A 903,201-nucleotide genomic window follows, 5' to 3' on the forward strand; every position below is an offset into this window, starting at 1 on the left:
AAGACACAACTTTTAAAAGTGTTTTATAGCAACTGATTGTGACACAAATCAGAAAGGGTTCACTGGTCAGCTGGGGAAGGGCCCCAGGCTGGCCACACAAAGGCACTCTAGCCACCTCCATCACTTACCACTTCCCTTCTCTTCCCTACTGTCTGCTTGATCCAGGTCACTACTTCCACTTCTGCAGATATGATTCAGGAGGGCAGCCCTCTTTGTTCTACTCACCTACCTACCCACGCCTTCCTGCAGGCCTGTTCAAAGCCTCACCAGCCTCTGCTATTGGGCCTGCATCCACACCAGCTGCAGCCCTGGTGACACTCTTGGACCTCAGCTGTGCCCTGGGCAGCAGAATGAGAGTGCCAGAGGTGACTACACAGGCCTGGGTGCTTCCTAAGAGGGCCCAAAAGCAGCCAACAGAAGGCAAAAGAAAGCACAGAGCATTCTGTTCTGCACAGAATTTTGAACGTTTATAATAACATCAAACTATCTGTTTGCATCAGAGGCCATGCTGTCTCAAAGCAGCCCCTCCTCCACTCTCCCTCCTTTACAGACAAAAAAGTCCTATAAACTGACAAAACCTTAAAATGAAATGGAAAATGAAATTTACCTTAAGCCAACTAAATACATGGAGCTGGGTCAGGTTTTAGTCAGGTCTGCTTCTGTCACATTAGCTATGGTTTTCTGAAGACTGGAGTATGTTTAAGATAATATTCGTGCTTTATAGCCATGCTTTTAAACTCTGTACTTGCCAATTCAGTTACCTTCTCCTATGAGGTTTGCCCTTCAACAATGAGATTAGTTAGGTTGATTAGGCTGGTGGAGACAATCATGTTTACAATCTTCCTAAAATATAGAGCTCTCCATGAACAAGAAAGGCAAAAATAATAAATAAATAAACAAAATTTTTTTACTCCTTTTCTTCAATTTTCTCTAGAGGCTAGGCATATTTCTGATAGTTTTAAAGCTGTGGAAAAGTTTTATTATAGATTTTATTACAGAATTTAAAAATTTCAAAAAATAACTGCTTGGAACCACAAATAATTAAAAGGAAACATAGTAATCCCATAAACAAGCATTCTGGCATCTGTCAGAAAATTTTCCTCAAATTATGAAATGTAGCCCTCCATGCTTTCCAATGATTGTTATAGTACCCACAAATATCTGTGATTTCAGTGGAATACTTTAACATAATTTTTCTTTTTAAGGCATGATCCTGATTCATTTTTTCTTCAATATCTCAGTCATTTCAGGAACTACCTGCAAATAAAAACAAAAAGTAATTAAGCAACTAGAGCCTTCACTGTGATACGGTCACAGCTCCGTAAACAGTACAGGGAGGCCAAAAGAAACAACACGAATCACTGTTGAGGCATGAGGGCCCCCTCCTCTCCACCAGGAACTCCCTGTTCTCCAGTAGTCTCTCTTCCCACCCAGGGAGACTATCCAGGACCCAGGGCTGGCAGGGCCTACAACCCACTCATTGCCTAGGTGCCTTTTTTTTTTTTTTTTTTTTTTTCCTTTTTTGAGACAGGCTCTCACTCTGTCACCCAGGCTGCAGTGCAGTGGTGCAATTATAGCTCAATGCAGCATCCACCTCCTGGGGTCAATCAATCCTCCCACCTCAGTAGCCACCAATCTGGCTAATTTTTGTAGAGACAGGGTTTCGTCATGTTGCCCAGGCTAGTCTCGAACTCCTGGGCTCTGGTGATCTGCCTGCCTCAGTCTCCCAAAGTGTTGAGATTACAGGCATGAACGACTGCACACACTGCTACCTTTCGGCTTTTTGACCCAACCACAAATTTCAAGAAGGCACCCTAGAAACAGGAAGCCCAATTTTTCTTGTCTGGGCGAAAAGTACTGTGTATTTACCTTCGTATTTTCCTTGGCATTCTTCCCACCCTTAACTGCATTCCTGACTTCCCTTCGAAGTCCACACCAAAGTCTCTAGCTTGCTGCAGTTATGACCCCTGCTAACCTCCTCTAGTACTTGTTCTCTCACTGTTCATTCATTCATTCATCCATCATTCATTTCACAAACATATTGGTTGCTTTTTCAGCAGCATACTACTATCATCTGGCACACAGGAATGTGCTACATGCTGAACATTCAATATCATCATGCTTTATTAAAATCAAGACCTTGTGTGCTAATGCAGTGGCCGGTCAGCAGACAGTAAGAAACCACAGCAAGGGGAAATGGCCTGAGTTGGCTCCCATTTTAAAAAGGATTAATTACTAACCCTTAGTCGTGGCAGTACAGTGGCTGCAACTGGAGCCTCCAGTGTAGAGCTGCTTTGTAACTGCTTGGACAGAGGAGAGCTGTTTGAGGGAGCTGCAGGGAATGTCACACAGACACTCTGAAAACTGGTCCAGCCACTTGTGCAAAATATCAATTACCCAGTCTTCCAAGGGGCTTTCGGCTGCCTTAGCTCACAAAGATCCCAGCTGAACTCGCCACTGATGAATATAGCCTCTCAATTATTTAAGAGAGCTACATTTCCATTAGGTGGAAATAATGTGTTCGTACAAAATTTATTAAGGAAATTGTCGACATGTTGTTTCTTCTGAATGTCACTTTGTCTCCAGCCTATTAAAAGGCCCATGTTTACCATGGAGCCAGCAGGCATTTGCTCAGGGGTGGCATTAAGTGCTGGCACCATTTCTCCCAGCTTTCCTCAGTGGAGAGACCATGAGCTCATGCCAGTCACACGGATGACATGCTAACTGAGCTTCACACAGGACCTGTATATTTCATGAAAAACAGGATAAAGCCCAACCTCTCTTACCACGAAGTGAAACACTAATTTGGTTTAGAATATATAACTTTTCAAAATTTTACCAAATATATCCTTACCACACTCTCCATGAAAGGGTTGAGAGGATTTTCTCTACCATCTATATCTTTTTTTATTAGATCAACCACACACTTTTTTTTTTTTTCTTTAAAGACAGAGTTTCGCTCTTGTCGCCCAGGCTGGAGTGCAATGGCGCCGTCTCGGCTCACTGCAACCTCTGCCTCCCAGGTTCAAGCAATTCTCCTCCCTCAGCCTCCCAAGTAGCTGCGATTACAGGCATTTGCCACCATACCCAGCTAATTTTTTTTGTATTTTTAGTAGAGATGGGGTTTCACCAAGTTGACCAGGTTGGTCTTGACCTCCTGACCTCAGGTGATCCACCCACCTCGGGCTCCCAAAGTGCTGGGATTACAGGCGTGAGCCACTGCAGCCAGCCCAACTATACACTTTTCAAGCATACCACATGATGCCTTATTTAGGAAAAAGGAAATGTTAACTCAGGTTCATTGAGTGTCTGATGGCCTGAGCACACTGAAAGATCTTCTTATTTCTATTCTCTTTTAGATATTGCAGAGGCAACTCCCTACTCAGTAAGACCCAATAAAAGTCACCTAAGTTTTTTTAAAAAAAGACAACCTACTGATATAAATCACAGTACAAGTATGTTTCACTCATTCACTTAGTACTTCCTCCAGGTAGTACTAAGGGAAACAGAGAAGCTCTCTGTCACTATGGGAGTAACAGAGGAGTTCTGCCTCCTAGTTGGCAAGAACAGACAGAGGCCTATGAATCACCCAATCAGAAGTGTGCTCATCTTATACTGGAATGCAGGAGAAGGAGAAGAGAATAGCATTAAAAGCTCCAAATTCGAGTCCTGAGGAAGATCAGTGTGGATTAGGAAAATTCAGAACATCAAACTAGGCCGGGCGCGGTGGCTCAAGCCTATAATCCCAGCACTTTGGGAGGCCGAGACGGGTGGATCACGAGGTCAGGAGATCGAGACCATCCTGGCTAACACGGTGAAACCCCATCTCTACTAAAAAATACAAAAAACTAGCCGGGTGAGGTGGCGGGCGCCTGTAGTTCCAGCTACACGGGAGGCTGAGGCAGGAGAATGGCGTAAACCCGGGAGGCGGAGCTTGCAGTGAGCTGAGATCTGGCCACTGCACTCCAGCCCGGGCGACAGAGCGAGACTCCGTCTCAAAAAAAAAAAAAAAAAAAAACAACAGAACATCAAACTAAAGAAAAAAAGGATTCTAGGCAAAAAAATGAGGCATAGACAGAGATAAACAACTGCAGGTTCCCGAGATAGTAAAGAGATTGTAGTGACTATAGGGGAGAAGAGGAAAGAAAAGAAGGTTTAGAAAGATAAGTGGTTTGCCGAGGTCATTCAATGCAAACAGAATAGTCTCTTTGAACAGATAGGTGGTGCTGGGACAACTGGATAATCACATGCCAAAGAATGAAGATGGACTCCTACCTCACACCATATACAAAAATTAACTCAAAATGGATCAACAACCTAAATATATGAGCTAAAACCATAAAACTCTTATAAGAAAACAGGGGTGAATCTTCATGAGCCAAGATTTGGCAATGGATTCTCAGATATGATGCCAAAAGCACAAGCAACAAAATAAAAAAAAAGGATAAATTGGACTTCATCACAATCTAAAACTTGCACATCAAAGGATATTCTCAAGAAGGTGAAAAGCTAACCTACAGAATGAGAAAATGTTTGGAAATCATATCTCTGATAAGTGTTTAGTATCCATTATATGTAAAGAATTCACACAAGTCAACAAAAAGAGAAACAGCCCAACTGAAAATGGGCAAAAGAGGTGGATAAACATTTCTCTAAAGGAGATATACGAATGGCCAGTGAACATCTTTTCATATGCTTATGTGCTTAACATCACTAGTTATTAGGAAAACACAAAGTCACAATGAGATACCACTTCACACCTACTAGGATGACTAGAATTAAAAAACAGAAAATAACAAGTGTTACTGAGGATGCAGAAAAACTGGAACCCTTGTGCACTGCTGGTGGGAACGTAAAATCATGCAACTTCTATGGAAAGCAGTTTGAAGGTTCTTCAAAAAGCTAAACATGGAATTCATATGACCCAGCAATTCTACTCCTAGTTATAAACCCAAAAGAACTGAAAGTAGGGGCTTAAGCAGATACTTGTAGGCCAATGTTCACTACACTATGGATTAGGCAATGGGTTTGTGTTTTTTTTTTTTTTTTGAGATGGATTCTCATTTGCCCAGGCTGGAATGCAGTGGCATGATCTTGGCTCACTGCAACTTCTGCATCCTCCCAAGTTCAAGTGATTCTTCCACCTCAGCCTCCCGAGTAGCTGGCCACCATGCCTAGCTAATTTTTGTATTTTTTGGTAGAGATGGGGTTTCACCATGTTGGCCAGGCTGGTCTCAAACTTGTGACATCAAGTGATCCAACCACCTTGGCCTCCCAGTGCTGGGATTACAGGTGTGAAATCACCGTGCCTGGCTGGCAATGGGTTTTTAGATATGAGACTTCAAGCATAAGCAACAAAGAAAAAATTGGTAAGCTGGATTTCATCAAAATTTAAAACTAAAACTTTTTCTTCCCCTTTTTCATAGGCATTGACAAAATTTAAAACTTTCATGCTTTAAAGGACACCATTAAGAAAGTGAAAAGACAACCCACACAACGGGAGAAAATATTTGCAAATCAAATACTCAATAAGGGACTTATATCCATGATATATAAAGAACACTAACAACTCAAGAACAAAAAGATAATGTGATTTAAAAATTACAAAGGATCTGAATAAACTTTCTCCAAAGAAAATATACAAATGGCCAATAAGCAGATGAAAAGATACTAAAAGTCATTTGCCATCAGGGAAATGCAAATCAAAATCACAATGAGATACCACCTCACACTCATTAGAAGGGCTATATTTAAAAAGACAGACAATAACATACATTAATGAGTATATAGAAAAACCAGAGCCCTCACACATTTTTGGTGGGAATGTAAAAGGGGGCAGCCACTCTGAAAACAACCTGTCGGTTATTCAAAATGTTAAACTCAGAGTTACCAGGTGACCCAGCAATTCCATTTCTAGATATCCATCCAAAAGAAATGAAAACATAGGTCCGCACAAAACCTCATACATGAATGTTCATAGCAGCATTATTCTTAATAGCCAAAAAGGGGAAAAACTCAACATGTCCATCAAATGATAAATGAATAAACAAAATGTTACATACCGCTATAATGGATATTATTTGGCAAGAAAAAGAAAGTACTAACACAGGCTATAACATGGATGAACTTTGAAAACCTTATGCTAACTGAAAGAAGCCAATCACAAAGATCACATATTACATAATTCCATTTATATGAAACATACAGGACTGGCAAATCTATAGAAACAGAAAGTAGATTAGTGGTTGCCAGGAGCTGGGGCTGGGGTCTGAGGATGCAGAACATAAAACAGGGAATGAATGCTGATAGGTATGGAGTTCTTTTTGGTGTGATGAAATGTGTGATAGTGGTTGTGTAACTGTGAAAATACTAAAACCCACTGAATTGTACATTTTTAAATGGTGAGTTTTATGGTACGTGAATTATATCTCAGTAAAGCTGTTTAATATTAAACAAAAAATAGGTGGTGCCCTATGCCCTATCACAGTAACTACAATTATAATATTTACCATTTACTGAGTACCTACTATGTACCTGGACAGAACAGGCGGCTAATATTTATCACAGACTCTATTAGTATTAGGTGCAGTATAATTTCATTTCATCTTCATTACAACCTTTAAAGAGGTAGTGTAATATTTACATTACTTACAAGGAAGCTGACGTCCAGAGATTAAAATCTTAGCCAAGATAATTTAACTAGTATGCGGCCAAGGTAGAATTGGAATTAAAGCTCTTAATTACTACAACATATTATTTCTAAGGCCAAAAAAAAAAAAAAAACCTTGTCCTTTATAACTAATGGTTGTTGAAGGGTCAAGCAGAACAATGAATGTAAGAGAATAAAATGTTATGCGTATACATTTTTACTCCAGATACGGTTCTACTTGGTGAGCAAAATATCACCTAGGGAATTATTAGTCTAACAGCTGTATATACATGCTACACATGATGCAATTTGCAATTTAAATTTTTCACACGAAAATTAGGCTAAAAAAGTCCTTTTCGTATGCTATTATTTGGCTTCCATTTTCTTTAGATCATAATCCAAAATAGATAATGCTAATTCTCACCCATAATTTGTATAATTGTATTTCTTAACATTATATAAATATATTCTTATATATTTCTTAATGTTATATAAATATTTTAAAATTATAATTTTAAAATATAATTACAATACATAAAATACAAAAATAACAAAAATTATATTAAAAATATAAAAATATATAACATTAAGAAATATAATTATACAAATATTGTATTTGTGATTTTTTAAAATCAAAAGTATTAAATATTTTATTTTTAAAATATTTTCTTTAAATATTTGATTTTTTAAAACTGGGGTCGCCCCAGTGAGGAGTATATTCACCAAACCACTTTGTCTGCACTCTTCTGTCAGAATTACTACAGTATTCACCTACAATGTGCTCATTCTGATTTCAGCTGAGAAAACGACTTGATGCGTACTCTGTAAGTTCCTAGAGTCTGTCAAAGGTGCGATTCTTTTTACTGCACCTTATCCAAGGTACACAATAGTAGTAGTGAGCCACTCAGCTGTAGTACCTGCTGAGCCAGAGAGGCAGAGAGATGAGAGAGAGGGGGAACAGAAGCAGGACCCTGGCTTAGTTGTGCCCATAACCTGCTGATTGTCCCAAATCACATCTCTCTGGAACAGGCAACTTAAAAAGAATGTACCTGGCTTGTGTTACTCACACAGTAACAAACAGGAATCTGCCATATGTTTAGTATTTTTATAATCTGTAGTTTTTCTCCCCCAAACTGATTTTTTTTTTTTTTTTTTGAGACAGGGTCTTACTCTGTTGCCCAGGCCAACGTGCAGTGGTATAATCATGGCTCACTGCACTCTCAATCTCCTGGGCTCACGTGATCCTCCTACCTCAGTCTCCCCAGTAGCTGGGACCACAGGCACATGTCACCAGACCTGGCTAATTTTTGTATTTTTTGTAGAGATGGGGTTTTACCATGTTGCCCAGGCTGGTGTCCTACTTCTGGACTCAAGTGATCCACCTTTCCTCGGCCTTCCAAAGTGCTGGGATTACAGGCATAAGCCATTGTGCCTAGCCTCCCAAACTGCACTTTTAAAGGACTGATTAACTTCTCTACTTTTGTGTTAATCAAATATATATATAACTGTACTTCAGAACTTTATTTTTATTTTTTTAAATTTTATTTATTTATTTTTTTGAGACGAAGTCTCACTCTGTCGCCCAGGCTGGAGTGCAGTGGTGCGATCTCCACTCACTGCAAGCTCTGCCTTCCAGGTTCACGCCATTCTCCTGCCTCAGCCTCCCGTGTAACTGAGACTACAGGCGCCCGCCACTGCGCCCGGCTAATTTTTGTATTTTTAGTAGAGACGGGGTTTCACCGTGTTAGTTAGGATGGTCGTGATCTCCTGACCTCGTGATCCGCCCGTCTCGGCCTCCCAAAGTGCTGGGATTACAGGCGTGAGCCACCGTGCCCGGCCTATTTTTATTTTTTTGAGACAGATTCTTGCTCTGTTGCCCAGGCTGGAGTCCAGTGGCACCATCTTGGCTCACTGAAAACTCTGCCTCCCAGGCTCAAGTGATTCTTGTGCCCTAGCCTCTCGAGTAGCTGGGATTACAGGCATGCATCACCATGCTTGGCTAATTTTTCACATTTTTAGTAGAGACAGGGTTTCACCATCCTGCCCAGGCTGGTCTCAAACTCCTGAGCTCAGGTGATCCGCCCACCTCAGCCTCCCAAAGTGCTGGGATTGCAGGTGTGAGCCACCGCTCCTGGCCATGTACTTCAGAACTTCTAAGCTGTATGAGATAGTCATTGCCTTAATACAATTCTAGCTAAAAGCAAATAAACACAGTATCTTTGTCTAAAGTCTCTCTCTAGTCCAAAGCGGGCTTCCTAAAATACAAAAGGAGCCTGAGAACCTGAAACTGGAAGTCAGCTGACTAGATGATTTTTAAGGCCTCGTTCCACTTCACTGTCTTAGGACTCTCTCACTGAGATACCTCTGTGTCCACACACACAAACACACACACACACACATATTCTCATGCCAAACCTGGGAGCTGCCCTTAATGCAGGACCACAATGTGTGTGACCCCATTCCATCAACAATGACTACAAAGAAGCTCCTGCCCTAAGGCAGGTGTCCATTGGAAGAACACTGAAAATTTCCAGCTGCTTAACAGTTTATCTTATCATGAAAGCTGCCATGTGAGTTTTAACACATAGTACACAGGCAGACAGAAGAATCTAACTTAAACAAAATTACTTATAAGTTTATTAAAATATTCTCTTGAGGAAAAAAGGCAACTACAGTAGACATCTACTTGCAAACATGGATAAGGTTCAGAAAGTATTTAATTTTGCTTTTAAATAAAAAGAATATTTACCCTTCTATTCATACCAATGGTAAGGAACTGAATTCTTACTACTTGAACAAAGTTATCATTATACAGAGAAAAAAAAATTCTCTTTTTCATATCAGTTCCCCTTCCCACTGGAACATCTTAGTGGGAAAATGACTGACCTTACTGTTTGTTCTTACACACTTGGGCCAGGCAACACGAGCAGATGACCTACCTGAACCCCAAATACCAGATACAGAGCTTCAGGGTTACTGAAGAGGGGTAATGTTTTTCCCAAGACAAGATCTAAGCTCTATGGCAGGGGCCTTCTGAGGGGAAGTATGCCCAACACTGAGCCAGAGCAAGAGCCCCATCCTAGTCTTTGCATGCAGTCTGAGCCATCATGGAGTAATTGGCTCCAGGGTCCTATTTCCATCCTTCACTGAGCATGAACATATACTTCAAAATACAAATGTGCTCTCCAAGCACTGTCACTAGTTCCTCTAGATCATGTGCAGTGCTGGTGAAGTCACGGAAATAGGCCAATCCTCTTGCTGAGGGGACCACCTGTAGCTCTGTTCTCAGGCTACAGCCTCTCCATGAGGCCCATAGCCCCTCGCTGTGGTTCTACGTGAGGGGTTCCTTACCCCAGCAAACCCACTTCTCCTAGGGTTAGATTATATTTTCAGAGTGTCAATTCCTGCATGAGTGATTTCTGCATAAGATAACCTAGAAATGTGTAGGCAGACCCAGGGAAAAGAGACCAGGCCATGACCTTTAAATGTGGCCAAATGAGTATCAAGTGCTCATCATCTGTAATTCACTAATTAATATCATGAAAGTAATTTTTCTCATGGAAAGGTCAAATATGGAGGTAACGGCAAGAGAGAAGGAACACTCAAAAGTGGAGTGTGAGGAGTGGGAAATAAGTGCTCTCCCTACACTCATCAGCTAAGGAAGGCCATTAACCCACAAACACAGCAAGCAGAGCATTCTTATTGAGTCAGATAAGCTGGATATGAGTGCCTACTCTCCCCTGAAAAGCTCTAGCATTCTTGGCAAATTCCTGAATAAGGGTGTTTCATGTTAATTTCTTTAGGGTACCTGCCAAATATGATTCTAGGTTATAAATTACTTGAATCACTTCACATTGTGCATTAACTTAGCACATGAGATGCCAAAAACCATGTGAGTATTTTTTTTTTTTTTTTTTTGAGACAGAGTCTCACTCTGTCACCCAGGCTGGAGTGCAGTGGCACAATCTCTGCTCACTGCAAGCTCTGCCTCCTGGGTTTATGCCATTCTCCTGCCTCAGCCTCCCGAGTAGCTGGGACTACAGGTGCCCGTTACCACACCTGGCTAAATTTTTGTATTTTTTAGTAGAGATGGGGTTTCACCGTGTTAGCCAGGATGGTCTCGATCTCCTGACCTCGTGATCCGCCTGCCTTGGTCTCCCAAAGTGCTGGGATTACAGGTGTGAGCCACGGCGCCTGGCCGCCATGTGGATTTTTTTTTTTTTTTTTTTTTTTCTTAGTGCTTTATTTTCTTGTCTATAGTAGAGACTGTTGACATACACATTCGCAAATGGCTTGAATAGTCCTCAGGGCTTGGGGCAGTCACTGCAGCCATTAGAGCGAAGTTATGAAAGTTTACACGACCTTCTTTATTAAGCAGTGGCAGCATAGTGTGTGCCTTTCTTAAAATCCAGGTGTTCACCATGTGGATATTTTAAAGACAATTTGGACTCTTTCTTAAAAGCAAAGTTATAATGCTCTATATAAACAACACATATCTAATCTTAGAGCAACTTAACCTTTAAGTAGGTCAAAATTGTGTACATATATTAACAGTATATATACAAACATAGACACACAAACACATGATGTTTTCTTTTAATAGCTTCATCCCTGACCAATTCTAAGAGTTTCTCGGATGACAATCCAGATAATAGCAGCTTACCTTAAATAAATCTGCAACTATTCCATAATCTGCCACTTGGAAAATTGGAGCTTCTGGGTCTTTATTAATAGCCACAATTGTCTGTGAAATAAAAACAAAGAGTTTTGACTTTTACCAAGAAAACATTCCACACAGACTGATAGTTCCATTTTAACTTCCCTTACAATATATTAACATTCTTAAAATGTCTAAAAATAAGATTTGATGCATCTGTGTCAATATTGTAAGTTTATTAGAAATTTCCGGGTTGGAATGTAATAAAATTCTCTCTTACCCACAACTAGCCCATCTCAGTACTAAAGAGTTTAAAATCATTTTTTCTTTAAAGTTCTTCTTTTGACTTACCAAAAAAAAACTGATTCTAGGTGAAAAAGTAACAAATCCATACCCAAATCCACAGCCTTTGTAGTGCAAACTATTTTGTCCTTCATTTATTATTTAAAAATTATTATTCTGGAGGACAGGCACAGTGGCTCACGCCTGTAATCCCAGCACTTTGGGATGCCAAGATGGACGAATCACCTGAGGTCAGGAGTTCGAGACTAGCCTGGCCAACATGGTAAAACCCGTCTCTACTAAAAATACAAACATTAGCCAGGCATGGTGGCGTGTGCCTGTAATCCCAACTACTTGGGAGACTGAGGCAGGAGACTCGTTTGAACCCGGGAGACAGAGGTTGCAGTGAGCAGAGATCGTGCCACCGCACTCCAGCAGTGAGACTCTGTCTCAACAAAAATAAAAATAAAAATAAATAAAATTATTCTGGGATAGTCTAACAATATGAAAGCTAAACTATCTTGTCAGCCTGTTATTAAGGGACATTAAACAGCTTTAAGTCCTTATGTACATAGCAAATAGATTAATAAAACAAGCAAATTACTTCTATCTCTTATAAAAGCTATCAAACATTTCTCTTATTTGCTATAAAAATATTCTTAAATGCAGGCCAGGCATGGTAACTCATACTTATAATCCCAGCACTTTGGGAGGTGGAGGCAGGAGGATAAGACTGTGGACTAAAAATAATTCAAATCTCTAGAAGTAAAATTAAGTTTCTACCTACCTGGCATTGTATGTTGTGAAAACAGCTGGTATTAAAAAACACATTAAGTATTTTGATGTAGCCTGACTCAAAATATAGGCTACATGATATCCAACATCTGTGTATTTCCCTTAGAGGGGTTCCTCAGAGAGATGTGCAGAATATGCCAGAATGTCTAAGATTGGAACATGGTATAGTCCAGGTAACTGCTAATCCAGAGAAACATGCCACACACATTAAGACGCATGGTCAGAGACAATAAACAAGTTTCAAACATGAGCCTCAAATTCAAAGGCACAAGAACAAACATTTTGAATAGCAGATGTTGATTTGCATTGACGTGTTTGTCTTTTGGGAATGTGTAACCTGCTTCATGGCAATAAGCAGAGATTTGTTTAGTTATTGATGGTAAATTATTCTCCTAGAGGCCACTTAGACATCTGGGAGTTTAATCATCCATAAGCTTTTTTCATTGTACTATGTAACAATTGTTATTATCATTATTACTTTGAGACAGAGTCTCATTGTGTTGCTCAGGCTGGAGTGCAGTTGTACAATCAGCTCACAGAAGCCTTGATCTCCTGGGCTCAAGTGATCCTCCCACCTCAACCTCCTGAGTAGCTGGGACCACAGGGGTGTACCACCATGCTCAGATAATTATTTTATTTTTTGGAGAGATGGGGTTCTCACTATGTTGCCTAGGCCAGTCTCCAACTCCTGGGCTCAAATGATCCTCCTGCCTTGGCCTCCCAAAGTGCTGGAATGACACTGAGCCACCATGCCTGCCTTAAAAGTTATTTTTAGAGAGAGAGCATATAACTGTAGGCAAGGAACCACTACAGTATTTAACAAAAAAGATGTGGGCTGGTTATTGTTCTTCGGATTAAAATAATATTTCTAAATAATCAATTGTAAAGAACTATGATAAAGTCTTGCTCGTATCCAAAGCTCTCTCAATAGCTCCTTGCCAGCTCAAGTTCTTCCTTCTTACAGAGCTTTGAAATGCATAGATTGTATTCAACCATATTATTATTATTACTTTTTTTTTTTTTTTTTTTTTGAGATGGAGTCCTGCTCTGTCGCCCAGGCTGGAGTGCAGTGGTGCAATCTTGGCTCACTGCAAGCTCCGCCTCCCGGGTTCACACCATTCTCCTGCTTCAGCCTCCCGAGTAGCTGGGACTACAGGTGCCTGCCACCATGCCCAGCTAATTTTTTGTATTTTTAGTAGAAACGGGGGTTTCATCTTGTTAGCCAGGATGGTCTCAATCTGCTGACCTCAGGTGCTCTGCCCACCTCGGCCTCCCAAAGTGCTGGGATTACGGGCGTGAGCCACCGCACGTGGCCTCAACCATATTACTATATATTAGTTCAGAAATTGCTTTCATTAGATTCATTTGATTTAACAATCAAATCTTGAATTCCTTCAACTAAACCAGAATTCTAATTAAAATTGCAGCTTGTAGGGAATGCAACTGTCAGATTTAAACCATTCTAATATCCCATTTTAGAACTTAAAACCAATACAATTAAAGACTGTCTCCTATGCAGATAATGGGGCTATGTCAACAGAGGACGACACAGACAACAGGACGAGACAGTGACAACAAGGGCTATGCCTTTTTCATTTAAGCATTCCCAGCTTCTAGTATAAGGAACGATCTTAATAAACATTTGTTGACTAGATGGAGATACAAAGTCTTGGCTGACCCCCAACACCAGTCTCCTTACTTCAACTGTTCCCTATTTGCTCTGACGTACACTACCTAGTGTCTTTCCCACCATCCAGCCCTTTTGGCGTGGGGTGAGAATTTTCACTGGTATCTTCTTGACAGGCAGAATCTTTTATTTTTAGAGAAGCAGAATTCTAGCCATGTCTGAACTGGTCTGGCTAAAAATATACTTTAAGGCTGCTGGTGCTGGAATTTCTTTCTTTTTATTTATTTTTTCTTAATGCAGCAATCACATTTTCCCTATTGGCACTGCTGTTTTCATAGCTCAGTAAAGAAACTTACCATCCAACTGTAAAAGCTGACTGGTTTTGGGCCAGTTCATTTAGAAGCTACAAAGAGGCAGTGCATGCATTTCAAGTTAGAAGAAGTTAAGCCTATTAAAAGTTTTATTATCTTTTATATCAAGCTTCCATCTGAATGGATAAATGCAGGAATGTCAGAGGCATCTCTGACTTCATGAAAGACAAGTTCATAATTCAAACCATACATTATTATGCATGAATTAATGTGTCATATTCTGAAATATATGTTCAGAGTCATTACACAGGACTTCCAGAGTAGTCCAAGTAGCAAGTTAAAATCAAGTGTTTCCTGGCCAGGCACAGTGGCTAACGCCTGTAATCCCAGCACTTTGGGAGGCTGAAGTGGGTGGATCACGAGGTCAGGGGATTGAGACCATCCTGGCTAACACGGTGAAACCCTGTCTCTACTAAAAATACAAAAAATTTAGCCAGGTGTGGTGGTGGGCGCCTGTAGTCCCAGCTACTTGGGAGGCTGAGGCAGAAGAATGGCATGAACCCAGGAGGCGGAGCTAGCAGTGAGCCAAGATCAGGCCACTGCACTCCAGCCTGGGCGACATCAGCCTAGGCAACACAGCAAGACTCTGTGTCAAAAAAAAAAAGGGCAATAAGTAGAGGAAGGAAACACTTGACTTTTTTTTTTTTTTTGAGATGGAGTCTCGCTCTGTTGCCCAGGCTGGAGTGCAGTGGCGCAATCTCGGCTCACTGCAAGCTCTGCCTCCCGGGTTCACACCATTATCCTGCCTCAGCCTCCCGAGTAGCTGGGACTACAGGCGCCCACCACCACACCTGGCTAATTTTTTTTTTTTTTGTATTTTTAGTAGAGACGGGGTTTCACCGTGTTAGCCAAGATGGTCTCGATCTCCTGACCTCATGATCTGCCCACCTCGTTCTCCCAAAGTGCTGGGATTATAGGCATGAGCTACCACGCCCAGCCCCATACTTATTGTACTTTTGATAGTTACTGAGATACTGAGATATTAAGATGGCCTGATGCTCCAACCCAAAATGTGTTGGTTATACTTTGATAACAACCCAAGAAGAGGGGCCCTGCTGATATATGAGATTGTGACGGTTAGGGGACCAAAGTGAAGCAGACAGAGAGAGAATCAGGGATCAAAACTTCAAAAATAAGTTAGACGTTCAAAACCTCATCAAATTGTTTAAGCCTCACATTTTCTATCCACAGATTGTCACAGCTGAAGGGCACCTTAGTGATCGTCATTCAATACCCACATTTAGTAGACAAAGAAACTGAGTTTGCAGACAGCACTCATCATGCACTAAGTTAGCAGTGGAGCTATAACTCAGGTTCAGGCCTCTTTCCATGACACAGCACTGCCTCTGTGACCAATAATTTTTAAGGCAGTGAACGGTAGCTTTTATTTCTTTGGTTCCCAGATCTATATTAGTGTGAATGGCTTGACTACATGCACTGTAACTACATGGAAACATACAAGGTAAGCCAAATCCTAAAATGTGGAAACGTTTTCTTTTAGCATCACTGATGTATAATTACCTTGCTGTCTTTCATCCCAGCTAAATGTTGGATGGCTCCAGATATTCCAACAGCAATATAAAGTTCCTGAAATAAAAGAGGTTACGTTATTAATACGTATTTATGTTATATAATACTTTCCAAAGTGTTTGTTATTAGCAGTTTAAGTCTTAGGCAAAAGTCATGTTAAATAAAACAGAGGCAAAATGTATTGCTTAAATTATGCTTTCCTTTTTCTCTGATCTCCTTAACCTACAGTTCTCTTTTTCCTGTGAATTTCTATAGCAGTGGTGGTATAATAAATATGTGGATAATGAGGACTACTGAACATTTACTATGTGCCAGACACAGTGTTAAGCATTTTACATCAAGTGTCTCAATCTCACAATTACCTGTAAGGTAGCATTTTTCATCTGTGGCACTCACTTGAAAATCACTGCACAACCCATACATGCTGTACATACCCATTAACAATTAACAACATACACAATTGTATATTAACATATAAACACATATACTCAAATATATTAAAATAAATTTTGACTTAGTTGTTTGGCTTAATTGTTTGCCTTATCACAAAAGGATATTTGTTAAAATGGTAATAAGGATATGTTTACTAAACTTTGTATTTAGAAAAACCAGAAATACAAATCACTATCAAGAGATTTTACACACACACACACACACACGTTCTCTCTGAATAAAAAATAACAAACTTCTCAAAGATATGGGCTGAACCTTTGTGTTTCCAGAGCCTAGCAAAAAGGCCTCCATACCATAGTTTTTTGGTAAATGTTGATGATATTTGTACCTTTTCCTGCCCCTCTGCCCTCAATAATTACAAAGGGAATGACTGACACTGTTCTGTCTCCTTATCTAAAATTTTTACAGTACCTATGTTTGAAAATAAAAACACACTTCCATTATGAAAAATTTTAAGCATTTTAATAAGTGCTTAATTAGAAGAGTTTACCTGCTTCATTTTGTTTACCAGGTATAATTAAAGCTTCAGTTGAAAACCTTTTCCCACACAAAAAATGAACAAACAAGTCCTGGCCTGGGTAGGAGGTATAACTACCATGTAACCAGACTGACACTAAGGTTTTGTCACAACTGACAGTAAAGTCTCTCCTCGATATGAATAATATGTGGAAGGCACTGAAGGTGGTTCTGTTATACTTAGTTTTCTTATTGGGCAGATACTGCAAAAGCCAATGACAGTGTCAAGGTGGTCCCACCTTGTTTTCTGCACTGCTTATGATCGCATTTAACAATTGCTCAATCCAAAATAAGAGAGCATTTCAACTAGGATCTGGAAATAATGTTATTGCCTCCTAATGTTATGATTTTTCATAGCACCAAAGTGTATATGACCACATACAAGTCAATTCAGGGCCTCACTTTTTCCAGTTGTAAACAGAAGAGGTACAGCTCCAGCACTGGTGCTTGTAAAGAAAGCTCCCCAGGATACTCTGATGTATAGCCAGAGCTGGAGAACCACTATAATAGGTAATCCCTCAGCTCTTTGGCAGCCTGAATCTTAGAACTGTCCAGCCCGCTGCAGTACTCCCTAGGCCTGATCTTTACAAGCATAAAGTGTCCAACTGCTCCTAGAGCAGCACCATGTAACCTGGAAAAGGAACCAATCTAGTCCCCAAAGTGAGTTAATTATCTAAAAATGAGATGAGCTTGTTTTTTTAATCAACTTGTTCTATAGTTACCGAAAGCCTGAAGAACAATTTGGGGTAATAAGACTGTGTCTTAGGGTGGGGAGGAATGCTGCAGAAAGTATGGATGAGGATTAAAAAGCAACTGCATGCTCTGTGATTCTACCTTGAATGCATCCAGTGTGTCGATTGTGATCCTACAGAGTCGGACAATGCAATAAGGCCCTGACATCATACTGTCTCTCACACATGGACACTAGCATAAGTAGTAAACTTAAGATTTACAAGTAATTCAATAGTTTTTTTTGTTTTTTTTTTTTTTTTTTTGAGACGGAGTCTCACTCTGTCACCCAGGCTGGAGTGCAATGGCGTAGTCTTGGCTCACTGCAACCTCCACCTCCTAGGTTCCAGTGATTCTCCCGCCTCAGCCTCCCGAGCAGCTGGGACTACAGGTGTATGCCACCCCACCCGGCTGATTTTTGTATTTTTAGTAGAGACGGGTTTTCACTATGTTGGCCAGGCTGGTCTCGAACTCCTGACCTTGTGATCTGCCCACCTCGGCCTCCCAAAGTGCTGGGATTACCAGCATAAGCCACCACGCCCAGCCTTCAATAGATAATTTTAAGGTCACCTCAGTTTATTCTGACTAGCATTTCATTCATGAAGGGACATTTGTTAAATTGTTAATCAAAATATACTAACGTTCATATTCAGAAAAACCCGGCAAACAAATTCTAACATAAAGATTTTTAAAGCAAGCTATTTAGCTAGATACCATTCTTCTAGGTATATTCTCAAAGTAAGCACTGGAAAAGACCGATCGTCTTGTAAATGAGTCTTTCTGTCATACACGTCTACAGTAAATTCAAGTCTTATTGTATTATAAAATGCTAATGTGCATTATAAAATGCTAATTAAAATGTTGATTCACTCTGGCAGTAAACATAAATATAATAGAAATGAAAATTACTTAAAACCCACTGTGTCCCCAAAAATGAACTCCATTGACTTTACCTGTAAATGTCACTAAGGAAATAAGAGATTCTGGGCCAAAACACGCTGAAGGTAGGTGCTCCAGGGCCATTTCTACCTTTCTGATCACAATAAATGGTCCAAATGGATCCACATGACCAACAGGGCTTTATTTTACTGTCTTGCAAACATGGTCCTCTGAATAAACATAACAGCACTGAGACTATAACCCAGAACAAGTCCAGGGATTTGGGCTGCTGCTCTGAGGCTGATAGCTCTCTCAGGCAGGAAGAGAGGCTTTTTTCCTTCTTTTTAAAAAACATCTACAGGCAATTAGACTAATATCTTAGTCTAATTCCTCATGGTTCAGAAAGCATTTTTGTATTTCAATAATAATAATAATTAGTATATACAAAACTCTCTACAGATGCTAATTTATGGGGCACGTCAGATACTGCTTCACAACATAACAAGACAATCCCTTCCCTGAGGCACTTTCCTTTTAAATCAGATAGTAAGATAATTTGGAGAGAAAGTGAGAGATGTTGCCAGGGAGTACAGCAATTAAGGGTTATACAAGGTGTGGCGTGGGACGGAGGGGATTAAAGGAACAAACAGAAACAGAAAGAAGGAGGGATAATCCTAGAGATAGGCCTCGTGGCTTTAGAATCTAGAAGAGTGAGAATTTAGAAGAGAATGGATCAACCCAGGTGGCTGATAGCAGTCTGTGTTGATCACTCTGTGATGCCAAAAACAGGGACTGTGCGGAGAAGTAAAGCCACAGGATGGGAAGAGGACCAGAGCTTATTCTGAAATACAGAGAAGGGATAGCACTTAACCTTAACACAAACAATGACTGGCAGAAAAAAACCACAAATACCTCTTCCTTTGCCAAAACCTATAGACTCACTCAAAGAACTCAGGGGCTGAGGTCTAAACTAGTTACAGTGGGCTGAGATAGAAAGGGCAGCAGGACTGAGATACTGCTGCATCTGATGCGGTTTAACAGGTTTACCGTATCACTGTGGTTAAGAACCTAGGTTCTGTAGCCTCATTGCCTCCATTCAGATCCCAGTTCTGCCATCTGATAGCTGCATGACCATGGGCCATTCATTTAACCTCTCTAAGCCTCAAATTGCTCATCCAAAACACTGGAATTATAAGAACTCCTGCTTTATAGGGTTACTGTTGAGGCTCCAGTCCTTAGCATAGTATCAGATTTCCCAAGAAACCTTGATGTGTCACTCATGGGTTGAGGTTTGTTCAAATATTTTCTCAGCCCACTAGGTGGCCAGGTGGGCTCCTGGGGTAGTCTCAGGACTACCATGTACAGCTGAGCAGGCTGTACACTGAATAACTCAGAAGGAGGGCACCACTCATAACAGTCACTATAGCCCTGTATTTTTATTACAGTAACTTTCCAACAGATGGCAGTAAAGTAACTTGAGACAGGAGTACTTACAAAAGAGTTGTGTGGACTAGAAGTACTGGGTGGCCAGAATCCCGTGGTACAAATACTGTAACTGTCTAAGTGTACCATAACAGGAAAGAGTTGAGCAGCACTGGGTAACTGATTTTACTGTTGTTGATGTTCTTACTGTACCTTACAGGTAATATAAAGATGACTAATTATCTGTGTCCTGTCCTCAAGAAGCTCACAGTCTAACAATTACAGACTATGGCAAGGTCACAAAAATCTGTAATCCAATAACGGAAAATGGAAAAGAGGTGTGATAGAGCTACAGTCCCTCATCAGCCCCTCACTTTCCTACCTGCCACTGAGAAATGGAAAAGCCATTAGGAGCAGAAAGCAGATTAGGGGACAGTATAACCCTAACCCTAACCTTCTGTCAGACAGGGGCCCACTTTTGCCATCTATCCCCATCTTTTCCTGCTCCCTTAGTCCTTTAGACAAAACAAGCTTTTAAAGCAGGTTTTAATGGTCCTGGCTTAATGATAAAACTGTATGTCTGAGAATTAGAGGGATGATTGGAATGAAATCTTTAGACTTTTATAGAAATTTGACCAACCTGTGGATTCAACATGGCTAGTGTTCTCTGGTGGATGATTGGGTTTTTGGCTGCTTTCTTCAGAAAGTAAGTATATACGAACATCATTCCTGCTTTACCCAAAACATGTGCCCAAACCTGGAATTCTAAGATGTATTATCTGAGCTCTGCTTTTCCAGAATTTCGTGTAGAAGCTAAGGGGAAAACTGTCCTCTGTTATACTGCATTTTCGCACATCACTGTTAAGCCCCAAACAGAGTTATTCGATATATCTATACTTACATATCTTGTAAGCCATATATTTAATGTTAAATTTTCTAATGACCACATTAAAGTAAAAAGAAACAGGTAAAATTAATTTTAATAATGTAATCTCAGGTCAGACTAACTATATTTCAAGTACCCAATAATCACATGTGGCTTAGTGGTTATCATGTGGGCAGCACAAATCCAAAATAATCATAGAACAAACTAAAGAGCCTTCTTGTAAACTCCACTAGGGAACTGTGGACCATGGTCTGACAACACATCTAAAGATAGAATGGCATTGTCTTATGTGTTTGTGTTGCTTCTGTTGGCTCAGAACAAGACCATTTACAGGTTATTTTATGCTCAATGAGAACGTGAACCAAAAAGAAAAGTCAGCAGTGTGGCAGAGCTGAAGACTAGCATTAGAGGCAGCAAGATTAAACAAGAGAGTAGCCAATATAGAGAGTCACAGATAGATGACAAAAATCTATCAAATTTCAGGTGGTGTGGCCCATTATAGGAAAAACAAAAGCGGATTAAAGCTACTGGTTTAATATGATGAGTTTATACTCTGAAAAAGCAACTCTCTATCAAATTTTGTTCTCCAGTAACTTATATTTATCTCTTAAAACTCTAGATAGACCTGAAAAATATTTCCTCAAAAACTCACAATTCTAAAAAAGATGTAAAAAGTATCTAAATTATGTGAGTCAGAAAAATTAAAATGGAAATTTAAAAATACATGGAACAAAACACCAAAAAAGGGAGGGTATATCAGAACATGTGGGATGCAGCTAGAGTGGTATTTAGAAAGAGTGACTGATTGATTTTGAGATGGAGTCTCACTCTGTTGCCCAGGCTGGAGTGCAGTGGCACGATCTCGGCTCACTGCAACCTCCACCTCCTGGATTCGATTTTTGTGCCTTAGCCTCCCGAGTAGCTGGGATTACAGGAACGTGCCACCTCGCCCGGCTAATTTTTATATTTTTAGTAGAGATGGGGTTTTGCCATGTTGGCCAGGCAGGTCGATCCACCCACCTCGGCCTCCCAAAGTGCTGGGATTACAGGCATGAGCCACTATGCCTGGCCATTACTTAGAAAGATTTATAACCTCAAATGCATATTGGAAAACAAGGATGATGGAAAATTAGTAAGCTCAGATCTCAACTCAAGAAAGTTGAAAATGAGAAGGTAAAATAAACCACTACGTTATTCAATTGTTAGTTAAATAAATAAGAGCTGGGTTCAGATCCTGACTCTCCCACTTACCAATCTGCATTCTTGAGCAAGTTATTCAATCTCTCAAAGGCTCAATTGCCGTTATGTGTAAAATGGAGACAAATACCTGCAGCTAACAGGATTGTTGTGATGATGAAAATGAGGTGCACATAAAGTACTCAAAATATTTCTATAATGCTATTATTTCTAAAATGATCACCAAATCTCTAAACTAGAAGGCATTTTTAATGTTATAGTTCTAAACAGAAAAGGAGACAGCCAACCGTCATAAATTTCACTTTAAAATGGTAACTATTACTATCTATATATCTATAGTCAAGAATGTTGTTACTAACTTGATACAATTCTTCCAGGGGAGTGTACTGGGGAAAATTTTCTTTGATAGCTGTTAGTTTCTTCTTAGAATTTAGTACTGACCATAAAGTTAGAATTTCTGCCCAGCTTCCTAGCCAGTGTTTGCCTAGGAAGTTGGGGTGATTTCTTTACAGATTTCTAACACAATCTTTGTGCAAGAATACATATCCCAGATGCAGGTACTAAGACATATCAAGTTGATCATATTAAAAATATAATACATATGAAGTTGAAATTATGTGAGTTTATGATATAAACTCATAAATTCACATTTTTCTGGAATTGGAACAGTATTCTGCCTGCAGCAACTTCAGATCTGCTTTACTTTAAACAAAGTAGAATGGAGAGATTTAAACGTTTACTTTTTGCTTATATGAAATATGAATATGAGTAGGGTGGTTAAATCTGGAGCATTCAGAGCACAAATACCATGCCAATATTGTTTCCTCTCTTAAAAAATCAGGTTTTAAACTTCTTTTCTGCCAAAAGTGTTCCTTTCTAGATAGAGGTAGGGAAGGAACATGAAAAATTACATTTCTTTAAATAAATAAAAATTTAAACACATCATGTAAGTGGTTCTATCTAGAGTTCAGAGATCCAATGTTATGTGTGCTCAAAAAAGCAATACCCCTAAGACTTCCTCAACCAGGACAGGAGTTTTACGGTATGGCAAATGCTTTCTTAACCTTTTTTTCTCAATAGACTACACAGCCATAACCTTAAACAGCAACTGTTATAGCTAAAACATAATACACATATACATATACATAACAAATGCCAGGTTAGGAGTTAAATGAATTTATCATAGCAAATAATGAATGTGTCTTTGGGAAGTAGATTAACCAAACTATATTTTCTAATTATTGGAGCCTCCTGTGCATTAATATTGCTATATTTCATCCTGCTGCTCACTTAAAAGGCCAAACTATTTCCTTTGTTTGCCAAATCCTGTTTAAGTCTCTTCGCTTTTTGGAAGAGGCCCCAAAATTCAAAGCAAAACTATCTGTGGCTCTTTTCTCAAACAGCTCTCTGCCTGTATTACGAAATTCTCAGGTAGGATTCTGGCTAAACTGAGTTTCACATGAAGGGAAGATTTTACCCATAATATTGGTTTAAAGCTCAAATTATATCCCATCCATCAGACAATGCCCCTGTACTAAGATTAGCTCCTGTTTTATTAGAATTCAAGACAGCACACTAGTCATCACAGCTACATGTACTGTCTATGTTACGCCAGTAACTATGCTGTACTTTATACACATGACCTCACTTAACAACTCTATAGGGTAGAAATGATTCCTATTTTATAGAAGAGAAAGCAGAGGCTCAGGCAGGCTTGCTGAGTTGTCCAAAAGTATACACACCTAGTAAAAGGCAGGTTCTCCCTCCCCAGCTTTACTGAGGTATATTTGACACATAAAAATTATGTATATTTAAAGTATACAATGTGATGTTTTGATATAGGTAGCCATTATGAAATAATTACCACAATCAGGCTAATTAACATATCTATCATATCAGTTACTTTTTGTGGTAAGAACACTTAAGATTTACTCTCCTAGCAAATCTTAAGTATATAATCCACTCTTATTAATTATAGTCACCATTCTGTACAATAGATCCCCAGAATTTATTCATCCAGCATAACTAAAATTTTGTATCCTTTGACCAGCATCTCCCCATTTCCCCCACCTCCCAGCCCCCGGAAGCTACCATTCTACTCTCAAAAGGCAGGCTTCTTAAACTAGGCTGATTCTAAATTCAGCACTTTTTCTCTACCACATATGACTCAGTATTATTACTGTATTGGTAATATGCTTTAGCTGAAGTTACCAATCTGTTAAAACTCCATGAAGTATATTTATCTTAAAGAAAAATCCCTAAAACAAGATGAGACCTGGTGAAGAACCAACTGAAGTTTGTATATATAAATATATATAAAGTATTGTCAATTTTAGCTAACATTAGCTTTTACTCCATGTTACTAAAAGTATCAGTTTGTACGTTACCTCTGGGTCTCCTTATCATGAATAATGACAAGCTACACTGTTTAGATTTATTGCTCTATCAACCACTTGCACGTCAATTAGAAAGCCTCTAATGCACACCCACCACCCACATGCACCAGCTGGAAGCCCTTCAAGGAGACTGACTCACAAAAGAGGCAAGGCACTGAAATTATTTTTGTTGTTGTTGTTGTTTCTTTAATTTATGTAACCTGCACTGAAAACTAATACTTTTCAGCTAAAGATTTTGACTTGGCTTTCAATGAAGTCAATATCTGGTTCAAAATAACTGCTAAAGGGAAATGTCTAGAGGCAAAGCCAGAAAATGCATTTGAAGAAAAGCAGGGGCCCTCATCTAGCCTCTGAAGATTTTTCACATGAATGGAGATTCCATGGCTCAGTAGATTGACTTGGTTCTTTTTAGTAAGAGAATATGTAGCCAAAGATTCTTTGAAATCTTAAATTCAAATTAATTCTTAGATATGAGGTCCTCCATATTCTTTTAACCAGTCTATCTTTTCTCCCAGGAGGTATAGGGAACTAAGTAAATGTCTTCTTCACCTCTAGTCTAATATGTCCAAAGCAGATGGGATGTATATCACTAGCATACACTTCATTATGTACCTCATATTTTTTGTTCAAAATGTAAATTTAATAACCTAGTTGCTCAATACAAGGTTAAAAGAATTTTTTTAAAACAAGGACATTAACTATATTGTTAAATGCAATTCAAAAATGTAAATGTAAGCCAGAAAAAAAGTGAAATTTCAACCTTTGGCCTCTTAGTAATGTTTTTTAATTGCAGATTTCAATTATGCAAGATGTACAGGACCTGAAACAAGCTTTTTTTTTCCTTAAGAGAATAGTTTCACATTAAAATATAACTTCAGCTGTGCTCAGAGGCTCACGCCTATAATCCCAACTACTTGGGAAGCTGAGGCAGGAGGATTTCTTGAGATCAGAAATTTGAGGCTGCAGTGAACTATGGTCATGCTGCCATACTCCAGCCTGAGCAACAGAATAAGACCCCATCTCTAAAAATATTAATAATAATAAATTAAATATAATTTTGATATTTATTTTATAATTAAATGCTTTGCATGTACCTAATTTGCTTCTATACCACTTCAGAGCTTTTCCATTGTGGGAAAATACACTTTAAGTGTACCTGAAATTATGAAAAGCTAAGTATAGTATTATATGCTTACCTAAAACTATTCAGTTAATTTACATTGAAATATTTGTGTATATGACATCAAAATACTTGAACATGTAATCAAGTCTATTACAAAGCTTTGCATTTTAGCAGGTCAAATAAAAACTTTATTTGAAGGCTGGGTGCCGTGGCTCATGCCTGTAATCCTAGCACTTTGGGAGGTTGAGGTGGGAGGGTCGCTTGAGGCCAGGAGTTTGAGACAGCCTAGGCAACACAGCAAGACCCCATCTCTACAAAAAAACAAATTAGCTGGGCATGGTGGGACACACCTGTGATCCCAGCTACTTGGGAGGCTGAAGCAGGAGCATCACTTGAGCCCAGTGATAGGTGACAAAGTGCTAGCAGCCCTCACTCTCAGCACCTCCTCGGCCTCAGCGTCCACTCTGAGGGTGCTTGAAGGGCCCTTCAGCCTGCCGCAGCGCCGTGGGAGCCCCTCTCTGGGCTGGCTGAGGCCGGAGCCCCCTCCCTCTGCTGGCCGGGAGGTGTGGAGGGAGAGGCGTGGACGGGAACCCGGGCTGCGCGCTGCACTCCAAGGCCAGTGTGAGTTCGCGCGGGGCGCCCACTCAGCGGGCCCCACACACGGAGTGGCCAGCAGGCACCGCCGGCCCAGGGCAGTGAGGGGCTTAGCACCCGGGCCAGCAGCTATGGCGGTTGTGCCAGGTACCCCAGCAGTGCCGGCCTGCCGGCGCTGCTCTCAAATTTTCGCTGGGTTTGGCTGCCTCCCCGCAAGGCAGGGCTCACGACCTGCAGCCCACCATGTCTGAGCTCCTCCAGCTGCGGTGGGCTCCCAGGAGCGGTCTGAGCCTCCCCTACAGGCGCCGCCCCCTGCCCCGTGGTGCCAGGTCCCATCTACAGCCCAAGGACTGAGAAGTGCAGGCGCGGCTCAGGACTGGTGGGCAGCTCTGCCTGCAGCCCTGGTGCAGGATCCACTGGGTGAAGCCAGCTGGGCTCCTGAACTTGATTGGGACTTGGAGAACTTTTATATCTAGCGGAAGGATCATATGTGCACCAATCAGCACTCTGTGTCTACCTCAGGGTTTGTGAATACACCAATTGGTACTCTGTATCTGGCTAACCTAGTGGAGACCTGGAGGACTAGCACTCTGTGACTCTGTGTCTAGCTCAAGGATTGTAAATGCACCAATTAGCACTCTGTGTCTAGCTCAAGGTTTATAAAGGCACCAATTGGTACTCTATATCTAGGTAACTCTGTATCTAGCTAACTAGCACTCTGTGATTCTATGTCTAGCTCAAGGATTGTAAACATACCAATCAGCACTCTGCCAAATTGGACCAATCAGCTCTCTGTAAAATGGACCAATCAGCAGGATGTGGGTGGGGCCAGATAAGGGATAAAAGCAGGCTGCCCTAGCCAGCCAGCAGCAACCCACTCGGGTCCCCTTCCACACTGTGGAAGCTTTGTTTTTTCGCTCTTTGCAATAAATCTTGCTGCTGCTCACTCTTTGGGTCCACGCTGCCGTTAGGAGCTGTAACACTCACCACGAAGGTCTGCAGCTTCACTCCTGAAGCGAGACCACGAACCCACCCGGAAGAATGAACAACTCCAGATGTGCTGCCTTTAAGAGCTGTAACACCAGTACCACGAAGATCTGCAGCTTCCCTCCTGACAGTGAGACCACGAACCCATCAGAAGGAAGACGCTCCAGACACATCTGAATGTCTGAAGGAACAAACTCCGGACACACCATCTTTAAGAACTGTAACACTCACTGCAAGGGTCTGCGGCTTCATTCTCGAAGTCAGTGAGACCAAGAACCCACCAATTCTGGACACACCAGGAGGCTGAAGCTACACTGAGATGTCATGGCACCAACTCCATTCCAGCTTGGGTAACAGAGTGAGACCCTGTCTCAAAAAAAGTTTATTTGGCCGGGCGCAATGGCTCACACCTGCAATCCCAGCACTTTGGGAGGCTGAGACCGGGGGATCACGAGGTTAGGAGATTGAGACCATCCTGGCCAACACGGTGAAACCCCGTCTCTACTAAAAAATACAAGAAATTAGCTGGGCGTGGTGGTGGGACCCTGTAGTCCCAGCTACTCGGGAGGCTGAGGCAGGAGAACGGCATGAACCTGAGAGGCGGAGCTTGCAGCGAGCCAAGATTGTGCCACTGCACTCCAGCCTGGGCAACAGAGTGAGACTCTGCCTCAAAAAAAAAAAAAAGTTTGACTATCAAATTTTTTTTTTGAGATTAAGTCTCGCTCTGTTACCCAGGCTGGAGTGCAATGGCGCGATCTCAGCTCACTGCAACCTCTGTCCCCTGGGTTCAAGCGATTCTCCTGCCTCAGCCTGCCGAGTAGCTGGGACTACAGGAGTGTGCCACCACGCCCAGCTAACTTTTGTATTTTTAGTAGAGACAAGGTTTCACCATGTTGCTCAGGATGGTCTCGACCTCTTGACCTCGGGATCCCCCCACCTCAGCCTCCCAAAGTGCCGGGATTACAGGTGTGAGCCACTTCGCCCAACTATCAAAATTTTTTATCAGAAAAGTTCTTTTTCTTTTTTTTTTTGAGACAGAGTCTTGCTCTGTTGCCCAGACTGGAGCGCAGTGGCGTGATATCTGCTCACTGCAAGCTCCGCCCCCCAGGTTCATGCCATTCTCCTGCCTCAGCCTCCCGGGTAGCTGGGACTACAGGCGCCTGCCACCACGCCCAACTAATTTTTTGTATTTTTAGTAGAGACAGGGTTTCACCGTGTTGGCCAGGATGGTCTCCATCTCCTGACCTCGTGATCCGCCCACCTCGGCCTCCCAAAGTACTGGGATTACAGACGTGAGCCACTGCGCCGGGCCAGCAAAGTTCTTTGATTCAAGTCAAAACATGCTAAATTATACATTTCTAAGAGAATTTTGGAGTTGTAAGGAACCTTTGAAATTATCTATGCTATCTCTTTATTTCATCAATGATAAAAATCAAGGCCCTGGGAAACAGAACTGCCGCTTGAACCTAGGTCTCCTGACTTCCAAGTAGTATTCTTTCCACTCACCAAACTGCCTCTTTTCCCAAATCACTAAGAGCTGGCCATTGCTTACACATAGCCTTTCTTGACATTTAATCGTAACTTCTATGTCAAGAAGTTTATGAGAGCTACAAAGCAACCAGAGGAAACCAATTTGAAGGTTCCTCAAAAAGTTATACATAGAACTACCATATGTCTCAAAAATTCCAATCCTAAGTATATATTCAAAAGAATTGACAACAGGGACTCAAACAGATACTTGTATGTGAATGTTCACAGCAGCATTATTCACTATAGCTAAAAGGCAAAATAAAACAAGCTAAGTGTCCATTGACAGATGAATGGATAAGCAAAATGTTTACAGATGACTGGACCATAAAAAGGAATTAAGTTCTGATACATGATACAACATGATGAAATGTGAACATGTGCTAAATGAAAAAAGTCATCATAAAAGGACAAATTGTTTGATTCAACTTTATGAAATATCTAGAATAAGCAAATTCATAGAGACAGATAAGCAATTACAAGGGGCCAAGGTAGAACGTAATAAGGAGTTATTGTTTAATGGGTATAGGATTTCTATTTGGGGTGATTAAAACTTTCAGAAATAGAGTAGTGATGGTTGCACACTGTGAATGTAATTAAAGTCATTAAATTGTACACTTAAAAATCGTTAGAACAATTGGGTGTGGTGGATCACACTTGTAATCCCAGCACTTTGGGAGGACGAGGTGGGTGGATCACTTCAGGCCAGGAGTTTGAGATCAGCCTGGCAACATGGTGAAACACTGTTTCTACTGAAAATTCAAAAATTAGCTAGGCGTGGTGGCACATGCCTGTAGTTTCAGCTACTTGGGAGGCTGAGGCAGGAGAATTGCTCGAACCCAGGAGACGGAGGTTGCAGTGAGCCGAGATGGCACCACTGCACTCCGGCCTGAGCAGTAGAGTGAGACTCCATCTCAAAATAAATAAATAAATAAAAATCGTTAAAACGGAAAATTTTGTATTTTACCACAATAAAAAACCACTAGAAACCCTGACAGAAACCGTCACAGAATTTCCCATGTTCAAAAAACTTCATTCTAGAATCTTGTGGTAATTATTAAAAATTATTAACATACATTTTAAAATGATAAGGAAAACCAGGTACAAAATTTATAGAAATTCACTGTACTGTCTTCAAAATTTTTCTTTAAATCCAGGCTGGGCACGGCAGCTCACGCCAATAATCCTAGCACTTTGGGAGGCCGAGGCGGGCGGATCACAACGAGGTCAGGAGTTTGAGACCAGCCTGGCCAACATGGTGAAACCCCGTCTCTACTAAAAATACAAAAATTAGCCAGGTGTGGTGGTGCACACCTGTAATCTCAGCTACTAGGTAGGCTAAGGCAGGGGAATTGCTTGAACTCGGGAGGCAGAGGTTGCAGTGAGCCCAGATCGCGCCACTGCACTCCGGCCTGAGCGACAAAGCAAGACTCCATCTCAAAAAAAAAAAAGAACAAACAAAAAATAAACAAAGCTTTTTTCTTGAAATCCAAAATCATTCTCAAAATTATTATTATTATTATTAGTTTTTTTGAGACAGAGTTTCACTCTTGTTGCCCAGGCAGGAGTGCAATGGCACGATCTCAGCTCACTGCAACCTCCACCTCCCAGGTTCAAGCAATTCTCGTGCCTCAGCCTCCCGAGTAGCTGGGATTACAGGCATGTGCCACCACTCCCAGCTAATTTTGTATTTTTAGTAGAAACAGGGTTTCTCCATATTGGTCACGCTGGTCTCAAACTCCCAACCTTGGGTGATCTGCCCGCCTCAGCCTCCCAACGTGCTGGGATTATAGGCGTGAGCCACCGCACCCAGCCCTCAAAATGTTTATTTAAGAGAAAGCTATCTGAGTTGTGAAGTTCAGACCAAAGACTTATGAAAAACTCATTGAAGCACCTTCTGAAATTATAAGAATTGGAGTAGAACTTGTAATATGGAAAATAGTAATGCCAGTTAAAAATAAATTTACTATGCAACCTAAGATCCTCTAAAATAATCTCACTTTAAGGAAGTGGAGTATACCCTCCTGCCCCAAATACTATTTCCCAAATTTCCTTTCAGACTAAATTTGGTTAATATTAATATATAGTTAAATGATGTTATTAAACTCTTCTTCTCTACACCTTAGTGCTTGTATCTTTGGTCTTAAAGTGAACACAGTACTGAATTACATACGCTAAATGACCAATTATCCATTGAATCAACATTTTCTAGTACAGTGTCTCATGTTCTTTGACATTCATGTGCCCATCATACCTGAAACTATATGAGAAAATATATTATTTTTATAGGAAAAAAAATAAAAAACTACACAGAATAAGAATAAAAATTTAGAATAGTTTTATTTCTTTCAAGTTACCACACCAACACAGCTACAACAAAGATCTGCTTTCTACTCTCATTGATTTTCATGTCAGCTGTTAAATTAGATTCACTATCTACAAGACATGTCAATTTATCATTATTAGTGGCATGCTTTTAAACAGTTACCATATATATGTAAAAAAGAATTCAATACTCTCTCTGAAACTTACAATTTTTAACTTTATATAATAAAATGATAATGGATAAAGAACTTCACTGATATTGGACCTCTGGAATAAATGTTTAGAGAAATCAGTCTAGTAAAAATTAGCTGAGAAGACAAACCAAAGATATAATTAAACCTCCTAGTTTTTTTGGCAATTAAGTTTTTTAACTATTGTACAACCAAATAGTTTATATATACAAACCACAGTTTATAAATTCTACAACTTCTTCTTTGTCATTTTAAACTTGACTGTGTGGACTTTAATCATCCAGGCCATGTAATTACCTTTAAGAAGCATGCTTAGGGTGTTTTCTGGACTACAGGTCCATACAGCATTTCTCTCTGTCCTCTTGGGAACAAAACATCAATTGCTTTCAGCTAAATGCACTCACATATGAATATTTCAGTACAATTTAATGCTTCTATACCAACCCCAAAGGAACAGAGCATCAATTTGTGAACACAATTCTCTTGGAGTTAAAAGCCAAGCTAGATAATGCAGTATGAAAGCAGCTGTCAATCTTCAGCTTTTTAGCAAGTTAGAAGGGCAGCCCATAAATTCAGTCCCAGCTGTATACAAGTAAGTTTATAAAGTTTGTTCCTACACAGACTTTTCAACAATAGTGAATTTTCAAAAGAGAATCCAGAAACAAAATTTATTATCTTGATACATTTTTCAAAAGCTGCTTATTCATCTGGTAACTTTAAACTGACTTCTATTCACTTAGTCTCACCATTATGAATGGACAGTTGGGTCTGTTAGTAAAATATCAAAATATACACAAAATAATCTACTCCCACTAAGAAGTTGCACTAAGCGTAAGAACACATTTCCGTGGCATTAGATAACAGATTAATAATTGCAATATGCTTATATGTTCAGATGGTTAGGAAGGTAAGGTGAGCACCATCAAAAAAGCTCATAGAAGGCAATCTAGAAATAAGTATTAAATGGAAACTACCACCAAATATGCCAATCCTTAAAAGGCCATAGAAATTAAATGCTAGTTGTAGCATAAATCTGAGACTCTATGAAGTTCAACAAATATTAATGTGCTAACAAAATCCAGTAAGTGTGTCAAACCTCAGGTAAAGAAATAAGAATTCAATGCCTGTTCATAATTTCAAAACAAAATAAAACAAAATCTCTTAGAAAACAAGGATTTATGACAGTACTGTAAAAATGGCTAATATACAGCACTTACTATATACCAGGCAGTTTTTAAGTGTCATACAAATATTATTTAATCCTGTTTTACATATTAATCGTTAAAATCATTTAATCTTTAATACTGCAGTATGAAGTATGAATTATTATCACCATTATATAGTAGAGAAGACTGTCCTACAGAGCAGTTAAGTGATTTGTCCAAAGTCACACAGCCAGCAAGTGGCAACACCAAGAGCTGAATCCTGACAACCTGGCTAGAAAGTCTGGATTCTTAACCATTCTATGACACTGCCTATTATAGGTAACTTTTTAAATCTGATAAAGGGTATCCACTAAAAACAGACAGCCAACATAATACCTGTGGTGAAACAATGGAAGAATTTCCTCGAAATGAAGGACAAGGATGTTTATCCTCACCACTTCTGTTCAACAATGCCACAGCTAACACAGTAAGAAAAGAAAATTGGCCGGGCACGGTGGCTCACACCTGTAATCCCAGCACTTTGGGAGGCTGAGGCAGGTGTATCACAAGGTCAGGAGATTGAGACCATCCTGGCTAACATGGTGAAACCCCGTCTCTACTAAAAACACACAAAAAATTAGCCGGGCGAGGTGGCAGGCGCCTGTAGTCCCAGCTACCTGGGAGGCTGAAGGAGGAGAATGGTGTGAACCCAGGAGGCGGAGCTTGCAGTGAGCCGAGATCACGCCACTGCACTCCAGCCTGGGCTATAGAGCCAAGACTCCGTCTCAAAAAAAAAAAAAAAGAAAAGAAAATTGAATAAAAAGATGAAGCAAAATTTCATTATTCATTATTCCCAGAAGATATGGCTGTGTATGTACAACATCCAAGAGAATCTACAAATTAATAAGAATAATATATAAGTATCAACTGCATTCCTATATATCTACATACTTTTATAACAAAAATTATAAAACTGTCTAAACAAGTGGAGAAATAAAATCATGGTCACAGAAAACCAAATGTTGCAAAGATTTGGACTCTTTCCAAATTAATCTACACATCCAGTGTTCCTCACTTGAGGAATTTTCGCTATCTGAATATATGTTACAATATGTACTTTTTAAACCCAGGAGTCACTATTCAAATTTAAAAAAACAACTATCAAGAGATTTGCATGAGTGCACATTTAAGGTGCTTATGAATCTAAGAGAGATTGTCCAGTCTACTCAACAGCTGTATCTCAGCTATTTTCCTGACAAGATCATATCTTATGCTCACATTCTATAACCATGAGCAAAAGGAACACAAGGAGACATACATTTTTAAAGATATTTTTCATCTAATTGTTTTATCTAAGACTGCAGACAATGGTTCACAGCCATCTATTTCTGGACCTCAGGAGTGGAGAAAACTGTCCATCACTTCTTCGAATCCAATAGTGAGCCCTTTGCTAGATCCTTCCCACACATTTTGACTCACGACTGAATGGCAACCATGATAACAGCCTCTTCTCCCACTTCTCACCAGCAAATCTAACTCAGGCAACAGTTTAATCAGTACATTATTTTTTTTACATGGTCTTGGTTATTAGCTAAGAGTTATTTGCAGTTCATCATGTATCTTTAACATATTTTCTCATTGCTTAATTACATTATGGTACATGTTTGGGGCAGTATAGAAGAAATATCTGATACTGTACAGTTTCCGCACTATTCTGTCCAAAAACATACCAAATAATGAGTGTAGTAAGTGTTAAGTAACTGGTGTTTTACATGCATAATGCAGATTTTTACATGAACTGGGATTCTTATAAAAGTTAAGATTTTGTAACTGAGGGAAAATTATTTGAGGTTTCGATTAGACTGTGAACCAGTTATTAATTCTCCCTGTTAAGATAATAAAATATAGGTCTGAGTTCTCTGAAGCTTTAGTAGCTATACAATTTTTGTAATAGTCTAAATCTGGATAATGAGTTATACCTACATTTCTGATCAATATTTCAACTGTGAAGCTTGACAAATGAATTCTAAAACTGTAAAGAAATGCAGGGAACCAATAGCTAAAAACATTTTCGAGAACTGAGAAGGGAGATACTGCCCAACCAGATAACTTTATTATAAAGCTTAAATGTAGTATGGGTATAGTAATAAACAACTGGCCAATGGGACAGAATAGACAGCCCAGACACAGACCCCTGCATACATATAAACTTGATATGTAAGAGATGATGCTGCACATCAGTGGAGGAGAGAGGGAATGTGTATTAAATGGTGCTGAGGTACCTGATTAACTATATGGGGGTAAATGGAATACTCACTTCACATTAAACATAAAAATCAAATCAAGTAGATTATAATTATAAACCAAAATGTGAAGAAGGACAAAATTTTAAAAACTTTTAGAAAAAAATACAGGTGAATATCTCTACAACCTTATCTTAGGAATGATTTCTTAAACAAGACACAAAAAGTACATATCAAAAAGGAAAAAAATAAGTTGAACCACATTAAAATTAACGCTCTATCAAAAGGTATTATTTTTTTAAATGGGAAAGACAGACATAAATGAAAGAAAATGTATGCAACACACATAACCAATAAAAGATGTGTATCCAGAATACATAAAGAACTTCCAAGAATCAGCCTGGCCAACATAGTGAAACCCCATTTCCACAAAAAAATATACAAAAATTAGCCAGGTATGGTGGAGAGCACCTGTAGTCCCAGCTACTCGGGAGGCTGAGGTGGGAGAATTGCTTGAACCCAGGAAGTGGAGGCTGCAGTGAGCTGAGAGCTGAGATCACGCCACTGCACTCCAGCCTGGGCAACAGAGTAAGACCCTGTCTCAAAAAAAAAAAAAAAAAAAAGAACTTCCAAGAATCAATAAAAGATAATTTAATAGAAAAATGAGCAAATGGTATTAACATTAAATATTCAAAGGGGAAAAAACCATAAATGGACATTTCGCATATGAAAAGATATCTCACTAGTAATCACAGAAAAGCAGATAAAAAGCACAGTGAGATTTCATGCCCATCAGGCCAGCAAAACTTTTTTTAAATTGTGTTAAAATATATATAACGTAAAATTTACCACAGTAATCTTTTTTTTTTGAGACGGAGTTTTGTTCTTGTTGCCCAGGCTGGAGTGCAATGGTGTAATCTTGGCTTGCCACAACCTCCACCTCCCAGGTTCAAGCGATTCTTCTGCCTTAGCCTCCAGAGTGCTGGGATTACAGGCATGTGCCACCACGCCCAGCTAATTTTGTATTTTTAGTAGAAACAGGGTTTCTCCGTGTTGGTCAGGTTGCTCTTCAACTCTCGACCTCAGGTGATCCACCCGCCTCGGCCTCCGAAAGTGCTGGGATTACAGGCGTGAACTACCGTGCCCAGTCCATGGTAATCATTTTTAAATATATAGTTCTGGGACACTAAGTACAGCTACCTTGTTATGCAACCATCACCACCCATCTTCAGAACTGCTGTCTATCTCAAGAACTGCAAAAGTTTTTTTAAAAATTGTAAATAACCAAAGTTCAGAGAGCTGTTAAAACTGTTAGTAAATATAAGCTGGAATAAAGCTAGATTCTCTACAATTAGCAATTTCACCCCAAGGCATATTTCTTTAATAAAACACTAACATACAAGGAAACATTATTAATAATCTTCATGGTAACATTATTTGTAAGAAATTATTGACTACTTAAATAAACAACCATTAGTAAGAAAATAGGTAAAGTGTGATAAATTCATATAACAGAATACCATACATAAATGAAATACAAATGAAAAAAATGCTACCTGCATTAACACAGATGAGTCTCACAAATACAAGATGAATTGAAAAAATAAAGAACATATATAGGACATTACTATTGATAATTTCAAAAATATACACAATAACATTATATATCAGTGCTCCCCAACTTTTTTATACCATGGTACACAGAAAATAACATTTGTATTATACACAAACAAGGCTGGTCATAAAATCCACTGTTCCAAAGGCTGAGAGGATCAACATCTGGTATGCCTCCAAATCATTCATCATACTCATATTGAAAATCTTAGCTATATACTGCTTAGGGATCTGTAGATATGTAGTAAAAGTAAAAATGAAATATCTTGAAACAATAATAATCAAATTTAGGATAATGGCTACTTTTTTTCTTTTTTTTTTTCTTGCTCTGTTGATCAGGCTGGAGTGCAGTGGCACAATCATAGCTAACTGCAGCCTTCATCTCCCTGGCTCAAGTGGTCCACTTCATTCAGTCTCCCAAGTAGCTGGGACTACAGGTACATGCCACCACACCCAGCTAAATTTCTTTTTTAAGTAGAGAGGAGGTCTCGCTATGTTGCCCAGGCTGGTCTCAAACTCCTGAGCTCACATGATCCTCCTGCCGCGGCCTCCCAATGTGCTGGGATTACAGGTATGAGCCACCCACTGTGCCCAGCCAGTAATGGTTACTTTTGAGGGGAGGAAAAAATGTGTATTAAAGGAAGAGTACACAAAGGTTTTCAACAGTACTGTAATATTGTTTCTTAAATTCAGGGATGAAAACATTAGTGTTTATTATTTCTATATAAATTATATATTTATATTTTCATAAATTTATATATAAACTTTTAAATAAAAAGAAAAGAATGGGAAGGAAAAGGAATACAGCAAACCTAAGCTACATTTTCAAGCTTAGCCTAGCAAGAGAGGTGAAAGGGGCAATAGGTAATGGGGAAAAGAAGCTGCTGGGCAGATAAAGGGTTTTCTTCTTAAGACTATAGAAAAGGGGCCAATAGAGAAGGAGAGACTCTGACCCGGAGGATGGAGTAACTAATAGAACACTGTCTCAAAGAAGGTACAAAATGATGGGGCCCAGAGGATAAGCAGACATATTAGCAAACTTAAAAAGGGAGGTCCTCTTTTTTGTCTACATGTAGATACGCTGGATTTTTGTATCGCTTTGCTTATGTAGAAAGTACAATAAGTTTACTTGTGAAGTAGAAGGAATGGTCAGTTTCTGAGAATAAGATAATGATACCAAGTAAGGGGTTTTAAAAGGGGTGACAATTTAAAATAAAGTAGTTGAAATACTAACAGATGACAAAAATCAGAATTCAGTTCCCACAGACACATTTGTAGAGAACTATCTGAGGCTATGCAATTCAACAGTTTTCTCTGGACAGTAGTTCTGATAATGTGCTCAGGGCTCTAGTCATTTTGCAGAGGTGTAGTACAGACTCTCTCAGGAAAATGAGACAGGGTGAGAGCTGAGCTAGTAGCACTCTAGATATACCACCCCACTTCAACTCCACTTTTTCCCATATTATACATGGGGCTTCCTGATAAAACTTCCTTTGAAGACAGGTTCTACAACTAGATCACTAGTCACTACCCTAGAATAAGCCTGAACAGCAGATACAAAATCACATAATTTCTGCCTCTCACGAAAATGCGCTTAATATTAGGCAATTTGCCTACACTGAGGGACATTATTAAAAACACAGTCCTATGAAACCACTGTCTTATTTACAGTAAAGGTATTGTTGAGGATGCCAATCAATAGAGCCTTCTTTATAAGGACTCAAGGGATATATCTCTCTCTCTGATCTTGATACCAGGCCAAATGATACTTCCCATGTGCCATTTAGTTTGCTTTTACGTTGGGACACTGTAAATCAGGGCACTGATCCTGTTGTCCAATATGAATTGGCTTCTAAAAACCAAATTTACAGCCCACATCTAGCAAACAAACAAGACCATATAGAATCTTTTTTATTAAGGTGACTTTATTTTTATGTAATTAGAGACAGGATCTCGCTTTGTCACCCAGGCTGGAGTGTAGCGGCACAACTACAGCTCACTGCACCCTTGAACTCCTGGGTTTCCTTCTACTTCACTAGTAAACTTATTGTACATTCTACAACTCAGCCTCCAGTGCTGGGATCACAGGCATGAGCCACCTCACACAGCCAGAATTTTTATTTACACTCTCTCACCTCATTTCAATCTATCTTTCTAGCCTTTATCTTTCACCTGAATTTTCTCAGGATGACTCAAACTGCTACCCACCATCACTACAGATAAGGCAGAGTTTGGCTGCCACAGGTAGAGACACAGGGGGCAGGGACAAGAACACTGAGAAAGCCTCACTCTGAGGCCCAAGTGCAGAGGATCTGCCTAAGACTGAGACTAAATAAGAACCAAGAACCATCCCTTACCACAACCATATAACTTAAGACTAAAGAGATGACAACGAAACACAATACTTGGCCCTAAAGTGGATTCTGCATCAGGCTAACTGATAAAACTGGAGTATTCCATTAGAAAATAAAAAATTGGAATCAGAATATGAACTGACAAAATTGGAATATGGCATATAAATAAATGTGTTTTGGTTACATGAGAATATTTCTATTCTTAAGAAATACATACAGAGGTCTTTAAGGGTAAAGGGCTATAAATGTTACTATCAACTAGTTCAGAAAAAATGTATGTACACACACACACACAGAGTACACTTTTTTTTTTTAAAGAGAATGAGGTCTTGCTGCATTATGCAAGCTGGAGTGCAGTGGCTGTTCATAGGCAAAATCATAGTGTACTACAGTCTCTAACTGCTGGCCTCAAGCAATCCTCCCACCTCAGTCTCCTGAACAGCCAGGACTACAGACATAGACATACATCACGGTGCTCAGCTATACTGCTTTTAATTTTCAACTTTTTATAAGTCTGAAATCATTTCAAAATAAAAAATAAAGAGAAATCTTTGTTACAATAGTAAGCTATGAATTGACTAGTGTTTTCCTATCACTGGGTCTGAATTCTTGCAGGGAGCATGAATCCATAAGCATACCAGGAATTGTTCCATAATCTTTCATATTCACACGTAAATTATTGTGAATGACCCAAAAAAGCATTTAAAAAAATAACAAAATTCGCCGGGCGCGGTGGCTCATGCCTGTAATCCCAGCACTTTGGGAGGCCGAGGCGGGCGGATCACGAGGTCAGGAGATTGAGACCATCCTGGCTAACATGGTGAAACCCCGTCTCTACTAAAAACACAAAAATACTAGCTGGGCGAGGTGGCGGGCGCCTGTGGTCCCAGCTACTCGGGAGGCTGAGGCAGGAGAATGGCATGAACCTGGGAGGCGGAGCTTGCAGTGAGCGGAGATGGGGCCACTGCACTCCAGCCTGGGCAACAGAGCGAGACTCCGTCTCAAAAAAAAAAAAAAAAAAAAAAAAAAAAAAAAAATATTCACAGCATCCTTTGAGTATTACATATGTTTTTCAAATTATTAAAATATTATTTTGTGAGGATAACCAAATCTGACTTTATGTGCCCTTACTTTATGAAGTAGGGAACTTTTTACTACTGATCATCAGAAACAGCAGTGCTGATGATGCTTTCCACAGCTATTACAAAGTGGCAAAAAAACGAGAGGATCTTCAAACAATATAAGTTGAAAGGAAAGTAGAAAATGAAATCAAGCTTTAAGAGATTCAAGAAGCTTCAATGGTAGGGAAAACAGACCCAAATTAAATAAGGATAAATGAAAGTACTGCGTTCAGCTTTAAAAACAAAGAAATACTGAATTATTACTAGACAAAGGAGATGTGGTTTAATAGCAGGCAATTCAAGTGGGGGAGGGGAGAGATTCTGGATGGCCACAAGTGTAATTCTTGCCAACAGTGGGATATGGCAGCCAAAAACCTAATGCATTATTAAGTAGCATTAATTAAGATATTATTTAGGGAGATAATAATCCAACTCTGCACTAGTCAGAGCACAAGTGAAGTAATGCATTCAATTCTGGGCCTCAGGACTCCTGGCTTATGGCCCTGAGGGAATAGCTTGTATCAGACCAATCCTCCTGCTAAGAACAACTACAAAACCTGGTTAAAACACAGATAGCAACTGTTTAAGTACAATGGAGATCAACTTAGACAGGCAGCATTGAAGGAGCCAGGATTCTGTAAGGGAGGGAGGCACACTGAAATGAGCCCAGCATATATCTCTATTTCCTCCCTTGGGGCATTTGCAGATTCCCCACAGGGATAAAAGCCAATCCAAAAAGGAGATACTTTGGATAGAAATCTGCAGTCTTATTGGTTGAGTAAACACACAAAAGACAGTATTCGTGACTGCCAAACCAGCTGGAAAGTGAGGGGAAAATTCCAGAAGAAGAGAACCACAGGGAGAGAACCACAAACTCTGCACATACACTCCACTCAAAACTCTGGCTGACTCCCGCATTAGGCATGTATGAGGTGAGCTCTATACTGTCAGGCTAAGACTAAAAGAACTGAACATAAGGAGATTGAGTCTGGAATTTGAGTTCAGCCAAGTTAACTGCCTGCTAAAACACAAAGTTAATATTCTTAACAGGAATATAACAGAATCCATAATCTCTACAACATATTCAGTGTCTCTACAATATATTACAAAACTATTAGACAACCAGCAATTCTCCAAATATGGTCAGGATAACCCTGAGAGCCTCAAGACCCTTTCAGGGATTCTGCAAAGTCAAACCTATTTTCATAGCAATACTAAGATGTCATTTACCACTTTTTTCTTTCATTCTCTCACAGTGTACAGTGGAGTTTCCCAGAGGTGCCAGGACTTTTAAAGAAACCATCACTCTGATGGCTAACAGAATGTATGCATCTCTATTTTTATGTTTCCTAAAAGTTTTTACGGTATAGTTGGTTTTAGGTATAAATTTGTGTGTATATAGGGATTAACTTAAGTTTGTTCTCAGGACAGTACAGCAGTGTGTGTTCTTATAGTTATAACTGCTATAATTTCTACAATTTCATTATTGTTCAATAAACCAATGTTTGAAATACCAAAGATTTCCTTGTGCCTGCAAGGAAACATAAGAAATACACTCTGTTGTCTTACATGGCAATAACATTTACATTTTTTTAAACTTTTATTCATTTTTAAATTTCTCTAAAACTATTCTATTTTTATAATATTTATACTGAAATAGAGAAGACTAAGTTTCTCAACCCACAGCTGCAACAACCATGTCTAAAGATGCTGAAAAACATGAAACCGATAGCAGAGTTTTCTAACTTATGGAAAAGAGATATATACTCTAAAAAATACTGTGTAAAATAAATGAAAATATGGTAAAAGTTATCTTTCTCTTAGCTTTACAGATGCTAATAATTTACCTTACTCTATCTTATGCAAAGGAAGTGATGACTATTTTGAAAACAAACATTCAGAGTTCAGAGAAAACTAAATTGGATTTTATTTTAACATAAATGTCATGAGTTTAAGAGCCAAAAGCTATTATTTTAGCTTTTCAAGTAAGAAAAGAAAAAGGTCACTGAAACATCTTAAGTTATCATATTTCATTGGTTAGAGAAGTATAGTTGCTAAGAGACTAATAGAGGTGACATTGCTGAATTCCTGCTTTGAAAACTCAGGAAAACAAACTATGGCACTGTCACATTCCAGTGGTACAGTAACTTGCTGAATAAAATATTTAGCTGTAAACATGAAGACAGCATCTCATCTGCAAAACTGTACTTTTGCCTGACAAGTCTATAGACTTGACTGCGTTTCCTGCTTTACTTCTATTGTCTAGTACTGATATCAAGTAATCATTGAAGAATAGTTTTACATGAATCCTTGGCAATGAACACAAGTGGTGATGAAATACTCAAAGTGTTAAATAACTTTTTGGAATCCCATGGTTTCTTTTGGAAAAACCGAATTGACATTTGCACTGATGATGTGAAAATGACAGTGGGTAACACTGCCTTAGTAGTAGTTTCAAGGCAGTGGCACCAAACTCACTGCGTTCTTCATGGCCACATACTCACAGTTGTTTGTTTTGTTTTGTTTTTTTAAAGCCACTTTCACCTAAGGTCCTTGATAAAGCAGTAAGAATTATTAACCTTGGCCAAGCACGGTGGCTCACACCTGTAATCCCAGCACTCTGGAAGGCCAAGACGGGTGGATCACATAAGGTCAGGAGTTTGAGATCAGCCTGGCCAACATGGTGAAACCTTGTCTCCACTAAAAATACAAAAATTAGCTGGGCATAGTGGTTCACACCTGTAATCCCAGCTACTCAGGAGGCTGAGGCACCAGAATCACTTGAACCCGGGAGGCGGAGGCTGCAGTGAGCCGAGATGGTGCCACTGCACTCCAGCCTGCGCAAGAAAAGTGAGACTCCATCTCAAGAAAAAAAAAAGAATTATTAACATTATTAAATCTTGACCTTGGAGTACATGTATCTTTAATATTCTGTGTGACAAACTGTGAAGAATGTAGAAAACACTTCCACTTCATACCAAAGCACAATGGGTTGTCTCAAGGGAAAGCACCTGTTTAATAGTTTGAGTTGCAAGCTGAACCAGGTACTTTTTTCATGAAACACAATTTTTACTTCAAAGAAAATCTGACAGACATTTGCATTTTTCGCAGGTATCTTACTGTGAATAAAGTGACCTCATCAATTCTGAGACAACAACTGAAAGTATTTCTTATCAAGGACAAAATTTGAACTTTTAAGTGAAAATCAGAATTCTAAAACACTTGTACCGATGACTACGAGCTTTGAAGATTCTTCTAACAAAATGAGTGATGCACCACATAACGACGTTTTTTGGTCAACAGTAGACTGCATATATAAGGGTGGTCCCATAAAATTATAAAGAATCTGAAACATTCCTATAGCCTTAGTGATGTCATAGACGTAACATCATAGCACAACGTATTAACTTTACTATGTTTAGATACACAAATAACATTTTACAATTGCCTACAGTATTTAGTGCAGTAACATACTATACAGGTTTGTAGCCTAGCAGCAATAGGCTACCCCATATAGCCTAGGTGTTCAGTAGACTATGACATCTAGGTTTGTGCAAGTACTCTATGATGCTCACACAATAACAAAATCGTCTAATGACACATTTCTCAGAATATATCCCTATTGTTAAGTGATGCCTGCCTATATTAATGAATGTGACTTTTTTAAAAAAAGTCTTCAATTTTATTTGTTTTAAACAGCAACTAACAGCTTGGAAATGTCCCTAACAGCTAGGACCCGCCCCATGCATTCCAGAGGTTCCCCCACCAAGGCTGGGGTCCAGGTTCCAGGAACTCCTCCTCATTAGGCCTGATTTCTCTCTGGAGACTTGGGACAAAAAAGCCTGTGCAGTTAGAGGGGAAGGTGGCACTAAAGGTCACCGTTTAGAAGAGTTGGGCTCAGACACAGCTGCCTTTGCTAGTCTTAGAATATTCTGAGATTTGGTAGCGTGCTCAGATTGTGGGCATGGAGAGGGGCTCCTGAACTCCTCTCCAGCCTCACTCGCTCCTGGGCAAGCCTCACAGCACCCCTTCCTCTTGCTGGCTCAACATGCTGCCTTTGGAAGAGCGGCACCTGATAGTCTGGGTGCTCCAGCATGCCTTTGTGTGACCCGGTCAGTTGCAGGGAAGCATGCTCCCCTCAACTTTTCCTGGCCTAGGCAGGGTGTGGAATCAGAAAGGTGATAAAAATTCAGACCTGAGATACCCACCCCTTACCAACCCTCACTTAAAGTGAGTATTACAAGGACATCATTTTGTGACTTGGAGGGGCAAACCTGCGTATTTAAATCCAAAGGTGGTAACAGCTGGGCCCCCAGGCTGGAGGCAGCTCAATGCATGCACTTAAGCAGCAGGGGCAGCTCAGCAGGACGGTAGGGCCCACAGGGCTGGACCTGGACCGCCCACTGCCATCCACACCCATGGTAACCATGGAAACATAACCACCCTGCTCCTGCCAGCTGCCTGGGTTCAGACAACCAGGACTGGCCCACTTCCATCAAGCCAAATCCTAAACTGATGCCAGGCTGGCCACAGAGTGGTTGCAGGAAGAACTGGGATTGGGTGATTTGGTCAGTCCAGGCTTCCCAGCACAGCTTGGGAGGACTACCACAGGACCTTCCACACTTTGATGTCTGGGCTGGGGTCAGACAGGGCTTAGGCAGCCAGCATAGTGGCCATCAGAGCTGGCCAAATGGTCCCGATGCCCTCTGCCTGTGAGCTAACAGCTACTGTGTGGCTGCTGCCCTTGCTGCAGCAGCAAAAGCCTCTGTGTCTCATTGAGGGGACTCTGGCTGCCCTGGACTCTGCTCTGCCTGCCCTGGCTGCTCAGCCAGCCCTCCAGGGGTGAGGATGTATCAATAGTCACTGGGAGTGCCACCCACTGCTCCCATGCCACTGCCATCCCCAGCTCCACTATAGGGCTGACCCCCGCCAGGCAGCTCCAGGCTGCCTCCTGCAGTGGGCTCCTCGGCTCTCTCGACGTTGATGTATAAGGGGTCCTGGCTGGCAGATAGCACAGACAGCTGGCCCAGAATGCTCTCCAGTTTCATTCACAGACCAGTAAAGCTTGGGCGCTGCTTGGGGTCAGCACTCCAGCACTGGTACATGAGATCATACAAAAGGTCATCTTAAGGCCTAAGTAGCCCTTGGCTTGGATGGAGTGGGAGTGTAAGAAGTCCTCCATACACTCTGGAAGCTGTTTCAGGCGGTTCCCGCCAATGAGGTAGTTGTAAATCTCAGGGTTTTTGATGCCAGCGTATGGCGTCTGCCCACATGTCATGATCTCCCACATGGTCACTCTGAAGGCCCACACATCACTGTGCACAGTATACAGGTTGTCAGACAGCTCTCCAGGGCCAGCCACCTGACAGGCAATTTGGAGGCACAGCCCTGACAATAGTAGTCCCCGCTGTAGATCTTCCAGGAGAGTCCAAAGTCAGCCACACACACTGTCATGTCCACTGCCAGCATGCAATTCTGAGCAGCCAGGTCTCGGCGGATGAAGTTCCGAGAGCTCAGGTACTCCATGCCGCAGGCAAAGTCCACCATGAACCGGATCAGGGTAAAGGGGTTCTCCCCAATCTGGGAGGTAAGCAGGAAGGTGTGCAAGTCCCCATGCTTCATGAACGGCAAGACGACCATGGGGATGGGGTGACAGCCTTTAGCCCTGCTCCAGAGGCTCACCCCAACAAGTTTGGCCACGTGTGGATGGTCAAACTCCTTCATGCAGGCTGCTTCCCTGAGGAACTCTTCAATGTCGCTTCAGGCAATGATGTCAGCTTTCAGCATCTTTCACAAAGGAGCCATCCTCCTGCTTCAGCTGGGCCTACCGCACTGAACCACACTCTCCTTTGCCCAACATCTGGCCAGGGTGAACTGCTGCTCTGGGCTGAGCACATCCTTCAGTTTTTCCTTTAGTCCACTGTTGATGCTCAGGCTGTCCAATGCGGCCTCGATGTGCTCGGGCCTTTCTCGATTGAAGGACTGGGCTGCCCGGAAGTAAACAGCTGGCTCTCCCCGGGCCATGACACGGTCAAAGCCTTGCCCAAACCGTCTCTTTCCATCTCTTTCGAAGCAGGATGAGGGCCAGGGCAGCAGCCGTCACCAGGACCGTTAGCACACCAAGGACCACAGGTACCCAGGATGTGCAGCTGTGAGGAGGGCCCTGCTGGCCTGCATGGTCATGAGAAGAGACCACCAGTGGCTGACTCCATGGTCCACAGCCAACTGCACTGGAGACACACACACGTATGACCAGGTCCTTTTGGGTATCCCAGCCTGTCAAATTGGTCCTGCTCCCTTCCACTGTCAGCTCATCCTGGGTTCCACTGTCTTGAACCCAGGACAGTTTACAGGGTCCCAGGGGGCCTTCCAAAGGGCCCTCGGGGATCACTTCTTCCCACTCCAAGATGAAGCCTGAATCTGTGCAGATGGCATGGGGGTTCTGGGGAGTGCTGGCTGCAGCCAGACCCTTGGTCTGAAAGGGCACCCAGTCAGCATAGGGAGAGGGCCCCAAGGCATTGGCACAGTGCACCCTGAGGCTGTAGCTGATGGCAGGCACCAGGTCCCGGAGCAGGCAGGTAAAGGGGGCCACAGGGACCACAACAACCAGGACTTTCCCAGCCTCCTGGGGCCTGTGTTACCTGAACTGTACAGGACTATAGCAGGGCTCAGCCATCAGCACCTGGCATCCAGGCCACACTAATGTTGCTGCTGGAAAGCTTTGTCATGGTGATGATGAAGGGGGCTACAGGCAGTGCTTGAAGGTGAACAGTGGCTATGCGAGAAGAGGCCAGGCATTTTAGGTTATGAGCTTCACAGGAAAACACGGGTGCTCTGGATCACCCCTGTTACATTTAAAACAGATGGAGAGGGAGCGGGTCTCCCGATCTTCACAGTTTCTCTCCACCAGACAATGGTAACAGGTTCAGGGGGGCCCACAGCCTTGCAAGACAGTTGGAAAGGGGCACTGGGTGGCACTGCCAGATCTTCTGGCTCCACCGTGAAAAGTGGCACACCTTCTACCATGAGCCACATTGGCTGGGAGATCTTGGTTTTGCCCCCATTCTCCACCTGGCACCAGTACTGGCCGCGTCAGAGCGCTCCACTGACTTCAGGCTGAGGAAGCCGATCCAGTGCTGCTTGCTGACTGGGATGTACAACTGGTCCAAGTTCTGGATCACAGGCCCATTCTTCACCAGCTGGATGTCAGGCTCCTCCATCCCCTCCATGCTTCAGTTGAGCTTCACCAGCTGCCCCTGAGCCACTGTCAGCTTTACCAGGGCTCTCTTGAGCTTCGGACCTGCAGCCCCAGACCTGCAGCAGCAGAGAAGCCAGAGCTGCCAATGGCAGCCCCAGCAGCGGCAGCAGCAGCGGGAGCCCTGGCCGCCCCATGCTCTGCCTCAGCACCATCTATGGTGACACCACACCATGCCAGGCCTGGCCCGCGAGCAAACAGGGAGGAGGGCTGAATGTGACCTTTTTTTTTTTTTTTTTTTTTTTTGAGGCGGAGTCTTGCTCTGTCGCCCAGGCTGGAGTGCAGTGGCACTATCTCGGCTCACTGCAAGCTCCGCCTCCTGGGTTCACGCCATTCTCCTGCCTCAGCCTCCCGAGTAGCTGGGACTACAGGCGCCTGCCACCACGCCCGGCTAATTTTTTTGTATTTTTAGTAGAGATGGGGTTTCACTGTGTTAGCCAGGATGGTCTCGATCTCCTGACCTCGTGATCCACCCATCTCGGCCTCCCAAAGTGCTGGGATTACAGGCTTGAGCCACCGAGCCCGGCTTTTTTTTTTTTTTTTTTTTTTGGAGACGGAGTCTCGCTCTGTCACCCAGGCTGGAGTGCAGTGGCCGGATCTCAGCTTACTGCAAGCTCCGCCTCCCAGGTTCACGCCATTCTCCTGCCTCAGCCTCCTGAGTAGCTGGGACTACAGGCGCCCGCCACCTCGCCCAGCTATTTTTTTGTATTTTTTAGTAGAGATGTGGTTTCACGGTGTTAGCCAGGATGGTCTCGATCTCCTGACCTCGTGATTCACCCGTCTTGGCCTCTCAAAGTGCTGGGATTACAGGCTTGAGCCACCGCGCCCAGCCTGAATGTGACTTTATATTGACAAATATGTCAACATTTGGAAGATCTTCATAACTCAGTAAACCATTATTTTCTAAATGAACAATGTATAATATTACAAAGTGGTAAAATATTCACTCAGGCCAGGTGCAGTGGTTCACACCTGTAACCCCAGCACTGTGAGAGGCCAAGACAGGTGGATCACTTGAGCCTAAAAGACCAGTCCTGAAATGATACATATTTTGAAATTAGTACACAAGGATTTTAAAGTAGGTATTATAACCTACACTCAAGGATGTAAAGTAAAATACCTGTAATGGTCAAATAGATAAGAAATTAGAGAAATAAAAATTTTAAAAACAACCAAATGCAAATCTCAAACTAACAAATATAAAGCCTAGAATAAGAAAGTCCCTGGATAAGTTTAAAAGCATATTAAAATTATACAAGAGTCAGTGGCCCTGAAAATGGACCAAAAGAAATGATCCAAGCTATAGAGCAGAGAGAAAAAACAGGAAATAGAATCAACAGAACGCCAGCAATCGGTGAAAGAACATCAGGATATCTAAAATATGTGTAACTAGAGTCCCAGAACAAAACTGAGAAAAAAAAATGAAGCAGAAAAAGCAGTAACATAAAACGTCCCAAATGTGGTGAAAGGCATACATTTATAGATTTAAGAAGCTTGCTATCTGAAGCAGGATGAATACAAAAAGACACACTCCTAGGTATATCATAATCAAACTTTTTTTTTTTTCTTTCTGAGCGGGGATGGAGTCTCACTCTGTCGCCCAGGCTGGAGTGCAGTGGTGCGATCTCAGCTCACTGCAAGCTCCACCTCTCAGGTTCACGCCATTCTCCTGCCTCAGCCTCCTGAGTAGCTGGGACTACAGGCGCCCGCCACCATGCCCGGCTAATTTTTTGTATTTTTAGTACAGATGGGGTTTCACCACGTTAGCCAGTATGGTCTCAATCTCCTGACCTCGTGATCTGCCTGCCTCGGCCTCCCAAAGTGTTTGGATTACAGGCGTGAGGTACCACACCCGTCCTACCATAATCAAACTTCTAAAGATCTACGATAAAGATAAAATCTGGAAAGCAACAACAAAAAAACACACAGAGGAACAATACAAACAATGGCTGAGCTCTCATTAGAAACAATGAAGACCAGAAGACAATGGAACTCAAAGTGCTGGGGGGAACTCTACCTGAAATTCTATACCTAAGAATAGATGTGTCAGGATGGCGCAGTAGGTACCAGATTCAAGCTATATATATATATATATATATAAAACTTTCAAGAATGCAAGTGTAGCCAGGTGCAGTGGCTCACGCCTAGAATCCCAGCACTTTTGGGAGGTCAAGGAGAGTGGATCACTTCAGTTCAGGAGTTTGAGACCAGCCTAGATGACATGGTAAAATCCCATCTCTACCAAAAATAAAAAAAATTAGCCAGGTGTAGTGGCACACACCTGAAGTCCCAGCTACTGAGGAGGCTGAGGTGGGAGGGCTGCTTGAGCTTGAGAGGTGGAGGTTGCAGTAAGCCAAGATAGTACCACTGTGCTCCAACCTGGGTGGCAGAGCAAGACCTCAACTCAAAAAAAAAAAAAAAAAAAAAAATATATATATATATATATATATGAATGAAAGTATAATAAATATATTTTCAGATTGATGAAAACAGAATTCATTACCATCATACCAGTACTACAAAACATAAAGGACATGAAATGACCTACGAAGGAAACTCAAGTCTTCAGATGGAACGAAGGCTACTAGAAATGGTAAATATATGGGGGTAATTTTTTGGGGGGTAGGGGGTGGGGAGACAGAGCCTCACTCTGGCACCTAGGCTGGAGTGCGGTGGCTCAGTCTTGGCTCACTGCAACCTCTGTCTCGCAAGCTCAAGTGATTCCTCCACCTCAGCCTCCCAAGTAGCTGGGACTACAGGTGCACACCACTATGATTGGCTAATTTTTGTATTTTTTTTGTAGAGACAGGGTTTCCCTGTGTTGCCCAGGCTGGTCTCTAACTCTTGGGCTCAATCTACCTGCCTCAGCCTTCTAAAGCACTGGGATTACAGGCATGAGCCATCATGCCCAGCAGGGAGTAAATTTTTATTAAAGTGTATCTTTTTTCATATTTTAATTTCTTTAAAATACACATGAATGCCTAACATAAAAATTACGGCGTTGTACTGTGAGGTATAATGCAGATGACAAGTAGAGCATTAAGGTGAGAAATAAATGGAACCACAGTTGACCATGGATTTGAAATGGGCAGGTCCACTTATCTGCAGCTTTTCTTCTGTCTCTGCCATCCCTGAGACAGAAAGACCAAGCACTCCTCTTCCTCCTCAGTTTACTCAACATAAAGACAACGAGGATGAAGACCTTTATGATGATCCACATCCATTTAATGAACAGTAAATATATTTTCTCTTCCTTATAATCTTCTTAGTAACATTTTCTTTTCTCTAGCTTATTTTACTATAAAAACATAATATATAATATACATAACATATAAAATGTGTGTTATAATCAACTGTTTATGTTATTGGCAAGGCTTCTGGTCAACAGCTATTAGTAGTTAAATTTAGGGGCAGTCAAAAGTTATACACAGATTTTCAACTGCATAGTGGGTCATTGGCCCTAACCCCCATGTTGTTCAAGGATCAATTGCATATGGTTCCAACATTTTACATGAATTAGTACAATATTAACTCTCTGTAGACCGTGAAAAGTTAAATGTATTGTAATCCCAATAGAAATAACTAAAAAACAAAACAATGCAATAAAAGAATTTATAATAACTGGTCCAAAATAGGGCAGAACAGGAGAACAGAGAAACAGAACAAAACAAAGTGAGTATACAGACAAAAACAGATGGGATTAACAGGATACAAACAGCAAAATGACAACTAAACCCAACTGTAAAAATTATTATGAATGATCACTTCCAACCAAGATGTAGTAACAGGAATTGAATGTACCCTTTGCCTGAAATAACTAAAACACTGGACAAAACTTAAGAAACAATTGCTTTCTGACATTGGATATCAGGCAGCACAGATCCGAAAACCAGGAGAAACAAACAAGATGAGCCCAGTGACCGCCCCAGCCTACCAACTTAAGCAAGTTTCCAGGATACAGTTCATATTTAAAAGCACAATCTGAAAGGATCAAACTGGTTCTAACTTCCACTGCATCCTAGAACAAAGCCATAAAAAAGAATAAAATCACGTTAGCTGCAGCAACAGGGATAGAACTGGAGGTCATTATCTTAAGTGAAATAAGCCAGGCACAAAAAGACAAATATCACACCTTTTGACATATATGTGGAAACTAAAAAATTAGGTCGCATGGAGGTAGAGAGTAGAAGGCCAGATAACAGAGATGGGGAAGGGTGAATGGGAGCATGGGGGAGGATGAAGAGAGATGGGTTAAAGGGTACAAATATACATTTAGACACAAGGAATAAATCCAGTGTTTGACAGCAGAGTAGGGTGACGTTAGTTGACAAAAATATACTGCACTCAGGTGATGGACATCCTAAATACCCTGACTTTATCACCACACATTATATACATGTAATAAAATTTCACAGGTACTCCATAAATTTGTACAAATTTTAAAAATCTGAAATTTTAAAAATTTAAAGAAATACATATGGGAATACAAAAATATCTAGCATTCAGCAAGGGAGAATTTGCAATGTCTGGCATCTAATAAAAAATTACCAACGCATGCAAAGATGCAGTTAAATATGATCCATAATGAGAAGAAAAGCCAATTGATATAAATCCCCAAATGACAAGGATGAAAGAATTTGTAAAGAGGGATATTAACAGTTATTATAAGTATGTCCCAGATGTCCAAGAAGGTAGAGAAAAGATTATAAATGTTAGGTAGCAAAATGGAAGATATAAAATGGTCCAAATCAAACTTCTGGAGATAAAAGCTATAATGTCTGTGATAAAAATATACTGGAAGGAATTAGACACCGCAGAAAAAGAAAATTCATGACTTGAAAATACAGCAAAAGAAACTATTCAAAGTGAAATACAAAGAGAAAAAAAATAAGAAAAAAATAGACCATTGATAAGCTGTGGAACAACTTTAGGAGACCTAATATATGTGCAATTGGAGCAGAAAAGCTATTTGGATTTTTTTTATTAAATAATAATCAAAAAATTTGCAAATTTGATAAAACTAAAACCCTACAGATCTAAGAAGCACAAAAAACCCCAAGAACAGGAAATAAGAAGGAAACTACAAGATGTATCATAAGTCAATTGCTTAACAAGTGATAAAGAGAAATTCTTAAAAGCAGTTAGAGAAAAACATAAACGACCTTAAAGCCCCAGCAGAAAAATCAGAGCTGAGGCTGTGCGCGGTGGCTCATGCCTGTAATTCCAGCACTTTTGGAGGCCAAGGCGGGTGGATCACCTCAGGTCGGGAGTTCGAGACCAGCCTGACCAAAATGGAGAAACCCCGCCTCTACTGAAAATTCAAAATTAACTGGGTGTGGTGGTGCATGCCTATAATCCCAGCTACTCAGGGGGCTGAAGCAGGAGAATCACTTGAATCCAGGAGGCAGAGGTTACGGTGAGCCGAGATCATGCCATTGCACTCCAGCCTGGGCAACAAGAGCGCAATTCCCTCTCAAACAAACAAACAAAAATATCAGAGCTGGTCAGAATGGATTAAAAAAGCAAGACTCAACTATACATACCTATAAGAAACACATTTTAAATATAAAGAAAGATATACACTGAAAAGGACAGAAGATACACTATACAACGAGTAAGCATAAGAAATCTGAAGTGTCTTTATTAATATCAAAGTAGACTTCAAGACAGAGTACTACCAAACATAAAGAGGAAAATTAGATAATAATAAAATAGTCAATTTATCAGGTAGACAGATCAATCATGAATGAATGTCCCAATATGAGAGTTTCAAAATATATCAAGCCAAAACTGACAAAACTAAAGTGAGAAACCGATAAAACCACAATCATAGTTTTTAATACCTTCTCCCAGTAAGTAACAGAACAACTAGACCAAAAAATTTGGTAAGGGCATAAAAGATGCAGAGTAGGAGTTAGCAAACTTTATCTCTAAAGGGTTAGATAATAAATATTTTTGGTTTTATCAGCTATAAAGCCTCTGTTGTTAACCACTCAATTTTTCTTTTGTAAAGCAAAAGCAGACATAGACAAAGAAGTATATGAATGAGGGTGGGCACTTTGGGAGGCTGAGGTGGCCAGATTGCCTGAGTTCAGGAGTTTGAGACTAGACTGGTCAACATGGTGAAACCCCGTCTCTACTAAAATACAAAAAATTAGCCAGGCATGGTGGTGTGCACCCGTAGTCCCAGCTATTCAGGAGGCTGTGACACGAGAATTGCTTGAACCCAGGAGGCAGAGGTTGCAGTGAGCCGAGATCGCAGCACTGCACTCCAGCCTGGGTGACACAGCGAGACTCCATCAAGAAAAAAAAGGTAGTGTATGAATGAGTATGGCTGTATTCCAATAAAACTTTAAGTACACAACAAGCTGCAATCCAGACTCGTCCTGTTACCTAACACTTATAGAACATTACATCCAACAACTACAGAATACATGTTCTTTTCAAATGCAAAAGGTATGTTCACCAAGATAGAGCATATGCTGGATCATAAAATAAGTCTCAATAAATTTTAAGAGTGAACTATTATAAAATATGTTCTCTGACCACAATGAAATTAAATTAGAAACCAGTAACAGAAAGACATCTGGGAAAAAACACACAAACATCTAGAAATAAAACATTTCTAAATTAGAAAATACTTTGTAAAGAACGATAAAACTGTATCAAAAGCTGTGGGCTGCAGCTAAAGTACTGTGAGGAAAATTTATAGCTTTAATATTTATATTTTAAAATAAGACAAACACAAAATTAGTAAAGTTCTACCTTAAAAGCCAGGTAAGCCCAAAGTAATTAGAAGAAAGAAAATAAGGAGCAAAAATCAATAAAATGAAAAAGAGACAACAGAAAAAATAAAGCTAAAAGTTAGTTCATTGTTGGTACAGTTGCTCTGGAAAACAGTTTGGCAGTTCCTCTAAACCAGGGTGTCCAATCTTTTGGCTTTCCTGGGCCACATGGAAGTAGTAGTCTTGGAACACATAAAATACACTAACAATAACTGATGAGCAAAAAAAAAAAAAACCAAAAAACAAACAAAAAAAAACCTCATAATGTTTTAAGAAAGTTTATGAATTTGTGTTGGGCTACATTCAAAGCCATCCTGGGCTGTGGTTTGGACAAGTTGCTCTAAAGGTTGAACACAGAGTTACCATGTGACCCAGCAATTTCACTCCTAGGTATATACATAAGAGAAATGAAAACATAAGTCCACACAAAAACTTGTACGCAAGTGTTCATAGCAGCATTATTCATAACAGTTAAGAAGTAAAAACACCCAAATGTCCATCAAATGATGAATGGATAAATAAAATGTGGTATACAATGGAATATTATTCAACAGTAAAAAGAAGTGCTTTGACATAAATGAACCTTGAAAACATCATGCTAAATGAAAGAAATTAGTCACAGAAGACCAAATATTATATGATTCCATTTATATAAAATGTCTAGAATAGGCAAATCTGTAGAGACAAAGATTAGCAATTGCCTAGGACTAGGGGAGTTAGGAATAAAATAAGTATGGAGTTCCTTTCACGGGTGATGAAAAAAATATTCTAAAACTGATTGAGGTAAAGATTGTACAACTCTGTGAACACCCTAAAAGCCAATGAGTTAAACACTTCAAACACTATGCATTGTATGGTATGTAAATTATATTTCAATAAAACTCCACCTCCCAAAGTGCTGGGACTATAGGCACGAGCCACTGTGCCCAGCCAAAGCTATTATTTTTGAAAGTTGGATCACTGAAAACATTTTTTAAACTTTTTATAAACTCCTAGCTACACTAATGAAGAGGGGAGAACAAAAAGGGAAAAACACAAACTAATAAGAAATGAAAGAGGAAGTATCACTCCAGATCTTATATACAATAAAAGAAAAAAGGCAATATAAACAACTTCATCTAACACATTTGACAATTGTGTTAAGAAATGGATCAGTTAGCAAAACTGACACAAAATAAAATGGAAAATCTGAATAGCCCCAAATCTATTAAAGGAACTGCATTCTTTGTCAAATAGTCCAAGAAAGAAAATGCCAGGCCCATATGGCTGCACTAATGAATTATAACAAACATTTAAGAAAAAAACAAAACACCAACCTTACACAAACTCATTCATAAAATAAAGCAGGAAGAAACATCTTCCAACCATTTTATGAAGCTAGCATAATGCTGATACCAAAACTCCAGTTATTTTTTAAAGGCAATTACAGCACATCCTGATAAAGACAGATTCAAAAATTCTTAACACAGTATCAGCAAATCAAAACCAGCTATATATTAAAAGGATAACATGATGAACTACAGTTTATCACAGTAATTCAAGGTAGTTTAACATATGAAAATCAAACAATATAATTCATCATATTAACAGAATAAAGAAAAGTGTTGGGAGAAAAGCTGAGTGTTGGGAGAGAAGCTGAGGTAGGGCTTGCATGTCTGACATAATACAAAAGAGTCTTGGAACATGTCCAGGGTCCAGAGTCTAAAACCCCTCCTGGCCTTTGGAACGTTTCTAGACTTGCTGGCTCCTGGCTTCTAGCACTCCCATTATCTCAAGTAGCTTTTCAAAGAAAATGCTACATCATCACAGCTGTAGCTCATTTGCTTGATACACCACTTCCTTTCAACTCCCACATCCTTACCACCTGCTTCTTTGTTTGAAATAAATAGTGTGGGCTCCCAGAGCTTGAGGCCTTCACAGCCTCCATACTAGCATTGGCCCCCTGGTCCCACCTTCACTTTTGTCTTTTCTCATTTATTTCACTCCGCCGGACTTCACAGCCCCCACGGCCTGGTGTTGGTTCTGATCACCCTGACATTTGTGGTACCAACATGGGGCAACGAAGACTCCAGTGAAGGAACACTAGAGTACATCAAAGTGGAGGATACATCATCAGAGGACACCTGAGGATGACTGAAAGAAGCTTGGCGGGGAAGCTGAGTGCTCGGAAGAACCAGGGTAACAATGGGACAAAGTAAAAGCAAACATTCTGCTTACTTGAATTTCTTAAGGCATTTATTACGAAGGAGAGTGAAAGTTAGTACTCAGAATGTATCACTCTTTAGTACAGTAAAGCAGTTTTGCCCACGGTTTCTGGAACAAGGGACTATGGAATTGGATGAATGGGAGAGAACTGGAAGAGATTTTAAAAAGGCGTATAAAGATGAAGCAAAAACTCCAGTTTCCATTTGGTCAAAGTGGGCGCTAATAAAGGCAGCTCTTGAGCCATTTCATACAGATGATGAGGCGGATTCAGATGAGGAAGAGGACGACGAGTGTAAAAAACTTCAGATTCTGAGTGTGAGGAACAGCTAACTGGAGGAGATTAAAGAAAAGAAAGGATAACTTTAAAAAGTATGTTTTACTAGCACGTCAGCTCCACCTGCTGAATTAAGTGAATGGCCACCTCCTCTCTCTGCCTTACTGGGCGAGAAAATGAATTAGCTGAAAAACTTACTGCTCCTATAGTTGCAACATTCAAACCTGGAGCAATTGGTGGTGCTATACGAAATTCTATTTAAAAAGCTAGAGCTGAGGGAGACCCTGAAGCATGGCAATTTCCAGTTACTATAACCCAGCAAGGAGGACAGAATATAGCTAATTGAGCCACTTCTCCTTTAAGTTTTAAAGGAATTTAAGCAAGCCATTAGTCAATATGAACTGAACTCTCCTTTTGTGCAAACTTTGCTGAAAAATGTGGCTCTTGATAATAGGATAATACCATATGATTGGGATACTTTAACAAAATCTGTTCTCACTCCGTCCCAGTACTTGCAGTTCAAAACCTGGTGGGCTAACTAAGCTCAAACTCAGGCAAGGGAAAACACACAAGTGCAGCCACCTGTGCCTGTTTCCGTTGAACAGTTAATGGGAGTTGGCCCTAAGTGGGGTAGATTAGAGAATCAAGCAGTAATGGAGGATGTTGCCATTGTTCAGCTGCGCTCTGTGTGCTTACGGGCATGGGAAAGGATAAATGTTACAGGAGAAAAATATCCTTCTTTCAGTTCTGTCTGACAAGGACTTAAAGTACCATATATTGATTTTATTGCTTGGCTCCAAGAGGCTGTGTATAAAGCCATAATTGATAAAACAGCTCAGGATGTTATAATACAGCTTCTTGCATACGATAATGCTAATGCAGAGTGTCAAACAGTTATTAGACACCTGAGAGGGAAGGCTCATTTAGCTGAATATATTAAGGCTTGTGATGGCATTGGAGGTAACTTACATAAGGCTACTCTTTTAGCTCAGGCTATGGCTGAATTGAAAGTAGGAAAGAATATGCCCCGTTTTTCAGGCTCTTGGTTTAATTGTGGGAAATTTGGACACACAAAACAGGAACGTAGAAAAGGAAATCAAAAGGAAAAACCACTACCATCAATCAACAGAAAAGTCCCAGTGTATGTCCCCAGTGTAAGAAAGGCAACCACTGGGCAAATCAGTGTCATTCTAAATTTAGCAAAGATGGACAACCTCTTTTGCGAAACAAGAAGAGGGGCCCACCTTGGGCCCCTCAACAAACCAAAGCATATCTGGCACAGCCAGTGCCCTTACAAACCATACAACAATTGTCCCCCGCCACAGCAGGTCCCCTGTAGACCTCTCCAGCACAATTCCTGTCTCCTTACTTCCTGGGGAGCCACCAAAGAAGGTCCCCATGGGAGTTAGGAGACCCTTACCCTCAGGAACAGTCTATTACTTGGAAGGTCTAGTCTAAATTTAAAAGGTATCACTGTGCATATGGGAATAACTGACTCTGATTATATCAGAGAGATACAACTAATTATTAGTTCCTCAACTCCATGGTCTGCCTCCCCAGGAGAATGAATTGCTCAGTTGTTGCTGCTACCCTACATAAAACTAAGCAGCAGCACAGTGAAAAGAATAGGAGGCTTTGGTAGTACTAATCCAGCAGGAAAAGCTTTATATTGGGTTAATCAAATGTCTGACAAAAGACCTATTCATATAGTAATTATTCAGGAAAGGATTTTGAAGGACTAGTAAATACTGGAGCTGATGTCTCTATTATTGCTTAAATCAATGGCCCCAACACTGGCCTAAACAAAAGACTTCCATGGGTATCACTGGTGTAGGGACTGCCTCAGAAGTTTTTCAAAGTTCCTTGATTTTACCATGTAAAGGGTGGGATGGCCAGGGACCATCCAACCTATTATTACACCTATTCCTGTCAATTTATGGGGTAGAGACTTATTGCAACAATGCAGTGCTGAAATATCTATTCCTATGGATCAATATAGTAATAATAGTGGACAAATGATGAAAAATGCGGGATATTGCTCGGGAGAAGGACTAGGAAAAAATAAAAACAGCCAATCAGAATCTTCAGAAGGATAAACAGGTCAGACAGGATTGGGGGTGTATCATTTTTAGAAGCAGCCATTGTTGAGCCTCTGGCTCCCATTCCTCTTGTTTGGCTAACTGCCAAACCAGTTTGGGTGGAGCAATAGTGGCTGAAACAGGAAAAACTGGAGGCTTTAAAAGAACTGGTGCAGGAACAATTGCAAAAGGGATATACAGTGACTACTTTCTCCCCTCATTAATTCTCTTGTATTTGTCATTAAGAAAAAATCTGGTAAATGGAGAATGCTAACAGATTTGAGGGCTGTTAAATGCTATAATTCAACCCATGGGCATGCTACAACCAGGGCTGCCCTCCCCAACAATGATTCCAAAATACTGGCCTCTTATAGCAATAGATCTAAAGGATTGCTTTTTTACCATTCCTTTAGCTGCCCAAGATTATGAAAAATTTGCTTTTACTGTTCCCGCCATAAATAATAATGAACCAGCAGACTGATACCATTGGGAAGTATTGCCACAAGGCATGTTAAATAGCCCGACTGTTTGTCAAACTTATGTTGGCAAAGCTATTAAGCGAGTTAGAGAATAGTTTAAAAAATGGTATAGTATCCATTACATGGATGATATTTTGTGTGCAGCTGAAACTAGGGAAGAATTGATGTTGTGCTACAAACAGAAAAGGCCGTAAATGTAGCAGGGTTAATTACAGCCCCTGGTAAAATCCAAACTTCTACTGCCCTTCAATATCTAGGAATGAGGTAGAACAATGTGCTATTAAGCCTCACAAAGTTCAAATTTGGCCGGGCGTGGTGGCTCACGCCTATAATCTCAGCACTTTGGGAGGCTGAGGCAGGCAGATCACAAGGTCAGGAGATCAAGACCATCCTGGCTAACACAGTGAAATCCCATCTCTACCAAAAATACAAAAAAATTAGCCAGGTGTGGTGGTGGGCGCCTGTAGTCCCAGCAACTCAGGAGGCTGAGGCAGGAGAACGGTGTGAAACCAGGAGGTGGAGCTTGCAGTGAGCTGAGATCGCACCACTGCACTCCAGCCTGGGCAACAAAGCGAGACTCCGTCTAAAAAAAAAAAAAAAAGTTCAAATTTGAAGAGATAATTTAAAAACCTTAAATGATTTCCAAAAATCATTAGGAGACATTAATTGGATTCACGCAACTTTAGGCATTCCTACCTATGCTATGTCTCATCTCTTTTCTACTTTACAAGGTGATTCTAACCTTAACCTTAATTCTAACAAGGTGATTCTAACCTTAAAGCAGCATTGGAGAAACTTCCATTAATTGAGGAAAAAAATTCAGCAAGCACAAGTAGAACAAATTAATCCGATACAGCCATTACAGTTTTTAGTTTTTCCTACTAAGCATTTGCCTACAGGAGTTTATAGTTCAACAGGATGATCTGGTTGAGTAGCTTTTTCTACCTCACAATACAACCAAAACCCTCACTCTGTACTTAAAACAAATTGCTTTGGTAGTAGGACAAGCGAGGCTGCCCACAACAAAGCCAAGGGGATATGATCTAAATCAGATTATGGTTTCATTAACAAAATAACAAATTCAAGAAGCCTATATTAATTCCCAAGAAGGGCAAGTTAACTTGGCCAGTTGGCATTCTTGATAATCATTACCCTAAATCTAAGATATTTCAATTTCTATAATTAACATATTAGATATTGCCTTCTATTACTCAAAAAGCCCCTATTGGAGTGGCCATTACTGTTTTTACTGATGAATCTAGTAATGGAAAATCCTCATTTGCAGGACCTCGACAGCAAGTTTTTCAAACTGACATTGCTTAAAGAGCTAATCCAACTTTAAAAACTCAAATACAAAAGTAAAAGGGAAGGGACCAGGAATATAAGACACCGCATATGCAATTGCATTTAGCTTTATTAACATTAAAGTTTTTAAATTTACAAAAAGATCAACCCATGACTGCAGCTGAACACCACCTGACAGGACAAAAGGAAAATAAAAAGGCTGGACAAGATATAGGATAGAGAGATGCACATACAAAGAGCTGGGAAAAAGGAAAGATAATTATATGGGGAAGATGATTTGCTTGTGTCTCTCCAGGTGACAATCAGGTGCCTGTATGGGTGCCCACCAAACATCTGAAGATCTATCATGACCTACAGCATCTAGTGGACCCACCTGTACAGTGCAAATTGAAGGTTTAAGGATTGCTTTTTTTTGCTATACTATTGCACAAGAAGGATAAGCCTTGATTTGCTTTCTCTATGCCTTCTGTTAATCAGAAAAAGCCTTCTTCTCATTACCAATGGTAACATTTACCCCACGGTAATTAACCAAAGAGGCAGAAGCTGTTACAAATGTTTCAGCAATGGCATGCCTCCCAGCTACAGCAAAATAAAAATAAAAATAAAAAAGCCTTTGCTTCTGTTTCAGTAGATTTACTAACCTAGGGGTAAGGGCATGTTTGTATTTTTGCAGGAGATGAACACACCATGTGGGTGCCCTCAAGATGTGTATGACCATGGAACAGGAGACTAGAGGGACCCATGGATCCCAGCCATGGACCGGGTTTCCCCAGTATGAGCCATAAGCCAGTTGAATCTGAATACAAAGATGGAACAAGGACCAACCAGAGTCATGCTGACATCAACCCCCATAACATGGGACAGATCAAGAAAACCACACAGGAAGCTGAGAAACTGCTGGAGGGCCAGGGTTTTACCTTTTGCTGGGATTCAGAGGTACAACAGATGCTTAATGGACCAGTGTTTTCTGACTGAATTCCTCTCTACCCTAAATACAAAAGTCCCTAATAGGTAGGCAGGAATATCATCGCCCCTATTCAGCATGAAGAAGTTACAGAAGACAGACCTCCATCCTTCTGCAACCCTTAGAATTAAGGGTCCCCTTGTAAAAGGGAAAGGGAAATATGTAAGAAGCATTCAAACCCAAGCAACTCCATTTTGGATAAGGGCTAAAAAAATGAAGCTGGATCACCAACTGGCAATTAAGGGCTGCACAGCCTGCAACTGCCTGCTCAATTAATTCAAAAACAAAAAGAGGACCTTTTGGATTCAAAGTTGTGTTATGTTACTCTTACATGCCATCTGGAGGACAGAGATGAAAATCTCACCCTAGATACTGTAAAACTATAAGAGCAGGTTTTTGAAGCCTCTCAGGCTCACTTGAATCTGCTCCCTGCAACTGATATTTTCAACATGATAGCTGATGGGTTGTCTACAATCAATCCTCTTAAATGGATTAAGGCCACTGGAAGCTCTACACTTGCAGATTTTGTTCCAATATTTATGTGCTTGTGCTGTCTCCTTTTAGTCTGCAGATGCGGAAGCCACCACTGGAAAGAAAGCCGCCCTCGAGAACAAGCAAGGATAGCTGTGGTGGTTTTACAAAAAAGAAAAGGGGGGCATGTTGGGAGAAAAGCTGAGTGTTGGGAGAGAAGCTGAGGCAGGGCTTGCATGTCTGACATAATATAAAAGACTCTTGGAATATGTCTGGGGTCCAGGGTCTAAAATACCTTGTAGCCTTTGGAACCTGTCTAAACTTGCTGGCTCCTTGCTTCTAGCACACCCATTATCTCAAGTAGCCATATGTTTCAAAGAAAATGCTAAACCATCACAGCTGTAGCTCATTCGCTTGATACATCACTTCCTTTCAACCCCTACATCCTCACCACCTGTTTCTTTGCTTGATCACCAATAAACAGCATGGGCTCCCAGAGCTTGGGGCCTTGGCAGCCTCCATACTAGCATTGGCCCCCTGTTCCCACTTTCTCTCTTAACCTGTCTTTTCTCATTCCTTTGGCTCTGCCAGACTTCATAGCCACCACGGCCTAGTGTTGGGTCTGATCACCCCAACAAAAAGCTATCCAGTCATCTCAACAAATGCAGAAAACATCTGACAAAATTCAACACACATTCATAAAACTCTCAGCAAATTAGAAACAGAAAGGAATTTCCTCAATTTGATATCATTAAGAAAATAAATAGGTAAGCCACAGACTGGGAAAAAATATTTGTAAAACCCATATCTAACAAGAAACTTGTAAAGGAATATATAAAATATGTCAACTCAATAATGAAAACAAGCAATTCAATTAAAAAAAGGGGCAAAAGATTTGAACAGGCACTTCATAAGGAAGATGTTTAAATGGCCAATAAATACAACAGTGTTCATCATCATTAGATAAGCATTAGATTAATTGCAGGGAAATGCAAATTAGAACCAATAACATCCACCAAAATGTATAAAACACCAAATGGTAAAAATGAGGAGCAACTAGAACCCACATACATAGTTGGTACGACTGTAAAATTGTGCAGCCACCTTGGGAAACAGCTACCTAGACAGATATGCCAGAGTCCAAGTAGGGTGGGGAGGGTATCTATACAGGAAGACTGTTTCGTTCCAGGTGTTGGAGCTCAAGTGAGGCAAAGAGGGCATCTGTGCAGGGTAGAGTACTGGCAATGTCTAGGTTTCTCACCATAGGAGAAAGGCATATACAAATAGGAAAAGGGAGAAAACCAGAATTAACCCTGTGGTATGAGACCAGAATTGGAGATATCAGTGGACACTCACGGTTTTCAACATATACAACTCATATAGAAATAAAATGTATATGTGTTTGTATATGTATATAAATATATATATGCATATATTTGCCTAGACATACACATGCCCACACACATTCTCTAGCTTTTTTCACTGAGATGTCATGGGAGCAGTGACATCTCAACAGCAATGAGTGTAACTAGCATTGAGACATTGGCTTCTAAATACTTTTCTTCAGCAAAAGGATCCAGGATTCCTTGGAGAAATGACTGGTTCCAGAGATGGGATAGGAAAAATACAAAATGAGCCTGGAACATCTTGTCTTCAGGAAGTAAAAAAAGATTCAAAGAATGATGAGAACACGTCAAAAAGACACAGAGGGCCTCTCACTAGCCAAACATGGGACAATTCGTACATCAATAATAATGACAACCATAGATTTTTGCCCATTGAATAAAATAGGTACCATAAGTCCATACTGATATAAATAAATGAATAAATCAAAAGTTTATGGCTGGGCATGGTGGCTCACGCCTGTAATCCTAGCACTTTGGGAAGCCGAGGCGGGTGGATCACTTGAGGCCAGGGGTTCCAGACGAGCCTGGCCAACATGGCAAAACCCAGTCTCTACTAAAAATACAAAAATTAGTTGGGTGGGTTGGTGCATGCCTATAATCCAAGGTACTCAGGAGGCTGAGACATGAGAATCATTTGCACCCTGGAGGCAGAGGTTCCAGTGAGCCGAGATCACACCACTGCACTCCAGCCTCGGCAACAGAGAGAGACTGTCTAAAAAGAAAAAAAAAAAAGTTTGAGGAAAACTGGGATATTTACATCATTTCAAAGTACCTCCATATAAAATATGTATTACAATGGGAAAAGTAACTTTACCATGGAGAAGTTGGCACATACTGCCTTAATCAAAGTGAAAATCATTAATGAAAGACCAAATGAAATTGTATACCATCTGATAGGATGAGGTATCACTTCTGTGATATTCCTGTTCAAGATATATAACATAAATTGAAGACATTAGACAAATCCAAATTGAGGGACATTCTATAAAACAGCTGTCTGGTAATCTTCACAGTTCCCTCATGAAGTGAAGGTAAGACTGTAGAACCATTAATATTTAAGATTGAAGGACACATGACAGTTAAAATGTAACATGTGACTCTGCACTATATCCTTTTGCTATAAAGGACATTTTTGGAATAATAGGCAAAACCTGAATGTCAGGGTCTGATGCTTAGATGGTATTATGTCTCAATGTTGATATCCTAATTTAAAAAGTTATATTGTGGTTATTAGGAGAATGTGCTATATAACATATTTGGGGATAGTCACAGCAACTTACTCAAATGGCCCATAAAAATAAAGGTTTTTTGTTCTGTAACTTTTCTGCAAATTTGAGCTATAGTTTCCAAAAATAGTTTCAGATCCTTAACAAAATGTACATAAATTATGTGTGTATATGTATATATGTACACACATGTGTGTATATATGTATGCACATATATATGCATACACATGAATCAAAATTCTCTCGGAGACTGTACAGTTTATGTCAAAGTCTTCAAAGCATTTAATACATTTCCTTATGAAAAAAAATTGCAATGGTTCTATATCCGTAAGAGTAATACTGAATAATGCTGATTGTATGCCATTTATTTTCGATACAGGAAAGGATACCACCAGCCACTCCCTGCCACTCTTCTATTTGATAACTACAAACGCTGTCAGTCAAAATAAGTCTCTGTCACTTCAGTGTATATCTTTGAATTTCCTCTTTTTTTGTGGGGGGACACAGTCTTGCTCTTGTCGCCCAGGCTGGAGTGCAGTGACACAATCTCGGCTCACTGCAACCTCCGCCTCCTGGGTTCAAACAACTCTCCTGCTTCAACCCCCCCAGTAGCTGGGAGTACAGGCACGTGCCACCATGCCCGGCTAATTTTTTTGTAGTTTTAGTAGAGACGGGGTTTCACCATGTTAGCCAGGATGATCTCAATCTCCTGACCTCATGATCCGCCCGCCTCAGCTTCCCAAAGTGCTGGGATTACAGGCATGAGCCACCGTGCCCAGCCTGAATTTCTTGTAGACATATTTTTGGTTAAGAAGGTTGTGAGTCTGCTGATCTTTTATGAAATCAGGCCTACAGATGTCTACTCATGTAAAATTGAAAGATTTCCACAAATAATGTGTGTGCCAGTCGGGCATGGTAGCACATACCTGTAGTCCCAGCCACTCAAGAGGCTGAGGTGGGAGGATTAATTGAGGCTAGGAGTTAAGAGGCTGCGGTGTGTTATGATCATGCCTGTGACCAACCCCTGCACTCCAGCCCAGGTAACATAGCAAGACCTTGTCTCTTAAAATATATATGTATATGCATGTGTGCTAGAGCTCATTAAATGTCAAGGAAGGCTCAAGCTCATCCGCTCAATAAATCCACTCTCACAGCCTAATTCAGTATGACAAGCAAACAGGCCACATGATGATGTGACTTAATTTATGAGTAGTTCTAGTATGTATTTAAAACTTTAAATCTTCTTTTCTGACTTCAAGTAAGTTGAATAACACAAAACATATTAACCATAAGAAGAAAGACTGGTACATTAGACTATCAAAATTAGAAATCTCCACTCATCAAAAGAAAATGAATGGGAAGCTCTAGCATGGGAAAAATACAACACACATCTGACAAATAATTTTTACATAGGTTATATAAAAAACTCCTACAAAGAGAAGATAAAAAACTCAAGTTTTAAACAGGCAAAAGACTTGAACAAATACTTCAAAACAAACTTCAAAAATAAGCCTTGAAAATGTTCACTACAGTATCTCAAAATTGTGAATGAATATCTCAAAGAATAAAGCACTGGGATGTATGATTTTTTTTAATGGACAAGACTACATATTGTTTTGAAATATATAAAAAACATGTTTTCCTGCATACTATACAAGTTTAAACTGGCTGAGACTCCTATTCACTGAAAATCTGTATCACCTAAGAAATATAAACAGTCATTATCAACTGTTAGTGATTCAACTTTGAGACCAAAATTTCCTGCTCTTCCTTTTTAAGTTTTAGATAGGCTTAACTGAAGAATATTCTAGTATCACTTATCTATGTAAAACAGAATTTTCTGGCATTCATACCATAAGACAAAATACAGAAATAAACTTGGTGTTCAGGAAGATGTAAGACTAAAATTGTCATTCACAGCTCCCAATTTCAAAATTCTGTGTTCATTAAAATAGGTTCATTGTTCTCACTGAATTTATACTCTCTAAAGGCTTTATGGCAAATAAATGCTATCAATGTGAACTTATAAATTTGAGTTGATAAAATGCTGCTTTTATCAATGTTTTATTTGATATAATATGACTTAATTTGATAAAATGTTCCACTGCTTTAAAATACTTGAAAAATAACCTGGATTTAAGAACCTCTAGGCATTTTACCGAGACCAAGAACTACACAGACCTTGTGAAAATGACATATTCACCATGATACTGGCTAACTGCTCAGGAACACTGAGTAAGATATATCACTGAGATCACTGTTCAACAAATACATACAGTACTTATCCCTGTAACATTTGGCACAGCATATTTTATTGCAACACTTACCGGTGCTACTATTTTTCCTGTCTGTCCAACTTGCATGTCATTGGGAACAAAGCCAGCATCAACAGCAGCACGGGAAGCACCAACTAAGGGGAAAAAATATTTGTCATTTTTTTTTTTTTAAGACGGAGTCTCGCTCTGTCGCCCAGGCTGGAGTGCAGTGGCCGGATCTCAGTTCACTGCAAGCTCCACCTCCCGGGTTCACGCCATTCTCCTGCCTCAGCCTCCCGAGTAGCTGGGACTACAGGCACCTGCCAACTCGCCCGGCTAGTTTTTTGTATTTTTTTTAGTAGAGACGGGGTTTCACCGTGTTAGCCAGGATGGTCTCGATCTCCTGACCTCGTGATCCGCCCATCTCAGGCTCCCAAAGTGCTGGGATTACAGGCTTGAGCCACCGCGCCCGGCCGTTGTCATTTTTTTCAAGCTCTACTATTCAGCTAGTTAGGATATTCCCTGATAACTGTAAACAAAGACATTGATTTAGAATTCTAAGTACTAGTATATTTTATACAGAAAGCTTCAAGGAAAAACTTCTTTTTATACCCAAGTATTTCAGATTTTAATTTAGGCTTAACTCTTCTGCATGCTTTATCAAAAAGGCATTCATAAACTTTACACTATAATGTTTAGAATGTCATTATATAATGCTCCTTTAAGTAACAACTTCATAAGTTTTGAAGAAAGGTCTTACAATATTACCTCTTGTAATACTATAAAGAGAAGATACTGGATAAAGAGTTACAAATAACAAGATGAAGGTTTAACCAATATTTGCTATCAAATTAATAAATAAAATTTAACTGGCTTTCTATTCTCATTCAACAGGAGTCAACAATGAGCCCTATACTTGGAGTAAAACAACCTCTTCCCCAGCAGGAGTCAAGAATGAGCCTCAGGCCTCTTCATCTCAAGCTGAAAAGGACAGAGGGAGCCATAGACAATACAACTGACCACCTCCAAACACGCACAGCCTCACCACCACTATCTTGAGTCAGCCAGGACTAATTACACCCTGCCCTTCATTTATGTCTGTCCCCACAAGTCCCAAACTCAAAGGTTATCCTTCATAACCTATACACTGATCCCCATAATGCTCTGCATGCTCCCTAACCTGCACCCATCTCCCATATCCCTGACCCTTACACTGTGATTCCTGGAATACAGAGCCCAATATCAGCAAAACTTAAGTTATATTAAGTTTTATTGAAATGTAAGTTTTAGAACTTAAAACTTAAGTTTATTAAAACTCAGGTTTTATTTACCTAATAAAACTTAACTTTAAATTGGCTCCGTCTGAAATTAATATAGCTACTCCTGCTTTCTTTCAATTAGCACCACCATGGTATATCTCTCTCCACTCATTTACTTTATAGGTATATGTATTTTTATATTTAAAGTGGGTTTCTTGTAGACACCATATAGTTGGGTCTTACGTTTTCATCCACTATGACAATCTTTATCATTAATTGGTGCATTTACACTACTGATGTTGAAAGTAATGACTGACATAGTTGGATTAATATCTACCATATTCGTAACAGCTATTTGTTGCCCTTCTTCTTTTTTCCTATTTTTGTCTTCCACCAACTGAGCATTTTAAATAATTCCATTTTGTCTCTTTTCTTAGCTATTAGTTGTATTTTTGTTTTACTTTAGTGGTGGTCCTAGAGTTTGCAATATTCATTTACAACTACAAGTCCACTTTCAAATAACACTTTACTACTTCACAGGTGGTACAAGTACCATTAAATAACAAGATAATCCTAATCCCTATCTCCTGTTTCTTACATGGTGATTCATTTCACTTACATATGAGCACATAATTATAATACATGAGCATATGTAATTGAATACAATGTTATAATTTTAAACAAACTGTTACCTATTAGATCAATTAAGAAAAATAAAACTTATTTTACCTTCACTCATTCCCTTTTCAATGCTCTCACTTGTTTTATATACATCAGAGTTTTTGACCTCTACCATTTCCTTCTCTCTAGAAGAACTTTTAACATTTCTTGCAAGTCTATGACATATTCTGCCAACTTTTGTCTGAGAAAGTCTTTATTTCTCTTTCATTTTTAAAGGATAATTTCACAGGGTATAAAATCCTATGTTGGTGGGTGTTTTCTCTCAGCACTTTAAACATTTTACTACACTCTCTTCTTGCTTGCATGGTTTCTGAAAAGAGATCGGATGTAATTATTATCTTTGCTATTTATAGGTATGGTGGATTTTTCCCTCTGGCTTCTTTCAGTATTTGTTCTTTATTTTTGATTTTCTGTAGTTTGCAAATGATAGGCGTAGGTGAAGTTCTTCTGGCATTTATCATATTTGGTGTTCTCTGAGTTTCCTAGATCTGTGGATTGGTATCTGACATTAATGTGGGGAAATCCTCAGTCAGATATTGCTTCTGCTCCTTTCTCTCCTCTTCTAGTATTCCCATTACATGTTATATTCTTAGTAGTTGTTCCATAATTCTTAGATATTATATTACAGTTCAGGTTTTCTGTTTTTGTTTTTTTTTTTTCTTCTTCTTCTTCTGGTTCTTTTTCTCTTCGTTTTTCAGTTCTGGAGGTTTCTACTGAGATCCTAGAGCTCAGAGATTCTTTCCTCAGCCATATCCAGTCTACTAAGAAGTCCTTAAAAGGTATTCTTCATTTCTGCTACAATGTTTTTTATCTCTAGCATTTCTGTTTCTTTCTTAGATTTCCAGCCCTCTGTTTATATTGCACATCTTACTTGCTCTTTATTCATTAGAGACCTTAGCATACTAATCCCAGTTGTCTTAAATTTCCAGTCTGATTATTCTGGCTAGTGGTTCTGATGCTTTCTCTGTCTCTTCAAACTGTCTTTTACCTTCTAGTATATCCCGCAATATTTTCTTGATAGCCCAACAGGAGATACACGGGTAAAAGGAAGAGCTGTCATTAAGCCTTCATTACATGGTGGTAAGGTGCTGGGGGAAAGGAAGCATTCTACAGTCCTATGTTGAGGTCTTGGTCTTTTACTAAGACCATACCTCAATAAGACCATATTGAGACTGACCTTTACACATGCTTCTTAGTTCCTCTCTCTCCCTTAGGTGGGACAGGATGGCTAGAATGGCTGAAGTTGAGTATTTACCTTTCCTCAGGTCAGCTAGGCTCTGATAAAGCCCCAGCAAATTAATCTCTCTGGTTAAACAGTTCCTCCTGAAGGAGGTCAGACCTTGTTAAGAAGAGCAGAATGCTCTGGCATATTTTTAAGTGGTTCCCTTTCCCCTCCCCTTATCGGAAGCATGAGGTGATTTTTCTCTAATTTTCACCATGAGGAAGAGCTCCTGAAGGTAAAACTCACAAAAATGTTGGGAGCCCACACTGGATACCCCTAGAGTTTTTTGTCAAAAAAACAAAAATCCAGAGTCTCACTCTGTTGCCCAGGCTGGAGAATATTGGTACAATCTTGGCTCACTGCAACCTCCATCTCCAGGGTTCAAGTGATTCTTCTGCCCCAGCCTCCCAAGTAACTGAGACTACAGATGCATGCTGCCATGCCCGACTAATTTTTATATGTTTAGTAAAGATGGGGTTTCACCATGTTGGCCAGGCTGGTCTTGAACTCCTGGCCTCAAGTGATCTGCCCACCTCGGCATCCCAAAGTGCTGGGATTACAGACATGAGCCACCATGCCCGACCCACCTGGAGTTTTTAACATGGAACCTCCAGTAATTCATCAACAAGAGTTCAGGTTCCCCTACCCCACCACCAGCTCCTGTGGAGGTTGCTACTTTTGGATTTCTGCTCTAGGAAGTTGTGATTATCTGTTTGCTTGTTGGTTTCTCCAGTTTGGGGGACACCAGTTTGCCATGCAACCTCGCTTCTCCTATGGATGTAAGATGAGTTTTGATTCTTCAGTTTGTTCAGTTTTTCACTTGTTGTTAGGACAGAATGGTGACTTCCAAGCTTCTTATATGCCAGACTGGAAACCGAAAGACCTACATTAGTCTTATCTTAATTCCTGGAGATTTCAACACTTGGAGATTTGAACAACTCTCCTCCAGTGAGCTTGCCCACCACTCTACCTCAGCCACACCCATGATCATATCCTAGACATTTTCTTTACCAAGATTGCTCAACAGTCTCAATTGTCAGCGTCTTTCTGACCTCCTCTTTCCAGCTGACATTCACTTCCAACATTCCTCTGACCCCACAGTAATCTACAATTCTATTCACTCTCCCCTATTGTCCTGTTGTTTTTGCCCACTTTAAATTCTATGATCAATCATTCTAATCATTCCTTTGCTATGCCTTCAACTTCCTTGTTCTCCTCTTACATCACCACACACTCAGAAAAACCTCCATCTCTGGCTGATTAAGCAACCTTTCCACTTTTTCCGTATCTCTTCTCCTGCAGTTCAGCATTACTGGAGAAAAACATCAAATATCCAACCATGTGAAGTATATTTTCCTCTAAATAAATAAGCCTTAATTCCTGGCAGTTACACTAAGTTCCCCTAGTCCTTTCATTAGCCCACTGTTTCCTAAACTATAATTTCATGTATTTTCTTCTCTCTTCAAACTTCCTATACCTCTTTAGCATCCTCATTCTCAGCTGATGACTTTGCTTCTTATTCACTAAAAAAAACTGAAAGGATCAAAAGAGAATTTCCACATGCTCCGAGTAACACATCTACCCACCACCTGCAGCTATGTCCACATTCTCTCTTGTCTACTCAAGGACATCACTAGTAATTCTGACTTTTCCCTCAGGGGAGAATTACTGGAGTGATGTCCTTGAGTGAAATGAAAAAGTATGTGAAGGGGAAAAAGTATGACTACTTTTCCCTCTCCTGGAGCACTCCCATCAGCACAGAAGCATGTTATTACCTGTCCCAGCTTTATGAGGTCCCTCTGTTGGCCAGACTCCTCTTCTAGCTACCATCCATTTCCCTGCTTCCCTATATAGCAAAATCCCTCAAAAAAGTTATCTGTATTCACTGTCTCCAACTCCAGGCCTCCCATTCTATCTCTAAAAACCTTTTCATTAAAATATAACCTACATACAGAAAAAGACAAACGTGCTGCTCCAGAGTATTATCATACAGTGAATACAACCATGTAACCACTACCTATGACTAGCCTTTTATTTTTTATTTTCTTTTCTTAGACAGGGTCTTGTTCTGTCACCCAGGCTGGAGTGCAGAAGCACAATCACAGCTCGCTGCAGCCTTAACCTCCTGGGCTTAAGTGATTTCTCCTGCTTCAGCCTCCCAAGCAGCTGGGACCACAGGTGCATACCACCATGCCTGGCTAATTTTGATATTGTTTGTAGAGACGGAGTTTTGCCATGTTGCCCAGGCTGGTCTAAACTCCTAGGCTTAAGCAATCCTCCCACTTTGGCCTCCCAAAGTATTGGGATTACAGGTACAAGTCACTGCACCTGGCAGGACTATTCCTTTAAACCCACTCTAATGAGACTTTTGCTTCCATCACTCCACTGAAACTGCTTAAAGTAGCCAGTGATGTCTAAGTGGTTCAATCCAATAGTCACTCTTCGGTCTTTACCGTCCTTGACCTGTTAGAAGTGTGTGTCATAGTTGATCAATTTTTTCCTCCTCAATGAAACACTCCACATGGGTTCCAAAACATAGCCTCTACCCTGGTTGTCTAGACTAACTTACTACTCCTTTTTGGTCTTCTTTCTCCTTTTCTCTCTTAGCTCTTAATCATACAGTGTTTATGGCTCAGTCTTGAGACCTTTTTTTTTTTTTCCTCCTTAAGAGACAAGTCTCATTCTGTTGCCCAGGCTGTAATGCAGTAGCTATTCACAGGCACAGTCATAACACAATACAGCCTCAAACTCCTGGGCTCAAGAGATCCTCCTGCCTTAGCCTCCTGAGTAGTGGGGACTACAGGCTCACACCACTGCACCTAGCCTGGGACCTCTTTTTTTTTTTTTTCCCATACAACATATAGATCATTTATTTTCCTTCTAGTCCTGGGTTCAGTACATAGATGGCTTCTCTTCACCCTTTGGGTTGACAATTTTCTCCAGGTTGCTGCTGATGATATGATAAAGCTCAGCATAGAAGGCCCTCAGGTCCAGCACCATGGCCCTGAGCTCCCCATAGGCTGCCTCCTCTCGCTCACGCACCAAGGCCCGGTAATCCATTATATGAGTCTCCTTGGAGGCCTTGGCCACAGCATCCCCACGTTCTGAGAAGTACTTGGAAATGGTTGTCTGGAAAGCTTCCACTTTGGTCTTGACAGCATTCACCCTCTCCAGCACCTTCTCCTGGATTGCTACCCCAAAATCATTTCCATCTTCAATCTTGGGGATCAGGTGCTGGATCCAGGTAATCACCAGAATGCATTTCTCTTTGAGAGTCCAGACTTCTGGCTTAACCAGGGCAAGCAGGGACAGGACTTTCTCATTCCCAGGGAGAAATCCACACTTAGGGACTTCTTTCTTCTCCTGCTTATCTGTTTCCATCTCATCATCCTTGGGTGGAGGATCTGGGATGGGGATGTCCAGTGGGGCCCGGAGGGAAGTCAGGTCAGCCACATTGAGGGAGTCCTCTTGCAAGAGCTGATTCAGGTATATGATTTTCTGTGGCAAGAATCTGTAGAGGAATTCCTCAGCCTCCTGGAAAAGATTCTGCCTGAAGACCTCCACCTGTTTGCGGGCTTCCCCCCTCAGGCGCACTCCACACGGCTTGGCCATGCTGCTTCAGTCGCTAGATCTCTGGTCTCCGGGACCTCTTTTTTATCTATACTCCCTCCCTTGGTAATTTCATCCAGTCTCATGGCTTTCAATATCATCCAAATGAACTGATTCCCAAATATGTATCTCTAGCCCAAACTTCTCCATAGAACTCCACACTCCTATACCAACTGCTTAATTGACATGTCTACTCAGTGTCTGTTATTAGACATCTCAAAAATTAACATGCCCAAAACTGAACTCCTGATCTCTCCCTGGAAACTGCTTCACTCGAGATATTCCTTATCTCAGCTAACTGTAACTCCATCCTACCACTCACCAGGACAAATACTTTCTCTCATAATCCACATCCAATCTGTCGGGAAATCCTTTGTCTCTACCTTCAAATATATATTTCAAAACTGACCATTTCTCCCCACATCAACTGCAGCTACCCTGGTCCAAACCATGAGTATCTCTCACCTACATGACTGATAATAGCCTGCTAAATGATCTCCCCATTACGGTACTTACCCCCTACAGCTTATTCTTAAAACTGCAGCCAAAGTGATCCTTTAAAAATGTGTTAGATCATGTCACTCTTCTGCTCAAACCTTGAAATGGCTTCCCATTTCATTCAGAGAAAAATAATCTCTTTACAATGTCCTATAAGGCCCTGTGTGATCTGTCTCGTGTTGCCTCCCAGTTTTCTCTCTTACTACTTTCTCTTTTGCACTTTCCATTCCAACATTGGCCTTCTTCCTGTTCGTCAAATAGGCCAGATGTGTTCCTGCCTTAGACAGGCTCTCTGCACTTAACTGGTTGCTCTGGTCTGGAGCACTCTCCCCTAGATCTCCTCATGGGTCGCTTCCTCACCTCCTTCAAACCTTTGTTCAGGTGTCTCCTTTTTTTTTTTTTTTTTTTTAGAATGTCTCTGTCACCCAGGCCAGAGTGCAGTGGCACAATCTTAGCTCACTGCAACCTCCACCTCACAGTTCAAGTGATCCTCCCACCTCAGCCACCTGAGTAGCCAGGACTACAAGTGCGTGCCACCACACCCAGCTAATTTTTGTATTTAGTAGAGGTGGGGTTTCAACATGTGGGCCAGGCTGGTCTTGAACTCCTGACCTCAAGTAATCTGCTCACCTAGCTAATTTTTGTATTTTTAGTAGAGGTGGGGTTTCACCATGTGGGCCAGATTGGTCTTGAACTCCTGGTCTCAACTGATCCACCCATCTTGGCCTCCCAAACTGCTGGGATTCCAGGCATGAGCCACCACACCCAGCCAAATGTCTCTTTCTCATTAAGGCCAAATCTGGCTACCTTATTTTAAACTTCAATCTTGCCCTCCAATTCTCACCCCCATTACCCATTCTATTAGTCTCCCTAACACTTACGACTTTTTTTTTTTTTTTTTTTTGAGACAGAGTCTCACCCTGTTGCCCAGGCTGGGGTGCAGTGAAATGATTTCTGCTCACTGCAACCTCTGCCTCCCAGGTTCAAGTGTTTCTCCTGCCTTAGTCTCCCAAGCAGCTGGGACTATAGGCACGCAGCATCATGCCCAGCTAATTTTTGTATCTTTTAGTAGAGACGGGGTTTCTCCATGTTGGCCAGGCTGGTCTCAAACTCCTGACCTCAGGTGACTACAGGAGTAAGCCACCACACCTGGCCCATATTATATTATTTACTAATTTATTGTGTTAGTGTCTGTAGTAGACAAGAAAATGGCCCCTCCAAAGATATATTCACGTCCTAATCCCCAGAACCTGTGAATATTACCTACGTGGCAGCAGATATGATATAAAGCTAAGGATCCTAAGAGGGAGTTTATCCTGGATTATCTACGTGGGCCCTAAATGCCATTACATGTATCTTTTTTGTTTTTGAGACGGAGTCCCGCTCTGTTACCCAGGCTGGAGTACAGTGGCACAATCTCAGCTCACTGCAACCTCCGCCTTCTGGGTTCAAGGAATTCTCCTGCCTCAGCCTCACAAGTAGCTGGGATTACAGGTGTGCGCCGCCACACCAAACTAATTTTTATATTTTTGGTACAGACGGGCTTTCACCATGTTGTCCAGGCTAATCTCGAACTCTGGACCTCAGGTGATCCGCCCACCTTGGTCTCCCAAAGTGCTGGGATTACAGGCATGAGACACTGCGCCCAGCATGTATCCTTATAAGAGGGACACAGAAGGAGATTGAATGCAGTCCCACAGAGAAGATGATATGAAGACAGAGGTAGAAGTTGTAGTGATGTGGCCACAAGCCCAGGAATATCAGAGTACCCACCAGAAGCTGGAAGAGGAAAATAACAGATTATCTCCTAGAGCCCCCCGAGGGAGTATGGCCCCTGCTAACACTTCAACACACCTCTGGCCTCCAAAGCTGTGAGAGAAAAACTTTGTTGCTTAAAGCTACCAAGTTTGTAGTAACTTATTACTGTAGCCAAAATAAACTAATAGCACCTAAAATAGTATCTGGAATATGGCAGACACTTGATAAATACTTGTTCAAAGAAAGAATGAATGAAAATAAACCCTGAAATACTACCATCTGATTATACAGTGTCTATATAATGCCTTTATTCTGACAAAACTATTACTGTTTCTATGGGTACACATGTTATGTAATAGAAATGCACAGGAAAACCACAGAAAGTTACAGGAAAACCCTGGAAAGTTATATGTAAAACCCTTAAAAGGAGGGTGAGATGATAGAATTGGGACATTTTAATATATATTAATTGTAGTGACTGTATAATTCAAAAATAATCAAATGCATTTAAAAAGATTATTTTTGAAACAGGGTCTCAATTATGTTGCCTAGGCTGGTCTCAAACTCTTAGGCTCAAGCAATCCTCCTAACTTAGCCTCCCAAGTATCTGGGATTACAGACACATGCTACCACACCTGGCTTAAATTTTTTTGGTTTTTCAGAAACCATCACTCTCTTCTCATCAATGCACTTTTAGCAATAGGTTCTACCTTACCTATAAATGGTTAACTACAGTTTTAAATTTTTAACTATGAACTTAAAAACTTTAAACGTATTTCTATTTGTATGAGATTTATATTAAGACCACCAAAAAAAGATGAAAAACCAGGGTGTTCCTGAATCTGAAGTAGGCACTGAAACTAACATTTCATTATTTTGTCTTTTATTATTATTTTTGAGACAGGACCTCACTCTGTTGCCCAGGCTGGAATGCAGTGGCACAACCACAGTGCACTGCTGCCTCCACCTCTCAAGCTCAAGCAATCCTTCCACCTTAGCCTCCCAAGTACCTGGGACTACAAGCACACACCAATATGCCTGGCTAATTTTTAAATTTTGTAGAGATGGGGTCTCACTACATTGCTAGGGCTGGTCTCAAATTCCTGGGTTCAAGCAATCCTCCTGCCTCAGCCTCCTAAAGTGCTAGGATTACAGATGAGCATTACTGTGCCTGGCCCATTTCATTATTTTTAAAGTGAAGAAAAAACCTACTAAGATCAGGCAAATGTAAGGGATACTAGGAGGCCTTCTCCTCACTGAATGCTATATACCATTTACTTGGAGGCTTAAGAAAAACTGGTTCAAACAGAAAAACTGAAAAATCCAGAAAGTAAAATAATTTGTAGGGTTGAAAGACTTATACAAAAAGGAAATAATGAAAAAAAATATTTCCAACAAAGAGGGAGTATCTTTCTACTAAGGAAAATAACTTTACCTGCAGCATGTAGTTGATCTGCTAAGTCATACAACAACTTAAAGTTCTCGCCACTCTTCAAGCCTCGACCTCATTTAAAAGATGAAAAAACAAAACAAAACAAAAAAATTAGGCAAACATCAAATTCATTCTAGAATAATTTTGCTATTTTATATACTGGAGTAAATTTTCATATTATGTAACTGCCATATTAAGCATGTCACCTCCTCTATAAAACCTTTTCTGACCTCTCCTATCACACTCCTATACTTCTATAAAGCATTCAATACTACTATAATTAACTAGTTAACTAATTATGTAACTAATATGAGTTTTTTCCCACTAGAATAAAAACTCTTTAATTTCAGGATCTATATCTATCTTGGTCACTGCCATATCTCAATATTTAACAAAACTCTACATATAATAGATGCTCAATAAATTTCTCTGAATGACTGCATAAAGCTATTATTTGAATGGGAGTCATCTCAAGGACTTTAAACTCCTCGAGAGGAAGAGCATTCTGCCTTTTCATCTGTTTTTCCAGCACTTGGCAATAAGCTTGTCATGGAACAGATAACCAATATACATTTATTGAATAAATAAGTGAATAAACAAGTCAGGGCCTGGTGCTTTTTGTTGTATAAAATACAAAATAATAATAATAATAATTATTATTATTATTATTATTTAGACGAAGTTTCACTCTTGTTGCCCAGGCTGGAATACAATGGCACAATCTCGGCTCACTGCAATCTCAGCCTCCCAGGTTCAAGCAATTCTCCTGCCTCACCCTCCCAAGTAGCTGGGACTACAGGCATCCACCACCATGCCCAGCTAATTTTTTGTATTTTTAGTACAGACGGGGTTTCACTATGTTGGCCAGGCTGGTCTCGAACTCCTGACCTCAGGTGATCCACCCACCTCAGTCTCTGAAAGTGCTGAGATTACAGGTGTGAGTCACCGTGCCAGGCGTAGTGGCGCATGCCTGTAATCCCAGATACTTGGGAGGGTGAGGCAGGAGAATCGCTTGAACCCAGGAGGTGGCAGTGAGCTGAAATTGTGCCATTGCACTCCAGCCTAGGCAACAAGAGCAAAACTCCATCTCCAAAAGAAAAAAAGAAAAGAAAAAACAAGTCAGATATATCACTTCAAAATATTAAATGATTTTTTCTCAATGCCACTTGCAACAGAAGGCTGTCTGAAAGCTTATTTTGTTGGATGTTTAATTTGCAAGGATTTAAAAAGCAAAGCAGTCCTTATTTTTTCAAAAAGTCAGTCAGTGGGCCATAAAAAAAATCATTGTTCTTAAAGACAAGGAGCATGATGTACTAAAATAAGCATGTCTTATGCAATATTAACAGTTTTGATATTAAATGTTAAGAAACTTTCAAAGAGTTATACACAAAGACATGGATAACTCTGGAAATCTTTCCAAGTGGAAAGAAGGGTAGGAATTACACACAAGATGGCCCTGAAATTCCAGCCAGTTCTATCTATAATTCAGAAGCCAACCATACTCTGCAGAATACATGGAAGTGCATCAGTAAGACGGTACCAAGTGGCAAAGCTATGGAGATGAGATTTACACCATGCTCCCCCTGGTGCCAGTGACTAGGCGTGCAACAGAAACCCCAAACTGTGTATTATGCTCATAATTTCATTTTCCTAATTGGTTAAATGGGAATAATACCCAAAACTTCCCAACTTCTTATATCTGAAAAAGATCTGTGTACCTCTAAAATAAATACTTAAAAAAAAAAAAAATCAAAGTATTTTAAGTTTACATCTTTTAAGATTAATATTTCACTTACCACCAGATACCACCACTTTGGCACCTGTTAGCTCTGGTCGATCACTTTTTGTTAATTTCTGGTCAAGCCACTCTGATATTTCCACTGGTGAAGTACTTGATGCTGCATATATTAACACATATAATAAAACAACGACTATGATTTCAAGTTCTATAACAATAATTATTTTCAAGAGAAACACACAAGTATATAATTCCATGAAATTTAATTAATGTGAATTTTTGGTGCTCCTAATTAATTCTCTCTGATAATGGAAAGATTTAAGGAGACTAAATTCCAGCCTTTGCCACATTAGTTGTATGACTTGAGAAATCATTTAATTCTCTGAGTCTGAATATGGAATAACTTTCTTTCTATGAGGTTCAAATGAGACACTATATATGTTAAACTGTAACACCCTCCACATGTTTACTGTTACATTCCTCTGTTATATTGAATCACCCAAATATAATAGGAAACAGCGACAAGAGTAAAAAAGCTTAATCTTAATAGATCCTGTCTCCCACTCCCTTGATCTACCAAAGCAAATATCCTAGTACCAAAGATAATGTGAAAAAAGATGCAAGTTATATATATTTATTATTTTTATATAAGCTTGGGAATATCATTTAAATTGAACTTTCAAATACTATGCATTAGAAATGTAAGCAGAGGTAATCTCTCATTATAATACAGTCTATGAATTAAAAAAATAAGAAAAACCAAAAAACTCCAAATGAACACTCACCTTTTTCTGAACTGGCAGTACCGCCACTTGTTGCTGCAGCTTCAAAAGATGTTCCACGGACAGAAAACACTTTCACTTTCTCATCACACTTCACTGTACATACAGCATTTCCTGAAACATACAATCTATTTTTTAAAAGCAACAACAAAAGGCAACAAAACAAGCATTCCTTTGATGCTTGGAATTTACTTCATAGACAAGGCAAGAAATAACCCTTGACCAGCTGTCTTCTAACTCTATTAAGTATAGGAAAAAGTGGACCATAACCGTGAAGAAACGTATCAGTAGACATTTGTATAACCCTGGATGTCTTTAAAAGCAGGACAGGTACTACCATGCCTAGAAGGAAGAAACTGGAACAGGCATCCACACTAAGAAGGTACACTACACTCCTAAAAGGAATATGAACAAAGCTTCCTTCTCCAAAAACAATACAATCAGTAACTCAAAACTATGAGCTGCAACAACTTAATAAGAATGTAGCTACTATGCATGCTGAAGGAGGAATATCTTGAAAACACAACAGGTCATAAAGAACAGGTATGGATGTGCCAAGATTTTAAGAGGATTTGAGACACTCTGGATTAGCTATCACATTAACAGTAACCCAAACCATGACAAAATGTTTTCCCATAAACATTCTGGAAGATGAAAAGTTTAATTTGAGAATTAGCCATTTATAGTGAAATACACAACTTTAATCAGAAAAAAAACGAAGAGTTCACTGCCTTCTCCAACTCCACTAGAGACCAGTTTGCTAAGCAAAAGATCAATCGACTGAAGAGACACTAAAATGAATTTATTTTCTTTTTTTCTTGAGACAGGGTCTTGCTCTGTTGCCCAGGCTGGAGTACTGTGGCATGATCACAACTCACTATAGCCCTGACTTTCTGGCTCAAGCAATCCTCCCACCTCAGCCTCCCAAGTATCTATGACTACGGGCACACGCCACCATGCCTAGCTAATTTTTTATTTATTTCTTTATTTATTTAGTTTTTGAGATGGGGTCTTATTATGTTGCCCAGGATAGCCTCGAACTCCTGAGTTCAAGTAATCCTCCGACTTCAGCCTGCCAAAGTGCTGGGATTATAGGCACCAGCCACTGCAGCTGGCTAAAATGAATTTCTTAATGCTGATGGAAATGAAGTAGAAGCAGCAAAGATTGAGAATACTATTTTTTTTAAGTTTTGCTTTTCCAGGTACCACTTACAAAATATATTAAATAGTGAATCTAATTTTTATTAACCACTAGGAAAATATCACTCTACAAACTCAATAAACAGGCAGGAAATCGCTGTGCTTGAGATCCATCAAAGAGAATGCCATGTCAAGGGCCACCAGCAATTCTAGACTAAAATTTTCCTCAGAAACCTTTAAGATGGTCCACTTAAAGCAATTGTATGGCTTGATTTAAAATTTACCTTCAAGATTAATTTATGCTTTTCACTAAAATTTAACATGTTGATTAATTATCTTCCTTGAGTACTCACCTGCATAAATAGTTCTCACAAATGTGTCAGGTGTCTTGATTGCAATGATGTCAGAAATTGGGGCAACCTCAAGTTTGGCTGCTACTCTGGGCAAAAGGTTCTAAAAGCAAAATAAGCAGTGAGTTACACACATACACAGTGATGGATGACTATACATGATCAGTAATGACATATTCTAAATGCATATTCTGTAGAAATTTTAATTCAAATATTTTATATTTCATGTGCACCTTTGGATATACAACTTCAAGCACAGCTTTTTAAATAGGCTTTGAGATTGAGTACCTACCATTACTCTAACTACATTAAGAGTCATATGAGTTTCACAGTATTAAGCCACCTTAATGCAACATATTGAATTATGACATATGAAATTTACTATAATAAACATCAATTACCAAGTGTGACAGTTGTGGACTATTGAATTTAGATAAGAAAAGATAGAACAAATTTAGGTAAAATTCTCAAATACTGAAAAAGATTATGCTGGTATATATTAACTTAACGTATATAAAAACATTCCAAGCAGACATTTTACCTTTTGTTTAAATTGATATTGCACAAAAAAAGAATAAGGCCAGGTACAGTGGCTGATGCCTGTAACCCCAGCACTTTGGGAGGCTGAGTTTGAAACCAAGAGGCCAGGAGTTTGAGACCAATGTGGCCAACATGGTGAAACACCCTCTCTACTAAAAATACAAAAAATTAGCTGGGGATTGTGGTGTATGCCTGTAGTCCCAGCCACTCAGGAGACTGAGGCATGAGAATGAGAATTGCTTGAACCTGGGAGACGGAGGTTGCAGTGAGCTGATATCGTACCACTGCACTCCAGCCTGGGTGACAGAGCGAGACTCTGCCTCAAAAGAAAAAAGAAAAAAGAAAAATAACACTAACCTGAAGAACAGTCTGTGTAGTATGTATTTAAAAAGCAACAAAAATAAATTAAAGGTGTGTTCTTGTGCTTGTACTGAAATAGATGCATGTGCTAACTTTGTCCTTAGTAGCAGGAACCCAGGTCACAGTTCCCCAAGTCCCAGTCACTTCTTTTTTTTTTTTTTTTGGAAACAGGGTCTCATTTTGTCACCCAGGCTGAAGTTGCAGTGGTGTGATCATAGCTCACTATAACCTTGAACTCCTGGGCTCAAGAGATTATTCTGCCTCGGCCTCCTGAGTAGCTGGGACTACAGGCGCATGCTACCGCACCCAGCTCATTTTCTTTTATTTATGTTTTGTTTTTTTCTGTAGAGACGGGGTCTTGCTTTGTTGTCCAGGCTGGTCTCGAATTCCTGGCCTCAACTGATCCTCCTGCCTTGGCCTCCCAAAGTGCTGGGATTACAGGCATGAGCCACCATGCCCATCCTGAAGCACCTACTTAACCTAGTTTAAAAACCAGATTTGTCAGTATTTAAAGTTAGCTTCAGTAAGTAACCCTCCTCCTGAACCACCTTCTTTAACTGTTCAGGAATTATTACTGGAATAGTTACTTGGCTGAACAGATTATCTTACAAATTTTATGTTATGCAGACTTTGCCTCTTTTTAAAGTTTTAGAAATTTCTAAATTGCTCAAAATTTAATGTCTTTTGTATTTTCATTATCCCTTGTCTTAACATAGCTTCAAGAAATTTTACCATGGTACTTAAAAAGTATGTTTTCCTGAATCTGGTCTTCCATCTAAATGTCCTGAGGGTGGATGGTACACAAACATCTATCCTGTTAAAAATATATCCCATCCAACAGGCTGCCTGCATGGTTTCTGGGAAGCAGAAGCAATAATTGAGTTCTTTTTGTGCATACAAAATGACATTTTAAAATTCTAGTAGACAAGTATAAAAGTGTGTTATCTCAAAACCACAGCTGGTGAAGGACCATCATACAGCAAATTGTTTGGCTTCTTCTGATAGACGTTTCTCATTCAAAACCCATTTACAGGCCGCACGACCAGCTACTATTATGTGACCCTTATTCTCAAAACTCCCATCTGTCACAACATAGCAATCATGGCCAGAGTACTAAAATCTAGCTAATGACAAACACCCTTTCATGGTCTAACAATCTGTTAGGTGAATTGTCATCACAGAAAGAAACTCAAGGCTCATGAAATTATTTAAATCATCCAATATACAATCACAACTTTCAGAGACAGAATGGTCCACAAAGATTTTTTCACCCATCAGACTGGGGGAAAAATGTTAAAATGTATACTACCAAGTGTTGGCAATTAAGCAATAGGTATCAAATTTTTTAAACCACATAGCATTTGACTCAGTGATTTCACTTCTAGAACTCTAATGTAAATAAATTCCAGCCGATGTGTACACAGATACACACATGAGCATGTTTTCTTGCAGCAAAGTATATAAATGCAAAAAACTGGAAACAAGTTAACTGTCCTTAGCTAAATATGGAATCTTATGAAGCCATAAAAAAGAGAGAAACATTATGAGCCAAAGTCATACTCTTTTTTTTTTTTTTCTTGAGATGGTGTTGCTCTGTCACCCTGGAGCACAGGCTAGAGTGCAGCAGTTTGATCTCAGCTTACTGCAGCCTCAACCTTCTGGGCTCAAGCAATCCTCCCACCTCAGCCTCCCAAGCAGCTGGGACTACTGGCATGCACCACCATACTCAGCTAATATTTATTTATTTTTCTTTATTTTTTTTTTTTGTAGAGATGAGGTCTCACTGTATTGCCCAGGTTGGTCTAGAACTCCTGGGCTCAGACGATCCTCCCAAAGTGCTGGGATTACAGGCGTCAGCCACCGCACCCTGCCCAAGTCATACTCTTAAGTAAAAACTACTAGTCACAAAACAATTCATGCCATATTATTCCATTTTAGAAGTAAAAAATATATAGCTGTACATGTACTGTAATTTAAAAATCCACAGAAGGAGGCCTAAAAGAATGTACAATTGTTAACAGCTATACTCCTAAAGAGGGGAGGGTGAGTTGGGAATAAGAAAGCAGGACTTTGACACCTTGCTCTGCACACTGCTGTACTACATGCATTCTTCCTAATAAGGATGTATTCGTGTATAACTTATTTCACAATTTTTAAAAGTAAAAATAGGCTAAGCACAGGGGCTCATGTCTACAATCCTAGCACTTTGGGAGGTTGAAATGAGAGGATGACTTGAGGCCAGGAGTTTAACACCAGCCTGAACAACACAGGGAGACTACATTTATACAAAAAATTTAAAAATGAGCTGGGCATGGTGGCATGTACCTGTAGTCCTAGCCACTCAGAAGGCTAGGATAGGAGGATCGTTTGAGCCCACAAGCTGGAGGGTATGTTGAGCTACAATCGTGCCACTGCACTCCAGTCTGGGCAACAGAGCGAGGCTGAGGCAGGCAGATCACGTGAGGTCAGGAGTTCAAGACCAGCCTGTTCAACACGGCGAAACCCCGTCTCTACTAAACATACAAAAATTAGCCAGGTATGGTGGCACACACCCATAATCCCAGCTACACGGGAGGCTGAGGCAGGAAAATGGCTTGAATCCAGGAGGTGGAGGTTGCAGTGAGCTAAGATTATGCTGCTACACTCCAGCCTGGGCGACAAAAGTAAGACACCATCTCAAAAAAAAAAAAAAAAAAGTAAAAATAAAGACTAAAAATGACACCTTATTAAGAATGGAATAAAAGAAAAGAGAGCTAAGATAACACTCACGGCCACAGAGAGCAAGAAAAATCCACGACACATTCCTTGTCTTAGGCTCCCATTACGCTCCTCCACCCCATTTTTAACTTTATGTAGACCGCTACCCATCTGGTAACACACTCAATTCTTCAGATACATCACAATGCACATGATCAGATTACAGCTTTCTTTACCTTAAGGATGTCTTCAACCACTACACAGCCCTTTCCAAATTCCCCATGTAGATAAAATTTGGCTTTTCTAGATATCCATCAGCCACCCAAATAAACCATCTCTTAAAACAGGCTACTAATACAAATGACTCTTGTTCGTTTGCTCGCTCGCTCTCTCTCACATGCAAGCAGAATTCATCATTACTTTTAAACGCAGAAAATTTTAAAATAATAGCCTAATTAGAGTTTTCTCCACAACTTAATTTGAAAACCTGGAAATGGTAGTTTTTTAACAGAAAATTATGACAAAATCTTGAAAGAATAAATTTTAGCAAAACTACCACATCAATTCAGATAAATCCAGATTGGCTATATAAACAATCTGTTGCACACTTTCAGCACAATGAAATCTAACCCCTTCAAGCAGTGACATCAGATTCCACATTCTCAACCTTCTCACCTTTCCGAAGGCAGATGCTCCAGCACAGATGTGTGTGTAATTGAACTGTTTCTGAGTTGCCAAAATCAATGGTGTCAGTTCCTCTGAGAATTAAACACATTTGATAAAAAATATTTTGGAATACTTTCATAATCATATATTCAAGCACAATTTACACATGACATTTTTTTCCACTGGAAAACCTCACCTGCAAGTAGGCCTCTGTACGCATCATGCTGAGCCACCAGAACTTTTGCTATGCCTGCTACTTTACAGAGATCTTGTGCCACCTGTGATTAAAAGATAAGTTCCTAATTATCCATCTATCAGAAATATACAAATAAAGCCACCACTATAAATATCAACAGATCATAAAATCTTAATGGCCAACTGTAAAAATTACTCTTATTAGCAAAAGGGCCAGTTAAGAATTAAAATATATTCTGGCCGGGCACAGGGGCTCAAGCCTGTAAACCCAGTACTTTGAGAGGCTGAGGCAGGCAGATCACTGGAGTCAGGAGTTCGAGACCAGCCTGGCCAACATGGTGAAACCTCATCTCTACTAAAAATACAAAAATTAGCTAGGTATGGTGGTGGGTGCCTGTAATCCCAGCTACTTGGGAGACTGAGGCAAGCGAATCACTTGAACCCAGGAGGCGGAGGTTACAGTGAGCCAAGATCACACCACTTTACTCCAGACTGGGCAAAAGAGTGAAACTCTGTCTCAAACAAACAAACAAAAAAAGGATTAAAATATTAAAATACATTCCTTATCAAAGAAAATCTAATGCCAATAGATCTTACTACTGACTGACCTCATACTGTCCAACTACCAAGCATTTCAACAAAAATGTCTGCCTTGAAAAAGGAAAAGTGCTAATTGACAAACCAAAATCAACATGGCTCTTTTTTCAAATTTAGTTATAAACTGTGCTTTTTACTTTTGGTTCAATCCAAGTGTAAGTTCAATATCCTGGAAATGGTGAAAATGAAATTCTCTTAGTAACATCCCATTGTCAACCACATACACACATTTATCTATGACAAAGCAAAATATTTCCTATTTTAATTCTTCATTTTTCCTGTTTGGAATCAGAATGGGGTTCTGAGAAAGCTTTGTGATCATTCAGATTTTCTATATTCAGAAGGCAATTAGATTTCCCCTTTTTACGTATCTTTATTACATCATGGCTGGTTTCCACTTTAGCTAAGTCATATCAGTCATACTATCGTCTTCTGTCTCCTTGTTTACCTCCAAACTGATTCACTGATTCACTGATGAGTAGGATTAAAAGGCTGTGCCTTCTGCTACCCTCATATGAACTGTTAGCTTGCAACAATATTCACTGAAGAAAGGACGCACTGCAAAAATACCTCTCCTAAACCAAGTGTTCACCGGCATACCATTTTGTACTACAGAGGCCCTCTATTATGGATGCAGCAGAATTTAGCTTCTCAAACTTTAAGAGAATTCCCAATTAAGAAACTCAGTTAATTGCAATGTAGCTGCATAGCAGCATGGGATAGAAAATGGGGCAGAATTTTCCCATTGAAACTCTCTTGTTTTTACTGGCAAAAACTGCTGGCATTATACAGAAGAATAACTTGCTGTTTATGACAAATAGCTGAATAAAATGCTATAAAGCTGAACTCTATTAAGGATCTCTTCATACAGGTATTGGTTGTTTTCTTTAAAATCAGAACATGACAGGTTAGGATTGTAACTGAGTACAGAAGATGATTTCTATTTTGATTCTTCTCAAAGTAGTATAAAGTATCAAAGTATTTTTAAAGTAACATTACAATAATTATTTTAAATCACAGCAAAACAAACAACAAATCACAAATTCCTACATATCCAAAAACAGGGAAACCAAAAAGATGGCTTAGCCAGCATATACTGTGGCTAATATATACATACAAATAGATAGCTTAGCCATCACACATCACACATTGTGGCTATATCAACTATGTAAGATTCTATAGTTGTTAGCAGGAATTGGGTAAAGAAACCCACATAACTAAACATAAACCCACCATAATATGTTCTTTTAAGATATCAATTTCACGTAAAAAATCAGAAGCAACACCAGCAGTATGAATCTGCATTCTCACATGCTCTGAATTATTGTTATTTTTAATATATTTTTTGAGACAGTCTCACTTTGTTACCCAGGCTGGAGTGCAGTGGTACAATCTCTGCTTATTGCAACCTCTGCCACCCAGGTTCAAGTGGTTCTTGTGCCTCAGCCTTCCAAGTAGCTGGGACTACAGGCATGCACCACCACATCGGCTAATTTTTATATTTTTAGTAGAGACAGGGTTTCACCATGTTGCCCAGGCTGGTCTCAAACACCTGACCTCAAGTGATCCACCCACCTCAGCCTCCCGAAGTCCTGAGATTACAGGCATAAGCCACCATGCCCGGCCAGCATCACTTATTTAATAAAACATAAAATCCTCAAAACATACTCCCTTCGGATTTATTCCTCTGTGAAGTTTAAGCCCCCAACTACACACTCAGCAACTCCTACACCATGTGAGAGGGAACTGGTGGCTCAAGCTATGTAAGCTTAATTGAAGCACTCATCTACATTGCAGCCCAGTGGCACAGACCCTGCAAATCATATCCTAGCACCTTTCTAGAGGGTTAGCGTCCCAAGCTGTTATCATCTGATTTCAACAATAGCAGCAACAACAACAACAACAACAACAAAAAAAACAAGAACATCTTTCAGTACCAGCTAGAGTTTGGAAAGAATAGTACTTAACATTCAAATTCTTCTACCAATTAAAACATCCATATTACATTGTCCAGATTTACCACTTTCAGGAATTAGAAGCAATTAGCAAGTATATTCATCAACACAAAAAAGAGATCAGTTATTAACCTCTAAGGGGACTCAAATATTATCATTCTACTTGGTACCTGATGGCACATGATGGTGCCAGTGGAACTAAATCAAGTATTCTACCTCATTTCAAAAGATAAAATACTTAGTGAGGAAACCTTTTAGTTCCTTTTTCACACATGGTAATGGTTGTGACACTGGCCATTTAATGAGGATTAGAGCCCAGTTTGGGTTACAGTCCTCAACATAATTCTCTGTTGCCATCTTTTCCTGTCTCTTGATGGAGATTATATTTGCTATGGCTGACCTTAAAAATTTCTCACCTTGTCACATTTGGTTCCAGCTACTAAGCAGGACACTTCACCTCCAAGGCGTGTGGCTGCAGTAATAGTATTTAAAGTAATGGGTGCTAGGGAATCATTTGCATGCTCAGCTATTACCAGGGTACTCTGAAATCGTAGCAATGAGGCCTAAAAAGAGAAAAAAGGAAAAAAAAAAAAGTAAAGAATGTTATCACAGGTTTTTTTTTTTTTTTACTCTAATTGTTTAAGCACATAAGCTTTAAAGAAAACTATTCTGTACACAATACTGTTCTATAAATTTATTTATAAAATACTTGGTCAATATCGAAAATCTAGCTATTTGTGTCTACCACTGTACTACTAATATTCTATTTTTCTTTCTTTTTTTTTTTGAGACGGAGCCTTGCTCTGTCCCCCAGGCTGGAGTGCAGTGGCGCGATCATGGCTCACTGCAAGCTCCGCCTCCCAGGTTCATGTCATTTTCCTGCTTCAGCCTCCCGAGTAGCTGGGACTACAGGCGCCCACCAACACATCAGCTAATTTTGTTTTTGTACTTTCAGTAGACACGGGGTTTCACTGTGTTAGCCAGGATGGTCTCCATCTCCTGACCTCGTGATCCGCCTGCCTCAGCCTCCCAAAGTACTGGAATTACAGGCGTAAGCCACCGCAAACAGCCTACTAATATTCTTATCTAATAAAAATAAGAATGCAAATTAGCCTTCTATTGTTAGGAAAAGTGTTTAATTACTTCAAAACAACTTTCCCACTAATCTACATCTGATAAGAAACTACTATATAACTAAATGTAAATTTCTTAGACAGAACATATTAACTACCTAACTAGGAACTGGTCAAATTCTACTACCAATTACATTTGGTTACATACATACTGTACTCCTACAGTACAGGAGTACAGTATAATCAGAAATAATGGGTGTGAAATCGGTCACAAAAGTTGATCCCTATTGCTTCAGTCAAAATGCATTCAGTACCAAAATAATTGATAATGGAAATGTGTTTTTAAAATATGACACTAAACAGCAATTTTGCCAGGTTTTGACTGTTCAAATATGCTTCTGGATTCAAAAAAGGAAGCTTGCAGAGAGTATACTGGAACCAACCAATATCCAGCCCTATCTAATGCAGACGATCAAGAAACCACCAATCACTCATGGTCATGTGGAATAATTTCAAACACAAGGAACACAGAGATGAACAAGAATGGTCCCTGTGCTCAAATATTTCACAGAAAATTAGACTTGTTCACATACAATTATAAAATAGAACAGTTTTTCAAATAATGAAAAGATCCAAAATGTTGAAGGCTACAGATCATGAAGCAGAGTCAAGTGGGGAAGAAAGGAAGTTCAGGTGTTCCTGTCATGTGAAAAGATGAGGAATGGCATCATGGGCATGAGGAAAAAATAAAATACTGGAACTATTCTTGTGGAAAATGGCAAAGAAAAGTGAGAAAAAGAGGAACTGTGGATCAAATGGCGTGGTTGTGTGGCTTAATTCAGCAATAACCTTAAGCTCTGGAGTTGGAGTGAAGAAAGCATAGGATGAAATTTACCCAGAGTTGGAAACTTAAAAGGAGGGGTATGAATTGAAGGGAAGTTAGGACAATTCCTGGAATGGAATGAAAGTTCTTAGAAAGCAAATACCGGCCGGGTGCGGTGGCTCAAGCCTGTAATCCCAGCACTTTGGGAGGCCGAGACAGGCGGATCACGAGGTCAGGAGATCGAGACCATCCTGGCTAACACGGTGAAACCCTGTCTCTACTAAAAAATACAAAAAACTAGCCGGGCGAGGTGGTGGGCGCCTTTAGTCCCAGCTACCTGGGAGGCTGAGGCAGGAGAATGGCGTAAACCCGGGAGGCGGAGCTTGCAGTGAGCTGAGACCCGGCCACTGCACTCCAGCCTGGGCGACAGAGTGAGACTCCGTCTCAAAAAAAAAAAAAAGAAAGCAAATACCACACCTGTTTGTATTTTGTATCCCCAGAATCAAATACAATGTTTCTTTTCCAATGAATATCTGCAGAATTAATTATATGGTACCTTTTCTTTTTTCACTGGAAGAGCACCATATTTTGGAAAGGACTATGTAATTAAGACTCAAAGTAAGTTATTACTTTGGGTAATAAATAAATAATTAAATAATTAAATAAAATTTGGTAATTAAAAATAAAAAATAAATTTAAATTATTACTTAAATCACATTTCACAAGAATTGCCAGTAACAAGCTATTTATCACCAATATATATCCAACATCATATTTTTGATTATGTTTCACACATCATTTGCTATAAAAATTATGAGATTTCCATCACCATTTGAAGAATAAATCTAAGATTTGGTGGCAGAAGGCCCATACTTGCTGTAAATTATAGTTCTATCATAAGATAAATTACGTAGTTATCCTAAGGAACTAACAAGCTTTTAGAACTTCCAACTGGAGATTATATACTTTTTAAAAGATTTATCAAAATCAGATTTATAAGCATAAACAACAAAAGAATATATTTAAGAACCCACTCAGTCCATCTATCTGATCAATTTTTACTAAGCATTATACACATCATAAAGGTACTCTATTTTATTGACTCCTTTATAATTTTTAAAATATTAAACTTCCTTCTAATTCAATGTTTTACATTTCATTTCTCACATACCACCTAGAGAGAAGCTATAGCCTCTAGGCACGGTTATGTGGCTAATTCAGCAATAATGGTTGTGTGGAACTAGAGCAGAAGACATTGGCCTGAACCTTTAAAATGCTATTCTACAATCTAAAGCCCATCTGCAAATTTAGGAGGATGAATCAGATTAGAGGTTTTTGGTTTTTTTTTTTTGAGACTCTCGCTCTGTTGCCGAGGCCAGAGTGCAGTGGCGTGCTCTTGACTCACTGCAACCTCTCCCTCCAGCGTTCGAGAGATTCTCCTGCTTCAGCCTGCCAGGTAGCTGGGATTACAGGCATGCACTACGACGCCCAGCTAATTTTTGTATTTTTAGTAGAGAGTGGGGTTTCACCATGTTGGCCAGGCTGGCCTTGAACTCCTGACCTCAAATGAACTGCCTGCCTCAGCCTCCCAAAGTCCAGAGATTACAGATTGAGCCACCACGCCCAGCCAAGATTAGAGATTTTCAAACTGCATCTATATAAGGTTCTAGGAAGCCATCTCAGGAGCCACCGCATGGGATAAGGTAGGGACTAGGCATCTACAGCTGCTAGAATGACCCCCTACCCAACTTTGCTTTAACCAGATTAACCAAACTAACATTGATGGAGCACTGTACTAAGCAGTTTTATACATAGTATCTTATTTAAAATTCCTACAAAGTCTATGATGGAGGTACTAGTATTACTCCGACTTCACAGATGAGGAAACTGGAGCTTAGCAGCTACACAGGTAGGAAGCAGAGTCAGGTTATTCTAAGTACAGGTAGCCTGACTCCAGAGTTTGAGTTCCTAATTACCAGCACACATCAAAGCACCACCATTTTTAGCTGTTTTATACATGGGTCATTCCTGTAAGATTTAACTTGGCAAACATTCTCGTGCTTAAAAAAGAAAAAAAAAATAGCATTGTCAGAAAGAAAAATATGATCTCAAAAGACCTCTTTCCCTACTCTAAAAATTCTGTAACTCTAAAATCCTATTTTAAGTAGAAGAGTAGTATAGAATATGACTAAAGAGTAAAAAAAAAAAAAAAAAAAAAAAAAAAAATGCATGTCCAGTATTGAAAAGGTTTTAAAGGGAACAAATTTTCATTTTATTACTTTATAACCCATTGCCTCTCTACACTTTAGGATCGATCCTCTTTTAACAATAGTTATGAGAGGAAAAGGAGCCAAATTCTTAAACATTTAAAGATAACTATTGAAATACTTAATGAGGTAATTGCCTCAAAAGGAATCTCAACCTCTTCAAACACTGCTATTTAAATAAAAATTAACTATGCAGGCCCATGCCACCCATAAATTCTTAGCCACCAGCCTCACCTGGGCTCTCAAAACTGCCTAGCAATGCTACCACAACTTCCTTGTTGGCACTCTCACCCTCCACAGCAATGATTTCAAATATCCTCTCCTGATGTTTCTCTTCTTTTTCTTTTTCTTTTTCAGAAACAAGGTCTCCCTCTATTACTCAGTCTTGAGTACAGTGGCACAATCATAGCTCTCCGCAGCTTCCAACTCCCAGGCTCAAGCGTTCCTCCCATTTCAGCCTCCCAAGTCGCTGGGACCACAGGTACATGCCACCATGTCCAGTCAATTATTTATTTTTTGTAGAGACAGGGTCTTGCTATGTTGCCCGGGCTGGTCTTGAACTCCTTGGCTCAAATGATCCTCCCACCTCGGCCTCCCAAAGTGCTGGGATTACAGGCATGAGCCACCATGTCTGCCTCCTGATGTTTCTTAAACAGCCAACACATTCTGCCCCTAATCTTAGAAGGCAGCCTCACCTCCTACTTCACAATGACAGCTGAAGCCATCAGGGTGGACCAGATTTCCTTTCCTGATACTCAACATAGAAATTCCTTGCCCTATCACAATGGAAGCCGCTGTGGATCCTTTCTCCTGGGTCTAATCCCTTCATCTGGGATCTAGATTCCACTCTCTTGCATCTACTCAGAGACTTTCTGTAATCTGCACTTCCCAGTCATGTCTCCAGCTTCTCCCTTTACCCTGGTTCCTTCTCATCAACACTTAAACATGATTGAGCCTCTACCCATTCACAACAATCCTGCTAAAAAGCCACAACCCCACATTCCACTCTAACTTCTCTCATTCCTCATTCTTGTTCACTCCTCAATTACTTGCATCTAGTTTCTGCCCTCACCCAAATTACCAACAAACCCTTTTCAGGCTTCACCTTACTTGTTATCTCAGCAATGTTTGAAGTTACTGACTACTCCCTTCTGCCTTCCATGTTTAACTTCACCCTATACAAGAATGGCTCAAATATTTTATATATATAAATCTCAAATGGGGTTCAAATCTCTTTCCTAAGTGCTAGACTTATATCTAAGTGCTTAACTTGCCTGTCTCATCAAACACTTACCATCTCAGCAAATTTAAACCTTAACTCATGTTTTCCCTCTGTTCCTCCAGCCCCTATACTGCTACTTCTCCACACTTCAAGCTGCCCAAACCGTGATCAGAGAATCATCTCTGGGTCTTCTCTCAACCTTACATCTAACCAACCACTCAAGTCATAACAATTCTTCCTTTTAAAGAGAGCTACTCATAAAGCCATTCACTTCTCTCCATCGTCAATGCCAATATTCTGGTGCAGGCTATTATCCTTCTCCTCTATTATCCCACACAGTCTCCCACCCCAGCTTGTTTCTAACCTACAATTCTGTTTCCTACCAATCCATTTCTCCCAGTGATCTTTCCATGACACAAATCTAACATGTTATTCTCCCCCACTTAAAACACTGCTGTTGCTTCCTGCCTCCCCTGGATATGGTAAACTAGACTCCTTAGGTTGGTTTACCATGTGTTTATTTTATGGCCTGATCTACCTCCCTAACTATATATCCCTCACTCCATTTATGCCTTATTTTCAGATACTTGAACTTGCCCTGCTCTCTCAGACTTCCAGCCTTCCCACACATTGCTCCCTCTGCCTAGTGGACCTCTTTCCCTGTTACCCTACTAAATTCCAATTAATCATCCTTAGGTTTTCTGCTGGAAGGTCAATTCCTCCAAAAAGCATTAGTACAGTTGCAGTGGTAAAGAGTACAGGCTCTGGAGCCAGCCACGTTGCCCAGGTTTGAATCCCACCTCCACCATAACTTCTCAGTATCTCAGTTCTCTGACTGTAAAATGGAGATGATGATAATATTAGTATCTCATAGAACTGTTGTGAGGGTAAAATTAATAAATGTAAAGCTCTTGGAATGATGCCTGGAACATATTAAATCCTCAATAAATGTTAGCTACACATAAAAGCTTTCTTTGGACCATCTCAGACTAGTTAGCTTTGCTAGCACCAACATGGTACCCTGTAATTGCCTTCGTTACAGCACTTATCACACCTGATTATATTCACCTGATTGTCTTGTCGTCCCCCTTTGATACTGAGTACAGGAGTAATGTCTGATATTTCTTTTTTTTTTCTTTTTGAGGCAGAGTCTGGCTCTGTCGCCCAGGCTGGAGTGCAGTGGCGCGATCTTGGCTCACTGCAAGCTCTGCCTCCCAGGTTCACGCCATTCTCCTGCCTCAGCCTCCCGAGAAGCTGGGATTACAAGCGCCCGCCACCATGCCCGGCTAATTTTTTTGTATTTTTAGTAGAGACGGGGTTTCGCCATGTTAGCCAGGACGGTCTCGACCTCCTCACCTCATGATCCACCGGCCTCGGCCTCCCAAAGTGCTGGGATTACAGGCATTAGCCACCACGCCCGGCCACGATGTCTGATATTTCTTACCTCTATAACCCTAGACTCTAGTAACCAGCACAGAGCTGACTCCCAATAAATGAACTGAACATTGTTTTTAAAGAACTCTTCATTGGCCAGGAGCAGTGGCTCACGCCTGTAATCCCAGCAATTTGGGAGGCCAAGGCTGGTGGATTACCTGAGGTCAGGAGTTCCAGACCAGCCTGGCCAGCAGAGTGAAACGCCATTTCTCTTAAAAATACGAAAATTAGCTGGACATGGTGGCACACGCCATAGTCCCAGCTACTCAGGAGGCTCAGGCACAAGAATCATTTGAACCCTGGAGGCAGATGTTGCAGTGAGCTGAGATCGCACCACTGCACTTCAGCCTAGGCGACAGACACTCCATCTCAAACCAAACAAAAAATCAAAACAAAACAAAAAAATACCTCTTCATCAAAAGAATGAGAAGACAAGCCATAGACTGGAACAAAATATGTGCAAAAGACATATCTGATAAAAGACTTATCTAAAATATATAAAGAACCCTTAAAACTCAACATAAGAAATGAACAACCCGATTTAAACAAGGGGAAAGGATCTGAACAGGTACCTCACCAAAGAAGATGGCCAAAAAGCATATGAAAAGGTGCTCAACATAAAGATGCTCACTAGGAAACTGCAAATTAAAATGAGATACCACTACACACTTATTAGAATGGTAAAAAACCAAAACACTGACAATACCAAACGCTAGTAAGGATGTGGAACAACAGAAACTCTCATTCATTGTTAGTAAAAATGCAAACTGGTACAGCCACTTTGGAAGACAGTTTGGCAGTTTCTTACAAAACTAAACATAATCTTACCATATAATCTAGCAACTGCACTCCTTTGTACATACCCAAAAGAGTTGAAAACGTAGGTCCACACAAAAACCAGATGTCTACAGCAGCTTTATTCATAACTGCCAAAACTTGGAAGCAACCAAAATGTCCTTCAGTAGGTGAACAAATATTCATACAATGGAATCTTATTCAGCAGTAAAAAGCAATGAAAAAGACATGGAGGAACCTTAAATGCGTATTACTTAGTGATTAAAAAAACAGTCTGAAAAGGCTACATGCTGTCTAATCCCAACTATATGACATTCTGCTAAAAGCAAAACTACAGAAACAGTAAAAAGATCAGCAGCTGCCAGGGATTAGCAGAACAAAGCATAGAGTTCTTTTGTTTTTGTTTTTGTTTTTTTCTGGGGGGAGCAGGAGTGGGGGCAGTGAAACTGTTCTGTATGATATAATAATGGTAGATACCTGTCATCATACATTTGTCCAAACCCATAGAAAGTACAACACAAAGAGTGAATCCTAATGTAAACTATGGACTCTGGGAAATGCTGATGTCAATGTAAATTCATTAATTGTAACAAATGGACAACTCTGGTGCTGTACGTTGACAGTGGAGGAGGTTGTGGGTGTGTGGACCAGGAGGACTCTCTGTACTTTCCACTGGATTTTGCTGTGAAACTAAAACTGCTCTAAAAAACAAAGTCTATTTTCAAAAAATGTTATTTTTAGAGACAGTGTCTTGCTATGTTGCCCAGGCTGGCCTCCAACTCCTGGGCTCAAGGGATCCTCCTGCCTCAGCCTCCTGAGTAGCTAGGACTACAAATGTGTACTACAACACAGGCTAAAACTCTATTTAAAAAAAAAAAAAAAAAAAAAAAAACTTCTGCCAGGTGTGGTGGTTCATGACTGTAATCCCAGCACTTTGGGAGGCCGAGGCAAGTGGATCACTTGAGGTCAGGAGTTCGAGATCAGTGTGGCCAACATGGTGAAACCCCGTAGTCTCTACTAAAAATACAAAAATTAGCTGGGCGTGGTGGTGGGCACCTGTAATCCCAGCTCCTCAGGAGGCTGAGGCAGGAGAATCACTTGAACCTGGGAGGCGGAGGTTGCAGTGAGTCGAGATTGCACCCTTGCATTCCAGGCTGGGTAACAAAGCAAGACTCCATCTCAGGAAAAAAAAAAAAAAAAAAAAAAAAAAAAGAAGAATTTAAATGTAAGACCTCGAACTATTAAAATCCAAGAAGAAAATGTAGGAAATGGCATTCTGGACATAGGCCCTGTCAAAGATTTCATGATGAACGCTCCAAAAGCAATTGCAACAAAAATAAAAATTTACAAGACAGACCTAATTAAACTAAAGAGCTTCTGCACAGCAAAATAAACTAAACTATCAACAAAGTAAACAGACAACCTACAGAATGGTAAAAAAAATTTGCGAACTATGCATCTGACAAACGTCTAACCAGAATCTATAAGGAACTTAAATCAACAGTAAAAAACAACCCTATTAAAAAATGGGCAATGGATATCAACAGACACTTCTCATATGTGGTCAACAAGCATATAAAAAAATGCTCAACATAACTAATCATTAGAGAAATGCAAATAAAAACCACAATGAGACATCTCACACCAGTTAGAAAGGCTATTACTTAAAACTCAAAAAACAACAGATGTTGGCGAGGTTGTAGAGAAAAGGGAACGCTTATACACTGCTGGTAAGAATGTAAGTTAGTGCAGCCACTGTGGAAAGCAATGTGGCGATTTCTTAAAGAACTTAGAACATTTGACCCAGCAATACCATAATTGGGTATATACCCAAACGAATATGAACTATTCCACCATAAAAATACATGCACACATATGTTCATGGCAGCACTATTCACAATAGCAAAGACATGGAATTAACCTAGATGCCCACGCAGGGGATGGACTGGGTAAAGAAAATGTGGTATATACACACCACGGAACTACACAGCCATTAAAAAGAATGAGATCATGTCCTTTAGAGCAACATGGACGGTGCTGGAGGTCATTATCCTAAGTGAATTAATGCAGGAACAGAAAAACCAAACATGGAATGTTCTCTCTTGTAACTGGCAGCCAAACATCGAGTACATAGGAATACAAACAAGGGAACAATAGATACCTGGGCCTATTTGAGGGTGGAGGGTGGGAGCAGGGTGAGAATAAAAAAAAAAATACCTATTGGGTGCTACATTCATTACCTGGGCAGCAAAATAATCTGTACATCAAACCCCCAAGACACACGATTTACTCATAATAAATCTGCACAGATACCCTACAAACCTAAAATTGGCCCAGAAGTTTGAGACCAGCCTGGACAATATAGTAAGACCCTGTTTCTATGAAAGATAAAAATTAAAAAATTAGCCAGATGTGGTGGCGCATTCCTGTAGTCCCAGCTACTTGGAAGGCTGAGATGGAAGGATCATTTAAACCTAGAAGGTTGAGGCTGCAGTGAGTCAAGATCACGCCACTGCACTCCAGCCTAGGCGAGAGAATAAGACTCTACCTCAAAAAAAAAAAAAAAAAAAGTTGGGGTAAAAAAATATAGCCATGATAAATAATTTTAGACAAGACTAAAAAATGAAGTGATGTTTTTATCTAAAGAAAATCCTGGGCTGGGCACGGTGGCTCACGCCTGTAATTCCAGCACTTTGAGAGGCCAAGGTGGGCAGATCACGACGTCAGGAGATCAAGACCATCCTGGCTAACACGGTGAAACCCTGTCTCTACTAAAAATACAAAAAAATTAGCCAGGCGTGGTGGCGGGCGCCTGTGGTCCCAGCTACTCGGGAGGCTGAGGCAGGAGAATGGCATGAACCCGGGAGGCGGAGCTTGCAGTGAGCCAAGATCGCACCACTGCACTCCAGCCTGGGCGACAGAGTGAGACTCCATCTCAAAAAAAAAAAAAAAAAAGAAAAAAAAAGGCACCTCGGTGTGCAAACGTAATTTCACAGATACCCTTTCAGTGTTTTCCAGTCTTCTAACAATATAAAACCTCTCCCAAATACCCTCTATGTTCTGTAACAATGACCACACTTAAAATAATGTGTTTCTTCCTCAATCTGTTTGCATCACAAGGGCAGGGACTAGGTCTGTCTTGTTCTCCACTGTGAACTTGGTATCTACTTCTCTGGCACACAGCTGGCCCTCAATAAATAATAACTAAATGAAAACTTTTCTTAAAATTATCGAAAACTAAAAAGCAACTGTTTCCTCATTGATAACGTAATCATCTAAACATGTATAAGGGTAACTAAACAGTATATAAACTGTTACATCACTAACACAGACACCACATCATGCTTTTAGAGAAGTTCTCTATACTGTTTAGACTTGGTTGCAAATAGTAAAATATGAAGTTTTCTTTCTCATGCCAGCCACATACCCATATAAAGTTGACTGGCCTTTATGAGATAGTATACTTCTTGTGGGCAGGATTTAAAGAGATTATCACCCTCTCTGCACCCTTTCAAAGCCAAACTTCTTGAAAATAATTTCCACAGACACCAACTCTATTACCTCATCTTCCATTTTTTCAATTACTCACCCAAACTGGCTTTTACTTCCACAACACTGAATCCAATCTTTCCAGAATCACCAAAAACTTCCTTATGGCTAAGTCCAATGAACACAGTTTGGTCCTTCTCTTGTTCAACTCAATAGCTTTTTTTTTTTTTTTTTTTTCCTTGTGGGGGTAGCTGTTAGAGATTGGGTCTTGCTTGCCATGCTGCTCAGGCTGGTCTCCTGGACTCAAGTGATCCTCCTGCCTCAGCCACCTGAGTAGCTGTGACTACAGGCACATGACACTGTGCCCAGCGTCCGCCTCATTTTTGACATTGTTTTTGCTTTTCAGTTTTTTAGAGTTCTTCCTGTAACTTGAACTGTATATTCACATAAACTACCACAGATGCCAGAAGAAGAAAAAAAGCTGGAATCTAACTCTCTACCCTTACAAACCCACTCATAACCTAAAGTAGTAAGAATGATTTTAACCCATACCTCCGCCCCAACCATCTTTGGAAACTAGGTGTAATGAGGGTATAGAGGGCAGGGGAGGGTTTTTTTTCCTTTTTTTTTTTTTGAGACAGAGTCTTGCTCTGTCGCCCAGGATGGAGTGCAGTGGCGCAATCTCAGCTCACTCCAACCTCCACCTCCCGGGTTCAAGCAATTCTCCTGCCTCAGCCTCCTAAGTAGCTGGGATTACAGGCACGCACCACCACACCCAGCTATTTTTTGTATTTTTAGTAGAGATGGGGTTTTACCGTGTTGGCCAGGCTAGTTTTGAACTCTTGACCTCGTGATCCGCCCACCTCAGCCTCCCAAAGTGCTGGGATTACAGCCGTGAGCCACCACTCCCAGCCGGTTTTTTTGCTTCTTAATTAAAAAAAGAAAAACAGCAAGAATAAGCTATAAAATCTTTCCGAGTCATACCCAAAAGGATAAATAATGTATAAAGTCACCTAGCCTGATTTTAACATACATTTTGTAATTTTAAAAATGTATATTGTATTTCTGTACTTTAAATACTTCCTTTAATCTTTTTAGTGATAAAATATAGCAGTTTTTAATCATAACCATAAATGTTATATAACATTGACTGTAATACTGAAAACACAGTCAATTTACTTCACTTTAAGAACAGACAGGCCGGGCGCGGTGGCTCACGCCTGTAATCCCAGCACTTCGGGAGGCCAAGGCAACCGGATCATGAGATCAGGAGATGGAGATCATCCTGGCTAACACAGTGAAACCCCGTCTCTACTAAAAATACAAAAAATTAGCCGGGCGTGGTGGCAGGCACCTGTAGTCCCACCTACCCGGGAGGCTGAGGCAGGAGAATTGCATGAACCTGATAGGCGGAGCTTGCAGTGAGCTGAGATCGCACCACAGCACTCCAGCCTGGGCAACAGAGAGAGACTCCGTGTCAAAAAACAAAACAAAAAAGAACAGACAAGACTCTTAGTAGACACATTGGCAGGCATCATAATTTTACTGAATTCACCTTATGCAATAAATTTTCTTTTAGAATCACACCAAAATTGGCGCTTTCTTCTTTCAGTAGAAATTAAAATTTGCATACAAATTAGACTTCAATCTTATTCATCAACACTAGACAGAAAAGTGTCATGTTGCTTCACACCAATTTCTTAGCTTTTCAATCCTGATATTCCTTCCCGCTTGACAATAAACACAGTAACAAGAGTACTCAAATGACCTTGAAACTGTTGTTTCACTCACCACATAAATTTTTTTGCATCTTCTTATTCTTCAATAAATCAATTTCAAGAGCAAATTAATAAAATAATAATAATAATTAGGATTAATATCCCTGCAAGAATATTAACTAATTGCAAATGCCTACCTATTTTCCTCTCGGTGTGTTCTCTAGCTCTTTATTATAGATACAAAAACTATCTTTGTTAACAGATGACTTTAAGGACCACTGCCACACACACAAAGATGAAAGACTTTACTCAATGGCACAAATCAGTCAGAATTAAAAATGGAACTTAGATACCAAATGCAAGTCATTGAACTTATATTCTAATAGTTTAACAAAGTGATTTTAAAAACTACATAAAATTTACCAACTTTTTTTTTTTTTTTTTGAGACAGCGCCTCACTGTGTTGCGCAGGCTGGAGGGCAGTGGTGCTATCTGGGCTCAATGCAGCCTCAAACGCCCAGGTTCAAGCAATTTTCGTGCCTCAGCCTTCCAAGCAGCTGGGACTACAGGTGTGCGCCATGGCGCCTGGCTAATTTTTTTTTTTTTTTTTTTTTTTTTTTTTTGCTAGAGATGGGGTTTCGCCATGTTGCCCAGGCTGGTCTAGAACTCCTGAGCTCAGGTGATCCATCCGCCTCAGCCTCCCAAAGAGCTGGGATTACAGGTGTCAGCCATCACGGCTGGCCCCATCTTAACCATTTCTAAGTGTATAGTTTAGTAGTGTTAACTATATTCACATTGTTAACAGTTTATGGTAACCTTTAACTATAATTCCTAACTTTATTTTTTTTAATATGGTTTTGGAAATGTATCCTCTTCCTAAATGTATTAATGGTTAGCTACAGAACAATTTTTTTTTTTATTTCAAGAGTAGGGATTTAAGCTAAGCTATTTTGACTTTGTGATATCATAAACATATACATGTAAACAAACAAGAGTCAGATTGAATGTGCCCCACTACACAAATATGAGACAACGTAAGCATAAGGTAGAAATGTATTATCCTAAATAAGGATCCATGTATCCATAAATCCATAAATATGCAAGAAGATAATGTTCTTCCTTATAGTAGAATAACTAAAAAATGTAGAAGGTATCATGGAAATAGAAAATCACCATTTTGCATCACAGTAATCATTTCTCAGGTAAAAATCATCAACAGATGCTAAGACTGGGTAACAGTCTGATGAGAAATAGAAGAGTCACATAGTCTCAATGTATCTCCTCATAAATTAGTTAAAAATTACAAAAGGAGGAGTATTAACTTGACAGGGGAGAAACGTGGCAAACAACACATTGGCTAAGTAACTAAAGTTAGCATTACCACTAATGGGATAAACCAACATTAAGTACCTCCTAATATGATGCACGGGGAACACAATACCACTTTTGTGATATTCTCACCAAGAATACATAACCTGAATCCAATCATGAGGAAACACCAGATAAACCCAAATTGAGTGACAGTCTGGAAAATAGAAGGCCTGTACTCTTCAAATACACCAATGTCATCAAACCCAAAGGAAGGCTAAGGAACCTTTCTAACAGAGTAAGAGAGACACGAAAACCACTTGACATCTAGAGTATCTTAGACCAGAATAAGGAAAACTGCTACAAACTGTACTAATGGGACAACTGGCAAAACTGAACATCCAGAGATTAGAAAACAGTATTTTATGGTGAAACTTCCAGATATTGCCAATTACAGTGTAGTCAGAAAGTGAACCTTTGTTCTTTTAAAATATCACTGAATTATTTAGGAGTAAAGGGTACATTTGCAACATACTTTCAAATGGTTCAGACAGATAGTATTATGTATGTATGCGAAAAGATAAAGCACACGTGTCAAACTGCTAACAGGATGGGAAAACCAGGGGAAGGGTTTTGAGATTTCTCTGTACTATTCTTGCAACTTTTCTATAAGTGCAAATATTTCAAAATTTAAAAAGTTAAATATGGGTATATGTCCCTATTAGTTTATGGGTTCACTTTAGAAGTGTTGCCACCATTTCTTTTATGCTAGAAATTCAAATCTCTCCAACATTCTTAATGACTTTAAAACAGCTATTCTACTTAGCTTGACTTCAAATTTTAAAAATAAGTCAAGGTCAAAGTCTTTGGCAAACCACAATGAATATCTGGAAGTAATGTCTAACACATTAGCCAATGATGGGGATAGTAAGAATTACTTAATCATTCCATTTTTTTCTGTTAGCTCTACAAAGTTACTGAGTCCTAAATTCCATCCCCCACCACAATTATAATTTCACTTAGGCCAGACTTGTAATCTGTCCACAAAACTGTTTTCCAACTGCTGCATAGAGCAGCATTCTTCTGGCTCGGGTTCCCAGAATTTCCCCAAATTCATGACTTTCACTTGTTTATGTCCAGATCCCCTAATGGGAGAAAATACATCCTGAGGGGAAGACAGGACACTAACCTGAAAGACATGGGTTTGAACTCTTCAGGAGAAGGCAGGCTCAGGACTTTTTATCAAACAAGGAATACGCACAAGAAAAAAGATGTCTACAGCCAGGCGCGGTAGCTCAGGCCTGTCATTCCAGGACTTTGGGAGGCCGAGGCAAGTGGATCACTTAAGGCCAAGAGTTCAAGACCAGCCTGGGCAATATGGCAAAACCCCGTCTCTACAAAAAAAAAAAAAAAAAAATTAGCCAGGAGTGATGATGCACACCTACGGTCCCAGCTTCTTGGGAAGCTGAGGTGGGAGAATCGCTTGAACCCGGGAGGCGAAGGTTGCAGTGAGCCCATATAGTGCCACTGCACTCCATTCTAGCATGGGCAACAGAGTCAGACCTTGTCTCTTTAAAAAAAAAAAAAAAAAAAAAAAAAAAGTCTAATGTCTACAGACATCTAGAAAGAGCTCCAGCTATGCCTCAGAGAGAAAAATCCCAGGAGTGGATGGGAAAATATTCATGCACAGAAAAAAAAAAAAAAAAAAAGGAGAAAAGGTACAAACCATCAGGTAAGTTCCTGACCCAGGTTTACCAATCTTGTTTCTCATTTCACCTAAATGTAAACTAGGAAAACTACAGAATCCACAATATAAATTATTGTTACTTGACTTGTGCCTGGTCAGTCTCCAAATACTACTCTCCCACATCATGAGAACAAAAATATGTTTCCTATCAGTCCTTCTCACAACAGAAGAGAAAAACGTGGTTTGTCACTAATGAAACACTGAAAATGTACCACTGTCACCAGTTAAGCTATTTAACCTACAATCTGCTGGTTAAAAGCAGGTCAGCCTGCAGCATATAAAAAGACGTCTGCCTTTCAAAACTGGCTACAGCTGTCAAATCGGATCACAGGTTTTACAAATACAATCGCCTCAACTCAGCCCTGCTCCATAAACCAGAAAGCAGAGCCAGCTTCCATAACTGGCCACGCCGCCTCCCACCTCACCCCCCGCCCCCGCCCTTGACAGTGAGTGGGTCGGAGCGGCCACAATCCGCCCAAACTGTTTAATTCTTCCAGAAATGCCAGCCTCCAGGAGGAATCCAGGTTTGAAACTGTCCCCAACAGGGCATTTCCCGGCGACATTTTGCTCCCTCGGGTGTGGAGCAAGTGTGGAGGGCCTGGCGGCCCGAAAGTGTCTAGAGTGACCGACAAATGTGGGAAGCGTCAGGGCAGAGAGTGGGCTAGGAGAAGGGGCAGCAGACGCTCAAATTCACACCATTCGGAGTCACCCTGACCCCCAACCTCTGACTTCTGCCCCGAACTGGCGGCCCCGAAGGAGTCCAGGGCAGGCCCCAGAACTTTGGACCCAAGTCCCAGGCGGGGACCCGCCTGTGGGCGCGTGGGCTGGTCGGGTCTGAGGGGCCAGTGACGTTTGCAAGACCCTATAGGGACGGCGGGTTGACGGGGGACCGTCCCTGGGTTCGCCTTCCCAGTCCGGACTCACCGCCCGTCGGAGCTGCCCCGGAGCCGCAGCTCGGAACATGTTCTCTGCTTCCGCCGCAACCTCGGCCTCACAGCAACCCTGTGCCCGGCCAACTGGCGTCGCCTCAGCCAGTCACCTAATGCTCGCGAGACGCGCGAACGAGATCAGACGCCCTAGGCTGGGAGCGCGAGCCCGCGGTTCCCGCCTGCCCATTGGGCGGCTGCGCAGCCAATAGACGGCGGGAAGTTAGGGGCTAGACTGGGAAGTGGGGCAAAGGTGAGGCTATTCCTAGGGGACCTTCGAGTAAGCCCGGGCCGCGGAGCTGCAGAGACAAAGCTGGCCACCCGCCGATGACCGAGCTCAGACTGTACTGTCTCACAGCCCCGCAATGGGCAGCATTACTAGAGTGAACTGAAAAACTGAGCTGATCTCGGGGTAAGGTATGAGTGGAGCCTTGCTAACTCCAATTAGATACCTTTCCCATATGCCCCTATTTTCCCCTGTATTTCCCCATGGTAGCAATTGTCACATGGGTTGTAATGACCTAAGTACTTGTCTGTGTCACCCATCTGACTAAAGATCTGTAAGGGCAGAAAGTATGCCCTACTTTTTTTTTTTTTTTTTTTTTTTTTGAGATGGAGTCTGGCTGTGTCGCCCAGGCTGGAGTGCAGTGGCCGGATCTCAGCTCACTGCAAGCTCCGCCTCCCGGGTTTACGCCATTCTCCTGCCTCAGCCTCCCGAGTAGCTGGGACTACAGGCGCCCGCCACCTCGCCCAGCTAGTTTTTTGTATTTTTTAGTAGAGACGGGGTTTCACCGTGTTCGCCAGGATGGTCTCGATCTCCTGACCTCGTGATCCGCCCGTCTCGGCCTCCCAAAGTGCTGGGATTACAGGCTTGAGCCACCGCGCCCGGCCTTGCCCTACTTTTAAATTTTGTGTCTACCTGCAACACCTAGCACAATTCCTGGCCCACACTAGGCATTCAATCAGTATGTGTTGAATGAATCAGCAAATGAATAAATGACTGCTAATGAGTCTGGGCTTTATCACGAAATTTTTAAGAAAGGAAGTGGTATGTTCAGAAATTGTCTTAATTCTCATTTCAGCAACAACCTACCTTTCCAATGTTATCTAGTCTATCAACAAATCCCGTTAACTCTACCTTCAAAAGATAACCAGAATCCAGCAATATCCTCCAACACCCCTTTGCTCCTCCGCCAGTACCACCTTCACTCAGGACCCTGTCATCTCTTGCCTGGATCATTGCAAAGCCTCCTAGCTGGTCTTTATGTTTCTACCCATGTTTCCAGAAGCCTCTTCTCCAAACTGATGGACTGATGATGACCTCTGCTCAAAGCCCTAGGGTGGCTCCCTCTCCTCCCACTGCCCTCTTCTCTCACTGTGCCCCAGACACACGGGCCTTCTTGAGCACACAAGCCTGCTCCTCTCAGAGCTTTGCACTCTGGCTGTTCCCTCTGCCTGGAATGCCCTTCTCTTGTTACCCATGTGGCTTACTTCCTCACTTCATTCAGGTCTCTGCTCAAAAAACACATTTGCAGAAAGGCCGACCTTGGCCTCTCTACCTAAAATAGCACCCATGCCACTCCCAGATGCCCTATCACAGTGTTTTATTTTTCTTCTTGGCATTCATCACCGCCTAACAGGATGCACGTGTTTGTTTGTTTATTGCAGATCTCCCCGCATTGGAGTGTAAATTCCCTGGAGCAAGAGCTTTGTCTGAACCAACAATCTCTCTAAGGGCCCAGTGCTTTAGCTCTTCCCTCTGTCTGAAATTCCCTTCCCCATCTGACAGGCCTCTTTAAAACCCAGATCAAGTGACAATTCTTTTGTTTTGTTTTGTTTAAGACAAGGTCTCTGTTTCCCAGGCTGGAGTGCAGTGGTGCCATCACAGCTCACTGCAGTCTCGAACTCCTGGGATCAAGCAATCTTCCTGCCTCAGCCTCCCAAGTAGCTGGGACTACAGTCATGTGCCACCATGCACAGCTATTTTTTTTGTAGGGCAGGGTCTCACTCTGTTACCCAGGGCTGGTCTCGAACTCCTGGCCTCAAGTGATCCTCCCACCTTGGCCTCTCAAAGTACTGGGATTACAGACATGAGCCACCATGCCTGGCTCAAGTGACATTTCTTTTGTAAGCTCTTTCTCAATTTTCCAGGATGAATTAATCCTTTCCTCTTCTTCACTCTTCTAGCTCTATGAACAAGGAGGTGAGGACCCATCTTAAACTTAAGTCGCACCCACTGTGAACATGTCTGAACTCATGTTATAGACAGAGCTGTGGACCCCTGCCCCCAAGTCATCTGCCTGTGGGAGGGGCAATTTAGTATTCCATGTCTCACTGTATTTGCCTCCTAACCCAGTCCCGCACTGGACTAGAATCTGAGACCTATGGGAGTGGAAGGAAGAGGGAAGGGTACTTTTGGTAAAAACGGAAAAGGATATTTTACTAAAAACCATGTAAAAGACTGGGCTACAAACTAACCTCCCTCCCTGCCTCCCCACCCATGACAAAGCAAAACACAAGGGGAGAGCAGCTGCCCCGCCCTGCCCCCACTGGGCAGATTCAGCAGCTCCCAGGCTTGGGCAAATCAATAGCAGCTGTGCATGGCAGAGGCTTGTTGCCCCTGGGAGTTCCTGGTAGAGCAGGTCAGAGCTGAGGGAGAGGCTGAAAATGGGCAAAGTCTGTGACACCTGACTGGACTTGTTCTGATCACACATGAAATGCCCCCTGAGTCTTTGGGATGAAGGGATATCAGAGTTCTACAATCACAACCACGTCATGTACCAGAGAAATGTGTGTGCTAAGACATTTCTATTAGAGGATTTTCCCTAGAGGTATACAACTTTCCCACTCCGTTATGAGCTGCTTTGGTGGCAGGACCTATGGTTTCCTTTTGTTTACTTATTTTTATTTTATTTATTTTTGAGACGGATTCTCGCTCTGTCGCCCAGGCTGGAGTGCAGTGGCGCAATCTCAGCTCACTGCAACCTCCACGTCCTGGGTTCAATCGATTCTCCTGCCTTAGCTTCCCGAGTAGCTGGAATTACAGGTGCCCACCACCACGCCCAGCTAATTTTTGTATTTTTAGTAGAGACGGCGTTTCACCATGTTGGTCAGGTTGGTCTCGAAACCCTGACCTCAGGTGATCTGCCTGTTGCGGCCTCCCAAAGTGCTGGAATTACAGGCGTGAGCCACTGTGCCCAGCCTATTCTTCTGGTTCTTATTTTTAGACGTTCAGTGAACATTTATAGAAATATGTGTCCAATGGGCTAGGTGCAATGACTTACACCTGTATCCTAGCACTTTGGGAGGCCGAGGTGGGCGGATCACTTGAGGTCAGGGGTTCAAGACCAGCCTGGCCAACATGGCGAGACCCCCCCTCCGGTACTACTAAAAATACAAAAATTAACCAAGTGTGGTAGTGTGTTCCTGTAATACTACCTACTCGAGCGGCTGAGGCATGAGAATCACTTGAACCTGGGAGGCAGCAATTACAGTGAGCCAAGATTACACCACTGCACTCCAGCCTGGGTGACAGAGCAAGACTCCATCTCAAAAAAAAAGAAAAAAGAAAAAGAAAAAAAGAAAGTAAATATTTATCCAAAGAAGAAAGGGCAGAAAAGAGAGGATGGAGGAAGGATTCAAGGACTGCCACAGCCAACCCTTGAAGATGATTCCAGCATATTTGGAGCAACACCTCTTTCTCCTCCACGGGTCAATTTCAGGAGCAACTCCTCCAGGATTCCTGCTGGAAACTTGGAAGAGAAAGGTCCCTGGGACAAACTATAGCCCCAGCTGCTGCAGGTCTCTGGGGGTCACAACTGGTATTCATCATCTCCTTCCTCAGTATCCATTCTAAATCTCCCCCTCCCCCAGCTAGCACCTCCCCTGGTCTGAGTGGCTAATGCCTCCGTCCTGCCTCATGAACTGAGAATCTCAACCCCTGACCAGCATGCCCTTTCCAAGCCTGTTTATTGTCATAATTGGGCAATGGAGGACTCAGAGGCACCCAAGTGGATTACTCTTAGCCTAGATGACTCCCCTTCTGGTCTTCTGGTACAAGGTGCCCAGGTGGCAACTGTAGCTTGTAGCTCAATGGGACTCTTGCTGTATCCTCTGGTGAAAGATTCCCCCATTGGGGACAAAGACCTCTAACCTTGCAGGTCCCACCACTATATAAAGGTTTTTGGTTCAAGGAGCATCCTTGAAGATGAACCCACCCTTATCAAGTGCTACCTCCAAGCTACTGCTTCCAGTGGGCCTTCAGCAGCCATTCTGATATCCTGTCAAGCTGGCAGGGTCTGGATGATCCAGCCTGTGAATTGCTTAGGGAATCCTCTGATCACGGACTCATTTCTGCACCTCCATTGCAGTAAATTGGGTCCCTGGCCTGATGGGATGTTATGTGGGATCCTGTGACAGTGAATCAGATACTCGATAAGCCCTCAAATAGTGGTGCTGACTAAGGTCCTGAGGACAGGAAAGGTGAATAGTACCCAGAATATGTGTGTTTTCTCGACATGGTGAATCTCGACTTTTTTCAGAGGAAAGGGGTTCCATGTGGTTAGGATGAATCTTGCCTTTTCCCAGATAGAAGGGGTTCCATGTAGTCAACTTGCACCATGGAGCCAGCTAGTCTCCTGGAGGAATGGTGTCATATTGGGGGCTCATTCAGCAGCAGCAGTAGCTCAATCAGCCTTTGTAAGTGGGAGCCCATGCTATTTGGCTGCTACTGCCTCTGTCTCTGCCACTGTAGTCATTTCATGCATGTGCCCTTAGTACCAGCACTGGGTGGCTGATGACAGAGGCCAGCTAAGGTCAACTGGCCCAGATATTTTTGTCTTCTTAGTTACATGGTGGCTTTCCAGTGGTGGGTGGTTTCTGGTGGGTGTTAACATGTAATACAAAGATCTTCATACTTGGTGCCCACTCCAGACATCTATCCTCATGCCCCTACCCCAGACCTCCCTGTTCCCCATCTTCCATTGCAACCTTTCTTCTTCCAGGGCCCTAGCTAGCCAGGTAGGCCATTCCTCACTGCCACTGAGTACATAGATATTCTATGCTTGAGATGCCTCTCTGTGCAGGAAGAATGGATGGCCAAGTGCACCTCCTGAAGCTCTGCCCATGGGGATTTTCCTCCACTGTTGTCTTTCAAGGCTGTCCCTAAGTGGGGCTATAATGCAACTGCCATCTGTTTTCAGCTTGAACTCACATACTGAGCAGACCCTCCATCGACCAAGTACAGGATTTTTCCTCCTCTTGTCAGCTGGTCATAAAGGATCCTGCATACAACCAGAAGGGTGCACCAGGGGAAGGGTGCCAATGTAGTAGTGGTGTTCATGGGGGTCTAGGCTGCCAGCTCATGGAACTTGCTTGTACCTTCTGTTCTTACTTGTGTTAAGTCCCAGATGTACCAGTTCCACCCTAGGATGCATTGTTACAGACTGCCTGGTGTTGTGACTCGGTGGGTTTGACAGAACCCAGCTCATGATGAGTAATTCCTGGCATATGGTCACTTGGTGTCTGTGATCAGGCCAGTAGCACACCAGGAGTTTTTCTCAAAAGGCACGTAAGTCTCCACTGCAGATGGTGTGGCCTTGCTCCAAGACTGCAGTGGCTTGTGTTGTCATTCTCCCAGTAGAGCTTGTCATCAACTCCACACAGCGTCTTTTCCTACCACTAACACTAACACCATCTATGGAAGCACAAATGACCAAGTAGCAGACTGCCTGGACCTTGCTGTATAACCTTTTTATGCTCTGAGCTCCAGTTAATGCTGGGAGCCTTTTATGTCACCTGCATTGATGGCATGGGTTGGAGCAGTATTTCCAGATGTGGAATATACTGTGTCCAGAACCCAAAGAGGCCTATCAGGCCTTAACGCTTCTTTCTACATGGTGGGAGGTGCAAGATGCAATAATTTATCTGTTTCTTTGGATGATATATCCTGGCATGCCCTAACTCTGGACCCCTAAACATCTTATGTGGGAGGCCCCTGAATCTTTGCAGTTTTTAATCTCCTACCCTGTAGAATACATGTGTCATCCAAGGCCTCTAATGTGCTATCCACTTTTTTCCACCCAGCTGAATCAATATAATGTCATTGATGTAAAAGATCAATGCGATGTTCTACAGTATGTCCAGATGGTCCAGACCTCTTCAGGCTATATTGTGATTGATAGATGCTGAAAGTTAACATAGCCCTGGGGCAAAACTGTGAATGTAGACTGTTGTTTGTTCCATGTGAATGCATACTGTTTCTGATTCACTTTTCTCCTAGGGCTAGAAAAGAACCAATTCACCAAATCAATGTCCACATAAAATGTACCCGGGGCTGTGTTAATCTGCTCTAGCAAAGATACCAAAACTGGTGTGGTGGCAGCAATAGGGCTACTACTTCTGTGGGTTTGTGATCGTCTGCTGTCATCTTCCAGGTTCTGTCTGTTCCTGGAGGGACAATACTAGTGAGATAAAGAGGAAAATGATCCTTGAAGGTTAGAACCTTGAAGTTTGCCTCATTGTGTGCTGTCAAGAAGGTCCTCTAGCTTTTATACATGGTTCTCAATTGCCTGTTAATCATTCCTACTCCTTTATAATTTTTTGTCAAGGGCGTGAAGCTTAGCAATTGCCACCCAATGTCATTGTCTTTATTAGTTCCCCCATATTACCTTCCACAAGCATCCCATCCCAATTTGCCACTAGTGCAAGTCTTAACAATCAGATACCAGCTTATGCCAAAGGCTTGTTCCAGCTACCAGCAGGGTTGGGGTCCTCAGTGCCAGTCTGGGAAAGCGTAATACAGCTCCAAACCCCCATCTTACAACCTGTTTTCTCAACCACTCCCACACTCCTGCTTTCTCTTGGATGCAGGATCGAAACAAGTTCAGAATACATTATGATAGTTAGGGATGCCCTTAGGAACCACATTTGTGTGAGGGAAGAGATAGCAGAACTGGGCAGAAGCAGTAGCTGGGCTGATATGCAGGCCTGAACAATAATCCAGTGGAATGTGAATTATTCTGTTTTTAATTGTGTTTTTTAATGCAATAACAGTATAGCTGTGCTAAAAGAATATGGTATTTGTTGACAGACTAAGCACTCACTACAGTATTTCCAACTCACAGGAAAACAACCATCCAAAAAATTAGAAAATTTAAAATGGAATATATATTCTTTTTTTTTTTTTTTAAGACAGAGTCTAGCTGTCTCACCCAGGCTGGAGTGCAGTGGCACGATCTCAGCTCACTGCAACCACCGCCTCCCAGGTTTAAGCGATTCTCATGCCTCAGCCCCCTGATTAGCTGGGATTACAGGTGCATGCCAACACACCCAGCTAATTTTTTGTATTTTTAGTAGAGACAGAGTTTCACCATGTGACCTCAAGTGATCCACCCACCTCAGCCTCCCAAAGTGCTAGTATTACAGGCATGAGCGACCACCCCCAGCCAAAAAGCAACATATATTCTTATGTGATGTATTTAGAATATCAGGCTGGGCATGGTGGTTCATGCCTATAATCCCAACATTTAGGGAGGCCAAGGTGAGTGGATCACTTGAGGTCACATGGCAAAATCCCATCTCTGCTAAAACAAAAATTAGTCAGGCGTGGTGGTGCTTGCTTGCCTGTAATCTCAGCTACTAGGGAGCCTGAGGCAGGTAAATCACTTGAACCTGGGAGGCAGAGATTGTAGTGAGCCAAGATCATGCCACTGCACTCCAGCCTGAGTGACAGAGCGAGACTATGACTCAAAAAAATAAAATAATATTAGGCCAGGTGTGATGGTTCATGCCTACAATCCCAGCACTTTGGGAGGCTGAGATGGGAGGATCACTTGAAGCCAGGAGTTAGAGATCAACCTGGCCAACATGGCGAAACCCCATCTCTACAAAAAGTTAGCCAGGCATGGTAGTGGGCACCTGTGGGCCTAGCTACTTGGGAAGGTGAAGTGGGAGGATCGCTGGAGCCCAGGAGTTCAGGGTTACAGTGAGCTAGGATTGTGCCACTGTACTCCAGCTTGGGCAACAGGGTAAGACTCTGCCTTAAAAAAAAAAAAAAAAAAAGGGCACGGTCTTGCCTTGAGGGCCTTTTTACTTGCTGTTCTTTCTGTTTAGAATGCTTTTGCTCCAGATCTTCTACGTGATTTGCTGCCACTCTTCATTCAGGTCTTAGCTTCAGTACTACTACACCCCCTGGAATAGGCTTTTCCTAACCACCTTTCATATTTCTTCCATTCCCTTACTATGTTTAATTTTTCAGAGCCAGGAGTTTGTTCTATTCACTGTTGTATCCCTGGCACCTAGAACAATGTCTGGTACCTGCAGATACTCAATGCATACTTCATGAATGAACAAATGAATGAGTGGATGACCAGATGAGCAGATGCACTTATAAAACCTCAGATTGGCCTGCACTTCTCTCTCCCCATTCCTCACCCCTCCGGCATTTGCTGCTTTTGTTTGATTGATTGTTTTAAATAATCTTTATTAAGATATAATTCACAAGCCATACAAGCTACCCATTTAATGTATATAAGTCAACGATTTTTAGTATATTCGAAGAGTTGTATGACCATCATCACAATGTCTGAGAATGTTTTCATCACCTCAGAAAGAAACCTCTGACCCTTTAGCTATCACACCCCTATCACCCCATGTCTCCCAGCAAAGTATTGTCAAGGATGTAGAGAAATTGGTACCCTCATACATTGCTGGGGATCCCACATAAATGGTGCAGCTGGTTTGGTAAACAGTCTGGCAGTTCTTTAAAATGTTAAACATAGAGTTACTATATGACTCAGCAATTCTACTCCTAGGTATACATCTAAGAAAATTGAAAATATATGTCCCATTAAAACTTGCGCACAAATGTCCATAGCAGGCCGGGCATGGTGGCTCACGCATGTAATCCCAGCACTTTGGGAGGTCAAGGTGGGCAGATCATTTGAACCCATAAGTTCGAGACCAGCCTGGACAACATAGCAGAACCCCATCTCTACTAAAAATACAAAAATTAGCCAGGTGTGGTGGTGCATGCCTGTAATGCCAGCTACTCAGGAGGCTGAGGCAGGAGAATCACTTGAACTTGGGAGGCGGAGGTTGCAGTGAGCCAAGATCATGCCACCACACTCCAGCTTGGGCGACAGAGTGAGACTCCATCTCAAAAACAACAACAATAACAACAACAACAATGAAAACCCCAAATATCCATAGCAACATTATCCATAATAGCCAAAAAGTTAAAATAACCCAAATGTCTAGCAACTGATGAATAGATAAGCAAAATGTGTTATATTCATACAACAGAATATTTTAATTCAGTAATAAGAAGGAATGAAGTACTGATGCATGCTGCCACATACATGAACCCCGAAAACAATTTAAGTGAAAGAATCCAGTCACAAAAGACAACATATTGTATTCCATTTTTGTGAAATATCCGGAATAGGCAAATCTATAGACACAGAAAGTAGATGAGTGGTGCTTCGGGCTGGGAGGATGGATGGAGGGATGGGGAGTGACTGCTAATGGGCACGGGCTTGCTTTTGGACATGATGAAAACATCCCAAAATTGATTGTGGTGATGGTGATGCAACTCTGTAAATATGCTAAAAGCCATTGAATTATACACTTTAAATGGGTACATTGCATAGGATGTATGTTATTTATTTTATCTCAATAAAACGGATACGCAAGATACACGTATCCTGTGAGGGTGAGGGATGTTATGATAAATTCTCTCTTTTACATTGTCTTTAAAAACAAAAGGTAAATCATTTAAAAAGGCCAGTGCCTTAACTGTTAATAATTACAAAGGCCTTGTAATGTGTCTCACACACCAACCTTAACCCACCAGAGTTTCAGGATTCCGTGAATGAAAACTGCTACTTTACACCTAATTTAACGTGCTCAACACCCTGCAGTTCTCTCTATTATCCATCTGCATGGCTCGAATTACACTGCTTCCTATAGCGGCTCCAGAACTTCTGAATAGGCAGGGAGGTGCAGCGATGTGTTTGGAAGCTGCGTGTGCACAGCAGACCCACTGTTGCTACCAACCATTTGGAAGCTGATGGAGATCGGACCCCAGGGCGCTGCTTCTGGGTGACCCCTTCTGCCATTTCTGTACGGGCCACGTAGAAATGAGTCTGTATTTCTAAAACCTGCTTCATATTTTCAAAGCCTGTTTGTGTTCTCAATAAGCAATTATTTTGCAATGACATTGTGCCTTTCTAAATACCGCAGATGAAAATGGACCTACCTTTTCAGCAATGTCTGCCAACAGTTCTTTCTTTGTGCTAAAAATAACCACAGATGATTTTGACTGTGCCCCTTTCCGATTCTCCTTTCAAGTTATCTCTTCCCTTCCCACATGTTGTCATTTCTCTATTTGCAAATCATGACCGTGAAACCTCGAACATTTATGGGTTACACAAACAGCTTCCCATGGTATATTTTTAATAATTACTACTCTTATTATTACCAGATGTTGAAATCCCAAATGATAACAGAGTGACAGACTTTAATGGTAAGATTATTTGAGCAAGAGAAGTGTGATTATTTTGTTTTTTCAGAGATAGCAGGTGCCTGACCTGGGTTTGTATCCAGTTTTTTCTGTGTTAAGCTGAGAAGTTTTATAACAATTCCTTAATCTCACTGATTTTCTGTGTCTTCATTGAGAAAAAAGTGAGGCTAGGCTGGGTGTGGTGGCTCATGTCTACAATAGCAGCACTGTGGGAAGTAGAGGTGGGTGGATTGCCTGAGCTCAGGAGTTCGAGACTAGCCTGGGCAACATGGCGAAACCCCGTCTCTACAAAAATTACAAAAATTAACCGGGCTTGGTGGCGTGTGCCTGTAGTCTCAGCTACTCTGGAGCCTGAGGTGGGAGAATCACTTGAGCCCAGGAAGTCGAGGCTACCCTGAGCTATGATTGTACTACTGTACTCCAGCCTGGGTGGCAGAGCCAGACCCTGTCTCAAAAACAAAAAAAGAAAAAAGACAAGAAAAAAAGAAAGAGTGAGGCTAATACCTTCTTTATAGGGTTTTGTTTTTTTTGGGTTTTTTTTAGACCTAGTCTTGCTGTGTCACCCAGGCTGGGGTTCAGTGGTGTGATCTCGGTTCACGCAACCTCTGTATCCTGGGTTCAAGCAATTCTCATGTCTCAGCCTCCCAAGTAGCTAGGAGTACAGGTGTATACTACCACGCCCAGCTAAGTTTTGTATTTTTGGTAGAGACAGGGTTTCGCCACGTTGGCGAAGGCTGGTTTCGAACTCCTGGTCTCAAGCAATCTGCCCACCTTGGCCTCCCAAAGTGTTGGGATTATGGGCGAGAGCCACTGCGCCTGGCCTCTCACAGGGTTTAGGTGAGAAATGTGTGGGGTTGTATGTTTTATTAGTTATCTATTGCTGTGTAACAAATTATCCCTCAAATTTAGCAGCTTGAAACATTTATTATCATACACAGTTTGTGAGGTCAGGATTCATGGAGTGGCCTAGCTGGGTAATTCTGGCTCTCATGAGGTTGCATTGAAAACATTGGCCAGGGCTGTGGTCTCTGAGGACTCGAGTGAGACAGGAGGTCTCATTCCAAGCTCACTCATGTGGCTCTGGCAGGAGGCTTTAATTCTTTACCACATGGACCTCTCCATACGGCTTCTTTCAGAGATAAAGACAGAAAGGGGGTGGGGAGTGAGGAGACCAGGATAAAGCTGCAGTCTTTCTTTCCTTTTTCTTTCTTTCTTTTTTTATCTTTTTTTTTTTTTTTTTTTTGACACAGAGTCTTGCTGTGTCACCCAGGCTAAAGTCGCCCAGGCTGGAGTACAGTGGCCTGATCTGGGCTCACTGCAAGCTCCACCTCCCGGGTTCACACTATTCTCCTGCCTCAGCCTCCCAAGCAGCTGGGACCACAGGCGCCTGCCACCACGCCCAGCTAATTTTTGTATTTTTAGTAGAGACGGGGTTTCACTGTGTTAGCCAGGATGGTCTCGATCTCCTGACCTCGTGATCCGCCCGCCTCGGCCTCCCAAAGTGCTGGGATTACAGGCGTGAGCCGCTGTGCCTGGCCAAAGCTGCAGTCTTTCATAACCTCACTCAGTAGTTACCAGCTTGGGCAACACAGTGAGGCGAGCACCTGTGGTCCCAACTACTCAGGAGGCTGAGGGGGGTGGATCACTTGAACCCAGGAGCTCGAGACCAGCCTGGGCAACAGGGCAAAACCCCGTCTCTACAGAAAATACAAAAATCCTCCGGGTGTGGTGATGTGCACCTGTGGTTTCAGCTACTTGGGAGCCTGAGAGGTGGGAGGACCACTTGAGCCTGAGAGGTCGAGGCTGCAGTGAACTGTGATCGCACCACTGCACTCCAGCCTGGGCAACATAGCGAGATTGTGTCTCAAAAAAATAAAATTTAATTTAAAAAGGAGTCCTTCATAAAGATGGCAATAATAGACAGTGCAGACTACTGTGGGGCAGGGAGGGCGGGACGGAAGAGTTGAACAACTGTTGAGTACTGTGCTCACTACCTGGGTGATGGGATCGGTTGTACCCCAAACCTCAGCATCAAGTAATATACCCATGTAACAAAACTGCACATGTACCTACCCCAAATCTAAAATAAAAGTTGAATAACAAAAAGAGTCCTTGCTAATTTAAGGTACTGACATAATCCAAGTAATTCACACGTGGGAAAGTAGGGGATTCCCCTGCCCTGCAAAATGTGACAATTACAAGTTGGTGGACTCTACAGTTCACAGTTTAGAAGCTGAAAACTTACATTAAGCATCCCAACTCGAATGAAGACAGCCATTATAATCATCTGTGAGAAAAAGATATACTAAGTAAATTGAAGGTATCCATAATTGTGCATGGGTGGTTTTATTTTCCAAAACTGTTCTTTCAGACATTAGCTGCATCCATGGGTGTATTAACAAATAAGCTTTTAAATTCCCAGGCTCTTTATCTCTGTGTGAAAGCAGCTATTTGACAATGACTCATACACTTTGTTAATTTTATGGATGTTTAATATAATCTACATATAGACATGTATGTATTATAAAAAGGGTGACCTCGAGTTTAAAATATTTTCTAATGTAGTCTGACTTCTCCTGGTTTGTCCCAATTAGTGAGACTTTACTTTATTGATATTTCACTTGTACTAAAATATTCATATTTCAGGCTCTTAGAGGAGACATGTATGATTCATGGGATTAATGGCAAAGGAATTTGCCTACATTATCAAATTAGTCTTGCATCTCGCTAGCCTTCATAATGCTGAAGTGAAGCTTCGGATTTATATACAAATATTGAAGTATTATTCTGAGCTTAATAAAACATGCATATCTTTCCAATATACCCAGGGATAGAAATGGACACCAGAACTTTCTCTGATGCTGAGGCACCTGCAGGTGCCCAAGAGACACTAAGTGAAGTCTCAGTGGATGTCTGTCTTTCTCTCTAATGCCCTTGGATGGCTTTTTTTCCAGTGCACCTGAAGACTTTATGGTTCAGTAGCTCAGGGTCGAACTTGCTCTCCTCTGCTAGTTCTGTGGAGAGATAGGAGGGGAGATTGATACCATCCCTGGCCTCACAGATTGTCCCACACCCTCCTCTTCCATGAGGCAGGGCAGGGATTTATGTCTCTTGTTTGAGGCTATGTTCTCAGTGCTTAGAAAAGAGATTTCAGGCTGGGCACGGTGGCTCACACCTGTAATCCCAGCACTTGGGAGGCCAAGGCAGGGGGATCACTTGAGGCCAAGAGTTCAAGACCAGCCTGGCCAACATGGCCAAAACCCATCTTTTGTATTTTGTAAAAATACAAAAATTGGCCAGACATGGTGGCTCACGCCTGTAATCCCAGCACTTTGGGAGGCCGAGGTGAGTGGATCACGAGGTCAGGAGATCGAGACCATCCTGGCTAACACAGTGAAACCCCGTCTCTACCGAAAATACAAAAAATTACCCAGGCGTGGTGGCAGGAGCCTGTAATCCCAGCTACTTGTGAGGCTGAGGCAAGAGAATAGTGTGAACCTGGGAGGCGGAGCTTGCAGTGAGCCGACATCACACCACTGCACTCCAGCCTGGGTGACAAAGCGAGACTCTGTCTCAAAAAAAAAAAAAAAAAAAAAAAAAAAATACAAAAATTAGCCATGCGTAGTGGCATGCACCTGCAGTCCCAGCTACTCGGGAGACCAGTGCATAAGAATTCCTTGCACCTGGGAGGTGGAGGTTGCAGTGAGCTAATATCATGCTACTGCACTCCAGCCTGGGCGATCAAGTGAGACCCTGTCTCAAAAAAAAGAAAAAAAAAAAAGAAAAAGAAAAGCTTCAGTGTAGAATCCTGTGATTAAATGTTTGTGTATATTATTCATAAGTACTTCCATAGGATAATTTCTAGCCAAAGGTTTGCTGGGTCAAAGAGATTAGAGTTTTAAGGCTTTGGCAAATTTTTCCATACTGCTTTTCAGAATGTTGTATCATTTGACACTCCTTGTAACAAGCTATGAAAGGGGCAATTTTCCCAGAGTCTACCAACATTGGGAATTTTCAGGTTTGGGGTTAAAAAAAATATCCTTGCCAGTGTGAGAGACTGAAAATGGCAGTTCACGATGCTTTAATTTGCTTTCCTTTGATTATTATGTGGTGAACACCCCCGAAGTGACCCCCAATGTCACATCTTTGGGTAATACCCCCACGGGAATGTCTATGACTTGTTTAGAAACAAGTTTGTGGTAATTGTTATGCAGCATAGATAATTAATATAACTAACGAAACTACAGGTTTTTATGTGTAATCGATCATATTTTTTCTTCTTTCTAGCCCATTTTTCCATTAGTATTAGCATTCATCACTTTCCTATTGATATTTGAGTTCTTAACACATTAAGGCTTGTAAGGGTATCAACTCCTTTGTCATAAATAATAAACAGCCATTGCAATTTGTTGTTGTTGTTTTTGAGACAGAGTCTCTGTCACCCAGGCTGGAGTTTAGTGGTGTGATCTCAGCTCATTGTACCTCTGCCTCCCGGGCTCAGGCTAACCTCCTGCCTCAGCTTCCCAAGTAGCTGGGACTACAGGTGTGTGCCACCATGCCAGGCTAATTTTTGTGGTGGCTAATTTTTGTATTTTTTTAAGAGATGGGGTTTTTCCGTGTTGCCCAGGCTGGTCTTGAACCCCTGGACTCAAGTGATCCACCCATCTCAGCCTCGTAAAGTGCTGGGATTACAGTTGTGAGCCACCATGCCTGATTCAGCCATTGCATTTTTTTCTTTTTTTTTTTTTCTGAGACGGAATCTTGCTCTGTCGCCCAGGCCGAGTGCAGTGACATGATCTCAGCTCACTGCAACCTCCGCCTCCAGGGTTCAAGCAATTCTCCTGTTTCAGCCTCCAGAGTAGCTGTGATTAAAGGTGTGCACCACAACGCCCAGCTAATTTTTGTATTTTTAGTAGAGACAGGGTTTCACCATGTTGGTCAGGCTGGTCTCAAACTCCTGACCTCAAGTGATCCACCTGCCTCAGCCTCCCAAAATGCTGGGATTAGAGGCATGAGCTACTGCACCCGGCCACAGAGAACTAGTTCTTGAACATTTATTAGCACCTACTGGTAGAGTGCATGTACCTATGCTGACTGGTCTAAGCCAATAAGATAATCCCAATTCTTTGCCAGTGATGGTTCAGAAATGGCACATCTAAGCCAATTTGGGCTAATGGAACAGAAAAAAGGTTTTCTGGGGGATTCTGAAAAGAAGCCAGCTTCTCCAAGGGAGCATATGGTCCTGGGTATTTTGGCAGCCATTTTGTGACCACAAGAACTATCCTTAAAATGAGACTACATCTGTGGACAGTAGAGCAGAAAAATAAAAAGGACCTGTTGACATCACTGACTCACTGAGTCATTCATCTCTGGGGTCTGCCCTACCTCTGTGCTTGTTGTTTGAGCCAACTCATTTCTGGTTAATGCCACTTTTTTTTTTTTTTTTTCTTTTTCCTTCTTTTTTTTTTTTGGAGGCAGAATCTCACTCTGTCATCCAGGCTGGAGTGCAGTGGCGCCATCTCAGCTCACTGCAACCTCTGCCTCCCAGGTTCAAGCAGTTCTCCTGACTCTGCCTCCTGAGTGGTTGGGACCACAGGCATGTACCAGCATGCCCTGCTAAATTTTTTTTTTTTTTAAGTAAAGGCAGGGTTTTGCATGTTGGCCAGGCTTGTCTCGCACTCCTGGCCTTAAGTGATCTACCTGTCTTGGCCACCCAAAGTTCTGGGATTACAGGCGTGAGTCACTGCTCCAGCCTAATGCCACTTTTAGCAGGGCTTTCTTTTAGCCAAAAGCACTCTGCTGGTATGTGAGGACCGAATGAGATAAATGCAGTCCCAGCCAGCACCCAGCACATAGCAGTTGCTTAGTAAATGACAACACCTTCCCTTACCCTCCACTGTAACCCAGGGTCCTCCCTGTGTCCACAGCATGCCTGCATTCCTGCCTTTTCTCCCAGCACTCTCCCTCCTCCTACACAGGCCACATTTGAAGCCTTCTCACCTTTTAAGACCCAACTCCAACTCCAAGTCCTTCAGGAAGCTTGTCTAGTTCATGCAGAATTCTCTCCACTTACTGCCTTATGTGGTTGCCTGTGCTTTCCTGAATCTGGGTCTTCTCAGTCAGACTGAAACTCCTTGAGGGCCAGGACCATTCTTCATACAGCAGTTGGCCTCCTCTCCTGGGCCTCACTCAACCTCTTGACTCTTGTAATGTTTGGTCAGTATTTGGTGATGGACCTATAGGCCATTAATCTTTTCTCCCTCTTGATTTTTATAAGCTGTGGGTGCCGGCATTTAGCTGAATAAGATTCATTCCTCCAACGGCAAGAGGAGCATTATTACTTTGTTCTGAAGGTCTTTACAAGTATAAGGCATGTCTAAAGCTGCTATAAATAATTTATATTGTCTATAACTCAAGCTGATCAAAATAGACTTCATCACAGTGATGCGGCAAAATCTGGTACAAGCTGCTTTTCTCCTGCCTCCAAACCAATTACACATTCGGAGCAGATGAAAATCTGACTGGATTCCCTCTTGAATCGGATTAATGCCCCGTCTACAATCACATAAATCACAATCTGTCCATGATTAGACATCGGATAATCCCATTGGACAAGAGGTGACAACCCAGATTCTATTATCTCATTTATTATCTATTTTTGGAATTTACCAGTAACTCTAACCTCCAGGAGATGTTTCCCAGTGAAAGAGGATCTGCTGGAGATTCTTTTGAGAAATGGTTGCTTGAGGACTTTGGTTAGAGCTGTTGCAAGGTGATGAATACACAAACTAGAACAAGAATGATTGGTCCTCGTTATAAGAAAAAAACCACACATACATTTAGCTTAAGAGTACATGTTGGAGAGAATAAATGGCATCCTTAAAAGCCTTTAAAAGGACAATAACTTTATGACGAGATAATCTCATGTTTGAGAATAAGGTGTTTTTCATTTGTTTTAATATCATAAAGGCAAGCATCTCTGATTGATAAAGGGGATGTAACCAGCCCGCAAAGTCTGCAAAACCTAAATCCACACACATCTGTGCAGGACAAAGGAGCTTATTACAATCTTCAGTTTTCCTACTGGAAAAATTTGTGTCTAGAAATACTGCTAAAGAGAAATGCAAGGTGCACATGGGGCATGACAGTTCTGATGCCATGCTCATGGTTACTGACTCGCGGGTACTGGAGCATTGAAGCACAATGAAAAACCGGAAGTAACTCCCACTCTGGGATGATACAATTCACAAAGCAGGATTGTTCCCTGGAATCTTTCTAACTGGATCTCAACCCAGATGTATTTTTCAATATATTTAACAACATCTGTAAGTTACAAGTGAGGGGTATTCTTTTCTACCATCCTCTGGATTACAAACAGAAATTCTTCCCTTCACCCCATGTCAATAGTTTGAGATTAATTTATCACCCATTCACACCCTCCCCTAAACCAGCCTTCGCCCTGTCCTGCCCCTTTCTGGGGAGGAGAGGGGAGCCACTCATCAAGTCAACATGCGCGCCATCCTCCTGGGTCCCGTCTCCTCCTGGCCCTCCTGACGCATGTCCTTGTTGCTTGTCTTGCTTGTCACATCTAAGTGTTCCTCTTTCCATGGCATAGCTGTGTTTGTACCATTTCCCCACTTAAATCTCTTTAGCCAGGCAAGGGGAGGTTTCCCCTTTTCCAAGAGAATCACCTCCAAGCTCCTCAGAGTGGCACTTGAGCTTCCCATGCTCACCCAAACATCTTTTGTGCCTGCTGCTTCCTCCCTGACTGTCTGGCCATGTGGGCCTGCCTTGGGTGGCTATGGGTTCTCCCAGTGTCCGTGACTCTGCTTGTGCCACTGCCCATAGTCACCCCTGGCTCCAGCCTCTCCTAGCTGCCCACATTTCCCCCCAAAAGCACTTGACTCACACATTGCCTCCTTCTGTCTGCCAGACCATTCCCTCTTCCTAGGAGACCTTCCTGCTCCTTTCATGTCTGGAAGAATCCAGCTCATCCTCAATGGCTTGGAAGAGACACCAGAGGCTCCTCACCCTGCTCTGTGCACCGCCTACCCTTTGTGTCCTGTGGTAGCTCCGGGTTATGGCTACTGCAGCCTCTTCTCAGTGCTGACCTGCACCTTCCTGCCTTCTCTTTCCCATCTCTACTACTGCCTGTCTCAGTGAAGGGCACTCGTCCATCCAGGGCCTCAGCTGCAAACCTGTCCCATTTGGCAAGAGGCTGGCCTCTCTGCAAAAAAGGCACCCAGTCCTGCTTCAGGGAATCCATTCCCTTTGGAGCTCATTCTGTCCCTCTTTCCTTCCCTTTCTTTCTCATTTTGCCCAGGACCTGGATCTCGGCAAGAGGAAAAGTACTTCTAGAAGAAAGCAGAACACTAGAAGGTTAAGCTCCATGGTTGAGAATGCCAGTGCCTTTGGCCAAACTGCTCAGAACCACACCCAGGTCACACTAGCCAGCCTGGGTTCCCCCTTCTGGAAAGATGAGGAAAATGCAGCTTTCCCCCAAAGTCACTGGGCACAGCTCCTTCCCATGGCCTCATCCCCTCCTAAGAGCTGGGCTTGGGAGGGTATCCCTGGGCTACCCTCAGAATGTGATTTGGAAAGAAATGACAGTCTCCATATATATATATATTTTATTTATTTTTTTTTTGAGACGGAGATTCTCTCTGTCACCCAGGCTGTAGTGAAATGGTGCTATCTCGGCTCACTGCAACCTCCACCTCCTGAGTTTAATCAATTCTCCTGCCTGAGCCTCCCAAGTAGCTAGGATTACAGGTGTGCATCACCACACCTGGCTAATTGTTTGTGTTTTAGTAGAGATGGGGTTTCACCATGTTGCCCAGGCTGGTCTCGAACTCCTGAGCTCAGGCGATCCACCCACCTTGGCCTCCCAAAGTGCTGGGATTACAGGAGTGAGCCACTGCACCCAGCTCCATATATATATATATTTTTAAAGGGTTAATTTTTCTCCTCCTTGTGTAATGACCCCATGTGGTCTTTTTATCTCCTCCCCACGGGCTACTCCCCATTGATACCCTCAGGACAAGAGTAGTATAGATTATGGGTTGGTTTGTTTTAATACAGAATCACCTTGGCATACGTCCATGATAACCCAGGTGACAAACAAAACTATTCCCATCTGGACACACTCAAGTGCCACAGGTTCATAACCAGTCTCATGGACGGCTGTGGGGTGTGGGATTGAGTCTCATGGACGGCTGTGGGGTGTGGGATTGAGTCCCATGGACGGCTGTGGGGTGTGGGATTGAGTCCCATGGACGGCTGTGGGGTGTGGGATTGAGTCCCATGGACGGCTGTGGGGTGTGGGATTGAGTCCCATGGACGGCTGTGGGGTGTGGGATTGAGTCCCATGGACGGCTGTGGGGTGTGGGATTCAGTCCCATGGACGGCTGTGGGGTGTGGGATTGAGTCTCATGGACGGCTGCGGGGTGTGGGATTGAGTCTCATGGACGGCTGCGGGGTGTGGGATTCAGTCCCATGGACGGCTGTGGGGTGTGGGATTGAGTCTCATGGACGGCTGTGGGGTGTGGGATTGAGTCTCATGGACGGCTGTGGGGTGTGGGATTCAGTCCCATGGACGGCTGTGGGGTGTGGGATTGAGTCTCATGGACGGCTGTGGGGTGTGGGATTGAGTCTCATGGACGGCTGTGGGGTGTGGGATTGAGTCTCATGGACGGCTGTGGGGTGTGGGATTGAGTCTCATGGATGGCTGTGGGGTGTGGGATTCAGTCTCATGGACGGCTGTGGGGTGTGGGATTCAGTCTCAGTCACAGTCCCATCTCTTTCCTAGTTGTGTTAACTTGTGAAGGTTATTGGTTTATTTATTTCTCAGCAGCTGAAAGATGATATTAGGACCTGCCTCAGAGGCAGGGCCAACTTCACAGAAACCCTGTATATGGAGGGGCAGGACACACTTGGTTTGATGCTCTGCCATTGCTGTCTTGAATTTTTATTTTTATTTTTTTGAGACAGTCTGTCTCTGTCCGAGGCTGGAGTTCAGTGGCGCTATCTTGGGTCACTGCAACTTCTGCCTCCCGGGTTCAAGTGATTCATGCCTTAGCTTCCCGAGTAGCTGGCACTACAGGCATGTGCCACCATACCTGGCTAAATTTTGTATTTTTAGTGGAGACAGGGTTTCGCCATGTTGGCCAAGCTGGTCTCAAACTCCTCACCTCAAGTGATCCACCTGCCTCGGCCTCCCAAAGTGCTGGGATTACAGGCATGAGCCACCACCCCAGCCATTGAAATTCTTAATAATTTTTTTAACAAAGGGTTGTGAATTTTTATTTTGCAATGGGATCTGCAAATTACGTGGCCATTCCTGCTCAGGAGATTGGTGGGCACTTTAATGAGACCTCGTACTGCTGCTTAGCCCAGAGCCCCAGCTACAGCATGTGCTCAGTAACTTCGGGAAGAGAGAAGGGGGCTCAGGAAGGAGGGAGGGGGGCCCAGCAGTGCCTTTGGGTACCTGTTTGCTCAAAGGGAATCTAGGGCTGGGGAGGCAGGCAAGGCTGGGGAGAAAGCATAGGTCTTGGATGTCAGGAAGCCTGAAGCCTGACCTTGACTTGCCAAGTTTCCTCCCTGCCCCCAGGTCTTAGTTACTTCTTTGAAATATGGTGCTCCGTCCCCATCCCAAAAGCAAGTTCTCAGACACCTGTGGTGGGTGAAGATGTGGATGCTGAGGTTGTCTCTTGCCTGCTGTATTCAACGTCTCCAACTACCTTTGGAGAAAAGTAAAAGCCTTTGGGAGTGGGGCAGAAGAAGAATGGAGGGGGATGGAGACTGGAGCAAGAGGAGAAGCCTGGTCTAGTGACTTAAGCTGGGCAGCAAGGTCTCAGCCCTGGACAGCAGAAGTTCATCCACAGGGACTCTAGCAGGAAGAGGTCTGGCCTGGGTCAGGGGACCTGGCTTCTGGCTCCATCTCCATCACATGCTGGGTAACAGGTCACCAGGCCTCATTTTCCTTTCTGAGTGAGGACTGACAGTGAGGACTGATGCTCCCACACTAGCAACAGCCTCCTCTGTGTTGGCTGGACATTGTGCATGGGGCTGTGCCTTTGTGAGTGATGTGGTAGAGGTTTTGGGGAGAAAAAATCAGGGAGACTTCTCTGTGCTTCTGAACTCTCCCCAGTACAGGCTAGTTTTATGGGATAAAGCATAGCTATGGAGCTCAAGCTGCTATTCCTGATAAGGAGAAAGTGCTCTAAGACCGAAGATACAAGGCACCCAGGTCTCCTGCGTGCCAGCCTGGGATGTGGAGAGCATGTGGCCCCTCCATACCTGAGAAGGGAGCAGCCAGGAGGCAGAGAACCAGGGCAGAGCCACATCCATGTTGCCCATGGCCGTGCCCAGCAGGTGCAGGTATTTTCTTCTCTCATCTCAGTGCTGGTCTCCCAGGGGTGGCTGTGACCAGAAGTCACACATGGAGTGATTTTGAAATGGATCTCTGGTTTTACAGCTCCAGAGATGTGAAATGGGTGAATGGTGGAGCTACATTCATGTGGCTCTTCAATGGCACAGTGAAAAAAGCAAGAGAGATGGAGCCAGACAGCCTGGGTTCAATGCCAGATCTGATTTAATCTGTGACCTGAGGCAGTAACTTCCCCTCTCTGAGCCTCAGTTTCCTCGAGGATTGGAGGGGCCCAGTACTACCCACAACATGACATTACTTTTAAGACCTAACAGGCTAACAACAAGGGCTTTGCACATGGTGGCCCTGAACAAATATTTGTTTTGACCTGGCTTCCCAGCATCCCAAAAGAGGCAACCCTCTCCAAACGCCACCTCCCTAGTGGAGTCTCAAAGGACAGGGTTTTCTGAACGGGAAGGAAGAGTTTCTCTGGGCAGTAGAGGGTTAAAAGCTGGACCTACGATTCCTGCCTGGAGCTGCCCCCTCCCTGCCAGCTGTCTGAACCCCTGAATTATAGATTTGTTTGCTCCTGGCCTGGCGAGCAAGACCTAGTAGGTACTGGGAGCCAGGCCTACTCCAGGGTCACCTGAGGGTAGGGCCACTGGGCCAGATGCACCTCCTCGCTCTACATGCAGACACACAAACACCAAGAGTCCCCTCCCAGTTCTGACTGCGCACCCACATTCACAGATATAACCTGTACACAAAGTCTATGCACAGACTACACATCTCCAAACCCCATCTACACAGCAGACACACACAGAGCAAGCACACATCGAAATACACAAAGAAATCATCAGATGACACACCCTGAGACATACTTAGAACTCCCCTCCCCACCCAGACACATGCAGGCAGGATGGGCAGAGGTTCCCGACATAAGGATACAGCCACAATCATAATTGTCATAATTAACACATATAGAGTACTTACTCTGTGCTAGGTGTTGCTCTAAGCCCTTTCCAGAGAACAGTTTATTTAATTATTACAAAATAGAGATAGCTACAATTATTATACCTCCATTTTACAGATGAGGAAACTGAGGGAAGGAGAATTAAAATAAGATGCCGGAGGTCACACAGGTGGCCTGGCACAGCCTCAGGCACAGATACCCACCCCCTCACTCTTGTCCCCCATTTACATAAACACATTCCTTCAAACGCAGCATCCCCCAACCCCTGACCTGCCCGCACACACTCAGGGTGAGTGCTCTTTGGGGGACTGTTGACTGAAGAAGCAAGAAATGGCCTATTGGCCGAGGGGTGGTAAGCTGTAACAAGAGCCGGACCGGTGGCCGTGCGCGGTGGCTCACGCCAGTAAATCCCAGCACTTTAGGAAGCCGAGGCGGGCGGATCACGAGGTCAGGAGTTCGAGACCAGTCTGACCAACATGGTGAAACCCGGTTTCTCCTAAAAATACAAAAATTAGCTGGGCGCGGTGGCGCTCGCCTGTAATCTCAGCTATTCAGGAGGCTGAGGAAGGAGAATCGCTTGAACCCGGGAGGCGGAGGTTGCAGTGAGCTGAAATCGCACCGTTACACTCCAGTCTGGGCGACAGAGCGAGACTCTGTCGCAACAAGAAAAAAAAAAAAAAAAAAAAGAGCCGGACCGGTGAGAAGACTAGATCTTCTAAAGGTAGAGGCGGAGGTCAAAAGCCTGACACTACTGTACGGGACTTAAAGCGCTCGGCCCAGCGCGGGGCCGGTGAGGAACGTTCACCGTGGACCATGGTCAAATAATGTTAGCGTGCACTCGGGGCCTCGCCTTGGCCCTGTGCAAAGCCTGGGCCTGCGATTTTGGCTACACCCGTTTCGAGGCCAACCAACGTCATGCTCTTAGTAGAACGGCTGTAGCGACTGCGCCCTCAGGCCCACAAGCCCGAAGGTCTGGGCCAGGGTCTGGAATGGCGGTGGAGACACTTTATCCGCAGGCGTTTCACCTCGCGCCCCACCCAGGCGCACACCAAGTTCTTGGTACTCCTTTTACTGGGAAAACAAGAACAGACACCATGGTTGGATAAATGTTATTTGTAATTAATGGGCCGGTCTTTGAACCCTTTCAAACAAAACCCACAGCGATTTCTTTTAAAGAAAGAATGCCCGGACTCTGCTCAGAACTCTCAGCTTTTCTCAGGACCAACGAGCCGCCGCCTCGCAGATAGCACTGTAAATTACCCAGCGTCTCACGTTCGTTTCTGATTATTTGCATTGCAGTGGGTTTGTGAAATGAAGCACAAGAGTTTAGAAAAATCTTTTATTTTGGAAATGGGACACGCAATCGACCCCAGCAGTGTTCCTAGAAGGAGCTATGCCATTTGGGTGGGTGAAAAATGAGGGGGCGGGGGAGTCCATGTTACATTTAAAACAACAACAAATTAAAAGCAAAACAAAACAACAACAAAAAAAGGAGGTGGTGGAGGAGGAGGTGGTGGTGGAGGAGAGAGAGGAGGGGCAGCAGCAGCGGCAGCAGCTGCAAGGATGGAGTCAGTACCCGTCCCAGTCCCGGGTGAGCGCATTTGGATCTGGGTTCTGGCTCAACCCACTTAATGCCCCAATCGGAAGTTTTCTACAGGTTGTGCGGACAGGAAAGTTTAAATAAGAGTTTATCAGAAGCCAGGTGGTCATTCTCTACCCTCTCTCTCTAGCTTGGACCCAAAGAACAAAGGCACATGAGAGGAGAAAGGTGACCAGCTGGACGATGACGGTCACGTCCAATTAGACCCTCTTGTCTTCGGCTCTCTTGTCTTGAGAGTGGGTTTAATTTTTTTTTTTTTTTTTAATTTATATAAGAAGGAGCTCTTAAAGGAGAGCCACCTCCACCCTCAGGTATCCATCACTCAGCTCCAGCGCGCCTGGGAAAACCGCCCCGAAAGTCCAAGAGGAAGCTCAGAGTTGTAACGGCCGCGGAGACAGCTAGGCGGTGACGCAAGGTCCAGTGCAGATTGCCAGACCCGGGGCGGGAGAGAGGATCCTTGTAGGTTTCGGAGGTGGGGGGGGCTGCACTCCATTGTTCATTCCGGGCCAATCAGGGTTGGCCCACTTCCTCCCAGCCAATCTCCCTTCACCCCCAGCCTCCCACCCAACCCACCCCGCCCATCAGCCCCCGGTCCCCATCACCTCCCCCGCATCCCCGGCAGTTCTGGGGAAGCTTCGTGACGCCACAGGTCCCGCCCCCAGCTCCGGCCCGGGGCGAGTGCGTGTTGACGTCATGCTGCGTGCGGGCCGGTGCGGAATCGCTCCCTCAACTCCGCGGGGCAGTAGGAGTTAGTTAGCAAAGAGCCGAGGCCGAACGCGCGACCCTCGTCCTTCTGCCCCTGGCCGCACACTTTGCGCACATCTCTTTTTCTGCATGGTGGATATTATTTTTCATTATCCTTTTCTGGGTGCTATGGGTGATCATTCCAAGAGTAAGTCTTTCTGTGTGTGTGTGGGGTGGGGTGTGTGTGTGTGCTTAATATGCAAAATTTCTATTGCAAAAAAATGTTTAGTGGATTCTACAAGTGGCTTCTGTTTGTCAGGATAGTTTAAGAGAGGAAAAACGAATGCATATGTCCTGCAGGACTGCTTATCTTTGGGAATCCTGTTGTTTTATTTGATAAGTAAACACTGTTTCTCAAGCCGGCTGGGATGACTTCGGGCTGCGAAATCTGCTTCTGTTTTGCGCAAAGGCAATTAGGTTTGATTTAGGGATGTGGGCTTTTTTTTTTTTTTTGGTTGTTGTTTGTTTGCTTTTCGGTGTTTCAAAGCTAGGAAGCTTTCTCTCGCTTGCTCTGGGATATTTAAACTAAGAAATGTCTGAGAGGATGAGCTGGGACTGCCGAAAGACGATGTGTCTGTGTTAGGATAGGAGGCAGCCGCTGTGAGTGGGAGTGTGTGAGCGGAAATGCCGGGACAGCACCGTTAGGTGTTGATGTCCAGGCTACCGCAGTGCCTGTGTATTTACTCTCTTCTTAGTTTCGTGTTAGCGTTTAGTTTCAAGACACGTCGACAAAACGACTGTGATTAATGAATGTACTAGCGAAATATTTGGGGGTGGGGGACAGAAGAAACCTTAAGCAATCCAGAAGATACTGGTTTTTCGTTTCCAATGCTCTGGATCTTTAGAGAGCTCATCACCTTTCCTTATGGTCGCAAGTCTTGAAAGAAAGCGAGAGAGCGAGCGGGTTGGGTTAGGGCTGGAGTGGCCGAGGCCGGCCGGGGTCCGGGCAGTCAGGCCTGACGCGGCCCCGCGCCCTTCCACGGCAGAGAAGCCCGGGACGGCCATGTGCGTGGGCTGCGGGAGTCAGATCCACGACCAGTTTATCCTGCGGGTGTCGCCCGACCTCGAGTGGCACGCCGCCTGCCTCAAGTGCGCCGAGTGCAGCCAGTACCTGGACGAGACGTGCACGTGCTTCGTGAGAGACGGGAAGACCTACTGCAAGCGGGACTATGTGAGGTGAGGCCGGCGGGAACGCGGGCTGGGCCACCGCGCGCCGGGGCTGGGGATGGCGGCCTGCCCGCGCGCCCCGGCCCTGCCCGGTGAGAAGGCCATCCTCATCCCGCATAGGAGCCGCAGCGCGCCCCCGGGCCCGGGAATGCCCGCAGGCGGGTCACCGCAGTCCCCTGGTGGGCCACAAACTGTCCTGGGCGCGCGCCGGGGCCGGTAGCAGCCGGGGAGATGAGGGCGGCCGCAGGCCAAGCGCTGATACCGCTGCGCCTTGGGCCCGCAGGCTATTCGGCATCAAGTGCGCCAAGTGCCAGGTGGGCTTCAGCAGCAGCGACCTGGTGATGAGGGCGCGGGACAGCGTGTACCACATCGAGTGCTTCCGCTGCTCCGTGTGCAGCCGCCAGCTGCTGCCTGGGGACGAGTTCTCGCTGCGGGAGCACGAGCTGCTCTGCCGCGCAGACCACGGCCTCCTGCTCGAGCGCGCCGCTGCAGGCAGCCCACGCAGCCCCGGCCCGCTCCCCGGCTCCCGCGGCCTGCATCTGCCAGGTAAGCGCGGGGCCTGCGCCGGGGTGAGCGGGGTGTGCTTGCGTGCTTGTGTCCCTAACGAGAAGTTGTCAGTTGTGTGTGGTTGGGTCTGCCGGGATAGTGTTTTTCTGTATTAGTGCGGAACTGTGTGCTGGGAACAAGGTTGTGTGTGTTCTCGTGTGCCCGGGAGAAACTGCGCGTGCATATGAGTGAGCACGGGGAATTGTGCAGAATCGTGTTCTCCATGACCAGGAACATGCAGGGCACAGTGCTAGGAGCAGAATAGTGGATGACAACAAGGAATATTAAGTGGTGTCCGTCTTGGGGCTTGTATTAGGAATTTCTTGGAGGAATATGTGTTATTGTCAGAGGGGAAGGTTTGCTCAGGGGTATTTGTGGAAGTAACGCAGCTCCCCACTGGGAGCTGGGCAGGGGCTTGGTCAGCCAGGAGCCAAGAACCCAACAAAGAGGGGTTTTTGCCGTCTTGTTTTGAGGCCCAGTTTGATGAACAATTTAGCCAGGTTCTTCTGGGGAAGGGGGAGTGTTATCAATGCATATTGGACTCTCACTGGAATATTCTGGGTCCTAATCAGTGGCTGCCCAGAGATGGGGTCTGAGTGTATAATGGGCAGGTAGGGCTGAACAGAAACAGCGGTGCCTCCGCCCCAAGCAGGGCAGTTTCCCCCAGGTAGCCATAGGCCTGCAGCACAGATCCGCAGACCAGGCTGGGCCTCTCGGTGCTGTGTGGCCTTGCCCCGCTCCTCCCCTCTCTGGATCTCCACTTCCTCCCTATAGAAAGAGGAAATTGGGCTGGATGGGCTATTTATAAATATTTGTCCAGACCTAGAAATGCGTAGAGAGGAACATAAACCTAAATGGTGCAGTATAGATCCAAGGTGTGTAGGTCGGGAATGTAGAATGGAGATGTGAAATGGGAGGAAGCGGGTATTCAGTGCACCCCCATCTGGGATCTCGGAGAGGCTCCCCTTTGTTTGTTTCGGGCTTCAGGCTGCAGGCTCTGGAATCAGTCACTGTTTCCCCGGGATGGAGAGAACCTGGGGCCAAGCGAGGAGGGTGCCAGCGGCTGCTCACCAGCGTGGTGGGTGGGAGGCCACTGGGCTGGGGAACCTGGAGCCTTGAGGAAGGAGACCGGGGCGGAAGCCCAAGAGCGGGCAGGAAGGAACTGTTGCAGGCCCTGGAGGCCCGTCCATAACCCTGGATGAGTCTTCTACACATGTACCCTTCTACACATATGCCCTGTCCAAATGGGCTCTGAAGGAGGGAAGGGCCCTCGTAGGCCCCCGGGATATGCGCACCTCCCACCCAGTCCCCTGAGCAGCACCTCACTCCCGGTCCACGTCGTTCCCTTTCCCTCTCCAGAGTCCTGGGCGAGCCTCTTTCCTCTTCCTCTGAAACTCCGACTTCTTCCGGAGGGCTTCGCTCCTTCCGAGGGTCCTGTTACTGGAAGAGGCACATCCCTGAGCGGCCACTCACTCCCCGCAGCGGCCTGTCGCCGAGCTCCCTCGCCCTGCTTGAGCTCGGGAGAGATCGCTGCGGGGCAGTCCGGCCCGGGAGCGAGAGAAAGAACGAAAATGCACAGCTCTCTCCGCGTAAGGCGAACAGATGGAGAGGAAGACGAACAATTAAACGAAATAAACAAAATAAAACAGAAACGAAATCGGGCCCCGGGGGGCTCGGCCGCCCAGAGGTTGGGCTCCGGGCGGGTGGGTGGCGGCCCCTCGCTAACCTCTGGCCCCACCCTGTCCTGGCAGATGCTGGGTCGGGCCGGCAGCCCGCGTTGCGCCCGCACGTGCACAAGCAGACGGAGAAGACGACCCGCGTGCGAACTGTGCTGAACGAGAAGCAGCTGCACACTCTGCGGACCTGCTACGCCGCCAACCCGCGGCCCGACGCTCTCATGAAGGAGCAGCTGGTGGAGATGACCGGCCTGAGCCCGCGGGTCATCCGCGTCTGGTTCCAGAACAAGCGCTGCAAGGACAAGAAGAAATCCATTCTCATGAAGCAGCTGCAGCAGCAGCAGCACAGCGACAAGACGGTGAGCGGCCGCGGGGCCGAAGGCTCGAGTTGGGTGGGGCCTGCGCTTCCGCCGCGGTATCTGTGTGCCCTTTTCTGGGCGAGCCCTGGGAGATCCAGGGAGAACTGGGCGCTCCAGATGGTGTATGTCTGTATCTTCAGAGCTAGGCTTCCCTTGGATTTGGGGCTTCCTATTTTGTCTGGGATCGGGGTTTCTCCTTGCTCCAGGTGCAGCCCCGCGTTGCGGGTCCCGGGCGCTGCGCGAAGCCCGGGGCGGCATGGCTGTGTGCAGCGCCCGCCAGTCGGGCTGGTGGGTTGTGTCCCTCTGTCCGCAGCTGCAGAAGGGTGGGAGTGCAGGCCTTGCCTTTCCTCACCGGGTGGTTGGCTCCCAGCACCGAGGCTGACCTATCGTGGCAAGTTTGCAGCCCCCGAAGATCCCCAGTGGAGAAAGAGGGCTCTTCCGATGCGGTCGAGTGTGCACCTCCCCGCAAAGTAATGCAGACCCTAAATCACTCAGGGCCTGGAGCTCCAGTCTCAAAGGTGGCACAAAAGGCCAGACCTAACTCGAGCACCCAAGGCCTTCTGCTTGCCCCACAGAGCCTTCAGGGACTGACCGGGACGCCCCTGGTGGCGGGCAGCCCCATCCGCCATGAGAACGCTGTGCAGGGCAGCGCAGTGGAGGTGCAGACATACCAGCCGCCGTGGAAGGCGCTCAGCGAATTTGCCCTCCAGAGCGACCTGGACCAACCCGCCTTCCAGCAGCTGGTGAGGCCCTGCCCTACCCGCCCCGACCTCGGTACTCTTCGGGTTGGGGATTTAGCCACTTAGCCTGGCAGAGAGGGGAGGGGGTAGCCTTGGGCTGAGGGGCTGGGGACAGCCCTAGGCGGTGGGGGAGGGGGAACAGTGGCGGGCTCTGAAACCTCACCTCAGCCCATTACGCAGCCTAAACCAGGTCTCCCTGGATTAAAGTGCGCACAAGAGAGGTCGCAGAATTAACCAACCCGCTCCCCCCGCCCTAATCCCGCCCTGCGTGCGCCTGGGGACCTGGCCTCCTCCTCCGCCGGGCTTGCTCTCAGCCGGCGACCGGTCCCCAAGGGACATTCCCCAACTCGGAGCACGCGGCCCTGGAGCACCAGCTCGGGTGCCTCTTCACCTGCCTCTTCCCGGTGTTTCCGCTGCCCCAGGTCTCCTTCTCCGAGTCCGGCTCCCTAGGCAACTCCTCCGGCAGCGACGTGACCTCCCTGTCCTCGCAGCTCCCGGACACCCCCAACAGTATGGTGCCGAGTCCCGTGGAGACGTGAGGGGGACCCCTCCCTGCCAGCCCGCGGACCTCGCATGCTCCCTGCATGAGACACCCATGCTCAGGCCATTCCAGTTCCGAAAGTTCTCTTGCCTTCGTGATTATTCTATTGTTATTTATGAGAGAGGACCGAGAGAAACGGTCTGGACAGCCCAAGGCGCCAGGATGCAACCTGCTTTCACCAGACGGCAGACTCCTGCTCCGAGGACTCTTTACTTTTTAAAAACCAGAATTTGGGATTTACCAGAGTTAGCTCTGCCCTCTCCTCTCCGCGTGGCCGCCGCTCTGTCCCTCCACGCCCCACCTGTATCCCCACCTCGGCCGGCCCCGAGCTCGCCCACGTGGACCCCCGCCCTGCCCCCACTCCGCGCTCCCTGGCGTCTTCGCCTGGGCTCTAGCGGGGAAGAGGAAGGGGATAACTCAGAGGAACAGACACTCAAACTCCTAAAGCGCATGATTGCTGGGAAACAGTAGAAACCAGACTTGCCTTGAAAGTGTTTAAGTTATTCCACGGAGGACAGAGTGTGTGAGTCTTTGCCGAACAAACAAACGTAAGTTATTGTTATTTATTGTTAGAACAGCCAGTTCATAATGGGACTCGTATTTTGATCTTAATAAAAAATAATAACCCGGTGCGACGCCGCTCCCGTGTGCTGTTGGCGCGGCAGGAGTGCCGGAGGAGGCAAGTCCACAGGTCTGGCTGGCGTCGGCTGCCGGAGCTCCGCGTGCTGCGGGCGGGGCGGGCCGGGTGGGGATTGGGCGCGGCCGAGGGGTGGGCTGGGCGCATGCGCGCTGAGGCCCTCGCAGAAGCAGGCGTGCCCCACTGGCGACCCCTGAGCAACTGGCGGCGGAGACCCGCGGGCAGGAGGCGGGACTCATTTAGGCGGGAAACCTGCAGCGCTCGTGGCAGCTGAGTGGCGGACTCCGGCCTAGGGTCATGCCGGCGAGGGCGTGCCCCGCTCCCGGAACCGGCCTTGGCAGGGCGCCTGCCGAGCTCCTAGCCCCACTCTCGTTCGGCGCTGCAGGCCCTCCCGGCGCTTCCTTCCCCGGCGGTCCGCGGCTCTGGGTGAGGCTCGAAGCCCCGCGCGCTGCCTCTGGCCCTGCGGCCCAGCAGCAAGGCCGACCTCTGCCAGACCGGGCGGCCGTGACGGGCCTTGCTGCGCGCTGTTCCCGGAGTGGATGCGCGACGTGATCAATCCGCGGCATTTATTAATTCCCCCGTCTAGACAGAGGCGGGGCCGGGCGGCGGCTGCTTATCTGCGTTTGGCATCACCTGCAAGCGATACACCGAGGGGCCGCAACGAGCCCCCGCTAGGAGGGCGGCTGCCGGGAAAATAAGTCCACCCAGAACCAGTCTGGCGTGTCCTTGGTTTATTTTCTTTCCAGACCGAAGTGGAGGGGGTCGGGGGTGGCCCGGGTGGGAGGGGGGCTGGGAATGGCCCCTGGATATGCTGTGCCCAGGTCACTTGGTGTGACATTTCAAACCCCTGCTACTTGTTTTCTTGAAAACCGGCTTTAGTGATCGCAGGAAATAACCGAGAGATACTGAATCTCCAGTAGGCCCCCGGGCAAGCGCGCACACACAAAAGCAAAAAAACCAAAAAGAAAGAAACAAGAAGAAGAAGAAAAAAAACCCATGGAGGCTCAGGTTTTACTCTTCACCGATATTTAACCCTTTGGCAGCCTGGGACAGTTCTTTTCCAAGACCAGCCTTCACCGCTGTTGTAAGAACCTCTGGCGTTGAGTTGCCGTTTCCTGGTCCCCGAGTTAAGGGACCCACGAGCGTATCCTTTGTCCAAGGTTGTTTTTAAAGTGGGCAACGCCCTCACTGGGTAGGGGATGGTTGCCATCTTAGCTTAGGTAGAGGCTGGCAAGGAAAACGTGTCCGGGGGGCCAGGCAGTCTTTAGAGAAGTAGGTGCCTTCTGTTAACCATGGCTACTTGGATGGCCAGAGGCCACTGTGGGTTTTTCTGCAGCGCTTTTGGCAGAATTCCTTCACACTCCCGCCACCCCACTTCCAGATGATAGAAGGCTTGCTGGCAATTACCGAAAGAAAATGGGAGGAGGTGGGAAAACGGAGCTGCATTTATATTTTACTTCCTGAATGTCAAGGTGATGCTAGCACAAATATTAAAGGGAACATTCCCCTTCTTTGGGATATAGGAAATGGTGCTGCAAACTTAGAGATAAGGCAAGAGATACGCAGAGTTAATGAGGACCAGCTTTACCTCTCAAGTGCCCAGAAATGGCTTTAATAATCAGGTCTGGGTTCTTTGAGGCTTCCTTCCTTTAACTTAGACCATTCCTTCCCAAACAGAAATACAGATTTCTTTTACCTTCTGGCTGGCCATTAGACAGGGGGCTAAAACTTCCACTAAATCTCACTTTCAAAAACTTCTGATTTATCCAGAATATTTGGGTTTTATTTTTTATTAAAAAGGAAATAACAGGTTATTGAATAAAGAATTTCATTAATGGTTAGCTCTGAATTTTTGCTTTTGATAGATCGCAGTGTTTTAACGCTATGAATGGAACTGTCTAACATTAGTTATCTCTTTCCTCATCATCCATGAATCAAAAATCGAATTTCTCTTTTTGATATTTATATGATTGTGTCTTTTTTGAATACTGGGAAGTTACTTAAAGTGGTTATTGTGTGTTAAGATTCCTGCATCTCTCTATCACTGTATAAAACATTACAAGCTTTTCTCTCCCATAGTTGCTACCCACCTAAAGGGGTGCATCGTTTTCTCTCTGGGTTTCCAGGAAAAGGGTTCAACTCTGAAGCCTTATTACAATGGTCCCTAGTGAGGTGTCACATCTACGCTTGGTTAGTTACGTTAATAAATATCAGTTTTACTGGTTTCCAGGTCATCTTTAAACATCTTCTGTAATACAGTAGGGATTTCCCTGTAAATTACCTGTAACAATTACAAATGTTGTATTTTATGCTTACTGAACTTTTAACATGAGATACCCAGTTGTGTAGTAAAAACTCAATTCAATAAAAGAGGCCATAGGTGGAAAGTGGGAGTTATTTAGCTAGATTCACTTTAGAATATGATTTTCTCAGAAGACTTAACTATTAATTTGGATAGCTCTATGTAATTGAGGCAGGAAAGGGATTCCCAGACATGGAAAGTTTATGGCTGTAAGTTTTTACACAAAATTTAATACATATTGAAAGACTGCATAATTCTGGGAAATTCAGTCCCTGTGGCAGTATTCCCAACAAACTTTAATATTTAATGGATTGTGGAACAGAAATCAGGCTTTATGTTTTGAATGTGGAATAACAAAGCTCAGTTTTGTCAGCTGCAAATACAGCGTTTAAATGGATATTGTCTAAGATCGTTCTCTAGAAAATTTGAGGTTCTACCTCTTCTGCCTAGGGGAGGACATAGATGGCCACACATTTAGTTAACTGTGCTTTCTCATGGGTGTTCACCAAAGAGAGCAAGAAAATTAGCCAAATAGCAGCATGCTAGAGAGAGAAACAATGGATGAATGTCTGCAGAGAAGCTCCCAGTGGAGTGGTGATAAAAGCAGGAAATTCAGAGTTTATTAAGCTGATGCGGGAAAGATTAGAGGCTTTTAAATCGGGGTCTGATGGATGTAAAAGTAAACTTTCTTGAAAATACTGGGATTCAGTGCAGTTATGAGGATTGAGTGGCCAAGTACAGACTGGCACCTTGTTGATGGAGACTGTGCATGAAAGATGCAGATGAATAGAGCTAGGTTGAGAGTAGTAATGAGAGCAAGAAAGGGCACAACCAGGAAATACTCCATTGGGATCCAGATGTGGAGTTGGGTGGGGAGCGGCTCAATGTATAAAGCACATTCGGGGCCCCAGCAACAATCCTGCCAGAGAGGCGGGAGTGCGAGGTGAATCCAGCCATCTGCCTCAGTGCCTCCTGGTCCAGAAGGTCAGAGCCAGCGGGGCAGTCGGTCAAGGCGTGAGCCCAGGGGCCGGCAGGAGCTCAGGAAGGCCGGTTCCCCGTTGGGAAAGAGCAGTTTGAGAGTAGCCAACTGGAGACCCCCGGGTTCGGGCGTGGGGGGAGGGAGCAGGGACGAGGAAGTGGAAGAATAAGGGATTGTGAGGAGTAATTTCTTCCCAGATTATCGAGACTCAAGGCTTCCCAGAGCGTGGCAAAGAGCCGTGGAAGAAATAACCCAGGAAGGCCGCGGTTGGACCGAGGCTTCCCGGGGCCAGGTTCAGGGTTCGAGGTGCTAGCTGCGCGACTGCTGCAGTCTGGAGGGCGGGAGAGTGGCCGGGCCCTAAGCTGCGGCTCTGACGTCCAGTTGCGCGTCTGGGGCTGCGTGTTCCGCAGAGCTCCGGGGGAAGGGAGCCGCTGCCGCTGCGGGGAATTGGCTTGGGCAACGCCGCTGAGCGTTCGAACGTCGCTGCCCCCGGGCCTCGGCAGCCTCTCCTACCTGACTCAAATTCTGGGCTGTAAAGCCCGGGCGAAGTTGTCGCTTTCACGCCGAACACGCCCAGTCGCACCGTCAACTTCAGAGGCTGGGCCCAGCAGAGGCCTTTCGCCTCCGCCCAGCGGTCTCCGCTGCGGCCCCTCAGCCTCGGAAGAACCGGGGGGCGGCCCTCGCCCCAGGAGAAAGCAACCTGTGGCGGCACTGCGTCCTCGCAAGCTGCAACGAGACGCGGCCGCGCTCACCTGGGCGTTGCGCTCCTTCGAGCCCCGGAGAGTTTAGAAGCCGGAAAAGCCCAGGGAGCTGGAGCTTAAATTGTCCGGGCCGGGCCAGGGCGCCCGAAAGCAGCGAACTCGAGACTCCCAGGAACCGCGTGCGCCGGGAGGCACCGGGGCGCTCCCGGGCTGGAGCCGCGCAGGCTCCCGGCTGGGTGGGGCCTGGGTTTGCTTCTCACTCCTCCTCCTCTCCTGGACGAGGGGGCAATGAGACCGTTCAATTAAATGTTTAATTGCGAATTCTGGTATGCTTTCTGGGAGGTTAGTCACAGCTGTCTCAATTATTTATGGCTTCTGGCAAATTTCCGACCAGATAAGTATATTCTATTGTGAAGCGTCTTGCAGGAAATCTTATAAATACTTGATGATTCTTTTCAGCTGCAAGGATGCTGCGTCCACGCCTCGAGAGCGCGGGGCCAGCGAGCTTTGGGAACTCTTGTTCCAGGTGTGGAAGGAGCCTGCGGCCGACACCTGCCTCCTTACCCCTGGGTCGCTCGCTGGGCCCGCTGCAGCCCCCGCCCGGGAGGAGCATTGGGGGCGCCAGGGGCCACCCCTCGGCCTCGCAGGCGCGGAGCTCAGCCCGGCCCTGCGGCTCCGGGAGTTGCTGAGCACCCGCGGCCGGCGGCTGGAGTCCTGGGTCCCGCTCCCCGGTGCCCAGCGGCGGAGTCGCCACGCGAGGCGGGAGGGGTGGCCCTAGAGCCCGTCCCTCTGGCTTGGAGCTGCCGGTCCCCGCCCTCGAGCCGGAGCGCGGCGCTGGAGACCCGCGGGGTGGGGTATTGGCTGGGCTGAGCCCCGGAGACGCCAGGGTCCCGCGGCGGCTGGGGCGCCGATCGCATAGGGAGGAGGCTCGCCTTTTTTTTTTTTTTTTTTTAAACCAGACCTTTTAATTTTCTGTTTTCAAAGAAGTAAAATATAGCAAATATGTAACCCGGCAGCTCTGTGAGGCTCCAAATAAGAAGGGTCCAGAACACTAGGTGGGTAAGTTTGATTTTGAAAAACATAAAACTTCTGTATTTTCCAGTCCCTCCCCGCTCCGTAGTCTCCGAGTCCAATACATTTTCACATCTTTTTTTCCCCAACCGGATCTTTTTTCTTGGTAATGTTTGATCATTATCTGACAGAAATTACTACTGATGTCACTCAGTGAACGGCTTAGCACTGACCGTGAGCTTAAGGTGGAGAAACGATGAGAACAAGACATGAAAAGGTCAACATCTCCAGGCAGACACTGAGAAGTGAACAGGAGTTGTGTGAAACTCATTCAGAACCATTTCGACCTTTTGTGTGACTTTTCAGCGTTGCTTCATTTCACAACCATGAGAGAAAATACTCTAGGGTGATTCACTAGGACACATCTTTTTTATCACTAATTTTTACTTAGGAGAATAATTTCAGCTTGGCAATGCCAAGAGAGGTTCTCAGAATTATCTGCTAGGAGAGAGGTTCTCAGGCAGACCAATGAATACAATGCCCTAAGTTGATTTCAAATAGTCCCCAAACATATTATGTAGTCAGAATGTAAAAGTGTTGCAAATATCTTTACCCTAGACCTTTAAAAGTTAAATTTAGAGCAGGTAAACTTTAATTAAGTCTTTATTTAAGATACTTCAAGGGGTGGAGTTAACATTTTTCTTTCAGATTCATATTTCCTTAACATGAAAAGTCAACAATGAAAACAGAATAAGTTATTTTATTACAAGAACAAAACAGACTTGCTAATTTTATGTCTACTTTCACCAATATTACAAATGCAAAGTATATATTATCATAAGATGGAAGTTACCAAACTCCAAGATATTTTGCATAAATGAAATACACTCAACTTGCAAAATTAGCAAGTAGAACATTCAAGTATCTACAGTCATTATAAATAGTGTAAAGTACATGCCATATCTACAGTGTGGGGAGAGTATAAACATGTGAAAATGAGTTCTTAAGGAACAATTAGAATGTTTGTTTGAACAATTTAAAATATTAACAAGGGTACTCAAATACAGAATCAACCAAAACATTTATTTTTTCTCTTTTTTCAAGAAAAACTGTCGAGCTTCTTCCCAGGCCTGCTGAGGAAATCTGTTAGCCAGCTCAAGATAGTCTTGGGAACCAAGGCATTTCCCTGAGGGGGAAAAAAAGAGAAAAAAGTGAAATAAAAGAGGGTTAAATTCTTTGAAGATTCATAAATTAAACTTATTTTGATATCTGAGTATAAAATGGAGATATCCACTTCAAATAAACCATGACACATTTTAGGTAAATAAGGTGATTGATCTATGTGTATCAATCTATCTGTAGTATAAAATATATGACATTTTAACCACAATCCAGTTTGTGCTTTAACATATTCAGACATTAACTCTTACATAAATTACAAAAAAAAATGTTTTTGGACTCCACAATGAGAAAAAAATTAGCAACCAGGCAAGCACAGTGGTGCATGGCTGTAGTTCCAGCTATTTGGAAGGCTGCAGTAGGGGGACTGCTTAAGCCCAGGAGTTAGAGGCTATAGTTTGCTATGATCGCACCTGTGAGTAGTGACTGCACTCCAGAATAGGCAACATAGACCTTGTCTCAAAAAAAAAAAAAAAAAAGGTGAACAAACTAAAATGACAGTCCTATATTCTATCCTTAAGTTAGCCATGAAAGGGGAAAACTTTATGTAAATGATGACGTTTTCTGAAAGTCTATTTAATTTAAAACATGAATGTAGTTTATCTTTAAAATTATTCAAATCTGGCACTGCCTATCTAACAAAGCAGTAGGAATGAATGATAGGAGCTTTACTGGCCAGTGGCATAGGTAAAGTAAACAACTGCAGCTAGAGAGGCAGTGGGTATTTGAAAACCAAAATTCTTCCTGGGCAATAAGAATGTGGTGTTACCAAGAGCTGCTTTTATACTTAAAGGTTTACCTGGACAATGAACTCAAAATATCTTGAGACATTTTATGGGGACTTAATCTAGGCAAAAGGGGAACAAATATTCCAAGTTGCAAACTGGCAACTTAGGCATCATCATTAAAAAAAAAAAAAAAAAAAGCAACATATTATGAGCTGTCATTAACATAGTGATGACCTTTTCTGAGCAAAGGAGAGACCAATTCCCTATTTGCTGTTCTGTGAGTTAAGCCTACTGTAATTGGGGAAAGCATGAAAATCAGGGAAGATGGTCCCTTGGAAAAGAAAGAAGGTTCACTTCCACAGGCCTCAGTCCACCAAGCAGACAGAGGCAGCTTCTGGGACCGTGTCTTCCAGACCATGTAACAAATTGTGACTCATCTTTATGATCAGGAGAAAGAGTAAGAAAAAAATGCTTATACTTCTTAGTGGCAAACAAAACAAAACAAAACTGCTGTACAACTGAAAATAGATAGATTTTTCCAAGCATTTTAATTTATTCAAAATAAAATTGTTTTGTAAGAATAGTAACACATTTTGCTGATTTCTCCCAAGTATCCGCCAGTAGTTAAACAAAACAGAACAAAACAAAACAAAAAGGGCTGTGACTGGGTCAGGGCAGAACTGAACTTGCAGACTAATTCTTGCTCAGACAAATGGTACGGACAAGGATGTTGACTTGAATTTCTGAAAAGTCGCACAGCCTTCTGTTTAACTCTTCTGGGTGCCTGAGTCAATAAAATGTCTTTTTTTTTTTCTTCATGATATTGTAACAGCTTTAGTTATATTTTCTTTGCACTTTTCAACACCTGTCCACTGTACAGGACTTTTTTTGTGTGTGTGAAAGAGTCCAAGGTAACACCCCCAACCCCCACCAAGTAAGGGTTTCTTGGTGGGTACCCTAAAGGGTCCTGCTGGGAGTGTACCTCTAAATGGCCACTTTAAAGACTATCAAATTAATGGAAGAATTGAAGAAGATCTGGATTAGGGTCTCATTCATCAGAGATGCTGTCATAACCTCCAAAAAGCAACTGGTACTTCTCAATTACAGTCTGGGTAGCAGAATATTTAAAAAAGTAAAAATGCGGTAACAATTCTAAATCTCTGACTGATCACAGCAAACACCCCAGCAGGAATGCTATGGGAAAAAAAAACTTGTAAATCTTTTGCCCTGGACTTTGCCAATTTGATGACTTTTTCTCCATGTAAAACAATTATTTTCAAAACAAAAGTTCAAGTACTCAAACTTAGGGGGAAATTGTGGGCTACTATTATTGATAACTTTATTCTGAACATGGATAAGGAACCAGACCTTTTCAGCATTTATGCGAGTAATGTGGGCCAATATTAATGATCTGGCTCCTGTATTACAAAGCAGCTCTTTAGTGATTATTCACCATTTAATATATCTTGCATGAGATGATTATTATACAAAGATATTTGTGCTTTTCTTTTACTCCCATAGATTTCTATACATATTTGGATGCATTCATGCTTCATGACAAAATTGATTTTTTTATTTACTGAAATATACTTGGTATCTGAATCAAATTTTAGGTTATGTATAAAATTGTACATACAATGTAAAAGTTCCAGAGGAAAGGATAAGAAAGATGTCCATTTGACTAACACACACATGAAATTTAATTTCAATAGAGACATACCTTTGGGTTGGTAAGGCTGCTTTTCTGCTTGACCTGGAGTCTGTGCCAAATCCTGTATGAGGAGAGAAAAGTGTTTTTCTATCAATGCTATGAACAGAGAATTTCACTGAGGGTGGTTTTAAATATACTTCTGATTCATGCAACCACTTTTGTATGAATATTTTGGGGCCCAAATATAAATGCTGAAGAAACTGATGTTATGTAGTCCAAGTTCTCATAAATTTAAACGAAACAGTAATGACTTACATCTTGCTAAATTATCACCAGGAGACAGCTTGCTGCCTACTTTGGAAATTATAACTTTTTATCTAATAAACTAGAATTTAAGCCAAATTTGCTATCTTAAAATGTCAACAGATTTTGATCATTTTTTAAAAAGTACAAATATAAGAGCCCTATGTATTCTGCAGCTAAATCTTAAAGTCTGGTAATTTTGCATGTAGATGGAAAATGAGAAATGTAAATATAATATGTAAATCTTCAGAAACCTAAGACAATCCGCTCCCATTTTAATATCATTTTCTAGTAACTTAGTTATAATGTAACACATAGAGGCCTTGAGGAACCACTTTATAAACAAAAATCCTATCTATATCCATTCTCTTCAGCACAATTATTTATAGAAAGAAACTTGATTTAACTCCACAAGTCTAATATGCTATCTGAAATAAACTATATAAGAAATTTTTTTAGCATTTACAAAATTTGTGTGTTAAATATATAGTTTTTTTTTGTAATAAAGGTAGACTTAGTACTTTGATCAATATCAGATCAACACAAGAAATATATATATACTCTTTAGATCCTGATATCATTTGTATCATTATAAGTCATTGTCTATGCAGTTGAAAACATAAGGAACTAGGCTGATACAGATGAAACTGGTTTCGCTCAAACATCATTGTCTTTGTTGAGGGCTCTCTACCCACACCATAAAAAGCTGCACATCATCTCCCCGAAGTCCCTGGCTCCTTTTCCGGCCTTACTTTTCTCCACAGCACTTATTGCCATAGCACTTAGCATAGCATCTGACATACTATTTGTTTTACTAATATTTTGTCTTTTGCTTGACTGTCCCCCACTTTAATCAAAGATCTGTGGAGGCAGGAATTTTTATCTGTTTTATTTGTTGCTGTATTTTGCAGTGCCTAGAGCAGTCAGTGCCCAGCACACTTTACATACTCAAACATTACCTGTTGAATAAAAGAATGAATAATCTGAATTTAGAAAGAGCACATTCTTAAAATTATCCATAATGTATTTGTATTTTCTTTTCTTTTTTTTTTTTTGATGGAGTCTCGCTCTGTCACCCAGGTTGAAGTTCAGTGGCGCGATATTGGCTCACTGCAACCTCTACCTCCCAGGTTCAAGCAACTCTCCTGCCTCAGCCTCCCAAGTAGCTGGGATTACAGGTGCCTGCCACCACGGTCAGTTAATTTTTGTATTTTTAGTAGAGATGGGTTTTACTATATTGGTCAGGCTTGTCTCAAACTTCTGACCTCAAGTGATCTGCCCATCCCGGCCTCCCAAAGTGCTGGGATTACAGATGTGAACCACCACACCCGGCCCATAATGTATTTTCTATTTAATTTACTCTTAAGGCTCTAAAAATATATGAAGAATCCTAAGTGTCGATATGATGCTATATACTATAAAATTTCTTAAGATATTAACTATAAGACAGTTTTTGAAATCCATATTTGTAGATCTGAATATCTAATTTAACTTTTTTCAGAAAATAAAATGTAGATTCAAACAGATTAAGCCGAAAACAAAACTTTTCTAACATAATTGATCTACTTGTGTTTATTAATTATCTAATACAGGATAGTTTGGAAAATGTAAACTTCAAAATGCTGTCTAAGATGAGGGCTCTGGGAACTCCTTGGCTATCCTCTAGTTCGCAGCCAGCTGGGCACTATCATATCCTTCTGACAGTGACAGATGTATATTCACCAGAATATGGAAGAATACTAATACAGAACTCTGCTTTCTGTTTCATTATTCTGAAGACCAGAAAGTACTATCTACTCATCACATGTGTGTCATGGAGCAAAAACACATCTTATGGTGGAACATTTGAAAGAAATGGGAGCTTTTCAGTAAATAATGCTCTACAATGACAAAAAATTTCACAGGATGAGTTAGTAGCAAATGTTAAAGCATAGTCAACTTGGTTTTTCAGTTGATTGAGTTAATTTAGATGTGGAAATAGTACTTTGCTACGGCACTAATTCTGATTCTAGCCCTACAGAATTTAACTGGATCAGAAAAATATAAGGCTGTACTTGAAAGTTGTTTTACATTAAAAAAATCAATATAACAGGTTTTTATTTTACACATTATGTATATATGAAAATCATATTTATTTAAAAATGTACGACTAGTTTTAATTCATCTTTCTTCAGCAATTATTATCTATTTCCTATAGTTAGAATAAAAGCAAGATAAATACAATAGTTAAAGCCTTAAAGAAATCTGGCAGTCTTTTAAAAACATTTCCTGAGTACGGGTTATCAGTTCATTAACTGGAAAAATATCCTTTCCTTGAATTCCTCCAAGTAGAAATTATGTAACACCCAATTGCGGTTCCACTAATATTTCAGAAACTATGCTGATATTTTAAAAATTAATTTTAGAGCACATAAATATGCAAAGATTTTAAAAGGTAGTATGGAAAGCAAAAATAAACAGCTGGCTTACTTTTACGTTTCTGTTGCATTAGTTTACACATAAAGCTAGACAATTAGGTATAACGTAGAAGGTACCTGAATGAAAGTGGCCAGTAAAACACAGCTCATCTCTTGCTCCAGAATGATCTTGTTCTGATGATTGTTGTAACAAGCAGCGATAAGTGAAGGGAACAGTATTTTGATCAGCCGTGGGTCACTGAAATACTGGAAGGGCAATTGGCAGAGCTTCTGCAGCACTGTGGGGTGGCGGCCGGACTGCACTATCACCTGAAATGGAGGAGCAGCCCAGGTCAGCTGCCAAAACGCCCCGGTCTGTCCGTCACCCGCCTGCAACAGTGTCGACTAGAACCACGGAAAACATGCTGAAGGAGTGTAAAGAAAAAGACTCCTAACTCCATACCAGAGCTTAATTTAAGTGATACTTGAAAACAGCAGAAAAAAAAAAATCTCATTTCCCAACTTAAGGAAAAGATCCTGAAAGTTTTGCACTCATTTAAAAGTTATTATAATCCATGATGAAAGGTGTAGTTGCCACGGAGTTAAGGACGCCTATGAAATGGATTCAGAATGCACACAGCTTTAACAAAGTGCTCCCCATGCCCCCTTAAAGCAGAGTCGTCATGTTCCTTAAAACCTGCAAAGAGCTCACTCACAAGAAAGTAAGGCCCTGCCCACTGCAGTCTTCCCTTAACTTAGCTCACTGAATACACTCAATGCAGATAGATCTATTCTGTATGCAGGTAGGTCCAAGAAAGAAAAGCTAATTCTAAGGAAAATGGGAACAGTTTCAGAAAAAGTTACAGGCTCCAAAAGACCCTTTGTCCAATCTATACTTCTTATCTTTGTTTCCATCAGTGCCACTGAGTCTAAAAGGAGAACTGTTTAGATAAATGAGACTGTTGTCTTGAAGCAGTCTAAGTTTACAACTGTGTACATTTAAAGAAATAGGGCAATGCAACAAATGGGCTTGCAGGGAAGCCCTCTTAATTTACTCCCTAGGCCTCCATGATAAACTAAGAAAGGTCAAAATTAGATCTGTTTCAAGTAACCTTGATTAGAGAGTTCTAATATGAAAGAGCTGGGTGACCCAAAGCCCACTTCATGGTATAGGAGGAAGCTCCTAGAAGATTAGGAACACTGTAAACCTAAGGTCAGAACTGTAAATTGTACTTGGAAAAACAATTTTACAGGTACACACCCAGACAGGGCTACATTCAAATTAAAACCAGAAGGACAGAATGAAACAGCAGAGGCAGGAGAAACATAAATTACAGGGATTTACAAGTTTTCAAAGTACTTTTAACAATACTTTAAGAACACACTCTCAGATGATAATGCAGTTTAGTTTAAGAACAAAATCAACAAAGTAATAGTTCACATATTTTCGTTCAATAGCTAAAATGACATCAAAAGCCTTTAGAGACTGTTGATAGGGACTTGTTAATACCTCCAAATCCAGAAGGAATTTTAAAGACTTGCACTGTGTGACAATTCAGCACATGGCTATGTGCTGCCATTTCTGACTCTGGCTAAGAAGAATATGCCCTGTCATTTACTTTATTGATAAAAGCATTTACTTAAATCTTTATTTTAACTATTAGCTACAAATTTTGTAACACAGCCAAATGGTCACATTAGAATTTATGATGATATGATTATTATAAGTCTTCTTTTTTTCCCCTCCTTGGACAAAAATTAAGAACAAGTTTTTTCTTTACAACTTCATTGTTAAAACGCTATTATTGGAAGATTTGCTAATTGAAAAGATATTATACTAGCCAGTCTGACTGGCACAGGTACAATGTTAAAGACAACTCCTGGTTCCTGGCATATCAGCACAGAACATGAAGAGCTTAAATGGAACTTACTCCATTTGGGCTCCTGAACCTCACTGGGGTGAGGCAAAGCCCCTTAGGGACCTGTTGGTTCCCTGAAGGAACAGAGCTAGTTATCAGCTGCCGTTTACAGAGATGACCAGCAGTGCAGTGAGATGACTTGCCAGAAGCCATTACTTTTAAATCCCTAGACTGCAGAAGATGCAAATGGATGTAGGCAGTTTGGTTACCTTGGAGTTCTAAGGAGTTTTATCCAACCCTACCATCCCATGGCTTGGTTATGAGCCAGAATGGGACATCTAGTCTATGCGGTTTTTCCAACCACATTTTAGACATTGTGGAGACAGGATCAGGAGGTTCAGGAAGGGGCCAGCCCTCAGCACTAACACTCAGTAGGCTAATTCAGGTGGGCTTGTGGCACAGAGGGTGGCAGTCTGATGTCATGAGCACAGATGAACTGTCAGCTGAATTGGACTAAGCACTACCCTTTGCGGCAGGGGGCAGGGCTGGGAATGCAAACAGCCTGACCTTGATGATCAGGGTTTTGAGTAGAGTTGTCCTGAGAGGGTTGTCTGAGGGGCTTTTTGATAGATGGGGAGATGAGGGCAGGGCTCAGTTTTATTTCATTCCACCATTCACTCTTAGGCCTTAGGTGGTAAAATGTCACTTGGACTGCTTGAGCTTTCCAAAGTCAGTAGAGTCATCATGGGATATGAGAGTCTTGCTCAATGAACAAAATATGCATAATTAAGAGACATCTCAGATTTACACTATGGTGTTCTCTTCATTTGCCTTACTGACGGAGCTGTTACTAAGTCAATAATTGTCAGTTTGTCACCTTTGTCCAGACAAACGGCTGCCCATAAGTCTAAGGCAGGCACCACCATGAGCCTGACCAGCCACCTACCTCACCTTTCAGAGTACCCAAGGCCAACACAAACATAAAGGTGCTTCCTACAGAGACTCTTTCCAGAGCACTGCACCAATGGCAGAGAATGGACTACCTGTAGATTTCTTTGATGGCCACACCCATCAGCTAGAGAGAGCAAGTAGGGAGCATGCATGGCCTCAATAATAATGAGAAGCAGTCTTTCAAATATGATGTCCACCTTCGCATGCAGAGTAGGGCTCTGAGGAAATCAACGGAATTTCCAACAATATTCACATCAAAAGACATTGAAATTGAACCTTGTTCTTGGATGTGATTCTTAAACAGGTGCTAACTAAAGAGCTAGGAGATCTGGGTTCTTGTATTTATTTACCAACTGGTTTTGTGACCCTGGGCAAATTGCTCCATTGCTCTGGATTTTAAGGTGGTGAATTTAAAAAGAAGTAACCTTTTTATTGATGACACACACACACACACCCCTATGGCCACTCACCTACCTCACTTAGGTGAATAGCTCAGTTTTCACAAAGTATACACTGGTGTCACCAAGTACCCAATTAAGAATGAGAATATGACCCAGAATGCTGGCTCTTTAAATATATTATTTCTGACATACAAATGGCCAACAAGCATATGAAAAAATGCTTAACATCACTACTCATCAGATGAATGCAAATTAAAACCACAATGAGATACCATCTTACACCAATCAGAATGGCTATTATTAAAAAGTCAAAGAATAACAGATGTTGGTGGGGATACAGAGAAAAGAGAATGCTTGTACGCTGTTGGTGGGAATGTAAATTAGTACAACTTCTATGGAAAACAGTAGGAGGTTTCTCAACCGAAAATAGAACTACCACCTGGATATCTACCCAAAGGAAAATAAATCATCATATAGAAAAGACACTCACACTTGTATGTTTATGACAGCACTATTCACAATAGCAAAGAGATGGACCAACCTAAATGTCCATCAACAGATGACTGGGTAAAGAAAGTGAGGTATGTATCTGCATATATAAATACACCATAAAATACTACTCAGCCATAAAACAACAACAACAAAAAAGAAATCATGTCTTTTGCAGCAACATGGATGGATCTGGAGGCCATTATCTTAAGCGAAATACTCAGAAAGTCAAATACCACATGTTTTTGCCTGTAAGTGGGAGCTAAATACTATGTACACATGAACATATAGAGTGAAAGAACAGAAATGGGAGGGAAAGGTGGGAAAGTGGCAGGGGAGTGAGGAATGATAAATTACCTGATGGGTACAATATATACTATTCAGGTGACTGTTACACTAAAAGCCCAGACTTCATCACTATGCAGTATGTCTGTGTAACAGTACACTTGTATCCCCTATTTTAAAAACACATGGGAGACATATAAAAATAAATCAGTAAATAAATATAATCTTTCTCACTGAAAATTATATTCCTACATTTTGAATTTGGGAGAAATCATATGGCAACTCTTTGACTAAATAGAAAACACGAGAGAGTACTTCAAGGCTTCCTTGGAGCTATTCCTGATCGTTCTCTGGAGAGAAGACAGTGGGTGCACAGCTCCTCTTTTGGTCTTCAAAGCAGGGGCTAGTGGGCACCTAGAAACCGTAGGTGAATTTTCGGTAGAGGGAAGAAGCTCATAGATTCAACACAAAACTATCTTAGTTGGCTTGGACTGCCATAACAATATACCATAGATTGGGTCACTTAAACAACAGAAACTTATTTTCCACAGTTCTGGAGGCTGCAAGTCTGAGATCAGGGAACCAGCATGGTGGGGTTGGTGAGGGACTTCCTGGTTTGCAGCTGCCTTCTTGCTATGTGCTCACATGGTCTCTCCTTGGTGAGTGCATTTAGAGAGCGAGATCTCTTCTTTCCTTTTATAAGGCCATCAGTCATATTGGATTAGGGCACTGCCCTTACAACCTCATTTAATTACCTTCTAAAGGCCCTATCTCAAAATACAACTACATTGCAGGTTAGGGTTTTAACATATGAATTTTGGGAAAGTAGTTCATTGCATAGCACAATCCTCATCATTTCTCATCAACTTCAGCCGGAATTACATTCCATTAGAAAGGCTACCATTTCTGGGGTCGGGCGCGGTGGCTCAAGCCTGTAATCCCAGCACTTTGGGAGGGAGAGACGGGCGGATCATGAGGTCAGGAGATCGAGACCATCCTGGCTAACACGGTAAAACCCCGTCTCTACTAAAAAATACAAAAAAAAAAAAACAAAAAAAACTAGCCGGGCGAGGTGGTGGGCGCCTATAGTCCCAGCTACTCGGGAGGCTAAGGCAGGAGAATGGCGTAAACCCGGGAGGCAGAGCTTGCAGTGATCTGAGATCCGGCCACTGCACTCCAGCCTGGGCGACAGAGCAAGACTCCGTCTCAAAAAAAAAAAAAAGCTACCATTTCTAAGCAGGTGCATTTCAGAGTCAGTTGAGTGGCTTTTCCTGGGCCAATTGTCTCTCAGTGGCCAAAAGCCATGAAGCTACAGCTCAAGAGTGCTGGTGTTAGGCAGCCCCGGGCTCTAGGTCTGGCTCTGCCCCCTGATCTGCTATAGTCACTTAACTAATTTGAGCCTTAGAGTCTTTACAAAATGAGGGTAGATGGCAGCCTTCAGGATTTAGATGAGGATCCAATGAGACAGTGTCTGTGACCGTAAAGTACAGAACAATGTTAGTTATGAGTGTTTGGTTAGCTGACCAGTTCTGCTGCTCTGAATCTTCTCCCGCTAGACCTGACTTCCACACACTTTCAGGATCAGAATCCCCCTCCCTGTGTGAGGCTTCCTAAATGCTTTCCATCGTCTTGTCCCCCTCCACCATTGCCCCAGCCCCATCTCTCCATAGGACTACTCTTCAGAGCACAGGGTCTGGCAGAGGCAGGCCCTACTCTCTGGCTGGGACTCATCAGCAAGTTTCATGCCACCTGGGAAGCCATTGCTGAGGTCTCTCCCTGGCCTTGCCTGCATGGGAGAGAGCTGTGCAAACAGTGCTGGGGCTGCCAGCCAGGATCTTGCAGTGTCAGAGTAGGAAATGTATTCTGACAGCTCTGAAAAGAAAATCCAGGAAAAGCATGATCCAAGAAATACAGGTAAGTGGTACAAAGAAACAGTGACTTAACTTACTGTGCATGTCTGTGTTTTGAGGCTGTTGTGTTAGACTTGTCAACCTGAAAACAGAGCAGGAAGAGCCAAAGCTAATAGGCTGGTGTTGTGGACTCCTAATTGAGGGCAAGGATGAGCTTCCCTTGAAGCACTTAAGGAAATCCTTAAGCCCAGTAAGTCTTCCCAGGCAGCACAGCCAAAGGCAGCCTTTCTTTTTCAACCCAAAGACATGGCAGCAGCTATCACATAACTAAGTATATGTAGCTGAATCCCAAGTTCCAGAAGGGCAGGAACTATGTTTTTGGTATTGAATCCTCCATTGCTCTGCTGGGGGCGAGGCACAGAAGGAGGGCCTCAAAGTTACTGGAATGAATGAAATAAAGTGACAAGGGGCCCCTAGTTAACAGACTAATTGGTGCCTTGCCTTGGGGGAGAATCATACCACATCTCATCTCATGAAATACAGATGGCATTTTTTGGATTGAAGGCTTCAGTGGTGTCTACATTACCTTAGGTCTGCACATCAAGTCCCTGAAGAATATATTTTGTGATAAGCTGTCTCTCACCCTAAAAGAAAATTAGGATTAGAATCCTCAGGATCCTGGGCACCAACTCAGGGATCCCTGGTCTGGTTATAAGAAGAGTTCTGGAGGCCAGGCGCAGTGGCTCAAGCCTGTAATCCCAGCACTTTGGGAGGCCGAGACGGGCGGATTACGAGGTCAGGAGATCGAGACCATCCTGGGTAACACAGTGAAACCCCGTCTCTACTAAAAAATACAAAAAAATAGCCGGGTGAGGTGGCGGGCGCCTGTAGTCCCAGCTACTCGGGAGGCTGAGGCAGGAGAATGGCGTAAACCTGGGAGGCGGAGCTTGCAGTGAGCTGAGATCCGGCCACTGCACTCCAGCCCGGGTGGCAGAGCGAGACTCTATCTCAAAAAAAAAAAAAAAAAAGAAGAGTTCTGGAAAAGCTCCTCCCACTTTTTCAGGTGTGGGCAACACTGGTGTTTCACTTGGTATGAAGGAATTCAAGGTCTTCCAGGACAATGCTTTGCCAAAACCTCAGTTAACACAGCAGAGAACCTCTTACTGGCAGAGACAGTACTTAGTAGGCTATAAAGCCCCTCTACCTACATTATCCAAGTCTCTAAACTCTGAAATGGGCAGACATGGATGACTATATTCTTACAATGGGGAAACTAATGCTCAGAAAGTTCAAGAGAGCTTGTCCTGGGTCCTTCAGCTAGTCATTGGCGGAGCTGGGCTTAGCAATCTTATTATTCTGAATGCTGGATTCTTCCTCACCTCAAAGGCCCATCTATGGCCACTGGACTCATGAGGCCACTCCTTCCTGGGCAGAAGGGCTCTCTGTCACTAGGCCTGAACTCACTTCCATGACTGGCTGCCAGCCAGCTTCTTGCATGGCCCTGCCAGTCCGGATGAAGATGAGGATGACATACTGCCATTCAAATAGACAAACCAACGGACACAGATTAACACAAAAGGCTTTTTTTCAAAAAACCTATACTCTTCTTGGCTTGGTATCAAATAACCAGTTCTTGGTTATGTGCTGGCTGTGCCAAGGGTTTGTCTCATATTATCAGATGTAAGAACTTGAAAGAGAGGAAGGGTTGGTGATGGAGCTAGATTCTCAGGAGTGAACTGTTGGAACATGTGACTTCAAATTAGCACTGTCTTAGGATGGCCATTTATTTGGATGTCTCTGGAGCAGCCTTGACAAGTTTTGAGTGCCTTGCAAAACTTGTCTTATATTTTTGAAACAAATGCTATCATGTCAAATATATTTGTAATATTACTACTTGGTATTGCATGTATAGTGTTACCCAAAATTTAAATTTTAAAAAAGAAAGGAAAGTGGAGGTGGGATAGTGAGTGGTCACGAATCTGGATTACAAATGCAAATTCTCCTGGAAAGAGTTTGCAGATTTCACATTTGTAAAATGACAATTGTCACATTCACTCCATAAAATTCCAAGGAGTGGCTAGGAAGGCCCAAGGAGAGTCTATCACGTTGTATAAATGTAAAACAGCCTGATTCCCTCACCCAGAGGGACCTTTTCCTCCAACTGTGACCACATGGAATTCAGTCAAGAACCCGAAAGGGAGCAAGCAGGCCTCTGAGCAGAGAGATGAGTCCATTCATCAAATATTTGCTGAGCATCTACTCTAGCCAAGCATGGTGTGAGGCACTGGGAATGGAATACTGAACAAATCAGAGACATTCTTGCCTTCACAGAGTGCCCAGTATTTCCACAAAATCCACGCCAGTTACTTACAAGAAAATCTTCCAAACTCCAACGCAATCTACCAAGTCACATTTCAGAAGCAAGTCTAATAGAAGTGGGCTTTCTGGCCTAGAGTAGAATGAAATCAGCATTTAGAAAGGACACTGCTGGTTTAAGTAAATTGACAAGAGGAAGAAGCACCAGCTGACATTAGTAAGTGAAGGTGTGAGAATTAAAATTATTTTAAGCAGACATGAAAATTCAAAAAGTTGCCTAGAACCATTTGGTGTAAAAGTAAGTATCTCTACCCTTTTCAGTTGGTCTTGAGAGAGCATTACTGTATTGTAGTAAAATATCTTGTTAAAACCAATTATCCTTACTTAGTATGCTACACTTTAAAAATCTGCTTCCACATACATAATGATAATAACGTGCCTTAACATCGTAGTAGGAACTCATTTCTTAAGGCATCAAAAATACCATGTTGGCCAGGCTGGTTTTGAACTCTTGACCTTGTGATGTACCCACCTCAGCCTCTCAAAGTGCTGGGATTACAGGTGTGAGCCATTGCGCCCGGCCCTTGCTCTCTCTCTCTCTATTATATAATCTACATACATAATAGATAAAATCATGATTTTATCTATTATGTAAAATTTCTATTAGTAGAAAATTTCTATTATGTAAAATTTCTATTATGTAAAAAATCTATTAGTAAAATTTCCAGCTCTCTAGAACTCATTATATTCAAGGAAACAACAGAAAATGGTCAAGTTCTGTTTTACCTACTTACACTCTGCCTCTTCTGGTTTTTCTAAGACCTAAGAGTGATCCTGCATTTTCTCCTTATTTAGGAGAACTCCATCAGTGGTTTTAGAAAGCTCTCCATATTGCGTTATTTTTATTAGTTGTTTTTTTCCCCACAGGGCCCTCTGGCAAGTTTCTAAACACTTACATCACTGGGACCCCAGCCCTGTGCCTGCCACGGACCAGAAGGCAGAACCACATACGGCCCTGCTCCAGATACCAGAGCAGTTGTTTAGGCAAAGACAGACTGCTATGAATCCCCAGTTTCAACAGTCTCAAGACTGTCTGCTCTGTAAGGATAGCCCCCTATATTCACTGCTGTACTCCTAGTATTTAGCATAGTGTCTAGCACAGTGCCTGGAAAGCAACAGGTGTTCATTAACTATCTGGGGAATGAATGACTGAGGACCAAATCCTTACTCCAGGGAGCCTGTACCTACCACACCAGAGCTCTGGGCCTACCCATCCCGGGCCTTCAACTCAGATAACACCATCTTTCTATGTGTGAGAACAGTTAGCTGGGTATTTTGGCCAGCACCCTATCTGGTCCAACAGCCAGTGCTACAGAGAGGAGGGGTAGGGTAGGGCAGAAGCAGATTCTTTCTGCTGGCTTTGTAAGCACCTGTCAAAACCTAAGGCCAAACCAGTTCCATTGGTTGGTGTGGTAGGGTGAGTGGTATATGGAGTCAGATAGAAATGTAAATAGTTAAATTTCATCAGGGCAAATTCTTTATGCCTAAGAATTCCTGTTTTACTTTTTCCCTTGTCAGAGACAAGGTGTCCCTAGCAGGGGCAAAAATAGGTGTCTAGACATCTAAATTCATTTAAAAAGACAGCAGAGAGAGTTTGTAAATCATTGGAACAAAGACTATTTTTCTAGCAGAGCAGAAACAAAGTAGTTGCTGCATTCCTCTCCACAAAACTGGTCCTGCTACAATGCTATAGTAAAAAGGCAGCAGCTGCAGTGGCCAGGCTAGGCCAGTGCAAGAGCCAAGCATCTCTGTCCACATTGCTCTTGTCAAGTTTGTCACACCTGGAGACCAGGCCCAGGAGCAATATGACAAGAGGGTCCTTGAGGCCAATGACCTCTATGTGTCATAAAGAATATGGCATGCCCCAAACACACACCTTGCTTAATCTGATGCCTTGGGGTTAGGGTAGGGAGGGTACAGAAGTGGCTTTATTTCAAAATCTCAGGAGAAAAGTTTGAAGAGTCTATACATATACATGATCAAGTCAAAATCAGAGCAGAGAAACACAAAGAGTCCCTTGGCTAGCACTGCAAACAAATTCCTATCCTCCCAAATCTGCTTCTTCCATTAGATGATTTCCAAGCTGAGATTAAGTACAGCAACCTTGGCAGACCATATGGGAAGTAGCCCCTTCAAGCACCAGCCTTCTCCCTGGTGGTCCCAGGGATCCACTGCTATCTAGCACCAGCAAAGTGTCAAGGAGGAGGAGGGATGAGAGAGAAGGAAGAAGGGAAAGAGGAAAGAAAGCAGCCAGGATCACCAGAAGAAGCTAAAAAGCCAGTAGTTGGGGGATTGGCCTTTTATAGGCTTTGGAAACCAGGTGATCCTAGAGAAACAAGGGCTTTTCTCATGTAGTGAGGGGGTGAATGGCTGTTTTGCTGTGTCCCTCCAGGAGAACTGAGTGAGATGGCTCCTGACCAGCTGCTCTCTGCTTCCTATGGGAAAAGGCTGTGCTGGGTACCAACAGCAGAAGGATGCACAAAAGGCTTTTCCCCTCCTCAAACATCATTCTATTCCTGCAGGGGAGAATAATGCTTCAGAACCAGGGATGCTTGTTTACAGCCCGGGGGCTTCGGTGTGGAAGTCTGATGCCCACCTACCATTCTCCACATGTGGGACTTTGGGACATAGTCTGAGCATATCATTCTCCTGCTTGTAACATTTAGGGGGTCCTTGTCTCCGAGGGGATCAATCCTCAAGTTCTTGGGTCCCTCCTGACCTGGACCCTGCCTGCCTCTTTAGTCTTAGCTCTTGTGTCTCCTACATCCTGAGCTCCAGTCAGAATAAACAGCTTGCAGTTCCCTGAACCTGCCAGGTCATTTTACATCTCAATACCTTTGCTAATGTTCCTTCCAATATCTAGAATGTCTTTCCTACCTTGCTACCTCCTAAGTATCTACTCCACTTACAGGTATCAGCTCAAACATCCACCTCCACTGTGAAACAGTTTCAAGAGGAAGCTCTGGCATAGATCCAGGTTTGTTAATTATTTCCCCCAGCCCCGAGAATGTCAGCAACTTGAGGGCAGGGACTTTGTCTATTTTGCTTCCCACCGTATCCTGGATGTCTGGAACAGGGCCTGGCACACTGCAGGCACTCAGTAAATGTCTGCCGAAGGAAGGAATCAATCTCAGCACTGAAGGCACTGCCCCTGGATGTGGATGTCATAAGGACAAGGTTTGGGTTGTGCTCATTTCTGCATCTCCTAGCACATGGTTTGACACAGTGTGGGCATTTTGTAAAAGTTGACGAATGAGAGAAGGAACGAGTGATGAATGTTCATAGGGACGAAAAGCTAACAATACTGGCATTTCTGCAAGAATGAGTTACATTCCAGTCTTCTGTTCTGTGTCAGGGCCTCCTTTTCCTTCTTTCATATTGTCTATTCTGTGAGAAGAGTTACCTTTTAAGTGAAGCATATTTTAAATTCTGTTCAAACACAGCACAAGAAAGTTGGGCTAGATTTTCTCAAAGACTTGGCTAAGCTAAAAGTCATGGGCTCTACAGCTAATCAGGGATGATGGCAACAAGTGCTGCTTCCATTTTAATTTACATTTGAGAAAACCCTGTCTATAGAACACTAACCTTGTAAATTATACAGACTCACCATATCATCATAAATTTGAGAAACTATTTTGGATTTTTTTGTGTATATTTGTATTATCTGTGTCTCTTTTACCATTGGGGCTGAGGATGGGAGGAAGGTTGGTCACAGAAAGCCCTGGATAATATATCAGGAGGCCTGGTTCCAGTGACCTGGAGTAAGCCCTTCTCCTCTCTGGAAATGAGGGCAGTTGGAATAGATGATCTCTGAAGGCCTGTGAACCTACAGACATAATATGATCCATAGCATATATAATTGCTATGGGCAATCATGATCCTATGCTGCCCATACCTGCATAGGTACGATATTTAAACATGGTAAAAAGAGAAGGTGCTTATAATACTTTTTTCTTACAAAGGAAAAAAGTCATCACATAAAATATGCCACCCCCAAATTCTCAATGAGTACCTATTCTGATTTTCTAATCTAGCTTATTTAAGAAAAGAGAACTGATTTCTTATACATTCTCTCTCTCTCCTGGAAAGACTATGCCCATTATAGACTAACGGGATATGTGCATGGAGGCACCGGGAGGTGGGTAGATTAATGGACAGCATTTAATAATGCCTTTAAATTCAAAGGTTCTAAGTTGGGTTTGGACCTTTCCTGTAAGATCTGAGGACAAACTTGCCTTACCATGGAGCTTTTGGGTGGTATGAGAACAGCAGGGTTAATAAATGAAGCGCACGGGCTGATAGGTTTTCTGGTCATAACCTAATAGCTGCCAGAGAGCATGGATACTTTCCACAGAACATTTATGGGCTCTCCAGCACTAGTCTATGACAATTTTATTTAATCATAAAAATATAATAGTCATCAAATCTTTTTGGAGTTTCCAGTTTACTGCTTTCTCAAGAGAAATAAATGGTCTCTCAGATTTCTTCTGCTTTCATCTCTCTGTTCTAAGTATAGTAGGATAAGGTTCCAATTAAGGCCCATTAAATGTTCACATTGATTCATGTGAGCCATTTTCCAGTTTCTTTTCCTAACACAATCTCAATGCACCTCTGAGTTATCTCTGTGGTGTGTTTTCAGTTTAGCAGTTGCCCATACATAAAAGAATTATTTGGGTATGACGTCTCCTTCCCTCCCACTTCTATAGCCCAAGGTGCTGAGTGGAGATTCTCCTTCACTGTCTTCCAGACAAGAATAGGTTTATCACCTCTCAGGTATGTCCAGGTGAACCAGGCATGCCCCTTTGGGAAGGGGAGCTGGCAGGTGACCAGAACCAGACTGATACTCCAAAGTCCCCTTGGCAGCTGTGTCAAAACAGAGTTTTGAGTGGCAGCCCAGAGATTCTGAGGTGGGAGGATCCTCTGTACTTCTACAAGTTTTAGTCCACAGAGGAACCCTGTAGGCAGAGTTTTCTCACAGGTTCTCCACACATGGGGAACCATGTTCTGACAGCTGGTCTGGTCATGACTTCCCAATTCATCTTATAATTATATATTCTTCCTCTATCAGAGCTGAAAGGCTTCTTCAGAGCACCCAGGCTAACTCTTTATACAGACAGGAAACTAAAGCTCAGAGAAGGGCAGTGACTTACCCAGGGTCAAACAGCTATAAAGCTGTAAAAGGATCCAGCAGTCCTGACTGCTGTACCAATGTCTGTTCCATCGTGATGGGCTTTCTGTAACTGATGAGGGTCTTATATAAAACCTCCTATCTCAGAAGAGGTGTTCCCTGTGATTACAGCCTAAGCCTTTACAGTCTATCTCAGAGGGATTTTTATTATAAACGCCCCCTCCATGGCTGAAGACCAAGGCAAGCCCAAAAAAACTGTATTATTGGTCATGAATTAAACTTTGATAAAAGATTCCTTCTGGCCTCATTTTCTTGTGTTTATTTGATGCCCCAATAGACGATTTTCAAGTGAGCAAAGGATAACTGAGGTTCGTGCACACTCTTGACCCAGCAGCAGCTCCTTGGGCTGGCTGCTGCCTACCTCAGGTGATGTCCTGGCAACACAGCCACTCAGGCAAGTCAGGAGTTTCTTCTGACGTCTCAGAGGTTTGAGGAGTAAAAACTGTATCTAGTGTGAGCATGTGGCACTTTTAACTACCCTTGTGTGGAAAAATTCACCAAAACAATGAGGAAAATAAAAGGTATCTTTTATTTGGATTCTGTGAAGTTTAATGCAATTGGCCAAAATTGCTACTTGGCAAATTTCTCCATTCTTATGTCAGCCAGTTCACTCATCAGAAGTCTCAAAATAAATATTTAGGTATAAATTATTTTTAATTAAGAATTTTTGTTCTACTTTTGGAGAAAAAACCCCACATTTTTTTCTTTGGTGCTATAATATTGAGAGTAGCTTGGTTCCAAAATGGTTGCATTGCTGAAACTCAGGCTCTTCCTTAGACATGATGTATTTCTATTTTATGAAAGGAACGTATCTGTCACACAAAGAAAGAAAATATAGAAAGCTGAATGCTTGTGTGACAGCTAAAGAATAAGCTGCCAACTCTGGGAGAACAGAAAGGCCTTGAGTGCTGGAGTTTCCACTCTGAGCCCACCACCGCAGCCTCCATTCACGAACTGGGATGGGGCTAGGGGAGTTTACCAAGTGGGTGTGACCTAGGACTGACCATCTGCCTTTGAGGCAAAGAGTGAAATAAGAATGTTTGAGCAGCAATTAAGCCACCTCTAAAAGTTCTAAATGCTGGAATGGGATTCTGGAAAACTGCCACTCTTAACACACAATAACTCTAGGAAACCACTCCTTGTTTCTGTGCACAGGGAAACACCCGAGGTGAGTACAACAGATTCATTTTTGGAACTTGTAGTCAAATTAATGTTTGGGGTTTCTCACTAAGTCACTGAGTTACAAAAGAGCTGGAAAATGCATGGCATGCAGCTCAGGCAGAACCGAGTTTCACAAGCTTCGCTCTCCAACTTGCTTGCCTGTTCGGATCTGCCCAGAAGCTTTCAGGAGCCTTTGGCAGGGTGTGGTGCAGAGCAGACGGTTACATGATCAGCATGGACTTCACTAGAGAGAGCTCAATGGGGGAGGGGGTCAAGGGGATCCTTCCTTTCAGGGATCGCAAGAACCTCCAACTCTGATAACTGCAATCTATGGGGCCTTTCCAAATGAAAAAGCCAGTTGCTAAATAAAATGAGTAAGCAAAGGTGCATATTCCCAATATAGTAATATGCAGGCAGTCAAATCATCTGTCATTTGAGTTAATTTAATTATCATACCACATTTAATTATCTAATACAAAATGTAAATAAAGTGACGGGTTGACAGCACATACTAATTATGTTCATTATAATAATTAAATGGGAAGGAATTTAGAGTCAAGAAAGTGCCATAAAATGCAGGGAATCTTTCGATTAAAACATTTTAATTAGAAACTGCAACCCTATAGGAGGAAACAGAAGATTCATTCCATCAAGGATGGGACATCACTTTTATTATCCAGGTTTCTCTTCTCAAGTCATCCTTGGTATCATGGGGCTCAGTCTTTCCAGTTAATAGACTAAATGGTGGCAAATAAAAAGTGCCAATCCTTTATGCAAAGCAGTTACGTAATCAAACAGTAGGCTGCAGCAGGCTTTCAGGATGTCTTGTTTTATAAAGACACAAGCTGTTTTCCCAGTAGGAAATCTATGATCCCCTGTGGACAAACTGGCTCTGCAAATTAACACGACTTATGACTAATGATAAGGAAACATTAAATGAATTGAGCATCTAATTTCTCTTATGAATTTCCTGTGATTTACAGAAAGTGGCAATAGGCGAAACAGATTCCTTTCTTAAGTACAGAAGTGAGGTGGAAACTCACTGAACTGCCAGTGGCGAGGCTGGGCTCTGCCAATTCTTGCTTGACAATTCCTTTTCCTTCTCTGAACCTCAGTTCTTCCTCCTACAATATGAGGGAGATGGACTAGGTATCTCTCAGAGCCCTTCTAGGATGAAGGCGCCATGAATCTATGACTGAAGAAGCTAACGCCAGTGCTGAAAACTAAACTTATCACATCCTCTTAGCAAATGCTCACTTAGCAAATTACTGGACTTCGTGGGGTCAGTAGAAAGGCAATTTAATAGAACTAGTTTTAAAAGTGAAAACAAACAAACAATTAACTTTGCAGTTATAGAAAACTTCCCAACTCTATTGGGATATGAGCAGTTATCACCTCGGCAAGCTTGTGGCTATTCCTATACCCTGCCCTTGCCCTGCAGCCTGACTGGCATGGAGCACAGCCATGAGCTGGTGAGCACAGCCTTTAGTGAAGGTAAAACAACTGTGGCTGAAGATGGCATCACAGAGCAAGGTACGTGACATCTCACCTGTAAGAAGTCTGCTTATAAGTATCTGTCATTGGGTTCCCTCTATTAATAGTGAGGAGCCAAAGTATACTGAGGTTTTAATGATAAGTTGCCACACAGTGGGCAGGCAGCTCATTAAGCTGTGTGCTGCAGATGGAATCTGAAGTAGGGTAAGGAAGGTCCGAAAAACCATAAAATAGCTTGGAGTCCCCATGAAATCAAAATGCTGCTGTGTAGAACCTAGTTTCAGCCTTTAAAATGTCACAGACTCATGGAACTTACAGGGGAGGTCATCTAGTATAATCCACTTATTTTTTGTTTACTTCATTGTGTAAAATATGTATAACATATAATTTACCTTTTTTTTTTTTTTTTTTTTTTAAAGACAGAGTCTTGCTGTGTCGCCCAGGCTGGAGTGCAGTGGTGCGATCTCGGCTCACTGCAACCTCTGCCTCCCAGGTTCAAGTGATTCTCCTGCCTCAGCCTCCCAAGTAGCTGGGATTACAGGCATGCACTACAGCACCTGGCTAATTTTTGTATTTTTAGTAGAGATGGGGTTTTGCCATGTTGGCCAGGTTGATCTCAAACTCCTGACCTCAAGTGATCTGCCTGCCTCGGCTGCCCAAAGTGCTGGGATTATAGACTTGAGCCACCATGCCTGGCCCCATTTCAACTATTTTTAACCCCACAATTCAGTGGCATTAAGTATATTTACAATATTATGCAATTATCACTGCTATCCACTTCCAGAACTAATTTGCTTCTTTGTAGAGTCAGTGATGCTTAAACCTCAAGAGGGGAAAGAATTTATCTATGATCACACAGCTAATGGCAGAGCTGGGGCTAGAACCCAGGCTTTCTATCTGCTAAACTGTGGTCCATTTCTACTCATGAAACATGTTCATTTACACTTTCCAAGATCTTTATGAGTCTCCCTGAATAAGGCATACAGATAGGCCCTAGAAGCTTTCCAGTCAGCATCTAAGGGGCAGAATGGCAGTTTCTCAAATGTACTGTCTTGGTGAACCTGCATCATCTTCTACATCCACCACCGCTAGCCAAGGTACACTTCAGTGATCACGAGTGGATGGTACCTGGGACATGCCTGGCTTTCTTAAGCAATGTAAGATGAAATGAAAAGTACACTGAGTTGGGCTTTGCAAAACCTGGATGCTAGTCTTGATCGTTCATAAAGAAATGATTTTCTGTGTCATTTCAGGGAGCTTACTTTATCTTTTAGAAGCCCAACTGCTCACCTGTCTGTGAGGTAAGAATAATTCCTGTATTTACGGCCTCACTAAAGTGCTACTGAGGCTCAAGAGACAAGAGATGGGAAGAATAGTATAAAGAACTCTACAAATATAAGGTATTTCTACCTTATTTCTCTCTTTTTTTTTGTTTTTTGTTGAAACGGAGTCTCGCTCTGTCACCCAGGCTGGAGTGCAGTGGTGTGATCTCAGCTCACCGCGACCTCCACCTCCCAGGTTCATGCGGTCCTCCTGCCTCAGCCTTCCCAGTTGCTGGGATTACAGGCATGTGCCACCACGCCTGGCTCATTTCTGTATTTGTAGTAGAGATGAGGTTTTACCATGTTGGCCAGGCTGGTCTTGAACTCCGGACCTCATGATCTGCCCACTCTGGCCTCTCAAAGTGCTGGGATTACAGGTGTGAGCCACCACGCCTGGCCTCTACCTTATAATATTTCTAATATATGGCTGGGCGTGGTGGCTCATGTCTGTAATCCCAGCATTTTGGGAGGCCAAGGTGGGCGGATCACCTGACATTAGGAGTTTGAGACCAGCCTGACCAACATGGAGAAACCCCGTCTCTACTAAAAATACAAAATTAGCCAGGCGTGGTGGTGCACACCTGTAATCCCAACTACTCAGGAGGCTGAGGCAGGAGAATCGCTTGAACCTGGGAGGCAGAGGTTGTGGTGAGCCAAGATGGTGCCATTGCACTCCAGCCTGGGCAACAAGAATGAAACTCCGTCTCAAAAATAAAATAAAATAAAAATTTCTAATATAAATATTATGCTTAGTAATATCATCTCCATAATGTGCAGTGTCTCAGCTTCTTATAATTACTATCTTTTCTATCAGCTTCTTACTTCTCTACTTTGTTTTTTTTTTTTTAAATCTTGTTCTTTCTTCTCATAGATTGTTGCATTTCAGCAACTGCCCCAGATCTAAAGTGACCTCTCTAATCTTCCCTCAAGTCAGAAGTGGATGTCCAGTTTGGTATTCAATCCTTCTGGGAGGCAAGGTGTTGAAACACAGGGTCTGGCTTTTTTCACTTTTCTAATTTCTTCCTCAGCATGAGCTTACCTCTCACCAATGATCTTCAAACCTCACTGTATCCTCTTCTTCTCCAACTGACAAGTGACAGGGTCTCAGTCTCTTCCTCCTCCTTGTATTGACCAGTGCTCTCTCCACCCATTTCATCTGCTTTTTTTCCCATCCCAGCATGCCCAGGCATCACCTTCCTACCATGTCCAAGTCAGGTCTTACATGCCATCTCCAAATATGAGTCCCCCATTCCTGATACCCCTTAACTCTGAGCCCAGAGATGCCAAAATTGTGTGTTTTATCTAAAGGAGAGGATTAGTATGTGATCCAGCATCAGCAGAAAAACTGTCTGAAATCCCATGAAATTCTGAGTTCAGTAAGTTTATCATAATAGAGTTGGTTTAAACAAAAAGTTTTAAACCATCCTTAATATGAAACGCATGGAAAGAGCTGAACTTTGTCCTGCAGAACTGCACACAGCAAAATATTATCACATATACAAATTACTCACCTCTTTCAAAGGCAGTAGGCAGTGTCTTGATATATAATAAACAATTTAAGTATAAAATAAGACATGTTTAGGTTAACCATGAATGTCCATACAAGATAAAGCCATATAGTTGTTAAAAATACTTAGCAAAGATTCTGATATAATGTTAAGTGCATAAAGCAGGACACAAGCATTTGTACAGTATGACCTCAGCCGTGTCAAATTACTCATAGAAAAGAGGCTGGAAGGGAATCTGCCAAAATGTTAACAGTGGCTATCTCAGATAGTGAGATCAGGAATAACTGTGATTCCCGTTTTTTTCTTTATACTTGAACTGTCTTTTTCTCTTCCCTTTCCTTTTCCTTTCCTTTTCTTTTCCTTTCTCCTTCCTACCTTCTTCCTTTCCTTTCCTTTTTCCTTTTCTTTTCTTTTTTCTTTGAGACAGAGTCTGGCTCTGTCTCCCAGGCTGGAGTGCAGTGGCGGGATCTCGGCTCACTCCAACCTCTGCCTCCCATATTCAAGCAATTCTCCTGCCTCCGCCTCCTGAGTAGCTGGGATTTCAGACGCCTGCCACCACGCCCAGCTAATTTTTGTATTTTTAGTAGAGACAGGGTTTCATAATGTTGGCCAGGCTCATCTCGAACTCCTGACCTCAGGTGATCCACCCGCCTTGGCCTCCCAAAGTGCTGGGATTACAAGCGTAAGCCACTGTGCCCGGCTGCCCTTTTTCACAATAACTAAAATCAGAAAAATAAAATCAACTTTTAAGATAAAATAAAAAGCAATTTAATAGGTTGAATGGATGCACATGAAGAAAAAAAAATCTACACGGATGATTTCCCTCAACTTTCCTTCCCCTGAGCAGTCTGTAAGAGACCTGTGAGCCTACTACGCCTGGTCCACAGAGAGGACAGAGCATCCCCATCAGGGAGTGTTTGAAAGGGAAGGACACTGCCTGTGGTGTAGAGGTAGGAGGGGAGAAAAAGCTGCCATCTACTCTCCTGGCAACATGGTCTGTAAAAGGGGAACTTTTCTGGTATAATACTCTGGTAAGGATCCAAACTGTCTATATTTTAGCCATGGGAATCTTTCTAAAACAGACTGCTTATTCCTGCAGTGCGGTTCAGGGAATGACTGAACATATACTTTGCCTCCATGCTTACTTGAGGTATTGGAGGCATCAACAATATCTAGGAAATACAGAGCAGGGCTCAGTGTCCCTTTGAACCCAGATGGCTGTGACTTCTGAGTTCTTGGGCCTGCCTTATTTTTTTTTTTTTCTTTTTTCTCCTTCTCAGGAAAGCAATTTCAGCTCTCATTGTGCAGTTTCTCGCCTTGTACTTGGCTCTACCACCACGACCATCTCTTTTATTCCTGCCCAGATCTAGTTTGCTGCAGGCTAGATAAACCTTGCAAACATACTTGTTAGAGATTTGCCTACAATAAAAATTAGGAAGTTTAGAGTAAGGCTGGGCACGGTGGCTCACACCTGTAATCCCAGTACTTTGGGAGGCCAAGGTGGGTGGATCACGAGATCAGGAGTTCCAGACCAGCCTGGTCAAGATGCTGAAACCCTGTCTATACTAAAAATACAAAAATTAGCTGGGCATGGTGGTGGGTGCCTGTAATCCCAGCTACTCAGGAGGCTGAGACAGGAGGATCGCTTGAACCCGGGAGGCAGAGGTTGCAGTGAGCCAAGATCACACCACTGCACTCTAGCCTGGGCGACAGAGCAAAACTCTGTCTCAAAAGAAAAAAAAAAAATGAAAGTTTAGAGTAAGAGTTAAGGGGTTGTTCAGAGGCTTTTCTTTCTTAGCTACAATTAAGGTTGGCTGAGTAGGGAGCTTTTTCTTTTTTTTTTTTTAAGACGGAGTTTGCTCTTGTTGCCTAGGCTGGGGTACAATGGTGCAATCTCAGCTCATCGCAACTTCTGCCTCCTCCTGCCTCAGCCTCCGAGTAGCTGGGATTACAGGCATGCGTCACTATGCCCAGTTAATTTTGTATTTTTAGTAGAGACGGGGTTTCTCCATGTTGGTGAGTATGTGGCTGGTCTCAAACTCTCGACCTCAGGTGATCTGCCTGCCTTGGCCTCCAAAAGTGCAGGGATTATAGGTGTGAGCCACTGCGCCCGGCCAAGTAGGGGGCTTTAGATAAATGAGGTTGTCAGGAATTACTATTTGATATGCTAGTTATGCCATAATCCCGGTTTCAAAAATAAAGAGAAATAAGGTACTTTATTATTAGTAAAAAATCTATAACAGATTTTCCAACATCTTAAAAAAGCAGAAAGCAGGCCAGGTGTGGTGGCTCACACCTGTAATCCAAGCACTTTGGGAGGCCAAGGTGGGGGGACTGCTTGAGCCCAGGAGTTCAAGACTAGCCTAGGCAACATGGCAAAGCCCCGTCTCTACAAAAATTAGCTGGGCGTGATGGTACCCGCATGTGGACCCAGCTACTCAAGAGGCTGAGGTGGGAGGATCGCTTGAGCCCAGGGGGTCAAGGCTGCAGTGAGCCATGATCATGCCACTGCACTCCAGCCTGAATGACAGAGCAAGAACTTGTCCAAAAAAAAAAAAAAAAAAAAAAAAAAAAAGGCCAGGCGCTGTGGCTCACGCCTGTAATCCCAGCACTTTGGGAGGCCGAGGCGGGCGGATCACAAGGTCAGGAGATCGAGACCACAGTGAAACCCCGTCTCTACTAAAAATACAAAAAAAAATGAGCCGGGCACGGTGGTGGGCGCCTGTAGTCCCAGCTACTCGGGAGGCTGGGGCAGGAGAATGGCGTGAACCCAGGAGGCGGAGCTTGCAGTGAGCCAGGATTGTGCCACTGCACTCCAGCTTGGGCGGCAGAGTGAGACTCCGTCTCAAAAAAAAAAAAAAAAAAAAAAGCAGAAACCTATTTACAAATGAAATCTTTTTTTTTTTTTTTTTAAATCTATGAAATATTGCTCAGAAACCAAATAATTAAAGTAGTTTAAAGCAAAACTACTATGAGTGACCCACGGGAGAGTCCTACCTTCTCAGACTCCCACCAACACCAAAGGAAGATTCTAAGCACCTAGGCAGAAGCCAGGAGTCAAGAACAGTTTCATAGAACACCAGACTCTAATACTATATGAAAAGTGACCCAACTTGGAAGATGTAAGCTACCTTATCAAAACAAAAACCCTGATAGCTAGAGCAGCAGACTCCACGTGGTAAGGAAGTACACAGTAAAGAATCTACATGGTAAGAGAGTACATGCTTCTCTGTGGCTTAAGAATATTTTATTACAAATATTTTATTTTATAGCTCTAAGAGGAGGCCCTAATGCTAATCTAGTTCTTATCGAATCTATTTGAAGAGGTCCAGGTGTAGTGGCTCATGCCTGTAATCTCAGCACTTTGGGAGGCCAAGGCAGGCAGATCACCTGAGGTCAGGAGTTCAAGACCTGCCTGACCAACATGGTGAAACCCCATCTTTACTAAAAATACAAAAAATTAGCCAGGTGTGGTGGTGGGTGCCTGTAATCCCAGCTACTTGGGAGGCTGAGGCATTAGAATTGCTTGAACCTGGGAGGTGGAGGTTGCAGTGAGCCGAGATTGCATCACTGCATTCCAGCCTGGGTGACAGAGTGAGCCTCTGTCTCCAAAAGAAAAAAAAATCTATTTGAAGAGAAGGAGTTAGAGGCATATTCCTGGCGTCTGGTTAAAGGGCTTTACAGAGGACATTTGGGTTCCAGCCCATTAGCCTGCCTTTTCTCATTCTAATACGTCACACTCTCAGCACTGGGGGAATGTTCTAAGGAACTTTCCAGGGCCTCTTACCTGGTTATCTGGGTGGTTAACAGTGAAGTAGCCCACACAGACGATGACCTCATGAAGGAGGCTTTCACAGGAGACTTGGCTGCAGTGGCCCAGCAGGGAGCTGGCCATGTGCCGGAATGCAAGGGACAAGCCCTCTGCCCCTACAATAGACTGACAAAGACAAGGAGCAGTTAGAAGCCCTCAGCCCAGGGAGAGCCAGGGCTGCAAATCACAAAGCAAGACTGGCCCTGTGCACTTTCTGCCACGGTGCTGGAAAAACATGACATTTCTACAGTACTATACTTAACACTTCAGTTTAGGGGTTCTTTTTCTAATAAATGACAATAATAAATACAATGTTTACCTGAAAAGGGACAGTAGCAGACCAAATGCCTATACCACGTGGATCAAGACATTATCTACCTAAAACACAGTTATTTATTCTATTTTTAATAACTTAATTTTTCTCATATACAAATATTCTTACTGTAGAAAATCTGGAAAAGCATAAAAAACCTAAAATTCACCTGTAAATCTACCACTTAGCTAAATTCCAACAATTTTTTTTCTGAAGGAGAAAATATTTTCTTGTACACAGAGTTAAACATATATTTCTAATTATTTATGTTTAAACAAAAATTATAAATAACATAGTTATTATTCAAATAAGTAGCTCTATAAACCAAAGGCTCCCAAAAGAATGTAAAAAAAATACAAAAAATTCTCCTTAAAACCATGAAACCCCTCAGCTATGGGACTTCTGGGATCCTTTCTCCAGACAGGCAAAGGGCTGTCGGCGGTGGGCGACTCAAGAAGAGAGTCTGAGTCTGTGCAGCTCTATTTAATAAACATGTCAAACAGACAGAGCGACAGGAGGGCAAAGGGGAGAGGCGAAGCCCACAGAATACACTTGCAGCACACACTGGAATGAAGCACCACTGCTGGCCTGTGGGAAAAGGCAGCGTTTTAAACTCATCTTTTGATTTGAGGTCTGAGTGGGCTTGAACCAGGTTGGATGCGTTGCAGCTTGGACGTTTCAATGAATTCACTTTACCTAACTGGGTGAAACAGAGCCATTTTAGTGAGCATTCTTGAAACAAAATTACTGCTAAATTTTAAGAGTGCCTTTTGTCTGTTTCACAGCCCCAAAACAAAAAAAAATGTTCTTCAAGCCCCAAAGAGACTTCAGAAGGGCTTTGCTCCTTTAAATCAAGTAGTGACACTTTCTCAGCTCAGCCTTTATTTAATTAGTCACGTCCAGCATGCTGTGACCCAGTGCCCTCTGTTTAACCTTCACTGATAAGAGCAGGTCAAGGGGCATATAAGTTTGAATGTAAAAATTAAACCAATTTTTCAAGGAAACTATATTTCCTTTTTAGCCAGAATTAATTGCCAAGTCAGTACATTGATTTGTTTCCTGAGACCACCTTCAATTGTAAAAACTGTCAAACTGAATGCAATATACAATATCCCCAGTCTCAAGGCCACCCGTGCCAATATGAATTCAGAGTGAAATCAGACTCTTTGCTGAAGAGAGAAAAATATTTTGACAGCCTTATTAGTATACAATGAAATGGAACCAGCTAGGAAAATACTCTAATGGATAACCTTTTGTACTATTACATGATGGGTTCTCACACAAAATAAGCACACAGGTTTGTGGCTTTGAAGAGGGTGAAGGAGCACTAGGAATGCTGCATTCAGTTTCCAACCTTCTGACTCAGCATCTGCAAGACAGTTTAGGTAAATTCTTCTTCTCAGAAACTGAGTCAGTTCACATTTTCTGAGGGCCTACTATCTGCTAGTGAGCATAGCACTTTTATGCAATCATATTTAATCCTCAGATAGTCTTGTGAGGTAGGTGTTCTTAATCTCTATTTTACAGATGAGGAAATGGAGTCTTAAGTGTTCAAATAACTTGTCTAATGTCATACAATTTGAAGAGGTAATGTGATGGCTCAAAGTCAGGTCATTCTGACTCCAGATCCAGGGGTCTAATGAGGATGTCTCCCTGTAACAGCTCTGTATTCTTGTGATGCATTCAAACCCAAATCATCAACATGTCTTATATCATCTTGTCTAACTCTTCAGCAGGTCAGACAATTTATCTCACTTCAGTTTTTTTCTTCAGTTCCTGTGAGCCTCCCAGGCAATTCATAAATTATCTCTCAGATTTTTCTGAGGTCAGATCATGCTGAGATGTACACCTTCCTTCTTTCCACTTAAAATCTCTTTTCCTGTCCTTTACATACATAGTTCCTAAAATCTCACTTTTGACATGTAAGTTGTTTTGATGAACCAGAACATGAGTTTCTCTGACCATAACTATCACAAAAATAGTACTTTTCTGAAAAACTCATCCATTGCTATACAGTACAAATACTATGTATTTAATTTACTTAAGCTTACAGTCTTGATCACGTCCATCTACATCAATGGTGTCTATGTAGACAGATGTGTTGCTTTACATAGCTGGTGAAGCCTATGTTTCCCTTCCCTTGAATATGGAAGGCTTATGACTGATTCAACCAATAAAGTATGGTTGATAAGTAAGTATATGACTTCTGAGGCTAAGTCATAAAAAGTCCTGTAGCTTTTGTTGGTTTCTCTTGGAACACTTGCTTTCTGGAAGCTTCCTTTAGGACACTCCCACTCAGAATCGAGACAGCATAGTGTTTTAAAAAGTCCAAGTCACATGGAGAAGCAGTAGGTAGATGCTCTGGCCACCAGTCCTAGGTGAATCTTGTCTTTGAGTCATCCCAGGCATCAAACATAAGAGTAAAGAGCCTCCAGATGATTTTAGCTCTTAGCTATAGCCATGACATGATGGAGCAGAGACAAGTAATTTCCACTGTGATAAGCCCCATCTGAATTCTGAACTCCTAGAATCTGTGATCAGAAATAAATGTTTCCCCTACTAAGTTCATCTGTTTGTTTTTGAATGCATAAAAGTAATTAAGAAAAAACACATAGTCATTGGTATATATTACAGGCCCCGATGCTAGAAATTCTGGGCATTTAGGTCCCCTCACATGCTGATGAGGAGTCAGAAAGAAACATGAAGGGTAAAGGCTACCTGGAAACTACAGCTAGGAAGAGAATGAGAAAGAGTAATGGCGAGACTGATAAAATACAAGAAGAGAGGAGAGACAGGAGAGAGACAAAAAAGAAGAAAAAACAGGAAGGAAAGAACTGAGAAGGAAATATAGAGTTGCATGAAAAGAAGGAAGAAAAGGTACTAGAGAATTGTGAGAACCAGTCAAGAAAGGGCATTCCAAATGACAGCCAGGACATTTGATTTTTAGAATAATTGTTTTTTATTTATTTTTTATTTTTTTGTTATTTCATTTCTTTTTATCCCTAGAGACACTGATTTGGAGAACAGATGAACCCTCTTGAGCCACTCTTTTATTGTGAGCCACTCTCGTTTTATTCCTGCTGTTTTCGGCAAAAGTGGCTCAAGTGGGGATAAGTTTCAAGTTGGATATAGCAAGGATCTGGAAAGGAGAAATGTTTTTTTATCTTAGTTGGGCACCAAAGATTCCAGAAATAGGCTTTTGATTTTTCTTTTCCTTTTTTAATGAAATCACTTGACATTATTGCCCATTATTAAGCCCTTTAGGCTTAAAGGCCACTAGGGAGCAGGTCTGGTTGAAGTTCAATGGTGCTCCTTTGTGAGTGAGCCTGCACAGGCCACAAGTTCACAGGAGGAGAGGGGCAGGGAGCAGGGACCTGGGGCTCCCTGACAGAGTGACTGACTGAACAGCTGACTTATCCTAGATGCTTGTTTATGATGTGGAGTCCCCTATAGCAGTATAAATATTGGTCAAGAAGACCCATGAAACAGGAAGCTAAGAGACAGTTTTTAGATATTTGCTATTCCATAATCTATTAACAAAAGAAATCACTCCCTTTCGACACAGCTGATGGGTAGATTGGTAGACTCCATATCCTGAGCATGTAAAGTTAAGGTTCCCTGATTTCCAAACTGTTTCCAGACAGAATACAGTGGGCTTAGGTCTTCAAAAAACACAGATGTTATGTTCAACCCTGAGGCGAGAACCACTGACATTTTTTTGAAGCAGATATCTCTCATTTATATGTGACTGTAACCTCCCAGAACTCTACGTATTGTGCAGTCAGTTACCACCTAAGGCTAGTTCAACTGCTCTGGAGACAGAAAAGCATTAACCCAAAGGAAGGGATTTCTGTTCTCATGACAGATAAACTAATTCTACAAAGTTGAAAGATACTAGATCCAATGATACAACTTAGTCACAAATTTCCTTTTTTGAACAAAATGACAGGAAGACATCAATTAAAGAACTGTACATTTGTCATCAGCTACAATATAGAAGTATTTCTTCCATCTCAGAATGGCAAAGTCCACTATTTTCATACATTTGTATCTCTATAACCTTTTTCCCTCTGAGCAAAGCAATTCATCTAAATTATGGGTTAATCATCTGCCAAGTTTGTTCCTTTTTTAATGAAATCACTTGACAGTTAATAAACTGAAAGAGAAAGTCTATTCCTTGGGGCTTGCTCTGTTCCAAAGGTTCAGTGTTTTTGAAAATTAAATTTCCTACATGAAAAAAAAAATCTGTTTCCAGGCTGACAGTCTGGTGTTACAGCATAAAGCAATTCTTCTTTCTTTAGCTATAAAAACTTAATAGCTAAAGATGCAAATCCCTGTAAAGCTAGTTATATACTTTACACTGAACACAAAACCAGCTAAACCATCCATAGAAAGTCATATCAATCAAAGAATTTATCTAAAAAGCTAGTTATATACTTTACGTTGGACACAAAATCAGCTAAACCATCCATAGAAAGTCATATCAGTCAAAGAATTTATCTAATTTTGGTTCTATTTACATAAGAAACCATTACTTTCCTTAATATTTAAAAGTTGATGAGATGATAATGTCCTGATCTAAAGAATTCCGGACAAAAGGTTTATAAATAGCAGCATGGCAAAGGATGAACATAGGCTTTGGGGTGGGAGAGTCACAGTTACTTGTCCTGCTTCACAAACATGTAACCGTGGGCAAATTACTTAACTGTCAGCTTCTCTATCTGTAAAATGGGTATAACAATACTTTGTATGGTAGCTATGAGAATAAATGAGAATGCTAGATGTTATAGAGCATCTAATACAGTTCCCAGAAAATAGTAGCTTAATAAATTATAATATATATTATAATTCCATTTATTGTAGTTTATTCCTCATACCCCAATTCAGGAGAAGAACCTGACATCCTATCTACACGAAAATATTAACTCTCGATTGGTTAACATTGATATAAACCAATACTTGGTACCTGAAAAGCAGGCAGATGAAGAGCTGCAAAGCTGTTGAAGAAACGTAAACTCTGAATGGCTACTTGGATGGTATTTTGGGTGTAATTCTCCTTGGGACTGGCAGTGCTAGGGTCCAAGATGGTGCCATGGAAGAGGACACAGTAGAGCATATGAAGAACTCCAGCCAGGTCGGTTGCCTGAAGAGCAGCTGTCAGCCCTGTGGGATCCTGGCGATTATTGTCAAATATGCTGTATGACCTGACAAAGAAACATTCAATTCTTTGAGAAAAACTACTTAAAGGATGTTAGCAATTTGTATAGGTTAAATGAAACAAGACAATCAGACCATTAAAAACAAACCATCTGAGTTGTGTAATATGGTGACAAAGAACTTCAAGGAATAAATCCCTCCCCACCAACCGCACTGTGGCTTTCTTTTTCTTCTGGAAGACCAGCCTGCTGCAGCAGTGTCAACTGAGCACTCTGCAGCCAGTGCTGAGGCTGCCAACCACCCTTCCCACACTTTGTAGCCTCACTTTGTTTAGTATCCTGGGTCTGGGCAAAGTGGACAGTCTGTGAAAGCTTTTGGGACTCAGAGGCCAAAAACACACTCCTAGTTTCCTTTCTGGATAAAGGCACTCTTCTTAGGGGAGGCAGCTATTAGGAAAGCATGAGGCCTCAAAAACCCAGTAATGTGTTGGTATACTGTGATAGGGAGATTCTTCAGCTGCTTCTGAAGCCCCTTTTCCAACATTGAGGAGTACAGGCGGGACAGGTTGTAGAAGCCACAACTCCAAGAACAAGCAAGTACTGGATTAGGTCTACACAAATCAGATGAAGTCAGCTTAGCTACCATGGCAGGTAATGTTACAGAAGAGCAAGAAGAGACAATGGCAGTGGCAAATGAATTCCTAAAATCAATAGTAAAGCAGCAGGGGTATGCTAAATCTATCTCATCCTTGAACTAAGGTATTTTATTATTATTATTTTTTGTTGTTGAGATGGAGTCTCGCTCTGTTGCCCAGGCTAGAGTGCAGTGGTGTGATCTCGGCTCACTACAAGCTCCGCCTCCCAGGTTCACGCCATCCTCCTGTCTCAGCCTCCCGAGCAGCTGGGACTACAGGCGCCCGCCACCACGCCCAGCTAATTTTTGCATTTTTAGTAAAGACGGGGTTTCACTGTGTTAGCCAGGATGGTCTCGATCTCCTGACCCCATGATCCGCCCACCTAGGCCTCCCAAAGTGCTGGGATTACAGGGGTGAGCCACTGAGCCTGGCGGAACTAAGGTATTTTTTATTTTGCTTTTTCTTTTATTTATTTTTTAAAAATTTCCCTTCTTTTCACAGGTGTTAAAAAAAAAGTAGAACCACTCAATGTGAGGGTTGAACCCACTGACTCTGGGATTAAGAGTCCCATGCTCTACCAACTGAGCTAGTCAAGCAATTCTGAACTAAGGTATATGTGAAGCATCTAGTGACTAAGAGCAGGCAGTTATAGTAAACATGGCTGCCAAGCACTCACCCTTTTAAACAAAAACTGTACAAAGATTTCTAAGGAATCACCTCTCCTTAACTCATAGCCAATATACTTCACATAAATCTCCCTCCCTATTTACTCTGGCCTACGGTTAAGCCACACATTTCTCTGGCTGTTGAGCATTACTCAGGGATGGCACATGCCACAATCAGAGCTAATGGGATAGAGGGAGATACTTTTGCTGAGACGCTTGGGAAGAAGTCATCACTTTTTCCTCTACTGGGTTTGAATCTGAGATGTAAGGTCTGTAGTTGCTATAGCCACTTGTAACCACTGCACAAAACCGCAGGTCTCTTAGTGCTCTTTCTTCATGACACTGATTTTTCTCAGGAAGGCAAGTTACAAGTTTCTACTCAATGTCTTCCTTTAATGTGGCACGATCTACACAATACTGAGCAGGAGTGCTTTTATGTTTCTGGCATGGCATACTACCTTTCCCTACTTTTTAACACTATGACTTAGTGCTAAAAATCTGGGTTAGTGTATGTACAGGTATGTGTGTGTGTGTGTGCGCGCGCGTATACATATATACATGTATATACACACACACATACATATATACACACATATATAGGTTGTCATTTGTCATTCCTTTCAGCTGGATGGGAGGTAGTCCTTGAAGAACTATGCTTACTTCATCATCTTTCCCAGAAGCACTCAAGAGGTGTCACTAATTAAACAAGAATTGAGAGGTGCTGACTGGCAAATTTCTAGTATCTTTAGTTTTCTCAATTCATAACTTAGTTTTTCCAAAGGGATCATTTTATTCATTTTGCTAGTTGCATCAAAGCAGTTGTATTCATAACCACGGTACATGTTTATTTCTTGAATGTGCACTATTTCTAATATTTCTAAGAATACAGCCAAGTGGCATGACATCTTCGTATATGTTGTTCTCTACTCAAGAAAGAAGCTCTCTTATGAAATACTGTCATCTCATTTATATGGCAGGATCTGCCAAGTACATTCATATGTGTCATCTTATCTCATTCTTACTGGGTTTTCATAGTTGGTAGAGAAGTTATTCGTCCTCTCATTGTACACATGAGGCAAGTGAGATCTAGAGAAATAAGGTGAAGTGTTTTAGGTCATACAAATTTTTAGTGGCAAAAGCAGGAATATCACCCAGGGCTTTTGACTGTTTAGGGTCAGTGCTTTATCCATGGACCAAAACATCCAGGTCAAACAGAGGCTGACCTCCTCTTTCCTCTCGATGCCTTCTTTTAAGTCAAATTTTGTGATTAAGTAAATACTGTTAAGATATACAGAGACTATAACGCAATCTTGTATTGTCGAGGGGAGATATTTTTGTCTCACAGCACTCAATAAAAAGTTTAAGAAATGATATTTATTTGCTTATATGTATATCTGAACTGTTACACAAACTTCTGTTAGCTAATGTCAGCTAACCCTTACTTCCTTCCATTAAAGCCAAAAGAGTTAGGGGTCAGACCCTGACTAGAGACGTGAGGAGAGATTAATGTGTCTGAGTTTATTATAAAGGTTCCAAAAAGGGGCCTGTGTTTGTTTAACACTGATTGCCTTTTAGAACCAGTGACAAGTCAGAAGATATTTCTCCCTAAAGTTGATTTCTAATAGGCTTTCAGAACCTTGAGGATGAGTGACATCATTGCTGGTGACAACAGTTTTAATGCTCTGTGATTCAGAATGGTGACTTCCCCTTTACTCTTGTGTTGCTTTTAAACTAATTATCAGCATATTCTAATACAGATATTCAGGAATATAGCTTTGTCATTTAAAACATTTTATAATACTTAGTCTTTCTGAGCATTTATTAAGTGACAAGAATTCACTGCTATTTCCTCTTCCAAAGAATACATACAAAAAATCTTAAAAAAAAAAAAAAAAAAGTGAAGGTTATCAGAACATATTCTCTCCTGCACCATTATTTAGGAAAACACTAATCTGATGGATTATAAAGCAATACATCCCAGTCTTTTGCAGATATTATCCTAATGAAATAAAAATGGTAATTGAGGAAAATCTGCTAAATAAGCATTTAAGAACTTAGATGTGGAAATGGTTCAAAACGCATAAAATAGTGCTTCATGGAAAAGACCATTCATGTTGAAGAGTCCACAGGATATATGGGGGCAAGGGGAGGGTTTGACTGTCCCATTTGGCTTCCACAGGACTAATGTAGACCTGAAGGGACCGTAGAGAATGTTTACTTTTGATTTAGCTTGAAGTACAGATAATTTGTCCATGAGCAGGCCACTGGCTTCTGTTGGTCTTAACTGTCAGTTATAATCACTTTAAGCCTAAATGTTTATAAGAAAAAAGTAAAAGGCCTTATTCATATCAGGCATGGGTCACGAAGTTTTCTTTAACAAATACATAGAAGATGTGAAAAATAAGATCTGAAATTTTGCATAGTACATTCTGAGATCTTTGTAATTTTACCAGATTTTAAGGTGTTTTTGTTAGGTCTTCAGGACTAGAGATCTTAGTGAGACATTCATTTCTATTCATCAAAAGCTAGATTCAATTAGGAAAAAGTAAAATTAGTTTTTCATTAATACTGCACAATGCCTGAAAACCCTACTTTACCTTAAAGGAGAGTACAGCTGGGCAAAAACAGCATGATTTGTGTGGGCATGAAGTGCCGTCCATTCCATCTTCATAAACCACTTATATACCGGGCCTTAGTTGGCCTAAAAAAGCAGCTGTGACAGTTCCAGACTCTATAATCCCTTTTCTTCTATTTGTTTGCCCTTATTTCCATGGTCCCCAGATTTCCAGCTTGGTAACATTCACTCTGATCTTCAGTGCAGGTGATCTTCTAGATTGTTCTCTTAGCTTCTTGGATTTTGGCTTTGTTCTGGAATCCCTGAGGGATTTTGTGAGAACATCCCATTTTAGCCCTTAAACCCATAGACCTGCACTCAAAGATCTGCAGAGTGTTGGAGTGGGTGAGACTAAGTCATTGTCTCCCCCAATGATGGATGAGAACTTTACTGTTCAAGGAGAAGTAAATTATTTCTCAGCAGTATCCCAGTTTTTGGATATTATGTCCTGGGATATTCTGAGAAAGCCAAACCGTATCCAGTGACAACATCATTCATCAGGGTTTAAGGTGAGCACAAACAGGCATGATATTCTGTCAGGTATTCTGTCTAAAAAACCAAAGTACCTGTGCTCCAGGAACTCTGAGCACCTGCGATGGGCAAGGTTAAGGAAGATCAAGCCCCTGTTCTAGAGGCGTTACAGTCTAACAAGGGCAGGTGGGTGTATCAGTTTCCTATTGCTGCTGGAATAATTACCACAAGGTAGTGGCTCAAAACAATAAAAAATGAATATTTTACAGTTCTGAAGGCCAGAAATTCAAAACAGATCTCACTAGGCTAAAATCAAGTTGTCACAAGAGCTGTGTTCCTTTTGGAGGCTCCAGGGGAGAATCCATTGCCTTGCCTTTTCCACCTTCTAGAATATGCCTCAATTCCTTGGCTTATGGCCCCTTATTGCAGCTTCAAAGCCAGCAACAGAGTATCTTCAAATCTCTTTCTAACGCTGACTTTCTTGCCTCCCGTCTTTATTTATAAGGACCCTTGTGATTACATTGGGCCCCCCTGAATTAGCCAGGATAATCTCACCATCTAAAGATCCTTAACTTAATCGTATCTGCAAGATCCCTTAAGCCAAGCAAAGTAATATTCACAGGTTCTGGAGATTCAAATATAGATACTGTTGTAGGAACTTTATTATGCCTACTCCAGAGAACCTAGTCAATCATGATTCATTCATTCAACAAATATTCACTGATGGCCAACTATGTAGCAAGCCCTGTTCTAGGAACTAGAGTTCAGCAATACAATCTATGACCTTTTTCTCATAAAGCTTACATTTTAGTGCAGGAAGATATAAACGAACAAATATACAATATGTAATGTATGGTGTGATACAGGAGCAAGGGACATGGCTAGGAAATGAAGAAGTAGGAATGTGTGTGAAGCTACTTTACATAGGGTGGTTGGGGAAGCCATTTCTAAGGCATTATTTAAGCAAAATTCTATAGAAAGTGAGGAAGAAAGCCATGTGGACACCTGGGGGAAGGGTGTTTCAGGTAAAAGAGCAGAAAATCCCAAGGCTTGGAGCCAGAAGTGTGCATGACATGTTCAAGAAACAGCAAGAAGGCCAGTGTGGCTAAAGCGAGTTGAGTACCGGGAAGAGTAATAGGAAATGAGGTCAGAGAGGAAGCAGAGAAGATCAAGTAGGGTCTTGGAAACCATTATAAAACTTTTGGCCCGGCGTGGTGGCTCAAAGCCTGTAATCCCAGCCCTTTGGGAGGCCGAGACGGGCAGATCACGACGTCAGGAGATCGAGACCATCCTGGCTAACACGGTGAAACCCCGTCTCTACTAAAAAATACAAAAAAACTAGCTGGGCGAGGTGGCGGGCGCCTGTAGTCCCGGCTACTCGGGAGGCTGAGGCAGGAGAATGGCGTACACCCAGGAGATGGAGCTTGCAGTGAGCTGAGATCCAGCCACTGCACTCCAGCCTGGGCGACAGAGCGAGACTCCGTCTCAAAAAAAAAAAAAAAAAACTAAAAAAAACTTTTACTGAGTGATATAGGAAGCCACTGTAAGGTTTTGAGCACAGAAGTTATGTACTCTGACTTCATTTGAACAATGAGCACTGCATCTACTGGGTTGAAAACTCTTTAGAAGAGCCAAGGTAGAAGCAGGAAGACCAATTAGGAGACTGCTTTAATCATCCAAGTGAGAGATAATGGTGTATGAATCGGGATGGTAACCATGGATGTGGGAAGTGGTTGGATTCTGAAAATATTCAGAAGGGCAAGTCAACACATTTCCTGATAAACTGGATGTGGGTGTGAGAAAGAGGAGTAAAAAATGGCTCAATGCTTTTTGGCCTGAGTAACTGGAAGACTGTGGTTGCCATTCATAGAAATGGGGAAGAAAGTGAAGAGAGGATGTCTCAGAAGGAAAACCAGGAATTCAGTTTTGAACGGGTTAAATGTGAGATGCCTATTATACATCACAGTGGAGACACTGGATTGGAAGTTGTGTGAAATAAGCTTCCCAAGAATAGGGATTTTTGTCTCTTTTGTTTCACAGATATATCCCCAGGGCTTAGAACAGTCTCACATACAGTAGCTATTCAATACATATATGTTGAACGGCTGAATAAATACACAAGCCCAAATTCAGAGGAGGAGTCTGGGCTTGAGATATTTGGAAACCATCAACATAGAGATGGTATTTAAAACTAGAAACTCATTCTAGTGAGTCTAGAGTCTGAGGATTGATCCTTGGGATACCCCAAAGTTTAGAACCACGAGAGATGAAAAGAAACCAGCAAAAGAAACTAAAAAATAGTCACCAGTAGGGTGAGAAGAAAACCAGGACAGTATGGTGCCCTAGAAGCAAAGTGAAGATAGCTTCAAGGAGGAGAAAGTAATCACAAGGTTTACCTACAAATAAACGTGAGGACTAAAAACAGGAGGAAATATATACAAATGACTTAAGTCTTAATTTTAGATTATAAAAACTAATTCCACATGCTTAAGATGGGAAGAGGGTAAGTAATAGGGAATGGAATACAGCTTGTCAACAATAAGTGAGAAAAAAGACTTAGCAAATTAGGTGCCTAGCAGTTCAAATGAGAAAACAGCACTGCTTGATTAACAAAGAATGTAAGTCAATTTTGACTAACAGGAGTACAATGTACACAACAAGGAAGGTTTAGTCCTGCTCCAGTGCACTATATGACTATTCTGGAAGTGCTGTGTCCAGCACTGGGTGCAGCTCTAATTCAGGACACAGAAATATGAAAGTTCCCAAGTAAAGCAATCTGTGTGGTAAAAGTATCTGGAAATAATGTCACACAAGGAATATTTGAAGGAATTGAGAAGTTTAGCTCAGACCTGAAGGACACAAAGGCTATCTTCAAACTGAAGAAGTATTTATTTATGAACCCAGGGGAGACATGTTACTAGAAAGCATATATGAAATAAATCAATGGAAAATTTTCTAGGGCTAGGTGTGGTGGTACACACCTATAGTCCCAGCTGCTTGGGAGGCTGAGGCAGGAGCATCACTGGAGCCAAGGAGTTCGAGGCTACAGTGAGCTATGATGGCCTCACTGCACTCCAGCCTGGGTAACACAGTGAGATCCTATTTCTGAAAAAAAAAAAAAAAAAAAAAAAAAAAAAAAAAAAAAATTCTAGTAATTAGAACACCCAAAAGTGAAGTGGGTTGTTTGGTGTGGTATGACATTCTTCTTCATCCTGAAAGAGGTACCTGGAAGGTCACACCACTGTAGTAGCAGAGGGCACTCAAGACTCAGCTGGACATGAGCCTAGATGATGTCTAAGATTCTGTTCAATTCTGGGATGTTACAACGGATATAAATCTACTTTGAAAATTATAGTGAGTCGGCTGGGCGTGGTGGCTCACATCTGTAATCCCAGCACATTGGGAGGCTGAGGCAAGTGGATCACAAAGTCAGGAGATTGACACCATTGTGGCCAACATGGTGAAACCCTGTCTCTACTAAAAATACAAAAAAATTAGGTGGGTGTGGTGGCACACACCTGTAATCCCAGCTAGTCGGGAGGCTGAGGCAGGAGAATGACTTGAACCCGGGAGGCGGAGGTTGCAGTGAGCTGAGATCACACCACTGCACTCTAGCCTGGCGACACAGTGAGACTATCTCTCAAAAAAAAAAAAAAATTACGGCCAGTCTCTCTCTCACACAGACGCACACACATACAGCACACCCTCCCTCTCTAACCTTTTATGTTATATATACAGTAGATGTAGACAATAGCTTTTTTAATGCAAATCTAATTTGGAGCTCTGTTGAAGAAAATGGGGATGACTTAATGGAGAGCTGAGGGCAAGAGAAAAGTCAAGACGGAATGTATGTATATGTAAGCACTCCAAGACAGTCAGGACATTTGGTTAGAGAACAGCAAAAATAGGCCGGGGGTAGTGGCTTACGCCTGTAATCCCAGAACTTTGGGAGTCTGAGGTGGGTGGATCATATGAGGTCAGGAGTTCAAGACCAGCCTGGCCAACACGGTGAAACCCTGTCTCTACTAAAAATACAAAAATTAACCAGGCATGGTGGCATATGCCTGTAATCCCAGCTACTAGGGAGGCTGAGGCAGGAGAATGTCTTGAACCCAGGAGGTGGAGGTTGCAGTGAGCTGAGATTGCATCACTGCACTCTGGCCTGGGGAACAGGGTGAGACTCCGTCTCAAAAAAAAAAAAAAAAAAAAAAAAAAAAGAAAAAGAACAGTAAAAACATAGGGACAATTAACTAAAAAGTGAGAACATTAGGTAGGATGGGCTCAGATACCTGGGATAATTTCCAGTTACCTGATTATGAGTTTCAGGCAAACTCAAAGAGGAACCCCCCTTTTTTTTTTTAAAAGGCAGGGTCTTGCTCTGTTGCCCAGGCTGCAGTGTGGTGGCACAATTGTAGCTCACTGTAACCTTGAACTCGTAGGCTCAAGCAGTCCTCTCATCTCAGCCTCCCAAGTAGCTGGGACTACAGGCATGTGTTATTACACTTGGTTTTTTAATTTTTTGTAAGATGAGGTCTTGCTATGTTGCCCAGGGTGGACTCAAACTCCTAGCCTCAAGTGATCCTCCCACCTCACCTCTCAAAGTGTTGGGATTGCAGCCGTGAGCTACTGTGCCTGGCTAAAGAGGAACTCTTGAGAAGGGAACCTTCCTGAGAGGAGAAGTGATAGATGATGAAAATGGTATGGACAGTCTTGCTGTTTGGGATCAACAACCTGGAAGAGGCTGAAGAAAGAGCAAGACCAGAGGGCACCAATAGGAATGGAAGGTAAAGGACAAGGCCACTAAGAAGAAGAAACTGGACCCTGGCAAAGGTCTGAATGGAGACACAACAAAGTGGAAGAGTAAAGAGGCGACAGGCTCAGGACAATCTTAGGAAAACTAAAGGTGAATGGATGAAGGCGCAGGGAGGAGCCTATGAGGTTAGAAGACAGGCAGCTCTGGATGACTGACAAGATATGCTCCTAGATCTTGGAACTGCAGGCTAGGGCTACTGTCCAGTACTGCCTCTCAGATGGGACACTTTTGACCTCTCTAGCTTCAGTTTTCTCATACTATAAACAGCAGAGGACCCTGTGCTGACACACTGGTTTGGCTAGTTGATACTTTGGGCCTCTCTTATTTTTACAATTTGGAAGTTGGGTTGAAGGAACTCTGCCAGAGGCTATGTTGTGTTGCCACGTAAATGTAATTGCTTCTGCTGGGAGAGTAACTGGGAGGAAAAAACTGTCATATCAGGTGCTGCATTATGATTCCAGTATCCTACTAAATGATCTTTCTGGCTACTTTCTTGCCTCTCTAATCCATTCTTCACAGAATAAACAGACACTTTTTACTTTTTAAGCCACTCTCCTGTTTAAAATCCTCCAGTGGCTTCACTTCACACTTAAGAGAAGAATTCAGATTTCTCATCTTTCTGTCCTCACCTCCTGGCCTTTACTTATTTACTTCATCTTCTACCTCTTTCTTTCTGGCTCTTCACATTCCAATACATCACTTTCTCTGTTTCTGGAACATCCCACCTCAGGGTCTTGCCATTCTTCTCAACTAGAATACTCTTTGCTTGGGTCTTTACATGGCTGGCTCTGTCTTAGCTTATATCCCCAGAGAGGCCTTTCCTGACTGCTTCATCTGCAGAAACCCTTGACCAAGACATTCAGCTATATTATCAGGCTTTATTTTCTCATGTCACTAGCTAAAATTATCTTATTTGTATATTGGTTAACTTTTTTTTCCCCATTAGACTGTAAATTTCATAAGAGTGGTGTCTTTTTGACCAATCGATCAAGGTATCTTGACAAGGTCTGGCACATAGCACATACTCAGTAAATAGGTATGAGTAAATATTTGCCAAATAAATGGAAGGAAGAAAGAGAGAACTGATCTTAGCAAGGCATGCCAAAGGAATGAAGGCCTTGGATGCCTATTTCCTAACTCAGAGAAAGAAGAACATGAGATGTGGGCAGTTCTTCTTCTTAAGTATAGAATAGGCCCAGGAAACGGGATTCTGACATAGGCCAATGATTGTTTACTGGTATTTGCTAGCTCTGCCAATGAACAGCTGTTTCTCAAATTCTTATTTTGTTTTGTTTCAGGTGCTATGTGCCTGACAGGGAGCTGCTAGGATATTTAGCTTTTCTTTCTCTAGGTAAATCTTTTAACTCTAGACACAAACCAGGTATATAAGGAAAGAGAAATAATGAACTGCATGTTGACAAATATCAAGTAAGTGGCATAAATAGTATGTTCCATCTCATATTTCAGAGGAAAACATCCCTTTGATGGAATCAAATAGGACTGGATTGGATTCTGGGAGAGAAAGGTCAAAGATGACTAAGGCTTTGGGTCTTAAAATCTATTCAGATTACTGGAATCATGAGCAGAGTAAGGTAGTCAGGAGGGACAGCCAACTTTGGGTGAAAGCCAATGAGCTCAGGATCTAACATATTAAATATAAGTTCCTGGTAGAAATTGCCAGTAGGAATTCCAGGAGGAAATGTCTATCATGGCCTTGTTATGAATAGGGTTTGGGCCTTAACCTTACTTTCTGTGGCTTGATTTACCTTTCCTGCCTATCTCCTTTTCATTTTTAATTTTAAAAAAAAGATGTATATACTTCTATAAGCTATCTCAAGTTTTTGGAACAAAATGGGTTATAATGAATACATGAATATGTAAAAAAACAGCATCTTAGAAATATAAAAAACTAGCCGGGCATGGTGGTGGGCGCCTGTAGTCCCAGCTACTTGGGAGGCTGAGGCAGGAGAATGGCGTGAACCCGGGGGGCGGAGCTTGTAGTGAGCCGAGATCGTGCCACTGCACTCCAGCCTGGGGCACAGAGCAAGACTCCGTCTCAAAAAAAAAAAAAAAAAAAAAAAAAGAGTGACAGATGTTAACCCCCATTTGCTTCTGTCGTGTCCAACCCTGTGAGGGAAGAAGTAACACATTCATTTTTATATGTGAGCAACAGCTTTGAAAACCTAAAGAACCAGGGCTAGGCATGGTGGTTCACGCCTGCAATCCCAACACTTTGGGAGGTTGATGCAGGTAGATCACTTGAGCCCAGGAGTTTGAGACCAGCCTGGGCAACATAGGGAGAGCTCGTCTCTACCAAAAAAAAAAAAAAAAAAAAAAAAAAAAATCAAAGAACTAGTGGAACGCAGCAGTGCATCCCCATAGTCTCAGATACTTGGGCAGCTGAGGTGGGAGGATAGACTGAGCCTGGAGGACTGAGGCTGCAGTGAGCCATGATCACTCTTTTGCATGCTGCCACAGGTCACAGAACTGAGAAAGCTGAAACTGAGCCCACATCTTTCTGACTTCCCAACCTGTGCTCTTCAATATAACATTACACATAGTTTTCCTCTTAAGATCCTGCCTTCTCAACCTCCTAGAGCCAGTGAGAATCTGACTGCAAATGTATCCTGGACACATTCTGTTCCCCTAAACCCTACATGTTGAGGTTATCATCCCTTGTCCCCTGTGAGAATGGTAAGTCAGTAGAGACTGTCCTAAACTTTGGCCCTATGGGCTGGGATCCAGCCAGTTCCCTTTCTGCCTAGCACATAGTAAACACTCAAGGTGAACTGTACCAATGAAGTTGTCATCTTTCTTTCTCTTCAAATCAAGTAGGGCTTTATGTCAGCTGGGATGGATCTTTCAGAAGTCCCTCTATTAGCATTCTGCCATTGTGAGTACAGAGATAGTCCGGAAGTTCCTGCTTCTGTATTCTTCTCATTCTCCAGATCTGAAGGATATGGATAGTCACTCCTCCTTATCAGTCTAGAGGCTGTTTTAACTCCTTTGACAGTGTAAGCAGGACTCTTGAATGCTTGTAGGGAGATAGCCCACATGAAACACTCAGCTCAGGGTATATCAAAGGTGCTCAACAAATGTTACTTCTCTTAGTTCTACTTGCCTAGTCCTGTTACATTCACTTCATTGCCCAACTCCCAATACCAACAAACCTTTTGTCCAAAGACAGTAGCTAATGACAACAAAATATTTAGGAATGGGCTGACAGTATCAAATAAGAGACTGCAGAGAGAATAGAAGACAGCTGTAAACAGGAGACTGGGAACTCATTTATCTTTAGGGTAGGCTGGAAAGTAGCAGGCTATATTTTTCAAGTATAACCAGAGCAACATTTCTGGTCCCCTACGCTCTTCTAGAAACTTCATCCTCCCCAGGAAGAGGCAAAGTCTATTTCTCCTTTCCTTGAAGCTAGATGGGACTTCACGACTGCCTTGGTGAATAGAATCCAGTGCAAGTGATGCTGTGTGATTTCTGGGGCTGAGTCATAAAAGGTGATATGGTTTCCAGCTGCTCTCTCACTGCCAGGATGGTTGTTCTTGGAACACAGCCACTATGCTGTAAGGAAGCCAATTAAGCCTATGCAGAGACCCCACATGGAAAGACCCCCAGCTGACAGCCAGCATCAACTACAGATGTGTGAACAAGCACTCAGATGATTCCAACCACCAGCCTTTATGTCTTCTGAGGCCCCAGACATTGTGGAACAAAGATAACCCATCCTCGCTGTACCTTAAAAGAATTCCTGACTCACAGAATCTGTGAGATTAACAGATGGTTGTTTTACGCCACTATATTTTAGGGTAATTTGTTGCACAGCCATTGTAACCAGAAGAAGAAGAAAAGCAAAGGAATATATGAAGTACAGTGAGACCAGGGGAGTTCAGGAAGAAGAGTAGGTTCATATTAGTCTGCATGTTGCCAAGGAGCAAGTAGGCCTTACACTAATAGGTAGCACTAGGGAAACAGATATTAGCTTGGTATAAGGAGAGATAGTTTAAGCATCAACAACTCAAGCTCCCCTTAGTAAGTAATGAGTTTCCTGTCACTGGAGGTGTTGAACAGAGACCGAGAAGCTTACTGAAAAGATTCAAGCCTGACTGGATGACCAGATAGGGGACTTTTAAGTTTCCTTTCAATCCACAGAACGTGGCAGTAGATTAGATCTGGGGTATCAGGAGGAGATATTAGAGATGATGAGGTTTGGAGCTTGATGCCCAAGAGATTGGTGATACCATACATAAAAAAGAGTGTTTATGGGAGGGTGTTTCAAAACATTCTTCTTTCCATTCCTTTCGTCTCTTACCTGGACAACTGTTAATGCCCCTTCCACTTTCCACCTTCTAATACATTCTTCACACGACACCTGACTAGTGCTCCCAAATAGCAGGTCACTTCCCTGCTCAAAGGCTTTAAAAATTCATTTTATGTTTTTAAAATTTTTGTGGGTACACAGTAGGTGTACATATTTATGGGATACATGAGATATTTTGATACAGGCATGCAATGAGTAATAGTCACATCATGGAAAATGGGGTTATCTGTCCCCTCAAGCATTTATCCTTTGTGTTACAAACTATCCAATTATATTCTTTTAGTTATTTTAAAATGTACAATTAAATTATTACTGACTATAGTAACCCTGTTGTGATATCAAATATGTAGTCTTATTCATTCTAATTCTTTTATTTTTTTGTACCCATTAACCATCCCCAGCTCTCGCCCACCCACCCACTACCCTTCCCAGCCTGTGGTACCCATCCTTCTACTCTCAATCTCAATGAGTTTGTTTTGATTTTTAGATCCCACAAATAAGTGAGAACACTTGATGTTTATCTCTCTGTGCTTAGTTTATTTTACTTAACATGATGACCTCTAATTTCATCCATGTTGTTGCAAATGATAGGATCTCATTCTTTTTTATGGCTGAATAGGACTTCATGGTGTATTATGAGTACATTTTCTATATCCATTCATCTCCTGATGGACACACAGGCTGCTTTCAAATCTTGTCTATTGGGAACAGTGCTGCAACAAACATGGGAGTGTGGATATCTCTTTGATATACTGATTTCCTTTCTTTTGGGTATATACCCAGCAGTGGGATTGCTGGATCGTATGGTAGCTCTATTTTTAGTTTTTGGAGGAATCTCCAAACTGTTCTCCATAGTGGTTGTATTAATTTACATTCTTACCAACAGTGTGTGAGGGTTCCCCTTTTCTCCACATCCTTTCCAGCATTTGTTATTGAATGTCTTTTGGATAAAAGACATTTTAACTGGGGTGAGATGATATCTCTTTGTAGTTTTGATTTGCATTTCTCCGATGATCAGTGATGTTTGCCATATGCCTGTTTGCCATTTGTATGTCTTCTTTTAAGAAATGTCTCTTCAGATCTTTTGCCCATTTAAAAATCAGATTATTAGAGTTTTTCCTATAGAGTTGTTTGAATTCTTATATATTCTGGTTGTTAATCCCTTGTCCGATGGGTACTTTGCAAATATTTTCTCTCTTCTGTGGGTTGTCTCTTCACCTGATTGATTGTTTCCTTCGCTGTGCAGGAGCTTAACTTGATGTGACCCCACTTATACATTTTTGCTTTGGTTGCCTGTGCTTGTAGGGTACTGAATGATCAAGAAAGTTTTGCCCAGTCCAATGTCCTTAAGAGTTTTCCCAATATTTTCTTGTAGTAGTTTCATAGTTTTGAGGTCTTAAAATCTTTAATCCATTTCAATTTTTGTACATGGTAAGAGATAGGGGTCTAGTTTCATTCTTCTGCATATGGATGTCCAGTTTTCCCAGCATCATTTATTGAAGATAAATATACATACATACATACATCTTCCCCAATGTATGCTCTTGGCACCTTTGTCGAAAGTGAGTTTACTGTAGATGTATGAATTTGTTTCTGGGTTTATTCTGTTCCAGTGGTCCATGTGTCTGTTTTTATGCCAGTACCACACTGTTTTGATTACTGTAACTTTGTATTATAAAGTCAGGTAATGTGATTCTTCCAAGTTTTGTTCTTTTTGCTTAGGATAGCTTTGGCTATTCTGGGTCTTCTGTGATTCTATATACATTTTAGGATTGTTTTTTGTATTTCTGTGAAGAATGTCATCAATATTTTGATAGGGATTGCATTGACTCTGAAGATTGCTTAGAATAGTATGGACATTTTAAACAATATTTCTTCTTCCAATCCATGAACATGGAATAGTTTTCTATTTATTATGTCTTCTTTAACTTCTTTAATCAATGTTTTTTAGTTTTCATTGTAGAAATCTTTCACTTCTTTGGTTAATTTCTGCATATTTAACTTTATATATGGCTATTGTAAATGGGATTACATTTTTTGATTTTTTTTCAAGATTGTTGTTGGCATATAGAAATGCTACTCATTTCTGTACATTGATTTTGTATCCTGCAACTTTACTGAATTGGTTTATTGGTCCTAATAGTTTTTTGATGGACTCTAGGTTTTTCCAAATATAAGATCGTATCATCTGTAAAAAAGGATAATTTGACTTTTTCCTTTCTGATTCGGATGCCTTTTCTTTCTTTTGTCTCATTGGTCTAGCTAGGACTTCTAGTATGATGCTGAGTAACAGTGGTGAAAGTGGGCATCCTTGTTGTGTTCCAGATCTTAGAGGAAAGGCTTTCCATTTTTCCGTATTCAGTATGATACTAGCTGTGGGTCTGTCTGTATATGGCTTTTATTCTGTTGAGGTATGTTTCTTCTCTACCCAATTTTTTGAGAGTTTTTTTTTTTTTAATCATGAAGGGATGCTGAATTTCATCAAATGCTTTTTCAGCATGTCCTGAAATGATCACATAGTTTTTGTCCTTCATTGTGTTGATAATGATGTATCACATTGACTAATTTGCATATAACGAACCATCCTGGTATTGCTGGGATAAATCCCACATGATCATAATGAATGATCTTTTTTGCTGAATTTGGTTTGCTAGTATTTTGTTGAGGATTTCTGCATTAATATTCATCAGGGATACTGGCCTTTAGTTTTCTTTTTTTGATGTTTCTGTGATTTTGACATCAGAGTAATAAATACTGGCCTTGTAGAAAGAGTTTGGAAGCATTCCCTCCTCCTCTATTTTTTGGAATAGTTTGAGTAGGATTAGTATTAGTTGTTCTTTAAATGTTTGGTAGAATTCATCGGTGAAGCCCTCTGGTCATGGGCTTTTCTTTATTGGGAGAATTTTATTATAGCTTCAATCTCATCACTTGCTATTGGTCTGTTTTGGTTTTGGATTTCTTCATCGTTCAATCTTGGTAGGTTGCATGTGTCTCAAAACTTACCCATTTCCTCTAGTCAAAGGGTTTTAATGACACTATTGCCATTACCACATCTCAGCAAATTATTTTATGTAGTTCACAAAGTCTTTTTATATTTATGATCCCATTTGAGCCTCATAAGGATCTGGGAGCATTAAAATACCATCATATATATTTCAAAGTTCAGTTAAGGTACTCTGTTCTTTGTATTTTTCTCCTTTATGTCTTTGCTTATGCTATTTTCTTGGTCCACCTTTTTCTCAACTCTGCATGTTTTAATCTTTTCCATCTTTCGAGGGCCATGTTAAATTTTAGCTGCTCTAAAAACCAGCTAATCCCCACAGAAAAGTAACAGTCATTTCTCCCTCCTCTGAACTCCATCAATGATGATGGTGATAATAGTGGCCAACATTTATGAAGCATTTACTATGTACCAGGCAGCATGTTAAGTGCTTTTGTTATCTTCTATCCTCTTGATCACTCTCTGTCTTGCACTGTAGATAGCTGTATAGGCATCTTTTTCCCCCTACTAGCTTATAGAGTCCTTAGACAAAATTGATGTCTGAGCCATTACTGCTTTCTCCCAAACCTAGCACAGGGCCTGGCACAGAGCAAGTGCTACATAAATATTTGTTCAATGAATGAACAGGCAGGCGGGCAGAGTTAACGTTTACCTTTGTTTGAACAAATGGTTTTCAAGCACCCTTAAACGCTTGAAAAGCACTCATTTATAGCCACATAATAAATGGACTAAATCACAAATCATTCTTATCTTTTCATGACATAGGTTTCCAGAACTTTGGCTAGAACACATTTTGTTATTGTCATCTATGGATATGAAAATGAAAAACACAAATATATATAACATCAAACTTGTTTTTGTATACAAATATTCTTGAATTCACAAGTCTTTTCCAACCAATCAGAATTATCCAGGTTTTATGAGTTCCTCTTTTCAGTGTAGGTGTAAGGATTGCAAACTCTTTTACTGTGAGTCCACTGCTTCCTGGCTTTGTTGCCATAGTTCCTAGCACAGTTAGGAATACTGTAAATGATTACTGATTAAGTTAACAGCCCATGTTGGTTTTAATTTATAATCACTCATTATTATGCTGATCCTATTAGTTCTGCTAAGGAGTCAGCACCTTAAGGGGGACCCAATGAGCCTCAACCAACTACAGCAATTGAGCTCCTGCCCTGAGATTTGAAAACCATCGTTTTCTCTTTACTTGTAGGACCAAGAATAGACAACTGTTAATAGTAAAGGCCAAAGAAATAGGCATTTCATTTTTTTTGAGACAGAGTCTCGCATTGTCGCCCAGGCTGGAGTGCAGTGGTGTGATCTTGGCTCACTGCAACCTCCACCTCCTGGGTTCAAGCAATTCTCCTGCCTCAGCCTCCCAGGCAGCTGGGATTACAAGTGCCTGCTACCACTCTCGGCTAATTTTTGTATTTTTAGTAGAGATGGGGTTTCACCATGTTGCCAACGCTGGTCTCGAACTTCTGACGTCAGGTGATCCGCCCGCCTCATCCTCCCAAAGTGCTGGGATTACCCGAGCCACTATACCTGGCCAGAAATACCCATTTCTGAGAGTCCCATTACAGACAGTTGAATTTGCTTAAGTGATTAATAATCATTTGTTAACAATATTAAAATTCTGGAGCAATTCTGACATAAAATTAATCCTTTCATCAGAGGATCAGAATTTCAACTTTTACTTAAAAAAATTCAAGTTCATTTTTCAAAACTAAACCTGATACAAGTCATCAGCTATTGCTTTTCTATCCCAAATTGAAGCAAAGACTAACAGCACAAATTCTGACGTCCAAAATGTGTTTTGGAAAACCTAGGTAAAAATTTGGCTGGGTGAGGTGGCTCAGGCCTGTAATCCTAACACTTTGGGAGGCCGAGGTGGATCACCTGAGGTCAGGAGTTCAAGACCAGCCTGGCCAACATGGTGAAACCTCATCTCTACTAAAAATACAAAAATTAGCCAGGCATGGTGGCAAGCTCCTGTAATCCTGGCTATTTGGGAGGCTGAGGCAGGAGAATACATTGAACAAAGGAGGCAGAGGTTGCAGTGAGCTGAGATGGCACCACTGCACTCCAGCCTGGGTGACAGAGCGAGACTGTCTCAAAAAAAAAAAAAAAAAAAAAAAAAAAAAGAAAAGAAAGAAAAAAGAAAACCTAGGTAAAAATTAGAAGATTAAGGGCACAATAGGAGAGTAGTGCAAAGGCAGACTAGCAGTAATCACCATCACAAAGGCTGGGCCACCGGCAGACTGCAGTGTTTACTCAAAGCCCAGTGCTATCAATTAGTTCCCTTAATTATCTCAGGCTCTGCCATCACAGGAGGCAATTTTTGAAGCCCTCTCTAGCTCCTCTTCCTCTTTCATTCCTGTCACAAAAGGGCTATGAGGACAAAGCCTTCCTTGACTCTGGCTCTGGTTAGCTTCTGGTAGCCAAAATAGACATTATGTGAATTACTCCAATAAAGCAAAAACCACACTACCTTTCCTCTTGGACACGCCTATGACCTACAGCAGAAACTCTATTTAACGCATGCAACAAAATGCTTATCACTGTGATTTATAGTTTAGAAATATACTTTTCATGAAGAAATAAGCAGGAGAAAACAATCTGTAAATATCAGAAGTAAACGAATCTGAGGAGGTAGAAAAAACTCCCCGTATACTTGTGGTCTGGTGGTGTTCAGGAAATGTTGGGAGACTGAAGGCTGAGAGGAAGAACAACAATGAGGGGTCATTTTTCTCAGGTCTTTCAGAGAAGCAGCTTACACTGATATTGCAAAGAATTTCCTAGGTAAATTAAGCCAGGAAACCACCTGGACCTTCTTTCTAGAATAATCTGTTTTTGTAGTAAGTCCTAATAATAGAAGTTTGCTAAGCAATTGAGGTTAGAGAAGGAAATTATAACGGAGAAAAATAGATTAAGAATTCTTAAAAACGATCAAGAGTAAATCACTGTTTAAAATCCAGTTGTATGTGTACATAGAAGGAATTATATTTCATATACATAATAAAATAAATTACATAGTAATTAAAAATTTTAAATAAAATGTATCAGATGTGTAAACATAATTTATCGGATGTATAAATATATAATAAATATAAAATTTTGAGTGGTAGACAGTATAGTCTCCAAGTTTGAGAATATAAGCAGTTTTTCTTAGTGGAAATATAAGTTTGGTCCTAGGCATGCCTAAAGATTATCCAAGTAGACCAAAGTTTATACATATACATGTATGTATATGTATATGTATATGATAATCTTGTATCATATATAATAACCCTTACGCATGTCTAGGACCAAACTCATATTTCCACTATGAAAAACTGTTTATAAATATTTCCTAATTTGGAGACTGCTATCTACCATTCAAAATTTTATAGTTAGAAACCTGGGAGTCATTCTAGATGCTTCCCTTCCTTTCACCCCCCACACCATGAAACCCTATGCCATCTCCCCTACATTTGTTCTACTCCCTCGTAATGTATTTGCTCATCTCTATTTTCACTGACCTTACTGGCCCTCAACATGTCTCACTTGGATTATGCAAGAGCCTCTTTACTAATCCTTCTGCCTCTAGGCTTGTGACATTCCAGTTATCTCTATGTTTCTTAGTAGGAGTGATCATTCTGTAACAGAAATTTGATCCTGTCCTCCCTCTCAAGCAACTTTAGCAGCCTTCAACAGCTCTAGTCTAGCTCTTGTAGCCCTTTGCACCTCCCAAGAACTAACATTTATGGAGCTCATTTAATATCTCATGTCCTGCTGCTCTCCCCAGTTGCCCAATTGCACAGCTACATCAAACTAAACATGACACTAAGTCTTGTATGTCCATATCTCTTGGTTTGGGCTGCCCTAAAAGCAGATCCTGAAAAAATAATATGGGTGCAAACAGATTATTTGTGAGGATGAAGAGAAGAGAAACAGGGAAGGGAGAAAACTAAATCAAGGATGTGTTAAAGAACAGGTTATGGGCCGAGTGCGCCCAGCACTTTGGGAGGCCAAGGTGATGGAGCACTTGAGGTCAGGAGTTTGAGACCAGACTGGCCAACATGGTGAAACCCCATCTCTACTAAAAATACCAAAATTAGCCGGAGTGGTGGCCTGTGCCTGTAATCCCAGCTACTCAGCTGGCTGAGGCAGGAGAATTGCTTGAATATGGGAGGCAGAAGTTGCAGTGAGCTGAGATAGTGCCACTATACCCCAGTCTGGGCGACAGAATAAGATTCAGTCTCAAAAACAAAACAAACAAACAAACAAACAAAAAACAGGTTAGGGCTGAGGATCCTGTGAGAACTGTACAGAATATACTCAGAATTGTACTACTGAACATTAGGGAGGTGGGGGTATTATCCACCAATTTTATTGTTTGAGGGTCACTACTGGAGGCTTTAAACTCCTCTGCATTCTAGCAAATAGCTCCTTGTGCAGAGAACGTCCTGAGGCAGAGAAATATAGAAAGCCAATGGCAGATGACCGCCAGGTGAACCAAAGGCACCAATAACATCTGGTATACTACATAATGTACATATCATGTCCTTTTTCTCAATTGATTTTTCCTTCCACTTTTCTTGGATTCTGCCTATGGATGCCTTTTTTGACCTCCTCTGTAAGTGCTTTACTTCCTCTTCTGTGCAAATTCTCTTCTGCTATAACTATTACTTTATAAGTCTGACCTCACACTAGACTCTTGGCTCCCTGAGGGTAGTATCTTTATTACCTACCTAACTTGGTGTTTGGCACAGGACAGATGCTCAGTGTCTGGAGAACAAGAGCATGACTGTGTGCATTAAAGAGAAGAAGATCCTATTTCCATGTTCCATATGTAATTGAGAAAATTTTCAAAGAAACGAAATATATGCTACTACATCCTGAATCATATAAAGTCAAGTGGAAGGAGCACCAAGCTAGAAATCTCAGGTCCTGATTCAAGTCAGTTTGGCTCAGTTGCTTTTCCTACAAAAAAACAAGTGATGGTGAATGACCTTTAGGTTTCTTTTAAATTCCATAGATTTCAAGTGACTGAATCTGTGTGAAAGTGAAAGCTGAAGACCACAGACTGTACAGCAATCACATATGGAAACGCTTATGTTTGTGATATTGATCTGGATTCAAGAAAATACAGGTGACGCAGACTTGAGATGCTGGCAGGTTTGTAATGTAATGTTATGTGTTCAAGAAAAGACAAGGTCAGCACAGGTCTCCTGCCTGAGAGGAGACCTCCAGGGAGGGGCCTGGCCATTGCACAGTAACTAGCTGGGCAGCATGGTGGCCTCCAAGCTGGCAGATGCCACTGTTCCAGATGGACAGTGTTTGGTATGCCAGCCTCTGTGTAGCATGCTACTACCGGATCCTACTTAGGTCACAGACCCACAAACAGTCACTTCCTGAGCTCTCACTGAAGGTAGGCTTGGTCTACATTTCTTGATGGGAAGAGACTAACTTGGAACACTGAATACAGGCATGCTTGGCTTTGCTGACTTCTCTAGACAGTCTTAATTTTATTAGAATGTGACTGGTGGTGAGGGACTGGGTAAGAGTAAGGAAGGATAGGTGGGCTTAGGGGTCCTATGTATAATGAACTAAAAAATGTTGAGGATGTTCATTTCAGAATACAGTTTCCCCCTCTTAAAATGTTCTGAATATAGTTACTGGTATTCTGTGAACATTGAATGTAGATGGATAATATTTCCTTAAGAAGCTTGACTTTAGAAGCTTCAAATTGACAAATTCTTAAAAATACAAAACACATAATTAAAAAATAGGTAACACATATGTGCTGTTTAGAATTAATTATAAGAAAATTATTTGATTGAATATCCTCAATATGCCTAAGGGATATGTCATATTCCTATCAGAAAAATGGAGGCACTATGATCAATGATTCTTACTTGGTGAGGGATGGGTTGGGGAGAAGAAAAGAAGACCCAGAGGGTTACTTGTGTCCTTCCTAGAGAATTATTGTTTCTGAGGACAGTCCACAGGGTGGGATGCGGTAGGATGGGATGGGGTAGTCTAAATAGCCAACCAGGCCAGTAGTAGTCCCTGGTACACTGGCTTTCACAATGCCCATGGGTCATGTGTGACTTCAGGGACCTATTGTTTTAGATGGCTCCCTTCCCTTATTCATGGAAGTACTCTAGAAGAAGGGACAGAGCGAAAATAAATAAACCTAGGAGCCTATAACGGAAAGCACATGAATGACGGTAATGAGCACTTTCAGGCTATGCTCTGTAGGGCTGAGGGCTTGGCTTATTCTGGTCTAGGCTTTGTTTCCTTCAATGACTGAAGGAGAATCACTGGACTCCTCTGGATCTCAGTGGAAGAGGGACTGGATGACCTCTTAGGTCTCTTCCAGCAATGATAAGTCAAATTTATGACACCAACAAGAGAAAAAGACTGGCAAGAGTATGTGGCCCAGAAAAATGAGAAAGTAATATACATCTTAATATAGAAAGCCAATGATGGGGAAAGAACAAAGAGGAAAGATGGCCAAGATGACCACTTGAAATCCTATGAAATGACCCTAGAATGGGCAAAATTCAGGAGATGTTCCAAAAGTTGAGTCTAGATTGAGATCAAGTAGATGCCTTACCTTCCAGTGACAGCAAAGCACAATGTGCACATTGCATGTAAGAGTCCTGTGGCATGCTGCAGAAATGTGGCCATCTTGGGATTCTCATCCACTGGGCCTTGCACCGAGAGGAAGCAGGCACACAGTTTGTCAATCAGACCCATGTTCACCACGTAGCTAGATGTGGGGGAGAAATGCATGTTATCAATCTGAATAGGCCAGCAACATCTTCACCTTCAGTGATGAATCTTACAATACACAGGCTTGGACCCCTCAAACAAGCAGACACAACACAAGTTTGAGTAAAGCATCTCAAGTAAGAATTTCCTTAGATTTATTCCTGAATAATCAGCTCTTTCTGTATTTTTTTCTCTCTTCTTTCTTTTGGTTATTTGAATATTATTTTTCAAGAAAAAATGAATGAAAATGATTGTCTAGTCATTCTTACTGGTTTGAAGAGTCTAACAACAAGTGAAATGATTTATAATGACGTTTATGCTCTTTTATTTATTTATTTATTTTTTGAGACAGAGTCTCGCTTTGTCGCCGGGGCTGGAGTGCAGTGGCCGGATCTCAGCTCACTGCAAGCTCTGCCTCCCAGGTTTACGCCATTCTCCTGCCTCAGCCTCCTGAGTAGCTGGGACGATAGGCGCCCGCCACCTCGCCCGGCTAGTTTTTTGTATTTTTAGTAGAGATGGGGTTTCACTGTGTTAGCCAGGATGGTCTCGATCTCCTGACCTCGTGATCCGCCCGTCTCGGCCTCCCAAAGTGCTGGGATTACAGGCTCGAGCCACCACGCCTAGCCCCTTTATGCTCTTAAAAAGTGTTCCTTTTTAAACTACTAGGGAGCCCCAATGCAAGGATTTAGAAGATATAGTACAATGATTCAACCCAGACACCCTTGTTACTACTTTTTTTTCTTTTTTTAGAGACAGGGTCTCACTCTGTCACCCAGGCTGGAGTGCAGAGGCATGATCATAACTCTACAACTCTAACCTCCTGGGTTCAAGAGATCTTCCTGCCTCAGTCTTGAAAGTACACCTGTGTACCACCACACCCAGTTAATTTTTTATTTTTTATTTGTAGAAATGGGGTTTTGCTATACTGACGAGGCTCTTCTTGAACTTCTGGCCTGAAGTGATCCTCCTGCCTCGGCCTCCCAAAGTGCTACAATTATAGGCATGGGCCACCATGCCTGGTCACAACTTAAACTTCTAAAGCCAGTTGTAGGTTCCCTATTTTTAAAGACTCCATCACATTAACAGCATAACAAACAGTGAGAATCTAATTGCTTTTATTGAAAAGTACCAGTCCTGAGGGTTGACAATAACATTTAAGAAATAATTTCCATCTTTTCAGTACAAAAAACAGTTTTCTAGAGCTGTTTGTAAACTGGACTGACAATAGTAACTCTTTTATTAATCCACAGAGCAGCAATCATTGAAAAGAATATTTTAAGACTATAAAAGACCTTGTAGATAAATCAACCTTGGCCTAGAATTCAATGCTACTGCACTGACATGTATGAGAAGGGTAGGACTGCAAATATAGCAGTTCTGCAAATCAACATGTTAACTTTCAGAGATATACACAAAGGAATTGAGGTTTTGGTGTGTAAGTGCACTACAGGCCCCACCACTATTCATTTAACAACACAGGTTTTTGTAAAAGGAAGGAGAAACTGATGAGTAATTCATGTTTAGAGCCATTCCAAGTTTACTACTTTGAAGACACAAAATAATGCCTCCTTTCATCTTTTACATTAGAAAATGTATCTACCTGGGCTACTGAGCACTCCTACAGTTTTAAAATTGGGAAATATGAAATGATGACCACCAGACCTTTTCTAATAAAGGAAATTGATAGACTGATATATGTACACACTGAGAATCTTATTACAATCTGATTTAACAAAATTAGACTTTTAAAAACTCGCTTGTACATTTGCACAGAACTCTTCGATTTAGAAAGTGTTTTGTCTGTAGCCAGACATGGGGGATCACACCTGTAATCCCAGGACGTTAGGAGGCCGAGGGAGGTGGATTACTTGAGGTCAGGAGTTCCAGACCAGCCTGGCCAATATGGTGAAACCCTGTCTCTACTAAAAATACAAAAATTAGCCAGGCATGGTGGCTGGTACCTGTAGTCCCAGTTACTCAGGAGGCTAAGGCAGGAGAATCGCTTGAACCCAGGAAGTCGAAGTTGCAGTAAGCCAAGATCATGCCACTGCACTCCAGCCTGGGCAACAAAGTGAGACTCCATCTGAAGAAAAAAAAAATCAAGTGTTTTGACTGGGTACAGTAGCTTACAATTGTAATCCCTGCACTTTGGGAGGCTTAGGCAGGAGGACTGTTTGAGCCTAGAAGTTTGAGACTGGCCTGAGCAACATAGTGAGACCCTGTCTATACACACACGCACACACGCACACATTAGCAAACAAAATAGAATAAAGTGTTTTTCATCTTAATCATCCCAATGAATTATCCCAAGAATACCATTAGGGAGCAGACTGTGAAAGCTTTGGTTTTTATCTGCCCAGCACATTCTCCTCTCCTATTCCATATGGTCCTGGGGGCCTTGTTAAAGATGCTACCCTCTTGCTAATCCAGGAGTGAGCATGTGCTTCAGGACAGTCAAAGTACTCATCACTTTGGCCATAATGACTGGTTCCAGGATGAGTATATGACCTAGGGAGGACCACTCAACATCTTCTGTGGGATTAATATATGACCATAGGAAAAATCTCTTTCCACTGGGGATATCTAAACTAAAACGTGTAACTGTGGGGGTGCTGGTAGTCAATTTGTTACATGGAGAACATCTGCTTAGAGAATAAAGCCAAGTAGAGATAAGTAGAATTGAAAGAAACAGAGCTGTAATGGCATATGGGGACACATTCTGAGAACTGCATTATTAGGCAACTTTGTCATTGTGCAAACATCATAGAGTGTACTTATACAAACTTAGATAGTATAGCCTAACCCAGGCTATACGGAATAGCCTAATGTTCCCAAGCTACGAACATATACAATATGTTACTGCAGGGAACAATGCAGGCAACTCTAACACAATGGTAAGTATTTGTGTATCTAAACATTGAAAGGGTACAGTAAAAATACAGTATTGTATTCTTACAGGACCACTATTGTATATGTGGTCTGTTGTTGACTGAAAAGTCATTATGCAGTGCATTACTATACTTAGACCTCGGCATCTACTTCAAACCTTGACCTTCCCAGGTACACAAGTCATTTTACTATGCTGTTTTACTTATGTTATTTCAAGCTAAGATTCTAAAAGAGTTCTAACCAGAGTGAAAACTTGTTTTTTTCTGATTATAAGGGTAACATAGGCTCATCAAAGAAATTTATATAGTAAAGAAAAGCAGAAAAATAAGTAGAAAAAGTTGGCCATAATTTACCTTTCAAAGACAATCCAGTTTGATAATTTTCCTTTCATGTTTTTCTATTTGATTCTTTCTCCACATGATTGACATTATACTGAATTTCATTCAATGACAATTTAGGCCCCTTCTATGTCATGAAAATATCTTGGTTAACCATTATATTTTAAATCTTTAAAAACTGTATTATTGAAAAGTTAACATAAACCATAAAAAAAATTGACAGAAGAGGATAACAAATACCCATGCATTCATCACACAGCCCTGACTACCATCAATCCATGGCCAATCCCATCTGTCCACACCCATCCTGCATAAAGTTTAAGAAAATCCAAGGCATATTTTTTCCTTTGTAAATGTTTCCATTTCTATCTCTAAAAAAAAAATCACTTAAAAAAACAAAACCACATCATTATCACATCTAAAAATCACCATTCCTTGATACCATCAAATAAGTGGTGTTCAAATTTCTAAATGTACCATAAATGTCTTTTTTTTTTTTAAATTAGAATCCAAACAAGAACCACACATTGTGACTGGTTAATATGACTTAAGTCTCTTTTTAATCTGTTAGCTACCCTCCACCTTTTTAAACCCCCTTTGAAAATGTATGTATTTGTTGATGAAACCTGGTTGTTCATCCTATACACTTTCCCACAAGTTGAATTTTACTGATTATATCCCTGTGGTGTCACAAAACATTTTTTTGAACTATTTATTTCCTGTAAAATGATCTAGGTTCTAGAGGTCTGACTGGATACATAAACGTAATTTTTAATGATTGAATAATATTCTACCAGTGGAATATTTTTGCAACTTTTGGTTGTTTTCAATATTCCTTATTATAAACCATGCTGTGCCGAACATTTTGAGTAGAAATCCTTGCCAGATTTCAGACTATTTTCCACAAGTGGAATTACTGAGTCAAAGGGTATGCATATTTTTAGGGCTCTTGACATAGATAGCCACATTATATTCAAGAAACATTAAATAAATTTATAGTCTCACCAGCAAGGTATGAGAAAATCCAGTTCACTATGTGGAAGTTGGTATGACTATCCCCATTTGATAGACAAGGAGACTGATGCTCAAGGAGGGCAACGCATAAGCTCAAGCAAGACAGCTGGAACATTCTATGGTTTTCAGACTCCTGATAAGAGGGTCCTTTGCACTGAATTCACTGCTTTTCTGTGGCATTTTTTTGGTTCTTACTGAGGTCTAGCTTCAAAACCATGTAGTCTCAAGATGAAAATGGCTTAGCTAGGTTTCCTGTACTGACCTTGAAATAGCCAGAAAGGCAGAAAGACTACAAAATGAGTGAAGAGATAAAAAGCATTGTAAAGCCAAGGCAAACTAAAACCACCACTTGTTGAGTAGTTGGTCCTTTCTGAGTATCATCTCCTATGGTTACTGGGCCATCTATGGTGCCTACTAATGAGTCAGACTAATGTTTTTTCAAATTGCCTGTGTCTTGAAAACTGCATGGACAATCTTTAAATGACTGGCTAAGAAGATGCTTAAACTAAATGGCTCTAAAAGGTCAGTGTAGAGAAATTCATTTTGTCAACCTCACAGTTTTGAGCGAAGAATATGGAATTTTCTAATGAATACTGGGGTCAAAAGCAACATATCTTTTGCATTGTAACTATTAGGTTGAAATTATAATGCTGAGACTATTACCACACCCAGGATGAAAAGCTTTATGTAGAAAACTTCCTAGTCTTGGAACACACATCCTGGGACAGAGACATGCTGCTGTAAATGCTACAGTAAATGGGTCTCTCCATTTGCTTTGCCATTTGAAATTTAAAATGAGTCCCTTTGCAGCTTTCTGTCATAGAACTTTACAAACAGAAAGGGATATTGAGAAACATATACATATATGTGTGTGTGTGTGTATACAATGTTCACTATTTGGGTGATGGGTTCACTAAAAGCCGAAACTTCACCATTACATAAGATATCCATGTAACAAATCTGTATTATGTACCCCCTGAATCTATTAAAAAAAACTAAAGTGAGTTATTGTTTCTTTGTCCATCCTTGTCTACCTATCCACTCTCACATTCCAACCAAAATGTTGCTTATTAGGGTTCTATCCCTGAACTAAATTTAGTAAATTCATGCAATTCCATGGTTTCAACTATCCTCAATATGTTAATAATAATTCCCAAATCTACCTCAAGGCCTACTTTTGTTTTGCTTTTAAAGACAGGGTCTCACTCTATTGCCCAGGCTGGAGTATAGTGATGCAATCATTGCTCACTGCTGGACTCAAGGGTCCTCCCACCTCAGCCTCCCGAGTAGCTGGGACTACAGGTGCATGCAATCAGGCCTGGCTAGTTTTTTTTTTTTTTTTGTAGGGACAGGGTTTTGCCATGTTGCCTAGTTTGGTCATGAACTCCTGGACTCAAGAGAGCTGCCCTCCTCAGCCATCCAAAGTGCTGGGATTATAGGCATGAGCCACTGCATCCGGCCTACTTCTTTTCTGAACTTCTGTCTTAAAAGTACTAGTTTATATTTTCCCTTGGGGGTCCCAAGGCACCCCTATATTTGTATGTTCAAATAAAACCTCATTATCTCCTCTGAAATCTCCTTCTCCCACTATTCTTATCCAAATGGATGTCATTATTCATCTCACAGTAATACAAGAAATTTTAAGATAACCATTTGTAATCATGCATTCATCCACTCAATTATTTCTAAGTATGATGCTGATGCTAACCTTAAGGACCTCTTAACATTATAGCTGACACATAATTTCCACGTTACTATGATTAATTCTATAATAGAGGTATGTTCAAAGTATTACTACCATACAGCAGAAGTGCCAAATTTTGGCTTAATGGGCCAGGGTTAGCTTCTCAAAAGAAGTGGCATCTTCATATTTTTAAATGAATTCATCAGGTAGACAAGGCCCAAGGCTGAGGTAGATAGAAGCTAATTCTACCTCTAAAATAGTCCTAAATCCTTCTTGCTTCCACTGTAATTGTTACTGCTATAGTTTGGTCAAGGTCACATCCTATCAGGCTAAGTTATTGTGTGATATTAGAAACAAGGCCTGACCTGAGTCTCAGCCTCTTTATATCTACCCCACTAGTAAAGTTGGTTCCTTCATATATGGCTAATGGCTAATGAATGTTTTCCTTCAGTTTAGAAGTGTTCTATTCTTGCTTTTTTTTTTTTTTTTCTGTTGTACTTCTCCTGTTACCTTATTTGAGAAGATCAATTATTCAACATTTTAATTCTGTTGTCTATCCTTCACATCTCTTGTCTCCTTGCTAATCACATTTGTGATAACCTTTGTCCTTTCTGCTTTCATTGTGATTAATAATCAACTGCTTTCTCTTAAGATACATTCCAAATAATAAATGCACAAAACTTAAGTGTTTGGTTTGACAAGTTTTGAAGACTACATAAATCTAAATAACCATCAATAAAAACAAGATATGGAACATACTCATCATAACAGAAAGTTCCCTTGTTTTCTATCCAATCCTTTCCTCTCTCCATATAAAGGAAATCATTCCAAACGTTCTCCTTTATATCTGTCTCTGGCTAAGCATGATGTTTTTGAAATTTATTCATGTTGGTGCATCGGACAATAATTCCTTTCTTTTTATTGTTGATTAGTATCCCACTGTATGAACACAGGTTGAGCATGCCCAACCTGAAAATACAAAATCCTCCCAAACCCAAAACTTTCTGAGTATCAATATGATGTTCAAGAGAAATGCTCATTGGAGCATTTCAGATTTTGGATTTTCAGATTTGGGATGTTCAACTAGCAAGTATAACGCAAATACTCAAAATCCCCTCCCCACCCAAATCCAAAATCCAAAACACTTTGGTCTCAAGCATTTCAGATAAGGCATACTCAACCTGTATGCTATGATTTGTTTGTTCCTTCTCTTGTTGATGGATGTATATGTTATTTACAGTTTTTGGTTATTATAAATAAGACTGTTATGAAAATCCATGGGAAAGTCTTTTTGTGAACATGTGTTTTCATTTCTATTGGGTAAATACCTAACAGTAGAATTGTTGAGTCATAGAATAGATGTGTTTAAATTTACAAATTGCTAAAGAGTTCTTCGTGTAGCTGGGACTACAGGCGCCCGCCACTTCGCCCGGCTATTTTTTTGTATTTTTTAGTAGAGACGGGGTTACACGGGAGGCTGAGGCAGGAGAATGGCGTGAACCCGGGAGGCAGAGCTTGCAGTGAGCCGAGATCCGGCCACTGCACTCCCGCCCGGGCGACAGAGCGAGACTCCATCTCAAAAAAAAAAAAAAAAAAAAGAGTTCTTCGAAGAGGTCATTTCATTTCATTCTCCCAGAAACAATGTATCAGATCTCCAGTTGTTCTATATCCTTACCAACATCTGGTATTATCAGTCTTTTTTTATTTTAGTCATTCTATAGGATTTGAAATAGTACCTTGGTATAGTTTTAGTTTGCATTTCCCTGATAACTAACATACTGAACACCTTTCCATGTGCTAAGTAGCTATTTGTGTATCTTTCCCCGTGTTAAGTAGCTATTAAGTCTTATGGTCACAACTTTTGTGTTTAGATCTATGATCCATCTCAAATTAATTTTGTATATAACAAGAGGTTACTTTTCTCCCATATGGATATCCAGTTGTTCTAGTACCATTCATTAAAAGACCTTTCCTTTCCCTATTAAATTAATCTGATCCCTTGATCAGAAATCAACTGATGACAGGTTGCTAGAGGTTGTGGGGAAAGGAGGAATGAATGGATGGGGTTATATGATACTGTACTGATGAATACATGTCATTATACGTTTGCCAAAATCCATAAGATATTTAACACCAAGAGTGAACCTTAATGTAAACTATGGACTTTAGGGTGATAACGACATCAATGTAGGTTCACTGACAGTAACAAATGTACCACTCTAATGAGGGCTACTGGAGGCTGTACATGTGTGTGGCCAGGGGTTTATGGAAATACTCCATAGTCTCCACTCAATTTTGCTGTGAACTTTAAAAACTGCTCTAAAAAAAATAGTGTATTTTTTTCCAAAGCCTAATCAGCTCCCCCACCCCAAATAATTGGACCATATTTGTGTGTGTCTATTTCTGTGCACTCAATTCTGTTTTGACCTATTGATCAATCTTATACCAATACCAGACTGTCTTGATTAGCGTAACTCTATAGTAAGTCCCCAAATCAGGCAAGTCCTCTGACTTACTATTCTTTTTCAAAATTGTTTTGGCTGTGTTAGAGCCTTTTCCATAGACATCTTAGAGCTGACTTGTAAATTTATTTCTAAAGCCTGCTGGGATTTTGATTAGGATTGCATAGAGTCTATAAATTAATTTGGGGAAAAATAATGTTTTAGCAATATTGAGTCTTCTGATCCATTTACATATATCTCCATTTATTTAGGTCTTCAGTTTCTCTCAGTAATGCTTTATAGAGGTGTTACTTTACTTTAATGAGATTTACTCAGAGGTATTTGATATTTTCTGATGCTTTTTATAAATGGTATTGTTTTTTAAATTTTGATTTCTATTTTCTGCTATACATAGTGATACAACTGATTTTTGCATAAGTTATATTTGTATATTCAAACTTTGCTTAAATCTTACTTATTAGTTCTTAGTTCTATTAAATAGTCTTTTCTTTCTTGGTAGATTACATAGTTTTCTATATGTGCAATGATGAGACTGCAAATAACAATAGTTTTATTTTGTCCTTTACAAACTTTATGCCTTTTCTTTTTCCACTTCTTACTGAACTAGCTAGAACTTTCAATACAATGCTGAATAGAAGTGATGAGGGTAAACAGTCTTTGTGTATTCTTAATCTTAAAGGAAAAGTGTTTATTATTATGTATGATTTAGCTGTTTTTGCCATCTATTCCTAATTTGCTGTTTATTTTATTACCATGAAGTGGTGTCACTTTTTTTTTTTTTTTTCATTTTTTCTGCATCTACTAAGATGATCATAGTTTCCTTTTGTTGAGGTCAGTGCCAGGAGATAATCCTCAAAAAGTCTCACATTTTTGCATGTCTTGTGAGCAGATGAACTAACAGCTTTTGTTCTAGACTGTTTTCCAGAATATTTGTATAGGGAATGGTCTTGGAAAATGGTCATGTCATCCTTTAGAGCAAAGGTCAGGTATGTTGGCTGTCCAGTAGAGTAAAGATAATGTCTACCTCCCAGGCAAAGGTTGAACAGGTCTATTTTTAGCCCATTTTAAAGACTGGGGTTTCCTAAGATTGTGGGGGTTTCCTAAGCTGTGATGTAAACTCAATGCACATGCAACATCCATGTGGGCCCACCCTGTGTTGTTTCTGTGGGACCTGGGGGTAAGAAAAACTGATGAGAACATAAAGTTCAAATTGCTTGCTGTCTGTGAGTAATAAGGTCCCTTGTCTCCGACTAGGAGTCATGTATCTTTTGCCAGCATCCATGAAACTGTGTGGGCTAACTTGTTAGCCTGCAAAAAGGGTAAAATCTATGAACTTTCATGGTTCTTGATAAGTTAATATGGCAATTTCTAAATGTTAAAACTAATCTTGCATTCCTAGAATAAATCTCATATTGTCATGATCCTTTTATATATTGCTGAATTTAATTGCTAATGTTTTGTTAACAATTACTACATTTATGTTCACGAGGAATGTGATCTGTAATTTTCTTTTTTGGAATATCTTTGTCAGATTTTGGTATTAAGGTTGTACCGGCATCATAAAACAGGCTGGCAAGTATTCCCACCTGTCCTTTGAGAGAGTTTGTGTATTATTGGTGTTATTTCTCCCTTAAGTGCTTTGTAGAATTTAGAAGTAAAGCCATCTGTACCCAGAGTTTTCTTTGTGGAAAGTTACAGACAGCAGATTTCTGTTTTGGTGGAAAAACATCAATTTACCATCCAAATAGCTCAGAAAACCTCAAGCAGAGTAAATACAATGGGAACTACACTGAAGCTGATCATGTCAAACTGCAGGAGATCGAGACCATCCTGGCTAACACGGTGAAACCCCGTCTCTACTAAATATTACAAAAAACTAGCCGGGCGAGGTGGCGGGTGCCTGTAGTCCCAGCTACTCGGGAGGCTGAGGCAGGAGAATGGCGTGAACCCGGGAGGCGGAGCTTGCAGTGAGCCGAGATCTGGCCACTGCACTCCAGCCTGGGCGACAGAGCAAGACTCCGTCTCAAAAAAAAAAAAAAAAAAAAAAAAAAAAAAAAATTCTTGAATGCAGGTGGAGGAAAAAAAATACACAACCTACAGGGGAAAAATGAAAGCTGATTTCTCATAAGAAATGATGGAAGCCAGAAATGATATCTTTAAAGTGCTTAAAGGCAAAAAAAATTGTCAAGGATGGAGTAGACCAAACAGTTATGTGAGAAATTAATATTAAACAAACTAGACTTCAAAGCAAGGAGTATTTAACATGAATAAAGAGGAATAATAATAAAAGGGCCATCTGAAAGACATAACAGTCTAACAGAGTTTCAAAATACATGAAGCAAAAATCATACGAATTAAATGGAGACAGATCCATAGTCACAGTTGGAGATTTTTAACACTCCTGTTTTGCTAATTGTTAAAACTAGAAAAAAATTAAGAACATAGAATTATGTTGTTCAGTATAGTAGTCATTAGCTTTATGTGTTTACTTAAGTTTATTTGATAGAATTTTCTCTTTCAGTCCTTTCAACGATTTTGTAAGCACCTAATTCTCTGTTTTATATCCTTTTCTCCTTAAAATAGCTACAATGGCTTCATTTTCTACAACTAAATCCAGACTGATACAATGACTGACAAACAATGCTCAACCTCACTAGTGATAAAGTCAGTGTAAATGAAGATGACAAAAACAAAACATTGCATAGCTATTAGACTGACAAAAACACTAGCAAGGATATGGCGAAATGGAAACTGAAATTTTTTTGATGATGGGAACTAAAATTTGTACAATTACTTTAAAGAACAATTTGGTGTTAAATTGTTGAATATCTTTATCAGATTTTGGTTTTAAGGTATCAACTTTTTTGGTATTTGGTATAAATTTTTGTCAGCAAATATTTAACAGTATTTTCTGATAGAAGTTGAACATGCATTTATTATATCATCCATAAATTACTCCTTTAGGTATATACCCTTGAGAAACTTTGTACAAGTATAGAAAAAGACTTTTATAAAGACATTTACTACCTCATTGTTTGAAATAGTCAAAAGGAATAAACTATTGCCCTGAGGTAGAAAATGGATAAATTTGGGAATTTATTCACACAATAGAATCTGAAGAGCAGTTAAAATGAATTATCTAGATCTATATGAATCAACATAAATAAATATAAAAAGAGTTAAAACATGTTACATTTCATTGCATAAAAATAACAATTGGCAAAATAATATCATAGCATTTATGTAAATTTAAAAAACCATTAAAAGTAGAATATGTTGCTTATGGAGATAGATACACACATATAAAAAATATAAAAAATATAAAAAATACATGAAATGATATACACAAACTCTTAACAGCGATTTACCACTTGGGAGAGAGTAAGGGGAAAGGATAGGGAAGGGGAGGGGGAGGCAGCTGTATCTGCAATAGTTGGTTTCTTAACAACAACAAAAAAGATCTAACCTAAGACAAATATGGAAAATCTTACCAGTTAACAATTGTTGGTACACAGATAACTATAATTTTGTTTTGTGTATGTTGACAATATTTCATAATAATAGAAAATTTAAATATTAAAAATGGCAATAACAACTAAGGGTGAAAAAGCATTTGCAATAATAAGATGAAGGGTTAATGTTTTGAATATGTAAAGAATTTTTATAATTAAAACATTTCAGCACCTCCAATAGTAGAAAAATGGGTTAAGTACATAAGGAAGCAACTTACAAAATTATAAAAATGGCCAGTGAACATTAAAAAATATTCCCCATCACTACCAATATAAAAGTTAAATATTGGCTGGGTGTGGTGGCTCAGGGCTGTAATCCCAGCACTTTGGAAGGCCGAAGCAGGTGGATCACTAGAGGTCAGGAGTTCAAGACCAGCCTGGCCAACGTGGTGAAACCCTGCCTCTACTAATAAATAAATAAATAGTACAAAAATTAGCCAGGTGAGATGGCACATGCCTGTAATCCCAGCTACTCAGAAGGCTGAGGCAGGAGAATCACTTGAACCTGGGAGGAGGAGGGTGCAGTGAGCTGAGATCACGCAACTGCACTCCAGCCTGGGCGGCAGAGCGAGACTCCATCTCAAAAAAAAAACCAAAAAAGTTAAATATATTCATCTCTCAGTTAGACTAAGGTTTAAAAAGAATGATGATACCCAATATTGTCTAGGTTGAGGGTACAAGGACACACTCATGGGTACTCTTTGTGTAGGTCAATCTGGCAATATGGATGAAAATTCTTATGGTATATTCTCTGACCCAGAAATTCTACTTTTAAACATCTATCATAAGAAAGTAATCAATTGTATGAAAACAGAAAAAAAAGGAAAAGAGGAGCATACAGAGATGTTCTTCAGTGTTATGTATAAAGCAAAAAACTAAAATACACTTATATGTGTAATAATAGGTTACCTGAAACAAATCATTCCTAAGTAGTGAAATACTTGGAAAATCAGTAAAAATTAATTTGCAAGTTTCTATTGACTTGAAAAAGTGAATTAGAAAAGTGTATGATGTGTTGGGTGTGGTGGCTTGCACCTGTAATCCCAGCTCCTCTGGAGGTTGAGGCAGAAGGACTGCTTGAGGCCAGGAGCTGAGTTACAGTGAACCATGATCATGCCACTGCACTCCAGCCTGGGTGACAGTACACACAACCTGTCTCTAAAAAAATAAAATAAAAAAAGCACATTATAAAACAGTATTTATAGGTATTATATTTAAATAAAATAACTACATATATATTCACTAAAAAACACAAACCCAGTAATTATCTTTGGGTGGTGGAATTAAAGATAGTCTGTGTGTGTTAAAAAAACAAAAAACAAAAAACTGTACTCTTCTGTGTTTTCCAAATTGTTTTTGTCATTGAGCACATAGTAATTTCATAATTAGAAAAAAGAACTTATTTTAAAAGGTGGTGGTAGAGAGACAGATACACCATCTGCTGCTGCAAGACAGCTTGAACACCTGAAGTAAAGAAATAGCAATGGAGTGAGGGTAAGAGTTTTGAGAAATATTTACAAGGCAGGATCAATAGGTGCTGGAGGATTAACCGGATATTGGTTTGGTAAAAGACTGAGAGATCTAGCTTTTTAAGTAACTTAATAGGACATCGCTGTCATTGATAAGGTCAGAGGACACAGGAAGAGGAGCTCCTTTGGGTGGACAGATAATGTATTAAGTTTTGAACTATGGAGTCTGAGGTATCTGTGGTACATCCTGGTGGCAAGGTATGTGGTCAGGGTCTGGTGGCCAGGAAAGTGCTAAGCTAAAATTTCTCCTTGAATACATAGATTCTAAAAGGCTGGTGGCTGGGTGTGGTGGCTCATGCCTGTGATTCCAGTACTTTGGGAGGCTGAGGTGGGTGGATCACGAGGTCAAAATATCTAGACCATCCTGGCCAACATGGTGAAACCCCATCTCTAATAAAAATACAAAAATTAGCTGGGCGTGGTGGCATGCGCCTATAATCCCAGTTACTCGGGAGGCTGAGGCAGGAGAATGGCTTGCACCCGGGAGGTGAAGGTTTCAGTGAGCTGAGATCGCGCCACTGAACTCCACCCTGGTGACAGAGCAAGACTCTGTCTCAAGGAAAAAAAAAAAAAAATTCAGAGATTAATGTGGTCAAGGGGTGTCAGCCAGATGACCAATTAGAGTTGCCTGGTGGTTGTCCCCCTCCACCCCAACAAGAAGTGACCAAAACAACAAGCAAACAACGATATTTTGACTGTAGTGACTGACGAAGTACACTGGAGAATACTAGAGGGGCAGCAAAATCCCTGTGGAACATGAAAGCCCAGGATACCACCACAGACAGGGGAGTAAGGTATCCTGCCTCTGCCACACTGTCTTCCCTGCTGGGATTAGCTCAGGGTCAGGGAGGACTTCTTACAGGGAAAAAGTAAGCTGGAGATTCCCAGCAGTCCTCATTGCCACCACAAATGCCAGCAAATCTTGCTACAGGAGAATCTCCCAGTACTCATAGGACCCAAATCTAGTTTGGAAAGTAGCTGGGAATTTGTAAACCTGAACTCTCTCAGAGTAGGATCCCATGTTGAGCACTCCCCATCCCTGTAATCTAAGTTGTCACAGCACAGATCATCTTGGAACCAGACCGACTGGTGGAGTATGTCCTGCCCTGGGGGCCAGTAGCAACTGACTCTCTCCATCTCTGAGGCCCTGACATCATTTCACCATGTTCACATGGGTGCTTGCATCACTATAAGTGTAGTTGGCTGGATCCTACCAGACAAAATTACTGAGATGCCAGTGTCTGAACCCAGGTGGCATCCCACCCACCAATGGAACAGGCAAGCCTGCACTGTGGTGAAGCCACTGAACAGCTGGCTGGCCTGCTGTGCCCGCATCTGGCATGAGAGCTGGACCAGTGATGGCCCTGCCTCCCCAGAGAGACTACTGCATAGCCACATAGCTGGCCACACTTGCACATGCCTGAACCCAGCCTTGAAGTCAGCCTGGTTGTGGCTGCTGCCTTCCCGGAGAGTCTGCCAGATAGTGTCTCAGACCTCTGTACAAACATGTACCTGGCCCAACAACCAGCCCAGTGCCACTGCCCCTAGGCTACAATGTCTGTGATTGTTTCAAATTCCTGCAGCCTAGGCTACTGAGGCAATCACAGAGATTGCTAATGAGAATTTCAGTTGAAGAAACTGTACAGAGACCTTGCTACTAAGTCCACCCAGAACCAAAGCCAACACACCATATCCAATCAACACCCTAGGACCCACCTACAGGAAAAGGTCTCACCATATGAAGCTTATGGCAGAAATAAGTCCTAAACTATCAATAATAACTCTGAATGTAAATGGATTAAATACTCTAATTAAAAGATTTAGAGTGGTTGAATGGATTAAAAACGACCCAACTATAGGCTGGCTACAAACGATTTACCACATCATTAAAGATAAACATACACTGAAAATGAAGGGATGGAAAACATAGGAAATAGGTTAAAGTGACTATTCCACCTGATGTTCATATATCAATGTAGAGACACAAAAACATAAAAAAGCAAGGAAATATGATACCTCCAAATGAATACAGTAAGTCTCCAACAATGTACCCAAAAGAAAAGGATATTCACAAAATGTCTAAAGAGAAGTTCAAAATAATGATCTTAAGGAGACTCAGTGAAATACAAGAGAACACAAACAATTTAATTAAATCAAGAAAATTCATGATATGAAAGAGAAGCTGAACAAAGAGATATCACAAAAAAGAACCAAACAGAAATCACAGAGCTGAAGATTCAATGAATAAAATGAAAAAAAAAAATACAAATCAGTGCTTCAACAATAGACTAGATCAAGTAGAAGAATCTCTGAACTTGAAGACAGGTCTTTTGAAATAACCCAGTCAGAGGAAAAAAAAAGATACCAGAATAGAAAAGAAAGAAAAAACTCGTAAGACTTATTAGACATCATTAAGTGGACACATTTTTGCTTTATAGGTATGCTAGAGGGAGATGAGACGGAAAAAGGCACAAAAAACATATTTAATGAAATAATTGCTGAAAAATTCCCAAGTATTAGGAGAGACAAGGACATCCAGATCCAGGAAGCTTAAAGGTCCCCAATTATATTCAACCATGAAGATCCTCTCCAAGGTACATCATAATCAAACCGTCAAAAGTTATTTGATAATTCTAAAAGCTGCAAGAGAAAAGCATCAAGTTACTCGCACATAGATGTTTACAGCAGCACAATTCACAACTGCATAAATATGGAACCAGCCCAAATGCCCATCAATCAACGAATGGATAAAGAAATGTGGTGTATATATATATATATATACACACCACGGTATATATATACCATGGATATATGTATATGTATATGTATGTATATGTATATATATGTATATACACACACTGAGTATATATATATACACTCAGCCATAAAAAGAAATGAAATAACGGCATTTGCAGCAACCTGGACAGAAATAGACATCATTATTCTAAGTGAAGAAACTCAGGAATGGAAAACCAAACATCCTATGTTCTCACTTAGCGGGAGTTAAGCTATGAGGATGCAAAGGCATAAGAATGATACAATGGACTTTGCGGTCTCAGGGGAAAGGGTGGTGTGGGGGGTGAAGGATAAAACACTACAAATTGGGTACAATATACACTGCTTGGGTGATGGGTGCACCAAAATCTCAGAAATCACCATTAAAGGACTTATTCATGTAACCAAACACCACCTGTTCCCCCAAAAAACTATCAAAATAAAACAAAGATTAAAAAAAAAAAAAGAAAGAAAAGTATCAAGTCACTTATAAAGGAATCTCCATTAGACTACCAAGTTATCAGCAGATTTCTCAGCAGAAACCTTGCAAGTCAGGAGATAACAGAAGGACAAGTTCAAAGTGCTTGACTGCCCCAAAAAAAAAACCCCAAAAACCATCAGCCAAGTGTACTTTATTCAGCAAAGCTATCCTTTAGATATGAAGTAGAAACAAAGACCTTTGCAGACAAGCAAAACCTAAGGGAATTTACGACCACTAGACCAGCCTTACAAGAAATGCTTAAAGAACTGCTATAGCCAGAAATTAAAGGACAATAATTAGAACCATGAAGATGTGTTTGTAATTATTGTTGTAAAAAATTGTTAAAAACAAACCAGCTATAATTAAAAGCTAAGAAACACACAACAGATAAAAAGTAAAATAAAATAGCAAAATATAAATTGACAGGAGGGGGGAAAAGTATTTTTATGTGACCAATGGTAAGTTGCTATCAGCTTAAGACAGTATATTACAACTGTAAGACTCTTTATGGTAGCCCCATGGTAACCACAAAGAAAGAAATTACAGCAGATGCAAAAATGAAAAAGAGAAAGGAAACAGAGCTTAGTACCATAGAAAGTCACTAAATTGTAGAGGTAAACAAGAGAGGAAGAGCAAAACAAAGGATCTATTAAAAAAAAAACAAAAAACAGAAAATAATTATCGAAATGGCAAAAATAAGTCCTTACCAATAATAACTCTGAATGTAAACAGAATAAATTACTTACAAGATTTAGTGTGGTTGAATGGATTAAAAACAGATCCAACTATATGCTGCCTACAAGAGACTCACCACATCATTAAAGATGAACAAACAAAATGAAGTAATGAAAAATATGCAAATGGAAACCAAATGTGAGCAGGAGTAGCCATCTTTATATCAGACAAAATAGACTTTAAGTAAAAAGTTGTAAGAGACAAAGTAGGTCATTATATAATGATAAAAAGATCAGTTCAACAAGAAGATACAACAACATATATGCACCTCATTTATCTATGTATATGTAATAAATATATGTATACCTAACATTGGAACACTCAGATATACAAAGTAAATATTAATCATAAGTGAGAGGTAAAATGCAATACAATAATAGTAGGGAACTTCAACATCCCACTTTCAACAATGGACAGATCATCAATATAGGAAATCAACAAAGAAACATCAAACTTAAACTGCACATTGACCAAATGGACCTAACAGACATTTACAGAACATTCCATCCAACAGCTGCAAAATATACATTCTTTTCAACTGCACATAGGGTATTCTCCAGGATGGATCATACGTTGGGTCACAAAACAAGTCTTAATAAATTTAACAAGATAACGATCACATCAAGTGACCATAATTTTATAAAACTAGAAACCAACAACAAAAAAACTTTGAAAACTTTACAAACATATGGAAATTAATATGCTACTAAATAACCAGTGGGTCAAGGAAGAAATCAAAAGGGAAATTTTAAAAATTCCTTGAGACTAGTAAGAATTGAAACACATCATACCAAAATCTATGGGACACAGCAAAAGCAGTCCTAAGAGGGAAATTTACAGCAATAATGCCTACATCAAAAAAGAAGATAAACTTCTAATAACCTGATGATATACCTAAAGCAACTGAAAAAATAAGAAAGAAATAAACCCGAAATTGGTGGAAGGAAATAACACTTAGAGCACAAGCAACTGAAATAGAGATTAAAAATAATTCAAGGCTGGGCGCAGTGGCTCAAGCCTGTAATCCCAGCACTTTGGGAGGCCGAGACGGGCGGATCCCAAGGTCAGGAGATTGAGACCATCCTGGCTAACATGGTGAAACCCCGTCTCTACTAAAAAATACAAAAAACTAGCCGGGTGAGGTGGCGGGCGCCTGTAGTCCCAGCTACTCGGGAGGCTGAGGCAGGAGAATGGCGTGAACCCGGGAGGCGGAGCTTGCAGTGAGCCGAGATTGTGCCACTGCACTCCAGCCTGGGCGACAGAGCGAGACTCCGTCTCAAAAAAAAAAAAAAAAAAAAACAATAATAATTCAAAAGATCAACAAAATGAAGAGCTGTTTTTTTAAAAGATAAAACTGACAAACTTTTAGCTAGACTAAGAATAAAAGAGAGAAAACACAAACAAAATCAGAAATGAAAAAGGAGACATAATCATTGATACCACAGAAATACAAAGGATCATAAGAGACTATTATGCACAACTATATACCAACATGTTTGATAACAGAATGAATAAATTCCTGCACACATGCAACATACCAAGATATAAACTATAAAAAGAAAATCTAAGCAGACCAAGAATGAGGGAGGAAATGAAATCAGTCATAAAAAAATCATCCATCAAAGAAAAGCCCAGGGCTGGGCATGGTGGCTTACACCTGTAATCCCAGCACTTTGGGAGGCTGAGGCCGGCGGATCAACTGAGGATGGGAGTTCGCGACCAGCCTGACCAACATGGAGAACCACCATCTCTACTAAAAATACAAAATCAGCCGGGCCTGTGGTGCATGCCTGTAATCTCAGCTACTTGGGAGGCTGAGGCAGGAGAATCGCTTGAACCCAGGAGGTGGAGGTTGTGGTGAGCTGAGATCATGACATTGCACTCCAGCCTGGGCAACAAGAATGAAACTCTGTCTCAAAAACCAACCAACCAACCAACCAACCAACCAACCAACCAGGATCTTGAAGTTTTCACTGCTGAATTCTGCCAAATATTTAGAGAACTAATACTAATTATCAGCCGAGTGCGGTGGCTCATGCTTGTAATCCCAGAACTTTGGGAGGCTGAGGCAGGTGGATCACTTGAGGTTAGGAGTTCGAAACCAGCCTGACCAACATGGAGAAAACCCGTCTCTATTAAAAATACAAAATTAGCCGGGTGTGGTGGTGCATGCCTGTAGTCCCAGCTACTCGGGAGGCTGAGGCAGGAGAATCGCTTGAACCTGGGAGGTGGAGGTTGTGGTGAGCCGAGATTGTGCCATTGCACTCCAGCCTGGGCAACAAGAGCAAAACTCTGTCTCAAAAAAAAAAAAAAAAAAAAAAGAACTAATACTAATTCTCAAACTAAACCTCTCAAAATTAAAGAGGAAGGAACTTATTTTATGAGGCCAGCATTTCTCTGATTTCAAAACCAGAGAAACATGTAATAAAAGAAAATTACAAGCCAATATACTTGATGAACACAGATGCAAAAATTCTCAACAAGATACTAACAAACTAAATTCAATAGCACATTAAAAAGATCATTCACAGTGATTAGTGGGACTCATCCCAGGGATGCAAGGATGGCTTAACATATGGAAATCAATAAGTATGACACACCACATTAACAGAAAGAAAGACAAAAACTCTATGATCATTTTAAGAGACACAGAAAAACAATATGACAAAACTCAGCATTCCTTCATTGTAAAAACTCTCAACAAATTCAGTATACAAGGAACATACCTCAACACAACATAAGTCACTTAAGACAAACCCATAGCTAATGTCATAAGATTAGAAACGAGACAAGGAGGCCCATATTCACCCCTCTATTCAACACAGTACTGGAAGTCCTAGCAAGAACAATTAATTAGTCAAGAGAAAGAAATAAAAGGCATCCAAATAGGAAAGAAGGAAGTCAATATGTCCCTGTTTACAGATGTCTTTTCCTTTTTTTTTTTTTTTTTTTCCAGAGATGGGGTCTATGTTGCCTAGGCTGGTCTCAAACTCCTGGGCTCAAGATCCTCTTGCCTTAGTCTCCTGAGCTCCTGAGTAGCTGGGACTACAGATGCATACCACTATGCCTGGCACATGATCTTACATACAGAAAATCCTAAACACTCCACCAAAAAACTCTTTGAATAAATGAATTCAGCATTAGCAGGATACAAAAATCAACATACAAAAATCAGTGGTATTTCCATACATTAATAGTGAATGACCTGAAAAAGAATCAAGAGAGCAATTCCACTCACAATAGTAATAATAAAAATAAGATACCTAGGAATAAACTTAACAAGATAAAAGATCTCTACGTTATAAACTATGAATTTTCTTTTATAAAGAAATAGAGGACACCAATAAATGGAAAAATAATCCTGTGTTCATGGATTAGAATAATTAATATTGTTAAAATGGCCATATTACCCAAAGCAATCTACAGATTTAATGCAATCTCTATTGGAATACCAATGACATTCTTCACAGAAACAAAAACAATCCTAAAATTCATAGGGAACCAAAACAAAACAGAGCCTGAATAGCCAAAGCAATCCTGAGCAAAAAGAACAAAGCTGGAGGCATCATATTAATTGACTTCAAAATTTACTACAAAACTGTGTTCCCAAAACACCATGGTACTTGCATAAAAACAGATACATAGACCAATGGAACAAAATAAAGAGTACAGAAATAAATGCATGCACTGACAACCAACTTATTTTTGGTAAAGCTGCCAAGAACATGCAATGGGAAAATGAGAGTCTCTTCAATAAATCGCGCTGGGATAATTGGGTATCTACATGTGGAAGAATGAGACTAGAACCCCACTTCTCACCAATACAAAAACTAACTCAAAATAACTTAAAAATGTCAATGTAAAACCTGAAACTATGAATGTACTAGAAGAAAACACAGAGGAAATGTTTCACAAGGTTGAGTCAGGCAAGGATTTTAAAAACAAGATCTCAAAACCACAATTAACATACCAAAAATAGACAAAGGGGATTATATCAAACTAAAAAGATTTTACACAGCAAAGTTAACTAACAGGGTGAAAAGACAACTGCAGAATGGGAGAAAATATCTGCAAACTATACATCTGATAATGGGTTAATATCTAGAATATATACAAAACTTAAATAACTCAACAGTAAAAAGCTAAACAACCCAATTCAAAAATGGACACAAGATCTTAATAGACTTTTCTCAGAAGACATACAAATGGCCAACAGGTATATGAAAAAATGCTCAACATCACTAATCAACAAGGAAATGCAAATTAGAACCACAATGAGATACCAGTCCACCCCAGTTAGAATAGTTATTATCAAAAAGATAAAATAAGATGCTGGGTACAGTCACACATCCTTGTAATCCTAGCACTTTGGGAGGCTGAGGTGGGAGGACTGCTTGAGCCCAGGAATTCACAACCAGCCAGGACAACATAGTGAGACTTGTCTCTATTAAAAAAATTAAAAAATTAGTTGGTGGATCACCTGAGGTCAGGAGTTCGAGAGCAGCCTGGCCAACATGATGAAATCCCATCTGTACTGAAAATACAAAAATTAGCCAGGCGTGGTACCAAGCACCTGTAATCCCAGCTATTTGGGAGCCTGAGGCAGGGGAATCACTTGGACCTGGGTGGCAGAGGTTGCAGTGAGCCGAGATTGCACCATTGCATTCCAGCCCAGGTAACATGAGCAAAACTCCATCTCAAAAAAAAAAAAAAAAAAAAAAAAAGGAAAATTAGCTGGGTGTAGTTGTTTGCACCTGTAGTCCCATCGACTTGAGAGACTGATTTGGGAGGATTACTTGACCCTCAGGGGTTGAGCTGCAGTGAGCCATAATTGTGCCACTGCACTCCAGCCTGGGCAACAGTGTCTCAAAAAACAAAACAAAACAAAAAAGACAAAACAAACATTGGTGAGGATGTAGAGAAAAGGAAACACTTAAACACTGTTGGTGGGATTGTAAACTAGTATAGCCATCATGTAAAAAGTTTGGAAATAGAATTACTGTATGATCCAGCAATACCACTGTTGGCTATAAATCCAAAGAAATGAAATCAGCATGTGAAAGAGGTATCTACACTCCCATGTTTATTGCAGCACTATTCATAATAGTCAAGATATGGAGTCGACCTAAGTGTTCTTCAGTGGATTAAAGGATAAAGTGTGGTATACATACGTAATGGAATACTATTTAGCCATAAAAAAGAATGCAATCTTTCTTTTTTACAACATGGATGGACCTGGAGGTTTTTATGTTAAGTGAAATAAGCCAGGCACAAAAGGACAAATATTGCATGATCTCACTCAAGTGTGTAATCTAAAAAGAGAAGTTCAGGTTGGTATCACAGAAGCAAAGAGTACACCAGTGGTTACCAGAGGCTGAGGAGGGGGTGGGGGAAGAAGGGAGGAGGAAGAGAGGTTGGTCAATGGGTACAAGGCTACAATTAGATAGGAGGAATAAATTTTGGTGTTCTATTGCATAGTAGAGTAACTATGGTTAACAGTAAAGTGTTATATATTACAAAATCCCTAGAAGAAAAGCCTCTGAACGTTCTTACCACAAACAAATGACAAATGTATGAGGTTATGAACACAATAGATATCCTGATTAGATCATTATATAATATATATATATACACACACAAAAACATCAAAATGTACTCAGTAAGTTTGTACAGTTACTGATATGGTCTGGCAGTGTCCCCACCCAAATCTCATCTTGAATTCCCACGTATTGTGGGAGGGACCTGGTGGGAGCACTTGAATCATGGGGACAGGTCTTTCCCGTGCTGTTCTCATGATAGTGAATAAGTCTCATGACATCTGATGTTTTTTTATAAAAATGAGTTCACTTGCACAAACTCTCTTTGCCTGCCACCATTCACGTGAGTTGTGACTTGCTCCTCCTTGCCTTCCACCATGATTGTGAGGCCTCCCCAGCCATGTGGAAATGTAAATCCATTAAACCTCTTTTTCTTTCCAGTCTTGGTTATGTCTTCATCAGCAGGGTAAAAACGGACTAATACAGTAAATTGGTACCAATAGAGTGAGGCTCTGCTAAAAAGATACCTGAAAATGTTGGAAGTGACTTTGGAAATACGTAGCAGGCAGAGGTTGGAACAGTCTGGAGGGCTCAGAAGAAGACAGGAAAATGTGGGAAAGTTTGGAACTTAAGAGACTTGTTGAATGGCTTTGACCAAAAATGCTGATAATGATAAGGACAATGAAATCCAGGCTGAGCTGGTCTCAGATGGTGATGAGGAAACTGTTGGGAACTGGAGCAAAGGTGACTCTTGCAAAGAGACTGGTGGCATTTTTCCCCCACCTTAGAGATTTGTGGAACTTTGAACTTGAGGGAGATGATTTAGGGTATCTGGCAGAAGACATTTCTAAGCAGCAAAGCATTCAAGAGGTGACTTGGGTGCTGTTAAAAGCATTCAATTTTAAAAGGGAAACAGAGCATAAAAGTTTGGAAAATTTGCAGCCTGACTATGTGATAGAAAAGAAAATCCCATTTTCTGAGGAGATATTCAAGCCAACTGCAGAAATTTGCATAAGTAACAAGGAACTGAATGTTAATCCCCAAGACAATGGGGAAAATGTCTCCAGGGCATGTCAGAGGTCTTCATGGCAGCCCCTCCCATCACAGGCCTGGAGGCCTAGGAGGAAAAGATGGTTTAGTGGGGCAGGCCCAGGGCCCCCCTGCTCTGTGTGGCCTAGGGACTTGGTACCCTGACTTCCACCCACTCTGGCCATGGCTAAAGGGGCCAAGATACAGCTTGGGCTGTGGCTTCAGAGGGTGGAAGCCCCAAGCCTTGGCAGCTTCCATGTGGTGTTGAGCCTGCAGGTGCGCTGAAGTCAAGAATTGAAGTTTGGGAACCTCTGCCTAGATTTCACAGGATGTATGAAAATGCTTGGGTGCCCAGTTTGCGGCAGGAGAGGGGCTGTCATGGAGAACCTCTGCTAGCACAGTGTGGAAGGGAAATGTGGGATCAGAGCTCCCACACAGAGTCCCTACTGTGGCACCACATAGTGGAGCTGTAAGAAAAGGGCCACCGTCCTCCAGACCCCAGAATGGTAGATCCACTGACAGCTTGCACCACGTGCCTGGAAAAACTGCAGACACTCAATGCCAGCCCGTGAAAGCAGTCAAGAGAGGGGCTATACCCTGCAAAGCCACACAGGCAGAGCCGCCCAACATGATGGGAACCCACCTCTTGCCACATCGTGACTTGGATGTGAGACATGGAGTCAAAAGAGATCATTTTGGAGCTTTAAGATCTGACGGCCCTGTTGGATTCTGGACTTGCATGGGGCCTGTAGCCCCTTTGTTTTGGCCAATTTCCCCTATTTGGAATGGGTATATTTGCCCAATGCCTGTACTCCAACTGTATCTAAGAAGTAACTAACTTGCTATGGATTTTATAGGCTCATAGGCAGAAGGGACTTGCCTTGTCTCAGATGAGACATTGTACTGTGGACTTCTGAGTTAATGCTGAAATGAGTTAAGACTTTGGGGGACTGTTGGGAAGGCATGATTGGTTTTGAAATGTGAGGATACGAGATTTGGGAGGGGCTGGGGTGGAATGATATGGTTTGGCTGCCTCCCCACCCAAACCTCATCTTAAATTCCCATGAGCTTTGGGAGGGACCCAGTGGGAGGTAACTGAATCGTGGGGGCAGGTCTTTCCCATGCTGTTCTCGTGACAGTGAATAAGTCTCAAAAGATCTGATGGTTTTACAAAGAGGAGTTCCTCTACACAAGCTCTCTCTTTGCCTGCCACCATCCATGTAAGACATGTCTTACTCCTCCTTGTGTTCTGCCATGATTGTGAGGCCTCCCCAGCCATGTGGAACCCTCTTTTCTTCTCAGTCTTGGGTATGTCTTTAATGGTAGTGTGAAAACGGACTAATACAGTTACAATGTGCCAATTAAAAAAATAAATTAAAAGTGAAAGAAATTCAGATATTTAATAGTAAAATAAAATTAGTTGGATATGCTGTAAAAGTCTTTTTAAATTTTTGACACGGCCTTCTACAGTGTCTGGCACAAAATTAGTATGGGTGACCATACTTTGAATTGAAAAATATTTCTAAGAATGGCTTAGATGCAGAAACTTGACTGAAAAAAATAAAATATAATAATAAGAATAAATACTGTAATGATCTCATGTCTCTTAGATATCTTCCTACCTCTTCTATGCCAGATAAGGGGAAGGAAGGGATAGATTTCAGAATCTGCTCCTGCTCTACTTCAGGGATACAGCCAGAGAACAGCTCCAATGACTGTACTGGAGCCCTTTCTACTCAACTTCACAACTGACAAAAATGTCCAGATTGTAACAGGCAGTGGAGTGAGACTTCTTGTCAGTTCATATCTGGGAAGGTGAGAAGGCAAATATGAAAATGATTAACCAAAAAAAAGTTGCTTTGTTTGCTACACTAGGCAGATGTGAAATATGGTTTGCGGTTTTACACACAGGCTTCACCAAGCCAACTAACAATGCATTATCTGTAAGAAAACAATATTCAACAACAGTGGTTCAAATCAGAGAAAGACTGGCATGGTATTTTTTGAAGCAGTATGGTTGTCAATCATCCTTTTTAAGTCACATGAGTTATTTGGTTTGGCAGATTACCATTGCTCCTTCCTAAAGGAGGAAGGTATTAGGGGAAAAATACCTCCTAAAGGAAGGTATAAAAAGAAGGATTTGGTATTTATAATAATATATGTGAAAAAGTATGTATTTCCCCCTGGAAAGCCCACTGGAATTGTAATGAAGCATTTGAATGGGTCTTCTGCTTCATCACAGCTGAGGCATATGACTAAGTTGTCTGGATGATAAGAATGCAGGGTTGCTGCACCACAGGGTAGCCCAAGGGAGAATGCAGGGACAGAATGACATTCGTCAGCAGAGAGGGCAAAGCTCTACAATAACCAAAAGGACATGGGGAATTGAATGGGATCAAGCAACTGAGAGAAAGGCCAGGGAGGCTAAAAGTCAAGTGCTGTAAGATAAATGGTTGTGGCCCAAAGGGCCTGGTGCTCTCCAGCAATAAATATACTTGAGGAAAGAGGACAGGCAGATAGAAGGGGTAAGTGAACAAAGTAATCAAGGGTAAGGAAGCTACTGAATGAAACAACTGTTCCCAAGAAAGCACTACAAGAAAGCAGAAGAAATTTATGAACTGTGAAAGAAGCAAATACAGAGGAGTGCATTCTTGTTCTTCTGTTAAGCAACCATAAGCTTCAGAGAGCAACAAATTACATGGATTTGGGGAACCAGAGATCAGTGCAGAACACAGAAGAGGTGCTGATAGGCAGAACAGGTAACTGATTAACACCAGATGAAACTCTGTTGGGAAATAAAAAATTAACGAGGGTAAATGAGTTCAGATGCCAAAGTAGGAGTAAATTTCCCTGGAGAGAAGGTGACCTTAGAAGGAAACAGGGTTGACCTTGAACAGGTGTCAGAAATTGCCACATCTGTGTAGTGGAAAGCATACAGGTGTTGGGAGTCCAGCTAGACATGAGTTCCAGTCTCAGTTCTCCTACCTACTTTTAATCTTATTTATTACATAACCTTGGGCTAAGCACTGAACATCTCTGAGCAATTTCCTCACCTACAAAGTTTGAGTTAGAAATCCTACAGTTACGGCGCTGCAAAGCCTCTACTATAATTACCTTACACTTACAGGAACCTTCTAGGGTTACTATACTACACTGTAGGTATAACCCTATAAGGTTAACCCTACTAGGTATAAGGTATTGTACTATAATGGGTACTCTGTAAATGGTAGCTATTATTGTTGTTTTAAGTCTGAACCGAATTTATAACCAGAGATGAACTGAGACAGGGGAGTTCTCAGAAATTCCTTTAGTTGGAGAGACTTGACATCAAGAAAGTTGTAAAAGCTCTAATGGAACACATTCTAACAACACATATCTAAATATCAAGAAAAGCCAGGTGTGGTGACTCACACCTGTAATTCCAGCACTTTGGGAGACTGAGGCGGGCGGGTCATTTGCGGTCAGGAGTTTGAGACTAGCCTGGCAAACATGGTGAAACCTTATCCCTACTAAGAATACAAAAATTAGCCAGGCATGGTGGCATGTGCCTGTAATCCCAGCTACTCAGGAGGCTGAGGCAGGAGAATTGCTTGAACCCAGGAGGCGGAAGTTGCCGTGAGCCAAGGTCGCGCCACTGCACTCCAGACTGGGTGATAGAAAACAAAAACAAAAACAAAACAACAACCAAGAATGATACCTGAGCTCTACTTATACTGCTTTTCATTAAAAGAATTTTCTTTCTCTCTACAAAACTGCTTTAAAAAATCCATTGTGCTCTTCTGTGTTTTCCAAATTGTGTTTATCATTGAGCATGTATTCCTTTTATAATTAGGAAAAAGAACTTATTTTTAAAAGGTGGGGGTAAGACAGACAGACATGCTGTCTGCTGCTGCAAAAGAGCCTGAATATCTGAAGTAAAGTATTAATAGCAGCAATGGAGTGAAGGTGATAAATCTGAGAAATGTTTACAAGGTATTTTTGGTATTCTCTACCAGGAATGTGTGAATGACATTGTGAGAACCACTGCCATAACATGGGCCTTGAGATTTAAATTATTTTAATATAGTTTTTTAACAAAGAACAAAGTTTTAAGAACTCCAGCAATTTTACCTGATAAGGTCCTGAACTCGATTGTTAAAAGCATCACCTTGTGAGGGTTTGTTTTTCATTTCCTGTGTTGGTATTTTGGGGGTAGCTGGCTGGCAGTTTCCATCTGGTCGACTGGCAATCAGGCAGCCCAAAACCACAGCACTGACTTTGAGAAGTCCCGTTGTCAAGCCTTCAAAAACTTGTTTATTTGTATTTCTTCCCAAAATAGTATTATTTTCATCTGGAACATAAACCTAGATGAAAAAAAGTACAGTAAATATGTTTCAATAAAACCACCAAAAATGGGCAGAGATAGTTTAGAACATTTCTGGAATCATAAGTAATTTTGACAATCTAAAATGTTCAAGAGTATTGGCTCTGAAATCAGACTGCAAATTCAAATCTGAGCTTTACCCTCAGTACCTGGTGTCCCTGGATAAGGTTACTATTTCAAAATTCCAATTTCTCATCTATTTAACAAGGATAACGAGAGTACCTGTATCATATAATTTTTGTGATTATTAAATGAGCTAATACATATAAAATGCTTAGAATATGCACAGGCACACAGTGAGTATTCAATATTTACTTAACAAATTATATTAAAAATTTAAATGAACTCAGAAAACAAACTGATAAAATGACAGCACTGTTTCTTATCACAGTGTATTAAAAAATATCTAACCTGAATTCCTCCATCAGGATGAAATTTGCATTTCCTACTACAAAATGGCAAAACAGTTCTTTCCCTATACATAATGTCACACTCAGCTCTCTTTGTGTATAGTTTACAAGTAATGTGGTTGTTAAACGTTGGAGCTTGGACCATGGCTCTGCAGTATATGATGTGAGACAAGTTCCTTGCTTTCTGTATCTCCCTAGCTCCCAGGACAACTCTGAAATTCAACTAAGAAGATGAATGGGAAAATATTTGTTAAAATATTAAATTCCACAAATGTACTTACTTGGTGACAACCAGTCTTTGCCTCATTTTCACTATTTATCTGTGTCAGTTCTACCAAAGATAGAGGCATAAATGATCACTTGGATCCAAAAGGGGATCCTTAGAAAAAACAAGCAACTTATTGGCCAGAACTAGTCACACAAGTCCACCCAACCACAAAGGGAGCCAGGAGCTGTCATCCTATCATGTACTTGGAAAGAGAGAAAGAATCAGAACATCTGGTAAACAGCACTATTGACTGCATAGTAATAGTTATTGTTTTTTTCTATTATGACTATGCAGACATTCACAGCTAATCTACTTAATATTTACCTGTTTGTCTAAAATTTTTGGTTTTACTGAGATAATCATTTTCCCCTATATGTTGAATTTCTTATTTATGTGTCATCAATTAATTGTCTATCTTTCTGGTCAAAATGAAATTTCCTCTCAAGTTCATCTACATCAGGGATTGCTGATTCTTCTTCCTTCTCCAAAGGAGACATTCTTCCTGAAATCTGCCACCCTCCTTCTCTAACCTAGACTGGTAGCTCTCTAGGCTTACTACACCGCTCTGGGTTAGATGCCCTTATTTCTTGGATCACATGTCTTCCTTTTCTTTACATACAATTCTCTCATTTTGGTGTAGGGTCTATTCCATCATCTTCCTAAGAAAGAGTGCACAGGAAGAAACATTTTGAGATTCTGCACGTTTAAAAATATCTTTTATTATCCTTACCTACAGTTTGGCTGGATATAGGATTCTTGGTTGGAACCCATATCCTTTAAGTTCTGAAGGATTGCTCCATTGTTTTCCACTTCAAGCATGGCTGTTTAGAAGTCTCTAATTCCTAATACTTCAGTGCACATCCTGTAGAACTTCGAAACTCCAGAAACAGAATCTTCTTATGGCTGATTTCCTGTGCCTTGGTATAGATTTTATTTATTGTGTGAAAACTCAGTGGTCTTTTCAACTTGAAAGTCTTATGTTTCATTTCTGGGAAAATTTCTTGCATTATTTCTTTGTTAATTTCCTCCCACTTTCTCTGTTGGATTTTTTGTTTTGTTTTGTTTTGTTTTGGAGACACAGTCTTACTCTGTCATCCAGAAAGGAGTGCAATGGCACGATCTCACCTCTCTGCAACCTCTGCCTCCCGGGTTCAAGCGATTCTCCTGCCTCAGCCTCCCAAGTAGCTGGGATTACAGGTGTGTGCCACTACACCTGACTAATTTTTGTATTTTTAGTAGAGACGGGGTTTCACCATGTTGCCCAGGCTAGTCTTGAACTCCCGACTTCAGGTGATCTGCCCACCTTGGCCTTCCCAAATGCTGAGATTGCAGGCATGAGCCAATGCGCTTGGCCTTCTGATGGATTTTGAACTTAGACTGAGTTTCTAATTTAGAAAATATTTTTTCTCTTGTTTTTCATTGTTTTATGTTTTTTCCTACTTCTTTGGAGACTTCCTTAACTTATTTTCTGGTCCTACTAATTTTTTTTTGTTTCATCAATTATATTTTAATATTTCAAGAGTTCTTTTTGGCTTTCTATATGTTTTGGTAGTGTCTTGTTTTTATTTCATGGATGCAATATCTTCTCATCTTTGTGAAATTAGACTTTTTAAAAGATTTTCTTTGGTTTCTTCCATGGTCTCGGTTTCATTTGAGGTTTTCCTGTATTTCAGGTTGGAGGCTTTCCTCAAATATGTATTAATCTTGGGCTTTTTGTTCATATTTAAGACTGATGAATGAATATATCAGTGTATCACAATCTGGATCTAATCAATCAGAAGCTGAATACAAACTTCTGCATGAGGAGTTTCAATATGGGTGATTAGGTTGAGACCATACTTTTTTCTGCTGGGGGATCCCAGCTTTTAATATTTGTAAGTCTATTCTCCCGGGACAGTTAATTTCATGACATAGAACGAAATCTTATATCCTCCACAAACCTGGAGTGTATAACATGGTGCCCATTTTCAGAGGTTCACTGGAGAAGCGGGCTTAGTGTCTTACTATTCTGAGAATGAGTTTTCTCACTTTGTTTTTCTATGGCTGTGCCTGGTGTCCCCATGTTCTATGTAACTTTGATTGAAACTGGTGTCTTTTCTGAGGGTTGGGCAATGACAGTCACTTGGCTATACATATAGTAGGTAGGTTCTAAGGCATCCAGGGCACCTAAACTGCCTTTTATTTAGACTTTCAACCAATTACCCTCTTTGCAGCCCCACTTGTGCCCTCATTTTCTGAGATAGCCAGTAACTCTAATTCTTGAGCCCTGCTGGGATTCTGTGGCACAAATTTTCTTCTGGCATTCTGCTAATTTAGGCAACTGTCTTTCAATCATGTGCTTTCCAGATTGGGGGAAAAAACAAAAACAAAAAAAAAAACTTGCTTTCCTTTCCTTCCTGTGCTCTTTCTTTGAGGGTTTATGACTTTCATCTATTTACTAGAATATTAGTAAGGCCTCTCAACAGAGAGAATGTAATTTATGTGTTCAACTGGCCACATTCTAAAATTAACTCAATAAATCCTCTAAAATACAACTTTCTTTTTCTTTTACACACTACAGAAAGAACATGAGTAATACATTTCTAGGTAATGTCAGGGTTCTTCATTCATCACAAATTTTCATATTCCTTTTTCTCCAACAACCTTGTACTGTTTTTCATCATGAAGTATTTCAAATAAAACACTATGTATGCATATTGTACTTAGCAATCTTTCATTTATCTAATAGTTTTTTTATCCAGTAACTGGGACTTTTAAAAATACAGTTGAGAGTCAACAGGAAATAAAAAAGACTTCTGAGATAATAAAATTGATGTCATTGCTCATCTAACATTTGAGTACCTAACACATACATAACCAAGGGAGCAGACTGATGCTTTGCTCATCCTCAGGCTTTTGTTCAGACCCTAAAGACTCTAATTTTACAAAACTAACAAGATTTGGTTTCTTGGTTTATAGAAACAGAAGGAATAATATAAAAGAGAAAAATGGGCCGGGCACAGTGGCTCACGCCTGTAATCCCGGCACTTTGGGAGGCTGAGGTGGGCGGATCACGAGGTCAGGAGACAGAGATCACTCTGGCCAACATGGTGAAACCCTGTCTCTACTAAAAATACAAAAATTAGCTGGGCATGGTGGTGCGTGCCTGTAATCCCAGCTACTTGGGAGGCTGAGGCAAGAGAATCGCTTGAACCTGGGAGTCGGCGGTTGCATTGAGCTGACATCATGCCACTGGACTCCAGCCTGGTGACAGAGAGAGACTCCGTCTCACAGAAAAAAAAAAAAAAAAAAAAAAATAGAGAAAAATGGTGACCATTTTACAGGTAGGCAGTAGCAAAATGTGATACTAGTTCTGGAAGAACAAGAAAAGACAGATATGAGAATGCAAAAGGCATTGCGATCTGGGGACAGACTGAATCATCTTTATTTCCTATGAAATTAGGATTTACTACAAATCAGTGTTAACTGCTCATTCTCAAAATGACACCCTTAAGAGGTCAAGAAAAGGTTAAAATATGAGCCACACTTATGAGGGTAGTGGGGGAAGAATGAAAACTAATGTTTACTAAGTTTTCTACCAGGCCAGGTTCTTATTCATTTTCCTTATATTATCTCATTTAATTTTTACAGACTAGAAATCAAAGTTCAGAGACATCAAGCAACGTGTCCAAGTCTTACAACTACAGAATGGAAGAGCTGGGAGTTGAACCCAATCTGCTAAGACTCTAAAGCCCATGTGGCACAGTGACTCCCTCCCATTGGGCATCTCTTTTACTGAGAGTTGTGTAGAAGCTATGTCTAGGGGAAGATGTGAAAATGGGTCATGGGCTAAAACACTTCCACACTTCCTTACTGATGTCTCTTCCATTAAAAAACTAGGGGTTTCACATGAGCTTTACTCTTGGCCAAAAGATTAAGAATATAGGCTAGGTGTGGTGGCTCACACCTGTAATCCCAGCACTTTGGGAGGCCAAGGCAGTGGATCACGAGGTCAGGAGTTCAAGACCACCCTGGCCAACATTGTGAAACCCTGTATCTACTAAAAATACAAAAAATTAGCCAGGCATGGTGGCAGGTGCCTGTAATTCCAGCTACTTGGGAGGCTGAGGCAGGAGAACTGCTTGAATCTGAAAGGCGGAGGGTGCAGTGAGACGAGATTGTGCCATTGCACTCCAGCCTGGGTGACCGCGAGAGACTCTGTCTCAAAAAAAAAAAAAAAAAATTAAGAATGTATTTATGGGCTGTTGGGATAGTTCTGGGTGAAACATACTAACCTCATTATTTAGAAACTGTAAATGGGGTTTGGGGACCAAATGCTACCTCCTTGTCTGCCCCAAGAAAATAAGCTCAATGTAAAGCAAATCAGATATATAGTTTTACACTATTCTTATATTCTCTGCCTATAGCTGACTGGCAACTTTGGATTTTCTGTCTCACTGGGGGCGCTGTGCTTAATTTTACAAACACCATTTTGTCAGTTGCTCATAAAGTAAACACAAATGGAGAAACTTCTATAACAATCTAGCAGTTACACAAAGAATCCTTGTGGCCCCGCAGAAGGCAAATCTCCCTTGTCAGGTTTGCTGGGCCAAATCCTAGGATCTCAGGCCCAGGTCTAAAGGCCTTTACTCTACTGAACGGTCCTACTTGCTCACCATGATCTCCTATTTTCTAACAGTCTCACTGAGTTTCACATCCAGTTCAAGCACCGAAACAAATTTTTTCATAGAAAATTTCATATTTTTCATGTAGATTGGCCCTTTCATTGTTAAAAATAGTGTTTTTTTTGCTTGCAACCTTTGGTAAAATATTTTTTGGTCTGTCTCAGAGGACATTTTATTCAAATGGTCCCAGAAATTCTCCTTGTCCCTTTGTATAGATTTTTCTTTTGCTGGGTTTAAGTTATTTTACAGGAATGTTGTAATAGAAAACCAATGCTTCATCTAGAAAAGAATTTCAAAACTGCCAGAATTAAGGTAAGGAGGGGCTCATCTTCAGTGAGACAAAATGATTTTTTTTTTTTTTTTTAAAGATAGAGTCTTGCTCTGTCACCCAGGCTAGAGTGAAGTGGTGCAATCTCTGCTCACTGTATTCTCCACCTCCCTAGTTCAAGCAATTCTCATGCTTCAGCCTCCCAAGAAGCCGGCATTACAGGTGTGTGCCATCAGGCCCAGCTAATATTTTAGTAGAGATGGGGTTTCGTCATGTTTGTCTCAAGCTCCTGGCCTCAAGCAATCTGCCCACCTCAGCCTCCCAAAGACCTTCTAGTCTTAAAAATGAGATTTGACAAAAAGAAACTTTAAGAAGGTATCTATACTGTAAATGACATTTTATTCAAAGCAGTATACTGCCCTGCTATCTTTCATGTAGTTGGGTATCATTGTTACTTGCCAGAGGTAAAATAGCTCACTTGTGAGCAGCCTGCTCTTTTGGGACACCTTTAATACATGAAATACACACTTACGTGAGTGAGTTCTGATATCTGCTTATAGAGCAACACTTGAGTTTGAACTTACTTTCAGCACAGCTGCTGGGCAAGGGCGTGTCCTTTGGGCAAGGTGTGCAAGCAGCCTCCTCCCTTCCCCCACTCTGCTCTATTACACACCTGACTTACCTGAGTCTGGAACACATTCCATTCTGGGGTGGGTGGTCTGTGGAGGAGCAGGGGAAGGTTACCTTCCCAGCACGCATCAGTGTTTGTAACTACCACTTGCTGGTATGTACCAAGCCTGGCCTGGGAAAGAGAGCTATGTAGCTTCTGGTCCTTCTGAATCTCTCATCCCTCAGGCAGAAATCTAAAACCATGCTTTCTTTTCAAATGGATGAAAGGTATTTCCTTTAGAATATTTCTTTAGAATACCCTAGAGTGGTCATTATCCTACTCTTATAATAACAGCTTATTATACAGTGATTTCATGTACATAATCTTATTGCAAAACTTCCCATTCCCCTCAAAAGATATTTGACCTTTTAAAAATCTGTAGATATTTCATACAGTTTCAGATATAGAAAAAATCTTAGAATCAAATCTTTTCATTTTATCTTTGGGGAAACCAAGGTCCAGAGGAGAAAAAGACTTCCTTGAGGATACAGAAATCATCAGGGCTGGAACAGATACTGGTGCCGATTCTCTAAACTTATTCCAAAATGAAACCCAATGTTTATAGGACCAAGCCCTGAATCAAAATGTTTTCAGCAAAGTTAAATTAAAAGTCATTATAACTTTTAAAAGTCAAGCATGTATTCTTTTTTTCCATTGCCAAAGTGGTTTCAAATACTTTCAACATTCTTGTTTGCAATACAGAAAGATGCTTATTAGTAATATAAATCTATTGTTCTGTAATGTGATTCCATGAGAGAAAATTAAATTAGTAATTACTGGTCATTCTGTATAACTACTTTTTTGTATTCTGAAGATAGGTTTACATATTTTCAAGCTGTACAGTGTATACAGAATGGTCAGAATATGAATTAGGTTCACTGAGAACCAATAAGAGATTGTTTAGAAAACTGTCAAGACAGTGTCAGAGTATAGAAAAAAAAGGCAAAAAATGTGCAACGGCTCCAGCAGCAGACACAAGTTCTTACGTTGTTGGCCTCATTTCCTATACCAAATGGTCATTAAACATGAAACAGTCTTTTTGCCATGGATATTTATAAAACGTGTATGCCCATGTTATATTATGCATAAAAACAGAACTGATGCTTGAAAATATAAAAGGAAATCACATAGAAGTGGCTAGTAGTTTTCCACTATTATCTTTTAAAATCCACCCCCCCTTTTTTTTTTTCAGACGGAGTCCCGCTCTGTCGTCCAGGCAGGAGTGCAGTGGCACAATCTTGGCTCACTGCAAGCTCCGCCTCCCGGGTTCACGCCATTCTCCTGCCTCAGCCTCCCAAGTAGCTCGGACTACAGGCGCCCACCACCATGCCCGGCTAATTTTTTGTATTTTTAGTAGAGACGGGGTTTCCCCGTGTTAGCCAGGATGGTCTTGATCTCCTAACCTTGTGATCCGTCCACCTCGGCCTCCCAAAGTGTTGGGATTACAGGTGCAAGCCACCGTGCCCAGCCTATTCCCCTTCTTTTTATGCCCCAAATAATGTTATGACAATATTAAAGACACTGCAATTAATCCTAAATATCATTACCTTTTCTAACGTATTTATGCCTTTGAGCCTATTTTTATGCAGCCAAAATCCTAACAAGATAAAATGCCAGCAAACTTTATAGTGTATGCCTTAGTGGTCACGATGCTTGCAAAACTGTTATACATGTTGAGTCATATACCTCCTCTGCTCAACACATTCCCTGGTATCTCATTTCCTGCATACTAAAGGCTCCAAATCTCATGATGCCCAAGGAAGTCCTTCTGATCTATCTTATACCTCTATTACTCTCCAAATTAATATACTCAGTCAGTCTGTCTCTTGCTTGCATTCTGATATTTCCTCTGTCTGGAATGCCCTTCCCCCAGGTAACCTCATGACTAATTTATCTGCTTCTTCTAGGTTTCTATTCAAATGTCATCTTATCCATAAGTTGTGCCAGAGTATCCTATTTAAAGTAACATTTCTCTCCCCAAACCTATCTTCCCTTTCTTGCTTACTCAACTTTTTCTTCCAGTGCAATAGCTACCTCCTGACATACTGTACATTATTTCCTCTCTCTATCAGAATATAAGCTCTACAAGGGCAAGACTTTGTCTTGATCACTGCTACAATCCCAGTGCCTAGACCAACATGAGACATGTAGTAGATGTTCAATAAATATTTTTTAAATGCATGTAGACACTGATTTTCACTAAAAAATTCACCAAACCAATAACTGTGACATTTAGAAGGTCCAAGGTAAAGAGAAAACCAGCATTAAATATATATATATATTTATATATACATATATACACACACGTATATAGTCATATAAATATATATATATATAGTATTTAGTCATCCTGGGCAAAGCTGTAAAGTGAATTAAAGGAAGAAAGGAATTTTGAGCGCAAAACCCTTCTCTATGCAATATCCTATGTGTTCACCTCTTACTCCTGTTTCAGTTATTGTAGTCTATGAGAGGTATTATTTCTTTTCTCCACCCCCTAAAATAAGTTATGTGCCTTACTGTAATTCCCAAACACCTTGTACATGCTGTGCTTTACTGCAGCACTCATTACACTACATTTTAAATGTCTCTTACTGGTTTCTCCTACTAAACTGTGAGCTACAATTTGTCTCTGTAGTTCCAATGCCTAAATATTTGTCCAATGAAAGAATGAGTAGGTTTTAGAGGCATTTACAAAGCAGCTTTGGTGTGTTGGGAGCACTTTCCTGGGAGGCCTGAGTCTCTCTCATTCTATCTTAGCCACTGCTACCAGCATGACTTGTGTGTATCCAGTTCCTTATGTATAAAATGAGGACATTCAGCCTTAAGCAGTATTTACTGAGAGTCCACTGTAAGATGGCAAGCTAGGTCCCTTTATATATATATATATCATTAAACGTTTATAGCTACCCTATAGTATATCTATTATTATGCCTACTATGCAAATGAGAAAACAAAGGCTCACAAAGGTTAAGCAACTTACACAAGATCTTGAAGTCAGCAAATAATGGAGCAGCTTCTCAAATTCAAAACATCTGACTCAATGTTAGGTGATATACCCTAACACCATTGTATCTTTCCTGATATAAGGATGGACTTGTTAATCTCTGAGACTTCTTTTAAGTCGCAGATTCTATGATTCTGTAGGTCTTTATTTATGATCATTAAGTTATTCAAGTAATCTATCTGGAATACAGGCAAAACCCAGGAAATAATTTAAAAAACCAATGAAAAAGGTGGTGGGGGCATGTGTATTGATGCAAATGAGAGGACAGACAAACAGCGAAAGTTGGGGTAAAAAAACACCACCACCACCGAAGGAACCACCATCTAATAATAATGCTAGATGGCAGACCTCGAAGAATGGAGAAAATCAGAGACTCCCAGAGTTGGAAAGCCCCAAGGTGATTATCTAGTTCATCCTCCTAAACAGTGCAGGGGTTCCTTAATACAAGAGATCTTCAAAACATTTGTGAAAAATGTGTATTTTGGAAAAACTATGCATGGATTTCAATTATTTCTGTACCAAAATAAACTTATACTAACTTGTTATAACATGTCTGAAGAGGCTCTAGTTGGAGGCACAAAGAAAGATAAGACATCAATTTGAAAAGATCTCCTATAAGAGCAAGATGAATTCTGCTAACATTGAAGCAAGAACAAACATCAAATTTATGGTGAAGCTTGGGTGGAAGAATTGTGAAATCACTGGTATTTAGCAAAAAGTTTATGGGGACAATGGCCCAAGGAAATCAGCAGTTTACAAATGGATAACTTGTTTAGGGACATGATGTTGAAGATGAAGCCTGCACCAGCAGACCATCCACATCAATTTATAAGGAAAGAATTCATTTTGTGCTCTAATTGAAGGTGACTGATGATTAACAGCAGAAACAACAGCTAAAGGAGGAACTACGTAACCAGAGCAAAGAAACTAAAAACCTTGAAAAAAGAATGGATGAATGGATAACTAGAATAATCAATGCAGAGAAGACCTTAAAAGAACTGATAGAGATAAAAACCATAACACGAGAACTATGTGACAAATGCACAAGCTTCAGTAACCGACTCGATCAACTGGAAGAAAGAGTATCAGCGATTGAAGATCAAATGAATGAAATGAAGCGAGAAGAGAAGTATAGAGAAAAAAGAGTAAAAAGAAATGAGCAAAGCCTCCAAGAAATACGGGATTATGTGAAAAGACCAAATCTACGTCTGATTGGTGTGCCTGAAAGTGATGGGGAAAATGGAACCAAGCTGGAAAACACTCTGCAGGATATCATCCAGGAGAACTTCCCCAACCTAGTAAGACAGGCCAACATTCAAATTCAGGAAATACAGAGAATGCCACAAAGATACTCCTTGAGAAGAGTAACTCCAAGAAACATAATTGTCAGATTCACCAAAGTTGAAATGAAGGAAAAAATGTTAAGGACAGCCAGAGAGAAAGGTCGGGTTACCCACAAAGGGAAGCCCCTCAGACTAACAGCAGATCTCTCGGCAGAAACTCTACAAGCCAGAAGAGTGGGGGCCAGTATTCAACATTCTTAAAGAAAAGAATTTTCAACCCAGAATTTCATACCCAGCCAAACTAAGTTTCATAAGTGAAGGAGAAATAAAATCCTTTACAGACAAGCAAATCCTTAGAGATTTTGTCACCACCAGCCCTGCCCTACAAGAGATCCTGAAGGAAGCACTAAACATGGAAAGGAACAACCGGTACCAGCCATTGCAAAAACATCAAAATGTAAAGTGCATCGATGCTAGGAAGAAACTGCATCAACTAGCGAGCAAAATAACCAGCTAATATCACAATGACAGGATCAAGTTCACACATAACAATATTAACCTTAAATGTAAATGCACTAAATGGTCCAATTAAAAGATACAGACTGGTAAATTGGATAAAGAGTCAAGACCCATCATTTTGCTGTATTCAGGAGACCCATTTCACATGAAGAGACACACATAGGCTCAAAATAAAGGGATGGAGGAAGATCTACCAAGCAAATGGAAAACAAACAAACAAACAAGCAGGGGTTGCAATAGTAGTCTCTGATAAAACAGACTTTAAACCATCAAAGATCAAAAGAGACAAGGCCATTACATAATGGTAAAGGGATCAATTCATCAGGAAAAGCTAACAATCCTAAATATATATGCACCCAATACAGGAGAACCCAGATTCATAAAGCAAGTCCTTAGAGACTTACAAAGAGACTTAGACTCCCATACAATAATAATGGGGAACTTTAACACCCCACTGTCAACATTAGACAGATCAACGGGTCAGAAAGTTAAAAAGGATATCCAGGAATTGAACTCAACTCTGCACCAAGTGGACCTAATAGACATCTACACAACTCTCCACCCCAAATCAACAGAATATACATTCTTCTTAGCACCACATGCACTTATTCCAAAATTGACCACATACTTAGAAGTAAAGCACTCCTCAGCAAATGTAAAAGAACAGAAATTATAACAAACTGTCTCTCAGACCACAGTGCAATCAAACTAGAACTCAGGACTAAGAAACTCACTCAAAACCACTCGACTACATGGAAACTGAACAACCTGCTCCTGAATGACTACTGGGTACATAACGAAATGAAGACAGAAATAAAGATGTTCTTTGAAACCAATGAGAACAAAGATACAACATACCAGAATCTCCGGGACACATTTAAAGCAGTGTGTAGAGGGAAATTTATAGCACTAAATGCCCACAAGAGAAAGCAGGAAAGATCTAAAATTGACACCCTAACATCACAATTAAAAGAACTAGAGAAGCAAGAGCAAATACATTCAAAAGCTAGCAGAAGGCAAGAAATAACTAAGATCAGAGCAGAACTGAAGGAGATAGAGACACAAAAAACCCTCCAAAAAAATCAATGAATCCAGGAGTCGGTTTTTTGAAAAGATCAACAAAATTGATAGACTGCTAGCAAGACTAATAAAGAAGAAAAGAGAGAAGAATCAAATAGACACAATAAAAAACGACAAAGGGGATATCACCACCGACCCCACAGAAATACAAACTACCATCAGAGAATACTATAAACATCTCTACGCAAATAAACTAGAAAACCTAGAAGAAATGGATAATTTCCTGGACACTTACACTCTCCCAAGACTAAACCAGGAAGAAGTTGAATCCCTGAATAGACCAATAGCAGGCTCCGAAATTGAGGCAATAATTAATAGCCTGCCAACCAAAAAAAGTCCAAGACCAGACGGATTCACGGCCGAATTCTAGTATAAGGAGGAGTTGGTACCATTCCTTCTGAAACTATTCCAATCAACAGAAAAAGAGGGAATCCTCCCTAACTCATTTTACGAGGCCAACATCATCCTGATACCAAAGCCTGACAGAGATACAACAAAAAAAGAGAATTTTAGACCAATATCCCTGATGAACATCGATGTAAAAATCCTCAATAAAATACTGGCAAACCGAATCCAACAGCACATCAAAAAGCTTATCCACCATGATCAAGTGGGCTTCATCCCTGGATGCAAGGCTCGTTCGAAATACGCAAATCAATAAACGTAATCCAGCATATAAACAGAACCAAAGATAAAAACCACATGATTATCTCAATAGATGCAGAAAAGGCCTTTGACAAAATTCAACAGCCCTTCATGCTAAAAACGCTCAAGAAATTCGGTATTGATGGAACGTGTCTCAAAATAATAAGAGCTATTTATGACAGACCCACAGCCAATATCATACTGAATGGGCAAAAACTGGAAGCATTCCCTTTGAAAACTGGCACAAGACAGGGATGCCCTCTCTCACCACTCCTATTCAACATGGTGTTGGAAGTTCTGGTCAGGGCAATCAGGCAGGAGAAAGAAATAAAGGGCATTCAATTAGGAAAAGACGAAGTCAAATTGTCCCTGTTTGCAGATGACATGATTGTGTATTTAGAAAACCCCATTGTCTCAGCCCAAAATCTCCTTAAGCTGATAAGCAACTTCAGCAAAGTCTCAGGATACAAAATCAATGTGTGAAAATCACAACTGTTCCTATACTCCAATAACAGGCAGAGAGCCAAATCATGAGTGAACTCCCATTCACTATAGTTTCAAAGAGAATAAAATACCTAGGAATCCAACTTACAAGGGATGTAAAGGACCTCTTCAAGGAGAACTACAAACCACTGCTCAGTGAAATACAAGAGGACACAAACAAATGGAAGAACATTCCATGCTCATGGATTGTAAGAATCAATATTGTGAAAATGGCCATACTGCCCAAGGTAATTTATAGATTCAATGGCATCTCCATTAAGCTACCAATGACTTTCTTCACAGAACTGGAAAAAACTGCTTTAAAGTTCACATGGAACCAAAAAAGACCCCGCATTGCCAAGACAATCCTAAGTCAAAAGAACAAAGCTGGAGGCATCACGCTACCTGACTTCAAACTATACTACAAGGCTACAGTAACCAAAACAGCATGGTACTGGTACCAAAACAGAGATATAGACCAATGGAACAGAACAGAGCCCTCAGAAATAATACCACACATCTACAGCCATCTCATCTTTCACAAACCTGACAAAAACAAGAAATGGGGAAAGGATTCCCTATTAAATAAATGGTGCTGGGAAAACTGGCTAGCCATCAGTTGAAAGCTGAAACTGGATCCTTTCCTTACTCCTTATACGAAAATTAATTCAAGATGGATTAGAGACTTAAATGTTAGACCTAAAACCATAAAAACCCTAGAAGAACCCCGTCCCTACTAAAAAACACGAAAAACTAGCCAGGCGAGGTGGCGGGCGCCTGTAGTCCCAGCTACTGGGGAGGCTGAGGAAGGAGAATGGCGTAAACCCGGGAGGCAGAGCTTGAAGTGAGCCGAGATCGCGCCACTGCACTTCAGGCTGGGTGACAGAGTGAGACTCTGTCTCAAAAAACAAAACAAAACAAAACAAAACAAAAAACCCTAGAAGACAACCTAGTGAATACCATTCAGGACACAGGCATGGGCAAGGACTTCATGTCTAAAACACCAAAAGCAATGGCAACAAAAGCCAAAATTGACAAATGGGATCTAATTAAACTAAAGAGCTTCTGCATAGCAAAAGAAACTACCATTAGAGTGAACAGGCAACCTATAGAAAGGGAGAAAATTTTTGCAATCTACTTATCTGACAAAGGGCTAATATCCAGAACCTATGAAGAACTCAAACAAATTTACAATAAAAAAACAAGCAACCCCATCAAAAATTGGGCAAAAGATATGAACAGACCCTTCTCAAAAGAAGACATTCATACAGCCAACAAACACATGAAAAAATGCTCATCATGACTCGCCATCAGAGAAATCCAAATCAAAATCACAATGAGATACCATCTCATACCAGTTAGAATGGCAATCATTAAAAAATCAGGAAACAATAGGTGCTGGAGAGGATGTGGAGAAATAGAACACTTTCACACTGTTGGTGGGACTGTAAACTAGTTCAACCATTGTGGAAAACAGTGTGGCAATTCCTCAAGGATCTAGAACTAGAAATACTATTTGACCCAGCCATCCCACTACTGGGGATATACCCAAAGGATTATAAGTCATGCTGCTATAAAGACACATGCACATGTATGTTTACTGCGGCACTATTCACAATAGCAAAAACTTGGAATCAACCCAAATGTCCATCAGTGACAGACTGGATTAAGAAAATGTGGCACATATACACCATGGAATACTATGCAGCCACAAAAAAGGATGAGTTCGTGTCCTTTGTAGGGACATGGATGCAGCTGGAAACCATCATTCTCAGCAAACTATCACAAGAACAGAAAACCAAATACTGCGTGTTCTCACTCAAAGGTGGGAACTGAACAATGAGATCACTTGGACACAGGAAGGGGATCATCACACACCGGGTCCTATTGTGGGGATGGTGGGGAGGGAGAGCATTAGGAGATATACCTAATGTAAATGATGAGTTAATGGGTATAGCACACCAACATGGCACATGTATACATATGTAACAAACCCGCACATTGTGCACGTGTACCCTAGAACTTAAAGTATAATAATAATAATAATAATAATAAAAAGAAAGAACAGATACAAAATTATATGGAGACAGCGCATTTCTTAAGCTCTCCGGCTTATTTATTCCCCTCAATAATTCAATTACTGTCCTTACATTGCTGCCTATTGGAAAGAGTATTTTTTTCCCTTCTAAATCTAGTACAATGAAGTAAAAGACGAAGTATATCCTTTACCTAGACTCACCAATTGACAACATTTTGCCACACTTGTAAAAGCATATATATACATATATATATATATATATTTTGAGACGGAGTCTTGCTCTGTTGCCCAGGCTGGAGTGCAGTAGCCAAATCTCGGCTCACCACAACCTCCACCTCCCTGGTTCAGGCGATTCTCATGCCTCAGCCTCCTGAGTAGCTGGGATTACAGGTGTGTGCCACTAAGCCCAGCTAATTTTTTGTATTTTTAGTAGAGACAGGGTTTTGTCATATTGCCCAGGCTGGTCTTGAACTCCTGGGCTCGGTGATCCAGCCACCTTGGCCTCCCAAAGTGTTGGGATTACATGCGTGAGCCACTGCACCTGGCCTGCAAAAACATATTTAAAAAATAAATTTTATTGTAAAATGCACCCATTTGAAGAGTACACTTTGATTAATTTTGACATATATGCACCTATGTAAGAACCATCATAATCAAGATACAGAACACTCTGATCATCTCCAAAAGTTTCCTTGTGCCCCTTTGAAGTCAATGTTCCCTTTCGCCCTTGTGTGTATAGGCAATCACTGATCTGCTTTGTATTATAAATGACTTTGCATTTTCTAGAATTTCAAATAACTGCAATCATACAGTAGGTAGATTTTTGAATCTGGCTTTCTGCAGTATGAATAATATTTCCATGAATTCTGAATAATTCATCTATGTTGTATCAATAGTTTATTCCTTTTTATTGCTAAATACTCCACTATGAATATACCTCAATTTATCAATTCACCTGTTCGTGGACATGTGTGTTATTTAGGGATTTTACTTATGAATAAGGATGCTAAGATCACTCCTGTACAAGTCTTTTTGTAGAGAAATGTTTTTCATTTTTCTTGGGGAAATAGCTAGGAGTGGGATTGCTGGGATGTAGGGTAAGTGTATGTTTATAAGACACTGCCAAACTTAAAGCACACTTTATAAAACACAGGAGTTTGTTAAACTATATTGTCAAGGTTTAAGAGAAAGCAAGTTATCTTTCAACGAATACAGCTACATACTGAAGTGTGGTCTATGTTAAGACTTGTCACGGTCAGAAGCGTTAATGAGACCTAATATTGCTGCTTTTTCCTCTCTAAACAGACTGCTTTAACAGGTAAGAATGAACGGAACAAGAGCAGAGGCCAACCATAAAGAACCATTTCCCACATCTCATAAAACCCCAAGAGGAGTGGGAAAGGGCACAGAAACAGGAACTTAGCTGTGTATATGACCTTAGAATGTCTGATATTGCTATTTTCTTTCATTTACTGGAAAAGACAGTAAATGCTTCATGCCTTGCTATATCTAAATACAAACATGACAACACTGTGATGTAAGCTTAAGGAGGGTAGGCTGTGACTGCATTATTATAGGGTATTGGGAAAGGTCTAACCAGGGTCTATCTGTATTTGCCATTCTAATTTTTACACATACCCCCAGAGCTGATCCACTTCTCTTTTCCTCTCCATTTTATCTCCTTCCTTAACCTCCCTCTTCTCTCTGTCTCATTCTTCTAGTTACTACTCTTGTCTTCCTTTTAGTCCCACTCTTCCATTTTTTCTCATCTTTCTGCTTTCTGAGTATATGTACACATGTGTATTGTATGAATCTTACCCTTGTTAGGTTTCTTAATTTCAAGATTCTGTTCTCAGTCTTTCCAAATGGCAGTTACCAAGTCTTGTATTTCCAGGCTTGTTAGACACAAAGGAACAGAACTATTCCCTTGCATTGCTGATCCTGGTCTTTGTGCCTTTCAATTGTAGTAGTCTTTCCCCTGAAGCTATACTGTGAACATTCTACACAAGATACCTGGGATACTACGGGTTCCCCACCTGGCTACTGGGATTGCCCATTTTCCTAAATCTCCATATTAAATGACATCAGTGTTGTGTTCAAATTGGCACAAAGTATACACTGAATAGCTGTCATCCCCTTTGAAGAATTTTCATAGTATGAGTTAGGTGTTTTACAAATTCCCCTGCAAGGATTTTAAATGTGTTTCAATGATATAGCTAAACAGTCTACTATGAAAGCTTCACTTTCCTTTCACAAGAACAATCACTTTCCCATAAGGAAAACTTTTTAAGTTGAAGGCCGTATTTCAGCTCCAAGAAATAAGCCCTACTTTTAAGTTTTTCTGTGTTTCAGCTATTGAGATCAATGTATGTAGCTGACGGAAATCACAAAACTCTTATCAACTCATTCCAGGTTTCCACTTTTATTTCTGTATTTTGCTAAAATATTTGTGTGTTTTTATGTGCATATAGCCCCAAATATTAGAATAACTGCAAGTATAGTTCAAAGAACTTTTTTTTTTTTTTTTTTTTAAGAGATAGAGTTGCCGGGGGTAGAATGCATTGGTGCAATTATAGCCTACCGCAACCTCTAACTCTTGGGCCCAAGTGATCCTTCTACCTCAACCCACTGAGTGGCTGGGACTACAGGTGTGTGCCACCAGGACCAGCTAAATTTTTAAAGAATGTTTGTAGTGATGGGGTCTTGCTATGTTGCCCAGGCTGGTCTCAAACTGCTGGCCTCCAGTGATTGTCCTGCCTCAGTCTCCTGAGTTGCTGGGATTACAGGTGAGAGCTACCGAACCCAGCTAAACGGACCTTTATCCCTGAACCTTGTGAGGATACTCACATGATGCCCCCTCACCACTAAATACTTTTGTGTACTTCCAGTGAATGGACATTCTCCTACACTACAATATACTCATCAGTCAGGAAATAACACTGATTCTTTGTCACCATCTAAACCTCAGAGCCCATTCAAAATTTGCCAGTTGTCCCATTAATGTCATCTAGAGCAAAAGGATCTGGTTCAGAATCGTGTTCTAACTGGTTGTCATGTCTCTTACTACTACCAGTCTAGAAAACTCCTCAGTGACTCCTTGAACTTTCATGATTTTTAGACATTTGAAGATTACAGGTTATTTTGAAGAATGTCCTAAAATTTGGGTATGTTGGATGTTTCCTCATAATTAGATTCAGATTATATTACCTTTGGCAGAAATATTACAGAAGCAATGCTGTGTTCTTTTCATTGCAGCCTATCACGTAGCAGACAGTTCTGATTTGTGCATAACTGATACTCTTTGATCATTTGGCAAGGTGGTGTGCGCCAGGTTTTCTCACTAGAAAGTTGCTCTTTTACTTTGCAATTAATAACAATTTTGTAGGAATATACTATACTTTTAAATTAGGCAAATATCCTGTTTCTCAACAAACATACATTCTTCTTGGGAAATGGGTATGGCACAAGAAAATAAATATTTCTCTCTCACTGGTAAAAAGTGGCAGAAAGATACTTGGAGAATGATCTGAGATACAGGTCTTCCTGCTTAAACTAACAGATCAGTTATTGTTTGTGTCTATTTAAAATACAGGGCATTATTTTCCAGAATGTAGTAGTATAATAAGTACATTATTTCCTCATATTTGAAACCGGAGAGACAAGCAAGCATCTACAGGGCAAGAGTTGAGGCTATGTCCTATTACCACTAACTTAGTATCCTTCACAAGTGGATCCCCACTTATGTCAGCAGCTACAGCTCTCACCACTTAGCACTCATCCCCCTTCCTTTGACTTGGGTTATAAACTTTGCTAAGGATGATTTTTTTTTCTCATCGTTTTCCTAGATGATCACATTACTACTTATCCTTCAGGTCTCAGATATTAGTAATATTTAGATATTACTTTGTGTAGGAACTTTGACCCCTGAAAATCAGCACTGCCTTGACTCGTCATAATCCTTAAATATACTGTATTTGACTGCTTGTTTGAGCTATCCACTGATCATGAATTCCAAGAACACTACAACTGTGTCTTTAATTTTTTAAGTAAAATTTAAATAATTTAATGGGAATAATATCAATACATTTAATTTATTTTTGGCTCTTCAACTATCTCATTCCCCATCTCCCTAACCTAGTAACCACTATCATGATTTTGTGTTTATCATTCCCTTGCTTAAACAAAGATTTTATCACATAAATGTGTCCCTAGAGAATATAACATTTAGTTTTGCTTGCTTTCACATTTTGCAAAAATATCTCATTTTCATAATTCATTGAATTTACTAATATTTTTAGAATTTTGACATCTTGGTTCATTAGAGAGACTGGCCTGTAATTTTTTTTTTCTTGCACCATCTTTGTCTGGTTTTATTACCAAGGTTATAGTGGTCTCGAAAAAATGAACTGCGAAGAAATCACACGTTTTATCTTCCTGGCATAGTTTAATATTGAAATGATCTTGTTCCTGGAACATTTGCTGGAAGTTAGCTGTAGCATTATCTAGGCCTGGTGCTTTTTTTAATAGACAGATTTTAAATAACTAATTTATTTAACTGTTAAAAAATTATTCAGGCTTTCTATTTCTTCTTGAGTTGGTCTGGTGAGTTATATTTTTCTAGGAATTTAAATTCGTTAAAGCTTTCAAATGCACTGGTATAAAGCTGTTCAAAGTATTTTCTTAACTTTTCAATTCTTCCTCAACCTATAGTTAAATTTCCCATTTTATTCATTATTTGTGCCTCTTGTTTGCTCTTGATCAATTCTAATTTATGAAGCCTAAGTATTTAAGCTTATACCTTTTATATGGTTTCGCTTTAACTGCATCCCAAACATTTTGATATGCAGTTTTTTCATTGCTATTTCCATTCCTCCAGCTTTACTGGGGTATAGTTGACAAGCAAAAACTGTATATACTTCAGGTGTACAACTCGATGTTTTGATTTCACTATTTTTCCATTTTAAGTTTTAAAAACTTGTGATTTACTCTATCGCTCTTGAGTTTATTATGGGAATCTCTAAATTTCTAAATGTATATATGGATCTTCATCTTCACTGGTTTCTACCTTAACTGCATTGTATTCAGAATGCACTAATTGTATAATACTTCTATTTAAAGGTATAAATTTTCCTCTAAGCACTGTTTTTTTTTTTTTTAAGAGCTGGGGTCTCGCTATGTTGCCCAGGCTGGAAATCACAGGTATTATCATAATGCACCACAGCCTTGAACTCTTGGACTCAAGCAATTCTATCTCAGCCTCCTGAAAAGCTGGAATTATAGGTGTACACCACCACATACCTAGTATATTTTAGCTTTTAAAAATCTAATTTTTAATTTTTATTTTAAGTTCTGGGATACATGTGCTGAATGTGCAGGTTACATAGGTATACATGTGCCATGGTGGTTTGCTGCACCTATCAACCCGTCATCAAGGTTTTAAGGCCCGCGTGCATTAGGTATTTGTCCTAATGCTCTCCCTCCCTTTGCCCCCCAACCCCTGACAGGCCCCGGCTTGTGATGTTCCCCCCCTGTGTCCATGTAATCTCATTGTTCAGCTCCCACTTATGAGTGAGAACATGTGGTGTTTGGTTTTCTGTTCCTGTGTTAGTTTGCTGAAGATGATGGTTTCCAGCTTCATCCATGTCCCTGCAAAGGACATGAACTCATTCTGTTTTATGGCTGTGTAGTATTCCATGGTGTATGTGTGCCACATGTTCTTTATCCATTCTATCATTGATGGGCATTTGGGTTGGTTCCAAGTCTTTGTTATTGTAAATAGTGCTGCAATAAACATAAGTGTCCATGTGTCTTTACAGTAGAATGATTTATAATTCTTTGGGTATATACCCAATAATGGGATTGCTGGGTCAAGTGGTAGTTTTGATTCTAGATTCTTGAGGAATTGCCACATTTTCGTCCACAATGGTTGAACTAATTTACACTCCCAACAGTGTAAAAGCGTTCCTATTTCTCCACATCCTCGCCAGCATCTGTTGTTTCCTGATGATATATTTTCATTGAAAATATTTTTCAGTTCAAAATATTTTCTCATGTCTTTGTGAATTTGTAGATACATAATATTGAGTTCTAACTTCATCCCACTGTCTTCAGAGAACATATTTTCTATTATTTCAAGCTCTTTACATGTGTTAAAACTGTCTTATGATCCATCATATAGTGTATCTTGAACATCCTCAGTATGCTCAGAAAGAATGTGTGTATTCTACAGTTGCTAGGTGCAGTGATCTATAAATATCAATTAGGTCAAAGTGGTTGATAATGGTATTGTTCATATCATGTATATCTTTATTGATTTTTTTGGTCTAGTTATTTTATCAGTTGCTGAAAGAGGTCTGTTAAAATATCCATCTATAAGAATGGAAATTCTCATATGGAAACTGTTTCTTTCTTCCTTATATTCTTTCAATTTTTGCTTCATGTATTTTGTAGTATACACATTTATGACTGTTAGATCTTCCTGTTGATTTGATATCAATAGGCATTTATTTGCATCTACTAATACAGTGATATTAAATTCTACTTTGATATTAATATAGCTACTTATCTTCTTATGCTTACTATGTATGTTTTATCCACTTACTTTCAACTTATATTTATATGGGTTCAGTCTTTGTATTTTAAATGCATCTCATGTAGATATAGCACATGGTTAGTCTTTTTATCCATTCCAACAATTTCTATCTTGCAACCGGAGGGCTTTACACTTTTTTTTTTTTTAAATACGGAGTCTCGCTCAGTCACCCAGGCTAGAGTGCAGTGGCACGATCTTGGCTCACTGCAACCTCTGCCTCCTGGGTTCAAGTGATTCTCCTGCCTCGGCCTCCTGAGTAGCTGGTACTACAGGTGCCTGCCACTACGCCCAGCTAATTTTTTTTGTATTTTTTAGTAGAGATGGGGTTTCACCGTGTTAGATAGGATGGTCTCCATCTCCTGACCTTGTGATCCGTCAGCCTCTGCCTCCCAAAGTGCTGGGATTATAGGCATGAGCCACGGCACCCAGCTGGCTTTACACATTTAATTACTGACACCTTGGGTTTAGGTCTACTGTTTTATTATTTCTTTTCTGCTTGTTCTCTCTGTGTTTTATTCTCTAATTCCTCTTTTCCTTTTTCTTTTGGAATATTTGAATATATTTTAGAATTCCATTTTAATTTACCATTGGCTTCTAAGTTATTTTGCTAGTGGTTGCTTGAAGGAGTTACAATATACAACCTTAACTTCTCACAGTCTCCTTAAGCTGGTATTGTAGCACTGTGGCTATACAATCTTTGTCTAGACTAACGTCCAGCAGAATTTCCCCTATGTTTTCTTCTAGCAGTTATATAATTTACCTCTTTTGTTTAGGTCTGTAATCCATTTTGAGTTGATTTTTGTACATGGGGAGAGATAGGGGTCTAGTCCCATTATTCTGCATGTGGTTATCCAGTTTTCCCAGCACTACTTATTAAAGAGGGAGTCCATTCCCCAATGTATGTTCTTGGCATCTTGTAAAAAATCAGTTGGCTGTAAATAAGTGGATTTATTTCTGGGTTCTCTTTTCTGTTCCATCGATCTGTATGGCTGGTTTTATACCAACATCATGCTGTTTTGGTTACTACGGCCTTGTAATATATGATTTTTTTCTGTTTCTATGAAAAATGAAATTGGTGTTTTGATAGGGATTGCACTGAATCTGCAGGTTTCTTTAGGTAGTATAGTCACTTTATTACATTAATTATTCTGATCTACGAGCATGAATATCTTTCCTGGGTCCTCCTCAGTTTCTTTCTCAGTGTTTTGTACTTTTCCTTCCAGATGTCTTTCACCATTTTAGCTAAATTTATTCTGAAGAATTTTGTTTTTATAGCTGTTATAGATGGAATTTCCTTCTTAACTTTTCAGCTATTTCATCATTGGTATATAGAAATGTTACTGATGTTTATAAGTTGATTTTGTATTCTTCAACTTTACTGAATTCATTTACCAGATCTAAGAGTTTCTGGTGAGTTTGGGTTTTCCTAAATATAAGATCATGCCATCTGCAAATGGGGACAATTTAACTTCCTTTTCTGAGCTTCTTGAATCTGCATATTTATGTCTTTCACTAAAACAGGAAAATATTTTAGCCATTATTTTTTACAAAAAAAATGTTCATGTCTCATTCTCTCTCTCTTCTCCTTTTGGATATCCGGTGATATGTAGGTTACACTGTTTGATATTGTCTTATAAGTCTCTGAGGCTCTATTCCCTTTTAAATTATCTTTCCATTCTTCAGACTACATTAATTCCTATTGATGTAACTTCAAGTTTAATGACCCTTTCCTCTGTCATCTCCAACTTGCTGTCAAACCCATTTAGTGAATTTTTAAAAATATAAAACTTTTGTAAGCAATTTTAGGCTTCTCCTAACTTTCCTTAACGTTAATATCCTACACAACTACAGCACAATTACCAAAACCAGAATATTAACACTTGCTCAAAACAATGAATTTATCTACTGACCTTACAAGAGTTTTGCCAGTTTCCCCACGAATGTTCTTTTTTTCAGTCCAGGATCCAATCCAAGATTCCACAAAGAATTGTCATACCTCTTTAGTCTCCTCTAATCTGTTTTTCAGTCTTTGTATTTGAAATAGCTGTGGTTAGTTATTCTGTAAAATGTCCCTCAATTTTTGGTCTGATGTTTTTTCACAATTTGATGGTGGTTATGCATTTTTGGCAAGAATATCATAGAAGTGATGCTGTGAGCTTGTAAACATATATTATTATCAGAGGGTACTGATGTTGACATAGCAACATCAGTAGTAGTGATGTTAGTTTTGATAACTTGGTTAAAGTGATGTCTACCAAGGTTTTTACTGTGAAGCTACTATTTCCCCCCCACTTTTTTTTTTTTTTTCAAAAAAAGATTATTTTGTGGGAAATTATTTTGAAATTATGCAAATATCCTCTTTCTCATCATACATTTGTCCACTAATTTTTGCACCCACCAATGATTCTCTCCTGCAATCTTTATTACTTTGGTTTTCACCTAATGGTGATTTTTCTGTTTTTCAGAAACCATGACCTGGACCCTGGTCTTCTGAGTCCCTGACCAGGACTTCCATTCCTATAAGTTAAAATGATGTGTCCTCATTTTCTTAATCTGACAAATGAAACAAAGCAACAATTTCGTGACTTCAATTTTATAAGTTTAATAGTATTACTTTGGTAAGATATACTGAAAAACACTTAACTAAAAGATTTTATAACTTCTTGACGTTTCATTGTAAATTATTTAACGAATACACTGATAAATTGTATGTATGTATTTTTGGGAACCAAGGAGATTGTTAACTGAAAAATGATATACTAACCTTAAAAATCAGCAGTCCGTTAAGTAAAATAATAGAAAGTTAGCTTAGGATTTAGGAGACCTGAATTTGTATCCCAGTTACATTGGTAACAGGCTGTAGAACTTGGGCAAGTATCCAACCCACATATTTCCCATCCCTCTCCTCTTCTGAAGTCCATTATCCTCATCTATAAAATGAGTGGACTGAAATGGACTACACACTATGAAGACCTCCTCTCCAGTTTTGAAATTCTGTGTCAGTAAGACATATGGCACAGTAGACATAAACAGAGTTCACACTTTTGTTGAAGGAAAAGGCAATGTGTCCTAGACATGCTGAGCAAGTACCATACTATATAGTCAGGAAAGAAGGGAACAGGATGCAACTGGAAGAGTACTGTTACCTGTAGTGTTGAGGGATTTTTTGCTCCTATGTAATTAACTATGGAGTCTATGTTCTGGCAACTCAATATAAAGAAACAATGTGGTGAATGGAGAGTTCCAGGCCTTGCTGCTGTAATGAAAATCAACAGGCACCTGGACGTCTCTGCACATGACTAAGTGAAAAACAATCCCCTTGTTGTAAGGTTGCACTTAGATTTCCTTTGTTTGTATCCAGGGCTTTCTTGTCACCTTCTGAAGAGCTCACCAGCAGCCTCTCAGATTCAACAGTATCATATCAATTATTTAAGGTTAGTACATCACTTTTCAATTAACAATCTCCTTGGCTCCCAAAAATACATACACACAATTTATCAGCGTATTCGTTAAATATTTCATAAAGAACAGGTCACTATGAATTAAAAATAAGACTGCTAATAAAATATTTAATGCCTTTTAAAATGCAATGAAACATCGAGAAATTATAAATCTTTTAATTAAGTGCTTTTCAGTATATCTTACCAGAGTAATACTATTAAACTTACAAAATTAAAGTCACAAAATTGTTGCTTTGTTTCATTTGTCAGATTAAGAAAATGAGGACACATCAATTGAGCTTATAGGAAGGGAAGTCCTGGTCAGGGACTCAGAAGACCAGGGTCCAGGTCATGCTTCTGCCACTAGGTAGCTCTGTGATCCTTTTCCATATCTCAATTTGCTCATCAGTATATTGGACTGTTTAGATCTTTCCCAACATTAAAAGCTTATCTATCTATTTTCACAGCACTCAGTAGTACTTTCACTGGTCTTTTTTTTTTTTTTTTTTTTTGTAAAAAGACATATAACATAAATTTTCTTTATCATTTTTAGGTGCATATTACAATATTGTTAACTATATGCACATTGTTGTAAAATGGATCTCTAGAACTTTTTCGTCTCACGTGACTGAAACTCTAAACCTATTACACAACTCTGTTTCCCCCTCTCCTTGGTCCCTGGCAACCACCATTCTACTTTGTTTCTATGAGGTTGATTCTTTTACATATGTCATTTAAGTAGAATCATGCAGTATTTCTCTTTGTAATTGGCTTATTTCACTTATAACATCATCAAGGTTTATACATTACAGCATATGACAGAATTCCCTTTTTTTTAAAGGTAGATTAATATTCCATTGTTTGTACAGTTGTCCCTCAGTATACACAGGGGATTGGTTCAGCGCTCCCTGTGTATACCCAAATCTGCATATTCTCAGTCCTGCAGTCAGCTCTGTGGAAGCTGCATATATGAAAAGTCAATCCTCCATATGTGTGGGTTTTTATATCCCATGGATACTGCGTTTTTGATCCATGTTTGGTTGAAAAAAATCTATGCATAAATAGACCCATGCAGTTCAAACTTGTGTTGTTTAAGGGTCAATTATATATGCCACATTTTCTTTATCCACTCATTTGTTGATGAATATTTAGGTGTTTCCACCTCTTGGCTCTTGTGAATAATGCTGAGGTGAACATGGCAGTGCAGATATCTAGTCAAGATCCCAATTTTAATTATTTTGAATAAATACCCAGAAGCAGGATTGATGAATCATATGGTAGTTCTGTTTTTTTTTTTATTTTTTTGAGGAACTTCCGTACATTTTTCCTTAGTGGCTGCACCAAAAGTGTAAACGTTTCCAATTTCAACACACTCCCACCAATACTTATTTTCTGATTTGTTTTATGACAGCCATCCTAACAGGTATGAGGTGATATCTCATTGTGGTTTTCATTTGCATTTTCACAGTGATTAGTGATTTTGGTCATCTTTTCATATACCTGTTGTTCGTCTGTATATTTTCTTTGAAGAAATGTCTGTTTAAGCCCTTTGCTCATTTTTATTTGATTATCATATATTTTTGCTATTGAGTTGTAGTTCTTTACATATTTTGGATATTAACTTCTGGCTTATTCCATTTGAGCTGCTATAACAAAATACTGTTATAAACAACAAACAAAATTTATTTCTCACAGTTCAAGAAGTTAGGAAGTCCTGAGATCAAGATGCTGGCAGAAGTGGTGCTTTCTGGTTCATAGACGGTGCTTTCCAGTTATGACCTCACCTGACAGAAGGGGTAAGGCAGCTCTCTGGGGCATCTTTTATAAGGGTTCTGATCCTATTCATGAGGGCTTTGCCCTCAAGATTGAATCACTTTTCAAAGGCCCCTCCTCCTAATTCCATCACAGTGGTGATTAGGTTTCAACATATGAATTCTGGGGACACAAACATTCAGCCCACAGCACCCTTTTATCGGACATGGTTTACAAATATTTTCCTTCATTCTGTACATTACCTTTCTGCACTGTTTATTGTTTCCTCTGATGCGGAAGCTTTTTAGTTTAACATAGTGTCATTTATCTATTTTTGGCTTTTGTTGCCCCTGCTTTGGTGTCATATCCAATAGATCACTGTCAAGATCAATGTTATGAAGGTTTTCCCCTATGTTTTAATTTGGAGTTTAACAAAGTTCAAGTCTTACATTTAAGTGTTTAATCAGTTTTGAGTTTATTTTTGTGTATGGTGTAAGATAAGTGTCCAATATCATTCTTTTGCATGTGGATATCTAGTTTTCCCAACACAATTTATTGAAGACTATCTTTTTCCTGCTGTGTATTCCTGGCAATCTTGTCAAAGATCAGTTAATTGGCACTTTGAATATATCCCTCCACTCCCTTCTGGCCTGCAGGGTTTCTGCTGAGAAATATGTTGATAGTCTTATGTCTGTTCCCTAGTAAACAAGAAGTCACTTTTTTGTTTTCAAAATTCTCTTACTTCTTTGAGAGTTTGACAATTTTATTATAATGTGTCTTGGTGTGTGTTTCTTTATGTTGATCTTATTTAGGGTCCTTTAGGCTTCTTGAAACTGGATGTCCATTTTCTTTCCCAGATTTGGGAAGTTTTGGGCCATTATTTAAGTAAATTTTCTGCCCATTCCTTTCTGTCTTCTTCTTGTGAACTTTCCATAATGTGTATATGGGTTGGCTTGATGGTATGCCACAAATCCCTTAGGCTTTCATCACTCTTTCTCATTCTTTTTTCTTTTTTTTCCCTCTGGGTGGATAACGTCAAATAACTTGTCTTGAGTTTGCTGTTTCTTCTGCTTGACTGAGTCTGCTGTTGAACTCCTATTGTGAATTTTGCAGTGCAGTTATTATATTCTTCAGTTCCAAAATTTGTTGGTTCTTTTTTTTGTGTGTATTTTCTGTCTCTTTGTTGATATTCTCATTTTGCTCATACATTGTTACCTTTAGCTCACAGAGCATCTTTATGAGGGTTATTCTGAATCCTTTGTCAGGTAATTCATGTCTTTGTTTCTTTAGGGTTGGTTTGTGAAGATTTATTTTGCTCCTTTCTTTGGGCCATGTTTCCCTGTTTCTTCCTACGTCTTGAAAACTTTGTTGGGATCTGTGCACTTGACAAAAAAAGCCACTTCTTCCAGTGTTTATGAACTGGCTTTTGTAGTGTGGAAAACCCTCACTAATCAGCTCAGCTAGGGGTTCTGGGGACCTCTGCAAACTTTGGTGGGGATACAACTTCTCTAGGCTTATGTATGCACTTTCTCAACTAGAGATGCTTGCTGCTTTCTTATTCAAGTGATCATAATCTCTTCCTTCTGTTGGTATCTGTCTTTAGCACTGTGATATGGTTTGGATTTGTGTTCCTGCCCAGATGTCATGTTGAATTGTAACCTTCAATGTTGGAGGAAGGGCCTGGTGGGAGGTGATTGGATCACAGGGGAGATTTTCCCCTTGCTGTTCTTGTGATAGTGAGTTTTCACAAGATCGAGTTGTTTAAAAGTGTGTAGCATCTCCTCCTTCACTCTCTTCCTCCTTCTCCAGCCATGTAAAATGTACCTGCTTCCCCTTCGTCTTCTGCCATGATTGTAAGTTTCTCAAGGACTGTACAGCCTGCAGAACTGTGAATCAATTAAACCTCTTTTCTTTATAAATTACCCAGTCTCAGGTAGTTCTTTATAGCAGTGTGAAAATGGACTAATACACATTGTATGTTCTCTAGTTTTATGGCAGCAAGCCTCCCTGCTCTTTGTTGTTCTCACCAGCATCCAAAGTATGCTAGCCCCAAGTCAGGCAAGACAGATAGTAGTCTCTCAGGCAGACTTCCAAAAAGCTGGGATATTATACACATGCTCCACTCTTCTCTCTCCCTCCCAGAGAAGCTGAGAGTTGGGTGTCTTTTTTTTCTTTCTTTTTTTAAAGACAGGATCTCACTCTGTTGCTGAGACTGGAGTGCAGTGGCACAATCATGGCACACTGTAGCTTTGAACCCCTGGGTTCAAAGTATTCAAGGTATGATCAAATTAAACTTCTTCCCCCATATCCTGGCTAACCCGGTGAAACCCCGTCTCTACTAAAAAATACAAAAAATTAGTCGGGCGAGGTGGCGGGCGCCTGTAGTCCCAGCTACTCGGGAGGCTGAGGCAGGAGAATGGCGTAAACCCGGGGGGCAGAGCTTGCAGTGAGCTGAGATCCGGCGGCCGCACTCCAGCCTGGGCGACAGAGCGAGACTCTGTCTCAAAAAAAAAAAAAAAAACCAAACTTCTTCCCCCAAATCTTCCCAATTCCCCCAAGTTAGAATGTATCATTCATTCATCAAATACTGAACAAACACCTGTTATGTGCCAGGTACTCTACTAGGTTGTCTGAGCTACTTTGTAGCTCTGATAACATTATAGAACTTCTCACAGCTTCTTATAGTCATTAATATTTGCATATGCAATTGCTTTCTTCCTTAACTGTGGGCTTTTAGAGTGATGGAACTGTGTCCAATTCATCTCTATAACCCAGGCATCTGTACAATGTTTTGGAAATAGTAATTAAAATGAAATACAAGAGTGCCAAAACAAACTCCAAGCGGCTAGAAGAAAAACGTCTCCTAAACCATCTGGGTTTGTGAAACAACCAGAAAGACTGAAGTAGCTGATGATAATCAGTTGTCTTATAAATAACACCAGATCACAATTAATTAGCTTCTTTTATGCTTTTTTTCTATTTTTGTTGGAAAATGAATTGATCACTATTTTTTCATCGCTTATTTAAAGGATACTAACAAGTCAGTGGTCCATATTTCAGTTACATGTAAATTAAAACTGGTTAACAAGAAAAATGAAAATACATTCAAGTGATTTTCAGAAACATAAAAATCACCATCACCAACCACCCCAAACCAGGAAACACATCCTCCTTTACTCACTGCCACAAACCCAGTCACAGCAACAGTAAGAATCGACGGCGATAAAATAAAGAGCCCAAAAGGAACGAAAAAACTCAGAAAGTGCCATGTATAAGGAAAAAAAGGATAAAATGTGTTTGGCAAACTAATGTCCCAGGATCCCAGTTCCAAACTGAGCAAAATTGATGGGCAGAATAAACATAGAATGTGGTCAAATCCATTGAGAGATTAAAAGCTTTTCTGAGGTCTAGAAACCTTGGATTATAATGAAGGTTATTCAAAGGGAACTAGGGCTTTATTATTCAAAGGGAACTAGGGCTTTCAAAGAAGAAGAAAATGATCAAGGTACTTACCAGCTCCAGGCCCACGGTTGGTACTTAATAAATGGTAGCTATTATGAGGAGCTGAGAACTAACTCAAACGTCCCTCTTTCCTGATGTCCCAGGGAGGATCACTGAATATCTTTCTCTGTGCTCCCAGAGTACTCTATACAGGCTGCCATCATATCATTTACTGTATGTACTAGGGTCCGAATGCTGCATCCCTCCCAAATTCACATGTTGAAATATAATGCTTAATGTGATGATATCTGGAGACAGGGCCTGTGGGAGGTAATTTGGTCATAAGGATGGAATTCTCATGAATAGGATTAGTGCCCTTATAAAAAGAGGCCAGAGAATTAGCTTGCACTCTTTTCACCATCTGGGGATAAAGTGACAAGTCAGCAGTTTGAAATCTGGAAGAGGGCCCTCACCATAACCTGGCTATGGTGGTACCTTGATCTTGAACTTCCAGACTACAGAATGTGAGAAATAAATTTCTGTTGTTTATAAGCCACTCAGTCTATGGTATTTTGTAATAGCAGCCTAGACTAAGACAATATGTCATCTATATTATGACACATGACATCTATATATATGCAGAACCAAGATTCTTTCTTTAAGTCTTCTTGTTCATTCTCTCACATTCCAAATGCCATTCTCTTTCATTACTTGTTCTGTTCAAAGTAATGTCTCTTCTTCCACCACCAACAAGAATAAGCTTCATGGAGTAAATTCTTCCAGATGATGCAGTATAAAATGATAGGAGAGCATGAAGTTTTTTTTTTTTCATTCTTGTTTTGAAATAATTTTAAGTAAACAAATATGTTGTAAAAATAGAGCATTCCTTTAACCCAGTGTCCCTTACTGTTAACATCTTACAAAAACGTAGTATAATAATTGAAAGGAGGAAATTAACATTGAGCCGATAAAACAGACTGTTCTATAGATCTTACTTGAATTTCCAAGTTTTCCCATTGATGTCCTTTTTGTGGTCCAGGATCATACAATACATTTAATTGTTATGTCTCGTTACTCTCCTCCATTCTGTGACAGTTCCTCACTTTTTCCTTGTCTTTCATGATATTGACGTATTTGAAAAACACTAGTTATTGTGCAGAATGCCCCCAACTTGGATTTGACACACCTAGCTCTGATTCTTGGCTTTCTGACTTAATATCTATGTAGCCTTGGGCAAGTCAACCTCTCTGGGACTCAAGTTTCCTCATCTGTAAAATGGAATAGTAATACTGACTTTAAGAAGCTGTTTTCAAAATTAAATGAAGCAAATATATTAAAATGCCTGGGATATAAGGCCATACAAAAAATGTTATCTTTTCTCCTTGTGCTGCCTTTCAAATATTTCTGATAGAATTTTTTTTTTTTGCTAAAATATCTTACTCATATTTTAATGCCTTATTTTTTAGACAAAATCATATATAATGTAGCCTTTGATTGATGACTCACTATCATCACTATAAAAATCCATTGCTGTATTGTGCAACAGTTCCAGATCTGTATTTTTGTTGCTTTCCCTTATTGCTATTCCCTCTCAATGTCAATATGTCTGACTGTAAGGGTTTCATAATTCCATTTCTGATTTTCAGCTTGCGATGTATCAAAATTCATTTATTCACCCACACATACAGACAATGATGTACTGAATCTACTAAGTGCCAGGTCCTATGTTAGCATCTTGGAGATAGTGATAACTTACTTCCTGTCCTCATCGATTTTATGGCTAGTGGGGGAAACTGACAAGAAAATAGTTAGATACAGTTCAATGTGATCAATTCTATCAGAGATGTTAATACCTAAAATCACATAAGAAGTATACTTAACTTGAATTTGGGGGAAGAGTCAGGCTGGGGAAGATTTCATGAAGAAGGTAACATTAAGCCTTGGTTAAGGACTGCAAAATGCATAGGAATGAACGAGATAGAGGCAAAGGCTTGTAGTTTAAGGAAGAGTTATTAGAGCTGTGTGCTGAGTAAAAGTAAATCGGTTCTGAAAAATAAATCTCTTGTGTTATAAACTTGCAGATTGAGAGCTATTTTGTGCCGATACCTCAGGGACTTAGAAACTTCACCAGGAAACTCCTGGCGACTCCAGTTGACATACTTAAACCTTTGGCTGTTATATTGAGCTTACCTCTTTCAACATCTGTGAACTGAAGTAAAATTTAAGGTGACAATTGGCTGCTTGTTCCCATTTCAACAATATAACAAGTTTTCCCTTTTCTAACAGAGGAGTTTTCTTTTCTAAAATAATCCAAATATCCATCAAAAAGTCCTCTTAAACTGACCCTTTTAACTTAACCTGGCAAGAGAGGTTTTGAGGCTTTCCTAACATTCTTCCTTTCTACAGTACTCATTCCTGTGGCTTTAGAGGTTTGGCTTTGCATCCAACTGATTCCAAAGACCCAGTCTAACTATGTAAATCTGTAACCTTAGCAAGTGTTATAAGTCTATTACCCATTAAATATTGGAACTTAAAAGAATTCAGTGCAAAAATTTCAAATTATTAAGTTTGTCTGCCAGTCTCTATTCTCACAGTCATCTTCGCTTTCTTCTTTTTTATCCCCCCATCTGGAGAGTAAATAAGTTGAATTCTTTTAGTTTTCTCCACAGGGACTATTTCTCAAACGTCAACTGCTTCTAACTCAAAGCAATAATATTACATACCGTCAACTGGTGTATCAGGAGGTCCATTAAGAAGGTAATCTTGTTACTAAACAGAACATCAGTGCAGTTTTCTGAACAGTTATTGCAGGTGAGGTTGTAAACATTGATTGCATTGCAGAGAGACCTAAAAGAAGGAGAAAAACACCACTTATAAAACCCGAGCAGCTCTTCTTTAAACAATTAAAAATACATAAAATGAATGGTACGAAAGCAACAGGCATGAGATGGAAATCACTCTAAAAAACCAAGCCAAATACTATTAGGTACAAGGCCCATCAGCTAGATATAAAAGCTTATAATTTTCACCCAAAGCCCAGTGTTCATTGGTACCTAATAACTCTTACTAATTTCTATTAGCTGCAGTTGCAGATAATGGAAACATATTTACTAGTCTATGACAGTTTCTGAATACTCTAAGACTAGATGTCATCCAGGAACTTTGGTTCTTCAAATAATACCCAGGAAAAAAAAAAAAAGGAAAAGGGCTCTATCAAAGTTTCTGTTGCCAGATCTCCTGGTCCAGGACAAGGAAGATCATGGAAGAAGAGAACACCCATAAGGAGAAACCAGAGGCTCTCCGTGTAAGATAAGACCCCAGAGTTCTAGGGAGTGGACACCACACTGCTTGGAGGCGGAACATGGATGAGTGCCTGAGCAGCTGAGGACATCTTTCCAAGAGCATAAAAACTGGCCTGTGTGGGCCCCAACAGTTTAAGGTCAAACTGATCAAAGAAATGTTTTTCTCTAGGAGGCTAAAAATATGCTGAAAAAAACTATAAAGCACCCAGAGCCTGAGCAATGTGAAGAAGGGGCAAGAACAACCCCAGCCCAACCAAAGTCTGCCTGCTGCTGCATTCCTGCATCCTTGGCCTTTGTCCTGCTGCATCACTGCCATGCCCAAGAAAAAGCTGAAGGGGACGCTAAAGGAGACAGAGTCAAAGTGAAGAACAAGCCAGAGAAGATCTGCAAGGTTGTTTGCTTAACCAGCTCCTCCAAAGCCAGAGCCCAACCCTAAAAAGGACCCCGCAAAGGAGAGAGAGGAGGTACCCAAAGGGAAAAAGGAAAATGCTGACACTGGCAGGGAGGGGAATAACCTTGCAGAAAATGAAGATGCCAAAACAGACCAGGCAGAGGAAGCTGAAGGTGCTGGAGATGCCAAGTGAAGCGTGTGCATTTTTGGTGACTGTGTATTTCTGGTGACTGTATAGTTTGAAATACTATTTTTATCAAGTTTTTAAAAAATGCAAAATTTGTTTAACTTTTTTTCCTCCTGCCTCAGCTTCCCCAGTAGCTGGGATTACAGGCACCTGTCACCATGCCCAGCTAATTTTTGTATTTTTAGTAGAGATGGGGTTTCATCATGTTGGCCAGGCTGGTCTCAAGCTCCTAACCTCAGGTGATCCACCTGCCTCAGCTTCTTAAAGTGAGCCACCATGCCCGGCCTTGATTTACTTTTTTAAAGCTATGTTGTTAGCACACAGAACACTTTACTGTTGTATTGTGGGAAAGGGTCATAGGTTACTAACAGAATGTCTCTGATGCTGGATTGATGTGGGGGAAAACACCTTTCCCTTCCCATTTTGAGAGATTTCCTCTTGACTCCCAGGAGGAGGGATTCCATGACTCTGAGACATGTAGCCACCTTGGTACAAATCCCTTGTGGTATGAAAAAACAAATTGGTTGTTATGTCCTCTTCTCCCTCGTCATCTTCAACACAGACTTAACTCCCTTAAACCCAAACTCTGTTGGGCCCTGACCCTCCAGTAATTGGTTACCAGTGTGTCAGGCAATTAGACTTTACAGTGGTGCCACTGAGACGGAGCAACCCAAAAGAGTAGAGTTTCCACTTCTAGACTGTGGATTTTCAGATTTTATATTTTCAGATAAATTCTGCCATTTTTATTTCATTTCCTGGAAGTCAGGGTCAGTTCATGAAAAGCTGTTAAACAACATGCTAAATGTGAAATGAAAAGCTGTTAAACAACATGCTAAATGCGAAATGTCAACCCTCCCTCTAACCTTTCCGTTCAGAGCATCAAATGAAGATCTTATGGGGTTTTATAGTGGCTTTTTGATTTTGGTAGTCCATTGAAGACGGGAATTTGAAAGTTGTTGTACACTGTTAATGATTATCTGCCCATGTCCTGCCTGAAATACCCTGATTGTTTATGGAAAGTAACTTTAATAAAGCTGGATATAGTTTGGCTTGGAAAAAAAATAATATGTAATTGTTCAAAGAAACTTTTAGAGCAACAAGCTCAATGGGCACGACAGATTCCTGGATGTTTTGAATACTGTGACTAAAATCTCCATTGCTTGAGTGACCAATGTTTATTTTGGTCTGTCTGACTAAATAAATCTCCTGCTTAAGTTCTAGGTAAAAATGTATTGATTTAGTTCTATACAACCCAGTCTCTAGGACAGTTCTTAAACATGTGATTCACAGAACAGCAGTATTGGGAACTTGAATAAATACAAATTCTCAAGCTCTACCCCAGACCTAGTAAATGGAAGCTCTGGGGATTTTAACAAGTTCTGCAGGTAATTCCGCTGCACATTCAAGTTAGAGAACCACTGCTCTAGGATAGGGGTTCTGTATCTTGACTAGGCATTAGGATCACCTGTAGTTTTATTTTATTTTATTTTTATTAGTTTTTGAGGCAGGTTCTCACTCTGTCACCCAGGCTGGAGTGAGGTAGAACAATCTTGGCTCACTGCAACCTCTGACTCCTGGGTTCAAGCTATTCTCCCATCTCAGCCTCCCAAGGAGCTGGGATTACAGGCGTGTGCCACCACACCCATCAAATTTTATATTTTTAGTAGAGACAGGTTTCCTCTTGTTGGCCAGGATGGTCTCGAATTCCTGGCCTCATATGATCCACCCACCTCAGCCTCCCAAAGTGTTGAGATTACAGGCATGAGCCACCATGCCTGGTACCTGTAAATCTTCAAAAATATATGCTAGCCTGAATTCTTCCCTTGGTGATACTAGTTGGGAGATGGGGTAGGCTCCTGACATCTGAATGTTTCAAAACCTTTATGGGCAATTTTGATGTGCAGCCAGAGTTACTCGTTCATTCAACAAATATCTAACTTCCTATGATGTTCCAGGTATTGTGCTAGGTGGATAAGACAGGCAAGTTCTCTGTCCTTATGGAGCTGATGCTCTAGTGGGAGAGATGGTGAAGAGAGCCCTTGTTATACTTGTGATCATCTGTCTGATACAGCTGTATACTGCTTCACATAATTGATAGGTTCCTGAAAAAAGGGGACAGTAGAATATACTCGTTAAGACTACAGACACCGGAGTAAGATACTAGTTAGAATCCTACTTCTACCATTCAAGATTTTAGCAAGTTAGTTACTAATTTCACATAAAAGCATCCATTTTTTCACCTATAAAAATGGAATATCTAAACTTTGTATGGCTGTCATGGGAATTAACTGAAGCAATAGATGTAAAGTACTTAGGACAGTACCTAGTACATGATTAAGTACTTAATAAATGGTAGCCCTTTTTAGGGCTATTAGTCTATTATTTGGGTTATTAATCTTATTCTTAATGAATAAGGTATAAATAATATGTTAATATATAGAATCAAATTAAAGCATGCTACAGATGCTTATTTCCAGGTTAGTAAAGCACAGTGCTTCCCAAATTTTTTTCATGGTATGCTGACATAAATGCTGAAAGGACTAAGTTGATGCGAGCCAGGAGGAGATTCACCTATTTCCAGCCTCACTGAATTTCCCTGAGCAATGAAAAAAAAAAACCTTGACCCACATCTACCACATTTATGACATATCAGTTGGAGGTTCTATCTAGCAAATTCTTCACAGATGTCAACCAGCACCACTTCATTTATTTGATAACATGTCTAAATTTTCAAGAGTATTTTTCTATTTAATTTAAAAATAATGTGTATTTATGCTGATAAAAATAGTTTTAAAAATAATTGTCATAAATTTGGGAAAGAGAACCACAAAGAAATAGTAAAATACTATCAAGAGAAAATTTGGTATTTGTACTTCTAGACTTTCTTAATAAATTTTAACAAAATTTATTTTCTTAAAATAAATTTATAAGAATTTATTTATTCTTATAAATTTACATTTATATTTTATCCCATTTTCCCATTTCTTAATTAATATGTAATAATGAACAGTTCTCCATGACATTTAATATTCTTCTGTAATACTAGCTTTTAATTTTTTTGTAAGGCAGAGTCTTGCTCTGTTGCCCAGGCTGGAGTGCAGTGGCATGATCCCGGCTCACTGCAACATCTGCCCACTGCAACCTCTGCCTCTTGGGTTCAAACAATTCTCCTGCCTCAATCTCCCGAGTAACTGGGATTACAGGCACATGCCACCACACCCAGCTAATTTTTGTTTTTATTGCCATGTTGGCCAGGCTGGTCTCGAACTCCTGACCTCAGGTGATCAACCTGCCTTGACCTCCCAAAGTGCTGGGATTACAGGCGTGAGCCACCACGCCCTGCAGCTTTTAATTTTTAAGAAGAGCAGGGAAATGCTTTCTTCAAACAAAATCTTACTCAGAAGCTTCAACCAAAGAACAGATAAAATCAAGAGTTGCTCTGGCTGAAGCAGAAGCTGGGGACCCAGGGACCTCCCCTGCTCTCCCCTTTCAAAGACCCTTGAAAGCTTCCTTGGAGGCCTGGGGGTGTGTTCCCTTGAGATACAGTGAAAAACTGAGCTAAGATACAAGTAAAATTTAATTTGCTAATTTTTTGAATAGGTGATGATGACCACAGTACAATTAAGCCAAAATAAAAAGAGTGCATTATGAAAAGCTTCTCCCTCTTACTCATGTCTCCCAGCCTCATCTTAGAAATCATCATGGTTACTGGTTTACATATCCTTCCAGAGACAATCTGTGCATATGAAAGCCTTTTATTCTCCCCTACACAAACAGTATGCTACAAGATTTGGAGGTTGAATGTGAGTGAAAGACATCTTCCTGTGGCTCTTGGCTGTTATTAGCAAGGTTTGGAATATGAGGCTTTCCTGCAGCAGCATTCTGGGGTCCATTTTCCAGCTTCCTGGGCATCAAGAATCAGTGGGATAAGTTGTACTAATTTCTCATCTGTAGCTTCGGGTACACATTCTGTGGTTTATTGGGTGTAAGAGATAGTTGTTTGTGTGGCATTAACCACACATTTCCTCCCTAACTTGTGTTGGCCTCAGAAGGAGCAGCCCCCTTGTGAATTTGTTTGGTATTGTTTTAGGAGTCAATCTAGAAGTCTGACAACAATTTTCTTTCTCTCTTTCTCTTTCTTTCTTTTTTTTTTTTTTTGACAGGGTGTTCTGTCACCCAGGCTGGAGTGCAGTGGCACGATCATAGCTCACTGCAGCCTCAAACTCCTAGGCTCAAGTGATGCTCCCACCTCAGCCTCCAGAGTAGCTGGGTCTACAGGTGCACACCATGACACCCAGCTAATTTTTCTTTTTCTTTTTTTGTAGAGACAGGGTCTCACTATGTTGCCCAGGCTGGTCTTGACCTCCTGGCCTCAAGTGATCCTTCCTTCCACCTAGGCCTCCCAAAGTGTTGGGATTATAGGCATTAACCAACACACCCAGCCTTCCAAGAATTTTCTAAGTACTTAATGTCTTATAATAAGTTCCTTCTTGGATTAAAATACTTAAACTGAGAAATATTGCATGGTCTTTAAAAGCTAAATAGTGTCTCATCCTGTGGATATAAAAATTTACTTCAATTAATCTCTTACTATTCTGTCCAATTTTCAATGTTACAAATAAAGTTGTTTTAATACAGTCAGAATTCTTAGTTTTAAGCCATGGTGTTGGTGGGGGGAAGCTCAGGTTGATTTAAATAGAAAGGAAATCAATTGACAGGCTACTTGTGTATATAAAAGAATCTGGAAAATTTAGGTGTTGAAGTTATCCTTCCACAACTAATATCCAAAGAACACAACACCAAACTGGTCTGCTGAAAAAAAAAAAAAAAAAAAAAAAAAAAACCCACTGGGGCACATATGAGACAGACTGAACTAACATTGTGACTTTGAACACTAGATATAGCTGCCTCAAACTCTCCAAAGAATACAGTTTGAGATGTCTTTGCTTCTTTACTTCATTGCCTTCAGAGTGAAAGTCTAGTGTGAGTATGGTGGTTGTAAAACCTTGGTCACATTCCTGTATCTTAGACACAATAAAGACTGGGAAGCAAATACTTGGCACTCTCAGGTTCTATAGCAGGAGAGCCATCTTACATGCTTGGGAATTCTGTAAATATAGGACAACGGCTGAGATGCTGTGCAGGTTAACAGCACAACCCTTGTTTACAACAGCTGCTGAACAAATCATTCTGTACCACTGTGCCTGCTTACCTAGGATAAATTTCCAACAATGATAATTCGAGTCAAAGAATATGAAAATGAAGCCTTTTGATAGATATTATCAAATTTAAACTGTCCCCCAGAAAAAAATTTTAATCAATTTATACCCCCAGAAAAAGATTTTTTCCATGCTTTTACCAACGTTAAATAATATCATTAAAACAAATATTTACCAATTTGACAGCTAAATAAAACTGGTATTTTAAAGGTTACTTTTTTTTTATTATCATTATGATTAGAGATTTTTCCCAGTGTTTATTTGCCGTGTCTATTTATATTTTCTTGCATTATCACGGTGTGCCTTCTACCCGTTTTCTATTGGGGTGTGTTTTCCTTATTTATTTATAAGGCTCTTTACTGATAATATAGATGTTAACCCTTTTGGTCATATTTTAAAAATAACTTTTCCAGTTTATTGCTATCAATTTTGTTTTTTAGGTTTTTTTGTCATAAGTAATTTTCACATTTTTATTTGATACAATCTGCCAAACTTTTCCTTTAGGACATCTGAGATTTCTGTCAGAAAGGCCATTCTACTTGAATATTATAAAAATATTCTTTTAAATTTACTTCTGGTGCTTTTATGAGCTTTGCCTTTGAATTCACAATATAAACTTGATTTGGGGATAAGAGAAAAAGACATTTACTTTATTATTTTTCTTTAAAATAAAGTTGCTACTTATCGTTATCTTTTTGTTAATTGTTCTAGTTTGTTATTTTAAAATTTGGGGAGGAGGTTTTTATCTTTTAAAAATAATTTATTAAGATTATCTCATTATAAATATGACAAATGGTTAATACATATTGTTAATATTTTTTCCAGCTTTTGTCTTCCATTTTGCTTATGCTATTTTAAAGTTTTTAAAAATATGCTGAGACTAAATAATTCTATGTAGTGTAACAATTTTTGTAGTTTTCTTTTTCCTGCTTTTTCTTTTGTGTTTCAAAATTATTTCTCACTCTCACTATGAGATGAGGTAATTATTCATTTGTATCACCTTCTAAATTATTCATTTGTATTTATTTTCCTTGAATTATCACTGTGTATGGTAATTTTATGGTTTTCTAATTCACTGCTGATTCATTTAGAATTTATTTTGGTGTGTTGCGTGAGACAAGAGCCTAAATTTATTTTTCCCATGAAGAGGTATTAAATAAACTCTCCTTTCTCCACTCATTTGAAATGCCATCTTTATCAGACTCTAATCGATAGCTATCTATCTTCGTGTCTATTTCACATTGTTTGTGTATTGTAGCTTTATAGTAGAGTTAATATATAAAATTGCAGATCTCTAAAGGCGTTAAAAATATTTTGAGGTATTAAGAATAATGTGTGGAACATTACAACTGTATAGTTTATCCTATTTTTTCCCTTTGGGTTTGAACTATATTTATATAAACTTTATTTTTAATTTCTTTTGTTTGTTTGTTTGTTTTATTCAATGGAATTCCTACTACTTGTTTCAAATCTTTTGTGGGTGATCATGAGGCATAAACAAACAACACATGGTATGGGACTAATGTCCTAATGCCCTCCGTGTTTTACATTATATAGAAAAGTCATTTATTGGTAAAGTGTGGAAAGTATATCTACATAATCTTATGCTCACAAAACTCTCCCGAGAAACTTTCACAAAGAAACCACTTTCTGATGAGGAAAATAAAGGAGGAGGGAACCGAAAAACTCAGGGTCAGGAAATACTTGTCCTTTCAGTAAAACTTGTTTGAAAGACAACCTCTATTTGAGGAGTACCTGTCTTAGAAAGATCACTCCTTTGAACCCAGCCTGGGTGGTCTACCCAAGCAGCTTTCCCTGTAATTTTAAACTCAAATGACCAGAAGCACTTTTTAACATCAAACAGAAAGCACCAGATTTTCAAAGTATCTTTTGAGAAGACATTAAAATCTTACTGTCCATCCTGTCAAAACTACACTGTGGTTGGGGGGTTTGAGATAAAGGCTTTCTGCTCCAAAAAATCATAAATATGTGAGTGAATTTTTGTGTAAGTCTTTTCACTGAAAATGTTTCCTCTGAAAAAAAAAACAGAGGATAGGAAAAGCATCATAAAATTGGGTCTTTTGACAATAAGTGCAGGACATATAGAAAAAGGACAGTAATAGAATACAAGTGTAGCACATACCTAAGACATTATGAAATAGTTAAACGGAAAAGCTCCAGGTGATTGCCATGTAGGAAGGTTTTATAATATAACTTAGAAAGTACATAGTTTATATCCTTGTGCAGTTTGCAGTGGTTAAGACTTAAAAAAAAAAAAAAAGAAAACCACTGTTCACCAAAATCCATTGTCATACACCTGTGTCAAGAGAGCAACCATTTTTAAACAACAATTTCACAAAATCTACATGGTGGAGAGAGAATGGCTTTAAGTTCTGGCACAGTAAAATTCTGTGCCAAGTAGGGATAGCAAGTACTAGGATCACATAAATATGGCTGCAAAGAGAAACTTGGTGTTTTTATCAATTATCGTTTTGCCCTCAAGTAAGAACGGAATTGGCCTGATGCGGATAAATGTAAAAGGACAGATCCTCGCAAAACGAAGATGATGATTAGCAGTGGACATAGTATTAGTTTGATGAGAACTCTCTAGATCGAACCACAACACCCAGACCTGGAGTTTTCCAATTCCTTAGGAAAGGGAGAGACAAATGTTAACACTAGAGCCCCAGTGCATATGTAATTTACTGAATATCTTTGGTTTGCACTAAGGATTTAATAAATAGCATACAGTTTATATGCATTTAGTCATTCTCAAATTATGCTTTGTCTTTATAAAGCTCCAAATTAGTTTCTTTAGATATTATTAAAAATAACTGTGTGAAACCAGGGAGCTCTAACTGTGCTTAGAAGTCTAAGGCCTTAAGCGGACCTAAGTCTGTGCCCCGCTCACAGAATGAGATGTGTAACCTAGGCCTGGCCCTCCAGGAATGGCCCACCTAAAAGCACATGCCAATTCTGGAGGCTGAAACTGAGACTTGGGTCAAACCACTGAAAACTATATTCTTCTGTTACATAACCAGCCTAAGTTGCTTCTAGGCAAGATCCTTGTCTCATTCTGTCGGGAGCCCTCATACTGTGCAGCACAGAGTCTGGCTGAGCACACAGATGTCTAATGAAGGGACAACTGTCTTCCTTGTTTCAAACATAAAAGAATGTGCAACTGTGGAATATCTTAATACATTAATTAACCACATTCTCCACTATGTTTTTTTTTTTTTTTTTTTTTTTGAGACGCAGTCTGGCTCTGTCACCCAGACTGGAGTGCAGTGGTGCGATCTCGGCTCACTATAAGCTCCGCCTCCCGGGTTCACGCCATTCTCCTGCCTCAGCCTCCCAAGTAGCTGGGACTATAGGCGCCCGCTACTACGCCTGGTTTTTTCGTATTTTTAATAGAGACGGGGTTTCACGATGTTAGCCAGGACGGTCTAGATCTCCTGACCTCGCGATCCACCCACCTCGGCCTCCCAAAGTGCTGGGATTACAGGCATGAGCCACCGCGTCCCTCCCACTATTCTACTTTTTAATGCTCATTCGATCATGAACATTTATTCTCAGCCAATCTGGTTTATTCTCATTTTTGTAGCTATCGAGAATAAAATCTGGACCCAACAGAGAGAACTGTGAAGTATCTAAAAGTTTTGAAGTGTATTTATAAAGAAGGAAAATTATTTTTGAACTTTGAAAATTAGATTGTGGCTAAATTGCTTTATAAATATGCTGGAAGGCAAGATTAAAACTTATAAAAGCTATTGTATTAAGCTTTTCACTGTAAGCGGTTTTGAGAGGAGACATAATCTACTGATTCTGTGTAAAAGCTGAATTACGATGGGATTTTATGACTGTTCATTTAACTACTGTTTATTGGGCACCTATTTATGTCTAGGCGCTATGCTAAGTGTAACAGGCAACAATGAAAAAAATTAGATACCTGTCCTGACCTCATATATGCTGCATATATGCATATATAATCTTTTTTGTTGTTGTTAAAAAACATTTTTAATGAAATAAAACACAGATACAGAAAATCACACAAAAGTATAGCTTAGTTAATTGTTATAAGGAAAACATCCTTGAAATCACCACTCAGGTCCAGAATTTCGTTACTAAGAAGCCCCAGACATACTTTTTCTCATTCCAATTATAGCCTCTTCTTCCCTGCAAAGTAGCTGCAATTCTGACATTTACAGTGATCACTTCCTTGCATTTTATTATGCTTTTATCATCTAAGTGTGTATCTCCAGCACTGTGCATCCATGGTTAGTCTTACTTACTTTTAACAAAGTCTTTTAAAAATATGTCTGGATATGTCTTTTACATCTCTTTTAATCTGTGAAGTTCCCCCCCATTCCTCTATTTTCCTTACAATTTTGCTGCCTGCATATACATGGTGAAGTTCAATGCTTCTTTTTCTTTAGCATTTCCAGATAATTGGAAGTTGGATCCGGAGGCTTGATCAAACTCAGGTTTGACCTCTTTTGGCAAGACTATAGGTGGTAGAGCTCTTTAATCAGGAGGCACATAATATCTGAATGTCACTCTTTTTTTTCAGGTTAGCAGTCACTGATGATCAATACCTAGAGCCATGAATTCATCAAGGGTTCATTCTTCAAGGGGTACAAAACTGTGATATTCAAATTCTATTATTTTGTTTCAATTTGTTAGATGAAATAATTTATAAGGAGAAATTCCCTTCATATATTTGATTGCCTAGTGGTATAGTTCCACATAACTGTTTGAGATTTTCCTTTTATTTTTTCAGTTATCAACATACTGGGTTCCCTGTCATGCTTAGAAAGTGACAAGTTAGTTTTTTAGTTTTATTTTAAATATCACTAAAAACTCATGAATTATTAAAGAGCATCTATAAGAAACTATAGCTAATGTCATATTTAATGATGAAAAACCAGATCTTTTCCCTCCAAGATTGGGGACAAGGTTAAGCATGTCCTCTCTCACCACTCCTATATACAGTAAGAAAAGGAAATAAAAGATACACAGATTGGGAAGGAAGAAGTAAAACTTTACTTATTTGAAGATGATATGATGGTCTATGTAGAAAGTTCCAAAGATTTGACAAAAAGCCTCCTGGAACGAATAAGCAATTAAAGCAAAGTTGTAGGTCACACCTTGATAAAAGTCAACTGCTATCCTACATATTAGCAATGACAAACTGGAATCTGCAATTAAAACATGGTATCATTTAAATTAGCACCAAAAAAGAGAAATATTCAAGTATAAATCTAACAAATATGTATATACCCTCACTATTCTAGATGAGGGAAAACTATAAAACTCTGATGGAAGAAATTAAAGATCTAAATAAGTGGAAAGATATTCCATATTCATGGGTAGGAAGACTCAATCATGTTAAGATACCAGTTCTTCCTGACTTGATCAATGCAGTCTCAATCAAAATCAAAGCTAGTTACTCCACTGATACTGATAAAACTGATTTTAAAGTTTATATGGAGAGGCAAAAGATCCAAAATAGCCAACATAATATTAAATGAGAAGGATAAAGTTGGAAGACTGACTCTACGTGGCTACTAGTCTTACGATAAAGTTACACTAATCAAGAGAATGTGGTACTGGTGAAAAAATTTGACAAACAGATCAACGGAACAGAATAAGGGAGACCAGAATTAGAAGCAAATACAGTCAACTGACTTTTGATAAAGCAGCAAAGGCAACCAAACAAAGAACAGTCATTTCAATAAATGGTGCTGGAACAACTGGACACTCACATTCAAAAAAAAAAAAAAAATCTACATGATTTTATATTTTTCACAAAAATTAATTCAAGATGGATTATATATCTAAATGTAAATCATAAAACCATAAAACTTCTGGAGAATACAAAGGAGAAACTCAAAATGATCCTGAGTTTGGTAATGAGTTTTCATATACAATATCAAAAACACACTCCATGAAAGAACAAATTGATAAGCTGGAATTCATTACAGTAAAAAACACTGCTCTGTGAAAAGCACTGTTAAGAGAACAAAAAGATAAGCCACAAACTAGGAGAAAATACATGGAAAACACATATCTGATAAAGGAATTGTATCCAGAATATTCAAAGAACTCTTACAACTTAATATGAAGACAAAAAATCTAGTTAAAAAGTGGGTGAAAGATCTAATAGATATATCATCAAAGACACAGTATACAGACTGTAAATAATCATAGAAAAAGATGTTCAATGTTAATGTCATTGAAGGATTACAAATTAAAACAAGATGCCATTGCACACCTATTAGGATGGCTAAAATCCAAAGTACTTGACATCAGAAATGCGGGTGAGTATGTGGAGGAACAGGAGCTCACATTCATTACTGGTGGGAATGCAAAACGACAAAGTCACACTGCAAGACAGTTTGGTAGTTTTTTATAAAGCTAAACATAGCCATCATATGATCCAGAATCACATTCCTACACATTTACTCCAATGACTTAAAAACTTATTATCTACACAAAAAAACTGCATGAGTGTTCACAGTTTTATTAATGATTGCCAACACTTAGAAGCAACTAAGCTGTCCTTCAGTAAGTAAACAATTGATACACATTCATATAATGGATTATTATTCAGCAATAAAAAGAATTGAGCTATCAAGCCACAGACAGACATGAGGGAACCTTAAATGCATATTGCTAAGTGAATGAAGTCAGTCTAAAAAGGGTACATGTTGTGTAACTTCAACTGTGTGATATTCTGGAAATGGCAAAACTATACAGACAGTAAAAAGATCTGTGGCTGACCCCATAGAAATACAACCAGTAGAGAATATTATGAACACATCTATTTATATAAACTAGAAAATCTAGAAGAAATGAAAAAATTCCTGGATACATACACCCTCTCAAAACTGAACCAGGAAAAAATGGAATCCCTGAATAGAACAATAACGAGCTCTGAAACTGAGGCAGTAATAAGTAGCCTACCAACTAAAAAAAGCCCAGGACCAGATGGATGCACAGCTGAATTCTACCAGATGTACAAAGAAGAGCTGGTACTATTCCTATTGAAACTATTCCAAAAAGTTGAGGAGGAGAGACTCCTCCTTAACTCATTCTATGAGGCCAGCATCATCCTGATACCAAAATCTTCCAGAGATACAAGAAAGAAAGAAAACTTCAGGCCAATGTCCTTGATAAACATTGATACAAAAATCCTCAACAAAATACTGGCAAACCGAATACAGCAGCACATCGAAAAGCTTATCCACCACAATCAAGTAGGCTTCATCCCCAGGATGCAAGGTTGGTTCAACATAAGTATACCAATAAATGTGATTCATCACATAAACAGAACTAAAGACAAAAACTACGATAATCTCAATAGCTGCAGAAAAGGCTTTTGATAAAATTTAACATCCATTCATGTTAAAAACTCTCAATAAACTAGGTATTGAAGAAACATACCCCAAAATAATAAGAGCCATCTATGACAAACCCACAGCCATCATAGTGAATGGGCAAAAGGTGGGACCATTCCCCTTGAAAACTGGCACAAGACAAGGATGCCCTCTCTCACCACTCCTATTCAACACAGAATTGGAAGTCCTGGCCAGGGCAATCAGGCAAGAGAGAGAAGTAAAGGGCATTCAAATACAAAGAGTGGAAGTACAACTATTTCTGTTTGCAGATGACATGATCCTACATCTAGAAAACCCCACAGTCTTAGCCCAAAAACTTCTTGAGCTGATAACTTCAGCGAAGTCTCAGGATACAAAAATCAATGTGCAAATATCACCAACATCAGTCAAACTGAGAGCCAAATCAGGAACATACTCCCATTTACAACTGCCACAAAAAGGATAAAATACCTAATAATACAGCTAATTTGGGAGGTAAAAGATCTCTACAAGGAGAACTACAAAACACTGCTTAAAGAAACCAGAGATGACACGAACAAATGGAAAAATATTCCATGCTCATGTTTAAAATGGCCATACTGCCCAAAGCAATTTATAGATTCAATGCTATTCCCATTAAATTACCATTGGCATTCTTCACAGAACTATAAAAAACAATTTTAAAATTCACATGGAACCAAAAAAAGACTCTGAGTAGCCCAGGCAATCCTAAGCAAAGGGAACAAAGTTGGAGGCATCACTCTACTCAACTTCAAACTATACTACAGGGCCACAGCAACCAAAACAGCATGGTGCTGGTACAAAAACAGACACATAGACCAATGGTACAGAATAGAAAGTCCAGAAATAAGACTGCATGCCTACAACCATCTAATCTTCGACACACCTGAAAAAAACAAACCATGAGGAAAAGATTCCCTATTCAATAAATGGTGCTCCGATAACTGGCTAGCCATATGCAGAAGACCGAAACTGGGCCCCTTCCTTACACCATATACAAAAATTAACTCAAGATGGATTAAAGACTTAAATGTAAAACCGAAAACTATTGGCTGGGCACAGTGGCTCATGTCTGTAATCCCAGTACTTTGGGAGGCCAAGGTGGGCGGATGTCGAGGTCAGGAGATTGAGACCATCCTGGCTAACATGATGAAATCCCTTCTCTACCAAAAATACAAAAAATTAGCTGGGCATGGTGGTGAGCACCTATAGTCCCAGTTACTTGGGAGGCTGAGGCAGGAGAATGGCGTGAACCCAGGAGGCAGAGCTTGCAGTAAGCCGAGATCACGCCACTGCACTCCAGCCTGGGCAACAGAGCGAGACTGTGTCTCAAACAAACCAACACACACACACACCCAAAAACCGAAAAGTATAAAAAACCCTGAAGACAACCTAGGCAATACCATTCAGGACGTAGGCATGGGCAAAGATTTCATGATAAAGATGCCAAAAGCAACGGCAACAAAAGCAAAAATTGACAAATGGAATCTAATTAAACTAAAGAGCTTCTGCGCAGCAAAAGAAACTCAACAGAGTAAGTAGATAACCTACAGAATGGGAGAAAATTTTTGCAAACTAGGTATCCGAAAAGGTCTAACATCCATCTATAAGGAACTTAAACAAATTTACAATAAAAAAAACAAACACCCCCATTAAAAAGTAGGGAAAGGACATAACACTTTTCTAAAGACGATATACATGCGGCCAACAATCATATGAAAGAAAGCTCTTCATCACTGATCAAATAAAATCACAATGAGATACCCACCAGTCAGAATGGCTATGATTAAAAAGTCAAGAAATAACAGAGGCTGGTGAGGTTGTGCAGAAAATGGAATGCCTATACACTGTTGGTGGGAGTGTAAATTAGTTCAGCCATTGCGAAAGATAGTGTGGCAATTCCTCAAAGACCTAAAGACAGAAATAACATTCAACCCAGCAGACCCACTACTGGATCTATACCCAAAGGAATATAAATTGGTCTATTACAAAGACACATGCATGCATATGTTCACTGCAGCACTATTCACAATAACAAAGACATGGAATCGACCTAAATGCCAACGATTGACTGAATAAAGAAAATCTGGTGCATATACACCATGGAATACTATGCAGCCATAAAAAAGGAGGAGATCATGTCCTTTGCAGGGATATGGATAGAGCTGGAGGCCATTACCTTAGTAAACTAACACAGGAACAGAAAATCAAATACCACATATTCTCACTTATAAGTGGCAGCTAAATAATGAGAACACATTGACGCAGAGAGGGGAACAACACACACTGGGGCCTATTGGAGTGTGGAGGTTGGGAGGAAGGAGAGGATCAGGAAAAAAAACTAATGGGTACTAGGCTTAACACCTGGGTGATGAAATAATTTGTACTACAAACCCCCATGACACAAGTTTACATGTAATAAACCCACACATGTATACCTGAACTTAAAAGTTTAAAAAACAATCAGTGGCTTCCAGGGGTTGGGTGGGTGGGGAGGAACGAATATATTGAGCACAATGAAGTTTTGGGGTAGTAAAACTGTTCTGCATGATTCTAAAATGGTAGATACACAACATTATGCATTTGTCAACCCCACAGAACTAGAAAAGGCAAAGAGTGAACCCTAATGTAAACTATGGACTTCAGTTAGTAACAACATATAAATATTGGTTCATCAACTGTAAAAATATACCACACCAATGCAAGATTTCAAGAATAGGTAAAACTGAGGACAGGATGGGAAGAGGAAATACATGGGAACTCAATTTCTGCCCAATTTTTCTGTAAATCTAAAACTAATAAAGTCTGTTAATTAAAAAAAAAATCTAGGATTTAGATTTATTTGATAGGCTTTAATCTCCTGCAGTTCTTTTTTTTTTTTTTGAGATGGAGTCTCGCTTTGTCACCCCGGTTGGAGTGCAGTGGCAAGATCTTGGCTCACTGCAAGCTCTGCCTCCCAGGTTCATGCCATTCTCCTGCCTCAGCCTCCTGAGTAGCTGGGACCACAGGCGCCTGCGACCACGCCCGGCTAATCTTTTGTATTTTTAGTAGAGACAGGGTTTCACCGTGTTGGCCAGGATGGTCTCAATCTCCTGACCTTGTGATTCGCCCGCCTTGAATCTCCTGCAATTCTTATTCATATCAGAGATCAATTTGTTCGTCTTAGGCCCTTAGTATCTTCATCCTTTGACTTAACTCTACTAATCTTTGAGAACTTTGCTCTAGTTGGGATAACAAGGTTTGAGAGTCATTTTCTGCTGCATATTTGGAAGCAGCCACCGATTTAATTTGATGGGAAATGATACTTCAAACCTATAACCTGGCCCTACGGATTCTCAATACTACTGGGGTGGTCACTGTTTCTAGACCTTTAGAATGAACAGATCTAGGAACCTCTCCCCATTTCCACTCTCCCACCCCCAAGATAAAATACCTTCTGAATTTGTAATAATATTTCAAATTCAAATTCTAGACTAAGGAAATTTTTTCTTTAATATCTTTTATACAGCTCAAGATAAAATACAGCCCAAGATAAAATACCTTCTGAATTTGTAATAATATTTCAAATTCAAACTCTAGACTAAGGGATTTTTTCTTTAATATCTTTTACATAACAGCTCTCTCTCTTTTCTTTCACATGGAGATCCTGGTGCTCAAGGGCATACAGGATGATAAAGATTGAATACCTACAATTATATAGAATATCTATAATTTGCTTTATGCTATATTACAATACATAAGTTTCATAATGACAATATTAATAGTACTGCTACCAATAATGAATACTGAAAACAGTTGGAAATGTTTTGGCATATGTCATACTCAGTCTCCACTAATTTTTTTGTCATTATACTAGTTACATGGTCAGGACATGCCATTTCATACTATACTCTCTCCTTCAATTTTCTTCAGTTTTAGAACTATAAATAACTACATACTTTATGCTTACTAAAGTACTCATGTCAATGTATCTGTAGTCATTTGCTTGTCTGAAGCATGTTCTCTAGCAAATTTCTTAGGAAGGGCTTGTGGGACCAATATTCCCTCAATTCTTGAATGTTGCATCCTGATAACAGTAAATTTTTCCCTTGTTTTTTTTTTTTTTGGAAACAGAGTCTCGCTCTTTTGCCCGGGCTGGAGTGAAGTGGCGGGATCTCAGTTCACTGCAACCTCCGCTCCCCGGGTTCAAGCGATTCTCCTGCCTCAGCCCCCCAAGTAGCTGAAACTACAGGCACACATGACCACACCCAGATACTTTTTGTATTTTTAGTAGAGATGGGGTTTTGCCATGTTGGCCAGGCTGGTCTCGAACTCCTGACCTCAGGTGATCCACCCGTCTTGGCCTCTCAAAGTGCTAGGATTACAGGTGTGAGCCACTGCGCCCAGCCATCTTGCCTTTTATAAGAAAGGGTCAGTTTTGTTGGATATGAAGTTCTTGGCACATACATTTTGAGAGTCTATTAAAAATGTTACTCAATTTTCTTGTAAGATAAAGCATTGCTATTAAAAAATCTGATATTACATTAATTTTCTTTCCCTTATAAATCATGCAATGAGGTTGGTGCAAAAGTAATTGTAACAGAAAAAACCGCAATTACTTTTGCACCAACCTAATACTATTTTTGCTCTTTTGCTATGTAATTTTAAAAATTTAAGTACAAATTATACACAATTAACATTCACCCTTTTCTTAGAGTTTGAACAAATGCATTCAGTTGTGAAACCACCACAATAAAGATATAGTAGATCAATCACCTCCTTAAATTCCCCTTGCTGTCTTCTTTCTAGTCAACTCCTCTCTCAACTCTTGTTTTCTATTCCTGTAGTTTTGCCTTTTATAGAATGTGATATACGTGGAATCGTGTCACATGTAGCCATTAAGTCTGGCTTTTTTCACTTAGCACAACACATTTGAGATTCATCTATGTTGTTGCATGCATCAGTAGTCTGTCCCTCTTTTTAAAATTTTACATTTATTTTATTGTGGTAAAAACACTTAACATGAGATCTACCCACAGCATATTTTTAAGTGTATAATACAATATTGTTAACTTTAGGCACAGTGTTGTAAAATACATCTCTAGCATTTATTCATCTTTCATTACGGAAACTTTATGCCTGTTGATTAGCAGCAACTCGCTATTTTCCCCTCTCCCCTGCTCCTGGCAACCATAGTCCTGCTCTCTGCTTCTGCGCATTTAAATATTTTAGATACCTCATATAAACAAAGTCATGGAGTATTTGTCCTTGTGTGACTGGCTTTTTTCACTCAACATAATGTCTTCATGGTTCAACCATTATGTCACATATTACAGGATTTCCTTCTCCCTTAAGGCTAAGTAATATTGCATTGTATGTGTATACATTTTCTTTGTCTACTCATCTCAGTGTCAGTGGACATTCAGGTTGTTTCCCCCTCCTTAAAACTGTAAACAGTGCTGTAATAAATACAGAAGTGGTAGTATCTCTTTGAGATTGTGATTTTAATTTTTTTGGATAAATACCCAAAAGTGGAAATGCTGGGTCATACAGTAGTTCTATTTTTAGTTTTTTTGAGGAATCTCCATACCGTTTTCTATAGTGGCTGTACCATTTTGGATTCCAACTAAGAGTGTACAAGGGTTCCAATTTCTCCAAATTTTTGTCAACACTTGTGTTTTGTTAATGACCATCCTAATGGGTGTGGGGTGCTATTTCATTGTGGTTTTGAATCGCATTCCTCTGACAGAGACATTTAGCATCTTTTCATATACCTGTTGGCCATTTGTATGTCTTCTTTGGAAAAATATCTATTTAAGTCATTTGTTAATTTTTTAATTAAGTTAATATTTTTGTTAATGAGTTGTAAGAATTTCTTACATATTTTGAACTTAACCCCTTCTCTGATATGGTTTGCAAATATTTTCCCATTCTGTAGACTCCCTTTTCATTCTATCGATTGTTTCCTTTGATGTGCCAAAACTTTTTAGTTTAATGTGTTCCCATTTGTTTGTTTTTGCTTTTGTGGTTTGTGTTTGCTGTAATATCTATGAATTCATTGTCAAGATCAATATTATAAGGGTTTTCCCCTAAGTCTTCTTTCATTCATTTTAGAATTTCAGGTCTTATGTTTGAGTCTTCAATCCAATTTCAGTTGATTCTTGTGTTATGGTATAAGATAAGGGTCTAATTTCATTCTTTTGCATGTGAATATCCAGTTTTCTCAACATCATTTGTTGAAGACTATCCTTTCTGTGTTGTGTATTCTTGACAATCTTACCAAAGATCAGCTGACTCCATCTGACTTGGTCTGTTAATGATATCTCTCCCTTTAAACCCCATTAAGGACTGGAAGAGGCAGAGAGAGCCCTAGAGCCCAGGCTTTGGTGGTCATTAAGATGTTAAATCTTGTGCTGAAAATTTCTGGTGATTTAATCAATAAAGAATAATTTCTAGCTAAAAAAAAAAAAACAAAAAAAAATCAGTTGACTATATATACACAGATTTTTGGACTCTCTGTTTGGTTCCATTGCTCTATATGCCTATCTTTATGCCAGTACAATACTGTTTCAATTACTCTAGCTTTATATATTTTGAAATCAGGAACTGTTATGACTCCAGCTTTGTTTTTCATTCTCAAGATTGCTGTTACATTTATTTCTGAATAGTATGTCACTGCATAGATGTACCACAGTTTGTTTATTCATTCACCAGTTGAAAAATATTTAGATCTTTTCCAGTTTTGGGTGATTATGCATAAAACATCCATAAACATTCATTTATACTTATAAATGATATAAATACATACATAAAAAATATATGTGAGAACATGTTTTATTCCTTTGAGGTTTAACTACCCAGGTGTGGGATTGCTGGATCATACACTAAGTATGTTTATCTTTTTGAGATAGTTACATACTGTTTCCAAAGTGGCTGCATCACTTTGTATTCCCACAAGTAGTATATGTCATTCCAACTTCTCTGTGTATGCTCTCCAGCACTTGGTATTACTGTTTTTTTTTTTTTTTTTTTTTTTTTGAGACAATCTCATTTGGTTGCTCAGGCTGGAGTGCAGTGGTGTGACCTCAACTCACTGCAACCCCCGCCTCCTGGGTTCAAGCAATTCTCGTGCCTCAGCCACCTGAGTAGGTGGGATTACAGGCGTTTGCCACCATGCCCGGCTAATTTTTGTATTTTTAGTAGAGACGGGGTTTCACTATGTTGGCCAGGCTGGTCTCGAACTGTTGGTCTCAAGTTACCTGCCTGTCTCGGCCTCCCAAAGTGCTGGGATTACAGGTGTTAGCCACTGTGCTTGGCTTGTTTTGTTTTTTAAACAATTCTAATTAATTGACATGTTGAAGTACCTCAGTGTAGTTTTAGTGTGTATTTCCTAATGATGTTGAGAATCTCTTCATGTGCTTACCTGGCATCTTTGTATCTCATTTGGTGAAGTGCCTATTCAAATCTTTTGCACATTTATTAACTGTTTTATTCTGTGATGTATCTACAGCAGCAACATAAAAATATACCCTGACTGATGGAATTAATGAATATAATACTATCTTCCTTTCCCCAAAGAAGTAAAGAAATCACACTTCTCAGCTTAGAAAACACGTGGAAGGCTTATGATCTTTAAAATTTTAAAACGAGCAAAACAAGATCTCATTTACAAGCACAAATGATAATATCAGGCATATGTCCTGGTTCATCTCTACAGAAAGTAGAATTACTAGTAAATACATATTATTAAAACAATGAATTTTAAATTATAAAACAACATGGAATCCTTATAAACAGAAAAAAATTGCTATTTAATTATGTTTATAAATTTATTTATTGTGGCAAGGGTGAAAATTTTTCCAATGGAGTCTGATTTTAGTTATGCTCATTGGGTCTCTTGTACCAAACATATTTTAAATGTACAGTACTAATCAGAATAAAATATATTAAACAGAAATAGAGAAAAATAGTATTTGACATGAAAAATGTATTTGTAAGAAGTCCTACATGTGGACTTGCATATATGGAAATATTTTTAATATTATTGTTTCAGTGATAAAACTAGAGGATATTAAATTAGTGCAAATAGACGAATAAGTCTTGGTTAATAAGAAAATATCCTCTCAGCAAGAAACTTGGGAACAGATAATAAGAAAATGTCCTCTCAGCAAAAAACCTGGGGACAGAAAATTTTAAAATGTAGAGAAAGAGTTAAAATCTCTTTAAAGAGATTATTCAGTTTTGACATTTTCATGACCACAGAGAAGTTAGACTTGTAACACAATCTGAGAGTGGTTTTTTGTTGTTGTTGCAGAAGACAATGGGATGGATATTTGGATCAGAGTATGAGTTGTGGATGAAGGGGGAAAATTTCTCCTAGTGGCACTGGGATGACTAGTGTAAACCTACATTACCTACACTGCCTTCTCTGTCTTGTGGCTCATTCTTTGTGAGGCCAGAACACTTAGAGTGGGTGGGGATAATGGGGAGAACCACTATGCTGCAATAGCAAACCAGCTCCAGAGAGGGGTCTTTAAGGGGTGTTAATAATACTTCCTGACAATGGATCTTCACTGTGGGGATATAAATTATATGCATCCTAAACATGAGTTTGCCTCAAGTCAATATAATAATCACAAATGATTATTTCCCTGAACTTCATATCATAAAATATAACATTTTAATAACAACAAAATTAATGTTAAAATTAAACTATTTTCCTAATGATAATGTTGCTTCAGAGTAAGGAGTATGAAATCTTCAACTAGATGTGTTATTTCAAGGGTTTTTACTTAATTGGTGAATGTGGTACAAATAGAATAGGCAATTTAATTATTCCACAGAGAATTCTAACTTTAGAAAGGAAATCATACATATTTTAAATATCAACCTAATTAGACTTTCTGTATTTCCTCAAATTAGCCTCTGACTGAGAAAGTGTTATGTTTCAAAGATTACAATAATACAGTTAAAAAAAGTAGGGTGAGCATCAAATTAGTTCATTAATTTTAAACTCTAGTGCTAGAGCATTATTTTCACTGTTAACATGAATTTGTTAATAACAAGACGACTATGACAAGTAAGTCTGTAGATATATTGTTAAGTAAGATCTGGCTATATAATTTTAAATTCACAATTAAACATGTTGCCTCTGGAGAAGACCCCAGGTGGTTTGCAGTGTTAAATAGCAGATTAAAGTTGACACGACTAATTTCTTTACTCTAATCTTATTAGTGGTACAACAGCTGTCAACTGTAACCATCTCTATAAAGCCTTTTGAGACATAAACAAAATGCCTCAATATGTCAAATGGAGAATAGTGTTTATCAATCACTATTGCTAATTAGCTTGCAAAATAATTTTTGCTTTTATTGTCTACTGGGGATAATTATTCACTTTTAGTAAACTTTTATCTAAAAATAGATATTTAAAATTTATTAAAATCATCCTGACTAGAAAAAAGTAACTGTTTATTAACAATAGATTATAGTATAAATTTCACCCTAACTGGCAAATACTATTTTATTAGTGCTTACTAGGGGTCTATGATGTGGTAGACACAGGAAGTGATACATAGGTTCCAATTCCATGTCTTCAACTGTTACTTACAACAAGTAAATTCTATGATAAGTTCACTCCATATTTGCTGGCTGATTTGAGCATTAAAGAGTGTTTATATACACAGAAATGTTGTATCTCATTTTTAGACTTCATTGCTGGATCTTATGTGAACATTTTGTCTCACACATACAAACAGCTACATGTGGTTTTTGGTTCACCTTTCTCTTCTGTTAGGTCAGTTCCTCTTTGGTCCCTAGTCTGCTAGGTGGGAAAAATGATTCCACAGATAATTTCCTATACCCACATCAATCAACCAGTACAAAAACACCCAAGTCAAAAATCCAAAACCAATCAACTAAACAATATCTCAATCCTCCAGCAACTCACAGGAATAACAGTATTTTTATATCAATGAAATTATATTTTACTTTTATTAAAATAGTGAAAGTTTCATATTCACAAATCAGAAAGAAAAGTACAGCTATCATCACCCTGCAAACACTAACTTTGTAAGAGATCCAACCAAGAACGCTCATTGATGCAAACTTCGAACCAAATAGTACTTTTTGCTTACCCTTAAATAATTTGTTTTGTTGTGTAGTACAGAATATCTTATTGATTGGTCTCTTCTCAGCTATGATGTAAGCTCTTTGAAGACAAAACTTATCACAGAAGAAATTCAACAAATACTGGCAGACTGATAATATTTCTCTCTGACGATAGCATGCAGGCAATAAGGTACAGAAGGAAGACCAGAATAGGATGCTCAAACATAGCTCAGCTACACTGATGATGGAGGGTAAATCATTCAGTCTTTAAAACCTTTGGTTTCTTCATTTATATAGTGTGATAATGTTGTAAACATGCCAAATACTCTGTTAAATAAATGTAATATACCTGACAGCTGTACATGGAAATCAAATGCCTTACCATAGACAGGTTACATTAAAAAAAATCTCAACACTGTGGCTTTTATCAGAAAATATGAACCCAACACCTACCAGTGCAATTTTTTCTTAATACGTTCACTCTCTAGAAGTAGTATTGACACTGGTAAAACAACAACCCAATCTGGAATGAAGTTTTGCATTTCTCATTGGTGAGGGAGAGGGGAATAAGAGATGATGCAGACCAGGCACAGTGGCTTACGCCTGTAAACCCAGCACTTTGGGAGGATGAGGCAGGTGGATGACCTGAGGTCAGGAGTTCGAAACCAGCCTGGCCAACATGGGGAGACCCTATCTCTATTAAAAATACACAAATTAGCCGGGCATGATGGCATGTGCCTATAATCCCAGCTCCTCGGGAGGCTGAGGCAGGAGAATGGCTTGAACCCAGGAGGCGGAGGTTGCAGTGAGCCAAGATTGTGCCATTGCACTCCAACCTGGGCAATGGAGCAAGTCTCAGTCTCAAAAAAAAAAAAAAAAAAAAAAAAAAAAAAGACGATGCAATGCTCTGAAAATATGCATCTGGTACTTGACTATGTCATTCTTTGGGGTAGATAAATAATATGGAGATACTTCTTGGTTTTCCAGAGAGGAACAAAACTGCAACTCCAAAATAGCTTTGAAATGATATAAACCGATGATTTTCTTCATTCTGTTAAGCACTGTAAAATGACTTAACTAAGAAAAGATCATTTATATTTTTCAAATGCTGTGTTTTTTCCTCTTAGTAGTTGAAACTGCACTGTTAAATGTAAATAATAAAGGCATAATATAGTAAAGCTTTTTCTTGTAGCTGTAGGATTAAAGTTGTGAGCTGTATTATGCTGCCAGGATTTGAGAGGGAGAAAGAGAAATAAAGCAAAAGAAAGAGAGAAAGACATACATACACACACACACACACACACACACACACAGAGAAAGAGAGAGAGAGAGAGCGAGAGAGATGAAAGCTGAAGGGGGGAAGGGAGAGAGGGAAGGAAAAAAAGAGGTCTATGTGGGTATGCTCTTATAATCTCATGCCTTCTGAACACCTTAACCTCACTTTCATAATAGGCATCTGGCTTCTAATTTCAGGAAAATCATTGGTGAAATGATTAAGTTTCTCATTAACAACCTTTTTTTTTTTAATTAAAAAGCTGGACTATAGCCCATTATGATCAAGTCTGAGAGAGTAGGGTCTGAAGAAACACACTTTTCCATTGTTTGTAAATAATGCTCTTGGGTTTCAAAGTAAGTGCTCATTATAAAGTTAATGATGAGATAACCAGTCTGGGACACTAAGTTTCCCCTACAAAGTAACATTTGAGAGTTATAAAGAACATGAGCAGTACTGTTATTTGTTCTTACAGAACTTGTATTTTTCTTAAAGAACTATACATAATATATTTTATTTTCTTTGATTCTGAAGATAAGCTCTTCACTGTAGGTATGTTCCTTTTAAATGTGTTTACCTTAGGACCTAGGGATAGTAAGTTTAATGAACATCATTTTCTATATAGATCATTCAAACTGAGGTCAACAGAAAAAAGGAAAGTTCAGTCAGTCCCAACCTGTAGTAACAGCATTTAACGTTCATAAAGCAATGTACCCTAGAGAGCTTGTAGAGTATACTTTCTCTCTTCATTCCTACTTTAAACGGTGGGCATTCATTCATTCTTTCTTGACGTGAAGAATTTTGAAAAACAACTATGAGGTCACAAGGAAGGCTCTATAGCAAAGTCAAATATTTTCAAGCCAATCTAGTGTTAAAATAATCTTTAATATTTGTATTTGAAAGTATCAGGTTCATTTGGTTGGAAGGAACAAAAATTTACTCAAAATATTTTAAGTAAAAAGAGCCATTTATTGTAAGGCTATTGGGAACTTTCACATGAGTCCAGGAGAAAATGAACAACCATACCTCAAGAGAGCTGGAACAATGCTAGCTCTGTGGACTAGACTGCTTTCATTTCCAGCCCCCTTCTGTCCCATGAAGCAGTTTTGGTCTCCTCTCTTTTTCCCAAAACGGCCTTCCTTAGTCCTGCAAAACTTGGAACGCACATAGTCCTATAATGGCCATCCCAGAAGTGAATCTACATGATTATTTAAATTCAAATACCCAGGAAAAAAAATGACTCAAAGTTCTGCAACTTCCCAACTGCAAATTCCTGAGAAAGAAACTTGACTGGGCCAGTTCAACTTTTTGTATTGGATTATAAATCCTATCTTGCTGGCTGGTCAGTAGATTGGTTGCTCTTGAGTCAGATGTCCTCTCTTTAGAATTTAGTCAGCTATGGCCATTGAGGGAAGCACCACATGGATGGCATAAAATATAGCTGACAAGGCATGGATGTAAGGCCTAGAACAAGTAGTATTCATAAACCACTGAAAAAAAGAAGGACACAACAAATAGGAAGGGAGAAGGTGATTATGGCAAGCCAACAAGAAATAAGAAAAGGTAACAAGGAAGGAAACTCATAGTAAAAACTGTGAGAGTCTGGATTATGTTGCAAACTGAAGACACAAAGGCAAAGACTTAATAGTAGATGAGTCCCAAAGAGAACAGCCAAGTGAGTCAAGAGACTGGATTAAGAAGTAAGCACACAAGGCCTGGCATCTCAGGAAACTAAGTTGACAGATATTGGCATATGTAACAAAACATTCCTTTAATGAAGAGTCTTCTGTTATACCACCAGGGTGGCTGTTCCACAAAGGTAACACAGTAGGCTACTACTACTAATATTTAGAGTTTAATATGTCTCATTTTCCATGACTGTAAGTTCCCTGAGGACAGGGTCTATTTCAAGTGGTTCCTAGGTATGGCAATCCCATTGCCATGCCCACAAGTGATCCAAAGAAGGAAAATGCTAGAAAATAGTTTCCTAGGAGTAAGGACTGGAAGTCCTAGATTATTTACCTGCTTCTGGAGCACAATGAGTTATCTCTTTTGTACTATAAGAGGAATTGTATCAGCCTCTACACAAACAAAGAGAGGGAAACAGAAGCCTTTGGGGACAAAACCTCAATGAGTAACAGGAGAGCAATTCTGAACATTCTCTCTGCTAATGTTCTCTCTGAACATTCTTTCTGAAAAGAATAAACACTCTTTTAAAGGGGTTATCATAGCTCTGAAAGGTTGTAGTCATACCCCAATGTGACTGCTTCCAACCCTCATCTGGCAGTGAGCCACACACGGTTGCTGGTGATTGTGACGAATAAACAAGGTAATACGTGCAGAGCATCTAGCACAGTGCTTGGCACCAAGCACACAATAAGTTAGTTTGTATCGCTTTACCAACTCAAAGGATCAGGTAAATGCAATATTGCCAAGTAAAGTCACAAGTTTTACTTTATTTTACTTTGGAGAATACATTTGATATCTTGTTGTAAATGATCTTCCTAATGAACAAAGCTCCATTTCATATCATTCTAAATTTTTAAAAATTACATTTGATGACTATTGCATGGCCTGAGTAGGATGGATTTACTATAGGCAGATAAAGGCATATACTATAAAGAAATAAAAAGCAACTTTACTGGTCTATTTGATATGAATAACCAGGCATACCTTATAAAAAAAGAATTATTTTTCCTGTTAGTTTAAAATGGGGCAATCTTATACCTACTGACGTGCTCTTATTCTAAAACTGTGATAAGGCCAATGACCTTATGAATACAGTTCTAGCATACTCTTTGGCCTTTTGAGTAAGTAACAGTCACAGATACACGACATTCAAAAACTCATGGAAGTTTAACGACAGACTAAAAAAGTCATTGCCTAAAATCTATGTAACAGAGAAGAAGAATAGGATGCTCAGACCTAGCTCAGCTAAACTGATGATGGAGGGTAAATCATTCAGTCTTTAAAACCTTTGGTTTCTTCATTTATGTAGTGTGATAATGGTGAAAACATGCCAAATGCTCTGATTGTTAAATAAATGTAATACACCTGACAGCTCTACATGGAAATCAAATGCCAAAATCAGAAGGGTCATATTTGGTGAAAATGATATCAAATTGTAAGTCTACAGAGTCCAATATTTGATGCAGTATGCCCTTTTAACACATTGCTTTTATCTGTTGGAGAAAATTCATTCATATAGTCACACAATATTGACTATTGATGTCCTGTGATTTACAAATAATGTATTTACTATGTGTCATGATCCTAAGGACTTACAATCTACTTGGGAGAGATGATAGTACAGCAGACGGAGTACTTGGCAATGCAGCACATAATGAAGTGCTAAACCGATAAAATAAAAGTGCTCTAACCTGTTTGATATTTTTTTCAGCGATAAGATAAAGACACAAATGTTCTATAGATCAACTTTAGGGCTCACCCAAAGTTAAGGAAAATGAAACTGAATAAGTGGCCACATCAGGATCTTGATAGACTGGGCTAAAACTTACCAAGATGAAGTATGAATTTAGGGTGAAAAAAACAAATGCCCAAGTAAAATTAATAGATTACAGCTTCTTAGAAGCCAAAGTGACAAAGACTTAGGGATTTAAAGCTCAGTAATTAGGCAGTATAATATGGAGTCAAAACAATAACTACAACAAAAAACACTGAAAATAACTAAGTGCTTTCTTTGTGCAGGGACTTAAACACATGCACTTTTAATCCTCGTAACAGTTCTGTAAGGTAGGTATTAGTCTTACCATTTAGTTGAGGCTCTGTTAAAACAAGTAGTTTGGCCCAAAGTCATATAGCTAATCAGTAAAAAGCAGAGTTAAGCCTGGATCTGACTCTACAGCCTATACATTTTTCACTATACCATGCTGTCTGCTTTGTTTTGTGTTGATGAATGTACTTCTATATGAAAAACTGTCCACAGGGACTATGAAGAGATAAGCAAGGCTGACAAACAAGAAATAGGCACCTGATTAGTTCCCCAACAGAACAACCTAAAGTAGCTCACAGAGTTTACTATTTGACCCCTGGTCCTTGTGTAACTGTCAGAAATTAAGAATCTTAAGTAAGTAAAAGGCAACCCGGGGAAGACTCTTTTTGGTGGCCCAAGAGGTTTGCTGGTTGCCTGTGAATTACGAACATCTACTACCGCCTGGAAAGGGCTTGGAGATGTGGAAGGCCAGTTTAGTGCCACCTTTCACTTTAATTATCATTGCTACTATGTACATATACTATAAAAAGACAACACAAAGTTTTGGTACAGCTGCTTCTAGTCACAGCAGATTCATCTTCTTATTTACATAACATGGGCCATTCTTTACGCTCAAAGAAAGTGAAAACTCCTGTTTATTTTCAAATATTAAAAAGCTATGATGCACCACTATTATTAGTCTAGAGTTTTTAAAAGGCTAGAAGATGTCATTCATTTGTCTGTACTTGTTTTCGGCAATTTGTAGGTTTGGAAGGCCGAGGTGGGAGGATCATTTGAGGTCAGGGGTTCAAGACCATCCTGGCTAACATAGTGAAACCCTGTCTCTACTAAAAATACAAAAAAATGAGCCGGGCATGGTGGTGCGTGCTTGTAATCCCAGCTACTTGGGAATCGCTTGAACCCAGGAGGCGGAAGTTGCAGTGAGCCGAGATGGCGCCACTGCACTCTAGCCTGAGTGACAGTGAAACCCTGTCCCAAAAAAAAAAAAAAAAAAAGTTTATAAGCAGAATAGCATTAGTCTTCCCCAAAGGAGATACAAACTGCCTCTTGTTTCAGGGCGATCTTTCTTGGAACTAAAAACAATTTTATTGAAGCACATTTGTTTAAATGATTGATTTTGTAATAACACATCCTGACCTAAACCCTTTCAGAGATAACTTGAAAATAATTAAAGCAGTTTTATGGCCTTTCCCTGGTTCTCATAAGAGCAAAACAACCTACTGCAGACTCAGAAAGGTTTCAAAAAGTCACACTTCCAGAAGCAGGTATAATTCTCAATTTCACGTTAAAAACAAACAAACAAACAAAAAAGCTTCTGGAAGCAAATATTCATTCACAGGAAGTTGCTTAGCAATAATCATAGAACAAACAAGACATGCAACTACTGAGGTACTATGTGGAGTAAAAAGAGATATGAACAGTACGGTAAGAAAAGAGGACAGGAAGCTGGTTTATCCACTAACAAAGAGCTCAGGGCTTCAGAAGCAGCGACACATAAGGTTTATAGCCATAAGACTCCAGGTTTCAACAGGGTAACTGTTATGAGACAGTGGCTTAAACTTATCAAATCCTCTATTTATCACTGAGAAAAATTAAACAGGATATTCTAAACTAGCCTCTTTAGGTAAACGCCATGAAATGCCATAGGAGGCAGGAAACAGCAGTAGCTAAGGTGGCAAAAGGTTCATGGAGTTGAGGGGTGGAAACCCACTAGGGATGGAAAGATTCTGGACAGGCTGAGAACAAAGGAGTGCCCAGGGACTATGGAAAGCCCAGGGCCTGGGCAGGGATTTGTGCAGGAGAGCAGTTGGAAGGAAAATGAGAAAGAATATTTTTTGAAGTAAGCCACTGACTCATGCCCACCAGTATGCTCTTATTCTACATTTAAATCTGAAGTGGTTACAAAATTCCTCTTGCTGTTCTTTGAGTAAACAGCATAACACTCTTATGGCTTTAATCCTTTAGCCCTGAAAACTGAAGCTGCTTTAGAAAGTAGAGTTATGGTATTGAGACTGTGCTCAGGATAAAAGAATCTTAGAGTTGATGCTGGATGCCCACAGCTCTGGGTGCTAGACTCACTCAATACGTAGCACTTAGTTGAAAACACAAATCTATTGTGAATAGTGCCACAATAATCTATAAAAAATAAAAGATCTATAAAAAATCTACAAAAAATAAAAAAGGATGAGTTCATGTCCTTTGTAGCGACATGGATGAAGCTGGAAACCATCATTCTGAGCAAACTATCGCAAGAACAGAAAACCAAACACCGCATGTTCTCACTCATAGGTGGGAACTGAACAATGAGAACACTTGGACACAGGGTGGGGAACATCACACACTGGGGCCTATCGTAGGGTTGGGGGGAGGGATAGCATTAGGAGATATACCTAATGTAAATGATGAGTTAATGGGTGCAGCACACCAACATGGCACATGTATATATATGTAAAAAACCTGCATGTTGTGCACATGTACCCTAGAACTTAAAGTATGAAAAAAAAAAAAAAAAAAAGAAAACACAAATTTATTGGCCTAAAGTGAAATGAAGGAACAAACTCTTAATCCTGACCCTGTGGGTCAGCTAGTGCTGACCAGCTACAAGGCACTGGTCTGGACTCTCAAGATTCCACAGTTCCTTTGCAAAGGGAGTGTGCTAATTCTTGCTTAGGTCTTTGTAGGAACTGTGGACACCTCTTCTATTTCCTAAACAAGAGGCAGAGATAAGCACCAGAACAACATACTCTGTTACAATGACAATAGCAGCTTTTGGGAAACAGGCATTCAATCTAGGTTACCAACCAGAGAGCTTAGTGTCATGCATGTTGAAGCCTACCAGAAAACAAAACAAAACAAAAAACGAAAAACCTCTAGGTGAATTTAAGATGAACAATATAAATTATTAACAGTTATCAAAGAACTCTCCCAAAGAATCAGTATCATTTCCTTTCTTATTTCAAATATTTATTATGTTTCATTCCTTTCTTCCTTCCTCCCTGCCAATTAACATACAGTAAGTGAAGACAACCTGCCCAGCAACACCCTATAAATGAAGTCCATTTTGATAAGAAATAGCAACGCTTCTGGGTTATAAAAACCACTATGCATGCTATAACTTGCCTTATGGGGAGCTTTCTGCTCCACAGAAAGATTTCCTGACTTAAAGAATACCTATATCACTCTTCATTAATCTTTGTGAGTAGAGGAAAGGAATCCAAATCATCTTTGTCAAAAGCTTGTACTTAGAAATATCACATGTCAGGTAGCTAGCACTGTCTTAAACCAGGCAAGACTATTTTAAAAACTCTCATTTAACATTTATAATGTAACTTTACATTATAATATACAAATACACATTATAATAAAAGCTTAACAGTTTACAAAGAGCTCTCATATACATTATTTCAACTGGTCCCACAGTAGCACCACGAGGTGAATATGATTACATTTATTTTTCCAAATAAGGAAACAGATGCAATGAAATTAAGGCACTCACTCAAATTCTCTTAGCTAGTAGCCTGGCAGAAGTAAAACCAGAACCCAGCTTTGTCCTACTCCAAAGCCAATGCCATTTCTTTTTAATACAAATGCCTCTCAGAAAAAAAAAGATAACATACTCTCGGAATTTTTTTTTCCTGTTGTATCCAATGGACGAATGAAGCATTCACTTTTTTTTTTTTTTTTTTTGAGACAGGGTCTTGCTCTGTTGCCCAGACTGGAATGCGGTGATGCAATCATGGTTCACAGCAGCCTTGACCTCCTGGGCTCAAGTGATCCTTCCTCTCTTAGTCTCCTGAGTAGCTGGGACTACAGGTGTGTGCCACTATGCCTGACTAAATTTGTTAATGTTTTGTAGAGACGGGGTCTCGCTACATTGCCCAGGCTATTCTCGAACTTCTGGCCTCAAGTGATCCTCCTGCCTTGACCTCCCAAAGTGCTGGGATTATAGATGTGAGCCATTGCACCCTGCCTAAACGAACTTTTATTAAAATCTCTTATTTAAACTCCGTAAATAAAAGTCTCCACAAAATACCCAGAAACTGCGCACGTTACAACCCAGGAATACAATACTTCTGAAATAACATTGCTGCTATACCCCAGGTGGCCAGGGACTTAAGAGAACAGGAAAGCAATTTACCGTTAAAGACCAACGTGCAATTCAGTTCCCAGCAATTTGGCTGGGACTCTAGGCTATGGCACTCTTCGCCTCTGACTGCTCTTCCTGTATGGTAGGAACTTGCTGAAATTTCACAGCTCAGACTTTTGTTAATGTACTTACTCACTTCTTTTTTCACATGTAACACAATGTTAGCTTACTGTAACTATTATTTATTTGTGCTCAATTTTTGGAATCAGTTAGAATTGCTCAAGAGTTTATCAATTCTTCTTGATTTCTGATTAGAGCACATCACAGACCAAAGAGATTTCCTTTATAAGGCTTTTTAGGCTCAATTTGAGTTTTGCAAGTGATGTTGAGCACCTCTGTTTTTCTCCCTAATGGGCAGTGTAAGCTTTTGGTATTCAACCCTGAATACACATACAATTTTCTTGTCGTTCTCCATATGGAAACCATAGGGCAGAAATGACTCACAAATGAAACGTAAAAAACAGATTAAGAAACTATACTTACTTAGGAGGAATTCTTAAAACTGTGTTCACATTTGTGGCTGGGACTACTACTTGAAGGATGTGTTCAAGGGCTGTTAATCCACCAGCAGCTTGAAATGCAATCTGATCTGCCACATTCTAGACAGAAATACAAACAGAAGTTAGCCCAATTTCCCGGGCATAAAACTATAACTAAAATGATATCTGTAGTCTGAAACATGCTGATGGTTCAACTATTCTACAAATATTATTTTATAAATATTTGTTGAATGCTACTCACTGCTAACTGTTTCAGTACTAGGAAATATAGGTCAAAAGGAGTGAGCATAAAAGACATAGTTGCTCTCCTCCATGAAGCTTAAAATTTGGTAGATGGCAAGCACTAGCAACCAAAGCAAAAAGGGACAAGTGGGATCACATCAAGTTAAAAAGCTTCTGCACAGCAAAGGAAACAATCAACCAAGCAAAGAGACAACTCACAGAATGGGAGAAATGGGAGAAAATATTTACAAACTATCTATCTGACAAGGGATTAACAACCAGAATATATAAGAGCTCAAACAACTCTGCAGGAAAAAAATCTAATAATCCGATTTTTAAAATGGGCAAAAAATCTGAATAGACATTTCTCAAGAGAAGACAAACAAATGGCAAAGAGGCAAAGGAAAAGGTGCTCAACATAACTGATCATCATAAAAATGCAAATCAAAACTACAAACATACTATATGATCTAATTTATATGAAAATCTATGATAGACAACATAGTTGTCACCCCAGTTAAAATGGCTTTTATCCAAAGACAGGTAATAACAAATGCTGGTGAGGATGTGGAGGAAACGGAACTCTCATACACTGTTGGTGGGAATGTAAATTAGTACAACCACTATGGAGAACAGTTTGGAGATTTTTCAAAAAACTAAAAATAGAGCTACCATATGACCCAGCAATTCCACTGGTAGGTATATGCCCAAAAGAAAGGAAATCCATATATCTAAGAGATATCTGCTTTCCCATATTTACTACAGCACCATTCACAATATAGCCAAGAACTGGAAGCAACTCTATCAGGAGATGAGTGGATAAAGAAAATGTAGTACATATACAGAATGGAGTACTATTCAGCCATAAAAAGGAATGAGATCCTGTCATTCACAACAACATAGATGAAAGTGGAGGTCCTTATGTTAAGTGAAATGAACCAGGCGAAGTAAGACTTCACATGTGCTCATTTATTTGTGGGAGCTAAACATTAAAACAACTGAACTCATGGAGATAGAGAATGGAAGGATGGGTACCAGAGGCTGAGAAGGGTAGTGAGGGGACCGGGTAGTGGGGAAGGAAGTGAGGGTAGTTAATGGGTACAAAACAATAGTCAGAAAGAATAAGACCTAGTACTTGATAGCACAACAGGGTGAGTATAATCAATAATAATTTAATTGTTCATTTACAAATAACTAAAAGAATACAGTTCGATTGTTTGTAACACAAAAAAATGAATGCTTTAGGTGATGGATACCCCATTTACTCTGATGTGATTATTAAGCATTGTATGCCTATATCAAAATATCTCATGTAAACCATAAATATATAAACTATGTACCCACAAAAATTAAAAATTAGAGAAAAAATGAGTGCCTAGAAGAACCAACACTAATCAGATAGTCATAAATAAGGTGATTTTAATTATAAGTACCTTGAAAGATAAAAGGTTCTCTATGAGAATAATGGGGGAATCAACTATATAATGGGGAAAAGGTCAGGATAGGCTTCTCTGATAAAATTGAGGTTTTAAGACAAGTAAAAGAAAGGGGGAAGAAAAGCAGCACTCCAGGCAAAGGAAAAAAATTATATATAAATTTTTAGCAATACTTACTTAAAAATCACATCTTTATCACATTGTAATCTTAAGTACCACCTAACAATATAGACTTCCACAAAGATTCCCTCTACTAGAATATTTGTCTTCAGCAATAAAAGATAATCTAATATCTAATCATTTTAGCTGTATCCTTTTAAAAAAACACCATTTCAGCTATTTTAGGAGAACATTAAGTAACAATTTTAGAACTAAACCTATGATTATTTCTATGCAATTTACGATCTGTATATAATCCTTGTGGGAAATAACATTTCCAAGTTATTTGCACTTCTTTGGCATGGGAAAGAGAAAAGTAATTCTATGCTACACTGTGTGTTTTTAAGCATAGGCAGAATCAATGCAACATATATGTAAAAAATAAGATAGCAACCTATTGTGCCTTGAATTGTGCCCCCCTCAAAATCCATATGTGGCGGTCCCAACCCCCAGTATTTCAGAATGTAACTGTATTTGAAGAGAAGATCTTTAAAGTGGTAACTAAGTTAAAAGTGAGGCTGTTAGAGTAGGCTCTGGTCCAATATGACTGATGTTCTTGTAAGAGGAGAAAAAGACACCAGGGTTACACCTGCACAGTCAAGAAGCCACATGAGGACACAGCAAGAGGTGGCCATCCACTAGCCAAGGACAGAGAAGTCCAGGAGAAACGAGACCTGTTGACACCTTGATCTTGGACTTCCAGCATCTACAACTGAGGGAAAATCAATTTCTATTGTTTAACCAACCCAGTCGGTGGCACTTTGTTATGGCAACCCCAAGCAAACTAATACAACCCCTCTATTACATCACCACCTTACATTTCTTCTAATAGCATTCCACAGCCTTGAGACTTTGAAATACTGAGGTTTTTTTGAAAAGCGAGTGGGGAGGAGATATTAGTATATATAAGCTCTGTCAAACATATTTGCCTGATTATTCTGGTGTTCTGAGCATTAATGACATACCAATTATTGTCACCAGTACATTCTAGAGTTTAGCAGTGTTATCAAATGTTTATCTTAATCATTCAATTGCTCTTTGTGCACAATAAAATACATTTTGTGACTATAAGAAGTTCATTGTGACAGCTAGACAAGACTCATACATGTAAGATTAAAATTAACAATTTTGTTATTAATGGAAAAATATTTCTTTGCAAAGTTAAAACAAACAATCAAAACCTCCAAAATCCAGGTACTTAATAGTTTATTTAATACTGTAATGCTGTCATTATTCCCTCTTTTTATGCTAGGATGTCAATATACTTAGAATAATAAGCTCTGTGTATTATCATATAATATACATAGAGAAAAGTGTACTAATCATAATTGTACAGCTGGATGAGTTAAAAAAAATTGAACACACTGTGTAACAACTCCAAAATTAAAATACAAAGCTTCATGGCATGCCATAGTATCCCTTGTGCCCATCCTATTCACTATCTCTTCCGTGTGCCAAAATGTAAAGGTTATCCCAACTTTTAAACTCATTAATTCATTTTGCCTTCTTTTCATATCTATATCACACTTTATCCAACTGTGTCTAGCTTTTTTTGGTTGATTGTTTATTTCTAAATTCATCCATGTTGCTGCCTGTAGCAGTATTTCATTCATTTTCTTTGCTGTATATTATTCCTTTGTGACTCTCTATATCCACTTATTTAAATGTTTCACTGCTGATTGACATTTAGCTTGTTTCTACTTTGACACTTTGGACAACGCTCCTTTAAACATTTGTGCACATGTATTTGGCACATGTGACATTCAGCTATGTTGGGCATATCTAGGAGTAGAACTGCTGGGTCACAGAGTATGCATAGGTTCAGTTTTAGTAGCTATGGCCAAACAGCTTTCTAAAATATTTCGAACAATATTTGCGGTATAGTGTTAATTTCCGTTATTCCACATTCTCACTAAAATTGGTTTTACTGGTCTTTTTAACTTTGGTCATTGTAATGGGTGTGTACTGGCATTTTATTGAGGTTTTTATTTGCTGTTTCCTGATGACCAGGGAGATTGAACATCTTATGTTTACTGGCTGTTCGTGATTTAAAAAATTTAATTCAGGTATATTTTATAATTGGGTGAAAGGCTCAGATCTTAAATATACTGTTCAATCAAAATCGACAAATGCTTATCAAGACACAACCATTTCTATCACCCTAGAAAGTTCCCTCATGCTCCTTCCATGGTCAATCCTTCCTCTCTGAAGCAACCACTGATTTGTTTCATAGTACCATAAGTTAGTGTTGTCTATCATAGATTTTCATATAAATTAGATCATATAGTATGTATAAATATTTTCTGGATTTAATTTGGTAGGGACTGGCTATCCCACCAGTAGTTTTATACCAAGCCTAGGGAACTGTGGAAACATCTCAAGTGTAGGGAAAATGGTAGAGGGTCAAGATGGGGATGTAAACACATACATACACCTCCTTTCTTATACATAAAACAAATAAGGATTCCAGATAAAATATTTTAAAACATTAAAAGTCATAACCATATTAAAAATAAATGAAACATCTCTGTGAAACAGGGATGGAGAAGCTCATAGTAATACATAGGGCAAGGGTCCAATTTTTAGTAGATTCTCAAAAGAACATTTGCTCCTCTAGATTATCCACTTTTCTTCAGCTTTCACACTGATCCAGCCTCCAAATTCTGGAAATTCTACTTCTGTTACAGTTCTTGCTGCTTCTATCCATGCCTACTGTTAATAACCATGTCAGAACCATGTCTAGTTAGGCTCTCATGGTATCTTGTTTAAGGTATTATAACAATCTCCTAATTAGTATCTTTGGGTCCAAGTTTACCCTAACCAGCCCATTTTCTAAAGCACTGCTTCCCAAACTCTATTAAAAAAAACAATTTTTTGTTTTTTGTTTTTTTGTTTTTTTTTTTTTTTGAGACGGAGTCTCGCTGTGTCACCCAGGCTGGAGTGCAGTGGCGCGATCTCGGCTCACTGCAAGCTCCGCCTCCCGGGTTTACGCCATTCTCCTGCCTCAGCCTCCCGAGTAGCTGGGACTACAGGCGCCCGCCACCACGCCCGGCTAGTTTTTTGTATTTTTAGTAGAGACGGGGTTTCACCATGTTAGCCAGGATGGTCTTGATCTCCTGACCTCGTGATCCACCCGCCTCGGCCTCCCAAAGTGCTGGGATTACAGGCTTGAGCCACCGCGCCCGGCCAATTTTTTGTTTTTAACATTTTTACTCCATTATAGACTGACACTTTTGTGAAATACAGATGAAATACTGAACAAATGGGAAAAAATGTACTAAATAGAAGGCCACATTTTAAAATACTGTGAAAATGACCACACTGCCAAAGGCACTCTAAGAATTCAATGCAATTCCCATCAAAATGCTATCATCATTCTTCACAGAACTAGAAAAAACAATCCTAAAATTCATATGGAACCAAAAAAGAGCCTGCATAGCCCAAGCAAGACTAAGCAAAAAGAACAAATCTGGAGGCATCACATTACCTGATTTCAAACTATACTACAAGGCCACAGTCACCAAAAGCACAAGGTACTGGTATAAAAATGGGCACATAGACCAATGGAACAGAACAGAGAACCCGGAAATAAACCCAAATACTTAACAGCCAACTGGTCTTCAACAAAGCAAACAAAAAACATAAAGTGGGGAAAGGACACCATATTCAACAAAAGGTGCTGGGAGAATTGGCTAGCCACATGTAGAAGAATGAAATTGGATCCTCATCTCTCACCTTATACAAAAATCAACTTAAGATGGATCAAGGACTTAAATCTAAGACCTGAAACTATAAAAATTCTAGAAGATAACATCGGAAAAACCCTTCTAGACATTGGTTTAGGCAAGGATTTCATGACCAAGAACCCAAAAGCAAATGCAATAAAAACAAAGATAAATAGCTGGAACTTAGTTAAACTAAAGAGCTTTTGCATGGCAAAAGGAACAGTCAGCAGAATAAACAGACAACTCACAGAGTGGGAGAAAATCTTCACAATCTATACATCCAACAAAGGACTAATACCCAGAAACCACAAGGAACTCAAATTAGCAAGAAAAATTAGCAAACAACAACAACAACAAACAAACAAACAATCCCATCAAAACACAGGCTGAAGACATGAATAGACAATTCTCAAAAGAACATATACAAATGGCCAACAAACATATGTAAAAATGTTCAACATCACTGATGATCAGGGAAATGCAAATCAAAACCACAATGTGATACCACCTTACTCCAGCAAGAATGGCTATTAAAAAAAAAAAAAATAGATGTTGGTGTGGATGCAGTGAAAAGAGAACACTTCTACATTGTTGGTGGGAATGTAAACTAGGAAAACAGTGTGGAGATTCCTTAAAGAACTAAAAGTAGAAGTACCATTTGATCCAGCAATTCTACTACTGGGCATCTACCCAGAGAAACAGAAGTCATTATAACAAAAAGATACTTGCTCACGCATGTTTATAGCAGCACAATTCGTGATTGCAAAAATGTGGAACCAACCCAAATGCCCATCAATCAACAAGTGGATAAAGAAACTGGTACATGTGTGTGTGTGTATATATATATGTATGTCTCTGTGTGTGTATGTATGTGTATATATATGTGTATGTGTGTGTATATACATATATATATATATATATATATATATATATATATATATATATGACTATTCAGCCATTAAAAGGAATGAATTAATGGCATTTGCAGAAACCTGGATGGGATTGGAGACTATTATTTTAAGTAAACTAACTCAGGAATGGAAAACCAAACATTGTATGTTCTCACCGATAAGTAGGAGCTAAGCTATGAGGATGCAAAGGCATAAGAATGACACAATGAACTCTGAGACTTGGGGGAAAGGGTAGGAAGAGGGTGAGGGATAAAAGACTACAAATTGGGTTCAATGTATACTGCTGGGGAGATGGGTGCACCAGAATCTCACAAATCACCCCTAAAGAACTTATTCATGTAATGAAATACCACCTGTTCCCCAAAAACCTATGGAAATAAAAATAAATAAATAAAATAGTAGATGAAAAAAGGCAAAATTACTCTGTCAATTTGCAAAATTTACTCTTGATTTGTGTATATATCTCATTATGTTTCATAACAGTGGTCTGGCACTGGCTTATGGACTCCATTTGAGTAGTCCTGCCCTGGATACACAATGAAGAAATACCCTAAAGAGTAAATGTCATTACATCACTCTTTGCTTAAAACACTCCAGGGACAACTTCTTCACAGTCTACAGAACAAGATCCATGGACCTTAGAATCATTCTTCAGAATCTGATCCCTCTCCAATAGCCTCCTTCCCTGCCAGGATCCTGCCTCTCTTGTAACTAAATTCCTTATATGACCCCTACTTTTTCATGCCTCTGTGCTGTTGCATAAACTGTTCCTTTTCAGGAAGGATGATCCTCTAGTTTTTCATCTTTGTATCTCCACTAAACTCTGAGCTTCCTGATGTCAGAGACCATGTCTGCTTCATCATCATATCCCAAAGACTTAGCATAGGGGACTGTACTCAGTAATTGCTCAACAATGTTGCTGAATGAGAAGGACGGCTGACAAAGATACTCTTATTTTATATATATATATATATATATTTCGTCCATTTGTTTTTTGAGATGGAGTCTTGCTCTGTTGCCCAGGCTGGGGTGCAGTGGTGCGATCTTGGCTCATTGCAACCTCAGCCTCCCGGGTAGCTGGGATTACAGGCACCTGACAACATGCCCGGCTAATTTTTGTGTTTTTTTTTTTTTTAGTAGAGATGGGGATTCACCATGTTGGTCAGGCTGGTCTTGAACTCCTGACCTCAGGTGATCTACCTGCCTTGGCCTCCCAAAGTGCTGGAATTACAGGCATGAGCCACGACGTCCGGCCCCATTATACATGGTTGTAACTGCGAAAACAGAAACAGTAATTTCTCTAGTATGACTGCAGGATGAAATCCTCCATTCTTGTTATTATGTTTGCCTTACAGAGTAGTTTTTCACTGGAAATGAGCTTCATGACCAAAGAATGAGATTCAGTTTTCCAAGACTGGAGGACGTGTTCACCCTGAACTTTCTTAACATCCATCAAGAAAGAAACTAAACTTTCCTCTCATATTCCATTTTAGTGTAAAGGCATTATGTACTGACATCTCTCAACTCAAAAACAGGGCATAGAGTACGTTAAGCCAAGCAGAAACACCGGCTGATCAGTCTGTCCACAGGGAAACCAAGCAGCACCACTGCTGTTCCTGCAGACCCCTCCACAATGGGAGGAAACTGGGTCAGCACTGCAGAATTGGAGGGGAAAAGGACTGAGTAAAAGCAGATCATTTTAATGTATACATCTATGCCTTAAAAAAAGCCTCCAAAAAAACCCTCAAAGCCTTTTCTGCAATGCCAACAACATGGATGCGACCTCTTGAAAAACCTGACACAAGCTCTAACAGATATTAAACAGGACCGAATAAGCCAATTTCAGGAAGATAAAGGCCATTCAGAGCCAACTTTTTACTAATGCACTACTGGAAACTGAAGTTTTAGTTTATTATTTGCAGCTTTTCAAAAAAAAAAAAAAGCAAAAAGCAAAATCAACTGTGAAATAAAGAAATCTCCCAAATCTCTGCCTGGAGCTAAGGAAGATTCTGGTTATGTTTACTTCTGGATTAGAGATGCAACAAGCCACCTCAGGACTCTCTTTCATGGAGCATGGCCAGATAGAAACACTGCTCAGTATCATCCTAAGTTCTTCATGCCCCGCATCAAGCCCTACTCATCCATCACCTCAGCCCTACCTCACGGTCCCATTCTCTCTTATCTGCAAGCTCCTGAAGAGTGGTATCTGACTCATCTTTGCAGCCTCAGTCCTGGCACAGAGCAGGAATGGTAAACACCTGATAGATAAGTGATAGAACAAAAGAATGAATAAATGAAAGGACTTATTTCATACAGTAAAAATTTATTTCCTGTGAGATATGATAGGTTAACACAATATAGAGGCATGTTAAATATAACAAGGAGAAATACTGCTCACTGGATCCCATTCCCTAACAGTTTATATATAAAGATGGATGAAACAATCCTGGGATATTAGAGTTGACTTCTTCATCTCATGGGGACAGAAAGGGAAAATCAAGCTGTCTCAATGATGAACCAACCAAATATTAAAACTAAGAGAGAAAAAAACCTTCGCAAGCATGTGGCGTTAAATACCTTATATGCAAATCCAAAAAGAAAATAATCCTCATACAAATCTAGGTGGACTTAAATAACACAGAAAGCTTCCCCATCTCTTGTTCCTCTCTTTTCATACCACACTAACTTCCTGTGCCAATCACTTGGCACTTCTTATACAGTTTTATTACATTTCTGGATGTATTACATTTCTGGATGCCTTAATGCCATAATAAGAAGACTGGATGCTCTTCAGATACACCATTTTATACTTATCCCTATCCCTCTTAGCATCCAGAAAAAGCAAGTACACTAAAAATCCTTAACCATAATTATCTTCTCCATTCAAACTGCCACCTTTCCAACTTGTAGTGTTCAAATGCTCTCCCAATCCCTTAAGACCAAGATCAAATGCTGCTGCTTCTGTTAAGTCACTCAGATCCCCTCAACTAAAGTCAAAACTCTCTGTATATTTTTTGTGTGTGGCCCTTACCACTTTCTACTTTATGCAAAGTTATTTGTGTCCATGTAGTAGACGGTAAAGCCTAAACTCTCCTGTGTCTGTGTTCCCACTCAGGGCCAAGCACAGGATGCACATACTGCAGGTATCAAGCAAAGTTTTTTTCAGTGACTGAAAATATCTCATTCTAGAAAGGTGAATTCCCTTTTAAACCCTTTTCCAATTCTCTGCATTCAGACATATGAAACTGGAAAAAACTTTCATAAAAAGCTTGGTAATTCTGATCTGATTGAGAAAAACATACCTTTAAAGATAAGACGGGTAGCTTCCCTTACGTACCTGGCATAATACCTTAAAAGCTCTGCCTTCCCCTGCTCTCACCCACTGTGAGACTGACAACTGACTAATAGGATTAGTGGCTCCATTCTAATAACCCCACTTAGCTAAAGGCCGGCAAAAAATGACAGTCTCAATCTGAATTACACAGCCAGGGAATCCATCCAATTATTAACTAGAGTAACTGTTATTACCTCTCCCAATCAAAGAAGAGGCAGCTGTTAATCTTTGGCGGCCTGCAAAGGCTAGTGGCCTTTGTACTTGACTTTTCTGTAGACAATAATTATGTTCTTTGTGATCAGGGAGGAAGGCCTTCAAAGCTTTTTAGACAGAGGTGGCAGATGGGGAAAACTGTTTGCGTGTTCATTAGCAGTATAGGCTAGATTTGTTCTGAGCATCTGTGGCACCTTAAGACCTGTTTAGAGAAAATACAAGTAGGTTTTGGCAAGTCCATAAATTTAGAACTCAGTAGCCTAATTTATAGAGATGAGAGGGTCCTGAAGTGAAAATTTTTATGATTGTTTTTCCCAGTATGGAAAACTTTGTTAACATTTAAAACACATCATTTCCACTTTTCTACTATCCTTGTCTGTTAATGCTAGTTTAAAAGAAGGAAGCACAATGAGATGATGCTCCTTATTCTGTGTTTCTCCCTTACAAGCTTCCTAACTGCTGGCTTCTTTATATTCCCATAATCTACATAAATATCTATGCTCAGCTTTTCAGCTATAGGCACTAACACTGATAGCACTAGGTTTTGGGGTCAGGGATGTCTGTCACAAGAACAAAAACATATACTGTGGGAAGGTGATACCAAAAAGAGTAAAATTACAAGCTACAATTTGAAGGCTTAGGCGATACAGTAAGTGGGGCTGAGAGGCTAGAAAAGCTTTCTTAGTATCAGATGAACAATTCCTTTGTGATGATAATTAGAAGTTGGACTCTTTGGAAGGCGCTCCCTGAGAGAGTTGAATTGTGCCATTTCTGACCCATTTGGACTAAGGAAGGAAAGAATAGAGTGAGTGAGATAGGGTGGGTGCAGGAACTGAAGGACAGAAGCAGACCACAAGACCTGAGTGCTCCTTCTCTCTCTCTCTCTCTCTCTCTTTTTTATTATACTTTAAGTTCAGGGTACATGTGCACAACGTGCAGGTTTGCCATATATGTATACATGTGCCATGTTGGTGTGCTGCACCCATTAATTCGTCATTTACATTAGGTAAATCTCCTAATGCTATCCCTCCCCACTCCCTCAACCCCACAACCAGCCCCGGTGTGTGATGTTCCCCTTCCTGTGTCCAAGTGTTCTCATTGTTCAATTCCCACCTATGAGTGAGAACATGCAGTGTTTGGTTTTCTGTTCTTGCAATAGTTTGCTGAGAATGATGGTTTACAGCTGAATCCATGTCTCTACAAAGGACAAGTTTTTTTATGGCTGCATAGTATTCCATGGTATATATGTGCCACATTTTCTTAATCCAGTCTGTCACTGATGGACATTTGGGTTGGTTCCAAGTCTTTGCTATTGTGAATAGTACCTCAATAAACATACGTGTGTGTATGTCTTTATAGCAGCATGATTTATAATCCTTTAGGTATACACCCAATAATGGGATGACTGGGTCAAATGGTATTTCTAGTTCTAGATCCTTGAGGAATCGCCACACTGTCTTCCACAATGGTTGAACTAGTTTACAGTCCCACCAACAGTGTAAAAGCGTTCCAATTTCCCCACATCCTTTCCAGCACCGGTTGTTTCGTGACTTTTTAATGATCGCCATTCTAACTGGTGTGAGATGGTATTTCATTGTGGTTTTGATTTGCATTTCTCTGATGGCCAGTTTACGATGAGCAAAAATCCTCAATAAAATACTGGCAAATCAAATCCAACAGCACATCAAAAAACTTATCCACCATGATCAAGTGGGCTTCATCCCTGGATGCAAGGCTCGTTCGAAATACGCAAATCAATAAACGTAATCCAGCATATAAACAGAACCAAAGATAAAAACCACATGATTATCTCAATAGATGCAGAAAAGGCCTTTGACAAAATTCAACAGCCCTTCATGCTAAAAACTCTCAATAAATTCGGTATTGATGGAACGTGTCTCAAAATAATAAGAGCTATTTATGACAAACCCACAGCCAATATCATACTGAATGGGCAAAAACTGGAAGCATTCCCTTTGAAAACTGGCACAAGACAGGGATGCCCTCTCTTACCACTTCTATTCAACATAGTATTGGAAGTTCTGGTCAGGGCAATCAGGCAGGAGAAAGAAATAAAGGGCATTCAATTAGGAAAAGACGAAGTCAAATTGTCCCTGTTTGCAGATGACATGATTGTATACTTAGAAAACCCCATTGTCTCAGCCCAAAATCTCCTTAAGCTGATAAGCAACTTCAGCAAAGTCTCAGGATACAAAATCAATGTGTGAAAATCACAACTGTTCCTATACTCCAATAATAGACAGAGAGCCAAATCATGAGTGAACTCCCATTCACAATAGCTTCAAAGAGAATAAAATACCTAGGAGTCCAACTTACAAGGGATGTGAAGGACCTCTCCAAGGAGAATTACAAACCACTGCTCAATGAAATAAAAGAGAACACAAAAAAATGGAAGAATATTCCATGCTCATGGATAGGAAGAATCAATATCGTGAAAATGGCCACACTGTCCAAGGTAATTTATAGATTCAATGCCATCCCCATTAAGCTACCAATGACTTTCTTCACAGAATTGGACAAAACTACTTTAAAGTTCATATGGAACGAAAAAAGACCCTGCAGTGCCAAGACAATCCTAAGCCAAAAGAACAAAGCTGGAAGCATCACGCTACCTGACTTCAAACTATACTACAAGGTTACAGTAACCAAAACAGCACGGTCTGGTACCAAAACAGAGATATAGACCAATGGAACAGAACAGAGCACTCAGAAATAATACCACACATCTACAACCATCTGATCTTTGACAAACCTGACAAAAACAAGAAATGGGGAAAGGATTACCTATTTAATAAATGGTGCTGGGAAAACTGGCTAGTCATATGTAGAAAGCTGAAACTGGATCCCTTCCTTACACCTTATACGAAAATTAATTCAAGATGGATTAGAGACTTAAATGTTAGACCTAAAACCATAAAACGCCTAGAAGAAAACCTAGGCAATACCATTCAGGACATAGGCATGGGCAAGGGCTTCATGTGTAAAACACCAAAAGCAATGGCAACAAAAGCCAAAATTGACAAATGGGATCTAAAATTAAAGAGCTTCTGCACAGCAAAAGAAACTACCATCAGAGTGAACAGGCAACCTACAGAATGGGAGAAAATTTTTGCAATCTACTCGTCTGATAAAGGGCTAATATCCAGAAATCCAGAACCTGCAAAGAACTCAAACAAATTTACAAGAAAAAAACAAACAACCCCATCAAAAAGTGGGTGAAGGATATGAACAGACTCTTCTCAAAATAAGACATTTATGCAGCCAACAGATATGAAAAAGTGCTCTTTTTCTTTTTAAACGGTACTGAGATAGATGACCAAAGATTAGTATGAAGAGTTCATTACTGCAATCCAACAAAGCTCATGATAGTTACTTTGATCTTCCTTACCCTCAAGTTCTCCAAAGCTGCCAAGTGGGAGGCACTGGGCCAGGACCAGCACTCATAGTCTAGTAAGCAGTAGACTTACAAATAGATAAATGCCATACAGTGAGATAAATGTTATAATGAGTCGATATAAAAAGATGATCATAGAAGAAATGATTCCTTTGAATAATTCTTTAGAACACAACTGGTGTCAATGTGGACAGTTTTCTAAGCTACTACGCTCTCACATTAAAAGACAAAGGACCTAAGTCAAGAATGTATATATGATGTTCCCTGTACAACTTCTTTATATGCCAACCATTTCCAACTTCCAGGTCTACCCACTAGTTTACAGCAGAACCTCATGAGTCTTAACACAGCAGTTCCTTTTTCCCTTGCCCCTGTATCTCAAGTATCCTGAATGTTTTAAAGTTTAAAGGTAAAAGAAATTTGGGACTATGAGAGTAAAGAAAATTTGCTTTGGGCAAATGGGTTATATGGACAAGAGCCAGTAACATGGACTACCTCTAATGGGTCCAGCAGCTCCCAGGAGGCAGGACCTTAGAGCTCAGACCCTTTTCTCAGAGGTGGCAATTTCTATTTTCTCTCCATCATAACACTTTTGCTTCTTTACTGATTTTTATATTTATTTGGTTGTAAACTAAATCATAATGATTGCGGTATCTGTTTACTTCATTACAAACTAGATTGTGAGGTCTCTAACAGCTGGAATTATGTTTATATTGGGTCTAGCAAAAAGTAGGTATTCAATAAATATTTGCATCAAAGAATAAAGTTACAATTAATTTAATTTCTGGGGCTCTGACATCAGAAATTCCCTTAAGAGGAGAGACAGCCCATCAATAAGAAAGAAGAGTCTCAGAAACCCACAGTCTTGGAAAAGTCAAGGTAAGGGTACAAGTAAGCTAGAACCTTTGGAAAACATTACTGGTCCTTGTGTGTGCTGATAGAGAAGGCAGGCCCTTCTGTTAGGCCTTCCTGAAGGGAAAGAGGGAAAGGAGAGACCAGAGATGCAGAGGCCAACCAGTGGGCCTTTGTCAATCATCCTGCCTTACTCATCTTGGCATCAGATTTTTTGCGATATTCTTAGGGAAAGTAGTGACCCAGAACTCAGAACTTTCTTTAAAATATGTATTCTTTAAAAACTTTTTTTTTTTTTTTTTTTTTGTTAAGGATGGAGTCTTGCTCTGTCCCCCAGGCTGGAGTGCAGTGGCGCGATCTCGGCTCACTGCAAGCTCCACCTCCTGGGTTCACGCCATTCCTCAGCCTCCCGACTAGCTGGGACTACAGGGGCCCACCACCACACCTGGCTAATTTTTTTTGTATTTTTAGTAGAGACGGGGTTTCACCATGTTAGCCAGGATGGTCTCGATCTCCTGACCTCGTGATCCACCCGCCTCTGCCTCCCAAAGTGCTGGGATTACAGGCTTGAGCCACCGCGCTCGGCCTAAAAATTTTTTAAAATTATACTTTAAGTTCTGGGATACATGTGCAGAATGTGCAGGTTTGTTACACAGGTATACATGTGCCATGGTAGTTTGTTGCACCCATCAACCGGTCATCTACATTAGGTATTTCTCCTAATGCTATCCCTCCCCTAGCACCCCATCTCCTGACTGGCCCCAATGTGTGATGCTTCCCTCCCTGTGTCGATGTGTCTCATTGTTTAACTCCCACTTATGAGTGAAAACATGCAGTGTTTGGTTTTCTGTTCCTGTGTTACTTTACTGAGAATGATGGTTTCCAGTTTCGTCCATGTCCCTGTAAAGGACATGAACTCATCCTTTTTTATGGCTGCATAGTATTCCATGGTATGTATGTGGCACATTTTCTTGATCCAGTCATTCATTGATAGACATTTGGATTGGTTCCAAGTCTTTGGTATTCTGAATAGTGCTGCAATAAACATACGTGTGCATGTGTCTTTAGAGTAGAATGATTTATAATCCTTTGGGTATATACCCAGTAATGGGATTGCTGGTGACCCAGAACTTTCTATATCCTGAGGGACAGAGGGGGAAAGCAATTCTTGAGAGTAAAACAAATTTAAGGAGGAAACAGGAACCCAAATTTTACTTTTAACAAATTACCATCTTGGAGGGCTATTGAGAGCAACATTTCAAGGGCTTACCATGTAGCAGGCCATGGGCTATCTTCACATATAAGTCCTTACAACAATCCTGTGAGGTAGCACTCATCAGCCCCATTATACAGATATGAAAATCAGTCTTAGAACAATCAGTTACTTGCTCAAACGTACAAAGCTAGAGGTAGCAGAGCTGGGGACTGAGTCTAGGTTTATCTGATTTCTGAGTGTGTAATGGGTTTACACCAAGAATGTTGTGGGAAAATCTTGCATGTAACTGCAAGTATGTTTGACTTTTGGCACCCTTACCTCTAAATAGCCCAAATTTGTAAAATCTTGATTTTACAAAGCCCAAGATTTTACTCTCTCTCTCTCTATATATATATACTTTAAAAATATATTTTTAAAACTTTTTATTTTCAAGTAATTTTAGATTTACAGAAGGGTTTCAAGGATAGTAGAGATTTCCTATATGCCTTAGTCGAGCTTTCCTTTGTATTAACATCTTTTTTTTTCTCTTTTTTTTAATATGGAGTCTTGCTGTGTCGCTCAGGCTGGAGTACAGTGGCGCAATCTTGGCTCACTGCAACCTCCGCCTCCTGGGTTCACGCCATTCTCCTGCCTCAGTCTCCCAGGCAGCTGGGACTACAGGCATGTGCCACTAAGCCCAGCTAATATTTTTGTATTTTTAGTAGATATGGGGTTTCACCATATTGGCCAGACTGGTCTCGAACTCCTGACCTCAAGTGATCCACCCGCCTCGACCTCCCAAAGTGCTGGAATTACAGCGTGAGCCACCATGCCTGGCACATATTAACATCTTATATAACCATGGTATGTTTATCAAAACTAAGAAATTATATTGGTACTATTAACCAACCTACAGCCTTTATTTTGACTTTCTCAGTTTTTCTATTGATGTCCTCCTTTTTCTGTTCCAGGATTGAATCTAGCATACCACATTGCATTTAGCTTAATAGTATTTTAAAGATAAGTAAAGTTACTTTTAGGATTAGAGGAGGGATCCTGAGCTTTCTTATATTAGCTTTCACTAGCAGCCTAAAAAAAATCTTGAAGTAATCCAGACTCAAAGAATGTAAAGGAATGTTAAGTTTGACTATCACAAGTAAATAAAAAAGGAAATGAAAGAGCTAACTAGATTCTAAGGGACTGAAATATGAGTAGTTCTTTTAACCAGCGGTGCAGTTCTTGAGACTGGCAGGAAATGGGAAGAAATGTGCACACAGCAGGAGGGAAGCAGGCCTTGGGTAAGGCAGGAAAATGTGGGACAAGGGTTAGAAGAGACTCCAGGTGGCCCAAGATGGGCTCCCTGCAGCTCAAGCTCCAACTGGTCTTCAATAGTTCCTCAGCCAGGGCATCTTTCAAAACACCTTCCTTCCTGGATATCAGAACTGGAGCTTATCTCTGCAGGCTCTGCTTCCAACTTCAGCACAGATACTGCTTCACAGTCTTTATAGTAAGCCTTTTCCACTTGTGCTATGATAAGATATTCATTGCAATATATATTTTTTTCTTTCCAAGAAGCAGCTGGGGTAAAAGTCTTTAGATGAGGCACAAGGAAAGTCAAGCACAGCTAATTTTGGAGATGATCCTATTAGAAGCACTGGGTCTGCTTAATTTAGTCTAAAGGAAACGAAGGGAAGGAAACAGCTAGTGATAGGCAGGGTCAGAGTTTTCTCAGATGGGTTATCTGGAGCCTGCTCTCTGGTTTAGACCCTCCTGTTCTCTAGCACCTAAAAGGTTTATGGGAGAAATATAGGAGGCAAAAACATTGCAAAATGTGTTCCTATCAGACTATCTGACACAAAATGTAGTGCAGCAAGGAAGAAGGTAAAGATGAACAGCCCTTCAGCATGGGGACTTCAAGGTACCCACGTTAATCTATACTTTGGTCATGGATGAACACTGTTTAACATTGTTGAGCTTCTGTTCTCCATCATAATGTCACAAATAATACCTTCTTATGTGGAGAACAGTGTGAAAACTTTTTTCAGAATATCTGCTAGTGAGAATAAGACTTTACTAAAGGTGAATTGAAACATTTAAAAGGCTGCTCATTTAAGGCAAACAAAACTCACAGGAGTTGTTAAGCCTGGAGGACACCCGACCATTAAATAATTTTATGAAAAGGCAAACATAAAATCCCTTCCTATTCACAAGGAGCACTTTTAAGTTTATTTGAAGAGAAATGTGATGATCAATTTATATTTACACAATGCTTTTAATCTGAAATTTAAAATACACTTAGCTTTAAGTCAGCAGGCAAGTTTATATCCTCACTACATGGGCAAGTGATCATATAGAAAATAAATGTAAAGATCCTTAAAAAACTATACCTCTGAAAATATTCATTTGTAAATATTAAATGGCATACAACATCAGGAGGCCTTTTTAGCAGGGAAAGGGGGAAGTAGGGATCTGAGAAAGATAGGCAGAAATGATATATTTTATCAGGGGAATCAGGTAGAAAGACCATTTAGGGTTGTTAACTTTGTGATACAAGTGATTTCAAAATAAGTCTTGTCCTAGCAGCTACAGTCCAGAACAACTACTGTCCTCTAGACTATGAGCTCCTTATGGGCATGGACTGTGTATCCACTGTTCAGAGGCTACAACAACAGTGGCTAAGAGCATGGCCTATGAAATGATTCTGCCAGAGTTTGGATGTTAACTCCTTCTCTTACTAGTCACATAACATCAGGCAAACTGCTTATTCTCTTGATGCCTCGGTGTTCTTATTCATATAACAGTGCTAATACCTCCTATCTCAAGTGCTTGTTTAGATGACTGAATAATCTGCATAAATGTTAGTGACGATCATATTTAAATTCTGCCCCCCAAACTCCTCTTCTCTAGCTAAATATGTGTCTAATAAATTTTTATGAAACAAATGTTAGTTCCTATTCTAGAGAGATCTTGCTTTTTCTAAGGCTTCACATTTCATTTCTGTTTCATTCAATGCTAAGTGATACTCATAATAGTAGACCCTTAATGTTCTTGATGGACATATCCAGGGATCTTTGTAATATCTTAAAATTGTACTACAGTATAGTTTCTCTCATAAAACCTATATTTTGGCTAAGAGTCTAACTACTCACTCATGTTACTTCCTCAAAAGGGCCTTCCGTAACCTCTAGATTGTGTTTAGTCTTCCTACTATATCCATGAACAACTGTGTATTTCCTCAGTTATAATACTCATCACTCTTTATTGTAATTATTTGTTTGTCTAGAAGGACAGAGCCTGTAACTATCTTTTTTTTTTTTTTTGAGACAAAGTCTCACTCTGTCACCTAGGCTGGAGTGCAGTGGTGTGATCATAGATCACTGCAGCCTCCACCTCCTGGGCTTAAGAGACCCTCCCACTTCAGCCTCTTGAGTAGCTGGGACTACAGGCATGCACCACCACACTTGGCTAGTTTTTGTATTTTTAGTAGAGACGGGGTTTTGCCATATTGCTCAGGCTGGGCTCGAACTCCTGGGCTTAAGTGACCCAACCACCTTGACCTCCCAAAGTACTGGGATGACAAGCAGGAGCCACTGTAGCCAGCCTATAGCTGTCTTATCACTGGTGTTTCCCATGTGCTTGGTACATTTTAAAAAAATCACTAACATTTGTTGAACTCATACACCCAACCACCCCACACACACAAACATACACACGCCCACCAAGTACTCTCCTAAGTGCTGCCTTGCAAGAACTGTCTCATATCACAACAGCATGAGGTTCATACAGTTACTATTCCCATTTACATGGGGAAACTAAAGCTCAGAGAAAATAAGTAGTTGGCTTATGATTATATAAATAGTAAGTGCTGATCAGGAAGTCAAACCCAGATATGTCTGACTCTAGAATCTGAGCTTTCAAACACCATAGTATATTGCCTACCTGCATGGTATACACTGAAAAACAAAATTGTTTAATTGAACTAAAATGTCTATAAAGTGAATGCAATTACATAAAGGTCAGTGTTGGGAAGTTTTCCTAGACAGATGATAGCGCTACAGACATGATGAACTAGAAACTTTTAGATTAGAGATGACTCTATGCTACTCCTGAGAGAAAGGTTACTGAAGCTTTGAAAAGGGTCATTATTCAAGTAGCTAAGAATAAATGGTAAAAGACAGAAAATAAGTTCAGAATTCAGGAATTTTAGATTAGGAAGGAACATGAAAATTATCTCATTTCTTTACGAAAATTAAATCCTATTAGATGAGACAAAGATACGCCTTGGAATATATTAGGATGGTCATTCTGGGTATCTGTATACTTACTAGCTTTTTATGGTACATTTAACAACTCACTGTCTTGGATTCATATATAAACAGGTTTTGTTAATATATCAATTCAGCAAACTAGTATCTAGCATATATAAGGAATGTGTAGTTGGTGCTTTAGAAGACCAAATCTAAGGTCAACAAACAAACAAACAAACAAACAAACAATTAGGCTCATGACTGTAATCCCAGCACTTTGTGAGGCTGGGGAGAGAGGATCTCTTGAGGTCAGGAGTTCGAGACCAATTTTCATTAGTTAATAAACTGAAGTGATAAGAACAGTTAGCCCTTCATAGCTGTACTTAGGTTATCCATTTGTGTCCCTGATGTTACCATTAGGTATCACAATAATACATAAATGATATACCTTATATAAAGTGTATACAAAGCTGTTAAAAATATTAACAAAATGTCTAATTAAAAAACACAACTTGTTGAAATACTGGCTTCTATATATTCCTCCCATAATTCCAAAATAGGGTAACTTAACTCTCATGAAGTATTAATGTCTCTAATAAAAGTGGCACACTGCTTTAAATAAATCTATTAAATTTGTTTTAAAAATCTATTAAATTTGTTTCTATGGCAATAGATGCAAAGATAGTAGACAAGTCTCTAAAAGCTTCCATCAGATGAACTCAGCAGTCCTATAGCACTGTGTCCCCACATACTAGGGTACCAGTTTGTTTATCACTGATCTTGAATATAAGGATGTTAATGCATTATTCAGAAATGCATTATACATTTTACTGCTTTTGTACAGAGAATTTAATTCAGAGAATGCTTTGTGCCAGCAAGAATTTAGTGTAAATTACACATAAAAAAGCATGTAATGTTTCTGACAAGTGATTTATACATTCCCATTCATCAAAATAGACTTAGTGTATAATGTTATTTCTCATTTATGTGGGGGAATTCTATTCTGAAAAATCCAAAATGCATTGTTACTAACTTTAGTTTTCCAAAAATTGTAAAAACCTATGAATAATAATTTAGGTCAAATTATGAGACAGAGACAGAGAGAGAGCAAGTATCCCAGTATAATTTATTCCAATTTGAATTTGGTGCAGAGATACTTCTTCAATCACTATACAATGACTAATTCACCAGTAGGAAGTCAGTTACAAGATTGCTGATTTCAATTCTATCAATAAAGCAATGGTTCATCTTCAAATAATAAACTAATTTTAAAGTTTTATATTTTGAGGAAAAAGTAAAACTATGATACTCAAATTCTAATTCTGAAACTCATTTGCACATATAGCTTGTAGCAAGATGTGAAAAATATGGACTGTACAGAGATTGCTGAAATACATACATGCATGTGCAAAAGGCAAACTTAAGATTTTTACACTAAGACAGGGTAGGAAATAAGTATTTCAACCATAAAGTGTAAATTTTAACAAAATGTTGCAGGATGGGGACAATAGAGGAGTGATGACTAAGAGGTGTAGAATTTCTTTTTAGGGTAATTAAATGTTCTAAAATTGATTGTGGTCATGGTTGCACAGCTCTGTGACTATACTAAACGTCACTGAATTGAACAGTTTAAATGGGTGAATTGTATGGCATAAAATTATATCTAAATAAGAGCTGTTAAAAATATTAACAAAATGGTCTAAATTAAAAATATAACTTGTTGAAATACTGGTTTCCTACATATTCCTCCCATAATTCCAAAATAGATTAGCTTAATTCTCATGAAGTATTCATGTCTTTAATAAAAGTGGCATATTGCTTTAACCAATCATGATTCATAAAATTTAAATTAGAAGACAATTTTATAAAAATATTTTTACCTCATAAAGGGGTTCATACTCATTTAAACTAATTGGAGTTATGAAGTTTTAAATAATAGATGAGAAATATATATTTGCATAAGATGAGGAAGACTTGAAATCAGACAAAACTCCATGATTCTAAGTTTGGATATAAACTGCCACATTTTTCTTTCTCAAAGCTGCTAACACATTTCCAATATTGTGGCCACAGAAGTACTGAGCTACTGGTTCCCAGGTCAGTCACTGATTGTCCTTTATGTAAATCTGATAGAACCGACTAATAATCAACAAAGAGATTCAGAATCTATTTGCTTTAGAAAAATGAGTAATAATATAAATAAACTTGAGAATCCAAATTCCAAAGGCAATTAAATTACACCTAGGGAATCATTTATTCATTCAATAAACATTTTTGGGCATCTACCCAATGCCAAATACTGAAGTGGGTCTGCTTTAGGAAGACAGTTAAACAATTAACCATAATTGCACAGTACCTGTTGTAACAGGAGTACAACCAGAGGGCTCAGAGAGCACAGAAGACTAATAACAGTTTACTTTTTTTGAAGAAAATACATACTTTATATATGAAAAATAACTACTGCAGCATGTTTCCATGTATGCTTGGAGAGGATGATATGCTTTCCACTTCAACGTCCCAGTCAGTAAAAAAAATGTGCATAAATCAACAACCACAAATCCCAATTGTTGTGTGTAACTTTGGTGACTTCACTTAACCTTTCCTACCTTAGTTTTTTCCTGCACACCATGAATTCCTGACTTCCCTAAGACTGAAATAACGGTCAGTACTGAAATAAGACTCTTATGTTAAACTATGATTTAAAGTTCCTTCAAAACACCAACACAATCAGCTTTACACAAATCTTCCTTACCTTGATGGTCCAATTACTCAAATACTTTACTTACTTTACCAGCAAATTTGTAAAAATTCCATAGCTTTGCAAGACAACATGCAGCAGTAACATACTATAAAATGCTTTACTCTTACAGTGAAAACAAAACAAAAACAAAAATTCAGATATATGAATCAGCCATGCATGCAACATTTTAATGCTCTGTATAGATGGCACTAGTCTACCTGTGGAGAATGGGGAGCCATGGTAGAAGGCCTTGAGAAGACTAGTGTCTACATAATGAGACAAAAGTGATAAGTAGCTACAAGATAAGGCAAAATTTGGTAGGTGTCTGAAGAAAAGTGCAGACAAAGTGCTTCAGAGTTCAAAGAGAAGATCATCACTTCTTGGAAAATATTTTCATTTAAATTACTAGACATTTATGGATGATTTCACTGGAAAGAAGATCAATATATATCTAAGTGAATATTTTTAAATATATTCACTTAATATTTACATCTTACTGCATATTTTTGTCTCTATATTTTTATGACACTCAGAAATAGAAAATAAGGACAGTCCCAAATTCTGCTCAGAAAAGTTCATTCTGTGCTTTAAGATGTTTAAGATAGCCATTACAGCTTCTGGAGTTGTGTTTTTTTGTACTGTTTTTTTTTGTTTTGATTTTGTTTTTTACTATTCATGTAAAGACTTACCAATACATCAGAGTGTATGCATGAAATGAAACAAGAGTTGAAACCTAATTTTGAAAGGTCTAGGGAATAAATATGAATGGTAGGTTTACATACAGAAGATCTAAGTGACCTAACCATTCAAATAATCCATCATATGCCCCTTAAAATGTGAAAAATTAAACATAACTACTGACCATATTAAAACAGACTAAACTGATAATACATGATTGTTAGGCATAATTTATTTTTTGGTAAAGGTGGATTTTCTGTATGTATACCTAAAAAATATATAGGCATTCCTTTGTCCGGATGCCTATTTTAATTAGCCACTGTTAGAATTTTATCCTGTTAAAGATTTTCACGGGTAGATCAAGTACTTTTATCTTTGCCTTTATGACATCATTAGCCTCATCTTATTATTTAACTGATTTTGAATTCTTGGTCTAGAACACAAACTTTAAATTACGATTTTTTACTGCATAGTAATTTTGATTCATAGGATTAGTAACCTATTGAAAATCTTCACTCTCCTAAACTCGTATCTGTCATAAGGCCCTTAGCATACTTTAACTCCCAATTATATGCCATCCTACTACGTTATTGTTGTGGACTACAGTGTAAATTTTTTTTCTTTTTAAAATATAAATTAAAAAGTAATTTTATTTTAAAAATTTCAAATTTTATTTTAGATACAGGGGGAACATGTGTGGGTTACATGGGAACACTGCATGATGCTGAGGTTGAGCCCATCACCCAGCTAGTGAGCTCACTACCCAATAGGTAGTTTTTCAACTTTCTCCCCCTCCCTCACCTTCTAGTAGTTCCCATTGTCCACCGCTTCCATCATTATGTCCATGCGTGCTCAATGCTTAGCTTTCACTTATCAGTGAGAACATGTGGTATTTGGTTTTCTGTTCCTGCATTAGTTTGCTCAGGATTATGGCCTTCATGTTGTTGCAAAGGACATGATTTCATTCTTTTTTATGACTGTGTAGTATTCAATGGTGTATATTGTATACCACATTTTCTTTATTCAGTCTATCATGCGTAGGCACCTGGGTTAATTCCATGTCTTCACTATTGTGAATAGCACAGTGATGAATATAAGAGTGCATGTGTCTTTTTGGTATAATGATTTATTTTATTTTGGGTATACACCCAAGTAATGGGATTGTTGGGTCAAATGGTAGATCTGTTTTAAGAAGTTCTTCAAGAAATCTCCAGACTGCTTTCCACAGTGGCTGGACGAATTTACATTTCCACCAACAGAGTAGACCCTAGCATTCCCTTTTCTCTCAGCCTTGCCAGCATCTGTGGTTTTTTGACTTAAAAAAGTAGTTGAACATTGTCAATAATAAAATACACTCATGTATTTTTACAATTTCTAGGCTCATCATTTTTATATATCCCATTCCTTCCCTCTGAGCTCATTTTCTTCTTGTTGAAGTATACCTTTTAATTACTTTTAGTGATGACCTGTGGTACTTAGATTTCCTTATCTTTGAATATCTGAAAATAGCTTCATTTTGCCTTCATTCTTGAGTGTTTTACTGTGCATAAAATTCTACACTATAGTTATGCATTTTGAACCTATTGCTGTACTGGTTTTTGGCAGCTCTTAATGCTAAGATGAAGTTTGTTACCAGTCTAACTGTACTTTTTACATAATCTGTCTCTACTCTTGTAGTTTGAAGTATTTTGTCTTCTCTTTGATCTTTTGCAGTTTAACTGTGATGTAAATTCATGCCTTTATTCAATTCTTGAAAATTATCAGGCGTTTCATGTCAAATAGTGCTAATTCTTTTCTTTCCATTCTCTTCATCCAGAACTCCAAATAAACATCAGTAGAGCCCCACAGTTTATACTCTATCATTCTGAACCATTCTTTCACACATTTTATCAGTTCTTCTGCTATTTTTAAGATATATTCCTTAATATTAATACTATGACCCAAGCTATTAATTTTACTTCCAGTCTAGATTTTTTCCCCTGTCGTTTATTTTTAATTTCAAAGCTATATTTTTACTTCCTAGATTTCAGTTTTTAAATCACCTATGATTTCATTTTTGCCTCTTTTTTCATATTGGCCTGTTGTTTTCATTTATCTCTTTGAGAATACTAAATATATTTCCTGGAAAATCTTTTTCAAATAGCTTTTTCTTTTGAGATGGAGTTTTCTGCTCTTGTCACCCAGGCTGGAGTGCAGTCACGCGATCTTGACTCACTGCAACCTCTACCTCCTGTGTTCAAGTGATTCTCCTGCCTCAGCCTCCCAAGTAGCTGGGACTACAGGTGCCCACCACCATGCCTAGTTAAATTATTTGTATTTTTAGTAGAGATGGGGTTTCACCATGTTGGCCAGGCTGGACTCAAACTCCTGACCTTAGATGATCCACCTGCCTCAACCTCCCAAACTGGTGGGATTACAGGCACAAGTCACCATGCCCAGCCCAGATAGTTTTATAAAATTAATTTCACTTGTAATTTTACCTGTTATAAATTCTTGTTCCATTTTTGAAAGTTATGTCATGACTTGCTTAATGTTTGACTTATACATGTTTGTAGTTTTAGTTTGCAGATGCATTTTGGGTGAGAGGCTTTTCGTTTCATTTGTCTTTTCCTTCCTCTATTATTTAGCAGCTTCACAGTTGCTTTCCCTGGGCATCTAGGGCTCCAGGTCATATAAACGGCAATTCAGTTGTTGGAGTTCCAGCACTGACAATGAAGATATTGCAGAGGTAGTTACTGAGCTGGCAGGTGGCTTGGTTCAATTCTTGGTTGTGAAACTGGGTGCTCTCTCTTCTTCCTTAGGCTTAAAGTTTCCTACTAAGCTGCTGTAATCAGTAGCAGTTTTTATTCCACCTCCTTTTAGGAGAAGAAAAGACCCAAGCTCTGACCGTAGGTTGTGAATATAGCTGCTGTATGTGGCATTTAGCCCCCTTTTAGTCCAATCCTAGTCACAACAGTCTGCCTCTGGACCAGGAGCACAACAGAATTATGAATGGCTTCTGCTAATTTTACTATTTTGTGTTTATATTCACTCTATTTCTAGTCCATAGAAATCCCAGTTTTGTTTTTGACAGCCTATGTCCTCTTAGTTCTGTTTACAATTTTTTTTGTTTTTATTTTTTATGTATTTGGAGCAGAAGGATGTGTCAATGTATAAACTTACTGTGTCAAGACAACCCAAAACTTTCCCCAACTATCTGGAAACCTCGTCTTTCCCATTGGCTTACACAACACTTCACTCTGATTTTCCCCACCACTCTAACATTTATCTTTGTCTTTGGAGGCTCTTCTCTTTTTGCCTTTAAATCAGGGGTCAACAAACTTTTTCTTAAAGAACTGGATAGTTAATAGTACAAGTTTTGCAGGCCAAGAAACAAAACCAAGGACTTTAGATAAAATGTAATCATTAATAAATGTAAAAGCCATTCTTAGTTGGTGGGCAACTGAAAACAGGCAGTGGGCCAGATTTGGTCCATGGGCTATAGTTTGCCAATCTCCACCTTAAATAGTAATATTCCTTATGTTTTTCTTTTTTGTCCTATCTTCTTCATTCTACAGATTATCATCCATTTCTACTGTTTCCTTTACTGTATCTAAGCTGATGACCCCCAAGCCTGTATCTCGAGTCTAGATCCCTCTTCTCAACCCCATACTTTTACAGATAACTTTGTACTAGGTATTTGGATGTCCCATAAGCACTTCAACGTGTCCAGAGAGGAATTCGTTATTTTTCTTATAAGAAATTAAACTTGATCCTGAATGGCATCACCATCCATAGTCCATTTTTAGCTTCCTCCTTTTCCTTACTCTTCACAGCCAGTATTGATTTAGTCTCTTAAACACTTTTCAAATGCGTTTCTCCAGGTTCAAATAATCCCTATCATTGTCAGCTTACTTCGGGCTGCCACCATTTCACTAGAATATCCAAAATAGCTCCTTAGAGGCTTTTCTGCTATAGGTTTGCCTTCCTCCAATCTACTCACCACATTGCAGCCTGAAAGATCTTTCCAAAATGCAAATTTAATCACTTAATTCTTCCTTCAGTGGCTCCCACTGTCTTTATCTGACTCATCACTAACCAGTCCCTGATTATCTCTCTAGTCTCATCATTTACCATTCCCAACCTGGCTATGCTCTAGCCATTATGAATGACTGAAGTACCACACTTTCTTCTGTGCTTCTCTGGGTCTTAGCAAGTGCCATTCTCTGATTGAAACACTGTTAAAAACGTCCTACTTACTCGTATCTGCCAAATCTTACCTTCATTGTAACTTAAAAGTCATCTTTGATATTCGTTACTGGATTTATGTGCCCTTATAGAACTTTGTTGTTGTTTGAGACAGGGTCTTGCTCTGCTGCCCACGTGGGAGTGCAGTGGCACGATCTGAGCTCACTGCAACCTCCGCCTCTCAGGTTCAAACAATACTTGTGCCTCAGCCTCCCAAGTAGGATTACAGGCCTGTACCCTCACACCTGGCTAATTTTTTGATATGTTTAGGAGACACAGGGTTTTGTCCAGGCTGATCTCCAACTTCTGGCCTCAAGTGATCCGCCCGCCTTAGCCTCCCAAAGTGATGGAAGCACAGGTGTGAGCCATCATTCCCTGCCAGAACTTTGCATTTAACTTTTATTCACTGATTGATTCAACAAATGTTTAAGAACAGACAAAAATCTCTACTTTTACTTCTAGGAATATTCTAGTTGGGGAAGAAAGTCATTAGCAATATGGTAGTATGTTAGATAGTCAGATGTAGTCCTTATCACCCATTAGGACGACAAAGAAAAACAAGAGAAGGGGGCCTCTGGGCTGTGGAGGTAGAGGGAGATACAATTTTAAATAGCATGGTAAGAGAAGGCCTTCTGAGAAGTTGACATTTGAGTAAAGACCTGAAGGAAGTTAGGAAAAAGCCATGCAACTATCTTGAGAAAGAACTTTCAGGCAGAGAGAAGAGTAAGTGACAAGAGCCTAAGGCAGAAGAAAGCTGACATATCCGAAGAATGGCAAGGGCCATGAGGCTGGAGCAGTTAATGACGAGAGAAAGTAGTGAGAGAACAGGTCAGACATGCAAAGAGTGGGGCAAATCTAGAGCTTTCTAGGTGATCATAAGTACTTTAGCTTTACTCTGAGTATGATGAGGAGTCACTGGAGGGTACTGAGTAGGGAAGTGATGTGATCTGACTTATGGATTACTCTGGAGGTTGTATAAAGAGCAGAATCAAAGTACCAAGGATGGAAGCAAGAAGACCTGTCATTGTACAGCTTATTATATTTTAACCACCTCTTCACTTGACTGAAGCCAGATATTAGATTGAAGTGTCTTATAAGCAGGGTCTGACACATAGTTTAGGCATTCATATTGCTGGAAGAATGATCTACTTCCTAAGTTATATTTTGAACATGGTTTTTAGGAATGCAGGAATGTGCTCTAATAAGAACACACTGCATAATAGTGTTATGCCTTTTAGTGGAGAGATGAGATATCCTTCCAAAGTATTAATAACAGGCAGAATACATCACAATAAAATATTCATCCATCAACTAAATTATCTGTTTGTTATAACTTAGCCTTATCTTTTAATGACCACATGACTCCTTGGTTTTCAATGAACAGATGAATCCAGCTCTCAGGCATCCAATTTACTTTTTGATTATTGTACCCTTTTGAAAGAGCAGTGTGCACAGTCACCCTGTAAACCATATTCTGAACCTTTCAAGCCTAAATTATCTAAAATGTGGTCTGAGAATGAGAAAAACTTAAAGGCATCATGTACTGGCCTCCACTGTCCCAAACATCTGTTCCAGAGGCACTATGGGAAATTTATTAACCTCTTTGTGGTCCTACTTCGGAGGGTCTTGTTCTTCCTACGGTTTTTCCAAACAACTGAATTTGATGAGTGTGTATCTGCACGTGGTTTCTGAGTTTGCACCAGGGAAACAAGAGAACATCTGTTTCCTGTGAATGAGCTATGTCTCTGGAAATTATCACCATCATATATTAATTATGTACAGCACCATGGTTCACAAAACAATTTACAGTGCTGAGGAAGGAAAAAGGAAAGGGAAAGGAAAGGAAGAAAGGGAGAGACAGAGGGAGGGACGTATGTAGAGATTTTTAAAAATCCCCAAGACATATTTCTTATAATCAAAGAACTTTAAAGTTATATTTGTGTATGTGTCTGTATATGTATATATATGTGTGTATATACATATATATGTATACATGTATATATGCATGTATATGTATATATTTAATCCAAACCACAAAGAGATTAAAAATAAGTTTAAAAAGCAGTTCTTGATTATATCGATAAAAAAATTATTTAATTGAATATAACAAAAATTTAGGGCAGAAGCTTATGAATCTCGAATAAAAAAGTTGATTATAAATCAGTTAACTTCCAAGAATACTGGTACTTCTTATGAATATGTATTAGCAAAAGTTGAGGACATAAAGGTCCTGAAGTAAAACCTGCTACAAGAATCTACTAAAGCTGGAAAACGAAATCAGAAAATCAAACCACTTGGGAAGAGATGCTTGTTTTCTTTACTGGTCTGGAAAAACACTCCCTACAAAAAGATATCTGAGACTGCAACATGACTCCTGGTTGTGGCTTCTGAGTATGTGTGAAGACAGTTTCAGTGCACTCTCCTGAGGAAACTGGGGACAGTTACATCCTGACGGCTGCTCAAGCAAGAGGCAGCAAGATAGAATACCAACTTGCTTTAGTTGGTACATCATAGTAATTAACTGGTGACAAGCTATCTGTTTTCAAATCATGGTTTACCACTTATTTGCTGTGGGAGTGTGGACATGTGCCTCAGTTTCTTCATTTGTAAAATGAGCATAAGAAAAACAAAAGGGATGATGTGAGGATTAAAAGTGTAAATATATGTTAAAAAAAAAGAATGGTAACTGGCACAGTGTTAAGTATGATTATTAGCCTGCACTTATTTAATGAAATTGCCCAGAGATATTTTATTTCCCAGTGTCTTCTGACTCTGAGTAAAGGCGGCCTTGAGTATGCCACAGAGAGCTAGTGGTCTACTGACCAGGCTTCAGTAAAGTCAATGAGTTGTATGACTGGGTTGTGTCCATTCTTTCACTCAGCAGGTTCCTTGTCCCTTAGGCACCAGGGATTGGCAAAGAAGCACAGATCATCAAAATCCTGCTCTAGCAACAATACAGGTCTTCTCTGATAGAGATGATTAGAATATAAAGTCTCTCCTACTACCCACCAGGTATCCTTGCCCTCATGTCAACATTTTTTTAAAGATTTTAAAATAGTAGACTTTATATATTTTCCCCCTTCTTTTCACAGGTGTTGTTCATCTCAATGCTTACTGGCCCATGGAAAAACCCTAAAACCTACTGCTTCACAGATAATGAAATTGAGGCTGAATAGTTTTGTCATTCATCCAGGCACATCTGGGGCAAGAAGCTGAGGCTTATCATTTCTGTGGCAATGCTCTCCCTCATCATAGAGATGACTATGCTGATGGTAAGAATAAATATATGACTAATATTCAAACTGCTTTAACATTACCCTTCCCCTCTCTTTCCTTCTCTTCCCCTTCCCTTCCCTTCCTTTCCTTTCATTCGCTCTTTCTTGAGACAGGGTCTCGATACACTGCCCAGGCTGGTCTCAAACTCCTGAGCACAGATGACCCTCCTGCCTCGGCCTCCCAAAGTGCTGGGATTACAGGAATGAACCACCATGCCAGGGCTACTTTCCTTGTTCTTTACCATATTTTCTCTCTTTCATGCTAATGCTGACTTTTCACTTATCAATTTTTCTATCAGCATTAATTTTTTCAGAAAGTAATCTGAGGGCCTATATTTCTCACTGCAATCTTTACGGCATTAAGGATTAAATTCATCATAAATCTTTTGAAGAAAATTCACCTTAAATATGGTCTTGAAAAGAGCATGCACAGATAAGCAGAGGAAATGAGGGAGTATTACAGAGGTAACATCACAGGGAAATATAGAAAAGATAGATGGTGCAGCCACAAAGCAGAAGATGTCGCTTTGATTAACAAGTGATGATGCCTTTTGGAGGTGGGAAGTGAAAGTAACAGCAAGGGAGGGCCATGAATGCTAGGGTTCTACAGCAGGAGAAAGATGTCCTCAAATAATTTAACACTTATTTAGCCCTACTATATGCAGAACACTCTGCTTTGCACTAGTGACACAGGGTTAAATAATTACCTTTTAGAAACTACAGTTTTGTAGGCAAAACAATCAGGAAAATAAGTAACTATATTATGCAGTACAAATGATCAATTATTATGCAGCAATGATGTAGCTGGGCAAGGATGTTAAACAGTGAACTGGGAAAAGGCTTCCTAAAGGTAGAGATTACTGAGATTGAAGAGTAAGTAGGGGCTGGCTTTGGGGAGTATTTCAGAAAAGGAAATGGCATGTAGGCAGTAAAGAAGGAAGAGCATCGTTAAAAATCAATATGTCAATATTTACATACACTCATGTGCCACATAACGATGTTTCGGTCAACAATTGGCAGCATATACAACTGTGGTCCCATAAATTATAACAGTGTATTTTTACTGTATCTTTTCTACGTTTAGATATGCTTAAATACATGAATACTTACCATTGTGTTATGAATGTCTGTAGTATTCAGTACAGTATTCAGTACAGTAACATGCCGTACAGGTTTGTACCCTAGGAGCAATAGGGTATACCATATAGCCTATGTGTGTAGCAGGCTATGCCATTGAGGTCTTAAGTATACTCTACGATGTTTGCACAGTGATGACACTGCCTAAGGACACACTTCTCAGAATGTCTCCCTATTGTTAAGCAATGCATGAGTGTACATATGTATGATCTATGGACATATCTTAAGCAATATTAAAATTATTACACATTTCCTTCACTCTTGCTCAGTAAATAATTGAGTAAATGCCTGAAATTGAAACAGTCTTTAACTGGGTGTAAACCAGTCGACATGACCACTGTGCAAGTAAAGGGTTACTCCTCCTCTGTTTATCTGTCAGCACACTGTTCTGACCTAACTTGGTCAGATGATGCTAGGAAAGAATACCACCACAGAAAACACATTCTACATGTGAGTTTCCACATTTCACCATCAGAAGAGGATTATTAACCAAATTAGTAATATTACCATTTCCATTGCTGGAATGGTTTCTTCTCACCCTTCAGCCACTATGATTGTAATATATATATTTTTTGAAAAGATTAATTCAGAGTAACATATAGCAACTAGTATAAAAATTCTATGCTATTCATCTTCTCATGCTGCAATTGGTCACTATAGTGAGCAGGCCTGACAGTTTGCAGATTAAAATGTAAACACTGGGCTTGACTCAGTTCTGTTGAGGCCAGCCATTTCTGACAGTCTCTACAACGTGATAAACACCGTCTGTCTACAGTTCCCCTGTATTTGAAAGTTACGACAAACATTGTGCTGAAATGTAAACAACTGACATCATGACTAGTGAAGCAGTGGGCTGCAAATTTATCTAAAATCAAGAAAACAAAGATCTTGTTTGACACTAGATAAACCATTAGTGGTCACCAAGGGAGCAGCTTGGGGAGGTCATAAGTATTGTCATCAGTCATCAAAAAATATGCACCAAAGATACTGTCACAATTTAGTTGAGGCAAGAGTAAGTAATATGAGAGGCAAAAGGATTGGAAGCCAGTAGAAAAAGGGTAACATTTTCTCTCTAAAGGACAGTTTTAAATTAGAGCACAAATAAAAATCTGTTAACTTTAGTTTCTGGTTTTTCAGTGATTTTACATGAAAGGGCATGGAATAAAATTTGTAATTCTAATTTTCTATAAAATGTAATTAATCCCATTCTTTCATTTCCTCTATTCTATGGGAGAAAATTGTTATTACTCCTTTGTAGAGCTTTCCTGAAAAGTTATAAAAGTCCAATAGGATGAATAATTCTCTTGAAAACGTCAAGATATCTTTTAAATTAAGATGACACTGCAAATCAAACTATTATAATTACAAATTATAAGGTTAAATTAAATTATATTTATAAATTACAAGGTTATAATATTGCTGATTTTTTATGTTAGTCTATAAATGTTTATAATTCTTACATCTTTATTCCTGGGCTAACTATACTTAGAGCTTAAGATGACTTTTAACATAAAGAACAAATATATTTTTATTTCTAAACATATTAAAAATGTTTAAAAATGGAATGGAGGTCACTGCAACACATGGTAATAAATCTATTAAAAGTCAGAGTCCAAAACAAATGTATAGCTTAATGTATAGAGAAACATAGTTCTTAACTTGGGCCACAAAAACATGCTGGAGTTAGACACACTCAGTGGGTCTGTAAAAATGAATTTAACATTTATGATTACAGACTGACAGTTTTTCATGCCCATGACACGATTTCATGCCCATGACACATTATCATCCTCTGCTAAGAATATAAGAAATTCTAATTTTGGCCAGGCACGGTGGCTCAAGCCCGTAATCCCAGCACTTTGGGAGGTCGATTCGGGTGGATCACGACGTCAGGAGATGGAGGCCATCCTGGCTAACACGGTGAAACCCCGTCTCTACTAAAAAAATACAAAAAACTAGCCGGGCGAGGTGGCGAGACCCTATAGTCCTAGCTACTCGGGAGGCTGAGGCAGAAGAATGGAGTAAACCCGGGAGGCGGAGCTTGCAGTGAGATGAGATCCGGTCACTGCACTCCAGCCTGGGCGACAGAGCAAGACTCCGTCTCAAAAAAAAAAAAAAAAAAAAAAAAAAAAATTCTAATTTTAATCTTTACCGTAAAGGCCCTTGCAAACATGAAGCATCAGCACAGTTCATTCACATATTCCACAAACATTCATGGAAAATTTATGTTGCCCGGATGAGTCTCTAACCTACAGGTATTGCTGGCCTACAGAAATGCACTAAGATTTCACTAATGAAATCTTCATTCAGGCTCTAGGTTCTGCATAGTCTATATGGGCTGAAGGAGTCTTGTTAAGGTAGATCAGTCACTTACAAAGTGGCCGTGAGTTTATGAATCATCTCAATACAAGTATGACAGAAGAGTCAAGAGACTTGGGTTCTGGTCTTAGTAGTCATAGGGTCTTAAGAAGGTCATCCAACTCTGTGGGCCTGTATTATCCCATTTGCTTAAATGAGAGAGCTGGCTTAATAACTGTTCATGTTACTTAAATTTTAACATTCTACGGTTTTCTTCCAGTAATTTGTAGGGTCAACATATACTTACTGAGTACAAATTTAAAACCATTCTGAAAGTATATGTCTTGAAAGGAAAATACATTTCATATATTACAGAGACTACTTCTATATTTTGCAAGAATGTTTTAACTTCTTGTGTAAATATATGATGCTGAAATACTCAATATCTCATTTATGCAATAAATTTAAAATATCCAATAAAATGTTTAAAACTATTTTTGGCCAAGTGCGGTGGTGTGTGCCACTCAGCTACTTAGGAGGCTGAGGCAGGAGGCTCACTTCAGCTCAGGAGTTCACATCCAGTCTGGGCAACATAGAGAGACCTTGTCTTTAAACAAAAACACCCCAGTATTAAAATAATAAAAATTGGAAAAAAAAAGAAAAAAACTTTTGAATCTCAGCTCTGCCACTTGCGGTGTGACCTTGGTCAAATTAATCTCTGTGTGTCTCACTGTTCTTATTTTAAAAATGAGGATAGCATTATACAGTTAATGGTAATGAGTTAATGAGACAATATTACAAAGTGTTACGAGAGAATAAATGCTAGGGTTTTTTGGTTATTGTTCACTGACAAAACATTTTCCAGCTTTAAAATGCTTTATCGATCATGCCTAGTTTTAGCAAGGATATGTAGAAATGAAACCTGGCAAATTATGATGGGTATATACAATGGTATAGACAGTTCTTTTAGCTGATCTCCACTTTAGCCAAAATGTTGGATTAAGGGACACTTTCCATTCCTCTGTAAAACATGAAGACTGATGCCTGCATCCTAGTGAATGGTCTTGCCTCTAGATGTTACGCTAATCATGAGTAGGTCCTACCTGTTCCCAAACAAGTTTATATGAATCAACTCTACAATAATTATGTAACTCAACTAAATGCCAAGTAAACTAATGTTGTAAGTAAAAAAAAGAGTTTCAACTAAAAAACTAAGCTGAATGTTTTTGAAAGATTCAATAATAGCAACTGCTATACAAAACTGGCAGCAAATTAGGTGTAGATAAAACAAGTAAAAGGACTAATGGGAAAATGTAAAATTCTAGAGGATTGATAACAAACTAGATTATTTTATGTGCTTGCTTCACTTACAAAAACCTCAAAGTGGAATTTGTAGACAATGTATTACAGGTACGTTTTGTGCAAGAAAATCTAAATGGAACGCCAAAGAAGAGAATCATTCACAAAGAAAAGCCTGGCTCCTACATCAGAATATTGGTGAAGAAATTTACACTTAAAATGTTTTAAGTTAAAACACTTTAAAGTATTTAGTTATCATTTGTTATGATTTACTTGGTTTGGGTTTTGGGATTAACCAACCAACTACTGATCCAAATTTTTTTGGCTACTTTTTAACACATCTGAAGTTTCTTAAAATCAAAATTTCAATTCCACATTCAGTAAACCTATCCTGGAAAATAAGTCCAAGTTCATAATGGTATATGTACAGGGATGTCTACTGAAACATTGTTTGAAACAGCAAAATCTCTAAAAACAATTCAAAGAAATGTCAATTAATGGGAAAACAGTTAAATAAGTTATCGGTACAAGTATTCCATGGAATACTATTTAGTCTTTAAAAATAATTCCCAGGGTAAAGTAAAAGAAGAATTTCTTTTTCACTGCATTCTCTTTTGGATGGTTTAATTTTTTTAAAACCACATGTGGCCATGTTTTTTAAATTAAAAAATAAATCATGAAGTGGGAGGATTGCTTGAAGCCAGGTGTTCAAGACCAGCCTAGGCAACATAGCAAGACCCTGTCTCTACAAAAAAATAAAAATATTAGATGGGTGTGGTGATACATGCCTGTAGTCCTAGCTACTCAGGAGGCTGAGGCAGGAGAATTGCTTGAGCCCAGGAGTTCAAGGCTGCAGAGAGGTATGATTGTGCCACTGTGCTCCATCCTGGGCGACAAACCAAGACCCTGTCTCTAAAATAATTTTCTTTTACAAATCCAGCTAATCAAAAAAGGATTAGGTAGGATCTTCATGTGTTGACATGAGATGTTCATATATACTACTTAGTGAAAAGAAAAAACTATATATACACATTTATATATTTTTTAATAAAAAATATGAGTGTATATGTATATTTACAGAAATACGCATAGAAAAAATCTGGAAGAATACATTCTAAACTTAAAATTGTTATGTCTGAGGAGAGAAAAATGAGTTTTTAACTTCTTCTAATTTATACATTTCTGTATTGTCTAGTTTTTTTTTGTTTTACAATGAACATGTATTATAGTAATACTAATTATTCTTTTCAAAAGGCCTTGTAAACCTAAATGTAAACTACAGGATTAGTCCAATAAATTATAGTAGCCTTATATGATAAAATATCATGTGGTTTTTAAAATCATGTTTGTGGATAGGTGCGGTGGCTCACGCTTGTAATACCAGCACTTTGGGAGGCTGAGGTGGGTGGATCACGAGGTCAGGAGTTCAAGACCAGCCTGGCCAAGATGGTGAAACCCCATCTCTACTAAAAATACAAAAATTAGCCGGGCGTGGTGATGGGCACCTGTAATCCCAGCTACTCAGGCAGAGAATTCCTTGAACCCGGGAGGCAGAGGTTGCAGTGAGCCGAGATCATGCCACTGCATTCTAGCCTGGATGACAGAGCAAGACTACATCTCAAAAAAAAAAAAAAAAAAAAAATCATGTTTGTGAGGAATAATGAGGAAATGTTTATAAGTTATGCATGGTATAACACAAATTAATAGAAAAATAAATGTTTTATTTAAAAATTATATATATATATAAATATACACATATACCTTTGAAATATTTGTAGTTGCAATTTAAAAAGTCTTAAGTGGAAATGAGCTGCTCTAATCAACTTTATATTTTCTGAGAACAATTCGGTATCTATCCTAGGCAATTAGCAGAGGAAAATCAATGCAACCAACTCATACATATTGGAGACCTGTATGGATTTGCTCCTTCTACCCTTCCCCCTACACGATGGTATATTTTTGCTCTCTTTAGGGAAATTCAATTAACAATATTAGTCTCTTACTCTGTCGGTGATGGTCACCATCAAGATTTTCCTCACCACCCAAAGACACGTAAGATGGGCTTACTGATTCCTTGACTTGCTAGTTAACAGGAGAATTACTGCCCACTTCTATAAATGACTCTATATGCTTCTTGTCATAAACACAGTGACAGCTCCTGAAATCAATCTTTCATGACCTTATTGATTAGGACACTTAGAAATAATGAGACTTCACTGGTGGCAGAGTAATGCCTAGAAAAAGAAAAAAATACTCCAATGAGGGCTTGCCTATTAACACTGCCAAATTTATCTTTCCATGGCCCTTTTCCTATTACAGACATTTATCTAGAAACATATATGATAAAAAGTTAATAATCAATTTTGTAGATCATCTGTTTATAAAAAATACTTGCTTGTAACATTTTTTTAAATTAACAAAATAAATTGATTTGAAAACAATTTCTGATCTTTCTAACCTATCAGATCAGAATGTAATTTCTAAATGAGGGGAACCCGAGTTTTTCTGAGAATAACTATAAGATAAAAGCTATTTCGGAAAAATCTGGACATTCTAAAAGGAGAAGCATTGAAAACTGTTCTACTCATCTGACTATTTTCTGCTTATATGACCGTATCAAATGATTTTAAAACTAGACAAAACTCTAGATCTAATTCAATCTACTTCTCATATTATAGATAAATTGTAGCCCAGAAAAGGGAAATGACTTGCCAAGTGTTATCAGGGCTGGGATTAGAATCCACAACTCTGGCTGGGTGTGGTGGCTCACACCTGTAATCTCAGCACTTTGGGAGGCCGAGGTGGGTGGATCATTTGAGGTCAGGAGCTCAAGACCAGCCTGACCAACATGGTGAAAGCCCATCTCTACCAAAAGTACAAAAATTAGCTGGGTGTGGTGGCGGGCACCTGTAATCCCAGCTACTTGGGAGGCTGATGCTGGAGAATCGCTTGGGCCTGGGAGGCAGAGGTTGCAATGGGCCGAGATCACGCCACTGAACTCCTGCCTGGGCGACAAGAGTGAGACTCCATCTCCATCTCAAAAAAAATAAAATAAAATAAAACAAAAAATAAAAAATAAAGAATCCACAACCCCTACACAAGTTTTGGGATGAGATGATTTTACAACCTTCCTTAAAGACAGAGGTGTAGGTACAGCTTAGCTGGTTAAAGAAAATGGAAGACTATATAAAAAGAATTTTGCTTCTTTTACTCTTTATATAAGTCTTGGGGTATCTAAGTCGTGGTTATGAAACACAACTGTGTTTTACTTGAAACATAGACTTATAGACATCATGTGCACCCTTTGTATGGTGCCAAGTATGTTACAGGTGCTTGATTAATACAGGCATACCTCTGCAGAAAGTTTCCATGCTTAATATTTTCCTCATAAAAATGCCTCTTGGTTTTTAATACCCAAACTTTATAGGACATATCTAGTCCTCAATACAAAGTTTTCCAGTTGTTTAGTATGCAGAAAAAAATAAAGATACCCCAAACTCAGTACATTATTTTAATTTTTAAAAATAATTATGATCCATAATAGTTATGTATCTCCATAGATTTTAAATAGTATGTATGTTGAATTACATTTCTAATACAGTTTGTAGAACGTCACAATCACACGTAGACATTTTGAAAAAATGCACTGACTGTCAACAAAGGGGAGGTGTAATATGTTACTGCATACAAAGCAAACCATTCACAACTGTATGAATTATTTTGATGCTTTACGCATTTTATATCCTCATATGTATGCTTATTACTTATATGTGCATTTTATCGTGTTTTGGTACAGTTTAGGAAATTGGCTATAGGTTTAAGGTTGACATGTAATGCATTTTTTTCTTATTTAAAATAACATGAAGTAGACTCTCAATTAGAATTCTCACACAGAATGGATTCATTTCAGGAATGAATGAATGATGGTAAGAGAAAGATTTTCAGTGTACACTCTGCGCTTGCAACTGCTGGGCAAAGCACTGTGGTTTGCACTGTGGAGAGAAGCTGCATGTAACCCCTAACTCCTACCAATGCTGAAATCTGGAAACTAGATATATCTGCTACCCTTACCAAAATGGATTTTTTGCAGTGTTTTGCTTCCTTACCTCCCTAGACTCTGAAACAAAATCTGGCATGGATGCTTCAAAGTGGAGGAACCTATATCATACGCCTGTGCCACAGCTGCAAGATAGGTTGGAAATAAGGTAGGGAATTCCCTAATGCCATGAATGCTGTGACCTCCAACTCACGACCTTGGCTTAGGCAATGATTTCTTAGATATGACACCAAAACCATCAGCGAGAAAAATGAAAAACAGATAAACTGACCTTTATCAACATTAAAACTTATATGCTTCAAACATATCATCAAGAAGTGAAAAGACAACCTAGACAATGGGAGGAAATATTTGCAGATAACATTTCTAAGGGAGTTATATATCCAGAACACAAAAAGGACACCTATAACTCAAATTTTTATAAAAACCAAGTTAAAAAATGGGTAATGGGTAAAAGATTTGAATAGATTTTTCCAAAGAAGATACATACATGGCTGAAATGTATATGAAAAGACATTCAATATCATTAGTCATTAGGGAAATGTAAATCAAAACTATGAGATACCATTTCACACCCACTAGGATGGCTATATTTAAAAAGACAGTAACGAGGACGTAGAAAAATGGCAGTCTTCTTCATACACTGCTAATGAAAATGTAAAGTGATACAGGTGCTTAGGAAAAATCTGCCAGTTTCTTCAAAGTTTATACCATACAACTTGGCAATTCCATTCCTAGAAATGTACCCTGAAGAAGACATCTATTCATATAAAAATTTGTAGATGAGTATTTATGGCAGCATTATTAATAGCCAAAAGCATAAACAACTCAAATGTCTATCAACAAAATAAAATGTCTTATACAATGGAGTACTACTGTCTATATATAGTGGCCTATTATTCAGCAATAAAAAGTATCAGAATGCTGATACAAGCTATAATGTAGATGAGCCCTGAAATTTATCTAATGTGAAAGAAGCCAGTCACAAAAGACCACATATTGAATAACTTTATTCATATAAAATGTCCAGAATACACAAATCTACACAGACCAAAAGTAGATTCATGGTTGCCCAGGATGGGGAGGTTAGTGGGAAATGGGGCATGACTGGCCATGGGTACAGGGTTTCTTTCTGGGGTGATGAAAATCTTCTAAAATTGATCGTGTTGATGGTTGCACAACTCTTTGAACATAACAAAAATCATATATTGGATATTTTAAATAGTAACTTGTATGGTATATGAATTAGGTCTCTTTAAGGTTGATATATGGAAGATCCCAATTAGCCAAACACTCAGTGGTTTTAGTATACACTGATAGTTGTTACCTAGATTCATTACTTCATTACAGAATTTACAATATAGTGGTTTCATATCTTTATCAGTCCTTCTGAACTGATTAACATCAATTACTTCGCTACCTTGAAATACAATTTATATAAGCAAGGCATGATAAATACTTGGTTTCTTCCCATAATTTACCAGTTTTTAGACTAACAACTTAGTATCCTAGTAACCTTCAATGGGGGCCAATGAGATTTTTTTCCTTTTAAATTATCATTATGAATTCATGAATTTTTATATCTTTAATGTGTTTGATGTAAAACTATAGTCATTATTCTTAATGCTCCAATGGTTATTGTGGGCAAATGCAACAACCCCTTTAGGGTAGCTCTTGTGTTCTTTTGACAATAACTCAGCACTTCATAACTTCCTTGTTAACTGGCGCAAGCAAATATCTCAGGCTCATCCTGAACATTCTATGCTAGAGATGCAACTGTTTCTCCAACGACATTGGTTCATTTTAAGAAGAATATTTAGGGACCACAATGTTGCTACTGGATTGCCTTATAAAGGTTTCTTTGATGCTACTATAGTGTACATGGTTAGAAAACAGACATATTTTAGAAGAGAAAAATATATCATCAATTCCACTTCTGGCCACTGAGAGTAACTGGGACCAGGCTAAGCTTCCTGATGTCAGTAATGAGAACCCTGGATAAAACATATGAAACAACTATTTTTAGACATTAAAATAATAGGTATCTCAGGACTGTGATGCCTAGGAAAAGGGAAATAAATGATGGGAGCTTCATAATCACCCTGGCTTTTTGAAGACTACTGTGAAGGGAAGGAGATGCAAAGGACAATAGTCTCACTAAGTTGAGGAGACAGAAACAAGAGTTCAGGAAGGTGAAGTTAGATGGAATATGTGGGACAGAATACCAGAAAAGATGGAGCAAAACAGAGAAATTAACTACAGAAATTTGCCTGGTGTTCTCTTTAACTCTATTGCTGATATTAAGTTATGCATGTGTGGATGAAACTCCATAAGACAAGGCAAAAAACTGACATAAAAAAAGACATCTCCCATGCCCTAAAAAAATATTCCCAGAGCTCACACAGGGCAGGGAGAAACTGGAGTCCTGATTAGCCAGGGTAAATTCCTAGTTCAACATCCAGGACACACAGAAGAAACCCAAAAATATCTATGTCTTGATAGTAGGACTAAACTAGACCTAGATTAAAATTTCAAAACAAGTCCCTAAATGGTAGAGTACTGCTTACCAGCAGGTTTAGTACCCTTCCCAGGAAAAATCCACACAACAAGATATACCCCAGGGTAGTGGAAGTATGAAGTACAAATGTTGAAAATATAAGTCCAAGATGTTTTATGTTATTGACTATCAATTCTTTTTAAATTAAAAATATTATGAGATATTTCAAATATACGAAAAAGATAATATAACCAAAATCTATGTACCTACTGTCTACATCTAAAAATGTGTTTTCAACTGTGCTTTTTAAAAAGTTTTTTGTTGCCCAGCTGGTCTCGAACTCCTAGGCTCGAGGAATCCTCCCACCTTGACCTCTCAAAGTGCTGACATTATATGCATTAGCCATCATGTCCGGCAATGCTTTATTATTTTTAAAAAAGAAATAAAACAGAATAGGATTAATACCCCTGTCCCCACCCAATTTCCTACTTTTCACGGGGGTAAGGACTATCCAAAATTGGTATTTTTTCTTTTTGATGCTTTTATACTTCTCTCTCTCTCTCTCTCTGTCACATACAAATGCATTCTTTCTCTGCTAAGAAGTACAGCATAAGTACTTGCAAGTGTTACATAATGGTAGCACACTGTATGCAGACTTCTAGAACTTAAGTTTTACAACTTAAAAGTATTTGTCTTGTTTATCATCATATCCTCAGTATCTAGAAAGGTATCTGGCATACAGTGGATAGCTCATTAATGTTTTTTAAATAAACAAGTCAGTGACCTGTTCGATGGTATTCTATTCTATGACAATGCTACAAACTTACCCCCTTCCCTTCTGTCAATTTTCCACTGATGAACATTTAGGTTGTTTTCAGATTTCCGCTATTAAAATGATGATGCAACACACATCCTTGTACAGATCCCACTACATCCAACTACAAAATTTTCTCCAAAGTATAAGCCTAGAAATGTTAATTTTAGGGTCAAATAGGGAATGCACAGCTTCAACTTTACCAGAACTTGCTCTTCAAAGTGGGTTTTGATTTACAGTCTCACCAGCAGTGTACAGGGTTCCCTTTCCCCATATGCTTTCCCATATTTAGTATTTTGAACTTTCAATTTTTGCCAAAGACGTGGGAGTAAAATGTTTTTTTATTTAAATTCATAGATCTCCAATTATTAATGAGATTGAGTATCTATTGAAATATTTATTAGCCACGTGGATTTATTTTTCTATGGCTTTTCCAGTTTTCTAATGAGCTGACTTAAAGATTTGTAGGATACTTTTGAATATATTTGTACTAACTCATTTGCCAGTTATATATGTTGTAAATATCTTCTTTATATTCTTCGGTATCCAACTTTGTTTATGCTGCATTGCTTCCTGAAGAATTTTTTTAGTTTAATATGATCAATTACATTACCTTAATTAATAGTGATTTCGAGATCTTAAATTCTTTTCTACCTGGTATCATAAAATTTATTTCTTCTAAATTTTAAAAGTTCTGCTTTTTCACTTACAGGTATTTAACTCATTCTGGAGTTAATTTTTGTGTATGGTGTGGTTATTCATTTGCTCACTTACTCTATCCATACATCCACTCATTGACTGATTGACAAGAAGGGTCATATATGTTGTATATAAATATATATATATATGCGTACATAGGTCAAATCATTTGTGGGCTAATATTTTCCACTAATTTATCTATTTGTACTAATAAGAAACTTTTAATTACCAAAGCTTTAAAAAGTCTTGTTTATTTCTTCTTTAAAATTGGTTTGGTTATTCTCACTCACTTATTTTTCTGAACTTTTAGAATCATTTTGTAATATTCCATGAAAATGTCTATTGCTGTTTTGATTGGATTTTATGATTTAATTTAATTTATGGGGACTTGACAGCTTTATTGTATTGAGTTTACCAAACTATGAGCATCCTGGATCTCCATTTCGTTAAATATTCTTTCAACAGAATTTTATAATTTTATTCATAAGATCTTATTTCTTTTAGCCCTTTTCCCATTTAGAAAAAAAAAAGTACAGCTTGCTGCTAGCACTCATTTAATTTTACATAAACAAGCTCTTTGAGGCTGAAGCAAATCAAACTGATTTTAAATGTGAAAATAAAACATAGAAACTGTTTATGGAGTTATTTCTTAATAGAACATTAGAATTGAATAATCAGAATTGCCTATTTTGAAAAAATCAGCTTCATCAAATGAATCTTGGGCCAACAACTGTTCAAGAATGATGTTACCATCACAAAAAAGTAGAAATGCTACATTTTCTAGGATTTGACATTTTCAGCGATTAAGAATTACTATATTTTGTAGATGGAAATACCACTATGAAAAGGAGAATGCTATAAATAGAATGATGTCTTGTTTCCAAAGTTGATATATTAGAGCAACGTGAAAATAATAATAAAAGCAAGCTATTTCATGGCAAAGTTATCTTGGGGTAAATGCTACATCTGTGAGTGCCACTGGTGAGTATTCTCAAGGCAAATGGGAAAAGGGTTAAAAGATTTATTCTTAAGCATAGTTTTTGTTGCTATTAAGGATGACATTAAGGAAACTAGAACCCTATCTCTCATCATATACAAAAATCAACTCAAAATGGATGAAAAATTTAAATACAAGATCTGAAATTATAAAACTACTAGAAAACATACGGGAAATGCCTCATGACATTAATGTAAGTAAGGATTTTTTGAAGAATATCTCAAAAACACAAGTAACAAAAGCAAAATCAGACAAACAGACAAGAAGCTAAAAAACTTCTGCATAACAAAGGAAACAGTTAAAAGAGGAAGTGACAACCTAGAAAATGAAAGAAAATAGTTGCCAACTTTGCTTCTGACATGGGGTTAATAACCAGAATGTATAAGGAACTCAAATAACCCAACAGCTAAAAAAAAAAAAAAAAAAAAAAAAAAAAAAAAAAAACCAAATAACCCAATTTAAAAATGGACAAAAGACTTGAACAGACATTTCTTTTTTAACAAAAATTTATTTTAAGTTTCAGGGTACATGTGCAGGACATGGAAGTCTGTTACATAGGTAAGCGTGTGCCATGGTGGTTTGCTGCACCTATCAATGCATCAACTAGGCATTAAGCCCAGCATGCATTAGCTATTTATCATGATGCTCTCCCTCCCCCTGACCCCTAACAGGCTCCACTGTATACTGTTCCCCTTCATGTGTCCATGTGTTCTCATTGTTCAGCTTCCACTTATAACTGAGAACATGCGGTGTTTGGTTTTCTGTGCCTGTGTTAGTTTGCTGACGATGATGGCTTCCAGTTCCATCCATGTCCCTGCAAAGACGTGATCTCGTTCCTTTTTACGGCTGCATAGTATTCCATGGTGTATAGGTACCACATTTTCTTTATCCAGTCTATCATTGATGGACATTTGGGTTGATTCCATGTCTTTTTTATTGCAAATAATGCTGCAATAAACATATGTGTGCATGTATCTTTGTAACAGAATGATTCATATTCCTTTGGGTATATTCCCAGTAATGGGATTGCTGGGTCAAATGGTATTTCTGGTTCTAGATCTCTAACAAATTTCCACACTGTCTTCCACAATGGTTGAGCTAATTTACACTTCCACCAACAGTATAAAAGCACTCCTGTTTCTCTATAGCCTCACCAGCATCTATTGTTTCTTGACTTTTTAATAATTGCCATTCTGACTGGTGTGAGATGTGATATTTCTCAAAAGATGACATACAATTGGCCAACAGGTATATAAAAAAAATTCTCAACATCACTAATCATCAGGGAAACGCAAGTCAAAACTACAAACAGATACATCCTCTGACCCCATCTAGAATGGCTATTATCAGAAATGCAAAAAATAACAAATGCTAACACAGATGTAGAGAAATGGGAACACTTTTACACTGTTGGTAGGAATGTAAATTAGTACAGCCATTATGAAAATCAGTACAGAGGTTCTTCAAAAAATTAAAAATAGAACTACTGTAAGGCCCAGCAATCCTGCTAGTAGCTATTCATCCAAAGAAAATGAAATCAGTATGTAAAGAAATATTTGCACTCCTATGTTTATTGCAGTACTATTCAAAATGGCCAAGATATGGAATCAAACTAAGGGTCCATCAATGAATGGATGGATAAAAAAATGAGGTGTATATACATAATGGAATACTATTCAGCCATAAAAAAGAATGAAATCTTGTCATTTATGGCAACATGGATACACTTGGAGGACATTATGTTAAGTGAAATATGCCAGGCACAGAAAGACAAATACTGTATGACCTCACCATTTGTGGAATATAAAAAAAAAAACAGATTTCACAGATGTACAGGTAGAATACAGGTTACTGGGGAGGGTAGCAGAGAGGAGGGGATGAGAAGAGACTGGTCAATGGTTACAAAATTACAGTTAGATAGGAGGAGTAAGTTCTGGTGTTCTATTGCACAGGAGGGTGACTATAGTTAACAATACTCTGTATATAAAAATTAGAAGATTTTGATTGTTCTCATCACAAAGAAACAAGAAATGTTTGAGGTGATGGATATGCTAACTACACTGATTTCATCAGTACACAATATATACATGTATTAAAATATCACACTGTACCCCCATAAAATGTGCAATTATTATGAGTCAATTATATAGAAAATACAACTTCAGCTAGACTTTGTCTCTCATGCCTACATGTCTGTTTCTTGGTCAGTTTCCACTGCTCCTCTTTCTTTGGTCTGGGAGGCCAAGATGGTTCTCCTGTAGCCTCCATAGCCCTGTGACCTGCAGGTTGTAAAGAACAGGAGAGGGAAGCTGGGCGCGGTGACTCATGCCTGTAACCCTAGCAGTTTGGGAGGCTGAGGTGAGAAAACTGTTTGAGCTCAGGAGTTCAGGACCAGCCTGGGCAACAAAAAAAGACCCTGTTTCTACAAATGTAAAAATGAACCGAGCATGGTAGCACATGCCTGTGGTCCCAGCTATTAGGTGGGCTGAGGCAGGAGGATCCCTTGAGCTCCGGAGTTTGAGGTTGCAGTAAGCTGATTGTGTCACTGCACTTCCACCTGGGCAAGAGAATGAGACCCTATCTCAAAACAAACAAAACAAAACAAGAGAGGAATTCAAGATGGACAACTAGACACACCCGGAAGGATAATTTTCCACTAAAGGAATGGACATCTGCAAGACTTGCACACTCCAAGCCGATCATCAGAGGGAAGGCATTGAGAGTGGATGGATGAAGGATGTGGACACTGGACTGAAGGGGGATAAGCTGAGAACCCTGTGCAGGGTTGGCCAAACACCGGGACAGGCTCCTGGATCCCGCTGACTCCAGGGAAAAGGTGAGTTGAATAGGTGAGCACAGGCCCCCTCTTGCCATGGACCTTCAGAATCCTAGCTGCAGGAGAACTCATAACTCCCACGGACACCTGAGTTGGCAGGGACAGCTGCATAGAAAAGAAGCAGAGCAGGACTCCAGCCCATACGGAGCCTAGGGGTTTGGTGCAGGAACTGATGCAGTGCAGCATGGCCAGGGATGCCCATGCCTGCCCCCACCCCCACCCCCACCCCCAACCAGGAATGTCAAGCACTGCTAGATGGCTTTAGCCTTTGAGAGACTGTTGAACCTGAATACAGCAGGGCAGACTTGCCCATGGTTAGTTCGATCACAGCGCTCCCACTACTTGCTAGCCTCTCCAGGGACCCCAGTCTGGCCATGCCTGCTTACTGGGCAGCTTCCAATGCTCAATCAGAGTGCTTCCCATGGACCCTCATCATAGCTCCTTTGCTGGCAGACCACGTTTACCTGTTGGAGAGCTCTAGCAGATAGGTCCCCAGTCCACTGACAGTTTCCCTCCCATTGAAACTTCCCCTCTGCCACTTTGCTGGCATGTACTTACCCACAGCACTCCCCACCCCCTACTGCTTTGATGGCTATGGACACGGGTGGACCCTGTCTCCCCTCCCTGGATGGTGAACATATGTGCACACTCCTCCCCTGTCCAACCCAGCTGAGGCACGGGCAGTCCACCATGTAGAGCATGCTGCTGCATTGCAAGTACCTGTGCAAATGCCAGAACCCAGCCCCTGCTGGCGCTCCACCTGTGCCGCCTTAGTGTGTACATGGTGCCCCTGCCCCTACCAGCACAAGTACATGCATAGATGCCAGCACCTGTCACCACATGGCCAACATGTGGACACCCGGCAGTGTCACCACAGATGGCGGGAATGTATGCGTGGATGTTTCTGCCCTACTCCCGCAGGTGTCCCCTATAGCTGATGCACGTGCATCTTGCTGTGCCACCACAGTTGCTGGCACACATGAATGAGCACAGATCTCGCTGCTACTGCCCCTACAAAGCACTTTGGCACAACTCGATGGAGTACTGGGGCCAGGAGACTAGGGAATACCTAGGCCCCTCCAGCACAGCAGGTTCCTAACCTCAAGGGGATAGAGAACAAAGCCAAGGGCTTGGTCCCAGCCCCCAAGAGTAAGAGCACACAGCCATGGAGTCCTGAGCTGAGTCTTGGCCCTCTGAAATCTTCCAGAATCAAAGCTAGTTAACAGAACCCACATTATACCACAGTCAAATCCAAAGATCATCAAAAAAGATAAAAAAGATAAAAACAAAAAAACCTCATCCAAAGGAGCAACTTCAAAGATTAAAGGAACATCAGCCCACAGAGATTAGAAAGAAATAGTGCAAGAATTCTGGCAACTCAGGCTGGGCGCAGTGGCTCACGCCTGTAATCCCAGCACTTTGGGAGGCCGAGGCGGGCAGATCACAATGTCAGGAGATCGAGACCACGGTGAAACCCCGTCTCTACTAAAAATACAAAAAATTAGCTGGGCGCAGTGGCAGGCACCTGTAGTCCCAGCTACTCAGGAGGCTGAGGCAGGAGAATGGCGTGAACCCGGGAGGCGGAGCTTGCAGTGAGCCAAGATCGCACCACTACACTCCAGCCTGGGCGACAGAGCAAGACTCCGTCTCAAAAAAAAAAAAAAAAAAAAAAAAAAAAAGAGAATTCTGGCAACTCAAAAAGCCAGAGTGACTTCTTAACTACAAATGACTACACCAGTTATCTAGCAATGTTTTTTGACCAGGCTCAAATGGCTGAAATGACAGACATAGAATTCAGAATGTAGACAAGAATGAAGATCAAGATTCAGAAAAAAGTCAAAATCCAATCCAAGGAATCTAAGGAATATAATGAAGCAATACAGGAGTTAAAAGATGAAATGGCCATTTTAAGAAAGAACCAAACTGATCTGATAGAGCTGAAAAACACACTACAAGAATTTCATAAGATAACCACCAAGTATTAACAGTACAATCAACCAAGCTGAGGAAACAATCTCAGAGCTTGGAGACTGGTTCTCCAAAATAACTCAATGAGACAAAAATAAAGAAAAACCATTTGAGAATGAACAAAACCTCTGAGAAATATGGGATCACAGGAAGAGACTAAGTCTACAACTCAGTGACGTCCTTGAAAGAGAGGGAGAGAAAGCAAGCAACCTGGAAAACATACATTTGAGAATATCATCCATGAAAATTTCCCCAAACTCTCTAGATAGGAATAAAATTAAAATTCAGGAAATGCTGAGAACCACTATGAGACAGTATACAAGATGGCCATCCCTCACGTCACACAGTCATCAGGTTCTATGATACCTCCAGCTTAAGTTATTTCTACTTATCATTGCTTTGGCTATTTTTCATGTCTCCAAGGTAGGCATAAAAAAAAAAAAAAAAAAAAAAGAAACAGAAAAGGCAGCTAGAGAGAAGGGGCAGGCCACTTACAAAGGGAATCACATCAGGGTAACAGTGAACCTTTCAGCAGAAATCCTACAAGGCAGAAGACATTGGAGGCCTATATTCAGCATTCCTTTTTTTTTTTTTTTTGAGACAGAGTCACCAGGCTGGAGTGCAGTGGTAGTGGCATGATCTCGGCTCACTGCAACCTCTGCCTACCGGGTTCAAGTGATTCTCCTGCCTCACCCTCCTGACAGCTGGGATTACAGGCACATGCCAACATGCCCAGCTAATTTTTACATTTTTAGCAGAGACAGGGTTTGCCATGTTGGCCAGGTTGGTCTTGAACTCCTGACCTCAAGTGATCTGCCCGCCTTGGCCTCCCAAAGTGCTAGGATTACAGGTGTGAGCCACTGCACCCAGCCATATATTCAACATTCTTTAAAAAATCTCCAGTGAAGAATTTCATATCCAGCCAAACTAAACTTCATAAGCCAAAGAGAAATAACATCCTTTTCAGACAAGCAAATTCTAAGGGAATTCATTACCAGCAGAACTCCCCTACAAAAGGTCCTTGCAGGAGTGCTAAATATAGAAAGGCCATTACCAGCCACCACAAAAACACACTTAAGTACACAGACACTAACACTACAAAGCAACTCCACAGTTGAGTATGCATAATAACTATCTAACAACAAGATGACAGGATCAAATCTGCCCATATCAATATTAACCTTGAATGGAAATAGGCTACATGCCCCAATTAAAAGGCACAGAGGGGTAAGTTGGATAAAGAAGCATGACCCAACTGTATGCTGTCTTCAAGAGACTCATCTCACATGCAATGACACCCGTAGCCTCAAAGAAAAAAGATGGAGAAAAATCTACCAACCAAGCAAACAGAAAACAAAAAAAAAAGCAGGGGTTGCTTTCTAATTTCAGACAAAGCAGAGTTTAAAGCAACAATGAAAAAAAAAAAAAGACAAAGAAGGGCACACATAATAGTAAAGGAATCAATTCAACAAGAAGACTTAACTATCCTAAATATATATGCACCCAGATTCATGAAACAAATTCTTAGGAACCTAGAAAGAAACTTACATAATAATGGTGGGAGATGTCAACACACTGCACCACCAGTATTAGACAGATCATTGAGACAAAGAACTAACCAAGATGTTTGGGACTTGAATTCAACATTTGACCAAATGACCCTAATAGATATGAACAGAACTCTCCTCCCCCAAATAACAGAATATACATTCTTCTCATTTGCACATGGTACATACTAGAAAATCGACCACACAATCAGCCATGAAACAATTCTCAGCAAATTAAAAAATCCCAAAATCATACTGACCACACTCTCAGACCACAGTGCAATAAAAAGAGAAACGAATACTAGGAAGGTCACTGAAAACCATATACATAGTATATGTGCTGCTGAAGAGACCACAGAAAACCATATAATCACAAGGAAATTAAACAACCTGTTCCTGAACAACTTCTGGCTAAACAATGAAAATAAGGTAGAAATGAAATTCTTTGAAACTAATGAGAACAAAGATATAACATATCAGAATCTGTGCAACACAGTTAAAGCAGTGTAAGAGGGAAGTTTATAGCATTAACCTACCACTGCACCAGAATGAACTAGAAAAACAACAGCAAATCAACCCAAAAGCTAGGAGAAGACAAGAAATAACAAAATCAAAGCTGAACTGAATGGAATTGAAATGTGAAAAATCATACACAAGATCAGTAAATTCAGAAGTGGGTTCTTTAAAAGAAAAAATACAATTGATAGATTGCTAGCTAGACTAATAAACAAAAAAAAGAGGTGATCCAAATAAATGCAATCTCAAATGGCAATGGGGACATTATCACTAACCCACAGATGCATAAAAAACCCTCAGAAATTATTATTAACACCTCTATGCACTCAAACTAGGAAACCTAGAAGAAACAGATAAATTCCTGGAAACATACAACCTCCAAAGATGAACCAGGAAGAAACTGAAAGACTGAACAGACCAATAATGAGTTCTGAATCAGTAATAAGCCAAACCAAAAAAACCCACAGCAATCAGGTGTGAGAAAGAAATAAAAGGCATCCAAATAGGAAGAGAGTACATCAAATTATCTCTGTTTGTAGACAATATGCTTCTATACCTAGAAAATACCACAGTCTCTGCCCAAAAGCTCCTATGTCTAATAACACCTTCAAGGAAGTGTCAGGAAAAAAAAAATCAATGTATAAAAATCAGAGGCATTTTTATACATCAACAACCAAGATGTAGAGCCAAATCGAGAGTGTAATCCATTCACAATAGCCACAAAAAATATAAAGAATCTAGGAGTATAGCTAAATAGGGAGGTGAAAAATTTCCACAAAGAAATTTACAAAACACTGCTGAAAGAAATCAGAAATGACACAATGGAAAAACATTCCATGCTCATCCACAGGATAAATCAACATTAACATGGCCATAATGCCCAAAGAAGTTTACAGATTCAATGCTATTCCTATCGAAGTACCAATGACATTCTTCTCAGAATTAGAAAAAAACTATTTTAAAATTCATATGGAACCAAAAAAGAGCACCAGTAGCCAAAGCAATGCTAAGCAAAAAGAACTAAGCTGGAGATATCACATTGCCCAGCTTCAATCTACACTACAAGGCTATAGTAACTGATATAGTTTGGCTCTGTGTTCCCACCAAATCTCGTGTTGAATTGTAATCCCCAATGTTGAAGGTGTGGCCTTGTAGGAGGTGACTGGATCATGTGGGCTTCTTATGAATGGTTTAGCCCCAACCCTCTTGGTGCTGTTCTTGAGATAGTGAGCTCTTGTGAGATCTGGTTGTTTAAAAGTGTGTGGCACTCTCTCTCTCTCGGCTCCTGCTCTGGTCATGTGAAATGCCTGCTCCCCATTTGCCTTCCACCATGAATATAAGTTTCCTGAGGCCTCCCCAGAAGCTGAGCAGATGACAGACTCATGCTTCCAATTAAACCTCTTTTCTTTATCAGTTACCCAGTCTCAGGTATTTCTTTATAGCAATGTAAGAACAGACTAATATTATAACCAAAACAGCATGATACTGGTACAAAAACAGATAAATAGGCCAATTGAACAGAATAGAGAGCCCAGAAATAAAGCTGCTCACCTACAGCCATCTAATCTTTGACAAAGTCGATAATATCAAGCAATGGGTAAAGGATTCCTGTGCAATAAATGGTGCTGTGACAACTGGCTAGCCATATGCAGAAGATTGAAACTGGACGCCTTTCTTACCCCATATAAAAAAATCAACTCAAAATGGATTAAAGACTCAAATATGCCATCTCAAACTATAAAAACCCTAGTAGAAAACCTAGGAGATACCCTTCTGGACACAGACCCTGGCAAAGATTTCATGGCTAAGACCACAAAATCAGTTGTAACAAAAACAAAAACTGACAAATGGGATCTAATTAAACTAAAGAACTTCTGCACAGCAAAAGAAACTATGAACAGAGTAAAAAGACCACCCACAGAATGGGAGATAATATTTGCAAACTATGCATCTAACAAAAGTATAATATCCAGGATCTATAAGGAACTTAATAAATTAACAAACAAAAAACAAAGAAAAAGAAAAAGTGGGCAAAGGACATGGACAGACACCTCTAAAAAGACAACATGTGGACAACAAGCATGTGAAAAATGCTCAACACCACTAATCATTAGAGAAATCCAAAACAATGAGATACCATTGATCTCATTCATCCAAATCAATGAGTTACATGAGATACCATCTCATACTAGTCAGAATGGCTATTATTAAAAATTCAAAAATGAACCGATGCTGGTGAGGTTGTTGAGAAAAGCAAATGCTTATATACTGTTGGTGGGAAAGTAAGTTAGTTCAGTCACTGTGGAAAGCAGTTGTGATGCTTTCTCAAAGAACTTAAAAATGAATTACCATTTGACCCAGAAATCCCATTATTGGGTATATATCCAAAGGAATATAAATTGTTCTACCATAAAGACACATGCACATGCATGTTCATCACAGCACTATTCACAATAGCAAAGACATGGACTCAATCCAGGTGCCCATTCATGGTGGACTGGATAAAGAAAATGTGATATATATATACACATACACACATACACACACACACCATGGAATATTATACAGCCATAAAAAGAATGAGATCGTGTCTGATATGATTAGGCTTTGTGTCTCCACCCAAATCTCATCTTGAATTGTAATACCCATAATCCCCACATGTCAAGGAAGAGGCCAGGTGGAGGTAATTGTGGAGGTAATTGAACCATAGAGGTGGTTTCCTCCAAGCTGTTCTTGTGATAGTGAGCTCTCATGAGATCTGATTTTTTTTTTTGGAGATGGAGTCTTGCTCTGTCGCCCAGGCTGGTGTGCAGTGGCGTGATCTCAGCTCACTTCAACCTCCACCTCCCACGTTCAAGCAATTCTCCTGGTTCAATACTCCTCCTGAGTAGCTGGGATTATAGGTGCCCACCACCACACCCGGCTTTTTTTTTTTTTTTTTTTTTTTGGATTTTTAGCAGAGACGGGGTTTCACCACATTGGCCAGGCTGGTCTCAAACTCCTGACCTCAAGTGATCCACTGCCTTGGCTTCCCAAAGTGCTGGGATTACGGTTGTGAGCCACTGCATCCGGCTGAGATCTGATAGTTTTATAAGGGGCTCTTTCCCCTTCGCTCAGCACTTCTCCCTCCTGCCGCCTTGCAAATAAGGTGCCTTGCTTCCCCTTTGCCTTCTGCCATGATTGTAAGTTTCCTGAGGTCTCCCCAGCCATGAGGAACTGTAAGTTGATTAAACTTTCCTTTGTAAATTGACCAATAACAGGCAGTTCTTTGTAGCAGTATAAAACAGATTAATACAATGTCCTTTACAGGAACATGGATGGAACTGGAGGCCATTATCCTAAGTGAACAAATGCAGGAAAAGAAAACCAAATACCACATGTTCTCATTTGTAAATATAAGTAAACATGAACATAAAGAAGACAGCAAAAGGTACCAAGGCCTACCTGAGGGTGGACCTTGGTAGGAAGTTGAGGACTGAAAAATTACCTGTTGGATACTACGCTTATTACTTGGGTGATGAAATAACCTGTACACCAAATCCCCATGACACACAACTTACCTAAGTAACAAACCTGCATATATGCCCCTAAAACTAAAAGTTAAAGAAAAACAACAACTTGTATATGCGTGTGTGTGTATATGTGTGTATGTTTACTACTTTGTAAAGAAAGTTAAAATAGTTATACTATTTTGACAGAAACGTCAAATTCCCACATATCAAATATTTATGGTGTCATTCCCATTGAGTTTTTTAAAATTTTTTTCTCTTATTAGCTTTCTGCTATGGTCTTAATGTTTGTGTGGCCCTCTCCAAATTTATGCATAGAAACTTAATCCCCAGTGTGATAGCACTGGGTGTGGGTCCTTTGGGGAAGTAATTTAGGAGGTCTCCAATCTTGGGAACAGAATTAGTACCCTTGTGAAGGAGGCTGAAGAGAGTAATCCTATCCTACTTTTCAAAGGCAGAAACTGAAGCTTACAAAGGTTAATAAAACCTTGGTGAACTCACAGAGCTACTACATGATCTATTTGGAATTTGAATTCAAGCCCGTAACTACAAAGCCTGTACTCTCAACAGGTGCATTCATTACATTGTTTCAACACTTGCTGACTGCATACTCATTGCCAGGAGTTTAACATGCAATATTTCATTTAATAGCCACACAATTCTTCAGGATGTGTCAAAATCTTACATTTTACTGATAAGATAAGGAAACTGACACCCAAAGAAATTAATTAACTTGTCCAGGGTCACACAATAACAAAACAGTAAGTTCTAGTCCATGCTTTCAATATTGCTCTTAACTGCTTCCCTAAATACCTTCCGAATGATGATCCAAACCCAACCCACATCATTACTTTCAACAATCCTGTTTCTTCATAGTTCCTGGGAACGGAATAGAAAATAAGCTAGATGATTTACTAGAGTACAGATCTCCAAGTATCCATTTATGACTCTGTAATATCAGAGAAAAGTGAATTCCCAGGGTTGCAGGGCTGGGGGATATACACCTAGTACTAGAAAGAAATACCTTCAAGACTTCTCAATTTTTTCCATGTGGCCCATGTTTATCATAACTAGAAAATAATGTGTTATATTAAGGAGAAATGAGTTTTCTACCTGCATTAGTTAATACACAGGGTATCTGTCATGGAGTCTACTAATTTAAAAGAACTGAGGTGAACTGAAGACAGTTAGCATCAAGATCCATACATGGGCAATTTCTCTCTCATTTTTTTTAGTGTCGTTATTTCCGAGAACCCAGACTTACATAAATGTGGTTAAAAACAGGAAGTATTTACTCACTGCATGAGGCAATCAATCACTCAGGTGAGCTTAGAGTAGAATATAGCCAGAGAGTTAGCATGATGGAATACTACCAGGCTGTTATAAGCAGAAACCTCAATAAGCACATCTGCTTACTGAGAAATAAAATCACTCAATGTCACATGTTGGGCCAAAAGAGCCTCTTATAATGCATTTACTTAAAATTAAGATTAAATAATTAATGGTCCTACTTCTGGCTCTCAAATATCATTTTCATGATATTTCTTACCTATTGTAATAATTGACATGCCTGGTTGAAATTTTCTTTAAAAATTATTTTACCACAAGTATTTTATATACTACCTTTCTTCAAGAGATATTTTTAGTATCTTTTGCACAGGAATGGACAAAAACTTAGGAGTATAAAAATTTCTACCTGCATTAGTTAATAGACAGGGTATGTCATGGAGTCTACTAATTTAAAAGAACTGAGCTGAACTGAAGGCAGCTAGCATCAAGATCCATACTTGGACATGGATGTTTTTGTTCCCTGAAATGTTTGAATGAAACCGATACTTGAGGGAAGTGTGCTATTTTACCGCTTTGAGTAACTTTCCTTAGCACTGTTTTAGGGAGGGGTGGTTAATCACAGTGTGTAGGTACAATACAAGTATTAAAAATGGCCTTTTCAATAAATAACACTCAAGAAATTATGCATCTACACGGGCAAGAAAAACAAAATGAAGTCTCTACCTCACCTTTTTTTTTTTTTTTAAAGACAAAGTTTGCTCTTTTTGCCCAGGCTGGAGTGTAATGGCGTAATCTTGGCTCACTGAAACCTTTGCTTCCCTGCAAACTTCACCTCCCAGTATTACCTTTTTTTTTTTTTTTTTTAATATGAGGCAGAGGCCAGGTGTGGTGGCTCATGCCTGTAATCCCAGCACTTTGGGAGGCCAAGGCAGGTGGATCACCGAGGTCAGGAGTTCGAAACCCACCTGGCCAACATGGTGATCCCCATCTCTACCAAAAGTACAAAAAATTAGCCGGGTATGGTGGTGGGTGCCTGTAATCACCCAGATACTCTGGAGGCTGAGGCAGGAGAATCACTTGAACCCAGGAAGAGGAGGTTGCAGTGAGCTAAGATTGCACCATTGCACTATAGCCTGGGCAACAAGAGCAAAACTTCATCTCAAAAAAAAAAAAAAAAAAAAAAAAAATTAATACCAAATGGACAAGAGACTAAAAATACAAGAATATCTTCTTAACTTTGTGATGGGACATTTTAAAAGGAGAGCAAAACCAATCTTTATAAAAGACAATATTGATAAATCTGACACACTAATATTAAGAACTTTTGTTCATCAAAGGAACCAAAAGACAATAAAAACACAGCTCAATAACAGGAGTAGATATGTTTAATATATTTGAACAATCTAGGACTAGTGTCCAGAACACAAAGGAAATTCTAACAATCAGTAGAAAAATGTGTAAAAGATTTAAACAGGCATGTCACAAAAGAAGAATCCCAAATGGCCAATAAACATGAAAAGGTGCCTGAACCTATCTGCCAACAGACAACTGTATGTTAAAATCTCAGCAAGATCTCACCGTCTACATACAGCAGTAGCAAAAATCAAAATGTCTGATAATAACAAGTGCTGGAAAGAAAGGAAGCAACAAGACTTTTATATACTGCTGGCAGAAATGCAAATTGGTACAATTTCTTTGGAAAACTGTTTAGCATTATCAAGAAAAGATAAAGAGAGGCATATGTTATGACCCAGGAACTCTGTTGCTAGAGAAATTTTTGCACGAATACCAGGATACATGCTTACAGGCACATTTTTCATAAAAATAATCCAAATGTCCATCAACAGTGAAATGGATAAATACCACTGTGACAAATTCATACAATGGCACACTATACAGTAATGGAAACAAAACTGTACAACATAAATTCTCAAAAACATAATTTTGATAGAAGGAAGCCATCAAAATATAGACAGTAGGATTCCATTTACATGAAGTTCAAAACTAGACATGTTTAACTAACAGATGGTGTTTAGAAACAGATCCTTAAGTGATAAAACCATAAAGAAAAGGAAGCCACTTCTAAAAAGTCAAATTAATACTTTATCATAAAACGCAGAGAAATGAGTGTGATTAGCAAAATAAACAGGAGCAGACAAAAGCGTTCTGGAATGCTGGCAATGCCCTATTTCTCAATTAGTAGTCACTGAGGTTTTTGCCTTCATAGTTTTCATTATTTTGTGCAAGTAAGTATCTGTGTACTGTATTACATAAGGCAAGGGGTTTCAAAGATACATTTTTAAACAGTCCAAAAATAGTTTACATAATCATAATAGAAAATACCACTGAACCCAGAGAAATACAAGCAACAATGGGAGAATATTATGAATACCTCTGTGCACATAAACTAGAAAATCTAGAAGAAGTGGATAAATTCTTGGACACATACACCCTCCCAAGACTGAACCAGGAAGACACTGAATTCCTGAACAGACCAATAATGAGCTCTGAAATGCAAGCAGTAATAAATAGCCAACCAACCAAAAAAAGCCCAGGATCAGAAGGATTCACAGTTGAAGTCTATCAGGTACACAAAGAAGAGCTGGTACTATTCCTACTGAAACTATTCCAAAAAATTGAGAAGGAGGGACTGCCCACTAACTCATTCTATGAGGTCAGCATTATCCTGACACCAAAACCTAGAAGAGATACAACAAAGAAAACTTCAGGCCAATATCCTTGAAGAACATCAATGCAAAATTCTCAACAAAATACTAGCAATCCAAATCTAGCAGCACATCAAAAAGCTTACCCACCATAATGAAGTAGGTCTCATCTCTGGGAAGGAAGGTTGGTAACCTACAGAATGGGAGAAAACTTTTGCAAACTATGCATCCAACAAAGGCCTAATACCCAGCATCTATAAGGAGCTCAAACAAATTTACAAGATAAAAAACAAATAACCCCATTAAAAAGTGGGCAAAGGCCATGAACAGACACTTCTCTAAAGAAGACATACAGGTAGCCAACGATCATTTTTAAAAAGTTCCACATCACTGATCATTAGAGAAATGCAAATCAAAACCACAATAAGATATCATCTCACAGAGTCAGAATGGCTATGATTAAAATGTTAAAAAATAACAGATGCTGGTGAGGTTGTGGAGAAAAAGGAAGGCTTACACACTCAGTTTGATGAAGTTTGACTACTGCACACAACTATCTAACCTCCACCTAAAACAAAATACAGAACACTTTTTAATCATCCTAGAAATTTCCTTTTGCCCCTTTCTAGTAAGTTATCCTTCTCTCAACACCTGCTTTTTGTTGTTTCTTTTTTAAAAATACAAACCATTTATAAGTTAAATCTGTCATATTCATGAAATAACAATTCAATTTTTCTTTATAGTAGTCTTCCAAGGGAGGCTAGCTGAAAAACATCTGAAAAACGTCTTCATTTTACTTTGGGCTATATACTTGTCACCTTCTGACAAAACATGGGTGTCACGCCAGCTATATTCAGTTATGTATCAGTTGCAATGAGGAAACAACCATGTAAGCTGAGAACATAGTGAAGGGATCAAAAGAAGAGATTCCTAGTATTGAATGCTTCCCATTTCTTCAGCTGAAGAATTCCAGCTGAAAATACAAGAAGCAGAACCATGGGGTTTGGAAGATGGGCAGTGTCTAGCAGGACCTGAACACAGTTTTCTGAATATAATGAGGTTGATAAAGCTCTTAAGGCTTACTGATTTATCTCTCTGTGCCTAGACTATGTAACTATGTGTTACACAGTCACAACAGTTGGCAAAAAGAGGAAAATGGTAGGGAAGAGTTTCTACCTTTCTACCTTATACAGGTATCTGTGAATGGAATTTTACAAGATAAGTTTTGAAAATACCAAAGCATGGCATGGTTTGCTATAGGTATTACAATGTAAATTGTGATTTCACATATCGCAATTCACTTCAAATCATCAATGCTGCCAGCTATGTTGTTTGCTTATTCAGATTCAAAAGAATCACAGCTGAATCTCTATTTAAATTTGGCAGGATTCTATAAAGTCAGGAAAGGCAATTGGACAAACTCCATGTCCAATCCATCTGCTTAAACTGTTTACTTATAGTAACAGCATACACATGTCTCATGTTACTGATAAACCACAGAAAAGCTTCTGGGATGCTGTTACTATCCAAACTTAAATGTAATGTTTATCATCACAAAGTAATGAGAAAAGTCAATGCAAATACAGATCACATTGACTTGGACCAAATTTAACACAATGGTAAGAATAAGGAAAATGCTTTTGCATATGTAAGAGTGTTTTTTTAAACTCTTTTTTGAAATAATTGAATATTTCTTCAATAAAAGGGTCTTTTATTTGGAGCAATTTATTTTACCTTAAATTCTGAAAATTAATTTTATTGTTAAACATAAACATACAGAAAAGTCAGAAAAAATAGCAAACCTGTATTTTAATTTTACAGAATAATTTTAAGAATAATTTAATTTGAACAATGTGTAACCAGTATCCAGTCAAGAAAAAGAAAACTAGAAGCACAGAGGAAGCCACCTATGACTCTTTCTGACCACACATCTCAACCTTCTCTCTGAACAATCACGATCCTGATTTTTAGGAAATTTCTATTTTCTTTACAGTTTTACCACCTATGTGTTATTCCAAAACAATACAGGTCCTTTTGTCTTTTCTTGAACTTTATATGACTGGAATTGTAACAGTATATATATTTTTTGGTGACTTGTTTCACTAAAGAGAGTTTGTGAGATACATACTGTTATCCATAGATGTAGTTCATTCATTTTTATTGTTGAATAATAATCCATTATATGAACATACCATAATTTGTATCTCCAGCTATTGATGGATTCTTGCACTATTTTCCATATGTGGTGATTATACACAATGCTGCCATTGAACATTTGTGTATATCTTGCCTGGTGGATATATGCATTGCTTTCCATGGAGTGTATGCCTAAAAGTGAAATATGATACACATGTCTACAAATTTAGTAGACAATAGTAGACTGTTTGCTACATGGTAGGCTCAACTTATGTTATCATGAACATTGTCTGTATGTTCCCATTGCTCTAGTTCTTTGCCAATACTTGGTATTTTCAATCTAATTTTTGTCATTCTGATAAGCAAATCACATTATCACACTGAATTTTTAATTTGAATTATCCTGATTATTAAAGAGGTTGACTATCTACACATCTATTTTTTAGCTATTTGGATTTCTTTCAGAATGCCTATTCTCTTGACCATTATCCTACTGGTTTAGTTTGTTTTTGCATCTCATTAATTTGTAGGAATTCCTTACATACTCTAGATGCCACTCTTTTGTTGATTATATATATAAAAAATATTCTTCCCTTCTATTGCTTGTCTTGTTACTCTCTTCCTGGTGTCTTTTGATGAACAAAAGTTCTTATTTTCAATGCAGCCCAATTTATCAAGTTTCCCTTTACTGTTAATTTCTTTTGTGTCATTTTCTTGTCCAGGTAAAACTCCGAGGTAAAGAAGAGATTAATCTATATTATCTTCTAAAAATTAGTTTTTTCTTTTTATATTTAGATCCATCTGGAATTAATTTTTTGTTTATGATGTGAGATACAGGTAACTTTTTTTAAAAAACAAGGATATTCAATCATTATAGACTTTATTCACTAAATAGAGCATACTTTCCCACAGTGTTCTGTGGTGCTTCCTTTTGCCATATGTGCATAGACAAGTACCTCACGTTTCATGGATATATATACAAATGGTACTGTTTATGAATTCAATTATGTTCCATTCCTCTTTTTCTCCATCTTATCGCCAATAGTACACTATCCTAATTACTGTGGCTTTATAAAAAGTGTTTATACTTGGTAGAACAAATCTTCCACATCATTCCCTCTCCCCCCATGCCACAAGTCTCGCTCTGTTGCCCAGACTGGAGTGCAGTGGCATGATCTTGGCTCACTGCAACTTCTGACTCCTGGGTTTGAGCGATTCTCCTGTCTTAGTCTCCCAAGTAGCTGGGATTACAGGTGTCCACCACACCTGGTTAATTTTTTCTATTTTTAGTAGAAGCGGGGTTTTGTCACGTTGGCCAGGCTGGTCTTGAACTCCTGTCAAGTGATCCGCCCATCTCAGCCTCCCAAAGTGCTGGTCATATTGTTCTTTATCAACAGGGTTTTGCACACTGTTTCACTGGATCTTTGAAATTCCGTATTTTACAATCTGCGCCTAAATATTGTTCTTTAGAAATTCTAAATAGTGTTTTAGAATTTCCAAAGAACAAAGTGTTGGACTTTTAAATGAGATTTCACTGAATCTACAAATAAGCTTGGGCAGAAAAGAAAAATATACCATAGTGAGTTTTCCAATCCATAAACATTATAGATTTACTCCTAGATATTTAATAGTTTGGTAATATACAAATATAATTGATTTTTATATACTGCCCATTGTCTAGTATCCTTGTTAATCTAACTTATTTGTGCTAATATTTATCTGTAAATTATTTTAAATTTTTTATGTATAACATATCATTTGCTAACAATGACTATTTCACTTTTTCTCTCAAATCTTACAACTTTTGTTTATTTTTCCACTAGTTAGAACCCCCATTTTAAGCAGAAGTGTTGACAGCAAATATTCTCTTTTTGTACACAATTTCAAAGGGAAATTTTTCAACATTTCACCAGTAAATATTATTTTGCTATAATTTTTTTGGTAGATTCAATTAGTCAGATTAAGGAAATTCCATTCTATTCCTGGTTTACTATGAATCTTTACCATTAATTGATGCTGAACTTACCAAAACCTTTTGCTGCGTCTTTTGAGATGATATTTTTTCTTTTCTTCTGTTAATATATCATAATTTTCCAATGTTAAAGCAAACTCAAGTATCTTGAATAAATCCAACTTTGTTGTGATATATTATCCTTATTAGATATTGCATGATTCAGTTTGCTAAAATTTTGTTTAGAAATTCTGACTCCACATTTATGAATGAGATTGGTTTACAATTTTACTTTCTTTAGTTTCACTGTGACATTTGTGAATGTGGATTTCTTTTTATTTACCCTGCTTGGGCATAATTGGGCTTCTTGAATCTGTAAATTGATTTGTAAGTTTTGGAAAGTTCTAAATGATGATCACTTCAAATACTGTTTCTGCCCTATTTTCTTCTCTCTTTTCCTTTTGGAGCTCTAATTATACAGAAATTAGACATTTTCACCATATATTACATCCTTCTTATACTCTTCTCTTTAGTTTCCATATCTTTTTCTCTCCATGCTCAGTCTGGATTCTTTCTTATGATCTATCTTCCAGTGCTTGGCTTATTCTACTGTTACCTCATCTATAATTTTTGTAACTTTTATTACTAAAATGTTCAGTTCTCAAATTCCAATTTTTTCTCAAATGTGCTATATATCTGTTAAAACAATTAATATTTATATCTTTGATCATGATAAGCATAGTTCTGCAGCCTCTGCAGGTCTGTTTCTATTGGTTTTTATGCATGTTGTCTTGTCCCTTTGTATGCTTAATTACCTTACTCTGCCAAACACTACATTTGAAATTTATTTTGTTGAGATAATTTGAGACTTAGGTTGCTATTATCTTTCTCCAAAATAAATTTTCCAATTGCTTCTGTTAGCCACCTGGGGTATTAGCAATTTAGAATCATTTTAATTTTTTTTCAGTGATTTGGATTTTCCCAGCCACTTACATGATTTGAAACTGAGTTGTCTGTGTAATGACTGGTGTACTTCCTGTCCACCCTTTTTCCTTGTACAGTCCTTTAAGATCCCAAACCAAAACATGAGTTTTTTTTGCCATAGTCCCTACCATTGATTGTCCTAGATGCCAATATTTTTTTTTCTCATCAGTCCTGCAAACAGTCTCAAAGGAACTAATCAAACTCATGTCCACTTCTTTTGGATCATCAATGGTACCTAGTCCAAAAATGTCAAATTTCTGGATCTTGGTCCAGTAATTATTCATTACCCTGTTTGCAGTTCAGTTTTATTTCATATTTTATCTAGTTTTATTGTCATCAGTGGAAGGACAGTTCTGAATTACCTACTGTCACTACTGCTAAGTCCATTCCTATAGAAATTTTCAAGCTTGCCTTTTACTTCCTCAGAAGATAGCAAGCATAGTTTTGTAATCTGTGACTAGTAATAACAAAGCCTTGCAGTTCTAGTTTCTGCTTACTCATCACGACTTACTTACTTTTGGGCTTATCTTTTCACTATGGCTACTTGTCCTTCTAAAATTGTTTAACAGAAAGTATCTGAGGCCTAGAATGAAGGTGTCTTCTTCCAATGAGGATTTGTATTCTCTTCTAATTGATTCCTAAAGACACCACAAGTCAATCTAGGACAACTTTAAACTCAATTCACCATCTGAAATAATATAGGTGATGTGAATTTGAGCAGCAAATCTATGCCAGGGGTTGGACTATGGGTATAAATTCTGCATTGTGCCAAAGTGCTTTCTTCATAGTCCTGAGAGTGGGATGCAAAGGTTCATCATTATGTGATGGAGTAGGCTGATGTGGTCTTATCTTCATGAAAGGAAAATCGGAAAAATCTCCTATTAGACCTCATACTTAGGCAGCCCTTATACTTTTACTTTCATCACCTTACACGATGACGCCTGTAAACCACAACCCACATTTGCCAATCTGGCACATGTTTTTTGGGGCAATTAAGTTATAAGCACAACTTTCTAAATTCTTGTTTTTTCCTTGGACTGGGAATTCTTTAATTTCTTCTTAGCTATTTGATGCTTTTAAGAAAACTGCTTTCTTCCCCACCCAGCATTTTCAGATATTTTTGTCGGGAGAGTTGGTACCAGTACCCTAGACCAAAGTATGTTAGTAAACAGAAGCGGCTTAAGATATTTTTAAAAGCATAACACATAAATAAAGCTTACACACTTTTAATTTCTGAATGAAATCAGAAAACCCCAAAAAACAGAAGGAACCTGAAATGCATAGTAAGTACTACAAAACCCAGGTCTCCTCAGTTTCCTGACCCCTTCCATGACAAGAGCATTTCTATACATCACAAGTTTAATCCATTAGGTCTAAAGTAGTTCTCAGAACTTTAGAAAAATTATCTAAAGAAACACTGTGTCAAGCGATAGTAGAAAGCATCCATGTTTTGAGGTCTAAATTAAGCAAATAAAGACCTCAAGATTCATCTCTCACCATTCCTCCATTAGTGCTTACACTTGCCCAAGTTCTACTGTCTTACCTTGTTTCTTCTAGACTGTCTTCAAATATCCTTCACTGGGTACCTGGCTTTGGCTCTAATGAGTTTGTTACTCCAGGCAGTTTTCCAAACAAAAAGGAATGGCTATTTACAATTCCTAGACTGAAATCATAAATATCATCAGCTGAATTACACTGAAATGTCAGTATTACTCTACAGAAGTCTTCAAAAAGTGAGTGTGTCTTGGCTAGGTAAAAAGGATTTCAGTTTAAAAGTAGCAAAAGGATCTTATTGTAGGTAAGTCTAAACTCTTAGGTGGTCCTGCAGTGTATACTCTGAGGACAGCTTTACAGCAAGGTTCCTGACACAGACCATTTAGACTGGGAGCCAGACAACATTTTTCTCCCCCAAATTATAAGAAACCAGAGGTATTTCAGTAAATTGCCCCTTTGTGAATGAAATAACTTTAGGTGAATTTTGATACTGAATACCTTTCTTATATAGATCATTTTGCCTTTTCCTCAAAAGTTCTATTACTTTAACCTAAAACAATATTCATGAGATAAGATACGTGTAACAGTGTCTTCAAGCAATTGCCTTTTAATTCAAAGTACTCTATCCTTTACAAAAATAATCAGTATATAATAATTTTTAAAAAGATCAGAGATTTTTCCCAAAGCACATTAAATCTTTAAATACTGCATTCTAGCAAATGTGTGACAACTACCAGTTTCTGAACCTCCGGTATCCTGAAAGGGATGTGTTACACACAAGAACTGACTTTACAGCTCTGTCCTATTCAGTGAATAGGCTGCTTTCGGTTTCTTCAGATGACTGTACTATCTGATGCCAAAATGTAGTTGAGCACTACCTTATAAAGTTGGACATTCATATGCCTGAGAACCCCACAATTCCACCATTGAGGCACATGCCCTAGACAAGCAGTGATTCTCAAAATATGGTCCCTGGACTAGCAGCATCAATATGACTTAGGAACTTGTTAGGAATACAAATTCTCCAGACCCACCCTAAACCTACTTAATCAGAAATCTGGGGCAGGAGCCGGGGGCAGCAATCTGTGTTTTAACAAGTTCTCTCGGCAATTCTGATGCAGACGAAAGACTGAGACCCCCAACTTTAAAGAAATTCTTGTTTATTTACTCTGATACAAGAATGTTTGAGCAGCACTGTTTGCCCATGCTTGTGTGCACTCTCTCTCTCTCTCTCACATACATACACACAAACTCTCTCTCTCTGAAATGTCCATTGTCAGAACAGATTTAAAAACTGTAGTATTAATACAACGAAGGACTTACTCTATAGCAGAGAAAAGCAACGAAAAACAGCTATAAGGCTAAAAACTTAGAACCATAATTTTGACTGAAAAAATAATTGCAGAAGTCTATCGTACAATATTTTATGAAGGTCAAAACTAACGTTATTTGACAATACATTTACGTGATAAAGCAATAAAGCTATTTCTAAAAAACAATAATACACCTTTAATTCTGTACAGTATTCCCTTTAAAGGAATCAGGAATGGGGTGAGAAAGGATCATATTGAGAATCACAAATGTAGTGGTAACAATCTTACTCCTAAATTGGGTGGTGAGTTCACAGCTGTTCACTGTATTTATATTATTTTTATTACAATTTATTTTGTATATATCAAATATAACATAATAACCTTTAAACCTAGAAAATAAAACAAAAAACCCCAAAAACTACAGCTAATAAATGAAAATAGCCATTACTTTAAATAGAAAATTAGAAACCACCTAAATATTATACTTTATGTAAAATGTGATATGTTCATTCCACTAAAGGTTTTTAAAGACATGATAAACTATTTTGATAAAACAATGTAAAAAAGTCCAGTAAAATATTTAGAAGAAGATACCATAAAATGTTATCAGTTGATATTACAGGATGTTTTATTTCTTCTTTGTACATTTAACATTTTCCTATAGTGAATAATACTTTAAAAATCACTGAGGATATTTAAACTATAATTGAGATATTTAATGATTCTAAGTCATTAAAGAAAACTGCCAAATCTGTTGGAATCAGGGGATACTGGTGTTTGTAGAAATTTGGTTGTGATTTATTAGGCTTTATAATTCAAAGTTTTCTATTTTCTGCTATAGAGTCATACATCTTTATTATGGTGATTCCTGACAAAATAATTTCAGTTTGTTTGTGTGGGGAAAATATGACTGAGGAAACCATGATCTAAAGAGGACATCAATTTAAAAAACCTGAAAATAACTTCATTTAAACAACTGAAAAGAACAAAAGTAAAAAAAAATACATCTATTATTAACTAGCTTTAAAAAACAGAAGAAAGGCATATACTGAGTCTGCCTTATAGCTCCATGTACTGTCATAGTGAGAAAGGATCACAAAGATTAAGGTTAAAAAACCAGAGATTAGTTACACACCTCTTTTTCCAGTATTCTAGTGATCTCTCCTAGGGTCCGATCCAAAGCAGACACTTTATTGTTCGCCCATGAGCCACTGTCTTGTACTTGTAGTTGTTTTAGAAGATCTTTGGCTAATCGCTGAAGTCTTTAATACCAAATGAAAGGAAAGAATGACATTAATGAATTAGACTATAATGCTTCATTTCCCAAAATATCTTGAAACACAAGTTACTTTGAGTATTGTATTTGAAAATGCTTCACAGAGCACCTGAGGGGAGAAAAAAGCAGACAACCAATAAAGCTGGTGTTATTTTATATTCATGACCACCAATCCACTCTTCATGGCACAAAACAGAACTAAAGGATAATATTATCAATCTACAGGTTTAGCTAGACCAATTGATGCCTTTAGTTTCTATAAGATTCTTAAATCAGAACAGAATTAGGAATCGGGAGAAGGTGAGAGGATGATAGCAGAGAAAATGAGTGTAAGAACCTGAGCAGGTTTTTTTTTTTTTTTTTTTTTTTTTTGAGACAGAGTCTGGCTCTGTCGCCCAGGCTGGAGTGCAGTGGCCGGATCTCAGCTCACTGCAAGCTCCGCCTCCCGGGTTTACACCATTCTCCTGCCTCAGCCTCCGAGTAGCTGGGACTACAGGCGCCCGCCACCTCGCCCGGCTAGTTTTTTGTATTTTTAGTAGAGACGGGGTTTCACCGTGTTCGCCAGGATGGTCTCGATCTCCTGACCTCGTGATCCGCCCGTCTCGGCCTCCCAAAGTGCTGGGATTACAGGCTTGAGCCACTGCGCCCGGCCCTGAGCAGGTTTTTATACTTTGATTTAAAACTTCTAATAGGTTTGGATATTATTAGCTTTATAAACTCTCAGAAAGCTGAACTTCCAAATGTTTGTTTACAGGCAGTTTGGGGATTGTCTGCTACTGCTCATATCATTTACTTAGATGAGAACACTTATTTGCTTTCCACCAAGAAATACCACATTATACCTAGACTATAAGAGTCTTCATTCAGATCACTGTGTGCATTACTTCTTTCTGGCCCCTACCTGGTTTCATGCACCTCACTCTTGGAGCAAGCTTCCTCTGCTTTCCACTTATTTGCTTGAGAATCCACTAACAGATGCTCACCAGATCTCCCCACTTTCCCCCTATATATCATCCCCATTGCCTTAAATTTTTATCTGTGGTAGATTTCACAGTACATCATTATAATCATTTTCTTGCAAATGTCCTACATTTCCTCTCTGTTGTTCTGTTCTTCACTCTTCTAAGACAAACCCCAGCAGTGCTAATAATGTTTGTTTAGCTCTTACTATGGGCCAGGTGCCATTCTCAATGTTTTGCAGGCATTAATTTCTTTAGCTGGATTAATGAAAACAACTGCCAGACTTTTCCATTTCTGAATCTGGCGGGTGTAGCGGTGGTGGGGGGAGTCAGACCATGCAAAATACTGGTAGGACTACTGATTCAAGATCTTACTAAATCTCTCTAGGGTGTTCATTCTCCCACTGTCCACAAAGATTTGCTTCATACATTCCCCACTCTCTTCAAAACTCCACCCTTTCCTTTCTCTCTCTTGCTTTCATAAGATGATCCTACATCTCAAAGAGAAAATAGAAGTTATTGGAACAAGAAAATTTTCACTTTCGGCCATAAAATCTACAAGCTTATCTGCATTTCACCCATCTTATTCTTTGTTCCTCTTATTACAGTCATTCCTTCCAGGCAGGACTAATTTCACCACACAGGATGTATGCATGAGTTCTTTCTGGATCTCAAGCTCTCTCTTCTTCCTGTCTCGGGTCTTTCTGCAAATCTTCTTCATCTTTTCCTTCTGAAATGCTTCCTCCACTTCCACATTACCTAGAACATTACTATTTATCCCTCGGCTCTTAGCACAAACATTACTTTCTCTGATTTGATTATTTCTTCAAAGCACTCATCACAAGATAATTAAAAATACTTACTGAACTAACTGTTTAATGTGTGCTTCTTCTGTGCAAAGCTTTACAAGGGAATTTCCTGAAGTGATAGAAATGTTCTATATTTGCACTGTCCAACATGGTGGCTAGAAGCTATTGTATTGAACAGTACAGAAGCAGAGTATTAACTTCATGAGAGAGGTGATCGCCTATCTCCTCACTGCTTTATCCTTATCATGTAACTTGCTACTTTTACAGAAGTACACTCATTAGATATTTAATAAATTCATGTCTTACAGGGAAAACTTCTTCTTTACATTAATTTTAACAATATCCAGACCAGGGATGGTGGTTCATGCTTGTAATCCCAGCACATTGGGAGGTCAAGGCAGGAGGTTCACTTCAAGCCAGGAATCTGAGATCAGCCTGGGTAACAAAGCAAGACCTAGTTTCTATAAAAAATATATAATTAGCTGGCAATGGTGGTGTGCACCTGTAGTCCTAGCTACTCAGCAGGCTTAGGTGGGAGGACTGCTTAAGTTTCAGCGTTCTAGACTGCAGTGAGCTTACACCACTGTGCTCCAGCCCAGGCAAGAGAGTGAGACCTCCATCTCTAAAAAGAAAAAAACCAATAACTTCATAGGTTACAAAATACTTTCATGTACATGATCCTATTTAATCCTCTCAACAATGCTGTCAATTAGTATTAGCCCTATTTGAAAATGCAAAAACTGATGCAGAGCAAGATAGCCAAATGGAAGCCTTCACAGATGTCCTCCATACAAGAACACCAAATTGAACAACTATCCACACAAAAACATACCTTAAAAATACTGCATGTTGGAATTGAACAATGAGATCACTTGGACATAGGAAGGGGAACATCACACACCGGGTCCTATTGTGGGGAGGGGGGAGGGGGGAGGTATAGCATTAGGAGATATATCTAATGTAAATGACGAGTTAATGGGTGCAGCACACCAACATGGTACATGTATACATATGTAACAAACCTGCACGTTGTGCACGTGTACCCTAGAACTTAAAGTATAAAAAAAAATAAAAAAGAACCAAAAGTTGCGTGAATCACCACAGTACCTGGTTTTAACTTCATATCACTGAAAAAGGCACTGAAGAGGTAGGAAAGACAGTTTTGAAATGCTGATGCCACTCCTCCCTCATCCCCCAGCAGTCACCCTGTGGTGCAGACAAAGAGTCTATGCACTTGGGAGACAGGAAACACAGTGACAGAGGGACTTTGCATTGGAACTCAGTGCTAGCCTGTTACAGTGGAAAGCAACAGGACAGAATTCAGCTGGCCCCCACAGAGAGAGCATTTAGACTAGCCTTAGAGAGCAGGGAATTGCCCATCCTAGCAGTCAGAACTTGAGCTCCAGCAAGCCTTGTTACTGCAGGTTAAAGTGTTCTGGGGACCTAAATAAACTTGAAAGGAGGTTTAAGCCACAAGAACTGCAATTCCTGGGCAAGTCCTGGTGTTGTGCTGGGCTCGGAGTCAGTGAACTTGGGAAGAACGTGACCTATGAGACCAGCCAGGGCAGCCAAGGGAGTGTTTGCACCCACCGCCCCCAACCCCAGGCAGCTCACAACTCTGGTACAGATTCCTTCCCTATGCTTGAGTAAAGGGGAGGGAAGAGTAAAGAGGACTCTGTGCCAGGCACAGTGGCTCATACCTATAATCCCAGTGCTTTGGGAGGCTGAGGCAGGAGGATTGCTTGGGCCCAGGAGTTCGAGACCAGCCTGGGCAACACGATGAAAGCCTGTCTTTACCAAAAAATACAAAAATTCGCTGGGTGTGGTGGTACACACTTGTAGTCCCACCTACTCGGGAGGCTGAGGAGGTAGGATCGATTGAGTTTCCAAAGTCAAGGCTGCAGTGAGCTATGATTTCATGCTACTGTACTCTAGCCTGGGTAAAAAAGCAAGACCCTGTCTCGAAAAAAAAAAAAAAAAAAAAAAAAAAAAAAGAGGACTTTGTCTTGCAACTTGGAAACCAGCTCAGCCATAGTAGGACAGAATAACTGCGCAGAATCCTGAGGCTCCCATTCCAGGCCCTAGCTCCTGGATGGTATTTTAAGACATATCCTGGGCAAAAATGGAATGGGCTACCTTAAAGGGAAAGACCCAGTCCTGGAAGGATTTGTCATCTGCTGACAAAAGAGTACTTGGGCCCTGACGAGTTAGCAGTGGTAGCCAGGAAGCACTTGCCAAGGGCCTTGGGTAAGACTCAGAGACATGATGGCTTCAGATGGGATACAGCACATTCCCAGCTATGGTGGCTACGGGAGAGACTACTTCTGCTTGAGAAAAGGGGAAGGAAGAGTAAGCGAACTTTGTTTTGCAGCTTAGGTATCAGCTTGACCACAGTCCGGTAGAGCAATAAATGGGTTCTTGAGGTCCCTGATTCCCCAGGCCTTGGCTCTTGGACGGTATTTCTGAACCTGACCTGGGTCACAGGGGAGCCACTGTCTTGAATGGAAAGGCCCAGGTCAGGCAGCATACACCACAAACTGAATGAAGAGCCCTTGGGCTTGAGTGAACACTGGCAGTAGCCAGGCAGTACTCACCATGGGCCTGGGGTGGTAGCGGCCACAGAAAGAGACTCCTATGACTATAGAAAGGGGAGGGAAGAGTGGGAAGGACTTTGTCTTGTGGTTTGGGTATCAACTCAACCACAGTAGAACAGAGCACTAGGTTGATTCCTAATGTTTCTGACTCTAGGCCCTGGCTCCTGGATGGCACATCTGGACCTGCTTGGGTCAGGTAGAACTTGCTGCACTGAAGGGAGATACATAACCCTGGCTGGTTTTGCCACCTGCTGATTGTAGAGCCCTAGGGAGACTTCAGCAAACAAAGGTGGTAGCCAGGCAGTGGTTACTGCAAGCCTTGGGAGAGACACAGTAATCTGTGCTTCAGGTCTGACCTAGCACAGGCTCAGTGGTGGGGGCTACAGGGGTGCTTGTGTCAACCTTCATCCAGCTCCAAGTAGCTCAGCACAGAGAGAGAGACTCCATTTGTTTGGGAGAAAATAAGGGAAGAGAACAAAAATTTCTGCCTGGTTGTCCAGAAAATTCTGGATCTTATCCAAGACCACCAAGGCAGTACCTCTACGAGTCTACAAGAGCCATAGTGTTACTGAGCTTGGGGTTCCCCCAAATGCAGATATAACTGCGGTGGCCAATAACTTAGGTTTCAACACCCAAGTCCCTTTGGATACCTGGAAAGCATTCCCAAGAAGGACAGGGACAGACAAGCCTACACTGTGAAGACTACAATAAATACCTAACTCTTCAATGCCAGACACCTACAAACACCCAATATGATCTCACCTAATGAACTAAATAAGGCACCAGGGACCAATCCTGGAGAAACAGAGATAAGTGACCTTTCCGGCAGAGAATTCAAAATAGTTGTTTTGATGAAACTCAAAGAAATTCAAGATAACACAGAGAAGGAATTCAGAATTCTATCAGATACATTTAGCGAAGAGATGAAAATAATTAAAAATATCTTTGGGAGGCCAAGGCAGGCAGATCTACAAGGTCAGGAGATCGAGACTATCCTGGCTAACATGTTGAAACCCTGTCTTGACTAAAAATACAAAAAATTAGCTGGGTATGATGGCAGGCACCTATAATTCCAGCTAGCCAGTAGCTGAGGCAGGAGAATGGCGTGAACCCAGGAGGCGGAGCCTGCAGTGAGCCAAGGTCGCACCACTGCGCTCCAGCCTGGGTGACAGAGCAAGACCCCGTCTCAAAATAAATAAATAAATAAATAAATAATAATCAAGCAGAATCTCTGGAGGTGAAAAATGCAACTGACCTACTGAAGAATGTATCAGAGTCTCTTACCAGCAGAAATGATCAAGCAGAAGAAAGAATTAGTGACCCTGAAGACAGGCTATTTGAAAACAGTCAGAGGAGACAAAGAGAAGGTAGAGAGAAAGACCAGGCAGAAAGTTTACTCAAAGGGATAATAACAGAACTTGGGAAACCTAGAGAAAGATATCAACAATCAAGTACAAAAAAGTTATAGAACTAGATTTAACCCAAATCAGATTATATCAAGACATTTAATATGCAAACTCCCAAAGGTCAAGGATTTTAAAAAGCATTCTATAGAGGCCAGGCACAGTGACTCATGCCTGTAATTCCAGCACTTTGGGAGACCAAGGCAGGCAGATCACCTAAGGCCAGGAGTTTGAGACCAGTCTGGCCAACGTGGCAAAACCCTGTCTCTACTAAAAATACAAAAATTAGCTGGCATGGTGGCGCACAACTGTAATCCCAGCTACTCAGGGAGCTGAGGCACGAGAATTGCTTGAACCTGGGAGGCAGAGGTTGCAGTAAGCCGAGATTGTACCACTGCACTCTAGCCTGGGTGACAGAGTGAGGTTCTGTCTAAATAAATAAAATAGCATTCTAAAAGCAAGAAAAAAGAAATAACATAAAATGGAGCTCTAATATGTCTGTGGCAGCACACTTTTCAGTGGAAACTTTAAAGGCCAGGAGACAGTGGCATTTTGTTATTTATTTAAAGAGTTGAAGGAAAAAACCTTTTATTTGAGAATATTATATCCAGCAAAAATATCCTTCAAACATGAAGGAGAAATAAAGACTTCCCCAGAAAAACAAAAGCTGAGGAATTTCATCAACACAGGACCTTTCCGATATGAAATGCTAACAAATTCTTCAACATGAAAGAAAAGGATGTTAATAAGCAATATGAAATCATCCAAAGGTGCAAAACTCACTGGTAATAGTAAGCACACAGAAAAACACAGACTATTATAACACTATAATTGTGGTATGTAAACTATTCATATTGTGAGTAGAAAGACTAAAAGATGAACCAATAAAAAATAACTACGTTTTAAGATATAGTACAAAAAGTGAAAAAGCAGAGGGATGAAGTTAAAATGTAAAGTTTTTATTAGTTTTCCCTTTGCTTGTTATTTAGTTTTTTTATGTAATTGGTGTTAAGTTGTCATCAGTTTAAAATAATGGGTTATAAAATATCAATTGCAAGCTTCGTGGTAATCTCAAACCAAAACCCACACAACAGATTCATATAAATAAAAGCAAGAAATCAAAACACATTGCTAAAGAAAAATTACCTTCACTACGAGAAAGGAAGAAAAGAAGGAAAAGACCACAAAGTAACCAGAAAACAAATAATAAAATGGCATAAGTCCTTACTTATCAATAACTGGATGTAAATGGAATAAGCTCTTCAATCAAAAGACATGCAATGGCTGAATGGATTAAAACAAGAAGATCCAACTATTTGTTGCCTCCAAGAAACACATTTCTCCTATAAAGACACACAGACTGAAAATAAAGGGATGGAAAAACATTACATGAAAATGGAAACCTACAAAGGACACAAACTCATCCTTTTTTATGGCTGCATAGTATTCCATGGTGTATATGTGCCACATTTTCTTAATCCAGTCTGTCACTGATGGACATTTGGGTTGATTCCAAGTCTTTGCTATTGTGAATAGTGCCACGATAAACATATGTGTGCATGTGTCTTTATAGCAGCATGATTTATAATCCTTTGGGTATATACCCAGTAATGGGATGGCTGGGTCATATGGTACATCTAGTTCTAGATCCTTGAGGAATCGCCATACTGTTTTCCATAATGGTTGAACTAGTTTACAATCCCACCAACAGTGAAAAAGTGTTCCTATTTCTCCACATCCTCTCCAGCACCTGTTGTTTCCTGACTTTTTAATGATCACCATTCTGACTGGTGTGAGATGGTATCTCATTGTGGTTTTGATTTGCATTTCTCTGATGGCCAGTGATGATGAGCATTTTTTCATGTGTCTGTTGGCATGGATGCAGCTGGAAACCATCATTCTTAGCAAACTATCACAAGAACAGAAAACCAAACACCGCATGTTCTCACTCATAGGTGGGAACTGAACAATGAGATCACTTGGACTCGGGAAGGGGGACATCACACACCGGGGCCTATCATGGGGAGGGGGGAGGGGGGAGGGGGGAGGGATTGCATTGGGAGTTATACCTGATGTAAATGACGAGTTGATGGGTGCTGACGAGTTGATGGGTGCAGCACACCAACATGGCACAAGTATACATATGTTACAAACCTGCACGTTATGCACATGTACCCTAGAACTTAAAGTTTAATAATAATAATAAAAAAATAAAAAATAAAAGAAGAAGAAGAAAAAAAAAACAAAATGGAAACCAAACAAGAGTACAAGTAGCTATACTTGTATCAGAAAAAATACATTTCAAGACAAAACTATAGAGACAAATAATGTCATTATACAATAATAAAAGGGTCAATTCAGTAAAACAATATAATAATTATAAATATATATGCACTGAATACTGGAGCACACAGATATGTAAAGCAAGTATGATTAGAACTAAAGAGAGAGACAGACCCCAATACAGTAACAGCTGGAGACTTCAGCGCCCCACTTTTAGCACTGGACAGATCATCCAGACAGAATATCAACAAAGAAACACTGGATTTAATCTAAACCATAAACAAAATGGACCTAACAGATATTTACAGAACATTTCATCCAATGGCTGAAGAATACACATTCTTCTCCTTAGCACATGGATCATTCTCATGAACAGATCAAGTGTTAGACCACAAAATAAGTCTTAAAAACTTCAAAAACCTGAAATTATATCAATAGTCTTCTCTGACAAAACTAGAATAAAACTAGAAATCAATAAGAGGAATTTTGGAAACTATACAAATACATGGAAATTAAACCACATGATCCTGAATGACCAGTGGGTTAATGAAGAAGTTGATAAAAAAAATCAGTAATTTTCTTGAAACAGTTGTGTGTGGTGGCTGATGTCTGTAATCCTAGCACTTTGGGAGGCTAAGATAGAAGGACCCCTTGAAGTCAGGAGTTTGAGGCTAGTCTGAACAGGAAAGCAAGACCCTATCTCCACACATAAAAAAAAAATTCTTGAAAATATTATAATGGAAACATAATATAACAAGACCTATAGTGTTATATTATATTATAAGGATATAGTGAAAGCAGTACTAAGAGGAAAGTTTATACCTATAAGCATTTATATCAAAAAAGTAGAAAAACTTAAAATAAAAAACCTATAGCTACATCTTAAAGAACTAGAAAAGCAAGAACAATCCAAACCCCAAATTAGTAGAAGAAAAATAATTACAAAGATCAGAGCAGAAATGAATGGAATTGAAAGAAAATAATATAATCAGTGAAATGAGAAGTTTGTTTTTTGAAAAGATAAACAAAATCAACAAACTTTTAGTCAGACTAAGAAGAAAAAGACCCAAATAAATAAAATCAGAGATGAAAAAGGAGACATTACAACCAAAACCACAGAAATTTAAAGGATCATTAGAGGCTACCATGAGCAACTACATGTCAATAAATTGGAAAGCCTAGCAGAAATAAGTAAATTTCTACACATATACAACCAACCAAGGCTGAACTATGAAGAAATCTAAAATCTGAAGAGACCAATAACAACTAATGAGATTGAAGCCATAACAAAAAGTCTGCCAGAAAAAAAAAAAAAAAGTCCAGGACCTGATGGCTTCACTGCTGAGTTTAACCAGATATTTAAAGAAGTAATATCAATCTTACTCAAACAATTCTAAAAAGTGGAGGAGAAGAGAATATTTTCAAACTCATTCTAGGAGGTCAGTATTATCCTGATATCAAAACCAGACAAAGACACACAAAAAGAAAACTATAGGTCAATATCCCTGATGAACATTGATATAAAAATCCTCAACAAAATACAAGCAAATGGAATTCAACAACACATTAAAAAGATTATTCATCGTGACCAAATGAGATTTATCCCAAGGATGCAAGGATGGTTCAACATATGCAAAGCAATGTGATACATCATATCAACAGAATGAAGGACAAAAACAACATAATCATTTCAATGGATGCTGAAAAAGCAAGACAGAGTCTCGCTCTGTTGCCCAGGCTGGAGTGCAGTGGTGTGACTCAGCTCACTGCAACCTCTGCCTCCCAGGTTCAAGCCATTCTCGTACCTCAGCCTCCCGACTAGCTGGAACTACAGGCTCACACCACCATGCCCAGCTAAGCTTTTGTATTTTAGTAGAGAAGGGGTTTCACCATGTTGCCCAGGCTGGTCTCAAACTCCTGAGCTCAGGCAATCCACCTGCCACAGCCTCCCAACGTGCCAGGATTACAGGTGTGAGCCACCGTGCCTGGTCTGAAAAAGCATTTGATAAAATTCAACGTTCATTCATGATAAAAACCTTCAAAAAACTGTATATAGAAGGAACATACCTCAACACAATAAAAAACATATATGACAGACACAGAGCTAGTATACTGAACAGAGAAATGCTAAAAGCCTTTCCTCTAAGAACTGAAACAAAACAAGGATACCTACTTTCACCACCGTTATTTAACATACTCCTGGAAGTCCTACCTAGACCAACTGGACAAGAGAAAGAAATGAAGGGCATCCAAATTGGAAAATAAAAAGTCAAATTATCCTTATTTGCAGATGATATGATCTTATGTTTGGAAAAACCTAAAGACTCCACCAAAAAACTATTAGAACTAATAAACAAATTCAGTAAAACTGCAGGATATAAAATCAACATATGAAAATCACTAGCATTTCCACATCCCGACAGCAAACAATCTGAAAAAGTCAAGAAACTAATCGTATTTACAATAGCTTCAAATAAAATAAAACACCTAGAAATTAACCAAAGAAATAAATGATCTCTGCAATGAAAACTATACAACACTGATGTAAGAAACTGAAGAAGACACAAATAAATGGAAAGGTATTCCATGTTCATGGAATGAAAGAATATTGTTAAAATGTCTATACTATCTGAAGTAATCTACAGTTTCAATGTAATCTCTATCAAAATACCAATGAAATAAGTATTTTTCTATTTTACAGAAATTGAAAAAGCAATTCTAAAACCTATATGGAAGTACAAAGGATGCAAAATAGCCAAAGCTATTCTAAGCAAAAATAACAAAACAGAAGGAGTCACGCTATCTGACCTCAAAAGTATACTACAAAGCTATAGTAACCAAAACAGCATGGTACTTACATAAATACAGATACATAGTCCAGGGGAACAGAATAGAGAATGTGGAAACAAATCCTTACATCTATGGAGAACTCATTTTTGACAATGTCACGAAGAATATACATTGAGGAAAAGACAGTCTCAAGACAGTCCCTTCAATAAATGGTGCTGAAAAAACTGGATATCCATATTCAAAAGAATGGAACTAGTAACCTATCTCTTGTCATATACAAAAATCAAATCAAAGGGAATTAAAGACTTAAATCTAAGACCTCAAGCTATGAAACTACTACAAGAAAACACTAAAGAAATTCTCCAGTACGTTGGACTGAGCAAAGATTTCTTGAGTGTAGGTCAGGTGCGGTGGCTCACTCCTGTAATCCCAGCACTTTGGGAGGCTAAGGCGGGCGGATCACGAGGTCAGGAATTCAAGACCAGTCTGGTCAATATAATGAAACCCTGTCTCTACCAAAAATAAAAAAATTAGCCAGACATGGTGGCATGTGGCTGTAGGCCCAGCTACTCAGGAGGCTGAGGCAAGAGATTTGCTTGAACCTGGAAGGCGGAGGTTGCAGTGAGCCAAGATTGAGCCACTGCACTCCAGCCTGGGCAACAGAGTGAGACACTGACTCAAAAAAAAAGAAAAAAAAATCTTGAGTGTAATCCCATAAGCATGGGCAACCAAAGCAAAAAATGGACAAATGGGATCACATCAAGTTAAAAAGCTTCTGCATAGCAGAGGAAAGAATCAACAAAGTGAAGAAACAACCCACAGAATGGGAGAAAATATTTACAAACTATCCATCTAACAACGGTGTGACAACCAAAATATATAAGAGCTCAAAGAACTGTGGGAAAAAAGAAAATCTAATAATCTAATTTAAAAATGGGCAAAAGATCTGAATAGACATTTCACAAGAGAAGACATACAAATGGCACACAGGTGTATGAAAAGGTGCTCAACATCACTGATAACAGAAAAATGCAAATCAAAACTACAATGAGATATCATCTCACCCCAGTTAAAATGGCTTTTATCCAAAAGGCAATAACAAATGCTGGTGAGGATGTGGAGAAAAGGGAACCCTCATGCACTATTGGTGGGAATGTACTCTAAATTAGTAAAACCACTATGAAGAACAGTTTCGAGGTTTCTCAAAAAACTAGAAACAGAGCTACCATATGATCCAGCAATCCCACTGGTGGGTATATACCCAAAAGAAAAATCAGTATATCGAAGAGGTATCTGTTCTCCCATGTTTATTGCAGCACTATTCATAACAGCCAAGATTTGGAAGCAACCTAAGTGTCCACCAAGAGATAAACTGATAAAGAAAACGTGGTATATATACAGAATGGAATACATTCACCAATAAGAAGGAATGAGATCTCAGCATCTGCAACAACACAGGTGGAACTGGAGGTCATTATGTTAAGTGAAATAAACCAGGTGAAGTAAGACAAACTTTCCTTGTTTTCACTTATGTTTGGGAGCTAAAAATTACAAAAACTGAATTCATGGAGACAGAGAGTAGATTGACGGTTATCAGAGGCTGGGAAGGGTAGTGGGGAAGTGGGAGTCATTAATAAGTACAAAAATATAGTTAGATAGAATGAATCAGATCTAGTATTTGATACCATAACAGAGTGACTAAGGTCAACAATTTATTGTAAGTAACTAAAGGAGTATAATTGGATTGTTTGTGACACAAAGAGAGGATAAATGCTTCAGGTGATGGACATCCCATTTACCCTGAGGTGATTATTATGCATTATATACCTGTATCAAAATATCTCATGTACCCATAAACATATACACCTACTATGTGCCCACAAAAATTAAAACTAAAAAAATGCAAAATCTAAAGCTCAAGATAGTTAGGCGACCTTCCCAAGGTCACACAGTTGGTAAAATGTACTATAGAACTTGAAACCTAAGCCTTTAATCTTCAAATCTTACGTTTTTGCGTTCATACCATATTAGTCAATTTAATTTTTAATTTTTATTTTTTTTGAAAAGACAGGGTCTCACTATGTTGCCCACACTGTTCTTGAACTCCTGGGCTCAAGTGATCCTCCTACCTCAGCCTCCCAAAGTGCTTGGTAATATTACAGGTGTGAGCCCACCATGCCCAGCCTCAATTTAAATAAGAAAGTTCTATTCACAAAAGACTATATTCCTAGAATATAATTTCATCTAAAAATTTATGTAAATGTTAAAATTTTTCAAAGAATACAACAACAAATGCAACTGAAAAAGGCACTGGTGAACTTCAGTTTAAGCCTCAGCTACTTACATGAAGGTTACTTTGATAAGTCAAAGAATAGAAATAAAAACTCTAAAATCAGAAGTACCTATACTTGAATTCTGGCTCCAGCACATACCATGTGTATAAACCCTGTGGAGGTTATTTAACTTCTCTGAATCTCAGTTTCTTCATCTTAAAAGTCAGGACAATATATATTTCCTTTCAGAGCTTTGGGAGGTTCGAAATGATTACTATGACAATCCTGACACCACACACTAAAGTAGACATTCAATAAATGGTCAACTATTACTACTATTCACTGATAGTATATCTCAATCCAACAAATGGAAAAATAGAATATTAAAAAAAAAAAAAAAAAAGAGTAATGGCAGCATACTTCTTTTACCTTCCAATCAAATATGGGCTAGAGTCACATCCAATTAAAGTTACTGACCTTATGTGGAAGATGATTGGCAGTGAACTTCACTGTGTGATAGGTAAGTAGCCAATGTCTGCGTACCATGTAACTAAATATCCAGCCACAGCAACAGGTATATATGAATTTAGCACTATTCTTACCAAGAATGCTGACATTTGACTGAAAATCAGTACTGAGGGAGGCACAAGGACCATTTTAATTCACAGAATACAAGAGGTTTGTATTTCACCCTGAGGTAAATCAATTCTGATCCTATCCTTCAAGGAAGAATGCAAAATCAAAGTGATGCTTTGGTAATATGAGCTACACCCGTCTCATTCCCTGTCTTCACAGAAGTACAACAAATAAAACAGCCCCTGTCAAGAAAAAAAGCACTAGATTTTAATTCATGCAATAAATAATTATAGAATATCAGAGAAGTCAAGCTCTAAGAGCTATATTTTCCTCACAGTGCAAAAACAGGAGTTGCTTAGAGAGTGCAGTTTTTAAGACAGAAACTTTTATTTTGATTCCTTCTGACAGATAATTTTTCTATCTAGCATAAAAAGAAGTGAAGGCATTGTAACTCCCAACCTAGGAATATGAGAAGTATCTGTCAGGTAAATGGCTTTGTGAATAATGCTGTAAGATCAAATATTTTCTTCTTAAAACTGGAACAAATTTCAGCAACTCTAAGCTCAAGTCTGTCATTTGTAAATGTGAAACGTAAAAGTATCTCTCCCAGGATTCCTAACTTTTATCACAGTTAAGTTTGCTTGGGATGGTGGGGTGGTCCACTAGGTTCATTTAGAAGATATGTAAAAGTACAAGAAAAGATACTTGGTCCATTTAGGAACTAAGATTGTTCTTTAGCATAATGGATAGGATGATATAAATTCATTAACTTTTCATCTCCTCTATTTGGAAGGTACATGGTCTAAATTTAGAGTTATTTTTAGACATTCATATCTGGAATTAATTAAATAAATTTAGGGCTATATTTAGTCATTCAGATCAGGAATTAGCCATTTCCCCAAGAAGTTCTTGTTTCTTTTACTGAGAAAAGGTATTTCAAACTCCAAATCAATGAGCACTAGAGCTGCTCTTTGCTACTGAGTTGGGCATTCTTTTCATGCCTTGTCATTGAACAGAGCTAGAAAATAAATATATGTGTATATACACATGCATACATATATATGGGTATATAAATGCATGTATGTGTATTACATATACAGTCACCCTTGGTATTTGTTTGGGGATGGTTTCACTATCCCCAGATGGATACCAAAATCAGATGCTGAAGTCTACTAAATATCAGGGATATTGGTCTGTTCATCAGGGATATTTGTCTGTAGTTTTCTTTTTTGTTAGGTTCTTTCCTGGTTTTGATATTAGGGTGATACTGGCTTCATAGAATGATTTAGGGAGGATTCCCTCTTTCTCTATCTTGTGGAACATTGTCACTAGAATTGGTACCAATTCTTCTTTGAATGTCTGATAGAATTCAGCTGTGAATCTGTCTGGTCCTGGACTTTTCTGTTGTTGTTGGTAATTTTTAAAATCACCATTAAATCTCGATGCTTGTTATTTGTCTGTTCAGCTTTCTCATTCTTCCTGATTTAAGCCAGGAGGGTTGTATCTTTTCAGAAATGTATCCATCTCCTCTAGGTTTTCTAGTTTATGAACGTAAAGGTGTTCATAGTACCCTTGAATGATCTTTTGTATTTCTGTGGTGTCAGTTGTAATATCTCCTGTTTTGTGATTGAGCTTATTTGGATCTTCCCAATCAATAGAATTAATGGTCTATTAATTTTATTTATCTTTTTTTTTTTTTTTTTTTTTGAGACAGAGTCTTGCTCTGTAGCCCGGGCTGGACTGCAGTGGCCGGATCTCAGCTCAGTGCAAGCTCCGCCTCCCGGGTTTACGCCATTCTCCTGCCTCAGCCTCCGGAGTAGCTGGGACTACAGGCGCCCGCCACCTCGCCCGGCTAGTTTTTTGTATTTTTAGTAGAGACGGGGTTTCACCGTGTTAGCCAGGAGGGTCTCGATCTCCTGACCTCGTGATCCGCCTGTCTCGGCCTCCCAAAGTGCTGGGATTACAGGCTTGAGCCACCGCGCCCGGCCTTATTTATCTTTTCAAAGAACCAGCGTTTTGTTTCATTTATCTGTTGTGTGTATATATATACATATATATATATTTTTGGTTTCTATTTCATTTACTTCTCCTATTATCTTGGTTATTTCTTTTCTTCTGCTGGGTTTGGGTTTGGTTTGTTCTTGCTTCTCTAGTTCATTGAGGTGTGTGATCTTAGATTGTCTATTTGTGCTCTTTTAGACCTTTTCATGAAGGCATTTAAGACTATGAACTTTCCTCTTTGCACCGCCTTTGCTGTATCCCAGAGGTTTTGATAGGTCATGTCACTGTTATTTTTCATTTCAAAGAATATTTTAATTTCCATCTTGATTTCATTGTTGATCCAATGATCCTTCAGGAGCAGGTTATTTAATTTCCATGTATTTGTATGGTTTTGAACATTCCTTTTGGAGTTGATTTCCAATTTTATTCCACTGTGGTCTGAGAGAGTACATGATATAATTACAATTTTCTTAAATTTATTGAGACTTGTTTTGTGGCCTATCATATGGTCTATCTTGGAGAAAGTTCCATGCAACTGATCAATAGAATGTATATTCTGTGGCTGTTGGGTAGAAATATCTGTTAAGTCCCTTTGTTCTAGGGTATAGTTTAAATACATGGTTTCCTTGTTGACTTTCTGTCTTCATGACCTGTCTAGTGCTGTCAGTGGAGTAATGAAGTCCCCCACTATTACTGTGCTACTGTCTCTCTCACTTCTTAGGTGGTGGTAGTAGTAGTAGTAGTAGTAGTAGTAGTGGTAGTTTCATAAATTTGGGAACTCCAGGGTTAGGTGCATATATGTTTAGGATTGTGATATTTTCCTGTTGTATGTCTTTCATCATTATATAATGTCCCTCTTTGTCTTTTTTAACCGCTGTTGCTTTGAAGTTTGTTTTGTCTGATATAAGAATAGCTACTCCTGTTCGCTTTTGGCTTCCATTAGCATGGAATGTCTTTTTCTACCCCTTTACCTTAAGTTTATGTGAGTCCTTATGAGTTAGGTGAGTCTCTTGAAGGCAGCAATACTTGGTTAGTGAATTCTTACCCATTCTGCAATTCTGTATCTTTTGAGTGGAGCATTTAGGCCATTTACATTCGACATGAGTATTGAGATGTGAGGTACTATCCATTTGTGCTGTTGGTTGCCTGTATAACTTGTTTGTTCTTTAAATTGTATTTTTGTTTTATAGGTCCTGTGAGATGTATGCTTTAAAGAGGTTCTGTTTTGATGTGTTTCTAGGATTTGTTCCAAGATTTAGAACTTCTTGGCTGGGTGCAGTGGCTCACGCCTATAATCCTAGCACTTTGGGAGGCTGAGGCGGGCAGATCACGAGGTCAGAGATCAAGACCATCCTGGCTAACACGGTGAAACCCTGTCTCTACTAAAAATACAAAAAATTAGCTGGGCATGGTGGCGGGCGCCTGTAGTCCCAGCTACTCAAGAGACTGAGACAGAAGAATGGCGTGAATCCGGGAGGTGGAGCTTGCAGTGAGCTGAGATTGCGCCACTGCACTCCAGCCCGGGCAACAGAGTGAGACTCCATCTCAAAAAAAAAAAAAAAAAAATATTTAGAGTTCCTTTTAGCAGTGCTTTTAGGGCTTGGTAGATTTTCTCAGCATGTTTGTCTGAAAAGGACTGTATCTTTCCTTATTAAACTTAGTTTCACTGGAAACAAATTTTTTTTTTGGTTGAAAATATTTATGAATTTTTATTCATTTATTTCATTTTGCTAAAAATATTTATATGATTAGTAGTGGGAACATAGACTATTCACTAATCTACTCAGAAGCAAGGACGTATGGGTTATTTTTCTTTTTTTTATTATACTTTAAGTTCTAGGGTACATGTGCACAAGGTACAGGTTTGTTACATATGTATACATGTGCCATGTTGGTGTACTGCACCCATTAACTCGTGATTTACATTAGGAAACAAAATTCTTGGCTCATAATTGTTTTGTTTAAGGAGGCTGAAGATAGGGCCCTAATCCCTTTTAGCTTACAGGGTTTCTGCTAAGAAATCTGCTGTTAAAATGATAGGTTGTCCTTTATAGTTTACCTGGTGCTTTTACCTCATAGCTCTTAAGATTCTTTTCTTCGTCTTGATTTTAGTTAACCTGATGACAATGTGCCTAGGCAATGATCTTTTTGTGTTGAATTTCCCAGGTGTTCTTTGAGCTTCTTGTATTCGGATGTCTAGATCTGTAGCAAGGCTGGGGAAGTTTTCCTTGATTATTCCCCCCAAATATGTCTTCCAAACTTTTAGACTTCTTGTCTTCCTCAGAATGTCAATTATTCTTAGGTTTGGTCATTTAACATAATCCCAAATTTCTTGGAGGCTTTGTTCATTTTTTAAAATACTTTTTTCTTTGTCTTTGTTGACTTGGGTTAATTTTAAAACCTTGTCTTCAAGCTCTGAAGTTCTTTCTTCCGCTTGTTAGATCTATTGTTGACACTTTCCAGTACATTTTGCATTTCTCTGTGTCCTTTATTTCCTAAAGTTGCCATTGTTTTTTATTTATGCTATCTATTTCACTGAAGATTTTCCCCCACATATCTTCTTTTTTTTATTTCCTTAAATTGGAGCTCACCTTTTTCAGATGCCTCCTTGATTAGCTTAATAATTGGCCTTCTGAATTCCTTTTCAGGCAAATCAAGGATTTCTTGGTTTGGATTCATTGCTGGTGAGCTAGTGTGATTTTTTGGTGGGGGTGTTAAAGAACCTTGTTTTGCCATATTACCAGGATTGTTTTTCTGGTTCCTTTTCATTTGGGTAGGCTATGTCAGAGGGAAGATCTGGCACTCAAAGCTGCTGTTCAGATTCTTTTGTACCATGGGCTGTTCCCTTGATGTAGTACTCTCCGTATTTTCCTAGGGATGTGGCTTCCTGAGAGCTGAACTGTAATGACTGTTCTCTTCTGGATCTAGCCACACAGCAGGATTACCAGGCTCCAGGCTGGTACTGGGGGGTGTCTGCACAGATATCTGTAATGTGAACTTTCTTCAGGTCTCTCAGCCATGGATGCCAGCCGTGGAGATGGCAAGGGAATGAAATGGACTCTGTAAGGGTCCTTAGTTGTAGTCATTTAATACACTAGTTTTGTGTTGGTTGGCCTCCTGTTAGGAGGTAGCATTTTCAAGAGAGAATCAGCTGTAGTAGCAGGGGAGGATCTGGCAGTGAGTGGGGCCCAAGAACAGCCAACAGAATATGACCTTTGTCTTTGGCTACCAGGGTGGCTAGGGAAGAACCATCAGGTGGGGGCAGGGTTAGGCGTGTCTAAACTCAGATTCTCCTTGGGTGGGGCTTGCTGCCGCAATGCAGTTATGTTCCCAGGAGGATTATGGCTGTCTCTGCTGTGTCATACAGGTTGTCAGGGAAGTGGGGAAAAGCTAGCAGTCACAGGCCTTACCAAGCTCCCATGCAACCCAAAAGTGTCATTCCCACTGTGCCCTGGGACAGCACTAAGTTTGTTTCCAGGCAGTGGGTGAGCTGAGCTGAGAACATGCCTGAGGCTACCAGCCTCCCGGCTGAGAAAGCAAGGAGGGCTTTCACACCTCCTTGCCTGTTGAGCCTGAACACCGGATTCATGCTCTCCCTCAAGTTCTGGCCAGGAGACTTCGCGTTTGGTTGGAATTGTTACAGAGTTCTGCTGGAGGTTTCCTTCTCCCTGTGGTCTTTTCCCAGTTTCTATGGCAGCCCTCTGGAAGGACCCTTGTGAGACAAGTCAAAAATGGCTTCCCCAGGGGACCAGAGAGCCCACAGGGGTTCTCCCACAGCCTCCTCTACCCCTGTATTTCACGCTGCTCTCTAAAATGACTCAGCTCCAGGTAAGGTCAAATCCTTCCCCCATGATCTGGAACTTCAGGTTTCCCTGTGTGTGTTTGGGGGTGGACCATCCTGCTTTCCCACTTTCACAATTTGGGCACTCACTGTATTTGGACTGTCTCCCAGGTCCTGTAGGAGCAATCTACTTCCTTCAGAGGGTCTGTGGGTTCTCTCAGCTTTCCTGGTATATTCCTGCAGTAGTTCGTGGAGCAAAAGTTCACAATGCAAGTCTCCACACACTGCTCTGTCTATCCAAGTGGGACCTGCAATTTAGTCCTGCCTCCTATCTGCCATTTTCAAGAGTGTGACTAGATAGAATTTTATGTTGTAAGTTGGAAATGGAGGTTTGGGTGAAAATTAAGTCTGATTTTTAACTCATGAAGTAAAACACAAGTTTATATATTTGAATAAACAGCCTATGAAAACATGGAAAATGTATTTTTTTCAATAGCATCTTATTTGAGGGAAAGAGAACTGTCATAACTGTTGGCAGAGTATAAACATACTATAAAAACTGCAAAGTTCTATTAAAATCAGAATGCACATAGCCTTTGGCCCAAAAATTTTCATTTCTAAGCAAGAGTGGGTACATAATTTACATGGCTATTATTAAAAAGACAAAAAAACAGATGTTGATGGGGATGCAGAGAAAAGGGAATACCTATAGAACGTTGGTGGGAATGTAAATAGTACAACCTCTACGGAAAACAGAATGAGTATTTCTCAAAGAACTACAAATGGAACTGCCATTTGATCCAGCAATACCACTACTGGATATCTACCCCAAGGAAAAGAAATCATCTTATCAAAAAGATAGCTGCACTTGTATGTTTATCACAGCACTATTCACAACAGGAAAGATAAGGAATCAACCTAAGCGTCCATCAACAGATGACTGGATGAAGAAAATGTGATACACACACACAAGGAAATACTATTTAGTCATTTAAAAAATGAAATCATGTATGTTTGCAGCAACATGGGTGGAAGTGAAGGCCATTATTTTAAGTGAAATAATTCAGAAACAGACAAATACTGCATCTTCTTTCTTATAAGTGGGAGCTAAATAATGTGTACACATGGACATAAGAGTGTGGACAATGGACATAAAGGATAGACAATGAAGAATCATAACTGCAAGCAGGGTGGTGAATGATGAGAATGACTTAATGGGTATAATGAACATTATATCAGTGATAGATACACTAAAAGCCCAGACTACACCCCTATGAAATATATCTTTGTAACAAAATTGCACTTGTACCTCAACCCTTAAATTTATACAAAATAAGAAAAAGAAAAATGCAGGGTCCTTCATTCAAATGTATTAACAATTTCAAGATAGCAATAGTCTACTTAAACCAGTGTGGAACCCTTCTGAGCACAGGGTTACATGCCTAGGAGGCCAGTTTGGTTTTCTGCCCTGCAAAATTACATATATACAATATCATATAAACAAAGTTCTTGTCTGTGGCAATAACAAAAACAATAGAAAGGGGAAAAAACGTATATGGGCAACAATAGGGTAATTGTTGAATATATTACAGAATATTCTTTATATATATATATATTTTCTGAGACAGGGTCTCACTCTGTTGCCCAGTTTAGAGTGCAGAGGTGCAATCATGGCTCACTGCAGCCTCAGCCTCTTGGGCTCAAGCAATTCTCCCACCTCAGCTTTCTGAATAGCTGGGATTACTGGCACATGTCACCATGTCTGGCTAATTTTTGCTTTTTTTTCCACATGCCCATAATCCCAGCACTTTGGGAGGCCAAAGTGGGTGGATTGCTTTAGCTCAGCAGTTTCAGACTAGTTTGGGCAACATGGCAAAATCCCATATCTACAAAAAATACAAAAATTATCTAGACAGGGTGGCACGTGCCTGTAGTCCCAGCTACTTGGGGGGCTGAGGTGGGTAGACTGCCTGAGCCTGGTAGCTTGAGGCTGTAGTGACGTGAGATTGCACCATTGCACCCCACCCTGGGCAACAGAGTGAGACCATGTGTCTCCAAAAATATGTATCTATCTATCTATCTATCTATCTATCGATTATATATATAATATCTATGTTATATATATGCAGAGATGTATAATATATAGGTTATATAGGTTCTATATATAAGTATATAAAAATAGGTAATACTTAGGAATGAAATTAAAATATTTTAAAAATGGTATCTTAGAGGAAAGGAAAATATTTTAGAAATAAAGAGGCATTTCAATTATGACTTTATGTAATTGTTAAAGCAGTGTTAGGCCAACTACAGCCCACAGCCCACTGCTCAAATAAAATGTTATTTGAACATGGTCACACAAATTCATTTATGTATTCTCTGTGACCCCCTTATGCTACAAAGACAGATAGTTGAATAAGTGAGACTCACAAAGCCTTAAATATAGACCCTCACTTTAGGCCCATAAACCCTAAAATGTTCACAACCTGGTCCTTTCTAAAAAAACGTTTGGTGACTGGCAAGACGGCCGAAAGGAACAGCTCCATTCTGCAGCTCCCAGGGAGATCAACGCAGAAGGCGGGTGATTTCTGCATTTCCAATAGATGTACCTGGCTCATCTCATTGGGACTGGTTAGACAGTGGGTACAGCCCATGGAGGGCGAGCCAAAGCAGGGTGGGGTGTTGCCTCACCCAGGAAGTACAAGCGTTTGGGAAACTCCCTTCCCTAGCCAAGAGAAGCCTTGAGGGACTGTGCCTTGAGGAATGGTGCACTCCAGCCCAGATACTATGCTTTTCCCAAGGTATTCGCAACCTGCAGACCAGGAGATTCCCTCGGGTACCTATGCCTCCAGGGCCCTGGGTTTCAAGCACAAAACTGGGTGGCCATTTGGGCAGACAGCGAGCTAGCTGCAGAAGTTTTTTTTTTTAATACCCCAGTGGCGCCTGGAACACCACTGAGACAGAACCATTCACTACCCTGGAAAGGCGGCTGAAGCCAGGGAGCCAAGTGGTCTTGCTCAGCAGATCCCACCCCCATGGAGGCCAACAAGCTAACATCCACTGGCTTGAAATTCTTGCTGCCAGCATAGCAGTCTGAAGTCGACCTAGGAAGCTCGAGCTTGGTGTGGGGAGAGGTGCCTGCCATTACTGAGGCTTGGGTAGGCAATTTTCCCTTCACAGCGTAAACAAAGCAACTGGGAAGATCGAGATGGGTGGAAGCATCACAGCTCAGCAAAGCTCCTGTAGCCAGACTGCCTCTCTAGACTCCTCTCTGGGCAGGGCATATCTGAAAGAAAGGCAGCAGCCCCAGTCTGGGGCTTATAGATAAAACTCCCATCTCCCTGGGGCAGAGCACCTGGGGGAAGGGATGGCTGAGGGCACAGCTTCAGAAGACTTAAATGTTCCAGCCTGCTGGCTCTGAAGAGAGCAGCGGATCTCCTAGCACAGTGCTCGAGCTCAAATAAAGGACTAACTGCGGTCTCAAGTGGGTCCCTGACCCCCGTGCCTCCTGACTAGGCGACACCTCCCAGCAGGGGTCAACAAACACCTCATACAGGAGAGCTCTGGCTGGTATCTGGTGGGTACCCCTCTGGAACAAAGCATTCAGGGGAAAAAACAGGCAGCAATCTTTGCTGTTCTGCAGCATCCACTGGTGATACCCAGGCAAACAGGGTCTGGAGTGGACCTTCAGCAAACTCCAGCAGACCTGAAGCAGGGGGTCCTGTTAGAAGAAAAACTAACAAACAGAAAGGAATATGATCAACAGTAGCAAAAAGGACATTCACACAGAAACCCCATCCGAAGGTAAGCAACACCAAAGACCAAAGGTAGATAAATCCAGGAAGATGAGGAAAAACCAGCGCAAAAAGGCTGAAAATTCCAAACACCAGAAGGCCTCTTCTCCTCCAAAGGATCACAACTCCTTGCCAGCAAGGGAATAAAAATGGATGGAGAATGAGTTTGACAAATTAACAGGAGTAGGCTTCAGAAGGTGGGTAATAACAAATTCCTCTGAGCTAAAGGAGCATCTTATAACCGAATACAAGGAAGCTAAGAACCTTGAAAAAAGGTTAGAGGAATTGCTAACTAGGGTAACCAGTTTAGAGAATAACATAAATGACCTGATGGGGCTGAAAAACACAGCACAAGAACTTCGTGAAGCATACACAAGTATCAATAGCTGAATCAATCAAGCGGAAGAAAGGACATCAGAGACTGAAGATCAACTAAATGATATAAAGCATGAAGACAAGATTAGAGAAAAAAGGAATGAGAAAAGCCTCCAAAAAATATGGGAATATGTGAAAAGAACAAAACTACATTTGATTGGTGTGCCTGAAAGTGACAGAGAGAATGGAACCAAGTTGGAAAACACTCTTCAGGATATTATCCATGAAAACTTCCCCAACCTAGCAAGACAGGCCAACACTCAAATTCAGGAAATACAGAGAATGTCAGAAAGATACTCCTCTAGAATAGCAACCCAAAGACACATAATCATCAGATTCACTAAGGTTGAAATGAAGGAAAAAATGTTAAGGGCAGCCAGAGAGAAAGGTCAGGTTATCCACAAAGGGAAGCCCATCAGACTAACAGCAGATTTATCTGCAGAATCCCTACAAGCCAGAAGAGAGTAGGGGCCAATATTCAACATTCTTAAAGAAAAGAATTTTCAACTCAGAATTTCATATCCAGTCAAATTAAGCTTCATAAGCAAAGGAGAAATAAAATCCTTTACGGACAAGCAAATGCTGAGCGATTTTGTCACCACCAGGCCTGCCTTATAAGAGCTCCTGAAGGAAGCAATAAATATGGAAAGGAAAAACTGGTACCAGCCACTGCAAAAACATATCAAACTGTAAAGACCATCAACACTATGAAGAAATTGAATCAACTAACCGGCAAAATAACCAGCTAGAATAATAATGATAGGATGAAATTCACACATAACAATATTAACCTTAAATGTAAATGGGCTAAATGCCCTAATTAAAAGACACAGACTGGCAAATTGGATAGAGTCAAGAACCACTGGTGTGCTGTATTCAGGAGGCCCGTCTCATGTGCAAAGACAAGAATAGGCACAAAATAAAGGGATGGAGGAAGATCTACCAAGCAAATTGCAAAAGAAAAGCAGGAGTTGCAATCCTAGTCTCTGATAAAACAGACTTATAGCCAACAAAGATCAAAAGAGACAAAGAAGGGCATTACACAATGGTAAAGGGATAAATGCAACAAGAAGAGCTACCTATCCTAAATATATATACACCTAATACAGGAGCACCCAGATTCATAAAGCAAGTTCTTAGAGATGTACAAAAAGACTTTGACTCCCACGCAATAATAGTGCGAGACTTTGACACCCCACTGTCAGTATTAGATCAACGAGACAGAAAATTAACAAGGATATTCAGGACTTGAACTCGGCTCTGGACTAACTGGACCTAATAGACATCTACAGAACCCTCCACCCCAAATCAACAGAATATACATTCTTCTCAGTACCACATCACACTTATTCTAAAACTGACCACATAATTGGAAGTAAAACACTCATCAGCGAATGCAAAAGAACAGAAATCATAACAGTTTCTCAGATCACAATGCAACCAAATTAGAACTCAGGATTAAGAAACTCACTCAAAACTGCACAACTACATGGAAACTGAAAAAACCGCTCCTGAATGAGTACTGGGTAAATAACAAAATTAAGGCAGAAATAAGTAAGTTCTTTGAAATCAATGGGAACAAATACAAAATGTACCAGAATCTCTGGGACACTGCCAAAGTAGTGTTTAGAGGGAAATTTACAGCACTAAATGCACACAGGAGAAAGCACGAAATATCTAAAATCAATACCCTAACATCACAATTAGAAGAATTAGAGAAGCAAGAGCAAACAAATTCAAAAGCTAGCAGAAGACAAGAAATAACTAGCATCAGAGCAGAACTGAAGGAGACAGAGACACAAAAAACCCTTCAAAAAAAAAAAAAAAATTCAGTGAATCCAGGAGGTGGTTTTTTGAAAAGATTAACAAAATAAATAGACTACTAGCCAGATGAATAAAGAAGAAAAGAGAGAATAATCAAATAGGCACAATAAAAAATGATAAAGAAGATATTACCACTTATCCCACAGAAATACAAACTACCATCAGAGAATACTATAAACACCTCTATGCAAATAAACTAGAAAATCTAGAAGAAATGGATAAATTCCTGGACACATACACCCTCCCAAGACTAAAGCAGAAAGAAGAAGAAAACCTGAATATACTAATAAAAAGTTCTGAAATTGAGGCAGTAATAGCCTACCAACCAAAAAAAAAAAAAAAAAAAAAAAGCCCAGGACCAGACGGATTCAAAGCCAAATTCTAAGAGAGGTACAAAGAGGAGCTGGTACCATTCCTTCTAAAACTACTTCAAACAATGGAAAAACAGGGACTCCTCCCTAACCCATTTTATGAGGCCAGCATCATCCTGATACCAAAACTAGGCAGAGACACAACAAAAAAATAAAATTTCAGGCCAATATCCCCGATGAACACCGATGCGAAAATCCTCAATAAAATACTAGCAAACTGAATCCAGCAGCCCATTAAAAAGCTTATCCATCATGATCAAGTCGGCTTCATCCCTGGAATGCAAGGTTGGTTCAACATACACAAATCAGTACTATCGATAACATAAACAGAACCAATGAGAAAAACCACAAGATTATCTCAATAGATGCAGAAAACGTCTTCGATAAAATTCAACACCCCTTCATGCTAAAAACTCTCAATAAACTAGGTATTGATGGAACATATCTCAACATAATAAGAACTATTTATGACAAACCTACAGCCAAGATCATACTGAATGGGCAAAAGCTGAAAGCATTCCCTTTGAAAACTGGCAAAGACAAGGATGCCTTCTCTCACTACTCCTATTCAACATAGTATTGGAAGTTCTGGCCAGGACAATCAGGCAAGAGAAAGAAATAAAGGGTATTCAAATAGGAGGAGAGGAAGTCAAATTGTCTGTTTATAGATGACGTGACTGTATATTTAGAAAACCCCATCATCTAAGCCCCAAATCTCCTTAAGCTGATAAGCAACTTCAGCAAAGTCTCAGGATACAAAATCAACGTGCAAAAATCACAAGCATTCCTATACACCAATAATGGACAAACAGAGAGTAAAATCATGAGTGAACTCCCATTCACAATGGCTACAAAGAGAATAAAATAAGTAGCAAAACAACTTACAAGGGATGTGAAGGACCTCTTCAAGGAGAACTACAAACCACTGCTCAAGGAAGTAAGAGAGGACACACACAAATGAAAAACATTCCATGCTCATGGATAGGAAGAATCAATATCGTGAAAATGGCCATACTGCCAAAAGTAATTTATAGATTCAATGCTATCCCCATCAAGCTACCTATGACTTCCTTCACAGAATTAGAAAAAACTACTAAATTTCATATGGAACCAAAAAGGAGCCTGTATAGCCAAGAGAATCCTAAGCAAAAAGAACAAAGCTGGAGGCATCACGCTACCTGTCTTCAAACTATACTACAAGGCTACAGTAACCAAAACAGCATGGTACTGGTACCAAAACAGAGATATAGACCAATGGAACAGAACACAGCCCTCAGAAATAATGCCACACATCTACAACCATCTGATCTTTGACAAACCTGACAAAAACCAGAAAGAAGGAAAGGATTCCCTATTTAATTAATGGTGTTGAGAAAACTGGCTAGCCTTATGCAGAAAACTGAAACTGGACCCCTTCCTTACACCTTATACAAAAATTAACTCATGATGGATTAAAGACTTAAATGTAAGGTCTAAAATCATAAAAACCCTAGAAGAAAACCTAGGCAATACCATTCAGGCACAGGCATGGGCAAAGAATTCATGACTAAAATATCAAAAAGTATGGCAATAAAAGACAAAATTGACAAATGAGATGTAATTAAACTAAAGAGCTTCTGCATAGCAAAAGAAACTATCATCAGAGTGAACAGGCAACCTACAGAATGGGAGAATGTTTTTGCTATCTATCCATCTGACAAAGGGCTAATATCCAGAATCTACAAGGAACTTAAATTTACAAGAAGAAAAAACAAACAACCCCTTCAAAAAGTGGGCAAAGATATATGAACAGACACTTCTAAAAAGAAGACATTTATGCGGCCAACAAACATATGATAAAAGGCTCATCATCAATGGTCATTAAAGAAATGCAAATCAAAACCACAATGAGATACCATCTCATGCCAGTTAGAATGGCGATCATTGAAAAGTCAGGAAACAATGGATGCTGGAGAGGATGTGGAGAAATAGGAACACTTTTACATTGTTGGTGGCAGTGTAAATTAGTTCAACCATTGTGGAAGACAGGGTGGCGACTTCTCAAGGATCTAGAACTAGAAATGCCATTTGACTGAGCAATCCCATCACTGGATATATACCCAAAGGATTATAAATCATTCTACTATAAAGACACATGCACACGTATGTTTATTGCAGCACTGTTCACAATAGCAAAGACTTGGAACCAACCCAAATGCCCATCAATTATAGACTGGATAAAGAAAATGTGGCATATATACATCGTGGAATACTATACAGCCACAAAAAAGGATGAGTTCATGTCCTTTACAGGGACATGGATGAAGCTGGAAACCGTCATTCTCAGCAAACTAACACAGGAACAGAAAACTAAACACCCTATGTTCTCACTTATAAGTGGGAGCTGAACAATGAGAATGCATGGACACAGGGAAGGAAACATCACACACTGTGGCCTGTTATGGGGTAAGGGGATAGAGGAGGGACAGCATTAGGAGAAATACCTAATATAGATGATGGGTTGATGGGTGCAGCTTGGCACATGTATACCTACGTAACAAACCTGCATGTTCTGCACATGTATCCCAGAAATTAAAGTATAATTAAAAAAACGAAAAACTTTTGCCAGCACCCAGTTTCTAGCAGTAATAAAATGAATATGTATTAAGCATAATGTTATCTACTATATTTTTTTAAAATAATAAAAACATACACAAGTATATATTTACAATTCAATAATAAAAAAAGATAATTCACCAAAAATGGCAAAATATCTGAATAGACACTTGCCATATGAAGAAATAAATGGCCTACACATACATGAGCAGACACTCAACACCATTAGGATTATCGTGGAAATTCTAAATAAAATTTTTAAATGCCACTACATACCCACCTGAATGCCTAAAATTAAAAAGATTGACAACATCAAATCTTACCAAGGATATGAAACAACAGGAACTCTCACACATTGTTGGAAGGAAGGTAAAATGGTAATAATACTTTGAAAAAAAGGTCTCATGGTTACTTATAAACCTAAACATACACATATCAAAGGACTTTGCACATTCATGCCTAGGTATTCACCCAAGAAAATGAAAACTTATATCCAAAATTTATTTCCAAAATGTAGAAAGAGCCCAAGTATCCATCATTAGTGGAATACACAAACAAATCAAGGCTACATTTACTCATAGGAGTACTGTCCAGTAATAAAAAGGAATGAATTGATAAACACAACATGGGTGAATCACAAAAACACGCTGAATGAAAGAAGGCTTATATAAAAGAGTACATACTATTTGATTACATTTATAGAAAGTTCTACAACAGACGATTCTCATCTGTGGTGAAAGACAAGCTCTACAACTGGCCATTCTAATCAATGATGAAAGAAAATCAGAATAGTGGTTGCCTCTTGGGTGGGAGTAAAGGGTTTGACCAAGGATATATAATAACCTTCTGGGATGATGATACTGTGCAAATTTTGAGAGGCGTTTAAAATACTCAGTGTATGCATTAGTCAAAATTTATCAAATGTCACCCTTAAGATCTGTGCATTTTGTTACATGTAAATTTTATCTCAAAACAAACACACAAACAAGGATAAACAAATAATGAACTTCAGTTAATAACATGCATATTGAAATACTGGAGGAGGAATACACTGATGTATGCAATTTACTTTCATGCATCAAAATCTGATGGATTGATAATGGATAAAGGGATGGAAAAATGAATAAATGTGATTAAGTATAGTAAATAATTACAGAATATATGTAGAGGATATATAAGTTTCCACAGTAAAATTCCAACTTTTCTGAATTCTTGAAAAATTTCATAATAAAATGCTAGAAAAAATACAAAAATATCTATTATGATATTACACACTTTGTACCAAACATATAACATATTTTTCAAAAAATAAGGAATAGTTACAATTAGTAAACTGTATTAAGAAAGAAGATCCCAAATTCCAAAGGCAGAAATCACTGAACAACATATACACTTAAAATTAAGCAAACCTAATAGAAAAATAGTATACTTGGAAAGTACACACACACACACACACACACACACACACACACATATATATATATATTTTTTTTGAGATGAAGTCTCACTCTTGTCACCCAGGCTGGAGTGCAATGGCACGATCTCAGCCTACTGCAACCTCCACTTCCCAGGTTCAAGCAATTCTCCTGCCTCAGCCTCCCAAGTAGCTGGGATTACAGGCACTTGCCACCATGCCTGACTAATTTTTGTACTTTTAATAGAGACAGGGTTTCACCATAATGGCCATGCTGGTCTCGAACTCCTGACCTCAGGCGATCTGCCCACCTCGGCCTCCCAAAGTGCTGGGATTACAGGCGTGAGCCACCACGCCCCACCCAGAAAGTATTTTTTAAAAATATTTCTAAATAACTCTTGGATTCAAAATAAAATCAATATCAATTATGTGGAGATGAATAAAAACAAAAACACTCTCTACGAAAACACAATAAGATGGATAAAAGAAGAAATGAAGTCAAAGTGAAAACAAAATAGAAAACAGAAAGATCGAATCTATACATTTTAAAGCAATTTTTGGAAAGGACCAATAAAAAACCACCTCTGAAAAGTTTACTCAAAAAAAAAACAACAGAAGAAATTTCTAATACTAGCAAGAAAAACCAAAGAAAAAAATATATTGAGAATTAAAGAAAATGTTAATGTGGATACACAGAAGTTGAAAATTATGCATTTTATTTAAAAACTAACAGCAGTATATATATTCCAAAATAAGAACAATGGTGTTCCATCATGAATGGGCGATGGATGTTGTCAAATAAGTTTTTTCTCCATCTAACGATAAGTATGTAAGTTTTGTTATTTAGCCTGGTTATTTGAGGGTTTTAAATTAGCATTTTATATGATTACATATTCTCTCTTAGCACATCAATTACAGTCCTATGCTGTATAAGGATGTTTCACTGACAGACTGCATATATGACAGTGGTCCCAAAAGATTATAATACTGTATTTTTAATGTATCTTTTCTATGTTTAGTTACATTTAGATACACAAATATTTATCATTTTGTTACAATTGCCTATAGTATTCAGTACAGTAACATGGCATACAGGTTTGTAGCCTAAGAGCTATAGGCCATACCATATAGCTTAAGTGTAGAGTAGGCTACACTATCTAGGTTTGTGTATGTATACTCTGATGTTTAAATAATGATGAAATTGCTTAAGGACACATTTCTCAGAACGTATTTTCATTGTTAAGTGATGTATGACTGTACATTTCTTATTTCTACTTTCATAGTTGCAAACTAAGTTTGCAGTACACATTTACAATTATTCCAAGCCCAGTTTCAAATAACACTATACTGCTTCACAGGTAGTGCTGTGAAGTACCTTCTAATAACAAAATATTCCTCATTCTGCCTTCTTATCCCTTCTATCATTGCTGTCACTCATTTCACTTAGAAATAAATATACAGTCATCCCTTGGTATATGTGTGAGATTGGTTCCAGGACCCCCATGTAAAGCAAAATCTGCACATATTCAAGTTCTGCCGTGGGCCCCTTGGAATCTGCAAATATGAAAAGTCAGCCCTCCGTATCCATGAGTTTTATATCCTGAGAATACTATATTTTCAATCCCTGTTTGGTTGAAAACATCTGCACATCATTGGGCTTGGGTAGTTCAAACTGATGCTGTTTAAGGGTCAACACATAAGCATACATAATAGAAAACATTGTTGCTATTATTGTTTTGAACAAACTGTTATCTGTTAAATTAATAAGAAAAATGTTATTTTATCTATGTTTATTCATTCTTCAAAATTCTTCCTTTTGTTACACAGATCTGAGTTTCTGACCTATATCATTTAACTTCTCTCTAAAGAACTTCTTTTAACATTTCCTGCAAGGCAAGTCTAATAGCAACAAATTCCCTCAATTTAGTTTATCTGAAAAAGTTTTTATTTCTTCATTTTTGAAGTATAACTTTGCACAGTGCAGAATTTTAGGTTGGTGAGGTTTTTTTCTAATCTTTGCTCCCATATAGGTACGGTGCTTCTTTTCCCTTTGGTGTCTTTCAGGATTTTTCATTTCTCTTTGATTTACTGCAATTTGAATATGATAACGCTCACAGGTAGAATTTTTTGTTTTTATTTTTTTGGGGAAGCATTTATCTTGCTTGGTGTTCTCCTATTCTCCAAACTTACTGGATCTAGGATTTGGTGTCTGTCACTAATTTGGGGAAAATTCTCAGTCATCATTGTTTCAAATACTGCTTCTGTTCCTCCTCACTTTCTTTTCCCTTCTGATATCCCAACTACATGTACATTATACCTTTTTGTAGTTGTCCCACGGTTTTAATTACTCTGTTCACTTTTTCCCCAGTCTTCTTTAAATTGCTTTTCACTTTTGGAAGTTACTATTCCTTCCATATAGTAACTTCCATATAGTATTCCTTGTCATATCCTCAAGTTGAAATTATTTCCTCAGCTATCTGGTCTACTAATGAGCCTGTCAACAGCAATGTTCACTTCTGTTACCGTGTTTTTAAATTTTGGCATTTCTATTTTTATTGTTTCTTAGAATATTGGGCTGGGCACAATGGCTCTCGCCTATAATCCCCGTGCCTTGGGAGGCTGAGGCAAGAGGACTGCTTGAGGCCAGAAGCTCAAGATCAGCCTGGGCAACAATATAGTGAGATCTTGTCTCTTTAAAAAAAAAAAAAAAAAAAAAAAAAAAAAAAAGCTGGGCATGGTGGCATGTGCCTGTAGTCCTAACTCCTCAGGAGGCTGAGTTGGGAGTTGCCTGAGCCCAGGTGGCTGAGGTTACAGTAAGCTATGATCATGCCACTGCACTTCAGCCTGGGCAACAGAATGAGATCTTTGATTAAAAGGTCTCACTTAAAAAAATTTTATCTCCCAGCTTATATTATCTATGTGTCATTGCATGTTGTCCACTTTTTCCATTAATGCCCTAGCATATTATTAATAGTTGTTTAAATTTCTGATCCAGTAATTCCAACATTTCTGCTGTATTTGACTCTGAATCTGATGCTAGTTCAGTCTCTTCAAATTGCATTTTTTGCCTTTTAGTATATCCTGTCAGTTTTTTGAAAGATGGACATGATGTACTGGGTAAATGGAACTATGGTAGTAAATAAGTCTTTAGTAAAATCATGGTAAGAGGTGAAAGCAGGGTAAATGTTCTATAATTCTATGATTAGATCTCACTCTTTTGGTGAGCCTATGCAGCTTGACTGTTACTTTAACCAGTGCTTCTCTTTTTTTTCCCCTTATGTGGAAAAGCATGGCTAATGAACGTTTAAGAGTTGGGTTTTCCCACTTTACCAGGTAGAATTGGCTATGATAAAACCCCAGAAGGTTAGACTCTGGTGAAATAGTTTTTTCTTTCCTGAGGGCAGGGCTTGGTAAGAACGGAATGCTCTGACATAGTTTAAAATAATTACTTTTCCCTTCCCACGATGCCACTGTGGTGCTCAGTGGCCTACTCTACAGAGGACCCCAAGAGACTCTGCAACTGAGAAAACCAGTGCCAGCATAGCCCTGTGTGCCCACTCCCAGCTTTCAACATCACTGACCCCACAGTTTATGTCTTCCCAAACCCCACCTGAGTCACCCACCATCCTCTACACCCTAATGTCACCCCAGCCAGCACCACCATGCATGTCCCTCAAGAAATCCAGCATGACTATCACACAAGTCCACAATCAGCCCCAGACCTCATGCAAAATAGAAAGTTTTCCTGAAAGATTAGGAACAAGGCAAGGATGCCTACTAACACCATTGCTATTGAGTACAGTTCTGGAACTCCTAACTGGAGCAATTAAGCAAGAAAAATAAATAAAATGCATCCAATTTGGGAAAGAAGTAAAATAACTGGATATGACAAAATCACACACAAAGAAAACCATAAAGTTTCCAGAAAAAAATCATGATAGTATTAATAAACAAATTCAGTAAAGTTAAAATCAACATACAAAAGTCACTAAGATTTCTATATATAAACAACAAACTATCTAAAAGGGAAATTGGAAAAACAATTCCATTTACATTAACAAGAAAAACAAAAAATTAGTAATTAAAAAGGTAAAAGACTTACACACTGAAAAGTGTAAAACACTGATTAGGGAAATTTAAAAAGACATAAATAAATGGATAGGTACCCCATGTTCATGAATTGGAAGAATTAGTATTGTTAAATTGACCATAATACCCAAAGTGATCTACATATTCAGTGCAATCCCTATAAAATTCCAAAAGCATTTCTACAGATACAAATAACAATCCTAAAACGCAAATGGAACAACAATAGTCCCCAAATAGCTAAATCAATCTTGAGCAAAAAGAACAAAACTGGAGACATCACACTTCCTGACTTTAAATTATATTACAAAACTAATCAAAACAGTATGATAGTGGCATAAAAATAGACTACAGACCAATAGAATAGAATAGAGAATTCATAAATAAGTCCACACATTCACAGTCAATTGATCTTTGACAAGGGTACCAAGAACATGCAATGGAGAAAGAACAGTCTCTTCAACATGGTGCTAGGAAAATGGAGTATCCTTATGCAAAAAAATGAAATTGAACACCAGTCTCATACAATATACAAAAATCTCAAAACATAAAAAACGTAAGATTCGAAACTATAAAAGTCTTAGAAGAAAACATAAGAAAAAAATGAAAAAGAAATTGATAAATTTCTGGACACATACAGCTTCTCAAGACTGAACAAGAAAGAAATTGAATCTGTGAACAAACCAATAATGAGTTCTGAAATTGAGACAGTAATAGCCTACCATCCCAAAAAAAAAAAAAAAAAAGCCCAGGACCAGAAGGATTCACAGCTGAAGTCTACCTGATGTACAAAGAAGCGCTGGTACTATTCCTACTGAAACTATTGCAAAAAACTGAGGAGGAGGGACTCTGCCTTAACAGATCCCATAAGGCCAGCATAATCTTGATGCCAAAACCTGGCAGATACAACAAAAAAAGAAAGCTTCAGGCAAACATCCATGATGAACACTGATGCAAAAATCCAAAATGAAATACTGGGTAAATGGAATCCAGTAGCACATCAAAAAGCTTATCCACCATGATCAAGTAGGCTTCAACCTCAGAATGCAAAGTTGGTTCAACAAAGCAAATCAATAAACATTATTCATCACATAAACAGAACTAAAGACAAAAACCACATGATGATCTCAATAGATGCAGAAATGGCTTTTGATAAAATTTAACATCCATTCACGTTAAAAACTCTCAATAAACTAGGTATTGAGGGAATATACCTCAAAATAATAAGAGCCATTTATAATAAACCCATAGTCAACACTGTATTAAACAGGCAAAACCTGGAAGCATATCCCTTGAAAGCCGGCACAAGACAAGAATGCCCTCTCTCACCACTCCTATTCAACATAGTACTGGAAGTTCTGGCTAGGGCAATCAGGCAAGAGAAAGAAATAAAGGGTATTCAAATAGGAATGGAGGAGAAACTCAAACTATCCCTGTTTGCAGATGACATGATCCTGTATTTAGAAAATCCCAGTCTCAGCCCAAAAAGCTGCTGCTGCTTTTTTTTTTTTTTTTTTTAAGACAGGGTTTCACTCTGGTTGCCCAGGCTGGAATGCAGTAGTGCAATCTCGGCTCACTGCAGCCTCGACCTCCCAGGCTCGGGTGATTCTTCCACCTCAGCCTCCCGAGTAGCTGGAACTACAGGTGAAAGCCACCATGTCTGGCTAATTTTTTTGTATTTTTAGTAAAGACAGGGTTTTGCTATGTTGCCCAGGATGGTCTCGAACTGAACTCAAGCAATCCGCCTGTTGTGGCCTACCAGAGTGTTGTGATTACAGGCACAAACCACTGTGCCCAACCCTCCAAAAGTTTCTTGAGCTGAAAAACAGCTTCACCAAAGTCTCAGGATACAAACTCAATGTGCAAAAATCACTGGTATTCCTATACACCAACAGTCAAGCTGACAGTCAAATCAGGAACTAACTCCCATTCCATATTGCCACAAAAAGAATAAAATACCTAGGAATACAGCTAAGAGGTAAAATATCTCTACAAGGAGAACTGCAAGCCACTGCTCAAAGAAATCAGAGATGACACAAAGAAATGGAAAAACACTCCATGCCCATCCATAGGAAGACTCAATATCATTAAAATGGCCATACTGCTCAAAGCAATTTATTCAATTCAAAGCTATTCCCATTAAACTACCATTGATATTCTTCACAGAACTAAAAAAAAAAAAGCAAGCTATTTTAAAATTCATATGGAACCAAAAAAGAGCCCAAATAGCCAAGGTAATCCTAAGCAAAAAGAATAACATTGGAGGCATCATGCTACCTGACTTCAAACTATACTACAGGGGTACAGTAACCAAAACAGCATGGTACTGGTATAATACAGACACACAGACCAATGGAACAGAATAGAGAGCCCAGAAATAAGGCCATACACCTACAACTATCTGATCTTCAACAAACCTGACAAAAGCAAGCAATGGGAAAAGGATTCCCCATTCAATAAATGGTGCAGGGATAACTGGCTAGCCATATGCAGAAGACTGAAACTGAACCTTTTCCTTATAGCACGTACAAAAATTAACTCAAGATGGATTACAGACTTAAATGTAAAACCCAAAAGTATAAAAACCCTAGAAGACAACCTAGACAATACCATTTGGGACATAGGCATGGGCAAAGATTTCATGACAAAGATAACAAAAGCACTTGCAGCAAAAGCAAACATTGACAAATGGTATCTCATTAAACTAAAGGGCTTCTGAACAGCAAAAGAAACTATCAACAGGGTAAACAGACAAACTACAGAATGGGAGAAAATTCTTGAAAACTATACATCCAACAAAATATCTGGCATATATAGGGAACTCAAATTTACAAGAAAAAAAACCCCTATTAAAAAGTAGGCAAAGGACATAAACAGACACTTTTCTAAAGAAGATATACATATGGCCAAAAATCATATGAAAAAAAGCTCCACATCACTGATCACTAGAGAAATGCAAATCAGAACCATAATGAGATACCATGTCATACCAATTAAAATGGCTATGATTTAAAAGTCAAAAAATCACAGATGCTCGCAAGGTTGCAGAGAAAAAGAAATGCTTACACACTGTTGGTGGGAGTGTAAATTAGTTCAGCCATTGTGGAAGATAGTGTGGTGATTCCTCAAAGGGCCTAAAGACAGAAATACCATTCAACCCAGCAATCTCGTTACTGGATATATATCCAAAGGAATATAAATCATTCTATTATAAAGACATATGCACACACATATGTTCATCACCACACTATTCACAGTAACAAAGACATGGAATCAATTTAAATGCCCATGAATGATAGACTGGATAAAGAAAATGTGGTATGTATACACCATGGAATATAATACAGCCATAAAAAGGAATGAGATCATGTCCTGTGCAGGGACATGGATGGTGCTACAGGCCATTATCCTTAGCAACCTAACACAGGAAGAGAAAACCAAATATCCCATGTTCTCATTTATAAGTGGGAGCTAAAAGATAAGAACACATAGACACATAGAGGGGAACAACATACATTGGGGCCTGTTGGAGGATGGACGATGGGAGGAGGGAGAAGACCAAGAAAAATAACTAAGGAGTACTAGGCTTAATACCTGGGTGATGAAATAGTCTGTACAACAAACCCCGACGACACAAGTTTACTACCTATGTAACAAACCTGCACTTGTAACCCTGAACTTAAAAGTTAAAAAACAAACAACAAAAACAAACAAACAAATGAAGACTCAATAGATTCACAAAGATAGATGTCATACAATGTGTATTCTCTGACCACAACAGGATGAAGTTAGACATCTGTAACAAAAAAATCAACCTGAAAAATTCACAAATTTGTGAAAAATAACACATTTTTACACAACCAATGAATCACAAAAGTAGTCAAAGAAAAATCAGAAAATACAGAAAATGAAAATGAAAGCACAACATATCAAAATGTATGGGACACAGTGAAAGAAGGGGGACATTTATAAGCATTTACATTTAACAAAGTAGAAAAAGAAGAAAAATCTAAACTCAAAGCTAAACCCAAAGCTTTATTATTTCCTTCGGAAAGAATAATAAAGATTAGTACAGGGATAAATGAAACAGAATTTTATAATATAGAGAAAAATCAATGAAACCAACAGCTGGCTCTTCCATAAGACAATTAAACTGACAAACCTTTAGCTAGATTGACTATGAAAAGAAACTAATTGCTAAATTCAGAAATGAAAGTGGGCACATTACTACTGATTCTACATACATAAGAAGGATTCAAAGAGAGTACTATTAACAACTGTATGGCAATAAATTGGATAACCTACACAAAACAGACCACTTCCTAGAAACCCAAAATATGTCAAAATCTAATGATGAAGAAATATAAGACCTAAAAGATATATAATTAAGTTGATTAGTAATCAAAATCTCTCATTAAAGAAAAGCCTTGGACTTGATGGATTCACTAGTGAATTCTACCAAGCATTTAAAGAAGATGTAATAGCACGCTGAGTGGGGCAGATTGCTTGAGCCCAAGAGTTCGAAAGCAGCCTGGGCTACATGGTAAGATCCCATCCCTACAAAAAAATACAAAAATTATCCGAGTTGATGGCACACTCCTGTAGTCCCAAGCTACTCAGGAGGCTGAAGTGGGAGGATCCCTTGAATCCAGGAGGCAGAGGTTACAGTGAGCTGAGATCGCGCCACTGCACTCCAGCTTGGCAACAGAGCAAGAGTTCACCTCAAAAACAAAAATGTGTGTATGTGTATATACATATATAGACACACACGCAAATGAGGCCAGGCACGGTGGCTCATGCCTGTAATCCCAGCACTTTGGGACACCAAGGTAGGCGGATCACAAGGTCAGGAGACTGAGACCATCCTGGCTAACACGGTGAAACTCCATCTCTACTAAAAATACAAAAAATTAGCTGGGCGTGGTGGCACACACCTGTAATCCCAGCTACTTGAGAGGCTGAGGCAGGAGAATTGCTTGAACCCAGGAGCTGGGGGTTGCAGTGAGCTGAGATTCCACCATTGCACTCCAGCCTGAGCGACAGAGCGAGACTCTGTCTGAAAAAGAAAAGAATATACAAATGTCCAAAAAGCACATGAAAAGATGTCTAACACCACTAATTGTTAGGTAAATGCAATCTGAAACTAAAATGAGATACTATCACAACTATATGGATGGCTACCATCAAAAAAAGCAGAAAATAACAAGTACTGATGAGGACGTGGAGATATTGTTACTCTTGTGCAGAGCTGATGAGAATGTAAAAAATGGTATAGCTACTGTGGAAGACAGTGTGCTGGTTCCTCAACATATTAATAACAAAAATAGATCTGCTATATGATCTAGCAATTCCACTTCTGGGTATACACAGAAAAGAATGAAAAGCAGGGACTCAAAGAGATATTTGTGTACCCATGTTCACAGCAGCATTATTCATAATTGCTAAATAGCGGAAGCAATCCAAATGTCTAACGATAGATTAATGGATAAGCAACACATATAGTGGAGTATCATTCTGCCCTAGCAAGGATGAATATTCTTATTCTTGGTGCAACATGGATAAATCTTGAGGATATCATGATAAATGAAATAAGCCTATCACAAAAAGACAAATACTGTATATCTACACTTATATGAGTTACCCAGAGTAGTCAATATCATAATAATAGAAAGTAGAATGGTGGCTGCCAAGTGCTAGGAACAGGAGGTATGGGAAATTATTGTTTAATGGGTATAGTTTTAGTTTTGTAAGATAAAAATAGTTCTGGAGATGGATGATGTAATAGCTACACAACAATATGAATGTACTTAATATCACTAAACTGTATTAATAATGAGTAAGATAGTAAATTTTGCTATATGTATTTCATCACCATTTTAAAAAATGAAAAAAACATACACTGGTAGCCATCTATGTCTCCTAGATATAGTATAGATATGAAGTATTGATTACTTAATTTGCTTTCCTTGTTGATATATACAGTTTTTGGGAAGATGTATACAGAAATTTGAATTTAAGTAGCATTACTATCCTTTAGGGCCTCTTATCATTTTAGTGGAAAAAGCTCATACTGTATCAAAATTAAAAGTTTGCAATCATCATAAGCATTTCCTCACAGCATTAAAATGTCTATAAATATAATTTTTAAAAATTCAATTAAGTAGTTTGGAATTTCAAAAGTAAAACAAATTGGGCACTTTTAACTTCCTTTTCCTTGTATTACCTGATCATATCCAATATTTTTTCCTACCGATGAATGATCTTGCTCATATTAATTTATACAAGGTATTTATATATAAGATGAGCTCTGTATCATTTTTGTTGTAAATATTTCTACCCCTCTTTTTTCTTTATGGTATTTAACCAAGCATAAAGTTTTCACTTTGATAGAGTCAAATTCATCAGTCTTTTCTTCTCTGACTCCTGTGTCTAGAAGTTTATTTAGAAGGGACTTTGACATTTCCTCTGTTTTCTTCTAGTGCTTTTACAGTTCCATGTTTTTATCATTACATCTTTGATTAATCGGCAATTTAACTGCTAGAATAAGGAGTGAAAAGAGTATTCAACAACATTTACTGGCTAATCTTATCCTTTCCCTAATGACTTGGAATTCCACCTTTGTCATTGTATCAGTTATTACTTACTGTGAAACAAACTGCCTCAAAACCCAGTGTCTTCGAACAACTATTTGCTCCGGGCAGTTTGATCTGGGCTCAGCTAGGTAATTCTTCTGGTCTCACCTAACGTAACCGGCTAGGTGCTAACTGGTCCTGGATGGCCTTGATCCCTTGTCTAGGGTTTTCAGAAGGGACAGCTGGGACAACTGAACCTGTTTCTTCACGTGATTTCTCACTCACAAGGAGGCTGACCCAGGCTTCCTTACATGGCAGTTACTGAAGAATAAGAAAGTGCAGGTGAGAACAGAAACCACAGACCCATAAGGCTAAGGCTTGGAAGTCACATATCACTTCTACAGCTTTCAATGGGCTAAAACAAGTCACAGGTCCAGAAGTTCAAGAGGAAGGGAAACAGAGTCCACTTCTTGATAGGAGAAACAACAAAGTTATACTGCAAAGGGGCATGTATTCAGAAAGGGCTCAACTTCTTCTGGCCATCTTTTGCAAATACTATATACCACAGTCATATATACTAAATTTCCTCAAGTATTTAGATGTATTTCTAGACTGTTTTAAAAATCTCTCCCAGCCGGGCGTGACGGCTCATGCCTATAATCCCAGAACTTCGGGAGGCCAAGGCAGGCGGATCACTTGAGGTCAGAAGATCAAGACCAGTCTGGTCAACACTGGTGAAACCTCGTCTCTACTAAGAATACAAAAATTAGCTGGGTGTGGTGGCAGGCGCCTGTGATCCCAGCTACTAGGGAGGCTGAGGCACGAGAATCACTTGAACCCGGGAGGAAGAGGTTGAGACTCTTAGAGTGAGTCTCACTCTAAGACTCTTAGAGATAGAGTGAGACTTTGTCTTAAACAACAACAACAACAACAACAACAACAAAAAAAACAAAACAAAAACAAAAGAACACTCTTCCAACAATTTGCATTTTTATTCATGCGTGACTGCAGCTTTAAAATTTTATTAAATAACCATTAGCTGAGTCCTAACTCATACTCCTTCTTTCAAAAATTTTTCTTAGAAATTCTCAGACGTTTCTAAATTCTCTTTAGAATGATTTTAGATCTATGAAAAAAAGGTTGCTATTTTATAGGAATTACATTACATTTGTAGGAATATTTACAGCAAACTTACTGTCCTGTGTCTTTTATCCAAGAATATGCTCTGTCTTTCCATTTACAAAAGTCTTTTATATCTCTTCTTAGCTTTTTAAGATTTTCTTTTAATAGATCCTTCACATTTTCTCTTAAGTTTACTCTTAGGAAAGGTTGGGCATGGTGGCTCATGCCTATAATCCCAGCACTTTGGGAGGCTGAGGTGAGCGCAAGAGTTCGAGACCAAGCTGGGCAACAAGGTGAAACCCTGTCTCTACTAAAATACAAAAAATTAGCTGGGCATGGTGGCACAAATCTGTAGTCCCAGCTCCGTGGGAGGCTGAGGTACAAGAATTGCCTGAACCTGGGAGGTGTAGGTTGCAGTGAGCCTAGATCATGCCACTTTCCTCCAGACTGGGTGACAGAGCGAGACTCTGTCTTCAAAAAAAAATATGTTAAGTTTTCTCTTAAATATTTTACTTCTTTTTATTGCTACTGTAAATATATTTTCTAAGTGGTTATTGCAAAGAAAGCTATTAATTTTTGTATGCTAGATATGCTGTTGTGTAGCTTCAGGCCAGTTACCCTCTCTAGAGCTTAGTTTCCCTAATTAACCTCAAAGAATTATTGTCAGGAATGAGTTAGCACACATAAAGTCTAGCATAAGGTAATGGCTCAGTAAATGTTACCTATTATTGTTATTATATTAATTTGGTAATCCACCATCCTACTGAATTGATTTCTCTTGTTGCTTCTACTAGTTTTTCACTCCATTCTCCTGGACTTTGTGATGTACAGTATCTTCATAATCTTGATAATTTTCTTACTTCTTTAATGTTTTATATGTATTTATTTTTTTATTGCAATGCCTAATACTTTCAGAACAATAATAAATAAAAGCAGTAAGCTGATGGGTATCTTTTGACAGGCAAGACTATTTCTACTGTAAATGCAAATAATGGCTACATTAACATTCTATAGCATATGTACACCAACAAGTGGTTATGGATATTCCTCAACTTGGGGCACTTAAATTAAATTGTTTCTTGACTTTTTCACTGTTAAAGGTACCAGTAAAAGAGTCATCTATGCAAAATTAATGCAGGAACAGAAAACCAAACACCACATGTTCTCGCTTATAAAGGGGAGTTGAACAAGGAGAACACATAAACAGAGGGAGGGGAACAACACACGCTGGGGCCTGTCGAGGGGTGATGAAAGGAGGGAGAGCATTGAGACAAATAGCTAATGCATGCTGGGCTTAATACCTAGGTGATGGGTTGATAGGTGCAGCAAACCACCATGACACATGTTTACCTATGAAACAAACCTGCACATCCTGCACATGTACTGCAGAACTTAAAATAAATATTTTTTTTAAAAGAGTCATCTATGTATATAAATATCTGAGCACATTTTGCACTATTTCACTGAGCAGTCTTAGATCTGAATAAGACTTTCTAAACTGCTAATGCACACTGCTTTTCAACAAGACCACACTAGTCCCTTCAATAGTGTTTGTGAGTACTTTTCTTACTGCAGCTCTACTGACAGTATTTTTAAGAGAAGCAAAATGATGATGCCTTTGTTTACCTAGCTATTGTTTAATTACATTTACACCTCAATGGTGATATCTAAATTCTCATCTAAAATCTCGTGAGAATTGGCATTAGAGAACGCTAATTCTCTTTACGGACTGGCCTGCGGAACAATCCCTAAAGAGATCTCCTCAGAGCAAGCACCAGCACAGCCTTGCTTTGCCAGAACCTGATCTGTTAGAACAGGGATTCTCAACCTTGGCACTATTAACATTCCTCTCATCCCCGCTCGACAGGCCCCAGCATGTGTTGTTCCCCTCCCGCTGTTTATGTGTTCTCCTTGTTCAACTCCCCCTTACAAGTGTGAATACATAGTGTTTGGTTTTCTGTTCCTGCATTGATTTTGCACAGATGACTCTTTTACTGGTACTTTTCACAGTGAAAAAGTCACTGTTCTCTCTGTGAGGGTCGTCTTATACAATGAATAATATATAGCAGAATCCTAGGCCTCCACCCACATGATGCTAGCGGCCTCAAGTTGTGCTCACAAGAACTGTGCCCAGGCGCAGCCAAATATCCTCAGCAAACCCTCCTCTAATTGGATACTACTGTGTTAACACAATGTTGTTCTAGAAATCAGAAACAAAGAACCTAATTACAGACATAACATGATGGTTGAGATACACTTTTGTTATAGGCATAGACTGAAGAAAAGGAGAACTAAAATGTGGAATACTCACTTTGCTTTATAAGGTGAATCAGATCCAGAATTTTTGGTTTCCATTAAACTCTCATATTCCTTAGCCCTGAAGAGAAAAAAGGTTTTAACACAGTTATTTCACTGCTAATTTTTATAATAAAGCAAAATGTTGGCTGTATTTTTCCCCTATTAAATTTAACACTCAGCCTATTAAATTTGGTGACTGAAGTGGCTGACTACCTATGTACCTCAAGAGTTATACAATGAAAAGATAAATACAGGTAAAGAATAATACAAAAAACAGTCCTTTAATTTTAGAAATAACTAAAAAGGCAGTGGAAATAACTTGACCAGATTCTCAAAGATTTGTTTTGTTTTTGTTTTTTATACTGACTAAATACCAAAGGTTCAGAAAAATCTGAGATACCTCTCTGCCCCTTTCTAACTAGGCTCCGGCTTGCCTAAACTAGTAGGTGACAGTCATCAAGCTGGTCACTTATCTAAGACAGTTCTCACTATAGCAATCCATTAATGTTGACTTAATTTGTATACTTCTCTTTTTGGAGAAAAAAAAGAGGAAAATGTCAATTTAAATGTTAACTGCTCATCCAAAGGATCCTGTTGTCAAAGAATTCATCCAGTGATCTATGAAAAAATTACCCACAACGTAAAACAATCTAGAGAGTAATGACAGGTGAAAAAAAAATACTCCTACCTAAAAAAGTGAGAACGATGCAAATTACAATAGCCTTAATGAGGAAAAAAGCAAACTAGACAGGTGATTCTTTGGAATAAAGAAATATCTAAATTGGAATAAAATATGAAATTACACATTTTTTCAACTAAAGTATGCTCATTGCCATCAGCCTAAATATTACGATATTTATAAATATAAAGATTTTTACAAATATAAACATTTTGCATGTCAAAATGGAGAAATAACTACTTGATAGCTGCAAGTAATTGTGACCTCATCTGAAAGGTGGGAAAAGTAACAATTATGCATGCTGGAGTATGTTCCAAGCATTGTGCTGACTGTTGTACATTCAACAGTATCACAAGTATCTAAAAATTCAATATGGTATTATCCCTATGATACGATTTAGATATTTGTCCCCTGCACATCTCATGTAGAAATGTGATCCCCAATGTTGGAGGTGGGGTCCAGTGAAAGGTGGCTGGATCACAAGGGTGGATCTCTCATGAATAGTGAGGTGCCCTCCTTACAGGAATGAATAATAATGAGTTCATATGACATCCAATTGTTTAAGAGTGTGGTATCTCACCCTGTGAGCATTTTTGTATGTCTCTTGGTTGATTGTACGTCTTCTTTTATGAAGTGTCTGTTCATGTCCTTTGCCCACCTTTCAATGGCTTTATTTGTTTTTTGCTTATTCAATTGTCTAAGTTCCTTATAGATTCTGGATATTAAACCTTTGGATGCATAGTTTCTGAAATATTTTCTCCCATTCTGTAGGTTATCTGTTCACTCTGTTGACAGTTTCTTTTGCTGTGCAGAAGTTCTTTAATTAGGTCTCGCTTGTCAGTTTTTGTGTTTATTGCAATTGCTTTTGAGGACTTAGTCATAAATTCATTGCCAAGGCCACTGTCCAGAATGGTATTCCCTAGGCTTTCCTCTAGGAATTTTATAGTTTAGAGGTCTTACCTTTAAATCTTTCATTCATCTTGAGTTAACTTTTGTATACGATGAAATGTAGGCGTCTAATTTATTTATTCTGCATATGGCTAGCCAGTTATTTCAGCACCATTTATTAAATAAGGAGTCCTTTCTTCATTGCTTATTTTTGTCAACTTTACCAAAGATCAGATGGCTATAGATGTGCTGCATTATTTCTGGGTTCTCTATTCTGTTCCACTGGTCTTAAGTGCCTGGTTTTGTACCAGTACCATGTGCTGTCTTGGTTACTGTAGATTTATAGTATAGTTTGAAATTGGGTAATGTAATGCCTCCTATTTTGCTCTTTTTGCTTAGGATTGCTTTGGCTCTTCAGGTCTTTTATGGCTCCATATGCATTTTAGAATAGCTTTTCATAATTTTGTAAAAAATGATATTGATAAACAAAGACCATATGATCATCTCAATAGATGCAGAAGCAGCTTTCAATAAAATCCAACATCCCTTCATGATTTAAAAAAAAAAAAAAAAAAAAAAACCCTCAACAGACTAAGAATTGAAGGAACATACCTCAAAATAATAAAAGTCATCTATGGCAACCCCATAGCCAATCCCATAGTGGATGAGCAAAAGCTGGAAGCATTTCCCTGAAGAACAGGAACATGACAAGGATGTCCACTCTCACCACTCCTACATATTGCAAGTCCTAGCCAGAGTAATCAGCAAGAGAAATAAAAGGCATTCAAACAGGAAAATAAGTTAAATTATCTCTCTTCACTGACAATGATTCTATACCTAGAAAACTCTAAAGACTCTGCCAAAAGGCTCCTAGAACTGATAAGACGACTTCAGTGAAGTTTCAGGATACAAAATCAATGTACAAAAATCAGTAGCATTTCTATACAACAATAACATTGAAGGTGAGAGCCGAATCAAGAATACAATCCCATTTACAATGGCCACACATACATAAAAATAAGATACCTAAGAATACATTTAAACCAAGGAAGTGAAAGATCTCTAGAAGGAGGACTATAAAAGATTACTGAAATAAATCATATATGATACAAATAAATGAAAAAACATTCCATATGGGCTCATGGATTGGAAGAATCAATATCATTAAATGGCTGCCCAAAGTAACTTGTAGATTCAATACTATTCCTATCAAGTTACCTTTCATTTTTTCTTCACCTTCTGGGACACTGCAAATTTTAGTATTTTGTGACCTTATGATGTTGCATATGTCACATACGCTGTTTTTCAGTTGTAAACAGCATCAGTGGTATCTGTGATTTCCTCAGTGACTTATGGCAGGGTTGTTAGTGAAGGTTCTGGTGAAGTTTTGCTGGGGATAGGGACACCTCAAGCCCCAGCAGTGGCAGCAGGGGGCCAAATGTACTTGTTCTTAGGCTCCACAATGACACACACTGATACCAGTGTTAGCAGGTCCAGGTGAGCAGGTCCAGGCAGCTTGCTCTGGTGACAGGGGTGGCAACAATGGGCTAGTGAAGAAGGTGGGTTCTGGGGCCATGGTATGGGCAATGGCAGTAGCATTGGCATGAATAACCTCTGGATCCCAAGTAATTCACACTCATGTTGTTGGTGGTAGCCTTCATGGGCTGGCAGTCTAGTCCCCAGGCTTGCAGGTGGATGAATCCCCACCTGCAATGACAGGTTGGGTGGGCTTTCCCTTAATTCCCCAGAATGAATACTCAGGTACCAATAACAGCGAACTGGGCTGGGCAGTCCCCAGGCCTCTGAGTAACATGCTTGGTTACTGGGGGTGTGGAGATGAGCTGGGTGGATCTGTTGTCAGACACTCTGGTGGTATGTGTAGGTGCTAGCTTTGGTAGGCCGGCATGGGGTAATACTCAGGACTAACGCAGAATGCTTGGGTGAGCATGGCAGTGGCTGCACTGCAGCCCCACTACTAGGGAGAGTGAGGTTGCTCTCAGTAGCAGCACCCATATGCAGGCAGCTGGGAAGCATGCACATTGCTTGTGCATTGGCCCCAGGTTCAGCGGCCCACAGCGGTGGCTGCTGCTGGCAGGGAAGTTCATTCTCGGACGTATGAAGATGTTACAGTGGCCTCACCGCTAGGGGCAGTAGGGTCTTTGCCAATGGCTCTTACTTCATCCCTGGAGGCAGAGGCCAACTGTGGTGCTGGCAGGGGGTGGGGAATGTCAGCAGGGTTTGAGTTATGGAAATGCAGAAGCTGTTGGATCCCTGGGCAGAATGTAGCTCTGGTAGGAGCCGGACTGTGATTGTGGCACCTTTCTGTAGCTGCTCAGGGCTCAGGGGTATGTGAGGCCCAAGCATGGACAACCTCTCTGGAACAATACCTTTATGTGGTCTCCAAGTAGGTTCTTATGTTAGTTGCAGGGGCTTTCCCATGGCTGGATGCAGGAGTCCGCGGTGGGAATATAGACTGTTGCGGATCACGCACTTCCTTTCCCCATACTGGGGAGCCTCTCCAGGCTCCCAGCTGATCCCAGAAGAACAGGCTACCTCACTTTCTTCTCCTATCTTGCTTTAGGTCAGAGGTGTCCAATCTTTTGGCTTCCCTGGCCACAGTGGAAGAACTGCTTTGGGCCACACATAGAATACACTGACAGTAACGATAGCTGATGAGCTTTAAAAAAAAATCACAAAAAAAGTCTCATAATGCTTTAAGAAAGTTTGCGAATTTGTGTTTGACCACACTCAAAGCCATCCTGGGCCACATGCGGCCTGCAGGATGTGCATTGCACAAGCTTGCTTTAGGTGTCTCCTGTCACTTCACAGTTGAATGCCAGTATTCTCGGATGATCTGTTCAAAGTGTGATTATCTACTCACTATTTTGGTTCTTTGTCGTGGAGGAGGCACACACTAGATGCCTCTAGTCAACCATCCGGAAGCACCTCCCATTTGATTCACTTTTAGCATTCAATTAAATATTTATTTCCAGAGTTTTGACTCTTCATAAACTATAGTATGGGGGGGATACAAAGAGGTATATACATAATGAGAATATTCAAGAAACTTAGTCTGCAGAAGGAGGAAGATGACATAACAGCATAGAAAGATACTTAATTCCAGCCACGTTCGGTGGCTTACGACTGTAATCCTAGCACTTTGAGAGGCTGAGGCGGGTGGATCACTTGAGGTCAGGAGTTCGAGACCAGCCTGGCCAACGTGGCAAAGCCCTGTCTCTACTAAAAATACAAAAATTAGCTGGGTGTGTGGCGCGCGCCTGTAATCCCAGCTATTAGGTGGCTGAAACATGAGAATCATTTGAACCTGGGAGGCGGAGGTTGCAATGAGCCAAGAATTACGGCACTGCACTCCAGCCTGGATAACAGAGAGAGACTCTGTCTCAAACAAAACAAACAAACAAACAAACAAAAACATAACTTCATGGGGTAGAGTAAGTGACAGGTAAGTAATGTGATATGCTCATTTCCAGCTAAGTTTCCTGAAGGAAATGGAATGTGTACTCTCTTGAAAGTCAGAGGGTCTCTGAATACAAAAGAAATGGCATTACTACCAGAGAAAACTGAGTAAACAATGCTGAACATAAGGAAAGATACAAGTTATGCTTAGGACATTGTGGAGACCCATTTGGTCAGAGCAAAAGATTAAAATGTGAGAATAGCAAGAGATAAGGTTGAAAGAATCCTTTCAGATATACTGCCACAATTACAATCTGATTATTTGTTTTTTAGATGATTGTCTACTTTGGTAAGATTTAAAATTTTATTGGTGTAGTGTTGTACACTGCATTTCCTCATTATTAATCTCAATATCATCTTGGTTATACTCCTTCTCAGTCATAATGTGGGATATATGTACGCTCCATTTTATTTTTTATTAGTTTTTTTGCAGGCTATTTTACAAATCTTAAGAAATTAAATCTCTATTTTTTTATCTTTATAAAAAATAGTATATTGTAAGTGTCACATGTGTATCTGTTAAATAAAACTAAGTAAATCCATCTATCTTGTTTTCCATGGGGGTGATAACAATATCGTTCTAGCTCCTTGAGTTATTTACATCATTTCTGCATCAACTGACAACAAAATCATTTAACGCAAAAATTTCATTCTGAGCAAAGCTTTGGTAACATCCTGTAAGTTTCATACTGTCATAAATTTCAAATAATCTATAGTTTTCACTTTGATTTACTCCTAACAATTCATATTGAAAATGTTTTCTTTTTGTCACCCTTGCTTCCAAAAAAATGTTTTATTCTATGATTTGAAAAAAATTTGGTCAGTTTCATGGAGATATGATTTCCATACAATAAAAATTTTTAAATTTGTGTATAATTTAATGAGTTTTCACTATTATGTACCCCAGTATAACCAAAATCACAATCATGATATGAAAGATTTCCACTACACCACAAAGTTCTCTTTTGTCTCTTTCTAGTCAATCTCTTCCCCTACTTCTTGCTCCTAGAAATCAGCCATCTGTTTTCTACCAGTAAGGCTTTCTAGAATATACAATTATTACAACCATACATCATATTGTCTCTAAATTAATTCATTTAGCATAAAACTCTTGCCATTCATTTAAACTGTTGAATGTATCACTAGTTCATTTCTTTTAATTGCTTAATAATGTTCAACTGTTCGAACAGGCAACATACAGAATGGGAGAAAATTTTTGCAATCTACTCATCTGACAAAGGGCTAATATCCAGAATCTACAAAGAACTCAAATAAACTTACAAGAAAAAAAACAACTCCATCAAAAAGTGGGCAAAGGATATGAACAGATACTTCTTAAAAGAAGACATTTATGCAGCCAACAGACCCATGAAAACATGCTCATCATCACTGGCCATCAGAGAAATGCAAATCAAAACCACAATGAGATACCATCTCACACCAGTTAGAATGGTGATCATTAAAATGTCAGGAAACAACAGGTGCTGGAGAGGATGCGGAGAAACAGGAACACTTTTACACTGTTGGTGGGACTGTAAACTAGTTCAACCACTGTGGAAGACAGTGTGGCAATTCCTCAAGAATCTAGAACTAGAAATACCATTTGACCCAGCCATCCCATTACTGGGTATATACCCAAAGGATTATAAATTATGCTGCTATAAAGACACATGCACACATATGTTTATTGTGGCACTATTCACAATAGCAAAGACTTGGAACCAATCCAAATGTCCATCGATGATAGATGGATTAAGAAACTTTGGCACATATACACCATGGAATACTATGCAGCCATTAAAAAAAGATGAGTTCATGTCCTTTGTAAGGACATGGATTCAGCTGGAAACCATCATTCTCAGCAAACTATTGCAAGGACAAAAAAAAACAAACACTGCATGTTCTCACTCATAGATGGAAATTGAACAATGAGACTACTTGGACACAAGAAGGGGAACATCACACACCAGGGCCTGTCGTGGGGTGGGGGGAGGGGGGAGGGTTAGCATTAGGAGATATACCTAATATAAATGACGAGTTAATGGGTGCAGCACACCAACATGGCACATGTATACATATGTAACAAACCTGCACATTATGCACATGTACCCTAGAACTTAAAGTATAATAAAAAAAGATGATAATTTCCCTCACTATTTATCCAGTGAAACAAGTAAACAAAGAGACAATATAGCACACAAAAAAATAATGTTCCACTGTTCAGACACCTGAAAATTTGTTTATCCACTCACAAGTTAGACATTTCACTTTTTTCCAGATTAGGATTACTATGAATAAAGCTACTATGATTGCAGACAAGTCCTTGGGTGAAAAATGTTTTCATTTGTCACAGATAAATTACCTAGGAGTGGGTCATGTAATAAGCATGTACTTAACTTTAAATGACCAAAGTATTTTCTGAACTTTAAATGAGCAAAGTATTTTCTGAAGTAATCATTCCAATTTGCATTTCTAACAGTAAAGTATGAAAGTTACAGTTGCTTTAGTCCTGCCCAATACTTGGTTTGGCCAATCTTTTTAATTTTAGAAATTCCTGTGGGTGTATAGTGGTATCTCACTGTGGTTTAATTTGCAATTTCCTAATAATGATTTAAACAACCTACTATGTGGGTATTTGCTGTTCGTACATCTTCTCTACCTAAGTGTATTCCAATTTTTTGCTGTGTTAAAATCATTGTTTATTTTCAGAGGTGGTGGTGAGGTGGGGCTTTGATCTTTTGTAATAAATTTCTAGCTTTATTGATTTATGCACAATGAATATATAATTTCCATTTCAGAATTAGAGGAATTAGAATTCTTGGTCTTTTGTGTTTTGTTGTTTGTTCATGTTTTATAAATGTTCCATGGAAATGTATTTTTTAAAATATGTATGGTCTACTGGCAGACATCAAAGCTTGGCAATAAACACCTGGACATATTTCTGCACTCTCAATTCTAATGGACTAGAATATAATAGAATATAGATTAATAATTTATATGTCTATCCTTATGTTAAGGTAACAGTTAATTACTATAGGTTTGTAATAAGTTTTGAAATTGAGTAATTCAGTCCTCTTTGTTCTTCTTTTTCAAGATTGTTTTGGCTACTAGGAGGTCTCTTGTAATTCTATGTAATTTTTTCTTTTAATTTTAAGCTCTGGGGTACATGTGCAGGATGTGCAGGTTTGTTACACTGGTAAATGTGTGCCACGGTGGTTTGATGCACCTATCAATCCATCACCTAGGTATTAAACCCAGCACGCATTAGCTATTTTTCCTAATGCTCTCCCACCCCAAACCATACCCTCTGACAGGCCTCAGTGTGTGTTGTTCCCCTCCCTGTGTCCATGTGTTCTCATTGTTCAGCTCCCACTTATAACTGAGAGCATGTGGTATTTGGTTTTCTGTTCCTGTGTTAGTTTGCTGAGGATAATGGCTTCCAGGTCCATCCATGTCCCAGGAAAGAACATGATCTCATTCCTTTTTATGGCTGCATAGTATTCATTCCATGGTGTATATGTCCCACATTTTCTTTATCCAGTTTATCACTGATGGGTATTTGGTTTGATTCCATGTCTTTTTTATTGTGAATAGTGCTGTAATGAACATATGCATGCATGTACCTTTGTAACAGAATGATTTTTATTCCTTTGGGTATATACCCAGTAATGAGATTGCTGGGTAAAATGGTATTTCTGGTGCTAGATCTTTAAGAAATCACCACAGTCTTCCACAATGGTTGAACTAATTTGCATTTCCACCTACAATGTAAAAGCATTCCTATTTCTCTACAACCTCACTAGCCTCTGTTGCTTCTTGACTTTTTAATAATCGCCATTCTGACATGAATCTCATTGTGGTTTTGATTTGCATTTCTCTAATGATCAATGACGTTGAACTTTTCTTCATAGGTTTGTTGGCCGTATGAATGTCTTCTTTTGAGAAGTGTCTGCTTATGTCCTTGGCCCACTTTTTAATGGGGTTGTTTTTATTTCCTGTAGATTCTAGATATTAGGCCTTTATCAGACGCATAGATTGCAAAAATGTTCTCCTATTCTGTAGGTTGCCTCTTTGCTCTGATAGTTTATTTTGCTGTGCAGAGGCTCTTTAGTTTAATTAGATCTCATTTGTCAATTTTTTCTTCTGTTGCACTTGCTTTTTCCAATCTCGTCACGTTTTGCCCATGCCTATGTCCCGAATGGTACCACCCTGGTTGTCTTCCAGAGTTTTTACAGTTTTGGGTTTTACATTTAAGTCTTTAATTTTTGTATATGGTATAAGGAAAAGGTCCAGTTTCAATCTTCTGCATATGGCTAGCCAATTATTCCATCACTATTCATTGAATAGGGAATCCTTTTCCCATTGCTTTTGTCATGTTTGTCAAAGATCAGATAGTTGTAGGTGTGTGGCCTTATTTCTGGGCTCTCTATTCTGTTCCATTGGTCAAGGTGTCTGTTTATGTACCAGTACCACACTGTTTTCGTTACTGTAGCCCTGTAATATAGTTTGACATTGGGTAGTGTGATGTCTTCAGCTTTGTTCTTTTAGCTTACGATTGTCTTGGCTATATAAGCTTTTTGGATCCATATGAATTTTAAAATAGTTTATTCTAATTCTGTGACAAATGTCAATGATATTTTAATGGGACTAGCATTGAAATTACAAATTACTTTGAGTACTATGGCCATTTGAACAATACTGATTCTTCCTATTTGTGAGCATTGAATGTTTTTCCATTTGTTTGTGTCTGCTCTGATTTCCTTGAGCAGTGGTCTGTAGTTATCCTTGAAGAGGTCCTTCACTTCCCTTGTTAGCTGTATTCCTAGGTATTTTATTCTTTTTGGAGAAATTGAGAGTTGCAGTTCATCCATGATTTGGCTCTCTGCTTGCCTAATGTTGGTGTATAGGAATGCTTGTGACTTTTGCATATTGATTTTGTATCCTGAGACTTTGCTGACATGGCTTATCAGCTTAAGAAGCTTTTGGGCTGAGACAATGGGGTTTTCTAGATATAGGATCATGTCATCTGCAAACTAAGACACTCTGACTTCCTCTCTTCCTATTTGAATACACTTTATTTCTTTCTCTTGCCTGACGGCTCTGGCCGGAACTTCTAAAACTATGTGGAATAGGAGTGGTGAAAGAAGGCGTCCTTGTCTTAGGCCAATTTTCAAGTGGAATGCTTCCAGCTTCTGCCCATTCAGTATGATATTGGCTGTGGGTATGTCATAAATGGTTCTTATTATTATGAAGTATGTTCCTTCAATACTTAGTTTATTGAGAGTTTTTGACATGAAGGAATGTTGAATTTTATCAAAGGCCTTTTCTGCATCTATTGAGATAATCATGTGGTTTTTGTCTTTAGATCTGTTTATGTGATGAATTATGTTTATTGATTTGCATATGTTGAAGCAGTCTTGCATCCCAGGGATGAAGTCAACTTGATCATGGTGGATAAGCTTTTTCACGTGCTGCTGTACTCAGTTTGCCAGTATTTATTGAGAATAATCATTGCATTGGTGTTCATCAGCAATATTGACTGAAGTTTTCTTTTTTTGTTGTATCTGTGCCAGGTTTTGGTATAAAGATGGTGCTGGCCTCATAGAATGAGTTAGGGAGGAGTCCCTCCCTTTCAATTTTTTGGAATAGTTTCAATAGGAATAGTACCAGTTCTTCTTTGTACTTCTAGTAGAATTCAGCTATAAATCCATCTGGTCTTGGGTTTTTTTGTTTGTTTGGTTGGTTGGTAGGCTATTTATCACCTGCCTCAATTTCAGAACTTGTTATTGGTCTATTTAGGGACTCAACTTCTTCCTGGTTCAGCCTTCAGAGGGCGTTTGTGTCCAGGAATTTATCCATTACTTCTAGATTTTGTAGTTTATTTGCATAGAGGTATTTATAGTATTCTCTGATGGTGGGGTCTATACAGTATATAGTACCGTGGAAACACAGTATTCTCTATTTCTGTGGGGTCATTGGTGATATCCCATTTATCATTTTTTATTGTGTCTATTTGATTCTTCTCTATTTTTTTCTTTATTCATCTAGCTATCTATCTACCTACTTCATCGGTTTTTCCAAAAAAACAGCCCCTGATTCACTGATTTTTTTGAAGGATTTTTTGCATCTTTGTCTCCTTCAGTTCTGCTCTGAGCTTAGTCATTTCTTTTCTTCTCCTAGCTTTGGGGTTTGTTTGCTCTTGGTTCTCTAGTTCTTTTCGTTGTGATGTTAGGGTGTTGATTTGAGATCTTTCTAGCTTTTTGATGTATTTAGCATTATAAATTTCCCTCTTAACACTGGTTTAGCTGTGTCCCAGAGATTCTGGCACGTTGTCTCTTTGTTCTCATTGGTTTCAAAGAATTTCTTAATTTCTGCCTTAATTTCATTATTTACCCAGCAGTCATTCAGGAGCAGGTTGTTCAATTTCCATGTAGTCATGTGGTTTTCAGTCAGTTTCTTAATCTTGAGTTCTAATTTGATTGCGCTGTGGTCTGAGAGACTGTTATTATTTCAGTTCTTTTGCATTTGCTGAAGAGTGATTTACTTCCAATTATGTGATCAATTTTACAGTAAGTGCAATGAGGCACCAAGAAGAATGTATATTCTGTTGTTTTGGGGTAGAGAATTCTGTAGATATCTATCAGGTCCAATTGATCGAGAGCTGAGTTCAACTCCTGAACATTTTTGTTAATTTTCTGTCTTGATGATCTAATATTGACAGTGGAGTGCCAAAGTCGCCCACTACTACTGTGTGGGACTCTAAGTCTCTTTGTAGGTCTCTAAGAACTTGTTTTATGAATTTGGGTACTCCTATACTGGGTGCATAGACATTTAGGACAGTTAGCTCTTCTCGTTGAATTGACTCATTTATCATTACATAATGCCCTTGTCTTTTTTGATTTTTGTTGGTTTAAAGTCTATTTTGTCAGAAACTAAGATTGCAACCCCTGCTTTTTAGTTTTCCATTTGCTTGGTAAATTTTCCTCTATTCTTTTATTTTCAGTCTATGTGTGTCTTTGCATGTGAGATGGAGCTCTTGAATGCAGCACACTGATGGATCTTGACTCTTTATGAAGCTTGCCCTTCTGCGTCTTTTAATTTGGGCATTTAGCCCATTTACATTTAAGGTCAATATTGTTACATGTGGATTTTATCCCGTCATCATGACGCTTGCTGGCTATTTTGCAGACTTCTTTATGTAGTTGCTTCATGTCACTGATCTGTGTACATCAGCATGTTTTTGTAGTGGCTGGTAACGTTTTTTCCTTTCGAAATTTAGTGCTTCCTTCAGGAGCTCCTGCAAGGCAGGCCTGGTGGTGACAAATTCCCTCAGCATTCACTTGTCTGAAAAAGATTTTACTTCTTCTTCACTAATGAAGTTTAGTTTGGCCAGATATGAAATTTTAGGTTGGATGTTCTTTAAGAATGATGAACACTGACCCCCAGTCTCTTCTGGTTTGTAGAATTTCTGCTGAGATGTCTGCTTTTAGTCTCATGGGCTTCCCTTTATAGGTGACTTGGCCTTTCTCTCTGGCTGCCCTTAACATATTTTCCTTTACTTTGACCTTGAAGGAGAATGTGATAGATTATGCATCTTGAGGTTGATCTTCTTGTGAAGCATCTTACTGGGGTTCTCTGGTTTTCATGAATTTGAATGTTGGCCTGTCTTGCTAGGTTGGAGTTCTCCAGGATGATATCCTAAAGTGTGTTTTCCAACTTGTTTCCATTCTCCCCAACTCTTTTAGTTATCCCTATCAGTCACAGGTTTGGCCTTTTAACATAATCCCAGAGTTCTCAGAGGTTTTGTTCATTTCTTTTTTTTCTTTATTCTCTAATCTTGTCTGCCTGCCTTATTTCAGGAAGACAGTCTTCAAGTTCTGATATCCTTTCTTCCCCTTGATCTATTTGGTGACTGATACTTGTGTTTGCATTGTGACATTCTCATGTTGTGTTTTTCAGCTCCATCAGGTCATTTACGTTCCTCTCTAAACTGGTTATTCTGGGTAACAGCCCCTGTAATGTTTTTTTGTTTGTTTGTTTGTTTGTTTTTTGAGACAGAGTCTCACTCTGTCACCCAGGCTGGAGTGCAGTGGTACAATCTCAGCTCACTGCAACCTCCACCTCCTGGGTTCAAGCAATTCTCCCGCCTCAGCCTCCCGAGTAGCTGGGACTACAGGTGCCTGCCACCACACCTGGCTAATTTTTGTATTTTTAGTAGAGATGGGGTTTCAGTGTTAGCCAGATGGTCTCAATTTTCTGACCTTGTGATTCACCCACCTCGGTCTCCCAAAGTGCTGGGATTACAGGCATGAACCACTATACCCGGCCAGCTCCTGTAATGTTTTACCGTGATTCTTAGCTTCTTTGCAATGAGTTAGAACATACTACTTTAGCTCAGCAAAGTTCATTATTACCAATCTTCTGAAGCCTACTTCTGTCAATTCATCTGTCTCAGTTTCAGCCCAGTTCTGTGCCCTTGCTGGAGATGTGTTGTGATCATTTGGAAGAGAAGAGGCACTCTGGCTTTTTGAGTTTTCAGCATTTTTGCATTGATTCTTTCTCATTTTCATGGCTTTATCTACCTGTGATCTTTGAGGCTGCTGACTTTTTTTTTTTTTTTTTTTTTTTGAGATGGAATCTTGCTCTGTCACCCAGGCTGGAGTGCAGTGGTGCAATCTCAGCTCACTGCAACCTCTGCCTCCCAGGTTCCAGCGATTCTCCTGTCTCAGCCTCCTGGGTAGCTGGGATTGCAGGGACGTGCCACCACACCCAGCTCAATTTTGTGTTTTTAATAGACACAGGGTTTTACCACATTGGCCAGGCTGGTCTTGAACTCCTGACCTCAGGTGATCCGCCTGCCTTGGCCTCCCAAAGTGCTGGCTGGGATTACAGCTATAAGCCAACCTGCCCGGCCTGCTGCTGACCTTTAAATGGAGTTTTTGTGGGGTCTTTTTCATTGATGTTGTTGTTGCTCTTGCTTTCTATTTTTCTTTTCATAGTCAGGTCCCCCTTCTGTAGGGCTGCTGCCGTTTGCTGGGGATCTACTCCAGACCCTATTTCCCTGGGTCCCTCCTGCTCCTGGATATATCACCAGTGGATGCTGCAGAACAACAAAGATGGCAGCCTGCTCCTTCCTCTGGGAGCTCTGACCCAGAGGGGCACCAACCTGACGCCAGCTGGAACACTCCTGTTATGAGGTGTCTGGTGAACCCTATTGGGACGTCTCACTCAGAAGAAACGGGATCAGGGACCTGCTTAAATAAGCAGTCTGGCTGCCCCTTGGCAGAGTAGGTGTGCTATGCTAAGGGGAATCCCCCTCATCTGGGCTGCCCTGACTCTCCAGAGCCAGCAGGCAGAAAAGATTAAGACTGCTGATCCACCATACCACAGGTGCCCCTCCTCCTAGGGACTCCTCTCAGGATATCAGAGTTCTGTCCATAAATTCCTGGCTGGGGATGCTAAAATTCCCACAGGGAGGCCTTGCCTGGTGATGGGGAGTGAATTGGGGTCCTGCTTAAAGAAGCAGTCTGGTCACAAACTGTCCCAGCCGCTGTGCTGCACTGTGGGGAATTGCTCCCTGTCCAAAATGCCCAGTCTTACTGGCACCAGCAGCAGGGGAAAACGGCTGACTGGAGCCTCAGTGATGGTGGTCGCCCCTCTCCGCCGAGAACTTGGTCTTTAGGGCAGTCTCCAGCCTGCTGCACTGGTGGGTATTCCAAGCCAGTGGTTTTAGCTCATAGGGAGTGGAGGCCCACTGAGGGAGGCCACTTGGCTCCCTGGCTTCAGCCCCCATCCACTGGGAGTAGAAGGATCTCCTGCCTCACTTGAGTTCCCAGAGCCAGAGTATGCAAAAACTCCTGTGTCTCAGTGCCTGCTTGAGCAGCCGCCCACCCGAGCAGCTGCCATGAGTCTGCACAGCTCTGTGCTTGGGACCCAAGGCCATGGTGGCGTGGGCTCATGAGGGGACCTCCTTATCCACAGGTTACTAGGATCGGTGGGAAAAGCATGGTTTTCAGGGAGGGGTAGCATAGTCCCTCACCGCTTCCCTTGGCCGGGGGAGGGAGCTCCCTTTGCCCTATGCAGCTCCCAGGTGGGCCCTCACTCCACCCTGCTTTTCCCCACTCTCTGTGGGTCAGGCCAACTACCTAGTCAGTCCCAACAAGAGAACCTTGGTACTTCAATTGAAGATGCCGAATTCTTGCCATTTTCATCCTTCTTGGTGGGAGCTGCAGAGTGGAGCTATTTCTATTCAGCTATCTTGGCTGCCCCCTTCTATATACATTTTAGCATTAGCTTCTTCATTTCTACAAAAGAGGCTATTGGAATTTTGACAGAGATTACACTGAAGCTGTATACCAATTTTGGGAGTATTACCATCTTAAGAATATTAAGTCTTCTAAAGCATGAAACACAGAATGTCCTTCAATTTTTCAGGTCTTCTTTAAATTCTCTTAACAATGTTTGTAGTTGCCAATGTACAAGTCTTACACCACACTGGTTAAATTTCTTATTAATTACTTTATTCTTTTAGATGCCATTGCCAAATGTAATTGTTTTCTTAATTTCATTTTTGGATTGCTCATTGTTTGTATATAGAAATATGACCTATTTTTGTATGTTGATCTTGTTTCTTGAAACTTTGTCAAATTTGTTTATTAGCACAGTAAAATTGGGTGTGGATACTTTTGTGTGTGTGTGTGTATTATTAGGATACTGTAAGTACAGTAAGTCCTCAATGTAGTAGATAGGTTCTTGAAACTGCAATTTTAACAATGTATAGCAAAACTAATTTTAACATAGGCTAATTAATATTAACAAGAATAAGGTTGCTATGGCAGGTTTCTGGTCACAAAAACATCACCAAACTTCTAAATAAAGACTGAAACACTTCTAATATTAAACACTGAAATAAATCTGAGCTCTATATTCATTTAAGAAAAATTAATGAAGACAAGATAATTATTTACCCAATTATTCCAGTTCAGGGTCTCTGGAGCCTATCAAAGTCTATAGGCCAGAACCTATCCCAGCAGCTCAGGGTACAGGCCATAACCAATCTTAGACAGGACATCATTTCATCATGGGGTGCACTCAAATACATATCTACATTCACTCATACTCGTACAATTTAGACGTGCCAATTAACCTAATGTGCACATCTTTCAGATGTGGGAGGAAACCAGAGTACATGGGAAAAACCCATGCAGACACAGAGAATGTGGAAATTCCACATAGACAGTGGCCCTGGCCAGGAATTGATTTTTTTTTTCATCATTAATGTTACAATGAAACAACATTATTTGAGGACCTGCTGTTTAAGATGTCATCTTAAAACAGAAATAGCTTCATATCTTCCTTGCCAATTTGGATACTTTTTACTAGTTTTTCTTGCCTACTTGCCAGTAGAAATTCTATTACAACAATGGCAAGAAGTGGCAAGAGTAGAGCTTCGTATCTTCTTCCTGATCTTAGAGGGAAAACTTTCATTCTTTCACCATTGAGTATGGCTGTCAGCTGTGAGATTTTCCTAATTGTCCTTTACCAGATTAAGAAAGTTGCCTTCTATTCCTAGTTTGTTGGGTGTGTTTATTACAAAAGGTGGGATTTTGTTAAATTCTTTTTCTGCATGAACTGAGTTGACCATGGTTTATGTTTCCCTTCATTCTATTAATATGATATACTATATTGGGTGACTTTTTTCTATGTCAACTACCCCAATGATGATATATAATCTTTTAAATATGCTGATGCATTCCTAAAATATTTTCTTGAGGAATATTGCATCTATATTCATAAGAGATATTGGTCTGAAGATTTTATTTCTTGTGTTGTCTATATGTGGCATTAGTAGCAGTGTTACGCTGATTTCGTAAAATGAGTTAGGGCAGGTCTACTTGTGACAAACTAATTCAGTTACTGTTTATCAGGGAATGTATCAATTTCTCCTTCTTTTGTGAAGGACAGCTTTGCCAGACATAAAATTCTTGGTTAACAGGGCTGAAAAAAATTCTTTCAGTACACTGAATGTGTCATCTCATTGCCAAGTGGCCTCCATCGCTTCCGGTGAGAAATCAGCGATTAACCATACTAAGGATCCCTTCCTTATATGCTAAGTTTTTCTTCTCTTTTGCTTTCACAAAGCCCTTATTTCCCAGAGATCTCTATTTCTGGCCTTTCTCTCTAATCTTTTTGGTTAGTCTACTGTTTACCCCAACTGTTCTCCCTTTCCCTGGGAAATAGTGACTAAGTACATTTATCTTTAAATTAAAAAAAAAAAAAAAAAAAAATCCCCCAGGTGGCCTCCTCAGCCCTAAGAGAATTCTGAGTTAGGTAAAAATAAAAACAAATCATCTGACCCAGTGCTTCAGGTAGCCATCAGACAGGGCAAAACAGACAATTACAATTCTTTGAGAATATGGTCTGTTATGTTGCCTCCAAAAGTAGGTATCTGTACCAGGAATACAGACTGTTGTCTTCAAGGCTGCTGTTGAGGTGGAGAGTAGGAGATGAGACCAAGATAAGTTAAAATGCCACAAAACTCTCTTACTGATATTCAGTTAATTTTACTCGATTAAGCATTTCCTTGATTTCAGTGGCCTTTTGATTACTTTCCAGCATTCCAAAAAAGTTGGTTCTCACAGTTTTTGCCAATTAATTAACTACATTGTGGAGGTACGAACTTTGGTGGTTCCCTACCATACCATTTTAACTCACATAATTTAGGATTTCTGTTTTTTCAATAAGAAATCTTTATAATTACAATGAATAATGTTTAGCATTATTCCTGTCATTTTATTTAAAAAAAAAAACAACACAGTTTTGAGATAGAATTCATACACTATATAATCATCCATTTAAAATGTATAATATAATGTTTCTGAGTATATACACAAGACCATGCAGCCACTACCACCACCACATAATTTTAGAACATTTTTCTCCTCCTGAATAAAACCCTGTACCCATTTACAGTCAATCCTGACTCCATTCCTCCTGATCCCATCTCTACACACCACTAGTCTACTACCTCTATAAAATTTTTGTTTGAATATATCTTCAATTCTTGAGGATATATATCTAAGACCAGAATTACTGGATCATATGGAAATCCTATGTTTAACTTTTTGAAGAACTGCCAAACTCTTTTCCCAAGCAGATGCACCATTTTACATTTGCACTATCAAAATATAAAGGTTCCAATTTCTCCACATTCTTGTTACTGTCTTTTTAAATATACTCATCCAACCGGGAGCAGTGGCTCACACCTGTAACACTTTGGACAGCCAAGAAGGGAGGGTCACTTGAGCCCAGTAGTTTGAGACCAGCCTGGGCAACACAGTGAGACCCCACCAACTCTATACACAATTTTTTTTAAAAAATTAGCCAGGTATGGTGGTGCATGCCTGTAGTCCTAGCTTCTTGGTAGGCTGAGGCGGGAGGATTGCTTAAGCCAAGTTGTTCAAGATTACAGTGAACTATGATGGCAACACTGCATACCAGCCTGCTTAACAGAGTAAAACCCAATCTCTAATATATATATATATGTATTCCACTCATCCTAGTTGTTGTAAAGCAGAATCCTATTATGGACTTGATTTAGACTTCCCTGATGACTAATTAGAATGAGTGTCTTTTTAAGAACATACTGCCCATTTGTATGCCTTCTTTGGAGAAATGTCTATTCCCTCTTTGTAGAAATGTCAATTCCTTTGTCCATTTGTTACTGAGTTGTATTTTTATTATTGAGCTGTAAGAATTATTTATATATTCTGGATATAAATCCTTCATTACCAATATCTTTTACAAATATCTTCTCCCATTCTGTGGGTTGTCTTTTTGCTTTTTTGATGGGATCTTTTGAAGCACGTAATTTTAATTTTGATTTAATCCAATTTATGTTTTTGTTGCTTGCCATTTTGCTTTATGATTTCTGTTCAGTAGGGTCATCTTTTTCTTTAATTTCATTTATTGATCAAATCTTTTATGCTGTTTTCTTTAAGTTGCTCTCAACCAAGAGTTCACAATTTTAACAACCATAAATAACGACACTTTTATTTTTCCCTTTCTGATTCTTACATTTCCCCCTCAATCTTACCAAATTGACTACAACATCCAGTTTAGTATAAAATAGAAATGGCAGTGGCAGATATAGTCTGTCTTGTCTTAAAAGGGAATGCTATCAATAGTTCATCACTAAGTATGATATGTCCTCTAAGGTTTTGGTTGATATCTTTTACCAGATTGAGGAGGTTTCCCTCAATAATTTCACTCTGTTAAGAGGTTTTTCTGTTGAACAGATGTATTGGTTTTTCCAAATCTAATGAGAAAATTAGAATTTTTCTTCATAAATATTTTCTATTAATGTGGTGAATTATAACTGATTCATTTTCAAATAGTCAACCAATCTTATGTTCCAATAAATTCAAAATGATTTTCTTCAAGGACATAAACTATGTTGAGAATGACAAAATACTGGTCATTGCTATATTTTAAAAACAAGAACACTTATGTGTTTGGCTATTTCCTTTGAAAATATTCCTAGTGTGGTTCTAAATTCTCATACAGCATTTAATATATGCTAAGCACTTTACATGAATTAATTTATTTAATTTTCATAATAAACCTGCAAGTTAGGTAATCATTTTACAGATGAGGAAACTGAGACACTAACAGGTTAAGAAGCTTGCTCAAGGTTACACAACACAGATGGATTTAAACCTAGTGTATTTAGATTTAGAGTCTAACAGAAAATGCCTGTCTTGTTTTTAAAAATAGAAAGGAAGAGTAAATAGGAGAAAAACATGGTTCTTTTGCCAGAAAGAGACACTTTATATGCTGGAATAAAGAGACTGATCACATACTGAAATTTCACTTTTAACAGAATTGAGTCAAACCTATACCCAAACTATCTAAATATAAATTATTTTCAAATTCTTGCTTAACTAAATACTCTCTCAACATAAACAGGAACTTGGCTACCTGCTCACCCAGCAGGAACAAGAAAAGGAGGCACTGGGAGTCAAAGTAATTATCACCCAGCATAAACCAATATTTGCATTTGGTAACACCATATGGAATAAGATACAGCATGATAAAACTGGAGAGCTAGGCAAGAAAGAAGGACAAGGAAAATGGACAGCCTCTTTTGAGTTGATCATCATCACTGTCATCATCAATACTTTTAAATGACTTTGTTTAAATGAAGAACAACATGATATCACTGAATATGGACACTAAAGACACAGACAGACTTGATTTTAATTCTACCAATTAATAGCTATAAAGTTTTAGTCAGGTTAGTTCTATGAACCTCAGTTTTGTCATCCCTAAAATAAGCAGGATGATGTTAACTTCCCAGAATTATGATAAGGAATCAATTAGAAAATGGTTGAAAAATATGCTACTCAGACAAAAATCAAACAAATGTTAGCTCTCTTTCCTGCTGAAATGTTATAAAGGCCCAAATACAATCTATATGCAGATGTAAATGTACAAACATCATATACCAAGACAATTATACTTGATACCTTGATTATCCACATTTTATCTTCTAATCTATCCTAAATTTTCCTACACTTTATTTTTTGACTTTTAATAGTGATTATTTTAAAAACTTATTGATGCTGCTTGTTCCATATACTTCAAGGCAGCTACATTACACATAATATTTAGCAACTGGAAAGGATTACTCAGTAGTTTAAAACTAGTAGAAAGTTAAAAGTACAACTTTTATTTTTATTCTTTATCTTACTTTTTGAATAATCAACATATCATCAAAATATTAATATTACATTAAAATGTATCTTGATTACTTTTTTCCTCACAATTTCATCTACAGTACGCTGTAATATAAGCTTTTATCACTTCATACCTGGATTAGTAAAATAACCTGCTATTCACCATGTTCTCAACCTTCTATATTACCAGCAATGCACAGATGGCAAATTTTCCCAAATGACCAATTTCCTGATGTTATTTCTTTTATCATCTATAATATAATGGTTCCTTTCAAAGGGATCTGCATTCAAGACTCCTTATTTTGACCCTATTCCACTTTTTCAACTTTACATTCTTTGACATCATCACCTACATTGTATACGTTTGGACTTTTAGACTCCAGTTTGAGACATTTTGAGATTTTTTCTCTCCTAAGATTTTTGAGACATTTTTACCATTTAGGGTACTACCACTAAGAGGTAGTAGAGCTTGATTAACACCAGTACATATTCAAAAGGTAGGGTTAGGAGGAAATTATTCCTTTTACAAAAATAGGTTTCAATTAAAAAAGATAAGCAAACATTGAACAGTTTTACAAATTGATGTACTATCTACCAGTTGCTCTGGGATATCCCTTGCAGAGCTCGAACTGACTTACTATAGCCACAGGCACATACATCACCTATATCTGTGCCCCGTAGCTGAGTCAAGGATATCTGCCTACATGCTACATGCTCTAGGGTCAGGGTCACCATCAATTTCTTCCTGTCTCCCTCCCTCACATCAGGACATCCACAGAACCTATTTCAGATTAGTTTCTCCAATCCATCTCCTTCCACATGCCTGTGCCAAACATTCTGGCATTTAACTTTGATCTTTACTGAATACTGTTCAATAAGGATCAAACTTGAACTACTGTTCAACTACTGTTTAACTACTTCCTCATATGAATAACTTACTTCATGTGAGGAAGTGTGGGTCTTTAGAGTCACCATCTGGCCAGTCATGGTGGCTCACGTCTGTAATCCCAGCACTTTGGGAGGCCAAGGTGGGTGCATCACTTGAGGTCAGGAGTTCAAGATCAGCCTGGCCAACATGGCGAAACCCCATCTCTACTAAAAAAAACAAAAATTAGCCAGGTGTGGTGGCACGCACCTGCGGTCCCAGCTACTTGAGAGGATGTGGCAGGAGAATTGCTTGAATTTGGGAGGCAGAGGTTGCAGTGAGCTGAGACTGTGCCACTGCACTCCGGCCCAGGTGACAGGGCGGAACTCTGTCTTTAAAAAACAAACAAACAAAAAAAAGAAAGTCATTCTTTGTTAACCTAAGCTATTCTCATTTGTAACATGAGGGAATTAAAAACTAGCTAAATTTTTAGGGTCTCCTAACTATAAGAGTTCATGATTTTAAATTCCTCTAACAGTAGGCATATCAAATTGTTAGTAAGAGCTTCCCAAAATATGGATTCCTCCCCTAATACCAAGTGAGTCAGAATCAATAGGCTGCAGGACCACGAAACTACCTTTTAAAAATGATTCCAGATGATTCTGATGCAGGATCTGATCTGATGAAAAACTACAGTTTGAAAATCACTACTGTGTTTCATGATTTGATTCCTATCAAGACAATAATTATTATCAAGTCGAAGAATAATTAGTATTATTTGAGTTCTTTCTCATAGACTACGCCAGCAGTTTTTAGAGTATGATCTGGCCCATGGGGTCAGACAGAGTCTTTAAAAGGTATATAAGATCAAAACTTTTTCATTCTCATTCTCTTACAAGCACACAGTAGAGCTGAGGCAACATGGAATTTAATATTAAAACAGATTGAATACAGAAGCAGATGTGAGAATTCAGCTGTCTTTATTAAGCTGGACATTAATTTGCAAAAAGGTAAAATAATATGACTCTTCTCATTAATCTTTTTTTTTGTTTTGGGAAAGTTGCTTATATAAAAATATGTTATTCCTGTGAACAAATAATGATTTTATATTATTTCTAAATGTTTGATAAATTTTCTAAAGATTTTCTTACTTTTCATTTCTAACATGATAAATGTTAATAAATATACCCATATAACAAGGGATATTTGAGGTCCTCAATAATTTTTACAAATGTAAAAACCTAAAAGTCTGAGAACTGCTTTCATACATATAGTACACTCGAGTCCTCACTAATTTTTATGACCATAAAAACAAAAAAAAGTCTGAGAACTGCTTTACACATGTTATCAAAGCCTGTCTCAAAGAGCTTCAACAATTCCCCACAGTCCCCAGTATAAAACCTAAACAACTTACAGGCATCTGAGCACAGTCCTACTTGAAAAACTTTGTAATTACCTTGCTCTATTTTATTTTTTTATACAGAGATATCACAGCTCCAATAAAGCAAAATATGCACATATATAAACAGAAGAAAATTGTTTTCCACAAATTCCATTGCCAAATATACCCTCCCAGACACATACTCATGCTTCTGTTTTCTTTTAGTCTTTTTCTCTGTGTACAATGTGGATTTTTAACAGTAGCCTTATTCTATATAGTCAGCCCTCTGTAACCATAGGTTCTGCATCCACACAGTCAACCAACAGTGGATCAAAAATATTTGTGGAAAAAAACTGGAATGTTGTGTCTGTATTGAAAACATACGTATTTTTTTCCTTGTCATTATTCCCTAAACAATACAGTATAACAACTATTTACATAGCATATGCACTGCATTACATATTATAATTAATCTAGAGTTGATTCAAAATATATGGGAGGATGTGTGTAGGTTATATTCAAATAGTGCACCATTTTTCATCAGGGACTTGAACATCCCTGGATTTTGGTATCTGCAGGGGGTCCTAGAACCAAATGAGGGGTGACTATACATAAAATGTGTGATTTATCAATTTTCACCTTATACATCGTAAGCATATGCCCATTTTACATATTCTTCTGCAAATATTATGTGCTATAATTTACTTGATCATCTCTTTATTAATTACCTAATCTTTTATCCTAGTTTTGCTCTTATGAATACCAATACAATGGACACTCAGACTACTTTCATTTTGCTCATAATCATAAATATTCTGTCTTAGCACAATACCTGAGGCATAGTAAGAGCTCAGTAAAGATCAGCCTTTTTTGTTTGTTTGTTTGTATGTATTTATGCTTGTTATCATTGTCATTATTATCAACAGTCTTTCCTGACTGCCCGAGTCATACCGAAGTTTATCCTCCCTTGAATTAACCTAATACTTACTTGTATCTTTCTTTTGTTACTTTGGACACTGCCTCATAGAAGAGTTATTTACATACAACATTTACCTCTTTTAATATATTGCAAACTTGAGAAGGTTAGAAATTATGTTCTACACATTTTTGTATGCTGATAAGTATTTAAATGTGTTGAATGAATTCCTTAAGGTCACAAAGTAAATAACCAAATATTTTTTAAAAACACATGAATGGGCGTTAAAAATATTTAACAATTAGATTTAACATTAGATTTCACCTCAAAGTTCTGTCAGAATCCTATAATGTTTGTTAAAACTTATGTCTTTCCCTGCCTCTCCTCTGTTCAACTTAGGTATCCCACTCCATGGTCAGGCTCTTTGGTCAATTCTAACACAAAAATTGACCCTATGTCAATTCTTGTACCCATGTAAATTTAACACAGACCCGTGTGTTTATCTATATCTAAATTTATATCTAAATATCCATGAAGGATTGCTTCCAGGATCCCCATAGATACCAAAACCTGCAAATGCTCAAGTCCCTTATATAAAAAGACATAGTACAGTTAGCCCTCCATATCTGCAGCCTCTGCATGTGTAATCCACAGATATTAAGGGTTAATTCTGACTGTAGATACACAAACACACACATGCCCCCCTCATTCTTTCATTCCTCTCCTTGCCCCATTTCAGAATACTTTCTCAAAAGTCAATTATGATTAAAGATAGGAAGTCTGTTAGCCTAGTGATTACCACTGGACACTTAAGCTGATGTCTAAGCTGCTAATACTGCAGACAGAGGTCTAGCTATATACAGTGAAAAACTATGAATTCCCATGTTGCTCTTTCAGCTCTCTCTCCTCTCCTATTCCTACCCCCACACAAACTGCAGCTCAATGGCAATCTATTCCACAAATCTAGTTCCTTTATCTTCATCCTTCTGTACAAAAACCCAGTCCAATGATTATAACTTTATTGCCTATCTTGCTTTTCTTAGTCCTCTTTGCCAAACTATGGATTCTTTCCATCTAAATTGCAGCAGCAAAGTTCTGACTCATAGCGTCTCCTTTTCCAAATTAAATCTGCCTATCAAAACTTTCAAGCAACCACATGTACTCTCACAGTTCTTCATCACATATAGGTTATACAGGTCCCTACTAATTAATTTTAGAACATATATCCAGTTTAAAATATATGCTAGTTCTGGCTTTGCTTGTAGAACATTTCCCTCATCCCACTGCTTGGAGAAAAATCAAGTACCTTCAGTTTTAATTCATCTTGAGTCAGGTCATAAAAGCATTATCTTCACTACCTGTCTGTATCATGAAACCATTCATACTCAAGGCATGATCCTTGAGTATGAATTCCAATTTATGATAGTAATATGCAATTTGTTTCTCCCTTCTTAAAACGCCAAAGAAATCTTAGTGATAAGAACCAAAAAGCTCACAATCCAATCTCATCTAATTTTTCCACAAATTTTTACTGGACACCTACCATGTGCAGAAAACTGAAAACAAAAATCCTCGCGAAATTTATTTTCTAGTAGGAGAAAGATAATGTGTAAATACATAAACAGTTGAAATACACAGTACTATTTAGATGACAGTTAAATGTATTGGTAAAAAATTAAGTTGGGAAAAGAGAAGGTTGAAGAGGAGGTTATTATTTTCTTAAGGCCTTGACAATTTTTGCTTCCAGCCATGATTGAGTAACTAGTATCATATTGTCCTTTCTGTTACAAGCAACTTAGAAATTCTTAAATATATGAATTTTTTTCATGTATGGACAACTGTCAGCACAGGACTGGAATCCCTCAGAAAAAGAAAGCAAGTGAAATAAGTCCTATGATTGTCTCATCCTTTGTGCCTGAAAGGCACTTTCCAGACAGCCACATAGCGGGGAAGGAAAGTAACCAAAAGAGAGCACACTTGTAAGTCTGAGCTAAGAAAAAGTTGGAATTTGTGGGGCAGAGTAGCAGAGTGAAAAGATGTAGGCAGAGAAGGTTTACAAATCTTCAGAGAAGCCCCACTGAGTCTCTGGCCATATTAATCTGTTGAATGAGCAGGCAAGAATCTCTAAAACTGGGGAAAAAATAACTACCTAGGAACTGAAAGCTGAACAAGTACTGGAGCTTTCATAGAGCTGGGAAATGTTATATTTGAGGATACTCATTGAACATCCTAGTCATTCCGTACAGAGTTCACAAAGGACATACCTTAGAAGGAGGAACAACAGAGCCCTAGGATTAAAGATTACTCTATGTCAAACTAACGAAGTTTAAAACCACATTTTCAGAGACAAAAGCAAACCTACAAGTTTAAAAAATGCATTACAGAATTAAATTCTACATTCTCTTAAAGAAAACAATAAAACCCAGACATAGAGCAATGTAGCATTCATATTGTCCAATATATGAAAAAAAAACTAATAACAAAATTACTAAGCATAAAAAGCAGAAAATCTAAGCCATACTCGGAGAAGAATCAGCCAAAAAGCAGGAAAAAGAAAGACAGATATAACGGACTTCAAGTCAATTCATAAACACATTAAGTGAAAACATTAAACAAAACAAAACAAAACAAAACAAAAAAAAACGAGAAATCTCGAGAAACTGAAACTATAAAACCAAACAATGGAACTCCTGGAGATAAAAAATATAACACACGAAATAAAAAGTCACTGGATGATTTTAAAAGCAAATGAGATACAGTAGATAAAAAGGACATAGAACTATCTAGAGAGAAAAAAGACTCACCTATGGGACAATACAAAATGTTCTGTATTAAGTACAACTGGAATCAGAAAATAGAAGAAAAACAGACGGGCAGAAAAAACTTTTTGAAGAAACAATGGCCAAAATTTTTCCAAATTTGGCGTAAAATATAAACTCACAGATTCAAAAAACTAAATGAATTATCAAGCAGAATAAACACAAAGAAAACCATACCAAGAAGAGTTCCTGACCTGCCTGGGCAACACAGTAATACAGGAGCTAGAAAGAAATTATTCAGGCAGATAGTAAGGATAAGAAAGTCCTCAGTAAGGTTTCCTTTTAATAAAAAAGCAGCGCCCAAATCATTTCTTTTCTAATAAAAAGCAGCCTGACAAATAAAGCTGCAGGAGTAGATAACCAAGCTGGAAGCTTGCATAGGTAAATGCCAGCAGCTGTGCCAACAGGGAAAAACGGCTATCTGGGGGTCAGGCATGTTCAACATGGAGGTTCCCTCTTCCCTTTTCTTTGTCACCAAGTGTGCAGTAAGGCAGGCCACATGGCAACAGCCAGGTAGAGACACAACCTGCATAATAAAAGATTAGGGTAGGATAGCCAGCTTCTTCATGCTATGCAAACAGCACACCTGGTCCAAACAAACTCTCACGCCCTTTGTAAATGAGACACCGCCTCCTCAAGCTTGTCAGTAAAACCCCATGCATTTCTCCATGAAACCAGAAGACCCACTGGAGTGCCCCACTCTTTTTGCAGGAGAAAGCTATTTTCCTTTCTCTTTCTTTTGTCTATTAAACCTCTGCACTTAAACTCACTCCTTTGTGTGTGTTCATGTCCTTGGTTTTCTTGGCATGAGGCAACAAGTCTCGGGTATTTACCCCAGACAACGACGTCATTTCAATAGTCAGACTCAATCTCTAAAAACACTTAAAAAGTAGCTGAGCATGGTGGCATGCCTGTAGTACCAGCCACTCAGGAGGCTGGGGTGGGAGGATCACTTGAGCCTGAGAAGTTGAGGCTACAATGAGCTGGGATCATGCCACTGTATTCCGGCCTAGGGGACCATGCAAGACAATCCCCCCTGCCCCCCATCCCCCCAGAAAACAAAAACCAGCAACAACAAACAAACCAGGAAACCATACCAAGGCACATTATAAAAACATTATTTAAAACCATGATATGGGGAAAATATATATATACTTATATATTTTTATATTTATATTAAATAGTTTATATTTATATTTTTACATATAAAATATATATAGCAGAAAAGAAAAAATAAGAAACATCAGATATAGTAAAAAAGAAAAAAAGAAATGTGTGTTCTCTGCTGATCAGAAACAACCAAAGCCGTTAAAAAAACCAGAATAACATGTTTAAGAGACGAAAGAAAAAAAATCTACATCCATTAAAAATTTCATTCAAAAATAAAGGTTAAATAGATGTTTTCAGGCAAACAAATGCTAAGAAAACCTACTGCCAGTAGATCTGAACTATTAAAAACATTAAAGGAAGTTATTCAGGTGAAAGAAAATGATACCACATAAAAATTTAGAACTACATGAAGCAGCAAAGAGCAAAACAAATGGTTTCTTAAATTATTTAAAAGATAATTGAAAGACTGGAACAAAATTAAAATGCAGGATTTGTAACATGAAGAAGTAAAATATATGATAACAGTAACACAAAAGGCAGAAGAAAGGAAGATGGACTCATATTGTTGTAAGGTTCTACAATAGTAATTGACATACTATAATATTATTTGAAGGCATACTGTGATGGTTAAAAGATACATATTTGAAACCAAGCAAACACTAAAAATAAAAAGTGGTAGAGCTAATAAATCAATGAAGGGACATATGTGCAGACTAGGTGAAAAAAGGAGATTCAATTATATGATTATAATAGTTACACATTAAATATAACAAGACACAGTTCAAGTTTAAAGTGAAAAGAAAGGAAAAAGATATTATGCAAAAAACAAATTTTAAAAAACAGAAATAGTGCTGTTAAGATTACACAGAGTAGGTTTTAGGATAAAGAGAATTAGAAGAAGATATGAAGAAGGAAAACTGATAATGGGAAAGGGAACAATTTGTCAAGAATATATACTTCTAAATTTGTATATATCTAATAACAAAGTTTCAAAATTTGAAGAAAAACTGGAAAAAGCCTGAAGGAAGAAAATTTTTAAAACATAATCAAGATTGAAAATGTGGACATTCTTTTTGAAGAAACAAATGGAACAATATCAGATAGACAATATTACAGATAGAACATTACAAAATATTCTAACAGTACTAACCACATAGACCTAACTGACATAGAAAATACATCTATAATAAGCACAATGTAAGTGTATTTTAAGTAAATAAGCAATATTGATCAAGGCAAACCAGTTGCTGAGAAACACAACAAATCTTAGTATTTTTAAAGGGAATGAAATTACACACAGTATCTTCTCTGACCATAGAAAATTAAATCAGCACTTAAAAACAAAAAGATATCTGGAAAGTTCAAATGTTTGGAAATTCAGCAAAACACTTCTAAGTAATCAATAGGTCAAAGAAATTAAAAGTCAAATTACAAATATTTTGAACTATATCAAAATAAAACTACAACATATTAAAGTATGTTGAATGTAGGTTAAGTAGGTATTAGAGGGAAAGTGATAGCTATAACTACATATATTATAAAAAGAGAGCTTTCAAATCAATAATCTCAGAGGAAATCAGGAAAAACAAAAATATAAATATGAAGTAAAAACAAGTAAAAAATAATAAAGAACATGAAATAAAAATGAACAAACAAAAATCAAATGCAGCAAAAATTCATTATTTCAAAAGGTTAACAAAATTGATAAATTCTTGGCCAGAGATCGGGGAGAACAAAGGAAGAAAAGACAAATTAAAATTTTCAGTAGTGAAAGAGAAGATGTCACTAAAAATCATACAGGAATTAAAAGAAAAACAATGAAATTTTCTTCAATGCAAGCACACAATCTTCCTAACTCAATGCAAGCACAAGATTGAATTATTTTTCTTTCCTGATTGCTCTGGCTAGGACTTCTAGTACTGTGTGGAATAGGAGTAGTGAGGGTGGGCATACTTGTCATGTTTTAAAATTGCATTTTTTCAATGCAAGCACACAATCCTCGTAATTCAACCCAAGTACAAGATTGAATTAGGAAGAGATTGAAATCATGAATAAAGCAGTATTGATGTAGAAATTAAATTAGTAATAAACAACCAAACAAACAAACAAAAAAAACCCTTGACCAGATAGATTCACAGCCAAATTCTACCAGACATACAAATAAGAAATGATACCAACCCTACTGAAACTATTCCAAAAAAAGCTGGAGATGAGGGACTTCTCCCTAACCCATTCTATGAAGCCAGAATCAGACTGACACCTGAATTTGGCAGAGGCACAATGGAAAAAAAAACTTCAGACTAACATCCTTCATGAGCACAGATGCAAAAATTCTCAACAAAATACTAGCAAATAAAATCCAGCAGCACATTAAAAAGTTAATACACCACAAATCAGGTAAGCTTTATTCCTGAGACGTAAGGCTGGTTCAACCAGCAACTCAATAAATGTGATTCACCACATAAACAGAATCAAAAGCAAAATCCATATAACCATCTAAATAGATGCAGAGGAAGCATTTGATAAAATCCAACATCCCTTCATGTGAAAACTTTCAACAGATTAGGTAACGAAGAAACATAACTAAAAATAAGGCCAGGCATGATGGCTCATGTGAGCCTGTAATCCCAGCACTCTGGAAGGCTGAGGCAGGCAGATAACTTGAGGTCAGGAGTTCAAGACGAGCCTGGCCAACACGGTGAACCCCGTGTCTCTGCTTAAAAAAAAAAAAAAAAATATGGATATACACACACACACATACATACACACACACAAACACACACAAATTAGCTGGGCATGGTGGGAGGTGCCTCTAATTCCGGCTACTCGGGAGGCTGAGGCAGGAGAATCACTTGGACCTGGGAGACAAGGTTTCAGTGAGCCAAGATTGTGCCATTACACTCCAGCCTGGGCGACAGAGGGAGATACTGTCTCAGAAAAAATAATAATAATGATAATAATAATAAGAGCTACCTATGACACACCCACAGCCAACATCATACTGAAGGGGCAAAAGCTAGAACCATTCTGCTTGGATCTGGAACAAGACAAGGACGCCCACTCTCACCACTCCTATCCAACACAGAACTAGGAAGTCATAGCCAGGGCAATCAGGAAAGAGAAAGAAATAAAAGGTATCCAAATAGGAAACAAAATCAAACTACCTCTCTTTGCTGACAATATGATTCTACACCTAGGAAATCGTAAAGACTCTGCCAAAGGGCTCCTAGAATTGATAAATGACATTAGTAAAGTTTCAGAATACAAAATCAACGAACGGAAATCAGTAGTATTGCTATACACCAACAACATCCAGGCTGAGAGTAAAATCAAGAACACAATCCCATTGATAATAGCAACACAAAAAATGAAATACCTAAGAATACAGCTAACCAAGGAGGAGAAAGACTTCTAAAAGAACAACTACAAAACTGCTGGAAAAAAATACAGATTATACAAACAAATGGAAAAACATTCCACGCTCATGGATTGGAAGAGTCAATATGGTAAAAATGGCTACACTGCCCAAAGCAATTTACAGATATAATGTTATTCCTATCAAACTGCCAATGTCATTCTTCACAAAATTAGAAAAAAATGATTCTAAAATTCATATGAAACCAGAAAAGAGCCCAAATAGCAAAAGCAATCCTAAGCAAAAGAATAAAGCTGGAGGATCACGCTACCCAACTTCAAGCTATACTATAAAGCCACAGTAACCAAAACAACTTGGTATTGGTACAAAAACTGACACACAGGACAACTGAACAGAAAACTCAGAAATAAAGCCATCTACAACCATCTCATCTTCAACAAGGGAGATAAAAACAAGCAATTGGAAAAGGATTCCCCATTTGATAAATGGTGCTGGAATAACTGAATAGCCATATGCAGAAGATTGAAGCTGGACCCCTACTTTTCACCAGATACAAAATTGACTCAAATGAATTAAAGATTGAAAAGCAAGACCTCAAGCTACAAAAATTCTGGAAGACAACCTAGCAAATACTTTTCCCACCATCACCATTGGCAAATAATTTTGGCTAAGTCCCTAAAAGCAACTGCAACAAAAACAAGAATAAGCAACAAGTGGGACATAATGAAATCAAAGAGATTCTGCACATAAAAATAAACTACCAGCCGAGCCAAGATACAACAAACAGAATGGGAGAAGATATTCAGAAACTATGCATCCAACAAAGGCCTAATATCTAGAATCTATAGAGAACTTAAACAAATCAACAAAGAAAATAACCCATTAAAAACTGGACAAAAGACATGAGTAGACACTTCTCAAAAGAAGATATATAAGTAGCCAAGAAACATGAAAAAATGCTCAGCATCATTAATCATCAGAGAAATGCAAATCAAAACCACAATAAGCCCAGCACTTTGGGAGGCCAAGGTGGGTTGATCACGAGGTCAGGAGATCAAGATCTTCCAGGCTAACACGGTGAAACCCCGTCTCTACTAAAAAATAGGAAAACAAAAAATTAGCCGGGCGCTGTGGCGGGCACCTGTAGTCCCAGCTACTCGGGAGGCTGAGGCAGCAGAATGGCGTGAACCCGGGAGGTGGAGCTTGCAGCGAGTCGAGATCACGCCAATGCACTCTGGCCTAGGCAAGAGAGCGAGACACCATCTCAAAAAAACAAAACAAAACAAACAAAAAAACCCACAATGAGATACCATCTCATACCATTAACAATGGCTATTACCACAAAGTCAAAAAAGAACAGATTCTGGTGAGGCTACAGAGAAAAGAGAATGCTTACACAGTGTTCGTGGGAATGTAAATTAGTTCAACCACTGTGGAAAGCAGTCTGAAGATTTCTCAAAGAACTTAAAACAGGGCTACCATTTGACCCAGCAATTCCATTATAGGGTATATAGCCCAAATAAAACAATCATTCTACAAAAAAGACACTTGCAGAAATCTGGAAGTGGTTGGCAAGGCCACCAGGCAGCAAATATGAGTGCAACAAGTCCCTGACTCAGGCATTCCGCTTTCCCTGGCCTGGCTCACCAGGTCCTACCAAGGTGGCTTACTCTTTTACGATTTTGGGTCTGGTTGTAGGAGGCCTGAATGTCATTAGCAAACAAAGCTGGTTGAGTGAATCCACTTTACGCCATAATCAAACCTCCAAGGGCAGCAAAGAAGATAAAAGGACAAAGGATAGCAACTTCAAAGATTAAAGAAACAACAGCTCACAGAGCTGAGAAAGAACTAGTGCTAGAACTATGGTAACTCAAAGCCAGAGTGTCTTCTTACCTCAAAACAACAGTACTAATTCTTAACAACAGCAATGATTCTTAACCAGGCTGAAATGACAGATACAGAATTCAGAAGATGGAAAGGAATGAAGATCATCAAGATTCAGGACAAAGCATGAACTGAATCCAATGATTCCAAGAAATACAACAAAATAATACAGGAGCTGAGAGACAAAACAGTCATTTTAAGAAAGAACCAAACTGATCTGATAGAGGCAAAAAAACTCACTTTGAGAATTTCATAATAAAATCTCAAGTATTAAGAGCAGAATCAACCAAGCTGAGGAAGAAAATCTCAGATCATGAAGACTAGTTTTCCAAATTAAATCAGACAAATATAAAGAAAAAAGAAGAAGGAACAAAACCTCTGAGAAATATGGGGTTATGTAAAGAGACCAAATCTATGACTCACTGATGTCCCTGAAAGAGAAGGAGATAAAAAGCAAGCAACCTGGAAACATATTTGAGGACATCATCCATGAAAATTTCCCCAAACTCTAGAGAGAATAACATTCAAATTCAAGAAACTCAGAGAACCCCTGTGAGATACTACACAAGACAACTATGCACAAGACATACAGTTATCAGACTCTCCACGCTCAAAGTGAAAGGAGGAATTATCCATTTGTACGCATACAAAATTTCTTAAGAGAGAAGCGACAGTCCCCCACAAGTAACCTCATCAGGCTAACAGTGGATTTTTCAGCAGAAACACTACAAGGCAGAAGAGACTGGAGGTGTATATTCAGCATTATTAACAAAAATTCCAACCAAGAACTTTAAATATAGAAAAACTAAGCCTCATAAGAGAAGGAGAAATAAGATCCTTTTTAGACAAGCAAATGTTAAGGGGATTCATTACCACAGACCTGCCTTAAAAAAGGTCCTTATATATAGTGGAAATAGAAAAGACTGTTATGGCCCAAAAAAACAAACAAAGACACTTAAATATATAGGCCACTAACACTATAAAGCAACTGCACAATCGAGTCGGCATAATAACCAGCTAACAACATGACAGGATCAGATCTGCATGTATCAATATTAACTTTAAGTGTAAATGAGAATAATGCCCCCAATTAAAAGGTGGAGTGGCAAGGTGGATAAAGAAGCAAGATCCAACCATATGCTGTCTTCAATGGACCCATCTCACAACTAGTGATAGCCACAGGTTCAAAGTAAAGGGATGGAGAAAAATCTACCGAACAGGAAACAGAAAAAAGCAGGGGTTGCTATTGTAATTCCAGGGAAAAAAAAAAAAAAAAAGGAATTTAAACCCACAACAAACCAAAGAAGAGCATTACATAATAGTAAAGGATTCAATTCAACAAGAAGACCTAACTATATTAAACATGTATGCACCAAACACATGAGCACACAGATTCATAAAGCAAGTTCTGAGAAACTTATGAAAAGACTTAGATAACTACATAATAATAGTGGGAGACTTCAGTAATCCACTGACAGCATTAAACAGACTACTGAGGTAGAAAACTAACAATGATATTCGGGACCTGAACTTGACACTTCACTAAATGGACCTAATGACATCTAGAGAACTCTCCACCTCAAAACAACATAATAAAGATTCTTCTCATCTGCACAAGGCACATGGTCTAAAATCACCTACACAAGTGAGCCATAAAACAATTCTCAGCAAATTCAAAAACCCCAAATCATACCAACTACGATCTCAGACCACAGCACCACAAAAATAAGTACCAATTCCAAGAAGAGTGCTTAAAACCATACAATGAAATGGAAATTAAACAACCTGCTCCCAAATGACGTTGGAGTAAACAATAAAATTAAAGCAGAAATCAAGAAATTCTTTGAAACTAATGAGAAAAAAAGATATGACATACCAGAATATCGGGGACACAGCTAAAGCAGTGTTAAGCAGGAAGTTTATAGTGCTAAACTACCACATCAAAATGTTAGAAAGATCTCAAATAAGCAGCCTAACATCACACCCAAATGAAGTAGAGGAAGAGGAATCCAATCCCAAAGCTAGTAGAAGACAAGAAATAACCAAAATCAGAGCTCAACTGAAGAAAACTTAGATGAGAAAAAAACCATGCAAACGACCAATGAATCCAGGAGTTGATTTTTTTTGACAAAGTAAGATTGATAGACCACTAGGCTAGACTAATAAAGAAAAAAAGACATAAGATCCAAATAAGCCAATCAGAAATGCCAAAGGGAACATTACTACCAGCCCTATAGAAATGTAAACCCTCAGAGACTATTACAAACACCTCTATGCATACAAACTAGAAAATCTATAAGAAATTGATAAATTCTTGGAAACATACAACCATTCAATATCGAATGAGGAAAAAACTGCAATTCTAAACAGCCCAATAACTAGGACTGTAACTGAATCAGTAATAAAAAGCCTATGAACCAAAAAAGCCCAGGACCAGATTTAGAGCCATATTCCACCAAATGTATAAAGAAAAGCTGGTACCATTCCTACTGAAACTATTCCAAAAAATTGTGCAGGAAGGACTCTTTAACTCATTCTATGAGCCAAGCATTATTCTGATATCAAAATCTGGCAGAGAAACAACAACAAAAGAAAGAAAAGAAAAGAAAAGAAAAGAAAAGAAAAGAAAAGAAAAGAGAAAAGAAAAGAAAAGAAAAGAAAAGAAAAGAAAAGAAAAGAAAGAGAAGAGAAGAGAAGAGAAGAGAAGAGAAAAGAAAAGAAAAGAAAAGAAAAGAAAAGAAAAGAAAAGAAAAGAAAAGAAAAGAAAAGAAAGAAAAAAGAACACAGGCTCAAGTCTGTAATCCCAGCACTTTGGGAGGCCAAGACGGGCAGATCACGAGGTCAGGAGATCGAGACCATCCTGGCTAACATGGTGCAACCCCTTCTCTACTAAAAAAAAAAAAAAAAAAACAAAAAAATAGCCGGGCGAGGTGGCGGGCTCCTCTAGTCCCAGCTACTCGGGAGGCTGAGGCAGGAGAATGGCGTAAACCCGGGAGGCGGGGCTTGCAGTGAGTGAGATCCGGCCACTGCACTCCAGCCTGGGTGACAGAGCAAGACTCTGTCTCAAAAAAAAAAAAAAAAGAACACAGGCCATTATTCATGATGGACATGCATACAAAAATCCTCAAGAAAATACTAGCAAACCAAACCCAGCAACACTTCAAAAAACTAACTCACCATGATCAAATAGACTTTATCCCTGGGATGCAAGGTTGGTCAACAAACACAAATCAATAAATAGGATTCACCCATACACAAAACTAAAAACAAAAACCATATGATCATCTAAATATATGCAGGAAAGACTTTCAATAAAATTCAACATCCCTTCATGTTAAAAACCTTCAACAAACTAGGCAGAAAAGGAATATGCCTCAAAATAATTAGAACCGTATATGTCAAACACACAGCCAATATCATACTGAACAGGCAAAAGCTGGAAGCATTCCCCATGAGAAATGGAACAAAACAGGTTTCCCACTATCACCACTCCTATTCAGCGTAGTACTGGAAGTCCTAGCCAGAGCAATAAGGCAAAATAATGAACAAAAGGCATCCAAACAGGAAGAGAGGAAGTCAAACTATCTCTGTTTGCTGACGATATGATTCCATCCCTAGAAAACCCCCCAGTTTCTACCCCCAAATTCCTAGATCTGATAAACAACTTCAGCACCATTTCAGGATATAAAATCAATGTACAAAAATCAGTGGCATTTCTACACACCAACATCCAAGCTGAGAGCCAATTCAAGAATGCAATCTCATTCACAAAAGCCACAAAAAGAATAAAATACCTAGAAATACAGCTAACCATGGAGTTGAAAGACGCCTACAAGAATTACAAAACATTGCTCAAAGAAATCAGAGATGACATAAACAAAGGCAAAAATATTCCACGCTCATGGAGAGAATCTATTGTTAACATGGCCATACTGCTCAAAGCAATTTATAGATTCAATGCTATTCCCATCAAACTACCAATGATATTCTTAACAAAATTAAAAAACCTATTTAAAAACTCACATGGAACCAAAAAGAGCCCCTGTAGCCAGAGCAATCCTATGTAAAAGAACAAAGCTGAAGACATCACATTACCCAACTTCAAACTATACTTTACAAGGCCATGAACCAGAACAGCATGGTACTGGTACAAAAGCAGAAACATAGATGAATGGAACAGAAAGAGTGTGCAGAAAAAATGCCACACACTTGCAACCATCTCATCTTTGACAAAGTTGACAAGAACAAGCAGTGGGGAAAGGAATTTCTATTCATTAAATGGTGCTGGGGTAATTGGCTAGCCATATGCAGAAGCTAAAACTGAACCTCTTATTTACACCATTTACAATAATCAACTCAAGATGGATTAAGTAACTTAAATGTGAAACCTCAAACTATAAAAGCCCTAGAAGATAGCCTAGAAAATATCATTCTGGAAACAGGATCTGGTAAATATTTCATGATGAAGAAGCCAAAAACAATTGCAACCAAAAAAATTGACAAACGAGACCTATTTAAAATAAAGAGTTTCCACACAAGGAAAGAAAATACTAACAGAGTAAACAGACAACCTATGTACTGGGAGAAAATATTTGCAAACCATGAATCTGACGAAGGTTTAATATTCAGAACCTATAAGGAACTTAAAAACAAATTCACAAGCAAAAAACCAACCTCATTAAAAAGTGGCCAAAGGATATCACAGATACACTTTTTTTTTTTTTTTTTTTTTTAAAGTCAGGGTCTTGCTCTGTTGCTCAGGCTGGAGTATAGTGGTACAATCAGAGCTCACTGCAGTCTCGACCTCCCAGACTCAAATGATCTTCTTGCCTCAGCCTCCGGAGAAGCTGGGACCACAGGGTATGCCATCATGCACTGCTAACTTTTTCATTTTTTGTAGAAACAGGGTCTTGCTATATTGCCCAGGCTGATGTCAAACTCCTGGCCTAAAACAATCCTCTTGCCACAGCCTCCCAAAGCATTGGGATTACAGGCGCGAGCCACCACACCCAACCTGAACAGACACATTTTTAGGAAGACAAACACATGGTCAACAAGCATATGAAAGAATGCTTAACATCACTATTCATTAGAGAAATGGAAATCAAAACCCTAATTAGATACCATCTTATACGAGTCAGAATGGCTATTATTTAAAAAGTCGAAAAATAATAGATGCTAGTGAGGCTGTGGAAAACAGGGAATGCTTATATAATACTGTTGATGGGAATGTAAATTATTCCATTATTGTGCAGAGCAGTCTGGAGATTTCTCAAAGAAAGTAAAACAGAACAACCATTTGACCCAGCAATTCCATTATTGGGTATATACCCATAGGAATATAAATCTTTTTACCACGAAGACACATGTATGTCTATGTTCACTGCAGCACTATTCATAATGGCAAAGACGTGGAATCAACCTAAATGCCCACCAATGGGAGAGCAGACAAAGAAAATGCGGTACATATGTATCATGGAATAATAGGCACCTCTAAAAAAAGAATGAGGTTGTATGCTTTGCAGCAATATGGATGGAGTTGGAGGTCATTATTCTAAGCAAACTAATGCAGGAACAGAAAACCAAATACTACATGTTCTCATAAGTGGGAGTGAAAACACTGAATACACATGGACACAAAGAACGAAACATCAGACACCGGGGCCTATTTGAGGGTGGAGGGTGCAAGGATGTTGAAGATCAAAAAACTATCTATCAGGTACTATGCTTATTACCTGGATGACAAAATCATCTATACAGCAAATATCCTGTGACATACAATTAACTTACGTAGTAAAGTTGCCCAAATACCCTTGAACCTAAAATAAAAATTTTTAAAAATAATAAACAAATAATTTAAAAGGTGTGCTCCCCCCCCTCCTCTAGGGGGAAAAAAAAAAGACATACACTCATGTGGTCATCAAGGCAGTATTTACAATAGCAAAAACATGGTTTTAGGTTGTCTATGGGAACATGGAACATCAATCTATGATGAAAACTCTCAAGAAACTAAGAACAGAAGAAAGCTTCCTTAATCTGATAAAGAACATTTTAAAAAAAATAAAAACAAAAACAAACTACAGCTAACATCATCCCTTAATGGTGAAAAACTGCTTTCTCCCTAAGATCAGGATGAAGGCTTCTGTTCTGTATTTTACTGAGGGTACAAGACAGTGTAGTATGATAATAAAAACAGTATACAAATTGGAAACTAAGAAATAAAACTTTTCACTCCCAGATACCATGCTCACGTACATTAAAAATCTTATAAATTTACCAAAAAAAACTAATTAGAGCTTATAAGTCAATTTGGCAATGTCCTGGGATATAAGGTTAATATGCAAAAATAAACCGTTTCTATAAACTAGCAAGAAACAAGTAAAAATGAAAACAAAATAACATTTTAAATGATATTCCATGTGTAACACTTATACACTAAAAATCACAAAACGTTACTGAAATTTTATAAAGAAGCTCTAAGGAAATGCAGACAATATACCATAATCACAAATTGGTAGACCCAATACAATACTATCACAATGTCAGTTATTACCAAGCTAAGCTATAGCTTCAATGCAATCCTAATCAAAATCCCAACAGGCTTTCTTATTTCGCAAAGTAAAAAACTAACTTAAATGTAAAACCCAAAACTCAAAACCATAAAAACCCTAGAAGAAAACATAGGCAGTACTATTCAGGATACAGGCATGGGCAAAAATTTTATGATGAAATCACCAAAAGCAATTGCAAAAAAAGCTAAAATTGACAAATGAGATCTAATTAAACTAAAGAGCTTCTGCATAGCAAAACAAACTATCTTAAGAGCAGACAGGCAACCTACAGAATGGGAGAAAAAATTTGCAATCTACCCATCTGACAAAGGTCTAATATCTAGAATTCACAAGAAACTTAAATTTACAAGAGGAAAAAACAATCTCATCAAAAAGTAGGCCAAGGACATGAACAGACACTTCTCAAAAGAAGACATTTATGTGGCCAACAAACATATATTAAAAAAAGGTCAATATCAGTGATCATTAGAGAAATGCAAATCAAAACCACAATGAGATACCATCTCATGCCAGTCAGAATGGCGATTATTAATAAGTCAAGAAAAAAACAATGCTGGCGAGGCTGTGAAGAAACAGGAACGCTTTTACACTGTTGGTGGAAATGTAAATTAGTTCGACCATTGTGGAAGACAGTGTGGTGATTCCTCAAGGACCTAGAACCAGAAACACCGTTTGATCTAGCAATCCCATTACTGGGTATACACCCAAAGTAATATAAATCATTGTATTATAAAGATACACGGACACATATGTTTGTTGCAGCACTATTCACAATAGCAAAGACATGGAACCAACCCAAATGCCCATCAATGATCAACTGAATAAAGAAAATGTGGTACATATACACCATGGAATACTATACAGTCATAAAAAGTAATGAGATCACGTCCTTTGCAGGGACATGGATGGAGTTAGAAGCCATCATCCTCAGCGAACTAATGCAGGAACTGAAAACCAAAGACCGCATGTTCTCACTCACAAGTGGGAACTGAACAATGAGAACATATGGACACAGGGAGGGGAACAACACACACCGGGGCCTGTCAGGGTTCGAAAGGAGGGAGAGCATCAGGACAAATAGCTAATGCATGCTGGGCTTAATATCTAGGTGATGGGTTGATAGCTGCAGAAAACCACCATGGCACATGTTTACCTATGTAACAAACCTGCACGTTCTGCACGTGCATCCTGGGACTTATAGTAAAATAAAATTTTTGAAAAATAAAATCAATTACAACAACAACAAAAGAAAGTAAAAAACTGATCCTAATATTTACATAAAAATTGCAAAGTCCTGAGATGAGCAAAACAAGCTCAAAAAAGAAAATAAAGTTGAAGGACTTCTACATTATTTGAAGACTTTCTACAAAGCTAGAGATATTAAGATAGTTTAAAGATAAACTTATCAATGAAATAGAACTGAACTGAGAATCCAGAAATATATTCAAACTAATAGGGCAGATTTATATTTTTATCAAGGTTTCAAAACAGAAAATTAGACATCAATGGAATGCGACAGAGTCCAGAACAGAATCACACATATATGATAAGATGTTTTAAAATCAAGGTGCTAAGGCATATGGAAAAGAAAAATATTTTCAAAAATGATAGTACAGCAGGCTATCTATAGAAAAATAAACCTGGACCTATACTTTATATCATGCCTACTAATTTATTTTAAATGGACTATAAGCCTAAATGCAAAAGCTAAAACTAAAAATCTTTAGGAAAAAAATATGATAGAGTATCTTTTGACCTTTGAGCAGGCAAAGATCTCTTAGGAATATCCAGAGAGCATTAGACTTAAAAGAAAAATACTGATAAAGCAGATATTATTAAAATTAAAACTTTTGCTTATCAAAAGCTATTATAAAGAAAATGTATACGTAAGCTCCAGAATGAGAGAAAACACATCTCAGTACATATATCTGTCCAATAACTTGCAGTCAGAATATATAAATGACTAATAAAATGACAGGACATTTTTTTAAATTGGGATACTTCATAAAGGAAAATACTGAACAGTTTTAAAGGATATGAAAAGATGATCAATATATGTGTTAGTCACTGGGGAAGTGCAAATTAGAACAACAATGAGATACCACTACATTCCCACTAGAACTAAACTAAAATTTAAAAAACTAATAATAACAAATATTGGCAAGAATGTGAAGGACCTGGAATTCTCAGATTGTTAATGGGAGTATAAAATGGCACAACCATTTTATGGTTTATGGGAAACAGTTTGACAATTCTACTTCTAAGTATTTACCGAAGAGAAATAAAAATATTTGTTCACCCAAAGACTTTAAAGGAGTTTTATTTATAAATGTCCCAGATTGGAAATCTAAATGTCTATCAGTAGAAAGTGGTATATCCATACAATGGATATAGTCAGCAATAAAAAGGGAACAAATTACATATACACGTCAACACAGACAAATCTCAAAAACAGTATAATTAGTTAAAAAACAAAGCCAGCTGCAAAGGAGTGGATGTCATTTATATAAATTTCTTGAACTGGAAAAAGTAATCTCCAATTATAGAAAGCATATCAGTAGTTGCCTCAGGCCAGGAGTGGTGGGAGACTGACTGCAAAGAGGAACAAAAAACTTTATGGGGCAATGAAAATGTTCTAAATCTTGATAGGGGTATGGATTGTATGACTATCTAGATTTTTCAAAACTCAAAACAGTTTATTTTTGACATCGCCACATTGCACTTAAATAAATCATACATCAATGAAAAAAGTTAATAGATACAGTTAATATGCACAGAATGGACACAGATGGCAAAATATTAGAAGATAAAAGTATTTTTCCTACGGTTATTTACATTTTTAAGATTTTCCTTAAAAAACAAAGCATTAGTTACATTAAAAAATAAATAAATAAATAAGGTCCTCAAAAGCAGCTTCATTGATAAGGTGACATTTGATCAAAGACCTGAAGGAGGCGAGGAAGTCAACTGTATGGACGTATGCGAGAAGAGAAGAACCTTCTAGGAAGAGGAAACCTGAACTATAAAACCCTTGAGGTTTTGACAAGAGCAGTGACAGGCTCTCAGTTACATTTTAACAGGTCCGCTGTGGCTGCAGTGTTTAGAATATACAAGGGCAGAAACAAGGAGACTAGTCAGAAGGCTACTGTAACAATCCAGGTAAGAGATGATTGAAGCTCGGATCAGGGAAAGCAGTGAAGTTAGAGAGACATCGTCAAATTCTGAATATATGTTTAAAGCAAAGCTAACATTTGCAGTTAGATTGGATGTGAGGTGTAGGAGAAAGACAGATCAAGGATGACTTCAGTGGTTTTGGCCTAAGCAACTGGAATAAAGTATTCATTTGCTGATAGAGAGAAGACTATGAAATGAGGTAGGTTTTTTGTGGCAAGAGGAAAGAGCAGGTTTGTTTTGGATATACTAAGTTTGAGTAAAGCTGAAGATATAAAATTGGTATCATTGGCAAGTAGAGGTATTTATAGCCACAGAACCAGGGTGATCACCAAGGGAATGTGAACATTAAAAATAGACAGGTTCAAAGAATAGGCCCTTAAAACATTCAAAAGTATCAGGAGGTCTGCAAGTTCTTAGCATAAACTAGAAACGAAGGTCAGTAATGCCCTAAAATACACCGTAAAACTATTCTGAGAAATCTGTACTAACTTCAAAAACTAAAATCAAAAAAGCCTTTTCTATTCTTTGATTAAATGGGCAGTCTGAAGTTATCACTGATTATGTAAGTTGAAATAGACACCTAGATCAATCATGATCTTAACACTGAAACTACTGCACTATTCACCATTATTGTACATTCTATATTCCTATAATCCCATGGGTCAAGCTTCTCCATCTTTGAGACACTTAGTAATAAAAGTATAAGGACATATTCAGAATAGTTGCCCTCGAACAGCAAAGGATTATCTACTAAAGAAGAGCTATCTCTGTGTCCTCCACCGGACTCATCCGTCATCAGATGACACTCAAAGCTTGTGAGGTAATGATGTACTACACAGCTGTCCGATCTTCAGATGACACTTTGGAGGTTGATGATAAACTACAGGTCTGACAACTCACTTTGCATTTTAAGATATTTCTTGAACTTTTTCTTGTTGTGACAGGCAACCAAATTGATTAAGCCTAGTCATGGGATTTGACACTACAGCCAGTAGACTTCTATTTGTTGATTGCTATTGATTTTCTTTGATACTTCATTTAAAAATCAATAGTTGGAAAGAAAAATAGGCTTGGTTTACACATACTTAAACATACTATTGTATGCTGGAGGAGGCACAAGTTTGGCAGAGCTTTGGCATCCAATTATAAGAAGAGCTCTTAACAGGTGAAAGCAAGGGCTTTAGATCGATATGCAGTTTTCTTTCTCAATCAAGGAAAGTGGCTATAAATTAGGCTCATCAGTGTTATTTCCAAGGCTTTCATGAAGCAAACAACTTTAAACTTTTTTTGTCTTCCTTGGATTTACATTAAAAGATACATCACTAAGAATTTTTCTTTTGTTTTTAAGGGTATTTAAGGTACCTGAAGTTCATCCGGGCTTTTATCTTTTTGGCTTTTTTTTTATTTTTTTGCCGCTCTTCTCCATCTTTCAAAGTCTCTGCTGGAGCTGTACTTTCAACCACAATGTCAATAATATACTTCTTCAAGGAAAGATGCTCCTGCAAGATAAATAAATAAAATAATAATAATGAGAATGATTTTTTAAATATAACAGGATTGCTATAGACTACAGTGAGTATAAGACATTTGATAAAACTAAAAGTAATCTCTGTAATACACTGGTTTCTACAATTGTTTTGGAAAACGTTGAAGAAACTGTTTTAAGATTTTTACACCACTGACTTCACTTCAGTGCATATCAGTTGTGCCTAATACTAAGGATACATGGACATAATCCCTACCATGATATCACACAAGTAGAGTAGGAAAGGTAAAATACATACACAAAACTATAATGCCATCTATAATACCAAGTCAATCGGAGATATAGAGTGCTGTAATAACTCAAAGACGGAAACAGGATCACTGGGGAAAGGGGGGGAAACTTCAGGAAGGAAGCACCATATTTGCTATCCCTTGAAGAAAGGATAAAATGTGAACATACAGATATTAGGTAAGTATGTGTTTGGGCTGGGAGTGGGATAAGGTTGCAGAAAGGAAAAAGGAGGTCATCTCAGCAAACACATCCTAGAGATGAGAAAGTGGAATGTGGGTATCGACAGCAAAGCTTTGGTTCAGCGAGAGCACACAGTGTTTGGTCAAGTTCTCCTCCTTATCCATCTTAGATTTTATGGCCTATCACTATAATCATTCTGTTGCCTGAGTTCAACTCTTTTCCCCCTTTGTTCTTTCATACATGCATGGCAAAATCCCAACCCTAAATCCAACTCTCTCCCTATTCTGAGCCTATGTCTGAAGCAGATTAATGTGGCTATAATTACAAACTTTAAATTTATGAAATTACACCTCAAGTGGCCTCTAGTACTCCCAGGCAGTCAAGCAACCTTACATTAGTTAATCTACACACTCGCCTTGCTAAAAATTATTTTAGACTCTCTCCTTAAATCTCCAATATCCCTCATCTCCTAACCCCATCTCTCAGTTCATGATGTTTATTTGATTAAAGAAAATAGCATTATTCAAATGAGCTTCCACACACTCCCACAGCTAAATGTGTCAAACAATCTGTATATGTGCTTGTACACTCTCTTCCTTCCTGTTGTAATATATGAACACATGTTCCTACCTAAGAGCAAGTCCTCCAATATACACTGAATCCCAATCCTTGTCTTTCATTTTTATGGTTATTTCTCCTCTTATCCGGATAATCACTTTTCCTGTTTCTATTTAAATCATCTCAAAAGGATTCTTGTTCATATGTCTCCATTCGGCTACTACCCTTTTGTACCAAAATTTGTTGAAACAAAGTGTATTTTGCCTCTACTTCCTTCACTCCCATTCACTCCCAAACTCATTTTAGTCCAGCTTTTGCCCTTACCACCCTTACCAATCTGCAAATTTTCCTTGTCAAAGTCAATAAAGCCAGTGGCCAGTGTTCAGTTCTTATCTTTTTCTTGCAACTTCAGTCCTATAGGTCATTTCCTCCTACCCGAGACTCCTCCTTCACTTGGTTTCCTGATATCACATTGTCCTTCTAATGCATTGGCTGCTCCTTCTAAGTCTTCTTTGCTGGGTCATTTTCCTCTTCTTGACCTCTAAATGTTAAAGCATCCCAGAGCTATACTCAGAGCTTTCTTCTTCTCTATCCAAACTCACTCATTTAATGCAGTAACTTGAAATATTATTCATACACAGAAAATTCTCAAATTTTTATCTCTAGTTCTGACCTCTCTTCTGAACTCTATTCACCTGCATAAAAATATCTCCTCGAATTGCTTGAACCTGGGAGGCTGAGGTTGTGGGGAGCCGAGATCACGCCATTGCACTCCGCCCTGGGCAACAAGAGCGAGACTCGGTCTCAAAAAAAAAAAAAAAAAAAAAAAAAAAAGGGTTCCTCAGCCAGGTACAGTGGCTCACACCTGTAATCCCAGCACTTTGGGAAGCCAAGGTGGAAGGATCACTTGAGGGCAGGAATTCGAGACCAGACTGGCCAACATGGTAGACTCCTGTCTCTACTAAAAATACAAAAATTAGCCAGGCATGGTGGTATATGCCTGTACGTACCTGTAATCCCAGCTACCCGGGAGGCTGAGGCAGAAAAATCACTTGAACCCAGGTGAAGGTTGCAATGAGCCGAGATCACGCCACTGCAGTCCAGCCTGGGCAACAAAGCAAGACTGTCTTAAAAAAAAAAAGTCTCCTCAAAATCTCCAATTAGGTGGAACATTTCCACAATCAGCATTTCAAAAATAACATGTCTACAACAAAACTCTTATGTTCCTTATATACATCAAATTGTTCTTCTGAGAGTGTTCTCTATTTCAGTAAATGGTACCATCATTTGCATAATTGCTCACATCCAATACATGCGCAAATCCTATCAGTTCTCCTTTCATATATATCCCCAATTCAACCACTTCTCCCTACCACCTTCACCTGCTCTAAGTCACCATCAGCATTCATTTATATTACTGCAATAGCCTCTGGTCTCGCAGTTTCTAATTTGACCCCACAGGTCTTTTCTCTATAAAAATGGCCACTTATTTTTTTAAAAACAACAGTCAAATCACATCATTCCTTTTATCAAAACTTACATTCTCATCACACTTAGGGTAAATCCAAATTGCTCACCATGACCTACAAGGCTGAGTCATTGATCTCTCTGATCTCATCTACCATTCTCTTCTTTCTTCACTAAAACTACACTCACAGTGGTCCTCTTGTTGTTCCCCACATTCATCAGAAACATTACTGCCTCCGTGCTCTATATGTTTTTCCCTTAGCCAAGAATATTCTCTTGGGTATTTGCATGGTCTTGACCAAAATGAATGCTCAGTCTTAACGCCCTCTATTATTTGCCATCTCCTTCTTCTATGTTTCTTCATAGGACTTGTTTCACATCACTGCCTAATATTACATATTGATTTTCAATTTTCGTCCTCAAACATAAGTTTCCCAAGGGCAATGACTTTGTCTGTTTTGTTCATTGATGTTTCTATGTCTAGAACTGTGCCTGGCACATGGCAAACAGTAAGTATGTGTTAGATAAATAAAAAGAGAGTTAATGTAATAACAACTAATAGTATTTTTCAGCCCTTATTACACAAGATACATTGAGCTAAGTACTTTATATAATATCATTCATCTCGTCCTTACAACTATACTTAGAACATACTTAGAAGGTATATATTTTTATTATCCTCATTTTAACTATGAGAAAACTTGGACACAAAGTTAACTTTTTCAAAGTTAGAAGGACAAAACCATGACTGAGTGACATTGCAGCTAGTAAAGTGACAGAGCCTAAATTTAAACCCAGACAGAGTGATTAGGGAATCCACATTCTTGACTACCTTAGAGATACGGCTGGGAGTAGGTCTGAGCTATAGAATTGTGCTCACTTTCCAAATTATGAACCTACCAACAAAAAACAAGCAACAACAACAAAAAACAAAAACCCCACAGTCAAACGAAGAAAATGTTCTTTCACTATAGAAGCAATTATTTTCTTTGATAAACTAGGCCTATGGTATACTATACCTTTATACGGTAGCACTAACGCAAAGCAATGATTTAAGTAGTAAGTACACACATATAAAAAACTTAAAATAACCCGGGTTTTTCTTTTCAAAGAAAGAACACAGCGAGTGGCAGGGGGAGAAAACCCTCTTCTCATTATCTCCCACAGACATATGGAACAAAGCAAGTCATATACGAAAGCACCATCCATACTACCATTTACTGAACACTTACTATGTGATTAGCAAAGGACTGGATCAAGTACATACATTATTTCCTATCATCTTCACAATCCCATAAAGCAGGTGGTAGTATGTTTACATTTCACAGATGGTAAACAAACACAGATGTTTACAGATGCAAACCTCAAAGAAGTTTGGTATAATGCTCATGGTCACAAAGCTCAAGATCAAAACCATGACTGACTGACTTTACAAGATCAAGGTTTTTTACTACTCCATATTCCCTCCTGCCATGCTGCTCAGGCAGGCTAGTCTCCGACATGTTATTTGATCACTGCACTAAGGAAAAGAAATATTCTAAATGATATCTTCAGTTTTGTGAAAGGTACAAATCATACTATTTTCAGCTGTATATAAATGTTATTTACATATCTAACAGAAACCACTAAGGAAACTTATACACAAATGCAGTCACTATGCAAAAACTTGGACTCTATCCAGAACTATCAAGAATCATACCTTTGTTATAGACAACACCTTTACACACATATTCACATACAAAACCACATACATTAGGCATTCATATTAATGTTAACATTTTTAAAATCTCAAACCAGAGACAAATGAGCATATGTTTTTGTTTGACTTAATAGTAAACTTTTTAACACAAAAATGTGTTAATTATACATAAAATACATAAAAAAAATTAAGATTAAAATATTTCTAATAACTAGAAAAAAAATAATGTTTTGAAGTATATTCTTCTAGACATCGTTCTTTGTACATATAGTTCTTTAAAAATAGGTTATCCCATTTATAAAATTTTTAAATTTGCTATATTTGATACAGATACATATTCTTTCCATTAAATAATATCCTACAACATAAGCTAATAGATGTAAGCTATTCCATTTCATGAATATACCTATTTTGCCTAATGCCTTATTGTTAGATATCTGGATAATTTTTAATTTTTCAATGTCATAAATAGTGCAACAAAATATTCCTATAACTCAAATTTAAACAAATAGTCAATTATTCCTTTATGATCAAATCACAGAAATGAAAAACCTGGGCAACAGATTACACATATTTTTAAGACTTTTGATAAGTACTCTCAAACTGAATAATCAAAATGGGAATTAATTTATGTCCCCACAAGTGGCTTGCCAGTATGTGGTGTTCCTGTTTTGTTTCTAAATCTGTTGATTAGTTAACTAAAATATTGGTATTAGTATGCTTGACCATTTGTCTGCGTTTTGTTTTCTGTGACTTAGGATGTTTCTTCTGTTCCTTTCTATAAACACATTTCAAGTCTTTACATACTAACTTTTAATGGTTTGCATTCTGCTTTTGCTTTTTCTAAGAGACAGATCACCTTTTGATGATAAAAGAGTAATAATCATCTATCTTTCTATTAAAATAACTAGAGTGTTACACAGGAACAAAGTTTTGACATGGTTTCTGAAGATGGAAAGCACGTAAAAAGAAGGGTTTTTAACATTGAGGGAGTGGTTTAGTAAATTATGGTGTATTTCTATGAAGAAGTAATAGTCATTAAAATCCTTATTAAAGGTTGGGTGTGGGGGCTCATACCTGTAATCCCAGCACTTTGGGAGGCAGAGGTGGGTGGATCGCTTGAGCCCAGGAGTTCGAGATCAACCTGGGCAACATGGAAAAACCCCATCTCTACAAAATATCAGCAGGACATCATGGCGTGCACCTGTGGTCCCAGCTCCATGGGAGGCTGAGGCAGGAGGATCACATGAGTCCAAGTTGAGGCCACAGTGAGCCATGATTGCACCACTGCACTCCAGTCTGGTAACAGATTGAGATTATAAAAGAAGATTCTAAGAAGATGGTGGCAGTGGTAGCAGAATTTTGAACTCACTGAATTTCCATATAAAAACATAAAGAGCAATTAGATATTAAAGCAAAACCCATGAAAAATATTTACAACCATACTAAGTGACAAGGTATTCCCACAACCCCCAAATAGAAGTGAGTGTGGACAAACTACCATCAGATAAGTAGCGTTTCAGTGTCTGCAAGAGAAATTAGAGGGAAACATCAGGATGAAAAACGAATATCAGAACATAAGAACCCTAAAAAAGGAACAGTTATTCACTGGAGAGTTAACAGGCTAATTTGAGAACAGCCTTTGAAAGTGAGAGGGGCTCTGACCCTTCAAGAGGAGGTGAGTAAATGGTCCTTGCATTAAGAAGGTCTGATCTGACTAGTGGAGGGTAGCCCTTATGACTCCGGAAATAAGCTACCAGGGCTCCCTTCCAGGAGAGAGCTCTAATGGGAGAAACTGCTGGGAAAGAAATTTAAATTGGACAAACTAAGGATAATAGAGACAAAGAGGAAAACAATGCCTAGCTAAAAGGAGAATAGGAAAACAGAACCAGGAAACCTCAGAACTCAAGCCACTACATTTTTCACAAAAATAGTGTAAGAGGGATCTCTATGAAGTTAGAATGGCTACCCTAAAACATGTCCTTCTAAACGTTTCATAAAACTAATTCCATGTAAAAATTAGCAACAGAAAAGTATCAAGGTCAAATGCCAAAGTAATCAGAAGAAAGCAAATAAGTAGAATAGCAACCTTACAAACAACAACAAATCATACCAAAAAAATGTATGCACAGGTCAAAAAATTAACTTTGTATTTCAAAATAAGCTGAAACACATACAAAAAATGATATAAGGCATGAGAGAACAACAGAAATCACTATCTTAAAAACTCAATAATTAGGTCTTAAAACTCAAAAAAAGATTGCAATGAAAGAAATCATTTAAGAAATAAAAACAAAACAGAAGATGTATAAGAGTAAATAAACACAACAAATAATGCCTCAAAACGTAAATAAAAAGGATACAATTTTTTCAATAAGAAAATTTGAAAGTAAGTGGAATAATTTACTTTCAATAAATAATTTGAAAGTAAGTGGAAATACTGAAGAGGAGCAAAGATGAGATCAAGATAATAGGAGTTCTTGATAAAGTAAACCAAAGCAAGAGAATAGATCAAATATTAAAAACCTTAATCCAATAAAACTTTCAAGAATATAAAAAGAATCGCTTCTCGGCCTTTTGGCTAAGATCAAGTGAAGAATATAAATACTGAAAGAGTACACCACACACTCGAAAATACTGACCTAGAGAGGCTAATATTGACTTATTTTATTAAAATTTCTGGGCCTTAAATAAAAAGGAAATTTACTTCAGCATTTAGGAGGAAAAAGAACAAGTAACTTACAAGGAAAAAAACTGGATTATCATCAGACTTTTTGACAGCAACATTTTATGCCAAAAGAAAATAATGTATTTAGCATCATCAAGAAAGAAATATAAGCTAAAGATTTTCTATCTAGTAAAATTAACTTTCAAGCAAAATAAGCACAAATTATTACCAACATTTTAAAAACCTAGAGAATATTATTCTCATAAACCTTTCTGAGGAATCTCCATGATTCCTCAGAACATGCCTCAGAAAAGAAAAATGACAGGAGAGACATGGACAAGGACTACTGGTGAACATTACATATATACTTACAGAACTGAGACTAAACTAAGGATAAAAGCTAAAGAATCCAGTATATAATGCTGGTGTCTCAGATTTATCATCATGTTACTATTTTTAAAAGACGGGGAGAATGGGGAAAACATATGAAAAGAATTTTAAACTGTTCTCGGTAATTACACTGATGGTGGTACTATTAGTAATGTTATTCTAAGACTGTTGCATGTGTTGGGCAGGATAGAGTAAATGTGGTTATATTATAATTGTATCATCTCCTCTGTCCTTGAGAACCTGGTATTTGGTATGGAAGAAAAGAGACACAGGATGCAATACAGAAGAGGTTGAATAGACACACACCTATACACATATTTCATTTCTTCATTTTCTAATTCTGTTCACAATGATCACATACTGCAATGAGCATCTCTGATTATGGTCTTGAAATATTATTTCCCAGTAAAAGTAAGCAGAGTTTCTTACCAAAATGGCTGATAATAAGTCTAACACCTTGTAAACTGGGTAGCAAGGCAACTATCAAATTCGACTGGGCTCATGTCAAAAGGACTTGAAAACAAACTCAAAAAGACTCTCACTGAAGAAAAGATGGCATAATTTGAGATTCAAACAGGAAAACTACAAAAAAAAAATGACCGAAACCCATTAAAAATATTTAAATCCATCAGTTCATAATTTATCTACACACACACACACACACACACACACACACACACACACCACATACACCAATCATATAACTTTGGAGGATAACAGGAAACTAGTTTGTTATCTTGAAAACTGATAAATAATAAAAAATGTGAATTGACTCACATACACATATACAAACTGTACTCAGTAACCAAATAGTAGATGAGGAAACCATTTCTTTATAAATGTATTACAAATAATAAATGAAAATGAAATGCACAATTGGAATATCCCCATATCTATGAATTAGTGGATCTAGGTACTAAGTGTCAATAGCTGATACGTCAATACCACAAAAAGAAAAAACAATCAAACAATATGTTCATCTTGATGAAAGAACTCAACACCAATTATAGTCTTACCAAATGAATCAAACCTGAGTCTAAGACTCTAGGTTCATGTATCTACAAGGGAGGAAATAAAGAGGACAAAGAAAATATTGCACCGCACCAGATTCCATAGTAATAGAGCTTTAGAGCAAGTCACATAAGTCTTTTACTATGAACTGAATTTCCCAGTCCCTCTTGTAGCTTGAGGTGACCATGTGACTGAGTACTCATTAATGGAAAATGAATGCATACTTGGTGTTTTAAGGTCCATTTACTCTTCCCTTTCTGCAAACTGCAACAGAAAAGAGCCTGTAACAACAGCTCTGATCATGAAGGGAGGGCATACCTGAGGAGATGGTAAAGACAGAAGATGGGTCCCTGAAAAAACATGTCACATAAAGCGACCCTGAAAACCTGGTCTGCTTACCTCAGAACTGTACTGTAAAAAATAAATTTCTTTGTTCTTATAATCACTGTATTTTGGTGCTTTTATAGCAGCTTAGACCTTTCCTAATACAATTATGCAGGAAAGTTTTATACATAATATATATTTTGTGTGTATTTACATGTATACATTAGCATGCATAAGGTAACATAAGAAAAGGCAAAAATTAAAATTTCTCACTAGATGATTGTGACAAGTTTTAAATTTCCTCTTTCATAATAAGCATGTATTACTTTCAGAAGCAGAAAGAAAATCTCCATAAAAAATAGCCATAATGAAATGTTATCTGGAATTGACTTCAAGATAGTAGTTACAGAGAGTGGATGGAATGTCAACAAGCAGGATTTACCACAAGTTTATCACTGCAAGGTTGTATGATGAGTAACTGGAGGTTCATCATACTATTATGTATGTTTTAAATTCACCATAATAATTAGTTTACAAAATAGTCATTTTGTAGAGAAAAATAATATATACATATGAATCTTAAAATTCCATGTTTGGCTTGCCAAATAAGTAAATAAAATTTTAATATTTACATCTCTCAAGCATCTAAGATCTGAACTTAAAACGAAATTAACACATTTGTGCACTATTCAAGCACTGAAAGCATATACTATACTGCAAGTTGGAAATTTGTTATAAAGATAGGAGAAAACAATCTTCTGCAGAAAAGTAAAATTAATAAGGACATGCTTTACTGAAAGAAGAGGTGATATATTTGTATTGACCTCATCACTTTCTTGCCTGGTTCTCTTATGTCTGAGGCTATGGAACAGGACAAAATTTAACTGGCAATTACAGAAAGATGCAGAAGCTGAACCTTCTAAGTAACAATGCTGACAAAAAAGGATTAGGCTCTGCTTTCTGGAGCTACTTTGAAATGAAGGTTCTCATGCCCTTCCCCTAATTCCATAGCAAAATCTGCTATGATACAAAGAACACTAGCAGGATCTATACACTAACTTGTAGGTTCTGAAATTACTCTTGCTGCTCTAGGTCCAGAATAAAAACACTTGATCGCTTCTGTACTTGGGCATGCAGCACTTTTCACTCTGTCCTCAGGGGTAGGTAGTCCATTCCATGAAACTGGCCTTTTTTTTTTTTTTTGAGACGGAGTCCCACTCTGTCACCCAGGCTGGAGTGCAGTGGCGCGATCTCGGCTCACTGCAAGCTCCGCCTCCCGGGTTCAAGTGATTCTCCTGCCTCAGCCTCTAGAGTAGCTGGGATTACAGGCGCCCGCCACCACGCCTGGCTGATTTTTTGTATTTTTAGTAGAGACAGGGTTTCACCGTGGTCTCGATCTCCTGACCTCGTGATCTGCCTGCCTCGACCTCCCAAAGTGCTGGGATTACAGGCGTGAGCCACCGCGTCTGGCCAATTTTTGTATTTTTAGTAGAGTCGGGGTTTCGCCATGTTAGCCAGGCTGGTCTCGAACTCCTTACCTCAGGTGATTCACCCGCCTCGGCCTCCCAAAGTGCTGGGATTACAGGCATGAACCACTGTGCCTGGCCGAAACTGGGTTTCTTAATTTCTTCTTCTCCCTACTCATTGCTCGAGATTCCTGCTGTGATTTGAGCTCTGCTCAGAACCTTAGAATGCAACCTTTGGGTCCTGAGCCTTGATGGCATCCTTCCTTAACACCCCACTTCCTTCACCCAGCCTGCACTGGCTGGGATCCGGAAAAAACAGAAATTTTACCTCCTTTTATTTCAAATTCTATTCTCTTCAAGTCATCTACAGCTCTAGCCATCAAAAAGATGGAGGTCTTTGGATACTGGTATACATGCCTCTGTTCTATAGTCACATTTCATAACAATCTATCTTGCTAAACAGTCAACTAGTGTTATACCCCAATCTATTTAATATTTAGTAAGTGCTCAGTCAAAAAAAGGTACTTTAAATAATTTTATTTCTGAACAATTACCACAATGAAATAGAGATATACGAAAAGATTTCTCTATAAAGATATTCACTGCAGTGAGATTTACAACAAAGTATCAGCAGTGGGAAATTAATTACATAAGGTTTGGCACATGTATTGAGATACTATATAAATTTAATTCTAAACAACATTAATTATATTAAAATTTTATTGTATAATGTTAAATAAAAATTCTGGATTCAAATCTATGCAATGCAGTTTATATATAAATGTATGAGTTTTATATATTTGGGCACAAAAAGCAGAAAAATAATTAGATCAAAATGTTAATACAGCAGGCATTACTTTGCTTTTGCTTCAATCTTCTACAATAAATATTAATATGTACTTTATTATAAAATTAATGTTATTAAGGAAATGGAAGAAAAAGCAGTATCTTTCAAGTAAAGAGGGTCAATTTGCATAAGGTTGTAGTTGTTGTACAGTATCTGTTGTATAGACATCCCTCATCTTTTTGTATCTACTCTCAAAGCTAATTGTTATGTCCACAGGCACAAGCAAAAGCAAAGATATACCCTGTGAAACTCAGTAGTTAAGATTTACTTACTCATTTTCAAAATGTGAATCACAGTAAAAATCTTCCCAAAAGGTGCCTGGATCTCCTTCCTTCCTAATATAATTTTTAAAATGCAACTTCTAGTCTCACTAAATCCTGCATAATACAATTCCTATCTCCAACTAAGAGAATCAGAAATTAGTCTTAGTTGACCATATTTCATACTGTTAATTCTAATTAAGCCTTAACAGAGACACTGTTTTTATTTTAGGTGTAGAAAAGCAGCTTGATGCAGTAGAAGCAGCACTAAACCGTGAGTCAAGAGATCCACACCAAGATAAAGTCTGCAACTCATAACAAACTGACTTCTCTAGGCATCAGTTTCCTAATTAGTAAAATTAAGGGATTACATAATAAATTCTAAAGTCTCCCTTCCCTAATATTCTAAAAATCAATGTAACAAGCCCAAAAGTTAATCATGGTGGCTAATTCCACATACACAATAAAATTTTAAGTGTAGTTTTTAAGTCACACCTGTAAAATTTTAAACAACACTGCTATAGTTTAAAATACTAATAATGTATATAAAGAAACGAATACATATGCAGACATGATCTCATCAAAGTTTACACCCTTCTTATTCTTTTAATTACCTTTTATGGCATACTAGACCAAAGCTCTGGTTTTCCTAACACAATTTACTGTATTTTCTGAAATAATTCATACTCAGGTTTATGACCTTGAAAGTCTATCAGACTCCTCCTAAAGGTTCCTGTATTTCCTATTTTTTAAGAGAGATGGGGAAAAAATACTGACCGATAGGTTCATGATCTTTGGAAAAAAATAAAAGTTCTAAAAACAGAATAGGCAGGAAATATAAATGACACAACATAGAATTTTATTAAGCTGCCATTTTTAGAGTTCTGTCAAGTGTTGCCTCAAACACATTCCATAAAATGTGGCACAATGAAGCAAATAATCTCCTTCCCATTATTTTAAAATATAACAATAAAATTTAGAATATTCAAAGATATTTTTCTTCCGAGATCAAAAGGATTTAAATGAAAAAAAGGATCCAAAGCTTAATTACAGTAACATAAAATTTTTTATTAGAAAATCAGACCTTTTTTTCAATAAAAATTCAATGTCTTAAGACGCTTATTTCTTTACAGTTTATTTTCAAGACCAGGGTGGAAACCAAGTTACAAATCTAAGTACATAAAAAATTAGTGCAATGGTTTTCACATGTCATTTGAAAAAACATTTTCCTCTCAGTCTCAGTCTACACTTTATGAACTTCGGAATCTAAAATCCAATTTTATCAGTTTATTGAAAAATCCATTTTTTCTCACATTTAAAATTATTATTAAGTATACCACTGTTTTAAGCCTGCCCAGCATGACAACAAATAAGATAAATAGGAAGCATTTATAATATTCCCTCACTGCCTTCTACCCAAACTGGGAAGGGGTGAGGGACTGAAGGGTTAAAACTTGTACTTCTTGTTTCTCTGGATGATGAAGAGGGTGAGAGAAGTAAAAGGTGAGGAAGGTATAGGAGGGCAGGAAAGAGATCAAGGTATCTGGAAGAGAAAGAAGAAGAAGGAAAATTGGCAGAACAAGACAGAGACACAGATGAAAGAAGGGAAAAATAAAGGAACACTCACCTAAAAACAAAGGGCATTTTTAGACATCACTTCATCACATATTTTGTATAGCATCCCCATAGATACAGCATATTGAAGATAATAAGTTAGGGTTTTAGCTCAATTCACTAATATTTAATTCAAAACCTACTATGTATCAAGGGCTTATGCTAACTGCTTAAGTTAAGGAGGAATGATTCTCTGGGGACAGAGTTTTATTCAGACTAAGACCAAAAGACTCTGTAGTAAACTGTTCTTTTCATAGATGATCACTCATCCAAGAAAACATTCCAACAGATTATGTTCAGAAAGTACACAGATGAACTCTTTAAAGCTGATTGTAATTACTAATGTCTTGGATGGCATTAGTCATATCAAATAAAGTATCCATGGATAGTATTCAAACACTATTCAAAAATGAAGACAATAGAAAAACTACTTAATTCATATAAAAATGAGTGTGTTTAGAGATTCAAGAAACTGTGAAATTTGTCAGAGATGGGCTCACATGACATCATTTACCTATGTTTCCCTAGCACCTGGCCTAACAGAGTTTACACAAGCAAGTGCTCAAGAAATGCTTTAAAAAATAAAAGAAAAAGACTGACAGTTCCATTATATTAAAGTTTAAAATTCTGTCAAACAGTAGATTTGAGAAATTCTGAAAATCTGAAATGCAATGCCTTTTTATCATTTATGCATCATTTATTATTTATGCATCATTTGTGACTGCATCACTTTAAACATATATGGCAATGACAACTTTTGAAAATAAATATGTCATTTTAATTATACAAAAGATTCAACTCTGCTAAGGTCCCTTTCCACAGATACAGGATATACTTATATTTTTATCAGTGACAATTTATTTGTTATATTGTTTAAAGGGACAGATAAGAAAAATAAAGCTAATGAAATACTGTGAAACAGACACCACGCAGAAGAGAAAAGCCATCCACTGATAAGGATGACAGTTCACCATCTGTCCCCCCGCCACTCAGTGACAATTACAAATACTCCATCAGTTTTCTGGTAGGTGGCAATGATGAATGAGGTAAAACCTTCTTTTGCAGATTCTGATGTTCTTTTCTGATCTAATCTGAGGTTTAACAGATGACTCAACGGAAAGCCCACAGTTCAAAAAGGTTACTAATTTATCATGCTGTGAAGAATAAGGAAGGTCTGAGCTCAATATTGCAACAAGGAATGATTCAGTGGTACTGAACCATGCCTTTTAATGAAAGGTGTTTTCTCGGAATTCTCAGATTTCAAATACAGCAACGTGGCTAGTATCAGCTTCATCCTTAGAAAATATTTTAGTAATAGAGTAACAGTAATACCTTATATCACAAATAACATCAATCTTTCAAACCAAGATCAAAGGGAAGATAATGCTCAGAACCAGAAGTCCTTAGTTTCAAGTAGCTTCCACACCCATAGGTGACAAGGGCTTGAGAGTGTCAGCAGCTTCACCACAGTGCTGTTAACTTCTACATACTGACCAAAAAAATACATGCAAATGTACAATACATAGGTTAAAAGTACAATGACAGAAAATGATATACTATCCTAACACAACAGAAAAGAAAGCTGAAATGGCTATATTAATAATAGACCAGGTAAATTTCAGAGCAAAGAATATGCACAGGGATAAAGTAGGTCATTTCATGATAATAATAATACTACAGGGGCCAATTAAGAAAACCTAACAATCCTTAGCATTTGCTATACCTTGGATGTTTGTCCACTCCAAATTTCATATTAAAATTTGATCCTTAATGTTGGAGGTGAAGCATACTAGGAGGTTATTGGGTCATGGGGGTGGATGCCTTACGATTAGATAAAGGCCCTTCCTCAGTGAAGCGGTGAGTCCTTCCTCCATTAGTTCCCATGAGAGCTGCTGGTTAAAAAGAGCCTAGCACCTCCCTCTTCACTCTCTTGCTTCCTCTCTCACCATGTGATTTCTGCATGCACCAGCTCCTCTTCACCTTCTGCCATGAGCAGAAGCACCCTGAGGACCTTACTATGTGCTCAATCTTAAACCTTCCAGCTAGCAGAACTGTGAGCTAAAGAGATGTATTTTCTTTATAAATTAACCAGCCCCAGGTGTTGTTCTGAAGCAACACAAAAACATACTAAGACACATTTATACAGCTAATAATACAACTGAAAACTACATGAAGACAAACCCACAATTAAAATAAGAAATTTCAATATCCTCTCTCAAAAACTGGTGAGACAAGAGAAAATCAGCAAGCATACAGTAGATGAGCAAACTTTTGAGGTGATAAATTTGTTCACTATCTTGATCATGGTGATGGTTCCATGGTGTTATGTATATGCCAAAATTTAATAAATTATACACTTAAAAATCAGGGTAAAAATGTATGATAGTTATATCTCAAGGCTCTCTACTGTAACTACACATTTCTAAGAAAAATCTATTCCTAACCCTATAAATGAAAGAACTTACCCAATTTTCGAATTTCCTACAGTAAGACACATTGTAAAATAATTATGCATAATATATTACAATACTATTAAATACTATGTCCACTTAAAAAAAAATCCTCAACTAAAAGATAAATACCATAAGACTAGTTTAAAAGAAGAAAATCCAGGCACAAGCTATTTATAGGAGACCCATCTAAAACCAAAGGGGATACAAAACAGTGTAGTGGCGAAGATGGCCAACTAGATGCAGCCAGGAGGAACATCTATCACCCAGTAACTGGGACATGCAGGTGACTGGCATACTCTGAGTAGACTGTCACGGGGAAGCAGCGAGTGTGAACAGAAGCAGAATGCAGATGCTGGGATGAAGAGGGAGGAAGTTGGAAACACCACATGGGGATACTGAGAACCCTGGCCATGGGGCTAGATGCCTTACAATTAGATAAAGGCCCTTCCTTGGTGGAGCAGTGAGTCCTGCCTCTATTAGTTCCTATGAGAGCTGCTGGTTAAAAAGAGCCTAGCACCTCCCTCTTCACTCTCTTGCTTCCTCTCTCACCATGTGATCTCTGCATGCACCAGCTCCTCTTCAATTTCTGCCATTAGCAGAAGCAAGGACTATTTCTTGGCACCCAAAATTCCTGGGGAAGGGGTGAGTTGAGGAGATGAGGAGTGGCCTCTTCTCTCCACAGATCCCTGGAATCCTAACAGCAGGAGACATCACAACCCCCACAGACACTTATGCCAACAGGAAAAGCTGCTTAGAGGGGCGGTAGGGGCAAGACTCCAGTCTGTGTGAAGCCCAGAGGGTTTGGTGTGGGAAGGTCTGCAGTAGAGCCTGGCAATGACTGACCATCCCCCAAGGCTCACCATGCTCCTTTAGGAGATTTTAGCCTTAGAGTGACTGTCAGACCTGGACAGGGCAGAGTGGTCTTGCCCATGTGACAGAGGCAGTCCCACCTGGGCACCGCCCTGTATGCTAGCCTCTCCTGCAGCCCCAGATGACTGTGCCACTTGGAGCTCTGCCTCAGATGCCCAACCAGGGTGCTGCTGGGGCTCTTCATATGTTCTTTGTCAAAACACTTCACCTGACCATCAGAGAGCTCCATTAGACTGGGCCCTGCTGAAATGTACCAGCCTACCTACAACCTTCCCCAGGCACTTTGCCAGCATGCAGAAGCCCATTGCCACATACCCACAGCTGTGACAGTACACACGCAGGCAGAACTCACCTCCCTTCCCTCCCCACCTCGCAGTGCACATGTAAGCAGACCGCTGTGCCACTGCTGCTGGCACAAGCACATCCCAATGATGCCCCCAGCTGACATGGAGGTACCCAGGTGTGCCATCATTGCCAGTTACAAAGTGCACACAGACATTGGCGGCCCCGTGCCCATCAACACCCTGCCATTGCAAGCACGAGTGCAAACACAAATGCTGGAAACCCTGCCCCACCCCTGCTAACACAAGCACAAGCAGGAAGGCCACAGTCCAGCTCCCACTGCTATGCCACCATAGCCAACATAAGCATACCCCAAAATACTGTGGCATTTGCTGACACATACAAGTGAGCATGAATCCTAAGGCACCACCTCGAAAAAGCACTTTGGCTGGCACCACTCATCAGAGTGTTGTGGCCAGTAGACCAGAAATACTTCAGCCCCTCCAGGAAAGCAGGTTCCTAACCTCAAGGGGCCAGAAAACAAAGCAAAGTGCTGGATACTAGCCCCCCAGAGTTACAGCATACAGCCTAGGGGTACTGAGTTGAGCTCTGGCCCCCTAAAATTTTCCAAAAATGAAGTTAGCCAACTGATACCACCTTGTAACACAACGAAACCCCAAGGGCACCAAATAATACTAAAAACAAAACGACCCCATCCAAAGCACAGCAACTTCAAAGACTGAAGGAACGTCAGCCCACATACATGAGAAAGAACAAGATCTGTGGCAACTCAAAAAGCCTGAATGTCTTCTTACCTCAAAATTACCACATTAGTTCCCCGGGAATGGTTCTTAACCAGGTTGAAATGACTGAAATGACAGACACAGAATTCAGAATATGGATAGGAACGAAGACCGCTGAGATTCAGGAGAAAGTCAAAACACAACCCAAGTATCTATGAAATATGATGAAACAATACGCGAATTAAAAAATGAAGTGCTCATTTTATGGAAAAAAAAATTGATCTGATAGAGCCGAAAAACTCACTTCGAGAATCTCATAATACAATCACAAGTATTAACAGCAGAATCGACCAAGCTGAGGATAGAATCTCAGATCACCAACACTGGTTCTCCAAATTAACTCAGTCAAACAAAATAAAGAAACAAGAACGCTATCAATAACTACATGAAAATATTTTTAAAACAGTGTAAAAATAAATTCCTAGAAAACTCTTAACTTTGCAGAAGGGACTCAAAGGGAAATAAAATATTTAAATACATTCATAATTATTAATAATACTAAAGTGTTTAAGAATCTTCCAACCAAGAAAGGACAAGGACCAAATGAGTTTTACAGGGAATTTCTTTCAAAATTTCAAAGAAAAGACAATCCTGGTATTATACAAATCTTCCAGAAAATAGACAAAAAAGTTTCTAACTTATTGTATGAGCATAATCCTGACAACCAAAGATGATGCAAAAAAGAAAAAATCATAAAACTCTATCACTCATAAATGTATATGCAATAGTAGTGAACAAAATATTAGCAAAGAATACACAAAAATATAATATACCAGTAATGAATTAGGGTTATTCCAGCTTAGCAAAAATAGTTTCATATTAGGAAATAAATATAAGTCACTATACTAAAAGACTAAACAACAAATAAATAAGCCAATATTTAGAAATTAGAAAAAGAAACTTCCTTAACTAAAAAAGACTCGTTATTAAAAACCTAAAGCAAACATCATTTTAAGTGAGAAAACTTTAGACTCATACTCTTTAAAATCAGATATGAGACAGAATGCCACCACTACATGTGTTCACCATTGTACTACAGATATGACCCAGTGTGATAAAAAAACAAAAGTAAATTTGAGTTATAAACAATGGAAATAAGCAATACAACCTTATTATTTGCAATGTGATTCTTTACATAGAAACCTCAATCTACAGACAAGTTACTGGAAATAAGAGTTTAACAAGAGGGTAAATATGAACTTGATATGCAAAATTATTTGCATTTCTATAGAGCAACAAAGTAACAGACAGGTAAAAAATAACAGTAGGGGGAATTATAAAACCTTACTTATTAACAAATATTCTTAAAGGCCTAATTGAAATGTAGTAATATGACATTCGCAAATAAGAAGAATATCAGGAAGATGTGAATCATTTCCCAAATGATCTGATTTAAAACAATTCTCGACAGTTTTTGATAGAACTTGACAATTCTGTAATGTATAAGGATGAGTAAAAGGACAAGAAGCCACAAGAAACATCTTGTTCTCCTGTGTATGAGAACAAGTTTATTAAGTAAGGTAACGTGATAATGGAGCAGACAAACGAGCATAGGGAAGCCATAAACAGTTCATACATGCATGAAATGTAGCATAAAACAGAGGTGACATGTGAGATGGTGAAAGAAGAATCCAATAAAAGGAGCTGTAAAAAATAACTCAAAGTGGATTGAAGATTTAAATGTCAAAAACAAAACTTCAAAACACTTAATGGAAAATATAGGTGAAATACATCGTCAGAGAGGATTTTTGAAGAACACAAAAAGTACTATCTATAAAAGACAATATTGGTAAATTTGATTGTTGAAATTAATATTTTTTGCTAACAGACATAAAAATATGAAAATCTAAGTTAAAAACTGCTACAGATATCTCCAATATATATAACTAATAAAAAATTAGTAACAATTTATGAAAAAAGCCTAAAAATAAAAAGCAAAAGTAAACAACCCAATAGAACCCAATAGAAAAGGGGAAGAATAGCCACAGACTTTTTTTTTTTTTTTTTGAGATGGAGTCTCCCACTGTCGCCCAGGCTGAAGTGCATTGGAACGATCTTGGCTCACTGCAAACTCCGCCTCCCGGGTTCATGCCATTCTCCTGTCTCAGCCTCCCGAGTAGCTGGGACTACAGGCACCCGCCAACACGCCCAGCTAATTTTTTTTTTTTTTTTGGTATTTTTAGTAGAGACGGGGTCTCACCATGTTAGCCAGGATGGAACCACAGACATTTTACAGAACAGGAAATACTTTCCTAAAACATGAAGTAATGCTTTATGTCATTAGTGATCATGTAAATAAAAATCAAGCCTATAATGAAATACCACTTTACACCTACTTGATTGGCAAATGTTAAAAACCCATATAATGCCAAGAGTTGTGGAGAATGTAAATCTACATCTTTTATACATCACTGGTAAGTGTGCAAACTGGTGCAACCAATTAGAAAAACAGTATGGGATCGTCTCTAAAATTGAACATTTATATACCATACTACTCAGCATTCCACCCTTAGGTATATACCCAAGGAAAACTCTTATACATGTACAAGTGGTATGTATAGGAATGTTAACACCAACACTACTTACAAACCAAAAACTTAAAAACAACACAAATACCAATCAACAGGATAGTAAATAAATTGTGTATAATTACAAAACAGTACAGCAACCAAAACCAACAAACTAAAGCTCTTCATAGTAATTTGGATGAATATAAGCATTATAATATTGAAGGAAAAAGCACAAGTCCATAAAGATTATATACAGTGAGGTATTCTTCTTGTAAAGCAATAAACAACCAAAATAAAAGTATACATTTTAGGAATAGATCTACATGTAAAAAAAAATCAAAATATAAATTATGAATGGGACAAGCGGGAAGAGGACCTATTAAGCAACATTAAACAAAACTAGGTTTACAATATTAATACCAGACAAAAATAATATTCAAGGAAAGAGGCATTAAATAGGAAAGACGGATGCTTCATACTCTTAAAAGGTAAACTTCACCAGTAAAAGAGATATAAAAAGTTATGACTATGATGATAAATGTTTGGAATACATAAATAGCAAATACTGATTTTAAAAACACAAAGAGACGTGAAGAAATAACAATAATAGCATATTGGCATTCTTTAAATGAACAAAAACCAATCGGATAAAAAAGTAAGATTTACATGATAATTAAGACATTTGATCTAATAAATGTTACATATACCCAGAGAGAAAAGAGATTATTCTTAAAATTTTACAATATATTAAACTACAAAGAAAAATTAATAAACTCCTCGTAGTGGAACCTATATAAACCATAATCTCTGACCAGAATCCAATGAAAGTAAAAATTAAAAATCAAAGAACAGTCCTCATATTGGCAACACATACTCTTTTTTTAATTATTATATTTTAAGTTCGGGGTACATGTGCAGAACACGCAGGCTTGTTACACAGGTATACACATGCCATGGTGCCTTGCTGTACCCATCAACCCATGATCTATATTAAGTATTTCTCCTAATGCTATCCCTCCCCTAATCCCCCCACCCCCTGACAGGTCCCAGTGTGTGATGTTCCCCTTCTTGTATCCATGTGTTCTCATTGTTCAACTCCCACTTATGAGTGAGAACATGCGGTGTTTGGTTTTCTGTTCTTGCAGTAGTTTGCTGAGAATGACGGTTTCCAGCTTCATCCATGTCCCTGCAAAGGACACAAACTCATCCTTTTTTATGGCGGCAAAATATTCCATGGTGTGTATTTGCCACCTTTTCTTTATCCAGTCTATCACTGATGAGCATTTGGGTCGGTTCCAAGTCTTTGCTATTGTGAACAGTGCCGCAATAAACATACATGTACATGTGTCTTTACAGTAGAATGTTTTATAATCCTTTGGGTATATACCCAGTAATGGGATTGCTGGGTCAAATGGTATTCCTAGTTCTAGATCCTTGAGGAATCACCACACTGTCTTCCACAATGGTTGAACTAATTTACTCTCCTACCAACAGCATAAAAGCACTCCTATTTCTCCACATCCTCTCCAACATCTGTTGTTTCCTGACTTTAATGATCGCCATTCTAACTGGCGTGAGATGGTATCTCATCGTGGTTTTGATTTGCAGTTCTCTAATGATCAGTGAAGATGAGCTTTTCTTCATATGTTTGTTGGCTGCATAAATGTCTTCTTTTGAGAAGTGTCTGTTCTTATCCTTCGCCCACTTTTTGATGGGGTTGTTTTCTTCTCGTAAACTTGTTTAAGTTCTTTGTAGGTTCTGGATATTGGCCCTTTGTCAGATGGACAGATTGCAAAAATTTTCTCCCATTCTGTAGGTTGCCTGTTCACTCTGATGATAATTTCTTTTGCTATGCAGAAGCTCTTTAGTTTAAATTAGATCCCATTTGTCAATTTTGGCTTTTGTTGCCATTGCTTTTGGTGTTTTAGTCATGAAATCTTTGCCCATGCCTACGTCCTAAATGGTATTGCCTAGGTTTTCTTCAAGGATTTTTATGCTTTTAGGTCATATGTTTAAGTCTTTAATGCATCTTGAGCTAATTTTTGTATGCGGTGTAAGAAAAGGGTCCAGTTTCAGTTTTCTGCATATGGCTAGCCAGTTTTCCCAACACCATTTATTAAATAGGGAATCCTTTCCCCACTGCTTGTTTTTATCAGGTTTGTCAAAGATCAGATGGTTGTAGATGTGTGGTGTTATTTCTGAGGCCTCCGTTCTGTTCCATTGGTCTATATATCTGTTTTGGTACCGGTACCATGCTGTTTTGGTTACTGTAGCCTTAAATGCATTTTTTTTTTTTTTTTTCAGACGAAGCCTCACTCTGTCACCCCAGCTGGAGTGCAGTGGCAGGATCTCCGCTCACTGCAAGCTCCACCTCCCAGGTTCATGCCATTCTCCTGCCTCAGACTCCAGAGTAGCTGGGACTACAGGTGCCCGCCACCATGCCCGACTAATTTCTTGTATTTTTAGTAGAGACGGGTTTCACCATGTTACCCAGGATGGTCTCTATCTCCTGACATCGTGATTCGCCCACCTTGGCCTTTCAAAGTGCTGGGATTACAGGCATGAGCCACCGCGCCTGACCCAAATGCTTCTTTCTTAAAAAGGAAAAAAAATGAAATTCAAACTGTCTTCAATCAAAAGAAATATGTGGCATTAAATAACATGTCTTAAAACAAGAACAAATAAAAACAAATTAATCATTCAATTGAGACGGGGTAGAGGGAAGGAAAGAGAAAGAGACTGAAAAAAGGTAGAAAGAAGAAAAATTTTAAAAACCATTAGCAAGTTCAAGGCAAAAAGAAAGTGTAAAATATTGAAATCAGAAAATAGAAAACAGATTTTAATGATTTCAAAGAGGCTTACTATGTGTATATACTTTTATTAAAATAAATTAGAAAATCTAATCTAAGAAAGTAATCTTCTAAGAAGATATCAATTATTGACTCAAGAAGATCTGGAAAATCTTAAAAGACAATGAACACAGAAGAAACTGATATGGTAGAGAAAAGCCTCCCCCTAAAAATGGCTTCTAAACCTGAGGGCCTAGAAGCAGTGACACCTCAGTTAATAATGAGCACCCCTTATATCTAGGTCTTGTTTTCTAAGTGTTATCCTTGAAAACAAAAAAAACAGAGCTCCTTGGAAAAGTGGCTGATTCCAGGGCTAGAAAAGGAAGAATACCAGATAAGGCTGCTGCTTACAAGATTATAAAATGCCAGTAAAGAAGTGTTCAAAAAAAAGTAAACAGGGCAATGTCAAAAAGACACAAAAACTGACTGAAAGAGTTCGTAATCACCAAATCTGGAACAGTATTAGCAATAAGATAATGTATACTAGAATATAACTCAAAGTAAAAAAAATTATATCTGATATAAAAGATGAATAAATAAATAAGGAATATGGGCAAACCTTCCTTAACAGAAGGATTCCGAAAATTATACATAGATAGTCCTCCTCTGGAAGCTGAAACCTAATCCCTCCCACAAGTATCCCAATCCCTTGAAACCTGCTTCCAAGGTATGGAAAAGAAAAAATAGTCACTTCACAGTGAAGAAACATTGCAAACACTACTGTGGCAAGAAATAAGTTATAATTGTATGTATCTCTGATATGATGTGCCTAAAGGACATTTCAACTCTATGGTATTCCCACCAAAAACATATAACCCAGGGTAATCATGAGAAAAAAATCTACAAACCTACTTCAGTCATCAGGCGAACCCAAATGAAAGATATTCTGCAAAATGCCTCACCCAGCACTCCTCAAAACTGACAGGGCCATGAAAAACAAGAAATTATAATAGTGACTGCCAGGGTCTGGAGGGAGGCGGGAATGGAAAGTTAATGTTTAATGGGCACAGATTTTCAGATGTTCAAGATGAAAAGAGTTCTGTGGATTAACAGTGGTGACGGCAGCATAACAATGTGAATGAACTTAATGACACTAAACTATAATATATACTTAAAAAGGGTTAAGATGGTAACTATCGCTTTGTATTTTACTTTGAAATCAGGGAGTGTAATGCCTCCAGCTTTGTTCTTTCTCAGGATTGCGTTGGCTACTCCAATTTTTTTGTGATTCCATACAAATTTTAGGAGGTTTTTTCTACTTCTATTAAAAATGTCATTGAAATTTTGATGGGGATTACACTGAATCTATACATTGCTTTGGAGAGTATGGACACTTTAACAGTACTAATTCTTCCAATCCATGAACACAGGATATCTTCATTTATTTATATCTTCTTCAATTTCTCTCATCAGTATCTTACAGTTTTCAGTGAAAAGACTTTTTACCTCCTTGGTTAAATTTATTCCAAAATATTCTACTTTTTGATGCTATTATGAATGAGATAATTTTATTAATTTCTTTTTCAGAAAGTTCATTGTTAGTGTATAGAAACACAACTAATTGCGGCAATCACTACACAGCGTTTGCATTAATATACAAATCATGTTGTACACACTGAATGTATACAATTGAATATACACAATTTTTGTCAACTATACCTTAATAAAGTTGGAAAAATAGTTAAGATGGCATATATTAAGTTTTGTGTATTTTACCACAGAAAACAAATTTTTCCCAAAAAACACATAGAGGAACATATAATTTTATAGATATATTAAACAAAACCTTTAAGGAAGAGACAATTTCTATTTTATGCAACATGTTCCCAGTAATAAAAACACAACAGGGAAATCTAGTCAGTTTATATAAGAAGATGATACAATCTTGAGAAAGAAAAATAATAAGATATTTCAAAAACAAATTTAACTATGTACTTTTAAAATCATGACCAAATTAAGTTAAATATTAATATAGACAAGCCATTAATATATCACATACACAAACTGAAAAAAGAATTTTGCAATTTTGCCCAGAAAATACTTCTTGCTATAATTAAAGGAGAAAAGCAATCATAAGATGAAGAAAAAGTTCAACCCAAATTAATAACAATTTATTATTTTTAAGATCTTACAAAATTAGAGATAGAAAGGACCTTCTTTAATATGATAAAACATATTTATAAAAACCTATAAATCGATTAAATTAAAACTGCAAATTAAGAAAGTAACAGGGTAAAACAAAGTCTTAATTTCATTTAGTTTAAAATGCCAAGTTACCAAACTAGCTACTAGTGTAACTCTAAAGTCACTTTGCACTCCGAATTTTACACCTTGACTAACACAGCTAAAAATCTGTTAAGAGTCAACTTAATTATTAATTCTTCTCTTTTGAGTTAATTCTAAAACTCTAAAAAGCAAGTTTGTATTCTTTCCTTTATAAAAATTATTTGTGGTCAGGCGTGGTGGTTCATACCTGTAATCCCAGCACTTTGGGAGGCCGAGGTGGGTGGATCACCTGAGGTCAAGAGTTTGAGACCAGCCTGGCTGACATGGTAAAACCCCACCTCCACTAAAAAAAATACAAAAACTAGCCGGTGTGGTGGCAGGCGCCTGTAGTCTCAGCTACCTGGGAGGCTGAGACAGGAGAATTGCTTGAACCCAGGAGGCAGAGGTTGCAGTGAGCCAAGATCAAGCAACTTCACTCCAGCCTGAGCGACGGACCAAGACTCCATCTTGAAAAAAGAAAAAAACAACAAAAAAAAACCCGTTTACTTAAATATTTTTCCTCGACCTAATAAGTGGAATCTAAAAATTTTCCTTCAACTAAATAAAGAAGATCAATAAATCAGCCACAGATATAGAGCCACATATTCTCTGCATATCACAGTGTGAAAACTTAGACTATATAAATTAATAATCAGCTATATATGTGTGTGCATTATATAATGAATACATATACATTTACTTACACACACACACACACACACACCCCCCTATAAAATTTTTCCTATACTATTAAGGAGAAAAATCAAGTCAATGGAAGCTATGCCTTAAAAGAAAGGACAATATGTTTTAAAATCATTTCTCAAATTGCCTTAAACTTACTAACCCTACCGAGGTATTCAATGGGAAAAAAAAACTGAAGATTTAAATTAAATTACTTCTAGTTTGCTCATTCGACTTGATTTCCTGTTGAAAGGCAAATAAGATGTTTCATAATGTGATTATAAAATGATTGTGAATACTTCTTCTACAAAGGCAAGCAAAGTAAGGAAATAAATGGGTCTATATGGAATTATCTTTTATTTCCCAGACTATCATAATTCTGGGAAACATCTTGCCACTTCTTTTGATCTCATTGCCAGGCACACCCTGGCTGAAACAGTCAGCTTACATTTCATTAAATACAGTGATGTCTTTATGTTTTTGTTAATTTAAAATTTCTTTATTTTCCTAATTTAAAATTTATTTTCTCTTCAATCACCTAGTTGGCATATATTGTCCATGGAAACTAATAATGCTATTTGTAAAGTCACATACGGTTGTAAACATCCAATACATTACAGTTAATTTAAGATCCTTCAGGAAGGTCCTATTCATACCTTTCAGGAGTCAAATGAAAATTATTATTTTTTTCTATAAGTATACAGGGTAACTAAAAGAGTTTGTACAATTTACAGGCGTTTGAAGCTAATGGAATCTCACAAACATAGAAATACACTGATTTAAAATGGAAAAAATATCTTTTTAAATTCATTCTACATATACAATGAAATGTACTTCAAGCAACTTCTAGAAAAGATCCTAGCAGTTTCTTTAGATAATGTGAAAACGGGACCACAAAGATATCAAATACTAAAAATAATACTTCATTGATTTATTTAGCAATGCATGTAAAAAGTTAAATTTTAGAATATATTTAAAACTAGTACCCATTTTTGACCTTTAAAAATCACCTTTTTAATCATTTGAATTCTAAGATGAATGAGAAAAAAAATCAAACATAAACGTCAAACATAGTCCCTTTTGTTAAGTCTCAAGAAACACTAGAAAAACTGCCCAAGTTACAATAAAAACACAAAACAATAAAGCTTTCTTACTCAGCAGCGACCTATTATGTTGAACAGGCTTAAAACAAAATGTGTCAAAGATCAAGAGTAAGTTTTCTGAGATGTTAAGTTCATAAGGTCAAAGGTACAATTTTATTAGGTCAGAGGTAATATAAATAAAATCTTACATGTCAAAGAAGAAAGGTCACAGAAAAGGTGTATATAATATAAAGACATCATAGATGACAAGTAATAACTTTAAGTAGAACAAGTATGTGTACTATAGATACCCTCTACTGATTAAAAAAATGAACTTCCATGATAGTAACAGAAAATAGCCTTTTTATATCACATAATTCATATGCTATATTATACATTTGTTTTCAGGAGGAAGAGGCTATAACCAAGAATAACGACATGAATTAAGTAAGAACTTTAAGAAAATTTAATTCATTCAAACTGAAACAGTACACAAAATGAACACATCATTCAAATCTCAAATCATAAGAGCTAAACATAAGACTGCTATGGCTACAAAAATCAGATAATATTGCACATTTTTCTTCCAAAGTGTGTGAATCCTATTATTTGCTTCTAACCTTTTCTCATTGAAATAAAAACATGTGAAATTTATATTTCAGTTTACTTAATACCATATTCCAGAAAAAAATAATTTTTTGTAAATTAAATAATATTTTTAGCTGTTTTATTAATGGAAATTAATTACAAGTAATTTTGTTTTTGATATCGAGTCTCACTCTGTCACCCAGGCTGGAGTGCAATGGCATGAACTCGGCTCACTTGCAACCTCCACCTTCTGGGTTCAAGCAATTCTTCTGCCTCAGCCTCCAAAGTAGCTGGGATTACAGGCGTACATCCACGCCCAGCTAATTTTTGTATTTTTAGTAGAGACAACGTTTCACCATGTCAGCCAGGCTGGTCTTGAACTCCTGACCTCAGGTGAGCCACCTGCCTCAGTCTCCCAAAATGCTGGGATTACAGGTATGAGTCACCGCGCCTGGCCACAAATAATTTTTATAAAGGAAAGAATATCCTTTACAATGGGAATTATTACAAGTAATTGAGGCAATTAAGGTTTTTTTCAAAGTAGAGTACACAAATACGTGACTATAGTTCTAAACAGAAAACTCAAGTAGAAAATGGGGGTAATCATGAAAGATTTAAGTAATAAAAAACTCCATACTATTCTCTCTTACAATACTTACACGATTTGAGTAAAAGGAAGAAAATTATCTGAGGTAAACTAGATTATTAGTTCCACATTCCATTTCACTTATATTAAAAGTACTCAGAATTTACAAAGGTGAAATTGAGAGGTCTACTCCAACGATACCTTCAAGCCACTCTGCATAAACTTTTCATTTCGATTCAACTCAATGGAAATTTATAAATAACCTTAACTATATGTCAAGCATTATATCAAACATGAATATGCAGGGCTCAAACACTGGAGACTTAATTCTAGCTACCGTGACCTGGCTTGTACTGGACTCATCTAACGCCAAAAGTTGCACAAAATACACAAAGCGACTATTTGAAAGGAACAAAAGCCAACACAGGACTTGAAAGACTATGATGCCTAAAAAAAGGCAAGCACATAAAATTAGCTGTACATTCATTCTGGATACTTCCTTCAGGGTTTATGCCAATTTCTGGCATGGGAGCATAGTGCAAGCAGAGTAGCAGTCTTAGTGAGCTGAGGAGACAGAATCTGGAGTTTAGAGTCATCAAAGTGGTTAAAACTTGAGGGGCAAAATTCTTCCAAGTTAAAAAATCACCAAAAAAGTGAGCTCAGACCTGGGCTATCTTTTTTGGTTCTATATGAATTTTAGAATAGTTTTTTCTAATTCTGTGAAGAATGTCATTGGTAGTTTGATAGGAATAGCACTGAATCTGCAAATTGCTTTGGGCCGTATGCCCATGTTAACAATACTGACTATCCATGAGCGGGGAACATTTTTGCATTTGTTTGCGTTATCTCTGATATTTTTGAACAGTATTTTGTAATTCTCATCTGTAGAGATTTTTCACCTCCCTGTTTAGCTTTTTTATTCTTTTTGTAGCTAATTTGAATGAGACTGAGTTCTTGATTTGGCTCTCAGCTTTCATGTTGTTGCTGTGTAGAAATGCTACTGATTTTTATACATTCGTTTTGTGTCCTGAAACCTCACTGAAGTTGTTTATCAGATCTAGGAGCTTTTGAGCAGACCCTTTGAGGTTTTCCAGGTATAGAACTGTACAATCTGCAATGGGAGAGAATTTCACTTTTTTCATGCTATTTGGATGCCTCTGATTTTTTCTCTTGCCTGATTGCTCTGGCTAGGCCTTCCAGTACTATGTTGAACAGGAGTGGTGAGAGTGGAAATCCTTGTCTCATTCCAGTTCTCAAGGGGAATGCTTCTAGTTTTTGCCCCTCCAGTATGACGCTGGCTGTGGGTTTGTCATAGATGGCTCTTATTGTTTTGAGCTATGTTCCTTCAATTCCTAGTTTGTTGAGGGTTTTTAACATGAAAGGATGTTCCTTTCATCTTTGAAATTGCTGCCCTTTGGATGAGGCTTTTTGTTTTTACATTCTTTGATGCCCTTAAGGGTTTGACTGTAGTATACACTGCGTTCAGTGAACTGGCTTTGTTTCTGGATGACTTCAGCAGTGCTGGGCTGCATGCCCCAGGGGAATGAGACCAGGCCTACGGTTTGGAACCTCAAGGTTAAGCACTTGCTGCACTAGAGTGGCTAAGGTGTTCCCTGTCCGCTGGCAACAATACTTCAATGGCAGGCGCTGGCAAAATCACTTCATCAGCACAGTGGTATCAGGTCCAAGTGCACAGGCTAGCAGTCACAGGTTCCGCATGCATGCAATTGCAGTTGGTAGGGTGTGAACACGTATTCACACACTGGTGATGGCAGTGCAGTGGCAACAGAGTCCACACCTGCACCAGTGCCAGTAGCAGCGTGGTGGCAAAGTCCATGCAGCTGCCAGAAAGTGGTGGGGAGAGGCTATGGGTAGCTGCATGCCAGCAGGGGCCCATCTGCAGAAGCTCTCTGATGGTCAGGCAGGGTCTCCTGGGATAGGAGCTATGGTGGCAGCCACCTAGAAGCACCTCGTTTGGGCATCCAAGTCTGCACTGCAAGAAGGCATGGCCAGGCAGGGACCCTGGGAGATGCCATCAGACCAGGGTGCTCAGATCACACCGGCCCTGTTCCACTGTCAAGACAGCACTGCTGTGTGCAGGTCTGACAGACAACAATGACCAAAGCCACCTAGGGGAACACAGTGAGACTTGGGGATTGAGCATCTCTGGCTGCCCTCCACATCAGCTGTTCCTGTGTCAAACCCTCTGGGCTCTTTGCAAGCTGGACTCCAGTCCCTGCCACCTCTCCAAGCAATTCTCCCTGTCAGCTCAAATGTCCGTAGGAGTCATGGGGTCTCCTGCAGCTAGGATTCCAGAGGTCTGTGATGAGAGTGGGTCACTCCTTGCTTAGTTAGCCACCTCTTCCTCAGGAGAGAGTCCTGGTGCTCTGCAAAGCCAGGCGGCGTTCCCCATTTTCTCCTGCAGCTTCAGCTCAGGGTGGGCCTTCCCTCCCTCTAATCTCAATGCCTTCCTTAGAAGATCTGCTCGGAGCGTGCTAGCCTTCTTGATGGTCTGGTCTCTGGGTGGGAGAGATGCTCTTCCTGGCTGCATCTAGTCAGCCATCTTGGCTCTTCCTGTTTTCCCTTATTTTAACAAGTCAGTAAACCAAATACTATTCAACTACAGATGTGTTCCTGATGGTACATAGGAAGGCACTGATATAAAGCTAAGAAAAATAACTACAGCTTCACATAGACAATAGGGATCAATTTCACAGGCTTAAGTATGAATGTATGAAGTCAGGCACAAAAGAATACATACTGTATGATACCATTTATATGAAATTCAAGGATAGGCAAGAGTAAATAATGATGCAAAAATTCATAGTAGTTAACTTTTGGGGACACAACTAGGAGGGGGCATAAGAGGAACCCAAAGGGTACAACAAATGGTCTATATTATGATCTGAGTGGTTTTATATCAGTTTATACATATGTAAAAATTCATCAGCTATATACTTGAGATTTGTGTTCTTGACTAATGAATGCCATACCTAAAAAAAAAAAGTTAAATGTACACATGCACCTATATAAAGGGACCTGCCCTCAAAGAACCCACAAAAACTTTTCCTGGATGGCTTAAGAGTTGCTTAACAAATATGAATTTCTTATTCTTGAGTAGTTTTAAAAATTTACTATAATAAACAGGACAGCAAATTTACAGATTATCTAGCTATGTCATCCAAGTTTCAAAAAGAGTTAAATGAAAAATATTCATATATATATTTAAACAAATCTAAATTCCATGTTGACAATAATTATGTGTGAAGAAATAATGAATTTCCAAAAGCTTCTAAATGGTATACTGATCCAAAATTATCCTCTTAAGTGAAATTTATGTGGTTAACTGTTTTCCAAGAAATGTGGCATGTCACTGAGTAATTATTTTCCTGCATTATTAAAATATCAATATACCATAACCTTTCCTTATACTGAAATTATGTAAATAACAGCATTAAATTCTTGTTTCTATCTTTCTTGTTAAATTAATATATACACTAAAATAATGACACATTTGTACACTATATTATAGTAGCTATTAAGTGCTAAATTTAGTTTTAAATAATCATAGAAATAAATACAAACATGGAATTATTTATAATAAAACAGCACATATTGGGTACTCAATAAACAACTGTAAATGAACAAAAATAAAGTTTACCACTTCTTCATCTGAAAGTTCACGCCCCTGGATGCTGCTATTCTCTCTCACAGCTTGCTGGTGTTTTCTCCCTTTAACATGGCTAAAAAGATATACCTCCGAAGAGATCTAAAAGCATAAAATCAAAGCAATGTAATCAATATAACATTATATGAATTTTAAACACTACACATTCAGTCCAGTATATGATATGTGAGTTGAGATCCACCTAGTATTTACATATTAGTCTTAAAAATAGTTTCCTCAAACATAATTCTGAGAATCCTCTAGAAGACAAATGGTTAAAAAAAAGACTCAGGAGGCTGAGGCAGGAGAACCGGGAGGAACCCCGGAGGCGGGAGGCGGGAGGCGGAGGCTGCAGTGAGCCAAGATCATGCCACTGCAATCCAGCCTGGGTGACAAAGCGATACTTGTATCCAAAAAAAAAAGACATGCTATAGTCAGCCTAAGAGGAAATTATTTCCTCTAAGTTTGAAGATTCAAGTCTCAGCAGTGAAAATGTTGTTTTCTTTTTTTAGACCTAGTACCCCAAAAATACTGACTTGGGCTATCACATTAAGCAGGTAATCATCCATTTTAACAGTAACTATTTTCTTTAGCACTTTTACTGCTATTCCGAAATGCTGATGTTTCATTCAGAATCATGAAAGAAATCCAAGTCACTCAGCAGATGCCTTAGCATGAGTTTTATTTTATTTTTTGAAACAGAGTCTTGCTTTGTCGCCCAGGCTGGAGTGCAGTGGCACAATCTTGGCTCACTGCAACCTCCGCCTCCTGGGTTCAAAGGATTCTCATGCCTCAGCCTCCTGAGTACCTGGGATTATAGACATGCACCGCCATGCCCAGCTAATTTTTTGTATTTTCAGTAGAGACAGGGTTTCACCAGGTTGGCAAGGCTGGTTTTGAACTCCTGGCCTCAAGTGATCCGCCCACCTTGGACTCCTAAAGTGCTGAAATTACAGGCGTGAGTTGCCACATCTCTCCTGCCTTAGCATAAGTTTTAAAAGACTGGAAGAATATATTTCCATGGTTTCATAAACTTTAGAAGTAAACTATATCATTACAATATTGATAATAACAACTTACCAGCACATTGCAGAGAGAACACTGCTTCTTTCTTTCATAAGGGGTCAGTTTGGGGGCATAATCAGTATTTGCATGTCGCCCACTGCTTAGCTCAGCAGCTTTTTCTTTTCTTTGTTCAATCTGTTCCATGTGCCTTCGAATACTTTCATCATGCTGTAGATGAAGTCAAAGTGCAAGAATTTCAAAAATTATTCAAATTATGGTGAGAACTTGGAAAAATAATATTTCCATTAAAACTTCAAAAATTATAGGAGAATGTCGTTTGTATGGCAACTTACACACTGAAGACAAAGCTTTACACAAAGCCCTTTCATATCAACCACATGAACAGTAATGTTTATTAAAGTGTGCTCCAGGATAGATATTAATAGGTGTTTTACATAACAGGTTCCATGGTCAAATAAATTTGAAAAACAGTAAACTAAAGCTAAACAGGTTTTTAATGTAGAACTTTACAGAACTTCCAGTACATCACTGTAATCTATGACTCAATACACCTAGCTTTTAGTAGGCATCGACTTACAAATTATTTGCCAATAACATACTTTTGAGAACTACTTCCTGGAACCCACCATGGGAAATGTTAACCTATAGGTAAAGCACATGCTTATCCATACAGCAAGCAAGGCCCATCATGACCAATCCTATAACCTACTCCATTTTTATACCTCCAGTGACAATCCTGGGGGAAAAATACTATTTCAGACCTTTGTCCTTACACTCATCTATTTCATATGGCTAGGATGGCATCCCATCTACCTATCTATTTTACTCATCCTCCTTTCAAGATCCAGCTCAGGAAGTGTTCTTTAAAATCACTTCCCTGACCTCTGATACTCCTCATGTTAGACTAAGTGTCCTCTTCTGTGCTTCCACAGCATTTCATGTATGCCTCTCTCTATGTGGAGGTTACGTACTTAGCACCTGAATTTAAAGTAAATGAAGAGTTTCTTAAAAATCAGAACCATGCCTTATCTCTGCATTCCCCTGCCTACCACAAGGCTCAATAAATACCTGCTACAATAAATTTAAATGAATGATAAATTTCTAGGACTATACAAATAGTAAAATACAGTCTTCTAACTTAAGGGTTTTACTATCCCTGTGAGGAGCCAGCATGTAAGTAACTGTGACATAATATGAAACATTCATACTGTTAGAGACTGCCTACAGGTTGTAGTAATACTAAAAATTTTCTAGAAAGTATCAGTTTATCATAATCTCCCAAGCTACGATTATGCAATTCATAAGCACTGAAATCAAGTGAAGCAAATCATAAGAAACATCTTTTAATTTACTTTTGAGTGATTAAAACCTATGAATATAAGAAGCCTACCAGTAATGCCTTCAAGTCATTAACAAATTGCTGGCCAGGCGCGGTGGCTCAAGCCTGTAATCCCAGCACTTTGGGAGGCCGAGACGGGCAGATCACGAGATCAGGAGATCTGAGACCATCCTGGCTAACACGGTGAAACTCCGTCTCTACTAAAAAATACAAAAAACTAGCCGGGCGAGGTGGCGGGCGCGTGTAGTCCCAGCTACTCGGGAGGCTGAGGCAGAAGAATGGCGTAAACCCGGGAGGCAGAGCTTGCAGTGAGCTGAGATCCGGCCACTGCACTCCAGCCTGGGCAACACAGCGAGACTCCGTCTCAAAAACAAAACAAAACAAAACAAAACAAAACAAATTGCTTAGTAAAAACAGGAAATGTTAAATAAACTTTCTTAAATTTTTTTCCTCATGGCTCTACCATATCAAAGTAAACTTAGTTTCCAGATATTCAGTTAGAATGATCATAGCGAAATCATGTAAGTTTTGCTGTGCAAAGATTTAGAATACAAATTAATTCAATTTTTGCTCTACAAAATGTTGATCTCATGCTACACTACAAACCCTAAAATTTCAGTTTAAAAATATGTAATATCCTTACCTTGAGCTGAATTTTTTTCTGTAACTCTTCCATAGCTTCTTGTTGAGCAGCTGTGAGTGCAGCCAATCGTTCTTCCCTGTCTCTGTAAGAAGACAGTAAAAATTATAAACTCAACTGCTTAAAGTAACAAATCTCATGAGGCTCAAAAATACAATTAGGACCCATAGGCTTATATAGTCTAAAGGGCTATTTTTTTAAAAAAAAATATTCTTCTTAGAGTGCCTACTAAATCCCAGGTATACTGCTAATTAAACGTTTGGGAAACAATAGAGATTATCAGTTATGAAATGGACTTCTGGACCCAGGCATGGGTTTAAATATTAGCTCAAAGACTGTCATTTAAATATGGCTGTTGAAAACTATATTTATCTCTATTCCCTTCCAAAAACACAATTAAACCACAAAAAGGAACAGAAAAGGCATAAACTCACAAAAACAAAGAAGAGGAAATAATCACAAAAAATGGACATCAATATTTCAAAAGCTGAGAAGCAATCCTGAGAAAGCTGAAATCTAAGCTTTCAGAGGGAAACTAATAAGCAAGGTGACTCTACTAGCAAAATTCCATTAAGAGTTCAGAAATTGAAAAAACTATTCACTTATGAAGGAAGGGATAAAGGTTGAGGATAAAAATAAGCAGACTCGGAAAGCCTTAAAATACAGCAGGTCTCCAAATCTCCCCACCCCAGCAGAAGATGAAGAGATTACTCCCTAGAGGGGCTGAACAAAAGGACCTGCATTCAGGACAGAAGGCAAATTGGAGGTGAGATAATACACTGAAAACAGAAAGTTTAAGTGAAAATCTACATACTGAAATGGTGAGACAAGTAGCATCCTTCTATTTTAATTCATACAGCATGCATAGCCAGCTTTCCTCACCACTCCCCTCATGTATCCCAGAATTTAAAGTATAATAAATTAAAATAAATAAATAAAAAGAAACAAACTGTTAACACACACACAATGTATAAATATATTTTCTCTTTCATCATCTTAGTTCTTTTAAAAATATAGAACTGTATAAAGAAATAATTTATAAGAGTAATGTTTCATTTATGACATTTATATGTAAGATATGTGAAAATAGTAACACAAGGGGAAGAATGAAAGAGGAGGCCAGAACTTTGGTATAAAGTTGTTCTATTTTAACAAAATTAATTTAGTTTTATCCTAAAGTAGAATATAAGTCAAGATGAATACTATAATCCAAAAAGCAACTATTAAAGTAACTAAAATAATATAATTTTTAAATAATGAAGAAAATAATACAACAAAAAGTGGTTTAATAAAAAACAAAAGGTAAAGGAGAACAAAAAAGACTTGAGACATACAGAAAACAAATATCAAAATGGCGGACATAAATTCAGTCATACCAAAAATTACATCAAATAAGAATTGACTAAACATTCCAATCAAAAGGCAGAAATTAGCAAACCAGATAGAAAAGTAAAACCCAACTATGTACAGCCTACAAGAGACAGATATGAGATACAAAAACACAAAAAGGATGAGGGTATACGAACAGAAGACATACCATGTAAATAGTAGCTAATTTTTGTATTTTTAGTAGAGATGGGGTTTCACCATGTTGGCCAGGATGGTCTCGATCTCTTGACCTCATGATCCACCCGCCTTGGCCTCCCAGAGTGCTGGGATTACAGACGTGAGCCACTGCGCCCGGCCCAGAACTTTATAATAAGTGAGATCACTTAAGATGAAAAAGACAAATTCCTAGGAAGACATGAATTATCAAAGCTGATTCCAGCAGATTATAGAAAAATCTCAATAGACCAAAAACAAGGGGAAAAAAACTTAACTGGTAATTTAAAATCTTCCCACAAAGAAAAACCCAAGCCCTGATGGCTTTACTGGTAAACTCACCCAAACATTTAGAAAGAAATAATACCAATCCTATGGAAACGGTTTCTCAAATACAGCAGGAAAGAATACTTCCCCTTACATTCCGTAAGGCCAGAATCGCCATAACACAAAAGCCAGATGAAAACATCACAAGAAAACTACAGATAAATACCCCTCATGAACATGCCCTTGGCAAGAAGCCAACAACATATAAAAACTATTATATATCACGACAAAGCAGGAATTAACCCAGGAATACAAGGTTATTTTAATATGCAAAAATTAATGTAACATACCATATTAATAAAATAAAGAGTAAAACCCATAGTCATCTTAATGGACCCACAAAAAGAAGGATTTCACCAAATTCAAAGTCCATTCATGTTAAAAGCTCTCAACAAACTAGAAATAGAAAGAAACTTCCTCAATCTATAAACTTTATCAAAAATCTACAGCAAAGATCATACATAGTGGTGAAAGACCAAATGCTTTCCCACAAAGATTGAGGACAAAACAAGGACACCCAATATCACAACTTCCACTGAACATTAAATACAAGGAGTGAACCAGTGCAAGAGGGCAAAAAGAAAAAAAATAAAGGCATCCACATTAGAAATAAAGAACTAAAACAAACTTTATTCACAGATGCCATGAGCCTTTATGTATAAAAAGTACTAAAGAACAAAAATAATAATAATAAAAAAACTACCCAAACTAATACAGACAGTCCCCAACTTATAATCATTCAATTTACAGCTTTTTGACTTTATGATGAGTTTATAAGGACTTAACTCCATCATAAGTTGAGGAACATCTGTAAGCAAGTTTAACAAGGTCATAAAAAACACAGTTGTAGAATGAAATAAATTAAAATCTACTGTATTTCCATATACTAGCAAGAAAAATCCAAAAATGAACCAAAGAAAACAATTCCATTTACAGTAAGCAGCTTTAAAGAGTACTTAGGAATAAATTTTAAAAAGAATTGCAAGACCTATATGCAAAAAACTACAAAACCTTGTTGTCAGAAATTAAAGGAGATCTAAACAGAGAGAAACATCACATTCATGGACTGTAATATACAATAATGTAAAGATGTCAATCTCCCTAAACTGACTTATACATTCAATACACTTCCTATCAGAATCCTGCAAGCTATCTTGCAGAAACTGATAAGCTGAACCTAAAATTTATATGGAAAGGCAACTTTGAAAAAGAACAATGAAGTTGGAGAATTTATACTAATTTCAAAACTACAGTTTTATAGCATATAAACCCTCCCAAGACTAAACTAGGAAGAAGTTGAATCCCTGAATAGACCAGTAACAGGCTCTGAAATTGAGGCAATAATTAATAGCCTACCAACCAAAAAAGTCCAGGACCAGACAGATTCATAGCCGAATTCTACTACAGGTACAAGAGGAGCTGGTACCATTCCTTCTGAAACTATACCAATCAACAGAAAAAGAGGGAATCCTCCCTAACTTATTTTATGAGGCCAGCATCATCCTGATACCAAAGTCAGGCAGAGACACAACAAAAAAAGAGAATTTTAGACCAATCTCCCTGAAGAACATTCATGCAAAAATCCTCAATAAAATATTGGCAAACCAAATCCAGCACTACATCAAAAAGCTTATTCACCACGATAAAGTGGGCTTCATCTCTGGGATGCAAGGCTGGTTCAACATACGCAAATCAATAAACGTAATCCAGCATATAAACAGAACCAAAGACAAAAACCACATGATTATCTCAATAGATGCAGAAAAGGCCTTTGACAAAATTCAACAGCCCTTCATGCTAAAAACTGTCAATAAATTCGATACTGATGGAACGTATCTCAAAATAATAAGAGCTATTTATGACAAACCCACAGCCAATATCTCACTGAATTAGTAAAAACTAGAAGCATTCCCTTTGAAAACTGGCACAAGACAGGGATGCCCTCTCTCACCGCTCCTATTCAACATAGTGTTGGAAGTTGTGGCCAGGGCAATCAGGCAGGCGAAAGAAATAAAGGGTATTCAATTAGGAAAAGACAAAGTCAAATTGTCCCTGTTTGCAGATGACATGATTGTATATTTAGAAAACTCCATCGTCTCAGCCCAAAATCTCCTTAAGCTGATAAGCAACTTCAGCAAAGTCTCAGGATACAAAATCAATGTGCGAAAATCACAAGCATTCCTATACTCCAACAACAGACAAACAGAGTCAAATCATGAGTGAACTCCCATTCACAATTGCTTCAAAGAGAATAAAATACCTAGGAATCCAACTTACAGGGGATGTGAAGGACCTCTTCAAGGAAAACTACAAACCACTGCTCAACAAAATAAAAGAAGACACAAACAAGTGGACAAACATTCCATGCTCATGGATAGGAAGAATCACTATTGTGAAAATGGACATACTGCCCAAAGTAATTTATAGATTCAATGCCATCCCCATCAAGCTACCAATGACTTTCTTCACAGAATTGGAAAAAACTACTTTAAAGTTCATATAGAACCAAAACAGAGCCCGCATTGCCAAGACAATCCTAATGAAAAAGAATAAAGCTGGAGGCATCACGCTACCTGACTTTAAACGATACTACAAGGCTACAGTAACCAAAACAGCATAGTACTGGTACCAAAACAGAGATATTGACTCACAGAACAGAACAGAACCCTTAGAAATAATACCACACATCTACAAACATGTGATCTTTGACAAACCTGATAAAAACAAGAAATGGGGAAAGGATTTCCTATTTAATAAGTGGTGCTGGGGAAACTGGCTAGCCATATGTAGAAAGCTGAAACTGGATCCTTTCCTTACACCTTATACAAAAATTAATTCAAGATGGATGAAAGACTTAAACATCAGACCTAAAACCATAAAAACCCTAGAAGAAAACCTAGGCAATACCATTCAGGACACAGGCATGGGCAAGGACTTCATGTCTAAAACACCAAAAGCAACAGCAACAAAAGCCAAATTGAGATGGGATCTAATTAAACTAAAGAGCTTCTGCATAGCAAAAGAAACTACCATCAGACTCAACAGACAACCTACAGAATGGGATACCCGTCAGACAAAGGGCTAATATCCAGAATCTACAAAGAACTCAAAGGAATTTATAAGAAAAAATCAAACAACCCCATCAAAAAGTGGGCAAAGGATATGAACAGATACTTCTCAAAAGAAGACATTTATGCAGCAAACAGACACATGAAAAAATGCGCATCATCACTGGTCATCAGAGAAATGCAAATCAAAACCACAATGAGATACCATCTCACACCAGTTAGAATGGCCATCATTAAAAAGTCAGGAGACAACAGGTGCTGGAGAGGATGTGGAGAAATAGGAACACTTTTACACTGTTGGTGGGACTGTAAACTAGTTCAACCATTGTGGAAGACAGTGTGGCAATTCCTCAAGGATCTAGAACTAGAAATACCATTTGAACCAGCAATCCCATTACTGGATATATACCCAAGGGGTTATAAATCATGCTACTATAAAGACATATGCACATGTATGTTTATTGCGGCACTATTCACAATAGCAAAGACTTGGAATCAACCTAAATATCCATCAATGATAGACTGGATTAAGAAAATGTGGCACATATACACCATGGAATACTACACAGTCATAAAAAAGGATGAGTTCATGTCCTTTGTAGGGACATGGATTCAGCTGGAAACAATCATTCTGAGCAAACTACCACAAGGACAGAAAACCAAACACCACAAGTTCTCACTCATAGCTGGGAATTGAACAACGAGAACACTTGGACACAGGGTGGGGAACATCACACACGGGGGCCTGTCGTGGGGTAGAGGGAGGGGGGAGAGATAGCATTAGGAGATATACCTAATGTAAATGACCAGTTAATGGGTGCAGCACACCAACATGGCACGTGTGTGTGTGTAACAAACCTACACATTGTGCACATGTACCCTAGAAAAAAAATTTAAAAAAAGAAAAATCAATCAACTAATTACCATATTAACAGATTAAAGGAGAAATTTTATAGAATTATTTCCATATTTAAAAAAAAAAAAACAAACACCAAAGCACTTGAAAAACTCAACATCCACCCAGTAGCATAACATCCCCCAGCTGAACTGCTGCTATACCCTACCACATAGGGCCGAGTTACTGCAGAAGTGTTGAATTCTAGATGCTAGTGCACCTTCCCCTTAAAACTGAACTGAAGTGGGTTCCCACTAATTGGAGACCTCAGGCCTCTAGCACACAGAAACAGCTGACATCTCCCCCAGCCCACATACACCGCCCCCCCCCCAATACCACTGGTGAGACATCACCTCACACTTCCAGGAGCTTTGAGCCTCTGGCATACCAAAGTAGTTGCACCCCCAGCACCACAGCTGATGCAGTACCCCCACCCCCCACCCCAGGGATCCAAAGGCTCTACTGACCCAAGTAGTTATGCCTTCTGGGGCTGACCAGATATGGCAACTTGACTTCCAGGGATTCAGAATCACGACTGAGCTGTGTTCTAGGCCAGAGACACAGTGCCCCGTCTACCGAAAACTGGACGAGTCCCCCTACATTCCAATCTGCTGAGGTACCCTACCTCTCCAAGGAGTGGTCATTGCTGCATTGTTTCCTACCCCAAAGGGCCCAAGATACAGCTGTATCTTGCCATTCCTGGGTCCTTGTTGCCACTGGACCCAGCCTTATAGAGCCTAGGCTATTATATCAAGCCAGGGTCCCAAGTGACCACTGTATACCATGCTCCTTATCACCCAGAGCCTGAGCTACCATGTTACACAGTTGGTTCTGGATCCCAAATGGTGACTCTTCACTGCTCCCCAGGGATTGAGTCTCCAGATACACTTTCTTCCCCAGAATCATGCCAGTGCCCCTCCAAGGTCAGAAGCATTGCTACCTCCCAGCCCCCTGGGCCCAAGCTGCTGGGGTATGCCCCACAGCAACAAACCCTGTGTAGTAGGAGAATTGAATCCACTCATGCCTTGGAGAGAGAACCTATGCCTGAAGTCCCAGGTGCTCTAGTAGTTTCACAGGACCCTAAGCCCAGGAATTTGGCTCCACAGCTGCTCTGAGCCCCTGTGCCCTGTAACCCAGTGCTGCTGTGGCTGCCTGTGTGCAATGTCAGACCTGTTACCAAAAGAGATCCCCTTAATGAAGATTCCCTACTTTGGGGAAAACAAGAACAGGAAGACCCCTACAACCTTTGCCCTAATAACCTCAGCAGCCACCATCACTGATACAGACTCCTACAGTCTAGACCACTGAGGCACTCACAGTGTGCACTGACATTGATCACAACTAAGAAGCTACATGAAAACTACACCACTGCACCCACACAGAAGCAGAGCCACTGTGTCCTATACCCAAGCAGTATTCCCAGGCCCATCTTCAGGTGAAAGTCTTCCCCTTCCCACTCTGTAAAGTTGGAAAGATATGACTGCACTATCAGATGTACAAACAAGGCAGGGTCATAAGAAACATGAAAAGGCAAGGAAATATGAAACCACTAAAAGGAACACAGTAACTCTCCAGTAACTGACCCCAAAGAAACAGAAATCTACAAATTCTCTAAAAAGTAATTCAAAATAATGAACTAAGGAAACTCAGTGAAACATAAGAGAATAAAAACAGACCATTTGATGAAACTAGAAAACTAAACCATGATCTGAATGAGAAATTCAATAAAAGAGATATTTTTAAAAATCTAAATAAAAATCTTAGAACTGAAGAATTCAATGAAATAAAAAAATACCACAGAGGGTTCAACAGCAGACTAGATCAAGCCTGAAGGCTTCTGAACTGACTCAGAAGAGAAGAAAAAGGAAAAAGAATGAAGAGAGCCTATGGGATACCACTAAGCAAACAAATATTCACATTGTAGGAATTCCAAAGAGGGAAAAAACAGAAAAGGCTTATATAAATAAAATAATTGGTAAAAAAACTTCCTAAATCTTGGGACTTAGGAAGAGACAGATATTTACATACAAGTCAATGAAGCTCAAAGATCCTCAGATAAACTTTAGAAGGTTCTCTCCAAGGTACATTATAATCAAACTGTCAAAACTGAAAAGACAATGAAATAATTTTAAAAATAGCAAGAAAAAACTATCAAGTCACATATAAGGGGATGTCCACCAGAGTATCATTGAACTTTTCTGTAGAAACCTTGCAAGCCTGGGGAATGGGATGACATATTCAAGATGATGAAAGGGGGAAAAAAAAAAAATCTGCCGGCTAAGAATACTATACCAAGGAAAACTATCCTTCAGAAATGAAGGAGAAATAAAGTCTTCCCCAGACAAATAAAGTTGAAGGAATTCACTGACACTAGACCTGTGTTACAAGAAATGCTTATTCAAGCAGAAAGAAAATTATAATAATTACCACCATGAATACATGTAAAGTATAAAACTCACTGGTAGACATAAATACTTAGTCAAATCAGAATACTTTGAAACTGTTAAGTGTGGTATGTAAGCCACACATATCTCTATTATGAAGGTTAAAAGTCAAAATAGTCAAAAGTAACAAAAACTACAATAAGTTTTTAAGGAATACATAATATAAAAAGGCAACTATTGTGACATCAAAAACATGACTTTTGGGGTGGACAGTAAAAGTCTAGTTTTTGTATGTGCCAGAAATTAAGCTGTTATCAACTGTTTACTTAACAGTTGTTAAGTATAACAGTATAAGATGTTTTGTATAAGCTCATAGTAACCACAAAACAAAAAAACTATAGCAAATACACAAATAATAAAGATATCATTATTTAATGATAAAGGGGTCAGTTCATCAATGGGACATAACAATTAAAAATTTACATGCACCTAACATTGGAGCACTAAAACTATAAAGCAAATATTAACAAACATCAAGGGAAAAATAGATAGCAATATAATAATAGTAGGGGACTTCAATACCCCACTGTCAACAATAGATAAACTAGAGAGAAAATAAATACTAGACTCAATTGTACTTTGACCAAATGGACCTAATATACACAGGCAGAACATCCCATCAAAAGCAATACATTTTTTTCTAGTCCACATAAATCATTATCCAGGATAGACCATATGTTAAACCACAAAACAAGTCATCTTAACAAATTAAAGAAGATTCAAATTGTATCTATTGTTTCAAATCACTATGATATAAAACTAGAAATCAATAAAAGAAGGAATCCTGAAAATTTCATAAATACATGGCTATTAAATAACATGCTCCTGAATAAGTCATGAGTTAAAGAAGAAATCAAAAGGGAAATTAAAAAATATCTTGGGACAAACAACAATAGAAACACAACATAGCAAAATCTATGGGTTGCAGCAAAAGCAGTTCTAAGAGGGAAGTTTATAGCTTCTGCATAACAAAGAAAAAAATCAATAAAACATTAGCCTAAGGACTGGGGAAAATATATACAGCCCATATATCTAATAAAGAGTTAATATCCAAAATATATAAAGAACTAGGCCAGACATAGTGGCTCATGCCTGTAATCCCAGCACTTTGGAAGGCAAAAGTGGGTGGATCACTTAAGGTCAGGGGTTCGAAAATCAGACAGGCATGATGGCACACACCTATAATCCCAGCTACTCAGGTGGCTGAAGCACAAGAATCACTGGAACCCGGGAAGTGGAGGTTGCAGTGAGCCAAAATCATGCCACTTCACTCCAGCCTGGACAAGAGAACAAGATTCTGCCTCAAAAAGAAAAAAAGCAAGGTAAAAACAAAACAAAACAAAACAAAAAACAAAAAAAACAAAACCAAGCAAAACAGATATTAAAAAAAAACTCATAAACTCAATAGTAGAAAAACAAACTGATTTTAAAATGGGCAAAGAATCTGCCTAGACGTTTCTCCAAAGAAGTCACAAAAATAGTCAGTAGATATATAGAAAGGTGTTAAACATCATTAATCATCAAGGAAATGAACATTAAAACCATTATGAAATACTAACTCACACCCATTAGATGACTATTATCAAAAGGTCAAAAAACAAATGTTGGTGAGGGTATGGAGAAAAGGGAACTCTTTTACACTGTTGGTGAGAGTTTGGCTTGGTACAGCCATCTGGAAAACAGTGTGGAGGTTTCTAAAGAAATTAAAAATAGAACTACCATATGACCAGCTGATTCCTCTTCTGGCAATACACCCAAAGGAAATGAAATCACCACTTCATAAAGATATTTGCACTTCCATGTTTCCTACGGCATTATTCACAGTAGCCAAGATATGAAAGCAAACTAAGTGTCCATCAAAGAAACAATGATAAAGAAACTGTAATATATATATCATTTAGCCCTAAAAGTAACAAGGCATTGCCATTTGCCACAACATGGATGAGTCTAGAGAACATTATCCTAAGTAAAATGAGCCAGACACAGAAAGAAAAATATTGCATGATCTCACTTATATGTGAAATCTTTTTAAAAATTCAATTATACAGAGATAGAAAACAAGATATTGGTTATCAGGGGTGTGCATAAGAGGGAGAGGGCAGAAACAGGGAGATGCAGATCAGAGGATACAAAACTGCAGATATGTAAGATGAACAAGTCTACAGATCTAATGTACAACAAGAGGGCTACAGGTAATAAAACTGTACAGTATTGGGATTTGTGATGAATGAGATTTTAGTTGCCCTGGCCACTAAAACAAAATGGGTAACTATGTGAGAAGATAGATATGTTAGTCTGCTTCACTATAGTAACTCTTTTACAATCAATATGTATTTTACAACAACATGATGTGTACCTTAAATAAACAACAAAAAAAAACTATTTTTTAAAAAACCTAAGGCAGATATCCTTAATAGTTGTGGAAAGCATTCCTTATAAATAAGATGCGCACTAACAAAACAAAAGGCATACAGATGAGGAAGAAAACCCAAACTATATATTGGTAGATGATATGTTTATTTATGTAGAAAATGCTAAAAAAAAATCTAAGATTAATTAGTAGAATGGTTAACAGAACTTACTGAGATTGCTGGAAACAAAATTAATGGTATTTCTAAACACCAGCAACATACAAATTTAAAAGACACTTAAAGAGATTTTATTTATAATTGTGTAACCAGATAAAACAATAACTTAAAAAATCATAAAATGTGTACAAAAGATAAAATGGGAATAAACATAACAAGGATGAGAAAAACAGATGCAATGAAAACTACAAAACATTGTTGAAAGGAACTGAAGACACAAATAAATGGAAAGACATCATGTGTTCATGGACTGGAAAACTTACCACTGTTAAGATGTCCATATTGGCTGCCTCATCCTTTACAAGCAGCCCACCCTGAATTCTCTCTCTTAGTGTATACGTTTACGGAAAAAAAAAAAAAAAAAAAAAAAAAAAGCCATACTTCCCAAAGCAATCTATAGATTCAATGCAATCCCTATCAAAATCCCAATGACTTATTTTTTACAAAAATTAAAAAATTCACATGAATCTCAAAGGATCCTCAAACCAAAACAATCTTGAAAAGAACAAAGAGGCTCACATTTTCTGATTTCAAAATATACTACAAAACTATAGTAATCAAAACAGTATGGGCTAGCATAAAGACAGACATGTACAGTCCAATGAAACAGAACAGAGAGCCAAGAAAGAGAGCCATCATATGTAAGTCAAATAATTTCGACAAGGGTGACAAAACCATTCAATAAAGGACAGTCTTTTCAACAAGAAGTGATGGGAAAATTGAATATGTGCAAAAGAATGAAGTTGAATCCTTACCTTACACCATATACAAAAATTAACTAGAACTGTATCCAAGATCTAAACATAAGACCTAAAACTATAAAAATGTTACAAGAAAATCCAAGGAGAAAACTTCACAACATTGGATTTGGCTATGATTTCTTGAATATGACAACAAAAGTAAAGGCAACAACAATAAAAACAGACAAACTGAACTACATCCAAATTTAAAACTCTTGTGCTTCAATAGACATTATCAACAAAATGAAAAGTCAACCTACAGAATGGGAGAAAGTATCAGTAAATTGTATCTTTGATAAAGGGTTAATGTCCAGAATACATTAAAGAAAAAAAAAACTCTATACCCCAACAAGAAAATAATCAGATTGAAAAATAGGCAAAGGACCTAAGTGGTAACCTCTCCCCAACAATATAAAGAAATGGTCAATAAGTACGTGAAAAGATACTTAAGGTCATTAATCACTAGGGAAATGCAAATCAAAACCAGAATGAGACACCACTTCACACTCTTCAAAAAGGCTATTTTTAAAAAAACAAAATAACAAGCATTGGCGAGGATGTGGAACCCTTGTGCAATGCTGGAAAGAATATAAAAATGGTACACCTGCTATGAAAAACAGTAGAGTTCTCCTCAAATAAGATAAAATTAAAATAAAATTAGTATATAATACAGCCACTTCACTTTTGGAATTAAAAAGCGGAGACTAAAACATGCATTTGTAACACCTGTGTTTATAACAGCATTATTCACAATAGTCAAAAGGCAGAAGCAACTCAAGTGTCCTTCAACAAAGAAACGAATAAATAAAATGTGGTATTATACATACAATGAAATACTATTCAGTCTTTTTTTTTTTTTAATTATACTTCCAAGTTCCAGAGTACATGTGGATAACGTGCAGGTTTGTTACATATGTATACTTGTGCCATGTTGGCGTGCTGCACCCATCAACTTGTCAGCACCCATCAACTCGTCATTTACATCAGGTATAACTCCCAATGCAATCCTTCCCCCGCCCTCCTCCCCGTGATAGGCCCCAGTGTGTGATGTTCGCTTTCCCAAGTCCAAGTGATCTCATTGTTCAGTTCCCACCTATGAGTGAGAACATGCGGTGTTTGGTTTTCTGTTCTTGCAATAGTTTGCTGAGAATGATGGTTTCCAGCTGCATCCATGTCCCTACAGAGGACACAGGCTCATCCTTTTTTATGGCTGCATAGTATTCCATGGTGTATATGTGCCACATTTTCTTAATCCAGTCTGTCACTGATGGACATTTGGGTTGATTCCAAGTCTTTGCTATTGTGAATAGTGCCGCAATAAACATACGTGTGCATGTGTCTTTATAGCAGCATGATTTATAATCCTTTGGGTATATACCCAGTAATGGGATGGCTGGGTCATATGGTACTTCTAGTTCTAGATCCTTGAGGAATCGCCATACTGTTTTCCATAATGGTTGAACTAGTTTACAATCCCACCAACAGTGTAAAAGCGTTCCTATTTCTCCACATCCTCTCCAGCACCTGTTGTTTCCTCACTTTTTAATGATGGCCATTCTAACTGGTGTGAGATGGTATCTCATTGTGGTTTTGATTTGCATTTCTCTGATGGCCAGTGATAATGAGCATTTTTTCATGTGTCTGTTGGCTGTATGAATGTCTTCTTTTGAGAACTGTCTGTTCATATCCTTTGCCCACTTTTCGATGGGGTAGTTTGTTTTTTTCTTGTAAATTTGATTGACTTCTTTGAAGGTTCTGGATATTAGCCCTTTGTCAGATGAGTAGATTGCAAAAATTTTCTCCCATTCTGTAGGTTGCCTGTTCACTCTGATGGTAGTTTCTTTTGCTGTGCAGAAGCTCTTTAGTTTAATGAGATCCCATTTGTCAATTTTGGCTTTTGTTGCCGTTGCTTTTGGTGTTTTAGACATGAAGTCCTTGCCCATGCCTATGTCCTGAATGGTATTACCTAGGTTTTCTTCTAGGGTTTTTATGGTATTAGGTCTAACATTTAAGTCCCTAATCCACCTTGAATTAATTCTCGTATAAGGAGTAAGGAAAAGAACCAGTTTCAGCTTTCTACTTATGGCTAGCCAATTTTCCCAGCACCATTTATTAAATAGGGAATCCTTTCCCCATTTCTTGTTTTTCTGAGGTTTGTCAAAGATCAGATGGCTGTAGATGTGTGGTATTATTTCTGAGGACTCTGTTCTGTTCCATTGGTCTATATCTCTGTTTTGGTACCAGTACCATGCTGTTTTGGTTACTGTAGCCTTGTAGTATAGTTTGAAGTCAGGTAGCGTGATGCCTCCAGCTTTGTTCTTTTGACTTAGGATTGTCTTGGCAATGCGGGCTCTTTTTTGGTTTCATATGAACTTTAAAGCAGTTTTTTCCAATTCTGTGAAGAAAGTCATTGGTAGCTTGATGGGGATGGCATTGAATCTATAAATTACCTTGGAAAGTATGGCCATTTTCACGATACTGATTCTTCCTATCCATGAGCATGGTATGTTCTTCCATTTGCTTGTGTCCTCTTTTATTTCACTGAGCAGTGGTTTGTAGTTCTCCTTGAAGAGGTCCTTTACATCCCCTGTAAGTTGGATTCCTAGGTATTTTATTCTCTTTGAAGCAATTGTGAATGGAAGTTCATTCCTGATTTGGCTCTCTGTTTGTCTGTTACTGGTGTATAAGAATGCTTGTGATTTTTACACATTAATTTTGTATCCTGAGACTTTGCTGAAGTTGTTTATCAGCTTAAGGAGATTTTGGGCTGAGACAATGGGGTTTTCTAAACATACAATCATGTCATCTGCAAACAGGGACAATTTGACTTCTTCTTTTCCTAACTGAATCCCCTTGATTTCTTTCTCTTGCCTGATTGCCCCAGCCAGAACTTCCAACACTATGTTGAATAGGAGTGGTGAGAGAGGGCATCCCTGTCTTGTGCCAGTTTTCAAAGGGAATTTTTCCAGTTTTTGCCCATTCAGTATGATATTGGCTGGGGGTTTGTCATAAATAGCTCTTATTATTTTGAGATATGTTCCATCAATACCGAATTTATTGAGCGTTTTTAGCATGAAGTGCTGTTGAATTTTGTCAAAGGCCTTTTCTGCATCTATTGAGATAATGATGTGGTTTTTGTCTTTGGTTCTGTTTATATGCTGGATTATGTTTACTGACTTGCATATGTTGAACCAGCCTTGCATCCCAGGGATGAAGCCCACTTGATCATGGTGGATAAGCTTTTTGATGTGCTGCTGGATCCGGTCTGCCAGTATTTTATTGAGGATTTTTGCATCGATGTTCATCAGGGATATTGGTCTAAAATTCTCTTTTTTTGTTGTGTCTCTGCCAGGCTTTGGTATCAGGATGATGTTAGCCTCATAAAATGAGTTAGGGAGGATTCCCTCTTTTTCTATTGATTGGAATAGTTTCAGAAGGAATGGTACCAGCTCCTCCTTGTACCTCTGGTAGAATTCAGCTGTGAATCCATCTGGTCCTGGACTTTTTTTCATTGGTAGGCTATTAATTATTGCCTCAATTTCAGAGCCTGCTATTGGTCTATTGAGGAATTCAGCTTCTTCCTGGTTTAGTCTTGGGAGAGTGTAAGTGTCCAGGAAATTATCCATTTCTTCTAGGTTTTCTAGTTTATTTGCGTAGAGGTGTTTACAGTATTCTCTGATGGTAGTTTGTATTTCTGTGGGGTCGGTAGTGATAACCCCTTTATCATTTTTTATTGCATCTATTTGATTCTTCTCTCTTTTCTTCTTTATTAGTCTTGCTAGCGGTCTATCAGTTTTGTTGATCTTTTCAAAAAACCAACTCCTGGACTCATTGATTTTTTGGAGGATTTTTTGTGTCTCTATCTCCATCAGTTCTGCTCTGATCTTAGTTATTTCTTGCCTTCTGCTAGCTTTTGAATGTATTTGTTCTTGCTTCTCTAGTTCTTTTAATTGCGATGTTAGAGTGTCAATTTTAGATCTTTCCAGCTTTCTCTTGTGGGCATTTAGTGCTATAAATTTCCCTCTACACACTGCTTTAAATGTGTCCCAGAGATTCTGGTATGTTGTATCTTTGTTCTCAATGGTTTCAAAGAACATCTTTATTTCTGCCTTCATTTCATTATGTACCCAGTAGTCATTCAGGAGCAGGTTATTCAGTTTCCATGTAGTTGAGCAGTTTTGATTGAGTTTCTTAGTCCTGAGTTCTAGTTTGATTGCACTGTGATCTGAGAGACAGTTTGCTATAATTTCTGTTCTTGTACATTTGCTGAAGAGTGCTTTACTTCCAATTATGTGGTCAATTTTGGAATAAGTGTGATGTGGTGCTGAGTAGAATGTATATTCTGTTGATTTGGGGTGGAGAGTTCTGTAGATGTCTATTAGGTCTGCTTGCTGCAGAGATGAGTTCAATTCCTGGATATCCTTGTTAACTTTGTCTCGTTGATCTGTCTAATGTTGACAGTGGGGTGTTGAAGTCTCCCATTATTATTGTATGGGAGTCTAAGTCTCTTTGTAAGTCTTTAAGGACTTGCTTTATGAATCTGGGTGCTCCTGTATTGGGTGCATATATATTTAGGATAGTTAGCTCTTCTTGTTGAATTGATCCCTTTACCATTATGTAATGGCCTTGTCTCTTTTGATCTTTGGTTTAAAGTCTGTTTTATCAGAGACTAGTATTGTAACCCCTGCTTTTTTTTTGTTCTCCATTTGCTTGGTAGACCTACCTCCATCCCTTTATTTTGAGTCTATGTATGTCTCTGCATGTCAGATGGGGCTCCTGAATACAGCAAACTGATGGGTCTTGACTCTTTATCCAGTTTGCCAGTCTGTGTCTTTTAATTGGAGCATTTAGTCCATTTACATTCAAGGTTAAGATTGTTATGTGTGAACTTGATCCTGCCATTATGATATTAACTGGTTATTTTGCTCATTCGTTGATGCAGTTTCTTCCTAGCCTTGATGGTCTTTACATTTTGGCATGTTTTTGCAATGGCTGGTACCGGTTGTTCCTTCCATGTTTAGTGCTTCCTTCAGGGTCTCTTGTAAGGCAGGCCTGGTGGTGACAAAATCTCTAAGCATTTGCTTATCTGTAAAGGATTTTATTTCTCCTTCACTTATGAATCTTAGTTTGGCTGGATATGAAATTCTGGGTTGAAAATTCTTTTCTTTAAGAATGTTGAATATTGGCCCCCACTCTCTTCTGGCTTGTAGAGTTTCTGCCGAGAGATCCGCTGTTACTCTGATGGGCTTCCCTTTGTGGGTAACCCGACCTTTCTCTCTGGCTGCCCTTAAGATTTTTTCCTTCATTTCAACTTTGGTGAATCTGGCAATTGTGTGTCTTGGAGTTGCTCTTCTCGAGGAGTATCTTTGGCGTTCTCTGTATTTCCTGAATTTGAATGTTGGCCTGTCCTACTAGGTTGGGGAAGTTCGCCTGGATGATATCCTGAATAGTGTTATCCAACTTGGTTCCGTTTTCCCCCTCACTTTCAGGCACCCCAATCAGACGTAGATTTGGTCTTTTTACATAATCTCATACTTCTTGCAGGCTTTGTTCATTTCTTTTTCTTCTTTTTTCTTAAGGTTTCTCCTCTTGCTTCATTTCATTCATTTGATCCTCAATCGCTGATACTCTTTCTTCCAGTTGATCGAGTCGGTTACTGAAGCTTGTGCATTTGTCATGTATTTCTCGTGTCATGGTTTTCATCTCTGTCCTTTCGTTTATGGCCTTCTCTGCATTAATTATTCTAGTTATCAATTCTTCCACTCTTTTTTCAAGATTTTTAGTTTCTTTGCGCTGGGTACGTAATTCCTCTTTTAGCTCTGAGAAGTCTGATGGACTGGAGCCTTCTTCTCTCATCTCATCAAAGTCATTCTCCGTCCAGCTTTGATCCATTGCTGGCGATGAGCTGCGTTCCTTTTCAGGGGGAGATGCGCTCCTATTTTTTGAATTTCCAGCTTTTCTGCCTTGCTTTTTCCCCATCTTTGTGGTTTTATCTGCCTCTGGTCTTTGATGATGGTGACGTACTGATGCGGTTTTGGTGTGGTTGTCCTTCCTGTTTGTAAGTTTTCCTTCTAACAGTCAGGACCCTCAGCTGTTGGTCTGTTGGAGATTGCTTCAGGTCCACTCCACACCCTGTTTGCCTGGGTATCAGCAGCAGAGGCTGCAGAAGATAGAATATTGCTAAGCAGCGAGTATACCTGTCTGATTCTTGCTATGGAAGCTTCCTCTCAGGGGTGTACTCCACCATGTGAGGTGTGGGGTGTCAGTCTGCCCCTAGTGGGGAATGTCTCCCAGTTAGGCTACTCAGGGGTCAGGGACTCACTTGAGAAGGTAGTCTGTCCGTTCTCCAATCTCAACCTCCGTGTTGGGAGATCCACTGCTCACTTCAAAGCTGTGAGACAGAGTCGTTTGCGTCTGCAGAGGTTTCAGCTGCTTTTTGTTGTTGTAGTCGTCGTCGTTGTTGTTGTTGTTGTTGTTTAGCTGTGCCCTGTCCCCAGAGGTGGAGTCTACAGAGACAGGCAGGACTCCTTGAGCTGCTGTGAGCTCCACCCAGTTGGAGCTTCCCAGCTGCTTTGTTTATCTACTTAAGCCTCAGTAATGGCGGGCGCCCCTCCCCCAACCTCGCTGCTGCCTTGCCCCCAGATCGCAGACTGCTGTGCTAACAACGAGGGAGGCCCTGTGGGCATGGGACCCTCCTGGCCAGGTGTGGGATATAGTCTCCTGGTGTGCCCGTTTGCTAAGATCTTTGGTAGAGCGCATTATTGGGGTGTGAGTTACCCGATTTTCCAGGTGTTGTGTGTCTCAGTTCCCCTGGCTAGGAAAAGGGATTCCCTTCCCCCTTGGACTTCCCAGGTGAGGTGATGCCTCGCCCTGCGTCAGCTCTCGCTGGTCGGGCTGCAGCAGCTGACCAGCCCTGATTGTCAGGCACTTCCTAGTGAGATAAACCCAGTACCTCAGTTGAAAATGCAGAAATCACCTGCCTTCTGTGTCGCTCGCGCTGGGAGCTGGAGACTGGAGCTGTTCCTATTCGGCCATCTTGCTCCGCCCCCCATGCCCATTCTATTCAGTCTTAAAAAGGAAGAAAATCCTGACACATGCTACAACATGGAAGAAACTTGAAGACATTAGGATAAGTCACTAAAGGACAAATGCTGTACGATTCCACTTATATAAGATCCCTAAAGCAGTCAAATTCATAGAAACATAAAGTAGCATGACGATTGTCAGAGGCAAATAGGAGTGTGAGGGTGCGGAATGGAGAGAATGGGGAGGTATTACTTAGTAGATACAGAATTTCAGTCTTGGGAACTGAAAGAAATTTCTGGGTACAGATGGTGGTAACAGTTTCACAAAAATGTCAATGTACTTAATGCCACTGAACTGTAAACTTAAAAATGATTAAAATTATAAGTTCCATGTTATTTATATTTTTTGCCACAATAAAAAAGTACACAAAAATCCTTTATAGAAAAAAAATTATATACCTGATATAAAGATGTTTTGAAAGACCTAAATCAGTAGAAAAACATTTAGTAGCATGCTCATAAATTAAAATATTCTCCATAAAAATATCAATCAACACCTGAATTTATAGACTCAATGCAATTCCAATCAAAATTTTATAGTTTCTTTTTAAATACAGAACTGAGCAAGCTGATTCTAAAACTAACACAGATGTGAAATAGGGCCAAGAGAGTCCTAATAAAAAATAAGGTGAAGAATAGTTCAGACACCAACAATTATTATAAAGCTTTGATAACTAAGGCAGATGACAAAAAAAGTGATCACTGGACCAGAACACAAGAGTCCACAAGCAGACCCACACATATATAAAAACTTGGCTTATGTTAGAAAGCCTTGCAGATCAGTAAGAAAAAAATGCATTTTTCAATAAAGCATGTTAGAATAATTAGGTATCCACATGGAGAAAATGAAGTAAGACTCCTACCTCAAAATACACAATAAAATCAATTGCAGATAGATAAAGACCATTAAAGATAAAACTATAAAATTTTGAAGAATGTCTTATGACTTAGGATAGAAAAGGGTTTCATAAATAAGACCGAAAGGCATAAATTAGTTTGTTCAGTTCTACTACACTGCAATCAAGAGTTACATTAATCAAAAGACATCATAAAGAAAAAAGGTAAGACACAACCTATAGGTATATTTGCAATATATGTAACTGACAAAGACTTAGTATCTAGTAGAGATAATCCCTAAACATCAATAAGATAAAAAAAAGACCCTAATACAGGAATGAACAAAAATTTGAATAAGCACTTTGCATTAAAAAACCCCGAATAGCTCACAAACATGTGAGAAGTTGCTCAGCCTAATTATTAATCAGGGACAAGTAGAAAAGTAAATTAAAACCACAAAGAGCTATCTTTTCACACCTACCAACTTCGCTATAATTTGGAAGTCACAAAATATCATGTCAGTAAGATTCACACCAATAAAAGGGACTTAGGCTTGGCCAATTACATGTTTTTTCTTGTGTCTTTAAATCTTACACAAGTGATTAAAACTAAGGGATAGTTGAAGGTCATACATTATAATCAGAGTGGCAACATGATTATTGGCAACCAGACTATTTTCATCAAAAAAAAAAAAAATCCACTGCTGTGGCTCTTGTGATCTAGCCTTTGATGTCTGACAGAACATTTCCAAACCTGGTCCTCTAACCTTCTATTACTTATGCCCTCAGCATTTTCCCCAAAAGTCCCTTTTGCTGAAGCTATCCAGAATCAAATTATATATTTTTTGATCTGAGTGTGGTGGTACACACCTGTAGTCCAAGCTACTCAGGAGGGTGAGATGGGAGGATCACTTGAGTCAGAGAGTTCAAGATCAACCTGCTCAACATCACAAAACCTCATCTCAAAAAAAAACAAAAAACCCTACATGGCAGTAAATGGCTTTAAGACCTCAACTTGAATACTCACTCAGTGCAAAATGTTCATCAAGATAGCAAATGAGGTACCTAGCTCTTTCCCGGGCTGCATCCTCACGGGCTTTTTCCTTTTCTTGCCTCTGTTGTTCAATTCGGGCTTCTTGTTCTTTCCTCTTCATTAACAATTCTTCTACACGGGCCTGCCGTTCTGCCTCTAGAGCTCTCTTGCGTTCCTAATGTTAAAAATTTTTTTTCCAATATTAGAGTTATGTGTAAAATAAAAATGATTCAAAGTAATATACCTTTCACCAAACTTACATGTTCAAGCCAAGTAGAAAGATGGGCTTGCCACTAGGTACTCTGCTTCTTAAAGTTTAAACAAATATCAAATAGCAATGATATCTGGTTTCTGAAAGTCATTTACCAGTGTTACACATAATTAAGAAAATAATTGCTTTTTGATGCAAACACTATGTTATATTTGTTTTGTGGGAACTTGTGATGGTTAATACCGAGTGTGAACTTGATTGAATTGAAGGATACAAAGTATTGATTCTGGGTGTGTCTGTGATAGTGTTGCCAAACGAGATGAACACTTGAGTCAGTGAGCTAGGAAAGGCAGATCCACCCTTAATCTGGGTGGGCACAATCTAATCAGCTGCCAACAAGGCTAGAACATAAAGCAGGCAGAAAAACATGAAAACAGAGACTGGCCTAGCCTACCAGCCTACATCTTTTTCCCGTGCTGGATGCTTCCTGCCCTCAAACATCAGACTCCAAGTTCTTCAGTTTTGGAACTTGGACTGGCTCTCCTTACTCCTCAGTTTGCAGACACTCAGTCGTGGGACCTTGTGATTGTATGAGTTAATACTTAATAAACTCATATGTATATATGTATACACACACACATAGATATATCCTATTAGTTCTGTACCTCTAGAGAACTCTAATACAGAACTTAATATATGTTTTCTGATTAATCACTTCTAAAGCCTTGTGTTAATATATGGCTATAGAAATACCTGAATATGATGAAAAAACCATAGTTAATACATTTTATTTCTGAACTAAGCTTTCATGACGGAATTAAGACAGCTTGTGAGGGAGAAAGAGGTAACATAATAGAGCATAGAGTGTATAAGAGTGGATATTGGGTCAGATTCCCTGGTTTTGTTTCCTTACCCCATTATTCACTAGCACAGTGACTCTGGGCTGCTTAGTTACAATCTCTATGCCTTAGTTTTCTAGAAGATAAATAATAATATGCATTTCTTAGGATATTATGAAGTACAGATGAGCTAATATATGAAAAGCACTTACCATAGGGCCTGGCATATATAAAATTCTCAATAATTATCATCATTATCATCATCAAGCCAGAAGATAAATCATCAAAACTGGGTAACTTCATGAAATATCTGTCACTAACATGTTCCTCATGTTACTGATATGTTTCTCTGAATCCATACCCATTCTCCAGACAGCACACACAACCTCTCGCTGGCCTCTCCTTTATAATTAATGGAATACATTGATCTAGGCTCTAGTACCTACTACTTACATAATCTTGGGCAAGGTACTTCACCTTAAAGAGCCTCAGTTGATTGTGAGATGTAAATTATTGATTACAGGTAAGTTTTCAGCATAGAGTTTAGCCATAGTAAGGGCTCAGTAAAGGACAGCAGAAAAAAAATAACGCAATTTCTGTTCAGGGAACACAGAAGAGAGATCTGAACATTTCTAATAGTTAACTGAGCTCACAATAGTAACTTCATCTCCACAACAAGCTCTATCTGCCCCAGAGAAAGAAAGTCTTTTAAAAATAGCCAAAAGGATCTCTATTTCCTTCTTTTTTTTTGAGGGGGTGGGTGGTATAGAAAGAGGGTAAACTGGAAATTGGAAGGAAATGCCCTGATTTCAGGAGGACATAACAGGCACACTGCAGACTGCTGGAGTCATGCAATTAGATTTTAAAATATATCCTTTACTGTCTGAGCATACTATTCATGAAATAGTTGTAGCTATTTCTCATTACTAATCAAGAATATGTGGAAACTTGTTTGGCCAAAAAGATATCAAAAACTCTTAAGACTAAAAATCAAATCTGGCACAGAAAATTTTCTCCATTAAAAAAAAGTGAACAAAAAAAATTCCTCTTCTAGTCCAATTTTTCTGAAGTTTAAAAATTCCATATTATATCTGAAAACACATGCTTCACAACAAAATACAAAGAGCTTAGGCATTAAATACAAAGAATTAAAGCAGAATTTTTCATTTCATATTTTATTAATATAAGACCAAAGGCCTGAGGGAGGCAATTTTTTAAATCCTAAATTGATCTTATAAAATATATGTAATGTAAAAATAATTACTTCAGGTATGTGCAATGTAGCCAAGTGTAGACTTGTAAACATAATGTCAACTTGCTGATCGTTTTAATGGATATCAGACCAACTCCAACATTGTATGAAAAGAGATAACTGGATGTAAAAAGTTACCTAACCTATTAATTTTCATTTTTAATAACTTGAAAAGAGAATTGGTAGCCATACAGCTAATGAGTAAAATTACTAAAATTCAGTTACCATTTCCCAATCTGAAATTTCAATTCCATAAAGACAGGTAACCTTGTACCCCACAAAACACCTTGCAAAAGGTAGGGATTCCTAAATATCTGTTTAATAAATGAAGCATGACTTTATAAAATCACATACATTATGAATCTATATACCCACAAGGAAAGAACTAAAACCTACAGCAAAGGAATTAGAAATATAACTAATTCTTAAGCCTACAGAAGAACCTCTCAGACCCCTACATATCTTAGCCAGGGAGGTGTTTAAGGCAGCCTAAGAAAGGATTCCGTAGCTCCTCTTTATGCCTATAATTAGTAATATACATAACAATAACAGCAACCTGAGAACAAATGATGGCAGCACTTGATATTTTACTTACAAGAAATGAGAATCACATTGCCTTTAATAGTCCATGGGAATGTTTCAAGAGTAAAAATAAAATGGATGGAGGGTCTCTGAAATGCTGTATTAGGTTAGGATCTTACTATTATTGTATTTACAGAATACATGGCACTAGTGCCTGTACAGCATGTAATGACTACACATTTTTAAAATTTTAATGTTATATATGTTATCTACCGGTGGATTTTTCTATCTCAGTATATCTCAAGCATATGTAGACAGGTTTAAAATTTTTCATTGAAATTAAATCCATAGGAAATTTCAGCACTTTTAAAAACAAACAAAAAAAAATTCTGAAGAGCCAAAACAATTCTTAAAGTGTTGGTTGGTGGAGGAAATTCCCTACTAGTTTAGTAAACTGCTTTCCTTTAAGTTTTAATGAATGTTACAAATTGTGAAGTGAGAATCAACATTTTTAAATGAAAGATAACTGTTATATTTCAAATCTGCAAAATGCAGAGGAAGGAATCAAAGATGTCTATTTTAAAATATACAATACTGCTCATATATTTCCCCCAAAAAAACAGCTAAGAAGTTACCTTTTCCAGAGAACTTTCCCTGATATTCTATTTCCACCAACCGAGCTAATTATTCCCTCCTCTGTAGTACCTTTGTACCTTGCACATACTCTAATTACACTCTTTCAAATTAAACTGTAATTTATTATTTGCTATAAAGGCAAAAATGTCTTATTTATATGTCTGAATTATTAGTTATTAAAGTAACACATAATTTACAAACCATAATTATTTTTATCTGTCTGTATTTCTGTTTCCCTACAGACATTTATAGCATTTATCCTGTAGAGAAGCAGGATAAATAAACAGGATAAATAATGTTAACGATTCAAATTAAACATTCAAATTTTTTTTTATTCATTTAAGAATACAAGTTAATAGATAAATAGCTTATAAATGATAAATACGAAAATTTTTACTGCTTCTTGGAAAGGCTAGTTTCTCTAACGGGAGCATTCTGTGTTTTTAAACATGAAGCTAGCTTTGCATTGATTAAAATAGTACATTGGACTCAAATCAAATAGAGATGAGGATGAATATGGGAATACCTGTTAATGCCCACAAATAGCAAAAAGTGATCAATGAACTTAAAAATGTATTAATAATTTACTAAAATCACCAATAACAAGAAGCATGAAACACAACTCGTAATTTTAAAAAATACCTACAAAGCTTTTCATGACCTCCTCCCTAACTCTACATGTACTCCTTCCTCATATCCCCTTGTGCATGAAATGCCCTCCCATACAACTTATCATTTGTATGTTTCATTTTTGAAAACTTAGTAAACATGTCATCTCTACCCGGAAACTTTTCTGGACTTTTTCATGTTCCCTCTGCTCTCTATATAAATAAGGTGTTCTTCTTTGTGCTACTGGCAATGCCTTTAGCACAGCATTTTTCCTAATCTTGTTTATGTACATACACGTCTCCCCACTGAGAACACAGATGTATACTTTTCATATCTTTGAGCCTAACACATGACTTGCAGTAACTCAATGAAATGATCACTGAAGGAACAAACAAACATTAGTTACAATAAATACAGCATGTGTGAATTTGTATTTAAATATTGCAAAATTTGTTCTCTACATAAAAAAATATGTCAGGCCTTTAAAGACTATGGGCAAGGTATTTTACTGAGGGAGATCTAAAATAGATTATAAACAGCAGGATAGTGTATGCTTTAATCTTTTCCCCATCTTGCAAACGTAGGGTTTGCTGCAGAGGTTAAAATCTAATTATGGTATCTGATGATACTAAAAAATAACAGATGCCCCTTATCTTAGGCATAAAAATTAACCTAAATTTGCCTCCTCATAGGCGAAAAAATTGTTTGAGCCTATATATACTGATTCAAAAACCACCTTTGTTTTTATTGTTGGGAGAGGACTATATTCCTGCCCAGCCTGATTAGAAAAGAATAGATAATAATCTGTCCAGAACAGTTTAATCCTTCACCTAGATGAAGTCGAAGATTCTATTGCTATGATTACAGTCTACTGATGAAAGAACTGATGACCGTAACTGAAGGATAACACACTATCTTTTAGAAATCAGACTTTATGTTTCTAGAGTGCTATATTGAACCATGCACCTTTGGGAACAAACACTAGATTACTCCATTTTGGGTCCTCAGCAACTAGCTTTAAGTCTAAAATATGACAGGTGCTCAATCAATGTTTGCTGAATAAAATCCTACCTGCACAGCTTCATCACGTGCTTGCTTTTCTTCCTGTCTTCTCTGACGCTCTTCCTGTAGCTCATTAAGCCTCTGTTCATATTCCTTCAATTTTGATAAAACATCATGACGTTTATTCTGGGCTTCAAGGGTATTTATAAAGGCAATTTCATTTACCTTTAAAAAACAAAGAAGGTAAGGTTCAGATCAAGTTAACTCTACGGCACATTACAAAAATAAGAAATCAGTCAGGCTGGGCGCAGTGGCTCACGCCTGTAATTCTAGCACTTTGGGAGGCCGAGAAGGGCAGATCACCTGAGGTCAGGAGTTCAAGACCAGCCTAGCCAATATGGTGAAACCCCATCTCTACTAAAAAAAAGAAATTAGCCGGGCATGGTGGCAGGCACCTGTAATCCCAGCTACTTGAGAGGCAGAGGCAGGAGAACTGCTGGAACCCAGGAGCCAGAGATTGCAGTGAGCCAAGATCGTACCACTGCACTCCAGCCTGGGTGACAGAGCAAGACTCTATATAAAAAAAAAAAAGAAGAAGAAATCTAACAACAGTCTTTATATAATAATATGAACCAATGGTGAGGCATGGAACAAAAAAAATGAGGTACTATGGGTCTTTTCTTTCAATATTTACCTCAAAATGGAAAATAATCCAGTGTGTATAAAAAATCCACAGGCCTTAGAAAGAAGTAATTTAGAGGTCTGCCACTGAAAATATTTTTAAGTGAAGAAACAATTCTAAATTCTTATAGAGACCATCTTACAAAGTTCTACTTAATAACATTGTAATTTACCACTATATGAATTACACAAACATTGAAATAGGTATGCTGACATTATTCTAATGAGTTTGAGAGGACAAAATGTAAAATAAACAACAAATTACTTTTCTTCAACATATATTGAATGAGTGACAATTAGATACAAGGTACTGAACTATACATTGCATTCTTAACTTCACATATATTGATTCTTAATAGTCAAGTTTTGCTAGAAAGTACAGATATTATGAGTAAAGGAGAGCTAATGATAAAGTTCAAAAATCAGGTAGGATCAACCCTCTCATTCTTGAAAGCCAGAGGAAGGGCATGCTACAGTTAAAATGGTAGAGTGAAGTAGGAAAGCGAACACTAGAGACAACCGTCTTTGACGGCCACAGACTACAGGAATCCATGCTGGATGGAATAAAACCTATGTTAAGATATTTTATAACTCTCAGACAAGTTTGAATACAGATACAAATAAGCTTTCCCAATCTCCATGCCATGATACCACTTTTATAAGCACTTTAATAAGCAGAATAAGCACAGAAACATCCTTCAAACTGTACTGAAAGTACTCAAAATACAAGATAGGCCAGGCGTGGTGGTTACACCTGTAATCCCAGCACTTTGGGAGGCTGAGGAGGGTGGATCGTGAGGTCAGGAGTGCAAGATTAGCCTGGTCAAGATGGTGAACCACATCTCTATTAAATATACAAAAATTAGCCGGACATGGTGGCAGGCGCCTGTAATCCCAGCTACTCAGGAGGCTGAGGCAGAGAACTGCTTGAACCTGGGAGGTGGGTATTGCAGTGAGCCAAGATCACGCTGCTGCACTCCAGCCTGGGCGACAGAGCAAGACTCCATCTCAATTAAAAACAAAAAACCCAAGATACACAAGTATGCTCAAAGAAAATTTATTCAGACTATATCAGAGCACACATATTAAACAATCAAAATGAAAGAAAAAGTAATGGGTCCTAATGCACTAAGCAAAATTTTTACAATAAAATAAAACTTACAAGGGAAAGAGTACGCAAAAGTCAGATTAAACAACACAATCTTGGCAGTGTGCAGTGGCTCATGCCTGTAATCCCAGCACTTTAGGAGGGAAGCAGGGGACGACTGCTTGAGCCCAGGAGTTCAAGATCAGTCTGAGCAATGTAGAGTGACCATCTCTATTTTACATACATAGAGAGAGCAAGGTGTGGTGGCATGCAACTACAGTCCTGGTTACTTGGGAGGCTGAGGTGGGAGGATTGCTTGAACCCAGGAGTTGGAGGCTGCAGTGAGCCATGATCGCGCCACTAAACTCCAGTTTGGGCAACAGAGTGAGACCCTGTCTCATTTAAAAGAACAGCAACAATTTGGAAGAAAATAATAACTTGTGGCCGGGTGCGGTGGTTCACACCTGTAATCCCAGTACTTTGGGAGGCCAAGACGGGCAGATTGCCTGAGCACAGGAGTTTGAGACCAGCCTGGGCAACATGATGAAACCCCGTCTCTACTAAAATACAAAAAAAAATTAGCCGGGCGTGGCAGTGTGTGCCTGTAATCCCAGCTACATTGGAGGCTGAGGCAGGAGAATCGCTTGAACTTGGGAGATGCAGGTTGCAGTGAGCCAAGATCGTGCCACTGCACTCCAGCCTAGGCAATAGAGAGAGACTCTGCCTCAAAAAAAAAAAAAAAAGAAAGAAAGAAAGATAAGAAAACAACCTAAGAAACAGCAGAAAATTCATTACACAAACTTGGTAACACTGAAGAATTTGACAAAAACATGAATTTAAAGAAGCAAAGGAAAGACAACAAAACAACATACAGTAGTACCTCCTTATCCACAGGGAACACATTCCAAGACCCCCAGTGGATGCCTCAAATCACAAACAGTACCTATATAGTCAGCCCTCCATATCTGTGGGTTCTGCATCCATGGATTCAACCAACTATAGATAAAAAATGTTTTTTTAATGGGTGATTGTGTTTGTACTGAACACGTACAGGCATACCTCAAAGATATTACAAATTTGGTTCCAGCCCACCACAATAAACTGAGTATCACAATAAAGGAAGTCACATGAATTATCAAATTTCCCAGTGCATATAAAAGTTATTTTTACACGATACTATGGCCTATTAATTGTGCAACAGCATTATGTCTAAATAAACAATGTATACACATTAATTCTAAAACACTTTTTCTAAAAAATGCTAACGAACATCTGAGCCATCAGCAAGTTATAATCTTTTTTTCTGGTGGAGAGTCTGGCCTTAATGTTGATGGCTGCTGACTGATCAGGGTGGTGGTTGCTGAAGGCTGAAGTGGCAATTTCTGAAAGTAAAGGCAATTTCTTAAAATAAGACAACAACAAAGTTTGCCACATTAATGGACTCTTCCTTTCCTCAAAGATTTCTCTGTAGTATGTGATGCTGTTTGATAGTGTTTTACCTATAGTAGAGTTTCTTTCAAAATTGGAGTCAATGCCCTCAAAATCCTGCTATTGCTTTATCAATTAATTTTATGGACTATTCTAAATAATTTGTTATTTCAACAATGTTCACAGTGTGTTCACCAGGAGTACATTTCATCTCAAGAAATCACATTATTTGCTCATTCTTAAGAAGTAACTTGGATATGAGGGCGATCTGGCTGCGACATCCGTCACTCCCTTGATCGCCAGGATTGATTCAGTTGATCTGGCTGGCTAAGCAGGTGTCCCCTTACTCCCTCACTGCTCCATGTGCGTCCCTCCCAAAGCTGCATGCTCGGTCAAAGAGGATGACCATCCCTGATAGAGGAGGACCGGTTTTTGGTCAAGGAATATGAGTAGCCGTGTTCCCCTGCTAGAATCTCCAAACAAGTTCTTCAAGAAGTAACTCCTCATTTATTTAATTTTTGTCATAAGACTGCAGCAATTCAGTCACATCTCCAGGTTCACTTCTAATTCTCATACTCTTGCTGTTTTTACCACATTTGCAGTTACTTCCTTAACTGTACTCTTGAACCACCAAAAATCATTTGTGAGAGTTCGAATCAATGTCTTTCAAATTTCTGTTAATATTGATATTTTGACTTCCTCCCATGAATCACCAATGTTCTTAATGCCATCTAAAATGGTGAGTCCTTTCCAGAAAGTCTTAATTTCCTTTGCCAAGATCCATCAGAGGAATCACTATCTATGGCAGCTATAGCTTTATAAAATGTATTTCTTAAAAACTAAGATTTGAAAGTTCAAATTACTCCTTGATCCATGGACTGCAGAAAGGATGTTACATTAGCAGGCACGAAAACACCATTCATCTCCTTGTACTCTCTCCATCAGGGCTCTTAAGTAACCAGTGCAATGTCAGTAAGCAGTAAAATTGTTAGAAGAGTCTTCTTTTCTGAGTTGGAGGTCTCAACAGTGGACTTAAAATATTCAGTAAACAATGCTATAAACAGATGTGCTGTCATGCTGGCTTTGTTGTTCCATTTATAGAGTACAGACAGAATAGATTTAGCCTAATTCTTAAAGGGCCTAGGATTTTCAAAATGGTTAATGAGCACTGGCTTCAACTTGAAGTTGCCAGCTGCATTAGCTCCTAGTGAGTCAGCCTTGACTTTGAAGATTTGAAGTCAAGCTCTAAATTCTCTATAGCTATCAAAGTCCTAGATGGTATCTTCTTCCAAGAGAAGGTTGTTTCATCTGCACTGCAAATCTCTTGTTTGGTGCAGCACTCTTCATCAATTATCTTAGCTAGATCTTCCTTCAGCTTCTATGTCAGCATTTGTTGCCTTACCTTGCTCTTTTATGTTATTGAGATGGCTTCCTTCCTCAAACCTCCAGAATCAACCTCTACTAGCTTCAAACATTTCTTCTGCAGCTTCCATACCTCTCTCAGACTTCACAGAATTGGAGGTAGTCGGGATCTCACTCTGGATTAGACTTTGGCTTAACAGAATATTGCTGCTGGTTTGATCTTCTATCCAGACCACTCGAACTTTCACCATACCAGCAATAAGCTGTTGTGCTTTCTTATCATTCATATGTTCACTGAAGTAACACATTTAATCTTTCTCAAAACTTTTCCTTTGCATTTACAACTTGACTGACTAGTACAAGAGGCCTAGCTTTCAGTTTATCCCAGCTTTATTTTGTTCTTTTTGTTTTTCAAGACTGGGTTTCACTCTGTCACCCAGGCTGGAGTGCAGTGGCTCACTGCAGCCTCACACTCCTGAGCTTAAGTGACTTGTTCACTTCAGCCTACTGAGTGGCTGAGATGATAAGCATGTGCCACCACATCTGGCTAATTTTTTTAATGTTTTGGTAAAGATGGGGTCTTCCTAAGTTGCACAGGCTCTAGCCCAGTTTTTAACAAGTCTTCCTCAATAAGCTTTATCACTTCTAGTTTTTTATTTAAAGTGAAAGATGTAAAACTCTTCACTTGAAGACTTAAGAGGCCACTGTATGGTTATCAATTAATAACCAATTAGCCTAATTACAATACTGTTATGTCTCAGGTAATAAGGAGGACTAAGGATAAGAAATGGGGGAATGGCCAGGTCAGTGGAGCAGTCAGAACACACAAAACATTTATCAATTAAGTTTGCTGTCACATACGAGTGTAGCTCATGACACCCCAAAACAATTATAATGGTAACTCCAAAGATCACTTACCACAGATCACCATAATAAATATAATAATTGAAAAATCTAAAATATTATAAGAATCACCAAAGTATAACACAGAGACATGAAGTGAGCACATGTTGTTGGAAAAAATGGCAAAAATAAAGACTTGCTTGATGCAGGATTGACACAAACATTCAATTTTTAAAAACTCAGTATCTTTGAAGCCCAATAAAGTGAAGCAGAATAAAACAATGCATGCCTGTACAGACATTTTTTCTTGTCTTCAATCCCTAAATAATACAGTACAATAACTATTACACAGTATTTACATTGTATTCGGTATAAGTAATCCAGAGGTGATTTAAAGTATACAGGAAGATGCGCATAGGCTATATGCAAATACTATACCATTTTACTATACATGGGACTTGAGCAACCATGAATTTTTGTATCTTTCAAGAGGCCCTGAAACCAATCCTCCACAGATACTGAGGGATGATGACGTACATTGTACAAATTTATTTTACCTTCTTCACAATGTCACAAATAGAAGATTCATTCTTACCACAGATTTCAGTAACCTCAGCATAAGATTTCTTTCCTTTCCTTAGTAAGTTGAGAACTTTCATTCTTTCATTTAAAGGAAGCACTTTACAATTTCTGTCTGGCATATCCAAATTGCTAGCATCACTCTTCTTGTGCTTTGGGACCATTAAATAAAATAAGGGTTACTTGAACACAAGCACTATGATACCATGACACGCCATCTGATAACCAAGATGGCTACTAACACACTAATGATCAGATAGCATATACAGCATGGATATACTGGACAAAGGAATGATTTATGTCCGGGACATGACTATACAAGATTTCATCATGGTACTCACAACGGTACACAATCTGAAACTTATGAATTGTTTATTTCTAGATTTTCCATTTAGTATTTTTGGACTGTGATTGACTAGGGTAGCTGAAACCACAAAGACCAAAACTGCAATTAAGGGAGGACTACTGCCTTATTTGATAAAGGTGATTAGTGAGCTAAGGAAACAGAGCACAAAAGTAACACTATCACAGAATTACTTAAATTAGAAAACGCATGGAACAGAACAAGGATATTGTAAAAACCAACTCCAAATAATGGGCCAGGCACAGCTGCTCACATCTGTAATCCCAATGCTATGGGAGGCCAAAGCAGGAGGATCACTTGTGGCCAGGAGTTCGAGACCAGCCTGGGCAACATAGCAAGACCTCCATCTCTACAACAAATTTAAAAAATAAGTCAAATTTTGTGGCACATGCCTATAGTCCCAGCCACTCAAAAGGCTGACTCAGTAAGATCACTTGAGACCAGGAGTTCAAGGCTGTAGTGAACTCTGATCATGTCACTGCACTCCAGCCTGGGTGACCGAGTGAGACCCTGTCTCTATTAAAACAAAGAAATTACTTCTAGAGGAAAAACTTTTAATAATCACAGTTATTGTAGATTTTTACAGTGAAGATGAATGGATAATAGGCCTTGAATATAGAGAACATAGCAAAATGACCTAATATAAAGATAAAGATAAATAGGATCTATGTAGTTAAGAAAGGCAACAGAAAATATTCCAACATAAAATACAGGAAATGTTTAAAGATTAAGAGAGCTTACATTACTTCATAAAAAATTGACTCAGAACATCACCATCAAGAATATCCTTATTAAATCATAAAACATTAAGAAAGAACAGTAATTTTTCAAGCTTCCACGCAGTAAATGTAAGTCACCTACAAGAAAGAAAAATCAGTGTGGATTCAGGCTTCCCTACAGAAATAATTAAGATAATGCAATAATGTCTACGAAGTTCTGAAGGAGAGATACTGTGAATCATAAATATGATCTCGAACCAAGATATAATTCAGATAGAAATGCCACAGGCCTAAAATATGCAAGAACTCAAGGAACAGAGCATATATGAGCTTTTCCTAGAAAAAAGTTTTTTTCTTAATAAAATCCAGCAAACCAAAAGATAAAACAACTCAAAATGAAGAACTGGTAAACAATGAGTTGATTTATATATACAAGGAAAACTAAACTGAGGAATTTAAAGTTACAGAGGAAAATGTAAATTTGATAAACTTTAACAAGAGAAAAATAATAAACCTAAGAATAATTATTGTGGAAAGATTAGGATGATATACGAGTGATAATTTTCTCATCTCTTTTCAGCAAGGTTTCCCTAAAAATGTTCAGAAACTAAAATGAAATTGGATAAATACAACTCCAAACTCTCAATACGTTTCATAATATTATCTCAAAAAATTCATATGAGAAAGAATTCTTCTTGTGATAAACAAACACGACAAACTCAAGAATTCCCTCAATTTTACTTCTACATCATCTCCTTCCCTTAAAATGGAACTAAAATAAAGATTACTACATCTTACTAAGAAGTATCATATATAGAATAATTCTATTTTATGATTATCCATTCATGCAATCTGAATATAATAACAGGAAAATGTCTGAAACAGTGTCTACCTAACGTTAATGGTGGCTATCTCTGAGGATGGGATTGAGTTTCCTTTGCTATATTGCTTAAACTCTTCAAAATAAAAATGAATCACTTTTAAAATAAAAATATGGCCACTATTTTAAATACAATATAATATTAAAGAAACCTAGAGTAATATATTTATACTTAGGCTTGAAGACCATGAAAAGTCCCTCAAGATTTTTGGACTGACAGGCATTACAATACCCTCCAAAAAGATTAATTTGGAGGGAGGAGGAGCAAAAGGGAAGAATACCAACTGTAAATATTTAGGAGGGAGATAAAAGTAAACCGGTGGAAGCCGCAATGGAAAATGTAGGTGCCTACAGAGTTAAGAGAACTTCAGGTTCTCTAACTACATATGACTACATATGACTCCAAAGAAGATGTCAGAAAAAATTAGCTTATCTTTCTGGCTTATACACAAAAAGTTGTCAAAAAGAGATTAAAAAGAAAAGTGAAATGAAGTAAATGAATACAAGTTTTCCAAATCTAGGTTAATGGGTGACTAGCTATTATTATCATTATCTGAAATATGGACTTCAGTAAAGTTGGTTTGGGATAAAGGAGATGGTGAGCTGATGAGTTCCACTGGATACAAGCACCAAACAAGAGGCAACTGAGCCTACAGCTCAGTTGAAGGTAGGGCTAAAGATTCAGATTTAGAAATCACTGCAGAGAAGACAGCTGAAGCAATGGTAGTGACTGTGATACTAAAGAAGAAGAGTAAGTGAAGTGAAACTTCATTTTTCAGTTACATTTAACTGACAAAGAAGGGAAAACAGTGAAGGACTGGTTAGAGAGTAGAGAGAAAATTAAGATAGTACAGAAGGTTTCTAGAAAAAGGTGCCTGATGGAGTTCATATGAAGTGACTCAGAAAAGTCTTTTAAACTCAGTGAAAACAGAGAAATATTCTCAAAGGTAAATACAGTTGCAGAAAGGGGAAAATGATATAAGGAATTAAGGAAGACGTGGGTAATGAGGTAGTAGAAACAAGCTCAGACCACTATTTCTCAGAAATTCGGGGATTTACAAAAAATACAAAATAGGTAATCTATACAACAGGTGTACAAAAGTAGGCAATCTCGAGTAATAAAGCAAAGGACAAGAATTTAACTGATAAAAAAACAATTCCAAGAGCAGCAAAGAGGACAAAAATAGGACCCACAGCACAAGCAATAAGAAACAGGTGTCTTTTCCTCAAAAAAAAAAAAAAAAAAAGAATAAAAATAAATGGTAATTATTACTAGACATGTTGCAACTGAAAATGAGTCAATAAGCCATTAAGAAACTGAAAATGAAAGTCAATATTAGACTATTAAATAATGGACTATGATCTAATATAAAATCAGGTTCTGAATAACTCAGGCTGCAGTATTAATCACCATCAACTGAATACTTGCTAATTTATTTTCAACCATCTACCTACCTAAGAAAGAACTAAAGGATTTGAAATGGCCATTAATTTACCCCAAGGACTCACAGAAAGCATACATGGAAAAAAATCATCTTGAGCATGTAACAGGTCTAAAATGGTACATGTTCTCAAGGAAAGTACTCTTATAGTAAAATTTAAATTTAAAAAAAAATCACTGGATTATTAATACTTTTTGATTAGTAACAGAACAACAGAAATACATGAGAGACTTCAGAAAAAATTAAGTATAGAATATTTCTTCTATAATTCTAATGTTTTACTAAGCACTTTTGTTATATCAAAGATGACATTAACTGCTTCAAAACATGCATAATCTAACTTAATACTTAACAGTAATTGAGATGTAGGTTAAATTATTCCCATTTTAAAGATGAAAGAATAGGCTCAGAGAGGTAAAATAATACCTAAGGCTATTCAGCTACTAAGTGGTAGAGTGAGAACCTAAATTCAAATTTGTCTAACTCAAGAGACTTCAGTCTTCACTGTGATAATAAAAAATACTTTTGAATAAGAAAAAAAAAAATACAGTGCCTATTTTCTTTGTAGAAATGGAATACATGTCCAGACAGGATTTCAGTTTATTGAACTGAAAATGGTGACAATTAAGAGCACCAATAGGTGAGCAAGTGGTAGCAAGGTTTTAAAACAGTATTTCATATTAGCAAGAATTTTAGTACAGACTCTTAATTCACTTACCATTAATTATTCTGTCAAAAGGCTACTGGAACTGATAAGCTATCTGGCAAGGATTCAGGATATAAAAATCAATGTACAAAAATCAGTAGCATTTCTATATACCAATAATGCCCAGGCAGAGAGTCAAATCAAGAACACAATAACATAAAATAGTCAAAGAAAATGGCATACCCAGGAAAATACAGCTAACCAAAGAGGTAGAAGAACTCAACAAGGAGAATGACAAAACACTGCTGAAAAAAATCAGAGATGATACAAACAGAAAAACATCCCATGCACTGTATTAGAAGAATCAGTATCATTAAAATGGCCATAAGCAATTTATAGATTTGATGCTATCCTATCAAACCACAATGGCATTCTTCACAAAATTAGAAAAAAAAAAAAAAAAAAAAAAAAAAACTATTCTAAAATTCGTATGGAATCAAAAAAGAGCCCCAATAGCCAAAGCAATAGTAAGCAAAAGGAACAAAGCTTGAGGCATCACATTACCCGACTTCAAACTATGCCACAAGGCTACAGTAAACAGAACAGCATGGTACTGGTACAAAACAGACACACAGACCAATGGAACAGAACAGAAAATTCAGAAATAAAGCTGCACACCTCCAACCATCTGATCTCCAACAAGGCCAACAAAAACAAGCAATGGGAAAAGGACTCCTTCAATAAATGGCACTAGGATAACTGGTTAACTATATGCAGAATGACAAAACTAGACCCTTATTTTTAACTACATATAAAAATTGACTTAAGATGGATTAAAGATTTAAATGTAAGGCCTCAAACTATAAAAATCCTAGAAGAAAACCTAGGAAATACCCTTCTTGACATCTGCTTGACAAGGCAGTTATCTCCAAAAGTAATTGGAACAAAAACAAAAGTTGACAAGTAGGCCCTAATTAAGCTAAAAATCTTCTGCACAGTCAAAGAAACATTCAACAGAGTAAACAGACAACCTACAGAATGGGAAACAATATTTGTAAACAATGTATCTAACAAAGTCTAATATCCAGGATCTATAAGGAACTTAAATTAACAAGCAAAAAACAACCTCATTTTTAAAAATGAGCAAAAGACATGAACTGACATTTCTCAAAAGACATACAAGTGTCCAACTAACATGAAAAAATTCTTAGCATCACTAAGCATCAGATAAATACAAATCAAAATCACAATGAGATGCCATCTCACACCAGTCAGAATGGCTATCATTAAAAAGTTAAAAAACAAGAGATGCTGGCAAGGCTACAGAGAAGAGGGAATGCTTATACACTGTTGGTGGGAATGTAAATTAGTTCAGCCACTGTGGAAGGCAGTATGGCAATTTCTCAAAGAACTTAAAACACAACTACCATTTGACCCAGCAATTCCATTACTGGGGATCTATCCATTGGAAAGCAAATTATTATACCAAAAAGACACATGCAGTCGTATGTTCACTGCCATGCTATTCACAATAGCAAAGACATGGAATCAACCCAGGAGTCCATTGATAGTGCCCATCAATAGACTGGATTAAAAAAAATGTGGTACATATACACCATGGAATACTATGCAACCAAAAAAAGAATGAAACTGTATCCTTTGCAACAACATGGATGGAACTGAAGGTCATAATCCTAAGTGAATTAATGCAGGAACAGTAAACCAAAGGACAATTTTCTCATTTGTAAGTGGGAGCTAAACAATAAGCACATATGGACATAAACATGGGAACAATAGATACTGCAGACTACTAAAGGTGGAGAGGGAAGAGAAAGAAGGATTAAAAACTACTTATTGGCCTGTAATTCCAGCACTTTGGGAGTCTAACGTGGGTGGATCACCTGAGGTTAGGAGTTCAAGACCAGCCTGGCCAAAATGGTGAAACCTCATGTCTACTAAAAAAAAAGAAAAAAAATTAGCCAGGCATGGTGGCCTGTGCTTGTAATCACCGCTACTCGGGAGGCTGAGGCGGAAGAATCACTTGAACCCAGGAGGCAGCTGTGTCAGTGAGCCAAGATCATGCCACTGCACTCCAGCCTGGGCGACAGAGCAAGACTCCATCTCAAAAAACAAAACAAAACAAACCTACCTATTGAGTACTATGCTCATTACTTGGGTGCAATATATCCATGGAACAAACCTGCACATGTACCCCGTGTATCCAAAATAGAAGTTGGAATTTTAAGAAAAAGAATTAAAAGTACTATAAATGGTAGCTGATACCCTCATGTAAAGATACCAGGGAGTTGACCATCCATCTCTATGGAAATTATTTAAACTGTGACAAACAATTAGGTTAATTTGCTTAAAAGAGTCACTTTGGCTTAATAAAATCATACTGAAAGTAAGTATATTAAGCAATTAGACAAGTCAAAATGTATATAAGTCATATGGTAAAATATCACAAAATGAGACTACTAAAGTAATAAGTACAGTGGTAAAATCAGAACCTTTGAAACCAGAAAGATCTGGATTTAATTCTGCCTTTATGATCATCAATAATCTACCTACAGACTGTTGCTCGAAAATAAACAGATAAAAATACTAATAACACATACATCAGAAATTCCACTTCCAGCCATAAGTAACAGGATGAGATTTACCCTTGCACTTTAAACAACTAACAAAATTGGACAAATATATGAAATACCTAAATTCAATTAATGTAATACACCATATCAATAGAACAAGGACAAAAAATATAGTGTAACAGCAATAGATGGAGAAGAAGCATTTGACAAAATCCAATATCCCTTCATAATAAAAACATTCAACAAGCGATGAATAAAAATGAACTTCCTTGACCCGATAAAGGACATATAGTTGTCCCTCAGTATCCACTGGAGATTGATTCCAGGATCCACTACGGATACCAAAATGCAGATGCTGAAGTCCCTTACAGTTGATGCTCTGCATTCACGGATTCAACCACCTGCTGATCAAGACTACTACGGATGTGTAGTCTCACTACTTCTATTCAACAATATACTATAGGTTCTAGCCAGAGCAATTAAACAAGAAAAAGAAATCAAAGACATCCAACTGGAAAGCAAAAGCAAAACTATATTTGCAGATTATGTGATCTTGTTTATGAAAACTCCTAAAGAATTCACTAAAAAGCTATTAAAACTAATGAAGGAGTTCAAACAAGATTATAAGACATAAGATCAATACATAAAAATTGATTATATGTTACACATTTGCAATGAATAATCAAAAATGAAATTAAGATAACAATATCATTTATAATTGCATCCAAAAGAATACTTACGAATAAATTAAAACAATGCAGTAAAATACTTGTATATTGAAAACAAAACAATGCTGAAAGAAATTAAAGAAGACAAATAAATAGAAAGAAATTCCATGTTCATAAATTGGAAGACTAATATTAAGATGATAATACTACTCAAAGGGATATAAAGATACGTAATCCCTAACACAATGCCAATGGGCTTTTTTGCAGATATGAAAAATCAAACCTCAATTCACATGGAATTGCAAGGTGCATTTCATTGGTACATCATGTTCTGTGGGGATAGGGATAACAAAATTGGAGGACTCATTGTTTCATTTCAAAGCTTACTAAAAAGCTACAGTAATCAAAATAGTGTGGTATTGGCATAAAGACAGACATACAGACCGCTATGGTTTGGCTGTCTGTCCCTTCAAACCACATGTTGAAATATGTGATCTGGCCAGGTGTGGTTGCTCACACCTGTAATCCCAGCACTTTGGGAGACCGAGGCGGGCAGATCACGAGGTCAAGAGATCAAGACCATCCTGGTCAAAATGGTGAAACCTTGTATCTACTAAAAATACAAACCTTAGCTGGTGTGGTGGCGCGCACCTGTACTCCCAGCTACTTGGTAGGCTGAGGCAGGAGAATCGCTTGAAGCCAGGAGGCACAGGTTGCAGTGAGCCAAGATCACACCACTGCACTCTAGCCTGGCAACAGAGTGGACTCCGTCTCAAAAAATATATATATATGTAATCAATATGTGAAACATTAATTGCCAATGTTGGAGGTAGAGGCTCTAATAGGAAGTGTTTGGTCATGGGAACAGATCCCTCATGAATAGATTAATGCCCTCAGGGGAAAGGGGTGAGCTCTGCTATATTAGTTCCTGCAAAAGTTCCCTCAAGAGCTGGTTGTTTGTAAGAGTCTGGTACCTCCCTCCTCTCTTACTGCCTCCTCTTTCAACATGTGATCTGCACATGCTGACTCTCCTTCACCTTCTGCCATCACTGGAGTCAGCCTGAGGCCCTCACCAGAAGGAGATGATGGTGCCATGCTTCTTGTACAGCCTACAGAATAGTGAGCTAAATAAACCTCTTTTCTTTATAAATTACCCAGCCTCAAGTATTCCTTTATCACAACACAAATGGGCTGAGACAGACCAATGGGAGGGTTTGTCTCTTCAACAAATGGTGCTGGGAAATATGTATATTCTTATGCAAAAGAATTAAGTTGAACCCCTACCTTAGATCACACACAAAAATTAACTCAAAATGTTTTTATGATTTAAATATAAAAATCTGAAACCACAAAATCTCAGAAAAAAACAAAGAGGTAAATCTTCATGATCTTCAATTTGATAATTATTTCCTAGCACCAAAAACTAAGCAACAAAAAAAGATAAATAAATTGGAATTTGACAACATTAAAAACTTTTATTAAAAGAACATTATCAAGAAAGTGAAAAGACAACTTGCAAAATTAAAGAAAGTATTTGCAAATCACAAGTTTCATAAGGATCTAGTATCCAGAACATATAAAGAACTCTTATAACTAAACAACAAAAAGATGAACTGCCCAGGTAAAAAGTGAGCAAAGGATTTTGAACAGAGATTTTTTTCCAAGAAGATATACAAATGGCCAAAAAGTAAATGAAAAGATGCTCAACAGTATTAGTCTTTGGGGAATAGATAAATTTCTTGAGTGACACAAATTATATAATAGAACAGATATTAGGAATAGCTCTATGTAAATTAAAGAAATAAAACTTTTAGGCAAAAACCCTCCCACAAAGAAAACCAGATCCAGATAGCTTCCTTGGTGGATTTTACAAAAAAAGAAAAAAATTAAACAATAAATTGTACCAATTCTACACAAACAACTCTAAAGAAAATGAAGATAATGGAAGCCTTCCTAAATCACTTTACAAAGCCAGCATATCCTGTTACCAAAAACAAAGACATTAAAGAAAAGAAACTATAGAACACCCTCGGTCATGAACACTGATGCAAAAATTCCTAAAATTTCAGCAAATCAAATTCACCAATATATAAAAATGATAATATACTATGACTACATGAGGTTTATCCCAGAAATGCACAGTTGATTTAATATATGAAAATCAACCAGTGAAATTCATCATTAAAAATTTTTTTAAATTATATCTTAATTGACAAAACACCATGCGAACAATTTTAAAGTCCAATCATGGTAAAGATTTTCAGTAAACTAAGACTAGAAAGAAATTTCCTCAATTTGATAACAAACATCTATGAAACATCTATAGCTAATATCATACTTAATGGTGAAGAGTAAATGCTTTTCTCCTGAGACTGGGAACAAGGAAAGACGTCAGCTCTCTTCACAACTCTCAACACTGTAGTAGTCCCGGCCATTGCAATACAAGGAGATAAAAAATAAAAAACATACAGACTGGAAAGAAAGAAATAACAACAGACCTAATAAGTGAGTTTATTAGCAAGGTTGTAAAATACAAGGTACATATACAGAAATCAACTGCACTGCTATATATTAGCAATAAACAGAAAAAAAACCATTGAATATACCATCAAACATATGAACTATAGATAAATTTCACAAAATAGATGCAAAGGCAAGAATCTAAATAAGTTGAGATATATATCATGTTCATGGAAATGCTCAATATCATTAAGATGTCAATTCTCCCCCAAATTAATCTATAAATTCAATGCAAACCCATTTTAAACCCAGATAGGCTTTAAAAAAATCTTTGTAGAAATTCAAAAGCTGATCCTGTAATTTATACGGAATACAAAGGATCTAAAATAGCCAAAATACCTCGAAAAAAAAAACAAAGCTTACAGACGTGTACTTCCTGATTTCAATTTATTATAAAGGTACAATAATCAAGATAGAGTGGTACTGGTATAAAAACAGGCACAGAGATAAAGGAAACAGAATCAAGTTAGAAAGAAAACTCACATATTCACTTTCAGCAATGTTATTAAAGCAATTCATTGTAAAAAGAACAGTCTTAAACAACTGGTGCTGGAACAGTACATACCCACATGAAAAAAAAATCTCAACCATAACTCATAATACACACAAGTACAAAACCTAAAAAATCAAACCAAAAAAATTTAGAAGACATGAATTAGACCTGTAACTAGTAAGGACATTGATCAGTAATTTAGAAATCTCCTAAGAAAATCCCTGGACCTTATGGCTTCACGGGTGAATTCTACCAAACACTTAAAGAACTAACACCAAACCTTCTCAAACTCCAAACAACTGAAGAGGAGGGAATACATCCTAACTCATTCTATGGGGCCAGCACTACCCTGATACCAAAACCAGATAGAAACTAAAAGGAAAAAACTATAGACCAATATCCTTTATCAATATTAACGCAAAAACTCTCAACAAAATACTAGCAAAGCATATTAAAAGAATTATACACCATGACCAAGTAGGATTTATTCCTGGAAGGGTTCGACATATGGAAACTGACCAATGTAATATAACATATTAACATAATTAAAGAGGAAAAAAACATACAGTCTCAATTGATGCACAAGAAAACATTTGACAATTAAACATTTTTCATGACAAAAAACAACAAACTAGGAACAGAACAAACTCAAAAGCGATATATGAAAAAACCTCAACAAATATCATACTCAATGGTAAAAGACTGAGAGCTTTTACTCTGCTATTAGGAACAAGATAAAGATACCTGCTTTCATCACTTTTTTTTTATTGAGACGGAGTCTCGCTCTGTCACCCAGGCTGGAGTGCAGTGGCGTGATCTAGGCTCATTGCAAGCTCCACTTCCCGGGTTCACGCCATTCTCCTGCCTCAGCCTCCCAAGTAGCTGGGACTACAGGTGCCCACCACCACGTCCAGCTAATTTTTTGTATATTTAGTAGAGACGGGGTTTCACTGTGTTAGCCAGGATGGTCTCAATCTCCTGACCTCGTGATCTGCCCGCCTCGGCCTCCCAAAATGCTGGGATTACAGGTGTGAGCCACTGTGCCTGGCCGCTTTCACCACTTCTATTTAAAGTTGCACTAGAAATTCAAGCCAGAAGAATTAGGAAAGTAAAAGAAATAGTGTCCAAATTTAGAAAATAGTAAGATTATCTTTGTTCACAGATGATATGAACTTATATGTAGAAAACACTTACAGATTCCACCAAACAAAAACTGTTAGAACTAATAAAAATTCAGTAAAGAAGCAGGATACAAAGTCAACATACAAAAATCAATTGCATTTCTATACACTAACAAGGAACAATCTGAAAAGGAGATTATGAAAACAATCCCATTAACAATAGCATCAAAAATAATAAAATACTTAGTAATTAACCAAGGAGGCAAAAGATACATACAATAAAAAGTACAAAACATTGTGAAAAATTAAAGACAACACAAATAAATAAAAAATTATCCCATGATCATGAACCAGAACACTTAAAATTGTTAAGACATCAACAATACACAAAGTGATCTATAGATTCGATGCAATCTCTATCAAAATCCCAATGATGACTATGCAGAAACAGAAAAGTCCACCCTAAAATTCATATGGAATCTCAAGGGACCCCAAATAACCAAAACAATCTTTAAAAAGAACAACAAAATTGGATGACTCACACTTCCTAATTTCAAAACTTAAAACTACAAACATCAAAACAGTATAGTACTAGCACTAAAACAAACATACAGACCAATGGAATAGAACAGGGAGCTAAGAAATAGACCCTCACAGATATAGTCAAATGATTTTTGACAAGGATGCCAAGACAATTTAATGGACAAAGAACAGTCTTTTCAGCAAATAGCAATGGGAAAACTCGACAGTCACATGCAAAAGAATCAAGCTAAACCTTTACCTAACTCCATATATTGAAATTAACTCAAAATGGATCAATTACCTAAACGTAAGATCTAAAGCTATAAAACTCTTAGAAGACACAGGATCAAAGTGTCACGACACTAGATTTTGCAATGACTTATTGGATATGACACCAAAGTCACAGGCAACAAAAGAAAAAAACAGACAAATTGGACTTTGCGAAAATTAAAATATTTTGCATGTCAAAAGATGTTACTGTCAAAGTAAAAATGCAACCCACAGAATGGGAGAAAACATTTGCAAATCATATCTTTGATTTAAAAACAAATTGATATCAAGAATATATGAAGAAGTCTTAAAACTCCACAACAAAAAAACAAACAACTCAATTCAAAAATGGGCAAATGACTTGAATAGACATTTCTCCAAAGAGGATATACAAATGGCCAAAAGGCACATGAAAAGATGCTCAACATCACTAATCATTAGAGAAATGCAAATCAGAACTACAACGAGACACCAAATAACACACATCAGAATGACTACTATCACAAAAACAAAATGATGGAAGTTAGAGAGGATATGGAATAACTGGAACCCTTGTGCACTACTGATGTGAATGTAAAAATGTTGAACTACATGTAGAAAACAGCATGGTGATTCCTCAAAAAATTAAAAATAGAATTACCATAAGATCCAGACTTTCCAATTCTGGGTATATACCCAAAAGAATTCAAAGCAGGGACTCGAGAGTTATTTGTACATCCATATTTACAACAGCACTGTTCACAATAGCTAAAGTGTAGTAATAACTCAAACGTCCATTGAGATACGAACGGATAAGCAAAATGTGGTTTATACACACAATGGAAAATTACTCAGCCTGAAAAGAGATGGAAATTCTAACATATGCTATAACATTGAAGACCTAATGCTAAATGAAATAAGCCAGTCACAAAAAGATAAAATTATATCATATCATTCCATTTATAAGAGGCACTTAGAGTAGTCAAAATCACAGATCTAGAAAGTAGAATGATCATTGCCAGGGGCTGGTGGTGAGAATGAGGAGTTACTGTTTAATGAGCACAGAGTTTCAGTTTTACAAGATGAAAAAGACTAATGGAGATACATGGTGGTGATGACTGCATAACATGAATGCATTAAAACCACTGAACTGTATACTTAACAGATGATAAATATTACATTATGTTTTTCCCACAAAAAAAGGAAAAAAATTAGACTCTATACACATATTTTAAAAATTACTGAAATTAAAATGTGTAACTGTGTCAAGTGCTGGTCAGAATATAGCACAACTAGAACTCCCATTCACTACTGGTAGGAATGGAAAACCATGTGTAAAACTTAAACATGAACCTATTGTAAGATGCTATACTAATCCACTACTAGGTTTTCATAAAATAAAAATGAAAGTACACATCTGCACAAAGACATATACATGAATTGCCACAGCAGCTATATTTGTAATGGAAAAAAACTGGAAAGAAAACACATGTCCATCAACAAGTGACTGGGTTAACAAATTATGGTATTTCCATACGTAAAGAAATGGAAGGAATGACTCAGCAATGAAAAGGAAGGAATTATTCACACACACAACAGGATGAAGTTCCAAGTAACTATTATGAGGGAAAGCCAGAGAAAAGAATAGATAATGTATGATTCCACACACATAAGTTCTAGAAAATGCAAACATCTATACTGATAGAAAGCAGATCAGTAATTAGATAATAGAGTTGAATGAAGGAATGAATTACAAAGAGGAATTGTATATTATGTTCATTGTACTGATAGTTTCAAGGATATAATACATGTCAAAACTCATCAAATGGAATAATTTACATATGTGCTGCTTATTCTCTATCAATTATACCTTTATAGGGTTGTAAAAATAATAATAGATGGCTCACAGAATTATCAAAGGGATAAAATATTGCACCTTGTAAGTTTTAAATGAGCCTGTAAAATGCTGTTATTCTAGAACAGAACAAACACTGGATAAACATTATCTTCTATTACTATTATATAACAATTGAAAAAAGTACTTGGGTAATTAAGTTAACATTTAAAGCTCTTATGATATACCTTAGCTTCTTCTTCTTGTGCTTTTTTCACAATTGCTTGTAATTGCACTTCTCGCTTAAACTCAGCATGAAGTAATTTTTCTTCCATCATCCTGCGTCGTTGATCTAGTAATTCTTCCTTCCACTTCCGGACATCCTTCTCCTGCGTATAGTGAATTATCACATCCTTAATTTCAATATATACAATCATTTAAATGAAGTACTAATAAATAAATGGCTTATGAAATATAAACTCTAAGTGTGGAAAAATGTGCAGCAACATGACTAACAATTAAGGACGAGAACTACGAGGCCAGACTACCTGAATTCATAATCTACATTGGCCACTTACTAGCTGCATAATCTAGACAACTTTTTTAGCCTATGTCTCAGTTTCCTTATCTATAAACAGGAAATAAAAATAATATTACCTAATTCACAGTATTATTTGAAGGTTCATAAAACTCTCAGAACAGTGGCTTAGATATGCCTCTACAGAAATATTTGCATTATTCTTGTACTGTTATCATGAGTATGTTTAAAATGAATATAGTGTATATTTAACCCTATAAACGTTAACATCTCTATGATGTAACCCACATTCAAGAAAAATAAGTAATTTTATCCTAGAAACTGAAAAATGATACCTAACAAATCATATTATTTGCATAAGAAACATTCTCTGAAGGAACAGAGAGGGTTTCACCTACAAAAAAATATAGACATAATAATTGCTACTTGATGTTGTTTTAAGAAATTAACCCTTAAAATTTTAATTCCTTAAAACAACCTCAAACAGAAGAAGTAAAAGCTTAGGAAATGTGCTCTAGGAAATAAGATTCAGCACCATGAAAATAAATTATAGAAAATCAGAAGATGGGTCAATATGAGTGGAAAAAACCTAAAATTTTATTTGAGTTGTTTCTCTCAATAATTGTGTTGAACCATCCAAAAAAGTATGATACAAAAATAGCACTACACGAAGAGCCAGATGACATGTCCTTAAAGCCTCAGCTCTGCAAATTATTGGTTGTGTAACACTGGAAACAACACTTAGCCTCTCCTAGATTGTTTTTACATCTATAAAACGAGGTTCAGTACCTGCCTTGTGTACATCATAGAGTTATTGTGGTGATGTGATGACATCACTCATGTGAAACAGTGTTGAAAACAATAATCCATCATACAAATGGAAGATGAAAATTGCCATTAAAATTAATTTAAGGGATACCTACATTGATGAGAAAATAACCAGAACACATCTCAAGTCCTGTATACTTTCACTAATCAACGATTTTCTTGCATGAATACTTGGAGATCATGTTTAGATAAAAGAAAATATACTGTAATTGTGCTGGTATTTAAAAACACAGTAAGAGAAGAATTGTGATTGTGTTACAGCACTTCTCTTAAGCTAAAATTAAAATAATACATTGACTCTTGTAGAACTCCACAAGAGACTGCTTTTCATATCTAATCTATTCAGCTACATGACAAATTATTGAGATTCAAGTAAAAATAAAACTCAAATAATTTTCTTATAGTCCTAGTCAACTTTACACTGTACTCAACAGAATCTTGCACTACCTAATGTATTTTTATGAACATTCAAATTATGTGGTCCAACTATTTCTCCCAAATTTAAACTACACAGTAAAAGTAATCCAAATAATATGCTTAACCTATGACTATTTATACTCTTTTCTAACACCAGAAGGTAACAAAAGAGTTCACCTGTAATTACAATATAGTGGCCATACATCTTTCATCATGCTGTGTTAGGTACTTGTAGTATGGAGCCTCTGAGATGGTGCCCAGTGATCTAAGCCACCTGGTTTTAAGATCCTTATGTAATCTCCTCCCATATTGTATCAGGACTGTGACCAAAAGAATACAGCAAAAGCGATGCTATAAAACTCAGCACAACTTCCTTTTATTAACTCTCTTAGGTACTTTTTCCTTTCTCTCCCCGACTCTCTCTCTCTGATTTTCTATGGAGAAACCACTGGCCACGTCATGAAGACACTTGGGCTGTAGAAAGGTATACTTGGCAAGAAACTGAGGTTTCTGGCCCACAGCCAAAGGGGAACGAAAGCCAGCAAATAAACGCACAAATGAGTATGGAAGTGGATCCTCCAGACCCAGATGACTATGACCTGACTGATAGCTTGACTAAAAATTCATCAGGCTGGAAGCAGTGGCTCATGCCTGTGATCCCAGTACTTGGGAGGCAGATCACTTCAGGTCAGAAGTTCGAGACCAGTCTGGCCAACATGGTGAAATCTCGTCTCTACCAAAAATATAAAAAATTAGCCAGGTGTGGTGGCGCATGCCTGTAATCCCAGATCCTCAAGAGGCTGAGACAGGAGAATCACTTGAACTCGGGAGGTGGAGGCTGCAGTGAGCCGAGATTGTGCCATGGCACTCCAGCCTAGGCGACAGAGCCAGATTCCATCTCAAAAAAAAAAAAAAAAAAAAAAATCAGAGACCCAGAGCAAGAATGATGGCCAGGTATGATGGCTCACACCTGGAATTCCAGTGCTTTAGAAGGCCAAGGTAGAAGGATTGCTTGATGCCAGGAGTTCAAGGCCAGTCTGGGCAACAGGGCAAGACCCTGTCTCTACAAAAAAATTAAAAATTTAACCAACCAGGCACGATGGCATGTGCCTGTAATCTTGGTTACTCAAGAGGTTGAGGAAGGAGGATGGCTTCAGCCCAGAAGTTCTAGGCTGCAGTGAGCTATGCTGCATCACCGCATCCCATCCTGGGTGACAGAGCAAGTCCCTGGCTCCAAATAAAACAATAAAAGAATCACTATGCAATTCCTGGTTGCCTTTTTCACAGAAATAGTGACCTGATAAATGTTTGCTGTGTTAAGCTAAGTTTTTCCGTTATTTGTCATACAGCATAGATAACACAGTACTCAGTTATGAGAGTGACTGTATATTAAGCAACATCCATCCTAGCACTATGTTATTGTTTTACATACTTGCCTCATTTAAGCGTCACAACAGGTTAATAACTACAATTGTCATTTTTCAGAAAAAGAAACTGAAATACAATAATGTTAAGTAACTTGCTCAGGGAATCATAGCTTATTATATGACAAAATCAGGATTTAAACTTGGTTGGCTATCTCCAGAGCCCATGTTATTTCCACTTACCACACTGATCAATAATTATTCTGCTCTAAATACACAGACTCTCTTCTGCAAATATAATTAGTGCTTATCCAAACTTGATCATCTTTCCCTGATGTTGAAAATAATGGTTTTCCTCTTCTAATCAGTCTACATCCCATTACATTCATAGATTTTCTAATGAAGGAATATCTTTGAATTCCAAGAATAAACTCAAAGTTTCCTATGTTTTCAGGTATTTTGTTTTTTGTTAACTACAGTCATGATGCTGTACATTACATCATCAGAAATTATTAATCTTGCATAAGTCAAACTTTTGTACTCTTTGACCAATACCACTCCATCTCCCCTCTCTGCTTCTATGAATGTGACTTTTTCATATTCCACACAGAAGTGAGATCATGCAGCATTTCTCTGTGTCTCTTTTCACTTAGCTTAGTATCTCTAGCTCCATCCACGTTGTCACAAATGTTAAAATTTCATTCTTTTTAAGGCTAGATATTCTGTTTTTTTTATATATATACACACATATATATATGAACACACACACACAAAATATATACCATATTTCTTTCATTCGTCAGCAGACACTCAGGTTGTTTCCATATCTTGGCTATTATGAATAATGTTACAGTGAACATGGGTGCACAGATATCTCTTCTTGATCCAGATTTCAATTCCTTTGTATATATACCCAGAAGAAGAACTGCTGATCATATGATAGGCTCTATTTTAATTTTTTGAGGAAATTCCATATTGCTTACTATAATGGTTATACAAATTTACATTCCTACCAACAGCATACAAGGATTCCATTTTCTCCACATCCTCCCCAATACGTGCTTCCTGTCATTTTGAGAATAGCCATCCTAACAAGCATCAGGTGATACCTCACTCAAGTCCGATTTCCATTTCCCTGATCATTACAGATTCTGAGGACCTTCCCATGTACCTGTTAGCCTTTTGGATTTCTCCTTTTGAGAAGTGTCTCTTTAAGTCCTTTGCCCATGTTTGAGTCAGGCTGTTTTCTTGCCATTGAGTTGTGTGAGTACTTCAAATATTTTGGATATTAATGTCTTATTTGATATATTTTTTACAAATATTTTTCTCGTTCCATAGCTGTCTTTTCATTTTGATAATTTTTTCATTTGCTGTACAGGTTTTTAATTTAATTCCACATGTCTAATTTTGCTTTTGTTGCCTGTGTTTTTCTGTCATATTCAAACAATTATCATCAAGATCAATGTCAAGGTTTTTCCGAAAGTTTTCTTCTAAAAGTTGTATGGTTTCAGATCTTATGTTTAAGCCTTTAATCCATTTTGGGTTGGTTTTTGTGTATGGTGTAAGATAAGCCTCCAATTTCATTCTTTTGCATGTGGATACCCAGAATTCCCAATATCCTTTGTTGAAAAGATTATGCTTTCCCCATTGTAGGTTCTCAGCATCCTTGTCAAAGACCAGTTGCCCATAATTGCATAGGTTTATTTCTGGGTTTTCTATTAAGTTTCATTGGTCTGTGTGTATGTTTGTATGCTAGTGCCAAATTGTTTGATTACTATACTTTTATAACAAAATTTGAAGTTAGAAAGTATTAGGACTATAGCCTTTGCTCTTCTTGCTCAAGATTACTTTCGATTTTTGGGGTCTTTTGGAGCTTCACATGAATTTTAGGACTGTTTCTCTATTTCTCTAAAAACAAATGGTTGGGGTTCTGATAGAGATTGCACTGAAACTGTAGATCACTTAAGGCTTAATGGACATTATAATAATATTAATTCTTCTAATCCACGAACTCGGATGTCTATTTACTTGCTGCTTTAAATTTTTTTTTTCATAAACTTATAATTTTCACTACACAAGTGATTCAACTCCCTGCTTAATTCCTAAGTATTTCATTCTTTTTGTTACCAATATAAGGAAAACTGTATCCTTAATTTCTCTCTCATATAGTTCATAGTTAGTGTATGAAAACCCCACTGATTCCTAAGCATGTTGATTTTGTATCTCTAAACATTACTGAATTCATATATTATTTCTCCAAGTTTTCTGTGGAATCTTTAAGGTTTTCCATATTTATGATGTTATCTACAAATAGATAATTTTACTTCTTTCCCTTCCCATATAATGCATTCATTTCTTCTTCTTGCCTGACTGCTTTTCCCAGTATTTCCAGTACTACGTTGGAGAGAAATGGTAAAAGTGGGGATACTTGCCTTTTACCAAATCTTAGAGAAAAAGCTTTCAGTTTTTCCCAATTATGATGTTAACTGTGGGTTGTTCATATATGGGATGTCTTAGTCTGTTCTGTGCTGCTATAACAGAATATCAGAAACTAGGTAATTTATTAAGAAAAGAAATGTATTTATCATATAATAGTTCTGGAGACTGGAAGTCCAATAACAGGGTGGTGGCATCTGATGAGGTTCTTCTTATGAAATCAACCCCGGAGAAAAGCAACAGGGTAAGAGAGGGCAAAGGGTGGCAGGGGCACTATGGGGAGCTGAATCCAACCTTTTATAAGGCACCCACTCCTGCAATAAGGACCCACTTCCACAATAATGGTATCAATCCATTCATAAGAACAGAGCCAATATAACCTAATCTCCTCCTAAAGAACCCACCTCTTAATATGGTTACAATAGTAATTAAACTTCAATATGTGTTTTGGAGGGGATAAACATTAAAACAACAGCATTGGCCTATATTGTATTGAGAAAAGTTCCTTCTATACCTATTATGTTGAGAGTTTTTTTCATGAAAGGATATTGAACTTTGTCAAGTGTTTATCCTGCATCTATTGAGATATTAGTGTTTTTTTGTCTTTCACTGTATTAATACAGTATACTGCATTTATAGATTTTAGTATATTTCACCATACTTACATTCCAGAGATAAATCCCACTCAGACTGTTAATGTATTCTTAAATTTGGTTTGCTAGTATTTTAAAGAGGATTTCTGAATCTATGTTTATCTGGAATATTGGCCTGTAGTTCTCCCCTTTCTTGTGTTTCTGTCTAGATTTGGAATCAGAGTGATGCAGGTCTCATAACACAAGTTTGGGCGTTGTAAGAGACAGGAAAAACTAAATTGTTTTTCCTACTCTCACATACAACACAATAACAATTCTCTTCACCCAGATTTTTATGGGGTTTTTCTCACACTGACCACTTCCCTGACGCCACCTAGCTGTCATATAATTCAATCCAATTCTGACATTATCTACCTGGTCCCACAGATAAGGGCTCAGTACCACAAGACTGCCCCCACAACTTCAGATGCTAATCACAAGTCCCAAGTTCTGACCCATACTTCTGACAAACCAGCTATAAATTTGGGATTCTCACAACTGTCTCCTCAAGTTTGATTCATTTGCTAGAGTGGCCCATAGAACTCAAGGAAACACTTTTACTTACTATTGCCAATTTATTACAAAGGAACTTTTAAAGGATGCAGATAAACAGCTAGATGGAAAAGATGCCTAGGGCGAAGTGTGAAGAAGGGACATGAAACTTACATGCCCTCTCCAGGTGTGCCACCTTTTAGGTACCTCCACATGTTTAACAACCCAGAAACTCCCCAAACTCTGTTCTTGGGATTTTTAATGGAAACTTCATTACAGAGGCATGATTTATTAAATCACTGGCTTTGGCAATCAACCGAACCTGGAGGTCCAAGTTCTGGTAGCCAGCACCAATTCTGAGGCTATCCAGGACACTACCAAGAGTAGCGTCATTACAACAAAAGATGTTCCTATCACTCAGCAAAGCCCAACACATTTAGGAACTCTGTTTCAGATGCTCTTATCACTCAAGAAATTACAAAGATCATAGAAATTATCTGTTGGGAACCAAGGTCAAAGATCACATATTGGAAAAACAATATTATCCTAGTGCTTCTATCTACCAGAGTTTCAGGAGCTTTAAGTCAGGAACTAGGGGCAGAGACCAATATAGTATTTCTTATTTCACAAAAGTGTTCCCTCTTCTATTTTTCAGAAAAGTTCAAGAAAGGCTGGTACTACTTCTCCTTTAAATGTTTCATAGAATTCATCAGTGAAGTCATCTGGCCCTAGGCTTTTTTTGTTGATTTTTTGATTGAGTAATTCAATCTCTGTATTTGTTATTGGTCTGTTTAGGCTCTTTATTTCTTCTTGATTCAGTCATGTTGGGTTGTATATTTCTAGGAATTTATCCACTTCTTCCAAGGTTATCCAATCTGGTGCCATAAATTATTGATAACAGTTCTTTATGATCCTTTTTGTTTCTCTGTTATCCATTGTAATGACTCTACTTTCGTTTCTAATTTATCTAAGTCTTTTTTTCTTAGACTAGCTAAGAGTTTGATTTTTTTTGTCTTTCCACAAAACCAAGCCTGTTTTGTTGATTTTTTTCCCCATTGTTTTTCTCTTTTGCATTTAATTTTTTTGTACTCTAATCGTTATTTCTTTCCATATAGTAACTTTGGGGTTAGTTTGTTTTTTCTTTTTCTAGTTCTGTGAGTTAGAAAACTAGGTTAAGTGAGATCTTTCTTCTCTTCTAATTTAGGCATGTATTACTATAATCTTCCCTCAGAGTCTTGTTTTGCTACATCTCACAAATTTTAGTGAGTTATATTTGTTTTCATTTGCTTCAAGTTATTATTTAAATTCCCCTTTATTTCCTCTTTTACCAAATAGTTGTTCAACTGTATGTTTAGTTTTCACATTTTTGCTAATTTTCCCATTTTCTGTTATTGATTTCTAGATTCATTCCACCATGGTCTAAAAGATATTGGTATGATTTCCATCTTCTTAAATTTCTAAATACTAGTGTTGTGACCTAACACATGATCTATTCTGAAGAATGTTTCATGTGCACTTAAGAAGAATGAGTATTCTGCTGATTTGGAGGTAGAAAATCCTGTATATATTTCTTAGGCACATTTAGTGTACAGTGTTGTAAGTCAGGTGTTTCATTATTGATTTTCTACCTGAATGTTCCATCCATTATTGAGAGTGGAACACTGAAGTCTCCTACTATTATTTTATTGCTACCATTTTCTCCCTTCAGATTTGTATTTGTTTTATATATTTATAAGGTTGCTGGGTGCAAATATATTTAAATTGTTGTATCCTTCTGTTAAACTGACTCTTTCGTCATTATTTAATGGCCTTCTTCCTCTCTAGGGACAGTTTTTGTCCTAAAGTCTGTTTTGTCTAAGTTTAGCCACTTCTGCTCTCTTTTGGTTATAATTTACATGGAATAAGATATTCCTTCATGTTCAGCCAAGTCTGTTCAAAGCAGCTGGTTGGGTATTTTTTCTTTAATTCATTGAGTCACTCTATGCCCTTTGATTGGGGAGTTTAATCCATTTATACTTGAAGTAATTATTAACAGTAAGTACAGATTTATTACTGCCATTTTGCTACTTATTTTCTGCTTGTTTTGCAGGCTTTTGTTCCTTACTCTATTGCTGTCTTCATTTGTTATTTGATTGTGGGTTTTTTTTTTCTAATGGTTTGGTTTGATTCCTCTTTAGCATTTGTGTATTTACAATAGGTTTGCCTTTGTGGTTACAATTGTCTACTTTAATTTGGTAACAACGTAAATTCAATGGCCTACAAAACTCTACACTTTTATCTACCCGTACACTATGTGTTTTTGAAGTCAGAGTTTACCACTTTTCATACTGTAAATCCAATATCAATTTTCTGTCATTATACTTATTTTTAATACCTTTTTGTCTTTTAAGTCCTTTCCCCCACCCTACCTTAGTAACAGCATGCTGCTCTGTTTCCCAGGCTGCAGTGCAATGGGGCAATCCTAGCTCACTGCAGCCTCAAACTCCCAGGTTCAAGTGATCCTTCTGCCTCGGTTTCACAGGTAGCTGAGACTACAGGTGCCTACCACCATAACTGATAATTTTTTTGTTCTTCCTTCTTTTTGTAGAGATGAGGTCTTGCTACATTGTTCAGGCTGGTGTGAGACACCTGGTCTCATGTGATCTTCCCACCTCAGCCTCCTAAAGCAGTGGGATTATGAGTGTGAGTCACCACACCCAGCCTTCTTTTAAGTTTTATATTGGGGTTGCAGTTATTTCTGTACCACCCTTAACAGTATTATGTTATTCTATATTTGACTGTACATTTACCCCTGAGCTTTACATACTTTCTTTCATACGTTTTTACATTGGTGTTTATCATTTTTCTATTCCATTTTAAGAACTCCATTAGCATTTCTTCTCAGGCAAGCCTAGTGATGACAAACTCCCTCAATTTTCAGGTGTCTGGGAAAGACTTTATCTCCTTTCATTTTTAAGGATAGCTTTCCAGGGTATAATAATCATGGCTGGTCAGGTTTTTTTTTTTTCCCCCAGTACTTTGAATATACCATCCCATTATCTCCTAGCCTGGAATATACATGTTGGGAAATTCACTGATCATTTCAGGGGGGTAGAGGCCGGCTTCCCTTGTATGAGATGAGTTGCCTTTCTCAGGCAGCTTTCAAAATTCTGTCTTTGAGTTTTGACAATTATAATAAGTCTTGATGTAGACTTCTTTAACTGTTGTGGGGTTCTGTGAGCTTGAGTCTGGATATCTCTTTTGCTCTCCATATTTAGGAAGTTTTGGGTTATTTCTTTTAAAAAAGAAAAAAGCTTTCTGCCTGCTTCTCTTCAATCCTGATAATGCATATATTCATTCAATTCTAGTGTCCCATAAGTTCCAGAGACTTTCTTCATTTTTTTCATTCTTTCTTTCCTCTTACTGGGTAATTCCAAATGACCTGTTTTCAAGTTCTCTTGATTCTTTCTTCTGCTTCACTAAGTCTGCTGCTGAAGCTCTCTACTACACTTTCTAGTTTCTTCAGCGTATTCTTCACCTCTAGAATTTCTGTTTGGTTCTTTCTCATGGCTTCACTTTCTTGATGTTCTCATTTTGTTTTTATGTTGTTTTCCTGATTTTGTTACATTATTTATCTGTGTTCTCTTACAGCTCACTGACCTTCAACAGTTATTCTGAATATTTTATCAGGGACTTCATGGATCTTCATTTGTTTGGATTGCCGGCTGGATATTTATTGTATTCTCTTGGTGGTGTCAAGTTTTCCTGATTTTTCATGTTCCTTGTATCCTTGCATTGCTGTCTGTGCACTTAAAGAAACAGTCACATTCTCCAGTCTTTATGGACTGGCTTCAGAAAGGACAGTCAATGACTCAGATGGGAGCACTGCCTTGGGGGGAATGCAGGAGTATATTATTGCACTAAGCCTAGTGGCACACAGAGTGCCAAAGTGCAGGCAAGTACAACAACTCCTGGTTTATATGTATGCACTGGCGTGGCAGCTCAGGGAGCTACAGTTGGCAATATCAGTAACAGGGCAGTCCTCGGCTCCAAAAGCTACAGGGTGTAGGCAGTGGCTGCCAGCAGCACCTCTGTGTTAAGAAGTGAGCACCCCCAGGTAGGTGGGAGCCAAGGCAGGTGGTGGCAGAGGCCAGGTGGAGTTTGGTTGCAGGCATACACGTGGCAGTGGGGGCCATGGCCAGCTGTGGCCATGTGTGTACATGGCTATTTGGCCCGCTGCATATGGACATGGATTGACAACAACTGTGGGACAGGGCGGTAGCTTGCATTCCTCCAGCTGAAGGGGTTGGCTGCAGATATATAAACAGAAGTAAAAACCAGAGCCAAGAGCAAGGACCAGGGCTGGCCATGGGCAAACACACTACAAACTGATAGTCTTAGGCTCCAAATTGTCTACCAGGTCATTCTACTCTTTAGACAAACCTCTCCAAGGAAACCCTCCAATGAAAATGGCAAAAGACAAGTAGAGCTTTAATAATCCATGCTAACCCTGCAAAATATCAATTTACTAGATAATTTGAAAATGATGATTTCTATATAGTTAACCTTCTTGGATTCAATAGATCAAAATGCCTTTGTTTCCTAGCAAATCTAATTATTTTATGGTTATTTTAGCTTCTCTCAGACCAGAAGTAGAGTTGAAAATAAGCCCACTAACTTCAGACTATCATAATTTCCTAAAAAATAAAAACTCACCCTTTCTAACAATTTCTGAAGCTTTAATGTTTTCTCTTCACGTAACTTTTCCCTTAGCTGCTGGGCTTTCATTTGTTTTTCTTCATGTTTCTTCTTAGATTCTGCAATTGTTCTATTAATACAAACAAATGGACAAGAGACATGAAATGTTTACATGATAAGGCCAGAAATAGTGTTTTTTAGACTTCATAGTTCTTAAAGTATACAAAACTAATTTTCACCCAACACTTCAGGAAAGCTTTGTTACTTTTCAATGGATCTGAAACTGTCCTGAAGTAATGTGCCCAAAAATGCCATGTAGCATTTTTATTTAACAATCAAGAGTGGCTAGTTTTCTTCCTGTGAACCACTTCAAATTAATTTTCAAATGCCAGACCTTTTACGAGAGGGTGAAGAAAGTTTTTCATGCATGTGAATTCCATGCCCTGGAGGTCTAGCAGGTTCTTCTTCTACAATGTCCCCCCAGGATGTATTTTGGCGCCAAGACTCACGAGCTGTTTAGAAAAAAATACTATCATTGTTTAACCACATAGGTCTATAAAACATTTGAGAACAAACTTTTGAACACTGTACTAACACAGCCAATATGCATATGCACAATACCTTCATAGTCTGCAAGGACATCGTTCCAGTCCATGGACATACCACAGAAAGATATACTCCCACTGCCCATGCTGGCCTAAAATGTAACAAGGGAAGCTGAAAATCAAATCTTTGAACACAATTACAACTTTAGAAAATGAACCACACATGAAAATTTCCTACCTATTGTTAATATATTCCATTTAACCAACAGTTAAAAACCAGGAAAACGGTAACCTACCAGTACACTCATAATAATTACCAAGTTAAAATACCACAGCCTATTCATATTAAGAGCCTAGCAGCCATTAACAGCAGAGACAAATCAAGTAAATTTAAGAAATACACTGATCTTATCCTATTACTACATAAATGCTAACATACACAGACTAAATACTGAAGAACTGAAGATTGTTTGGCATTAAAAATTAATAAACCAATATGTAAAACATTTAAAGTTATTTTATTCTTTAACAAATTCCCATCATTAACATATATATCCTAAGCACTTAGTAAAGGAAGGTAGTGTATCATTTGCTCATTTATTTATTTATTTATTTATTTATTTATTTATTTATTTATTTTTGAGATTGAGTCTCACTCTGTGGCCCAGGCTGGAGTGCAGTGGCATGATCTCAGCTCACTGCAACCTCCACCTCCTGGGTTCAAACTATTCTCCTGCCTCAGCCTCCCGAGTAGCTGGGACTACAGGAGCCCGCCACCATACCCGGCTAATTTTTGTATTTTTAATAGAGGCGGAGTTTCATCATATTGGCCAGGCTGGTCGCAAACTCCTGACCTTGTGATCCACCAGACTCGGCCTCCCAAAGTGCTGGGATTACAGGCGTGAGCCACCATGCCCAGCCTACTTTTTGCTAATAGAATACAAAAGTAAAATACCTTAGCTTTGTCTTCACTCTCTATAAATTATAATTAGAGTAATGTTGAGTTCTTAGTTTATGTCAGACTCAATTTTTTAACTGTTTTTAATAGAGCGGGGTTTTGCTATGTTGCCCAGGCTGGTCTCGAACTCCTGTCCTCAAGCAATCCTACTGCCTTGACCTCCCAAAGTCCTGAGATTACAGGCATACAGCACCACAACTGGCCTAGACTCAATTTCTTGACTGGTAAAATCACAATAACAATTTCTAATTTGTCAACTGTATCATATATGAAAATACTTAGTAATGGTAAAGTGCTAACAAAAGATTTGCTATTGTTTATTATATAAGTCTAAATCATCCTGAGAATAATAGTTATGATTACCAAACATGATTTTTAAGTAACTAATTTTAAATAGGACTAGATGGACTCCAAGTCTTTCTGGCCCAGATAGTTTTATTTCCAAATATAAATTTTGAATAGTTATGTTAAAAAGTCTCACAGAAAAATCACTGTCGTTGTCAGTTTCAATGTTAATATCATTGTTTTCTTCAGCTTCAATTTCTCTAGTTAACTGTTCTTCTTCAGCAATAGCACTAGCAATGGCTTCTTCATTGGCCTTTTCTAGACGATCTGCTAGCTCTTCTTTTTTAGCAAGGACTTCTGCCATGGACTATAAAGTTAAAAACACATAAACAAAAAGAAAAATCATCACTTGACTGGAAAGTAATCATTTTTTATGTTATAACATGAACTCAACGGTATACATAAAATTGTACTGATCTAGAACCATAAAAGGTGGGGTTCTATATAGGTTCATCCACTTACTAGCTGTGTGCCTTAGAAGCTTCTAAAAACCAAGAACCTACTTGGTATTCCATAAAATGGAACAATAATCAATGACTTCCCTTATTTACCAGACAGCTATGTATGAGAAACTGTGAAGTTATTTATTTAACAGGTATTATTAATGACAAAGTGTGAATTTCATTTCAGTGCCAAAATTTAAAACAATTATAGATTGAATACACTCATTAAATGTAAAATCAAAATAGTATACTATAATGGGAACATGGAAAGAATATATGCTATACTGGTGATGATGCTTTCTGAACATATATACACCTAACTTTAAAAAATGCATTATAAATAATAAAAACACATGAAATTCATTAATTAATAAATCCTCATGAGAAGCTAAAAATGTATACTAGAAACCCTAAATCAAACACTGAAACAACAAAAAACGTGTGGTTAATAAGCCATCAAAGGTGATAAAATAAAATTATTAAAAAATTAAAAATGGAAGGAAGAACACAAGTCAAAGAGAAAACAAATAGTAAAATGGTGGATTTAAACAAACTATATCAATAGTTATATTACATGTAAATGTAACATGTAATAGGCAGAGATTATCAAATTAGATAAAAAATAAAACTGAACTATATGTTTCCTAGAAGAAAAATAACAGATTACAAATAAAAGATCTATGCTAACTAAAAGAGAGCTGAAATATTAATATCAGACACAGATTTCAGAGCAAAAAATATCACGAAGAATAAAGACGACCATTTTATAATAATAAAAGGGTCAATCCATCAAGACAACAAAACAATACTAAATGTTTATAGACATAACAGAACTTCAAAATATATAAGGTAAAAACTTATTGAAATGCAAAAAAATATAAACCTAATGAGAATGTAAAATGATGCAACCAATTTGGAAAGCAGACTGACAGTTGCTCAAACAAGTTAAACATAGAGTTCATATAACCCAACAGTTCCACTCCTATACATATATCCAGGAGAAATAAAAAATGTGCCCACACAAAAACTTTTATGCAAATACTTAAAGCAGTGCTATTCATAATAGCACAGTGGAAACAACCTAAATGTCCGTCAACTGATGAATAAATAAAATGTGGTATATTCATTCAGTGGACTATACTATTTGATCACAAAAAAGAACAAAGTACTGAGACAAACTAAGATATGAATGAACCTCTAAAACATGCTAAGAAGCCAGTCACAAATAACCATATACTGCATTTCATTTCTATGAAATGTCTAAAATAGGCAAAATTATATATGGAGAAAGCAGTGTAGTGGTTGTCTATGGCATATGTGGGTGGAGTGAAAGGGAGTAACTGCCAGTGGGCACTGGGTTTCCTTTTCAGAGTGATGAAAGAGTTCTAAAGCTGATTATGGTGATGGTTGTACAACTCTGTGAATATACTAAAAAACAACAGTAAACTTGAAACAGATGGATTGTATTATATGTAAATTATTATCTCAATCAAGTTGTTACAAAAGAAATAGATCCACAGTTACAGTCAGTGATCTCAGTACCCCTCTCTCAACTGACAGAAAAAGTAAACAAAAAACTAGTAAGGATATAGAAGACCTGAACAATACTATTAACAAAATTGATCTAAGTATTTTCTCAAAAGAAATAAAAACATATGTTCACACAAAGATATATACAAAAACGTTCGTGGCATCTTTATTCATTAAAAAAAAGATGTAATTCAAATGTCTCTGGGCAAGTGAATGAACAAACATTGTGTTACATGCATATAACAGAATACTAGCAAAGTCAATTAACAGAATGAAGTATTAATACACACAGCTACATGGATAAATCTCAAAATAAGTATATTGAGTGAAAGAAACCAAGCAAAGCTTACACAACTCAATTTATATAAAACTATCATCACAGTGAACAGGCAACCTACAGAATGGAGAAAATTTCTGCAATCCACCCATCTGACAAAGCGTTAATATTCAGAATCTATAAAGAACTTAAACATATTTACAAGAAAAAAAAAACAAACAACCCGGCCGGATGCGGTGGCTCACGCCTGTAATCCCAGCACTTTGGGAGGCCAAGGCAGGCGGATCATGAGGTCAGGAGATTGAGACCATCCTGGTTAATATGGTGAAAACCCGTCTCTACTAAAAAATACAAAAAATTAGCCAAGCGTGGTGGCGGGCGCCTGTAGTCCCAGTTACTCGGGAGGTTGAGGCAGGAGAATGGTGTGAACCCAGGAGATGGAGCTTGCAGTGAGCCAAGACTGCACCACTATACTCCAGTCTGGGCGACAGAGAGAGACTCTGTCAAGAAAGAAAAGAGAAGAGAAGGGAAGAGAGAGAAACAGACAGGGAAAGAGAGAGAGAGACAGAGAGAGAGAGAGAGAAAAAGAAAGAAAGAGAGAGAGAGAGAGAGAGAGAGAGAGAGAGAGAGAGAGAGAGAGAGAGAGAAAGAAAGAAAGAAAGAAAGAAAGAAAGAAAGAAAGAAAGAAAGAAAGAAAGAAAAACAAACCCATCAAAAAGTGGGCAAAGGATATGAACAGACACTTCTCAAAAGAAGACATTTATGCAGCCAACAGACACATGAAAAAATGCTCATCATCACTGGCCATCAGAGAAATGCAAATCAAAACCACAATGAGATACCATCTATCACACCAGTTAGAATGGCGATCATTAAAAACTCAGGAAACAAAAGATGCTGGAGAGGATGTGGAGAAATAGGAATGCTTTCACATTGTTGGTGGGAATGTAAATTAGTTCAACCATTGTAGACAGTGTGGTGATTCCTTAAGGATCTAGAACTAGAAATACCATTTGACTCGGCAATCCCATTACTGGGCATATACCCGAAGGATTATAAATCATGCTACTATAAAGACATATGCACACGTATGTTTATTGTGGCACTATTCACAATGGCGAAGACTTGGAACCAACCCAAATGTCCATCAATGATAGACTGGATTAACAAAATGTGGCACATATATACCATTGAATACTATGCAGCCATAAAAAAAGATGAGTTCATGTCCTTTGTAGGGACACGGATGAAGCTGGAAACCATCATTCTAAGCAAACTATCACAAGGACAGAAAACCAAACACCGCGTGTTCTCACTCATAGGTGGGAGTTGAACAATGAGAACACATGGACACAGAGCAAGGAATATCACATACTGGGGCTGAGGGTGGGGGGCGGGCTGGGGGAGGGATAGCATTAGGAAAAATACCTAATGTAAATGACAAGTTGATGGGTGCAGCAAACCAACATGGCACATGTATACCTATGTAACAAACCCGTACGTTGTGCACACGTACCCTACAACTTACAGTATAATTTTAAAAAAAGAAAGAAAGAAAAGAAAAAACAGTTGTCTCATCACTACAGGAATTCTCTGTAACTCTCCACTGGAAACTAAACATTAAAGTGCTTATCACCTTATCACCTTTGGTTTGTCAAAACAAAACAAAAAGTATTCTTAAGACCTCTAAGAATACACTAATATTCACATTAAAGCAGAACTTATTTTATTTTAAGTATGCAAGTTTGACCCTCAAAATAACCAAAAGGTTTTACGACTCTGCAAGTTTATATATGTGATGAAAATAAAAACAATGAGGTTAAGAATTTTTAATTCTTTCATGCTTATTTAAGTATGGGGGATAGATTTCCTCTTTTTAAAATTTGATTCTACAGAATCAAACGGCAAAATATACAATTTGATATACAACTACTAAAACAAATGACCAAATTCCACCCCATACAATAAACTCACTACTTATTTGACCATAATTATGTTCAACATTTAGAAATGTTCATTACTAAAAGACACAAGATGAAAATCAATTGTTCTACCTTATTAAAAGAATCTAAACATTTGTTTTTTATATTACTATAACTTTTATTTTCCTTTTTACCCTTAAACAACCCATATCAAGTTTCATCTCTATTGCTATTATCCCTATGAAATGTATAATTTTACCTAATACCATGTGTTGTTAAGATCTTTCAGTATAAGGCATCAAATTTTAGAAGAAATTATAGTGCACAGCAGCCTTTAAAAAATAAAAATTAAGTAATTTTTCACAGCTTTTTATATGTGCCTATTTCTTTGGAAAGTTAGTTTTTAAACAAAGTTAGCACGATTTATTCCGGATTATCCCCAGGTCAAGTATCTTAATACTAAAATGAGCAAAAGGAAGAGATGGGTAGAAATATGTTGTCATCCAAAACCATAAATCTATAAATAATCACAAATCAATGCATTTTTAGAGATTCTGGAATAGGGATGATAAATAAATCTCTCTCAAAGACGAACTCCAAGCAAATGACAGTGGCTGTCTAAAGTACTCTGTTAAGAAAGTTTTTAAAACTAAGTCTAGCAGACACCATTTCCCATCTATCGGAATGCTAGATGTAGCATGAAAGACTTTATTGTTACTAGTTTAGATTCTTAACTCTGGGCTAAAGAGCATTTGATCAAATCACACACAAACCAAATGATTTTGAACAAGTCACTTAACTCTCAACAGTCTCACTTTCTTCCTCTAAAAAACAAGAATCTGAACTATATCAAAAGTTTACCATAAGAATAAAATGTTAAAATGAAATAACATATATAAAAATGCTTTAAAAAGTATAAATCATACAAGTTATTATTATTGGGGTTTATGCCTCTTAAATATACTCAGAATTCTGATAAGTTGTTCTTACCAAGTTAGCAGCACTCACATTTGAAATATCTGAAGGGTCCATTTCATTTTCTATCCTTGCTTTCTCTGCTGGAAATGTTTCTTCATTTACTTGTAAAGGAGGTGTACCAGCTTGCAGCATAACTGAAACACACTGTGTATCAATGTGGACAGCAGATATTTCAGAAGTTCGAACATAATTGTCTTGAATACTGCCAGAATTCTTCACATCATCCAATGTACTCACTGTGAACTAACAAAACGTAGAGAATGAATCAGAGATAATTTAAAAATACCAACTATTCCACTCTAGAAGAAGAGATGATTTTGCTTAACCTATGAAGAGGTACTTGATTGGATGACAGAAAATTTACTCATCTCTTTTGTATGTTTCAAGTGTAACAAAAGGACAGGGACCATTAAACACAAATTTTACTCGCATGCCTACTATGTACTGGGCACTGTCGAAAGTTTTCTAAGAAATTAAGCAATTTATATTGTAATTTTCTTGTAGTAGGTCAATTTGTGATGAGTATTTTATGTCCTTTGCAAAAGAAATCTAGTCACAAGTATGAGGCATTCACTGTATTACACTCATACAACCAAAAGTATTACATGGTCTTTTGCAAAGACTGTCTAATATCGAATGAGGACATTCAGCACTTTTGAAAAAATCCTGAAACCAATTTTTACAAAAATATATTTGGAGGGCATTTTACAAAAAAAAATTTATATTATTCTCTTCAGATAATACTAACATGATCTCAAAGTATCTTTGTTAAAAATTCATATGGTACATGAATCCAGTTCTTAGATCTGAAAGAGAAAAGCATGACCTAAGGGTGAAGATTGAAAGCATGTAGTGTCTCATTATGACATTCATACACCTTAGATTTAGATATCTTCCCTATTCCCCTTTAGGAATATTTAATAACAAACCAACAGAAATGTAAATACAACATAAAAAAACAAATACTGGCGTAGGCTAAATACACATCCATTTTTTAAAAACCTTTCAATTTAGTAGAGTCAAGCCTTTATTTTTACTTTGGACAGAGAAGAGAAAGAACAGTACTGTGTTTTCCAATGATATTCCAAGTCAAAGAACTAAAATCTAAAATTATGAATTTAAAACTCACATCACTTCTTAAATAAACATTAGATAAACACTGCAGTGGCCATAAACCTCCCCCCAGTTTGATAAATTATTTATACAAATATCAAACTTGGCTAAGTCTCATAAACTACTTTAAAAATTCTACTATTAGTCTGAACTTAAAGTGTCCCAAAGTGTTGATTTTAGCATAAGCATTATTTAAATTACATAACATTGTTTATATTGCTATCAACATTATTTATATGTTAGTCGCCATGGTTTATAATCTTCTTGGCAATATTTATATTAGCATTAGTTATGTGTACACTACTCAATCCCATCTATTAAAAAACTCAGTATCATTTATATAACAAAATCAAAGCTAAACTATGAAGTAAAGACATTAATATGCTAATTCTATCTTTAGAATGACAGTGGAGAAAACAAATATCATCACCTTGGCTGCCATCAGCAGTGAACTTCTATACTGAAAAATTTTAGCAACAGTTTTACTTGTTGAAAAGTTATATGTACAGATTATTCCTGAAATCTCAATAGCGTATAGGTTTATTCACTACACACAACTGCATAATTTTTAGACTAACTTATATTTTTTAGCTAAACATAGCAAAAACGCTAGCTGTTTGTTAAGTATTATAAAAAGTAGTTTATTCACTAAGTATCTCTAAAGTAGCTTACAACACGAAAGAGTTTCTTAAAGTTACATCAAACAAATGTATACCAATTAATTCCTATGCATTTAGGACTCTTCCATATTGTGAGAAATTAAAAAGCACATAAAATACTGCCCAAAAAGGAACTTGCAATCTCACACAGGCATAAAACCAATACACATTAAAGAGTTTATAGATCAGAAACAATGTTAAGAGTCATTCTCATCAGTAAAGGAAGATAAGGAATTTGAGGAGCATTTCCAGTTGAAAAAAATCCTACAGGTAAAAAGAGAAAGAATTTCAAAAAGCAGATATTATTCTGGACCAAAAATATTACAACCATTTTACAACTGATCTATTTAGTTCCTGTAGTATGATATTTTTTAAAAATCTCCTGTATTTTATTAGTCATTTTACATCAAATTACACCAACGGAACATGAACCTTCATATAAACAAATACCTAAAAGTATAAACTAGTACATCAAATAGGTAAAATAAACATCAACTCAACTCACAGAAGAAATACTGGGAATATTAACTTTAAGGAATTATATTAAATATTATCAGCAAATTACACTCAATTTTCAGTAAGTAGAATAAGTTCAAATTTTAACACGGCAAATGAGGCACAAAGACATCACCTTAACCAAGTACTCAAAGTTAATAACAAACCTAGCCAAATTGATATCATACGCCTCTAGATGTGACACTAAGGACAATCACTTTATTCCTATCAAAAATGCGTAAGCTAAATTGAACAATGTTCAATTTGAACATTGTTCAAGGCAGTGAACAAAGGACAATGTACAAAAAAAAACCTACAATGTATTCTTCAAAATGATTAATGTCATGAAAGACAGGCTGAGAAACTATATCCAATGAAAAATATTAAAGAAACATATCAAACGAACTGAGTAATTCCACATTGGATCCTGGAGGACATTCTATTTTAAAAAAATTATTGGGAAAACTAAAAAACTTTAAATAATACATATATATCAAATTCTCTGAATTTTATAATTGTAATGTGGTTATATAAATTTATTTGTTCTTTGGAGATCCATGCTCTAGGATTTAAAGGTGAATGCTTATGATGTTTGCACATTACTCTCAAATGTTAAAGCATTTAACATGTGTGTATAATATGTAACAAGAGAAAAGAAAAAAATGTGGTAAATATTAATTTCTGAATGTACGTGAATGGTATGGGAGGATTTCATTGTTCTATTCTTGCCACTTTTCTATAGGTCTATAGACCTGAAAATTTTCACAGTAAGTTAAAAAATAAAGTACAAAACTAAGACATTCCAGTACACATGTACACATACCCCTTTGGAAAAGACAGTAAAAGGATTTTCAGAATGTACTACCTGGGTTTTTTCGGCAAGAGGATGGTCACAAGAGTGTAATGAGTCTTTGGGATGAGATTCTATAGTATTAGAAGATCCATCTCCAACAAATTCACCTTTCTGTATGCTTTCATCAGGTAAAAGACATACATTTTCTTTATCACTATCATCCTTTGATCTTGCAGCTTCTGTTGCCAATGAAACGTTTGGCAACACTGCTATTGATCGAGAACGAATAGGCCTTCCTCTCTGAACAGTCTCCCATCCTTCAGCATCTTTCCGTTCTATGCAATTAAAGCAAAAAAAAATCAAGATTTATTTAGATGATAAAAATATTTGGAAACTCATAGAATAAAGACATTTCCAATTTAATTCCCAACAAATAATATACAAACATGACAGTATTGTACAAAATGTATATTTGTATATACATATTTAAATAAATGTGTGTATAATTATCCCTACTTCACAAATGACAAAACTGAAATTCAGATTAAGGCTGACCTAATGTCAGATAGTCAGTGAGTAATAATAAACATTTAAATAGTGAATACTATGTGTGAGCACTGTTTTAAGTGCTTTATATATAGTATCTCTTTTAATCTTCACAATAATAAGATCAGTATTATCATACCCATTTAAGCAAGGAGGAAACTGAGACAAAGAGAAATTAAGTAATTTATCCCAGATCATGCACAGAGTAAAGGTAATGCCAAAATGCTAGTCTAGGTACATTGGTTCTGGTGTCCATCCTAATGGCTATATAAAAACTGTCTCTTCAACTTTCAGAATCCAAACATCTACCTCCAAAGTCCAAGTTCTTCCCTCTATCCCAGCACCAACAGCATACCTTGACTTAAATAAACTGTTTTTAGGATCATTAAATTATAGGATATTAATTGATAGCACCCCAGAGGATCTAGTCCAATATTTCACCACATATACATGGAAACTAAGGTCCTACGTTCAAAGCCACACACCAAAATAGTCTAAAATAAAACACAATAGCCTAAAATAAATAAGAATCTTTATCTAAAATATGACAATGTTGAGGTATAGTGGTGCTTACAGCCCCAATTTTAAATTTTTATTGGCTGATTACAGTCTTTCAAAACAAATATAAAGAATTCTAGTTCTGGCCAAAATGAAGTAACCATTCCTTCATTTTGGGCCCTCCATCTTACAATTAAAAACCCTAGTTAAAACACATTAAGCATAGGAAGACTCTAAGAGATAGACTACAGTAGACTGCCTTAGGATTTAGGGGACTTGAAAAGCAGCAAAGTGGTGAGTTCCCTGGGTCTCCTTACTGTCTCCTATATATTCCAGACAGGATGCTGCAACAGTCTCCAAAACATCAACAGGCAAAGTCAAAATAGGCATCAAGAAATGCCTCTTTTGCCAAGACAAAGCACAGAAAAAAGGGTAGCCTAACAAAACAGAAAATTTCTTTAGCAATACCCACTCGACTACAGCCAAACACCAGTGGAACCCCTGTTCCCCATAGTTTCAGTAGGGGTAAACTAGGAGCTTAACTTCTATCTCCTACCTAACACAAATGGATGGTACTCCAATTCCCCTATCCAAATAGCATCAGCAGGGCCCAGTGGTGAACAGAGCCTCCTCTCACTAGCTCTCACCCTCACCCAATATCAGCAGGGCCCTATAGAAAGCTGAGCTTCTGCTATCACCAGCATCAATGAGGCAGAAAAAGTAGTTGGAGGCAGATTTGTTTGACACTGGGATTCCCCCTTTCCTTTTCCTTACATCAGCAGAACCCAGCAGGAAGCTAGGATCCCACCCCAACCTACAGCAACAAGGTGATATGAGTCAGTCCTGTTTCCACTTCTCCCCTCCTTAGTGTGAGGGTGATCAAGCAGGGAACTGAGCTTACAAAACTAGTAGGAGGAAAGGAAGTGATACAAGTCGGTTTGATACTTTTTCTGCAAAGTTATCACAAGACCAAGAACAATCTCAGAATCTGTGAGACAATATTTGAGTCTCACAGACAATACTGAAAAAATATTGAAAAAATAATGGCTGAAAAATTCCTAAATTTAGTGAAACAGAGAAAACTATGAATTCAAGAAAGTAAGTGAATCCCAAATATGATAAACCCAAAAAAGTCCATAGTAAGACACATCATAATTAAAGCTCTCAAAACTAAAGACACAGAAAAATCATAATTAAACCTCTGAAAACTAAACACACACAAAAAAATCTTGAAAGCAGTCCGAAGATGTATTACCTATAGAGAAACATCGATTTAAATCATAGCAGATTCCTCATCTGAAACAATGGAAGCCAAGAGGAAGTGGCACATTTAGCAAGGGTCTGAAAGAACTGCCCATTGTGAATTTTATTAATATATGTGGTGAACACATCCTGCAGAATGAAAGGAAAATAAAGGCATTCACAGATAAAGGAAAAACTAAGGGAATAAATCACTATCAAAACTACCTTTAATAAATGGCTAAAGAAAGTTCCCAAAAGAGAAATGAAATAATGAAAGAAGGTTTGAGGCCAGGCATGGTGGCGCACGCCTGTAATCCCAGCACCTTAGAGGCCGAGGCGGGTGGATTTCCTGAGATCAGGAGTTCGCAACCAGCCTGACTAACATGGTGAAACACTATCGCTACTCAATACAAAAAAATTAGCCAGGCGTGGTGGTGCAAGCCTGTAATCTGAGCTACTTGGGAGGCTGAGACAGGAGAATCGCTTGTACCTGAGATGTGGAGGTTGCAGTAAGCCGAGACCACGCCATAGCACTCCAGCATGGGCAACAAGAGCAAAACTCCATCTCAAAAAAGTATACAAATAAATAATAAAAGAAGGTTTGCAACTTCAAAAAGGAAAGAACATTTGAATGGTTAAAAATGGAAGTAAATACAGTTGCTCCTTAACTTACAATGTGGTCACATCCCGATAAACCCACAGTAAGTTGGAAATATAAAATCAAAAATGGATTTAATACACTTACCCTACCAAACATAACTAGCCTAGACTACCTTAAATACGCTGAGAACACTAACAACCTACAGTTGGGCAAAATCATCTAATAAAAGCTTATTTTATAATAGAGTGTTAATATAACTCACGTAATTTATTGAATACTACACTGATAGTGAAAAACACATTCAGCTGTTGGGTAAGATTGCATGGCTACTCAAAATATGGTTTCTATTGAATGCATATTGCTATCACACCATCATAAAGTTGAAAAGTCATAAGTTGGGACTCATTTGTATAATTAGCCTTCTCATGAATTTTTGGATCATCTTTCAGAGTAATGCAAAATTATATCATCAATTGAGGTAGTGCTCAATGTATACAGATAAAATATTTGAGATAACGATATTTTAAAAGTAGAGACAGTTGAGGGGGCGGAGCAAGATGGCCGAATAGGAACAGCTCCAGTCTCCAACTCCCAGCACGAGCGACACAGAAGACCGGTGATTTCTGCATTTTCAACTGAGGTACTGGATTCATCTCACTGGGGAGTGCCAGACGATCGGTGCTGGTCAGCTGCTGCAGCCCGACCAGCGAGAGCTGAAGCAGGGCGAGGCATTGCCTCACCTGGAAAGCGCAAGGGGGAAGGGAATCCCTTTTCCTAGCCAGGGGAACTGAGACACACAACACCTGGAAAATTGGGTAACTCCCACCCCAATACTGCGCGTCAAGCAAACCGGCACACCAGGAGATCATATCCCACACCTAGCCGGGAGGGTCCCACACCCACGGAGCCTCCCTCATTGCTAGCACAGCAGTCTGTGATCTACCAGCAAGGCAGCAGCGAGGCTGGGGGAGGGGCGCCCGCCATTGCTGAGGCTTAAGTAGGTAAACAAAGCTGCTGGGAAGCTCGAACTGGGTGGAGCTCACAGCAGCTCAAGGAAACCTGCCTGTCTCTGTAGACTCCACCTCTGGGGACAGGGCACAGTAAACAATAACAAACGCAGCAGCTCTGCAGACGCAAACGACTCTGTCTGACAGCTTTGAAGAGAGCAGTGGATCTCCCAACACGGAGGTTGAGATCTGAGAAGGGACAGACTCCCTGCTCAAGTGGGTCCCTGACCCCTGAGTAGCCTAACTGGGAGACATCCCCCACTAGGGGCAGTCTGACACCCCACACCTCACAGGGTGGAGTACACCCCGGAGAGGAAGCTTCCAAAGCAAGAATCAGACAGGTACACTCGCTGTTCAGAAATATACTATCTTCTGCAGCCTCTGCTGCTGATACCCAGGCAAACAGGGTCTGGAGTGGACCTCAAGCAATCTCCTACAGCTACAACCTACAGCTGAGGATCCTGACTGTTAGAAGGAAAGCTATCAAACAGGAAGGACACCTACACCAAAACCCCATCAGTACATCACCATCATCAAAGACCAGAGGCAGATAAAACCACAAAGATGGGGAAAAAGCAGGGCAGAAAAGCTGGAAATTCAAAAAATAAGAGCGCATCTCCCCGGCAAAGGAGCGCAGCTCATCGCCAGCAACGGATCAAAGCTGGACGGAGAATGACTTCGACGAGATGAGAGAAGAAGGCTTCAGTCCATCAAATTTCTCAGAGCTAAAGGAGGAATTACGTACCCAGCGCAAAGAAACTAAAAATCTTGAAAAAAAAGTGGAAGAATTGATGGCTAGAGTAATTAATGCAGAGAAGCTCACAAATGAAATGAAAGAGACGAAAACCATGGCACGAGAAATACGTGACAAATGCACAAGCTTCAGTAACCGACTCGATCAACTGGAAGAAAGAATGTCAGCGATTGAGGATCAAATGAATGAAATGAAGCGAGAAGAGAAACCAAAAGAAAAAAGAAGAAAAAGAAATGAACAAAGCCTGCAAGAAGTATGGGATTATGTAAAAAGACCAAATCTACGTCTGATTGGGGTACCTGAAAGTGAGGGGGAAAATGGAACCAAGTTGGAAAACACTCTTCAGGATATCATCCAGGAGAACTTCCCCAACCTAGTAGGGCAGGCCAACATTCAAATCCAGGAAATACAGAGAACGCCACAAAGATACTCCTCGAGAAGAGCAACTCCAAGACACATAATTGCCAGATTCACCAAAGTTGAAATGAAGGAAAAAATCTTAAGGGCAGCCAGAGAGAAAGGTCGGATTACCCACAAAGGGAAGCCCATCAGACTAACACCGGATCTCTCGGCAGAAACTCTTCAAGCCAGAAGAGAGTGGGGGCCAATATTCAACATTCTTAAAGAAAAGAATTTTAAACCCAGAATTTTATATCCAGCCAAACTAAGTTTCATAAGTGAAGGAGAAATAAAATCCTTTACAGATAAGCAAATGCTTAGAGATTTTGTCACCACTAGGCCTGCCTTACAAGAGACCCTGAAGGAAGCACTAAACATGGAAAGGAACAACCGGTACCAGCCATTGCAAAAACATGCCAAAATGTAAAGACCATCGAGGCTAGGAAGAAACTGCATCAACTAACGAGCAAAATAACCAGTTAATATCATAATGGCAGGATCAAGTTCACACATAACAATCTTAACCTTAAATGTAAATGGACTAAATGCTCCAATTAAAAGACACAGACTGGCAAACTGGATAAAGAGTCAAGACCCATCAGTCTGCTGTATTCAGGAGACCCATCTCACACGCAGAGACATACATAGGCTCAAAATAAAGGGATGGAGGAAGATTTACCAAGCAAATGGAGAACAAAAAAAAGCGGGGGTTGCAATACTAGTCTCTGATAAAACAGACTTTAAACCATCAAAGATCAAAAGAGACAAAGAAGGCCATTACATAATGGTAAAGGGATCAATTCAACAGGAAGAGCTAACTATCCTAAATATATATGTACCCAATACAGGAGCACCCAGATTCATAAAGCAAGTCCTTAGAGACTTACAAAGAGACTTAGACTCCCATACAATAATAATGGGAGACTTCAACACTCCACTGTCAACATTAGACAGATCAACGAGACAGAAAGTTAACAAGGATATCCAGGAATTGAACTCATCTCTGCAGCAAGCAGACCTAATAGACATCTATAGAACTCTCCACCCCAAATCAACAGAATATACATTCTTCTCAGCACCACATCGTACTTACTCCAAAATTGACCACGTAATTGGAAGTAAAGCACTCCTCAGCAAATGTACAAGAACAGAAATTATAACAAACTGTCTCTCAGACCACAGTGCAATCAAATTAGAACTCAGGACTAAGAAACTCAATCAAAACCGCTCAACTACATGGAAACTGAACAACCTGCTCCTGAATGACTACTGGGTACATAACGAAATGAAGACAGAAATAAAGATGTTCTTTGAAACCAATGAGAACAAAGATACAACATACCAGAATCTCTGGGACACATTTAAAGCAGTGTGTAGAGGGAAATTTATAGCACTAAATGCCCACAAGAGAAAGCAGGAAAGATCTAAAATTGACACTCTAACATCGCAATTAAAAGAACTAGAGAAGCAAGAGCAAACACATTCGAAAGCTAGCAGAAGGCAAGAAATAACTAAGATCAGAGCAGAACTGAAGGAGATAGAGACACAAAAAACCCTCCAAAAAATCAATGAATCCAGGAGTTGGTTTTTTGAAAAGATCAACAAAATTGACAGACCACTAGCAAGACTAATAAAGAAGAAAAGAGAGAAGAATCAAATCGACGCAATTAAAAATGATAAAGGGGATATCACCACCGACCCCACAGAAATACAAACTACCATCAGAGAATACTATAAACACCTCTACGCAAATAAACTGGAAAATCTAGAAGAAATGGATAATTTCCTGGACACTTACACTCTTCCAAGACTAAACCAGGAAGAAGATGAATCCCTGAATAGACCAATAGTAGGCTCTGAAATTGAGGCAATAATTAATAGCCTACCAACCAAAAAAAGTCCAGGACCAGATGGATTCCCAGCTGAATTCTACCAGAGGTACAAGGAGGAGCTGGTACCATTCCTTCTGAAACTCTTCCAATCAATAGAAAAAGAGGGAATCCTCCCTAACTCATTTTATGAGGCCAACATCATCCTGATACCAAAGCCTGGCAGAGACACAACAAAAAAAGAGAATTTTAGACCAATATCCCTGATGAACATCGATGCAAAAATCCTCAATAAAATACTGGCAAACCGGATTCAGCAGCACATCAAAAAGCTTATCCACCATGATCAAGTGGGCTTCATCCCTGGGATGCAAGGCTGGTTCAACATTCGCAAATCAATAAACATAATCCAGCATATAAACAGAACCAAAGACAAGAACCACATCATTATCTCAATAGATGCAGAAAAGGCTTTTGACAAAATTCAACAGCCCTTCATGCTAAAAACGCTCAAGAAATTCGGTATTGATGGAACGTACCTCAAAATCATAAGAGCTATTTATGACAAACCCACAGCCAATATCATACTGAATGGGCAAAAACTGGAAAAATTCCCTTTGAAAACTGGCACAAGACAGGGATGCCCTCTCTCACCACTCCTATTCAACATAGTGTTGGAAGTTCTGGCTAGGGCAATCAGGCAAGAAAAAGAAATCAAGGGGATTCAGTTAGGAAAAGAAGAAGTCAAATTGTCCCTGTTTGCACACGACATGATTGTATATTTAGAAAACCCCATTGTCTCAGCCCAAAATCTCCTTAAGCTGATAAGCAACTTCAGCAAAGTCTCAGGATACAAAATTAATGTGCAAAAATCACAAGCATTCTTATACACCAGTAACAGTCAAACAGAGAGCCAAATCAGGAATGAACTTCCATTCACAATTGCTTCAAAGAGAATAAAATACCTAGGATTCCAACTTACAAGGGATGTAAAGGACCTCTTCAAGGAGAACTACAAACCACTGCTCAGTGAAATCAAAGAGGACACAAACAAATGGAAGAACATACCATGCTCATGGATAGGAAGAATCAGTATCGTGAAAATGGCCATACTGCCCAAGGTAATTTATAGATTCAATGCCATCCCCATCAAGCTACCAATGAGCTTCTTCACAGAATTGGAAAAAACTGCTTTAAAGTTCATATGGAACCAAAAAAGACCCCGCATCTCCAAGACAATCCTAAGTCAAAAGAACAAAGCTGGAGGCATCACGCTACCTGACTTCAAACTATACTACAAGGCTACAGTAACCAAAACAGCATGGTACTGGTACCAAAACAGAGATATAGACCAATGGAACAGAACAGAGTCCTCAGAAATAATACCACACATCTACAGCCATCTGATCTTTGACAAACCTGAGAGAAACAAGAAATGGGGAAAGGATTCCCTATTTAATAAATGGTGCTGGGAAAATTGGCTAGCCATAAGTAGAAAGCTGAAACTGGATCCTTTCCTTACTCCTTATACGAAAATTAATTCAAGATGGATTAGAGACTTAAATGTTAGACCTAATACCATAAAAATCCTAGAGGAAAACCTAGGTAGTACCATTCAGGACATAGGCATGGGCAAAGACTTCATGTCTAAAACACCAAAAGCAACGGCAGCAAAAGCCAAAACTGACAAATGGGATCTCATTAAACTAAAGAGCTTCTGCACAGCAAAAGAAACTACCATCAGAGTGAACAGGCAACCTACAGAATGGGAGAAAATTTTTGCAATCTACTCATCTGACAAAGGGCTAATATCCAGAACCTTCAAAGAAGTCAATCAAATTTACAAGAAAAAAACAAACAACCCCATCAAAAAGTGGGCAAAGGATATGAACAGACATTTCTCAAAAGAAGACATTCATACAGCCAACAGACACATGAAAAAATGCTCATCATCACTGGCCATCAGAGAAATGCAAATCAAAACCACAATGAGATACCATCTCACACCAGTTAGAATGGCGATCATTCGGAGGCTGAGGCAGGAGAATGGCGTGAACCCGGGAGGCGGAGCTTGCAGTGAGCTGAGATCCGGCCACTGCACTCCAGCCCGGGCTACAGAGCAAGACTCCATCTCAAAAAAAAAAAAAAAAAAAAAAAAAAAAAAAAAAAAAAAAGTCAGGAAACAACAGGTGCTGGAGAGGATGTGGAGAAATAGGAACACTTTTACACTGTTGGTGGGAGTGTAAACTAGTTCAACCATTATGGAAAACAGTATGGCGATTCCTCAAGGATCTAGAACTAGATGTACCATATGACCCAGCCATCCCATTACTGGGTATATACCCAAAGGATTATAAATTATGCTGCTATAAAGACACATGCACACGTATGTTTATTGCAGCACTATTCACAATAGCAAAGACTTGGAATCAACCCAAATGTCCATCAGTGACAGATTGGATTAAGAAAATGTGGCACATATACACCATGGAATACTATGCAGCCATCAAAAAGGATGAGTTTGTGTCCTTTGTAGGGACATGGATGCAGCTGGAAACCATCATTCTCAGCAAACTATCACAAGAACAGAAAACCAAACACCGCATGTTCTCACTCATAGGCGGGAACTGAACAATGAGATCACTTGGACTCGGGAAGGGGAACATCACACACCGGGGCCTATCATGGGGAGGGGGGAGCGGGGAGGGATTGCATTGGGAGTTATACCTGATGTAAATGACGAGTTGATGGGTGCAGCACACCAACATGGCACAAGTATACATATGTAGCAAACCTGCACGTTGTGCACATGTACCCTACAACTTGAAGTTTAATAATAATAAATAAATTTAAAAAAAAAAAAAAAAAGTAGAGACAGTTAAGGAAACCAATTAAAAGGTAAGGTTTCTAAATTTCACTCAAAGTGGGGTATGCCAATATCAGTAGACTGTGATAAATCAGATATGTATAATGTAATACCTAAAGTAACCACTAAGGAAACTATACAAATCAATATTGTTTAAAACACTATGAATAAATCAAAAGAGAATCAAAAAAATTTTCAAGTAACCCATAGACAGGCAAGAAATGCAAAGCAGTTGAAAGAGAGAAAACAGAAATAATAAAATGAACAGATTTATCAATAATTAACTTAAATGTAAATGTTCTAAATATATAAATTAAATCACAGAGGCTGGGACTCCATAAACTCTTTATTTAAACATATAAGTGTGTATACACATATATACACTTATATGTTATATATACACACACACTTATATACGTATAGTTTAAGTATGTTTTTAAGTATTAGTTTAAGTATATTTTTAAGTATATACACATATATATGTGGTCAAGCAGGGAGCTGAGCTTACAAAACTGGTACATAAGTATATACTTAGATATGTATATACTTAAAAATATACTTAAACTATATGTTATCTAACTCATCTAAATACAAAAACATAGGTAGGCTATAAGTAAAAAGAATAGAAAAGATATACCATGCAAACATTAAGAATCAGTAGAGGGTAAGAAATAGAGAATCCTGAACAAAGAAAATCACTAAAGACAAAAAATACATTGGAGGCCGGGGGTGGTGGCTCAAGCCTGTAATCCCAGCACTTTGGGAGGCCGAGACAGGCAGATCACAAGGTCAGGAGATCGAGACCATCCTGGCTAACACAGTGAAACCCCGTGTCTACTAAAAAAATACAAAAAACTAGTCGGGCGTGGTGGTGGGCGCCTGTAGTCCCAGCTACTTGGGAGGTTGAGGCAGGAGAATGGCGTAAACCCGGGAGGTGGAGCTTGCAGTGAGCTGAGATCCGGCCACTGTACTCCAGCCTGGGTGAAGAGCGAGACTCCGTCTCAAAAAAAAAAAAAAAAAAAAAAAAAAAAAATACATTGGATAATGATAAGAGGTATCATTCCATAATGAACACAAAACATTCCTAAATGTATAAATACCAAACAAATGAAACTCAAGATACACTGTGGAAAAACAGCAACTGACAGAACTATTGACAGAAAATCAGCAAATATATTAATATAAAAGAAATGAATAAGATCAACCAACAGAAAATGACATATATAGAAACATCTATCCAACAACAGTAAAAAAAAAAATTTCAAATGCTCACAGAACATTAACCATGATAAACCATATCTGTGGCATAGAATAAACTTCTGCAAGTATAAAATTACTGACATCACACAAAGTATGTTCACAATAGAAATGAAACAGGAACATTATTACTACAGATCTTCCAGCCATTTAAAGTATAAGAAAGGAATACTACAAACAACTTTATGCCAATAATTTCAATGACATGGAATAAATGGAGCAATCCCACAAAAACCACTAGCTACCAAAACTCAACAAAGATAAAACACACAATCTGAATAGCCCTGTAACTGTTAAAGAAACTCAATATGTAATTTGAAAGAAAGAGGTTTCTCTCAGCCCAGATGGTTTCTCTCACAAGTTCTACTAAAAACTTTTTTAAAGATTCACACGAGTTCTATGGAAACTATTCCAGAAAATAGAAGAGAAGGGAACACAACCCAGGTTATCCAAAGCTAATATTGTTATCCTGCTTAAAAAAATTACACAGTACAAAAAAAAATAAACCGACATACCAAAACCTCTCATAAACTTAGATAAAAACATTTTCAACAAAATAACAGTATATAAAATATACCAATATATAAACTGAATTATAAGCTATGAACAAGTGAAATTTATTTCAGATATGCCATCCCAGTTCACCATTCAAAAACCAATCAATGGGGGAGCTTCGACCAAAACGGGTGAATAGGAACAGCTCTGGTCTGGAGCTCCCAGCGTGATCAATGCAGAAGAAAGGATTTCTGCATTTCCAACTGAGGTACCTGGTTCATCTCACTGGGACTAGATGGACAGTGGGTGCAGCCCACGAAAGGCAAGCTGAAGGAGGGCTGGGCATCGCCTCACCCAGGAAGCACAAGGGGTCGAGGGATTTCCCTTTCCTAGCCAAGGGAAGCCGTGACAGACTGTACCTGGAAAAATGGGACACCCGGACACTCCAGCCCAAATACTGCGCTTTTCCCACGGTCTTAGCAACCGGAAGACCAGGAGATTCTCTCCCGTGCCTGGCTCAGCAGGTCCCACACCCATGGAGCCTTACTCACCACTAGCGCAGCAGTCTGAGATCAACCTGTGAGGCTGCAGCTGGGCAGGGGGAGGGGCGTCTGCCATTGGTGAGGCTTGAGGAGGTAAACAAAGTGGCCAGGAAGCTCGAACCAGGCGGAGCACACTGCAGCTCAGCAAGGCCTACTACCTCTATAGACTCCACCTCTGTGGGCAGAGCATACCTGAACAAAAGGCAGCAGAAACTTCTGCAGACTTAGACCTCCCTTTTGACAGCTCTGAAGAGAGTAGTGGTATTTGAGCTCAGAGGATGCACAGACTGCTTCCTCAAGTAGGTCCCTAACACCCAAGTAACCTAATTGGGAGATACCTCCCTGTAGGGGCCGACAGACACCTCATGCAAGTGGGTGCCCCTCTGGGACAAAACTTCCAGAGAAAGGATCAGGCAGCAATGTTTGCTGTTCTACAATATTTGCTGTTCCGCAGCCTCCACTGGTGACGCCCAGGCAAACAGGGTCTGGAGTGGACCTCCAGCAAACTCCAACAGACCTGCAGCTGAGGGACCTGACTGTTAGAAGGAAAACTAACAAACGGAAAGGAATAGCATCAACATCAACAAAAAGGACATCCACACCAAAACCTCATCTGTAGGTTACCAACATCAAAGACCAAAGGTAGATAAAACCACAAAGATGAGGAGAAACCAGAGGAGAAAAGCTGAAAATTCTAAAACCCAGGGTGCCTCTTCTCCTCCAAAGGATCACGGCTCCTTGCCAGCAACAGAACAAAGCTGGCTGGAGGATGACTTTGACGAGTTGACAAAAGTAGGATTCAGAAGGTCAGTAATAACAAACTTCTCCAAACTAAAGGAGCATGTTCTAACTCAACACAAGGAAGCTAAAAACATTAAAAAAAGGTTAGACGAATGGCTAACAAGAATGAACAGTGGAGAGAAGACCTTAAATGACCTGATGGAACTGAAAACCATGGCAAGGGAATTTCATGATGCATGCACAAGCTTCAATAGCTGATTTGATCAAATGGAAGAAAGGATATCAGTGATTGAAGATAAAATTAATGAAATGAGGTGAGAAGACAAGATTAGAGAAAAAAAAGTAAAAAGAAATGAAGAAAGTATCCAAGGAATATGGAACTATGTGAAAAGACCAAATCTACATTTGACTGGTGTACCTGAAATGGATGGGGAGAATGGAAACAAGTTGGAAAACACTCTGCAGGATATTATCCAGAACTTCCCCAACCTAGCAAGGCAGGCCAACATTCACATTCAGGAAATACAGAGAACACAACAAAGGTATTCCTCAAGAAGAGAAACTCCAAGAAACATAATTGTCAGATTCACCAAGGTTGAAATGAAGGAAAAAGTGTTAAGGGCAGCCAGAGACAAAGGTCGGGTTACCCGCAAAGGGAAGTCCATCAGACGAACAGTGGATCTCTCAACAGAAACCCTACAAGCCAGAAGATAGTGGGGGCCAATATTCAACATTCTTAAAGAAAAGAATTTTCAACCCAGAATTTCTTTCCTTTTTTTTTTTTTTTTTTTATTATACTTTAAGTTCTAGGGTACATGTGCACAGCATGCAGGTTTGTTACATATGTATACATGTGCCATGTTGGTTTGTTGCAGCCGTTTACATTAGGTATATATCCTAACGCTATCCCTTCCCCTTCTCTCCACAATAGGTCCTGGTGTGTGATGTTCCCCTTCCTGTGTCCAAGTGATCTCATTGTTCAATTCCCACCTATGAGTGAGAACATGTGGTGTTTGGTCTTCTGTTCTTGCAATAATTTGCTGAGAATGATGGTTTTCAGTTGCATCCATGTCCCTACAAAGGACACGAACTCATCCTTTTTTATGGCTGCATAATATTCCATGGTGTATATGTGCCACATTTTCTTAATCCAGTCTGTCACTGATGGACATTTGGTCAACCCAGAATTTCATATCCAGCCAAATTAAGCTTCATTAGTGAAGGAGAAATAAAATCCTTTACACACAAGCAAATGCTGAGAGATTTTGTTACCACCAAGCCTGCCTTACAAGAGCTCCTGAAGGAAGCACTAAACATGGAAAAGAACAACCGGTACCAGCCACTGCAAAAATATGCCAAGTGGTAAAGACCATCGATGCTAGGAAGGAACTGCATCTACTCACAGGCAAAACAACCAGTTAACATCATAATTACAGAATCAGACTGACACATAACAATATTAACCTTAAATGTAAATGGGCAAAATGCCCCAATTAAAAGGCACAGACTGGCAAATTGGATAAAGAGTCAAGACCCATCAGTGTGCTATATTCAGGGGACCCATTTCATGTGCAGAGACACACATAGGCTCAAAATAAAGGGATGGAGGAAGATGTACCAAGCAAATGGAAAGCAAAAAAAAAAAAAAAAAAACCAGGGGTTGCAATCGTAGTCTCTGATAAAACAGACTTTAAACTAACAAAGATCAAAAGAGACAAGGCCATTACATAATAGTAAAGGGATTGACTCAACAAAAAGAACTAACTATCCTAAATATATATGCACCCAATACAGGACCACCCAGATTCATAAAGCAAGTCCTTAGAGACTTACAAAAAGACTTAGACTCCCACACAATAATAATGGGAGATTTTAACACCCCACTGTCCATATTAGACCGATCAACAAGACAGAAGGTTAGCAAAGATATCCAGGACTTGAACTCAGCTCTGCACCAAGCAGACCCAATAGACATCTACAGAACTCACCACTCCAATTCAACAGAATATACACTGTTCTCAGTACCATATCGCACTTACTCTAAAACTGACCACATAATTGGAAGAAAAGCACTCCTCAGAAAATGTTAAAAAACAGAAATCATAACAAACTCTCTCTCAGACCAGAGTGCAACCAAATTAGAACTCAGGACTAAGAAACTCACTCAAAAACGCACAACTACATGGAAACTGAACAACCTGCTCCTGAATGACTACTGGGTACATAACAAAATGAAGGCAGAAATAAAGATGTTCTTTGAAACCAAGCAGAACAAAGACACGATGTACTAGAATCTCTGGGACACATTTAAAGTAGTGTGTAAAGGGAAAGTTATATGCCCACAAGAGAAAGCATGAAAGATCTAAAATTGACACCTTAACATCACAATTAAAAGAACTAGAGAAGCAAGAGCAAACACATTCAAAAGCTGGCAGAAGGTAAGAAACAACTAAGATCAGAGCAGAGCTGAAGGAGATAGAGACACAAAAAAACCCTTCAAAAAAATCAATGAATCCAGGAGCTAGTTTTTTGAAAAGAAAATTGATAGACCGCTAGCAAGACTAATAAAGAAGAAAAGAGAGAAGAACCAAATAGACACAATAAAAAACGATAAAGGGGATAGATATCACCACCGATCCCACAGAAATACAAACTACCACCAGAGAATACTAAAACACCTCTATGCAAATAAACTAGTAAACCTAGAAGAAATGGATAAATTTATGGACACATACACTCTCCCAAGACTAAATTAGGAAGAAGCTGAATCCCTGAATAGACCAATAGCAGGCTCTGAAATTGAGGCAATAATTAATAGCCTACCAACCAAAAAAAAACCCAGGACCAGACCGATTCACAGCCAACTTCTACTAGAGGTACAAAGAGGAGATGGTATCATTCCTTTTGAAACTATTCCAATCAATAGAAAAAAAGGGAATCCTCCCTAATTCATTTTATGAGACCAGCATCATCCTGATACCAAAGCCTGGCAGAGACACAACAAAAAAAAAAAAAGAGAGAGAGAATTTTAGACCAATATCCCTGATTAACATTGATGCGAAAATCTTCAATAAAATACTGGCAAATCGAATCCAGAAGCACATCAAAAAGCTTATCCACCCAAAATCAAGTCAGCTTCATCATTGGGATGCAAGGCTGGTTCAACATACGCAAATCAATAAACATAATCCAGCATATAAACAGAACCAAAGACAAAAACCACATGATTATCTCAATAGATGCAGAAAAGGCCTTTGACAAAATTCAACAGCCCTTCATGCTAAAAATTCTCAATAAACTAGGTATTGATGGGACGTATCTCAAAATAATAAGAACTATTTATGACAAACCCACAGCCAATATCTCACTGAATGAGCAAAAATTGGAAGCATTCCCTTTGAAAACTGGCACAAGACAGGGATGTCCTCTCTCACCACTCCTCTTCAATATAGTGTTGGAAGTTCCGGCCAGGGCAATCAAGCAGGAGAAAGAAATAAAGGGTATTCAATTAGGAAAAGACAAAGTCAAATTGTCCCTGTTTGCAGATGACATGATTGTATATTTAAAAAAAACAATGTCTCCACCCAAAATCTCCTTAAGCTGATAAGCAACTTCAGCAGTCTCAGGATATAAAATCGATGTGCAAAAATCACAAGCATTCCTGTACTCCAATAACAGACAAACAGAGAGCCAAATCATGAGTGAACTCCCATTCACAATTGCTTCAAAGAGAATAAAATACCTAGGAATCCAACTTACAAGGGATGCAAAGGACCTCTTCGAAGGAGAACTACAAACTGCTGCTCAACAAAATAAAAGAGGACACAAACAAATGGAAGAACATTCCATGCTCATGGATAGGAAGAATCAATATCATGAAAATGGATATACTGCCCAAAGTAATTTATAGATTCAATGCCATCCCCATCAAGCTACCATTGACTTTTTTCACAGAATTGGAAAAAAATACTTTAAAGGTCATATGGAACCAAAAAAGAGCTCGCACTGTCAAGACAATCCTACACAAAAAGAACAAAGCTGGAGGCAACACACTACCCAACTTCAAACTATACTACAAGGCTGCAGTAACCAAAACAGCATGGTACTGGTACCAAAACAGATATATAGACCAATGGAACCGAACAGAGCCCTAAGAAATAACACCACACATCTATAACCATCTGATCTTTGACAAACCTGACAAAAAACAAGAAATGGGGAAAGGATTCTCTATTTCATAAATAGTGCTGAGAAAACTAGCTCACCATATGTAGAAAGCTGAAACTGAATCCCTTCCTTACACCTTATATAAAAATTACTTCAAGAATGATTAAAGACTTAAATGTTACCTAAAACCATAAAAACCCTTGAAGAAAACCTAGGCAATACCATTCAGGACATGGGCATGGGCAAAGACTTCATGACTAAAACACCAAAAGCAATGGCAACAAAAGCCAAAATTGACAAATGGGATCTAATTAAACTAAAGAGTTTCTGCACAGCAGAACAAACTACCATCAGACTCAACAGACAACCTATAGAATGGAAGAAAATTTTTGCAATCTACCCATCTGACAAAGGGCTAATATTCAGAATCTACAAAGAACTTAAACAAATTTACAAGAAAAAAACAAGCCACCCCATCAAAAAGTGGGCAAAGGATATGAACACACACACTTCTCAAAAGAAAAAATTTATGCAGCCAAGAGACACATGAAAAAATGCTCATCATCACTGGTCACAGAGAAATGCAAATTAAAACCACATGAGTTAGAATGGCGATCATTAAAAAGTCAGGAAACAACAGATGCTGGCGAGGACGTGGAGAAATAGGAATGCTTTTACATTGTTGGTGGGAGTGTAAATTAGTTCAACCATTGTGGAAGAGAGTGTAGTGATTCCTCAAGGATCTAGAACTAGAAATACCATTTGACCCAGCGATCTCATTACTGGGTATATACCCAAAGGATTATAAATCATGCTACTATAAAGACATATGCAAACGTATGTTTATTCCAGCACTATTCACAATAGCAAAGACTTGGAACCAACCTAAATGTCCATCAATGATAGACTGGATTAAGAAAATGTGGCACATATACACCATGGAATACTATGCAGTCATAAAAAAGGATGAGTTCATGTCCTTCATGTCCTTTGTAGGGACATGGATGAAGCTGGAAACCATCATTCTTGGCAAACTATCACAAGGACAGAAAACCAAACACCGCATGTTCTCACTCATAGGTGGGAACTGAACAATGAGAACACTTGGGCGCAGGACGGGGAACATCACACACTAGGGCCTGTCGTGGGTGGGGGCTGGGGGTAAAATACCCAATGCAAATGACAAGTTGATGGGTGCAGCACACCAACATGGCACATGTACACTTGTGTAACAAACCTGTACATTGTGCACATGTACCCTAGAACTTAAAGTATAATAATATTAAAAAAAAAAAAAAAAATCAATGGGCTGGGCACGGTGGTTCATGACTGTAATCCCAGAACTTTGGGAGGCCTAGGCAGGCGGATCACAAGGTAAGGCGTTCGAGATCAGCCTGGCCAACATGGTGAAACCCCGTGTCTACTAAAGACACAAAAATTAGCTGGGCGTGGTGGCGCGTGCCTGTTATCCCAGCTACTGGGGAGGGTGAGGCAGGGGAATCACTTGAACCCAAGAGGCAGAGGTTGCAGTGAGCTGAGATCGCACCATTGCACTCCAGCCTGGGTAACAGGGCAAGACTCTGTCTCCAAAAAAAAAAAAAAAAAAAAAAAAATCAATCAATGTAATTCACCACTGTCAATAGGCTAAACAACAAAAGTCATCAGATCATATCAACCGATACAGGAAAAGCATTTCACAAAATCCAACATCCATTCATAATAAAAATTTGCATTAAATCATAATAGAGGATAACTTTCTCAACTTGATAAAGAACATCCATAAAAATACCTACAGCTAACATAATACTTAGTGGTGCAAAATTGCTTTCCTCCCAGATCTGGAACAAGGGAAAGATGTCTCCTATTACCATGCTTATCCAATAGCTTGTTTGATATAGTACTGAGCATTCTAGACAGTGCCACAAAATAAAAAAAAAAAAGGAAAAAAGACATACAGACAGGAAAGGAAGAAATAAAACTGTCCCTATTTTTAGATGACATAATAGAAAATCCCAGAGAATATACATAAAAACTCCAAGAATTATATGGGTTCAGTAAAGTTGCAGGATACAAGACCAACATGCTAAATGTCCACTGCATTTCTATATACTAATAGTAAATGTGTGGAAATTAAATTTAAAACTTCTAATCACAAAAAGAAAATGAAATAGTTGTAAGTCCAACAAAAAAGTATAGAATGTCTATCTTGAAAATTGTAACATGCTGACGAAAGAAACAGAAGAAGGCCTAAAGAAATGGAGGGACATACCATGTTCACAGGCTGCAAGACTCAGCATAGTAAAAAGATACTCTCTCTAAATTAACTCTCTCTCAATTGATCTATCATTATAATTGTTCTATAAAACTCCCAGTAACATTTTTGATGTAAATAAGTTTATTCTAAATAGTATATAGAAAGACAAAGGACCTAAAATAGCTAAAAACAATTTTGAAAAAGAAAAGCAGCAATCACTCTACCCAATATGAAGGCTTACCGCAGAGTTAATCAAGTCAGTATAGAACCGATGGAACAACAAACATAGAGTCAATGAAACAGAATATAGAACCCAGAAATACACCCATGCTTATATGGTCAGCTAATTTTTTATAAAATTGCAAATGCAATTCAACAGAGAAAGAAAAGAATTTTTCTTTTATTTATTTATTTTTAGATAAGGTCTCACTCTCTCCCCCAGGCTGGAATGTGGCGCTCCTCCAGAGCAGCTGGGACCACAAACACATGCCACCACACCCAGCTAACTTTTTATTTTTAGTAGAGGCAAGGTCTCACTATGTTGCCCAGGCTGGACATGAACCTCTAGGCTCAAGCAATCCTCCTGGCTTGGCCTCCCAAAGTGCTGGGATTACAGGTGAGCCACCAAGCCTGACCAAGAATTTTCAACAAACTAGTAGAATAAATGGACATCCATAGGCAAAAAATGAACCTTGACTTAAAACTCACACTTTATACAAAAAATTAACTCAAAATGGATCAGATTTAGTAATAAAATTTTAAACTATAAAACTTTCAAGCAACATAAGAACCTTCAGAACCTATGGGTAGGCAATGAATTCTTAGACTTGACGACGAAAGTATGATCTATTAAAAAAAAAACTAATCAATTGTACTTCATCAAAATTGAAACTTTTGCTGTGCAAAACACCCTGTGAAGAAAAGGACAGACTGGTAGAAAATACCAACACAACACGAGTGTCTAGAATACACAGAGAACACTCAAAACTGAACTGTATTACTACAAACAGTTCAAGCAGAAAATAGGCAAAGACATGACAAACATTTCACTGAAGAAGACATACAAAGGGCAAATAAGCGCATCATGTTCAACAGCATTAGTCACTAAAGAAATGCAAATTAAAACCACAATGCATGTATAAAAATAGGTAAAACAAAATTCTGTGGTAACACCAAAACACCACAGGGCTGTGGAGGATGTGGGGTTACAGGAGTGATAGCAAAATGTGTATGGAATTTCTTTATGAGGTGAAAAAAATGTTATAAAATTGACTGTGGTGATAGTTATACATTATGCGTGAATATACTAAAAACCAATGAACTATATACTTTAAACAGGTAAACTGTATGGTATGTGAATTGTATCTCAATAAAGCTGGTATAAAAAAACGAACAGAAAAAAAGACAACTTTTGAGGTTTATTTTTGCAAAACTGAAAAGCTATATTACTACGAAAACAAAATAAATCTGTATATCATAGAACAGTGTGTCATACCATCACGAGTCACTAAAGGTAAAAAAAAAAAATTTATTTCCAGGAGAAAAGAAAACCCAAAATGCTCATTCCTGTAACTGGTATATTAATTCATTATCCTATTTTTAAAAATACAAAATGGTATGTTCATATGTTGCATGTTTATTTTAAAATAAATATTATCAGACAAAGTGTAATATTTTACTTCATAGATATAGACTTTGAAATTTCTAAGTATGTTTACATCTGTTTTGTGGATTTTTAAAGTTCTTTATTATGAAAGTTCTCAAATACACAATATAGAGAAAACAGTATAATGAACCCCATGTTCCAATAATCCAGCTTTAACAATTATCAACATTTTGTCCCTCTCTTTTTTCATTTTTTTTTTTTGAGACTGGTCTCGCTATGTTGCCCAGGCTAGTACCCGTAGGCTCAAGCAATCCTCCCGCCTCAGCCTTCTGAGTAGTTGGGACTACAGAACTACAGCTACCCCGGCCCAATTTCTGACATTCTTTTTTCAATCCATTCCCCTTCCCCATTATTTTTTTCTGAAATAATTTAAAACAAATACATTTCTCTTGCAACTGTTTAGTATGTATCTTTATAAGAATATAAATAGGCATTTTCTTAAAAACATAACAATATTATGATACTGAAAAATAATCTTATATAATATCCAGTCTGTGTTCAATTTTCACCTGTTTAATATTATTAAAATTCAGCACAGACAACACATTTATGCTTTATCCTTTAAACATATATAATGTAAATTAAAACAAAAATCATAAGATGAATCATACAGAAACCACACACACCAACGGGAAAAAACTAAATTATAAAATTAAGTGTTTAACAAAAGATCTTAGTTTCCAGTTAACTGGCTCACCCTCAGAAGCACTACGCCTACTCATTTTACTTTTTAAAGGAAAAAAAAACACCCTTATTTGAAAGTTTCCTTATAGAAATAAATACTGCTTAAAATTGGACCTAATCCTTTAACCAATAAAATTGCCAACACAGACACTATCATATAATTTTTTTAATTAAAATAATATTTAAAGCAGTCAAGAGGGGAGTATATCAAACTAGGAATGGTCTCTTTAAAACTGAGAAATTAGTTATAGACAAATTATATTTTTAATAAACCTTCAGTGCAAACTATATTTAAGAAGTATTCCCATAATAAAGAATGTTTAAGAACAGCAAATCATGCAATTAAACTGTCAGAGAACTTTTAAATAATTAGAAGGTTAGGACAGAGTACACAAAACTAAAAATTACATTTCATTTCATAGTTTTTACACTTGTACAATTTTTAAAATTTTACAAATGTCATTAAGAATGTTATACTAAATTCAAGTCAATATAACCAGTAACTGATGTGCACCTGGAATAATCCCAATATTACTGTGAAATATTATTTTTATCACTGTATTTAATTCAATAATATTTTGTTTAAAATATTTACATCAATGTTCAAGAGATAATGTTTTAATTTCCTTGTTAGATTTTGATAGTAAGGTTACGCTTGCAACATTAAAACATGGTCCTCTTTTTTATCCTCAGGAAGAGTTTCTGTAAGATTCATGTTATTTTTACCTTAAAAGTTTGGAAGAAGTAACATGTGAAGCCATCTTGACCTGGAATGTTCTTCATGAAAAAATTTTTAGTTACAAACTCACACTTTTTAAAAACACTTCTAAGTTCTCTCCAAGTTTTTAGATTTCTTACAATGCAAATTTTAACTTGTGTTTTTCAAGGAATGTCAATCCTTTTGTAATTCCAAATTTAGTGTAAAATACTAGTCATAAAAATCCTCTTATCTTTTTAATATTTGTGGTATCTCTAGCAATATCCTCTATTTCATTCCTGGTATTCCTCCTTGTGTCTTCTTTTTCTTGATCAATACTGTATAACAATCACTTCTTAGTCTTTTGGCTAAGATCAAGTGCAGTAATATATAACTAGAGGTCTGTTAATTCTACTGGTCTATTTAAAAGAAAGACTTTTTGGCTTCTTTTATTTTCTCTATTCTCACCTATATAGTTTATTTTGTTCTATATTCTTTGGGTTTTACTTGCTTTTCTTTTCTAACTTCATGAGATGAACAAAGAGTGAATTTTAGCTTTTCTTCTTTCCCAGTGTGTACAAGTGAGGCTAGAAATTTTCCTCAAAGGCTAGCTTTACCTTAATCTCACAAGTTTTTAAATGTTCACTTTTATTCAAGTCACTTTTTCTGATTTTCACTGTGATATCATCTCTAACTCAATGAGTTATCTAAAAGCACATTCCATAATTCCAAAAATTTGAGAATTATATAACTATATTATTTGTAATTGATTTTTAATTTAATCCCACTGTGTTCAGTAACAAACAGAATCATTGAAATCACCTGAAATTTGTTAAGACATGTCTAATGACCCAGCATGTTTCAATTTTGGTAAATGCTCCATATGTGCTTGATTATATATTTGGACTTAACAGTTATAGCCATGGCAAAGGAGCTTGTGTTAAAATTTGCCCTCTTCCTGCCAAAAACAACTATAAAAAATTAAACAGCATTGAAAAGCAGCCAACGTGGCAAGTTTAAAGGAAGTACAATTCCTGAGAAGAGAGAAGGACAATGAGATCAGATCCACATTCACCATAGTATTTTCTCCTAAAACACCTGGAATTCAGGGTAGCAGGGGAAGTGAGTCCTGGCAGAAACCAGCATTCCCAACCAACTGAAACAGGTATTAGAATTCAGAGAATCTAAAGCAACTGGAACTTCAGGGGAAAAAATCTTAGAGGGGGTGGGAAAGTACTGCAGAGTACTGAATCAAAAAAATCTTCATTTAATCTCTCCTTAAGAAGTCTGACAACTGCTAAAAAACTTTGCATATACAGGGCAAGACTCCAAGAAACCCAGCAGAAAGCAGCAGGTGGGAAGCTAATGATCTAAGCTGATATTGTAGCAACTGTATAGTGCTGAGGAAAAAATTTTAATTCAGGAATGCAGTGGTCTTGGCAAACACCCTAGGTTTTCATTTGAGACCCCAAAAGAAATAAGGACAAATTAAAACACATCAAACGCATCAAACTTAATAAAATCTCACACCAAACCAAAGGTCACCCAAGTCCTCCCAAAGGGAGATGGAGAACAAATGATTGGGGTTTTTTTGTCTCACAACATGACAGTGAATAAGCAGATCACACTCTCCTTTGGGAAGGGACTTGGGTGATCTGCTTGTTCTCTATCATCTTGCCAGACCAAAAAAAAAAAAAAAAAAAAAAAATCATTTTAGCTGGAGGCTCTATAATCTTTAATACACAGTGTTAAGATTGTGAGTGATGCTTTAAAAAAAAAAAAGGTCAAATAATTGTAAAACTCAAAAAAAAAATGATTTTAAAGTACACCCACAGGAAATTCAGATATAAAGGTAATACTGAGGCCTTTCATCCTCGCTTCTTCCTCCAACCCTCTTCTCCCATTGAACTTTCAAGCTTCCAGATTAAGAAAATTCACACTCAAGGAATACTTTCAAATCTGATATAGATCATGAGATATAGCTCTTCAAGGCTGATACTATAATTGAGTGAGTCATTGGCAGTCTTGGGAGACTCTGGCAATCTAAAGTTAGATTGTGGGCTCTGGTAGATTGTTTACAAAGATGGATGCCATCAATTTCTCCCATCCCAGTGCTTACATGCCACTCCTATTGTCGAGTGGTGGAGACTGTTCACTCTCCCCTTGAATCTCTGGTTGGCCCTGTGACTTCATATGTTCAACTGAATATGATAAGTGATGTCCTATAACTTCCCAACTGAGGACTTACAAGCCTTGTAGCTTTCATTCCTCCTTGTTGGAAGCCAGATGACATTTAAAGAAGCCCAAGAGAGATCACTGAATAATGAGAGACCATGTAAAGAGAAAGAGGCTTTAAGAAGAACTTGGGTTTCTTAGACAAAGCCAGTATCAAGACTTCAATCATGTGATGATATCATGTTGTGTACTTTAGTTTCAGCTCAACTGTCATAGCTGACACCATGTGGAGAAGAAAAGAGCCACTCCACTGAGCACTGCTCAGATTTCTGACTCAAACAATTATGTGGAAATAAAATGGTAACTGTTTTAAGTAGCTAAGTTTTGGGATTGCTACAAAGAAATAGATATTAGGAATATTCAGTTGTGCCTCCTCTTTCTAGCACAGGATTCAGCTAGCTCACTCAGTATGTTTGCCAGTTACCACTATCTTTCTCCTTACTAACTTCCAAAAACTTGTTCATATTGTCTCTTCTCCTGTCTCTTTTTCCTTAAGTCAAATTTCTAAATCATTTTATACTATTTTAGCTGGGTTTGGGGAAGAGAACATTAAATGCATGTGGTCACTCTATCATCTTTAACTAGAATTATTTTTTATAACACAAAAATTACAAACCAGTTCTATAGCTACTGTTGTTATACATTACTTGAAGTGTACACCTGTGATATCGCAAAATATATATTTGGTCTTCATCTCAGTCTCCTGGCATGCAACTCCTAAAACCTTTGGAATTCCCAAAGTGATGTGTCTTTTTGTATGCTAATGAGTTGACTACTGGCTGGCAGCCCTTATGTGGCTTCAGGATGGAAGCTGGTCACTGGAAAAAACAAGGCAGTATCAGAACACTGAGACTTTCAGCCCCAAACTCCTCAGCCTTCAGGGAGGGAGAAAGGAAAAGAGCTGAAGTTTAGGTTGCTTGCCAATGGTTTAATCAATCATGCCTAGATAATGAAGTTTCTATAAAAAAACTTTTTTAAAAACAGGGTCAGGGAATGTTTGGATAGCTGAACACCTGAAGGTTCCTAGAGGGTTGTGTGCCTGGAGAAGGCATGGAAGCTCTTCTTCCCTTTCCATTTAGCTTGCCCTATGCATCTCTTCATCTGTATCCTTAGTAATATCTTTTATAATAAACTGGTAAATGTGTTTCCCTGACTTCTGTGAGCCACTCTAGCAAATCAATCAAATCCAAGAAGTAGGTAGTTGGAATCCTGATTTATAGCTAGCTGGTCAGAGCACAGGGAAAATAATCTGGGGCTTGTTACTGGTATCAGAAGTGGGAGGCAGTCTTGTGGGGTTGAGCCCTCAACCTGTGGGACCTGACACTATCTACAGCTCGACAGTGTCAAAATTAAATTGAATTCGAGGACAACCAGCTGGTGTCTGCTGCAGAACTAACTGATTGGTCGTTGGTGGGGAGAAATTCCCACATACTTCGTGGTGATCAGAGGTCACAGAAGTCTTCTGTGTTGAATGCTGTGCCATGAGAGCAGAGGAAAAATAGGTTGCTTTTCCCACAGAATGGCATAACTCGCTGTGTATAACACCGCACTTAAACCCCAAAACAGAAGACAAAATTGATCTAAAACACAATTTCCCAATATATTAATAAGAGTTATCTTTAGTATAGATATAATCAAGATCTATTATTTCATCTCAACTAGGTGAGTTACTCATGAATAATCTGAAGTGGACTGCTTTAAACAAAACGGTGATATGTATTAATATCATGATTTCTTTAAGTTTTTTGCAATTTTGATTTGTACAACACATTTCTCTTAGAATCTTTCAAGATCCAGAAACTGAGTTTTATGATTGTATATTTTCCTACACTTTCCTAAGAGAACTCTTGCCTACAGTCAATTATCTACTACTAAGTCAGTATGAAGAAAAGAGGGGCAATATATTGAAGTAAGCCAATACAACTTACTGAGAAAAAAATGAAAACACACAAAACACATCCGTAACACAGAGACAGCAATGTCTTTTGTTATGTGCAATAAAACATTTCTTTCTGAACCAAAAGGCTCCAATGGCATCTTCTACTGAAGAAAACAGAAAGCAGCGTCTGAAGTTCTCTTGAATTCATGAAACAAAACTCATTATTACCTATTATCATTCTAAAATTCCAGCCTCTATGGATGTGTAAAAATCCACTCGGGACTTCAAAAGATATTTACATAAAACATCTATATAATTATTATGAGATATTTTGTAATCTACTCATCTGACAAAGGGCTAATATCCAGAACCTATGAAGAACTCAGACAAATTTACAAGAAAAAAACAACTCCATCAAGTGGGCAAAGGATATGAATGGACACTTCTCAAAAGAAGACATTCATACAGCCAAAGACACATGAAAAAATGTTCATCATCACTCACCATCAGAGAAATGCAAATCAAAACCACAATGAGATACCATCTCACACCAGTTAGAATGGCAATCATTAAAAAGTCAGGAAACAACAAGTGCTGGAGAGGGTGTGGAGAAATAAGAACACTTTTACACTGTTATGGGACTGCAAACTAGTTCAACCATTGTGGAAGACAGTGTGGCGATTCCTCAAGGATCTAGAACTAGAAATACCATTTGACCCAGTGATCCCATTACTGGGTATATACCCAAAGGATTACAAATCACGCTGCTATAAAGACACAAGCACACATATGTTTATTACGGCACTATTCACAGTGGCAGGAACTTGGAATCAACCCAAATATCCATCAGTGACAGACTGGATTAAGAAAATGTGGCACATATACACCATGGAATACCATGCAGCCATAAAAAAGGATGAGTTCGTGTCCTTTGTAGGGACATGGATGCAGCTGGAAACCATCATTCTCAGCAAACTATCGCAAGAACAGAAGACCAAACACCGCATGTTCTCACTCATAGGTGGGAATTGAACAATGAGATCACTTGGACACAGGAAGGGGAACATCACACACCAGTGCCTATTATGGGGAGGGGGGATGGGGGAAGGATAACATTAGGAGATATACCTAATGTAAATAACGAGTTAATGGGTGCAGCACACCAATATGGCACATGTATACATACATAACAAACCTGCATGTTGTGCACATGTACCCTAGAACTTAAAGTATAATAATAAAAAATAAATAAATAAATAAATAAATAAATATTATTATGGGATAAAATTGTTCCAGGTAGGCCCTCATAATAATCCCTCTTCTAATTATTTGTATTCCTTAATTATTCTGATGGTATAGAAAATGGATGTGTGAGCAAAGATAAACACAGAATATTATTTTGCAGTACAAAATAGCAATGAAGTATTAAACAGCTGAAGTAGTAAATATGCTATTTAAAAGTGAATTCTGCCTAGACTAAACTACCCTTTTTTATTCCTACCTGAAGTCAAAAGAATGCTAAAGGATCTTATAAGGAATAAACAAAAGACCTCATTCTCCTTAGTTTACACATGGCAAACCTGAAACTAGAATGATCTCCATAAGCTATCTACAGTGCTGAAAAGTAGTTTTGCTCAGCTTTTAAGATAATTTTATGTTTTAATTATGGTAAATTAATATCACATATGTTGTACAAAAAGATAAATAGGACCAATTTTAAACAAAATAAATAACTCTATATATTCACCTATTTGCTACACAAAATGGCTAATTCAAAGTCACTTGCCATTTTTGCGTGAGGCCTTCTGCACTGTCATTGGTGGGCAAGACTGGGCGGGTGTTATGTCTGAAGAAGCAGTAGAGCCTGTATGATGAGCCTTTACCTTGTCAGCCCAACTGACACCTGTGGGAGCCAGACGAGGAGCTGGCACTGTGCCAGTTGAACCTCTATGGAGAAAAGTAAACACATTTAATAAATTAAATATAAAAGAAAAACTTCTGAATGCTAAATGTATTTAAAATTTAAATTATGCATATGAATATCCACATTTATAGAATAATAATCTGCCATGGCAATTTAAGGTAACTATATTTATACATTTATCTTGATCTAATACTTCATTAATTTTATATAGTATAACATATGGGAATAAACAGAAAAGAATAAGGATAAAAGCCCTCGTTGTTTAAAAGAAAAATTCACTTAAATGAGGAAGCTTTTAAAAAATTATGCATCGATACCTTAAAGTTTTTATTTTCACTTACGTGTTTTAATAATACAAATATTGGCCAAGCGCAGTGGCTCACGCCTGTAGTCCCAGCACCCTGGAAGGCCAAGGCAGGTGGATCACTTGAGGCCAAGAGTTCAAAACTAGCCTGGCCAACATGGTGAAATCCCGTCTCTATTAAAAATACAAAAATTAGCTGGGCGTGGTGGTGTGCACCTGTAACCCCAGCTACTCAAGAGACTGAGGCATGAGAATTGCTTGAGCCCAGGAGGCGGCGGTTGTAGTGAGCCAAGATTATGCCACTGCACTGCAGCCTGGGAGACAGAGTGAAACTCCAAAAAAAGAAAAGAAAAAGATATAATATGCATTAATTTGTCAATCTTGATAAACACACTACTAAAATAGGCTTTTTCTTTATGTACATTTCTTACATGATCCACAAGCCTGATGATGCCTCACTGACAACATCTAAATTTGGTTCCTTTAAAGTGGAGTGAAAATTCAGTGATGTCTACTACATAATTTAATGCACAATTCTCCTTAACCTTAATAATATTTTCCCCAAATTTTTATAGTTGTCCTGTCTACTCCTTATGTGACAGCAACTTTAGCAGTTCCCTTTATCAAAGTTTCCAAAAATTTATCTTAGTTTTCACAACAACAATGACTCTTTTTACACTCATAATGGTCTACTTAATATTTAAATTATGAGTTAAAATAATGAAAACAATTCAGATAAGCCAAGTTTGGTAACTAACAACACATTTGAAGTAAATATATAACTCAACCAGCAGGAGCAGAAGTGAGCAGATGTACAAAATGTAGCCTATGAGCCAAAATTGTTCCTCAAGCTGAAAGACACAGTGTGTTCTATAATGATAATGAAGACTGAATTAACCCAATGACACAGTTACGTGGAGATCAACATAAGAACTTTTACCACACATGAATTAAAGGCTTTGAGGGTTAAAATAAACCATACACTATACAGTACTCTGAACCACACACCAATGAAATGCATTACAGGGCAAGTATCCTTAAAATGGTGCTTGAATATATAAATATTTGTTTTCATTTGCATATCTTTTCCCTATTCCACTTTGGTTCAACTATTAAATGGTCCCAAAGCCCATCAACCTTTAAAGGCAATACTATCTAATAACTTAACAAAGGAACTTGAAAGCAAAAGTTAGATTCTATTAAATAAACACTTCATCAGCTTTTACCAAGTGCCATACAGTGCTAGGCACTTAGAATAGAGAGATACAGCAGTAATCTTGCCTCAAGGAAGGTCCTAGTGTAAGTACAAAAAAATAGACATTAAAAGAAAAAGTGTAAGACACTGCAAAAACAATAAAACTGTATCCAAGGTTGAGCAGTACAAGAGGTGAAAGCTATTAACTGTGACACGAAGTTAGGAGATAAAAAGCAGTCAAGAAAGGTCAGGTTTTAACAGAGAAAAGAAAATGTCAGTTTTAACAGAGAAAAGAAAACATCAAGCAAACTACTTACCAACCCTTCCATTAAACATCAGATGTTAACATTCACTCTAAAGAAGTAGAGTCCAAAACAACTTAGTCTTAAAAACAATTTTTTTGTTTGTGCAAAACAAATGTGACAATTGTTTAAAATAATACAACTACTAGAGGTTGAAATACCATTTGAGGCAAACAAAGAGCTGACCAAAAAACTTAAAAGGAAAAGCTCAAGAATGAGACATCCATGGGGGACTTTGAAAAGTTCTAGCAAATTCCTGAAAATCAAGAAGGCCACACACATATGCAGGTTGTGTGCATACCTACGAAATACTTGAGAGGACCCTAATCTCTCACCTATGACTGGCCTTGAGAATCTAAGAAAGGAGGAACTGACAAGCAAAGGCAGAGTTATAAACTGCCAGAGCATTCAAAGTATGTCCCAACAGACACACAGAACTAGGTGAGAACTAAGAGATTTATTGGCTCAAAGTATTTAAGGAAACCTCTGTCAAATCATTAGTTGATGTTGACAAAACATACTGCTGAATAGTTGCATACAACATACATCAACATACACTCATACTGTATGTACCCATGAAACAAAGTGTACAGACGTCACAGAATGAGTTAAGTGTAGCACTAAACTAACAGTAACAACAACAGTCACAGTTACAATCCTGGAGAGGGTAGCTATCTGATCTCCAAAGCTGTCACATTTTATCATTTAAAATGCTTACTTTTCAACCAAAAAAAAAAAAAAAATCAGAAGATGTGCCAATAAACAGGAAAGTATGGCCCATTCACAAAAAGAGCAGCAACAGGAAGCCCAGACACTGGACTTCCTACACAAAGACTTTAAATCAACTATTAACTACATTTAAAGAACATCAAAGTGGCCAGGCGCAGTAGCTTGTACCTGTAATCCCACCACGTTGGGAGCCCAAGAAGGATGGATCACTGAAGGCCAGGAATTCGAGACCAGCCTAGCCAACATGGCAAAACCCTGTCTCTACTAAAAATACAAAAATTAGCTGGGCATGGTGGCACGCGCCTATAATTCCAGCTACTCAGGAGGCTGAGGCACGAGAATCGTTTGAACCCAGGAAGTGAACGTTTCAGTGAGCCGAGATCATGTCACTCTACTCCAGCCTGGGCAACAGAGTGAGACTACATCTCCAAAAGAAAAAAAACAAAGAAGAAGAAAAAGAAAAAGGAACAGATCCTCAAAGACCTAATGGGATAGCATCAAGAGTACAAACAAGTGTATAGTGGAATTTTCAACGGAGAGAAGAGAGAGAAAGGGGCAGGAAAAAAAACATTTAAAGGAATAATGGGCAAAAACTCCCCAAATTTGATTGAAAACATTAAATACATATCCAAGAGACTCAACACACTCCAAGTATGATAATCTCAGAAAGCCACACTTAGATATATCATAGTCAGAAGATCAAAAGCCAAAAACAGACAATCTTGAAAGAATCAAGAGAGAAGTGATGGATCACATTCAAGGATTCTCAATAACAGCTGATTTCTCATAAGAAACTATAGCAGCCAGAAGGCAGTAAGGAAACATAAAGTGCTGAAAGAAAGGATTGTTAACCAAGAATTCTACATACTACAAAACTACCCTTCAAAAACTGAAAGATAAATTAAGACAGACACTGAGAAAATCTGTTACTAACAGACCTGCCCAACAAGAAATACTAAGGGGAGTCCAGGCTCAAACAAAAGGACAATAGATAGTAACTCGAATTCATACGAAGAAATGAAGACTCCAGTAAAGGACTAGAAAAGAAAACCATACAGGTAACCACAAAAGACAATATAAATGTAGTTTTTCTTTGTAACTCTTTTCTTCTCCTATCTGATTAAAGAGATAACGGCATAAAACAGCATTTAAACTGTGTTGAGCTTGTAATATATAAAAAATGTAATTTGTATGACAATAACACACTGTATGACATATATTAATATGTAGATCTATTGCAAAGGAAATTGTTAATTCATGTTATAAAATATTTGGCATGAAATATGTGAGTTTTAATCTTTGGATTACTATTTATGATTGAATATATTACATGTCCTAAAAGCTAAACTATAATCTCCTGGATTTTTTTTTTTTTTTTTTTTTTTGAGACAGAGTCTCACTCTGTTGCCCAGGCTGGAGTGCAGTGGCATGATCTTGGCTCACTTCAACCTCCACCCCCCTGCCCTCAAGCAGCTGGGATTACAGGCACGTACCATGACACCACCTAATTTTTGTATTTTTAGTAGAGATGGGGTTTTGCCATTTTTGCCAGGCTGGTCTTGAACTCCTGACCTCAAGTGATCCTCCCACCTGAGCTTCCCAAAGTGCTGGGATTACAGGTGTTTTTACTTTTTATTTAGACAATTTCAAACATATCCACAATGCAGGAAGACAGGTCCCTTGGTAAACCCAGCTCTTCCCTCTCTGGCTTGCAATTTTCAGAAAAAATGTACCAAGAATGCAACACCTTGAAATAAGAAGCAACTGACCACAACAGCTCAGGCTTTGTCCTTATCCCCGTAGAAGAGGACATCCTGCAACCCTTGCACTCAGTAACCTAAGTGACATCGGTGTATAAAATCCAGAGCAGGGTGCTTTTGGGGTCTTTTGGCTGTGGTAATAAATGGAGCTCATACAAATGAAACTCCATTCTCCTAGTTAGCTTTCCTGAGTCCCGGGGGACTATCTTGCCATGGATCCTAGGCTTCTGTTGATTCTTGCTGCCTATCTATGAGTAACAACGTTGCTTTACCTGACTTGTGCAAGTCAGCATATGACTCACCAAACTCCTCCTCTGGCAACTGGGCTTATGCAAAATCTTCCATCAGATCTAGGAACCTTAGCAGAAATTGATGAGATGTTTAGAATCCTCCCCTGGGATTGCTAACCAACACACAGTGTTCCCCTCCTAAGTGTCAGAACCTGTATACAGTATTCTGCGTAACATATACATAGATATTTTTATAATAGAATATCAGAATCATAATACTATAACTAAGAAAATAATTTACTGTAATGCAAGTCTTAGCAGTTTTTTCTTCGTTCATCTCACCCAAAATTTAAGCTTCGTCGAGCATTTGATGTTACATTTATTCTATCTGTTGATGGACTTGGAATCACATGGCGTCCTGGAGACATCTTCTTTACTTCCCATGCCAATGATGTTGGTCTGCCAATTCAATATATAAACCAGATTAAATTAACAGAGAAAAGGGAGAAACAATCTTTTCTCTTAGTTGTTAGTGGGCGAAAAACTAATCCTACTTTTCAACAACAAAAAAAATCAGAACACGTGCAAATTTTCCCCTAGAGCATTGATTACCAGAAAGTTATCATACTACCAGTGAGAAATCATAGTTGATAAATGGTTCAGGATTTTCTATCGACTGCAGCACAGCAACACTACTCCAATTACCTCAAAAAGGTCATGGAGTTACAGGGATATGAGATACATTACTTATGATTTATAAGCTTCCACAAGCCCAGCTAAAAAAATACTAAAAAGGCAATGATATACTTCAATCTACTTGTCTCTGATGTCCTGAAGAGTTTGTGAAACACGTTATCAAAAGAAAGAATATGGTAAGGGTTAAATGAAGAGTAGGAAAATATAAAATGTCCTTCCTCTACCTCTTAATCACTCATGAGAGTAGGATTTCACTGCTCTTTGCTGGGAAAGCTAAGAAAGATTTCACTGCTCTTTGCTGGGAAAGCTAAGACATGTAACTTAACGTCTACTCCTCCTTCATTGGCCCCACAACCAACTGGCTTACAGGATGCATAATATGCCCTCAATCAGATCCCCATAACTCCCATGGGTATCCCTGTGTCTTACTCTCCATTTCCTTTCAATCTTGCCAACTGTTGATATCTGCTTTTAAAAATTTCACTGGCAAATGGTATTTCATTGTCTTTGTTTTTTAAATTATATGTTTATTATCATTACTAGTGAAATTGAACTTTTTAACCAATCATCTGAATTTCTTCATTTGGGATTCACATGTTGGTATCTTTCCCTCATTTTTTCCACTGGGATTGGCACCGTTTTCTGATTAATTTGAAATAGTTTACTACTACTCTTATGGCTACAAATCCATTGGCATTGGTGATACAACTATTTTGCCTTTAATTTTTCCTCTGTATTTGGAAACATTTGTTTTCTTCCTATTTAATCAGTGTATCAGTATTTTTCTTTGTAATGTCTGCCTTTGTCTTACAAAGTCCTCATATGCAAAACAAATATATAAATATTTACCTATATTTTTTTCTTTAAACATATACAACTACAGTTTTTACATTTAAATCTCAAGGCTAGCCAAAATAAATTTTGATGCATGATTTGAAGAATGCAAGATGGATAATGCCATCTATAGAGCATTTTAAGACTGCTTTCCATATACAGGTGCTGTCTCATGAGGCAACGAAGAGAAGTGCTGATAACTGGCAAAAGTAAAAGGGATGCTTCAGCCGGGCATGGTGGCCCATTCCTGTAATCCCAGAACTCTGGGAGGCCAAGGAGGACAGATCACTTGAGGTCAGGAGTTCGAGCCCAGCCTAGCCAACACGGTGAAACCCTGTGTCTACTAAAAATACAAAAATTAGCTGGGTGTGGTGGCGGATACCTGTAATCCCAGCTACTTGGGAAGCTGAGGCTTAAAAGTGGAAGGTGGAGGTTGCAGTGAGCCAAGATGGCACCACTGCACTCCAGCCTGGGTTACAGAGTAAGACTCTGTCTCCAAGGAAAAAAAAAAAAGGATGCCTCAGGTATACTTTTGAACCACAGTGCCAAGAGAGGAATGGTAACCACTCTGTTAAGCTTGGGTTTGGCTTATGTATATTTCCCAATACAATCCTCAAAACAGCCACTAATAGGTAATCGAATTTTGCAAGCACAAAAAGAATCTATTTTTTTAATGCATTGTTGATTACATTATAGACCTTCTTTGGATACAATAAACAAACTCAATCAAGTTAAATTTAAAAAATGAAAAGAAAAAGAAAATAAAGATTTATTGTAAGGCTATAAACTGTACAAGGTCAAAGACATCCAAAAGTTGGGGGAGACTACAATCAGGGCTCGCGAGGATTAGAGCCGGTATAGGCTCTCAAAGGCCACATAATTTCTGTTTCTCTCTGTAAACCTATGCCCTTTTTTTTTCCCCAACCTGTTTTACTCTGCTTGTTGTCACAAGCGACAATATAACCACAAGTCCCAAATCAGCATGATGATCTCTTAGCTTGGTTCAACCCAGTGAAAGAATGAAACCCCAGATCCAATCACCTATTACCAAGGGTAAGGGTAAAATAGCTTAGTACAAACAAAGACATTTAGGCCTGACCCACCCAGGGACTGTAGATGAAGTAGGCACTAAAAAACTATCAAAAATTTTACTGTGAGAAACAAAAATGTTAAAAAGATCAACCTATCTTAGTTTCCCTAGATTTGGTTTCCCGGGAATCCAGCCCTTCTGGATTTCTGTCTTGGAATTCCTTTACCCTACTGGTTCTGCCTGCCTACTGTAGGGCTGACACATTACTATGAGACAAAAGATGCCTTTTTTACTGGATAGTTTCACCCACTAAGATTGAACTAAGATTAAATCCAAGGCAAAGAGGCAGGATAGGCTATTCGCTCTGGAGGGGGGGGAAAAAAAGCAGCCTTGTAGCTCCATGTGACTTGGCAAGTTTACCAGAGTTTAGGAATTACTTAGATGTCTAAACTAAACTGCTATTTTGCCTTTGTACATAACCAAAATAATACTAAGTCCATCTGGTTATCTATCTCTGGAGTATCTAATACTCCTTACTGTTACTACCTTAATCTGAGTAGCCATCATCTCTAAACTACATTGCTGTATCTCAACCTTCCCACATGGCAGCCAAAATGATCTTTTCAAAACATAAATCTAATATGTCAATTCCCTACTTTAAAACCCTTTATTGGCTCAAAGTCAAATCTAAATCCCTTATTATTTCTACAGAGCTCTACACAATGTGGTCCTAGCCTAGCTCTCTAGGCTCATCTCATGCTACTCTCCCCTTGTTCTTTTCACTCCTGCCCTACTAAATTCCTTGATTACACTATGCTCCCTTCCACTTCAAAGACATCACACATGCTGTTAGCATTATCTCGAATTACTCTTTTCTCTTTGTCTAACTAACTCCTACTTAATAATTCTGTCCCAATTTAAATGTCACCTCCTCAGGTAAGCCTTCCTGGCTGGACTTAGCAAACTGGTTAAGGGTACTTTTTCTCATAGTCATAGAGAAAGCTGTATTTCTTCTTGATGACACCTGGCACATTTATACTTACTTAACATCAGTCTTTCCTATTAGAAATGCACTTAGTCCATCCAGGCTGCTACAACAAAATACCTTATGCCTGGGTAATTTATAAACAACAATAAGAAATTTATTTCTCACAGTTCTGGATGCTGGGAAGTACAAAATCAAGGTGCCAGCAGATTCAATGTCTGATACGAACTCTGTTCCTTATAAAGATCATCTTTTAGCTGTGTCCTCACATGGTGGAGGCGTAACAGCTCCCACTTCTTTTGTATGTCACTAATCCCATTCATTAATCCCATTCATCAGGGCTCCACTTTCCTGACTTAACTACCTCCTAAAGCCCCCACCTCTTAATACTATCACATTGGTGATTAAATTTCAACATATGAATTTTGGGAAGGCACATTCAGGCCATAGCACGTACTACATACTTCATGAGGGCAGGGACTGCATCTGTCCTCTTGATCACAAAGTCAGAGAGCTTGGCACACAGCACTCAGATACTATGTAGTGATTCCAAATGAATCTTTCTAAAGGAGCTTTGATCCCGTATTATTCCCCTAATCAAAAATCATCAATTTTCCTCATTGCCTAATACATTAAGAAGAAATACTGTATCTTTCCTTACTACTTGGACTTCGCACATGCCCTACACTTACACAGCTGTTTAAATGTATTCCCTTCACTGAAATGGCCAACCAGCTGATAAAATCCATCCCATCCTTCAAACAGTTCGAGATCCTCCTGAAATCTTCCCTGATCTATAATCCAAAATACATTTGTCCTTCTCTGAAGAACCATAATAGTCTTTTGCACTAAGTTCTATTTTTATCACACTCAGGCTATAGATTCCATGAGTAGTAAATGTGTCACATTCAACAAATCTCTGTACTGAATAAAGTGATAATACCCAATTAATACCCACTGATAAATATCCAATAAACATGTTATTTAATTGAATGAGAAATGCAGCACCTTTTAGATTTTTACAAGTTTCAAGTCAATATGAGGTTAACTTTATTGTCAGTTTCAATGATTGCTATTGAAACTGCTGGATGATAGGAATATTGAGACCAGAGAGCTCATTACCTGCTTTGAGCATCTGTCTTCTCTAGCTTTTCCTGAAGCTGAATCCAGTCAATCAATGCTTTGAAATCTCTTACATAGTTATCCAGCATCATTAGCACCTCCTAAAAGAAACAAAAAAACAAAAAAACATTGAATTCCACTCTGAGACTAAAACCTTTGAAGAAAAAAAGAGTGAACTTAAGAATTAGTAGTTTTTACATTATACTGTTCAATGAAAAAGCTGCATAAGTTACTGATATAGGTTTTATTTTTTCATTCTGTTTGGTAAGATAATAAGAAATATAACAGGTTGAAAGTCTAAAGACCAAGAAATGATATTCATGTTCCTTCTCAAAACCTCCCCCAATAGCCATCCTTTCAACCTTTTTATTATGAATTTTAATATACAGAAAAGTACACTAAATATAAATCCAGCTGCACACTTGCAGTCCCAGTCACTCCAGAGCCTGAGGCAGGAGAATTGCTTAAGCCCAGGAGTTCAAGACCAGCCTGGGCAAGATAATAAGACGCCATCTTTAAAGAATAATAATAATATTAAAAATTAGCAATGTTTTTCAAGTTTCGACCATCTGGTAGCATATATCAGTACTTCATTTCTTTTTATGGCTGAATGACTGCATGAATATAGTATATTTGTTTATTCATTTATCAGTTAATATTTGGGTTGTTTCTGCTTTTTGTTTATTATGAAAACTGCTGTTATAAAAATTTGTATCCAGGTTTTTCTGTGAACATGTTTTCAATTCTCTTGAGTATATACCTAGAAGTGGATTTGCTGAGTCATATAACTCTTAACTACCAAACTTTTTTCCACAGCTGCTGCATCATTTTACATTCCCAGCAGCAATTTATGAGAGTTCCATATTCTTCACATCCTTGCCAAAACTTGCTGCTTTCTGACTTTTTTATTCTAGTCATCCTAAATGAGTGTGAAGTGCTATCATTGGGAGTTATGTGCATTTCTCTGATGACTAATAACTTTGTGCTTTTCATGTACATTAGACATTTGCTTATTTTTTTTTTTTTTTTTTTTTTTTTGAGACGGAGTCTTGCTCTGTCACCCAGGCTGGAATGCAGTGGCGTGCTCTCTCAGCATCTCGGCTCCCTGCAACCTCCACCTCCCAGGTTCAAACGATTCTCCTGCTTCAGCCTCCCAAGTAGCTGGGATTACAGACAGGTGCCACCACGCCTGGCTAATTTTTTGTATTTTTAGTAGAGATGGAGTTTCACTGTGTTAGCCAGGATGGTCTCGATCTCCTGACCTCATGATCCACCTGCTTCGGCCTCCCAAAGTGCTGGGATTACAGGTGTGAGAGCCACTGCGCCCAGACGACATTTGTATATCTTAAAAGAAATGTCTATTCAAATCCTTTGCCCTTTTTTACTGAGTTATTTGTCCTTTTTATTGTTGAGCTGTAAAGTTCTTTATACATTCTAGATATTAGACCTTCATCAACCACATGGTTGACAAATATCTTGTCCCATTATGTGGGTAATTTTTCCATTTTATAGTATCTTTTGACACACAAAAGTTTTTAATTTTGATAAAGCTCAATTTATTTTTTCTCTGGCTTTGGGTGTCATAGTCCGAGGTCACAAAGATGTGTATGTTTTCTTCAAAGAGTGTTATACTTTCAGTTCTTACATTTAGGCTTTAAACTGTATTCAGTTAAGTTTTGTATACAGTGTGAGGTAAAAATCCAAATTCGTTTGTTGCATACAGATATCCAGGTGTCCTAACACCATTGTTGAAAATACTATTCTTTCCCCCATCAAATGGTTCTGGCACTCATGTCAAAAATCAAATTCATACACAGATGTATGAATTTATTCCAAGGATTTAAAATCTATTTCATTGATCCATATATCTATCCTACTGCCAGTACCACAGAATTTGATTATTGTGGTTTTGTACTAAGTTTTAAATTCAGGGGGTCTAGGTCCTCAAACTTTGTTATTTTTCAAGACTATTTTGGCTATCCTATATACTTGCATCCCCATATGAATTTAAGATCCACTTGTTCATTTCTGCCAAAAAGGGGGAAGGGAGCAATTGGAATGTTCTTAGGTATTGCATTGAATCTGGGTATCACTTTGGGAAATACAGCCACCTTAACACTATGAAGTCTTCTGTTCATGAATTTTGAATATCTTTTCCTTTAATTAGGTTTCTCTTATTTCTTACAATGATTTTTCATAGTTTCTTTCAATTATATTTTATAGTTTGTGTGTACATCTTGTACTACTTTAGTTAAATTTATGCCTAAACATTTTATTGTTTTTGATGTTATTTTAATGTAACTGCTTTCTTAATTTCATTTTTGGATTGTTTATTCCCAGTGTATAAAAATACAACTGATTTTTGAGTGTCCATCTTGTATCTTGTAATTTTGCTAAACTTGTTTATTAGCTCTAATAATTGGGGGGCAGGTGTCTTTTAGAGTTCTTTATATATAGAATCATGTCATCTGCAAGTACAGTTTTACTTCTTCCTTTCCATCTAGATGTTTTCTATTATGTTTTCTTGTCTAATTGCCCTGCCTAGAACCTTTAGTACAATATTGAGTGTAAGTGACAAGAAAAGACATCACTGTCTTGTTCCTGATCTTAGATGGGAAAGCTTTCAGTCTTACACTATTAAGCATGACATTAACTGTGGATTTTTCGTAGATACTCTTTATCAGATTACGGAATTTCCCTATTGAATGTTTTTATCATGAAATGGTATTGGCTTTTGTCAAATGCCTTTTCTCCACCAACTGAGATAATATGTGATCTTTTTCCATTCATTCTATTAATATATTCTATTATGTTTATTGATTTTCATATGCTCAACCACTCTTACCTTCCTGGACTAAATCCCACTGGGTCATGATGTTATAGACCTTTTCATGTACTGCTAGATTTGGTTTGCTATTACTTTGTTGAGAATTTTTATGTCTGTATTTGTAAAAAATATTGCTTAACTAACATTATTTTTAACTTCAGTGTTTAGAAGAATTCACTGGAAAAATCACTAAAGTTGGGAATTATTTGGGGGATGGGTATTTTTAATTATAAACTCAGTTAATAGTTACAAAGTCACATAGGTTTTCAATTACTTATGTCCGTTTTTATTGTTTTTCTAAGAATTAATACTTCTTGTGTAAACTTTCATTGTACAAAAGGAATCCCAGTTCTCCCACTATATGTGGTCCAACTTCACAGATAGCATCCCAACTTCCATGAATCCAAACAGAGAATTTTACATACCCAAATCACCTAGCTGACAGCAGAAGGGACTCAGTATTCTGAGTCTCCAGGGATCACAGAGAATAAAGAGGTGATTTTCAACACGTGTGTGAGCACTTCCAGCAGCTACCTCCCAGGGCACAGGAAAGAGAAAATGGGCCAAAACTACTAGCCCCCAGTTTCTCCACAGAAAGGGTTTGTCTGCACACTTTTCTAGCTGCAGCCTGAGGGTTTGGGCTTATAACTAGCCTGCATCTGGAAGCCAGTGGAGCAGGAAAACAACAGACTTTCAGAAGCCTCAAGGGGCTTTTGGGTACCTCCTGCCCCTTCTCCCCTTCATCCCCCCACCCACCCCCAGCCTTGCTCCAGCAATAAAACTAGGTCTGCAGATTTTCCCTGGAAGGAGTTTGCATGTACATGGCATGCCCCAACTTTTACAGCTCCCACCCAAAGGACTGGCTCCTAAATCACCTAGCCCTGGGAGTTGAGGCTCTGCATTTGTGAATCTCCCTAAACTACAAAGAGCAAAGAGCTGCTTTTTAAACAGGTAGAGTTCCAGCAGACAGCCTCCCAAGGTCAGCACTGAGCTAAAAAGCAAAAACTCCTGACTCCCAGTTTCTCCCTAAAGGAGACTGACTACATACCTAAAGTCCTGACTTCTCCAGCTGCTACCTGTAGATCAGGCCATTACTTAGCCTCCATCTGGGAACTGAAACTGCAGGAAATTAGCAGTCTTCTGGGACCATAAATATGCATGTGGGGACTATCCACAACTTCACCTGCTGGCATGCTCCAGAGATAAAGCCAAGTCTCCAGTTAACCTGCCTATCTCCAAGAGAAGATAGATTAGGCATCTGCCAGGCCCCTGGGAGCAACAAAGTACAAAGCAATGGGTCAAAAGACTGTGCAGTCTGAACAAGAATATGGCATCACTGCGGATCCTCTCCCCAGCTTAAACAAAATGAGAGAAAAACTCCAGCTCCTAGCTACTCCCTGAGAAACGAGAAACTGGAACACACATTTAATACCCCCAACTTTTCCAGCTGGATCTTGAGAGATGGATTTCTAACTTGCTTGTCTCAGGATACTAACAGGACTTGGCATACCCTAATCTGGGGGCCACTAAGAACAAAGACTGCAGTTTAGATCAGCACAAAGGTTTGAGAAGCACCTAGAATAACTAGCTGAACTGACAGGTAAGATCCATCTCCTACCCAAGGCCAGTATGACAAGACTAGGAAAGGCAGTTGCCTTACCTAATGCACAGAAACAAACACTAAGGGTCAAAGAAAATGAAGAAACAGGTATATAAGTTCCAAATAAAAGAGTAAGATAAACCTCCAGAAACTGATCCTAATTAACTGCCAATATGTGACTTATCACATAGAGAACTCAAAAGAACAGTCATAAAGAAGTTCATCAAGGTCTGATGGAGTAATGCATAAAACTAGCTAAAAATTTCTGCCAAGGGACAGAAAATACAAAAAGTACCAAACAGAAATCATATAGCTGAAGAATATAATACTCAACTGAAAATTTTAATATAGGGGTTAAACGGCAGACTAGATTAAGCAGAAGAATGATCAGGAACTCTAAGACAGGTCATCAGAAATCATTTAAGATGAGGAACAAAAGGAAAAAATGAAAAAGAGTAAAGAAAGCTAAAGGGACTTACAGAGCAGCATCAAGCAGAACTAAATATGCATTATTGGAATTAGAAAAGAAGAGGAGAAAGTGACAGAAGGCTTATTTAAAGTAATGATGGTTGAAAACTTCCCAAACCTGGGAGACGAACTAGAAATCAAAATCCAGAAAGCCCAAGTAACAAACTAGATGAATCCAGAGATATCTACACTGAGACACATTATAATCAAATTGTCAAAAGTTAAAGGCAAAGACAGAATTATGAAAGCAGTAAAACAAAAGTTACTTATTACACACACAGGGGCCCCCATAACACTATCAGTAGATTTTTAGCAGAAACGTTGCAACCCACAAAGGCTGAAATGATAAATTCAAAGTACTGAACAAAAAAGAAAGTGTCAACCAAAAAAATTATACCCAGAAAATCTGTCCTTCAAAAATAAATTAGTGATAAAAACTTTCAAAGACCAAAAAAAGCTGAGGGAGTTAATTACTACTATACCGGATTTACGAGAAAAGCCAAAATGGTTGTTCACATTGAAATAAAAAGAAACTAAACACCAACATGAAAGCATAAGTAAGAAATTCACTGGAAAACGAAATATATAAAGAATAAAAGAACATTTTATGACTATAACAGTGGTGGGCATATCAATTATAATCCTATTATAAAAGATAAGAGATAAAAGTATTAAAAATATTTATGGAGGGGCGGAGCAAGATGGGCGAATAGGAACACCTTCAGTCTCCAGCTCCCAGCGCGAGCGACACAGAAGACAGGTGATTTCTGCATTTTCAACTGAGGTGCTGGGTTCATCTCACTAGGGAGTGCCGGACAATCGGTGCTGGTCAGCTGCTGCAGCCCGACCAACAAGAGCTGAAGCAGGACGAGGCATCGCCTCACCTGGGAAGTACAAGGGGGAATCCCTTTTCCTAGCCAGGGGAACTGAGACACACAACACCTGGAAAATCGGGTAACTCCCACCCCAATACTGCGCTTTACCAAGGGTCTTAGCAAACGGGCACACTAGGAGATTATATTCCACACCTGGCGGGGAGGGTCCCATGCCCACGGAGCCTCCCTCATTGCTAGCACAGCAGTCTGCAATCTAACCTCAAGGGAGCAGCAAGGCTGGGGGAGGGGCGCCCGCCATTACTGAGGCTTAAGTAGGTAAACGAAGTCACCAGGAAGCTCGAACTGGTGGAGCCCACCTCAGTTCAAGGAGGCCTGCCTGTTGCTGTAGACTCCACCTCTGGGTGGAGTGTGACAGCTGACTGACAGCTTTTAAGAGAGCAGTGGATCTCCCAGCACGGAGGTTGAGATCTGAGAACAGATAGGTTGCCTGCTCAAGTGGGTCCCTGACCCCTGAGTGGCGTAACTGGGAGACATCCCCCACTAGGTGCAGACTAACACCTCACACCTCACATGGTGGGGTATACCCCTGAGACGAAGCTTCCAAAGCAAGAATCAGACAGCAGCACTCGCTGTTCAGCAATATTTTGTCTTCTGCAGCCTCTGCTGCTGATACCCAGGCAAACAGGGTCTGGAGTGGACCTCAAGCAATCTCCAACAGACCTACAGCTGAGGGTCCTGACTGTTAGAAGGAAAACTTACAAACAGGAAGGACACCCACACCAAAACCCCATCAGTACATCACCATCATCAAAGATCAGAGGCAGATAAAACCACAAAGATGGGGAAAAAGCAGGGCAGAAAAGCTGGAATTTCAAAAAATAAGAGCGCATCTCCCTCTGCAAAGGAACGCAGCTCATCAAAGCTGGACGGAGAATGACTTTGACGAGATGAGAGAAGAAGGCTCCAGTCCACCAAACTTCTCAGAGCTAAAGAAAGAATTACGTACCCAGCACAAAGAAACTAAAAATCTTGAAAAAAGAGTGGAAGAATTGATAACCAGAATAATTAATGCAGAGAAGGCCATAAACGAACAGACAGAGATGAAAACCATGACACGAGAAATATGTGACAAATGCACAAGCTTCAGTAACTGACTCGATCAACTGGAAGAAAGAGTATCAGCGATTGAGGATCAAATGAATGAAAGAAAGCGAGAAGAGAAATCTAAAGAAAAAAGAAAAAGAAATGAACAAAGCCTGCAAGAAGTATGAGATTATGTAAAAAGACCAAATCTACGTCTGATTGGGGTGCCTGAAAGTGGGGGGGGAAATGGAACCAAGTTGGAAAACACTTCAAGATATCATCCACGCGAACTTCCCCAACCTAGTAGGGCAGGACAACATTCAAATTCAGGAAATACAGAGAACGCCACAAAGATACTCCTCGAGAAGAGCAACTTCAAGGCACATAATTGCCAGATCCACAGAAGTTGAAATGAAGGAAAAAATCTTAAGGGCAGCCAGAGAGAAAGGTCGGGTTACCCACAAAGGGAAGCCCATCAGACTAACAGCGGATCTCTCGGCAGAAACTCTACAAGCCAGAAGAGAGTGGGGGCCAATATTCAACATTCTTAAAGAAAAGAATTTTCAACCCAGAATTTTATATCCAGCCAAACTAAGTTTCATAAGTGAAGGAGAAATAAAATCCTTTACAGATAAGCAAATGCTTAGAGATTTTGTCACCACCAGGCCTGCCTTACAAGAGACCCTGAAGGAAGCACTAAACATGGAAGGAACAACCGGTACCAGCCATTGCAAAAACATGCCAAAATGTAAAGACCATCGAGGCTAGGAAGAAACTGCATCAACTAACAAGCAAAATAACCAGTTAATATCATAATGGCAGGATCAAGTTCACACATAAAAATATTAACCTTAAATGTAAATGGACTAAATGCTCCAATTAAAAGACACAGACTGGCAAACTGGATAAAGAGTCAAGACCCATCAGTTTGCTGTATTCAGGAGACCCATCTGACATGCAGAGATACACATAGGCTCAAAATAAAGGGATGGAGGAAGATCTACCAAGCAAATGGAGAACAAAAAAAGCAGGGGTTGCAATACTAGTCTCTGATAAAACAGACTTTAAACCATCAAAGATCAAAAAAGACAAAGAAGACCATTACATAATGGTAAAGGGATCAATTCAACAAGAAGAGCTAACTATCCTAAATATATATGCACCCAATACAGGAGCACCCAGATTCATACAACAAGTCCTTAGAAACTTACAAGAGACTTAGACTCCCACTCAATAATAATGGGAGACTTTAACACCCCACTGTCAATATTAGACAGACCAACAAGACAGAAAGCTAACAAGGATATCCAGGAATTGAACTCATCTCTGCAGCAAGCAGACCTAATAGACATCTACAGAACTCTCCACCCCAAATCAACAGAATATACATTCTTCTCAGCATCACATCACACTTATTCCAAAATTGACCACATAGTTGGAAGTAAAGCACTCCTCAGCAAATATAAAAGAATGGAAATGATAACAAACTGTTTCTTAGACCTCAGTGCAATCAAACTAGAACTCAGGATTAAGAAACTCACTCAAAACCACTCAACTACATGGAAACTGAACAACCTGCTCCTGAATGACTACCAGCTAGATAATGAAATGAAGGCAGAAATAAAGATGTTCTTTGAAACCAATGAGAACAAAGACACAAAATACCGGAATCCCTGGGACACATTTAAAGCAGTGTGTAGAGGGAAATTTATACCACTAAATGCCCACAAGAGAAAACTGGAAAGATCTAAAATCTGCACCCTGACATCACAATTAAAGAACTAGAGAAGCAAGAGCAAATATATTCAAAAGCTAGCAGAAGGCAAGAAATAACTAAGATCAGAGCAGAAGTGAAGGAGAGAGAGACACACAAAAAACCCTTCAAAAAATCAATGAATCTAGGAGCTGGTTTTTTTTTTAGAATGTCAACAAAATTGATAGACCACTAGCAAGACTAATAAAGAAGAAAAGAGAGAAGAATCAAATAGATGCAATAAAAAAATGATAAAGGGGATATCACCACCGACCCCACAGAAATACAAGCTACCATCAGAGAATACTATAACCACCTCTATGCAAATAAACTAGAAAATCTAGAAGAAATGGATAAATTCATGGACACATACACTCTTCCAAGACTAAACCAGGAAGAAGTTGAATCCCTGAATAGACCAATAACAGGCTCTGAAATTGAGGCAATAATTAATAGCCTACCAACCAAAAAAAGTCCAGGACCAGACAGATTCACAGCCGAATTCTATCAGAGGTACAAGGAGGAGCTGGTACCATTCCTTCTGAAACTATTCCAATCAACAGAAAACCAGGGAATCCTCCCTAACTCATTTTATTAGGCCAGCATCATCCTGATACCAAAGCCTGGCAGAGACACAACAAAAAAAGAGAATTTTGAACCAATATCCCTGATGAACATCGATGCAAAAATCCTCAGTAAAATACTGGCAAACTGTATGCAGCAGCCCATCAAAAAGCTTATTCACCCAAATCAGCTTCATCCCTGGAATGCAAGGCTGGTTCAACATACACAAATCAATAAACGTAATCCAGCATATAAACAGAACCAAAGATAAAAACCACATGATTATCTCAAGAGATGCAGAAAGGGCCTTAGACAAAATTCAACAGCACCTCATGCTAAAAACTGTCAATAAATTCGGTTCTGATGGAACATATCTCAAAACAATAAGAGCTATTTATGAAAAATCCACAGCCAAGATCATACTGAATGGGCAAAAACTGGAAGCATTCCCTTTGAAAACTGGCACAAGACAGGGATGCCCTCTCTCACTGCTCCTATTCAACACAGTGTTGGAAGTTCTGGCCAGGGCAATCAGGCAGGAGAAAGAAATAAAGGGTATTCAGTTAGGAAAAGAAGAAGTCAAATTGTCCCTGTTTGCAGATGACATGATTGTATATTTAGAAAACTCCATCATCTCAGCCCAAAATCTCCTTAAGCTGATAAGAAACTTCAGCAAAGTCTCAGGATACAAAATCAATGTGCAAAAATCACAAGCATTCTTATACATCAATAAGACAAACAGAGAGCCAAATCATGAGTGAACTCCCATTCACAATTGCTTCAGATAGAATACAATACCTACGAATCCAACTTACAAGGGATGTGAAGGACCTCTTCAAGGAGAACTACAAATCACTGCTCAATGAAATAAAAGACACAAACAAATGGAAGAACATTCCATGCTCATGGACAGAAAGAATCAATATCGTGAAAATGGCCATACTGCCCAAGGTAATTTGTAGATTTAATGCCATTCCCATTAAGCTACCAATGACTTTCTTCACAGAATTGGAATAAACTACTTTAAAGTCCATATGTAACCAAAAAAGAGCCTGCATTGCCAAGACAATCCTAATCAAAAAGAACAAAGCTGGAGGCATCACGCTACCTGACTTCAAACTATGCTACAAGGCTACAATAACCAAAACAGCATGGTACTGGTACCAAAACAGAGATATAGACCAAAGAAACAGAACAGAGCCCTAAGAAATAATACCACACATCTATAATATCTGATCTCTGACAAACCTGACAAAAACAAGAAATGGGGAAAGGATTCCCTATTTAATAAATGGTGCTGGGAAAACTGGCTAGCCATATGTAGAAAGCTGAAATTGGATCCCTTCCTTTCACCTTATACGAAAATTAATTCAGGATGGATTAGAGACTTAAATGTTAGACCTAAAACCATAAAAACCCTCGAAGAAAACCTAGGCAATACCGTTCGGCAAGGACTTCATGACTAAAACACCAAAAGAAACAGCAACAAAAGCCAAAACTGACAAATGGGATCTCATTAAACTAAAGAGCTTCTGCACAGCAAAAGAAACTACCATCAGAGTGAACAGGCAGCCTACAGAATGGGAGAAAATTTTTGCAATCTACTTATCCGACAAAGGGCTAATACCCAAAACCTACAAAGAACTCAAACAAATTTACAAGAAAAGAAAGAAACAACCCCATCAAAAAGTGGGCGAAGGATATGAACAGACACTTCTCAAAAGAAGACATTTATGCAGCCAACAGACACATGAAAAAATGCTCATCACTGGCCATCAGAGAAATGCACATCAAAACCACAATGAGATACCATCTCACACCAGTTAGAATGGCAATCATTAAAAAGTCAGGAAACCACAGGTGCTGGAGAGGATGTGGAGAAATAGGAACACTTTTACACTGCTGGTGGGACTGTAAACTAGTTCAACCATTGTGGAAGACAGTGTGGCGATTCCTCAAGGATCTAGAACTAGAAATACCATTTGACCCAGTGATCCCATTACTGGGTATATACCCAAAGGATTATAAATTATGCTGCTATAAAGACACATGCACATATATGTTTATTGTGGCAATATTCACAATAGCAAAGACTTGGAATCAACCTAAATGTCCATCAATGATAGACTGGATTAAGAAAATATGGCACATATACACCATGGAATACTATGCAGCCATCAAAAAGGATGAGTTTGTGTCCTTTGTAGGGACATGGATGCAGCTGGAAACCATCATTCTCAGCAAACTATCACAAGAACAGAAAACCAAACACCGCATGTTCTCAGTCATAGGTGGGAACTGAACAATGAGAACACTTGGACACAGGAAGGGGAATATCCCACACCAGGGCCTATAATAGGGTGGAGGTCGGGGGGAGGGATAGCATTAGGAGATATATCTAATGTAAATGACGAGTTAATGGGTACAGTACCCCAACATGGCACATATATACACATGTAACAAACCTGCACATTGTGCACATGTACCCTAGAACTTAAAGTATAATAGAAAAAATTTTTAAAAATAAATTAAATTACATTAAATTAAAAATATATATGTTTTACATAAGCACCCTGGTAACCACAAAGAAAATGCCTAAACAAGTTACACAAAAGAAAGAGGAAGGAATCAAAATCTAGCGATACAAAAAAAAACCACACACACACAAAAGAAGAGAACAAGTGAGAAAAAGGACAAAAATATCGTAAGACAAACACAAAACAGTTAATTAAAATGTAGTAATAAATCCTTATCAATAACTATTTTAAATGTAAACAAACTAAACTCCCTGATAAAAAAGATACAGTGTGACTGAATGGTTACAAAACAAGCTATATGCTATCTACAAGAAGCCCCTTAAGATTCAAGAACACAAAGAGACAAAGTGAAAAAGATGGAAAAAGATATTGTAAGCAAATGGAAACCAAAAGAAAGTAGAAATGGCTAAATTATCAAAGTAGAATGTAAGGAAAAAGCTGTCTCCAGAGAAATGAAGGTCCTTACATAACAATAAAAGGGTCAATTCAACAGGAAGACACAATTTTAAGTATATTTGCACCTAACATCAAAGTACTTAATAAAGCACATACTGATGGATCTGAAAGAAGAAACTGACAGCAATTCAATAATAGAAGACTTCAGTGTCTCACTTTCAATAATAGATAGAATTTACAAAAAAAAAAATCAAAAAGGAACACCACAAACCAAATAAACTTAGCAAACATAGAATTAGCAGTAAAATACACATTTTTCTCAAGTGCACACAGAACATTCTTCAGGACAGATCGCAAAGCAAGTTAGGTCGCAAAAAAGTCTTAACAAATTAAAATCATACCAAGTATGTCTTCCAACCACAACTGAATAAAACTAGAAATCAATAATAGCAAGGAAAAAAAAGGCAGTGAGGAGTCACAGAAATATGGAAATTAAATGAGACACTCTTGAACCACTGGGGCAAAAAAGAAACCAAAAGAAAATTTTTAAAATATCTTAAAAATAAATAAAAAGAGAACTTACAAAAACATGTGATGCAGCAAAGCAGTATAAAAAGGTGGTTTGTAGCTATAAGTACCTATATTGAAGAAGAAGAAATCTCTCAAATAAACAACCTAACTTTACAACTCAAGAAACTAGGATAAAAACAAACTAAACCCAAAGTTAGCAGAAGGAAGAAAATAATATAGATAACAATAGAAATAAAGCAAATATAGAAAAACATCAATAGCCAGGCATGATGGCTCACGCCTGTAATCCTAACACTTTGGGAGCCCGAGGCAGGCAGATCACTTGAGGTCAGGAGTTCGAGACCAACCTGGCCAATATGGTGAAACCATGTCTCTATTAAAAATACAAAAATTAGCCAGACGCGGTGGCAGGTACCTGTAATCCCAGCTACTCAGGAGGCTGAGGTGGGCGAATCACTTGAATCTGGGAGGCAGAAGTTGCAGTGAGCCAAGATTGTGCACCCCAGCCTGGGTAACAAAGCAAGACTCCGTCTCAAGAAAAAATACAAAAAACAAAAATTAGCTGGACATGGTGCCATGCACCTGTAATTCCAGCTATTCGGGAGGCTGAGCACGAGAGTCACTTGAACCTAGGAGGCAGAGGTTGCAGTGAGCCACAACTGTGCCACTGCACTCCAGCCTGGGTGATGGAATGAGACTCTGTCTCAAAAAAAAAAAAAAAAAAAGAAAGAAAAAAAGAAAAGAAAAAGAAAGAAAGAAAGAAAAACATCAATAAAACAAAGAGTTGGTTGTATTTTTTAAAATGGCAAAACCTTAGGGTGAAAAAAAAGAGATGACTCATCAGAAATGTAAAAAGGGACATTACAACAGATGCCTTGAAAATATAAAAGATCATAAGAGTTGATTATGAACAATTGTATACCAATACATATATAACCTAAAGGAAATGGATATGTTCCTAGAAACATACAACATGTGAAAGTTGAATTAAGAAGAAACAGAAAGTCTAAACATGCCAGTAACAAAATGACTGAAATAGTAATCAAAAACTTCCCAATGAAGAAAAGTCCAAAACCAGGTATCTTCAGGGCCGAATTCTACCAAACATTCAAAAAAATTAGTATCAATCCTTCTTAAATACTTCCAGGAAAAAAAAAAAAGTTAAGGGAAGAGTTTCAGTTTCATACCTGAGATCAATTTCATCCTGATATCAAAGTCAGAAAAAGATAACACAAAAAAATGATGAATATACATGCAAAAATTCTCAATACTAGGGAACCAAATTCAACAATACATCAAAAAGATAATATACCATAACCAAATGAGATTAATCCCTGAGCTGCAAGGATGGTTCAACACATGCAAATCAATCAATGAGATACAACACATTAGCACGATGATAGGCAAGAAAGCATATAATCATCTCAAAAGAGGCAGAAAAAACATCTGGCAGAGTTCAATATCCTTTCACCTAAAAAAAAAAACTCAATAAAATAGGTATAGAAGGAAATTTCCTCAATATAGTAGAAGTCATATATGAAAAACGAACAGCTAACATCATAATCAGTAGTGATCAATATCAACATGATAAACACTTTTCATCTAAGATCTAGTACCAGGCAAGGATGCCCACTCTGCCACTTCTAGTCAATGTAGTACTGAAAGTACTAGCAAGAGCAATCGGACAAAAACAAACAACCAAACAAACAAAAAGCATTCAAGTCAGAAATAATGAAGTAAAATTATCCATGGTTGCAGATGAATTGATTATATATGCAGGAAAATGCTACAGGTGTCACACACACCTGTAGCAGAACTTCTAAATGAAAAGTAGCAGGATATAAAAATCAACATTCAAAAAATCTGCTGCATTTCTTTACATCAACAACAATCTACGTTAAAAATAAATTTTCAAAATCCTGTTTATAACAGCATCAAATAATCAAATACTTAGGAATAAATATAATATAACCAAGGAAGTGAAAGATCTGTACACTGAAAACTATAACACATTGATTAAAGAAACTGAAGATGCAAAAAAACAGAAAGCTATTCCTTGTTTATGGGTTGTAAAAATTAATACTTTTAAAACATTCATACAGTCTGGGTGCAGTCACTCACACCTGTAATCCTAGCACTTTGGGAGGCCGAGGCAGGCAGATTACTTGAGGTCAGGAGTTCGAGATCGGCCTGGCCAACATGGTGAAACCCCGTCTCTACTAAAAATACAAAAATTAGCTGGGCATGGTGCCAGGTGCCTATAATCCTAAATACCTGGGAGGCTGAGGCAGGAGAATCGTTTCAACCCAGGAGGTGGAGGCTGAAGTGAGCTGAGAACACGCCACTGCACTCCAGCCTGGGCGACAGGGTAAGACTCCATCACAAAAAAAGAAAAAAGAAAAAAGAAAAAAAAATTCATACTATCCAAAGTGACATGCTCAATGCAATCACTACCAAATTGTACTGGCATTCTTCAGAGAAATAGAAAAAACAATGCTAAAATTTATATGGAACTACAAAAAACTTTAAATAGCCAAAGCAATGTGGAGAGAGAAAAATTAAATTGGAGGCATCACATTTCCTGACTGTAAATTATACTACAAACCAATAGTAATCTAAACTGTAATGACAGGCATACAGACATGAAGACCAACAGAACAATGAAACATAACAGAAAGCCCGGAAATAAACCCAAGTATATATGGTCAACTAATTTTCAACAAGGCCACCAAGAAAACACAATGAGAAAAGGATAAACTCTTCAATAGTGTTGGGAAAACTGAATAACCACATGTAAAAGAAGGAAACTAGACCCTTATCTTACACCATACACAACAACAAACTCAAAATGGATTAAAGACGTAAACATGAGACCTGAAACTATAAAACTTCTAGAAGAAAACAAAAGGAAAAGTTCCTTATTAGTGACCTCAAAAATATATTTTTTGGTATCACACCAAAAACTCATGCAACAAAAGCAAAAATATCCAAGTGAGACTACATCAAAATGAAAACTTTCCTACAAATAAAAAGAAAACATTTAACAGAATGAAAAAGCAGGCTACAGATTGAGAAAAATATTTGCAAACCCTGTATATGAAAGGGGTTAATATCCAAACTACATAAGGAACTCACACAATTCAGTAACAAGAAACAAATAACTGATTTAAAAATGGCCAAAGAACCTGAAGCAGCTTTTTTCCAAAGAAAACATAAAAATGGCTAACAAGCATAAGAAAAAGTCCTCAACGTCAATAATCATCATGGAAATGCAAATTAAAACCACAATAAGATACCACCTCACATCTGTTAAAACAGCTATTATCAAAAAGATAAGAGATAACAACTGTTGGCCAGGGTATGAAGAAAACTCTTGTACACTATTTCTGGAAATGTAAACTGGTACAACCATTATGGAAAACAGTATGAAAGTTTCTCAAAAAATTAAAAATACAACTACCATATGACCCAAAAATCCCTCTTCTGAGTATATATCCAAAGAAAATGAAATCAGCACCTCATACAGACATCTGCACTCCTATATTTATTTGCAGCATTATTCACAATAGCCAAGATATGGAAACAACCTTAAGTGTCCACCAATGGATAAATGTGTAAAGAAACTGTGGTGTATATATACATACACACACATACAGTCAAGCATCACTTAACAACAGAGATTTACTGAGAAATGCATTGTTAGGCAATTTCATCATTGTGCGACCATCAGAGCGTACTTACAAAAACCTGAATGGTATAGCCTACTACACACCTAAGTTATATGGTATGCCCTATTGCTCCTAGGCTACAAACCTGTAGAGCAGGAACCTGACCCGCACAACAGGAGGTGAGCAGTGGGCCAGTAAGCATTACCACCTGAGCCCCACCTCCTGTCAGATTAGGAGCAGCATTAGATTCTCACAGGAGTACAAACCCTATTGTGAGCTGCACATCTGAAGGATCCAGGTTGAGTGCTCCTTATGACAGTCTAATGCCTGATCATCTGAGGTGGAAGAGTTTCTTCCTGAACTATTCCTACCACACAGATCTCAGTCCGTTGAAACACTGTCTTCCACAAAACCGGTCTCTGGTGCCAAAAAGGTTGGGGACTACTGCTATACAGCATGTTACTATACTGAATACCACAGGAAAGAGTAACACAATGTTAAGTATTTGTGCATCTAAACACAGAAAATGTACAGTAAAAATATGCTGTAAAATAGTTTTTAAATGATACACCTGTAGCATTTACCATGAATGGAGTTTACAGGACTGAAAGTTGCTCTGGGTAAGGGAGGGTTAGGGAGGAAGTAAAAGAGAGAATGGTGAGTGAAGGCCTAGGACATTACTGCACACTGCTGAGACTTCATAAACTATACATTTAGACTATACAAAATCCATACAAAAATTTTCTGTCTTCCTAATAAATTAACCTTAGCTTACTACAATATTTTTACTTTATAAACCTTTTAGTATTTTTTAAACTCTGACATTTGTAATAACACTTAGCATAAAACACATACACATTGTACAATTGTACAAAAACATCTTTATAAGCTCATTCTATAAGCTTTTTTCTATCTAACATTTTTTTCCTTTTTAACCTTTTTTGTTAAAAATGAAGACACAAACACACACATTAGCCTAGGCCTACACAGGATCAGGATCTTCCACCTCCACATATTGTCCCACTGCAAGGTCTTCAAGAGCAAGAAAATAACACGTATGGAGCCATCGTCTCCTGATGACAATGGTTTATCCTGGAATACCACCTAAGGACCTATCAAAGTCTGTTTTACAGTTAACTTTCTTTTTGTAAGTAGAAGGAATACATTCTAAAATAACAATAAATAGTATAAAAATACATAAGCCAGTAACGTAATTTATTATCATCATCAAGTACTGTGTACTGTACACAACTGTATGCACTATACTTTCATGCAACTGGTAGCATGATAGGGTTGTTTCTATCAGCATCATCACAAACACTGAGTAATACATTGTGCTATAACATTAAGACAGCCATATCACTAGGTGACAAGAATCTTTCAGGTCCATTATAATCTTACGAAACCACCATTGTATATGTGGTCAGCTGTTGACTGAAATACTATTATGCAGCACATGACTGTACAATGAAATATTATTTCACCTTTAAAAAGGAGATCCTGACATTTGCAACAATATGAATAAACCTCGAGGACATCGAGGACATCGTGCTAAGTGAAATAAGCCAGACCTAGAAAGAAAAATAGTGTATGATCTCATTTATACATATATATATAATCTAAACAAAGTTGAATACGTAGAAAGAGAGGGATGATCAGTGGGTGGTTAACAAAGTCAGGGGGAGGAAGGAAATAGGGAGATGTAGATTAAAGGATAAAAACTTCTAATTAGGTAGGATGAACAGGTCTACAAATCTAATATACAACATGAGGGCACTAGTTAATAATAATGTATTGTATACTAAAAATTCACTAAAAGAGTAGTTTTGGTACTCTTACCACACACAAAAAGGTAACTCTGTGAGGTGATAGATATGTTCATTTGCTAGACTGCATTAATCATTTCACTACATATATGTATGTTAAAACATGTTATAAATCTCAAATATATATAACAAATATATATGTAAATAAACAGAGTACCATTTACATTAACACCCCAAAATATGAAATACTTAGGTATAAATCTAACAAAATACGTATAAGATCTATATTAGGAAAATAACAAAACTCTGATAAAAAAATTTAAAAACTAAATAAATGGAAAGATAATCCATGGATAGGATGACTCAATATTGTCAAAATGTCAGTCACTTATTTCAAACCTGATTTATAAATTCAATGCAATCTCAATCAAAATCCCAGCAAGTTAAGCTGATTCTAAAGTTTATATGCAGAAGCAAAAGACTCAGTAGAGCCAATACAATTTTGAAGAACAAAGCTGGTGGACTAACACTACCCAATGTCAAGATATACTAAAAAGCTATAGTAATCAAGATGGGTGGTAATAGGATAAAACACCAATAGGCCAATGGAACAGAACAAAGAGCTCAGAAATAGACCCACATAAATACAATCAGCTGATCTTTGACTAAAGTACAAAGGCTAGAATAAATGGGACATCACATGCAAAAAATAATGAATCTAGACACAGACCTTACAACCTTCACAAAAATTAACTCAAACTGGATCCTAGACCTAAATGTAAAATACAAAACTATACTACTCCTAAAGTATAACTCACAGGGAAAAAAACCTAGATGGTCTTGGATGCAATAATGAATTGTTAGATACAACACCAAAGGCACAATCCATGAATGAAAAAATTGATAAGCTGGACTTCATTAAAATCAAAAACTTCTGCTCTATAAAAGACAATATTGAGAGAATAAGACAAGCCACAGACAGGGAGAAAATATTTGCAAAAGACATATGAGAGACACTGTTATCCGAAACATACAAAAAAACTCTTAAAACTCAACAATAAGAATCTGATTAAATAATAAGCCAAAGTCCTTAACAGACACTTCACCAAAGAAGATATACAAATGGAAAATAAACATATGAAAACATGCTCCACATCATAAGTCATCAGGGAAATGCAGATTAAAATAACAATGAGATATTATTACACTCCTATTAGCACGACCAAAATCCAGAAAACTGACAACAGCAAATGCTGACGAGGATGTAGAGCAACGGGAACACTCTTTTATTGCAGTGGGAGTGCATAATGGTACAACTACTTTGGAAGACAGTCTGGCAGTTTCTTACAAAACTAAACCTTCTCTTACCATGTGATCCAGCAACTGCACTCCTAGTAAATACCCAAAGGCATTTAAAAACTTACATCCACACAAAAAGCTGCACACAGATGTGTACAGCAACTTTATTCATAATTGACAAAACTTGGAGGCCACCAAGATGTTCTTCAGTACGTGAATGAATAAATAAACTGTGGTACATCCAGAAAATGAAACACTGTTCACGGCTAAAAAGAATGATCTATCAAAGTATTTTAAAACATGGCGGGGGTCAAGCAAGGTGGCTCATGCCTATAATCCCAGCACTTCGGGAGGCCAGTGCGGAGAGATCACTTGAGCGCAGGAGTTCGAGACAAGCCTGAGGAACATGGCAAAACTCCATCTCTACAAAAAAATACAGAAAATTAGCCAGGCATAGTGGTGCATGCCTGCAGTCCCAGCTACTAGAGAGGCTGAGGTGGGGGAATCACTTGAGTCTGGGAAGTTGAGGCTGCAGTGAGCTCTGATCAAGCCACTACACTCCAGCCTGGGTGACAGGGCGAGACCTTGTCTCAAAACAAAACAAAACAAAACAAAACACCACAGTGGGGCCGGGCACAGTGGCTCACACCTGTAATCACGGCACTTTGGGAGGCCAAGGTAGCAGGACTGCTTGAGCCCAGGAGTTGAAGACCAGCCTGGGCAACATAGTGAGACTTCATCCCTACTAAAAATTTTTTAAAAATTAGTCAGTCATGGTGCCACATGACTGTAGTCCCAGCTACTCAGGAGGCTGAGGAGGGAGAATTTCTTGAAACCAGGAATTTGAAGCCAGCTTGGACAACACAGTAAGCCCTCATCTCTAAAAAAAAGTAAGAAATAAAAATAGAGGTTACATACTGTACGATTCCAACTATACAACATTCTGAAAAAAGCAAAACTAGAGAGACTAAAAAGATCAGTGGCTGTTGGTGTTAGGGGTGGGGAACTAAGGAAGAATTAACAGGCAGAGTACAGGGGATTTTTAGGACAATGAAACTACTCTGTATATTATTATAATAGCAGATACATTTCATCATACATTGTGGTCCAAAATCATAAAATGTATGAGACCAAGAACTAACACAAATGTAAATGATGGACTTAGGAATGATAATGATTTGTCAACATAGGCTCATCAATTTTAACAAATATACCACTCAGGTGTATGATATTGATAATGGAGGAGGCTATGCATGTATGGGGACCGGGGTTATATGAAAAATCTACCTTCCTCTTAATTTTGTTGTGAACCTAAACCTGGTCTTAAAAAAATAAAGTCATTAAAAAAGAAAGAGAAAGACGGAAACATGTTTGAAAAAGTAAATGTTTAAAGTTTTACCAACATTTCTTAAGCAGCTAATACAAAGCTAAATATGTAAAGGCAACTCCGCATGATTTAAAACCAGTGTTCAATCATATGATGGGTTATCTGCCTTCTGTCACCAAATGTAACATTTCCACTGACACTGAACTTCCAAAAATAAATTTTAAATTGTCTGGATCTGACAGAAAATCATATGCAAATCAGCTTAACTAGGACATATAGATCATCTGTGCCTATTGCACCATTCACAATGATTACCAATTCTAATTGTCTCCTTTAAATGACCCCAAATTATATTATTGTGACAATACACTCTACACACTTGGCAAAGATAAATTTTTGGTACTGATCACTGATGTAAATAAATGGAAATTAAAATTTTATGGAAGAAAAGATTGTAAAAGCACAGGCCACTAAAATCTAATCACTCCCTTCCTCAGAAGAAGAAACTGATATCAAATATGACTGTGTGTATGTATTGGTACAATAGCCAAAGTTGTCATTTAATTGCATTTTTAACACTTTAAAATGTATTTGCTTTATCAGTCTCATACCATTCTCACTTTGCCATAAAGATATACCAGTCTCACCTTACTATAAAGGCAACCTTCCCATACTCTAAGAAAATGACAATCAGAAAATACCAACCAGCTATAAAAATGATCATTTATATTATAAATACATTATTTTTCAACAGCTTAGTCTGACTTTGTATTACCAGTCACACTCAAAAACCTCAAAAATATTTTTCACTTATAAGTGTTTTTAAACATAGATATACTTTAGGCTGGGCACGGTGGCTCACTCCTGTAATCCCAGCACTTTGGGAGGCCAAGGTGGGGGTATCACCTGAGGTCAGGAAATCGAGACCAGCCCGGCCAAAATGGTGAAACTCCATCTCTACTAAAAATACAAAAAATCAGCCAAGCATGGTGGCAAGCTCCTATAATCCCAGCTACTCAGGAGGCTGAGGTATGATTATCACATGAACTTGGGAGGCGGAGGTTCCAGTGAGCCCAAATCACTCCAGCCTGGGCAACAAGAGCAAAGCTCTATCTCAAAATAAAATACGATAAAATAAATAAATTACAACAAAATAAATTAAAATACAATAAAATAAATACAAATAAAATAAAATAAACAAACATACATATACTTTGGAAATCAGACCCAAGACTAATAATGAATATATGCCAAATTATTCACAAATGAAATACAGTAACCACCCTTACCTTAGTCATAAAAGTTACATTCTACTTTAAAACAACCTTCTGAACAAAGAAGTATTGTTTATTTCCTTTCAAAAGTAATCCTTGGTGCCAAAAAACTGGTAATAAAAGTCTTCTACAATCAGGAAAAGGACAAATTTAAAAATTTAGTTGGCTTCCTTCCCTCAATTCTACTAATATAATTCAAATTATTTAATCAAATTCATTTGACTTAAATCACCTACATTAAGGTACAAAAAGACAACTCAGAATAATTTACTTCAGAAGTTTTCTACTGATTTCTTTTTGGGAAAAAAAAAAAACAACAACACTCTGAAGAGCAAGAATATAAGCCGCTATAGTTCTGAAACTTGTGGGCAAAGAGAAAGTATATTTGGTGAAATAGGCTTACACAGCCTATTTCAAAGAATGTTTAACTCAATCTTATCAAAAATGATCAGAGTGGTACCATGCAGCTGTAATCCGAGTCATGTTTTATGAACAAGGGAATACAAACAAGACAAGCAGCTGGAGCAACCTCATAGTCACTGATGCACATCTTTCTCCTCAAAGCTATGAAGGCCATTTTGTCAAGCAGGATGAAACAGAACAAAAGTGGCTCTGAAAGTAATGTTATAGGCATTCAGATAACTCCATATAGATGTACAGCTAAAATTACCAATTAGTTTACCAATTGGCTGCAACGGATTCGATTGGTTTGTAATTAATTCTAGTTACTGGCGCACAGAGCAGGAAGGTTGGCGCCATCCCTTTGTCCTCCTGACACACAATACTAGCGCACAGGCCCTAGGGCCCAGGACATCAATACAGCCCTCCAATTCAGCTACAGGAATTAGCACAGTGGAGTACTCCCATAGTGATGAAGGGCTAGAAACATGCACTGCCTGAGAAGTCAGTGAGAAAAGGGAATCTTTATGAAAAAAAAAAATGAGTTTTACCAAAATGAAAACAAGTTTCTTAAAACATTATTTTTAAAGAACATCTTATCTAGTTTTTTGAATGCTACTACCGGAATAAATAGTTCAACAGGGAAATCATCTAAAAGCAAAACATCAAGTAAACCAGTTGCAAAACTGTCAATATCATTCACAATCTTCTTCAGTTCTCACTCATTCTTTTAAATATCTCTCCTAAATTTTTAATATAATCTATCTAGAAAAAGAATACTTAATATTTTCACCAACCAAAAACTTATAAATTAAAATCTGCTAATTGAAGCCATTCTCCTTTATAATTTAATCCTTACCTGCATCTTTGTGGGTAAATAAAATTTGTAGTTGCCTGGATAGTGATACAAGTATTTTACTGCAATTCCTAACCAATTTTTATCTCAACTCACTTGCAAGTTGGCTTGACTAGATGCTTCTAATAGTATTTCCCACTAAGAAAAATCAGAGACCTACTGCCACTAAGAATAAATAGACAAAAATGCTAAGTTTTAAGGCTCAAAATCAATACACTCAAATTCAAATCCCTCATAGATGCCTGCACGGTCACCTTCAAACAACAGCTTCAAGATCTTTCTTTTGCCTAGAATATTCTCCCAATACCAACTATATGCTTTTATTCAGCCTCAAGGATCTTCAGCCCTCACCTAGTCCAACCTCTTCATTTATGAACACAAAGGTTGAATACAATTTGGTGATTTTTTTAAAAAATCACACAACTAGCTTAGAGGACACACCAACACGACTGTTAACTGATGATAGCTCCTATTCTCCCTTTAAGAGCCAGCACCAATACCACATATATAAATTCTTCTATGACCCTACAGCCAGAAGTTATCTCTCCTCCTATGGGCCATATCAAGTATAATAACTAATGTCAATGGATATTCAAGCTCATAAGTGCTATAAAAATGTAAGTCCTTTCTCTTTCAAACCATATGTGTCCATAGTAACACATCTCACTATCTAAGTTATTAGTCAAAAAAATTTTATTCTTAAAATATTTACCTTCACTGAGGCAACATGCATAGAGGAGCAAAAAGTATTCCAAAATCATAAACTGACTATCTTTTCTCCACAGAGATCAAATCTCAAATCACTTCAATAACCCAGAATAACAAAAAACAGAATTATAACCTTTAATACTACACCTAGTGGTCTGGGCACCAAGAAGATCTGTTTTCTTTTTTCTTTTTTTTTTTTATTTGAGATGGAGTCTCGCTCTGTCGCCCAGGCTGGAGTGCAGAGGGGCGATCTCGGCTCACTGAAACCTCCACCTCCTGGGTTTAAGCGATTCTCTTGACTCAGCCTCCCAAGTAGCTGGGACTATAGACGCACACCACCACGCCCAGCTAATTTTTGTATTTTTTGTAGATATGGGGTTTCACCATATTGGTCAGGCTGGTCTCAAACTCCTGACCTTAGGTGATCCACCCACCTCGGCCTTCCAAAGTGCTGGGATTACAGGCGTGAGCCTCTGTGCCCGGCCACAAAAAGATCTGTTTTCTATGTTGTAGTCATTATCTGATAAATATCTATCATTTCAAATCCATACTTAAGAAAGAATTTTTAATTAATAAATAGAATTATCTCAATAAAAACTGTAAATAACCCAAGGCGACATCCACAGAAGGAGCAGCATGGATGTTCCCTCCTAAAAGAAAATCTTTAAATAAATTATAAAAGAAAAAAACTGTGGCATCTAAATCAACATGATGTGTTTGATCTAAGGCATTTTTGTTATACTTCACCCAAAACAGCACATGTTGTAATCTTCATTAAATGTGGTTGAATAAAATGTAAGTCCACTTGTGTTTCCAGTCCTTAGCTCTGAGGCTAACTCATTAGGTAATTTCTGACACATCATTTAGTTTTACAGCTTCCCATCAGTTAGATAAAATGGCTAGATTATATGATTTTTAAGATCACATTCAGATCTCCTGGCTTATTTATTATTCAGTTTCATATTCTGCTATATTTTGGTTTCCATTACCAATCACATACATGATTTTCATTCCTTTTTTTTCTGACAAAGCTAAGTTGTAATGTGTATAAATTGTAATGAATTAGACAAAAAACAGTAAGGTAGAACTGGATTTCACCCTCCAGTTACTATTCTTCCACCAAATTGACTTGAACAAATGTCCACTTCCCAACATCCCATTTCTCTTTCTTTCCATTTCCTCTCTTTGTCTAAAAGCTACAGATGACTGCTACTGAGATTAAGTCCAACAAAATCTCAGGGCTGAGGTTATTTCATCCTGTTGCATTATGCCAGATCCCAAATGAGAGACACTAATTCATTTTTTAAAAATATGTCTCCACTTGGAATACCAAAGCCTGTGGATTCAGTCCTGAAGACTCAGCTTTCTCAAGCTCTTCTGTAGTGAGTACAGGCGGCTTATAACGTAACCAAAAAAGTCAACTAAGACCATACAGTAGGAGGTTTTAAAAGCCAAAATGATTAGTCTACTGTGGATTCAGAAGACTATAGAGATAGAATTTTTACAAGTTTTACAGCAGGAAAGTAATATGAAGGACTATAAAAAGAAAAAAACTAGAGGAGGACATACCAAAAAGATAACACTTCACCGGAGAGTAATAAGGGTCTTCAAAAAGCAGTATCTTGACACTAGGAAAGAGGGAAGGAGTTTGTGAATGGAAAAAAAAAAAACAATGCAAAAGATGAATGGATAGGAACTTTGTAGTCAACACAATATAGAACACAGGTGACTAAAAGAATGGTGGTTCCATCAACAAAAATAAATAAATCAGGAAGAAATAGTTGAAAAATGAAAGTATGGTATAAAATGGTATAATACCTATGTCTAGAAACTAGGCTACCATAACTAGGGATTTATCCCAGTGCTATGGTTTGAATATTTGTCTCCTTAAAAACTCGTGTTGAAATTTAATCCTCAACTGTGGCAGTATTAACAGGTGGGGCCCTTAAGAGATAACTGGGCCATGAAGGCTCTGCTCTCACGAATGGTTTGATGGGTTAATGGATTAATGAGTTAGCATGGGAATGAGACTGGTGCACTTATAAGAGGAGGAAGAGAGGCCTGAGCTAGTAGGCTCAGCCCCCTCACCATGTGATGTCGTATGTTGTCTTGGGACTCTGCAGAGAGTCCCCACCAGCAAGAAAGCCCAAACCAGATAAAGCCCCTCTATAACCATGAGAAATAAATTTCTTATCCTTATAATTATAAAGATAAGATTTATATATATTTATATAATATATAATTATTTTATAAATAATATTTATAAATATACATTATATTTATAAATTACCCAGGTTCTAGTATTCTGTTATAAGCAATAGAAAACAGACTGAGAAAACCAGACAAGTCAAATTTGACAAATCCAACAGTAGTTGTGACATGATAATTAGAGTCTCAAGTTATTCCATTATTCAAAATACCCAAAAGGAAAAAAATCAATGCTCTATCATACTGATGATAATGTATATGAAAACTAGATATAAGGAACAAAGATTTGTCAAACCAGAAATTGTCAATAAAGTGTCATGTTAAACAGAGTAAAAAATGACAGCTATCTATCTCTACAACTTAAACACTCATAAGACAATGTTTTAGTAAATGTTACATATACAGAAGAAATTAATTATTTAACCAATCAAACAGTAAAATTTTACTGTGAAGACTACAATGCATGAAATACAACAGGGAATATGCGGAATAAAGCTAAGAAGAAAAGATACAAATACAGATGAAGAAAGGATGGCTATTAATGTAAGACAATGGTGAGGTAACAGAAGCCAACTCCCATAAATGTACAAGTGAACTCTTAGTCTTCTATCCTTGTCCTGAATCTCATGTTCTCTGTAACAAATTTCAATTCCTGAGCTAAAGTATAACAGGCAAACCAAAACAAAAAGATTATAACAGTAATATCAGACAAAACAGAATTCACAATGAAAAGCATTTAAGGGCCAGGCTGGATCAAATGATCCAGCAATCCCACTACTGGGTATTTACCCAAAGGAAACAAAGTCCTTATATGAAAAAGACACATGTACACGCATGTTTATAGCAGCACAATTCACAATTTCAAAAATATGAAACCAACCTAAATATCCATCAACAAGTGGACAACAAAAAACATGGTATATATATACCACGAAATACTACTCAGCCATAAAACAGAATGAAATAGTGACCTTTGCAGCAATGTGGATGGAGTTGGAGGCCATTATTCTAAATGAAATAACTCAAGAATGGAAAACCAAATATTTAATGTTCTCATTTATAAGTGGAAGCTAAGCTGTGAGGATGTGCAATGGCATAAAGAATGATATAATGGATTTTGGGGACTTGGGAATGGTGGGAGGAGGCACAATACATACACTATCTGACAGATCAAGGAGATTAAGAAAACTAGTATTTGGAGGATCCAAGTATTAATTTCAAAATCTATAAACATAAACCTAACACTTTCTATCTACAGAGAATCCATCTTACTCACTCCTTCATGTCCAAGGAGTATTTGTAAATACTTAGCAACACTATCAGGCTTCTCTTATAATCATTTCTTTCCCCATCAGCTTAGGTTCCATGGCCCATTACTCCAACTACTCTCTTACCCTCTTCAACTCCTTTTACTCTATTGAAATTCCAATGCATCTGCTTGAAGAATACTAGCCCAAGATTAATCCATATACCCACCATCTTTGTACCTTTTTAGCATATGACTGGCTGCTAAGGATCACTGGGGGAATTAAGAATCACATAACTATGAAGACTAACGTCAGTGCAACTGTGTATGTAGTCTCATGGCTTCACACACCCGTTCAACACCTATTTACTGGGCATTTCCTATGATCCAGTGCCAGTACCAAGTACTGAAGATGGAGGGGTAAACAATACACAGTGCTGTTTCTATCCTGATGGAGCTTAGTATCTGGAAAGGGAGACAGATATTAAACAACTAAATATATAATTATTTCATTTCAACTGTGATATATATTTCCAAAGAGAAGCATATACACTATAAGAGCATATCATAGTCTGAAACATAAGTTAGACTCCCCTGGGAAAGTGACACTTAGGCTAAAATGTAAATTATGAATAAGAATTAAGTAAAAGAAATGAGGGAGGTAAGAAGATGTTGGGCAAGAAGGAGGAGGAAAGAGTGTTCTGGGCAGAAAAATTAGAACATGGAAAGGCCAGGAAACATGCAAGGACATGATATGGTTACGGAACCAAAGGAAGTCTAATTTACATGAGGCAGAAGGGAGGGGACAAAAGTGGTGTGAAATGAAGAATTTATGGATCAAGTCACTCAAGAGCCTTAATATCACCATGTTAAGGATTTTGATGTTCAGAGTAAAGGAAAACCTTTGAACAACTTCAAAGTAATGAGAGAGACATATTTGGTTTTTTTGTTTGTTTTTTTTTTTGTTTTTTTTTGAGACGGAGTCTCGCTCTGTCGCCCAGACTGGAGTGCAGTGGTGCGATCTCAGCTCACTGACAGCTCCACCTCTCGGGTTCATGCCATTCTCCTGCCTCAGCCTCCCAAGTAGCTGGGACTACAGGCGCCCGCCACCATGCCCGGCTAATTTTTTGTATTTTTAGTAGAGACGGGGTTTCACCATGTTAGCCAGGAGTGTCTCGATCTCCTGACCTCGTGATCCGCCTGCCTCAGCCTCCCAAAGATATCTGTCATTTTTAAAGTAGCAATCTGCCTGCAGTGTGGAGAATCTATTAGAAGGACGCAGGGAGTCCTGTTAAAAGGCTTCACTTGTAATCTAAGCATTTTATGACAGCTTGGACTAGGATGGTAGCAGTAGAGTGAGAGACATGAATGGACTGGAAAGATTTAGGAGGTAATTCTGAAAGGAATTAATCCATTGGATAGTGAGTGGTTTTGTGAGGTGAGGGGAGGAACCAAGGATGTCTCCCAGGTCTCAAGCACAAACACCTGGGGGTAGAAGTAGTATGTGCCATTCAAGGAAGAGAAACACATCAGGTTTGAGGTGGGATGGAGAGATCATGAACTTAGTTTTACCAGTTTAAAATGTTGTGAGAGAGGAGAAGAGTCAAAATGGCCAACTAGACGTAGCCAGGAAGAGCTTCACCCACCAAGAAAGATCAAAACATCAATTAGACTGGCACACTCCAAGCAGATCTTTATAAAGAAGGCGTTGAGAGTGGACAGAGGGAGAACACAGACTCTGGGGCTGAAGGAGAAGGAAGCTGGGAACCCTGAACAGGGTTGCCAACCACCGTGACCCGTTCCTGGCCCAAAGTGGCTCCTATGGAAGGGGTGAGTAAAACAGGCATGGAGTGGTCCACCTTCACCACAGACCTGCAGGAGCCCCTCATGACCTCCACAGGCATTTGAGATGGCAGGGAGAACTGCCCGGGGAGTTGGCAGAGAAAGAACTGCAAACTGCATGGAACCCAGAGGGTTAGGCATGGGGACAGCTACTATGGAGCGTGGTCATGGGCTCCCATTCCCCAAGACTTGCCATACTCCTATAGAAAGGGCTTTGGCCTTTCTTAGCTGCCAGACCAGGAGAGAGCAGGGCTGTCTTGCCTGCAGTACACAGCCAGTATGATCTAAATGCTCACATTTGCTGGCCTCTTCCAGGGTCCCTCCCTGACCACACGCACTCGCAACACAGCCACAGTGGCCCCACTGAAATGTTTCTCAGTGGCCACTACCATAACTCTTTCCCAGGCCCCACCCTCCCATAGGAGTGCTTTTGTAGACAGGACCCTGCCGGCACACACACACCCACAACATCCCCTTGTCAGGCTGCACGTGCATGAGGACCCACCACCACTATGCACACCCATAGGGCCCCCATTGTCCTGCTGGTATACACCAACCCCTCCCCCTCAATCACCCCATTGGTGAGGACTCACCTACGGCACCCCCTACCACCCTGCTGGTGCGCAATCACCTGTGGTTGCCCCACCACCGCACTGGTACACACTCACCCACGATGCCCCCGCACCACCACCACAGCATACTCTCCCACAACCCCTTCCATCACCCCACCAGAGCATATTTGCTAGCAGCCCATCAGAACGTGGTTGTCAGCTGACTGGGATTACCTCAATCCCTCCAGTGCAGCAGGTGCTTGACCTCTAGGGGACAGAGAACAAAGCTGCAGGCCTAGTTCCAGCCCCCCAGGGTTGGAGTCCACAGCACAGGAGTGCTGTGCTGAGGCTTGGTGGCCTGAAAGCATTCAGAAATGAAGCCAACTGACTAAACCAAATTATATCACAGTCAAACCCTCAAAGGCATCAAAGAATATAAAAGCAAAAAGCTCTATCCAAAGAACAGCAGCTTCACAAATTAAAAGAACATCAGCACACACAGATGAGAAACAGCCAGCACAAAAATTCTGGCAATTCTAAAACCAGAGTATCTTCTTATCTCCAAATAACTGCATTAGCTCCTCAGCAATGGTTCTTAACCAGACTGAGATGGCTGAAATGAAAGACCTACAATTCAGAATTTGGATGGGAAGGAAACTCCACAAGATACAGGAGAAGGCTGAAAACCAATGCAAGGTAAACAGTGACACCATCTACGAGTTGAAAGACAACATAACCATTTTAAGGAAGAACCAGACTGAACTTCTGGAAATGAAAAAAATCACTACAGGAATTTCACAATACAATTGGAAACATTAATAAGAGAATACATGAAGCTGAGGAGAGAATCTTAGAGCTCAAAGACTGCTCTTTCAAATCAATGCAGGCATATAAAGAAAAAGGAATTTTAAAAAATGAACAAAACCTCTGAGAAATATGTGATTATGTAAAGAGACCAAACCTCTAACACACTGGCATTCCTGAATGAGTCGGAGATATAGCAAGCAATTTGGAAAACATTTGAGGAATTATATGGTTGGATTGGTGTCTCCTCCCAAATCTCAAATTCAATTGTAATCCCCAGTGCTGGAGGGCCTAGTGGGAGATGACTGAATCATGGGGGTGAATCCTTTATGAACCGCTTAGCACCATCCCTTTGGTGCTGTCCTCATGATAGAGTTTTCATGAGATCTGGTTGTTTAAAGTGTGTGGCACCTCCCCCTCGCTCTTGGTCCTGCTCCTGCCATGTAAGATGCCTGCTGTTCCTGTTTTGCCTTCTGCCATGAGTAAAAGCTCCCTGAGGCCTCCCCAGAAGCAGATGCTACATGCTTCCTGTACGGCCTGTGGAACCATTTACCAATTAAATCTCTTTTCTTTATAAATTACCTGGTCTCAGGTATTTCTTCATAGCAGTGTAAGAATGAACTAACAAGCAGAAATTGTCCATTAAAATTTCCCCAACCTCACTAGACACATGAACATGCAAATTTAGGGAACAACTGCAAGATACTGTATGACAACCATCCCCCAGACACATAATTATCAGATTCTCCAAGGTCAATGCAAAAGAAAAAACCTTAAAGGCAGCTAGAGAGAAAGGGCAGGTCACCTACAAAGGAAAACTCATCAGGCTTACAGCAGACCTTTCAGCAGAAACCCTACAAGCCAAAAGAGATTGGGAGCTTATATTCAGTATCCTTAAATAAAATAAATTCCAACCAAGAATTTCATATCCAACCAAACTAAGCTTCATAAGCAAAGGAGAAAAAAAATCCTTTTGACACAAGCAAATGCTAAGGGAATTCATTACCATCAGACTTGCCTTAAAAGAGGTCCCTAAGAGAGTGCTAAACATAAAAATGAAAAAACAACACCAGCCACCATAAGGGCCCACTGACACAACAAAACAATTATATAATCAAGTCGACATAAGAATCAACCAGCTAATAACATGATGATAGGATTAATGCATCACATACCAATATTGACCTTGAATATAATATAAACATTCCACTTAAAAGGCACAGGGTGGTGAGCTGGATAAAGAAGCAAGACCCAACTGTAGACTGCCTTCAAAAGACGCATCTCACATGCAACAACAACCACAGACTCAAAGTAAAGGGATGCAGAAAGATTTATTAAGTAAACAGAAAACAAAAAAAGCAGGGGTTTTCATTATTTCAAACAGATTTTCAACCAAAAATAATCAAAAAGAACAAAGAAGAGTATTACATATTAATAAAGGGTTCAATTAAACAAGAAGATTTAACCATCTTAAACATATATGCACCCAACATTAGAGCACCTAGATTCATGACATAAGTTCTCAGAGACCTATGAAGAGACTTAGATAACCACACATAATAACAGGAGATTTCAACACCCCACTGACAGTGTTAGACAGATCAAGGTAGAAAATTAACAAAGATATTAAGGACCTAAATTGACACTTGACCAAATGGACTTAACACTATCTACAGAATACTTCACTCAATGACAAATGAATATAAATTCTTCTCATCTGCACATAGCACATACTCTAAGATGAACCACACACTCAGCCATAAAGCAATTCTCCATAAATTCAAAGTGAAATCATACCAACTACACCCTCGGACCACAATGCAATAAAAACAGAAATCTATAATAAGATCTCTCAAAAACATACAATTACATGGAAATTAAGCAACCTGCTCATGAATCACTTTTGGATAAGCAATGAAACTAAGATAGAAATCAAAACATTCTTTGAAACTAATAAAAACAAAGAAACAACATAAGAGAATCTCTTGGACACAGCTACAGTAGTGTTAAGAGGAAAGTTTATAGCACTAAATGCATACACCAATAAGTTAGAAAGATCTCAAATTAACAACATCATACCTAGAGGAAGTCAAAAAAAAAAACAAAAAACAGCCGGGCACGGTGGCTCACGCCTGTAATCCCAGCACTTTGGGAGGCCAAGGCGAGCGGATCACAAGGTCAGGAGATCAAGACCACGGTGAAACCCCATCTCTACTAAAACTACAAAATAATTAGCCGGGCGCGGTGGCGGGCACCTGTAGTCCCAGCTACTCAGGAGGCTGAGGCAGGAGAATGGTGTGAACCCAGGAGGCGGAGCTTGCAGTGAGCCGAAATCGCGCCACTGCACGTCAGCCTGGGGGACAGAGCAAGACTCCGTCTCAAAAAAAAAAAAAAAAGAAAAAGAGAAAAAAAAAACAAGGGCAAACCAACCCCAAAGCTAGCAAAAGAAAAGAAATAACCAAACTCAGAGCTGAACTCAACAACACTGATGGGCAAGGATATTCACCACCATACTAATAAGTAAAAGCTGAACTGAACAACGTTGAGACATGAAAATCCATACAAAAGATCAATGAAGAAAAGTTGGTTCTTAGAAAAAAATAAACAAAGTTGATAGACAGCTAGCTAGATTAATAAAGAAAAAAAAGATCCAAATAAACACAATTGGCAATGACAAAGTTCACATTACCGCCAACCCCACAGAAATACAAAAAGTCCTCAGAGACTATTACAGACACCTCTGTACATACCAACTGGAAAACCTAAAAGAAATGGATAAATTTTCGGAAACATACAACCTCCCAAGACTGAACCCAGAAGAAACTGAAATCCTGAACAAACCAATAATGAGTTCTGAAATGGAATCATTAAGAAAAAACCTAAAACCCAAAAAAATCCCTGAACCAGACAGATTCACAGCTGAATTCTATCAGATATACAAAGAAGAGCTAATAAAAATTCTACTAAAATTGCTCCCAAAAATTGAGAAAGAACTCCTCCCTAACTCATTCTATGAGGCCAGCATCATTCTAATACCAAAACCGGGAGGAGACGCAACATCCAAAGACTCCAAGAACTGATAAACAACTTCAGTAAAGCTTCAGGATACAAAATCAGTATACAAAAATCAGTAGCACTTCTATACACCAATAACGTCCAACCTGAGAACCAAATCAAGAACACAATCCCATTCACAATAGCCACACACACATACACACAAAAATGTCTAGGAATAAATTAAACCAGAAAAGCTCAGGCCAATGTCCCTGATGAACACAGATTTAAAAAAAAAAAAAAACCACACACTCAACAATATACTAGCAAACAGAATCAAGCAGCACATCAAAAAGTTAATTCACTATGATGAAGTAGGCTTTATTCCTGAGATGTAAGGTTGGTTCACACATGCAAATCAATAAATGTGATCCACCACATAAACAGAACTAAAAACAAAAACCACATAAGCATCTCAACAGACCCAGAAAAGGCTTTCAATAAAATTCAACACCACTCCATGTTAAAAACCTTCAATAAACTAGGTATCAAGATAACATAACTGAAAATAATAAGAGGCTCCATGACACCATCACAGCTAAAATAATACTGAATGGGCAAATGCTGAAACTATTCCCCTTGAAAACCAGAACAAAACAAGGATTCCCACCTCACCACTCCTATTCAATGCAGTAGTGGAAATCCTAGCCAGAGCAATCAGCTGAGAGAATAAAATAAAAGGCATCCAAATAGGAAGAGAGGAAGTCAAGCTGTCTCTGCAGACAATATGATTCTATACCTAGAAAACCTTATAGTCTCTGTCCAAAGGCTCTTAGAACTGATAACTTAAGTTTCAGGATACAAAATCAATGTACAAAAATCAGTAGCATTTCCATACACCAATAACATTCAACCTGAGAACCAAATCAAGAACACAATCCCATTCACATTAGGCATAAGAAAATAAATAAATAAATAAATCTAGAAATAAATTTCACCAGGGAAGTGAAAGACCTCTACGAGAATTACAAAACAATGCTGAAAGAAATCAGAGATGACACAAACAAATGGAAACATATTCCATGCTCATGGATAGGAAGAATCAATACTGTTAAAATTGCTATACTGACCAAAGCAATTTACAGATTCAATGCCAAACTACCAACTACCAATTCCAAACTACCAACTACCAATGCCAATTCCTAACTACCAATGTCATTTTTCACAGAATTCAAAAAAAAACTATTCTAAAATTCACAACCAAAAAAGAGCTCCAATAGCCAAAGCAATCCTAAGCAAAAAGAACAAAGCTGGAGGCAGAACACTACTTCACTTCAAACCATACTACAAGGTTATAGTAACAAAAATAGCATGGTACGAAAATCAGATACATAGAACAATGAAACTAGTTAGGGAACCCAGAAATAAAGCCACACACCTACAATCATCATATCTTCGAAAAGTCAACAATAACAAGCAATGAATAAAGGATTCCTTATTCAATAAATGGTACTGGTATAACTAGCTAGCCACATGCAGAAGACTGAAACTGGACCACTTCCTTTCACCATACATAAAAATCAACTGAAAATGGATTTAAAAAGTAATTGTAGGCCGGGCACGGTGGCTCACGCCTGTAATCCCTGCACTTTGGGAGGCCGAGGCGGGCAGATCATGAGGTCAGGAGATTTGAGACCATCCTGGCTAACACGGTGAAACCCTGTCTCTGCTAAAAAATACAAAACATTAGCCAGGCATGGTGGCAGGCACCTGTAGTCCCAGCTACTCAGGAGGCTGAGGCAGGAGAATGGCATGAACCTGGGAGGCAGAGCTTGCAGTGAGGCGAGACCACGCCACTGCACTCCAGCCTGGACGACAGAGCGAGACACCGTCTCAAAAAAAAAAAAAAAAAAAAGTAATTGTAAAGCCTCAAATTATAAAAACCATAGAAGAAAACCTAGAAGATATCATTCTGGATGTATGTCTTGGCAACAATTTCATAACAAAATCCCCAAAGGCAATTGCAACAAAAACAAAAATAGACAAGTGGGACATAATTAAACATCTTCGGTACAGCAAAAGAAACAATTAACAAAGTAAACAATGTACCAAATGGAAGAAAATATTCACAAACTATGCATCTGACAAAGATCCAATATCTAGAATCTATAAGGAATTTAAATCAACAAGCAAAACACAAACAGCCCCAATTTAAAAATGGGCAAAGGACATGAACAGACACTTCTCAAAGACATAACACAGTCAACAAGCATATAAAAAATGCTGTATCAGTCTGCTCTCACACTGCTAATAAAGACATACTTGAGACTGGGTAATTTATAAAGGAAAGAGGTTTAACTGACTCAGTTCAGCATAACTGGGGAGGCCTCAGGAAACTTATGATCATGGTGGAAGGGGAAGTAAACACGTCCTTCTTCCATGTGGCAGCAGCAAGGAGAAGTGCCAAGCAAAAGGGGGAAAAGCCCCTTATAAAACCATCAGATCTCATGATAACTCACTCACTATCACGAGAACAGAATAAGGGTAACAACCTCCATGATTAAATTACCTCCCACGACATGTGGGGATTATGGGAACTACAATTCAAGGTAAGATTTGGGTGGGGACAGAGCCAAACCATATCAAATGCTCAACATCACTATTCATCAGACAAATACAAATCAAAACCACAATGAGACACCATCTCACATCAGTCAGAAAAATTATACAACCCCATTTAAAACTGGGCAAAGTACACGAACAGACATTTGTCAAAAGAATACATACATGGCCGGGCGCAGTGGCTCATGTCTGTAATCCCAGCACTTTGGGAGGCCAACGCGGGCGGATCACGAGCTCAGGAGATCAAGACCACGGTGAAACCCCGTCTCTACTAAAAATACAAAAAATTAGCCAGGCGTGGTGGCGGGTGCCTGTAGTGCCAGCTACTCGGGAGGCTGAGGCAGGAGAATGGCGTGAACCTGGGAGGCGGATCTTGCAGTGAGCCGAGATTGTGCCACTGCACTACAGCGTGGGTGACAGAGTGAGACTCCATCTCAAAAAAAAAAAAAAATACATACACAAGCATACGAAAAAATGTTCAACATCACTAATCATTAGAGAAATGCAAATCAAAACCACACTGAGATCCCACATCATACCAGACAGAATGGCTATTGTTTAAGTCAAAAACAGATGTTGGCAAGGTTGTGGAGAAAAGGGAATGCTTATACACTACTGTGGGAATGTAAATTTGTTCAGTCACCATGGAAAGCAGTTTGGAGATTTCTCAAAGAACTGAAAACAGAAATAATATTTGACCCAGCAATCCCATTATTGAGTATATACCCAAAGAAATATAAACTGCTCTACCAAAAAGATATATGCACACATATGTTCACTGCAGCACTATCCACAATAGCAAAGACATGGAATCAACCTAGATGCCCATCAATGGTAGACTAGATAAAGAAAATGTGGTACATATACACCATGGAATACTATGCAGACACAGGAAAAAACAAGATCATGTGCTTTGCAGGAACATGGATGCAGCAGGAGGCCATTATCCTAAGCAAACTAATGCAGTAATAGAAAACCAAGTACCAAGTTCTCTCTTATAAGTGGGAGCTAAAGATTGAGTACACATGGAAACAAATATGAGAATAAGAGACACTGGGGCCCAACTCCATCAGAGTTTTACACATACTCACCTAGCCAAGTGTCCCCAGAGGAAGCTCCTATGACTCTAACACCTTCATCTATGCCTATGCTCCTTCCCTCAAATAGATCATTAGATACACTCAGGTCTTCTTTACTTGATCACTGAGAACTATCCTAGAGTCTTCAAGCCCAGCTGGCACAGGTTACTCCAGCAAGTCTACTGTGCTATGAAATCTCTAAGCCAGATGCAGGTGCCAGTCTCTTTATCCAAAGGAGCCCCCAAGCCTCCAGAGACACACATCTAGTTCCCTCCAGATTGAAATGGGAAACAAGGAAAGGAAAATAAAATGTATTCCCAGCATGTTTTCTCCAAACTCTCTCAATACATTCCAGAGCCACCAAAATCAGTCCACACAACAAACATTCAACCAGAGAAGAAGATGCCAATCTCCCCTTCCAGCAGCCACACCCACAAATTTCACAACCAACTCTTTCAACCCTTACCTGAAAATTTTGTGAGAACAAATGAGGGAATGGCCACCACTTCATTAACTAAGCACACTCCAAAAAGCAATTCCCCCAACCCACTCTAGCCTACCTTGCAAGAGAGCAAGGGAAATGTAGGGGTAATGCTTAGAGTAGAGTTTTGCTACAATGTCAGTTCTTAGCAATTTATGTAGTAAAGTAGCCGATGTCATAAACAGGCACAACCTTCAAACTCAAAAAATCAGGAACGTAGCTTCTTTTGATTACAAAGTTAGCATCACTCAGAAATCCCTGGCAAACAGGAAAGATACTTTTCACATCACGCTATACTTATGTGAATTACATAATGTGTTATTAACTGCATTTTACGTATGAGACACAGAACTGAACTGTGATTATTTTAACTAAGGTTAAAACATAAAAATCACAAATAGGAGTAAATCTTTCAATGCATTAACAAAACAATGGCTGAATCCACTTACAAAATGAGGAAAAATTATTGAGTCATGTATCTCATAAAGATACTAACCAAATGAGATCATGGATGGCAGTGCCTTAATAATGAGAATAAAGCAAAACAAAACAAGAAAACTAGTTAGTATATACCCAGCATGTGCTTAGACCAAACGTTAAATTGTATCTTTTATACACCACTACCTATAAGTCTTGGATAAGGAGAAGAGTTGAATATAAAAATACCTTTTAAACTCCTAGATTTCTCAGCATAAGCCTTTGAGCATCTTGGCACAGTACAAAGAATGGAAAACACATCTCTATTCCTCTCACTTTGTCAAAGCTTTCTCCATTCTTTTAATCTACAACTTACACAAAAAATTTCTATTGCTATTAAGCTTTTATAAAGCTTGGAACAAGTGACAGAACCAGAAATAAAATCCACACTTTCTTGTGGCCAGTTCTAGCTTCCTAAAACACAGTCGTGTCAGAGAAAGGTGCAAGAGTTTCTGCTTATCACAAAAAGACATAATTGCAATTGGTCAATCTCACTTTAAAGAAGTATATATATTTTCAAGCAAATTTGATTTCAATCAGTCATTTGTTATTTTTAATAAAAAAAAAAAAAGAAACTGCTGCTTTGATTAATCTCTAGGGGTAATCTAGAGCTATTCTAAGCCCAAATGCTCAGTTTACAAAGCATAACAGAAAATTAAGTCCAGTAGTGTCTTCTACCACAACATACTGACTCATTATACTCCAAGAATATGATTTTTAAACTTAAAAATATTTTTCTTTAAACATAAAAAGTAGCTGGGCATGGTGGCTCATGCCTATAATCCCACAGCTTTGGAATGCTGAGGTAGGAGGATTGCTTAAGCCCAGGAGTTCAAGACTAACCTGGGCAACATAGTGCGGCCTCATCGCTACAAAAATTTTTTAAAAATTAGCCAGGCATGGTGGCGTATGTCTGTGGTCCCAGCTACTCAGGAGGCTGAGTGAGGAAGATTGCTTGAGTCCAGAAGGTCAAGGCTTCAGTGAGCCATGTTTGTACCACCACACTCTAGCCTGGGTGACAGAAAAAGACCTGCCTCAAAAAAAAAAAAAAAAAAAAAAAGTTTTTACATGCTGATAGTAACAATATTTAAGTATAACAACCACACAACATATATTTAGATGGTTTCAACTAATGTTCATTTTGAAACCTGCTTTTGATAACCAATATTTTTAGCTAGTCTAAAACATATTTTGACTGTTTCCAATTTAAGAGAAAACATAGCTGCTGTCTCAATACGTAACTCTTCTTTAATCCCTCATATATTTCAAAGGTTAAATAATGAATTCCAGGGTTTTCAACCATATTCACCATAAAAACAGAAGTTATCTCTTTAATATTTCTATAAACATGTATCCCTCTGGTTTTCCTCAAAATAGGTTTATTCAGTAAAAACTAATATGGTATACAGTCTCTACTTACTAAAAGGCCAGGCTTTTTAGATAGAGACACTCTATACCATGTGTCTGTTTAATATCCTATTACAAACACAAGATTATTTAAAATTAGAAAACACACCTTACAATGACATCCCAATCCCACCCAGGATTGTTTATGGTTAGCCATCAATCTCACTTTTCCCTAACCAAAGTGAATTAGGAGAGTGATAAGTATCTCAATGGAAAGGGAGTAATGTCCAATTAGACATTAAACATGAAACCAAAGAATGTGAAATCTCACTAGTGCCATCTACAGCAACAATGGAGAATATAGATAAGAATTTTAAAAATAATACTGGATGTGTATCCAACCTTTTGATTCCCTGACCAGAACTATGCAGCAAGACAGCTGTCTACCAAATCCTTCACAGAATATAAAATATATAATTAGGTGATGCCAAAATAAAATCTTCAAAATCAACAAAACCTGAAGCATAATGCTGATGTTAGTGTATGGATCAAAAGAACAACTTTTCATAAGAAGTAATTAAATAAAAAGCATACAGAATTTATTAAAACTAGAAAAAGTGAGATAAATGATCCAGTCAGGGCCAGGCACGGTGGCTCACGCCTATAATCCCAGCACTTTGGGAGGCCGAGGTGGGTGGATCACTTATGGTCAGGAGTTCGAGACCAGCTTGACTAACACAGTGAAACCCCGTCTCTACTAAAAATACAAAAATTAGCCGGGTGTGGTGGCATGTGCCTGTAATCCCAGCTACTCAGGAGGCTAAGGCAGGAGAATCACTTGAACCTGGGAGGCAGAGGTTGTAGTGAGCCAAGATCACGCCTCACGCCACTACACTCCAGCCTGGGCAACAGAGCAAAAAAAGATCAAGTCAGATGTAGCAAAAATTCCAGAATCTGAATTCAAATGGATTACAAGGCCTCAAAGCAAACCTTACCTTACATTCGACCACACTCTGATCTGATTCGCAAGTTACATAGATTTCATCTACTGCTCGGCGAAGATTGTCAAAAAGAAATGCCCAGTATCGAGCTCTCAGATCAATCTTCCGAGGATGCCTTGTTTTAGTGGGACTTTTATCAAAGTGTTTATCTCCAGTCGTAGATGATGTTATTTTACAGTCCACTGCAGTACTCTGGTGAAGTAAAATAAAACATGAAAATAAATAAATAAAACGGCTTCCAGGGATTGGATTTTTGTATAAAGATTCAATCAACTACAAACCAAAACTACTCCAGAAATAAAAAGCATCTGTACTGAACATGTATGGACTTTTTTCCTATCATTATTCTCTAAACAATACAGTATAACAACTACTTACACGTAACATTTACATTGCATTAGGTATTATAAGCAATCTAAAGATTGTTTAAAGTCTATGGGAGGATATGCATAGGTTATATGCAAATACTACACCATTTTATATAAGGGACTTGAACATCCAAAGATTTTTATATCCACGGGAGATTGATATGGTTAGGCTTTCTGTCCCCACCCAAATCTCATCTTGAATTATATCTCCATAATCCCCACGTGTAAAGGGAGAGACCAGGTGGAGGTAACTGAATCATGGGGGCGGTTTCCCCCATACTGTTCTCATGATAGTGAGTTCTCACAAGATCTGATGGTTTCATAAGGTGATCTTCCTCGCTTCGCTGGGCAGTTCTTCCCGCTACCTTGTGAAGAAGGTGCCTTGGTTCCTCTTTGCCTTCTGCCATGATTGTATGGGTTTCCTGAGGCCTCCGCAACCATGCTGAACTGTCAGTCAATTAAAACCTCTTTGCTTTATAAATTACCCAGTCTCAGGCAGTTCTTTACAGCAGTATAAAAATGGACTAATATAGAGATCATGAAACCAATCCCCCGTGGATAATGAGGAATAACTGTATATTATAAATCAACTTAACATATCTCTTGACCTGCTTCATACACTTCTTAAAGTATGTATTATTACCTCCACTTTACAGATTAATAAATTGAGGTTCAGAGGCTGAGTTGTTCAAGGTCACACTGCCACAGGAGACCATCTTCTAGTTACAGCTCTACAATTACACTGCTGGTTTACCATTAGACTGTTGGCCGAGGCTCAGTGCTGACAGCTCTTTACCAGATATTCCAGACCACCTCATTTCTTTCTATATACCATTCAAAATTAAAATTAACTTAGGAAGTTTCCTAAATTATACTTCCTTCCCAAAGCTTTTTTCTACATTGATCAGCAAAGGACTAGCAGCTTCCTGTGAATCCAGACTCTAATCTTATGAAATTATCAAAACTATTGCCACTCATCCCCAGCTGTTTATGAATTTATCACACATTCATAAAATGTGGTATATATGTATAGCATTCATAATCATAAGTAATTAAAATCATAAGGTAACATTTTACCATCCTTGCTTATAATGTACAATGGGCAATAATGCTTTGGGGTTAAACTGTTTCTATCATTACGTGTGACTGCTCTATCCAAGGCTTTTATTTACAAAGATTCCAGAAGGGCAGAAAATATATTTTATAAAGGATTTTTGAAAACATAGTTATCATTTAATCATCACAACAAGCTATAAAGACAGGACAAATATTATTATTCCTATTTTGTAGATGACAAAACTGAGGCTCAGACTGAATTTCTTGACAAAAGTCAAAAGAATGACAAAACTGAAACTAGAACTCAATCTTTCAATTTCTGCTCCAACGTTCACAGTGTTTGACATGCATCTAGCAAATAGTAAGTGCCCAAATAATGTAAGATATGATTATCATAAGAAAGACAAAAAGGAGAAAAAATATGCCTGTAGAAAAAATGTGCATAAACTAATGGCAATAATTGCCGACTTTGTGAAGAAAGGTAGACAAGACACATCAAATAATAGAGGCTAGCCAGGCACAGTCTTATACACATGTAGTCCTAACCACTCAGGAGGCTGAGGCAGGAGTATCACTTGAGCCCAGGAGTTTGAGAACAGACCAGGCAACACAGTGAGACCTTAAATCTCTCTTTAAAAAAAAAAATTCCTAGAGGCTGGTTAACTAGTAGAGAGTTTTAAAATATAGGGCTCTACTTACTACTGACAAAAATAACAGCAGTGATACTAACAATTGCACCAGCATCTAACATTCATGATATACTATGTGCCAAGCATTGCACCAAGTGATTTACATATACTTAATTTAATCATTGAAGCAATTTTATATTACAAGTACTAATATTATCTTCATTTTACAGAGGAGGAAACAGGTTTAGCTAAATTAAATTATACCCCAAAGCCTCACATTAATTTAAGTGACGAAGCCAGAATTCTTAATCAGGTAACTATACTACCACTTTGGCTTACTATGTCTAACTGCTTCCCAAGACACTCAATAGATGACAAAACAATCCAAACTTGCAGGAGAAATTACACACAATTGGATTCCATGAGGTAACAGTGTTTTAATCAAGGATTTTTGAGAGAAAAAGACAGAAAGAGGGGGAAAAAGAAAGGGCAGGCCAGGGAAAGAAGAAGGAAGAAATTGAGACTTCTGACTCATCCCTTTCTGAGAGACTCATCGGCTCCCCTAAGAATCTGAGAAAACCTATGGACCTATCCCCCAAAAAATGCACGTGTATGACATTCAACATATATTTTCTATTTTCTTCATGTTCACAGACTCCATCTTCAACCTCAGATTAAGAAGCTCTCCAAGAAAAGAGAGAAGACCCAAATAAATAAAATTAGAGATGAAAAAGGAGACACTACAACTGATACCATAGAAATTCAAAGGATCGTTGGTGGCTACTATGAGAAACTATATGCCAATAAATTGGAAAATCTAGAGAGAATGGATAAATTCCAAGACACATACAACCTATCAAAATAGAAATCCAAACCCTGCACACACCAATAACAAGTAACAGGATCAAAGCCATAATAAAAAGTCTTCCAGTAAAGAAAAGCTCAGGTCCTGAAGGCTTCGCTGCTAAATTTAACAAACGTTTAAAAAAGAACTAGTACCAATTCTACTAAACTATTCCAAAAACAGAGGAGGGGGAAATACTTCCAAAATCATTCTATGAGGCCAGTATTATCCTGATAACAAAATCAGACAAAGACACATCATAAAAACAAAAATACAAGCAATTATCTTTGATGAACATTGATGCAAAAATCTTCAGCAAAATACTAGCAAACCGAACATGTTCAACATTTTCAACATTACATTAAAAAGATCATTCATCATGACCAAGTGTGACTTACCCCAGGCATGCATGGATGGTTTAACAATATGCAAATCAATCAATGTGATATTATATAACAAAACGAATAAAAATCACGCAATCATTCCAATGCATGCTGAAAAAGTATTTAACAAAATTCAACATCCCTTCATGATAAAAACCCTCAACTATTGGGCATAGAAGGAACATACTTCAACATAATAAAAGCCATATACGACAGACAAACAGCTAGTATCATACTGAATGTGGAAAAACTGAAAGCCTTTCCTTCAAGATCTGGAACATGAAATGGATACCTGCTTTCACCACTGTTATTCAAAAGAGTACGTACTGGAAGTCCTACTTAGAGCAATCAGACATGAGAAAGAAATAACTGGAAAGGAAGAAGTCAAATTATCCTTGTTTCCAGATAATATGATCTTATATTTAGAAAAACCTAAAGACTCCACCAAAAACTATTAGAACTGATAAACAAATTCAGTAAAGTTGCAGGATACAAAATCAACATACAAAAACCAGTTGCATTTCTATATGCTAACAGTGAACAATCTGAAAAAAAAAAAAAAGTAATTCCATTTACAGTAGACAGAAGTAAAATTAAATACCTAGGAATTAACCAAAGAAGTGAGATCTCTACAATGAAAACACTGATGAAAGAAATTGAAGAAGACACCAAAAAACAGAAAGATACTCCATGTTCATGAATTGGAAGACTCAATGTTATTAAAACGTACATACTATCCAAAGCAATCTATAGATTCAATACAATCCCTATCAAAATACCAATGACATTCTTCACAGAAATAGGAAAAAGAAAATCCTAAAATATATACGGAACCACAGAAAAACCTAGAATACCCAAGGTTATCCTGAGCGAAAAGAACACAACTGTAGGAATCACATTACCTGACTTAAAGTTATACTATAGAACTATAGTAACTCAAACAGCATGATACTGGCATAAAAACAGACACACAGATCAATGGAACATAATAAAGAACCCAGAAAAAAATCCATACACCTGCAGTGATCTCATTTTCAGCAAAGGTGCCAGGAACATGCACCGGGGAAAAGACAGTCTCTTCAATAAATGGTGCTGGGAAAACTGGGTATCCATATGCAGAAGAATGAAATTTGACTTTCTCTCACCATATACAAACCTCAAATCAAAACGGATTAATGACTTAAATCTAAGACCTCAAACTATGAAACTGCTACAAGAAAACTTTGGGAAAATCTCCAGGACATTGGTCTGGGCAAAAAATTTCTGGAGTAATATACCCCATAAGCACAGGCAACGATGCAAAACTGGACAAATGGGATCATATCAAGTTAAAAAAAAAAAAAACCTCTGCACAGCAAAGGAAACAATCAACAAAGTAAAGAGACAAACAACAGAATGGGAGAAAATATTTGCAAACTACCCATCTGAAAAGGGATTAATAACCAGAATATATAAGGAGCTAAAACAACTCAATAGGAAAAAAATCTCATAAACCAATTTTAAAATGGCAAAAAATATAAATAAACACTTCTCAAGAGAAGACATACAAATGGCAAACAGGCATATGAAAAGGTGCTCAACATTACTGATCATCAGAGAAATGCAAATCAAAACTAAAATAAGCTATCATCTCACCCCAGTTAAAACGGTTTTTATCTAAAACACAGGCAATTAACAAATGCTGGAGAGGATGTGGAAAAAAATGGAACCCTGGTACATTGTTGGTGGGAATGTAAATTAGTATAACCAATATGGAGAACAGTTTAGAGGTTCCTCAAAAACAAAAAATAGAGCTATCATATGATCCAGCAAACCCACTGCTGGGTATATACACAAAAGAAAAGAAATCAGAATATCAAAAAGATCTGTACTCTCATGTTTGTTGCAGCACTGTTCAAAACAGCCAAGATGTGGAAGTAAGTGGCCATCACCAGATGAATGGATAAAGAAAATGTACATATACACAATGAAATGCTTGCTCTTCAGCCATTTAAAAAAAAATGAGATCCTGTCATTTGCACTAATATGGATGGAACTGGAGGTCATTATGTAAATGAAATAAGCCAGGCACAGAAAGACAAACATCACATGGTCTCACTTACTTGTGGTAGCTAAATACCACGAAAATTGAACTCAGAGAAAGTAGAAGGATAGTTACCAAAGTCTGGTAAGGGTAGCAGGGGAGTAGGGGGGAAGTGGGGATAGTTCATGGGTACAAAACAATGGAAAGAATGGTTGCAGCAAACCACCATGGCACATGTATATATCTATGTAACAAACCTGCACATTTTGCACATGTATCCCAGAACTTAAAAGTATAATAAATAAATAAACAGTAACAAATAAAAGGATAAAAATACAAAAAAAAATGGAAAGAAAGAATAAGACAAGGTATTAGGGAACACAACAGGCTGACTATAATTTAATTGTATAGTTTCAAATAACTAAAAGAGTGTAACTGGGATTATAATTCAAAGGATAAATGCTTGAGGGGATGAATACCCCACTTTCCACGATGTGATTATTATACACTGCATGCCTGTATCAAATATCTCATGTACCCCATAAATATATAGACACACTATGTACCCACAAAAATTAATTTTTTAAAGCAGTTCCTCAGCCAAGTGCAGTGGCTCACACTTGTAATCTCAGCACTTCGGGGGGCCAAGGTGAGAGGACTGCTTGAGCTTACAAGTTTGAGAACAGCCTGGGCAGCACAGCAAGACCCTATTTCCACAAAAAATGAAAAAGCTAACCAGGTATGGTGGCACACACCTGTAGTCTCAGCTACTCAGGAGGCTGAGGTGGAAGGACTGCGTAAGCCCAGGAATTCAAGGCTGCAGTGAGCTATGATCATGCCACGGTACTCCAGCCTGGGAAACAGAGCAAGACCCTGCCTCTAAAAACATTTTTTAATTATAATTTAAAAAGAAGCTCTCTCCCTGTATTTTGTAGGTTTTTGAAACGATCTGAAGTACAAAAATAAAGACTTTTTTTTTTTTTTTCAAGATGGACTCTCACACTCTGTTGCCGACGCTAGAGTGCAATGGCATGATCTTGGCTCACTGCAATCTCCAGCTCCCAGGTTCAAGCGATTCTCCCACCTCAGCCTCCCGAGTAGCTGGGATTACAGTCACCATGCCTGGCTAATTTTTGTATTTTTGTAGAGATGGAGTTTTACCATGTTGGCCAGACTGGTCTTGAACTCCTCATCTCAGGTGACCCGCCCACCTCAGCCTCCCAAAGTGTTGGGATTACAGGTGTGAGTCACCATGCCTGGCCTAAAAGATTACTTTTTTTTTTTTTTTTTTTTTTGAGACAGAGTCTCGCTCTGTAGCCCAGGCTGGAGTGTACTGGCACAGTCTCGGTTCGGTTCACTGCAAGCTCCACCTCCTGGGTTCACGCCATTCTCCTGCCTCAGCCTCCCCAGTAGCTGGGACTACAGGCGTCTGCCACCACACCCAGCTAATTTTTTTGTATTTTTAGTAGAGACAGAGTTTCACCCTGTTGGCCAGGATGGTCTCGATCTCCTGACCTTGTGATCCGCCCACCTCGGCCTCCCAAAGTGCTGGGATTATAGGCGTGAGTCACCGCGCCCGGGCAAAGATTTCTTTTATGTCTACCCCTTCTGAGATAATAGTTTCTTATATGTGTATCGAAAGGAACATTAAATAATACACTCAATTTATCAGTGCATGTATCTTACTATATAATTTTTAAAATATAATATTTCCTTAGAAATCTATCAACTGGTTTTTTAGTAATTTTTTTAGCACACCACAGCCACCATACAGACAGGAGTGCAGCCCCTCCTCCCTAGAACCCCCACCCCACTCTTCACTAGGCAGGGCCCATGGCTCATGAATGCAGAACAGTTGCCCCAGCCACGGCTGAGCATACCCACTGGTAGTGACACGGAGTTTTCCTGGGAAGAGGCTCCCAAAGGCATACGACAGCCCCTTGGCCACTGCCACAGTAACAGTGCTATTCCTCCTGCCCTTGGACTAGGGGAGGACACAAAGAGCCTAAGGGCTAAACTCAAACTTACAGTACATCACAGCTAATATACAGAGAGGAGACCAACCTCTCCTCCCTGTGAGCCTTCAACTCCCTGCTCCCCAACAAGCAAAACCCGAAGCTCATGCCAGCAGTGCAGCCGCCCCATCCCAGTGGCTGAACACCCTCAGTAACAGGGGTTCCACATTTCTTGGAGGTGGAGTCCCTAGGGGTAACCAAAAACCTCTCTGCCACTACCTCTGCCATGGAACAGTACTTGCTACCCTCAGACTAACAAAGGAACCAAGACCCAAAGTACCTTATCCATACCTTCAACAAACGACAGTCAACCCAAGGAGACAAGGCCAGTCTGTCTCCCATGTGTCCCACCCACCCCCTGCTCATCAACAGACAGGGAACCCCCAGCTTGGGCCCACAGCACAGACCTTTCATCCTGTGATGCCACTGCTAAAGTCCCTTCCTCTACTGGCTCCAAGTTGGGGAGAAACATCACCCCAGAGCTGCAGTGGGCAGCCTAGGAGTGTCAAGCCACAATCCAAAGGCAGTGGGAGAGGAGCCCACACTTTGAGAGCATTGAGAGGGAGCAAGGTTACAACTGTGAAGAAACTACACGACCAAGGAAGAACCTATCAACTGACCAATACACTTAAGCACCACGTACTGGATCACATCTCAAAGCTTCAACACCAAAAATACACTGCTGTATTAGTCCATTCGCACATTGCTATGAAGAAATACCTGAGACAGGGTAACTTATAAAGGAAAGAGGTTTAATTGACTCACAGTTCCACATGGCTGGAGAGCCTTCAGGAAACTTACAATCATGGCAGAAGGCATAGGAGAAACAGGTACCTTCTTCACAGAGTGGCAGGACAGAGTGAGTGCCAGCAGGGGAAATACCAGACACTTATAAAACCATTAGGTCTCATGAGACGCACTCACTATCACGAGAACAGCATGGGGGAAACCACCCCCATGATCCAATTACCTCCACCTGGTCCCATCCTTGACACGTGAGGATTATGGGGATTACAATTCAAAGTAAGATTTGGGTGGGGACACAGAGCCAAACCGTATTGCTAACATACCCATCCCCATGAAATTAAACAAAAGAAGTCAGCAACAAATAAAGACCTTGCACAAAGCTTCTGTCCTATGAAAACATCAAGAAGTCCATTAATTACTGAAATTACACTGCAGTTAAAGGAACACCCACACTCAGAGAAAAGAACCAATGCAAGAGCTCCAGTAACTCAAATGACCAGAGTGTCATATGTCTTGAAATGACCATATCAGTTCTTTAATAAGGGTTCTTAACCAGGCTGAGCTGGCTGAAATGACAGAAATAGAATTCATAATATGAATAGGGCCTGTAATCCCAGCACTTTGGGAAGCTGAGGAGGGAGGGTCATCTGAGGTCAGGAGTTCAAGACCAGCCTGGCCAACACGGTGAAACACCATCTCTACAAAAATACAAAAATCAGCTAGGCATGATGGCAGGTACCTGTAATCCCAGCTATTTAGGAGGCTGAGACAGGAGGATCACTTGAACCCAGGAGGTGAAGGTTGCAGTGAGCAGACTGCACCATTGTACTCCAGCCTGGACGAAAGAGCAAGACTCTGTCTCAAAAAAAATACATATATATATGGATAGGAACAAAGATCAAGATTCAGGAGACAGGCAAAACCCAATCCAAGGAAACTAAGAATCACAATAGAACAATATAGGAGCTGAAAAATGAAATACCCAGTATAAAAAAGAACCTAACAGATCTAACACGGCTAAAAAACATACTATAAGAATTTCACAACGCAATCACAAGTATTAACAGAATAGATCAAGCTGAGGAAAGAATCTCAGAACTTGAAGACTGGCTTTCTGAATTAAGACCGACAAAAATAAAGAAAAAGGAATGAACAAACCTCCAAGAAATGTGGGATTCTGTAAAGAAGTCAAACCTATGAATCACTGGCATCCCTGAAAAGGATGGGGAGTAAACAAACAACTTGAAAAAATACTTCAGGGTAGTATCCATGAAAACTTTCCCATCCTTGATAGAGAGGTCAGCAGTCAAATTCAGGAAATACAGAGAACCCCTGCAAAATTCTACACAAGAAGATCAACCCCCAAGACATGTAATCATCAGATTTTCCAAGATTGAAATGAAAGAAAAAATGTTAAAGGTAGCTTTAACAGAGAGAAAGGGCAGGTCACCTACAAAGGGAACCTCATAAAGCTAACATCAGACCTCTCAGCTACAAGTCAGAAGAGACAGGGGGCCTATATTCAACATTCTTAAAGAAAAAAATCTTCAACCAAGAATTTCATATCCAGCCAAACTTAACTTCCTAAGCAAAGGAGAAATAAGATCCTTTTCAGATAAGCAAACGTTGAGTTTATGACTACCAGACCTGCCTTACAAGAGACCTTGAAAGCAGCACAAAATATAGAAAGGAAGAACTGCTACCAAAGACACTTAAAAACACAGACCAGGGACACTATAAAGCAACCACACAAACAAGCCAGCATAGTAACCAGCTAACAACAACATGACAGGATCAAATCCACACATACCACTAACCTTGAATGTAAATGGGCTAAATGTCCCACTTAAAAGGCATAGAATGTCAAGTTGGATTAAAAAATAAATAAATAAGACCCAATGGTATGCTGTCTTCAAGAGACCCGTATCACACATAAAGACACACATAGGCTCAAAATAAAGGGATGGAGGGAAATCTACCAAGCAAATGGGAATCAGAAAAAAGGGAGTGGTTACAATCCTAACTTCAGACAAAATAGACTTTGAGCCAACAAAGATAAAAAAAATGACAAAAAAAGGACATTACGTAATGATAAAGGATTCAATTCAACAAGACCTAACTATACTAAATATATATGCACCCAACACAGGAGAAGCACCCGGATTCATAAAGCAAGTTCTTAGAGACCTACAAAGAGACTTAGACTCCCACACAAAAAGAGTGGAAGACCTCAATACTCCACTGGAAGTATTAGATCATCAAGACAGAAAATTAACAAAGATATTCAGGACCTGAACTCAACATTGTACCAAATGGATCTGATAGATCTCTACATAACTCTCCAATCAAAAGCAACAGAATATACATTCTTCTCATTGCCACATGGCACATACTCTAAAATCGACCTCATAATTGAACATAAAACAATCCTCAACAAATGCAGAAAGAACTGAAATCATACCAAACACACTTTCAGACCACAATGTAATAAAAATAGAAGTCAAAACTAAGAAAATCACCCAAAACCATGCAACTACATGGAAATTAAACAACATGCACTTGAATGAATTCTGAGTAAATAATGAAATGAAGAGTGAAATCAAGGAGTTCTTTGAAACTAATGAGAACAAAGATACAACATACCAGAATCTCTGGGATCCAGCTAAGGCAATATTAAAAGGGAAATTCATAGCACTAAACACCCACATCAAAAAGTTGGAAAGATCTCAAATTAACAATCTAACATCACAAGTAAAAGAATTACAGAAGCAAGAGCAAATCAACCCCAAAACTAGCAAAAGACAAGATATAAACAAAATCAGAGATGAACCCAAGGAAATCAAGACATAAAAAACCATTCAAAAGATCAATAAATCCAGGAGTTGATTCTTTGAAAAAATTAATAAGACAGGCCACTAGCTAGACTAATAAAGAGGAAACAAGAGAATACCCAAATAAACACAACTGGAAATGTCATGTTACCACTGACCCCACAGAAATAAAAATAACCATCAGAAACCACTATGAACACCTCTATGCATACATATTGGAAAACCTAGAAGAGATGGATAAATTCCTGGACACGTACTCCCTCCAAAGACTGAACCAGAAACAAACTGATTCTCTAAATGGAACAACAATAAACTCCGAAATTCAATCAGTAACAAGTAGCCTACCAACCAAAAAAAGCCCAGGACCAGAAGGATTCACAGCCAAATTCTACCAGATATACAAAGAAAAGCTGGTACTGTTCCTATTGAAACTATTCCAAAAAAATTGAGAAGAAAGAACTCCTCTCCAACTCATTCTATGAAGCCAGTATCATCCTGATACCAAAATCTGGCCAAGACACAACACAAAAAGGAACTTCACGCCAATATCTTTGATGAACATTGACACAAAAATCCTCAACAAAATACCTGCAAACCAAATTCAGCAGTACATTAAAAAGCTAATCCACCAAAATCAAGTAGGCTTCATCCCCAGGATATAAGGTTGCTTCAACATAGGCAAATCAATAAGTGTGATTCATCACATAAACAGAACTAAAGAAAAAAAAACCACATTGTTATCTCAAAGGATGCATAAAAAGCTTTCAATATAACAACATATCTTCATGATAAAAACTCTCGATAAATTAGGTATTAAAGGAACATACCACAAAATAGTAAGAGCCATCTATGACAAAGCCACAGCCAACATCGTACTGAACAGAGAAAAGCTGGAAGCATTCCCCTTGAAAACTGGCACAAAACAAAGATGCCTTTTCTCACCTCTCCTATTCAATACAGTATTGGAAATCCTGGCAAGAGCCATCAGGCAAGAGAAAGAAATAAAGGGCATCCAAATAGGAAAGGAGGAAGTCAAAATATCCATTTACAGATGACTCGATTCTATGTATCTAGAAAACCCATAGTCGCAGTACAAAAGCTCCTTCAACTGATAAACAACTTCAGCAAAGTTTCAGGATACAAAATCACTGTACAAAAAGTCATTAGCATTCTTCCTGTAATCCCAGCACTTTGGGAGGCTGAGGCAGGCTGATCATGAGGTCAGCAAATCAAGACCATTCCGGTCAATGTGGTGAAACCCTATCTCTACTAAAAATACAAAAATTAGCTGGGCGTGGTGGCATGCACCCGTAGTCCCAGCTACTCAGGAGGCTGAGGCAGAAGAATCACTTGAACCCGGGAGGCGGAGGTTGTGGTGAGCAGAAATCGTGCCACTGCACTCCAGCCTGGCGACAAAGCGAGACTCCATCTCAAAACAAAAATAAAAACAAAAAAGTCATTAGCATTCTTATACACAACAACAGCCAAGCCGAGAGTCAAATCAGGAATGCAATCCAATTCAAAATTGCGACAAAAAAGAATAAAATACCTAGAAATACAGCTAACCAGGGAGGAGAAACATCTCCACAACAAGAATTACAAAACACTGCTCAAAGAAATCAGAGATGACAAGAACAAATGGAAAAACATCCCATGCTCATGAGTAGGAAGAATCGATATCATGAAAACAGCCATACTACCCAAAGCAATTTACAGATTCAATGCTATTCCCATTAAACTACCAATGACATTCTTCACAGAATGAGAAAAAGCTATTTAAAATTCACGTGGAACGAAAAAAAGTCCAAATAGCCAAGGCAATCCTAAGTTAAAAAAAAAAAAGCGCTAGAGGAATCAATGCTACCCAACTTCAAACTATGCTATAAGGCTACAGTAACCAAAACAGCATGGTACTGGTACAAAAACAGACACAAAGACCAATGAAACAGAAGAGAGAGCCCAAAAATAAGGCCACACACCTACAACTATCTGATCTTTGACAAAGCTGACAAAAACAAGATATGGGGAAAGGACTCTCTATTCAATAAATGGTGTTGAGATAACTGGGTTGCCATATGCAGAAGACTGAAATTAGGCCCCTTCCTTACACCATACACAAATATCAACTCAAGATGGATTAAAGACTTAAATGTAAAACCCAAAACTATAAAAATCCTGGAAGACAACTGGCAGTACCACCCTGGACACAGGAACATGCATAGGAAGATTTCTTGACAAAGACACCGAAAGCAATTGACGCAAAAGCAAAATTTGACACACGGGATCTAATTAAACTTAAGAGCTTCTGCACAGCGAAAAAAAAAGTAAACAACTTACAGAATGGGAGGAAACTTTTGCAAACTATGCATCTGACAAAGGTTTAATAAATATCTGGCATCTATAATAAATGTAAACAAATTTACAAGATAAAAACAAACAACCCCATTAAAAAGTAGGCAAAGAACACAAACTCTTTTCTAAAGAAGTCATACATGCAGCCAATAAGCATATGAAAAAAAGCTCAGTATCACTGTTCACTAGAGAAATGCAAATCAAAATCACAATGAGATACCATTTCACACCAGTCAGAATGGCTATTACTAAAAATTCGAAAAGCAACAGATCTTGGCAAGGTTGTGGAGATAAGATAATACTTATATGCTATTGCTGAGAGTGTAAATTAATTCGGCCATTATGGAAAGAAGTATGGTGATTCCTCAAAGAGCTAAAAACAGAAATACCATTCAACCCATTACTGGGTATATTACCAGAGGAATATAAATCATTCTACCATAAAGACACATGCACATGAATGTTCACTGCAGCACTATTCACAACAGCAAAGACATGGAATCAACCTAAATGCCCATCAACAACACATTGGATAAAGAAAATTTGGTATATATATATATGATGGAATACTATGTACCCATAAAAAAGAATGAGATCATGTATTTTGCTGGAACATGGATGAAGCTGGAGGCCATTATCCTTAGCAAACTATTGCAGAAACAGAAAACCAAATACTGCATGTCCTCACTTACAAGAGCTAAATTATAAGAACTCATGAACATAAAGAAGGAATCAACAAACAGAGGGGCCTCCTTGAGGGTGGGAGGAAAAAGAGAAACAGCAAAAATAACTATTGGGTACTAGGCTTAGTACCTGCGTGATGAAATAATCTGTACAACAAACCCCTGTGAAACGAGTTTACCTATATAACAAACCTGCGGGGGGGCGGAGCAAGATGGCCGAATAGGAACAGCTCCAGTCTCCAACTCCCAGCGCGAGCAACACAGAAGACCGGTGATTTCTGCATTTTCAACTGAGGTACTGGGTTCATCTCACTGGGGAGTGCCAGACGATCGGTGCTGGTCAGCTGCTGCAGCCCGACCAGCGAGAGCTGAAGCAGGGCGAGGCATTGCCTCACCTGGAAAGCGCAAGGGGGAAGGGAATCCCTTTTCCTAGCCAGGGGAACTGAGACACACAACACCTGGAAAATCGGGTAACTCCCACCCCAATACTGCACTTTAAGCAAACAGGCACACCAGGAGATCATATCCCACACCTGGCCGGGAGGGTCCTACACCCACGGAGCCTCCCTCATTGCTAGCACAGCAGTCTGTGATCTATCAGCAAGGCAGCAGCGAGACTGGGGGAGGGGCGCCCGCCATTGCTGAGGCTTAAGTAGGTAAACAAAGCTGCTGGGAAGCTCGAACTGGGTGGAGCTCACAGCAGCTCAAGGAAACCTGCCTGTCTCTGTAGACTCCACCTCTGGGGACAGGGCACGGTAAACAATAACAAACGCAGCAGCTCTGCAGACGCAAACGACTCTGTCTGACAGCTTTGAAGAGAGCAGTGGATCTCCCAACACGGAGGTTGAGATCTGAGAAGGGACAGACTGCCTGCTTAAGTGGGTCCCTGACCCCTGAGTAGCCTAACTGGGAGACAACCCCCACTAGGGGCAGTCTGACACCCCACACCTCACAGGGTGGAGTACACCCCTGAGAGGAAGCTTCCAAAGCAAGAATCAGACAGGTACACTCGCTGTTCAGAAATATTCTATCTTCTGCAGCCTCTGCTGCTGATACCCAGGCAAACAGGGTCTGGAGTGGACCTCAAGCAATCTCCAACAGACCTACAGCTGAGGGTCCTGACTGTTAGAAGGAAAACTATCAAACAGGAAGGACACCTACACCAAAACCCCATCAGTACATCACCATCATCAAAGACCAGAGGCAGATAAAACCACAAAGATGGGGAAAAAGCAGGGCAGAAAAGCTGGAAATTCAAAAAATAAGAGCGCATTTCCCCCGGCAAAGGAGCGCAGCTCATTGCCAGCAACGGATCAAAGCTGGACGGAGAATGACTTCGACGAGATGAGAGAAGAAGGCTTCAGTCCATCAAATTTCTCAGAGCTAAAAGAGGAATTACGTACCCAGCGCAAAGAAACTAAAAATCTTGAAAAAAAGTGGAAGAATTGATGGCTAGAGTAATTAATGCAGAGAAGCTCATAAACGAAATGAAAGAGACGAAAACCATGGCACGAGAAATACGTGACAAATGCACAAGCTTCAGTAACCGACTCGATCAACTGGAAGAAAGAATGTCAGCGATTGAGGATCAAATGAATGAAATGAAGCGAGAAGAGAAACCAAAAGAAAAAAGAAGAAAAAGAAATGAACAAAGCCTGCAAGAAGTATGGGATTATGTAAAAAGACCAAATCTACGTCTGATTGGGGTGCCTGAAAGTGAAGGGGAAAATGGAACCAAGTTGGAAAACACTCTTCAGGATATCATCCAGGAGAACTTCCCCAACCTAGTAGGGCAGGCCAACATTCAAATCCAGGAAATACAGAGAACGCCACAAAGATACTCCTCGAGAAGAGCAACTCCAAGACACATAATTGCCAGATTCACCAAAGTTGAAATGAAGGAAAAAATCTTAAGGGCAGCCAGAGAGAAAGGTCGGGTTACCCACAAAGGGAAGCCCATCAGACTAACAGCAGATCTCTCGGCAGAAACTCTTCAAGCCAGAAGAGAGTGGGGGCCAATATTCAACATTCTTAAAGAAAAGAATTTTAAACCCAGAATTTTATATCCAGCCAAACTAAGTTTCATAAGTGAAGGAGAAATAAAATCCTTTACAGATAAGCAAATGCTTAGAGATTTTGTCACCACTAGGCCTGCCTTACAAGAGACCCTGAAGGAAGCACTAAACATGGAAAGGAACAACCGGTACCAGCCATTGCAAAAACATGCCAAAATGTAAAGACCATCGAGGCTAGGAAGAAACTGCATCAACTAACGAGCAAAATAACCAGTTAATATCATAATGGCAGGATCAAGTTCACACATAACAATCTTAACCTTAAATGTAAATGGACTAAATGCTCCAATTAAAAGACACAGACTGGCAAACTGGATAAAGAGTCAAGACCCATCAGTCTGCTGTATTCAGGAGACCCATCTCACACGCAGAGACATACATAGGCTCAAAATAAAGGGATGGAGGAAGATTTACCAAGCAAATGGAGAACAAAAAAAAGCGGGGGTTGCAATACTAGTCTCTGATAAAACAGACTTTAAACCATCAAAGATCAAAAGAGACAAAGAAGGCCATTACATAATGGTAAAGGGATCAATTCAACAGGAAGAGCTAACTATCCTAAATATATATGCACCCAATACAGGAGCACCCAGATTCATAAAGCAAGTCCTTAGAGACTTACAAAGAGACTTAGACTCCCATACAATAATAATGGGAGACTTCAACACTCCACTGTCAACATTAGACAGATCAACGAGACAGAAAGTTAACAAGGATATCCAGGAATTGAACTCATCTCTGCAGCAAGCAGACCTAATAGACATCTATAGAACTCTCCACCCCAAATCAACAGAATATACATTCTTCTCAGCACCACATCGTACTTACTCCAAAATTGACCACGTAATTGGAAGTAAAGCACTCCTCAGCAAATGTACAAGAACAGAAATTATAACAAACTGTCTCTCAGACCACAGTGCAATCAAATTAGAACTCAGGACTAAGAAACTCAATCAAAACCGCTCAACTACATGGAAACTGAACAACCTGCTCCTGAATGACTACTGGGTACATAACGAAATGAAGACAGAAATAAACATGTTCTTTGAAACCAATGAGAACAAAGATACAACATACCAGAATCTCTGGGACACATTTAAAGCAGTGTGTGGAGGGAAATTTATAGCACTAAATGCCCACAAGAGAAAGCAGGAAAGATCTAAAATTGACACTCTAACATCGCAATTAAAAGAACTAGAGAAGCAAGAGCAAACACATTCGAAAGCTAGCAGAAGGCAAGAAATAACTAAGATCAGAGCAGAACTGAAGGAGATAGAGACACAAAAAACCCTCCAAAAAATCAATGAATCCAGGAGTTGGTTTTTTGAAAAGATCAACAAAATTGACAGACCACTAGCAAGACTAATAAAGAAGAAAAGAGAGAAGAATCAAATCGACGCAATTAAAAATGATAAAGGGGATATCACCACCGACCCCACAGAAATACAAACTACCATCAGAGAATACTATAAACACCTCTACGCAAATAAACTGGAAAATCTAGAAGAAATGGATAATTTCCTGGACACTTACACTCTTCCAAGACTAAACCAGGAAGAAGTTGAATCCCTGAATAGACCAATAGCAGGCTCTGAAATTGAGGCAATAATTAATAGCCTACCAACCAAAAAAAGTCCAGGACCAGATGGATTCACAGCTGAATTCTACCAGAGGTACAAGGAGGAGCTGGTACCATTCCTTCTGAAACTATTCCAATCAATAGAAAAAGAGGGAATCCTCCCTAACTCATTTTATGAGGCCAACATCATCCTGATACCAAAGCCTGGCAGAGACACAACAAAAAAAGAGAATTTTAGACCAATATCCCTGATGAACATCGATGCAAAAATCCTCAATAAAATACTGGCAAACCGGATTCAGCAGCACATCAAAAAGCTTATCCACCATGATCAAGTGGGCTTCATCCCTGGGATGCAAGGCTGGTTCAACATTCGCAAATCAATAAACATAATCCAGCATATAAACAGAACCAAAGACAAGAACCACATCATTATCTCAATAGATGCAGAAAAGGCTTTTGACAAAATTCAACAGCCCTTCATGCTAAAAACGCTCAAGAAATTCGGTATTGATGGAACGTACCTCAAAATAATGAGAGCTATTTATGACAAACCCACAGCCAATATCATACTGAATGGGCAAAAACTGGAAAAATTCCCTCTGAAATCTGGCACAAGACAGGGATGCCCTCTCTCACCACTCCTATTCAACATAGTGTTGGAAGTTCTGGCTAGGGCAATCAGGCAAGAAAAAGAAATCAAGGGGATTCAGTTAGGAAAAGAAGAAGTCAAATCGTCCCTGTTTGCAGATGACATGATTGTATATTTAGAAAACCCCATTGTCTCAGCCCAAAATCTCCTTAAGCTGATAAGCAACTTCAGCAAAGTCTCAGGATACAAAATTAATGTGCAAAAATCACAAGCATTCTTATACACCAGTAACAGTCAAACAGAGAGCCAAATCAGGAATGAACTTCCATTCACAATTGCTTCAAAGAGAATAAAATACCTAGGATTCCAACTTACAAGGGATGTAAAGGACCTCTTCAAGGAGAACTACAAACCACTGCTCAGTGAAATCAAAGAGGACACAAACAAATGGAAGAACATACCATGCTCATGGATAGGAAGAATCAATATCGTGAAAATGGCCATACTGCCCAAGGTAATTTATAGATTCAATGCCATCCCCATCAAGCTACCAATGAGCTTCTTCACAGAATTGGAAAAAACTGCTTTAAAGTTCATATGGAACCAAAAAAGACCCCGCATCTCCAAGACAATCCTAAGTCAAAAGAACAAAGCTGGAGGCATCACGCTACCTGACTTCAAACTATACTACAAGGCTACAGTAACCAAAACAGCATGGTATTGGTACCAAAACAGAGATATAGACCAATGGAACAGAACAGAGTCCTCAGAAATAATACCACACATCTACAGCCATCTGATCTTTGACAAACCTGAGAGAAACAAGAAATGGGGAAAGGATTCCCTATTTAATAAATGGTGCTGGGAAAATTGGCTAGCCATAAGTAGAAAGCTGAAACTGGATCCTTTCCTTACTCCTTATACGAAAATTAATTCAAGATGGATTAGAGACTTAAATGTTAGACCTAATACCATAAAAATCCTAGAGGAAAACCTAGGTAGTACCATTCAGGACATAGGCATGGGCAAAGACTTCATGTCTAAAACACCAAAAGCAACGGCAGCAAAAGCCAAAACTGACAAATGGGATCTCATTAAACTAAAGAGCTTCTGCACAGCAAAAGAAACTACCATCAGAGTGAACAGGCAACCTACAGAATGGGAGAAAATTTTTGCAATCTACTCATCTGACAAAGGGCTAATATCCAGAACCTACAAAGAACTCAAACAAATTTACAAGAAAAAAACAAACAACCCCATCAAAAAGTGGGCAAAGGATATGAACAGACATTTCTCAAAAGAAGACATTCATACAGCCAACAGACACATGAAAAAATGCTCATCATCACTGGCCATCAGAGAAATGCAAATCAAAACCACAATGAGATACCATCTCACACCAGTTAGAATGGCGATCATTAAAAAGTCAGGAAACAACAGGTGCTGGAGAGGATGTGGAGAAATAGGAACACTTTTACACTGTTGGTGGGATTGTAAACTAGTTCAACCATTATGGAAAACAGTATGGCGATTCCTCAAGGATCTAGAACTAGATGTACCATATGACCCAGCCATCCCATTACTGGGTATATACCCAAAGGATTATAAATTATGCTGCTATAAAGACACATGCACACGTATGTTTATTGCAGCACTATTCACAATAGCAAAGACTTGGAATCAACCCAAATGTCCATCAGTGACAGATTGGATTAAGAAAATGTAGCACATATACACCATGGAATACTATGCAGCCATAAAAAAGGATGAGTTTGTGTCCTTTGTAGGGACATGGATGCAGCTGGAAACCATCATTCTTAGCAAACTATCACAAGAACAGAAAACCAAACACCGCATGTTCTCACTCATAGGCGGGAACTGAACAATGAGATCACTTGGACTCGGGAAGGGGAACATCACACACCGGGGCCTATCATGGGGAGGGGGGAGGGGGGAGGGATTGCATTGGGAGTTATACCTGATGTAAATGACGAGTTGATGGGTGCAGCACACCAACATGGCACAAGTATACATATGTAGCAAACCTGCACGTTGTGCACATGTACCCTACAACTTAAAGTTTAATAATAATAAATAAATTTAAAAAAAAAAAAAAAAAAAAACCTGCACATGTACCCCTGAACCTAAAATAAAGGTTAAAATACATATACATAGATAAGAAATATATACATGGATGTGTATATATGTGCATATATAAGTATATATGTTATATGTGTATATTAAACCATATATATGTATATATTTTTAACCTTTTTTACAAATATATGCATATAAAATCATTGGTGCCTTTGTGTGTGGGGACGGGGGATTCTTTGTGAACTCACAATGATATCATGATTAGAAGTCCATGTTTTTCTCATATGAAATTTTATTTTACATAATACATACTATATACTTAAAAATATCAAAATAATTGTCCAAAAAATCAAAAATCAGCCAGGCACAGTGGTGTACACCTCTGGCCCCAGCCACTCTGGAGGCTGAGGTGGGAGAATTACTTGAGCCCAGGGGGTCAAGTGATTCTGTGAGCTGTGATTGTGCCACTGTACTCAGCCTGGGGAACAGTGAGACCTTATCTCAAAAAATTAAATTAAATTAATAAAATAAAATAACAACACCTATGAAAAGTTCAGAGAAAATAACTATGGATTAAAAAACTATAATTATGCTAAACACCTTCAAAAGATAAAGTAGGCTTGTGTTCTCCAAAATTTTATTACAGCAATTTAAAATTTTTGTATTCCAAATATCTTTACTATCCTACAACCTAAAGGCATCATTATATCAAGAAAGAAAATCATAAAAGAACCGGCAAACATGGAAGGCATAGCAGAGGAGTTAAGAGCATAAACTGTGGAAATTAACTGCCAAGGGCTGAACATGGTGGTTCATGCCTGTAATCCCACCACTTTGGGAGGCCAAGGCGGGCGGATCACTTGAGGCCAGGAGTTTGGGACCAGCCTGGCCAACATGGTGAAACCCTGTCTCTAAAAATATAAAAATTAGCCAGATGTGGTGACACATGACTGTAGTCCCAGGTACTAGGGTGGCTGAGGCACGAGAACTGCCTGAACCCAAGAGGAAGAGGGTTCAGTGAGCCAAGATCACACCACTGCACTCCAGCCTGGGCAACAGGGTGAGACTGTCTCAAAGAAAAAAAAAAAAAATTTTTTTTTAAAATAAAGAAAAGAAATTAACTGCCTGGGTTCAAACGCTGGTTGTGTCATTTACTAGTAAGCTACATGTCTTCTCTCTGTCTCAGTTTCTTTTTGTAACAAAACTTCAATGTAAGTGAGGATAACTGTGATGCTTACATCAAAGGGTATGAGAACCAAATAAATTAATATCTGTAAAGTATTTAGTACAAGTCACACTGATTACTATATACATATTTGTTTTTAAAAAGTACATTAAATTTTTATTTAGATAAATAATATTCAAATCCTGCAAAATAAGATTTTCATAATTTATAATACATTCAGAAATTGAAATTAAAAGTAAATAAGTAAAAAAGTTATAGATGCTGTACCTGTTTAGTAGTTTTATGAGTGCCTTGAATTGTCCTCTTAGATTTTCCACCAGTTTGATATTTAGGTTTTCCTTCAAGGCAAGAAAAAAATAAATATGTAGATATACGGAATGATAGATAATATAAAATTGAACTATAGGTAATTAGATAATGTAAACCTAAACTACTCAAATCATTCAGGCATACTAACATTTAATCTCCTTCCAGAGACCACAGTATAGTACAGTCTGTTCATGGTCAATATAAACCAATAAAATTAAAACAACCACCACAAAAAATTTCCAAAGTCCCAGAGACTGTTATTATTGAATACCTTTCTCTGAACAGGAATAAATCAACATCTTAAAGAAGTCAAATACTCTAACAACTTTAAAAACAAAGTCCAGTTACTGGTACTCCTCAACTTATATACAAATCTGCAAATAGTTCTTTAAGTTCAAATTTCATTTCAACAATAAAATTAAGACTATATGTTTTCTATATAAAACCCCAATATTTGGTTTTAATTTATGATATATGAAATCCACAATTTCATTGTGAAAAGTGAGGTTTCAGTTCTTTGTATTTTCTCACTCATTCTTTTTATAAGAAAGACACTACTGTTTTGTAATTACTATTCTCAACAGCAATTCAAAACAGAAATAAAAGTCTTCTTTTTTTTTTTTTACTTTTATTTTAGGTCCAGAGGTACATGTGCAGGTTTGTTATACAGACAAATTACGTTTCACAGGGGTTTGGTGCACAGATTATTTCATCACCCAGGTAATTAGCATAAGTAACTGATAAGTCGTTTTTCAATCCTCACTCTCCTCCCACTCTCTACCCTAAAGTAGGCCCTGATGTCTTTTGCTCCCTTCTTCGTGTCCATGTGTATGTACTCAATGTTTAGTTCCCACTTATAAGTGAGAACGTGCAGTATTTGGTTTTCTGTTCTTGCATTAGTTTACTTAGGATAATGATCTCCAGCTCCATCCTTATTGCTGCAAAGAACATGATTTCATTCTTTTTATGGTTATATAGTAGTCCATGGTATATATATGTACATTTTCTTTATCCAGTCTACCACTGATGGCCATTTAGGTTTATTCCATGTTTTTGCTATTGTAAGCAGTGCTGTGATGAACATACACGTACATGTATCTTTATGGTAGAAAAATTTATATTCTTTGAGTATATACCCAGTAATTAGATAGCTGGGTCAAATGGTAGTTCTGTTTTTAATTCTTTGAGCAATCACCAAAGTGCTTTCCACAATGGCCAAACTAATTTACATTCTCACCAGCAGTGTGTAAGTGTTCCTTTTTCTCTGCAACCTCTCCAGCATTTCAAAATAGGAATAAAATTCTATAATGTATAACAGAATACTTTTCCTTTCTGCAAAATAATTCTGGGGTCAGGTCCCCTGAAGCAGTATAAATGAGCCATAACACACAGGTACCTAGCTATCAACTTATCCGACATAAGTGGGACACCCTCACCGTTCCACCAGGGGTGAAGGGAAAGAATGCTACATTAACCTACAGAACCCCATCCTTTAATTACATAAAACAATGTACCAGCAAGTTTTTTTAGAATATCCAGCAGAAAAACCAGCTTAGAATAAGCACAAGCTGTAATGTACCAGCAGGTTTTTAGAATATGCAGCAGAAAAACCAGCTTAGAAACAAAAATAATAGGAAGCAGAGAACTTTTCTAAGTGGAATTAGCCTCAGAAACACTTAAGTATACATTGTAATCATAAAACAAGAACAAGTTGCTATTAAAAACTTAGTTTTTAATTGCCTATATGTGGCAAAGCTTTAACAATATAAAATGATCAACGAAAATTGTAAATGTTAATATTCTTCTTTTGTCATCATTACTACAGATATTCAGAAAGTTCTAATTATCTGTGCTTACAGTTTTTTGGTTTTTGTTTCTTTTTTGAGATGCAGTCTCACTCTGTGCCCCAGGCTGGAGTGCAGTGGCGCGATCTGGGCTCACTGCAACCTCTGCCTCCCAGGTTCAAGCCTCACGAGCAGCTGGCATTACAGGCACCCACTGCCATGCCCGGCTAATTGTTTTGTACTTTAGCAGAGACGAGGTTTCACCGTGTTGCCCAACCTGGTCTCGAACTCCTGAGCTCAGGCAATCTACCTGCCTTGACCTCCTAAAGTGCTAGGATTACAGATGTGAGCCACTGCGCCCAGCCTGTGGTTACAGTTGTATTATGTTACAATAGTCACAAATGAAGCTTTAAAATTGTACTGGCCAATTATTTATGTTCTTATATGAAAAATCAGATTATGTACAGATGTTTATTATATTTTCTTTGTTTTTTGAATAGAAACAACTTTAATAGAAACACCTTTGAACTATTTTATGTTCAGAATAACCCATGGAAAATGAGATAATACAATTTCATATAAAAATATTTATAATACACAGCAACCACAAGATACTTTTTTTTACTTCTGTAATAAATCATGTTGATATGTACTTTTATCAAAGAAATGAATAGTAAGCTCTTTGTGAAAAGATTAGCTGTTAAGAAGTTGAATTGCAAAAGATAAATCCAATTTTCCCCTCTATTTGATAGTTTTTATGATTCAAAATAACTGCTCTCTAAAAATAGCTAGGAAAACTAAGAAAGAAAAGCTACAGGGGAAGACAGGTCCAAGCAGGCATTTTAAAATACCATACTACCTCCATAATTAAAATAGTATGGCACTCACACATGAATTAGGTAAACAGACTAGTAGAATGGAATACAATTACATATGGAAATTCACTCTACAGAAAAGGTGGAATCTCAAATAACTGGGGCAAAGATAAACTTCATAGTAAGTTATGCTGAGGCAACTTGTTAGCTATAAGGAAAAAGATAAAATTAGATCCATACCACACACTATGTGTAAGAATAAACTACAAATGGGTCAGAGGACCAAATGTAAAAAAGATAAAGATTTAAAACATTTTTTAAAGAAAATTTTAAATAAAATAAAGTGTAAAAATAAATTTAAAAGAATAAAACAGGTGAATTCTTGTTTAGCTTGAAACACCTTGTGTAAAGATGTTTTTAAAGAATGGAAACATGATTAGAACATGCCAAAAGGAACGGGAGCCAAGTTAAAGGGTTTCCCATTTGAAAAATCGAGAACAATCTGAGCATCAAAATAGAGTAATTGTACCCCATTAAATACCATAAGCAGCCATGAATCCATACAAACTGAAAATACGAATACATACATACTTACATACATATAAAAATAAAGAGGAGATGCTAAAGCTCTTCCTTATATTAGAAGGCTAACAAATGCAGAAGGAATGATGGAGTTAACAAATCACCACTTTGCAACCACCAGAGGTATAACATAAGCCAAGGATTATCAATAGAAGCTAAAAGTAGTGAGTGTACTGTTTCAACAAAAACAGGATATTTACACAGTTTCAAACTATCTTACCAAAAATTACTCATTAGTTACATAGGAAAAAATTAGTTACTTTACAGTAGAGAAATTTGGCAGACAATACTTAAAGCAACTGATTAAATTAATGAGACAGTTATCATGAACTTCCTCTGATAACTAAAAAGGACACATCATTTCTATAGAATTCCTACTAAAAACACATACCTGAATCTAGTCATGAAAAGATATCAGACAAACCTAACTATGAGGAATATTCTACAAGCCCTCAGAAAATTTCAAAGTGAGGTCTCCTGAAGTGTATGCCAATCTCCTGACTTCTGTATCTCCATCCAATCTTCAACATCCCCAGAAACAGTTGCTTCACACTGCCTCTAGCCATTAAAGGGAGAGGGGAGATTTTTTTTTCTAGTTCAAATAATAATAATGAAAACTAAAGAAGTAACTTCTATTTTCTAAAGTATTACATTAAATTGCACCTATGATAAATATGATTTTTTAAAAATCTTTTTATTTTTATAAGAATTTAATAAAAGAAAAAACCTAAATGTCCACTTTCATACTGCTTATAAAGAACTGCCTGAAACTGGGTAATTTATAAAGGAAAGGGCTTTAATTGACTCATAGTTCAGAATGGCTGGGGAGGCCTCAGGAAACTTGCAATCATGGTGGAAGGAGAAGGGCAAGCAAGGCACCTTCTTTACAAGGCAGCAGGAAGGAGAAGTACCGAGTGTAGGGGAAAGAGCCCCTTACAAAACGATCACATTTCATGAGAACTCACTCACTGTCATGAGAACAGCATGGGGGAAACCGTCCCCATGATCCAATTACCTCCACATGGTCTCTCCCTTGACATGTGGGGATTATGGGGATTATAATTCAAGGTGAGATTTGGGTAGGGAGACAAAGTCTAATCATATCACTAAATCTCTTATCACTTTAAAAAAGCCCTAATCTGCCAGTCATAACACAATAAACCCAATTTCAAATTTCACTATTACCTGAAAAAGCAAAACTAACTGTAAGGCTTTTATAAAGCCATGTGTGTATAAAAGCAACAAAAAATCATTTCTTATTTAACATACTAATCAGCCCCAAGAGGTCTAATTGCAAACGGTTTTCAGTCTATCTATTTAGGACTAAATACATCCTTCTTATTTACAAAAATGAAACTAATTTTTTAAATACATACCATCATCATCTTTGCTTTCTAGTGGAACACTCCAAGCTATTAGGTTTCTTGCTGTACGACCCTCCTCTGCAACTATTCTCCTTACTTTGTCATGACTATTGGAGCGCTGGAATGAAGCCTATGTATGGAAAAAATGGTACTTATTAGATTATTAGATATTACATAAGTCAAAATATATATTTAACAAAGTCATTATTTCTCATATTTTTCTCAAAAAGAAAACACTTAAAACTAATTTGGGATTTGGTAGGTTGTTAAACAGAGAAGAGAAAGTCACAAGTCTTTTTTAGATCTAAAAACACTGAGTTTTGTAACTCTAAAAAATAAACAAATTATTTAAATAATAAATATAATCTAAGGTTTGAAAAGTGGCCTAAAGAGCACAAACACTGCTGTGGACTAATATCTGCACCATCCCTTACACATCAACAAGTTCAAGTGTGAAAGAGACCAGTTTTCACAAACATCCTATATATTTCCCCTAAAAGACCTCTTCAGCATAAAATATTTTGGAAAATCCTTTTTTTATTCCCTAGAGATTGTGCTAAAGTAAGTCAACATTCAGTTTTTAGCTATATAATTTTATCTCCAAGTTATTAGGATTCAAATAATAATTGCTGTTAACAGGTAAATTTAAATTGCAATTTTTAAAACTCAAACTACTGCACAGAATATGTGTAATTTCTTGCTTGCTCTAGCCCCGCCTGGCCTAAAAACACGAGCCTACAGGTTCAGCCCCACCAACAACCTGTGCCAGCTGGGAGCCAGGTCCAATAAAATAAAGGAAATTGCTTCCCCACTAATGAATGTCATATCAAAATAGTCTGTTTTCATAAGCCAAGTATCTGTGAGAAGAAAGAGATCATAAAGCACCCATATGAACACAAGGATACAGCCTCTTTATCTAATCCTTAAATCTGTGTGGGCAACCTGCCTCTTTGTGAAACAAGTTCACCACTGGGCCAGCCCAAAATCCCAGTCCAATTAATAGGTGCCTCCATGCCCTTCTATAGTTCTTGCCAGCCTGGATTTTTAGCAATCCTGGAATCCTAAGGCACAATACATTTAACAAGGTAATTACTATGTGCAAAAATATCAAGAGACTGAGGAGAATATAAAGAAATATAAAGTATTGTGCTTGTCCTCAAAGAGCTAACAATCCAAGCCAATGAAGCAAACATGTAAGAGTAAAAAATAATACATGAATTAACAAGTATGGTAGGTAGTCTCCAAAGATGCCCCCCTTGGCTCCAGTGAACCACACCTGCTGGTGTTCATGCCCTCATGTAATCCACTCCCCTTGAATATGCCTCTGTGACTTGCTTTCTGACCAATAAAATGAGGCAGAAAGGACACTGCATAACTTCTGAGACTAGGTCATTAGAAGCTTTGCAGCCTCCACCCAGTCTCTTAGAATGCGCCCTCTCTTAAAATCCAGCTGTCATTATTGGGGGAACTCACCCCGGATAATTCAACATGGGTCCTTTTCTATTTTCCCTAAGTGTCAGCCGGTCTGTGAAATAAAGGGAAATAGTACAAAAGAGACAAATTTTGAAGCTGGGTGTCTGGGGGAGACATCACGTCGGCAGGTTCTGTGATACCCCTCAAGCCACAAAACTAGCAAGCTTTTATTAGTGATTTTCAAAAGGGGAGGCAGTGTACGAATAGGGTATGGGTCACAGAGATCACATGCTTCACAAGGTAATAAAATATTACAAGGCAAATGGAGGCAGGGCGTGATCACAGGACCGGGGCGAAATTAAAATTGCTAATGACGTTTTGGGCACACGCTGTCATTGATAACATCTTATCAGGAGACAGGGTTTGACAGCAGACAACCAACCGGTGGGACCAAAATTTATTAGGTGGGAATTTCCTCATCCTAATAGGCCTGGGAGTGCTATGGGAGACCGGGGTTTATTTCATCCCTTACCTGCAACCGTAAAAAACAGATGTCCCCAGAGCGGCCACTTTAGAGATCTCCCCCTAGGAACGCATTCTCTTTCTCAGGTATGTTCCTTGCTGAGGAAAAGAATTCAGCAATATTTCCCCTATTTGCTTTTGAAAGAAGAGAAATATGGCTCTGTTCCGCCCAGCTCTCAGGCAGCCAGACCTAATGGTTATCTCCCTTGTTCCCTGAACATCGCTATTATCCTGTTCTTTTTTCAAGGTGCCCAGATTTCATACTGTTTAAACAATTTGTGCTGTTAACACAATCATCACAGGGTCTTGAGGCGACATACATCCTCAGCTTACAAAGATGATGGGATTAACAGATTAAAGTAAAGACAGGCATAGGAAATCACAAGAGTATTGATTGGGGAAGTGATAAGTGTCCACGAAATCTTCACAATTTATGTTCAGAGACTGCAGTAAAGACAGGCATAAGAAATTATAGAAGTATTAATTTGGGGAACTAATAAATGTCCATGAAATCTTCACAATTTACATTCTTCTGCCAGGGCTTCAACCAGTCCCTCCATTCAGGGTCTCTGACTTCCTGCAACAGTCATGCCATGAGAAGCCCAAGCCACAAGTAGAGAGACCACACATGGGCAGCACTCTGGTTGACAGGCCCTAGCTGAACTCCCAGAGGACAGCATCCTCTGCCCATTGTGTGAGTGAGCCATTTTGGACATTCCAGCCCAGCTGAGCCCCTAGAAAACTGCTGCCATGCCAGTACCCAAGCCAACATCACATCACAAAAACCACCCAGTCAACTCACAGAATGAGACAATAGGAACTAGATGAATGCACCCTAACACACAATACACACACCTGGAACTATATGTATACAGATATTAAAAACCATGAGTTTATACTGATTGATTTCAATCCTATGCCACAGGGCTCATTTCATCCTTTCTCTTTGCTTGTTTAAAACTTCTTTCTCCAACATAAGATCCCAAGTTTTCATTATCCACAATCTATTTACTTATCTGTTCAATTCTAATATATACACAAAGTAGTTTCAGAATTGCTAACCCATACTCCTATGAGAAACACATTTACTAACTACATTACAGCATTTATGTATGGTTCTTATCTTTAACCTTACAATAAATTAATGTTTGCCAAAATCATGTAATTAGTTCTCATCTTCCCCTGGGAGTATGTTACTATTTGCCTTCCAGTTTGGATTCTCCCCACCTACTGGTTAATTTTTATTCTTTTGGGGAATATGTGAAGAAAAAGCACCACATTATTTTCAAACGAAGGAAATTAATGAGCAGCATCACTTCAGGGAAAGAAAAAAAAGTCACTATAGTACACTCTAGAGCAAGGGTCAGCAAAGATTTTCTACAAAGGGCCAGATAATAAATTTTTTTTTTACTTTAGGCTTTGCAGGCCATAAGATCTCTGTAACAACTACTCAATTTTGCCATTTTATGTGAAGCAGCATAGTCAATATGTAAACAAATAATGTGGCTGTATGGTAACAAGCCAACTGTGAGATAAACAGATACATATTACTTGTTATTCTGAAATAAATTCAAATTACTGAAAAGTTCTAAATTCACACAAAGAATATCAAACATACCCTCACACATTTTTTCCTGAAGCATTTGAGAACAATCTGCAGTTATATTCCTTGGCAGTAAATACTTCACTGTGTATTTTATATATGTAAGGATACTCTCCTATATCACTATACCATAACTAACAAAATCAGGAGATTATCGCTGACACAGAATTATTATTTAAACTACAGCATTTAAATTTCACCAACCGTCCCATTAATCTCTTTGACAGTATAAAATAAAGTTGAGAAAAAGGTATAAGCCCAGTTCTCCCAGAAACTCTGCAAATCCCAAAGAGGATAAATTGTACAAAGAAAACCACACTTAAGCATTGCACAGAAAAACTGATAACATGAAACAAAGAAAAAAATCTTAAGAGTACAAAGAAGAGGGAAAAAATCAACTCATTACCTTTAAAGCAATAGCAATAAGACTGACAGCCTTGCATTGTCCAGGAAGCAATTAAAGTAATAATTTATAATAAACTCTAATAAATTGATAACTTATTGTCTATTTAGTGGTATAGTAGGGTCAAAATCCTGACTGAAAAAGGTTCAAAACAGAATGATGAGAAAAATGGAGAGAGTGAGTATTAAGATACTTTGAGTTTCATCATAAAGGAGAATAAAGAAATAAACAGAATGGATTTTTAAGGTAAGTGATAGTATATCATACTTTCATACTGATTGGAATGATCCAGTACAGAGAGAAATTGTGTTATGATAGGAAAGAGGGAATGACAATAGGTGCTAAATCTGTGAGTGACAGGAATCAGGTTTCGGCACAAAAATGAGTAACTAACCAACTAATATCCAAACTACTAAAAAAAAAAAAAAGACTACGTTCTTCTACTCTAATTCTCTGTGATGAGAGTCTAATCCAGAACTTGTCACTTTTTACGTCTTTAACATAAACATCTGTACCCACATTCCTTCATTCCTCTGACCTTACCCTGAATATCCATGTGTCATCTACTTACCTGACTCATTAAGCTTTCACTGAAACTCACTGTCACTGTCCAAACCCCATTCAGTGTCCTCTAGATTTGCAAGTCACTTCTCTACTCATTCCCATACTTTCCAATCAACGTAACACCAGAAAACCTCCTCGTTTAGCTTAAGCACTTCTCCCATTAAGTATCAGTCAGTGCTATCTAACTTACACTGGCATCTATCATTTAGGTTACCTAAGCATTGTTCTAACCAAGAGTATCACAATTGTTTCCAGGCCAAATGAACAAGTATAAATAGGTGGCCTACTTTTCAGCTCTATTTCAGATAATTCCCTTACACAATCACAGAACATCCTGTGAGAGAGAGAGAGAAAGAGACAGAGTGAGTGTGTGTGGGGGGGGGGGGGGGGGGGGTCATAAAATTCACTATGCCATACATTATACTCTAAGTCAAGAGTCTTCACAAAATAATGAGTTTCCAAGAACTAAAATGGATAATCACAAAATAGCAATGTTGTAACACTAGACCAGAAAACTTCAAATCTAATATTCTTTACTTCCATAAACATTTCAGCTCCACTATCAATTTTACCAAGTTGGCTCTTTTGTATTTAGTATATATGCATAGATACACATTCAAAGAAAAACCACTAGTTCAAGACTTTGATTTTATTCTTAGTTCCAATACTTAATAAGCAAAAACATCATAACTACTCATCTTACTACAAGATCTGATTGAAAATCATTTTTCATTTTAAAGCACAGATGCTTTTTGTAATATACGCTGAATGGACTCCTTTCAGTAAAAACCCAAAAATTCTAACGATTTTTAGTAATCCAATTCTTATAAAAATGTCAGTAGTAATGTAAATAAAATAGTTTTAAGCATTTTAATATCAGTATCAGGGTTTGAAATGCAATAAATGGTTCTGAGATACTTCATAAAATAGATGTCTATTTCAAACAGTATTTTTTTTTTTAACCTAGGTTATTTTCTCACAGGAGTCTTCAACAAAATATGTGTATTTTCATCCAAAGTCACAGTGTGCCACCTAGTGCTGTATGGAGATTTTACAGAGACCTGTTCAAATAATGTTTCGATTAAAAGTACTAGTCTTCAGTGAAAGTTTTTATGTTCAAATCTTACAGTACACAATCTAAGAAAGTAAGTGTTTAGAATAGTCACCAAAGAGGCTAGGTACTTCTAAGACTTGCTCCCAAATAAACTTCTTTCTCTTAGGTTTAAAATATCTAAATAATTTCAATTTTAACAACTTTTCCCACGATCTTGAAAAGGTTACAAGTACTGTTTACTAAATATCTATATATCTGTCTCCATAAAACTTTCTACTTTATACAACTTCTTCAAAATCCATTCATACCACTACCTGCCCATAAAATGAAATTTTTATATCTTTTTTCCAATGTTTTTCAGCTTTCTGAATAATTCAGAGAAGAACCTTTCTCTTAAATTCCCACTACTAAAGCCCTTAATACTTTGGGTAGTATGAAGATAAGATTACTAATCATGAAGCTTACCTGAGAAACCATATAATCAGTATAATTTCCCTAATATTACAGAAAAAGCTGGAATCCTGTTCAGTAATTTACGATAACTTTATCAGTTTTTACCAATATTTCACACCATCTAAAGGTAAAACCATAGATGAACTAAGGATGGCTAAACTATTATAAGGGGGAAACAACTTCTCTCTTGTATGAGCTACTCTGTTCTGGAGCCTCTGTTAGAGCTCACTAGCCTATACCCTAAATAATATATCAAGTCTTATCGAGTCTATCTCCTAAACACAACTGGAGAATGTAAATCCACTACCATCACCCTAGTCCAAGTCATCATCATCTCAAATCTAAATTATTAATACTGTATCAGCCTCTATGACAGAGACTACAACATGCATCAAAACCACTTGCTTTCTTTCCTGTCACAAAGCTAGACAACACCTTCCAGTCTTTCTTGCAGACAGATGGCCATGTGACTTCTGCATGCTAGAATATAGGGGAAAATGAGGTAAGCTATGTCCAGATCGGATTTATTTTTTTTTAAAGTCTCCTGCATCATCAGCTATGCTCTCTCCCTCAGTTCACCACTTACTGGCCAGATGCACAGGATCTAGCAGGACTCTCTAAAGAATGACGGAGTCAAAAGATAAAAAAAAAATTTAGTCCCATCAAAATGTGAAAGGTCACATGCTGAATACCTACACTGAACTATTAAGTGAACAAGAAATAAACTACTAATCTGTTGGTTCCCCTTCCAGTTATGAAACCATAAAAGGCATCCACATTGAAAAGGAAGAAGTCTAATTAGCCTCGTTTGCAGACGACATCTTTTACTTAGAAAAATATAAAGACAGTCAGGTGTGGTGGCTTACACCTGTAATCCCAGCACTTCGGGAGGCAGAGGCAGGAGAACTGCTTCAGCCTGGAAGCTCAAGGCTGCAGCGAGCTATGATCGCACCATTGCACTCCAGCCTGGGTGACAGAGTGAAACACTGTCTCAAAAAAAAAAAAACCAAAAAACCTAAAGACTCCACCAAAATATGTTAGAACTAATTAACAAATTCAGTAAAGGTACAGGATACAAAATCAACATACAAAAACCAACAGTGAACAATTCAAAAAAGAAAATCAAGAAAGCAATCCCATTTACAACAGTTACAAACAATATAAAATATCTTGGAATCAATTTAAGCAAAAAAGGGAAAGATCTAGACTGATGAAAGAGAATGAGGCTATAAAAAATGGAAAGGTATTTCATGCTTATGAAATGGAAGAATACTGTTAAAACAACAATACTACCCAAAGCAATTACAGACTCAATGCAATCCCTTATCAAAATACCAATGACATTCTTTACAGAAATAGAAAAAAAAAATCCTAAAACTTATATGGAACACAAAATACCCCAAACAGCCAAAACAAACCTCAGCAAAAAGAATAAAGCTGGAGACATCCCAGTACCTGACTACAGTAACAAAATCAGCATGATACTGGCATAAAAACAAACACACAGACCAATGGAACAGAATAGAGAACCCAGAAATAAACATATGCATTTACAGCCAAGTAATCTTTGACAAAATTGACAGGAACATACACCAGGGAAAGAACACCCTATTCAATAAATGGTGCTGGAAAAACTGGATAACTTTATGCAAAAAAATAAAATTCCTATCTCTCACCATACCAAAAAATCAAATCAAAATGGATTAAAAACTTCAAGGTAAGACCTGAAACTATGAAACTACTAAAAGAAAACTTGTCTGGGTAAAGATAACTTGTCTAGGTAAAGACTTGTTTGTGTAAGATCTCAAAAGCACAGGCAACAAAAACAAAAACAGACAAATGAGGCTATATTAACTAAAAGGATTCTGCACAACAAAGGAAATAATCAACAAAGAGACAATCCACAGAATGGAAGAAAATATTGGGAAACTACTCGTCTAGTAAGAGATTAATAACCAGAACATATGAGGAGCTCCAACAACTCACTAGCAAAACACAAATAATCCAAATTAAAAATGGGCAAAAGATCTAAATAGACATTTCTCAAAAGAAGGTATACAAAATGGCCAACAGATATATGAAAAATGACTCATCACTAATCACCACAGAAATGCAAATCAAAACTACAATGAAATATCATCTCACCCAGTTAAAATGGTTTTTATCAAAAAGACAGGCAATAACATGCCACCGAGGATGTGGAAAAAGAGTACACTGCTAGTGGAAATGAAAATTAGTATGCCATTACAGAGAACAGTATGAAAGTTCCTCAAAAAAACTAAAAATAGACTCGACATATGATCCAGCAATTCCACTACTAGGTATATATCCAAAATAAAGGAAACTTTAATCAAAAAGATATCTGCACTCCCACGTTTACTGCATCACTATTCACATACATGGAATCAACCTAAGTGTCCATCAACAGATGAATAAAGAAAATGTATTACATATACAAAGTCGAATATCATTCAGCCATGAAAAAGAACAAAATCCTGTCATTTACAACAATACAGATGGAACTGGAGGTCATTACGTTAAGTGAAAAAAGCCAAGCATAGAAAGAGAATTATCACATGTTCTCCCTATATGTTGGAGCTAAAAAAGTGGATCTCATGAAAATACTGAGTAGACTGGTAGTTACCCAAGGCCAGGAAAAGCAGTGCAGTGGGGTGGGAGGGGATAAAAAGTTGATTAACGGGTACAAATATATGGTTGGATAGAAAAAATAAGACCTGGTGTTAGATAGATCAGAGGGGTGACTATAGTTATAATACTTTATTATGTATTTCAAAATAGCGAAAAGAGAATAATTTGAATGTTTCCAGTATAAAAAGACATATTTAGGTTGACAGATACAACCAAGTATACTAATTTGATCTTAACAAATGATATGCATGTAATCAATTATCACATGTACCCCAAAATTATGTACATCTCTTATGCAGCAATAAAATAAAATAAGTTATTACTGGGCATACTAGAAAACAAGTCCAAAGACTAAAAACCAAGAAAAAATACAAAAAATGAGAATATACCCACACATGAGCCAGGTAATAAAAGTTATCAGAAATAGATTTTAAAGTAACTCTAATTAATATGAACTGAAAATAAAAGGATTGAAATTTTCTGCTGAAAACTAGATACCTTAAAAAAATCAAGTAGAGGCCGGGCGCGGTGGCTCAAGCCTGTAATCCCAGCACTTTGGGAGGCCGAGACGGGCGGATCACGAGGTCAGGAGATTGAGACCATCCTGGCTAACACGGTGAAACCCCGTCTCTACTAAAAAAATACAAAAAACTAGCCGCGCGAGGTGGTGGGCGCCTGTAGTCCCAGCTACTCTGGAGGCTGAGGCGGGAGAATGACGTAAACCCGGGAGGCGGAGCTTGCGGTGAGCTGAGATCCAGCCACTGCACTTCAGCCTGGGCGACAGAGCGAGACTCTGTCTCAAAAAAAAAAAAAAATCAAGTAGAAATTACAAAACTGAAAAATGAAAAAACTGAAATTAAGAACTCAATGAATGGTTTAACAAGAAATTAGTGAATTAGACTAAAACATCCCAATGAAAACAGGAAAAAAAAAAATAGAAAAGAGCAAAAGAGACATAAGAAATTTTTAAAAAGATCAAACATAGAAGCAAAAACTGAAATCTGAGGAAAAGAGAAACAAAAATGGGATTAGAGCACATAAAGGCTAAGAACTTTCCAAAACTAACAAAAAAGATCATACCATGAATCAACAGGCACTATGAATAAAATTGTGATTTTTTTAATAAAAAAGTAAAATAAAGAGACAAACGATAGACATATTAGGGTAAAAAAGTACTGACAACCAAAACAAAAAAAGAAAGAAAACCTTAGAAGTAATCACAAGTAACCTCAAATTAATAAGAATAAGAAAGACAAGTGACATTCTATAATAGAAACAATAAATGCAAGCCAATAAAATAATACCTTCAAAGTGAAAAAATTAAATAACTGCCACACAGAAATATGTCAAAATACCTATTTAAAAACTAATAAAAGGGCCAGGAGCCATGCCTCACGCCTGTAATCCCAGCACTTTGGGAGGCTGGGATATACTTTGTCTTTCGTATCTTTAAAATTTCATAAGATTATAGTACTTTCATATAGTTTGTAGTTATACTCTTTTATTCATATTTTTACTGGTTTTTGGTGTTCATTTGCATGCAAACCTAGATTATTATACTGCATTAGTTATAGTATAATAGTATAATATAGTATATATAGTACATAATGTAGTATAATAGTAGAATGTAGGTTTGCATGCAAACCTAGATTATTATACTGTATTATTATACTAGATTAGAAAACTTTATACTAGAAAACAGTAATTTTCTTTCAGTACTTTAAAGGTGCTCCACTGTTTAATGACATTTATCATGTCTGTTTGTTGGAAAATCAGCTGAGTTTTTTTGTCACCCCTTTGAAGGTAATGAGCTCTTATTGTCTCTGTACACTGTTAAGATTTTCTTTGTTTCAGGTTTTCATCAGTTTTTCTGTGATATGTTTGGTTTTCTTTGTATTTATCCTGCTTAGGGGTTTGTAGAGCTTCTGGGAGAATTTGGCTGATAGCTTTTGCCAGTTTTAAAGCCATTCTCTTTCAAATTTTTTTTCTGCTCCAATTTTTTTTTTTGAGACGGAGTCCCGTTCTGTCACCCAAGCTGGAGTGCAGTGGTGCGATCTCAGCTCACGGCAACCTCTGCCTCCTGTGAATATAAATTCAATGTTGTATTGAAAGTCCTAGTCTGTGTAATAAGGTGAGAAAAAGAAAAAAACAGGGAAATTACAAGCTGAACCTACAGCAGCTTGTTACACTAGAAAGTATAGAAATGCTCAAAGAATAACATGGACATACCAAATAAACTTGGCTGGGTACAGTGATTCACAACTGTAATTCCAACACTTTGGGAAGCTGAAGCAGGAGGACTGCTTGAGTCCAGGAGTTCAAGACCAGCCTGGGAAACATAGGGAGACCCCCATCTCTACAAAAAATTTTAAAAATTGGCCCAGCTACTCAGGAGACTGAGGCAGGAGGCTGGCTTGGGCCCAGGAAGTTGAGGTGGCAGTGAGCTGTAATTATACCACTGCACTCTTGCCTGGGTCACAGAGACCCTGTCTCAAAAAAAAAAAAAAAAAAAAAAATTCCAAGAGCCAGCTTAAAGTCACCCACTGGCTAATCTGGGACAATCTGAGTATCAAAATAAATAATGATAATGTCAGATTACATTAAATACAATTAAAAATCAGAGTTCAGATAACAGGAGAATGTAAGCTTTTTCCTCACAGATCTTTAATGACTAAATCATTAATGGATTCTAAACTAGTAAGTGACAGTTTGATAAGGTACTGTATATTTACACAGCCTCAAAGTGCCTCTCCACAAATTACTTACTAATATCAAAAGAAAAAACAGAAACTTTAAAGTAGAAAAGCTTGACACTACATTACATTAACAAAGTGATCAAAGTTAACAAGCAGGACGAATTCAAATCATATACCTCCTATGTGATGTATTGAGAAGGACACATCATCATTCATGTGATACTCTGCCTAAAATGCAAAACCTGAATCTAATCATGATGAAACATCACCTACATTGAGGAGACATTCTTCAGAATAACTGTCCCATAGTCTTCAAAAATAGCAGTCAACAAAGAGAAAGGCTGAAGAATTGCTCCAGATTAAAGGAGAACAAACAGACCTGACAACTAAATGGATCAAGAAGAAAATAACTATAAAATACATCATTCATATAATGACAAATTTTGAATATCCACTGTGGATTATATAATAATACAGCATGAATGTTAAATTTCCACATTTTGATCACTGAATTGTGGTCATATAAAAGAATGTCCTTAATTCTTAGTAAATACACATTGAAGTATTTAAGGATGAAGGAGTATGTTGGCTTCAAATACTCTCAAATGGTTCAGGGAGAAAAGTATATATTGATCTATGTGTGCAGGTAGATATGTGTATATGGATGGATGTATATTTACAGACACATGTGTGTTTCACACACCCAAAGAGAGAAAGGAAAGAATAAAACTAATGGGGCAAAATTAGCAATTGGAATATCTAGCAAAAGGATATACGAGAATTCCTCATAGTCTTCTTACAACCTTTCTTAAATTTAAAATTATAATGAAATTAAAAGTTACCAAAAATGATACAGGGGAATATTTTCATGATTTTCAGGTAGAAAGAAATAATCAGGACACAAAAGGCACTAATCATAAAGGAAAAACTTAATAACCAAACTTCATTAAAATTAAGAACAGTTCCTATTCAAAAGACGGTATTAAAAAATGAAAAAGCAAGCTACAGAGTAAGAGAAGTTCCAAAGGTGCCAAAGGTCTTAGACTCAAGATAAAGAACTCCTTAAATCAACTGCAAAAAAAGAAAGACACTGAGTCAAGGCCAGGCACGGTAGCTCATGCCAGTAATCCCAGGACTTTGGGAGGCCAAGGCAGGAGAATTATTTGAGCTCAGGAGTTTGAGACCAGCCTGGGCAACATAGTGAGACCCAGTCTCTATTTAAAAAAGAAAAAAGAGAGGAAGAAGAAGACAGACACTGAGTCAAAAAAGAAGTCTACTGGGTCAATAAAAAAATGAACAGAAAACTTGAGTACGCACTTCACAAATGATACCTAAATGGCCAATAATCAAATGAAAAAGTACTAAGAATCGGTCATCAAAATTACTAAAAAAAATTTTTTTAATAAATAAATGATTATACTGTGTACTGGTGAGGATCTGGGGCAACTCCTCCCATACACTACTGACAGGAAACAAAACTGGCAGCACCACTTTGGAAATCTGGTATTATCTATAAATACATGACCTGGCCTCCAGTCTCATCTTGTACTACTCTTTTCCTCCTTTGCCATGCTCCAATATCACTGACTTTCATTCAGTTCCCCATAAGCACCAAGCTCCATCCTAATTCAGGACATTTACACAGAATTATTTCTTCTATGTGGAATAATCTGCCCCTCTATAATGCACATTTATTGGCTTCTTCCCTAGCATTCATTCTCTACATCCTCCTCTCCTAACAGTTTTTGTTGGGGTCCCTTGTGGTTCTAGATAAGCACATTTTGTCCCTAACTCCAGCGCGCAGCACAAGACCTTCCCTAAGTCAATCTGCTCACCTATCCACAACAACTGATCCAGAGGTGAGCATGTGACCTAAGGTGATCAAAATTGAGGATCTCAGATCTTTTACTGGAATGTTAAAGAAAAGACTCTCCTACTGGCCATGTATTAGGGAATATACAGCTTTGAAAACTACTGCTAACCATCTAGGGATCATAAAGACAGCAAGTCTTAAAATAATGGCAACAGAACAGAAGCCAGAGTAAGTGGAGGAAAAGCAATCAAATTCTTGATGACACTGTTGAGCCACTGGATCAACTCTTATCTGAAGCCAACTCTACTTGCTACTGAAAGCATCCTAAGAAGAGTATTCCTCTTAGCCCAGCCAAAGCCTAATGATCTTTTGAATCCCAACTTAAATGTAACTTCCTAAGGCTAAGTTTTCTTCAACCCCAAGACTTGGCCAGGATTCCTTTTATATACTCAAACCAATCTGTACTCCTTTGTAATACTTAACCACAATTAAATTTTAAATCATACACTTAATATGTTTATTCTGTCTTTCCATTAGACAGTAAGTTTCTGAAGGACTAGGTTTTGTTCATTACTCTATTCTCACTGTCTAGGATGGCGCCTGGCACATAAATATGTCATGAATGAATGAACTGGCAGAATGATTTTTTTAAAAAATCAATAAATGAACATTATTGGGAAAGGAGGTGTTCTACATAAATTGATAACTGAAGTTTTCCCTGCTAAGCACAAATTCTTTTTGGTTTTACTATTTTGTATGAAAATCTCTAAACACATTTCCTTGACCTCTGCAACAGAGGCTACTAAAGAAACCTACTCTTTTCTTGATAACTTCAGGTTATCACTATGAACACCAACTTCTATATGATACTATAATTTAATTATGCCTCAGGAGTTATAGAAATACCAAAGATAGTTGTCCTAAAATAAATGGGCACAGACAAAAGTGTTGTTAAAGATTTTTTAGTTCTTTACTTCCTGATGATTAAGTAGGACACAAAAGCTTAATTATTAATTATTTTCTCCTCTTCCCTAACAAGATATTAGCTGTCAATTCTTATTTGCTAGGCTTATGGGAAATGTACTATTGCAGTTCTGAATAAGGAACTCAAGAATTCTGCAAGTACAGTGAATACACTTACAGTGTGTGGACTATCTGTTGTGTATGATCACAGGCATTTTTCATTTACTTTCAGGTTTTTGGACATATTCCTTAGACTCACAGTTGGCAGATAAGAAAAGCTTTACTATATCTTACCTGCTAGAGTTTTAAAACAAAGATCAAGAGGAAATAGTATGCAGCTATAAAAAGAAATTAAGATCTTTAACACTCTAGAATATATTGCTGAGTGGAAAAAAAAAAAACCTCCCAAGATACTAAAATATATTGTCTTTAGGTTCAAAAAAGAAAAACACATGTATATACATATAAATATACACATTCTTCTTTTTGAAAATATAAAGGATAAATCAAACATTAATAAAAATGATTACCCATGCACCCATTAAAATGACTACTATCAAAAAAACAGAAAATAAAAAATGTTGGCGAGGATGTGGAAAAATTGGAACCCTTGTGCACAGTTGGTGGGAATTTTAAATGTTGCACCCACTGAGGAAAACACCATGACAGTTCCTCCAAAAATTAAAAGTAGATTTACCATATTATCTAGAAGTTCCACCTCTGGTTATGTACCCGAAATAACTGAAAACAGTTCTTCACTATTTTATTTATTTATTTACTTTTTGGAGACAGAGTCTTGCTCTGACATCCAGGCTAGAGTGCAGTTGTATGATCATGGCTCACTGCAACCTCTGCCTCCTGCATTCAAGCGATTCTCATGCCTCAGCCTCTCATGTAGCTAGGATTAAAGACGCATATCACCACGCCAGCTGATTTTTGTATTTTTAGTAGAGCCAGGGTTGGCAAAGTTGGTCTCAAACTCCTGACCTCAAGTGAGCCAACTGGCTCGGCCTTCCAAAGTGCTAGGATTACAGGCGTAAGTCATTGCATCTGGCCTGAAAACAGTCTTGAAGAGATATTTGTACACCCATGTTCATAGCATCATCATTCACAATAGCTAAAAAGGGGAAACAGTCCAAGTGTCTGATGAATGGATAAGCAAAATGTAATATATACTGACAATAGAATATTATTCAGTCTTAAAGAGGAAGGAAATTCTGACATATGCTACAATATGGATGAGTCTTGAAGACATTATGCTAAATGAAATAAGCCAAACACAAAAAGACAAATACTGGATGATAAAAAGTAGTCAAAATCTCAGACACAGCAAGTGGTACAGGAGCAGGGGGTAAGGGGAAATGGGAAATTATTGTTTAATGTATATAAAGTTTCAATATTGCAAGACAAGGAGTTCTGAAGATGAGTAATAGTGATAGCTGCATAACAATATGAATATACTTAATACCACTGAACTGTATACTTAAAAATGGTTCAGATGGTAAATGTCATGTTATTTGTATTAGCACAATTTAAATTTTAGAAATTACAATTAAAAAAAATTTTAATGTTACCCACAAGGGAAGAAGAGAAAGAAGAGAGAAGAAAGTTGAATTTCTCTCAATGAACATTGTTTTATAGTTTGAATTTTGAACCATGTAAATGCTGCATATTAGGACGGTGGAATCTCTTTTGTCAAGATACTTAGACCAGGCATAGTGGCTCATGCCTGTAATCCCAGCACTGTGGAAGAAGACCAATGCAGGAGGATCACTTGAGGTCAGGAGTTCAAGACCAGCCTGGGCAACAAAGCAAGACCCTATCACTACAGAAAAATAAAAAATAAAAAATTGGCCAAGCGTGGTGGCATAGTTCCAAGCTACTTAGGAGGCTGAGGTGGGAGGACTGCTTGAGCCCAGGTGGTAAAAACTGCAGTGAGCTATGATTGTGCCACTGCACTCCAGACGAGGTGACAAAGAGAGACTCTGTCTCAAGAAGAAAAAAAAAAGATATTAAGAAAAAAAAAAAAAAATCTGTCAACCTAGACTTCTATTCCCTCTAAGACCATCTTTCAAAATTAGGGTAGATTAAAAAAAAGAAATCTTCTGGCAAACAAAAGCATAGTTTATGACCAAAAGACCCAAAAGCAGACCAACAGAAAATAACCCCAAATGACAGATACGAAAAATCAAAACCTTAGAACTGAGGAAGAGTATGAAGTGGGGAGGGATGAGATAAGAGCACACAACAAATAGATGCTCTCCTGCTCTTTTTTTTTTTTTTTCTTTTTTCGAGACAGAGACTCACTCTGTCGCCCAAGCTGGAGTGCAGTGGTGAGATCTTGGCTCATTGCAAGTTCCGCCTCCCGGGTTCACACCATTCTTCTGCCTCAGCCTCTCGAGTAGCTGGGCCTACAGGCGCCCGCCACCACGCCTGGCCATTTTTTTGTATTTTTAGCAGAGACGGGGTTTCACCGTGTTAGCCAGGATGGTCTTGATCTCCTGAGCTCGTGATCTGCCCATCTAGGCCTCCCAAAGTGCTGGGATTACAGGCATGAGCCACCACACCCAGCCCTTTCCTGCTCTTTCAACCAGAAGAAGGGACTCTGCCCTGAGCCCCACACTTTAGAAGGTTGTACCTATCAAAAACACCAAAATCCAAAAGGGATCAGTAACTAATTGAGTGAACACAAATTAAGACAGAGGGACTCACAAACTAAACTGGGTCCCCCTAGGTCAGACACAATAAGAGGAGAAGGAAGAAGGCAAATCAGCATCTGTGCTGGAAAAACCAGAGCAAGAATCTGCTTTTGATTAAGGTTAGTCACCCCAACTATCCCAAAGTAAGTATCCAGGCAGACTGGACTCCCTATATACCTGCATTCCTTTCTCTTCCTCAATTTGAGTAGTTTAAGAAGATGTTTGGAATTGCCTGAAAAATGTTGAGTTAGAAAAGTAAAGTGTGGGGGACAGAAACCTGTTTTTCCCTGGCTCTCTGGGGAATTTCACATCAGTCCCCATCCCAGATTTAAGACCTACCCTAGCCCAACTTCTACCCTACCTGACCCAGGGAGAGTAGATTCCTTTAAGACCCGGCTGGACCCTGGATAGGAGGCCAAGTCAGGCTGTTAGTATCCACTGATTGGTAACTATTTAAGACATTTTAAAAGCTGGCTTCCACTTGTATTCCTAACTTAGGTACCATAAGTGTTAGAGGCAAGCCTGAGGAGCAGCAGGGTTCGTGGGCTCTAAGGTTGAATAGTACATTCATAGTTGCTCACTTTATCACTGCACTTTATGACAATGTGTTCCACAGGGTATCTTGAATGAAACAACTATTACATTAAAAAAGATAAAAGAAAGGAAGAAAAGAGAAAGGCAAAAAAACTAAGGTTAGTCTTTAAGATATCACTTACCATCATTCTTTAAATTCTCTTCTATGCCAAGATTATTTATCACATAAACCCATGGAGTATGACTCCTACAATAAAAAAATACATATATGCTTAGTTATAACATTACCAGAAAACCATAATTATTCATAAAAAGATACAAATCTCATCCCCACACTTACATTAAACAACAACAACAAAAAACTGCTCCTTTATATTACCTGTTGGGGTATAATATAGCAGGCTTTAAATACTCCATGCTGAACAAGACCTCAATGCTCTCCAAAAAATAAAAATAAAATGGAAAAGGAACAGTATTAATTACATGGACATCCTAACCCAGAGGGGTTCCAAACTTTTTTACTACAACCCACAAACACATACACGTTTTATATCTTACCCAGTTCATACAAGTTTAACTGAATTAAAAGTTTCGTAAAGTAACAGATGCACTCTAATATTTCCTTCTGTATTCTATTTCAGTTTTTAAATGCTGCTTTCACAGAACTGACTCACTAATGAGTCTCAACTCAGTATAGAAAACCCTGTGTAACTTCCCTTAAGAACGTTCATAAACTAAGATTTTATCAGAATATCTTAATTAACAATTACATAAAGCTCTAAGTACAACAGCCCATACCTTTGAGGTAACCTATTTAATATGGCCAAACTTTTACTCAAAGAAATCCAAGTCAGGGAAACCAGACAGAACAGAAAGGGACTGGGAAATTGCTTAACAAGAAAAAAAAAAAAAAAGACCTACCCCTGTATGAAGAGTCAGTGAACAAAAAAAAGAAAGCAGCATCTGGAACCAAACCTCCTTCTGGAAGAAAACCTAGATCATTTCTCCTTTGTCAATAAAATATGCTCCTTTAAAATGCAGTACCAGTAAACATATGTCCAGAAAAAAATGTATATACAAATGTTCACAGCAGCATTATTCATAACAGCTAAAAAGTAGAAACAACCCAAATACCCATCAACTGATGAATGGATAAATAAAATGCATATTCACACAATGAATAAAAGGACATAAAAACGGATAAAAGACCAAAAAAAAAGGAAGAAAGTGCGAATACATACTACAATACATGCTAAGTGAAAGAAGCCAGTTATAAAAGAACACAAATTGTATGATTCCACATATGTGAAATGTCCAGAACAGTCAAATCCATAATGTCAGAAAAGAGAGATTGCTGAAGGCTGGGGGGTTAGGAGAAAATGAGAGTAACTGCTAATAAGCACAGGGTTTCCATAGCGGGTGATGAAAATGTTCTAAAAGTAATTACGGTGATGGTTGTAAAACTCTGTGAATATACTAAAAAACATTTTTAAATGGGGAAATTATATGGTATATGAATCATTTATCAGTAAAGCTATTCTATTTTTTTAAATGTACTACCTCTGCTCACAAACCTCCAACATCTCTCCATCTCACTCAGAGTAAAAGCCAAAGTCCTCACAGTAGCCTATCATGTCCAAAATTTTCCAATTCCATATACCCCTTCTCCCCAGCATTCATTGTACTCCAATCACACTGGCCTCCTTATGTTTCCCAGCATGCCAGATATATTCTAGCATTATGGGTTTACACTTGTTAGACCTCCCATGTGGAACACTCCCAATTCACTTTGCACAAATGTCACTCTCAATGAGGCCTTCCCATATAACATTCGTTAATTCATTCACTCATTTTGAGACAGGGCCTGGCTCTGTCGCCCAGACTGGAGTGTAATGGTGCGATCTTGGCTCACTGCAACCTCTGCCTCTCTGACTAAAGCCATCTTCCCACCTCAGCCTCCTGAGTAGCTGGGACTACAGGTGCACACCACCATACCTGGGTAACTTTTTTATTTTTTGGCACAGACGGGGTTTCACCACGTTGCCCAGGCTGGTCTCGAACTATTGGGCTTAAGCAATCCACCCACCTCAGTCTCCCAAAGTGCTGGGATTAAAGGCATGAGCCACCATGTACACCTGGCCCGATTTAAAATCATAACGCTACCAACAAAGAAAAGCTGTGGGAGTTCGTCCCGCCTTACAAAAAGGCTAAAAGAAATTATTCAAGTTGAAACAAGAGAAGACTAACCATTCATCTGTTGATAGACACAAGTTGATTTCTTATCTTTACTACTGTGAATACGCTGCAATAAACATATAAGTGCAGGTATCATTTTGGCATATTGATTTCCATTGGGTAGATACCCAGTAGTGGGATTGTTGAATCAAATGGTAATTCTATTTTTTAGTTTTTTAAGACATCCCCATAGTGTTTTGCATAGAGGGTGTAATAATTCACATTCCCACAAAATTGTACATGAACCCTATAAATTTATACAAATTTTTTAAAAGGATGCTAACAATGTGAAAATGTATAAAAATAAAACTCACAGCTGGGCACGGTTGCTCACTCCTGTAATCCCAGCACATTGAGAGGCCAAGGTGGGCAGATCACCTGAGGTCAAGAGTTCAAGACCAGTCTGGGCAACAGGGAAAAATCCTGTCTCTACTCAAAATACAAAAATTAGCTGGGTGTGGTAGTGCGCTCCTGTAATCCCAGCTACTTGGGAGGCTGAGGCAGGAGAATTGCTTGAAACCGAGAGGCAAAGGTTGCAGTGAGCTAAGATCTCACCACTGCACTCCGGCCTGGACAACAGAGTGAGACTCTCTCTGAAAAATAAATAAATAAAAATAAAAAAATCAGATGCTGGCAAGGTTCTGGAGAAAAAGGAACACTTATACACTGTTGGTGGGAGTGTAAATTAAGTTCAGCCATTGAGGAAGATACTGTGGTGATTCCTCAAAGACCTAAAGACAGAAATATCATTCAATCCTATTACTGGGTATATACCCAAGGGAACATAAATCATTCTATTATAAAGACACATACACCTGTATGTTCATTACAGCACGATTCACAATAGCAAAGACATGGAATCAACCTAAGTGCCCTCAATGACTGGATAAAGAAAATGTGGTACATATACAACAGGGAATATCATGGAGTCCTAAAAAAGAATGAGATCATGTCATTTGCAGGTACATGAATGTAGCTGGAGGCCATTATCCATAGCCAACTAACACAGGAACAGAAAACCAAACACCACATGTTCTCACTTATACGTGAGAGCTAAATGATGAGAACACATGGACACATAGAGGAGAACAGCATGCACTGGGGCCTTTTGGAGAGTGGAGGGTGGGAGGAGGGAGGGGATCAGGAAAAATAATTGATGGGTACTAGGTTGAATACTTGGGTAGTGAAATAATCTGTACAACAAAGTCCCATGACACAAGTTTACCAACATAACAAACCTGCACTTGTACCCCTGAACTTAAAATAAAAGTTTTTTAAAAAGTCAGAGTATGTTCCAAGATGGCCGAATAGGAACAGCTCCAGTCTGCAGCTTCTACACAGAAAACGGGTGATTTCTGCATTTCCAACTGAGGTACCTGGTTCATCTCATTCGGAATGATTGGACAGTAGGTACAGCCCACGGAGGGCGAGCCGAAGCAGGCCAGGGTGTTGCCTCACCTGGGAAGTGCAAGGGGTCGGGGGTTTCCCCTTCCCAGCCAAGGAAAGCCGTGACAGACTGTACCTGGAAAATCGGTACACTCTCGCCCAAATACTGCGCTTTTCCCATGGTCTTAGCAACTCACAGACTAGGAGATTTTCTTCCATGCCTGGCTCAGCAGGTCCCACGCCCACGGAGCCTTGCTCACTGCTAGCGCAGCAGTCTGAGATCAACCTGCAAGGCTGCAGCCTAGTGGAGGAGGGCCATCCACCATTGCTGAGGCTTGAGTAGGTAAACAAAGCAGCCAGGAAGCTTGAACTAGGCAGAGCCCACCACAGCTCAGCAAGGCCTACTGACTCTACAGACTCCACCTCTGTGGGCAGGGCATAGCTGAACAAAAAGCAGCAGACAACTTCTGCAGACTTTAACATCCCTGTCTGATGGCTCTGAAGAAAGCAGTGGTTCTCCAAGCATGGCGTTTGAGCTCTGAGAACAGACAGGCTGCCTCCTGAAGTGGGTCCCTGACCCCCATGTAGCCTAACGGTGAGATCCCTCCCAGGAGGGGCCAACAGACACCTCATACAGGCAAGGGCCCCTTTGGAACGAAGCTTTCAGAGGAAGGATCAGGCAGCAATATTTACTGTTCTGCAGTATTTGCTGTTCTGTAGCCTCCACTGGTGATACCCAGGCACACAGGGTCTGGAGTGGACCTCCAGCAAACTCCAATAGACCTGCAGCTGAGGGACCTGACTGTTAGAAGGAAAACTAACAATCAGAAAGGAATAGCATCAATATTAACAAAAACAACATCCACACCAAAACCTCATCTGTAGGTTACCAACATCAAAGACCAGAGGCAGATAAAACCACAAAGATGGGGAGAAACAGAGCAGAAAAGCTGAAAATTGTTAAAAACCAGAGTGCCTCTTCTCCTCCAAAGCATCACAGCTCCTCACCAGCAACAGAACAAAGCTGGATGGAGAATGACAAGTTGACAGAAGCAGCCTTTACAAGGTCGGTAATAACAAACTTCTCCAAACTAAAGAAGCATGTTCTAACCCATTGCAAGGAAGCTAAAAACCTTGAAAAAAGGTTAGACGAATGGCTAACTAGAATGAACAGTGGAGAGAAGACCTTAAATGACCTGATGGAGCTGAAAACCATGGCACGAGAACTTCGTGACGCATGCACAAGCTTCAATAGCCAATTCAATCAAGTGGAAGAAAAGATATCAGTGACTGAAGATCAAATTAACAAAATGAAGTGAGAAGACTGGACAAAAAAGAGTGAAAAAAAACGAACAAAGCCTCCAAGAAATATGGACTATGTGAAAAGACCAAATCTATGTTTCATTGGTGCACCTGAAACTGATAGGGAGAATGGAATCAAGTTGGAAAACACTCTGCAGGGTATTATCCAGGAGAACTTCCCCAACCTAGCAAGGCAGGCCAACATTCAAATTCAGGAAATACAGAGAACACCACAAAGATACTCCTCGAGAAGAGAAATCCCAAGACACATATTGTCAGATTCACAAAGGTTGAAATGAAGGAAAAAGTGTTAAGGGCAGCCAGAGAGAAAGGTCAGGTTACCCACAAAGGGAAGCCCATCAGACTAACAGCAGATCTCTTGGCAGAAACCCTACAAGACAAAAGAGAGTAGGGGCCAATATTCAACATTCCTAAAGAATTTTCAACCCATAATTTCATATCCAGTGAAACTAAGCTTCTTAAGTAAAGGAGAAATAAAATCCTTTATAGACAAGCAAATGCTGAGAGATTTTGCTGCCATCAGGCCTGCCTTACAAGAGCTCCTGAAGGAAGCACTAAACATGGAAAAGAACAACCGGTGCCAGCCACTGCAAAAACATGCCAAATGGTAAAGACCATCGATGCTATGAAGGAACTGCATCAATTAACGGGCAAAATAACCAGTTAACATCATAATGACAGGATCAAATTCACATATAACAATATTAACCTTAAATGTAAATGGGCTAAATGCCTCAATTAAAAGACACAGACTGGCAAACTGGACAAAGAGTCAAGACCCATCAGTGTGCTGTATTCAGGAGAGACATCTCATGTGCAGATATACACACAGGTCAAACTAAAGTATGGAGGAAGGTCTACCAAGCAAATGGAAAGCAAAAAAAAGCAGGGGTTGCAATCCTAGTCTCTGATAAAACAGACTTTAAACCAACAAAGATCAAAAGACACAAAGGCCATTACATAATGGTAAAGGGATCAATTCAACAGGAAGAACAGCTATCCTAAATATACATGCATCCAATACAGGAGCACCAAGATTCATAAAGCAAATCCTTAGAGACCTACAAAGAGACTTAGATTCCCACACAATAATAATGGAAGACCTTAACACCCTACTATCAATATTAGACAGATTAACGAAACAGAAGGTTAACAAGGATATCCAGGAATTGAAATCAGCTCTGCACCAAGTGGACCTAATAGACATCTACAGAACTCTCCACCCCAAATCAACAGAATATTCTTCTCAGCACCACATCGCACTTTTTCTAAAATTGACCATATAATTGGAAGTAAAGCACTCCTCAGCAAATATAAAAGAAAAGAAATCACAACAAACTATCTCTCAGACCACAGTGCAATCAACTTAGAACTCAGGACTAAGAAAATCACTCAAAACTACACAAATACAGGGAAACTGAACAATCTGCTCCTGAATGACTACTGGGTAAATAATGAAACGAAGGCAGAAATAATGATGTTCTTTGAAACCAATCAGAACAAAAACACAACATACCAGAATCTCTAGGACACATTTAAAGCAGTGGGTAGAGGGAAATTTATAGCACTAAATGCCCACAAGAGAAAGCAGCAAAGATCTAAAATCTGCACCCTAACATCATAATTAAAAGAACTAGAGAAGAGCAAATAAATTCAAAAGCTAGCAGAAGGCAAGAAATAACTAAGATCAGAGCTGAAGGAGATAGAGACACAAAAAACCCTTCAAAAAAATCAATGAATCCAGGAGCTGTTTTTTTGAAAAGATCAACAAAATTGATAGACTACTAGCAAGACTAATAAAGAAGAAAAGAGAGAAGAATCAAATAGACACAATAAAAAATGATAAAGGGGATATCACCACAGAGCCCACAGAAACACAAACTACCATCAGAGAATACTATAAACACCTCTACGCAAATAAACTAGAAAATCCAGAACAAATGGATAAATTCCTGGACACATACACCCTCCTAAGACTAAACCAGGAAGAAGTTGAATCTCTGAATAGACCAATAACAGGCTCTGAAATTGAGGCAATAATTAAGAGCCTACCAACCAAAAAAATCCAGGACCAGATGGATTCATAGCCAAATTCTACCAGAGGTACAAATAGGAGCTGGTACCATTCCTTCTGAAACTATTCCAATCAACAGAAAAAGAGGAAATCCTCCCTAACTCATTTTATGAGGCCAGCATCATCCTGATACCAAAGCCTGGCAGAGACACAACAAAAAAATAGAATTTTAGACCAATATCCCTGATGAATATCGATGCAAAAATCCTCAGTAGAATACTGGCAAATTGAATCCATAGCACATCAAAAAGCTTATCCACCCACAATCAAGTCAGCTCCATCCCTGGGATGCAAGGCTGGTTCAACATATACAAATCAATAAACATAATCCATCACATAAACAGAATCAATGACAAAAACCACATGATTATCTCAACAGATGCAGAAAAGGCCTTAGACAAAATTCAACAGCCCTTCATGCTAAAAACTCCCAATAAACTAGGTATTAATGGAACATATCTCAAAATAATAAGTTATTTATGACAAACCCACAGTCAAGATCATACTGAATGGGCAAAAACTGGAAGCATTCCCTTTGAAAATTGGCACAAGACAAGGACGCCCTCTCTCACCACTCCTATTCAACACAGTGTTAGAAGTTCTGGCCAAGGCAATTAGGCAAGAGAAAGAAATAAAGGGTATTCAATTAGGAAAAGAGGAAGCCAAATTGTCCCTGTTTGCAGATAACACGACTATATATTTAGAAAACCCCATCATCCCAGCCCAAAATCTCCTTAAGCTGATAAGCAACTTCAGCAAAGTCTCAGGATATAAAATCAATGTGCAAAAATCACAAGCAATACACCAATAACAGAAAAACAGCCAAATCATGAGTGAACTCCCATTCACAATTGCTACAAAAAGAATAAAATACCTAGGAATCCAACTTACAAGGGATGTAAAGAACCTCTTCAAGGAGAACTACAAACCACTACTCGACAAAATAAAAGAGGCCACAAACAAACGGAATAATATTCCATGCTCACGGATAGGAAGAATCAATATCATGAAAATGGCCATACTGCCCAAAGTAATTTATAGACTCAATGTCATCCCCATCAAGTTACCAATGACTTTCTTCACAAAATTGGAAAAAACTACTTTAAAGTTCATACGGAACCAAAAAAGGGCCCGCATTGCCAAGACAATCCTAAGCAAAAATGACAAAGGTGGAGACTTCACATTACCTGACTTCAAACTATGCTACAAGGCTACAGTAACCAAAACAGCACGGTAATGGTACCAAAACAGATATATAGACCAATCGAATAGAACAGAGGCCTCAGAAATAACACCACACATCTACAACCATCTGAACTTCAACTATCTGAACTTTGACAAACCTGACAAAAACAAGAAATGGGGAAAGGATTCCCTATTTAATAAATGGTGCAGGGAAAACTGGCTAGCCATATGTAGAAAGCTGAAACTGGATTCATTCCTTATACAAAATTATACAAAAATTAATTCAAGATGGATTAAAGACTTAAATGTAAGATCTAAAACCATAAAAACTCTAGAAGAAAACCTAGGCAATACCATTCAGGACATATGCATGGGCAAAGACTTCATGACTAAAACACCAAAAGCAATGGCAACAAAAGCCAAAATTGACAAATGGGATCTAATTAAACTAAATAGCTCCTGCACGGCAAAAGAAACTACCATCAGAGTGAACAGGCAACCTATAGAATGGGAGAAAATTTTTGCAATCTATCCATCTGATTAAGGGCTAATATCCAGAATCTACAAAGAACTTAAACAAATTTACAAGAAAAAACAACTCCACCAAAAAGTGGGCAAGGGATATGAACAAACACTTCTCAAAAGAAGACATTTATGCAGCCAACAGACACATGAAGAAATGCTCATCATCACTGGCCATCAGAGAAATGCAAATCAAAACCACAATGAGATACCATCTCACGCTAGTTAGAATGTTCATCATTAAAAAGTCAGGAAACAGGCCGGGCGCGGTGGCTCAAGCCTGTAATCCCAGCACTCTGGGAGGCCGAGACGGGCGGATCACGAGGTCAGGAGAGCGAGACCATCCTGGCTAACACGGTGAAACTCCGTCTCTACTAAAAAAATACAAAAAACTAGCCGGACGTGGTGGCGGGCGCCTGTAGTCCCAGCTACTCGGGAGGCTGAGGCAGGAGAATGGTGTAAACCCAGGAGGCAGAGCTTGCAGTGAGCTGAGATCCGGCCGCTGCACTCCTGCCTGGGCGACAGAGCGAGACTCCGTCTCAAAAAAAAAAAAAAAAGTCAGGAAACAACAGATGTTGGAGAGGATATGGAGAAATAGGAATGCTTTCACACTGTTGGTGGGGGTGTCAATTAGTTCAACCATTGTGGAAGACAGTGTGGCAATTCCTCGACGATCTAGAACTAGAAATACCATGTGACCCAGCAATCCCATCACTGGGTATATACCCAAAGGATTATAAATCATGCTGCTATAAAGACACATGCACACGTATGTTTACTGCAGCACTGTTCACAATAGCAAAGGCTTGGAACCAACCCAAATGTCCATCAGTGATAGACTGGATTAAGAAAATGTGGCACATATGCATCATGGAATACTATGCAGCCATAAAAAACGATGAGTTCATTTCCTTTGCAGGGACACGGATGAAGCTGGAGACCATTAACATCAGCAAACTATGATAAGGACAGAAAACCAAACACTGCATGTTCTCACTCATAGGTGGGAATTGAACAATGAGAACACTTGGACACAGGGTGGGGCCTGTCGTGGGGTGGAGGCTGGGGGAGGGATAGCATTAGGAGAAATACCTAATGTAAATGACAAGTTGATGGGTGCAGCAAACCAACATGGCACATGTATAGCTATGTAACAACCTGCACTTTGTGCACATGTACCCTAGAACTTAAAGTATAATAATAATAAAAAAAAAGAAAGTCATTGCATAATGATAAAGGGGCAATTCATCAAAAGGATACAACCACTGTAGATACATATGCACCCAACATTGGAGCACCAAAATTTTAACACCACTGAAGGGAAAAATAGACAGCAATACATTAAAAGTAGGGGACTTCAATATCTCACTTTCAACAAGGGATAGATCATCCAGACAAAAAAAAAAAAAATCAACAAGGAAACAGTGAACTTGAACAATTCTATAGGCCAAATGGACCTAACAGACATCTGCAGAACATTCCAACCAACAGCAGCAGAATATACAAAACATTTTCAAGCACACACAATATTCCCTAGGATAGATATGTTAGGCCACAAAATTCAAGAAGTTCAAGAATTCAACAAATTCAAGAAGATTTAAATGATAAGTACCTTTTCTGACCACAATTAAAGCTAGAAATAACAGGAAGAAAACTGAAAAATTCACAAATATGTGAAAATTAAACAACACACAACTAAACAATCAATGGGTCAAAGAAAAAAGTCAAAAGGGAAATCAAAAAGTATCTGAAACAAGTGAAAATGGTAATACAACATAGCAAAACTTATGGGATACAATAAAAGCAGTTCTAAGGGGCAAGTTTACAGTGATAAAAGCCTACATAAAGACAGATGGGGCTGGGCACAGTGGCTCAGGCCTGTAATTCCAGCCCTTTGGGAGGCCGAGGTGGGCAGATCACCTGTGGTCAGGAGTTCAAGACCAGCCTGGCCAACATGGTGCAACGCCATTTCTACTAAAAATACAAAAAATTAGCTGGGTGCAGTGGCATGTGCCTGCAGTCCCAGCTACTTGTAAGGCTGAGACAGAAGAATCGCTTGAACTTGGGAGGTAGAGGTTGCAGTGAGCTGAGATCACACCACTGCACTCCAGCGTGGGCGATAGAGTGAGACTTCAACTCAAAAAAAATGACACAGACAGACCTCAGCCTCACATGATGTGAACACCTGTAATCTCAGCTAGTCAGGAGACTGAGGTGGGAGGATTACTTGAGCCCAAGAGTTCAAGGCTGTAGTGTGCTATGATCATGCCTGAAACTAGTCTCTACATTCCAGCCTGGGCAACATAGCAAGATCCCAACTATGAAAAGAAAAAAAGAGAAAGATGAAACAACTCAGATAAATAACCTAAGTTTACACCTCAAAGAACTAAAAAAAGAACAACCTAAATCTAAAGTCAGCATAAGGAAGGAAATAATAACAGAGCAAAAATCAATGAAATAGAGACTAGAAAAACAGAAAAGATCAATGAAACTGAGTTGAAATGAAACTCTTATGAAAAAGATAAATGAAACTGAAAAACCTTTAGCTAGACTAAGAAAAAAGAAGACACAAACAAAATTACAAATGTAAGAGGAAACATTACAACTGATATTACAGAAATAAAGGGATCATAAAAGACTACTTTGAATAATTACATGCCAACAAATTGAATAACTTAGAGAAAATAAGTAAACTCCTAGAAATATACAACCTACCAAGACTGAATCATGAAGAAATAAAAAATCTGACCAGATCAATAACAAGTAAGAAGGCTGATTGTGTAATAAAAAACTCAGGAGAGAGAAGAACCTAGGACCTCATGGTTTCACTGGCAAATTCCACCAAACATTTAATGAAGAATTAATACCAATCCTTCTCAAACTCTTCCCAAAAACTGAAGAAAATATTTCCAAACTCATTTTACACGGCCAACATTACCCTAATACCAAAGCCAGACATAAACACTAGAAGAAAAGAAAATTACAGGCCCATATCCCTGATGAATATAGATTCAAAAATCCTCCACAAAATACCAGCAAACCAATCCAACAGCTTATTGAAAGCATCATACACTATGATCGGATAGGAATTATTTGTGGGTTGCAAGAATGGTTCAACATATGCAAATTAACACATCAGATACACCACATTAACAGAACAAAGAATGAAAATCATATGATCATCTCAATAAATGCAGAAAAAGCATCTGACAAAATTCAACATCCTTTCAAGATAAAAACTTTCAATAAATTAGGTACATAAGTAATGTCATAATAAAGATCATAGATGACAAGCCCACAGCTAACATTATACACAACAGTGAAAATTTAAAAGCTTTTCCTCTAAGATCAAGAACAAGACAAGAATGCCATCTCATCCAGTTCTATTCAATATAGTCCTGGAAATTCTAGCAAGGGCAATTAGTCAAGGAAAAAAATAAAATAAAAGTACCCAAGTTAGGAAAAAAAGAAATGAAATTGTCTGTTTGCAGATGAGATGATCTTATATACAGAAAACCCTAAAGGTTCCACCAAAAACTATTAGAACTGATAAATTCAGTAAAGTTGTAGTATATAAAATCAAAATACAAAATAGAAAAATCAGCAGCTTTTCTACACACTAACAATGAACCATCCAAAAAAGAAATCAAAAAAACAACCCCATTTACAACAGCATGAAGGACATAAAAGACAATAAAAGGCTGGCCACAGTGGCTCACACCTGTAATCCCAGTACTTTGGGAGGCCAAGGCAGGCCGATCACTTGAGCCCAGGAATTCAAGATCAGCCTGGGCAACATGGCAAAACCCTGTCTCTACCAAAAATACGAAAATTGGCCAGGCATGGTGGGGTGTACCTGTAGTCCCAGATACTCAGGAGGTTGAGGTGGGAGGATAACCAGAGTCTGGAGAGGTCAAGGCTGCAGTGAGCTGTGATCATACCACTGCACTCCATACTGGGTGACAGAATGACATCCTATTTTAGGATTGTTTATTTTATTGTTTATTTTAGCAACAAAAATAATAATAATAATAATATTAAAATACTTAGGAATATAAATCTAACCAAGGAAGAGAAAGATCTATACACTGAAAACCATAAAACATTGATGACAAACTGAAAATAACACAAATAAAGAGAAAGACATCCCATGTTCATGACCTGGAAGAATTAACATTGTTAAAATATCCATACTGCCCAAAGCAATCTACAAATTCAACATAATCCCTATCAAAATCTCCGTGATGTTTCTCACAGAAATAGAAAAAACAATCCTAGACCTGGCACAGTGGTTCATACCTGTAACCCTATAATCCTAGCACTTTGGGAGGCCAACGCAGGCAGACTGCTTGAGCTCAAGAGTTTGAGACCAGCCTGGGCAATGTGGAGAATACACCAAAATACAAAATAATACCAGCAATCCACCAAAAATACAAAAATACAAAAAAATAGCCAGGCATAGTGGCACATACCTGTAGTCCCAGTTCCCTGGGAGGCTAAGGAAGGAGGCTCACTTGAACCCAGGAGACAGAGGCTGCAGTAAGCTATGATCGTGCTGCTGCACTCCAGCCTGGGTGACAGAGTGAGACCTCATCTCTAAAAATATTAACTTTTTTTTTTTTTAAAAAGAGTAAGTTCTGAAGTCAGACACAAATACATATCCCAAGTCTGCCAATTACAAACTACACAGCCTTTAGACAAAATCTTTAACATTTTTGAATCTCAGGGTACACAGCTATAAAACAAGAGTAAAAATATCTACTTTGTAGGGTTATTTTCAAAATCAAAGAAAGTAAATGTGAAGAAATATCTGATAGCAAACAACCAGTACTCAATACTTGGTAGCTGTGCACCAGAGGATTATGGGTAATTTTTTTGTTATTTTCAGATTTTCTGATCTATGACTGCACTGCACTACAGTTACAGCTTTAAAACCCTGTAATGATTTAAATTTAAAGTACTTCCAAATTACAGATTAAACTAGGCTCTCACTTAAAATTTTTCAGTCCAGAGTTCACAAACTCTTAATTACAGGCCTTTTCCTACAAAAAGGGAAAAAAAAAGGTTAGTTCAAGATTAGCCGGGTACAGCGGCTCACACCTGTAATCCTAGCACTTTGGGAGGCTGAGGCGGGCAGGTTGCCTGAGCTCAGGAGTTCAAGACCAGCATGGACAACATGACAAAACCCCATCTCTACCAAAAATACAAAAACTCAGCTGGGTGTGGTGGTGCGCACCTGAAGTCCCAGGTACTCGGAAGACTGAGGCATGAGAATTGCTTGAACCCAGGAGGCAGAGGTTGCAGTGAGCTGGCATCACACCACTGCACTCCAGCCTGGGTGACAGAGAGAGACTCTATCTCAAAAAAAATGAAAAAGACTGAATTATTATTTCTTAAGTCCCACCAGATACTGATTAACTTCAAATCCTTACATCACCGCATCTTGTGCATTCAATTAGGCACCTGACAGATTATTGTCTCTGCCTCTGAACTGAAATGCATAACTTTGTTTTTAAACAAATTCCAGATATTTCCAGGTGCACTTAGGTAAACAGGTACTACAGTGTAAAAATAAACATAAGTAGGAGATGTATACTTCACACTAGATTACCACAAAGTATTTCTGGGGAGCAATTCACTTGATTATATGAATAAAAAGCCAACAGAGAGCAACCAAGAGGAAGAATAAGAACCCATGTCAGGTTAAATAGCATAACTATGTCAGGTTAAAAGGGTTATGTTCTCATTTCTCCAAAAAATGTATACGAATGGCTAATAAGCATATGAAAAGATGTTGAAATCACTAGTCATTAGGGAAATACATATCAAAGCCACAATGAGATGTAACTTCGTACCCACCAAAATGTCTACAGTCAAAAAGACAGACAAAACTGTTGGAGAAGATGTGGAGAAACTGGAATCCTCACACACTGCAATGGAAATGTAAACCAGTACCGCTGGTTTGGTAACAATCTGGCAGTTCCTCAAAAAGTAAAAGATAAGCCACCATACAACCCAGCAATTCTACTCCTAGGTTTATACTCAAGAGAAATGAAAACACAAGTCCACACAAAAACTTCTACAAGAATATTGACAGCAGCAATAGCCAAAAAGTAGAAACAACGCAAGATGTTCACGAACTGATACATGAATAAATAAAATGTGGTATATCCATATGATGGAATATTATTTGTCCATAAAAAGGAATGAAAGGCTGATACGTGCTACCACATGGATGAACCTTGAAAACATTATGTTGAATGGAAGAAGTCAGACACAAAAGGCTTCATATTGTACAATTCCATTTATGCGAAATGTCCTGAATAGGCAAATCCATAAAGACAGCAAGTAGATTAGTGGGTGGCTGGAGCTGGAGATAAGATGGGGAAGTGGGGAGGGAGGCCAGAATGGAAAATGGCTGCTAATGCTTACGGGGTTTCATATTGGGGTATTGAAAATGTTCTAAAGTTGATTGCGGTAATGGATCCACAACTCTGTGAATACATTAAAATCACTGAAGTGTACATTTTAAATGGGTGGATTTTATGGTATATGAAGTCAATAAAGCTTTAAATTAAAAAAGAAAGCAAGCTATGTCCTAATCCAAAATGTCCACAATTGCAATCATTCAGTTACTACCTTCATGATATTTGCCATAACTAAGTACCACCTATAAAATAATTTACATAATTTTCTTTCAATAAAATGACATTTACTCAAAAATCTGTAACACTATCTTAAATGTAAAATCAGTTAATATACAAGAAATATGGATATGGCAAAATACTGACAGTGGTATTCAAGTAAATGACATTTGAGAAACTTGGGGCTGCAAAAAAAACAGTGGCCAAGCAGAAAGCGCAGCACCCAAAAAATCAAAGACAAAAGGCAGTTAACAGGGAATGAACACTAGGTCTGGCTGAGCCCAAAATGTCTGAACAAGTTCCTGCCTTGTTCAGAACTGAAGTCTCACTTGTCTTATTCTGCCCTGCAATTCCGGAATATCTGTGGAGATGCCTAAGAATCCTAGAGATGGAAATGTAAAGATGGGCTCAAGTGCCAGGAAACGTGTATCTTTTCTTTATCCAAGTTTGGGTACACAGGTTGTAAAAGAGCAGGGAGTAAATGGCAGACCCAAAGCAGTGAGAAGCCTGCTGGTAGCCCTACTCCAAAATATAGGGGCCCATCTAACTGAAGCCAGGATAGTATATCTATGAATTATCCACATATTGGTCAATAAATTGTAGAAAAATTGAGGTTTGCAATCACAGTTCCTCTCCAGGGTTCACAAAGTCTGTCACCCATGTTTTTGCCTTTTCCAATGTTTAAGAAAATCTGAGTATTTGCCCTTCTGAGTCTGATACTTTAATGTTGTTGCAGGCATACTCAAAAACTACCAATAATTGTTCACATCTTTGCTAATCGGAAAATACATGTATTACGGTAAAAAAGAGTAGTTTGTAGCCAGGTGTGGTGGCGGGCGCCTGTAGTCCCAGCTACTCGGGAGGCTGAGGCAGGAGAATCGCTGGAACCCGGGAAGCAGAGGTTGCAGTAAGTCGAGATCGCACCACTGCACTCCAGCCTGGGCGACAGAGCAAGATGCCATCTCAAAAGAAAAAACAGTAATTTGAAGAGCAATATAGACATTTTATAATTCTAAATTGTTTAATAAGATTTTCAATTCTGATTACTTCTATATATACTGCCATGAGTATGTCAACCAAGTTATTTATTTTCTCTCATGAATGTGGCATGCGCGACTGAAAATACTAAAACTATCTCTCTTTTCCAATACTGTATTAAAAGCAGTCCTAAAGCATACAAAAATCTTGACAAATTAAATATGATGTCTGAAACTTGCTTCAAAACAATTTAGTGGGGAGGTAACTTTTATGGAATAATACTGCCTATGTATAATGTATAGCTAATTTTTGAAATTGATACATAGCAGTTCATCATACTATTCTCTTTTGTGTATGTTTCAAAACATAAAACGAACTTACTACTTTAAGAAGTTATCATTTTGGCAAAACTTCATGAAATCTTTAGTGTTTCATGTCACAGAAGAAAAAGTCTTTCCATAAATAGTTTCTTTCTAATAATTTTTTTTGAGACGGAGTCTTGCTGTCTTGCTCAGGCTGCAGTACAGTGGCACGATCTCGGCTCACTGCAACCTCCACCTCCCGGATTCAAGCAATTCTCCTGCCTCAGCCTCCTGAGTAGCTGGGACTACAGGCACATGCCAGCATGTCCAGCTAATTTTTTGTATTTTTAGTAGACATGGGGTTTTACCGTGTTAGCCAGAATGGTCTCGATCTCCTGACCTTGTGATCTGCCTGCCTCGGCCTCCCAAAGTGCTGGGATTACAGGCGTGAGCCACCATACCCGGCCTCTAATAATTTTTAAAGCTAGCTCCATCACTGGACTGCAGATCTTTTCACTCTTTATATTTCACAAGACCCATAGTCAATCAGTGAAAGCCAAACATGTTTGTGAAAAAGGTTAGCTACAAATGCACCATGAAATACTACGCAGCCATAAAAAAGAACAAAATCAAGCCCTCTGCAGTAACACGGAAAGAGCTGGAGACCACTGTCCTAAGTGACTTAACGTGAGAAAAGAAAACCAAATACTGTGTGTTCTCACTTATAAGTGGGAATTAAACACTGAATACATAATGGTAAAAGTTGTGAACAGATACTAGGGATCACTAGACCAAGGGGGGCAGGGGCTGAAAAACCACCTATTGTCTACTATGCTTATGGCCTGTGTGTGTGATGGGATAGTTGGGACCCCAAGCATCAGCATCAAACAATTTGCCCATGTAACAAATCTACACATGAACCCTTTACTATATAATAAAAGTTGAATTAAAAAAAAAAAGTTACCATCCAGCAGAAACTGCAAACAGAATTTTATTGATTTATTTTAAGTTTTGCTATGCCAGCCATTTACAGTTTTCTCTTCTACAATTTCAGAAATGCCAATTACACAATGGATATCAGATTGTACCCTTAGAGAGAATTCTATTAAACTTCCCCCTAAATAATACCACCACTTTCTCAGTGTTTAAATAACATTCACATGTGATTCCCAAAGAAGTTGTTTCTCCTTTAAAACTAATCCGGGCTGTGGTCAGGTATGAAAGTGAAAGAAACCAGGTGCAGTGGCTCACCGCTGTAAACCCAGCACTTTGGGAGGCCGAGGCAGGTGGATCATCTGAGGTCAGGAGTTCGAGATAAGCATGGCCAACATGGCGAAACCCCATCTCTACTAAAAATACAAAAAAAATTAGCCGGGCATGGTGGTGAGCGCCTGTAGTCCCAGCTACTCAGGAAGCTGAGGCAGGAAAATCGCTTGAACTCAGGAGGTGGAGTTTGCAGTGAGCCAAGATCGCCCCACTGCACTCCAGCCTGGGTGACAGAGTGAGACTCGGTTTCAAGAAAAAAGAAAGTGAAAGAAATGACAGAATCTCAAGTCCCTTCATCTTACTTATCTTTAAAACATTCCTGCAGCTAATTGAAGAGATTAATGGCCTTACTATAAATCTTTTAGGAGTTCTTAAAATACCTATGAAGCACCAAGGGCAAACATTTTTAAAGTCCGTTTAGAATACTTTATCCTTTGGACCCCAGTCACCAAAATTTATTTAAAAAACACATTTGTACAGTACAGCTGATTACATTTCCATGGCTGTTTGACCTGAACAACCAAGTAATTAACCATAATGCTATGGTCTGCATGTTTGTGTTCTTCAAAATTCGTGTTGAAATCCTAGTTTCCAAGGTCATATTAGCAGGTGGGGCCTTTGGGAGATGACTGTATTACGAGGGCAGAGTCTTAATGAATGGGATAAATGCCCTTATAAGAGGCCAGAGAGAGACCCCTTCACCCTTGCACCATGTAAGGAGACAGCTAGAGGGTGCCATCTATTAACCAGAAAGCAGGCTATCACCAAACACTGAATCATCAGACAACTTGATCTAGGACCTCCTGGCCTCCAGAACTGCAAGAAATGAATTTCTGTTGTTTACAAGCCACTCAGTCTGAGGTATTTTGTTACACCAGACCCAAATGGACCAAAGACACATAGAGAATATTTGTAATGCAGCTCAAGGGAGTGTGGAGAAAGAAGGAAAAGAGCATTTGTTGAGGGCTTACCATGGGCCAGGAACCGTTCTAAATGCTTTACAGACACCTAATTTATTACTATCAACAAATTTATGAGGTGGATATTATTCCTACTTTACAGATGAGAAAGGCTCAGAAAAATTAATTTGCCAAAAACAAGGGGTGGAACTGAGATTCAAACTCAACTCAATCTGCCTTCAAAGCCATCAGATTACTTCTCCCACAAAGACAACCTTCCAAAACACATTAAAAATTGACTCTTTGATTGATTAAAAAAATTAATTATTTAGTGAATATCATTCTTCATTTCAAGTGGCATAAATCATCTGCAACCAACAAACTTTGAGGAAAAGTCATAGTTAACAGAAATAATACAAGGGACAGAGCACCAGTATAGGCCAGAGTAGGACAGTGGTCAGACTACTAACCTTAGGTCAGAAAACTTAATACCAGATTTACCACTCAACAGCTGGTGATCTAAGGCAAATAATAACCTTTTGAGCCCCCGTTTCTCCATTCATAAAATAAGCATTACTCCTAGCCCATCCATCCTTCTACCACAGATTATTTAAGATGAAAAGTTAATGATTAAATTAATCCATAAACTAAGACAAACTATAATTCATATAAGGAATTAGTATCTGTTTGGTAAAATGACTATTAGTGAAGAGCTATTTTCACGGAAAATAACTTATCACAACTAGAATAAGAGATGCAGTCCACCAGCAACAGGAAGCTGCTCACAAACAGGTGGCCTCATCTCAGCGGGGGCCCCCTTAACAACAGCAGATGTTGCTCGGAGGACCAGTTTTGTGTCTGCTTTCTAACAATCCCGTTCCTCCCTGCTGCCGTTCCCACGAACGAGACTGGAAAACGGTGTAGGGGAAGGCGCGAAGGAAGTGCTGGGAAAAGAGCAGCAACAGAGGCAGGAGGCTGGGTCCCACAACTCCCAGGTGCGAGGGGCTCTTCACTCCTCCAGGCCTCAGCTCACGCATCTGGAAGACGGAGAGGCCATTCCTGCCCTGTTTCCTGGGCAGAGCTAAGATCAGAGTACAGGGAAAGCACGGTAAACCCCGCTGAGAATGAAAGATGACGATGACGATCACCTGTCAAACGAAGGGCGGCTCCTCCAGGAGCCCCTCGCATTTAGACATTCCAGAAGCCTCGTCACCCGCGGCCAGGGCTGCCCCCAAGTGAGGTGACGCGGCAGCCCCCTACTCATCCCTCAGACCGCGTAGTGTGCGGGGTCTTATGTCCCTAACACCCCAGATGAGCCCGCAGAGGAGGCCCGGACGCGGCTCACTCCCGCCCCCGTCCCAAGGCCTCCGAGGCCGACCTCTGAGCCCTCCCCCAGGCTACCGCGCCTCCCCTCCCCCAGCAACGATCCCTGCCCCGCTCCACCCGCACTCCCAGGTGAGGGGAGGGGGTGAAAGGGCGTACCCCGCCGCCATTTTGTCCCCTAGTCCCCGGAAGGCATTTAGACGGCCCGCGCCCCAGCCCGGACCCGCCCGGGTCTGCGCTACGCACGCCCCTCGCGGACACTCACCCCGCGGCCGCCCTGCGCAGTTCGAAGCGGCTCAGAGCGTCCCGCCGGGAAAGGGGCGGGGCGGGGCGGGGCGGGGCAGGGAGGCCTCGGAGAGGCGGGGTGGCTTCTAGACGTACCACGTGATCTCAGCCGCTGCCGCGCCGCTCCCGGCTGCAAGAGTTGTGTAGTCCGCGCGCAGGCGCACGTCGGTTCGCGCCGTTGGGGCACCCAGAGGGGAGTTCGGTCAGTTGTTTTGGTTCGATGTCCGGGCGCGGCTTTCCCGAAGCTGTTTCTTTTCCTAGGTTAAGCTTACACCGCCGCTTTTGGTCACACAGGTCCTTCTCGTACTCAATCTCTTCCCTCCGCCTGCCTTATCTCCACAGTCAATCCACAGATTAAGGATTCAGAGGCGCGCCTCACAGAAATCTGTACTGGTGAAAGCACTTGACAGGAACACGCCGGGCTGCGCTGAACACAACTAGGCCTCCTAGAGGCTTTATCAGGGCCTTTCTGTGTGCCAGGCTTGGAAGGTCGAAGTACAGAGACCTAACAAAATACGTTTCATCTACTTCAAAGACAAACGCATGATGAATTAAATACTTTAACATTTAAATTGGTCTAAACAAAATAGAAAAAGATTCAATGCAGACCGTAATTATCAAACGAATATTCCCTATCCCTTTTCATTCAGCTGGGAAACAGCTCTTTGCCCTTCCCTCTCCCTCCTCAGCCGCAGTAGGCCGGAAGTCCTGGACTCACAAGTGCTGTGGGGGCAGGAACCATATGGCTATGTTCTGGCTCCCTTCCTCTCTTGCCTTCTTAGGAAACTCGCTTTTTCATTTATTCAGCAAATGTGTGTTGACCACATACTATGTATCAGATGGTATTCTAGATGCTTGGAGTTAATACGTGAGCAAAATAAACAGAAATCTCTAAAAAAGCCTCTGACTTCTTGGAGCAGGGTGAAACCAGGCAAGTGTTACATCAAGTTTAGCCAAAAGCTGAGTCCTTACATATTTTAACTTCAGCCTGAAACTTTCTCCCTAAATAGTGAACTATAACCTAAATGGAGGTGTAAACAGACTGCAGCCTACTCTTGCACCAGTCACCAAGTTTTGGCCAAAAGCGGCCAGCTGTTCAAACCGTGTTCAAATAAGGTAAAGGTCTAGCTATAACCAATCCGGCTGTTTCCCTACCTCACTTTTCTTTCTCTGTCTATAGACCTTTCTCCACCATGTGGCTCTGCGGGAGTCTGTATGAACCTACTCTGGCTCAGGAGGCTGCCTGATTCGGGAATAGTTCTTTGCTCAAACTCTGTTTAATTTGGCTAAGGTTTTGCTTTTAACACAAGAAATAGTAAACACAATAAATAAGTAAATTCTATAACATGCTAGGCACGACAGTAAACAAAATGAGCAGGAAAGGGGGATAGAGTAGGGAACGTACTACAATTCCATAAAAGGTGGTCAGGACCTCATTTCTTAACTATCCCCGCCTCCTTTCATACCCATAAGCGTGTAAACAACCTGAAGTCTCTCCCGTCTTTAAATCTCTCACCCAACCTACCAGACTCCACTTCAACCTCTGCTTTCTTTCCTATAATACATTTCTCCAATTATCTAAACAAGAGTGCCTCCAATTCTTCAACCACTACTCAAGTCTGGACTTACTGCACTCTGATTTCTGCCCCACCAACCCACTGAAACCATTCTTTCCAAAGTCACTAGGGGCCAGCCGCCGTGGCTCAGGCCTGTAATCCCAGCACTTTGGGAGGCTGAGGCAGGTGGATCACCCGAGGTCAGGAGTTCGAGACCACCCTGGCCAAAAATGGTGAAACCCCGTGTTTACTAAAAATACAAAAAAAAAAAAAAAATAGCCAGGTGTGGTGGCGCACACCTATAGTCACAGCTACTCGGGAGGCTGAGGCATGAGAATCCCTTGAACCTGGGTAGCAGAGGTTTGCAGTGAGCCGAGATCATGCCACTGCACTCCAGCCTGGGTGACAGAGCGAGACTCTGTCTCAATTAAAAAAAAAAAAGAAAAATAAGTTGGGCTGGGCCGCTGGCTCCCGCCTATAATCCCAGCACTTTGGGAGGCCGAGGCGGGCAGATCACGAGGTCAGGAGATCGAAACTATCCTGGCCAACATGGTGAAACCCCGTCTCTACTAAAAATACAAAAATTAGCTGAGTGTGGTGGCATGTGCCTGTAATCCCAGCTACTCAGGATTCTAAGGCAGCAGAATCGCTTGAACCAGGGAGACGGAGGTTGCAGTGAGCTGAGATCGCGCCACTGCACTCCAGCCTGTCCAGAGAGTGAGACTCTGTCTCAGAAAAAAAAAGTCATAGGGATTTCCCTACTGTATATCTTATAGACATTATCATCATTACCCAACTTAATTTCTCTTCATGACACTCCTTCCTTCTGGAAATACTTTTCCTTGCCTTCCATTTTCACTCTTGGTAGCACTTCTCCATCTCTATCCACTCCCTCTCCATCTCTTTTAAAGTCTCTCTTCTTTCTTCCAGACTTTAAATATTGGTATCCCACAGGAATAGGTGTAAGCCTTCAATCTTTTCCTACTGGACACACTCTCTATGTGACCACTGCCTTTTACATAACTTTGATTAGCATCTTTATGCTCTGCATTTCCCAATGTGTATCCCCGGCCCTGATTCCTGCTCCTGGGATCCAGGCCACATGGTTAACTACCTACTGGTCATCTCCACTCGAGTTAATAAAAATAAATATGACAAAAACCATTCCTCTTTCTTATATACATATAAAACAGCTTTATTGAGATATAACATACATACTATACAACTTTCTCACTTAAATTATACAAATCAGTGGTTTTTAGGATAGTCACGGAATTGTGCAATCATCACTGCATTTTCTTCACCCCAAAAAGAAACCCAGTACTCACGTCTCCATTTTCCCTCAATTCCCTCAGCCATAGGCAACCACTAATCTACTTTCTGTGTGCATAGATTTGCCTATTCCGGACATCTCGTATAAAGAGAGTCATGAAATGTGGTATTTTGTAACTGACTTCTTTCAGTTTGCATATTTTCATGGTATGTTGCCGGGCACGGTGACTCACACCTGTAATCCCAGCACTTTGGGAGGCCAAGGTGGGCGGCTCACAAGGTCAGGAGATCGAGACCATCCTGGCTAACAAGGTGAAACCCCATCTCGACTAAAAAATAGAAAAAATTAGCCGGGCGTGGTGGGCGCCTGTAGTCTCAGCTACTTGGGAGGCTGAGACAGGAGAATGGCGTGAACCCGGAAGGTGGAGCTTGCAGTGAGCCAAGATCACACCACTGCACTCCAGCCTGGGTGACAAAGAGAGACTCCATCTCAAAAAAAAAAAAAAAAAAGGTATGTCCACGTTGTAGCATGCATCAACACTTCATTCCTTTTCAAGGCTGAGTAATAGTCCATTGTATAGAATATATAATCACCTTTTATTTATCCATCAGTGGAAGGACATACAGACCATCTCTACTTTTTGACTATTATGAACAATGCTGCTATGCACATTCATTTACAAGTTTTTGTGGGGGTATATATTTTCATTTCTTTTGGGTATATTCCTAGGAGTAGAATTGCTGGGCTACATAGTAACTGTATTTTAAAATTTTTCTGGAACTGCTAGATGATTTACCAAACCAGCTACACCATTTTATACTCCCACCAGCAGCATATAAGGGTTCCAGTTTCTCCACATCTTTTCCAACATTTATCATTGTCTGTCTTTTTTATTACAACCATCTGAGTGGATGTGAAGTGGTATCTCATTGTAGTTTTGATCTGCACTTCCCTGATAGCATATTTTCATGTGCTTATTGGCCATTTGTGTATGGTACTAGAGAAATGTCTATTGAAATCCTTTGCCAATTTTTTAATCAGGTTACCACTCATTTTCTTTTGCCACAAAATCTATTCCTATTAATGATATGCCAAACAGTCTGGTTCCCCTCCATGATATGCTGCTCCTTGGCCCCACTGATGGCAGACATGTAACTTGCTTCAGCCAATAAAATGTAAGCAGGAATGTCAGTTCCAAGCTGAAGTTTTAAGAGCCAGTTGTGGGTTCACCATGTCTCTTTTCTGTCTGCCACAAGCAATTTGTTTTAGAAAGAAGCTATTCCATCAGCATAAGTTCCATACTAGAGATGACATGGAGTAGAACCACAGCTGATCCCCAGTGGACATGTAGCATTTGCTATGGTTTGGCTGTGTCGCCACCCAAATGTAATCTTGAATTATAATCCCCATAATCCCGACATATCTAGGGAGAGACCTGGTGGGAGGTGATGGGATCATGGGAGCGGTTTCCCCCGTGCTGTTCTCATGACAGTGAGTTCTCACTTGAGCTGATGGTTTTAAAAGGGCCTCTTCCCCCTTTACTCCTCATTCATCTCTCTCTCACCTACAGCCATATGAGATGTGACTCCTCCCCTTTCACCATAATTGTAACTTTCCTGAGGCTTCCCCAGCCATGCAGAACTGTGAGTCCATTAAACTTCCTTCCTTTATAAATTACCCAGCCTTAGGTGTTTGTTTATAGCAGTGTGAAAACAGACTAATACAGCATTTGTTTTTGTAAGCCACTCAGATGCTTGGGGACATTTGTTACTGCAGCATAACCTAGCCTGGCCTAGAGGACACACTTATCCTATGTGCCTGGCTCCACTGTCCCTCCAGGCTCCTTGACATGGCCTATGAGGCCCTGAAGATCAGGCTTGTTGACCTATACAGCCTCATTTTTAGGCCATTCCCTCAACCACCCTATCCTCCAGACAAGGTAAAATGCATTCAGGCCCTGGAATTTACTTCTTCCTCTCTCTTTTTCCCTCTCCCTAACCTGACTTTGCCCAAGTATTCATTATTACTGGATTAATATAATATTAATAGCTATCTTTGCCTAAATATTTTCTATGCACAAGACATATATGTGTGTGCATGTGTACACACACGTCTTGTGCATTGTCAGATAAAATACATATGTGTGTGTATGTACACACATACGTGCACACACATATATGTATATATTTGGTCTGACAGCAACCCTGAGAATTAGGTGCCATATCCCATTTTACAAATCAACAAAGACCCTAGATTTACTTTTCCTGGTGCTAGGAAGGGGTAGGGCCAGAATTTGAACCTAGGTCTATTTGATTCCAAAGCCGTTCTTTGAGTCATTATGCTATATTAAGAATTAAAAGTAATTGAATGTTATTAAGCATTTGCTATGTGGCAGGCATTATGCTAAATGGATATTAGCATGAACTTTTCCTGAATTATATTTAATGCATATTAAGAAATCCATGCACTCAAAGTATAGAATAGTGGATCCCACAGCAGTTTAAGGCCCTGAATTTGGAGATAGATAACATAATATGCGACCTTGAGGAAATTACTAAAATTCTGTAAACTCCACATTCATCATCTCTAAAATGGAGCAATAAAATACACCTCAAAGGGTTTTGTGAGTATTAATGAATCAATTTTTAGAAAGCACTTAGAAAGCCTTAGCATAGAGAAAGAGGTCAAATTATACCAACTATAATGTTTCTTTTGTCATCTAATCTCACAACAAACATATGAGGTGGGTACTACTGTATAACTACCCTCTTTTCTTCAGCTGCCCTGTCTTTTCCCACCTCCTGACTTCCACACCTGAGTCCCTCTAGAATGTCCCTGCTCCTTTTTGCTACCTGATCAACTCCTCCCCACCTCTAGGACTTGCCCCAGATATCCTTTCCTGCACTTTGGCAGCAGGCTTGGTTGCTTCTTCCTCTGGACTTACAAAACATTTTGTATGAACTTCAATAGTTAGACTTCTTGGAAAGCAAGGAACAAGAATCCACTTGGCCAGGCGTGGTGGCTCACACCTGTAATCCCAGCACTTTGGGAGGCTGAGGCGGGCGGATCACGAGGTCAGGAGATCGAGACCATCCTGACTAACATGGTGAAATCCCGTCTCTACTAAAAAATACAAAAAAATTAGCCGGGCGTGGTGGTAGGCACCTGTAATCCCAGCTACTTGGGAGGCTGAGGTAGGAGAATGGTATGAACCTGGGAGGTAGAGCTTGCAGTGAGCAGAGATGGCGTCACTGCACTCCAGCCTGGGTGACAGAGCAAGACTCTGTCTCAAAAAAAAAAATATCTTCAACTGTTTACTATACCATGCCCAGCCCCAGACCCACTTCTAAAGTCAAATCTAGTGACTCAGGAGAGAAATGTAAGGTCTATTCCAAGAAAAATAGACTTATACACCAAAACCACTGCAAAAAATCGTGTATTTTCACCAGCAGTAACCTGAAAAACATTTATGGGAGTAGATTCTAAGGGTGTTTTATAAGAAAAGATAGAATATGATAACAGACCAGGCTAAACTTACAATATGGATGTCCTTACCTGAGGTTCTCATTTTAATGTGCTAAATTGAGTGACTGGGCGGAGCACAGTGGCTCACCCCTGTAATCCCAGCACTTTGGGAGGCCAAGGTAGGTGGATGACCTGAGGTCAGGAGCTCGAGACCAGCCTGGCCAACATGTTGAAACCCCATCTCTACTAAAAATACAAAAATTAGCCAGGTGTGGTGGCACATGCCTATAATCCCAGCTACTCCATCTCAAAAATAAATAAGTAAATAAAGCAAATGGAAGCATCTCTAATGGTTTGCTTGGGTGACTGACTGAAACTAGGATCCAGTAGTGGCCTACATTAAATGAAGCTAAGCTGAGATGCCAGAACATCTCATATAATGTGGAAAAAGCAAAGGTTTGTTTTTCATTTTGTTTTGTTTTGTTTTTTTGAAACGGAGTCTCCCACTGTCGCCTAGGCTGGAGTGCAGTGGCACGATCTCGGCTCACTGCAACCTCCGCCTCCCAGGTTCAAGTGATTCTCCTACCTCAGCCTCCCAAATAGCTGGGATTACAGGCACCTGCCACCACGCCCAGCAATTTGTTTTATTTTTAGTAGAGACAGGGTTTCACTGTGTTAACTAGGCTGGTCTCAAACTCCTGACCTAAAGATCTGCCTACCTCGGCCTCCCAACGTGTTGGGATTACAGGACTAAGCCACCACGCCCGGCACAAAGGGTTTTTTTTAAAAAAAAAAAAAAAAAAAAAAGTCAAACCACAGGGTCATATAGAAAAGGATCAAGGTTATGAGAAAGTTGGAGTGGATTTGTTATGTGTAACCTGTTCAACCACTTCCTGACTATGTTTCCTGGAAGGACCCAGAGGGCACTAAGACATTGAGAAAACATTAGTCAGAGAAGTGTAGGCATCCTCAAAAGTTCTGCAATGGCTGTCCTCTCTGGACTAAGGATGATTGAAACGATTATCTGATTTCTACGGGAGTGTTGGCATTGTGGCAGGAATCATGTAGTAATACTTAACCAACAGAGACAAGGAGGCACAATTACCATAATGGGCAGCAGGCAGTCAGAAACTTTTGACATTGAGAGATTTGTGGGGCTGCTAACTCATGACAGGGTCCCTAGGAATACAATAGATGGGCAGCCTGCTGAAGTATTACTTGATATATGCAACTGGCAGAACTATAGGTCAAGTGAGCAGAAACCTGTCTTGAGTTGTCACAAAAGGAAATTGTAGCCTCTCATTTAGTTCCCAGACCTAAACTGCTTCACATACTTGGGGTCCAGGGATTGAAGCAGAAACTGAGTCCCCTTGAGGAAAGAAACTACAACACTGTCACAACTGTATACTATAAATATTTCTCCAAGCCTTTCCCAAAAGGACCTGTGGCTATCATCAGGATGAGTGTGCACTGAGGAAAGGGGCATACCTAGGTTTTGAAGGATTATTACACACTACTCTGAGTTTTTGCTAATCCTTGAGAACCCCTGGATAGATTGAGAGCTTTGGGTGATCAAGTAGAAAATGAAATTTATAATCAAGTCCATCACTCAGAGGGCTCAATAGATTCTGTAGACCCACTGTGAAGTTATTTGGACTAGCCATACTTGTCAACTGGCAAAATCCTTCCCCCAGCTCCCTGACCCATGAAGAGAGGACTCTCATGGTTAGGTAGAGCCAAGTAGAAGCCACTGGAACTGCTCTTCTCTAACAAAATGGTAAGCTAAAAACAATACCACATCCCTGTGGGAATTGCAGACATTAACTAGTGCCACCCTTAAAGATTTGATAGCTACAAGAGTAAGGATTCTCATCACACTTCTGCATAATTCCTGTGTTTGACTAGTGGCAAAACTAGATGGTGGCTTCACTTGCAGCTTCCAATTTAGATATGGTATTGTTGCTGGAACAAATCAACATAGTCCTGACATCTAGTATGTAGCTATTGATCTGGAAAATCATTTCCCCTCATATCAATTAGCAGGAAAAATCAGAAAGCAGCAAATTTTTACCTATCAGAAACAGCAATTCACCTTCACAGTCTTACTCCAGGGCTATGCCAGCTCTCAAACTCTGTGACTAGTCCACAGAGACCTTGGTCATCTAGACATCCCATAGAACATCATCATGTGATCCACCACATTGATGACATCATGCTGATTGGCTTGGTTAACAAAAAGCAGCAAATATTCTAGATGCCTTAGTAAGGCACATGCATGCCAGAGACATAAAAATTCAGTGAAAGGAATGTTGGCATCTCCCTGTTTAGCAGTGTTTTTCAACCAGGTGATTGTGTCCACTAGGGGACATTTTGCAGGAAATGTATAGAAACATTTTTAGTTGTCACAACTGAGGGTGGGCAAATTAGTGGCTACTGGAATCTTGCAGGTAGGGGCCAAGGATGCTGATAAACATCCTGCAAAGCACAGGATAGCTCCCCACAACTAAGAATTATCAAGCCTGAAATAGCAAGACTGAGATTGAGAATCCCTACTATAACTTCTTGTGAGAGACAACTTTCTGTATCTTGCACATCCTAACACTAGGAAAGAGGCACATATACCAGATTTGGGTGTATTTCTCTGACCAACTTACTGATAACCCTTTTCTCCCAGAAAAATTAAAGGGCTCTGTAGCAGGTCCAGGGTGCTACACAAGCTATCTTGCTACTCAAGCCTAATAATTCAGAAAACCCAAAGCATCTATGGCAGGTAAGGATGCTGTATGGATCCCCTGGCAAAATAGGAGTCCAAAGCACAGAATCCCAGAGTTTCGACACAATGCTGTGCTCTTTTCTGCTGGAAGAGCACTGGATTCTAGTAAAGGCTAGGTCTTGATGACATCAAGATCAATGGGATCTGAGCTGGCCATCATGAACTGCCATAAGATTGGGTGTGCATACATAGCAACAATCCATCGTCAATTAAAAGTGATATATAAAAGGTCAGGCTTTAGAAGATCAGGAGGACACAAGTAAGTTGCATAGGCAGGTGGCTCAGACTTTATGGCCTCAAAAGGAATTTCTTATAACCAGTTATCAGAGGGGGAAAAAAAACTTAAGGCTGATTTAAAGATGGGTCTGTACAATATGTTGGCATCAGCTGGAAGCAGACTACTGCAGTATTACCATTCTGTTGAGAAGTGTCTCTGAACAAATGGTGAAAGGCAATCCTCTCAGTGGAGAAAACTTTGAGCATATATTAGTATGTCCACTTTACCTGGAAGGAGACAGGATTTTTGTATGAGGATTTTTGTGACCCATACGAATGCTTACAAAACAGCATCCACTGAATAGGCTCTCAATAATCAGATGGCAGGCCAGGCACGGTGGCTCATGCCTGTAATCCTAGCACTTTGGGAGGCCAATGCAGACAGATCACAAGGTCAGGAGATCGAGACTATCCTTTCTAATGTGGTGAAACCTTGTCTCTATTAAAAACACAAAAAATTAGCCGGGTGTGGTGGCACATGCCTGTAGTGCCAACTACTTGGGTGGCTGAGGCAGGAGAATCACTTGAACCCAGGAGGCGGAGGTTGCAGTGAGCCAAGATTGCGCCACTGCACTCCAGCCTGGGCAACAGAGGAAGACTCCATCTCAAATCATCATCATCATCATCATCATCATCATCATCATCAGATGGGCAAGAAGGTCCATTCTGTGGATGTTGGTCAGCTTCTTTATTCAGCTATACCAGTTGCTGTTCAGTAGGCCCATATGTAACTAACCATGGCAACAGGGATGGGGCTATCCATGTGATCAACAACATGGAATTCCCTCTCCAAGACAGAAAACACTGCCTGCCAACAACAGAAGCCAACAGTGAGCTCCTGAATGCACCATTCCTTGGGATTCAGGGGACATATTGATTATGTTGGACCTCTTCCGTCATGGAGGGGTAGACATTTGTCCTCACTGGAGTAGACACTTTTTTAAACTTTCCCTATTCAAAATGGTTCTGCCAGCATCACCATCTGTGGACTTACAGAATGTCATGATGCTGTGATTCATTTTCTTGATATCCTATACACTGTTACTTCTCTCCAAAGATATCATTTGAAAGCAAGAGAAACTGGCTCATATTCTTGGAATTCACTAATTTTATCACATACCCCATCACCTGAGAACAAGCAACCCATCAGATTGGTGGACTGGCCTACAAGCCATAATTAGAGCACCACCTGTGAGACAACACCCTGTGAGATCAAGTGCTGTCCTACAGGATGGAGTATATGCTTTGGACCAGTGACCAACAGATGGTGCTATTTCTCTTACAGCCCAAATATCCAGTTTCTGGAACCGATTATCCCTTATGACCCACTGACAAAGTGTATTTTCCTTTCTCCATGCCTAGAGACTCTTATGGTTTATAGATCTTGGTTCCTGTCTTAGTTTGGATTCTTGTCCTAAGACAAGGTGGGTGCAGATAGCTTATCTGGGATGTGATCCCACTAAGCACAAGCAGGAAAAGAGGAAAATGAGTCAGAGAAGGGAGAAAAGCCAATAAGGTGTGTAATGATGAGCAGGTGACTGCTGAGGGCAACTGAAGCTCAATCTCAGCAAGAACTCTCTGAAAAAATAGGACAGTTCCTTTAAGAGGATGGGAAGGCAAAGCATATACCGACCAACTCCAATTTACAGGGTGTGATGCATTTTCCTTTGGCAGAGTACCAGAGAAAGCCCACATGAAGAGAGGAGAAATGAGGAAAAGCTGTCATTGTGTAGGAAACTCTCTATCACACCTGCCAGTGAAGTCAGGTGGGCCAAGGGGACACAGAGAGAGGCATCTGCCTCAGCTGATACAGTTCCCAAGGGAGGTATGCTCTCATCTTGGGGGTACATAATAATGGTCCCATTGAGTGAGAAGTTGAAACTACCACCTGACTATTTTGGGGTCCTCATGCCACTGAACCAACAGTGAAATGAGGAGTTATAATGGATGGAGTGATAAGTTCCAATTAACAGGGGAAATTTGGGTTGCTGCTACACAATGAGGGCAGGAAAGACCCTATCTAGAACACAGTAGGAACCACTGGGGCACCATTTTATTCTTCTATTTCCAGTAGAAAATGTTAAAAGAAGAACCCAACAAAGACAAGACCCAGTACAGGCAAGACTCAATAAAGGTAAGACCACTAAGGACTCAGATCCTTTAAGAACAAGGGTTTGGGTCACTACTCAGATGGAGGACCAGCCGAAGTGTTAACTAAGGACAATGGGAGCAGGGAGTGAGAGTGAAAGAAGGAATAGGTAAGTATCAACTGTACCCTTAGGACCAGTTGTAGAAATGACTATGCATATATTTATTATGTATATATTAATATTAACCAATTATTTTTCCTCCTTCTTACTATTTTGTACAGAAAGATCAATGGTATTTCATTTTGCCAGTTAGTTCAGATATTACCAGACCATGAAAAGCCATAGTTTGATGGAGAAAACTATAAATTCACTAAACATCTTGGACTCTAAGATGGCAATGATGACTAATCTCCCTATTTGAGGAGACCATGAGGACCTCTTCATTTGTGTGAAGTATAATTACATTGTGTTAGACAGAAACATGAAGTTGTTGTAAGATAGGAGGTAAATATAGAAAAATAGTAAGGGTGTAGACTGGCTGGGCTCAGTGGTTCACACCTGTTGTCCCAGCACTTTGGGAGCCGAGGCAGGCAGATCGCTTGAGCCTAGGAGTTTGGGACCAGCCTGGGCAACATGGTTAAACCCCATCTCTACTAAAAGTACAAAAACTAATGGGGCATGGTGGCACATGCCTATAATACCAGCTACTCAGGAGGCTGAGGTGGGAGAATTGCTTGAGCCCAGATGGTGAGATTGCAGTGAGCCAAGATCGTGCCACTGCATTCCAGCCTGAGCAGCAGAGTGAGACCCTGTCCAAAAGAGAAAAAAAAAAAAAAAAAAAAAAAAGATGTGAACTGTGATGCTTATTTGCTTGTTAGTTCTTGGATCCATTCCCTGATCTTCCCCTATGCTGGTCTAATTTCCAAGGAACTACATTTCCCAGGATCCCTTGACAAATGGCTTCCAGGTATGTTTGGCCAATGAAAGACCCTGATAGAACACCAGAGTATGGAAGTAAGGAATCATCAAGGCATTTCTCTCACTGCTTTCTCAGGCAGCATCTGCAGTAGTGGCTATGTTTCCTCCCTGTCTCCAGCTCTCACTAACCAGTTCCTTCCTTCATGATCGAAGCACCTGGCCATGATCCTAGCTCATGAGCAGTACCAGTTTCAGCCTCTGGTAACACTACCTCTTCCTGTTGTCCCTCTATCACTAGAAGAGGTAGCAGCTGTGTAATGTTGCTAATGTGTGACTTGTCTAATTGTCTACTATTTGACTTCTCAACCCTTCTATCAACTTGTATAAGTAAAACCCTGAACTAAAATCCCTCTGCTTTTCAGACCTAGGGTGGATTATGTTTTCTTGATAAACCTAACTGATACATAACCTAATGTTAGTTAATCCCATGCCCAGTCTGGTTCCCTATGGGTGTTTATAATCTGCTGGTGGCTGACTTGGCATAGTGACAGGGGTCTGAGCTGTAGTCATCATCTCAGTGGTGAATGCAGGCAGAATTAAGTACCAGAGGTGAAAGCTACAGCTATGGGTTGGATGTGAGGAGCACATGGTCCAAGCTACCTTTGGCCCTTTTAATTTGACAACCCTTTAGACCTGCACTATGCTACACTAAGCACTGACTACATGTGGCTACCAAGCAACTGAAACAAGGTTCATTTGAATTGAGAATTGCACTAGGTGTAAATTACACATCAGATTTCAAAGACTGACTATGAGCTGGGTGTGGTGGCTCACGCCTGTAATGCCAGCACTTTGGGAGGTCAACGCAGGTGGATTGCTTGAGACCAGGAGTTCGAGACCAGCCTAGCCAACATGGTGAAACCCCGTTTCTACAAAAAAAAAAAATACAAAAATTAGCCGGACGTGGTGATGCATGCCTATAGTCCCAGCTACTCAGAAGGCTGAGGCAGGATAATCACTTGAACCTGGGAATTGGAGGTTGCAGTGAGCCGAGATCTTGCCACTACTTTCCAGCCTTGGTGACAGAGTAAGACTCTGTCCCCCCCCCCCAAAAAAAAAAAAAAAGACTGAGTATGGAAAAAAGGAAAATATTAAATATTACATTAGTAATTTTCATATCAATTACATGTTGATGATATTCTGAGTATATGAGGTTAAACAAACCATATCATTAAAATGAATTTCACCTTTTTTTTTTTACTTTTTTAATGTGGCTACTAGAATACTTAAAATTATATATGTGGCTCACATTGTATTTCTACTGGACTGTACTGCTTTAGATGCCAAATGGCCTAAAAAAGTAGTAAAGATTGGTGACAAAAGGATTATGGTTGGCTGAATTGGCCCTAAAAGATATCCATATCTCTGAAACTTGTGACGCTATCTTATATTGTAACAAGAAATTTGTGGGTGTGATTAAGTTAAGAATCTTGAGATAGGGAGTAATTCTTAATTAGCCAAGTGGGCCTTAATTGTCAATCACAAGCAGGAGGCAGAGGGAGATTTGACAGAGAAGACAATGTGAGGACTGGAGCAGGCTTCAGATGTGAACAAAGGGGCCTTAATCAAGGCACACAGGGAATAACCCTGGAAGTGGAAAAGGCAAGGAAACCGACTCTTCCCTGGAGCTTCCAGAGGGAGTGCAGCCTGGCCAACACTTTGATTTCAGCCCAGTGAAACTGATTTCAGACTTCTGACATCCAGAACTGTAAGAAGGTAAATGTGTGTTGTTTTAAACCACTAAGTTTGTCATAAATTGTTAAAGTAGCTGTAATTTGTTACAGTTTTTATTAGGAAACTAATAAAAGAACTAACATTTCTTTTTGTACTTTATGTACCTGCATTATACAAATGTTACCTAATTTCATCCTCCTAACAATACTATGAAGTAGGCGTTTTGGAGACAAGGAAACCAAGATATAAAGATACTAAGGAACTTGCTCCAGGTGTTCTATTTAGTAAAGGGGAGAACCTGGATTCAAATTGAGGACCATGTGACTACAAAGCCCATGCTCTTTCTGTTATGTTGCACATGTCCCTCATCTCTCTGGACCTTGGTTACCACACTTTTTCCCATTGCTCTGATCCTAGAAGTCACTGAGGTACCCGGCAAATGAGTCAGTATGTTACTGCCACTTCCAGAGGTGGAAAGGTGTAAACTGGCTATGTGACTGCCATTTTCTCAGGCAGGAATCTTCTCAAAGATCAGTGATTCTGGAGCAGTGGAACAACATGCACTTCATCCCATTCCCTGGAAGCACTAACTAAGTATCCTCTAGATTTAACCTCAAGGAGAAGAGGTGCAACCACCTCCATCCAAGGGGAGCATCTTGGTGTCAGAGAGGAGTTGAGGATTGCACATCAGTGTCTAGCTTCAGCAGTTTCATGAATAGAGATGCCATCATGTTATATAATGTGGATTAACTCAACCGCCAATCCACAAGGTGTCTTCCTGCACTGCAAAGACTGGAGAGTTGAAAAGTACACTTTCTGGACTTCTTTGTGACTAAGTTTCTGAATGCAAATTAGTCTTTGATAATATGATGAACTCATGAAAGTGAGGTGAAGGAAAAACCCATTTTTAAATACTGTCTAGAAAATTTGCGAAAATGTGAGGGGTTTTTGGGGGTTTTTTTGTTGTTGTTGTTGTTTTGTTTTTTAAGACGGAGTCTCACTCTGTTGCCCAGGCTGGAGTGCAGTGGTGTAATCTCAGCTCACCACAATCTCTGCCTCCCAGGTTCAAGCGATTCTCCTGCCTCAGCCTCCCGAGTAGCTGGGACTACAGGCATGCACCACCATGCCAGGCTAATTTTTTATTTTTAGTAGAGATGGAGTTTCACTGTGTTGGCCAGGCTGGTCTCGAACTCCTGACTTTATGATCCGCCTGCCTCGGCCTCCCACAGTGCTGGGATTACAGGTGTGAGCCACCGCTCCTGGCCGAAAATGTGAGTTTTTTCCTGCAGTGGGACTCCAGTGGCCATTTTCCTGCTTTCTGAGTGTGGAAAGGCAGTGCCAGCATCCATAATAGCAGTAGCAGCTGCTTATTCATTAGTTTCCTGACCTTTGGATCAAAGCTATGGTGGTATGTCTTGAATGGTTCAAATAATGGCCTTGGAAGTAGGAATGTTTCTGAGTAGTCCAGTTCTGTATTTTTCTGAGAATCATTTCTAGTGGTCCAGCCTTGATCTTGCTGTGCTAGCCTAAGCGTCAATTTCCTGCAATAAATCTATTCCTGTAAAAAAAAAAAAAAAAAATCCTGGAATGGTTTCTACTTTCTGCATTGAACCTTGAATGACATTGCCTTCAATTGAAAAAAAGGTGTATGACAAGTTCAACTTAAATGTATTTTATTTAAATTGCCACTGAAGTGTGCAGATTGAGTTGTTCAACAAATATTTAGTGAGTATCTACTATGTGTTAGTCACTGTGATAGTCAGTGAGGAAAGACGAGTGAAAAAGAGACATATATGCCCTTAGTTGGCTTAATTCAAATAGGAGAGGCAGACACACATAAGTAATCAGGAATAGAGAGTTATAAATACACCGGTAGACAGAGTACTCCATGTTTTAATGGTATATAACAGAGCTGTCTAACCCAGAGTTAGGGTCCAAAAGCATGTCTGCAGAGAGTGACACTTGAGACTTCGAATTAGTCAGAGTTCATAGAAGCTAATTCTGATTCATTTAAGAAGTAAACGAATTTGTTTAAATGATATAGGAGCTTGAATACGGAGTGGATTAGATAGATAATAGTATTATATCAGAGTTACATTTCCTAATTTAGATAATTGTATGGTGGTTATGGAAGAAAATATCCTTGTTTTTATGATATACACACCAAAGCATTTACAGGTATAGAACTACAATGTTTGCAACTTACTCTCAAATGAATCAGAAAAAAATGTATCTTTGTGTGGGTATTGCAAGAATAATTAAGGATTCTCATATTCCCTTTATTTAGATGTACTAGTTGTTTACACTTTGCCCAAATTTGCTTTACCATATTCTCTCTTTATATGGTTCCTTGTATATATGATTCCTTGACTATTCTTGTAATTTTGCTCTCAAGTATGAAATTATACCAAAATTAAAAGTTGTCAAGAAACAAACAAAAATGTAATTACCAGTGATGGCAGCAGCAGTCCATCTGGAGAAGCCACTGCCATGAGGCAGGCTGTGCGTTCCTAGGAGCTGGCGGAGCACGAACAGGTGGGAGCCCCGCCCCCTTCCAAGTTGGAGGGGCGGGAGCCAGACCAGCTGCGGCTGCCGAACCGTGCATCTCCGCACTCTCAGGGACCGGGAAGCCCCCTTTCCCCTACAGGCTCGGAAGTGCCTGCTCTTGCTGGCTGGCTTCTCCCGGTGGCAGCGCCAGCTCTAATTTCAGAGCAAAGTTGAGGTTGAGTCCAGGCGCTGTCGTGACCTGGCTGGGTGTGCACACTCTTGGAGGAGCACTAACACACCAGCCTCCTACCGCCTCGGCACGGAGAAACACAGGAGGGAGGCCGAGGGCAGCGCAGGCCTGCAGGTCCCTTGGCACGAATAGCCTGGGCACTTTGGGCGCCATGGACGCCATTGACAGCAGGCTGATGGTGGCAGGAAGCAGACAGGCAGTCCCGATGAAGCCCCACCTTCAAGCCAGGGATGGCCTTAAGCCTGCGGTCCAGACCGTCAGTTCCGCAGACCAGAGTAAGAACTTACTGGGCTTTTTCCGGCCGCCCATGGACACCCATGGACCAATCAGCACACACTTCCTCCCATCTGAAGCCCATAGAAGCCCCTGAGTCAGCCGGACTCTGGCAAAGGACAGGACCACCTGCCTGCAGATGGTAGCTACCCGCTCCAGGTCTCCTCTCTGCTGAGGACTGCAGAGATGATGGGACGACCTGCCTGCGAATTGGAGTTAGTAGGAGTTACCTACTGCGGGTCTTCTCTCTACTGAGAGCCAGACACTCGTTTTCTCTCTGCTGTGAGCTATGCTTGAGCTGGACACCCATCTTTTCTCTGCTGGAAGCTATCCACTGCGGGTCTTCTCACCACTAAGGACTGGACACTTATCAGGATGACCCAGACCTGCCTGTGAAAAGGAAAGGAGCTGCTTGCTTCGGGTCTTCTGAGAACTGTTCTGTTGCCTCTCTGCCTTCAGTGAAGCTCCTCTCCATCTATGAGGTAGTCCATGAGGTCCATGGATGTGGGACAAGAACTCAGGACCCACCAAATGGTGGGACTGAAAGATCTGTAACACAAACAGGGCTGAAACATGCCTCCTTACTCGCCATGTTGTGAAGGCGAGAAGAGCTTTGGCCCTTTGGGGAGCCTAGACCTAGGAGCTCTGGCCCTTTGGGGAGCCTGGACCTAAGGGTTCCCTGAGCCAGGGCTGTGACGCCCTCCTTGGGGTTCTGCTGTTCCTGGTGTCTCCAAGCTTCTGGGCGCTACCGCGTTCCTCTCACCCAGACATGGGTGCCTGCAGCGGAAGCTGCATGCAGTACTTCTGGTCCAGCTGCAGCATGGCATGGAGCCGGCACCTGTGCTGGCACCTGGAGCTGCCTGCCCTGTTGCAGCCAGTGTGCCTGGCTGTGTTCAGTGGCTGGACCCGTGCTTGCTCACCCACACACAACCCTTGCTGCTCCGCCCCTGGCTCACATTTGGCAGGTGTGGGATCCGAGCCGGTAGTGTGAACCAAGTGCAGCCTGCCAGGCCAAGTTGGTAGAACAAGCCCAGCAGGAATGAGCCATAGGCAGAAATGCACCGCCAGCCACAGAGGTTTCCAGCTGGCTAAACGACACCCCAAGGATCCTGTGACACCAGAATTTCTAGGAGGGCTGGAGAATCAGTCTCAGTGAGCTCAGGACAATTCAACCAGAAACTATACCCAAAATTCCCACACCAGAATTGGTCCAGTGAAGGTAGCACTGCTACGGGAATTTGATCTTCCCGTGATGTTGGTGCTGTCTGAGAGCTCCTCTCAGTCGTCTTGTGTCTAACTCTGATTCAGAGAATTGGAAGATTGTATTCGGTTAGTGGTGGGTCCTAGATCATATACTCTATAGATATAAGAAAGGCTAGGAGAGAGAGTATATGCCATTTTCAGCTTCTAGAGTGGGAGGCATACTTTAAGGTGGGGAGTTCTTCTAACATCAAAAAGAAAACGGATGCTAGATGGAACATAATTTGGCAATATTCACGAGAGTTTACTTCTTTGCTATGCATACCAACATTAACATAAACCCCTCTTCCCATAAGAAAGAAAAATTATTGCCAATTATCATAATGCTACTATTCCTTATAAAAGCACAATGTGCTCATTCCTTCTCTAAAAGGATGATAAACTCATTGTCAGCTACATCCAGTTTATACAGAATCTCTGGGTGACACTCAGTCCTCTTCTGGTTGCATTATGATCCTATCTCAGTATTCTGTAACACATAAATGAAATTGTGAAATTAACCACCAGTTGCATGCCATGAAGGGACAGAAAAAGGAAAGAAAAATTAGTTAAATATATATACATGACTGAACAATGCAGAAAATTAGAGAACCTTCAATCTTTATTTCTGCAAGTAGTCACGAGACTGTAATTGGTATTTCCATTTTCCTTCCTCCACCACCCATTTCACGTTCTCTTTACCCAGAGCAGCTGGCCAGGCTTTATTACCTGATACAATGAACCAAATCTTCACTCCTAAAGGATCTGAGCTCTTGATGGTCTTGTCCATGTGAGGTTGTTGTTACTAGAGAACTTTGCCAGCAGACCTTGGCAGTACCAGGAGTCACCCCAAGGAGATCTGTGAGTTCCAGCCATAGTCCTTTTAGCCTCTGCTATTTATCAGCAACTTTATCTCCTCTTTTTTTTTTTCCCCCTTTCTTTTTGAGATGGAGTCTTGCTCTGTCACCCAGACTGGAGTGCAGTGGTATGATCTCAGCTCACTGCAACCTCCTCCTCCTGGTTTCAAGTGATTGTCGTGTCTCAGCCTCTCAAGTAACTGGGATTACATGTGCATGCCACCACGTCTGGCTAATTTTTGTATTTTTAGTAGAGATGGGGTTTCACCATGTTAGCCAGGCTAGTCTCGAACTCCTGACCTCAGGTGATCTGCCAGCCTCGGCCTCCCAAAGTACTGGGATTACAGGCATGAGCCACCACAACTGGCCTCTTATCTTCTCTTGATACTGAAGATTAATCATCTCAGCAAGTACCATTTCCGGCATGTTTTCCTGGTGACATGAGGAACTGTAGGTATCCAAGTGGCACTCTTAGTTTCCAATTTGGTGGGACTATAGTTGTGTCCCCTGGCAGAAGCATTCCTCCCATGCATACTAAGACCTCTAAATGAGCACGTTAAAGAGTTGTGTGGATGGCAAACAAAAAATTTGCCAGTTTGTGCTCTGCGCAAAAGGCTACTTTCTACTTCCATCCTGGATCCTGTATTTTTGCAATGAGAAAAAGACCACATATTTGTTGCTGACTTAGAGCATATAACATATCTTAGAATGGCATCCAAACTTGGAAAATCTCCCTGCCAACATTATTCCTGGGCTTCAGTAAACCATCCTACCTCTCTATATGGTCACTTGTTTCTCAGTGATGGGGTAAATAATAAGGCCAGTCAATTCCATAAGCATCATTCATTGCCTTAATTCTTTCACCATAAAGTGTGTGTTCTTTGTTAGAAGCAATGTTACATGGAATACCATGATGGTTAAGGGCGATGGATGGTGTTATGCTCAGGGGTATGGTGGGCAGGGATATCGAATGGTGCCATCAGACAGCAACCATCCAAACACTCCAATACATCCCACTTTAATTCTAGGCATCCTACATTCCAGTGCCCTTATTTTTATGTAAGAGAATGGCTGTGAATTCACTAAATGCCTAAATTCAGCAACCCACAGGATCAAATTTTAAATTGGGATTTTAGCCACCTACAGATGTAGGAAGTTCATGGTTTTCAGTTCATACCATCAGTAAGAGACACTGCCCAACACAATTCACTGAAGGATCCCACAGGCTAGTGTATGGGTTGTGTTAATGAGCAATGGTTGTTTGCTTAAAGAAAAATGTGTGAAAAAAACAAAAGATGAATTTAGTACTGGGTGCTAGAAAGAAAAAATACACATATAAAGTAAATTACTGGAAATAATTTCTTGGTAATTCCTCCAACTAAAAGTGTTTAAAATACCATATTTAAGTTTCATTTTTTGTTTTGTTTTTTTGTTTGAGATGGAGTCTCGCTTTGTCACCCAGCCTGAAGTGCAGTGGCGTGATCTCGCCTCATTGCAACCTCCATCTTCTGGGTTCAAGAGATTCTCCTGCTTCAGCCTGCTGAGTAGCTGGGATCACAAGTATGAGCCAGCATGCCGAGTTAATCTTTGTATTTTTGATAAAGACAAGGTTTTACCATGTTGGCCAGACTGGTCTGGAACTCCTGACCTCAAGTGATCTGCACACCTCAGCCTCCCAAAGTGCTGGGATTACAGGTGTGAGCCACTGTGCCCGGCCCTGTACTTAAGTTTCTAGCTACCAATCCAATCCTCTTGATGCCTGAGGAGCCCTCTGTTTAGTCTTCACCAAATGGTCATCCAGCTTGTGTTCAGAAATCTAAGACAACAGGAAATTCAACCTAACCTGAGGCCACTCTAATGGCTAAAAATTCTTTGTGTTCAATGGAATTTTTTCTCATTGTAACTTATACCCTCGAAACTAATTTCAAATCTTGAAAAAAATCTTTTATATTTCATTGTTAATGAAGTTCCTACAGACACAATCTTCTATATAAAAAGTGACTCACAGTCTACCAAAATGCCTTGAAAGTGTAAATATAGTCACTTATACCAAGATAAGCTGTGGTCTGATGTTCATGATTTTTATAAAAGTTGAAGTCGAGGAATTGTTTCATACAATAACTTAGGGTCTTGTGGTCTCTCACCTATTAAAAATCCATTGGATGTATAACCTCTTTCTTGCTTTGGAGAAGGCCTTGGGTATGAGTAGTTTATTTGGCAGGTGGTTTAAGTAGGTTTCAGAAACAGCGTGAGATGGGGATTTGTGTGCTTGTGATTTATCAAGGGTGTACTTGGGAGAGACAAGTAAGAGGGAGTCAAGCAGGAAAGGAAACAACGTATGCAAGAATGAGGTTCCAGGTGAAATCCAGCTTCAGCCACATCTTACAGGAAGCTCTGGAGTATAAAATGAATGGCAGAGCCCCTCTTGCATTGGACAAAGGAGTGGAATTTGTGTATTCCTGTCCCAGGCAGTTACTGGTCATGGTCCATGAAATGAGAGGTTAGTGTTACTCCCAGGAATCTCTAGCCCCAGAGACTTCCGACATAAATAAAAAATCATCTAGAGAAAGTTGTGGGTATGACCCATTACCCAAGGTATCTGTGGCAGGTGGGCATTGAAAACAAGAACCAGACTGAGGAAGGGGATCCAGAGGATCTGGGTGAGGCATCAACAATATCCACAAATGTCCATCTCTTGCACCATTCAGGTCCATGTGCTTTTCACATTAGGTTTACTCCACCCTGTTACAGCTTCTCTGGGATTCTGGTTGGTTATAATTTCTGGAACACTTAAGACAGGAAAGTTTGTGAGACAAATTACAAACCCCACTGCTGCAGTTCAACCCAAGGCCTTCACTGATATTTATCACCTCTCTCCACCACACTGTCAGGTAGTACTTCTGCCCATCTGCATGGTTTGTCGGGTAGGTTGCCTCAGACTCATCTCTGAGGAGCCTGAGCTCCTGATTACCATTCCACTCTCAGGCTCTGCTTGCTGAATTTTTCCATGTACAGTTAAAATTAGGCATGGGAGGACCAAGATGGTAGATTATCCAAATGCCAAATATATTTCTTCTGCCTGCACCCCTTACACAGCAGCAGCCCTACTTCCTTCTGATAATCAGAGTCAATTTCTCTGCAGAAGGTAACTCCTTTCCACTAGCACAAAGAACTCAAAGTGTCAAGGAAGCAGTTGTAGTATTAAATTTAGTGGTATCCTCTGTTGACTGGTAGAAGTATATCCTTTCCGGAAATCAGAATCTCCACAACCGCAAGACTTAAAATTGTGAGGACAGGCAGAACAAATTCTGGGTCTCCAAGAGTGATGAGAAGTGGGGCCACTCCCACTCCACTCTTTGATTCTTAGACCCATATGTTGCACTGACTGGAAAGGCAGCACCATACAATGACTGTTGGTTTAAGGATAAAGGATAGTGACCTATCCTCATAACATGTCATTATAGCTAGATGTTCGCTCTTTACCAGGGCAAAATAGCATGCCAGGAGATACTTTTTAAATGGTATAGAGTTCTCTGCTACAGATGTCGTGGCCTTGCTCTAGAACCCAAATGGTCCATGCTATGCCTCTCCTATGGGACTTGCCAAATGTTCCAGATGATGTCTTTTTTCTATCACAGAAACTCTAATATTGTAGGATCTTCCAGGTTATATGGTCCTAGTGGCAGGACTGCTTGTACTACAGTTGGATCTGCTATAGAACTCTGATTCTAGACCCCAATCAAAACTGGCAACTTTCTGCGTCTGATAAATGTGTAGAGCAGCATTCCCAAGTGTGGAATATGCTGCCTCCAAAACCTGAAAAGGCTTTCTAAATATTATGTTTATTTTTTCTTAGTGTGTATTTCTTTCCTAGTGGTAGATGGTGCAAGATACAAAAACTTGTCTTTTATCTTGGATAGATTGCCTCAGGCCACTGGACTCCTAAAAACTTTATAGATGTGTCAGGCTCTTGTATTTTTGTAGATTTATCTTCCACACTCTGGACTGGATTGTCCTACCAAGGTATCCAAAGTAGACACCATTTATTATCCGTCCAGTATGGTTAACATGATATCACCAGTATAGTGGTCCAATGTGATGTTCCATGGTATGTCCATATGATTTGGGTCCCTTTAGATTAGAGCAACACTGAGTGTATAGTGTATATTGTATACTGTTCTCCATCCCATGTGAAAGAACTGCTTCTGGTCCCAGTTCCTAATGAGTAGTTAAAATAATGCATTCATCAAATCAATAGCTTTATATCATACACCAGCAACCATATTAATTTATTCTAGTAAAGATAGCACATCTAGCACAGCATCTGCAACTGGGACTACTACTTGATTAAGTTTGCAGTGGTCTACTGTCATCCACCATGATCCACTGAGTTAAAATTTTTTTGTGTGAGATGTGGTTCATATACCATAAAAGTCACCATTTTTAAATTTAAAAAAAAATGTTTATTTTTCTTATATTGGTAAAATATATGTAACAGAACTTTTACTATTTTAGCCATTTTTAAGTGAACAATTCAGTATCATTAAGCACATTCCCACTGTTGTGTCACATTATGGCTATCCATTTCCAAAACTTTTCATCATCCAAGCAGAAATTCTGTCCTCATTAAACAATAACTACCCTTCATCCCTTTCCCAGCCCTAGCCTACTTCTATTCTGCTTTCTGTCTCTGTGAATTTGAATATTCTGGGTACCTCATATAAGTGGAACCATACAATGTTTGTCTATTTGTGTGTGACTTATTTCACTTAGTGTAATGTCCTCAAGGCTCATCCATGTTGTGACATGTATCAGAATATTACTTGTTTTTAAGGCTGAATAATATTCCTTGTATATATATACCACATTTTGTTTATCTATTCATCTGCTGATGGACATTTGGGTTGTTTCCACCTTTTGGCTATTATGAATAATACTGCTGTGAATATTTATGTACAAGTATCTGTTTAGATCTCTGCTTTTAATTCTTTGGAGTGTATGTTTAGAAGAAGAGTCACTGAATTATATGGTAACTCTACATTTAACTTTTTTTTTTGAGACGGAGTCTTGCTCTGTCGCCCAGGCTGGAGTGCAGTGGCCAGATCTCGGCTCACTGCAAGCTCCGCCTCCCGGGTTCACGCCATTCTCCTGCCTCAGCCTCCCGAGTAGCTGGGACTACAGGCACCCGCCACCTCGCCCGGCTAGTTTTTTGTAATATTTAGTAGAGACGGGGTTTCACCGTGTTAGCCAGGATGGTCTCGATCTCCTGACCTCGTGATCCACCCGTCTCCGCCTCCCAAAGTGCTGGGATTACAGGCTTGAGCCACCGCGCCCGGCTACATTTAACTTTTTAAGAAACTGTCAAACTATTCTCCATAGCGGTTGTACCATTTTCCATTCCCGCCAGCAATGCAAAAGAGTTCCAATTTCTCCACATCCTTGCCCACACTTATTCTTTATATATATATAAAATAATAACTTTATATTTATATTATTTATGTTATATTCTATATATATATAATAACTGTTCTACTGAGTGTGAAATGATACCTCATTGTGGTTTTGATTTGCATTTTCCTAATGATAAGTAGCGATATTGAGCATCATCTTTCCATGTGCTTATTGGTCATTTCTTCTTCAAAGAAGTATATCGTCTTTGTAGAAATGTCTATTTGGACTCTGCTCATTTTTGAATTGGGTTATTTTGGTTTCTTTGTTGTGGAGTTGTAGGAATTCTTTATACATACTGAATATTAATCTCTTATCAGATATATGATTTGCAAATATTTTCTCCTATTCTGTGAGTTGTCTTTTTAATTTCTAGACAGTGTTCTTTGAGTTACAGCAATTTTAAATTTTGATGAAATCAAATTTATCTTTTTTTCCTTTGGTTGCATGTGTTTTGCTATTATATCTAAGAAACTGTTGCCTAATCCAAGCTCACAACAATTTCACCTATTTTTTCAGAGTCTTGTAGGTTTAGCTCTTACATTTAGGTCTTTGATCCATTTTGAGTTAATTTTTGTGTATGGTGTGAGCTAGAGATCCAAATTCATTGTTTTGGGTGGATTCATTCATGTGGATATCTACTTGTCTCAGCATTATTTGCCCAAAATACTATCTTTTCCCCAGTAAGTGGTCTTGGCAACTTTGTCAAAAAAATCAATTAAGCATAAAGATATGGATTTATTTCTAGACTCTCAATTCTAGTCTATTGAGTTAAATATCTCTACTTATGCCAGTACCACATTGTCTTGACTACTGTGGATCCATTGGACTTTAGTAAAAGCTAGAATAGTACATTAAGAGTGTATGTAGGGTGGGCGCGGTGGCTCATGCCTGTAATCCCAGCACTTTGGGAGGCCGAGGTGGGTGGATCATGAGGTCAGGAGATCGAGACAATCCTGGCCAACATGGTGTAACCCCATGTCTACTAAAAATACAAAAATTATCTGAGTGTGGTGGCATGCGCCTGTAGTCCCAGCTACTCGGGAGACTGAGGCAGGAGAATCACTTGAACCAGGGAGGCAGAGGTTGCAGTGAGCCGAGATCGTGCCACTGCACTCCAGCCTGGCGACAGAGCAAGACTCCATCTCAAAAAAAAAAAAAAAAAGTGTATATTAGGGACAACAACCTCCATATCCTTTAAATCTTTGAGATAGGTACTAATTTCCCCTACTTTTTTCATGAGCATGTATGAGAGTTCTAGTTGTTCAAATGCACTTGGTATTTTGCTCTTTTAAAGTTTAGCCATTCTGTGATTATGTAGTGGTATCTCATTAGAACTTTAATTTGCATTTTTCCTTTGACTAATCGGGATAAGCACCTTTTCATATGCTTACTGGACATTTGAAAGTCTTCTTCTGAAGGGTATTGTCTATTCTTACAGATTGTTGATTTGTGGAAATTCAATATATATTCTGATTGAGTCTTTTGTCAATTATATGTATTGCAAATATCCTCTCTGGATTCTTGGCAACCTTTTCCCTCTAGTATGTTTTGACAGACATTCCTAATCTTAATATTGTCAAATTTGTGAATTCTTTTCCTTATGTTTGTACTTTTGGTGTCTTGTTTAACAATCTTTGAGGCCGGACGCAGTGGCTCACGCCTATAATCCCAGCACTTTGGGAGGCCTAGGCGGGCGGATCACCTGAGGATAGGAGTTCGAGACCAGCCTGACTAACATGGTGAAACCTCGTTTCTACTAAAAATACAAAAAATTAGCCGAGAGTGGCGGCACGCGCCGGTAATCCCAGCTATTTGGGAAGCTGAGTCAGGAGAATCACTTGAACACGGGAGGCAGGGGTTGCAGTGAGCTGAGATCACGCCATAGTGCTTCAGCTTGGGCAACAAGGGTGAAACTCTATCTCCAAAAAAACAAAATCAAAAATGATAAAAAACAAGCTTTGCCTACCCCAAAGCCATAAAGATATTTTTCTTTTTTTCTTTTGAGATGGAGTCGGGCTGGAGTTCAGTGGCGCCAGGCTAGAGTGCAGTGGTACGATCTGTGCTCACTGCAACCTCCGCCTCCCGGTTTCAAGTGATTCTCCTGCCTCAGCCTCCCGAGTAGCTGGGACTACAGGCACGTACCACTACGACCAGCTAATTTTTTGTAGTTTTAGTAGAGACAGAGTTTCACTGTGTTAGCTAGGATGGTCTCGATCTCCTGACCTCGTAATCCGCCCACCTAGGCCTCCCGAAGTATTGGGATTACAGGTGTGAGCCACTGCACCTGGCCAGATAATTTTCTATGTTGATTTCTATAAGTTTTATTATTCTAATAACAGTTAGATCTACAAATAACCTGGAATTTGTGTGTGTAAAGTAGGGATCAAAGTTTTGTCTTTGCTTTAGTTTTTCCCATATGGTCATCTAATTGACCCAGTAACATTTACTGGAAATGCCATCTTTAGCACACTCTTCTGGAGTTCCAACTTTGTCATAACTCAAGTGGGCCTATATGTGTGGGTTTGTTTCTTAACACTATTCAGTGTCTTAATGACTGTAACTGTGTAATGAGTCTAATATATGGTTGCATAAATCCTCCTACATTCTTTTTCTTCTTCAAGATTGAGCTGGCTGTTTTTGGTCCTTTTCATTTCCAGATGCATTTTAGAATCAGCCATCAATTCCACAAAACAAAACTGCTGGAACTTTGAAAGGGATTACATTTAATATATACATCAATTTGGGGAGAATTCACATCTTCACAACATTGAATCTTCTAATCCTTGAACATAGTATATACTTTGAAGTTTAAAATGTCTTCTTTCATTTCTCTTTCAAAAGATAACTTAGGAGAATATCGTCATAGCCTGGCAGGCAAAATGCCTTAAATATAAAACACCAACTTTCAAAATCATTTAAAACTTTCTATGTAGATAACTTGTACAACTTTCATTATACTCAATGGAATATATTTGATTTTTGGAAAGACTATTACGAATAGCATTGTTTTAAAATTTTACTTTCTAACTTAGATTGCTGGAATATAGAAGTTAAATTGATTGACCTTGTATCTAGTAATACTGGCAAACTTATTTAATTATGATAGATTATTTATAGATTCCTTTGGATTTTCTGGCATACAAAACAATGTCATTTGCAAATACTACCAGTTTTATTTTTTTCCTTTCCAATACTTACACCTTTTATTTCCCTTTATTATCTTCTTGCACTAGCAAGAATTGTATCTTTAGTACAATATTGACTAGAAGAGGAAAGAGTGAGCATCTTAGTCTCTTTACTTGCTCTAGTGGGGAAGCATTCAATATTTTACCTTTAGGTAAAATAGATTTGTAGATATTTTTTCTCAGATTAAGAAAGTGGCTGAGTGTGGTGGCTCACGCCTTTAATCCCAGGACTTTGGGAGGTTGAGGCAGGCAGATCACCTGAGGTCAGGAGTTTGAGACCAGCCTTGCCAACATGGTGAAACCCTGTCTCTACTAAAAATACAAAAATTAGCCAGACGTGGTGGTGTGCACCTGTAATCCCAGCTAGTCAGGAGGCTGAGGCAGGAGAATTGCTTGAGCCCAGGAAGTGGAGGTAGCAGTCAGCTGAGATCGCACCACTGCACTCCAGCCTGGGTGACAGAGTGAGTCTCTGTCTCAAAAAAAAAAAAAAAAAAAAAAAAGAAAGAAAAAAAGAAAAAAGAGAGAAAAGGGTAAATATGTGGGAAACTCTAAATAAATTTTAATTGTATGAAATAATAATAAAATCTTCTAGGCAATAATAACATCAAACAAGGTAGAGTTTACAACAAAAACTCTACTAAAGATAAGAAAACACTTTGTAATGATTAAACTGCAGTCCATGAGGAAGATAAAACAATCATAAACGTGTAAGTCCTGAAAACATAGTCTCAAAATACATATGACAAAAATTGACAAAACTTAATGAAACAAATATACAATCAGAGCAGATTATAAAACATCTCTCAGTAACTGATATTGACAAGCAGAAAAAATATCAGTACAGTGAAGATCTATACTGCACAGTTAACAAATGTTACTAATTGGCACATACAGAAAACTATAAACAACAACTTCAGAATATAGATTTTTTCCCCCTATTGCACACGGATGGGAATCCTTTCAAAGAAGGCACAGGTAGCAGAAGTCTGAGGTCTGATCTCTCTAGTAGAATAAATAACAGATACAATAAATGCACGTTTCCATGCCCCCTGTACATTTGCATTCTAATTCCACTATTGAGGGCCAGGTGGGAGTTTGTTTAGCTGGAGGATGTGGGATATCTCTCACTTTGGGTATAATGGGTAGACTCAGAGACCAGGAGTTATATTTTGGAGGGGACCCAAAGGTCTAGCTTGCTATATTCAATTCCAAAATAGATTGCAGATTCCCAGGGTTCAGATGGATCCAGGGGAAGCAGTATTTGTGATAAGAGCTACATAAATGCCACCAAAGAGGTAAAAGGTAAGGAAAAGCATACCAGACAACAATTAATTGATACAGAGAAACTCCTGAGATGAAATGCGTGTATTTGCTGAGGATTTTTAAGGGATTCCCAAGCCTTCCAAGTCATTCTGGACAGTTTCTCTGCTTTTCTGAGCTATTTCATTGACAGTAGTAGCTTCCTTTAGATCCTATTTTTGCAAAAGGTGTATCTGCCTGCTATGGTTTGAAAGTTTTTGGCCCCTCCAAAATTCACATTGAAACAGAATTCCTAATGTAATAGTATTAAGAGGTGTGGTCTTTAGGAAGTGATTGATTCAGAGCCTTCATGAAAAGGACCAGATGCCCTTATAAAATAACTTGACAGAGGGAGTTAGCCGTTTTTGCCCTTCCATCCCTTCCGCCATGTGAGGACACAGTGTTCTTCCCCTCTGGAGGGTGCAGCAACAAGGTGCCATCTTGGAAGCAGAGAGCAGCCTTTGCCAGACACGCATCCTGCCCACGCCTTGATCTTGGACTTTCCAGCTTCCAGAGCTGTGAGAAATAAATTTTTGTCCTTTATAAATTATAAATACAGATTTATAAATCTGTATATATAAATAAATTTATAAATTATGCTGTCTCCAGTATTTTGTTCTGGAATGGACTAGGATACTGCCTTTAGAAGTGTATATACTGTACACAGAAAACCTCTAGAAAGTTATACCCCAATGTTAATAGCAGTTATTTACGAGAATGGGATTTGGGATCTTTTTTTCCTTTTTCTTATTTGCATATACTGGTTTTCCTGAAATAAATAAACAAGTAAGCAAAAATGAACAAGTAAGCATACATAACTTGTGTAACTCCTTTGTTTCTACACTGTCACCCAGGCTGGAGTGCAGTGGTGCAATCTCAGCTCACTGCCTCTTCTGCCTCGCAGGCTCAAGCCATCCTCCCACCCCAGCCTCCTGAGTAGCTAGGACTACAGGCACATGCCACTACACCCAGCTAATATGCTTTTTTGTATTTTGTTTTTTATAGATCTGGGGTTTTGCCATGTTTCCCAGGCTGGTCTTGAACTCCTAGGCTCAAGCTATCTGCCTGCCTCAGCCTCCCAAAGTGCTGGGATTACAGGCAGGAATCACTGTGCCTGGCCAATTTTTAGTTTTATTTTTTAAACAGAAATTAACCTCAAAATCCCATAGACTTGAGTTTGATCCTGAATCAAAAAACCAAAGCCCAAATCAATCACAATCCCCTGAACACCATCTTGTGATGCAGTTGCAATCAGAGCTGCATTTTCTCTTCCTCGGTGAGATCTGTGAATACCTAAGACTTGAATGCATGGTGTGACTATAAATCCATGCCTGAGTTTTCTTAAAACACTCGAGAACTTATAAATTCAAGAAGTACTGTCTTTCAAAGTCACTCTGCTTGTTTCAGCTTTGGATTTCCTCCATGAAATTGTCTTCAGAGCTGGTTTAGTAATGCTAAAGTAAATCAATTTCATTATAATTCATAAGAAATGCTTGCTTAAGCCACAGTCTTATTCCTCTTTTCATGCCCTCTTTCTTAGTGTTCTTTATTTTTATTGCTAATGTGTTTGACTAAGACTTCAAGGTCCTATTGTTGAAAACCTGGGGAAAAGAGTGTGGGAAGAGGTTCTGAGGCATAATAAAGCCTGGGGCTTGGGGAGGAGTCCAGGGAGGGGGCTGGACAGTTTGAATGTTAGGCCCAAAGGTAAGGTGACCATAAAATTTATCACCCCATTCTGGTATACTTTTGAGTGTGAAATAGTCATGATTAATAATCATATCAGGTCAACCAAGATGTATGGTCACCCTATGTGTATAGGGAGCAAGTCAAGGAAGGCACTCTAATATCTGTCCACTTGGGCTACATTTTGGGCAAGAGATGCACCAGTATAACTGGCCAAGGGCCGTAAATGTGAATTGCCGGAAGTGGAGGATGGCTTCTGTTTGAGGATGGAGCTATCATTGGGACAGATCCATCTTTAATTTAGGGAACTCTTATTCAGTGAAAAACAGTTACATTGAATTTCTTGGAAGTACTTCTAATAGGTTATAAAGATTTTGTGACTACTTACACATTCAGCTACTCCTTGGAAATGAAAAGATTTTTAAGGTATTATAATACACCCACCCACCTACACATTTTCTTGTCACCTTTTGAGACTCCACCATACCCCTGGAATTCTCACATTTCCGTCTCCCCTCAAAAGACTGACAAAAGATTAAACAGCCAACAAAATCCCCCTAATTGCATGATCATTCAGTCTAAGTTGTTCTCCCATTCACTGCCTTATAGTCTGTTCTTTTGTCTTGTGTTTTCCATCTGTGCAAAGCTGCAGTCTCATTGAGTTTGTTGGCTTTCCCACTTAAGTTGTTTATTGTGCCAAATCTCATTCATTCTGGTGGAAATCAGCCTGCAACACAAGGGTCCACGCCATATATATTAAGTATTGCTTTGTTTTTTAAGCCACTGCTTATTGTAACACACATCTTACCAAACTCAAAAAGCAAGAAATCAAATCTTTCTTTCAATAGTTTCAAAGTTAACTTTACTATCCATAATACATACTTCTAAAAGAATTCCAGAATAGCTGAATTCATACATTTCACAAAAATTTAGAAGAAATCACACAGTTCCCTACCTCAAGGCTCTCACAGCAAACAAATCCAAAAAAATGATCAACTGTATACTTAACATTTGTGTACTTTATGTAAATTATACCTCAATAAAAATATAAATAAAACCAATTTTGCTATGTGCTATGGGCTTTTACAGGTCAAGAAAATTGATCTTTGGAGTCTCATAACACTTTTTTTCACACAGGTTACTTATTTTAGATATTTATTTTTCCCTGAGTAAAATGGATTAATCACAAGTAATGACATTGGATCAGTCTTGCCTCTTTTAAGCATAGGCCTTTACTGTAATCTGCTTCCAAACAATCCCAATAAAATCATGGATTTTAAGAGTCAAAAAGTTGCTCAGAGACTTCTTCAGGGACTCTTAACTTTTTCTGCCACATGGATCCTTTGAAACTCTGATAAAAGCAAAGCTATAGATTTCCTCCCCAGAAATATACACATGCACAAAGATTTTGGGATAAACACACCACTGAAAACCATGCAAGGACCCACTTAGGAACCCAAAGATCTCAAATTAAGATCCACTGAGATAACACAATCGTTTTCCTCCAGATGAAAACAATAGACCCAGGGAGCGAAAGCAACCTGTTTAGGCGCTGAAGACAGAACCCAGACTTCTGATACTGTTTACTCCATTGTCTCTTCAGATATCATTAAGTTCCCTTGGCCCCCAAAACTCCCATCTGTGGATTTCCTGAGTTTAGAAGAACTTCCACAGTACCTTGTAGCCTACCTTTTGTAATTGGAGTCACACCGGAAGCTGGTCAAAGTTTACTTTTTACTTATTGGAGAACAACAAGTACAAAGCAGAGTTCCTTATATTAAATTGGGATGTTTTTCTCTTTTTTTTCTTAAAATCCAAACGGAAGTGAAAATTAAAATCCAGCAATAAAGGGTTTTCTTTTTAGTTTAATGAAATCAACTCTAAAATTTGCTTTTATTTATACTCTGAAATTTAAAATTTTGTTCTTCGTTGATCTTTATAACATCGGAAAGATTGAACTTACACTTTGCTCTGTGAATCTTTCAATGTTCCGTGACCAAACAATACATTTCAATCCAACCCAGGAAATTTCTGCGACTTGTGCCCACTCAGTTTTGCAGTTTGGAACAGAATTCTTGCTCCCAATCCAGAGACTGAGAGAAATGAAAGAGGACTCAGAAAACCTTTTCTTCTGTGTGAAAGGCCTGATCCTAAGTGGAGCAATCAATAAAGAAAAGGGCTCAAGCTGCAGCCTACAAATTCCTTAGAGTTTAATGTGTTCAGGATGAGGTGAAGAAATTACATAAACCCGTGAATAGACATCCAATAGAAGCCATGTGTATAGGCATTCTGTCCCTAAAGGTTTTGCTAGGTACTTACCAAGCTATTCCTTCTGTGCAATCATCTTTTGTTTCTGTACTTGCATGGATGAGAGCTGAACACTTATGTGCCAGCTATTGTTCTAAACCCATGACATTATTTAATCTTCACGACAATTCTTTAAGGTAGTCTTATTACTATGCCCATTTTATAGATGAGCAAACAAGTTTTCAGGGGCCAAGAAATGAGCAAGGTTATGTAACTTGTAAATCACGAAACTGAGCATCAGATACAAGCATCTAGCTGCACTTCCTGAGTTTGTACGTCCTACTCTGATAAAATAAGTAAGTAGAGATACACTGAAGACTGGGAAAGAATACTGTTGGCCGATTCCTCAGGCAATTTTTTTCGATATTGTATTGTTGTCACAGAAACCTCCAGCCTCTCTCATTGATGGACAGTAGGAGTGACACATGGAGTGGACCAGGAGTTTATGGCAGGAACAAGGCTGACGGGAAGACAGGGCAGGAGTAGGGTGGAGGCGTGCTTTTCGAAGCGCGTCGGGGGAAAGAGAAGGCGCGGGTCGTGGGGGTCTCCCCTGTCTGCAGTCCCAGCATGGCTCCTGGAGCTCTCTGGGTGGCTGCTGACCCCGACATCGCGGCAGCCCGCCCCCAGCACCCCGCTGTCCAATCAGCGGCGCGGCCTGGCCCCGCCACTCGGCGCCGGCCATATAGGCCTCCTCCTGGCGCGCCTCCGCACCGCATTGGTGGACCGGCCCCCGGCACGTCCCTGGGCGTTGTGGCCACCACCGCAGGTTCCGCCTCTCGTTCCCTCCGCCTTCAACGTACGCCGCGCCGCCTCTCTGTAGCAGCCCGCGGAGCGTCGCAGCCGGTCGCGGCCCCCGCCCGCCTACCTCCTCGCATCCCTCGGTGTCCTCCGCGGGCCGGCGCGATGCGGCTGGGCCCGAGGCCCGCGGCGTTGGGGCTGCTGCTGCTGTGCGCCGCGGCGGCCGGCGCCGGCAAGGCCGAGGAGCTGCACTACCCGCTGGGCGAGCGCCGCAGCGACTACGACCGCGAGGCGCTGCTGGGCGTCCAGGTGAGGCGGCCAGGCCGGTGCTGGGAGGGCCGCGCCTCGCACCGCCGTCGCCGCGGGCTTTGTCCCGGGACAAAGAGGGGCGGCCGGGCGAGGCCTGGCCAGGTGGACCTGACAATGGGGGCCGGGTGGCACAGCGCTCGCTCTTTGGGGGTCCCGGGGCCTGGAAAGCCTGAGGAGATAGCACGGCCCAAGAGCTGGATCTCTTCTACCCTCAGATCATGGAGGGTGTGTAGGGAGTAGGGGCCTTGAAGTGCAGGTGCGGGTGACCCCGAAACCCTCTGGCAAGGGGGTCTTCTAGTAGCCCTGTTTTTCTCCACCATTGTGCCCCACTGATAGTAATGCTTGGCCCTCCTGTATGTCCTTTCCCCCAAAGGAAGATGTGGATGAGTATGTTAAACTCGGCCACGAAGAGCAGCAAAAAAGACTGCAGGCGATCATAAAGAAAATCGACTTGGACTCAGATGGCTTTCTCACTGAAAGTAAGGACTGCCGTACACAACTAACAATGGAGACAAACACAAACATATTAAGCAGGGGTGTCTGCTGAATGTATAGATTGCTAGTGTCCCAAATTGGAAGTCCTGTGAGAAGGAAAAAAGGACATGGAGAATAGGTTTTATACCTGCAAATCTTTAGACCCTGAGAACCAAGTAAAACTCGGTGCTTTCTCCAGTTATATATAAACATCATTGACCCTATACTCTATGTGCAGGTCACACCTTGAGACACCCTCTTTCTCACATGACTTTTGTTAGTGTCAACAATATGATTTATTTTAGAGAAATATGCCCCAAAACTTTACTGCAGTAAATAATTTGCTCTTTTGATATATGCTTCATTTAAATTTTAGGAATTTGCTTCTTTTTGTAAGCAAGTAGAAAAAGACCTGTTGCCTGTGAATTACGTTTATTACAACATTATACCAAAATATTAGAGCGGGTAGGGGCCTTAGGATCACCTCGTCCACATCACTTTGTGGAGATGAAGAAATGAAGCACATGAATAAGTGCCTTCTACAAATAAGTGATAAAGCTAGGACTAGAATCCAGGTGTCCTGCTCTTATTTCAGGTTTTAATATCCTTCAGTTAAAAAAAAATCTGAGTGCTCTCAGGTAAATTCTCTAGTCAGAAATGAAATGCGCAGACTATTAAAAGAATGTGCTAAATAAATTGCTGTGCAATTGTCTCTCCCCATTGTTCAATTCAAATGATGTACCCTGTCAGCATTCCAAGTGGGTCCTCAGAAAAATTCAGGTTGTTACTGTGACTCTTAAGTTAGCTCTTTTTCTCTAACTCTGATTTAAATGCTGTTCATCATCAAGGAATGAAGTTGCTGGAGAAAATTAAAAACGGGCAAATTTAAGTTGTGCTGTCAATGACATATTCACATTGGAACCCTCTGTAAGATTAAGGACTTTTTTGTTCCACTTAATTAGACAATAATAGCAAAACCTTTGGACTCTGATTATCCAATCTAAGAATAAGTCAATCTTTGGTTATACTAGAGTAATCAAAGAACACAACACGTTGATTTGGAAGACTGTGTGGTACCTGTCTGGTAAGACCTAGATATGTTCAAATATTTAATAGTAAGGTTTTAAGAAGTTTAAAGTTAGAAAAATTTTAGTCCAAATATTCATTATACAGATGAGAAGAAAAGTTTGAGATGGTAAACTACCCCCTAATGGCAAAGCTGAAGTGTGAACCCTCATTTCTTTCTGATCCCTGTTCCATTCTGTTTTCTTCTATGCCATGATGATCTCTTTAAATAAACTAGAAGAAAGACTCATGGTGCTTTCAAAAGCCTTCATTCTACTTGAGGACCCTTAAGATAATTTTGGCAATTTACTCTTTGAGGGCTAGGTCTGGAATCAGATGTTAAGAGGTAGCAAAACTCAGTAGGAGCTTAGGCTTTGAAGCCAAACAGGTTTGAATCTGGACTCTGCTACTTACTAGTTATGAAGGCTTGGACTTTTCTGAACCTCAGTTTTCTCACCTGTGTAATAGTGATGATTATAATTGCATTGTTTTGAAGATTAGAGGCAACAAGTATAGAGGGACCTGATAAGTGGTATACTCATGCTGTCCTAACAAATATTTGTGTTCTTCCCTCCCTGTTTCCTTTAATGTAGTTTAGTAAATATTTCTATGAATAGATTTTTTTTTTTTTGTGGCAGAGTCTTAGTCTTGTCACCCATGTTGGTGTGCAGTGGTGTGATCTTGGCTCACTACAACCTCTGCCACTCGGGTTCAAGTGATTCTCATGTCTCAGCCTCCCAAGTAGCTGGGATTACAGGCGCTGGCCACCATGCCCAGCTGATTTTTGTATTTTTAGTAGAGACGGGGTTTTACCCGAGATCAGGCTGGTCTTGAACTCCTGACATCAGGTGATCCGCCTGCCTCAGCCTCCCAAAGTGCTGGGATTACAGGTGTGAGCCACTGAGCCCAGCTGAATAGACTTTTTTTGAAGTTGATTCAAAAGTGGACATTTGAGTTTTAGAAACTTTTTTCCCGTGCCTTCAGGTACCAAGTTAAGACAGATAGCTATTGCAGGAAGGGCATAAATCACCACCCATAACTTTGTTAAAATTTCCTCCAGATGTTTTATGACATATATAAAGGTAATATACTCAAGCAGTGTTCTTAGTCACTTGAATACCTTTTCACAATTTAGGCCGTATCTACTTAACCATGTATTATTTTCTTAATATAGTTTTAATTCAACTCACATAAAATTTATTTTAAAGGAAGACTTTGTATCGCCTTCATAAATATAAAACACTATTTTTTATAATACATATTAAAATAAATAGCTATCAAAATATTTATGCTTCCTGAGAGATCTGTGGTAGTTAGCAAAGGTTTTCTGCAAAATTTTGGATAGGTTTTCTGCAAGATTTTTTTAAAGTAAAGTGCTATTTTGGCCAGTTGGTAATTCATTCAACAAGTACTTACAGAGCCAGGAACTTTCTAGGCAGTTGATGTACATCAGTGAACAGAACATACCCAAACTTTTATGGAGCTTACATTATATTTAGATCATATGTTATAGTATAGAAGCTCCAGCTGGGCACAGTGGCTCATGCCTGTAATCCCAGCACTTTGGGAGGCTGAGGCAGGTAGATCACGAGGTCAGGAGTTTGAGACCAGCCTGGCCAATATGGTGAAACCCCATCTCTGCTAAAAATATAAAAAATTAGCTGGGCGTGATGGTGCACACCTGTAGTCCCAGCTACTCAGGAGGCTGAGGCAGGAGAATCACTTGAACCAGGAGGCAGAGGCTGCAGTGAGCCGAGATCGCGCCACTGCACTCCAGCCTGGGTGAAAGAGCGAGACTCTGTCTCAAAAAAAAAAAAAAAAAGCTCCATGAGCTCTTCTAAACAACCTTTTCTTTCCTACCCCATTTCTATTAATACAACTAGGCCAATTCTCAGTATTTGCAAACATCAAAGATTTTGCCTTTTCAGAGGTTTGGAAATCCTTACTCTTAAGTATCAGAATTAACATCCCATACATTGTGTTCTGGGAAATTCTTATAGGTGAACTCAGTTCATGGATTCAGATGTCTTTTAAGCATTATGCTATGCAAGAAGCAAAACAACAGTTTGTTGAATATGATAAAAACGGTGATGATACTGTGACATGGGATGAATATAACATTCAGATGTATGATCGTGTAATTGACTTTGATGAGAACACTGCTCTGGATGATGCAGAAGAGGAATCCTTTAGGAAGGTGAGTTCATGTGCACAAGCTGTTCCTTTTAATCATGTCAGTTCACTTTACCTTCCTGCATGAATGAGCACAAGAGGGCCTGAGGTCGTAGGCTGGATTGTCTTGTTCTCTAGGAAATCACCTGTTCCACTTCAGCAGTCATTTTGATGACTTCCTTTCTGGCCAGATTTAGGACTCTTGTTCTAGATTACCTACATGATCCTTGTATCTCTTTTTCTCAGCTGCATCATTTAATTGTCCTCATTTCCAGAGTTGCTTTTTAAATGTGTTTTGAATGTGTATCTCAGTATTTTAATATCATTGAACAATCAGTTTTATCTTTATTAAGAAGACCATTATGGCCCATTCCCATTTTTAAACATGTAGTTTTATATACCCACTTAAAAAAATCTATAGGTTCCACCTCTGTGGATTCAAGCAACTGAGGATCGTAAGTATCTAAAAAAGTAAGTATTAAAAAAAAAAAAAAAAAAAAAACTGTCTCTACTCAACATGTACAGACTTTTTTCTCTTGATTATCCTTAAATAATATAGTATAACAATGATTTATTTCTCATTTAAGTTGTAATTTGTATTATAAGTAATCTAGAGATGATTTAAAGAGAGGTCCCCAACCTTTTTGGCACCAGGGACCAGTTTCATGGAAGACAATTTTTCCTCAGGACAGTGTGTGGCAGAGGGGGCAGGAATGGTTTTAGGATGAAATCATTCCACCTCAGATCATCAGGCATTAGGTTCTCATAAGGAATGCGCAACCAAGATCCCTCACATGTACAGTTCACAATAGGGTTTGCACTCCTATGAAAATCTAATGCCACCCCTGATCTGACAGGAGGCAGAGTAGAGCTCAGACGGTAATGCCTACCACTCACCGCTGACTGTGTGGGCCAGTTCCTAACAGGCCACGGACCAGTACCTGTTCGCGACCCAGGGTTTGAGGGTCCCTGATTTAAAGTATTCAGGAAGATGTGTGTAGGCTATATGCAAATACTGCACCATTTTATATCAGGGACTTAAGCATTCTCAGATTTTGATAGGGAGGTCTTGGAACCAATTTCCCAGGAATGTGTGAGGGAGGACTGTGTAACAAATTGACCATTGTAACCATTTTAAAGTGTACAGTGCAGCAGTGTTAAGTACATTGATGGTGTTGTGCAACCAATCTCCCCAACTCTTTTCATCTTACAGAGTGAAAACTCTCTACCCATTAAACAATAACTCCCCATTCCCTCCTCCCACTAGCTCCTGGCAGCCACTATTCTACTTTCTGTCTCTGAATTTGGCTACTCTAGGTACCTCATCTAAGTAGACTCATACACCGTATTTGTCTCTTTGTAACTGGCTTATTTTTACTTAACATAGTGTCCTCAAGTTTATTCCATTTTGTAGCGTGCATCAGAATTTCCTTCCTTTTTAAGGCAAAGTAATGTTCTGTTGTATGTACAGGTTGAGTATCCCTAATTCCAAAATCAGAATGCTCCAAAATATGAAACTTTTGGAGCACTGACACGACACTCAAAAGAAATGCTCATTGAAGCATCTTGGATTTGGGATTTGCAGATCTCTATGGGATCCTGCTTTCCATTGTTTTGGGTACATACCCGGAAGTGATACTGCTGGATCATACGGTAATTCTATTTTTAATTTTTTGAGAAACCACAGTACCACTTTTCATAGTGAGTACACTCTTTAAAATTACTCCTTTTTTTTTTTTTTTTGAGACAGTATATCACTCTGTTGCCCAGGCTAAAGTGCGGGGGTGTAATCTTGGCTCACTGCCTCCTGGGCTCAAGCGATCCTCCCAACATAGCCCCTCAAGTAGCTGGGATTTCACACTGGAGCCACCACGCCCATCTAATTTTTGTATTTTTTTTGTAGAGATGGGGTTTTACCATCTTGCCCAGGCTAGTCTCAAACTCCTGAGGTCAAGCGATCTACCCACCTCAGCCTCCCAAAGTGCTAGGATTACAGGTGTGAGCCACCGCACCTAACCCCAAATTACTCATTTTTTGAAAATTTATTATCACTATGAGTTCTAATGTGTCTCATGGTTTAATTTGTTGAAATATATGCTTCTTAATTAAGCAGAACTGAGGAAGACTAATTTTATTGGGGAATTAGTAGAAAATTTTTTCAAGACTTTTAGGAAGTCTATTAAACTAAAAGTATATCAACAGAAATGACTGTGAGCTTAAGGAATTGCTGTATCAAATACTTTTGTATTTGAAAACTAATTTTAAAGAATTAAAATATTTTTTATAGGTACATGATAGTTGTATTTACATACAGGGTACATGTGGTATTTTGATATCACACAAACATATAATGATCAAATCAGGGTAATTAGAGTATCACCAAGAATTTTTTAAAGATAACTTTTAATGTGTAGAAAAAAGTAAAAATAAAATCAAACATGCTGTTGCAAACTGTCCCAAAACATTAGTCAAGGGTGCTTGGAAAATAGTCAAGGCTCTTCTGTTTCTTAACTTATCCTGTATGGTATATACCTTTTAATTTTTATTGTGGCCATAATTTATCGTATTAAACAATATTGTGTAACAATGATTTACTCCTCATTTAAATTGTAATTTGTATTATAAGTAATCTAGAGATGATTTAAAATATTTGGGAAGATATGTGTAGGTTATATGCAAATACTATGCCACTTCATATCAGAGAATTGAGCATCCTTGGGTTTTGGTATCTGAGGGAGGTTCTGGAACCAATTTCTCACAAATATGGAGGGAGGAGTGTATAACAAATTTACTATTGTAACTTTTAAAGTGTACCATTCAGTAGTGCTAAGTACATTCACAGCGTTGTGCAGCTAATCCCCAGAACTCTTTTCGTCTTGCAAAGCTGAAACTCTGTACCTGTTAAACAATAACACCCCATTCCTCCTTGGTAAACGCTTTCTAAATGTGCTATTTATTTAGAATCATATTGGCCACTTGAACTCTGTAAGCCACCACTAACTCTAAGTTGGTTAATTCTCTGCTAATAACTACACCATCAATGTGGAGGTTTGGGGCTCTATCCTCAGAGCCAGTCTGCTTAGCTTCACATTTAGCTCCAGCACTTCACAGTTGTGTAACTTTCGGTAAGTTATTAAACTTTCATGTGCCTCAGTTTCCTCATCTCCAAAAATGAGGATAATAATTCCCATTCAGGCCAGGTGTGGTGGCTCACACCTGTAATCTCAGCACTTTGGGAAGCCAAGGTGGGAGAATCACTTGAGCCCAGGAGTTGAAGAACAACTAGGCAATGTGGCAAGACGCCATCTCTATGGATACATTTTCTCCTTAAAAATTAAATCCTAAGTAATCTAAAGCTGTATAGTTAGCAAATGCCTAAACAAAATTTAAAAATTAGATGGGCATGATGGTCCATGCCTGTGGTCCCAGCTATTTGGGAGGCTGAGGCAGGAAGATTGCTTGAGCCCAGGCAGTCAAGGCTGCAGTGAGCCATATTTATGCCACTACACTGCAGCCTGGGCAACAGAGAGACCCCGTTTCTAAAAATAAAAATTTCTACTTTATTTAGGATTATAATAGTGTGGATAAATAGTAATAAATGGTAGCAGTTGGAGGGATAAGCAGTTCTGTTTTGATTTAAAAGAATATTGTTGAAGAAAGCATTTACAGTTCACATAAATTTATATTTAATCAACTTTTTAAAACTTTATGCATTTGTTAACTATCACCTTTAGATTAGTTAGGATTTTCTTTTTTAAGGGGAAAATGTATCTTTTGTTTTTATTTGGGTCTTCATTCTATAGTGGACTAAAGTTAGTAAAACTCATTCTTTTTCTACTTGTAAATACTAAAGGAAAAGTGGTGATAATGAGATTTGGGATCATCTGTCTATTAAGTATCCTCATTTACTATAGGAATTAACTTATCTTAAACCAACTTATCTAAAACCAAAGCATGGTATGGTATGATTTCCCTTCCTAGGAACAACAGAGAAGTTAAATACAGTATTTTAAAATCTTGCTGGAATTAGTTTCTAATTGTGTTTTCTATTTTTATTTTTTTGTTACTCAAAAGACTTAATTACTCTCCCATTAAAAAATAAGAAGTGTGTGTTCCTGTATTCTTAGAAGGGGGTGATATAATAGATGGTGCTGAGAAGAAAATCTTCACTTTGAAGAGATATATGACTCATAAATTGTTTATGAACGGTTCTTTTAAAAGGTGTCTGGTTCTAATTCTGCATTCCCTACCAGCTACTTAGAACGTGTTGATTATAACACTCTTCTTTTAAAGGATGAATTAGATGAATCTTAACAGCCTAAAGGAATTGATCGATCCCTAAAATGAACACTTCAATGGGAGTCCTTTTGGTTATTTTTTTTTTTTTTTTTTGTGACAGCCTAGGAATATGTCTCTGCCTTCATGAAGTTCTAATCATATGTTTTTAGAATTTGCTATAAGTAACTTCCTGTGTGTATGTGTAGTCCCAGCTGCTCAGGAGGCTGAAGTAGGAGAATTGCTTGAGCCCAGGAATTTGAGGCCAGTCTGGATAACATAGTGAAACCTCGTCTCTTTAAAAAAAAATAACAATGTCCTAAAAACTGATGTGGAGTGTAAAGATGAACCCAGTGCATTATTTTTCAAAATAAAAAATAAAGAATGAGGAATCAATCAGTCTCAGTTATAGACTAAACACTATACCTTAAATAAAATAATCATAAAAAGTAATTGGATATGTGAATAAAATAAAGTTTTCTATACGAAAGTCTGTTAACAAAAGTCAGCTTGATATCTGAACTCTTCACCTTTTTTTTTTTTTTTTTTTTTTTGAGATGGAGTCTCTCTCTTGTCACCATCTCAGCTCACTACAGTCTTAGCCTCCCAGGTTCAAGTGATTCTCCTGCCTCAGCCTCCTGAGTAGCTGGGACTATAGGCACATGCCACCATGCCTGGCTGATTTTTGTATTTTTTTTTTGTAGAGACTGAGTTTCACCACGTTGTTCAGGCTGGTCTCAAACTCTGACCTCAAGTGATCTGCCTGCCTTGGCCTCCCAAAGTGCTGAGATTACAGGCGTGAACCACCATGCCCAGTCTGAATTTTATCTTACATTTAGTAAGTTTTCATATAGAGAATAAAGAACCCTTTCAGGCTGTGAAATGCCTGAAGAAGCATTTCTTTATAATATAAAGAACAGTTACAGTCAACATAGGATAATTAAAGTTTGGGGACCCATCTGGCAAAAGTTCAGGTGTTTTTTGTTTTTGTTTTTTGAGACAGAGTCTTGCTCTGTCACCCAGGCTGCAATCTTGGCTCACTGCAACCTCCGCCTCCCAGGTTCAAGCAATTCTCCTGCCTCAGCCTCCCAAGTAGCTGGGACTACAGGCATGTGCCACCACGCCCAGCTAAGTTTTTAGTAGAGATGGGGTTTCACCACATTGGCCAGACTGGTCTTGAACTCTTGACCTTAGGTTATCTGCCCTCGGCCTCTCAAAGTGCTAGGATTACAGGCATGACTGCTGAATGTGCATGTATAAGCAGTATTTATTTATGTACGATATAACCTTGCATATGGCTAATCAGAATTTTTAAGACCTAGTCATTTGTTCTAGTATCACACATTATATATTTCCTCATGTAGAATCATTAGTCTACCAAAAGATGGCAGTTTTGTTCCTCATAAGTTTCTGTTGTCATCTAAAAATAAATGATTATGGTAGCTTTTTTATTACTATACATAACACTTACCCTCTACTAGAATACAAGGTTTTTATATAGAAGAAAAAGAGTGTTGAAGTTTTATGAAACTGACCATCTTTTTTGTTATTTTTTTAGGAATTTGCCACTTTGTATAAAACAGTCTTTCTGTTTTTGGCTTCTTCGATTTAATGTGAGCGATTCTTATTTTGTGTTCTTCAAATGGCCGTGAAATGTGAACCAGAAAAAGCTACTCCTTTCACTTTTTTTTTTTTTTAAAGAAATCTCAGCTCGTTGAAAGAGATCCTTTCTTTCCATAGGCAAATTTGGCCAAATTTAGCTCTTCTCCTGGAACATGGACCTTTTTGCTCCAAAGTGAAGGGTTCTTTCATAAGGAAATCTAAGTACTTAGTATTTTGAATAATGGTTTATTCAAAAAGAATTTGATTGACTCAGCAGAATACCTCAAATTCTTGTTTGTCTGCTTTTTCCATGTTAAACCTGAACATAAAATACAAATTATTTGGTCTAGTTATTTAAAATTATGAAACATTAAGTTAAAAGGAGCTATTTGGAAACAAGTTACTATTTTTTTTCTGTCATAATTGGGTGAATATAGCAGACTTGTAGAGTCTAGATGTTAATAAAACAAATTCTTTAGGGAAAGAGGTGAGCCTCTCCGCTGTAAATCAGTAATTGTAAAAGAACTAGTGTTTAGGTAAATGACTGCTACCTGACCTTTATTATTCTAGAAAACTGGAAAGGGCATTTTTATTCAGTAGTGAAACACTTAAAAGCTTCTAAAATATTTGAAATTGTGCTTTAAAGAAATGCACAGTTTAATACATATCAGTTTATAGGAAGGAAAGGTATTCCCAGAAATTCTTAAAACAGAAATTACACAGGATTAGCAATATAGCATTATTGGCTCCCAAGGCTCTTGGTTACAGAATTACCATTGAAAATTTTATCAAAAGCAGCCTTGTCCCTGATAGCTGCCGAATTATTTAGAAAAAGGGGGGCGGAGGGGAAGATGGGAGAGAAAGTAAAAATGGATGTGTGTTTATTAAACTTCTACATGGGATCCATTTAAACTTTTGATGTATTTGTATCTGAATATACAGAATTAACACTATAAAGAGCCTACTAAGACTAGACTTCCAGGCTGAGCATGGTGACTCATGCCTGTAGTCCCAGCATTTTGGGAGACTGAGGCAGGTGGAGAGCCTGAACTCAGGAGTTTGAGACCAACCTGGGCAACGTAGTGAAACCCCATCTCTATCAAAAATACAAAAAATTAGCTGGGTGTGGTGGCACACGCCTGCGGTCCCCACTACTTGGGAGGCTGGAGTGGGAGGATCACTTGAACCTGGGAGGTGGAGGTTTCAGTGAGCTGAGATTGCACCACTACTCCAACCTGGATGACGCAGTGAGACCTCATCTCCCCACCCAAAAAAAAAGGAAAAGATTTCCAAATATTAGATACATATGCTAATATTATGAGATTCTCAACATAACAAGACTGTTTTTCTGAAACAATAATGTATTTTTAAAAAGTCACTTAGAGGACCAGAAACAATTTTTAAAAGCCCTACCAAGATTTAATACATGGTATAAATTTATTGACTTTTGGGCATTCAAAAAAGTATTGAGATTAATTATTAAAGTAGACTGTATAGTTCTGTAGAAAGAATAGGGAGGATCCAAGTTCAGTAGTTTTGTTTGTTTTTTGAGTCAGGGTCTTGCTGTGGTGTGAAGGCTGGCCTTGAACTTCTGGGCTCATGCAGTCTTCCCAAGCTGCTGGAACTATAGGCGTGTACCACTATGCCATGCTCAGTATTTTTAGCTGTATTTCTGACTTTTATCAAATCATTTAATCTGCTTTTCTATCAATGATCATGAAATACTTAATACTTAAGGTTTATTAATTGTGTGGTAGGGATTCTCATCCCAATTGCTTATTAGAGATTTTTACCCCAATTTGATATATGGGAAACCAGAGAGGTTAAGCAGTTTGCGCTGACACCACAGCTAGTAAGTGGCATTGCTGAAATTCAGGTCTGGGTCTATATGACTCTAGAGCTTGTGAGTCTATCCTGCCTCTAATACATGTATTTGTGTAGCTTACCTTCAAAGGGATGATGTGAAGATAAATGAGATAATGGATGGCAATGTACTTTAAATTTCACAAAGTTTGTATTTTTCAAAGTATTTAAAATGATGTGGTATACTAATGAGAAATTTTAATTTTCAAAGCTTCACTTAAAGGACAAGAAGCGATTTGAAAAAGCTAACCAGGATTCAGGTCCCGGTTTGAGTCTTGAAGAATTTATTGCTTTTGAGCATCCTGAAGAAGTTGATTATATGACGGTAAGAAAGAAACATTTTTAAGAGAATTACTGAGTGACCAAAACTTTAAAAAAATATATTTTAAGTATTTGTGGGTACATAGTAGGTGTGTATGTTTATGGGATACATGAGATGTTTTGATACAGGCATGCAATGTGAACTAATCAAATCATAGACAATGAGGTATGCATCCCCTCAAACTTTTATCCTTTGTGTTACTAACAATCCAGTGAACACTTAGTTATTTTTAAATGTATAATTAGTTATTACTGACTGTAGTCACCCTGTTATGCTGTCAACTAGTAGATGTTATTTATTCTTACTATTTTTTTTGTACTCATTAACTGTTCTTAGCGCCCCCTCCCCCAACACTTCCCAGTCTCTGGTAACCATCCTTCTACCCTCTATGTCCATGAGTTCAATTGTTTTGATTTTTAGATCCCACAAATGAGTGAGAACATGCGATGTTTGTCTTTCTGTGCCTGGCGTATTTCACTTAACATGATCTCCAGTTCCATCTATGTTGTTGCAGGATCTTTCTTTTTTATGACTGAGCAGTTCTCCATTGTGTATATGTACATTTTCTTTATCCATTCATCTGTTGATGGACACTTGGGTTGCTTCCAAATCTTGGCTTTTGTGAACAGTGCTACAACAAACATCGAAGTGCAGATACCTCTTTGACATAGTGGTTTCCTTTCTTTTGGGTATATACCCAGCAGTGGGATTGCTGGATCATACGGTAGCTCTATTTTTAGTTTTTTGAGGAACCTCCAAACTGTTCTCCATGGTGGTTGTATGAATTTACGTTCCCAAGTGACCAAAACTTTAAAACTTGTTCATTAAGTTGTTAAAATAAATCGTATAATCAGAATTTTAAGAGATACACAGATTTAAAATGATCCTAATTCTCCACACTTAAAATTAGGAGTGGTAAGGAGGCTTTCTGGTGGTGGCGAAGTTGCTTATTGGGAGGGAGAAGGTGAAGGACTGAATTTTTAAATCTTTGTACTATGTGTGAGCAGCAGGCTTCCTCAGGCTATTTTCTCTCTCATAACTATGTTACCTTCAGTGCCTTCCTTATCCTTTCGTAGCTTTCAGACTTTTTTTTGGTTTTTCAATATTAGTAATACTAGGATTTCTGTTTAATTTACAGCATCACTTATGAAAGCTTTTGGTCTGGAAAAACATCATGTTTGGATTCTTCTTCATAGGGTTGGTAGGGGTGCAGCTGCTTATAACTAGTAATGTTTTCGCAATTTTAAGCATAATGAGTCCTCTTGTCCCTTTAGTATTTAAAAGAAGTACCAGTTTTTCAAAACTTTTGTTGAATTGTAAGTTTAACTCAACAAACATTAACTGAGTCCTGATTATGACTTGGCCAGGCTTGAAAGCATAAACCATCACGTTGGAAAATAAAGACTAATGTAACAAATAGCTTTTTAAAAAAGAGACTAAACATTTATATTGAAGTCTGTTGCATGACATCAGCCTCCAGCTACGTGGCTTGGTTCCCTGGATATTTCAAGGAGGGGAGATACAGCTTTTTGTTTAATGTGTCATGGTAGACCCTGCCGCCTTGCATAACAAGGCTACAGATACATTTTTCTCCATAGCTCAGTGGTAAGACACTGTTATTAATACCACTTCTCTTGCCATTGTGAAGCTTCTAATTTCTCATTGGCACAGAATACATGACCCAGTTTAAGAACAATGCTGGGTGTAATTTAAGTGCCAAAATTAAGTTGGGACAAGCTAATTGAGCCCAAGAGTGACAGGCAAAGGATGGTAGATCTTGATTCTCTGGAGAATAAGGAACAATTGAAGACTAAAGAGGGGAATTACCAGTAAAAGCAATGAAATAATTTAGGCATTATGTAATATGGCCCAGAGTTCTATCTGGCAATGGAATGGAATAGATTTGGGCAACATTTTGAAGAAAGCTTATGTAGGAATGTTGACTTACTAAATAAGTGTTAAGGGAAGGTAAGAGTCAGAGATGGGCCAGGCTTGGTGGCTCACACCTGTAATCCCAGCACTTTGGGAGGCCAAGACAGGAGGACCTCTTGAGGCTAGGAGTTCAAGACCAGCTTGGACAACATAGCAGACCTTGTCTTTACAAAAAAGTTAGCCAGGTTTGGTGGCATGCACCTGTGGTCCTAGCTACTTGGGAGACTGAGGTGAGAGGATCACTTGAGTCCGGTAGTTTGAGCCTACAGAGCCACTATTATTGTGCCACTGCTCTCTAGCCTGGGTGACAGAATGAAATCCTATCTTAAAAAAAAAAAAAAGGTTGGGGGTGCTAGGCAGGGTGGCTCAAGCCTGTAATCCCAGCACTTTGGGAGGCCGAGGCTGGCAGATCATCTGAGATTAGGAGTTCGAGATCAGCCCAGCCAACATGGCGAAACCCTGTCTCTACTAAAAATATAAAAATTAGCTGGGTATAGTGGCATACGCCTGTAGTCCCAGCTGCTCAGGAGGCTGAGACAGGAGAATTGCTTGAACCCAGGAGGCAGAGGTTGCAGTAAGCCGAGATCACACCATTGCACTCCAGCCTGGGCTACAGAACGAGACCCCATCTGAAAAAAAGAGATAGGAAGATATTGAGGAAAGTACTGAAACAGCTGGCCATTGAACAAGTCATCTTTAGGGAAAATGATTGGTTGTTTGATAAGAAGCTTTGATAAGAGGGAGGAACAGGTTTGGGGGCAGTTTGGGATGGATAGGGCAAGGTTTGCTGAAGGAGAAGCAAGGAGGTTGAGGTATAATGGCAGGCTGGCACATTTTAGATCTGGAGGCAGAAGAGCAGTTCTAAGGTAAGGGCTCTTTTAGAGTTGCCTATGGATTAGAGGGCAAATGGAGTTAAAGACAAGGGTAGTACAAGATGTCTTTCTTGAGAGGGAGAGATGTGTAGAAAATAGCCTGAGTGTAAAGCTGAGGTTGTTTATGAGAGTGAAAGTGGAGTTCTTCACAATATCAGAAGCTTAAGGATGTTGAATTTAAAGCTACATAGTACTCTAGGTTTTATTCTTGCTTCTAAATTCCAGTGTTTAGAAGGATTGTCTTGAAGACATGGACAACCAAAATGATTTTTCTTGTATAAGTACCTTACTAGCTGATTGCACCACTAGAACTCCAATAATTATCATTTATTTCTAAAAGTTCTGTAGTACGATTGAATCAGATGGCGGTGAGACTGAACATTTTGTACCTTTTTTTTTCTTTTCTAATGAATGTGGAATAGGAATTTGTCATTCAAGAAGCTTTAGAAGAACATGACAAAAATGGTGATGGATTTGTTAGTTTGGAAGAATTTCTTGGTGATTACAGGTGGGATCCAAGTAAGTCACCTGGGAGAATGTGAAAGGTGAAAAGGAATTGAAGAAAGAGACAGCCTTGCTCATTGAAAGCTCTCTTCGACAGGAAATGTAATGAGGATCTGTGCCTGATCCTGCTTGTTTCATTAACTGTAATGCAAGTTCAACAGATGGATTTATAGCTTATCTGAGAACACTGTCTTGCTTACTTTTACTTCCATGTCTAGAGTCAAACATTTTTCTTTCTTTTCGAACAAATCTAATTTTATTATCAGTTTAAATGCGGAAGGAAGGAAGGTAGATTTTTTTTTTTTTTTTTTTTGTTTGAGACGGAGTCTTGCTCTGTCACCCAGGCTGGAGTACAGTGGCCGGATCTCAGCTCACTGCAAGCTCCGCCTCCCAGGTTCACGCCATTCTCCTGCCCCAGCCTCCCGAGTAGCTGGGACTACAGGCGCCTGCTACCTCGCCCGGCTAGTTTTTTGTATTTTTTAGTAGACACGGGGTTTCACCGTGTTAGCCAGGATGGTCTCGATCTCCTGACCTCGTGATCCACCCGTCTCAGCCTCCCAAAGTGCTGGGATTACAGGCTTGAGCCACTGCGCCCGACCGAAGGTAGATATTTTTAAACAAAATCCTGTGCTGTTGCAGGTGGATCTTAAAAGAGATAGAAACATAAAATACTACAAATACTGATGTAAACACAGTATCAGAAGCTTAGTAGAAGGTGAATAAGTGTTTGAAGTTAAGAGTTCGCTTTTATATAAGCAGCTGTTTTTTCAGACTGTTGCTTAAAGACACCAAACAATGCCATTTTAAAATTGGTCACCAGTTTTACTTATTCTGATAGTCACTTTAAAATTACACATAGCATTACTTTGTGAAAACATATAAGAAACTTTGTATAGAAACATGATATACAGTAAAACATTACCCAACCTCACATTTGGGAAAACTAGATATCAGAACAAATAGCAGTTAACAAAATTACTAGTTTGTGTTAACATCCAGTGATTTTAAAACTGGGTTATTTAGACTTGTGTCACTTTTGAAAATTGCTATATATTTGTACTTATGTCAGGACTTTTCAGTTAAGTAGTTCTGTTTTATTGGGCTTTCTTTAGTAAACTTTAAATTCACTTCCTTTATTCTAGAGATATACCAAACTTTTTTTTGGATACATGTGATATTCTTGTGTATGTATATTTGTGTTTTTTTATATTAAGCTGCAAATGAAGATCCAGAATGGATACTTGTTGAGAAAGACAGATTCGTGAATGATTATGACAAAGATAACGATGGCAGGCTTGATCCCCAAGAGCTGTTACCTTGGGTAGTACCTAATAATCAGGGCATTGCACAAGAGGAGGTAAGTGTTACAGAACAACTCTTTCTCTCCACCCCCTCCTCCAGATTTGGTGCTGGGGTTTTGATAGGAAAAGAAGTTCAAAATCTTAAGCCAAAGAAAAAAGTAATGGAGTTATTTGGGATTGATGCATTGCTGTGTTTTGAATTTACAAAGTGTTTTAGATTGTCAGGGAGACAAAGAAGTTAAGATTGTGTCATGTATTAATTTGAGAGTACAGTGAATAGAATAATAGTTTGTATTTACTTACAGGGACCCAAGGTAGGTTATAATAATTTTGCCTTGCCTTGATATATCCTGGATTGGATTTGAGTAGAGAGAGACAGAACCCAGTAGAAATGAAGAAAGGAGATAATGGGAAAAGCAGTAGACAGACCTGGTTACATGTAACATTTTTAGATACTTAAACAATAATGAGTACTTGTACACCTGGATGATTTTGACAAGTCAGATCACATTAAATTGTGAACATCTTGCTGAAAATACTTATTACACTTGACACTTTTTTGTTTTGTTTTGAAGGCTCTTCATCTAATTGATGAAATGGATTTGAATGGTGACAAAAAGCTCTCTGAAGAAGAGATTCTGGAAAACCCGGACTTGTTTCTCACCAGTGAAGCCACAGATTATGGCAGACAGCTCCATGATGACTATTTCTATCATGATGAGCTTTAATCTCCGAGCCTGTCTCAGTAGAGTACTAGCTCCTTTTATAATTTGTTACCAGCTTTACTTTTGTGATAAAATGTTGATGTTGTATTTTACACTATTAAGTCTTACCACAGTCAGAATTATCTTAATGTAGATTATAATTTTGGTTTTCTAGGAAAAAAAACCCCAAATACCTGATAATTTATTTCAAAACGTATTGAAGCAACAAAACATTAATATTGTGCCATATGACAACGAAGTCTTTCCTAAATACTCCATCCGTTTAGTACTGTATTGTGGAATATTTGAGTTCTATTTCCATACTTGAAAACATGGAGGATTTTAGAGTTGCCTGAACAATATTATTTAAGTAGTATGTGACTGAGCTATAAATTTTTGTTTTTGTTCTAAGTAGATTTAATTTGGGAACTGACAGGACAGTGTTTTTAGGTTTAGCATTTTGTTTAAAAACCTTTAAAGAAACCTTTAGAAGAACTTAGACTTCACGTATTAATGTTGAGAAGGTCTGCTTAATTTTAAAATGGTTTCTATAAAGGGTTTTATTGTATGAAATAGAACTTTATATTTTTGCATATGTATAGATAGTAATTATATTTAATGTATAACTATAGCATTAAGGTGAGTGGAATTTGACATTGTCCAAATCTTTTTCATTTTTGAGTGATTAAAAATGAAATGTCCTATCTTTTTATATGTTTGTTTGCTTTTCTTTAATTTTTCAGATAAATATTGAATTTAGCACAGGTTTTGTGGTATTGTACATTATCTTGCCTCATCCAGTCCTTTATGTGGGTGGTTCCCAAAACTCTCAGATTATTCTTGCTGCATTTTCTTTTTTTTGATAAGGCAATCATAATATTGAATGTGCAACTGACACATTTTAATTGGTCTTGTAGCAATTGTGGTTTTGCTCTTTGGGGCTGGAAATAATCTTGAGTAATGCAGGTTGGAATTACAAATATAGCTGGTCAGATACCAACAGTAGAGCTCAATATCAGTTTCACTGAAATTAAAATCATACTTGATAAGCATGATAATCAATTTTAACCTAATTCAGTAGGTCAATTTATTTACCTTTGGTGGAGATGGGATAGGGAAAAGTAAAGGGAGGAGTTAATTTTCTTCTAGTTCTGATGTACAGAGATAGTTTTTCTTTTTCTTTCTTTTTTTTTTTTTTTTTTTTGAGACGGAGTCTCGCTCTGTCTCCCAGGCTGGGATTACCAGGTGCCTGCCACCATGCCCGGCTAATTTTTTTGAATTTTTAGTAGAGATGGGCTTTCACTGTGTTAGTCAGGATGGTCTCGATCTCCTGACCTCGTGATCAGCCTGCATCGGCCTCCCAAAGTGCTGGGATTACAGGTGTGAGCCACCACGCCTGGCCTCTAGTTCTTTCATTCTTTAAATCACTTTTATTTGTGGGTGAAGAGATCAGCTATGCATTCTCTTAATCACTTTCCAGGCTAAAGTTATCTCATATACAACACACTTCGCATTCCGGGGGCTCAGCAAGTACCTATGACTTTGAGAAGACATGAAACTTTTTTGATAGAATCGACTGCACCTATATACCTCTCTACTGCTGCATCTTTGCTGATGTGAGGTGTGCTTGCAAATTGTAAGCTTTCACACCTTAATGAGTGCTTGCTTACTCAGGTATCTAAAGTAGTACATGGTTTTCATTTTAACCTACAATATATGTCTGGCTGTAGCAGTTTAAGAATTACAGATTTACCACTATCACTCATCTGTCATTTGTCAGCCTCACTGAAGTTGGCATATTTGAGATCACCAGTTTGACTAGTGTGTTAACTATTTGTTTTTCTCTCTAGCTTCTCCAAAATCTATGCCAGAATAGATCATCAGATATGGATTCTATTTCAATCCTTTGCAGAAATGCAGTATCTGTACTACTTTCCTTCCTAGCATAAAGAGAACTACACTTGCCAGCCCTCTTGTAGGTAGGCGATGGCTAATTCTGACCAGCTAAACATGGGTGGAATTAGTGTGTGTCACTATCAGACTATCTCATGACAAACCCCTTTCCTCTGCCACAGCACTTTGCAGGAGGCCTCAGCTGAAATGGTGGAGCCACAAAATCAAAGTGGCTTTGATCTTGAGTCTGTGTAGGTCAGCTGGATCCACAGTGGGCTTTGTATGATGAAAAAATAAGCTTTTAGTATGTTAAACCACGGAGATTTGGTTGTGCTTTTTTGTTTTTAGCCACAGCAGAGCCCATCCTGCCGTGACTGAGTGAAGATTTCCCGTTTAACAATTGACTTTTTATAAGCACGCAGAGAAAAAGAATCATCTGCTTGAACAGAGATGCTATATCTACTGCTGAGTCAAAATAGAAAACTTCCTTTTTAAGGCTTTTTTTTTTTGGATTTGAATTTTAAATAAGACTCTGTTTTAAAATAAAACTTTTATTTTGGTTTTAATATAATTAGGATAATTTGAATTTATCCTTGAGCATGAGAGTAAAAATAGTTTGAGACTTTCTGAATCATTGGCTGATTCTGCCTGAAGGACTTAATCACTTCCATTATTTGACTTCAGGTACAACTTCAGAGGGGAAAAGTTGATGGGATGTGCACATGTTGGCTCATCCGTAGTTCTGATTGGGCCAATTTGCAGGACAGAAAATGACTGTCTAGATTATGATATAAATTTAAAGGAAGCCAGGACATTCAGAGGAAAAGCCAGCATATCATGTTTGCCTTACTTAGTTCTTTCCTTTGCAGTTTTAAAAATAGGCTTTATTTTTTTAGTGCAGTTTTATGTTCACAGCAAAATTTTATGTTCACAGCAAAAAGTACTACAGAGTTTCAATATGTCCCCTGCCCTACATATACACAGCCTCCCCCACTATCCTACATCCCACACCAGAGTGGTACATTTGTTAAAATCGATGAAACTACATTAACATCATTATCACCCAAAGTGCATAGGTTGCATTAGGGTTCACTCTTGGTGCTACACATGCTCTGGGTTTGGACAAACGTATAATTACATATTCCCACCACTGTAGTGTCATAGAGTATTTCCACTGCCCTAAGGTCTTCTCTGCTCCACCTGTTCATCCCTCCCTTCCCTGTAACCCCTAGCAACACTGATCTTCTTACTGTTCATAATTTTTTAAATTGTAAAATACACATAACAAAATTCATCTTAACCATTTTTAATTGTACAGTTCGGTGGAATGGTATTAAATACACTCAAAATGTTGTGAAATTGTTATCTCCTTCCATCTCCATGAACTTCATTTGTAAAACCGAAATTTATATCCATTAAACAATAACACCCCCTTTCCTCTTCCCTTCAGCACCTGGCAAACACCATTCTAGTTTGTTTGTTTGAGATGGAGTCTTGCTCTTGTTGCCCAGGCTGGCATGCAATGGCGTGATCTCGGCTCACTGCAACCTCTGTCTCCTGGGTTCAAGTGATTCTCCTGCCTCAGCCTCACTACTAGCTGGGATTACAGGCGTGCACCACCATGCCCAGCTAATTTTTTATATTTAGTAGAGATGAGGTTTCACTATATTGGTGAAACTGCTGTCTAACTCCTGACCTCAGGTGATCCACAAAGTGGATCAGCCTCCCAAAGTGCTGAAATTACAGGCATGAGCCACCATGTCCAGCCTCTCATTCTAGTTTTTTTTTTTCTTTCTTTTTTAAGACGGAGTCTCTCTCTTGTCATCCAGGCTGGAGTGCAGTGGTGCAATCTCGGCTCACCGCAACCTCCACCTCCCGGGTTCAAGCGATTCTCCTGCCTCAGCCTCCCAAGTAGCTGGGATTATGGGTGCCTGCCACCATGCCCGGCTAATTTTTGTACTTTTAGTAGAGACAGGGTTTCGCCACGTTGGCAAGGCTGGTCTTGAATTCCTGACCTCAGGTGATCCACCCACCTCGGCCTCCCAAAGTGCTGAGATTACAGGCATGAGCCACTGTGCCTGGCCCCATTCTAGTTTTTGTCTTTATTAAAATAGACTCATATAGTATTTGGTTTTTTGCATAATGTCCCCAAAGTTCACCCATATTGTTACCAGAATTTCCTTTTTCAGGCTGAATAATACTTTATTGTATGCAATACCACATTTTGCTTATCCACCTTTTGATGGACATAGGTTGCTTCCACTTTTTATTGTGAATAATGCTGCCATAAATATGGGTGTACAAATATTTCTTTGAGACCCTGCTTTCAGTTCTTTTGGATATATATTATACATAGAAGTGAGATTGCTGAATCACATAATTCTATATTTTGTATATGTGTGTGTGTGTGTGTGTGTGTATATATATATATATATATTTTTTTGAGATGGAGTCTCGCTTTGCCATCCAGGCTGGAGTGCAGTGGCGCGATCTCAGCTCACTGCAAACACCATCTCCCAGGTTCATGCCATTCTCCTGCCTCAGCCTCCTGAGTAGCTGAGACTACAGACGCCGGCCACCGCACCCGACTAATTTTTTGTATTTGTAGTAGAGACGGGTTTCACTGTGGTCTCGATCTCCTGACCTCATGATCTACCCACCTCAGCCTCCCAAAATGCTGGGATTACAGGCGTGAGCCACCGTGCCCGGCTAGTAATTCTATTTTTAATATTTTGAGGAACTGCCACGGTGTTTCCCATAGCAGCTGTGTCATTTTACATTTCCACCAATAGTGCACAAGAGTTCCAGTTTCGTTACATCCTTATCAACACTTGTTATTTTCTGTTTTTGTTTTGTTTTTTTTAATAGTAGCCATCCTGATGGGTGAGACGTGGTATCTTATTGTGGCTTTGATTTGCATTTCCCTAATGGTCTGTCTGTACAGTTTTTCCTGTTCCAGAATATCATTCCTTTGCAATTTAAATGTGAGGATAAATTTATGCTATTGTTTCTCAAACGTTTTTGTGTTACAGTACCTCCTTTTGAGTGAGAAATTTTAACTCAAACTTACAAGATCTTTTTCACTTAGGAAGATGATTTAGGAAAGCCACTTAGAGTAAAAGTTTTTAAACAACTGTAACAACTAATTTGCTTCGTTGCAACATTTGAGTTTTGTCGAATAAATATTTGGCCAGATTTCCTGCCTGCTATAAAATTTTTTATAACTAGTAACCAATTACCTAAGGGCCTCCAGTGCAGTTACTAAAACGTCTCTATTTTATTTGGGGGGGAAAAAAAGCAAAACCTCAATCCAAGCACAAAGAAAAACAAGTACTGCTAAATACCTAGAGTTTGCCCTATCTTTATCTCAAATTAACCAGTTAGTTCCTGAGCTGTAGAAAGAAAACCATTTGAGCTTATAAAACTATTTTAAAGTGATTATGGGGATTTTTAAAAATCTCATACCTTTTAATCATGATTTTTCATACCTTAAAGAAAATACCCTACTGTTGCTTTCTGTTCCATGGAGATATTTTTCTTCTAAGACCAGGTTCCAATGAGGAGAGGGCATCACCATTTTGCTCAGTTATTGTACCATTAGCAGTGATTGGTAACCTAAGTAGAGAGACTGTTCCATTACAATGACACACTAAAAGCATAAATTAAGATCTTTTTGTGCCAGCTGCTGGCCTGTCTGAATTAATGCTTTGTTGTTCCATCTACAACAAATGATGTCATGCAAGTGATTTATTTTGTAAGACTACTCTGTAATGAAAAACTTGATTGAAGTTAATTGTGGACTGCCTTCATGGTGGTAAGGAGGCTAGGCTGAGCCTGAGCTATGACTAAGCTACTTTACAGTTATTTTACCTCGCTGTCATATAGCAATTAGTCTTCAGCCCTTCCACTTTATTATGCCAAATGACTAGGCAAAACTCTCCTAAACTCCCAAACAACCCACCAAAGCAAAACAACTATTACTAGGAGCTTAGAGAAGGAAAGAGGCAAGAATGATTTACTTCGATGCCACCTTCCTTCTGCTAAATTTAAAGACGTGAGAAAATCTAATTTATAAAATTTCATTTGGCAAAAAGAAAAGGTAAAAAGTTTACCTGGAAACAAATTGTCCTACATTAAAGTGAAAAAGGCCAGGCACAGTGGCTCATGCCTGCAATCCTAGCACTTTGGGAGGCTGAGGCGGGAGAATTGCTTGAGGATAGGAGTTCAAGACCAGCCTGGGTAACACGGGAAGACCTCATCTCCTCAAAAAAAATCAAAAAATTAGCGGGACATGGTGGCTTGTGTCTGTAGTCCCACCTACTCAGGAGGCTGAGGTGGGAGGATTACTTGAGCCCAGGAGGTTGAGGCTGCAGTGAGCTGTGATGACAGCCTGGACAACAGAGTAAGACCCTGTCTCAGAAAGAAAAAAAGAAAAAGTAAGATCCTTGAGGGCTGCAACTGTTTTCATCACTGTATCTCCCCCGACCAGCATGTGATTAGGACATACTAGATAGTCATTGAATAAATTTACTAATGGAATGATACAAGATGAGAGAGCTGACACAATATCAGTTTATTTCAGTGACTGTATTTTTTAATGTCTCTTTTAGTCTGTTCTTGTGATCTTCATATTCTTTATCTCTTTGGATATTTAAATATATCTTAAAGTACTTTGGGATTATTCTGTTAATTCTTGTGGTGGTCCCATCTGTTAGTTCACTAACTCGCATGTGGTTTACGCACTTTGACTGCATCTTAATGAGCTGTTTTCATGGGAGTCGGGTGTGTCCAAGACTGTGGAAAGTGTTCTTGCGCAGCATGATTTCCAATTTACTTCTTTGTTAAGCCCTGTGGGTTTTGTCAGTTCTGAACAGGTTGAACAGGAGCTGGATTCCCCATGTAAGGACAAGTATGAATTAGGGGAGGCCCTTGTAAGGCCCATTTAGAAACATATGTGAGTGCAGTAGTTAAGACAGCATAGTATGGTACTGGCATAAAGATAGGCATATAGATCAATGGATTCAAATTGAGAGTTCAGCAGTAAAATCTCACATTTATAGACAAGGGTATCAAGAAAATTCAATGGGGAAAGAATAACCTCTTCAACAAACGATGCTGGAACAACTGGATAGCTATATGCAAAAGAATGAAACAAAAATATAGATAAATTGGACTTCATCAAAATTAAAAATTTTGTGCTTCAAAGACACCACCGAGAAAGTGAGAAGATAACCTATAGAATGAGAGAAAATATTTGCAAACCATATACTTGCTAAGTGATTTATATTTATATATCTAGAATATATAAACATAGAAGAATTCTTATAGCCCAAGAACTAAGAAACAAAACAACAAATCACCTAATTAAAATATGGGAAAATTATCTGAATAGATATGTTTCCAAAGAAGATACACAAGTGGCCAACCAACACATGAAAAGATGCTCGTTAGGAAAATACAAATAAAAACCACACTGAAATACCACTTCGGATCCTTTTAAACGTGTGTCTATAATGAAAAAGCAGACAAGAAGTGCTGAAGAGGATGTGGAGAAATTGGAACCCTCATACACTGCTGGTGGGAAGGCAAAATGATCCATTTGCTTTGGAAAACACAGTCTGGCAGTTCCTCAAAAAGTTAAATATAGAGTTACCATATGACCAAGCAATTCCACTCCCAGGTATATACCCAAGGGAAATGAAAACATATCCACACAGAAACATGTACAAGAATATTCATAGCAGAACTATTCATATTAGCCCCCAAAATGGAATCAATCTGTACTTTCATCAGGTGATAAATGGATAAAATAAAACGTGGTGTATTCAATGGAATATTATTCAGCCATGAAAAGGAACAAAGTAGTGATATGTACTACAACGTGGATGAACCATAAAATCGTTATCCTAAGAGAAAGTAGCCAATCATAAAAGTCCACATATTGTATAATTCCATTTATGTGAAATGTATAGAGACAAAGTAGATTAATGTTTGCCTGGAGCTGAGGATGGGGGTATGGAGTGTTGGCTAATAAGTACCTGATTTCTTTTTGGGGTGATGAAAATATTCTAAAATTAGATTATGGTGATACTTGCGCAATACTCTGAGTATACTAAAAACCACTGGATTGTGCACTTTATTTTTTAAATTTTTTTTATTTTTTAATTTTTATGGGTACATAGTAGGTATATATACTTACGGGTTACAAGAGATGTTTTGATACACTTACGCAATGTGAAATAAGCACATCATAGAGAATGGGGTATCAATCCCCTCAAGCATTTGTCCTTTAAGTTACAAACAATCCACTTACACTCTTTTAAGTGTTTAAAGTTATTTTAAAATGTACAGTGAAGTTATTATTGACTATAGTTACCCTGTTGTGCTCTCAAATAGTAAGTCTTAATCATTCTATTTTTTTTTACTCAAATTATGCACTGTAAATAGGTGAATTTTAAGGCATGTGAATTATATCATCATAAGCCCATTTTAAAAACAAAAAACAGGCCGGGCGTGGTGGCTCACACCTGTAACCCCAGCACTTTGGGAAGCCGAGGTGGGCGGATCACGAGGTCAGAAGATCGAGACCATCCTGGCTATCGCGGTGAAACCCAGTCTCTACTAAAACAACACAAAAAATTAGCCGGGCGTAGTGGTGGGCGCCTGTAGTCCAAGCTACTTAGGAGGTTGAGGCAGGAGAATGGCGTGAACCCAGGAGGTGGAGCTTGCAGTGAGCCGAGATCACGCCACTGCACTCCAGCCTGGGTGACAGAGCGAGACTCCATCTCAAAAAAAAAAAAAAGAAAAAAAGAAAAAACGTAACTCACATGACTTTCCCACCAGAAAGCCACTCCTCAGAAGGCTTCACTAATCAGTGTGAGCCAAGAATAGTGATGACCACCTGAGAGAGAAGCACATCCTCACCAGAAATGGTCACCAACCGCCCCCCCCCCCCCGCAGCTCCATCCGCCCCCCAGCAGACTACACAACTACCCCACCCCACTGCAATCCCCTGAAATTTAGTGCTCAATGAGAGCACCCTTGGGACATTTTGAAAAGATTTAAAGAGCAGGGTCGGCCAGGCGCAGTGGCTCACACCTGTAATCCCAGCACTTCGGGAGGCCGAGGCAGGCGGATCGCCTGAGGTCAGTAGTTTGGGAGCAGCTTGACCAATATGGTGAAATGCCATTTCTACTAAAAATGCAAAAATTAGCTGGGCGTGGTAGCACACGCTTGTAATCCCAGCTACTCAGGAGGCTGAAGCAGGAGAATCGCTTGAACCCAGGAGATGAAGGTTGCAGTGAGCTGAGATCGCACCACTGCACTCCAGCCTGGGCTACAGAGCGAGACTCCGTCCCCCCCCAAAAAAAGCAGGATCAGGAATCCTAGGATGCTGCAATTTATGAGACAGTCTTGTACAAGAACTAATTGTCCTCTGTCTTTCATGGTTTTAGAACATTCCAGTGGACATTCATGTAGATCAGCTGTCCCCAACCTTTTTGGCACCAGGGAGGGGTTTCGTGGAAGACAATTTTTTCATGGACCCAGTGTTGTGGGGATGGTTTCAGGACGATTCAAGTACATTACGTTTATTGTGCTTTTATTTCTATTATTATTACATTGTCATATATAATGAAATAATTATATTAATACAATTACCATAATGTAGACTCAGTGGGAGCCCTGAGTTTGTTTTCCTGCAACTAGATGGTCCCATCTGGGGGTGATAGGAGACAGTGACAGATCATCAGGCATTAGAGTCTTATAAGGAGCATACCACCTAGATCCCTTGCATGTGCAGCTCACAGTAGGGTTCGAATCCCTGGAGAATCTAATGCCATCACTGATCTGACAGGAGATGGAGCTCAGGCAGTAATGACAGTGATGGGAAGCAGCTGTAAATACAGATGCAGCATCACTCCCTCGCCCACCTGTCACTCAGCTCCTGCTGTGCGCCTGGTTCCTAACAGGCTGTGAACCAGTACTGGTCTGTGGCCCAGGGGTTGTGGACCCCTGATGGAAATGAAAGGCCTGCTTATGATCATTTGAGCCTAGATTTAAACTCTATTTTAAACTATTTTTATACAGTTTTCATGTACATAGCATTTCCAGAAATTCAGCTACTATGTAAATCAAAGGAATGTGATGCTTTGTTTTGTTCAGAACATTCTCAAGAGTTATTTGCCATTTAGAAAACCAAGTCACAAATGACATTGCCACTGCCTGCATTTGTCCTTAGCCCATTTGCAGTGCAAACATGTGACCACAGTACTTCAGTATGTCTGTGGTAAAGTCATATTCAAGTATTTACATACTGAAATAATACTCCTTTAATAAAAATTACTTTCCTTTTTTTTCCTCCTTTCTATTCTAATTAGAGCATTACACTGTGTATCAGTAAGCCCCCACCCCCACCACCTGCTACAACAGGAAATGGGGGGGTTCAATATTTGCAGAGTAGAGGGCAGGTTTAAGGGAACCAACTGGGCTTGGTGAGACACCCTGGGATAAGCAACAGCAGAAGTCCTTACTGCCCCTTGTCCTGAAGGGGCCTGGGACAGGTATGATGTTGGTGAAGCCCAGCCCCTCCTCCCCCTACCTCCATGAGCTGTGACCAGAGAGACAGGCCTGTATCTTGGTGGGTCAGGGAATAAATGCCCTCATCTCTTTCCTCCTCTGTTGCATCTCCTGTCTGTGCCTCCCACTGGCCTGCTGCACTATGAAGCTGGAGAGCTAGGGAGGTGGGTCGATGCAATCTGTGGAGGTAATCACAGGGCAGACCAGGCCATAGGAGGATACAGAATAGAGAGGGGAAGAGAAGTAAGCAGTACATATTGATCTTTCTAAATTTTTATATGTAGATAAGTTATACTACCCATGAATTTCATTTCAAGATTGTAAAGCAAATGCTACTACATAATTATAGCAAGGGAGCACTGAATCTCTTTAGGATTGACAATCACTGCCTAGAACCACCAGGGCCTCTAAGGGAAACCAGTTTTGAATGGTGACCAGTCAAAAATGAAGAAGACTATGTCTTAAATACTGTGTTTTAAATAGTGAAATGAGGAAGCTATAGCCACAAAAACGACAGGCAGGCGAAGGAATCTGACCAAGATATCCTTAAGGAACCAACTTCCCACTAGGAAAGATAGACTTAACCTAATCACAGTTGGAGGACAATTATTTTTTAAATGTATCAGTTACACAAAATTGCTTGTATAACGTTAAAGAAAAATAATAATGCAGCCTGGATTTACTCATAGAATATATTATATTTAATATTATTAAGTTATGTACAATTACAGTTTTAGGAGAAAGATAAGCAGTGAATCTGGTTCTAGCAGAGTGAGAAAGTAATTCTTTGATCATAGAAGTAAAAGTATAACAAGAAGCAAAATGAATGAGGCAGTCTCCACCGAATAGGCTTAGCTTTGGCAAAGATCACAGGGAGTCCTGGTTTCCCACTGCTGCCCTGCGCTGTGCGCTGCCCCCTTTCCCATCACTCTTCCCACCCTTGCTCTTCATTTGTTGCCTAACTTACCCTCAATGAATGACAGTTCTTCTTGGTTTGTTTCTCATCCGCGCTGTAAGCTCCCTGAGGCAGGGACTGTGTTACTGACTTCTTTATGTTTCCTTCAGTTTCCGTCAGACATGTAATAGGGGCTAAATGTCCTTTTTTTTTTTTTTTTTTTTTTGAGACATGGTCTCGCTCTGTCGCCCAGGCTGGAGTGCGGTGGCGCGATCTCGGCTCACTGCAAGTTCCACCTCCCGGGTTCACGCCATTCTCCTGCCACAGCCTCCTGAGTAGCTGGGACGACAGGCGCCAGCCACCACGCCCGGCTAATTTTTTTGTATTTTTAGTAGAGACGGGGTTTCACAGTATTCTCCAGGATGGTCTCGATCTCCTGACGTCGTGATCAGCCCGCCTCCGCCTCCCAAAGCGCTGGGATTACAGGCGTGAGCCACTGCGCCCAGCCCATAAATGTCTTATATGCTTGATTATTTGTTCATTTTCCAATTTGTGGAGGTTTAATCAGTGATTCTCAAACTTGGGGCACATTAAAGATCATCTGGGGAGCTTTTCAAAAATATCGATGCCTGGCTCCCCTCCCTAGAGATTCTGATTCAGATGGTCCAAGGTGGCCCAGGTGATTCTAATAGGCGGCTAGGGTCGAAAGCTCGTTCTAGCTCAGGGCTTCTCAGCGGTGGCACTGTTGACATTTTGTGCAGAATAATTCTTCACGAGGGATGCGGAGGGCTGTCTTGTGCTTAGTAATATCTTAACTTCCCTGGCCTCTGCTCATGAGATGCTAGTATGTCCCTCCCCCAGCCAAGGTGTGCCAGACAAAAATGTCTCCAAGCATTACCCAAGTGTCCCAGGGGTGCAAAATCACCTTCTATTTAGAACCATTGGTCTAGTTGCTCTGAGTTCTTTAAGAGCCTGGTTTTAGGCCAGGCAGGGCGGCTCACGCCTGTAATCCTAGCACTTTGGGAGGCCGAGGTAGGCGAATCACCTGAGGTCGGGAGTTCGAGACCAGTCTGACCAACATGGAGAAACCCCATCTCTACTTAAAATACAAAATTAGCCGGGCGTGGTGGTGCATGCCTATAATCCCAGTTACTTGGGAATGCTGAAGCAGGAGAATAGCTTGAACCTGGGAGGCGGAGGTTGTGTTGAGCTGAGATCCCCTGGGCAACAACACAAAACTTCCTCTCAAAAAACAAAACAAAACAAAAAGCCTGGTTTTTAAAGCCCATCATCTTGTTTTTTGTGTCTGCCTTCACAGGAAGCTGCAGAACAGTGTCTGGGAAAAGCACTGAGCTGATGTCAGAAGTTCTGACCGCCATTCAGTAGTGGGATGTTCAACATTAAAACTGTTGCCAGGTAGCTCTCTCATATTCCCTGGGTCTGTTTCCCCAGCAGAGGGCTAAGGAAGAGGTCAAACTAGTGGATCTTTCCATTTCCTTCCAGCTCTGACATTTTCTCTCTGCCTGCTTTCCCCTAGTAACCAGTTGGAATTGGAGTGTATTTTGCATTAGATACATTTATTGAAAATAATTTTATATTTCCCAGTTAATTAAGAATGAGTTAATTAAATTGCTTTATGTTTGTGACTTTATTGATTTTCCACCTCTACCTCAATAAGTTTCTTGTACACCCTCCCCCATGCCCAACCTCCCAGGAGACAAACTAAAAGTAAGGCCTGACATTGTTTTCATTCCTAAGTTACATAACCAATTTCAGTGTGGAATATGATTTAAACAGACAGGAAGAAACACTGCCTTTTTATGAGAGGAATTTAAAAGTGGAGATGATGAATTTAACAATTTAACTTTCAAAGACAAAAAAAGTCTGTAGGAATTTTTTAAAAAGTAGATGCTATTTTTAAAAAGGGTAAAGCTAGTATTAAATGAATTTAAATGAGCGATTTCCAGTTTGGGGTGTGTGACTTCAAATGAATCTGTGATAATCCAAAGAGACGCCCGCCCGCCTGCCTTTCTTCCTTCAAACGTTGTTGTTTATTGAGCTGTTCACAGGTGAAACATTGTGGTGCAGCAGCGCATTGCCCATAGGTTACCCTGTGAATGGAGCACCCAGGAGTTGTGCAAAATGGTGGTCCCGAAACACAAATGGCTGCCATAGGGACTTTGCCCTTTAATAGCTAACTATCAAATCAGAGGAACAGACCTGTATACGACTACCTGTCAAGGAGACAGGTCCCTAAGACCTCCTAGTCAGTCCCAGTGAAGCCTTCCTCACTCTCCCAACCAGAAACCTTGGAGTCTTTGACTCCCCTCTTTCACTTCATGTCCAATCCAGCCACTTCTCGTCATCCCCACTGCCACTGCCTGGGTCATCTCTTGGCTGCATTAACGTGATTGCCTCTTCCCCACCCTCCACCTGCTTCTCCATTATTCACTCTCTACAGCGCACCAGAGCATAGAACGCCTGCCGCCCTTCCCCATTTCACTCAGGGTAAGAGCCAAAGTCCTTACAATAACTAAGAAACCCTACAGGATAATCTCCTACTGTTTTCCCCTCATTTACTCCTCTCCCTCCACACTGGACACCATTATAGTTCCTCAAACACACCAAGTTTCTGCCTCAGGACTTTTGCAGGAGCTGTTGCCTCTCCCAAAAATGTTCCTCCCAGATAGCTGTAGGGTGACTGCGTTACATCCCTTAGCTCTTGGTGAGAGTCATCTGCTCCACGCAGCTGCCCTTTACCACCCTATTTAACACTGCAACCTGCCACCCACATACTTAATCCCCAGCCCCTAATCCTGCCCTTGTTTTTTCCCCACAGCACACCACCTTCAAACACACTACATAATTTATTTATGTCTGTTTCCTTCCACTAGAATATAAGAAGATCCCAGGGAGCAGGTTTGTTTTCTTCTTTCATATTTCCAAGCACCTAGAACAGTTCCTGGAACATAATAGCTGCTCAAAAAAAAACACTTAGTGAATGAGTGGATGGATGGATGAATGAATGGTTGAAGCCCCTTGGTCTTCCACTATAATTTCACACTTCCACCACAACATTTATGGATCTTCACCCATAAACTGTGAAGTCTGACCTTGGGCAAGTTCCTTAGCTTCTCTGGGTCTCTATTTTAATTACTGTTAATTGGGGTTAAGTTCCTGTATTTACCTAATAGGGTCATTGTGTGGATTAAATGAGTTCTTACCTGAAGAATAGTGACTGGCACAAAAAGTCCTCAATAAATGTTAGCTGTTATTACTGTTTTTTAAATTATTAGGTTGGTGCAAACATAATTGCAGATTTTACCATTTAAAAGCAATGGCAGAAACCATGATTCTTTTGCACCGACCTAATTAAAAAAAATATTTAGAGGCGGGGATTTCCACTATGTTACCCAGGCTGGACTTGAACTTCTGGCCACAAGTGATCCACCCACCTCAGCCTCCAGAGTAGTTGGGACTTCAGACCAGCACCACTGCTCCTGACTCTATTACTGTTGTTCTTAAAGCTGTTGCCCAGGAACAGAATAGGGGCTTGATGTGTGCTGAGGGAAGAAACGAATGACTGAATGAGCTCCTGCCTGCCGGAGAGACTAGCAATGGCTGGAAGGGGGCTGGAATAGCAGGTCAGGTGTGCTGAGCTGGGAGCCTGGGAGAAGCAAAGCTGGGAAGGCAGGTCAGGCGGGGACGGAGGCTCTGTAGCACTCCCCAAGGAGGAGTTTGGATTTGATCCTGCGGGCTATGAGAGAGGAACTGGTGCCCAGATCTGCGTTTTGAGGAAAGTGTGTGGAGAACGGATTAGTAGTAGGTGGGGAGATCAGTAGGAGGGTGTAGATGCCTCTGGAAGGGAATAATGGGCCCTTGGGTAGAGCAACTGTTGTGGGAACAGAGTGGGCACATTTTGGCGGCAGAACCATCAACAGGACTAGTCTGATATGCTTCATTAAAAAGCAAACCCTGTATCCGCTCCTTCAGTGCAAGCTTAGGAAGCTGATCCACTTTTTATGCTCTACCAGGTAGCAAAAATAAGATTAATAATGAATGATATTGATTCATACCTACCATGAATTTCTAAATAAACTTTAATTTTTATTAATGGGCTCTTTGGGCTTATTAGTCAATAGAGAAGCCAACGGCTTTTCTCCTGGGAGAATGTTTAGACTAGAAAAAGAAAAGGAAATTCTTCCCTTGCTAGGTAATAACAGAAGGATGAGGCAAGCATGGCCAAAACACAAAGCAATGGAAAGCTCTGGAACCTGCTGTCATAAAACAATCCTCATCAAACCTCAGCAGGTACTGGCACAACTGCTTTTCAAGGTTAAAACAGGAAATACATACATTCTGATTAAAGCCCATCTAAGTTCTGACAAGAGTTGATGATGGTTTGAAAACGTTGGCATTTTGGGATCTTGGCAAAGTGACTTTCTAGTGGGGGAGGGGGGAACAAAAAAACAGGGTCAGGGTAGGGGCAAAGCTTTGATAAGGCTGCAAGGTGAGATGAATTCAGCAACTGGAGTTAAGATGCCAAAAGATGAAGGCTCCTTGTCTGCATATATTGGCCACCAATTGACAGCTCTGCCCCTTGAACATAATTGCCTTCCCTCTTAGTCTGGGAAATTTCACAGTTTGTTGTCAGTCTTTGATACTCAGGTGGTGTTAAATATTTTAAAACCAACAGAAACCTCCAAATCCTAACATCTCTTTGCCCTGATGTCAACCCAGATCTGGCTTCTCTTTCTCCAGAGCTGTGATTGTTATTGTTACTTTAAAGTAGTTCTCATCCATTGGATGTCACATATCCTGAAAACCTGTGTTCTCAGAATTTTGAAATTTGCCTTTTTAAGGTCTCTAGGAAATGTCTGCAGGTATTTAACATACGCAGCTGTTTTAAATGCATGATGAGGGCATGACTATGCTTAGGTATTGCCGCCTCCAAGACAAGAATGGCTGTTTTCTTGTCAATTCTTTCTTAAATGGCCAAAATTGGATCCAAAGGAGAAGTTTCCTTTGCTCTCTGAGATAGAATGGTCAGCAAGGTAAGGTTAGATGTGTCGGCTGCTCTGCATCCAGCCCTGTGAGACTTGATTTGTGAGGTGGTGCTGCTGGTAAGGGAGGAAGACCCTCAGGAAGAAGCCCAGGTAAACCCAGGCAGCTGTGGATTGTGCAGGCCCAGGCACACACTTTCCTACTGGGCACTTAGAAACAGTTCTGTGCCTTGCAACCTTGCTCTCTTTGGGGATATTTCTCCATGGCCATTGATAAGGTTTGGCTGCGTCCCTACCCAAATCTCATCTTGAATTATAGCTCCCATAATCCCCACGTGCCGTGGAAGGAACCCAGTGGCAAGTAATTGAATCATGGGGGGTGGGTTTTTTCCTCTGCTCATCTAGTGATAGTGAATAAGTCTCACAAGATCCAGTGGTTTTATAAAGGGCAATTCCCCTGCACACTCTCTCTTGCCTGGCACCATGTAAGACGTGCCTTTGCTCCTCGTTTGCCTTCCACCATGATTGTGAGGCCTCCCCGGCCATGTGGAACTGTGAGTACATTAAACAAACCCCTTTTTCTTTATAAATTATCCAGTCTCTGGTATTTCTTCACAGCAGTATGAAAGTGGACTAATATAGCTGTGTACTCCAGTGGCTCTCAGAATGCAGTTCCAAGACCAGTAGCATCAGCATCACCTGGGAACAGATAGGAATTCAAATACCCAGGCCCCATCCAGACCTCCGGAATCAGAAACTCTCAAGCGAGCCCAGAAATCTGTGGGGTTTTTTTGGTGGTTGTTGTTTGTTTGTTTTGAGATGGAGTTTCGCTCTTGTTGCCCAGGCTAGAGTGCAATGGCACAATCTCGGCTCACTGCAACCTCTGCCTCATGGGTTCAAGTGATTCTCCTGCCTCAGCCTCCCGAGTAGCTGTGATTACAGGCACATGCCACTACGCCCGGCTAATTTTGTATTTCACCAAGTTGGTCAGGCTGGTCTCGAACTTCTGACCTCAGGTGATCCGCCCACCTTGGCCTCCCAAAGTGCCGGGATTACAAGTGTGAGCCACTGTGCCCGGCCTGAAATCTGCATTTTAACAAGTCCTCTGGGGGATTCTCATGCACAGTCAGAACCATCTATTTCAACGTGATTCTATTGGGATGGTTCATCAAATGGCTTTACTTGTAGTTTAGTCTTTATTCTTTGCTTCACAATTCTGTGCACCTGAAGTATCCTCATTGTAAGGCTGCTGTTACCCTGTCAGCAACAACTGTGACCGGAGGGGAGGGTGGAGTGGGGAGTACTATGGAAGCCTAGGGAGAAAAATCTGAAACCTGTGGGGGGAGGGGGGAAGGTGGAGGAAGCCAGCCTTCAATCTTCACACCTTTAAAAGGGGCAAGAACTCACAAGTGAAAAACAACAACATTTACTCTAAAGAGAAAAGCAATTGCTATTTGGAAACAGTGGCAGAGCAAATTGAGGTGATAACCATAAAACATTTTTACTTCTGACAAGAGAGTCCCTTTAGGGCAGGTAATGGTCTGTTAAATATCAAAGGAGCAGACCAAAGACCTGAGGACACTTAATATGGAGAAGGGATGAGCTGGGGAGAGGGAAGGGATGTGGGCTCTGTATCAAGGAGCCACAGCCCTGTCATGTGGAAGAGGACCAGGAACAGGAGGCATGCAGTGAGCCATGAAAAAACGGTTGGGGGCTCCTTTTGATAAACAGAGCTACCCAACAATTGGATGGCATCTTAGGAGTAAAAAGGAGCTCCTGGCACTGGGAGTATGTAAGTCTGTATGGTTGTGTGACAGAGATGCCATAGTAAAGGCAATTCTTATATCAGGCAAGAAACTGCACCAGGGTCAATATTTTGCAGACTTTAAAAACATGTTTTAAAGCAGAACTCTTTCTTCGAATGAGATAATACACTGTGGTACCACAATTTATAAAACAATCAAAGCAGGGCCTCTTTGGTGATCCCTGGGATAGGGATCTGGAGCCCTCCCATGTGGACACCCCTTTGGAATATTCTGGGTGAGTATCAAGTCCTTTCCGACAGGGGCTCCTCTGATTCCGTGGTTCTTTGAGAACTTTCCAAATTGGAAATTCTGCTCCCCTCCCAGGCTTTTCCTGAGCTGCCCACACACTTCCTTGGATGTGGTGTCACCAAGATGGAGATGTTTATGGGGAAGGGGAAAGACGTGAGTGTGTGCGCTGCTGCAGCCACATACCTCGCATGCCCCTCTCCAGGGATGGCACACAGGGCTTTCCATGCTGGGGTCAAGGATCACAGTGGCAGCAGATGGCAGAGGCTGCAATTCGAGTTTAACTGAGCCTTTCACCACCTTTGGTGCAGACAGGAGAAAAGGCAGGGAGCCCCAAAGCCTGGGCCAATGGGAAGGGCATGGGTAGAATTGGTTTTGCCATGCTGGGGGAAACCCGTCTTGAAGGTAGCCTAGGAGACTGTCAGGGTCTGCCCTGGTGGTGGGATCTCAGAGGTGAACCTGGGGGACTTCCCAGACTCTAAAGGACCCAAATGTGAGAAGGCCCATGGACTTGCCACAGAGGGGAGGGCCGCCAGCCAGGGCCTGCCTTTGTCTGCCCAATACTTGCTGGCCCTGAGTCTGTTTTTTCCAACAGAACCAGAACTTTGTCATAAAATTCTTGGACTACTTGAGTTTCTGGATTAGAAAGTCTCCTCCTCCCCCTACCCCCACAATGATGATAGCTCCAGTCGTTCTCATAAACACCTAACAAGAGTAAAATGTTTTCCCTTCAGAAGGATAACAGAAAGAATAACACCAAGGAGATTTCATTATAGTGCAGCTGCTTCTCTGGTTGGCAAGAGGCACAGCTGTGACCTGGAGCTGTTTTTGTTTATTTGAAAGGAAAGGGAAGACAAGTATTCATTCATTCCACAAACATTTACTGAGCCCATAGAGCCACTGGGCTTCTGTTGGTCATTAGGGATATATATGTATGTATGTGTATGTGTATATAATATACCTATATATAATATGTGTGTGTGTGTGTGTGTGTGTGTGTATAAAATATATAAAACCAGGTCTTGCTCTCTTGCCCAGGCTGGAGTGCCGTGGTGCCATCTTAGCTCACTGCAGCCTTGAACTCCTGGGCTCAAGAGATCCTCCCGCCTTAGCCTCCTAAGTAGCTGGAACTACAAGAGCAGCCACCACACCTGGCTAATTTTTAAATTTTTTGTAGAGATGGGGTTTTGCTATGTCACCCAGGCTGATCTCAAACTCCTGAGCTCAAGTAATTCTCCTGCTTGCGCCTTCCAAAGCACTGTGATTATAGGCATGAGTCACTGTGCCCAGTCACTGGGGAAATAAGTCAGCCCCAGCTCTGAAGGTGCCATCAACAAGGAGGAGATGGACATAAGAAAATCACAGCCCAGGTTCTAAAGGCCTCATCTTCTTTAAAAAAAAGAAAAGAAAAGAAAAGAAAAAACAAAGAAAGAAAATCACAGCCTGGAAATCCATGAATTGACACTCATAAGTTCACACAGTCTACAGAGTTAGCCAGGTGAAGAAAAGAAGGATACCAAGCCTTCTAAGCAGAGAGTAGAGCATGTGTGGGCAGCCAGGGTCAGGGAAGTGTGGACTTCCTCCTGGGTGGAGGGGGCATGAGAGGTGCTAGGTAGAGAGGGCCAGAATGTTACAGGAAAGGGGTCCTGATCTAGACCCCAAGAGAGGGTTCTTGGATCTTGCACAAGAAATAATTCAGGGTAAGTCCGCAGTGCAAAGTAAAAGCAAGTTTATTAAGAAGGTAAAGTGGTGAAAGGACAGCTACTCCATAGACAGACAGGACGTTCCCGAAAGTAAGAGGAGGAATGCGTCCACCCTAGGTACAATGCTTGTATATATGGAGAGATGTGCTCTGCTACAAGGGTTTGTGATAATTAATTTTCTTAATTATGATATTTTGCAAGAATCGATAGTATTATCTTTAAAGCAAAATTAGGAATGCCTTTGTTCTCCAGATATCAGGATATCTGGACATTCCCAAGTCTGGGTCTGTTTAGTAAACATTATTATTTTTTTCCCTTAACTGTAAACATCTAGAGGTCAGGAATGCCTGACTTTCTGAGAATGCAGCCCAGCAATTCCTAGCCCCATTTTCCTAGCCCTCACTCAAAATGGAGGCGCTCTGGTTCGAATGCCTCTGACAAGAAGATAGACCAATATGAGGGGCCAGGCAGGGTCTGGTGGGGGCTGTCTGTTGAGCTGAGTTTGAACTTTATCCTATGAGTGATCAGAAGCTGTTGATGGGTTTTAAGTAGGGGAGAGTCTTGACCACACTGGTAATATAGAAAAACTCTATGAAATAAGGATGTATAGAATTTGCATCTAAAATGAACTCGGATCAAAATACAAAAGGCAAGCCTGTCGCGGTGGCTCACATCTGTAATCCCAGTGCTTTGGGAGGCTGAGGTGGGTGGATCACTTGAAGTCAGGAATTGGAGACCAGCCTGGCCAACATGGTGAAACTCCATCTCTACTAAAAAAGTACAAAGATTAGCCGGGTGTGGTGGCGTGCGCCTGTAGCCCCAGCTACTCACAAGGCTGAGGGGGGAGAATCACTTGAACCCAGGAGACTGGGGTTGCAGTGAGCCCAGATCAAGCCACTGCACTCCAGCCTAGGCAACAGAGCAAGACTCTGTCTCAAAACAAAACGTAACAAAAAAAGGCAATTAGTTGCAGGAATGAGAAACAGCCCAAGTGTCTGTCAATAGGCTGGCTGAATAAACTATCATACAGCTATGCCAAGAAGTATTAGGCAGCTGGAGAAAGGAGTGAAGACGGTTTCCATATAGAATATATTATTAAGAAAAGGAATGTGTGTCTCATAGTTCTCTAAGGAAGGCAGGGATGCAAATATATAAATGTATCAATATATCTGCTTATATTTAAAAGCACACAAGCAATGGAAGGATAAAGCAATGAAAAGTGGCTACCTTTAGGAGGAGAGAGGGAGCAGAATGGAAGAGATAGGGATGGAAGCTGGGCTTATTTGAAGATAGCTTGTTTTGTACATGTGACTTTGGAACTGAGTATTTCATAAAAGTAAAAAAATTACATAAAAATGAAACCTAAAAAGAAGCTAATAAACATAATGTGCATCTGGTTGGTGGAGTCAGCACACAGATGAACTGTTCTAAACACAGTAATTTGACTGTACAACCCCAAAAGGATATAGCTTGCAGACAAAAATAACTGCAAATGCACAAACAAAAATCTTAAATTGTTTTCAACAGTCACTTGGCTGATGGGAGACTTGGTATTGGTGTTTTGAGACTGTTGCGTGCAATGGGGAAAGAAGCAAATGAGAAATTATGTGAAATTTTAATTCTGGAATTCCTGGTGTTTTTGAGAAATGAGATTCTGGACATGGGAGAAAGGAGGTGCAGATGGAAGAAGGAAGAGGTTGTGCCAACACCCTATAGACCTAAATTTAATTGAAAGTATCAATATGAACTTACGATGTGCTTTATATTTATATTGAGAAAAAATGTATTTCCTAGTTCTGACCTCAGAAAATACCTAGGAACAATAAGCATTTCAGTAGCTATGAGCACCCCAATGCCTAGATTGTATTCTTGAAATATACCCAGTAAAAGAACTAGTGTTCCCTGAAAAAGTAATTGATTCCAGGTCTGAGACAGGAAATGGACAACAGGGGACTGGAACATTGGCCATATCAGATGGCAAGAAAGTTCTCTAGGACACCTAGGGTGGGGTCCAAAGGACTCAGGAGTCAACTTGAAGAGGTCCCTTCTGGCCAAAGATAGGACCATTTTTGCATCAATAAAGGTAAAAATTGCAAAGGATTGAAGCACATCAAATATGTTTAACTCCATGAGTTCATAATGATACTAAAACATATCTAATTGGTCACCTTTGGGGTATTCAGTGGTTCATAAACTGATAAAGAGAAATAATTTAGCATTTATGCTGCCTGTACTGTACAAACTACTACTGGGTAACCAAATAGTGGATAAGGAGATGTTTCTGTTTATAGAAGTAATTCAGCTCATAAATCAAGAAGAAATGGTAGAATTAGAATATCACCATGTGGCAACTCCTAATTAATGGATAGTGGCACCGATCAGCAATATCTGCTAATATCACAAATTGAGATAACCAGACCTCATAGGCCTCCTATGAAGTATTCTTGCCAAAAATTGGACCTAAATCTGGATTCAAATGGCAATTTACAGGAAATACAGGAGATAGAAGAAAATATTAAAGGACAAAATGGGTATACAATCATTCTTGTGGGAAGCTCTACAGGTTAAAAGATCTAGTTTCTTTCTTTTTTTTTTTTTTTTGAGACAGAGTCTCCTCCGTCACCCATGCTGGAGTGCAGTGGCATGATCACAGCTCACTACAGCCTTAACCTCCCAGACTCCAGTGATTCTCCTCCCTCAGCCCCCCTGAGGAGATGGGACTACAGGTGCACACCACCATACCTGGTGAATTTTTGGTTGTTTTTGGCAGAGACAGGGTTTTGCTATGTTGCCCTGGCTGGTCTTGAACTCCTGGGCTCAAGTGATCCACCCTCCTCAGCCTGTCAAAGTACTGGGATTACAGGTGTGAGCCACTGCACCAGGCCTTATTATCTAGTTTCTTAAACAAATAGGCTGTAAAGAAAAGCGAACAGAAATGTGGAGGAAACTCATAGTTAGAATCACAACCTGCAAAACTTATTTAGATCAAGATTAAAACAATCTAAACAAAATAAAAATTTTTTTTTGGTGACATATAAAACACCATTAGAAATTTGAACAGTGGCTGGATATTTGATTACATTAAAATTATCGTTAACTGTTTTTAGGTGTGATGTTGTGGCTATGATTTTTTTCAAGAGTTTTAAAGGGAGAAGAAACATAAGTACTTCTCAAAACTCTTCAAAATCATCCTACTTCACCAGTTTCCTCTCTGCTTAGAATAAGCTTGTTATTTCAAACTTAGGGCCAATGCAATGTGAAGATGAAAAATAATTTGGGGAGCAAAATATATTGTGGATATTCATATGTAAAAATATAGCATGTATACTTACATTCCCAGTTAAGTATAGTATTCCTAAGTCAATTTATAGAATTTTCAAGCACATTTAAAAAATAGTACTGAATTATTGAAAATAACACCGAAATTCCTTCCAGCTATGTGACTATGCGAAAGTTCCAGATTAAAAAGTCCTTAACATAAGAGAGATGTTATGTAATCATCTCTGCCTATGAAGTTAATGTCCAGATTTTAGACAAAAACCTTCACCTCATATCCTAAAAATAAGTATTTTAAGTCTTTTCCGTACAGGTGCCAGAGAGTCATGTGTTCGTTTTAACACCAGAGGCAATCACACAATGCTAAAAATAAGCACGTGTCTATGCATGTATTTTTAACGTACAGGAATGGCATTATGTATAATAATCTCACCTGGTTTCCTACTTTTCTCATTAAACACTTTGATTTTGAGATAGATCCATTATATCCATAATGCGTGTACTTGCAGCACATCAACCCCACTTTCCTTATCTACTCCCAGGCGGGCGGACTCTCCGGCTGCCCCTCACTCTCTCATCATAGGCACAGGAACAGAATTTCTGAGTCATAAGACTGATACGGACGTTTCAGTGTGGAAAACTGCTAGCACGGCAGATGCCAAAACCCCTTTCCTGTGCCTGAAAGAGACCTTCTGGAGGTATGAAGAGCAATAATGTCTCCCATCCCCTCTGTAGCTCCAGAAATAACTCTTGAAACAACAGGATTTGGTGTAGAAAGGTTACAGCTGAGAGGCCGCCAGTCTCCACCCGTCTGCTCTGGGAGAAGTTATCTCGAGGTCCAGTTAAGCGGCCCAGCAACTCCGAAGGACTCGCTGGAAAGTCCTGCACACCAAGCTTGCCCCTTCTCCGTAGCTCGGGGTAGGAAGCAGCCACCTCTTGTCTCAAGACTGAGGAGGCCTGGGGCAGGGCGGGGCAGGCAGAAGACTTTAGGAGGGACACCCTGGGATGAGGTGGCACCTCGATCTCTGCACCTGCCCCTGCACCTGGGGTGGGTCTGAGGGGAACAGCGTCACTAACTGTTGGACTGAAGTCACCACAGGAAGCTCAGCCTTCTTGGGCTACATAAAATTCAGAAATGTCCAGGCTGGCTGTGACACCAGGCTCTTCAAGCCCTGACATAGCTGGTCTAGGGGGCTCTTACTGACTTCTGCTGCCCCACCTTCCTGGCCTCTAGGGGGCGCTGTTCCTTCAGCAGCCAAGAATCAGCCTGAACCAAGGGCAGCTGCCAGGTGACAGCTCAGAGCGGGATGGGGGTGGTAAAGACCATTCAGATAAAGGCTTGGGGAAGAACAATGGAAATTGTTCCAGGCAGTACCCAAACCTGGAAAACTCTTTTGGGGCACAGCTTGGCTATCTCCTGCCTTGATCCCAGTGCCATCTTTCTCCCCTGTCTCCAGGAGTTCTTCCTCTTCGTCCAGATTTTCCAAATGCAGACCAAGAGGGATTGAGCTGTCCCCCACCCTGCCTGGCCCAGAAGTTCCATTTCCTACCTCCTTCTAGCAGGGGAGCAGGGACCTTCTTTAGTGGCCCCCAGGATGGCCCTGTCTCAGAAAGACACAACCACGACTTCTGTGTATAATAGACACCACCACACAGTAAGTAGTGGGAGGATGGGGTGTGGAAGGACTCGTATTTGTCCTTTAGGCCCTTAACCCGTGGCATGACTCTGATGGTTAAGGACAGCCTGGGACAAGTCCAGTGAAATCAGGGTAGGACAGTGAGGAGGTGAGTAGAATCCCATGGGGGTGTGAGTGCCTCTGAGGCAACCTAGAGGTGGAAGGGGTAGCAGACCCTTAGGAAATAAGCATGACCCCCTGGCTGGGTAAGGGCACCCACTATGAGGGTAACAGTCACTCATTCATCCCACAACCGTTTTTTTTTTTTTTTTTTTTTTTTTTTTTGCCGCCACCTCGCCCGGCTAGTTTTTTGTATTTTTTTAGTAGAGACGGGGTTTCACCGTGTTAGCCAGGATGGTCTCGATCTCCTGACCTCGTGATCCGCCCGTCTCGGCCTCCCAAAGTGCTGGGATTACAGGCTTGAGCCACCGCGCCCGGCCCCCCACAACCGTTTTTGATGTCTGTATGTGCCAGGTACCATGCTAGTTGCAGGATATAATTGTGAACAAGTGATGTGTGGGTCTTAGTGTTGAAGAGCTGACATTGGAGGATATCAGAGACAAACAACAAGTAAGCAAATACAGCATTGTTAACTGCAGTAAGAATGAGGACAGACACAGGCCCATATGGAGGGCTGGGTGGCTCCTGGCATCGGGGCCATATGTAGCTCGGCTTGGAATTCAGGGTCCTAACTCCAACTCTGGCAGGCTGGAGGAAGAGTCCCACATCCAGATGCAGTGGCACTTATGGGTCTGAAAGACATAAGCCCGGGTCTAGGGGCTGAGTGGTCCTGTATGCCAGGGGCCATGCCAGGCACTTCACCGTGTTAATGTGCTTCATCCAGAGAGGAAGCCGACCACCAGAAAGGCTTCTGAGATTGACTGCTGGCTGCCTTCTTATTCTCCCCTTGGGTCGGGACTGACTCCCTGATGGGGTGAGGCTGAGGCTGGCCAGCAGGGAGGCCAAGCTGTTGGATCAGAGGAAGGCGATGTCAGACGCCAGCCCCTGTCGCCCGCCAGCTCTTCCCTTCCCACTGTCCCCAGCTGGCCCTGGCCCAGCCTCTCCAGCATCCTCATCTCGCTCCCTGCCTCCAGCTCACCCTGCCCACGTATCCACTAGGGGCTGCCGTTGTTTCTCTGATTAGTTACTGTTTTGCTGCCAAATTAATGCTTCTAAACCATATTTTATAACAGCAGCCTTCATCTGCAGAGGATCTTTGAAAATACTTGGCTTGGCCTTTAAAGTGGTTCAAAAATGTGGTCTTACTGAATTTTTACAGCTTTATTTCTGCTTTCAGAGGTGCATCCTGCATGTATATCAAACTGTGGGTGCTCATCCCTCCACCACACCTCTGCTTGGTTGTCTTTCTCTCCCTCAATCCCCCACCCCTGGCCCTCCTGCATCCCTCTGGGTAATGAAACAGCTCCTCATTCAGTCAGCCAGTCTTGCATTCAGCAGGCTCTGCAGGCTCCCACTCTGTGCCCGCCATTCCTGGGCAGCACTCGGAACCCGCCTGCTCTGACACCTCATCCACTTGTTTTGTGATCTTATTAATCTTCATTTATTAACTCCTGCATGAGACCTTATCCTTCTGCTCCTCTGAACTGTAATCCTTCAAGGGCAGAGGCTGCATCTTGCCCATTCCATGGCCTCATGGTTACCTGCCTGTGGCAGGGGTCAATAAATATGCCACATGACCTGGACAAACATGGGCTCTGGAAGGAAAGCACTGAATACTGGCCTGGGGGCTGGAACTCAGTCTCAGTTCTGCCACTTAAATGCTGGGTGGTCTCTGGAACATTACTATCTTTTTCTGGGCACCAGAATCCCAGCTATAACATGCAGCTGCCATCCGTGTCCTGTTTACCTTACTAGGCTAAGGTGGGAGACTGTGCAGGTGCGGGCTGTTATTATAAGGGTTTTCCCTGTGGGTGGGGTGTGTACTGGAGTAGGGGGAGATATTGTGTTTCTTGGTGCCTCTTGGCCATAAGACCTGAGCAAAACCAGCATGAAGCCCCTCCACAACCCTCAGATGCCAACCCAGGGGGTTAAGGCGGGGGGATGTGACGCAATGGCTAGCAACCCCATGCACACTTGTTTATGTGAGTTGCAGATGAGGTGCTCTTATGCTCCCAGGGCTTTCTGCCAGTGTTGAGAAGGAACAGGAGCTCTTCTCCAGCCAGGTGAACATGGCCTCGCTTGGCAAGCTTGCAGTCCTACATTCCGGTAGGTTCCAGGCTGCTTCCAGTAATTCAGGGAGGCTGGGGAGGGATGAGTTGGGACATTTTATTATTATGGACTATCTGAGTGGAAATGGATAGCTGAGCCCTCTGAGGATCCGCAGCTTCATTACCCAGAGGGGAAACCAAGGCTCACACAGGAGAAGGGGCTTGTCCAAGGTCACTTCTGCAGTCTTGTCTCTAAGCCAAGAGTATGGATTTTGGAGACAGGGAGATTTGAATTCTGCCAGTTACTAGCTAGAAGAGCTTGAGCAAATGTCAACCCCTGAGGCTTAGTTTCTGCAAATGTTAATGAGGAATCACAATTCTGATATTTTATTGCTATGAGGATTAGAGGAAATGATAGATGAAGAGCCTGCTCCTGAGAAAGGCCTTCTTGTTTCTCAGGCAACAAAACTGCCAAAGGCTTTAGGAAAGAATCCTAGTGGGGTGTGGGTTGCGGGAACTCTGATTTCAAGGAAGTGAGTGGCTTGGGATCTGGCCCAGCCTTCCTGTCCTTTCCTTTCATCCATCTGCTCATTCATTCCACAGATGTGGATTGAGCATCCGCTCAGGTCCAGATTCTGTCCTGGATGCTACTTTATCAAAGAGAACTAAGACCCAACTGCTCCCCACCTTAAATGCTCACAGTCCAGTGGAGAGAGAGAGAGAGACAAGGCAAAGAGACACTGTCAGAATGAAATTGCTGTTAGAGGTGTGTGCATGACACAGGGGGAACCCTGAGGAAGTGGAGCTCCTGAAGAGTCACGCTTCTTTTTTTTTTTTTTTTTTTTTTTTAACTGCAGAGTACTTTTTTATGGTTGAGACCTACCTTTCTGTATAATTTTATAACCTGCTATTTCTTCTTAATTTTTTTTTAGAAACAAGGTCTCACTATGCTGCCCAGGCTGGAGTGCAGCGGCTATTCACAGGTGCAGTCCCACTGATCAGCACGGGAGTTCTGACCTGCTCCATTTTGGATCTGGGCTGATTCACCCCTCCTTGGGCAACCTGGTGGTCCCTGGCTCCTGGGAGGTCACCTTATTGATGTCAAACTTAGTGCAGACACCCAATCAGCACAACACACTATAGCCCAGAACGCCTGAACTCAAGTGATCCTCCTGCCTCAGCCTCCCGAGTAGCTGGGACTACAGGCACACACCGCATCCAGCTATTATTATTTTTAATTAACATGTAGTAATTGTACATATTTATGGGATACAGTGTGCTATTTCAATACATGTATATGATCCATAATGATCAAATCAGGGCAATTAGCATACCTATCACCTCAAACATTTATCATTTCTTTTTTTTTTTTTTTGTGATGGAGTCTCATTCTGTCGCCCAGGCTGGAGTGCAGTGGCACGATCTCAGCTCACTGTAACCTCTACCTCCAGGGCTTAAGTGATTCTCCTGCCTCAGCCTCCCAAGTGGCTGGAATTATAGGCACTCACCACCATGCCCAGCTAATTTTTGTATGTTTAGTAGAGACGGGGTTTCACCATGTTGGCCAGGCTGGTCTTGAACTCTTGAACTCAGTGATCTGCCCACCTCAGCCTCCCAAAATGCTGGGATTACAGACATGAGCCACCACATCCAGCCCATTTATCATTTATCATTTCTTTGTGCTGGGAACATTTAAAATCCACTCTTCTAGCAATTTTTAAATATACATTAAATTGTTAATTATAGTCATCTTAGGGTATTATAAAATGCGAGAGCTTATTCCTCCTATCTAGTTGTGATTTTGTATCCTTTAACCTCTCACTATCCCCCACCCTTCCCAGGCTTTATATCTGCTATTCTACTTTCTACTTCTATAAACTCAACTTTTTTAGCTCCCACATATGAGTGAGAACATGCGGTACTTTTCTTCCTGTCCTTGGCTTATTTCACTTAACATAATGTCCTCCATGCTCATCCATATTGCTGTGAATGTCAAGATTTCATTCTTTTTTCTGGCTGGATAGTATTCCACTGTGTATGTATACCAGATTTTCTTTATCCATTCATCCATTGATAGACACTTAGATTGATTTCATATCTTTGCTATTGTCAATAGTGCTGCAATAAACATGGGAGTGCAGATATCTCTTCAGTATACTGATTTCCTTTCCTTTGGGTGTATACCCTGTAGTGGGACTGTGGGATCACATGTTAGTTCTATTTTCAGATTTTTGAGGAAACTTTATACTGGTTTTCATAATGGCTGTACTAATATACATTTCCATGAATAGCATATAAGACTTCTCCTTTCTCCACATCCTCAGTCTTTGTTATTTTCTGTCATTTTTATGGTAGTCATTCTAACTGGGATGGGATGATATCTCATCACCATTTTGATTTGCATTTTCCTGATGATTAGTAATGTTATACATTTTTTCATATACCTGTTGGCCATTTGTATGTCTTTGAGAGATGTCTATTCAGCTCATTTCCCATTTTGAAATAAGGTTATTTGTTTTTTTGCTGTTGAGTTATTTGATTGAGTTCCTTGTGTATTCTTGATGTTAGTCTTTTGTCAGATGGATAGTTTGCAAATATTTTCTCCCATTCTGCAGGCTGTCTCTTCACTCTGTTGCTTGTCTCCTTTGCTGTACAGAAGCTTTTTAGCTTGGTCTAATTCCATTTGTCTATTTTTTGCTTTTGTTGCCCTCGCATTTGAGGTCTCCATTAAATCTTTGCCCAGACTAATCCAATGTCCTGAAGTGTTTCCTATATGTTTTCTTCTAGTAGTTTTAGTTTTTTCTTTTCTTTTCTTTCTTTCTTTCTTTTTCTTTCTTTCTTTGTTTCTTTCTCTCTCTCTCTCTTTCTTTCTTTCTTTCTTTCTTTTCTTTCTTTCTGCATAGCTAGCTGAGGTTTTCTTTTGGAAAAAAAAATCGAATTGGTTTGTAGCTGGAGGCATTGCCAAGGGGGGGTACCCCAGCCAGTAAAGTCCCCCACCGCAGGTGGGCTTTGGCCTCCCCCACAGGCTCTGGGGCAGCCACAGGAGGGATAGGTTGGGCGGGGCTGCCATGGCCGTTCACTTGGGCAGGTTGTCAGAGGACTTGGACACCAGCGTCCCATCGCAGGTCTCCATCTTCCTCACAACCATGGCGCTGGTGGAGCTGGTGTGGCTGAAGGAGCTGGAGTCCCCACCAGAGCCAAAGCTGGAGCCCAGACCATAAGCTGAGGCTGGGGCTTGTGATGCCCTTATAGCCTGAGCTCAGCCCATTGGCATAGCCACTGGTGGTCTTCGTATGGATACTCATGTTCTGCATCCCAGATGCCAGCCGGCTCTCCTCGCTCTCCAGCAGCTTCCTGTAAGTGGCAATCTCCATGTCCAGGTCCAGCTTGACGTTCATCAGCTCCTGGTACTCAGGCAGCTGCCGTGCCATGTCCTGCTTGGCCCACTGCAGGGCAGCCTCCGGCTCGGACAGCTTGGCATTGATGTCCTTAATGGCCAACTCTCTGTGCTGCTCGGCATCTGCGATGGTGGCCTCCAGGGAAGCCCTCTGGCCTTTGAGGCCCTCAATCTCAGCCTGGAGCCGGCTGATGTTCTGGTTCATTTCTGAGATCTCAGTCTTTGTGTGCTGCAGGTCATCCCCATGCTTCCCAGCCAGCATCTGCAGCTCCTCATGCTTGGTCTGGTGCATGCTGTCAACCTCAGCCCTGCTGCGGTTGGTGATCTCCTCGTACTGTGCCTTGACCTCAGCTATGATGCTGTCCATGTCCAGGGAGCAGCTGTTGTCCATGGACAGCGCCACAGACCTGTGCGAGATCTAGGACTGCAGCTCCCGGATCTCCTCTTCATACAGCTGCCTGAAGAAGTTGATCTCATCAGTCAGTGCTTCCAGGCCAGACTCCAGCTCTACCTTGTTTATGTAAGCTTCATAGGACAAATTCATTCTCCATCTCTGTAAGCTTATTGATCTCATCCTCGTACTTGTTCTTGAAGTCCTCCACCAGCCCCTGATTGTTGCCAAGCCCTGCCAACAGCTTCAGCGTCTCCTGGCCCAGAGTATCCAGCTGCTGCCAAAGGTTGTTGATGTAGCTCTTGAATGTGTTGTCCACGTTGCTCTGAGCTGTATTGTGCTGCTGCAGGAGGCTCCACTTTGTCTCCAGCATCTTGTTCTGCTGCTTCAGGAACTGTACCTTGTCGATGAAGGAGGCAAACTTTTTGTTGAGGCTCTTGATCTGCTCCTTCTCCTGGGTGCGCGTGGTCTGGATGTTGGGGTCCACCTCCAGGTTAAGGGGGCTCAGCAGGCTCTGGCTGACCGTGACAGCAGTAATGCCTCCCATACCACTGGCCCCGCCACAGCCTCTGCCCAGGACACCCTGGAAGCTGCTGCTGCCTACTCAGGAGAAGCTCGAGGAGCTGATGTGGGCACTGGGCCCACTCATGTAGGAGCAGCTGCTGAAGGCCTGGGGGTCAGAGATGGATACCTTATAGGGCTTCTAGGTCACCCTGATGGACATGGTGGAGGCAGGCAGGCTGAACCAGGCGGGGATTCAAGAAGGAGCACAGAAGCTACTTCTAGGTCCCTTCTAGTAGTTTTCTAGTTTGGGGTCTTACATTTAAGTTTTTCATCAATTTGGATTTAATTTTTTAATGATGACAGATAAAGATCTAGTTTCATTTTTCTGCATATAGATATCCAGTTTTCCCCACACCCATTTATTAAAGAGACTGTCCTTTCCGCCAAAGGACATTATTGGCACCTTCGTGGAAAATCAGTTGACTATAAATACGTGGATTTATTTCTGGGTTGTCTATTCTGTTCCATTGGTCTATGTGTCTGTTTTTATGCCAGTACCATGCTGTTTTGGTTATTATAGCTTTTTTTAGTACATTTTGAAGTCCATCTTTTTAGTGCATTTAAAGCTGGAAGTGTGATGCCTCCAGCTTTATCCTTTTTGCTTAGGATTTATGTGGCTATTCAGCCTTTGTTAACTTGCTTTTTTTGTTGTTATAGATAGGGTCTCTGTAGCCTCCACCCCCACCCCCCGCCACACTGTCCCCCCACCCCCGCCACCCTGGGCTTAAGTGATCCGCCCACCTCAACTTCCCAAGTAGCTGTGTCTACAGGCACGCCACCACACCGGGCTGATTTTTGTATTTTTTTGTAGAGACTGGGTGTTCCATGTTGCCCAGGCTGGTCTCGAACTCCTGGGCTCAAGCAATAAGCCTGCCTCAGCCCCCTAAATTGCTGGGATTACAGGTGTGAGCCATCATGCCCAGCCTAACCTGCTATTTTTATTTGGTATTATATAATAAACATTTGCCCTATAATATTATAAAACTCTTGGTAAACATTTTCAATGTCTGAGATGTATTTTCAGCAAAGCAATGCCATAGTTTTTAGGTTTTTGGTTTTTGTTGTTTTTATTTTTGAGGGGGGGTGGTCTCGTTCTATCACCCAGGCTGGAATGCAGTGGCGTGATCATGGCTCACTGCAGCCTTGACCTTCTGGGCTCAAGTGATCCTCCCACCTCAGCCTCCCAAGTAGCTGGAATCACAAGTGTGCAACAACACATCCAGCTAATTTTTTGATTTTTTTTTTTTTTTTTTTGAGACAAGGTCTTGCTACATTGGCCGGGCTGAAGTGGTCTGCCTGCATCAGCCTCTCAAAGTGATGGGATTACAGGTGGAAGAAGTAGTCTTGGACATTTAGGTTGTTTTCAGGATTTTTCTTTGACAAATAATACTGTTACAAATATCTTTGTGCAGAATTGTTTCCCATGATTCTTATTTCCTTGGGGTAGATTTTTTAGTCATGGAAATTCTGGACACAGCGTATGAACATTTTAAAATCTCTCAATAATCCCGTGATACTTATGGCCTGAGTGACTTCCTGAGATGGGTTTCTGGTGTGTCCAGTCGCAGTTATGGCCTTGTCCTTGCATCTGTGTGGAGATATGGGAGTTACAGAAGAAGAGAAGGTGGGCATGGAATGTTTTGAATCACATGGCTCTGGGGTTCTTACTAATCACATGGCTGTGGCCATATGGCCTCATCCTCCTGAGATTCATTTCCTTGTCTGTGTGATTGAGGTGATAATACTACCCTCAAGCAGTTTTGTGAGGACCAAGGCCAGTGAATGCGCAGCACACGGCTCAGGGCCGGGCACACAGAAGAGCACAGCAATTGTTTATCACGATAGCATGGCATCTCCTTGGTTGGGACTGGTATAAACGTTTGGCCTCTGGAAGTTGATGCTGCAGAGTGAGACCCACCAACCCAGGCATGTGTGTCCCTACATTGACCCAGCCAGGGCCCCCAGGATCCCTTCAGACAGATGGGCAGAAAGCAAAAACCAACACCAAGGTCCGAGACCAGAGAAGGTGAGCAAAGGGCTCTGAGGGCAGAACAGAGTGAAGAAGTGATCGTCAGGCTGCCTGGGAGAGGAAAAAATGGGGACTGGGAAGAAGCGGGAGGGAGAGAGCTTGGTTGCGGGGAGGACGAGTGGACAGGAAAGGTCAAGATCAGAGGATGAAGTCCAAAGGGAAGGGTTGGTTCAGTACCAGGACATAAGGTAAATCCAGTTACTAGGTGGCCAGAGGAATAGGCAGGAATGGGTCCCAGGAAGTTCTGACACCCAATGCCTGGTTCTATGACTAGCTCACTGTGTGACCCTGAACAAGAACCTCACCCTTACTGCGCACTGGTTTACTCATTTGCAGAAGTTCCTGGGTGTCCTTCGATCTTGGACAACCTCTGGCCTGGCAGTGTCCTGAAGACATTGATGATCCTCCATCTGGCCCTCCGCATAAGTTTAAAAATCTAGCAGCATAGTTCCTCTGCAGGAGACAGGAGACAAGTGTTGGTATAACTGAGTGTCTTGGAGCAATGGGAAGCCTTTTCTGGAGGATTATTGGAAGAAAATCCAGGGGAAGGGGGCTTGCTTAAAGAGAGTGACCACAGCCAGAGCAGAACAGGGTGTGGGTGAGAGGGGTGCAGAGGGGAGGGGGTGGGGTGGGAGGGGAGGCGGGGGTTGGACAGAGGGATCACGGGTGAGAGGAGTGCAGAGGTGGGAGGTGCCCAGTGGTGAGCCCCAAGGCAGGGCGAGAATTGTCCTGGGCTCCCTGCCATTCACACTGTCCCTTAATGAAGATTAGAAAATATCGCCTGCTTTGGCTGATGAAGTCTCATGTTTATATCACTTGACTAGAAGAATAAGGTCTCATTTTCAGACTTCACTCGTTCCCTTGGCTGGATACCCTTGTGTTTCAGGTTGGGTTCTGCAGAAGCAGAAACACTGAGACAGAATTTGGGGCACATGATGTTTATTAGCAGTCAACAGCTGTGAAAGGAGGGGGAAGCAGGCTTGGGCAGAGGGAAGCTGACCTGTGCTGCAGCTCAGCAAAGTCTCAGCTAAACCAGCAGTGTTCATCAAAGCTGTCCAGCATCAGGTCTAAGTGGATGGGCCTCTATACTCCTGCCACCATCAGTCACCAGACGTGGGCTACCCCAGAAATGGCATAGCCTGGGGTGAGGTGGCCCTCAGCAGTGGCGGCAGGCTCTGCAGGAACTAAAAGCTGAGACTGTCTGATGACCTCTCTCCCTGCAGCTGAGCAGCAGGTCCTTCCTTGAAAGGGGAATCTGGGCTGCACATCTCCATGTCTGTCACACTTTAAGCAGTGAACCACCCTCTCAACTGTACATGGCAGACAGACAAACTTTAGAGAATACAAACCTATGCTTTGGACAGATGCTTTGATAAATGTGGATAGGGAAAATAAAACAAGTCATTGTGTTTGTATTAAAGGAGTTCCAATTAGAGAGTCAGATTCTCTGAGTCCATTGCTTCCTGATTTTTTGGCCTGGCAGTTTTTAAATGTCTGGCTTGTCACATCTCACCACTTCCCTCCCCTCATGCTGTGCTAGCTCCTGGGCCTGGTAATATGCTTTCTGCTGCATGAAGGTGCTGTGTCATTCTTTCGTTCTGTTTAAAGCAAAGAGCATTGTTTCCCTTCTTTTCCTATTTCTGTGGGATTTGGCCATGAGGCCTTGAAGTCGGGAGTAGGAGATAACCCGAAAGACATGGTACCTGAATCCTCAAGAGGAGGATGCATCTGGCTTCAAGGCCTTCAGTGCCCTGCTAGTGCTCTTAGCTTGAAGTCCAATCCCTCAGCCTGGGATGAAGTGCCTGATGAGCTGGGCTGCTTCCTCCCAGCCTGGCACAGAATGGGGGCTCAGTGAGTAAGAATGAGGAAAAATGCCGGTCACAGTTGCTCACACCTGTAATCCCAGGACTTTGGGAGGCCAAGGCAGGTAGGTCACCTAAGGTCGGAAGTTTGAGACCAGCCTGACCAACATGGAGAAACCCCGTCTCTACTAAAAATTTAAAATTAGCCGGGCATGGTAGTATATTACATGACTGTAGTCCCAACTACTCAGGAGGCTGAGGCAGGAGAATCGCGTGAACCCAGGAGGTAGAGATTGCGGTGAGCCAAGATCGCACCATTGCACTCCAGCCTGGGCAACAAGAATGAAACTGTCTCAAAAAAAAAAAAAAAAAAAAGGAAAAATGCTTATTTCTGTTAATATGATAATAATAAAAGGACACGTTTCTCTAGGCTCCACCAAACCATAGGTACTCATAGCGGCTCAGTACCAGCGATAAGCTAAAGTTGCTTGGCTCATCTGTTCATACAAAACCTCAAGTGTTGGTCAGGCGCAGTGGCTCACACCTGTAATCCCAGCACGTTGGGAGGCCAAGGCAGGTGGATCACTTGAGGTCAGGATTTCAAGGCCAGCCTGGCCACCATGGTGAAACCCCGTCTCTACCAAAAATACAAAAATTAGCTGGGCGTGGTGGCGGATGACTGTAGTCCCAGTTACTCAGGAGGCTGAGGCAGGACAATCACTTGATCCTGGGATGCAGGAGGTTGCAGTGAGCTGAGATCGCATCACTGCATTCTAGCCTGGGCGACAGAGCAAGACTCCATCTCAAACAAACAAAACAAACCAAAAAAATCCTCAACTGTCTCCTCAAGGTCTACTCCAAACAATTTCTAGGAAATAAGAGGTAAAGAATAATGAGTTAAGAGCGAGAGTTCTGGACTCACCACTGAAAGGAACCAGGGATCCTTGGAGAAAAGTTGATTTGAGAATGAGGGGCAGGTAACTTACAAGATGAGCCTGAAAACTTGCGCCAGAAAGTAAAGAAGTGCTCAAAAAATGATGGGGCCATAACAGAAGGAAAGAGAACCCACCCTAAGGGGCTCGCAATGGTCAAATCTGGGATAATTTGAGCATCATAATAAATAATAATAGTAACAGATTATAACTCACTGGATGACATAGAACTTACCAAACCCACACTAATATAATTAAATGGACAAATAATTGGGAGAAGGGAAAATTCTTTCTTATGGTATAATAAATGTAGATGGAATGATGGAGTTGGAGAATCACCAATGCATGCTAAAACTAGTGGGCGAAGATGCAAAGAGAAACATGATCTATGTATTTACATAGTCTCAAAGGATTTCCCCACAAGATTCTTACAGATGACTAAGGGAAAAACAGTAACTTTAAGGTGGAGAAAACTGGCGGACACTACCTTAATCAAGTGATCAGAGTTAACAACACCAATAGTGGGACAAATTGACATCACATGCCTCCTGTTATGATGCACTGAGAAAGACGCAGCATCACATATGTGGTATCTTTTGCCAAAAACACATCATCTGAGTCTAATCATGAGGAAAGCACTTGACACAAACCCAAATTGAGAGGCTTTCTATAATACAACTGGCCTGCAATCTTCCAAAGTGTCAAGGTCGCGAAAGTCAAGGAAAGACTGGAGAACTGTCGCAGAATTAAGGAGACCAAGAGGAAAAAACACAAAATTTTAAAGGACATTACAATTAATGAAATTGAATTTGAATATGGAGTGCAAATTAGAAAACAGCATTATATTGATGTTAAATTTCTTCTTCTTTTTTTTTTTTGAGTCAGGGTCTCGCTCTGTCACTCAGGCTGGAGTGCAATGGCATGATCAAGGCTCACTATAGCTTCCACCTCCCCAATTCAAGCAATCCTCCCACTTCAGCCTCCCGAGTAGCTGGGACTTCAGGTGCATGCCACCATGCCTGGCTAATTGCTTGTAGAGATAGGATTTTGCCATGTAGCCCAGGCTGGTCTCGAACTCCTGAGCTCAAGCAATCTGCCCACCTCAGCTCCCAAAGTGTTGGGATTACAGGTGTGAGCCACCGCACCTAGCCGATGATAAATTTCTTAATTTAAAAAATTGTACTGTGGTTATATAAGAGAATTTCCTCATTCTTGGGAAATATATACTTGAAGAATTTAAGGGTGAAGGGATACCATGTCTGCAACTTACCCAACTAATAGAAAAAAATCAATATGCATATATAAAAATAGAGAAACAATAATAAAGCAGTTGAGGTAAAATTTAAACAATCTGATGAATCTTGGTAAAATGGACAGGAGTTTTTGTACTCTTTTCTCTAAATTTAAAATTATACCAAAATAAAAATTTATAAAAAAAAGAAAAAAGGAACATGAGAAAGCCTACCTCTTCTAGATGACCCGAGGAGGTGCTACAAGGACGGCGCTCCGGAGGCAGCTAGAGAGCAAGTGCCTGCACCTTGAGGGTGTGGGCTCTCATGGGGCTGGGAAGTCTGTTTGCTACTCTGGCTTCCAGCCACTCCTCAGCTTGGTTCTACGATTTGAAGTCCTGGGAATGAGGCTTTTCCAGCTGGGCAGACAGGGCTGTCAGGAGCAATACTGTCAGGTCTAATGGTACAGTCATCACCCTGGTTGTGAGTCTACTGTGGGTGAACCTGGACTAAGGTGCCTTTTCACGTTATCAAACACTGGTATAGGCATGTATCTTCCTTCCTTCCTTCCTTCCTTCCTTCCTTCCTTCCTTCCTTCCTTCCTTCCTTCCTTCCTTCCTTCCTTCCTTCCTTCTTTCCTCCCTCCCTCCCTCCCTCCCAAGTTCTCAGTCACCCAGGCTAAAGTACAGTGGTGCAATTATACACAGCTCACTGCAACCACAACCTTCTAGGCCCAAGCGATCCTGTCACCTCTGCCTCCCAGGTAGCTGAGGCTACAGGCACATGCCATCATGCCCAGTTAATTTCTTTTTCTTTTTTTTTTTTTTTTTGTAGAGACAGGGTCTTGCTTTGTCGCCCAGGCTGGTCTCAAACTCCTAAGCTCAAGCGATCCGCCCACATCGGCCTCCCAAAGTGCTGGGATTACAAGCGTGAGCTACCAGGCCTGGCTAGAATCTGGTTTAAGCTTTAAACAAGTAACCTGCTTAAATATGTAGGCTTATCATTTCTGTTTTCCAGATGAGGTAACTGAGTCTCAGTGAGGTGAGGCTGGAGCTCTTCCAACTCTGAGTCCAGGGGTCATCCACCCCCACCCCCCCACCCCAAGTTCCACTCCTTGGACAGTCTGGGGCTTCCCTGCTTGGAGCCTGGGCACATGCTGCTCCCTTTGCCTGCACACAAGCCTATCAAGTGTCTCTGCCTGTGGATTTTCTGGCCTAGCCAAGACTAAAGTTGGGGTCTCCTGCCTCTGAATCCTAGGTTTTCAGGGATAATTAAACACCAGTTGGACTGAAATCAAGCTTTGCCTTACTATGAACAAGTCATTTCCCACCTGCATTAAAACCAACCCAATAGGGGAGAGGATGCTAGAAACACATTTTTGAAGCTGTTTTGAGAGACAGCTGCCATAACGGAAACAAAACGAAACAGGCTAGAAAAGGGGGTAGGGGGTGGGAGATGGTTATGCCTTTCCTTCCCTGTCAGTGAGATCATTCTACTGGTCCCCCTCTGGGCCCTGCCACCCGCACTTATTGGGCCTCAGTTTCCCCATTTGTAAAATGACAAAGTAAGGCAATAGCAGGAGTTCTGCTCCGAGGTGTGTGACTGACTCACGAAACTTAAAATCTATGCAGACTCCCTGGTCCCCCCCAGTCAGTAGGCCAAGGTTGGGACTTGGCCTTTCGTGTTTTTTTTTTTTTTTAAACAAAGTCCCACTTCTGGTAGGCACGCTTTGTGCTGTTTGAGCACCTCCAGATGGTCCCTGCTGGCTCTTCCATCACTGCAGGCCTCCACCCTCTGACCGGTGAGCAGGTGGCAGTGGATTCCTGGGACTCACTGAGGCCCCTTCCCCATGCCCACCAGTTCCTGGGCCACTTCCCGAAGGGCCACTTTGCACCTCTTTGCTGTCTTTCAAGCATCCTGATCAGCACTCAGCTTCTGACGACTGATAATGCTTGGAAACTCAGAGTCACACTCTTGTGGCTGCAAATTAGCAAACCTGAAAGCTCCTCATCAATTCCGAAGAGCTGTGCGAGTGGGAAGAAGCCTTATCTTTTGCAGCTGCTGTCCCTGGGGGCAAACTGAAGAACAGAAACTGTATCACATCCTGAAGGCCAAAGGTCACACCCTTAGCCCCAGTGGAGGACTCTGGGGCAAGGATGTTTCCTGGAGTCAGAGGAGGGGAGCCTCCATCTGAGCGCGCCACATCCCCACCCTGCATGGGCTCTGCACTTCCTTCTCAGCGGGGACTTGCTTTTCCCTTCTTCCTCATCCTGTTTCTGCCCCAGGCCCTGGCCCCTCACTACCAGCTCCACACTCTGGGGAGGAAAGACCCTCGTTAGTGATGGGACTCCGAAAAGTTAACTGACCTGTCTGAGCCTCAAGTTCCTTGTCTGTTGAATGGGGCCATAATGCCTCACATTGTTGTTGGGAGGATTAAGTGATACATAAGACAGGTGAAGTGCTTACAACAGAGCCTGGTGCAGCACAGCCCTAGAAGGCTATTAGCGTTATTCTGGAACGCCCTTCGTGCCTCACAGGTGAGCTCTTTCTCATTAATCAAGACCCAGCTCCCCTCCTTTGGGAGGACTTCCCAGGCCAGGCTCCTCAACAGCCTCTCTCTGTTGTCTGCGCTCAGCACATTTTCCCTTCCTAGGCTACCTCCCTCACCACACTGGCAGGGGCTGAGCTTGTTCATTTCCATGTTCCCAGACAGGAAGGCTCAATCGGTGCTGGTGGGTGTGCTTCAGTGGAGCTTGTTCCATTCTGGAACAGGGTAGGTGGGGTGGACAGAGGGTGCCCCACGACAGTGGGCATGTGCCTCTGGCCACCTGGAGGGACCCTGCGGGTATTTCCCCCAGCAACAGTGAACCATCATGGCCAGGTGCTGGAACATCCCAGTGCACCCACAGGATGGGTGGACAACCCTATAGCCATGGGCAGCAACATGACAGTGCGCCCACTGAGGTCTGAATGGCTGACTCGTGAATGCCCTTCTGGCCATAAGCTGATGGTAGGTTGAGGATTACTCCCGCAGGACAGATGCTCCCCTGCAGAAGGGAGAAGCATGCATCACTTGCCTACTCCTTGGACCAGTGGCAATGCTGTCTCCAAATGAAATTCATGGCAACAGCCTCCTGGCTCTTCGAGTGTCACCAAAGAGCTTTCAGACCCTCCTTCTCTCCCTCTTCTTTCCAGCCCCCGCCCTTCTTCAGAAGGCTCGAAGCTCTCGCTTTAGATTCTTCCTGGATAACAAATGAGAATCTTAGGACTCTCAGAGTGCAGTCCTGCCCTCCAGCTTGGTGTCAGCCTCACCTCTGAGGGCTATTCCCTGACAACGTCTCCTCTTCCAGCTCCTGAGAACTTGGCTGAACTTCCTTCAAAATGGTATTTATTCGGCCAGGTGCAGTGGCTCACGCCTGTAATCCCAGCACTTTGGGAGGCCAAGGCGGGCAGATCACTTGAGGCCAGGAGTTTGAGACCAGCTTGGCCAACATGGTGAAACCCTGTCTCTACTAAAAATATAAAAATTAGCCAGGCATGATGGTGCACGGCTGTACTCAGCTACTCTGGAGGCTGAGGCCGGGAGAATTGCTTGAACCTGGGAGGCAGAGTTTGTAGTGAGCCAAGATTGCGTCACTGCATTCCAGCCTGGGGAACAGAGCAAGACTCTGTCTCAAAAAAAAAGAAAAAAGATGTTTATTTGCCTTCCATCTTGCCTGCATTTTGTCCATTCGTCCATCCATGTATTGGTCAGGGAAGGCTTTCCTGAAGAGGTGACATTTGATAAGAGGGCCAAGGGATAAGGAGTAGTTAGCTGGGCCAAGGCAGGATCTAGGATGGAACGGGAAGAAGCTTCCAGGCAGGGAGATCATGTGCGAAGAACCCGGGGTAGAAGAGAATGAGGCAGAATGGAGGAATTGAAAGAAGGTCTGGGAAGCAGTACCAGAAACTAATGGAAGCATAGTGTGAGTTGAAGTTTTGAAGAGTAGGCTGGGACCAAATTATGCAGGGTCTGTAGGCCATGTAAGGGCAATGGCCATTGTCCTGAGAGTAATGGAAAATCATGGCAAGGTGACAGTGGGACGCTGACATGAACAAATGTGGATCTGAAAATGTCACTCTGCTATGTGGAGAGCAGACAGGAATGAGCAGGGTTGGTTTCATAGATGTGCAACTTGTGTAAGGAAATTGCACTTGGGGTCTAATGCTCTGAGATTGCCATCTTGGAATTCTTAATCACATTATTTTTGAATTTGCTTTTCTTAAGTACAGTCTGGTGGGACAATGAAACATACATCAAGGACTTGGTGCTTTGGCTCCTGTGGTCCTGCTTCCAACTGCCTCCCCTGGACTGGTTCTCAGTCTCCTTCTCCACTTCTGCCTAGCAATCACTGCTACCCTCTGCCCCCAGCAGAGACCTGAGTGCAGGCATGGTGACAGTCAGGGTGAAGGGCACACCGGGTAGCATCTGAGGATTGGCCATGGCAGTGTGGCCCCTGCCCCAGGCTGGCAACACCATGGCAAATTCAACAGGTGACTCAGGGGGCTGAGCCTCTCACTCACTTCTGACCCAGGTCCCTAGTGCATCCCGGCCTGGACTTTGCAACACCCCTGGGAACTGCCTGTCCACTGTGGGTTGGTGAGGCAGGTCCATGGGAAATGGCAATGCCTGGCTTGACTTCCTCAACCCCCGCTGGGGAATGTAGAACACAGGTCAGCATGGTGGCTGGCAGGAGGAGAGCTCCAAGCAACTGGTGAATTTCAAACAGAACTGAGTCAAGTCAGAGGGTGGGGCGGGGCAGGTTGTCCCACAGATATTCCCATGCCCAAGGGAGTGTAATGTTAAATAACAAATCAAAAACACCTTTTCAGGTTGAGAGAGAGACTGCAGTAAAGAAATAAGTTTTATATATTAGTACCTTTAACCATAACTTTGTCCCTGCTTTTTAAGTAAGAGGTCTCACATTTTTATCTTCCACTGGCCCCATAAGTTATGTAGCTGTCCAGGCAGTGAGCAATCAGTGAGATCGAGCCTGTGAAACTGGTGGAGGTCCTGTAAATATTGATCCTCCTTCTGTGGCAGCTGGTGTTACTGGTTTTGTTGTTTATGTGGTTCAGAGGGATGGATGAAGTGTCTTCAGGAGCTGAGTCCTGCCAGTCGGTGGTGGGGGCTGTGACAATAAATGTTATAAAACCTGATTTTGCATTTTATTCTTAATCCTTGGAGCTACTGCTTCTTGAATTCTTCAAGCAGATGTGTTCAAATACCATGCAAAACAGGCAGGGGCTCTGCCTAGGAGGGAGATGCCCCCACAGCCTGGCTTGAGGCACAACTGCACAGACCTCAAGGCAAATTGTTTTGAAGCAGCTGGAACAGTCACTAAAAAGCGGTGATTTTCAGGACTGTATTCCTCTCTCCAGGGGCCTGGGTGTGGGTGTGGGTGGGGCTGCTGGGAATAGGGGCCCCCTAGGACAGTCCTCTTTTCTGAGGGGCACTCAGATGTGTCTCAGTCTGGCTCCTCCATCTCTCTGACATCCCACCAATCCACCCAAGCCCCACCCCACCTGCCCCAACCAGACCTCATTCCTGTCCAAGTCATCACAATATCTTCTTCTGGTCTCACCCGCTCTGAGCCACTCCTCATGGAGAAAGAACTTCCTGGAACCTGTCTGTCAGTCTCCAGGCCCCTCAGAGCAAAAACTAAGTTGGCCTCCCCTTAAGGCCCCAGTCCCAGCAGGACCCTGCAGGAGTTGGTGCTCAGCAATGCTTGTGTGCCTGGGCTGAGGAGAAGGTTGTGGTGGTCATGTGGTTGGCTTTCAGAATCCATGGCTGCCCATTTGCAAGGCCAACCATGGGGAATTATGAGCACATGACCCACTTTGGGCCAAGGAGACACAGGGGAAGGTCTTCTGGGGAGCTGGGCAGAAGGGAGAGTGCAGGGATTTTGGAGAAAATGAGACACAAGGGCAGGTGTCCTTTTCTTTGTCTGCTTGTGGCTGTGTCTGGGGTTGTAGCCTAGAGCTGCTGCAGCTCCTTGGCCTCCAGCCCAAGGAGGAAGATCATAGATGCAGGAGAAACTCAGAGAGACTGAGCTGAAGCCCTCATGTACCACAGCTGGAGGCTGCCCTGCCTCCAGCCCCCTTGTGTAGGTGACAGCACACGTCCTCTGTGTCAGATCCTCTGGTTTATGTTCTTTGCAGCCAAAAGCATCCTCAACTGATGCAAATAACACAGTGACTGCAGAATAGCATGTGCTAAAGGCCCAAAGTGGGTCATGTGCTCATACTTCCTCATGGTTGGCCTTGCGAATGGGCAGCCTCTCATCCCGATAGCACCATCAGCCCCGGTGGCTTCCCTAGACTGTTTTTCTATCTATCGACTTGGGTGAGAGGGTCTCGAGGTAGAACTGGAGAAAGGAACAATGAAACCCATTTTGAATAGAGGGCTGTTGGTAAAAGACAACCGTGGAAGTTAAGAGCATGTGCTTTGACTTCCGACAGATCTTGGACCAAAGCCCAGCCCTCCGCTTATTGCCTGTTCCTTGGGTGCATTACTTACACTCTTTAATCACTGGTTTGCTCATCTGTAAAGTGGGGATAATGACAGTGTAAGTGAGGCGGTCCATGTGAAAAGCGGACTGGTGTACCTGGTGCTACTGGGTAAGTACTCCAAAGCCGAATTGGCTGTCTGGTCGCCCAGCCCGGGGAGCTGCAATAGGTAAGGTTGGAAGGGAGGGGAGGAGGAAGACTTCTCTAGCAGAGAACTGCAGAGTCTCTCCAGGGGTTCCACCCATTACTTCCTTCCCCAGTTGCTCCAGCCCATCACCAGCATGGCCCTCCATCTGGGGCTGCCCTGGCTGGACAAGTGCAATTGGGAAACGAAGGCCTCATGTGTGGGAGCCTTGAGGTTGGCTTTGAGGGGTGGGAGGATTTGCCAAGGTAAGGAAGATCAAGGAAAGCTTGCCAGAAGGGAGGCTGGGAACAGAGCAGGTGGGAGTGGGAAAGGTGCCTCTGGGGAGAGGGAAGAGGCCTGGCCGGAGCGGAAGTCTCTGGGAGGTGATGGGAAGGACGCCTAGAAAGGCAGGGCAGGGAGCCCAGCTGTGAAATTTTCTGCCAATAAGAGGGCAGGAGACTTCTGTTAACAGAGGGTCTCTAGACTGCTCCAGACCTAGAGGCATCATCCCATCTGATGGATGGAGAAACTGAGCTCAGGGAGGCTGAGCCAGTGCTATCAGAGATGGTGGTGCCATTGGGAGGGGAGGTGCAGCCTGCCTCACTCTATGGCCTACAAAGTTCAAGGGGATTTTTACACTATTAGTTATCTTCAGCTGCAAGTAACAAAAAACCTGACTGGGGTGGCTTACAGATTAAAGGTTAGCTCAAGTCCAAGGTTTCTGGAGGTGAGGGCCTTCTGGGGGCAGGCCCATTGCTCTGCAATTCTCCCCAAAGTGTTTCCTCTTGGGTGGCTATTTCAGAGCCTGGGTGTGCACCTCTCTCTAAACCCTGGGCATGCATAATGGGCACTTGGGAGCTCAGCTATTTCATCTGCAGCAACTCTCATCTATCTTACCACCCCGTCAGCTGTAAGGCAGACATCAGTGAGGGTGGTGATTTGTGGACAATCCCTGACTCATCCCATTTTGCCAGCCTGCCCTGGGCTCAGGACTTCCTGCTGCATCTTCTGCTGAGGGGGCAGGGCCTGGCTTCTCAGGGCTGGGGCAGGGGTTCTAGTCTAGGGCTCTTCCTCAGGTGGTACCACACAGTGCCCCCAGCACCTGCCCACCAAACTGGAAATTCCAGAAATATTCTTGACACCGTCTCCTTTCCAAAGACTGGGTGTGGCAGATGAGGAAGCTGAGGCTCAGCGAGTTGGAGAGTCTATTAAGGTCCCTCAGCCCTTAAAGGGTAGGGTCAAAATGAAACAAAAACTGGGCCTCAGGCTGGGTTTCCAAACACCCTACTCTGTACCTTGATAATCCTGTTTCTCTCTCCGTCTATTCCCATTCACTGAGCCGGAAGTCTCCATCTTCAGAGGGCAGTTTTCTGCCCCAAACAGTGTCTAATCAGGAGACTTGCGGCGGTGGCGGTGGTGGGGGGTGGGGGGCAGTGCCAGGGCTCAGGCTGTTCTCCCTCATCTTGCTGCCTGCTCACCTCACCTCTGTGTGCTCACAGCCCTGCAGAGCACAGCTGTGTCTGCCCCCAGACTGTGGGCCCCTTGAGGGCAGGACCTGGTTTGGGTCCCAGAGCAGCCAGTGTCTGATTCGTGACAGATGCCCTAGGCCTGGGTAAGCCCCTCCAGAATGGCTTGCTTGTGCAGGGTGGAGAGTCTGGCATCTCTGGGCCCAGCCTGGAAGGGCGCTGGGCTGGCTGGCCAGTGACACACCTTGGGTTCCTGGGCCCCTCCTGGCCACACTGTCGGTGGGCCTTAAGCTCCCTTAGCATATGACCTCTGGAATAGTGAGCCCGCACCTCGGGAGGGGCAAGCAGAGGCAAGAGCAGGATGGCAGGTGGCAGGCGGGGCTGCACAGGGGAGCACAGCAACTCCACTTCCTGTGGGCGAGGGCCCCGCGCCTGCCCGGGGGGAGGTTGCACAAACCTTCCTGCGCAGGCCTCGGGCTGCCTGCCTGCCTGGCCTGAACTCCAGCCTGCCTCTTCCACTGGCCACTGCCTCCCACACAGGGCTGGCATCCCTGTTCCCTGCTCTGGGTCCCAGACTGTGTCCTCCATCACCGCAGGGTCGGCGAGGGGCTGGGCTGGACACCAGGGCACGCCCTCCCATCACTGAGCTCCACTCCTTCCTCATTTTGCTGCCGATTCTAGCCCCAAACAAAACAGGTTGAGCCTTTTCCTCCCCTCGGCAGCTCCTCTCTGGCTCATGGCTGCCTTCTGAGTGCTGCAGACGGCGCCGGCCGGGAAGGGGGGCCTGGGTCAGCCCTGCCAGGACTGGGACGGTGCTGCTGGCGCCTGGCCCTCCATCAGGCCAGCCTGTGGCAGGAGAGCAAGCTTTGCCGCGGCAGACGCCTGAGGATGATGCCCCAGCTGCAGTTCAAAGATGCATTTTGGGTGAGTGAGGATGGTTGGGGGCACTGAACAAGTGGAGCAGGCAGAGCTAGGCTGAAATCTCCATGCAGGTGATGGGATGCGGCTCTGAGAGGGGAGCTTTCTCATAAAATAGTGGTTGATTCCTGGTCTTAATCATCATGGAGGTGACCCGGGCCCCCACCCTTCTGGATTGGAAGGCAAGTGGACTCCGTGAATGAGGGTCCTCCTTTCTGCTGCCCCAGCTGTTTTCTCCTCTGGGAGACCTCTCCCCACAGCAGGAGCTCCTCAGAAGAGGGTAACACATGGGTGGGGGCTTGAGGAGGATGTGTGGGGCAGCAAAGGAGGGGTCACAGATTTAGAGACCAGACAAACTTGGGTTCAGGTCTTGGCTCTGTTACTTATAGGCTGGGCAAGTCATTTCTGTCTCTGAGCCTCAGTCTCTCCATCTATATAATGGGGATAAATAAAAATCAACACACCAACTAAAGCATTGGATCAGCAAGGGGATCCAGTGCACTAAAGACCCCAGCCCCTTGCCTCACTCCAAATGGTAATTCTCTTTCCCTCACCCAGCCCCTTGTCCCTTGCAGACCTTAGGGATCCTTCAAGGAGGCAGCCAGACGGGCAATTGCTTGCTTACTTTCTTAAATTCAACACAGGCTTAAATCAAGTCATTTCCCCCATGAAATAAGGGCGCCCAGCCAGTGGTAGAGGTAAAGTGACTTGGCCCGGGCCACATAGCCTGCAGCCCAGCTTGGACCCCTGGATCATCTCAGCATTTTTCCAGCTGTCCTTCAACTCCCCCTCTGCCCCTCAGCTCCAGCTGTGCCCAGGGCTCTGGGGAAAAGCTGAGACCTCTCTGGTTGGAGCTGGGGAATATGGCTGTCCTGGGGTGCTGCCTCCAACCCCGAAGAGGACTCTCTGGCCCTCGGCTCAGCCGGCTGAGCCCCAGCCAACTGCCCTGCCCTCCCCGGGCCCTTTCCTGGGGCTGCAGCCAGGAGGATGAGAGCCACGGAGCCAGGCCTGCCTTCCCTTCCGGCCAGCTCCACTTGGGGCCTGTGGCCAGCGTGTGAGTGTTCTGCTTCCTCTGCACTGACTGCACAGTAGGCAAAGGACCCCACATGGGGAGGGCACCTTGTGCCTTTCTAGGCCTCAGTTTCCCCATCTCTGCAAAGACAGGGTGGGCGCAGCCCAGAGAATCGAATGGAGGCAGAGCTGCCTCAGCCCATCCGGAGGACCAGGCACCAGGATGCTCAGGGCCCAGGCTGGCAGCTGGAGCCCTGGGGGGTGGGGGATGTGAATCACCACCTTGCTGCCCTGCCTTGGTGTGCAAAGTTGGGGGAAGGGGTAGGGCCTGGAAACCCAGTCCACTCTGTAGCCCAGGGCAGGCCAGGACCCCTTAACTATCTTATCACTGAGACCTCTGTCCAGGCCCAGAGCCTAGTGCAGAGTTGGGCAAGGAGTAGCCCCTATGGTAGGCTCTGGGCACAGGTAGGGGTGGCGTATAAGGGATCAGGGTGTGGCAGCAGCAGCAGAAGCAAGCAGCCAGTGCCTGTGGAGCTTCCTGAGCGGCATCCTGCCCGCACTCTGAGCTCATTGCACCTCTGGGCTTCCTGGCCTCCAAGTGCCTGCTCTCCTCTGTGGCTGGCTCCCTGGGTCTGGAGTGGGTATATAGTTTCCCTAGGGAAGGCCAGAGCAGGAAGGAGAGAGAAGTAGCCAGTGGGAACCTTTCACACTGAGTCTGGGCCGACGCCTCGAAAGGTCACTGTACCCATCAAGGCATCACTTGCCCCAGGGCTCTGGATTCTAATACCTCTTCCTGATGCTCAGCCCATCCCAGTGCATAACAACTAACATTTGCTGAGCACGAAAGATGTGCCAGGCGCTGTTCTCCAGATGAATGCATATTCACTCATTCAATCCTTCAAACAGATGCTACTGTTATCTCTCTTATTCAGATGAGGAAATTGAGGCACAGAGACATTAAGAGACTTGCGCAAGGTCACACTGCTGGGATTAAACCCTGGCAGGCTGGCTCCAGCACCTGTGTTGTCGCAGGATCCCTCTATCTTTCATATCACTGGATCTTTTGGCTTCGGGGTAAGAGGAAATTGTCTTATCTCCCAGAGGGGTAAGAAGATCAGACAAGGTGGCTAGAACAATATTTTGAAGCTTCATTTGTAGACAAATCTGTGAAACAGAAAAGGCACACTACTCTGACCGCAGGTGTTATGTTAGGAACAGCCCAGCCAGCTTGGCCCTTGTCTGGGCCTTCCCCCACCCCAGCCCAAGGCACTGTCATTAAACCCTTCAGCCTGCCAGCACACTGTTTAGAAATGACTGGTTTTTAGGCCGGGTGCAGTGGTTCACGCCTGTAATCCCAGCACTCTGGGAGGCCAAGACAGATGGATCACTTGAAGTCAGGAGTTCAGGACCAACATGGCCAACATGATGAAACCCTGACTCTACTAAAAATACAAAAATTAGCCAGGCGTGGTGGCATGCTCCTGTAATCCCAGCTACTTGGGAGGCTGAGGCAAGAGAATGGCTTGAACCCAGGAGGCAGAGTTTGCAGTGAGCCGAGATTGCGCCACTGCACTCTGGTCTGGGTGACAGAGTTGACAGAGTGGAGGGACCCTACTTTGGCTAAACTAGAAAGATCATGTTTGATATCACAGCCCTTCAGTTATCACCCATATCACCTCACCCATACAGAACACGGGGCGGAGGAGGGGAGCTAGCCCTGCTGTTTCTAGCTTTAGCTCACAGTAAGGGAGGAAGCAAAAGTGCTTTCTCAGGAGCCAAAGATGATTTCCCTAAGAGCTTTCCTTAAAGCTCATATACTACACTCCTAGGAGACGTCCCCTAGCTTTTACTCAGGTCCTGTGAACTCTAATTTCACCCACAATTTTAACAAACTTGGCATGGGGTCTTTCAGCCTATAGATGTAGCAATTGGTGGCAGTCTGCACAGTACCTGATACACAGTTGGTGATGGATAAATGTTGGTGGACCTGGACTATGAGAGGACATTTCACAGGCAGGGCAGCTAGCAGCCTGATTGCAAGGAAGGAGACAGAAACAGTCTGAAAAGCAGCTGTAATGGTACAGAAGTAGTGGGGACACTCAGCGTGGGAGCAGACAGAGTCCTGTCCCTCGGTCGGCCTGTTTTTGTAATTTTATCAGTGTAACCACACAGTATTTATTTATAGCCTGATTTTAGCTGCAGCTGAGTGTTCAGATGCATGCTGCTGTAGGAGTGAGGCAGGGCAGACCAGCCACAGGGGAGGGAAGGGATAATGTGATTTCTGTGATACACGCAGATGATAAAGAGCATCATCCCTTGGCAGGAAGTTTGTAAATGAGCCTCAGAGTGGGACCTGTCAGTGAGACAAGGTTGAGTCTGCAAATCCCAGCTGTCCGAGTGGAAAGGGCATTAGACCTCATGTTGTCTGGCCTAGCACTGAGTCTAAGGAGCTGGGAAATCCAGAGAAGGAAGGGTCCTCCCCTGCCCCCAGTTTGTCATGGCTCCACTCCCAGCAGGCAGCCGAACTATTGCAAGAAATGTCTGTCTGTATCCTCTGCACAGGGCTGATGAGTGGGGTACCAGCTGAGGATGTGTTCATAGAATAAATGAATGGACAGTGAATGTCTCCATGGTCCATCTCCCTTCCTGAACCCATTTTTTACTTCATTTCACTTTTTTTGGAGACAGAATCTTACTCTGTCGCCCAGGCTGGAGTGCAGTGGCACAATCTCAGTTCACTGCAACCTCCACCTCCTGGGTTCAAGCGATTCTCCTGTCTCAGCCTCCCGAGTAGCTGAGATTACAGGCGTGCGCCGCCACATCCGGTTAATTTTTGTATTTTTAGTAGAGGTGGGGTTTCACCATGTTGGCCTGGCTGGTCTCGAACTCCTAACCTCAGATGATCCACCCGCCTCGGCCTCCCAAAGTGCTGGGATTACAGGCGTAAGCCACAGTGCCCAGCACTTCATTTCACTTTTGTTACATTCTGCAAATATTTGGTGAGTAGGGCTCTCTACTAAGTGGTCCACCCTGGACCCCTGAGCTTCTTCACTCTGAACATCTAATCAGATGAATGAGACTGTCTTGACCTGAAGGAAGCTATGGTCCAGTGCCAGGGCTGGAGGAATAACTGGGTCAGGCAAGGAGTGCTCTGAGAGGAGCAGCATCTCAACTGTGCCATCCCCTCCCAGGCCCCCCATCCCTCACAATATGTATGTCCATCTAATGGCCTTTGCAAACATGTCATTAGATATTGTTTTAAGAGGGAAAATCTAGTTCTGGACCAGATTCTATTGAGATCCACATCCTATCCCTTTTAGGGTAGTTAAAAGGAAAAGTAAAGACCTGGGGAGGCTGGGCCACATGCACTACAGTGACCGTCACCCACCCTTTGGGTGGGAACCACCAAGGGGGTACGGGGACAATAGGTGTGAACTTTCCCCTTGACATGTGGGCGTCTCTCTCCTTTGAGGTTGGGCTCTGGCTCCATCTGGAAACCCCTGTGCCACACTGGGAGGAGCTGAACCTCCCCAAGCCCATTTAACAGGTGACAGCATTGATGCTGGGTGGGGCAGTGACTCACCAGCTTCACACAGTGGGACTGGCCAGGCTGGTCCGCCCCTTCCCTGTGTGGCACTCAGCCGCTGGTGCCTTTTCCCTTCCCAGTTCTGAGACGCTGAGATGCCCATTTATGAGACTACAGAGAAGGCGACTGAGGGGCGCTACTTTGACCTGTCACAAAGCTGCCTGTCTCTACCCCCAGACTTGTCTACCATGGCCCAGGGGCATTAGGAGAACCTGACATTTGCTGGGCACCTGTTCTACCCTGGGCATTTAAAGATATGTGTGTGTGTGTGTGTGTGTGTGTGTGTGTGTGTATTTAAAGTGTGTATGTGTATATATATACTGTCTAAAGAAACAAAATCGACTAATATAAAATCCTAAAAGGAAAGTGGGGAAATGGAGAAAACTAGGAAAAGAAAAAGCACCTTTAGTCTAATCACACAACTGCTAAGATATTGCTGTGTTTGAGTGAGATTGCCTTACATAGGTGCAAGCATATTGTGTACACAATTTCGTATTTTCCCTCTCTTTTAAAAATTTTTTATTTTTGCAGAGGTGAGGTCTCCCTATGTTGTCTAGGCTGGTCTCAAACTCTTGGGCTCAAGCAATCCTCCTGCCTTGGCTTCCAGAGTGCTGGGATTACAGGCGTGAGCCACCATGCACGGCCCTCCCTCCTTTTTTTTCTAGTATTCTAAATTTTATTTTAAATTGTAGTGAAATACACATAACATAAAATGTACCAGCTTACCCATTTTTTTGGTGTATGGTTCAGTAGCGCTAGTGTTCACAGTTTGCCACCCTCTCCTTTTTTTAGCGTAACTCACTCCATCAGGAACACTTATGGGTGTGGACATGGGTTCCTCATTTTCGGCCACACCGATGTTCATGGCCGCACAGTGCTCTAGCTTGTGAATTTGGTGACTATGCTGTGATTTTTTTGCCCAATCCCCCATGGCTGAACATTTAGGTTACTGACAATTATTTATTATTCTGGACAGTAACACCATGGGTAGATCTTTGACTCTAAAGGTTTTTCACTTGGGGATGATTTCTTTGGGCAGAGGAGGCTAATGGCTCTTTTCCAGGGGAGGAGGCATTTCTGGGTGAAAGAGTGGGGACAGTTCTTTAGCCATGGGCACTAGCAGCCACTTTGGGATCCCCCATAGTCCTCTGGTTGGGCAGGAGCTTTTTCACACAGAAAGGAGGAACCCCAGAATGGCCTGGAAGGATCAGGGCCTGTGGGTGGGGCCCTGCTGGAAACTAGAGCCTGCTCTGACTTTGTGGAAGGCCTTGCAGCCCAGCAAACTGCTGTGGCCTTGAAGGTCCTGGACATCCTGCCTTTGCTGCCACCAAGTACCTTCCCAGCACCTGCCTGGCTGCATCTGTCAGAAGGAGTGAGGACGGAGGCTCTCCCTTTCCTGATTGGGAAAGCTCTTTAAGACCTGGTGTTCCCTATAAAAAGCAGAGAGTCTAGCAGTGTGTCTGGTCGGCAACCCATTGTGAAAAGTGGGGAAATAAGCATTTATACTGGCACAGGCTTGTTGTATTGACAACAAAAATCTGTGGACGGATGCACAGGGAGCTCATTAAAGTGGTTGCCTGTTGGGAGAATGAGAGAAAAGAGATGGATGAGGGATGAGGCTGAGCGTCTGTGAATGTTTTCAGGATTGATGTTTTTATACTGTTTGATTTTTGAACCATATGAATGTATTAATTATTCAAAATTAAATCAAACAATTAAAAATGAAAAAGATGGCATTTATTTCAAGTCCCATGAAGAATTTTTCCCTGAATCCCAGCTACTTACATCATCCCCTGAGGGGCAGCAATGCTGCCTGTTTGCTGAGTGTCTGTTCCGTGCCAGGCATGGTGCCATTCAGTCCACATGCTCCCAACCCCATCGTCAGTGTCTTCCTGACTCTGTGATGGGACCTAAGGCACGGCAGGATTAGGACCAGACCAGGGTCACCTGTGCAGGGTAGAGCAGGGACTCCCACCCAGGTCTGTCGAACTCTATTGCCCTCTGCCCCTGAATTCTAGAGAGTTTGTTCTTGCTTCTATTTTAATTTGTGTAGGATGAAAGGATGGCTCCCTACCTATTAACATGGTGTTAATATGTAGACATATTAACATAGATAGACATACATGGTGTCTATGGATTTGGAAGTAGGATTCTCTCCAGCCCCCATCTGATTTTCTGCAAGTCAATACAGAGTACCTGTGTCATTAAAAAGAAAATATTTAAAAAGAAAACTAAGTCATTCCTGCTTTCAAGACTGAGTTGGTGTTTCTACGCCAAATTCGTGGTTTGCTAGCACGCCCTTTCCACACACTCTGTGCATACTTTGTGGTACAGGGGCCTCTGGTGACCAAGAACTTGGTTCATCTGTGCCCATTCCACAGGACGTGGCCCGCTGCTCAGGTGTTAGAAGATTGCAGAGGTTTGTGGTCTTGCTTGCTCTGCTTTGGCAATGCCTGCAGATGGTCACTGCCAGGATTTGCTAGCTGCAGGGTTCTGGGTCGATTTGGTGTTCTTAATTCAATTTTATTCTTGATAAAAAACAAGATCTGCTTCTTGATGACCTGCTTTGTGCTCCAGTCCCCAGGAACCCACGTGCTTTTCCTGGCTGCTCCTGGCATCTACACAGAGCTAGGGCAGCCCCTGGGATGGAGAAGGAGGGCCTTTCTTTGGGCTTTGGAGGGTGGATGAGGATTTGAGATGTCAGGAGGACAAACGGCACTCAAGGTGGGAGGCACGGCATGGGCAAAGGTGTGGAAGGGGGTTTGGAAGACAGTTTTCTGGCCCAGAGCATTGTGCAAGGTGACTGGTAGGAAGGGAAGGCACGAGCTGGATTATGAAAGGTCTCTGCCCTAAGTGGTGGCAGAGATACTTTCTTCTGCCTTTCTACACCCTCTCTGGTGGTGGCTGTTTCCTCTCGTGCAAAAGAAAACAGAGGCTGCAGGCTGTGAGTGGGATGCCCTTCCTCCTCACCCAGAGCCTGGCTGACGCTGCAAACCACACAATGGAGGGAACTTTGGGTGGAAACCAAGACTGCCTCTGCTTCCAGCTAGAGAATGATACCCTGGGCCCTGGGCCGCCCACACCGGGACTCCCATTTGGGTTGGCTCTGGAAGGTTCCTCCCTCACAGACTCAGTAATGACCCATCCTCCAGGCTTAGAAGGAAATGGCTTCTTGAGAAGCCGAGGCGAGTGGATCACCTGAGGTCAGGGGTTCGAGACCAGCCTGGCCAGCATGGTGAAACCCTGTCTCTACTAAAAATACAAAAAATTAGTGGGGCATGGTGGCTCGTGCCTGTAACCCCAGCTACTCAGGAGGCTGAGGCAGGAGAATCGCTTGAACCCAGGAGGTGGAGGTTGTAGTGAGCTGAGGTTTCACAATTGCACTGTAGCCTGAGCAACAAGAACGAAACTCCGTCTCAAAAAAAAGAAGAAGGAAGCGGGCTTCTTCGAAGCCTCACCCAGCCCTCACCCACACTTGCTGGATGGCCTTGGAGAATCATTTTCCCTTTCTGAACCTCAGTTTCCTCATCTGTAGGATGTCAGGGTCATCATCACTTAAGATAAGGGCTTTGAGGATGGGGTGGCTCAGGGCAGTGGTAAGGAACCACCTCCTCCTGCGGCTCAGGGCAGCGGTAAGGGACCACTTCCTCCTGCGGCTCAGGGCAGCGGTAAGGGACCACCTCCTCCTGCTCACCGTAGTGGGGTAGCAGACCAGGAACAGGTCCCAGGGGACCCAGATTTATAATTGGATATGCACCTATAGGGTGAGCCTTATACATAGATCTTGCTGTTTCCAGAATGCCTCCTCCACTGATGTTCAGCATTGCATGTTATACTCCACCATTAGAGAATCATTCCTTTGGTTTCAAGTAACAAGATGATCTATGTTATCTCACTGAATTCCAGCAATAGTCCTGTGAGGTCAGTATTCTTATTACTGTTCTACAGAGAGGAAACTGAGCCTCATGGAAGGGATGTGGGCCTGGGGGATGCCACAAGGATGGAATTTCGGACTGGGCTAGGCCTGGATGCCACCTTCCCAGGTCTGGGTCAGAGAGCCCTTTGCAGTTAACGGGAGGGTGTGGTGGTTTTCGGAGGCCTGGCACACTGAGCAATGGGTGATGGAGCAGGCAGGAGAGTGACAGCTCCTCCCACTTGTGTTGACAGGCCACCCACCATTGGGCAACAGGAAGTGCCAGCTGGAACCCTGGAGACCAGCAACGAGTGTGGGGATGTGGTGGTCAGATGGAACTCAGGGCTTCCCAGCTGTGGAAACAGGAACGGGAAACAGTCACACTGGGGAGGAAGTGAGGGGGTGATGGGCTGAGGCAAGAGCATGCCTGCATGGCTAGAGAGAGTGACCAAGGTTGAGAGTAGTTGGAGATAAGGTCAGAAATAGAACAGCGGCCAGGCGGGGTGACTCACGCCTGTAATCCCAGCACTTTGGGAGGCTGAGGCGGGAAGACCACTTGAACCCAGGAGTTCAAGACCAATCTGGGCAACATGGTGAAACCACTTCTCTAAAAAAAAAAAAAGAAAGAAAGAAAAAAAGAGTACAAAAATTAGCTGTACCTGGTGGTGCACACCTGTAGTCTCAGGTATTTGGGAAGCTGGAGTGGAAGGGTCACTTGAGGCCGGGAGTTGGAAACTGTAGTGACTGCATGATCGCACCACTGCACTCCAGCCTGGGCAAAAGAGCAAGACTGTCTCAAAAAAGAAAAAACAAAGAAAGAAAAGAAATGAAGCAGAGAGCCAGACTGTAGGACTGTCATTCTAAAAAATCCCAATGCCTAGGCCACACCCCAGGTCAATTACATCCTGATTTCTGGGAGTAGGACCTGGACATCAGTATTTTTCAAAGTTCCCCAGTGCCTCCATGTAGAACTTTAGGTTGACAGGCGTCAACACAGATAATTGTGGTAATTAGTTACCTTTGCTGGCCGAGCGTGGTGGCTCATGTCTATAATCCCAGCACTTTGGAAGGCCAAGGTGGGCGGATCACCTGAGGTCAGGAGTTCAAGACCAGCCTGGCCAACATGGTGAAACTCTGTCTCTACTAAAAATACAAAAAATGTAGCCAGGTGTGGTGGTGCGTGCCTGTAATCCCAGCTACTCGAGAGGCAGAGGCAGGAGAATTGCTTGAACCTGGGAGGCAGAGGTTGCAGTGAGCCAAGATTGTGCCACTGCACTCCAGCCTGGGGAATAAGAGCGAACACTCAATATCAAAACAAAACAAAACAAAAATTACCGTTGCTGACAATGGGCATACATCTGGTTTGTACCATTTTCATGACCTCATTTGACTCATCTGAGTGAGCAGAGGTTAAAAGTTTTGGGGGTGGTGGTAATTATATGTAACATAAAATTGACCATTCTAACCATTTTTAAGTATTGATTCAGAGGCATTAAGAACATTCACTATTTCCTGAACTGCTTCATCATCCTGAACAGAAATTGTACCCATCAAACAATAACTCCCCACTCCTTCACCTCATACCTTGTTCTACCTCGATTCTACTTTCTAGCTCTATGGATTTGCCTATTCTAGTCATCTCCTATAAGTACAATCAGATAATATTTGTCCTTTTGTGTCTGGCTTATTTCAGTTAGCATAATGTCTTCAAGGCTCATCCATGTCATATCATGTGTCAGAATTTTCTTCCTCTTTATAACAAAATACTATTCCAATCTACACATATACTTTATTTTGTACATCCATTGATTCATTGATGGCCACTGGGCTGTTTCTTTGAGCTATTGTGAATAACACTGCCATGAACATTTGTGTACAAGTACCTGTTGAAACCCTGCTTTCAATTCTTTTATATATATACCTAGGAGTGGAATTGCTGGATCGTATGGTAATCCTTTATTTAACTTTTTGAATAACTGCCAAACAATTTTACATTCCCATCAACCATGCAAAAGGGATCCAATTGCTTCATATCTTTGCCAACTCTTGTTAATTTCTATTTTTTTTTAATCATAGCCATCTTAGGAGGCATGAAGTGGTATCTCATCGCAGTTTTGATTTACATTTCTCTAATAATTAATGATGTTGAGCGTCTTTTCATGTGTTCATTGGGCATTTGTATACCTCTTTTGGAGAAAGTCTATTTAAGACCTTTGCCCACTTTTGAATCGGTTGTCTTTTTATTGTTGAGTTGTAGGAGTTCTTTATATATTCTGGATACTCATCCTTTATCAGAGATATGATTTGTAAATATTTTCTCCCACTCTGGAGTGTCTTTTCACTCTTTTGATATTGTCTTTTGATGCACAAAAGTTTTTCATTTTGATGAATGCAATGTGTCTACTCTTTGTCTTGTTGCCTATGATTTTAATATCATATCTGAGAAATAATTGCCAAGTTAAATATCATGAAGTTTTTCCCTATGTTTTCCTTTTAAAATTTTGTAACTTTAGGTCTTGCATTTAGGTGTTCAATTCATCTTGAGTTCATTTTTGCAGATGGTATAAAGTAAGGGTCCAGCTTCATTCTTTTGCATGTGGATATCCAGTTTTCCCAGCGCCATTTGTTGAAGTCTGTCCTTTTCTCATTGAATGGTCTTGGCATCCCTGTCAAAAATCAATTGACCATATATGTTAGGGTTCATTTCTGAGCTCACTATTTCCATTCTATTGGTTATATGTCTGTCCTTATGACAGTACCACACTACTTCAATTACTGTAGCTTTGTAGTAAGCTTTGAAATCAAGAAGTGTGAGTCCTCCAACTTTATTCTTCTTTTTCAAGATTGTTTTGGCTCTTCGGGGGCCTGAGTAGAGCTGCTTTTGTTGTTCCCATTTTATAGGTGAGGAGACTGAGGTCTGGACCCTCCTAAGTTTGCCCAACCTGGACTGGCCACGAGTCCATGACAGACTCCTCATCATATTCCCACCATAGGCACACATAGGGAGACACTTGCTTTAGAGGGCCCCTGGGTTGTGGGCTCCTCCCTGCGATTGCTCTGCCTTCCAGCTCCCCAAGAAAGTCCATCTATGACGTCTCGACTTCCTTAAGGCCCCACCAGCTCTCACTCTTCTTCAAGGAGGGTCTGGAGGGAAGGCCTGGAGGCTGGGTCACCACCTTCCTCAGTGGATCAAGAGAAGACCCTGCAAGGAATTAATGTCTGTCCCAGCCTCAGCTTGCCTGGACCTGAGGAGCCTTTAAAAATCAGGACTTCTGGCCGGGCGCGGTGGCTCAAGCCTGTAATCCCAGCACTTTGGGAGGCCGAGACGGGCGGATCACGAGGTCAGGAGATCGAGACCATCCTGGCTAACACGGTGAAACCCCGTCTCTACTAAAAAAATACAAAAAACTAGCCGGGCGAGGCGGCGGGCGCCTGTAGTCCCAGCTACTCGGGAGGCTGAGGCAGGAGAATGGCGTGAACCCGGGAGGCGGAGCTTGCAGTGAGCAGAGATCCGGCCACTGCACTCCAGCCTGGGTGACAGAGCGAGACTCCGTCTCAAAAAAAAAAAAAAAAAAAAAAAAAAAATCAGTACTTCTGGCCCTGTGCAGTGGCTAATGCCTGTAATTCCAGCACTCTGGAAGGCTGAGGCAGGTGGATTGCTTGAGCCCAGAAGTTTAAGACTAGACTAGGCAACATGGCAAAACCCGATCTCTGTGAATAATACAAAAATTAGCTGGGGCGTGGTGGTGCACACCTGTGGTCCCAGCTACTTGGGAGGCTGAAGTGGGAGGATCACTTGAGCCCAGGAGGTCGAGGTTGCAGTGAGCTGTAATCATGCCACTGCACTCCAGCCTGGGCAGTTGCCGCCCAGGCTAGAGTACAGGGGTGCGGTCTTGGCTCACTGCAAGCTCTGCCTCCTGGGTTCATGCCATTCTCCTGCCTCAGCCTCCCGAGCAGCTGGGACTACAGGTGCCCGCCACCATGCCTGGCTAATTTTTTGGATTTCTAGTAGAGACAGGGTTTCACTGCGTTAGCCAGGATGGTCTCGATCTCCTGACCTTGTGATCCACCCATCTCGTGCCTTGTGTGTCAGGCTGCAGAAATTTCATCCCAGGCCTCAGATAACTCCCAGTCCTCAAGGGAAGGAGCTTGTACTCAGGGTCCAGCCGTCTTTTTGTTTTGTTTTGTTTTGTTTGTTTTTTGAGACAGAGTCCTGCTCTCTTGTCCAGGCTGGAGTGCAATGGCACCGTGTCGGCTCACTGCAACCTCCATCTCCTGGGCTCAAGCAATTCTCCTGCCTCAGCCTCCCGAGTAGCTAGGATTACAGGCACCTGCCACCACACCCAGCTAATTTTTGTATTTTTAGTAGAGATGGGGTTTCATCATGTTGGCCAGGCTGGTCTCGAACTCCTGACCTCAGGTAATCCACCCACCTCGGTTTCCCAAAGTGCTGGGATTACAGGTGTGAGCCACTGCACCCGGCAGTCTTGATTTGAGTCCTACCTCTGTGTAGACTGAGAGTAAAATGTTAAATAATGAATGGTCCCAGAGAGCACCAGACTCCTCACACAGCCCAGCTCCCCAGGCCTGGGGTAGGGGGAGCATCTGACTCTACTTAGAGCCGTGTTTCTCTGCAACGTGCCTCTGTGCAACATGTCCACTGGCTGTGTTGGGCAGAGTAGAGCAATTTCCCAGGCTCCAACATAGAAGCCTTTACTTGGCAGGCGCCATCTTTGTCTCTCACTCTGACCTTAGAGCCCAGTGGCCCGCTTTCATCCTACTACACTCATGGGTGGCCCTGGGGAGCCCCTCAACTCTCTGAGCCTTGGTTCCTTGTCTGTAAACATTGTAGTAGTAAACCAACGTTAGAGGATTGAGAGTGGAGACGTGCAGGTTAACAGCCAAGCAAGGATAAGGAGCCCGGCATGCCGTCCCCTGCAGGTGCAGAGTCCAACTAGCCCCCAGGTACGGAAGGCCTCAGGCTCAGCTCCGAGGTCCTGAACCTGCTGAGGCTGGCAGAGGGGGCTAAAGGGCCTCCAGAGGCTGCAGGGGTCTCTCCCTGCCTTCAGGGAAGGGCATGGGCATAGGAGTGGGGCTCCCCTGAAGCTCTAGGGGCCCATCTCTGTCTCTTGAGCAAGTCCCAAGCCCAGGGGAGCCTGCCAGCCCTCACACCTACAGCAATTCACAGCCGCAAAGCAGGACACCCCATATCAGCCCTATAAGGGCTTAGGAGTTCACATATTCTCCCCAATTTACAGATCAAAAAATTGAGGCCAGAGAGTGGGAGCCACTAGTCTAGAGAAGTGTCCCAGCTAGGATGAAACTCAGTTCTTGTAAACGCCCCTTCCCTGGGCTCCTCTCAGTTAACATGCATGAATCCTTTCTGCTGCCCTTCCAGGAGCCCAGTGAGCGTCAAGTGCCCTGCATGAGGCTCCTGCAGGTGTTGTCCATTTAGTCCTCAGAGCCCCTGGAAGTGGATGATGCTCTCATCCCCATCTTACAGAGGAGGAATCTGGGCCCAGGAGGTTTATGACTCATGCAGACTGTGTAGAACGGGCCAGAACCAGAACCCAGTGCCTGAGCCCTGTCACGCCCCACTGCCTGGACTCGCTGTGGGCCTATGCTCCCCTGGGACATCCCTGGCAGGTGTAGGTGGTGTGGGAGGGCAATGCCTGGGGACAGGGGTGTGCAAAAACAGTGCCTGGACCACTGGTACCCCTGGCTGGTCACTCACAGGCAGGAACCCATGTAGCAAGGAGCCCTGCTCTTCCTGTGAAGACAGCTGGACCCCTCCTGGCTGGTTATAGGGTCAGTGCCTCCTCCAGGGCTCAGGGTCTGGGGTGGCTCAGCTCCATCCTCCCCTGCATCAGTCACCCCCAAGGGCCCACGGCCTCCCTTCCTCACTTGCCCTCACTGTCGGCCTCTGCCTCCTGCCTCACCCACTGCTGGATCCTAGTGAGCCCCCGACTGCCAAATCAGCTTGGCAAGGGCTGTACAGAGCTGTGTGACCCGGACGAGTCACTGTTATCCTCAGTTCCTCACCTGCCTGAAAGATGGGACAGTAACAGCACAGTACTGACTTGACAGGGTTCCCTGAGGATTGGAGGGGATCATGCGTGAGAGCCTCACCAGGCACCCTACCCGCTCAATCCCTTCCCCTGAATCTGGAACCTGGTCCTGCTTCCTATGACCTCCTGGGAAGGTCCTGCCCCTTGCTGTGCGTGACTTGGCTCTCCTCAGTCTGGCCTCAGGCCACCTTTACAGACACCTGCTCCATCTCCCTGCACCTGTCTCTGTTACCTTGAAGCAGGCTTGCACAGGAACAGCACTAGCACTGGACTTCCAGGCAGCTGAGCCTGAGGGGTGTGTCTCCATCTACCTCTGGCCATCTTGTGTTTGCTCCTTGCCTCCTCTCTCACTTTTCTTCTCTTTTCTTTTTCTTTTGAGACAGGGTCTTACTCTGTCACCCAGGCTGGAGTGCAATGGCATAATCTCGGCTCGTTGCAGCCTCTGCCTCCCAGGTTCAGGCGATTCTCCTGCCTCAGCCTCCAAGTAGCTGGGATTACTGGAGTGTGCCACCACACCCAGTTAATTTTGTGTTTTTAGTAGAGACAGGGTTTCACTATGTTGACCAGGCTGGTCTCAAACTCCTGGGCTCAAGTGATCTACCCCCCTCAGCCTCCCAAAGTGCTGGGATTTCAGGTATGAGCCATCATGTCCAGCCCTCTCTCACTTTCCTGCATGTTTTGGTTTCATGACACAGGAGAAAGAAGTGGGAATTGGGCTGGCCCCATGAGAGTGCAGGAGGGAAGCAGGCAGGGGAACTGAGGTAGTGGGGTGCTTTCCTGCCTCGTCATTGAAAAGGCCTATTTAAAAGAACAAAGCTTTCAAGCCAGACAGACCTTGGTCAAAAGCCAGACGCCCCACAACATTAGAGAGAGTCATCTCTCTTGTCGTCACCTTCCTCATCTTCATGACAGACAGCTGCCTCGTGATCAGTATTGCTGAGGGCAGGTGCCACACTCACGCGCAGTGTGTCCTTGTCCAGTGCCTGTATTGTCCCCTTAGTGGGACCCCTTGGAGTCCCTGGAAGCTCACAGGGCTCTGATGGGGCCCCTGTCAGCCATGGGCCTGTGGGCTTCCCAGCACAATGGAGCCCAGCCCAGGCATCTTCGGGGCCTGGCCAGCTGGGCTGCTCAGGTGAGGGGCTCTGTAAGGCCCAGCAGAGGCCATCAGACTGGGACTCGGAGGAGAACCGTGGCACTCTGGAAACTCATTTCTAATCTCAAGGTCCTGTCAGCCCAGGTGAACATAGAGTTACTCATCTGACAACATTAATGCACATTTGTTCTCTAAAAACTGTCTGTCTTTGCCTTCTTGGCCCTCTCTGTTCAACACTTACCCTGGGCCATCTCAGACAGCTGTAAGTCATCCTCGTCCCATATTTATTTGCTTATCCATGGATCCCAGCAGCACTTGGGTCAGGGAACCCCTAGACAGCAAGTCTCTAGTTTCACATCTGAGGCTTGAGTCCTCTCTGTGGAACCAGACCTGCTTACAGACTAGTGATGGGCGCTCTCCACCTGTCAAAGCACCCCGCCCTCTTTCCATACCTGCAGCCACTTGGGCTCCTGGGAAGCCTTTCCTTTCATTGACCTGGAGTTGGCCTCCCTGTCTCTGCCACCATGAGTCCTGGCGTGGGTTGGAAAATGCCAGTCACTAGTGCTCCCTCTGCTCCTGATGGCCTCACAGAGATCTCCAGGTGAGACTGGAACCTCAGCAGTTCCCTCACAGCTTTGGCTTGGAACCTTCCTTCCCTCCCTATCACCTCCTCCCAAATACTCTGGGTAAGCAACTGCCTTGTTTAATGAGGGCTCTGGCCATCCATCCATCCATCCACCCACCCACCCACCCACCCATTCACCCATCCACCCATCCACCCATCCATCCATCCATCCATCCATCCATCCATCCATCCACCCACCCATCCATCCACCCACCCACCCATTCACCCATCCACCCATCCATCCATCCACCCATCCACCCATCCATCCATCCATCCATCCACCCATCCATCCACCCACCCACCCATTCACACATCCACCCATCCACCCATCCACCCATCCATCCATCCACCCATCCCTCCATTTGTCCACCCATCCACCAGTCCACCCATCCACCCACCCACCTATCCACCCATCCATCCATCCCTCCACCCACCTACCCATCTACCCATCCACCCATCCACCAACCCATCTACCCATCCATCCATCCATCCATCCATCCATCCATCCATCCACCCACCCATCCATCCACCCACCCACCCATTCACCCATCCACCCATCCATCCATCCACCCATCCACCCATCCATCCATCCATCCATCCATCCACCCATCCATCCACCCACCCACCCATTCACCCATCCACCCATCCATCCATCCACCCATCCACCCATCCATCCATCCACCCATCCCTCCATTTGTCCACCCATCCACCAGTCCACCCATCCACCCACCCACCTATCCACCCATCCATCCATCCATCCACCCACCTACCCATCTACTCATCCACCCATCCACCGACTCATCTACCCATCCATCCATCCATCCATCCATCCATCCATCCATCTATCCAAATTGTACCTGAGTGTTTGGTCCTTTGCCTGCCTCGATTTGCCAACCAGTAATGGTGGAGAGGAGTCCCATTGTGGGGTACTAACTGTAGGGCAGTGGAATGAGTCTGGTTGCTACTCATTGACTTAGCATGCCTCAGTTTCCATATCTATACAATAGGGTTGATAATTCCTGCCTCAGAGGACTGTTGTAAGAAGTAGAGGGGACCAGTATGTCTGGCTTCCTTAAAGGTGCTGGGTAATGGGTCACTGAATCTGCAAGCAAATGATCTGGTCCCCTCCATGGGGCATCTCAGGAAGCAGCAGTCATAAGGCCTTGTCCTCTTGAGGGCCTCACCGAGGCGCTTCTCCAGCCTGTCACTCAGTGTGTCTGTGAGCAGTGTGGTGTGTAGGCACTGGGTGCCAGGATCCAGTGGGGAACCTGAAAGACCCCCTCTGCCTCCATGGAGCTCAGCCCTTCCTACCCCAGGTTCTCAGTCCACAGAAGACAAGCAACAGGAAATAGGTGCTAGCAAACCCACAGTGTCAGCCACACTGGCTGCAGAAGTCACTGCTGGTATGAGGGAGGAGAGCACCCCAGCACCATGCGGCTCCACAACTGCCATCCAAAACAGCTGGCCCTGACTCCCAAGGCGTCTGAGATGACAGGACAGGCAGGGAATCTACACTCCCTGTTCTGTTTCTTCACCCACCAATAAAAGATAATCTTTTTTAAAGGTTTTTTTTAAAAAAGGAAGGACCTATCAACCCAAGAGCGTGTCAGCCATTAGAAAGATTTTCAGCAAGAATAGGAAGCCTTTCACCAGATGGTTTTTGAACTTGGTAGGGTGCAAGCAGAAACATTTTTCTTTCCTCTACCTTCTAAATCCGCTGCTAGGTCTTGCCTCCCCACCTGTAGGCCCATGCTGGAGCTTTCCTAGTCATCTTCAGGTGTAACCCAATCCAGTCCAACCTAGTGTCACAATTTCACTCTGTCATTCAATGTAAAGCTCCCCAGTCCCCCGACTTTTATTGGAAGCCTCTGATGGGGAAAAGAGAACAGGGTCGGTTTCCTCCCTTGCCACGGGGTACCCACACTGCACTGTCAGCTGCCTCTGGGGCCTCCATGGGTGGGGTGGGGCACGGGGCCATGACTGTAAAGGGGAGAAACGTCTCATTGCCCTGGTATTCTTGTAACTGGTGACAGCGAATGCACACAGGTCAGCCCTTTCTCTCCCTGGCACCTGGGCAGGTTTTTTGGTGACCCTGACCTGTTGGAGTCCCTAACCACTCCGTTCCCTACAGCCTTCCACTTCCAGCCCCTCCCACTGCACCCAATAGTCTGCTCCACTCAGCTGCTCCTTAGGGTCCCTCTCTCCCTGTCAGGCTGTTCTCATGGACAGAATTACCAGGCAGCTCTTCCTGGCTACCTTCCACAGCCCCCTCTTGGTTCCCAGGGAAGATTTTGGTGCCAATTCTTGGACATAGCAGATGGGAACTGGGACCAAAACCCAGGCGTGACCCTCCAAGGTTGGAGGCTTAGCTGTCCTCTGAGAGATGCTGTATTCTGGAGTGCCAGGCAAGCGAGCGTTTGAAAAAGGTTCTGCTCCCCTTTAAACAGACCCTCTGGTGGAGGAAGGTGTGTAAGGCGAGAGGGGAGGTGAGGAGGTGACTCACTTCTTCCAGCCTGGCCCCTGCTGAGGGAAGGTGTTTCTGGTGGGGGAGGTGGCAGACAGGCGCGTGGGGCTCGGGGAGCTGCTGCTTGCTGAACTGCCACTGGGTGACAGGCCCTGAGTGTGGGGCTTTGCAGAGAGGCGAAGTAATGGGAAGTTAACAGCCAAGATCGTGGCTTGGGATATCTGGGTTATATTCCGGCTGCATCCTGTGCAGGTCCCTGGGCAGACTGGGTAACCTCTCTGGGTTACCCTTTCCTTATCCATAAAATGGCAGTCATCATCCCTAGCCCAGTATCCGCCTTGTGGTGAGCCCTGATCTTGAGTCCACTGTTCTCACTTATGCACACCATTTCACTTGCTTCTCAGGACACCTCTATGTGGTGAGAACTATTAGGCCCATTTTCACAGGGAAGGAAACAGGCTGAGAAGGGCCAGGGTCACAGGAGGTGTGAACCCACATCTAGTCGGTCAGACCTTTCCCAGCCTCTCAAACAGGCCCTAGGACCGTCTCTGAACTGTGGCCCATACTAACAGGACTGTGCCCTAGAGGGGTGGGCTGCCAGGGCCCAAAAAGGGGTTAGCCTCCTGCCCCCACTTCCACAATGAGGAAACTAGGTCCTGAGAAGTAAAGTGGCTTGCTTCAGGCCCTGATGTCTGTGGTCTCGCCCCTGCAGCCACCAAGAGGGTTATGGGCATGAAAAGGGGGAAGTGGTGGTAGGTACAGAGGGTGCTTCTCCACTCAACCGGTGGGGGTGTGGAGGGCCCTGGTCAGCTCACAGGCCTGGGCCATGGCTCACACCAACACCCACCAGAGAATGAAGCCAGTGGGCTATCTCTGGACAGAACAGGCCACCCAGGCCTTGGCCGCACTGTCTCAAGGCAGAGGCAGGAATATGTTTCCTCCCAAGAGCCTCCTCCTGGAGTTCTGGGATGCAGCCTGGAGCCGATGGCCACACACCATGGATGGCGAGGGCTGGGTCCCACATCTGGCTCAAGTGAGCCTCCCAGAGGAAGGGACTGTGCCCGCTCCCCACCTGGCACCCCTAGTCCAGGACAGGTTGTCCTGGGTGCCACATGGCTGGGCCGTGACCACTGGCTGTTTACTGGTTCTCCAGGGCTGCACTCCTCTGATCCAGCCTGGGCACCAGGCTACCCTCTGTGAATCCACAGTAACCAAATTATAGCCCAAAATACAGCTTTGATTTGAGGTGGAGATAATTTGAGTAATCATTTTTAAGAGTTATTTTTTCGAATCATGTTTGGACGTTCCAAAATAGAAAATGGTTCCTGGGCTGTCTACTAAATGGCTGATGTAGGTATATGGTTTTGGGGACAGGTTGACCTGGGTTCAGATCCCAAACTCTGCCCTTTGCCCATTGTGTGGCTTTGGGCAGTCTCTTTCCCTGCTTGGGCCTCCTGTCCCCATCTTTGCCTCCCAGGCTGTGTGTTATGGTCAGGAAGATAACGCTGATCCCCTGTGATACCCTTGGTGCAGTGTGCACCAGGTGGACTTGATAAATAGAGATTTCACAAAGGGCAGGGCCACAGGCAGCATTCAGATGATGGAGGTCGGACAGGAGGAGGGGAGAGGGAGGTAACAGTGGGGGACAACTAGGGTAGGGCCCCTGGGGGTGATGCTGATGCTGGGCCCTGGGTGGCAGACCCATACGACTGATTAAGTTATAGGATGGTGGGTTCATTCATTTCCTAAACACATCCTGAGCCTAACTCTCCCAGCTCAGAGCACTGAGTCAGACCCATGCCCTTGAGGAGGTGGCAGGGGTAGGGGTGAAGGAGGAGGATGTGGGCTGGGGGAAGGGGTGCAGGGCTGGGAGCCATCGTGAGCAGCCCCTGGAGAGTCAGGCACTTCCTCGGAACTGCCCAGTCCTTGTGACTGTAGCTCACTCACCACAGCCCCTGCCAGCAGCCCAAAGCTCTGAGCGGGGGACTGGGCGGGATCCTGGAGCCTGCAGCCTCTGGCGGCTTGAGCACGGAGGTCGCAGCCTGCAGGGCCTCTCACTGCTTTCTGACTCCTCCTGAATGGCCAGCGTAAGTTCAACTTGCTTCTGTTTCCACTCTGGGGGCCTCCATAAGGACAAAAGAAGGGTTCCCTTGGCGTCAGGGCTGGGCGTGGGCTGGGCTCCAGGCGGCCACTCCAGAGGTATCAGGAAGAAATGACAGGTCCCCTGAGAGTCCAGACTCTCGTCCTGACTCTGCAGCCTCAAGCAAGCCATTTCCCTCTCTGGCCTCCGCACAAAGCGGCTCCCAGTTCTAGGGTGGGGGGATCTGTGGCATTCTGACCTGAATGCTGGTGTCCCTCCAGGCAGGGGCAGGAGGCTGAGGCCCCAGATTTGTTTTGATTCCCAGCCGCCGGGGGCTCTGACCTGAGGGTCTGAAGCGAGGGCAGAGGCTCAGGGATGGGAAGGGGAGGGCTGCTGGCTGCAAGCAGCTGCCCACCAAAACCCACAGAAATGGAAGCCTGGCCCAGGCTAGCCCAGTGACGCCAACCTGGACATGGGGGTGGAGGCCTGCCTCTGAGGCTGGGGGCACAGCTTCTGGCCTTACAGGCTAGACACCCTGCTTGTTGCTCTGTGGGAGAGCTGAGCCTGGGCCAGGCCCTCTTCGGGAATTTCTAGGGATGTTTACGGAGGGGGTAGGAGCTTGGGGTCCTAAGTGTCCTACAGGCCAGGAGAGTCCACCCTTCTGAGCTTGCTGATGGTGGACTGCAGTTGGTGGGAAGGGGGGGGCGCTGTTGGGGCAATTTATGCCATTGCTACCCCTCCCTGCTACTTCTGATTCTCCTTAGACCTTGGAGAATACCTTCTCCTTCCAGCACCTGACTCAAATGCCTCTTCCTGCAGAGAGCTCTCCTTGATTTTGACTCCATCCCTGCTCCCCTCACACTCCTAAGGTGGCGTTTGAGGGGAGACATGGGTCAGGGGAAGGAGCACCAGGCTTTACTTGAGTCATGTTAAGTGTGTGCGACCCTGGAGTGCGTGTGACCTTGGAGACTGTAATGTGCGTGGTCAGGGGAGCTGCGACTTCTTGCTCCAGTCTCTGAGGCTTTAGGGGTCCTCAGGGATAGAAAGGAAGACAGACTAGGTGCAGAATGTCAGGCCTGCCTTGGTTCAGTTGGTGACAAAAATCCTGTCTCCCCAGCACCTCAAGCTCCCCTGGAGTAAGCCTGCACGCAGCGCCCGGGAGAGCTTAGGGGGTTGTGGCGGGGAACCTGGCCCCGGGACCGATTCCCCAGGCCTGAGAGTGTCCTGGGAGACCTCTGTTCCTTCATAGTCCTTAAAGACTACCTCCCTCCCCCAACTCCTCACACCAGCTTCCCACACCAGCAGCTCAGACACACACCTGGAACCCACTGCACAGTGAGAAAGGAGAATTGGGTTGGCCAGAACGACAGCCAGGGCAAGCTGGGCAAGTGCCAGGCAGCAGAGGGTAGCTGTCCCTGGAGAGTTCTCTGAGGCTCCCCACCCCACCCCAGTCCAGAGGTGGATGTAGGGTGTGTTTGCGTGTGCTCTGGCCTTGACTGAAGTAACCCTCCATGACCGTCTCCCTGGATCTGCATGAGGGGGCTTTCCTGAGCCCACAGAGAGCCCAGCGTGGCATCTGGCACATGGCTGGTGCCCAAGAAACTGCAATTGCTGTGATGGTCATGGAGACTGCACAGTGCTGAGGCGAAGGGCAGGGACTCCAGTCAGACACCCCGGGGTTCAAGGCCAGGCCAGCCACTTTGTAGCTGGGCCACTCTGGATGCGATCATGTGTCATCTACCTGCACCTCGGTTTCCCCACTTAGCTGAGATAGGGATATTGGAAGGGTGGCACCATGAGTGAGTGAATTTCAGGGCTGACTGTCATCAGGGGGACTTAAGGGTGGCCCTTCCCATCTGCTGTCTCATGCTGATGTGTGTCCTGTCCTGTGAGCTCTGATGCCAGGCCCGGCACCTCCAGCCCTGTCAGCTGGGTGGGGTTCACTTATGTACCTATCACCTCCGCAGATGTGAGGGGACCTCCTGTGTGCCTGTGTAAAGCCTGGTCTAGAGTCCCAAGAGCTTACCCTGAGCAGGGGAGATAGAGGCAGGAGAGAGGCTGTTCCTGGAGATGGTGGGAGGGTCCCCACAGGGCTGTGCTTGGTGTTGCCTGGCCGTGGCCCTCATGTGTCCTTCTGTCCTGTGTCACAGTGCAGGGACTTCACAGCCCACACGGGCTACGAGGTGCTGCTGCAGCGGCTTCTGGATGGCAGGAAGATGTGCAAAGACATGGAGGAGCTACTGAGGCAGAGGTGAGCTGCTGGGCAGGCCACGGGGAGCACAGGGCAGGAGACAGGTGCCTTCCACTCAGCTCCTGGGGCAGTGGCCGAGGCCCCTATCCCAGCCAAGCCATGTCAGAACATGTCCTGCTTTAAAAAAAACTCTCCTGTATTCCCTCAAACCTGGGCCTCCCCCAAAGGGGGCAAGTCACTGATGATCTTTCAAATGCCCTTTTTTTTTTGCAGGGCCCAGGCGGAGGAGCGGTACGGGAAGGAACTGGTGCAGATCGCACGGAAGGCAGGAGGCCAGACGGAGATCAAGTAAGAGCTCCCAGGCCCTTGGGCTCACTCCTCTCCTCTGCTGGCAGTTTCCAGGCCTTTAAATGAGGTTTAGGGCTCCCTGGCATGGGGGAGGCTGGGCAGAACCAGGGTAGGTCTGGACTGCTCATGAGGCATCGGGACTCCTCCTTGGTGCCTGGTTATCGGGCGTTCAGGGTGAGGCCAGGTTCTGTGCAGGAGGAAGCCCCAGAGTCTGAGTGCTGGAAAGGGTCTGGGCGGGGGAGACAGGAGGCCATCCATCCTCAGTCATTTGCAGTACAGCCTGCACCAGCCTGGGTGGCCTCCACTGAAGTCCTGAGGGGCAGGTGACAGGCCTCTCCACTGGTGGCCCAAGCCCCCTGCAGCACTGGCTCAGCATGGGCTTCAAAGATGGAGATGTAGCCAGAGACAGGGGTCCAGGAGGGGACACACCTGGGTTCCGGTGCCAGCTCCTCATCCCCCAGCTGTCGGACCATGGGCTGGCTGCTGGCACACTCCGTGGCTCCATTTCCTCATCAGTGATGGGACAGTAACGCAGCCCTCCTCAAAGGAAGAAGTGGGCTCAGGGGCTTAGCTGAGGCCTGGTTAGAGGGCAGGCCATCAGGGGAGTGGCTCTGATGAAGCAGGGGTCTCCAGCCCCGCAGGGCTCTGCACGCAGACCGCTGGGGTGGGAGGACGGGTGAGGAGATCAGGCTGAGTTCAGGACAGAACCACCCTAACAGTGGAGTGGAGGGGCTGCTCTGGGGAAGGCCCTGACTGTCCCCCTGGGTGAGGACAGAGCCAGGTCGAGGGGAAGACAGACCACCGGCCTCCAAGTTCTTGAAAGGTCTCTGCAGAGTCCTCCTGCCGAGGGGCCCTGAGACCTGACCTTGCAGCTGTTGTGGAACCCCTTCCCCTCCTGCCTGCTCCCCTGAAACAGGACCTGAATGTGCCATACTCTGAAGGTCCCCCAAAGACACCAGGCACCCTGGCGGTTCCTGCTTCCAACCAGGAGCCAGAGATCACAGGAAGGCTTAGATGTGGCATGAGCCGTGTGAGGCCAGAAAGTGTGCACACAGCCCTGGGAGGACAGAGGGCTCCAGGGAGTCCTTAGAGCTCTGGTCCCAGCTCGACCGATGTGAGCTGTGGGACTGTGGGCAAGTCGCCTAGCTTCTCCGAGTTTGTTTCTCATCTCCCACTCCAGTGAGCTGCTGTACAGATCAACAAGAACATAGTCTGAGGGCCTCCCAAGGGAAGGGCTGAGGGCCGGGTGCAGACTGGGCACAGAGGAGGGCTCAGAACATGGTGAGGAGCGAATGGGTGTATGCCTTCTGCAGGAAGCAGTGCCCAGAGCTCTCAGTCAGGTGGGGAGCAGCTGTGGGGGCCTGGCAGCACAACCAAGGGAGCCCCTCCTGGCCTCCTGGCCTCCCGGCCTCCCGGCCTCCAGGCCAACTGGAAGATAACTTTCCCAGAAAGAGAGGGTACCTCATGGGGAGAACACAGAGACTCAGGAGAGGTGGAGAGGGTGGCCCCGGCAAGGCACGATGGGAGCCAGACTGGAGTGAGTCTGTGTGATGCAGGCTCAGGGGATTGTGAGTCACAGGGGATTTACAGCAGGGAAGGAGAAGCTATTCACAAAGAAAATACAATGGGGGTGGGGGGCAGGGTGGGTCACGGGAAGGGGGAGGTACACAACATCTTGCTCCATTTGTAGAACTAGGAAGGGGCCAGGTGGAGGCGGCCCTGATTGCGCCGTGGTTATTCAAGGCCAGGAGGGACAGGGTCTGCCCTGACTTATCCCTTGTGTGACCCTGGATGATGCTCCCTGTCTCTGAGTCCAGGGTCTGTACCTGTGGAAGGGGATGGTCACTTGGAGAAGTGTTCTCGGCGGTCACAAGGACAAGCAGAGAGTGCCAAGCCACAGGGGTTCACTGCACACGGTGGGGCTGTCCATAGTGTTGCTGTTGACCCATGTGGCATGAAGTAGTGTTGGTGAGGCCATGCAGCTGTTCCTTACAGTGTAGGCCAAGCATCCATCTTCCATCCATTTAGACACCATTTAATTGAGGACCTACTATGTGTCATGCCCTGGATGGGTCAGGAGGATTCACTAATTTAAAATAAAATAAAATAAAATAAATAAAATAAAAGGCTTTGCCATTCCTTAGCCAGAGTCCAGCACACTGAGGGTGACTTCCTTCTCCTTCCTAGTCCTTTGCATTAGGGTCCATTTATGCATCTCCTCCAGGCCCATCTCCTCCAGGAAGCCCTCCCAGATATCCTGCCTTGCCTCACTGTCAGTCTTGGCTTAGACCCAGTTACCCCTACCCATGCCAACCTGAAGGGCTTTTGGTGGGGAAGTGTGAACAGGTGAACAGTGGCTGTGGACCTGTTTCCTCATCTTGGACTCCTTGGGGGTGGGGAGTGTTGGCCCTCAGGAAAGGTGGCCTGGCTCTTCAGCATGGGGGCTGGTGGCCTACCCTCCAGGGCCCATCTCTGAGTAGGGGAAGCTCCTGGCCTCCCTGAGGCCCACAGCTGTCCCCCAGGTCTGTGGGATGCTCATTCCCAGCCCCTTGCAGAACAGGCAGGGGGTTGGGGGATGGGAAGACTAGGAACAGGGTACAGAAGGAGGACAAAAGTCAGGTGGTTAAGTGACCCTATAAATAGCCTAGTGAGCCCTGAGGGTGGAACTGGCCAGCTTCCCCAGCCCCACTGCCTGAAGGTGTTGCATTTCTGCACAGTCCCCTGACTTCAAACCAGCCAGGAGCCACCCTCAGGCCTGGAGGCTCAGGCCACTGAAATTAACAGGAGGTTACATCTTAACCTCCTGTTACATGATTTTTGACATGTACCTCCTTCACATGTTAGCTCAGCAAACATCCGTGGGGCAGTGGCAATGGAGGATGGACAAGTAAGACCCAGTCCCCAAACTCCAGCAATCCCCACCAGCGTGAAGGTGCATTTTAAAGACAGCATTAGGGCCAGGCGCTATGCCTCACGCCTATAATCCCAGCAATTTGGGAGGCCGACCTGAGGTCAAGAGTTCGAGACCAGCCTGGCCAACATGGTGAAACCCCGTCTCTATCAAAAATGTAAAAATTAGTTGGGCATGTTGACGCGAGCCTGCAGCCCCAGCTACTTGGGAGGCTGAAGCAGGAGAATCACTTGAACCCAGAAGATGGAGGTTGCAGTGAGCCCAGGTCGCACCACTGCATTCCAACCTGGGCTGCAGAGTGAGACTCCGTCTTAAAAGAAAAAGACAGTGTTAGTATTTGCAGGGGGCTTACCAATATTGCTGACGTCATATGTCCAGCCCTGCAGAGACTTTGCCTGACTCTCCTTTCCAGCCTCTGGGCCTTTGCTCCTGCTGTTGCCCTGTTGCTCCCCTGTCCGGTCCCACCCATCCCTCAAGGCCTGCCTGAAATGCCACCTCCCTCAGAAAGCTGTCACCTCCACTCCCCTATTGCTCCTCCTGCATCAGGTAAGGTGCTGAGGGTGCTGCATGCCCCCGGAAGTTGCACAGGACAGGGGTTTGGGAAACAAAGGAAAATCAAGGCAAGGCCAGCTTCCTGTAAGCCTTCTGTGGTCACCAGTGAGCAGGCACAGCCCCCGAGGGGTGCAGATCTGAATCCTCATGTCCCTGCCTCACCCCCACTTGCCACAAACCAAAAATGCTGTGGTTTTCCTGTCAGAGAGATTTTTAATTTTTTTTTTCATGGTCTCTCTTCCTCTGAACTCAGAGAGTATGACGACATTGCTGAGGATATTGGCGGGAGACAGCCAGGCCCTGTTCCTGTCAGACGTCCCCTGATGCTGGCTCACTGTGGACACAGCCTCAGCACAGGGAGGCGAGAGGGCTACTCCTCTCAGCCGGTGGGCAGGCAGCAGGGACACAGTGGGGACAGAGCAGGAAACACACTGGAAATCTGGACTGTATACGAGCACAGAATTTCAGACTGAGCTTCCTGAGAGCCGAGTCAAAAAGGGCAATGGAATGAGTTACACATGAAGGCACTGGTGACAGATGGCAGGAGATAGAGGCCTGTGCAGGACCCTGTCCTTGACATGCGATGGAGACGCAGTAGAGGCACTCAGGGAGATCTTGACAGTTTCCCTGCGCAGACGGCGGGGAGGAAGTGGGAATTTCATGGGGCAGAGAATGACTTTATGCGGCCCCCAGACCCTCCACAAGATCAGAGCTCAAGGTTGTTCACTTTGGGAGTTCTGGGGCAAAGCTGGGCTCCTCCTCTCATCCACAGAGCTGAGGCTGCCTCCTTGAAATTTTTTCTGGGGCCAAGAAAGGGAGGAGTGTTCTGGGACTTGTTGTGTGAGCTGAACTAGGGTGGCCTGATGGTTCCAGCAATGGGGACAGGGTACCTGGGGCAGGAAGGCCTGCAGCCCAGGTAACTGCAAGAGGGGGCCTGAAGGGGCCAGAGCCTGCCTGCCCAGGTGCCCCAGACAGAGGCAGCACCAGCATCTATGCAGCCCCCAAGGCCTAGCCAGGTCATGGGGGCAAATGGGAGTTCAAGGTGAGCACAGACCATCACTGTCAAGACTGTCCCAGGGGTGGGACAGAGGCCAAATGTCCACCTGGCAGTGCTGTGCATTCAGGCAGGCTCCCAGCTTTCAGGTGGGGGCTGGGAAAAGGGCCAGCGATTCCTTACAGCAGCCTGCAGACTGAGACCATGGACCAGGGTGGCCCACAGGGGGGTTTGGGGTTGAGAAAGTCTAGATTATGAGCCTGGGGACGATGAGGAGGAGAGCCGGAGAGCCAGGCATTGCCCCTGTCCTCAAGGGCTCATGGTTCAGCAGGGTGACAGACATCCACTGGGTCAGTCCAAAGTGACATCAGTGCTCAGAAAGGACAGGAGAGGATGCCAGGCAAAGATGCTGCAATGGAGATGGGCACATGCAAAGGCCCTGAGGCAAGACGGAGCCTGGCACCTGGAAGGAATGGGGGGAGGGGCAGAGAGCAGGGCTGACAGGTGGGAGGTGGAGGTGGTAGGGCAGGGGCTGCAGCGGTGGTGGCAGCTTGCGTAGGACAGGCATGAGATTTAGGAGATAAAATAGAAGGTGGCGGCAAGGAAGGGAGAGGACAGAGCCCGGGGTGCCTCCTGGATTTCTGGTGTGTATAACTGGTGGACAGCAGTGTCTTTGCTGAGAGGGGAGCCCTGGGAGAGGAGAGGTTTGCTGGACAGGTGCTGAGTCCGGTTTTGGACATGCTGAATTTGAGGTATCTGTCAGATGTGAGGCCCAAAAGCTGAGGGCTGGGCAGTGGATGTGCAGGCCCTGGGCTCTGGGAGGGGCTGGGCATGCTGTGGTCATGAAGGAGGTGCGGCTGGAGGGTGGTGTGTGTGAGGGCTGGGTTGAGGGTGGGGGGACCACGCTGTGACTGGAGGCCTCTAACTGAAAGAGGGGGACTGAGCTGAGAGGTGAACTGACAGGAAGCAGAGGGATTGGAGGTGTCACTGCTGGTGAGGAGTCAGAGAAGAGTCCAAAGTCCCACAAGGGAAGGTGGGATCACCACACAGCCACCCCTCTCCTTCCTCTCCGTGGGTTCTGCCTCTTACTGTAGGGTGGCCACAGGTACAGCTTCTTCACTCCTGTGACCCTTGGCTTCTCATCTGTGAAGTGGGATAAATAAAGGCACCTGTGCCGGCAGAGTTGCGAGGAGGTCTCGTCACTCAGGCCAGCAGTTCTGACGTCTGGATGGGCATCAGCAGCGCTTGGGGCCGGGCCCCAACCGGAAGCCTCAGCCTCAGGAGGTCGGGGAGGAGCCTGAGAATCTGTATTTCTAACAGGCTCCGCGGATGCTGATGCTGCTGGTCTGTGGACCTCACTTTGGGATCCACGAGTTTAGGGGGAGGGGCCTGGCCCCCACAGATCTCCCCCAGACCTGGATCCCCACGCTCCTGCCAGGCTGCTGTTCCTCCTTGGCCTCTGCTTCCCCAGGTGTCTACTGAGAGGAGAAGTCCCCTGAGAAGCCTGCCTGGTGTGCTGCCAGCGCCACCCAGGGCTGTCCGGTGGGCGTCATGAGGTCATGTAGCCGCCAGGGGGCAGCCGAGCTGCTCCACAGAGACGCTAAAGGGAGAGTCAGATAAAATACTGAATGCCCAGGTGAATGTGAATTTCAGATAAACAACAAATACTTTAAAAATAAAAATACGTTTTAAATACTACAAGGAGCATACTATATTCAAAAAGTGCTCGTTCATCTGAGATTCATATTGCACTCGGTGTCCTGTCTTTATGTGTTCATTCTGGCAGCCCCCGCCCATCATTCCCTGCCTCCTATATGTGGTGCTGGGCCCTCCTCTCCCTCCCTCCCTGGCAGACAGTGCCCACCTCTCACCTCCTGCGCCCTACCCTGCCGGCCTCTCCCACGGCCATCCAACCTCCTCCAAACATCCCCTGGGCCGCCTACTGAGAGCCCATCTGAACACTGTCCCCTCCCCTGCAGCCTCACCCTGGGGGCATTTGGTACTTGCAGAGGAGGAGAGAGGGCTGTGAGTGTGGGAGAGGAGTTCAGGGGAGGGAGGCAGGGTCCTGAAGACAATCCCCTCTTCTCTAAGAATGCAGTCAGGCGCACAGATGGTTGGGGGGTGGGGCATCAGTACCTCCTTCTGCCACATTGCAGGGGGTTGATCACTTTAATTTGCAGAGAGCTTTGCCTTCCAGAAATCAGTTTGGGGCCCCAGTGGATGGTCACCATCTGGCTAAAGGGTCCCTTGGTTCTAGAGTGACCCAGGGTCTTCCCACCAAAATAAAAGTACTCCCCACCCCCCTCCCCGCCCCAGCCGGGGACGGCCTGGACTTCAGGTTCCCGCTGTGCTCTCCTCCTCCTGACCTGGACCCGTCTGTTTTGCAGCTCCCTGAGGGCCTCCTTTGACTCCTTGAAGCAGCGTAAGTCCCCCACCCTGGGGCAATGGGATCTTTTGGGGCTGGTGGAGGGTTTGGGGGGACAGAAGATGAGGTGTTGGGGCTGGGGCTGGGCTGGCCCAGACAGGGGCGAGTTGTGGGTGGCTGAGGCCCATCAGATCTGACACTGGGGACCAGTATCCATGCTCTGCCCCCAAGAAATGGAGAATGTGGGCAGCTCACACATCCAACTGGCCCTGACCCTGCGTGAGGAGCTGCGGAGTCTCGAGGAGTTCCGTGAGAGGCAGAAGGAGCAGAGGAAGAAGGTGAGGCAGGTGTAGGAGGCAGGGGAGCTGCTCCCCCATTGCCAGCCTCTCAGTTGCTGTGGGGGTGGGGGGCTGACCCTCCTGGTAGAGTCAGTGGAGGGTGGCAGGGGGTGGTGGTGGGACAGTACCCCAGGCTTTGGGGCTTGAGGGTAATCTGAAGTGGGTGGGGAGGGCAGAGGCCTGGCCACTGACACCAAGGCCAACTCTTAGTCCCAGAGCCCTGTAGAGGGTCCTTCCCGCCGAGCTGCCTCACACCTAGGAGGATCCTACTACGGAAGACTCTAGAGGGTCTGTAGCAACTTGGTGGTGTCCAGAGGAGGCAGTCTAAGTTGTGGGGGTCACTGGAAACTGGTCTTGAGTCCAAGGATCGGGGCTGATTGTCCTGGAAAAAGGCAGACTTGCAGCCAGTCACCCCACAGGACTGCCAAGGCTGAGGGGTCAGACACAGACGGGTGGGAGAGTTGTGTGGCATTGCTTAGCACCCAAAGGTACTTCTCACCCATATGTAGGGCATGGCCATCCCGAGACAGAGTGACTGCATGAAAGTGAGGTCCCCATCATGGGAGCTGTGTAAGCAGAGGCTGGCAGCTGCTTGTCCGGGAGGCTGCAGGGCTGGGGTTGGGGATGGGTTCCCTGGAGGGCAGGCAGGACGCAGGCTGGCTTGGAGGCTGGGCTTGGGCCTGTGAGGATGGGGGCTCAGCCTCTCAGGGCCTTAGTGATGAGGGTGGTGCCCTGCATAGGCTGGGAGGGCAGCGCACAGACCCGCTTCTGGCTTGGGGAGGAAGGATCATTGTATATTGGCCGAAGAACTGAAAATGAAGACACAACTGAGCCTTCAAGGGGAGGAAGCTGTATCTGAGGCTGGGGCCAGGCTGGGCCTGGGTGTCCTGGCCATACCAATTCCCATCTCTGTGCCTCAGTTTCCCTCTTACAGGATGGGACACATATGTCTACCTCCCAAGTGCTGAGAGCTCAGCCCAAGCCATGCTCCCCTCAGTCTCCACAGACAGGGCTTCAGCTCTGGTTAGCGGTTCTGCTGGCAGAAATGTCGCGTGGCTGCCTGCGCCACCTGCCCGTCTGCCAGCTGGGCTTTCAGGATTCTAAATGTGGGGTTCTGAGCAGACAGTGGGTCCCCAGAAGCTGGCCCAGGCTTGAGGTGCTGCAACAGACACCCTCTCTGAGTTGGGACCTGCCCACAGAGCCTGCAGAGAGCCTGCCAGGACGGAGCGACTCCAGCCCTGCTATTTTGAGCCATCCTGTGGCCAGAGGAGCTGCGCTGGCTGCAAAGGCTGTTTTGGACAGAGCACTCGTTCCCCAAGTGGCCAGGGCCCCGCAGGCAGAGTGCTGTCTTGTGGAGTGTGCCATGTGTGTCTAAGCCTCTGTGTGTGTGTGTGCCACAGAGCAAGGACACATGCTCACAGGAGTGTACACATATGCCCACGCTCCCCTGCATATGCCTGTGAGCATGTGTCCTTGTCCAGCCCTGCTTGGGTGTTTTAGGGTGTGTGTGTGTGTGTGAGTGCCTGTGCCTCGCTGGTCTCCCAGCTGGCACAGAACCCCTCCCCTAAGACCCCAGGCACAAACTGGCTCAGTTCTCCTACCTCATAACCCAGTCACTTTCCTGCCTGTTTTGCCTTCTGTATCAGAACAGGAAGCCTGGGAGGTGAGGGGAGGCTTGGCCCCAGACCTTGGCACAGGGCCCAGTAGCCACTGTGCCCGCATGTGGCCTGAGGTTGTGTGTGGGTGACTGTGGGAGTGTGTACTTGTGAGTGGCATCTGTGGGTGTGCACAGGGATGCCTGTGATCATGCGTGTGCGCAGCGAGGGATGGGGCCGATGTGCCTCCGAGTTAACGTGGAGCTCTGCATGTATGTGTGTGTCATAGTGTGCACACATGTGTGAGCAACTATGATGTCTGCAGAGGCTCTGGGATGCAGGATGAACGACTGTGTGTGCACATGTGTGGGGCTGGGAACTCCCCAGGTGGAGATGAAGCTCTGGCCAAGGTCTGCAGCGAGGACCTCAGGGCACACCCATGCCCTGGGCTTGTCTTCCATTGTGAGGGTCACTGTGAAGCAGCAGGCTCTGGGGGAGGGAGGGCAGCCTGTCACCCCCTCTCCAGAGCCAGGAGAGGTGCTGCGCCTCATCCCAGGGACACCTCGTCCTCTTGGCCTAGGGGAGCCTCCCGAGGCCGCTGCCCTCGGCTCAGAACCTCGTGTCCCCTGCAGTATGAGGCCGTCATGGACCGTGTCCAGAAGAGCAAGCTGTCGCTCTACAAGAAGGCCATGGAGGTGAGCGCCAGGGCCTGGGGCCGCGGCCTTCCCTCGAGGAGCTGAGAAGGGCTCAGGGTGCGATCCTGGGCTGTGGCCCCAGGCAGGGCATTTGGAACAGGCTGGCCTCGGCCTTGGTCCTGCAGGGCGCACCAACCTACGGGGTGCTTGGGCCTGCGCTGGGCGCCATGGTCCTGTGGGGATGGGCCCAGGCCCTTCCCTTGGGTGCTCGTGAATGAAGGGTAGATGAAGTCGGCTGGGGACTCTAAGGGTGGAGTGAGGAGGGACCTCTGAGCTGGATCCTGCGAGACGCTGGGCAGGAAGGGAGAGGGGCTCCTAAGAGGGCGCGGCGTGGTGAGGGGCGTGGCGAGGGGCGTGCCCTCGCTGAGGATCACAGCCCAGGAGGCGGGGCCCGGGACAGACCGCGCTGTCCTCAGTGGAGAGGGCCTGGGAGCAGGACTGCCAGTACCCCCACACCTTCTCAATCTCCTTCCGGACCCCCAGATCCCTGTCCCTGGTGAGGATGCCCCCACTCCACCCACAACCCTCGCCAGGCAAAAAGGGAGGCTGGGCTCAGGGAGCCTCACTCCCGGGGCACACAGAGCAGTGCTGTGCAGCCCCCAAGTCACGCCCCTCCACACTCCCAGTCCAAGAAGACTTACGAGCAGAAGTGCCGGGACGCAGACGACGCCGAGCAGGCCTTCGAGCGCATTAGCGCCAACGGCCAGCAGAAGCAGGTGGAGAAGGTGCGCTGGGCTGCTGGGCGGTGTGGGTTGCCCAGGGCTGGGGGCAGTGGAGGAGGCACGGAAGGGGTGCCCTAGACACCACCAGGCAAGGTCTGCATGTGGGACACGCTAGCTGCTCAGCCCTCTCTGACCCCCAGTCTCCTCATCTGTGAAATGGGTTTCCTATAGAGAACCTCAGGGCATGGACAGGCAGGTCAGCTGGATCCCCTTTGCCACCATCAGGTGGCACTCAGGGACCCATTCCTTGGAGCAGGCCCACTGAGGCCCACGGGGCGATAAGAGCAGACACCAACCCTCACACAACCTCGGAGAAGGGCTCAATAGGCCCATGTCACAGAGAGGAAACTGAGGCTCACAGTAAGTGACTTGTCTAAGGTCTCAGAGCCAGGAAGCTGCAGAGAAGGGACCCCCAACTCAGGTGGTCTAGAGCCCATGCTCCTGAGGCTGTGGTCCCTAGGCCAGAGTGGGGTTATCAGAGCTCCCAGAGCCCAGGAAACACATCACCCATTGCACAGACAGGAAGCCTGAGGCCCAGAGAGGGAAATGGCCCAAGGATGAGCTGGGGGCAGTCAGTCAGGGGCCAGGGCCCAAGTCCCAGCCAGGGGGCTCAGCGGTAGTTGCATCTCTCCTGTGGGTTGTGGTCCCACTCTTCACAGGCATCCTTCTGGGCTCGGTTCCTATCTTCATTCCCTTTCCATGGAGCTAGCCTGTGGTCCGCTGAGGGGAGGTTGCTTGTGGATGATGTTATCTGCCCACAGTTGGCTCCTGAACTCCCCGGCAGGGTGGCTGGGGAAGGTGTGACACTCACTTCAGGGCTGCCGGGGTGGGCCCGGGCTCCTGGGGCAGGGTCTCAATGCTGCTTCCCCTCTGTTTCCTCAGAGTCAGAACAAAGCCAAGCAGTGCAAGGACTCAGCCGCTGAGGCAGGTATGTGGGCCCTGGCTGCCCCATCCGACCAGGGCAGAGGCCTGGGTGGTGCTCCCCACACACACCTCTACACCCTGGGACACACACACTCCCACCTGGCTGCACAGTCACGGGCGCAGCGCTCTCATTCCAGATACGTGCAGTCAAAGTAAACGCTGTGCTCCCCCATTCGCCGGCCATTCTTGGCACTTCATATGTTCAGTCCTCACAGCTGCCCTCCGAGGTGGCTGCTGTTATTATTCACTTTCTTAACAGATGAGGAAACAGAGGCACTAAAAGGTCCAGTACTTGCCCCAGGTTACAGCCAATAAGTGGTGGGGACTGCATTTGAACCCAGGCCATCGGGCTTCAGAGCCCAGGACTTGCATGGCACAGCCCCAGAAGACAGGGCCGCTATCTATTACATGCATGTGCGCACACACATTCAAGCTCGGGCACACGCACGTGTGCACATAGCCTTCTCTGGGCCTCTGTCCTTCACTTGATGCCCAAATCCTACCAACACCCTTGTCTCTGCTGGTGCCCCACCCACTGGACACAGCGCCCACCCTCCTCCCTTCCCCTGGGAAGGCCTCTCCTTTGTGCTCTGTCTCTATCAGGACCCAGCGACTCTCTTGGCTGGGGGACAGGTGACCTCCAGAGATCTGGGCACAGAAGTGACCCAAGCCTGTGGGACTCCACCCCTCCTCCAGCACCCTCTGAGCTGCCCTCTCTGAACCTCAGTTTCCCCTCTGGAAAGTGAAGTGGGGCGCCCAGAGATGCCCAGACGCCAATATTCTGGACTTGCATATATGAGGCTCCACTGCAGCCCTCAAGCAGCTCAGAGCACAGCTGGGGAGCAGAAGCAGTACCAGCGTGGGTGGCCCTGACAGGCATTCAGATGAGGCTCCACCAGCTGCTAGGGCAGGTCCCACAGGGGAGGCGGGGCTCCCAGGGGGGAGGAGGCCTCCAGGATGGGACCCAGCAGGAGCCAGGGCTGGAGGAACTCCTGTCAGGGCCCTCCCTGAGGCTGCCTGCGCTTGCAGAGCGGGTATACAGGCAGATCATCACGCAGCTGGAGAAGGTCCGAGCTGAGTGGGAGCAGGAACACCGGACCACCTGTGAGGTGAGTGGCCCACGTGGAGCCTCGCTTTCCCCAGCCGGGAAGTGGAAGACACCCATCCCTGCTCCAGCTGCTTCAAGGGGCCCAAGCGAGGCAGTGGGGGAAGGTACACGTTACTCAGTTACTCATTTATTCAGCCTCCTGCTCACAGGCCTGTGCTGGGGCCTGGCCCTGGTGCTTGTCACCTGACCTTGAGTCCCGGGCCCCTTCACTGCAGGCAGGCATTCTTTCACCGTTTTTGTTGAAGCCAAAACTGAGACTTGGACAAAACCCACAGCCTCTCTGGGCGCTGCGATGGACAGGGCCTGGGGAATAGGGCTCAGGACTCCTGTCCGAGGCTCCTCTCACTATCCCTCTGCCTCAGTGTGGTGCGGCCTGAAGGGAGGCTGGGGCAGGGACCCCCTGGGCAGTTCCACCTCCCTCCCTGCAGCCTCAGGGCTGGCCCAGAGTCGGGATGGGGACTCCAGGGCACTCTCCTTTGGATCGGGCTTCCAGCAGAGAGGACTGGCCTGGTCAGCTCTGGCTGAGCTGTGAACGGGGCCCAGCCTGGCCAGGCCCTGCAGCACCTCCTCACAGTTCATCTCCCTCGCACTGCCCCTAGGCCTTTCAGCTGCAAGAGTTTGACCGGCTGACCATTCTCCGCAATGCCCTGTGGGTGCACAGCAACCAGCTCTCCATGCAGTGTGTCAAGGATGATGAGGTGGGGACTGAGGGCCTTGGTGGGGTAAGGGAGGGCAGCCTCTAGGCAGCAAAGTGCCCAGGTCCGTCTGAGCCAGTCAACAAGCACCTGGTCCTTTGTGGTCCAAGCTTGGCCCCAGGGGTCTCAGGCCTCAGCAGCTCAGCCTTTGCCCCCAGAACCCCAGGACAGGAGATCAGTACCACAGGGCCAAGGCTTCTCTGCCTGGAAGATGGTGACTCTGTGGTTCCCCTGCCATCTGACTTCCTCCTCATGCCTCAGAGCCACAGAGCACCTGCTCCCTCTGCCAGGGATGGGAGGGGAGGTGGACATAGCTCTCAGAGGTTGGCGGAAGCTGGAGGACCCTGGCTGCTCTGCTCTAGGCCTGGTGCTTGCAGGAGCCGAGGTGCAGTCCTTCCTCTGCTTCCCACATCTCCAGGGTGTCCTGGTTCCCCTTACTGAGCCCAACCTGCTGGGTGGGTCCTCCCCAGCAGAGAGGGCCCCCCACCAGGGGCCCTGAGCTCTGTTGATACAGCCCAGAGCATGGCTCTCCTGGGCAGCCCTGGCCCCCTTGCCTGCTGTGTTTCCTGCCTGACCCTCCTGTCCAGGGCTGTGGGGATTGATTTTCTTGTTGTTTTTGCCCAAGTGACTTGAGCCCCCTGCTGCCTCCTCGCCTCCTCGAGGTGGAAGGGTGAGCTCTGGATCCACTCCCACTAGCCCCAAGACCTGGCTGTGCTGCATGCTCGCTCCGTGACCTTGAGCAAGTCACTCTCCTCTGAGTTTCCTCATCTATCCAATGGGAAAAGTGGGGTCTACCTCAGAGGACAGGTGTGAGTTAAGTCCCTTGCACAGGGCCTTGCGCACAGAAGGTGTTCAGGAAATAGGAAGCTGTCAGCCAGGGCTGTGACCCCTCAGGATCAAAGACCCTGAGCTGCGCACAATGTCCTGTGAGGAGGCCAGTGGGTGGGGGCCGCTGGCCAGAGTTCAGGCCCACAGAGGGGCAGAGTGGGCATCGGGCTGTAGCCTCTGCTCTTTCCTGCCCCAGCTCTACGAGGAAGTGCGGCTGACACTGGAAGGCTGCAGCATAGACGCTGACATCGATGGCTTCATCCAGGCCAAGAGCACGGGCACCGAGCCCCCAGGTGAGGACTGGCCTGTGGACAGCACAGCCTCTGGGTGCACTGAGCCCCTGGGAAGGCCTGGCCCTGAGCCTCAAGTGCCAGGACAGGGTTGGGGTAGCTCATAGCTCCCTTTCGGGCAGAGGAGCCATAGCCAGACCCAAGGTGTTGTGGAGGGTTGGGTCCCAGGCCTGCAGCCTCCTCTCAGGCAAAGCTAAGGGCACAGTAGCACTCAGAGGAAGAGGTGAGGATGGGGACTGAGGTGAGGAGCTCCCACAGCCCCCACTCCCCGCCTGTTTGGTTCTGCTGGATCACGGGTCCAGAATATTAGGTCTTGGTGGCACCTACAGTGGGGTCTCTCATGGGAGCAAGACAGGCACCTCCCCAGGCACCAGGGTGGGCCAGGGCCAGATTGGGAACATAGGCCCCAGCTGAGTCTCTGGCAGGGCCAGAATGGGGTGTTGGGGGCTGCCCTGGGCCTCACAGCTTGCTGTCTGCAGCTCCGGTGCCCTACCAGAACTACTATGATCGGGAGGTCACCCCACTGGCCAGCAGCCCCAGCGTACAGCCATCCTGCGGCATGATAAAGAGGTGAGGCCCCGACAGACGGAGTGACGGCCTGAGGCTGGGCCAGGAAGTGGGTCGAGCCCCTCCTCTGCACCTGGCCCTTCCTTGTTCACTGAGCACCTACTATGTATCTGTATCTGGTGCCCAGTTAGGTGCTGGGTACCCTGTGGAGACAAGATACGCTCAGTTCAGCCTATGGAGCCCTCAGCCCGAGGGACCCAGACACTAAGTGAATAATCACATCCCAATTATTCAGCAGGGGATGTGCTCCGAGCTCTGGGGAGGCCCCTAGGCTGCCTTCCTTGTCCCTGGGGCCTCACGTGAGCCTGGTGCCCTGTCAGGCTGCAGTGGCAACGCTGTCTGGCTGGAGCAGGACTGGGGCATCTGGAGAATTCTCCAGGCTTCTCCAGGGTCCCTTCCCCCGCCTGGCTGCAGTCAAGTGCCAAGGTCCCGGGGCCGGGCCTCAATGTGTGACCTGGGCAAGTCATTTGCACTCTCTAAGGCCAGGGCCCTGAGTGTTGGGGTCAGATTCAGAACCTAAGGACTCTCCTGGTTCAGGCCTTGAGTGACAATGGTGACAGCCCATTGGGAGCACTATAGCCGGCTCAGGGAGCCCTGGTAGCCAGGCCTTTGCCCTGTCTATGAGCATCCACAAGGGTCTGTGGGTTTCACGTGGCGCCTGTGTCCCCACTGCCATGCTGCCACTCCTCTCTCCAGCCAACCTTCAACCAAGAGGGCCCACAGAGGCTCCCAAGAGGGCCTCTGGGAGGCAGTGGACTGTGGGGAGGGGCTGATGCAGTTCCTGGCCCTTCGCAAGGACCGGCTCATTCCAGGGCCTCAGGAGCCCCTGGAGCTTCCTACTCCTGGGAGGCAGAGGCTTGTGGGAACCACCGGTGCTGAGAGCGGTACACACACACACCCCTTTGAGAATCTTGTGAAAGCAGTGGCCCCAGGGCGCAGCACCTTCACAGCCTCATATGCTACAGAAGCTTGTGAGAGCCAGGCTTCCCCGCACCTGGTGAGGACCTGGACCCCAGCAAAGGTGGTCATTTAAGCAACTGGACAAAAGAGCTCACCTGAGGCAGTATCAGGAAGGGGCAGAAAGGGGTGGCCCCAGAGAGGATGAGAGAGAGAGAGAGAGAGAGATGTCCTGCAGGGCGGAGGGAGGCCTGGCTGCTGGAGGGGGCTGGTCAGGCCTCTGGATGGGGCAGCTAGAAGCCAGGCAGGGCTGGGAAGAGGTGGGGATCAGTGGCTGAGAGTCAGAAGTATAGACAGTCTGGGAAAAAGAGGTGTGGGGCAGGCAGCACAATGGCTCAGCAAGCCTTACACACCTTTCCCCCTGCTCTGGCCGCTTCCTCCTTCCGTCCCCAGCCCCTGCTGGCTCTCACCCTGTCCTTTGCTGCCTGGGGCGCTGGTGCGTGTCTGCCCGCCTCTGTTGGTGTCAGGCCCTCCCATGTGCTGGGTCCACGCATGTCCAGCCTGTGCATGTGTGTGCACTCCTAGGGCCTTGGCCCTCAGCCCCTCATGTGGGAAAGGCCCCCCACATGCCACCTTGAATGGCAGGGCTGCCTCCCACAGGCCCCTGAGTCATGGCTCAGCCCCTCACCTGCATTCAAGGTCCCTCAGGGTCTGGTCCAGTCCCTATTTCAGTCCTGTCCCCCCTACACCCAAACTGGTCTGGTCCACTCCACAAACCCCACCTGTGCCGTGCCTCCTCCCCTGCACCTGAGTGCTCCCTCTCCTGGTCACCCGCAGTGCCTCGTTCCCCTTCTCTCCTAGGAAAGCTTCACTCACCTTTGAAGACTCAGCCCCACCCCACCAAGAAGGCTTCTGGCCTTGGAGGCAGTGTCAGCCTCTACTTGTTGAGCCCTCACTACTGCCCACTTCAGGGGGTGCCCCCAGCATCTGCCTCTTCTGTTTTATTTTCCTTTATTCAGTAAACCTTTACAACCCCAGCTCAGTCCAGGCCTAAGCCTGGCACAGAGGCAGGGATAAAGTAGCCCAGCACTATCCCAGAACTCCTGTGCACAGGGTGGCTGAGCTGGCCTGATCACTGCGGGCCCGCAGGGAGGAGGGCTGGCTCGGCCCAGGCAGTGGAGGCCTCAGCAGGGCACGTGAGCCAGGCTTTGTGTGGCAGTGCACCCGCACCCCTACTGGTCGGGGAAGCTGCTAGGGCAAGCTAGAGCAGGGGTCTGGAGGGTAAGGACTGGGTGTCTTCCCACGAGGACTCAGCATGGAGGTCCTAGAACCCCCAAAAGGGCCATGGGAGTCTTCCCATGAAGCTGCAGCTTTGGGGGTTCTAGGATCCCCCCAAAGGGCCCTGCAGGGAGCAGGTGCTGCAGAGGGCGCCAGTGGAGGGCATAGCTGGGGAAGGAGGAGCCACCGGGACCACCTTCTGGGGGCCCTCCTGCCTGAGGGGCACCTCATAAATCACATCCATGCCAGGAGGCTAGGGGCAGCCCCAGCCCTGGCAGAGCGTGTGCAGCTCTGAGACTTCTCTGTGTCTAAACCCTCCTCCCGGTGGGACCCTGAGTGTGGAGCGGGGGCACTCACCCTCTTTCCTCCCCATCCCCAGGTTCTCTGGACTGCTGCACGGAAGTCCCAAGACCACTTCGTTGGCAGCTTCTGCTGGTAAAGGGGGTCAGGAGGGGACCCCCAAACACACTGATCCCGGGGGGAAGGAGAGGTCTCCCACATGGCACAGATGGGGCCACTGAGGCCCCTCAAGGGGAAAGGTGTGTCCCCCAACAGCAAGTATGGAGAGCGGAAGGAAGAGGCAGGGCCCAGCATGGAGAAACCCCATTCCAGCAGAACCTCCAGGGGCCAGTGTCCCCAGAAAGGGGAGGGGTCCATGCCTCACCCTGCTCTCAGCCTCCACAGAGACCCTGACCCCCACCCCCGAGCGGAATGAGGGTGTCTACGCAGCCATTGCAGTGCAGGAGATGCAGGGAAACCCGGCCTCGCCAGCCCAGGAGTACCGGGCGCTCTACGACTATACAGCGCAGGTGAGGCCTCCACACCCTAAACCCACCTGTGCCACCTCCCCTGCACCTGAGCGCTCCCTCCCCCATTCAGTGCCTCGCATCCTCATCTCTCCTGGTGGTTTCACTCATCTTCGAGCATCCTCTCCTGCTCAGGAGGGCACGTGTGCCCGAGAGTATGTCCACACTAGCAAGGGCACCTGGGAGTGTGCTCGGGCATGAGCTCTGAGAACAGCACCCAGGGCCTGGGGGGCCTCAGCGCGCATGTACTGACTGGAAGCTGGTGTGCAGCAGGCCTGTGTCTGCCGGGGCCTGTACACAGCACGCATGTGGGGCACATGGGCCTGTGCCGTCCACACAGGCTGGGCGCTGCGTGGTACACACATGCAGGGAGCTGGCAGAGCCTGGGGTGCCTGCAGGTCATAGCTTGAGGGCCAGGCTCTGCACCTTTGGGTCAGGGGCCTTGTCCTCCGTGGCCATGGGTGTGGAAAACTGTGGCCAGAATGAGTCTTGCAATCGTGCCAGGATTGATTTTCTGATGTGCATAGGGTGAGGATGTACCACGGCAGCCACAGGGCAGCTATGAGAGAGGGTCCACTCTGCTCCCTGCTTGAGGGGAGGGGTGCATACCCCGGCCTCACATCCACTGGACTGAGGCTAAGCACCCCCCATGGCCAGGCAGGCTGGGTGTGGGCTCCACTGACGAGGCCAGGGCTCGGGGAGGTAGGGAAGCCAGGCCAGGAGAGTGACGGGTACTTGGATGGCAGTTGCTACCTGGGGCTGGGGACCACAAAGGGGAGGCTGTGTCAGGTAAGCTTGGGCGTGTGTCCTGGGATTGGGGTGTGATGCATACCCCTGGCCCCTGACATGCTCCAGTCACTGCGTCTCCAGAGTGGGAGAGGGGAGGTACGGGTGGGGAAGAAACCCAGGTTGGGGGAGGCCTATGATAACAAACTGGGGTGGATGGGAAGCCAGGTCCCTTGGGTTACCCCCATCCTGTGTCTCCAAGGGGCTGCCCCAGCAGGCAGGGACACAGCTCGGCATGCCACATTTACTGCTGGGTGGGGGACCACCAGGCCACGCCCCTCCCCGCAGGCCCTTCCAGCGTCATGCGCTTTCAATCTCTTGGCCAGAACCCCGATGAGCTGGACCTCTCCGCGGGAGACATCCTGGAGGTGATCCTGGAAGGGGAGGATGGCTGGTGGACCGTGGAGAGGAATGGGCAGCGTGGCTTCGTCCCTGGTTCCTACCTGGAGAAGCTTTGAGGAAGGGCCAGGAGCCCCCTCGGACCTGCCCTGCCAGTGGAGCCAGCAGTGCTCCCAGCACTGACCATGCCTTGCTGGGGCCCAGAACCAAGCGTCCCCAGCCCTGAGAGGGAGCCTGTCTCCCAGAGAATAAAGGAGTGCGTTCTGTTCTCCTTGGTGTGCTGGGGTCTTTCTCTCCTTCTCCTGCTCCAGTGTCTGAGTGCTCAGTTCAGAGGAGGCAAAGGAACAAGGGAAGGAGCCTGGATGGCGGAGCTCCCCAACTCAGCCAAGGCTTCAGCTATAGTTGGAGAAGAGGCTTGGCCCCAGCTACTAGGAGCTCCCAGACCGCCAGGGAGACACATTCACACCTGGACAGAGGATACAGGGTTGCAGGAGGATGTGGCAGGGGCAAGAAGGGGTTCAGCAGGGCTGCAATGGGAAGAGCAGGAGTCTTGAGGACGGACAGTTGAGCAGGTCCACAGCCGGGCAGCAGCGGCCAGAGCAGGCAAGTGCGTGGGCAAAGGTGAGGTTGGGGGTACATCCAGGAATATTCTGAGGACTCAGTATGGAAACAGGAAGCTAGTGATGGATCTGTTGGAGAGGCCATGGTGGGAGCCGAGGAAGGCAGGCTTGTGGCTTGTGGGTGCCAAGTGGGGCCTGGGGAAGCCACTGCTGTCCGTGACACTCCCGTCAACATGGCAACCCCGGCCGAGCAGGGCTCCAGAGCCCAGGCAGAGAGGGGCACAGGGGGGCCTTCAGTCCTTTTCTCTTTTTGGTCCCAGGAACATAACTTCCACCACTAGCCAAGCCCTGCTCCAACCATGATAGGCTTCATCCACGCCAAAGGCATTTGGGAGTGGGTGTGGGGGAGAGGGCCCCTGGCCCTCAGTCTTGGGGATGGCCAAGTCGGCCCACCCCACACCCACCTGGGATCCCCACCCCACACCACCTGGGATCCCCACCCCACCTCGGAGGCAGGCAGGTGCAGGACTGTAAGGGGTGGGAGGGGGGACACAGTGGTCCTCCTCTGCTGTTACCCGCAGACTGTCTTTATCTGGATTGCGAACTGCTCGGCCTCTCCTCATCCATACCCTTTGGGGACTGCTCTCTACGGACACAGCTCTGTGCCAGGCCTAGGGAGGGCCGGAATTGCCCTCAAATCAGAGGAGCAAAGCCTCAGTCTGCTCCATGCAAGGAACTCTTGACCCAGTAAGGGGACCACACGGCCCAGAAAGTTTAAGAACTCTACAGGAAATGTCCCAGTGCGCAGAGATGTCACCAAGGTTTCTGGGAAGAGGTGGCCCTGAACATGCAAAGGAGATAGGGGACTCCTTTCTGCTCCTTCCTGCCTCTGGTAGCTCCACCATGACAGAGTGTGTGTGTGTGTGTGTGTGACAGAGAGAAGGGAGTGAGGTCACCCCTGGAATTCCCCAGGACTGAGGACTAGATGAGACTCTCTTGGCACCTCCTGCACGATGCCTGCCCCGCCACCTCTGGGGAATGGGCATCCCAGTGGGCTTCAACATCCCTAGTGACAGGGAGCTCATCACGCTCCGCAGAAGCCCAGGGTGGACCTGCGGCTTCCCCACCAGTCCTGGCTCTGCCAGGCTGGCAGCCAGCTGGCATACAGAGGCTCTCCCACGTGCCCAGGCTGTCAGATGCCACCATGGCAGAAGTGAGGCTTTTCACCAAGCTCCGCTCTAAGAAGAGGGCAAGAAGGGGCTCGCAGAAGGGGACTGCTCTGGTGTTTCACACGAATGCCCATCTTTATACCCTGATCTTTCCTTGAGCAAAAAATTGGGTTCAGTTAAGCAAGCATGAGACATGGTGAAGGCGGGGGAGGGAAAGCGCCCTTGGGTTGCCACCTCAGGTGCGTGGGCACCTCTCAAGTCTGCAGTGCAGTGAGAGGGCTGTTTTCCCACCAAAGTGTTATTCGTGCTGGGGCCAAGCAGACATGCAAAGGTACAGGCAGCCCCCAGGCTGCAGGTGCGGGACCCTGGAAGCTGGGCTCCAGAGCGGGGGTCAGGCTAGGCCTCTGCTGAGTGTCACCCATCACTGCTTCCCACCAGAGGGTATGTGGCAGACAGGGTGGGAAAAGGATTTGGTTCTCTGAAAAAATTCAGTGATGCTTAAATCCTTCCTGAAATGTCATTTTCCCTCCTAAAGCCATCCTGCGAAAGCCGACCAAACGCCCACTCCTGCTCTCATACATCCAAAGTTTCCCAATAGAGATGTTTGGAGAGAAAAATGTCATCTGGTGCTTGGTCTCATACTCTCCTGAAGGAGAGAGAAGTCCGTGAATAAAGCCTTGGATGTGAAAATGCTTGCCTGGGCCAAAAACACTGCCCAGGACACATGTCTGAAGCCCCACCAGGTCCCGCTGGGTCCCAGACCTGCAGGTGGTCCAAGTAATTCAACCAGGATATTCTGATGACTTCTCTGTGACCTGCTGTACCTAATGGTGGGGGCGTGGTGCTAAGATAAAGGTGGCCCTCAAAGAGCTCACTGAGCCCAGGAGGACAGACAGGCACCCACTAGGTCCTGAGATGTGGGCAGTGAGCGGGGTGAGTGGGTCCCGGGGGCTGGTGCAGGCCATCCAGCAGAGGGGAGGGTGGCTTGTCTGGGAAGCGGTGACTGGGCTGGGGAACAATTCTGGAAGAACACAGGGAGCAGATGAACTGGACTTGGTAACTTATGGGATGAGAGACAGGTGGGAAGAGAGGAAAGCGAGGAGGTGAGGAGTGACTTTGGAGCCGAGACTTGAAGATGGGCTTCTCCCCAGGTGGAGGAGCTGGAGGGGAGTGGTGCGGGAACAAAGCCTGGGCAAGGGCTGGGAAAGGCAAGACAGCCGCGTAGGCTTACCACTGGGTCGGGCAGGGAAGGGAAAGGAAAGAATAGAAAGTTAGGTATCAATACTTTATTTATCCCTTGAAGATGCCTTGTCATGTTGACTGAACATTCCATTCCACTGCAAAGACTTTTTTACAAACCTTTGGCCTAGATATTTATCATCATCTCTGACAGGTGCCGCAGTGTCTGTGGGCACCGGAGGATGATGGGTAACAAGTGTTAGATAACAGAGCCTGTTCTCCAGTCATTCCGGTGGCTAGAGAATAGAACTGAAGACAACTCTTGGGTCACAATTTATGCCAGGGGGAGAATGCCCACAAATGAATCCAAGTCAGATTCACTGCCTCTGCAGCTTTCTCCATTCTCCCTTCATCCCAGTTGGTTCAGCTGCTGGGAACCAACTGCATGGATGGATGGCCTTCCCAGCAGAGATGGTGCCAGATAAAGAGCGAGTTAGCGTGTAATTGGGTGTATAAATAACTGCAGCCTCTTCCTGACAGAGGGCCACTCAAAGACAGCACGAAACAGGAGGACAAACATGGTCTCTGAATCAGAACATCAGGGCCTGAATCCAGGCTCACACTTCCCTGGGTGGTCTTAGGCAAGTCACAATTTCTCTAGGCCTGTTTCAGCATCAGTAAGATGGGTGCAATATGCCCCTATGCAAACTGCTATCCCCTAAGGTTCAAATTAGACAATGGTTAGGTGTGACCTACCAGCAAGGGATACCACTTTGAAGGAAAAGGCCCACAACCTCTGAATCTCGGCTACACTCAACAGCAGCTTTGAGCTTGTTATAGACACCCTCACTCAGCACGCCCTCTGGGACAGCTGCGGTTATGTCAGTGAGTCCTTCACCGTCGTGACGAAAAGAAGCAACTCACATTTGGCCAAACTGGAAGCACGTGACACTGGTGTGCAACACCTAATTCCAACTGCTCTCTCACAGCCTTTCCTAGGCCAAGGAACCTCAGCATAAGGGTCACCTGCTTGCCTTGGTCTGGCTGTACCCGGGTGTCTGCCTATTTCTCCATCCTGGCATTTGAGCCATCACAAGCCCAGGACAAGGTAACACCAGCAAGTGGGCTCGCTGCCCTCAGCACCCTCATGGGGTTATCAAATTGTGCTCAGTAGAGCCCTCTTAGGGGCCAACGGGAGGAGAAAGGGGGCACCCACTCCACTTCGAGCTCTACTTGGAGAGTTTACATATTGCACGCGCAGTGGTTCTCAACCCAGCTAGCTGCTCAATGGAGTCACCTGAGCAGCTTTTCAAATGCTGATGTTTCAGTCCCACCTCAGACAAACTGAAACCAAATCTCTGCAAACTGAGCTTACGCATAAATATCTGAAACATTCTCCTGGTGATTCTGATATGCAGCCGGAGCTGAGAAACCCCTGGCTAACAGGATATTCAGCTAAACATTTTAAAAAGTTTGAAAAATATTTATGGCACCATAGTGATTTATCTCAGATGATGGTGGGGATGACAAACATCAGCAAGCAGGCTGGGCATGGTGGCTCACACCTGTAATCCCAGCACTTGGGGAGGCCGAGGTGGGTGGATCACGAGGTCAGGAGTTCGAGACCAGCCTGGCCAACAGGGTGAAACCCCGTCTCTTCTAAAAATACAAAAATTAGCCAGGCATGGTGGTGCACGCCTGTAATCCCAGCTACGTGGGAGGCTGAGACAGGAGAACTGCTTGAACCCAGGAGGCGGAGGTTGCAGTGAGCCAAGATCGTGCCACTGCATTCCAGCCTGGGCGACAGGGCACGACTGTCTCAGGAAAAAAACAAAAAAGATCAGCAAGTCTCTTTTCTACCCTGTAATTTCTACATCTGTCTTACTTTCTTCATTGGATAAACTCAGGAGAGCAGGATTTATGTATGACTCCCCGACAACCAGCAATGCAGCAGCACCATCCAAAAAGGTATTCAGTAGATAGGAGATTTCTGCCAGGTCACTGTGTTACACCCTCAGGAGACCTCACAGACCTCACAGGCACTGCAATAGAAAGCCAAGTGCAACACACAAGTTATTTTCAAGAACTGCAAGGATGCACCCAAAAAGCAGGTGCTGTTACACACCAACACCAACCAACTAGGAAATAACTCAGGAAACCACTGCATTCACAATAGCTACAGACATTAAGCTTCAGAGAAAAGTTTCCTAAATAAACTCTGTTAAGATCCGAAAGAAAAAAACCCATTAACCAATCTAACTGGGCAGAGGACAGTAACAAAATTCAGAAGATACAAATGGCTGAAACACTTTTAAAGCATCCTGGCCCTAGCTAACAGTCAAATAAACACATATTTTCATTTCTCAGACTGGAAGAAAAGATGAAAACTGATCATACAAAAAGTGTTGACAAGGGTATAAAGAAATGCACATTTCATACACTGCTGGTGGCAGCAGAAACTGATATAATCTTCCTGGAAAGCAACCAGATGTATCCATGAAAATGTTTCAACGTGACTTTTTTTTTTTTTTTTTCGAGACAGAGTCTTGCTCTGTCACCCAGGCTGGAGTGTAGTGGCATGATCTCGGCTCACTGCAACCTCTGCCTCCTGGGTTCACGCCATTCTCCTGCCTCAGTCTCCCAAGTAGCTGGGACTACAGGTGCACACCACCATGCCCTGCTAATAGAGATGGGTTTTACCATGTTGGCCAGGCTGGTTTTGAACTCCTGACCTCAAGTGATCCATCTGCCTCGACCTCCCAAAGTGCTAGGATTACAGGCGTGAGCCACCGCGCCCAGCTAAATGTGACTTTCAATCCAGAGTAAATACAACTATCAAGAATCTACCCTTGGAGTTCATGTAAAAATACATGACACAGGGTGATGAATGTGCTTTGAAACTAGATACAGGCAGTGGTTCCACAGCATGGTGAAAGTACTCAAGGCCACTTGTTTACTTCAAAATCGTTAATTTTATGCCATGTGAATTGCATCTCAATAAAAACTGTTTTAATTTTAAAAACTGTAAATGACTGCAGTGTGTGTATAGAGATGGTCACTGTGGCGAGTAGTGGAGGCACTGGAGGCAGCCTGCAGGCCTGCCCTTTATATACCTTGGTTAATCATGGTACTAATGTACTCACACAGCTAACACAACGGAATGACAAACTCTACAGTCCGACATGGAAAAAGCACTAGTCTATGTTGGGAAGACAGAAAGAGGACCTTGTAGGATAAAATTCCTATTAGCAAAAAGCAAAAACCAAAACCGACCACCAAGTCTGTTTCTGTGTACGTAGAGTCTGCAAACACACATGCCATTGCTGAACTTGCTTCCCTGTGGGTACTTTGTTCTTTATAGATGTCTGCATTGTTTACATTTTTAAAGCACCAATTTCTTTTGTTTAAAAAAAATACAATTAAAAAAGGCAGTAAGACAAGCTCTGTCAATCTATAGGACAAGAAGCAAAGACACCCCAGTTGCAATAAGCGCACCTAGTGCCAAGGACCAGGGCTCCCGGGAGAAACACTGATCCAGGGCTGGCGCCCAGGGGCCCGGAACATCTTGTTAGATCAGAAATTAGGGGAGTGCTTCCAAAAATGCTGGGATATAGGAGGAACTCAAAGGGGCTCTCACTGGCCAAGTCTGCAACTATCTGAGGAACTCTTCTCCCACCCCTAAAGGTCAATGATGAAGTAGACTGTTGAAAAAATGGGAATCCAGAGTGGATGTATGAAAACAAGTGAAGGAGAAGGGAGGGATGACCGGCAAATGAGGAAGGAGTGCTGGACTGCAGAAATGTCACTTGGCAATCATCATAAAGACTGAATCAGGCCAGAATCAGCAACATTTGCTGAACCTAAGTGGGGAGGTGGGGATTCTGATGAGGGACAGGGTATGTACATGGAGACAGTGTGTCTCCAGAGATTTCTTATTAGTTGAAAAGAAAAAAACAGTAACTATACTATGGAGAAAGTGGACACACCTCGGCCAGGTGTGCCAGGTATTCATTTATTGCCTCTTAGCTCCGAACTCCCCTGACCTTGCCCTTCCTTGTCACACTGAAGAGGGGATGCTGCAAACTCCTTTATCCTTTGCCAGCCTGACCCACAGTGGGCTCTCAATGGGCCCACAAGGCTAGAGGAGGAAGATGGCCTTTTTCTTCTGTCTCCTTTGGTCTGGCATGGGTCCCAGCAGCATTCCCCACCGTGGCAGCTCTCTGCTCCCGTGGCTTGGCGGGGGGGCACCTCCAGTGAGCTGATTCTCCAGCACGGGACAGGCAGCATATCCCAGGCAACCACAGCCACCCCTCGGAGGTCTCTCCCCCTTGGCGAATCTCCTCTGAGTTTCCAAGTTCCTTCTCTGTGTTCTCTTCCCTTAGCCCTAGGGGTGACAGCTGTTCTCTGCTAAGCTGCTTTAGAGCTTTTTTATCCCTTTTAGTAGTTAACTACCTTCTACACAGTTAATTATTTATATTAAAATCTTCCTGTTCACATTTCCTCCTTCTTGGACTAGATGATCAAAACGAACATCCCCACTGAGGGGCAGATGGGCATTGTGTGCCTTAAGATGGGATGCCCTGAGAGGCATCCCACATGACGCAGGTAGTGGTTCAGCCACCTGGAATGCAAAACCAAATCTAATCACAAGGAAATCGCAGACCAATGCAGATAAGCAGCACCACCTAAAACGAACTGTATCCTTACAAACTGTTCCTATCATCAGAGACAAAGCTATAGAAATGATCCAGATTAAAGAAGACCAAGGAGACATGACAACTCAGTTGATTACCTGATCCAGACCGGATCCAGCACCGCAGAGGGAAAGGTGCTATCGAGCACACGATGCGGCCAATGGGAATATGAGCGGTGAGGTATTCTATCAGTGTTAGATGGATGGAATTTGACAACTGTACTGCAGTCGTCAGAGAGTTATCTTCTTCTTGGTAAGTACTCAGTGAGGTATTAGGGTTTTGTAAAAGGCCATGATGGGTGTAGAGGCAGCAGGAGGGAGGGAGAGGAAGAGATGGGTTTGGGGTGAGGGAGAGAGAACGCACACACATTTGAGAACACACATGACAGACAGAATGAGATGAAATGTTAATAGGTATATCTGGGCAAAGGATATTTGAGCCTCACATGTACAGTTTTTATTCTTGCAACTTTTTTGTAGGTTTGAAATCATTTCCAAGTAAAATTAACTTTTTTAAAAGAGGCCATACGATACAGCAGTGGTCCTCAACCAGGGCTGTGTCCTGGACACACCCTAGACCACCTTAGAAGCTCTGGGACCCAGGCATCTGTAGTTCTCAAAGTGCCCCGGTGCTTCCAATGTGCAGCCACGGGCGGGAAACACCAGCCTAGTGGGTGAGCTCGCTCACCAAATTTCAGACATGACGAGCAGTGCTTTTGCCCTCTGAAGAATAAGCACTGGGTAATGCAAACTCCGAGCCTCAGTTGCACGGGGAAAGGCAGAGACAAGATGTTGAATTTGCATGGCCCTGGCCAACACAGACAACATTCCTCTTCTAGTGGTTCCCAGGCAAGAGAAAAAGGCATGTCCAGGACAACTGTGCCAGGAATTAAACATAATTTAAAGCTGGCAGGAGCTAGAATGGTTTCCCAGACCTCAGAGCTACCTCCCTACCTCCATCTTTTTGGTCTCACTGCTAATACGGCCAGTCTGGGTCCAGCTGGCAGAGCACACGGGAGGAGGTTGCTCTCTCACCAGGCAAACTGAGGACTGAGTACCGGAAGGGTGTGGATAATTATCCTCTTGGGCAAGTTCAAGGACAAGGCTACTGCTCGGCATATTTCTCAAAGCCATTTCCCACTCTAGAGGCCCCATTCTGTCCTGTAGAAAGAGTGGAGGGCAACCAACATCACAGTCCAAATATTGCTCACCTCAGGGCCAGTCTGTGACAGGTTGCCACAGGACGGTTCATATTGAAAACTGGGGGGACCATGCTGGGGGGAGATGGTAGTAGCGAAAGGCCACAAACATTCTTGCCCACTGTGCAACAGGCAGGGGCAAGAGGTGGGATGGGTCAGTAGCCACATGATAAATCCCTCGGGGCCTCTGAAATCACAAACGTTCTGGTAACTTCCACTTTGTGAAGAGGAGTTAATTTTTACTCCTCTCCTTTCCCGTGTCTTCTCCATTTTCAGGTGGGACAGATTTGCATACTTGGGCATCTCAAAACTGACGAGCCCAAAACTGACCATGAGCTCACACCCCCAGATGTGTTCTCTAACTACTCCCTATCTCTGTGACTTTGTTTCCCCAATTGACTGAGCCAGAAACCTGGGACTCCTCCTAGATGAGTCTTCTCTTCTCCCTTCTCTGTCCCACGTCCAATCAGTGATCGAATTCCGCTACCGCCCTGCCTCCAAACAGTCAGAATCCACCGCTCACCACCACCCCCAACAGTGCCCTGCTGCCTGCTGCTAAGCTCTCTCAACTGCTACGCCAGCCTAACTGAAGCCCAGTCACGCCAATTCATCCTGGCTCCAGCATGGCCGGCTTGCTATCACCACCTTCTTCTCAGTTCACCTTCCAAATCAAACCTCTGAAGAGCTGCTTCCACCTACAAGTCAGGTCTCACCTCCACAGGATGTTCCGTAAGACACTAGAGGACCTGGGTTTTCCTGCTTCTCCAACTTCTTTCCCCAGCCTTGTATTTTAAGCTCCCTGCACACACAATTTTGTTTCACACTCTTGTGTACCATCTTTCAACAAAGCCTATCCAGCCTCCAAGCTTGCGCATCTCCAGGAAGTCACCCCTGACCTCTCCGGGACTCCCCTTTGGACTCCCATTCTATTACTACCACCACTGCACCGTTTGAAAATTATCTGCTCCTATGTATGTCTCCTATACTAGGACTCCAAACTCCTTGAAGACAAGGACAGTATCGCCACTGTATCCCCAGTGCCTTGCACAAAGTAGAGTTCTATATTTCTAGGATATACTGGACTGAAAGCATTTGTGGTTTTCTGAATATCAAGGCCTTTAGAATCTGGCAACAGCTATAATGAAAACACATGCAAATCATGATGAACTATAGACAGCACCAACAAAGAAAACACGACACTGCTGCTCTGGAACTGAAATATCCCCAAAATAATGAAAAATGACATGTTGGGGGCTGATACAGAGTTTATTGAATTAGATTTTTCTATTTACAACTGAGATCACATCTACATACTATTTTGCTAGTCTACATGGGTACATTATTTCCAAGAAGCTTAAGACTTACCATGAATGGGCTCATTCATACAAAAACACACTCACACTAATTCTTTTAAAACAGTAGTGCATACACTATACTCCTCCTATAAAGCCAGCTTTGATTAAAAACCACTAGTTTCAAAGATCCGTCTCTGATTTTGAAGATGAACCAAGATATACATCATATGATCCTAAAATCTTTTTTAGTCATTTTGTACAGCTGCTATCTTATTGGACTACAGTAAATATTTTTTAGAAGGACACTGATGAGGGGCACCATCTGGTGTTAACCTTAACCAGATAGCTGGTTTCCTCCTCCTTCCCCAAAAAACCTTTGGCCAAGAGTTCTCCACTGTGAAGACTGAAAGGACCTGGTGACATTTCGGCATCAGTCCTGTTACCACTTGGAGGTAACAGAAGCAGGCTCGTGTCCTCCTTTAATTCTACCACACTACATGACTTGTGATTGGTTCTGAAATTAGAACGTTCACCATCGTACTTAAAATTTTAGGGGCATGAAGAGTCAGCTAGAACAAGGAAAAAGGAAGTCACAGGTAGGTAGGTAAGTAGGTGGGCACATGAAAAGCCAAGCTGCTCTGTCCAACACCAGTGTACATGTGCTTTAACTAAATGAACTCAGGAGGCCAACAGCAGCAGACCTGCTCAATTCACCTTCCAAATCAGAACAAGACCAAAAAGCTCAGGCTTGAGTTGTCAACTATGCATAGGTTCCACCAGTGATGAGGAGCTCATAAGCAGGATCTCTACTCCTTCTGCACAACACGATGCAGGCACACAGCATGCCCAGCAGCTGTTGAAAGAAAACAATGGGGAAGAAAGGCTGAAAACCCTCTCACGGCAGGTGTGTATTTCTTTGTTGGTAATAGGGCTGTTTCGAAGTTCAATGACTTCAAATCATCAGAAAGGCAATAACAACACTAACAGAAGGAATTTCTTATGAGTACATTATTTTTTAAAGAACTAAGTCCTAAGCTTCAGCTTCCCTCCCAGGAACTCTTTGTAAAGCCAGCAGGGAATCAAGTCTCTCTTATTTGGCATCCCCACTACTAGTCTAGCCAGTGCTCTCCAAAAGAACTTTCTGCAGCGATGGAGACATACCACATATGCACTGTCATGTGGCCTCATGTAGCTACTGAGCACCTGAAATATAGTTACTGCAACTAAGAAGTTGTACTTTTTATCTTATTTAAATTAATTTAAATGTAGACACATGTGACTAGTGGCTACTATTCTCGACAGCAAAGGCCTGGGGAGTAGAATGAGCAAGAATGTGTGTGCTTAATGGTGGTCTTTTCAGGCCCTTCGGTTTTTGGAGCAATAAGCTTTACAACAATCCACAAAATTCAGTATGTGAATAGCCCTATGGTGGAAAACCAATTCTGATGCCAAAAAAATGTAGTTGGAAGATTTTTGTTTCCTTCACATTTACCATTTTTGAAATCCACGGTTCTGTGGTATTGTATACATATTACTTTTGAAAGGTCACTCTTCCTTCATCATTTTATTTTAATAAGTCCTAATCCTTCTGTGGTAGCATATTGGAGTAGTAATAAAGTCAAGCCATGTTATTTTGGATAAGCAAAAGGATTAAGCTGGATTACAGAGAAAATGATTCTAGAATTTTTGACCTACCTTCTCACAAAATAAATTTTTTTGTGAGATAATTTGCTGTTCTAACTTATCATTGATGGGGACAAGCCTCAGTTATCTGATTTTAAAAGACAGGGTCCTCTGTACATATGTGGCTCAATCTAATTTCTGCAAAATGTACCCAATCCATAAACAGACTCTCCAAGTTTGAAGAGGAAGATTACTACTAAGACAAACATACACATAAGGATGTCCCCAATCTGAATTCTCCACCGTATAAAGTCACCCACTCCAATTTCTACCCTCACATTAACCTATATTCTGCCCATTCGGGATATACATTTCCTGCTCAAATCCACCAGTTTCACTACTTCACAATTTGCTGAGTCTTTACTAGTGCAAAGCACCTTAAACACACTTAAGAGGTGAATATTATTTAAAGTTTACTAAACAATTTAAGTCAATTCTAGACCGATGAAGTACCTAATTCCTAGAGAAACACATTTCTGTTCTCTGTACATCAAAACATTGTTAGAACAGCTATAAACTCAAACACAATTATGTTCCCAGGCAATGTTAAATTGAGCAATAAAAATGCTAAGCTCAGAAATGACTAATTTGCTAGGGAAAAAAAAATCTCTCTTCCCACCCCCACCTCCCCACATTCCTTTCAATTGGTTAAATTTTATTATAGGAGTCAGCATTTTCAAAATGAGGTCTGAAATAAGTATTTCTTTCCCAATTTGTTTATTTCAATGAAATCAACTTGTATTGATTTTGAAACAATTAAATAAACTTGATAAAATTCTACTCATGCTTGGGAATCAGTCTGCTTAAGAACATTAAGCACTACACAATAATTTCTTATCCTCACCATTAAGTATTACAGGCTCATTTCCAAAGGCCTGTTATACTGAAATTCCATTGATTTTTGAAATATTCCAACAGACTTAGAAACATTACACAAATATTTTATCTCCAACATTATCTCTTGCAATGAAATACTCTCTTGCAATATTCAAGGCATGAGAACTAAACTTCACTTAGCCCAAATATAACACCTAGCAACTGCAAAAATTGCAAAAAAATGACAAGTGGTGATTTAAAAAACTGACTGGCAAAGTAAAATGTTCTATGATATACCATGCAGGTGGTGGTAGGGGGAAATAGACATTCTTATACAAAAACAAGAACTTTTGCACATTAGAAACACTCTTTTCTGAGAAAAAACTGGAAATACCTATCAAAATTCATTCATACATTCTGATACTGTAATTTCATGGTTATAAATTTTTGCTATAAACAGCCCATTAATGTTGATTAAAGTATGCCTATAAAATGGAATACTATGCAGACATGAAATTAAAAAGACAGATCTATATCCAAAATACACTAATTTGTTTTTAAGAAGGTACAAAAGGTTGCAAACTATATGAGTTCATTTATATAATATTTTGCAATGTTGGCCAGGGTGTGAGGGGAAGGAGGAGGAAGTTACTCATTTTAATGAATAATTGGTAATTAAGGAGGAGGAGGAGGAAAGGGCCCTCTCCACTGGCTTCACATGTGGCATAGAGACCAGGAAAAAAGCAACATGGCCTTGGGAAACAGTTCTCTACGAAGTCTGCTCTTGATTGTTCTATCTTGAGGACATGCCAACTTCATGAGACTCCAAAGTACAGACTTAGAACATTTTCCTCATATTGCCTTTGTAGAGAGAGAGCCTTACTCACAGCAGATACTCAGGAGCTTGACAAACCAAAACCCAGATTTTTGTCAATTATTACAACTAGACTCTTTAAATATAAAATTCATAACTGATCATGAGTTAAGAGAGTGGCTACTCTCAAAGAAGTGAAATATCCTGCTAATTAATAAGGGGTATATCAAAAATTTTTAAATCTCATTCTTTTATATTCAAAAGTCCTGTTATAATAATTAATTGGTATTTTTCAGGTTTTTCTTTCTTGGTCACTTTGGTCCTACCCAAATCTTGATTATTTAATGGACTAGAGCAAGAGTCATCAAACATTTTCTTAAAGGGCCGTATCATAAATATTTTAGGCTTTCCAAATCAAGACAAAAATCAATCTCTATTGTAACTACTCAACTCTGCCATCTTACCTCTCTATTTTATCCAGCTAAAGTGTCAATTAACTGTCAGGTTTCCTGACAAAATTTAGGAATTTAATCTTGTAATTGGAGGCAGAGTACAACAGAGGCAGGGGTCTTTAGTGTTGCCAGTGTGTGTGTGATGGTCATGTCATGCTATCCTTGCTTGCCCTAAATTTTGTGCCTAAACAAAGAGGGCCAAGACTGGAGAACCTCCAACCATCCTCTCCAGTTCTAAATTTCTATATTAGGATTAGTGTACAAGCACAAAAGCTCACTGATCTTTCAGTTATTTCTGCCTTTGTTCAGGTTTTCCACACCCAGGGCACCAATCTATCAGATTTTGAATACCAAAAGCTTAGAATGTTTACAGGTACTCTTAAAAACAATTAGGGAAAATTCTTTTATTATTTCAGATAAACGTTCTCCCCTTAAAACCCAAGTTTTAAAAATTTTCAAAATCACTAGGTTTTGAGTCTGTGAAAGTTCTGAATCCCTAAACTTAAGCAGCCTTGCTGAACTGAAAAAAATCAAGCTTTATCAGCTTTTACTTAAGTCAGGGTGACTTAAGTATAAAACACGTATGGCAGTCATATTTAAATTGAGACTAGTTATATTTATTAGCCCCTATTGAAAAATTAATAAAGAAATATCTGGCAGGCTAAGCCGCTTAACTAGATGAGGGACATAGCTAAAGTGATTATTTTTATCAGTCTTCTACATACATGTTGCATATTTCATGACCACAAGTACCATACAGTTCCAAAGCTTTTTCGCTGCAAGCTAATACATGTGGCTTTATTACTGAACATAAAATCATTAAGAATACACAGATCAGAATTCTATTTGGGAAAAGAGACCTTCCTCATATTTCATTATTTTTAGCTAAATGAATGTGTTTGCATAAATAATCAAAATATGAAATAAATCCCTGCTGATCATCAGATTACTGCTATGCAGAGCTGCAAAGTAAATACTTAGAAGGGCAAAGACCATGGCAAATAAAGAGGTAGACTTTTTAATGAATCATTTCAGGGCTATCTGAATATCAGCAAAGTAAACAATCATCCTTTCGCCTTTCCCATTAAATAGACTAGCTTCTGTTCAAATATACAAAGAGCAAGCAATTCAAGCAACTTACATTTAAACTAGCAATTACATTGGTTTTATCTAACAATTAAAAGATATCTACATTTTTCTTTTTTAAAACAAAAATTTTTTTTGGTAGAAATGCAGTCTCACTGCCCAGGCTGGTCTCAAACTTTTGACCTCATGGGATCCTACTGCCTCTGTCTCCCAAAGTGCTGGGATTACAGATGTAACCCATCACACCCGGCTCTTTTAGCTCTTGAAATAAGTTTCAGGCTTAAGAAAGCATAAGCTGAGGCTAGGCGCGTTGGCTCACGCCTGTAATCCCAGTACTTTGGGAGGCCGAGGCAGGTGGATCACCTGAGGTCAGGAGTTCAAGACCAACCTGGCCAACACGGTAAAAATCTATCTCCACTAAAAATACAAAAATTAGCTGGGCATGGTAGCGGGCACCTGTAATCCCAGCTACTTGGGAAGCTGAGGCAGGAAACTCACTGGAACCCAGGAGGCAGAGGTTGCAGTGAGCCGAGATCACACCACTGTACTATAGCCTAGGCGACAAGAGCAAAACTCTGTCTCAAAAAAAATAACATAAAAATAAAACAAAGAAAAGCAGAGAAAGCATAAGCTGGGTGCAGTGGATCACACCTGTAAATCCCAGCACTTTAGGAGGCCAAGACAGAAGGACTACTTGAGGCCAGGAGTTTGAGACCAGCCTGGGCAACATAATGAGACCACATTTCTGCAAAAATAAATAAATAAATAAACAAATAAATAAATAAATAAATAAAAATAAAAATTAGTCGGGTGTGGTGGGCTGTGCTTGTAGTCCCAGCTACTCGAAAGGTTGAAGTAGGAGGATCACCTGAGCTCAGGAGTTCAAAGTTACAGTGAGTTATTATCATGTCAGTGCACTCAAGCCTGGGTGACAGAGTGAGACCCTGTCTCTATCTTTAAAAGTTGTTTCATTTAGTGCAAGAGACCAGTGCTATAGTACCAGTTCTTGATTTAGATATACGAATACATAAAATCCATGATGACAGAAAAACAAGAACTAGAGGGAGAACTAGCATACAAAAAAACTGAATAAAGCTTTGTATTCCCAAACTGAAAGAAAGAAGTGTAAGTTTTTAAAATTTTGTGACATTCTATTAAAATATCTTCCAAGAATACACCATGACAACAGTTCATTTACGTTTTGAACAAGTCACTCACTAATCAAGAAAGACAGTAAGACAAGGAGTTCCCTCAACACATAGTCCCTCCCCATCCAGATTTCTGGTTTCTTTAGACCATTCCGGGTCTAGGTGTATAGACAAGAAATGGGACACTGGAGGCCAGTACCTCAGTCACTTCCACATTACCTACATACACAAAGATTCACTGTGATGGTGATTAAAACCATGCAGGGCTGACATCAGAGAACCAACTCACTCTGATAGAACTCCTTGGCAAGCTGTGCTTACCTGAATAGCTGCAAATGCCAGTGCAGCCCAGATCACATGCATCATGATTTCTTGTAGCTTCTTCACAACTAGAGCCTCACACCCCTGTAACAAACACAGTCATCCTCATTAGAAGTCTTCTTTAAAAGTTAAAGCTGCAGATTCACAGGTTACTACCCACTGACAGAAAGGAAAATGACAGAAACTGAAAGAGGGGAAAAAAGATTCCATGACTGGCATAATTTACAGACATGTAATTAAAGCAAAAGACAATGCATTTTATAATTTACAATAAAACAATATGACATTAAAGACAAGCAAAAGGTGGCAGAAAAGAAGTCCCAGATGGTGATAAGACATGGTGAAAAACAGGTTAATCAGGCTAGACTCAAGTCTTGGCCAAGAGACTCACCTCAGCATAGAGGTCAGAAGGGTGGGCCAGGCTGCCATTACAATTGCTGGCAGTCTCTCTGCAGCAGCTAAGAGGGACACTCTGGTTTTTCGTTTCTTTGAACCAATCTGTATTTTCCCAGTCTGAGTAGTTGTGAATTCCACAACAATGCAGCTAGAAGAGAACAGGTATTATTCCTCACAAAACCCAAACACCTGAAGTTCCATGTACTACAGAGCTTTAAAATAAGCCACTCTAGACCAGTGATGTTCGATATAACTTTCTATAATAATGGAAAGTCTGCATGATCCAACATAGTAGCCACTAGCCACATGAAGGTCTACTGAGCACTTAAAATTGTGGCTAGTGTGACTAGAAAACTGCCTTTTAAATTTCAATGTAAACAGCCAGACATGGCTAGTGGCTCCAGAACCCCCATACGAAAAGTACATTGCCAGGCCAGGCACAGTGGCTCATGCAAGTAATCCCAGCACTTTGGGAGGACGAGATAGGCAGATCACCCGAGGTCAGGAGTTCAAAACCAGCCTGACCAACATGGAGAAATCCTATCTCTACTAAAAATACAAAATTAGCTGGGTGTGGTGGCGCATGCCTATAATCCCCGTTACTCAGGAGGCTGAGGCAGGAGAATCATTTGAACCCAGGAGGTGGAGGTTGCAGTGAGTCAAGATCATGCCATTGCACTCTGGCCTAGGCAACAAGGGTGAAATTCTGCCGTCTCAAAAAAAAAAAAAAAAAAAGGAAAAAAAAAAGAAAAGTTCATTGCCTGTAAGGCGTAGTTTCTAACTAAGGAAAAACTTCATGTCTTACATGTTAAGTATCTGGTTCCAAGTTAAATATTATTTCCAATGACAAAGTGTTTAAAATATTTTGTCTTAAAAATTTTGAGATTTGCTCTAAGATAATGAAGCAAAAAATAAGTGGGGGCAATTAAGACTGACAAAAAGTTGATATTATTGAGACAGGGTCGGGGTGCAAACATCTATTATACTGTTCTTTCTACCTTCGTGTATATGAAACTGTCCATAACAACTTTTTTTTGACAGTTTGTCTGTTGTCTTTTCTGATCTTGTTTTCTAAAAGTATATACAGACCTCCCACCTCCCCTGGAGTCTATCTGGACTCCCACCTTTCCTGTGACACACACCCCCCTCCTGCATCATCACCCCTTTGGCTAAGTACTTTGGGAGAGTACAGACTGGGGTCAGGGAAGGGGAAGTCAGATGACAAAAAAAAGTTCCAAGATGTTTCTTATCTGGCTAGGTGATGAAATAAACTTTTCAAGGGTGAAGGTTGGGGAAAAATATTGGTCACATCAGGATAGCCATGGATGTGAAGGGACATGGCTAATTTACACAGAAATCACGGTTAGTTTTCGACCCAATAGTGATTGGTCCTCAAAAACAAATCTGCCTCAAGAAAGCTCACCTGTCTCTGTACATAATCAATAGCCCGGCTAGCAGCATCAGGGTTGGTTCCATTGTAGGTCTTATACACTTTCTGAATGCTGCGATCAACCTCATTTTCCACCTGAATCAGAACAAAGAATTCAGTCCCTCAAAAATACTAGCAAAAGTAACATTAGTCAAGGCTCCTACTAAAATACTTACACGAAATGTTTGCAAGTTGCCAGATCTCTATGAATTTCTTGTGACGTTTTCTCCCTTCCTGCCTTCATCTTCATATAGATATAGATGAAGGCAGGAGGGAGAAAAGTGACAGGTAAAAATTCAGACATATACCACATAGATTAAAGCATTCAAAGAGAAGACTGTGTGCAAAATGGCAGGCTAACAATGTATCCAAAAGGGAGAACAGTTGAGGCTTGGGATAGATGTCCTAAATTATAAATGGACGCCTTCCTTTTACAAATAAGTTTCTCAGAAGACTACTCATTTTCCTGTCCTAAAGGAGGTAAAACAAAACAACTCTGAAGCTCCTGTAAGATACTTTTAGGACAAATGCCAACATTATTTCCATTTTATTTATTCTATGTTTAGAGTTGGTTAAATGTGCAAAAGTAATCAGGGTTAAAAACATCAGTCCTTAGAAGTGGCACTTAATGAAAAAGCTGCTGTTCAATGTATTTCAAAAAGGAGACAGGAAACAAGCTGCATAGCTTATTGCTGCCAATTACTAAAATGGCAAGCAAGTATCATTTAGTAAAGTTTGCTTGTACCAGATCCTCTTTGCCCCTCTGAGGACTGGACTTATCTGGTAATTACAACAGTAATAAAACAAGTCCATAAAATTGATAACCAGATCATAGGTAGGGACATAATCCATTGCATTTTTTTTTTAGCACAGCTTTACAGTACCTTACATATCAATGATCTGAAAACTAACTTGGCATATTATGTCCTTGACTTAAAACCATTAAGTTATAATGAGAATGAGTCTATTATGTCTTTACCATGCCTCTAAAATTATGCCCATATTAATTAATTTAAAGCAGCCTATTTAGCATTAAGTGGTACTAGAGGCAGACAGCAAAATCAGGCAAAATAGAAAGGAAGGAATGGTGAAATGACTAAAAAAAATGAAGGGCAAGAAAGGAGTGCTGGCACCAGCTGCCTTGGTGTTCTAAGTTGGCAGGACCCCTTGTTCCTCAGGACAGAGGTGGAAGGTGGGATCACAACTCACAGCATCTTTTTCTATGTTCAGGACCAAGGCACTTTTTAAAGAGACAATGGAAAACGAAATCCTGAGTTTGGTTCTCTAAAGCAGAAATCAGAAAATTATGCCTCCCCTCATAAGGCAATCTATGTGCTGAGGAAATCTGAACAAACTTCTCAGCTAATTATTCATTTGCAGCTATAAATACCTATAATCAAGAACAATACATATATACATATATAATACTCTGCTATATGAAATGTGGTGAGGAGTCTTGATATGTAAATATTTGGCAATTAACTTTAGATATTTAAAATACAGATTAAACAAGTAAGGCAAAAGAAAATGTTTACTCTGATAAAATGAATGTGTTCTATTTTACTTGAAACACTTAAACCACCTTTTAAGGCATTATGTGAATTACAGTAGACAACATACCTTTGCTCTGTAAACATATCCCAAAACCACTACAACAACTTCTGTGACAAAAACCAAGAGCAGGATGATGACAAACTGTAAGAAAACATTGTTTAAAATTATATACAAATGAAAAAATAACTTTAAATACACTCTTGATTAAAAAAACTTATCAGAGATAATTGCTAGAAGTTTAAATGCTAACTCTTTTCCAACTGTAAGAGCCAAAGAGTCTCAGGTTCAAGAATAGAGTAGTGTAGACTAAACGCTCCCGCGTGTTCTGACAACACATCTTACCGTGGCAAGTCCACAGCGACTTTCCCGGATTGTGGCACAGCAGCCAATTAGCCCAATGATGAAAAGCAGGGCTCCTACAGCTATGATCACTACAGCAGGGATAAGCGTGTACACATCTTCAAAGAAGTGGTCATAGTCATCATAAGTGATGAAGACATAGGCTCCCACATAGCATAAAATGCCAGCTGCCCCCTGTAGAAAACAAAGTCAGTACTGGTCTCTAAGCACTGCTGGTAAAAATTTCCTATTATTGCTTAGTATGGTATAATTTAATGAGAGTTACCGTAACTGTTATAGACTTTTTTCAGTGAAGCTGAAAAGTCTTCTATGATTCCTTATTCAGAGCATTTCTATACTAGATAAAGTTAAAAAGTTATCCACACTTCACCTACTTTTCAATAATTGATGGTTCAGCTAGGACCAAGAAACCATAACCAAAAAATAATGATGATGACACACACCTACACATCCCTAAAGGCTTACTGTAGCTCAATTCCACATCCAATACGGATCAGTATGGTGGCAGGGGGATCCTTGCTCACTGCAGTTACCCTCAGTAAGTGGGGAAATGTAGTAGACATGACAGAGCTTGGATTTGAACTCAGGCAATCTGACTCCAGAATCTGCACTTCTAATCTCTATCTACCCCACCTCAGGGAAAAGAAAATAAACCAACTAGTGAGCATGATACCCACCCCACTTCCAAACATCTTGCTGTCCTACAGACAGTGAAATGGCAAAGCTAGAGGGCTCAGTCATTAAAGAACATTACAAGCCCTCTATTAATTCTTTAGAATGGTGGTTCTCAAACTTTCAAGTATATAGGAATTGCCTGAGGATCTGAATAACAGGCAGATTGATTGAGGAGATCTGGGGAGGACCCTGAGAGTCTGCATTTCTAACAAGTTCCCAGGTGATGCTGGTGCAGCTTCTTCTTGGAGCACACTTTGAGTAACAAGGTATTAAAGACCTAAAGGGAAAGTGAACACGCAAAGGCATGCGATAGGTATGCCTTATTTCAGTTGCTTCTCCAGGCTTCATTCTCCAGCTGCAGAGTCTTACTTTCTCCGCTATTGTCAATTTTGCTCTCTTTGGGTACCAGCTCTGTGCTGACAGCCCAATGCCACTGGCTTACATGCAAACAAGCAAATGCAATGTCAGAGTAAGTGTTAAAACATTTGGTTATCATTTGTATAAAAATGAGTTATCATTTATAGAGTACTTTGAAACTTTCACAAGAAGTATTTCATCATCCTTTTAAATTTAACATATAAATCATCTTCAAACTAGAAACAGCTGCCACAATGATACTGGAAATATCATTAACTTCTCTGAACCTGAAAACCCAGCTCATTGAAGTTTATGAAATTCAGTAAGCTTGGGGATCATCAGTATATTTTCTTACACTAGGCCATTAGGATCACTGTCAGATGAGGAAGAAAAAGACTCCATTTATGTAAATTTGGGAAAGTAACTTGATTTTTTAAAATGTAACATGAACTTTTTAAAGTGAGAAGACAACTAGAATAATGAAGGCAATTTTAAAAAACATCATTTTAAAACTCTCTTCCTCTGGCTTCCAAGAGGCCCCACTGCTGGTTTTCTTCCTACTTCCCCAGCTGCTCACTTTTTCATTCTCTTCACGGACTCTGAGATGTTAGTGATCTCCAGGGTTCTGTCTTCAGCCTTATTCTTGAGTCATTCTCTGGGCTCTCTGTGGGCTATAGCAGCTATGGCTTCATTAGTCATTGTAGCTCACTACCCGAGCTATCATCTCAGACCTACACATTTCCATCTGCAAGTTCCAGAGACACGCCATCCTCAACCTGTCTCAAACCCTTTCTGCCTTCCTGCCCAGCCCATCTAATCTTCCCTTACATTCCTATCATAGCAAAAGGTACCAGACATCTAATTTTTCTGGTCAAACATCTGAGGATTAACTTTCCTTGCCCCACCTCTATAGCCCATCAATCACAAAACTTCAAGTTTACTTCCAAAACATTATTTGAATACTTCAACTCCTCTTCAACCCCACTGCAGTGCTTCTGTCTTAATTTGGGCCTAACCCCCTAAATCTTATTTATTGACTCTCCCTGTATCTTAATACATTCTTTATACTACCAGGGTTATTTTTATTAAAAATACAAACCAGATCAACCAGGCGCGGTGGCTCACGCCTGTAATCCCAGCACTTTGAGAGGCCAAGGCGGGCGCATCACAAGGTCAGGAGATCAAGAACATCCTGGCTAACACGGTGAAACCCCATTTCTACTAAAAATACAAAAAATTAGCCAGGTGTGGTGGCGGGCGCCTGTAGTCCCAGCTACTCGGGAGGCTGAGGCAGGAGAATGGTGTGAACCCAGGAGGCGGAGCTTGCAGTGAGCCGAGATCATGCCACTGCACTCCAGCCTGGGCGACAGAGCGAGACTCCATCTCAAAAAAACAAAACAAAACAAAACAAAAAAAAGAACAGACCAAGGCATAGCCTTACTTAAAATCAGGATGAGGCAAGTGAGTCCCCGATGAACCAAGCTGTTCCTCCTTTTCAGCCTCAGATCTCATTACCCCTTGTGAACCATGAACAACATGGAACTGTTATACTGAAATGGACCACATATTCTTTCATTTCTTTGCCTCTGCTGTTCTCTCTGGAATCCTCTCTTCAAATGCCTGGGAACTCCTTGTTGCTCATTAAGGTGAAGCTTAAATGCTACCTCTTCCTTTTGGAAGCCATTCTTGACCATTTCAGGCTGGATCAGCTGCCCTTGGTGGACACACACATCTCCCAGTGCATGGTTCTAACAGAATATTTATCAAAACGGTTGCAATTATAGCTATACCTGTCTCAACACACCTTGAGAGCACAAATTATACCCATCTGTCCTTCACCCTTGTATCATCTAGAACAGTGGTTGGCAGACAGCAAGTATCAGTTAAAAAGTATTGAGTACACCTCATCTTACCCCTTTCCCTTGAAATCACCCTCCCAACTCTACCATAAGCCTTGGTTTGTATTTGCTTTGGTTTATATTTGTATTTGTTTGTATCTGGTTTCTCTTCAGTTCAATGCTTATAGCTTTTAGTTCACTATTCAAACACTTGGCAACTTAATCCAGCTTGCTGAATTCTGATGGCCATTACATCTGGAATATATTAATATATCATAAATATCTGTCATAAATATAAATGCTGTACTTACAGCAAACTGTTCAAAGGTTCTCAGAGTTCACTGACATTTGCTTTTGGGGCATAGTACTAAAGAATGTAGATGAGCGCAAAAGTTAGCGGGGGGAAGAACAGAAATAGCTTATTTTAATTTGGGTGCATTTATTACAGAAGTATGTCAACTACTTAACACTCTTACCAAATACCCCTTTTTATTGACTACTTGTGTGATATATATTCACACACATGTACACACACACATTTTGCTAAATAGTATCAGTCCTCAAGCTAAATTAGAAGCAATCCAAAGTGTAAATTAATCAAATTTTGTTATTTGTTTTCACTAGGCATTTCTCTATCCTTTAATGCTATAGCTTTTTTTACTCTAAAAGGCAGTATTTATTTCTTACAAGGCTTGAGTCAAAATGAATTCCATTCCTGAGCCTTCAGTACACTTACCAAAACTTCGCTAGTTTTAGCCTATGTAAATTTGAATGAAAATAAGAGAAAACTGGAGGACATATATACTTAACAATTAACCTGAAGCATAGTTCACTGATGAACTACTTGCATTTTAGACATAAAATGATGAGTTTTCAATCTAAAGAGGTTCCTATAAGACGCACACTTAGTGCTGCTTGGAGATGGGCCCAGGGAAACGTTTCCTCTGCTGCCACCACCACTCCCCACTAAAAGAGGCACTCATCTGAAACCGAGACTACAAGAAAGCAGAAAAACCAACGGAGACAACCAGACGTACAACAAATGCAATGGAGGGCTGTGGGGAGATGCCATTTGTAAAGCTGCCTCTTCTTTTCTGATAGACTCTAGAACAGTTTTTTTTGCTCCCAGGCTGCAACCAGTCAACATCCAAGTCACACAACGAGATGAGAACATAACAAAGCTCAATTTGGCAACATATAGTGAAACGAACTTACCAGTTGCACACACCAAAGAGGAAACTGCACTGATTGCTGATATGAAACTATACACATCAAATTGCTTATAAATAGAGGATGTGTTTCCTAAATTGAAAACAGCCTCAAATTTTGCTTTTACTGAAATATGTATATAGTGCTTATATCTTAAGCTGTATAATAAACAATTATGAAATGACACTGGTTACTCTGAAAATATAGAAGAGGTATCCCAGTAGTGGCCGAAGACCTAAAAACAGCCAAAAGTAACTGCTGTAATGATATCCAACCATCAGTATGAAAAATACTCAAAAGAACATGGAAAACAGTATAGTAAATGGAAGAGAGGTTCTAAGAAATTCCTAACTAGTATGCATAGGGACTTTGTAGTCCTTTAGATTTTTAATACAGAAATTGTGGTTATCAGAAAAGCTATATAAAACGTGAGCTTAAATTCTTCTTTTGAAGGGCCATGACGGGATTGAGATCTATCAAAGGATCTGAGCTTTGCCAATAAAGCAGCTGCAAAGGAGGGGTGTGGGGAGGAGGGAGGTGCAACAGAAGGGGAGATGAAATGTAGAACTTGGAAGCAGCTGAACTGCTTTAGTCACCACTGAGAAAATCTGAGCCTATAAGGAGGATTTGTGCCAGGACAGTATACTAAAAATATTCATCCTTTTTACAAAGAAGTGAAAGGAAATTTAGGCAAAAGGCTGAGGTCTGAAATTACAGAAAGAATAATTTTTTTAAAACCATTCTTTATCTTTTAATAAGCCTATCCTCTAAATTAAGTCACAAAATTTTAAAACTTTAGGAGAGCCAATGCTTTTCCATTGAGCTGTTTCTCTAAAAAATAAAGCCATCTTGTTATAAAATTTTGCAAGTGTATGAGTTCCAAAAGTATGATACTTCATTTTATGCTTTTACCCTTCCTCTACATATGCGCAAATGTGAAATCTCTTAAAAAGATTTCATTCTTATATGAGATTACTTTTTCCATAGCTAAGAAACTACTTTTTTTTGGGGGGGGGGGTAATTTTCAAATATTCTATGAAAGAGAAAAGTAGGTAAAATGTTAAAATCTGGGCCGGGCACAGTGGCTCACACCTGTAATCCCAGCACTTTGGGAGGCCAAGTTGGCAGATCATCTGAGGTCGTAAGTTGGAGACCAGCCTGACCAACAAGGAAAAACCCTGTCTCTACTAAAAATACGAAATTAGCTGGGCATGGTGGCACATGCCTGTAATCCCAGCTACTCAGGAAGGCTGAGGCAGGAGAATCACTTGAACCTGGGAGGTGGAGGTTGCAGTGAGCTGAGATCGCACCACTGCACTCCAGCCTGGGCAACAAGAGAAAAACTCGGTCTCAAAAAAAAAAAAAAAAAAAAAAGTTACAATCTGTAAAACTATTAAATTCCTTCATTTTCATCAACCACAGTGTAACTTGCCATTGGAATGTGGCAATAATAAAAATGAAACAGATTTGCTGCAAGTGGGGAGATAAAGTAGCTCTGTTGCCAAAAGTATACCTATATGGAGATTTAGAAATGTGAAGGTGAAAGCATCCCACAGGACATTTTGAACGAAGCTGAAGCAAAGAATAGAAGTGAGTTTCTTGCAGTGGTATGTAGTAGACTTTGATGATGGTTCATGTCTAGAACTGGCAAGAATCAAGACAATGTAAAGACAAGGCACCATCTGGACTTTATTCACCTAAAAGCACAGTGCCTGACAAATTCTTGCTTGCCTATGTGAACTGCTCCTTTGGAGTGATTTTTGCCAAAGAATCAATTAGTAAAGTAGAAGTGACTGGAGTGTTGAGAGAAAGGAAAAAAAATCAAGAAGTAAAAGACTGAGCAAAAATTGTTGTACTCTAGACTTCGTAACAAAGCAGGTCTTAAAAGCAAAGGGGAAAAACAGGCAGGAATCCATCTTATGCATATGTCTTTTTAACATTTAATCCAGAGTTTCCTATACTGTCCTATTATTTTTCATATACCTCTTTTCTCTCCTGGGAAGGATCATTGGTAATTCCATAGAGTGGATTTCTGAAAGCTTCCCCAGACTCCACCCTTATGCTATTACAAGTATCTTAAAATCATCTTAAATCCTTTAGCATTCTACTTGCCATAATGTATATTCTCTAATTCAACCAGGCTTTCTTTCACCTCCAACTTAATCTGACAGAATAGTTTATGGCACTAAACACAACTACTTCTTATGTAAGTCCACTACCAGTATATATCATTTACTCTCCTACCAATTCTCAAGGGAAAAAAAAGGCCATTCCAAAGACTCCAAATCCTCTTTCAGAAATCAAAGCTACTCTTACCAAGAATTTCTGAAGCTATTAAATAATATCATTTTCTACCTAACAAACTGATCAACAGTAAAGTTAAGGAGTATTCAAAGATGTGTGAGGGTGCAGAGAGAAGGGCCCTCAGACAGGTGGGAACACAAACTAATAAAGAATCATCTTTTTGGAAAGCAATCTGTCAATACATATCTGCCTCAGCATTGATGCCTATATACCTACTTATTCCACTTCCAGGAATCTATCCTTAAGAAAGTCAGAAACACAGATTTGTACAAAAGGTAATTAATCAAGATGTTATAACGAAATTGTGGCTGCAAAAATGAAAATTAAAAAGCCGAGGTATTCAGAGGCGTGTTTGCATTCAGCCCTGAAATTTTCTTAAAGCATCATTTAATAATATAATTGTGGTGTGATCGGGAAAAAACACATATACCACATATTAGAAACAAACCAAAATGCTAATACTGGTTGTCTCTGGGTGGTAGAACTATGGGTGATATCACTTTGCTTTTTAAAATACTTTTTAGTGTCTTCTTTAAAATATATTACTTGCATAATTAGAATAATAGTTAAAATTATGTCTGAAATTGAGGCTTTGCTGTTCTCACCAATGAATTAATTCCTGGATGTGTCCTTAACCAACCAAACACAGACACCTCTTACATCCTAAATATTTTAGGCACCTCTGCCAATCTCTCCCACTTACCACTTTTCTCAGGTCTGTGTGGCTTTGACTCATCCTGTACATGTTTTCTGATTATCTAACACAATTCTTTCAATGTACATTATGTTCCTTTTCTCATATTACTTTTCAAGGAGACAAGTTTTTTTTTAAGTCCTACTTAAATTGGGGTGTAAAGTTTTGTGTTTTTTTAACTCACCACTATAGTAATGAGAAAATTATTTTATTTATTTATTTTTTTTGAGACAGGGTCTCGCTATGTTGTCCAGGCTGGCCTCAGACTCCTTCGCTCAGGGGATCCTCTCATTTCAGTCTTACTTGTAGCTAGGATTACAGGCATGTGCCACCATGCCTGGCTAAGAGTTTAAAGTTCTGACAAGCCACTGTTACCATCAACATCACTATTACTATTGCCATTATTCTTAAATAAGAAATATTTTAATCATGTTTACTGCTATTACTCTGATGATATGCCAAAGGTCATGCTCCTCAATCCTGCCTTATTTTCACCTTTTCTCTATTTGGTTTTTCATAATCATTATTAATCCAGCTTAGCAAAGTTGTTCTATTTCATCCAATATCTACTGGCTGAACAACTCAAAAGTTCGGGTGGCAAAGAAACCGGAGAGTAAATAGGCTGTTTCCAGATGGTAGGGCTCCAGAGGTTATCTGAGAAGCATGAAATTTAAATATGTATTTTCTCTGAGACCCTCTGTTACCCCACCCTACTCTAACTGTAAAAAGAGTCCACTACAGCATCACAGGAGCCTGAGGTGCTTAACCTTTGTAATGCTAGAGTTCATCCATGCTTGGATTACGTGTTTAATCAGTAGCAACAACAATGTAAGTTACAAAATGTCAACATTTATTCTACAACCCCTTCAGTAGATTAAAAACAACACGTAAAAAAGATAATTTTTCTTATCTATTAACTCTGCCTAACTACTAAAAGGAAGACAGTGAGGAGAAGGAAGAGGAAGAAAATACGTTAACATTTTTCAATAAAGACTTACTTGAGACCAGCCATGAGTAAGATTTCTGGGGGAAAGGTGCACATAGAAATTTAATTCGATGAAAAGTCTACCCTCTCTCCCCATTAGTTGTCAGACTACAGGGACTGTGTTTATTTCTCAAAAACAGGTCAAGGGTAGATATTCAACATGCATTTACTCATGAATGATTCTTAGTACACCTGTTTGGTCTAAGTACAAACTTTATGGAATACATTTTCTGAAAAAAAATCAAACAAGCCTAACCTGAATTAGATCTTATGGAATAAAATTCATTAAATTATTTGAAAGCATGATAAATATCCTAGAAAGCTAATAACCCATTCCTTAAACTGCAACTAGAGAGAGCACCCCTGCTGATTCCAAGTTCTAAATGATTACTCAGGACCACAAGGCTTTTTAGTCAGTAGACAGGTGAGTAAGAATATAGTAAGAGTGGAGACGTTCATTTTCTTAACTGTTGAAGACAAACTAAGACACATACACTTCCTATTAGGTACTTGCTTCCTGACAAGTTAGATTTTCTTCTAGTGAATTGAAAACAACTATGAAAAAGCAAAGTTAGCTGAAGGTGTGTCCCATGACATATTCTTTGTCAGAGCAGTCATTCATAATAGGAGAAATACAGGAAGTAGAGAAACAAATTCCAGGATATCAGATGCAGGTTCCGGTTTGAAAATATCATATTACCACCTCGAAAGTGTAGGATGTGCTGGAAAACACAAAGTATGTACAAGATTTGTGACAAGGGAGAACCACACTTGAAATACTTCATTATAATGTTGTATTTTTTAAACAAAAGCATGATGGTATAAACCTCTTAGTAATTTGAACATAGCAAGTATACTTTTGCCTTACAGTCTATAGCCTGTTCCTTCAGTTCTGAATCCCCTCAATCTCCCAATCTCTTCCAAATCACCCAAGTCAGCAACTTCTTACACTCCAGATTTTTTTGCCAACATAAAGCACCACCCAATCACTTTATCACATCACCCTTTAATTCTCTGCATAACACATCTCTCTGATCATTTTTCTTCTTTATTTTTGTGTGTCTTGTTTCACCAGAAAGTAAGTTCTATAATACGGATTTTTCACTGTCTTTTCATCATTTATCAACAATAAAAGCACAAAGTAGGTGCTCAAACATTAGTGTTATATTTGTTTAGCAAAGCAAATTTTCCTTAATTATATACATTCACAGACATAAGTTGTGATAAGTTTTATTTATTTATTTATTTATTGAGATGGAGGCTCTGTTGCTCATGCTGGAGTGTAGTGGCTCGATCTTGGCTCACTGCAAGCTCTGCCTCCCGGGTTCATGCCATTCTCCTGCCTCAGCCTCCCAAGTAGCTGGGACTACAGGTGCGTGCCACCATGCCCGGCTAATTTTTTGTATTTTTACTAGAGATGAGGTTTCACCATGTTAGCCAGGATGGTCTCCATCTCCTGACCTTGTGATCCGCCCGCCTCAGCCTCCCAAAGTGCGGGGATCACAGGCATGAGCCACTGTGCCTGGCCGACAAGTTTTATTTTTAAAGGCAGGATAAGTTTTAAAGGTTCCATATGGCTTTCAAATACAATTTATATGTATAAAGTACTTCATATGAACGAATGATGGTTAGTGAAGGTGCCATGTTCCAAAGCTATTTCTAAAGGCATTTATTTAAAAGGTATGTGACTTTTTTGTGGTACTTCCCCACTCTACAGGTGTCTCTACAGTGTTATACTATCACCTCTCAGATGAAAAGCAGCAACCTAAATAGGTATTTAAGATTATAAATTCTATAAGCATGGACAAAGTTTTCTGTTCCAGTACCTGTAATGCCTAAAATAAATATGAGCAAAATAGGTATTAGTCAATTAGTTTTTCTAATAGGGTTTAAAAAAAAAGTAATTTGTACAACATAGGGCTCGATTAAATAATCAATTAATTTACCAGAATAAAAACTTAATGGTAGGAAGTACTGATTTAAACTTGTTTTAGATGAGCCCTCTTTGGTCAAATTAAATGACTTACCAAATTAAAAATCCTGTCTGACCTTGGTACAAAGGTACAGTTTACAGAATAGGCTAATGACTATTTAATACAATAGCCTTGTCTGGGCATGGTGGCTCACGCCTGTAATTCTAGCATTTTGGGAGGCCGAGGCAGGCAGATCACGAGATCAGGAGTTGGAGATCAGCCTGGTCAATATGGTGAAATCCTGTCTCTATTAAAAAAAATACAAAAATTAGCCGGGCATGGTGGCGCACACCTGTAGTCCCAGCTACTCGGGAGGCTGAGGCAGGTAGATCGCTTGAACCCGGGCGATGGAGGTTGCAGTCAGCTGAGATTGTGCCACTGCACTCCAGCCTGGGCAACAGAGTGAGACTTCATCTCAAAAAAAAAAAAAAAAGCCTTTAAAATTTAGTCATTTACCTCAAACATTTCTAACCTTCTTCAATAAATCCTCATGGGTCCAGCATGAATACACTTACATTTAAAGCCTTATCACTCCACAAAAACAGAGATCCAAGTTGATACAAGTTGTACATCCTTTCACTTGTCCAATATTATCTTTCAAGCTACAAATCCTAATATTCTAGAATTTGGTGAGAAACTGTCTTGGACTATTTTCTGTTACTTAGAACAGAATACATGAAACTGGGTAAGTTAAGAAATTTTTTACATAAATGGAGGCTGAGAAGTTCAAGGTCAAGGGGCCATATCTGGTTAGGGCCTTCTGCAGAGTCCTGAGGTGGCCCAGGACATCACACATGGTAAGGGGGCTGAGCAAGCTGGCTCAGGTCTCTCTGCCTCTTCTTATAAAGCCACCAGTCCCATTCCCATGAAAACCCAATAATCCATTAATCCATGAATGGATTAATCCATTCATGAGGGTAGAGCCCTCATGACCCAATCACCCCTTAAAGGCTCCACCTCTCAATACGGCCACGTTGGGGATTCAGTTTCAACATGAATTTTAGAAAGGACGAACATTCTAACCATAGCAGGAGTTCCCAATTTCCATAAAGACAAATTTCAGGATTTTAGAAATGACTGTTTCCGCTTTCGGTTTGTGCCTTTCCACAGTAACATTATTACAGCATTGTTCCAAACTATCTACACCAAATCAACAGTAACGATTTTAGCTGTCAGATAATTTACAGCCTGAGTATTTCAGGTATATATCTATCTCCATGTCACAGCTCAATGAACAAACTGACAGCTGAATCAGGATATCAAGACATAAGAAAGTGCAGTTTAAAGGTCTTGCCAAAGCAATTAAACTTTGACCCTTGTTAACAATCAGCCATTACTACCCGACAGTTAAGAGCCAGTGCAACATAGTTTTTATTGCCTACAGTTGCCCAAGGGAACCCAGGTAAACATTTGATATGCTCTATGGAGAGTATGTTTACTCTTCCACTTATATATCTCAAGGCATTAAAAGGAGGGAGGGGCCACTATATAAGAATACATTTATTAAAACTGAAGAATGCATTACAAACTCCCAGGAAGAATCTTGTAACATCTTTTAATGTGCTTCCTCATAATGACTTAATTCAAAAGAAAACAAAGTGTCATGTAAATTCTGGTACAGTTTCTAATTTTAGCAATGTTAAAATCAGCATGCTTTAGAGAAGTGATTCTAACAAGTTTCTTCTCTTTACAAATCTTTTGAAATCACACTTTGTCCTAACACCACAGTCTCTAGAGTATGGGACGACCTGGGTTTGAATGCAGGCTGTACCACACCTTGGGTGTGCTTAGCTCAGTCAACCTTAATGTTCTCCTCTAAAATACACATAATATTCCCTGCTAGATGGGAAAGCTGTGAGGATACACCATGTAAAGTGTTTAGCACAGTGCCTGGGGTGTAGTAACTCAAATGTTAGTTGCCATCACCCATCATCATCAGATTCCCACAGTTAGTCCATAAACTAATACTTTCTTGGGAGATATACCTAATGCTGTTTCCTCATTAGTTACGTAGCACTGTGCTACATGTCCCCCAGCGTATCTGCTTAACTTCCTTAACACAACTCACAAAAACTTTACTACCCTACTAACTAAGACAAAGGGTATTTTTACTAAACATTACCACTTCAGTCTTGGCAATAACCCACTATAAAAAGCACCACAGAAGTTCAAAATAACTTTCTTCACTGGAATAATAGTACATATACTTACACAATATCCAGAGATTCAGAGGAATCACTTAGAACTGATATTTGAGTAAATAAAAATCTAATTTAAAGAAAATGGTTACTGTAGTTCCAATATTTTGTTACATGAACAATTCCAGTCCCTGAGGTTGAATAACCTAAAATTCACCTAATATTCTTCAAAATCAAATAGTTATGGCCATAAATTCACAAGGAATTGTAAAGAGTACAGAGCCACATCTTTGCCTCTTAGGTAGCTTACTAGCTAACAAAGTGTTTCTCATTTGGGGACCCCTGAAAATTATTTTTCCTTTTAAAAAAGCCTGTAACTCTACTAAATAAATAAATAAATAAGAATAAACGGTGCTTGGTCTTCTGTTCCTACATTAGTTTGCTGAGGACGATGGCTTCCTGCTCCATCCATATCCCTGCAAAGGACATGATCTCATTCTTTTTTTGTGGCTGCGTGGTGTCCCATGGTGTGTATGTGCCACATTTTCTTTGTCCAGTCTACCATTGATGGCCATTTGGGTTGGCTCCATGTTTTTGCTGTTGTGAATGGTACTGCAGTGAATATATGCATGCATGTGTCTTTATAAGAGAATGATTTACATTCCCTTGGGTATGTACCCAGTAGTGGGATTGCTGGGTCAAATGGTAGGAGAACGTCATATAATTTCTACACGCCAAGAAATAGTATTCTTCATTTGTTTTCCAGTCATTTAGAAATGTAAATACTATTCTCGGCTCTCAGGTTGTAGAAAAACAGGTAGCTAACCATTTTGTGCTCTTGGACCAGAGGCTGCTGACTCCTAGTTTACAACGAGATGCTATGAGAGTTAATGACTTAAGCATTGTAGAAAATATTTCTCTTTATGGAATAAAAAATGTTATGGATGCATAAGTAGCAGTAGGTATATAGATACGTATTAAATTAGCAAAAGATGCCCTTATAATGGTCAGATTCACAAATCATCCCACATCTTCAAGGAGGAGACTGATACGACTTTTGCTAATGGAACTGGTTCTACACGTGCATTTCATTCTGCACAATAAACTCAAGAAACTGAAAAAAATAAAACAAAATAAATAAATAAATAAATAAGCCTGTAACTCAAATTAAAGTATAAGAAACACTGCTCTAATTGGAAAAGAAGAAATCACGAAAATCCCAGTGTCGCCTGGGTGGTTGCGAACAGGTACTACCTCCCAGTTAGGACTCTCCTCTTCACCCACAAATGCCCTGAAGGACTCTGGCAATACAAGTGTGTAGTAAGTGCTTTTAAATATATAACCATCCTTTTATGAGACAGCTGTTTTATCCCTCGTTGGCGGGTCGGGGGAGGAGGAAAGATTCTTTCCAGAACAGGTGTGCGTATGCGTGGGAGGGAGGAGCTGAATGGGGACCAGTGATGACCGGGAGGAGGAAGAGGCACAGAGTATAGTTAACTGGAATGTTCAAGGAGTGCTTTGGCGACTGTGGACAGAGCAATCTGTCCAGGGCACTCAAGTGTTTAAGGAAATGACGAGTTCAGAGGGGCAAGATGATTTGGGATCAAACTGAGGACTTTAGCTGCAAGACCGGGGGAAGGAGCTGAACCTTATTCTACCGCTGAAGCTTCTGTTTTCCTTATTTTTAGATCAAGTGATGTGACAGAAGAAACGTTTTAAAAGATTTATCCGGGTGCAAAGTCCAGATGGGCTGGAGGGTGGAAAGACGGATAGGAACAACACAGGTTACTATAAAAGTCCCTGGTGAGATAAGGACCCAAACTAAGATGACATCGTTATAAACATTCCTTTCTCCGAGGGCGTACCCCCTAAAAATTCATAAGCCACCTTTTATTGAAAGTGAACTAATCACTTTCAAAATCTTGTGACATCTCCATCATATATTTAACCAAGGCTTATAATCTCACGGTTTGGTCACCCCCATGACCAAAACAAATAGACCGATGTTCTTGGTCAATGGATTATTTAGCTCCTCGAGTTAAAACTCTTCATTTTCCGGGCTGGTGAGAGCCAGCCAGTTCCCCACACGCAAAGGGCGTTAAGTGGAACCCTCGCCCCGACTCCGCGGCGTCCCCGCGGATCTGCCCGCCTCCGGACGGCCACTCGTCTGCGGGGCCGCGACAAAGAGGGCGGAACCTGAGCCTCTGGGGAAGATCCTATTTCGAGCCTGACGTCCTGTTCGAGTCTGCAATGAGCGCTCTCAGTCCAGCCAGCGACTCCAGGGGGAGACAGGGGCTCCTGGCACGGAGCCAGCCCGCGTGGGCCGAGCGCGAAGGCGCGGGCTGGAGGCCGTGGAGTCCCCGAGGGCCTCCCCTCGCCGTCCTCCGCGCCCGGGCTCCCGGCTTGGTCCGGCAGGGACCTCGCGAAGCGGTCTCAAACCCGGCCCTCCCCTCGCCTCAGCCGCCTGAGGGCCCGAGTGAGGCACCCGCGCGCCCGCCCAGGCCCAGGCCCGGCTCGGCCCCCACGGGCGCCTTCGCCGCGGCCTCGCCCGACCCCGCCGCCGGACCCTCGCCCTGCCCGGCCCCGCTCACCCAGAAGATGAGGTTGAGAAAGACCAGCACGGTCTTGGAGGAGGTGATGCCGCACTGGCCCATGGCGCCAGTGGCCCGCGAAGGCCCGGCCCGGAGAGCGGGGCTGCGCTCACCGAGAGAGCTGCAATGGCGGCGGCGCCTCCTGGCTCGGAACTGCACGGCCTGCGCGGCGCTCCCCGCAGCCCCTGCGCCGTCGCGCAGCCCCGACCCCAGCTAGCGCCTCGCTCCTCCGCGCAGCCGCCGCAGTCGGCTCCCGGCTCCCGCGCCGCTCCCTGGCAACCGAGTCCCGCCCACCACAGCCAGCCGCTTCAGCCAATCACCTCTGCGGTGGCTGCAGTGAGGCCACGCCTCTTAAAGGAGCCAAGGTCTCAGCCCCTTTTACTGGCCTCTGGCCGCCCTTGGATGCAGATGCTCCGTGGGGAGGTTCTGGTGGACCAAACCCACTCTCCTCCTATGACTTACGTTTACTATGCCACCCTTACAGATGATTCAGAGTGATTCAGGGCCCTCTGAGTGCTATCTTTCTACCTAGCGCATTCTCCCCTAGGAAGGTTGGAGACACTAATCTCTCCCTGACCAGAGATTCTCCTGATGGGGTTAAAATCTTGGCAGCACTGTTGGTGAGAAGTGCAAAGAACAACAACAAATACTTTTGGAGAAACTTACTGTGCCAGGCGCTGGGCTAGCTCTCAGAAGAGTCAGAGAGGAGAAAAGGCTGGTGATGGCGTTGGCAAGGCAGACATGTTTGTGTGGGTGAGTGGTTGGGAACAAGGTCTATTCCAGGGTAGTAAGTTTTGGACCAAGATTCGCAACGATTACAGAAACATCTCTTTGCATTGCAACATTTCACACTCTTCCCCCAATCTCGAATCCGTCATAGCAGTTAATTATTGCGTGCTTACCCGGTACCAGGCTCCATTAGTTCATTTAACCCCCACCACAACCCTGGATGGAAGGCACTATGGTTATCAGCCTCATTTTAGTGATCGGGTAATTGAAGCTTAGAAAGGTTAAGAAGCTCACCCAGAGCCACACATAGTAAGTGGTCTTGTGCAAAAACCACATCATCAGTCACACAATAAACTGCCTCTGTTTGCTGTCTTTCCTGCCATTAGAATCTTGCACTCCCTCCTTGACTGCGCCCTTAAGGATATCCATTTACTTGTCTTTAATCAGCTCACTCTCATGCAATCCCCCCACTCATCACTTTTCCCAGGCACTCTCAGAAGTACCTGTTCATCTCAGCATCCTGTGCATTTACACCAAGCAGCAGCAACAGCCATTTATTCACTCATCAAACTTGCTGCAAGTGTCACCTCTGTGCCTCACTGTTGTCGGTGGTGGATATTCCACTGTGAGCAAGACACATCCTTCCTTCCATGACTTACATTCGTTCGGGCAGAGGAGGCAGACCATAAACAAACAGCAAGTGGGTATATGACATGAGGTAGTGTTAGGAAACAATTCAGAGGAAAGGAATAGAGTGATGAGAGAAGTCCTCCCTGAGGAGAGAACATTGGAGGGGACCCAAGGGAGGTGAGGGGAACAGCCCAGACATGAGAACAGCAAGGACAAAGGCCCTGAGGCAGGAACATAATCACTGTGCTGTAGGAAGGGGAACACAGAGAGCCTAGTGTGCTGGAGGTCAGCAAGGCCAGACCACCAACAGCCTACTACGCCAGGCGCAAGGCTTTGAGCAGACCAGTAACACCATCTAAGTGTTTCAAGTGCCATTCTTGCAATACCATGTAGGTCCTAATTAAAATTGTTAAAAAGAAAGAAAAATGATGGGCTCTCAAATATGATTCTCTTTGAACGTCTGTCTTCTTGACGCCCCTACCCTCTGTAAATTTCTCTCTCCGCTTTGCTCTGACTACTTTTCCCCCTTTTCCAAAATATCTCCTTTGCATTTCTTCATCCTGTCCCTTCATCGTGTCCCTTCTCATTTCCCTGCGGAGGTCTCATCCTGTCCTTGTGCCTTCTCCTTGAGTGGATTTCAGACCACCCCCTCCACATTAGAATCATCTGGGCCACACAGACAAACTCCATCAGATTCTCTGGGGGTGAGCCTCAGGGAATCAGTTGTTTTTCAAAAACACCCCAGGTGATTCGAATATGCTGTTGGGGCTGCAAACCACAGTTCTGAGTTTACAAGCATGGTCATGCCTCTCTTATCCTAAAAAGAAAAACCGCTCACTTAAAAAGTTCCTAAAGGAATCATCTCATCCAGTGCTTCTCAGACTTTGCCTTGCACACAGATTGCCCGAGGATGCAGAGCCCAGGTGGTGGGGGTGCAGCTGGGCCCCTCTTTGTAGCAAGGGGCTGGACTTCTGCCCTTGACTCTTGCTTCCCACTCACTTTTTGTTGTTGTTGAGATGGAGTCTCACTCTGTTGCCCAGGCTGGAGTGCAGTGGTGCAATCTCCACTCTCTGCAATCTCCACCTCCCAGGTTCAAGCAATTCTCCTGCCTCAGCCTCCTGAGTAGCTGGAATTACAGGTGTCCACCACCATGCCTGGCTAATTTTTGTATTTTTAGGAGAGACGGGGTCTCACCTTGTTGGTCAGGCTGGTCTTGAACTCCTGACCTCGTGATCTGCCCGCCTCGGCCTCCCAAAGTGCTGGGATTACAGGCATGAGCCATAGCGCCCGGCCTCACTTTTTGACTCACTGCCATGTGGCACCCCTACAGTGCCACCGATATTGCTCTTGTCAATGTTATCAGTGACTTCTCTGCTACCCCTTCTCTGAGGTGGTATATATCATGGTTAAGAGCACAGGTTCGGGGACCAGGTAGCCTAGCTGGGTCCTCGCTCTGTGCCTCAGTGTCCCCATCATAGGGAGAAAGTGATGATGACATTACTTCCCTAATTATCATGTGGTTGCTGTGAGAATTAAGTGCATTCATACACATAGAGCTGTCAGAAAAGTACCCGGCACACAGGTGCTTCGTAATCACTGGAGTTTACTATTTCCGAGACCTAGCAGTATTTGGCTCCATTGACTTCTTCATACTCAGAACTCTCCCTTTCCTTAGCTTCCATAACACCATCGTCTCTTAGTTCACTGTCTGCCTTTGCAGCAGCACCTGTTCCTTGCACCCGTTGGATGTTGGTGTCTCCCAGAGTTCTGGCTCAGGTCTTTTGATTTTCTTAACCAACCTGGGCCAGCTAACCCAGAGCACTGGATTCCGTTGCTATCCATGTGCAGGACTTTCCTGAACCTACAGCTTCAGCCCAGGACTTTCTCTCAATTTCCTACCTGTGTATCCGACTGCCTGCTGCGTTGCTCCAGGTGGATTCATTGATTGATTCAACACATTTATTGGTTACCTACTCTGTGCCTGACCCTATGCCAGGTGCTGGGGGGTGGTTCTAGCAACATAGTGGTTAGACTTGGGTGTGCGATGGCCCCAGGGAGCTTGCAATCCAGAGCAGAGATTCAACACTAATTATGAAATTATTGATCTAATTGCAACTGGGATAAACAATACAAAGGAGACCCTCAGGTTGCTGTGAGAGTTTATAACAGGGACCATACCATAACCTCGTATGGGGTTAATTTATATGTGCGCCAGACCCGGCAGGTCCCAAACTGAACTCCTCATTTTCCCTCAACCTGCCTCTCCTTTACCTGTGTTCCTTAGCTTCATGAATAGTCCACCTATCCTTTAACCTGGGCCAAGACTTGGATATTATGACCCACAGTCTCCCTCACTGACCCCTTCTACCCACCAAGAGGATCCTTCTTACTGGAAAATTAGCCTTTCTGGGTAACTCTTGGAACTCCAAATTCCTACTGACCAGTGCTCAGAAAATCTGATTTTACCTCCACTGACAAAGTTGCTAAGAAAGAGAGCAACTGAAGGCATGAAGTCCCTCCTAAGGAAACACAGACCCACTCTGGCTCACTGCATCTGACAGTGGCACACCTGTCTGGGGATGATGGGAGGATGGAGCACTTGTGACTTCGCTTACTGACCCCTGGCCTATAACTTGCCCTAATAAACTCTGTTCTTCAGCCCATACTGTGTGAAGTAAAATTCACTCTGATCCATGTTGTATGACACAAAGAGTCTATCTTTTACCAAAAAAGATAAGGTTTATTCATTTTCTTTCCATTGTAAAAGCAATGTCTGCTTGTGGTGGTTTGTGCCTTTCTTTTTTTTTTTTTTTTTTTGAGACAGAGTCTCGCTCTGTTGCCCAGGCTGGAGTGCAGTGGCACGATCTCGGCTCACTGCAAGCTCCGCTTCCTAGGTTCACACCGTTCTCCTGCCTCAACCTCCCGATTAGCTGGGACTACAGGCGTCTGCCACCACGCCCAGCTAATTTTTGCATTTTTAGTAGAGATGGGGTTTCACCGTGTTAGCCAAAATGATCTTGATCTCCTGACCTCGTGATCTGCCCACCTCGGCCTCCCAAAGTGCTGGGATTACAGGCATGAGCCACCACGCCCGGCCTGGTTTGTGCCTTTCTTAGATCAGCTCTGCAGTATGATTTGGGCCATTGCAAATAATAATCATAATAACAATGCCTGCTAGTGGCCATTTGTCTTTTTTTGCATTATCCTGCGTTGGATTGCCCTACCTGCTTGGGAAGATCCCCATTGTATGAATTGTGGGGGCATCCAGACTGGAGCCTGACAGTCTTTCTCCCTGCACTCAGGCAGCTAGAACATGGCCATGTGATGAACGTTGGCAAGTCAGATGATCCTGCCCAGAAATCCGGACCTTCAGAGAGTGACGCAAAGACACAGGGACAGTAAAAGAGAGTGTTTACAGTAGCAATGCAGGCATTGAGTCTGGCAGCAGCGCCGGCTGTGTGTGCCGGGGTGGCAGTGCCGGCAGCAGCCTCCTAACCACACCATCCCTGTGGTCTGACCTTGGCTGAGATCCCTCCTGCTAAACCTTCCTCAGCTTTCAGCATTCCAAAGGATGCTGGAACTACCTAATGTTCTTACAATAAATCCTTTCCTGCTCCAGGTAGCTGGAGTCTATTTCTGTAATTTATCGTCAAGAATCCTGACGAAGACAATGATTGTTATAGAAAAATCAGAAAATTCCAAAAAGTAGAAGAAAGAAAAATGTTCATTTCTCTACATCCAGAAAAAAAAAAAAACTATGAACAATTTCTCCCAGTCTTTTACTATGTACACATTTCAATATAATTGTAGTTATATGATTTTATAAAACTTTATATACTCTAACCTGATTGAAAAAGTGTTGTCTGCGTTCAAAGTTTACATATATCCATTAGAGAAAATTTGAGTCTACAACGAGAACAACCCAGAGATAACTATTATTAATAATCTGGTGTATTTCCTTAAAACTTTTCTCTGTGTTTTTAGAGAATACACTGATTACTCTGAATTTTTATGCGTAGTTAACTGAGACATTTTAACAGTTCCTAGATAAAAGATGACACAAAGGGGTGACGGGGATGGGTAATACCTTCCATTTGCATCGTGTATTACTCTTTACCAATTAAAAAGCCTTAATAGATTCTGGCCTTTAAAGAGGCAGAAAATCATTATGCAAGTTTCTTGGCAGTGAAAATGTATATCGTGCTGCCCCTCACAACTCCACTTCTACTGACAAAATACAGAAGACCTTTTGTTCAGCTATTTTCCTGGCGCCGTGTCCCAAGCTCTTTAAAAGTCTGTCTCTTATTGGCAAGTGCTGGGACACAATAGGAGTCATTATTGTTTTTCGTGCCATCAAACATGGCGAAGATGTCGCATGAATTGTGGGATGAATTATGTAGCTTGGGGAACACTTTTCCAGGAACTGGGAAAGGAGTGGAACAGACACACAGCTGACAGGCTGAGTCAGTGGGGTGCCAAAGAGCATGGGTCCTGGGACCAACTGCTGAGATTTCACTCTTGGTTCTTACTCCTCAGGTGATCTTAGCCAAGTTACTTTAGACTCTCTGGGCCTCAGTTTCCTCATCTGTAAAATGAGGAATAATATTTGCTAGTATAGAATGAGCACAGTGGCTCACCCGTATAATCCTAGTACTTTGGGAGGCCAAGACGGGTGGATCACCTGAAGTCAGGAGTTCAAGACCAGCCTGACTAATATGGTGAAACCCCATCTCTACTAAAAATACAAAAAAATTAGCCAGGCATGGTGGTGCATGCCTATAAACCCAGCTACTCAGGAGGCTGAGGTAGGAGAATCACTTGATCCTGGGAGGCGGAGGTTGCAGTGAGCCAAGAGGGTGCCACTGCACTCCAGCCTGGGTGACAAAAGTGAAACTCTGTCTCAAAAAAAAAAAAATGTGTGTATATATACGTATACACACACATATATACATATATGTAAACATGTGTATATATACACATATATACATATGCACATATGTATATACACATACATATACCTCTATACACACATTTACACATATATACATATATACACACATATGCACATATATAATGTGTGTATATAGGTATATGTGTGTATATAATACACATATACATATACACACATATACCTATATACACACATACATACAGACACACACACACACACACACATATATATATTTGTTAGTATAGTGGTCCCTCTTATCCTCAGGGGTAAGTTGCAAGCCCCTCAGTGGGTGCCTGAAGCCAAGGACAGTATGGAGCCCTATGTCTATTGTGTTTTTCATCTAGTTACCAAGAGGGCTACTGAGTGACCAACGGATGGGTGATGTATACAGCGAGGGTACACTGGACAAAGGGAGGATCCACATCCTGGGCAGGAGGGTGAGAGATATAATCATGCTACTCTGAATGGTGCAAAATTTAAAACGTATTGTTTACTTTTGGAATTTTCCATTTTAACATTTTCAACCCGTGGTTTACCATGGGTTTCTGAAACTATGGAAAGTACAACTGCGGATAAGAGAAGACTGCTGTATTTTCTTCAAAATGAGAGTGGTGATAAGAATACTACCGATTTCCACCGGGCACAGCGGCCCACGCCTGTAATACCAGCACTTTGGGAGACCGAGACGGGCGGATCACAAGGTCATGAGATCAAGACCATCCTGGCTAATACAGTGAAACCCCATCTCTACTGAGAATACAGAAAAAAAAAAAAGAAAATAGCAGGGCTAATGGTGGTGGGCGCCTCTAGTCCCAGCTACTCCAGAGACTGAGGCAGGAGAATGGCCTAAACCCGGGAGGCAGAGCTTGCAGTGAGCCGAGATTGCACCACTGCACTCCAGCCTGGGTGACAGAGCGAGACTCCATCTCAAAAGAAAAAAAAAACAAAAAGAATAATACCGATTTCACAGAGTGCATTTAATCCAAGAGGATTACATGAGAAAACAAATACAAAGTAGTCAGGTCTACTGCTCAGCAGCACATGACACAGAGGGCAGCCAGGTCTCTGAGTTTGAGAAGCCTTAGAAGTCCTTTATGTCACAATTTGCCACTTCCTACTTTTTTTTTTTTTTTTTTTTTTTGAGACAGAGTCTTGCTCTGTCACCCAGGCTGGAGTGCAATGGCGTGATCTTGGCTCACTGCAACCTCCAGCTCCCGGGTTCAAGCGATCCTTCTGCCTCAGCCTCCCGAGTAGCTGGGACTACAGGCATGCGCCACCATGCCCTGATAATTTTTTGTATTTTTAGTAGAGACGGGGTTTCACCGTGTTAGCTAGGATGGTCTCGATCTCCTTTTGGGTGGGCCTCCCAAAGTGCTGGGATTACAGGCGTGAGGCACCTCACTCAGCTCCTACTGTTTTAAATTAAAATTCTTACTGGATGAAAACATACACTCAGAAAAGTACACAAACCATAAATGCACGGATTCACTGTTACAAAGTGAGAGCAATTGTGAAACGACCACCAAGATGAAGAAATAGAGGGTGGCCAGCACCCCAGAAACCTTCTCTCCTGGGCCCTTGCCGTAGTTACTTCCCAGCAAGAGCCACCACTATCCTGACTCCTAACACCAGATCAGTTTTATCTGCTTTTGAACTTTTATGAATAAAATCTTACATATGAATGAATCACGAAGAGTCATGATCTTCTTTCTGTGTTTAGCATCTTTCACTCCACATCATATTTACGGGATTCATGTATGTTGTTGCATGAAGTAGAAGTGTATTCATTTCTGGTGAATATTCGTATTCAATTGTATAATTATAGCACAATGAACTTATTTATTCTATAGTTGAGGGACATTTGGATTAACTGCAGTGTGTGTTCGTTTTTGTTTGTTTTTTGAGGCAACACTCTTGTTGCCCAGGCTGGAGTGCAATGGTGCAATCTCGGTTCACCTCAACCTCCATCTCCCGGGTTCTAGTGATACTCCTGCCTCAGCCTCCTGCGTAGCTGGGATTATAAGCATGTGCCACCATGCCCAGCTAATTTTGTCTTTTTAGTAGAGACGAGGTTTCACCATGTTGGCCAGGTTGGTCTTGAACTCCCGATCTCAGGTGATCTACCCTGCCCCCCAGCCTCCCAAAGTGCTGGCATTACAGGCGTGAGCCACCATGCCCAGCCAGTTGTTTGCAGTTTTTTAAGGCTATTTAGAGTAGTGCTGCTACGAATATTCTTGAGTCCTCTAATACATGAATGTGATATACCCTCTCACCCTTTATTTAGGTCTTCTTTAATTTCTCTCAGTAATGTAGTATGTAGTTTTATGTATCTTTTATTAGATTTATTTCTAGATATGTCTTGCTTGGATGTTATTGTAAATGGTCTCATTTTTAGAATTTCACTTTCTGATTGTTTGTAGCTATTAGTAGAAATACTACTGTTTTTGGCTGGGCGCATTGGCTCACGCCTGTAATCCCAGCATTTTGGGAGGCCGAGGTGGGCGGATCACCTGAGGACAGGAGTTTGAGACGAGCCTGACCAACATGGCAAAACCCTGTCTCACTAAAAATACAAAAATTAGCTGGGTATGGTGGTGGGCGCCTGTAATCCCAACTACTCAGGAGGCTGAGGCAGGAGAATCTCTTGAATCCAGGAGGAGGAGGTTGCAGTGAGCCAAGATCGTGCCATTGCACTCCAGCTTGGGTGACAGAGGAAGACTGTCTCAAAAAAAAAAAAAAAAAAAAAAAATTAAAATAAAGATATACTACTGTTTTTTTGTATATAGAGAGGATATTCAGAAACCTTGCTAAATTTTATTGATTCTAAGGGTTTGTATGTAGATTTAAAAAAAAAAAAATTCTTTAGAGATGGAGTCTCACTATGTTGCCCAGGCTGGAGGACACTATTCACAGGCATGATTGTAGTGCACTGTAACCTTGAGCTCCTGGGCTCAAACGATCCTCCTGCCTCAGCTCCCAAGCACTGGGACTACAGGCACATGCCACTGTGCCAGCCTTTATCCGTAGATTAAAAAAAAAATCCTATGTATATAATCATGTTGCCTATGCATAATAGCAACTTTATTTCTTTTTTTCCAATACATAAGATATAATATTTTTATTTTTTTTCCTGCCCTATTGCACTGGTAAAATCCAAGCACAATGTTGAATGTAAGTAGAAATAGCATATCTTCTTGATTTACTTCTGATATCAGAAGAAAACATTCAATATTTCACCACTCAATGTGATATTTGCTATAGGGCTTTTGCAATGCCTTTATAAGATTATTTTTAAAAATTACTTTGTTTGCTAAGAAGTTTTTTTATTTTTAAACCATGAATGAGTATTGAATTCTATCCAATACTACTTCTGCAGAGTGAGACTCTGTCAAAAAAGAAAAAAAACAAAAAACCAAAATCCCTCCTTGCAGGGATATAGACACATTCAACAGCATCTCAGCTGAACTGCCTACTAAAGCAAAAATTCTTCTGTAGAAAGACCACCTGACTTTAATGAATGGCCCTGTAACCTGAAGGGAGAAGGGAGAGGAAAGAAAGGCACTTTGGGGTCCCTTAAAAGAGGAGGTGACCGGCCAAGCATGTTGGCTCACGCCTGTAATCCCAACACCTTGAGGCCAAGGTGGGTTGATCACTTCAGGTCAGGAGTTCGAGACCAGCCTGGCCAACATGGTGAAACCCTGGCTCTACTAAAAATACAAAAAAAAAAAAAAAAAAAAAAATTATCTGGGCATGGTGATGAGTGCCTGTAATCCTAGCTACTTGGGAGGCTGAGGCAGGAGAATCGCTTGAACCTGGGACACAGAGGTTCCAGTGAGCTGAGATTGTGCCACTGTGCTCCAGCCTGGGCAACAGAGTGAGACTCCATCTTGAAAAAGAAAAAGAAATGTGGAAGAAGGAGAAAAGAATAGATGGGAAGTGTTATTCCAAGAGGGAGGCCCAGGGAGCCCTAATGGCCAAGGTGGGGCACAAATCCACTGGGCACTGGGGATCAAGTAGAAGCAGGGGAGTGAAGGGCACTGCCCAGGGGCCAGGGAAGCCTGAAGCTTGGGTTGGAGACAGAGGCAGGGGCTAGAGACCCCTTCCCCACGTCACCAGTTGCCAGTGACTGTACCAGGGTCTAGGAATCCAGATACGGCTATTTGAGACATTGTGTGTCCACCAGAGCCCAGGGAGAGAGCTGAACTGTGCCTCCCACATGGCCCCGGATGTGCTGAGGGAAAGGGAAATTGCCTGTCCTGGGCCCACCTCCCTGGGTGCTGCCCGAATGGAGGCCATGGGTGAGGGAGGACCCTCAGGAGCAGGGAACAGAGGTGGGCCCAGCAGTACTGGGGACAGGTAGAGACAGGGGAGGTGCAAGGGAAGTTCTGACAATGTTTATGTTTTCACAGCTGCCAACTCGGGGTGGGGGAGCAATTGCTGGGTGAGAGAAAAATAAGCTGAGCAACCTGAGCTGGTTGAGAAACTTGTTTCTGAACCTCACAGGGAGGAGTAGGGGGAAGCTGAGGAGTTGCCCAGGCCAGCAGGCCTTGTAGAAGATAACGGTGATGGACTTTTACCCCTGCCATGACCAAGCCCTAGGCCAGGCGCCTCCTGACTCCTGCAGACACCAGTTGAAGCTTCCTCTACTCAGTTCTCCCCAACAGCAGACAGACCAGAAGCAGCTCTGGACACTGCTGCACTTTTGTCTTACATGAAGTCTCTGGGGCTCATCTCACCCTTTGGGGGTTCAGCTGGCTTCCAACGAATTGACCTTTTGCCTCAAGGGTTCCCAGAGAGACAGTCTCCTGCTTTGGGTTCCCACTTTGCTTAGGTAGGGTTTATACAATGTAGGATCTTCTCTTTCTCCAGAGTTTCAACCCCAAGGCGGGGGAAGTCCCCTAGCGGCTGCTCTTCACCCTTGTCTGAGCACAGACCCATTCTCCTGTCACTCCTGTATGTCTCTCTTTCATCTCCCAGCTCCTGGAGAGCACCCACTCCCTCCCTCCCACATGTGACTTACAGTAGACTAGACTGTACATCTCCAAGCATTGTTGTGGAGAGGAAAAGAAGACTTTTAGAATTTTGGAAATACTGAAATTCCCTAACAAAATTTCTCTTCAGCCTATGGTATCTCTAGTGCAAGGAGCCCAGGACATAATAATTTAGTGGAATTTAAAATGCATCATTTCAGAGCCAGGCATGGTGGCTCACACCTCTAATTCCCAGCACTTTGGGAGGTGCAGGTGAGAGGATTGCTTGAGGGCAGAAGTTCAAGACTGTACCCTATCTCTACAAAACAAAACAAAAATATATCATTTCATGATATGGAAAGGTCTCTAGGATTGTTAAGTGAAAAAATGCAAGGCACAATGGATGCTTCTTTTTCAAGGAACACAAATAAATGCTCCCTTTGGGCAAAGAGGGTAGAGTAAGAAAATACACTGGGGCCGGGCACGGTGGCTCACACGTATAATCCCACCACTTTGGGAGGCCGAGGCAGGAGGATCACTTGAGGTCAGGAATTCAAGACCAGCCTGGCCAACATGGTGAAACCCCATCTCTACTAAAAATACAAAAATTAGCTGGGCGTGGTTTTAGCCGGGCGTGGTTGCATACGCCTTTAATCACAGCTACTCGGGAGGCTGAGGCAGGAGAATCGCTGAAATTCCCCAACAAAATCGAACCCGGGAGGTGGAGGCTGCAGTGAGCTGAGAACGCGCCACTGCACTCCAGCCTGGGTGACAGAGCGAGACTCTGTCTCAAAAGAGAGAGAGAGAGAGAGAGAGAGAGAGAGAGAGAGAGAGAGAGAGAGAGAATATATTGGTATTTGCTTATATCTGCATCAAGAAATGCTGGAAAAGACAGACCAGAAATGAATAAACGTGGTTACCCACGGGGGACTAAAGAATAGGGTGTCTGGGAACTGGAGTGGGAATGAGACCTCCTAAGGTATTCCTTTTCATTTGGCTTTGATTTGTGAACCATATAAACATAACCCATCGTTTTAAAATAAAAATAAATAAATTCTATAATATCTAAATTGAAGGTCACAAAAACCCTCTCATGGGACTCAGTGGGGAAGTGTGTTAATGCACAGACACAGGGACTGCTAAGGCTCATGGGAATGGGAAACTTACAGGGCGGCGGCTGCCTCTGGGGACCTCCTCGCTCTGGTCGGTGCCTCTGCGCCTCTGCCAGCGGGCTCTGCATTTGCATCCGTCCCGGCTTCTCTCCGATCACTCAGGCTTGCCACCTACTCAGTCGGCTTTGCTCAGACTGGATTGGCTCTCCTGGATCGGGTGTGACCCAATCAGCTGCGGCCATGGGGACGTGGTTACTCTGGGCTCTGGGAGATCCTGGTACCCGTCTCTCGCTTCCTAGGCTGTGGGTGGAGACAGTTTCAAAGTAGAGGAGTCTGGACAAGAAGACAATCATAGACTTGCTTGATCCAGGCTGTTGCTGGATGCGTCACTCAAAGGTCGGAGTAAAGACCCAGCCTGCAATGGGGACCCCTAGACATGAGGGGGCAGATGGAAGGTTCTTGGGTGCCTGAAGGAGAAAGGCAAACCAGACGGCTGAGTCAGGCATCCATCCCAAATTGCTGTATGACCTGGCTTCTCCTCTTGGCCTCCGTTTCTCATTTGTGGAAAGGGGATTGGGCTGGATGATACTCCGAAGTCGCGTCCATCTCTAAAGTGGGAGAAGCAAAGTTCAGCAAAAAAGCATTGAACCAGGAGTCCAGAGACCTGACTTCAGGTGCCTCTTCCCCGACTCCTAATTAGACCACGGGACCTCCATAAGCCTCAGTTTCCTCCACCAGAGCATGGGGATAACACTCCCTGCACACTACTATGAGAGTTAAATAAACTCTCGTGCACCAAGCGTCCTGTCGACTGTCCTGTGGGTGTAGAATGGTGAATATAAAGGCCATCACCCCTATGAAATGGGGATGTGACCCCCTTCCCTGCCCCCTGGCAGGATGACTATGGGCTCAGGTGAGGCAGTATTACCCTGGTGGAGGGATTGAGCACCGGACTGGGACACCAGAGAGCTGGGCTCTGTCATTTGCCAACTGTGTGATCCTGGCCTAGGGTTCTTCCTCTCTGGGCCTGCACTTTTTCTCTGTGGAGTGGGAATGACAAGGCCTGCCTGACAGGGTTGTAGCGAGAAGATGAGAAGGTGAGTGTGAGGGTTGTTGTGTGAACTGTGGAGTGCTTTGTGGTGACAGGAATGATGAATGGGACTGTACCCTGGTTCCCCAGTTCCCACTCTGGCAGCCCAAGCCAAAGGAGGATAAAGTGTGATGTTAATTAAGTTCAGTGACATCCCCCTCCAAAGCCCTGGGAGGGGGACTAGCAATGTATTTACATGGTTCTAATGCTTCTATAAAACCTATAGGAGTAAAACGTTTCGACTGCAATCAGTGAAGATCACTGTCTCTTCCACTCCAACTTTGGTGTCATATTTCCACACATGTTGGATGGTTTGGAACGGCCATGGGCATTTTGGGGATCTGGCTAAAGGGAAGTTGAGTCAAAGACATATTTATTTGGCTTAGTGGGATCTATTTATGTGGCTTACAGTGTATAGTTATTACTAGCCATTCTGGTTTAGGAATGGTTTCCAGGAATACTCCTCTTATCCACCAATACTCACCATGCTGACTCACCCGTTATTGTGACATGATGCAGGGCCAGACGCCATATTGAAATATGAATGTCACTCCCACTTCTGTGCCACACATTAGTTTCTCTTTAATGAGATTCATGCAAAATAAAATTGATCCGAATTCCATTGTTAGGCCAGGCACAGTGGCTCATGCCTGTAATCCTAGCACTTTGGGAGGCCAAGGTGGGAGGATCACTTGAGCCCAGGAGTTTGAGACCAGCTTGGGCAACATGGTGAAACCCTCTCTCTACAAAAAATACAAAAATTAGCCAGGTGTAGTGGTGTGTGCCTGTGGTCCCAGCTATCTGGGAAGCTGAGGTAGGAGGATCGCTTGAGCCTGAAAGTCAAGGCTGTGGTGAGCCGTGATAGCACCACTGCACTCCAGCCTGGACAACAGAGAGAGAGCCTGTCTCAAAAAAAAAAAAAAAAAAAAAAAAAAAAAGAAAAAAAATAAAGAAAGTAAAAGAAAATTCACTGCTTATAGTGAGTGCTTGAGTGTTACAGCAGTTTTACAAGCAGCAAGTACTTCTGTGTGTGAAGTTAGATGTTTTATGCACCCCAATATATGGAATCGCATCTTGGTGTAACTGATGCATCTTGTCCTGATAAGGTCTGGCAGTTCCGGATGAAATGGCACATGAAATTGCCACCGACACAGCAAGACAGCCTGAAGAAAGAAGTGTTCCTGCAACAAAACTCCTACACATGCTCATCAATAAGTACAGTGTATGTAACATAAGAGTAATTTTATTACACAATTATGTAGCTCAAAGCAATGTAGCAGAAATTTAAGAATGCATCTGAATTGCTCTCCTTAACGAGCACCATCAATTCAGAGTATTTAAGGTTGGTCCTCAACATAAGAAAACTTGAAAACCCTGAAATCTTACAACTCATTTATAAAAGAAATTTGATAAAGGTTTCCCTCAACTTGACAACAATCCTAAAAATGTACACGACTTTACCAGTAAGTCATGAGGCCAAAATAGATTTTTGTAAACTATCACTAATCAAGTAACAAATTAGTTAACCATACCACAGCAAGCAGTGAATTATCTTTCTATTCTCTCTATAAAAAATGGCAGCACAAAAGTACTGTCATATGAAAAAGCAGCCAAAAGATATGTAGCAAAAATGAAGGGGAAAAAAAGGTACTACAAATGTTTATTAAGCACTGAATAAAAAATATACTGCTATGGGGGGGGATTTAATAATATTTGTAGTGTCAACTTTTCTGATTTGTAGGTTTTTTTTTTTTTTTGTCTCATTCCAAGTAACTATTCATGTTTGTACCTAATAGTCTTTTTAAAATTTTTTATTTATTTTTTATTTTTTTAGACGGGGTCTTGCTTTGTCACCCAGGCTGGAGTGCAGTGATGTGATCTCAGCTCACTGCAACCTCGGTCTCCCATGTTCAAGCGCGATTCTCGTGCCTCAGGCTCCCGAGTAGCTGGGATTACAGGCATGCATCACCACACCCAGCTAATTTTTGTATTTTTAGTAGAGACAGGGTTTCACCATGTTTATCAGGCTGGTCTCAAACTCCTGGCCTCAAGCGATCCACCTACCTTGACCTACCAAAGTGCTGGGATTAGAGGCGTGAGCCACCACGCCCAGCTGTTAATTTTGTCTTTATGATTTTTATTATTTTCCTTAAGGAAGACCTTCAGGACCTGTACAAAGTTAGGGCCCACAAAACTTGCATCTGCTGTGGCCTGAGGGGCTTCAGTGATTCACACTCCACAAAAGACCCTTCCAATACCCCAGACCCTCCTGCTCTCTCCTTTGGCTCCTGTGGGTGAGACACCTCCATCTCTCAACAGAGTGCACTGCAGCTGGCACTGCCATGGATCTGAGCCATGCCCAGCCCTAGGCCACTGTGCAGGGGACAGCAGCAGTCACCTCCCTGGAGGAATGAGCCAGGCCTTGGGAGATCCCACCCTCCCACACACTCTTGCAACCAGGCTTCCTAACACTGGCCTTGCTGCTCTCACACCTTCTCTGGCTGCTCAACTCCTCCAGGACAAAAATGGTTGGGTATTTAAGGCCCTTCTGGGTCTGGTTTTATTTTACATTGATAATAAGTTTTTTTGTTTTTATTTTTTGAGACACAGTTTTGCTCTTGTCGCCCAGGCTGGAGTGCAATGGTGTGATCTCAGCTCACTGCAACCTCTGCCTCCCTGGTTCCAGCGATTCTCCTGCCTCAGCCTTTTCAGTAGCTGGGATTACAGGCGCGTGCCACCATGCCCGGCTAATTTTTGTATTTTCAGTAGAGATGGGGTTTCATCATGTTGACCAGTCTGGTCTCGAACTCCTGACCTCAAGTGATCTACCTGCCTCAGCCTCCCAAAGTGCTGGGATTACGGGTGTGAGTCACCGCGACTGACTGAAGATAGGTTTTAAAAATTAGGTTTTCTTTCGGAATAAAGCTGATAAACAAGAGAGCAATCTGGTGTCTGGCCACCACAGTAAATTCTTGACTTTTAAAAATATTGACACATAGTAATTGTACATATTTATGGGGTACAGTGTGATGTTTCCATACACGCACACATTGTGTGATGACCAAATCAGGGTAGTTAGCATATCCATTACCTCCAACATTTATTATTTTTTGCACCACAGTAAATCTCTTAATGATTTCTATTTTCTTTTCAGTTGATTGGGAAGACAAACATGTTATTTGCAAATAGCCACATGGTCTATTCTTTACCAACATTTAGACTTCTGGATCAGTCAGAGGTTTTGTTCGTAAACAGCAGAAATCAACTCTACTTAAACTAACATGGGAAGTCTATTGGGAGAATCCAACTCTGGGAAGGCAAAATAACCAAGGTTTTATTAGTTCCGCCTTCTTTCTGTGACTTAGCACTCCTCCCTCAGAAGGTGCAGCCTAACATCTGAAAATATCTTCACTTCTTTTCTCAGTTACTGATATGGCTTGCATGTTGCCTCCAAATCTCATGTCGAGATGTAATTTCCAGTGCTGGAGGTGGGGCCTGGTGGGAGGTGTTTGGATCAAGGGGCAGATCCCCTATGGCTTGGTGCTGTCCTCGAGACAGTGAGTTCCAGGGAGATCTAGTTGTTGGTTCTTGCCACATGAGATATTTGTTCCCTCTTTGCCTTCCCCCATGAGCAAAAGCTCCCTGAGGCCTCCCCAGAAGCAGATGTCAGTGTTACGCTTCCTGTACAGCCTGCAGAACCATGAGTCAATTAAAACTTTTTTCTTTATAAATTTCCCACTCACAGGTATTTTGTAGCAGTGCAAGAACAGCCTAATATGGTTACTCTGTACAGCTCCAAGTCCAGTATTTGTGGGTGAGATCCATTCCTTCTCTAATTCTGTCCCACTCCTGTCACAATATTCTGCAAACAATGTATACAATAGTGGATTAAAGGGAAAGACAAAATAAATTTATTAAAATATATAAATATACCCATGGCACTGCAAGGAAGAACATATAGGCTCTATATGGTTGTGGTTAGGATGTGTGATCTCCCTCCTCATTTATTCCATGTTTCCTTTGCCCTCTGCCCACACCTCGGGTGACAGGCATTCTTTACTGGTAGGGTGACCTAGACCATTATTCCTGAGGGGGCTAAGCCCTGGTGCCCTTGCCTAAATAGGTTTGTTGTACCTTCTTCCATGTTGACCACTGTATACAGCAGGACGAGCAGACAGGACAGAGGGTTCCTGGAGGTCAAACTCACTTCTTCATGCCCCCATTGCAGTGACCTCCCCATTACCTTTGAGAGTCTAAATCAATGCTGTCCAACAGAACCTTCTGCAGGGACAGAAATGTTCCATAGCTGCTCTGGCTAATACGGTAGCCAGGAGCCACATGCGGATACAGATCACTTGAAAGGTGGCTAGTGTGTCTAAGGAACTGAACTTCTAATTTTGTTTAATTCAAGCTAATTTAAATATAATAGGCACGTGTGGCTAGTGGCCACAGTATTGGGCAGCACGGATCTAAATCAGTCATTGAAGCCAAAGCCTTGACCTGTCTTTGGGCCTGTTTGTTCAGTACCATGGAGAGCCCGTAGTGGTGGACTGCCAGTAATAACTTCCTGTTTAGGCAGCCATTATGTTTTACTCACATTAAAGCTTTACTCCTTTGGATATCAAAACCTCTAAACCGGCAAGTGCAGAGCTGTGGGAACAAGTGCATTTATCGAAAAGGGGTTATTTGGCTTAATAGTGAAGGGCACCATTCCCACATCCATGCTTTGGTGCCAAGATTGCTGTGATCACTATAAATTGGATGCTGGTTGTGCTCACATACCAAATGCTGGAGGACAGTGTTCCAAACTCACAAAAATGTTGTCTACCAGGGTGCTGGGACTGATCCTTTTTTTTTTTTTTTTTTGAGACAGAGTCTTTCTCTGTCACCTAGGCTGGAGTGCAGTGGCCGATCTCAGCTCACTGCAACCTCTGCCTCCTGGGTTCAAGTCATTCTCCTGCCCCAGCCTCCCGAGTAGCTGGGTGTACAGGCGTGTACCACCATGCCTGGCTAATTGTTTGTGTTTTTAGTAGAGACAGGGTTTCGCCATGTTGCCCAGGTTGGTTTCAAACTCCTGAGCTCAGACAGTCTGCCCACCTCAGCCTCCCAAAGTGTTAGCATTACAGGTGTGAGCCACTGCACCCAGCTGAGACTGATCCTTTAACAGTCCATTCTACTCTTCTATAGGGCCAGCTGTTCCTACATGTATGAAAAGACCAGTGAATCCCATGACTATCAACAGCTCCACTTCTTTGACTGTACACCTGATCCTTGGGCAGAAACAGTGTTGTATGGGTTGCTATGATGGAGTGGAGGACATTATTCAGTCCACTGATGGTGGTGTTGATGGAAACACAATAAAGAGAGGATGCATATTCAACTCCAGTATGAGTAGTTATTCCAGTGACGTCAAGCCCGTGCCCCTTCACGATGGAAGGAGCCCCAGTAAAAGTAACTTTCCATCAAGTAGCTAACTGGTCCTCCTCACTGTGGTACAATATCAGATTTTCAGAGCTGGTCTCTACTGCTGTTAGACCCTCATTGGTGCCAGTGGCTGCTTCAGTTTTGGAGAGGCCATTAGGTCCTTACTTGGATAGGTGGCTGCCGCCTCCAAAACTACTTTATTCCTGAGTGGACACAAGGGTGACTGAGAAAAGAAAAGAGACTTAGAGACATTTACTCATCCACTGGGTGGGTCATCTTGCCCACCTAATTATTCAGAACTTGCTCCACAGTGAGGACATTTTGGAGCCAATCCATGTGACACACAAATACTGATTGCCTCTGGGTCAGTTCTGAGCGATCCATGCACCTTCTCTTCCCCAAACCAGCCTGTCTGCAATCTTCCATCTTGTTCTGGAGTCCTTGTTTGTCCAGCAAAACCACGACCTACTGCCCATGAGCCAGTGTAGATCTATATCTCAGGCCATCTGGCCTTTGGGGAAAGTGTTCAAGATGTAACACTCTCAATTCCACTCCTGAGAGGATTTGTTCTCCACACTGTCTTTTGTGACCACTTCTGAGTGGGAGAGTAACACTGCAGCTGTGCACTTTTACTGGACCAGTTGGGGTAAACTCTACTCAATTATCTTCTTCTGTCAACTGGCCACAAGGAACACCCCTGAAGCCACAAATGTGGAGCATAGTTTGAGTGAGAGGAGGACAGGACAACAGTAGGTGAAATACCCCACAGCTGTGTTTGGGTGACAGGCCACCCCTGTGCCCAAGTGAACACTGCTTGGTGCTTCCAGCGCAACAATGGCAGTGTATGCCCCAGCCTTCCTGCTTGGAACTGTAATTCCCACGTGTGTTTTTTGTGTATCAGATTTTGGTATGCCAGACTAGTGAAAGAGTGTTTTTCCAGCTTTATGTTCTATATAGTTTAATAAGATTATCAGTGTGTTGAAAGTTTGTCAGATTTTGCCTTCAGTCATCTAGGTATTTACGTGTTTTGGTCGGTAGACCCTGAAAGATCTTTTCAATTTCTTCTCTAGTAACTGCGCCACTCAGGTTTTGTTGTTGTTGTTATTGCTGTTGTTTTTTGAGACGGAGTCTTGCTCTGTCACCCAGGCTGGAGTGCAGTGGCACAATCTTGGCTCACTGCAACGTCTGCCTCCCATGTTCAAGTGATTCTCCTGCCTCAGCCTCCCGTGTAGCTGGGATTACAGGAGGGATTACAGGAGCACACCATCACACCTGGCAAATTTTTGTATTTTTAGTAGAGACAGGGTTTCACCATGTTGGCCAGGTTGGTTGCGAACTCCTCACCTCAGGTGATCCACCCATCTTGGCCTCCCAAAGTGCTGGAATTACAGGCATGAGACACCGCGCCCATCCACCACTCAGGTTTTTAATCTCTTATTGAGCCTATTTGGTAATTTACATATTTCTAGAAATATATCCATTTTTATCCATAATATCTGCTTTATCTACGTTTTCAAATTTTGGAATTTACACATATTATTTGCTTATAATCTATACAATTGCCTCTGCATTTGCGGTTGTGTAATCCCTCTTGCCTTTACTAATGATAAATATTTGTGTTTTCTCTTTTTTCTTAGATGCAATAGAGTCTAATCAAAGCTTAATTTTATCAGTTCTACTTTATTTTTCTAAATCATTAATTTATGTATTTTCGTGTTTTTGTTTTGTTTTGTTTTGAGACAGAGCCGCACTGTGTTGCGCAGGCTGGAGTGCCGTGATGCGGCCTGGGTTCCCTGCAACCTCCGCCTTCCAGGTTCAAGCGATTCTCCTGCCTCAGTCTCCCAAGTAGCTGGGATTATAGGCGCCCGCCGCCACATCTGGCTAATTTTTTTATTTTTAGTAGCGATGGGGTTTCACCATCTTGGCCAGGCTGGTCTTGAACTCCTGATCTCGTGAGCCACCTGCCTCGGCCTCCCAAAGTGCTGGGATTACAGGCATGAGCCACTGCGCCTGGCTTAATTTATATATTTTCTTTTGAAATTTCCTTTTCTTTTCTGAGAGTAGTTTATCGTACCTTTCCAGCTTCTTGAATTGAATATTCAGGGCATTCCACTCCCCCACCGCTCCCCCAAATTCTTACCATTGTCAATTTGAATGTAAGCTATACAAAAAGAATCTCTCTTTCTTTCTGTTCAATCCCCAGCATCTAGAGCAGTGCTGGCCTATAATAGGCACTCAGAAAATCTTTGTGGAATGAATGAGTTATTGACTTTATACATAAGAGTTTAAGACTATGACCACTGCTCTGAGAAAATCTTTAGTCTTATTATCTAGTTTTTAATATTTCAGTTACTAACAATGATATTCTCATTGTTAATAATAATTTCCGACAAGCTGTGATTTTTTTTTTTTTTTTTTTTTGTAGAGATGGGGTGTCACCATGTTGCCCAGGCTGGTCTCAAACTCCTAGCCTCAAGTGATTCTCCAGCCTTGGCCTGAAGTGCTGGGATTACAAGTGTGAGCCACCAAGCCTGGCCTCAATTTTTAACTTTTAATTTAACTTGAGCTGTGGAGAAATGTTTGAAAATTTATAAGTGGTTAGACCTGGGGTGAAGGTATTATCTGTCTGTTGTTAATTTCTAGATTGATTACATTGTGATCAGGAAATGTGGTTCATTTAATATGATTTCTACTTTTTGGTTACTGAGTTTTTTGTGGACCTGGTATGTAGTCAGTTTTTGTCATTGTTCCATGAGAATTTGAAAAGAAAACAGGTAGTCTGCTTTGAGAGTACACACAAAGCTTATTACATTTGATATTCAAACCTTCTCTTCACTCAATTTGAGTCTGAGAAAGTTATGATAAATCCTGCCACTGAGACAATCGCTGGGTAAAAGACCTCTTCATTTCACATCTTCTTGGCACACTGTATTTTATTTGAAAAAAAAAAAAGTTCTTTATCTTGTTTAATGCATCTTGCCTTGAATTCTACTTTGTCTGATATAAGCATATCCTATCTTGCTTTCTTTATGTCAGCATTTGCCTGAGATATCTTAGCTAGGCCTTCTATGTGACTCTTGTTGTTTTGAGTGAGTATTTTGTAATTGGTATGTAGCTGGAGTTTTGTAAGTCTGCGTATGAGTGCATACAAGAATATGTGGGTGCCTGCCCAGTATTAGGGTCTTTCTCATTAAATAGAGGTACTTAGCTAAGTCACAGCTATCCTGCAACAAGGACATGTTTGGCCTTCCTGCCATTTTATACGTTGTTTGTTATCATTCATTTTTGACTGACTTTTTCTAGTCTTTTTGGACTAGTTTTCTATAGGAAGATTGTATGGAGGGCCAGGTGTGATGGCTCACACCTGTAATCCCAGCACTTTCAGAGGCCAAGGTGGGAGGATCACTGGAGCCCAGGAGTTTCAGACCAGCCTGGCCAACATGGGGAAACCCCATCTCTACTAAAAACACAAAAATTAGCTGGGCGTGTGCGCCTGTAATCCTAGCTACTTGGGAGGCTGAGGCAAAAGAATTTCTTGAACCCTGGATGTGGAGGCTGCAGTGAGTCGAGATCATGCCAGTGCACTCCAGCCTGGGCCACAGAGTGAGGCTCCATCTAAGATAGAAAGAAAGAAGGCAAGAAAGAAAGAAAGAGAGAGAGAGAGAGAGAGAGAGAGAGAGAGAGAGAGAGAGAGAGAGAGAGAGAGAGAGAGAGAAAGAAAGAAAGAAAGAAAGAAAGAAAGAAAGAAAGAAAGAAAGAAAGAAAGAAAGGAAGGAAAAGAAAAGGAAGAAAGAAAGAAGGCAAGAAAGAAAGAAGGCAAGAAAGAAGAGAAAGGATGGAGGGAGGGAAAAAAGAGGGAGGGAGGGAGGAAGAGAGGGAAGGAGGGAAGGAAGGAAGGAAGGAGGGAGGGAGGGAGGGAGGAAGGAAGGAAGGAGGGAGGGAGGGAGGGAGGGAGGGAGGGAGGAAGGAAGGAAGGAAGGAAGGAAGGAAGGAAGGAAGGAAGGAAGGAAGGAAGAAAGGAAAAAAGATAATGAAAGATTATATGGAGGAGGAGCCAGAGGCCAAAGCAGTGAGTTGAGCTAGCGTGAAACTTACATTTGAGCTTTGTCTTGTGATACTTTCTGTGGTAGACTGAATAATGGCCCCAAGATATCAAGCCCTAATCCCTGGAACCTGTGAATGTTACCTTAAATGGCAAAGATTTTTGCATATGTGCTTAAATTAAGGATCTTGAGATGGAGAAATTATTCTGGATTATCTGGCTGAGCCCTAAATGCAATCCTGAGTGTTCTAATGAGAAAGAGGCAGAAGCAGATTTGACACACACACAGGAGAGAGGAGGGCAATATGACCACTGAGGCAGAGATTGGAGTGGTGCGGACACAGGCTAAGGAGTGTTGGCAGCCCTTGGAAGTTGCAAGAGGGAAGGAGCAGATTCTCCCCTAAGCCTCCGGAGGGAGCCTCACTGCCAACACCTTGATTTTGACCCAGTAACACAGATTTGGGACTTCTGCTCTTTAGAACTGTGAGAGAATAAATAGCTGGTGTTTGTGGTAATTCGTTTCAGCAGTCACAGGAACTAATATACTTTCTAATCCACAATTTCCCCAGGGTGTGACTTCACCCCAGACTACCAGGGCGCCCACGGTCAAGCCCCTACAATGTCCCAGGTTTGTGTGTGGTGGTTCAGCCTTTGCTTCTCTTTAGCCATCAAGACCAGCAGTGGCAGGGCTGCCAGTCACCCACCAGATGGTCATCCAGCTTCCTGCAAGGATGGCAACTTATGCCTTCCTGTTTTCAGCGCTCCCTCCACAGCCATGCCACACGGCCAAGCAGCATTCAGGAAAGTGCAGAAGCCCATCCAAACACTCTACCTTTGCTGTTCCAACAGAGGAGTCTTTGGTTTTATCCCTCCTGGTCTCCAGGGGTGTATGGTCTTTCAGAATCCTCTCCAGATACTATACTATCTGGAAAGACTCGGATAGTAACCAATTGTTATAGTATCGATACATTATGTTTTGGTGTTATGAGTGTCCGAGTTTCATGCAAAAGAGAATTTCTCTCCTATTTCTCATTCTTGTTAAGGTTTTACTTGGTTTCATAGAGAAGAAAGGGGTGGAGACGCCTTCACTCCACTGTCTTTAATCACAAGTATCACTACTTTGGGGCAGAGCTTATTCTGTAGTTCATTAAATCTCAAGTTTTTCACTTTGACAGCCATGTTGGTCATTTCCAAATTCTCTTTCTCTTTCATTGCAGCCTGCTCCGTCAAGTTTTATCTGTGTGACATCCTCTCGAACCTCACAGTTAGTCTAATTGATTGTACTCATTCCTTTTCATGGGAGGCCACTTCTTCAGCTTTCTCAGCCTTGCCCTCTCTTTTGAGCTTTCCCTTCTCATTGATCTGGTGATTCATTGTAATAGCTAATGTTTTTGTTTCTCCTACTTACAAATAAAGATCTAGATCTTCATTCTCCAAAATAAATTTTACAAAATACTTGTTCCATTATATGTTAGAAGGGATTATATTTTAAAAGTACAGCCGGGCGTGCTGGTGTGCACCTGTAGTCCCAGCAACTCTGAAGGCACAGTGTCGCAAGCCCAAGAGTTTGAGGCCAGCCTGGGCAACACAGTGAAGCTCCATCTCTAAATAAATAAGGAAATACTAAATAAAAGGATTTAGAAGTTCAGTGGCTCAATTAGTGTGGGAAATGCTAAGTTAAACCAATTTTTTTTAAAGTTCCTAAAGAAGCAATATGAAATAATGGCGAGGATGTGGAGCAACAGTAACTCCCATACATTGCTTTGGAAAACAGTTCAGCAGTGTGTACACACTTGCAAATTCCATTTCTAGGTACACCTGCCTAGGAAAAATATGAAACATCTATTTACAACAAGACTAGCACACAAGTGTTCACAGCAGCTTTGCTCACAGTAAAAACTGGAAAAAATTAAATATTTACCAGCAGGAAAATAGATACACAAATTGCAATAAGTATAATCTTACCAGAAAATATGCTCAACAATGAAAAGTAACTACTGACACATAGCAACATGGAGGCATTGCACAGACACTATGGTGAGTGAAAGAAGCCAGACCCAAAGGGGCACATGTTTTGTGAGAATCCATTTCTGTGAAGCTTCAGAACAGGCAACATGAATCTATCATTATAGAAGGCATAACATGATTGCCTGTGGGGTGGACATGGGGAATTTCTGGAGTGATGAAATGTTCTACATATTGATGTGGGTGTGGGTTATACGGGTGTAATCTTTTGTCAAAATTCATTCTACTGAATGCTTAAGATCTGTAACGGCATGGAATGTAAATTATACAATAAAAGATGCTACAAGACTTCTTAGAGCCCTTAACAAGCTAAGACATATTACGAATGTCAAGAAGGGGGCTGTAGCACACAGGGTTTCCTGATGTAATTGAACCCTTCTTGAAGGGATGTGGGCAGGAAGTGTTCGCTTTCTAAGTGCATGAACTGGGGGCGAATGGCCGGGGTGAGGACAGGAGCCTTAGGATTCCTTGTGCCTCAAGTCTGAGATGTCAGGGAGTGTGGTTGGCGCTGAGGCTGGGGCTGAGGGGTGGGGTGGGGGAGTGCCAGGTCTCCACGCACTGCTTCAGCGGAGTCCCGGCCATGCCACCTGCTTCCCTTCACCTGCCACTGCTGATGGTACCTCAGGGTGTCTTCGTAGGGACCAGGCTGTGACAGCAGTAGCAGCAGGCTATGGTAAAAGCTACCACTACTGGGTCAAGACCCTCCCCTGCTTTCCCTCTATGGGGATTGTGGAGTCCTGTACCCTTTGTTCCATGCAGACTGCCCAAACCCCTCACAGACTCAGCACACGGTTCTAATCCAGTAAAGCCTGGGACAAAGGCCGGGATGGAAACAGCTCCTGAGGCCGCCTGCAGCCCTTTTGCTTAGCTCTGCTGCCCGGAGTTGGGGAGCTCCCTGGGCTCAGGCAGGGAAAGCAGCCCCCCGACTTGTCTAGCTGTGCAGCATCAATGGGCCTCTCATTTTGCTTGTTCTCATCCACTTCTCTGCTTCTAGGAATCCCTCAAAATGACTGCTTTAGCAATGATACCCTTTTCTGTTTTCCAACACTGCTAAAGAGATGTTCTTATTTTTCTCTTTTGTGTGTTAATGCAATTGGGGCACAGCAGGCAATTTATGAATGAATCAGAATGATTGTGTATGGATGAGAGGATATGAGTGTGCGGGGTGTGAGCATTTGTGAATGCCTGTGCAGCCTGAGTCCAGGAAAGGGGAAGTGGCTTTGGGGAGCTTCGGGGGGCGGGTGGGCAGCCAGGCAGGCAGTTGACACTCTGCCCCATGAAAGGTCCTTGCTGCACACAGGAATGACATTGCTGTGTAGTGGGGCTGACAGATGCTCCACGGGAGATTAGGAAATAAGTCTGCATCTCCCCTGGGCCCTGATACCATCAGCGGTTAAGAGGCCTGTCTGATTTCATTACAAATCTCCCATTCCCGGGGCTTAGAGCGCAGCCTCCAGGCTCACAGGTGTGGGAGGACAGTGGGCCACAGCAAGGGCATTTTGCTTTTAATTGTGGCCATTAATCTGGCCCCAACAGCTGGTCTGTCCCGCAGGAGAAGGAGGGGGAAGGGTGACAGGAAGCCTATCAATTGGGAACCAGTTAACCCCACTGCTGTTTGCCTTCTAGCAGCAGGGAGAAGAGGGAAAAGCTTCTTAATCCTGCTTTCAGGGCTACTTTCCTGGCCTCCTTGAGAAGGATCTTGGTTTGCTTCCTCCACGGGTTTTTTTTTTTTTTGTGGGAGTCTCCTGGAGCCGGCACATGACAAGCTCCCAAACCATGTTCCATTTATTTTCCCAGAGACAGGGCCACTGTGGTGTGTAGTGACAGCTTGCCTAGTGCCAGCCTCTGCCCCAAAGTCAGGGTATGTTCCAGTGAGAAGGGTGGGGTGAGAATGTCCCGGGGGTTGGAGGAGCATCCAGAACAGCCTGATGAAGGGTAGGGCAGAGTGGGGGAGAGGTCCCAGAGCCAGACAGGGCAGAGCTAGAGAGAAGGCCAGTTGTGGTCACAAAATGGGAGAGGGACCAGATGAGTGTGTGTGTGTGTGTGTGCGCACGCACATGCGGTGGAGAGGGTGAATTTCTTCCCTTCTCTAGCCATCCACAGTCTTCAGCTGGAGCTACCCAGGGGAGGCCTCTGGCAGGCTCTGGGTGAGTCAGAGGCATGAGCCTGCTCTGGGAGCTCTCCAGCATCAGAAAAGTGCCCAGTGGCAGAGAAGGGCAGAGTGGGGCCAGATACCCATAGGAAGCACCCAAAGGGCAGGGGGTGGGGAGAAGTCTGATGGGGTTGGGGAGGAGGTGGGCTAGACTGAGGCCTTGAAGGGTGACTATAGTCCTGCCAGGCAGAGATGGTGGAGGCACGTGGATGGGAAAGGATGTGCCACTGGGGTTCCCAGCAAACTAGGGGTTTGCAGAGAAAGGGGGCCTACTGAAGAAAGAGGCTCTACAAGCAGTGAGCTTGATTCCTGGGTGGCAGGGCCTGGGGGTCAATTTCTGGGATTAGTGGCTGCCCCTGTGAAGACACTTTTCTGTGTCCTGTGTCCTCAAATCCCCTTGGCCTCAAGAGAACCAGGATCAAGGCTCAGGCAGCCTTAATCACAATAGCCATCAACTACCATGTGCCTGAAGTCCTACACATGTGGCTCCCTGGAGACTCCATGGCAGCCCTGGCAGGGGCTGATGCAGACCTGGTCAGTTCCTGAGGCCTGGAGAGGGAAGGGACTTGCCCAGGATCACACGGGGAGTCAGTGAGTTGGAACCAGGCCCTTCTTGCTATACTGTGGGGTCTGCAAAAAAGCGGCCCAGCCTGGACTCCTTGCCTCCTCCCACCAGACACCAGGGGACCTGGGCATGAATGAGGACGGGATAAGCTACCAAGAACCAAGGCCCCTGTGCTCTTGGGGAATGACGTTTGGTGCTGGAAGGCCTTTTGATTTTTCAAAAGAAAACCTAGACTCTCATTACCTGTTACAATGGATAATTTGGGGTAAAGAGTCAAGCAAGCCCTATTTGAATGTAGAGCACACATAAATTTGGGGTAGATCAGAGAGACCCTGGCTAGCCTGGGAGAGCTACCACTCTGCTACTTCCTCAGCGTAATGATCGTGGGCATTAACCATCTCCATGCCCAGGGTTCCTCACTGGTGAAATAGAGTAGGAAAAGAAGCCCCCTTGCTGGGTTGTCCTGAAGATAAAGTTCACGCATCACATGTAATGGTATCTGGCCTAAGGAAGCGGCTCAGTGTGAGCTGTCACTGCTATTGCAAGTCTTGTCACCTCGCAGCACCATTCAGGGGAACACAAGCTATTTAGTTGCTAAAGAACCTGTCTAAGAGAGAGGACATCACCCTTCCTTCGTCCTCACCTTCTCCCTCTTGGGGCCTCCTCTGGAGGCCTGACCCTCTGGGAAGCTGGGAACTGTTGATTCTACCTCCTAAATATTTCTAGAGTCTGCCCCTGCTCTTCCATCTCCATGGCAGTGAGCTGGGCTGGGCGCCCAGCCTCTCTCCCCTGGTTCTTTCTATCCCTCATTTCCCACTCTGGTCTCTCCTCCACTTCTACAGCCTGACACATTGTTCCTACAGTGCAAATCTGAGCATGTCCTGCCTCTGCTGAGGGCTTCCTGTGGCTCCTACATGTTTGCCAGGATGTGCCAGAATGAACTTGGCTTTGCATATACTGTTGTCTCTGTCTGGAATAACGTTCTTCACACTTTGTCCTCCTGGGGAACTCCTATTCATCCTTCAGAACTTAGTGCAGACTCATCCCCTCTCAGAAGGCTACCCAGACTGCCCTTCCTATCCACAAGTCAAGGTAACATGCCTGGCCCCTCACACTGTCTTCTATGTTGTATGGATCCCTCTGTTTTTTCCGGTTTACACAACATGGCTGTCACTATTTTGCAACCTCCTTGAGGACCTTGGACCTATCTCTACCCTCTCACATAGCCAAGAGTCTGGCTCATGTCAGTGCTGGCTGACCCACACTGAATTTGTTACTAGTCAGAGATGCTGGGGGATGTAGGTGTTACTGTCCCAGGGCCACACTGTGCGGCCTTGGGCATGCCCTCTCTCTCTCTGGGCTGCAGCTGCAGCATCTCTACAATGAGGAAGCTGTCAGGGTCTGTTGGCTGTTCTGAGATTCCGTACCTGCCCAAGTCCTGCCTGCCTGCTCCAGGGATGGATGAAAAGCTCCGGAGTCTTGGTTGCCTTACAGACCACATGCCTCTCAGGTCAGCCACACCTGTGGGAACCAACAGCATCATTCCCCAAGGTGACTAGTATCCTTGAGATAAAGGCATGTTTGTAGAACTTAAAACTTCTTTTCCCAAGAGAAATGGAGAAACCTCATTAAGCCAAGATGGAGAACTGGGTCATGCCCCAGTGATGCCAAGCAGAGGCTGCCACTTGGCTCTGTGAGCGAAGCAGGCTATTAAATTTCAGATATAAGAAATAATCTGCTCCTTGCATTCGCCTGATCACTTTATTAGCTGAAAAGATAAATTTAAGCCACAGACTCATAGCAAAAAGAAATAAGTCCACATTCACCTCCTAATTAAACTGAGAGAAGCCAGCTACATCCAAGGACACTCAGCCCACTCAATTAATTAACATTTATTACAATCACAAAACAATCTAATTCAATTAAAATGTTTCCACAGAAGGAGTTTAATGACTTTCCCCAAAATAAAGTACATTCAACTGAAGCATTTATTATGCAAGGCAGTGTCATAAGGCGAGCTGAAATGAGGGCTCTGATGTGGGCAGCGGGCTCCGAGGAAGGGTGAGGGCCTGGGCCAGCCCCTTCCTGAGGGAGGGAGGAGGTGCTTCTGGACACAGACACCCTCTAAAGAGCACACTGGCCCAGAGCTGGAGGGGCTCCCGACAACTGCTTTCATTCTCACCCCCCACTTCCCATTGCAGCCCTGCCCCTCGTCAGTTTACCACTGTGCCTGACTCTCCCCCAGTAAAGGGTCCAGGTTGTGTAGGGAGGAAGGCAGGCTTGGATTCAGAAGCGTGGACCCATTTCTGCCTCTGATGTGCTATGTCGCCTTGGGCAGGTAGGAGGTGTTCAGAGAAATGACTGTTAACCAGGCTTTCTGAAATTCAGCCAGGAAATATTTGGAAAGCTGGAGAAATTGCCACTCAAAAGCTGCAAGCAGTTTTCTGACTCTTACGAGGCCGAGATTTGAATTCACAGTGCCTTTGTTCAGCAGAAATCCCCTGATGAGTCCTTGGTTATAAAAACAGAAAGTAAACATCCACTCAGAGTTTGCCTTTTTGATCTAACAATATTTGAGCACTTACTATTGCCTGGCAGTGGACTAAACACACTTGCTGCACTGTGTCCTTTAATCCTGACAATGACCCTGTGAGGTAGGAATCCCCTTCGAAACCAAGGCTCAGAGAGTGGCTGAGGACACAGTTTGTCAGAGGTGGAACCTGGAGCTAAATCTGGATTCAGGCAGAGAGGCCCCTTACAAGCTCAGGATAGCTGAAGGACCTGGGGAGGAGGGGGTCTCGGAGTCACTGGACTTGGGTGGTCTTTCCTTTTGAAAAGTTCCGTGGTGACTCTGTCACTTTGACCTTGGAGATCTGAAATATCTATTACCCACCACCACACTGACTACTGGGGTCAGCCCTTGCCCGACACCCCAGGACAGGATGAATCAAGCCCCTTTCCATCCAATTAAATTGCACCAACATTGACTGAACTGTATACACTGTCACCAGCATGGAGTATAAGCTTTAAAAAAAAGCTTTGTTAATTTGATAGGTGGAAAATGAGATGCCAACAATATGATCTTAATTTAAAAAGAAAAAGGCAGAGTAAACAACAGTTGCAGGATATACAGTAAATGTTAATGGTGGTCATTTCTAGATGGTGATCTAGTGGGTCAATTTTACCTTCCACATTTTCTACTGTAAACAGGTATTATTTTTATAATCAATCAGAAAAAGTTGTTAAAATTTTTTTTAGATATGCCATCTTAGGATTTTTCTCTTGTTTCTAGAAAGGTTAAACATTTGGGTTCTTCCATGACTTCTCTGTTCTCATCTATTAGTGTTTTATGTTCCTAATGATTTGTATCACCTCTTTATAACTCAGAATTTTAACCCTATGTCTGTTGTATGTGTTGAAATCTTTTTCTTGGTTATTTACTTTTCATCCTACAGGAGCTCAGTGAAGGTCTGACAGGGAAAGGTGCTGGCCCTACAGGTAAGCTACAGATCTGACTGCTCAGCCTAGCCAACCCTCTCTTCTCACTCATACTCTCTGCCCACATCAGGAAGCACTCCTTGGCTACCCCAGTCTGTCACAGTTGGAGCAAACACCCATAGGCCTGGGCCTATCCACTGGCACAAAAACAAGCCAATAGACAAAGACTTGTATGGTGGTGGGGACAACTGGCTTCAGGCCTAGGTTTGAATCTCAGCTCTGCCACTTACCAGCTATGCAGCTTTGGACAAGTTTCTTACCCACTCTGAGTTTCCTCTTCTGTAAAATGGCTGTAGTGGAGATCAAATGAGGTAACGTGTGGGAAAGCCTGGACCAGGGCCTGGCCTAGTGGAGCAGCGAGGGGCGGTTCTCTTCCTCCTCTCTTCCTGCTAGTTGAGTCAGACACCAAGGACAGCAGGCAGAGCAGCTAAAGCCATGGCCTCCCTGGAGGAGCTCACAAGAAGGGACGTGCACACACACAGACACACACATACACCAGGCTAGGAGCTGAAGCTGGGGAGTGAGTTGGTGATTTCAGATGGATATCATCCCAAAAGCTTCTTGGCTGAATGGGGCCCTGAAGAACAGGGAGAAAAAGAACAGGAACGATGCGGGCGCAGAGAATTTCAATGCATGTTTCCCAGGCCAGCCTGGAGAGTAGGGCTGCTGCAATGTCTGGTCAGCAATAAGCATGAGAGGTGGACGACATAGACTCAGCAATTGGATTTTCTTCTCTGGACACCAAGAAGCCACTGATGATACTGGGGTGACAGCCAGGGAGTGAGGGAGGACTGTCCCTCACTCCAGGAAGCTGGGAGGTGGAGTTAGGCTGCTGGAGGACAAATCGTAGTTCCCTTACTAAGGATCTGGGGCAAACAAACCCTCTCTGGCTTTTTTTCACATGGGTAAAATGGGGATAATTCTAGAAACCAGCTCACCGGATTGTGAAGATAAAATTAAGCTGTTAAGCTAGTTCATGGGAAAGCACCCCCAGGCTGGCTTTCTAGAGACAGACTCCTTTACCCTGGAAGAGGAGCATCTCAGCTCCTCAAGGCATTCAACTTTGCCCCTCCCTGGGGGGCCTGGTGACTTTATCCCTCCACATTCTCTTTACCTGAGGTATATTTTGCTTCCCATCCCCCATCCCAGGGCAAAGATGAACCACAGGCTTGGAGGTGTTTGCTCTATCTTTGACTCCAGCTCAAGTGTGGGCTGGTGAGCAATGGGTGGTCCTGGTGGGGAAAACCCAAGTCCCTATACCCTCCACTTCCTGTATGAGAGTTACTTCTCTAGAGGACCCTGGTCCTCATAATTACAGATTCCTCAGAAGCCCTCACAGCATTATCACTTAGCTTTCTGGTTGCTTCCATGCACTTCCCAGACAGCAAGGGAGCCATTAATTGGGGTGTGTGTGTGTGTGTGTGTGCGTGCGCGCACACACATACCTGTACAGAGGTTTATCGGGGATCTCAAGGAAGTCAGTTTGTGTCCAAAAAGCCTATTTCCTTTTAGAGGTTTGCAAATTTCAGAGAACTGGATCTTGGCAACAAATTCCCTCCTACCCCCCACCCCACCCCGCCCAGTGTGAAATCCAATTTTTAAGTTTCAGCTGTAATTGCCTTGAGCTGCTCTTAACAACAACTTGTGATCTGCCAACTGCAGTTCTTGGCTCCTATGGCACTAATGAAGTTCTTTCCCTTGTAGAACAGAGTGCGAGCTCACTTAAAAGGAAGCGTAATTTTCTAGGCCTTGGAGAGGAGGCAAAGAGCTCCTGGAGCAGAAGGTACACACTTACAACCCCAGGCAAAGGAGAGTTCCCCACACCAATTCTCTCCAGGCAGGAAAGAAATCAAGATTCTCTGTGGCTTAGGTTGAAAGACAACACCCTGCAGGCATGGAGCTGCCAAAGGCCCCATCCAAATGTCGGTGGCCCATTGCCTCTGGACAGCCCAGAGTCAGACAGGATGGTGTCATTGAGGACCACTAATGGAATCTTCAGGAATGAATCCCATGCTGGGTGATGTAATGGGGAAGGGGAATAGGATAATTTACCTCCAGGCTCTCCAGTTATACCAAAGGACAAAGTAATCCCACTGAAGAATAGAAACTCAGTGTTTTTTTCTGGCCTTGTTCCACCTCACGTAGAGTCTGGCTTGGGTAATCCTGAACTGGTCCCACCATCCACTGGCCTGTATCCTTTCAGGGCTCCAGGTGTTCCTGAACCAAACTGGGAGTCAGGCTTCTTATTCTTGCAGCCCAATAACGAGATGCAGATGAACTGGGAGGGAAGGGATTTTTATTTCTGTAACCAGTTACAGGGAGAAGGCCTGGAAGTTATCGCCAGATCAACTCAAAATTACTGTTTCCCAGATCTTATATACCTTCTAAGCTATATGTCTACATGTAAGTGTTCATTAATCTAAAGACATAAGTGACTTTTTCTTTATTTATTTTTGAGACGGAGTCTCGCTCGGTCGCCCAGGTTGGAGTGCAGTGGTGCGATCTCGGCTTACTGCAAACTCCGCCTCCTGGGTTCACGCCATCCTCCTGCCCCAGCCTCCCGAGTAGCTGGGACTACAGGTGCCTGCCAACACGCCCAGTTAATTTTTTGTATTTTTAGTAGAGACGGCGTTCCACCGTGTTAGCCAGGATGGTCTCGGTCTCTGACCTCGTGATTCGCCCACCTCGGCCTCCCAAAGTGCTGGGATTACAGGTGTGAGCCACCGTGCCCGGCCAACTTCTTTTAATGTATAACTAAAGTCTGAGTCTTGAAGACCTTCCTCTGGAGCCTCGGTAAGTTTACTTAATCTAAATGGATCCAAGTGCTGGGGTGATTACCGTTATCTTGTCTCCTGCTAAATTATGGAGGTGTGGGGAGTTCCTTCAGACCCCCAATAAACTTGTTTAATCCTAAACAGGTCCTGTTAAGAATTCCTTTGTTATTTTGTCATGCTTCAAGGCCCAGGAAAGGTCTAGGCAAAACTCCCAGTGGGGCTTTTGTTACATTTCAGCCTTTGTATAAGGGCACTGGCCCCTTCAGCTTTTAATATTTAATGTAATCACTCAGTCAGTACTAAAGCAATTGTTATGGAGTCCTGTGTTAGTGAGATCTGGCCTGGCACACAAGGTGACCACTCAGGCCAGCAGAGTTTCACACAGCAGCCTGGTCCTGGGGCGTTCTGTTTATGTGACCTCCCAACCCCAACCGCCTACTTTTTTCTTTGCTTCCTTTCCCCCAGAAGCCAATGTGTTGAGCTGACAACTAGAAGGGAAGTTCCCTAGGCTCTTCTCCAGCAAGCAGGCTACACAGCTGTAGCAGGCAGGGCCTGTGTCCCTGGGGACTGTCTAGTCAGTCTTGCCGTTGACCCTTCCTCCTGGGCCCAGGCAACACACAGGGAGCTTCTGGGTCCACACCAACACGGGTTCTGTTATGTTGCTTCTCAGCAACATAAACCTCAAGTCTGGCAGCCATTCTTCTGGGATATGCCTTAAAAACAGCATCTGCAAATTCCAGAGTGCTTGCTAGTGGAAAAGACAGTGTCCACTGTAAAGGGTTTGGTGCTCTAAAATCTGCTCTAAATTTAGAATCTACATGTTTGCCTTTTCATCTATTCTCCTCTAATAAGGCGGCAGTTGTTGCTACCACTGCTGACTCTTCCTTCTTAAGCCAGGCAGCCTCCTCTGTGCTGCTGAAGTGTCCACACATTAGCTTGTCTGCCTTTGTGAGGCCCCTGTGTATCACTGTGTGTCAAAGGCATGTGAATCTTGCAGATGATGCCCTGCCCCCGCTCACATTACCTGAACAGCTCTGATTTCCACGGAGAGGGTCAGTCAGAGCCATCTAACCAAGCCTCTCAACATGCAGTACAAACCCAGGAAGCCTGCAGGTGACTGCTCACCAGGGGGCGATCTCACACAGCAAACCTGCAGCCTTCTGAGGTCTGGGAAAAGCAGAATGCCTTCGCTTTCTCTTTGGGGCCTGATT

The 903,201-nt window shown here is 40.4% G+C and overlaps 6 protein-coding genes and 3 pseudogenes across 16 annotated transcripts; 3 read left to right on the top strand and 6 right to left on the bottom strand.

Moving 5' to 3' along the window:
• Positions 1-956: 956 nt before the first annotated feature.
• Positions 957-104,722, bottom strand: ETFA (electron transfer flavoprotein subunit alpha). 2 transcript variants are annotated; one of them, XM_008015765.3, is made up of 12 exons: positions 104,596-104,722; positions 88,212-88,358; positions 85,245-85,326; positions 85,058-85,140; positions 80,789-80,888; positions 79,299-79,409; positions 78,572-78,673; positions 76,779-76,847; positions 66,389-66,471; positions 15,903-15,968; positions 11,313-11,393; positions 957-1,257 (listed from the first exon to the last, which is right to left on the bottom strand). In XM_008015765.3, the coding sequence occupies exons 1-12, from the start codon at positions 104,632-104,634 to the stop codon at positions 1,219-1,221; spliced, it is 1,002 nt and encodes a 333-aa protein (XP_008013956.1). In that variant the 5' UTR covers positions 104,635-104,722; the 3' UTR covers positions 957-1,218. The 2 variants fall into 2 exon arrangements, with proteins under 2 accessions (XP_008013956.1, XP_008013957.1); XM_008015766.3 differs by lacking the exon at positions 88,212-88,358 and having other exon boundaries at positions 104,596-104,716.
• LOC103245279 (tyrosine-protein kinase receptor TYRO3-like) lies at positions 44,164-47,112 on the bottom strand (annotated as a pseudogene).
• Positions 72,054-75,411, bottom strand: LOC103245280 (proteasome activator complex subunit 2 pseudogene; annotated as a pseudogene).
• A 24,962-nt stretch (positions 104,723-129,684) lies between the features above and the next one.
• ISL2 (ISL LIM homeobox 2) lies at positions 129,685-135,463 on the top strand. Of its 3 annotated transcripts, none has more exons than XM_008015764.3 (6): positions 129,687-129,952; positions 130,791-130,980; positions 131,255-131,517; positions 133,269-133,552; positions 134,128-134,295; positions 134,715-135,463. In XM_008015764.3, the coding sequence occupies exons 1-6, from the start codon at positions 129,895-129,897 to the stop codon at positions 134,829-134,831; spliced, it is 1,080 nt and encodes a 359-aa protein (XP_008013955.1). In that variant the 5' UTR covers positions 129,687-129,894; the 3' UTR covers positions 134,832-135,463. The 3 variants fall into 3 exon arrangements, with proteins under 3 accessions (XP_008013954.2, XP_008013955.1, XP_037866147.1); XM_038010219.2 differs by having other exon boundaries at positions 129,688-129,897; XM_008015763.3 differs by having other exon boundaries at positions 129,685-130,980.
• A 5,645-nt stretch (positions 135,464-141,108) lies between these two features.
• SCAPER (S-phase cyclin A associated protein in the ER) lies at positions 141,109-693,242 on the bottom strand. Of its 6 annotated transcripts, none has more exons than XM_038010211.2 (32): positions 693,130-693,240; positions 672,910-672,974; positions 655,374-655,491; positions 650,775-650,845; positions 629,042-629,239; positions 588,504-588,604; positions 584,179-584,295; positions 579,179-579,339; positions 551,106-551,368; positions 547,986-548,216; positions 542,960-543,130; positions 541,597-541,672; positions 541,370-541,487; positions 540,994-541,105; positions 529,840-529,980; positions 509,632-509,787; positions 504,524-504,666; positions 483,937-484,018; positions 482,009-482,161; positions 480,923-481,030; positions 449,394-449,530; positions 405,167-405,232; positions 361,093-361,219; positions 293,304-293,419; positions 259,804-259,927; positions 226,271-226,503; positions 198,018-198,173; positions 174,695-174,932; positions 169,392-169,541; positions 146,859-147,050; positions 144,091-144,142; positions 141,109-141,649 (listed from the first exon to the last, which is right to left on the bottom strand). In XM_038010211.2, exons 2-32 carry the CDS (start codon positions 672,913-672,915, stop codon positions 141,546-141,548), a joined length of 4,221 nt encoding a protein of 1,406 aa, XP_037866139.1. In that variant the 5' UTR covers positions 672,916-672,974; positions 693,130-693,240; the 3' UTR covers positions 141,109-141,545. The 6 variants fall into 6 exon arrangements, with proteins under 6 accessions (XP_037866139.1, XP_037866143.1, XP_037866140.1 ...); XM_038010215.2 differs by having other exon boundaries at positions 548,004-548,216; positions 693,130-693,239; XM_038010212.2 differs by lacking the exon at positions 693,130-693,240 and adding an exon at positions 692,690-692,912.
• Positions 693,243-726,991: 33,749 nt separating this feature from the next.
• Positions 726,992-745,110, top strand: RCN2 (reticulocalbin 2). The gene is made up of 7 exons (XM_008015761.3): positions 726,992-727,312; positions 727,686-727,791; positions 730,852-731,048; positions 738,975-739,088; positions 742,312-742,408; positions 743,608-743,750; positions 744,270-745,110. Exons 1-7 carry the CDS (start codon positions 727,169-727,171, stop codon positions 744,420-744,422), a joined length of 954 nt encoding a protein of 317 aa, XP_008013952.2. The 5' UTR covers positions 726,992-727,168; the 3' UTR covers positions 744,423-745,110.
• Positions 745,111-774,716: 29,606 nt separating this feature from the next.
• On the bottom strand, positions 774,717-776,152 carry LOC103245275 (keratin, type II cytoskeletal 8 pseudogene; annotated as a pseudogene).
• Positions 776,153-790,576: 14,424 nt separating this feature from the next.
• Positions 790,577-833,379, top strand: PSTPIP1 (proline-serine-threonine phosphatase interacting protein 1). 2 transcript variants are annotated; one of them, XM_008015759.3, is made up of 15 exons: positions 790,577-791,047; positions 814,032-814,132; positions 814,346-814,420; positions 821,265-821,299; positions 821,474-821,580; positions 823,808-823,870; positions 824,497-824,595; positions 825,475-825,520; positions 826,546-826,625; positions 827,224-827,322; positions 828,344-828,440; positions 828,917-829,007; positions 831,559-831,614; positions 831,855-831,988; positions 833,098-833,379. In XM_008015759.3, exons 1-15 carry the CDS (start codon positions 791,012-791,014, stop codon positions 833,227-833,229), a joined length of 1,251 nt encoding a protein of 416 aa, XP_008013950.1. In that variant the 5' UTR covers positions 790,577-791,011; the 3' UTR covers positions 833,230-833,379. The 2 variants fall into 2 exon arrangements, with proteins under 2 accessions (XP_008013950.1, XP_008013951.1); XM_008015760.3 differs by having other exon boundaries at positions 831,864-831,988.
• Positions 833,380-843,157: 9,778 nt separating this feature from the next.
• On the bottom strand, positions 843,158-868,305 carry TSPAN3 (tetraspanin 3). Of its 2 annotated transcripts, none has more exons than XM_008015758.3 (7): positions 868,029-868,305; positions 853,247-853,438; positions 852,971-853,045; positions 851,345-851,446; positions 849,917-850,069; positions 849,526-849,609; positions 843,158-844,058 (listed from the first exon to the last, which is right to left on the bottom strand). In XM_008015758.3, the coding sequence occupies exons 1-7, from the start codon at positions 868,089-868,091 to the stop codon at positions 843,966-843,968; spliced, it is 762 nt and encodes a 253-aa protein (XP_008013949.1). In that variant the 5' UTR covers positions 868,092-868,305; the 3' UTR covers positions 843,158-843,965. The 2 variants fall into 2 exon arrangements, with proteins under 2 accessions (XP_008013949.1, XP_037866148.1); XM_038010220.2 differs by lacking the exon at positions 868,029-868,305 and having other exon boundaries at positions 853,247-853,320; positions 853,353-853,433.
• Between the last annotated feature and the right edge of the window lie 34,896 nt (positions 868,306-903,201).

This window comes from Chlorocebus sabaeus, chromosome 26 (assembly GCF_047675955.1).
Source record: "Chlorocebus sabaeus isolate Y175 chromosome 26, mChlSab1.0.hap1, whole genome shotgun sequence".
Lineage (NCBI taxonomy): Eukaryota > Metazoa > Chordata > Mammalia > Primates > Cercopithecidae > Chlorocebus > Chlorocebus sabaeus.

Coding starts and splice junctions, on each gene's coding strand:
- ETFA (XM_008015765.3), bottom strand. CDS start 104,634: ATGTTCCGAGCTGCGGCTCCGGGGCAGCTCCGACGGGCG. Junction 79,410..80,788: donor TGTGAGAACTATTTATGCAG/GTGAGTACTCAA, acceptor TGTATGTTTCAG/GAAATGCTGTATGTACAGTG. Junction 78,674..79,298: donor TACTGCCAGTTCAGAAAAAG/GTGAGTGTTCAT, acceptor TAATATATGCAG/CATCAAGTACTTCACCAGTG.
- ISL2 (XM_008015763.3), top strand. CDS start 130,670: ATGGTCGCAAGTCTTGAAAGAAAGCGAGAGAGCGAGCGGGTTGGGTTA. Junction 130,981..131,254: donor TGCAAGCGGGACTATGTGAG/GTGAGGCCGGCG, acceptor TTGGGCCCGCAG/GCTATTCGGCATCAAGTGCG. Junction 134,296..134,714: donor AACCCGCCTTCCAGCAGCTG/GTGAGGCCCTGC, acceptor CCGCTGCCCCAG/GTCTCCTTCTCCGAGTCCGG.
- PSTPIP1 (XM_008015759.3), top strand. CDS start 791,012: ATGATGCCCCAGCTGCAGTTCAAAGATGCATTTTGG. Junction 828,441..828,916: donor CACGGGCACCGAGCCCCCAG/GTGAGGACTGGC, acceptor TGCTGTCTGCAG/CTCCGGTGCCCTACCAGAAC. Junction 829,008..831,558: donor TCCTGCGGCATGATAAAGAG/GTGAGGCCCCGA, acceptor CCCCATCCCCAG/GTTCTCTGGACTGCTGCACG.
- TSPAN3 (XM_008015758.3), bottom strand. CDS start 868,091: ATGGGCCAGTGCGGCATCACCTCCTCCAAGACCGTGCTGGTCTTTCTC. Junction 853,439..868,028: donor TTCTCAACCTCATCTTCTGG/GTGAGCGGGGCC, acceptor TGTTTTCTACAG/GGGGCAGCTGGCATTTTATG. Junction 851,447..852,970: donor GATATGTTTACAGAGCAAAG/GTATGTTGTCTA, acceptor GTTCTGATTCAG/GTGGAAAATGAGGTTGATCG.
- RCN2 (XM_008015761.3), top strand. CDS start 727,169: ATGCGGCTGGGCCCGAGGCCCGCGGCGTTGGGGCTGCTGCTGCTGTGC. Junction 727,313..727,685: donor AGGCGCTGCTGGGCGTCCAG/GTGAGGCGGCCA, acceptor TTTCCCCCAAAG/GAAGATGTGGATGAGTATGT. Junction 743,751..744,269: donor AGGGCATTGCACAAGAGGAG/GTAAGTGTTACA, acceptor TTTGTTTTGAAG/GCTCTTCATCTAATTGATGA.
- SCAPER (XM_038010211.2), bottom strand. Junction 629,240..650,774: donor CTCATAAAACTACTAAACAG/GTACAGCATCTA, acceptor TTACTTCACCAG/AGTACTGCAGTGGACTGTAA. Junction 481,031..482,008: donor GTTCTCTCTGCAATGTGCTG/GTAAGTTGTTAT, acceptor TTATGCTTTTAG/ATCTCTTCGGAGGTATATCT.